At 36.6% G+C, this 1,153,433-nt stretch overlaps 2 protein-coding genes, 1 non-coding gene and 2 pseudogenes across 15 annotated transcripts; 4 read left to right on the top strand and 1 right to left on the bottom strand.

The window, feature by feature from the left end:
- The first annotated feature begins 201,682 nt into the window (after positions 1–201,682).
- ARHGAP24 (Rho GTPase activating protein 24) lies at positions 201,683–713,256 on the top strand. Of its 4 annotated transcripts, XM_030313510.1 has the most exons (10): positions 201,683–202,046; positions 294,035–294,234; positions 438,180–438,267; positions 644,774–644,896; positions 664,927–665,134; positions 693,281–693,413; positions 696,276–696,349; positions 698,882–699,003; positions 707,289–708,366; positions 712,418–713,256. In XM_030313510.1, the coding sequence occupies exons 2-10, from the start codon at positions 294,055–294,057 to the stop codon at positions 712,659–712,661; spliced, it is 2,250 nt and encodes a 749-aa protein (XP_030169370.1). In that variant the 5' UTR covers positions 201,683–202,046; positions 294,035–294,054; the 3' UTR covers positions 712,662–713,256. The 4 variants fall into 4 exon arrangements, with proteins under 4 accessions (XP_030169370.1, XP_030169373.1, XP_030169372.1 ...); XM_030313513.1 differs by lacking the exons at positions 201,683–202,046; positions 294,035–294,234 and adding an exon at positions 500,331–500,418 and having other exon boundaries at positions 438,199–438,267; XM_030313512.2 differs by lacking the exons at positions 201,683–202,046; positions 294,035–294,234; positions 438,180–438,267 and adding an exon at positions 500,149–500,418.
- On the top strand, positions 229,275–232,203 carry LOC115512458 (annotated as a pseudogene).
- LOC115513197 lies at positions 284,862–284,964 on the top strand. The gene has a single exon (XR_003968609.1). It is a non-coding gene; the product is annotated as a U6 spliceosomal RNA (small nuclear RNA).
- Positions 713,257–728,356: 15,100 nt separating the features above from the next.
- MAPK10 (mitogen-activated protein kinase 10) lies at positions 728,357–1,070,606 on the bottom strand. 10 transcript variants are annotated; one of them, XM_032592947.1, is made up of 15 exons: positions 1,070,507–1,070,606; positions 1,069,637–1,069,835; positions 1,035,623–1,035,737; positions 889,010–889,081; positions 864,083–864,252; positions 813,810–813,939; positions 809,464–809,522; positions 808,292–808,430; positions 807,436–807,601; positions 804,904–804,975; positions 779,939–780,121; positions 775,237–775,361; positions 745,573–745,636; positions 743,795–743,872; positions 728,357–729,249 (listed from the first exon to the last, which is right to left on the bottom strand). In XM_032592947.1, the coding sequence occupies exons 4-15, from the start codon at positions 889,073–889,075 to the stop codon at positions 729,107–729,109; spliced, it is 1,395 nt and encodes a 464-aa protein (XP_032448838.1). In that variant the 5' UTR covers positions 889,076–889,081; positions 1,035,623–1,035,737; positions 1,069,637–1,069,835; positions 1,070,507–1,070,606; the 3' UTR covers positions 728,357–729,106. The 10 variants fall into 10 exon arrangements, with proteins under 10 accessions (XP_032448838.1, XP_030169361.1, XP_030169357.1 ...); XM_030313501.1 differs by lacking the exons at positions 1,069,637–1,069,835; positions 1,070,507–1,070,606 and adding an exon at positions 1,049,389–1,049,428; XM_030313497.1 differs by lacking the exons at positions 1,069,637–1,069,835; positions 1,070,507–1,070,606 and adding an exon at positions 1,040,732–1,041,132.
- LOC115512456 lies at positions 925,589–926,119 on the top strand (annotated as a pseudogene).
- Positions 1,070,607–1,153,433: the final 82,827 nt, after the last annotated feature.

The following is a 1,153,433-nucleotide window of genomic DNA, read 5'->3' as shown; positions in this document are numbered from 1 at the left end:
TTATAACTAAGGATAATATTTCCTTTTGTGTTATTTGCTTTTCTTTAGAACATAAATCAAAGCCATAAACTTGAACTTGAGGAATATACACAATAGATACACAACCTAATGCAAAATACTTTTCATAAGTAACCTTACATTTTAAAATATTGGAAACTGAATATCTGTGCTGATTTGTATTCTGATTTATGGAACAAGAAGAGAACAACATTCAACTAAGATGGTTTACACTGACAATAAAGCTCTTAAAGTTAAAAATGTCTTCCTCTCCCTTTGTGCTTACTACAGGCTACACAATGTCCTGAGAGGATTCATTATGAGGAAAATGGCAATCACAGCTTTAAAGACCTTGCTTTGGAAGGGACTAATGAGAAAGCATATTGGAAAGTGAGACTTCATCTTTGTTCTCAAATAAGTGGTCTTAATTTTTCTTATAGAAATAGTTTAAATCAGTTTATTATAAATATATCTAAACCATTATTTTTTGCAGCTTCCAGATAAAGTCCAGCACTTAGTTTATACCAAGTCTATGAGAAGAGGTCAGTAGGGATCATGTAATCTTAAATTGTGACATCATTCATTCAAGTCCTTGGCATAATCCCTCGCCAATAAAAGCACAGCATACTTGGACATGCCACTGGTGATCTTTAATAGAAGTTAATTTCAAAAACTGGGAGATTTCTGCTACAGTCATTCATTCTTTAACATCTTGTTTATTAGCAAAAAGCAGCAATCCAGATTTCCTTAGGTCCTCATGGGCTAACATTTTATAGAGTTCTTCTCTAGTTACAGAAATTCTTTCTCTGTCTGTACTGTCCACAACAACAATTACAAACTCTGTGTTAGTATAGTAAGTGTTCCAGGAAGAATGAAGAGATTCTTTTTTTTTTTTTATTTTTTTTATTTTTTTATTTATTTTTTTTATTTTATTATTTTTTTTTATTTTTATTTATTTATTTATTTTTTTATGAAATTTATTGACAAATTGGTTTCCATACAACACCCAGTGCTCATCCCAAAAGGTGCCCTCCTCAATACCCATCACCCACCCTCCCCTCCCTCCCACCCCCCATCAACCCTCAGTTTGTTCTCAGTTTTTAACAGTCTCTTATGCTTTGGCTCTCTCCCACTCTAACCTCTTTTTTTTTTTTTTTTCCTTCCCCTCCCCCATGGGTTCCTGTTAAGTTTCTCAGGATCCACATAAGAGTGAAACCATATGGTATCTGTCTTTCTCTGTATGGCTTATTTCACTTAGCATTACACTCTCCAGTTCCATCCACGTTGCTACAAAGGGCCATATTTCATTTTTTCTCATTGCCACATAGTACTCCATTGTGTATATATACCACAATTTCTTTATCCAAGAATGAAGAGATTCTTGACCACCAAGAATCTACCTTAAAACATAAAGAAACATGTTTTATTAATCATTATTTCTTCGATATTACTTTCAATTGTAGGTGATGTATGTACAACTTCATTCATAGAAAATTGGTAAAGGATGGTAGTTTTCCCTCCATTATCCAGCCCAACAATGATAACTTTGTGCTCCTGGTGATTGAACAGTCTCCATATCCTGGTGAAGAGAATTCCCATTCTTGGGCAGCGGACGCCCCTCCAGCCACCGGGGGCCGCCTGGCCTCCCCTGGCTCAGACTGAAGGGAGGAAAGGAACACGCCTCATCCCCTGCTGCTCCCGAGCTCGCGGCCGGCCAGCTCGCTTCCTGGGAACGGGAGGGAGCTGAAGCCCAGGACCCCCTGCTGTATGTGAGGACCCAGGAGAGAGCTACTTTTAATCAACCTTCCCAGAAGTCCCACTCAATACTTCTGTTCTTATTTTATTCTCTAGAATTAGTCACAAGACAACTGCCTGCTCTAATGAAGGCTAGGAAATACTGCCTTTTAGCTAAACCTTGGGTTCTATTATGTACAGAAAAGGAGATTGATGGCAACTGAGAGCAGAGTCTCTCCATGGCTGTATTCTTGTATCGGGGTTTACTATTTACCACATGTCCCTTATCTTACACCTTGATCTCCCCAAGTACAAAATCTTTACTTATTGATTTCCACAGAATGCCACACTTCTCTCTGAAAATCTTGACTGATGGTTTTGTTTGTTTGCAGAGGAACAGCTATGGTCAGCTTGCCTGGCTTTGCCACTCCCTTTCTAACCACAAGGGTCCATTCTGCATCAATGTTCTCAGAGTCAGCTGCATTGTCCTGGGAGGGCAGGCACAGAGGGCAGAACTTTTTTATGCTCCATTTCAGTTAATATTGTCACTTTCTTGTCAGCATCTGAGCTGAAAATCATGCCTTGGCTTTGCAATATTTTGATACTTTCTGTGGCCAAAGGATGAGTGGGTGGAGGGTCTCACTGTGTACCGAGGTGTTGGCAGACTATTGCTCATTGGTACCAGGTACCATTTCTTGCTGCTTCTGATTTGTAGGTTGGCCACCTCTGCCTCCCCTGCTGGTCTCCTTCTGCCATGTCTAGACATAATCCCTTCAGTGAGTTGCTGCTGCCTCCATGAAAACTCCCTCGGAAAGACAAGCCCTTGATGCTCTACATCAATATCACATCAAACTCCATGGGTTTATTACTTTACTGAAAGATTTGAGTAACTGTGTTGAGTTCCATGTAGATGGTAGAAAATGGAAGCTATATTATAAAATAGAACTTTTCCATGGTCAAGGAAGAACCATTTAAGATACTCAGTCTTTCAGATGGAGCCTTTCTCCATTTCTTGTGTGTATTAAATTCTTTCTTGAGAGTGATTTTCTCTGAACAGTGATGTTCTCTGAACATCTTTGAAGAAACCTCTTCTCCTAACCATAGGAACTGGTTTCACACCAGAACCTATTCCCATCCTGATTCCTCCAGCAGTTCATTTCTCCTTCTCTAAAGTACTTTCCAACACTTCTCTGGAAAAGGATAACATCTGAGAGAGTTCATTGTCACCTGTGACATTCCAGGTCCCACAGAATGGTCCAGAATAGATCTCCAATGTTTCTCCAAAGGTGTGGATTTATTCTGATTGTTTGGTAGATAACTATACCCTTTCTACAAGATGCACACAAGCATATGCATATATACACATGCACACCTCTCTATCAAAGACAAATAGTATAATCGATCTATAAGGTGGTAAGCAAATTGTCTGAGAATTTTCATGCTCCAACAAGAGTCACTGGAGAAGGCTTTGGGGAACTTCACTGCTGTGGGCCGGGTTTCCATTTTGCATTCTAATACAAGGTTGCCTTGTTTCAATAGTGAGAGGCATTGGAAGAACTCTATGGATGTGCTCTCAGAGGCCCAGCCATTTGTTTCTTTTGTTGATTTTGGGGTGCACTTGTTTGTAAATGAAGGTGTACTGATCTAGAAATAGGAAAATTTGCCTACTCTTTCAAGAGGTGAGTTTGGAAATTTTTTTTTTTTGTCTTTATGGCTTAGAAAATAGAATGTAAGCATCTAAAGACCTCAAATGGGACAGATAGAATTGAATTATTATAGTTTAGCTATCCCATTGTTTGCATTGCTGGAGAACATTTTATTCACCACACAAAGTAACATTTTGACAAAATGAAAACTTAATACATGGTCAAGTTTTCTTTTCTTTGTTTTAAATAGACTTTATTTTTTAGAGCAGTTTTAGATTCAGAGCAAACTTGAGCAGAAAGTACAGGTTTCCCATATATCCACTGTATGATTAACTATTTTTTTTTAGGGTGGGAGAGGCATAGAGGGAGAGAAAGAATCTTAAGCAGGCTCCACACTACTTGGGGCTCCATCCCATGATCATGAGATCATGACCTGAGCTGAAATCAAGAGTCCAACACTTAACTGACCTAGGCACCAGGTGCCCCTGTATGTGGTTACCTTTTAAGGTGCAATGTTAATTTCTGTTCGTGCCACAAATTTATGATGAGATTCATTTCACTGTTGTATTTTAGTACTGGGTAAATCAACTTATTGGTAACAATAAGGATAGTAACAATTGGTAACAATTGAGGGTAGTCGTTAACTGTCCCCACAATGACTTCAGCAGTATTCTTTTTCTCAACATGTGTATTATTTGATAACTCTTCCTGCTGCTCTTGGATTGAAATAATTTACAGGGAAATGGCTTCATTCAAAGACATTTTCTTTATATGGTGAGTAAATATTTTTAAATGAAAGCAGTTTAGTTATCTGAAAATTGTTACACCTGACAAAATAATTGGGTATGCATTGAATGGGAATCCTTTGGACTCTGCTATTATGGAAGGCGTTTGTTGCCTGGGTCACTCTTAAGGTAGTAACTGTAATCTTGAAACTCCTTCATCTACCTAAGTAAGGGTTAATAGTGAAACTTGCTCTGCTACTGTAAAATGTACTTATGTTGATAGTTTTTTAGTCCCTGAGGTTCCATTTATCACTAGGAAGAAAATGTTAGTGCCAGTGCTTCACAGAGAGTTCCAAAGCTTACATTGAGAACCAAAAACTTCCATTTATTTTATCCCACATGGGTTGATGAGCTCTCCTTAGGGACATTTTTTTTTTTAGTCTTGTAAAGTAGTGACTTGCATTTTCATTCTTTTCCCCTCAAAGTTTCTAATTCTTTTGAATGTTAGTTATATTGTGTTTATGCAACTGAGAGGAGGGATATGGAAGTATAAATTAAGATTATTTAATTAATTTATTTATTTTAAAAATGTTTATTTTTGAGAGAGAGAGGCAGAGACAGAGAGTGTGGGTGCACACGTGTGGGGGAGGAGCAGAAAGAGAATCCCAAGTAGGCTCAAAGCTGTCAGTGCAGACCCTGACATGAGACTCGAATCCACAAACTGTGAGATCATGACCTGAGCCGAAATCAAAAGTTGGATGCTTAACCGACTGAGCCACCCAGGTGCCCCTGAAGATTATTTTAAAAAGTATTCTGCTTCAGGGGCACATGGGTGTCTCAGTCGGTTGGGTGTCCAACTTTGGCTCAGATCATGATCTCACGGTTCATGAGTTCGAGCCCCACGTCAGGCTCTGTGCTGACAGCTCACAGCCTGGAGCTTGCTTCAGATTCTGTGTCTCCCTCTCTCTCTGCCCCTCCCCTGCTCATGCTCTGTCATTCTCTGTCATTTATTTAAAAATAAATAAACATTAAAAAAATTAAAAAAAATATTCTGCTTTATTATTTTTTGTGCTTAGTTCTTCCCTGTGGTCTGTTATATTAAATTTTCTGGACTTCATATATATTAATTGAAATACTTCTCTTTCTTTCTCTACCCTTTCTAAAATCTTGATAAAGATTCTTCTTATGTCTCTTAAATGCTGTTGTCTCCTTAGGAAAAAGAAACCTGGCCTAAACTGTCATATAAATTTTTCATAAATATTTGCCTGGAGTGGAGAATGTTTTGCAAAGTTGAAGCATTTTGCTGAGTGCAGCACATGTGTTGTATCCCTTCTTTCAACAATTCATTCATCAGCTCTGTTTTAAAGAATGAGTTTTCCAGGGTATTCTAGACACTGGGGAGATAAAGTGAGACAGGTATGATTGAGGCCTGAAGGAGCCTATGGTCTAATGGGAGAGCCAGATTTGTGAATCAACTATGCCAGTCCTACGGGATAGAGGCTTGCTCAGTGACAACATAGATCAAATGGGATCAAGAAGGATTCTGGAATGGTTCCAGAAGTAGGCTGCCTTTGATTTGAATTTTGAAAAAGTAGGTAGGAATTAGCTTGAAAAAAGAAAGAATAAGCATTTGAGTGGAGATGTATCTGTTTAAATAATTATAAATCCACTGATGTGGGGCTAAGGGGAAGAATGTGAAGGAGTGATGGATGAGGTTGGAGTAGGTAGGTGACTGTTATGAAGAGCTTTGCATATAAGTGAAGAATTTTGAACTTGAATATGAAAATTATAGGGATTTACAAAACGGTTTTCAAGCAGAGGTGAGAAATGATATTTATAGTTAGGAACAGCATTCTGGCAGCAATTAGGAAGAGAGGTAGAAGCAGCACAGCCTGAGGGAAGGCCATCTAATTATGACAGTGCCTCAGTATCCAGGAGAAAAGAGATGCAGATTTTAATCTAAGCAGTGATGGCAGAAGTAGAGGAGAAGGAACAGGTTAGAGAGATGTGAAATGTCTTTGGTATTTCTTCTACATCCCTGGATGAACTAGTAGGTTGATGATGCTAATACATAAGATGGGAAATGCAGAATAAAAAACAACCCAGGTTTTTTGGGGACAGATGATGTTTTGTTTTGGATATGTCCAGGTAAAATGGCAATGGCATATGCACTCTAAAATTGAATATATGTACCTGAAGCCAGTGGAGGGTTCTGAGCTAAAGATATAGATGTGAAGTCATCAACCTACTTGCAGATACTGAAGCTTTGGTGTCAGCGAGGAAACTTGGGGTTTCCTCTTTGCATTACTCTTCATATTTGTGAGGCTTGTGGGAGATGACCTCATGTGATATATTGAAAACAAATAGCCCTTAGAACATTATCTTATACATCCATATCATTATTGTACACTTATCTCCTGAATAGTAAACTGTGAATAGAGTTTTGAGGGGAAAAGTAAAGGGAGGAGCAGGGAGGGTAGAAGGAAGAAAAGTTGAATAAAGACTTGTGTCTTTCAAACAAAATACCTTGTGAAGTTATGGAATCAAAGACAACATAGGGTAAAACCCTAGATCCTTTCTCTGTAAACCTTGGGATAAAATTTGATTTACTTTAGGAGTGTCCAGAGGTATTTCAAATCATCTGCATTATATGTTTTGAAGATATTTTTTTTTTAGAGTTTCCACAAAGATCCACTTTAGGGTTTTTTTTGGGCCTGTGCTGTGGCAGACTTGCTTCCATGGGATACACTTGAAAAGGTCCCTGTGCTCAGAGGCCTTTGGGAATCACATTGAAGTTTTGGGATTGTTTGCCCATGTTAGTTCTATTTGGCCTAACCTGTTATTGGCCAGGAGCTCAACCTGCCCCTGAAGAAACAAAAGGACGGGGTGACATTAGTGCTGTAATATTCACATTGACCCTACTATGCCTCCACAGTGATTCATCCAGGGTTTTGGGTATGAAGGAAGAATACATGGAAAAATTCAAATTCAAGACATGTGAGAATGTTTATTTAAGAACCTGTACTTCTAGCCTCAGCATATAACATTTGGCTCCCAGTGGATGAGAGAAGTCACCATCTTCTTGGTACGGCAGAAGTATGAATTTATGCGTTTAGGTCAAGTAGCCTATGATTCCTGCCTCTCCCTAGCCCCCTTTAATTGGCACAGATGCCTCTTAGATCTCAGCTAGTGCTCTCTTACTTTGTTTGTACATCCCTTTTAGAACTCTTTATGTCCTAAAACATGTACAATCTGTCTGTAATTATTACTTTCTTAGGGTTGGGAAATTCTTTTCTTGTTTATAAGTTGAGCCACATTGGGCATAATCTAGAACCCCTAAAAATACTGTGTAGAGCAATAGCCTTTACTAGTCAGGCTTCTCTGTTTTTTGTTTTTTGGGGTTTTTTTTTTGTTGTTAACATCATTTAAAATGGACTTTTAAAACTTTTCAGCACTTTCTCTTAGCAAAATTATGAGAAGGAATGACTAGCCATGTACTGCTAAGATGGGTTACCTTAATAAGAAGAAATAGAAAAAAAGGAGCTAATTAAAGCAATGGTCATGTCTTTAGACAAGACCATTGAGAGAAGACATGCAGGAGGTGGAAGTGGTTCAGTGAAAACAAAAGTTCAAGGCTAGTAATTGGAAAGCAGCATTTACTTTTTCTTCTGAATTTAATCCCATCAGACGGTCTACTGTGCAAAAGTGTCTAGTAAGCTGTCAGCCACCAACTTCATATTCTCTCTCACTGGGTTAGGTTTGCCTTCCTCTTTATGATCAGCAGATGGAATTCTCAATTAATGCTAGATCTACTATTATAGAAAAAAATATTCAAAGAGTGAAGGACTCCCTGGAGCCCTTACAAAAAGACAATGGTGAATGATTAGGCAGTACACACATCTCAAGTTCTTTGGAAAAATGTTGAGTGAGACACAGGGATAGGAATAGTAATAGGAGTGGGCACCCTGGTCTCCCTTGCACACTGGGACAAAAAAACAGATCTAACAGCACCAGACATCAGACTCCAGGAGAGGGAACCTGGCTGTGAGTTTATAAACTACCTGCTTAGGGAAAACCAGCCCCTATCCTGACATAATCAGGGGCATAATAAAGATCACCTAGTAGATATTTGTTCCCTGGCCCCATTTTTCCACCTCAATATCAGGTTGGGAGAATATCAACCTTGCCCTAGGCCTGATCCAGGCCTTGTGGTGGCAGTTCCATGCTTTGGTGGCCCATGGGCCTGATTTACCAACTCAGTGTTCTATGGGGGTTGCTTTAGCCCCTGGTTCCAGTTGTTTTCCTGGTGCCCTACAAATTTCTCTTTGAGTGGCAGTCTGTGGCAATTGGTCTTAGGCAAATTAACCCTTCCCTCTTATGTCATTCCTATAATCTCTGTAATACCCAAATAACTGTGCAGCAGGAATTGAGAGGAAGAGATCCTTGGAACATCATAGTCCCTTCCATGTGGCACTGACAGTCATGATGGGACTGCCTTACAAGACAGACTTGATTTTCAAAAAAATTTTGCGTGATTTCAAAAAATCCTTTTTTAATAAAGTGTTTATATTTTTCACTCAGTGGTGCTAGCGCTTTGAGAGCCTTAGCTCTTAGCGAATCCATTTGCTAAGCAATTTAAAGTTTATATAACTAACAGATAATGGGTGCTTACTAAGTGCCAGGTACATAATGTGGCACTGTCATTATGTTTGTTAAAGATAAGAAAATGGAGACTCTGAGAAATGAACTCACTTACCCAAGGCAATGTAGCTAATAAATAGTCAAAGTGAGGTTCAAGACCAAATAGGTATACCTGGATCCAAAGCTTACTAAAACTATGGCTTGTGCAAATATAAAGGCCGTACTTAGATTTATGCTAATTTTCAAGGGCCTTATATTGCAATAGCTTTTTACCTCCTTCTGATTCCTCTAACATGTTATTTCATGCTGACCTACACATGAAATGTGCATTTCCTTAGTTTTACCCCACAATCATCCCACAAAACATGGATTAGCAAATAGAACTCACTGAGAATTTATTGGAGGAGTCAAAAAAGGGTTTTTACATTACTGCAACATACTTGATTTTAAAAAAAAATGTTTATTTATTTATATTGAAAGAAAGAGAGAGAGAGAGAGTGTGTGCACAAGTGGGGAAGGAGCATAGAGAGAGAGGGAGAGAGAGAATCCCAAGCAGGCTCTGCACTGCCAATGCTGAGACTGATGTGGGGCTCGATCCCAAAACTGTGAGATCATGACCTAAGCCGAAATCAAGAGTCTAATGCTTAACTGACTGAACCACAGAGATGCCCTGTGACACACATGATTTTAATTGTCAACATAGAACTAATTGAAAAAAAACATTTACCTTTTGTCTTGACACTGTGAAGAACTTCTCATCGCAGCCTTTCTTGCCCTACTGGACTCTTCTCTTGCCTTCTCTCCTTTTTGCAACTCCCTTTCAGGAATAAGCAAGCAAGCCAGGAAAACAACAACAACAAAAAAACAAACAAACAAACAAAACTAATCAAGAAGCAAATCTGTCTTTCTTTAAAAAAAAAATGTAGACAAAGCAACTCTTCTCTTCTTCTGAAACTTTGGTATCAGCCAAAGCCAAGGTGCTCAATATTTTACCTTCTTACGTGAGTAACTATGGATGTATTCCCCTCCCTTTCCCTCTCCCTCAGAAAACATTTACTCTATAAGGTGAATACAGAGTTTGTAATTTTATGATCAGTAGATGTAATACTCAATTCACTGTAAGCAATGGATAAGAATTAAAAAAAAATTAAATAGGATAAATGCATGATCAGGTCTATATTTAAGGGAGGAATAAAATATAACCTTCTTTTGGTTCAGATTATTCATGTATTTCAAGATATAGCATATCAGGGCTGCTATTATTAACAATACTAATCAATGTTTTGGATATATTCAGAAGAGTAGATTAATCAATCTTTCTTGTTAATAGTACGATGAATAATACAATCCAGTATCCCAACATATAGGACTTTTCTAGAGGAATTCACTGTAAGTGTGACAAAATTAAATGCCTGGCTATTACTTCATCCTGGTGTTAAAAACAAAAGCTGACAGTCAGATTCTCTGACACATTCATTAACCATAGACAAGGGAACAGCAGAATTTGCTTAAATAAATGCAAATGGATCCCATTGTCCTTAAGAGTGAAGACAACACAAAATAAGGAGGACATTTTGGCACTGCTTAAATAGATATTTCTTTTCTGTGCAGAAATAATGTCTTTTTCTCGTGAATTGTATGGGGTGTCCATTTTGCTTAAATCTTACATTAGTGGTATGTGTGGTTTAATTCTGGTCAAGATGAGGACATTTGAAAAAAATCTCACAAGAAACTTATCCAAATCTTATTTTTAAAAATAACCTTTTATAAAAAGCTAGATCAGTATATTATGATATCCTGTAATCTTATAATTACTATTTTCAAAAATGAAATTAAGGCACTCCTGCTGAGTAGATCTCTATTATAGTAAATCTTGTTAAGAATTGTACATGAAACTAGTGAAAAACTATTACCAAAAATGTAACAACTGCATGTAACAAAATCCTGAAATACTATGATTATAAGGTAATCATGTCTTCAATCAAAATTTCCATTGTTAACATTTTGGGGAATCCATTGTGCCTTTGCACATGTTCTTTCCTTTGCATGTGTTCTTCTGGAAAGGCTCTTCCTCCCCATTTTTCTCATGGCTGGCTTCTTTTCCTTTTTTACATCTTTAAGAGCCTCAAAAAATTAAAAATAGATCTACCCTATGACCCAGCAATAGCACTGCTAGGAATTTACCCAAGGGGTACAGGAGTACTGATGCATAGGGGCACTTGTACCCCAATGTTCATAGCAGCACTCTCAACAATAGCCAAATTATGGAAAGAGCCTAAATGTCCATCAACTGATGAATGGATAAAGAAATTGTGGTTTATATACACAATGGAATACTACATGGCAATGAGAAAGAATGAAATATGGCCTTTTGTAGCAACGTGGATGGAACTGGAGAGTGTTATGCTAAGTGAAATAAGGCATACAGAGAAAGACAGATACCATATGTTTTCACTCTTATGTGGATCCTGAGAAACTTAACAGAAGTCCATGGGGGAGGGGAAGAAAAAAAAAAGGTTAGAGAGGAAGGGAGCCAAAACATAAGAGACTGTTAAAAACTGAGAACAAACTGAGGGTTGATGGGGGGTGGGGGTGGGTGGGAGGGACGGGAAAGTGGGTGATAGGCATTGAGGAGGGCACTTGTTGGGATGAGCACTGGGTGCTGTATGGAAACCCATTTGACAATAAATTTCATATTAAAAAAAAAGGTAAAAAGTAAAAAAAAAAAAACAGATAATCAGTTTTGTTTGGGTGAGGATATGCATGAGTCTTAAGTAAATAGGAATGTATCAGGGGTTTAGGGCAGGAAAGTAGGAAGCATCCTGTGGTTGGAGTGTAGTATGCATGTATGTGTGTATAGGTAAGTGAGTTAAAGATTCAGCTATAAAGATAAGCAGGCATCAATCGGCAGGACTTTGTGTATTATTCTACTGCGCTTGTCAAGGCAAAATAGACTGGAGAAAATGATTTGAATTTTAGAAGCATCACTTTGATGGCAGTATGGAAGGTTGATATTGGGAAGGGATGGGGCAAGACTGGAAGAAGGGAGTAATTGTTAGTAGACTATAGTAATGTTATGGACAAGAGATTCTGTGGAACTACCATAAAAGTGGAAAAGTATAGTGGGGTGATAGATGTAATGGATAAAAGCTATTTTACTGAGAGAAGTTGGCAGGATGAATATGGGTATAAACGGAAGACAAAAGAGATTATTTTTTCGCATTATTTCTGGTGTTATTTCTAGACTTCAATGGATAACTGGATTGTGGTATAACTCTTCAAAGTGGGAAATGTAGTAGGGTTACTGAATTTTAGGGGAAGGGTTTTCAGTCAAGGTATGTACAATTTAAGTTTGAGGTGCTATGAAAAATTGGGATAGATCAGTGATTTTCAAAATATGACCCGTCAATGCCTGAAGTCTTCAAGACCCTTTCAAAGGGTCAATGAAATCAAAATCATTTTCATAATAATATTAAGACATTATTCCTCTTTCCACTATCTCTTCGTGCCACCATAATGGTGTGCATGAATGTCCTGGCAGATACCCTCAGGAGCATTAACAGTGTTGAAAAGAGAGGCAAGTGACAGGTTCTTATTAGGCCACATTCCAAAGTCATTGTCTGATTCCTAACTGTAATGATGAAGCACAGTGTGAATGATGAAGCAAATTTTAAATCATTGATGATCATAGAGTTGGGAAAATTGTTGGGAAACTCACAGGCAGATTAAATAAGTGTGGACTGATCAGCCCCAGATTTTATGTACAACTCAAAAGATCTGGAAAAATGGCAGAATAATCTGCTGTCATCCTGCCGGTTTGGTTTCATTGTACTGATAACCTTAGCTGGCATCATGGACCATGAAGAAACAAGACAGAAACACACAGGAGGGAAAAATCATGGGATTCTTTTTCTAGGGATGTAGTACCTATGTGCCAAAAATACCTCAATGGAAAAAAAAAGACATTATTGCCTTTTTAACTATTTTGACATGTGCACTGATTGTGGAAGAGCAATTGTGGGTAAAATTATTGGTGACTTAGCATGAATAAGGCAATGGTGCCAAACTGCAGTTTAAAAAAATGCCCAATTTTACTTAAGAATGTCCTTGATGAAGCACAAAAATTATTAATTTTATTAAATTTTGATCCCTTAGTACATGTACATATCTTATTTTAAATTAATACAAATTTGATTTGTTTTTTTATGAATTGAAACTGAAAAACAAATGGGTCTATTGTGATAGAAATAGCAGGTTATGAAAAAATATGATGGCAATACCATGGCAGGGAGATTAGTTAAAATTACTTATTTGGAAACCAACTTATGTAAACCTGTGCCATTCTGAGTCCAAAAATTCTGTGTATGGTTCGGTTGGTAAAATATTTCTCTTTTTCCTTGGAATGCTCTTTTTAGTATTGCATATGTCGGAGTTACTCCTTAGAAATATGTAAGGTACATATCTTTTTATATTCCACTTGGTGAAATGGGAAATATGCATAGTGAATTATAGAGTTTGCCTGGAGGACAGTAACTTGTCTTTGACTTATGAGCTGAACTAACCACTTGTTTTTCACAGAATATCATTTTTATTTGAAAGTCAAACTGAAAGAAAAGCTATGGTTATTCAGAATTGAGTCTGTGGCTGTTATGTTCTTGCAAATGGATGAAATTTACTTTGAGAAAAATAACTGATGGTATTTGTTGCTAGTGATAAAATTTGAGCTTTCAAGCAAAAATAAGAATTTTGGAAAGCTTGTATTTATCACCATGAGCTTGATAGTTTCCCAATGCTTAAAAGTTTTTCTAATGAGATTGGTGGTAACATTAAAAATGTAGTAAAAAAAAAAACTATTGTATAATAAAATGTGCCAACATATGGAAGATCTGTATAAGTAAGTGAACCAATATTTTTGAATGACTCGTCTGTAGTGTTACAAAATCATGCAAGATAGACAAATAGATTTTCAGTTCATTGATTTTTTTATGAGCTCTGTCAAGTATACTGATGAGCTTCTCAATAGAATTATCTCTGATGTTGTGTTTTTTAATAAATTCACATATTTCTGTGTGATTCTTATAGTTTCCATTTCTCTACTAAAGCTTATATATTCATACATGCTGCTTACCTTTTTATTAGATAGTTTAGTATATTTACCATAGTTACTTTATTTTTCAAAATTTATTTTTTTTAATTTCAGTTATTTTAGAGAAAGAGTCAAAGCAGGGGAGAGGGGCAGAGGAAGAGAGAGAGAATCCCAAGCAGGCTCCATGCTCAGTACCAAGCCCAATATAGGCTTGATCCCATGACCCTGGGATCATGAGTCAGATGCTCAACTGACTGAGCCGCCTAGACACCCCTACCATAGTTATTTTAAAGTCTTGTGTAGTTCATCAGATTCTGGTTCTCTTGTTTTAACTTTTGAAAATTAATTATTTTTCTTTTATCTTTTGAATATGAATTGTTTTCTCTTTTTGTGTATCTTGTGTCTGTGTGTGTGTTTTTTTTTTTTTTTATTAAATGCTGGACATTATGTATAGATCAGTAGAGATTGAGATAAATAGTATTTTTGCAAGAAAGCAAGCACTTTTTCACAGAACTCAGTGTAGGGAGTTGATGCTATCTAGTAAAGAGTTGATCTCGGTTTGGTGTTTGCCATTGCTATTGTTATCTTCAGTGCACCACAGTCTTCAAATTCATCTGGGATTGGGCTGTTTTTCCCTTTAGTTTAGCCTGGGGGCTGGGGACCAGCAGATTTTTCTGGGTTGGTGCTCCACCTTTAGCTTTCAGATGTCCTTGCATGCCTGTACCACAGAAGGGATCTTTTGATGCTCTTGCTGATTACACACTGCTAGGTTTATTGTGGTGGCAATGAGGTTCTCTGTTGTCCTAGTTGAGTCTTATGAAGTGATTGTATACCTAGATCTCAGAGTTGGGCCGTTCTCGGCATTCCTGCCCCTCTTCCCTGTGGCAGATAAACTGTCTTGTATCTGTGGCTCATCTTGGATGGGCGTTTCTCCCTTAACCCTAGCAATAGTAGACTTCTGTGTTCTGTATATGTACAGGTTCCTGGAACCAGGATGGTTTCTTGCCCATCCTTGGGGAAGAAAGCTTTCCCTTGTACCCTTCCCTCAAATGCAGTGGGTCATTGCCTGTTCTCTGGGAGTTATAGTGATTACTGCCCCATCTCTAGCAGCTTAAGGCTTCTGCTTCTCAGTAAAGAAGAATCCTGGGAAGCAAGCAGGAATTCATGTCTTTTCCCCTAGCAGCAGCTGACCACCCACTATTGTCCTATACCATTGTGGTTGGTTCTTCCTGGTCTCCTGACTTGCTCTGTTCTTTCATGTGAATACTTAGAGAAAGTCCAAGAAAAACAACACACAAGTACGTGCAAATGTCCTTTGTGTCTGAGGCCCCCAGCTATTCTAGAATAATATGGTAGTCCACAACTGACCCTTAATAATTAATTCAAAATTTAGTTGATTTCTTTTTATCTATTTGCTTAGCGGCCACCTCTCTTTCCCATGTTCTGCCACAAGTAGAACACTTTGCGTATTCTGTCTTAGAGAAACTAGTTTTAACTTAGAATTCAGGCTACTTGGTTGCCTTGTGAATTTAGCTGTCTAATGGGATCAAAAGAGTTTTGATTTTATACTTTATCTGACTTAGTCTCTCATTGTTACTTTTCAGCTTTCTACATTCTGGACCAATGGATTTTAATATAAATTAAAATTATGAATACTTATTGATGTGATTTTAAATTTCACATTGCATCTTACTTTTAAGAACCTACTACTTGTTGAGTTTTGGTATAGTATTTAAAGTTGTATATTCACAATTATGTAAAAGAACTATTCAAATAATCCTCCATTTTTAAGCTAGTTATCTGTGTGAGGATGAATTTCTTCATGTACTTCAACCAAAACAATAACATATCAGCAAACTGAGAGAAGCAAATATGAGAATTCAGCCATCTTCTATTCAGTCAGATATTAAAAAACTTTGCAAAAAATAAAAACGTGTCACATTTCTCACTATTTTTATTCTGAAAAGTACAGTTTTTAAAAATAAAAAACCTTTAGGGGCACCTGAGTGGCTCATTTGGTTAGGCATCTGACTCTTGGTTTCAGCTCAGGTCATGGTCTCATGGTTCATGAGTTCGAGCCCCATGTTGGGCTCTCCGCTGTCAGCACAGAGCCTGCTTTGGATCCTTGGTTTCTCACTCTCTCTGCTCCTCCCTCCACTCTATATCTCTCTGTCTCCGTCTCAAAAATAAATAAACATTTAAAAAATTAATAAAAACATTTATGCTAACATACAATGGATTTATTATTTTCAAATGAATTAATATTTTATTTAATATTAAATTAAGTATGTAAAATAATAAATATTTCAAAAATTTCTCATTTTCAGTCACTGATAATGGTAAATATCTATAGATACAACCCACATAGATAGTAGCTCTTTTGGGATTCTTAATATTTTTGAGAATGTAAGGGGCTTAGTTCTTGGCATGAAAATATCTGAGAACCACTGAAATAGATAATTTAATAGCAGTAGGATATATGGGTCTGGAGGTAGAGAGATATGAGGTAGAAACATTGCTTGGGAATCAACACTGCATGGTTTATAGAGGAAACTTGGTGTATGGATAATATTATACAGAGACAAATAGAGTGAGAAGAAAAGAGAATGAGGAATAGATTCTGGGGAACAGCAATATTATGGCTCAGTGGAGGAGGAGGAGGGATAAGCATGAAATACTGGGAAGGAATAAATAGGAGAATAGAGAATCATAGCAGTCAAAATAGTAGAGTTTGAGAAGAAAGGGATGGCTTAAATGGGCCAGTCAATATTGTAGTGAAGGAAATGTTCCTTAGGTCCTCACTGTGACATACTTAGTGGGTGGTGAGGTCATAGGTAATAAGTCCCCTCCAAGATCCCATAAGCCATTGGATTTCTTCCTGTATACTATAAAAAGAATTTCTATCATCTTAATTTCATTTAGTACAGGACAGTGTTGAGTCTATATTCCAAGTGAACTGGTAGAAACACTTGTAGCCATTCAAGTTAAAATATTGACACCAGAATGATTTATTCAGAGTTCCCTTATCAATGTATTTATTCCTCTGAAACTCAGACTTGATTCCAGGCAATAAAACTTGATATGTTAAGTAAGTTTTGCCACATCATACCACGAATTATCATTATTCTATATTTTATTGGCAGTGAGATTATTACTGCCTTCAAATCTAATCAGCCCATAGGTGATTCCACATTCCTATCTTTTGAGGTTCTATTTTCTGGTATCAAATGTAAAAGCCACTCTCTCTGGCCCAAATTTGAAGGGCTTTAGGATCAGGAACTTGAGGTTCCTACAACTCTAGGAAGAGCTGGAAAGCAAAATCAGGGAAATTGCCACTGCCAATCTTAGCATGAAGCACAGAAATGAGGACATCTCAGGAGACTGCCAGGGATCTGCTTGGGAATGTCACAACATCTGGCTGAACCTGACTTTGGAGAGTAATGGCTTCTCCTTTCTCCAAGTCTCAGTGAATGACGGGGTCTCATTGAAAAACACAGAAGGAAGAGGATTCTGGGAAATAGAGTTTCCAGCTCTCTCTCTGCAGTCAAAGAACATTTTAAAAGAAGAAGGTAGTGATACTGAGGTGACTAGAAGTGATTCAGCACAAGGTGTGAAGTGCTGCATTATACTGGGAGATCTGGTAAGATTCAGATGCACTGGAATTAAAAAAGTTTGATGGCAAGCAAAAAGACATAGGGGAATGTTATGGCCTAAAGACTTGGCTGCATATTGAAGTTCAAGCCAGGGAGAAGGCAAAACAAGCAGTTATTGGTCATGTAGGTCCTCCATGGTATGTTCCAGAGCTATCTTTCCATTCTTAGTTCCAGACCTACACTAAACACTCTATGTTCAAGACCTTCCTTCATTCCTTCAAATTTTAAGCCTGATGCTCTTTTGTCTATGATGCTTTCCCCACATTTCTGCATATGGCAGCTCCATCTTATTTTTTTAGGTCTTAGCTCAGAAACTTCTCCCTCAGAGAGGTATTCTCCTACTGCTCTAACTAAAATGTTTCTATACTCTATCAAAATGCATTGGTTGTTTCCTATAGAACTTTTGGCACAATGAACAATTGCTTTATTTATTTCCTTAATTGAGTTTAAATATACGACAAGCCAACAACATCAAAAATGGGAAAGAAGAAATTTATTAGTGGTTAGCAGGCCAGTAGGGGGAGCTATTTGAGTCACATGACTTTTTTGGGACCCAGCAAATCACATGTTGATAGCTGCTATTCTGTTTATAAAACACATATATCCATATAAACATAATCTTCCCTTTGTTCATATGTGTGTAATGTTATTACATTCTTAGTTTAGAGTTTCAGTGAATTGCCATAAAGCCTGGTGCATTTGGATGTCAATTACCATATGGTCACAATTGTTAAATTGCTGATTTGTTTATTAGTTCATGTCACAAATATTTTATGTATATCTATTAGTTCTCCAAATTTTCGTTCCCAAGCCTCACTGGTATTGAATTTACATGGCAATTAGATTATAGCTGCTATTCTCTCTCAATGTCCCTGCCCACCAGCTTACATTGGCTAAGATATAACTATGATATAGCAGTTAATTTTATTTACTTTCCATTTTATGGAAGCAAGCACGAATAAAAGCACAGAAAAAAAAACTGTTAAGCTGTAGATTTCTTTTCTTTTCTTTTTTTTTTTAGTTTTTACTTATTTATTTTGAGAGAGAGAGCACAAGTGGGGGAGGGACAGAGAGAGGGAGAGAGAGAATCCCAAGGAGGCTTGCGCTGTCAGTGCAGGCCCAATGGCTGAGCCCAGTCTCATGAACTGTGAGATCATGATCTGAGCTGAAATCAAGAATTAGATGCATAACTGACTGAACCACCCAGGAGCTCCATCCATAACCTGTAAATTTTTCAAGAGACAATTTCCTAATTCTCAGTATATATTCAACTGCTTAGGTTGGTGGGAACTGTTTGCAATATTGTTAGTGATAAAGGCAGAACTTCCATCTATGTTATAGACTAAGAGTGTTGTAGACTTTTATTACATACATTTATTTCTAGAGACAATATGTGGCAAAGTTGAATCCATGGAGTAAGGATTCTCCTTCTATAAAGACCAGGTTCCATTTTTCTCCTTATTAAATGGCACCCCAGGGGCGCCTGGGTGGCGCAGTCGGTTAAGCGTCCGACTTCAGCCAGGTCACGATCTCGCGGTCCGTGAGTTCGAGCCCCGCGTCAGGCTCTGGGCTGATGGCTCGGAGCCTGGAGCCTGTTTCCGATTCTGTGTCTCCCTCTCTCTCTGCCCCTCCCCCGTTCATGCTCTGTCTCTCTCTGTCCCAAAAATAAATAAACGTTGAAAAAAAAAATTAAAAAAAAATAATAAAAAATAAATGGCACCCTATGTGTTTACTTGCAGAATTATGTATTTATGTGCATATGTAAACACACAAACATACAGTGTAATAAAATTTGATAATGTTGGCTTTATTTGGTTATTATTTATCCTTTATCTCCCTTTGCTTCTCTTCTTAATTACTTCACATAATCAGTCACCAGGCCTTATTCATGCTACCTCTGCCAAGTCTCTCAGACAAACCTTTGCGATTTGCATCTTTGCAGTAATTTAATCCCTCCCTGATGATCTCTTTCTTGGAAGTTTGCAACAGATTTTAAACTCTTTTCCTTGATTTGTTTCTTTTCTTGAATTTGTTTCTTTTCTTTTTAAAGTTTATTTATTTATTTTGAGAGAGGCAAAGACAGCACAAGTGGTGGGGGCAGAGAGAGAGGAAGAGAAAGAATACCAAACAGGCTCTAAGCTGCCAGCACAGAGCTCAACATGGGGCTTGAACTCACAAAACTGTGAGATTATGACCTCGGTTGAAACCAAGAATTGGACACTTAACTGACTGAGCCACCCAGGTGCCCCTGTTTCTGAGCTGCATTCTTTGGTGGATTACTTGGGGCCAGTTAAGTACTTTTTCTGAGGTTCAGTTTGTACTTTTGCAAAATGGACACAATCATAACAGCCTTTTGTGTTGTGAAGAGTAAATGAGCTAATGTATGTGAATTTTTAGCACTTAGTAAGTTCTCAGTAAATGAAAGGGGAAGACAATGTTCTATATAATATGACTTACGTTTCTAGTTTCATATGAATCTACTTTCCCAATTATAGTCTCTGCTGTACTCAAACTCCTCATTATTCTCTCAATATGCCCTATGTTTACCTGCTGCCATTTACCTCTTCATCTCCTGCAATCTGACTAAGGGTTTAAAGTTCAGTTCACATGCACCTTAAATCCACAGCCTTCACTGATTCTAACAATTAGAAGTACATTGTCCTTCTTGCTCTGAATCAAGCCTTGCTCTTGCTCTATCATGTTCCCATCCTAGCTATTCTGAACGTGCCCTAAGTTGTCTGTAGGCTCCTTTCCCGTCTTCTAGAAAATTAGAGGGTATCAGAGGAATAGATTTAGAACCTTCATCTTGAGACTCAGTGGACTATAGAAATAGATGTTTTCCTTTGCTTGAAGGTAGAGAGGCCATGCATTTCCAAGATATCATTCTGTGATGACTTGCCCCTGCCCCAATACCAGATACAGCAGCCAGTCTATTGTCTAGAGGTTTCTTGGTCCATGTCCAATTTCATCTATTGCTTCCTTGCTATACCCTCTTGTATCATATATTCTTTCAACAACTCCCTAGGTTTTTTTCTTGTCTTAATTCTTAAGCATGGCTATCTTTTCTTCTTTGCTCTTCCTATTTCCATTTTGACCAACCTACTGGGTTACAAATTCATGATAGCAAATGCCTCCTATTATTGTGTCTCTCCTTGACTTCATCATTTAAAATTTCTGTCTTAGGGAATAATGTGCATAACCTCCAACATTTAGCTGAAACTTTAATACTGTTAGTTGTTTTTCCTTGCCCTTGAGACATCTAATTCCATTCTAGAGATTTATCCTTCCTCTGCCTCCATGAATTCCTCTTTTTTTTAATGTTTATTCATTTTTGAGAGAGAGAGAGAGAGAGAGCTAGGTGGGGAGGGGTGGAGAGAGAGGGAGACACAGAATCTGAAGCTGGCTCCAGGCTCTGAGCCATCAGCACAGTGCCAGATGCGGGGCTCAAACCCACGAACTGTGTGATCATGACCTGGGCCGAAGTCAGAACTCAACCGACTGAGCCATCCAGGTGCCCTGCCATGAATTCCTCTTAATCAGAACTACACTTTCCCTTCCTCCAGCCCCCATCTTTTACTTGCATATTTCTGCTTAGCTAGGAATTTTATACCAAACATTTGGGAATAAACCATCTTCATACATTACACTTTCCATGTACCTGATATTTATCATATCCAGTCCTTACTTATGGGTTACAATGGCTTTAATTTTATAACTCCTATTTATTATAAACTCTTTGAAGATAGGGACAGCACATTAAATATTTTTATATTCCACACAGTCCCTTCTTTAGTGCTTTGAAAATAATAGGCATAAATAAAATAAAAACATCTAATGAATGAATACAATTATAATTATCACTTGGATTTGAAGATGTTCATTGTATATAACATGGAATTGTTTTGTTTGTTGCTATTCTTTCCTTTAATTTTTTTTTTCCTGGCTAACAAGCCATTGGTTTTGACCTAGAGCTTCTCACTATAGATACACAGAATTTCAGGGCTCAGAAATTGCTGTGTGCCTCATCTGTCAAGCACCAGATGGAAAAAATTCATTCTTGGAATAGTCATTTCCTTTTTACCCCCTATGTGCTAGGACTGAGGCAGGTGGTGACAGGCTGCCCTGGTAAGTTCACTAGGGGCTGCAAGACAGTGACATAAAGAAAATGTCAAGTGCCTTATAAAGTCATCTTCCAAGGAATCCCAGTCTTGGCCCATGCACAGTGAAGATACTGCTTGCCCTTGCTGCTTCTCCAGTCAAGCTGTATGTGTTTGTGTTAGTCATACCAAGTAGTTCTCTGGAGACCATGATGGTGTCAATTCGTCAGGTTGTATAATAAAAATGCTTGAAACTCATGCTGATTTTTGCCAGCTTTGCAGCTCAACAGTGATGACTGTAATGACAGGTAAATTAAGTGGATGGAGATATTATAGCCAAAAGGTGATAATAACAATAATGAAAACAAAGTGACTAAACAATGAACAGTTTTCATGTCAGCAAGGAAGCATTTTCTGGTATTGTTCTAGGCATAAGACACAATTATGGACTATACATTTTTTTCACAGTTTGGTTTTGTATTTTTCCCCCCTCAGGCTCCTCTACTTTCTATTTTTACTTCCTATTGGTGTATGTGCATGTGTGTACATGTGTATTTATTGCTTTCTTTGCTAAGGGTTTCTGAGGATTTAGGGCTCGGGATTCTTTTAAAATAGTTGCATGGCATACAGGTCAGGCATTGCATTCTTGGCAGATGTAAGTTAGTGGGAAGCTAGGTTATTGTCAAATTGTATCAGTGGCAATGGAAATACTATAAAAATGGGTGGTGGACTGTTGATATGTGCATTTCTGATGTGGTATTTCTGTACTCAAGTCTGGAATGCTTGGCCTCTCAGAGGTCACAGAAAAGCTAGGGTAATTAGCCTCCTTGTGAATCTGGAAGTCTTCAAGTGATGATTTCCTGGTGCTACCTGAGTCCAACCATAATAGCTAGGGGAGATACGGGTATGCAAGTAATCAGGGGACTTTGACCCACTTGAGGCACCCATGAAGCATACAATGGATTTCAGTAAAAACAAAACTTCAGGGAAATCTCAGTGCCATGCCAACCTTAGGAACTTGTATTTATAAGGCATATACATGATCAGATCTTCTATTGAGCCTGACCCAGAAGACTCCTCTGAAGGACTTGTTTATTCCTCCTAATTAACTGGACTATTCTGTAGTTAGAGACTAGTTTTGAATAAGTCACACTGGATACAAGAGCTCTAAAGCGAGGCTTATGTGGGGCTGAGGAAAAGTGTGACAATTGTTATCATTGTGAGGAGATATCCATTAGAAATGTTCCAACTTGATCCCAGGACTTGCTGATCAGAAGCATGCCAAGTCACACATGAAAGAGATTCATTATGACCTTATCTTTACCCCTGATTCTGTCTGCTTTAAGCCAGAATTATGCTGTCTTATGGTTCTTACACAGATGTCTAGTTTTCTTGCATGCAGCCACCATTTCATTAGCCCTGATCCCAGGGAGTTTGGTATTAGAAAATCCCAGTTGTGTTAAACTATTCTTGAGGATGCTATTGAATCCCTTATAGCAAAAGGCTATGAGAGCTGGGTGAAAAGATCAAATATGAATAATAAAAGCTTGTTTTTTACTACAAAAAGTAGAATATTGAGTAGCCTTCCTTAACATAGTCAACAGAGTCAACACTTCTGTAATATGCTACTGCCCATGATGTTAATTCCTCAAGATATCAATTTCTTCTGACAATGCCTTTGATTTTTGTAGCTAAATGTTTGTGTCCTTTCTTATTTTATTTTATTTTTATTTTTTTTTAAATTTTTTTTTCAACATTTATTTATTTTTGGGACAGAGAGAGACAGAGCATGAACGGGGGAGGGGCAGAGAGAGAGGGAGACACAGAATCGGAAACAGGCTCCAGGCTCTGAGCCATCAGCCCAGAGTCCGACGCGGGGCTCGAACTCACGGACCGCAAGATCGTGACCTGGCTGAAGTCGGATGCTTAACCGACTGCGCCACCCAGGCGCCCCTGTTATTTTAAAAGATAAGGTAAAACTGTATATGAAAAAAGAAGGCTGTCTGAATAGGCAAGCATCGTAACATTGATTTCACTTCATGGTGATATAACTGTTCTAGGTAGAATGGTCACGTGATCCAGTCAAAGTTCATAATGAATGCAAAATCCTTTGAGAGTTCAGGAACTATTGTAAAGGAAAATATTTCTTTGCAGATATCACTAATTCAATTCTCCATTTCTTTCCCATGCTGGGAAAAAAGATATTTAAGAAATAGAGTAAATTAGTGTGACATTTTGCCAAGTGAATCCTCTTTGAACAGCAAAGGTTTTTTCCTTTGGTACTAGAATGGTTCTCTAGCATCCTTCTCAGTCCCTTCCCACAACCCCCCCCCCCCATTAACCATGCCTTCTCTTCTAGACATAGAACATCTATGACCATCCTCCCTAATGTAGGAGCCAAACTTCTTCGATACCCTTGGCATTTGTCCTTACCCACCAGTCTTTCTCTTTCTTCATCTTTTTATCCTTTTCTTCCCCATACCATACCACAAACATTCATTCATGGTGGTGGTATGCAGACCTGAACCCAAAAATATTTAGTTGACATCAAATTACTAACCAAATCATCTTAATTGAGCAACAACTGTCAATCTATTAGTGACTATCCCTAAAGCGCTGATTCCCAAACTTGAGTCCTGGTTTTTTAAAAAAAACATAAAAAAAACATTCTTCATTAAACAACTATTTACAATTCAAAATGTTTATCTGAAACAGCATACTTCCCTGTTATAAACTGCAAGGCTGAAGCATAGATTAGTTTTGGCTGGATATAGTAATTCCTGTGGTAACCACACAGATGATCTCAGATGGATCACATGCTCTGGCTATATGCATTTTAGGAATATCTCACTGCATACTTAGTTGATTATGTCATTGCATAATAAAAAATGGGAAAATACATTAATTACTACTTAGTACAATTTGCTTTGGTACACACTATGTTTTAAACCATAGAGTCTGATGTGGAGGGGATAGTAAAAAGTAAACATGTGATTAAAATATTAGTAAATATTAGTTTTCACATTTTGTTCTGTGGAGACTTGAGGTGGAAATACTGAGCACAAATATGTAGTTATTTCAACCAAAGCAACTACAAGTTTATCAGTTTTACATACATAGATATCCATAATGTTTGGAAACATTTTTTTTTTTTTTCACAGATTAGGGATGTGTTTGGTGACATTATATTCATTTCTGGTTTTAGACTTTATGAACACTTTGTAGTATTAGACTTCTGAATAAGTGTTGAGTAGAGAGAGTATTCTGAGGCCATAGAATGTTGAAAACCAATGCTTTAGAGTGCTTTTATTTGTCTTAGGTTCCCAGAAACAAGAGCAGTGCCTTTTTATGTGGGTTAATCTGAAAGCATTTGTCCCATGGTTCCTTACTCAAATGGTCATGGGCAGATAGTTTTCTAAAAAATATTCCTCAGAATCACTACAGTGAATTCCATTTAAAAATGTAGTTGAATCTTGGGGTGCCTGGGTGGCTCAGTTGGTTAAGTGTCCGACTTTGGTTCAGGTCATGATCTCACGGTTGGTGACTTTGAGCCCCACATGGGGCTCTGTGCTGACAACTCAGATCCTGGAGCCTGATTCAGGTTCTGTGTCTCCCTCTCTCTCTGCCCCTCCCCAACTCACAATCTGTCTCTCTCTCTCTCTCTTTCTCAAAAATAAATAAATATTAAAAAAATAAAAATGTAGATAGATCTAAACACAAGGTATAATGATGATGTGATTTATGATTTTGAAGAAAAGCCATGCTTTTACAGAAGTCTGCTTCAGATTAAGTATAACCGTGGTCCATTAGACACTGATTGAGGAAACTCTTGACATTTTTTGAGAGCCACACAGTAATGGATGGGATGTTCTGCTTCCATTTTATTTTGGAACATGAGCTGAGACATGAAAATATAAAAGCATTCCTTCTGTTCAGTGAACCTATTGCATCTTTATATAGCCTACACTCTTGCTGAGGCATTTCTGTTGTGTCTCCTTTTCATTAATAAAGAGGGATGGCCTATTAGTATAAGAGAAATATTTTGGAAAAATCACATTTTGTTACACAATGTAAAATACTGTGATAAGGGTGCCAAAGCTGCATCTCCTTGTACACCCTTCTCATCAGGGCTTTTTGAAACAATGGCCATCTTAGTGAAAACTACCTCTAAGCTTATTTAAAAATGAGGAAGTACTGTTCAAAAAGAAAGTGGTAATGGGCACAAAAGGTTTGCTTCAAAATATCTAAAGTGCAATTCCAAAGCACATGATTATCACCTATCCATCACCTAACATGAAATCTCAAAGTGTCCTCTGTCTCCTGTGTGAGAATAAAATTGTTGGCAATCTTATGTTTTTGTTTAAGCTTTTTATTTTGGAATAATTTTATATTTATAGAGAAGTTGCAAGGATAACACAGAGAGTTCCCATCTACCCTTTACCTAGCTTTCTCTAGTGTTAGTATTTTACATAACTGCGGTACATTTCTCAAGACTAAGAGATTAACACTGGCACATGATGACTATTAACTGAACTCCAGAGTTCAGTTGGATGTCTCAGTTTTTCCACTAATGTCTTTTTTTCTTTCCAGGATCCATTCAAGTATACCACATGGTAGTTAGCCATTATGTTTGTTAGCCTCCTCTGGCCTGTGACAGTTTTGCAGTCTTGTTTTTCATAACCTTGACTCTCTAAGGAAATTTATTATGCACAATATTTAGTTGATCTACAAGGTTTTTTTTTTTTTTTTAATGTTTGTTGACTTTGAGAGAGAGAGATAGAGAGTGAGTGGGGGAGGGGCAGGAAGAGAGGGAGACAGAGAATCCCAAACAGTCTCTGCAGCTGTCAGCCCAGAGCCCGATGTGGGGCTTGAACTCATAAACCGTGAGATCTTGACCTGAGCTGAAACCAAGAGTCAGACACTTAGCTGACTGACCACCCAGGTGCTCCAGCCTACAAGCTTTTTATGTACAAAAAATTCAAAAACAAAATTCAAATTCAAAATTTCCTAGTTTTTGAATTTTAAATCTTGATTGCTGTATGGATCCAAGTTCTTTTATACTCCTCTAGATAAATGTAGTTTGTTTGTTTTGTTTTGTGGTGTGTTTGTTATTTCATTCACAGTCATGCTCAGTTTTTCTCTCCCCAGGAATGTTTAATTCTTTGCTCAAATATGAAATAGTGGGAGGCTGTCTTCTGTTTGAAGTTGTGGACTAAAAGAAATTCTTTTCTTAGAGGAAAAAAGCTGTCTCCTGAAAAAATAAAGAAATATCTGACAACTTTTAAAGTCTACCCCAGAAAATAGTGAGCAAAAAGGTATTGTAAAAAGCTGTCAGAAAGAATTTGAGTGTGGAGATAGAATCCCACTCTCAGTGAGTTTGGTATTAATCAGTTTGAAATCATTCAGAGATCTGGTCAGACATTACATGACTCCAGCTAGTATAACATTAAAAGAACATGTGATGATATTTATACCTAGAACTATAGTATTTTTATACATGGTTTCAATAGATTCCTTTGTGTCTTGGGTTGTATTTTGCAAAATTAGGCAGTCATTATAGCCTACACTTGATATGCTAGATAGGGAACTTGAGCCAGTGGTTCTTTCTTTCATGAGTGTTTTTATCCAACATTTAAGGATAGCTAAGGTTTTAAGACCATCACCACCACTATTTCTTAAACTATAGTTTCCAGGGGTACCTGGGTGTCTCAGTTGGTTAAGCGTCCAACTCTTGGTTTTGGCTTAGGTCATGATCTCACAGTTCATGGGATTGAGCCCAGGTTAGGGCTCTACACTGACAGTGTGGAGCCTGCTTGGAATTCTCTCTTTCCATCTCTCTCTCTGCCCCTCCCTGGCTTGTGCTGTCTTTCAAAATAAATAAATTTAAAAAGATAAACTACAGTTTACAAAAATATATGACTTTTTTCATAAAATTACACAGCAAGAAACTAGTACCCTTCCCTTGCCTCACCCTGTGGCAGATAGGCAACATTATTATTAACATGAGAACTAGTCAATTGTTCAGAAATACTACATTAGTGATAATGTGGCATTTCTCCCAGGCAAAAGCACCATTGACTTCCTTAATGGGACCAAAGACTGGATAAAATAAAGTCCTGGATCAGAATCAGTCAATAGGTCATGTTTTGTTCACATGTGATCCAGAACGAGATTCAGTTCAGTTTAGCAATAATTGAGTAAAAAGAGTGTTGCTGCCCAATATTTTATAATAGTAAAATTCTAGTTCATTTTATCTTGATGCTTGTTGTATGATGAGTAAATCTAAACTTGACATTTACACAAATCGATACAAAGAAACCTAGGAAGTCATGTCCTCAAATACAGTGTATTTTAGGACCCTAAAGCCATTTGTTTTCAATTTAATGAACACACCTGTCCAGTAACTTTGATTTCCTCCTTGCATAAGTTTCCTTCTAGAGGTATATTCACTCTCTGTGATACTTCTTATTTATTCTTAGATAAGTGTTTTATATTTAGTCAATGAATATCTTGTTTAAAAATGTTAACTGAATATTTACTGTCATATCCTTGGATTTGGTGAGATATGTGGATAAAGCAAGATTTAGAGCTACTGGATCTACTCACTGAAGTCTTATCAGCATTGAAATAGTTGATAATCTAAAGAGGTCACTGGTTAGGGGACCAATCTGGTAATCAGGGAAAATAGCCAAGGATTTCAGCAATATCTGGTCATATTCGACTGGCAGAGGGAAGATTATGTGAAGTAGTATTTTGTTGTAATAAAAGGATCTGGTTCAATTAGAGGGAGTTGTGTGGAAAGGGAGTTACATTTTGATTGAAGAGGAGCTTAGCACACAGTGTGTCTGAAAATCTGTACTTGGACATAAAGGCCCCAGTTATTGTTGGCACACTGAGTAGTAGGTTATCACCTGGGAACTCACAGCAAATGACTAAGACAGAAGTTCAAGTATAGAATTGAGATCCATAAGACTATGCATGAGAGGAAATTAGGAACTAAGAAAAAGGTAAGAATCTCTATGTCACATCTTTGGAGCATTTGCTGGGTTAAGACCTCTGAGAGACAAATATCAAAGCAGAATAAAGGTTAAAGAATTTTATTAGAGGAAATGGCTGTGTGGGGGGGAGAGAAGGGAAGGAAGCTGTAAACCTCTGTGGTAGCCAATAGACTGGATGCAAATCTGACCCTAGAAGGGAAAAGGAGAGAAGGTTGGGTGGAAGTACCTTAGTCTACCATGCAAACTAATGAAGGTTCCACAAAGCTGTTTGGGAATTCTCAAGCCAGGGTCAACCATAAAAGACCTGGTATTTCTCACAAGAGGGCACCTGCCCCATTATGCCTGCAATGCTCAGTTATTGACTTGGAGGAGCCTATTGGAAAGTGGGGTCTTGGTGTGAATGTGGCATTGGATTTCAGAGCACAACTAAGACTCTTTGTCAGTTGCTTTCTCTGGAGTTGAAAGAGTAAGAATCACATCCTTATGACCATCCCAGTGTATTTCATCAAGAGTGATTTGATGCCCATCCAAAACCGTAGAACTGTGGCTCTCACTTGAATTGGTATCAGACCATGGGGATAGAATACACTTTATAAGGGGAAATCAAGTGATCCACTGGGAAGAGGAGAAAGGTTGTGGAGGTTAGGAACCAGTTTGAGTCTGACAGCTACTTAAAGGTGTCAACGGTTTCTTAGCTCTAGTTTTTGTACCTATGCATGCAGTTCCCATGTTAAGTGCTTTTCTAGTTTGCAGCTCATTATCCAGTGTTATTAAGCAGTACTAAAACTTTTCTTTCTGACATTTTTTCTAACAGTTTTCACTTCAATACTAAAACATTCTATACAGTTTTTCTGGTATATGCACATTTCACATGCCCCCCTCATAAAATGTATTTTCTAGGCTTAACATTTTTGCATAAAAGCAGACTTTGAGTTTTCATAATACACAACGAGGGGAGAACACCATTCTTTATGGCAGACTCCTATCACAAAGATTTTATGATCAGTGTATAACTTAATTGTGTCAATTCTCACATACCATTTTGATGGTTATTATAATTAAATATTCAAATTGCTTAAATATTGTAACTAAATAAAACCACAATATCAAAAGAGAAAGTGATTTATTTTAAAGGTTGTTAGCTTTTCTTGTTCCATCTCCTTTTATTATATTACATAGGAGGAATGTTGGGAAAATGCAGTTTCTCAAACACAAAGAAGTAGTCAAACGTCCTGATACCCAAAAGTGCCTTGAGTAATACTGAAAACAAATGGGCTCCTACTGATATTGTATTTATAGATTCCAATGCTGTAGTGTGAAAAGTTAAAAGTCTTAAACTGTATATGGGATGAAGACCTGCAAGGTCCTAGGGTTAGGAAAATACACGTTATGTCTATGTTAATGGTCCCCATTAACACTCCTATTGCTAAATGTATTTTCTTAATGAATTTCCCTGTTTTAATCTTTCTCTCTGGTCCTTTTCAATTGGCATAGCTTATTCTCTCTGTGCTATTTTTTCTTAAAACTAATATATTGGATTTACTATCCAGTAATGAAGTTTTAAAAGTTACTTATCTAGTCCTCAGAGTGCTTTAGATCAGATTTTCGTGGTGATGTAGCTGGTGCTGACAGCAGGAAAGAAGAGTTGTTGAGAAAAGGCAGGAAACTAATGTAAGTTTTAGTTGACAGAGTCTTTACTGAAATTTGTCCTCTAAGTTTCCTTCTAAGGCACTAGCTGGCTGTCCACGCTTTTCTCTCTTCTTGACTCAGAATTATGAGGACTAATCACAACAGAGGCACCAGAGCAGAAGATGATAAATGATAAGTATGATTATTAAAGGATAACCATCTCTTCTGATATCCACAACTACTTGTATAATGTATATACATGTACATATAGACACATATATATGTCTACACACATATATACACATATACATATATGTATACATATCACTTTTAATCAATTTGGAGAACAGAGGATTCAACAATAGCATATATTGCAAGGTTCATAATCTTGGAGAGTTCTATCATTCATGGTGTTGGTTCTTTCTGATGTAGTATTCATTAGACTTGGGGCTTCTGATTTCTGCTTATATTCATTTCGGGGAGCAGCTTAGCAACTACCCACATTCTTTCTTACTTTGCCTTTATTAAAGATAATATTAGGTTACACAAACCTTTCCTCTGTTGGCCTTACCTCCCGTACTGAAAATATAATCAGGTTTTAAGGTATATTATGTGCCAATAACTGGGATTCTTTTCACTGAACTGAAGGATTTAGATTCCTAAGGACTTGTAATGTGGGTATCATCAGTTCACTAAGTGTGTTCAATTCACTAGAATGGCCTATGGTAGATTTTTTTCTACAGTGACCATAGAAAATCACAACTCTAGTATCCCTGTACCTTGCCTTGTGACTTGTCTATTCCTTAAAGCAAGAGATGGAATTTATTTCTATGTACGTTGAACCTGTGCTGGCCTTATTACTTGCTTTGTCTAATAGAGCGTGGCACAAGTGACCCTTGCAAGTTCTAGAGCTTAGGCCTAAGAAGTCTTATAGCTTTTATTCTTACCTCATTGGAACCTTCAAACCACTATCCTGTGAAGAACCCAGACTAGCCTACTGAGGAGGAGAAGCCAAACGTGGGAGAACCAAAGCTTCCCGGTAGACAGCCAGCACCAACTGCCATGTGTGCATGAAGCCATCCTGGGCCCTCCGGCCCCAGTTCAGCCATCAGATGACTGCCCCTACATGAGTAATCCCAAGTGAGGCTAAAAGAACCACACAAATAGACAACCCATAGAGTTGTGAAAAATAGTAACTCATTATTTTAAGCTGCTAAGTTTTAGAGTGGTTTTTATATAGCAATAGATAACTCAAATAACCCAGGATAGAGACTAGTCAAGGAGAATGGCCCCCACCTCCAGGGAGTCTAAGGCTGAGGTATAATCCAAACTGCCAATCCATAATTATAAACTTCCTTTGTCTCATGTTTCCTTTAAAAACTGTGTGATTTGGGATTCTGTTCAATGATATATCTATGTTTATTCTGACCCAGAATTAAATTTAAGAATTTTCCTACCACTAAATATAATGGATGCTTAAGAAAGGTATGTTTTATTTATCTGTGGAAACATAACTCTTGGTATACCACTCTGTATCCCAGTTTGAATACTGTAGTATTAGTAACATATAGCTATTGAAATGCAAAGTATTAGAAAATAAGGTGATTTGAACTGTCCATCTTTTGTAGTTTAGTCTGAATGTTGTTTCTCTCATCATTTGTGATATGATGAGCTCTCCTGCAGTTTCTCCTTTGTATCCTTGAATAAGAATGAGTCTTAGTTATCTAATTATGGGCAGTGTTCATAAGAGACTCCAACAAGAGGCTTCAGATCCGGTTTTGGTCAGTTCTCTACAGACTTAAGGCTTTGTTTTTTGTTGCAAAAAAAAGGTGACCTGTTCATTTTTGTTGTTGCCAGAATAAATTAGTTGTTGCCTAGCGACCAGTTTGCCCATCAGCTCCCTAAAGCAGGAGGTGTTGCTAGGTAAATCGCTTTACAGTTTTTCAGAAAAGATTAGATTTATCCAAACATGTTCTAGGGTTTGTAAAATTATCCTGGAAGCATCAAGGTCACAAGAAAAAGTCAGAGAATGACCCGATTTTTACATTAAGCCAGTTTGTCCTAGTTTTCTGCTATTACAATATTGAAATACATCCATTCTGGTCGGTAAATGGCCACTGCTCTAATACAGATGGATGTTCCCTATTCCCAGGTATCTTATTCCCTCCCCTGAGCTTACCTCTACCCTGTACCTCCAAAGGGTTAGGATCTGGAACCATAAAACTATTCTTCAGAACTCTGTTCCCCTTAACAAGTCAGTCATTCTGGTTGTTAAGCATTTTTAGTATCATCCTGGAAATCACCATTACTATAGTGTTCATATTCATACTAGTTCATATTCATTCTAGTTCAATTCAGTTTTTATCAGAGTGATTGGGAGAACAGATAAAAGAAAGTATGAAACAATAAAAAGAACATGAAACTGTCAGCAAAAGGCCTTTTCATATATGACTTTAGGACTAAGTAGCTGAATAAACAATCTGCTCTATTATGTCCATATCTGGATAATGAAGGAATTGACTTATATGATCTCTAAAGCCATGATCAGTATAAATATGTTTATGATTCTAGTTAACAATCTCCATCATTCAAGTTGAACTACATCCTAATTTAGGAAACATGTAGTATTTAATTAAAATAAAGCTGAAATTGCAATGCTGATGGATGACATAAGAGGCAACAAAATAAACAGAGGGATTCTGCTAGCAGAGACTAATTATAAATCTCTGAGAGTAAATCAGAAAGCTTCCACAGGCAGTAAAATAAAGTGAAAGAAATAAGAATGCTGGTTATTGTATACTGATTTCAAGCATATGTCTCTGAGGTGATTTATAATCGAATTTATTAAGAACTAATTATACAATTACAAATTTATTAATAAGAGTTAATCTAGTGGGAGGAGTTACGATGGCAGAGAAGTAGAGGGGACCATGGGCTTTCCTCGTCCCTCAAACGCAGCTGTAATGTGGTCAGATCACTTGGAACACCAAGGACATCGATATGTGGAGTGGCGATAGGATCTCTACAGTTGGAGGGAGACAGCTTGGCAAATGTGAGGTGCGTGGATGTGAATTGGGGTAGAGAAAAATGGTGGCACAGTGGACGGGGGAGGGAACCCTTTCCTTGGAGAGACAAAAGGGAGAGACTGAGGTTGAGATAGTGCAGCATTGAGTTAGCACAAGAGATAAACCTGTCTGGACCACGGACTGGGGAGGGAGAAGTTCTGAGTGTCCCAGTTTTTTTTTTTTTTTGCAAGCAGCTTTTGGAGCTCAAACTCTGAGGTTTTGGAAGTATGCAACGTTCTCTGTAGCAGAGCTGTGGAATGCACTCCTGGAAAGGAGGAAATTGGCCCTGGAGTACATAGTGTAGTGTAGACATCTTTGGGGTGCACTGGGAGAGAACAGACCGCATCCTGGAGTACTTTTGGAAGAAGGTTTATTGCCTCTCCAAGGACAAAAGACCTTGCAGGTGCCAGCCAAAGGCCTTTCATCAACAGGGTAGAGAGGCTTTACTCTGGAGGAGGGGAGTGGATCCATGCAGTGCTGGGTCCTTTAAGCCTTTTTTTTTAATTTTAAATTTTTAATGTTTATTTTTTGAGAGAGAAAGAGAGAGAGAGAGAGACAGAACATGAGGTGGGAAAGGGCAAAGAGAGAGGGAGACACAGACTCCGGAGCAGGCTCCAGGCTGAGTTGTCAGCACAGAGCCTGACGTGGGGCTGGAACTCACAGACCATGAGATCATGACTGCTCAGTTCAAGTCGGAGGCTTAACTGACTGAGCTGGCCAGGTGCCCTAAGCCTTTGGGTTTTGAATCCCAGCCATGCACCACAGAAAAAATACAGCAGAATTGTGACACAGGGAAACCTGACTGCCCTGCACAGTGGGGGTTTAGATCCCTAGTCTGGGGACAAGAGATTGGTGTGGCACCATTTTCCCCCCAACACCAACATGGTGGGACTTCAGGGAGCAACACAGCAGCCCCCAGTGGACGCAGGATCTGCTTAAACCAAACCCTGCCCATCCATGCCTGGAAACTGGGGCAGGACTCACTCTGAGCCAACGCAGCCAGCCTCTCCTCCAGACCAGCACAGCCAGCAACCTCCAGGCACCAACCGACAGCTCTTTTTTTTTTCCTTTTTGTCCTCCTTGTTTTTTTCTTTTGGAATTAGGCTTATAGTTCCTTATTCATTTTTTTTTTAATTTCCTTCTCTCTCCCTCACTTTCTCTCTCTCATATTTAAAAAAATTGTTTAATGTTTATTTATTTTGGAGAGAGAGACGGAGCACAAGTGGGAGATGGACAGAGAGAGACACACACACAGAATCCAAAGCAGGCTCCAGGTTCTGAGCTTTCAGCACAGAGCCCAACATGGGACTTGAACTTCTGAACTGTGAGATCATGATCTGAGCTGAAGTGGGACCCTTAACCTGCTGAGCACCCAGGCTCCCTCTTTTTTTGTTTGTTTTTTGATTAGGAATATTTATTCTTTTCTTTTTCCTTCCTTTTTCATTTCTTCTGCTTTTTCTTTTTTGTCCTGTTGTTTTCCTTTCTTTTTCTTTGGAATAAACCTTATAGGTTTTTGATTCTCTGTTTGTTTTTGTTCCCTTTTATTTTCTCTTTTTTTTTGAGAAAAAAGAGGCTTTCCCCCCTCCTTTTGTTTCCCCAGGGTTACTTCAACATACAAATCAAAGCACACCTAATTAAAGATCCAAACACTCCATCACTGCAAGCAAGACGGAGCTCTTCAAAGGACTGACCAGTTGGAAAGAGCACCCAAAACACCACAGCAGGGTGCATACAGCATAACCAGAATCACTTCCTGGAGTGCCAGTCCCTGGACAGTGTATGATCCCTTTGTAATATAGTGGTAACCTCAGGTGTAGGAAACATAATGAGCTTTTTTTTTTTTTTAAATTTTTTTTTTCAACGTTTATTTATTTTTGGGACAGAGAGAGACAGAGCATGAACGGGGGAGGGGCAGAGAGAGAGGGAGACACAGAATCGGAAACAGGCTCCAGGCTCCGAGCCATCAGCCCAGAGCCTGACGCGGGGCTCGAACTCACGGACCGCGAGATCGTGACCTGGCTGAAGTCGGACGCTTAACCGACTGCGCCACCCAGGCGCCCCATAATGAGCTTTTTAAAACACACACAAAAGGCATAAACCTAGCCAAAATGACAAGATGGAAGAATTCTCCCCAAAAGAAAAATCAAGAAGAAATCACAGCCTGTGACTTGCTCAAAACAGATATAAGCAATATATCTGAACAAGAATTTCGAACAACAGTCATAAGACTACTGGCTGGGTTTCAAAAAAGGCAAAGAAGACACCAGAGAAAGCCTTGCTGTGGAGATCAAAGACCTAAGAACTAGTTAGGATGAATAAAAAAATGCAATAACTGAGATACAAAGAAACTAGATAAAGTGACAACAAGGATTGAAGAAGCAGAGAACAGGTGAAACAGAAGATAAAATTATGGAAAATAATGAAACTAAAAAAAAAAGAAGGAAAGGAAATTACTAGATAAAGGGGGGAGATTTAGAGAACTAAGTGATTCCATGAAACAAGACAATATCTGTATCATAGGAGTCCCAGAAGAAGAAGAGTGAGAAAAAGAGGCATGAGGTTTATTTGAACAAATAGCTGAGAACATCGTTAATCTGGGGAAGGAAACAGGCATCCAAGTACAAGAGGTACAGAGAACTCCCTTCAGAATCAGCAAAAACAGGTCAACACCACAATATATCAGACTGAAACTTACAAATACAAAGATAATGAGAGAATTCTGAAAGCAACTAGGGACAAAAGTCCTTAACCTACAAGGGGAGATACATAAGGTTAGTAGCAGACCTGCCCACTGAAACTTGGCAAGCCAGAAGAGAATGGCTGGAATTATTCAATGTGCTGCATAGGAAAAATATACAGCCAAGAATCCTTTATCCAGCAAGGCTGTCATTCAGAATAGGAGGACAGATAAAGAATTTCCCAGACAAACAGAAACTAAAGCAGTTTGTGACCACTAAACCAGTCCTGTAAGAAATTTTAAGGAGGACTCTCTGAGTGGAGGAAAAAAAAGACCAAAACAACAAAGACTACAAAGGACCAGAGAATACCGCCAGAAACACCAACTCTACAGGTAACACAAGGGCACTAAATTCATATATTTCAGTAATCACTCTGAATGTAAATGGACTAAATGCTCCAATCAAGGACATAGGATATCAGAATGGATTAAAAAAAGTATCCATCAATATTCTGCCTACAAGAGACTGATTTTAGACCTAAAGACACCTGCAGATTGAAAGTAAGGGGATGGAGAACCGTCTATCATACTAATATACATCAAAAGAAAGCTGGCATAGCCATACTTACGTAAGATAAACTAGATTTTAAAACAAAGGCTTTAACAAGAGATGAAGGGCATTATATCATAATGAAGGGCTCTATCCATCAAGAAGATCTACCAGTGGTAAATATTTATGCCCCCAACTTGAATGAACCCAAATATATAAATCAATTAATCACAAACATAAAGAAACTCATTGATAATAATACCATAATAGTAGGAGACTTAAATACCTCACTAACAGCAATGGACAGATCATCTAAGCAGAAAATCAACAAGGAAACAATGGCTTTGAATGACACATTGGCCCAGATGGACTTAATAGATACATTCAGAACATTTCATCCTAATGCAGCAGAATACACATTCTTCTCAAGTACGCAAAGAACATTCTCCAGAATACATCACATACTGGGTCACAAATCAGCACTCAATAGGTACAAAAAGACTGAGATCATACCATGCATATTTTCAGACCACAACACTATGAAACTTGAAGTCAACCACAAGAAAAAATTTGGAAAGCCCTCACATACATGAAGGTTAAAGAATATCCTACTAAAGAATGAATGGGTTAACCAGGAAATTGAAGAAGAAATAAAAAAATACATGAAAGTAAATGAAAATGAAAACATGACAGTCCAAACCCTTTGGGATGCAGCAAAGGCAGTCCTAAGAGGAGAGTACAGTGTAATTAAGGCCTATCTCAAGAAGCAAGAAAGATCCTAAATACACAACCTAACCTTACACTTAAAGGAGCTAGAAAGGGAGTGGCAAATAAACCCCAAAACCAGCAGAAGGAGGAAAGTAATAAAGATTAGAGCATAAATAAGTGATATAGAAGCAACAACAACAACAAAACAGCAGTACAGATCAATGTAACTAAAAGCTGGGTTTTTTTTTTTGAAAGAATAAATAAAATGGATAACCCCCTAGCAAGACTTCTCAAAAAGAACAGAGAGAGAACCCAAATAGATAAAATCACGAATGAAAGAGGAGAGATTACAACCAACACCACGGAAAAAAATTATTAGAGAATACTATGAAAAACTATATGCCAACAAACTGGACAATCTGGAAGAAATGGACAAATTCCTAGAAACTGACATACTACCAAAACTCACAGGAAGAAATAGAAAATTTGAACAGGTCTATACCTAGTGAAGAAATTGAATCAGTTATCAAAAATCTCCCAACAAATAAGAGTCCTGGACCAGATGCCTTCCCAAGGGAATTCTACCAGACATTTAAAGCAGAGTTAATACCCATTCTTCTCAAACTGTTCCAAAAAAATAGAAATGGAAAGAAAGCTTCCAAATTCATTCTATAGAGCCAGTATTACCTTGATTTCAAAACCAGACAAAGACCCCACTGAAAAGGAAAATTACAGGCCAGTCATCCCTGATGAAAATGGATACAAAAATTCTCAACAAGATACTAGCAAATTGAATTCAACAGTGCATTAAAAGAATTATTCACCATTATCAGGTGGGGTTTATTCCTGGGGTGCAGGGGGTGGTTCAATACTTGCAAATCAATCAATGTGATACACCACACTAATAAAACAAAGGATAATAACCATGTATTCTTTCAATAAATGCAGAAAAATATTTGGCAAAATGTAGCATACTTTCTTGATAAAAACCCTCAAGAAAATAGGGATAGAAGGAACATACTTCAACATCATAAAAGCCATATATGAAAGGCCCCCAGCTAATATTATCCTCGATGGGGAAACACTGAGAACTTTCCCCCTGAGATCAGGAACACAACAGGGATGTCCACTCTCACCACTGTTGTTCAACATAATACTGGAAGTCCTAGCCTCAGCAATCAGACAACAAAAATAAATAAAAGGCATACAAATTGGCAAGGAAGAAGTCAAACATTGTTTTCACATGATACTCTATGTGGGAAACCCAAAAGACTCCACCACAAAACTGCTAGAACTGATACATGAATTCAGCAAAGTCACAGGATATAAAATCAATGTACAGAAATTGGTTGCATTTATATGAAATGCTTCACCAATAATGAAGCAGCAGAAAGAGAACCAAGGAATCAATCCCATTTATAATTGCACCATAACCATAAGATATATAGGAATAAACCTAACCAAAGAGGTAAAAGATCTGCACACTGAAAACTGTAGAAAGCTTATGAAAGAAATTGAAGAATACACAAAGAAATGAAAAAGCATCCCATGCTCATGGATTGGAAGAACAAATATTGTTAAAATGTCAATAATACCCAAAAAAATCTACACATTCAATACAATCCCTATCAAAATAACACCAACATTCTTCACAGAGCTAGAACAAACAATCCTAAAATTTGTATGGAACCACAAAAGACCCAAAAGAACAAAAGTAATGATGAAAAAGAAAACCAAAGCAGAAACATCACAATTCTGGACTTTAAGCTGTATTATAAAGCTGTAATCATTAAGACAGTATGGTACTGGCACAAAAACAAACAAACAAACAAACATACATACATAAAAAAACCAGACCATAGATCAATGGAACAAAAGAGAACCCAGATATGGATTTACAAATTTATGGCCAACAAATCTTTGACAAAGCAGGAAAGAGTATCCAATGGAAAAAAGACAATCTCTTAAGCAAATGGTGTGAGAAAACTAGACAGCAACATGCAGAAGAAAGAAACTGGACCACTTTCTTATACAATACACAAAAATAAATTCAAAATGGATGAAAGACCTAAACATGAGACAGAAAACCATCAAAATCCTACAGGAGAAAATAGGCAGCAATCTTTTTGACCTCAGCCACAGCAACTTCTTATTAGACATGTCTCTGTAGGCAAGGGAAATAAAAGCAAAAATGAACGATTGGGACCTCATCAAAATAAAAACCTTCTGCACAGTGAAGGAAACAATCAACAAAACTAAAAGGTAACTGACAGAATGGGAGAAGATATTTGCAAATGACATATTTGATAAAGGGTTAGTATCAAAAATCTATGAACAACTTATCAAACTCAACACCCAAAAAATAAATAATCCAGTGAAGAAATGGGCAGAAGACATGAATAGACACTTTTCCAAAGAAGACATCCAGGTGGCCAACAGACACATGAAAAGATTCTCAACATCAGTCATCATCAGGGAAATATAATCAAAACCATGAAGAAATACCACCTCACACCTGTCAGAATGCCTAAAATGAACAACTCAGGAAACAATAGATGTTGGTGAGGCTGCAGAGAAAGGGGAACCCTTTTGCATTGTTGGTGGGAATGCAAACTGGTGCAGCCACTCTGGAAAACAGTATGCAGGTTTCTCAAAAAATTAAAAATAGAACTTCCCTGTGACCCAGCAATTGCACTACTAGGTATCTATACAAAGGATACAAAAATGCTTATTTGAAGGAGCACATGTACCCCAATGGTTATAGTTGCACTTTCCACAACAGCCAAACTATGGAAACAGCAAATGTCCATCAACCAATGAATGGATAAAGACGATGTGGTATATAAATACAATGGAATACTACTTGGCAATGGAAAAGAATGAAATCTTGCCATTTGCAACAACATGGATGGAGCTAGAGGGATTATGTTAAGTGAAATAGTCAATCAGAGAAGACAGAGATATGATTTTACCCATATGTGGAATTTGAGAAACAGAACCAGATGAACATAGGGGAAAGGAAAGAATAATAAGATAAAAACAGAGAGGGAGACAAACCATAAAAGACTCTTAAATATAGAGAACGAACTGAGGGTTGCTGTTGGAGGGTGGGATAGGGGGATGGGTTAACTGGGTGATGGCATTAAGGAGGGCACTTTTTAGGGATGAACACTGGGTGTCATATGTAAGAGATGAATCACTGAGTTCTACTCCTGAATCCAAGACTTCACTGTTTGTTAACTCCCTAAATTTAAATAAAAAAATAAAAAAAAAGAATTTAAAAAACGTGCCCAATCATCTTAAAATTTTGGTGTCTATAGTGAGAAAGTATTTAAATCATTTTCTGAAAAGCATTTTTTTAGAGCTAAAAATCTAAAGAAACATTTTAAAATAGTCTAGAAATTATATTTATACTTCTAAATTATAGTACTATGTCTATCTGTAATCCTAGATCTTTGTAATTCATTATTTGATAAAATAGAGTACTCTTTTCTTACAACATTTTTGTTATAAGCATAAATAGTTTTGTTGGAGAGATTACTGTTAATTATGTTTTTCTTTACAATATTTAATATCTTTGCTTAATAATTTGTAATTGAGTAGTTTAGAATTAATGTAAATCAATACAATTTGCATAAAATTATAAATCAAGATTGGTAGAGAGTGAAATGTCTAGTTTTACACAATATTTATGGATAATAAAGGGAAATTGACTGACTTGTGTTTATTCAGTTTGCAAAGCATCTGCCAAAATGTTGCACAAGGTTGTACTTCTGAATAGATATTAGGTTTCCTAGCTCCACTGACTTCTCTTGTTGAAAGTTTTCATAGGATGCAAACAGATGTCTAATTTGCTAATCTATCACAAAGAAAAGAAAACTAGGATTAGAGGTGATGAATTTGTCTTGTTTTATTGAATTTGTGTTGTTTTATTATTTCTGAAATCCTGAAAATAAATGAGAAATAGAAGCATGAATCTACAATTTTGTGAAATTTTGAAGACATACCCTTTTTAAGAAATTATTTTTTGGTCAGGGCAAAAAAATTTTGTAGAAATGATAAATGTCTCAATTTCTTCTGAGATTACTTGCCCTTTTGCTCTTAGTATATTTGTGTCTTTATACTTAAGTGATTTTAATACTTTGTAAGCATGGTAGTTTTCATCTCTAGAAGTTTTATTTGAGTGTATTTTTATATCTCCATATCTCCAGTTAACATTCCCAGTTCTTCTAACTTCCTGAGCATGTGGAATGCAGTTATAACTGTTTTATTGTCCTTGTTTACTAATTCTATCATTTGTATACTTCCTTTTTTTTAAGTTTTTTAAAAATGTTTTTATTTATTTTTGAGACAGAGAGAGACAGAGCATGAGCAGGGGAGGGGCAGAGAGAGAGGGAGACACAGAATCTGAAGCAGGCTGCAGGCTCTGAGCTGTCAGCCCAGAGCTCTGCGCGGGGCTTGAGCTCACAGACTGTGAGATCAGGACCTGAGCTGAAGTTGGATGCTTAACCGACTGAGCCACCCAATCGCCCCAATTATTTGCATAATTTCTGGGTCAATTCCAACTGATCAACTTTTTTCTACTCATGGGTGAAATTTACTTATTTCTTCACATGCTGGCTAATTTTTTATTGGAAGGCATACATTACAAATTTTACCTTGTTGGCTGCTGGATATTTTTGTAAGTTACTTGGAAACCATTTGTTCCTTTTGAGCCTTTCACTGAAACTGTTATGTAGAATGAGAGCTGCCTGGATTCTAGGGCAGCTTTTTCCCAGTATTGAGGCAAAACCCTTCTAAATACTATAATCAGTGTCCTGTAATTTATGTGTCCTGGCTGCTGGGACGAGGAACTGTTCATGGCTCTGTGTGAACTTTGGCATTTTTTCCCTCTAATCATTTTGGATGTTTCTTTCCTTGGCCTTGATTCCTCACACTTAGGCTCGGATCAGGACTCAGCCAAAGACAGGAGGGGGATGCTCTTCAGCTCTTGGTACACTCTCTTTTTGCAGCTCTGCTCTCTCTGAATTCCAGCTGCCGTGACTCTCCTGAAATCCCAGTGTCATCTTCTCTTATGAGTCTACCAGGCATAGGTTCTCGCTCCCTGAACCATGACCTGTAAAGCTCTCTAGTCACTAAGATGACACGATTTCGTGTCTTTAAAAATCACCTGTTTTTTATTGTCTGATGTTCAATATCTTGAGAATTGTCATTTCATATATTTATCCATTTAAAGTTTTCTTTCAGAAAAAAAAAAGATAAGTCCATCCCTCATTACTCTATTTTTCCTGGAAGAGAAAATTTCTTCTGATGTTATTGGGTTCACACAATTTTGGGTAGAGCATCTTGAAGAGAACAATTAGTAAAAAGAGCTCAAGATCTGGAGGGAGAAGATGTGGATTTTGAGGATCTGGGTTTTGTGGTTCCTGAAATCTTTGGCAAATATGCTCTTGGAACTATGAGAGCACAGAAGATAGGTACTTCATTAAACTAATTGGAAACTAACCTTTCAGTATGTTTACATATTTCTGTGTTTAAACCTCTCAAATGACTCCCTGTGGTAAAGGAATGTAGATATGAGAGGGTGCAAAAAAGGCTGCAAGTCTGTCATTTGTATTGTATGACTGAGACCGTGTGTATGTGTTGTAGTAGTTGTGGGTGAGGTTTCGGAGAAGGTGACAAGAAATGAGGCAGGAGATATGTATGAGGGATGCATCTTAAGACTTGTCTGAAATTTCCTAATCACAAATACTTCCAAAGGAAGTAATTCAAGAATGACTAGCTTAAAATAAAACAGATGCAATTCACAGCTCAGCTGTCAGAAAATCTGCAACAATTTGAAAAAAAATTAAATTTGTACTGTAGAAAAATTACAAACCGTGTCCTGCAAACCTTTAGGGTCACTCTCCAATAGCCTTGGGTGAAAAGTTAAATACATAAAATGTCCCCAATCTGTTATTTATTTAACAGAGATAGGAATGTCAAGATGAAGCTCTGGAAGGGTGACTAGAGTAACTTCTGGACAATTCTTCCTTGAGCACATTGGATTCCTGCCAAGCATTTCACACTTCATGAGACTGATTATAGGCTTACTTTTAAATTAGAAAAGTTTAGACCATTAATGATTATAGATCATTTGCTAATTGCACAACATTGCACTGCATGCTGTGAGACATTACAAAGAAAAGAGAAATCATGGTCTTGTTACAACATACATTTCTAGAGGCCTGACATTTTCATTTGAAGATAAAAGGCAGCAAAGTGAATGCTCATGAATTACATGATTGGAAATATTTTACCTAATTCTATCACCGTCGGAAACACATCTTTATTTTTCACATAAAGAATGTATCATGAAAAGTTTTGTTCCTAGACATAGTAGAGGCCAAAAACATGACTTTGTAGAGATCTTTGGATACGAGTTCTGAGCTCCATAGAATGTCAAACTATAATGAACATATCTCTTAAGCTTGCAGACATAATTCAACTCAAAGGCTAATTTTTCACTATATGCCTAACCTGTTCATGAAATGTTTTGTTTACAATATATTCTTCAATGCAGGGTAATGAGAACAGAAATTATTTTTGTAATGCTTCGGACAACTAATATGGAAGCATATTGAGATGATAAACTTAAAGCAATATTGGATTTTATGGTTAACTTTTTTTCCTGCATGATAGCAAATAATGAATACTTATATTGAAGAAAAATATATAAATTGGACATGCTCAGAATATGCATTATATAATATAATGAGGTGACTGCAGGATCTATTTATTGATCTAGTCATCTAACAGAAAGGGACCATTTAAAGAGTGTGATTTTTAGGTAAAGGGGAATCTTCCAGTATTCACTGATAACTGGGAGTACCACACATTGACATATATTTGTTTTGAGGTTGAAATTTGGTAGTAAGTGCCAATGGTGACTTAGAGATGTGAGAAAACCTCAGATTTTATCCTGATAACATTCTTTCTCTAATGAACAGGATATCTATGCCTATGGGTTTTTAAAACACTTGGATTGATTTGGTCACTTACAATGGTTGATGCTCTGAGTCTAAAAACATCTAGACCCTAAATACATAAAGTCCAATTTAGTGAATGTAAAAAGCAGGAAGTATAAAACTGGACCTCTCTTTTAATATGGGAACTTCCTGTATTGAGGGAAGTATAATTCTTTTAAATCAAGCAATGCCAATTGATGTATTTTGGAATATTTTGGGGGAATATTCTTGTGCCTTTTTACCACTTGTCCAACTCTTTTCTCTTGTGGTTTACATTTCAATAGGCCCTTCATTTCATAGTGGTAATCTGCCAGCTGCTAGATTCTTGTTAATGAGTTCATTTGGATGCATACTCTTCCTTTAGTTAACACATGCCAAGCTTTCTCTTCATGAAGTAAATCTTCTAATTTTGCTTGCCAAATTGGTTGTTGGTGGTTGTTTATACAGCTTCCTGAAATATGCTACCTGACAATTTTGGATTAATAAAGATTGAATTGCATTGTGGTGACATTTTCAGTCAGGATTACAGCAGCTCATATTTACACTTTCAAGATGGTAAGGGAATGGTTTGTCAGACTGAAGACATTGTGCTTCATTTTAATGCTTCCTTACTAATATCAACAAGGCAGATTTTCAAATAGTTCATTTGCATTTCATCCAGAACCCCGCTCTTTATTTAGATAGGGTTCTGGGGTGTCTGCCTAGATGACTCTTTACTTGCATCTGGGCTTAGCTAACTTCTCATCCTTTAGGACACAATTAAGGCACTATCTCGTCCCTAAAGACTTCCTCATGCTTATTGAAAATAATGCTGCAATAAACATAGGGGTGCATGTATCCTTTGAATTAGTGTTTTTGTATTTTGGGGGCAAATACCCAGTAGTGTGATTCCTGGATGGCAGGGTAGTTCTATTTTTAATTTTTTGAAGAGCCTCCATACTATTTTCCACAGAGTCTGCACCAGTTTTCATTCCCACCAACAGTGCATGAGGGTTCCTTTTTCTCCATATCCTCACCAACACTTGTTGTTTCTTGTGTTTTTTATTTTAGCCGTTTTGACAGGTGTGAGGTGAAGCTAGAGAGTATAATGCTAGGCAAAATAAGTCAGAGAACGACAGATACCATATGATTTCACTCATATGTGGAATTTAAAAAATTAAAAAACAAAGGGGGAAAAAAGAGAAACAAAGCAAGAAACAGACCCTTAATTATAGAGAACAAACTGATGCTAATGAGAGAGGGGGCGGGTGTGGGGGTGGGTGAAATAGGTGATGTGGATTAAGGAGAGCACTTGTTGTGATGAGTATTGGGTGATGTATGGAATTGTTGAATCACTGTATTATACACCTGAAGCTAATATAACACTGTATGCTAGCTCTACTGGAATTAAAATTAAAAACTTAAAAATAAAAAGACTTCCTCATGCCTAGACTTAGGGCCAGGTGCCCCTCTTATACCAGTCTAGTGTCTGCCTCATCACAACATAAGTTGCCTGCTACCACAATGACCTGTTTACATGTGTAACAGCTTTAGCCACTAGAAAGTGGATTCTTTGAAGGATAATGGTGTGTCTTTTAACCTGGGATCTCCAAAGCTTGGTACCTAACAGGCACCAATAAAAGTTTGTTGAATTAAGAACGGTGTAATTGTGGTTGTTTAAGATTGGTGAGTATCCGTGCTTTTTTTTGTGTGTATAGAATATTTATAAAGTATGTTTTTCATTATGGGGTATGTTTTTGTAGAGTTGGTTGGAGAATATCTTTATAAAGGATATTTTCAGGTTACCAGTTAATCACTTTGGGTCTTGTTTTTTTTTAACCAAGGTGCTAAAATCTCTGGGTAACCAGGGTGCGACTTCTCAACCTAACTCTGTGAAATTACTCCTTTACTGTCTCAGTATGCTCAAATGATTGTGAATGGTTTTCTAGGACTTAGAAAGTCTTTTGGTATTTAAATAATAACATATAACTTAAAAACTATTTTCAAACATACACAAAATCATATTATGTAGCTGATATGGAACTACTTCCCACAAAGTTTTTATATAAATAAATATATATATATATATATAAATATTTATGAGAATGATGTTCTGAAACTATGTTTCCAGTAATAGAATGCATAAGACCTAGTTACTGAATGCATAAACTGTATAAACATATGTATGTGATCTAGTATTGACCCATTAAACCAAACACATTTGTTAAGATTGAATCAGTAGCAGAAAATGTTTCAATATTTTTTTTTTCCTTTTTAGAATACTGGTTGAGTTGGGTCTGCTGCTTATAATTCTGAAGGGTAAGGTAAGAACATGAGTTGAATACCTACCATATACCAAGCATCTTATATAAATAGTCTAGTTTAAAATTTATAATAAGCCTAGGTTACTGTCCCATTTTATAGATGAGAAAAGTGAGTATCATAGATGCTTATGCCATAGATCTTATGTTTATTGTTCAAATTTTCAGAGTTAGTCAGTGATGAAGTCTGGTTTTGAAGCCAGGTATGTTTGAGAATAATTGGTAATAGATTTGGCCCAATAATTGCTCTTTGAACTTTAGCCATTGACCAATTTGATTTGTATACCCAGGTCCCTTTGATGATGTAGTAAACAAAAGCAACACATTATTGCTGAAAATATATTATTGTTAAAAAGAGTTAACAGGTACCATAAAGGAGATTATACCATTGTTAGGTATAACCTGGGTTTATGCAGATTTGTAAAGAATAATTTAACATATGTCTCTTATGTTCTTTTAATTTCTTTTTCCTTTCTTTCCTTTTTAAAAAAAGTGGCTAAAGACAGATGCTGCTTTTCTTATGAGTGCTTATACATGTATAAAATCTCTAATTAGGTTTTCTTAAATATTAGCAGTTTTTTATCCAGTAGGATTTGTCAAGAAGAAAATAGAACAAAGAATATTTATACCATTCTTCACTTATACATATGAAAAATTGAAAGTAAAAGGTATCTGACCTGATAATGGATGCCTGCTAACATTTTGGAAACTTTTCTAATAGAATGCAAAGTTACTAAATGATAGAGAAAAAATATCTTTCGGTGACATGTCTGAAGATGGTAACAGTGCAAATTTTCTTTCTATATGGAAAACAGTTGACATTAATGCAGTATATAATGAACATTTTCAAAAGATGCCAAGTGAATGTAAATTAGCTATAACCACACACAAGGATAAAGCCAGCCCTGAAGTTACAGATGAAAAAACAATCTATTGGATTAACCTTTGTTTCCACAACTATTATAGCCAGGGGGAGAAGGGTCACACTGAATATTAGTAATTTATATCTCAACCCCATTTGTAATTAGAAGGTTACCAGCCACCATTCCCCAATTATCTTTCCAAGTGGTACACCATCTTAATATGTCAAATAGAATTTGTAGATGCAGCAGTAAATTAAAAAATAATAAAAATTTAAACTTAAATTAAGATTAAGGAGAGAGAGAGAGAGAGAGAGAGAGAGAGCTATTTTGACCTGAAGAGGGGAGCTCCAGTGCCAGACCCATTCCCTGGCATTGACCCAGAGACAACAATCCTGGTGGCAGAGCTGTGCTTCATTTAAATATTTTTATTATTTATTTTTCTCTTGAAAATGTATGCTGTGCACATGACATCAACTTCCAAGCATATAAAAAGCCATTCCCAAACATAAACCTTTCTTTTATTGTCTTGTTTCTATTTCCCAGAGGCAACACCATTGCAGTTTTTTGAGACTTTATCCAGATTATATATTTATTTTAAACAACAGAATTTCTGGAATGCTCTGTCATGTATATGTCCCCATGAAACACATTAAGTGCACTTTCCTTTTCTATTCTGCACCTTTGGCTGAAAATTAAAGTTGCCTGGCAATTCTGTCATCGCATGCTTAACATGATATGTAAATTGTTGGCATCTTTGCCTTCTGTGGCCTCAGCTGCCTGAAAACTCCCACAATAGCAGCAGGATGAATGACAGGCCACATCCAGTAGCATGTGTTTAATTTTCAGTGAGCTACCATGAGAAAAAAGAATACGTCTTTGTATTTAATGAAGGTTCAATATGCTTATCCTGGCATTATATTACCTTTCTGGCAGCTAGGTGATTGAAAAAGAAAATATGTGTATTTGTGTGTCTCCTTACACAGTTGTCATGTATGTAGAGAGTGATTGAGGGCTTCTACTTTATGAATTTATGAAAAATTCCTGTGTTCCCTGGGAAGCAGAAATCTGTCTCTACTGTGCCTTTCCACTGTCGTCTTGGCGGTGCTATAAATTCTTATCTCCTTAAACTGCTTCACTGAAGCATAATTGGCACACAGTAAACACCACATATTTAAAATACTTAATTTGATAAGTTTTGACCTAGGTATAAACAGTGAAACCATCACCACAGTAAAGATGATGAACACATCTGTTACTGCTAAACGTCTCCTAATGCCCTTTGGAATTTCCTCCCTTTTGCCTTCCTCAGCCTATACCCAACGACTACTCTGTTTTCTTGAACTACAAATTAGCTACCATTTTCAAAAACTATACGTAAATGGAGTCATATACTGTATATTCTTTTTCATCTGGGTTTTACTCAGCATAATTATTTTGCATTTCATCCCTGTTGCTGCATGTATCAGTGGTTCACATCTTCTTCCTGTTGTGTAGTACTCCACTGAATAGATGTACTATAATTTGTTCATCCATTCACTTATTTAGGGATGTTTGGGTTGGTTCTAGCTTTTAACTCCTACAAATAAAGCTTCCATGAACAATTATGCTCAGGTATTTCTATGGACGTCTTCTTTCATTTTCTTCGGTAAACGCTAAGGAGTAGGATGGGTGAGTCATATGATAGGTGGGTATTTAATTTTTCAGGAGACTGCCAAACTGTTTTTCAAAGTGACTCTACCATTTTACATTCCCAACAACACTGTATGAGAGTTCTAGTAGCACCACATCTTGCCAACCTTTGATATGTTCAGTGTTTCAGTTTTGATAAATTTAATAGGTATGTAGTGGTAGCTCATTGTGTCTTTAATTTGCATTTTTTCCAATGACATATGATACTGACCATATTTTCATGTTCTTTTTTGCCATCTGTATCTCTTCCTTGGTGAAGTGTCTGCTCAAACTATTGCTTTAATTAATTAATTCAAATTGTTTTTGTATTTAGTTTTGGAAGTCATATATATTCTAGATACAAGTCCTTAATCCCATATGATTAGCAAATATTTTCTGTATGCAAGTATTTTCTCAACCTATGGTATGTTTTCATTATCTTTACAGTGTCTTTCAAAGAGTAGACATTTTAATTTTTATGAAGTCTAGTTCATCAGTTAAAAAAATATGGGTTATGCCACTAGTGTTATATCTTAGAACTTTTTGCTTAGGTCAAGGTCACAAATACTATCTCCTATGGTTTTTTTTAGAAGTTTTTAAATTTAGGTTTTACATTTAAGTTTGTAATAACTTTTGAGTTAATTTTTATATGTGGGGTGAAGTTTTGAGCATAGTTTATTGTTTTGCCACTAGTGCTACCCTGTCTTAATTACCGTGGCTTTATACAACTTTTGAAACTCCCAAACTTTGTTTTTCTTATGTAAAGTTGTTTTAGCTATTTTGGTCCTTTTCATTTGCACATGAACTTTAGAATCAGTTTATTGATCTTCATAAGTAGGCATGCTATACTTTTGATTAGGATTACATTGAAACTGTAGATCCATTTGGAGAGAATTGACATCTTATCAATGTTGAATCTTTTGTTCCATGAACATAGTAAATCCTCCCATTTGTTTAGGTCTTCTTAATTTCTCTTAGCAATACTTTCTAGTTTTCGGTGTATAGGTCTTACATATTTTTGACAGATTTATTTCTAAGCATTTCTTATTTTTTAGGTTATTGCAAATGGCACTAAAATTTAATATCTGATTGCTCTTTGCTAGTATATAAAAATATAATTGATATTGATGTATTTTTCTTGTATCCTTCAATTTTGCAAAACTCACCAATTAGTCCTAGTAGCTTTCTGTTAGATTCCATAGAATTTTCTACATGGTCATTGTGTCATCTGCAAATAAAGATAGTTTACTTATTACTTTTTAATCTGTATGCCATTTATTTACTTTTCTTGTCTTACCACACGTCCTAGCACCTCTAAGACAAATTTCAATAGAACTAGTGAGAGTGGTCATGCTTGCCTGTTTCTGATCTGAGAAGGAAACATTAACTTCCCCTTCAGTTTTAAAGATATTTTTGTTTTAGTATGACAGTACTTTAAAGGCAGCACTCCACTGTCTTCCAACTTGTATTTTTTCTAATGAGAAACTTGTAGTCATTTTCATCTTTGTTCCTCTGTGTGTGCTGTGTCTTTTTTCTCTGACTGCTTTTAAAATTTTGTCTTTATCATTATTTTAAGCAATTTGATTTTGATGTGCCTCGATAGTATTTTTTGTTTATTTGTTTCTTGTTTTGGAGGTTAATAGAGATCCTTGGATCTATAAGCTTATAAATATATTTTTAAGTCAAATATGGACCATTTTCAGTCATTGGTTCAAATATTGATTGCTTCTGTCTCCACTCTTCTTTAAGGACTCTACTTACAATTACATCATACACTTCATAGGCTGTCTCATAGTTCACTGATGTTCTCTTCATTTGTTTTTGTTTTTGTTTTTCTGATTCATTTTTGATGGTTTCTAATGCTATGCCTTCAATTTTACTAATCTTTTCTTCTGTAATGTCCAAATCATTGTTTATTCCATCTAGTGTATTTTTTACCTCAGATATAGTAGTTTTCATCACTAGAAGTTTGATTTGCATCTTTTTTATATCTCCCATGCCATTACTTTTTATAGATGAGGAAACTGAAGCACATAGAAGGTAAGAAATTTGCCCAAGATTCCAGAGCTATTAGGAAGTGGATACCAGGGATACAAATTTAGGCAGCCTGATCCCAAAGACTTCATTTTTAATCAATGTGTATATTCTTTTTTTTTTAATTTTTTTAATGTTTATTATTGACAGAGAGAGAGAGAGAGACAGAGCATGAGTGGGGGAGGGGCAGAGAGAGAGGGAGACACAGAATCTGAAACAGGTTCCAGGCTCTGAGCAGTCAGCACAGAGCCCGACGCGGGCCTCGAACTCACGGACAGCCAAGATCATGACCCGAGCCGAGGTTGGACGCTCAACCGACTGAGCCACCCAGGAGCTCCTCAATGTGTGTATTCTTATTTTAAATGGTATATCACTATCCCATACTATTCTTTTCCAAAGCATTTAGAACGATTGCCACTTAAAAGAACATAAAAATTGTTATTTTTGTTGTTGTAGTAAACTATCAGCAAGCTGCAAAACTTCCTCAACTTTTAAAACTCAACTTAGATGACAGTTCTTAAAAATCTTCCCGGTCCTTCACCACCAATACAGGCATTTCAAGCCTTTGTTCTTCTGTCTATAATGGTATTATAGCATTTTGTAGTTGAATTTTGAATTCAATATTCAGTTGAATATTGAATGGAGGGTAGGTTGTTTGGTGGACTAAGTAAATATTTAGGGCATGTACAGCCTATTTTATGGTCAGTGGTTGAAGTAAGTGCTGACAGCAATCAAAGAAGGTCACCAGATACTAGCAAGAAGGATAGATAACGTGACTTCTCAGCATAGGTGATGTACCATGGATAAGGACTGGGCAGTCTTCAAGGGCTACCTTGGCTCCAAAAGGCTTCTCGGGTTGTTGTATATGGTGACACTACTCCAGAGGGTTCCATTCATGTCAGTATCTATGTGAATAGTAATCCCCTAGAATTGTGGAGTCCATAACCATCACAATGGCATGCAGCTGCTCTTTGAGGTTACCAGGTATATTACAGAATAAGATGACTTAAATTGGAACTCCACTGGAGGCAAGGTGGCCTCTGAGCACTAATTCTTCTTTCAACAGGATTCCCTGAGGCCTTGTTACACTGTCTTAGGCTCTACAAACGTATCCTCTCTTGTAACTAACTACTTCTTCCTTTCCTGTTTACTTAATTTCTTCTCTTTCAATCCGGGGATGTTTTTCTTCTGTCTTTGGGACAGTAAATTCAGGTCTAATTCATTGGGTTTCTCCTTTGCCCTGAGTCCTGTCAGAAGTTAGGCTTTTGAAACTTAAAAATATTTATATTTTCTACAGTAAACCAGTTTTCCTTGAAGATTATATACTGCAAGATCAGATTATTGCACAAATGGAGGAGTGAGTCAGAAATACTGGAAAAGTGAGAAGTGTTACTTATTATTTCAAACACATTTGTCTCCCCAAATAGACCATGAACTCCTTAAAGAATTTACCCTCAATGGTAAGGAACATGTTTTTTATAAACAAAGATATTGGATTTGAGTGCCATACAGATTTGCTGCAAGGTACATTTTCAGTTCTTTCCATTTCTCATTAGTTGCTACTACTTCAGAGGAATTCTGTTCTATTATTGCATTTTGCAGAATTTTATCCCATCCCTGTAAATGTGTTGTGTACCTGGCTAATAATTTATATCCGTGCTACAGAAGTGATTTAGTTTATAAGACTAAATTAGTTTCCCTAATTTTAGTAACTATTATATTAATTTTTCTCCTCTAACCCTTATTATAGCTTATAACTATTTAAATTGATTACATTCCATCATGCAAGCCTCTTAGATTCATGTCTCTGAATTTTGAACAGTGGATGACCTATCCCAGTCTTTAATATTAACTATCAGGATTCTCACATTTTTTTGTGTGTGTTAAAATGATCTATTCCATATTTGCATAGGTATTAGGTAATTATACTTAAAACAATAGAGGCAAAGATTTAATGAGTTGGTATTCATTTTATTTTGTATATCTGGAATTACAGTTCATACCTAAAATGTAATTTAGTGTTAATTATGTACAAATTAGAATATGTAAAAATAGTAATTAGTTGCCATCACCTGCTGGCTATAGACACAAATCAACACTTAAAAAAAATCTCACCTGGGGCGCCTGGGTGGCGCAGTCGGTTAAGCGTCCGACTTCAGTCAGGTCACGAACTCGCGGTCCGTGAGTTCGAGCCCCGCGTCGGGCTCTGGGCTGATGGTTCAGAGCCTGGAGCCTGTTTCCGATTCTGTGTCTCCCTCTCTCTCTGCCCCTCCCCTGTTCATGCTCTGTCTCTCTGTGTCCCAAAAATAAATAAATGTTGAAAAAAAAATTAAAAAAAATTTTAAAAAAATTAAAAAAAAAATCTCACCTGAGCTTATTATTTGCTTTCTTCTTTTTTTAAAGATTTTTTTAAAAGTTTATTTATTTTGAGAGAGACACAGAGCAAGTGGGGGAGGGGCACAGAGAGAGGAGACAGAGGATCTGAAGTGGGCTCTGTGCTGACAGCAGAGAGCCCCGTGCCCGGTTTGAACTCATGAACCATGAATGAGGTCATGACCTGAGCTGAAGTCAGATGCTTAACTGATTGAGCCACCCAGACATCCTGAGCTTATTATTTTCAGTAGTAAGAACTATGGATTCACGTGGTGTAGACTTACCTTCTAGTTTCAGTTGTAGAAGTTCGTTTTGTGACTTTGAGCAAATATTTAACTCTTCCAGTTATCTGTTTTCTTGCCTTTATGATGAAGACATTGGATTGGATCTGTTGTAAGCTCACTGCTTTGCTTGAATGTCAACTCAGGAAAAATTATCCTTTGAAACAAATAAAACAAATTTTATTGATTATGTATTTAATCAGGAAATTCAGTATCTGTAAAAATATATGTACTATTTCTTTTATTATTTCTCTGTGAATAAAGAGTTTCTCTTTTGAATTAAATTTCAGGAACTACATTAAAATGCTATCATGAAAAAGTGTTGAGACTTCTCAACACTTTAAATGAATTAAAATTTATTTTTGAAATTGCTATATTTTGCCTCTTTACTAGCTTTCTAAACCACTTAACTGAAAATGTGTTGTATCATATCAGGACTCTTGATATTGTATTCTTCAAACCAAGATTTTCCCATTGCAAATGGGAAAAAATCAGCAGTGTTTTTAATCTAAAAAATATTATTCCCCAGGCCTCTTATGTTGGAACATATGATTTTCATCAGCCACTTTTCTTCCTCTTGCCAATGGCCATAGAAGTATTTTATATTTTATTTATTTAGAAAACAGCCTGTCACATACACATTGCCACCTGCTGTTTTTTTTTCTCCTATATTCCACACTGAGCAGATCGTTTCTTACATTGCTTGCCCAGTAATTTCAATCAACATATTCTTCCCTAATAGCCAGACCCAAGGAATAGAGCTGCAAAATATTGATTAACAAGTCATTTCTAAAGGCTGAAAAATAGTAGAATTTGGCCCTCTCCAAGCCCCATTTCTGAGCTCCACCAAAAAGTTAAAAGGGCCAAATGTGGTCTGTGGATTTCAAAATGTGCATCAATATACTCTGTCATTTCTCAGATTCCAATTTTGAGAAAATTGGGGAATAATATTTTGGAAGCTTCAAGAAGTCTGTTACAGGTTGACAGGCCTAACTAGCCCCAGATAAAGAATATCAAGCCAGATTCCTAGAACTCCATTGAATTTGAAAACCCAGATTGACCTAGAAAGGACACAGCTTTCTTCGAATTTGGACCAGTGTTTACATAGGACGGCAAAGTTCAATGGGCTCATACAGAAAAAATTTAAAAAACAGACCACAAAAATATCATAACTGTAATAAAATTGCAAACAAAAATTTTCTAACAGTAACTATTGGTCCAAGTAATAATACTATTTTCATGACAATGGAGTGTCTTAACAGATTTAGCAGAATTTAGAAGTACCGGTCATTAACAAGTTTAAAGTATTATTAAGTAGCTGAGTGCTACAAGGTAAGAAATATTTATTGCTGGTAAATTAAGTTCACATTTATAAAATGCATTACCATTTCATCCTGCTTGAGGCTGATGTGGTAGAGATACGCTATATATTCTCCAAACCTCATTTTATATCTCTCTTAGGCACATAGATAGACTATACTTTCCAGTCTCTCTTTCAGTTGGGAAGCATAGTCATATGATTGAGTTCTGACCAAAGATGTGAGCAAAAATAAAATATGCCCAGTAGAGGCCTGACACAAAGCTCTCTTATCATCCTTCACATCCTTTATCCATTCACACAGCCTTGAAGGAGGATTCAGTGGAATATTTCAAGGCTGCAGGGAATAATAGAGACATTAGATTGGAAAAGCAAAAACAAAACTTGTTCTTTGAATTGCTGCATAGACTAGAGCCATGGCCACTTTGACATTCTGCTTAGAATTGTAAAGTGAGTAAAAAATTAATTTTTACAGGGGCGCCTGGGTGGCGCAGTCGGTTAAGCGTCCGACTTCAGCCAGGTCACGATCTCGCGGTCCGGGAGTTCGAGCCCCGCGTCAGGCTCTGGGCTGATGGCTCAGAGCCTGGAGCCTGTTTCCGATTCTGTGTCTCCCTCTCTCTCTGCCCCTCCCCCGTTCATGCTCTGTCTCTCTCTGTCCCAAAAATAAATAAATGTTGAAAAAAAAAATTAAAAAAAAAATTAATTTTTACAGTGTTCAGCCAGAGATTTTGGAATTGTTACTTATGGTAGTTAGCTTACCTTCAGCAATACAGCTTATTAGTAGATTTGCCATTCTTCCTAAATATTGTGCCTACCATTCAGAAATCAACTGTGGGTTTTTTTTAATGTTTTTATTTATTTATTTATTTACTTAAAAAAATTTTTCAGGGCGCCTGGGTGGCTCAGTCGGTTAAGCATCCGACTCTGGCTCAGGTCATGATCTCATAGTTTGTGAGTTCGAGCCCTGCACTGGGCTCTGTACTGACAGCTCAGATCCTAGAGCTTGCTTCAGATTCTGTGTCTCCCTCTGTCTCTGCCCCTCCCTGGCTCATGCTCTGTCTCTCTCTGTCTCTAAAAAAAATGAATAAACGTTAAAAAAAATTTTTTTTGAGAGACAGAGACAGAGCATGAGTGGGGGAGGGGCAGAGAGAGGGAGACACAGAATCTGAAGCAGCCTCCAGGCTCTGAGCTGTCAGCACAGAGCCCAATGCGGGGCTCAAATCCTGAGATCATGATCTGAGCTGAAGTCGGATGCTTAACCGACTGAGCCACCCAGGCACTCTTATCTATCTATGTATCTATCTATCTATGTATCTATCTATCTATCTATCTATCTATCATCTATTTTTGAAAGAGAGAGAGAGAGAGAGCGTGAGCAGGGGAGGAGCAAAGAGAGGGAGACAGAGGATCTGAAGCGGGCTCCACACTGACAACATTGAGAACCAATGTGGGGCCCAAACTCATGAACCATGAAATCATGACCTGAACTGAAATCAAGAGTTAGACACTTAACCAACTGAGCCACCCAGGCAACTCAGAAATCAACTGTGGGTTTTGAAGTTTTGGTTCAACCAACAATGGCAAATAGATTTCACCTCATTGGACAATTATAGGATTGATTGTGGAAAGCTGAGGGGTTAACCTTTGCAGAACTTTGAGGCTGTGTTTAAATTCAGTCGGAAAAAAGCCCAGATTCATAGTGATTTTTGTCTTAAGCAAAAAGAGAAGAATGGTGTTCTGGATGCTATATATTTGAAATCTCTGGATAGGACAATTAAGTCTTTAGAAGGCATAGATAATGGAAAATAGTGAGAGAAGCCCAGTTGCAGTCAAAGTTACTTTTCTTATAATAATCACATAATTTACAACTGAAACTATGTAATTATAGCCCCAACTCTAAATCCTAGCATAGGGCCTGGATCTTAATTTGGTAAATTTTGGGAGAATGAATAAGTAAATAAACAAACAGGAACTAAAGGTATTTGCCTAAGAAGAGGAAATTCTTTTAAAATACGTTGTAAAGAAAGGGTACATATTCACACATGGGTGTCAACTTTTGGATTATTTTTTATGCAACAATTATTGTAACTTGAGCTCCATGAAGACAAAGACTTGTCTGCTTTGGTCAAAGCTGTACAACCTGACACCCCTGGAAGAGTACCTGATACACTGGAGGTTCTCAATTAAATATTGTCGAACTAATCAAATCCAGTTTATATTAATCTTTTTTTTTAACATTTTTATTTATTTTTGAGGGGGGGAGCAGAGAGAGAGAGAGAGAGAGAGAGAGGGAGACCAGACTCTGAAGCAAGCTCCAGGCTCTGAGCTGTCAGCGCAGAGCCTGATGTGGGGCTCAATCGCAGGAACTGTGAGATCATGACCTGAGCTGAAGTTGATGCTTAACTGACTAAGACACCCAGGCTCCCTGAGTTTGTATTAACCTTATTCTGGCTATGATGTGTTTTCCAGAGGTAAAGGTCTTCCTCTGCTGTGCTTACAGTTGGCAGTACCTGTGTACTTGACACTACAGGTCTTGTAGACAGGCTGTTTAATTAGCTATTTATCCATATCAGAAAAACGTATTCTTCTTTTTTTAAGTTTTATTTATTTATTTATTTATTTATTTATTTATTTATTTATTTATTTAGAAAGGGAGAAAGAGGCAGGCTCGAACCCATGAACTGTGAGATCATGACCTGAGCCTAAATCCAGAGTCGGACGTTTAACCAACTGAGCCACCCAGGCAGGTATTATTCTTAATGTGGAATGGGATTTAGAATCAAATTACAGAGGCTACATCTTGTGCTTCTTAGTCTCTGAAGTAAGTATTCAGTTCTGTAAGCAGAAAAATGAAGTATTTGATAACAACATTATGCAAACACATTACTGGTCCTTCCTGGCAATTTGTGCTTCTGAATTCAATAAATAAAGAAATGTGTAAAAAGTACCAATACACATACTTCCAGGGAAGGTTTGGTTTCCCCATCTGCTTTTTCCACAATTTCTGAAGCATTCTAAATGCACATCAATCATGATATTTTTTCATACTGGAAAAGAGTAAAGAAGGCTCAGTGCTAAAAATTACATGTGGGGATGTGTCACGGGTTTGCAGTCTGTGTAGTTGCCCTGCCTTTGGGTAGTGCTCTTAAAATTCTTAATCACTTTTGACAAGAAACCTCACATTTTTCAATTTATACTGCACCCACAAAGTAGGTACTGGCCCTGATCAGGTGGCATTTTCTAAAACACAACTTCTAGATAACAGGGCATTGCCTGACAATGACCAGGTGCCCAATAACAAAAATTGCTTTTAGAGTAAGCAAATGGGTGAATGAAAATGTTTCAATAGCATATCATAAAATACAAATATGTGTATCAAACACTTCAGCAGAAGAGGTTCTTATTCAAACTAGAAAATGAAGGCAGGAAGAGTCAAGAGTAAGAACAGGTCAGTCAAGTTCTTTTCTTTCCACATCAACAAGAGTAAAAAGCTGAGCATAAGTTCACTGCCTATAAGACAAGTAAAATAATTCATTTCTTTTAACAGTAAATTATTATTTTTTAACTTTTGGTATTTTTTATGGAGTATTTCCTACTCAGAAACATTCAAGGGTTTATAGAGGATCCATTGAAAACCATTTTCTATTACCAAATTCAGACAGGCTCCCTTTAATTTCAGTGAATATTATTTCTCTAGTGTCATGATACATTATGAACAGTTACTTGTGATTTTTGATGGAACTTTTTCTCTATGAAGCCCAGTGTTTAAAAAACATCAGCTTCCTAACCTGCCCAATATTTGGCCACATTTTGGCAGGAAATAAACTCAGAGAGGTTGACATTAGATCAATAACAGAAGGAAAAGTAACCTCAAGCTTTTTAGTCCAACCTGAGAAATTTAGATTCATCGTGTAGTGTAGATGTGTTATTTGCAACACAATATCATGCATAGTTTTATGCAAATTCTAGTTCATACCAAACACGTTAAGTGTTGGCATAATCATCTTCCAACATTTTTTACACAGCCATTGAGTGTAGCTCTGATCTAAATGTCATGGATTTGCTTAGGTTGGGATGTGGTCTATTTGATGCTTATTCAGCCATATTGAGAGGCTGATAGTTCTGCCATTGTGGCTTGCCACTGCAGTCCTGGCCATTGATTGAGGTGACTTAGGTAATGAGTTTGGTTATGTTTCATATTTATTGTTTTTGTCTAGCCTTTGTGAAGCCCATTTTTGCAAATGCAACGGTTGTGGCTGTATGACTAAATACTAAATTTAGGATTTATATTTAACTTCTCAGTAATTTGCCTGAGACTAAGAAAGGTGTATCTGATTACTTCTGTTAGATGCTAGTTAATAAATTGTATTCTCACTAGAGAGGTATAATTTCTTCAGGAAGAAATAAAAGACTTGATGGCTTGATGGCTAACCTGATAGCAAGTTCCCAGTCCATTTTGGCGCTACTGACAAACATTCTACTTTCAGAAAGTAGCACTTTCAGATTAAGTTGAAATATTGGCATGCAGGCTGACACTACTAATTTCATTTTTAATGGAGAAAAAATTAGCTAAAATGGGATATTGATTTGATTTTGAAGCTGTATTTCCTTGCAAGAAGTTGGTCTCATTTATTACAAATTAGAAGCTATTTAGCTGACTGCTATACCTATCAATTTCCTCTCTAATGTTTTTAAAAAAATTAATGAAATATGAATACTACATTTCAAGTTTGTGATACACTTTAATAGGGTCATTAAATATAGGTCTTTTATTTGGAGTTTTTACAAAAATTTTAAAAACTGGCACATGTCTAAAAGTTTTAGAATGTCAATAAAAATTTTAATATGTTATTTTAAAGTATGCATATGTAGTTTTCCTCATTCCTCTTTTATTTATTCATCATTTATATTTATACTCAATAATGCCTAAAAAATGAAATATACAAAAAATTTAACTTTATTTTTACTTGCATCTGTTTATTGCTCTGTAGATACATTAATTAATGACATTTGTTTCCAAGAGCTAATAGGAGTCATTTTTGTCTCCAATTCTATATCAAACAGAACAGAAAAAAAAATAGGACTCAGAATCAGAAAAGACAGCAATATGGTGTTATATGAGATTTTGAAGAACTCCCACTGTGGACTGAAACTTCAGGCACTGACCATGTAATGATGCAATCACATTTATTTTATGGGAACAAAGGATAATAATGAAATAAGGAAATTATTCTTAAACAAGGCAGACCAACACAACTTCTCCCTTTCCTATAATGCCTCCAAATGTACTTTAGGGGATACAAATAATAAGTAAATTCTTTTATGAAATTAATTTATTTTTAATTTTAATTTAATTTAATTTAATCTTATTTTATTATTATTTTTTAATTTAAATTCGAGTTAGTTAACTCGAAGTGTAGTATTGGCTTCAGGAGTAGAACCCAGTGATTCATCACTTACATATAATACCCAGTGCTCATCCTAGCCATGAAATTCTTTTTTTAGGAATCCCACTGCCTTACTTTTGATAAGTATGTTTCTCTAATTTGCTTCAGGAGAGATTAGGTCTTTTGCAAAAACTGTTCAAAAGAAACATATAATGTTATCTGTCCGTAGGTCAAGGCCTAGAGGTATTTTATCATGGTGGAGTATATAATTCATTTTTACCAAGGCAAAAATCATACACCAGGGAAAATAACACAAGATTTAATATACTTTTTTGTTCCCAAGCAGGAACTCTGTATTAAAAATTCCCCAGAGATAGTTTAACTAGTCAGGAAATCTCCTTATCATCTAATCCTTAATCAGCAAGCTAGAAACATCAGCCTCAGGGCTCAGAACCATTTTCCTTAAGTGGGCAGAAAGTTCAAGAGGGTTTATATGATAACCAAATATTGTTTGAACTTTACTTTTCATAGGAAAGTTACCATATATGAAACACTTTATCAGTTCTGTCTCTTGGTTATCCTGAGATATCCTTCTTACTATTATTTTACAAATCAGATGAGGAGCTCTTCCCTTACCTACAATGTGGAACTTGAGGATGTGGGAGGTTAGGGGGTTGGGGAGCCATAGGCCAAATGGCAGAGGCTGTGGAGAGGTGGGGACTGTTAGGACTAAATGGTATAACCCCTGCTACAGCACCCACCTATACAGTATTGGGCAAAGCATAAATCCTCAGTGAAAGGCAAACTTCATTGGGCCTTTGGGGACACATTCAGTAAGTAGCACCCTTCTCCCCAGCCAGGATTGTGAAAAAGTTGAGAAATAAAAGGAAAGAAAAGTAGCAAATAGAGGCATTATATATATATATATATATATATATATATATATATATATAATATTATTTTATATATATATTATATATATTTTATATATATATATTATATATATATTTTAACTTATAGAGCTGGGTTGAGCAAGTGGCTTTAGGTTTAGTAGCCAAACGAGCTCAGTAATTGAAGCCCAGACATATTAGATTTCCTGGCCCACTCAAAGAAGCTAAGGACCAGGGCAGACAGAGACTTGGAGGAGGAGCAGAAATCATGCTCTCCATGTATATCTTACTGTCTAGAGAAAGAAGGGTGAGGCTCACTGTGCCCATTCCAGTTTGTTCTTCCAAGATTTATTAATCAGATTTCTGTCTCCACTGGGCTGGGTTGAGTAAAAGGTGCGGAAATTCTGGTCCTCTGAATAGGAAAAAATCCTGACGTCAAGAAAACTTGGAGACATTATTCACCTCTAAAATTTATTTATTTATTTTTAAGTTTGCTTATTTTGAGAGAGAGAGAGAGAGAGAACGCAAGAAAGTGTGTACATGCAAGAGCAGGGGAGGAACAGAGAGAGAGGAAGAGACAGAATCCCAGGCAGGCTCTGAACTGTCAGCACAGAGCCCTATGCAGGGCCCTGATCTCACTAACCATGGGATCATGACCTGAACAGAAATCAAGAGTCAGATGCTTAACCAACTGAGCCATCCAGATGCCCCCTTCTCTAAAATTTATTTATAAAGGAAGGCAGGAGTCAAGAACTGTCTATGACATGATAGGCTTCGGATCTCATAGGAAAGATGGTGGTTATTTATTAAGGAATTTTAATAATGGAGGTAAAAGAAACAATTGACTTTTAGAAAGCTCATTCTAGAATGGCATATACCGTAGACGATAAATGGGGATAGGGTTTGGGGAAGAGAACAGGTTTGGAAAGCAGGAAGCTCATTTAGGAGGCTTTCCCCATATTAGCTAGAATTATGACCACAAATGTTGCTAAAAGATTAAGAAAAGTATGCTTATTTGATGTACCACAATTGTAACCACAGAGAGTGGAATTCATCAAAAATCAACTTCTACAGGGGCACCTGGGTGGCTCAGTTGGTTAAGTGTCCAACTCTTGGTTTTAGCTCAGGTCATTAACTCACGGTTCATGAGTTCAAGCCCTGTGTTGGGCTCTGCACTGGAGGTGTGGACCCTGCTTAGGATTCTCTCTCTTTTCCTCTCTCTCTGCATCTCCCCTGCTCACTCTCTCTCTCAAAATAAATAAATAAACTTAAAAAAAATAAACTCCTACAATTCATTGTGATTTTTAACCTATGCTCTCTTTTGTTGTAAGTATAGATTAATGTCAAAGTATGCTATTTCTAGGACAGTTTCAGTTCTCTGAATAGACATAGCTAAAGAAAGAAAAATGATCCAATGTACTTCAAAATACTGTATGAATGACTGAAAGGGGCCAAGAGAAAAAGCATTGATGCAGCAAATATTTTTAATCCTTGCTTTGAAAGGTGTAGAGAGTTGACACCTGAATTTCCTGTGCTTTCATCTGATGTGATTCTTAGAGTGATGTTCTTTGTATAGAGTCCTCAATGTAGTTATTGCCTGTGATCATGACGCCTATCAGCAGAGATTGATGGGACCCTCATGCTGGATACATTAAATACATGTAAATTATTTATTTTTCCTAGAGAAAGCATTTCAAATTATTATTATTTCTTTGTTTATTAATACATAATTGTTCTCTTCTATCTTTTTTGAGAGAGAGAGAGAAAGAATGTGAGCATGCTTGCACATGTGTGAGTGGGGAAGGGCAGAGGCAGAGAGAGAAAGAATCTCAAGCAGGGTCTATGCTCAGTATGGAGCTCAGTGCAGGGCTTGATCTCACAAGGGTGTGATCATGATTTGAGCCAAAATCTGGTGTCAGATGCCTAACTGACTGAGCCACCCAGGTGCCACATGTAATTGTTATTTCATTAAAAATATTCTCTTTAAAAATTCAAGCTGTATTGCAAAGAATAAAGAAGAAATTAAAGTAAAAAAAAAGTGCTCAAATTTCACAACCAAAAAATAACCAAAATTTAATAACATAATTTCAAACCTCTCTCTCTCCATATATACAGATATATTTTTAAAGGTAATCTTAGAAAAATAAATGGATGACGCTATACATTCAGTTTTGAAGCATTAAATTTAACTTTAATTACATTTAACAAAAGTACAATCCTCTTAGATAAAAAGGAATTGCTGAATTATCTGAAGCAAAAGGCTTCAGATGAATGTTTCTCTAGGACACAAGAGATTGATTGGGTCTTTAAATATCTCCCTAAAGCTAAAGAATAATTAAAGTTAGAGTAGTCATTTATTCCTTTGTTTGTTGATATTTAATTCCATGTTTCTACTTTAGATAGTACCATGAAAGTGAAGAAACTAATTGGCAAATTCACATTTTCTTCTACTTCCTTGCTTAGGCTTATATGTATCTTGCGTTTTCTTCCTGAATCCTTTATGATTTGTTTTTTAATCCTTGTAATTTTATAACTTTCCCTAAATATAGTATCTTAAAGTTGCTAATTTTGCATCAGATTTTTATATCAAATTTTCCAGGGACACATCTTAATTTTGGTGACTGTCTATTTTTCTCACTTGCTTCCTGGTGAGCCACTTCAATCTTCAGTTTTAATTTTTATTTCAATAATGTTTTCTTCTGTGATACTTTTGAATTTTTTCTGTTCCACTTGCTTTGTTTTCTACATTACAAACACGGATTATACATCAGATCACTTTATCTCTTTCTTATCAGTAATCTTTATAATTAGTTTTATTTTGTGTGATATTTTTATGCTTAGTTTCTGCTTCTAGCTTTTTTTCTTTTCTTTCAATTTTTGGGCACCATCAGCTCAATTTTTCATCTTAAAAGGGATATTATACTTTTATTTTTAAATCATTTTGAATTATTTAAAAATTAGTGAATGATTTGTCTGAACTCTCCTTCTCTGTATGGATTTTTCATGGCTCTCTCTTAGTTTTGAAGCTTTTGTGTAGAGGTCCCGGAGGAATTCCTTTCTGCTTATATTACTCACTTTTTAAAGATTTGAGTACAGTTTACACACAATGTAACATTAGTCTTAGGTGTACAACTTAGCGATTTGCACTGGATGCAAATCGGGGTGGGGGTTCCCTTTATTACCTTGTCTCTATCTCTCTTGCTGTTCCATTGGTATTTTCACTATCTTTGGTTGTTCCGTAGCTGTTCTGTCAGCCCTCAGTTCTTCAGGAGGAATTGTTCTATTAACAGGTGTAATTTGGTATGTTCCATGGAAGAGGTGAGTTCAGTCTTCCTACGTCACCCTCTTGAAACAGATCCTCTCTACTCACTTTTGATGAGACCAGTTATTTGCCGAAAACAAAAATAATGAAGGAAGATGTGGAGGAAGTAGGTGCCAGAGAGACACATGCATTTAAAAATGAGACTTTTGTGCTGTTCTTTGACCAAAAGAGGAATTTGGTTGTCTCTCCTATTCTGTGAGTGTGACCCATGGTTCACACATCTCTTGTCTGTCTCCTGGGTTCCACCTTGTATGCGATGTTGTCCACAAGCGGTTTTTAAAATGAACATTTTTTTTTTTTTTTGGATTTGGAGAAGCCGCAAATGAGCTTTTTTTATAAGTTGTTCTTAACTCCTAATTTCAAACACACACATAAAATCAGACAACAATTGCATTGTGGTTTGTGAGAGGGTTGGATGGAAGAAATAGTGGCAGCTGGGAAAAACTTCAATGTATTTCCTAATTGTCGTATTTATAAATGTGTATTCCTCCAAATTGCTACAAGGATATTTTTTTTCCTCCCCCTCAGTTTAGGGGTAAAAAAACCCCAAAAACCTTTCATGCTGACTAAAGAGAGACTGTGATATGGATGCTTATTTGTCCTTTCCAGGGCCTGATTTCTAGCCTTGTGTAATGTGTAGTTAATGAAGTCACACATCTGAGACCAGCAGTGCCTAGCAACCACTTGCTTTTAATTCCCAGAGAGCCTAGCATTCCCAGAGCTGGCAAGGCAAACTAATAATGGCCTGCTGTAGATTCACTTTTACCGAGTTCATCAGGACCTTGATTGACATCTTGAAGGAGGTGAGAGGGAGCCAGAGATCCCAAGAGGTGAAAACTGGGATTGCCTTTCACTGCTCTGCAGGAAAGTTTCTCCTCCGAAATGGTCAAGTTACCACAGAGTTGTCATGACTATCAAAACTCCCTTTAAAAGTGAGCTGTTTGGGGAGGTCCCATTCTTCTGTTTAACATTCTTTTCTCTCATTTCTATAATTACCATTTAAATTTTGTGAAAATGTCATCAGAGAAGCAGTATGCTGTAAGATTAAAAGGTAGAGAGTGACTTCTCCAGGAAATGGTTATTGACAACTTCATGAGGAAGGGAAATTTATTTTTGTTTCTTGCTAATAAAAACAATACGTGTCTTTGTGGAAAATTTTGTCGATACTAGAATGTATAAAGAACAAAATAACATTCATTCAACATCTCATTCTTTAGAAGTACATGCTTTAATATTTTGCTATGTTTCTGCTCAGCCTTTTTCTGTGGGCATGTATCTTATACATTGAAATTAAAGTGTCTGTACAGTTTTGTAATCTGCTGGCTTTTTCATCAAACGTTATATCATAAAAATCTTCCCACATTTTATTTTTTAAGAAACATAATTTTTAATCTCTGAATTATGCTCTGGAATAGATGTACATATCACAGTTTATTTGATTTCCCTATTGTTGGATGTTTATGTTGCTCCTAGTTTTTTTTTTTTTTGGAATTATAAATAACACTGCAATAAAATAAAAATAAAAAATTGGAGAGGCATAAATATTTACTTGAGCTTTGTATTTTTTCCTGAAGGCAGATTTTGGACTTACTGGCTCAAGGAGTATGAATATTTTAAGCCATTCTAGCAAATATTTATTATTAGGGCCTGACACACATTTATTCCAACTTTCTACCTTGTCTTTGTGATTTAGCATTTGGTACTAGAAGGATTTGCATGTTTCTAAAATGTCATTAGACTTACATATATTAGGCATTTCATTGGTACTATTTAGAGTTGTGTGTGTGTGTGTATGTGTATAAGTGTGGATGTATGTGTTTGCGCATGTAATGACGAAACCAGTGTTTGTCAAACTGTTTTCCATGAAGCATTAGTTCTATGAGGTATTAAAGCATGTGCTGAGGGGCAAAAATGGTTTACGTTCATTAAATGCTGGTCCACCTGCTGTTTATGTTTGCTCTGCCTAATTACTCACCCATGGATAACCCAGCCCCAAATGAGCACCAATAAATTGTATGGAAGTGAACACCCCCTTTCTGTGCTTTATTGCCTGCAAACAACTGTGCCATGGGGCTGGAGACCTGAAATATTGGTCTTTCTAATAGGGAATCTTTTTCAGTCTAAGGAAAGTCAGGTGGCAAACAAAAGTTTTGATGCTCTCTGATTTACCTAGTGTGGAAAGAGAAATGGGATGAAAACGAATATGTTTGAAGGCCGCTTAACTCGTTCAGGGCACAGAGAGGCATGTGGCCCACTGAGATTAACTGAATGAAATCTCAAGGGCCCGGGGCCTCACAGTGAGATACGTAGTGTGTCAGTGTGTGTTCCTCATATTTCTTTTCACATATTTCCTAAAAAATTCTTGGTTCCACCTACGGTAAACCAGATACTAGTCAGTGCTTTTGCAATTATGTTTTCCCACATAATAGAAGGGATTTTCATTTTAAACAGACAAGGGAGAAGATCAAGGATGCTGTCATTATTTAGAGGAGTTTTTTGTCAACTGGTAATATTTTTACTTCTTTTCAGTTGCCCAGAATGATGCACTTGTATATGTTTTGATGTAAGCATATCTTAGTTTTTATTACAGTTCAGAGAAGGTGGCTATTGGCAGAGAAGGTAAGAGAAGATGGCTGTTGGCAGCTATAATATTCTTGTTTCTTTCCTCAGGGGACTGGTTGGAGGCATTATACTTGGTTATTTACAAAAATCTTACGGGTAGTGGCTGCCAAGAAATTAAAGATATAATTATTTAGAAAACCTATTAAATACTTGTGACACATATTGTTTTACACTTCCTCAAAAGCAAAGATGACTATTTACTAAATAATTTAAAATAATACCCTTATTAAAAACACCATAAAAATCAATCAGACCTTTGTTTTAACCAGCAACTCTCCTTATGTATTTATAATACATTTGCATTAGCTATAGAAACCAAAAAAAAAAAATTTCTTTTTTTTTTTTCCTTTGCCAAATTGGTTCCAAAGCTCCAGCATTAGGAAATAACAACAGGGTTAGTAGATGTTCCATAAAAAGGAAAACTGTAGTTGAGGTAGTGTAAAGTTCTCAGAGAAAACTTGTAGGAAAGGAAATTATGCACAATATTTTACTAGCTTCTTGTCTTTACAGGGGATGAGATTTCTCTCCTTTATATTTTTAAATTTTTTTAAAGTTTTTTAAAAGTTTATTCTTTTTTTTTTTAATTTTTTTTTCAACGTTTATTTATTTTTGGGACAGAGAGAGACAGAGCATGAACGGGGGAGGGGCAGAGAGAGGGAGACACAGAATCGGAAACAGGCTCCAGGCTCTGAGCCATCAGCCCAGAGCCTGACGCGGGGCTCGAACTCCCGGACCGCGAGATCGTGACCTGGCTGAAGTCGGACGCTTAACCGACTGCACCACCCAGGCGCCCCAAAAGTTTATTCATTTTGAGAGAGATAGAGAAAGGTAGCAAGGGAGGGGCAGAGAGAGAGGGAGAGAGAGAACTGTCATCATGGAGACTGACGTGGGGATCAAACCCATGAAATGTGAAATCATGACCTGAGCTGAAACCAAGAGTCCGACGCTTAACTGACTGAGCCACCCAGGCAACCCAAGATTTGTTTCCTTAAATTCCCACTCTTTGATCCTAGTTCTACTCTTTGGAGCTACATGGAATATGTCCAATCTTCCCCCAGAAGTAGCCCTCCACTGATTTGAGAACAGTCATCATGATTTTCAAGGACGTGTCACATTGTCACAATTGCATATACATGTATGCACATATGCATGTATGCCCATGCACTTCTAATACCATGTACACATTGATATAAAATTTGTCATGTATATTGTATTTATAAGTTTTGTTAGCACTGCATGCTATTAGACAAATGATATCATTTTGGATAATTATTACTAGAAGTATTTTGTATGCCTTTGTCAAATCTTCCCTTTTCCCTTTTGTCCCTTCTCAGTCATTAAGAGGACATAGATGTATTCTACACATGTTTCCATTCATTTCTGTGAGTCAAGGTGTAGTTAGAGGAGTCAGGAATAGAAATTTTTCTTAAAAAAAATTTTTTTTAATGTTTATTTTTGAGAGAGAGAGAGAGAAAGACAGAGCGTGAACAGGGGAGGAGCAGAGAGACAGGGAGACACAGAATTAGAAGCAGGCTCCAGGCTCTGAGCTATCAGTGCAGAGCCTGATGTGGGGCTCAAACTCACAAATCACAAGGTGGTGACCTGGGCCAAAGTCAGACTCTCAATTGACTGAGCCACCCAAGCGCCCCAGGAATAGAAATTTTTCTAATTCTCTGATGGCCCCTAGAAACCAAACTGTTAACTCTTCTTTCCTGTCCTTGAGAGACTTCTTGACTCATCAAATCTTTTTAGAATCTGAAGACTGGTATTCAGTCTTCAGATAACTGGTATTCAGTTATTTCCTTCATTGACTTTATGTTTAGAAATGTCTGAATATGAAGCTTAGAGGTAAATTACAAGGCACACTTCTTCACAAATCCTCCTACAGATGTGGGCAGTTCAGTTACCAGAGATTCAGGCAAGAACTACTGATTATTTTGGGGAAGCCCAGCCCCGTCAAATTGGGCACAACTCTTTTCTTACTCACCTGCTGCTCCCATTTGATTGTATTAAACCTGTATAAAAGTTTCAGACATCTCTGGATTTCATAAGACTGCCACTGGTTCTGATTTTTAGGACAGGCAGTTTTTGAAGGAAGTTTCAGCTCCTAACAACTCTTTGAAGTTAAATAATACATGGAAGGCACAGGAATTGTTTTTGAATAATTTATGTGATAATATTCAAAAGGAAGAAGGTCATTTGCATCAGAAATAGAGGTCAATGATAGCTCAAAACGTCTGCAAATTTAAAAATTATTAAGAAATTACCAAGAGAAGACATTTACATTCTTAGAAGTGTAACTTAGAGAATCAATTGTGTTGGGGTCAATTTTATGTGATTATAATTATCACTATAATCTTATAAGTTACTCAAATGTACAAAAAATTGAGAAGGCTGGGTACGTACCCTGACTTAAAAGAAAAAGGATCTTTATGTAAGAATGTAGCAACCTTGTAACATCAATTTTGACTTCCTTACCAACTCTTGGATATGTAGTTATTAGTGGTAAGCTAATTCTCCTTACTCGTGGGACCAACTCTTGGATATATAGTCATTAGTGGTAAGCTAATTCTCCTCACTTGTGGGATCTGTGAAGGGAGCCCTCAAGGTAACTTGACTTTGCTCCTGGATGTCTGGGAATTGTGGCAGAGACAGTTGAAAAAAGATTAACATCATAGATCATACAACCAGACTGCTTGAATTCAGATCCTGGTTCAGTCACTTATTAGTTACAAGTTTTTGGGGCAATTAACTTAGCCTGGCATTCATCTATAAACTAGAGCTAATAATTGTGCCTATTTCATAGGATTTTTTTATGAGGAGTAAATGAGTTAATATTTGTAAGCTACTTGGAACATTGCCCATGGTTAGTGCTATATAGGTATTTATAAAATAAGATAAAATAATAAAATAAAATAAAATGAAAAGACTGGCAATCTTCTCTGTCTGAAAAAGACTTGGGTGTAATGACCTGCAGTTTCCACATGTTTAATAAAAACTTTTTCTTTAGTTTTGGAGTTAAGTCACCAGGTGTGATTTTGTGTTACAACTTAGCTCTCTCCTACCAGGTTATATCTCCTGGATAAAGTTCTCTAGGTCCATCATTACATCTAGAAAGAGACTGACACAGAAGGGGTTCGATGTATGGTGCTCAGGTTTCCCATTTTCACAGTCGTGGAGAGCTAAGGTGTGGCCTACAGACACCAGGATATGTTTTTGACGATTAAATAATAACTTAATATTTATTAAATATATTCTGGGAAAAAGATTTTTGGTGCTGATATCCAATCTGATTATTTTTTAACTGATTATTTGACTAAATCAAGGAACTAAATTGGCTTGGTTTTTCTGGGTAATGTGTAGAGAACTAATCTCAGAGAATGAGTTATAATCAGTCCAGTAACAGTGTTGGAAATAGATTTAAGAAATTTTGAAATTAAATCCTGTCTTGAATTTCTTTCTTATTTTTTAAAGTTTAATTATTTTAGAGAGAGAGAGAGAGAGAGAGAGAGAGAATATGAGTGGGGGAGGGGCAGAGAGAGAGGGGGACAGAGTATCCAAAGGGAGCTCTGTGCTGACAGCAACAAGCCCGGTGTGGGACCCAAACCCATGAACTGTGAGATAATGACCTGAGCTGAAGTCAGATGCTCAACTGACTGAGCCACCCAGGTGCCCCTCCTGTCTTGAATTTCTTGAGTATTGGTTCCACTTTTGGGTTTGGGAATTTATAATTATTTAGATCTATAATAAAAATACAGATATAACCTTTTAGGAAGATATGGACAGAATCTGAAGGGAAATGTATACTATGAGGCTGAGGCAGTGGGAAAACCTATTAGAGATCTTGAATACTTAGCATTTTCTACATAATACATTGCCTTTAAATTATATTGACCCTCAAAGTTATATGCTCTTTGAGGAGTTTTCCATAGTAATGATGATATAAGCTTCTTTATCACTACTTTGCAAGTAAAGAATTTTTTTTCTACCTCAGAAGGTCTAAATAGCTCCATGGGAATCAAGTGTATTTTATCAGCCCTGAAAAGTACCATATTCAAGAGAAACGAGTAACATCAGGGAGGAAAACAAAACAAAATAAAACAAAGCAAACAAGCAAACAAACAAACAAAAAAGCCCACAATAAAATAACTTCACTTACACCAAAAATAAAGCGATCATAAACAAGTTGAAGACTCATGAAATTCAATGTATTAAACTTTATTGTGTTCTTGTTATTCACAACAACTTTCCAAGGAATGGAATATATAATAATTAACAAATGAACAAGAATTAATAAATTATAGCTCTGACCCTGGGAAAAATATCTTCTAATACAACCAGGGAGGCTGGCATACAAAATTAACAGTGTCTTGTGACATATTCTGTAAGAGAACTGTAAACCAGGGACCAGGAGAAACAGAAAGCCACGTTAGGCTTTACAGGGGAGACACCCATGAGCTGGGTGACGTATGTCAAGAATAGTTAGAAAAAGAGAAGAATATGTACAAAGAATAGAGATGGAATGAACACTGAGTATTTGTGAAATGGGGATTGGCTTAGTTTTTAGGGAAGGCAGAGGTTGGGAGGGTAATTGACGGTGTGGCTGGTAAGGTAGGATGAGGTTAGGGTATAAATGGCCATGTATTGGGGCGCCTGGGTGGCGCAGTCGGTTAAGCGTCCAACTTCAGCCAGGTCACGATCTCACGGTCCGTGAGTTCGAGCCCCGCGTCAGGCTCTGGGCTGACGGCTCAGAGCCTGGAGCCTGTTTCCGATTCTGTGTCTCCCTCTCTCTCTGCCCCTCCCCCGTTCATGCTCTGTCTCTCTCTGTCCCAAAAATAAATAAACGTTGAAAAAAAAACAAATTTAAATGGCCATGTATTGCCAGACATAGGATTTTGGGACTTATTCTATAGGCAATGAGAGGGCCACAGAAGTTTCTTATCACATAAGAATTTATGTTGCTAAAAGAAAACTCTAGCTATAGAGAATTAACTGGCATTTTCCCTATGATGTCTCTCAGCCATTTAAGGTATGCATGCTTGTGTTAGTAAATTGTTTTTCATGTTTAAACTGCCAAAAATAATGATAGCATATTTTTTTAATATTGCATTTTAAAAAGATCATTAAAGATCATTTTACACATTTGCAAATACAGTAAAACTTTGGATTGTGAGTAACTTGTTCTGTGAGTGTTCCTCAAGGTGAGCAAACATTCTAATAAATTTTAACTTGGTAAACAAGCGATGTATTGAAATATGAGTAGTGAATATCATGTGATCACAACTGAGCCAGTGGCTCTTCTCTCTCTCTCTCTCTCTTGCTCACTTGCTGCAGAATTGTGAGTGATTGTCAAAGCAATGTCATATTTCCATGCATTCATCAAAAGGAGGCAAAAACAAGTGTTATTGGATAGGTTCCTTGTTCAAGGTGCATGAAAAGAAAATGGTTCCACTGAGCCAATAGATAGCAGGGATTCCATTAGTAATAGTGAAAGTTGTCCTACACAGGGGCGCCTGGGTGGCTCAGTCGGTTGAGCTTCTCACTTCAGCTCAGGTCATGATCTCACAGCTCGTAAGTTCGAGCCCCGTGTCAGGCTCTGTGCTGACAGCTCAGAGCCTGGAGCCTGCTTTGGATTCTGTGTCTCCCTCTCTCTCTGCCCCTAATCTGCTCGCATTCTGTCTGTCTCTCTCAAAAATAATAAATAAACATTAAAAAAGAAACTAGAAAAAAAGAAAGTTGTCCTACACAGTAACCCTCCTCTCTATTGTCTCCCTCACACTAGGTATGAAGGTTTTCAGTGGTAAGTGCAGGTTTGTTTATTTTTTTATATTTTGTATTTTCTTTATTATTTTGTTTTATATTACAATATTGTAATCATTTTTATATTAATATTTTTGGGTTGTGGAATGAATCATCCAAGTTTCCATTCTTTTTTATGGGAAAATGCTCTTTGATATACAATTGCTTTGGATTACAAGCATGTTTCCAGAACAAATTGTGCTTGCAAACCAAGGTTTTACTGTATTGACTTTTTTTTCTCTGCTCAATACTAAGAAAAATGGTATCGGTAGTTTAAAAAAATTTTTTTGAATGTTTTTATTTATTTTTGAGACAGAGGGAGACAGAGCATGAGCAGGGGAGGGGCAGAGAGAGAGAGAGACACAGAATCTGAAGCAGGCTCCAGGCTCTGAGCTGTCAGCACAGAGCCAGATGCGGGGTTCGAACTCACAGACTGTGAGATCATGACCTGAGCCAAAATTAAGAGTTGGACGCTTAACCAACTGAGCCACCCAGGCACCCCAAGAAATTTTCTACCATTTAGCTTTAAAATATTTACTTTCTTTTTCTAGATGAGGAAAGTACTATTTATCTACCTTTGCCAAATCTCTTAGAACTCTAACACAAGTAGGTTAAGTGGTACACTCTTGAGTTTGGCTCAGGTCGTTATCTCACTGTTGTGGCATCGAGTCCCGTGTGGGGCTCTGAGCTGGGTGTGAAGCCTACTTAAGATTCTTTCTCTCCCTCTCCTTCTGTCTCTTCCTTGTTAGTGCACATGCACTCTCTCTCTTCCACACACACACACACACACACACACACACACACACAGAACCCTAGCACAATAAAGACTGTTGTTAATTCATCTCCTTCCGAGTGACTGTTGTACTAAAACACTTCTGCTTGCATCATTTGGTTCTAGCAATCCATGGTCAATAAGAATTCTACAAACTTCTTTGCCAAGATGAATTTATAAGTTTGGCTCATTTCAAGTGTAAGTAGGTAAGGATTCAGATTTATGGTTTCATCCTGTCTCCATTTTTCTGAGTTTTACTTATGGCCAATCACGGTCCTTTATTGTGGCCTGAGTAGCTCTTTCCCCATGGCTATGCGATGGATCTTATAGCTATATTTCAGGTCTTTTTCTGATCTGTGTCTCTCATTTGATGTTACTTATTCTGAGGCAGTTTCAAAGCAGTCTAGAAGCTGGTGATCCTATTGGAAGATATCACCTGAATACCTAGAGTTAACAGAGCAAAGATTTGAAAAATGGTAGTGTCATAAGTAGACTTCTGTTATAGACTACCAGGGTATTATACTCAAGGTTCAACAAATATGTCATGGTTTAACTGCTGAATATGATTAAGAAAACTGCAAAATTAAGGGAAGTAAATTACTTTTTCACTCCAAAAATTATTTATTTTTTTCTTTTTAAATTTATATCCAAGTTAGTTAGCGTATAGTGCAATAATGACTTCAGGAGTAGGTTCTAGTGATTCATTCCCCATGTATAACTTCCAGTGCTCATCCCAAAACATATCTTCCTTAATGCCCCCTGCCCATTTAGCCCATCTCCCCACCCAAAACCCTAGCAACCCTTAGTTCTCTATATTTAAGAGTCTCTTATGTTTTGTTCCCTTCCCATTTTTTATATTATTTTTGCTTCCCTTCCCTTATATTCATCTGTTTTGTATCTTAAATTCCACATATGAGTGAAGTCATCTGATATTTGTCTTTCTCTGACTAATTTCACTTAGCATAATGTACTCTAGTTACATCCATGTTGTTGCAAATAACAAGATTTCATTCTTTTTGATTGCTGAGTAATACTCCATTGTATATATATACCACATTATCTTTATCCATTCATCTGTCACTGGACATTTGGGCTCTTTCCATACTTTGGCTATTGTCCATAGTACTGCTATAAACATTGGGGTGCATGTGCCCCTTCAAAACAGCACACCTGTATCCCTTGGATAAATGCCTAGTAGTGCAATTGCTGAGTCATGGGGTAGTTAACTTTTTGAGGAACCTCCATACTGTTTTCTAGGGTGGCTGCACCAGTTTGCATTCCCACCAGCAGTGAAAAAGGGTTCCTCTTTCTCTGCATCCTCACCAACATCTGCTGTTGCCTGAGTTGTTAATGTTAGCCATTCTGACAGGTGTGAGGTTGTATCTCATTGTGGTTTTGATTTGTATTTCCCTAATGATGTCACTCCAAATTTTTTGATCAACTTTTCAAGATATAATTTACATACATAATAAAATCCACTAATTTTTAGTTCATGGCTAGGGGAGTTGAAAAATACATACACTTGTGTAACCACCACCAAAATCAACCTGGAGAACATTTATATCACCCCAAAACATTTTCTCGTGCACCTTTTCAATCAAACTCCTACCTTCAGCTTTACTGAAGTTATCAGCTACTACTGATAACTAGTCACTATGGATCAGATTTGCCTTTTCTAGAATTAAAATTTAAATGAGACCATAGAATGCATACTCTTTTGTATCTAGCTTCTTTCACTAAGCATGTTTTTGAGGTTCACCTGTATGTGAGTCAGTAGCTTGTTTTATTGTTGGGTAATATTCGATTTTATGGATATACCAATATATGTTTTCCCATTCACTTATTGACAGATATTTTCATTATTTCAAGTTTACTATTATAAATAAGCCTGATATGAATACGCATGTATAATTCTTCACGTGGACATAAGGTTTCATTTTTCCTGAGTGAATATCTAGGAGTATAATTGTTATATCATCTGGTAAGTGTTTGATTAATTTTGTGAGAAACTGCTAAATTGTTTTATAAAGTAATTGTACCATTTTATACATTCAGAAGTATGTGAGAGTTCCAGTTTCTCCCCATCCTTCACAATATTTGCAATTGTCAACAATTTTAATGTTAGTCATTCTAATATGTAATGATATCTTATGGTATTTTTAATGGTATTTCTCTGATGGTAAATAATATTGAGCATATTTTCAGATGTTTATTGGTTTTTTATTTTTGCCTACTTTTCAATTAGGTTGTCTCTCTCTCTTTCTATATCTATATCTACATCTATATCTGTATCATCTATACCTATGTATCTATATCTATATGTCTATATCTATATCATCTATAGATATATGTATATATACATGTATATGCCTAATCACATCAATTGTTAATATACTTAATTATATCAATTGATTTTCTAATATTAACCCAAAATTGCATTCCAGGGATTAACCCTATTTGGTCATGATTTTATTTTTTTATTATTATAATTTATTTGCATATATTTTAAAAAGATTCTAATATATGTTAATGAGAAGTAATAATCTGAAGTTTTCTTATAATATGTATTTTTCTGATTTTGTTACTGTAGTACTACTGGCTTTTGAGTTTAGAATAGCTTTTAATCTATGTTTAATTTAGACCTACTACTAAAACATTTCCCTTCTGGATTTTCTCCTTAATCCCCAGGTATTCAAGAAGGACTCTGCCCTTTGGCTAGCCAAAACTCAAATGTCTCCTAGTCCCATATGTGCTCTTACTCAGATCTCAGCTCCCAGGTTGTTATTTGTCCTGACTTGTGGGATTCTACTTATGCATCATGACTTTGTATTTACCAAGGGTGGAGGAGGCCCCTATGTGTATTTCTGGCTCTAGCTTTATAGTGCTTTCCTCTCTAGACCTCTGCCCTTCACATTCCAGCTACTCATCTTCACTGCACTCAGATCTCTGTCTTCCTAACTCAGTGAGATGTCTCTGCTTTGCTTAGGATCCTTCTCCCTGTATCATGTCTTGGATAGTGCCTTGAGGTACAAAGCTGAGAAGATTGTAGGGACCACTTCATTTGTTTCCCCTTTTGCCATGAACATTTTATTTGCTGCCTGTTGTCTAATGCCTGAACACAGATTTTAAAATCTATTTTGTCCAGTTTTCCAGTTGTTTACTGTGAAAGGATAAGTCCTTTTCCCATTACTCTATCATGGTCAGAGGCAGAATTCAGTGTTCTACTTTTTGTTGTTTAAAACCTATTGAGTACCATGTCTGATCCTGCACTCTGGATAGAGTGAATGAAACACTGCATGAATGAATAAAGCACTGGGTATTTTTTCTAATTGAAGGGCAATATGTGCCGTCTTACTTGAAAGAGGCCACAAATAGGCATGCATTCATCAGTTGGACACTCACTGAATCAAAAACCAGTTTGGTCAAATGACAAGGCTTAGAAACAGGACTGAGATCCCTTAAGAGCTGACTATTTGTTTACTTAAAGATTCACATATTTACAAAGTGATGAAAGAGTTTTTGGTTCATATAGATGTTTTAATCTAGTTAGGCTTATTTGAACACTATTTTTCCACCTTCTGAAACAGTACATGAATAACAACCAGAAAAGCTCCCAATGTATTTGGATTCATGCAGCTAAATTTTATATAATTTTAACAGTAAGCCCAAGTTAGTGAGGAGGAGAACTGAAGCTGGTATGCTGTAAAAGAGAAAAATTGCCATATTACTTTATGGGCTTGGAGTATCAAAAATTAAACTGATTCAATCAAATATGATAAAGATGGCATTCATGATCAACATTATGAAGTCATATATTTTATAATCATGATTTTTAGTTATGGTGAGAATTTGTATAACTTACTCATATGTCTATTCCCTTCCATGACTAGCTTGAAATTAGATTTTAGCCTGTAATCATATACTTCTGAAGTAAATTTGTCTTTTAAGGAGTCAGACTATTGACTTGGGCTTCTGATCAGCAGAATACATCAACCACTAGTCATTTTGTATGTTACTGACATTGAGGTGTGGTGAGAATGTAGTTTGAAAATTATTAATGTGCTTTTCTCTTTTGTCCTTTTGAGTATAAGATCTCTGCCCTAGTTCCCCAGGAGTTGACATTACCTTGGACTATATTAGGAACTGATATCACATAATACAAAGATAAAGACCTAGTTAATATTAACTTTCTGACATGCAAACCAAAATTATGCTACATGTTAGGCTTTTAAATCCTACCATAGCTTTAAAAAAGGGTTTTCCAAATTCCTTTTCCCCCTCCTTTAGCATATTAAAGCTAGGTTTGAAGGACTCTGTTCATAATTCTTTTCAACAGTGTAAAGAGGATGCTCCTTCCATCTATGACAAGCCTTCTCTGAAACAAGGAAGATATGATATGACATAAGGGAAATAGAAAAAAGCTCTTTCTCCAAAAGAGTGGTCCCTATTTGCATGAAGAAGGTAGGAAAGAAAAGAAGATATCAAAGCATTTAGGAGTATGTCCCAGTTACCTTTTTGGATCCTGGTAGGCATCAAACTCTGCAGCTCATTAAATTTAAGAGATTCAAGGAAGTTAGTACTTATTGGGGTCTCTAAGAGGAGGCTGCACATTTAAGTTGGGGTGTACCATTGATAAAATAGATACTTTGAAATTTAAAAATCTGGGCTGAGAATCAGGAGGCATTGCAAGGGGCAAGGTGACGCCAGCTGCATAGGTTGCAGTGAACACTCAACCTGGGGCCAGGAGAGGAGGAGCTATAGGCTCAGCAGTTGCAATCATCAAGAACTGAAAGCAGATTGAGTGGATGATGGTTACATGGCTGATGCTTCCTATGAATGCTTATAGAGCCAAAGGACTGAATCATGAATTACCAGCCCTAAACTGCAGTGAAAGAGGCCAGTAGGACTCAGTGTGGCGAGGTCAACAAAGGCCATAGCACTTTAGAACAGTGGACAATAATAAGCATATGTTTGAGGGTTAGCATGAAGTTATTTCTATCAGTGCCAAGGGAACCATAATGCCCACAAAGGCATCTGTGTTACACATTCTACCTTTCTCTTCTACTCATGCAGATTTCTTAGGAAGTTAGCGAGAGGAGGAGCATATCCTAAACACTGGGAATTTTTATCCAGAGAAAATAAATTTTGTATGGATTTAATCCTAAATCTGTAGCTGAAATCTGGATTGGAGAATTAATTAATCTTTCCCCTCACTCACTAGGGAGTCAACTACAGGGATTATTTGTGGATAAGAGTTTGTTAGAATGAAATAAAAAAGCTTCATTTTCTCTACATGTTTAGCCTGAATAAAAATATCACTTTAGTTCATGGTTTATAATTTCAGTGTAAATTTTAGATGACTTATTTTCACTTATCTGAATTAGTCTCATTGAAAACAGAAATCAAAATGTACAAAGTTCTCTTTGAAGTACTATGGCAGAGTCAGCAAACATGCATGAGTGCTAGCATATTCTGCCCCTCCTCTACCTCCGGTTTCTCCCGTTCTGCAATCATACTCTCAACACCATCACTAATCGGTCAAAGGATTGTTTTTTACTGAGCCAGGAAATGGGCTGCAAAAGGTTTTCAACCTGGCACTCTAGGCAGCAACCATTACTTGCTCAAAGTTGGTGAGGGAAAGACATTTGTAATGGATTCTTGTACAATAAGGAACTCAAAGATCTTTAATATATGATCTCTGCCTGTAAGTGAATGATTTAATCATGTATAGTTAAGTTAATCATGTAAGTTAAGTCATGTATAGAAGTTGACTAGCAAACTAGGTAACATATGATATAGGATGTGTAAGTGGTCGAGTAAAAACAATACAGGATTTCACACAAAGAAGAGAAAACTGGAGCCTGAGAGAATCAAAGAAATGTTTATTATAGATGGAGTTCTTCAGATGCCCCGTGAAGCAATTTGGAGAGATGGAGAGGATAACGGAGGAAATCTGCCAATATCGTGTGTGGTTCTCAAATTCCCAGCACTAGAATAAGCTAAGTATGCAATGTAAAAAAGCATATAACAATTTGGGTTCAAAACTCCACTCTACCACTTACCAAATGTGTGAACTTAGACAAGTGACATCGGCTCTTTGAATCCATTTCCTCATCTGTGACAGTGTGAATGATGATAATGAAATCATAGTATTTTGGGGGATTAAATGAAATTACTTAGAAGGCACTGAGTTCAGAGCCTGGTGCATAGTCCAACAATGCAATTTAACTCCATTTCCTTTCTGTTCATCATTGCCTTTCATCTCCTTTGACTCAGCAAGTTTCTTTTACAAATTTTGTTCCACATAGAGTCTTCCCTTTTCATTATTGCCTTGTATGACACTTTTCCAATTCCTATTAGTTTAAAAAAGAAAGGGTCATTTTAAATAAATGCTTCTAAAAGGAATCACAAAACCGAGAGTACTTAATTTAACTGTCACAGATTTAAATAAACGTTAACACTTCACACTTTATATTTCATAAGCTCTACCTTAAACCCTAAATACAATGTGTTTTCTCATAAGTAGAATAGTTAAAATGATTGCATGTATTTGAGGCTTTGTGTTAAGGATATTACATTTTCTTATCATCTGCAAATATGGTTACTACATTTTGTTGACCATTTTCTGTTCAAATTGCACAGTGTATATGGATTTAGACACAGGGAAATGTAGTCATTTGGTTCTTGTCATTACACTGTCAGAGAAACCTGAGTTTTGCTGTTATGTTTGATTTACTTCTTGCCTGCGGGCTAAAGTGGAGGTAAGGAGTTAGCACATGTAGCATTAATGAATTGGTTGAGATTATATTATATATAATTAATTGGATGAAGAAAGTCCACATTATCAATTTTTTCTGCTGGAAATAAGAACCCACCTGTTTTCTGAATACCTGTATGGTAATCCATAAGTGGTAAAATTATGTTTCCTATGTGTTTTGGAGAATCCATACAGAACTTGGTGACTTGCCAACAAATGTAGCAGTCAGTTAATAACTAAATAGGTGTTATGTGCAGTGTAGCAAACTGGGTTATACATTGGCAAGGAAATCTCTCTCTCTCTCTCTCTTTCTCTCAGTCTCTAATTGCTGCCAAGGTGCCAAGGATATAGAAACTAGAGGGAGTGAGGTAATGACACAGAGCAGAAACAAGAGCAGTAATTTTAGTAAGATTTTTCTCTTGCCCCTAAATTCTTTATACTTGTGACATTCCTGGACTGTTAGGATTCTGCTATGGTTGGGAAAGAGACTGAATTCTTGCTGCTTCCTGGTTGTTTTCAGTTTAAGTTTACATCCCATTTTTGACACAAGTAATGTATGTGTTTTTGTTTAGAAATTGTTTAAATATGCCAGGTTCTCCTAGTTCATCAACCAGACTCAGAACTAGCAATGCTAAGTGGGGAGGAAAATGGAGTTGATGCCTGAGTGTCTCTCAAAAATATCTCTGCCTGTGGCTTCCAAATATCCCAGAATATCTGTCTCCCCAAACTATTATTAGATACTTCCCTCTTTTACAATATGTCTGGTGCCTCCTAAGAATTGAAGGAGGAGGCAGCCTGCTGAGAGGCTGGTACAAGTTATGGGAACCACTAAGAATTTGCAGTTTTCTTTTTTTTTTTTTTTTCAACGTTTATTTATTTTTGGGACAGAGAGAGACAGAGCATGAACGGGGGAGGGGCAGAGAGAGAGGGAGACACAGAATCGGAAACAGGCTCCAGGCTCTGAGCCATCAGCCCAGAGCCTGACGCGGGGCTCGAACTCACAGACCGTGAGATCGTGACCTGGCTGAAGTCGGACGCTTAACCGACTGCGCCACCCAGGCGCCCCGAATTTGCAGTTTTCTAATTGGTTAATGTTAGCTATCTTTTGAGATCAAAGGCTCAGAAAAATACAGACTTTTGGGTCTCTGGGCTCACTTGCAGTTTTGGATTTTTTTCTCTTGTCAGTAAGACCGAGGCCTTACTCCTGGGATGTCTTCAAGTTAGTCACATAATCCGGATGGTTGTAGTTTTAACAATGATCCCTGGAAAAGTGGCTCCCAAGTGCTAATCTAAAAGACTTATACTGTCAGGGAGCCTGGTTGGCTCAGGTCATGGTCTCACAGTTCATGAGTTCCAGCCCCACATCAGGTTCTCTGCTGTCAGCACAGAACCTGCTTTGGATCCCCTATCTCCCTCTTTCTCTACCCACCCCCGCTGCTGGCTCTCTCTCTGTCTCTCTCAAAAATAAAATAAAATATATATATATATATATATATATATATATATATATATATATAAACTAAAGACCAATACCTGGCAGTAAGAAGGGTTCCACTGGTCCAAACTAAATTGGAAAAAAGTGTTAGTTTTGCAAATTTATGGGGGTAAATTTTAGGGGTCTATGAAATCCCAAAGTCAGGAAATTATTGCCCTATAGCATAGTAGGGCAAGTGAATAAAAAGATGAAAAGGATCCAACTACATTTGAACTCACTTATTACAGTAGCTGAAAAAAATAAATAGGGCAAATGATAAAATCAGCAACATTGGTCACTGTCAGGGAGAAGATATGATGAAAGCTAAATTAGATCCTATTTTTTTTTAATTTTTTTCAACGTTTTTATTTATTTTTGGGACAGAGAGAGACAGAGCATGAATGGGGGAAGGGCAGAGAGAGAGGGAGACACAGAATCGGAAATAGGCTCCAGGCTCTGAGCCATCAGCCCAGAGCCTGACGCGGGGCTCGAACTCACGGACCGCGAGATCGTGACCTGGCTGAAGTCGGACGCTTAACCGACTGCACCACCCAGGCACCCCGATCCTATTTTTATTTTGTGTATATAAAAATAAAGATAAGTGGCCATGGCTAACTCTATTTAGAGAAATTGCTTGGGAAATTTACCTAGGGGAGGTGAAATGCCAGGGAGGGTTTTACAACAATAATTTTTTTCTACTTTGATACATTTATATATTGTAATATGATTTGCTGATGTAGGATATTTATGTTGTGTAAGTATTGTACAATATTGTTTCATTCATTATAGTGTGTGTTAGATCTCTATGGTTTAGCTACTTATTATAAGTTTGTACCTTTAAACACCATTGCTCTTATCCCCCACCCCCACCTCCTGGCAGCCACCATTTTACTCTGGTTTTTACAGGTTTACCTTTTTTAGATTCCACATATAAGTGAAATCATACACCGCTTGTGTTTCTATATGACTTATCTCACTTAGCATAATGTGCTTAAGGTCTATCCATGCTGTTGCAAATGGGAGAATATCATCCTTTCTCGTGGCAAATAATATCCAGTGCATACATATACTACATTTTTTAATCCATTCATCTATTGATGGACATTTGGGTTGTTTCCATATCTTGGCTATTGTGAATGATGCCACAATGACCATGGAAGTGCATATATTTTGTCAGAATCTTCCTCTCATTTCCTTTGGGAAGAAGTAGAATTGCTGAATCATATGGTATTTCTCTCATCCAAGTACTAACCAGGTCTGACCCTGCTTATCTTCAGAGATCAGATGATATCAGGCATGTTCAGGATGGTATGGCCTTAAACTCATGTGGTATCTCTAATTTTATTTTATTTATTTATTTTTTTTTGAGGAGCTTCCATATTATTTTACATCATGGTTGGACCAATTTACATTCCCACCAACAATGTATAAATATTCACCTTCACCACATCTTTGCCAGTATATGTTGTCTCTTGTCTTCTTGATGACAGCCATTCTAACAGATGTGAGGTGGTTTTGATTTGCAATTCCCTGATGATTAGTGATATTGAGCATCTTTTCATATGTCTGTTGCCCATTTTGATGTCCTCGTTAGAAAAATGTCTGTTTAGTTCTTCTGCCCACTTTTAAATTGAGTTGGATGTTTCTTTGTTATTGACTTAACTGAGTTCTTTCTATATTTTGGATATTAATCACTTATTTGATAATATAGTTTGCAAAATTTTTCTCCCAGTCTCTAGGTTGTCTTTTCATCTTCATTTTTTTTTTTGTTTTTTGTTTTTGTTTTTTGTTTTTGCTTTGTTTGCTGTGCAGAAGTTTTTGAGTTTGATGTAATTTCACTTGTTGATTTTTTCTTCTGTTGTTTCTGTTTTTGGTGTCATGCCCCTCAAAATGATGCTAAGACAATTATTGATGATCTTCTTTCCTATGTTTTGTTCTAGGAGTTTTATGGTATCAGGCCTTATGTTTAAGTCTTTGATCCATTTTGAGTTAATTTTTATGAGTTGTATGAGGGGTCCAATGTCATTGTTCTGCATGTGTGTTTTTTTCCAGTACCATTTGTGGAAGAGACTTTCCTTTCTTCATGTTGAATACAGTCAAACATATCGAATATAGTCACATGTCGAATATAGTCAAACATATATGCCAGGGTTTAATTCTGAGATCTCTATTCCATTCCATCAGCCGATGTGTCTATTTTTGTGCTAGTACCATAGTGTTTTTATTTGTGTTACATTTATTTGTGTTACATTCCGTACCTGGAAAGCATGATCCCTCTGGCTTTGTTCTTTTTGTTTTTTTTCCTCAGGATTGCTTTCGCTAATCAGGGTCTTTTGAGATTCCGCACAAATTTTAGGGTTGTTTCCTTTATTTTTGTGAAGAATGCCTTTGGTATTTTGATAAGTATTGTGTTGAATCTATAGATGGCTTTGGGAAATATGGTCATTTAAAAAATATTAATTCTTCTGATCAGCGAACATGGGATGGGTTTCCATTTGATTGTGTCTTCTTTGATTTCTTTCAGCAAAGTTTTGTAGTTTTATTGTACAAGTCTTTCACTTCTTGGTTAAATGTATTCATAAGTATTTTATTGTTTTTGATGCTATTTGGAATGGGATGGTTTTCTTTATAACTTTTTAAGATGCTTCATCATTAGTATAAAAGAATGCAATTGATTTTTTTTTTATTAAAAAATTTTTTTTCCCAACGTTTATTTATTTTTTTTGGGACAGAGAGAGACGGAGCATGAACGGGGGAAGGGCAGAGAGAGAGGGAGACACAGAATCGGAAACAGGCTCCAGGCTCTGAACCATCAGCCCAGAGCCTGACGCGGGGCTTGAACTCGCAGACCGCGAGATCGTGACCTGGCTGAAGTCGGACGCTTAACCGACTGCGCCACCCAGGCGCCCCGTAAAGAAATTTTTTATTTAATTCCAGTTATTTAACATATAGTGTTAGATTAGTTTCAGCTGCACAATATGGGAACTTAAAAACTCCCGCATATCACCCTGTGCTTATCATGACGAGGGCACTCATCAGTCTTCATCAGCTATATACTCATTCCCATACCCACTTCTCCTTTGGTAACCATCAGTTTCTTCTCTATATTTAAGAATATGTTTCTTGGTTTGATTTTTCTCTCCCTTTTCTCCTTTGGTGGTTTGTTTTGTTTCTTATTTATATTCCACATATGAGTGAATTTATATGGTATTTGTCTTTTATCAATTGACTTATTTTGCTGCATAATACTCTCTAGCATTCTTTTGATTGCTGAGTAATATTCCACTGTGTGTGTGCGTGTGTGTGTGTGTGTGTGTGCACCTTTCTTTATCCTTTTCTTTATCCATTCATCAGTCAGTGGACGTGGGCTGTTTTCATAATTTGGCTATTGTAGATAATGCTGCTATAAACACTGGGGTACATGTATTCCTTTGAATTAGTATTTTTGTATTCTTTTGTTGAATACCTAGTAGTGCAATTGCTGGATCATAGATTAGTTCTATTTTTAAAGTTTTGAGGAAACTCCATTCTGTTTTCCAGAGTAGCTGTTCCAGTTTGCATTCCCACCAATAGTGCAAGAAGGTTCCCCTTTCTCCACAACCTCACCAACACCTGTTGTTTCTTGTGTGTTGATTTTAGCCATTTTGATAGATGTGAGGTGATATTATAGTTTTGATTTGTATTTCCCTGATGATGAGTGATGTTGAGCATCTTTTCATGTGTCTGTTGGCCATCTGTCTGTCTTCTTTGGAAAAAAGGTCTATTCACATATATTCTGCCCATTTTTATTTGGATTCTTCATTTTTCTGGGTGTTGAGTTTGATAAGGTCTTTATGTGTTTTGGATTCTAACCCTTTACCAGATACATCATTTGTAAATATCTTCTCCCATTCCATAGGTTGACTTTTAGTTTTGTTGATTGTTTCCTTTGCAGTGCAGAAGCTTTTTATTTTGATGAAATCCCAATAGTTTATTTATGCTTTTGTTTCCCTTGCCTCAGAAGATATATCTAAAAAGAAGTTGCTACTTCCAGTGTCAAAAAGATTATTGTGTGTGTTCTTTTCTAGGATTTTTATGGTTTCAGGTGTCACATTTAGGTCTATAATCCATTTTGAATTTATTTTTGTGTATGGTATAATGTTGTCCAGTGTCATTTTTTGAATGTTGCTGTCCAGTTTTCCCAACACCATTTGTTGAAGAGATTGTCTTTTTCACATTGGAGATTCTTTCCTGTTTTGTCAAAGATTAATGGACCATATAGTGGTGAGTTCATTTCTGGGTTTTATATTCTGTTCTATTGATCTATATCTATTTTTGTGCCAGTATCATGGTGTTTTGATCACTACAGCTGTATAATATAAGTTGAAGTCTGGAATTGTCATGCCTCAAGCTTTGCTTTTCTTTTTTAAGGTTGCTTTGGGTATTCAGGGTCTTTTGTGATTCTATACGCATTTTAGGATTGCTTGTTTTACCTCTGTGAAAAAATACTGTTGGTATTTGATAAGGATTGCATTAAATGTGTAGATTATTTTCAGTAGTATAGACAGTTTAACAATGTTTGTTCTTCTAATCCATGAGTATAGAATGTTTCTCCATTTCCTTGTGTCATCTTCAACTTCTTTCATCAGTGTTTTATAGTTTTCAGAGTATAGCTCTTTCAACTTTTTGATTAAGTGTATTTCTACGTATCTTACTGTTTTTGGTGCAATTGTAAATGGGGTTGATTCCTTAATTTACATTTCTTTTTTTTTAAGTTTTTTAATGTTTATTTATTTTTGAGAGAGAGAGTCAGAGCATGAGCGGTAGAAGGACAGAGAAAGAGGGAGACACAGAATCCAAAGCAGGCTTCAAGCTCTGAGCAATCAGCACAGAGTCTAACGTGGGCTTGAACTCACGAGCTTGAGATCATGACCTGAGCTGAAGTCGGATGCTTAACCAACTGAGCCACCCAAGCGCCCCCTTAATTTACATTTCTGCTGCTTCATTATTGGTGTATAGAAATGAAACAGATTTCTGTATGTTGATTTTGTATCCTCTGACTTTACTGAATTTATTAGTTCTAGCAGATTTTGGGTGGAGTTTTTTGCATTTTCTATATAGAGAGTATCATGTCATCTGCAAATGGTCAGTTTGACTTCTTTGCTGATTTGGATGCCTTTTATTTCTTTTTATTGTCTTGTTGCTATGACTAGGACATCCAGTATTATGTTAAATAACAGAGGTAAGAGTAGAAAGCCCTGTCTTGTTTCTTACTGTAGAGGAAAAGTTCTCAAGTTTTTCCCATTGAGGATGGTATTAGGTGTAGGTTTTTCATAGATGGCCTTTATTATATTAAGGTATGTTCCATGAAAAACTACTTTGTTGAGGGTTTTTATCATGAGTGGGAGTTGTACTTTGTTAAATGCATTTTCTGCATCTACCGAAATGATCATATGGTTCTTGTCCTTTCTTTTATTAATGTGGTGTATCATATTGATTGATTTACAAATATTAAATCACCCTTGCAACCCAGGAATAAATTTCACTTGATTATGATGGATGATTCTTTTAATGAATTGTTGGATTTGTTTTGTAAGTATTTTATTGAGAATTTTTGCATCCATATTTATCAAGGATTTGGCCTGTAGTTCTCTTTTTTAGTGGAGTCTTTATCTGGTTTTAGGATCAGGGTAATTCTGGCTTCATAGAATGAATTTGGAAGTTTTCCTTTTTCTCCTCCTCCTCCTTCATCTTCCTCCTCCTCCTCTTACTTCTTCTTCTTCTTCTTCTTCTTCTTCTTCTTCTTCAAATAGTTTGAGAATAGGTATTAACGCTTCTTTATTTTTTTTTTTTTTTTAAATTTTTTTTTTCAATGTTTATTTATTTTTGGGACAGAGAGAGACAGAGCATGAACGGGGGAGGGGCAGAGTGAGAGGGAGACACAGAATTGGAAACAGGCTCCAGGCTCCGAGCCATCAGCCCGGAGCCTGACGCGGGGCTCGAACTCACGGACCGCGAGATCGTGACCTGGCTGAAGTCGGACGCTTAACCGACTGCGCCACCCAGGCGCCCCGATTAACGCTTCTTTAAATGTTTGGTAGAATTTGCCTGTGATGTCATGTGGCCCTGGACTTTTCTTTGCTGGGAGTTTTTTTGATTACTGATTCAATTTCTTTGCTGGTTATCAATCTGTTCCAGTTTTCTATTGTTCCTGTTTTAGTTTTGGTAGTTTGTAAGTCTAGGAATTTCTCCATTCCTTCCAGGTTGTGCAATTTATTGACATATAGTTGTTTTTAATATTCTCTTATGATTGTATTTCTTTTGTGTTGGTTGTTATTCCTCTCTCATTTGTGGTTTTATTTACTTGGGTCTTTTCTCTTTCCTTCTTGATAAGTCTGGATAGAGGTTTATCAATTTTATTATTATTATTTTTTAAAAAGCCAGCTCATGGTTTCATTGATCTGGTTTTTAGTTTCTATATCATTTATTTCTGCTCTAATCTTTATATAAGTTTCCTTTCTTCTACTGGCTTTAGGTTTTGTTATTTTTCTAGCTCTGTAGGTGTAAGGTTAGGTTTTTGCATTTGAGATTTTTCTTGCTTCTAGAGGTAGTCCTGTTTGTGCTATATACTTCCCTCTTAGAAGTGCCTTCACTGCATTCCAAAATTTTTGACTAATGTGTTTCCATTTTCATTTGTTTCCATGTATTGTTTGAATTTCTTCTGTGATTTCCTGGTTGACCCATTCATTGTTTAGTAGCATGTTGTTTAACTTCCATGTAGTTCTGTTATTTCCAATTTTTTTTCTCATGCTTGACTTCTAGTTTCATAGCATTGTGGTTCAAAAAGGCACATGGTATGATTTCAATCTTTTCTGTATTTGTCGAGACCTTTTTTTGTGACCTATGCATCTATTCTAGAGGATGTTTTGTGTGTATTTGAAAAGAATGTGTATTCTGCAGTTTTAGGATGGAATGTTCTGAATATATCTGTGAAGCCCATCTGGTCCAATATGGTCATTCAAAGTCATTTTTTCGTTGTTTATATTCTTTGTAGACAATCTGTCCATTAATATAAGTGGGATGTTAAAGTCCCTTGCTAATATTGCATTATTATCAATTAGTTTATTTATATTTATTATGAATTGTTTTATATATTTGGGTGCTCTCATGGTTCATATATTTACAATTATTATATCTTCTTGTTGGATTGTCCTCATTATGATTATATAATACCCTTCTTTGTTTCTTTTTACATTTTTTGTCTTAAAGTCTAGTTTGTTTGATATAAATGTTGCTACTCTAGTTTTCTTTTGACATCCTTTTGGGTATTAAATGTTTCTCCACCCCCTCACTTTCAATTTTCAGGCGTCTTTAGATCTTGTAGGCAGAAGATAGATAGAGCTTGTTTTTTTTTTTTAATATTTATTTTTTTTGAGAGAGAGAGAGACAGAGAGAGAGCAAGCAACGGAGGGGCAAAGAGAGGGAGATAGAGGATTCAAAGAAGGCTCTGTGCTGACAGCAGAGAGCCCAATGTGGGGCTTGAACTCATGAACTGTGAAATCATGACCTGAGCCAAAGTTGGATGCTTAACCTACTGAGCCACCCAGGTGCCCCTGGGTCTTGTTTGTTTTTTTTTTTTTTTTTTTATCCATTTTTACCCTTATGTATTTTTATTGGAGTGTTTAGTTCACTTACATTCAAAATAATTATTAATAGATGTATATATATTGTTATTATATTACTTGGTTTGTGGTTGTTTCTGAAGATTTTTCTGATCCTTTCTTGTCTTTCCCACTTTTGGTCTCTCCTGTGCACTCAAAGAGTGCCCTTTAATATTTCTTGCTGGGCTGGTTTTGTCACAAACTCGAGGTTTTGTTTGTTTGGGAAACTCTTTGTCCTTCCTTCTATTCCGAATGATAGTCTTGCTGGATAAAGTATTCTTGGTTGCATATTTTTTCCCTTTCAGCACTTCAAATATATCATGCCACTCCCTTCTGACTTGCCAAGTTTCTGTTGAGAAATCTCCAGCCAGCCTCATGAGTTTTTCCCCTAGAAGTTAAGGACTTCTTTTGTTTTGCTGCTTTCAAGATTTTTTCTTTATCATTATATTTTTCAAATTTAATTATAATATGTCTTGATGTTTGCCTGCATTGTTGATTCTGGTGGGAGTTCTTTGTGAGTTCTGTATCTGGATGTTTTTCCTTCCTTGGATTAGGAAAGTTTTTCTGCTCTTATTTCTTGAAATAAATTTTCTGCCCCCTTTTTTTCTCTCTTCTTTTTCTGGGACTCCTATAATACAAATGTTGTTATGTTTGATGTAGTTAGTGAGTTCCCTAAGTCTATTCTCATGTTGAATAATTCTTTTTTCTCTTTTTTGGTCATCTTCATTATTTTCCATTATTTTGTCTTCTAGGTCATTAATTTATTCCTCTGTTTCTTCCAGCCTGCTCTACATTGCATCAAGCCTGTTTCCAATCTCGTTTATTACATTCTTTTTCCTTGATTGATTCTTTTTTAACTCTTTCACCTCTGTGGTAAGCATCTCACTGATGTCTTCTATTCTTTTCTCAAGCCCAAAGTGTATTTTTATGATTGTTGCTTTAAATTCTCTATCAGGCATGTTACTTATATCTGTAATTTGTTGGCATATACTTATTCATAGTCATCTCTTATGATGCTATGTGTTATTGTAGTATCCATTGTAATGTGTCCTTTTTCATGTCTAATTTCATTTTTTTGGATCTCTTTTTCTCTTAGTCTAGCTAAATGTCAAGTTTGTTTATCTTTTCAAAAAAAACTGCTCTTAGTTTTGTTGATTCTTTCTGTTGTTTTCCTTTCTCTGATTCATTTATTTCCACTTTGATCCTTAGTATTTCCTTTTTTATGCTAACTTGGGTTTAATTTGTTCTCCTTTCTCTAATTCCTTGTGGTATCAAGTCAGGTTGTTTATTTCATATTTTTCTAATTTATTAATACATGCAGTTATTGCTATAAACTTTCCTGTCAGAACTGCTTTTTCTGCATCCCATAATATTTGATGTGTTGTGTTTTTATTTTCATGTGTTTTGAGATAATTTTTTTGTATAGATTACCCAGGATTTCCTGAAAGGGAAACTTCATGGTGTGGGTGGCCTAGTTCTTTATCTGGTTGTTTTCCTAGTAGCTGTGTCATACAATTTGCAATATGTTTATTCAAAATAAATGACTTTTGAAATAAATGTCCTGGCAATCAAAAGCTTAATGCCAAGCACTTATGCTCCAGTACTCCATTTCTCGGAACTTCATTCTGCCAGAATAACAAGATGGTTTTTAAAAATTTTTTTAAGTTTGTTTATTTTTGACAGAGAGGTAGAGAGCGTGAGTAGGGGAGGAGCAGAGAGAGAGAGAGAGAGAGAGAGAGAATCCCAAGCAGGCTCTGCACTGTCAGTACAGAACCCCATGTGGGGCTCAAACTCACAAACTGTGAGATCATGACTTGAGCCAAAACCAGATGTTTTAATTATATGTTTTAATTATAGACTTTAACTTTAAGATAAGTAGCCCTCTCTCACTCCACCAAACCCCAACCCAACCCTTAGGGCAAACATTCCCATCCAATTGGCAGAGAATAACCACTTATATAGCAGCCTAATGGCTGAACTGAAATGGACTGAAACTATTAAAATTTTTTTTGAAATGTTTATTTAGTTTTGAGAGAGAGAGAGAAAGAGAGAGACGGAGAGAGAGAGAATGAGCAGAGTAGGGGCATAGAGAAAAGCAGACACAGAATCCAAAGCAGGCTCCAGGCTCTGAGCTGTCAGCACAGAGCCTGACACAGGACTCCAACTCATGAACCCTGAGACCATGAAATGAGCCGAAGTCAGATGCTCAACTGAGCCACCCAGGTGCCCCTGAAATGGACTGAAACTATTAATTCTACTTCAAAAAGTGAATAATTTATTTAATTTTCATTGGTAGTAACAGGGTCAAGACACAGAATTTTTTACTCCACCTAACTCAAGATGAGACTAAGGAATTATTTCATTTTATTCCATTTAATTGGTATGGCTTGTGCCAGAATGTAGTTATAATTTAAGTCTTTTTTTGAACCGATAGCGTATCTTCTTTCATCTCTTCTGATGATACTTTTTTTGGGGGGGAGTGAGAGAGAGAGAGAGAGAGAGAGAGAGAGAGAGAAAGAGAGAGAGAGAGCACAAATTGGAGAGGGGAAGAGAAAGAGAGAGACACAGAATCTGAAATAGGCTCCAGGCTCTGAACTGTCAGCACAGAGCCTAACATGGGGCTCAAACCCACCAGCTGTGAGATCATGACCTGAGCCAAAGTCAGATGCTTAACCGACTGAGCCACCCAGGTGCCCCTCTTCTGATGATACTTTAAATCAAGCTAATCAGTCTAACATGAATGATTGTACAAACAACCAAACTCTTAGCTCATTTCAGAGGTGATTAATCATCCTACAAAAAAACTTGTAGTCTCTTATTCTGTAGCTGAGGGTTTATGTTTCTCAGCTACTCTTGTATCTAAGTGGGATACACTTTAGTAGATAGGTTCTTGCCAGCAGAATGTGAGGGGGAATGAATTCTGCCTATTTCTCATTTTGGTGGCTTTATGCAGATGAGCACAGCCAGATGTTCCAACACCTTGGAAGCCAGATGTTGAAGATGGAACAGCCATGAGATAAAAACAGTTTCAGTTCTTGAACAAAACTTTGAAGAGAGAAACTGATTAGGAATACACATATTAGATTTTACAAAAGGAAGAAATAAACTTCTATGTGTTTTAACATTATAAATTTTAATTTAATTTTTGTCTCCTGTTAGCATCTAAATCTGTATTGTGCTTCAGCTCTAATATCTGATTGAACATCTTGTTATTTATTCATTTATCAAATATTTACAGAGAACTTACTACCCCCCCCCCCACATACACTCACATACATGCACCTACCTAGATAGGTAACATTTACAGAAAAGTTACTGTGCCAAGCACTAAGGATACTTGGAAAAGAAGGTACTTTCAGCTTCAGTAACAATTAATTACCTGGTTTTATAGAAATTTTCCATGAGCTGCGAATTTCTCTTTTCCTGCTTTCTCATTCTTTTTTTGTTTATCAATAGCAATTTTCCAAGGCCCTGTCCTCTTACTCTTTATAATCTATCCTTTTGCTCAATTACCACCTCTGTGAAGGACTTCTAAAGCCATTTCTCTGGCAATGTCCTTTTTCTGTGTTCTAACTTTTCATTGCAATTATTTACAGAACATCTTTACTTGCATGTCTGCCATCATCTTAAGTTCAATGTGATGGCAATATGGAATTATGATTAATAGCATAACAAAAATAAGTTTAAATTTTGATTAAAGTTAAATTTTCTATGACAAGATGACTAGTAATTGAACAAATATCAAACTGTCTTGTTGTTTCTATCAATAATTTTTTCTTATAATGAAATGCAAAATGTATGCCAACAGAGTTTTAGTCAAAATGAATTTGTGTGTTTCTTTTACATAAACAAGCTACCAATGAACTACACACTCTAAGGAAAGTTGTAGCTATAGCAAGTCAAAGGCTCTTACCATCATCTTTTATTCTGACACAACAACTTCAAGCACCTCTTCACCAAAGGAAACATTTATAAAAGTGTCTTTTGGGGCTCCTGGGTGGCTCAGTTGGTTAAGTGTCCAACTCTTGGTTTTGGTTCAGGTCATTATTTCATGGTTTGTGAGTTTGAGTCCTACCTAGGGTTCCCTGCTGACAGTGTGGAGTCTGCTTTGGACTTTCTGTCTCCCTCTTTCTCTGCCCCTCCCCTACTCACTTTCTCTCTCTCCTTCTCAGATAAATGAATAGACTTTTAAAAAAGTGCTTGTAAATTTTAACCTCTTCCCAAGTTCTGTATAGAATAAGAGGACAAAGACAGGTGTCTGAGCTTGAAAACATCTGTCCTAGCTTGTTGGGAGAGTTATCACGAGTTCTATTTGCATATAATTTCCAGAAGATTTTGTGAAAGAGAAATACTGGGCACATTGGAACCTGGCAGGTTTTGCCTCTACCGACCCTATACTAAGACCCATAAGTGATACAATCATAAAGGACCCCTTCATATCTCTAGTGATGTCATGACTACACTACTTGATGGAAAAGAGTCAAGCCACTCAAGCCTTTGGGGATATTGTGGTTGGGGATCAATGAAAGATAATTTTAGACATAGCAATGGAGCATCAATAAAATTAACCTCTGGCTCCATCCCAGGGAATCATTGCCAGATTCCTAGAGAAAAGCATGGTGAAGCAAACTAAAAAGAGTTAAATGAAGATGTCATATCATCACAGGAATGTTGGAAACAGACAACACAAGGCATCTAGGTTTTAGACTTTATATATTTCATATACATTAATGTCCTTCAGCGCATTGTTCTTTGGAGCATAGCAGAGGAGAAACTGGGACTATAGCAATGGGGATATGGACAGGAAGGGCATGTGTGGATAGGAAGGTTGGAAGGAAATTTATATGTAGATGGTGATAAGTGAGATACATTTTTTAAAAAGTGTGTCTGAATCTATCTTCTGAGAAATTTTATAGGTGCCATCATAATGCCTTCTTCCCTCCCTCCCTTCCTTCTTTCCTCTTCTTCCTTATTCTTTCATCTTTCTATCTTTTTAATAATATCTATTGAGTACACGTGTACTGGACACTGTGTTAGGTGTTAACAATACAAACCATTGCCTTATTTTCTACTGTGGAAATTAAGAAGTAAATAAGTTACAGAACATTAGGGGAAGTGCTATGATAAGTGTATTCAAAGTCTGCATGAGAACCCAGAAGCAAAGCACCTAACATGGATGGAGGAGTCAAGCAAAACTTTCTTAGAGTTTGGAGAGAATACATTGACTCCTAAGGCCAAGCTGACTAGATGAAGATTGGATGTGCCAGGGGAATCCAGGTAGAGACATCAAATAAATTTAATAATGACTGGAGTTGGAATGCCGTGAATTAATAAATGCTGCTATTGTAAAAAGGCATTTAAGAGAGAGAGAGAATCCTCAGCAGCTTCCACACTGTCAGCACAGAGCCTGACATGGGGATTGAACTCATGAACTGTGAGATCATGACCTGAGCTGAAATCAAGAGTCTTATGCTTAACCCACTGAGACACCCAGGTACCCTTCGGATTTTCTTTGTAAGGAAGAACTGGAGAGTGAATATTGTGTGGGCAACTAGCAGAATCTGCTTCACCCAGATAAGAAAAAATGAGTAAATAAGTAAACGGTTTAGTGAATGTGTGCATGAAGAAACAGAAAAACAGTCATTTGGAAGTCCTGGATGAAAAGAGAGACATTTGAAGATTGATTGTGTTTCTCGGGGCTGTGAAGAGACAGAGACGACTACTGTTTTGTTTCTACCTCCATAGTCTTTGATTGAATCCCTAAGCTCCTATGTGTTTTGTTTTCACTTAGGTATTCTCTGGCCATTTAGAAATAAATAAATGAGCTGAGAGGTAAAAGAAATATAAAGATTCTTGATTTCTATCTTCCTTTAAAATTTGTAGGAAGATGTCATGAATTTTCTTGAAATGAGAAGAACCCTTCCCCCTATCTGGCAATCACTGCCATTGATGGTGGGGGTAGCAGCAGGGGGCATGATGAGTAAAATCCTGAGTTGCAGAGTCAGTTGTTAGGGGTGACTTTATTGGGCAATATTACAGGGAATCAGAGAGCCACTGATGCTGTTTAAGGATTGATTTCTCTGTCAGGTGGTTGCTAAGGTCTTGCCTTGTTAAAAAATAGGAAGTATGCATCTTATGAGAGCTCATATCTTGTTCGTTGACTGTGGAGAAACCCTTTGGAAAGAAATTTTTAAATCAAGCTTGAATGGCCATATATAAAAATATCTGGATTTCTACCTACAGCACTGAATGAAACACAGACCTAAAACACAAAGGTATTTTTTAAAGGAATCTATAATTGTCAGTATCTTTCAATTAAGATTGAATATCATTTTAATTTCAATAATAATTGCTTAAAGAGTTGGCTATTTTATTCTGGTAATGAAGTACTACCACTTCCCCCACCCTAACACAAATTCTGAAATAATAGTAAGTACTGACTGTAGAAAATCTCTATGGGGAACATGCAGCCTTTTAATGATAATGATAATTAAAAACCCTGTGCCTATTTAGGTGATTACGACTAATTGTGTTTGAGGATAAAAAATGAGAGGAAAAAGATCAATGTTTTAGGCAGAAACACATATATATGTGAATTCGTTCATTAGTATGAAAGAAGACACAAGTTATGTGATAACACAAAGTGATTTTCTCCATAGTCGTTAACAACAGTGTTCTATCAAACCCACTTTTCCTCTGGGTGGCAGGCTCTCCAATGGCATCTTATTTTAACTCTACCATTTGGGTTACATTTAACTATTAAAACAATCTTATTGTAGTTTTGAAATGGAGTCCTGCTTATTTTACAAATTACTATCTCATATTTAATTCAAAATGCTTTCTGGCCCAAGCCCAGGTGGACTTATTGTTTTAGCCCCTTGAGGTAGAGGCTCCTTCTCACACTCTCCTTAATCCCTGACTAGGGGATTGCTGCAGAAGCTGTAAGGACCAGCAAGGGGTCCATATATAGCATAGTTGTACCTGAAGTTGACATTGCCAGGAAGACCACTGGATCCTTGGTATTACCCACGCCAAACGGAGGTAGTGTTGACATCCTTCTGTAATCCCCACTTCTCATTCCATCTCTTCCCTTATCCTTTTGGCCATATCTCAATAGAACTATTAGGCCAAATGGTCCCTTTAAGTGAATTAGAAAATCTGTCCATTTCCTTAAGAAATGTATCACTGTACCAGGTATCACACCTTGACTTTGGAACATGGGTTATATTTCAGTCCTTGTCTGCAGTCTCAGCTAGGTGCTCTTGTTAAGGGTACAATCTCTATGGTCACACATTGTAGTCCAAGTTTTGGGGCACAGCTTGCTAGACAGGTCATTCAGCACTCTCAAGATATAGGAAGATGCCTCTCACCAACAAGGTTATATTGAGTGAGAACTGGTAGGGTACCAATAACCTTATGGTAATATGCTTGAATTGCTTGCTCCTAACACAGGGGAAAAGGATGAAAGAAAGATTGCTGCTCTAGAAACTCTGCATTATGCCTAAAAGCAATCTCGCAGACCCCTTTTTATAGCTCTAAATGGTAAAAGTCTCCAAAACAATCTCTTCCTTGGCTACTGAGACCAGGAAAGTCATGTGATTTCTTTGAAGTTGTCCCTAGATCAGTGCTTCTCAACTTGGAGCAGTTTTGCGGCCCCTGGGGGGACATTTGGTCATGTCTGGAAACTTTTTCGGTTGTCACAACTGGGAGGAAGGTGTTACTCCCATCTAGTGGGCAGAGACAGGAATGCTGGTAGACCCTGCAATGCACAGGAGAGCACCCTCTACCCCCAACAAGGAATAATCCTGCCCAGAATGTCAATAGGGCTGAGGGTGAGAGAACCTGCCCTTGAGTTCTGAGTACACTGTTCCTCAAATTACTAGGGGTCCGGAAATGACCATACCCAAACCTCTCACAGGAAGGGACCAGGGGAGCTAAGTTCTTGCTTCATTTTCTTACTTAAGTACAACTCTAGACAAATCTTTGTCTCAATTTCTTCTATCAAATGTAATGAAAGTATTTGTTGTACTGCTTTTATACGGTGGTGATGAAAATGAAATAATAGATATGAATTTTGTCTGAAAAATTTTCAAAAAGCCACAAAACTCATTATTGATGCTATGTTGAGAGCTTTCCAGACACAAAAACATTCTAACTGACTGCAGCTGAATTACTCTCTGCTTTATCCGCTTGCTTAACTGTAACATCAAACAATCCATTTTAGACATACATCACTTGTTTAAACACAGGATACGTTCTTTAGATGAGAGAACTTGCTTGGAGTGATTGTCTTTGGTATTTATCTTTTCCTACACTCTATTACTTCCCTTGTCATCACTTTTTTTGGTCCATGTTGACATAGTATATTATCTACTTCCCTGAAAAGATTAAAGGTGGGCTAGTTTATGAATTAGTAACATCATCTAAAATGCCATCATTTTTGATCAGAGTCTGAACTGAATCTGTATGATTTTGAACTTGACATAAGTGAAGTAAATTGACCTTGGGGATGCACAATCATTAACAATCATTTGACACAAACACACATTAAATGGGATGGAACATTATCGAAAGTCTATGTACATATGAAAATGGTTCTGTAGATCCCTATCAAAATAGTGCTGAAGGTAATGTGAATGGGGCCCAATGTAAACTTATTATCAGTGGTTGCCCTTTTACCAGAATAGTAGGGTAACTTCTTAGAGTGTGTATTTAGTCAGCAAACCAATTGTAAAGCTTCATCTTAAGAATTAAGAGCGATAAACTGGAAAATGATATTAGAAATATGCATCAAAAATGTATTACAGCCTGAAAAAAAGCAAAATGGATAAAAGTTTGTCCCTTTTGGAGCCTTGTTTAAAAGGTGTCTCGATCATGTCAGGGTGTCACGTAGCCAAGTTGTAGATAAAACAAGTTAGTTCCAGAGAAAGAGGTATCACAGGTGAAAGGAAGTTCTCCACGTCCTATATGATGATTGCATGATCATACAGAAATGACACATCTGGCATTCTCTTTGTTTCTCTGGAATCCTAGAAAGGAATCTTAACCAGATGTCGTTATTATCTTGTTTCCTTGGTTAGGATTATGATACTAGCTATGGTTATATTTAAATCCATTATTTCCTTTAAGGTTTTAGTGCTCCATCATTTGATCTTCTTTGTGTTCAGCTCTCTAGATTGTGCATTACCATTCTCCCATTTGCTGAATCCTGTTGTATAGAAACAAGGAGCACATGGTGCATTAAATGCTATTTTTGATTTTGCCGGGGAAAGAAGAGCCAAGATTTCATGGCGTATTTGGGGTTCAGATAAGTGTGTAAGGAATGGGAATTGAATATGGGTAAATGTCCTTTGATTTCTTTACCCACATTTATGCATTGGCTTTCTTTTCTGCCACTTCTGTAAATAAAACACCTTTTTTATAGTCTTTCAAAATACCGCAGATTGGGCAGGGAAGAAGGGGTGGTAAACTGGCTTATACATTTATAAATTGTGACTTGAGTCTTTCTCCTTTCAGTACACAGAATGCAGGTAGCATGCATCAAAGCGAAGGTATCCTTAATAGGCACATAATCAATTAAGCAATTGCTGAGTTTCCTTTATGGCAGTAGTGTAGTTGCTGAAGTAGTGTAACAAAGCATGCCCAAACAATGGTCAGAATTTAAATTGCTACTTACTCCAGATTGACAGATAGTATTACTGATGAAACATGAGGGCTTCAGCTCACCACAGCAGCTCACAGGACTTTATGGCATGTTTCTGCCTTGTTCTAGACGATGCCTGGCCCATTTCTGGTGCTCAGTGAGCATTAAATAATACCAATACTGTCAAGTGCTTCTTATTTCTCACCTGGGAACATTTATAATTCTGTGCTTCATGTACTTTCTAATTCTTCATGCTCAATGATGGGAATGAAAATTAATTACTCTGGGAATGTGAATGTCGCCTTGACAAATCATTCCTATAATATTAAATAAAGTTTTCATTGGTGAAACCAGGAGGTCCCTGGATTCTTTTCTCTTGGCCTATTCCTCTATTCTTCCTTTTTCTGCCCTAAGATTTTTTTAGAAATGCCAAAACTGAAAAAGAATAATTGCCTTTTAATTTAGGTTTGGGATTTAGATGTGATTTATTTTAAAACCTTCCTAAGTGTGGCATTTAAGTCTGCTTGAAATTCCCAATTCTCTATTCCTGTAGCTCAGCCAAACGTGTCGTTTTGATTTCTGAGCTGCACATTCCTGGGAGCATGGGTCTCATTTGTCTGAAAAAGAGAGATGTAAGCTCATTTGAAGTTTTAGTTGACTTATAGTTCTTCTTTGACCTTTGCTACTAATAGCTGGCAGAGAATAAAACCAGACATGTCAATCACCGTCTAGATTTTATAAACTATTGACTGTTTCTTGAAGGATTGTAATGCTTATTTTATTGGCCTGTTGTACCATAGTAGGAGATTTACAGAGTGTCAAGAAAATGAAAACCATGGCTAGCTAGCATTTTCCAGATCTTCTGGCAATATAGTCATTGAAATTAATAATTATCAATTAAATATAAATGTGCAGAAATCGCAGCAAGGAAAGAATCGGAAGCATTTTAATCCCCAGGTCCTTTTTGGCATTGCCATATATATATATATATTTTTTAAAACTACAGAATGATTTATCTTCCATAGGACACTAAAACATTTTCTAATAAACATCATTTACTTATTACATATAACAATGCCATTCAATTATAAAGGGAAAGAGCTTTTAAATCCTAAGGTTTATAAACTTTTACAGTAAAATGCAGTGTCCAATAATCCTAACATCACATTTAGAATATAATATAACAAGAATAAAATCCGTAAGAACTTGACAGCACCCCAGCACTACCTTTTACCGCATCCATTTTCAGTGGACATTTTTGTTTTTCAAAGGTGTGACTCTTAAAGATGGCAGCATCGTGCTTGAATCAGAAAGTTCATCGGGACTGCCTCGTCCTGCTGCTGTAGAGACTGCAGCCAATAGACCTTTCCTTAGGAATTACTTAAAGGCACTATATGAAGTTACAGCACTACTTTGGTATATAAACTCGAGCCAATTACGTTTTTGCTTGCCTCGATATCCTTACTATAGCCTAAGGAGGGATTATCGTGTATTATGATACAGCAAGGCCATCCTGTTAAATCTATATTAAAAAAACAGCCCCAGAAAGTGACCCTGGTAATTTACTACAATTTCACTTCTGACTGAGTACAATCCCCCTCCGTTCATAATCATTTGTGCTCTAGAGAGGATTTATTTCTTAAAAGAGTCTGTAAATCATTGAATTAACGAGTTTTCCTGATTTTTGTTTAGCCGAACATTTCCTCTTACTAAGTTTGTTTAAATTCAATAAACTTCCAAAGGAAGACTGTATAAGTCACTACTTATTTGTGTTGTCATCCAGGAGGGCTTACCCTTTTTCTGTTTTACCCCCACTAATGCTTTAAAGATTTTTAGCTCTTGGCAGACCGCCACATTCTCCACACAGTTCCTACCATATTACCGATGATTTCTAATACTCCAGCCTCTCAGTTTTTGAACTTCTCTCTTTCAATGATTTTGTCGTACATCCTGCCATAGACACTCATTCCACTGTCCATATCCTAGATCAGCAGTTCTCAAACTATGGTCCAGTAGACCCTGAGGTGCCCAGGACACTTTCGGTAGGCCCATGGGTTAAAAACTATTTTCATAATATTGCTAAGGTGTTACTTACCTTTTTTATGCTCATTCTCTCATGAATATACAATGTTTTCCAGAAGCTACGTGACATGTACTATCACAATAGATTGAATGTAGAGGAGTATGAGAATCCAGCTCTTTTCTCTTCAGCCAGACATTAAAGAGATTTGCAAAAATGTAAAACAATGCCACCTTTCTCACTGGTTTATTTTTGTTGTTTTGGAAAACAGTTGTTTTTTATACAAAATATGTTATGTTGACATTTAATCGGTTTTCTTACTTCTTTAATTGAATTAAGTAAATATTTTTGAAATCCTGTTTTAATTTCTAATACAGTAATTACTAGTAGATATAATCTACATAAAAATATTTTGGCTATCAATAATTTTAAGAATAGGAAAGGATCCAGAAACCAAAAATTCAACAACAGCTGCCATTGGCCAAATCTCTCAAACTGCCAATGAAGAAGAAGAAACTCCTCTTGGATGTTATTGTTGTGCAATGTCTAATTCATTACAGAGTGATGCTTATGGAAAATGAAATTAAATCAGTAAAAACTGTAGATGGGGAAAAATGCCAAACCCATAATCAGATGCTTGGGTGTCATAGCACAGTCAAATTGCTGTCAAATTATTGTTCCCACTTTAAGGAACTGGGTTACAGGGAGGTATTCAAGTGGACCAAAGTTATACAATTAGTTAAGCATCGACTTTGAATTTGAATCTTGGCAGGGATGATTTTTGATAGCCTTCACTTGTGACTTCTAAGCTACATTAACTCATCAGTAAGTTTGCCTGAGACAACCCTAGTTTATACCTATTATCCAGGTATATTATCCACTCTCCACTTAGGATGTCTCCACTTAGGATGTCTCACTTAGGATGAAAACTCATGTAGCCTTCCTTCTCAGAGGTCATACAGGGAGAGATGCTTGTGGATGGGTGGAAGGAACACTGGGGGAGAACACAGACAGATCCAACATGTCACCCAACAACCATTTATGTTGTGTTCTGGAGGGGGACCTTTTAGAGTAAATTTTCCTTTTCACCCGTGCTTGGCCCTGCTTAGAATGAAATAATTTTAGTTTTTATTAAAACATCAAGAATTGAGACTAGGTATATAATCTGTGCACACAAATAAAATCTCCACCTATTTAATGTGTGATTTTGGAGCCACGGTAAGGACTAGGGATGAACATTGTCCTAACATAGATGCCACTGTAGCAAAGTGAGATGTCATCAGCTAGTGGTGCATAAGATAGAGCTGTTGTCTCCAGATCTCGTGGTTGCATACTCTATCTGTGAGAAATGTTGAATTTGAGCCACCAGTACATTCTAGTAATATATAAGTATTCAAAATATATACAGAAATAGAAGTGAAAATGGATGTGATGAAAATCAAATATAATGCTTATTGTAAACTATTTTTTAATTTCTAATTCATTAATGGAATGGTAATAGAGAATTCTTTATTCTCACTAATTTAATAATAATTTAGTGTGTATTGTATTATTTTTAAACTTTTGTCCTAGTTTTTCATAGAGTGATTTGAAGACCTGGTTCACTTCATTTGAATATTTGTTCTTAATTTCTATCATAGGTTAGAGATATCTTACAGAAATATCCAGATACAGGTGGGAGGAATGCCGTGTTAGCTGTACTTACTAAATCATGACTTTCATTTTCATCCCAGATACTAATCACGCAAATGTTTTTATTAAAGTTTAGTCATTAAACTTTCTCTAAAATAATGTGGAGAATGCTGCATTTTTATATATTTAATATATGAGTCCAAAGTCCACTGCAGCACCTTTTTGGAAGATTCATAAACAGGTGAGAAAATTCTAGTTATTTTTTTTAAGTAAACTTTAAGTTTAGAAGAGTTTCAGATTACAGAAATACTGCAAAAAGAGTGTCTTGAATTGCCATGTGGCCTACCCCTAGTTTCTCTACTCTTATCATCTTACACCAGTACCGTACATTTGTCACAACTGATGAGCCAATGTTAATATATTATTATATATACAGTTCATACTTCTTGTAGATTTCCTTTGTTTTTACCTAATGGCCCTTTTCTGTTCCACGATAGAACATGACTCCTTAGGCTCTCCAGAGTGTGACACTTAATTTTCCTTGTTTTCTCAGACTTTCTTTGTTTTTAACAATCCTGACAGGTTTGAGGAGTACTGATCATGTGTTTTATAGAAAGCTTCCAAGTTTTTAAAGTGCGCAGATATGAATTTTTATAAATGGTACAAATTATGTTATGTTACTTTTTTTTTATAACAAATGCATATAACTGTAGAAACATTGAAAAACATTTTAAACAACTTTCTTCTCATCAGTCTTCAAAAGTGCCTTTTTAATTGCTAATTATTAAAACTTCACCTTTACCTTGAGGGGGTAGGTTATGGATAGTTATCATTATTTTTTGAAATGATCTGCTCGGGGGCATTCTCCCAGGTGCTACATGTCCATGGAAAAGTTAGCAAATTTGGAACACGTGTCTCCTTTTAACAGAAAAATGCACCGCCCATCTTTAAGTTCAACAACTCTTTTCAAGACTTTGATGGAAGATAACACATATATCCCTGGGCTATGCCACAGATTCTCTTGTTCACCTCCCATCTCATTGCTGAGGTCCTGTGAGAACTCCGCTATATTTTAAAGGTCTTTTTAAAAATGAACGGCACAGTTACTTCCTGCAGTACCTTGTGTACTTCTAGATTTTATTTCACCCACATTGCTTGCTTGTGAACGATGAAGTGACTGGATTAAAAGTGTGGCCCTATCTCTGTACTTTTTCCTCATAATCTTTTCTTTACTCCAGCCCAAATAGTTGTTCTATTAGTGTTGTTATGTAAATTTCATGGGAGAAAACCAGTAATTTTTAAAAACTTAAAGACCTTATTTTCTGTCAACAATGTGTTTTATGATACATTTTTTAAATTCCACAATGCATAGAAAGCTAGTTTTTTTTCAGAAAATTAGTTTTGATGTCTTTTATTTTTGAAATAGATTCTAGCAAGTACAGCATACTAACTCATATTAGAAATGAGAAACTTTATACTTCCACTGAACTTTAGAGAAAACATACCACCGTGCTCCTTTTTCTTCCAGACTTCAGAATCATGTTCTGTATATTTTCCAAAACTCCTATTTACTCATACAGGAAGGCATATTATTTTGTCTCCATATAATGTGTATGTGTGTATGTGTGTGTGTGTGTGTGTATGCGCACACACACGTGTGTTTGTGCATGTGTGTCTTTAGCTGGTTTTTACCAAGGAATAAAAGAATAAGGGTGACTTTTAAACATGACTGAAAAAATTATGGATCTCTGTCTTCATGCTGTGAGTGTTTAATTTTAATATGCCTTAATAGCTGTGATGACTTCATACCATCATTAAAATCTCAAAGAACACTATATAAGATTTATTGTTAATAGTAGATATAAATCCATATTTCAAATAAACTTTTTTATAATTTTAAAGATTTTTTTGAGAGAGAGAGAGAGAGAGAGAGAGAGAGAGAGAGAGAGAATGAATGGTGAAGGGAGAGAGAGAGAGGCAGAGAGAGAATCCCAAGCAGGATCCACGGTCAGTGCAGAGCCCAGCACGGGGCTCAAACTTGTGAGCTGTGAGATCATGACTTGAGCTGAAATCAAGAGTTGGATGCTTAACCAACTGAGCCACCCAGATGCCCTGATAATTTTAAAGATTTGGTCTACTTGTTAGGTATGATTATGTTATCACAGTTTTCTAGGGCTGATGGAAGAAGGGTAAGGCTTTCTATTTTCTTGTTTTTCTCTTGGGCTTGCATGATTCTTATTATGCTCAATCTGTTTTTTACCTGAAAAATTTTGACTCATCAATTTGTGAAGATTTACTTGATTCAAACTAGATAATATGATCTATAAATCCACCTAACCATTTACATTCATGCTGGAAGGTATTTCATTACTCTGAAAGTAAGGTGATGTCTTTCCTCCCCCCAAAATATATGTCCTTCCAGAAGCCTGGAATAAGGGTCTTTACAGATGTAATTAGGATAAGGGTGTGGACTTGAGGTCATATTGGATTAGATGGGCCATAAATTCAATATTAGGTATCTTATAAGATACAGAAAGGGAGACATAGGAAAGAAGCCTATAGGAATCAGAAGCTCAGATTAATGTGTCTACAAGCCAAAGAATGTCAAGACTTCCCCGTCAAGAATTCCACCAAAAGGTGAAAGAGGTAAGGAAACATTCTCTCTTAGATACACCTTGACACCGTTATTTTGGACTCTAGAACTCTGAAAGAATACATTCCTGTTGTTTTCAACCACCAACTTTGTGGTTAATTGTTATGACAGCCTTAGGAAACAAATATAGGTCTCTGTCCTCTCTTTTGTCCTGAGAGTGTCCCATGCTTTACAGAGGGTACTAAATGCTATACCTGACTTGTGTATACTGAGTGGGGTCAAAGTGACCACCCATGTATTAATATCAGGACCTAAATACTAAGAAAGTCTTTATACTGTCTTCTGATCATAAATGGGTGCATCATCTTGCACAACACCTGGGGTGCATTCATCCCACTTTGGAGACTGCTAGGAAGGACTTTTTATATTTCACTTCTATCTATTTAGTTGTTTGCGCCATTATCTCAAGAGTCCTCTCAGACAATATGCTGAGGCCACACAGTAGCAAGTTTATATTTTTTGAAGAGCTGAGAAAATAAGATGAGATGAAGGACAAGAACCAAAACATGGTATTTAAAGGCTGTAGAGTAGGGAAGACAGACACCAAAGTTCATATTTTAGCCCAGGGTATAGCCCTGGCCTGAGTCTTAAAGTGCTAGCATAGCTCTTTAAGGTCACACGATGTAAACAAACTTAATAAATGAAAAAAAAAAATTTTCTACTTCTTTTCAGATGTGATTATGTCATTATTTATTTATTTATTTATTTATTGTTTAATTTACATTCATTTAGCATGTGGTGCAACAATGATTTTAGGAGTAGATACTTATTAAAAAATTTTTTAATGTTTATTTTTGAGAGAGAGAGAGACAGAGAGAGAGACAGAGAGAGAGACAGAGAGAGAGAGACAGAACATGAGCAGGGGTGGGGAAGAGAGAGAGGGAGACACAGAATCTGAAGCAGGCTTCAGGCTCAGTGCTGTCAGCACAGAGTCCGATGCGGGGCTCAAACCCACGAACTGTGAGATTAAGACCTAGGCTGAAGTTGGATACTTAACCAACTGAGCCATCCAGGCTCCCCGGAGTATATTCTTTAGTGCCCCTTACCCATTTAGACCATCTCCCCTCCCACAAGCCCTCCAACAACCCTCTGTTTGTTTTCTATATTTAAGAGTCTTTTATGTTTTGTCCCCCTCCCTGTTTTTATATTATTTTTGCTTCCCTTCCCTTATGTTCATCTGTTTTGTATCTTAAATTCCTCATATGAGTGAAGTCAAATGATATTTGTCTTTCTCTGACTAATTTCGTTTAGCATAATACCCTCCAGTTCCATCCATGTAGTTGCAAATTGCATTTTAAATAATTAAAATCGTATCAAGTACTTTTTGTAAAATGCAGTTGAAGATTTAAAAAAAAAGAAAAGTAACATCTATGATGCTATTATTTGGTATGTTCTCCTTCCCCCTACCTCCCAGTATGTGTATTTTTAAACTGGGATCACAGTATATATAGATTTTTCTTTTGAACTTTAGTTTACTTATCATTTTATTGTGTGAATATTACTTTGATTGGAAACTATGGTATTATGGGTTGAAGAGTGTTCCACCAAAATTCTTACATGTAAATCCTAACATCACTCCCAACCTCAGAATGTGACCTTATTTGGAAATAGGGTCCTTGCAGATGTATAGTTACGAGGAGGTCATACTGGAATTGGATGGGCCCATAATTCAATGTGACTGGTGTCTTAATAAAAAATGGGAATTTGTACACAGGTACATGCATAGGGAGAGTGCATGTGAAGATGAAGACAGAGATAAGGCTGAAGCTTCTACAAGCCAAGGGATATCAAAGATTGCTAGCAAACCACCAGAAGCTAGGGGAGAGGTGTGGAACACATGCTGCCTCAGAGTCCTCAGCAATATATCCTATTGTATATATATAACACACCTTTATCCATTCATCTGTGGATGGACACCTGGGCTGATTCCATAATTTGGCTATTATAAATAATGCTGTAGTAAACATAGGAGTGCATATATCTTTTCATATTAATGTTTTTGTATTCTTTGGATAAATATCCAGCAGTTGAATTACTAGATCATACGGTAGTTCTATTTTTAATTTTGTTGAGGAAACTCTATACTGTTTTGCACAATGGCTGCACTAGTTTGCATTCCCATCAACAGCACATGAGGGTTCTTTTTTCTCCACCTTCTTACCAACACTCACTGTTTCTTGTGTTTTTGATTTTAGCCATTCTGACAGGTGTGATGTGATATCTCATTGTAGTTTGATTTGTGTTTCCCTGATGATTAGTGATGTTGAGCATCTTTTCATGTGTCTGTTGGCCACCTTGATGCTACATATTTAAAAATTCCTACTTGAAAAGCTATGTTTTAAAGGGATCCCCTCATTGTATCTTGAAAATCATTAAGCAGTTTAATTAAAATTTTTTGCTCATTTTATTAAATTATTAATATTAATATGTATTATATGTAATACATTACATATTATTATATTATATGCTTCCTTTTTGTTACTAATAATGGTAGTAAGAGTGAATGAAATTTATTAATTTTTAAAATCTGAGTTACATAATATGTATTTGGTTGATGAAAAAGAAATCTGGTTCCCATGGGAAATATACCAGAGCCTCTATCTTTAGTTAGAAGTCATGCATCTTGAAGTCATTTACTCCAACCTGCTCTTTTCCCTATAAGATGTTTGACTTGATCAACCCTTTGCTAATAAAATTTACTTTTCTTTTCAGTTTTATCACTGAAATCCTGTAGATGTTCTTCTGACCCTAGATAAATTGCTAAGACAACCTACAAATGCTTTGAAGTGACATGACTTCTATTCACTTAGCAACAAAGCCTGTGCACAGTATATCCATACAGAGACTGCAATAACACTGCAGAAGGCCTTTGTAATATGCTGTGTGCCAGGGACTCACAGGTGGAAAGAGGCTGAGGAAAAGGTTGAGGGGAAATGGGCGGGGTTGTGCTTTAGTGCTCTCAAGAACAGAAGCATATTGATCAATGCATGTATAAATAACAATATGCTAATATCATAATATTGTGGTTTAAAATAAGCCACCCCATATACAGTGTGTCACCAAACAAAACTTTGTCCTCAATGCTATCTTCTTAGGTAAAATTCGTCTTAAAAGGTGCTGATGAGTTAGCGTCAAAAGGAGCTTTTTATTTTTCTTCCTTAGGAGTTAAAAAAGTTAACTGAAACAAAGATCAAAAAGAAATCTGTTGTAAAGTTTAATTATCTTATGTGTAACATGCTTACATTTGGGAGTTCAGAGGCAGTTTTATTGGCCCTTCTAGATCACGTAAATGATTCTTTGGTATATTTCAGTGATCAAATTCTGTTAGACTCAGAGCAATCATCATATGTGTGTTGAGTTCCACACACACACAAAAAGAATAGTCTATTTAGTCTTTTGAAAAATTATAAAATGGCAAAAATCAAAACATACAAGCCAAAACTCCTTACTGCTTGTCTTTACAATAGAAGCTGAAGAACTTTGTAATAGAAGCTGTGGTAGAAGGAGAAACGATTTTAGTCCACTGTTTATTCTTGTAACTTGCATTCAATAGTTATCTGTTCAGGATCTACTAGAGCTGGTTCTACTCATGAATCTGGGGAAATGACAATGAACAAGAACAAATCCCATTGCTGGGGATTTACAATCTGGTGGGGAAGGTAGATTAATGAATAATAATAATAATCGCACATCTGTTATTAAAGAAGGATGTAGGGGTGCCTGGGTGGCTCAGTTGGTTAAGCGTCCGACTTCGGTTCAGGTCATGATCTCACAGCTGGTGGGTTAGAGTCCTGCATCAGGCTCTGTGCTGACAGCTCAGAGCCTGGAGTCTGCTTCGGATTCTGTATCTTCCTCTCTCTCTATGCCCCTTTCCCACTCATGCTCTGTCTCTCCGTTTCTTAAAAAATAAACATTTAAAAAAATTAAAAAAAAAAAAGAAGGATGTATGCAGAACCATGAGAGAAATGAGAGCAAACCCTACTCTGTTGAAGTGAGGTAGATAGGCAAAGGGCAAGCAGAGAGCCTGGAGAAGGTACCATCTGAACTAAAGGTTTAAAGAGAAATAAAAATTGAGGGACACCTGGATGGCTCAGTTGGTTAAGTGTTCAACTCTTGATTTCGGCTCAGGTCATGATCTCATTGTTCGTGAGTTTGAGCCCTGCGTCTGGCTCTGCACTGACAGTGTGGAGCCTGCTTGGGATTTCCCTTCTCTCCCTTTCTCTCCATCCTTCCCCTGCTCATGATCTCTCTCTGTCTCTCAAAATAAATAAATAAACTAAAAATAAAAAATAAAAACTGAGCATAGAATGAGAAAAAGAAGAGAAAATCAATGAAATGACAGGAACAGAGATGCAGAAAGATGTCTTTCATTTCATGTGCAGGAAACTGCATGCATTTTGGTAAATCTCAAATGCAGTTAGGTAGGAACAGGAGGCCAGAATGGCATGCAGAGCTTTTATGTCCTGTTAAAAGTTAGATTCCCACCATGGGTAACAGAATACATCTAGGATTTTAAGCTGGACAAGGAGCTTTATTCTTTGTCTCACTTTTAAACTACTCTGGGGACTGTTCCTTTCCTGCCACGGGATGAAATTTTGCACAGGTCTCATTGCATTTCTGGTGACTTTTAGGGACAAGTACAGTATCATTTTATCAGTTACAGTGCTAAGTCCCCATGATAATAAAAACAATACTTTCATTTTGAGTTTGATCTTTCTTCTCCCCTAGATTGGGTCTTCTTCAGAATAGGAAGCTGGAGGACAGAAGCTTCGTTTCTGTTCTGTCCTTGTTCTTCTCTTCTTTCCTCTCTTCCTCTCCATACACCAGGATTGGAGTGAGTCACAGGTAGAGGTGTGGTGGATACACGCTCGTGATCTGACTTTGGGGCCCCATGGGGCTTTGGGGCTGGACTCGCTGTCATGAGGTGCTTTTGACATTTTCTTGGAGATTCATCCTTTCAAAACCTGCAGCTGCAATTCCTACTACAGAAAAATACCTCTCTCTTCCTTAGCAGGCCACATTCTCTCCTCTTCTGTGCCCTTCAGATTCCTAGAAATCCACCCCTCTGTGGGGTTAATTCAGCCCTTTTGGGTAGAGACCCTTTCAAGATGTCTCTAGGCCAGCTCCCTCTGATCTGGTCCATTTGCATATTCACTGTCACCTCCATCATAAGTGAAAATGCAGGTCCCTCCTAGGGCAGCCCCTTTCTCCAGGTCACCCTAACACACTCTCTTTCTTTTTCTTTCTGTTACACACACACACACACACACACACACACACACACACACGCACACATTCTTTCTACCTCTCTCTTCTTCTACCATGGGGTGATCTAACTTCAGCATCTCATACTAGTTCTTAAGCTCTGCAAATGCCTAACACCTGAACTTCTAAACAGCTGTTAGCTATCTGACTAGTATCCTTAAAGTACCTGTCACTTGGCTTAGGATCCTGGAAGGTACAGGTGTGCTCCATGGCTCTCTCTAAACGCCAGATGAATTCTAGCCTTTCTGTAACTGAGGAGAGTGATCTCTAATTCTTGAAGATTAGGTTTTACTATCCCTTAGTACATTCTGATAAATGACTTTGCAGTCTTCTGTGGAGTCTAGGTACAGGTTTCCCTTTACAGTGTTTTTCAACTTCTGGAGCTGAGAAGTAATAAAGAGAATTGCACGTATCATTATGTTAAATGAAGAATTATATTAGAATATAGGAATATTTAATATATCGATGAAAATCCTAAACATATTCAGATAAGGGTATCTATATTTACTGGGAGTTCATTCTCAAAAAAGAGGCTTGATCAAGGCAAGTGTCAGCAGGCACATGCTTGGATGCATGTGAGACAGGATGGAGAAGACAGTTATACTAGACAGGCAGAACATTTTGAAGACCTACACTAAGAAAGCAACAATGCTGGTGAAGAAGGAAGGAAAGCAGAATGTCTTGGGCTTGGAGATCTATAAGATGTTATTGTGGACTGAATTGTGTCCGCCTCAAATTCATATGTTGAAGCCCTAACCCTTAGTATCTCGGAATGTTATTATATTTGGAGATAGGACATATAAGAGGCAATTAAGGTAAAACGGGGCCCGTATGGTGGGCTCTAATCCAACATGACTGGTGTGTATGTAATAAGAAGATACTGGTACACAAGAGACACCAGGCATGTCACAGAGAAAATGCTGTGTGAGCATACAGTGAGAAGGCCACCATCTGCAAACCAAAGAGAGAGGCCTCAGGAGAAATTAACCCTGCTAATACCTTGATCTTGTACTTTCAGTTTACAGAACTGTGAGAAAACAAATTTCTGTTGTTTAAGCCACCCAGCCTTTGGTATTTTGTTATGGAAGCCCTAGCAAACTAATACAGATGTCAGTAGGAGAATGGAGAAGGGGAAAGGACCTTGATTCACCAAGATAAGAATTGTGTGATGTGGTCAGGTGTATGATAGTATTGGGAGGGGGATTCTTGCATTTCTCCTTCTGTCCTTAAATTTCGTGTGTATCATTCACTGAACAATCAAGCATTCAACTGTTGAACTAAACTAACACACTTTCTGTGTTTATGAAAGATAAGGTCAGAGGAATTAAACATAGTGGTTCAAAGCAAGGACTTTTGAATCAGAAAAACTCATGTTCAAATCCCAGCTATGCCATTTTGAGCAAGTCAGTCTTTTGAATGGACCTAACCTATTCGGTCTCTTGCATTCCTTTGGTAAATGTTATGCTAATTAACAAATATTAGGTTTTGTTCAAAGATAAATGAAGGATGTAGAGTCTCAGTCTCTGAATTGTGGCTTTTGATTAGTCTTTCAAAGTTCTAACCAGCCCTGGAATATTTTCCCAACTAGGTACTTCAGATGTGAGTAACCACTCTAGAGAATAAAATACAATTATGTATAAAAAGGTATATCACATTGGTCATACTGAAGAATTTTAAAATAAATAGAGATAATGTAAAACTCTCTAAGTTCACTTGCCCATCTGTAAAATGGAGTAATTTCACCAACTCCATATGCATAACACAAAGGTTAAAGTAAATCATGTCTGGAAAGCATTGCGCTCACTCCATTTCTAGCATATAGGAAGAGCTTAAAAATCACTAGTTATGTTCACTGACATGGCTCAACAAAGAAAATAACTGCCATTTTGTTGCTAAGTCAAAAACTAGGAAATCTGACCTAGGAATCTACTAATCAGCAGCAAACAACTTTGTGCCCTACAGATCATATCAATTAGGTGGTGACACAGAACTGTCATATTTCTCTGGTCTTGCTAGAGATGGGGACTTACCACATAGATTCTTTGTTCTTGAATCTTTAAATATCTTGTCAAGCTTTTGTTATAATACATCTTTTTTTTAATCCCAAGTAAACAGTTTTTCTTTCAGTCTTTACTTATCTCTGTTAAGTAGTATATATTTATATTTTAAAATGGGTGGGGGAATACTACCATAGATCCCATTTTAAGTTGTGGATAATTTTTCATAGGAAAGTGTGTTAACTTTGTGCAGAAAAGTTGAGTGTCAAGAGAATGTTTGAGGTTTAAAATGGTTCTGTGTCCACCGGACAAAGAGTACGGATCAGAATATTAAAGTCCATTTTGCTACTGAGAGGATATATGACTTAGGATGCTATAATTTAAACTCTGAACCTACTTTCTTGACTTACTACACTGCCTTTTTCTCCTTTATTATTAACATTTCTTGGTGTTTTGCATGTACAATTGGAAATATTCGGAGAAAATGCAGTGGAATGAAGTAACTTCCAGAAAACCTGTATTTACTGTAAGATGCAACTATTTAAATGTAAACTGAGAAAGTCAGTCAAAATGTGAACATTTGGGCTATGTGATAATCCTCCTAATACTTGGAAACATTTTAAATGGGCTAAGCTGAAAGAAGGAAACCTGGTATTATTACAACTAAATTCATAAACAATGATTGATCTCCCTCTTTCCAAAACCATAATTTAAGCAAGAAAACATGTTTCCTTAGCCACTGCCATATCCTTTAGAAATAAGAACAGCTGTTTTGCCAGCAGTATGGGCTCCTTTTTCTATAGTGTAAGTAGCATTAGAAAGAAGGGTTTTTCTGATTTCGAAAGCACCAGCTGCTCTGATGTTTTGGGAATATTCCCATATGTTCTGAATGGGAAAAATTAAATGAAGCCAAACCAAAGACTTTTGACTTCATAGAGGAGACAAAGCTTTTCAAGACTTTCTCAACCAGAAAGTTTATAATTAGAGTATTAATTTCCTGGAGGGTATTTTTGCTTCTTTGCGTAACTTAAAGGACAAATTCTTTATCCATTCTCTCATAGGAATTTGTTTTGTACTTAGAATTAATATCCAATGATCCAAAAATAGCCCCTGATGCTTGGCTGAAAAGCTAATTGGAGAGCCACTAGAAATGTATTAAAACATGAATTAGTACTCAAAATCACAGTCTTGCAGCCCATCAGAGAAATATTTGAATTTGCTTTACAAATGACTAATTTCATATTTGTGTTTAGGCTAACTGGCACCACTTTAAAGACATCTGTTTTATGAATACTAACATTTAAACTATATAAAGAAGAACAAACAGAAACTTGTCTCCCAAGAAACTCCTTGCTGAGACACTAAATGGCCTACACCTTGTAAATCAGCTCTAAGAGTCTGGCTTAGAAATTAACCAACTTTTCTCCCACCCGTAAGGATGGTCTTCCATTAACTTGTAAAGTCTCTCATGGTTATTTGTGAACTAAGAGAACATGCAATCCTTTGGTCAGGCTGGACAATCTACATGAAATAGGCTGAGAAATGGACCCATATGGGAGGACATGAACCAGAATTTTTCAGGAGGGCGAGGCCTGGAGGCGACCTCTCCACCTGGAAATTGTATATGATCTTGGACCTAATAAATATGTATGTTCCTTTAATTTTAAAGAGTAGATAATCTGAGCTGGTTGTTTGTGTTAAAGGGGGAAATTTAGTACAGAAAACTAAGGGAATTATGTGTCTATTAAGATAGTTTCCAGTACTGAGACTCATGTGTTCTCTAAGTTAGCATTTTTAGCCCATGCTATTTCTGCAGTCCCTTTATCTTCGTCAGAGTGTCAACCACTAAGATAACTTTGTCATACTTTTATTTCAAACAATAGGTACATTAAACATACTTTTTGCAAGATACATACACATACATTCTCCTCCTCTCCAATATTTATATATACATTGAGGAACTTCCTTCACTGTTGCTTCATCCTGGCTTTTGAGAATCAACATTCATATGTAAAGAATCTGTTTATATGGCCAAACACTTGACTTAAATATGATTTAATTTGGGGAAACTGATATCAACCGGTTGTTTTCTGGCCAATATGGTGTCATGGTTAATGATAATAATGATTTAAAAAATAATGACATCGGCTGACACAGAATGTTAACCATGTTCCATGGGTGACATATTATGTCACTTTATGTTTTCAGCAATCTTTTATGGCAGATAGTTTTTTAAAACTATCTCTTTTCTTTATGGATCAGAACACTAGAGCTCAGACAGATTAAGTATCTTGAAGGGTCACACAGCTAGTAAGAGGAAAGCTAGGATTGGAAGCCTGTATTGCCTAATTTCAGATCCAAAGCCTTCACTGTTTTTTTTTTTTTAATTTTTATTATTTTAAATTTTTTAATGTTTTTATTTATTTTTGAGACAGAGAGAGACAGAGCATGAGCAGGGGAGGGGCAGAGAGAGAGGGAGAGAGAATCCCAAGCAAGCTCTGCATTGTCAGTGGAGAGCCCCACGCAGGGTTCCATCTCATGAACTGTGAGATCATGACTGCAGCTGAAACCAAGAGTCAGACGCCTAACCTACTGAGACATCCAGGTGCCCCTACATTCATATCTTTTTAATCTCCCTCCCTTCTACCACAGGCACCTACTCTTTCATGCTGCCATAGGAAAAGTTATATGTGTAAAGTTATTAGGCTATTGTTCTTGGAGATGGAAACTTTTATGACAATTTTATGAAAAGAATATAGGCAACAGGCAGTGCTTACTACAAATGAATGAATTATAAATTGCAGAATTTCTGCTTTTGGTTCAGGTTTTGAGAGAATTGAGGACTTGCTTGAAACTCTTACCATTGTCTCTTGACCAAGCTCCTTCACATAAGGGTGACCTGGGGTGGGTTGGTGGTGGAGTTACCCGGAAAGCTGAAACTAAGGATGTCCTCTTTCTTGTCACACCCACATAACCCACTACCCCAGATCAGGATGAAGCTTTGGTGAATCTGATTGTGGTTCAAGATCCAGAAAGCCCTGCAATAGTAAATATTTCCTTAAAGCACAGAGCATTGATTTTATTTGCAAGTGCTTCTAAAATGGTGATTTGAATTGGAAGAATAGGAGAGTGGTAGCAGAGTAAGAATTAAGTTTTCTGGATCCAGTGAGACCCTACTTTGCATGAATCAGACACTTGTAGCTTATGTTCCCTGTTAGGGCTTCTCAAAGCTAGGGAAATTTTGTTGAGATATGCCATAGCTGCTGCTACCCTTTGAGGCTACCTCATCTTTTAAACAGATTTGGTTTCCTAAAATAACTAAATTGAGAATAGAATCTAGTTTCATAGACTATGTATGTGAGTGTATATAAGTTTAGGTGGTACATGTATGTGTATATGCATGTACATGCATGTGTGTGAGTGTTTCAGGGATGGGGATAACTCTTCCTTAACCTAACAGAAACGCTGAAGTGTATAAAGCTGATGTGTTATCTCTCAATGGCAAAATAATCTCTAGATTTCATAAGAGAGTTTAATCAATTTAAATAAAAATATTTTGCATTTTTTAAAATTTGAATTTATGTCTTAGAGTGGGAATTGATAAAAAAGTTAGCAATAGCCAACAAGATGTCTTAAAATAGATTCCCCATTTGGCATGACTCCTATACCAATCATTATCTGAAATAGTATACATTGTTAAACTAAGTAGAAGTGTGTGTCAAGAACTGTGAAGGATTTGGAATTTTACGTTAGCTGCAACCTAATGAGATAGCCTGCCACGGTTTCATTGATGGCAGGAATACAAGATTTTTTTGGGAGACTTATTACAGTTTGTTACAGCTAATACATGCAACCAGGTAATCAGCATTTTTGTGCTGTTCCCTGAGCCCCAGTTCCCACAGGGGGATGTGAAGAGGCCAGTGACACCCATACACACAGTGGGTGAGTTACAAGAGAGGAGTGCTAACCTTAGGTAAAAGGCAGTAAGCAAGGCCACCCTCTGCCTTGGAGGAAAGTACTATCTCTGTTTCTCAAGTCTGCTTAGTATGCAAACATCCTTGAAAATATAGTCTACAAGAAAGGACTTTTAAGACATTCAGAAATGCAAGCAACTGAGGGAGAATTCTCTCTACAGTTTCTCTACTTTCCATTTCTTGTTTCTACGTTTTTCCCTTTCCAGTACCCTGGCCACACCATCACCTTGCACTTAGGATCAAAACTAACAGAGAGGAAAATGGTCAGTCTGTTAGTTCTATAATCACTTTGGATCTGTTTCATAGCTGACCTGATCATTTGTGCAGAAATTGGCCACTAAGAATGTCAAAAATAACAGTCATGCAAACACCCTACTGGAAATGGTTTTCATCAAACCAAAGCTTGAGGATCAAGAGCCTGTCTAGAGGAAAGCCTAACTGGGATAGTCAGGATCTGGAGACCTTCAGGCCCGGTTTGAGAACAAAGAATCAAAAGAAGCAGCTGAACATCAACAAGTATGGTAGCTCTAACACTAACCTAGAGAACTGGATTAGAAGATGAACATGTTAAGGATTAGCTTCCTTAATTTTTATTTCCGCTTGGCCTTGTCCCTTAGATCCCTTGTCCATCTTTTCCCTCACTGTCTGCTACAAGATGCCTGTGCCTGTGGACTACATTACCCAGAGTCCCTTGGCAGCTGGCTTCCTTTGGGAGGCCAGTAGAGCTTGAAGGTGGGAAGAAAGCCAGGTAGGAGATTCTTTCCCATGTCATGCTTGGGCCATATTTCTGGCAGTGACTCAGTCCTTCTGTAAGTGCAGCACCAGGTCCTCTCAGGTAGCGCCTCCTCCACAGCTCAGGTTCTGAATGGATCCCAGTGTTTCAAGATTAGTTGGGAATGGCTTCCCATTGTTGTTAGTCTTAAGGTGCCTTAAAGTCCCTGGGTGATTCTCTTGCCCACCTTCTATTGTTGAACTTCATTTAAGTCTCTTGAATATTTTGAGTCACCATCTGTTTCTTGCTGAGACCCTGATATAACTAGAGAAAAAGAGTTGGACCTTGGTCACAAGGACCTAAGATAGTAATACATATGTAATTGAGCCAATATTGTGTGAGTTTAAGCCTCACTGCAAGGCCATAGTAGAAACTATTACTCTGTGAGACAAATGAGGAAACTGGGCACAGAAATCGAGTACTTGGGGGGACAGAGACTTAATCCTAAACTGTTGGACTCTGAAGCCCTCACTGTTGTCACTACAGGCTGTAAGACAGATCAGTAAAGTCAGACACTACTCTATGCTTGCCTGCAGGGCAGGGGGGTTACTCATCACAATCACAGGAGGAGGCAGGCAACCTCTCAGGAGGGAGAAGGCAAGAGTAAAATGACAAGTAGTGTTCAGGATTAGTGTGGGGTCAGGCACAAACCTGTCTTGTTGCTGAATCACTGACGTTTCAGTCTAGGACTAGTCCTACATCATAAGCCTAGATTGAATCCAATTTTTTGAGGTTAAGATTCCCTTGCTATGGGAAATAAGGGCCACAGGAGCAAGAACTCAAGGGGGGTCCTTTACTATGTCTAGGTTTCAGGCTATAGAATTGTATGTCCTTTGTAAATGATGCATTAATCTAAGAAAGGTAAAATATGCTCTCTGAATGCAGTAGTGAGTGCTATTCAGAACTAATTAGAGTGCAAACATATTTCAAAAAAGAGCTATATATTAAGAAAATAAACTCAATGTGTCAAACAGATTGAGCAAAAAAAAAAAATTAGCATGTCCAGTTGGGCGATTATCTGGTTTTCAGACATCGGACACTATTTATTTTCCAAACCAGCAATGGACATGAAAATAAGCAAAAGGGCTAATAATCCAAAACAATACAAATATCCTATAATATATCTTGGGACGTTTAATGGCTACAGGGAAAGACATTACTTCTTTGGCTAATAATTACAGTAAAACTCACTTCTTACTGGCACCAAAGCCCAGACACCCTGGAAAAATACTAGGGTAAACAGTGAAAAAGATTTATGAAAGAATATTTTGAAATATCTACATACTAGTTTGTCTCAGAAAGACAACTGGCTAGTCTCATTGCAAATGAATGTGGCCAGAAGAGAGAAGAAAGCAATGAGTTGTTGTGAGGGACTGTGATGAGAAGTGACAGCCAGTAACAGAAATCCTCGCTAGGGAGGAGGCAGAAGAAATACCAATTAGCTGAATATAGCATCCAGAGGTCGTTTGTAGTGCTGGAAAGCATAGCTTAACCTCTCCTGACACCTTTACCATGTCGTATTTGCGGCGCTCCAACCAGCACAGGACAGGAGCCCGTGGTCATCTGACTGCCTCGACTCCCAGCAAAGCCTTCTGCATACTGCCTCCTTTATCACTATTCTATAGCCCTGCTTATATTCTCAGATTCTTAATTTTTGTTTTTGTAGTTTTAGAAGCTGCTCTGGGGAAAAATTAAATGTAGGAAATGCTGCTCATAATTTCTTCCTCTTGGAGATTCTCAGTGAACATTAACATGCCAAAAATACGTGAGATTCTAAGGAAGCCCTTTTAATTTTGCTTAACCCAGTCTGTCAAGCTACTGTGGTGCTGGGAAGTTTCTACTTCTGTCTCAAGAACATTCTTTGTTCTTAGGAAATGCTGCTGTAGTCACTGCAGATCAGATCAGATGTGTCGTGGAGTCACCTGTATCGATTAGGATTGGGTAACATAAGGAGAGTTTAATAAATGGACTGTTTGCAAAAGTGTGGGCTCAACTTATGTAAAGGAACAAGGGAGAGTGAGGAACATGGGTAGTAGCATCAGGGAGCCAATACTGTTCCCAGGCTAAGGAAACAACAGAGAGAGAACTTGCGAGGCGAGAGGTAGCCTCCAGGAGAAAAATGCAGCCACTGTGAGGTGACCAAGTAGAAGGAGAGAAATGCATAGATGCCTGACCTTCTCTTCCTCCCTCCTTTTGACTCTGCTGTTGCCTCTTCTGTATACCAATGGCTGCCTTGTTATAAGCTAGGGGGCGAAGTGTTTCCCAGCACAATCCATGCAGGTCAGTGTCCCAGTGTCCCAGTGTCCCAGGGTGGAGAAGGGTGGGAATAGCCGTAAGGGGCAGAAAAGACACTCAGCACAAATCTCCATACATCAAGTTCAAGCTTCCTAACTTAAAGGCACATACTCTGCGAAATATGTGTTATATTTAAAGAGAGGCACAAAGAGATCTTTCCAGAATTTAACGAGCAGAAACATTGGGATGAATCAGTATAGTATTTCCTTATCCATGCTATGTAAGACAGCTCACAAAGGACAGCTCCTGGTAGATTTTGAATCAAATAAATCTGTTGACTAACTTGGTTCATGCATGCAGCTAAATTAGTCTCAAGCTGTGTTTCATGTGAGTACTTCCCAGCAAAAATATCAGAAAATGTTGCTATCTTCCGTTCATTGATTGCTGAAAAGTATGCACAAAGTTGCTTGACTAGACTTTCAGAGTCAATCATGGCACTCCATGATAAAAATACAACGTGCACACTGGAAGCTGCAGGCAAATATTTTGATAAAGAACAATTCATTGACCTATTTAGAGAAATAATGCAGAGAATTTCTGTTTTGAACTATAGGTATATATTTTGTCATTCCAGGGAAGCAGTCTTTTAGAGTAAGCACAAGAATTTAGAGTCAGAGAGACAGGTTAGAGTCCTGATCCCCTCATTTAAATGGCAATACCCACCTGGTAAGTTCATCAGTCTCTGCTGGCATTATTGTTTTGGTTACATTATAACCTGATGATAATAGGAGCTAGTGTTCACAGAGCTCTCATTTTGTGGCAGGCACTTTATGCATAGTATCTCAATAATCCCTATAATAAACCTAGGGAAGGTACATATATTATTCTAATTTTCAGACAAAGAAGTTGAGTCACTTGCCCAAGGTCACATTGTTAACATGTGTAAGCCCTTGGCACATTGCTTGGTAATGATAAATGTTTGCTGAATGTTATATGCTTAAATTATTTATTAATATTGTTACTTTTAAAAAAATTAAAGTTTATTTTGAGAGAGAGAGAGAGAGAGAGAGAGAGAACAAACAGGGGTGGGGCAGAGAGAAAGGGAAAGAGAGGATCCCAAGTAGGCTCCGTGCTGTCAGCACTGACAGTGCAGAGCCTGATGCAGGGCTTGATCCCACGAACTGCAAAATCATGACCTGAGCTGAAATCAAGAGTCAGAGGCTTAACCAACTGAGCAACCCAGGTGCCTCTATTATTACTATTATTGTTAATATTGCTTGTCAACCTCTATTCTAGAAATAATAGGCAAATAAAGTGCATCTGGAATACAGTGAATGTGGCTACTTTGATTTTATATGCCTGACGATATTACCGGCCCCCATTAAAATAAAGTGCAATGATAATTGTTCTTTAGAAAATGTAATTATTCTGAAATTTTCAAATGTGTTACCCATTTACTTACTTTAGAGTGATTTAATACATGAAGGGACAAGTTATATCTATTTTTCTGTTTTGTTCCCTAGATTTTATATCCTTAAAAGGGGAATGTTTTAGCACCAACAAGGTTCCAGAGAAAAAGAAACACTTGACTGAAGCATTGACCTTGAAGATGCAGGTTTCTAGCATCTGGGAAAACACTAAATATCATTTATCCATTTACTCAGCCATGCAAAGTTATTAAACTCCCATTATGTTTCAGGTAGACCAGAGATTTTGAAAAGATAGTACCAAAAATTGGTCATTGACTTGTTATATCGAAACAATATTTCAAGGCCTACATGAGGCCCCTTAAAAAAGAGAACACACTGTTTATTCCATAAGTTCTAGAATAGGTGAAACTAACCTATGGTGAAAGGACATGAAGGAAACTTCTGGGGTTCTCCAGATAGAGATGTGTGTTGCATGCAGGATTTGTTACATAATTTGCAGGGTCCAGGGCAAAATAAAAATGTGAGGCTCCTTATTCAGAATTTATTAATACTTTTGGCAATAGCAGAGCATTAAACCAAACACAGAGCCCTTTCAAACATGAGTATCTGTGTGACTGCACAGGTCACACATCCAGGAGGCTGGTTCTTGATTATACAGGTGTATGCATTTGTCAAGCCATTGAACTGAACACTTAAGATCTACATGTAAATTATGTCTCAGTTGAAATATGTAAAATTAGGGCACCTGGGTGGTTCAGTCTGTTGAGCACCTGACTCTTGATTTTGGCTCAGGTGATGATCCCAGGTTTGTGGGATTGAGCCCATATTCAGGGTGGAGACTGCTTGGGATTCTTTCTCTCTTTCTCTCTCTCTCTCTCTCTCCACCCCCCCCTTCACTTGCTTGCACATAAACACACACACTCTCTCTCTTAAAAAAAAAAGAAAGTGTAAAATTAAAATAGAATAAAAATAAATCAAGTGGAAGAAGACTGGAGGTTGATGTCTTGTTCCCAAGTAAACCATTGGTGCAATCATTTGTTCTTTGTCAAGCATTACCTGAATGACCATTCTGATGGGTGCTAGTGATTATCTCTCTCTCTCTTTATAGAAATAGGTCTATGTCTAAGTATGTCTCTGTATATGTCTCTCCCTCTATATGTCTCTCTGTATTCTTCTCTCTATATATCTCTATATATGTCCTTATATGTCTCTGTGTCTCTCTATATGTCTCTCTCTATGTGTGTATGTGTGTGTGTGTGTGTGTGTGTGTGTATGTGTATGCTGTGACACACACACACACACACACACACACACACACACATACAGCAATGCTTATGTAGATGTATAGGCATAGTTCTTACACTCAACACTGAAAGAGCTTACCTTACGGTTGGAGGAACATTCTTCTCATCTTAAACTCTTGGTAAACCAAAGCTTTTATATCTGCTTATATACCCAATCTATGCTTTGCTGTACTCCTCATTCCAGCTTTCTACTCTGAAGGCTGACCTCAGCCATACTGATATTAGTTTGTTCTATCAGAGCTCAGGTCACTGGCCAGTGCTTCTGAGTTCCCAGCATCTGATTGCAGTTCCGTATCCTGGAGACTGATGTCCTTGGGCTGCTCTAGGCCATCTGGCACTGAAGTACATCTGCTGTCCCCTAGTGCACGTGGAGCCTAGGTCCCCTGCTCAAATCTAAAAATAATATAATACTTTGGGTAAATACCCAGTAGTGGAATTGCTGGATCATACGATAACCCTATTTTTAACTTCTTGAGGAACCTCCAAACTGTTTTTCCACAGTGACTGCACCAGTTTGCATTCCTGCCAACAGTGCCTGAGGGTTCCTTTTTCTCCACGTCCTTGCCAACACAAAGGGAATGAAGAGTACACTCATTGTGATGAGCACTGAATGATGTACAGGTTGTTGAATCATTATATTACACACCTGAGACTAATATAACATTGTATCTTAAATATACTGGAATTAAAAAATAGGTAAAAATGATGTGATACTTTTAATGTCACAGCAATACTTAGTCTGCATTTTAAACAATATCCTTTATGCCTAGAAATCTTTTAAAAGCCAAATATTAAAGCTAAAAAAGTAGCCTGTTGATGTGTGTAAGGAGTCTCTTTTAGTGATGCTGTTGGATGAAGTTGAGTAACAGCCTATAGGCTACATGAAAATAAATGCTATCATAAATGAGACGAAATGCATAATGCTTCTTCATTTAAGTGAAATATAAAGTAGTGAAGTGAGGGTGACGAGGCATGTACAAGTGGTATTTTTATTGCCCGTGGGCATATAAATGGACACTGACAATAATAAAGAAGGTGGGGGGGGCAACGACCTGTCAGCCTGTGTCCTTGGAACCAGTGAATTCTGCATACTGGGATCCAACCAGGCCGAAAAGACAAACATTTGCTGAAACATTATATGGGGATTTTAAATTTTAGATGGATGTTTGGAGAACTTAAATGTTTTCTCCTAACCCAGAGGCTCTATTAGTTTAAGATTTCCTGGGGATCAAACCAATTATTTGGGAAGAGGTTACTTTATTTTTTTAACTTGACAACTGATTGTGTTTTATAATACCCAGCCTATAGTTATTGTTGACGTTATTGACTATATAGTTGATGTTATTCACCAGTTCTTGGTTACTTACAAGACAGCAGCCATATTGAGGTCTATTTTAATAAAGATTACTCAATTTCCCACTTCCTGTCTCTGTTTCTTCTATGAATAAATCCTTTATTTTTTCTGATATGTGGTCTTCAACAAGATTATGGGCATATTACTGAATTTGAACTGCAGAAATCAACAAACGTTGAAATGTTTGTCTAAAAAGGATTCTCCATCCATCATGGATACTGTTTATATCAACCATCTATTCACCTTTTTTATGTTCCTGGGTATATCAAATAATTCTTTTGAGAATGCTATTAGGACATTGTGTGAAAATGAAGTGTTTATGGGATTTCACAATTCGTCCACAGAAAGAGCAAAGGGTTATTCTGAAATATATAATCTTGATTTGTTTCATTGTGTATAATTTACCTGCTCAGTCAGACTTTAGATTCTCAGAGAACTAAGTGGTGCCTTTCAGCCCTGTTTTTATCCACAGAAATGCTTAACACAATGACCAAAGGCCTGAGGCAGTGCCGGATTCAATACATTCTCATTAAATGAAGGACTAAATCTGGAGTTGCTATTTTACAAAAACTGGGGAATTAAATTCATTTTGAGGTTCACAAGGTAAATGTGTTTCAAGATTAATCAATACTAATTTTCCTTATTTTTTTTTAAACTCCTGGAAAAGCTATTGAGGTAATTGATTATTTCTACCTCCCTTTTTTAGTATTAATTTTTTTTTAATTTTTTTTTTCAACGTTTATTTATTTTTTGGGACAGAGAGAGACAGAGCATGAACGGGGGAGGGGCAGAGAGAGAGAGACACACAGAATCGGAAACAGGCTCCAGGCTCTGAGCCATCAGCCCAGAGCCTGACGCGGGGCTCGAACTCACGGACCGCAAGATCGTGACCTGGCTGAAGTCGGGCGCTTAACCGACTGCGCCACCCAGGCGCCCCTAGTATTAATTTTTTTAATCTTTATTTATTTTTGAGAGAGAGAGAGAGAGAGAGAGAGAGCGAGCAGGTAAAGGAACAGAGAGAGGGAAACATGGAATCTGAAGCTTGCTCCATCCAGGCTCTGAGCTGTCAGCACAGAGCCTGATGCAGCGCTTGAACTCACGAACTGCAAGATCATGACCTGAGCCAAAGTCGGATGCTCAACCGACTGAGCCACCCAGGAGCCCCTCCACCTCTCTTAAGTATAGAGAAAATTCCGATTCTCACTGAATTCACTACAAACTTCTGTGCTTTTTACTCTTGTAGGAATTTAACTCAGATAGACCAGGAGATATTGGTGAGCATCTAAAACCTAACAGGCATATTTCTGCTCCTCTCCCAGTTCTTTGCTTGATGGAGTGTATCTTGTAAATGATGGGTAAATATCACCTAACTGATGAGCCACCCCACTGTTATTTTTCTTAATAATTGTTTCTGCAAGTAAAGGTGATGTTTCTTTGCAATTACTCTGCCTGCAGAGATAACCATGAATATTTAATACTCTGGTTTCAGAAATGGCTTTAGTGATTTCACTTGGGATTGTTTAAAATGAAGTGACTTCCTTTTGTGTGTAATACAAATAGCTATAGCCCTCACCAGTTTGTGATAATGCCCTGATAGCAGTTGAATCCAAACTTTTACTGGGTAAAAGTTTGCCCTGGATACCAAGCACTGAAGGCCTGAAAAATTCTTCCCAAATATATCTGAGATTCTTCAAAGGCATTTCCCTTGTGCCCCCACATCAGTCCTGCTTGTTGATGCTGCCACTGCTGGAGGTCTTCTGTGGCTGCTCTCTATATGCAGAGACACACAGTCCATGCCATTGATTTAGGATTGAATAACACCACCACCCTTGCTTCTATTGCCAAGACCAGGGATCTGTAATCCCTGACGCTATCTGAGCTGGAGGCGAACGCCCGCTGCTGTGGTTGCCAGGCAGTGCGTAACCCTCACCTCTGCTGAATGGGACCCACTGCCAGGGTGGACAGCCAAGCTGTTGGCCACAACAACAGTGCTCTTATCCTTCCCAGTTCTGCCACGGAAGACTGGACATGGGAATGGCATCATCCCTCTAAAATATAATTGATCATGGGCATTCCTTAGCAAGATAGCTTAGACCTTAAGAGAGATGTTAGGAGGTTAGTGAACTGTTTCCTTAGTTAGCAATATTGGCCTTTTCTTTTCTAGGGTGTATATAAACCCACTGAGAATGTAGGTGGGGAGAGGTTCCAGGATTAGCTGTGTATCTGGAACCACATCTCTTCTCTGACCCTCACGCTCTGTGCGAATTCTTCTCTACCTTTTCATATTTTCTCCTTCAGATTAATTCTTTCTTAAGTTCCTACTGACCTCGCTTAAAATTTTACTTCTGCTAGTCCCCTTTGCCTATGTCCCCAGTTTGCTAGACATGTTTATATGCAATCATACTTTGGGAGATTTATGCACCTGTGTAAATCAGCTGATACAATTTGATGTGGGTCCGGGGAGGAGTATGATGCAAAGGTGTCGCATAATTTAAAAATTCCAGTTTGCCCAACTCAGCTGGGATGGTCTTTATATGTGAAAATGTGAGCATTTACACTCTGATTCTTAGAATGTCTGATTTGATTGAAAAGTTCCCTCAGATGATTCTGATACACTGTTATGTGAGGACAGAGAGAGGGGGAATGAAGGGAGAGTGTGGGTATTGGGGGAGGGTAGCTCCCTTGTAGCCTATACCAAAGCATCACTGTCACTAATAGGATATAGTATACATCTCAAGTTATAAAATAATGTGCCTAACTTAGTTACACTTAAGCAAGGGTAAAAGTAGGTAAAACAGAATTCTCAGAATGGGTGTGAGGGATTTGAGGAGTAAGAGTCTGGGAAGCCTCTGCTCATAGCTTCTCCAGGGCTTTAGTTTATACTAGTTTTACTGTGCTCTCTATTCTGGCTCCTGCAAACATCATGGTTTAATTATATAACTGTCAGTTTTCTGAGATCCTGTCTCAGGTGGGCTTTTATATTTTTCTCACTCTATAGGAGTGGTTGGTGTGATGATTTTTTACCCTCTTCCCCTTGAAAATATCTTTGAGATAGATATTTTAAACCTATCATTTAAGAGGATATGGCTGCAGCTATATAGTCCAGTTACTTTAGCTCTATTGGGCAGTGGAAAATACCAGAATCAGCGCATCAGAGAAGAGGAGGCCACAGGGGATTGGGAGTGACCTTCTGGAAGCATAAATATTCTTCAGAATATGCTGATAATGGACACATCTGGTGCTTGAAGCTATAGCAAAGCAGGAACAAATTTGGATTAGTTAATGTCGTGTGGTGATTTGCAAGGCCATTAACAGGTGAGGTGAAGTCACAGAATTAGAGAACTTTGGAGCTAGAAGGGATCTTCTAACTCAGTGACTTTCCAACTGTGTTGGTTAAAACCTATAATAAGAAATGCATTTTATGTCATGACTCAGTGTCTACATAGGTATATCTGGAACAAGAGTTTTATGCACACACACACACACACACACACACACACACTCAATAATACATACACTTACCAGAGGAAAGCACTTGTTCTCCACTCTATTTTTGAATCACTAAATTAATTATATATTTTATATATGGTTGTGAAAAGAAGTTGGAAAGTACAATTATAGATCACCTTGACAAGCCTTTAATTTTACAGAAGAATTGGAAAGTTCTAGCAATTAAGTGAATTTCACAACCTGTATGTCCAGTTAGGCCTTAGAACCCGTATCTTCTGATTCTTCCGGGGATGCTCTGTTCTTGATATGAGTGTATAATTAGTAGTGCATGGCATTAATTTTTATATTTAGTTGGACAGTGTATATGTTAGGCTGCATAAGGATTATAATTGGAACTATATAATATCTTTGAATATAAATATATATTAAGATACTATTGTTCAGTTGTGATACATTCACTTTTATCATTCATGCAAAGAAGGAATAGGCAGAGGCTCAATAACGTGAAGAATGAAATTGGGAGCTAGAATTTTGGGTTCCTTGTCCCTCATAGTACTCAGATTTCCTTGATTCTCAATCAGTCCACTCCACGGCACATTACTGCCCTGCATGGCCTTGAGAGGAATTAACTAGGGGATACCTTTTATGTGAATAGCAAAAGGCTTTCCCTCTGGAAAGGGGTTTGAACATTCTGAAGTCCTAAATGGTCTCTTGTTAGGAGTTAGTGCCCATCAGATAATGTCTCTTTCTGAAGTGCTGCTCTGATACTCTCTCTGCCCTCAATGAGTCAACTGTCTAGCATGGGGCCTATATTTTGAATTCCCAATAAGTGGTATTGAGGGTTTTTTTTAATATATAGATCTGATTCTACTTTTTATTTATTTATTAGAACAAAGCCTGCATTTTGAAGGCAAAGAATTTTTAAATAGCTTTAGTATTAGGAAAGCTTGTTAACTTTGACATAAAAGTTAACTCAATGTAATAATAACCTATTGTTTAAAGTTTTCACATTTTCCAAGTGCTCCCCTATCTCTGCCCTCTGTGGGACAGGAACCATGTCTAGAGTATCTCAGAGATTTGTCCATGGTATCTACACAGAGCCTGTTGTATAGGGTAGTGGTATTGAGTTTTAATGAACTCATATGGTGCCATTTCAACCTGGTGGTACCCATTACAAAACCAGGGGTTGACCAAGTATTCAGCAAAGTGTTGTCATTAGACCATTAGTATCAGGTATGCGGTGTGTTTATTAGAAATACAGAATCTTAAGCCCTGCTACAGATCAACCAAACTGGACTCTCCGGGATGAGCCTGGGAGTCCACATCTTTGACAAGCTTTTCTTCTGTGCACATAGGGTGATATTGTGAGTTCCATGTGGGCAGGCATGATATCTGTTTTGCTTGTCATTCCATCTACAATAAGTGTCACATAGTAGACACTTAAGAATTATTTGTTAACTGAATGTTCTACCTCATACTTCATTATCTTCAGTAATGGGGTAGCTGATCAACCAACACTTCAGAAAAGCATAGTGAGACAATGTAGGGGTTCTGGAGCCTGTCTTTCTCTACCATTTACCAGTTGTTCAACATTGAGGAAATTGTTTAGCATTTCTTAGCCTAAATATTTTTATCTAATAAGGTGGAGATGTTTCTACTACCTACCCAAAATTTGGTTATGAGGATTAAATGAGTTAATGCATAAAAAGCACTTAGAACAATGGCAGACATATGGCAAGTGCTCCTGAAATATGTCAAGTAATTTTTATTATGTGCTAGATACATTCTTGAGTGTTATCTGTTCTAGTCCTTTACCTTGTTGGATTGTTTTCACAGATGAAGAAAGTAACCCCTAACACAGACAGCAACAGTGGTCCCTTTGAGAACACATTCTTTCCTGGTGCCTGAAATTTCACCATTAGACATTAGAGCAGAGTGAGCACCTGGGTGCCTCAGTCATTTACATGTCTGAGTTTGGCTCAGGGCATGATCTCATGGTTCTTGAGTTTTAGCCCCACTTCAGGTGAGCCTGAGCCCCACTTCTCTCTCCATCCTCACTCACTGTGCCTTCTCTCTCTCAAATAAAAAAAAAGAAGTTAGAGCGTAACTTTGAACAGCCTTAAGACATGCAAATCTCTAGAATAAATTACATGGTATTGATTATTGAAACATAATGATTTAGTTTTAATGTATTTTTTTTTTGCGGCAAACAGATGAATGGGATAAACACAGACATAATTATATGTAATTATATACATATATATTTTCCCAAAGCACTTAATAATATACACTATGTATAATAGATGCTTAATAAGTAGTTATTGAATTAATGAATGGATGAATGAATGAACAAATAAAGAATGAATAGAAGTGGAGGCCCCAAGAATAGACTGCTTTTCTAATACATAAGAAAGAAAACACTGTACAAGGAGTTTTATTTTTATTTATTTATTTTTTTAAGTTTATTTATTTTGAAAGAGAGAGAGAGAGTACAGGGGAGGGGCAGAAAGAGAGGGAGAGAGAGAATCCCAAGCAGGCTCCTCAGTGTCAGCACAGATCCCGATATGGGACTCGAATTCACAAACTGTGAGATCATGACCTGAGCTGAAAGCAAGAGTCGGATACTTAACCAACTGAGCCACCTAGGTGCCCCAAGTAGTTTTATCTTTTTAAACAAATGAGGAAATCTGGTTATGCTCAAATTAGTTGAAGAGTAGAGAGAGAGACAGAGTGTAGAAGATACTAGTGTACTTGAAAGAGTCAGTTCTCAAAGCAGATGGACAGGAATGGGATAAATTTCCTAACTGGAAGGGTTATCTTTGCAAAGGTGTTTTTTTTTTTTTATGTGACTTTTTCCTTTCTTGTAAGAATAAAAGCAAAATCTTTTGCAAGTAAATACAGATTCTAGAAAAAAATGTAGTGCATAAATTCCTCCATTTTATTTATATTTTTTGAGCTTAGAATGGCTTGAGTTAAACTGATTTATTCTCCTGCACGTGCCATTTGCAATTAAGGACTATTCAGCATCAGCCATCAACACCTGCTATTTGTCTTAGATTTTTTTTTTTTTTAACCTGGCACTATTTTCAAAGGCTCTATTTCTAAATTATAGATTTCCTTTTAGAAAGGACACAGCCCTAATTTGCAAAAGGAGACACTGTGCAGTCTAAAAAGCAAAAGCTGGTGAGTGAATTTATATTTTAGTTTTTAAATTTTGTGCATGACAGTAAAACATATATGGAAAGACTCCTAGTCTCTGCATTAGATAAGGGTATGTTGCATTGCCAAAACTTTAGCTCTTTGTTGGTTGTTGAAATTTGGAAATTTTGAAATCAATTTATGCATTTGTGTGAGACCAGCTAAATTTAATCTGTTTGACAAGGATAAGTTACAAGTGACTTGTTTGATAGATCAACTGTGTGAGATGAAATGCAAATGAAGAAATGATGAGTGCAGGGGTAAAACTTCTGTTCTTTGCCAATAAGAGAAATGGCTAAGCACATTCTGAGTACACTTGCTGGGCCAGTTCAGGATCAGATTAACAATGCTAATGGCAAAAAAGGATCATCCTTTGTTGTTTTTAATTCAAAAGGCGTTTCTAGGGTTCAGATGTAGTTTGGTACTGGGTGCTGGGATGTCAGAAAAGAGATCTACTGCTTCTCTGCAGTCCAAGGAGTCAGACTCAAAAAGTGCTTTAAAAGATGAGCTCCCCAGGCAAAGGGTGAACTGAATTTGAAGTGGCTACAGTGTCTGTATCTGCTCCTTACAGCTATACCTCAAAGATACCAGCTCTCAGTTCTATCACCTGGTTGCAATCCTGGCCACCTCCAGTTGCCAACTGTTTAATCTACAATGCCTGGCTAGTAATGGTATCTAATTTATGAAACTTTTGTGAGAACAGAATGAGGAATTCCATGTATAGACTAAAGACAATGCCTCAGAATATGCCCTCTGTTAGCTATTGTTATTCTTCCCTTTGATTATTAGAAGTAGGAAATAAGAAAGTTCAACCCTATGCAACGGAAGGAAGCCCAAGAAATATTTTTAGCTCTAACTTTATTTCAGAAAACCTGCCCTGCTCAATCTCTGAAACTAAAAAAGCAGAACAAAACAAACAACAACAAAAAAACCAAGCAAGCAAACAGCAGCAGCCACCACAACAATGGTGATTTAAAAGCTTGAAGGCTAGACAGACCACAGTCTGTCCAGCTGCCAGTGAGGCTTTCTAATAGTGGGGGGCTTTGCTCACTGCAAGACACCTTGTACTCATGGGAGGTATGGTTCAGGAGCTGTCACTGCCTCTGCCTAGCCCACTTGCACAATGTAATTCCATCCCCTGTGCATCTGAGCACTGAGACACCTGCCACCTACACAGGAACGTGGACAATATCTCTGAGACCAGACACTGTGACATATGGGATTGATGGGAGAAGGGGAGATAGACAGTTCTTTTTGGCATGATTTTTTTTTACCATTTCAGCCATTTTTTAAAAATTTAAATTCAAGTTAGTTAGCATAGTGTAATATTGGTTTTAGGAGTAGAATTTAGTGATTCATCACTTAAATTTAACACCCAGTGCTCATCCCAACAACTGCTCTCCTAAATGCCCATCCCCCATTTAGCCCATCCCCCTGTCCACCTCCCTCCATCACCCCTCAGTTTGTTCTCTGTATTTAAGAGTCTCTTATGGTTTGCCTCTCTCTCTGTTTTTAACTTACTTTATTTTTCCTCCATTCCCCTACGTTCAATTGTTGTGTTCCTTAAATTCCACATATGAGTGAAATCATACAGATTTTGTCTTTCTCTGGCTTATTTCTTTTAGCATAATACATGCTAGTTCCATCCACATTGTTGCAAATGGCAAGATTTCATTCTTTCTGATCACTGAGTAATATTCCCTTGTGTGTTTGTGTGTGTGTATGTGCATATGTACATATATATATATATATGTATGTATATGTACATACATACAACCTGCTCTTTATCCATTTACCAGGCGATGGACATTTGGGCTGTTTCCATATTTTGACTTTTGTTGATAATGCTGCTATAAACATTGGGCTGCATGTGCCCCTTTGAATCGGCATGTCTGGGATCTCTTTCTTACTGATCAAAGCCAATTTCACTATGACCTACCCTATGGTAAGAGACCTTCAAGAGAGTTTTGTGAATTTCTATTACGTTATATTGGCTGGCTGGTGATATTTTAACTGCCCAGTTGACATATGCAATTACATTTATTAATTCAATAAAAACTCTTTAAAAAAGTCAAAGGCACATTTTTATATTAGAGTTAAATCATCTAAAAGACAAAGAATTTAGACATATTCCCTTTGATGAATCATATACCCCATTATGAAGACAGAATTAGGAAGCAGGTATAAATCCACATTTGTAGAATATGCAAATCTGTATTGCAAAAGTTCCCAGAAACTGAAGCAGCAAGGCAGGAAATTCACTACCAATCTCTAGTACTTTTGAAGATTCCATAGCGATACCTACTGACAAACTATTCTGATAGAATGGATTATTGCTTACCAACTTCATTCTTATTCCGTATTGGAACTATACATTTACAGCCTTTGCATTGCCTCCCAGTAGAGTAGGTGGAGTATCTAACCTCACCCCACTGACTTTGGGTTTGGTGATGTGACTTTTTGGCCAAGGAAATGTTAGCAGATGTTACAGGAACTGAGGTTCCAAATGTGTTTGCATGTTTAGGTGTGGCTTCTTGTTTTTCTGCCATCCAGATGAGAAGACCATGCTCTGGGAAGCCACTGGTCCCAGGACAAGAGACATGTGGAACAGACTTAAAACTGAGCTTTTAACTGAACTGACCCACAACCTGAAGCAGATCTATCCTGGTCAATCTAAAGATCCACAAGAGAGCGATAAATGTCTGCTGTTAGTAATTGAAATATGGGAGGTTGTGTATTAGATGGCATTAGCAAACCTCTAGCTAATATATCTAGAATATCATTTTCCTTTTTGAACTCAGTTTTGTATGAGGTTTATAAATAATAATGGACACATATAAAGAGATGTGGTGAGGTTACCTCTGCAAAATCTCAATAAGCATTAAGGCCTTTGGAGGTAGGATATGTGTCTGTCTTTTGGAAGTGCCCGTGTATTAACATGAGTTTTAGAGAAAAATAGGAAAGCTCATTTGAAGAGCCTCATACACACACACACACACACACACACACACACACAAATAAATAAAAACATTTTTTCTTACTGTTTATTTATTCTTGACAGAGAGAAAGAGAGAGACAGAGCGTGAGCGGGGGATGGGTAGAGAGAGAGGGAGACAGAATCTGAAGCAGGCGCCAGGTTCCAGGCTGTCAGCACAGAGCTGGATGTGGGGCTCAAACTCGCAAGCCCAACATCATGACCTGAGCTGAAGTCAGTCATGATGACTGAGTGACTGGGTGACTGAGCCACCCAGGCGCTCCCACACAAAGGTTTTTAATGGCATATTCAGTTCCAAGGAGGTGTCCGACATATTGATTTGGAAATACAGTCTGAGTTGTTACCTTAGATATCTGAGCATTAAAGAATGCAGAAATGTGGAGTAATATTTTAAATCCTTTTTCAGGATGTAAAAAGGACAATTTGGAGAGTCTAATGCGATTTTTCATTCCAGAAAAACTTCCTGCTTTTATGCCATGTCTATGTCCCTCCAGCAAACATTGTTATGATCTTTTTAGCAGAGGACATTTACACCTGACACCGGCAGGATCCACTCAGCCCAGCTCCTGGGACAGCCCTGGAAAATGCAGGCAGTATGCTAACCACCTCCCACTTGTACCAGCAGGTGGGGCTATAGAGCTAGTCATGCTCCAGCAGGGTCCGTCAGCCCTGTTTTGCTAAAAAAAAGACTGCCTTGGATAACCACCTTTTATTTGGCACAACTCTGTTGGCCCAGTGATCAAACTGTTTGTGTGGCTGAGCCTTTTGGTTTCCCTATGGACTTTGTCTACCCACCATCACATCAGTCAACTTGATTGGAATTCTGTTATCCTCTCTAGCTTTTCAAATCCTCTTTTACTCAGGAATTGGACTCTTCTCCATGCCTACAGATATAGGCCACTCTACACATTTAGCATAAACAGTACCCCATCCACCTGACTCTTAGCTTCATCCATGCTTGTGCATATGCCGCATATGCTGAGGTTCCCTACATTTCAAAATGGACCTTCTCATACCTAAGGTGAGTCTCTTGGTCATTTATTAGATATCCTCTAATGGATTACTGATTGCTACTGTTGGATGTTAGTCCTTCACCAGGATTGGTTATTACCAGCACCGCCCCAGTCTGTTTCCTCCAGTTTATGTCTTCATTCTCTCACTCATCAACAAAAATTGCTGATATTCTTCTTGATGGAAATTTATAAAATATAACTTTGGCTGGGGCACCTGGGTGGCTTAGTTGGCTAAAGTGTCCTGTTCTTGGTTTCGACTCAGGTCATGATCTCACAGATCGTGAGTTCAAGCCCTGCATCCGGCTCTGCACTGACAGCACAGAGCCTGATTGGAATCCTCCCTCTCCCTTTCTCTCTCAGCCTCTCCTCTGCTCTCTCTTTCTCTCTCTCTCTCAAAAAGAATTATATATATATATATATAATATATATGTATATATATATAATATATATATATATATATATATATATTATATATATATATATATAGCTTTTGTTTCCTTGATCTCCTTTTAGTAGAACATCCCCCCATGTATTACTTTGCTAGAACTACCATAACAAAATAATGAAAATAATGCAGACTGGGTGATTTAAACAACAAATTTATTTTACAACAACAATTTAAACAACAATTTATTTTCTCACAATTCTGGAGGCTGGAAGTCCAAGATCAATATGCAAGTTTCTTCTAAGGCCTCTCTTGTTGTTTGCAGATGGCTGCCTTCTCACTGTGTCTTTACATGTTTGTCTCTGACTTAATCTTCCATTCTTTTAGTCATACTGGAGCCTACTCAATTTTAACTTAATTGCCTCTTTGAAGTTTCTATCTCCAAATATAGTCACATGCTGAGGTATTGGGGGTTAGGGCTTCAACATAGGAATTTTGAAGAGACCTAATTCAGCTCATACACCTTATTTTTCCAAATAAAAATAATTTTTATTTTTTGATACTCCATTAAATCAGATTTATTTTGAAGCATTTTATTTCAATTTCAAGTAATGGTCATGTGACATGTAGTTTAATCTTTGATTATTTAGGATACTGATAAGAAGAGGGACCTAATTTTCTCAATTTCCAGTGATGGATGTAGTCTCCTGCTTACTTATTTTGAAGAATCTGCAGAATTGTTTCAAAATTACCTATAAAGTAGTGATTTAAATTATTTTTTATATCATTGCTCCATAATTTAGAAATGGATGGAGAAAGAAGAGTGTGGTGATAAAAAGAAGTGGGCATAGATCTTGGTAACGTCATTACTTAAGAGGGAATCAATCAAAGTTTTGCCACTCTTCTAAAGCCTCTGACTTATCTCTAGGCTATGAGTGTGAGTCTTCAGGCCATGAATTCTCTCCCTCAGTCTCTTGTTCTCTCATGTGTAAACTCATTTTATCTACGTCTATTCCTCCACAGTTGCTTGGAATCCCAGCCTTTCATACTCCCTTATGTGCCTTGCTTTATTACCTTCTCTTTTCCAAATTTGCAGGCTCTTTTCTTGAGCAACTTTCTAGCCACTTATTTTTAAGATTTATTTATTTATTTTGAGAGCGAGAGAGCAAGGAGGGGTAGAGAGAGAGAGAGGGAGAGAGAGTATCACAAGCAAGGTCTGTGCTGTCGGCAAGAAGCCCAATGTGGGGCTTGATCTCATGAACCATGAGATCATGACTTCAGCAGAAATCAAGAATCAGATGCTTAACTGACTGAGCCACCCAGGCACACCCATCCCCTTCTATGCATGATTAAGTCTTGCTCATATATCAATTTTGCTGCATAAAAATCCATTCAAAATTCGGTGACTTAAAACAATGCCATTTATTAAACTCTTGAGTTTTAGTGGGTGATCTAGATTGGGTTGGTGGAGCAGTTCTCTGGTCTTACATGGAGTCACTCACAAAAGTGTGATAAGGGGCTGGGGAAATGACATCCTCATCCCGTATGCCTCAACTCATTACCATCAGGTGTCTGGGCTCCACCCTTCCACGATTCCACAGAAACTGTTCCTACTGAGAATACAATGACTTACTTAGTTTCCCAAACTAATGAAGGATTTTTGGATCTAACTTACTTAACTGTATTTCAGCTTTGGTAATAATATGGCCATTATCTTCATGAAATATTTTTTTTTTCTCATTGGCTTCCAAGAGTTCTTTATGTCTCTTTTTTTAATATTTTTAGTCTCTTCTCACTTATTCTACTCTTCCCATCCCCTACTCATTCCTATTCTGTACACAGAACTTGTCTCACTCTGTCCGGTCTCCCTAAGCAGTGTGTTCACTCCCATGACGTCAGTTGTCAGCTCTACTGTCTGAAGCAGAGAGCTTGAGTACAAGGTAGAGTAGAAGTTCCATTGTGAGAATTGGTGAGAAGTTCCATTGTGAGAATTCCATTTCACTGGGGTCACCCAGTGAAAGAGGAAGATCAAAGACAGAGCTTGAATATAAGAGAATAGAGCCTGGATCAGAGAGGTCGGGACAAATAAGAAGGCAGACAACAGGCAAGCAGGGAAGATGAATGGGGTGGAAGGTGTAAAATGTATTTGAATGATGGGGATAATCACTGTTCCATATGGCTCATATTGACAGAGTTGTTCTATGTTGCATGGAGGAGAAGTTTTATTTAAAAGGCCAGGAATGTATTTATTCAAAACACATTTATCAAGCATTTACTATATTCCAGTCTTTGTTCTAGGCACTTGGGATATGTCAGTAAAAGAAAGAGGAAAAAAGATTCTGTGTTATTATAAAGTTAATACTGGGGTTGGGGAGTAGACTGTACAAAATTAATATAATAAATAATGAAAACATATTAAGAGGTTATAACTACTATGTGAAAAAAGTTTGAAAAAAATAGCAAGGGGAATCATGAGTGCAGGAGTATGTTAAAATGTAAAGGGTGATCAGGATTGGCTTCTTAAAGTAGCATTTTAACAAAGAGCCACATAAGCCACATGGATACCTTGTAGAAGAGCACTCCAGACAGACAGAAGAACCACTGCAAATGTCTTAGGCCTACAGCCTTAAAGGTTGGGAAATAAAACTGCAGACAGCATCACAGAGGCCAGATCTTAAAAGCAGAGCAGAAAATCATTTAAATTCTTATGTGTACCAGGAAGGTACAAGGTAGGCTGGCAGTGGGCTTTTGGGCCAGGAGAGAGCTTGAGGTTGAAAAGAGGCCATAGTGGTGCACACTTACCAATTCAGCCCTGCCAAGGCTAGTGGTACGGATGCAGTGGAGGCAGTCTGGCTGCCAGGGCTAGAGGTGAGGGCAGCTAAGTCTCAGTGTGGTCCAATGAGGGCGAAGGCCATCACCCAGAGGCCATTCTCCTTGGTAATCTGGGAGTCTTTGGTGATTAAATTTTTTTAATGTTTTTTGTTTGTTTGTTTTTGTTTTTGTTTTTGTTTTTGAGAGAGAGAAAGAGCATAAGCAAGGAAGGGGCAGAGAGAGAGGGAGACACAGAATCCAAAGCAGTCTCCAGGGTCTGAGGCTGTCAGCACAGAGCCCTACGTGGGGCTCGAACTCATTAGCCATGAGATCATGACCTGAGCTGATGTCGCACACTTAACCGACTGAGCCACCCAGGTGCCCCATTAATTTAAATTATCTTAGGGGACAAGGGAGTCAAAAGAGAACCCCCAATGTAACTATTTACCCCAGGAGACTGAATTTTAAATTAAAGGGGAAAACAAGTTCTCTGCAATTGGAAACATTATATTTGTTTTTTTTTTTCACTTTTTTATTCTTGAACAGAAATTGTAACTTGAAAGCTAACTTAAACTGAGTTACATTTTTAGACACATGACAAATATTATACTTGCCATGTGAATGGTTTGTAGATGAAGAGAAACCAAGAGTTAATTGAAAAACTTATTCAATTTTTAATCATTGAAGGTGATGTATCAGCTTGTTGACAGTGTAATATTCATATGCATCTGCTATTTATCAAATATTTATTGGGTACCTCCCACATATAAACAACTGACTTAGATTACAAGCAAATTAGGCAGCTTTGCAAGACACTAACCCTGTACTCAAGGGGCTGACAATGCATAATATGAAATTTTTTGTTACTGGAAACATTATTAAATAGTCTTTGAAAATTTGCTTCCAGAGGGACATAAAGGTGAATTTTTTTTAACAATTTACAAAAAATTGAATAAAAAGTATGGAGCTTCCATAAACCCTCTTATGTAGCCCCCAAATTTCTCCTGTTATTAGTTAATATCTTGCATTAGTTTGGTATAGATTATGTTTGTTACAATGGCTGAGTCAATATTGATGCATTATTATGAACGAAAGCCCATTGGACTTCACTCTATGTGTTATACATTCTATGGGGTTTGACAAGTATGTAATGACAGGTGTCCACCATTATAGTATCACAGAGAGTAATTTCCCGGCCCTGAAAGTCCTCTGTGCTCTGCTTATTCATTTCTACCTCTTGCTAAATAAACCCAGGCAACTGCTGTTCTTTTTACTGCCTCCATAGCTTTGCCTTTCGTACACTGTTATGTAGTTGGAATCATACACTGTAGAGCCTTTTCAGATTGACCTCTTTCCCTTAATAATAGGCATTTAAGTTTCCTCGTGTATCTTTGTGGTTCAATAGCTTATTTTTTTTTTATTGCCAAATCGTATTCTATTACATGGACATACCATCGTTTGTTCATTCATTCACCTATCAAAGGACATCTTGGTTGCTTTGACAATTATTTTTAAACTTCTGTTCTATGGTTGATTTTTTTTTCTTACTTAAATTTGGTCCTTCTATGTTTTAAATGGAAAGGGACTAATATAATGTACTAGAACTTGTTTGATTACAAGTGGCAGAAACCCAAACTGAATCAACTTAAGTAATAGTTTCATTTACCCTAAGGTGATACAACACATGGAGCCTGAAGACAGGAACAAGGCTGAGCCTGGGGAACAAGTGGAACTTCTCTGAGGACATTTCATCTTGGTTGTAAAATCAGATTATATATCTGTGTATCCATCAATCGAGCTCTCTGTGCATACATATGTATGTATGCCCACATACATATGTCACAGGTTCTTTTCAGATTGGTTTTTAATTAACCAACAGCAAGAAACTCATCTGATTTTTCTCTTTTGGTACCCAAACCAGATTCCTGTGAAAACCCCCGTTGGTTCAGCCCTGGTTTCCTCCTCTGAATCAATTTATCATGCCATGGTGACAGGGTCAAGAAAAGACCACTTTCCCAAGTAGAAGGGTTAATTGGGATGGGATGGATGATAGATGGTATGTGGACAGAAGAAAATAGTGCATCTAAAACAGCTATGAAGTTTAACAAATCAGAATCCATATTTTATATTTAAAAAAAAAATTTAATGTTTATTTATTTTTGAGAGAGAGAGAGAGAGAGAGAGAGCACAAGCAGGTGAGAGAGAGGAAGACACAGAATCCGAAGCAGACTCCAGGCTCTGAGCTGTCAGCACAGAGCCCAACACGGCTCGAACTCATGAACCTGAGATCATGACCTGAGCCGAAGTCATACACTTAACTGACTGAGCCACCCAGGCACCCCCAGAATCCATATTTTAAATGCAATTTGATTAGAATTATATACAATGTCTCTGAATATGGAAAAAAAGAACAAAGATAAAAGTGACAAAACATTTTAGGGATTATATTTTATTTTTACTTTTCTAGATTTTACAAAATTCTTTTGCTGTTTGTTTTCCCCATGAAGTGATCTGTTAAAAATTAAATCCACATCCAGGTATTAGAATAATATCTATTGTGGAAAAAACTTTGTCAGTGTGCTTTTGAGATGAATAATTTAGAGTATGTGTCAGTTCCTTCTTTAGGTTGATGTTGGAGATAGAAGGAAATAAGACTTTTCAGTATTCTTTGGACAAATTAAACTCCCTTTATTATAAGTCCCTGTCTTGGTTTTCCTCACCTGGTTCATGAACTTGTCATTACAGTCAATTTGGAGGGAAAGAAAAACAACAAGTAATTTATGTTGCATCTTAAATCATTGGTAACATTCATCAGCTGATTAAATTGGCTGTATGGCTAAAAGTATCAATGACAAAGAGCATAAATATGTTGTGGTTTGTGTCTCAATACAGAAGGGTAGAAGTATTATTAGATAGGCATAAATGACATAACAACAGTCATTCATTGTCCCTTTATCGTTATTCATCTGTTAATTCAACCAGTGTTTACAAGTGTTTACTATAAACTCTCTGTGAATCTTTTACTAGTTTGAATTCTCTGAGGCCTGACTCCTGCCTTTTGTTGTATCTGTCTTTGTATCTTTAGTATATAGTGCTGCCCTTGCTTTAGAGTAAGGGCACAATAAACAGGCATTGACTCAAACTGAACTGGGTTGACTGGGGCAGGCAAATAAGGGATGATTGAAAGGTCTCTGTTCTTATGGACCTCTGTTTAGTGGGGGAGACACGACAGCAATGTGTTCCCTTTAATTGAGAACATATTATATGCTAAGTACTTTTACATAAAGCATCTTTAGACTTGACAGCAACTGTGTGTGTGTGTGTGTGTGTCAGGGTGGTGGTACTATATGGAAAAATTAAGACAGAAATCTATGTGTCTTGTCCAGTGATACCTAGCTAATAAGTGTTATAGCAGATTCACAACCACACTCTAAGAATTTTGTATTTAAATTTATTACTGACTCATATGGTGAGCTTGATTGGCTTGTTTGTTTTCCATTTAAAGCAGTTCCTCTTCCTTTGTATGCAGTCAGAAAAATAATGCTATTGATTTTCAATAATGCACTTGAATTGTTTTTCCAGTGGGATTATGGGACTCATTAAAATGTTCATGCTGTCTCATTTGTGACTAATAGCAGACATTTCATTATCAGGACTAGGGTTCCTTAATTAGCAACCTCTTCCTCTGTGTGACACTAAATGGCTCTGTGGGGGTGGGGCCAGTGACCCTGGCATCATTAATGCCATGTGTTAGTCAACTGAGCTCTAGTGCACTATAGACTCAATATTCCCTACAGCATCTCTTTGATTTGAATAACCATCAGCTTCCAGATCCTAGTATTCTTTCCTACTAATAATTAGACTCTGAAAACACAAGTGCCAGAAAATATATTTTTTTTAATATTCTTAAATTAAATATTAAAGATATATGTTTAGCATTTTTGTACACATAGTCCTGTGAAAGTATGTGTAGTCAGCAAAGCAATAACATTTTTAGAAATGTGATCTTACAGTTGAGAAGGGCTTTCTTAAACAAGAAGGGCTTTGGATCAATTCATTCTACAGGCAGCGAACCTGAGGCATTGTGACTAGATTACATGGAATCTTTATCATTCTCTTTTGTCAAAATACCTCTCTATCACTCAGTGATGTGAGCACTAACAGGACCTGCTATACTGAGTAATCATTCCCTTTGTTTCCTGCAATCACCTCTATTCACTGCCACGCTCTTTAGCAATAACAGATTTTTCTTAAATAGAGAAGCCTAAAGCTAAATTTATCTCAAAACTATTGCCCAAAGTGTGTTCAAAATCAAGAGCTCAAATGAGGCGGTGGAAGGCAAGAGAAAAGAATGGGTATCCTTACAGTTCAACATCTTGGAAAATAAATGTCTTTAGACATCAATCATCATCCCTTATTGGACACTGACACAAAATACCGCTAAGTCTGCTAAATGAAAACTATGCTTCTAGAATCCAGCATTTAATTCATCATGTCCAAGATTAAGAATCATCTTCATTCTTAAAAAAATTAAGTTTACTTTGCATATTAATTTTTATTTGCTTCGGTTAAGGATTGTGAAGTATTATACCTTTAGCCTTACTGAGGCATTGCATTTCTACTGTCATCATCAAATTGTAGTGTGAAAGTTCAAGTGCTAGGATAAAGGAATCTGGAAAAAATTTAAGCTTGAGATTTTTATTGTAATTAGTATGTCTGTTAATATTTGGATAGTTTAAGTATTTTTTCTAATAGAGAACAGAAAAATAATTACAAGTTGAAGAGTTTTGTTTTTCTAACCCAAATTAATGGAGAAGAAGTTAAAGGAATAGTTTCTAAAAATAAACTAGGAATAAACATAGGAAGTTTCATAAAAGAAAAAAATAACCCACTAAATATTAAGCTTTCTTTGCAGTTGTGTTTATATTATTCCAGTCTTTAAAATGAAAAGTAAATATATGAATGGTTTGAAAAGACTAAAAATATACTTTCCATGTGTGATAACAACTGATTTTCATTTTAAAGCAGTCATTCTTGAATATATCCTCATATGACATTCATTTATAAGAAGGAATCTACTTTTGATCTCTTTGGGGGATTTTTAAACTAAGAGACATTACAATCCTTGTTTCATCTCTGTCTTTTGCTAATGATTTGCCTGTGTCCTTGATCATAGTTTTCCAACCCTACCTTTTACTATGACTGTCCTTCAGTTCCTCTTTGTACCAAAGTGTCCCTGGCACCAGGGTTCAGATATTCTACAGACCAGGCTGAAAATTTCCATGTCATCGACTTAGTAAGTTACATTTCTATAGATGGTGGGATACTGCCACCCAAAAGAGGGCAAGACATTAACTGCTCAATAAATACTTGACTCAATTACTGTTCCCTCCCATATATATGGAAAAGCACTTCATGCATTCATTATTCCCTGCCTCTAATATAAAAGCAAAACATCACTGGGCAAGTGTCTACTTAGTTTCTTGGATAATCCTACTAATTGTAGCATGTTAGCATTTTGTTATACATTCTCTGAGTGGAGGGAAACCAAAATATTTTTCATATGAAGCCCCAATTTACAAACATTTGTAATCTGAAATACAAATATATTATTTGTCCATTTCTTCATTCAACAATCAGACATAGAACGTTCTAGGCACAAGTGCTGGGATCATAAAGACAATTAAGGGATAAGACATGGTTTCTTCCCCTCAGAGCCATTAGTCTAGGGAAATGTCAGACTTGAACAAGGAATGAAATAACATTTATCACAGCCACTTAATGCACAAGGATTAAACACACCAAATTGCTTATAGCCTTTGCTATGGACAGAATGTTTGTAGCCCCTCCCCACCCCCATTTCATAGTTTGAAGCCTAAATCCCCAATGTGATGGTATTTGGATGTGGGAGCTTCGGGAGATAACTAAGTTAGGAGGGTGAAGCCCCACGAGCATGCTTGGTGCCCTTACAAGAAGAGACTGGATAGAGACATTCTGTGTCTTTCTCAGCAATGTGAGAATACAGTGAGAAAATGACTGCCTACAAGCCAGAATGAAGGCTTTCACCAGACACCAGGTCTGTTGGCGTCTTGACCTTGGACTTTCTAGCCTCCAGAATTGTGAGAAATAAATTTCTATTTTTTAAGCCACCCACTCTATGGTATTCTTGACATAGCAGCTCTAACAGCCTAAGGCAGCCTTTACTGCTAAGATTCTTTCGGGACACAATCCCTTTACACATGGCTGTTTCACGGGTCTTTGATTAATAAGTACACAGGAGCAAAAGGAACCCAAGAGAATAAATAGTGAGAAAAGAAATTTCTGAGGAATATGCACTGTCAGAAGAGCCTCCATTATCTGAGTCATTCACTTATTTATTGAAAATATATTTATTGAACACATTATATATCAGACACCATATGGGATTTGCATAGTGATGAACTATGGAGAGATGGTAACTCTCATGGGAAATTTGAGCAAAAAAAAAAAAAAAAATCCACCAGTAGAAATCTAAATAGGATGCAAAATAGTACATAAAAACCTCAAGTTGTGATAAAAAAAAAAAAAAAAACAAATCTGGGGCTTATATTGTAAGCAAAGTGAAGGAAGAGATTTCTGTCTGTTGTGTTCACTAGGCGTATCTACAGAAGCAAAACAGCGTTTGACACACAGAAACTGCAACAATAAAATATTAGTTGAATGAATCTGAAAAATAACAGGGTTAGCTATATTAGTGGGATACTCAGTATCACCTCTGCTGTAACAGATTACCACAAATTTAGTGGCTTAATTAAAACAGTACAAGCTTATTATCTTACAGTTGAATTATTCGAGGTACAAAATAGGTCTCACTCAGCTAAAATCGAAGTGTCAGCAGGACTGACATTCTTTTTGGAGGCTTTAGGAGAAAGTTTCTTGCCCCCCCCCTTTTTTTTTTTAATTTCCAGGCAATCACATTCCCTGGTTCATGGCCCTTTTCTTCTATGTTTGAAGACGCCAAGTCCTTCTTACATTGTGATCTCTCTTGTTCTCTCCTCTGTGGTCATATCCTCCTGTTTCACTTTTTTTTTTTTTTTTTTTTTTTTTTTTATTTTTTTTTATGAAATTTATTGACAAATTGGTTTCCATACAACACCCAGTGCTCATCCCAAAAGGTGCCCTCCTCAATACCCATCACCCACCCTCCCCTCCCTCCCACCCCCCATCAACCCTCAGTTTGTTCTCAGTTTTTAACAGTCTCTTATGCTTTGGCTCTCTCCCACTCTAACCTCTTTTTTTTTTTTTTTTCCTTCCCCTCCCCCATGGGTTCCTGTTAAGTTTCTCAGGATCCACATAAGAGTGAAACCATATGGTATCTGTCTTTCTCTGTATGGCTTATTTCACTTAGCATTACACTCTCCAGTTCCATCCACGTTGCTACAAAGGGCCATATTTCATTTTTTCTCATTGCCACATAGTATTCCATTGTGTATATAAACCACAATTTCTTTATCCATTCATCAGTTGATGGACATTTAGGCTCTTTCCATAATTTGGCTATTGTTGAGAGTGCTGCTATGAACATTGGGGTACAAGTGCCCCTATGCATAAGTACTCCTGTATCCCTTGGGTAAATTCCTAGCAGTGCTATTGCTGGGTCATAGGGTAGGTCTATTTTTAATTTTCTGAGGAACCTCCACACTGCTTTCCAGAGCGGCTGCACCAATTTGCATTCCCACCAACAGTGCAAGAGGGTTCCCGTTTCTCCACATCCTCTCCAGCATCTATAGTCTCCTGATTTGTTCATTTTGGCCACTCTGACTGGCGTGAGGTGATACCTGAGTGTGGTTTTGATTTGTATTTCCCTGATAAGGAGCGACGCTGAACACCTTTTCATGTGCCTGTTGGCCATCTGGATGTCTTCTTTAGAGAAGTGTCTATTCATGTTTTCTGCCCATTTCTTCACTGGGTTATTTGTTTTTCGGGTGTGGAGTTTGGTGAGCTCTTTATAGATTTTAGATACTAGCCCTTTGTCCGATATGTCATTTGCAAATATCTTTTCCCATTCCGTTGGTTGCCTTTTAGTTTTGTTGGTTGTTTCCTTTGCTGTGCAGAAGCTTTTTATCTTCATAAGGTCCCAGTAATTCACTTTTGCTTTTAATTCCCTTGCCTTTGGGGATGTGTCGAGTAAGAGATTGCTACGGCTGAGGTCAGAGAGGTCTTTTCCTGCTTTCTCCTCTAAGGTTTTGATGGTTTCCTGTCTCACATTTAGGTCCTTTATCCATTTTGAGTTTATTTTTGTAAATGGTGTGAGAAAGTGGTCTAGTTTCAACCTTCTGCATGTTGCTGTCCAGTTCTCCCAGCACCATTTGTTAAAGAGGCTGTCTTTTTTCCATTGGATGTTCTTTCCTGCTTTGTCAAAGATGAGTTGGCCATACGTTTGTGGGTCTAGTTCTGGGGTTTCTATTCTATTCCATTGGTCTGTGTGTCTGTTTTTGTGCCAATACCATGCTGTCTTGATGATGACAGCTTTGTAGTAGAGGCTAAAGTCTGGGATTGTGATGCCTCCTGCTTTGGTCTTCTTCTTCAAAATTCCTTTGGCTATTCGGGGCCTTTTGTGGTTCCATATGAATTTTAGGATTGCTTGTTCTAATTTCGAGAAGAATGCTGGTGCAATTTTGATTGGGATTGCATTGAATGTGTAGATAGCTTTGGGTAGTATTGACATTTTGACAATATTTATTTTTCCAATCCATGAGCAGGGAATGTCTTTCCATTTCTTTAAGTCTTCTTCGATTACCTTCATAAGCTTTCTATAGTTTTCAGCATACAGATCCTTTACATCTTTGGTTAGATTTATTCCTAGGTATTTTATGCTTCTTGGTGCAATTGTGAATGGGATCATTTTCTTTATTTGTCTTTCTGTTGCTTCATTGTTAGTGTATAAGAATGCAACTGATTTCTGGACATTGATTTTGTATCCTGCAACTTTGCTGAATTCATGTATCAGTTCTAGCAGACTTTTGGTAGAGTCTATCGGATTTTCCATGTATAATATCATGTCATCTGCAAAAAGCGAAAGCTTGACTTCATCTTTGCCAATTTTGATGCCTTTGATTTCCTTTTGTTGTCTGATTGCTGATGCTAGAACTTCCAGCACTATGTTAAACAACAGCGGTGAGAGTGGGCATCCCTGTCGTGTTCCTGATCTCAGGGAAAAAGCTCTCAGTTTTTCCCCGTTGAGGATGATGTTAGCTGTGGGCTTTTCATAAATGGCTTTTATGATCTTTAAGTATGTTCCTCCTATCCCGACTTTCTCAAGGGTTTTTATTAAGAAAGGGTGCTGGATTTTGTCAAAGGCCTTTTCTGCATCGATTGACAGGATCATATGGTTCTTCTCTTTTTTTTTGTTAATGTGATGTATCACGTTGATTGATTTGCGAATGTTGAACCAGCCCTGCATCCCAGGAATGAATCCCACTTGATCATGGTGAATAATTCTTTTTATATGCTGTTGAATTCGATTTGCTAGTATCTTATTGAGAATTTTTGCATCCATATTCATCAGGGATATTGGCCTGTAGTTCTCTTTTTTTACTGGGTCTCTGTCTGGTTTAGGAATCAAAGTAATACTGGCTTCATAGAATGAGTCTGGAAGTTTTCCTTCCCTTTCTATTTCTTGGAATAGCTTGAGAAGGATAGGTATTATCTCTGCTTTAAATGTCTGGTAGAACTCCCCTGGGAAGCCATCTGGTCCTGGACTCTTATTTGTTGGGAGATTTTTGATAACCGATTCAATTTCTTCGCTGGTTATGGGTCTGTTCAAGCTTTCTATTTCCTCCTGATTGAGTTTTGGAAGAGTGTGGGTGTTCAGGAATGTGTCCATTTCTTCCAGGTTGTCCAATTTGTTGGCATATAATTTTTCATAGTATTCCCTGATAATTGTTTGTATCTCTGAAGGATTGGTTGTAATAATTCCATTTTCATTCATGATTTTATCTATTTGGGTCATCTCCCTTTTCTTTTTGAGAAGCCTGGCTAGAGGTTTGTCAATTTTGTTTATTTTTTCAAAAAACCAACTCTTGGTTTCGTTGATCTGCTCTACAGTTTTTTTAGATTCTATATTGTTTATTTCTGCTCTGATCTTTATTATTTCTCTTCTTCTGCTGGGTTTAGGCTGCCTTTGCTGTTCTGCTTCTATTTCCTTTAGGTGTGCTGTTAGATTTTGTATTTGGGATTTTTCTTGTTTCTTGAGATAGGCCTGGATTGCAATGTATTTTCCTCTCAGGACTGCCTTCGCTGCGTCCCAAAGCGTTTGGATTGTTGTATTTTCATTTTCGTTTGTTTCCATATATTTTTTGATTTCTTCTCTAATTGCCTGGTTGACCCACTCATTCGTTAGTAGGGTGTTCTTTAACCTCCATGCTTTTGGAGGTTTTCCAGACTTTTTCCTGTGGTTGATTTCAAGCTTCATAGCATTGTGGTCTGAAAGTATGCATGGTATAATTTCAATTCTTGTAAACTTATGAAGGGCTGTTTTGTGACCCAGTATATGATCTATCTTGGAGAATGTTCCATGTGCACTCGAGAAGAAAGTATATTCTGTTGCTTTGGGATGCAGAGTTCTAAATAGATCTGTCAAGTCCATCTGATCCAATGTCTCATTCAGGGCCCTTGTTTCTTTATTGACCGTGTGTCTAGATGATCTATCCATTTCTGTAAGTGGGGTGTTAAAGTCCCCAGCAATTACCACATTCTTATCAATAAGGTTGCTTCTGTTTATGAGTAATTGTTTTATATATTTGGGGGCTCCGGTATTCGGCGCATAGACATTTATAATTGTTAGCTCTTCCTGATGGATAGACCCTGTAACTATTATATAATGTCCTTCTTCATCTCTTGTTACAGCCTTTAATTTAAAGTCTAGTTTGTCTGATATAAGTATGGCTACTCCAGCTTTCTTTTGGCTTCCAGTAGCATGATAAATAGTTCTCCATCCCTTCACTCTGAATCTAAAGGTGTCCTCAGGTCTAAAATGAGTCTCTTGTAGACAGCAAATAGATGGGTCTTGTTTTTTTATCCATTCTGATACCCTATGTCTTTTGGTTGGCGCATTTAATCCGTTTACATTCAGTGTTATTATAGAAAGATACGGGTTTAGAGTCATTGTGATGTCTGTATGTTTTATGCTTGTAGTGATGTCTCTGGTACTTTGTCTCACAGGGTCCCCCTTAGGATCTCTTGTAGGGCTGGTTTAGTGGTGACAAATTCCTTCAGTTTTTGTTTGTTTGGGAAGACCTTTATCTCTCCTTCTATTCTAAATGACAGACTTGCTGGATAAAGGATTCTCGGCTGCATATTTTTGCTGTCTAGCACCCTGAAAATCTCGTGCCAATTCTTTCTGGCCTGCCAAGTTTCAAAAGAGAGATCAGTCACGAGTCGTATAGGTCTCCCTTTATAAGTGAGGGCACGTTTACCCCTTGCTGCTTTCAGAATTTTCTCTTTATCCTTGTATTTTGCCAGTTTCACTATGATATGTCGTGCAGAAGATCGATTCAAGTTACGTCTGAAGGGAGTTCTCTGTGCCTCTTGGATTTCAATGCCTTTTTCCTTCCCCAGTTCAGGGAAGTTCTCAGCTATTATTTCTTCAAGTACCCCTTCAGCACCTTTCCCTCTCTCTTCCTCCTCTGGAATACCAATTATGCGTATATTATTTCTTTTTAGTGTATCACTTAGTTCTCTAATTTTCTCCTCATACTCCTGGATTTTTTTATCTCTCTTTTTCTCAGCTTCCTCTTTTTCCATAACTTTATCTTCTAGTTCACCTATTCTCTCCTCTGCCTCTTCCATCCGAGCTGTGGTGGTTTGCATTTTATTTTGCATTTCATTTAAAGCGTTTTTCAGCTCCTCGTGACTGTTCCTTAGTCCCTTGATCTCTGTAGCAAGAGATTCTCTGCTGTCCTGTATACTGTTTTCCAGCCCAGCGATTAATTTTATGACTATTATTCTAAATTCACTTTCTGTTATATTATTTAAATCCTTTTTGATCAGCTCATTAGCTGTTGTTATTTCCTGGAGATTCTTCTGAGGGGAATTCTTCCGCTTGGTCATTTTGGATAATCCCTGGTGTGGTGAGGACCTGCAGGGCACACCTGCAGTGCTGTGGTGTATAACTGGAGTTGGTGGGCGGGGCCGCAGTCAGTCCTGATGTCTGCCCCCAGCCCACCGCTGGGGCCACAGTCAGACTGGTGTGTGCCTTCTCTTCCCCTCTCCTAGGGGCGGGATTCACTGTGGGGTGGCGTGGCCCGTCTGGGCTACTTGCACACTGCCAGGCTTGTGATGCTGGGGATCTGGCGTATTAGCTGGGGTGGGGAGGCAAGGTGCACGGCGGGAGGGGGGCAGGCTTAGCTCGCTTCTCCTTAGGTGATCCACTTCAGGAGGGGCCCTGTGGCAGCCGGAGGGAGTCAGATCCGCTGCCGGAGGTTTGGCTCCGCAGAAGCACAGAGTTGGGTGTTTGCGCGGAGCGAGCAATTTCCCTGGCCGGAACCGGTTCCCTTTGGGATTTTGGCTGGGGGATGGGCGGGGGAGATGGCGCTGGCGAGCGCCTTTGTTCCCCGCCAAACTGAGCTCTGTCGTCCGGGGGCTCCGCAGCTCACCCTCCCTTTGTCCTCCGGCCTTCCCGCTTTCCGAGCAGAGCTGTTAACTTATGACCTCCCAGAGGCTAAGTCGCGCTTGCTGTCGGAACACAGTCCGTCAGGCCCCTCCGCTTTTGCAAGCCGGACTCGGGGGCTCTGCTTGGCTGGCGAGCCGCCCCTCCGCCCCGGCTCCCTCCCGCCAGTCCGTGGAGCGCGCACCGCCTCGCCGCCCTTCCTACCCTCTTCCGTGGGCCTCTCGTCGGCACTTGGGTCCGGTGACTCCGTTCTGCTAATCCTCTGGCGGTTTTCTGGGTTATTTAGGCAGGTGTAGGTGGAATCTAAGTGATCAGCAGGACGCGCGGTGAGCCCAGCGTCCTCCTACGCCGCCATCTTCCTGCGCCTCCCTGTTTCACTTTTAAAAACTCTTGTGATTACATTGGAACATCAGGATAATTAAGGATAGTATCTTAATTTTTTTATTATTGAAATATAGTTGCAACACCATGTTATATTAGTTTCAAGTGTGTATAGCACTGTGATTCGACAATTCTATACATTATGTAGTGTTCACCATGGTAAGTGTACTAACCATCTGTCACCATATAAAGATTATCACGATATTATTTACTATATTCCCTATGCCGTATTTTTTGTCTCTGTGACTTATTTATTTTAAAACTGGAAGTTTGTACCTCTTAATTCCCACCTTCCTCCCTTCTGGCAACTATCAGTTTGTTCTCTGTATTTATGAGTCTGTTTCTGTTTCTGCTTGTTTTGTTTCTTAGATTCCACATATAAGTGAAATCGTATGGTGTTTTCCTTTCTCTGCCTGATTTATGTCCCTTAGCATAATACACTCTAGGTCCACCATGTTGTTGCAAATGGCAAGATTTCATCCTTTTTATGGCCAAGTAATATTCCATTATACATATATTTCATTACCTATGTATTTATATGTCATGTCTTCTTTATCCATTCATCTATCAACTGACACTTATGTTGCTTCTAAATCATGGCTATTGTAAATAACTCTGCAATAAACATAGGGGTGCATATATCTTTTCAAACTAGTGCTTTTGTTTCCTTTGGGTAAATACCCAGTAGTGGAATGACTGGATCATATGATAGTTCTATTTTTATTTTTTTTAGGACCTTCCATATGTTTTCTCACAGTAATAGCACCAATTTACACTCCCACCAACAGTGCATGAGGGTTCCCTTTTCTTCATACCTTCTCCAACATTTGGCATTTCTTGTCTTTTTTATAATAGCCATTGTAACTGGAGTGAGGTAATATCTCATTATGGCTTTGATTTGCATTTCCCTGATGGATAATCCAGGATAATGTCTTTGTTTTAAGTCAGTTAATTAACAACCTCATTCTACCTGCAGTCATAATTCTCCTTTGCCATGTAACATAATATTCCCAGGTTCCAGGGATTAGGATGCAGACATCTTTGGGGGGCCATTGTTCTGTATACCACAGTTTTCTCTGAGTTGTGATGTTGAAGAGCTAAGATCTGAAAGATGGAAGGAGCCAGTCACGCAAAGGCTATGTATGTGTGTATGTGTGTGCATGTGCATGTGTATGGTATGTGTACATGCATGTGCACATAAGCTAGTGGGGAGGCCATGCTTGGGAGACATGGGGATGTCAGGGGAGACAACCCTTTAATATAGTCTGTGGGAAGGAGTTTGGATACTATTCTAGGTATACTTGGAAGCTAGTGGTTTTAAGCAAATGAGTGATTTGATTTGTAAGAGGGTCATTCCCAGGAGAAGTTGTAAGTAAGAACAAAATGGAGCCAATAAAGACAGCATATATATATATATATATATATATATATATATATATATATATATATATGTAATTTCAGGAAGCCAGAACTGTGATGGTTGGGTTTGTAAGGGATGAGAGCTCGAGGCCAAGTTGTGCACTTGGGGGCCTAAGGAATCTGCCTGGGGCAGCCTGGAGCTCATTGCCTCTGCTCAGCTGCAGTTCTGGTCAGGAAAGAAGGGTTGGAGCGAGGTGGGTGGTGGGAGGATTGTAGGGGCCTGAGCAGAGGGTAGCTGTTTTCTCTGTGAACACATTCTTCACAGGTGAGTCTTTTCCAGATTTTTGGACAAGGCGAGGAAGACTTTATAACAAGATCTGGCTCTGTGTCTGCTTTTACCTTCTATATTTCAAAGAGGATAAATGAGAAATAGGGTCATGAGACCAGAGAAGATTCCAGGATCTAAGACACTGATAAAGATGTGGCTACCTAGAAGTAGCCACATTTGGCAAGCACACAATTTTTGGAATTTCTTACTCAAAAGTTTTATGGACTGAGACAGTTTAAATGAAAAATTGGACCTAGAAAATTCTATTTTTTAACCCAGAAAGAAGGAAATGCATTTCATTTTGTTAATGTCCACGAAACGCTGGTCCCATGGAAAATGTAGGAAGGAACTTTTCATTGTTTCTTCATTATAGGAGTAAATTATTATTATAAATTATACTAGATAAATTTCTTATTATAAATTATAATGGCAGTCCAGGGGACTGGGAGTATCTCTGGCATGTTTTGAGCCCCAGGTCACTGGGGATGCTCAGTCAATGCTAAAGCTCTGGGCAGCACCTGCATGGCTTAATAAATTTTAATCATCATCATCTTCATTTTGTAGTACTTACTAAAATGTCCTCAGGTAAAGCATTTTATCAGTGAGGGGGTCCATACAGTGCTCTTTGCTGTGTTGTGATATTAAGGCATTTACTGTGGAGACTGAGGAGAAACTAATGCTAACGGTACCCTCTGCTATTAAGATATCCGAACCTATTTGCCGTGCCAAGCATGGCCTGGAACAGGTGACTTGGCAGAGTCTCAGCCATAAACAGATGCTCATTTGGATGCTAATTAAAATTTACAAACCATGTGCCACTGTTTTCTTTTTCCTTTTTTTTTTTTTTTTTGTTTTGGTTACACACTTTGAGAAGTTATTTGTTAAATATCTTCCAAGTGTATCCCTTAATACCTGATTAAAAGCATTTAAAAAGAATGTACTGTGGTAAACATAATGCATTGTTTTGTGTATGCCAAAAAGGAGAACAGAGTGTAAGGAAATCTCCTGCAAGATATTCCATGTGGGATTATTAAAAAAGAACACAAAACTTCATGCAGGGGTATTTTAGGTGTTTGGTGGTAAGAGGTTCAAATGACACATCAGTCTGGGAACCTGTAGTTCTACCCCCTCTCTGCAGTTCTCTGCCTTCAAGTGCCACCAGGAGGACGCTGCTTTCTGTGGCAGAGGAGCTATGGGGTCCATTTTCCTGGTGTCCTCCCAGCTTCTCTCCAGTGACTCATGGTTCTCGGAGGAAGCCCTGCCACAGATAGCGAAATAACAGGGTCATCCTGAGAGAGGGAACAAACCACTGGCAACAGCAAGCAAGGCACATAGCAGAGTGAGTAGGGACTCCTCATCGAGAGCGTTTATGTAGCACACAGTTGGGTTCTGCAGATGGAAGGGCGAAAGCTTTGGAGCAACTGGAGCCTCTTTACACTGCCTTGGTCTGTGGAGATCAGAGCACACAGGTGGTAATGGAAGACGCAAATGAGGCTTTGTTTGCTTGGCTCAACTGACAGGGAGCTGGGATTGGCAATCAATGAAGACATATTTTCCTTTTTTCACTCTCCTTGATCCATTTCTCTTTATTCAGTCCTCTTCTGTAACCCTTGTTTTAAAATAAGCAGGAGTTAGGGGCACCTGGGTGGCTCAGTTGATTGAGCTTCCCACTTCAGCTCAGGTCATGATCTTACAGTTCGTGAGTTCGAGCCCCATGATGGGCTCCGTGCTCAGAGCCTGGAGCCTGCTTCGGATTCTGTGTCTCCCTCTCTCTCTGCCCCTCCCCCGCTCATTCTCTCTCTCTCTCTCTCTCTCTCTCTCTCTCTCTCTCTCTCTCTCAAAAATAAACATTAACAAATTAAAAAAAATAATAAAATAAAATAAGGAGTTACCATCTCACTTGTGCTTACAGGCAAAGGTAGAAAGAGGCTATTCACTGAATAAAAATAATGAACTTCATTGGGATTTTCATATAATGCAGGAAAGAAAGAAAGAATAGAAGGTTGGTGGTGACTGCCAGGGAGAAAATCCTGCTTAGAAAGTTTTATGGGGTAGTAAAGACCTAAAAATGAGCATTTTAGTCATTGTGCCATTATGAATTCTAGCCCATGTAACAACCTTAGAACTCTCTCCAATTTTGCTCCAAGGCATCTGGTAGAATTCTTTCATTTATTAAATCAAAAAATATTTGAATTTCAGGCATTGTATTTTGGTGTTATGTATATAATGAGCATGACATACATGGGCTCACCCCTTAAAGATGGCATTTCTTTTTTTTTAAGTCTGTTTATTTTTATTGAGAGAGAGAGAGAGAGAGTGCAAGCAGGGGAGGGGCAGAGAGAGGGGGGGAGAGAGAGAGAGAGAGAGAGAGAGAGAGAGAGAGAGAGAGAGAGAGAGAGAATACCAAGCAGGCTCCATGCTGTCAGTTCAGAGACCCATGTGGGGCTCGATCTCATGAAGTGTGAGATCATGACCTGAGTCGAAATCAAGAGTCAGACACTTAACCGACTGAATCACCCAGGTGCCCCACATATCATTTCTTAACCCAGGCTTGAGGAGAGGGCTAGGTCTGAACTTTATCCTAGGCAGAAGAGTTATATCATGTTAACTTTGGGACTATATAGATTTTACTGACCCCAGTTAAGGAATCATTCATAGTATCAAAATTATTATTAGAACTAGAAATACCCTTTGTTTGGTGCAATCTCCCAAGGGATGTTAAATGAGCATTCATGATTATAGAATAAATTTCAGAAGCTTGTATTTATGAACAAGGTATATATGTGTAAGAGTGCTATGAAAAGAATCCTTTTTCGTTTGAGAGATGTTTTCATTTTAAAAGCATGGTCCAAAGCACTTTGAGAATGTACTTTTATTTTCATGAAGAGAGAAATCTCTTTTGTTTGCATTTTATTGATCATTAAGAGAATAATAATTGCCCTTAAATATGTAGGAATACATTAATGAAGCACAAAATGATAAATGAGAATATTGGCAAGATATAAGATGATAAAAATGTGTATAAACATTAACTGGAAATTGTATTTGCAGTATGATTATAAGGATGTTTAATTACCGAGTCATTCATTCATTCATTAACTCTGATTGAATAGTTACTCTTCACTAGGTAATGGGAGTATTCCAATGGGAAGACATGATCCTTGTCCTCAATAAGCTCATATATATTTCTTGGAGGCAGAATTTCAAGGGAACAATTGTAATTATTATGAAAATGTCACAGCAGAGGTCTCATAGACTCGGCAAAGAGAGGGTCTAGGCCCTAACTGAAAAAAGTCAGGAAGGCTTTGCAGAAGAGGTAATGGTAGATTTAAAACATTAAGAATGAATATAGTTTTAAAAGTTTTTTTAGCATTTATTTACTTTTGAGAGACAGCGAGAGAAATAGTATGAGTGGGGGGGGGAGGGCAGAGAGAGAGAGGGAGACACAGAACCCGAAGTAGGCTCCAGGCTCTGAGCTGTCAGCACAGAGCTTGATGTGGGGCTCGAACCTACAAACTGTGAGATCATTACCTGAGCCAAAGTCAGATGCTTAACCAATTTGGTTAAGCAACCCAGGGAGCAACCTTGGGAGCAACCCAGGCACTCCAAGAGTGAGTATAGATTTTCCTTGGTAAATAATCAAGGGAAGAACCACTGGGGCAGAAATCACATTCTGGAAAGAATATAGAATGTTGTAGAATCAAGAACAGCATGCTAAATAGGGAGCAGAGGACTCTTGGGAGAGTGGTGGTCAGTGAGTCTGGATAGACAGGTAATGGGTGACACTAAGGAGCTTTATGCAATATACCAAAGTTTTTATTTAGTACTGAAGAAAAAAAATTAAGCAAGGAAATAATAAAATCCAATTTTCAAGTCAAAATGATCTTTCTGATGGTAGAGATAATAAATAAATGGGAAGGTTTTGAGGAATGTGGATTAGTTTCCTATGGCTGCTGTAAGAGATGGCCACAAAATTCATGATTTAAAGCACTACAAATATATTGCCTGCCAGTCTGGAGGTCAGAAGCCCCAATGTCAAAGTGTTGATAGGACTGTGTTCCTTCTGGAGGCTCTTAGGAGAGAACTGGTTTCCATGCCTTTTCCAGTTCTAGAGGCCGCCTGCATTCCCCAGCTCATGGCTGCTTCCTCCATCCTCGTAGACAGCAGTGCAGCACCTTCAGGGGTCTCAATTACTCTCTCTCTGACCCTCATGCCTCCCTTTTGTAAGAACACTTGTGATCACATGGGGCACACTGGATAATCCAGGATAACCTCCCCATTTTAAAACACTTAATTTAATCACATCTGCAAAGTGTCTCTTATCGTTTCAGGTAACACATTCTCGGGCTTAGCATGTGGAAAGCTTTAGGAGGCCATTAGTCCACCTGCCACAGGGTGGGAGGAGAAGCCCGAAATGGGGCTATCCTTTAGCAAACAGTTTCTCTAATCCAGATTAGCAATGAGGAGGGCTTAAATGAGGTCATGGATGAGCAATTTCACTCCTAGGTGTTTACTCAAGAGAAGTAAAAACACAGGTCCACAAAAAGACATGGAAAAAAATGCTCATAGCACTCATTACATCCAAATTACAGTCTAAATGTTCAGCAACAGGAGATTAGATAAACAAATTGTGGCATATTCATACAATGGGACACTAGTTAGCAATACAAAGGAACACATTTCTGGTATTAGCAGAATGGATGAACCTCAAAACATTATGTCAAATGAAAGAAATCAAACAGAAATGAACACCATGTGACTCCACTTGTTTGCAGTTCTAGAATAGATGAAGCTAATCTGTGGTGAGGACAATCAAGAATGAGGCTGATTGGGGCATATGGGTTGCTCAGTTGGTTAAGCGTCCGACTTTGGCTCAGGTCATGATCTCACAACTCTGAGTTTAAGCCCCGCATCAGGCTCTGTGCTGACAGCTCAGAGCCTGGAGCCTGCTTGGGATTCTGTGTCTCCCTCTCTCTGCCCCTGCCCCACTTGTGCTCTGTGTCTCTCTTTCTCAAAATTAAATTAACATTAAAAGAAAAAAAAAAAAAGAATGAGGCTGATGGTGAGATTTCCTGGAAAAGGGGCATGAAGTGATGATAGAAATGTTCTACATTTGGATTGGGGTGGGGATTACTCAGGGGTTTACCTAACATCAAAACTCATCAAGCTGTATACTTAGGACCTGAACATTTTATTGTTTATGAATTATACATCAGTTCGAATAAAAGTGCATTAAAAAATAAGGTAGTAGCAGTGGGGATGAAAAGGGGACAAGATCAAGAGCTATTTTGAATCTAAAATTGACAATAACTTGTAAGCTATTGAATGCCAGGGGAGAAGAAAGAAAAAGAGAAATGAACAGAGCAACAAATTTCCAAACAGCAGTAAGAAAACAAAATCAACCAATATGGTTTCTAGACACAGATTTCTGTTTTACCAGCACTATAAAAATAAGACACAAAGTGTTGACTAATGACTTACAAAAGAATAAATAAAAAGCATTTAAGAATTCATTTATTTTTCCTCTTCTTGTGCTTTAGTAAGAGGACTAAATATTAGTTATTAACCTCAGAGGGGAGCGGTGACTAAGTTTGGATCTCTGGTGTGAAAAATAGGGGTGATAGGATTCAAGCTTATTTGTAGTATATATAAATATATATACTTATATATATTATATGTATGTTATATATAATATATATAAGTGTATATACATATACTTTATATGTATATTATATATACATAATATACATGCATAATATATACATAATATACATATATAACATAAGTATATAAAATAAGTATATATACACTTATATATATTTATATATACACTTACATATATTACTTATATAGAAATATATATGTAATTAACACTATATATAAGTATATTTTTATGTAGTGTATATATTTATACATATAAGTATATACATAAGTATATACACTATACACACACACACACACACACACACACACACTACATATATATGTAATTAACACTAACTTTGCTGTATTCCAGGACCAGTGTTTGAGGCAAATATATTCAGCAATTAGTGTTATTTATTCGGAACATGAACAGAAGATTTTTCTTGAACTTTCCAGAGCTTTTGCCTGCTGTGAACATTTACATGGTCATCAATACATTCAAAGTGGTTTAAAGAATAAATTCAGTTAAGCTGCAGATTATCTTTAAAAGATGCTGTTATACTAAGTGTCATTCTAAAAATGACATTCTAAACTGTCTAAAATTCTAAAAATGTCATTCTAAAAATGGGTTGCTTTAGCGAATCTGAATAATTATTTTTGGAGTTTAATGTAAACAGACACCATATGAATCTCTGTTACAACAATCCCATTGATTAGCTAACTGCTGGGTTCTTTACTTTGTTCTCTCTGCCAACCCTTCCCCTACCCTCCTCTCTCCTGTCCCTGTCTTCTAGACTCCTCTCTCCCACTGACTTAGTAGGTAATATCCAGTTCTGCATACCATTTGTATGCTGATAACTCTCAAATTTCTAGCTGTAGTCCAGACCGCTCAAACAAGCCTCAGACTTACATTTCCCATATTACCCAGAGGCTGTAGCAATTCAAGGATTTGCAGGTTGAAACAAACTCTAACAGTATCTATTGTCTATAGAGTCCGCATTAGTCTATAGATTTCAGTCTGGAGATGGCTTGAACCTCTGGTTATGTAATACACTCCTATCTCTCCCCATCTTTTCATGCCTTCTCCACAATTTTCTTTGGGAAGCTTTAGTAAAATATTTTAGAAATCTGTACTTTTGTCCTGACCAGCTCAGTTTAGTTCCCTATACATAATAATCAGTATAACTACCAGATCTTTATTTACAATCTAGGTAGTTTACTATTTTAATTACTGAAATTTTATGTGTATCTGTGTCCTGAGGCAACTTAAAGAAAAGGGTATAATTTCTGAGCCTTTGCACAATAAATTCATGAACACAAAAAGCTGTTTTCAACCAGGCTAATAAAAATAGACTAACTTTAATTGACCATGAGCCACAGCTCAAGCTGAACACCTGCATCATATTGACCTTGTGAAGTCTCCAGTGAAACATTTTAAGCTAAAATTTAGCCAAGCAAAGTTTTCTACAATTTTGTGGAAAGTTGAAGTTTAGTACAGGTTTATGAGAAAGCAGAGTTAAGAAAATGGGTTTAAATGGAAGGAATGGAAGATGTGCCTGTTCTATCTGGAGAGTTCTTTTGGTGATTCTCTTAAGGAACCATGATTTCTTCATCTGTGCTTTTGCAAAACCATTTGTGAAAAGAAGAGTCATGGCTTCTGTGAATTTTCTGTTATAAACCAGAAGAAACATCCCATTTTTGGTGTTAGCTTGAGAGTAAATGGTTTTGAAAAATCAAAAGGGAAAATGCCTTCATGTCATGCTTTGAATTTTTACTGCACAGTCTGAATGGAATGGATAAAACATGAGAGGGTTTTTTTCTCCCCATTTTACTAAAATCTAAATAAAATATAATGCTTTGGGAAGACAGCTTAGTTGACTGGAGGTTAAAATTTATTGTCTGGGATATAATGCTGCATAATCTGGAGGCGTTATTATTCTGAGGATACACTAAAGACTGAGAAATGAGAAGCTGTCACTCAAGGGTAAACCTTTCTTTGAGGGACTTTGCAGGGACTTTCTATTGTTGGTCATCATTTACATGGTATGGTGCTGGGCAAGTTTTTTCACCTCTTCTGGGGTTTTCATTTATAAAATGAAATTAAAAATGATAATCATAGCCCCGGCCTCATGGGATTGCTGGGAAGATTAAATGAGATAAAATCTGTAGAATACTCGGCACCAAGTCTGACATACGGTCCCTGTCAAATAAACGTTAGCTTTATCCACATTACAACATCACCTTCATTTCCTATTTCAAAACTAAAGATTCCTTGTAAGAGTCTATTGCTAGAGGATATAGATTTTGATCTTAATGTCATTATTGTGTCAGGATTTTCACATCAGCAAATGATTTGTGTTCAATCAGACTTTCAATTCAAACTCCAAAACACAAAAAGGAAACTGAAAAATCCAGGGAGATAACTTTGGTTATGGCTTGATCTTGGAGCTCTAATGATGCTATCAAAATATGGTTTCTCTTGGGAGTGTAACTCTGTATCCTGCTGTGTAGGCCTTATTTCCAGTCCCACTGAGGTTTCAGGCTCTTGTTCCTAGTCTCAAATGTAGTGACTACAGAGTAGATGCTCCGTCAGAGTGGCTTCCCTTACCTCTTCCCCTTTCGCTCTGTAAATGTTTCTTGTATCCTTGAGTCTAGGCCCTTTTGATGGTTTGTCTCCCAGCCTCTTGTGTTCTAGAAATCGCTTTATATTCTCTCTTTTTATTTTTGCTTTCTGGCTTCTAGCCTGCTTTCTTTCTAAGAAGCCAGTCTAGCTTTTCACAGTCTCCTTAGCTAATAGAACACAGCTCAAGGGCCCCGTCCCCAGTAGCTGGGCCCATAGTCTCTTCACTCATGTTCTTTACAGGAATGTAATGTATACTTTAACATGTTTAAGACAATCAAGCCCGAAGAAGTCCCAATTTTCATCTGTTATAGCACTTACAAGACTTTAGACCAATGTATTCTTTAATCTTATAATAAAAATTCTTACTTTCAAAAAACTTTCTCCATGGGAAGTTTGAAAAACAAAAGAAACAGAAATCAGAAAAACACAAGGAAGAACATGGAAATGGCTACTGACCCACCACCTAGAGAGCACCTTTTACCTTCTTGCTGTCCTTTCTTCCTTCTTTTCCCCCTTCCACCTTCTTTTCTTCTTCCTTCCTTCTCCTCCTCCACCTTTGTCTCCTTATTTGAGCATGGGTTCTCATCTAAATGATATTGTAAGTTCTCCTACCCTCTGGCTCTTTCTTTTCAGTCTTTTCTGGATCTTCCTCATCTTTCTAACCTCTAGATGTTAATGTTCTCATGGCTCAGTCATTGGGCATCTTCTTCATCTGCTCGCACTACCAAGGTGATTTCATCCAGTCTGTGGCTTTAAATCCTAGCTGTGTGGTGATAACTCTAGTTCAGGCCCACTCCTTGAATTTCAGACTCATGTGTCAAAAGTGCCACTTGGCATTTCTGCTCAGATGTCAGTTAGGCCTGCCAAATAGGAACTGTTAATTTTTATGCCCAAATTTGCTCTTCTTGTGCCTTCCCATCACAGCAAATGGCAGCTCCACGCTTCCAATTATTCAGGCCAAAAACTTTGGTCTCAAGCTCTGTACTATTTCTTTTGCACTACACATCTAAGCCATTAGCAAGTTTTGTTTTCTCTACCTTCAAAATATTTTCAGAAACTGAACTCTTTCTCACTGCTGACTGATACTGCTTGGTTAAAGATTATTGCTTGCCTACATTATGCAGGCTCTCTGCTTTCACCCTAGCCCCTCCTTGGCAGTCTGAGGGATTCTTTTAAAATGTTAGTGATTCTTTTAAACATCACTCCTCTTTTTGAGACTCCTCAAGGCTTCCCATTCACACAAAATAAAATCCCAAGTTTTTATGATGGCCTAAAAGCCTCTGCTTTATGTGATCTGCATCCCCAGCCCAAACTTTCTCAGATCTCATCTTTCATTTTCTATTTTCCTTACTCCATTCTGGCAGGAGGCTTCTCCGCCTCCTCCTAGCTCCTCAGTGGTCTCTGAGACAGCAGTTGAATTTTGCACTTGGGTGCCTGCCTGAGAACATCATGGGTCATTCCAGGGCTTTGCTCTATCTTAATGGATACTTAGCAGTGGACTCTCGTACCAGTTTACTGAAGATTGCCATCTTTCTTCTTCTCTTACTCTCCTTTGTTTGGTTGTGACACCTGCTCCCACAAAGAAAAATTATACCTTGGCCCCACTTGGTCTTCTTTCCCCCCAGAGTAATTTCTGCATACCCAGCTTTTAATATCTCTCTCCTTACTCTGTTTTAAAAACAAAATATAATCATTGTGCTTTCAGGGAGCAATGATAATAACAATAATAATATAAAATAATGTTTCTACGGCACTGACCTACACACTTTGAAGGAACTCTAAACTGTCTTGATTCCTTCCAGATTGTTCTAGGAGAAATCTAGAGTGGTCAGGGTTGGAAATTTAGAATCAAAGTCTTTTGTTTTCTACCTCACTTACTCTGGCTCATCATGGTAATGCCTGTGTACTCTTGATGCCAAAAGTGGCAGATATATCACTGATACTGACTGAAGGTATTGTTGTCCTTCTGGAGCTGCCAATACCCAGGATCAAGGAGCCAACATTTCCCCCTAGTTCCCTGATGTTTGATATTAAAGGCATTGATGGTGCTGCTGTCACTGCCAAAGCTCTTAACCATGATGACAGCATCTTTCAATGTCCCAGTGAATTTATAGACTCTAGCTCTTTAACTATTCCTGCTTTGTTTTTGCAACCCACTTGTGCTAATCCCGGATGTTGAATAACCATTTGGGTGGCAGATGGTGTGCACATGTTCATACACGCATAATGCACACGTTCACTTGTTCCAACCAGGTGTCTGTCATGCACAAAACACGACTGTGGGCCCTGGAAATACAGCAGTTAGCAAGTCAGATGAAGTCTCTGCCCTCATGCAGTTTACCTCCTAGTGAGTGAGGTAGACAATAAAGCAAATAACTTGCTACTCTGCATCATTTCAGATGGTGAATGCTATGAAGAAAAATAAGGCAAATTAAGGAGGTTGAAATAAGATAGTTATTTGGGCCTTCTCTGAACTCACGAACTAATATACAGATCACACTCTATGGTATCAATTTAAAAAAGTTCCCTATGCAGTTGCAATTGGTGAAGGCATTAGACCCTGACAATGTACAATCTTATAGCTCTCCAAAACTTTAAAACTTGCTTCAGACTCCCATTTGGGTAGTCATAGGGCACGTGCAGTCTCGTTCTCTAAAAGTCTATTCTCTGAGTCCAATGACACAGGGACCACAAATGTGTTAGAGTACAGGTGGAGCCTTTGTATCCAATCTTCCCACTCTATTTTATATAAAAGTGAAAGTGACTTTGGATGAAAGACTTGGACACAACTCAAAGCAGAGTTGTTTGTCTAGATTTAGGAGCCGTGGGGGCTTTTAAAAGCCTTGGGTCACAAGACAGAGTGGCAATGACTAAGCCTGGCTAACTTGTAGGGAAAGGAAGGACCTCTTTCATCTGCCCACACGGCAAGACCAGTCTGGAAGGCCCCGCATCTGCCCAGCCCTGCAGGATCCTCTGTTGGTCTTTCAAATCTGAGACGGATGCGCTGCTCAGCTGAGAGAAGGTGGATGGCCGCAAGGCCTAAGGCAAATCAGAAAACTAAAAACCCATTCTGAAGTGATTTCTACAAGTCATGTCTTTGATGGAAAAGGAGGTGGAGCAAGAAAAGCCCTTGAAGCTGCAGTAGTTTTTTTCTTTATGTGTTTATTCTCTGTGCCTTGTGCATTATTAAAATGAAATTATTCTATAGTGAACCACTTGGAAGGAACCACTTGTGTAAGAATTAATATTGACTTTCTAAAAGTGTCAGAATTCATAGACTCAGCACTGTCAGGCGAGGCCCGCTCGTTATAACAAACGGGAGATGCCGTTCTCAATGGTCATGGTTTGGCAACAGCAAAGAAAAATGAGGTTTAATTTTAACTGTGTTGCATCATAAAAAAGAGGACAGTTAAATGTATACAGACTTATAAATATTTAAGTCAGATTTTTTTTTGACATCTTAAAGGAAATTTTACAAATGTATCAATTTGACTCTCCAATAAAAGAGCTTTTAAAAGAATATAGCGATATTAATTTCTAGTAGAAAGGAACACTTTAAAAAGAGTAGTGGAACCCATTGAAGTCTTTTCCTCTTCCAGAACCAGGACCACTTTAGTTCCCCGAGAGCACAATAGTGTAATGGTGATCAGATAAATTGGCACTAGACTGCAGTCTTCTTGCCAACAGTGGGACCAGGGACAAGTTTTGTAATCCCTCTGTGCTTTCATTTTATGCACATAGAGATAATAATGGTACCTACTTAGTAGGGCTGTTACACATTAAACAACTAATAGACAAAATGTACCTACGAAACTGTTAAATAAATAATAGCTCCTACTATGACTACTCATCATTATTAGCTTTATCCCTCACGTTGCATGATGTAAGAGACAGTTCTCCTGAAATCCCAGGACTCAAGAGCCTAAAGAAAATGAATTTAGAGACAAACAGAAAGAAATCTAGTGTGTCAATAGCACTAATGAATAAAGAGGAGTTGGAGAGGGAATTCCCTAAATTTTTGAGTATTATTAAATGTAAGAGTTAATCACAAAAGGGCCAAAAGACCAATTAAGAGAGAAGGTGGTGTTTGATGGCTTCTATTTGTTCCCAGCTCTCTCCCTGAAGTACAAGTAAATGACAGTTATAGTTTGCACCTACTAAATTTGGTATGTGAAAAAATGCTCTCTTGTACTTGGCTTCGAATTGACCCCTCCTTCATCTTTATAATTTAGCAGGATCCCAAGGCCTATCAATTAATATTATTACTTTGGAGAGCTCCATTTTCCATTCTGTGTTTCTGTTTCTAAATGTGGTCATCGAGTCTCTCTAAAGCCACACCTACATTCAGATGCAGAGAGAAAGTACTGAACATTATAGAGTGGGCACCACCGAAATCAAGTTCCTTCTTTGTACTTTATGTAAATGTATTCAGTTTTCACAACTTCACTTTGAAGATGTTTATTATCATTCTTGGGGTATTGGGGAATTAGCTGGCTTGTCCGAGATCAGCCAAATAGGAGATGATGCCTGTTCTGTTGATGGGACCGATTTGTCGATTACAGTATGACTTTAATTCACCAAGTTCTTCAGAGAGCATAGAGTTTTAGAATCAGAAACTCTTACTTCATTACTTACTAACTGTTTATTTGGCAAGTCATTTAACCTTCCTGATCTTTACTTTCTACTGTATTAAATGAAGCACAGACCAGCTGCCTACTTCAAAGGATTGTTATGAGGATTAGGTGAGATGATGAATGGAAAGTGCTTCAGAATCAGACAGCTCTGGTTTCAAATCCCTACTTTACCATGGAGCAACTTGGCCAAATTATCTCAACTCTCTGCACCCAAGTGTTCTGATCTGCTAAAAGAGCTGAATTATACCCCTTTTTTAAGGTGTCTCTTTTAAGGTATGATAATGTATGTAACGAACCTAATCCAAACACTAGAACACAATACAGACTTCATAGATGGCTGTGGCTAATATTTTTTTGTATAATTTAAAACATTTTATACATGTAATTCTAGGGGCCCAATCTCCTCATAACTCTGTATAAATTACTGAGAATGTAAATTTGAAAATGTGACATTTATGAACATATGGCAAAAATAAAAGTCTAAAATTATCCCTTTATTTTGCACATACATTGTCATAATTTAAGACTTTTTTCCAAAGCATCTAAACAGTAAATACATAAATTACATACATGCCCACCTCACTTAAACTCTACAAATGGGAACATTTTGACCTATTGCAAGGATGACTTACCATATTTGATAAAGGGTAGTTGTGTGTCTCTTGTAAACTGAAAACAGAAAATTTACATAGAAATTCAGATCAAGAGGCCCTGGGTGGCTCAGTTAAGCGTCCAACTCTTGATTTCGGCTCAGGTCATAATCTCACAGTTTCATGAATTCAAGCCCCACGTCAGGCTCTATGCGATGACCAATGCAGGAGTCTGCTTGGGGTTCTCCCTCTCTCTGCCCCTCCCCTGCTTGCACTCTCTCTGTCTCTCTCAAAATAAATAAATAAACTTAAAAAAATGCAGATCCAGCTGGTGGTAGACTGACAGTTGTTTTGCACATCCATTTTCCTGGTTTTCCTTTTTAGCAGAGTTTTGGCTGGGCACACAGCTGTTCAGCTAGAGTTTAAGCTTCCCCATCCTCCCTTGGCATGGCCAAATGATGACATGTCTGACAAAAAATATGAACAGAAGTGAGTGTGTCCCTTTCAGGTTTTGTCCTTAAGGCACTGTAACTGTAGTCCTTCTGGATCCCTCCCCCCTCTCATCCTGAGCATGGTTACCATCATGCCACACTTGGAAGCTACGTATTAAGGATACCAGAGTTGCTTTTCCAGTCTGGATTCCTGAAGAGCCTTCTGGAGTGGAGCTGCCCTATATTCCTGGATCAGATGGACGGTTCCACAGAAGGGACTTAAACATCCCCCGTGTTTAAAACACAGGGTCTTTTTATTATAGAAGCTCACATTTTGCCCTTTGCCCCTGCTAATACACAATTAAAGTCAGAGTCTGAAAACGGGCAACCAGCTTGGCCAGCTGTTCCCTTTCTCTGAGAGGCAGGGTTTCTGTCAAAGAGAAATGTACAAGGAAGAAGCAATGTTCATGGTATAAAGCTTTAAGGTTAAGTTTCATTTACAATTAACAAAAGTTAAATGAAGGCTTTTATTGAAAATTTTGACAGCTTAAAATTTCCTCCCATAAACCTGTAGATCTAAAACCTGCCATAAACCACAAACTGTGGTTCCAAAGCACACAGCCTTTTCATTAATGCAGATGTTACCTTTATCTTATTTAGCAACGTAATTCTGGTAATTTTGGCCTCATGTTGGCTGGGGAGAACTTACAGGCAGTGACTAATAGGCAAATAATTTAAGAAGTTGCTTCCTTAAATGTTTTACAGGCTTGAACCTTCTCTTTCTAAAAGATTAGACTATATTTCAACCTGTGGGGAAAAGCATTTGCTCAATTAATGTTTTGAGAAAGAATGTTTGAATAAATGATGCAGAAATGGTATTAATGCAGTAGATGATTGTTAAATATTCAGTGACCTTCAGTGAGAAGAGAAAATTATGCCTTTTACACTAAAAAATGAAAAGCACTTTCTCTTTTACCACTCTTTCCCAAAATGATTTAAGAAATATGCTTCACAGTTTACAAAACTGGGTGAGAGTAACTTCTGGGAAAAATACATAATTAAAAAGACAAACACATAGTATATTAATATAAATTTATGATGCCGAGTAAGGATTTAAATCACGGGGGCCTAGCAGTCTAATTAACAACCAATGTTTTTGTTTTTGCCTAAATAAGTTTTGTGATTTTTTAATGGTGATGGAAGTCACCAAAACCATGAAATCCATATTTGTAAGAGAAAGGAAATATGAAGTATCAAGTTCTATCTTAAGTGCATCTTTTTAAAATCAAAGAGCCTAGTCTTCCTTTTTATCATATAAACCACATCACCAGCTTCTGATGTCCAGCTGCATGAAAGCTGCATGCCTTTGGGATATCCTCAGGATCTGCGTTTCTCTGGAACCCAGGGGCAGGGACTATCTGAGCCAACCTGAAGGCTGCCTTCCATCTTTAAAGTTCCAGCAGTTCAAATTAAGAGCCCCAATCATCATAAAATCTAAGAAAACTTCTAGACTGCAGTGGTTTTCAATGCCAAATAACACCATGGTTATATTTTTAGGAGTGATTTTTCATGGTGAGAACTTTGCATTAGAACAGTTTTTCAATATAATTGATTTCCTGTACAATCCTGAGGGATCTGAGGAGCTTACAGGCTTTACGAGACTGCCAAGGAGTCCACAACCACAAAATGTTTAAGAAACCCTGATCTAGAGTATTGGGGATTAGTAGGTGTTGACTAAGGCTCAGCACTCCATTCAGACTTGAGGTGAGGGCTGGATTCTACTTCTAGCAGGGAACAGGCAGTATAAAAGTCAAACAGGATGCTGGAGTTCAGTATTTGCTTAGGTGCCCATAGTACTATTTAAGACCCTTCCATTTTCTCTCTCCCTGACCAACATGCACATTCACAGTGGCTAATAGAACACACACAACTCCACAGATAGTTTTAAAAACCTTGTTTTACACACCAAATGTCTCACCATTGACTTCCAAGTGATCAGTAAAATATTTCCATAAACTAAACTCAGTATTCGTATAAATTCAAGAAAATGTAATTTTACAGGAAAAAAAAGGCCAAATATCTAATTGTTGATCCTACCAGTTAGAAAATTATTTGTCAGTCACTAAGACATTCTTCTCTATGTCCTTTTGTCTTCTGAGAATGTAGTGCTATCTTCATAGGTTGTGTTGATATGGACATATTTTAGGCTAAATAAACTCTATTATTGTGTTTTATAAACACTTGGGAAAAAACCAAACTTTGTTTATACTTTGCTGAGCAGTTTTTTTCATTTATAAATCCATTTATGTTTGAAAACAAAATTTCTTACACATCCCCCAAATAGTTTACCTACCAATGAAATCCATTCAAAGACAAAGCTGTTTTGATTTTAGATCTAAATCTATCTATCTATCTATCTATCTATCTATCTATCTATCTATCTATCATCTATCATCTATCTATATGTCTATCTATGTATCTATGTATCATCTATCATCTATCTTTTCCTTTCTAGTAGAATGCAAACAGTCCTATTTCACATTCTTTTTTCTAAATTCCAGTTGAAATTTGGAACTTTGGGTTAAATGGAATGACTGGAAGGAAGTCTGATGGGGCTAAAGAAACCTGGCTTCAGATAAGACTCCAGAGCTCAGTAGCTGTAAAGATTTGACCACTTTACTTAATTTGGTGTTTCTCAATTTGGTGACATTAGAATTATACAAAAGCTTTAAAACATGTTTCCCGAGGCTCCCTCTTTCCCCCAAGCGTGGGTTCAAATTGTTTGGCATCTGGACTAGGCCTCCATATTTTTTAAATGTTTATTTAGTTTGGAGAGAGGGAGAGAGGCAGGGTACAAGCAGGGGAGGGGTGGGGAGGGAGACACAGAATCTGAAACACGCTCCAGGCTCTGAGCTGTCAGTACAGAGCCTGATGCGGTGCTCTAACTCGCAAATGGTGAGATCATGACCTGAGCCGAAGTCAGCCGCTTAACCAATTGAGCCATCCGGGTGCCCCATAGGCCTCCATATTTTTTAAAAGCTCCCTTTAGTGATTCTAATGGACAATCAAGGTTGAGATTATTTGGGTTTCAATACCCCATATGATTACAAAAATGTATCTGAATTTTCTATGTTCTGTGGTAATTGTTAAGATTAATGGAAATAATTTAAAACTATAGAATTAATGATGATGAGACCACATGACAGAAGACATCTGTATTCCTTGCTAAGCATCACTAAGTCTTGCCCATGTTTCAGTTTTAGTGTATATTTCAAAATATCTAAAGAGCAAAGGTTTACAGTTACCATTGTTATTTTGTTGCTTTACTTGTTTTTCAAATAGGTCCTGGCTTATTTATTGTTTCTCTTAGGATAAATAATGGAAACAATTTTATAATATTGTTAATATAAAAACTTCTTTTATTATTTATTTAGACATTAAAAATCAGAACCTTATTTATTTAAAAAAAATTTAATGTTTATTTTTGAGAGAGAGAGAGAGTGAGAGAGAGTAACAGAGCACTGGCTGGAAAGGGGCAGAGAGAGAGGGAGACACAGAATCCGAAGCAGGCTCCAAGCCCTGAGCTGTCAGCACAGAGCCTGATGCAGGGTTTGCACTCAGGAACCATGAAATTATAGTCTGAGCCAAAGTCAGACGCTTAACCGACTGAACCACCCAGGCATCCCCCAAATCAGGACTTCCTTTATTATGAGGTTGATATTTTGGTTACCATGTAAATATTTTTACAATGAATATCTTGGATTTGTTAAGCAATTTGATAATCTTGCTCAAGGTTTTGCACTATTATTTTTGTTTCTTTGTTTTTATTGATTTTAGAGAAACAAGAACATGCCCCGTAGGTTACTGGCTACATAGGATCATTTGAGGAGGTGTCTTGTGTCAGTTTCCTTGGAAGCAGAACGTGAGATAGGGATTTGGATGTGCATGATTTATGGAGGGAATGCTCACAGGATAAAGGGAATGAGGGAAGTCAGCTTGCACAGGGGAAGAGGCTAAGCAATGATGTGTCTTTGAGAGAACTCCAGCCTCAGTCTGATCCCACAGGGAGCTCAGAAGCATCAAAAACACTGCAGAATTTGTCCCACTCTGAGACAAGGGGGACACCCTTCTGTATCCCAGTGGCAGTCAGATTTTGGATGAAGGCAACTCTCTGGAGAAGACAGACAGCTGAGCACTAAAGCAGTTAGATTGGAATGTGTACACTGGCTGGTAAAAGAGGCCTAGGAAGGATACCCACCACATTTAATCCAGCATTTAGTCTCCTGATGCAAGTATTCGTCTCCCCATTTGTCGTATATGTTAATAATTTCATTCCTTTGCATATTTAAGAGTCTTGAGAGGATGAAAATTTCCTTTGAATGGGTCACATTTTAGGTTGACAGTTTGGTTCTCAAGGGAGAAAAGACAGATGTTTATTGAGCACCTACTAGGTTTTAGTCACTATGAGGTACCATCATCCTCCACAAATATTTTCTTATAATTCAAGGGATACTTTATTTTAATTTTTTTTAACGTTTATTTATTTTTGAGACAGAGAGAGACAGGGCATGAACGGGGGAGGGTCAGAAAGAGAGGGAGACACAGAATCTGAAACAGGCTCCAGGCTCTGAGCAGTCAGCACAGAGCCCGATGCGGGGCTCGGACTCACATACCGCGAGATCATGACCTGAGCCGACGTCGGATGCTTAACCGACTGAGCCACCCAGGTGCCCCTCAAGGGATACTTTAGAGAGAAACATTTGGTTGTCTGAGAACAAAATATATTTAAGAGGGATATTTTGAAAAGAAGGAGTAATTTCCAAGAAGAGAAGAAGCTATAAACTTTGAGGTCATGTACCAAATGTTAATATTTTTATGTATCCCCAGTGCAACATTTTTTCAGGAAATCGATGCTAAACACATGAGTAAATAAATGACACCAGGTAATAGAATGATGGCAGAAAAGACCTATTAGTAGAGTATGGCTTATTCATAGTTTATCCCAAATTTAGGGGAAGAAAAGAGAACCCAAAAGGTAGGGATTCGATTTAGACTGGAGCTGTGCAAGGACAGGATTTCTCTTTCACGAGAACTTTATTTTTAAAATTGAGAACCTACTGTTATTCTGAGGTATTTATCCTGAAAGATAATTGATTTAATGTGATACATGACAAATTACCAATCATGTCAATATTCTGTAGATTCCTCCTCTAGGAACCAAAGCTAGGACTTGTTGATTTGATAATCATAGTGGAAAACATTTGTTCATTTCCTTACAATCTTCCAGGCAGAATGCCCATCAGATTTTCATCAGCCTTGCAAACACATTCTTCTAGCATGGGACATGATTTCATTAAATTGTGCTGGAACTTTCTTCCGGGGTTGCATGAAACAAACTGCAGGTGTGAGTCAGGGTGTTTTTTACTTCTCTGTGCTGCAGACTGCCATCCTTGTAAACTCCAGTTTGCTGTCTAATCAAAGGAAGCTTCAGAAAATCCACCTTTTTCCTGTCATCAACAAGTCCCTCTACTAATAAAAGTGACTGGTCTGTATCCTGGGAATATTGGTATTTGGTTGTTTTTCATCCTCACATCTCAATACCAGAAAGATCCCCAATTTGCAAAAATAAACACCCACTTATTTCACTTCCCCATCTCTACCATCTAGCAGCTGTCGAAAACCATGATCTTCTCCTTATGGGCCTACTCAACCATTTGAAGTTTGCACTATTTTCCATTCAAAACATTAACACAGAAGCAAATGTTTTATTAAAAATTAGTGAAGTGCCAACCAGCTACAGATATGTTGATTTCAGAAATACAGACATAAGTATACTGGCAACTATGATAAGCCATAAGCTCCTTGGCATTTCTTTTATGGGTAATAGATTTACATTGATTTGCTTATCATCTCTACATAGTCACCTTGGTGCTATCCAGAAAAAAGCTGGAACTGGCTGGATAGGCAAGGTCACTGGTCATGGAACAGATTAAAGCTATTTGGTAATAAATATGTGGTTTGCCACAGTCCAGTGCTCCCACCTAGTGTCTCTCTACCTTTTCTCTTCTTGACCCATGTGACTGATGCATTTAACATGCCAAACACTATCCCATAGGTGGGGGACATCCACGTGGAGCAGAATAGCTATAACCCCAGTGCACAGTTGAGCTCATTTCTTTCTCATGAAAGAAGCATATCACAGTGGAATAGAAGATTGGAAATCTTAACAAGAGGAATACTCTTTAATCTACCGTATTACTTACTATTCACGATTCACTTTGAAATGTTGCTCCTTAAAGTGTTATAAGCACCATGTGGCCTGTGATATATATCCCAGTGCATCACAGTACTGTAGATGCTCAAACTAACACATCAGTAGGCCACTCACAGGAAGTGGTCAACAGTTCACCACTGATTCCTGCAGCCACAAAAGGCAGGATGGTATCAGTGGGGGCACGGCTAGAGGGGGGTTAGATGACCTGATTCTACCTGTGCCCCCAGGGTTAAATCTTTCCAAGCTACTTCAAAAGCACAAGACTAGATTAGATGATTCCTGGTCTTTGAACAGCAGCTAAAAATCAGTCTTAGACTCCAGTAACCAACTAAGTGTTCCACAGAGATCAGCAAACTCTCTTGTAGCCTCAGAGAGGTGAGGTCAGTGAAAGTGCACACGGTGTTACTGATAAGAACAACTTGGTGAACACAGGCTCTGTGTCAGCCACTCAATTGGGGATTATCTATAATCCTTTGAACAATTGAGAAGAGTAATAGTCTCCTTTTACAGATGAGAAAACAGACTTCAAATAACCAAAGTACTACATGGAGTTATACAGAGAACGTTCCTATCAAAGCCACACATTTTCTTTCTTTCATTTTTTTTTAATGTTTATTTCTGAGAGAGAGAGAGAGAGAGAGAAAGAGAGAGACAGAGAGACAAGGAGACAGAGTCTGAAGCACAAACATAGAGTCTGAGCTATCAGCACAGAGCCCGATGTGGGGCCTCCAGCTCACAGACTGCGAGATCATGACCTGAGCTGAAGTTGGACACTTAACCGTTTGAGCCACCCAGGCGCCCCAAAGCCACACGTTTTTAAGTACACTTAGAACTAGGACATAGGATCCTATGTCTATTCTTTTCTATTAGATCCTATTCTAAACTTTTCATAATGAACAACTGCGACTTTATTGCTTAACCATGTTGAGCCTCAGTTTTCTCATCTGTAAAATGGCGATAATAATGGTACCTACCTCATAGTGTTGGAAGGATTACATGACAAAATCTGGTAAAATGCTCAACCTAGTGCCTGGTAAACTGTATGCACTAAATAAGTGTCTGTCACTGAGGAAAAAAGAAAATCTTATTTTAACATGAGTTCTACTTTCTCTTTAATTGTTGTCTAACATAGATTAGTTTTAAAAGTCATTTAAATTAAAATTACTGTTTAAGGGGTGCCTGGATGGCTCAGTTGGTTAAGTGTCCAACTCTTGACTTCGGCTCAGGTCACGATCTCACAGTTTGTGAGATGGAGCCCTGCGTTGGGCTCTGTGCTGACAGTGTGGAGCTTGCTTGGGATTCTCTGGCTCCCTCTCTCTCTGCCTCTCCTCTGCTCACACATGTACTTGCGCTATCTTTCTCTCTCAAAATAAATAAATAAACATTAAAAAAAAGAAATAAAATAAACTTAACGTTTAAATTTTTTGAGAGATTACTATCATTCTGGAAGATACTTGTAGGCACTGGGAGGTATGCTCCAACCAAAACTGGACTATAGCCCATTTTTACCAAGGCCAAGGCTTCAAGTAGTAATGTATCTGCTGCCGCATAATTAATACACAAACTTTACTGAAATGCAAGTGTGATGGAAGCTCCAGCCAGAGACTAAACTGTGTTGTTTACGATGGGATGTAGGCTATGTCTCAGCATGTCCAGGAGACCGGTAAAGGCTACGTCTCCTGTATTTACTTGCCTGAAAGATGGAGAATTCTTTTGGGAAAAAACCTAGGGGAAAAAACAGTGCAGACACTCCAGTTTGAATTAGAGAAAGAAAAAAAAAAAAAAGACAGATTTGCAGGAGAAGGTTGATTTTGAGGTGTGTTTACTATGCTTTGGCCAAGCAAGTGGGCCATTCAACTAATCAAGATTCAAGGAGATACGGCGCAGAGCTGGCTTCAGAAGAAGGCAGGGAGTCATACAGGGAAATTTAACAAGAGTCTAAGGTCCCTCTCTGGAGCAGCAGCATTCATGGATCAGAGTCTAGGAGCTTACTGGCCCCATCTATTTTAGAAAACAAAATTTGCTTTCTTGTTAGATAAATTCCAAAACCAGCTAATGTGGCCTCCAGGATCCAGGGAATGTTAGAATCCCAGACAATGCTAAATCAGCAAACCTCCCCCCCCCCTTTTTTTTTTCACTGATCTACCTAGGAAAAAATAAGTGCTGCACAAAATCCTCTGCTCATGTTTTCACTTTTCCAGTGTCTTTTCAGGATGAGCCCTGACAGATAGTTGAATGATTGCCCTTTGGATAGTGCATGAAGATAGCTGAGCAAAGGGCCTGGGAATTCTGAAATACAGATCAGATGACATCCTTATAACTTAATTTTCTTGAGTTCTCTAACATTCTTTTATCTGTCAACATTACATATTAAAATTTTATCATGCCTGAAATGTTTATTCCTGAAGTCAAAATCACTCCAGGTTGCAATCTTAAATATATTGCTATTTGGTTTTACTTCATCATCCATCCTGATAAAAACTGGCATAACCTTGAGCCTGAATATTTACTGTTGTTGGATTAGTGTTTCTTACGGTGACACACCCATTCCATTGGGTAAAATTCGAAGCTGCAGCAGGCTGGGAGATATGACTGTCAGCATCCAGAAAGCGGGAATATAAATGACCATGATGCATGAACAGCCAGTTGTCAGGGCTTTCCTGGTCTCAGTAGGAATAGATTTTTGCCATAAACATCACAGGGTGTCTCATCCTGGCTTTATAAGCAAATTACACACATCCAGGTGTGCTGATCTTGTGATACACTGCTCAGCATCCTTTAGAAGAGGGATTCCAGCCTTCCTCTCCCAAAATGTTCCTGGAAGGGCCTAATACCTTGCACAGCTGTGCTCCATCTCATTTCTATTCCTAAAGAGAGGAGATGGGTTAATAGCTGTATAGACAGAAAATTGTTTTCAGAAGGAGTTGGGAACAGAGCTGTAAAAGCATAATGTCTTCCAGACCAACTTTTTATCATTCAGGCAATCATAACAGACACTCAGTATTAGTCAGAGAGTTTCTCCCCTTTTCCGATACTTCTTTAGAAGCCAACTTCTTTTAATAGTATGTCTTTATACTTGGCTTCTCAAGCAGGAGATCCATCTTAATACGCATAAAGTGAACTTTCTTTATCAATAGTCTTGTCTCAGATTTTCCTATATCTGTCCCTCTCTTCCATCTATGATAATTTTAGATTCTCAGATCTCATTTTCTTCTCACACCTCTTTTGTCTTTGTATCCACCTGTCCATAATATCTTTATGACTCAGTACTTACCTACATCAACTCCATGGTAGATTGGGTTTGTCGGTCTCTTCAAGTGTGTGACTTTCCTTCTACTTTTTTGCTTGTGTCTATGGAATCTGATCACATGAATCTGTTTAAAACTTTCTTGGCTTTATTTCAGGTTTCCTTGTCAAGTAAAGTTCCTCTTATTATACAAGTTCCAACTCTTCACTGACTTTTGAGAGACAATGTGTACTTGTCATTCAGACCCAACCTACACCATTCATGCTTATAAAGTTATCCTTATTTCGTTGAATTAGTCTCAATATACTCACCTTATTTTTAAGTTCTCTACTGACATTTTTCTTGGGTGATTTTTTTTCTCACTGGTTTAAAAATCTGAGCCCTAGCCTTCTAAATGGAGCCAACTCTCATTCTTAAGAAGAATCATCTCGATATTTTGGGGTCACAGTAACACACAAGGGGAGCTGTTTCTGCCATAGAATTTTGTTGAGAACTACATAACTAGCCACCACTGACTTCATTTATCAGACATTCAGCTCTTCCTGCTCCTGAGAAAAAAGACCCAATGGGATCCTAAGGAATGACTTAATACTATGATTATTCCACAGAATCCACAGACACACATCATCTTTGTTTCTCTCTTTGTTAAAATAGGTGTTACTTGGGGCGCCTGGGTGGCTCTGTCGGTTAAGCGTCCGACTTCGGCTCAGGCCACGATCTCGCGGTCTGTGAGTTCGAGCCCCGCGTCAGGCTCTGGGCTGATGACTCAGAGCCTGGAGCCTGCTTTAGATTCTGTGTCTCCCTCTCTCTCTGACTCCTCCCCCTCCCCCCCCCTTCATGCTCTGTCTCTCTCTGTCCCCAAAATAAATAAACTTAAAAAAAATAGGTGTTACTTTCTACTATTTCAGCCATTTGTTGTTTCTTAGGCTTATATAGTAAAAGCTGTCTTTTTATCTTCCCTTTCCCCAATAATGTTACATATATCTTTTGAGCTGATTTTAGGATGTTTACATATATTTCATGGCAGATAAATAACTGTTTGACTAGAAACTTCAGCTGAAACTATCAGAAATCTTCCACAGAGCTACAGCATTAGACGAAAGGCTCAGGTAGGTGTCATTTCCAGTCTGTCTGATCTGTTCTGCTCAAAGTGGCAGTGTGTTAAGGAGTAATGTTATAACGAAAGCGCCATCAGAAATAAAATCACGTCCCTGGAAAGTTAGGACTAAAAGGAACCTGAGTATTCTAATTCCATAATTTTAGGATGAGGAAACCAAAGTGCAGAGAGGTTGCTTGTCCAGGATTTCAACAAGGAAGCAAGGCATAACAGAGTGCATATTGCTTCCATGACATTTAGTGATATCCCATTTATCAGTATTCATATACTCAACATAAGATCCTTTCCCAAATACTTGGGGCTTATTTTTCCCCACCCCCCTGCCATTTTATCCATATAAGGAAAGCTTTTTGATTGATTGATTGATTGATTGATTGATTTTTGAGAGAGAGTGTGCCCACACATGCAGGAGCAGGGGAGGGGCAGAGGGAGGGGGACAAAGAATCTTAAGCAGCCTCCATACCCAGCATGGAACCCAACTTGATCTCACTACCCTGAGATCATGACCTAAGCTGAAATCAAGAGTCCTACGCTCAACGGACTGAGTCACCCAGGCACACCCCTTTCTGACTTCTTAAAGGAAAATATTGGACTTTTTTTAGATGTCTCTGTTCATAACTTTACAAATACAAATTATTATCTGGTGCAGTATGATTAGGGAGCATAAGTTCTATTTGTTTAGTCACAGCAATAAAATAAGACCTGGAACTGTTCTATTGTTTTTTATCATGCCCCCAAATAGCTTTTCTCAAACTTTCCTGAATCTACTTACCCCTCCTTCCTTCCCCTCTGGTCACACATTTAAGCTTGCCACTTCTAATCTCCTGTAGATTGAGAAATATTCAGGTAAATATTGTATGTTAAGTAATAATTACTAAAGCTCTTAGTGAGTGATCAGGAACGTAATACAGGCTTTCATGCTACAATAGCCCCTTTTCTGTTTATTTTTTTAAATCTGGGTGATGATCTTGTGATCTCCAAGGAAGGGGAGAATAAGGCATTTCTTTCACTTAACCCTACTGAGAGGGTATCAGTATTCACCCAGAACACTTGGTTGAAGAGGGTTCCTATCCGTGTATTTTGAATGAATCCCCAAAACGCTAGTATTTGAATTTACAGGCCTGAAACAAAACTGAAATTCCACTCTTCCAAAAATATTTTAATTGATAATTTTGGATTACCTCTCATGTGCTATGATTTTCCTCAGACCAATTAACAACTCCATTTAGAAAAGAATGAACGGGTGCACTCAATTCAGAGCTGTAGTGTGAGATGTATCCAGAGGCCCAATGCTCTTGATCTAGGTGAAAGAAGCACTTTGTGAAGGATGCTGGCTTCCCAGGCCTTCCCTCTGCTGAGCAGGTAAATGGAAATAGCAGAGAATGGCTGGCAGAACAGAAACACCACTGGACAGGTCTCTCTTTGTGAGTAATGAAGTACTATTCCTTCTAAATGTCAGGGTTCTCCAGACAGGGCAGATGCTTTTGGTGGTTTTTTTTTTTTTTTTTTTTTTTTTTACATATTGGTTTCTCACGTTAGAAAGAAATATCTCTCTCTGTCTCTCTCTCTCTGTGTGGTTTCTCACGTTAGAAAGAAATCTCTCTCTCTCTGTGTATATAAATACCTATGCATTTCCAGATAGTGATTATAAGCAAAGTAAAGGAGGAAGATGTATTTCTTTTTTCTCTAATTTCTTTTTGTCCTTGGGTACAAATATTTCACTCCTCTGTTTACTCAAATATTAAAGTTAATTTCAAAATGGAGTGTCAACTCATTTTTGGCACTAGCTTTTCTAAAAGAGAATCTTTGTTTTTAATATTCTTTCTTTCTTACACAGGAACATTCATGTTAAGTGATACTGAATGCTATGAAGTTCAGTGATTACTTAGAATTCCTCATTTAATTAATGTCATGTGGTATTTCTGTTTGGCAATTAATTTATTAGACCTTGTATATTTGTTCTGAAATATTTTGTCATTAATATATTTAGAAACTTGATTCTGTTTTACTTTAATGTGATCAGTTGTGGTCTTGGAGGCCCTGAACAGTCACAGGCTGAACTGAAAACCTGCATTTAGGCACTGCATCTCACAGCCAACTGAACATACAGTTTGAGCCTTATGTGCTCATCAATGTGCCTGGTAAGAGAGTGAATACATGCTATATTTTCAATCTGTATCACTTGTTAATAATATCTGCCACTTGGTTGTTTAAAAAATATATATTATCAACTATGATCCTTTACTCTGGATGACAGTACTATTTTACTACTGTATTTGGTGTTCCTATAGATTTTATTTTAGAAAGAGAGTGACCTTATCTATACAAGTTTTTAAACCGTTACATTAGGGCTCTGTGGCTCTTTTCTCTCTTATTCATCAATGTTTCTTGTTCACAGTAATGCAAATGGGTTGAGAGAGAGAGAGAGGAGGGGAGGCGGGAGGGCAGCAGGGAAGGGGGAAAGACACAGTAGTGTGTGCTTTTTGAAATAAAGGAAAAATACTTGAACACAAAATGAACATGTACAAAGAAGAAAAAGACAAATGAAAAGTAAATATGATTTGAACTGTAATAGGAGATGGAACTAAAGTTCTATATTTTTCATGATAATAAAAACTTTTATGAAAAAAATTTTAAAGACATGCTATGTATTTCAAGTAATAATTTTTAAAGTATTAAGCTACTTGAATTCCTAGTCATTTAATAAACTAATAACAGAATTTCAAAAGCCATCATTTTAGGAAAACATAATCTTAGATTTTCAAGTGATTATGATTCTGTTTCTTGACACAGAATCCAAAAGAGTTGACTGCTGTATACCTAGCCTCCCACTCCCTACCATCCCCAGGCTGGTCGCTAGTGTTAGGAGTAAGAGCAGAGACCCAGCAGGAATAAACACAAAGAAAACGGGGGCTTAGGAGGTGGACAAAACTGTTTTCTATCATAGGTGGAAAACTTCTTGGAGAACTGTCAAAGCTTAACCTGAGGCCAGTCTCTGGGAATCTATGACCACCTTAGAAAATAGGAAAATGTCTAGACTGTCATTTCAAAACATATTAGTCACCAAAAACTTTGCATTTATTATTAAGATCTCACAAAAATAATGATTTCGCTCTGCCACATTGACATTGTTTACTCCCTATTGGCTTCTGACCTTATCCTTCCTTCTCATTGCTCAACTTGTGCTCCGGCTTTCCTGAATTCCCAGCAGTCTGACATGCCCAGAATGATCTCAGGTTGACTCTGACTATCCTGTGTGACTCTGGTTATTTTACCCATCCCTGACTTCCCCACCATCTAACTTTTGAGCCCAGGACTCCTGAACTTTGAACCTTGTATTGTTCCAAATGGCCTCTCTCCCTAGGATGAAAGGACACTTAATTCCCTGGGAGAAAATGAGTATTTAGTTTTGGTCTTTCCTTCCTGGTCTTCCCTATTAAGGGTCACCAGCTAAATCCTACCTGCATTTCTCTGCTGCCATTTTTTGGTCACATTATTCACTATAGTATGCATTAGCTTTTTAGGTCCCATATATTTCATGGAATGTCAAAAGAACTGTATACCCCTTTCTTTCATTCCTAGTCTCTAATACACTTATGCATGATTCAATCAGCCAAAAAATGGTTAAAGAGCCAATAACGTACTCATAATTGTGGTAGGCATTTGGGCAGACATTACAGGACAAATATGTCAGTGTTGTTGGCTTTAAGGAGCTTATTTTATTCAGTATCATTGAGATAAAAGTTAAATTTGTGGGAACGGACTGGCCCTTTTGACCAAAACACACACAGCTCTGCTCTACCACATGAGTAGAGAAAAGCCCCCAGGAGGAGAAGCCCTGACAGAGGGGATTACAGTTCAATCAGACTCTGACAATTTCTTAGCTGGAGTTGTTTTCTTGCATATTGCCTCTGCTACTTTATCCTGTGTCTTGCCCCCACCTCCCCCAGGCCAATTGTACCGCAAAAAGCCCTTCTCATATTCACTTGAGCATAGTAGATACAGTTTTTCATATTCAAAACATATTATTAAATAGTAGGTAAAACAAAATGTTAATAAACAACAACAATCCTTATATTGTACTGCATGTTTTGCTGGTGATGGTGGTGTATATGATAAAAGGAGAGACCATGGAGTTTTGCAGAACAACTACACGTCAAGAGGGTTGTAAGTCATGAATAACACATCATAGTTCAAGGTCAAGTCTTTCCTTTGCTCTTATGGGATCCAGTAGAAAAGTAGTCTCCCAATTCTAAGAATACTAGCAAAAGGAAAACAGACATAATCCACGCTAAAATCTTTCACATTCTAGAGCAACATTTACCATAAAGCTTTCTTTGGGTTGGAAGACATATGCAGCTTTACTAGTCCCTCCTTCTCACTCCCTACCTGCCTGTTGACCATGGAGACCATCGTGTTTTCCAGCATTCTGGAACCCATCAATGTGAATAACATTCTCCACTGAAAGACAGACAACAACGGATAAGATCAAGCCTTTTCTTATTTTAGCCTTCTAAGCATGTCTTAGATGCAAAGGGAAATTCATTTCAAATTTCTCTTCAGGTTTTGCTTACTTTACAACTGATTTAAAGGCACTGAACATTAAATAATACTTTACCACATTCTGGATTAGGTTTTCAGTCTTGCTTTTCCAAATAACTTTAAATAAAAGATTTTTGGCCAAATCTAGAGTTAACCACACAAATATTCAGGATGAAGTGTTAATGTCTGCTTACTGAAGTTTACGTATGCAGACAATGATGGTGGACTACTGTGACAGGTAGTCTAGCCTTCATTGGCAGACCTTTTTTAGCTATTTGCAAATCAGTGTCTGCTAAACCATATTCTCCAGTAGGTTGCATGATCTTTGACGCTATTCTGATCAAGAACTATCTCTGCCATGATGTTCTTCTACTCTCAAGGACTCAATCTCCAGACAATTGCTTCTAGGCTCACACTGAGAATTTTGGAATGAAGGTGAGAGGGCCTGAGAGCATTTTTCCCATGGTAGAGACTGGGGGCATCTGTTTTTCTGCCTGCTCGTTCTTCATTCCTACAATGTCCAATGCCCGTGGGCTGTTGACCCTTTCTTGGTCCTTTGACTATATCTATCTAGCTGCCCAGTCAACTTGTAAAGATATTGTTTGCATGGACTTTGAGCTTTTTGACACCTTCTGGTTTTGGATGTTTGCCCACTTGAATTGGACTCACCTACTGCCTACTTTTCTTGTTCACATAGAGACTACTTCTTGGTCTTGAAGTCCTTAATCTGCTGCCTCTCATGAATATAAAGAACAAGCTGATTTTTAGATGATTAAATGTCAAAATTTCCTGCAATTATGTCCTTTCCTATAATATCCTTGTAAAATCCAGCCTCTCCCTTGTGGTTGCAACTATGTTGCTTAGTTATCTCTATAGTAATTTTTCAGATTCATCATGTGAATTTCAGTCTTTATATACCTGTTTCAGAAATCTTAAAATGAGATGTGCTTGATTTGGGTATGAGAAGACTGATTACCATTTAAGAATGCATTACTGATCAGATCATTATTGGAATGAGGAATAGCGCTTACAGGGTTTCTTTTGAAAATAGAAATGAAGCATAGTATGCTTGGTGTCCATGGCAGCCAAACCTTTATTTGTGAAAATGTTGTGATGTTAATGTCGTTTTTAAATTAGGTTTTGGGAAGTTGGAAAAGAACATGGAATAGAAGAAAAATAACGGCATTAGACAGACTTAGGTTTTCAGGTCAGTACTGTTTGCTTACTCTCTAGGGTAAGACATGTCACTTAACATTTCTGAATATTGATTTCTTCCAGACTCCATACAGTAGGTTAAAGAATCAAGTGAGACGATATGTACAAAGAGATATACAAAGAGTCTAGCATAAACTCTTAGACCAAAATAGGTCTTTAACAAATATTACCAACCCATACCCTGTTATATCAAACCAAACCCTCTATTTTTACATGACCACTACTCTACACACAAATTTGATCATGCCAATTTCTTTCTTGGACCTTTCAGTACCTTAGTATGAAGTAAGAACTCTTAGAATGGAGATAAAACAGCATGGCCACAGTATATTATTTTATTCATTAAAGTACCTGAAACATAATAGTGTGCATGTTCTGGAGGCCATTCCTTTGTACAGATGGTCATTCTTTCTGCTGGACTATCAAAGGGAGAAAAGAGCATAGCTCTTCTGAGTGTACAATATACATTGTTTGTTGGGGTAGAAATTAACCTCTATGTCCTCAGTTCCGATGCAACTCCTGGGTGGAAGTAGTGGACGTGGTCACTTGGGTGCATGTGTGGAGAGTTCAGGAGAATGATTTTGCCAAGTCTGTGTATCTCTGTGTCTCATTCCTTTGTCCCTCCCCCGCTCTCTCACTGAATCTCTTTCAGCTGCTCTCTTTCTTCACATTGGGAAACTCTTTCTAGACTAAAATTAAGAAGCTGTCTTTAAATCACAATGCATTCTCCCCAGGTCTATTGCCCATTTACAAGAGTCTTAACATTAGCCTGAGTCATATGCTTTGAACCTATTTTTTTTTTTTTATGAAATTTATTGACAAATTGGTTTCCATACAACACCCAGTGCTCATCCCAAAAGGTGCCCTCCTCAATACCCATCACCCACCCTCCCCTCCCTCCCACCCCCCATCAACCCTCAGTTTGTTCTCAGTTTTTAACAGTCTCTTATGCTTTGGCTCTCTCCCACTCTAACCTCTTTTTTTTTTTTTCCTTCCCCTCCCCCATGGGTTCCTGTTAAGTTTCTCAGGATCCACATAAGAGTGAAACCATATGGTATCTGTATTTCTCTGTATGGCTTATTTCACTTAGCATTACACTCTCCAGTTCCATCCACGTTGCTACAAAGGGCCATATTTCATTTTTTCTCATTGCCACATAGTATTCCATTGTGTATATAAACCACAATTTCTTTATCCATTCATCAGTTGATGGACATTTAGGCTCTTTCCACAATTTGGCTATTGTTGAGAGTGCTGCTATGAACATTGGGGTACAAGTGCCCCTATGCATCAGTACTCCTGTATCCCTTGGATAAATTCCTAGCAGTGCTATTGCTGGGTCATAGGGTAGGTCTATTTTTAATTTTCTGAGGAACCTCCACACTGCTTTCCAGAGCGGCTGCACCAATTTGCATTCCCACCAACAGTGCAAGAGGGTTCCCGTTTCTCCACATCCTCTCCAGCATCTATAGTCTCCTGATTTGTTCATTTTGGCCACTCTGACTGGCGTGAGGTGATACCTGAGTGTGGTTTTGATTTGTATTTCCCTGATAAGGAGCGACGCTGAACATCTTTTCATGTGCCTGTTGGCCATCTGGATGTCTTCTTTAGAGAAGTGTCTATTCATGTTTTCTGCCCATTTCTTCACTGGGTTATTTGTTTTTCGGGTGTGGAGTTTGGTGAGCTCTTTATAGGTTTTAGATACTAGCCCTTTGTCCGATATGTCATTTGCAAATATCTTTTCCCATTCCGTTGGTTGCCTTTTAGTTTTGTTGGTTGTTTCCTTTGCTGTGCAGAAGCTTTTTATCTTCATAAGGTCCCAGTAATTCACTTTTGCTTTTAATTCCCTTGCCTTTGGGGATGTGTCGAGTAAGAGATTGCTACGGCTGAGGTCAGAGAGATCTTTTCCTGCTTTCTCCTCTAAGGTTTTGATGGTTTCCTGTCTCACATTTAGGTCCTTTATCCATTTTGAGTTTATTTTTGTAAATGGTGTGAGAAAGTGGTCTAGTTTCAACCTTCTGCATGTTGCTGTCCAGTTCTCCCAGCACCATTTGTTAAAGAGGCTGTCTTTTTTCCATTGGATGTTCTTTCCTGCTTTGTCAAAGATGAGTTGGCCATACGTTTGTGGGTCTAGTTCTGGGGTTTCTATTCTATTCCATTGGTCTGTGTGTCTGTTTTTGTGCCAATACCATGCTGTCTTGATGATGACAGCTTTGTAGTAGAGGCTAAAGTCTGGGATTGTGATGCCTCCTGCTTTGGTATTCTTCTTCAAAATTCCTTTGGCTATTCGGGGCCTTTTGTGGTTCCATATGAATTTTAGGATTGCTTGTTCTAATTTCGAGAAGAATGCTGGTGCAATTTTGATTGGGATTGCATTGAATGTGTAGATAGCTTTGGGTAGTATTGACATTTTGACAATATTTATTTTTCCAATCCATGAGCAGGGAATGTCTTTCCATTTCTTTAAGTCTTCTTCAATTACCTTCATAAGCTTTCTATAGTTTTCAGCATACAGATCCTTTACATCTTTGGTTAGATTTATTCCTAGGTATTTTATGCTTCTTGGTGCAATTGTGAATGGGATCATTTTCTTTATTTGTCTTTCTGTTGCTTCATTGTTAGTGTATAAGAATGCAACTGATTTCTGGACATTGATTTTGTATCCTGCAACTTTGCTGAATTCATGGATCAGTTCTAGCAGACTTTTGGTGGAGTCTATCGGATTTTCCATGTATAATATCATGTCATCTGCAAAAAGCGAAAGCTTGACTTCATCTTTGCCAATTTTGATGCCTTTGATTTCCTTTTGTTGTCTGATTGCTGATGCTAGAACTTCCAGCACTATGTTAAACAACAGCGGTGAGAGTGGGCATCCCTGTCGTGTTCCTGATCTCAGGGAAAAAGCTCTCAGTTTTTCCCCGTTGAGGATGATGTTAGCTGTGGGCTTTTCATAAATGGCTTTTATGATCTTTAAGTATGTTCCTTCTATCCCGACTTTCTCAAGGGTTTTTATTAAGAAAGCGTGCTGGATTTTGTCAAAGGCCTTTTCTGCATCGATTGACAGGATCATATGGTTCTCTTTTTTTTTGTTAATGTGATGTATCACGTTGATTGATTTGCGAATGTTGAACCAGCCCTGCATCCCAGGAATGAATCCCACTTGATCATGGTGAATAATTCTTTTTATATGCTGTTGAATTCGATTTGCTAGTATCTTATTGAGAATTTTTGCATCCATATTCATCAGGGATATTGGCCTGTAGTTCTCTTTTTTTACTGGGTCTCTGTCTGGTTTAGGAATCAAAGTAATACTGGCTTCATAGAATGAGTCTGGAAGTTTTCCTTCCCTTTCTATTTCTTGGAATAGCTTGAGAAGGATAGGTATTATCTCTGCTTTAAACGTCTGGTAGAACTCCCCTGGGAAGCCATCTGGTCCTGGACTCTTATTTGGTGGGAGATTTTTGATAACCGATTCAATTTCTTCGCTGGTTATGGGTCTGTTCAAGCTTTCTATTTCCTCCTGATTGAGTTTTGGAAGAGTGTGGGTGTTCAGGAATGTGTCCATTTCTTCCAGGTTGTCCAATTTGTTGGCATATAATTTTTCATAGTATTCCCTGATAATTGTTTGTATCTCTGAGGGATTGGTTGTAATAATTCCATTTTCATTCATGATTTTATCTATTTGGGTCATCTCCCTTTTCTTTTTGAGAAGCCTGGCTAGAGGTTTGTCAATTTTGTTTATTTTTTCAAAAAACCAACTCTTGGTTTCGTTGATCTGCTCTACAGTTTTTTTAGATTCTATATTGTTTATTTCTGCTCTGATCTTTATTATTTCTCTTCTTCTGCTGGGTTTAGGCTGCCTTTGCTGTTCTGCTTCTATTTCCTTTAGGTGTGCTGTTAGATTTTGTATTTGGGATTTTTCTTGTTTCTTGAGATAGGCCTGGATTGCAATGTATTTTCCTCTCAGGACTGCCTTCGCTGCGTCCCAAAGCGTTTGGATTGTTGTATTTTCATTTTCGTTTGTTTCCATATATTTTTTGATTTCTTCTCTAATTGCCTGGTTGACCCACTCATTCGTTAGTAGGGTGTTCTTTAACCTCCACGCTTTTGGAGGTTTTCCAGACTTTTTCCTGTGGTTGATTTCAAGCTTCATAGCATTGTGGTCTGAAAGTATGCATGGTATAATTTCAATTCTTGTAAACTTATGAAGGGCTGTTTTGTGACCCAGTATATGATCTATCTTGGAGAATGTTCCATGTGCACTCGAGAAGAAAGTATATTCTGTTGCTTTGGGATGCAGAGTTCTAAATATATCTGTCAAGTCCATCTGATCCAATGTCTCATTCAGGGCCCTTGTTTCTTTATTGACCGTGTGTCTAGATGATCTATCCATTTCTGTAAGTGGGGTGTTAAAGTCCCCTGCAATTACCGCATTCTTATCAATAAGGTTGCTTCTGTTTATGAGTAATTGTTTTATATACTTGGGGGCTCCGGTATTCGGCGCATAGACATTTATAATTGTTAGCTCTTCCTGATGGATAGACCCTGTAACTATTATATAATGTCCTTCTTCATCTCTTGTTACAGCCTTTAATTTAAAGTCTAGTTTGTCTGATATAAGTATGGCTACTCCAGCTTTCTTTTGGCTTCCAGTAGCATGATAAATAGTTCTCCATCCCCTCACTCTGAATCTAAAGGTGTCCTCAGGTCTAAAATGAGTCTCTTGTAGACAGCAAATAGATGGGTCTTGTTTTTTTATCCATTCTGATACCCTATGTCTTTTGGTTGGCGCATTTAATCCGTTTACATTCAGTGTTATTATAGAAAGATACGGGTTTAGAGTCATTGTGATGTCTGTATGTTTTATGCTTGTAGTGATGTCTCTGGTACTTTGTCTCACAGGGTCCCCCTTAGGATCTCTTGTAGGGCTGGTTTAGTGGTGACAAATTCCTTCAGTTTTTGTTTGTTTGGGAAGACCTTTATCTCTCCTTCTATTCTAAATGACAGACTTGCTGGATAAAGGATTCTCGGCTGCATATTTTTGCTGTCTAGCACCCTGAAAATCTCGTGCCAATTCTTTCTGGCCTGCCAAGTTTCAAAAGAGAGATCAGTCACGAGTCTTATAGGTCTCCCTTTATATGTGAGGGCACGTTTACCCCTTGCTGCTTTCAGAATTTTCTCTTTATCCTTGTATTTTGCCAGTTTCACTATGATATGTCGTGCAGAAGATCGATTCAAGTTACGTCTGAAGGGAGTTCTCTGTGCCTCTTGGATTTCAATGCCTTTTTCCTTCCCCAGTTCAGGGAAGTTCTCAGCTATTATTTCTTCAAGTACCCCTTCAGCACCTTTCCCTCTCTCTTCCTCCTCTGGAATACCAATTATGCGTATATTATTTCTTTTTAGTGTATCACTTAGTTCTCTAATTTTCCCCTCATACTCCTGGATTTTTTTATCTCTCTTTTTCTCAGCTTCCTCTTTTTCCATAACTTTATCTTCTAGTTCACCTATTCTCTCCTCTGCCTCTTCCATCCGAGCCGTGGTGGTTTGCATTTTGTTTTGCATTTCCTTTAAAGCGTTTTTCAGCTCCTCGTGACTGTTCCTTAGTCCCTTGATCTCTGTAGCAAGAGTTTCTCTGCTGTCCTGTATACTGTTTTCCAGCCCAGCGATTAATTTTATGACTATTATTCTAAATTCACTTTCTGTTATATTATTTAAATCCTTTTTGATCAGCTCATTAGCTGTTGTTATTTCCTGGAGATTCTTCTGAGGGGAATTCTTCCGCTTGGTCATTTTGGATAGTCCCTGGTGTGGTGAGGACCTGCAGGGCACTTCCCCTGTGCTGTGGTGTGTAACTGGAGTTGGTGGGCGGGGCCGCAGTCAGTCCTGATGTCTGCCCCCAGCCCACCGCTGGGGCCACAGTCAGACTGGTGTGTGCCTTCTCTTCCCCTCTCCTAGGGGTGGGATTCACTGTGGGGTGGCGTGGCCCGTCTGGGCTACTTGCACACTGCCAGGCTTGTGATGCTGGGGATCTGGTGTATTAGCTGGGGTGGGAAGGCAAGGTGCACGGCGGCAGTGGGGGGGGGGGGGGGGGCTTCGCTCGCTTCTCCTTAGGTGATCCACTTCAGGAGGGGCCCTGTGGCAGCCGGAGGGAGTCAGATCCGCTGCCGGAGGTTTGGCTCCGCAGAAGCACAGAGTTGGGTGTTTGCGCGGAGCGAGCAATTTCCCTGACCGGAACCGGTTCCCTTTGGGATTTTGGCTGGGGGATGGGCGGGGGAGATGGCGCTGGCGAGCGCCTTTGTTCCCCGCCAAACTGAGCTCTGTCGTCCGGGGGCTCCGCAGCTCACCCTCCCTTTGTCCTCCAGCCTTCCAGCTTTCCGAGCAGAGCTGTTAACTTATGACCTCCCAGACGCTAAGTCGCGCTTGCTGTCGGAACACAGTCCGTCAGGCCCCTCCGCTTTTGCAAGCCGGACTCGGGGCTCTGCTTGGCTGGCGAGCCGCCCCTCCGCCCCGGCTCCCTCCCGCCAGTCCGTGGAGCGCGCACCGCCTCGCCGCCCTTCCTACCCTCTTCCGTGGGCCTCTCGTCTGCACTTGGGTCCGGTGACTCCGTTCTGCTAATCCTCTGGCGGTTTTCTGGGTTATTTAGGCAGGTGTAGGTGGAATCTAAGTGATCAGCAGGACGCGCGGTGAGCCCAGCGTCCTCCTACGCCGCCATCTTCCTCCAACCTGAACCTATTTTTTGGTTGTGCTGTTTTCATTGCTTTCCTTGTGCCATCCTCCCTTGCCTGAGGCAAATGAATTCATAGATTGAAGGCACAGGGAGAAAAGAATACTAGAAATAAAAATACATTGGTTAATATTTCAAAGATGGTATCTCATCATATAAGTGTAATCCACACAGAAATGTTCTAGGAACTATGTACCATGTGAACATACTTATGTGAGAAAATGTATTCTCAATTTCAGTCAACGTTATTAGGAACATATTACCTGCTGTTGTAAGTGTGTGGGACCAGGGTAGATTGCTTCCTGTCACCCCATCCACAAGGCTACTAAGGAGCTGAATCGAGGGCTCTTCCAGCTCTGTGCTGGCAGATGAGGATCCAGAGAAACCTGAGGCAATGTAAACCTTCAGGTCACTTCTTCAATTCAGGCTTTCTTCCGGCCTTGTTTTCCTGCTCTCTCATGAGCTTTTCCTTTCCTTTGTAATCACTAGTGGCCTTTTATGTCAGCAAGGATTTCTCTTCTCCCCTGGGGACTGTGGTAGAAGGGTCTCTGTAATTTTGGTCCTCATCCTCTGTCTCTGAAGTTAGTTAATAGATTTTTGTTGTTGTTGCTGTTTTTAGCAAAATGGGCACTCAGTCAAGGAAAAATCACTTTTTCAGGTCTGGTTCTGATTCTTTCACTATTTGCACTCAGGAAAGAACCTGTGCTCTAGTCCTACATCAGTGGGGCCCACCTCTGAAGTTAGACAGTTGCACTGGGAATTATATCCTGTCCTGTTGCTCACACCAGAATTTAGGCACATAACAGGCTGAGTGAAGACTCAGCTTCATTTAGGAGAGAAGATGAAGTCAGTTTTTTGTTTTTTTTTTTTAATTTTTTCAACGTTTATTTATTTTTGGGACAGAGAGAGACAGAGCATGAACGGGGGAGGGGCAGAGAGAGGGAGACACAGAATCGGAAACAGGCTCCAGGCTCTGAGCCATCAGCCCAGAGCCCGACGCGGGGCTCGAACTCCCAGACCGCGAGATCGTGACCTGGCTGAAGTCGGACGCTTAACCGACTGCGCCACCCAGGCGCCCCGATAAAGTCAGTTTTTATGAGAAAAGGTGGGACCCCTCTGGGAGAGATGCAAGAAGAGGAGATGGAACAAGGTCTGTGAGAGACAGGACTGCCAACCTGTTTCCTCTTTATTCTCAGCTCTGTAAGCCTACCCTGGGTTATTTTTGGACTGGTGTGTAAAGCAGAGATGAGTGGTGGAAAAAGATAAAAAAGGAAAGTAGAGGAATTCCAAGGATAGGATGGCAAATTCAGCCATTTGGCAAGGCAGCTATTGAAATTAAAAAGTTGTGTATAAGTTAGTTGTATATGTTAGGAACTACTTAATTGGAAGGTTGGACACCATCATGTTTTCTTGGGTCAGATACCACTGATACCTGACTCAATTTACCAGCTTTCCAAAGAACGTCTTCCTGATTTTTGTCTTTGAATTCTTCATCTTTTCTAGCATTTGCCACAAATATTGAATGTATCGGCCACCTTGGTTCTATAATGCTGTATTTTGGAGACTCATGAAGGTCAAGGTCTCAGAGAGCATTTGGGGAATGAATGAAATGGGTGTTTTCTATAGGTTAATGTAGCAGAGACTTGATGGAAGATGTCTAAGGCTGAATGGTAGGAATAATAAGAACCCCCATTTGTTAGATGCGTTCCCTGTGTCAGGCACTGTGGTTTTCACTTCACATGCAGTAATTCACTTTGTGTTCAAAACATTTCTGTGGAATACTATCATAACACTATTAACTCCCAGCTGGACAGAACACACCTATAAGATAAGTGCAGAGGCAGGAGCTGACATCTAACAAAGAATGATGTACAGAATGGCCATTAACAAGGGCCAAAAACAGCAGAACCCGTTATTATATATATAATGGTAGGAGGTCAGCCAGCAAGTGAGAAATAGACTGTTGAAGCAACCGGTACCCAAGACTAACAAAAATAAGGATCTCCAGGCAAAATCCACGGTTCTTATAGAATAGGTGGTTCAGCTTATTGTTGGAAGTTTCTAAGAAGTCATTTAGCACCGGTGACAGTCTCCCAGTATATTATTCCAGCTTCTTTGCCCCACCTTTTATAATTCCATTGGTGAAACATCTATTTAGATTCTGGTATGTGTGGTTTTCTAGATCTCATGAAATCATAATATTAACAGTAATCCAGGTTGCATTGCACATTGAACTATGAGCTTTGAATCTTTCATTTTTAAACAACCCTCGTTATCTCCAAAGGATCTCAAATAATTGGCAGTTTCATGAGTATATTGTAAAGTGTTTGAACCTCTGTACTTCTAATACACAAACATCAATATAAACATTGTTCATGCCAGAGACTTTGGGTTCTGTGGTATGAAACTGGTGGTCAGGTAGGAGGGCAGTTGAAATCCTCTTGGAACATAAATATATTGAGGGTTGCTAATGAAAGGCTAATTGATGGTAATAGGAATTAGTCAATTTTAATATTGTAATTTATTCAGTGTCACTACAGCAATTAAGAAAAAGAAAGAAAAAATAATAAAAATAATAAAAATTTTAAAAAATACAGAGAAAGAAAGAAAAAGGTTTAAATCTCTAAATTCTATTTTGAAAAATCCACCGTTAAGATAAGGTTGTAGCATAGCTTGTTTATTAACATTGTTAAAAATGATGATCAAGTTAATTAAAATTGAATTATAATGGTACCATCTAAATAGACTCATGACAGCCATTTTAATGGGTTCCTTTGAAGGTAGCGATAATAATTAAGCCATTTTGAAACCAGCTCAGTGTTTTTATTTGGAATTCTTTGTGTACATTTCTCTCATGTCCCATTGGTAAAACTGTAATAGCAGGATATATAGACTGTGGACTCTAGAAGTAGCTGTGGCCCTGACTGCTCTGTGGTGAACTGTGCATGCTATTTGAGTAGTTACGGTCAATGTATGTCATTCCTCTCAACTCGACTCTTCCACCTTCAAAGAGCACTGGTAACACTAAAGGAGAGGGAAGAATCTAAGGCAATGATCCCCAATCTATTTCTAACTCTTTGAGACTCTTTTCATGTCAAAATATTTAAAAGTCTCCTCACACATATGTAGTTGTTTAGTATCCTGTTGGTTAATCAAATGTATAATGAAGCTTTATGGTTTCAGCAGTAATTTGCATTTTCAAGTCACAACTTCTGCACACCTAAGGGAAATATCAGTGAATTCTTGTTTGAGTCTATGATTTGTTAGTTCTCAGACAGAGCTGCTGTATTTTGTTCTTCCTTTTTCCTCTTCCAGAATTGGGCTGGTGGTATTAGCAATCTGGAAAAAAGATAGGTCCCCGTATTTTGTCAACTTCTTGTAAGTCAGTCTGAGCAGGAAGTTGGGAAAAAAGAGAGGGAATTACCATGGTGTAGATATCAACACATCTGACACCTACTTGCTCCTTGCATGAGGATGTTTTTCTTAGAATTTACTATAAATTTCTACTTTATGTATTTGTTTCTGTAATTGGAACAAAATAAAATTAAAGGAAGAATTAAGCTGGATATTTATTTTTTGCCCCTGATTCTGTGAATATTGAGACTTTATGTAATGAATAACTAAAAGCTTATTATTATATGGTAAATAAATTTTGACTTGACTGGGCTTAGGAGTGATCAATGACATTAGTAAACATTGCTCAATGTAGATAATTTATTAATCTTCTTATTGCAGCCTTTTAAGTAAATAATTTATTTTTTATTATGAAGCTTCATGGTTGCTCAAAAACCACACAAAATTCTGAGAAATACCCATAGGTTGACTTATTAAGGCTACTAATGAGCCTTAATAAAGAGTCATGGTGTTGTAGGTTGTTATAAAGCTGTGTGTTCATGGACTGTGTGTTCATCTGAGCACATTGTGTTTCACCCTGAATAGGACTATTTTTGTAGGTGATCCCTGCATCTATTAAATAAAATAATGCAATCATAAGGTCGCTAAACTTAACTTGATAAAATGTAAATGCAAGTTTTTTACTATTAATGGGTTTGTATACATTATGATTTTTTTTAAAGAAGCATAAGCAGTAATTACAAACTCAAATTGGGTATAACATGGGTCATTAACAACATTCACATAAAGAGTTGAATTTTTGGCTTATTTGATGTTATATTTAGAAATCACTTTTCTTGAAAAATAATCTCAGAATATGATAATCTATTAAAAGAAATTGTATGTAGACAACACTAAATTTAGACAAGCATTTTAGCTCTAAAGTTGATTTTTTCATTAATAAAATTAAAGAACATTATTGCTATAATCTTCTTTTCATTGAAATATTAACATAAGTCCTTCATTGCAAAAATTCTAAATTAAAATTATCTCTGTGCAAAATGCAACTAGATTCTGATTGTAATTTGATTTTAATTTTTTAAAAATACAATGCGGCATATCATGAAGAATTAATGCGTCATTTTTTATGCAGCAAGTAGCTTAGTCTTAAATAGTTGTCTTATAATATTAATTTTATAAAAGTCTAATGAAATGGGCATTTGTACAATGATCCTCCAAAAAGAGAAGAATGATAGGGGGAAAAAGTTACTTTTGAATCACTTTTAAGCCTACAGATTATATTTTTCTAAATTTTGTCAGGTTTTGTCATAAATAAGTATGGGAAACTTTAGCCTAAATGTATGTGGTTTAGAACTTCATAAGCAATCAAAGCTAAAGATTAAAATTAAAAGAATTTGTTGTTGTTTTAGGCTTTCCCGGTGTAGTTTTCAATCCAGAAAATATTTCAGTATTTATAAACTGATTTTCAGAAGATTTGATACTATCACTAAATTTGTCATGTATTTAGAGTGAGTGTTTTTTCTATTATTATAGAAACCAGAGATTTCTAATATAGTTCAAAACCAGAGATTCTGTGCAATGCATGCTAAGAAAAACTCATGTGGTAAGTACCTGGGCAGTTTTCACATTAAACAGGTTCATTATCTTCTGGCTAAAAAACAATGCATTGAAAATTTTAAAAATAAGTGAAAAAAAAGGTAAAATATGTCAAAATGTCTTTACAGACTGGTGAAAGTCAAGGCTAGCTTCTGTTTAAAGTAGTGAAATAACATTACTATATGAAGAGTTAAGTCTTTTGTTTGTGTGTGAAGATGATGGCCTTAACTTTCAGAGGCTAGATAGATACAAGCTGAGAATAAGCTACTGTATTGTAGGATTACTTCTGCACTACCTTAGAAGAAAAAAGACAGATTTAGTCTAAACCTTTTTAATTCACTCATTCTCAGTGGTTAAATATAAGTTTCATGAAGGCACAGATCACATCTGAATTGACTTTGCATTTTGCACAGGCGTTGCATTTGGGAGGTGTTGAACATCTCTGGCCTGTGTAAAGGATCCATCCATGTATAAATTTGCTCATTTCTCCCAATATTATTTTTCCTTAAAAATTACCAACATTGGGCTTAACTACACTGTACTTCTAATTCCTTGTATAGTGCCATAGTATCCACAGCAGTTTACAGGGTAAAATTTACATTAATAATGAATGTTTAGGTACTGACTAACATCTAGGCTTTAGTCTTTAGGATCTGAGTCTCCACCCAGTAGGATCAATGGAAGTCCCCATCCCCATTGAGCCTCTTGCCTACCTCTCGCAGGGTATAGGCATCTTATGTCTTCTCCTTGGGGGTTATTGATATTTTCCTGCCACATATTTCTCTGCTAGTGTCTGCTCTCTTACCTGGTGGCTTTAGTCTGCCCCAGGGTTGGACATGGAAGGCACATCTGAGTTTGATCTTGCTGTAGCTGCAGCTGACTTCTACAGATGTTGCATACCTCCTGCTCCCAGTTGAGATAGGAGATTCTTTCTCTAAGCAGATCTTAAAACTATTTTATTGGGCTCCCTAAAGGGTGCTCACATCCTCTGTCTTGTTTGTTTGTTTTGGAAATCCCCTTTCTTGAGGAATTTGGGATCATTTTCCCAAGTTGGGTTCAAAAGACCTTTGACGGGACTTAAGTGATGTCCCCTCGAAAAGCATTCTTCTTTCTTAAAAATGCATCAGTGTCTTGGGCTGAAGTTTTGGGACTTCAATTTACATCTCCTGGGACAATTTCCACTAGAATTTAGCAGTTTCTTTTACTGGTGTCTCCATTCAGGAATAAAGTACGCTGGGCAGAATCTTCCACTGAAGACGTCCAGGACAGACTGAGAAAGCCCAGCATTCAGAAACCCCACCTTTGTTCTCCTCAGCCTCAACCCCAGCTTAGACCACCATACTCCCAGACTAACCTGTCTGCTCTTGCAAAGTAAGGCTTCACAAGCTTGCTTGCTACTGTTTTAAACTTTGAAAAAGCAGAGACATTTGAGACAAGAAAATAGATGGAGAAGATAACTTCGTAGTCTTATTTTTTTGTGTCTGCTTAATAGCCCACATTAAATAAATAAATAAAATAAATAATAATATTTATTATTAGTAATTAGTATTAGTATTAATAATAATAGCCCACATTAAATAAATAAATAATAAAAACATTAAAATGTTTTTAATTTTAATTCCAGTAGGGTTAACATACAGTGTTACATTAGTTTCAGGTGTATAATATAGTGATTCAATAATTCTATACATTACTCAGACATGATATGTGTACTCTTTAATCTCCTTCTCCTATTTCACCCATCTTCCCACCCACCTTCCCTCTAGTAACCATCAGTTTGTTCTCTATACTTAATAATCTCTTTCTTTGTCTCTTTTTCTTTCTTCAGTTCTTTTCTGAAATTCCACATATGAGTGAAATCATATGATTTGTCTTATTCTGATGTATCTATTTCACTTAGTATTATGCTCTCTAGCTGCATTCATGTTGTTGCAAATGGCAAGATTTCATTCTTTTTTATGGCTGAATAATATTCCATTGTATGTATATGTGTGTATATATATATATATACACACACACACACCATTGTGTATATATGTATATATATATGTATGTATATATATGTATATGTATATATGTGTATATATGTATATGTATATATGTATGTATATATATGTATGTATGTGTGTATATATATATATATATATACACACACACACACACACACACACACACCATATTTTATCTATCCATTTATCTATCAATGGATACTTGGCTGCTTCCATATTTTTGCAATTGTAAATAATACTGCAATAAACATAGGGGTGCATATATTCTTTCATTATAGTGTTTTTGTTAATATCCCACATCTTGAACTGCCATTTGGTCATTGTCTTCCTGAAATATTCTCCTAGTTTATTTTATATATACATGACACTTCCATTAGCCATATGTAAATATTAACAATTTAACTTCTGTCTGCCTGTGTATAAGGCATAGGGAACTATTTTTAAAGTTATACATAATTTAGGTAGCCATAAGTAAACAATTCTTGGGAACAGAATGATTTTATTTCAATGGTAGTATTTAATGTTCTACAAAACACAAACTTAATGAGAAGATTCTGACATTAGCTTGCAATCTATAATAAGGTATGTGTATTGAGAGTAAGCCCATTTTGCTATTACTCAGGTACTCAAATGGAATTAAATTTTAAAATATTTTAAGTTTCATCCCAGTTTTATGTTAAGAGTTGAGTCTACAAGTGGAAATTTGCATGTCTGGAAGAATGCTTTACTTTATGGATGTGCATGTGTGATAGGAGTATGCATGGTATGAGTGTGTGTGTATGTGTATGTGTGTGTGCACATGCATGTACATGGATGCCTGTACTCATGGGTGAGTAGAGAAAGGAGATGATGTGGTGAGCAGAGATGTGAATGATGGGAAAAATGCAGGCTGTTTTAGAGAAATTGAGTCAGCAACACAAGGAAACTCTAGAATAGTAAGTGAGAGATTTAGAAATGGCCACTAAAAGTATAATGAGATTTTTCTGGGAGCTGACTGGGCATGGGACATCTGCATATCTTGGAAGGGAGAGTTTAGTTCTTTAATAGAATCCAGTAGACTCCTGAGTCTAGGTCTAAACAGTATTGAAGAAAACCATTTTAATTGGAAAATGAGGTTTGAATTTATGGCCCAGGCAAAAAGAACTTTACTTTGATAAGTAATATGATTCAAACTGTTATATAAGATAGGTGCATACAAAGCAGTGAAGAATCAGTTAGACATATTAAAAATGTTAACAATACTTATCTCTGAATGGTGATATCATAGCAATTTTTAATTTCTTCTTTCTATGTTTCTTTGTGGCTACTAGTTTCATGGGTTAATATATATTAATTTTGTAATTAAGCAAGAAACCAGCAAATATTATTTTGAAAATAAATTTAATCAATTTAATACGTGGTTGTTTTTTTTTTTCTGTTGTTGTTTTGGGTATGATCTAATCTGGCAGTCTAAGGGATGATGGAGTGTGACACAGGCTACCACCAAAATATGCCAATTAAATAGTGATGGTTGGTACTATGCTCCACTCAGGATCTAAAGAGGCATATAGCATGCTTCACTTTTAACGGACTTGACTTACAGAAGGCCTATGATGGAATTATAAAGGCAGGAAGGACTCTAATGCCACAGTAGCTCTTCTCTTTCGTAATATCCTTCATTATCTTGCTCATGGGGATTTAGTTGGATTCCTTTGGTCCCACCATTTTTAATAGTAATGATACATCCCCTTTCCCTAAATTGTGTGATCCATAGTTTTGGGGACAGTAGGCATGAAACTCCCTCAGTCTCTTCCAACCTTATTTAGCTAAGACAAAACTGGACTTTATCAAAAAGGAACTTCTACAAGGAAATGAAAACACAAAACCAGACATTTTGAAATAGATGCGTTTTAAAGCACAGCCTTCTATCTTAATACTGAAATCAGATCTTGGCATATTTCAGTACCCACACAAATTCTGCATTGTTGGTGAGAGCCTGAAGGAAATGTTAGGATTTTGGCAGTTGTTGACTATTCAGTTTTGTTACTATGTTTTTTGCCCTCTTAGGAATGTATTTTTCCCCAAAAGAAAACATAATTAAAGAGTCCCAGTATCTGATATTAATGGCCAAGTGGGTAACATGACAATACATTACTCTATGCTAAGGTCTTCAAAGAATCTGGCAAGGAATCTGGTGAAAAACTGAAAATTTTAAAGTAGTAAAGTGTACTAAAACATGTTTTTAATCTATATGTGTTTTATTTTATAACTGGAAATTTGTACCTCTTGATTCACTTCACCTATTTCACCTACCCCCACCCCATCCTTATATGTTTAAAAAAATTTTTTTTAACATTTATTTATTTTTGAGACAGAAAGAGACAGAGCATAAACGGGGGAGGGTCAGAGAGAGAGGGAGACACAGAATCTGAAACAGGCTCCAGGCTTTGAGCTGTCAGCACAGAGCCCGGTGCGGGGCTTGAACTCACGGACCGTGGGATCATGACCTGAGCTGAAGTCGGACGCTTAACCGACTGAGCCACCCAGGTGCCCCCCATCCTTATATGTTTAATAGTACCTTTTGACTCAGGTATTTGAAACATTAGACAACGTGATTGTGCAAACTCTTGTTGAGGTTCCTCTAAGTCAATTCCAATCAAAGTGGCCTGACAGAAACAGTATCCAGGGGACTCTGTCTATGGACGCTCCTTTGTCCTTGACTCTGGCAATACTGATACTCCAACTTGTTCAAGTGTAGTGAGACCATTATCTTCGCTCTCTCCTCCTTCTCCTCTTTCTCCTCTTCCTATTGCACTTTTAGGTCCCTGAAATCCCCTTGGTCCTGGAGGTATTTCACTTCTCCCTTGTAAATCTGAGGTCCCTCAAACCCTGCCTGCCTTTTATACTGACTTTCATATACCCTTCTTCTGAGGAATCCTTCTTCTGACTTAGGAATCTTTAGGAAAGTTATCCTTCGCCCTTGAAACATTTGTGGGTTTTGTGGAGTTTATCACAAGCATGCTTTTAACTTGGAATTGAGTTGACTGCTAAAATTCAGCTTTAAGTGATGCCCTGGGCAAGTTCTCCCTTGATGCTCTGGGAATTGAATGACAGACACCATCTTCCCTGGAGTCTGGATGAGTCACATCAGCAGGCTCTTTTGGTTAGAGTCTTTTACATCTCTAAAAGTTTATTTCTCCTTTAAAGTCCTACAGTTTGTATAAGTGATGTCTACCAGTCCCAATTAACCACAAGTAAGAGAGAAATAACGGTCTGAGTCCACAGAACAAGGAAGCATTTTCTAATCTGGATTATACTCTCTAGTAACAAAGACCTTTGCTAAATCCCTAAGGTTTTCTAGAAAAGGAATACAGTGCCCTTGTCTTTCTGTAGAGAAGTGAGAGGGAAAGAGTGGGGCTTTGGTAGATATAACTCCCCTGTGCTTAATCCTCAGGTGAAAATCTTCCCATCCTTCAGTTGTATTGTCTAGCTTAAGATAATCACATACATCACACATGTCAATGAAGTGATGGTAAATGGAAAGCATGGAGACCGAAGTCAGAAGATGAGAAGGGCAATGTTTGAGTATAAGGCTGTGTCCCGAGGCATGTCTTAACCTTTTGGATTAGGGACTAACCCAGTAACTACCCTGAGCTCAATTTTGTATTGTCTTGAGTCTAAATTGCTCGGGGTAATAATTGTTAGGTCCTGAAATAGGTTACTGACATGATAGTTTCCTTGTCTTCTTTAAATGTCACGATCTTGAATCATACTTATTGACACTTGTCTTCCTGAGGCTTTTGAGTCCATCAAGTGTGTGCAGATTTCATTTGGTTAATTTAATTGTTTTTCAGCTTTCATCTAAAACTGCCCATCGGCATTTACCTTCCAGGATGTAGCTGGAACTCATAAAGCCATATGGGTTGATAAAGGTCATTTATTCCTACCAATTAGAAAATAAGCTACCTTGCTTCTGATTAGGAATTCCAAGCACATTTTAAAAAAGGAAATGCCAAAAGAGAACCCCTCCTCCCCCCTGCAGAACTTAATTTGACTCATTAAAGGGCTGAGAATTCTCTAGCCAGAAAATCAATTTTTTAGCGGGGCATCAGGTTGGGATGGGGCAGATCACCAGGAAGAAAAACTCCAAGGAAGAGATAAAAGAGAGAGAAAAACAAACAAACAAACAAACAAACCCAAGAGTCTACATAGGCTTTTATTTTTGGTGTTTCTAAATTTGCATATATGTTCTTCTATATCACTGCAGATTTCTGATGAGAACACTTTTATTTTATGTCTTAAAGAAATCTGATGATGATTTGTAAGCAATCTAAAGCAGAGATCTTTATAAAGCTTTTTGAAATAATAATACTGGCATTCCAGATAACCTATATTGTAAGATCTAGATTTGAAATAAGCATTTTTTGGTGGTGGTGGGAAGAGAAGGGGTTCCATCAGCCAAAATTTTACTACCCTGTCCCTTCTCTCATACTGTGCAATTCTTAGAGCTCTTAAACCATGGCAAGGAGGTGATTATGCTTTCCATTTCTCCAAGGATCTGAGAGCATCCATCTAAATAAGCATTTCTAGGAATGCAGGTTTAAAGACTCAGGTAATTCTGATTGGAGAAATAAGATTTTACAGAGAGAGCTGAGGGAAGCAGGTGAAACCTACTATGTGTGGAGTTTGGCCAAAAAAATGCAGGGCTCCTGGAAGGCAGGAGACAAGTATTTTTCATTCTTCTCCGCACCCAGAGTCCCAGATCTGGTGACCGATACATATCTATGATACGTAAGAAATGAAACGAGTAAATGCCAGCTACGGGGGGACAGAGGCAGGGTGGGCTATCTCTGGTGGGGGCGGGGGGGGGGGGGGGGAACCGGGCGTCGGGCTGTGTTACTCAGCCTACGAGATAACCTAGCGGTGAGACGCAAGGGCCAGGGCACCGTTCTTCCCTGACTCCCCAGTAGTGCGGCTCGAATCTTCTAAAGCTGCCAGTTGCCAAATGAAATCTGAAACCCTGGGCTGCGTCTGAGGGTTGGCCCTGCTCAGTTGTTCCAGCCTCTTGTACTGTATATTTACACATTCACACACAATCACTCTTTCTAACTTCTGGGACTCTTTGCGCAACTGCTAGGATTTCTCAAGTGCATGTGGCAACTCAGCCCAGCTCCGGGGGAAACCGGCGGGACTCCGGAGGGTCTCCAAGGCCCGGGGAGCTGTCAGGACTGCTTCGGGGACAGGAGAGGATCGAGACGTGGGCAGTGGTGGGGGGAAACACCCACAACTTTCCACCCCAGCTGCAGCTCTTTCGGCCGCTGCGTATTTCCTCTGAAACCACAGCTGCTGAGCAACCAAGTGCATGGGGCACAGCACGTCCCCTTGTTGTGGGAAGTAAAGTAGCTTTCCCTCCTCTCTTTTTTCTTTTCCCTTTCCTTCGGCTCGTCCTGGGAGCCTTTCCCTCCAGAGCAGCCGCAGTCCCGTGTCCGTCGAGTGCTCCGAGCGGGGTAGGTGACGCTGCGCGGGGGTGTGCGCCGGGGCCACCGCGGGAGGCTGAGATAGCCGAGGCGGCGCTCGGGGGCTGCCGGCACAGCTGCCTGCGACAGGGAGGGGGCTGCTGGGGGCGAGGAGGGATCGCCGGAATCCCATGCTGGTGCAGTGTGTGTGTGTGTGTGTGTGTGTGTGTGTGTGTGCGCGCGCGCGCGCGCGGCGCAGTCGCGCTTGTGTGTGTGTTGAGAAATAATGTTCTTATTTTTAAAAGGAAGAAAAGGCGTAAATGGTAGTATGTATTTCTGTCGTAAAAATAGATGGAATTAATAAAAACTGTGCAGTTCAGCTCCCTTGCTATCCATCCTTCCTTCTCCCACCGCGCCTCCCGTTTGTTTCCCCTAGTGTCTTATGAGAGTTTCCTAGATAACAGGCATACAGAGGTAGGTTTTAATAATGAACACTTTTATTGCAAACATAAAATGATAGGGAATCTTTGGTGAATTTTAAGCCACCCAAAATAATCTAGATTTTTAAAAAAACTTTCTGAAGATGTATCCATCCTCTCTGAAATATAAATATATAATTTATTCTCATTAAAAAATACTTCAGGCTGTATTTCTTTTTAAGTTGACCAATTAGAAGGGGAGATAATATTACTCTTGGAATAATATTTCTTAGCGATACTAAGTTTCAATACTAACTAGTAATAGGGAATCCAGACTCCCTTGTAGTTAAAATATGAATTAAATGTTTCTTTAATTCATTCGAATTAAAAGATAATCTCCAAACTATTTCTCTTTCTATCATAGCTTTTGTTATTCTTTTTTTTTTTTTAACCTTAGCAAGACATCATCATTTGATCTCTTTCTAAAAAAAGGAAATACATCATGCTGGGTATTTTAAATAAAAAAGTTGTAAGGCGTTTGCATATCCATAAGTAAAACAATATGTGTTGCTGTGTCTACTAAGGAAGACAAATTAATTGAAATCCAGGGATATTTACAGTACAGTTAAGAGCTTTACTCAATTACTGAGAAGATGGACAGACAGATTAAATACAATCTGTCCCCTGATTTTAATTAGAACTGAAAACCAACCCTTAAGGGCAAGAATGGATGTTGGTATTAAGTTGGGCATCATAAAACGCAGGGAATTAATATATTCGAAAAAGCCAGAAAACAAGTATAAAGCCACATCAGACTTGTTAAGATCTCGCTCTCCCTTTTAAATTTCTTAATACTTCCTCTTCTCTGGGGACATTTCAACTTCTAAGAGAGCCTAATAATACAATTCCCCTTTTTGTCTTTCTTGAGTGCCTGACCTTCAGGTAGCAAGTCAAGAAATCTGTTCTTTAGATCCATTACTGACTTGTCAGAGAAGTCACCTTAGACATCTTGGAAGACCGAGATATTGACAAAACTTTAAAGTAAATAACATTCTCCTTCCACTCAGAGGAGATATGTTCTTGGTGGAAGACCTTTCAGTGATTGGAATAAGGGATAAACTATGAGTTGTTCAGATCTGGAATTTAGTTTGAGGTATGTGTAAGGAATATACAATAGTCTGATAAAAGGAAGGAGATTCTGTAATTTTTTTCTACATCTGAAAGGCTGTTGAAACTCAGTCTGTCCTTGGCTTTCAACTGTATTATTTTGTTTTATTACTTAATCATAGGGATTTGGAATTGAGAGGTGGATGGTCTCTCAGTAGTGTTCTTTTGGGCTGTATATACTGGTGAATTTGAACCATTTTGAAAATAAAACTTGATAATAAGTGAGGAAGAACTAAGTTCTCAAGAAAAAAAAAATCACTACAGAACAAATAGCACTGTACCCTTCCAGACAAGAATGGTACATTTAAGTGTAAAAGTGAAGAAGTGTTCTGAGCTTAAATCTCCAGTGAAATCTTTTCAGGTTTTGCTTGGTATAGTAATGGCCAAAGCTCTGGGAGTTTTTACTGGTCATGGCTTCATTTACTGTGTGATCTTGGACTCTCTAGGATGGAGTTTAGGGGTTAAGGGAAAGGGCAGGAAGGGTAAAGAATGTGCAACAGGTGGTAATAAGTGGTTTGAGTCTGATTACTTTCCTGTCTTGGCCAAAGCCTATTTAGTGTTTACCAACAGTGCCCTTAGTAGTTTTGTTGTGACCTACTGGCCCATTTAAGTGCATTTTCTTTCTGGCTCTTTTAGTGTCCAGGTTGGTTTCATAGGGCTAAAAGCAGGCAGAGCTGCTGCAAAATCCAGACCATGGATTTTGTTTCTGTTTTTAGTGTTTGCAGTGCTGTAGGACCATCTTACTTACCCGTAGTTATTTTCCTGTGGCGTTTTCAGGCAGGTGGTAAAGGGTTCTTTTCCTATGAGTTGAGTTTACATAATGCTGATCGCTTCTTTCTGCCACGTGTCAAGTTTTGGTAACGGTGAGTGTTTTGGAAAAATAAGAGGGAGAAGGTGGCTAGAGCCTCACCTTGGAGTCCAGTGGAAGGGACAGCCCCTCAATTAGTCACACATGGGCATGGAGGAGGTTAACAATAACAAGAACCTGGGGCATCCTTTCTACAATGGTCATATTTTACTGAGAAAAAAAGCATAAGAGATTTAAAATCCAAAGATGCTTGTTTATTCTTTAATCCATGGCTGAAGGATTAAGATTTCTCCCAGATGGAAAAAGGTATTTAAAAATAAAATTGTAAATAGTCAACTTAGCCATGAAGTTAATGCTCTTCATGTGAAGAGTTGGAGCCTCAGATTGAGTCTGGAAATGGTGACCCATCTGTCTTCATTACTCAGACTCAAACTTTATAAGATTATGATGGTTTCAGCGGCTAAGTAAAAGCACATTTGGACGTGGGGAAATTGTTCTGGTGAGATTCAAGGAATGTTCAGTTTTCAGAGGTTATTGTGTACATATGTGCTTTAAAGCAGCATCTACACTGAACTGTGGCAATGCTACAATTAACCTTTATAAAGGGCAAATCTAATTGTGTCAATCCCTTATTCTAAAACCTTTGATGGATCCCAGGATCCCAACAACCTACAGCATTAACTTTAAACTCTTCAATATAGTGACTAAAAGCTTTTCAAAACCCTTCCTTTTTAGCTTCTCCTTCCTGCACAATGGCTCCTCATTGTTCACACTTTTGATTTTTTTTGCTAATGGATCTCCTTTCTCCAGGAATTCCCTTTGCCTGGAAAGTCCCACTTGATTCTTGGTGGTCCATTTCAACTGGAACTTCCTTTGGGAGAATTTATGCAATTCTATGTAGAAATAATTCATCATTTCATCTTGTCTGCTTCCGTGGTGTTTTGAACATGCTTTCAATAGTTTTTAAAATAATTTTTTATTTTTGAAACATTACTACCAACCAACTACAGTGTGTTCCTTTATAGGTATATTGGTGGTGGGGGACCCACTTGTATCCTAGTGTCCAGCCCAATGACTGAAACATATAGTAGACACATGTTAATGTTTCCTTAATAAATGGGCAAGCAAAGTTATGAATGAATAAAGTACTAGTGGACTCCGATTTATGCAGATAATTTTTTCCCCAAAGGTCCCATTTGAAAAATATCTATTTGGACTCAGAGTTTACTTTCCAAAAGTAACAAGGCAACAAACATAATTCACTTTCTAGACCTGCCCACACATGCCTATTTAATTCTATAATAGATGAAATTTGTGCTTTTGAAATTATAAAGCAAAAGCAAAACAAAATGAAAAACTACTCGGAATCATCTTTTTCTTTTGAAAATCACAAAGTACTCTTGAGTTTAAAGGTAATAGAAACACTTATAATAGATACACATTTTTCACAGTTGTTTTTTATATTGTACTATGAAATCTGTAATCGATCAAATCCCAGTGGGAGGTCCTGGATTTGGCTGTGAGGAGTAATAATAGAGTTAAATTTGGAGATTCTGTTGCCTGTAGATGGGCAATAATTTTAATTAATCAAACAAAATAGAAATACTAATTTTGGCTATTTAATAATTATCTTGAGTGCTAGTGCCTGAAGGAAGTTGGATTTAATTAAAGGAGAATGTGGAGGTGGCTGGAGAGGAGGAAATTCAGAGGGGCATCTTTTTTCATGTTACTGATTTTTTATTAAATTTCTTTTCATCTCATTTGCACACTTTGGCAAATCCAGTGTTTCCTTTTGAAAAAAATTCCTATTCTACAGTTATTTCTGCTGCCTGACATGTAGAAGGGGGTTGTTCTCCATTTCAGCCGAACTACAAATAGCCTTATTTCATTTTTCAGAGCAGTGATACCTCTGTCACTTGCATACCTCTTCTGTTTAGCACAGGGATCATTTTTCAATCAAGAATGCATAATGCGTGTGTTTTAGGCACCAGCCAGGGACCTTAAGGTCAAGTTGTTCCTTATATAGTATATCTGAGAAGACTGAAAGAGCAAACATTGGTATTTCAGAGTAATAGTCTACTTTATTTCTACTCTAAATCTTCCACGCTCTCTATTTTTATCAAAGCGTATGACCAGAAGTTTACCTGTCCCACTCACATTACAACACCTTTTGGTTAGGTTGTCTTCATCACACAGTCCTTTAATGTAGCGCTCTATTTCTTTTTACTGAGAGTCAGCATAAAAGAGGCTGCATGGAAAATATTTTGGCACTTTTTGTTATGTATTCCCATAGTCTTTAGATAAGGATCGCCATAAATTAGTTTTTGCTTTTACTGCTTTAAAAAGTGTTGCTCTTCTGATTAGCTAGTGTTGTTTCTTTTGTTAGAAGAAAAGAGAGTAAGAAATCACCATGTTTCTCATGTTGGCTTGTCACCCAAGAAGCTCACCTAATGTAACAAGAAAATCAGAACAAATTTTGATGCTCAGTTGTACCCTGGTCAATCTTCTTATGACACAGTTTGCATCCTTCTGGCCCTATTTTTATGCACCTATCATACCCATACCCTTTAACTAAGTTAACTCAAATCCATTATGGAAATAGATTGGATTACCTTCCGTGTGTGTGTGTGTGTGTGTGTGTGTGTGTGCATATTACTCTTTTTAGACTTGTAGTTAAATATTTATAAATCTCTATTTTGTAACTTCAGTGCAGTAATTGGGAGCCAATAATTTTTCCAGATTCTTATGTGTGTGTGTGTATGTGTGTGTCTGTGTGTGTGTGTGTCTGCGTGGTTCCTAAAAACATTCTAGGTACTGTTTTTATACTCCTGATGAATAAAATAGACTTGCCCCAAATCTTACATTTCTTGAAAAACTTAGGTGTCATATGAATAATTTTGAAAATAGATATTTAAGACCAAACATGTGAGTTCTTTTCAATACACGTATCACAAATGTATGGAAGAGTGCCCTTAGGGATATTTCTGAGAAACAGAAGTGAAAACTTTCTTTTTGTTACAAATGAAATCTATCAGTAAATCGAGGCTTATACCCTATACCTAGGGTGGTTTTCTGCCTATCATATTGAGTTTTCAGAAACAAAGTAATTTTTCAAATTTCTTAAGGTGTAAAAATAGCTCTAATTTTGTCCTGAATTTTTTTCTCTCTTTGAGTCTCACAGACTCACATAATGATAATCACTCTAATGAATTAAGTACCTACCAAGTACCAAACATTCCATGAGATGTTTTTACATATATGACTTGTAATTCTAGAAATAGTTAGAAGTAATTAGTAATTCCAGCAGTAATATCTGTTCTATCTAATTCAGGTATTAGTGGTCCCATTGCATGAGAAAGTTTACACTTGGAGAGATAAACAAGCTCACCTAAAGTAACACAGAAGCAGTAGAGTCAAGAACCAAAACTATGTCTACCTAAATCCAGATAGCCTGCTCTATTTACAATGGTACCTTCCTCTTGGTCCTTTTCTCTTCAATTATTAATTTTAAAATCATAAAAGTCTGTGTGTTTTATGAGTTTGGCATATAGTAAGGACCCTGGTCTCAACCTGATATCCATGAACTGGCCTTGGAAGTCTCTTATGGCTCTTTCAGGTGACAATATTCAGCCTAATCAGAGATTATTTTCTGGTAAGAAGTAAATAGAAAAGGTATGATCCATGGGACTTAAGTGATCTATCCCCATTATTTAATTCTCATATATGGGACATATGCCCCAGGGAACTCTGTGAGCAAATACCTGGAGTGGAAGAATGAGAATGTGCAAGTGGTCCTTGGTCTGAGGATTGGAAACCCAATTTAGGAAAGCTGAAATATAGCAGGAACGGATAATGTTGTTGGAGGTAGCTACTGAGAAGGGGAGAAAAGTTGAGTTGGTGGTGGTAGTACTCACTGGTCACAAGTAAGTGAAATGAGCAATAGGGGGAGTCATTTGCAAGCCAATCTTTCCCAAGGAAGGACATTTACTACAGGAATGGTTGGAATTCATCTCAGTCTTGTTTGTAAAGATGCCTACAAAAGAGAATTCTCCATCCTTCTTGAGGAGTCATCTTTGATTGTTTCATTGTGTTTTCCAAACAATGGCTTAAAAATTTCTCATATGAAGGAATTTGTAGCAAGTAAAGATGAGTCAGAGAAGTCAAAAGAACATGATGTTATCTTGTTGCACTTAATTTCATAAATCTAGAATTTAGCTATGTGAATGCCACCTTCATAGTTTCATTTTGGTTCTAGAATCCCATTTATAGTTTAATTGTTATACAAAATAGTCAATGCAATGTTCATGATTTTATATAAAGGCATTATGGGGTACACAAAAAGCCTCAGCCTTCTCACAGTTATGATTTGCTGATTAAATACTTCATTTTTTTGGTAACAACTTACAATTTCATCATGGAATAACTTTTCTGTATCTTTTTTTTTTTTAATTTTTTTTTTCAACGTTTATTTATTTTTGGGACAGAGAGAGACAGAGCATGAACAGGGGAGGGGCAGAGAGAGAGGGAGACACAGAATCGGAAACAGGCTCCAGGCTCTGAGCCATCAGCCCAGAGCCCGACGCGGGGCTCGAACTCACGGACCGCGAGATCGTGACCTGGCTGAAGTCGGACGCTTAACCGACTGCGCCACCCAGGCGCCCCATAACTTTTCTGTATCTTTGGAGTTACATTCAAGTTGGCAGGTTCCATGGTGGAGCGTTGGTTTTTGGTGCTTAGAGTTAGGTGGAAGCCACACGGAATTGTCTGGGACAGGAGTTCTGAGAGCTTCTGCACAACAGATGGAGCTGGCAGAGAAGATGGATGGGAGAAGGGCAGGAGCAAGGTCATAGGATAACTTGGTATTCTCAAAAGCTGAGTAATTAGGAGGAAAGGCAACTCCAGAGACAGCACTGGGAACTAGAAGCCAGGAGAAGGGAGGCCGTGTATGGTGTGGCAACAGAGAATTCTGTCTCTGTCTAATAAAATATAACAATTACCAAAGCCTTACTATGTGCTTGGTTATGCCAAGCACTTGTGATGGGTCATCATCTTCTTTAATCCTCATGGCTCCCACATGAGGAGGCCCTATTATTATCCCTCTTTTATAGATGCAAAAACTGAAACTTGGAGAGGCTTAGTAACATCACAATCACTACAACTAAGTAGTAGATCTGGGATTTAGATCTAAAATATCTCACTCCAAGGGAGCAATCTTTACCAGTATGCTCTGGAATTAGGCTTGTGTTCCATCATGGCTCTGATACGCACAAATCTTGTGACCTTGGGCAAGTTACATTAATACCCTTGAACCACAAATTTCCCTTCTATGAATATGGGCATTTAATAATACCTACTTCATAACGTTATTATGGGTTTTTAATTTATGAAGTGAGCAGTGATTGTAAAGAGACTGGAAGGGTACCTGGCACCTGGTAAGTATCGCTGCATGTCAACAGTTACTATTATTAAATTAAATGATGAACATGAGAGTCCTGAGCAGGATTTTTCAAGCTGTGTTCATAAAATCAAGTTAATGGTTCATGACCAATGTTTCTTTTTAAATGAAAAGGAATAGAAGAGAATGGAATAGAATGGGGAAAAGTCAGGATTCATTGTATATAGTAAAAGTAAGAATTGATTCATATGTCTTAATTCTGTTTTGTGTGTATGTGCATTTTGCATACTGGGTAAAAAGGAAAAAAAATATATTTCTGATTATTAACTGTCAAAAAAAAGTGTTTTAAAAAAATCTTTTCAAGTAGCATTTTTCAAAGTGTGGTCCAGGAACCAGTAGCATCAGTTTCACTTGGGAATTTGTTAGAAATGCAAATTGCTGGGCCCCACCCTTGCACATTCATTTGATTTTAACAAGCCCTCCAGGTGATTAAGGGCAATTATGTACTCAAACATGGCATTTGGAATTCATGAAAAAATTAGATAAGGCTATATATATATATATACACACACACACACACACACACACACACACATATATATACATACATATATATACACACACACACATATATATACATATATATGCACATATATATACACATATATATGTATATATATATAAATTATTTAAGAGTATTTAAGAGTACATGTTGTGTTATATTGACTAAAGATTTAAATTCTTTACAGAATGCCATCTTGTGTGATTTTTGTTTTTTGTAGCTGTTTCCCCAGTTTTTTCTACACTGCCTGCTCACAGTGCAGGTGCTCAAGTCCCATAGACATCAATTAGTTTATATGTAGAAGGACATTGAATATTTAGATCCTGTACTTTCTTCTAGCACTACAAGATAAAAAGTTAAAATTCCTGTGAGTAGCCCTGAGCCTGAATATCTAAGTTGTGTTTAATTTGAAACATTTTACTGATAATAGACCAGATGCCTCAACAGCTGCAGAATTAGGAATTAAATTAAGAACTCATAAAAAACTGCACTCAATATTTTAGTAATGGAGATATTTATTTTGAAAAGCACATGCAGGCAAAAAGACATTGACAATCTAGTTAATGTAAAACTAATAGTGATGATAAAAAATCTTTTTGGCAAAAACAGAAATGATATCGATTTTTTCACCGAAATATTTTTTCCCCTCAAAGGGAACAGTGAAGGTGTTTAAGATATTTATTTATTATTGTATTCCATTACTGTAAAGAGACAGCAGCTACAATTGCACTGATGAATATTTGTTGATTATTGTGTTTAATGTAATTTATTGTTGTATTTGGTTTGGGGTTGGAGGGTCTATTTACTTTAAGACTTAAAAATATACTCTTTGAACACAGCATCCAAATTGACTAGAAAAGTCTTGAAGACTTTCTTTGACAAATTTTTTAAATAGTCCTTTGGATTTTTAAAAATGTATTAAAATTTTTCCCTTGGATTTTCAGAAAGCAGTTTTTTAATGAATACATGTGTATTAACATTTCTAAGTTTTTAGTAGTATATGAAAATATTTTTCAAGACAAAAAGTGTAAGGAAAAACAAAAGTGTACCTTCTGGCTCACCACAAGTGGAATTTCACATTAACAGTAGCTTAAGAGGCATTTCCAAAGATCCTTCTCTGCTTTGCATTCTGTGGTTGGAGAAGAATGGAATGGGAAGAAGGCAGGGAGGTTGTGGGCTGTCTCCTCTTTCTGGTATTAATTAGCGTCTGTGAACTCAGGCAAATCATATAGTTTCCTTCTCTATACAATAGGGGGTTTGGATTACATACTTTATAAGATTGTTCCAACCTTGAAAAAATCTGGGTTTCTAAATGGTCATGTGTTCCTTTTGAACAATTTTGGTAAGACTATGGTTATGTATATATATTAGCAAGGCTCAAAAAAAAAAAAAGAAGGCTTATAAATAACATGACAAAGTTAACTTGACCTTTCCTTGACACATTTCATGTATCAGTGGGCTAGTTTTCATCAGCTTTGGGTTTGGGAGCACAGGTGATGCCACTCACTGGGCATGAGGGTGAAAATACATGAGGGTGTTCTTGGTTATCACAATGACTGGGTGAACTGGCATTTAGTGCCCAGGGATCAAGAGTGCCACACATCTTGTAATAGGTTTTGACAATTCCTCACTACAAGGAAGCTTCCCTCCCTGAATTGCAAGAACACCCCCATTGGGAACTAGCTAATGAAGTTTAAAGATTTAGTTTTAATTCCATATTTTTATAAAGTCATCTGGGAAATTAGAAATGAAGTGGTCATATATTTTCTGTTGTATTAGTAACACAAATGCATCTATTCTTAGATGACAACTGGTGTTTTTATGATGCATGGGAGAGAATAGCCTCCAGCTCCATGCACTATATATTGACGATGCAGTAAGAAAAGCAGTAAAAATCTCAGCTCCGTTAGTACAGTGTGCAAATATAACTTGAAAACATACTACGAATAGTTCCTTTGAGTATGAAGTTACTAGTTGCCTGATGATAGCCATATTTTCAAGGAAATGGCTTACAGAAGTTTCCATTCAATATAAGTAGACATTTCTTGTGTCCAAATAAATGTTCTGATAAGACATTAAATGCGTAGATTTGATTCTCTATAATGGGAAATACCACTTGCCTAATAGCTCTATGCATGATGATGAGTGAAGTGAGTACTTCTTGTTCCCCCTCTGGCCTCTTCTGCATGTAGGTTGGCCTTCGCATATTCCAGGTCAGGTTAACGATAGAATTCATTTAGCAAGAGTGACTCATCCAAGGCCACCCTAAGAACCTTAGTCACTTTGCTTTGCAATCACTTAAATCACAGGATTAGTTTATTAAATTAAAATTATTTTTCTCTTCTATCTTCTTGAGCTTGTCAAGTCCTTGGTTTGTTAATGTGATCATTTAATTTTAAATTTACTTAATTTTAAAACTATTGCTTATATTCAGATCTTAGATACTGTGAGTGTAGAAGGTATTGGATAGGTAAAACTGTTGTCTAGCAAACCAAAGCCAACTTGTTATTCTCCAGGAATGAAAGGGAACCCCTGTTTTTCCTTCCTTTGGTGAATCTGGGCCTTAATACTGCTGTGGGAGAAGGGGGAAAGGGAAATTAATTTGAAATGTATAACTTTTCTTTTCATATAAATTTGGTAAAAATGTAGATTTCAGGACAAAGAATTACAGAATTAAAAGAAAAGTCTTTTTGCTAATCTTTCATATTCAATATCTATGCTAGGCCTCCATAATTAACAAAAGTTATACACTACATTCCTCTTAGAATGAATTTTTTGGACATCAGAACAAAAGTCCACTTAGAAATTAGCAATAACCATCTTACCCCAATCTTTCAATACGGAAAATAGGGTCAAAGTGATGTTAGTGATTTGTGGTCTACCCAGAGTACAGAGTCAGGACAAGGCAGACCAGGCTCTTGAGTTTGGTGACTGGTTTTCCTACCCCACTGCCCTATTCCTCAGAGGCCTCCTTGACCCTGAGTTCCCTAAGACAAATAATTGCAAATGCTAGCCTAAGATGGCCAATGGGTATGATGAATTACCTTCTCTGCTCCACAACTGGAGAGGCACTAGTTAAGTACCATCTGGCAAAATTGAGAAAATAGTCACTCATGATTTTTGGTGCTCAATTATTTAGGTGAGGAATTATGGCTGAGAAAAGAACAAGTGAATCTGTAACTAAAATATTAAAAAGCATTTTTACTGAGACTAGATTAACCCTAAAGACAGCTGAAAAATACACCATATTAAAATCAAGGTATAATATTTCCTGGTTTTAGTTACATTTTAAAGCTAATTCCTTGCAATAATATTAATTATGTTGAACCCATATGATATGAACGTTCTCAACACACTGGATTTTCATTAATTCAGTCTTCAAGCCACACTACAATTGTACATTCATCTATTATGCTGTTCATATTTCTGAAAACAATGAAACAAGTAAGCCTGATGGTATTAAATAAAGGATTTCATGCAAAAAACAAAAACAAAATTTAACAACAACAACAAAACTGGTTTATCTCTTTGGGCAATGCCTTACTGAGTCAAGTAAATCATTGAAGGTGAGTGAGAAAATGGAAGAGGGGGGAAAAGAGGCTTCAGCTCATGGCAACTACTGTATAAAGCTGAGAAACAGGGAGCGTCCTTTCTGTGCTGTGCTTTTATTATCTCTCTGTTTGTGATCCCATCGTCTACTGTTTAATTTGTGGAACATTCCAGGGAGTATCCTTAGCTTCCCTGACATGAGTCTGGGCCTGGGGCTTGAAGGCTCTGAGGGATTCCTTTCTGAAATAAGGTTGGACAAATAGAGCAAGTTGTCTATTCAGCACATGGCTCAGCTGGTTGTGGCAGACTTCTCATTGGGAGCAGGTGAGATCTTTGTGCCACTGAGCCATGGGAGGCCAGAGCGTGCTGCCCCATGCAGTGTTGCAGGCATTTCTGAAGAGTGTAGGATGTGATCTCAGAAAAATGGGCTTACTTCTGTATCTCAAAAGAGAGAACACTAAATGCTTAGACTTCCTTCACACGTTTGCATGTGGCTCAGTGGTGTTCCATCTGGGAGTTTGCTTCTAATGTATGTATTTTCAAGCAAGAATGGCACAGTGGTGGCTTATGAGGGTTAGTTCTTATTAATTTAGCTGATGACACTCTGACCAAATGCGTGGAAATAATAATAGTGGCATACTTTTGCTTCTGTTTTCTGTTTGTTTGATGTAATAAAGGTTTTGTTAATGTCTTAGAAAGAGCCCTTACAGAAAATAAAATTATATTGCACTATTTTGTGGAAATGCCAAGCAATTAGTGTATGGTATCATTAATGAGTTGTATTATTAATGTGAAATGCTAAAATAATTCAGAAAGCATAAATGATATGTAAAGCCCGTCTTACCACGAGCGTGGAGAGGGTGGGCATGGAGGGGAGGCATAAAGAGAGAATAAGTAAACACATGTGTGATGTTAAGGCGGAATGTACTGAAATTGCCGGTAATATTTCCTAGTAGTCAGCGATATGCTGAGTTACAGCTGGTGCTGCTACTGTTTGTCAAGGTCATCAGGGAACAGATCCTATGACTGCTTAAGGGATGGGAGATTGATTCCTGATACCAATTTTGACTCACAAATTGTAACCAGAATAATTAGGACTGTGTTTACAGACTTGGGAACAGGCAGCAAAAGCCTCTGGTAACTTATTTCAGATGGATCAAGTTAAATTTTTATCTTAAATCTGAGCTTTGATTTGAAACAAAGGTATTAGCTAGTTTTTTTGAGATGGTAGTTCCTTTACCTTGCAACTTCCTGTTATTTTATTTTTAAGTTTCCAGAGAATTCTCTTTAGAATACATTCATATAGAAATCAGTCTACCTGCCTGCTTTCTGAGAGACTGAATTTGATGCTGTAGTTTATTTTAATCAGAGGCAGGGAAATACTATTATTTTTTGACTATTAAGAATTGTAGTAAGCAATTTAGACATATAATATTTGTTTGGCAGCTTTTGGAAAGCTATTAAACTGGCAGCCCCAACTCCTATTAGAACGATGTATGTACCTCTGTGGTCTGAGTGTAGTGCTCTGTTTATGGGAAACGAGTGGCCACTAACTAGGAGTTGACCCACTTATTTGAAAACATTTTTTTTTCCAAAATAGAACTTATATGACATGATACCTTAAAATTCTTCATTATTGTATGGTGAATTTTTTAATTCATTTGTATTAATAAATTTTTCCCATAGAGACCATCTGATACAAGTTTGAGTCTCAGATGTTTTAATCTTTATCAAATTTAATCTGTATTTAATCTTTATTTTTAGTCCAACACAAGTTCTTCTTTCTGTAGCCTACAATTTGCCTTTTATTAATAGGTGTGTTTATGTTAACACTTTTCTGATATTCAAGCATAATTGACTTTTATTTTTTTCATTTGTGAATGGTATTTATAAGAGTTAGTGCAAGACTTGGTATTCTGAGTTGATCAATTATCCTATTATCTTGCTTTATTCTCTTCAAAGTTTTGACTAAATTGCGCATGATATTAAATGCCTTTCACTTTATCACACAAAAATAATGCTTTCTTAGCCTAATTTTAAGTTGATAATGTTTTCATAATTAATGACTTTTTAGATTATAATTGTTTATTTTTTAGTTCATTAGTGGCTAGTATGGTATATTTCTTCCATTTAAAGCAAGCCTTTAGGAAAATAACAGTTCTGTTCTCTCTTCTTTTTTTGTGTGTGTTTGACTATAAATATCAGAGTCATAAATTATGACTACAAAAATAAGTAATGGAAACATATCTCTTTTGCTATTAATTGCCACTTACTCTTCTGTGACTTTTTTTTTCTTGTTTGATATTAATAAGTCAGTCAGGCTCTATTTCAGTTCAAGTGCTATCTAGAAATCACCAGGACTCCTGGAGCCTGTTCACACCCACATGGCTGTCTGGAAACCAGACTGAAGAGAACAGTGATACTGGGCAGGGGTCCTAAGAGGGATTCTGAGTGGATTAGCTACTTATTGGGGTATTGGAACCAGTGGTTTTCATCTATACTTTGACCATGAATGTACACTTGCTTCTTGGTTCAAGGAAGACGTTTGCCAGAGTACATTGTCAACCAGTAGACCAAGGATTTTGTCATGTGATGACAGCCTTCAATACCTCTGGGAGTCCCTAATGCCATTTCAGAAGAATGAACCTGAAGTTCCCTTAGAAGTTTCAGCCACTAGAAGTTTCTAGTGAATTTGAAACTATATTGAGCAGGTGACAGACCCACATCAACAGCCCTTTCCTCTTGTAAGCTCAATGCCTTGCTTCAGTCCTTTCTCTGACCACCTTTTTCTTTCTTTTGTCTGCCACATTTTCTTATGCTTTATTTCACCCTGGAACCTTACCATATCAGTTTCCTGTTTTCTTCCCATATTCCTTCTCATTATTATTGTTCAGGGTATTTATCTGGTCCTCTTTCTTCTTCAGTTACACATTTCTAGGATGTACTGCATTGATCATTGTTTTTGTTTCCTTTGGGTTGAATCCATGCACTAGATATTACACTTTGTCCCAAACTTCTTAATGAACTGTTGTATACCTATTATTATTAACTCCTTTCTATTCCCACCCCCATTAAGCTTTTGTAGAAATGTAAAACCAGATAAGCAGTTGATTTCCAAATATTACACTGGTTTGTTCAAAACACTCTAGATGTGAGAGTAAGTTCTAACATTCACTAGGATTGTCAAGTCACCTGAATTATTTTGTAAAATGGAGATAATGATAAAATGAGATAATATAACTGAAAGCATTTCATGGTACAAAAGTTAGTTATTGTTACTGAGAATTATTATTCAAGAGAGTTACCATTTAATATCATGGGACATTTTAAAATTTGTATTTTACTTTTTAACTTTTTATGTTGAAGTAATTTCGTGCATAACAATTTGCAAAAGATAGTACAAAGAATTCTCGTTTGACCCTTTCTAAATGTTAGGATCTTAAATTTATCAAAACCAGGAAATTAACTTTGGTATAACACTATTAACTAATCTATAGATGGTATTTAAATTTCATCAGTTGTACCACCAATGTCCTTTCTCTGGACCTGGATATAAACAGGAATCACATATATGCTCAGTTGTCATGCATTTTAGTCTCCTCCAGTTCTTCAATTTTTCTTTGTCTTACATGAATTGACAAAGAATAGTGACCAGTTGTTTTGGAAAATGTCTCTTGATTTGAGTTTTCTGATGGTTAAATTCAGGTTACGCATTTTTGGCAAAAGTACCATAGAATGATGCTATACCTTTCTCAGCTCCTCATATCAGGAAACAAATGATGTCAAGATGTCTAATTACTAATGATGTTAACTTCAATTCCTAAGTTAAGTCTGACAAGTTTCTCCACTGTTAAGTTGCTAGTATCCTTTTTGTAATTCGTAAGCATGTTGTGGGGGAATACTTTGAGACTAAATAAATGACCAGTTTTTTCATCATACTTTCAATCACACATTTTATCAATCATTGATGATTGATATCAATATTGATATCAATTGATATCGATCATTGATGATTCCGGCTTGAAACAGTTGTCATTGATGGAGCACCTGGGTGGCTCAGGCAGTTGAGCATCCAACTTTGGTTCAGGTCATGATCTTACATTTCAAGAGTTTGAGCCCTACGTTGGACTCTGTGCTGACAGCTCTGAACCTGGAGTCTGCTTCAGATTCTGTGTCTCCCTCTCTCTCTGCCCTTCCCTTGCTCACACTCTGTGTCTCTCTCAAAAATAAATAAACATAAAAAAAAGAAACAGTTGTCATTGAGATGTTTGCCCAATGATTTTTTTTTATTTCCTCACTCCTACATTAAATTCTTCTGTAAGGAAGAGCTTTCCTTTCTCCTTCACTTATTTACTTATTCAATTATTTATTTATATCAGTATGGACACATGGATTTTTGTTTTATTCTATGAGTTATAATCCATTATAACTGGTATTTATTTTGTTGTCCACATTTGGCCATTTGACCAATTTTCAAGTTGGATTTTGTGTCTTTTCTTCATATTACCATCTTCACACTTCTTATTTTCTTCAGGTGCTCTTATACTCTCAGATGCTCCAGGTGAATCTTATACTTTTTCTGATCCAGCCCTTGAATCAGACATTCAAGGAGCCCAGATTTCTTTTATTGAAGAATGGTATTTAGAAACCAAGATCTAGGTGTTAGATATGCTCAATCACAAATCCTTCAATTACACATAAAGCACTTTCAGAATTACTAGCCCATATCTCTGTGAAAAACAAATTTCCTAACTAAAGTACACTACTTGTGTACAACTGTTTTTCTTTTGCCTTGGAAGATAGACTTGAAACACTGTGGTCTACAAGGAAAACTATGGAGATGTCCTCTTTATCTGAATATTTGAGTAAGTAAGCAAGTAATCTACTAGCCAAGGTGTTTTCTTTACTAGACTAATTTTGATACCTTCTTTGTTACCAACGTGAAAAAGAAGCATCATATTTCTAATAGGTTTTCTGGCTATTATAGAATTTGGGGAAGAATGCTGCCCACAATTAGGAAAATGTAAAATCCCGTGGAAACTGCATGTCATTATATTTGAAAATTTTAACTTTTTGAGTTTTTGCTAGAATTTGGTCAGGAACTAGTGTAAATGGCTGCTATTTATAGCATCATTTCAGCCTCTTAAATTAACCCTCAGTTATTGTTATAGTTCTTTTGCAATTTCCCCAGCTCCACATTCCCTGATTCTTTTTCTTTAAGTCTACCCTGAAAATTGAATCAGCCTCAGGTTGTGCAGGTGAAGATGATATACAATTTTATAACCCTACTCCCTATTTCTAACATTACTGAAAATACTGTATCGTTCCTGGCCAATTCTGCATAAGAGACATTCAAAAGACAAGGAGGACTTTTTTCTGTTGCACATACCTTTTGTCATTATAGGTATGTACCACAGCTTGCATCTGATAGAAAAACAAAAACAATAAAAACAAAACCCCAAACAAACAAACAAACAAGGAAAAAAACCCAGAAGTCCAGGGCATTTTTTTTTTTGTCATTGTGTTTAGCCAATGTTAAATGGCTGAGACAGCACTGAATTCCGGTTAATCCCTAATATTCAGGCTTCCTCCCTGCCTTTTCCCACCCTTGTTTACATCCAGTTAACTTTAGATGCAATTAACAATACATTAATGTTCTTTACCTTAAACTTTTATCATATGCACTTTGAATTCTCTCCCCTCTTTGGGAAACTGAATATTACAGTAGCTCAGAGTATGTAGACTCTGGATTGCTCACTCAGGTTCTGATCCTGCTCTACCAGCTCTGTGGTTCTTGGTCGAGCTACTTAATCTCAGTTGGTGGTAGTTTCTTTTTCTGGAAAATGAAAACCAAAATAGAACTCCTTTATGTGGTTGTTGTAAAGTTTAAATGAGCTAATAGATAGTGGTGCTTAGAAACATCCCTGGCACATAGTAAGCATTCACTAAATGTTATTGCTGTTGTGGTGGTTATTACCTGTGTACCATGGCTCCCTTGTGGTCTCTGCATCATACTGCATTTTCTAGACCACTAGATATGTGGGCACTTAAGATGTATATGCATGGTAAGGAATAGGAAGTTATTCCTCCATTGGAAGGAGTCAGTCCCTCAGGGGAGGATGAATTTGAAAGGAGATGGCAATTAAAAAGTAAACAATACATGGGGTGCCTGGGTGGCTCAGTTGGTTAAGCATCCAACTTTAACTCAGGTCATGATCTTGTGGTTCCTGAGTTTGAGCCCTGCGTTACTCTCTGTGCTGACAGCTCAGAGCCTGGGGCCTGCCTCAGATTCTGTGTCTCCCTTTCTCTCTGCCCCTCCTCTGCTCATGCTCATGCTCTGTCTCTCTCTCTCCCAAAAATAAATAAACATTAAAAAAAGTAATACAAAATACCATGTGATTTCACTCATTTGTGGAATTTAAGAAACAAATGATCAAAGGACAGGGAGGGAGAGAGAGAGGGAGGGAGGGAGGGAGTGAGGGAGGGAGGGAGGGAGAGAGAGAGAGAGAGAGAGAGAGAGAGAGAGAGAGAGAGAGAGAGAAACCAAGAAACAGACTCATAACTATAGAGCGAAAACTGATGGTTACCAGAGGGGAAGTGGGCAGAATAGGTGATGGAGATCAGGGAGTGCACTTGTTGTGATGAGTACTGGGTGTTGTATAGAATTGCTGAATCACTGTATTGTACATCTGAAACTAATATAACACCTTATTAAGTCTACTGGAATGAAAATAGAAAATTTAAAAAGTAAACAATACATTACTATGTACTTTTTACTCTCCTAATATCTTCTCTATTGATTTAAGTCTCTCCCATAAGAAATAAAATAATAGAAAACAGCCCTTTTTTTGAATTTTTTTTCTCATAATAAGATAAAATTTCATGGGAAACTCCAAGATAAGGAGAAACCTAAGCCAAAAATAGACTCTCCAACCTGACAAGCCATTTTGTCTTTCTGAAAGATGAGATCTGTAAACTGCAGGGTATCACAGTCTCTTTCTCTGCTTTGTTTCTGGGTTTCAGTGAAGAAGGAAGGGAGCTGGAAGGGATGGGGTTGGTAGGAAATGCTAAAAAGAGGAGGAGTGTCCCAAATCAAGTAGTAGTTGAGTCCAGAAAAAAATTGTTATTAATTTAGAATTATCAGATATGAGGACAGAGTGACTTCTATTAGAATGTCTATTTTTAATAGTGTGTCTGGATTTAGCACCCTATAATATGATGGGTGTTGCCAGCACTTCTGATGTTCTGATAGAGGTGTGATAGTGACTCAGTGCTCGGGTTTCTCTCCTTAGCTGTAATTTATGAATGTCAGCATGATTTATCTGGGATGGAGAAAGACAGTTTTAATGTTTTGATAGTACTGCTTATCTCATATATGTTTGCATCTCATTTTGATTTGGTATCTTCAAAACCCCGGGGACTGTATGAAGTAGTTACACTACTGTTACTCTTGTGAGATTTTGATCTTTTATTTTAAGTAGCATAGTGAACTCTTTCTGTCAGTGAATGCATTTTCCACTATTAGTCACACTTGGTGGTTACAAGGTTCTGTTTTCTTTTATACAAATGCCAACATTTTTGTAGCTTATTGACTGATGGAGGGCACATGTTGAAAGCTACTGAGAACCATGAAAAGGAAGAGACTACAGGTGTTTATTTACTGAGGGTTAATAAGAGACTCATTGATATGGTATTCTCATCCTTTGTCTGCAGGGATCTAGGAGAGTTTTTGGTTGCATGTGGCTTTGTGGCTTAGCAGTTGTAACACAGGAACAGCTTGTGAGTATCACCATGTGACAGGGCCATCAAGCAGCAGAAATAGGTCCATCACAACCACTGTTGACTTGTGCATGGGAATCCTTGGTATGGTGGGAATGTTTATTTATTTACTTTTCATAAACTAAAGTAAAGAACTGCTTCCTTGAAGAAGTCTATTTCCCCTCTGGCTTTTGAGAAGATTATAATCTTTTGCATGATTTATTGATCACCTTTTGACCGTAAGTGTATGTCATGTCATATTGGACAGGTTTCAAGTTCAACAACATATAAATAAAAATGGCCATGCAACAATGTGAAGACAAGCATACTTAAGCTCCAGGGGATATTCAGTTGTAACGATAAAAAAGCACAGCCTTAGGTCTTCCACGGTTCATCACATTTTCATGTGGGTTTTGCAGATTCCTGGCTACAGACATTAGGACCCATATTTTGGTCACAAGTTGAAAACCTTTGGGAAATTGATATTACCCAGTGTCTGTGGTGAAAGTTTATCCTTTCTGGGAAAAGTTCTACCTACAAAATAGAGAGGGATGAGAAGAGATTTATGGATAGACAAGGAATTAAGTCATTTTCTAAAGTTTGTAAGTGGAAGAGGAAGGAAGAAAGTCATCTCAAGCAGAGAGAAACCCAGGTGCAAAGAAACAATGCAGTGATGAGAATATCAGGAGACATTTGGTAAATGTCCAGGAGTCTAGGTTGAATTTGGACACTGCTGATAATGGAGGAAAGGAGTAAAGAACTATGGAAGGGTTAACATGACTAAACTGGGTGATTAATTAATGGAAGGAGGGTGAGAGAGAAGGAGATGGGAAAGACCCGAACCAGCTGAGCTTATTAGTCATGGATGTTAGTGACCACATCTCACTCTGCCACATCCATTTCTGAATAGCCCAATTGGGGTATTAAATCATGTGCTTTTGTGAAGCCTAAAAATAGTTTCATGCCTCAAATCTGTCAGTCCTATGAGCAACTTTGAGAAAATAAGTTCTGTGTGTATTAAATTCTGGAAAAGAACATTTACTGTTCAGAGATTTTATAAAGACTAATTGGAGGAGAGAAGTCACTTTGTAATAACTATATAAATGCAAAATGTATTGTTACTCTGTTGCCCACTACCACTAATGGTCAACATTAAACATGTGTGTTTGCAAAAGCATTTCCTCTGTGCTAAATTAAGAAATGCAGCACCTTGTCCTTAATTTTTTAGTGAGACTGTTGTAGCAGTCTCTGGACACATTGTGGCTTTGCCATGCACTTGGGTCTCCCTCCAGCATTCCAGCCCCTTTTCCATCTTTTTAATTTCTGGTCTAAACAAGAAGTAGTTGTGGTTGAGTTCCTTTTTCTCTTAAGTTGGTTAATGAAAAGTGTGCAGTCCTTTTATCCAAGTAAAATAAATGCATAAGCCATGAGGCAAGCTGATAGTTTATTTTCTTTGGTGACAGGAGCAAGAAGATTTTTGTGAGGAAACAAAATACTTGTTTGCAAAGAATCAGTGTTAATGTGTCAAAGGTGACTAACATTTTGAATCTCATCCAGACACCTACTACAGGGGAACTAAGGACACAGTAAAATAATGGCCATCTTGATTGAATACCTGGCTTGGCTTTCCAGACTAGATTTCCATGTTGCTTGTACAGGTCTGGACCAAGTCTCACTAAAATTTTGTAGACAAAACCTTGCTCCTTTAACCCAACACTAGACAGAAAATAGCCAAGTGCTGTTATTTTTTTCTATGACCTGCTTGCATTGGTATTCTGAATTTTTCAGGGTTACTAATGGGAAAAGGAGAACACTGTAGAGCACAGAGGCTCTGTGTCCTGTTTCTGAACTGAGCGTCATGCTGAACTGCCTTTAGAGAGTGAGATTCTACTTCCCTAAGAGGGGAAATCCATTGGCCAGGGCATAACAGAGTGAAGAGAGCAAAGAGAGTCTTTCTCCTGTAAAGCCCGGAGAAAAATTAGAATCTTTGGAAAGAGGGCCCTGGAATTTATATTCTAATTTCTCACGTGAGTCTTGTGTACATGAAAGTTTTAAAGTATTTACTAAAATATCTGCACCCTACCAGGGTCATTTTATGAAAAAAAATGCATATATGTACAACTAAAAACTGCTTATCTACATTCTAAGGAAATGAAAGGTACTTCTAAGAGGTCACGTGGCTTTATGTGGGAGGCCAACACCTGGAAGATCAGAAAGCCTTTATCAGTCTTTCATTCTTCTTTCCTCCTGCCTGTGGTGATTACTCAAGTTCAAATATGTGAAACCATGAAAAGTGAAGGCACATTCTCAAGGGGTCCAGTTGAAGAGAGCTCCCACTTGGCTTATACCCTTGACTGGACCTAGGATTGGTCCTTCCCTTGCATCAGCTACTACAACCATCTTCCATTATCACCACTTAAAGGAAGGTTCCATTAAACAACAAAGTGCAAACCAAAATAAGACAAAGAAACATGTGCCTTGCATATTGTTGCTGAAGGAGAAGTGTGGATAGTGATTGACTCAGCTCTGTGCTGTTCCGCATGGTAGCCACAGCTATTGAGCATTTGCCCTCGTGCCAGTACAACTGAGGAACTGAGTTTTTAATTTGTTTCTAATTTTAACTTAATTAATTTATATTTGAGTTTAAAAACACATTTTTGGGGGTGCCTGGGTGACTCAGTCTGTTAAGCATCTGAGTTCGGCTCAGGTCATGATCTCACAGTTCACGAGTTCAAGCCCCGTGTTGGGCTCTGTGCTGACAGCTCAGAGCCTGGAGCCTGCTTCGGATTCTGTGTCTCCCCCCCCCCCCCCGGCCCCTCCCCTGCTCATACTCTGTCTCTCTGTCTCTCTGTCTCTTAAAAATAAATAAACATTAAAAAATACTTTTTTAAACACATTTTTTTTCAATTATTGCAAACAGTTTAAGTATTTTTTGGAATAACTAGGTTTCTGGAAATCTGCTTTTTAAACTATGAGTTTTAAATTTCATTCCTAATAACAATCAAGTATTTCTGATAAAAATTTAGCCTCCAAATGGAGATGTGCTGTAAGCATAAAATATACACTGTATTTTTAAGACTTAGTAAAAAGAATGTAAAATATCTCACTAATATTTTTAATATTGTTTGCATGTTAAAATGATACATTTTTGGATACATTGGGTTTAAGTACATTATTAAAATTAATGTCACCTGTTTCTTTTTACTTTTTTAATTGTAGGTAGTAGAAATTTTTATACATGACTTTCATTATAGTTCTGTGAGACAGCACTGATTCAGATGTTTAAGACAGCCCCATATTTCCATAATATTGAATACTTAGAAGTCGGGGTTCCATAATATTCATTTTAATGTCATGGCTCCAATAGAGAATAAACATATATTAGGTGATGACAATAAATAATTTTATGTCCTTAGAAAACAGTTGGAGGACTCCTGGGTGGCTCAGTCGGTTAAGCGTCTGACTTCAGCTCAGATCATGATCTCGCAGTTCATGGGTTCAAGCCCTGTGTTGGGCTCTGTACTGACAGCTCAGAGCTGGAGCCTGCTTTGGATTCTGTGTGTGTGTCTCTCTCTCTGCCTCTCCCCTGCTCACTCTGTCTCTCTCTCTCAAAAATAAATAAACATTACAAAAAAAAAAAAAAAAAAAATAGTTGGACTGCTCTGTTACTAAGAATACAGATTATTAACCCAGCAGGAGCTAGTGCCAACCTAATAGGTATCAAATCATTAAAACAACTAAGAATATTTAGAGTGAGGATGGAATACATGTTTACCAAGATCTTTTTCTTATTCCAGATTTCCTTCCCACAACTTTTGAAGAAATTTATCTTAGTTGAGATTAGCTAGGCAAAATATACTGTTTCAATTATATCACATGACACATATAAATCTAGCAATAAATATTTATCAGTCGTCAGTTCAGATGTGGAATGCTCAGGTCCTCAGAGAGGAATATAGGAGCCTATAAGACTTCATTCTTGCCCATGTGAAACTTAGAAATCTGGTATAGTAGGTAAGAAACATATTTTAAAATTTGGAAATATAGGGGCACCTGGGCAGCTCAGTCAGTTTAAGTGTCAGACTCTGTTTCAGCTCAGGTAATGATCTGGCCAGTTTGTGAATTCGAGCCCTGCATCAAACTCCATGCTGACCATGCAGAGCCAGTTTGGGATTGTCTCTCTCTCTCCCTCTTTGCCCCTCCTCTGCTTGTGCTCTTTCTCTCTCTCAAAATAAATACATAAACTTAAAAAAATTGAAGATTTGGGGCTCCTGGGTGGCTCAGTCAGTTAAGTGTCCAGCTCTTGGTTGCAGCCTAGGTCATGATCTCAAGGTTTGTGAGATCAAGCCCCGCATCAGGCTCTGTGCTGACAGTGTGAAGCCTGCTTGGGATTTTCTCTCTCTCTCTCTCTCTCTCTCTCTCTCTCTCTCTCTCCCTCCCTCCCTCCCTCTCTCTCTGCCCCTTCCCTGCTCACTCACTCTGTCTCAAAAATAAATAAACATTAAAAAAATGAAGATATAAAAGGATATACATAATGGAGGATTAAATTGTAGACTCTAATTGTTTGGAAATTTGGGGGCAAAACCAAACAAATGTGAACTGAGGTTTTGTAAAGTGAAGGCTGTATAGTGAAGATGGGTCTTGATCTAGGATGGTCAGATTTGCATGGTCCTGGGGGAGGGAGCTCCCAGAGATTTGCACATTGACACACGGGGCTTACTTTTGGGTCACTGATCACTTCCCTAAAGCTGTTTACTTGCCTTCCTACCTGAATGTGAACTTTTTGAGGACAACGATTCTGTTTATTTCGTCTTCTTCATGCCAAAGCCTTTGGTGCCTGGTGTGTGGTGGGTATTCAGTTATATTTATGGATTTCATCAATATCTGAATGAGTAAGTGAGAGCATTCTCATCAGAATAAAGAGAATAACCCAGGAAACAGTAATGGGCATGAGCATTATGAGATGTGGGTTACAGAAGACCTTTTATCATTTTACTTTCTGATCTAAAAAAATAGAAGTGTTTCCTAACTTTTTCTGAGGGTTGTTGGAGATCTTCACACATGAAGAGAAAGGACCTTATAAACTATAATGTACTATTAAATCCCAGACTTCACTATTATTCACCCAGGGACAGGTTCTTCTTCATCTTTGTAGTTGTCACCTTGTATAGAAATGGATATTCAATAACTGGTTGTTTAATAAAAGAGTCAAAGAATGAAAGTCTTGCCACTTTCTTTATTTCTGTTTTCTACCTGCCTGAAAATGCAGGTAGCCTTCTTGTTAGAAAAGTGTCTAAATTCTGGTTAAACTTTGAAGAGAAGCTTGGCATCTTTGCTTATGAATCAATTTCATGTATGTGAGTCCATGAATTTTTTCATATCTCTTTTGTCTTTTCAGTACAATTAAAAAAAACTTTTAAAATGTATTCTTTGGCCATTAGAATTGATTCAGATTTTTGAAGTTTCCAGGTATATGGCCTCAGGATTGAGTTTTCCACTCAATATATAGAAATATATTGAGATATAGAAAGCATATCTCAGTTAAAATATACCTTCACTTTGCTCATGTGATTCCTCCTATGTAAGGCAGTTAGGGAAGACATGAAATATCTTTCCTAAAATCCTGATTCAGATACACCCAACAACAATAATTTGGGGGCAACAAGGTCAAGATTATTATTAAAGAAAATACCGCATTAAAAATGCTAACTTCAAAAAAAGAATTTCCAACTTAAGAGAGATATGGGCAGAATTGAGTGGTTTATTCTGAAGGTTGCAGGAGTGGTCTTCCATTCTTAAATTACAGCTCTCGAAGAGTATTTCTCTGTGATGTATGCTTTCCATATCTTACAACTGCATTTGTCAATTTTACGTCAATAAAACTGGGGTAAAAAAAAAAAAAAAAAGAATGTTTCTCTTCCTGACTCATAAGCATTTGACCTAAGGCTAAAAAGGCTCAGAAATGTTTTGTCACCACCAGCCGAAATAGAAGCACAATGCAGATCCTATAGATAAAACTCCAACATCCTGTCTCCAAGCTCTGAGCATTCATTTCTCATAATATTCCTTCCTTCCATTCTCATTACTGTCACCCTTCCCCAGGCCCTCCACCTTCTGACACCTGGATTATTGCTGTTTTGTGCAACCATTTAATTTATCTGCCTTTAGCTTTTGCTGCAATTAAATCCATCTTTCATATTGGTGCCAGTTCAGTAAACCACTGCTTTCTTCCTATCTTTCCTCTCCCCAAGTCTACACTGGCTACACTTCTTGCTGGGGCTTTCCAGTCATAATTGACCCAGTCAACCTTCTTTCTCTGTGTCTTTCCACTGTCCTCCTCCCACATCCCAGTATTACTCCCTTTTCCAGTCCTTTCCCTGCCTGGAATTCCCTCCTCCCTTCTTGTGTGAGTCTGGTCAGCCCTGGGTCCTGTCCTGTCCTTCCATGAAACCTTTCCTCCAGTCTGTCCCTGCAAGGAGTGATCCCTCCATTGTCTTAAGTTTTAGAGAATTCTAGCTATACACTTGATTGTATCATTTATCAGATTCTACTTCCTAGTATTAGTTTTTATCTGTGTGTTTTAACTGGATATTGCTTAATTGGATTAAAAAAACAAAGTATAAAAGGAATATCTAGATTATAAAAAAGATATATGCACACATTTAAAAACATATGGAATGTGTTATAGAGGACTTTTTATCAGTATATTAAATATAGAAACAGTTTCTAGCACTGAAAGTTGAAGCAGGACCTGAAGAAAGCTTTCTCTTTGAGAAACTCTTTCTTTATCCAGGTATTTAGAAAGGCTCATCTACTCTAACCTGGTGGCATGTTTATTCTTAAAGCATAATAAAAATGTGCTTCAAGATCTGCAACTGTAATGCTGCTGAGTTTCCTTTTGCTTTTTCATGATACTTTTTCTGGTTTGAATTTGTTAAAGGATATTTACTTTGAACCCTGAGGCTTTTCATGTAATTTTAATTAGTATATGTATATTTACATTTATAATACGTAATAAATACATTTACAATTATATATTTATAAATTAAATACGATACATTAAAAATGCTACTTTTGTACTATGGGCTGTTGTAATTGTGCCTTTTACTGAGAAACCCCTGCTCCTAATAGATATCATACTCTAATAGCACAAATGTAGAATGGTGACAAGATGTGTCTCCATATTTATGGCCCTTGATCTTTACTATCCAGAAATATTTTTCAAAGATCAAACCACAGAACACTTGGCTCTTGGCACTAGAAAACTTGGGCTTTGATGGTGATCAAGTATTGCATGTGATGTGGCGGCTCTTAAAAGGGACTCTTCAACAATGTGATGGGGATATACACTGCTCTTTTGTTTCAGAGAAATACTTTGCCAAGATTAAAAAAAAAAAGACTTATAAGAGTAGGACTTTCCTCCTTTGGATTTTTGACTGGATACTTATCTTTATGAAAAAGTGCCATGGAATGTCTCATTTCATGTCGAAGCTGCCACTAGGACCCTGAAGAAATGTCTGCCATCAGGGCAATGAACAGACAAAATGTCACACCTTCACACAATCAGAATATTTTTCTCCCTTACAAATCTCTCTGTACCCTCCCCACCACCCCCTCTCTCCTTCCCCTCAACCCTCCTCCCCATTTCCTTGCAGGTTATCCACCTGTCCCCTTGTATGTTCAGGTCATTTTTTCTGCTGCTCACCCGCCTGCTTTTCCTTGTGTGCCCATCTCTTTCTCTAAGACTTGGAAGTCTCTAAGACTATCCTCACTGTATCTTTCCTGTCTTTCCCCTGAGTCTGTATTCCCTCTCCTGGTTTTTTCCTCTGGAAGGCAAATCCGTGTCTGTGGTCTGGTAAATTGTTGGTTGCGTAGGATCATGTATGGTGTAAGCTTGTCTTGTTTGTCCTTTCTACTATTAGTCTGTTTCTTCCAGATGAGCTCTTAGAGTGTGGTAATTTAAATAAAATAGTTGAACAGCCACCCACAAAATACAATGAATCCGTTTTTAAAGATGAAAATTGCTTCAGGATAGATGTTGACCATTCCTGTAATTTAAAAGGCTATTTTGCAAAATATTTAAAAATAACTACAAAAATTGTGTTTATGACAGCTGGGGCAGAGACTAGGAACTCTGATTAAAAAATATATATATCTGTCTTATGTGGATCTTCATGTAATTAGAATTCATTAAAATTGAAAAATGATACCTATTTTACATATAATTGAATATTTCTTTTATCATCCAGGAAAGATTTAATGCTGATGTGGTAATAAAACATGGCATGCTGAAGGCATTGGAGTTAGGTAGTTTCAAAACCCAGAGATGTATTTTCTCATAGTTCTGGAGGCTGAAAGTCTGAAATCAAGATGTCAGCAGGGCCATGGTCCCTCTGAAACCTGTAAGGAAATCATACTGTGCATCTTCCTGCTTCTGGTGGTTTGCTGGCAATCTTCCTTGGTTTGTAGCTATATAACTCCAATCTCTGTCGTCATTGTCGCCTGTGTTCTTGCTTCGTGTCTCTGTGTTCATGGCCATCCTTTCATAAGGACACATATTGGACTAGGGGCCACCCTACACCAGTGTGACCTCATCTTAACTAATTATATCTACAATAACTATATTTCCAAATAAAGTCATATTCCTAGGCAGTGGGGGTTAGGACTTCAAAATGTCCTTTTGGGGCCCTTCTAATCTCTTCTCCAGCCTAGCACTGCTTTTGCCATGGCCCTCAGTGATGTTGGTGTGCAAAAGCAGATTAAGCATATGATGGCTTTTATTGAACAAAAATCCAATGAGAAAGCAGAAGAAATAGATGCAAAGGCAGAGGAAGTGTTCAACATTGAGAAAGGTTGTCTTGTGCAAACCCAAAGACTGAAGATAATGGAATACTATGAGAAAAAAGAAAAGCAGATTGAGCAGGAGGAGAAAATTCAGATGTTTAATTTGATGAATCAAGCAAGACTCAAAGTCCTCAGAGCGAGAGAAGACCTTTTTACAGACCTACTACTAAATGAAGCAAAACAGAGACTCAGCAAAGTGGTAAAAGATACAACCAGGTACAAAGTGCTGCTGGATGGATTTGTCCTCCAGGGTTTGTGCCAATTGTTGGAGCCCAGAATGATGATTGTTCATTGCAGGAAACAGGATTTCCCTCTGGTAAGGGCTGCAGTGCAAAAAGCGATTCCTATGTACAAAATTGCCACCAAAAAAGATGTTGATGTCCAAATTGGTCAGAACTACCTGCCTGAGGAAATAGCTGGTGGATTGAGATCTATAATAGGGATCATAAAATATGAGCTTCCAATCCCCTAGAAAGCCAGCTGGATCTCCTAGTCCCTCAGATGATGCCAGAAGGGGAGGTTTATTTGGTGCAAATGCCAACAGGAAGTTTTTGGACTGAACCTTTGGGAGAGGTGGAGTTGATCCACTGCTCTCCTGCTATGATGTGGAAGTTCCTGATATTTGAAGAAACAAGATACCTGTGTGGCTCCCTCTTCACTAATAGTATGTATTTATCAGTGGATACTTTTCTGTAGCTAATGCCCGTGGTGCAGTTGTTAACAATGAGAGAAAGTTTCACTTAATGTAGTCAGGAAACCTACTTCTAGCTTACCTAAAAGTAGCACAGCTGTCATTTACTTCTGTAGCATGAAGGTGAGGGTATCAGATGGTGGTTACAGGAGCTTCACTAAGTCTTCTGCTTTTCCTCTGGTTTCAGTTCTCTAGCCTAGAGGGTGAAGTGTGGTGTTCTCTAATATTAAGTCTCTCCTTTTAGGCTTAAAATGCCTAGAGTGTGGGCATGCATTCCTTCCAGCAGTAGTAGCTTCGCTGTTAACCTATTTGGGCCTAGAAGTATTCCTCATCTGTAAATGTGATATAAAATAGAAGCTATGAATATGTTTTATTTATTGAAACAAAAGATTTACATGGAAAAATATATCTTTTTGGGTAGGGACACAATTTAACCCATAATAGGCAGTCTGGGTTCTCATCTCATTTCTCCACTAATTAACCATGTGACCTTTGGCAAATTACTTAGCCTCACTGGGCTTCAATTGTAACATGTAGATAGTTATAGTTCTATAGCATTGTGCTATAAGGATGAAATGAGATACTGCTTGGCAAAATGCCTGGCACATAGTAAGTACAAGTACATATTAGTCATTCTCCTAGTTATTGTTATTTAGGTTGTTTTTATTGCTGTTGTAGTTGGAGATACTATAGCTTAGTACCTGACCCATTGTAGTTGCTCATTAAATGTTAAATTTCAGTCACTCAGGGCCATTATAACTTGTGTACTGTGGATGTTGAAAATGCTGTCAGAGAATACTCAACTATAGAGTGGTTGCAGTTACTATATTTTACTAAAGGTTTGCCATCTGGATGCTAAAGGATTTTTTAATTTACCATGTCTTTCATAATTGTTTGGAAATGTAGGGGAGCCCTAGGCTAATTTAGCAATGTAGGTCATGAATAATTAATTGAATTGAAGTTCAAGGAAGCTGAGTCCTGATCAGCTTTCTCTATATCTTGTCATATTTTTTTTAAAAAAGAAAAAGGCTATTTAATTTATATGTAACAAATACAAAGCTAAGACTATTAGATATTATATGATAATGATGATCCATTTTTTGATCCAGAAGGAAGAGGGGCTGAGAAAGGTTAAATTATTTCCCATTGTCACAAGGAAGTGCAAATGAATTAGAGGCTAATTAAAATCAGTACTCCATCATCCAGTAATTCCACTACTGGGTGTTTACCCAGAGAAAAGAAAAACACAAATTTGAAAAGCTATATGCACCCAGATGTTTATTGTAGCATTATTTACACTAACCAAGATATGGATGCAACCCAAGATGAATGCATAAAGATGTGGTATATATATATACATATGTGTATGGATAGATAGATATATAGATAATGGAATATAACTCAATTATAAAAAAGAATGAGATCTTGCCATTTGGGACAATATGAATGCACCTAGAGAGTATAATGCTAAATGAATTAAGACAGAGAAACACAAATACCATGTAATTTTACTCATATGTGGAACTTAAGAAACAAAACAAATGTACAAACAAAGAAAAAAAGAGACAAACAAAAAATCATACTCTTAAATACAGAGAACAAACGAGTGGCTGCCAAAGGGAAGGTGAGTGGGGGGAGGGGTGAAATAGATAAGGGGGATTAAGAGTACACTTATCATGATGAACACAGTGTCATGTATAGAAATGTTGAATCATTACAGTAAAGCCTTGGTTTGCGAGCATAATTCGTTCCAGAAACATTCCCATAATCCAAAGCACTTGTGTATCAAAGCAAATTTCCCCATAAGAAATAATGGAAACTCAAGTGTTTTGTTCCACAACCTAAAAATATTCCTATAAAAATGATTACAATACTGTAATATAATACAAAACAATAAAGAAAATATAAAATATAAAGACAAATAAACAAATCAACCTGCAGTTAAGCTTTGAAAACTTTTGTGGCTGGTGTTTGGGAGACACGGGAGAGGAAAGGTGGGTTATTGTGTAGGATGACTTTCACTATCACTGACAGAATCACTGCTATCTATTGGCTCAATGGAATCTTTTTCTTTTCATGCAACTTTAACAAGGAACCTATCCAATGACCTAGAATGAAATAAAGTATTCCTTAGCTTACTCTTACATGGAAAAGCAAAAAACTGTCCATAGGTGCTTTGAAGGGACAAAAAATACGCTAGTGCTAGTTGTGGGTACCTTCCAGCGTTCTGAAAAATCACTGGGATTTTTCTGCCAAATGCTACTGCCTGGGACTAAACATCTGAGCATGGAGATGATCACCTACAATCCCGCATCGAGAGAGAGAGAGAGAGAGAGGGAGAGAGAGAGAAAAGAACAATTGTCTCAGTTGTGATCATGTGGCATTCAGTGTCATATACTACGTGTATTGCAAGACATCACTCTTCTTTTTATTTTATTTTTTAATTTATATCCAAATTAGCATATAGTGCAACAGTGATTTCAGGAGTATATTCCTTAATGCCCCTTACCCATTTAGCCTATCCCCCGTCCCAAAACCCCTCCAGTAACCCTGTGTTTGTTCTCCATACTTAAGAGTCTCTTATGTTTTGTCCGCCTCCCTGTTTTTATATTATTTTTGCTTCCCTTCCCTGATGTTCATCTGTTCTGGGTCTTAAAGTCCTCATATGAGTGAAGTCATATATTTGTCTTTCTCTGACTAATTTCACTTAGCATAGTACCCTCTAGTTCCATCCACGTAGCTGCAAATGGCAAGATTTCATTCTTTTTCATTGCTGAGTAATACTCCATTGTGTGTATGTACGTATATATACACACACACATATATACATATACATATATACATATACACACACACACACACACACACACACACACCACATGTTCTTTATCCATGCATCCATCGATGGACATTTGGGCTCTTTCCATACTTCGGCTATTGTCGATAGTGCTACTATAAACATGGGGGTGAATGTTCCCCTTAGAAACAGCATGCTTGCATCCCTTGGATAAATACCTAGTAGTGCAATTGCTGGGTCGTAGGTAGTTCTATTTTTAATTTTTTGAGGAACCTCCATACTGTTTTCCAGAGTGGCTGCATCAGCTTGCATTTCCACCAGCAGTGCAAAAGAGATCCTCTTTCTCTGCATCCTCACCAACATCTGTTGTTGCCTGAGTTGTTAATGTTAGCCATTCTGACAGGTGTGAGATGGTATCTCAGTGTGGTTTTGATTTGTATTTCCCTGATGATGAGTGATGTTGAGCATTTTTTCATGTGTCGGTTGGCCATCTGGATGACTTCTTTGGAGAACTGTCTATTCATGTCTTTTGCCCATTTCTTCACTGAATTATTTGTTTTTTGGGTGTTGAGTTTGATAAGTTCTTTGTAGATTTTGGACACTAACCCTTTATCTGATATGTCATTTGCAAATATCTTCTCCCATTCTATCAGTTGCCTTTTTGTTTTGCTGACTGTTTCCTTTGCTGTGCAGAAGCTTTTTATTTTGATGAGGCCCCAGTAGTTCATTTTTGCTTTTGTTTCCCTTGCCTCCGGAGACATGTTGAGTAAGAAGTTGCTGCGGCCAAGATCAAAGAGGTTTTGGCCGCTTTCTCCTCAAGGATTTTGATGGCTTCCTGTCTTACATTTAGGTCTTTCATCCATTTTGAGTTTATTTTTGTGTATGGTGTGAGAAAGTGGTCCAGGATCATTCTTCTGCATGTTGCTGTCCAGTTTTCCCAGCACCACTTGTTGAAGAGACTGTCTTTATTCCATTGGATATTCTTTCCTGCTTTGTCAAAGGTTAGTTGGCCATACGTTTGTAGGTCCATTTCTGGGTTCTCTATTCTGTTCCATTGATCTGAGTGTTTGTTCTTGTGCCAGTACCAAACTGTCTTGATGATTACAGCTTTGTAGTATAGCTTTAAGTCTGGGATTGTGATGCCTCCTGCTTTGGTTTTCTTTTTCACGATTGCTTTGGCTATTCAGGTTTTTTCTGGTTCCATACAAATTTTAGGATTATTTTTTCTAGCTCTATGAAGAATGCTGGTGTTATTTTGATAGAGGTTGCATTGAATATGTAGATTGCGTTGGGTAGTATTGACATTTTAACAATATTTGTTCTTCCTATCCAGGAGCATGGAATCTTTTTCCATTTTTTTTTTGTGTCTTCTTCAATTTCCTTCATAAGCTTTCTATAGTTTTCAGTGTATACATTTTTCACCTCTTTGGTTAGATTTATTCCTAGGTATTTTATCGTTTTTGGTGCAATTGTAAATGGAATCGATTCCTTGATTTCTCTGTCGCTTCATTGTTGGTGGAAAGGAATGCAACCGACTTCTGTGCATTGATTTTATATCCTGCAACTTTGCTGAATTCATGAATCAGTTCTAGCAGGTTTTTTTGGTGGAAACTTTTGCATTTTCCATATACAGTATCATGTAAGACATTGCTCTTTTATAAAGTTAAAATTTATTAGAAATGTTTGCTTGTCTTGTGAAACAGTTGCAGAGCAAGTTACTTGCAATCCAAGGTTTTACTGTATATTGTACTCCTGAAACTAATATAACATGGTATGTTAATCATAAGTCAATTAACAAAGGGTGGGAGAAATCAATATGCTGTCAATTTTTCACACTCCAGAGGACAGAGTGCTGAAGGATTTGAGTGTATTCTCAGGTTAGGTGTATGAATCATCTCAACCAACTCATGGTTAGCTCTGGCTTACATTTCCTGCCCCTTAGATTAATTTGGCTTTGTCTCTGCTTTGTCAATCTTCAACACTTCTCTGTCACTCCTGCCTTTTACCTCCTGCTCTACAGGAGGTAGCAGATAATAGCTACTAGACCTTTACTTATTCATAGGAATATCTCAATCAAGAGGTGATTTTTCAGGGAATTTTCCATCTAACTCCAAAAGAGGTTGGGAAAGAAATTTATTAGATTGTGTCAGTTCATAAGTGGCTGCCAAACCTCCGGTGGACAGCTTGAGTGAAGAGGAAGTGTATCGGAAGTGAAGAGGAATCAAGCATGATCGGCCACCAGAGGAGACATAAATCTTTTCCCAGTTGCTGCCATGTCAGCCATGTGGAGATTCTTCCTTCAGTGTTCATTTTGGCCACTGGGACTACTAATATGCCCTCACTGGTCAGCTAACCATAATTTTTAACCCACTTACAAAAGCAGTGCAAAATAATCATAGCACACCACATTTAAGAGAAACATTTTCTTTTGTTCAATTTTTCAGTTCTCCTGTCCAGCTGCCTAAATAAATACTCTCAGTTTAGAACTACTTCCTTTTTCTCTTTAGAGGTTTCTTGTAGTTTTTTCTTTAATTACTTGATTGTACATATATATATCTATATATCTATATCTATCTATCTATCTATCTATATATATCTATCTATATATATATATATATATCTGGTCTTTAGTCATGAATCTTTGCTGAAGACAGAAAACCAATTTGAAATCATTTTAACACAGAGAGGAATTTGTCAGCTCATATAAGCAAATGGTAGGAGGGGTTGGTGTGGAAGTAACATTAGGGTTGACTGGGTCTGGGGGTTGACTGCTGTCAGGATTCTTCACGTTTATCTCTTTCATCTCAGTGTGATGGTTCTTTTCTCTGAGACTGTATTCTCCATCAGTAAGGGAACCTTCTGTAGGAAGACCTCATTCACATTCCTACAGCCTGACAAGGAGAAAAGAAGAGTTTTCTTCTCCTAGCACAAGCTTGGGCAATCTCAACAGGCTCCGATTAGCTCAGCTCAGTAGAATATGTACATCCAACCGATTGGGGCTCAGTCATAGTCAGCTAACACCAGAGCCACGTGGCCAGGGGAAAATGTTTTGAAAGAATAGGTGATATTTGGGGTGCCTGGGTATCTCAGTCAATTAAGACTCCAACTCTTGACTTCAACTCAGGTCTTGATCTCAAGGTTTGTGAGCTCGAGACCCACATTGGGCTCTGCTTGGGATTATCTCTCTTTTTCAAATAAATGAATAAATGAAGTTAAAAAAAGAAAATATTAATTAAGAAAAGAATAGGTGATATTTGGGTACTAAAATAATAAATGCCAATGTATCTGAGATTGTCAAATGCTTTCTTATCTATTGCTTTGTTTTTTTTTCCACGATTTTTTCCCCTTTTGGGATGGGTTCTCTTCTCCACTCTTCAGATTGCCTGATTCTGGTTTCTTTATAATTTTGATGTCTGCATGAGAGGTTTGACCTAAGTCACAGTTTCAGTGTCTTCTCTTGTTCTATTTGAGAATTGTCATGACAGGGGTCCTAATGTGTGTATGTTGCTTTTACCTCCAATTTGTTCTCACATAAATGACCTGAATTCCTGTTTTCTGTCTGTGGAAATTAGGTTCTAGTCAGTCTTATTGAAAGTCTTTGTGGAGTGGTCCATTGTCATACAATTCCCACAACTTTTACTCTTTGATGATGCAAGTTCCCTCTTTCAGCATAATACTTCACACACAGTGTATCCCTTTTCTTTTCTAGTGTTAATTCTTGGTCACATTGTTCACCTTTTCCACATTCAGTAACTAATCATATCCCCAGCAGTTCTCTTATATAGGTAATCCATTTATTTTTTAATGAGTTTAAGAATGAGATATTTGGATTGCCTTTTGCAGCAATACATTAACTATCACATATAATTTTATCTACTGCTTTGCTTATGCAAAATGTCAGTCACAATGAGTCTTAGAGCTATTACATAAATTGATTTATATTGTCTAAAATTCTCATGTCAGTAGCACTTTATTAAATATTTATGAGAGTCTGAAAATGCAAGATAAATTATGGAGTTAGATGGGTAACAAAGGTATTATAGTATTCTTTCCATATTCATAGAGGCTAATTTATAGAGGGCCATTCTAATAGACTGTTCTGCAGATATTTATTCAAATCACTAAATGCTCTCCTCTTTTCTAAGTTCCTTCACATCATCTTTCTCTAGTGAGAGAAGCAGCCTCATTCAGGTTCTTTGACCTTTTACTCCTCTCTCAAATGTCTTCTCATCTCCTTTCCCACAGGAGGATTTGTCCATGACACAAAACTATTTGTTGGCAGCTGCAGGAGAAATTGCCATCTATGGATGGGAGCAGGAAAAAAAGGGAGCTAGCACAAATTAATAGCATTGGGAAGGAAAACACATTAAAACTACAGATACAAAGGGATTTAAAGTTTGTAGGAGAGTAGCATGACCAGATGGCAGTAATAACTTGAAGTTTTAGATGAAATACATAATTTTCTAACAAAATATAAATTATTAACCTAGTCTCGAAAAACAGAAATCATGAATAAATCAGTAACCATGAAAGAAATAAAATTAGTGGTAAAATGTCTTGCCCTTCTTCCACACCAATCTTCAAATAACAATCCCAGATATTTATAGGCATAATTTTAAAAAACCTTTAAGAGCAGAAAATGTCTATCTTAGGCAAACTGGGTCAGACACTCAAAATGGGAAATCTAACTGAACCACTTTATGCAGCTTGTGTAACTTTGATGTTAAAAATGGATATAAGGATAAGAATAAGAAATAGTTTAGTATTTTTTCATGTATGACTATAAAAGCAAAAACCTTAATGTACCGTTGACAAAATATTTTCAGCAGTGTATAAAAAACTACATGATAGCCAAAAGATTATCCAAATCCAAAAATGCAAAGATGGTTCAATTTCAGACACCTATAAAATTTAGGAGAACATTTCATATGGTTTTCTCAACAGAGAAAAAGCATTCGGTACAATTCAACACTCAATTATGATATAAACTCTTGGTAAACTAAGGATAGAGAAAATTTTCTACTATTTTGAAAAGAGATATCTATCAAAAACATCCTACAAATGTTATTGTTATTTAGAAAAACTTATAAACATTCCTGTTCAAGTCAGCAACAGGATAAGAAATCTGTGATTATCCCCATTATTCAGCTGGATGTCCTAGCCAAATTTAAAAGGCAAGAAAAATAAGACATGCAAGAACTTAAAAGGAAAAGAAAAAATTACAAATAATGAAACTGACTAAGTAGAAAATCCAAGAGAAGCATTAGATATATCATTAGAATAATTTAGACATGAATTTGGCATGTTCACCAGTTTCAAGATTAATATACATAAAATAGTAGCATTCCTGGAAATCAGCAATTAACTAACTAGAAAATGTCAGAGGAAAAAATACACACCATTTATGATAGGCAAAATAGTGACCCCCCAATTGACTGTTTACCCTGAAACATGTGAATACGTTACTTTAGCTGGAAAATGGGGAATTCAGTTTATAGGTGGAATTAGGTTTAAAATAAAGGGATTATCCTGGATTATCCAGAAGATTTCAATGTCATCACAAGTGTCCTTCAAATATGAAGAAAGAGGGAGAGGAGTCAATATCAGAGTGATGGAGAAAGACTCTGCCTGCCATTGTTGGCGTTCAAGATGGAAGCAGACTGCCAAAGAATATTGGCAGCCTTTAGAAGATGGAATAGGTAAGAAAGAGGATTCTTCCCTAGAGCTGCTCAGTGTGGAAAAAGATAGCTGGCCTTTTTGCTCCTGCTAAGGTTCCTGAATGAAGCTCCCTTCTCTTTTCCTTTCAATCTTCCACACTCAAAGACCTGCAGGGCTCAGACTTCTGGTCACTTCCCTACTTGGGCTCCTGGGGTTCTGAGAAATTAGGCTTATGTAGGGGAAACACACAGGGATTTCTTCTCAGATATAAGCCACTCACAGACCCAGTGACCCTTTGCATCAGGACTGGTAGAGAGAAAAGCGTTAACAGTGAAGAGGAAGGAAGCCCTAATTAAACTTGTCTAAAGCTCTTGTCCAGTGACCTATTGACTACAAACTCAGACTGGCTCAGCTGACCCACTGGATCATGTGTTGCCTCTGCATTAATAAAATATATGGAATTATTTTAAATTTGTGATAAAAGTGATAGCTTTTGTGATTAATTTTTTTTTATTTAAAAGTAATACAACCTGTCTCAGTTTGGGTGTTCCCAAAGCAGACCCTGAAACAAGGATTTGAGTGAAGATCATTTGTGGGGAGGTGATCCAAGGAAGCCTGTTGAAGAAGTGAAGCCAGACATGGGAGAAAGAAAAGGCAATGAAGGGTGCTTATGGAGAAGGTGATGGCTCTGAGCAGCTGGGTCTCAATCCTGCTGGGAATTCTCTGAGAGATGATGTATTCTTCAGAATTAACTCATGTAGGAAGCTTGAGCCTAGGCTTTATTATTCAGAACTTTTAGTCTGTACTGCATGGGTGAACCAAACATGCTCTTATGATCCAAAAAATCCTCAAAGCAGAGGAATTTTGCAATTCCTCCCCCCAAAATCTTTTTCTTTTAATGTTTATTTGTTTTTGAGAAAGACAGAGACAGAGAGTGAGTGGAGGAGTGGGAGGGGCAGAGAGAGAGGGAGACACAGAATCTGAAGCAAGCTCCAGGCTCTGAGCTGTCAGCACAGAGCCCAACATGTGTCTCAAACTCCCAAGCTGCAAGATCATGACCTGAGCCAAAGTTGGATGCTTAACCGACTGAGCCGTCCAGGCACTCTGTCCTCAAGTCTTTTTTACATGTACCTTAGTAAGTCTTTTAACTCATTTTTTAAAGTTTATTTATTTATTTTGAGAGAGAGGGAAGGAGAATGAGAGCACTAGCACAGAGTTGGGGGACATCGAGAGAGGGAGAGAGAGAATCCCAAGCAGACTCCACACCATCAATGCCAAGCAGATGCAGGGCTGAGCCTGATGTGGGCCTTGCTTGATGTGGAGCTCAAACTCACAAACTGCTAGATCATGACCTAAACTAAAGGCAGATGCTTAACTGACTGAGCCACTCAGGTACCCCTAATTTGAATTTGTCTTACTTTGAGAATTCCATCTTTTTTTATTTTTGTGGGCCAGGAAATTTGTATACCTTTTTTGGGGGGTCAAATTTATATTTTTGTGCATTTTTTTCTATTGGGATTTTGGTATTTTTATTTCTCAATTTCTAAGAGCTTTTACATATTAAAGTGACAAATTGAAAATTTATTCTTCATGATACACATTGCAAATGTCTTCTCTGTCATTCATCTTTTGACTAATCAAAAAGTCATGCAAAAGTTTTTTCTTTAATTTTATATTATTTAATTTATCAAATGTTTATTGGATTTGAATTTTAAATTATAGTTAGAAAGGCTTTCCATGTATCTACATTTTCTTGTAGTACTTGTATGTTTTTTTGTTTGTCTGTTTGTTTTTGTTTGTTTTAACATTTAATTCATTTGGAGTTTATTGTGGTATATGGTGTGAGGTAGGATTCACTTTTATGTTTTTCCAAATAGGTATCCAATTTCCCCAACCTCAGTTTTAAAAAAGTCCGACCTTTTCCCCAGTGATTTCAGATGACACTCTTATCATGTAACAAGTTTCCATGGTGCTTGGGTCCATTTCTGAGTTTTTTCTATTTTTCTGTTAGTTTGTCAATACATGGACCAATACCTTATTGTTTTAAACAAAGAGAAGGCTTCAGAATATATTTAAACCTGTATATTTAGCATGTTTAGTTAATACACTACCATATAACTATAATAATTCAATAAAACATAATTTCCTTCACCTAACCCTTATTTTTGGACAATTAGGATTTTCCTTCCAACTTTAACAACAAATATTACTATCACATTATCTTTGCCTATGTAGCATTTCCAAATATTATATGACGATGGAATTTTTAATGATTCTTTATGTTGATTTCTAAATTGCTCTTCAAAACAGAATGTCCAATACATGGCTCTCACAAAATTAAAAACTTTTTACATTAAAAATATTTTTAAAAAGTTGTTACTTTAGTAGCCAAAGGCTAACTGATGTATATACTTTTTAGATCATTAAAAGGGTTATTTTCTCATATGTTCATTCACTAAGTATAATTTCTTCTTTGTGACTTGCTTTACACTGTTGCTTTTTATTTCATTGTCTTCTTGTTGATTTATATGTACTTGCATATAAAGATATTAATCCTTCATCAATCATGCTTACTGCAATGCTTACCCAGTTTATTAAATTTTTAATGTTATTTGCATTTTGTCAGGCTGATGTTTTATACTTCAGGTTGAAAAACTGATTCTTTACTTTTATTATTTCATTAGTCATTTCTAAAATAATTTCTCTTTTAGGAGTTGGTATGTATTTATATTTTTCAATGAATACTTAATATTTATTGGAAATGCAAGAACAAAGAACAATTCTAACTTGCCTGGTGATTTCCATCCCCAGACTCATAATGTAGATTTGAAGCAGAAAATTAGGAGGCAGAGTGATATTACAAACACAAACTCTGACAGCTTTAAGAAGTGGCTCTAATGAAAGGAGAAGAGACTTTCTAAAAATATCACGCAGAAATCCTAAAAATTATAGCAATTTAAGGCCATTGAAGGTAGAGCAAACAGACCTAGCAAAGTGCCCACTTAGCAAAGTACCCTAAACTGGTGTTCATAAAGTGATTGCAGAGTTATGAAAATAATAAATGATGTCCAGGTTATCATGGGGGAACAATAAATAAATATACAAGATGTTATTAGAGACATTTCTAACTCAAATAATTTTTAAAAAGTGCTTAAAAAGTGTAAAATCCTTAGCCAACCAGAAAAATTGGCTGTGAAGAATGACTTTGTTCCCAGGAGTACCAGTTAGATGATATGTTATAACAATTATTTGTCACCTGTTTTATATGTCTTCCTAGATTTTAAACTCCTCAGGAATAATGATCATGATTTACTCTTCAATTCCCTTTAAGTGGTATGTATTAATAGGGACTGAACGCCAGCTGAGCGCCATTGTTCTATATTGTTCTATATACTTATTTTTTAACCCACTTATTATACCACTTTCCCAGGAAGGAAACAAAAACGTGGAGAAGTTACACTTTCTACTCAAGGTAGATTTTGAGTCCCCTACTGTCTGGCTGTCCTCACAGGGCTAATTCCTTTTTCATGACACCTGGCATGGTATCATACATAGACTTCCTTAATGTTTGCAAAGTAAATAAGAAAATTAATTATTTTAATTATGAATTATTGTGACAGGTTGGAAATGGGTGACATGGTTTATAATTTTGTTGCAGAATCAAGACACACATGAAACGACACCTCAATGAAATCATTATTTAAGTTCATCATTTTAGTTGCCTTTCTTAGAGCAACTGAATCAGCCCAGAAGCCTTTACAAAGAAGAAATTAGTTTCTCCTAGGACCTGAATGTGTTTGTTTTTGTAAGAATACAGTTCTCATCAGTTGACACCAGGATCAAAGCAATATATGGTCACATGTTGGATGCCTTCACCCTTCCCTCCACTGGGTTCTTCACTGGGACTGACAATCTTTTAATCTTGTTGATTATAAAAGAGAAATGAGAGAATGTTTTTTTTTTGTCTGTCTTCAAAGTCCTCCCTGTCTGTGGTTTGTTGTCAAATGTTCTCCTACATCATTTTCCACATTCCATCTTGCAAAAATGTTTTTGTGGAGATGATGACTTTTGCATGTCACTTTTATACCTTTTCTGTCCATTTAAATATTGACACCTTCCTCCCCACCCCTGTCATTTTTAACAACTTTGGTGAGGTATGATATCATATTTTATGAGGATTTAAAAATATGCTTACTTAGTAAGATGTAGCTATTTGCACACTCTTCCTTTGTACTTGATGAATTATTGCTTCAAAAACATATTTGGCCTTCTTTCTCATCATAAACCAGCCAAGCAAGACAGATAGTGTATTAAAAAGAGGTTTAATTTCCACATTCAGTGTAGGAAAACATATACGAGTTATGCAGTTTTGTGATGCAAAAGGTCAAAAGGTTGTCAGGGACTTCTCAAATGATTCATAACTCTGAAGGCCCAGGTGATGGAAGAAGGATATGGATAAGTCACTAGAGGCAATAATTTCTCAAATTACAATACCATTTTCTCAAGGAATACAGCAAATGCCAAAACTGATTACATTACCTACTTTGATTTCATTTTATATAAGAAATTCCTAATAGAGAGGGTGAGCATAGGTAATGTTCCCTTTGAGAAAGCCAATTCTGCCACAGTTTTCAATAATGTCTAATGTAGTACCAAGAACACAGTGGGTCCTCAATCAATAACAATTTGCAAATGCAGGCAATGATAAGGGGAAAGGAAATTCCTAACTATTTGTCCACATTCTGCCTTCTAATTTATACTAAAATACCTGTTGTCTTTTCTCTTACTTGTAAGGTATTTAACTCACTTAGGTCTCCTTTATCCATGTAGTGCCCAATTCTACCAGTGTTGATTCAGAGGATAATCAGTTGAACATGTAAAATGCTTGGTGCAGGAAATCTTGAAGCTGCAGAAATGAATGAGCATTAATTGGACTTGGCTGGGCAAATATGGGGAAAAGGAAATATTAGGCAAGGTTAATGATTTGGCCAATGAAGTTGGTGACAATGTGTAGTATACTTAGGAAACACTCAGGTAGATGACAATTATTCAAGTAGAAAGTGTGTTGGAGGAGTAGGAAAAAAAAATTAGAGGATAATTTGAAGGCATGAAAGTTTGCTAAGAAAAACTATACCAAATTATAGTTTAAATTTTATTTGGTTATAACATGCCTGCTTAAATGGTCTTTTTCCCAAGCCCTTTAACAATGGCCTCGATATCCTGACTCTCAAAGTATGCTCTTCTTAGTGATATTTCCAGTCTTTCGGTCACTCCTTCCCCCCTTTTAGCATCTCTCCCTACTGCTGATTCTAATGTCCTCTCTATTCAGTTTATAAAACTAGTTGAGATTCATTTTAACTAATTGTTACCTGTTTAAAATGCTCTTAGGAGTACATATTTTTCATGAGTCCCACAAGAAACTCTGCAGAAACTGTCTCATTATGACCCATTTAAGAGCCTGATAGAATTATCATTTATTAGTGACCATCAAGGACACGAACCAAAGTTAATGGCAAGCTGCTATGTTAGGAAGAAATACTTTGTATCAGAATGTCAGTGGAAAAACGAAAGCTATCAAGTTATTTAGCTCTCCTTTCTTAAATCATTCAAATGTTTGGTTACTGAACTGTAGAATTTTCTGAGAAGTTTATAGAAAATAGGAAATGATATGTATCTTAGTGTATAACAGTGCTGGTTTTCAATTCAGTTTGTGTTTGGATTCTAGAAAAATATGCTTTGTGTCAATTGTTCTGGCAAGTATTCAATTACAACTTCATAAAAAAAGGATATAAAAATTCTAGGCACCTGTTTTATTAGTACCTGAATATAGGGTAAGCCTGGAAAAGAAAAATAAGGTTCTTAATTGACCTTTGATTTATTCAAGAGCATTGTGAATATTTATATACTTCCAATGGCACATTAATAAAATAAACCTTATAAATTTAGTCTAGCTCAATCATACATCTCGGAATATTTGTTTTGCTTTTGTTTTTTGATTTAAGTGATAAACTCAATTGATGAAACATCAAAATAGCAAATACCTAGCTTACTGCAAATCATTGTTTTCACAACACACTCTCCATAATATCGTATAAGTGTTGGTTTTGGTGTTAGAAGTAGCAGCAGCAGCAGCAGCAGCATTGTGGTCGTGGTGATAATAGATATAGGCAATGTGTTGTTATTGATACTTATACTATTCTTTCTACATTATCTTTCCATTTACATGCATTCTCGTCTGGTCACGAACTGTTCTAGGTGTTTCATAAGGATTACCTGTAAACATCACAACAGCCGTTATAACTAGGTAGATGGTCATATTCCTCCTTTTCATAAGTAGAGACTGTAACTCAAAGAGCGTAAGTAATATGCCTAAGTCTTAGAACTCATAACTTGGTAGAGTCAGGATTTGAATTCAGGATTTGGCTCCAAAACTCTTGCCTGTCTCAGTATACTGTGCTGTCCAGTTATCCTGTCTCCATTTGTCCACAGGATACAAAGTGAGGGAATTGTACAATCATGTGATTTTTCTTCTTCCTTTGGGTCAGTTTAGAGATACTATAGAGCTATAGTCTCACTTTTCCCCTTCATATTCAATTCATATAATTGGCTGTGTTAAGATCTCTCTGTCTGATGCGTGAATGTAAATAGCCTGCTAGTCATGTGACCACATACCAGATGGGCTGATCATTTGGCTCTTTGGCGGCTGACACACATCCAGGTGGCTCTGCCAGTCTTTGACATGGTAGAATGTTATCTGATGTATTCCGATAATGTTAGCTATTCAGTACTGAGAACAAAGGCTCATACATAAATGGAGACCACATTCTTTTCTCTGACAGTAAGGAAGGCCTCTGCTATTTAAGGATGCTTATTACATGTCTAACACGTCCCCATGTGTCATCTAATTTCACCGTTAACTCTAAAATGAAAATAATGTATTAAGTCACTTAAATTTTCTTTTGAGAACTAAAATACTTAATCAAGTACTATATGTGACTCCAGATTTCCCATTAAAAAAATAATTTACAATTGTAGCTTGCAGCCAGTCATATATACCCCAGAGCACCTCCTCATTGCCATCCATTGCTATATCTCAAAGAACATAAACCCATTTTAGACATGACTTAATCAAATACGATTAGAGAAGCAGTCTGGAAGAGATAAACATATGCACTCCTGAAACAAATATAAATTTGTTATTTGTACCATTGACAACCTCACTAACATAAATGAAACTTTTCCTAAAGATGATAAACTTTATTCTTTTCTTTCCCCTTCTTTAATTCATAAGGCAAATATGGCAAAGACTATTAGTTGAGTCACTAATTTCTCTGTAGCTGTTGCATGAAAGTATTGAGGGTCTTTCTAGATCTATTTAGGGAAGTTAGGGATCTGTGCTTCAGTCTGATTATGTAACATGTTGGGTGCTTGTGTTCTCAGTAAGAACCCTTTGTGGGATTCACTGAGCTCATATATGTGAAGTTCCTCTCCTTATGAAACATTATAGCATTAAAGTTAAGATTGGGAATAACGAATGGTATCCCCTTAAAGCCCATTATCTTGGTCAGTGTCATGATAGTATTCAGATTTGGAATTTATGTGAGATCCATAGGTAAATATTGCTGGCATGGTTTGCCTTCTGAGGTGGTGACATTTCCAAGCCAAGCCAGATTTGAATTATTATTTCCTATCCATCTAGTCTCAGAGATATACTCTTTTTATCTTTTAGGATTCCAAAGTGGCTTTACAAAAACACAATACAGAATAATTCAGAAATGCTTTTTGTCCCTTACCTTAAAGATAGATGGTGGGAAAGTGACACAATTACAAAAATTTTACACTTAGCTAAAGATAATTGTGTAACTAGGAACAATTTGAAGACGTAACGTTGAAAATGTAATTTCAGAGATTTTTAGTATGTTTAAAGGAGCATGTTAAATTTCTAAGTCAAATCATCACCCATAATAGGTAAATATAGTTAGCAATAAGGGTCACTTAGCTTGTAAGCATGTAAATGCCTTAAGAATGAGTTGGCAAAAAGACAGGTTATTTTTTTCCTCTCTGGAGGAAAGTTTATTGGCAAGAAAATGAGACAAAGTATTTAAAGAATTTGATTCTACTTTGTTACATTAGAATTAAATTTTATAGGATATAGGTATGTCAGTAAATATATATTTTTTGACCCCATAACCTGTACTCATGATATAATTACACTGTGATGGGATCGATCCTTAAATAGATTGGCCATTTTCATGTAGACGTGGTGGTCAACAACCCAATTCTGTGCCTATGGTTTACATTTGTATATATAGACAGTTTTTTTAGATATTGGATAATTTATCAGTTATTATGGGCTAAATTGAAGATAACAATATTCTCTATACATGTCATAGTTTTGCAAAGTGTGGTTTCCTTGTGTCAGAATTTTCTGGAATATTCTGCTGCAGAATCTTGACCTTCATTTTGGATCATTGAATCAGAATCTTGGGATGGGGCCACCTTTTCCCCAAATTCCTGAGTTATCTTAGATATTTCATATTTAATAACTGTATTCTTGGCATAAATATTCTTTGATGTTACCTCTACTATTAGCCTGTGACTTAATAAACACTGAATACCCACCGTATAAGATTTAACCATAATAGACTGGAATTTAGTTTAGTTAAATAAAGTTTCTATCGCAGAATTGTGGAGTTAATAATAATAGTATCTATCAAATATTGAACATATGAACATAAAATGATATCTTCTGGCCATTCAAGATCTGCAACTTTCACAGAAGCCCTGCATGGTGGATGCTACTATTCCCATTTTGCATGTAGAAGACAGGTTAGAGGGGTGAGTAACTTGGATAAGGCCACACTCATAGTAAGAGATGACATTCGGATTTAAATCCAAAAATGACCTGGTTCAAAGCCTGTAATGGAATTACTATAACAGAGTGCCCATTTATGAATTCATAGCAGTGCACAGGGTCACAATGAGTTCATATGGTACTTTGATATGAAGTAGAAAATATTATTTTCATCCTTCATAAAGCTGTGGCCCATGTTGGGGTGCATGAGCAGAACATGGGGTAGATTTCACCTCTCTTCTCTCTTTCCTTCATGCCTCCCTGCAGTGAGGAACCTGAATCACTGCAGGTGGTGGCCTAGATGACACTTTTAGTGAGGAAATTTTAAGGCTCTCTAATATAGACCTAGTATCTTATAAGCACAAAATGCATGCTAGCAGACTAAAAATCCAGTGAATGTCACTGGCATGAAGAGAGGACAAAATTAAGAGCTTATTGATTGCCCAACTCTGTTAATTTATTTTGGTTTTCTGCAGGGTTCTTGTGAATGAAATGGCTTTACGTTCCTATTTTGTAACAGAGGATACTGAATGATCTCAACCTTTTAGTTAGAGTGCAGCCTAATTTGACTTGGTTTCATTTGCATCTATACTATATGCACTATTTTATTAAAATTCAAGTTGTGACATTTTTAATACCAAAGGCAATATTTAGAAAATATTCAAGATCCAACTGGACTTTTTCCTATAGCTATATTTTTGTTAATAGTTTCACATGCCCATATATTATTAGTATTTTGAAAGACAAACAGCTCATGCTTGTGGCTCATGCAATATATTTATATCCTCTTCACACCTCTTCTACCTCACCTTTTAGATATCGTACTATATTTGATTCAAACTTTCTTTTTTCTCTCCACTAGGACTTATCTCAGAAACCCAGGGAAGGTTTTAACCATTCCATTAAAAAAAGTCAGCTTACCCAATTTTGATGAATTTTCTTAAAAAAAAAAAAAAAAGTCATCATGGAAAGTCATTAATTTCTCAAAGTGTCTAAAATCTTCAGTACATACTGCTATTTGAGCCAAAGGTGTTATATAAATAAACTACACTGGTTATTGAGCACCTACTGTGTGTCCTGTCCTGTCTTCGAGTCTTAGCAAGTATTTAGCTCATTAAATTTAGTCACCATAGTTATTCCTTTGGAGATTGCATTCCAGGGAATAGGTGATATACTGTGGCTGCTTCGGTACAGACCTGTCACCATTCTTGGAAAATAGCATCCCAGCAGGTAGTTCACTGTTAGTATATCAGCCATGGACACTGACTACAATGAGCCACAAGCTGGAGTTTCCAGAGAGTCATAGTGGATGTTCCCTGTATTCCTGTTTTCTTAGAGAGTCACCTTTTCATTCTGCCTTTTCATTTATGTTAGAAAAATAGAATCAAGGTTTTTTTTGTAGGGGCTTTTATCCTCCCCCAGGCTGCCAGTTCTCAGAGGTGTATGCTTTTAATCCTTTGTTGCATTTCCATCCTTTGAAAATAGAGAGGATGGACCTAACGAATCCAGAGTGTGTTTTGATGGACATGGACTGATGGACACTAACTTGACTGGACAGAGCATGAATACGTTGTAAAAGTTCCTCCCCCCAACACATACCTCAATATATCTTTCTTAAAATTAGATTATAAGGTAAAAAAAATAGGTGCCTGGAAAACCTTTATGATTTTAGATGTTAGATATATTGATATGGGGCCTGTCTGAAGTCACTATTGAAGACTCAAGGATTCTACTTGTAGGAAAAGAGAAGACAACTCATGGAATTACTTTTCCTGATTGTTATCTAAAAAACTCACTTTTATTTTATCTTTTTCTGAGGATTCTACTGGAGATGACTACTGAAATTTTGAAAGCAAATATTGCTTTAATTACTCCTATTGAACAACTGAGAGTCACTAATAAATTTATGAGTCTCTCACATAGAATACATACATGGGTGAAAATATCTTCATCTTTAAAAATTTTTTTTAATATTTATTTATTTTTGAGAGAAAGAGGGAGAGACAGAATGTGGAACATGGGAGGGGCAGAGAGAGAGGGAGACACAGAATACGAAGCAGGCTCCAGGCTCTGAGCTGTCAGCACAGCTCGATGCAAGGCTTGAACCCACGAACCGTGAGATTGTGACCTGAGCTGAAGTCACACATTTAACTGACTGAGCCACCCAGGCGCCCCTCTTCCTGTCATCTTTAAAGATAAATAAGGGGCGCCTGGGTGGCGCAGTCGGTTAAGCGTCCGACTTCAGCCAGGTCACGATCTCGCGGTCCGTGAGTTCGAGCCCCGCGTCAGGCTCTGGGCTGATGGCTCGGAGCCTGGAGCCTGTTTCCGATTCTGTGTCTCCCTCTCTCTCTGCCCCTCCCCCGTTCTGCTCTGTCTCTCTCTGTCCCAAAAATAAATAAAACGTTGAAAAAAAAATAAAGATAAATAATCAACTTATTTATATTGGATACATACTTATGGACCAATTCTATTATGTTGTGTTAATATTTTAATTTAGGACTATTGCGCATGATCTGTATATTGTTTATGGACTACTTCTTAGGAGTTCAAATAGTAATTGATTCTCGACTGAGTTCACTCACTGCTTTGTCTGTTATGGGTCAACAATATCTGTGCATTTGATTTTTGCAGGAATGTGGGATACATCAACGGAATAGCACCAAAAAATGTGTCCTAGAAATATAAGTACATTATTGCAGGGTAAAGTTGAAGTGAGAACAGTTTCAAAGAACATTACTGTCGTTTCCCGAGACTGTATCTTTTAATAATTCATTATAAGTTTAAAAATACACAGTAATTTTATATTCTTACATTCAATATAGCTCCAATATTTTCTACTACCTCTTCATAAACTTCACTTGTGATTTCTATTCAATTAGCAAACTCTTTCTGGGCATTAATTGTGTGTCAGACACTGCACTTGATAGAATGCAAGGTACTATGATGAACAGGATTTGTTTCCTATTTGGGAAGATAAGAAATGCATATTAATAATCAAGAGTCAAAATTAAAAGTTTTGAGTAAGAAGGTTTGCATAAAAGTGTTTCAAAACTTCATGTATGATGAGGTCACTTCCAACTTGAAGCCAATTTTCTCCCGTATGTCTCCCCATCACCTATCCCATCAGAGATCTTTATTTTGCATATGGAAAAATTTTATCTGAGTGTGTTGAACTGTTTTAATAATCTCTTATTTTATACTTTAGTTTTCTTTTATCTAAGGGAGGGTATCCTGATGCTTCTTTGGATACTCATTCTGCTTACCAAGCATCACTTGGAAAACAGAAATACTCTCTCTCTCTCACATCTGCCAGTATTTTTTCTTCTGTCCTTTAAATGACTCCTGAAATTTCACCTCATGCACAAAATCTTTTGATTTGATCAGAGAAGTAGATATGGATTTTCTTGCTGCTCAACATTGACAACAAACACCCAATTTCTTTCTCTGATTTCCTGAGACATATATTCAATAAGTTTGTTTAGTACCTTTTATGTGTCAGGAACATAAATGAATCTGGAATGAGTTTCTGAAACACTGATAAAGAAGACAGATGTATGAACAATAGATTTTATAATATGACATTGGTCAGTGCAGTGTATATTGAGATACATTATGAACCCAAAGAATAGAATGCCTAGCTATGGGGGAGCTGATGAGTAGGACTGCACCAGAAAAAAAAAGAGAGAGTCACTGAAGGAAGGAATCAATCTATATAAAAGGCACAGAAGCATGGAAAAGGTGTAGATATGGGTCAGAACTGTGGCAGACCCTGTATTCCATACCACAACAGCTGGATTTAAATAGGGTATACACGTAAAGTGCTTAATGCAGGGCTTTATATCCATAAAGCACGAGAAAACTATTAGCTATTATTGCTAAGAGTACTATTGCTTATTTTAATCATAATAATCCAGTAAGAAGTCAGGGTCCACTGGAAATTTTAAGCAGAGAAATTAATGTGTAGATATGGTACTGAAAAATGGCTCTGGCATCAGTGTAGAATATGGATTGGAAGGAGAAAGATTGGTGAGGGGGGTGCAGAAAATCAGTTGACAATCAATGTAGGCAAGATATAATTAGGTTCTAATGGCATGAGTGTGAGAATTAACCTCTTTGTATCTCAGTTCCCTCATCTATAAATATAGAAATTATAATAGCATCTAATTTATAGGATTGACATAAGGGTTAAATGAGTTAGTATTTTCAAAGCTCTTACAAGATTTGTGCTTTGTATGACTATGTGTTTGTTAAACAAAATTCAAGCAGCCGAATGTTGTTTGTATGTCTTATGCATATGCATGAATTCTTGGTTGTAACTGGACATGAATTATATCTATGCTACATCCTCTGCATAGGCAGTGATAAGGAATTGTTCATTTAAGTTGACTATAATTGTAATAATATTTAATTGACACTTGTATATTCAATACTATCAAAGATAGAGTCAAGTCTTGATTTTCTGAATCAAATACATAATAATATCTTGACTACTCTTCAGCTGGTTGTCTCTAGTGATGACAAAATCCTTCTTGAACATATCATGTAGTAGTCATTGTAATACGTCACAGGTACGCATACTTTAGAGGTTATGTGCATATAAATATAAAATGTTTTTTTTTTTTTATCATTAGTGACTCTACTGGAACTCAAATTTGCTCCCAAGAAGAGATTATGAACTATGGTGTTCTAGATGCACCAGTCATAAATCAAATGTAGATTTTGGCAAGTGCACTGGGATGCATACTTCTGTTGCATACTACTCTGAAGTCTAATTCAATGAAACACCAGTTTATTTATAAGTGAATTTTGGACTGTGAAAAAACTGCTTGAACTTGGTTTACTATTCTGATTTTAACAGGTAAGATTTTTGGTGATTGAAAACAAATTACCAGTTAAACCTTTCAGAGGATTTATGCAAGTTCAGTTAGCTTGGAATTCTTTGGAGCACTTTTTCTTTGGCTTTTCATCACCATTTTAGATATTTAAGAGGGTTGCTCAATCTCAGAACTATTGACATTTTTGATCAGATAATTCTTTGCTGTGGGGGGGCTGACTTGTAGGTAAATGACCTGACATTGTAGGATGTTTCATAGTATCCCTGGCTTCTACCCACAAGATGCCAATAGAACCCCCTTTCCCCAGTTGTGCAAACCAAAGTATCTCTTGATATTGTCAAACGTCTCCTGTGGAACAGGGGGGCAGACCACCCCTAACTGAGAACAACTGTTTTAAATGATGACTAATAGAAACTAAAAAGTTGTAATTTTCCCAAGTCATGCATCGAAAAAATCATTTTGCTCAAGGTTTATCTCAATATTTCAGCTTTTTACTAACCTTTTTCAGGAAACAAATATATTTCTTGGGGATAATATGTTAAAGTATTTTCTTTCAAATTATTTATTGGCTTATCAATATTTTAGATATGAATTTGGAAAGTTTCTGCTGCCAAGCAAAACCTGGATGTACCATCTGGTTGACTGTGAAGCTAATTTCTTCATTTCTTTATTCAGCCTTATGAATGTTGTTCTATTTGTTGTTTTGTTTCAAACTTTTATTTAAATTCTAGTTAGTTAACATATAGTATAATATTAGTTTCAGGAGTAGAATTTCGTGATTCATCACTTACATTTACACTCAATGCCCATAGCAACAAGTGCACCTCTTAATGCCCTCACCTATTTAGCCCATCCCCCACCCACCTTCCTCCAGCGACTGTCCAGTTGGTTCTGTATAGTTAGAGTCTCTTTTATGGTTTCCCTCTCTCTTTTTCCACCCCCCTCCAATATGTTTTGTTTCTTAAATTTCACATATGAATGAAGTCATATGCTATTTTTCTTTGACTTATTTCACTTAGCATAATACACTCTAGCTCAATCCATGGCATTGCAAATAGTGAGATTTCATTACTTTTTATGGCTGAGTAATATTCCACTATATTTATTTAGATATTCTAAGAGGGTTTCTGAGTCTCAGAACTATTGACATTTTTGGTCGGATAATATATATCACGATATAGATAGATAGATAGATAGATACCACAATATAGGCGTGTGTGTGTGTGTGTGTGTGTGTGTGTGTGTGTGTGTGTGTGTGTATTTTATCCATTAATCAGTCAATCAGTCAATGGACATTTGAGCTCTTTCCATAATTCCATAATTTGGCTATTGATAATAATGCGGCTATAAACATGAGGGTGCATGTGTCCCTCAGAATCAGTATTTTTGTATCCTTTGCATAAATATCTAGCAGTACAGTTGCTGGGGCATCAAATAGGTATATTTTTAACTTTTTGAGGAACCTCCGCACTGTTTTCCAGAGTGGCTGCATGAGTTTGCATTCCCGTCAACAGTGTAAGAAGGTTCCCCTTTCTCTGCATCCTCATCAACACCTATTGTTTCCTGTGTTGCTAATTTTAGCCATTCTGACAGGTGTGAGGTGATATCTCATAGTTTTTATTCCTATTTCTTATTTTCTAAATCTCTTTCCATTTTATTTTGTTTCTTTTGAGAGTTGGTTAATATAAGTCTATTCCTATCATATTCTTAATGCTAAGGACTAGAGTGGCATTCAATTAATATTTGTTGAATGTATGAATGTATGAAAAAATGGACTGCACTCTTATCTATGGTAAAAGTGTAAATCTATGGTGAAAGAGTTGCCTTTTTCAATTATTTTTTAAAAGGGATCTGCTTCTTAATTAAAAAACAAAAAAGTGCCATATACTTCTCCATGCCTAGTTAACAAGTGAACATTTCCAAGCCACTTTTTATTTTTATCAAAAATGTAGGGCTCTAGTGGGTCTAAAAATAGTAGAAGAACATTAGATATGAAGCCTGTGAAGTTTTACCAAATGTGTACTTCATTTTCCGAAGGAATCATGATAAACCATTCATCTTCACAGTGTAGTACCACCTTATTATCAGAACTTCTATGTGAATATTTGGTCTGGACTGTTTCACTGTGTTATTTAACTTTCATGAGAATATCTTCTTTACCCCTTTCACTAGTCCAGCTAGCTTATCACTTTGGAAGTCTCTAGGAACATAACAGCTCTCTCTACTATACCTTTTTATACCTCATTTTGTAGTACAAAAGGTACTTAGGATGCATTTCTAGGTTGTGATTTTCCAATAAGCACCCAGTAGTACTTTACTGAGAAAATATGATACTGATATATTTAATAACAGCTTTACTAATTGATCCATGTGTAATATCTCAGTCCCCCCAAATAGACATTCATTCATAAACACTCTTTATAATTCCCTAGTATAAAAATAGAGTCAGAAATCATTCAGCAAATCTAGATTCTCTTCATGAATGGTATTGTTTTATGTACTTAATTATGCAGGTATCCCTAGGAAACTCATTCTAAAGACTGGGACAGCTTAGCAATTTTTGTCCAAAGAAATAATTAATGAGTAAATGAATGTTAGGTTTTAGGTTTTTCATTTGTACAATATTCAGGGATTTTATTCCATAGTCAAAGTGATATGAGGTTTAAGAATAACTTTTATGTAGTTTGGTAGTATTCCATAATTTTCTAGAAACACTAATTACATGGGCCAGATGGTTAATTTCAATTTCTGTATAAAATTCTGTTATTTTTTATAGTATAAATGTTAAACGTATCAATGGGACCTTATGTGCTAACTCTTTGAGCAAGACTCACAGTCCAGCAGCTGGCCTGACATACAAGTTAAAAAATATAAGAACAAGAGAGGAATATTTGAACAAAAGAAATGCACACCAAATTCTGAGAGATCGCATTGTTGATGCCAAGATATGTCGATGGTATTTATTGTTCACTACTCTGTCCCCAAAACTTAGAAGAGTGTCTGGAGCATAAAAGGCTCTCAATAGATATTTGTTTAGTGAATGAATAAATCAGTGGTATAGAAGAACAAGAGTTCTCTAAACACAGGACTTTGTCTGACATGGGTGAGTGTGATGGATGGATGAGGAGTATTTTCCTTCTCACAAGTGACTTTCCAGGAATAACTTATTTGCAGCTTCTCCAAACCATTTTGATTTTAAGTTGATCATTGTGTGAAAACAGAAGCATCTCAATACCTAGTATTTTATTGCTGGCCTTATAACTTATTTATATTAATAGTAGGTATTTATACCATCTTTGCTTTAAATATACGATAACAACTATGCTGAGCATATTACTTTGCTTTTTCATAAAATACTAATAATGTTCAAGGACTGTTTTTATCCTTACAACAGTCCTATAAAAATCAGTTTTTACTTACTCCATTTAACAAGTGAAGAAACAAAAGCTAAGTAAACTGATTTGTGCATGATCACTTGTACAAGCTAAAAAGTACCATTCCTGGGACTCCATCTCCAAGTTTCCTATTTCAAATTTTATCTCCTTTCCACAGCATGCTGTATCAGTGACCAGTTCCTATGGTTCTTTTTGTCATAAGCACTGATCAACTGTAAAGTCCTAAGTCTTGCAGGGCTCATTAGGATATGCTGTCTATCTAGTAAAATTGCAGAGCACAAATGTTTAAGTTATAGTAGCGTATATTCAGCCATGAAGTGATAATGGAGATGATGGATACCATTGTTTTCAAGAATGAATTTTATAGTCATAATGTGAAATGAATTGTGGTCAAAAAAGGTAGAATTATGTGGTAGGACATTTCATTGATTCTTATTTTGTCTCTTTATAAATGATAGTGTTTCACTTGGGGTCCTTTTGGGAGAATAAAATTTACCCTAGATGGTCAAAATGAAGAGATTTTAAGGAATGAATTCCTTATCAGGACAGAGAAAAATGGTGAATTATCTTATTGGGGTGAGGGCTGTGGATGGCAAATGAATAGTAATTAAAACAATACTTATCATGAAGATTATATTATTAATTTTTGAACATAATCTCTATTTGTAACTAGAATCATGTCTGTCTATATCTTTCTTCAGATAGTATTGGAGAGTAAATTTGGTATTGTAAAAACATCATTCTTTATGTGCAGTTTGACCCTACAGAATTTAGTCTCTTCATGTAAGACTGTATAATATTTAATGCCAAATATAATGTTCTATAATCCTTAAAAGAAGAAAATACAAATACCGTGATCACACCATAAACACATGAACATTGGTTAGCATCGGACAATAGTTATTCCTAGTGGTTTATTATTTTCCATGAGGTTCTGCCATTTTCACGATATTGTTGCATGAAAACAAACTTTGTGCCATGATCATTCTAATCCTGTCAGTTCTAGGAAGCCTCATCAAATCCTAAGTGTATAGTAATGCTATTTTTACATTATTCTCTGATTTCTGTCAGTGATGGAAAGCTTCTGAGTTCTGAGTTCGTTCTGGTCACTGATTGGTGGCAGGTCTCAATAGGCAAAAGCCAATTCTGTCAACGAAAGGCACTGACTTGGGAGAGAAAACTTCTCTAAAACCACAGGGCGATACCTGGAACAAAGTCACCTTCAAGGACATGGCTGTGTGTTTTGCTTTCCATATATGACATGTTACAAAAGTTTAAATAAACGTTCTAGGAGACAGTGTGAGATAAAATACAAGGGGGTGTTTAGTGGAGAATTTAGAAAGAGAAGTAGCTACTATTATGTTTGTGTGGGGGCTTATGGTATTGTCAATTGAAATGTTTCCTATTAATCAAAAATATAATTCATATACACTTTGGGGCACCATCTTGAAGGAGGTTTTTTTTTAACCCTTTTTTATCCATTTTTATCCTTTCATTGTTATTGTTTTTGTTGTTGTTCACTTTTTCCATAAAGAAATTCCTGGTTTCCAAGCAAGGTTTGGTGAAATGCATTTAATGTTTTTCCTACATATCCTTTTTAATTATTTTTACTTTTGGCCTTAAATTTATATTATTCTGTCAGTCAAATTGCATTGTATTAATAGTTTTTAGAACTTAGATTTTATTTTATTTTATTTTTTTATTTTTTATTTTTTTTTATGGACCTTGCGAGCTTGTTTGGAGGTTCTAGCAGGGGAGCACAGCTACTCGTATACCCTTGACCGAAGAACGGTCCTCCTCTATCAGGGAAGGTCGTCCTCTTCGACCGAGCACACAGCTTCGGGAAGGACACACATGGAGTGGTGAGGGAGGAAGGGGACACCCGCCTAGACAGCCAGATCAGCCGAATCAACCCTGGCGATCAATGGGGTGACAGATGTCACAGCCAGATCGCCCTCACATCCTAGAACTTAGATTTTAAATGTTAAATTATTCTCTTCTAGGGAGACAGAGGGTGTATGGGACATTATAACTTAATTAAGACATTTTCCAATATAGCACTGAGCTTGGCTGGCAATGTTCATGAGAGCTCATGAGAACTCAGTCATTATGGAATGGCTGAGAAATCTGCAAGTCCTGGACCAGGGAATGAGGGAATGGAATGATATGATGCAGATGAAATTAGTCTAGGGAAGTATGTGAACCAACCAACACTGCAATGGAGATTATAGCAGAGGACATATGTGTACACACACACACACACACACATATACAAACACACACATATATAAACTCATCATAAGTTGAAAATATCATAAATGGAAAAATGCATTTAATATGCCTTACCTATGGAACATCATAGCTTAGCCTAGCCTACCTTAAACATCCTCAGAACACTTAGATTAGGCTACAGTTGGGAAAAATCATCTAACACAAAGTCTATTTTATAATGAAGTGTTAAATAGCTCATGTAATTTGTTGAATTCTATACTGAAAATGAAAAACAGAATAAGTGTATTGGTTGTTTATCCTCATGATCAAGTGGCTGCCTAGGAGCTGAAACTTACTGCCGCTCCCAGGCATTACAAGAGAGTACTGTACTGCATATTGCTAGCCCAGGAAAGGATTGAAATTCAAAGTATGGTTTCTACTGAATATGTATTTCTTTTGTACTACTATGAAGCCAAAAAATTGTAAGTCGAACCATCATGACATATATACATATACATGTATACACATACACATGATCCTAACTTATATATATACACATATAATATTAGATATAGATATATAATTAATATATATCTAATTATATATATTATATATAATATAATACTATATAGATACAGGTATTGATATTGATATTGATGTAATTAGATATAGAAATGGAAAGCATTTTCCAGTAAGGAAAAAGCATTGTCCAGTAAGGACAGTTAAATGATTTGGGGTAACTTTAAAAAGACACCAGGGAAAAGAAGAAAAGTAGGATTATTGAATGACTTCTGTATTCATTTAACTTTTGGTATACTCTGCTTCATGTAAATCACACAATACAGCAAGTTTGGTTTTAAAAATAACTTCTTAAGCTATTAATAATTAATAGCTTAATTCTTAACTCATGAATAATAGCCTTTTATAAATAACTTCCTTAAGTTTTCAGAGCTAGGAAGTGACTGGACTGGGATTCTCACCCAGGTCCCTCTGGGGGACAACTAAGGTCTGTCCTCTTGCCTCTCCCTCCAGCAGAAGGTGGTTGGGAATAACAAAAGGAGCCCATGTGGTGACAGATTTGCCTGTTTATAGGTACAGGGTATTGGCCTTTTGTTTGGGAGAGCAGGCAGTTAGAAAAGATTAAGAGATGGAAGTATGTCAGGGTTAAAAGAAGGGTGGTAAGGGAGAATTAGTGAGAAGTTTTAGAACCCAGGATCAGCTCAGTGAAATAGAGTGCAGTGGCTGCTCCTTATATTATTCCAATGCTTACAAATACATAAGGCTAATTGTACAAAGCCTCCAGTTGCCAATTTCAGGCATATGTAATATCAGTGGGATCCTATTTTTTGACTTCCCTACTTTTCTGACTTAATCAAAATCACTAGCAATGGCCTCAGGGCAGCAGATCAAAGTGACTGAATAAAGGGACCATGGTTATTCTCCCATCTAAAATACACATGGCTAAGATCTGCTGGGCTTCTGTTGGCCATATTTACAAGTCAAAGACAATAACCTCCCTAAATCCTTGTATTTAATTATGTGAATCTGAATGTCTCCCAAGACAAAGAGTTAAAGTGTGTGGAACACACATAGTCCAACTCAGACTTGAAATGTGTTATTTCCTGGAGCTCATTTGTGAAATGTAATCATAAAATGCCTCAAATTTAGCTATTGATTGATTTTCCACATAATATTTAGGGGAACAAAGATGCATTATTTGTATAGCTGCATTTATTTCATTATAGCTTTTAACAGATGGTAATTATAACTTTTTGTTAAAGAGAAGTAAAAAAAAAAGGCTGAAGTAAAAAAAAATCATTATATCCAAAATTATTCCTCACTATTGCAAGTCAGACACAAAATATTCTATTATGAATGAAGAGCACACGTTCAATTCAATACATGTAACACCACTAATTGAAATGTGCATATCAGATATAAGGTAAATACTTAAGAACGTAGAAATTCGCAATTACCATGTTATTAGAAGCACACAAATTAAATGAAAGTTAGGAAGGGCTCAGAGGAGATTTAGAGACATAAATTTGTTCCATGATTACCTAATTTGACATCCTAGTGATGATTAAAGGAAAGGAACCCATAAGAACTCAGAAGGAAGGATGTGATTTGGTATGGTGAATAATCAGTTCCAAAACTAAATGTTGTCACATCTGAATCACAGAGCTCTTCCTACTGTCCATCAAATTGTTCCTAATTTCCCTTCTTCCCTCTCCCCTCAAAAAGATACCGAGATGGAGTTTACACAAAGCTTCAATGACGTGATGCGTGATGTGGTGTGTGTGTGTGTGTGTGTGTGTGTGTGTTTATTATGTATGTATGTGTGTCCATGAATATGTCTACTAGTCCCTTAGGCAGTTTAAAAGTCCTATACCTCTAAATCATGGCTTTATTTCTCCATTTTCTTTGTTACTGATTTTTGAGGAAGATAAAACATGATGGTCCATTCTCACTGTCCCCATTTTCCCATTTCTGTTTCAATTCTGTTTCTATCACCTTTAAATTCTTTCTGCTTAAACTGTGTAGTTATCTCCAATCTCCAAACTTGGTGGCCCCACTCCACTTTCCCACCTACTTAGCCTTGGTACTTATCCCTGCACATCTTTCATTCTTATGTATATTTTTTCCTCTTAGACTTCCTTCATAACCCTGTCCTAAGTGCTGACTGTTCTCATAGTTCCTCAGCCGTCTTTTCAATGCCTTCCACCAACTACTTACCTCTTGAATATTGAAAATATGAAGGGTTCTATTATCAGTTTTCCCAGTTGGTGAGCACTTGTGTCTCATGATATTAACTATATATGTATGCCATGATTTAGATTACATTTCTAGTGTTCAGTGTTTACCTGTGTTCCATTCATTCAACAAATTTAACATCAATATTTATTGTCTGTCTCTTACGTGCCCAGCACTGTTTGAACTGAAGTGACACAATCATGACCCTTACTTGCACACAAAAATAGGACACGTTAGTTGGTCTCAGAGAGCTTAAGGTCAACACAAGTGACTAGACATTAACAAAAGAATCACACAAGTAAATATAAAATTATATTTGAAGCAAATGCCACAGAGGAGAGGTATATGGTGCTTGCTATGAACACTTAAAACTTTCTTGTTAAGGAGATCAGCAAATACTTCTCTGAGGAAGTTAATGTTTCAACCTTCTGCTAAGCAGATAAGTACTTGAGTTTCCTTGCATCACCTGTAAGTGGTTTAATCTCCAGATGACCTGTATCTTGTTTGGGGGTGCAGTTGCCATGTCCTGAGGACTGAGGTGCCTAGGAGTATTATTGATAGATGGGTGGGATTTCAATATTTCAACCCCTAATATAGGATCCTTATACTATATCCCTAGTACAGGACATGGTGATACATCAAACAATAAGCTACATTTCGTCATTGTTTAGCACCGTCAACATGTATACCCTACAGGGCAAACACATAACATATAGCACGTATAGATGGCATATATGTTATGATAGACATTTTTTTCTATAGATTAGATATATTACAGATCACTGAAAATATACTGGTGTAGTAACTATCTTGAATGGCCCCTCATATTTTGTTTTCAAGTCTGTTCCAAATACCTTTTTATTACTCACTCAAACTCTGATCAACATATCTACCTAATTATAATAGATTGCTGTTTCAGTGATTCAACTGGTAAACAAAAGGTGTGGGGGCTTTTGATCAGAAGTACATTTAATGTTCAGATGCCAAAAATTTAACCGTTTTGCTAAATAAGTAATAGTATCTATGACAACTATGACAATTTTTCTTTATAATAGAAAACTTTAGATAAATTTTGTGAGCTTAAATTAACTATAGATTTTGAATAAAGATGACCAATAGTGAGGAACAGTTACCTTTTGATAAAACTGTCAATGATAAATTACCATTAATGTATTAACTTGGATGTGATTTGAAGGATAGTGCCTTTTTTGTAACTTAAAATACATACAGACATACAATGATGTGAGTGTCTCACATTTATTTATAACTTGGAAATAAAAATATAAGTTGTCAATAAAAATATATCTTATGAACATTTCAGGTCATAATCAATTTTATACAGTGAGTTATCAAAAATGAATATCCAAGCCACAAGAATTAACTCATCCTTACTACGGGCAATATAGGAGGCCACGGTATTCCAAGCACATTTTGTGAAGACGAACCTAACTTTTTTACCAATTTACTCAAGAAAAAATTCATCCAGAGAAGGAAAATCATTTTTACTGAATAACATTGCTTGCTAGATACTCTATATTTTATTGCTATTATTTTTTATAGTCTCTTTATCATTTACATTTTCAGTCATTGGACAAGCATGTATTGAGTACCTGCTTCAGGTTCAGTTCTGGTCCAAACATGAGGGGATTATAAGATACAATCCTTGACCTTGAGAAGTTTTCCGTCTGGTTGGTATGATAAGGATCAGACCTAAAACACAATGAGAGAAAAACACATCGACTATTGATGCAAGGTCTCCCCTCTTGTGCCCTCATTGTGCCATTCATACTCCAACATTCTTTTCCTCTTTTGATTATTGACTCTAGTCCAGGGCAGAAGGTGTCTATTTTGAGCAATGGAAATATAGGACTTTAGTGTGAAAGAATGTGAGCAAAAAACAATTCAACTGTAAAAATCCATATAGAGCTCAGAGATTCCTGTAGGGAAAAATAATGTTCTGCCTGGTAAATTTTGAAAGCATTCTCTAGGGTAAGCTGGGTTCTGATACCTAAAAAAAGTATTGCTTATTTGAGTTTTTAAACACTTCTTTTTCACGTGTTTACCTTTGGCATTTGCAATTGCAGAAAACTTTCTTCTGGATTGTAATTAACTCTTGTTGTCACTAAGCATGTTATCACAAACTGTGAAACTCTCTGGCCATTGGTAGTCAGCATATCACTGAGGGAAAATATTTTAATTGTTGAACTTGTACCCATAGAGGTTTATTTACCTTTGGGTAATTGACAAGCCTGAAAATAGTCATTCAAAAGTATTCAAAGAAAGCATAGGTTGTGGTGTATACAAGTCACTTAATAACATCTCACTTGTATTTTGGTGTCAGAATTCTCTCTCACTGACATCTTCTTTCAAGGTACAGATATGTATATCGAGTCTGAAAGGAGACTTGATAATTTAGGGAAGATGTACACTGGGGAAATAAATTTAGTAATCTGAACAAAAAAAATCATTTGTGCTGTCTTGGGAAAAAGCAATTTATGTTTTAACCCAGTAACCATTAAGAATTGAGGGAGAAAAAAACAAAACAAAGCAGTAACACTCTCATGGATTTCTCCTTCCTTGGACTTTGAGGTATAAAGTGGGTTAGGAAATAGAGGTAATATAGACACTCGGATCTAGAATATTTACTCAATAGTTTTATTATTAGTGCTCAAGAGAGAAAGTAGAAAATTCCAACTCCTCTGTGTACATATATTGTAGGAACATTGCATTTTGAGTGCAGTGTTCAATGTTGATTACTTCCATTTTTGTACTTTGACTTTATATTATGTTCAATCAGATGAAATTACCATTTTTGCAGGTCAAAATCTATCAACTATCAGAAATTTGGTATGGATCAACCTAATCAATGGGGTAGGGGTGTAGGTGATTATATTTATGGTATGTGATGGCAGTTTTATCATTTGATTTTTGAAATCATAGCTACCATGACTTAACAAAGTCTTGTGAGAACATGGCATATGTACCAGAAGTGTGTGGACTGATTCAGTTATTGGAAATATTCCAATTAAAAATTTTTTAGAGTGTAGTTGACATACAATGTTACAGTAGTTTCAGGTATACAACATGGTTATTCAAGTTCTTTGTATGTATGTTATGCTGTGCTCACAAGTGTAGATACCATCTATCACCGTACAATGCTATTGCAATATCACTGACCATATTTCCTATGCTGTGCCTTTTATTCTGGTGACTTATCATTCCCATAACTGGAAGCTTGTATTTCCACTCCCCTTCACCCATTTGCCTATCTCCTACCCTCTCCCCTCTGGCAACCATGTTTGTTCTCTGTATTTATAGGTCTGATACTGTTTTTTCAGCAAATAATGTCTTATATCAGTCATCAAATAGTTTCTGAGCTTATAATGGAAAGTTGACTTTATTATATAGTGATGAAATATCAATATTATAGATATTGGTATTTCAGTTTAATTTGCATTATTAATGATTTTTGGGTCCTGATGGCTTTTGCAAAGAGTTTTGCTTCCACTTTCCCCATATTACTGTTAATGAATATTTAATCAGAACAATTGTTGAATTTGTGGATAATTAGAGGGATGTGTTAATGGTAAATACATCATGAAATATGAGAGTTTACCTACAAAATGAGAAAATATCTATCCCTGAATTAGATGTTGGCATAGTCTCTAAGACCTGAGCCAAAAATATTTGGTTTATCTGTGTATCAGAGCTACAAGCATAATGCAATATTTTTGTTAGGAATGCAAATACAGTGTTTTCCTGTATGTTTCATTTAGCAAATGTGGGAATTACTTTCCTTCTTTCCAAGTTTTTACTAGGGAAAAAATAAAGGATAACATGATAAGAATGTAAGCATAAGATAAATTTTTTCACTTATAATTTAATATGTATTAAGATAGCAAACCATTTTATCGCTTTATTTAAATCGTCTGTCTTACTTTCTCAAAGTATTCCCTTAACCAACGTTAAAACATTCTTTGAGAAAGTAAATAGCTATAATTTATAAAATAAATTAGAAAAACTACAATATTAAGAAGATAGGGTTTTAAAATTCTGTTGTAAATGGAAACTACAGTTGTTACTTTTGCTCCTTAGACTTTACCAACCTAAATGATCACCTGACCCCAGATATTTTCACCAAATTTAAATTGGTTAGGTGAAAGAAAAAGTCTTTGCAATTTTCAAATTTCAAGTAGTTTTCTACTGTATTCATTGTAAAGATTTATTGGAGTAGTATTATATTTCTAAAGGAGCTAGTCAGCCAGGTTTGTGATATGGAAAATAATGTTTTTTCATATAACCTTATTAAGATTAGCACAAACTTTCCTGGTTTTAAGCAACTCACTACGTTATTTAAAAATCTACATCAAAATAATATAGTATTTAGAAAATTTGTTTTTTAAATACAAATTTGTGATGGCTTCTTGATATTCATATGTATCAATATTTATAAACAAACACAATCAAATGAAATTTCAAAAATTCAAATGTAATGGCATTTCAAATTAACTTAGAACAAGAAAGATACTTAGAGGCCCATTTTTTTTAAGTTTTTAGTTTAATTACAGTTAAGTAACATACAGTGTTATATTAGTTTCAAGTGTATAATTATAGTGATACAACAGTTCCATACTTTACCCTGTGCTTATTCGTGATAAGTGCACTCCTTAGTCCCCATCACCTATTTAATCCATTCCCCTACCCACCTCCCTCCTGGTAACCATCTGATTGTTCTCTATAATTAAGAGTCTGTTTCTTGGTTTGCTTCTCTCTCTTCTTATTTTTTTTCCCTTTGCTTGTTTGTTTTGTTTCTTAAACTCCACATATGAGTGAAATCATATGGTATTTGTTTTTCTCTTACTGATTTATTTTTCTTAGCATAATACTCTAGCTCCATCATGTTGTTGCTAATGGCACCATTTCATTCCTTTTTATGGCTGAATAATATTCCATTATATATTAAAATTGAATATATATATAATATATATACATATATGTATATATTCTATATAGATATAGATATAGATGAATAGATAAAGAAGCCATCTCTTCTTTATGCATTCATTAGTTGATGCACACTTGGGATGTTTCCATATCTTGGCTATTATGAATAATGCTCCTGTAAACATAGGAGTGCATACATCCCTTTGAAATAATGTTTTGATATTCTTTGGGCAAATACCCAGCAGTGTGACTGGGTAGTTCTTTTTTAACTTTTAGATGAAACTCCATACTATTTTGCACAGTGGGTGCATCAGTTTGCATTCCCAGCAGCAGTGGAAGAGGGTTCCTTTTTTTCCATATCCACACCTATTGTTTCTTGTTGTGCTGATTTTAGCTCTTCTAAGGGTTGTGAAGTAATACCTCATTGTAGTTTTGATTTGCATTCCCCTGTTGATAAGTGATAATGAGCATCTTTTCATGTGTCTGTTGGCCATCTGTATGTCTTCTTTGTGTCCATGTCTTCTATGAATTTTTTAATCAGATTATTTGGTTTTGGAGTGTTGAGTTTGATAATTTCTTTATGTATTTTGGATACTAACCCTTGATCAGATAAGTCATTTCCAAGTATCTTCTCCAATTTTGTAGGTTGGCTTTTAGTTTAGTTGATTATTTCCTTCACTGTGCAGAAGCTTTTTATTTTGATGTAGTCCCAATAGTTCATGTTTGCTTTTGTTTCCCTTGCCTCAGGAGACATATACAGAAAGAAGTTGCTACAGTTGATGTCAAAGAGGTTATTGCCTATCTTCTCCTCTAAGATTTTTATAGTCTCCTGGTTCACATTTAGGTCTTTCATCTGTGTTGAATTTATTTTTGTGTATGGCTTACAAAGTCATCCTGTTTCATTCTCTGCATGTTGCTTCAACATCATTTGTTGAAGAGACTTTTTCCCATTGGACATTCTTTCCTACTTTGTCATAGATTAGTTGACTGCATAGCTGTGAGTTTATTTCTGGATTTTCTATTCTGTTCTGTTGATCTATGTTTGTATTTTTGTGCCAAATACCATACTGTTTTGATCACTACATCTTTGTGGTATAATTTGAAGTCTGGAATTGTGATCTTCCAGCTTTGCTTTGCTTTTTCAAGATTATTTTGGTTATTCGGGGTCTTTTGTGATTTCATACAAATTTTAGTATTATTTGTTCTAGCTCTGCAAAAAATGCTGGTGGTATTTTTATAGGGATTACATTAAATGTGTAGATTGCTTTGGATAGTACAGACAGTTTAACAATATTTGTTCTTCCAATCCATGGACATAGAATGTTTTTCCATTTCCTTGTTTCATCTTCAGTTTCTTTCATCACTGTTTTATTGTTTTTAGTGTATAGATCTTTAAACTCTGGTTAAGTTTATTCCTAGGTATCTTACTGTTTTAGTGCAGTTGTAAATGGGATTGTTTCCTTAATTTCTCTTTCTGCTGCTTAATTATTGGTGTATAGAAATGCAATAGATTTCTGTACATTGATTGATTTTGTACCCTGTGAATATGTGTATCAGTTCTAGCAGTTTTTTGATGGAGTCTTTCAGGTTTTCTATATATAGTATTATGTCATCTGCAAATAGTGAAAGTTTTAATTCTTCTTTGCCGATTTGGATGCCTTGTATTTCTTTTTGCTGTCTGATTTTTGTGGCTAGGACTTCCAGTACTATGTTAAATAACAGTGATGACAGTGGATATACCTGTCTTGTTCCTGATGATAAAGGAAAAGCTCTCAGTTTTCCCTCCTTGAGGATGATATTAGCTGTGGGTTTTTCATAGATGGTCTTATTATGTTGAGGTATGTTCCCTACGAAACTGCTTTGTTTAGGGTTTTTATCATGAATTGGTGTTGTACTTTGTCAAATTCTTTTTCTGCATCGATTGAAATGATCATATGGTTCTTATCCTTTTTCTTATTAATGTGGTGTGTCACATTGATTGATTTGCAAATACTGAACCACCCGGGTAACCCAGGAATAAATCCCACTTGATCCTGGTGAATGATTTTTTTAAATGTATTTTCGGATTGAGTTTGGTAGTATTTAATTGAGAATTTTTGCATCCATGTTCATCTGGGATATTGGCTTGTGGTTCTCTTTTTTAGTGGAGTCTTTATCTGATTTTGATATCAGGGTAATGCTGGCCTCACAGAATGAATTTGGAAGTTTTCCTTCCTTTTCTATTTTTTGGAATAATTTGAAAGGTATAGGTATTAACTCTTCTTTAAATGTTTGGTAGAGGGCGCCTGGATGGCTCAGTCAATTAGGCGACTGACTTTTGGTTTCAGCTCAAGTCATGATCTCATGGTTCATGGGATCGAGCCCTGCATTGGGCTCTGCGCTGACAGTGCGGAGCCTGCTTGGGATTCTCTGTCTTCCTCTCTCCTTGTCCCTCCCCCACCTCAAAATAAATAAATAAACCTTAAAAAAATCTTTGGTAGAATTCACCTGTGAAGCCACCCCAACCTGTACCTTTGTTTGTTTGGAGTTTTTTGATTACTGATTCAATTTATTTGCTGGTTATTGGTCTGTTCAAGTTTCTATTTCCTCCTGTTTCAGTTTTGGGAGATTATGTTTCTAGGACTTTCTCTATTTCTTCCAGGTTGTGCAGTTTGTTGGCATATAATTTTTCATAGTATTCTCTTATGATTGTATTTCTGTCATATTTGTCATTATTTCTCCTCTATCATTTGTGATTTTATTTATTTCTGTCCTTTCTCTTTTTTCTGATAAGTCTGACTAGAGGTTTATCAATTTTATTGTTTTTTTCTAAGAACCAACCCCTGGTTTCATTGATCTACTCTATTTCTGCTCTAATATTTATTATTTCCTTCCTTCTTCTGGTTTTAGGTTTCATTTTTCCCCCTAGCTCCTTTAGGTATAATGTTAGTTATTTGATATTTTTTTCTTGCTTCTTGATGTAGGCCTGATGTAGGCCTGTATTGCTATAGATGTCGCTATGAGAATGACTTTTGCTACATCCTAGAGGTTTTGGACTATTGTGTTTTCATTTTCATTTGTTTCCATGTACTTTTTAAATTTCTTTTTTGACTCCCTGGTTGATCCATTCATTGTTAATAGAATGTTATTTAACCTCCATGTAGTTGTGGTCTTTCCAGAGGTTTTCTTCTTGTTGACATCCAGTTTCATAGCATTGTGGTCAAAAAATATGCATGGTATGATTTTGATCTTCTTGAATTTGTTGAGGTTTATTTTGTGGGCTACTGTGTGATCTATTACGGAGAATTCCATGTGCACTTGAAAAGAATGTGTACTGGGTTCTTTTAGGATGGAATGTTCTGAATATGTTTCTTAAATCCATATTATCCGGTGTGTCACTCAAAACCATTGTTTCCTTGTTGATGTTCTGTCCATTGATGTAGGTGGGTGGCAAAGTCCCCTACCATTATTGTATTATTATTGATTAGTTCCTTTATGTTTGTTATTAACTGTTTTATATATGTGGGTGTCCTGTATTGTGTGAATAAATATTTACAATTATTACAACTTTTGGTTAGATTGTCCCCTTTATTATTATTCAGTGTCCTTATTTGTCTCTTGTTATAGTCTTTGTTTTAAAGTCTATTTTGTCTAATCCAGGTGTTGATACTCTGGCTTTCTTTTGATATTCATTTGCATGACAAATGTTTCGCCATCCTATAACTTTCGATCTGCAGGTGTTTTTAGGTCTAAAATTGGCAGCATATAATTGGGTCTTGTTTTTTTAACCATTCTGTCACCCTCTGTCTTTTGATTGGACCCTTTAGTCCATTTACATTCAAAGTAATTATTGATAGATATGTATTTATTGCCATTTTATTACTTGTTTTGTGGTTGTTGCCCAAGATTTTCTCTGATCCTTTCTTGTCTTTCTCCCTTTCATAGTTTGCTGATTTTCTTTAGTGATGTATTTGAAGTCCTTTTTCTTTATTCATTGCATATTTATTAGTGGTTTTGATATATGATTACCATCAGGTTTATATATAACTTTGAGACCCATTTTAATAATATTAATAATTCAGTGCAACCAACTATTATGAACACTTACTAAGAATATTCAGTTGGCTAATTTCGTCTCAGTAATCAGCAAAATAGATGAATAAAACACAATCCTTGCCTTGTAGATGATAACACTCTAGAAGTTATGATCAGCATATTTTTCTTTTTATAACAGTTTTATTTGGGTACAATTTACATACCCACTTTATACATACATAATTTACATAGTTTAATACACTTTTATGTGTACAGTTTGATGAGTTTGGCATGTATATATGTGTGTATATATATATATATATACACATACATATATATACATGCATATATATATATATATATGAAATATTTTGAAGTAACTGTCACCCCATATAAAATATATAATATTCCTTTCACCCTAGAAATTTCCCTTGTGATTCTATGTAGTCACCTCTGGCTCCAAACAATGATTGTTCTGATTTTTTTTCCCACCATAGACTAATGTTGCCTATTCCAGAAATGTTTTATGAATGAAAACATATAGTAATTAGGAGACAATGCTCCAACTATATCACAATTCTGCATGTCTGTGAGCAGTGGTAATGACTGCTTTTGTTCCAGGACCATTTTTCCAAATATGTTTGTATAGTGAATAACCTTGGAAGGTAGAGGTAATGTCTTCCTCCTGGGAAAAGACCAGGTTTATTATTGTGCAGTGTGTTAAAGATAATGTATCCCTGTGGGGCAAACGTCAGGTAAGCTTGCTGCCCATTGTAATAGATTCAGATTCCCAAAGTTCCCACATTCCTCTCCTGTAACACAATTCACTGTGCAAGTGTGATACTCTGACTAATCGTATTGCTTTGAGTAATAAAGTCTTTTGTCTCTGATCCAGCAGTCTCATATCTTATGCCAGCAAACATGAAACTTATGAGCTTATTCACTGTATGAAATCTCAAATCTTTCCCAGTTCTTGACAACAGTATGTATTCTTTTGTGTCCGCTTTCTTTAGTTTAGCATAATGTTTTTAAACACTGTTCATGTTGTTTCACAAATTAATAATTAGTTTCTTGTATTGCCAAGTTGTACTAATTGCATGATTATATCAAATTGGTTTATGTTCCCTTGTTGATGGGAACATTTGGGTTGGCAACAGTCTGGAAGTCAAGATCAGCACATTTTCTAAGTAATAGTTATTATACCATGTAATTCAATAGAGATATTTATAAAATGCTATTTTGGTACAGAAGAAGGAGTGATTAATTATGAAAAAGTAAGTTTCACAGATGAGTTAACATTTGAGGTGGAATTGAAGAATGAGTCTATTCTCTTCTTTAGAGTATAGAAGGCCTGGCTTAGTGCCCTATTTCAAAGAAATCAGTTTTATTCAAATTTCTAGTCTTGGGATTTTTATATATGTACTTCTATGAATAAGACATTTTTTCCCAAAAAGTTATATGCTCCATTTGAAAGTGAGAGAGGTGACTCTTCTGTTTTTAAGCATGCTCAGAACTTTATTTAACTCTTCCTTCAGGTCATCAGCATGATGAGTCACTAATGGCACTATAATGTTTTGAGGGGTTAGTGGGGTGCTGTCCACCCTCCTCCATACTTAATGAATTAATAGTAATTTAACTAATATGAGTTTCTGTATTCCCAATATTATGTAGATAGTAAGATTATCTTTAGGAAATGCTGCTATTTTTATAATTTACAAACTATAATCTAAGTAGGTGTACTAAATAGTTTGTGCTACAAACTAAATAAGTGTACTTATTTGGCAACTATAGTTTCAAAGGCTCTGAATGTGTGATCTTTCCCCCAAGCATAAAGCTGTCTTGCAGCCCCTCCTGTGTAGACATCCTCAAACAGTCCAACCCACACTCCAGTCTTCACCCTGTCAGTGGCTTACCACAGACAAGTCTTGCTTCAGCAGACTGTTGGTGAGAGAAAGCTTAGTTCTATACATTTTGACTAATTATAATTCTTGAATGTTTGTCTTTCATATTTTTTTCTTCAAATAAAATGGTCTCCCTTAGAAATATTTGCTTTGGGCTAACTGTATATCTAATATTAAGGGGCCTCTAAAAGAAACAAAACTTTTGGTATAATTTTATAATTTATTAAAGAGATAAAAGTAATATATGTGAAATAACTAAAAGCTAACGATGTTATTGACAATAAGTGCATTGAATTAATTGGTAATCGAAAGGCATACAGATAGTGGTTGAGTGTAGAATCTAAAACCAAACTGCCTGGTTTGAATTCTAGCTCTATTATTTACTAGCTGTGTGACCTTGCAAGAGTTATTTGACTGCTTTGGACCATCTGTAAAATGAATGATAATAACAGCATCTACCTCACATGGTAATTGTGAAGATTATGTGAGTCAAAATGTATATAGCATTTATGATATTGCCTGGTACACAGTAAGCAATATATGTGTTTGCTGTTGATGTTGATAATGATGACGATTTTAGTTGTAGTCAGTTCCAAGAAGAAAGAGGTAAGAATAAGCACTGTGTGTTTGGGTTAAATTTAGTACACAGATTTTGGTGACTGCTTCACAGGGCATTTGTTGGGGGAGTAATGAACAATAAATTGGGAAAGTAAACTGAGTTAGATTATGGCAAATTGAAAATGAGCTAAGTTTAAACAGGGTGTGCTATGCAGCCAGCACCTGTTAAAGGTTCTGGACCATATAAAATACGTATTTGGAATTATCAGTTTGGCAGTGGCACTGAGAGAAGGGCCCTTAGAAGCATGAAATTGAAGTTTAGAATGAAGTCATCATCTACATATGAGGCAAAGGGATGGTGATGAGAACCGAACAAAGCTAGTTAGGGCAGAGGGAATGGGGAGGATAGGGAAAAAATAATATTTTAGTAGGGGAGCAGGAAGAATATCATCACCTGTCGGTATAGCTAGGAAAGAGAAAATTATGAATGAATCTGAATTATTTAGCATTCTGTTAATGATAAAAATCATGATAGATGACCTTGAAGCATTATAAGAATGGCTTCTGGATCTCAAAGCAGCCTGAATTGTGTTTACAATATTTTTGATGGTAAGTGTGATTGTTTTTCCTAGTTAGTTGAAAATTGGCCATCTATTCATGTTATACAAGACAGCATTTTAAAAAAAAGCATGAATGGACTTCATATTTGATTAACTTGAATGTTACATTTCATAACCATATTGGGAAGCAGAATTTTCTACAGTCCTTAAATTTGTTTCATGATTTCTTTTTACTCTAAGATTGTAATTTAAGTTGTGCTAATACTTGAATTTTTATGCGACCCTTTATGTGATATTTTCATCTTATGTTTAAATTCTTGAAATCCTAAAGCAGCTCTATGAGAAGTAAATACGATTAGTGTATTTCCTCAAGGGTCTGTTAATTTTGTGTTAACATGTTTTTATAACAATGTTAATTTATGATATAATAAATATTTGAGTGCCTACTTTTGTTCTGTTTTCACTTTATTTGTTGTTTCATTTTTTAGAAATGCTAATAAGTAAAGGTAGTGGTCTATATAAGGTTATGGTGTTAAGTACTAAGCAATGTAGTTTAGTGAGGAAACAAAAGGAAAGAAAATCTTCACAATCCAGAGTAAAATAATACCTGTTCAAATATTTCTTAGGTTTATGGCTTGAACAAGCCACCTTTGCCTCTTGGATCATATATATAGCAGAGACATCAGTCGCATTTCTTAAAGATTGTTTACCAAGATTATATGAAATTATATGGATTACATGGAGTTTGTGAAAGTCTTATGTATAAATATTGACGATGATGATTATTATTTGCAAGATAATGTGTTAAGAATATCAAAATATGATGGATTCCAATACTTACTGTTGCCATAACTCCTTGTCTTTTCTTTCTCTCAGACAATTCCATTGCCACTTAAAAGCATTCTTGCTTAACATCTGTTCACCTTTATTTTTTCTCTCAATCCCCCATTTTTCCCATGAAAGGTAAGCTTGGGATTTGCATGAGTAATTTTCCAGTGTCTAGGGAGGCCTAACTGAGCTAACCTCGTGACTACAGATGTCAGCACCTGGAGTGAGAGAATATGTGTTAGTCATGCTGTAATAAAACCCTTAGGAGTTATAACGTTGTGCTTTTCCAACTAAAATGACACTGTGCTCTATGGTTTCATTTTTAAAGGCAAAATGGACCTTGTCACTTTCACTACTAATTTTCTCTTCGTAAAGGACAAAGCACTGAGCCTGACTTTTTTCCCTTGGGTTGAGAATATCAATTGTGCTGCAGCATGGCTGGGCTTTATTTGCTGGCCTCTGCAAGGAAGGGAGAAGCAGCAGCTTCTGAGCTCTTCCCCCCCTTACTGCTTTCAAGCTGCTGAAAGGGAAAGAGCAGCAGATCAATGTGGCAAAAGCTTCATGTGGAAAGGTCTGCCAAGTATTAGAATGTTAAAAGTAAAAACTCGAAATATATGAGCATAATATTAATATAAGCATAAATAAGACTATGCATAATAACATTTATATATCTATCCATTCATATAGACATATCTATAGCAATAGATCTAGATATGTAGACATATGGATCTATATGTGTGTCTCCAGGTATTTGATTTTGCCCTAAAAAATGAATGGCATTTATTACTCAGATCACTCTTTCTTATGGAATTTTTGAAAGTATAGGTCTTCACTAGAGTTTTTTTTAATTTATTTTGAGAGAGAGTGTGTGAAAGAGAGAGGGCATGCGTGCTCTCAAGAGGGGGAGGAGCAGAGAGAGATGGGGGAAGAGAGAATCCCAAGCCAGTTCCATGTTCAGTAAGGAGGCTGACTATGGGGCTCAGGCTCACGAACTGAGAGATCGTGACCTGAGCTGAAATCAAGAGTCAGAGACTGAACGAACCGAGCCACCAGCTAGAATTTATTTTTATGTAATATTTAAGAAGCAGTTTAGAGTAGTGGTTAAGAACAATGTTTCTACAGCCACGTGCCTAGGTTCAAATGCATGTTTTTAAAAAATTTTTTTAAATGTTTTATTTATTTTTGAGACAGAGAGAGACAGAACATGAACAGGGGAGGGGCAGAGAGAGAGAGGGAGACACAGAATCCGAAGCAGGCTCCAGGCTCTGAGCTGTCAGCACAGAGCCTGATGCAGGGCTCAAACTCACAAACCGTGAGATCATGACCTAAGCCGAAGTTGGACGCTTAACCCACTGAGCCACCCAGGTGCCTCTGCATAGTTGTTTTTAAATAGCCACTTATCAGCGGTAGTACTGTAGGTATCTTCCAGTACCTTAGTTTTTCCATGTGTGAAGTACAATTAATAACTATACTTACCTCCCAGAGTTGTGAGGATTAAATACATATATATATGTATATGTATACATATATCACTTAGAATAGTGAGCTGAGTATATGTAAACCTTATATATCATTTATTAAGCAAGTAAAACTCATATTTCTATCTAAAAGTAAAAAGAATGTCATATATAGAATTCAGTAGTAGTTAATGTTTTTTGTAGTCTTCTAAATTAAGGCATGGCATTTTCAAATAAAATGATAGGATGGTAAATTAGCACAGCAATTCAATAAAGGGCCAGAAATAGAACAGGACTCCTAATCTATTTATTACCCTTTTATCTTTAGAAGTATTAACTGTAACTGAACTAGAAAAATTTTCCTACTAATCATGTCACTTCTAGAAGTACAATGTTATTAAAAGGCCATTTTGAAGAATCATGATATTTTAGAATTAGCAGAAACTTTAGATATCAAATTGTTCATTCAGTCTCTTGATCTTGGAGATCAGAGAACTGAGGCGAAGAAAATCAAATGACTTTCTCAAGGTCAGGTAACTAATTCCAAAGCCGTGTTTACTAACTTCTAGTATCACTATCCAGTGAATAATAGAATTTGCTTTTCTTTGGTGTCTTTTTTAGTAAGCGATATATGTTGTATATTTTTTTATTTTGATATACTTTAACACTTACAAAAAAGTTATAAGAATAGTACTAGGAACTCCTAGACACCCTTTACCCAGATTTACCAACTGTTTATGTTCTGTTTCATTTGTTTCATCATCCCATATATATGTCTGTCTGATTATGATTTTATTTTTGAGTTTTTTGAAAATAAATTGGAGATATCTTATCCCTTTATAAATACTGAGTATGCATTTCCTAAGAGCAACTGCAATTATCAATAACTGAAATGAGAGAATTTAACATTGATACAATAATCTAATCTAGTCAAGTTTATGTTTAAATTTTATCAATTTTCCCAGTAATACCCCCTTTCTTTAAAAAAATTTTTTTCGGGTGGCACCTGGGTGACTCAGTTGGGTAAGTATCCGACTGTGGCTCAGGTCATGATCTTGCAGTTCATGAGTTCAAGCCCTGTATTGGCCTGTCTGCTGTCGGCACAGAGCCCTCTTTAGATCCTCTGCCCTTTCTCTCTCTGCCCCTCCCCCACTTGCTCGCGCGCTCTCTCTCCCTCTCTCTCTCTCACAAAAATAAATAAACATTAATTTTGTTTTATTTTAATATAATTGACACACAATGTTACATTAGTTTCAGGTGTACAATATAGTGATTCAACTTCTCTATATGTTATGCTATGGTAAGTTACCATCTGTCATGATGCAACACTATTATAGTACCATTGACTGTATTCTCTATGCTGTGCTTTTATTCCCCTGACTTATTCATTACGTAACTAGAAGCCTGTATTTCCCATGCCCCTTCCCTTATTTTACCAATCCCTCTACTTCCCTCCCTCTGGCAACCATCAGTTTGTCCTTTGTATTTATAGGTCTGATTCTGCTTTCTGTTTGTTTATTTTTCTAATTAGATTCCACATATGATTGAAATCATCTGATATTTCTTTCTCAGTATGACTTATTTCACTTAGCATAATAATACCCTTTAGGTCTATCTATGTTGTTGCAAATGGCACAGTCTCATCCTTTTTTATGTCTGTGTAGAATTCATTGTATTTATATACCAGATCTTCCTTATCCCTTGTCTATTGATGAACACTTAGGTTTCTTCCATATCATGGCTATTGTAAATAATGCTACAATAAGCATACGGGTGCATGTATCTTTTCAAATTAGCGTTTTTGTTTTGTAAGTACCCAGTAGTGGAATTATTGGATCATGTGGTATTTTTATCTTTAATTCCACACTGTTTTTCACAGCGGCTGTACTAATTTACATCCCCACCGTGTATGAGGGTTTCTTTTTCTCCACATCTTTGCCAATATTTGTAATTTCTTGCTTTTTTTATTTTAACCATTCTGACAGGTATGAGGTGATTGCTCATTGTTGTTTTGATTTTCATTTCCCTGATTATTAGTGATGTTGAACATCTTTTCATGTTTCTGTTTACCATCTATATGTCTTCTTTGGAAAAATGTATATTCAGGTCCTGTGTTCTTTTTTTTTTTATTTATTTATTTTTTATATATGAAATTTATTGACAAATTGGTTTCCATACACTGTGTTCTTTTTTTAATTCAATTGTTTTTTTTTTTTTTTTTTGGTGTTGAGTTGTAGAAGTTCTTTATATATTTTGGACATTAACCCCTTATCAGATATATCATTTGCAAATATCTTCTTTCTATTCAGCAAGTTGCTTGTTTGTTTTGTTCATGATTTCTTTTGCTATGCAAAAGCTTTTTATTTTGGTATAGTCCCAATGGTTTATTTTTGCTTTTGTTTCTCTTGCCTTAGGAGACATCTAAAAAAATGTTGCTAGGCCCAATGTCAGAGAAATTACTGCCTGTGTCCTCTTCTTGGATTTTTATGGTTTCAAGCCTCAAATTTAGGTCTTTAATCCATTTTGCATTTACTTTTGTGTATGGGGTTAGAAAGGGGTCCAGTTTCATTTTTTTACATGTAGCTGTCCAGTTTTCCCAGCACCATTTATTGAAGAGACAGTCTTTTCTCATTGTATATTTTTGCCTTCTTTGTTATAGATTAATTGACCATGTAAGCTTGGGTTTATTTATGGACTCTCTATTCTGTTCCGTTAATCTACATGTCTATTCTTGTGCTAGTATCCTACTGTTTTGATTACTACAACTTTTTAGTATATCTTGAAATCTGCAATTTCGTTATCTCAAGCTTTGTTTTTCTCTCTCAAGATTGCTTTGACTATTCGTTTTTCTGTGTGGTTCCATAGAAATTATAGTATTATTTTTTTCTAGTTCTGTGAAGGATACTGTTGGTACTTTGATATAGATTGCATTGAATCTGTAGATTACTTTGGGTAGTATGGACATTTTAACAATATTAATTATTCCAATCCATGGGCATGGAGTATCTTTCATTTGTTTGTGTCATCTTCAATTTCTTTCATCACTCTTTTCTAGTTTTCAGAGTACAAATATTTCACCTCCTTGATTAAGTTTATTTTTAGGGGTTTTTTTTGGTTCAATTGTAAATGGAACAGCTTTCTTAATTTCTCTTTCTGCTGTTTCATTGGTATATGGAAACAGTATTGATTTCTAGGTATTAGTTGTATATCCTGAAACTTTACTGAATTAATTTATTTATCCTAGTAGGTTTTTGGTGGAGTCTTCAGGATTCTCTATTTATAATATCATGTCAACTGCAAATAGTGACAGCTTAACTTCTTTTTTTACCAATATGGATGCCTCTTATTTCTTTTTCCTGTCTCATTGTTGTGACCAGGACTTCCAATACTACGTTGAATAAAAGTGTGTAATGCCCCATTTCTTTCTCTATTTTTTTCCAAGATCCAAGCCAGGGTCAAGCCTTGTGTTTAGTTGTCAGTCATGTCTCTTTAATGTATTTTCATTTGGAGCAATCTCTTACCTTTTTCTTTTGGCTTACCTTGATATTTTTGAAGAATACAGACTAGTTATTTTGTATAATGTCTCCCAGTTTGAGTTTGTGGAATGTTTCCTCATGATTAGTTTGAGGTGATGCATTTTTGGTGGAACTACCACAAAAGTGATAGATAATGTGTCCTTCTCTGAGCATCACATCAGGAGGTGGAGTGATGTTAGCTTATTCTAACACTGATGGTGTAAACTTTGATCACATTGGGTCTTCCAGGTTTCTCTGCAGAAAAGTTTCTTTTTTTTTTTTTTTTTTTTACATTCTCATTTTGCTTTGTTCTTCTCTGATTGACTTTTTATTTTTTTTATTTTTTTTATATATATGAAATTTATTGACAAATTGGTTTCCATACAACACCCAGTGCTCATCCCAAAAGGTGCCCTCCTCAATACCCATCACTGCAGAAAAGTTTCTATTTTACCCTTTCTAAATAATAGTTAATTTGTGGGAGATACTTTGAGATTATAGAAATATCTTTCCCCCACCAAATTTTTACCCATTAATTTTTATATCCATTGATAATTTGTAACTTTATTATTGTTTCCGTATTTATTAATTGACATTCTACTAGAAAACAGAGACTTCTCACTTCTTCAATTTGTGTATTTGTTTAGTTGCTTATCTATCTATCTATCTATCTATCTATCTATCATATCAATAGAACTCATGTATTCTTGCTTTATTCTACAGGTATCATCTATTACTATCATTGATTATTCAGACACTTAAATTGTCCTATATTGGGCCAGTGAGAACCATTTTAAACTGGCTTCTGTGTTCTTTTGCTATTTTCCCATCATACTTGAGTATTTTCTTACTTTCTGGTACATGTTATTCTAGGATCATCTTGTTCTTTTTTTGACCAAGCTGTGGAATAACCTTTTTATCCAAGTAGCCATGATTACATTTCATAGTAAATGACATTTAGAAGTCAAGATCTAGACACAAGATGTACTCATTCATTGCCACTGATGTATCATTACTTCTAGGCCCTCTCAGTGAACAGCAGTGAATATATTTCTACAGTTATTTCTATATCTATGCATCTATCTACTAAAAACCATGATATGTTGTTCAAAGGGTACAGAAGTGCAGTTATATAGGATGAATAAGTCTAGAGATTTAATGTATAGCATGATGACTATAGTTAATAATACTTTATTGAATACTAGAGATTTGCTAAGAGTAGATTTCAGATGCTCTCATCATACACAGAAAATGATAACTGTGAGGAGATGATATGGTAATAGTTTGACTGTGGTCATCATTTCACCATGTATAGGTATACAAATCATCATATTGAACACCTTAAATATATACAATTTTTATTAAAAAATAAAATAAAAACTATTAAGTCCATACTCATATCTATAATTCTGACTTCAAACCATTGGATACACTCTTTCTTCCCATTTCCATATTTGTAACTTCCTCTTCCAACAGTGAGAAACCTGGCTTCCCATGAGGTTCAACATATATATTTATTTGCTCAACTTGGAATACACAAAAAGTAATTTCATAATTGCTAACCTAAACCACAGCAGAAAGGAAATCTACTAACTAGAATTCAATATTTTTCAGTTTTTCTGAGTAAAATTTATTAGAAAAATATAATTTGTTCACAAATCTCAAGTGTATAGTTCATGAGTTTAGATAAATGTCTACATCCATGTAATTCATGTCCTATCAAGATATAAGACATTTTCATTACCTTAGAAAGTCCCCTGTGCCCTTTCCCAGTCAATATCTGCCCCCTCAAGAGTAGCCATTTTTTTCTGATTTCTATCACCACAGACCCTTTTGGTATATTCTAAAACTTCTCCTGAATGGAATCATGACGTGTATATTCTTGTATCGGGCTTCTTTTATTCATTATAATGGCTATGGAATTCATCTATGTTGATATGTAGTAAAACCTTGGTTTGTGAGCATAACTTGTTACATGCTTATGATCCAAAGCACTTGTATGTCAAAGTGAATTTCAAGAACCATTGGTTCAGTTGTGATCATGTGACGTTCAACATCACGTACTACTTGTATTGTAAGACATCACTCATTTATCAAGTTAAAGTTTATTAAAAAGTGTGTGTGTTGGGGGGGTACCTGGGTGGTTCAGTTGGTGAATGTCTTATATCAGCTCAGGTCATGATTTCGCAGTTCATGAGTTCGAGCCCTGCATCAGGCTCTGTGCTGACAGCTTAGAGCCTGGAGCCTGCTTCAGATTCTGTCTCTCTCTGCCTTTCGTCTGTGCTCTGTCTCTCTTTCTCAAAAATAAATAAACATTAAAAAATAAATAAAATAAAATAAGATTTATTAGAAATGTTTGCTCATCTTGCCCAATATTCACAGAACAATTTACTTGCAATCCAAGGTTTTACTGTATATGTACAGTTTGATTCTTGCTATTGCTAAAGAGTAGTTATAACTGGTTATGCCACAGTTTGTTCATCCACTCACTTGTTGATGAGCATCATTTGGGTTATATCTATTTGGGGCAAATATAAATAAAACTTCTATGAACATTTTTGTACAGATATTTTTGTGAACATATGAATTCCATTTCTCTTGGTTAAACATCTACAATTGCAACTGCTTATCATAGGTAGGATTATGTTTAATTTTGTGAGAAATTGCCAAACCTTTTATCAAAGTGGTTTTCCATTTATATTTTCAACAGCAATGTATGAAAATTCCAGTTGCTCGATATCCTCACCAACATTTGGTGGTGTTCAGTCTGTTTTTAACTTTGGCCACTTAACTATTCATGTAATGGTATCTCATTGTGATTTTAATATAGATTTCTCTGATTTCTAATGGTGCTGGGACTTTTTCATGACACTTTTGCACATTTGTATATCTTCTTTTGCGAAGTGTCTATTTAATTTTTTCCCATTTCTTAACTTTTTGTGTTTTTACTATTGAGTCGTAGGAACCCTTTGTATACTATAGATATAGGTGTTTCAGGACAGACCTATGTTTTGCAAGTATTTCTTGACTGTCTAAATTGCCTATTCATTTTCTTAATTATATCTTTTGATGAGCAGATGTTTTTTTCTTTTAATAAAATCAAAATTATAAATTGTTATGGTTATTGTTTTCTGTATCCTTCTTAAAAATCACTTTCTTTCCCCAGGTTGTGAATTTATTCTATGTTTTCTTCTCGAAGTTTTGCTTTTAAATTTAGGTCTAATATTCATCTTGAGTTAATTTTTGTGTATGATACAAGGTAGGGGAATCTCTATGTGTTATAAACCTAGATTTTTTATTATTTTAAAGAGAATTTTCCCAGAAGTATTTTCATTACGTATTTTTCCTTGGTTTCTAGGTGGCAAGTGAGTAAATCCAACTCAAACTAGATTGAGTAAACAAGAATTTGTTTGCTCACTTTGCTGGGAAGAGTAAGACATATCTCATAGAACCAAAGGCAGATACACAAAGGCCAGGACCTCAAGAAATAGAACTAGGATGGGTATTCTGGGACTCTTTCAATTTGCTCACATCTGCTTGTCTCTGCACAGCATCATTTTGAAGACAGCTTTTCTTTACAGGGCAGGGGAGATGAACGCTGTTAGCCTCGCATGCTCATCCTTCCAGTTTCTCTATAACTGTCCTGAGGAAGGACTCTATTTGGCACTGCTTCAGTCACGTGCCCACTCCCTGGGCTGCTCACTGTTTTTTGAGAGCTTAGGAAGTCTGTATAATCATATCCAGGCACATCCGGTGGCAGTGGGATGGTACTACAAACTGAAACAACATGGCATGAGGGAGAGACATTTCCCCAAAGATAGGCTTCAGGATGTTCCAAATAACATATGTCCTGCCATGCTTCCTATTTTTTTTAATATATGAAATTTATTGTCAAATTAGTTTCCATACAACACCCAGTGCTCATACCAAAAGATGCCCTCTTCAATGCCCATCACCTCCTCTCCCCTCCCTCCCACCCCCATCAACCAACCCTCAGTTTGTTCTCAGTTTTTAAGAGTCTCTTATGCTTTGGCCCTCTCTCCCACTCTAACCTCTTTTTTTTTTTTTTTTTTTTTTTTTTTTTTTTTTGCCGATCCACACCAGCTTCCTATTTTTTTTAAATGGCTTTTTATGTTTAGGATTTAGTTATTTTCACTGAACTGCTAATTACAATATTCAGGTGTGGTAAAGCTAAGTTTCAAACTAGAGTGTAAATTAATTAGATATTTTGAAGAACTAAAATGTGTTCAGATTATATGAGAATAATGATACCTCATCCAAGATCAAAGTTTAACACATCAAAAAGTCCATCATAATGTGAATGAGTCTGGATTAAGTAGAAGAGCAGTGAGCTTTTTTTTTCATGGTGACATCCGTCCACTTTCTTCAAATTCTAATGAAAAAATTGTATTGTCAGTACTTCAGTGTAATAAACCATTGGGAGAGCAACTGTGGTTCAGTGATTAGAACAAGATTTATATACTCAGAGTACCTAGTAATTTTCCAGAGCTTATAAAGCAAGGCTGATGATGTTCACCCCACAGGATTAATTGACAAAGAAGAAACAGTCCTGATTGGAAATCATTAAGTACCGCAAGGCTTGCACTTGAAGAAAACCTGAGACTTCCTTGTAGACAAATGACTATCTCAGCCAAAGTTACCTACTTGTTAAAGTATTTTCTTTGAAGTGTGGTTGAATAAAAAGCTGGCGCCTTAGAGACCCTTGAAATGATAATATAATCGACAACATATCTGATTTTTTGGGGTTGGACTCACTACAGAAAGGAATCTGACATTAAAAGTAGTATTTTATACAAGCTTTTATCTAAGCTTAAAAAGGTGACCATCAGGGGACAGAGATGGAGGAGCTTTATAAATGATAAATCCTGAAGTTATTTCCCGATTGTGGAGAGGACCCAGCTGAGAAAGTACCCTCCCCGCACCCCTGACCCTAAGCCTGACTATCTTGCTCAACATTCCACTTGCTTTGGCCTGGCTCTTCCCATTCTTCCCACTGTGTACAAAAGCCCTCCTTCATTGCTGCCATTGTTCCACATTACTTTTCAGAGTTACGTCTGGACAACCTCTTTGTTCCTTTGAGACAGCTTTCCAAAACAAAGTTTTACTAATGAGCTATGAGCGAGGGAGGGAAGGGAATCACAAAAGCTTAAAAATTGAGATGTTTATAAAAGAAGCTTTCTGATCCTATTTTTAAAGGTCTAGTCATAGATTGGAATAATTAATATAAAATAGGAACATCCACTTCTATTACCTTTTCCCTACTTAAGATCTGTTTTCTTCATTCTTTGTGGCCATATGATACAATAGTTGCTGTGTTAGAGCTCTCTGTGAGCTATTAGGTCTTTCCATTAAAAAATGTTGATTTCTATGTTTGCTTCAGGAGTACATATACTAATATTGGGGCAATACAGAGAAGATAACATAGTCTCTGTGCGAAGATAGACATACAAATTTGTGACATGTTCCATGTTTTTATGTAATGTACAGCATGGTGACCATAGTTCATAATACTGCATTGCATATTTAAAAATAGCTAGGAGTTTGGATTCTGATAGTTCTCATCAAAAAAGAAACACATTTTTTGTAACTGTGCATGGTGATGGATGTTAACTGGACTTGCTGTGGTGATTATTTTGGAGTATATATGAATATTGAATCATTACATTGTACACCTAAGACTAATATAACGTTATGTCAGTTATACCTCAATTGAAAAAAAAAGAAGGTAGAAGAAGTTGGCTTTCTCTTCTTTTCCCATTTCAAATGTCATTCTCTGTTGGCTCAGTCGGTTGGGTGTCTGACTTTGGCTCAGGTCATGATCTCACAGTTCATGAGTTCAAGCCCCGCCCACATTGGGCTCTGGGCTGACAGCTCTCAGCCTGGAGTCTGCTTTGGATTCTGTGTCTCTGTCTCTCTCTGCCCCTCCCCCTGCTACTGCTCCCTTTCTTAAAAATAGATAAACATTAAAAAAAATTTTCAAATGTCATTCTCTCTTATAAAGCACCTGAATTTCTATTTTATGTTAGAGGGATACCTTCAGTTCTTGGTTTGTTTATAGAATTGAAGTAATAAAGATACCCCTTCTCCCTTTCATGAATGATTGATTGGTTGTGACTGTCCACAGGTTTGTATTGAGAAGGCCTCTGGGGGTGATCGTAGGTTCCATAGGGAAGAGCACTGGGATTAGTTAATAATGTCTTCCATGAGCTTGAAGAGTGGCAAGATAGTTGCCATGTATCTGTCATTTCTCTCTTAATCCCATTGATGATAAAATATTTGTTTTGATTTGATTTTTGTTTCTACTCAGGTTATCAACATTGGGAATTCCGATGATTTTCTTCTTCATTTATCCCTCAAATAGTGATGTGGTGGTGGGGAACACATCTAAGTATATACAAAAATACTTTACTCCCTATCTAATTTAAAACCTCCTTAAGAGTGAGCAGATTCTCTCTATGGAGTATGAAACATTAGACATACAATGAAAAGAAAAGAAATACTTAAAATGTTTTTTTAATGGTTCATCCTATTAAATCATTTTGGTTTCTTACCAAATGAATATGGAAATATTGAAGCTTAAAATATAAAATGTGGATGGATATTTCTGTTGCATCCCAATATGTACATAATTTTCTATTCTCTGATGTTTTGGACAATTTAATTTCAAATGAATCAAGGAAAAATATGTTTAGTGTTTCCTCAGGAAAATAACTGCACATGTACAAAATTATTACTACTAAAGTTCCCTCAGGTATGCTCTTCCAGTGAATGTTTAAAAAATGTTTTTAACGTTGACTCATTTTTGAGAAACAGAACACAAGTGGGGGAGGGGCAAAGAGAGAGGGAGACACAGAATCTGAAGCAGGCTCCAGGCTCCAAGGTGTCAGCATGGAGCCTGACACAGGGCTCGAACTCATGAAGTGTGAGATTATGACCTGAGCCAAAGTCAGATGCCCAACTGACTGAGCCCCCCAGGCGCCCCCCAGTAACTGTTTTAAACTTCATGTTCATAACTGTCGTACTTTATTAAATTTCTCTGTCTTCTATACACATAAACTCATGAATCTGAAGAAGCAATGTTTCTTTATTTTAACTCAAGTTATGATTAAGGGTAGCATCCAGTGATACAAATGAAAGTTTTCTTTGCTCAATAGCTTCTGAAGTTCAGTTTAGCTTTAAGCTACTAAAAGCTTAAAGGGTTAGATTTAGATGGAAGAATTTGGACTGAAGTCTTTTTTTTTTTTTCAACTTTTATTTTTTTTATTTTTTTTTATTTTTGGGACAGAGAGACAGAGCATGAACGGGGGAGGGGCAGAGAGAGAGGGAGACACAGAATCGGAAACAGGCTCCAGGCTCCGAGCCATCAGCCCAGAGCCTGACGCGGGGCTCGAACTCACGGACCGCGAGATCGTGACCTGGCTGAAGTCGGACGCTTAACCGACTGCGCCACCCAGGCGCCCTTGGACTGAAGTCTTTGTACTGGTGTTTAGTAAACATGAAATGTTTTAGGATTTTTGCACTGTACTCTGGGGAACCTTGAGGTCTCTGGGGCCCATTCTAGTACTCTCCAAAGACGAATGTTTTTGTCCATTTATATAATCCTTCATTTATTTACATTTATTTAATACACCTTTGAGTACTCAGTATATGCAGTTAGTCTGGGGGTTTCAGGGAGCCCATATCTACAATGGGTTACAGTGTAAAAGACTGAAAAGTAGTAAGCATATGTGAGAAAGGTTGTTCCCAGTGATATTGGAACCCATGGAAAGGGAATGTCCAGATCGGGGATGGTAGTGTCTGCAGGGAAGCCTTTGTAGAGGACTGAAGGATGGATAAAGGTTAGCCATGAAGTCCAGGCAGTGAGGACAACCATTTGTGAAGACTCAAGACTGTTTGAAGAAATTGCTTCCTAAGAACAGATTTAGGTTCCTGGAATTTATCTTGGAGCTAAAACTATCTACACTAGATCCCCTGCATTCTTGGGTTTAGTGTGCCAATTCCCTTATAGGCACCACAGTTTGATTCATTCTTCAAGTGAAGAGGTGGTGTGGTGAAGAGTGAGGGGCAGAGAGTAAACTATTTTTCCCTCACTAGTTCCCTTTCATTAGTGGTTACCTCACTTACCTCACAACAAGCTGCTAAGATTTAATTCTTTAAAGTTTTTCTTATACATATAATTTACATTTTACATATATACATTGTGTTTTTAAAAATTTTGTTAATGTTTATTTATTTTTGAGAGAGAGAGAGAGAGAGGGAGAGAGAGAGAGGGAGAGAGAGAGAGCATGAGTATGGGGAGGGGCAGAGAGAGAGGGAGACACAGAACTGGAAGCAGGCTCCAGGCTCTAAGCTGTCAGCATAGAGTCCAATGCGGGGTTCGAACTCACAAACCGTGAGATCATGACCTGAGCCAAAGTCAGAGGCTTAACTGACTGAGCCACACAGGTACCCCTACACTGTCTTTTTTAAAAAGTTTATTTGTTTATTTTGAAAGAGAGACAGAGAGAGAGAGACAGAGAGAGAGAGAATCCCAAGTAGGCTCTGTGTTGTCAGTGTAGAGGCCAACAGAGGGCTTGAATTCATGAACCAAACCGTGAGATCATGACCTGAGCCAAAATCAAGATTAGAAGCTTAACCGAATGAGCCACCCAGGTGCTCCTAAATGTACACTGTCTTAATCTGCCCTGGCCAACATAATAAAGTACCATTGATTGGGTGGCTTAAACAACAGAAATTTATTTTCTCACAGTTCTGGAGTCTGGAAGTTTGAGATTAAGGTGCCAGCATGGTCAGGCTCTGGTAAGAATCTCTTCCTGGTTTGCTGAAGACTACTTTTTCACTACACGCTTATATGGTCTTTCACTGGTGTCTGCTCAGAGAGAGAAAAAGACAGAGACAGAGAGAGACAGAGAGAGAGAGAGAAATGCCAAATCTGAAATTATTTAAATATTTAGAATATTAAAAAGAGTTTTAAGTTTTAAATCAGGTAGATAATTACAGTTATTGAAGAAATATTCTGGGAAATAATAAAAACAGAAATAAATTGATAACCTCATAGGTTGTGGCATATACCATGATCAAGTTTTTTAGTGAACATCCTATGTCAGAGCTTTTTTATTTTCTTTGCTTCATCGAAGTTAGGTCTGCAGGAATATGTTTACATGTCTTCTAGTGGCATAGAATTTAATATTTTAAAAATGAGAGAAAAATGTCGGTAAATATTTTACCTTTTTTGATTTTCTTCTCTAGAGACAACACACAACAATGTATATATATAGCCACACACACACACACACACACACACACACACATATATGGATATGCATGCACTTATGTATGCACATATGCTATTTCATTCTGTGTGTATATCCTTGTCGTGTGAGCCATTACCTATAGAATGGCCGTATGCTAGCATTTAGATATACAGCCCAATAAAATGTACTACCTCTTGACAAACCAGCATGTTAGCAACAGCTACAAAGCAGCTTTAAAAAAATAAAGTTTAGAATTTAGATAAATATTGGCTATCTGTGGTTATATATGGTATATAGTGCAATCACATTCATTTTGCAAAGGAGTCAGGTTCTAATGTCAACCCCAAAAAGGACAGTTTGATGTGAACGAAATTACCCTTGAAAGTTGCATAAATCTCTCACAAATTGCAGCATTTTCCCAAATCTGCCAGTTTTATTTCTGTTTTCTCCCCTAGCAATAGAGCAAATCATTGTTCTTTGATTGAACAACTGGAGTAGCTGTTTGCGTTGAGGCACCATGTGGTGTGAAATCGTGTGTACTCTGAAACTCTGGGATCGCATTTGCACAGTGAAATACTTGCTGCCACTGGGGGCCAAGGGCACCGACCCTGGCCACAAGAATGCCCCTCCCACTTTGACCTGGGAGCATGTGTTCATTGAATGTGATGGAGGCTGTGTCATGGAATGTCATGCTACTGAAGTTGTTCTCTCTCCCTCCCCTTTCTCTCTAGCTCCCTCCTTTGTCATTCTCTTGTGTTTGCTGAATATGTATAGTCATGTAGGTAAATTCACACACACTGCAACTTTATAGCATATGGCATATTATACACATCTTTGTTTATGTGCTTATTTATATTTTTTTCTGTTACATGAAGTCACATATATGCATACTTACGTGTGTGGCTGTTGACTTCTGGAAAAGTCTGTTAGGAGTGTGAATTTCATCTCTGATTGCAACATGTAATACTGTTGGGTTCCTAACCCATGTGATTGCAAAAATGATACACAAACCAGTTTCCACTCCTGGAAAATAATTCAAAGCTACTGTTCCATCATCACATGATGGGAACTTTCTAAGCTCCATCATGGTATAGTAGTCATCACTAAGGCTTTTTCCTAAGATTGATATGAAAATATCAGTTAAATTCTCAATTCTGTTTTTTGGTTTGAATAACCATTTATTTATTGTATTGTTGTGTTGTCATTTTTATATTGGTTTGCTAAACGCTGAAGTTGATAGTTCTATTTTGTAATCTCCTGTACTACCCAACTACTGTGTCCTGACCACAGTGAAAGCACTTTCCCAGTGGAAATTCAGTTAAATCATTCTCTGAGAATTTAAGTAAACTGTATTTTTCTTCATGCTAAACCACAATTGATGACATGTATTTCCTGCCAAGGCTAAAAAGTGTAAATTTTGAATGTTATATTTCTTCATGAAGGGCAGTTTCAAGTTCATTTTAGTTTGATGATTTTGACATTGTGTTTAAGTACAATTTTCATGCTAATTGAAGTCCTTTATGTCAATGGAAAAAAGTCACAGTGTACAATCTTAAAGTATACAATCTTCTGTAAGGCATTACATGTAATTAAAAAACCTCAAAGTATTATTTGTAAGAATTCTATTGTGGTTGTCACATAGCTTATTCATTGATTCAACAATTGTTTCCTGGATACCAAATAAGCACTCTTAAAAGCACTGGGTGTATTGTAGTGAGGAAAAGCAAGTCCTTGACCTTGTGAAGCTTATGGTCTCCTGGAAGGATGACCGGCAATAAACACCTAAAGAAATAACAACCTCGTTAAGTTTCAGGAAGATGAAGGTCAGAGTTCAGTGGTAGAGAATAACAACAGGAGAACTGATGCCCTGGATGATTACTGTTTGTTGAAAAGGGTAAATTTTTAAAGTTGAGACTTAAAGAATGAGAAGGGGTCGGGCATGTAAAGAGCATTGGGGCAGAGTAGCATAGGCAGAGATCAGCAAGTATCAAGACTCAAGGCATAAAAGGGCTTGGGTATTTCCAGAACTCGTGCGGTTGCTTGCATCAGAGCTTGTGCGTGTGTGTGTGGGTGTTTGTGTGTGTGTGCGTGTGTGTGTGTGTGTGCGCGCGCGTGTGAATTGGAGTGGCAGAAATGAGGAGGAGGTGGCATGGGATCAGATTAATTAGTAAACAGGTACCAAATGATTCAGAGCCTTACAGGTCATGGTTAGGACTGCAAATTGCAAAATAAGTACAATGAGAGCCAATTAAAAATTTTAAAGTAGAAAATCATTAGCTGATTTAAATTTTTAAAAGCTCATTTTGGCTTTTTTGTGGAGAATGAAATATGTGTGAGCATATGTTTGCATTTGTGGTTCAAAATGGACACAATGAGACCAGTCAGAGAGCCATTAGAATCCCCTAATCAAAGACAATGTTGGCTTGGATCACGGGGTGGGAGTGGACATGGAGCCGATTGGATGGATCTGAAATATTTGGGGAAGGTATATAATTTTCTGAAATTCAGGATGAGGAAAAGTCAGGAATCAAAAATGATCACTTTTCTTTTTCTTTTCTTTCTTCCTACCTCCCTTCCTTAACTGGGAGTATCATAGTACCACTTATTAAGATCAGGTTTTGGGCAGGATCAGATTTCAGGGGGCGATCATGTTCACTTTTAGATATCTAGCACCAAACCTATTACAAAATTTATGAACCCAGCAAACATTGATTGACTTCGCCATATGTCAGACATTGTACTAGGTGTTGATGATATCTGGTGTCTATATGCCTATGGAATTACAGAGATGGTAGAATTCAGAGTGCTGAAATTTCTCAGGGACCATAGTTAGAAATGATCCAATGCAACATCCTCATTTTAAAGATGAAGGGTAGAATTTGAACCTTCTAATTTCTGTAGAATATCAAAACTTCTCTATAAAACTCATGGTTACTTTAGTAAAACTTAATTTTACTCATCCAACAATAGTCATGGTATTATTTTCTCTGGAATGTGATACAGTCTGCTTTCATTCGTGTTTCAGTGAATTGTTACAACCAGTACTATTAAAAGACTTTCTGATGATTCTGAAGTCATGAAAACATATGATAGCCAGGAGTTCAGTGGGTGATACTGTTATTGATTTCACTGGATTTATAAAAGACTGAGGCAGGGGAATCATGAACCATGTTCTAATGTGCACACATTTTTTATTCAGATATTAATGGTAGACAAAGGCAGAATTAGGCGCTTGTATTTTTTATGTTACTAATGGTAGGTTACTAACGACCTTGAAGCATGTTAACAGGGATTTTTCAAATTTAATAGAAAACATGAATATGAGATGAAAGGGAAAAAAAGAGCCTGAAAAAAATTTGTTTTGTGCAATGAATTAGAAATATTTGTGTATGTCTGCATGTGTGTGCATATGTTGGAATGTTTGTTTTAAGGTCTTATTCAACTTTATAAGTTAAGATATTTGGTCAAAGAATAAATGGATGATGATGAAATAGCAAGTTGTGTAGATGTGAACAGTTTAAATACTAGGAAGCCAAAAAAGATAATTTAGAGTGGTCTAAATAAGCATGCTTATTATCTAAATTATGTTACAGCATTTATTGTTCATTTAGAATGAGGTTTACTTGGCTCTTTATACTAGCTGAAGTACTCTGAAAGAAAAAAGAAGTGAAAATTCCTGTCCTAAGGGCATAACAAACATGAAGCATCAGGCGTGATCCAGTCTGCACACACACAGGCACACACAAGATGGGAGAATGTTTCCTGCACTAAATGGCTTCTCTCATGGGAATGCCCTATAGAGCAAAGGAAGCTTTGAGATGTTTTGCAGAGATGAGGGCTGTTAACGAAGAGGGTATTTCAGTATAAGAAAGGGAAAAGTGGGTACTGAATGAGACTGATGGTAGTTAAGCGACCTCATTGAAGCTTAAAAGCAAGGATGCAGATAGATTGCAATGCATGCCGGTGGAAGAGACAAAACTACTAAGATGGTTGAAATGATCAAAATAAGGAGAATTAGAACCAAAGTTTTTCTTCATCCCTGCAACCAGAATAGTAGGACAAAATTCAAAAAAACCTAGAGGCCCAATGTGGAGTTTGACCCTGGACCTTTAAGGAAGAAATGTAAATGACCAAAGACTGACAATGAAAACTATATGGAATTTATAACCAGGATTCTGTACATACAAATCAAGTGAAAAATTAGTGGTGAAAATAAAGGCTACACAGAAGGACAACTTGTCTTCTGAAATCAAGCAGAAAAAAGAGGTCTGTGCATGAATATGCCAAACAGGAATATTCCATGTCTTATTAATTAATCTGTATTCTTACATCTTCCTCAAAGACACAGGGTAAAGACTGGACTTTTCATTTCCTGAGAAAAGTGCTTAGAAATAAACATTAGCAAGAATTTTCAGGACACTTTTAGGATAGGAAAATGTCATATTCTTGACTACTTGTCCGCAGCTTTCCCAGAAAGCCACCTCCTCTGTTGTTACTGTGGTAGTTAACTTCTCACCTGTGGATTAATATTTCTTCCACGATAAACTCATTTTCTTGCCATGTAGAGTGTTTATCACACTATACTCCTTCACACATAACCTTGAAATGTTCTTCCTCATGCAGCTGGAGTGTACCACCCACTCCTGGAGTTGAAGGAAACTCAACTGTCCAAGCAGGTTTTTTTTCCGCCTAGAATTTTTCAGCTGCACTAATTCCTGACCAGCCAAAGAAACTTCAAGGGGATACTTTGGGAGAATGGGGGACAGATACATCTTGAGAAATTTTCACATATGTAGAACAAATGTCTTCCATTGAGGTTTTAAAAATAGTCTCTTTAAACTTTAACATGTGTTGGTCTAGTGTTTGCTCAGATAATCACAGGCCTGCATAAGCAGGACACAATCAGTGCACGCCAGACACAGAGTCTCATTATCATGAGAATTGTGTTTTTGCTGGGGTTTTCGTTTATTTTCAAAACTTGCTTCTTAACACACTACCTGTAGAACTTACCCATTCTTTAGTTCTACTTAGGAAAAAAGGAATATTATCACCCAGCTGACTTGTTCCTTAAAGGAAGATACAATAAACTTTCCCCAAGGTTTCTCCAAGCGTATTGTTGTCAGGTCTGTGGTTTGCCTCTAGAAATCTGGCAAATGAGTTGATACGCGTTTTTCACTCTTCCTGCTTTTTTTTTTAAGGGACAGAAGTAATTTTAGAGGGAATTGAATATATCAGAATACCTAATTTTCTCTTTCTTTCTTTCTTTCTTTCTTTCTTTCTTGGTAAATAGGAAAGTTCATCAGCTTGATAATGGAGGAGAACAACGACTCCACCGAGAACCCCCAACAAGGCCAAGGGCGGAATAATGCCATGAAGTGTGGGTGGCTGAGGAAGCAAGGAGGCTTTGTCAAGACTTGGCATACTCGCTGGTTTGTGCTCAAGGGAGATCAGCTCTACTATTTCAAAGATGAAGATGAAACAAAGCCCTTGGTAAGTAGGACAAAATAAAAAGCACTCTGGTCATAAGCAATCCAAGAAGTAGAAGGTTTGTTAGAAACTGATGGAGTCTGAGGTCAACCCAATTTCCCTCCTCTTACAGTTCATTGGCATCTTTCATACCTTTTCTCATTGTTTACTTTGGTTTAAGATGATGAACTTGCTAATTGAGGCCAAGAGGCAAATTATACTTGTCTAATATTAATTTTGACTTTTACTAAGCTGGAACAGAATGCCTGAGTCCTTCGGGCATACTTACTTTACAAGAATTTTTAATGAACATCTGCTAGACGATATATATGGTAGCCAAAACATCTTTCCTTTTCTTTAAATTTTTTTTTTCAACGTTTATTTATTTTTCGGACAGAGAGAGACAGAGCATGAACGGGGGAGGGGCAGAGAGAGAGGGAGACACAGAATCGGAAACAGGCTCCAGGCTCCGAGCCATCAGCCCAGAGCCTGACGCGGGGCTCGAACTCCCGGACCGCGAGATCGTGACCTGGCTGAAGTCGGACGCTTAACCGACTGCGCCACCCAGGCGCCCCTCTTTCCTTTTCTTAAAAATAAGTTAAAAGCACAGAATTGAAGGAAAACTATAAACACGACTTTCAGTAATTTTTGAGACACCTTTAGTATCAATTCCCTGGGAGCTTCCTTCCACCTTCACTCACATAAAATATGGATATGGTGCTAAATGGAACAATGCTGATACATCCAATCATCATACACAATATACTCTTCTGGGGGTAGTTCCTGTGTCTTTTTGTGGTTCCTTAGTGGTCTTGTATTTACTTATTTACTTATCATTTTCTCAGCCACAAGTCTCTAGGCTGCAATGAGAGAAAGGAAAAATCTCCAACTCTTCCTGTAGCTACAATAAGCTTTCTTAGCTGTGATCATCAATTGATGGAAGGAGCTACAAACTGAAGTATCTCCTGTGTGTTTTCCCTTCATTTATATCTATAGGATATATAAATGGTAGAAATATTGTGGATTAGATGACATAAACATCCCTAACAGTATGTTTTTGAAGCTATTTTTCTTGTGTTAAAGTTCAAGAACTTAATTTGGATCGGGGCTCCTCTTTAGTATTTTATATTCTCAGACCTTGTAATTTTGCAAAGGTTTCATTTGTCTGGTTTAATTATAAGAAATAGCAACAAGTGCACATACTATAAACATGTTTTAAAATTGCTACTATATTTTAAGCATTTATTTACCAGGGCCAGGAATTAGACTGAAAACTTTGTGTATGTGTGTGTGTGTGTGTGTGTGTGTGTGTGTGTATATATATATATATATATATGATTATATATTATTAGATACTTAAAATAAATAAGAATATTTACATTATAGAGAATTTATATAATATATAAAATATATAAATATATGATATATTTATATTATAGTGCATTTCCATACCAGTTATTGCATTTGTCATAGCAAACCAGTGTGGAATGTGGGGATTATCACTACAGATGGAGAAATTGTGGCGTAGTGATATGAAGCAATGTGACCAAGGTCATAGGGACATCAGAGGCTTATAAAGCAGTAGAGTCTTTTGTCTCTTATCCTATTCTCCAGGGTTCTTGTCTCATTGTACCTTGTTTTATGCTGTATAGTATTCACATTATGGCATTGTCTTGAATATAAAATCATCTTTATTGGGGCACCTGGATGGCTCAGTCAGTTAAGCATTAGACTCTCGGTTCCAGCTCAAGTCATGATTTCATGGTTCGTGAGACTGAGCTCTGCATCAGGTTCTGTGCTGACATCCCGGAGCCTACTTGGGATTCTTTCTCCCTCCCTCTCTGCCCTCTCTCTTTCAAAATAAATAAATAAACATTAAAAAAAATAAAATAATTTTTATCAAACTCAGAGAAAGGGATCAGGTTAATGTGAGAAAACAGAATATGGAGGATTTAATATGGGGACTTTGATATGGAATAAAATGGAAGTATGAGTAAGAGCCAATGTTTTATCCCACTGAGTCTTATTCCTGGCATAGTGTGGCCAGAATGGGTACAGATTAAATGATTAATTATGCAGCATCCAGAACCTAAATGGGGGATAAGGGGAACAGAAGATTCAGGAGTTGAGTGAATGAAAATGTGAAAGAAGATCAAGCAAATGTTCTGACTCTTTGGTGAACTTAGTGGACCTTCTAACAATGAACATGGGATAGAATGGATCAAGCTCAAGCTCAATGTTTCTAAAATCTGAGAACTGGAGGATGTTAGAGAATATGCAAAGGAACCCCAGTTTGAGGAACTCTGCCCTAAACTCTTCAAAGAGGATATTATCATACAGCCTTGGCTATGCTGTGTCATATCTCTGTGTAATTTCCAGAAGGTCTACAGAGTCACAGATGGTCTTCAGTGCAGTGTAGTTATTTTGCTAACAAATTGGAAATATAAATAAGAAAATGCAAAACATTCTGATTAATTCAAATGAAAATCTGCCTCAAAATAAAAATCACTTTAATTCATAATATTTCTAAGTTGTGTTTTGATATCATTATAATACTGATGTTTTTAAGCTTATAATAACTAAAATCAACAAATGAGAGTTGTATTGATGAGAAAGTACTGATGCTTATACAAAGCAAATATAGGCTATTATTTCCCTTAAAAAAGTTTCTTAATTTTTTTTTTACAAATATCATTTGTTAATAGAGAAGTCAAACTTTGGGGTAAATAACTTTGACTTATTAATTATATATCATCTTTCATAGCAGTTCAAGCACCAGGAATTTTGACTTTGTGCTTTTTAAATTTTTTACACTAATGTTCAAATACATACACAAAGAATCAGATTAAAAACTGGCAATTTCTGTATCAGAAGGCTCTTAGTAATTTTAAAGGACCATATATTTGCCTATGAATGGACAATTCCTTACTTAAAAGTAGTTTTCTTTAATGCCCAGCACATTGTAAGTTCTGAGGCATATTTTTCATGAGTTAGTGAGTCAACAAAAGGTATCTATCTATAAGGAGGAAGGATGGGAGTACCAGGGGTTATGGTGATATTGACTAGTCTCAACCACATATATCAAAGTCATAACTCAAAAGCAGAACGTAATATATTAAATCATAATCACTTCATAACAACAAAGTTTAAATCACATTAAAGAAATCTTTTTAAAGAATTAATCACCTCAATGAAGAATAATTAAACATCTTGAAAAATGTTAAAACTGGAAAAAATTTAGTTGTTATAAATGCCCCCCTTTTACAGATGAAGTGTGTGTGTGTGTGTGTGTGTGTGTGTGTGTGCATGTGAGCGTAATATCTTGTTTGTATTGGTCATGGGATATTGTTAATGACTGGCAGATGAGGAACAAAAACAGATTTTCTTGCTCTTGATCCAGTGTTCCTTCAGCTTTGCTTTTTGCCTGCTCACAAATCCTTAACTTTTCTTTAGATTTGCTTTCAATCAGAACTACTTCTTGGTTGTTTATTTTCAATATTGGTGCTTTCAAGCATAGGAATGCCCTTGGCCTTCATATAGTTTGATGAGGGTTATTTCATTATTACTGGAGGGAACGTCACTAATGAATTGAAAAATTCACCCTTTTAAGTATTCGTAACCAGCTAAAAATGTTCAATAAACTTAAACTGGATTTGTTTTTCTCTCTCTTAAAAGGCATTTCTAAAATGAGAGTATTAACACCCTTGAAATGTGTGTTTCTCCTGTCCTAGGCAAAGGTTTTCAATTTATTTTAATAAAACTTTTACTGAGTTTCTTCTCTTCCATTTTCAATAAAGAGAGTCAAACTCCGTATTATCCTTGCTATTAAAAACTACACATCTGTTGGGGGGAACAGATATGCAAAATTATAATTGGGACAGGCTATCATGTAAACACTAGATGTTCTGAAGACACAGATACAATTAATGCCAAGAAATGAGTGATGATGCTGTGCAGAAGAGTTGAGGAAAGTGGCACAAAGCAAGAGGTGACCCTTACCTGGGGTGCTGAAGGTTAGTGGGAGTTCTCCAGGTAGATAAATGGAGGAAAGGAACTCAGAGCAGAGGAGAGACATAGAGTCACAAATAGACATTTATAGATAACTCCATATTGTTACGGTTGTGAAATGACAGGAAATGGGGTTAGAGTGATAGGAGGCGACAACATAAAGGGATGTGTATGTTGTACAAAGAGACCAATTCTCTGGCACACTATGGGAGCTATTTCTAGAACACCTATGCTACTCAAGTTGTAAAACTGCATTAATCTGTTAGAAAGGAATAATGGTAGTCATTTTTAAGAAATGTATTTGTCTGCTCTGGCTGCCATAACAAAATGCCATGTCCTGGGTGGCTTACGCAACAAAAATGTATTTTCTCACAGTTCGGGAGGCTAGAAGACCAAGATCAAGGTTGGTCTCTGGTGAAGCCTCTGTTCCCAGCTTGGAGATAGCTGCTTTCCCTCTGTTTCCTCACACGCCTGTTGCCTTGTGTACAGAAGGATAGAGAACTCTGGTATCTCTTCTCTTTAAGGACAAGAGACCTATTGGATCAGAGCCCTACCTTTATGATATCATTTAACTTTAATTATCTCCAAGTACGGGTACATGGGGGGAGGGTAGGCTTCAATATGTGAATTTTAGGGGGACACAATTCATTCCATAATACCTACTCTGTTGCATACCTCTGTTAATGAATATAATTTTTTCAATTAGGTTTTTCTCCTATTGGTACCATCAACTTTGATCTCCACTAGAACCTAATATATCTGAGTTAGTGCATTATACATTTAATTATTTGAACCTACTATTGGTATCTTATGTTCTTATTCAAATTTCTCCTTGTCTTTTAAATATTCTACAACCTGCACAGGTTTGAGAATTTAGAAAGTCTCACTGCCACTGTTCTTGTATTTTCTTTTTAAGCAAAAAGATAAAAATACCTATAAGTTCTCTCTCTGGTGATAGTACCTAATTTGTAAATAAGACTTTCAAGCCTTGGGGCACCTGGGTGGCTCAGTCAGTTGAGTGTCCAACTTCCGCTTAGGTCCTGATCTCACGGTCTGTGAGTTCAAGCCCTGTGTCGGGCTCTGTGCTGACAGCTCAGAGCCTGGAGCCTGTTTCAGATTCTGTGTCTCCCTCTTTCTCTCTCTTCCCTTGCTCATGCTCTATCTCTCTCTTCTCAAAAATAAATAAACGTTAAAAATTTTTTTTAAAGTAAAAAAAAAAAAAAGACTTTCGAGCTTTAACCATGGTTCCCCAGGCAATAAATTAGAGGTATACCTCAAGATATAACTATTTTGTATTTAAAATAAATCAAACTGAAATCCTTAATATCCCATCATTTTTAAAAGTGGAGAAACTTCAGTTTGTTTAGTTCAAAACTTTCTCCCAAAATCATTTTCTACAGTGTCTGCACTTACAGATTTTATTCAGAACAGATTTAAAAAATAAAGTTGAGGGTGTGTACGTGTATCTGGCTGGCTTAGTTGATACAGTGTGCACCTCTTGATCTCGAGGTCGTGAGTCTGAGCCCTATGTTGGGTGTAGACATTACTTAAAAAAAAGTCATTCTCAAAAAATAAAGTTAATTTTGGTTGTTTCCAAACAGCAACAGAAGCATGGAAAAATGTATATAGCAAATTAAAAAAATAAATTAATATATCCATAATCATTGTAAGCATTTATAGTACTACATATTTCTAGTTTTTAGGTAATATTTTTCTTTTTTATATTTGAAATTAAGTCCTACTTATATATGGAAAAAAGTTAAAATTATACTGTGTGAAGAACCTTTGAAAAAAAGTTCTTTTATCTACCCTGAACAACTTTAGGACTTTTGAAAAGCTATGAAAAGGTTTTAAAGGAGACTTACATTGAGGTTGTGACAATATCTGTTTGGCCATCTTTCATTCATGATCATGACAAATGACTGTGACCTTAATTATAGATATTGTAACATGAGGGAAGCAGACGAGTCTGAGATAGAATATGATCATTATAATTCTAAAAGTAAGGCAGTGTATAGATTTTGCAGCTGAATCCAGTGATGAATTCAAGTGCTTTTTTGAAATCATCTGTCTTACTTCCATCACGAAGTATATTAATACCTAAATAATAGTGAAGTTTCAAGCTTGGCCATACTTGTGAGTGTGTTTGACATACTTTGGATACTAGAATTTGAAACTGAAAAGCAGCAATTGTTAGAAGCTAGCCTGAGACTCCTGATAACAAGATTAAAATCCAAACAGGCACAACTCAATTAACCTAGTCTAGATTTTCAAAAACAGACATTGATCTGGTTGTGTGGAAAGGGTTTTTTCCTGGATGTGATGAAGATGATACTATATTAGATCACAGTGAATTTTCTTAACTTAGAGAATAAAGTGATTTTGAGTGAATTATAACCTGAGGATTGACCTCTAAATGTGCAAGAATTGATTACTGATTTAAGAGCAGGCTCTAATTTTATATATTTAATGAAACTTGTAAGTTAATGAAATCAAGAAATCTCTAAGGCATTTGCTGTTTGTTAAAATACATGAGTTAGAAGAAGACAAAACCCCAATTAAGTGTTTAAGGTAATATTAGGAACCTTGAAACTTGAATTTCATCCTTAAATCTAAAACTTTCTGCCTAGCAACTAAATCTCTTGGTATTTAAAAATATGCATAAAATGGGTTACCTGGGTGTCTCAGTTGGTTAAGCGTCTGACTTCAGCTCAGGTCATGATCTTGCTGTTTGTGACTTTGAGCCCTGCGTCAGGCTCTGTGCTGACAGCTCAGAGCCTGGAGACTGCTTTGGATTCTCTCTCTCTCTCTCTCTCTCTCTCTCTCTCTCTCTATCTCTCTCTCTCTCTCTCCCTGCTTGTGCTCTGTCTCTCAAAAATAAATAATTTTTTTTTATGTTCATGAAAGTATTTAATAAAATAACTTGTGATAGGTAGTAAAATCTTGAGTGGACTATAATGCTTTGCAGCAGATTTGCACCTGTTTGGACAACAGATTGAGGTCAAGACCCAGCTGAGTTCAGAGAATCTCAGTTCTAGAGGGCCGATGCTGGAGAGGAAAGCTAACGAATTGGATGGTCAGATATGAATGATAAAATAAAAATAAGTGCATATTTCCCCATTAAGACAATTCAGAAAAGTATTTATGAAGTGTAGCTTTTTAAATTTCACTTTGTAGGTCTCTGCATAAAAATAAATAAACATTTAAAAATTAAAAAAATACACATAAGGTGGCATTGTGTGTCATCATAAATTTTGGGGAAATTTTAGTTCATTCCTAGAAAGGATTATATCAAGACAGTGTTATTAATATGAAATTTTTTTATTCTGCTTTTAGTTGAAGAATTTTTTAATTGCTGACTTCTACACAGCTATTTCAGAGTGGTTAAAATATAGACTTTGAGTCAGATTGTTTGGATTAAATCTTGACTCAGCCAGATACTAATTATGATACACTGAGTAGTGAGTAAGCTGATTTAAACTTCAATTTACTAATCTGTGCAATGAGATAATAATAGTACCTATTTCATACCATTGTTAGGAGGATTGAATTAAGTAATTTATATAAATGATCTCAGAAAGCAGTGGCACATAGTAAGGATAAAATGTATGTTAGCTGTTTTTATATTAGCATGACAAAAGAGCATCTATTTCTTAAGATATTCATGCTACTTATTCATTTGATTTTTTAAAAAAAATCAACACATGTTTATAAATTTCTAATGTGCTGTAGTTATTATGCTAGTTTCCAGGAAACATAAAGGTGATATAACCAATCCTAAATAAAAAGACTCCCCCCCGCCAAAGAAAAAGAATTTAAAAAGAAGCAACTTGCTTCTTTCTCAAGTAAAAGTCCAAACAGATTCTAGGTAAGTGACGAAGTGTCTTCTTGGTCTGCTGCAAACAACTGTTTAGAAACCCACGCTGCCAGAGATTTTGTAATTTTAACTTTTGGCTTCCAAACTCACCACAGGGTCATTCCCTTCCCAGTCAGATAGAAAGGGAATATAAAAGGGAGTATTGCATAGAAGGTTTGGGTGGACCAGGTGTGCTAGTGGCTCTTATAGCTCACATTTCATTAACTGTTCACATTTCATTAACTAGAACGGAGTCATATGACCAAACCTAATGGCAAAGAGGTCTGGACATGGAGCTCAGCTTTATCCTGGGCTTTGTCCAGAGGAGAACTGAAGGAGTTATCAGTCCCTGCTACAGGTGATTAAATACTACTAAGCATCATGAATCCGGTGTTAAATTCTGGTGGGTGTTACAGATTTTTGCAGTTGCTATACAATATAATAACTATTTACCATTGGAGGCCATAGGAGGGACACTTATCACCACTTCAGGGTTCAGGGAGAGTTTTTCAAAAGAGTATATGCTGAAAATTGGAAGATGATATAGCTTTATTACAAGCTGTGGGGGTGGTATATGTGGCAGAATAAAAGTTTAAGCCATGGCTCTTTGGTAGACTATTGGGAAATACGAGATGGTCAAGTAAGAAAGAAGACAAGAAGTGATGAGAGATGAATTTGGAGACATATGCACAGACAAGTAAGCTGGGTTAAGGATTGTAGATTTTATCTTGGGACCTTACATTTCCCTTACTTTTATGTGCCTCTTTTCCTTCTTTATTGAATTTAGAGCTAAACAGTGCATATAGGACTCATTCTAGGTGAAGCTCATTGTGAAGGAATCCAAAATGCTCACCTAACCAGAAAGTCCTTCTCAGACAGTTCTACAGCTGTCTTGGGTTCCTATAATTGGCTATTTTGTATTATGACATAATCTCTGGAAAAATGATGGACAAGCAACTATGCTACAGTTAAACGCTTGACCTTCTATCATCCATTATAACCTAAGCATAAATTGTGGGCATGCCCATCAGGTCACTTTTTTTTTTTCCTTCATAGTAGAAAGGATTGAAAAATCTGTTGCTGCTGGAAAGGGCACTTGGAGTGACGAGCAGCAGATAACGTCTTGGGCAATCATAGAGATGGATGGGTGGGACATGGTAACCAGTGGGAACACAGTATATGAGATTTCATCCTCATAATTTTCTCCAGAATTGACCTTGTTCAGTATGGGTGTTTCCCTGGAAAGCAGCTGAACCCAGTTGTTTTGTAGGTTTTAGTGCCAGACTGCCTCGGGTCATGTAAGACTCCATCAGTAGCTATAAGCCTTGGGTAAATTTTTTTACTTACTTGACTAAGTTACTCATCAGTGAAATGTAAGTAATAAAACCTATCTCACAGAGCAGTTGTTTGCATACCGGAGATGATGTTTCTAGAATACTTATACATTACCTGACTACATATTAAACTCTCGGTAAATATTAAGTTGTTGGTATCATCATTATCATTATCATCATCATTTTTACCATCTTTGACTATCAAGATAACCTGACAAGGCAGTTTAGAAGTCAGGATCTACAATATATTCCTTGTTAGTTGAATAATGAAGAAAATAATAGATGATCAGCCCATGTAAGTAATGCTAACTTCAGAGCAGAAGACAACTTGTTTTTGCTTGTCACCTATGTTGTCAAAACACTGAACTCACATGGAAAATTCTCAAAAAACAATGCTCACCTTTGTAGTATGTCTTTTCTTTTTGTTTAAGTTACTTTTGGGGCTCCTCTAGAGCTTATCGAAATGATTATGACAGCTAAGGAGACTTGAAGGATTTTCTTTGCAGAACTGGACCACCCCAGAGAGAGACAGTCCTGCTTTTCTTATCTCATGTACAACACTTATTCCTCAACACCAGTTTGAGAATTACCGGAGTTGAATCCCTTGAGTTCTGCTTCTAACACTTAATCATATTGACTGAAGGCTTTTGTATTTGCGATGCAATTCAATATATGGAATCCGATAGTCCCTATATGGATTAGCTCATTAGCATAAACCTAGGCATATTTCCATTATCTCAATTAGTGGAGAAGAAAATTTAGGGAAAAAATGAATAGGTGAAAATGTCATTTGAAAATTTACATTTTTAGTGCTCAGAGAAATGTATTTTAAAAGGCTACTTTTTCTTCCCCCGATGTATGAAGTTATTTCACAGCCATTTGCTAGTTATTCTTTCCTAAGTTTCTTTTGGGCACTCAATCTTCCTGCCCTTTCTTCTTAAGCTTTATCTTGCCTAGATCCAGCTGTTCTCCATTTTTCTAGCACTATTACCATATGTTCATTCATTCAGTGAATATTTATCAATTGTAAACTATATAAATTATACTTTACAAAATGTTTTGACCACTTTTACAAGGAAACAATGCCAGGTGCATGAATTGTTATTCTCATTTTCTGAATTTTGGCTTCCTTTCCTTAGCATAATATTTTCAAGGTTTATCAATGTCTAGGATATATCAGTACTTCATTTCTTTATAGGGCTGAATAATATTCCATTATTTCAATATGCTACATTTTGTTTATCCATTCTTCACTTGATGGCCATTTGGTTTGATTTCACTTTGAGGCTGTTATGCGTAATGCTGCTATGAATACTCGTGTACAAGTTTTTGTGTGGACAAGTTTTGTATGTTTTCATTTCTCTTGGTTATGTATTTAGAAGTGAAATTGATGGGTTATATGATAACCTCACTGTTTAACCTTTTGAGAAACTGTGCCAGTCATTTTTAATGATTACCTTTCAATTTAATTTAAAACTCAAGCTTCATGCCTGGCTTAAATCTCATCTATGTCTCTCTACACTCCATCTCAGCACTTGCCAGTCTTGACAGGGTATTTCAAGTAGGGAAGAAGCACAGTGTGCCTCTGTTTTCCTGTCTCTGCAGCACTGAGAGATAGGACAGGGAAGGTAGGGAGAGACAGAGAGAGAATGTGTGTATATTCTGTGTGTCTTTGTGTTTGAGAGGGCCACGAAATGGATACTCTTTCCTTCTTTCTGAGGTCTCTAGTATTGAGGACTGGCAGAGGGGAAGAGAGAGCAAGGACAAATGTATCTCTAGGAACCTATTATTGTAGGGGGACTATGATGGTTGCTCCTGTTTCTTTATTTATGAGCATCTTGACTGCCCAGGATGTTGGAGACAGGGAAATATCTTGTCCTCATTTTTCAGCCTTCAGGTCTCAGAATGAGCATTACACCCATAGCTTCTTGCTGCCAGGACCTCATTACCAGGTGCCCTGCCTTCCCTGGTTAAACTTAAATTACTGGATATTCGGGTATGGCTGACATGACAAAGTACTACAAACTCCTTTACATTGTCACACAATTTTCTCTGCCCTGCAATTCTTTTGTCCTTTACTTGTGGATAGGTTCAGAACAGCCTAAGCACATTACAGAGTGAGGAACAAGCTGCCAATCTCCCCAGTTGCTAGCGATTTTCCTGGAGTTTATTGTTTGCCTTGAGGAGCTTATGGCTTCCCCCCACCAGACATCTTTCCTTAGGCAGGAAGAGGAAGACAGGTAGTGGTGCTGGCCACAGTGGTATCTGATTAGGTTGCATTCTTTCCTTTCTTATTGTATCTGTTAGAAGAGAAATGCATCTTTCTTTATTTCTGGTTTTAGATCCCCAAAATCAGTCTGGGACAACAGGATAATTCCTACTCAACACCCTATTATAGAAAACTTCTGTCATACTTTCACAGTTTTTAAGTCACAACTTATAAATAAAATGCATATACTTTTTTCTCCCAGATAAGTGGAACTAACATTCCTTTCTTAACTAATAATTCTGGAGATTGTTAAAGTCCTTCATGTGTCTGATTTCTTATGATTATTAATTTGAAACAATATTCTGTTCCATTTATGAGTCAGATAACTTGTCATATACAAAAATATGATTTTGGAGGGGGGGATGTTTGTACCCTTTGACCTCCTTTACTCATTTCTCCCACCCTGCCACCCCCAACATCTGGCAGCCACTAATCTGGTCTTTGTATCTATTAACTTATTTTTAAAAAAATTTTTTTTTCAATGTTTATTTATTTTTGGGATAGAGAGAGAGAGAGCATGAACGGGGGAGGGGCAGAGAGAGAGGGAGACACAGAATTGGAAACAGGCTCCAGGCTCTGAGCCATCAGCCCAGAGCCTGACGCGGGGCTCGAACTCCCGGACCGCGAGATCGTGACCTGGCTGAAGTCGGACGCTTAACCGACTGCGCCACCCAGGCGCCCCCTTTTTTTTTTTAATTTGTTTTAGATTCCCCGTATAAGTGAGATCATACACTATTTGTCTGTCCCTGCCTAATTTATTTCACTTAGCATATTATTCTTTTTATTCTTTCTATGACTGAATCACATGCCACTGTGTATGTGTGATATGTGTCTATATCTATATATCACATTTTCTTTATCCATTCATGCATTGATGATTTTTTTCCCATATCTTGGCTATTGTAAATGATGTTCCAGTGAACAAGGGGATGCATATATCTTTTTGAATGTTTTTGGTTTTTTTATTGATAAATATCCATAAGTGGAATTGCTGGATAATATGGTAGCTCTATTTTTAACTTTTTGAGGAACCTCAGTGCTGTTTTGCAGAGTGGCTGCACCAATTTACTTCCCCACCAACAGAGCACAAGGGTCTCCTTTTCTCTACATCCTCACCAACACTTGTTATCTTTTGTCTTTTGATATCAGCTGTTCTGACAGGTGTGAGGTGATATCTTATAGTTTTGATTTGTATTTTCTGATGATTAGTGATGTTGAGCATCTTTCCATGTACCTGTTGGCTCTCTGTATGTTTTAAGGAAAATGTCTATTTAGATCTCTGCCCATTTTTCAAATAGGGCATTTTTCAAATCATTTTTGTTTGTTTGTTTGTCTCCCTCCCTATCTCTCTTTGGATTATTGAGTTGAGTTCTTTGTATATTTTGGACATTAACCCCTTATCAGATATATGATTTCTAAATATTTTCTCCCATTGAGTAGGTTGCTTTATAATTTTGTTGATGATGGTTTCTTTTGCTATACAGAAGCTTTTTAGTTTGATGTAGTCACACTCGTTTATTTTTGCTTTTGTTGCTTCTGCTTTTGGTGTTAGATGGAAAAAATCATTACTAAGATCTGTGTCAGAGAACTTATTAATTATGCTTTGCTTTAGGATTTTTATCATTTCAGATCTCATGTTCAAGTCTCTAATCCATTTTGGTTTAATTGTTGTGTACAGTGTGAGATGGTGGTCCAGTTTCATTCTTTCCCATGTGTTTGTCCAGTTTTCCAGCATCGTTTATTGCAAAGACTGGCCTTTCCCATTGTATATTCTTGGCTCCTTTGTCATAAACTAATTGACATTAGTTAAATAAACTAGTTGACATAAACTAACTAATCATATAAATGTAAGTTTATTTATAGATTCTGTACCATGTGACATTGATCTATGTATTTATTTGTATGCCAATACCATACTGTTTTGATGACTACAACTTTGTAGTAGAGCTTGAAATCAGGTTTGTGGTGCCTCCAGCTTTGTTTTCCTTTCTCAAGATTGCTTGACTACTTGGGTCTTTTGTGGTTCCATACAAATTTTAGGATTGTTTGTTCTATTTCTGTGGAAAATGCCTTTGGACTTTTAGTAGGGATTGAATTGAATCTGTAGATTGCTTTTGATAGCATGGACATTTTAACAATATTAACTCTTCTAATCCATGAGTACAGACTATGTTTTCATTTGTTTGTGTCTTCTTTAGTTTCTTTCACTAATGTCTTATAGTTTTCCCAGGTCTTTCACCTAATTTGTTTAATTTGCTCCTAGGCATATTATTATTTTTGATGCAATTATAAATGGGATAGTTTTCTTTTTTATTAGGTTTTTAATGTTAATTCCAGTATAGTTACAATACAGTGTTATATTGGTTTCATGTGTACAATATAGTGATACTATTCTGTACATTACTCAGTGCTCATCAAGATAAGTGTACTCTTAATCCCCATCACATATTTCACCCGTCCCCCCACCCACCTCCCCTCTGGTAACCATCCGATTGTTCTTTATAGTAAAGAATGAGGTTTTTGATTGAGAGATCAACGCTTTGTTTGTATGTTTTGCTTCTTAAATTCCACATATGTGTGAAATCATATGGTATTTGTCTTTCTCTGACTGACTTATTTCACTTAGCATTATACCCTCTAGCTCCTATCATGTTGTTGCAAATGGCAAGGTTTCATCCTTTTTTATGGCTGAATAAAATGTTCCAATATATATTGATATTTCATTATTAGTATATAGAAACACAACAGATTTCTGTATATTTATTTTGTATCCTGAAATTTTACTGAATTTTTAAATTAGTTTTAACAGTTTTTTGTTGGCATCTTTAGGGTTTTCCATATATAGTATCATGTCATCTCCGTATAGTGACTATTTTACTTCTTCCTATCCCATTTCTATGTTTTTCATTTTTTTTTCTTGCCTAATTGCTCTAGCTAGGCAAATATAAAAAGCCCTATATATATTAACTTAAGGTATCTTTCTCTTCTAACTCATTGTTACTCTTTGTGTCGTAGTCATAGAAGAGATGAACAGAATCAATTCAGTGTATTAGCATAATCCGCAGCTAATTTTTATGAACCTGGATTCCTACTTAACTATTTTCTAAGTACACGATCACAAATACTTAAGTAATATGGCATCCCTTACCACAGCTAAAAAAATATTTCAGATAAATAGATGCACATCTTCTACTTGGGCTACCTTGTGGCCAATCTTGAGAAATTAGTTTATTAGAATAAAGAACTGAATCTACAGATGTGAGCTCACTGACCTGAATGTGGGTTGAATGTGCAATAGTCCTGGCCTTGCTTGCAGCATGAACTGATGATTTAAACAAGCCAACATAACCCTAACAACTGTTATTTAACATTCAGAACCTCCTCCAGGGAAGGCAGGCAGGAAACATCAGCAGTAAGACTCTCATACATTTTTAGACAGCTTTACAGTGCTGAATACCTGCATCTATTTTGGATCTTTTTCCTAGATTTTGTTTGTTTGTTTGTTTTAAATGCTTAGAATTAATAGTTTCTCTAGATTTTTAAAGGAAACTTTCTACATCTTGTCAATTTTTGTCTTTTTATATAACCCTGGGGCTCTCCTGGGTCATGGACTTTATTCTCCCATTAGTGAAGAATATCACCTTCAATGAATCACTTCTTCCCATACTTCCTCTGTTAAATGAAGACATGAAGCTGATGGTTTCAGAATTGTTTCTCAGTTTCAGGTTTCTAGAAATTTTGCTTAGTTGCACAAATGCTCCTGCTTTCTAAAAATTAAGCTCTCATGATGCTTCCAGTAAGTTAATGGTTTTAGTTATTTCCTAAATCACTACATTTGCCTATAAAATATACATTGTAATATTCACAATTAATTTGGAAATGGATAATTTACCTTTAGGATATCCTTGGGGAATAGGAACAGGAGTTCCATTTTGAAACCACACGCAGAGGTCACAAATGTTCTCAGTGTTCTGTTAGTCTGCATTTTGAGTGTTTGGGCAAAACTCTGATGAAGGCAGGTTTAGTTATTATCACAGATAGTGACATACTTATCTAAAATTCTCAGTGTTTTCAAAACTTCCTCTCTAAAGTGTCATCATTTCACATGCAATTGTGATAAAATGATAGTGGTTACTTAAAATATTGTTTTTCTTTTTGATTTTTAAAACTGCTTGAGAATATTTTATTTTTTTAAAAAAATTTTTGATTATTCATTTTTGAGAGAGAGAGAGAGAGACAGAGCATGAGCAGGGGAGAGGTAGAGAGAGAGAGGGACACACAGAATCCGAAGAAGTCTTTAGGCTCTGAGCTGTCAGCACAGAGCCTGACATGGGGCAGAAACTCACAAACCGTGAGATCATGACCTGAGCCGAAGTCGGACGCTCAACCAACTAAGCCACCCAGGCTCCCCGAGAATATTTTAAAGATACAAATGAGTTTGCCCCTGCTGACACCCTCTCCTTCCAAAATTGTAAGATGTAACACTTGTAAAATAGACAATTTGGCTGGATTTTTTTTTACTTTTAATTTTTTTAATATTTATTTTTTGAGAGAGAGACAGAGCATGAGTGGGGGAGGAGCAGAGAGAGAGGGAGACACAGAATCCAAAGCAGGCTTCAGGCTCTGAGTTGTCAGCATGGATAACTTGGCTAGATTTTTAAAACATGCATAAATTGTCCATTAGACTGTTGTTTACTGCTTGAAACTCTATCAATTCATTTTTCAAAGCAGATTCTGTTACATTCTTTGTGTCGCTATACAAAACCTTTACAATGGGGTCAATGTAAATATCAGACAGTAATTTTTCAATTCTTATAGCAAATTTTAATATTACTGGGGAAAATAAAAAAACTCAAAATACTTATGGATTTCAAGTAATAGTATGACTTAAAACTTTCAACATATATATTTTTTATTTTGAGAGAGAGAGAGAGAGCGTGCAAGTAGGGGGGGGAGGAGGAGGAGGAGGAGGAGGAGGAGGAGGAGGAGGAGAGAGAGAGAGAGAGAGAGAGAGAGAATCTTAAGCAGGCTCCATGCTCAGTGTGGAGCCTGACACAGGGCTTGATCGCACAACCCGGGGATCATGACCTGAGCCAAAGCAAGAGTTGGATGCTCAACTGACTGAGTCACTCAGGTGTCCCAACATATTCTTATTAAGATATTATGAATCACATAATTTGTTTTGATCATAGAAATCATAATTTTTTGCAGCAAAATTTGTTGTCTTTCCAAGTTATGTGTCTCTGATCAGCTACCTTAACTGAAATTGCATTTTTGATTCTGGCCTGTTTTCTCCTCTTATATTCAAGATTGAGGAACAGGAGTTGTGTGATGCTATCTGTGGGGACCTGTATTATGTGGCATTCCACACATTGATACCTGTCCAACTTCTTGTTTTGATATCTGCCTGAAATTTTCAGACTTTTTGTTTTGAAGTATATTAGCAATTTTGCTGAATTCTAGAAACTAATTTTATTTAGTTAAACTTATTTTAGAGTGTAATTAATTCAAGCCATTCACCAATTACATTTTTTTATTGGAGTGGCAATTAAAAAAGAATTCCTGCTAATAAAAATTGAAGATACATTTAAGAGGTAATTCCTCACTCTATTATGGCTTTCTAAGAAGACAAAAGGGAGTAAGCATTTGTTATGAATTGTTATGCATTATGGTCCATGTTTAGTACCCTGTTTATATTATCTCATTAATTCTTACAATACTATATGCATAGTTTTTTTATATGTAGGGAGACTGAATTTAATAAAGGTTAAAAAAATCTATGTCCCAAGGCTAACAATTGACAAAAACAGGTAGAACAGTGAGATAAATAATATAAGAAGAAGGCCAGGAAAGAAAAAAATAAATGTTCTGAGGAGACGGGCAGGATCTAATCTAGTGTCAAGAGGTTTTGAAGTACACATAATTTTCAGTATGAGAGAGAGAAAAAGAAATGAATATTTATTTTAATAAATAAGAATATAGCTTGCATAGAGCCTTGATGAAAAACGCTGTACTTTTTGAAATAATGATGCCAATGTAGAGACATACTCAGGGTCCCATGAATTATGGTACTCATAGTTTTTGCTGAGAAGTTCTAGGAAAGGATGTGTTGGCCTCTGTAGGCAACACTTGGTTGTTTAGGAGATATGCTCAAAGAGCATATTTCCAAGATGGGATGCACAGCCTGCTAAAACCCATCTGTCCACATCTAATACTCGGTTTTTGTAGTCATTCATGAAATCAACCCCCGTTAGCTCTATTGGGATCTACAGATGGTTCCCACATTACGCTGCTCAGATTCATCAATATCACCTAATAAACCTGTTTGTTAATTTCTTGCTCTCTTTACAAATGCATACAATGAAGAGGATTTCATGGACATAACAGATGGGATGCATTCTGTTTCTAACACAAGACACAAGTGATACATAGCAGTGGCTGCTGATTGTCTACTGAATTCCTATATGTAACATGGAAATGGCTAATAGGAAATACACCATAGAGCATCCTCTTGGAATTGTGGCAGGAAACTGAGTAAAGCATGTGATGGCCTATCAAACTTATTTCCTGTCACTCATTTTTGTGGATTCCTATGGAAGCAAATCTGTAATGTACTTCTGATCGCTAATGTCCTAGAGAAGAACCTAAAAGGATTCACAGTAAAGGTCTTCTTTTTTAAATAAAATTTTTAGGTTTCTTTACTTACTTTGAGAGAGAGAGAGAGAGAGAGAGAGAGAGAGTGTGTATGTGAGTGTGTATGTGTGTGCACAAGCAGGGGAGGGGCAGAGAGAAGGAGATACAGAATCCTAAGCAGGCCCCGCACCATCAGTACAGAGCCCGATGTGGGGCATGAACTCACAAACCATGAGATCATGATCTGGAGCTGAGATCAAGAGTCTGATGCTTGACTGATTGTGACATCCAGGTGCCCCAAAGATCCTTTTTATTTATTTATTTATTTTTTTTTAATCTTTTTTTTTTTTTTCAACGTTTATTTATTTTTGGGACAGAGAGAGACAGAGCATGAACGGGGGAGGGGCAGAGAGAGAGGGAGACACAGAATCGGAAACAGGCTCCAGGCTCTGAGCCATCAGCCCAGAGCCCGACGCGGGGCTCGAACTCACAGACTGCGAGATCGTGACCTGGCTGAAGTCGGACGCTTAACCGACTGCGCCACCCAGGCACCCCCCAAAGATCCTTTTTAAATTACGCATCTATTTCAGAGTTATGACTGTAGAAAACAAAAGGCTGTGGGACTTGAACAACTGCTGATAAGTCAATGTTGGAGAATAGGTTTGGGCATTTCTGGCAAGGAATGAATTTAATTTTTATAATTTAATGGAATAGAGGAGATAAAAGATGCAGCTTCCCTTCCATTCTCCTTACTCTATCCCCAAAGAGAGGAAGTTCTGCTTTGGCAGGTCACACTTGAGGACTTTTTCACTGGCCACTGTGCTAGTGATGGTTCACAGTAATGGGTTTAAAAGGCCAATCGGGTGCATCACCAGACATTAATCCCCATCCTCCCTTTAGTTCTCCAGGGACTACTGTCCAGAAGGAAGAAGGGCCAATTATCTGTCTACCATTGCATCTGATTTGTTCTTGGCCCAAGTATAAAATAAAAGACTTGATCTTAATTCCTCATTAGAGGAACAATTTCTGACCCCTGAATCTCTCTGATTTTCTGAGTCACTTTTTGTGTCTCTGCATCTCTCCCTTGCTTTTACTCCTTTTCTCCATCCTACTGTTCTAGGGGCTCTTGCCTCTCTCAAGGATGGTCTCTTTTGCTTTGGAACCTCCTTTTATTCTCTCTCTCTGTCTTTTGGTTACCTTTCTCTCATTCTTGCTCTCACTCTTTCAGGTGTGTTGCTAGGCATTGAATCTCAGTGGCATGGTAAGTCTTGGATTTGGGCTTTAGAGTAAAAATAGAGGAGATAAGATACTATAGCTCAAGGCCACTTATACCCACCCTGCATAAGGAAAAGGAGTCTTCTTTGTCAACAGTTTTTTATCACAGATCTAGACAGGACTTTTGGGCTAAAGCCTGAGCCAATTTTGGGCCTTGCTTTAGTGCCTTTGTCTTGTGGTGACAGGTGACTCATTAAAAGAAAGTCTCAGATATTCCTATATTCTCTGCCAAATGTCATCATAATGCCATGGCATGCCAATACAGATATCTCATACAAAATGTTGCTTAAATATCAACTGTTCCAAGTCCATCATTTTATAGAAGAGGAAACTGAGGAAGTCAGAGAAGTCTGTAGTTTTGTATATAGGGGTTCTCATGGTTAATAGAACTGAAAATTGCTTCGATTTACATAAAACATGCTTTTGAGCAGAGTTTCAAATCTAGGTCTTTTTCTATAAGCCCTGAAGCCAGAGGATAGACCATAATTCAGATGTGCCTGTTTCTCTAAATGGGAGATGAATAAATTCCCAATCAGAATTTTTAACATATTCATAGTAATTTTTAAAAAATCTGTGTAACTATTATATAATCATGACTGCCTCATGTTTTAAATGGCTTTGTTTAGTTTGTTTTTATAATCACATTGGCTTCAATCACATTGGGTCCTTAACTGACCCAATAAAAGAATAGAGGTATGTTTAATACAGAAAATATTGGATTCCCTAAAAGTGAAGGCCAAATAATGGTACCAGGCAATACTGTTTGAAGAAAGGTTCTCACTTGTTGGGAAGAGATAAGTGGTAGGAAAATTGAGGCATCACATGCTCTCTGTGTTAGAGTAATCCATACCTAATTTATGTGAGTGATAATTAATTTTTTTAAATAACATCATCTAGCTAATCACACTAATGTTGATAATTAAATTATATTAGTTTTTTTTAGTTTATTCAGCACAGATTTGTAAATTTCTTTGAGTTGTATGTTAATACATTGTCTTATTAGCATAAAATATTACATTAAGAACCAGTGAGAAAGTTTTTCCTTTAGACATACAGGCATTAGTCAAATCTGACAAATAATGGTCTAAGAAAGCAGCATGTTAATAGATACAGTAAATACAGTTGCATCCATGGCTCAGACTTGATAGGGTAGGACTCTTGATGTCATTTCTCCTTTCTTCCTGCCTTCCATCCTTCCTTCTGTATTTCATGAGTAGATGTATGAATGCTGACATAAGCCAGGTGTAATACTTGATATAAAACAAGTCATTGCTTTTGTGAAGCTAAGGTATAATGAGGGAGACAACCATTTAATACATAGTAATAACATAATAAAGTGGTATAAAGGAAAAGAATATACATCTACACAGACAATAATGATGCAACAGTGGTGGTCAGGGCTGTAGAGAAATGAAGAGTCAGTCATACAAGGAGAAGAGGGAAGGACATTCTGGGCTGAGGGAAGAGCACACACAGGGAAAACAGGCCTGCGTGCTGGTGACTTCATCTGTGTGGGGTTTCTCATCGTCCTTGCCTTTATCCTGGAAATGGTTTTAGCCCAACCAATGGTACTTTATCCACTGATCAGTGACTGAATACTGTGAATGCACATGATCAGATTCTTCACAAAAGCTCCCTATTGCTTTTTAATACTATATTGATGGTGTATCTGCTTGATAAATGCCTTGTGTTGTCCTTTAATGTAATAGCTTTTTTTTTTTTCTTAAGAGAAAATAAAAGCATGTTTCATGTCACTCTGCTTCTTCATTCCATGATTTCCTTCTTCATTCTCTGCCCAGGATGGACATGGAGGTGGAAATTAGTAGCTTCTTCTTGTGAATTCCAAGTCCTGTTAATATCTGTTTGATAGCATTTGTCATAGAGGATTGCTGTCATTTTTGTTATCTAACTGTGACCCCTTGAGTCCAAAGATCTTCTCACATAGTACATTGTCTGGGACACAGTATGTACCCAATTTACATCCATTGACTGAAGGAATATCATAAGCTCATGTTCAGCATGAACATACGGTTCTTTGAAGTGTATGGTTGTGAAAAATTATTATAGAGGAATACATATACATAATTTTTCAAAGTGATGACTCTCTACTTAAAAAATTGTTTATTTATTTTTGAGAGAGAGAGAGTGTGAACAGGGGAGGGGCAGAGAGAGAGGGAGACACAGAATCTGAAGCCAGCTACAGGCTCTGAGCTGTCAGCACAAAGCCCGATGTAGGGCTGCAACTCACGGACCGTGAGATCAGGACCTGAGCCGAAGTTGGACACTTAACTGAGTAAACCACCCAGGTGCCCCTTGACTCTCTACTTTTATACTTGGGATTGTTTTAAATTGGCAATTGGGGGTTAAAATAAGCTAAGTCTTTATTGCCTTTCTAAGGTTTCAAAAATGTTGGCCTTTATATTTTATTGTCAATGCACAGTTTCTAACATGCAGGGCAGGGAATGTAAAGACAGCGATTGCTAAAGTCTTTGTGCCCTGAATACTTGACCTCTTTTTCTGATCCATAAAGTTTCTAATTTAATTCTGATTTAAAATGAAGAAGCATGAGAAGTTGTGTCCTCTCTACAGGCCATCAGGTGATATTCTTAGAGGTAAATCACCTCCAAGGTGAAGCTTGGAGGAAGACAACTTTGTAAAACAAATTGCGTTGGGAGTCAGAGACATTGGAATATGATTGATAGAGATCAGTAAACTCCACCATCTCCTTCTGGCTCTGCCGAGTAGGGCTTCTGTAGGCATTTGCATGGAGGAGATTTGTGTTTGATTGTAGATGGAACTGAGGTCTAGTGGAGACCAGAGGACCTGCATTTTACTCCTAATTCTCCACTTAAAATCTGAACAATTAATGACTCTGCAGCCTCATTTTCTCAACTTAAAAAAAAAAACAGAAAATTGCATTGGAGAAGATCTAATATTTATTTTAGCTTAAAATTTTAATAACTCTTAAAATAAATCGTTTATTAATATTCCATACATTCTTTTAACCTTGTAACACACAAAAGCCAGAGAGGACAGGGCATTGTGACACTGGTAAGCTTAACTAGGGAAATGATTTTGTATTTTTTTACATTTATTTGAACAAGTTCTTTTTATCATGTAATCATGATAATGGCCAGTTTGGAGCATGTATGAAAACTTACTAGGTGATGAAACATGTTCCTGGTAACAGCTTCCTCCACCTCTGGCTAATGCTAAACCTTTTGTTCCTTTGGTTCTCCTATGGAGTTATCATTGTCCTCAATTCTCTCTTTTGAGACTAATTCCTCTTGGATTTAGCTAGAGACATATCTTTGGCTAGAGCAATGAGTTGGTTACAATGAAGGCTGGGTGTGCTTCAGGGCAACCAATTTAACAGATTTCCTTTGTTAAAATTACAACAAAAGTACTTTATTCTTTACAGCCAAAGGAAAGGACACTGAATTTTGAAATGAAAATTTGCACTTTGTGTTTCTGTGGTTTTTTTTTTTTAGAGCATTTACTTTTGAGACAACTATGATCAAAATATTTTGATAAATATATACAGCGCATACTAATCCTTTATGCTTTCACAGAAGATTCAAGAGCTTAAGAAATAGGATGTAGATTTTCATTTCACAAATGTTTCCATCTTATTTGTAAGTCCAGAGTCATTGCTGAAAATTTCCATACCATGCCATATTTTTGTACAAATCACTATAAGGTATCTTCTGCATGTTTATTTAGATTATCCCCTTTTTTAAGAAGGAAAGGAGAATACCCTTTGAAAGTAATGCTTAATGTGTGATTGTAAAAGGCAGTGAATTGGTAGCATAAAGATGCTAATGTTTAGAAAATGACTATTTAATGTAAATGAGATTATAATTTGTTTGGAATGGGAAAAAATACTTCTTCCCATTCTTCCTCCCTCCTTCTTCCCTCTCCCCCCCTTTCTTTTTTCCCTCTTTCTTTAATTAAAATAAACACTCATTGAGTATCTTCCCTCTACCATGTTTGTCCTTCAGAAGAACATACTTTATAGTAGATCCAATTTTATTGCTGGAAACTCCCTACAACTTTTATCAAAATTATTAATATACTTTTCAATAGACCTAAAGATACAGTTATTTAAAATTTAACATAAACACCTTCACTTTCTTAACAAATTTGCCACAATTCTTAGAAATGTGTAAGAAAAAGTTAGAGTAGTCAAATATTAGTAAAAACCATTCGTTTAGTGTTCACAGTTGCAAAATGAAAGGATTGACAAAAATAGTTTCTAATGCTCTGCCCAGGAAGCACAGATAACGTGGTATAGACAGAATGGGATATGGCAAAACTAGAAACCAAATAACGCCTGGAAATGTGCTTTAATTTTCTTTGAAGAAAACTGTGATGCATGTTCATGAGTTCAGTTTTAACTCCAGGATTCTAATTCTTACATGACTTGTAGTCTTGTGCTTTTGGGAATGGAGCCAGCCAGAATGGTGTCAACATTGAAGAGAGTGGTCAGTGAAAAAGACCAGCAGTCAAGGTCTTGAGCCTCAAAGTATAGCTATTTAAAAACAACTGATGAGTGGGCATTTCCCAGTTTTTGCTTTGTCTTCCATAGAAAATATTGTTATCTTGGTAGTGTTCACATAAGTGCCAGAGGAGGGAAGAGAAGTGAGATGGAGTTTTTTCAAGAGTTCAAGGAATTCTTTTCTGCTTCAGCTAAAGATGGCTGTGGTTATGGAAAAAGCAGTTAAGATCCTATATGCATTTTCTTCCCATAATCTTACTTCTCTTTCAATTCTAAGACTAGTTTTTCTAAAATAGAAAATGGAAAATCCAAGGGTCTAGAATCTTGAATATTCTTCTGAAATAGAAATGGAATGAAATTTTTTAAATTTATTTTTATTTTTTTAAATGTTTTTATTTATTTTTGAGACAGAGAGAGACAGAACATGAGTAGGGGAGGGGCAGAGAGAGAGGGAGACACAGAATCTGAAGCAGGCTTCAGGCTCTGAGCTGTCAGCACAGAGCCCGACGTGGGGCTCGAACTCACGGACTGAGATCATGACCTGAGTTGAAGTCACACTTAACCAACTGATCCACCCAGATGCCCCAAAATGGAATGAAATTTATAAATAAAACGTTTCAAGTTATCTGACATAAACCCTGGATGTTCTAAAGAGAAAAAAAAATAGAGATTTTTATGGCTTAATAGCCAGATTTTTTTTTTCACTACAGTCAGGAGTATGGAATCTAATTTAAAGTTTTCCTTTACAATTTTTCAATAGTTTTCAAAATGTCCATTGTTTTTATTGCTAAATAGGTATTATAATACTTTAAGTCCAAGTACCTTGTGAAATAAAATTACTTAAAAAAAAGTTAGAGAGGGAGGGAGGCAAACCATAAGAGACTCTTAAAAACTGATAATAAACTGAGGCTTGATGGTGGGTGGGAGGGAGGGGAAAATGGGTAATGGGCATTGAGGAGGGCACCTGTTGGGATGAGCACTGGGTGTTGTATGGAAATCAATTTGACAATAAATTTCATATTAAAAAATAAAATAAAACATATAAAACCATCATTTGTAAAAAAATGCTGTTCATATTTAAGGAACAGTGATTAGAATATCCATGGACTGTACTCACCCTGTCACTAAAAAACACTGGGTCTTTGTAAAGCAAGGATTTCATTTTTTATGGCAACCCTTAGTATTTGAACATATATTTTTGGTAGATACGTTACTTTCATGAATAGCTTACATATTAGAAATCATGCTTAGGGAATTTTTTTTCCCACTTGATCTTAAGATATAAGATTTTATTGGTACAAATTGATCATCAGAACAAAAGATAAAGTTGTTGGTGTTCTTTTCTTCACTAAAGGGAAGTGGACAAATTCTCCTTTCCATCACATATCACCCAACATCGCTCCAGTATGCCCCAAAGCCCACCACTCAATACTTACTGTTTTTGATGTGTAAGGGTTCCTTGCTTTAAATATAGTTATTAATTAGAATATGAACTTTGTGAGGGAAGCTGGAGAGTCTTATCCATGTGATCCCATTGCCTAGCACATAGTTAGCACTTAATTAACATTGGTTGAGAATAATATGAGTTAAGAAATTAATGAGAAATTCCTTGAAAAAACCAAGTTTCTTGAGAAAACCAAGCCCTATTGGCGGAAAGTGAAGTGGCATCTAGAGAGTAAAAAGGGTGGAGGTTAAGGATTGCCTACAGGGATAAGGAATAAAGAAATGTATAACCTATTTCCCATTTTATGTGTGTCTGGTTCTTTCTCTTCAGTCACGTGGCTTCCACTAAGATCTTTTAGGCAATTTATACGAAATCTCTTCAAAAATGTAAAATTAGGCTCTTTTTAGCAGTGACTATGTATTTTCTCTGTGTACACACTAATGTATGGGAGGCATTCAATAAATGTTTACTTAAAAGAGTATAGAGAGAGAAAAAGAGAGAGGGGTGGAATTTTTGTTACAGCTATTATCATAAAAATCCTGACAATTTCCATTTGGAATGGTTGTCTCAACAGATTGAAAAGCAGAGAATATTTTTTTAAGTTAAGTTTTGAGAGAGCTTGAGAGAGACAGAGAGAGAGAGAGCATGCACAAGCAGGGAAGAGGCAGAGAGAAAGGGACAGAGAGAATCACAAGCAGACTGCACTGTCAGCGCAGAGTCCTATGCAGGGCTCAAACTTCATGATCCCATGAGATCATGACCTGAGCCAAGATCAGGAGTACGATGTCAGTCAGGCTCAACTGACTGAGCCACCCAGGTGCCCTGAAAGGAAGAGAATCTTCATAAACAAGTTTAACTTTCAGAATATCTTATCAGTTGAGCCTACAGTAAGTTTTATGTAACACAAAATTAAACAATTTTCCAATGAAAATACCACTGAAGATCTCTGAAGACTTGTGAATTCCCACTTATGACAGATGATGGTATTGTGATGGTTGACATGATACTTGGGAGAGTATCCAATGTAACTTTCATCCTCAGTTTAACTTGGAGAGTGATTTCAAACTCTCCTAAGAGATTGATATGTTCATGTTGAATATATCACAAGAGTTCTTATTCATTATACAGCCATATTATAAGGTGAAACAAAGTAGATACTGTATGACTTCTCAAAAGATGAATTTAACACTAATTCATCAGTTTATTTTAGAAACTCAATTTATTTCCTTTTTTAAATGAGGTAAAATCTGAGCTATCTTCTGTCCAGTTATTAAATGGATACAAGTAGTGGAGTTACTGAAAGGGTGAATTCATTGGACCCAGGTAGAGAGCTGTCCTCACATTCTGCAGGTATACCCATTTTCATGATTCATATTATATTTAGATATAGCAGAATTATGGTGGCTAATTTTCACTTCCCCTAAAACCCTCCATCACTTCATTTCTAAGAAAGCTGAATCTCAGAATGGTGAATATCTCATTTCAAACTACACAGGTGTTTACAGTTGAAAGAGCCAGACAGTATGTGTCTATGTGTGTGTTTAACATCCTTGCCAAACCATTATTTGATATTTCTCAGTAGTTCATCATTATTCTAATGTATATTGATTCCTTGAGATTGTTTGTGCTTGAAACTATTATTTATAAAGAAGAAGATAGGGGCTGGCTCAGTTGGTTAACTGTCTGACTTTGGCTCAGGTCATGATCTCATGTTCATGAGTTTGAGCCCTGCATTGATTGGGCTCTGTGCTGACAGTGCAGAGCCTGGTTGGGATTCTCTCTCTCTTTCACTCTCTCTCTCTCTCTCTCTCTCTGCCCCTCCCCCACTCAGACTTTCTCTCTCTCAAAATAAATAAATGAACTTTAAAAAAATGAAAAGAATAAAAATGAATGGGATCAATCAAGGGGTTGAATTGTGGTGCTGGATCTCATATACTATTAATGGTGGGTGACCCATAGTAATAACCCCATTTGGTTATATGATCACAGTTTTATAGGAACTTGGATATTCAAGTTTGAAGGAATTTTAGTCATAATTTTTAACAACATTTCCCAAGGCAAACAAATAATTACAAACTGAAGAAACTATCAGGCTGTTCAATGGAATTATAATGCTGGTCACAAATGCAAGCCACATAAGTAATTTTAAATTTTCCAGGGGCCTAATTAAAAGGAATAAAATGAACAGGTGAAATTAATTTCATAATGGATTTTACTTGACCTAATATATCCAAAATATTATAATTTCTACATGTAATGAGTATAAAAGTCATTGAGATACTTAACATTTTCTTTTTGTAGTTACTTCAAAACCTATGTGTATTTTATACTTACAGAATACCTTAATTCAAGTAGCCATGCTTCGAATTTTCAAAAGCCACGTATGGCTAGTGGCTACCACGTTGGACGACACAAGTCTAAGTGGTCTAATATACTACTAGCAGTGAAGGGGGGAGGAGGAATTAAAACAGGAGGTGATTAGCTATCTTACTCTGGAGAGATGTTTAGAAGAGGGTGCTGGCATAAGGTATTAAAACACAGGAGGGCATGTATATCATTTCACAGGTGAGGATATTGGGGCCTAACAGTGTTGAATAGCCTGCATAAGAGCCTGTACCTATAGAAATGGTTGAACTGAAAACAGAGCTCAGCTGCTCTCGAACTTTCCATTCTTTCTCCACTATACTTGATATCTTCTCTGGAAAAAAGGAATCATAAAATAATGCCAGAAAATAATCCCTGTACATAAAAGCTCTATAGAAAAGACGTCTGCTTACATTAGAGGATTATTGGGTAGAAAACTTCCATTGGATTTGTTTACCCAGGTGACCCCCTCCTAATGGATGTGTTATATTAATAACCACACTTTGGCCATGTTGATGTAATAACGTTGCACCTCATGATTTTATTGAAAGGAGGCATTTTCCTCTAAGAGATATATGTGGATTGCTTTTAAAATTGATGTGTGAAATTTTAGTTTTGTATTATATATACATAATTCCTACCTGTAAAATTCAAGTATAAGTGAAAATGACTCTACTACTTATATTTAGTATTTTATAAAGTGTCCTTCATAAACTCTATAATTGTAGTAATTATGGATGCTTTACAAATTGTGGTATGTGAAGGTAACTATTTTTTAAACAAATGAACTCATTTTACATTATTTGTTCATTCAGTTAATATATAAATATATATTTAATTCTTATTGTATACCCAACAACCTGTTTGATGCTAACACTAAAATTGAGGATGAGGTAGCTTGGTATCAGTCCCATGGAGTTAACATTTTATTTGGGAATACAAACAACAAATATGTAACTAAAAATAAATACATGGTTATAAACCATGTTAAGTGTTACAAAGAGAAAAAGAAACCAGTGTAGTGAAATAGAGAATTAGGGGATAGAGTAGCAGATATCCTCTAGGTAGAGAGGTCCAGTGTAGGGAAGGGAACAGCAGGTGCAAATGCCCTGAGGTGAGAAAAGCATGGGCTGTTATAGACACAAAGGGAAGTCACAGTGACTGAAGCAGAGTCATGCAGTGACGAAGGACAGAAGAATCAGGAGCTATAGGCAGAGTCCAGAAAGTACAGTCCCCTGTTAAGAAAAATAAGGACAGTTGTTTTCTAGCATGTAATGGAAAAATGTATTAAGGAGTTTTAAGAGGGGGAGTGGTATGATCCAATTTGTGTTAAAAAATTCACTGTTGCTACTATGTGGAAAATGAGTTTCAGAAGAGCGAGAAAGGAGCAGGGATAATAGGAAGACCATTGCATACTCCAGATGAGGAAATAGGAGATGGGCCTTCATCTACCAAAGAAAAAGATCTAGAAGGCACAACACGTTCAAATTTTGGTATAGAATAGTTTTGCATCAAGGTATCTTAGAGAAATCACTTACCTTCCTTTGGAAGGATAAAACCCCGCAGGATATTTTAGATTACATGTGGTGAAGTATTTTCACAATTCAGGCATTTCTGAGCTGAGCTACTCACTTGCATTACTTCTCCTTCATTGTGTGGTTTCCATCAATATGCTTTTCATATAAGGAACATGTAATATGCTATACTTATTCAACTCTATTAGCAACTGCCACGAAACCCTTTTAAAAAACATTCCCAGGGCAATGTATTCAAATTGATGCATGCCTTGAAAAGCCTTTTAAGTTATGCATTCTGGTCATCTTTTACAAAAAGAGTGTAAGAAATGGATACTCAACTCAGACTTTCTTCCTCAGCAAGATTATTGGTAAGTAATGGATAAAATTTGAATATGCTCTTAGGGTAGCTCTTACAGCGCAAAATAATATATTCATTTTGTTCAAACACTTCAGTAATATTACGGCATATTGAGCATTTTTATTTTCTTCATTTTTTATTATTTCTCAGAATTCTGTAAGAGCCCTTTCTGTTTCTTTCCTTTATGTCGTTCATTACAATCTATATTTTTAATTTGTTTTGTTTTCTATTTCTCAACTGAAATGTAATTTATGGAGAAGTGAAATCATATTCTGTTATGTTCTGTTCAAGGTTGTATCACTAGGAACTCATATAGCTATTGGTGCATAATAGGTACAAATAAATATTTGTTAGATAAATAAATGACTGGCCCCTTGGAAATAAACGTCAGTATTTTTATTATATCAAAACCCATTTAGTAGATAACTATTTGCCCAGTGTTATATGAAGAAACCTATTCTATTTGAACCTCTCCTTTAACTCACTTTATATTAAAGCAGGGTTTCAACCTCAGCACTGTTGATATTAGAGGCTGAGCAATTCTTTGTCAAGTACATTGGACAAATTCAACGTTCTATGTATTGTAGGGTGTTTGGCAGCATCCTGGTCTCTACCAACTAGATGTCAGTAACACCCTCCAAGTTGTGACAACCAAAAATGTCTCCAGATATTGTCAAATGCCTCTCGTTGAGAACCCCTATGGAATTATTTTCACTGTATGCAAATAATGATGTTTAAAATACCTAGGTTTTGAGGCATTGAAAACTGAATTTTGAATTGAATTTTGCATTGAATACACATTTTCTATGTGGAATGTTTTAATTTTATTGAATATTTTATCAAGAAGGAAAGTAGAAATGGAAATAATCATTTCCTTGTGTCCATTTGGAAAAGCTATTAAAAGGGTTTACTTATCCTTTAATCCTATTAATTCATAGAAATCAAGAAAGAAGACACACTTTCTTTTTTTTTTAAATATTTATTTATTATTGATTGTGAGAGAGAGATAGAGAGCAAGCAGGGGACAGAGAGAGAGGGAGACAGAGAATCCCAAGCAGACTCCACACTATCAGTGCAGAATCCAACATGGAGCTTAAACTCAGGAACCATGAGTTCATAACCTGGGCCCCAAACCAAGAGTTGGATGCTTAACTGACTCAACCACTCAGGCACCCATTGGAAAGAACACACACTTTCAGTAAGACTACTTTGCTGGCAACAAAATATTAGCATATGAATTTAGTTTCCCAGCATGGAAACATAGAAAGTTTTGTAGCAGGCAAGAAGGGTTCTACTACAGTGATTAGACAGTAGGAAGGAGAGACTGCAGAGTGCAGTTAGCAACTCATGAAGGCCGAGGGCTTTTCTTTCTTTATTTTTTTGCATTCCACATTTTTAAACTTATTTTTTTTAATTTACATCCAAATTAGTTAACATAAGAGTGTAATAATGATTTCAGGAATAGAATTTACTGATTCATCACTTACATGTAACACCCAGTGCTCATCCCAAGTGTCTTCCTTAATGTCCATTGCCCATTTAGCTCACCCCCTCACCCAAATTCCCTCCACCAAACCTCAGTTTGTTCTCCATATTTAGGAGGTTCTTGTGTTTTGCCCCCCTCCCTGTTTTTATATTATTTTTGCTTCCCTTCCTTTATGTTCATCTGTTTGGTTTCTTAAATTCCACATATGAGTGAAGTCATATGATATTTGTCTTTCTCTGACTGAACTTTTTTCAGTTTATGTTTTTAGAGCCATTTTAGGTTCAAAACAAAATTCAGAGAAAGGTATAGAGATTTTTCCATATACATCTTGCCTCCACACATACATAGCCTCCTCTGTTATCAATATCATTCACCAGAATTGTAATTTGTTACCAAGGATGAACCTAATGAACACATCATTATTACCCAAAGTCCATAGTTGACTTTAGAGTTCACTCTTGGTGTTATACATTCTGTGGGTTTGGACAAATATTTAATGATGTGTATCCATCATTATAATGTCCAACAGAGTATTTTCACTACCCTAACAATCCCTTTCTACTCTGCCTGTTTATCCTTCCCTGCTCCCAATGCTGGTAGCCACTGATTTTTTACTGTCTCTGTAGTTTTGCCCTTTCCAGAAGTCATAAAGTTAAAATAATATAGTATGTAGTGTTTTCAGATTGGCTACTTTCACTTAATAATATGCATTTAAGTTCTTCCATGTCTTTTTGTAGATTGATGGCCCATTTCTTATTAGTGCTGAGTAATATTCCACTGTCTGCAAGGACCATAGTTCATTTATCCACTCATCTACTGAAAGACATCTTGGTTGCTTCCCCATTTTGACAATTATGAATAAAGCTGCTATAAATATGATGTGCAGGTTTTTGTGTGGACATAAGTTTTCAACACCTTTGGGTAAATACCAAAGAGAATGATTGCTAGATCCTATGAAAAGACTATCAGAGATTGCCCAACTCTCTTCCAAAATGACTATCATTTTGTATTCCAACCAGCAGTGTATGAGATTTCCTACATTCCTATGTTGTTCTACACCCTGGACAGCATTTGGTGTTGGCAGTGTTCCAGATTTTGGCCATTTTAACCATTTTGGCCATTTTTACCACTGTGTGCAGTGGTATCTCATTGTTTTAATTTGCATTTCCTTGATAACATATGATGGAGGGCATCTTTTCATATGCTTATTTGCTATCTGTGTATTTTCTTTAGAGAGGTATTTTTTAAAGTCTTTGGACTATTCTTTAATCAGATTGTTTTCTTATTTTAGAGTTATAAGATTTCTTTGTATATTTTGGATACCAGTCCTTTATCAGATGTGTCTTTTGTAAATATTTCCTACTAGTCTATAGCTTGTCTTCTAATTTTCTTTTTTTTTCTAAAATGTTTTTTTACTTTTGAGAGAGAGAGAGAGAACAGAGAAAGAGGAGAGAGAGGGGGACAGAGGATGCAAAGAGGGCTCTGCGCTGGCAGCAGCGAGCCTGATGCGGGACTTGAATTCACAAACTGTGAGATCATGACCTGAGCCAAAGTTTGACACTCAACTGACTGAGCCACCCAATGTGCCCCTGTCTTCTAATTTTCTCTGCCTTTTGCAGATCAGAAGTTTTTAATGTTAATAAAGTCTAGTTTATCAATTATTTCTTTACTTCTGTGGATTATGTTCTTGGTCTTGTTTATATCTAAAAATGCATCACCATACCAAGGTCATCTAAGTTTCATTCTATGTTATCTTTTAGGGGGTTTATAACTTTGCATTTTACATTTAGGTCTGTGATCCATTTTGCGTTAATTTGTGAGAGTTGTAAGGTCTGTATTTTGATTTTTTTTCTTTTTTTGCATGTGTATGTCCAGTTGGTCTAGCGCCATTTGTTGAAGAAGATGTCTTTGTTCCATTATATTGCCTTTGCTCCTTTGTTGATCAGTCGAGTGCATTTATGGAGCTCTCTTTCTGGAGCTCTTTATGGAGCTCTCTTTTGTTCCATTAATCTGTTTGTCTATTTTTTTTGCCACTTCACACTTTTTTGATTCCCCTAACTTTAGAGTGAGTCTTCAAGTCAAGCAGTGTCAGTCCTCCAACTTTGTTGTTTCCTTCAATATTATGTTGCCTATTCTGGGTCCTATATAAACTTTAGAAGCAGTTTGTAGATTTGTAGATATTCACAGAATTTGTAGACATTCACAGAATACCTTACTAGGATTTTTATTGAGATTGCATTGAATCAATAGATAAATTGGGAAGCAAGACTTTTCTAAGTAAGAGTGTGGGAAGATAGCCAGGGTCTTTTTTGTGTGATAGATTTTTTTTCAGTGAGATGTTTACATTGCTATTTCCTGAATATTGTCTTTTTTATTGACCAAAGTAAACCTGGTACAGATAAAATTCTGCTTTATTTTATTTTATTTTATAAAATTTTTTAAACATTTATTTATTATTGAGAGACAGAGAGACACAGAGCATGAACAGGGAAGGGGTAGAGAGAGGGGGAGACACAGAATCTGAAGTAGGCTCCAGGCTCTGATCATCAGCACAGAGCCTGACACGGGGCTTGAACTCACAATCTGGAGATCCTGACCTGAGCTGAAGTCAGTTGCCTAACCAACTGGGCCACCCAGGCTCCCCTAAAATTCTGCTTTAAACATGAAAAAGGAAATAGCACTTGAAGGCAAAAATATATCATATCTTACGTAATTTCCAAGGCAACATGTGATAAAACAAATGACCACACAGTTTAAATGAGGTTTGGCTCTTCAGAAGAAACACAAAGGTTTAAGGGAAGATTTGAGTTGCAGCAGGGGGAAAGTAACTTCAGAGCTCATAGCAGTTAATTACTTCTTCATCAACTATTTTGTTTTATTCAGGGAAGTTTGCTGACCAGACAAACAAGAATGCATAGTCCTATTTAGAAGAAAACAGTGGAGGGGCGCCTGGGTGGCTTAGTTCGTTAAGTGACTTGAGCTCAGGTCATGATCTCACAGCTCGTGGGTTTGAGCACCGTATCAGGCTCTGTGCTGAAGCTCAGAGCCTGGAGCCTGCTTTGGATTATGTGTCTCTGTCTCTCTCTCTCTGCACCACTCCCCTCCCCATTCATGCTCTGTCTCTGTCTCTCAAAAATAAATAAACATTAAAAAAAAAGAAGGAAACAGTGGATATGTTTCTGGTGCTCAGTAGACTCATTATCACATAAAAATGTAATGATATTGCTTCCCCCCCCACACACATCACAATACCATCTTTTGAATCTGTGTAATTCACATATTCATTTATATTAAAATTATTTTACTAATTACAAATTAAGAATTTATAAATGATAGCAAATAGGACAATGATGCACAAGTAAGTCAAAAATCATGTAATATATTGTCATACTAAATTCTCGGTGGGATTTTTAACGCAGTTGATTGGGGGAATCAAATGGTGGTCTCTCTTTTCCTGCCATGGTAAGTTCTGAATGTGTCTCTCTTCATGTCCTGTTCTAAGTTCCTCAATCCTTAAGGACTGAAAAGGGACTTTCATCTGAGGTCCCATAATATTAGATAATAGAGAAAAATCTTGCAATGTTTTGTGATGGCATTGAAAAAATTATCTTTTTTTTTTTTTAATTTTTTTTTTCAACGTTTATTTATTTTTGGGACAGAGAGAGACAGAGCATGAACGGGGGAGGGGCAGAGAGAGAGGGAGACACAGAATCAGAAACAGGCTCCAGGCTCTGAGCCATCAGCCCAGAGCCTGACGCGGGGCTCGAACTCACGGACCACGAGATCGTGACCTGGCTGAAGTCGGACGCTTAACCGACTGCGCCACCCAGGCGCCCCGAAAAAATTATCTTTGATTAATCATTATTCCCTCATTCCATCAAACTTCCCTATTTTAATGTCTAATATGTTAGGAATTATTTTATATCTCATGCTTATAAAAACCCACCTTCAGTAACATTTGTGAGCAAAGATGTTGCTTTTTTATATGCAGCAGCCCATTTATTTTGTTATACCACATGGCACTGTGAGGAAAAAAATTACATAATCATTGTAAGAAAACTAGTATTTTCCATTTTCAGAAGAAGCTGAAGTTAAAGTTTTACATAGTTAACATAGTTTTTTGTCATTTATTAATTTGGAGGATAGCAAAATGCACATAATAATGTGTCTTTTCTTAATTTTTAAATTTTTTAAATGTTTATATTTGAGAGAGAGACAGAGCACGAGCGGGAGAGGGGCAGAGAGAGAGACTAGACAGAATCTAAAGCAGGCTCCAGGCTGTGAGATGTCAGCACAGAGCCCAACGTGGGGCTCAAACTCAGGAGCTGTGAGATCATGACCTGAGCCAAAGTAGGAAGCTTAGCTGACTGAGCCACCCAGGTACCCCCATGATGTGTCTTTGATAAAGTCATTTATTTGAAGGGCTGAATAAAACATATAGAGGTAATTGTCCACCTTGGAAATGCATCTACACAGGGACTGTTCTTTTAGGCTCCAGTTCACTCCTGACCATTGTAGCATGGGTGCGTCTCACTTATCATCCTTGACATCTTCCCCCGTACAATGGCTTATTAATTTATCCTTTCATAATATTTTAGGTATAAAAAAATATTCCTTACAATTTTTAAAGGACCCTTATAAAAACAATTTGAATACTGAATATCTTTTTTATAATACATAGATATTATGTATTTCTTTGTAAGAAAAAAGGAAATGAGTTAATATCTTTTTTTTTTTAATTTTTTTTTTTGTTTATTTTTGAGACAGAGAGAGACAGAGCATGAACGGAGGAGGGGCAGAGAGAGAGGGAGACACAGAATCGGAAGCAGGCTCCAGGCTCTGAGCCATCAGCCCAGAGCCCGACGTGGGGCTCGAACTCACGGACCGTGAGATCGTGACCTGAGCTGAAGTCGGACGCTTAACCCACTGCGCCACCCAGGCGCCCCAGGAAATGAGTTAATATCTTTAATGTTATCAGAATATCATTAGTTTTCTCACCTCACACCAAATTTAAATGAAAATAGTCACCAGTAGTACAGTATGGGTGTCATACATCAGAAAACTCACTGTAACTAAAGACAGAAGAAGACATATCCATTCATTTATTCATTCATTTCTTCACTCATTTCATGTTTAAATTTTGATTTCCTCATGTGTTTCTGGCGTGTGCTAGGTGCTGGGGATACATTTATGAGATTACACTAGTGGTTCATTAATGTACCTGCACTAATGGGGCTTGTAATTTGATGTTGCAGATAGATGTAAGTAAATGCATGCAAAATTATAGCTGTGCTGGGAAGAGAAGTTCCTGAGGCTATGGAAACACTTAATAGGAGAATTTGACCTTAACTGGGCAGTCAAGAATGTATTCATTAAGGGAATGATATTTAAGTTCAAGTCTTAATGAATAAGATGTAACTTGTAAAGATGGGGTAGCAAGGGGACATTTGTGGTGGTGGTGGTGGATTGTTGAAACAGAGGAACAGTATAAGAGAACATGCTGTGGTGGGAGTAACTAGAAGTAAGCCCATATAGCAGGGATAGGATAAAATGATGTGAGAAGAGTTTGGAAAGCTGTGATAATTAGAGGCTATCATGACAAAGTATAGGGTTTCCATATTCTAAAGTTCACACTATCTGTAGATGGGGAAATGTCTACAAGGAGGCTACATTCAGGAAGGTTTCAGAGGCCTTGAAATGTGGAAGGAGGGTTAAACCAAACAGGTGATAGGTGAGATGAAAAGAAGTGGATTGACTCCTGGTCATGTAAAGAATGAAAGTCAAGAGGGCCTGAGAAAGGATTAGATGGCAGTTAGGAGGGGGAGACCTGTAGCTACTGTGATCAGATTCTCTACTCTGAGAAACAGAGCATTGCAAGAGGACCAGTTTTGCAAAGTCAGGTAATCAGTTATTTTACTACAAGGTAATGGGCTAGACCTGCTGAATCAATTAGGTAGCCATATAATTTCCATCTTCAAAGTCAAAGCTTACATTAGAACAAGCATCTTTTATTAAGTTGCCACCTGAGCAAAAAGGAGACTCATTTTCCTTTCCCAGTATCCTAAGAACTGTGAAAAAGGTGGTATGCATCTTTGCAAATCCTGGTAAGGCAGCTCGGTAAATATCATGTCCATTGGGCAGAATGCTATCTGTAGAGCACGATGTTGCCTTAGACTACAAAAGCGGATGATGTCAAAATGACTGGAACTTGACGTTTCCTGTTTTCCAGTAACAGCCTTAGATGACTCATCAGGCTTGAATGAGATGCTTTGAACTGTGGTGACTACAATGATGCTCTCTTCTGCATGTCAAAGTGGGAAGCTCTTCCTTAGACTGTCCTTTCTATTGCCTGCCATAGAAATTTCCAGTGGTTCAATACTTGGAAGAAAACTATGGCTATATCTTTTAGAAAAAAAAAAGATCCAGATGAGACAGATCACTGATAAATTACCCATGGTTAGTAAACATGAAAATACCTTTATTAATATTGAGCAAGCTTGAAATGATATGATTGGAATAAACCTTCAAAACCAGCAACTGGGGACTTGGTGAGAGATAAATGCTATTTGTACATTGGAACACTAAGAAGCCATTAAAATGTTCTTATAGATGATTAACTAATAAGAAAGAAAAAATGTTCATGATATTTTTAGTTAAAAAGCTGTATGTTTTACCCCACTTTAATATTTTGATTTTATTCAGATCTATGTCTAGGGCCATTCATACATACATAGAAAGAAAGAACCAAAGCTAAAAATATTTATGCTGAAGTATTGGCAGTAGTTGTTTGAATATATTAGGATATGTGAGTGATTTTTATTTTATTCTTTTTCATGTACAGATTTTCATATTCTTTCTGATGACTACATACTATTTTTACCATAAGATAATGTTATAGAGAGATTTTTTTGCCTATAAAGTTGGAAAATATTTTTAATAATCAAATATTGACAAAACTTCAAGGAAATATATTGTTAAAAGACTTTAATCAGGGCACCTGGGTGGCTCAGTCGGTTGAGCGTCTGACTTCGGCTCAGGTCATGATCTTGCGGTTCGTGGCTTTGAGCCCCACGTCAGGCTCTGTGCTGGCAGCTCGGAGCCTGGAGCCTGCTTCAAATTCTGTGTCTCCCTCTCTCTCTGCTCCTCTCTGGCTCATGCTCTGTCTCTCTCTCCTTCAAAAAAAAAAAAAAAAACATTTGAAAAAAAAAGACTAATCTAAAATAACCCTCCCGGATGTAAGGTTTACAACATACCTCAAAAACTTAAACTGTATATTCTTTGGCCATCAATTCTACAAAAGGGGATTTATTCTAAGAAAAATAATCGGATAACTTTACAAATATTTATTTGCATGATATTTTCATGGCTTTATTTAATAACAGTACATAGGAACAATAAAATATCTACAAATAAGGGAATGGCTAGATAAATTATATTGTATTCATACAAAAAGAGCTATATGTAGTCATTTTGATGTATGTTATAAGAATACTCAATGACATGGAAAATGCATATATTCATTGTTAAATTTCTAACAAGCAGGTATGAAATAGTATGTACACTAAAATCTCAACTATATAAAACATATACATGCATATCATGGAAATGAAAACATATGCAGAGACACGTTACAGTTATTTTTCTGAACAGTGAAATTGCATCCATGCAGGAAACTTATGATTTCTTCTATGTTTTTCTGTGCATTTCTAAATTTCTACAAGGAGTGTGCACTAAGTTTAACAACAACAAAAATATGTTTCACCCTGAAAATATTAATGGGGAAATAGGGATGGGGATGTCCAATAACTAAGGTGTTTATGGGGATTTCAATACATTCCTTCTGGAATTATAAGTTATTTATGGTGCTGACCTCATTTTCTTATTCTCCTTGGAACCTCTTCAGGAACCACCTGCCTTTCTACTCCTCTCACTGGAGTTCTTTCAAAGATTTTCAGTCACGTGGGAAAGCATAACATTTTTGTGGTGGGTAGCATTCTCGATTATTCAGATTCAGATGCAACAAAATTTATTGAGAACATACTGTGTACCAAGTATCTTCACTCTTTGGGGGCATTGCATCAGGCCACAAAGGAGCACTTAGGATTTCTGTAGAAAGAGTTTAAGATATAGATTTCTAAGATCAAAGTTTGCATTCAGAATCTACCACCAATTAGTTTTACAACGAGAAAATCACATTCTTCTGAGCCCTTATATTCACTCAGTTATTCATTATTCATTCATTCATTCAACACACATTGACAAATTCTGACAGGCACTATTCCAAGCCTCAAGGATAGACCACTGAACAAAACAAAATCTCTCTCCTCATTCTGGCAGACTGGAACTGAAAATATATAAATACATAAATATGTCATGTGCCAGATGGAGTTAAATGCTTCAATGAAAACTTAAATCAGCGAGGGGATAAGGAAGGGCTGGAGGGCAGGGTGGAAGATGGTTGTTTTTATAGAGTTGCCGAAGAAAGACTGATAAGGTGACATTTGAGAAACTCTTGGAGGATATGAGACACCCTAATAGCAAATGTCTTATTTCCTTCCCTGGGTTGTTAGAAGAGCTATGTGAAAGAGCTTTGCAAACACAGAAGGGAATCTTCAATACTATGCAGCTTAGTTCTATTTGCCTTTGGTAAGAGAGGACCTGAGTTCACTTCCCTCTACCTGAGGGAATTCTCCCTTTGGAGATGGGGTAGGCATTATAAATAGATGGATGTGAGTAATAGAATCTCTCTCAGGGCCAGAATGGTCAGTTTCCATTCTGCCTAAGTGGTACTAATGAAATATAGATCACAACATTCCCTACAGAGAGCTGTACACTCTCCATCAAAGCCCCTTTAAATCTCTTATTTTGATCATAAAGATTCTCAAAAAAAAAAAGAAAGAAAGAAAGAAAAAGAAAAAAAAAGAATAGTGAGAAATGGCAGGAAAAAAAAAAGAAAGAAAATAATCCACACATTCTAACAGTTCACTGGTTTCAGGTCAGCAAATATCACTAAAAAATGTCATACCATCTGTGGTCTCTGTGCTCTTTCCCTAAAATATTTATCAGTAAATTTAGTTCCTTCTTACCTCTCCTAGGTATCTCTCTGTTGATTTGTCTATATTCACATATGACCCAGCCACTCTGAGATGAATTTTAAATTATAAGGAAGGAAAAGAAAAGTTTTCAAAAACTGTCAAACATTAATTTTGATCCTTCCGCATTAGGCCCTGTGTGATGGCCACACTATGCCAAGTTTGTCGGGATTTGAGTCTTGTGCTTTCCTTCAGGTGTTGATGGGGCTCGAGCGAGGTGGAATATGAGAGTGTGTGATGCTTGGTGCTGGCTGCAGACCAACTCAAAGCTCTGGGGCTCAGTGTTTATACAGGTGTGCCTCTTACTGTCAATGGGTCTGCAGTTATATAAAGGAAGCTATAAAATGTGTCAGGGTAGGGGAAAGCTAGGAATGAAATGAAAATGTCTGACCTCTATTTAAAGATGTCTTCTATATAAGGTCCTTTTTTGGTCTTTAACAGATGCTATCGTGTTGTTTGTAATGAATGGGCAGAAGCACATTGTTCTAGTGTATACTCAAAAAAATGAACTGAATTTAAGCAGGAAGAAAGGAAGGAAGAAAGGAGAAATGAAGGAAGGAGGCAGGAAGGGAAAGAACAGAGGAGGGAGGTAGGAGGTTGTTGTAATATGTAACACTTTAGGACATGAATCAGTCATGTTAATGAGGAATTTTTAAAGGTATCCTAATTACTTAATGTTTCTCTATTTTTGTCAATAGAAGCAACAAAGTTGAGGGCTATAGTTAGTGCAGATAGCTGAACAGTTTCTAATATGCTGACCACTCCCTCTGTCCCCTGCACTCATGTCACATATATAACCTCATCTGTGAAACCTCTTGTGTTTATTAGTTACATATAAACATGTACACAGTAATATTCGTCTCTGTAGTTATATACTAACTCTAGCACCTTGTTGACAGTACTCGCTAAATATTCTTTTATATGAATTCATTAACGTAATCAAACCAGAGGATTTTCTTTAGTGTTAAGAGATAGATTCTGGAGCCATATTGCTTAATTTGAACACTCACTCCTCCCCCTACTACCCATGCGACCTTCAACCTGTTATTTAACCTTTCTGTGGTTCAAATTTACCATCTGTAAACTAAGAATAAAAATATTACTGGCAGCAAAGGATTGTTGTGATGATTACATTCTTTATACATCCACCTCACCACGGGCAGACTTGGTTTTAACTTCTGTAAACATCCATTAATCTGGCAGTGGCAGAACTTCATGAAAATGAAATAAATCACAATGTCCACGTCGATGTCTATCTCTTTTTCTTGATGTAATTCTTTTGAGAGTCACATATTTTCATTTGAATGAGCGGTTCATTCTGGTTTAGGGCTGAATAATTTGTAGTGATTATAAATAATTTCATAAGAATATATCACAAAATATTATACATTCTCTTAATGGCAGACCAATGGTTTAGTTTCAGTGTGGGGTGTCATGAACATAAAGATATTGTAAAAATTAAAAGTGATTATTTATATAAAATGCTTAGAAAAGTGTTTAGCGTGTAATAGGTGCTAGAATAATATTTGCTCTTATTTAATTGTATTTAATGAGGAATTGAATAAGTCCTCACTCTGAAATGAAACCCTACACAATTTTCTATTTTGTTACACATAGACTAAATGAAATCACTAGCAGATGCTGGGTGGTGCTATCAACTGAGTTTGTGAACACCATTCGCCAGCAGGAACAATGATGTTATTTCTGTTCTAATCTAGAACATTTGTGTTGTGACCGTCCAGTTGATCCTCCCCTATGTGCCCTGCAATCTTCTGGGAGAGAAGTGTCACATTGTTTCAGGACTCGGTTTTTGTCACTGCTTCTACAAATGCTTTGAGTTCAGTGTCAGACCAATACATGTTAACTTCTAAGGCAACTTTATTTCCCTCTTAACATGCTCTATAAAATACATGCTCTTACTTAAAAAAAAATTAAGCTGGGAATGTTTTCAAGTCTTTTCTCACATTAGTGCATCTTTGTGTGTGTGTGTGTGTGTGTGTGTGTGTGTGTGTGTTGTGTTCTGTCACTCTTGCTCACATTACAACAATGATGATGGTGCCCCAACACCTTCCGGTTTTGAAGGATGACAAAATTTTCGATTGGGTTATGAACTGAAAAAAAGATTCTTCATCACTTAGCACTATGGCACTTTCAGCATAAATGCCATCAAACTGCATCTGGTCTGCAGTAACTTACCTTATTCCTAGCCACTTCACAACAGATATTTCTGGAGTGCTTTTTGGTTGGGGGAAAAACAATTTAATGAGCATTGTCTACCTGTGTGAGCACCTTGAGGGCATGGGCCAAATCTGAGTCAAGTTATTATTGTTCAGGACCAGCAGTGTTTGTATCAGTGTGTTTAACTGAAGATAACAGAATGCTATGCTTTTAGGCATGTATTCCTTAGATTATTGAGCCAAACTGATATATTTTAGTGGGTTTGGATCAGTATCATCCACAGAAGTAGATCAGATGCAAAGCTTCTGAGATGGGTGAAGCTGAATTGAAATAATATTAGAAATTGATCTCTCAAATTGGTTTCCAGCCTCTTAGGGAAAAAAGTGGCATACTTGCTCCGCATAGTGATTGTTACTACCATGGTGAACAGAGGTTCCCATTTTCAAAGGTCTTGTGTTTGTTATAGCGCCCAAGATTCCCATTAACATTCATCAGGAGTCTTTTACTGTCTCTTTCGCTGTATCTGCAGACCCTCTACAGCCATGCCCCCAAAATGGTGGCTCTTATTTTCCCTTGGAGACTTAAGACTGCATGGGGTGAAAGCATGAAATTTGAAATCAGTGACACCTGGATTTGTCCTAGCTGTTAGTGTGGTGTTCTATGGGCACGAGAGAAATTGAGAAAAACTGCCTTTTGGCATCAGTTTATTCATCTAAAAAGTGTAATAATACTAGGAAAGAGGATGCTATTTATTACAGAAATGTGGAAATAGAAAAAAGTGAATCCATTTTAAAGAAGGACCCAACTTTATAATAAATAATAAACAAACACATTTTATTAGGATCTTATCTTTAAAATACAGAGTTATGCAAATAAGTGTATTTCATCTAAAATAGAACAAGTCATAATTGCAACCATGTGCTACTACTGTGTGATAAGTTGGGAATAATATTTGAATGGGAACTAATCTTATAAGTCAGTGTATAAGTGAATATTTTGTATTGTCAAAGTCTTCATTGTCTAATATGACCTTGTAAATATAGGGAGTTGGAAAATAAATTTCCAAATGAAAAAAAAAAAAAACTCTCCTAGGGGCACTTGGGTGGCTCAGTGGTTAAGCATCTGACTTTGGCTCAGGTCATGATCTCGCGGTTGGTGAGTTAGAGCCCCATGTTGGACTCTGTGCTGACAGCTGGGAGCCTGGAGCTTGCTTCGGATTCTGTGTGCCCCTCCCTCTCTTTCCCTTCCCCGACTTGTACTCTGTCTCTCTCCCTCTCTCTCTCAAAAACAAAAACAAATATACCTCACCTAAAGTTATTGTTTGCATGAACTGATATGCACAAAACATACTTGCCATAGAGTTGGGTGAATTAAAGTCCTTGTATAATAATAAGCATGTGTCTCCACTGGATGCCAAGGCAATTATCCACCTAAGAAAAATGGCCTCAAAAACTGCATTTAGAAATTATTCTTAGCTCTTCTCTTAAAAACATTTTTGGGGTGCCTGGGTGGCTCAGTCATTTGAGCATATGACCTTGGCTCAGGCCATGATCTCAGGGTTCGTAGGTTCGAGCCCTGCGTTGGGCTCTGTGCTGAGAGCTCAGAGTCTGGAGCCTGCTTCAGATTCTGTTTCCCCCTCTCCCACTGCCCCTCCCCTGCTCACACTCGGTGTCCTCTCTCTTTCTCTCTCTCTCTCAAAAATAAATAAACATTAAAAATTTTTTAATTGAAAAAACATTTTTTCAGCTTATGCAGATGTTTGGATTTATCCATTAGCACTCTAAAAATTATTAAGTCATTACCTGAACTATTTACTGGTGGTCTCCATCCTGCCACGTCCCCGTCCTTCTGTGACCCGATTCCATCCTCTCAGAATGTTCTTTCCTAAGGAAAACTGTGCAGGCACATGAGTCTCAGAAAATGCAGAGTGAGATGTCTGATGAAATGTCTGAAGAAAACATATACTGCCTACTTGTTGAAAGTTGATGGGGGTATGCAGGAAACAGGTGAGCACAACTTGCTTCCTTTCAAACTCTCACCTTGTTTTGCGTGGCACACACATCGTTTCTTTCTTCATTCAGGTATTTCATTATAATCCCCTACATGACCTGTATTTTCTCCAGATTCCGTTGTAGTGCTAGTGTTGTAATTGATTGCACGCACTGGCAAGACACCCTTAAAAAATAACTGGTGAAGGTAATTAGGATTATATTTCTTCTTTGGTGGTTACTCAGGCCAATAGATGGATAAACTGGGTTCTCTTTCATTACTTTCATACACACACACACACACACACACACACACACTATGCAAGTGGCAGTATGCTAATTTCTAGACCCTTTTCTGCAGTTGTGAAATTGCATTTTAAGACCAAAGTACAACAAGATGATACAAGTAGCAAAATGCAATATTCAGTCTTTAGATAGTACCTTATTTTTTTCTTGTATGAAGAACCAGTCTGAAGCTATACACTGAGAGGAATGTTTTTTTTTCTTTTCTGTTGAATATTATGTTTAGTTTTAATTATGAAAGATTTCAGAAACTCCGAAAAGTAAGCCAATTTAAAAGATAACCACGTATGCACCACCTACGTTGAACAGAATTAACCTTTTGCCATGATTTTTTCGGATAGCATTTTTGTAAAGGAATAAAATGTTACAATACAGCAAAAGCCCATCCTTTCCCTCCTTTTCATGTTAGAGCTAACTACCCTGCTAAAGTCAGTGTGCCTAATGTCCATGCATGTTTTTGCATATTTTTACATACATGTGTGTGCATAAAAACATACACTAGGCTCATATTAAAAATTTATAAATAAACATTATAAAAAAATTTAATAATAAGTCCCTGAAACTCCTTTCATGGCTTGTTTTTATCATTTTGCCTTATTATTTGGAAGTTTTATCCATGTTGATGCATTTAATATCCAGTTCATTAATTTAAACTTTTTTATAATATTCCATTGCATGAATCCAGTCCTGATATAATATAAGAGACCTTAAACTTACTGAATGTCTCCAAGTGTCAGGCATTATGATAGATATTTACATATATATTTATGGTTTGATTTTTGCTGTCAGGTCATACATTAATTGGATGATGTTTTACTGACTGACAAAGCTGGAAATGAGAAACTTTTATTTTCCTGTCCAATACAAAACGCAGCATTTCTGGGCTCACTATACATCCTTTTAGTTCTGTTTGCAAACCAGTCAGTTGTTTGCTGAGCTTGCCTGTTTACTTTAGCACCATGGCGAATTCATGTACCAGAAGATTGCTCATTCTTTTGATATTCTAGCTGGAAACCTGCTTGCCTAAGTTTACAAGTACATTAGGTATATTTTCTGTCCCCACATTATCACAGGAAACATTTTTACCGAATATTTTGCCACTACATGAAATGGTTCCCTATTTTTCTAGCTTCCAATTATAGTTAATTGTCACTCACCATCTGACCTGAAAGTCACTGCTACATACATCAGGCTTTTGGCACATTAGTACCTTAATTCTAGGTACCAATTTCTTTATCACTTATCTTTTACCACAGTAATGCATAACAAACTGTAATGATATTCAGCATCTTACAACAGTCGTCAACGATTGTTTTCACATTGGATTTTCACACTTGGAGTCTGGCTGCTCCAGGTTGGGCTTGGTTAGGCTGGATTGTAAGCCACAGATTGAATCCAGATTTGTTCCACTTGCCTTTTCTCTTCCTGTGACTATGGGCTAATGGAGGATTGACTCTTTCTTGGTAATTGCAGAAGGCAAACCTCAATACTACAAGCACGTATTAAGCATCTGTTTGCGACATGTTTATAATATCCCACTGTTTAAAGCCTGAGGTCAAGAATCACGAGAGGGTACTCAGAATTGCAAGGCAAAGAAGGAGAGAGGAGTAAAGAAGTAAGAAAAATAACGCAATTGGGGCACCTAGGTGGTTCAGTAAGTTAAGCGTCTGACTCTTGATTTCAGCTCAGGTCATGATCTCATGGTTTGTGAATTCAAGCCCCACATTGGGCTCTATGCTGACAGCAGGGAGCCTGCTTGGGATTCTGTGTCTCCCTGCCTCTCTGCCCCTCCCCCACTTGTGCTGTCTTTCTTTCTCTCAAAGTAAATAAATAAACTTTAAAAACAAATAATGTAGTAGTCTACAAGAAGTAAGAATAATTTATTTTTGTTAGTTGACTCCTATGTGCTAGACATTGCTGTAAGGGCTTTACATACATAAGCTCACATGATTCTCATATCTCCATCATGAGATGTATATTGTTATTTCCATTTTACCAGCAAGGAAACTAAGACTCAGAAGAGTTACCTGCTTATGTCGGTAAGTAACCAAACCAGGAATTTCATCCGGGTCATTAGGTCTCCAAATATATGCTCTTTCTTCCAAAAACCATATGACTTCTATTAAAATACTCCAAATTTCAATGTAAAAATTTAGACACATATAACCATAGAATTTTAAATAAATTATAGTATTAATCAGTGTCTTATTGTGTCCTTCAGAATCGCTTTATCCTCACTGCCTTTCTTGTGAGAAACAGAAGAGATAAAGCATCATTATCAATTTGGGGCCAAAGAAAAGAAAAGAAAAGAAAAGAAAAGAAAAAAAGACCAAACTTACAGTCAGAATAAGAAGTCCGAGTTTTTGTTTTCTTCTTATGTTTTTAAGCATATAATTCTTTCCTTTAGAAAACTTCAGGTGCAGAGGCACCTGGGTGGCTCAGTTGGTTAAGTGTCCAACTTAGGCTCAGGTCATGATCTCATAAGTTCCTGAGTTCAAGACCTGCATTGGGCTTGCAGCTGGGGCTATCAGCATGGAGCCCCCTTCGGATCCTCTGTCTCCCTCTCTGTCTGCTCTTCCCCCACTCACTCATACATTATCTCTCCTTATCTCTCAAAAATAAACAAAAAAAAGGGAAAACTTCAGTGGCAAAATGTATAATCAGATTACATCAATGAAACTGAGGGAAAGTGGTAAAGAAGTCTGCCATCTCTGTTCAAAACAATGTCTACCAGAAGAAAACAAAATAATCTCAGGCCCCCAAATGTCTTCTTTACTCCATGGAAGTAAAATGATGAAAGGTAAGCAAGTGGCATCTCACTACTACCACTTACTAGTTGTGTGACTTTGGGAGTCTGTATAATATCTCTGGGTTTAATTTCCTTATCCATACAATAGGGGAAAGGATACCTACCTTAAAAGTTATAAAAATTAAATTGAGGGGCGCCTGGGTGGCGCAGTCGGTTAAGCGTCCGACTTCAGCCAGGTCACGATCTCGCGGTCCGTGAGTTCGAGCCCCGCGTCGGGCTCTGAGCCATCAGCCCAGAGCCTGGAGCCTGTTTCCAATTCTGTGTCTCCCTCTCTCTCTGCCCCTCCCCCGTTCATGCTCTGTCTCTCTCTGTCCCAAAAAAAAAAAAAAAAAGTTGAAAAAAAAATTAAATTGAGTGCTTATCAGGGGAAGGAATTTGGGATCATGTTTAGAGGAATTGCCTTAGGTATACCCATGTATCTTTGATACAGAGAGAAAAGTGATTTCCTTTGCAATGACTGATTTAAGCTTTATATTTTTGACTTTTAAAAGTTTATATGAATATTTGTTCATAGAACTTAGAGTTCCAAAGGAAGTGAAGCTATTGAAAAAAAGCAGTGCTTTAAATCTTTAGCCATATTTCTTATCATTGATTAATTTGCATCCAAATGACTGTGATGAGCCCAGCCCAGTGATTTTTGCCATATTAATTAATAATTTGTTGAAGTTGTTATGTGATTTATGTGGACACTGGAAATCTTCACTCATTCACCAGGAATTGAACAACCTGGTAATAAAGGCAGAGTGTTAAGCTTTCTTAGGGGATATGAAATTAGTAAGGTGTTATTACTTCCTCAAAAGGATTTTAATCTGAGAAGGGAAATAAGAACAAAACTAAGCAACTGTTAAAAAGAGTGGAAGGCTGGTGGCTCAGTCAGTTGAGCAGCCAACTTCAGGTCAGGTCATGATCTCACGATTTGTGGGTTTGAGCCCTGTGTGGGGCTCTGTGCTGACAGACCAGAGCCTGGAGCCTGCTTCCATTCTGTGTCTCCCTCTCTCTCTGCCCCTCTCCTGCTTGCACTCTGTCTCTATCAAAAATAAATAAACAGGAGCTGGGCAGTGAGCTGCGCTCTGGGACTCAGAGGACACAGTGGCTAACCGCCGGAGGCGGGAGTCGGCATGAGATGAGATCACTCATTCTGGGGAAGAAAGTTCTCAAGTCATGAAGACAACCATGCAGCTTTACAGAGTGATCCAGATAGTGAGGAAATGAGGTCTCCTGCAACTTGCAAGCCATAAATTAGGGAAAAAGGGACCTGGGAAGATGGCGGCATAGGAAGACGCTGGGCTCACTTCGTCCAGATGATCACTTAGATTCCACCCACATCTGCCTAAATAACCCAGAAAACCACCAGAAGACTAGCAGAATGGACTCTCTGGAGCCAAGCTTAGATGAGAGGCCCATGGAAGAAGATAGGAAGGGCGGAGAGGCGGTGCGTGCTACACAGACTGGCAGGAGGGATCTGGGGCAGTGCAGGGGCAGCCCCATGGGCAAGGCACACACCCCGAAGTCTGGCTTGCAAAAGCAGAAGGGCCGGACTCTGTGAGCTCTGACAGCCAACGGGACTTAACATCTGGAATGTTAAAAGTCAACAGCTCTGCTCTTGGAGAGTGGAGAGGGTGAGAAGACATGGGGAGGGAGAGTTGTTGAGCCCCAAAAGGACAGAGTTCAGCTCCGCAAGGGAAATGTGATGGCAAGTGCCATCTCCCTCTCTCATCTCCCAGCCAAAATCCCAAAGGGAACCAGTTCCCATCACGGAATGTGCAAACACCCAAAGCTGTGCTTCTGTGGATCCATCCCTCCGACAGGCCTGCCTCCCTCCTGGTGCTGCAGGGTCCCTCCCACAGGGGACCACTGATGGCAAAGCGACCTAAGCCTACCCATCCTGCCCCTGTGCACCTTGAGGATCGACCCCGGCTAATATGCTCTTGGCCAGATCCCATTGAACCAGTACTACAAGCCTGGCAGTGTGCAAGTAGCCCAGACAGGGGCCACACCACTCCAGTGAGTCCTGCCCCTGGGAAAAGGAAAGATAAAGTACACACCAGTCTGACCATGGCCCCAGCAGTGAGCTGGGGGCAGACATCACATCTGACTGCAGCCCCACCCACCAACACAAGTGACCCCGGACAGCACAGGGGAAGTGCCCTGCAGTTTGGAGCTACCACAGGGACTACTCCAAATGATGAAATGGAAGAACTCTCAAAAGAAACTCCAGGAAGTAGCGACAGCTAATGAATTGATCAAAAATGATTTAAGCAATATAACGGAACAAGAATTTATAATAATAGTCATAAAATTAATCACTGGGCTTGAAAAAAGCATAAAGGACAGCAGAGTATCTATTACTAGAGAGATCAAGGGACTAAGAAATAGTCATGAGGAGCTTAAAAATGCTATAAATGAGGTGCAAAAGAAAATGGAGGCAGCCATAGCAAGGATTGAAGAGGCAGAGGAGAGAAAAGGTGAATTAGAAGATAAAATTATGGAAAAGGAGGAAGCTGAGAAAAAGAATTAAAAAAATCCAGGAGTATGAGGGGAGAATTAGAGAACTAGGTGATGCAATCAAACAGAACAATATCTGTATCATAGGAATTTCAGAAGAAGAAGAGAGAAAGGGGCTGAATTTGTACTTGAACAAATCATAGCTGAGATCTTCCCTGATCTGGGGAAGGAAAAATGCATTGAAATATAAGAGGCACAGAGAACTCCCTTCAGATGTAACTTGAATTGATCTTCTGCATGACATATCATAGTGAAACTGGCAAAATACAAGGATAAAGGGAAAATTCTGAAAGCAGCTAGGGATAAACACACTCTAACTTACAAAGGTAGACACATAAGAATAGTAGCAGACCTATCTACTGAAACTTGGCAGGCCAGAAAGGAATGGCAGGAAATCTTCAATGTGATGAGCAGATACAATATGGAGCCAAGAATCCTTTATCCAGCATGTCTGTCATTCAGAATAGAAGGAGAGATAAAAGTTTTCCCAAACAAACAAAAACTGAAGGAATTCATCACCACTAAACCAGCCATACAAGAGATCCTAAGGGGTATTCTGTGAGTGAAATGTTGCAAGGACCACAAAGTACCAGAGACATCACTACAAGAATGAAACCTACAGACATCACAATGACTCTAAACCCATATCTTTCTATAATAAAACTGAACGTAAATGGACTAACTGTGCCAAGCAAAAGACATAGGATATCAGAATGGATAAAAAAAACAAGACCCATCTATTTGCTGTCTACAAGAAAATCATTTTAGACCTGAGGACACCTTCATATTGAAAGTGAGGGGATGGAAACTATCTATCGTGCTACTGAAAATCAAAAGAAAGCTGGAGTAGCCATACTTATATCAGACAAACTAGACTTTAAATTAAAGGCTGTAACAAGAGATGAAGAAGGGCGTTATATAATAATTACAGGGTCTATCCATCAGGAAGAGCTAACAATTATAAATGTCTATGTGCTGAATAAGGGAGCCCCCAAATATATAAAATAATTAATCACAAACATAAGCAACCTTATTGATAAGAATGTGGTAATTGCAGGGGACTTTAATACCCCACTTACAACAATTGATAAATCATCTAGACACAGGATCAATAAAGAAACAAGGTCTGTGAATGATACATTGGATCAGATGGACTTGACAGATATATTTAGAACTCTGCATCCCAAAGTCACAGAATATACTTTCTTCTTGAGTGCACATGGAACATTCTCCAAGATAGATCACATACTGGGTCACAAAACAGACCTTCATAAGTGTAAAAGAATTGAGATCATACCATGCACACTTTCAGACCACAATGCTGTGAACCTTGAAATCAACCACAGGAAAAAGTCTGGAAAACCTCCAAAAGCACGGAGGTTAAAGAACACCCTACTAAGAATGAGTGGGTCAACCAGGCAATTAGAGAAGAAATTAAAAAGTATATGGAAACAAATGAAAATGAAAATACAACAAATGCTTTGGGATGCAGTGAAGGCAGTCCAGAGAGGAAAATGCATTGCAATCCAGGCCTATCTCAAGAAATAAGAAAAATCCCAAATACAAAATCTAACAGCACACCTAAAGGAAATACAGGCAGAACAGCAAAGATACCACAAACTCAGCAGAAGAAGAGAAATAATAAAGATCAGAGCAGAAATAAACAATATAGAATCTAAAAAAAACAGTAGAGCAGATCAATGAAACCAAGAGTTGGTTTTTTGAAAAAATAAACAAAATTGATAAACCTTTAGCCAGGCTTCTCAAAAAAATAAAAGGGAGATGACCCAAATAGATAAAATCATGAATGAAAATGGAATTATCACCACCAATCCCTCAGAAATACAAGCAATTATCAGGGAATACTATGAAAAATTATCTTCCAACAAACTGGACAAACTGGAAGAAATGGACAAATTCCTAAGCACCCACACATTTCCAAAACTCAAACAGGAAGAAATAGAAAACTTGAACAGACCCATAACCAGCGAAGAAATGGAATCAGTTATCAAAAATCTCCCAACAAATAAGAGTCCTGTACCTAGGGACTCTTCCCTGGGGAATTCTACCAGATATTTAAAGCAGAGATAATACCTATACTTCTCAAGCTGTTCCAAAAAAATAGAAAGGGAAGGAAAACTTCAGACTCATTTTGTGAAGCCCGCATTACTTTGATTCCCAAACCAGAAAGAGACACAGCAAAAAAAGAGAACTAAAAAAAAGAGGCCAATATCCCTGATGAATATGGATGCAAAAATTCTCAATAAGATACTAGCAAATTGAATTCAACAGCATATAAGAAGAATTATTTACCATGATCAAGTGGGATTCATTCCTGGGCTACAAAGTGGGTTCAACATTCACAAATAAATCAATGTGATATATCATATTAATAAAAGAAAAGATAAGAACCATATGATCCTGTCAATCAATGCAGAAAAAGCATTTGACAAAATTCAGCATCCTCTCTTAGTAAAAGCCCTCGAGAAAGTTGGGATAGAAAGAATGTACTTACAAATCATAAAAGCCATTTATGAAAAGCCCACAGCTAATATCCTCTTCAATGGGGAAAAACTGAGAGCTTTCCCCCTGAGATCAGGAACACAACAGGGATATCCACTCTCACCACTGTTGTTTAACATAGTATTGGAAGTTCTAGCATCAATAATCATACAACAAAAGGAAATCAAAGGCATAAAAATTGGCAAAGATGAAGTCAACCTTTCACTTTTTGCAGATGACATTCTACTATACATGGAAAACCCAACAGACTCCAACAAAAGTCTGCTAGAACTGATACATGAATTCAGCAAAGTCGCCGAATACAAAATCACTGTACAGAAATCAGTTGCATTCTTATATACTAATAATGAAGCAACAGAAAGACAAATAAAGAAACTGATCCCATTCACAACTGCACCAAGAATCATAAAATACCTAGGAATAAACCTAACCAAAAATGTAAAAGATCTGTATGCTGACAACTATAGAAACTTTATTAAGGAAATTGAGGAAGATACAAAGAAATGGAAAAACATTCCATGCTCATGGATTGGAAGAATAAATATTGTTAAAATGTCAATACTACCCAAAGCAATCTACACATTCAATGCAATCCCAATCAAAATTGCACCAGCATTCTTCTCAAAGGTAGAACAAGCAATCCTAAAATTTGTATGGAGTCACAAAAGACCCCGAATAGTCAAAGTAATATTGAAGAAGAAGACCAAAGCAGGAGGCATCACAATCCAAGACTTTAGCCTCTACTACAAAGCTGTAATCATCAAGGCAGCATGGTACTGGCACAAAAACAGACACATAGGTCAAAGGAATAGAATAGAAACCCCACAATTAGACCCACAAAAGTATGGCCAACTCATCTTTGACAAAGCAGGAAAGAATATCCAATGGAAAAAAGACAGTCTCTTTAATAAATGGTGCTTAAAGAACTGGACAGCAACATGCAGAAGAATGAAACTAGACCACTTTCTTACACCATTCACAAAAATAAACTCAAAATGGATGAAGGACCTGAATGTGAGACAGGAAACCATTAAAACCCTACAGGAGAAAGCAGGAAAAAAACTCTGACCTCAGTCGCAGCAATTTTTTTTTTTTTGTTTCTTTTTTTTTTTTTATATATGAAATTTATTGACAAATTGGTTTCCATACAACACCCAGTGCTCATCCCAAAAGGTGCCCTCCTCAATATCCATCACCCACACTCCCCTCCCTCCCACCCCCCATCAACCCTCAGTTTGTTCTCAGTTTTTAACAGTCTCTTATGCTTTGGCTCTCTCCCACTCTAACCTCTTTTTTTTTTTTTTTCCTTCCCCTCCCCCATGGGTTCCTGTTTAGTTTCTCAGGATCCACATAAGAGTGAAACCATGTGGTATCTGTCTTTCTCTGTATGGCTTATTTCACTTAGCATTACACTCTCCAGTTCCATCCACGTTGCTACAAAAGGCCATATTTCATTTTTTCTCATTGCCACATAGTACTCCATTGTGTATATATACCACAATTTCTTTATCCATTCATCAGTTGATGGACATTTAGGCTCTTTCCATAATTTGGCTATTGTTGAGAGTGCTGCTATAAACATTGGGGTACAAGTGCCCCTATGCATCAGTACTCCTGTATCCCTTGGGTAAATTCCTAGCAGTGCTATTGCTGGGTCATAGGGTAGATCTATTTTTAATTTTCTGAGGAACCTCCACACTGCTTTCCAGAGCGGCTGCACCAATTTGCATTCCCACCAACAGTGCAAGAGGGTTCCCGTTTCTCCACATCCTCTCCAGCATCTATAGTCTCCTGATTTGTTCATTTTGGCCACTCTGACTGGCGTGAGGTGATACCTGAGTGTGGTTTTGATTTGTATTTCCCTGATAAGGAGCGACGTTGAACATCTTTTCATGTGCCTGTTGGCCATCCGGATGTCTTCTTTAGAGAAGTGTCTATTCATGTTTCTGCCCATTTCTTCACTGGGTTATTTGTTTTTCGGGTGTGGAGTTTGGTGAGCTCTTTATAGATTTTAGATACTAGCCCTTTGTCTGATATGTCATTTGCAAATATCTTTTCCCATTCCGTTGGTTGCCTTTTAGTTTTGTTGGTTGTTTCCTTTGCTGTGCAGAAGCTTTTTATCTTCATAAGGTCCCAGTAATTCACTTTTGCTTTTAATTCCCTTGCCTTTGGGGATGTGTCGAGTAAGAGATTGCTACGGCTGAGGTCAGAGAGGTCTTTTCCTGCTTTCTCCTCTAAGGTTTTGATGGTTTCCTGTCTCACATTTAGGTCCTTTATCCATTTTGAGTTTATTTTTGTAAATGGTGTGAGAAAGTGGTCTAGTTTCAACCTTCTGCATGTTGCTGTCCAGTTCTCCCAGCACCATTTGTTAAAGAGGCTGTCTTTTTTCCATTGGATGTTCTTTCCTGCTTTGTCAAAGATGAGTTGGCCGAGTCGCAGCAATTTCTTACTTGACTCATCTCCAAAGTCAAGGGAATGAAAAGCAAAAATGAACTATTGGGACCTCATCAAGATAAAAAGCTTCTGCACTGCAAAGGAAACAATCAACAAAACTAAAAAGCAACCAATGGAATGGGAAAAGATATTTGCAAATGACATATCAGTCTAAGGGCTAGTATCCAAAATCTATAAAGAATTCACCAAACTCCTCATCCAAAAAACAAATAATCCAGTGAAGAAATGGACAGAAAACATGAATAGACACTTCTCTAAAGAAGACATCCAGATGGCCAACAGACACATGAAAAGATGCTCAACATTGCTCCTCATCAGGGAAATACAAATCAAAACCACACTCAGATATCATGTCACGCCAGTCAGAGTGGCTAAAGTGAACAAATCAGGAGACTATACATGCCGGAGAGGATGTGGAGAAACGGGAACCCTCTTGCACTGTTGGTGGGAATGCAAACTGGTGCAGCCACTCTGGAAAACAGTGTGGAGGTTCCTCAAAAAATTAAAAATAGATCTACCGTATGACCCAGCAATAGCACTGCTAGGAATTTACCCAAGGGATACAGGAATGCTGATGCATAGGGGCACTTGTACCCCAATGTTTATAGCAGCATTTTCAACAATAACCAAATTATGGAAAGAGCCTAAATGTCCATCAACTGATGAATGGATAAAGAAATTGTGGTTTATATACACTATGGAATACTACTTGGCAATGACAAAGAATGAAATATGGCCTTTTGTAGCAACGTGGATGGAACTGGAAAGTGTTATGCTAAGTGAAATAAGTCATACAGAGAAAGACAGATACTGTATGTTTTCATTCTTATGTGGATCCTGAGAAACTTAACAGAAGACCATGGGGGAGGGGAAGGAAAAAAAAGAGAGGGAAGGAGCCAAACCATAAGAGACTCTTAAAAAACTGAGAATAAACTGAGGGTTGATGGGTGGTGGGAGGGAGGGTAAAGTGGGTGATAGGCATTGAGGAGGGCACCTGTTGGGATGAGCACTGGGTGTTGTATGGAAACCAGTTTGACAATAAATTTCATATAAATAAATAAATAAATAAACAAACAAACATTTAAAAAAATTTTAAATTAGAAAAAAAAAGAGTGTAAGGCCATATGTGATTTCTCGTAAAATAATTACTGATAAAATTATGTAGTTCCAAAGAGTGCCATTACTTTAAATATTTTGATCAAAAAATTTCTCAGAGGGGAGATGGCAGAATTTTGATAGGAAAGGCAAATTTTCATTATTCCAGGGAGTCAAATTACATGTTATAAATAAGGAAGCACAAGGACATATGCTTATGGAACTGGAGTGTGGAATACTCATACAAGTAATCAGAGGGATCTGATCACATTAAATAATAGTTCATTGGCTGTATATTGTTTCCCTTGTTTTGGTGCAGGAGGTCAATTAACATATAATATGTAGAGGCTTTTGAGATTAATTTCATGTGCCACAGAACTCCTGAACACTACGCATCCTATATAATCTAGTAGACTACCAGATTGATACCCATATACCTATTCTTGCCTTGAAAAAATGAGATCCAACCCAGGTGGCCAGAACTGTACTGTACTTTTGGATTAGCTCCCGTGGTAAGCATTGAATAAAAAACATCAGACTCAATATTAAAATTGTTGCAACTTTTGAGAAAATGATAGAGCTACTCTAATACAGACTGTTTGGAAATTAAAAAAAAATGTTTACTATGCATTTTGAAAAGTATACATATGTAAAATTTATTTTTAATCCAATTAAATATTTTATGAGGAGACATAAAAGTATGCAGGAAAATCATAGAAACTTAACAGGTATTCTAGAAATGATGAGGGGTATTCCATTATATTCTTTTGAGAAACAGAAAAAATGAGACAAAAATGAATGAGGAAATTCAATGCAAGCCACTTCATAACTATGTGATACAGTAAAGTAGAGAAAAAAATTGGAGACATTAAAGTCTATGTAGGGGAGATGGAGGTGAAATGGGATATGATAGGAAAAGATTAGGAAAATGTCTGTTTCAGTCTTGAGTTCATCAGTTTATTTTGTGAAGGCAGACATATTTTATTGACTGAAATGTGAAGCAGCTGAACATGTATCATTCAATCTCTTAAAAAGGGAGGTAAACCACCTTGTAGAAGGAGACAAATAACTATATGACAAACTACCATGAGGACTTTGTAGGTTGAAGAATGTTTCACAGTCACACTATCTGTATCCATACTCCCTAAATCTTGACCCAGTGTTGACCAGCTTTATTCCATTAAACCCTAGGAGGTTGAACTGTATTACTTCCAGAATAGCCCTAATTTTCTCAGGGCCATCCATTCTGAGCCAGGCAGGAGCCAAAATGCATGTGGATTGTGAGCCTAAGCACCAACCATGGAGCAAATTATACACATTTGATCCATTACTCTCCATTATACAATCCTTCAGGGTGAATTTTCCATGCCTTTAAAGCACTTAAATGTCACATTAACTTCTTTTGATAACATCTTATATAATTCTGTCATTCTTAAAAATCGCCCATTGATCTTGTGATTACACTAGGCTATCAAAGAATCACATAGATACTTATTAATAGGTGGCCCTCCTTCCCCATGACAGCATTGTTTTTATTGAATATAATTTGATTTGATGCCCCATGCCTATATGTAGAAACATTATAAGATGAAGACCTATGAAAACTAACTTGTCACTATATTTATTGTAAGGGTGTTGTGTATCATATTTCCATTTTTTTCTTAAGATAACCCATAGAAGCAATTTGTCTTCAATGTCATTAAGAGAAAAGGATGTGCTTTTCCCTGACACTAGGTGTATATTTGTTTTATGAACACTCTCCATTTTTCACATTTCATTTTGTTTTTCTTCCCTCATTTTCCGTTCCCCTCAGTTTTATTGCTTTTAAGTTATTGATTTTACTCTGTAATATTTTTTTTGTCTGTAAAACATGTCTTGGTTGAAACTCTTCTTAAAATGAAGATAAAAATTAATTAATTTTAAGAGCAATTCCTGCAACAAATATTAGTCACTGAGAGATTTTCTTCATATTCACCAGTGGCAAATGTAACTTACTGTGCAGTTTACCTGAACAGAAGTAACTAAAGCCCCCCAGGGTACCATTTTGCTTGCCTAGTCTGCATTTCGGGGTGCCAGAATCTTTTCCGCAGTTCAGAGTTGACTTTAGACATGACATTGCTCATATCCATGTTTAAAATTGCTAGATGTTAGTTTGATATCAAAACTATTAATTGAGAATATTAAACTCATGATGTAGAATTAACTATGTTGTAATTTGAAAATTTTAAGCAAATAACACCTTGTAGAGAGCAGATTGTGATTACAGTGCTTCTGATATTGCTAATTAATATATAATGTGGAAATCTTCACAAAGAATTAGTGAAAATCTTAGTTGACAAGGTCTATTTCATTAGTCACCGACTGGGCTTTTTAATAATTTTTTAAAATATTTATTTATTTGAAGAGAGAGAAGAGAGAAAGTAAAGAGAGGGAGAGAGAAAACACAAGTGGGGGAGGGGAAGAAAGCGAGAGGAGAGAGAGAATCCGAAACAGCCTCCACACTTAGCATGGAGCCAGATTCAGGTCTTGATCTCACAAACTGTGAGATCATGACCTGAGCTGAAATAAAAAGTTGGATGCTTAACCATCTGAGCCACCCAGGTGCCTCTAGTCGCTAAGTGTTTTTAATTTGTGTAAACATGCAAAAATATGGCTCATTAAGAGTATTCTTTATATTATTTATCTAGGAAAAGTAATTAATAGAGTGTCTATTCAAGACAATGTCTTTGGCTGGGTTTTGGACTAAATCTAGCTTGTTTGTGTATATGTGTTTCTCGGATGCTGGAAGGATGCATATTTTTTAAAAACTTATGTGCCTCAAAGCAGATCAGACTCATGGAGAACTCAGAGTTTTAATAACCGCAAACTGGTACCTTCAAAGGAAGAGAAACTTTTATGCCTTTTCTGCATCACTGAGTCCCTCATCTCATTTTCCAGCCTGAAACCAAAGGCATGAAACTATATTAATCCTTCAGCTGAGAGGCATATTTAAAATAAAGGATTTGATGTTATCTTAGCAACAGCTTTCTTGAAATTTCCAAGCAGCTAATATTGTGATCAGAATGGCTGACAGGCAGTTATGTAAAGCCTGGTCTGTGTGTCGCGAAGAACTTGTGGATTCTAGCTTCACTGAAATTTTTGTTTTTGCCATGTCCGACCTTTGAAAGAAAACATTAATCTTAACAGTTTGCCATGACTTCTTATTATGAGTCTCTTTATCATATTTTAGATATTTCTGATGTTCGAAGTCTCAAAATATTATTAGCACCAATTCCCTTCTTGTTGGTCCTGAGTTTGTATAAATTATAAGGCCTGGAAAAATAGATACAGAAGGGATTAAGTTACTTTTTTTGTACTGTGTCCTCTATTTCCGGTTTTGCAAAGGCATATTTGTATTTTCACTCTTTTCCAGGAACAAATTGAAGTGTTTTTCTCTAAATTTCATATTCTAAGAAAAAAAATTTGCCTTTATTCACATTGTCATAGGAAAGCATAACAGTATTCATGTATGTATATATTTATATTAAATACAGCCACTTAAATACAACTATTAAAATATTTTTGTATGGCTATATGTTAAATATATCTAAAGGTTAAATATATCTGTATACCCAGATATAGATTTTATACAGAGATAGACTTACATGTGGATATGCAGCTATTTTTAACATTTTAAAGCAAAAATTTAAATGTCCAAAAGAGTATAGAGTGGAATATCTTCCTCCTATTTCTTCTTTTTTTTTTTAAATTTTTAAATGTGTATTTATTTTTGAGAGAGATAGAGACAGAGCATTAGCGGGAGAGGGACACAGAGAGGGAGACACAGAATCCAAAGCAGCCTCCAGGCTCTGAGCTGTCAGCACAGAGCCCAGTGCAGGACTCAAACTCACTACCATGAGATCATGACCCCAGTGAAAGTGGGACACTTAACTGAATGACCAACCCAGGAGACTCTCTTCTTCCTATTTCTGTTCCTCAGGCACCCGTTGCTTTTGCAGAGACAACCTTAGTTACTATTCAAGAGATAATTAATGCACACACAGACACCCACAAGTATTTTTCCTCTTTTTTATAAAGATGCAGCAAATTACAGACTTTATTTATTTTTTAATATTTGTTTATTTTTGAGTGAGGGTGGGGGGAGAAAAGAGAGCGGGAGAGAGGGAAAGAGTCTTAAGTAGGTTCCACACTGTCCATGCAGCGTCGGACACAGGGCTCCATCTCACATACCATGATCTGAGCAAAGTCAGACGATTAACCAACTGAGCCACCCAGATTTTATCCTTTATCTTGTTTTTCTTTCTTATAAAAATATATCTTTGAATACACACACGCACACAAGTACTTCATCATCACTTTCATAGCTGCTGCGTAGGATTATATTTTGTGGATATACCCCAATTGATAGGCATTTTGATTGTTTCCAGCCTTCTGCTAGCCCAAATAATACTTATGTAACATTTTGCATATGTATAACTTCTCAATAAGATAAATTCATAAACATGAAAAATGATTTTTAATTATGGAAATATTTGTGAATTGTCACCTATGGTGATTTTGCTAATTTATACCACCACTAGTAATGTATAAATTGTTTTTTTTCATTCACACCCCCTCCAACATTGTGTGTTGGCAAACTATTTTTTTTTTTTGGCAATCTTCTGAGGAAATATTTTAAGATATTTACATTGACAGTGCTTATACTATCCCCTCCACACACGTGTGTGTGTGTGTGTGTGTGTGTGGGTGTGTGTGTCCACACGCATATATGAAAGATACAGGTATTGGTGGAGTTTGTAGAATTGAAATTTTCAATCATTTCATTTTTTAGAATAGCCTATATAGTTTTTAAACAATTTTTTAAAGTTGATTTATTTATTATTGAGAGAGAGAGAGAGAACAAGCTGGGGAGAGGCAGAGAGAGAGGAGACATAGAATCCGAAGCAGGCTCCAGGCTCTGATCTGTCAGCACAGAGTCTGATGTGGGACCCAAGCCCACAGACCCACAGACCGTGAGATCATGACCTGAGGCAAAGTCAGACGCTCAAGTGACTGAGCCACCCAGGCACCTGAACAGGTTATATATTTTGCATCATACTTGGGAAGGCCTTCCACACTCAGATTATTAAAACAAGTTTCTCATGCTTTCCTGTAGTACTTTTATGTCTTATTTTTCACTTTAACTTCAATGATCCATCTGGCATTTGTTTTCATGTAAATTGTAATGTCAATATCCTAGTTACTTTTGCATGTTGCTATTTCTTTATAAATTATAGAATAAACTTGTCTAATTGAGGGAAAAATCCCATGACTTTTTTATAGGAGATAATTTAAAATTCTGAATTAGTGAAAATTGACATCTATATGATATTTATAATTTTAATCAAGATACATGTTCTAGTTCCTTTGGTATCTCCAAGTAATATTTTAATGTTTTGTTCAAATAGATTTTCCACATTTCAGGAAAAATTTAATGTATGTATGTCTTTCTTTTGCACATTTATGGAAGAGGGTCTTTTTTTAACCATTACTGGTGATTATTTATATACATAGATACTATTGATTCTTTTAATTAATTTTGTAACTAGCTGTCTTTATATAAACCTTTTTCATTTTCCATACATTTTCAGTTGGTTTCCTTGGATATTATAGGTAACCAATCATATCTCTCATAATTTTACCTTCCCCACATAGTTAGCACCAGCTAGCTTCTAAAATAAGCAGTAAATCTCAGTGGCTTAACAAAATAAAGTTTTATTTTACAATATGGGCCGATGCAGTCTGATGGGGTGGGGTGACCATACCCAAAGAGTATTCTGAGGAGATAGGTATCTTCTCTCTTCTATTTCTATCGTTTTAAGACAAAGGTTGTCAAAATTTGTTTCCATACAGGGCCAGACAGTGAATATTTTAAGCTTTGCTGACCATATAGTCTCTCTTGCAACTATTCAACTGTTGTTATAACTTGAAAGCAGCCATAGACAATACGTAAATGAATAAGCATGGCTGTGCAATAAAACTTAATTTGCAATTTAGGCAGCAAGCCAGATTTGGCCCATGAATCATGGTTGGCCAACCACTCTTCTTAGGCCTCAGGATTCTGTATTGGATTCTTTGTATCCAGCTGTGGGTGTGGGAGGAAAGAACCAGGATCACTCGGAATGTTTTCATTAAATAGACTTGGAATTAGTTCACCTCACTTTTGTCCATATTCTACCTGTACAACTCAATTATATGGACTTGCCTATTGGGAAATTTAGTTTATATAGTGCCCTAGAAAAGCAAAAAACAGATATGGTGATCATCTGACTAGTTTCCACTATTACCGATGCTTGAAAACCTTTAGAAGAATGATTTATCTCTTTTGTATAATTCAATGGGCTACCATTGCCAGAAAGAGTGAAACAACAGTGATGATAGTGAAGATCCTTTTCTTTGTCCTTGACCTTAATGGCCTGCTAGAATTTGTCATTAATCTGAATGATTAGTTTTAAGACTACGAAAGATGAATTTTATCATGTTATGAAAGATTTATGTTCTTTGTATTTGTATCCCACAACAAATTTGCATACCTGTTATTCACAGAAGGATCTGTGTTGGTAAGGACCATGAACTAAGAATAGATTTTATATTTGTAAAGGGTTACAAAAATAGCCAAAGAAAGTGCAACAGAGACTGTATGTGAATCACAAAGCCTAAATATTTGCTGTCTGATTCTTTACAGAAAAAGTGTGTCCAGTCTTGCTCTGGAACAGGGCTACTCAAAGTGATCAGAGATTAGCAGAATTAGCGATACCTAGAACTTCACCAGTGAACATTTTAAGCCAGGTTGTTCTTTGTTGTGGGCACTCCCTGTGCAACATAGTGTATTTAGCAGCATCTCTGGGTTCTATCTACCTTGTCATTAGCACCCTCCCACATAGTAACTATAATAACACATGTCTCCAAACATTGACAGATGTCCCCTGGTGAGCAAAAGCCTCACCTGCTGAGAACCACTGATCCAGAAACTTGTTAGAAATACAAATTCATGGCCTCATCCCAGAAATACTGAATTAGACTTTCTGGTCTAGTCCGTGTTTTAATAAGCTCTTATTTATACTAAATGTGTAACGATGATTCTTATTTACACTAAAGTTTATTAAATACCACTCCAGAGTAGTTTAAAGAACTTTGGAATCATCTGTTTTCTGAAAAGTTTGGTACAATTACCTGTATAACCATGGTGTGCTGTTTGTACAGGGTAACATGCTGATAGCATCCTTCATATTTTTCATGTAAATTGATCGGTTTAGATTTTTTATTTTTTTGGTGACCTTTAATAAGTCATATTATCTAAAATATTAATCACTTCATCCAAGTTTTAAAATGCATTTTCACAGAGTTGAGCAAAATAATTTCACATGAATTTTTTAAAACTTTATTTAGTTAATGGCTTATAATTTTATTGATATTTTCAATAGTAATTTCTGATATTTTCATTAATTTTTTTGTTTTGCTCTTGTATCTCAACCTGTATTTTTATCAATTTCTCCATTTGGTTTTCCCTGGGCTTTTGGTTTTTCCTTTTCAAAGTTCTTTATATATAATTGTTAATTTAAATTTTAGCTTAATATGAATATTTACAGTATGAATATTCTTCCAGGCTCTATCAGGTATCTCCCCAGGAGTTTTGCTAAGTAAATATTCTAATAACAATATGTTTTGTATATATTCTAAAATTTAAGTTTTGATTTTGTCTTTGACTCATGTCTTAGAAGAGAAAGTTAGTTATTAATTTTCAGATTTTTAGCTCTTTTGTCTCATTGTCTTCTTCATTTCTAGTTTTATTAGATGGTTACAAGAAAATTCTACCTATGCTGATTCTACTCTTTTGAAATATATTGAGGGTTTCATACAGTTGATTTTGTGTGTGCATGTGTGTGTTTTAAATCCTTCTCTCAGATTCAACATATAATTGGGTTTCCCTTTGTTTTCCAATTTCTTTTATTTTTAATTTTTTTTAACATTTATTTACTATTGAGAGACAGAGAGATACAGAGCATGAGCAGGAATGGGGCAGAGAGAGGAGGAGACACAGAATACGAAGCCGGCTCCAGGCCCTGAGCTGCCAGCACAGAGCCCAGTGCGGGGCTTGAACTCACAAGCTGCAAGATCATGACCTGAGCCGAAGTCAGCCACTTAACTGACTGAGCCACCCAGGCACCCCTCCAATTTCTTTTATATATGATTGTTGAGTTTAGCCCTATAATATATTGATATGATTGATATGAAAATTCTGTTGTGTCCTTTGACTCAATGCTTTTAGTTTGTGTAGGATATTTTTTCTTTTCTATTCTTTTCTTTTTAGAGAGAGAAAGAGAGAGAGAGAGAGGAGGGAGAGAGAGAATGAGTGGGGGAAGGGCAGAGGGTGGGGGGTTGGACAGAGGATCTGAAGTGGCTCTATACATTGCCAGCAGTGAGCCTGATGCAGGGCTCCAACTCAAGAACCATGAGATCATGATCTGAGCTGAAATTGGATGTTCAACCGAGCCACCCAGGTGCCCCGGATATTTTTTCAATATTTTGTTTTGTGGGCTTGTGTATCCTTTGTTTTGCATGTTTCTTCTGATAATATGGACATTTTTAGTTTCATGTGTGAAGCTACCTTTAAACTAGAAATTTATATAAAATCCTTAATTGTCTATATTTTACACAAATATCTGTTTACTCCCTAGAAGGAGGAATGATTATGTTAGCATATTTCTCTCATCACTACCCTCCCTTCTCCACACTCAGTTCAGTTGAAGTGTTGTATTTCTTAATGTATATGTGTTTTTTTTAATTTTTTTATGTGTATTTATTTTTTAGAGCAAGAGAGACAGAGTGTGAGTGGGGGAGGGGCAGAGAGAGAGGGAGACAGAATCTGAAGCAGGCTCCAGGCTCTGAGCTGTCAGCACAGAGTCTGACATGGGTTTTGAACCCATGGATCATGAGATCATGACCTGAGCTGAAGTCGGATGCTTAACCAACTGAGCCACCCAGGCACCCCAGCTACATGTGCTTTTAAATAAGCTGAAATGTCTCTAATTAATCACCTTTAAATGATACAGTTTTTCAACTAGCTGTAAGAAAAAGTAACTTTACATTAAAATTTTTTCCAACCTTCTGCCCATTTTATTAGATTGTTATAGTGCCAGGATAAAGACCATTTATAAAAGTTTTATAACCCTACTCCCTACATGTTTTAGTTAAATAGATTCAGTATTCACTTCTAATCATTTTGCCATAGTTTCCCATTCTTTCCTGTTTGGCAAAAACCATTATTTACATCACTTCTTCAAGATGAGCTCATAGCAATATTTCTTGGTTTTGCTTGTTCAAAAATATCAGTGGAAAATTATTGGATCATACTTTATGTCTTTGAGGTCTTCACAGCCATTTTTTCCCACTACTTTCTAATGTTGAATATTGTGGTACATAAAACTAAGATTAGACTGAATTTTAGGTGCGTAAAAATGTTGTGATTGTACTGCATGGCCACCCAAAGAATTTTTTCCTTACCTAACAATAATGTAACTAAGATACACCTCACTGTGAAATGGTTTTGGTATATGTCTTTTGTACCCATTGAACCAATTCTTCTTTTAGTTCTAGAATATTTAATTTATATTTTAATATTTTCTGTGTTCCTTTGATTTCCATAAGTGTCATTTGTATAAAACCCATTTTACCTCTTTCTTTTAAAATTTTTCTTATATCTTTTCCATTGTACCTGTGTCTTATAATTTAGTCTGCTTTGATTTTTCCAGTCTTCTTTTTTTTCCTTCCAGTTCTTTCCTGAGTTTTATCAGCTTGTGATTCAACTGTTTTTGCTTTTCACCATCTGTACGCTGATCTATTATATAGCCATTTGCCCGTATAAAACTTTGGCTTATATTACTATTTAAAATACTAAGAAAATACATACTGGGAGACAATTAGCAGTTTCTTCCACAAGGAAAGATTGGCCTTCTAGAGAGAATATTTTTTCTTGTTTTAAGCTATATGACACGTAACTGGGGAAATAGGAACCTGTATTGCTTGAAGAACTACCATTATTTTATTGGTGAAAGAATAAAGAGAGATGTTTGTGGCAGGAGGCATTTTCTTGTGGTCTCTGGTGCAAGGCCTGAGAATTCTATCTCGCTGGATTTTACATAGTAACAGAAACCAAGGTAGGTTGTTAATGGAAATGCAAAATGAAATATTCCTGCCATCCCACTATGTTTTTACACCTTTTATATCATATATATATAGTTGGGGGTTAGGATTTGATTTTTTGCAAACAGGTATGCAGCCCAGCTTCCACGTCTACATTAATTAATAGCAAATTAATGTCTAATGTCAATGTCCAGTAAAATGTTTGACTCTCCAAGCTCCATTTAGTTTTGCAATTCCAATTACCCGGTGCTATATATTTCTTCATGGCATGAGGGTATCATTTGCAGGTTTATAAATGTTTTTTGAATATCAGGAGATAAAATTAGATTGTGTTTTCCCTGGTAAGGTAACAGATGTTCTAGGACACTAATTACCCTACAAACAGTATCATTTACTTAGAATATATTAGGCTCATTAAACATTTTTCCTCTTGGTTTTGTTACAATGGATAGCATTTTTGCTTTCTTTTATATGTGTGTTTGGCTCAAGGGAAATAATAATGAGCACACTGTTGTCTAGCCTCTACTGTTTTGAGCTCCTAGTGAAACTTGGCTATTAAAATGCTTAGTAGATGTCTACATATAGTGTTACCACACTCCCATATGGAAATCTTGGCACTTCTCTTACTAACAGTTCATCTGAATGGCTGCCTGTGTTTTTCTTTGCTTTTCTCACTGTCTGGCATTTCTTTGGCTGTCTCTCTGAGTCTCTTTTCCTCTTGATGTGTATCCTTTTGGTTGTCAGTCTAATTATAAATTACACACATAGAGAAGGCATATGCTTTGTATGATATTTTACTCTTTCTTGGATTATATTGAAATGTTTAGAAAGTTACCCAGTATAAATGATTTGGAAAAATTAGCATGTAATTTAGTCTTTCTGTAACCAGTATTTATTCAATATCTTCTATTAGGATAGAATGTGCTATCATGTATTTATATTGGGCAATTTCTTATAACTCTAGGCATCTGCAAGATCCTAAAATTTTAATGTAGACTGCTCCTTGAACTGACCTCAGTTTATTTTGCCTTATGTAAAATATACAATTTCTTGCCAAGAAGTTCTTCTACCAGAGAGATATTTACAACCACTGACTATCTTACCTTTTTACCTTATTCCCTCTCACTCACCGAGATCCAGGAAATTAGAAGGCAGTTTTAGATTAAACCTTAGATTTTTATCCTCCTTTTAATTATAATTATAAATAAATAGCGCAAAACAGATATTTTTAGAATGGATGCAATTTTTACGTGTTTCCTAAAATATTTTGGGAGACTGTTTCTTCCTGTAAAAATTAAGCTCTGAAGTTTAGCTTACTTCAGCAACTGGATGCCTCTGATTTTGGCCCCTGTGAATCAGCGTGATTTTCCCTTGTCAAATAAATATTTCTTTGATTTTTTATTGTAGATAGGTCCTTAATTGTTTCCCCAGCTACACTCTGCAGGAATATGCCCCTTCTGAAAATACTGATTATGGTTTTTACAATTTCTTCTATGTAAATAACGTGACATGACACTTGAATGTAATTATGTAAATTATTTTTGCATATAATAATTAGCAGTCAAATCTAATTAAGAAATGAAAAAATTTCTCAAATAGTTTGCTCCCCTTTCAGTCAATGAGTTAGTGTTACATGTTGATGTACTTGATATACAGTGGGGACCTAAAAAGATACCTTGTCTCAATATTAACACTTTTGTTCTAATAATGAATGAGCTCTATTGACTATTCTGTAGAGTTCCTTAGTTCAATAAACTTGTTCTGTCTCTAATTATCACTAATATTCCTCAATATTCCATTTTTAATTTCATCTTGGAGGCAAATTAAGATCATACTAATAGTCAAATATAAGTTTTCTCTGGCTCAGCTCTTTTTCAATTTTCAGGAGCTTAAGAATCTTTAAATATGTCCAAAAAAACTAGTAACTGATTTCAGAAGATGTCTACTGTGTGCTCAGTGAATTATATACCCTTTGGCTTTTAAATAAATTCTGTGAAGTTTTTTCTCTCTCACATCCCTCATTACTTTATTCCTACATCAGTTATTTCCAATGTTCATAACAGGTGTTATTGTTCATATTTGCTTAAGCACCAGTGTCATTACCAATATCCACATGTGTTTCTTTTTCTTTTTCTTCAAAGGTTTTATTTAAATTCAAGTTAATTAACATATAGCATAGTACTGGTTTCAGGGGTAGAATTTAGTGACCCATCACTTGCATATAACACCCAGTGTTCATCACAAGTGCTCTTCTTAATGCCTATCACCCATTTAGCCCATTTCCCCAACAACACCCCTCTAGCAGCCCTCAGTTTGTTTTCTGTATTTAAGAGTCTCTTATGGCTCACCTCCCTCTCTGTTTTTTTTTTTTTTTTTATCTTATTTGCCTGTATTTTTAAATGAACTCATCTTCCAATCGGGTAGAGAACCTCATCTGTACTTAGTTTAAAAATAAGTATTTCAAAACATTCTATGGTTGTCAGCTATATTTCTAGTACCTAGACGAGTTTATGATTTTTTTCATGAAGTTTTGTCATAGTGAGTACACGAACTACTTTTTAACCAGTCTTCTTCCATATCTGTACTTCTGGGTTTAAAAGGTTGTTGGGGAAAATGAAGAACCATGAAGACTTTACCAACTAAAAAAAGCATGGTGTCAAACTACACTTGAACCTTTCCCAATATTCAGCAACAATTTTATTCATTTAAGTCATTGAATTTTATTTGTAGAGACATTATCAGGTCTTTTTCAAGTAATCTTCACCCTTTTTAATTTCCCAAGCCTGCTTATTGGTTCTCCACTCGGGCAGATGATTTTGCTAATTTCTAAAGTATACTTTCTCTAGAGGCTACATGGACTTTCCTCTTTTCGTTTATTTCTACCTTTTTGTCTTTTCATCCATTTCCTCCTTCTTTCTATGCTTAAGGAAGTAGCTCAGAAGACCTTGCTAATACATTAATTCCAACCCCTCAAATATCTGGTGACCTAGTTAGTGAATGAAGACTTTCAGAAGTGCTGATAATTATTTACCTTTTGTTATACCTCTCTCCTTTGGTGCATCAAATCAAAATTGTCAGACTAAGGGTTTATTATCATTGTCTCCTTTATTTATAAACCACTTTCTCTTTATTTCACTGAAAACTGCCTTCTGAATCTGTTGAATTTCTCTCTCCTTCTAAATGAATCCCATGAGTTTTTCTCACTGTATTCTTCTTGATCTTCATACATCATTTGGTATGATTGTCCATCAGTCTTCCTTCCTTGATTTCCATCATATTACACTTTCCTTGTTTTCTCATGGACTATCTCTCTGTCCTCTTTCTTCAAGTTCCTTTGCCAGCTGTGAGTATTTCCCAGGGCATAGGCCTTAGCCTTCGCTATTTGTCTCTGTAGATGCTTTCCTACAGTAAATTAATAATATAAACTTCATCACAAAATAATATCTCCAGTCTCAACTTCATATAGATATTCAAACACCAGAGTCCCCTGACACTCGAATATTCCACTATTACTCTAAATTCTAAAGTGTCCAATCCAATATAATAACTAAGACTTTGATAACTAATATCTATAGAGCATATATTTTCTAGCTCTATGGATCTTAGCTATTAAACCTCTCTGTGTTTCAGTTTCTTCATTCTTATATCTTCATTATTATATATTATATAATCACTATTAACCATCATTATTACTCCTTCACACAAAATTGCCAGTTAAACTAGGGTGTTCTTATTCCCACCCACTGAAAATGCAGTGGAAAGACTCACTTCTATTCTTCTATTAAAACTCTTTCCTCACTCTTCAATTGTCAGTCCTACCCAGTCATCTGTGACCCACTGTGAGTTTGAATTTCTCCATGAAGTCTCCTGATAAATCCAAGGCCAATTAGTTTCTCCCTTTTTACGTCACTTTTTACAGTAATAATATGCACTAATTTGAGGTATATATTTTTGCAAACCAAACTGTAAACTCTTTGTGCCAAGATCCATACTCCTATTATCTTTCCCTCAGTGTTTTGTTATCTACACATGGTAAGCATTTTGTAAATAACTTTTTGAAAAAAGGAATGAATGAATTTCTTTAGAGTGTCACGTTGCCCCCAAAGTGTCACATTCAATGGACAGTGGTTTTCCTGCATAGATAAATGTGTAAACAATATTGAGTCTGGAGCCAAGTTCAACTAGAAGAATGTATAAGCTACATTAATTGAATGCTTGAGTTGCATTAAGTAGCCAGTGTCACCTAGAAGTCAGTATTTTTTGTTTGTTTGTTTACTTCTAAGGATGTCATTCTGAATCAATAATACTCATAAGGTATCTGAAACTGGAATACATTTCCCTGGATCAAAACCATGGTATAACTGTAGGTATAACTACAATTATAGTCCCACCCTACTAACAAACAAACTGATGAGCCAAAGTCAGAGCAAAGAATATAATCCAAGTTTTTTCATATCAACTTTCTAGTCTCTACAACCCCAAATAAGTGTGGGGATCATGAACAAAAGTGTTCATGTGATCATGAACAAAAGTGCCCTCGAAGTGTTCCTCAGTAATAGAATCCAACGATCTAGATATGGATTGTCAATAGCCATACATGTTAACCACTAACCACATGTGGCTATTGAGGACTTAAAATATCCTCGAATGTCTAAGTTGAGAGGTGCTCTAAGTGTAAAAGACACTCAATTTCAAACATTTTGTATTGAAAAAAAGAATGTAAAGTATCTTATTAATATTTTCAACATATAATCATATTAAAATGAGAATATTTTGAATCTATTAGATTAAATAAAATGTATACTTAAAATTGGTTTCACCTGTTTTCTTTTTCTTTTTACTTATGTAGCTACTAGATAATGTCAGGTTGAATATTTGGCTCACATGTTTCTATTGAACAGTGCTGATTTAGATCCCAGACATATTTGAGGCTGTTCACTAAAATAGGAACGTGTGTAATACAGAAGACTATTATTAAGATCTAGGACTGTGATTTGCATTCTTATGAGGCTTTATCTAACATCTACACTCCCTTTGCATCATCTCCTGAGCAGGAACTTCACCTGTACCACACACCATCTCAGTGGGAGCACACTCCTGTTCCAGTCTCTGTTCTCAGGAATCAGCACCAGGCAGCCCAGGAGTGTGGCACAGCTTTGTAGTAACTTGTCTCATCTCCGCCCACTTCTCTCCAGCCATCATGGTCTTGCACGTGCAGAATTCTAGCTCAGCCCTGATTGAAGACCCACGGCAGTGATTAAATAGAGGAATAATTTTGTGTTAGTCTTCTGGTCCTTTATTTTAGATCCAAATACCACTTTTAATGATACTTACTAGACTTGTACATGTTATATGATACAACTTCTTCTGAGTAATCAGATTCTGCTTGACTTAGTGGTTTTAGTTCAGCTGTTCCAACGAATTTAGAGAAGAGCCTGTTGCAATTTAATATTCTTCTTTCTTAACACCTTTTGGCACCACTTGAAAAACTAAAGAGATGCATTCTTCAATTGACATGTGACTTCTCCAAAACCCTCTCTTGGTTATGGGAAGAGAAATTCCATAAGTAATAGTAGCTTGTTTTAAACCTGAAGAAAACTCAATGATTCTAAATTTAGCAAAGAGGGCTATGAGTTCTTGTTCTTTTTTTCCCCTTTAGTATTAACATCAATTTTAATTTCATTTGTGTGTGTGTGTGTGCACATGTGTGCACATGTGAGTTTTTGCTCATACAATGTGTGAGGCACCATGTTAAACTAGATCAGTGAGGAGTCTCCCAGAAGCTTCATTTTTAACTTAGATTACAATTTACATTTAGTTACTAGAGTATATATCAGGGACAGATATGGGATATCCTCTGCCCATCTGATATTTATTATTATTTTTTTATAAAATATTTTTTAACATTTATTTATTTTTGGGAGACAGGGAGATAGAGTGCAAGCAGGGGAGGGGCAGAGAGAGAGGGAGACACAGAATCTGAAGCAGGCTCCAGGCTCCGAGCTGTCAGCACAGAGCCAAACGCGGGGCTAGAACCCATGAAGCGCGGGATCAGACACCTAACTGACTGAGCCCCCCAGGTGCCCCTGATATTTATTATTAAAACCCCTCTTCGACTCTTAAAAACTGAGAGTAAACTGAGGGTTGTTGGAGGGTGGGAGGGGAAAGTGGGTGATGGGTATTGAGGAAGGCACCTGTGGGGATGAGCACTGGGTGTTGTATGGAAACCAATTTGACAATAAATTTCATATTAAAAAAAATAAAAATAAAACCCTCTTCTTTAAATTGTGAGGATAAATAATTCCTTTAAGGAGAGATTAGTGATAAAAAACACTAGTGAATTATGACGCACCTGGGTGGCTCAGTCAGTTGAGTGTCCAACTTCAGCTCAGGTCATGATCTTGCGGTCTGTGAGTTTGAGCCTCGCCTTGGGCTCTGTGCTGACAGCTCAGAGCCTGGAGTCTGCTTCAGATTCTGTGTCTCCCTCTCTCTCTGACCCTCCCCCGTTCATGCTCTATCTCTCTGTCTCAAAAATAAATAAACATTCAAGAAAACACTAGTGGGGGCGCCTGGGTGGCGCAGTCGGTTAAGCGTCCGACTTCAGCCAGGTCACGATCTCGCACTCCGTGAGTTCGAGCCCCGCGTCAGGCTCTGGGCTGATGGCTCGGAGCCTGTTTCTGATTCTGTGTCTCCCTCTCTCTCTGCCCCTCCCCCGTTCATGCTCTGTCTCTCTCTGTCCCAAAAATAAATAAACGTTGAAAAAAAAAATTAAAAAAAAAAAAAAAAAAGAAAACACTAGTGGATTAAAGGCAAGAATCTAGTTCTGTTGTTTCATTTCATTAGGCATTGAATTTAGTCACTAACATACTCTTATGTTCTAACTTTCAGAATCTCCTTACCTCTTCTTACTTAGACCTTCTGTTATTCTGTGGGAACATGAAGTGGAAGAAGGAAGGTAGATTATTTTTTAGATAGCTGCTTCTAATAAATATCTAATGGAATGGTGATATAGCTTATTGATTCAATGCCATACATTTCTATTCTTGCTGATTATTCCTCAAGTTGTCCTGAAGTCACCCAAAACGGGGGAATGTATTCCATGGAATTGAAAATCAGATATGACCACTATTAATCACAATGGTGGGTATAACCTATCTCTCACTTGGCTACTTTAGGAGAGATTGACTACCAAAAATTCAATAGTATTTTTTACTTCAGTAAATTCTAGAATCTCAGTGCATTTTAAGGGCCTATATCCATATGGCTAGTGTTATCCTGAGTATTTACATTGAAAAAAAAAAGTCTTGCTATCCCTAATTAATAACAAGACCCATATTTTATTTTTTTTAAATGTTTATTTATTTATTTTGAAAGAGAGAGAGAGTGCAAGGGGAGGGGCAGAGAGAGAATCCTAAGCAGGCTCCGTGCTGTCAGAGCAGAGCCCAATGTGGGGCTCGAACTCACAAACTGTGAGATCATGACCTGACCTGAAATTAGGAGTCAGATGCTTAACCAACTTGAGGCACCTAGGTGCCCCAAACCTATATTTTAAAGCATTATACCTCAAGATTTTAATGTTGACTATAAGATTTTCATGATACAGTTTTTAAAAAAAATATTTAGAGAGACAGAAAGAGTGAACCAGGAAAGGGAGGTGGGGAGAAAGAGAGAGAGAGAGAGAGAGAGAGAGAATCCCAAGCAGTCTTCATGCTCAGCAAAGAGCCCAACACAGGGATCCATCCTGGAATCATGACCTGAGCCGAAATCAAGAGTTGGATTCTCAACTGACAAAGACACCCAGGCTCCCCCATGGTATACTTTTATGTTTATTTAACAAACATTTATTAAGCCCCTATTAATTCTAAGACAATCCTAGGCTTCATACTGTTTTTGAAGGTCAATGAGATATAGTATTAGTTCTCAGAGAATTTATAATCTAGTTGATACTAATTTTCTTCAACTCAGTAAGAGAGTGATGGTTATTTGCAATGTGATTGTCATCTCTTTTTATATTCGCTACCTCTTTAAATGCATTTCTTTTTGTGTTTGCATAAATATAGTCAGGATTTGATTTTCTGGCACAATCAGGAGGCCACAGAGTATCTTATATCAGTTGAGAGATAATTAAAAATTAATTATATTGATTGAATTACAGAAACAATTTTTGCTTCTATAGACAGATGCAAGGTAAGTCAAGAATGCAGCACTCAAATAGGGGAATTACTTGAAACACAGATGAAACTGAATCATTTCTTGGTTTGCTTTCCATGCTCTTGGGGAATCTTCTTTTCTATTTATATAGCATTCTTTTGCAGATGAATGCAAAAGATGTGCCATTTTAGCTTCATATTCTGTATTAGTTTTCTAGGGCTGCCGTAACAAAGTTCCACAGACTGTGCAGCTAAAACAACACACGTTTATTTTCTCAGACTTTAGCAGCCTAGAAGTCCAAGATCAAAGTGTCAATGGAGTTGATTCCTTCTGAGGTTTTGTGAGAGAAAATCTGTTCCAGACCTCTCTCCTTGGCTTGTAGCTGGTCATCTGCTCACTGTGTTTTTACACCATCTTCCCTCTATATGTGTCTATGTCCAAATTTCTTCTTTTTATAAGAATACCACTCATATTGGATTAGGGCCCACCCTAATGACAGTCTTTTAACTTAATAACTTCTGTGAAGAGTCTCCAACTACAGTCATAATTTGAGGTACTGGGACTTACGACTTTAGAAGGATTTTGGGGAGGTTGGGGGGGCACAATTGAGCTCATAATGTATTCCGTAAGTGGTTGTTGAGCTAAAAGAAGTAACCTCAGTTTTTACTTATGTTTTTGATTCCTGCTACATCCCAGATTGCATTGTAATTGAGTTAAGAAACAAAATTTTAGCAAAATAAACTGATAAATGCCAATTTCTCCCTCCCTCCCCTTCTCTCTCTTTCTCTTCCTTTTCCCTTTTCTTCTTCTTGGAGGTGTTACTGATATCAAGCAAAGTAACAATGCAAATCATCTCAGAGAGTAAATGGAGCTTGCATACACATTGACACACTTCTCTAAAGTCAAACTGAAATCCTGCTGCTTCTTTAACTTGTCACCCAGCCCTCAATGAGTACTTCCTCCTCTAAACATTTATAACAGTTTTGGTTTTAACCAGACTGTTTTTTTTCCTTTCAACTATATAGTTAAATTCCACCAAAAATAGAATTATATTTTTAAATGTCTTACATATAAATATTTATTCACCCATTGAACACACAAAAAAATCTTTTTTTAAAACTTTTTTTTCATGTTTATTTATTTTGGAAAGAAAGAGAGACAGAGCATTAATGGGGGAGGGGCAGGTAGACAGGGAGACACAGAATCCAAAGCAGGCTCCAGGCTCTGAGCTGTCAGCACAAAGTCCCACACGGGGCTCAAAATCACAAACGGCGAGATCATGACCTGAGCCAAAGTTGGATGCTTAACTGACTGAGCCACCCAGGTGCCCTGAACACAAAAAAATTCTTGAACAGTTGATATTGAACAGAAACTGTTTATCAAGGTTGAAGAATATCAAACTAAATGAGGTATGGCCTCTTCCCCTCATAAGCCCCAAAACTGATAAAGAGAAATGTAAATGAAATTAATAATGAGAATAATTAGAATAAAATATGTACTACTAAAATCCAGCTTTTCTCACCTCCATGTATTGCCACTCCGCTAATGGTCAAGATGCCCAGTACTTCTATGATGCTAAGTTCAATGGTCAATTTTCCTTCCCTACCTTACTAGAACTGTGAGCAAAATGTGATACAATTGATACATTTTCTTCACTTGGCATTCAGGTCACACAGTCTCTTGGTTTTCCTTTATCTCACTTAGTTTTTCAGCCCTCTTTGCTAATTCTCTCTTTATCCTCACTTGATCATCTAGTTACATAATGTGTGAAGGCCTTGCAAATCAGTCTTTGGTACTTTTTTATTCTCTGTTTGCCTGTTTACTCCCTGTATTTATTGTGATCCAGGCTCATGATTTTCATTGCTTATATGTGATGATGACTCCCAAATATATATTTCTAGTCCATTCTTTTCTCCTGCACCTCCAGACTCACTTATTCAACTGTTTCCAGTAGTCTCTTTGATGACTAATATATATCTCAAATTCAGCATGCCCCTAATTGAATTACTGCTCTTACCGTTATATCTGCTTCATCCACAGCCTTCCTCAATATTGTTAATGACCGTTCCATCCTTCCTAGTTGTTCAGACCAAAGACTTTGGAGTCATGCTTGGCTGTTCTCATTCCCTCATATTTCATATATCTCACATCCAATCTGTTAAATATATTCAAAATATTTCCAAAACTTTATCATTTTTTACACCTCTACTGCTACTGGACTACTCTCACTCACTATCATTTCTTACCTAAATTATTTCAAAATCCTCTTTGCTTATCTCCCTGCTTCTGTTCTTGTCTTGTCAGCCATATATTTTTAACATAATAGCCAGAAAAACCTCCTAAAACTTAGTAAGTCAGGCCATGTCACTTCTTTGCTTAAAATCTTGCAGTGTTCTTTCTGATACATAGAAGAGAAGACATAGCCTTCGCAGTGGCCTTCAAGACCCTTCACCATCTGGCCCTAGGTATCTCTCGGTCTGTGTCCCCCACTTCTTTCTCCCTTGATCACTTCCCCACCCAGGTACTAAAACTCCAGTCATAATCACACCTGTGACTTTTGCAGTAGTTCTTCTGTCTTCCTCAGATGGCTTTCTTCCAGATAGCTTCATGGTTAACTCTCTTTTCTTCATTAAGTATTTTCTCAAATATCACTTTCTCAAGAAGGCTTATCTGGATCACGCTACTTAAAATTGCAAACTGCCCTCTCCTCCACACTTCAAATACCTTTTAACCTGGTATTCTTTGTGTGTGTGTGTGTGTGTGTGTGTGTGTGTGTGTGTATTTCTTTTTTTTGTTGTTTACAGTGTTTATTAACTTCTAAGAAACTATAAAGTTTTCTGTTACTATAGTTACTCTGTGTGGCCTATTTCTCCCACAACAGTACAAGTTTATGAGAGAAGAGATTTTTGTCTTATTATCAGAAGAGTGTCTGATTGATAGTAGGCCCTCAGTAGATAGTTGCTGTAGGAAAGGACAAGCGAATGAATTAACCAATGTGAACTCCCATTGTTATTTGTAGGGGTATATGCAGAGTGTTACTGGCAGCTACTGGTTTGAATCTCCCAAGTAAGTTTGGGAAAGCTTAGCTTGAAGGCTGCTTTAATTTCTTTAATTAGGTTATTAAATCTTAGATTGGAAGTTAGTCTAAGTCAGAGATGATACCTGTTGACTTTACTCTTGGTGCAGCCCATGAGGGGAAAGCTGGCTGTTTGTAAAATACCTGCAATAGTATATCTTGGTTGAGAGCAAGAGCTCTGGAGCCATCATTCCTGGTCCAAAACAATCCACTGTCTTACTAGTTACGTGAAGGGCAAGTGACTTAAACTTTGCTGTCTCAGTTTCCTTATCTAGAAAATGGTGAAACTAAGAGTACCTGCCTGACTTTGCTCTTATGAAGATTAAATCAATAAAGAGTTTAGAACAAGGCTTGACACATAGGAACCAGTATAATCATCAGATATTAGTATAATTACTACCTTGGGGAGGTAGCTTTGTTCGTAATGGAAAGAACATCACATTAAGTTTAAGACTGAAATTTAAGTCTGACTTCATCGCTAGCCAGTTGCATGGGGTTAAGAGTCATTTAATTACTCTGCCTGTATTTGAAAACGAAAGAGTAGTACCAGAATACATTTAAGACCTCTACTGTCTCTAAAAGCCCATAATTCTTTGATAATGATGATGATGGCATATTTTCTTAAAAACATTTATGAAATGCATAACTCATTTCTTAGGATATTTATTCTCTAGTTAATTTAGAGATGACTAAACTGGTTGCATTTATTCTTAGGCTAATCCTTATTTGGTATTAAAATAATTATTGGGATTGCAAGGATTACATGGGCTTCAAGAAATACTAATTAATGATGATGGCATATGTGTATGACATATCACAGATAAACAGTATAAGCTTTTGAATAATATATACAAGCGCCTACTTTTGCTGTTTTGTGGTGAACTTTTCTTTAAAGGAATACTACCGACCTGTGTGTAGCATTAATTTTAGTCTACATGACAATTATATATGGACTTTGCGAGATCTAGCAAAATCCTATTAAATTGTCAGAGTTCAGTTTGATAAATAGAAACTCATGTGCTTGCTAACTATATAGATGGTGGCAAGAGAAAAGAGCAACTCATTTCCTGAACTTTTTGTAAAGATCAGGTCTTATAATGACAATCATGAAAGTGATCTGTTACTTTAAAAAAATGATCATTAAAAGTAAGAGTAGCCTAGATGATAAAATTACATTTACTCAGATTTCTCTTGGATAAATTCTGGCTATGGTCAGTGGACATCTGCTTTATTTTTATGCTTTAGTATTTGTTTTCTTTCAGTTTGTAGCTTAAGATAAAAATTCCAGATAGTTTAATAACAAAGAGTCCATCATTTAAAAAAATGCCTTAATCAAAATTTCCATATAACAAAATTATTTTCATGTTTTGTCATTGGCACATTTAATTCAAACACTATTTCATATAGTAAACTTCCGGGGACAATAGGACAGAATCATGATGGTTTTGGTAATGGAATTTGGTCCTAAGCCTCTCTTTTTTTTTTCTTTAGTCTCGAATTTTTATTTTTATTTTTTAAATCTTGATTGCATTTGATATTTATATTGCTTTACGGCCAAGAATGAGAGAGTCTGTGTGATAATCAAGGGGAATAGTGGAGAGCAGCTTTTGGTTATAAAGAAACTGAATCAAAGATAGAAAATATGAACGTTTACCCTAATGCTGGAAAATCCTCTTCGAGTATGAATACAGTCTTTGTGTAAGGTCCAACTGACTTTTAAAAAGCCGGTGTGCAGATGCCTGACCCTGCGAAATGGGCATCACACCCACATCATGCTGTCTTGTGCTAAATGCCCTTACTCAGCAAGCTGTGTTTCAACCCTGAAAAAGAAGCTCAACTTGGAGGGAAAATTTGACTCCCAGTAAATATTTTTCACATAAATATTTTTTTATAGTGTGGATTTTGAGGTCCACAAGAGGAAATTGATAATTCAACTGAGAGTTTTTTGAAGACTCTATATAAGATTTTAAATGGCTTTGAGATTATTAGTCTAATCCTATGGAGATTTCAAAATACATTATGAATCTGTGTTACAGAATAATGTCTTAATTTTTCATTGTTTCTATAATAGATAGCGAACTATAAATGTTACTTGTATCTCATTAAACAAATATTTTAAAAGGTTTTCCTTTAGATTATGAAGTCATTAAGATGTCAAAAAATGATATAGTACAAATACCTACCTTTTGTTCAGTTTTCCATTCCTTTTGATACTATTAGTTTGAAAGAAGTCTGTACCATTATTTCTTACACTAGTACAATTTAGAGGCACAATTTATATTTATCTTTACCTCAAAAGTCCTTTTTCAAAGATTCGCTATTTTAGGATTAAATAATTATATATACATAAACCTTCATTGTATAAACTATATGAAAATGTCACTATTTGACTCATTTATAATTTTTTAATATCATAAATTTTTTGTAATCTCTGATTTATTTGTCTCATATGTTTCTGCAAAAATATAAAGGAACCAGGTAGACAGTGATCTGGCCATGGTGCCATGTCGTTTAGAGTCTAGTTGAGGAAATGAGAGTGTTTGTTCTATTTGTAATTTGATTTCAATTCAGCCCATATTTGTTAAAAATATACCATTAGTAAAGCTTTGTATTTAGATTTATGCAGCATAATAGGATGAAAAAGACATTGCACGTGCCACTTAAATACTCATAATTTAATGGAAGAGATTGGCATAAAAAGTCAGCAGTTGGGTTCAGAATATAAAGGGAACAGAGATGAATTATAACTGGTATTATAGAATTGGAAATAAATAGTTTGATAATAGTATTAAAGCTAGAAGTTTATATTTGCAGGACATTTCTCTAATAAAATAAGTGGGGAGACAGGCAATCCAGTTAGGTCCAAGGGCACAAGGTTAGGTGTGCAAGGTAAGAGGTAACAGCAAAATTGGATTTAATTATTATAATTAATATTTTATGAAGTATATTTTCTTTGCAGCATATTCTACTTAATTATTGTGATGAATTTGTGAAACCAAATATGAACAAATCATAGCAAAATAGCAAATTGATCAGAATTATCCAACATTTTCCTGCCTTTTATTTTTTGGTGTCCCTCAGCTGAGTTTGGCACCTAACAGACTTGTGTCCTAGGACATTCAGCTGTGGTGACCCACACCTGTAGTCTAGTCACCATGGTATAGTATCAAGTATGCACATTTGAGAGTCAACCACCTGGAGAGGATGTCCGGTCTCTATTGCTCATAAGTGAGTGATATTGAACAGGTTATTTAAACATTTGTCACTTTATTATTTTCACATCTAAAACTAATAGGAAAGAACACTTACCTCAAAGAATAAAATGCAATAATGGACATAAAAATGAGCCATAATCATAATAACTACACAGAAGTTGATGAAGGTGCTGCCCACTGCCATGGTGGTGGTAGTGCCATGGTGAGGCACTGAATCCCTGGATGTCACATGTCACTGATCTTTGCTCAGATACCATCTTCTCAGTGAACCTGATCAGACCAACCTTTTAAAAATTGCAGTCCGCTCCCTGCAACCGTACTCTGTCCATTGCTGCTTTATTTTTGTTCGTGAACTTACCACCTTCTGTCCTACTATACATTTTATTTAATTTCATATCTGTTTTCCCCAACTAGAATTTAAACTCTGTTGTGAAGAAAAGGATTTTATTCTACTTTTGTTCACTGCTCTATCACTAATGCTTAAGCAAAGTGATCACCATTGTTTGAATATTGTTTTATTGGATGAGAGCATACATGTCCCTAAGTAAGTCAGGTAACCTAGTCAGCTAATACACTTCATGTGACTTGTTCATACCTATCCTAGGCAAAAATATGTATGCACTTACAGATTATCTCCAGAAACAAAACCTTAACCCAGTTATTCTAAAGGTAGAAGCCCCAGATCCCATGCCATGTTGGAGAAGGGGTAGGTAAAGTTTTGTCAGTTGTGTCTTACAGAGGTCCTGCTTAGAAGTCCCAAGCTGAGGTACCTTTCTTTCTGTATCTATCTATGCATTCTGGCATCTTGCTGTCTAGTGCATACTATTCTTAGATATTCAATCATACCTATAAAAATGAGTTTAATGTATCGTGAACAGAGTTTGAAGTATGTGGGCACATCTGCTACTTAAAACCACTTTAGAAACAAATGAAAAGATTGACACAGATAAAAAGAATTGCAGTTTGTGTTCTTTGAGAGCACAGATGACAGGTGTATGTAAATATATGTTGTATATTGGAGTTTTGCAAAGAGATACACCAGATTCACCCCACCCAAAACCAATGACAGAGAAGACACCGCAAAACAGTCAAGGCCAAAGATGCAACATTTCCATTTATTATCATAAATTCTGAAACCAAAAACATAATAAAAACTATTGTTTGTGTCCTCTGAGTTCTTAATAGGAAGATTTTCAGTCAAGATATAGCTTGTGACTTATGAACTAAAAATTAAAAAAAATATGTCTCAGCTTATGAAATTTCTGCTGGTGTGATATATTTTAATTATTTTGAAAAATAGCTTTATTTTTCTTTCTAGAAAGCTGGTCACCCTTATCCTCCTGGAACTTAATTATTGTGCCTTGGGGAACTTCCCAATGTCTGCCACCTAATTTTCTTGTGTAAAACATGTTGGTATTTTAACAGTACACTCAGTTAAAATGTCCTAAAATAGAACGTATTAAAATTTTGCATTTAAAAATATTACCAATTAAAAATTAACCTTCCTAAAAGGAGATTACAACTGGATCACATATGTGCATTCAGAACCTTGGATTATGAGAAAAAATGATAAGTTGACATTTTATTTCTGAAAGTACAATGCTAAAAAATGGCTACTAATAAACTAAGTAATTGTCTGGCAGATACATTGGAAAAGCCTTTTTGTGTGAAGCATTTTAATTCCATAGTGTTTACTAAACATCTAACCTATGACTGGAACTCTGCATGTTATGAGAACAAAGTCCTCAGTCACAGAATGGCTTTGTTCAGCAGCCAGCTCCCCTTGTCTTGGTGATCTCATTTAGCATAGGAACCAGGTATTTTGTTTTAAAATCCACTATCATATTTAATGTTTATAACAGACCTGTGGGAGTATATATGACCATTTTAGAGATAAGTAAACAGTCTCAGAAGTATTCAATTATTTATTTATTTATTTATTTATTTATTTATTTATATTTTTTTCATTTGAGAGAGAGAGAAAGAACGTGGGAGTGAGGGAGAGGGGCTGAGGGAGAGAGAGACACGATCTTAAGCAGGCTTCATATTTAGCACAGAGCCTGATGGTGGGCTTCATCCCACGATGCTGGGATCATGACCTGAGCTGAAATCAAGAGTCAGATGCTCAACTGACTGAGCCACCCAGACGCCCACAAGTGTTCAATATTTAGATGAAAGTCTCACCGCTGCAAGTAGGACAACCAGAAACCAAACCCAGGCATTTGGACTCCAAGTCTAGGATTTATTTCACTACTCTACAGCCTCCTTTCTTTATGACTTAGTATTCTTCCTGGCATTTAATATAATGCAAAGTCTTCTTTGTCACTTGGTATCCAGATTGCTTTAACTCAGAGTTAAGAAGTCATTGAGTCATATGATGGTCTGTCATAGATGTGTCTGATCCATAGAGACGGCTATTGAGACTTATTCTCAAAATTCAATATTCTCTGATTGTGAACAAGACCAGTCCAACAAAACCAGAACAAATTTCCTGACAGAGTCCATTTATCTTTCTTTCTTCAACATTCATTAGACAAGCAATAAAGTGTGTATGGACTATCTCCCAGCACTGTGTGATGTCTTGCATAGATTCAGCAGTCCTGATGTTATTTAATCAATAATTTCCTTATATTTATTTGATACTCATTAGAGTTCATAATGCCTTTAAATGTTAGGCATTGTTTTCCTCTTTTTACAGGTGAGAAAATTGAGGCATGGAGATAGAAAGGTAGTCATAGAAGGTCATGTGGCTAATAATGGAGAAAAAAAGAAAAAAAAATCCAGACGTCTTAACTCCAAATCTTACAGTCTTTCCACTACACTAACTTCCATGTTTCTTACTTACACAATCAAAGACATTGTACAGTTCTGATATATAGTGTAAATATTAGAAGTATAATGACTTTCCACAATGTTATCAGCAGTGATTCGGGATAAAATAATCCATATTTTTCCCTGAAAGGTTGTGCTGTGAAATATACTGTTACTAATGAAGCAAAAGATGGTGGATTTTAGAAGTGAACCATTTAGAAGAATAATAAATACTACTTCTGGTTATTTAGTGTCACTGTCACCAATGGAAGCCAGGACAGACTTAGCCACACTTAGAAAAATTAGTTAAGCAATTTTTATATGAAATCATCAGAACACAAAAGTATTACCTCAATTATTTCATTCTTCTGTATTTTAAATAGTGAGTATATATTTAGCATTGTTGTTAACAGCAGACTACTAGGTTTGACAGCCCATTCACTAGCTGAATGAAAACTTTACCAACAATCTCTGAGCTTCTAGTTTTCTCATATGTAAAATGGGGACAATAAGAGTGCCTATCTTGTTGGGCTGGAGTGACTGATCTGTATATCAGTTGATGACTTAATATGTGTCAAATACTAAAACAATGCCTGGCCCTATATAAGCCATATCTGTATAAGCCCTTGCTACTGTTATACTATTGTAATCTGATAATCATTAGTGTTAATACTATACACAACGCAATATGGAAATATAGCCATGAGTAAGAAGTAGGCCCTATATTCTAAATACTTAATATCCAACTAAGGAGGTAAATTCTGTGTCAGAAAAGACTGATGAAGGAAATGGGGTTTTAATCAAGAAAGGGAACACTGAGAATAATTAGGGATCTGTGAAAGTGTTCACCTCAAGGAGACCATTTCTGGAAATAAATACAATATTCCTAGATTAAGCTTCTTATTTAAGTGCAAATTGAGCATTAGCAATTAGATATGAAATTATAAATTCCCTCAGAGGGTCTAATTAAGTATAAGGTTCTAGAATAACATGATTCTTTGGGCTGACTTTAGATAGGGTGACCATTAACAACCTAAAGGTTAAGCAGAAGTTAGCCTTGTAGGAACATGTATGTGAGGAGAATATTCTAGCAGAAGCTAGCCTTGTAGGAACATCTATGTGAGGAGAATATTCTAGGTGGAAGGAACAACATATGAAAAAGCTCTGAGGTAACAACAACAACAAAAAAAGTTAGTGAAGTTGGAGCAAGAGGGAGAGTGGAAGAAGAAGATGGGGAGTGAAGCAGATGTGGGATCATATAGGTTCTTGGGTGTTTCTGAAAAGAGTTTGGGTCTTCTCTAAATGTAATGGAAAGATATTAAAAGGTTTAAAGCAAGAGTGGCCTCTTACTGAGTAGAGAAGACTTAGGGAATGGGGAAAGGTAAGAGGGTGTGTATGTGTGTTTTCTAATAACTATACTCTTTAATTTGAACTGCTAATTGACCATGAAGAGTTAAAAAAACCTAGCTCACCCTACTTAAACTTTATACTGGGAGATGTCACGGACCCTATCTAGGCAATTTCAAATTAGACACAATAACATAAAGAAAGCAAGCCTATTTGAAGATGTATGAGAATCTTGCACTGAGTTTCACCTGCTGGAGGTGATGGATTAAGCTAATGCTCCTAGCAGAGTGGATTACAGAACACAAAGAAGTAGAAACAGATGGAGTATGGCCCTCCCTGTCATGAGCCTACAGAGTAAAAGGAGTAAGGAAACCCTCTTTTTTCCACAGATTTACAAACAATACAAAAAATAAATATTCTAAGATGGTACAAATGCAGATATTATTCCCTTGTGTCAATTACATAAAGCATGCCTAATTATAAAGAATGCTAATTCTTATTAAAGAATCACAGGAACAAGTAATTCACTTAGTTCAGGATTTGTAGTTTTGAGTAATATTAACGACTGAGTAAAGGCCCGGGGCAGGAGATACCCATTGGTGGTGGCTGCAGTGTGGGAGTTCTTCGGAGGTTCTGAGCTCTCCTCGTGTGAGCTAGACTCAATATCACCTTGGGAGAAGACCAGTAGGGAGACTAATTCATCAGTCCAGGGGTGGAAAATGTGGACTGATTAACAAAAGTTTTTGTGGTAGAAATGACAGGAACTGCTGATGGATTGAGTTAGATATGAGATTTGAGGGCCACAAAAGAATTAAGAAAACTCCAAAGTTTTTCCAGATTTTTCCTTTGCTGTATTCACCTACGTGGAAAAGGCATGCAAATTTCTGATTCAGTTCAGTTTTTAATAATTATAAAAATTATATAGCATTAAGGTGTAATTTGAAAAATTCCTCATGATACCAGTGTTTCATTTTAAAATTTTCCTTTCTAGCCTTTATCCCAAAGTAGTTTTCATAACTGGGAATATAGTATTTCCATACTTGAATTTTTCTGTTTTCACTTAATAATAGGTCATAAGGGTTTTACATCACTTGTATATAATTTAATATTTTGATGACTGCATGCATATATATTCTATTAAGGTCATGTCTTTAATTAAATTAATCATCCTCCATTATTAGTTATTTCACTGAGTAATAAAAAATATTGACTAAACCAGACCTAGTTTTTAAAAGCATGCTTTGATCTTTCAAAATTAGACACAATATTAACAGGTGAATGTAGAGATGTGAAAATATTTTTTAAAAAAATTTGGAAGATGAAGAATTTAATGTCTTTCTCAAAAAACTCATGTCTTAACCTAGCTTATAGTCTGAGAATTTTTAAATGCTGGCAAAACTGGTCTATTGTTTTACTAGCTCACTTCAACAAGTTTTTTTAGTGTTAGAGCAAGACATAACTTTATACTACATGTTATATTACAGTGAAAAAAATGACCAATGTTCATATAGAGATGTTTAAAATGTTCGACATTTGTTATTTAATAATAAGTTAATGAGTGATTAGATGATTTTGACATGTTTACTTTGTAGTATCTTTATTGAAATGTCAATTTAACCACAGTGATAGTGATAGTACTCCACGTAACAAAATAGAATTACTAGTCAGGGACAGTTGTACTGTCTTATTATCCCGCAACATTACTTTATTGATTCAGCCTATGAGCTGGGATATAATGCAGAACGTGAAATTGTATTTTTTGATGAAATCCATGAGAAGTTGATCCATCACTACAATATAAATTAGGGTTTTCAAGATTATTAATTTAGCATTCCCATTTTTTGTGTTTCTTGTGCCTAGAATTTTTAAGGCAAACATATTTTAAAGCATAGAAAAAATTCTCATGTCTGCAGAAGTATTTAATGATGATGAAGATGAAGAAAGAGAAATTTTAAGCTTTGTATTACATATTTGCTGAGTTATTCTAGCACTAGTTCTTGAGATATGAGCGATAAATCTCCTTTCCTCCGATCGATAATGTAAAACAAATGGAAGAAAAGATTTGCCACTGTTTGAGTCCGCAGAAACTGTAGACTTTGGGAAGGCCAAGTGGAGGTGGTATGTTTGGTGCACTTTCATTATATAGAGCAATTGTTGCACAGTTGGTCTTTTTTTTTTTAAAGTTATGTATGTATGTATGTATGTATGTATGTATGTATTCATTTAGAGAAAGAGAGAAAGTGTGTGCGTACGCAAGGCGGGAAGGGACAAAGAGGGAAGGGAGAGAGAGAATCCCCAGCTGACTTCATGCTGTCAGCAACAGAGCCTGAGGAAGCTGGAAACCAGGAAAGATGAGATCATGACCTGAGCCAAAATAGCCAGACACTTAACCGACTGAGCCACCCAGACACCCCTGGTCTGTCTTGACTGGCTGGGTAGAGTAAAGGAGGAACTTTGAAAAAATTCATACACTTATGTGATGGTTATAATCAGGATTTTTGTTTGTTTCTTTTTCCTTTAAACTTGGGCGTAAGTTTGTTTCCTTTGTTACTTTTTGTTTTTGTATTGATTTGTTTTAAATGTTAATTTTGCCTCAAGAAGTTAAGAGCTCTTGAGATATATTATAAACATATAATAGTAATTTTTTTTTCCTAAAATGATATTCATAATGGTGAACCTGTGACTTTAAGACAAGGCTAAGGGGCGCCTGGGTGGCGCAGTCGGTTAAGCGTCCGACTTCAGCCAGGTCACGATCTCGCGGTCCGTGAGTTCGAGCCCCGCGTCAGGCTCCGGGCTGATGGCTCGGAGCCTGGAGCCTGTTTCCGATTCTGTGTCTCCCTCTCACTCTGCCCCTCCCCCGTTCATGCTCTGTCTCTCTCTGTCCCAAAAATAAAAATAAACATTGAAAAAAAAAAAGACAAGGCTAAATTATGTCCCGAGGCAGAGGGAAGTCTGATAAAATTTCCAAACAAAAAATGATAATATACAATGAAACATTACTATGTTTCAATGTGTGACTTTGATCACACAGAACTGAATAAAACAAGAACTCATCACTGTTGTAGATATAGAAGTCATCTTATAGTTTCTGCTTATGAATAATGATAGAATCATTAGAGGACTTACTATACTAATTAGGAATATTTGATACAAAGGCCTAGAGAAGTCCCTTTATGTATTATGTGGTAGAGAAACTTAGAAAAATCTAAACAAGGTGAAAGTTACTTTGAGTAGGTGTAGGCGCTCTAGATTTGCACTTTCCAAAACAGTAGCTACTGGCCATATGTGGCTATTTAAACATAATTTAAATCAAATAAAACTAAGAATTCAGTTCTCCAGTTGCATTCTCTATATTTCAAATACTCAGTAGCAACATATGCTTAGTGACTACTCCATTGGACAGTACAGATCATAGACTATTTCCACCATGGTAAGACATTCTATTGGACACTGCGGTTCTAGGTGCAACTTACACATATTTCATCATCTTTTCTTTTTATTAATAATTATAATTATATAGAAGTAGAGCTAACATTTTGGTACTGGAGTATATATCAGAAAATGTATATTTTAACATACATCTTTTTTTTGTGGATAGTTAAAAAATCCTATAATGTAGCTCTTATTACTCTACTTTACATATGAGAAAACTTGACCAGGATGGAAAAGATAGTAGTTGACAGAGATGGGATTTATGCCCAGGCCTCTCATACTATATATCATGATCTTTCTTATACATACCCTTTTTTTTTTTTTTCAACGTTTATTTGTTTTTGGGACAGAGAGAGACAGAGCATGAACGGGGGAGGGGCAGAGAGAGAGGGAGACACAGAATCGGAAACAGGCTCCAGGCTCTGAGCCATCAGCCCAGAGCCCGACGCGGGGCTCGAACTCACGGACCGCGAGATCGTGACCTGGCTGAAGTCGGACGCTTAACCGACTGCGCCACCCAGGCGCCCCTATACATACCCTTTTTAAAATAAAAATAAAATGCCACTGAGCCACTGAGCCACTCAGGTGCCCCATGAATAAAATTATTCATGGACTCATGAATAAATATCAACATTGTTATACACATTTGAAAATAGAAAATCTGAAGCTATTTATGCAACTGATGGAAATCTATATTCTACAGAATGAGGGCTGGAGGATGGGGAAGCACTTGGCTACAGATCCTTATCATAGCTATTGACACTTTCAAATGTATATTATTCTATAGTCAAATTCATGACAACAGGTATTCTATAACGTTATGTAATGGGTACATGTACATGTGTGTACTTTATATGTTACCTTAGTATTAATAACTGAAAATGGGAGCGCACACATTTTGAATATAAGAAAAAATTGTATATGTTATAATTTATTCAGAGTAAGTACTAATTAAACTGAAAATGTAGAACATTAGCTATATTTTCATATGGTACTCATTTTTAATTTTTCCTGTCATTTATTGGCACAGAAGAGTTTGTCATTCAATTAAAAATGCTCATTCTTAAAATGTTTCTTATATTTTGGATATTTTTCATTAAAAACATATAACTTTTTGGCAGATTTTTTAGGCCTGTGTGGACTTATGAACATTCTTTGCTTTAACATGGTATTCAAACTAGGTTATGTACAGTCAGATTGCAAGAGCTATCTATGTTCAGGGTCATAGGGTGATAAATACCTTCACAATTAGTTAAGTATTTTCCATGAATATTCCTGTATCTGATGGACATTGTATCAGGTTTATTATACAATCATATTATCTTAGTATTGTTATTGAGTAATGTCCTTTAGGGACTTGCTACTGCAAAATAACTTTTATATGAAGAATTGAGTAGGAAATTTTAATTTTTATTTATCTTAATAACTTATTCAGTCTAAAAATTGCCAAAGGAATTTCTTATGCATAACTATTTAAAACATTTTTTTTAATGTTTTATTTGTATTTTTGAGAGAGACAGAGAGAGAGAGACAGAGAGAGAGACTGGGAGAGGGTAAGAGAAAGAGGGAGAAACAGAATCTGAAGCAGGATCCAGGTTCTGAGCTGTCAGCCCAGAGCCCGATTGATGCAGGGCTCAAACTCATGAACTGAAAGGTCATATATGACCTGAGCCGATGTCGGACACTTAACCCACTGAGCCACTGAGCCTCTCAGGTGCCTCTTTTTAAATTTTTTTTTAATGTTTATTTATTTTTGAAAGAGACACAGAGAGTGAGCAGGGGAGGGGCAGAGAGAGAGGGAGACACAGAATCTGAAGCCAGCTCCAGGCTCCAAGCTGTCAGCACAGAGCCTAATGCAGGGCTGGAACCCACAAACCGTGAGATCATTACCTGAGATGAAGTCAGATGCTTAACTGAGCCATCCAGGCGCCCCTCTTAAGCATAACTCTTGATCATAAATATAGAAGCTTTAAAGTGGAAGGTTGGTTAGACAATGACTTGAGAGATTAAGCGTAACATACACTTGAAGAAAATAGGCATTTGAAATTTTTATCAGAATAAAAACAGTTTCACTCAGCAGCTAATGAGAAGTCACCTTTTATTGAGTTGCTTTCCAATAGAATAAATATGCTCTTTCCTTAACTGGTGGATGAATTCAAGTTGCAAATTGCAGCTTTAGAATTTGCCTACAGGTATTGAAACCTGCATCAACTCTTAAAATTCTATATTAGTGAGTCAAAGGATATATTGTGAATTATTTACTTTTAGTAAGAGAAAGTGGTGACCATAAACCCAAAACTACTTAATATCCTGTGGAGACAGTTCTGAAATGTATTAAAAAACACTATCTGTTATAAAATAAGAACAACAAATAATTTGTATAACCACTGAATTTGAAACTGTAATTAAAAATTTAAGTGACATTTTAAGGGAGTGAGAATTTTTTATTTTGCCTTAAATATTGCAGTATAAAAATCCTTCAACACATAAAACAACAGAAAGGTAGACAGTACTTTAGAGTCAGTTTGTTTCATACCAATGATTTAATAAGCTTATCTTTAATAATCAGCTGGGTTTTTTGGTTTTTTTATTTTTATTTTTTTTAGTGATAGAGACAGAGCATAAGCTGGGGGCATGGGGGCAGAGAGAGAGGAAGACACAGAATCTGAAGAAGGCTCCAGGCTCTGAGCTGTCAGCACAGAGCCCAACATGGAGCTCAAACTCATGCGCCTCAAGATCATGACCTGAGCTGAAGTCAGACCCTTAACTGAGCCACCCAGGTGCCCCAATCAGCTTTTTTTTTTTTAATGCAAGTGTGATAATCATGGCCTGTGGCCATACTTATCCAAAGCTATCATCTGAGTTTCACACAATAATGGCCTAACAGTACTAGTCTTTAAAAAACCTTGCTCCTTTCGTAGTTCATTAAGACTTATTCTTGGCCACAGTATATATAGGTTGGTGAAAAAGTTTACAACAATAAATGTAGAGTAGTACAAAATAGGGTCAGAATCAAGAGGCTCTGAGTAATTCAAATCTTACATTTCAATGGTGCTTTGGAATAATTTTCTATTGAAGAAAACAAAGAATTTTTGTCTTGTTTTTATTTTAGTCTTTGGTTTTAGACATGACTATTGCTAATTTTGTTTTCTCCTTAGCCTTCTCATCTCTGGGCTATGGCTAAATTTCTTCAGCTTTCCAAGCCTCAACTTATGTTGCTATACAGTTGGGAGAAGAATTTCTTGAAACTTATTCATGATTGTATTTTAATAAAGTGCTGTCAGGCATACTGAAACCTTTGGAGGGAAGGTAATGCATTCTAAGTGGCCTGCTTTGCTCTCCCCTTTGAATTCCATAAGATTTAGAGTTCTCTAAGGAAAGGAGGAATGCCTTCTTTCTCTTTTAACCCTTTCTTCTCAGAACTTTTGTGCTGAAAATTAACAGTGCATCTTTAATATCTAGTCAGCAATGAAATTTTCAGTTAAGTCTTTAAGGAAATATGGGGAATAAAAATGGTCAAAGCAGAGTAATCTTTAGAAAACTTCATGTTCGCCCGCTCACCCAAGGGGACATAATGTTAGGCAAATTAATGACATTCCCCTCCAGGCAATTTCTTGAGGTAATAGATACTCATTTGGTTGACCCAGTACCAGTACTTCCGGGGTAATGATAACTACAAAGAGGTTTTACAAAATATCACAGCTCTGGTTAGTCTCCATTTACAATTGCTTTTTCATTGGTCAATTTGTCAAAACTTTCTTTTTGCCACCAACAAAAGAAGAAGCACAGTATTTTTCCTCTCCACTGCTCTTTTGTAAATTGTTTAGAGAATTCATTTTCCATAAATAAAATAGTTAAAGTGGTCACTTGTTCCAGTGAAAACTGCTGTTATCAACCTGTTGTTCGTGGAACAAAAGTAGAAGCATTTATATAAATATTATTCAAACCCCAAGTTATTATAGTGAAATACCACTCTGATACAGAATTCAGCCCACAATAAGCACAGAATAAATACCTGCTTTGCATTGATTATCTGAATGTAAAAGTATCTCATTATGTGAGAATGAATTTGGCGTAGCACCATAACATTTAGACTAATTTTCCCACAACTGTCTTTATAGTAGTATTAGCGTGTTCTCACACAGTTTAGTCATAAATATGGGCCATGGGGAATCTTTGAAGCCATTTTTTTCTCTGTAGCTGGCCAAGGCTTAGAGCTCCTTTTAACAGGTTCAGTGAGGAGAGTGTTGGCAAGCATACGTGGGAAAGACAGTCTCGCCCTACCAGTGAGGTAAGCAGAGAAATTCAAGCCCTCTAGCCTCTCATATTTGACACCGACAAAGAGAAATCAGTAGTAAAACTAATTAAAAATAAATACATTCCCTCATAAACAAACTACATGAAAAATTAAACTGTTCTTGAATGCTTTCAACCTTTAAGCAATTGAAGATATTTTCTGAGTGGTTATTTTGATTTAGAAAGAGGAAAACAGGAAAAGAAAGGTCCCAAGGTAGACAAGTTGGCTGAGGTGATCCAAGACAACAGAAGGGAAAAAGCTTCCTACAAGAAAATGAAGTTTGATTTCTTAAATTATAAAATGAATTACTTGGCAAAATCAGGTGTTGCACTTTGCACATAGTTGTTTGAGGTTTAAAAACTGATGTAGGTTGAATCAAGTAATGAAGACATTTTGTGGCTCTAGATGGTGTTAGGAAATATTAAGGTTCAATTTTGACTCAATTTTTGCTAGAGATATATTTAATTTTAACTGACAAGCATGAGAAAATCTGAAAACATTTCCTTAGACTTCTGTAAGTATGAAGGCCATAATTCGTATCATGTTGCTTGCCAAATTCAGGAATAATGTAAGAAAAGTTATTCTGAGATCTCAAAATAGTTTCAAATATTTGAAAATATACTAATCACAAGAAGGATATTTACATTTTAATTCTCCAAGTTGAATAACCAAATGTAAATAAAGGGTTTTGAAAATCCCAAAAAGTCCCTTTGAGAATCTCCAATAGTTATCCTAGAGAGGCTTTAGGATAAATATTGGTGAAATCAATATATTTGGAGTAAAAGCCTCTTAATAATGTGCCAGGACCAGTTCTTGGCCCTGTGAATAAATCGGTGAAAAAAGTAGACAGAAAATGCTCTCATCATGGAGCACACAACCTAGTGGGTAAAACAAGACAATAAACAAAATAAATGAGTAAATGATACAGTCAGATAATAGGTACTTTGGAGAAAAATAAACCAGAGAAAGGGACAGAGAATGGGAACTGGAGGGAAGTGCCATTTTAAATCCAGTTGTCAGGGATGGCCTCCCTGAGGGAGTGCCATTGGAGCACAGATGTGAGGGAATGAGACTGCCAAGCAGAGAAAACAGTAGGTACAAAGGCCCTGAGGCAGAATCCCACCTGAAGTATACCAGGAAGAACAAGGAGGTAATTGGAGTAGAATGAGATGGCATCAGAAAAGCCATTTTAAGGACTTTGGCTTTTACTCTTTGTGAGATAAAAAACCATTGGAAGATTTTGTGTAAGGGAAGTTCATAACATTTTAACAGTATCTGTATGGTTGGTGTGTTGGAAATAGAATGAAATGGTCAAGGGTGGAAGCAAGAAGACAGATTAGGAGGCCCTTGAGGTAATCCACGATTTGGATGATGGCAGCTTTGGATCAAGGTGGGGACAGTAGAAGTGTGAAAAATGCTTATACCAGTGTTTTGAAGCAGATCCAATAGGAGTTGCTAGGAGATTTATGTGGGATGCAAGGAGATCCAAGTCAGTTATGACTCCAAGGCAGTGGTCCTCAACTGGGGATGATTTTCCTTTCGGGGAACATATGGCAATGTCTGGAGGCATATTGGGTTGTCACAACTGGAGAGGGTGCTATATGTATCTACTGGATGGAGCCCAGATCCTGCTTGACCTCCTGTGATGCACAGGATAGTTCGTTCTCTCCAACTAAGGATTACTAGGCCCCAATGTCAACAATGCTGAGAAATGTTGACTAATGTTGAGAAACTGGACTCAGAATTTTGGCTTGAGTAACTGGAAAGATAGAGTTGCCAGTAACAGAATGAGGAGGCTGCTAATGGAATAGTTTGGGAAAGGGAAATCAGGAATTCTGTCTCTTTGACGTACCTGTTAGATTTTCAAGAGATCAATTTCACATATTACAATGCTATAAAGTAAGAATGAGATTATAATTCATCCATTTTGAAATTATTCTTAAGTGGTTCCTTGAGAAATTAAATCCCTATGGCATAGAAATAATGCCTCCAACTATGCCCGTGTCTTAAATAAGGCTTAGTGTAGGTTTCAAAATTTCAGATATATAAGAAAAGTGTGAATATAGTGGCTGTATTGGTTTTCTCCCTGCTGGTTCTAGTATACTGTTTGAAGTGATATAATTCTAATCTCAGAAAATTCTATTTTATCATGTTGATAAACACATTTTGTAGCTAAAGAAGTTGTAATTAATGTTTTTCCTAATACATTATAGCTCTTATATCTTTTAACTGGTCTGATTTTTGTGAAGGGGAAATGTTCATGCTAGAAAGACTCTGGATAATGAGAGATTATGCAAAAAGGGATCTTCCCCCTTTACATGTTTTCCCTCTTTTTGAATGTTTATTTATTCTTGAGAGAGAGAGAGAGAGAATGAGCAGGGGGGAGGGTCCAGGGACAAAGGATCTGAAGCAGGCTCCACACTGACAGCAGTGAGCCTGCCTGACCTGGAGCTTGCTTGCCACAACCCACATGGGGCTGGAACTCAGGAACTGTGACATAACCTGAGCCTAAGTCGGAAGCTTAGCCGATTGAGCCACCCAGGGGCCCCTGTTTTCCCTATTTTGGATCCAGGGCTAGTAGCACACATTTCCCCAAGCAGCATCCCTGATAGCTTAGAAGATATCCTTTTGATGCCATCCCTAAAAATAATTGGTTTCTTTTCACCTATTAGTCCTTTAAAATAGCTTCCTTTTTCATTTAGATCCGGAATGCTTGCAGCTGAAAAAAGCAGCTACAAGGGCAGTATGACTTGTTGCTAAGGGAAGTTGGCCTTATTACTTGTCAGCTGAGCTTGGTAGGTTATGTGGAAAAACGGAATGTGCTTAACCCAAGATTTTGAAGTCTTTCAACTTTGCAGTTGAATGCCTAAAATTGAATTTCTTAATTAACTTCTAAGTTGCGACTGTCCCTCTCATTCTCTCCCTACATGCATTCTTTTCTCTAGGGGAAGCAGCTAATCAGTGAATACCTTAGACCTGCCCAACAGCCATGAAGCAAGGAAAATGTAGATGCTAGCGATTTAATTCAGTCTCACACTTTAGTTAACACTGCTCAGTGTTTCCCACTTTTTTGTTTCCAAATGTCAAATTTTCTCTTGAAATACGGTGTTAAATTAGTTTTAAAACACATTAGTTTTAAAACATAACAAAACAGCCAAAACGATTAATTCACAGCTACTGGTCTCAATAACCCAGATGTCCAAGGCTGCAAGCAATGAAATGGTGAGACTCAGTGAGTTAATTTCAAAGAAAACCTGTACATGGGGATTCTTTAGAAAGCTGTTGGTGGACATAATCCTCCGTGTTATTTTTATAGTTTCAGTTTCTAGTCCATTAGGTATTTTGAGAGTTTCGGTTCATCTTCGCTTCCACCACTTTTATTGAGACTTCAAAAATAGAAACAGTCACAGACAAATGCTATGATGCATGTGGCTTCTAGTCTCTTATTTCTTATTACAGTACCTAAACTCAGACATTGGTTCAGAAACATTACAGAGATGATTGATGCATGTTACAAACCTAGAAAAGCCATTAGGAACATGCATGGATTTTGCTTTAAACATGTTTTATAACAAAATTGATGTATGGGCACATCTTTTTGAAATAGAATATAGTGAATAGATAATATCAAAAATATGAAATGCAGATTGTGACTCCTTAATAATAAGCAAAGAAGTAGTACGGTTAACTAATTGAGTAGTCGGGGAGTGACTTTCTAAAGAACCAAGGAAAGAGTAGGGCAACCCAATTTCTAGACTCTTCTGGGTTAACTTTTTCTCTGGTGGCCAAAAAAAAAAATGGCCCATGGCTCTAATTAATCTATTACAGCTTGCTTATTAAGTCATCATATGGTCATCCTTTGTTCTGTTTCTCTAGACTTGCAAATTTTCAAAATCAACAAGGTATATGAAAGTTTGATTTAATTTATTAAGTATACAGGTTCTGCCTAATTTGCCATTTATTTTCTATTCTTCCCTTAACATCCATTAATTATCTTATTGAATTCTATATCAGCAAGCTAATTGTGTGTTTCTAAAGAATTCCAGTGTCCTAAAGAATCAGATTACCATAAAAATCTGCTAGAAAGACAGAAAAGAGTTTCTTAAATTACCTGTTGGCTTTCTGTCTGACTTGAGGTTTACAGTTGTTTAACCTTTTTTCCCTCATGTGAATCTAGAAACAAAGAAAAGGAAATGCACTTAAAATGAAGTTAGAGTTTGGAACACCTAAATATTATCTGTAGTTAAGGGTAAATAAATAAATGCAAACGTTTTCTTAAGTGGTTGAGTAACATAAATCCTCAAAGTCTTTTAAAAATGAAAAAAATTACACACCTCAAGGCTTATTTAAATGCTGGTTGGGTTGATCTCTTGAGATGCCCTTCAGTTTTGTGGCACTCTTTGACAGCCTGATTAAAGATACAAGAGTCAGAGCATAATAAATTTCTTATTAAAGTACACTTGACTCGTTTTCTTTTCAGTGTTTTAGTTAATTTACCCCAATCCTTTGTTCATAGACTTTCACTAGACTTGTAGTTTCTGATTTTCTCTGTCCTCAGATCAAAGACCATTAAAACAAAACAGAACATGCCATACAGTTTTCATTCATTCATTCATTCACTCATTCCTTCCTTCATTCATTCATCTATTCCACAACTAGCAACTTAAAACTTACCACGTGTGGGCACTGAGCAAGCTACTGCAGCTACTAAGAAAACAAAATATTCTGCCTACAAGGAGCTGATGAGAAAATGAAAGAGGGCAGGGAAGTTGATGGACAATTACAGTGCATTTGCAAAGTGCTATATAAATACAGGCCAGTACAGGTTACTATAGTAGCATATACAAGGGGCTAATGGCATCTTCCCAGAAGAAATAACCTCTAATCTGAGATCAAAAGGTGAATGGGGGTTAGCTAGAAAGAGAGACGTGGTGACCGTCCTTGCAAAGAGCCTGGGGTTTTTAGTATCTTGTTCTATCTGAACTTGAAAGGGGAAGCCTCAGGAAACAAAGCTGTGGGTGTAGGAAGGTGGTCCTTTGTGATGGACCTCAGGGACCAATCCACATTAAAGAGGTAGAACTTGATCCAGAGAACAGTGGGTTTAAAGGTTTAAACTGTAAACTAAAATGTTGGATAGACATCAGAAGGATTACTCTGGCTCTAGCTTTGGAAGAAACAAGGAAGGGACAAAGACCAAAGTGAAGGTGGTTAGGCTGGTGAAGTAATCAAGGAGAGAGATGTCAGTGATGTAAACTAAGGTCTGAACCAATGCTGAAAGTAGATAGACTTAGACTTTACATGTAGTGGCAGAATTTCTAACATTCTCATGTATATTCTGCCTTTCTTATTATTCTCTTAGCTGCTATTTTATCACTAAGTGACAGGATTTACTCTGAATGCTTGGTGGTCACAGCTTTTGGCTCAGTGACCATGTTTCTTATTCATGGTTGGATGCACAAAATCTAGGAACATCAAGTCTTCAAAATCTACCTGTTATACTGTCTCCCTGATTGAAATTGCCTCAAAATTCAATCTTCACTTCTAAGGCAAATTGTCTAGAGAGACAATATGATCTTACTTAACTGAGGAAGTCTGGCCCTAATGTGATGTTCCAATACCCTGTAAGCCTGATTTGGATTTCAGAGCCATACTGTCAATGTATTATGGCAGCACATCTAGTTAAAAATTCATAGCACACATTATTTGAAGAATGGGGGATGACTGCCGGTAAACAGACACATCCTATTCTCTCTGAGGCAGTCACACTTTACAGTTTGCTAGACATTATATGAGAAGAGGAAGTTGGAAAGAGAAGTGCACTGACAGTGTTGGCAGGAGGAAGTACTATTACAAAAAAGAAAAGACCACCCAAATGCAAAACTACAAGATTTGTAGAAAACAGGACGAAATCTTGTGACTCTGGATAAGGGAAACATTTTTTTAGATACAACACAAACAAGGGTGCCAGGGTGGCTCAGTTGGTTTAGTGTTCGACTCTTGACTTTGGCTCAGATCATGATCTCCCAGTTTGTGGGATCAAGCCTTGAGCTGTGGGATCAAGCCTTGAGCTGGGCTCTGTGCTGACAGTGCAGAGCCTGCTTGGGATTCTCTTTCTCTCCCTCTCTCTTCCCTTCTCCTGCTTGTGGGCACACTTGCTCTCTTTTTCTGTCTCTCAAAATAAATAAACTTTAAGAAAAAAAAACCTAAAAAAAGACACAAACAGTACAAATGATACAATATTTGAAAATGATGATACAAAAACAAATGATACAATATTTAAATAAAAAAAATTTAAAACAAAATTTTATTCATGAAAATTAAACACCTTTGCTACTTGAACATCACTGTTAAGAAAATAACAAGAGAAACCATAAACTGGAAAAAAATAATGGCAGGACATGTATCTGATAAATGATTTTTTTATCCAGGATATATAAAGAACTTTTACAGCTTATTAAGACAGACAACGCAATAACAAAAGAAAAGAAAGAAAAGAAAAGAAAAGAAAAAAGACCACCAATTAAAAAAATATATAATGTCTGTGTGTATGTAATGTATGTAATATATACATACTTCTCTGTGTATGTATGTAATTTACGTGGGATAAATTGTTAGAACTGCAACTTACCCATGGTGTTTGGAATTGTGAAATCTTAATAAGTGCTGTGTTAAGCCAATTCAAATAAAAACACTGCAGGTCATCAACACTGCAAACATAGAAATATATAACTTGGATAAAAAGATCAAAAAAGTTAGACTGCATTGGCCCTGTACTTTCAAACATATAGAATACAGGGCTTTTTCTGTGCAATACATGCGAAGTTTCAATCTAATCATATATTTTAGTGGACTAAACTCTCTATAGGAGGTAATGATAGAAAAATATTTTAATGCATCTACTCCTGCACATGAGGATATTATAATGAAAAGCGCAATTAACTATGTAAATATTTTCAGTAATTAAGGAAAAAGATACTCAATATGTTGGTGAGCTAGGTTCTCCAACTGTATAGAAAAATATGTCAACACCCTTGAGTGGAGCCTCAGGACAGATCCCTAGAATACTGACTCTTGGAGACGGCCGGGAAAAGTAGAAGGAGGAGAGAATGGATGTGAAGCTATGGAAAGTGATTTTTGTCTGGGTTGGGATGGGGTGGCTGCAAGTTATGACTCTATCCCAAGAAAGACTTCTTCTATTTGAATATTCTGTAACTCAGCCACTTTTTTTTTTTAACCAATAAGCTTCTAAGTTTATTTGGCTGCATCAAGCAGCTGAATATGGACTACAGTGCAGAATGGTTCCAGCAGAGAGAGGGAAGAAGGTTGGTGAAAATTCTCTGAGGACGCCTTCTTAGTATCCTCCCAATCTTTAGAGGAGGATAGAGTGATTCTATTTGACATTTACTTGACATAAATTGTTAGAATTGCAACTTGCCCATGGTGTTTGGAATCGTGAAATCTTAATAAGTGCTATGTTAGCCAATTCAAATAAAACCACTCCCAAATTACCAACATTGCAAACAAAGGAGAAAGCAATAGGGAATATTAAATTAATACCTTCTTAGTCTCCCACATAATTTATATTCTGAACCCAACCAACTAAGCAGATGAAAACTTGAACTCTCTTTCTTCTTTCTTCCACCCCATGTCTCTTTTCTTGAGGAGTGGTGTCACCAAAGGAGAAAGTGCAGAGAGAATGTATTTTTGGGTCACCAATTTCTAGTGATTTAATTTCCATATTTTCTTAAATCTACTTGCCTAGCTTCTTGCTATGTCCTAACTCAGGACTTCATTCCTTCTTGTCTGAATGTCTGCGTTGCCTCTGAAACCACTCCTTGCCTAGAATCTCCCTTTATCACGTGCAAAATTACCTTCACACTCCTCACAAAGGGATCTACCAACACTCAAGCTGATTATGGTTTTCTCATACTCCCAAATCTTCATTGGTTCCTAGGAGCCTAGAGTAGTTCTAAAGCAGAGATAGGCAACATGATTTGTGGGTGTTTGAGAAAATATAGATGAAAGGTTTTATCCCAAACCAATGAAACTGAAATCTCTTGGGTTAGGGCCAAGGTGAGTGTTTGAAAAAGGAACTGTAGGTCATACACAGTTAAGAACAAATGTTCTACAAGATAAAATCTAAATTACTTTGTATGGCATAGAGTGCCCTTCATTATTTGCCCCATCTTAGACATTCTCAGATGACATCCTATATTTTGTTTCATCAGTTGTGAACTCCTTTCAGTTTGGGGAACACATTTTTCTTTAATTCCTCAGTGGCTTTGCATTTGATGTTACCTTTTACTACACTGCCCTTGGTCAAATCATCCTACCTCTCTTTCTTGCTTTGGTTTCTCTAAGTCTTTCTGCCCTTCTTAGCAAGAATTAAATGATCTGTTTTCTGTATGCCTGCTATATTTTGTCCATTGGTCAGTTATAAAAATTACCACATTACCTTTGTTTGCCCCTTTTCCCCTAAGAAATAAAAAACAATATTCAGATTTCCATATTCCAATAACTTGGCTTCAAGTAGGCAGTGAAATAAATATTTGTCAAATTAAATATGAGTAAACTAATGAATGTGTAAGTGAGTAGAAGTGATTCAACAAAGCTTGTGGATGAGGAAACTGGGAGCTATAAATAAACAGAGGCTTTTGATGCAGCCTTTTATGTTGGAGCTGTGGGTATAGGACATCCATTTCTGCTAAGAAGACACTTCTTTTTCTTCTGAAGTGTTAAAAATACACTTTTTACATACTCCACTATAGTTGAGCCTTGAACAACAGGATTAGAACCATGCAGGTACATGTATACATGGATTTTTAAAATAAATACAGTATAATACTATAAATGTATTTTCTTTTATAGATTTCTTAATAACAATTTCTTTTCTCTAGCTTACTTTATTCTAAGAATACAATATATATAATAACATATATAGCACAAAGTACATGTTAATCCACTGTTTACATTATCAGTAAGTCTTCTGATCAATAGCAGGCTATTAGTAGTTCAGTTTGAGGGAGTCAAAGTTATATGCAAATTTTTGACTTTGTGGGGGATCAGCACCCCAAGCCCCTCATTGTTAAAGGGTCAACTGTATATTTATGCAATTGAAAAGGGAGCTTTCTATAGAACTTTTCTTACTCTGACTTCTAAATATGGGAAATTATAGTTGGACACTAGGATTGCCCAGGTAAAAACAAATACCTACTGATGTCTCTACTAAAAGGGTGAATATGCTGCAAATCTAGCCCTGAAAAAATGCGGAAAAGTCTCTTGAGAAAGGGCCAAGACACCTCAAGAGATCCAGGATCAGACATAAATGCTTTTCCCCATTTAAGAAGTAGAGTTACTAACTTTCAACATATTCTGTCCTATTGGTGCCAAAGCTTTGTAGTGAAACTTTAACCTATGAAAAGATGAATGAGTTTAATATGCACACAGCACAGTTTTCCATTCCTAATGAGGAAACAGGCTCAGAAAACTTTTTGCCCATCAGGAGCCATTCTGCTGTTTTTCTGATGTGTTTTATGTGTATGAATGAATCTAAAACCATGTGGCTTGAATTTCTTTTAAAAATACTTAGCCTTGTGCATAAAAAGAAAGAGCACTGGGCATAAATCTGATTGGAGTTGGAATGAACTAGAGAGAGGAGATGTTTAATTAAGCCATATTGTGGCAAGATGAAATCTTTCAATTTCTGCTTACAAAACTCTCTTGTTTGTGAATTTCCTTTTAACTTGTACTTCCTTTTAGTCTGGCCTTCCTTTAGAAATGTGCAAATCATTTCTCAACTGGGACTTCCTCACTGGGACTTCATAACTTTGTTTTAGTCATAGCATGGTTTATACACAGATGTCACAATGGAGACACCAAATGGGAGTAACTGTATTTGAGTATCCTCCCCCACTTAATCCCACCCACGCCACCCTTGGTTAGAGTTGCAGGGGTAGATCTTGGCAGTGAGTTAAGGTAGAATCCTTCCCATCATCAACCTGATTATTGTTCTGTGTCAGCTGGGAAATCTTGACTATCCAGTCAGCTGACCCATCTGTCATAGCAGTGAGTTTTGGTGCCAAACAAATAAGAAAGGCAGACTCCTGGCTCCAGTTGGGCTCTGGTGGTCCAGGAAGAAATGGCTGTGTGGATTTCTCCAACCAAGGAAACATTTGCTGTGGAGTGTCAATCAGGATGAGGGAAAGCTTTATTTAAAGACATTTGGAAAGTGGAAGTGGAAAATACTAAATTCTAGCATTCAGAGGCTAGCTGTTCTTCTTTGTGTAATTAAATATCTCCCCTGCTGAGTACTTATTTTCATTATGTCTGATAGTTTGATGTTCTGCAACCATAATGGTGTAATAGCATGCTATCTTTACTAATATATTGAATTTATGTCTTCCTTTCTCTAAGGGCACTTGTAGACATTCAGTTCTTTTCTTCTTTCTGGACTTAGAGGAATGTGAGCCTCACCCTTAGGAAGCTAGCCAGTGGCTGGTGCATGGTTTTGAACAGTCCAAGGCAGAGAAGAGATTTTCCTTTAATAAGATAAGGATGAGCTTGTACAAAGAACATGTGCAATGTGTAGCAGCTGCAGTGCCCTCTGTCCTTCCTTTTGCTCAAACTCTACCGCCCTTTAGTGGTCTGGGTTCAAAGATTCCCTATTGCAGACTTGTACATGTGCTGTTCTTATTTGGGACAATTCTTCATCCCCCTTCAGAATGGTACAGAGAGCCCTTAAGACATTCCTGCACACCTATAGGCAGGTTCCATTTAACGGATGAACACAGTTTATTGTATAATTCTTAAAATTTGATACTGTTTCATATTCACTTTGGAGCTGAATTTTAGTTACTTTTAATAATTTTATTTTAATTACTTCACGGTGTGGCAAAACTTCTCTGTGTACTTTTTTTTCCTTCCCTCTGCTTCTCAGCCAGTGTTTCTTTCTCTGGCTTTCTCTGTTCTAAGAATGCAATTTCCAGGATGAGTGTGAAAGAGAAAGAAGAAAGAAATCTCCAAATCACACAGGGAGAGCTGGAAAAGTGCTTATAAAACATTGCAGTATGACTATTTCACTTTACCAGTGGGGCCATCTAAGCATTGAGAAACGTTCTTGTCTTGTGTCACTCTGAGAATTGATGGCTGAACTTGGTCTAGTGCACTTAGTCACTTAAAGTAAGGTCTTTGCCCTTACAACTGCAGGAGCCCAAATCTGGTTTAGAATCCCCAAATCTGATTTCCTGGTCTGGAAATGCACTTAAAAAAAACACACATGTTAATTGACTTATGTAGAAAAGACTTAAATGTTTATGAAATCATACTTTGTTGCCTAGCTTATATTTAATGGAAATAATAATGTTGTAAGAAATCTGCACCAACTGAATCTGAAATAATCTGATGTTCTTGTTAATGCCCAGAATCTCATGATGTCTTATCCTTGCCTGGGCTCCAAGCCTACCCAACAAGTTAGTGGCATCTGGACTAAAACTGCAGTCTACTGATCAAGCCATGGTTCTCTATCTTTTGCATTCATCAGAACTGTCTGGAAACCTAGTTCAGTAGGTCTGGTGTAAAGCCCAAAAATGTGCATTTCTAAAACTGTTCCTAGATACTGTTGGTACTGAGGGACTAGTGATCACACTTTTACGAACCATTGCTCCAACAAAAAATAGTAGATTTCATTTATGTTACTTTCAGCCTAATTAAAAGGGATTAAGTAGGCAAATGCAACTATCTTGCTGAACAGCCCCTTGTAGTACTAAACTCAGACGATTTGTACCACTTCTTAAAGAAGATTACATGATATGTGCCATTTTATCATTTATCCCAGAACAATACAAAATCTCTTTCACCGATATATGGTTGTAACAATAATACTGTGTCTTCCATTATACTTTACTAAACAAATGTATACAGTATACCTTAAGTAAGTCAACCTCCCTTTAAGGTTGTCATGGTCAGTGCCATTTTGCACATTTTATAGTTGAAAAAGCTGAGCCTCATCTAAGACCACAAAGGATTTAGAATCACAACAGCTAGTAAGCGAAGAGATGGCAGGGATTAGAACCCAGTTTTTCTGACTCCAAAGTCCTATGTTCTTCTGACAGCCTCCTAGTGAAAATTGGTGAGCTAATGGTACCTTTCATTGTCATGTAAAATGTGTAAGTCTGCATAATGTTGGCTACACAGGATATGTAGGATTAACCCTGTAAACCTTGAAGTACTTACTCAAACTCCAACATTCTTATAACCATCCTGAAATGACCTAAGGATCTGCCTGGAGGTAGACTTTTTGTTACTGTTTGAGAATTCCTCATGGATGATGGAGACAAAAACAAAGCCAAAAATAGCCACACACAAAAAAATGTGCATCTCACCAATTAGAGTTGTACAGATTATTCACAGGTGCTAAGAGGGTAGCCATAACTGTAATCAGAGACGCTGAAAAGTCTTCATGAAGTTTATTCTTGAGCATTGCTTTGAAAAAGATACATGATGTGGTTCATGGTAGAGGAAAAGGCAATTCTGGGGAGGGGATAAAAAGGAAAGAAAGGTTAGTAAGCCTCCTTCTTAGGCAGAAGTGAAGAAGACTGAAAACTGCATGTAGCAGAAAGATAAGGGCAATTATGCACTAGAGGCCAGTTAAAAAACCAAGATGTACATGCCCTTGAAATACTCAGCTAAGACGATAGTGGATATAATCAGGGCTCCCCTAATGCAAGTGACGTGAGAGTCCAAATTAGATATGCAAGTTGTATCATCTCCCCTTAGGGTCCTCTCTGGGTGTTTTCTATAGGAAAGTGTGCTTAAAAGGAGATTTGGCATGCATCTTGCAGTTGTTGGGCAGTGACATTGGCAGGTCAGGATGACCAGAAAGTAGCTGCCAGAATGTTACATTGGTTTAATGCATGTGAAACTCCAGACACTGCACTGACCAAAAGAATCTGGGAAGTTCTGTGACAGATGGAACCATTTCTGAATATTCTTCAAGAGAAAATGTCCTGTAATATTTAAAGTTGATGAGACCAACGTTTGCCAAATGGCAGATGCTGCCAGTAGAAACTTCCAGCTTCTGGATAAGTGATGGCAGTGAGCCTATGGAGTTACTGCAATTATCTAAAGACTCAATAATGACTCTGAAGTATGTACTTTGCTTCACTTAACATTATGTTGAGCTTGAATTGGCTTGTGGCTCACCTCGTTTGATGAAGCAAACCTGCCTCAATGTTTGGACATGCCTCTGATGTTTACATGCTCCTGTCTACCCAAAGTCATCACACAGGACGGGTAGAGCCAATGCTATTCACACATAATTATGTTTGCTTTGAAATGCATATTGGGCTTCCACTCTGAACCTCAGAAACTGGGGTGATTATTCTGCATACAGTCCCCATTTTGTGGCCCTATTTCTCCCACTGTTAGGTAAAAGCTGCCTGGAAGACCCCAAAACTAAAATGGAGAAGTCATGAAAAGAGTTTCCAAAGTTACGAATAATTGATGATGAGTATAAAATTGATGGTAAGTTTTCACTGCATAATTTGATTGATATGGCAGTTATCATAGCAGCCTTGAACAGAATGCTCTTGTGAACAAGATAATTTATCTCACTGAGTCTGTTTCTGCATAAATATTTTAAAATGAAAGGCATAATAAATCTGTCCATAGCATACACACAGTGGGCTGCCAAGCCTGCCACCTGTTTAAGGTTTTAATGAACCGTTTTGCATTCAACAAAAAGCCATATCAAATTAATGTTGACATGTTGCTTTGCTTTTGCCTTTCGTATTCCGGGAACTCTGAGAGATCATTTTGTAAAATCCTATAAATGGAGCAACACTGATCTTTTTATCAGAGTTCAGCAACCACTGTTAGGCAAGCTCCCCCAGAATTCACATTTACATCTGCAGCTTAATTGGGGCTTGGAGTTTGGGAGTTGGGGGCAGGGTTAAAAGTGTTGGGCGAATGGAGAGTCAGAACCCAGTGACAATGGAAAGAAACAACACGGGGCAAGGAGTCAAGAAATGTAAATGTTTGTGTTGGTGCTCCTACTGTTATCTGGTGGCCTTTTGGCTCCTGAGGATCCATTGTTGGAATGCATAGCGCGTGGACTAGGTCTGGAGCTGGGGAGAATGGAGAGAAGGGTTAAGAGTAAGATGAGACAGAGCAGTGCTGAGCAGGGCAGGCATGCCTATTCATCTCTAAAAATCTTGCTGAGACAGCCAGAACAATGTCATCTCATTCCCTAAACATACTGCCCTTTAATTCTGTCCAAAGAAGAAGCTGTTTTGAAGTAAAATAACATGTTAAGGAAAGGGTTTTCGTATTTCCTATTCCAGTGTCATTATGAAACACAGGTGCCAGCAGATCTTGAAAAATGGCAATGCGTATAGGAAGCACACGGAGAGCCACTGCCTCCTTGAGTCCAGAAGAGAGGCTTCAGCCTCACAGGGTGAAGTACCTTTCCTGGGCAGAGCAGAGCACTCCCGTTGGGGCAGAAGAGTGCTTTCCTGCAGGCTTTTTACAACAAGCAGCTTTGCTCCTGAGCAGCGTGGATATCCTCAGTCAAGAAGCTTTGATTAAATAAAGGCCATTAGCAAAAGATGCACGTACAGGTCATTGCTTTGCCTTCTGCTCCGGTCTTCTCTCTTCATCCCCCTCACAACATCTTAATGAGATTTTAATCCTCCATTTTTATGTTAGCATGATTATACACAGAGATTTATCTTGTAGTCCTGACCTTGGCAGACAGTCCACACTTCACATGCATATTTGAGGGGTGAAGGGGATTCAAGTTTGCCACCCAACCTAGTTAGGTACTCAGCCTGTACCTCCCTGCTGTCCCTTAGGGTGACAGCCAGGCAACGATGGGCTTAATTAGCCTATTTCACATTCAGAATATATTTTCCAGCTAGCCTTTGGATCTGGCAGCTCACTAAGGATGTATCTATCCCTGCTGCTGCTGTTGCTGCTGCTGCTGCTGCTGCTGCTGTTGATGGTGAAGTGAGTTTTTAAGCATGAACAGTTGTGAGTCCTCTGATAATATTTCACTGCTAAAATCCTGCTGATCTTTTCATTTCTTTTAATAGTGATCTGTCAAAAGGAATAAAGTCCAGGTTTACTAGCCAACAAGTGATGCCATGGGTACACACATCTGTTTAAGTTAGGGATACACTTTTTATCTAACGTCAGGAAAATGATCATGAGTCAACCATGTGCTGGTATTATGTGTTATTTTTCAATTTCGTAGGCTGTCTTCTACTAAGTTATTTTAAAAGGGTTATTTTCATGTGAAAAACAAGGGGCGCCTGGGTGGCTCAGTCAGTTAAGCATCTGACGCTTGGTTTTGGCTCAGGTCATGATCTCACAGTTCATGAGATGGAGCCCTGTGTCTCAAGCTTGCTTGGGATATTGTCTCTCCCCTCTCTCTGCTCCTCCCCCCACTTGAGCATGCGTGCTCTCTTTCTCAATATAAATAGACTTAAAAAAAAAAAACACTTAAAAACATTATCAAAGCTCAACGTAATCAGCCAGAGATCTTGGGTCCAATGCCAGAATTTGTTTTTATGTATAATACCTTCAAAAAAATTTTAAAGTATAATAAAAGGCACAAACAAAATATTAAAATAAGAGCCAAATAATGAAAGCAATTGGAGAAGTACAATTAACAACAAAAGCTTAGGCCCCTAGCCGTAATTCTAGATACTCAGGGTTGAAAAGAATTGTAAAGTTAGGCTGTATCAATTTCTCAGACTACAAACTCAGTGTAAAGTAAAACGTAACTATATTTTTTACCTAACTAGTTTTATAGATTAATCTGAATTGCAAATTCTTATTCTGACTGATAATCCAAACACGATTCATGCAATTGTTAGCCATTTTCAGGTTTACAATCACTTGAGACAGGACTCTTCTTTTCCCTCCCTGGCTCCAGAATGTGCACTGTGTTCTAGAGAGTGCATGGCACTGTAACATCTGAAGAGGTATCCAGACCCCGTTGGCATCCACTACAATGGGGATCATTGCTTCAGAGAAATCGCATCTGCATACTTCTATCTGTTAAGATACTGTCCTGGGTTTTACTGGTCTCTGGTCCTCAGCCCATAGATTTTCTATCTTATTCACCTACATATCAAACCCTGTCCATTCTCAGCTAACTCCAGCGCCTCCTTTTGAGACATGTGAATATTTAACTGCTCTTCCATGCTCCCTGGAGTCCCATACTCTACACCATGCTGGGATGCACCATCCTGGAATGGTGCATGAGAAACCCTGGTATTTGCTTTCCAGAAAAAGTGACCTCAAGCCTCAGCACACAGATGTCAGAACACAAGGTCGTTTCTCCAAGATTCTCACCAGTGTCTGTCTCTCTGGCTTCTCCTTCAAATCTTCTCTTCCATTAAAGGTCCTAGTTTATATTCTGTTTTTTGTTTGTTTTGTTTTTTAACATAGTTGAAAGTGGAAATAAGAAGCAGATAAGAAGACATAAGTTGGTTTTGCCTAATTGAACTTTCTGTCATATTCTTGTTCTGAGGCTTTTGTGCTTTGCTCTTCATTTGTACTTTTTCCTCTGATTTTACTCCCCTCCAAGGAGATGAAAATGTCCTTCCAGTGGCCCAAATGTGGCATGGTCATCCAGTGAGGAAGTATAGGAAAAGTATATCATCAATACCTATATCATCCAGTCACATTTATATCCCATGCTATAAATCTGGTTAACAAGAGCGTTACCCAGACTCTCTGGACTGTTTAAACAGTCCCATTGAGCAGAAACAACTGACATCTAATAGTTTACTTTTCTGCTCTTGAACAACTCTCATTTTAAAGAAACCTATCTTTTATTACTGAAATATATCTTCCCTGCCTGCTCCTTTTCTCCCTACATACCTATCTATGGCCCAAATTCTAATTAGCTTTCTAATTAAGAAAGAGTTTTAAAAAGCTATGCCTACCACCCAATGCATAGTCAATCGTTCATTAAATGTTATACTGCCAAAGTAAACTACAGATTTGGAAAGATATTCCTAAGTTGAAACCAATTAATGCTGAGAGCTAAAAACATACCAAAGAAGCTTTATATGCTTTCTCTCATTCAAAGTTTGATGGCACTAGTCTGTGAGCTCCTGGGGATGGGGTCCATGGCTTCATCATCCCAATGCATAGTACCCTTCTCCTAGTATATATTCACACAGTATTTGAAATTTGTGAGATAAATGCTTTTACGTGTTTCAGAGTGAACTGAGATTCAGAGGGGTTTATTGACTAACCCAGAGTTACATAGCAGTAAGTGGCAGAGGTGAAATAAAAATTGAAGTATTCTGAAGTCAAGCCCATGTACGATATTATTGTCCATTTTTATAGATGGATACAAGACTGCATATGTCATGAGTTAGGACTTACATTTTCTTTTGCAAGCTTCTCAGTCCCCTCTAGCAAGAATAAAAACATTTTGGTGATGAACCTTTTTAAAAATATATTTTCCTGATGATTTTTCTGAAGATAAAGTGGCAAATATTATAGGGAGGACTTTTAGAGCATATCTTGTTGAAAGGATCATCCCAGCATCCAGGAGTGGATCTTACATGAACATACCAGAGCTTTTATATAAGAAATACCACAGAATTTTCTCTAAGTCCAGCGGGTCAGCCTTCAAATATGTAGAAAAGCTCCTAGATCATTTTAAGACTTGAAACTAAAAATTCTGTCCTAGCCCTTCCCAAATCTTGCTTTCTGAGAATGTCTAACCCCATTTTTAAAAAATGAGACAATGAGATTAAATAAGAATGTGTGTATTGTATTATAAGAAGCCATTCAGCCCAGCTGACTCCAGTATGAGCAACTTGACAGTACTATGACTCAAGTCTAATTTGAGGTCCCCAGTGAACAGATTTCTGGTTTTGTTTCAGATGCCAGCAGTTTTTCTCCTTGTTCCTTTCTCCAAGAAACACCACAAACCTAACCACATAATGAACAGCATTTGATACAATTAAACATGATGTAAGTTCAAGAAAGCCTTTGCTAACTCAGATGACATTCATCAATCCACTTCCCTCCCAGGGCTCCATCCTTTTTGGAACATCGGAGTCAGTCAGTAGGAGATAACAGCTGCACGGAGCTCTCTAAATGCATCTGGAAATCACAACCTCACCCCAGAGAGTGCCCGATTTTGCTAGGAAAGGTGCCAAAGAATTTATATGTATGAAACTTAAGTGCAGCAATTCAGAAAAATCTGTGTATTCGTATTTCCTATGCAAAATAACAACAGGTTAACAGTCCTTACATGATCTTCATGGAGGAAATTGAATTGTTCAAGTTAGAGAGCAGTTGTAGATCAGCCTTATTAACATGTGTCTTACAATCATGCATTTAATTACATCTAATTAGTACTTTCAATTCAAAACCAAAATGCTTTCTTATGGAAAGAGAGGGAAAAATAAATACTATAGGTAAGACTTACTGTGCACTTACTATGTGTTGGGTGCAGTTCAGAAAATGATTTATATGAAGTACGTATTATAATCCTTAAAACACTCCCTGGAATGTAGGTACCACTATTGGCCTCACTTTATAGATGGAGAAACTGAGGCAAAGTTAAGATACCTGCCCAAGGTCAGGAAATAGTATAAATAGAATAGAGCCCGATTCAAATCAATCAGCCTGACTCAGGTCTGTGCTCTTAACCACCATGTTACACACAGCTCTAAAAACGATCTATTCCAAGAAGCATTCACCAAGCTGAGTTGGACCCTAAGTGACCCCTAAGTACCAGTACCAGGAGTCCCCTGCCACTACATTAAACACAAAAGTGTATAGGGGTGCCTAGGTGGCTCAGTCAATTAAGCGTCTGACTTCGACTCAGGTCATGATCTCATCGCTCATGGGTTCGATCTCCGTGTCAGACTCTGTGCTGACAGCTCAGAGCTTGGAGCCTGCTTCAGATTCTATGTCTCCCTCTCTCTCTGCCCCTCGCGCTTGTGCTGTCAAAATAAAGAAACATTAAAAAAAAGTATACAGAAATGTAACAGTCACAGATAGACAAGAATTCCTGATTACTTATATCATGTGGCCTCACAGGTATCCCAACAGAGTGCTTTAATTTGAAAATCATATGCTTATTTACTGTATTACCAGAAAGCTTAATATCTAACTTGAATGACAATAGAAAGTGGTTTGTGTTGCCTCAGACTTCTGCATTTTTCACAAAGTGGAGGCAATGAGGCTTCATCCTATGAACTCTATGGAATAAACAGGAAAATCAAAGACCTCCATCCTGACTCTTCCAGCTCTAGTGTCTTTCTCACATGACCATAATACAGACCAACCTGCACTACTTTGGGAAAAAACAAGAAGAAAGATGCTGGAGATGTTTTGGAAATGCAGAATCATCAGTTTAGCCTCCAGAAACAGAATTCAAGAAGTTGTCTTTCAAGGAATACAGAAGTCCAGGGTTGGAGTTGAATAATCCAGAGAAAAATATTCCTGCCATTTTATGTGCTTCTATGAACCTTGCCTGCATAGCACATTTACCTTCTCTTGATAGACCTTCGGAAGCAGGCGCTGTGAGAACTACATTATCTTAACAGTATTGGACTTTGGACAAAGAGACAGGGTAGAGAGAACTTCTCCTTCAGAGACTACTTCCTCAAGATGCAGTATCATTGCTCCTGTTTCTCACCAATGCAGCCAGTGCATCTCATGCTAATCCAATATATTAAACACTTTTAAAGACATATAACGTGTATTTGATGATGAATTTCCCATTGCCAGACATGATCTCTCTGCCTTCTCTTCCTGCTACATTCCAAGAAATGAGGGAAAATGACAGGTTTCTGTATCTATGCTGATCCTTAGATTAAGGTTCAAAGATTGGATGAGCCAAATTTCTCACTTCCCCTGACTTCATTACCAATTCTTATCTCCTTCAATTTTGTGTGTGTGTTGGTGGGGGGAGGGGATGGAAAAGAGAGAGAGAGGGAGAGAGAGAAAGAGAGAGAGAGAGAGAGAGAGAGGTAATAGGAGGCAAGGAGTCTTGATAATAATAAAGGACAGTTCTTATAACTTGGGGTATGTTGAGGAGAATGGCAGAAGAGGGAACGTATATTATTTCCATTAAAAAAGTTCCCATCTGTCAGCACATAATTACATAAATTCTCTCACACATTATAATGGTATAGAATGATGAAATTCTATCCCAGTCTGTGAAGGTAAGCTTAGCTTATTGTTATAGAGAAAACTGCTCTTAAAAACCTCATTTTATAGATGGATCTATACAAAGACTCAGACCATGATCTTTCAATTGTTTGATCTTTTATTTGCTCATTTAACTCTTCACTCACTTATTAAGGAAAAGTATTTGAGCTAATTTATATAAAAACATGGCTTCTATTAGATTAGGTATCCTGGGTTATTTTTAGATATTTTGAATTTGTTATATTTTGTAATATTAAAATACATTACCTTGTTAAATATGTTTTAATGTGATTTAAAAAGCATATAACACGAGATCTACTCTCAACAAATGTTGAAATGTACAGTACAGTATTTTTAACTATATATACAATGTTGTATGGTTGATTCTAGAACTTTCTCATTTTGCATAGGTGAAACTCTGTACCCATCTAACAGCAACTCTCCATTTCACCTCCCCCCCAACCTCTGCAAACCACCATTCTACTTTCTGCTTCTGTGAATTCGATTACTTCAGATACCTCATATAAGTGGACTCATGCAATATTTGTCCTCCAGTGACTGGCTTATTTCACTTACTGTGATGTCCTCAAAGTTCATCCGTGTCCTGGCATATGACAAGATTTCCTTCTTTTTAAAGGCTGAATAATATCCTATTGTGTGAGTGCACCATATTTTCTTTATCCATTCATCCATCAATGGACATGTAGATTGTTTTCACCCCTTGGCTGTTATAGATAATGCTTCAGTGAATATGGGAGTACAAATATATCTCTGAGATCCTATTTTCAATTCTTTTGGATAGATACCCAGAAGTGTGATTACTGGATCATATGGTAGTTCAATTTTTAATTTTTTAGGAACCTCCATACTGTTTTCCAGAGCGACTGTGCCATTTTCCATTCCTACCAACAGTGTACACATGTTCCAATTTCTCTACATCCTCAATACTTTTTATTATTTTTTTCTTTTTTTAAATAATGGCCATCCTGACAGGTATGAGGTGATAGAAGGTGATAGCTCATTGTGGTCTTGATTTCTACTTCCCGGATGATTAGTGACAAAACATAGTCTTTGATTGACTTCTTTTGCTTAAGAAACAAAACAAATGAGCAAAGGGACAAAAAGAAAAAGAAGTGGCCAACTGAGAAATAGACTCTTAACTACAGAGAACAAACTGATGTTCTCTTAACTACAGAGAACAAACCAGAAGAGAGGTGGGTTGGGGAAGGGGTTAAATAGGTGATGGGGATTAAAGAGAGCACTTGCTGTGATGAGCACTGGGTGTTGTATGAAGGTGTTGGCTCACTGTGTTGTACCCCTGAAGCTAGTTTTATACTGTATATTAACTAACTGGAATTTAAATAAAGACTTTTAAAAAAAGAAAAGTACACTATCAGATTATAATCTAAACACTTATTAAATTCAGAGTGTGAAGTAAATATGCTCTATTATCAAACCTCTTTTAGGTAACAAACATGCATAAACTTAGGAACTTGTACTTTTCCAGAGCAAGTCATGACAAAGAGTTGTTCACCAGGAAAATTGAGTGTCTGATGATTGCTTATATTGATGGGACTTCATGAAAGCTCCCAATTTAACTTCTAGAGAGGTCTAGCATTGGAAAGTTTCCTCATAATATCTTGCAACAATATTTATAGGCTATAAACCAATGTGTATGAGAGAGATGTTCTCTCCTATTTCTCTTTGTGAAGAATGCCTTGCATGCATTAAATAAGTTCCAACACCTGGTTGCTTATTGAAAAAGAAAGCCTAACTTGTGAAGTCCAACTGTACTTGTGAAATTTGAACACACTTCTATTCCCTAGTATCCTAAACTATAAGAATTCACTGGTGTGGGGAGTACTTTAAAAAAAGGAGAATAAGATTTTTACTAAAATTATATATATATATATTTAATATATATATTTTATATATAATATATAATATATAATATATATTATATCAGTCAATTAGTCTTTTCTGCTTCAGACTTTTGGCCAACACATATGGGCCTTACAAATATTTTCAGAGAGATTTCCAACAGAAAGTAAGGAAAAGAACCCTTTCCTGATGTAGAAATCTTTCCACTAATCTTTTTGCATCTTTATCAGGTGTTGCCCCTTGTCCATGTAGAGATAGAATTGGGGGAAAGGGCCATAAGTTCGTCAACTTCTAGAAAAATTTTCCAGCCTCTAATTAGATAGATGGATGATAGAAAGGTAGGTAAATGAATTGTTTGATTAATAATTTCAATTAAAGGGGCGCCTGGGTGGCTCAGTCGGTTAAGCATGCGACTTCAGCTGAGGTCATGATCTCATGGTTTGTGAGTTCAAGCCCCACATCAGACTCTGTGCTGACAGCTCAGAGCCTGGAGCCTGCTTCGGATTCTGTCTCTCTCTTTCTCTCTCTCTGACCCTCCCCTGCTCATGCTCTGTCTCTCTCAGTCTCAAAAATAAATGAAAAACAATTAAAAATAATTTTAATTAAAAGGTTTGTTTAAGGAGAAATGAGTAGGCAGAAGTTTTGAGATTTTCCAGAGGGCATTTAGTGTGGGGAACAGATTAGACTGGTGCAGTAATTGATCGATTGATTTTTTTTTTTTTTATTTGTACATAGCTCTTACTTTTCTTTAAGTTCTGGGAAACTATAGGATTGCTCAAATGGGAGAGGGTCACTGGATGTTAATACAGGAGGGACTTGGACATCAACTAGGTAGTGGCAGAAGATAGGATTTGGAGTCAGGCTGGCAATGGAACAGTCAGAGCTTCCCTGACTCTATTGTCAACCACACATAAGCTCCAGCAGAACAGGACCTCATCTGCCTTTCTCACCATGGTGTGAGTACAATTGCTTTTGGAATGAAAATGTTTGTACCAAAGATGATAGATAGAACTACTCGTATTAACTTTTGTAATTGGTAAAGGACTAGAAAATGTTTGTACTGTTTGTAAACATGGTGAAAAAGTTCTGTTGACCTTAAACTCTCTCTCTGACTTTCTCTTTCTCACTCTCTCACCACGGATGCATGCATGTGGGTGTGTGTGTTTTACATAACAAATGCATAGATGCATAAATACATTTACATACACGTAACAATGCATTTTTCAGTTTAGCTGTAGCCTACATAGGCTACAAAGAAAGAGTATGTTAGACAAGTATATGTAAATTTTAGAGAGTTTTCCTTCCTTTCCTAATTATATAGATGGATCTTCATCTTAATATTAGAATTAAATTATGATTCTTGTCTTAAATAAATCTCCTCAAGTAATGAGCTTAGCCCCACACAGTGGTCTAGTTTTATACAAGGTATTAAAGGTAAATAACTAAATACAAATGCAACATTGAGCTCAGTTTAGGAAACAACAATGAATGTGAAGGTAGAAAAGATATGCCTAAAACTCTAAAGTGTATTATTTTAAGTCCAAACTACAGGTTTTTGTTTAAGATTTTAGTAGAATTCAACCCCCAAACATCTTCTATGTTATGAACTCTGAGTATTATATATGTAGTTTTGAGCTTACTCTGTACTTTTCATTGTGAAAAGTAAAATGAAAGAAATTTTGTTTCCTGCATTTTTCCATCCCTATGTAAAAAATTAAATGATGCTGATACAAGACTGCTAGTTCTCTGCCACTCTCAAAAGACCGTGGCTCATGTTCTCTTAGGCCATGGAATATGCAACAAAAAAAATAAGGTTTGTCTTCATCTGAGATGTTTGTCCATAACGTGGCAAGGGGGGGCGGTTAGCTACTTCCTGGTTTGCTTATCCACTTAAAAGAGGTTAAACACTGAATCTTATTACCTTAGCATAACCAGAATTCCCAGTCGTACCATAGATGGAAAAAAAAAAAATCTTGTCTAAGGTATCTCTTTATAAACTGTCAACCTTCTACTTTGAGCTAAAACCCCATTGTCAAGCGTGGTTATAAATGAAGGACTTGTGCTCTATTTGATTGTCACTGACCCTGAAATATTGAAATTAATATGTTAAAACTCTGAAGCTAAGTAAATCACACCTAAGTCATTTGATGGGTGATAACAGCAGGAAGTCAAATAAATTAGAGACTGATGTTTTCAAATTAACTGCTATTAGTTAATATTCATTAGAGTAGATCCATTTAATTTCCTCATAATCAGTTTTATCTGAAAGGGAGCAAATTAATTGGTGTAATACATTATGCAGTGTTTGCCAGTCCCTATATCACACCCCCAATGCATATGATACTCAAAACCAAATACAGTTCCATAAAGAAAATACACTGATCAAGTATAACTTGAATTTGTTCTCCTGAAGGAAATATATTAACAAAGTTATAAATAATTTAAGGTAAACAAAGGAGTGGTCAATTTCCTCTTCATCTATGTTTGGCCATACACAGATAAAAGAGGATGTAGCATTTTGAAGATGGGCTAACATTTCCAGATATTAGGATGATGGTAAATTTTCAGAATATATGAATCAGGTTGCAAGTGATGGGTCTCCTTTAGGGACCAGCAGCATTTTATTTTTATTGAACTGAATCCTAAAATGCCTATTTAAATCCCTAAAAGAATAAATATTGAATGTATTCATTTCTTCCTGCTTCATCACCAGCTTTTAGTAGAGTGTACCACTCACGTTGGTAACCTAAGTAATAGGAAGAAGATATATTTATACAATATTTTACCATTAGAATAAGGAAAGGGTGGATGTATATCAAAGAAATATTGACCTTATTTGGAAGAATGATTTATCTGAATCATTTCAGATTCACCGTTTGCTTCTTTCCCTTTGCTAGCATATTTCCATTTCCACTTTTAATGCCTGTAATGGCTCTGTGTTATTTTAAGTTAAGTTGGCTAACCTTTTATACACTTTTTGCCTTTTGCATTAAGCGACAATTTTGTTTGCTGGGAAGAGTTCACTGATAGCATATGTACAAGCACTTTATTTCTCAAGCAAATTCTTTCAACTTAACTCACTACCGGATTGTGCTTATTGAGAATGAAAGTACCCAACAAATCATCCTCATGGCTAAGGCGGGAGCTGCCCTTTCAGCTTGGAGTCCCTGCTTCACTTATATCATGCAGGAATGATGGGACAAGCTGAAGATTTATCAAGTTGTTGTGAACCCCCCTATCTTGCCAACAGCTTAATAAACAGTGAAGGGGATGGGTAAGGACAAAAGAGTTTTCCTAGAAGGATGTAGTTAGAGTGTAGTTTAGATATAGTTGAGGATGACAATATCAATGGATAATGAATATGCTAAAATGGAAAGCGTAAGAAAATTCCCCTTTGAGTTGTAGATGATCATTGGAAGAAAAATCAAGGTCAGCTAGCGAGGGAAGGATCTTGAAGTTTTGTGCTGTTTTCCAACTCAGTTATTCAACTGGCATGCATTTATGCTATTAACCAACATTTAATTATTGTTATATAGAGAGAGAACTAGTTTGTCCTTAGCATCGGGCTGCACTCTAAAGAAGTCATGAAGAATTATGTAACTCTGTGTTTGTACTGAAGAAGCTTAAAGATCTCATTGTGTACAGAAAAAAAGACATGTATGAAAACAGTAAGCATTACTTAGAATAACATAACACACTGCTGTGGCATTAAGTTCAGTCATATAGCATAGTTCAGTATCAAATAGGATAATATAAATATATTAATATGTTTTAGAAGAGAAGCTAGCAAATGAGATATAATGGCAATCAACAGGGCTTAGTTTCTGAGGAAAATAATGGTGAAGAAGGTAGAGATTGAGCTCTAAGACTGGGTCAAATGTTGCAAACAAAAGGGGATGGGAAGGGCATTGCAGGTTGAATGAAGAATGGAGTAAAGCATAGAAGGTAGACATGGACATGCTCTGGGTGGGGGTGAAGGAGGTGAAGGCAAGCAGAAAAAGGAAGGGTGCCTGACTAGAGGTAATAATAAATTAATATTGTAGTTGGGAGATCCCAATTTGGGAAAAGCTGCAAAACTTGGCAGAAATGCTCAGTCCTTTTAAAAAATTATGTTTCATCTTAATATATTTTCTTAGCCAAACATACAATATTCTTTACAGAGCAAGATTAAGCAAGAGGTGTGTGTTCAAGGGGAGTGTGAGTGAGGAACAGAAAAATGGGAAGGGAAGCTAGCCAGCAGTGTCTACATTACCACGGATTTGCTAAAACTTTGTTATAGTTCTGCCCTCTGGGTTATAAGCACACTGAGTTATTTTAGGTTTGCAGATATATCAACGTCTTTATCAGTTTGGAGCTTGGATTCTTACCAGAGAATCTTCATATTTAATCATTTGATGAACTGATGGACACACGGAGGGTTAGTAGGGTTTTTGTCACTGTGGACTGTGGCTGCCTGAGGAGGAAAGAAGGGCGGCCAGAAAACCATGCAGGAGGCTAAAATAGGGAATATGTGAAGAAGACAGAGAAGTTGGCAGATGCCAAAATTTTTCTGAGAATTAACAGGGCTTTGTGGGATTAATTGAATATTAAATGTCTCAACATTTGTGAGGTGCTGTAAACGTACTTGAACATGGTACTTCTCTATGTAATATCTTTCCTGGATTCATAAGCTCACATTTTCAATGTTTCAGCAGTTAACACTGTATAACTGGCTTAGTCCACTTGGGCTGCCATAACAAAATATCATTGACTGGGTGATTTAAACAACAGACATTTATTTTCTCACAATTATGGAGGCTGGAAGTCTGTGATCCAGGTGCCAGCACAGACAGATCTGGTAAGGCTCTCTTCCTGGCTTGCAGACTGTTACCCTCTTGCTGTGTCTTCACATGTCCTTTTCTCTGGGGATTCACAGCAAGAGAGAGAGACAGAGACAGAGAAACAGAGAGACAGGGAAGAGAAGAGGAGGCGTGGGGTACCAAGGCAAATGGAGGGGCAATCAAGCTCTCTGGTGCCTCTCCTTATAAGGACACTAATTCCATCAGACCAGGGCCCCATCATCATGACTTAATTACCTATCAAAGGCTCCATCTCCAAATACCTTCCCATTGGAGGTTAGGGCTTCAACATATGAATGTTGGTGGGACACAGTCAGTCCATAACAAGTAGATTTTTTTGTTGTTGTTACCTGCTGCCATTCTTCACCTCATCCATTCCTTGCTTTCTCCCTTTCTAAGTGATCCTTTGGTTGGTATGGGAAAAGATTTGAATCAGAGACTAGGGCAGGATACACCACTTTGTTCTGCACACTTTCTTGTTAATCCTCTTTCTAGATATGCAGAAGGGACAAGTTTTTATTAAAAATTTCACTTTTCCAAGAGACATATCCAGACCACTTTATTTAATCTGTAACCTGACATCATCCCCACCTCAGTAACTCCTGATCACACTTTTTTTAAAAATTTTCTCCGTATTTATTACCATCTTCTAAGATACTACATAATGTGCTTATTTTATGTATTGTTTCTTATCTGTCTCCCATAATTAAGTGTAAGATTCACTAGGAGAAGGATCTTTATTTTGTTCACTGATATATACATAGAATGGTGCCTGGCCTATAATAAGCACTCAATATATATTACAGAATGAATAAATGCACAACTACTAAGTTAGCTAGATGAAAAGGATATCTTTCCCTATCAACCATTAATTTTAACAAAACACTAGTTGTGCACACTGAATTAAGATTTCAAAACTCACATCTAGCATTGAGTTTTATTTTTAAGAGACTGTACAGAAGTAATAAGGGGATGTATGTGGATATATTTTGAAGATAGAGCCAACAGGAGTTGCTCGTGCACTGGGTGTAGTGTGAAAGGGGGAAATCAAGGATGACTTCAAGATTTTTGACTGAAGAAACTAAAGGACAAAATCAACATCAGCTGAGAAAGGAAGAGTTACAGGGAGAGCAGGTTTGTTGGTAGTGCGGATGGTGGCTGGGGGGTCAGATGAGGAGGTCAGTTCTGGTCATGTTGAGTTTAAACGTCTGTTAGACATCTGGGTGGAGATGAAGTAGTTGAATATGTGAATATCAAGTTAAGGATAAAAGTCTGAGCATTTATCCTTAACATTTATGTAAATTTATATTGACTTCACTTAACACCTCACTTCTATTATTGTCAGTTTGATTTGAAGGAAACTATGCATGTATGTTTAAGGTATCACTGAGGACAACAATGGAAAATCAGTCTTCTTGTTTTTGAGAAGTACTCTGTGTTGAGCATTTTCATTCTATGGTTTCTCTTCTAGCAGGCAAAAGAAAAAAAAATATTTTCTTCTGATTATGTCAAACTATTTTTGGATTATTCCAAATTATGTTTTATGCACATATAATTTGCAATATTTATTCTTTGAGAGTTTTTCATACCCTTCTCCTGGAAATTAATTCATTAAGTAGATCTTGAAGAGGAAGAAATATTTCATTGTAACAAATAGAGTGAATAACTTTTGGGTATTTTATTAGTTTGTCTCTATAATTAGAAGAGTTTTAAAGAAAAGCTTTATAGAAAGAGGAGCTAAGACAATAACCATTTCTGTTAATTCTGCCTCCATCAGCTGCTTCTATTTCTTCTTCTAGATGGCCACACCACACTTGAAACCCTTTATCTTCATGACCACAATATCTATCTGTTGTATTCATTGACTAAGAACCACTAGGTACTTTTTTGTTGTTGTTTTTGTAGTTTGCATTTTTCAAAAATGTTGTACCTCATGCATGACTACATCCTATGCAAAATAAATAGCATCAATAAATCAAGAATTTGGAACAGCTGTCATAAATAGGAAGTCTGTTCTTGTATTTCATATCTCATTTCATATCTGATTTTGGTTGATTGCAATTTTCTCTTTTTAAGATTAAGAATTTCTTGGGTGGTCCCAACAGATGTTCAGGAAACTTGTAAACTCTCACATTAGCACACACTGTAGAGTTAGGGACCTCAAGATCCATCTAGAGACATGCACAAACATGTGTGTGCTGCATGTATTTGTATAATAAAATGAGGGCTCCAGCTGACTGAAAACATGTGGCAAGCGGATTTAATAAAATTCTTTTCTGAAAGCTGATCATCCAAACCATCTGCAGTGTGGTCAGATCACACATCCTTCATGTCTTATCTGAGAGGACAAAATAACCAGAGATTTGGATCCAGTTCCTCAGTCTAAAGAAGGCTGTTCAAAGTCCATCAGCCCCATGGTGCATATTTCTCCTTCTGAAAGGTTATTTCATCTGTACACCACTCTAGTCAGCCTTTGAATATGTGTGTCTCTCTTTTTCTTTTTTTTTCTGGTTAGAACATACATGTGTGTAAAATATGCACACCCAAATGGAATAAAGCTTCTCTCTTTATGTCTCTCTATATATGAATGTATCAATGGGATGAAGGAGGAGGAACTTAAAAAGGGAAGTACACTCATGTTTTGGTGAAAAGGCAGAATGAAAGAGAGAAGTGAAACTAGTTTTCTTTTTTTAAAAAATCCAGTCTTGGGGCGCCTGGGTGGCGCAGTCGGCTAAGCGTCCGACTTCAGCCAGGTCACGATCTCGCGGTACGTGAGTTCGAGCCCTGCGTCAGGCTCTGGGCTGATGGCTCAGAGCCTGGAGCCTGTTTCCGATTCTGTGTCTCCCTCTCTCTCTGCCCCTCCCCGGTTCATGCTCTGTCTCTCTCTGTCCCAAAAATAAATAAACTTTGAAAAAAAAAAAAAATCCAGTCTTTTTTTTTTTTGGCTGAGAAACAAATGTACGACATATTTCCATAGATGCAGTTTTCTTAAAATTTGCATGATGCATATATTCAAATGATTGTTCCAGGTTACTTCCTAGCTTCATAGTACACAGATGTCAACCTTACTAATAATTAATAATTTATTAATATTCATGTTAATGGTATATATTTATTAGATGAATTTTTAACTGAAATACTTCAATATCTTTTGGCATATTAGTGTTTTTATAGATTTTAAATTATTATAGGAAAATATATGTTTTTAAGACACAATAAAAACAATTAGTTTCTTTCAATTTGGTAATTTTTTTCTTATATGAATCATCAATGAGTTATTCAGTGTAATGCAAAAAAAAAAAAAGGTGAGTTTATATTTTGTTTTGTTCACCTTGCCTCAGGGGTTTGTGAATTTTGATATACTATAGTTGAGATTGTTTTCAGAATACCTGCCAAAATTTTTAAGATTAAATCTATGTTTAATTTAGAGCATCATTTGTACTCAGCTTTGAACATTGAACCTCAGATGTCATTGTTGTGAGATTGTAGATGATGCTTATTGTGATATGACTTTGGTTTTGGTTTTTGTATTTGTGTATTGAAATTCTAGTATCTTCAGCCCCACACCTACCCAGCTTCAATAAGCTGGGTGATTAACTTCTGGATAAGCATAAGCAAAACTTTAATTTCTTACAGGGGATCCCCGGAGGCCACTTTATGGGTCTGAAAAATATAAGATATGTTCAAAACAGTGAGGGGAAAGACCCTTGCTGTCTCTGTGTAAGGTTGGTTGTGGATGGACAGAGGTGTACGTCAAAAACTGCCTGTGAGACCGTCACAGAGACCCACGTGAGAGGAAAGGTCACATGCGGGAAAGAATAGAAAAGAGAAGCCTGTATATTGATGGGATGATGGAGAAAAATTAGTAAAAACAAACTAAAGTTCTAAGCAAGATTATGTATTAGACAATTGGGTCATTGTTGGCAAAAATGAAGCTGGAAAGGAGATTTTATCTTTCATTTATGTTAAAAAGAGATCCTGTCAAGGCAATGAAAATAGAACAATGCAGATGAATGTTGCCTGGTCACCAAGAGCCATAGTTCTATAGGAATTTCATGCATGTGTTTTTTTTTTTTAATTCATCTATTTAATCATTTCCTCATTCTACAAATATTTTGAGCACCTACTGTTACTACTATTTTCTCTGCACAGAGTGTGATAGATACTGTGAAGAAGTTTGCAAAAATGCATGATGCATGTAACTCCTGCCTGTGAGCATCTTACCTAGGTGAGAAAAAGAGGACAACAGGAATTGGGCATTCCTGTTAAGAGAAATTTGCAAAATTACTTCATGGGGCAGGGTATATCAGTATTACTGGAGTCACGTGTAGAGACCAGATACTCGGGTGGACAGGGTGAGACTGTAGATGGGCTGGAACACAAGGGTGAGGAAAGAAGCACTGCTTTGGGTTGACTGAATTGGCAGCAATGGGGAATCCTCCAGCACTCCCTCCTCCCCCTGCCCCACCCCACACTGCATTTGTTAAATGAGGTATAATTTACATATAGTTATGTAATTACCACCACGATTAAGGTAAAGAATAGCTACATAACCCCACAAAAATTCCCCTGTGCCCCTTCACAGTCTTTCCCTTTCTTACCCTCAGCCCCTGGTAACAACTCAGAATGTTTTCTCCCTATAGCTTTTTCATTTCCAAATATCTTATGAATGCAATCTACAGCATGTGCCCTTTAGCCTGGCTTCTTGCATAAAACATAATGCATTTGAAATTCATCCATGCTGTTCTGTGTTTTCTGTAGTTCCTTCCCTTTCATCGCTGAGTAGTACTCAATTGTATGGAGGCATCATTCTGCTGCTGAGGGACATTGGGGTTATATCCAGTTTTGGGGTGATTATCAGTAGATCCACTGTATATATTTGCATACTGGTTTCTAACACTGCATTTTTTCTTTTTAAAGTTTATCTATTTACTTAATTTTGAGAGAGAGAGAGAGAGAGAGAGAATGAGCAGGGGAGGGGGGGAGAGAGAGAGAGAGAGAGAGAGAGAGAGAGAGAGAGAGTGAGCAGGGGAGGGGGAGAGAAAGAGGGAGAGAGAGAGAATCCCAAGCAGGCTCTGCACTGTCAGCACAGAGCCAGATGCAGGGCTCAAACCCATGAACCAAGAGATCATGACCTGAGCTGAAACCAAGAGTTAGACACTCACCCAACTGAGCCACCCAGGTGGTCCACACTGCACTTTATCTATCTTCTTTCCACCATTGTAGCTTCCAAGCTTGAGTCAATAACACCACTTCTTCAAGTTCAGGTTTTAAAAAATGCATATGAGAATGTGAAATTGTTAATATCAAACCCCTTATTTATGATTTAAAATTTTTTGATGGCTGTAAAATTTTTTTTACAAGATACCTAGGAATGGAGACCAATAGAAAAATAAGATAAAATAAGTCAGTGATAGGCGAGGTTGGGCAATAATTAAAAGTAACTTTTGCCAAAAGGTCCATCATAAAATGCTGAATGTATTGCTCATTTACTATGGAGCAGGCCATGTGCTGTGATCTGTGGGGGTTAAAAAGTATGATACTCAGTTCATTATCCTCAATTGTTTGAAAATATTTTTTATAAGTTTAATTACTATCTAACATTGTGTTACACATATATTTTTGTTTCTCCCTCCTTACCAAATAAACTCCACAAACAATATGTGCTTTTTGTTTTGTCACTTTGTATTGTTTTAAGCACTGCATCTCCAACACCTAGAAAAATATTCGGCATACAGTAGGGCTTACTTAATATTTTTGAAAGTCTAAACAAGGAGATAAAACTTAAAAAAAAAGAATAGTCAGAAGTCATAATAAAGTAATTTGATTGACAAAGGAGATTACCAATAAGTGTTAAAATTAAGGACAGATTTCAATAAGCTACAGTCACTTAGGATTGTAAAGAAATATTCTGAAGAGTTTGCTTTAGATTTTGATGTTTCTTATGCTTGTGATGAATATATCTATTCTTCATATTTAAACCATATTCCAATTAATATGAGACCACACCAAATGTGAAACATACTACTAGTTTAAAAATCAATGCCATTTACTAGTTTGCCAATCAATGCCAAAAATAAAACAATGCCATTTAAACTATGAATTTCTATTGTCTATAAGATGTATCCTAAAGAAAAGACAATAAATATTAAAAATGCAAATTATAAAATTAATAAAATATAAGACTGGCCAAGTTTAAATAAGATGATACATTTACAAATTTTTGTAAACTATAAAATTTACACAGTGACACATACTGTACTTCAACCCAAAATTTAGTTTCTTGACCCAAACAAGAAAATTTTAAAAAGAAAATGTATGAGTATATGTAATAAACAAAAAAAGACATTCATACATTTAGGTTGATGATTACTCAAATACATATAAAATTATTTTCATGTATACAGGAGTTCATGTGAAAAGTGGCCACAGCCTCACTGAGAACAACCACAATGTAATCAGAACACCTGGTAGCAAAATTTTAGAGCTTTTTTATTAAATTACATTGCCCAGATATAGATGCATATAGTGCATCATTTTTAAAAATTAGCACTTAGGGGCACCTGGGTGGCCCAGTCATTTGTCCAACTCTTGATTTTGGCTCATGTCATGATCCCAGGGTTGTGGGATAAAGCCCTGTGTCAGACTCTGCACTGAGCATGGAGCCTGATTGAGATTCATTCTCTCTCTCTCTCTCTCTCTCTCTCTCTCTCTCTCTCTCCCCCTTTGCCCCTCTCCTGCACTCAAACTCTCTCCCTCTAAAAAAAAAATTAGCATTTGTGTGTGCTTCCTATGTGCAGGCATTGTGTTAAGCTGTCAGTAGTTCTATAAGTCAATTGCTAGTATGATCTCTTTCTTACAGATGGAGAGACTGAGGCACAAAGTGGTTTAGAAACTTGCCCAAGATTGTACTAACAAGGAAGCAAAGCTTATATGTAAACAAAGTCAGTCTGATTCCAGAACTAATGCTCTTAACCTCTATTCAGTGACATCTCTTGTGAAGTACTGGGTTTGGGGCACCATGCTTTAACAGTTAGTATGGCAAACAAGCTTGGATTCAGAGAAGGCCATCTGGATGATGAGGTGTTTGGACATTATGCTTCTGAATGGATGGTCAAAATATAAACAGGACGGAGAGACTTAGAGTGGGCATGGTAACTATCTTCAGAGATGTTGAGAGCCAGAGGGCATTATTGGACAATGGTTTTGAAGGAGGGTGGGAATGGGGCAGAAATTCCCAAGACATATTTCAGTTGTGTATGAAGTGGCACTTGAAAAGGACCAGAGGCTACCATTATGGAATGAACTTCCTCTAGAGGTAGTAAATGCCTTTTCACTGGAATGTTCAACAGAAGAGGGATGAAATGGAATCAAGGTATTTTGTAGAAGAACAAACTGTGTAACTTAAAAATATTTCCCAGCTCTAAAATTATGTGATATGTAGATGTAAAATCAGCTGAGGGGGCAGATTACCTCTCAAAATTCCACTAGAAAAATTCTTTTCCTTATTTGATTCCAAATCTGCTAAATACCATATATGTTGAACTGGTTATATTTTAAAGATAACTTAGTAAAAATATATTTTGCTTGATTATTAAATAGAAATGGCTGAAAATTTCTAGTTAAAAATAAATGATAACATAAAATTCCATCTTGCTTACAAAAATTCACTTGTCATAATGAAGAATTTTAATATAGAGCCCATTTTTAATTCAGTATTTTTCTATCACTAACAATCATTAATTTAAAAATCTAGTGAAAACAGATTTTTACTAGACATGAAACACATTTCATTGAAACATGTGCTCTTAAAAAATTTATCTTTGAGATATATTACATGAGTACTCCTTTTGTTTGTATTTTTTAAATTCATATTTATTTTCTAATACCACTGCTAAATATCTATACAAAGAAGTATTGTTTTAACCCTTGCTTGTGGGTAAAGAAAATGAAGAAGTATAGTTGATCTGTTTGTGCTTTTTTATTATTCTCACCAGAGAAATTTAGAACCCTTCCTTGTACTTTCTAAATTAATATTTTACTTTCATGATCTAAGAGAAAACTGTTATCTATATTTAACTTTTATTTTTACTATGTATAGAAAAATATTTCCAGTAAAATTCTTTTTTTATTAATATTTTTATTTATTTTTTGAGAGAGAGAGAGAGATAAAGAGAGAGTGAGCACGAGCACAGGAGGGTCACACAGAGAGAGGGAGACACAGAATCTGAAGCAAGTCCCAGGCTCTGAGGTGTCAGCACATAGCCCAATGTGGGACTTGAACTCATGGACTACAAGATCATGACATGAGCTGAAGTCGGACTCCCAACTGGCTGAGCTACCCAGGTGCCCCTCCAATAAAATTCTTAATTAATACTTTGATTGTTATAATAATCATAAAATACAACTAGATTTTATATTTAGATTTCCAATTTCCTCAGAAAGAACTGGCCAAACAACAGTGATCACCTACAGGTTTTGATTTTTCATTAAAAATAAAAATGGTTAAATATAGTTTCTGCCCTTTAGACACATATGCAACATACCAGCTATATTTTCCTGAAAAAAAAAAAAAAGAAAACATAATGAACATTATGAGTGTTGGATGGCTTATTGTCCCATCCAAAAATAAGGTCACCAGTGTCTCTGGTACAAAAAATCCAGATTGATTATTTTAACGTAGAATGAAAAGGAGGCCAGCAGGACTATTGCACCCTGAGTTCTGAATTTGCACAAAGCATCTGATTTATGTCATAATTGCTTAATTTTGTATGTCTTTTTTAGAATGGAAAGGAAGTAACAGGCTTTCCACTCTATCGGCCTGTTGTTAATAGGTGGCATAATGGTCTGAGTGAGCTGAGGAAATTGTTTAGAATTTTGCTTAGTTCTAGGTCAGAGGCTTGCTGGTTTTCATTTCCTTTTTTTTTGAAGAAAAACTCCTTGCAAGATGAACCTGAAAACCCATGTATGTCTCAAACAGTATCTTGCTCAGGCCTTATTTATTCTTCAACATATGTTATTTTGAGTAACATTGTGTGTGTGTGTGTGTGTGTGTGTGTGAGAGAGAGAGAGAGAGAGAGAATTACTTTTCAATGTGTTTTGTTCTATTAGGCTATAAATATTAATAATATTAATAGGTGACATTTATTGAGTGCTACAATTCTATCCTGTACCAAATGAATTACCAAACTAGACTTGGATAAAAAAATGATCCTGATTATGGCAACTATTTACTGATCCCTAAACATATATCAGGTATTATGCTAAATACGTCACACGTATTATTTTATTTAAAACTCTAAATAACCCTCTACAGAAGGTTCTTTTTTTTAAATTTTTTTTAACGTTTTCATTTATTATTGAGAGACAGAGAGAGACAGAGCATGAGCAGGGGAGAGGCAGAGAGAGGAGGAGACACAGAATCAGAAGCAGGCTCCAGGCTCTGAGCTGTCAGCACAGAGCCTGACACGGGGCACAAACTCACAAACCGAGAGATCATGACCTGAGCTGAAGTCAGACGCTTAACCGACTGAGCCACCCAGGCGCCCCAGAAGGTTCTTTTTTTTAAACTCCATTTTACAAATGAGGAACAGAGATACAAATATTTATAATAGTTTTCTCAAATTTGTATATCTAGGATTTGGAAGTTAGAGTTTAAAACAAGTTCGTTAAAAAAATAAAAAATAAATAATACCAGTTTATTAGAATCTCAATCCTATGCTCTTTACTGTCTCTCTCTCTATATTTAAAATAATTCTAATGAATGCATGTTTTACTCCTCTTCCTGACCCCTACATCATGACTCTTACATCTTGTTGGAAAAGAAACTAAAGCTTGGGAGGTCAAAGGGCACACATTATTGGAATTCTCTTCCTAACAACCTCACCAAGTGAGGTCTCAAGTCATGTTTGAATTCCTCTGAGAATGGGGAGCTCAATTCATCTAAAAAAAACCCAATTTTATCCTTCAATATCTATTATCATTAGACAACATGAGTTACTTTGGGAGAATAAAAGGAAAAACATTATATTTTTTTATAATGTTTAACAGTTTGCAAATCCTACATACCTTGTTTGATTTTAATCTCCAAATCATCCAATGTATTAGTTCAAAAATGTACTAATAGTTATCCCTATTTTATAAATAATGAAACACCAAAAATTAGGTGGCTTAATTAATTCAGCCATTCAATCAACTTTTGCCTGTACCTTCTATATGCCTATTACCTTCTTAACTACTGGGGATAGAGAAATAAATAAAATATAGCTTGCTCCTAAGGGCTTTAGAGATCATGGCATTCTATGGGCTCAAATTCTTTCAGTGGTACAACTCTGTTTCCTTTCCCAGCAATGAACTGTCATCGTTAGAAAAATTCAGGTAGTACCCATTGTGATGTTATGATTTCCTGAGGGTTTCAAAGCTCTCATAAAATGGTGGTGTTCTCCAAGCACTTGTATAAAGAATATCCTGGAGAATAATTCACACACATTTACACACATCACATATATTTATACATACATCCACATGTGCGTGTGTGTGCAAACACCACTCACAGTTATGTCTAGATTAAGCACTTATCATTTGTAGGTGTGTACTTTAAGGACACCTTTTTTCAGCCATACAAATGGGAAGAGACAGAGGAGATCACAGAGCATGCTTTAGAGACAAGTTTGGAAGTACGTCACTTCTGCCCATTTACCACTGGTCAGAACTCAGTCATATCATCTCACCTAGATATGAGAATGATGGGGAAATGAAATCTTGCAGTGTGCTCAGGGGGGAAATGCAATGGTTGCATAAATATAGTATCAGCTCTGCTTAATTTAAGGTTTAAGAATTAATTATTAATAATATAACAGGTTAAGGAGAAAAAACATCTAAGTATTTCTATAGGTATAAAAGAAGATGTTTAAAAAAAATTAACTTCTATTCATGATATTGAAAAACAAAACAAAGCAATTCTGAGCAAACCTCCAGCAGTCATCACAGTTAATGATGACACATTGAAAGCATTCTTTCTAATACCTGGCCTTAGTTAAGAATATATGCTGTTTTACTTCAATCACCATGTTATTAGTGGGTCTTTGTCAGCAAACATAAGATAAAAGAAGAAATTGTTTAAGGGTTGGAGAAGAAGATACACAAACTGCCATTATTTACAGGCAATGTGTGTGCCTAGAAAACCCTCAAATATGTTACAGATAAGAATTTAGCAAGATTGATGTATACAAAATCGATATTCATTTTCATGCCCTAGCAGTAAACAGTTCAAAAACATATTTTTAAATCCCATTTTAAAGATCATCAAAATATACAAGGTTTATCAAAATATATGCTGATATAAATATATATACTGCATGTATAGTATATAATAGCATATATGTAATTAGAAATTTGTATATATACATATATATAAATATACACATTGTACTTATTTGTGTAAAGACATCCAAAAACCTATATTAACGGAGAGATATAACAAGTTTATGGATTGGAAGTCCTAATTCTATAAAGATTCTATTAATATTATAAAATATTTCATATTGTAGGCAGGGAATTGATGTATGGATTCAGTGCGGTGCCAACAAATATCCTAACAGGTTATTTTGGAGGGAGGAGTTGACAAGCAGTTTCTAACTTTATATGAAAGTTAATTGTGCATTAATTGTGCCTGGTTGATCTGACAGGGGCAGGTTGAGAATGCATATTTAGAATTGAAACACTTTGCTTTGTAATCATAGCTGCCAAGTCAATGTTTTTAAGGCAGAGAAAGAAGTCAATAACATTTGAGTAGTTTGGGGCAGGAGCCAGGGACAAATAATATGTATACTATCATGTGAGAGCAACTATAAAATCAATGGAACTTCTGAGATTAAAAGTATTAGACTGGGGTGCCTGGGTGACTCAGTCAGTTGAGCATCTGACTCTTGATTTCAGCTCAGGTCCTGATCTCCTGATTTGTGGGTTCAAGCCCTGCATCAGGCTCTGTGCTGATATCATGGAGCCTGCTTGGGATTCTCTGTCTCCCTCTCTCTCTGCTCCTCCCTGCTCTCCAGCTCTCTCAAAAATAAAGAAAAAAGTAAATATTAAAAGAAATATTAGACTAATGAATCCAAAATTTTATTCACTGATATTTTTCTCCAGGATTATTTTGCTAAGCAGGAAGAGTAGCTATTCGCCAAAGAAGGGCAACATTAAATTTAAAATAAAAATATTCTTATCACACACGTAGATATACCTTATCGAAGAAACTTAAATACAAAACAAAACTTTTTTTTTTACCCCCCCCCAAAATTTTTAAAATGTGACTAGGCTCATATTCATTGTAGGTTCTCAGTTCCAAGTTGCCTTAGTATATCCAGAATAATATAGAGCCCATTAGCTAGATCTTTAACACTATGAGTGGATTAACTCAAAATGACTTTTTACACAATAGGGTTATTTTTTTCATATTAAAAAATTAATATTCTTGCAAAGTAGAAATTCTGGAGTAAAAAGCCTAAGGAATATTAAAAAATTCAACTGTGTAGAGAAAACTATTAATATTTTGTGATTATATTTTCATTTTAAATATTATTTTCTTTTATTTTTGCATACTACTTTCATTTTAAACTTAATTTGTGAATACATGAAACATTCATATGATTTCAAAATCAAAACTGTATTAAATGTTTACATTGGAAACTCTTACTTCCCTCTATCCTTATTGTTCCTGCCATCATACACACACACTCCCTATAGCTAACTACCTACTTTGATTTGTCTCATGTTTATTCTTCTTTCCATGATTTTTTTCTGTGTGAATAAAGAGAAATACAAATATATGTTCTTAGTATTATCTCTTTCTTACTTAAAATATAATATTCTGAATACTTATTTCTAAACAAACTATATTTTTTCCTCTGTATAATATATATAGCTCTGTAGAGAGGTAATATACAAATTCTCTGTAGATATGACTTATTTTATTTTTATGGCTGCATAACACTCCATTAGACAGATGTATCATAGTTTCTTAAATCAATTTTTCATCGAGAAACACCTGAGTTGTTTCCAATTCTGCTCTTTGTAATGCAAACAACCTTGCAAATATGTCATTTCTTATCTTTCTGAGTATGATAAATATCACTAAAGTGGCCTCTATAAGAATTTTACCATTTTGGGGCACCTGGGAGGCTCAGTAGGTTAAGCACCCAACTCTTGGTTTCGGCTCAGGTCATGATCTCACCGTTCGTGAGTTTGAGCCTCACATTGGGCTCTGTGCTAACAGTGCAGAGCCTGCTTGGGATTCTCTCTCCCTCTCTCTGTCCCTCCCCCACTTCCACTGTCTCTGCCAAATCAGTAAACTTAAAAAAAAAAAAAGAGTTTTACCATTTTGCCCCCTACCACCTCCTACCATAAGAGTGCTGCTTTCAGAGTCCGAATGTCCATTGATGGATGAATGGATAAAGAAGATGTGGTATATATATATATACAATGGAGTATTACTCGGCAATCAAAAAGAATGAAATCTTGCCATTTGCAACTACGTGGATGGAACTGAAGGGTATTATGCTAAGCGAAATTAGTCAGTCAGAGAAAGACAAATATCATATGATTTCACTCACATGAGGACTTTAAGAGTCAAAACAGATGAAGATAAGAGAAGGGAAACAAAAATAATATAAAAACAGGGAGGGGGACAAAACATAAGAGACTCTTAAATATGGAGAACAAACAGAGGGTTACTGGAGGGGTTGTGGGAGCGGGAATGGGCTAAATGGGTAAGGGGCATTAAGGAATCTACTCCTGAAATCATTGTTATACTATATGCTAACTAATTTGGATGTAAATTAAAAAAATTAAATTAAAAAAAAAGAGCGCTGCTTTCTTTACCAACAGAATATCTTGCCAAACTTTTGTAATTTTGCAAAAGCATGTTATATTTACACAAGTAAATATCACACTGCATATGCAATTTCAGCAGCAACTATTAAGGATTATATTGAACATAATTGACTGTAGTGCAAAGAAGTAGAGAAAAGCAAAGTAGGTGTTAGCAGAAGTCAAAGGAGATTTTTTTTTTTAAAGTTCAGTGTAAAATGCAAATGTGATTAAGTTCTAGGTTGTCTTCTTCCTGCTAAAGACATTTTTCTTCCAATTAAACTTTCCAATTTTAAAATGTATTTATATAGAAAGTTATTTAACTATAAAACAATCATACTTGGTTGTTAAACAAAATTATTAAAATCATTGTATCAGCATTGGAACTATACGTTTAGTTATTATACAGCTTTTTCCAAGGTTGAACCATGGCTTTTCTACTTTATTTTTATTTACTTATTTATTTATTTTTATTTTTTTAATTTTATGTTTGAGAGCGAGAGTGTGAGTGGGGGAGGGGTAGGGAGGGAGACAGAGGATGAGAAGCAGGATCCGTGCTGTCAGCACAAGCCCCATGTGGGACTTGAACTCACAAACTACAAGATGATGACCTGAGCCAAAGTCTGATGCTCAACCAACTGAGCAACCCAGGTGTCCCTTCACTTTGTTTATAACCACACAAAGTGTTTATTAGTTATTTAAGATAAAAGTTTAAATGGGAATATTTTAATTATCATCAATTTTCTGGTCTATTGAAAATGGCTTATTGGGGCGCCTGGGTGGCGCAGTCGGTTAAGCGTCCGACTTCAGCCAGGTCACGATCTCGCGGTCCGTGAGTTCGAGCCCCGCGTCGGGCTCTGGGCTGATGGCTCAGAGCCTGGAGCCTGTTTCCGATTCTGTGTCCCCCTCTCTCTCTGCCCCTCGCCCGTTCATGCTCTGTCTCTCTCTGTCCCAAAAATAAATAAACGTTGAAAAAAAAAATTTTTTTTAAAAAAGAAAATGGCTTATTGAACTCTTATTTTTAGGGGTCCCAGGTTTTCCCGTAATAGACATTATGTAGCTATGTTTTTGCTCTTCATATTTCTGTTCCATAATGAGACATAAACTCCAAAAGAAAAGAATTTTTTTTTCTTTTTCTCCTACTGCCGTAGACTTCATTTCAAACCTTTGACCTTTACCACCTTCTGAACAGCTGACATTTCTTTTTCTAGCTGAGAAATAATGAATGTTGTAAAATGGTATATATTGTTGGACACAAAATACAAAAAGTCAAAGTCCCAGTAGTTAATTGAGACAGTTTAGCAATTGAACTCAGTCCTCTCCAAATAAAGACCCTTAACCTTGCTAAGAACATTCTATCCTGGTTTTCCAAGAACAAGAACGTGTCACTGATCAGTTCCTACTATTGAGAATAGAGAGTGGGGTAAAGGGGGGATTTTCTTTGGCTACTATCTAATTTCAGTACCTTGTATACTGTGGACTCTCCCTGAAAATAATTGGATAATTAAAGGTTAGAGATCCCTTACCAGCACTTGAGAATTAGTAGTGGATTTTAAAACCTTAGTTTCTTACAGCCTTCTCACAAGGAACCATTGGAAGGTTTGTTTCAAAGTATGTTTTATAGGTATTAATTTATATGTATTAATTTCCTTTGACTGCTGTAACAAATTCCCACAAATTTGTTGTCTTGAAACAACAGGAATTTATTCTGTCACAGTTCTGGAGTCCAGAAGTAGGAAATCAAGGTATATAGGCAGGGCCAGACTTCTTTCAGAGGCTCTAGGAGGGAACTCTTCCAGTTCTGTGAGCATTTCTTGGCTTGTGACCGACTGTGTTTTTCCAGTTTCTTGCATCTATTTCCACGTGGCCTCCTGTGTGGATATCATATCTGCCTCTTTTATAAGGATATTTGTGATTATATTTAAGCATCACCTAGATAATCTAGGATAATTCCCTGTCAGGATTCTTAACTTAATTACATCTGGAGACCTTTTTTCTCTGGTAAAAGAACATTTACAGGTTCCAGGAATTAGGACCTGCTATCTTTGGGTGGCCATTATTCAGAGTACTATACTACATTTAAAAATTTTCTTGAACTGTCTTTCATAGTCCTTACTGCAAAGCAGAAATTTAACCTCTAGATTCCAAAAGGCCTCTATCCAACCCTGCTTTCTCCTGTCATTTTTCTTTGCTTTAAAAATCTATTTGTATGTTTTTTCTTGGTATGCAAGTAAAATGCGCTCATTGTTTTAAAGTTATTTTAAAAGTAGGAAAACTTAGCAAAATAAAAATCATCTATGACCTGAATATTCCAAGATAATCACTACTAACATTTCCATTTTTCCCCTAAGCATTTAGTATCCTCAGCATATAGTACATAATAAATATACAACTGATGAAAAAACAAATAAGCAAATGAACTAATAAATTGCATTGTAGCTTTCTATCATATAAAGGAAGTGGAACTTGAACTTCAGGAGGGTCAAGTTGCATCTCTGCACTTTAACAGCTACACAGCTGTATGCTACTCAATCTATTTACGCCTCAACATTCCTGCTGTGTAATGGACAGATATAACTGTAACTCCACATAGGGTTTTTTAGAAGATTACAATAATCAGAGAAGTTGGCACATAAGTCTCAGTAGATGTAGCTGTAAGGTTCAAGCTGGAAAAGGGGGATTTCACTCCAAAGGGAAGACTTTAGAGTAGAAATTGTTGGGGGATGGATTTTAGGTCAACTTTTGAATTTTTTTCTTCCAAGTATAATCTTTCAAAAATGGCATGGAACACCATCAGAAAACTAGTGAGATATTTTAGTCAAATTTCTGAGGACTGTGGTATTTAAAAGGGATTCATATATTTGATAAGCATGAGTAAGGTCATTTCTAAGGTCTCTACCAATTTTGAGAGTGTGATTATAGAACTTTGATTTTTGAACAATCGTGTCTTCATTTTCCCACATTTCTAATCTGTTCTCCCCCTGTTGTCAAGGAATTTCTTCATTTTCCAGTAAATCAAAAACATGTAGACAATGATCTAAATGTAGCTAGAATGGTAATGGCCATGTTTCCAGAGTGAATATTCATGCAGGAGGACTCCATTGGGGAAGAAATTGTTGTGCTTCTGTTCTGTCCAGAGTGGGTGTTCACATGGGTCCTTGTGTCTGAGAAGAAAGGGTTAAAAGCTTTTAAATGAATCATATCAAAATATATTACATATTTTTCTCCATCACAATTAGTGCACAATTAATTAGCGTCCTAGGATCTGAACATATGTAATAATATTATGCAAATGCTGTTTTAAATAAAAATGAGCCCAGAATGACAATGCCTCTCAAGTGCTAAATCTGCAGTTAATAGAAACTAGCAACATGAGACATTTATATAGAGAATTTATTTCTATTTATTCAGTAATTGTAAGATAGTCTCATGCTATTATGTTTGCCATGGTTAATTTAAATAATGGTTTGAAAATATTACATCTATTATTTTGAGGAAAAACAGTACATTCTACAATGAGCACAGCTTTATGAATACTGTGCTACTTTCTCTACAAGACAATTTATAACAGTGCTTAGGTCAGTGGTCCCCAAAGAGTTTGCACATCAAAATTACTTTGGAAGATTCTAAAACTGTACAGATTTGCAAGTCTCCCCTTCACTTCCCTCCCCAACAACATTCCAGGAATTGGTGTAACTCATTTCACAGGCTAAGAAGAAACTTAATAACTCTTCATAAAACTTCTTCAAACTGCTTTAAATAGCAGTAATTGATTAGAAGTAGGAACATAAACTGGGTTAATAATCAAAGATATAGTCCTTAAAGCAGCTTGTATTCATTTACTCAATCATTTTTTGTTCAAATTTGTGTTAGGAATTTACTGTACCAGGATCTTCGCCTCCCTGAGCTTCATTTCCTCATCAATAAAATGAGAAATACCTAGATCACAGAGTCACTGAGCATATTAATGATACAAATAGCATACATATTGGTTTAGCAAGGTAGCAGGTAAGAAATGTTAGCAAACATCATTATCAATCTCATGCTATGCTATTTATTATTAAGATTGTTAATTAGAGATTTGTTTGTTTTGGTTAGTCTAGCCTTTCAAACATGATAGTCAGTAAAAAATAACTTAAAATTTTCTAATTAGTTTATCTCCCTGTTTACTTGATTAGATAATAATATTAGCAGATATATATTGAACCTTTACTAGAACTACCTCATTATTTGGAGATTAGTAAAACATGGGGCCACACTATCTTTGGGGCTTCTGGGATACACGAAAGATTTTTTTTTTTATTAAACACAGCTAAGAAATAGTATGTATCAGGCATTTTTCTACAAACTACCCATATTTGCTCACAGTGATTTTATGAAGTCAGTTCTATTTTTAATCTCATTTTAAGAATGTAGAACCTGAGTCAAAGGGAGGATACCTGTCTTGCCTGAAGTTAGTGGGCTAATCGGTGGTAGAGGGGGAATCTGAACCCAGAGCAGATTTACCTAACCACAGAATTAAGTGTCATTGGTAGATTGTTACATGGCTAGAGTGTTTCTGGGTACAATTTTAGATATTTGTTTTCTAATTTTCTACTTTCCCTGTGTGATCCTAAGATCCAGGAGTGCAAAGACATTATTGGATTTTCTCACCATTATATCCTTTGTGCCCAGGAGGGGGCCTGAGTCATGCCAGGTGTTGTTTAATAAATATTTGTTGAATGACTTAATGAAAGTACTTGCTGCAAAGAAAAAATAAAGTAAAATCAACCTATGGTACTATAAAAAAACTTCTGAATAATAGTTTGCCCTTGATGTCATTTCCCAACCTCTGTCTAATTGCATTAAAAATACACATATATATTGTCAAGCTGAGACTTTGCCCAGTCCATGATGTTCATGATCACTTTTAGTGCTGGAAAAAAAAAAAAATTCTTACTATTAAGTTTATAGAAAGTAACAGAGCTACTGCACATGCATACATTTTTTTTTCAATCCAAATTCCAGATAGGAAGATTACTATACTTATTTTCAACATGATCTTGCTTTACCCCAATATCTGGTGGTTTTGGCTCAGTGATTTAACTAGAGAGGAGCTTCTTTTTTTAATAGCAATTTCAGCTATTTAGCTGAAAATGAGATACTATTATGGTTCTGAATTATGTTTCTTTTGCCAACTCTTAGCTCTTAAGCTATAAAATATTTTGTTTAATGTATTATCTCATTTTGACATTTTAAAAATTGTTTAGAAAGAGATATTCCCTGTAAGGGATAAAAAGTAAGCTTAATTCCATTCTGAATATGCTGATTAGTTATTGACATGTAATTACTACCATATGTACTGAACTCTGATCAAAAAGGTTACATCTCCTTCTTATACTTGATTCTCTTCTCTGTGATCATCCAAAATTTCCAGTGAGGCATATTGAACATCAGGGGTAATATGCCATTTCTTAGAAAACTGAAAGCACTTGCACCCTGACTATTTTGTTACTCCAGATCCCAGCAAGAAATTGATGGCTCCACCTTAAAAGTGCTAATTGTAGAGTGTATGATAAAGAAACCATTTATAAAGTGTTGGGAAGGCTCATAGAAACCCACAGATAGGGAAAACATCCTGGGTCTGTTAGAGCTACTAGAACCTGGGGAAGCCTGCAAATTTAGGGATGTGGACTAAGGTATCCAATGCAACTAAGGCCAATTTTCTGGCTAGCTTGGAGGAGGATAGGTCAATAAATATCTCAGTCTGTCTCTTTTGTGGCCTTCTGATTTTATGCTATGATTTCTCAAATCCAACCTGAAGTCAACAGTCAAGAGAGCCTGGTTTATGCAATTTATAGAGATTAGTTTCCAGGGGTACAGAATAGAGTGATAGGTGGAAAGAAGATGGGGGGGGGGTGGGCAAATAGAGAACATCCAATCTAGCTATTACCAGGAAATTAAAGACTATCACACAATTTTGGCTCAAATACATGGACTCAGTGGAGTTTAATTCTTACTAATTCCCCATTTCAAATAAGAGGTATCACCTTTCTTCTAGATATACAGAAGAGAGAAACTGAAGTAATCTTTGACTCTTTCTTCTTCATTCTCTATGTTTAAACTGTGCCCAGTTTCTATTTCCAAAAATTGTATCTCCAGTAATGCATTGCTGATGCAAATTTATGCCATTTCTGCTGCAAATACATTTGTGTAAGTCTTGATGTTGTCATTTATGACAAATTAATTGCTTCATAGTAACATATTTTTAAGAAGTTGGTATTCCTCAATCTCCATCTGCTTTGCTCAAGAGTATACTCTTGTTCTCAGTTGTGGATGTTAAGTGCAGCGTCCTCTGCCCAAGGGTAGACTTTCCAGGGGGTGTCCTCAATGTCACCAAATCATTACCTCCTAATTATTCCTTCATGTGAAAATTCTCTTATTCTAATGTGTTATGCACATATGGCTCTAATTACTGCTTTTGTTGATGTTATTTCCTCCATTTTAGAAGATTACCCCTACCTCACTAAATATTAAAATCTAATCTTCCTTTAAAAATTATTTTTTCATATTACCTTTCTTAACTAATCAGACTACACTAATGACACTCTCTTCTTAAACTCTTATATTTGTTTGGTTTTCTATATACTTTGGTACTTATTTCATGTATAGTCATATAATATGTTATTCTTATATTGAAAGTAAAGAGTTTATTTCTTTTCCATACTTCACACCATCTGAAATAATATCTGACATATGGTAGTGTCTCAATAAACTACTTCTCAATCAGATTGGGCACTTTTATTTTACGTGCTCACTAGTTGTTTATTTGTTTGCTTAGCTAATTTAGAGTACTCTGGAAGAATTAACTAAACCCATACAAACAGTGCATACTTTTTGACTACTAATTTCTCTCTTAGGGCTTTGTCCTTTAGAATAAGTTAAGGAGGAGCTCAAAGATTTAGCTTCATGGGTGTTCATGAAAATATTCTTTATTATAACACTTGAAGAAAACCATAAATACTTTACATGAACAGAGGGTGTAAAAGTATGTATATTCAAGCAAGCACTATACTATACATCTTTAAAAAATTATGTTGGGGCGCCTGGGTGGCTTAGTCTTTTAAGTGTCCAAGTAGTTGGCTCAAGTCATGATCTCACAGTTCATGAGTTCGAGCCCCCTGTCAGGCTCTGTGCTGACAGTGTGGAGCCTGCTTGGGATTCTCTCTCTCCCTTTTCCTCTGACTCTCCCCTGCTTATGCTCTCTCTCTCTTTCTCTCAAAATAAATAAACTTTAAAAAATTAAAATTAAAAATGTTATCAATTATTAAATTGGCATACTAACAATACATGATTTTTAAGTTTTGAGGCAGATAATAAATAAGGCTTTATTTTGATTACTTTTTAAATAAAAATTACTGTAGCTGTTAATACACACATATACATAAATATATACAAATACAGGAAGATGTATAAGTGCTAACATTAGTTATCTATGGTGGTGGGTAAATTATAGATTTTTAAAATTTCTCTGCATTTTTTAACAATATCATATTACAGAGTATTTGAAATAACTATCACAATTAAGACCCTTCTCTTAGTTATAGACTTTAACTACATGGTTTCTATACAAGGTGATCAAGTTAAATTACTAGATTTCAGTTAAATTACTTTATTTTATAATTAAATGACAATGAATTAACCACAGCAAATGTTTGTCAATTACAATATATCCTGCCCTAAACATTATCTACTAATACTTGAACTATTATGCTCTCATCATAATTTTCTTGGAAAACAGCTAAAATATAAAATCTGGAAGATGTCAAATTTTAAAAGTGAAAATAAAAATTTCAGCCAGAAGTAGCTATTTCACATGTATGAAAAAGAAAACAAAGAATAGCACTACTCTGTCTTTTAATAATCAAGTGAGGTACTTTGGGATTTCATGGAAGAGACTGACTCATGCAAGAGAATTATTTATGCAGGAGAGTGGCTTGAATTCAACTTACAGGATATATGTACATTTTAAGATCCTAAGTAGAGCCTGAAGACATAGAATTAAACAGGAGTCATGTGTACACACATACAAACATACAGGCATACGTGCACCCATAAGTGAATATTGTATTTGTCTGGAAGGTTAGATGCTATATTCTAACACCCAGCTAAATCACAAATTTAATTACTTCACAAAATCATTTCAGGAAGTAAAACAAACTCTTCATTGAAACAGCTGATTTTTATCACTTTATATGGAAACCATATAGATTAAACCTATATATTAAAAAGTCTTAATTACGATGAATATTTTCAAAGTGTTTTGTAATTTAAAAAATTATTGAAAACACCAGAAACTGGTGATCCATGGGCCAAGGACACTAGATATGATGAGAAGTAAGAAAATTTACTTCCTGGAGGAGGAAAAAAAAGGTAGTACCTCTAAAACTTCCTCTTGTAAGCAAGGAGGGGGAGGGGGATGTCTAACCTATAATTCCTTAGGTTTTAGTTAGGGAGTGCTATGCTTTAACACTCTACGCCTAGATGTAGGGACAGAGTTGATGACTATAATTTTCTGTGCCAAATCAGGTAGGATGAAACCTGAGTAAAATATTACTTGAGCTAAATATTGCTTCAAACTGGCAAAACTGGATGATATAATCTTGTTGACAATAACATAGGCTTTTAAATCCAGCATTCTTGGTTTATAATCTTGGCTTTACTACACTAACAGTACTTATTCACTCAACAATATACTTTTTTTCAGCGTTAGCCTTATGTTAGGCAAAATACTAGGCATTGGTGGTAAATTAGAGAGCAAAACACACATTATCCTTACTCCTTTACAGTTTAATGATGGAGATAGACATTAATAAAATAATTTTACAAATAGCATAGTTACATACAGTAGTAAATCATCCAGGAACATTTTCTGGAAGCTATACAAGTATATTTTGGATGTAATCAATCTGTGAAATGGTTATAAAACAATCCAGGAAAGAATACAGTCCTAAGGTAGATGGGAGTATGACACTATTTATAGAAAAGGAGTTGGCTTGATTACAGAAAGTCATAGAAAGCATCAGAAGCATAAGAGCAGAAAAATGAGCTTATAGATTTGGGTGGAAGTAGACCCAAAGGTCTATTGATCTGAGGACAAATAAAAGTCATTGAAGATTTTTAAGCAAGAAAATTGCAAGGTGAAGTTTCTGTTTCTAAAGATACTTGGAATGCATTAAGAAAAAAAAATGGATTGAAAGATGTTTGAGTATTATGGAGAATTCAGTGAATGGACTTTGAAACATACAAGACCACAAACAATAGTCACTTGAGTGTTAGTACAGATATACTAAGGATGATGACTCCTACATTTCTGGCTTTTGCAACTGATTGGAAGAAGATGCCAGTCACAAAGCTAGTGAATACCTAAACAGGACCAAAATTAATTGCATTTTAATTTGACTAAATTTAGTTTAAGATGCTTTTGCTATGCAAATGGAAAGGCAAATAAGTTCTTGGATATAAAGTTCTGAAAATTAGAGAGTCCTGAGTTAGAAATACTAATCTGAGGGGTGCTTGGCTGGCTCAGTCAGTGGACCCTGCGACTCCTGATCTCAGGGTCGTGAGTTCCAGCCCCATGTTGGGCATGAAGCCTAGTTAAAATTAAAAGGAGAAGAAGAAGAAGAAGAAGAAGAAGAAGAAGAAGAAGAAGCAGCAGCAGCAGCAGGGGGAAGGGGAAAAATATTAATCTGATATTCATTGGTTTATAGTTGGTTATTGAAGTCATAGACATGAATGAGATAGTTCTGAGAAAGAGAAAATAGAGTCAGAAGAGAAGGAATAATTGGATACATCTTTGAAACACTTTAATATTTAAAGGCCACTTAGAGCCAGGAAAAGAGACTCTACCAAGTCTCAAAGTAAGAGAAAAACCTGGAGAAAACCGAGAAGGTGCTTCAAGAAAGAATGGTTAATAGTGCTGAATCCTGCTGGGAAGTCAAATTTATTGAAGATTGAGAATTGTTAAGCATGAAGCTTGTGAGAATCAGGTAATTGGAATTGTGGGTGCACAAACGAGGCTGCAGTGGACACGTGTAAAGAAATATATCGTGTAAAGAAATAGATTCAATGTAGGCAGCTCTTTGGTAGGCAAGGGGGGAAAAGATGATAGCTGGAACAGGAGGAGTCAAAGTAGTATCTTGTAATGGGATAGAACTTTAAGTATGTCTTAGTACTGATGGAAATAATACACTAAAGAGAGAGAAATCTAACGGAAAAGGAAGGAATAATCAAGGGATGACTATGGCAACCTTGGCTGAGTTATTTAATGCCTTCGCTTTGGTTTTCACAGCTATAAAATGGGGAAAATAACACCTACCTTATAACACTGTTCTAACAATTAAATAATATGATGTTGGTAGAAGGCTCAGTAAAAATTTTGGCACGCAGAATGCATTTAATAAATTGGTGCTTAAAATGAACTCGGTACCTAATACAGTATCTTATATACATTGGGTGGTCAACAAAAACGTGTTAAATGTTGAATTAATATGATTCTGTTACATGATTTTTGATTAGTTGGGAATATAAATGAGTCTGATGTGTATTACTATATACTGGATTACAGATACACTTTGGATATTTACTGATGATAATGATGATGATATCCAATATTTGCCCTCTGATGATGTTGATGTTTGGGGCATTTGTGTTCACAGGGTACTATTTTTCTGCCTGGAAATAAAGTCCTTGAACATCCCTGCAATGAAGAGAGCCCAGGAAAATTCCTTTTTGAAGTAGTTCCAGGTAAGGCATTTTTCTGGTTTGATTAAGTGACTGACATTCTGTGTTGGTAAAAGTGAAGACATACAACTTTTAGTCTTCTTGAGTTGTGGCTAAGAACATTAATTTGAGAAGGCAAGTGTCAAATTTGGTTAGTTTTTACACAGATAGTGATTCCAGGTTTATACACCAGTACAAATGATGGTACACACACACGCAGTGCACATATGGCCACGTGACTATTGGATATCCATTCATCCATGTGACTCCAGAGTTGACCAGAAGACATGGAACAGCATTTATAAGGGACTAATGGAGACAAAATTAGTTTTATAATGTTCTTGTGATGTGAAATTTAGCAAGGTGTGACAGGTAGAGTGGCTTACCCAGCTGATTCACTGTAATATTTCTCCACAAACTGCATCTTGAAGGAACCTTTGCTATAAAAATAAAACAAAACAAAAATCCTCCTTCAATGACTAACTAAGTATTGCTATTCTGTACCCCAGCTTTGCTCCCAACCAAACACTTCCACATGTTTGGCTTGTAGTATTGAGGATGTCTCTGCCAAGCCATTAGATCCTGCAGTTCAATTTCTTCAACATCTGTTCATTTTTTTCTAGTCATCTGCATCCCTCTCTCAGAGTACCTGATCTCCACTGAAATGTTTGACCCACCCAATAACAATTTTTTCAAGGCCGCAATCTATTTCTTTGATCAGTTCTTTAGCCCTTCCTTAATCCTTGATGTAAGAAAAAAGGTTGAGAATGTGGTTTTTATAGCATTGGTGCTGGCTGACCCAGTTCATGCGCTACTGACCCTGATTTAATCACAGTCTAGGGTGTGTGTGAATTTATTTGGGTGACTAATATGTAATGCATATCAATAATGCTGGCACAATGGCAGTCAATAAAACATTTTTCCCAGATTTATAAATGCTGGGAATCTAAAATGTGGAAGCATATTTTTCCCCTTCACTGAAAACAGCTGTAGCACTGAGTTCATCTGGCTCATGATGGAATCCATGACTAAATGTTAATTGATGCAGCTGAAGTGCAGAAAGGTTAGTCAGATGCATTGTGTTATTTGTCTCCCCCCAGGGAGAACACATTGTAAGAAACCTGAATCTTGTTTGCTCTATTAAAATCTTTTTATACTTACTTTTTAGTGGAATACCCTGTAAAGAACCAAATTCCAGATGTTGCAAAGTCTTTGAAGTATCACTGGAGGAAATTTCTTTCTCTATTTATTCACAATATTAGTGCCTATTGGCTTTTAAGTGAGCATGGTATTAAACTGACAGCTTTGACTCTGTCTCCAATAATACTAAAGGTCTGCTTTCCCATTCTGTCTACTAAATATGTAAAAATTTCATCTTTTGGTGAAGGTGTTCTAATATAACATAGATGGATATTGTCAAGATTGTTCTAGAGAGAACTGGGCCTTCGAACCCAGGAAGTCTCAAAACTTCCCCTCTAAGATTGTTTCTCTAGGGGATGCATTTCATATATGGGGAATATGATATATGGCTTTTGATGAGCAAAGCTTAAGAAGTTTAAGACTCTGTGATGTGAAATCTGACGGTTGTCTTTTAAAAAAAAAACAAAAAACAAAAAAAAACACATTCTCAAGGAAATTTAGGTTTGCTGCAGTAATTATGGAAATAAACATACTATGCCCATAGCTCATTTGAAAAGATGCTTCCTGAATCATTAACACAATATGTAATATTTTCTAAATTAGGTCTTATAATTCTAAATTATCTTAAGGAGTGATAAGAGAATTGTGCCAAATGCTTCTTTAAAGAGAAAGTTGGAGAAACACCATGGCTTCATTAAGAATTCAGTGTTTGTGCCATGAATTTTGGTCATTGAGGCTTTATTGGTGTGTCCCTTCAATTAAAATAGAATTTCCAGACAAATGCTTCTGTATTTGTATGAAAATGTGGGAATCTAAATCACATGATTTTTAACCATTTTTGCAATATTAGAATTACTGACTATACTGGATTTATTTTTGCAAATGAGAAGGATAAGATGATATTTTCTAATTATTCTAATTAGGTGATAGCTGGACACAGAGAATCTAGAAAGTTGCAAGAATGTGTTCATTTGTCAGAAAGTGTGAGACAGAAAAGATTGCAGAAATGTGGTCAATGCTTTGTACAGAACCTTCTTTTGTAGGCCTGACTAGCAGCAGATTCTTATAACATATACTTATTCTATATTGGCTTTCTCTGAGGAATTCTCTCCATCACCATTTTTGAAAACCCATGCTACAAATGATGTTTACAGATCCAAAATGATTCTGTCTTTATGTACAAATACCTCAAGCCCAACTACCAAGGTATATCGATGGATAGGATTAAATACTTTAATCCCAACTGCCTATAATGATTTCTAACAAAACTGACAAAAAGCTTTCTGAAAGCTCTTTGCCAAACATTCTGGTACTATATATACATACACACATTTGTGTGTGTGTGCAGATATACGTAAGTTTATGTATATATGCATACATATATACATACATATATATGCATACATAAACAGAATAGTTTATCTGTATATGTGCTATATATCTTTTTAATTCTGTATATTATCGAATATTATAGAATATAATTCTTTATATAGAACTATTTATAATTTATATATATCCATATGTGCTATGTAGATAGGAGTTGTTTTGTTTCATTTTTGTTTTACTTTAGTCTGAAATGTCCTCTGAAATTAAGTAATAGTCATGTGTAAATAATCAAAAAAAAGATTTTACAATAGAATCAAAGTTCTCAGTTTACATTCCCACCAACAGTGCAAGAGGGTTCCCGTTTCTCCACATCCTCGCCAGCATCTATAGTCTCCTGATTTGTTCATTTTGGTGACTCTGACTAGCGTGAGGTGATATCTGAGTGTGGTTTTGATTTGTATTTCCCTGATAAGGAGCGACGTTGAGCATATTTTCATGTGCCTGTTGGCCATCCAGATGTCTTCTTTAGAGAAGTGTCTATTCATGTTTTCTGCCCATTTCTTCACTGGATTATTTGTTTTTCAGGTGTGGAGTTTGGTGAGCTCTGTATAGATTTTGATACTAGCCCTTTGTCCGATATGTCATTTGCAAATATCTTTTCCCATTCCATTGGTTGCCTTTTAGTTTTGTTGATTGTTTCCTTTGCAGTGCAGAAGCAATAGCACTGCTAGGAATTTACCCAAGGGATACAGGAGTGCTGATGCATAGTGGCACTTGTACCCCAATGTTTATAGCAGCACTTTTAACAATAGCGAAATTATGGGAAGAGCCTAAATGTCCATCAACTGATGAATGGGTAAAGAAATTGTGGTTTATATACACAATGGAATACTATGTGGCAATGAGAAAGAATGAAATCTGGCCTTTTGTAGCAACGTGGATGGAACTGGAGAGTGTTATGCTAAGTGAAATAAGCCATACAGAGAAAGACAGATACCATATGTTTTCACTCTTATGTGGATCCTGAAAAACTTAACAGAAGTCCATGGGGGAGGGGAAGGAAAAAGAAAAAAAAGTTAGAGAGGGAGGGAGCCAAAACATAAGAGACTCTTAAAAACTGAGAATAAACTGAGGGCTGATGGGGTGTGGGAGGGAGGAGAGGGTGGGTGAAGGGCATTGAGGAGGGCACCTGTTGGGATGAGCACTGGGTGTTGTATGGAAACCAATTTGACAATAAATTTCATATTTAAATAAATAAACAAATAAATAAATAAATAAACAAACAAACATTAAAAAAATGTTCTCTGATTTTTGTATATGACTCAATTATATTTCTTTGTATAGTATATTTCCATGCAGATTTTAAACTTTTGTGAAAATCTATCTGAAAACAAATCTACCATAATTTAGGATTAATTTATTTTAGTCTTACTATTATCTCATGAAATGAATTGTGTCTGGATAATGCCATGATTTATACCATTTCACATAATTTTTTTTCCTATTTCCCTACTTGTTATTCAAAAAGGAGATGTTAGCCAAATTGGCAAATTTGAAGACTTTGCTGTCAGGCATGCCAAATTTTAGACTGGAGTGAACTTTTATGGCCAAGTGCTAAGCTTTTGGGAAATGTGGTTGAGAAAGGAATGTTGGCAGAATTTAATGTATAGTACTTGAAGTAAGAAAATGCATTCAGTCTTTTTGCTTCTTAAAATGTGTTCTGGTCAAATTTTCCTTATGATGTTTAAAAAATAAACAGAATAATTAATAGATGATGATGTCTCAACCTTCTTTAAAGAATAGTCTGTCACAGGGAGAAGACATAATGATTCAGAGGCAGAAAGGCAAAAGGAGACGAGGAAGTGTATGCTCCATAAGTGTTAGGAGCCATGTCTTTCTTCTCATCATGGCATCTCTAACACATGGTACAGTATGATGCAGGGTACTGGATGAATACTTATTGAAGTGTATATGTTTACCAGGTTCACGGCAGACTCTCAATTGTATGAAATGATTTTATTGTCAGCAATAGCTACTCCTAAATTGGCTATGCTGAACTCTTATTTCCTGCTGTGTAATATCTTTCCATCCCCTTGTGCAGCAAAGACCTCTTTGTGGTTCTAGTGGCTGAAGTGGAGGGAAATTCTGTATGTCCTCTTTCCTACTTCTCTGCTTTCCTTTCTGATAACGTTACCAAAGAGAAATGGAAGAAGGTAGAAGTCCGTCTACACAGAAGCTATTGCTGTAGTACAGCTCCTTAACACTGACTGGTTATTACATTCCTTTCCAAAAGTTGACTTGCTTATAGAGAACATTTGTGGATTGTTCAGCATCCCTAGAATTGGAAATCCACTTCACATGGCAGACTTTTCCACCTTAAGCAAGGTCCTGTTAGATGGCATACCATTAGAAGGGCTCAAAAGCCAGCTGCTTTCTTTGTGCTTATTCAGCTACCAGGAAACTCATGTACCCTGGTCTGCCAAGTAGGGATAATGCAGGCTGTTTCACCATTGCTGCTTCCCTCAACCCTGTCATCTTGTCCCTTTTTCCGTGAAGCATGAGCTTCAGACCCAACAGATTCAATGGATTGCTGAGCTTCATGTGAGTCTACAACTTGGAGAAGGGGTGAGTGACAGTTCTAGCATACTTCAGAATTTACCAGCAACTCTCTTGTGCTTCTCTGAACTTGTTCTGATGGTTGAGAGAATTTATTTTCCTCCCCTTAAAAAAATAGGGTTTATCTTGAAAACTTTTCTTCAAGAGGTACTTCCTCTGTCCTCGTCGTCTTCCTCTTGTTATAGTCAGGGTCAGGGAAATGGGGTTTAGGTTTCTTCTCTGAAATGCATTCTCTGTAAGGTACAACTTCCCTTGTGTTTTTCAACATAGAATGCGAATTTTAACGGTTTTTTTCTTCAGATTTATAGACTAAAATTGCCACTTGCAACCACATGGATGGAGCTAGAGGGTATAATGCTAGGTAAAATAAGTTAGAGAAAGGCAAATACTGTATGATTTCACTCATATGTGCAATTTGAGAAACAAATTAACAAAGAAAAAAAGAGACAAACAAACTGCATGTCTTGAAATACAGAGAACAAAGTGGTGATTGCCAGAAGGGAAGTGGGTGGGGGGAGGGTGAAATAGGTGATGGGGACTAAGAGGACATTTATCTTGATGAACACTGAGTAATGTGTAGGATTGTTGAATCATTATATTATACACTTGAAACTACTATAACACTATGTTATCTATACTGGATATAGATGATAGATAGATAGATAGATAGATAGATAGATAAGTTTTTTTAAAAACAGTGTATTAGGGAATGCTCTCTGGAGATATCTCATCTATGAGAAAGCAAGGAGAACAGGATTAGACAGAAGGAGAAGCTGGCCCACACCACCATTACAAATGAGGTCTCAGCTTATGCTATGGGGAGCTCCAGAGCTGGGATACCCCTCAGGGCTGCTCTAAACTCAAGGAGCAGACCTTTTATCTTGGTATTAGCTAGTCTAGTGGTTTATGGGAAAAGAGGAGACAGATAAACTGAGGTGAAGCAGCTCCCTGTTGCAATGGAGAGCATGAAGGCTTCTGTGAGCCTACAGCAGCCAACATGCCAGCCTCTGGGATTTAAACAGAACAGTAGGTTACCCATTATAGGATTTATAGCTTTATCTGTATCCCAGGCAATGTTCCAGGATCTTTACATGTATCATTAAATTTGATCTTTATCACAGCTCCATGAAGCCGGCTCTGTTATTATCTCCATTTCCAGATAAAGAAACTGAGGCACAGTGAAGTAATTTGATCAAGGTCAAACAGCTAACACTACTTTGTGTGTGTGTGTGTGTGTGTGTGTGTGTGTGTGTGTATGTGTGTGAGAGAGAGAGAGAGAGAGAGAGAGAGACTGATTTATCTTTACAAAGGTAAAGTTCCAGAAAATCAAAATAAAGTTTTATATATATATATATAAAAACTTTATATATACATATATATATATATATTTATATATATATATATATATATCTTCTGGCATAAAAAATATGAGATATTAGAGGCTGGAGCCTGGTTTCTGAAATATGAACTTATGAATTTTTTATTATGATTAACAGAGTATGTATTAAGAGTTTTGGTACTTGATGTGAGAGTAGGCATTTTCATCTCTTTGCAATTGTTTATATGTTTAAGCCTATCATAAAAATAGGCACTAGATAAAGGTGCCCACTCACAGTTCTTTTAAATGTATGTTCTCTGGTCACAAATAGTAATACTGTCATGACGAGCTGGGGAGAAAATTCACCTGCCTGCAGTAGCCTTACTTTTATGTGAATAACTATACCAGAGAAGGAATGGACACCTGTAATTTTTTCCTCTGGAAAACGATTGCATGCTGAAGCTCCGCTTTCTTCATTACAGAACTCACTTCGCTAAAATTGTCTCTGCTTCTTCACAAACTCCCTCCATACACTGGCCAACTTATCACACACTGTCTAGCCACCAGCAAGCATGCTTAATATTATTCACATGTTGGGAATCAGTACACCAACCCGCATAGGTATTATCCAAGGAAAGACTCATTATGAGTTTCAAGGGCAATTACCAATATTCCAGACTCTCAAAGCCCCAATTCGGCACAGTGCCCCAAATCAATAATAACTAGAACTGGGAGGCTTTCTTATCCTCTTCCTTCCTCCAGGGAAATAAAAGAGGTAAACACAGAAGAAAAGGGGATGAGAGGTGAAGATACAGCTACGGAAATGAAAAAAAAAAAAAAAGAGAGAGAAATTTTGAAGGGTAATCCAAAGTGAGTTTCATCTGCCTGGAAATAAAATTAAACCCTTCAGAAGAGAAGGTGTCATATAGCCTGCCTTTAGCCAGGACTATGCTAATTATTTCCAATATCCTCTGACAATTGCATGTCACTTCTGTAAATATCAATAAAGAATGTTTCGATTCTAATTATTTTGCAGAAGGATTTTTATGAGCTGAGCGAAAAGTTAGGGGACACGAGTACCTAAACAATCTAATAACTGTATTATGTATTGTTTTGTCAGAAAAATGTAAATACCTATATAAATTGCAAATGATTTTGGGGGTTTCAAAGATTCCTAGAAACCCAACTGTAGACTGTAGGTTAAGAACTGTAGTCTAAATTTGGGGTCCAGAGACTTGATCAATCTCTATCAATCTATTTATCCATATTTATCCATATTTAGTTATTTATCTCTGTATTCATATGCATCTATCTATTTCACTTATATACACACATGCATAAGTGTGGCAAAATTTTTCTCTATTATTTGTAATTATGTGGTATACTATTAATCAGTTTTTACTTTTATTTCCCTGATCTAGTTGTTTTTTCTCCTGTTTCTATGATTGGATAACTCTCCAGACCTATTTCACGCATTTACAAAAAAATTCTTCCTAGGTAGAACATTTCATGGATCTGGAGAGTGTATAATTTTTAATTGACCCAAACTTGAGCCTATTTAGATGGCCAGTGCAGCTGCAGTATAGAATAGGCCATATGAGAAATAGATAGTTGTAAGATATAGTCATGGATGTCTCTGAGAAAGAAAAAAGCTTGGCCCAGTTTTTGAGTTTTTGAAATTATTATTCGACATCAGCAATGATAGTTTATCATCCATGTGTGTATTTGCAATTCCTAGTAGGATGAATAAAGTCATTGGTTATATTAATTTGCTGTCTTTAAAAACGTAAACCAGTATTTGGTGTCTACTTTGTGTGAAAATGTGGAGACATTTTAATAGTGTTCTAGCATAAAAGGCATAAAAGTTGGTCATTTTCTTGATCATTAGTTAAATATGCTGCTAAGGCATTTAATTTTATGACACTGTCTTTATCTTAACTATTTTTTTCTCTTTTGTGTTAGTACTGTAAGTTACAGTTCGTGCAATTCTATCTGTTACCCAAAGGCAACTATGACAATCTCTTTTTTTGTCTGCCTAAGTCTGTAGGCAGCCATGAAGCTTGTATTATTTTTCTTTTCTTAGTTAATGTGTGGAAATCATTTAGAGAATGTGGGTAGGAGTTGCTTATGGTATGAAATCGTAATTCTATATACACAAGTAGTTCTGAACATGAATTAAATAAATGCATTGAAAAGCATCATGTTTTAGCTACTATGTATTCTTTTATTTAAAAAAAAAGTGGTTGGGATTTTTCCTTCAAAATTCCCTTCCTACTTAAAATGCCTTAAAATATACATTTGAAAGAGGCTATTAAAATAATACAAAGGGCATTTTAAAATGTTTGTAATCCCTTGAAATTTTACTGCCATGTCAACTAGAAAGCATTTGGCACATTTGTGAACCCATTTGGAGTGTGATCTTATGATCACACTCATGAAGAGTGTCTGTATGAGGAGTGCTCTCTGACGGTATTGGTAGATATGTTCATCCATTCCCATTTAATGTTAGGATTCATTCTATATGCCAGATCAGGGGTCAGCAAATATTTTCTGGACAGGACCAGAGAATAAATATTTTGGGTTTTACAGCCCATATGCTCTCTGTTATAACTACTCAACTCTGCCATTGTAGCATAAGCACATGGGTATTGGCTATGTTCCAATAAAATTTTATTAATGGACACCAAAATCTGGATTTTATGTAATTCTCAAATATCAAGAAATATTATGATCCTTTTGATTTTTTTCCAGCCACTTAAAAATGTGAAAAATAGATAGTAGGCCAGATTTGGCCCATGGGCCATAGTTTGTGGACCCTCGTAGCTAGATAAAAAAAGCTAGAGAAAAAAAACCTGTGAAAAGGAGCCTGAAGATACTAATATAAATCACTAATCCCCACTGGTGCCACCAGAGCCAGAATTAGAACTCTGAGACAGCCTGTCTCCCCAGGCCATAGCATCACCCACAGCCTCAAAATCATGATTCAGGAACTGTTTGCCAACAGTTTTATTTAGAAGCTTTCATCTTTTAATAATGCTTATTTTTTTCCCAATCACAGTAAATCTAAAAAGTTTTAGTGACCAAACTAAAATTCTCTATTTAAACCCTGTCTTAGCCCATGTATAACTCTAGATCCTGACCAGTGCTGACCTCTGTTATGTGACTTTTTCAGAAATGAATACCATTAATAGAGGATTGGGTGTGCCTGGCATGAAAAAATTCCTATATTTTGCTTAGTCCATACAAGTTCAGGGAGATATTCGTAAGTATTCTGAAATGGAAGCATCCTTTGCAAGATCAAAGAAGCTTGAAGTGTCTTCTAAACTCACCGCTTTACAATGTACACCAGCATCATAAAATTTTAAGTATCTTATAGAAAATGGCACTACTTTGTTTACTGGTAAAATTAACGAGCTCATTTTCTCAGAGGGGTAGTTTGTTTTCCTCACCCCTCATTTATTGATATCTCTCTGCCGCAACCTACCAGGTTTCCCTTAACATCAGTATGAGAAACACTTCTATCATGTTTATAGCTAACATTTACTGAAATAGGTGTCAGGCCCTGTACTAATGCATGCTAGGCCTTATACACAATGGCTCATTTAATATGTGACCACACTTGCGATTGATGTCATTCTTCCCAACGCCAGGAGGCAGTGGTACATATTCATGTTTCTAGTAAATGCTCAAGCCAGGCTTGACACCCGTGTGAGCCCGCAAAACCACCACATGCTACAACTTTCTCATACCAATAAGAATAATATTATGGATGGGTTCATTTTCTAGATCCCACAGAGGCCAAATATCTAAGAGTTAAGAGAAATAAAGAGGGCAAATGAAAGAAATGAGATTAGGGTTTAAAATTTATTGTACTCTGCATTTTCTTCCTCTGCCTTTGAGACTCACATTTTTTATATTAGCTGTATTCTCTTTCTTCCCCATTAGATTTGAAGCTCTGGAGAAAAGAAATGTTACCTTCTATTCCAAGTGCCTAGGAAAGTGGCTATCATATAGTGTATGTTCACTGCATGTCTGTTGAATTAATGAATAAACTAGGCCTCAGTTTTATTATCTATGGAATGATTGCATTGGATTAACCAAAATTTTTTTAAAAAACTTAAAGTTTTTGGGGCGCCTGGGTGGCTCAGTCGGTTAAGCGGCCGACTTCAGCTCAGGTCATGATCTCACGGTCCATGAGTTCGAGCCCCGCGTCGGGCTCTGTGCTGACAGCTCAGAGCCTGGAGCCTGTTTCAGATTCTGTGTCTCCCTCTCTCTGACCCTCCCCCGTTCATGCTCTGTCTCTCTCTGTCTCAAAAATAAATAAACGTTAAAAAAAATTAAAAAAAAAAAACAAAAAAAAAACTTAAAGTTTTTATTCTTTTTTTTTTTTTTTTTTCGGAGATGGCAGGGCAGAGAGAGAGGGAGGCACAGAATCCGAAGCTCTGTCAGCACAGAGCCTGATTGGGGCTGGAACCCATGAACCATGAGATCATGACCTGAGCTGAAGTCAGGCACTTCACTGAATGAGCCACCCAGGCACACCTGGATAAATCAAAATTTTAAAAGTCTTGCAGTTATGAATTACTTAACATGGTCATAGCTTTCTCTCTACACCATAGGAGACTGGAGACCAGAGAAATTCATGAATTTCACAGACTATACTCTTAAAAAGTATTTCGCATTGCCTTCTCCTTCAGTCCCTCGTTAATACTAAAACCAATAGTGTCTTTTAGTACTTTGATGGCAGCAGCTGTTTATTAACATTATTTGCTAGAATTAATGTGATTTTCCTCCCTCATTTTTCTTTGAGGCATTGTTTTAATTATGCATTCACAGGCTGTTTGTGTTTACCTGTCTTTTTTATCCAATAATTGAAAAGGGCTTTGCAATCCAAGCACGCTAAGAAAATAGACCGTAAAGTGCTAAACAAATGTCGGTGGCTGTTATTATGAAAATAGAGTTTCTCCAGGCAGTTCTTTTTCTGTGGCAGGGCCCCTTTGGGCTGTATCTTAGCTAGGGAAACAGCATGTTTGAGTGAGTCAATGGCCAGTGGAGAGAACAACCCATAGGTTAGAAATGGTACAGGAATGAGAAAGAGAAATCATATTCACAGGAAAAGGAATACAACAGGAGGGAAAGGAGTGTGCGGCAGAACTGCTGCTGATAATTAGGGGTGGGAAGCACCCTTGCAGCAAGGATAAAACTGGTATATCACCATGTCCTGTGCCAGCTCTCAAGGAACCAGGGAAGGGATTTTTCCTTTTGTTTTCTTTTCTTTTCTTCTTTTCTTTCTCTTTTTCTTTTTCTTTTTTTCTCTTCTTTTCTCTTCCCTTCTCTTTCCTTTTCTCCTCCTCCTCCTCCTCTTCCTCCCCCTCCTCATCCACCTCCTCCTCCTTTCCTTCCTCCTTCTTCTTAATAAAAAACTGAGCTGAAGTGATTCTGAATGTTTCAAAATGTGAAACCTGAAGAATCATCTGCAACCCAGATGATCAGGCCTGTTGAATTTCCTGGCTTTGAAACAAATGTTATCTCTGTCAATTCATCTTTAGGTTCATTTGTCCCGTTCGTTATTCAAATACTACCTTTCTCAAACAGTACTCATCTTGGGGTGCTGGGGGTGCTTTGGGGGTTGAGCACCTGATTCTTGATTTTAGCTCAGGTCATGATCCCAGGGTCATGGGATCAAGCACCGTGTCAAGCTCCACATTGAGCATGGAGCCTGCTTAGGATTCTCTCTCCCTCCCTCTGCCCCTCTTCCTGACTTGTGCACACACACACTCTCTCTCTAAAATAAAATTTTAAAAAATGGCTCGTCTTTACAGCCCCATTACATCAGGCCTAGAAAGGCCCAGATGGAAATCCTAAGAGGTCCTGGATCATGCAGAAATGTATGATCCAACCTGCTGAAATCCCTATATCCTACTAAGAAAACTGGCAACCTAATTGCAGAGCCACCGAGGAGTTATAAAACCCCAATTTATTCCAGGTGCTTTCCTAAATATTTTGATAAATATCAAACTATTTGCCTTAGGTGTATAGGAGTAGAGAGCAAGTAGAAACTGTCCCCTAGGACCTAGGAGGAGACCTAGGAGGACCTAGGAGGGTCCTAGGAGGAGAAGATGACCTAGGAGGAGAAATGCGGAGGTGATGGTGAAAAGCAAAGCTGCGAGGGCCACCGTAGAAGCCAGCGTAGGAAAAGGAAAGAGATAGAGACTTCTCTACTGGACAGAATCAGTTCCCAGCTCTGCCACCTGAGCTGGTTGCTTAGGTTTTCTGAGCCAGTTTCCTCTTATAAAATGTGAAGTAAGAATGCCTGCCTCAGGAGGTTGTGGTGAGGATGGAAGCACATAAGAGTGAGAGGAACACTTAGCACTCTGCTGACGTGAGTAAGGCTCATTGAACAGTAGCAATATTTTGGAACAATTGCCTGAGTAGTGCCATAAATAACAACTGGCCTGGATACTGAATTGTGTCAGGTGGGATTATAAATGCAGATGAAATTTAGGAAGCAACAGATCAGTAAGGACTGGAATAATCAAGGAAGTCTTTCCTGGAGGCAGTGAGTCTGAAACCGGAATTAAAAAAAAAAAAAAAAAAAAAACTGCAGGATTTTGATTAGGTGGCCATGAGGTTAAGAATTTTAGGCTGAAGAAATATTGGCAAATCATGAAGGAAATTCTGAGACGAGAAAGGTGTACTAATGGAGTAGGAAGGGGGATGCACCAGGGACATTCATGTGTGTGTCCTGCTGATCCAGGCTGTCCTGGAGAGTTAGCCATTTGGCTATTTCTCTTACAGCGCCTATTCAAAGGAGCCCTGATCCTTAGGGAGCTTGGCAGCATGCAGACACCAGGTTATCTTCACACAGGCGTTCAACTAATTTTGTGAAAATATACAACTCAGTGTTAATCAAATGCTTATATTTCAAACATCAGAGTAATAAAACTAAATTCAACCTTTTATATTAATTCAGATTGCATCAACCACACCATTATTATGAAGCGGCATTGGTTTAAGGATCCTCCGATCTCATATGAAAAGGTTTCACTTGATCGGCATGCTTTTAAAATGGTGTGTGTCTGCAATAAGAAAGAGGGGTGGGTAAACAAAGTATTTATTGGCTTTCCAGGACTATCTAACAAAGTATTGCAGACGTGGTGGCTTAAATAACAGAAATTTATTTTCTTACAGGTGTTGGGTCTAGAAGTCCAAGATCAAGGTGTTAACAGGGGTTGGTTTCTTCTGAAGCATCAACCTTTGCCGTATAGTTGGCTGCCTTCTCCCTATGTCTTCTCAGGGCCTTCCCTCTGCATCCTCTGTGTCCTAAAATTTCCTCTTCTTATAAGGACACAAGTCAGATTGGATTAGGGTCTACTCTCATGACGTCATTTTAACTCAATTGCCTCTTTAAATACCCTGTCTCCAAGCAGGGTCAGATTCTGAAGTACTAAGATTTGGGACCTCAACATATGTATTTGGGACAAATACAGCTCAACCTGTAACAGGGTCAAAAAGGAGATTAGACATTGCTATTCTTCCAGAGGCTTCTATTTTTGGGGGGAAAACTCTTCCTATGTTTATTATTGGCTACTTGAGCCTCATCTTATTCCTCAAAGAATGAAGCAGAAATTCAGACCTTACTATGTGTAATGTACATCAAGCCACAATTCAGAATTCTACTTAATCCTTTCATAAATACTAGAAACCCTGAATGATATAGCAACCAAAGTATTAACTAAGAACATGTGAAATAGAAATGGAAGTCCAGAGAAAGAACAAATATTCTATATCTAGCTATTCTTTCCTATAAATTGTCCTTGAATTTAAAATTCTCCTTAATTTTGCTGCTAGGTTTGTTTTTAACACTTTGCCTAGAATAAATAGACATGTTCCCTTGTGTTGTTATTATCTTTTTCTTTTTAAGTAAGGCTGATTTTTATTTAGGAACAAGCTCCTGTCTAAAAGTGGTATACTAATGCATTAAATACTACTGTGACGTGTCTAGTCAGGGGAGGAAGCCAAAAGGAGCTCTTGAGAGATGTTCTCCAGTTGCTCAACTCTCCTGTTGTGAATTACCAACTTGTCATTCAGGGTGTCGAGGAGCAAAGAGTGCCCAGACAGGCAATTAAGGCTTATGGAAAACAATTAGTGCAGGGGCATGACATGGTGTAGGGCTTATTCCTTCAGCACCAATCACATTGTCTTTCTCATGACTCATTATTTCTGATGTGTCACTTGCTTATAGGAATCACAGGGGAGATGATAGATTTGTGCTTACGGTTACTTGACTCTAATCTAGGGACTGTGATGTGTCATAATGGGTTCTGTGAATGACAAATAACTCATTCTGATATGGTTATAACTGATGCAAATCAATTATCATTTGAAGAGTTTATTTTGTGTTTTAGTTTTGATCAGCCACTCTCTCCTACTTAATTTTATGGAAATCACCCCAATTTTCTGATATCTAATATAGTTGGCCTTTGAATAATGTGGGGAGTAGGGGCACTGACTCTCATGCAGTCAAAAATCTACATATAACTTTTGATTCCCCCAAAACTTAACTATTAAAAGCCTGCTGTTGACCAAATCTGCCTTACTAATAACATAAACACTTGAATAACACATACTTTTTATGTTATAAGAATATGATAAACTAGATAAAAGAAAACATTAAGAAAATCGTAAGGAAAATACATTTACAGTACTATACAGTATTTATTTAAAATAAAACAAAATCAGGGCGCCTGGGTGGCTCGGTTGGTTAAGCGTCCGACTTCGGCTCAGGTCATGATCTCACGGTCCATGAGTTCGAGCCCCACGTCAGGCTCTGTGCTGACAGCTCAGAGCCTGGAGCCTGTTTCAGATTCTGTGTCTCCCTCTCTCTCTGCCCCTCCCCTGTTCATGCTCTGTCTCTCTCTATCTCAAAAATAAATGAACATTGGGGCGCCTGGGTGGCGCAGTCGGTTAAGCGTCCGACTTCAGCCAGGTCACGATCTCGCGGTCCGTGAGTTCGAGCCCCGCATCGGGCTCTGGGCTGATGGCTCAGAGCCTGGAGCCTGTTTCCGATGCTGTGTCTCCCTCTCTCTCTGCCCCTCCCCCGTTCATGCTCTGTATCTCTCTGTCCCAAAAATAAATAAACGTTGAAAAAAAAAATTAAAAAAAAAATAAATAAATGAACATTAAAATAAAACAAAATCAGCTTATAAGTGGACCAGCACAATTCAAACCCATGTTTTTCATGGGTTTGAACTATATACAAAACTACTTACATCTGCCTTTTGGTCCTCTTTTCCTCCCTTTAATAAAGGAACTGTCCCTTTTCCTTCCTATATCTAGTCCTTCATTTGTCTTAGAATTTCATCCAGCCTCACCTTTTCAAAAGCCATAATCTATTGATTGTACTGTTTTCATCTTGTTTGTAGGTTTGTCTTCCTTATTGTATTGTTCCCATAGGCATTTTTATTTTAAAAAGTAAATTAATCTCATACATGGTAAAGATTTAAAAATATGAGCATCCTTGGGGCTCCTGGGTGGCTCAGTCAGTTGAGCCTCTGACTTCGGCTCAGGTAAAGATCTCACAGTTCGTGAGTTAAAGCCCCACGTCGGGCTCTGTGCTGACAGCTCACACAGCCTGGAGCCTGTTTCGGATTCCGTGTCTCCCTCTCTCTCTGACCCTCCCCCATTCATGATCTGTCTGTCTCTATCTCAAAAATAAATAAACAAAAAAAAAAGTAAAAATATGAGCATACAATCATGGTATTATTCTTTTATTTAAAAAAAAAAATCTCAACCAACCTTTTTCTGTTATACACCCACTTATATGTTTTGCTACTTTTTGCAACAAAATTGCTCTATACTCTATATTATAGTCTCTCCAATTCTTGTCTTTGCCTTAATCTAATTGCCCCCCCACCCCAACTCCACCAGATTTTTCTTTATATATGTCATCAATGGCCTCTAATTTTCCTAAACGTAAGGATTATTTCTGTCCTCATAATAATTGCCCAATCAGACTATTTGCCACATTGATCACTCCCTCTTTCTTGAAATACCTTCTTCTTGGGGCGCCTGGGTGGCGCAGTCGGTTAAGCGTCCGACTTCAGCCAGGTCACGATCTCGCGGTCCGTGAGTTCGAGCCCCGCGTCAGGCTCTGGGCTGATGGCTCGGAGCCTGGAACCTGTTTCCGATTCTGTGTCTCCCTCTCTCTCTGCCCCTCCCCCGTTCATGCTCTGTCTCTCTCTGTCCCAAAAATAAATAAACGTTGAAAAAAAAAATTGAAATACCTTCTTCATTGAGCTTCAAGGACACCATTTTCCTGATTTCATTCCTACTTCACTGCTCATGCTTTCTGGGCACCATTGCTTGTTCGTCGTCAGCCCCTTAACCTCTGGAGGTCCGTTGGGCTCAGTCCCTGGTACTCTTTGTCCTGGAGAACTGCAGTATTCTCCTAGCTTGCCTTCAGACTCTACTCTCTTCCTCCCTCTGTTCTATCTCATACACATATTATTTTAAGAAAATACATTTTTTAGAGAAGTTTTAGGTCTATAGAGAAATTGTGCAGAAAGAACAGAGAATCCTCATATACAGAGTGTGTTTTTCATATTCAAATTCAATCAAGTCACCTCCTATTAAAAAAAAAAATCTTCTCACAGCCTGCAGGCCTCACATGGACTATCCAATGTTCTCATGCATTTCCTTCTCTCCCTTGCTCTCTGAACTGTACTCACAGTAGCTTTCTTTCCGTTTTTCAAATGTGCTACACTTTAGCTATAGAATCTTTAGATATTCTGTTCTTTCTTTTTTAAATGGTTCCTTCTCATCTTTCTCAGATTCACAAGATAATTTCTATTCATCTTTCACATAGTACCTCAAGCATTGCTTCTTTAGAGAAACCTGCACTTGATTCTCCTTCCCAGTCTATATCTTAACTGACTCTTGAAGGTCCATGACCTACATTTCATAGCATTTTTCTTTTACAAATGATACTTGTCTCTCTCACAAGAATGTAAGTTCCATGACAGCTAGAACTCTCCCTTTGTTCATCCTATTATTTCTAGCACATTACAAACTGCCTGATGTGTCATAGTCATTAAGTAAATGTTTGTGGAAGGAAGGAAGGAAGGAAGGAAGGAAGGAAGGAAGGAAGGAAGGAAGGAAGGAAGGAAGGAATGGAGGGAGGAAGGGCAAGACGAAGGAAAGAAGGGGAGACAGACATAAGAAGTCATTATAACTGAGAAATGGGTTGATTCTGGGAATGATAATCAGGAGCCCTGAGTGTTACACTTATTCTATAACCTAACTCAAACTCAAGGATTGGTTTAGTTTATTAAAAATTTAGTAAGAATCAGCTATGAGCTAGGTATAACATTCCAAAATCTCATTTTTGAGGAGCTATGGTTTATCATCTCAGTGACCATTCCTCAGAGGTAGAGTTCCACTGAACACTGTAGAAACACTAATCAAGTCCATTTGTGAAGCAGTAGTCCTACAGGACTAGTACGTGGGCAGATGGGATCCTGAACCACTATATCTCTTAAGCAGGTTCTCTAATACCTATGGCACCCATTTCCTCATCAGTAAAATGAACATTACACTGTGGAACTACCAGATGAGACAATGTATGTGAATGTCTACAAGCTAATGTCACCCAAATGAGCCTGGTGACCTATATACATTTGTCCCACTGGTCTACCATCACATATGTGTCTAACTTGTCATCAACTCACCTCTTTTTAAGAAGCACCTCATTATTTCTAATGTGTTACAATCCAAAACAATTCTTAGTAACATTCCCCTTCATTTTTCCACATAGGTGATGTGATGTGTGAAAATCAAATCAGGTAAAATGACTCAGTGGAAAAATAATGGGATGATCTGTGTGCTGGTATAAAAAATGGGTTTATTTTACACAACTGTATTCCCTCCCTTGTCTAAATGCTGAAAGTCCAAGTCTGAGCCATAAATGACCCCTCTCCTCAGTCCATATGAACTGGCACCTTCACATTAAATTCACCCATTCTACTTGGCCCATTGCTGTTAACCTGTGAACCCCAGTGGATTTGATTGCTGCTTCCTTTGAGATGAAGGTCTCCTCCTGCACTTGCTGACAACCAGCATTGCCTTTTTATTAGTTGTTGGGAACACAAAGCCTTAAGGGCATAACTGAAGCTCTGGATGGAACTGCTGGTGATGGGCCAATCATGCTGGGAACTGCAAGTAGTGCACAGGCTGTATGCTCCCTCTATTGGTTACTGATGTAATTTCACAGAAGGAGCCGGGCACAGTGGCTCTGCATGGTAACAGTGGCTGAAAACACTGTCCCCTTCAAAGTGCAATATTACTGTCTCCTTGCTCCTCAAAATAACTGGGAAATCTCTTTTTCAAATATTTGAACTCAGAGATTTTACATTCCTTACTTTCATGGCATTTTCAAATTCATATTCACCTTCAGGTTATTTGAAAATATGGAAGACCACAGAATCTTGACAACCACCAACAATTTAAAGAAATTGTACTGAAAGGGTCAGAATAAAAGGTCCACAGTAAAAAGAAAGAAGACGGCTTAAACTTAACAGCTTGGCTTCTGTTACGCAAAACACTGATCCCTGTGTGAATAAATTGTCTGCCAAGTTGGGCTGGATCTCTAGCAAGCACAATATATCTTTGAGGCAATTAACAATTAGAGTCCCACTCTTTCAGCAAAACGTGCATCTTTAGGATTTCTTGGCCAAATAAGTATTGAAAATTACTTTTAAACGGTCCCCTAAGATTCACCTAATAAAATTAGATTTTTATCTTTAACAGCAAAATAAAAATCAAAGGAGGGAATTATTTTTCCTTAGAATCTCAATAAGATTTAAAATAAATACATCTCCTTACAATATGAATAATATATTCTACTTTAAAAAGGGTTCTTTGAAGTCAAAATATGTTCCAAATTTAAGTTCTTATTTCTATTTTATAAAAATAACAATAAAGAAGTAGCTTTTTGGCATATCTCAATACCTGTCACATAAATTATACAGACACCATCTCACATAGCAAAAATTACAAAGATCAACATTCTTAGTGAGGAGTGAGTATCTGTATTTTTAGATGTGGTTAGAATTGCAGTATGGGAACTAGCACATTATTTCCTTATTTGAGAGATCTGGAATCTGTATCACATAAAATCTTTTGCTTTTTTTTTTTTAATTTTTTTTCAACGTTTATTTATTTTTGGGACAGAGAGAGACAGAGCATGAACGGGGGAGGGGCAGAGAGAGAGGGAGACACAGAATCGGAACGAGGCTCCAGGCTCTGAGCCATCAGCCCAGAGCCCGACGCGGGGCTCGAACTCACGGACCGCGAGATCGTGACCTGGCTGAAGTCGGACGCTTAACCGACTGCGCCACCCAGGCGCCCCTAAAATCTTTTGCTTTTTGAGGCTGTACAAGTTTTGTTCATTCATGTAGACTCCAGATTGTTTTACAGTGTTTTGTTTTTGTTTTTTTCTTTTTTTGTTGTTTTTTTTTATAACCAAGGAATGGGTGGTGGTAGCTTTTTTCTATTCCTGAGATTATAGTTTTAAATCCATTAAAATATATGTTTACTCTTGTTTGTGTGATTTGCAGTTATCATCTCCATTGCTCTATTCCAAACACGAGTTGATGTTTAAATAAAAGTTTGAGTCTGAAATTAAGGCCAAAAAAATTTTATAAAGAATATTATAATGAAAATGGAAATCAACAAATATTTTCTCCTTATCTTATGGAAGTAGTCAGGAACCTCAAAGAATTGTTCATTTTACAGAGGAGAAATATGGGTCCCACAGAGGTTATGGTGGCTAACCTTGTATAAATTCCCATATTCTCAGTTGAGTAATCATTCTATCTTTTATATTCTCTCTGATTATATTAGCATTAAATGTCCTTGATTTCTCAAGTAAGTCTCAAGACTGCTGCTATCCTAGTCCACTGGATTTTGGTAATATAGTACTGACAATGTAATAATCATAACAGTAGCTACTATTTGATATACTCTTTGTGTTAACTATAGTATTAGGCCCTAAATATGAATTATTTGATTTAATTCTTGCCACTAATATGAGTTAATTATTTTTACATGGGGTAAGTTAGGTTCAAAAGTTTAAGGAGTTTTCCAAGATCACAGAACCAGTAAGTGAGTGACAAAGAGTTAAGATCCAACTTTTCGAAGTTAGTTGTGATGAGAATTAGAAAATGATTAGAGAAATTTAAGTTCTGTCCTCTAGTAAAAATATTTATGAGATATTATTAGATCTTTGGAACATGGTATCTGTAGTTAACTGTATATATATATTTTTTTTTTAATTTTTTTTCAACGTTTATTTATTTTTGGGACAGAGAGAGACAGAGCATGAACAGGGGAGGGGCAGAGAGAGAGGGAGACACAGAATCGGAAACAGGCTCCAGGCTCCGAGCCATCAGCCCAGAGCCTGACGCGGGGCTCGAACTCACGGACCGCGAGATCGTGACCTGGTTGAAGTCGGACGCTTAACCGACTGCGCCACCCAGGCGCCCCGCTGTAAATATATTTTAATGATGAACATTTTCTGTCCTTTTTATTCGTGATGTTAATAGGTAATCGTTTCCATATTTGACCTCAGAAATTTTTCTTGCTAAACTAATACTCAATATTTGTGCTAGATTTTGATGGTATGCTTACTCTAAATAGCACTATTTGAGTGGACTTATTTATTGTTTTTATCTGTTACTCATCTACTGTAGAGGCTGTATGCCTCACCCCTGCACACCTGTTGAGTGACCGATAGTATAGTGGTTCTGTGTCCCAAGAGACAGAAAGGGACCCCCCCCCCGTTCCTAATCTGCCCTACATACAGAAGTTTCCATTGTGTTCTTCTGTGTCTGTGTGGAGGTAAGGTGTGCAGTTATAAGAAAAATATTCTCCTTTTTGCCGGTAATTTGTTAAGGACATGTACATCAATGTATTAAAAATGAGATGGTAACTAATTCAGTGGAAAGTTATTTCAAGAAGCTGACCAAAAGCAGTTAGAATACCATCTGGAAGGAGGAAATATGAGGAGATTGTGTTCATCTAACAGTGTGATCTTGTGTCATACTGTTATGCCAACGATTTATTGTTGGGAAAATTTCAGTGTGGAAGATAATATTTCTTGAATATCTGTCTACTTTGAGAGTGGGCAACTTAGTATAAAGTAACAAAATTGAGGGTTTGTCAATAGGCAGTATATTCTTTTATATTAACTTCAGTGTGGACAAACATATCATTATTTAACTTCTGGTTCCCTAAATGTTCTATAAGAAAAAGTTTGATTGGATTTTTTAACAACTTTATTCAGATATTATTCATATACCATCTAATTCATTCATTTGAAGTGTACAATTCAGTGGTTTTTTAATATAATCATAAAATCATGCAACCATCACTATAATCAATTTTAGAACATGCTTATTACTCCAAGAAGGAAACCTCATGGCTATTTGCACTCACTTCCCATTTCTCCCAAACCCCAAGCACTAGACCACCATTAACCTACTTTCTGTCTGTATGAATGTGCTTATTCTGGACAGTGCATATAAATGGAATTATGTGATGATATGTGTTCTATATGAGTGGCTTCTTTCACTTAGCATGTTTTCAACATTCATCCATGTTGTAGCATGAATTGTACATTAATTCCTTTTTATGGATGAATAATATTGCATTGTATAGATATGCCACTTTTACTTATTCCTTCCTCTGTTGGTGGACATTTTATGTTTTTCTCCTTCTTTTTTGGTTGTCATGAATAATGCTGCTATGGGCATTCATGTGCAAGATTTTGTGTGGATGTGTGTTTTCAGTTCTTTTGGGTATATACCTCGGAGTGTAATTGCTAGTTCATATTGTAACTATATGTTTAACATTTTTGAGAGACTGCCAAACTGTCTTCCAAAGTGACTGCATGCTTTCACATTCCCACCAGCAATATTTGAGGGTTTTAACTTGTCCATTTCCTCACCAATGCTTATTATTACCTGTTTTATTATAGTCATCCCAGTGGGGTGAAATGATATATTGTTGTGGTTTATTTGCATTTCCCTAATGGCTAATGCTGTTGAGTATTTTTTCATGCACTTTTGGTCATTTTTGTATCTTCTTTGGAAAAATATATGTTCAAATCTTTTGCCTACTTCTCAATGTACTTACTCATTTTTATTGTTGAGCTGTAAGAGTTCTTTATAAGGCATGGGCACAAGTTCCTTTTTGAATATATGATTTGCAGATATTTTCTCCTAATCCATATGTAGCTGTTTTTACTCTCTTGGTGTCCTTGAAGCATAAAAGTTTTTAATTTTGATGAAGTCCAATTTATCTGTTTTTCCGTTGGTCACTTTGTGTCATGTCTAAAAATACTTCTCCTAAACTAAGGTCATGAAGTTTTATTCCCATGTTTTCTTCAAACATTTAGGTATTTGATTCTTAATTTTGTGTTCATGGTGGAAGGAAGAGGTCCAACTTTTTTTTTCTTTTTGCATGTGGATGCCCCATTCTTCTAACACTGAATGTTGAAAAGAGTACTTTTTCCTATTGGACTGTCTTGGCACTGTTTTTTTTGTTTTGTTTTGTTTTGTTTTGTTTTGTTTTGTTTTGTTTTAAGTTATGAAGTTTTCTCCTTCTGATTCAGTCAGCTGCAGATAGCACAAGGTCAAACATGTTTCTTAAAAAGCCTCATTCTTTATTTTTCAATAATTCTCTTTTCTGTGGCCCACTGTCTACTTTAGCCCCAGGGAGGGTACCTGAGCTCTAGCCTGGGATAACCATGGATTGCCTTTTGATGTTATTAAAAGCTTGAAAATAATAGGAGCATTTAGAGACTATGCCTCACCTGGCTTACTCTGTTGACTGCTTTTCTTAATGTAGCCACTGCCCCTTTCCTAGCTTTAGGCCAGGAGAACTGCTTGTGCTCTTCCCTGCCTCCTTCCCTCCTGCCGCCCCCACCCCCCCACCCAGTGAACTGGACCTTGATAAGTTCAACATCTTCTCCACAGAGGAACCCTCTTATTAAAAGTAGATACCTGCAATCTGATATTCTTTATTAGTCTTCTTGTTCATATATGACACAGGGATTTATACTCTGAATTTCATGACTTGTTTAACTTTTTTTTAACCTGTTTTAGTCACCATTATATTCTGTGTACTCAGCTCATAGTTGGTACTCAGCAAACAATCAAATATGAAGGAGTATTTTCGTATCCTCTTTCCCTCTTCTGTCCTTATTTCCTTCATGTAAGTGGAAGAATATCTCATTCTTAGCATATTTTTTAACCCATAGCTCAGTTTATTATGCAAGAGGTCCCCACCTCTTCCCCCATTATCTTTCATTCAGAGATATTTTCAAATATAATACTACCTTGTAACTGCTACTTACCAGCCCTATCCCAGGAATACAGATCACTATGGTTTAAAAGAATAGTAGTAACTATCCCAGGAATACAGATTCCCTATGGTTTAAAAGAATAGTAGTAACAGTTAACTTTTAAAAGCATTTATTATGTTTATTATGCTTGGGTTTTCATTTAATGATGCTATAAGTTAGTTGCTGCTATCATCTTAATTTTACAGAGAAACTAAGTTTCAAGGTGAAGTCACTTGCCCAAGGTCACCATATACTAAACTGGCAGAACCAAGGTATAACCATTTTGCTACTCTCTCAGAAGAAACTGAGAGGACAGGACACAAACAGGAGATTTTTGTTCCTTCAACACTGGTCAGATGGATGGATACTTGAGTCCCTGTAGACACAAGAGAAAAGAGAATATAGAAAACTATATCACCCATATATTGAAGATGATGCTCGGGTAGTTTTTGTTAGAAGAAGATGGGGAGATCTTGGAAAAGGTCTGTGGTGACATCTTGTTAAATAACTCAAGTAAAAAAAAAAAGGGCGAGTTTAGAAAATTCACAGGTTTTTGTTTTCATTTTCACAAGTATCTCTGAATACAAATAGTTTGAAAGTGATGTCATTAAATGTGTCAAACTCCTTACTCTTTGAGTATGACTTTTTATTTAGATAGATAGATAGATAGATAGATAGATTCAGTTTGGTTCAATTAAGCATGTGCATGGCTCAGAGAGAGCAGGAATGCCGAATAGCTGGGAAATCGTTGTTAGGATTGTGGCAAAGAAATGCCTTAGTTACCTAGATATGGGTCATTTTTCCCCATAATAATAATATTCAATATTGTTATTTTGTTATTGAATAATATTATTACATAATATTGCTAACGTTATATAATATTGGTAATAATACTGAAACTGACTGAAAGTTGAGAGGGAAACTGAATTTGTTTCGGTGTCTGGTGACATTTTAGAGCATAGTTTTACAAAATTACAGCACCATTTCATGAGTGTAGGGGAGGAAAGAGGTGTCTCAAGGAGATAACTTATTTTTCAGGCCTTGGTGCTTTTCTTTATGTTTCAAGTGGTAGTTGAATGTTATAATGCCAGCAGACACGACTCCACGTGGTTTGATTATGTAATTCAAAGACCAAAGCCAAATAAAAAAGGAAAAAACTACACTTTAAAAAACTCTTTTCCATTGAGGGGGATTATGGAAAAAGTGACAGTGTTTAAAAGTCTATGTTCTGTTTGCCAAAGTGGGGGAGGGAGTGGAAAAGTCGGGTGGAGTGGAGTGGACTGGCCATGAAAGACGAGGAAGATGCCATCTGCCACCAGTTGGCAGAACATGATCACCAGGACACAGAGTGGGCGATTGTCCTTGACTTTTGAAGCAGAAGCTGGCAACTGACCCCAAAGTCTGCTTTCTCCTATGAGAGATAGGCAGTCATTGAGCTGAGATGGTGATGGTGTCTCTCATCCCGCACAACATGGAAACAGAGAGAAAATGAGGGAGGGCCCAAGAGAGTGGAAGGAAGAAGAAAATAAAGAAAAGGAATACTGATTAACTCAGCCTGTCTGTTCAGCTAAGCTTGAGATTGATTTTGCTCACTAGTGGAACAGGCAACCTGCATTTCTGCATTGAATAAATAATAGAACTACTAAGTTGCTGTAAGTGTAAGAGAAAAGAAGAGAATGAAAAGTATATGTGTGCATGTACACATAAATCTATGTAGGTATAGATAGAAATATGTGTTGAATTACTTTGATTTCTATTCTATACTAGGAGATTAAGAATTAAGTAAATTTCACAATAATTCCATTTGGGAGGTTCTTTGATTAGGTCCATCTTATAGATGAAGAAATTCATTTTTGTGACGAGTGTCAATTTCTTGTTTGTATGACTAAAGTATGTACTGTTATCTAATGCTTGTATATTTTCTATTATTAATTGTATTCAAGTTACTTTCTTTCATCACTAGCTAACTTATACATTTCTTTAAAAAAATTTTTTTAATCTTTATTTTTGAGAGAGAGAGAGAAAGAGAGAGACAGAGCATGAGCGGGGGAGGGGCAGAGAGAGAGGCGGACACAGAATCGGAAGCAAGCTCCAGGCTCTGAGCTGTCAGCACAGAGCCCAATGCGGGGCTCGAACTCATGAACCATGAGATCATGACCTGAGCTGAAGTCAGATGCCCAACTGACTGAGCCACCCAGGCGCCCCTAACTTATACATTTCTTATGGGGCAAAGACAATATCTGAACTTTTGTTAGATCTCAGTGCCATTTTGCACATAGTTTATGGACAACAGATAATCATTTTTGTGATTTTTACCATATTGTTTAAACTTGTTCAAATGTAGATTATTTTGTAACCAAATACATTTGAAATTTCACTGGGGCACCTAAATTATTTAAAATGCTGTAAACCTCCTGGTTTACATGAGACCAACAGACTAAAGTCTTGAGTAATTGTGGCTTATGTAAAGCCTCAGTGCATCATCAGGGCTCCTGGATCTGTTACAGTGAGAGACACTGAATCTCTGAGCAACAACAGATAGTTTTGAAACTCAGATTCACTGGGAAGAAGCTGAAAACAAAAATAATACCATGTTTTTAAATGACTGTATATAGTTACCTGGCTGGAAAAAAAAATCACAAATTTAACTGGAGGCTAGAACGCATCACAGTCATTAAGAAGACATTTGGGAGAGTAAAACAAGTCTAGGACTTTGGAGGTGAAACTGAGTGGAAGACTAAGGGACATCAAGTCAAGTATTTGGAAGAGTCAAAGAAACCATGCACACAGAGAAGAGAATCATTAGCGTTGTGCTGGAATAGCGGCTTTTAGTCTCCTCTTTTTTTCACAAAGACACCCAGGCCAGCTGAAACCATCTGTGAGGTAGCACAAGAGCACAACTACTGTGACCCCATCCCTTGCTTTCCCATTCGAGGAAGCACCTTAAAATTCAAGTGAAAGTGACCTTTTTTCAACTTTACTTCTAAATAAGCAAATTTCTTACAAATGCCACTACTTTATCATCAGCAACCAGTGGGTTGTAACATAGCTCACAACACAGCAATATGACATCAAGGCTGAAAACTTTTTTTTATTTTAATTTAATTTGTGCTGTCAGTGCAGAGCCTGATGTGGGGCTTGATCTCATGAATTGTGAGATCTCGTGAAAATCAAGAGTCAGCTGCTTAACTGGCTGAGTCACCCAGGCACACCAAGGCTGAAACTTCTTAATGATTTAAATGTTAGAGTTTTTTCTAGCTCTTGAATCTCAAGGTTAGTGATAGTAGGTTCTAAGAGTTACTGAATTATTTCTCAGTGACTAATTTTCATCCTCACTGTCTTGTTGTTGTTGTTGTTGTTGTTGTAGTTTTATTGCTTTAAGCATCTATTTTAAGGAAACCGTACATTCGTATATGTGTCCTTTTCCAGTGGTTCTGTTATGTTTGCTTTGATTATTATGTATGAATTCAGCCTTTTCCAAATATTCATAGAAAAAATAGAAGCCATTTTCCACTTGAAAAATGCTTTTCATTTTGTAAGACCCTAGAGTACTTTACTGGTAACACCACAATTCAAACATGTTTGTCATTAAGCTTCAACCCCAGAGAGGCAGAGAGCCTGGCTTGTGTTTTCTGGAATGGTTATTTGCTTGACTTCAAATCCCATGGTCCCTGGATCTATGAAATTTTAGAATTCTGTTTTCAATCTCTGTCACATCCTTACTCTATATGTGAGAAAGATATAAGGCCCAAATCACTAAATGACTGAATAGAATTTCCTAAATGAGAGTGAAAAGTTAGTACCCTGTGTGAAAATGTAATGAGAATATGCTATTAGCAGTTATTAAATGCTACTCTACAGTTTAAGGAGACAGAGAGAGAGGGAGAGAGAGAGAGAGAGAGAGAGAGAGAGAGAGAGAGAGAGAGGAGTTGGGGAGAGAGATTGCCTGAGGCTAAGAAATAGACTGACCAACGTTCTAGTAAACCCTCCATATATAGTTAGAGGCAAACCTCCCAGTTGCTTGTAGTGATGACATTTCTGACTGCGAGGACTTCAGAACAACGTTGTAACAAAAGGGACATGTCTGTATTGAATCATCTTTCATATTGGTTCAGGGATATTTTCCATTATGTAGTGCTACTTTTTTTAATGGTTCTTGAGTCCTAAAAATAAATTTATCCCTGTAAATGCCCTTTGTTAAGCTCTTATTTCAGAAAATTCTTAATAGGTATTTCAGTCATTAGAGAGAATTAGCCAGGTGGTACAGAATACCGTATGTAAGGCTCCATTACACAACCAGACAAGTCTAAATATGCCCTCTGTTTTCAAAAGCCTCCTGGTCCTTAATCTATTCTCAATACTCTGCAATATTAATTCTTAACCATGGTAAATATAGATGTGAGGTTAAAGCAAGGTGCTTTTATATCATTGTTAGATATATGGGTATATCCTGGTGCCTGAGAAAGGTGAAAACAAGTATTTATCACCTGCTTATATACTACAAAGTGTGGAAGATGCAAGTAAATGGATAAAACATTTAATAACATAAACTCAAGATATTTGTAATCTGATTGGCTGCAGAGTACCAAAGTAAGTGTGTAACACAGAGGAATGTTCTCTGTGCAAAAGAAAATACTGGAGGAGTCTACTGAAGAGAAAGTCCCTATCAATTGGACGGGATTGGAGGCTGAATCTATATACTTTCAATTTCTGCAGATTACACTAATGCCTCTCCTGGCCCCAGGACATGATGCTGGCTACTAGATTCCATATCCCAGCCCTTGCTTGGGAGACAGTCCAGGAGACTAAGAAAACAGATATGTCAGCACATGACCATAATTACATGTTAGGAGCACTTTTAATTTAACTTAATTAAAGCCAAGGGTAGTATTTTTGTTTGTAAGTTTGTTTTCTTTTGTTCTCCTGCATTGACAGATTTCCTAGGGGTGGAGAAGGGGGAACTGTTGAGAAGTAGCAATGTAGGTGATGATCCGTGTGTTTTATCTCAGGTGGGAAAGAGAGGGTAAGCAAAGGAATCAAAAATTCCCTTACTGGGGCGCCTGGGTGGCGCAGTCGGTTAAGCGTCCGACTTCAGCCAGGTCACGATCTCGCGGTCCGTGAGTTCGAGCCCCGCGTCAGGCTCGGGGCTGATGGCTCGGAGCCTGGAGCCTGTTTCCGATTCTGTGTCTCCCTCTCTCTCTGCACCTCCCCCGTTCATGCTCTGTCTCTCTCTGTCCCAAAAATAAATAAAAACATTGAAAAAAAAATTAAAAAAAAAAATTCCCTTACTGATGATTGATTTCCAGGAATGAAGACACTAGGATGAAAATCTGCCATTTGGTTAAGAGTGGTCACTTAAGGACTCATATGTTGAAAATGTGATATGCTATCCTCCTCCTCCATCCCTGACTTCATGAAATACTATGCTCTTCGTTTTTTATTTCTCTACAAACTTACCCCTCCTTTGGGCTAACTCTTTCTCCAGTAAACCTCACAATAACTAATTCTTGAACCATGAAATCACAAAAGATACATTATTTTCTTGCTGTATTTCTTTTATTGGATTGTTATTTTTCTTTTGCATAATTTTCTCTTTTTTAATTAATTAATTTATTTTAAGAGAGAGAGAAAGAGAGAGAGAACACAAGCTGGGTAGGGGCAAAGAGAGAGGGAGAGAATCCCAAGCAGGTTCCACGCTGTCAGCACCAAGCCCCCCATAAGGGCTCGAACTCACAAACCCTGATCATGACCTGAGCTGAAATCAAGGGTCAGACACTCAACCAACCAAGTCATCCAAGCGCCCCTCTTCTTCTTCTTCTTCTTCTTCTTCTTCTTCTTCTTCTTCTGCTTTTTTTTACATTTATCTTACACCCTAATCATTCAAATAGATGGGGGGCAGGGACTGTATTTTATGTCTGTGTATATCCCTTAACAAAATGCCTGGAGGATTGGCGCTAAGGTTGTTTGATTGGCTTCAATACAGGACTTCAAAGTCCTGATATTGTGTGACCAAACTATGGCCTGAACCCCATTGCCAGTCAGTACCAATGTATCTTGAGTATAATTGCTTCTTTCATTCACTTAAAATCATTATGAATAGCATTATAAAGACCATTTTCTTCCATTTTTAAAGACATGCCTAGAGCAACATGAGCAAATCTCTTTTTTAATATAAACTCTTTTATTTTTTGCTTTTTTTTTTTTAATCTCTCAGCATCAGTTTGGGTTTCAGTTATGTTTTAAAATGTGACAGTATTAAAGTATTTCCATGGTATAAATATCTAGTATAGCTTTTTAAAAAACCTTTTTTGAAAGATAATATTGGGAGGATATTACTTGAACTTCTGTTGAGCCAAAAGAAATACTAAGTGCCAACCAACAAAAACAAAAATAGCTACAACATGACGTTAAAGTCAGGGTGCCTGGGTGGCTCAGTCCGTTGAGCGTCTGACTCTTGATCTCAGCTCAGGTCATGATCTGACAGTTCATGAGGTTGAGCTCCGCATTGGTGTCTGTGCTGACAGCGTGGCGCCTGCTTGGGTTTTTCTCTCTCCTTCTCCCTCTTTCTCTCAAAATAAATAAATAAACGTAAAAGAAAAGGACATTAAAATAGCCCAAAATTGAACATGTATAATTTATATTTAGAGTCTGAAACAGAATAAATATAATCATTAGGACAGGCAAGTTGATAAAAGTGAAGTTGTGAATTAGTGAACAGGATTTTGGGGGTGGGTGGTAGATCTTCTAATGTAAAATTTTGTGAGTGACTTTTAAAAAAGAGTAAAAACCAGGTATCATTAAAACACTGATTAGAGTCTTAAACCAGCAGCCCTATTTTTGTTCGGGCCTAGGTTGTTTGGCTGTGTGGAAATAGTTTTTTTTTTTTTAATGTACAAAATACACAGCAATACTGCCCTCTACAGTTCCCCTTAAAGACAGTCACTTGTCTCCAAGTGTGTGAGTGGCTAGTTGGTTGTAAATGAGCCCTAATTTAAATGGAAGAGTTCAAGTGCATTTTGCTTTAATGTGTGTCCTAACAGTAAGCAGCCTGGGCCACCTGCTACCTCTGTGTTTGGTGACTGCCTATAGAAGTCAGATACTCCAGAAGGGTTACACAATCTTCATTTCTGTGAATATGGGATATCAGCATTTCTTGAAAAGATTTTCATTCTGTGGTCCAGTTAGCAATACATATCTCCGTTTCACATACAGATGCCATTCTGGAATTAAGAAAGTAGTCTGATATGCCAGAAGGACAGTGGGATATATAAAGTCTGGGAAAAGTGTTTATGATCGAAAATAGTGAAGCTGCTTTATAGTTACATTTTTTTTTTATAGTAGAGCAAGCACTAGATTAAACTCAGTTGTCCCTGATAATGTAATCTATAAAGTAGAAAGGATAAATGATCAGAAGAAGCTTGAAAGCCAAAAATTTAGGTGTTTAAATGAAATGTTTGTGTCTTTTTCATTGTAAATGCAAATGACACACAGTAAAAAAAAAAAAAGTAGTCATATGACATAATATATGAAAGCTTTGCAAAAAGTCTTACATGAAAATAAAAATCTGTAGAGAAAGAAATATGTTTTATCCTCCAATAGGATACAGAAAGGCAATGTTTCCTGGTGTATAAGAGCAAAATTAGAATGGGTTCAAATCTCAGTGTTGTCACATACTATGTGAGCCGTGGGCAGGTTCCTAAAACTCTCTGTGCCTCAGTTGTGAGATCGAATGGTAACAATATAAGAACTGTATAGTATTTGCTGCTATTGTATTACTACTTTCAGAATTAAGTATTTGTATAAATTTGTTTATGAGCCTATATAGGCTGTGGAGAGACTGAGGGTTCAACTTCTACCTTCATTAGGATGCTAGTTATAAGTAGCAGAAAGTAACTCATATTACTTTAACTAAAAGGGAGTGGCAGGACGCCTGGGTTAAGCATCCAACTCTTGATTTCAGCTCAGGCTATGAGATAGAACCCTGCGTCAGACTCCACACTGACAGCATAAAGCCTGCTTAGGATTCTCTCTCCCTCTCTCTCTGCCCCTCCCCTGCTCTCTCTCTCTCTCTCTCTCTCTCTCTGTGTGTGTGTCTCTGTCTCTCTGTCTCTCAAAATAAATAAATAAACTTAAAAAAATAAAATGGGGGCATTATTATAAAAATTCAGTGGTTATTTTTCAGAGTTCAAGGAAAATTTTCCACTAAGTGTCAGGATGAATAAAAACAGTTAACTGGAAATTCTCCCAGGCAGTACTTTTCTATGCTCCTGTCATTGAATGTTCTGGTACATCTGCATTACTTCTCTCTCTTTTCAGGCTGATTGTCTCCCCTCCCCATTTAAATGTGGCGGAATATGACAGCCCACAGCAGTAAAGATGTTGTTACACCTCTAGTCACACAGAGATACCAAATATCTATTTCTTAGCTCCTATCCAAATTCCTGGGAATTAGACTCTAGCCCAACATGGATGGGATGCTCAATTGTAGCCCACCAGCTGTGGCCACCAGGAGAGAGACTTAGAGCAGAAATATAGACCTAACATGTTGTCTTTATATCATTTTCTAAACATAGAATTCAGGAATTCTTTTAATTCTCACTTTATAAGCAGTCTCAGTTTATCAAGTTTTTCATTCAAATAGTTGCCTGTTAGTTGTTTGGAGTTCGGAAAACGGCTCCTGTGCCAACTCTGTTATACAACATTGTTAGGGCCTCAGAAGAATCTCACTCCATACTTCTTGTAAAGAAAAAAAAGTTGCAAATAAAAACTGATTAACTCACTATGTGTCTGAAAGAAATAATTATTAATTGCTATAGAAGTCATGGAAATGGCACACCAAAAATTTTTCAAAACTATTCTACCTTTATATAATCTTGTCAGATTGTCAAACTATGCATTAATTTTTTATTGTTGTTTGAAAACTGGTCCTTACAGATATAGTTTTAACCATAATGTATATAGTGTTCTTTTTGAAGCAAAATGAGTTCAGAGCTTCCTCTCTGTGGTCTTGGCAGCAGCAGCTAGAACTCCCTCTTGTTTCCATGCATCCATGCATGTACGTATGTACACATGCACCCATCCAATGATCCTTTCAGGTTCCATGCTTGGCCCTGTTTTAGACTCTAGGGAGACCGTAATAAACAAGCTAAAACTTGGAACTTTTTTTGAGTAGGAGTAGATGAGAAAAAGTGCATAACCAATAAATTATCAGTTAATGTAGAAGTATCTGTAATGATATGTGCTGTTTTGTTTTGTTTTGTTTTGTTTTAAGAAAAATCAGAGGATTGAAATAACTGGGAAGTCTCTTTAATTGGGCAATGACATCAGGTTTCTAAATTTGAATTCAGCCTCTGTGGTTTTAGAACCAGGACAAGGTGCTCCAGCAGGAGGATTGAGAGTGTCAAGATGGCCCTGTTGTCTTGCCCCAGTAGAGATACTTAGTCCCAAAATGGCTCTTGCTCACCCTCTTTATAGAGCCCAAGAGTTTCATTTGGCTCACTTCATCCCTTTCTCCATCCTTGTTTCTCTTCATCAGAGATTTCCCCCTTTCCTGTTTCACTGCGGACAGAAGTCTCAGAGACCCTGCCTCCCTTCTACATAGTTTTGTTGTGGTTTTGAAGCATGTTTTCTTTGACTTTTATAACTATTTTAAATGCATTATACAGAGACTAAACAAGTTCTAATGCTACAGAAGAATACACATAAAAGTAAGTGTTTAACTGAGTTACTGACTTTAAATGATCAATCTCTCTGCCTAGATTTATATATAAAAATAAATACATATTTATGTGTTTATTCATAAATAAATATGATGCGTTTACACACATTTGCTTTGGATTTATTGGATATATTGCTTTTGTTTTGTGTCTTATTTTGTCACCTAATAATTTACTTTAGATGTCTTTTCATATCAGAACACATACATTAAGTTCATTCTTGTTAATAGCTGCATAGTATTTAATTATACAGGTACAAAATAATTAAAATTTTTACTCAGCTCTTAATAGATATTTAGGTTGTTTACAGTATTTGCTATTGCAAACAAAAATGCAAGTCTTATAAATATATCTTGTTGACTCAGATGTTAAATATGTATATTAAATTTACACATTAGGCTGACCAAAAGAAATACTGGGGTTTAGAGGCCAAAACCTGTCAAATATTGGCAATTTTATATGGTTTAACCTAATAGATATTGTCAAATTCCTCTCCGAGACTCTCAGCCCAACTTTGTTTGTTTGTTTTTAATTTCTAACAGCTGTTGAAACAGAGAGAAAATATCTTGGATGCTAAGATCTGCTGGATAATGTGAGAAAACCATATGGGTTGTTATTACAACAAAATCATTGTTTCCTATGAAGTAGACCCACATTTCCATTCAGGAATGTTCCTAGGAGACTGCCTTTCCATTCTGTCCAGTGCCAAAGCCAGAGTCCTTTATGATTGTAGGAACTAGCTAGTTGAATTGGGGATGGAAGAAAATAGACCAGGATTCCAGGTTAGCTCTGGGATAACACTGGGCAAACCATTTAACCTCTCTAACTTGATTACATGATGAATACAGAAAATATCTACCTTAAAAGATAAATGAAATAATTCCTGTGGATCTAACTTAATAAATCAAACATTCCTTCCTTCATCTCTCTTTCCTTCCCCTCTTCCTTCCTTCATTTCAGTGCTCTGTATCTCCAAACTACAGGGATGAGTCAAGGAAGAGAGTGTCTCTCTGGGTCACAGAGCCATACAAACATCAAACATCAGTGGGCATCCAGAGCCACTTCTAACCCAGAGATAGTCATTGAGCTGTTTCAGCCTTCAGGAAATGTTCAATGGCATAGACCGTGCTCTCAAAGTCTGGCAGTGCAGGGTCTGGATAAATTCTCATTTAAGCCCAATCTGTGTGTGTACAGTTTCTGGGGAGTTCAGTGGATAAGCACAACTTTCTTAACATTACTCTCCACCACTTGCAAAACACTCTGTACCCATCAGGAAGCATGACTCTCCTATTTCACAATCTACTTTCTGGGCATGTTTCCAGAAAGCAACCCCAACTCTGTGAGGCATGTATTTCTAATTGAGCACCATTCGTGTATGTTGAACTGCCTTAGTGGTTATTCGCTTTGTCAACTCTAGAAATTCAAATACTGTCCCAGATTCTGACTGGGCTCTCATTCAGTGGTAATCAGTTGGTATTAAATACTAAGGTCCATCAATTTATTTATTTATTTATTTATTTATTTATTTATTTATTTAGCAGATGAGAAAAGAGAGACACTGTAGTTACATGTTTTGGAATAGTGGGGGTGAGGGACACCTTGAGTGTTGGAAGGACATGGTACCAAGTTTAAAAACCTGACACTGGCACTTAGTATCTTTATTCTGTGACCAAAGTGCTTCATTTCTCTGGGCATCACTATTCTGTAAAATGGAGTAAATGACTCTCACTAAAGCCAGAGGGTTGCCTTTCTTGTGTGTCAGTTAAGAAAATATATGTCACTTGGTTGACACTTCACATAGCACAAGGAAGCTCTAAAGAATTGTTAACTGTTAGGGCTCCTGGGTGGCTCAGTCAGTTAGGCATCTTACTTCAGCTCAGGTCATGATTCCATGATTCGTGGGTTCAAGCCCCACGTCAGGCTCTGTGCTGACAGCTCAGAGCCTGGAGCCTGCTTCAGATTCTGTGTGTCTCTCTCTCTCTGTCCCTCCCCCACTCATGCTCTGTCTCTCTCTCGCTCTCTTTCAAAAATGGATAAACATTAAAAAAAAAAAAAGAATTGTTAACTGTGATATACAATTCTCAATATTGACCTATTACTAGAGATACTTGCCATAAAACCCTACCAGAATTTTAGGGTTGTAAAGGGTTTGTATTGCCATGGATAAGACAGTGTAAATTTTGGCAGAACTAATTACAATGTTCTTTTCAGGAATAGGAACTGAACTTTTCCAGTTATTTGGTAGATGTTTAATCTGGAAAAAGAGGGTACAAAAGGATGAGAGAATGAATAGATAAGGTATCTTCTGACACTTCTTTGTCACTGATGTAGAGGAGAAAGAATGTGTCTTTTTAAAGCTATTGTTAAACTGATTAGAAAGCTCTTTATAAAATGGAAAACACAGATCTTTTTTCCCTCAAGGATATAGCACATATCGTTGGGGTATTTGTTACCACAAATGAAAACACAGATTGAGTAGAGATGTTCTAATTGCAGGAATATGTTCTGATAGTTGTAGGGTTTTGTTTTGTTTTTCTATTTTTCTATTTATTCTGGCTTATGGGCATAGTAGGGTTAGCATCATTACAAAGTCTCTCTTTTCCATAGTACTTGAACAAGATCATGTGAAGGCTATTTAAACACAGAGTTCTCAGATGGTAAGGTAGTTGTTTTATGGGGCCTTCATTCCAAAGCCTCATGTACATACAAATTGCAGTAAGACCTGTCTTTGCTTCAATAGCTAAGAAACCTTTCCCTTAATGGTAGAGTGTCATCCTAGCCTTTGAATTGGTACATGTTTTAGAATAATGTTTAGAAGCCAACATTTCAGTAGAGAAATTTGGGGGTCCGACACACAGGCCTTTATGTACTAGGTGATGGCTTCCTCAAATACTTGTCTTTTAAAATGTTCTTGAAAAAAAGAATATTCCCTTCTCTGGCTTATTTTAGATCAACAATCATACTGAACAAGCAAATGTGCTTATTTAGCAATATCTTTCTTATTAAGCAATGTCTTTCACTCAATTTTACATTTTAAATTCTAACTTCCACCGATCTTAGACACCAGATTTTCCTTATGTATTATCCTTATAAGAATAACTTCAGTGATATTTAAAACCTCATCATAATCCCTAGAAAGGCTCAGATTGAAATAGTCCTCTAAGGAGAGAGATTATATATATATGGTAGGCAACACTATTAACAGTCCAGCTCTAAATTCTATTAATAAATAAAGAATTTAATACTTCATAGTTGGGTAGACATTGAATTTGGAATTCTTGTGAAGAAGTAATGTCTAGGTTTGACTCTTGAGAATTTAGAAGGATAAGGAAGAGCAATTAGTAAGAAACTTTAAAGTCTACTAACTACTGAAAGCAGCCAGAAATACTAGGAAGGACACTGAACTTAGATCAGAAGCACTGAATTTAATCCGGGCTAAAACATTTGTGAATCATGTGACACTGAGCAAACCACTTAAATTTTTTTGTCCCTCTGTTTACAAGTCTGTAAACTAGGGTGATTATTCCTGTTCTGTCTACTGCCCACAAAGGAGGTTTATAGCTATAAAATGCTATTCAGTTGTAAGGCCTTGGTGTGGATTGCCTGTATGTTGAATTCTGTATGCTTTTTGAGAACAAAGATTGTGTCTTTGAGTCATGAGCATTATAAAGGTCCTGAACGAATGAATTATGGAATGTGTGACATAAGTTTGGGCAGAAAAACAGTGGAAGGTGATTCTCCCACTGCAGTTTTCTGTGAAATTGTTTTTGCATTTTTCCTGGAATCATAAAATAAAACATTTTTTCTGGTTTACTCTCTCAGCATACTTAAGGCAACAGGTCTTCCTTTATGCTAACTAACTTGCCTAATTGGCATAAGGGCCTTTAATGGGTGAAAGTTTATTGCCCATTCTTTATCTCAGTGCAATGCACTTCTAAGTGTATCTGATGCCAGACATCAGAATGTAGACACAAGCCAGAGCTTGTGTGGTATTGAGTATTATGGCGCATGAAATAATAACACCAACACATTGGTTTCACAACTATGAATTCTTCAATGATTGAGCAGCATGGTTTCTTCTTTAACTTAATGGGAAAGTAAACATATTCCTTCGCGTGTCACTACTACTTAAGCTACTAACCTCTGGCGGGAACCAAATGCTCTGGGAAGCTTCCATTATTTTATATCAATTATGACTGGTTAACACAGAGTGGAGTATTATTCACAGCCTCTTCAAGCAGAAGACAAGACACTAAGGAATGCAGTGCTGTTAGAGATGCCAATAGCCAGGAGATGATACAATATATCCATCCCCATTAAATTATTTCTTAACAGGTTAATAAATGAACTGATTAAATTAAAAGTCTCATGAAAAATAATTGCAAGTTTTTAAGTTATTCTATATGTTTAATTGGAAAAGATATTTTTAGGAACTGGACATTATGATCCACACCTAACTTACCCTCTAAAAGTTAAAGATTTAACACTTTATGCCTGACTTCAAAATGTTGAAATGTTAAAACTTTTTTTCATTATCTAATTTTGGATATTAGTAACTCATATTCCTTTATATTCATTGGGAAAGGAACTTACAGTTCTTCATTGTCAAAGATCATAAGAATCCGATTCACAATAAACATGAAAGGGGGGAGGGGCTTGTACAAAATATTTCTAGGTACTGAACAAGCTCTTTTCTTAGCATCTTTTCTTTCTTCAAAGATCTGAAACTTTTCAAGGACTTCAATAACTTTTGAGTCAAGAGTGTCTTCATACTGTTTAGAGAGAAAAATTCTCATAAATCATACCTAAGACAGTGCCAACCTCCTTGCCACCTTTTGTTCATTTGTTTGCTTGCTGTGGCAAAGCATTTTATTTTCTCCAGCTGGCTGTATTTTGCTGACCTCCAGGACCTGCTACCTATTTACTGAATTGCAGTATAATTCCAAAACCCTTTGTTGACCAGAGGGTTTGAATTAAGACTGGGACAGAAGGAATCCCTCTGTGGTTGAACTGGCACTAGGACTATAGCAGTGACACAGGAATAAATTAATTTCAGGGTATTACTGGGGACTTGAGTAATCTTAACTATGCTCAGAAGTTATTTTTACGTGTTTTCTTGTTTGTTTGCCTTCTGAGCAGAGTAGCACAAGTTTCCTGGAATCCAGTTCTTCTCTGTAGGCCAGATGACCTTTCTGGGTCCCATTTGGGTGGGACTACCTCTCTCCTCCAGGTCTACATTCATCCTGATCAGAACCCAAAGGGGATATGCCAGATACTCACTAGAGGGCAGCAAGGGGTCAGTGGAACCAATTCTTGAGGCATTTGTATGACGTGATCTGAAAAAAAGCCCAACCATTTAAAAAAGTGAATTCTTTGTTACTTCTGTTGAAAAATAGTATATGACAAGAGTAACCTATTCATACGAGTGTGTTTGTTGCACAAAAACTTGAGTAAAAGAGAAACACAACCTGGCTATTACAATGAACAAGTCTGTCAGCTCCAAGACATTTCATCAGCTATGCTTCCTGGGTATGGCTGGGTACCCAGGAGAGCGTGGGTCCCTAAAGGGGCCTGTTCTCTGTGTCCATGCTGGAAATCAAGCGATAACTCTGTGGATGCTGAAGAAGGAGGCCCCAAGTCCAAGAGTGAGAAATAAGGAACAATGTTTAGGACTCTCCAATAAGCTGGAGTGACACGTAGTCAAGGGATGCCAGGTGAGGAGGTGTTCCCCACCTGCGGATAAAGAACGCAAGTCCCCTGTCCCGTCCAGGTGGTGTGTTTGCAGGAAGGAATATCAATCACACTATCTTCCACTACTGTCCCTTAAGGACATTTGGGCGAGGTTGTGACCATTTTGCAGTTCTGTGCCATGAGTGGGGAGCCCAGCATCTCAGTGCTTGCGGCACATGGGAGAGAATGAAGTGACCAGGTGGACAATGGGAATGACTTTATGAGATGTAATGTAGAGGAACTGTTTTGCAGAAGGTGGCAAGGACAAGCGGGAGATTAAAGGGAAGGGTGATTTGAGTCATCAGCTCGGCGGTGAGCATAAAACACAAAGACCCGTCCGTGGAAGAGAACGTTACCGGCTGTCAAGGAAAATGATGCATGAGCCACCCCAGGACTCTTCTGAGGAAAGGAGAAGATGAGGGTACAGAAGGTGCTATAATTTTGCTAGCGAAGCTTAAATATAAAAATTTTCATTATCCTTTTTATTATTAACATACTTCTCTCAATGTATCCCACAGGATGGCGTGAACTGTACAACTTAGTTCACAATTAGCAGAAAAAAATGCATTTTAATCCCCAAATTTCACTATTAGCTGTTCAATGAGGATAAATATAACATACTGTTGTAAAAAGTTGCTTTTAGCGTGAATATTATTGGGAAAATATTAATCCCAATCTCAGTTTTTCTCTATCTGGAGACACCTCACATTAGACTCTCACAGGGTCAATCGATAATTATACACTAACAATTTTAAGAGGAAGAATTTAATAAGGACTATAGGAAAAAGATGTAATCAAATGTTAGGGAAACATAAAAAAAGGAAGAAGTACTTTCTGCTGGAAAAATCAGGGAAGATTTAATGGGGAAAATGGCATTTGAACAGGTTCTCAAAATACAAGCAGACTTTTATACACAAAGCCATGGAAATAACGTTCTAGCAAAAAGGAACAGAATAATTAGCCAATACCTGCTTGGGTAGCAAAGAGACAGATGGCTATAATTTTGTCACCGAGGTTAAACCCAGCTTGTAATAGACTTTATGCAGAATGCTAGGAACTTTGGAATTTATTGTGTGGTCACTCTGGTCACAATGATCAGAATTGCACTTGAGGATAGTTTCTCTGTCTGCAGGGCTGGGGCAAAGATGAAGGCAAACACGCATTAGGAAGTAGATGAAATTGCCCAGATCTGTGGATGGGTGTCTATAGTCAGCGGGGCAATGGCAGTGGAAGTGGAAGGAAGGAATAAACAAGACAGACATTAAAGAGGGAGGAGGTTGGTTATTAACTTGAAACTGTTTGAATGTGCCTTAACAGTTCTTGGAATGAGGAAGGAGTTTCATCTTCAAAACTGCATGTTATAATCATGGATCAGTTGGGACATTGCCAAAGACAGTCCAACTCCATTGTCAGAGCTCAGCAGTTCACTCAGAGATGGAGACAATGGAGAGGTAAAAACAAGAGGAAAATGAGATTTCCAAAGCATTACATGTAGCTGTGGGCCTGGGGCTTCATTTCGCTAAAGGAAAATAAACTTTTCTTTTTCTTTTTTTTTTAAATTTTTTAAAATATTTATTCATTTCTTGAGAGACAGAGAGAGACAGAGCACAAGTGGGGGAGGGGCAGAGATAGAAGGAGACAGAATCTGAAGCAGGCTCCAGGCTCTGAGCTGTCAGCACAGAGCCCAAAGTGGGGCTCGAACTCACAGACTGCGACATCATGACTTGAGCTGAAGTCCAACACTCAACCGACTAAGCCACCCAGGCACCCCTAAACTTGTCTTTTTCATTCCTTCTGGGGGAAAAATAGATTTACTGAATTACATGTTAATATGTTTAATTCAATGTTATTTATTAAAATAATTATCACAAGATTATTTCAATGAGAAGACATCTGATTTTAATCCCAAAGAATAATGAACAAAATGAAACCTTGGGATAACTGAAGTCGAGTCAAATTTAAGTGGCTCAAGATTGCATTATTGTAATATTCAGTAATGCTGCCACAATTGCTAAAATAGTATTCAGCAGTCATGCTGAGCTAATTAACCTGAGATCTCTGTAGAATTATGTATCAATTTTGAAAATATTTTATGACTGACCAAACTCTGAATTCTGTTTTTATAGTTCTTTTTAGTAAATGTCTCAATCATATGAAATAACTTTTTTTTATATACTGTAATGAGATTTCCCATGCAGGTCTAAGAAACTTGGAATTTTCTATTTGAGTTTTTCTTAAACTGTAGCATTAAGCCCCCCATATGGCCACAAAAATGACTTTTTTTTTTTTTTTTTTTTTGCTATGTCAGTAATTTGCTTCCAAGGAGGAAAAACAGGGAATAGGACCAAATGCCTGTGACACTTACCTTTGGAGCAAGATTTGAAGCCAATTATATCATTGCCATATGATTTTGTTTGGATTATAATTGCTCTTTAATGAGATGCAGGAAGAATAGAAGGCCCTGGAGCCAAGAAGGACAGAGCTTGGAAGAGTTCAAGACCTGCCACATTAGTGATTCTTACAAATTGTATCAGAAGAGATCTGACTTGCCCCAAGTAGTTCACAAATTGGACAGCCCAACTATGTCTTATGTACATTTTCTGCTTTCCAGTTTTGACAGATGCGTATCTTATGTTCCAGTTGCTCTCTGAAAAATATTTCTCAGCTCCCTGCCTCTGCATGTTTTCAGTCAAGGATCAGTATTACTACAGCTTATCAATAATTTAAAACAAAAATGAAAACAACAGTAATGAGATCTCTGTTGGCATTGCACTGTCAACAGGAGAAATGAAGACATGGTAATGAAGAAAACATTAGTCTTATTACTTTAGGAGGGATAAGTTCTCCTTCTTTCATGGTGGTGCGGAAGCTGAAATTACCTCTCCAAAAAGGGCTTCAGATCACAAGCAGCTCAGAGAGAGCTGGAGTTCTTTCTAATCTGATTCTCTCTTGTTAGTCCACGCATCCGCAAAGTTAAAGAAATAGGCACCCAATCTTCTCAGTCCCACCAAGATAGTTCTAAAGATATTTCTCCAAGCCTTGTGAGGATTTCTTTTTAGTCTGCTATGTGCGGACACCTCTGAGTAGCTGAGAATGTTCTCCCTTCAATCTCACACCAGAGCTCCTCACCAATCGCCTGGATCCCACCTTGGGAGCATACCATCTTTATTGGCCTTTTGTTTATAATGAATGAATTCTCTTCTTTGTTCCTCCAACCTGGAAGTTGCAATCAAGGGAAGGGGAGAGATAAAACTGAGAGAAGGGCGTTAAAGGGAAACCGATAGAAATTATGTTTGGAGACCTGAATAGACTGACAGAAGATATCTTTAAAGGAAGAGGAAACAACGTGGTCCTGATGTCTGGGCCAAATAAAGAATGAACAGGGTGTGAGGAATGGGTAGAGTTTCAGATTAAGCAAAAACTATGCCTCACATACATGGCCCGAGTTCTCTCTGTGAGAAGTAATAAAGGTGAGAGTGTCAGAAGCAGAGGACACCCAAAAAGCAGGTGGCAGAGATGGCCTCTTTCACTTCAGCATTGCAGAGATTTTAACCTGCCAGATGCTGGCTCTTCTTTTTTGTGGAAGAGCATAACTTTCAGTGAACCATCAAACGGATTGAAGGTGTTTGTAGCGAGAGGAAAGACTGAGTCCATAGTAACGGCTGTATTATGATCAACAGTGCTATTTTGTTTCTTCCCCAGAGTTCCTGTTTATGTCTCAGAGTCGTTATATTGTCTTTTCAAGAACCAAGCCAGTTGGCCAGTGGCCACGGTACAATTGCATTGCTAGTGAATATAAAAACACCCCATCAGTGGACACATCTTTCAGTATTCTGCTTAAGCTCGGTCTCCCATTTGAAATGTCATATGGTTATGGGTGAATAGAGGACACTGTTTTAAAGAGATGATTTGCTCAAAATGGTGTCAAATACCAAGCTACAGCATTCAGCAGTTCTCAATATCATTATGAAATTTGATTCTATTTTTATATAAAAAGTATAGCATGCAATTCCATTTATTTATTAATATTTGACTCTGAGCATTTGTCTCATGTCCAAAAAATCATGGTACTTTTTCTAGGAGAGGGAGAAGGGAAGAACGGAAGGTAGTCAAAAGAAGGACCTGAAAGAGAAAATATGGTGCCCTACTGCCTGCCTTTCACTTTTCACAACCTTCTTTTACCAAGCCTAATAGACAAACACTAACAAATCTTTTTTTTTTTTTTTTAATTTTTTAACGTTTATTTATTGAGCAGAGGAGGGACAGAGAGAGAGAGATACAGAATCTGAAGCAGTCTCCAGGCTCTGAGCTGTCAGCACAGAGCCTGACGCAGGGCTCGAACCAACGAACTGTGAGATCGTGACCTGAGCCAAAGTTGGTGCAAAACCAACTCAGCCACCCAGGCGTCCCTAACAAATCCTATTATTAATAAAGCTATGTTTCTTAAAATTTTTTTCATCTTTATTTTTGAGAGAGAGAGAGACAGAGAATGAGCAGAGGAAGGGCAGAGAGAGAGAGTGAAACACAGAATTCAAAGCAGGCACCAGGCTCTGAGTTGTGAGAACAGAGCCTGAGCGAGGCTCGAACTCATAAACTCTGAGATCATGACTGGAGCCGAAGTCGGACGTTTAACCGACTGAGCCACCCAGGCACCCCATAAAGCTATGGCTTTTGTAAAGATAACAGTGCTAAGTACTTTGCCCATTTTATCTGAATTATTCCTGCAAACAAATCCGTGAGACAGAATGTCTATTTTACAAATTAGAAAAATGAGAGGAGCCAAAAGATTTGAAAAAATGCCGAGTGTCATGTAGCCCATGATTAAATGAGCTGGGATCGGTCCAGGTGTATCTGACCCCAAAGCCTACACTTGACCATGTAGACTCTCTGGCCTCCTTTTTAGCCAGAAGCACCTCCAACAGCCAACTCACGAATGGAGAGGGAGGCAATTCTCTATTACACTTAGGCAAAGAATTCATAATGCACCTGAAATAGAGATTTACTTCATAGCATTGGTTTAATTAGCGTAACTGTGACGATCAACAAATTCAAAAATGCTTTTTTGTTTTCTTTAAGAAAGGCAAACATGGTATAAAACTTGTAATATCTATGGGTTTTTTTTTTTTGAAGTATATGTTTAAAATTTAATGCCAGAGTAGCTTAAATCTTCCTTCGGATGACCGATCCTCCTATTAATATCTAAAATAAAATATTTTTGAAGTATCAATATTGAATCTTGCAGACATTATATCAGTATTTTGAATATATACCTACTGCTAGATTCTGGTATTTCATAGTTGCAGGAAGCCAATATTCCAAGTGGAATGATTTGGTGTACTTCTAGCTCTGAACAAGCATGCAGTATAGTACTGGTTTGTGATGAATCACTGACATTCTACTCTGGTGGCCAGGCCATTATTTTCTTATGTTAGGAAAAACACTGAATGCGGCAAGCCAGAATCATATCCCATGTAATACTATTTGCAAGAATGATTAACTGGGGTGCCTGGGGCACTTACATAAACAGCTGTTTCTTGTACTTTCCAGGTGATAAAACCTATTAGTTTGGCAACTTACAGAAAAACCATTAAATCCATTCCAGTGCCACAGGAATAACTGGGCCCCTTAAGCAGGGTACACCTATCAACAGCAAGAGGCAGGAGACAGGCGGTACAGAAAGGAAGAGGCCTGGATGAGAGGTCACTATCTAACTACCAGCCAACCAGGAAGAACAGAACGGAGCCCAGAGTCTTCAAGGGGCAGAGGGAGGAGCCAGGATTATTTAGCCATTTATCCTTGGTCTGTTTGTTCAGTTATTTCCTTATTTTAAAGGGAAAGCATGTGTTAAATACTTTTCTTTTGCCCTCCTGAAATACCACTGACAGTCTAGATTGGCAGGAGTCTATGATATACTTAATTATTTACACCATCAAAGCAATCACAAACTTAAACTTTCTTACCATGCATGAGAAAGTGAGTCTTCCACACTAAAGACCTTTGCAAAATGCAAAAGCAGAGATACACAGGATTGATATTTACATTAACATTATATGTAAAATCCAAAAGTCAGTATCCTATATTTTTGTATCAGAGTATATATCACACTTTATTTTCTAAGTATTTATTTTGTCTTTCCTAATAAATTTTAAGATCTGTGAGGAAATAGATTTGCAAATTAAAAAAAAAAAGTGCATAGAATTCAGCATCGTATGTCATATAGAACTCCATACAGCCATGGAGTTGACTAACAACACTGATGATTTCTTGAAAAAATTTATTGACAGTATTTTTGTAACCACGAAAAGATCTCTACACCAAATTTTCTTTTTCTCCAGCTTTTTACAAATTTGCACCTCCTTGTATTTTATTTTAGATGTGTTATCATAAAGAGATGTGCAGAAGAGATCTGCTTTTCTAACTATTATAGCGTCAGGGCTCTTATGAGGCAACATTTTATTATTATTCTCCCCTGCAATACTCAATGCATTAAAAGCCAGGAGATTCTATGCAGGGAAACTTAATCAATGAAACGTATTCCCAAGCAATAATAATGTGATGGAGACACTGCAATTTGATTAGTGACCTTTTCATTCTGTACAGAGATAACCTTTATTGATATCATTAACCAGACGAAACGGTGGTGTGATGCAACTCTTTTAACCATGGAGCTTGGTATTGATTGAGAAGCAAGATCTGAGATTTTGTTAGTGTCGAACTGTTTACAGAAACAAGAGGGACATTCCTCTCCTTTTTTTCCAACCGCCAAAGTAATTGTTTTTTACCAGCAGCTAATAGAGAGGAGAAACCAAGGACATTTTCTTACTTGCGTTCTGTTTCTATGAACAAAAAGCCAGTTAAAAAGTGTGAGAACACTTTCTGAATGCTCACAAAGATGAAGGCGTTTTATAATAGCAATTTTGGTGTGGCATGAGTCCATCCTCTTTTCTGTTACTGTAATTCTGAAGTATCTCCCATTATAGAGCTCCTCATAAGTGGTTTCCAAATCAGAAAGGTTTTATTGTTTCTACTTGTGTTTGTACTTAAATAAACCAGGTATGCTTATTTGCTGCCCTATGAAAGACCTATGTCATCATAGGGAAGACCTAGAGATTTTTGCCTGTGGCCCATTTTTGTCTTTGGCCCAAAGAACTGATTATCTTTGAAAGGTTTAATCTGCGTCTGCTTTCATACAGTAGAAATGGAATGTTTGTCTAGCCTTTTGAGGAATGACTTAACATAGGAATCAAACCTTAGGCTTTAAATCCCGGGCTAATGTTTAAATGAAAGTCAATTCTTAAGTTGAACATCTTATACATTCTAGAAAAAGAGGAGTTTAGTGAAAGGTAGCTATTATTTAAAACTGTGCTTTTCAACTTAATTTGGTGAGACTGACTTAGAATAAGTTTTTGATGGGACTGTGTATGAAGTAGAGTGCTATAATATGCTTACAAGTGGAATTATAAAATTTTGTTTTTATTGATTTGTGGACTAAATTCAGAGCATATAAGAGTTATTTATGCATTCAGAATGAATAATTAATGTTTATCAGATAAACGCCAGAAAAAAATGGGTTGGGGCTCCTGAGTGGCTCAGTTGGTTAAATGTCCTACTCCTGATTTCAGCTCAGGTCATCATCTCACAGTTCATGGGATTGAGTCCCACATAGGGCTCCATGCTGACAGTGCTGAGCCTCCTCGGGATTCTTTCTCTCCCACTCTCTCTGCCCTCCCCCCTCTCAAAATAAATAAATACACTTAAAAAATGGGTTAAAAGATTTCCTAAGGTGGGGTACCTGGGTGGCTCAGTCGGTTGAGCATCCGACTTTGGCTCAGGTCATGATCTCGCTGTCTGTGAGTTTGAGCCCCGGGTTGGGCTCTGTGCTTCTGTGCTGACAGCTCAGAGCCTGGAGCCTGTTTCAGATTCTGTGTCTCCCTCTCTCTCTCTGCCCCTCCCCCACTCATGCTCTGTTCCCCTCTCTCTCTCTGTCTCCCTCTCTCTCTGTCAATAATAAATAAACATTAAAAATTTAAAAAAAAAGATTTACTAAGGTACATGTATAAACAGATTTTGGGGGGAGGAATTGCAAAATTCTTACAGGTGGAAGTGTTTCCATATTTCCTAAGCTCTCTAACCACAGTGGGAGTCTTAATAAGGAAGGAACTGTGGGCATCTGCTTTTTTTATTAGCAAGCTTCTGGTACATTAAAATACAATTAAATAAAAAAATTACTATGTATTTACAGCTTCAGAGGGACAAAAATTAACAAAATAACTTACAGAAGATAGTGGGGATAAGTAGTAAGAATGGGTATGGTTGTTCACCCTAAAACTTGAAAATCTGTCATGAAAACTTGCCCAATTTTGGGTTTCAAAGACAGAGACCAGATTTTTCAGGTGGAAAATATATTTTTTGTTTATCAGTGACCACTCTGAAAAAACATGAAATCTCATGTACAACATGATCCTTTGATAACGAAAAGTTGAAAACAGATCAGAAATAAATTTACACCTAATAGCATAGAGTTGTTTTTTGTTTGTTTATTTTCCAGCATGAATTTGTTTTTGTTTTTGTTTTCTACCCTGTGTGAATTACAGATTACAGTGTGTGCATATATTAAAGATGTTGATTTGCTTCACTTTACTATTGAATCAGATTTCTTGTACTTTTCAAACTGTTTTCAGCCTAACATAATATCAACAATGATAATGCAAAATCAAAATACTTAGAAGCCCTGAAGGGAAAATTCATGGAAATAATGTCCCCGTTTCCTAATCCTGAGTATTGTGATTCAGCCATTCTTTTATATATAGAGAGAGAGGAAGTGGAGAAAGGGGTGGGGGCTAGGAATCAGAGCAGTAAGTGGAGACCAAAGAAATAAAGAAAGAGAGAGAAAGAGAGAGAGGGAGGAAGGGGAAAAGAAGGAAGGAAGGAAAGAAGGAAGGAAGGAAGGAAGGAAGGAAGGAAGGAAGGAAGGAAGGAAGGAAAAGAAAGAAAGAAAGAAAAAGAAAGAAAGAAAGAAAGAAAGAAAGAAAGAAAGAAAGAAAGAAAGAAAGAAAAAAAAGAAAGAAAGGAAGGAAGGAAAAGAAAAAGGATAGGGAAAGAGAGAATAATAAAAATATTGGAATATTGGAAGACAAGTTTGGGATTGATTGTACTTGCATCAAGGTCTGTGGGGCAATTTAACATAAGAAAGAACTCCTTACTCTTTGGCCACTGCAGTATCTCTAGGTCCTTAAATGAACCATTTTTTCAAAATTAGTGGTGTGCAGATCCTTATCACTCAACATGTAACTCTCAGATAGCAGCTCAACTGCAAACTGTTAGAAAATCACATTCTCAAGTCCTCACCCCCACCCCAGGGCCAGAATCAGAATCTGTATTTTTAAGTAGATCCCACCATGACCATATGCTTGTTAGAGACTGGGAAGTGCAGCAATATATGGCCCTGTGTCTACTGGCAGAAAGTTCACTTGTGTCTGTGTAACCAAGGACCACAAACAATGAAACACAGCATGTGAAAAACAGAAGAAAAATCTCCCAGGATGAAAGCATAAATAAAAGGAAATACAAAATTCCCCACTTAATGCCAAGTGCTTCCCACTAGACAAGAAATCACTAACGTCATTTATTAGCCCTCACTTAGGAAAAGCAAACTACACTGTGTCCACTTGCCTTTTTTCTGCTTCTCAAAGTCAAACAAAAGATTTCTCACAATTATAATTTTTAACAAATCATTTTAAATGGTGTGTTTATTTTTCCTAGATCAAGCCTTTAGGTAATAATATTTTAATGTTTTGATTTTGAGTGAATTGAAATGTTTTTTCAGGTTGCACTGCTTCTAACTGTCCATTTCCATATGGTTGTTTGTTTTTTAAGAATTTTTATGTGTGTGTGTGTTATGCATGTGTTATCTGGCCGTGATACACATACATGCATGTGCATGCGTGCACACACACACACACACACAAACACACACACACACACCCCACATTCACATGTGAGTGCTTCATAACCTTTATTACGTGCTCTGAGACCACAGCACAGTGTCTGGCTTTCCTGTGGAAGAGGGAGAAGGCTTGTCTGTATACAGCAAAAGCACTGGAGACTTGAACAGAGCATCTCAGCAATAATAACAAAACCAACCTGAGTATATGAGGGAGGAAGAAAAATGACAACTCTTCTTTGGCATATAGATTGCTATAGAGGAGCAAGTTGTTGAAGAAGGGGAAAAATGTTTTCAAATATCAGTGTTATACTCTATTCAGGGCAGTAGTAAATTATTTCTGGCTGATATTTTTAGCAAATGTCAAAGATGATTGTAGAAAGAGGCTCTTCCCAAACTATGACATGCTTAGTAGGAGTTAATTTCTGTTATCATTGTTTTTCTCTGGCAAATGCTTCTCTGATATGTGAATTAGAGTACAAACAGTACATGTTTGTATATATAATTTGATGCTTACATTATTGACATTTGTTTATAATGTGGCCTTTGGAGGTAGTTGTTGAAGAGAAGAATTGCTCTGAACTTGAGAATCTTAAGGCACTCTGAGAGTACAGCCAAAGAAATGTTGCAGCTCCTGAAGAATTGTCTCTGCTCTGAAGGAAAGATAAACAGTGTTCTTACAAGGTGGGGAGGGTGTCAAAGAGATTCACCATCATAGTCTCACAGAGGAAAGACTGTTTAGCTGTGGCTTCTGTATTAACTATGAGCAAAGTGAAAGGAATTGGCATGGCAGTCTGCAAACACGCTGGAGGGACATCATAACAATAAAAAATAAAATAATTAAAAACAAAAAAAGAAAGATGCAAACAAATGAGAATAGCATGCCATTATAGCTTGACAAAAAAAATCTAACAATTGGATAAAAACAAGGTAGAAATGTAAAGCCCTCCATAAGTACCCAATGCTTTAAAAGAAAATGCATTACCTCAGGAAACCATGAGTTCTAGAGATATGAACTCCAAGACAGTGATAAAACAACAACACACTTCTGAGTTGAGGAGGCAAATTGAGAAGTTAAAAAGACTTTCATAAATCTAAGTAAGTGAGAACAAATAACTTAGAATCAAGAAAGATAGAAAGAACTATAGAAGGAAAGAAATACAGTAAAACCTTGAATTGCTGGTGACTTGTTCTGCAAGTGTTCTGCAAGACGAGCAAACATTTCTAACAAATTTCAACTTGATAAATGAGCCATGTCTTGCCATATGAGTAGCACGTGACTCCAAATGTCACATGATCGCAATTAGAGTAGTTAGTGAAAAGATGTCAGATAAGAAGGAGATCATTGGTAGCCCTGAAGTGCAAAAACCAACAAATAAACTAGGGAAAAATACTTAAAAACATAATGAAAGAAAAAAAAGTAGACTAAAAGGAATACCTGAATCTGCAGGTTAAATGGGCACGTCAAATGGACATAAAAGATAAGATAGCTGGTCATGTGTTTGTTATCCAGGATCAAGGAAAAAGAAAAAATTCTGCTGGCATGGAGACGATAAAATCAAGTTACCTAGAAGGGAAAAACAAAACAAAACAGGCCTATCTCAGACTTTTTACAGCAATTTTGACTGCCAGAAGACACTGGAAGTTGTGAGGATACTAAAATGACACCAATAAAGACGTATCCAGGCAAGAGGCAGTAAGAGGATTACATATATGATACCTATGCCTTCTTGGAAAAATTACTCAAATGTGAACTTACTGAAACCAAAAAAAAAAAAAGAAAATAAAAAACTCAAGAATAGGAATGTGTGATAAAATTCTCACAATGACATTGTATTAATTTAGCTATAAGACTAAGTGTCTGGTAAGGATAGGGTTGTAGACCAGAAAGCAGATATAACTTTTCTTATTATCTTATGAATATTAATATATAATAAAAATGTAAGAGAAAATAGGAGGGGAGATGGGAGGAAGCATAAATGATAAACCCCCATAATTATTAACCTGGTAATTCAATCACATTGTAAAGACTTGAAATATATATTTTTAAAAAAAGATACACTGTATGTGTGTACATATATATTTAAAAATATTTTTTTCCTAGGTCTGCGTGGTAAGGTCTGGAAGCAATGTCATGAATGTTCAGCACTTGGTTTCTAAATGCCATTCTCCATTAAAATAAATCAAGGTGAAAAGACTGATTTCAGTCTGAGATAAGGAAAGTATAGCTAAGCCTGAAACATCTTGTTGCACCAGAAATAAGGAAGTGCTCAAAGAATAATAGTGACATAGCAAAAGGACAGAGGAGAAATCCTGAAAGGTTCTCACTGACCAAATTCAAAATAATTTGAGTATGAAAGTATGCAAAAAATAATTGACCTATTAAATGAAATCCATAGATTACATATTAATCTAAATGAATCAATAAGTTGGTGTGATAAGAAAACTCTTTCCTACAATTGAATGCCAATTAATAAATATAGAAGGGATTAAAGAGTTGGAAAGTCATCCCTGGATGCTAACACTACTGGATGCTAACATTACTGGTATGGTAAGAAAATGGATCGAAGTTAACTTTATCATTATCACGGCAGTCTGACACCATGTGCCTCCAGATATGATGAAGTGAGAAGAACACGCCATTACTCTTTGGAGTTTCTGCTAAAAGTCCGCAATTCAAATCTAGTCGTGAGGAAATAGTAGGTAAATCCAAACTGAGAGACAGTCTCAATATAATTTACTTGTATCCTTAAAAAACTTCAAGATCAATAAAGACAAAGAAAGATTGAGGAAATGTTCCAGGTTAAAAGAGAATATAGAAAACTGATGCAATATGTGACTATGGATTGAATCCTGAAATGGAGACATAATAGCTATAAACGATGTAAGAGAGATCATTTATAAATTGGAATATGAACTGTGGATTAGATAATTAATATTGTATCAATGTTAAGTAACATAATTTTGGGAATTACACTGAATCTGTGTAAGAAAATGTTCTTGCTTTTAAAAGTAAACACTGTGTGGGGACACCTGGGTGGCTCAGTCAGTTAAGCATCCGCCTTTGGCTCAGGTCATGATCTCACAGTTTGTGGGTTTGAGCCTTGTGTTGGGCTTTGTGCTGACAGCTCAGAGCTTGGAACATGCTTCAAATTATTTGTGTGTCTCTCTCTCTGCCCCTCTCCCATTCAGGCTCTCTCTATCTCTCTATATCTCTCAAGAATGAATAAACAGTTAGAAAGAAAGAAAGAAAGAAAGAAAGAAAGAAAGAAAGAAAGAAAGAAAGAAAACACTGTGTACTGATAAAGGTATACATTGTTTCCAACTTACCCTTCGTGATTCAGAAAAAAATATATACATATACATAGATTAATAGGTGGAAATTGGTAAATCTAGGTAGAGGGTATATGGGTTTTATTTGTGGTATTCTTATAATCTTTCTGTAAATTTGAAATTATGCCAAAATACAAAGTTACAAAAATGTAATGATGACGCATACCTTTATTATAGCCCTTCCATATTTACACAATTATTTCTGTTACTGCATCCATCCAAGTGAAAACAGGCATCTCCAAAGTTGTTCACTGAACAGCATATCCGAATGCATGTATGTTTCACTCCCATATTTATAATCTATACACACACTACTCCTCTACCTTACATTTCACTGGAGAACACAGATCCTATTCCTTATTCATCTTTTCTAACTGCACTCTCTTTTCTGGTGGTCTAATCTGTTCCTATAGCTTTAAATTTCATCTACTTGCCAATAACAAATGAAGTTTGAGGAGTAGAAACACTAACATTCCACAACAAATTCCAGTGACACCTCTTCCTGTGATTGAAATACACATTCTCTCATAGGAAGATAGTACTAAAATAGATGATGATAGATTCTTTGTGAAGAAAAAAATCATAGTTGAAGTTCATTGCAAGACCAAGGAACTATCCTATGTAATTTCCAGGAAGAAAACATAAAGAATATATTGACTAAAATGTCTAAAAAGAAAATGATTTTTCTGGATAAACTAAAACTGCCAGTAATTATCTTCCCAGTTCAATACCTGCTGGTGAAAGGCTGGCTAGGGTAATGGGGTTGTTTGTTTTGTTTGTTTGTTTGTTTGTGTGTGTGTGTGTGTTTCGAGAAGGGCTATGAAAAATGCACTGGCATTTCTTTATCTCAGATAGTGTACATTCAACAAGAAAACCGATGTTAATAGACCCAATAAAGTGTTAATGAAAATGATGGAGATGCTGAAGAATCCAGTTTATGATGAAGGAGCGGGGGGGTGTCTATCCAAGTCAGACTTTTTTGGCTTAGTGGTCATATAATGATAATGAAAAATACAGTACTCAGGTTGGAAACAGACACATACTCCCACAAAAGCAATGACTAAAAGACATTCAGAGAAGCAATTCTTGACACTTGATACAAAGAGGAATGGATACTAGGAATGTCAATTCACAGGTGATTATTTCCTGGTAGCTTCTTCCACACTGATGAAATTACAGTCTTTGGTGTGATTCATCCATTCATTCAAATCAGTAAGCATTTGTTAGGTACTCATCTTGCTAAGTGTCTTGACTTCCAGTATGATATCGTTGCACTTTTCTCTTAGCCACTCGATAAATTGTACAGATAAGTCCAAGGGTTTAAGGATGGAAGAGAGAGATTTTATGACGGGAAAGAAGGCACATTTATTATTATGCTTGTTTGCTTGTGCCTAAAGATTAACAAATTTAATAACTGTGCCAAATATTGGAGTAAAGGAAGACAATGTTTTCAAGACCAAATTTGTAGATATACATGCATATGTATGTGTGCAAATATACATGTATGTGGAGAGAGAGATGATCTGGACAGATGCAGAGTGAATTGTTGGTAGTGGTTAATCCTTAAGAATAGTATTGGAGATGATTAAGAGGGTAGGAATCTTAAATTTTACATCATATACTTCTTTATAGTATGTGAGTTTTTTTATATAAAGAAGAATATTACTTCTGCATTGAAAAATAAAGTAATATGAGGAAAAGTCTGACTTCCCTTTACTTGGTTAAAGTTTGAGGTCCAACAGCAGAGGATTGATGGGCCATTTGTTTTCATTATTTTCTGAACCACGCTTGTGTATATAAGAACTTGTCAAAGATTACAGACCAAGGAGGTGCCTCGTCTATTCATTTCCAACAGTCTTGTCCAGTAAATATGGATTCATTCTTTCCTTGTGAAAAATGACAGTGCAGGAAAGCCACTTTATACTTCTAGGAGAAATCTGTTTTTCTATAAATTCAGAAAGCTTGATCCTTGTGTGTTTGGGGAGCCCCAATAATCTTAACATTTAAAAATTACTAAGCATAATGTGACTTGGAATTTTATATCTGATGACTTTTCTCCTAAGGAAATTTTAATAGTCCTCCTATTATACACTAAAAAGTCAAGTGTCTACCCACTGCCCATGTTTATATACTTTGGAGTCTTAAAAAAACAATTATTATTATTACCAATACAATTGTTTCATTAATAACTGGCTATTTTGATGCAACATATATCTTCCCAAACCTCACAGATAAATAAATATTAAGCACATTTCGAACATATGGGAGATAATTATCTCAGGGAACAGTCAAATTTCATATCCCAAAGAAACTCCAAGATAATCTTCCTAATCCTCTATTTTATATAGGAGAAAACCAAGCCTCAGTGGAGTTGAATGTCTTGTCCAAGATCATACAGCTATTGGTGACAAAACCAAGGTTGTAATCTTAATTAATTGTGGCTGATACCTCCTGTCTGCCCTGGGAATGTTTACTTCCCATGCTATGCCTATCTTTCCCTCTGTCTAGCCTAAGAAGGAAGTTTGCCATGTAAGGAAGGAATTCCTCAACTCTGAAAAGAATTCAGGAGTGAAGCAAGAGAGTGGATCAAGATTTGATTCAGTTTGGTGTTTAGTAATATTAACTCACTGATGGTTAATACATTGAAAAATAAAGTGTGTGCTTATTTTTAAATAATGAAAATATCTAAGAGCATCCATCTATACCAACATATTGAGATTTTATGGAAAATATTTATGTGGATACCTTACACAGGAGACTAAACACAGTATACCTGTTATCTGTGACTCTTTTATAATGAAGTGTCATTTTTTTCATTTTTATATATCATTTTCTACCAAACTATGGAACTAAATTAATTAATATATCTCAAATGGTTCAGTTGATCTGGCCTTTGTATATCTGTTGAAAACCTTGTCCGGGTTGTGTAAGAATTCTTGACTTTTCTTGTTTTGCTTCACTTGAGGGGCCAGTTACTCTAAAACCTATGACCTCATTCTTGATACTGTCATCCTGAAGGTCAGGTTTAATGCCAACCACTAGGTAGGGTGGTGTATATAAAATGTCTCGGCTTTTATTTATCTACTAGCACATCGTAATTATTAACTGTCTCCTTTTACTCTCAGAGTCAAGATTTGGATATGGTTATCCTACCCCTAGTGGGTGTAAAATATGCTAGGGAAGGAGCTTTCCTACCCCAGCTTTAAGGAAAATCTCAGCATTTTCACCTGTTTGAGCTATGTCTGCCCCTTCCTGTTTTCATTGTCTTAAGAGTTGTGCCTTTTGCCTTCCTAGATTCATTGTAACTGATTTATCTTTCAAACACCATTCTACTCAAGATGCAATATTTGACTTGATTGAACAAGAGTATCTGACAAATCCACTTTCATTTTGGTTTCAACTGTCTGTCTTAGTACAGAGTGTGAATAAATCTTCCAGGCTTACAGAAAATTAGATTATCAAGAAGAATTTGATGAAGGATTTGTGCTTTGCAGGGTAGCTAAATGGGTTGTTCCATAGGAACAACACAAATTGTTTGTATGTTGGATCTCAACACGCTTATGCCTGGAAAACCTAAACAGTCTTGCCTAAGGAATCTCTTAAGATACTCCCAAATTATATTCCAAACAACTTCTTTAAGTCTAAATTTAAGAAGATGTCTAAAATTTATGGTCCCCTTAAAGGGCCAGGCAATTTAGTGTAGAGGGAGAATATGGGTTTTATAGTCAAATGGACATGAGTTCAAATGTTGCTATCATTCTTTCTAGTATTATGCTTCCATTTCCTCAACTGTAAATGGAAAGAACTTACTTAAATAATGCGAACTTACTACATCTTCATGCAGTTCTAATACTGGATATGTTTTTCTGTAATGATTTTACAGACATTTTGGAAATGATTTCAGCTTTCTCACATCTTCCTACCTGTGGGAAATGTAAATATCTTTTGATGCCTCTCTTTGGTGTCTCTCTGTACCTACTGCCTAGTTTTAGACCATCACAATGTCTTACTTGAATAAAGAAACAACCTGTTAAGTAGTCCTTCAGACCACCTGTTCCTAAATTCTTTCTCCACTTAGCATTCTTAAAACAAAGTATCCCCTGTTTAAAAATTTTCAGTAGCTATCCATTGCCTTCAGGATAAAAACCAAATTTTTGACCCTGGCTTTTGCCTATATTTCCTTCTGCATATTTCATCTATTAGTTTATGTCTTTCATTCTGCATTCCAGCTCTACAGAAATACTTAAAGTGACCCAAGTGTGCCCTATCTCCTGCCTGGAATGTTAATCCTCTCCTCTCCTGCATTCAGAATGTGCCCTGGTTTCATCTTCTCAAAAAAAAAAAAAAAAAAAAGCCTTCTTTGCCCACTTCCCATCTTGATTCCATGCTGCTTTGATGTGCTGTCCTATAATGTTATGCTGATCTCCCCAGTAGTCTGCAAACTTCTCTCACCTCCAGAGGGTAAGCTTCCTGACATAGGATTTTGTCTTTTCCTTTATATCCAAACACAGCACACTATATGGACTCAGTAAATATGGCTTTCAATAGATTGAAGGAAGGAAACAAAGGAAGAAAAGAGTGGAGGAAAGAAGAAATGCTAGCTTATTATCCTGGAGAAATTTGTATTCTATATAAATAAATATTATCCCATAATATCGCAAAAGAATAATTACACAAACTTCATTACCTAGCACGGAACCTTGTCCATAGAACACAATCATTAAATATTTGTAGCTTTGATTCACTGACTAAATAAATGCCACCTAGGTACTTAGCTTAATATGCAATCTGCACTGGAGGAAAAGGGCACTTTTTTCAACAATGATTTTAAGTGATGTTGTTTGCTATCGAGCTGTAACAGTGTTCAGGCAAGAAATTTTTTTCTACCTTGGTGTTTTGGGAGGACAGCTGCAGTGTGTCTGGGAAAAGTCATTTTCTTCCGAAGAATCACCCTCTCTTTGCCTGTCATCACACAGCCACCTTTCTGATGTGGCTGGACCCAAAGTATGCTAAGCCACAGTGTGTCTGAGCCACAGGATCCAGAGAGGCTGACTCACTAGAACAGGTAATTAGGAAGCAGTAGGACATGAGACAGGAGAGGAAATCTAATTTACAGCTCGCTGGAGAGCTCTGAATCAGTGTGGAAGAGAAGTGAAATGGAAGATTAAATTATCTGTGAGCTCACTTCTCTAAAATTATTTAGTCTGTCCCTTTTTTTTTTTTTTTCATTTAGAAAACATATGCCGTGAATGCAAGGATTTAGCTTCTGCTTCTGAAGAGTTGGCAGCTGGGAGCAGTTTCTTGAAACCACCTGGAAAGGATAAAATTGGCTTTAGGATATCTGCTATTTCAATAAGGGCAACGACGACCGAGTTCAGGAAATGAAGGAGATGTCCGGAAGCTCTTAGGACCTTCTAGAAGCTCAAGGGTATAACTCTGGCCCTTGTGTTAACAAACTTCAAGGGCTTAGAGGCACCTTGTATTGATACAGCTTCCTAGAGCCCACCAGAGGGGCCCTTTCCTTATGTCCTGTGATGCCTAGCTGCTGAGCCACAGGGAACTCTCAGAGTTATGTCAATTGTAGAAGTAGATTAGTCTTTGCCTTCATGCTTATGGACTTATGTTAGATTTTTGTTGACTGAAGAGTGGTAACCCAGGCAACAAATATAATTCATTCATTCAAGAAATATTGGTCAATACATATTCTATAGTAGACACAGTTCTGAATACTGGGGATGATGTGGTTTTAAAAGCCTAAATATTATGTTTCTGATCTTATAACTTCCAACATATTTCTGATCTTAGAAAGCTCATTCTAGAGGAGATACAGTAAATATATTTAAATGGTTGAAGAAATTAAAAAGAAAAAGAACCTGTGATAATTTCAGATAGTGGCAAGTGCTGTGAAGAAGAATTAAATAGAAAAATGGGGTAGAGAGTGTGTGGATGTAAGGTGGGGAGGAGGGTAATTAACTAGAGTGGTCAGGGAATCTTTTTTCCGGGAAGGTAGCATTTGAGATGAGTCTTGAGTTCTGATAAACTGGTAGTCCTGCGAAGTTATGAGGAGAAAACATTCTAGACAGATGGAACAGCAGGTTAGGAAAACAGTAGGAAAGATAAACAGGAGTGAAATTATGTGAGACTTAGGAAGTCATCGTTAGGCATTTGAATTCACACCGTGGGCAATGGAAAACCATTGCAGGGATGAAGCAGGGGAATGATTGGAAACTATTAGAGGGCATGAAATGAGATAATGGGAAACCACTGGAAGGTGTGAAGCAGAGGAATTATGGAAAGCATCAGATGGTATAACGGGGGGGGGGAGGGGAATAATTACCCTGGCTGCTGTGAGGAGAATGGATTTTGAGAGAAGGGCAACAAAATGAGCATGAGCTTGAACTGAAGAAAGTTGATGCTGGAGATTTTTTCTGTGCATGGTTCCCTGGGACTATTAAAAACATCCATGTATGATATCTCCTCCCAAGCATAGAACATTATAATCTAGTAGCTGTTCATGCAGTCACTTCCCTGCACTGCTACCACGAAAGAGGTCTCTGGGATTCCTTAGTAAAAGCCTTCCTCTAGTATTACTGTAAACCTGAAACTGAGAGATCAAGAGTTAGTGAATTCCAACTGCCTTGCCTGTGTTAATATAGTCTGCCCTGAGTTTCACCTCTGTCTTAAGTACTTCTTCCATCATTGAAATTCAACTCCACATATCCAGGCCCCATAACACAATAACTAGTCCCCACTAAACAATGCTAGGATTCTAAAGTCCAGAGCATGCCCAGAGTACGGCAACCTGGAGTATGTCCAAGGGACCTAAATATAGAGGGACAAATTTTTTTAAATGGTTTTATGTCACCATGTTATTTTAGATTGTGTCGAATTCACATATTGACAGCACATGCTTCCCTTCCAATGGGTAGAAACAAACCATGTCATGAATTACAAAGTCAGTTCGAGGACCAATTTCCTGTTGCTGGCACTGGTCACCCAAATTGCTAGTTCCCTCTTTGCTCAACCTATTTTGAGAGACTTTGGTTCTTACATTTAATACCTATAATCTATTGTCTGTGGCTCAGCCCACTTCTGTTCCAAACAACCTGCTTGTATGTGACTTCTCTTTACACCTTCCTTCCTGAGTGCAGTCAACAACCTTGAATCACCCTGACTCATTGCATCTAAGTCTCTGTGTCTCCCCTCGCAGCCTCCCTCTCTTTTGGGGATTACTCAGATTTCCTTCCTTTCCTTCTAACAGACAAAGGGCAAAATGTTCAAATTAAAAGTCAAGTTTAAGAAGTAAAAGAAAATTAGGGAATACTTTTAATAAACCCAAGTAATATGTATTAGTGTCAGACTCTAATCATATTTGACATATTAGTGTTGTATATAAATGTAGATGTTAATGTCTTTGGGATTTACATTTGCACAGAGCTCAGCTAGACCAAATTAACTGAGAATGGAAGGAAAATAGGATACTGCCATTGTGTCAAAAAGTACAAAGTATGGTTTACCAGATTACCTTCCCAACGTTTATGTGTTTTGAATCAGTTGCTTACTTATCATGGTTGGAAAATTGATACAGTACCTATTAATTACTCAACATTTTGGAAAATATGTTTCAAAAACCAAACTGTATTTTTAAAAATATCCTTTTCTAATTCTTTAGTCACAATTACACTATTTTCTTCTAAAGACCAGGGCAAGAGTAGGTACAATATCATTTTAAAAGTAGATGGGAAATATCAAAACCAAAGTGAATTTCTGAACTAAAGAACAATGCATCTCAATTTGAAAATGGATTTTGAATGGTCTGAGCATTTGCTAATTGTGTCTTTAAATTGTAGCATGTAATGTAGATTTGCTTTTAGCATTTTAAGGAGTCAGATCAAATACAAAGATTAATAGTAACCAGAGCAATTTCAATCTGGGTCATTTCATATTTTGACTTATCTGACCCTAAGACGGATGCTGTTGAGAGTGGGCAACTCAATGGAGAGAATGTAAATAAACTTTGGGCACATGCTTATGATGTGAGAATGGATGAAAAGGTTGTTACAGAAAATTGGCCTTACTTCGTGACTAAACTCTTTCATTTTTTTTGACAATTAGGCACTTATCTAAAAAAGTTATTGCTTGTTGGGGTGCCTGGATGGCTCAGTTGGTTAAGCATCCAACTTCAGGTTAGGTCATGATCTCACGGTTTGTGGTTTGGAGCGCCACAGAGGGCTCTGTGCTGACAGCTCAGAGCCTAGAGTCTGCTTCAGATTCCATGTCTCTCTCTCTCTTGGCCCCTCCCCTGCTCGCACTCTGTGTCTCCCTCTCTCAAAAATAAATAAACATTTTTTTAAAGTTATTTCTTGTCAGTTACTATATTCTTTAAGAGAAGGATGAGGTAGGTTTATAAATGTTCAATTAGTATTTGTTAAATAAGTGAGTGAATGAATGAATGAGTACATTTTAGAAAGAAAAATGTTTAAAAATTATGATAATAAGAATATCATTCTTCAATTAGAGAAAAATAATTTCTTTATATATAAGAAAGGAATGTTACTTGAAACACACCAAATAAAAATTATTATGCTGCTTCTCTTTTATTTAACAAAATATATAACCAGTAATAACAAGAATAAACTTGTATGTATGGTAAAAAAAAATGTTGACAAGTTGGAAATAGGATCTGTGGTAATAGTAATGTGTTTCTAGTTCAATATCACTGATACTGGGTAGAAATATTAAAGACTAACACCTGTCAGCACCAGCCTTTACGGTCCTCTATAAGGACTAAGGGATGTTAATATCCCTTGAAAACTGGCAATTCCTGAAACATAAAAATATTATTTAAAAAATCAACAAAGGATAAGATTATTTTCTAAGTATAGAAAGAAACTGGGCATTGTAGAGAAACTTTCAGTATTAAGGATTTTAAAGTGGAATAAAATGTTTTCTCTGAGAACAGATGGTTCTCACATTGTAATTGTGTTATTGTTCCCTGCCAACTCATGTGGGTATTATCCAAGGATACACAGGAAAAAGGTAAACCATTTCCCTTCAGGTACACTAGAGTAGTAGAAAGAGCATTGAATTGGGGTTAGGAAACCTGGTAACTATTCTTAGCTGTGGCATTAGTTAGCTACGTGAATGACCTGATAGAAATCATATTTTCTCTGGGTATCAGTTTCCTCATCTATAAAATGAGGGCATTGGGCTAAATTATATTTAAGATCCTGGTGTGCTTTCTATGGTTCTTAATTCTCCTTTTTTTTTTTTTTTTTTTTTTTTTTTTTTTCAAATGCTCAACTACTACATTATTTAAGGTATATTTCCCGGTCTCTTTTTTTTTTTTTTTTTTTCTTTCCTCCCCTCTCTTTCTTCAATATATGGGATAGGAGGACACTGACTAAGTCTGATGGGCGGGAGGAGGAAGAAAATCAGCTACAGGAAAGGTTTATATCCCCCTCTACAAGAAAACTTAAATATAGCTACTACAGCTTTGAAAGGAATGGTTTATGTCCAAACAGCATTTTCCAGACAAGCTCTGTACTTTTTTGCCAACAGAATTAACTTTAAACTGAACGCAGTAGACAGTTAAACAAGAGTCGGCACTGGAAACAGCTGTGAGTAGACAAGACCAGTTACTTATAAGGTACTGTTTTTTACTCATTGAAATCTCCTTCAGGGTTTATTTGTTTCGGGCACAAGTATTGTGTGGTCATTTGACTTTTCCCCCCACCTCGCCTCTATTCTGAGAGAAAACACACACTTTAAAATACTTTAGTTTCTTGGCTGTATTGTTTTGTGGCTGTTGATATTTGAAGCTACTAGGATTTGGTTTTGTTTTGTTTTCAGGAACCTAATGATTGTTGTTATTTTATTTTGAAGCTTAGTTTAGCTTTGTCCTTCGTTGCATCTTGTCATGGGTGGTTTTATGTTTTGTTATTCATGTCAGATTAAAAAAAAAAAGATAGGCTTTAAGATTACGGAATGTACAGAATGCTCTTGATTGAAGGGGAGGGACAGGTTAATTCATCTTCGACTTCAAGTATAGAAACAGCATAGAGCCAAGTCAGAGCAGCTCCAGGCACTTGAACTGACTTGGTTGAGGCTCACTGACCTCATTACAGCTTGGTGGATCTGACCTGCGAAACACACAATTTTGAATTAGGGTTTTACCTTTAACCTACTTCTATATTTGGGGTGCCTGGGTGGCTCAGTCCGTTGAGCTTCCGGCTTTGGCTCAGGTCATGATCTCATGGTTCCTGGGTTCGAGCCCCACCACAGGCTCTATGCTGACAGCTCAGAGCCTGGAGCCTGCTTCAGATTCTGTGTCTCCCTCTCTCTCTGCCCCTCCCCCCTTGCGCTCTGTGTCTCCCTCTCAAAAATAAACATTAAAAAAAATTACTTCTATGTTTAATTGTTCATTTTAACCCTTCCTTCCCTTCACTTCCATTTATTTTTAAAAATTCTGGCAAGCTTCTTTTTTTTTTTAATGAGGTTTATCTTTGTTAAGTTCATCCATCTTAAAGTGACAATATTTCCAGTATCTCAAATCACTGAGCTATGGAGGCTCTCAGAGCAGAGGGGAAGAGCCCAAAGTGGCCATGGAGTGGACAGAAAGGAACCACTGTCATCTGAAATGTCACTCTTTCTCCGGAGGCCTGGCTAGTTAATATATAATATTTGCTGCTGGCCAATAAACAAGTCATGAGACAATTAAGGAGTTCTACATTTGTCAACTTTCCAAAAAGTAAAGCTTGCAAGTTTGCCACTGAAAACTGCAGAGGTTTTAGAAAGAATTTAGCCATTTTTGGATAGTTAACTTTCTGAGGTCCAGTATATATTTTGATATCTCTCTGGAGGGAACTAAATTCAATTTAGTGTTTTCTGAATTGCCCAACCTTTTCATCATGGATACACATTGTAGAATTTTTCTAAACGTAATGATACATTGGGGGCCTATTCTGTGGTATGCACGGCTTTTACTCCTTTTGTCAAAAGGTCACATGATCACTATGCTTTATTTTAATTGTATTATTTTTATAGGACTTTTTTTCCTCCTGTGACCAGCATCCATATGGAAATGTGACTTCTTATGGGTGTGGACAGTTTGCATTCTTCTAACAACTCCCTGCAACCTTATCCACATCTTTATAATTATTATTTCTTTTGTGCTATGCATAAGAAAACCAGAAAAAAAAGTTTATAAAAAAATCATAGAAGGAATGAGAAGCAAGAACTTTATTTGAGGGCTCAAGAGATTCTCTTATGAGGAAAGTGCACAGACCAAAGCGCATAGACACGGTGACATCTATTTTAGGTGCTCAGGAGACTTTTGGTTTGAGTCCAAGTCCTTAGTTGTGTTCTGTAGTAGAAGTTGCCATGGAAGTGGCTCTGGGATAAGTAAGGCGTTACTGCATCAGATACAGAAAGTGTTGTCTGTTCTCCTCTTTATAAAGTTACTGGAGGTATGTGTCAAGGAATCAGTGACTAACCAAATCTCATGGGGCAGACTTAATATCAATCAAATACTAAGTATTTTATTTTAGTTCCATTTACACATTTGCTATTCATACGCATGTATGGCTGGGAAATAGCATAATAATTTTTGTAGGAAAGAGTTAGGGAAAAGGAAAAATATTTCTCATCTAGTCTATGCAGTTCTGTGTCATTATGCTTTAAGGAAAAAATACATCTTTTGCAACTGTTTCGATAATGCCTTGATTTCTTTAACCATATCCTTACTTAGTTACAACTTCTTTTAAGTTGAAAACATGATAAAGCATTGAATTTAGTAGCAGAATATACCATTTCCTGTCTTTCAATATTTTTTTTTATGTTGTGCGTTGCAATGCAAAATCAATCACTGGTTTCTCAGTGATCTTGATAATTAATCCCACTCTACCCATGACAAAAATTAAACTTGGCATATTAGAGAGATACATGAAGCTATAAACTGAGTCCAGAGCAATTCTAAATTCCAACTTTAATTAGAGTCCATTGCTAATGGCTTGACTATATAGCTTATTTAGAATTATGTGTGAGGCCTTTTGTGTTAGAGGCCTTTTTTGCTCAAGCTCTTTTTTTCTTTTTTTTTAATGAATATGTATATTTTTAATGTTTGTTTTTGAGAGAGAGCATGAACAGCGGAGGGGCAGAGAGGGGGGGGGACAGAGGATCCAAAGCAGGCTCCACACAGACAGCAGTGAGCCCAATGAGGGGCTTGAACCCACAAACAGTGAGATCATGACCTGAGCCAAAGTCAGAGGCTCAACCAACTGAGACACCCAGGCGCCCCTTTGCTTAAATTCTTTTTAAAATACAATTTTCATATAGTCAGTGTAAAGATTGTTACTGGGTATTAAAGTATCTTGTGCTGCATATGACAGACTCTTTCTGTTTGAAACAATGAATTAAGGGACTGCCTTTTGTCTACAACAGTGAATTGAGGGTCCACATAAATTTAGAATCATTGCCTAAAAGCTAGAGATTTTGCTTTTTTTTTTTTTTTGGTTCTTCATTCCTTCAGTTAAATGGCATGGGTTATTTTTGTTTTAATATTTATTTATTCATTGTGGGGGGCAGGGAGGAGGTGGAGGTGTGGAAAGAGAGAAGGGAGAGAATCCCAAGCAGGCTCTGAGCTGTCAGCACAGAGCAATGGTATGGGTTCTTGTGAAATAAAATGTTATTCCAATTGAAACATAACTCTTTAAAGCTGAAAATATGCTATTTGACGTCGATACAATGAAGATTTTAGTTTTTACTTGATTAAGGCTTTCAGCCTAATCAAAATTTAATTTTCACATGCTCACCTAATTAGGAAACCAGCCGTATGAAGGGATATGTATTTTATAGTGAGAACTGTACTGTCACAACTTAAAACTACTGAAAACTCAGCACCTTTTTGAGTGTACACTTATGAAGATTTCCATCTAAAAAGTGCTGTTTGAAACTAGAAAAAGAAGAAGTCCCTGAAGTAAGTCAACACCTGTTCATGTTCACCGATGATGTTTTAGAAGGGTCTCTCTTGACACAGCCTTGTGAGACTGCTCCAGAAGCCTCAGAACACAGACCCTCCTAAACTAGAATTCGGTGAGTGAGTGCATGTGTTGCAAGGAGGTGTCAGGTCCAATGCTGTATGTGTTGGACAGGGGACAGAAGCTATCAGTAATTCCTTAGTTGTTGAAGAGAGAAAGAGATGACTGCTCCCTTCTCATAAAAATCAAAATTTAGCTCATTTTCAATTTTAATCCCTTAGAAAAGATGCTCAAACTGACCCAGGTATGTTCTTATACATTGGCCTTTGCTTCATGTACTAAGTTGGTACTTCTGGACAATTTAGGAAGTGATGTGGTCAAAGACCAAGATTCTTTTCATTCACTTTAATCACGCAATAAATGTTTGTTGAATGAATATAAATTCCAATTCCTAAATTGAAAGGGCCTGAACAAAAAATAATGCTAAAACCATCATGTTTTACTTCATTTTTTTTTAAAAATTTTTTTTAATGTTTATTTTTGAGAGAGGGAGAGGGACAGTGTGAGTGGGAGAGAGGCAGAGAGTGAGAGAGACAGAATCTGAAGCAGGCTCCAGGCTCTGAGCTGTCAGCACAGAGCCTGACACAGGGCCTGAATTCACAGACTGTGAGATCATGACCTGAGCTGAATTCCGACACCCAACCGAATGAGCCACCCAGGAGCCCCATGTTTTACTTCATGTTTTATTATTGGAGTATTTGTTATTCAGTTTATTATTTGGTTATACTAAAACATAAAAACTTCTTTAAGTGATGCCATTAATAAATTATGAAATTGCTATTAGCAAACAGCAATTTAGAACTCTGAATTGCTATAAAGAAAAGCATCAGATGCCGATAGTCGATAATAATTTAAAAAGCAAACTTGGGGGTGCCTGGGTGGCTCAATCTGTTGAGCCCCTGTCTCTTAATTTTAGCTCAGGTCATGATCTTACAGTGCATGGAATCAAGCTCCATTCCCTGCTCTTAGCATGGAGTCTGGTTGAGATTCTCTCTCTCTCTCCCTGTCTCAAAAATAAATGCATGAAATCTAAAAAAAAAAAAAAAAAACAAAAAAACAGCAGTTTGAAGACATGAAAATATCAGCCCCTTTCCTCTATCCTTTGTTTATTTGACTGAAGGTATTGTGGAATTTATAGTACACTTGCTACAAGCAGAGGCTGCTATTATTTATTTTATTAACATTATTTGATTTATTATTATTATTGGGAAACACAGCAGGATATTAGAAGAAAAAATAAATGTGGACTGAGTCTAAGACAGTTTTTCAGGCCAAATCTTATTTTGGTGATCTTAAAATTTTTAAAATTAGTTTTTAAAGATTATGTAAGTTATAGAGCTCTCGGTAAACAGTGGTATGTTTCCAAATTAACAAAAATAATAATAGTATTTCAAGGGAGCAATTTTCATTTTGATTTACCTTCTCTCTCCAACCTGCTTGCTTCTGAATGCATTTAATTCCAAAGGTATGTTATGTGGCCTTTCTCTGTGGCACGGTGCGAGTCCAGAAGGAAGACAGCATCTATGTGTTCTCCATCTCCATGCCTGAAGATGTTATAAGTAGATCTGAATACAATGGAAAGGAAAACAACTTTCCTGCAAACCCGGGGTATAAAATGCCCCCCATAAATCACAAGAAAGTTAACAATTATAATGATTATGAAGACAGTGACAATATAAAAGGGGAACTAAATTATTATCACCAATTCCACTCTCTAGGGGATTCATTGCTATTAGGTTTCTTTCTGTATCTGTGCACATATAATAGAGTGTCAATGTTTTGTTTTGTTTTACTTTTACAAAATTGTTTGATACTGCAAATTTGGATTCCACCTTTTTTCATTTAACATTTTATTGGCAACTCTTTTCTATGTTAGAACACTTTGGGAAAAAATAATATACAGCTGCATAATATTCTATTCTATTCTATTCTATTCTATTCTATTCTATTCTATTCTATTCTATTCTATTCTATGGCAATATCAAAAGTAACAGAATACGTCCCCCACTGTCGGGGGCCTACATTGTTTCAGTGTGTTCTGTCATACATAAAATAAGGATAAGCATTCATTTACATGTGATATTTTTTGCTCATTGGATTAATTTAGAATTGTAATGGCTTAGAAATTTGCAAGTCTAAATCCCTTTTTTTGCAGCATAGGGGAACTAAGTCCAGAAAAATCATTCATCTAGAACCAAGGCTTCCAACTTTTAGTTTAACTTCTATATTCATCCAGAAGTAATGACTGGATGATAAATTTAATCTGGGGCAAGAGGTAGAAGCATAATTTCCTTCTGTCTGAGTAAGAGGTCAGCCATGTACCCTATTCTCTGAAAATCCCCAGGGAACAGAAGGGTTCTCATACTAAAGAAAGAACTCAAGATTCCATGCCAGAAGTCTTTATTACACAAGGGGTGATAAACATATAATAGCTATGGGAACATTTTTAAATAGCTGTCACTTTGTTAATGAGTATTTGCTAAAGCATTTCCTGGGCCACTAGTGTTTATGGAACTTTTAAACAAAATATTTATAAGGATGAAACTGGAATTTGCTTCATAAATTATGTCCTTTTACTTGCACCTTTGTTTTTTCTCAGTGCACAACCAATGTTCAGGCCTCTGCTACACTAAACAAACAAACAAACACTCTACTTTCTCAACCAACCTCTCTCTTCCTGATGCCAAGAAAAATTTGTTTTTTTTTTCTTCTGTTTTTGCTTTTGCTTTCCGACCTCCCTCTGACTATGAAACTCTTTGAAGTTTGGCATTTATTTCTACCACAATACTCAGATTACCTCTCAGAGGTTGCTAATGATGGCTAAATTAACTGCTAAATCCAGAGCTTTTCATCCATTGCTCACCTCTGCTTTTTCTGCCATTGATAATGTTTACTGCCATGCTCTTCTTGAAATATTTCTATCTTTTAACGTTAGGGATCTTGTACTAGCCTATGTTTGCACCCTTCTTTCTTCACTTTCTTTAGAGGGCTCCTGTCTTTTTTCCTACCTTCTTCCTCTGGGTGTCTGTGTTTGTTTGATTTACCACCACTGTATACTTTCTTCCTCATCCAGTCCCATGGCTTTGACTTAAAGCCCAATCTAGAGATCTGGTTGGCAAGACCTCTTGTAACCCACAGTTAGTACAAGTTATAAATACAAGTTTCCTTACTTTTTATGCACAACACTTGTATTAGGATTTTCTCCTTGGCAGGGAAGTGGGCTACACTTCGGTCCCAGCTTGACTGCACAACCTTCTGTGGTTGCCCTGCTAGTCAGAGCTCCCCATACAAGGCTGTTTCAGGTATTCTAGTACTGCAAAATCCATATCATTCCCTTACTCCAACCAGCCCTTCATCCTTTATCTCCTTCCTCACTTCCTATGCAACCAAGTGACAGTTAATATAGAATTTTAAAAACTATATTCTTTGCATTCTTTTTCATTCCCCTGACCACTACCTTGCTTAGAATTGAATTATCTCTTCTTAACCCACTGTCTCCTTACTGGTCTTCCTCTCTCCAATGCATTGCCACTCCAGATATCTACAATTAAAATATATATATATGTATATATAGTATACATATAGTATATATATAAAATATATACATATATTATATATGCCATATACAGTATAGAATATATACAGTATATATAGTATATACTACCTATAATATATAGTATATATAGTATAGTATATACTATATATAATATATAGTATACATAGTAAATAGTATATATAGTATAGCATATACTATATATTACATAATATATATATTATATATAGTATATATAGCATATTTCCCCCCAAATTTTCAGTGAATCCTTAATATATAGTTAAAAGCAGGAACTGTGGAATTTATTTACAGGACCTGAGGCTCAGTTCTGGCACATTTTACATGTATCATCCTATGCAAACTACTTACCATTTCTAAGCCTCCATTTTCTCACATAAAATAAGCATAATAAGTGTACCAATAATAGGTAATGTGTATCAAACCCATATATGCAAGGGCTATAGTGCTCTGTGCATGCCCCATGCACTCCTTCATCCAGTAGCCAATAGAATACATTTTATCGGATTTATACTAAACATTCTTTAAAAATGCAATCCGGTGAAAGAGACTGGTTTATTCTTAATGAGTTCAATTTGTTTTTTTTTTTTTTTTTCAAGACATCTACTCTAAAGCTAAACCCAGACCTTAGCCCGATTGCAAATGATGTAAAACAAAAGTTAAGTGGGTGTTTTATTTTATTTTGAGACAATGGCATCTTCTGGCTCATTCTTTTCTTTTAAGAGGAGCAATCAAAGGAAAAGAAATTGTCTTTTTTCTTTTTCTTCTTTTTTTTATATAACTACAAACTATATGCCACAAATGAACATTTTTCTTTATTCAATGTTTCTGTGTGACTTTCTTTGTTTATTCTTTGTGACTCAAACTTATAGTCACAAAACAAGTGGAGGAGCCAGGAATCTATCCCAGATTTTTGACAACAGGCTCTCTGCCTCATTTTTAGACTGCTTCTCTTTCTGTGAATTTAATAATCCATGCAATGACATAGTCAAATTTAAGTGGAAATACTCCAGAGTAATGACTAAGGGGTTTCAGACGCATTCCAGGAATATTATTTTGCTATAATTTTATCCTAGAGTAATGGATTGATTTTGTTTTTCCAAATCGACACATGGCCTCTACTTTGGGTAGAAATCCTGACCATTTGTCCTTGTATGCAGTACCAATTTTTTGAAAGCTATTGCTAATGTCTTCTCTAGCCCTTTCCCCCCAGAGACTAAGTTGTTTCTCAGAGGACTTTGGCTCATTTTTAGCATCAAAGCTTCTGTGGTTTATTTCATTTCCTTAATCTACTCATTAATTACTTATGAATGGAAGTTGCCTAAGTCATATAGTATGGAAGTTGGATGGGGTCTTGGATCTTGTAATTAAGCCCTCATACATTTCACCTAACCAAAGCAGGCCAAACTAGGTGAAGAGCTTATCCATTATCATAGAGCAAGTCTAGAGGGTGTTTCTTCTCTCTAAGAGTGTGCACCTTGTTATACTGGCAGCTTCTTGGAATATTAAATAGTCTCAAAATCACAATGGAAATAAATCTGAGTCTTCTCTTTCCTTCTCCCTTCATTTCCCAGTGTCAGCAGGAATAGCTGGATTCCAGTGTGGAAAGCAGAGATCCACCCTCTTTTTCATTCATAGGAGCTGCTTTTTGGTGGAGAAAGCCTTCCAAATGCTGTTTACTTGACTTTAAACTTCCTCAGCTCTTGAAATGGGAATTACTGACAGCCTTCATGAATGCAATAATTAAATATTTATGAATCCTCCCAGAAGTGCAACCCCCAGTGCACCACAGTTTTCTCTGAAGTAAAGTAAATCTCTGTGTTGGAGATATATTGATACATTTCAGAAAAATATCAGTATTATGTTGTGGCAGTTATATAATATGTAATGTTCTTAAGAACACACACACACACACACACACACACACACAAGCATGCATGCACAGAGTGGGGAAATGGCTTGCGATAACTACATTTTTAAGAATGAATGTTTTCCTGGGGCTCCTGGGTGTCTCAGTCAGTTAAGCATCCAACTTCATGATCTCGCAGTTTGTGAATTGGAGCTCCACCTAGGGCTCTGTGCTGATAGCTCAGAGCCTGGAATCTGCTTCAGATTCTGTGTCTCCCTCTCTCTCTGCCTCTCCCCCACTCATGCTCTGTCTCTCTCTCTCAAAAATAAATGAACACGAAAACAATTTTAAAAGAGTGAATGAATGTTTTCCTCCCTCCATGCAGATTTGTCACCATTTCTGCCACTTTTTCATATAAATACCTGACCTCAGCCTTTTTCTGTTCTCCCCTTTGTATTATTTGCCACTCATGGTGGCCTTTCAGCCCAAAGTGTTCCTCAGCCTTGCCTTTCTCGAGATTATGACCTCTTCTGAGATGCCTTCCCTGACTCCATCCCTACCCTTACCTCCCAACATTGACTTCTATGGCTTTCACCACTTTGCATTTTAATTTCGTACTTACTGGTCCACTTTCCTAGCTGAGCTGCACTGTAAGCTCCTGGAGGGCAGGGACTTTATCTTACAGATTTGTATCACTGGCACTTAATGCATTGCCTGACACCAGATGACAAATTTAGGGGCCTGATATGGCTCTAGTCTTGTTGTTACAAAGGAACATACATCCTGTGTGAGGTACTCTCACACAAAGATATGTTAAAGGATTAGGCAGCCTGTTATGACACCAGACATCTGTTTAGTTGAATGGAAAGTATAAGGACACAGGCAACGGCAATGAACTTCTTTCTTTTCCCCTCTGGGTAAAATATTCCAGGTTTTTGCTCTACATAGATCTTATTTCATATTTACTCAGATTTCGTAATAAAGCAGGTGGTCATTCAGGTGTTTATTTTTTTAACCACCTTCACTCATTTCACCATTCAGGTGGTTTATTAAATTTTGTGTATCTTACTTTTTCACCATTTGTCAGAGTTTCAGCAGTCCCTTTATGTGATGGAGGCTTAGGCTGAGTGCTGAGATTCGAGAAATATTTTGATATTCACTCATGGTCTGTTCCCTTACATTTTTTTTTTTCAAATTTCATTCATTATATGACAAACATTGCTTCACAAAAAGGATAATTTAGGGGGAAAAAAGTGCTTTGGAGATTTTTGTTTGCAGCAGTATTTGAGTTTCAAAAAGTTAGCTCCATAAATCCTCAGGATCCAAACCTTAAACAATAACAACAACAACAACAACAACAACAACAACAGCAAAATAAAACTGATCTCTTTATCCCATCCCTAAAAACAGATAGTGGTTCTCATGGCAAGAAGCCAAAGAGAAGAATCAGAGGGAAGCAAAGGGACTTTAGCCGCTTAAAGGATGGTGGTATTCTAGAGTAGGGGCTCCATGTTTTGCCACACTCTACCGCACTGCCTGAACTAGGTACCTGGAAGACAGAACTGGAAACCTGGACCAGACTGGGGGAAATCTAAGAGCAGAGGAATCCGTGAATCACTTCCTATATGTAGGACCTGGAGGCTACAAAACTCAAATCATCTTTTAGTGCTGTTCTACATCGTACCAGGATATTCAAAATGGGTATGTAGGCAGGCATGTCCAAAACAGCACCCCCCACCCCAGCTCATCCCATGTCCTCAGTGCAGCCAAGAGAAGAGGAGAAGAGGCAGTGAGAGTCAAACTTGGAAGAGCCAGGGGATAGGGCAAGGAAGACAGTCCCAGGGTTTGTAGACTGAAGGCCAGGAACAAACCAGGAAAAAAAAGCATCTTGGAGATGCCTGTGGTGCAAAGGATGATGATAACAGACCAGATTCCCACTCTCCTCTATCCAAGACATAGAATCCTAGAAGTACCCAACATCAGATGGCTCCCAGGAAAGTGGCAGCCCTGGATTAACTAAGGTTACATTTCAGCCACCTGACAGTATAAAAGGATAAGGAAGTTAGATTTTATACACTTGATTTTGTTGACCAACATCTATTCCTTCCTTCTACATAAATCGTTGTTTAACTTAAACCAATTGTTTTTAGCTGCCTATTTTACTGTAGAAAATGCTAGTATAGACATAATGGTTAAAAGTCTTATCAAAAGTCTAAACTCTACTTATTTTTCTTCAAAGTTGGAGGAACATCAAGGCTAGAGAGACAAAGTGTAGGATTTACCCTGTTTAGGTCTTGAGCATTGAGGTGAGAGGATTAGGGATGAAAAGAGTAATCTTATAGGAGAATCTCTACTCTAGACAGCTTAGTAGAGCTTCATATTTTAGTCTGTATTTCATCCAAATTCTGATCTCTAAGGACCAGAAACATCTGTTATGTTTCTATTCCTTACCAATGTTATCTGAAGTGACATAGAGAAAATATTGAAATGTTGGTAAATTGCTCAGAAGGATTGTTGCCAGCCTAAAAGTGCCTTATAAAGTGAGCCCATACTGTAACGAGTGATCTTTACCCAAGTTCTTAAAGCACAGCTAAGCTGCCCAACAAGTAACATCTGGTCCAAGTCTATGGGCTCCATAGAGATCACAGACAGAAAGGGAAAAAAAAAAGTCACTTACTGGCTTTCTGAGGGAATTGCAGTTTACTCAGAGTAAAGGCTAAATTTGGACTCACCAAGAACTTCCCTATGAAGATCGAAGTCCTGAGAAGTTCTTAACGCAACTTCCTGATGTGAGAATTTTCCAAAGTATGGGCTGTTTAGGTTTTCACTGGTCCTCTGGGACATCTATGGAATTTCTTGGCCAAAACTTGGCAACTGCCTGTGTATGGCCGTTTCCTATTACCCAGTGTGTAGACAGAGAGGGGATGGTATGCAGAAGTAGACTTGTATACAGGGTGGGGCAAGAGATTGTTACTCCCTGCAAATGTGAATGCAGGCTCTGAACAAAAATCTTTTCTGAGAGGCCAGGCATGGCATCCCACAGGCTTAACAACATTGGGGTATAATCTGGGAAAGCAGTCAGCATCAAGAGTACCATGGTGTGGCAAATGCGATCCAGACAGACAGATAAATGTCAGGCAATCAAAGATTGTATACTAAACAGGTCAAGCAGGCTTTTGTTTTCAGAGAAATTAGTCAGCAGATTGGCTGCAGTTCAGGGTGGGATCTTTCTTAAGAGTGAAATGGAAAACAAAATGTAGGCTCATTGAGCAACTGGGTATTAGACACTAGATAGGAACTAAGACACCAAAGAAGCAAAAATTCAGGTTACAGTAGGAGCACCCAAAATCTAATCCTAGAGAGTGTGGGGAAAGGCTGAGCTAGCACGGAGAGTCAAATAGTAGTAGAGAGAAGCAAATTACAAGTATTGGTAATCAGGGAAAGCCAGGTGTTCTGCAGGACTGTGCCCAGTCTGGACCTCTGATATGCACGGTAGACTACCTATGGAAAGGTCTTAGGGGTGGGGAAGTTAGTGCCAGCCATTTTAGTTCATTCCCTATAGAGACTGTTATTGCGGATTATGATTGCACCTCCCGGAGATGCAATGTTGAGGATTCTTCAAAATCATCTTGAGAAGTCCTATTAAACCATCAGTATGATATTTTCTCTTCTAAAGATCACTAGATTTGTACATCTCCTTGCTTTATGATATAATTTAGAATGTTTCATTGCCTGTTTTCCAATGCCCTGATTTTAAATATTCTTTTCTTCTTACTCTCTCTCAATAAATCTGTGGGTATTAGATATTTTTAGCAGATACAAAAATCACCTGAAGAACTTAAAATGCAGATTTGTGGGCCTGTGCCACAGTGTCTGATTCAGGGAACCTGGTATGGGGCCCTAGGATATTTTAACAAAAACTCCAGGTGATTACGATGCAGGTTATCCATGGACCACACTTCAAGAAGTCCTACTTTAAGTCACCTAAATGCCTTGGAAAATCAGACAATTCCTTGGCCATATTACATCTCTTAGACCTCCTCTTGCTTTCCAGGTAGCAGTACAAATTATCCTTTATCATACCACATTGTTTTGGGGTTATGAAAATGGTCCTTATAATGATATCCTGGGCCAAAACATTGAGAGTTTTAGAGTACAGTTCCAAACTCAATGTAGATTTTGTTTGGGCTCTCTTTAATTTTATTGTATCATTCTTTAAAGGGTAATTTATTTTTATTGAAATTTAGATCTATTCTGGGATATGAAAATAGCTCCAATTTATACCTGAAATGTAAGATTACATCTCTTTACTCTTCCCAGAGTGAATGATCTCTCTTTCTAGTTTATTAGAGAACCATTTATTCAACTGCAAGCATAAAGATAGCTGCAGACTCTTGGTAGAAATTAAAGAGGAGTATTCGGGATATTTACAGTGTCTGTTTTAGAATTGGAAGCTGGGCAACAAGCAGTCATCACATATGGGAAAGATTTATGTTGCCTGAGTGGGATCAAGTTTGATGTAGCATAAATGGTATTTTCAAGAGTTCCAGTTCCCTAGATTTTCCATGGCCACAGTATATGCTCTTGTCTCTACTGAGAAATATGCTGGGCTAGGGGAATAATGATTAAATATTCTTCCAGGCACTCTAGTCAGAGCCTTTTGTTTTCAGCCAAGTTTAGTGTGACTGTTTCACATATGATTTTGCTCTTCATGAACTGGTTTGGAAAAAATGAAAGCCTAGTCTAAAAATAAATACCTCAAGCATTTAACCACTAATCAGTAAACATTTGTTATTGCTAAGGTCTATAAGAACCAAATAGTAGGCCTAGTGCTGCATATTAAGTCGAATGCTAGTCACAATTCTGTTGCGTGCTTGCCCTTTTTAACCTAACAAAGAAATAAGGAATCACAGAAATGAAGGAGCTCTCTGAAACAGTGTATACAGCAAATTGACTTAAAAAAAGTAAAGCAAGTAGAATTAGAACTAAATGTCCATATTTTGGGAATCTATGTAGTCTTCTTACAATGTTTTTGGTAGTGGCCTTATTTTTCAGCTTTATACATTCTGCTTCCATAGCATTCATAGGTAGAATATTAAGGCATCTTTGAGGGGAAAGATAGGAGGCAGTAATGCAAAATATTGCTCTTTCCCAAAAGTGGCTAGGATTTGATAGATGACCCCAGAAAAGAAATTATAGGTGTTAAAATAGTGAGTCATGAATTGTGTTTACCAAATATTTTCAGCTGTAACTTTCCAGTCACTAATGGAATTGTACTTCTCCCTTCTTTTGAAGTTAGGCATGGCCATGTAACTTGCTTTGGCCAATGAAAAGTGAACAGAAGTGATGTATCTCATTTCCAGGTAGAAGTTACAGGTGCCACTGTCCAGATGATTATGTGCCCTTCCTACTGCTCTGGGATAGTGGAAGCACGTAGCAGGGTCCTTAAATGAGCAGAAGCCACTGCTAACCCACAATGGGAGTGGCGGTAAGAAAAAAAAAAAAAAACTGTGTTATAGAATTAGTTGTTAGTACAAGCAACATTTAGCCTATCCTGACTAGTACAAGTATAGACGTGGAGGCACAAAACACCTTAAGTGTTTTGACAGAAAATGGGGATTTACCAAGATAGAAGCTGTCAATAATGTATGATTGTGCATTATATCATTTAAGGGAGCTCAGCTCCAGGCTGATGGAAAGAACTGTGTTCAATTGTGGAGTCAAGTCTGAGTTCTAAGGAACTAAAATATATATTAAAATATATTTATGTTCATTGCTATATATAACAGCAATATATAACAAAACTGTCAATGATGACATTTAAACATTGAAAATGGGAGTGAAGAGGATACAGATTCTACTTTTCCTTTTAATAATTCAAAAATTTTTAATCAAATGATACTGAAGAAATTTTATATTTAAAAATACAAATATGGGAAAATTTAATACCATACACCAATAAAAATCTAAAATTTTAACAATTCTTAGATAAAGCATGGTGATCAGGATTAAGGGAATTCAGGGGGCTTTGGGTGGCTCAGTCAGTTAAGTATCCAACTTCGGCTCAGGTCATGATCTCACGGTTTGTGAGTTTGAGCCCCACATCAGGCTCCATGCTGATGGTACAGAGCCTGCTTTGTATTCTCTCTCTCTGTCCCCTCCCCCACTGTCTCTATCTCTGAAAATACATAAATAGACTTTAAGAAAAGACTGTATCTGACTACATTGAAAGATAAGCCTTTAAAAACAAAACAAAACAAAAACAAATAAAAAAAAAAAAGAGAGAATTTCAGAATATGCTGGTTCTGAAGAGCCTCCTAAAATCTTGGACTTGGAAGGAACATGGAGTATCATTTTTTACCTATATAAAAGCCAAGGCACACATGGTCTGCTCATAGCATAGATTGCTTTAAGGAAACTTTGCCCACTAATTGTTTTTTATTTTTTTAAATTCTAATGTAGTCTAAGTATGTTAGAGTATGTTCCAGTTATTTTTTTAATGTTTACTTTTTATATTTGACATACAGAGAGCATGAGTGGGGGAGGTGCAAAGAGAGAGGGAGACAGAAGATCTGAAGCGGGCTCTGTGCTGACAGCAGAGAGCCCATGTAGGGCTCAAACTCAGGAACTGTGAGATCATGACCTGAGTTGAAGTCAGACTCTTAACTGATTAAGCCACCCAGGTGCCCCAGAATATGTTCCAATTCTTGATTCATTGTATAATCTCTTAAAATTCTCTTAGTTCTTTCAATTGTGCCCCCAAACTCGTCTGAATCCTCAAAAAACTGTTTTTCCCTGAATTCCAGCCCATGGCCCCTCCTTTTCATTTCCCTCTGTTTTTAAATCCTCTCTTCCTACTTCAAGCAATTTCTTTTCTTGATTTTCCCAGTTTTCTCTACCCATTACCCAGATTCTGTAAAACCAAAGCCAAGAATGGAGCGGGGAGACTCTAAATGTTCTTTGGAGTGAAAAAAGCCAAGAGTCAAGGACAAAATGCTCTGCAGCAATCAAGAAGAGATAAGACGTGGGGCACCTGGGTGGCTCAGTTGGTTGACTCTTGATTTTGTCTCTTGATTTTGGCCCAGGTCATGATCCCAGGATCATGGGGTTAAGCCCTTTATCCAGCTCTGCACTGAACATGGAGCCTGCCTAAGATTTTCTCTCTCTTTCTCCCTCCCTCTGGCCCTCTCCCCTGCTCATGTGCCCTCTCTCTTTAAAATAAATGAAATTTTTAAAAAATTTAAAGAAAGAGGTTAAGATGTGAAAAAAATTATACACATTCTTTTGTTTCCCTATGTTTGACAGAGTTATGAGAGATGAGCTTTCAAGGAACTAGACTTTGCTTATCTGACTCATTGGTTATATTTTCTGTATAGACAAGGCTCTTTTAAAAACAAAATGAATGTTGTGGTTTTCCCCTTGAAAGTAGCTAGAACTAATTAAAGGATAAATCATATATTCTGGGCCAACCATCTATGGAGTATGCAGCTTAATGACATTTTAAGAGATATTATGACAATCTATGGATTATGTTCCAAAATTCTATTCACTTAGGAGACATTTCTGATATGTCTTCTGTCTCAACATCATCCTTGTTTATCTTTATTTTCTTAGGAAATATCTGATCTCAAAGGGCTGTTATATTTCCTGTTTCAGAAATCCAAGATCATCAAGTTGATTTATTACAGTACAGTTTGAAGCTCTGTCAGATCTCATTGTTATGCACCACTGAAGGACATTAGCAAATTGCATCCATCAACTAATATTTGGACTTGTTTGACTCTGCCATTATTTAATTAGGCTCAAAAATGTCACATTTGGCAGAGAACTCACTGTTTTTTGATATTAAAGAAATTCTTGTTGAAATAGAGGAATATTTTTCCTGGCCCCATAAATTAGAGAAAGTAAGATTAAATAGAGAGTTGACAGATATAAAAGAAGCAAAGTTAGTTCCCAGTTATATAACACCAATAAATTTTTACAGAATGAAATTTTGTATTAGTAGGAGGTCATAAATGTTGCAGCATATGCCATTCACTGCCCTCTCTACTTGCATGAACGTGAAGTAGTACAGCATAGATGTGCTTTAACTTTGTTAGGTAATAAGTTTCATGCACTTATTTGAGTATAAGATATCTCTAAAACATACATTTCAAGAAACTGCCAGCAATAATTCTAATGGCTGGCTTACAATAAGTCTCTATAATGGAAATCCTTAAGGAAGCAAAGTTGGGCATGTCCCCTAGATCTTAAGAGTATTTCTTCTTAGAGACAGACATACACTTTGATTTGGGGAACATGGTTTTAAAATGCTGGGGCTAGGAGGATCCTAAGCTTGCAAGATATAGCCCAGATAAATGAAAATGGGGTTAGCAGGAGTTTGAAACCTTATTCGCCACAAAATAACCAAAAGATAAGATAGTCCTTCCTTGTTTAGTTTTGTTTATGGTACCTGGCAAGCTCTTTTCCAACACATTCTATTTTTAAACAAGTTTTCAATTTTAAAACGATGACCCTCAGTTTGTATATACTCTTTTTTATTTCGGATAAAATATGTGATAGAATGAGATGAGGCTATTTCCTGTCACAAAAATAGAATGCTCTTGTTTATATTTTGAAAAGAAGAAATGAATAGTCCCTAAGTTTGTTTTCTTCAATATTAATCCACTACCCATGGTGCACTAGGTATTGCCCAAGACATACACACACAAGAAGCAATGCTTTCTTTGTAAGAATTTATAAGTCGTTATAAGCATGTATAGTAAAATGAAAGGAATAGCAAAATGATAGGAGTACAAATCAGAAGATTTTGATTGAGAAGAAATTGTGATTTATTTAACAAGATGAGGTAATGACTAAGAAGAGGTACCATATCACTCTCGCCGTTTTCTTTAGGGAACAGTATACCCTATGCTGAAGGAGAAAGGCATGTCTAACAGTCTAAGGACATAATCTAAATGTATACCAGAGGGAAGGGATAAAACCATATATTCTGGAAATTTGAGGGGGAAAATCATTCTTTTTTCTTTATTTACAACAGAAATATCTATTTTCTATTACTATTTCCATTGTTTTATAGTTGTTAGAGTCCATTGAAGGTAGCTGTGTAAGTCTTCTATAATGCAATATACATCTGTCAGGAGGCTATCTGAATTCCATTGAAATAATAAAATGGTGGAATGAAAAAGAGATACTATATTACACTAAAGATTAGTTTGCTGATATTTTCCTTAAATGTTTATTTATTCATTTTGAGAGAGAGTGTGTGTGCACATGCAGAAGCAGGGAAAAGTCAGAGAAAGAGGGAGAGAGAGAGAATCCCAAGCAGGCTCCATTCTGTCAGTGCAGAGCCTGACACGGAGCTCTATCCCACAAACTGTGAGTTTACGACCTGAGCCAAAATCAAGAGTCAGATGCTTACCTGACTGAGCCACCCAGGTGCCCTGCTGATATTCTCAATATTTTTTTTTGGTAGCATTAGTCATGAAGCCATTGGCATAATCAACAAAGTACAAATATAATTGTAGTGTATGATGCTTTTAAAATGTGGAATCTTCAAAGTCTTTTTGCAGATTCTTTTACTTACATTATCTTGACCATTTTAGAAAACTTCAATTATGTGATCTTTTAAATGATTAACACTGAGCCTGTAACTGTGTTTGATCTCTGTGTTTCATCTCATCAGTGGCTTAGTGAAATGTTGTGCAACCAATAAAATAAAGGTCTGCTCTCATGCACCTGTGGGGTTATCCCCCTCAAAGGGCAGCCTGAGAGATCTAGACTGGGGGAAAGGAAAGGCTAACATTCCTTAGCCAAAGATCTTTTCATGGGTAGTACACAACATCCAGTTGCAAGGAAGCTCCACCAAGTATACAGAAGGGCGTCACCTCTCACTATGATATTTCTTCCATTCTGCATTACATTTTTCACACTTCAACATTTTTGAAATTGGCATCTGTGTTGGAATTGAAGCATACATTGGTACAGAAATTCATACAAAGGAATCAATGTTACCTAGAAGCAAGAAAATATGGTAATAACCTAATGAGCTTTTCTTCATCATTCTCTATCTTGGCTCTGTTTTCTGTTCCCTTCCTCTTTCTCCCACTGAACACCATCATGGCTTATTGAAGACCATGGATTATGGATTCCAACAAACTAGATTTGAACTAGAGTCATGATTGTGGGTTGTTTTGGCCCTTGCTTTTTTTTTTCCATAGTAGATTAATAATGCCATTGTTAAAAGCTTGTTTTGGAATCTAATGAAATGGCACATGCAAAGTTTCTAGTAGAAAGAATACGTGTAGTAAATGATAGTTGGATCTCTTTTCTGGTATTTTGGGTGCCCACCAGGCTCCAATTGTCCTGTTGGAACTTCTTATTTTACTTTTCCATCTCCCTTATATAACCCTCCTTTTGCTGTTGTTAGGTAAGTGGACTTCGATGGAAAAAAAAAAAAAACAGACGATACAATAACAGAAGCAGAAACAAAGATTCTTCTTTGATGTATAGTGTGATATAGGTCTAAGTTAACATATTCTCAACTGAGTAGAAAAGAAAACTGTATCCAGTTCTTTCGTTTCTAACTAATAAGGGTCATGGTTTAAGTATCCAAATTTCAGTTTAAATATCAAATTTAACCTTTCGTTGAAAATATTTTAAAAACTGAGATAAGAATACATAGATTCTTTCTAAACATCTATAAAACTCGGAGATATTAGTGGCATAACACAATAAAGTCGTTTCTTAGGAATAGCACATTAGCCACAAAAGCATAAAATCAATGTCATATTCCAAACCCTGCCCTAACTCAGACCACAGTGGCCAGACCTCTAATCCAAATAATTTAGTCTTTTGGACCCATATCTATTTTTGAAGGCAACGACAGGTTATTAACTGTTGGCCATATAATTGTCCTTGTCCCTTTTATAGAAATCATAGAAACACAAGTTAGGACTGAGACCCTTAAAGTTCGGCGACCCATTTTTTTTTTTTTTTTTTTTTTTTTTTTGGCAGGAGACACTGTAAGCTTGTGGACATAAGTTTCACACTGCTTGCATGGGTTTTAATAACTATTTCTTTTGGTTTTGAAATAGTTATTGATCTGATTTTAGTGGCAAATTCTACCTATCATGTTTCTGTTTGTTATCTTAGTTAATTGGAAATTTGTAAATAGGCAAAAATTTTTAAATATTCATTTCCAAATCACTGTGGCCTTTCTTATACTCTTGCAGTCAGAACCTGAAACAAGCCTGTTTGCATGCTAGTTTCTCACTCAGAGAGTATCTTTTAGGGACCATCCAGACTTTGTTAATTTTGCATTTTTAATATGACTACACAATATATATATCTATCCCAAAAGTAGGAGAGCTGTTTTCAATTAATATAGCATGGTGGAAAAAAATAAGCTAAGAACCAATTTCTATACATGCATAAGATAATAGAAACATATAACCCAAACTAAAAATAATTTCTAGTATTTCTTTGCTTAAGAACACTCAACTTACTGTATCTATATCTTACATTAAATCTGCTTTCACCATTCACATATATTCATCTTGGATAGTCTCTGGATCAATATAAGTGCACTAACCACTTAATGGTTACTTGGTTACATTGATCCATCACCAGAGAGTGATTAATGTCAATTCCCTGAGAGAAGGGTTCTCCACTGCATGTGGTGAGGTGTTTGGCATGAAACTAGTCCCTTACACTAAAGCCCTGAATCAAAGTTGTGAAGTCTATTCAAAGGTTTTTTTTTTAATAATTTAAAGCATATTCCAGAGTATCACTATAATATTCTTGTGCATGTGAGAAAAAGTTTGCTAGAATTGGAATCAGTAAGAATGAAGTTTGAATACTGTATACTTTAAAATATATTTATAGGGCTTTCTAAGATCATTTAATCTTTATTAACCTTGTTACTAATTTTATGGATCTTATTTGTATCAGAAATCTTCCAGTGCCAGATATAAAAACCCAGCAGAAACATCAGCCAACATCAGCAGAAAGTGGATTTATTAGATCACAAATAGTAGCTCAGCCTTCAGGCGTGGTGTATCAATCTGAGTCTAATCAGGAGAAAGAAACCATATAATAATGGGAATAAGGAAAGTTTAATATAAAGAAATATTAACTGTCACAGGGGATTCGAGTATCAAGTGATTGGCTCACGAATATAGGCATAGTAGATATAAGGAGTAGCCATGACTCCCAGGGGCGAGATTGAGCTCCAAGGAAAAGTCCACCCCTAGACTGAGATCCAGACCTTGTTCGATAGGGCATAGCCTTGGCTTACCGAATGTCTGAGACATCTGTGGTGTTATGCTGGCAGACCTTTATGGAAGAGTTCCCTTTGGAACTTGTCTGAAATGCACCCTCTAGGATATAAGAAAATTCATGGAGAGGTGACTCACTCATTGGAGGCACTTTGCTACAAAAAGGCCCAAGGAAGTACAAAGGGAAGCTGCTGGCCCCTGGATATTCGAGCCAGTATGCACTGAAGATGTTTGATGCTGTGGAAGCCATTGTACACAGGGGAAGCTGGGTGCTAGAGAAGCTGAAGGTGCTGCTGGCACCTGCAGAGCCAACACACAGGAACCAGGAAGTAAAACCCAGTTTCTTGTGCAATGTTTCTCTGGGGCCCTCTACTGACAGTTTAACATGATGCCAGTTGGCACAGGAAAAATTTTTAAAGGGACCATATCCATTTTCACAGAGCAGGCAAAAAGGATTAATTTAGAGCAAATGTGGCAAGATCCAAAGATTCAGATGATGACAACAAGATTTGCTTTTTCTCTGTTTCTCAGTATTGCTTTCCTCTGTGTTGGCTTCATTCTTAGCTGGCTGCCTCAATGTTGTGGTACAATCACTTCGGCAGCAAAAGAGTTTTACTTCTTGGTATTGTAACAAATATCCCATTGTTGAGTTTTGTTGACTTTGACTCTGATTAGCCTGACTTTTGCTACATGCCATCCTAAAACCAGTGTGGCTGGGGGACGTAATTTTCTTTAAACCTTATCTGGCATTATGCTTCCCTACCTTTGCCCTCATCAGAATGCTATTACTGGTCCAAGGTAGGTGGTGTTGGGTAGACCAAAACCACTTTGAATAAATAGGGGTACTATAACTAGAAAGTTAAACTGCAGAATTTATTTTGTGCCTTAAAAAATGTGCCTTACATCCTTTTGAGCTTCTTCATTTTTGGAAAGATTATTTTTACAGGGTTATAGAGTTTGAATGCAATTTAGACCACCTAAGTTCAGTCAAATCCCTTGAGTTTACTACTAAACAAAGAAAAAAAAAAAAAAAACAATGTCAATGTTAAATTTTGAACCCAGAATTTCTGTTAAAATAGAATAAAAAAGTTATAAAGTATAACATTTTTAAAAAAGATGAGAGGGTATATTGACATAACATTCTGTCAGCAATAGCAGTATCTTTGTGCCAATCTGATACAACTCAACAATACAAAGGAATGAACTACTGATATATAGTATACAGAAATTAGGGTAGACCCTTAAAGGCATTATACTAAGTGAAAAAAAAGCAATCTCAAAATGTTACTCACATCATGATTCCATCTCATATAACATTCTTGAAATGACAAAATTATGGTGATGAAGAACTAAGCTGTGATCTCTAGGAGTTGAGGTTGTGGAGAGGGTGTGACAATAAAGGGGTAGCATGAAGGAGTTTCTTTGGAGTCCTGAAACAGTCTGTATCCATATTAGCAGTGGTTCCACAAATCGATACCTGCGATAAAATTTTATAGAGCTATATACTCTACTTCCCACCTAAAAAACGAGTGCATGTAAAAACTGGCAAAGTACCACTAAGGTCTATGGTTTAATTAATAGTATTGTACAAATCTTAATATTCTGATTTTGATCATTGTATTATGGTTTTCAAAGATGTTCTCTTTAAAGTCAGTTATCATATGTTTTCACTCATTATGTGGATCTTGAGACACTTAACAGAAGACCATGGGGGAAGGGAAGGGGAAAAAATAGTTACAGAGAGGGAGGGAGGCAAACCATAAGAGACTCAAATACAGAGAACAAACTGAGGTTTGATGGGGGGTGGGGGAGAGGGGAAAGTGGGTGATGGGCATTGAGGAGGTCACTTGTTGGAATGAGCATTGGGTGTGTATGGAAGCCAATTGGACAATAAATTATATTAAAAAAAAGATTGTTCTCTTTAGAGGAAGCTGGTTTTGCAACTTCTATGCAAGGGTAAAGTTATTTCAAAGTAATAGTTAAAAATAATAAATTGAGGCTGGATTTCTGATAATCAGAAAATTGAAAGTAAGTTTCCTTTCAATTTTTGATTTCTTCATAGTGAAGAAAATTAATCAATAATTAGTTTGGATATTTAAGAAATAAAAAGCAAATTGGTGCTTAAACTATGGATTGGATTTTAAAAACCAAAGATATTTTAATAATATCTGGCAAAAAAAACCCCACACACAACAAAAACAGCTTTAAAAAATACACACAATTAAGGAAAAAGGAAACTGGGAGTGAACCCCGTGGTCCTGGATTAGTACTGTGCTAGTGACTGATGATTAGGCTCCCACTAGCTCTTTGCTCCTGTGCAAGAGAACAGTTGCTCAGGTATGCATCGAAAGTAGGTCCCAAATGGTAAAATAATAGCATCTCAAACCATTGGAGGACAAAGATAGGAATCAGAAGGAAGAAAAGGAGGAGAAGGAGAAGGAGAAGAAAAAAAGTTCAAATAGAAACTGACTCGAATGATGCAACAACTATCAGAATATAAATTTTATTTGTTTCATGAAGCATCATCAAAATGCTGTAACAATTATTGCTGCATAGCAACTGAAACAGGCTCTAGTGAAACAATGCTTATAACTATATGATCTTCTCAATGCCTTTCAATGTTAGGAATTAAAAGAATTTTAGTGTTTGCCTTATGTATTATTCAAGAAAACTATAGCACAGATGGATTATTTCTTAGACATTCACAAGATGAAATTTCTAGTTCACTTTCATTTCCAGTTGAAATTTTTCAGTAAGAGAAAAAGGCAAATCACGTTGAGAAATTATTCCAATGAAGTATCATTTTTTTCTTGTTAAATACAAAATAACACAAACTTCTAAAGAACATACAGCTTGAAGATGAACACAATAAGTACAGATGAAATATGGAAGGTTGTGTCTCAGTCACTGATGTCCTGTCATTTTAAACTATCTACAGTTTTATAGGGTTTCAGTTTTTCTTTCCTTTTTTTTTTGTTCTTCAAGGACAGCAATTTTAAAATCCATAAAAATAACTAATTGGGTGATAAATTTGCTAAACCTATATTCTACTCTCAAGTCTTATATTCCCATTATAATGCCTTCCTGATTAGTAAGAGTCCTATAATTTTGGTGACTGTATTTTGAATTCAGTGTAATTTTACATTAAGTAAAAGCCTGACAAAAGTTTTCAAGTCTAGCTATAATTAATTAAATATTAGTCAAGGTTTTCCATATAATTAAAATATGAATCCAGTCTTCTCTTCCACATGGCAGATGAGTTGCTCTGCTATGGGGATTTTGTTTCCAAGTAAAACCTGAAATATATTTATAGTGTCTTCCTTGGAACATGTGAAAGGATTGTGTCTGAGATCTTCTAAATAAAATAAGAGTAACCAAAGAGTATCTTTGGGACTATTACATTTCTCTGCACTCTAGAAATTTCTTGAAAATTATATAACTGTTCCCTGTAGATCAAACCATGTTGCATACACAGTAGCTAGAAATGAGACATCTATCTCAAGGAGGAATTATTTACCTTAGCAATACATTAGCCAGATTCTGTGAACCCATTTTTAGTGTATCCATGTATCACAGGTATATTGACTATATCCAAGTTCAAGAGAATGATAGAGAAGACCAGAACTCCAACACCACTTTTACTTGAGCTGAATTACTCTCATCAGTAACATCATTATCTTAATGAAATTAAGAAAAGCCAGGGGCGCCTGGGTGGCGCAGTCGGTTAAGCGTCCGACTTCAGCCAGGTCACGATCTCGCGGTCCGTGAGTTCGAGCCCCGCGTCAGGCTCCGGGCTGATGGCTCGGAGCCTGGAGCCTGTTTCCGATTCTGTGTCTCCCTCTCACTCTGCCCCTCCCCCGTTCATGCTCTGTCTCTCTCTGTCCCAAAAATAAATAAACATTGAAAAAAAAAATTTAAGAAAAGCCAAATGACATTTGGAAGGTGACTTGGTGATCCTGGAATCTGAAGGATAGGCATTTGACATAACAAGTGTGTCATAATTAGAATAACCCACTTCATAATAGGGGTGAACTTGGTGTTAGATTGAAATAAATGAAATCCCCTTTGTGGGCAATGTTTGGATGATAATTGATAGCATTGGCTTCTTGGTTTCCAAGGGTTTCTGCCAGTTGCTACATATATCTAATGGAATTACTTAACCTTTCAGAACTGCATAATACCTTCTCTTAAAGGTTGTTGCAAAGATCAATTAATTTGACATTTAATATGTACTGCCTATGTAAATGAGTCTCAAAGAAGATAGTTCCCTCCACATCCACTGCCTGTATCACTTTTAAAGATAGAAAGGTTTTGAGTTAAGAAATGACTTTTCAGGTACTCTTTTCCAACAACAGTGGAGTTCAACTTAAGAGTTCAACAGGTACGTGTCCAGAGAGATAGTCAAACTTCATGACTTGACATATATAAATGGTGAGTAAAGAATAACAATACTTTAGTATTAAATGGAAGGAGTCAAGACAAATAGATTAAAGTAGTTAATGTATGAAAAATGTTTGAAAAAGAATTTTTATAGCAAATCAAGGTAGTTTTGATAGGTAGCATATTGAAATGCAAAAGGTCAGGGAATTCTAAGTGAGACTGATATGCTTTGGAATTCCTGACTCTTTAGCAAAGCTCATGGGAGTTATTTAACACCTATCAGTTTCTGTTTCCACATTGACAAAGCAATAATAATTATTTAAAAATACTTGACGAAGATAAAAACAAATGATCTATTAAGGTGTATTGATTGTGTGACACAGAGTGGGAACATGTAGTTCTTAGCACTGTACGTTGTAAGCACATTCATGTAAACTTCAGAATACCAGGATGATACATCTGGATCTGGCTTCTGTGCTTGTTGAGGCTTATATGTGAGTACATGGGTAGTTACAGTTACCCCTTCTACTGGTTGAGTTTTCCATGAACACTAGAAAATACTAGAGCTATAGAGTGTGCTTAAAAGTGTGCTAAACTGCTGGTAACATTTTCCTTAGTTAAAATAGAGCTTAATATATTTTCTGACTATTATGGATCTGACTACCAGGGCCTCCTCCCCATTGTTGGGGTGAAGCAGAGTACAGTCAGGAAATGCTTTCACCAGACCACCAAGGAACTAGGTTAATACTGATACGTACACCTTGAAATATTTTTTGTATCTTTGTTATGATGCTCATGTTGCTATTGTTCTCCTCCTCCTCTTCTTCATCCAGTCTTCTTTTTTCTTCTCCCTCTGCTTCTTCGCTTTGTGTTTGCATATTTCTCTTCTGTTTCATGGGCTGGAAGCTTAATTTACTTCCAAACCTTTTTAAATGTTGAGACATTATTGTGTTTCTAGAATTTATAGCCATAATATCCCTTCTGTCATTTACTCGGGTTGGTTATTTAAAAGGTAGTTCACACCTCCTTTCTGAGTAATTTACTATGCACCCTACCACGGGGCAGGGGTCATATAAAATGACTTTAAAAGTTGTGTGCTGTGGCTCTTTGCATATTTTTATTAGAGTGAGAGGCTCTTAATGGTTTTGAAACATTCTCATTTATAACAAATATAAGCACTCCATTTCTAATCCCAGCAAGAAATTATTTTTATAAGTAGACGAATTTTTTAAATAGGACTTTATGAAATAGGACTATATGTATTATTAGATTTAAGAAAATCTTCAAAGTTTTGTAGAGTTTATTATGATGAGCTTTATAGTAACAAAGCTTGGTATGGAAGTAAGTGGAGATCTAGTTTTTTTGGCCCCAAAAACTTTGGTGCATAATTTAGTGTTTCTTTGCTGCAGCTCTTCCCCATCTTTACAGGAGGTCTTATACGATATTCTGTACTTCTATCAATAGTTGCAATATATACTGAACTATAATATCCTATGCAAAATTTAGATACAAATTCTGTATAAAAATGAGATTTTTATGAATCACCAAAAAACACATAATGATTTAGCTGAAAGGAGATTGTTTGTTTTTGCTTTAAGACAGCTAGGTAATACTACCAACAGTACCTAAGTGATTTGGCTTATTTAAAGCACACACACACACACACACACGCACACGCACACACACACGCATACACATAGTCACACACACACGGAGTAGGCAGCTCAAAAATACAAATCAAATAACTAGGCTAGAGAAAGATGTTTTCACTGTTATATCACAAATCGATGGATTTCTGAGAAATCTCAATTATTTTTTAAAAGCTATGGCATCTGTAACAGGGCTCTGTATTTGTCAAATTACTTTATTTTATTTTATTCTAATGAAATCTGTCTATTCTAGCTCTTTCTTAAGTTTTTCTCTTGTAGGCATTAGCAATAGACAGTGGTCTGAAATTGCCAAAGGACAGACAATATTCAAAAGTCCCCCTCTGCAAATCTGAGTTTAAATATCCAGTGTTGGAGATGGAACAGGGTGCCTGCCCTAGCTTTGGTTGTTTGTGCGTGCGTGTGTGTGTGTGTGTGTGTGTGTGTGTGTATGAATCAATGGCTTCTCACCATTTCTTTTTCTTTTTCTCTTTGGTTATAATAGGCTGCCATCTTAATTGCAGATACATTCTGACAAAACAAGAATAAAAGTGTGAGATAAAAGTTTATTTGAGTTGCAAGTTTATAGCAAGCATGAGTGCAAGTTGATTAGGAAGCCTGCAGTAAGACTGATAGGGAGAGTCTCATAAAAAATATATCATCATTATACTTTTGCATTTGAAACTGTTGAAATGCTTTCATTCCTTGCAAAGTGGATGACTCTGACAAAGGATCTGGCTGTTGCTCTTTCCCTTCTCACCACCATCCCTTCTCCTTGCCTCCCTTTTAAAAAATGGTAAAGGCAAAGGCGCTATTTAGGTCCTGGGAGAGTTCAGTGTGGGTGAAATGGAATAGTCCTTCGGAGCAGTCAAGATGATATTCCAGCCGCTTTGACAAATTTGCCAACATCTGTTCTGGAGTCCTTTTTGCTGCACCAATCTGCCATTATCAAACAGTAAGGACTTTAATTAACTGAGAATACCAAGGAGTGAAACTCTGATAAAATGGCACCATCTGGAATAGAAAGATGTAAAATCCTCTCCTCAGCCGTGTTGATAAGGGATTATATTAAAATGTGTCTTGATCACAAACGGTTCCCCTGCTGTGTAGGGTTAGTACCAAAGACGTTATGATTTGAAATACTTTACTCAGGTGTGCCGGCACATTAAAATGTAAATTTTCTGAGCTTCAGATTTTTCTTTTGGCCTTGTGTTAATGCTCCATTAGCACTCATTAATTTTGCTTGCTCCACAAAGAGTCATGTTGATCAACTTTGAGCTTCAAGAAAGAGGTCAGCCAGAACCTAGCAGCGTCCAAACCCTTGAGGGTTGTTCTTAACAAACTTGTTGGGAAATTTAATACACAGTCAGAATAATCTCTCAGAAAAATCCACTTGTGCACATAATCAGGGAATTTTGGATATGATTTCAGGGAGGGCTTCCTAGGCTCTCTGAAGGCCATTCATGCTATATCCACGGCTCCCAGATTAAATACCTCTTCCTCAGACGAACTCTTATTGTCTCTTATATAGGCAGCATTATATCCATTTTATTCCAACAGCTTACCTCATTTAACTGCTTCATTTGTCCAGACTTTAAGATTCCTCAGCAAACATGATGTTTGGATTTCGAAATTAAACGTGTTCCAACTTGGTTTAGTCTAATGGTTTCCAACTGAATATATTTCACTACTGACCGGAAGGAGTGATAAATTAAATGGGTTGTAAGTCTTCAGTAGGTTTCCACTGATCCAACGTGAGGAACAGGGGGTAGAGCTTAAGGTTGATTCTCAGAGAATGTATGTTTGGGAGATTCCGTCACCTGCTTCTTAACAGGGAAACGGTGTTCTCTGCCAATGAAGTTAAAGTTCACTGCGGCTTAGTTTGTAGAGCAGGGTCATTATTGAAACCATTTTGTATTTGGCAACAGTGTTTGACAATCACGAATTACGTGGCCTAAATTATACATTCTACTTCTCAGTGCATTTGAGAGAAGGCTTTAGGGAACAGTCCTAACATGCCTGAAGTAAATGACATACCCAATTGTGTAACAATTGTTCTCTATGGAAGTGACTTGTTTTCCTAATTGGGGTTAGGTTAGGAATTCAGGGGAAGGTTGCTACATGGTCCCTTGATATCTGATAAGACAAGTACAGAAATGAGAGTGAAGAAATAAAGATTTTTCACCAGGTCTCTCATTAAACTATTATTATTTTCATAAATTCATTTGGATAATCTCTAGTTCTAATTTTTCATCTGTAAAATGGAATACAATATATTTCTAGAATTAGGTAATTAAGAGAAAGCTAGTGACTCTCTCAAAATAGGCAGTTTTGCTACATATGGCTTTTTCCCAATACTAATCATTTTACATCAATCTGGATAAAGACCTACATTTTTTCAGGTGGTAGAGAAAAACCTAACAGAAGACCTATCTTCCTAGAACAACTATATTTACCTTTTTAACCAAATCAAAGGCCCTTCGTTGTCAGAAAAATATCTCCAACTAATATTACTGTCTTCAAGTTAGAGAGCCTTGTATATTTTGTAAAACTTTAAAATATTTGTAACAGTGTAATGTTAACCTTCTTACTGACTCAGTGCCAATCAGTTCCATTGTTTTTCTAATTATCTTAAATCAAACTGAAATTCAAGTCACCAGGATATTGAAGAAATAAAAATTCAGTCTTAGCCATTATTGTTCCTCCTCATATCATCTTTCCCACTCCCAAACATGGGACTGTGTTAAAATTTCATGGACAGGACTCAGGTCTTTAACTCATACCACGCTGAAATGATCAATGACCAAACCACATAGTGTCCTGATGATGGATGATTCTGCTGCTTCCATGCCAAGATCACTGGGGGCTTTGGGTCTTTGTCCAGCCTTGAAGCCCAGAGGTCTAGGGACCAGCTAAGAGCTGTGTCATGTCACCATTCTCCTCCAGTTTTTATTCTCTCCCTGGGACATTTAAGCCCCAATATTTCAGTAACTTTTCTGACCTTAAGGGTGGCAACTTTGGTCTCTCATCTACTATTCATTTTTCTTTGTCTCTGTCTCTCATCACTGCCCACCCCCTCCCCCAAACAATTTTCCTTTCCATGGGCCTTCATAAACACAAATTTGATCTCTCTCTTTGGGAGCCAAAGAGTTTTTCCTTACTAACTAACTAACTAACTAACTCTAACACCTATTTTTATTTACTTGTTAACAGTTTTACAGAGTTGTTTCTTCTTGTCATGAAAGAGACTGGATGTCCCATCTTTCTTGTATTTGCCCCCCATTCCAAAAATGTGCTTCTTACTTCAGTGTGATACTTTTGAAAATATTAGGTAGTAGGCATCGATATAAAGCAAGATCCTCAATGTTAAATAAGTCCTAGAGGTGATGAATCGGCATTTTCAGACCTTAGCATTCAAATTCGGTGTCCTGGCAGGCAGTGACTACCTCTCTGATCAGCACTGTTTTCTTAGTTAGCTTCCTTTCAACCACCCTACCACGTTACCCTTTCTTCGTTCAGTGTGAATCCCTCAGTCACTGACATCTTATTTCCTTGGATGCTTCTTCAGTTGCTCAGGTAAAAAGGAATTATGCTGCTAGTTGCCAGCATTTCTTAGTCTATCCCAGGGAGAGGTAGTCTGAAAGCTACATTTCTAGATATTCTAAAGTGTTTCCTCCCCTCCGGTTCCCCTCTGCCCATTTATAATATTTTGTTCCTAAATGTTTTCAGAGAGAAGGAAGATCAAGATAAATTATCCTGACCGTGTGAACTATGAATCTAGAAGATTCAAAGAAAGTTGGCCCTGGTGAGGCAGCTCTTTCTTAGTCTTGTTTTGAGATTCTGAATTTTACTTTTCATTCCTATTCTGCAATCTAAATGTCCATATGTTAGTAATTATCTGCTTTAATTATAAAAGAAAAAGACCGAAAGGAATAGCAATTGAGTAAAGCAAACATAAATAAATAAATAAATAAATAAATAAATAAATAAATAAGGCTTTCTTTGATGAGAGAAGTTAGATGATTTTAAAGATTAATCTGTGAACAGAAAACAAGATTTTTTACATATGAACTGGAGATTATGCCTTCCTGGAAGTCATGGAAAGGGTCACTGTAGAATCATTCATATAATCTCTCCAACCTTTCATCAGATTTAAGGTTAGTAGCTATCATAAGCCTTGGGTAGAAAATCTTTACCAACAACACTCTTAAAGTTTTGGGGAAAGGCCAGCCCTATGGTTAACAAGTCTAGGACAGAAGGGCATTTTATTAATACAGTGACAAACAGGATCAAAGACAAATTTTTCAGTCATCACTATAAACATTTATTGACATATATCTAGCCACCATTGTTAACATCTTTTTTTTTATTATTTTAATCACCCAAGGCTTATCACAACAAGTGTACTCCTTAATCCCCAACACCTATTTTACCCATCGCCCCATGCACCTCCCTTCTGGAAACCATCAGTTTGTTCTCTATGGATAAGAGTCTGTTTCTTGGTTTGTCTTTCTCTCTTTTTGCCCCTTTGCTCGTTCATTTGGTTTATTAAATTCAATATATGAGTGAAATCATATAATATTTGTCTTTCTCTGACTTACTTCACTTAGCATTGTACTCTCTAGCTTTATCCATGTCATTGCAAATGGCAAGCTTTCATTCTTTTTATGGCTGAATAATATTCCATTGTGTGTGTCTATATCTATCTGTATCTATATCTGTATCTATATCTATCTACATCTATCTATATCTATATCTATATGTAATTATCTATATATATATCATCTATATCTATATCATCTATCACATCTTCTTTACCCATGTATCAATCAATGGATACTTGGCTGTTTCTGTATCTTGGCTATTGTAAATAATGCTGCTATAAACATTGGGGTGCATGTATCCGTTTGAATTAGTGTTTTGGTATTCTTTGGGTATTTTTTTAACTTTTTGAAGAACCTCCATAGTGTTTTCCACGGTGGCTACACCAGATCGCATTCCCACCAACAGTGCAAGAAGGTTCCTTTTTCTCCCCATCCTCATCAATACTTGTTGTTTCTTGTGTTGTTGATTTTAGCCATTCTGAGAGGTGTGAGGTAATATCTCATTATAGTGTTTATTTGAATTTCCCTGATGATAATGATGATGAGTGTCATTTTATGTGTCTGCAGACTCTTTGTATGTCTTCTTTGGCAAAAAGTCTGCTCATTTCTTCTGCCCATTTTTTAGTTGGATTATTTGTTTTTTGGGTGTTGAGTTTTATAACTTCTTTATGTATCTTGGATACTAACCCTTTATTGGATATGTCATTTGCAAATACTTTCTCCCATTCTATAGATTGCCTTTTGGTTTTGTTGATTGTTTCCTTAGCTGTGCAGGAGATTTTTATCTTGATGATATCCCAATAGTTCATTTTTGCTTTTGTTTCCCTTGCCTCCAAGGACATATCTTAGAATCACTTTTGCTGTATCCTAGAGGTTTGGGACCATTTTTTTTTTTCATTTCCATTTGTTTCTATTTCGTTTTTAATTTCTTCTTTGATATCCTGGTTGATTCATTCATTGTTTAGTAACATGTTATTTAACCTCCAAGTATTTGTGATCGTTCTAGATTTTTTTCTTGCTCACTTCTAATTTTATAGCATTATGGTTAAAAAAATGCATGGTATGATTTTGATCTTTTTCAATTTGTTGAAGTTTATTTTGTGACCTAATATATGATCATTTCTGGAGAATGTTGCATGTGCATTTGAAAAGAATGTGTATTCTGCTGTTTTAGGATGGAATGTTCTGAATATATCTGTTAAATCCATCTTATCTAGTGTGACATTCAAAGCTATTGTTTCCTTGTTGATTTTCTGTTTAGATGATCTGTCTATTGATGTAAATGGGGTGTTTAAAGTCCCTTACTATTACTGTAATATTATTGATTAGTTTCTTTGTGTTTGTTATTTTTTTTAAGTTTATTTATTTATTTTGAGAGACAGTGTGCATGAGCAGGGGAGGGGCAGAGAGAGAGGGAGAGAGAGAATCACAGCATGGAGCCCAGTGCAGGGCTCAGAGTCACGAACCTTGAAATCATGACCTGAGACAAAATCAAGAGTCCGATGCTTAACCGACTGAGCCACCCATGTGCCCCAACTTTGTTTGTTATTAACTTTTTTATGTATTTGGGTGCTCTGTGTCGGGTGCATAAATATATACAATTGTTATATCTTCTTGTTGGATTGTCCCCTTTATTATTATATGGTGTCCCTTCTTTATCTCTTATCACAGTCTTTGTTTTAAAGTCTATTTTGATCGATCTAAGTATTGCTACTCTGGCTTTCTATGACATCCATTTGCATGATAAATGTTTCTCCATGCCTTCACATTCAATCTTCAGATGTCTTTAAGTCTGAAATGAATCTCTTATAGGCAGCATATAGATGGGTCTTGTTTTCTTATTCACTCTATTGCCCTATATTTTTTGATTGGAGCATTTAGTCCATTTACATTCAAAGTAATTATTGATAGATATGAATTTATTGCCATGTTGTTACTTGTTTTGTGGTTGTTTTTGTGGTTTTTCCCATTCATCACTTTGAATATATCATGCCACTCCTTTTTGGCTTAGAAAGCTTCTGCTGAAAAATCCTCTGGTAGCTTTATGGGGTATCCTTTGTATACAACTGTCTTCTTCTGTCTTGCTGTTTTTAATATTTTTTCTTTACCATTGTATTTTGCCATTTTAATTACAATATGTCTTGGTGTGGATCTGTTTTTGTTGATTATATTGGGGGTTCTCTGTGCTTCATAGATCTGGATATCTGTTTCCTCCCCCAGATTAGGGAAGTTTTCAGCCGTTATGTCTCCAAATAAATTCTCTGCCCCCTTTCTCTCTTCTTCTGGGGTTCCTATAGTGCAAATGTTATTACATTTGATGGAGTCCCTGAGTTGCCTAAGTCTATTCTTGTTTTGTGTAGTTCTTCTTTCTCTCTTTTGTTCAGCTTGATTACTTCCCATTACCCTGTCTCCTGGGTCATTAATTCATTCCTCTGCTTCTTCCAGGCTGCTGTTCATTCCATCAAATATGTTTCTCATTTCATTTATCGAGCCCTTTATCCTGCTTTTTCATTCCTTATCTCTGTGTTAATGGTCTTACTGATATCCTCCATTTTTTTTTCTCAAGTCCAGCGAGCATCCTTATGATCATTGCTTTAAATTCTCTATCAAGCATGTTACTTCTGTTTCAAAAGGCCTTGGCCTTTTCCTTTATTTGGGATAAAATCCTCTGTCTTCTCATTTTGTCTAAGTCTTTTTGCCTCTTTTTCTGTGTTAGGAAAGTCAGCTACATTTCCTGTTCTTGAGGGTAATGGCTTTATGAAGAAGAGGTCCTACAGTGCCCTGCAGTGTAGTGTTCCCTGTTCCCCAGGGCCTGGTGCTTCAGGGAATGTGTCCAGTGTGTGCTTTGTGTGCTCTGGTGTTGTGTCCTGGCTGCTTCATTCTGCAGGCCAGTCATTTGCAGAGGCTCTTTTTGCCTGTTGTGGGCAGTGTTTGGTCCCTGGCCTGAATGTGGTGCATTTTAACTGGGTGTGTGCTCTTGTCTTCTTGTGAAATGAACCCTGTTGTCACTTGCACCAGAAATGAAGCCTTGCAAAACACCCTCAGGAGACAAAGGGCTGGCAGGGGTTTGGGCTGATCTTCTGAAGGAGGGAGTTTGACATGCTGGGACTGAGGCAAGCTTGACTGGGAAGAGCGGTTCCACTGGAGCACAGGGTGTGGTGACGGGTCTTGTGTAAGCAACTTAGGTTGCTTCCTAAACATCTGGTTCCTGCAGATGGCCCTGTGTTTATGATAAGAGGCAAGGGAGGTGAATGGTGCCTGCCAGTTCCTTTGTTCCTGGAGGGGTCTCTACATGAATGCTGCCTCTCTGTGACAAATTCCAAGATGAACAACTAACCTCCCCACTGTGCAACCCAGGCACTCTTCAGATCATTGTTTCCATGCTGTATGTCTGCATGCTGTTTGCCCTGCCTTCTCACTAAAAGCAGCCCCAATGCCTATGGGCTCTATCCCAGCCAAGCCCTTTAAAACTCCAGGCTTTAAGCCCTGCTGATTCAAGAACTCATGAAATTTGGGTTCTCTCGCTTTCTAAGTCAATTGCAGTGGGGCTTCCTTTTACCCATGCACTCCCCTGTGTGCCAGTGTGTCCCTCACCCTTTTCAAGTTCACTCTCCACTGCAGTGGCCATGATCCATTTCTCTCTCAAGCCTTATCTCCACACTTCCTACCTTCTTCAGTATGACCTCTTTTCTACCTTAAGTTGTGAAGTTTGTTCTGCCAGTCTTCAGGTTGATTTCTGGGGCATGCAGGATGATTTGGTAGTTATCCAGTTGTATTAATGGGACAAGATGATCCTAGGGTCCTCCTACTCCACCACCATCTTTCTTCCTCCTCCCCATTATCAACATTATTAACATTTTATGGATTTCTGTATTACATATTGAAAGGAGTTTAAATTCAAATACAAAACAAGCCCTTCCATTTGAATAAAGGTGAGAAAGAAGATATTATGTAAAATTAGGAAAAGAAACAATCATATCTAGCTAGTTATATTGAGATTCATATATCAGGGTGTTCATTACATAGACAATAAATGCATTATTCGTGTGATTCATTAAGTAAGTATTTTAGGTAAGACAGAGAAATGCTTTATTTTATTCAATGCTTAGTCACTTATAAAAAGTGACAATGCAACTGAATATATTTGTACATGTAGAAGTTTATTTACCATTCTCTACTAAAGAACCCCTTCCCTTTTTTCAAGTACAGAATCTACTGTGGACCTCCAGTGCTCAATTCTAACACCCTTTATTGTTGCGTAAAGTTTCTGGCTTACAGAACATCCTGGAGAGGCAGTCTTAGAAGATAAAGGAAGCTGTTGGTAGAATGGCAAGAATGGGACTTTTCAAACCTGAGGAGTGATAAATGGTACAAGTGGGTTAGTTCTGGGTAGGGGGAGGGGAAATGCCAAAGATAGACTGCGAAGGGCAGGGAACATGTATGTCTAGCAATGAGATTTCTCTTTCTCCCATTTCTCTGTATTCAACTCCCAGCATTGAAATATCCTCTTGGGTCCCCCAAAGGTATTTTGAAAGTACATGGTCTTTGGAGTTGAATCCTGATTCATCACCTGCTAGGTATGTAATTTGGGGCAAGCTACTTAAATTTTTGAGACTCAATTTTCCTCATCTGTAACATGAGGATTATAAAATGAGATAAAATGAATCTATCTCTCAGGGCTGTTGGGAAGATAATAAAAATGTATGTAAAATCCTTGGAATATAACTAATGCTCAATAAATGGTAGACATTATTACTGAGAGTTTCTTTTTAAAAATTTCAGCTTCGCTTTTGATATAAGTGAATTACCAACTTTGTTAGACAATATCTTCTTCATCTTTAATTTTCAGCACCAAATAGCTCTGTGACTTTGAGAAATGCCCTTACCCTTTATATGATTCAATTTTTTCACAGATGAAATAATAGGGATAATATCTTGGGTAACACTGGAGCTCTGTAAGACTGTGGTGCTATCCACTTTGTTCTTGATCATAATTAAAGCAAGGTACAGGCACATGCACTATATTTCATAATGCGGCACAGCACAGGCCTCAGCAGCATGGACTCTGGAGGTAGTAACCTGAATTTCTGCTTATAGTTCCTCCACTTAACAGGGCTGAGTGATCTGTCAAGTCACTTTGCTCTTTTATGCCTCAGTTTCTTCCTTTTCTGGACTTCCTTTGCACAAGTTAATTTTCCAATGGTATTATAGAGAGCATCTTTCATCCTCAAACTTCCATTGCCTCATATTCTAGTGGTGCTCTACTTTTCTAATGCTATAAATGGTCCTAATAAAAGTATTAAATTGTTTGACCACAAGCTGGCTAACCACCAACACTTCATTCTCTCACCCCAATCAAACAAAAAAAATGTTTCTAGACTGTCATTTTTCTTTTAGTTATAGAGCTATAGAATTATTATAGCAAATGTTTACTGGAAATTTGAGGTATTGCCACAAGAAATTAAATGTTAATAAAATCACTGACATAGAAAAGAGAGTATGAAGATCTCTAATCCATACTGTCTCAGTATTTCCATATTCATGAAAGGCTTGGAACACTTGGCTTCCTACATTAACCCTCTGCTCTAGTGAACAGGAAAAATATTGTTTAATGAATATCTTTAACTTAGTAATAAGATAAGGATTTGAACTACATGGCCACTGGCATCTTTTCTAATGCTGAGATCCTATGATTTTTATGTCTTTCTTGAGAAGTTTATTGGCTATTAAAAATGGCAGCATCTGCAATGATCCCTAGACATGTAACTAGTGTGGGTCAAAAGGCTTTGTCCCAAGATGCTGAGTTGCAAATTATATAAAATATTCTTAATAAAAATCTTTAAGTGATGCAAATCTTAAAGCTTTTCTTCCCGTTAGCAGATGTTTTCCCATTATTCCTCATCCTAGGGGTGAGTTTATCCCAGAACTTGAGATTCAGCAACTACTGAATATGGATGGAGATAGTCTTGGTCAAAGGCAATGAACTTCCCAGCCCAGAGAGACTTGGTATTCAAGGAGTGCCCCCTATTATCTGCCATCTCCACTGCCTCTTATATTCATGCCGCTTCTAAGTTGGTTCCACTCTAAAATTGCATTTTTCTAACATTCAGGATCACAACAGGGGGTGATTGTTTTTATCATCAAAATAATCTCAATTAGATGTCAACAGATCCCTTTAAATACACCCCACCCTGCTTCTAATATAATTGAAACCATAACATCAAAACTTTCTTGAGGAAGTAAAAACTTTGTTTTGTACATCTTTTCATTAGGAAGAAATAGGCCTCCACTTTAGCTTCCTTTCCTATTCTTCTTTCTCCTCAGTGACATCATTTGTTTTTTCTTCTCTACAGCCAGTTAACAACATTTATTGATCCCCGTTGTGGGTAGAGATGTTTATTACCTCCACTATTGCCTGTGCCCATTTGTTCATTCCTGGTCTTGCCCTCTCTCTCAAGATGTTGCAATAGCCCTCTTCATAACAGATTGTTTGCCATTATACAGATTCTTTTTTGTTGTTGTTTTAATGGGGAATGCCATGGGACTTGTGGAAGAAAGTAGTTATCAGAAGAAATATTTTGAGAACCACTCTTGAGCCAGTTTGAAAAGTTGTGCAGCTAAGGAGGCTGTCTTGAAGGCTTATGAATTCAGTTTTTTGATGTCATTCCTTTATACTGTGCTTTATGAATAAATATTGGAATGAATTGATGGTAATATGTCTTTATATTATGTTATTATTTATACTTCCTAGCAGTAAAAGCTACGGAGCTCATTTTAAAATCAGTGATAATCAATATAACACCAAAGTTGCAAAATTTAGAGCAGATTAACATATAATGACAATTCCTTAGATTCTCAGTTTACGTGCCATTTCAACATCCACTATCTGGGTGGGATCTCATTTGACAGGTAAGGAAATTGAGACCTAGGGAGGGAAGTGATTTGCCCAGGATTGCTCAGTTGGTAAGTGGCAGAGTTCACCACCAAAATTTAAAACCAAAAATATATGGCTATGACTTAACTATTGAAAAGTAAAATGCTCGATTTATGTGGATTTGGTCTTGCTATTTCTCCAGGTGCTCAAGTGTTATTTTAGCAAGCAAACAGATAAAGCAGTAGCAAGTGAATGAATCTTAGGCTGTGTTCAAATATTCTTGACAGGCGTCAAGCCTTCTATCTACACCAAGGACCCAAGTCTGCCATTTAATGAACAGGATGATGTTTGTTTATTTTCTTTAAGCCTGAGTTCTCCACCAACTGGCTCCTAGGTCAGAAAGATATATGAAACACAAACAAAAGTGCAAGTAAGGCCTATCATCAGCAATGCAATCTCACCCCCTGGTACCCTGCTCACCTTAAAGAAATTTATATTGACATTACGGAAGAGATCTCCCTAAATTATGTGCTAAATCAAGATCACATTTTAGAAGACAATAGATTTTCCTGGTCACATAAAGATTTTAGCTTACCATTCTGCTTCTTGAAATAAGCACTTATCCCCAAATTATTACGATATTGTCATGAATGTATATCAGGCTGTTTATATTTGCACCATATCCATTCTCTATATTTGAGGTTATACACATACCTGCCATTTCCTCTATCTCCTTTTTTAATATTTTAAAAATGAGTGAGACTATTCTACATTTTCCATACGTTATAATAGTAGAGCATCTAGAATTTTTTTATGTGTGCTCATGAATATTTTTAATGCAAATGGTGAGAGTTATGGTGATAAAAGCTCTGGAGACTGAATTTTTCCAAGTACAGAGATTGTAAACATGGTGAATTTGCTTTATCAAGAAATATTCCCAAACATGCTGATTTTTTCTTTTCTTGTCTTTTCTTCCTTCCTTCCTTCCTTCCTTCCTTCCTTCCTTCCTTCCTTCCTTCCCTTCTTCTACATGGTAGTAATGGCCCTTGTAAGACATTATAAAATGGAAAAAGATCGGGAAGAAAATAAACTTACTATAACTCAGTATCTAGAGATTAAAACTTCAGGTTTTTCTGTATTATTAAATATATAATATAAAATTCAGATAACATTATATACACTGTTTTCTAATATACTTTACTCATTAAATGTACCATAAAGCATTTAAAAGCTCCTAAATAGTGCTCTAAATTTCAGTTATTATTCTACTATGACATATCTTGAGAAAGAAGAACAAAGCTGGAGGGATCACAATTCCAGATTTCAAGATATACTGCAAAGCTATAGTAATCAAAACAGTATGGTATTGGCACAAAAATAAAAACAGATCAGTGGAACAAAATAGGCAGTCCAGAAATAAACCCTTGCTTATATGGTCAATTAATCTACAACAAAGGAAATAAGAATATACAGTGGGGAAAAGATAGTCTTTTCAATAAATGGTTTTGGGGAAAAATGGACATCTCTATGCAAAATAATGAAACTGGATCACTTTCTTACACCATACTCAAAATTAAACTGAAAAAAGACCTAATATATAATATATATATTATATTTTTTTGGATCTGTCTCCTCAGGCAAGGGAAGCAAAAGCAAAAATAAACAATTGAGACTACATCAAAATAAAAAGCTGCACAGTGAAGGAAACCATCAACAAAAGAAAAAAAAAAACAACCTACTGAATAGGAAGAGATATTTACAAATGTTATATCCATAAGAGGCTAATATCCAAAATATACAAAGAACTTAAATAACTCAACACCAAAAAACCAAACAGTCTGATTAAATAAAGGGCAGAGGACCTGAATAGAGATTTTTTTTCCAAATAAGACCTACAGATGGCCAAAGACACATGGAAAGATGCTCAACATCACTAATCATAAGGGAATTACAAATCAGAACCATAATGAGATATCACCTCACACCTGTCAGAATGGCTAGAAAAAGACAAAAAATAACAAATGTTGGCAAAGATGTGAAGAAAAGGGAACCTTGTGCATTGTTGGTGGGAATGCAAAATACTATAGCCACTACAGAAATGCATATGGAGGTTCCCCCCAAATTAAAAATAGGACTACTATATGATCCAGCAATTTTACTTCTGCGTATTTATCTGAAGAAAATGAGAATACTAATCCAAAAGGACAGGTGCACTCCTATGTTAACTGCAACATTATTTGTAACAGCAAAGATTTGGAGGCAACCTGTGTCCACCAGTAGATGAACGAATGGATAAAGAAGATGTTAATACACACACACACGCATGCACACGTACACGCACACAAGAATATTACATGGCCAGGAAAAATATTATGTAGCCATTTGCAACAGCATGGATGTATCTAGAGGGTGTAAATGCTAAGTGAAATAAGTCAGACAGAAAAAACAAATACCATGTGATTCTACTTATATGTGGAATCTAAAAAACAGACAAGCAGAAACAGACTCATGAATACAAACAAACTGGTGATTGACAGAGGGGAGGGAATTGGGGGACTGGGCAAAAAAGGTAAAGGGGATGAAAAGACTTCCAGTATGGGCACCTGGGTGGCTCAGTAGGTTAAGCATCCAACTTCAGCTCAGGTCATGATCTTGTAGTCTGTGGGTTTGAGCCCCACATTGGGCTCTGAGCTGACAGGTTTGGATTCTGCTTTGGATTCTGTCTCTCCCTCTCTTTCTGCCCCTCTCCCACTCACACTTTGTCTCTCTCTCAAAAAAAATTTTTTTTAATTAAAAAAAATGTATAGAGTTAAAAAAATATTTTCAGTTATAAAATATAATAAGTCATGGGGAGGTAAAGCAGGGCATGGGAATGTAGTAAATAATGATGTAATAACTAAACAAATGATAGCAACTAAAAACACTCAGGAATTCCTTCCCCTGTGTTCATAAAGGGATAATTTCCAGGGTTTTTCCCTCTTTATGCATTCTTGTAAGTGTTTCTTTTTCAAAAACTTCTTGAATGTATTTAGGAAAGCTTTCAGCAAAACCAAGGCAGTGATTCATCACATCTTAGAGTAGAAAAGGCGTTAATAGGTACATCTTTTTGCATCCAGGAAAAATTACCATTCAATAAAAAAATTATGTTTAAAAATATAGTAAATTAGGAAGTGTTCATTTTCATGATTTTAACTATATTTGGAGTAAGAGACTTCACATACATATCTTTAAGCACCCACACAAAATGCTTGAAATGCTAAAAACTTATACCTTTCAGATTGCTCTAAATTTTTCCCAAAGTGACCTTTATTGTTTTAACAGTAATTACTCTCCATGGCTAATAGGTATTATCATGTGGGGTTGTTTCTAAGGCCTAAGGAAAGGAATCAAATTAAAGGGAGTGGCAGGGAAAAATGTGCTAGAAAAATACTTTTTCTCTTTGGTTGCAAATTGGAAACAACTCCATCCTGCTCATCCATGAACCCAGTTCCCTCCAGTAGGAGGGAGTCTATGGATTTCAAGCAAGACCTCCTTGAGTATGAAGGTAAACACTGCCACTAGACACATCAGGAAGATGTCATTTTCTTTCTTTCTTTCTTTCTTTCTTTCTTTCTTTCTTTCTTTCTTTCTTTCTTTCTTTCTTTCTTTTTTGTGAGAGAGATACAGACACAGAGAGAGAGAGGGAGGGAAAGGGGCAGAGGGAGAAGGAGAGAAAATCTTAAGCAGGCTCCACACAAAACACAGGGTTCAATCTCATGACTGCGAGATCATGACCTGAGCTGAAATCAAGAGTCAGATGCTAAACTGACTGAGCCACACAGGAACCCCAGAGAGATGTCATTATTAGGCAAGGCAACAGGAACCAAACAAAAAACCAGAACATCTTATTTACTTTCTTCACCTATTACTAATGTTGACCCCTGTTTCCAAATGCCTTCTTCTTCATACATTTGAACTTTAACCAAGTTTCTTTTCAAGATGTGCTTCTGAAACAAGGATTTCAAAATTTAAATAAAGAAATGAAAGTTCTTAGATCAAGAAAGTGAGGAGACAATGTGCTTTTATTTGCTCCTGTGGAATTACACTCAGGCAAACACTACCTGTGGTGTTTGAAAAGCAAAATACCTTAATGCGACAAATTTATAATTCAAAGAAAGTGCCAAAAACTGTTTTCATTTGTATTATTTATGACATGAGACATAATTGAAAGCTTGCTTCAATAGTTTCTTTTCTTTCTTTTTTTAAAAAAATAATTTTGATTGGCTGTTCATCCTTTTTTTCATTCAGAAATAAGATGGGTTTGGGAATGAGACAAAGCAGCCTTTTTACTTTACCAAATGTTATATTTGTCATTATCAGCTTCCCAATAGATTCACTCCTTTATTTCACTTCCTCTTTAGTTAAATATGATTCCATGAGAACAAGGGGGTTGTAGTGAGTGCCAAAATGTATATTGTAAGCAAAAGTAGCAAGGAAATGAACAAGTAACTGAAGGTCCCTGGTCTACTTTTACGTGGGTTGATCGGTTGTGTAGGATGCTGTGGTTTTGTTTTTTCCATTCAGAATTTAACTTGAAAAATTGATATTAAAGTACCTGCATTTATTCCCTTTTTCCACTATTTATTTTGACTTATTACTAACTTAGTGGCCCAGTTATACTTTTCTCTTTAATAAAAATATCTGAGACAAACTGATTCTATCTGCAAGACTGCCAGACGAATCATTTTCTTTCTAAAACTAGATTTAGGAAGAAGGAGAAGGCTAGTTTTATGAAGGCATTTTGGATGGTGCACTTTGCAGATGGCAATGTTAAAAGCAGAGGTATAATTAGACACTGGCATTCTCAGAAAAGATTTCGAAAATCTAGAAAAGGGAGAGATCAAAGGCAGGAATATAGGATATGATATGAATTGGCTTGCATATGCAACTTCAGCTGGGAATGCCACTTAAAAAGGGGACAGCCGAGGGGCCCCTGGGTGGCTCAGTTGGTTAAGTGTCCAACTTGGGCTCAGGTCATGATCTCACGGTTTGTGGATTCGAGCCCTACTTCAGGGTCTGTGCTGACAGCTCAGAGCCTGGAGCCTGGTTCGGATTCTGTGTCTCCCTCTCTCTCTCTATCCCTCCCCCACCTGCACACTATTTCTCTCTCTCTCTCCCTCGAAAAATAAATAAACATTAAAAAAATCTTAAAAAGTGGGGGGGCAGCCAAAACAGATACCATGTAGGGCTGCAGTTTGGTCCCTGCCTCTGCTTTCAAATAAAATAGGTAGAACGAATCTGACATTTTATGAATATCCTCAGATCCAGGGGACTGAAAATTATGACTCTTCTACTATACTCCAAACTACAGTTGAAAACATGACTTTCCTGCTACATTTAATGGTAAGACATTACCTTGCTTTCTTGTGGGCATTCCTAAGGATCAGTAATTTAAGCAAAATAAAATACAATAATGCGTTTAGTGGATGTTGAAAAACAGAAAGCTATTCTGCTCTAGAGAAAGACCTCAGAATCTGCTTGAAGACCTCAGAATCAATTTGAAGACAGGCAGGATCAAATTATTAAAAAAAAGAATTGTTTGCATATATTAAAATGTTTTCCCTGTATCCTACAACAACTGTATTATTTAAAAAATCAAAATGTGTTTTCCTAAAAAATGTCTGCACTCCTTATAAAAGTTAACTTGCCCAATAAATAACCTCAAGAAGTTTCCTTGAAAATTTGCCTTCTTGCCTTCCCTACCCCCACTATTTGAAAACCAAATTTTATTTCCTTTCTATTTCCAAGAAAGTTATAAATAAACCAATTTTCTCTGAATATGGGACTCTAGGCCATGCTGACCTCCACAGTAATTCGAGCTCCACCACTCACCAGTAACAATGTGCAGTCTGTTTCATTTCATCTGTGAAATGGGAATGATAATGACTACCATGTAGGACTACTGTGAGCATTAACTCAGAGAATATCTGTGAAGCTCCCAGCCCTGTGTATCTCATGAGACAGGCGCTCACATTGTTAGTTCCTTTCTGGTTCCCCATTAGTCTCCCTTCTTCTTTTTTTTTTTTTTTAATGTTTATTTATTTTTGAGAGAGAGAGAGAGAGAGAGAGAGACAGTGTGAGCGGGGGAGGGGCAGAGAGAGAGAGGGAGACACAGAATCTGAAGCAGGCTCCAGGCTCTAAGCTGTCAGCATGGACCTGACTGGGGGCTCCCAGCACCGTGAGATCAAGACCAGAGTCAAAGTCTGACACTTAACAAACTAGCCACCTAGGCGCCCCTAGTCTCCCTTCTTGGTTCCCCCCTCCCTACAACCAGCTAGTCTCTAAATAATGCATATGTAATTGTTAGAACACCAGCATGAATGCCCAGAAGTGTTTGTTACTGAATTAACTCAGCAGTGAATCTGGCATTGCACCCCAACCTTTCCCCTTCCTCAATCCCTTTGGGCAACCCCTCCCTCAAATACCTGAGCTACACCCTGACCCCAGGTGAACTGTGAAAGTGGCTATCACGTGAGCATTTTCTCTCAGGGTTTCAGCTGGTCTGGTTCTGCCTCAAAGACCAGACGGAGCTCATGTGCTCATGTTGCTCACAATTAACTGACTCTGGACATGTGGTCACTGCCATCAAGACCCGCCCCAAGGAGAACAGCAGTTCAATGAAATCTTAAACTCTATTTATAGACCACTTGAAACAAACACTTTCCTGTGAAGCCTAAGGAATCCTTCTTGAGAACAGGAAAGTAATTCACTAGTCCCAGTACTAACAGGCAACTGAAGGGAGGAAAATGCAGCAAGTCTGTGCTTTTCCAGCGTTCTACAATTTACAAAGCATTTGCTTCTGCTTGTTCTCCCATTTCACCCTGACACCATCCCAGGAGGCAGACAAAGCAGACACTAGTAAAAAAAAAAAAAAAACAAAACCCATTTTATAGATTACAAAACTGATGCCTGGGAGGTTCAGGGAGTTGCTTACATTCATATGGCTGGTGAATGGTGGTGGTTAGAGAAAGAGGGGAGAGGAAAGTGGTAAAGGGAGAACTGTTTTCTGTTCATGCAATCAACCTAAACTTCAGTAAGTAATTATTTACCAATAAGAAAAAATACACAGGCAAGATAATTGTTTCAAAATGTACCTGCAAGCTTAAAAAATTGTTCCTTCTCCACTTCTAATAGGAAAACCAAAATATGAGAAATAAACACTCAGGGAGATTCTCCAGGGAAACATTTATAAACATGTTTGTATCTGTCTATAACATATACATACAAACATACATACATAAAATACATACCTGTATTTTAGGAAGAATTCCTTCTTGAAACTTCTCCAGATTAAAATGTGCCTATGTCAAGACTAATCTTGAAAAAGATGATAGGAATTTTTACGAGAAATTTTCATTGATTCTGCCAATCAGCCCTGAATATATACATCTTTACCATTTTTTAGTGTGGGAGGGTGTTTGCATAAGTCCAGTATGTGCATAAAAAGCAAGACTTCACTAATATGAATTAGTTTATGGACCAGAAATGAGTTTGCTCTATAAAGTTATTTTATTTTGATTTTAGCAAATAATTTTTAAGCTTTGTTACCTGGAAAGGGTATACAAAAACTTTTTGTCTTGAGAAGTACGTCTGGATAATTTAGAATAGCTACACTAAAATCTCTCTCTCTGTGTGTGTGTGTGTGTGTGTGAGAGAGAGAGAGAGAGAGAGAGAGAGACAGAGACAGAGACAGAGACAGAGACAGAGACAGAGATTGAGGGAGTGAGAGAGATTACGGTTTAAAGAGTACCGCTGGGTTAGCAAATTGGCTCAGTGCCACTGGGGGATTTTCAGATTTACCAATTCTCTGCCTATTGTTGCAGCTCTGATTTATGGACTTTGGAATCTCTTGAAAGGCAAAGCGTCTGGAGTTTAGGGTCTTTCCTTGCCAGTCCCTCCATTTCCCCTATACTGTTTTTGCCCATGTTCACCTTGTGGCGACCTTGCAGGACTCAGCGTTTTTACCTGAGCTCAGTAGCTGGGGAGCCCACTAGTGCTGGGGAGAGGGCAGTGGTTTCCATTCCTGGGTGATGGAGTCATGGGAGAAACTGCAGCGAACCAACGGAGAGTAGGACCGGAGCCGGGCTCCAATGTGCTTTAAGCGGCTCAGGACAGAGCAGCTGTTCTGGTCTCCCAGCCTGCAAGTGCTGCCTGCATTTGTCACTGACCACTGAAGTGTGTGTTTGTGCAAGGTGAGAGCTGGGTGCTTTCTCATTAATTTGGAGACAAATTGCCAGGTATTGCTGTTTATTGTGTTTGATAATTTGGGGATATTTAGATCACCACAAAGCCAGGACCTAGACTGCGTGTGGTTTTATTTATACCCTTGTTTTCTGTCACGATCCATTCAGCTCTCCACAGTGTCAAATTGTGGCAATGGATTGGACACAGTGCTGTTCTTACCCTGAAATGTGATCAGTTTAGTGTGTTTTCTTGGATTTTTTTTTCATTAATTGCTGCTGCCAAATTACCTTAGCTGTTCATATACAGAATTCCCATGCTGATCTGAAAGCACATGAAAACTGCTTCGGACATAAATCGGAATTGCTAGTTGTTGGAGTTCTTGCTGTGGTGTTTTCTTTGCTTCCCCCACATTTTAGTGGTTGAAACTTTGCGGAGAGCAGAGTGCCTTGGGCTCTGATCTGGTGATAGAAGTAACATGGGAGTTTCTGTGTTTTTGCTCGTCAAAATGAAAACTGCTTGGCTATGAGTGTGTGTGTGTGTGTGGGTGGGTGTGTGGGTGGGTGTGTACACGCGTGCGCACACAAGTGCTTACGCACACATGTGTGAAAAAAAAACTGCTTGAGAACCAAAAGAAACCCAAATAATCTTCAGCTATATTTTAATGCATTTACAATTAACCAAGTCAGCTTATAAGTCTTTCACTATCAGAATATTTGAATTTTGGACACACAAGGACAATATAACTGTCTTGTGGGGGTGTGGAGTGTGTACTCACTAGGAGTACAAAGGAATCCAAAATGTGGTCTGGGTAAGCTGACAGGCCTTAATCTTGCACTGGTTTTGTGTGTTAACTAATTAACTGAACCTATACAAAATATAAAGGAGAGACACTGTATTATTGTATCTAAATAAATATACAGGAGATTTGTATTTGTGAAATACATGTTCTAGAAAAGGGAAACATGGGAATTTGGTATTATATGAATAGAAGAAGAATAAAAATTCAAAAAGCTATCAAAGTTTACAAGAAAGGAAAAGATAGTATACGTTAAGACGAGGAATCATTATGATGGGCTACTGAAAAGTACATCAACTGCTCAAGTTTTTATGTCTAGTGAAAGAACAATAGCACATTTAAGGGAATTCATAGTCAGCAGAAATGAAGCCAAGAGCAAAAGTTCTTAATAAAACATGTTGTCAACCTGTCTCTGAATGTACTCATCTGTCTTAATTAACTTGAATTCTGTTGCCAAGATTGATAAAGTTAGAATAAAAAAATAAAACTTTATTTTAGGTTGGTTTCTTTAAACTAATAAAGTATAATAAGTTATATTAAAATGCACTGAACATTAAAATTGTTCAAAACATTTTGTAGCTAACATACAATATCAAAATCATTTGTCCCACTTTTGTGTTATGTCAGTTAGGAAGAAGAGTCTAATATTCTAAGCTAGAATGTCACCTGTTGTTACACACACATGGACTGCTGAGTTCTTTGGACACTCTCGTCATGGTTTCTTGCTTTCAGACTGTTAGGACACCGTGGAATGGTGAGCAGAAAACATCCGACTTTACCATTGTCATGCTTTCTGTGCCAATTAAGAGCAGCAATAGTTTCATTTGACAGACATGGAACTTGCAGTGTACAAAGAATTGGTGACTGGCCTTTCCTTATAGGAACCTCCCCTACCTTGGCTTTCTGTTGCCACAATCTAAAATTTGGCAACTTCCTTAAAAGAGTTTAACATGGGGGTGCCTGGGTGGCTCAGCTGGTTGAGCATCCAACTTTGGCTCAGGTTCATGGGTTCAAGCCCCATGTTGGGCTCTGTGCTGAGAGCTCAGAGCCTGGAGCCTGCTTTGGATTCTGTCTCCCTCTCTCTCTGCCCCTCCCCCACTCAACACTCTGTCTCTCTTTCTCTCTCTCTCTCAGAAATAAACACTTAAAAATGTTATTAAAAAATAAAATAAAAAAATAAAAGAGTTTAACATGACTTTCTCTCCATGACTGAAAAGATCTGATGGACGGCTTCTTACGATTGCTCTATCAATATGACAGTATCCACATCTCTGTGCCACTTACGGTCCAATACGTTCAAAAGTGGTGTCCATCTGTACACATGATCACCTTCCATGCAAAAAGACTAGAAACTTAGTCATCTATTTTTTGAACCATAATCAATGTAAACAGCCACAAAAAAAAAAAAAGCCTAGAATAGTGTCTGTGTTTATTCTTTGGATAACTAGCTTACTGCGATATGCAAAGAGGTTTAAAAAGGTTTAGAGATTATAGGTACTGACCTCAAAGCACATGCCAGTCTGTTCAAACACATTTACTTCTGTGCAATTAAGCTCTTTCAGTTAAAGAAAAAGATTAGCCTTTATTTATATATATGATAAGCATCTCTAATTTTTTAAAAAGCCTAAATTTAACATTATGTTCTTGGTTTTTCTCTTCCTTCTTTCGGCTTTCTCCTTTATTCTACACTTTAAAATTATAAAGGTTTTAATTTACTAAACCTTTTTTTCTTTAGACCTATACTCAATCTCTTCACTCTGGGCAAGAAAGCAGCTGTGATTTATCTCCTGGAACTGGGGAAAGACCCATCTCCCCTGAGATCAAGAGATTACTGCCCCCTCTGAGCAGGAAAATGGGGTGGTTGTTGGGAAAGAATGTCTACCAGGCAGGGAATGGCCATTATCTATTATGCTTACAATTTGGCAATTCATGTTGTTCTTTCCTTCTAGTCTATAACTAGTTAGCTTGGAAACTTATCAACAATTGTTTACACATACCAACACAGACTTTTATAAAGAGCTTTGGTAAATTGAGATTAAATGCGATCTGTGGTATATGGGGTTTCCTTAAAGTGGTATCAGTAGTTTTTATGTCTCTTTACCTTAACATTAAGGTAATTAAGTTCGGTTCTGCCTACTAACTCCTCCCCAAGTGGTTTAGATTCAGATGAAGTAATGGGCACTCACACAACTTTTAACTATTACTTCCAGATTCCTTAGTGGAAGCCTAGGTTATTTGGAAACAAGAAACATGGAAAACGGGGTGTATGATATGATTATTCCTCTGGTGGAGGAATGTCCTGACAGTCACTGGGCTCCTCAGTGAGAACTTTGAGAACTTTGAGTAAGAGCATATGGCAGCAGGAGATTCTCCATTGGAAACAGAGATAAAAACATTGTCCACAACTCTGTTCAAGAGGTCTCATTATTTGTCTCGAATCTAAGATCTACAAAGGAAATGGAATGCATAGAGTGTGGTTGTTACAAGACGGATTCAAATTGTGCCTGCCTGTCTCCTTGGCCACTGTAGGAGATACTCACCAAAGTAACTTATCTCAAATGTATATGTTACAACCAATACAATTCATGTTTTTTAAAACCTTTATTTTTTTTTTCAGAGATAAGTACTATTTTTATTTTTTAATGCTAATAGCAAGTTAAATTCTTTACATTCTGATAGTCAAATGATTCTCTTCTATATGTAATACAGATAATCACTTTGAGACAATGTATTTAACAACTTCCAATATTTCCAATGGCTAAGAAACCATCAACAGGAAATCATTGCAAAGTTTCCTATTACAAGCATATTGGATCTTAAGAGAATGTTCAAGAATTCTACTCCAACATAACAAAATCAATATAAAGAGACTTTTATATGCTCTCTTCTGATAGGATATTTTAAAGGTCAGCATTCTTTGAATATTTTGATGATAAAGTATAAAATACTGGAGGTTGTCCCTTCCCTATTCTCTTGTAGAATAGGGCTTCACTGGATTGATAACTCTTATATGAGCACATCAGTTTGGTAAGAGGGATTATTTTGTATCTATAAGAACTATCTCCTTTTCTTTATAAGTTTATATGAGAACTATGTTTTTAAATGCAGATGTTATTATTATTTATGGATAGTGAGACCAATAGATCAGGAGATGATTGCCATTGAAAAGAGAGATAGTTTGTGACTCATAGTTACCAAGAGGAGAAGGTGCAGTATGCCATGGGGTGGAGGTGGGGGGCACTTGAGAAAACACCAGGGTTGGTCAGGAGACAGAGGGAGAGACGGGAAACCATGGATGAGTCTTTATTGTGGTTTCCTTGGAAAGGAACAGGCAAGTCAAGGTAGGAAGGTTTAGTACTGGCTTTGAATAATGTCAGCAGGCTGTAGGGTATTAGGGGCTGTCTCTAGTTGTCTGGGTACCTGGCCCTGAGGTGGTTAGGGCAGATGGATAGCATCCCACAAGGAGAGCCTTGTGAGAGCCTATAAAGTGGGGTATCAGCTCTGGGTTGGTTTATTTGCATATGGTTTATTTGCTATATTTAGAAATTAGCTAACCCTGGGAGGGGCAGTCTCTCCAGGATCAGCAGGACCCCAGATGTCAAATCATAAGAAATACAGAAAATAAAAACTCATGACTAATACAAATTAACACTCCCACACAGTAATAGGTTACTTAGTATCATTTTGCCAATTGTGGTGTTCACCTGGTTAGTCCACTATGGACAACAATCTCTTTGACACCAAATGCTCCCTATCAATCCAGGCAACCCTCCTAGTGAACTCCAAAGAGGTTTTCGTTTCATTGTTTTTGTTTTTTAAATTCAATGCTTTCTAAAACAACAAAAAGATAAGGGTGCCTGGATGGCTCAGTCAGTTAAGCATCCAACTTTGGCTGAGGTCATGATCTTGTGGTACATTGGTTTGAGCCCCATGTCAGGCTCTGTGCTGACAGCTCAGAGCCTGGAGCCTACCTCAGATTCTGTGTCTCCCTCTCTCTCTGCCCCTGCCCCACTCGTGTTCTGTCTGTCTCTCTCTTTCTATTTCAAAAAAAAAAAATCAACAAAAAGGCTAAAAATAACTAAATCCTCTTTACTGAATAATTAGGTATATTTTACTTGTCCCACACAGTGATATATTAAATAATATAGAGACTAACAATTAATACTTCCATATTAGGATTCTGGTAATAAATGCATAAATTGAGTAGCAGTTCAGTTTCAACTGAACTGTCAAATGTAATTCATACTGTCCTTATTCCTCAAGTCATCAGCAGTGTACAGAGGGATCAAAGAACTTTTAATAGTTGAATAGGATCATTGATTTATCAGATTAGAATAAACATGTGCTAAAAATAGTTCATAATTGAGGAAGGAGAAACCCTGGAAATATGGCATTTCCCCTTGCACCATTTCTTCTCTCCATTTTTAAACATTAGGAAAGAAGAAAGCATGTATATGGTGTTTCAGTGGGAATGGATTTTTTTTTTTACCTTCCCGATTTAATTTCTCCATTCCAGTTATTGGAATTTCTCACAGGAGTTTAGTGTGTAATAGATATGGAACTTCAAAACAGTGGGGAAGGATGTGTGAGTTGACAGTGGATACTGGTACAACTAGATAGCCATTTGGGGAAAAAAAGTGTTTATCCCTTACCCCCCCAAAAAAATTCTAGAGAAGCTAAAGATTTAGATGCAAAATATGAAACAATATGCATGCTAAAAGAAGGCTTTGGTGTGCTGACTGGCACAGAGTAGTTGCCATACCAACCACATCACTAAGCAGCTGTGAGCAGGGTTGGAAATGGCATTCTGCCACTTGGGAGTTACCTAGGCTTGGTGGCCATCATGGCCATTACCATAGCAGAAGGGGGGCATCAACATGGTCCTGTCTCTGTGCCATCTGTCCCACCACCCTCTATGTCACCCAGGTACCCAAGTTTCTGAGATGAAAAAAAGCAAAGAAGGTATAAATATAAATCTAATTACTTTTTAAATACCAGAACTGATGCTTTATGTTTTATCCTGGAGCCAGATACGTGTTAGGAAAACATTGTAGGTGGATTTCTTTCTCTTAGTTCTCCTGATTCTCAAATCTGACATTTGATTGAGGCCTCAAAGTGGCATCACTCTCTCTGGTATCTGCAGGTTTCCGGTTTATGATTTCCATTGGTGTGACAAGGGAATTAGACACTGTCCACTGTGCACTGGCCCTTCTCAGTTGTTATCAGACTAGACTGAACCAATTCCAGGGGTGTGTGCTTGGTAGGAAACAGGAGGACTTCAGCTGGAAAGCTCTTTCCTTAGGGTCTGTCAATTCTTTCTCCTTTTTCACTTCCTATTCCTCTTGTTAGCTTCTTTATCCTAGAATTCCTCCCTTTCCATGACCTCTCATACCACCTCACACCATCCTCTGACCTGAATAAAAGAAACACTGATGTCATTCACGCTAGGTTTCTCAGACTGGCAGGTTGTTCGGAGCAATGTGCAGTGTTCCTAGCAACAGATTAAGGCAAATCCACAGCACTTCAAATGCCTGCAAGCATCGAAAAATCACAGAGGACTACCTAGTTATATTTGGAGCTTCTGCTGTGTGGTTATGTATTAGTTCAGAAATCTAGAACATTTTAAAAGTATGTTTTGGTTTATTTTTAATAGACTCTTGGAAGGTTTCTAAAACAGTCGTGATGAATTTAGTCAAGACGCTGAGAATGAAGGTCAAATGTGTCTGTGCTAAAATTTAAAAGTAGGGCATATAAAAAGTTCACTGACAGTCACAGGAGAGTGATTTTAATTACCAGGTATGGTTTATATGTGTTAATAACACAAGCACTAGGGTCAGCTAGACCTGTTTTGAAATCCATGAATGAGTCATTTGACTATGGGAAAGTTTATTTAACCTTTCAGAGTCTCAGTTTTTACCTGTAATATTAATACAAATCACATATTTTGAGGTTAAAATGATAAAATATGTATATGGGCTTGTCTGTAGTAGAAGTCATCAAAAAGCTAATCAGTATAGATTGTAAATGGAGATATTTTAGCAAATAGGATTGCCATGATTTTGTGGAGAAGTGAATGTTTTCTAGGTTACAAAAAACGATAAAGTTGGAAAAAATTACCAGAGAGAATAAGGAAAAAAAATAATGAGAGATAAAACGGTAAATCTGACTATCACAGAAAAGAGATCTGATTAGCATTGAATGTGACCTCCTTCTATGGAGGCTAACACAATATGTTACTCATAGTGCACACTTATTTATGTTTGAAGACAGAATGGATAAACGAAAGAGTGAGACAGTAACAATAATGGTGGAGGGAACTGGAAAGTTGTATAAAAGAGTATTTTAAAACACCTCTAAGGGGTTCTATCTTTAGTAAAAGGCAAAAAGAAACCAGAGTATAAGGTGTTCTATCTGAAGAACATTGTTTTTGTCAGATTTATTTATAATACCCAATAAAAATAAAGACACAACAAACCAGGAAGAAGAGGTATGTTAGTTACACAGTATATACTTTATCACAGTCCATAAAGTGGCAAGTCCGTAAAGTGGAAAGAGTAAGAAACTAGTATTCTTTGAACATGAAAAGTAATGACACACCTGTGAAATCACAGAGAAAGAAACCTATGAAGTCAGCATGGTTTCTGGTAGAAGTCAAAAGGTGAAGCCAGAGCCCAAACTGGAAAGGCCATTAATCTTAAAGAAATGCCAAAATGGGATGAGGACCTCTACCTACAAGGGCATTTGGTGAGGCACAAAGATTTATCATTCCTTGCTTTGCTTTATTTGGTTTCCCCAGGCCTTGCCCATTAAATATCAACGACGCCTTCCATTTAGTGTGAAAACTCAGACACTCCCTTGCTTTTCCAAATTCCCCTCAAGGTAGTGTTACCACCCCCAGATGGGAACCATGGAGAGTATAAAACGTAAGATGAAGTCTATTCAAGAGTGGCAAAGTATCAGAATCAAGAACTTCACATCCATAACTTTCATAGCTCTTGGAAGCATTTTGTTTTTGCTTTTGTTTTGTTTTGTTTTTTGTTTGTTCGTTTTAGTATTTTAAAGTGAAAGCAAAGGTCTACACTGCCTTGTAAGTAATTTGTCCTTTTGCTGAGGAACGTGTCTGAATTGTGTTTGCTGTAAAACTGATTTGTATGGACCCAGCACTTAGCCACCTCATGCTTGCCTACACCTTCCATTGAAGTCTGTGTGGGCTGTTTTTCTATGTGTATTCATTGCCAACTTAATAACTCTCATGACATGGTTTTCAAAAAGGAAAACACAAAACTTTGTTTCATTGTGGAAAATTGGCTCTGAAAAAAGAAAGGCAATTGGTAGGGCTGCTAATGAGGCATCAAGGATGTGAAGAAGTAGAATTAAATGGGAATTCAATAGACAAGAGCAGTTTCGAATACATTATGGAATTCTACTTTAACAGTATTGGTAACCTTTGTCAAAATGAGTTCACCAAATGTGCTATAAAACAAAGGCAAAAACAATAAGAGAGTAATTTGTGAAATTGTTTTAATGCCTTTATAATTGACTTTAGGTCTACATTTGTGCTATTATTAAGGGGCCACTCCACGTTTTTAATTATGTTTCATTTCCTGAAGAACATTATATGTCATAGAAGTTATTTGAGAATTTAGAGATTCACAAAAATCTCAGGATATATTCCTTGAGAGTGTTAAAAGTCAAGTTTTTTGGTTCCTAGGGGGAACTAACAACAGACACCATGAATGTTAGATTCAATCTATGTCATGGTTAACACCTGAAATAACTGTAGGACTAACCCGAGCTTTCTTCTTAGGCAAACCTAAGATACATGACCTACCCCTTTGTGTTACCTTATCTGTGTGTGGGATGTTGTCTTCACATTCCTCATGTTGTACTAAGTTTAGCGGTGCACTGACATTTTCTGTGTGTGTCAAGAGAGGAGGAGACAGAAGAGGTGTCAGGGAAAAATCGTTAATACAGTAGCTGTATTACTTTCCTATGGCTGTCATAACAAAATTCCACAAACTGAGTGGCTTAAACAACAGAAATGTACTGTCTCACAGCTCTGGAGGCAAAAATTCTACAATTAAGGTGTTGGCAGGTCAGTGCTCCCTCTGAAAGCGCTAGGGAACGACCTGTTCCAGGCTTTTCTCTGAGCTTCTAGTAGCCTCAGGCATTCCTTAGCTTATAGGTAGCTGTCTTCTCCCTTTGTCTTCACATCTTCCTTCTGTGAGTGTCTGTCTCAAATTTGCCCTTTGAGAACGATAGCGGTCGTACTGAATCAGGACCTATTCTATTGTTCTCATTTTAACTTAATTATTCCTTTAAGGACCCTTCCTATTTCCAAACAAGTTCATCTTCTGAATTTTGGGGGGTTAGGACTCAAATTTATCTCTGCGGGGGGGAAGGTCACAATTCAGTTTTTAACCTTGGCTCAAAAAAGGTGATAATTGGGAGAGATCCTAGGAAAATTCAGTGTGGGGCTGGCATGCTGTTCACAGTATGGTCGGTGGGTTGGTAGCATCAGGCTCACCCCAGAAGTGGTTAGGAATGCAGAACCCTGAGCTCCATCGTAGACCTACCACATCCGAATCTACATCTTCACCTACATCCCCAGCTATCTCGTTGATGCGTTAAGGTTTGAGAAGAGCTGTTGTAGCTCCTGGAATAAAAGCCTCATTCTCAAATGCTGGGAAAGGAAAAAAAAAAAAAAAAGAATAGTGTTTATGTGCAGAGGTCCCATCACTATGTGCACATAGCGTGTATAAGCCATAATTCCAGCACAGCTATGGCACGGCCGTTTATAAAGGAAATATTGATCTTGGGACAGTGTTAGGGGTTAAATTTCAGTTATCATGAATTTCTCTTAATGTAGATTATCCCTCAGGAGTGAACTCAGAAGATCATCATATGCAGTGATGGCTCAATTTCTTTTTTCTACACTTATTTTGCTTACATAAATTGCTTCTTTTCTGACCAACTGGGCTACAATTTGCGCTGCCCCAGCTAGCTGTCATATAACCTAAACCTGAAATAAGGCCCATTGAGAAAAAAAAAAATTCCCCCTGTACTGGGAAAAAGACATTTGCATTTATAACTATAATCTTCTAAGTGATCGAGAATGTAAAGTCTTGCCTCATTTACTTCTTCCTTTCTGTCCCTTAGTTTTTTGCATCCCTCAAAGTGTAATTCAGCCAAAAGTTGTAGCTGTGGAATTTATGTTACATGAAGACAAATGGAAAGATAAAACTTTAAAATGAAGGAGGCAGAATAGGGGCACCTGGGTGGCTCAACTGGTTGAGCGTCTGACTCTTGATTTCGGCTCAGGTCATGATGCCAGTCAGGGTTATGTGATCGAGCCCTGCAGCAGGCTCCGCACTGGGTGTGGATTCTGTTTAAGGTTCTCTCCCTCTCCCTTTGCCTCTCCCCTGTTCACCCTCTCCCTGTAAAATAAAATAAAATAAAATAAAATAAAATAAAATAAAGTAAAATAAAATAAAATAGGCAGAATTAACTGTCCTGGAGTCAGCTTGGGCAAATGCTTAGAATAGCAGGGGGAGAAATACGGCTGAGATGATTTCTGAGGGAAACGGTGCTCATAGGCATGTGAACATACAATTTTCCAAAGAACTAAAATATGCTCAGAGAGAATCTGCTCCTCTAACATCCAGGATATCAGCAAGTGTGCACCATGAGCCATATTCTGATTGCATTAAAACTTCCATGCTGTGGATAATATTATAGATAAACTTCCCTACATAGGAATGAACCTTCATAACTGAAAATTAGAGAACTCCTGATAACATTTTTACCATTATCTCGAGATCTATACTTGGTTAGATTCATAGATGAGCACGGGTATTTCTGATCTGTTAGCTCTCTGCGTATATTAAGTAGTAAAGCCATACTTTGAAAATATACTAGTGCCATCATTTAATTGTCCTTTCAGCTCACATTCTGTAGTGAATTTGAAAAATGTCGAGACAGAATAGTGAACATGTATTGTTACTATGTGCCAGCCACTTTACTAAGTGCTTTGAATACTTAAATATATTTAGTTCTCGAAACAGTGTTATAAATTGCAGATGAGAAAATTGTGCAGATGAGGGAATTGAGGCAGACAGACAGAGGTTAAATAAGTTACCATATCAGTGTCAGAGTCAGAATTCCAGATCCAGTTCAAGAGCCCTGTGCGTGACCACTGTGGATACTGCCTCTCAAGAGAGACAAGGAATCATTCTGAATATCTCATTAAGAGGTCAAAATAACTACTTTACAACTTCTTTACTACTTTACAATGTGTTTTTAAAATCTCTTTTATTACAACAGAGAATTACTACTGCAGATGTGTCCCCCTCGTTTTTTTGGAACAGTGACCTTCCTCAAGTGATATATTTTAGGCATATTTCCTTTCAGATGAATGTTTTCCTTACCCTCCCTCCTTCCTTGATTCCATACCCTCCCCATTTAGCTTTGCCATGCGTCTGCTGCCTCCTTGATTTACATGAGGATGCACCTTCATGTTTGCACTCTTCCTCTCCTTGCTACTGCCTCCAGCTGAACTGAACTTCTTGCTTTTATTTACTGCTGTTGTTCTGGTCTATATGCAGTTCTAATAAAATCATAGGTCAGTTGCCACAACCTGAACATTGTCCATGGCATTCCCATGAACAACTAATTACCTTAAATGGCCTGTAATAAACGTTTTATGCTTGCTTAATTCCAGAAGGAAGGGGAAACTCAACAATAACAATGAATTAAAAATGGTAGCTACTCCTATTGCTTTGGGAAATCATAATAAAACCAGACAGACTCAATAGAATAATTTCACAGACTATCTTACACATGAAGAATAGCAATTTGCAAATACATATTGCTTGACATGGTCCTTACTTCCAAGTCCCTTGCTCAAAGAGGAAAGTGTTTTATTAATTGAAATTTGAATATCAGAAGATACAAACTTGCTAGTTGTCCATACCTTTTTGTCCATACCTTTTAATATTATCCAATATTATCCAAACTTGAATCCTTGATAATAGCATTTATGTTTACATAAAACCTCTTTATCACGGCAGGTAAGGCTTGTCTGATTATAATTCCAAAATTTTTGAAAAGAAAATAATTCTGCGACTATAATAATTTCACACTGTTGACCAAGAAGATGCAAAATAAATGCTTTTAACTGAAGTTAACTTAGAAACTATAAAGTACCTCTGTTAAGAACTCAGTGACCTGTATGAATTTGGAGAAAATAGAATAAAACAAAAATAAAAAACAAATACTTAAGAATAAACTTAAGCAAACTTTGAAAACAATACTTAAGAAAACTAGTGGTGGGGTGCCTGGCTGGCTCAGTTGGTTAAGCATCCGACTTTGGCTCAGGTCATAATCTCACGGTTCATGAGTTCGAGCTCCACATCAGGCTCTATGCTGACAGCCCAGAGCCTGGAGCCTGTTTCAGATTCTGTGTCTCCCTCTCTCTGCCCCTCCCCTGCTTGCTCATGTTCTCTCTCTCTCTGTCTCTCTCTGTCTCTCTCTCTCCTTCTCTCTCTCTCTTGAAAATAAATAAGCAAGAAAAATAATTAAGAAAAAAGAAAACTAGTGTCAATTTCACAGTTATTCAAGGGACACGAAGAATCATTTTTTCTGAGTTGCATTTTAAACCTTTCATTTAAGCAGTGAGCTTGTGTAATTAAAAGCCATGAAGAAGAGACAGACTTTAGAATAGACACTGAGCCAAGCAGCCATACAAGGTGTGATAAAGTGAGTGACCCAAGAGTGGCCCTGTGCACAGAGCATTGCAAATGGCCTGGCCTGCTCCACCGGTGCCATATCTCATCCCATATTATTTGTTTCATATGCTGTGTTCTTGTGAGAACTCAGCTCTTGTCAACTCAAGGCTTTGAATATTTAACAGGATTGGCTTTGATGACTATAGCTTTGGCTTTGTAAATTGAAAGGAAACCCGCAATGTGAATGTTTAAGGAAATAAACATTCCACCTGTAATGGACCATTATTGAAATGTAGCTTTTGTAAATCAAAATTCAAATATTAATTTATTTCATATTGTAACACAGCTTGTTGGGAATGGCCCTTAAGTTGTCTTAAACCTGCCCTGTCGCCTGATTAACAGGAGACTATCCGTGTTACAAAGTCCCATGGTTGATGGCTAGAATAGATACAGTAACTATGCAATTAGACAATATTTATTTATCCAACATGGAGCTGATGATTATTTTAGGTGTTTATTTGATTTTGTGTCTAGAATTCGGTCACTTAAATGTTACAAAGACCATATAAATAGTGACATTAAAGTATATACCTCACAACTAATCAGGAAACTACAAAAGATGTTGTTTTGTTTTGCTTACCTCAGTTCCATTTTGGACCTGCCTACTATTAGTTTTTAAATGAGATCTAGAATAATCATTCAGGGGAATATTTTCATTCAGTAGAGCCTGTTCTCTATGTTGAATAAAGTACACCTATTAAAAATTTAGTGTCTCATGACAAAAAACACTCTTAAGAAACTGTGTAGAAGTAAGAATAGGGGAGGTGTCTACCAATTCATTCTGAGCGGCTATATATTTAAAAATTTTGTGGTGGATAATTTGTGGTCAAAAACAAGATAAAAGAGAAACCTTCTTCCACATTTGTTGTTCCTGGTAATTGGCCAAAGAATGACAAAGTACACTGTAATCTCCTGAAACTTGTAAATCCTTGCTGTTGGAATGGGTTGGGTTGATTCCTATGAATATAGCTTCTTAGAAAGAAGATGGGTCATTTGATTTTTTTTTTTTTTTTACAGTGCTGGGGGATTCACTGAACTGAATAAGATTCAGTCTCTTTGTTCCCATCAGCCTCACTTGTATTTTTCCAAGTATCTTTTTATACTTATATTTTGTTACTTATTAGGCACACTTTCAGTCATAGTATTCGGCAAGACAACTTAAACCCATTATTCTAATTCAAGTTTATATCTCAGGGCTAGTGATTAAAAATTGTATGAAGTGTGTGAAGAGGAACTTTCTTTTCAACTTATAAGATATTACTAAAACACCTTTCAAATGTGAAAAGGAGTAGGGATCTTACAGGTCTCATCCTTTTCCCAGTGAATTCATTCATTCTAGCATATGTCTCTTTATTTCATAGTGCTTCATGTCCTTGGGGTGGAATGTATTGCAGAACTTTCTACTGTAATTAATTTCATGGCAGCTTTAAGACAAGTGATATTCGGTTAATATGAATGAGAAACAAATATTCAAAAGCTATTGTTTTAAACTCTGTTGGTATAGGTACATTTTTCAACATTGATATAAATTTGGTTAAAATACAGTTTGCAAGATGTGTGCCTCTGTGTCTTTAAATGCAAATTTTGACGTATCCAAATGATGTTATTTACTTAAAATGGGAAGTACGGGTAGATTTTTAAACTCTGAAATCAACTACCGATACCTCTATTTTAAACAAATATCATACATTGCAAAATTTCCAATTTTTACCAGATGGACAAAAGTAGAGGATGTTATTTTCATCTGTAACAATAATTTCATATAATTTCACGCTTTTCAAGGTAGGTTCTTCAAGGAAGAAGTAGTGACAGAAGAATTCTCTTTTTGAATTCTTTGGACACTAATAATTTGGGGCTTGCATGTAATTGAGATGATAAAAATAATTACATTAGACATTTATTTATCCAAATAAAACTCTGTGAGCTGGTCATTGTATCCTTTCCACTTTATAGCAAAGGAAACAGCTGAGTTTTAGAGAGATGGAATTACTTCTTCAACTATCAAGTAGCAGAATCTGGGTTCAAACTCAATTGGCCTTGAGACCAAAGAGGCCAGGAGCTCTGAAATCAATCTTCCTCAGTTAATTTTATAGCCTTCCAAGGAGCATCCTGCTGATGCCTACACCTGATGTAACACTGCTGAATGAATTGTGTTCCCTGAATGTGTCCTATACATGGGTATGCACAGAGAAGGCGGAAGGAAGAAATCTCACCATCGTTTCAGACAACATTGGCTTTATGTATATTGCCATGTGATATAAAATTTAGCCAAATTTATATCATTGTACTGAATGAGATAAATTCTATTATTTTTATTTCACAGATGAGGAAACTGAAGAGGTTAAATGACTTACCCAAGGTCTCAGCTACCAAAGAGTGCAGTTGGAATTAGAATGCAGGCAATCTGGCTCCTGAATCTGGACTCTTTTTTTTTTTTAATTTTTTTAATGTTTATTTATTTTTGAGAGAGACAGAGATAGAATGTGAGTGGGTTAGGGGCAGAGAGAGAGGGAGACACAGAAGCAGAAGGAGGCTCCAGGCTCTGAGCTGTCAGCACAGAGCCCGACACGGGGCTCAAACTCAAAAACCGTGAGATCATGACCTGAGCCGAAATCGGACGCTCAACTGACTGAGCCACCCAGGTGCCCCCTGAATCTGGACTCTTAAACACTATTCTACACAGACTCTGGATTGTAAATAGTAATAACAACATTACAATATTAACAAAAATAATAAATAATACAGCTCTCACTATGTACCAGATACTATTCTAAGCATTTACTGCTTATGTGGCCCTTTCTCCTTAGGTAAAAGGAAAAAGAGCTGGAATATGCCTCTGAAACTGTAGAATATTTTATTTAATCTACTTCTTTAATGTCTATTTATTTTGAGAGAGAGCGAGAGAACATGCAATCAGGGAAGGGGCAGAGAGAGAGGGAGAAAGAGAGAATCCCAAGCAGGCTCCGTGTTGCTAGTGCAGAGACCAATTTGGGTATCAAACCCACGAACTGTGAGATCATGACCTGAGCTGAAACCAAGAGTCAGATGCTTAACCGAGTCACTCAGGTACCCCTGTAGAATATTTTAGACAACAAAAAAATGTGTTGCCTGTTGAAGATATACCCTATAGGTACTATACTGGAGTGATGTAAAAGGAGATGCATATGTACCCACAAGAGGAAATTTCAGTGTTCCTCTTTTGAAATAAATGCATAATTAATATCATTCAGGTGTTTGGTGATTGCTGGCCCCCAACCCTGACTCCTCAGTTGAGTGCAATAGGAAGTAGATGGAAATTTAAGTCCCATGTTTACTCTTTGTGCAAATCTAGCTCTTTTTCATGTCTGTGGGGTTAGAGTGCAAGCTCTGGAATCAGGATATCTCGATTCAAATCCTGCCTCTGTCTCTGCTACCCAGATGATGCTGGGCAAGTAACTTAACCTGTATCTCTTAGTGGCCCCATCCACAGATTGGAAAGAGTAATATTTTACACATCATCTGGCTGTGGTGAGGACCAAATAGTGTAAAACATTTTTGTTGCTGTTACTACAATACAATAAATGAAGTCTATACAAAACATTACAAAACTACTACTTTACCTCAATCTGGTTCCACAAAACGAGGAGCAATAAAGAAAAACAAGTCATGAATTCAACCCAGGAGGAGAACTGGCAAGGCACATTATATACACATCAGCTGTGGCAAAAATAAGTCAACATTGTTTGTAGAAGGCCTGTGATGTCTGGATTACCAGCTGTCTGGAAAAAGGAGAACATAGCTTCCTTTTTTGTTTAATGTGATCTGCCAGCCAGCTGGCATTAGGGGAAGAGTAAGGGAGCTCATGTTGATTGAGCATCTATCTTTGCCAAGTGCATTGTGTAACTTGTCTCACTTGGCCCTCCCATCTTAATGGTCAGATGGTATCGGTACACATATGGAAGACTAAGACTTAGGGAGGTCCAATAACCCAGCCAAGAACTCACAGGTAGCAAACAGATTCTTTTTTTTTTAAAGTTTATTTATTTATTTTGAGAGAGCACATGAGTGGGGGAGGGGTAGAGAGAGGGAGAGAGAATCCCAAGGAGCCCAATGTGTGGCTCAAACCACGAACCGTGAAATCATGACCTGAGCTGATGTCAAGAGCCAGACCCTTAACCCACTGAGCCACCCAGGCACCCCAGTAGTAAATGGATTCTGATTCTAAATTCAGTCAGACCACATCATTGACAGCTCTTGATTATGCTAAATATACTCACCATTAAGCAGTTAGAGTTAGCACTAAAAATAAAAGTTTTCACATTAAGAAACAACACGTTACATTAAGATATTTAAAAATTGTACAGCCAACAAATGTTTGTTTATAAATGGCCTCTAGTTTTTTTCTCATCAATAATTTACTCAAAACTGTCTTGTGTCCTCATTTCCATCTTTGTTCCCTCCCTTTATCACTCTTCATATTTTTCCTTATTATGAAGATAAAATGAAGAGGAAAATTGTTGAAGGGATGAATATAATGTACCTAAGTAAGAAACTTTAAATGTATGTTAAAAAAAAATGCTTAGGGTTAGAAGTATACTAGAGAAGTATACTAGACTTTTTTCCTGTAAGTATCCATAGGAACTGAACTCATTGAAAGTGATAAATTTGTCATTAGAAAGTCAATATATTATAACTTTTATGACTGCTTTTAAGTTTTTAAAAGATAAGATTGGTGGTATAGTAATATTTTCTATTTAGGTTAAATTAAAATGCTAAATTAGTCAGACAGTATTTTTTTAATTTTCTCTGTATGTCTAATATTGTATAAATAGATTAACAGAATTAAAAGCTGGGTCATTTGTCAGGAAACCTGCATTCTAGTTCTATATCCTATCATTATCCATGATTACTGGAAAGGCAAAAAGAACTCATGATAAAAAAATTTGATAGTAGATTCATAATTTTGAACTTTTAAGTCTTTTGACTCACCTGATCATCTTGATCAGAAGGAAGATCGTGTTTTTTTTTTAAGTTTGTTTATTTATTTTGAGAGAAAAAGAGAGTGATGAGCAGGGGAGGGACAGAAAGAGAGTTTGAGACAGAGAATCCCAAGCAGGCTCAGTGCTGGCAATGCAAAGCTTCACGCGGGCTCCATCTCACAAACCCTGAGATCATGACCTGAGCCAAAATCAAGAGTCAGATGCTCAAACGACTGAGCCACCCAGGTGCCCCAAGATTGTGGTTTGTAATCATTCTCTGAATAATGTTCATTTTCCTTAGTTAATAAGTTAATCAAATTTAACCAAAGAATACTAATAATGCTTGACTGCTAATTCCAACCGATGGAATAAATCTGAATTTAGAGATTGGTATAAAATAAAAATAAGAAAAGACATAAAGTTTCTTTATAAATAACTTTATATTTTAAAACAATTTATCACAATATAGATTTATGTATATTCATAGGTAGACATTTTATGGAAAGTTTGTTCATTTAAAGCTAACCCTTTCTCATGAATCAACATTTTTCACGTCATTTTCATTAATGCCTGGAGAAAAACTTCTTTAGCGTGCTTTGTTCTGTAGAATTAATAGTGTGAACTGAAAATGACATGGGAGATATTACACTATTATTAGAATGAAAAGGTATGCAACCGTATTTAGAGTAAAATTTACTTGGTTTGGGGTTAAAATTTTTTCTACATTGTTTTGTGTTCCTAGAGTGTGAATAAGGTGTGTGCGTGCATATGTGTGCACATGCATGAGAGTACGTATGTGCTCATACACGTGTGTGTGTATTTTGTGAGTGAACAGGGTGGGACAGGGGGATGTGAGTACTGATACTGGCCTTTAAAAAAAGAGCAAAATGTTCCATTCTATTAGATTATATATATATATATATATATATATATATATATATATATTGAACTTAGCACATTAAGGTGTGTTACAGAGATGGGGGGATTAATTGCTGTTAAAGGTGTATAACACCTATTATAGATTTAGTTCTGTTATAGATTTAGTCTTTAAATCACTTTCACTTATACTCAAACCTAATGAACAGGGCTTCATCTCTAAGAAGTGTCTCACAAAGTACATTGTTATATGAAGTTGAGAGATTACAATAAGTCAATAAAATCAACTTACAATAAAATGGTATTTTACCACGGCAAAAATATAATTTTGTCAAAATAAAGAGTGATAAGAAATACCTGAAAATCCATTTATTTATAGAAAAATAAACAAAAATTAGAAAACTTGTTGGAACTTTAAACCATTGACTCTATGGTATAATATTCTAAATCATTGACTATATATTTTTGATTCCTTTCATAATATATTATAGAAGCCAACATTGATGCAAAATGTATATTGAACTATGCTTTTTTACAGCTAAATGTTTAAAATTTTATCACTCAGATTTATTTTAATTAAGTGCAGAATAATTAAATAGAATGTATTATACAAAGAGCCCTAAAATGTAGTAAGCTGATGACATGTTTTAAAATTTGTCATTGCTGGGGCACCTGGCTGGCTCAGTCAGTTGAGCGTCTGACTTTGGGTCAGGTCATGATCTCGCAGTTCGTGAGTTCCAGCCCCGCGTCGGGCTCTGTGCTGACAGCTCAGAGTCTGGAGCCTGCTTCTCATTCTGTGTCTCCCCCTCTCTCTGCTCCTCCCCGCTCATACTCTGTCTCTCTCTGTTTCTCAATAATAAACGTAAAAAATTTTTTAAAATAAAATAAAATTTGTCATTGCTTATGAAAATGTAACAGTGGATCCTAATTGTTTACTTTCTCTGGGTAAAGAGTAAGTGAGATAACATACATAATGCATAAGTTTCTCCCTGGAATATTATAGATTATTCATTATCTTTATTGACATTGCTATTAGTAGTTTAGTATTATTAGTAATTTGTTATACATAATGATCCAATAGAGAAAGTTTATAAAATAGATTTAGGACTTTATAAGAAACAAAACTTAATGGTTAAAGACTGACATAAGATCCTAAAGAGATGTAGACTCTCCAGTAGAACCTACTACTAGTTGAAGGCTAAGACCCTGGCTGTACTTGTTCACTATTGCACCTCGAGGCCACAGCTCTGAACCCAGAATCATATTATAAGCCATTAATAAATATTTATTGAGTGGGTATATAAAATATCTTCCCTAAATTACTGTTAATTTGGGCTTCTTGGTGGTGAAGTTTTGAGAGTAGAGGATTAAATAAAAACATTTTTTTAAGTTGATTTATTTTGAGAGAGAGTGAGTGTGAGTGGGGGAGGGGGAAGGAGAGAGGGAGAGAGAGAATACCAAGCAGTCTCCCCACTGTCAGTGTGGGGCCCCACATGGGGCTTGATCTCATGAACCCAACTGTGAGATCATGACCTGAGCTGAAATCAAGAGTCAGATGCTTAACCGACTGAACCACCCAGGTGTCCCTAAATAAAAAACATTTTATTTTTTAAATGTGTTTTTATTTATTTTTGAGAGAGAGAGAGAGAGACAGCACGAGCGGGGAAGGGACAGAGAGAGAGGTGGACACAGAATGTGAAGCAGGTTCCAGGCTCTGAGCTGTCAGCACAGAGCCCGACATGGGGCTCAAACTCATGAACTGCAAGATCACGACCTGAGCCGGAGTCAGTTGCTTAACCTACTGAGCCATGCAGGCACCTCTAAATAAAACATTTTTAATCTTCCTTCTATTGCATGGTGTTAGCAGTTCTTAGCAGGAATTCATACACACATACACACACCATAAACACAGTTTTTTAGTAACTAAAAAAGTAGTTAAGCCCTGTATTTATCTAAAGGAGTAGGTAAAAGGATATGTTATACCTTTCCTAAATGATGGTTTGAATGTGTTCCATATAAATTGCAATGGAAGTTGTACTTTGTGTTTTAGATAATTTGCTTGGTGGTCAAGGACTAGGAAATGTTTATTAGGATAATAAGACTGTTGATGTACTTCAAAATTCTTTTTTTTAGTTTCAATTTTTGGTGCAATTGTAATGTGTCAAATGATAGTAACCATAGTGAATATTAGGGGATTTAAGGGGAGTACAGTTGTATGTGTGAGAAGTGAGTTATTAGAGATTGGAGTGGGGTTAGTGGAACCAATGGCCAATTTATCCCTTCAAATGTTCTGTTGCATGGCCTCAATTTGACAGACGTATCATTGACCAAGAGGTTGGAGAATACTAGTCTGTATTAGTTCCACCTGGATTGTTTTATATTTTATAGAATTTATCACTTCCAACTTTAACCTTGCAGCAGGAGAAAAGTACATGTCACTGTCAACAATACTTTTTTTTTCTTTTTCCTTTTGCAAGTCAAACTTATTGAACAGTGTCTGGGCAATACTTTTTTAAAAAATATTTTTTCATGTTAATTTATTTTTGAGACATAGAAAGAGAGACAGAGACAGAGCATGAGTGGGGGAGGGGCAGAAAGAGAGGGAGAAACAGAATCTGAAGCAGGCTCCAGGCTCCAGATGTCAGCACAGAGCCCGACGCGGGGCTCCAACTCAGGAACCACGAGATCATGACCTGAGCCGAAGTCTAATGCTTAACCGACTGAACTACCCAGGTGCCCCAAGATTAAGAAACTAAGATCAATGGAGATTAAGCAGCTTGCTAAAGTCACAAGGCTAGTACGTGGCAGAGTTCCAATCTAACTCAAGTCCATCTTACTCTCAAACTATGGAAACATTAATGTACACATTAATATAATACGTTACTGTATATTTGTGTTTATATTTTGGAATTAAATACAATAGGATTTTCCCCCGGGATTTTCCTATACCTTTAATATTCCCTCTCTTTTCAGTATAAATTTTTCTTCTCCATGTTTTAGACACAGAGCAGTGTTTCTCATCAGCACCCACCTCACTCAGGGAGAAGAAGCAATACAACCTTTTAAGGTTTGTTTATTTAAATTTATTTATTTAAATAAATAAATAATAAATGCCAAATCGTGCATTGAAAGTCCCCAGCTATGTCAATAGAGTGAAGAAAAGTTAAGTAAAAGAGTGAGAGTTTTCACTGGAGGGTATTGGGAGGGCTATTCTAGGACTCATTTTTTCTAAATAGCAAAACTTTCAAAGTCATTAGAAAAGCTTATTTAGCTAGTAAGAGGATGTAAAGATTTATTGGTGATTATACTTTTTAAAGTAAAAAATATGATCTTTTACCTTTCTCTTTATTGTTTCATTTTTAATGGAGCTGTTGTAGACATTGCTAGAAGGGAAAAAAAAATCTGCCTTTCCACAACATTCATCTTCACCCTCTGTTCTCTATGGTGAGAGAATGGGAGCCACAGTCATTTGTCAGGACTTTTGATTAATGGCACTTTTTGTTGAGAGATACTACTTTAATATCTTACCTTTTGCTACTGCTGTAAAATAAGTCAGATAGTACAGCATAAATCACCAACTGTCGATCTCATTAGGATTAGGAAAGTGATTTTCTGAAGTCAACACTCTACATTCCCTATTGGAATAAATATTAAAAGATCAATTAATTTCCATCTAGTGATAATGGGGTCATTCTCAAACATCACAATGTTGTTATTAACCAACTTTCACTCTGCCTTGTTGTCTTAGATAAAGAAATTTGTCAGGATTCCAATACAGTTTTCATCACCATGCCGGGGGTATCAGAAAAATTGATTTCTGGCCTTTTTGTTGGGAAAAGCAATAAGGAAACAAATTTGCACAGTTTGATTTATTTCTGAAATGTAGTTAAATGGAATGGTGCCCTTCAATCAAAAGACCACCTTTAGAACTATCTCATTATTTATATTGCAGGATAAGATATCAGAGCAAGATTTACAATAATTTTATCACCAGTTTATAGCCCAACTCTTGCAAAGGCTAGAATATAATTCAGCCAAAGTAAATCTAAGTTCATACATTTTTCTGAAAGATCTTGGATGCCAGATGGTTTTAGAAACAAAAGAGAAGATTGGGAGGACACATCCATTTATAAACTATGTTGGGAATTTCTTGGTATTAGATTTCTACTAAAACTTTCTGGAGTACATGCAAAATCTAACCAGTACAAGTCTATAACAATATAATACCTCAATATCTAGATTTTACTGTTTATTGATCTGCCATGAATTTCTACTCAGAAAGATTTAAGTATCACCTGAGTTTTTAATCCCTAGAAAATTTACATAATTTATTTTCTCATTCATCTAACAAATATTTGTTAATTTGTATTATATGATAAGCACTACTGAGTATTGGGAATTTAGCAGTGAATTAAACTTACAAACTTCTTGCCCTCAATAATCTTAGATTCTAGACACAGAAGATATATAATCAAAATGTGTTATATGTATAAATAATTCTTAATAAAATAAATATTAAGTATGCCAGGCAGTAAGAGCCATACAAGGAGATATAGCCAAGTAAAAGAGATATGAAACAATGGCAGAGCAGAGTGCTATTGTATGCAGGTTGGAAAAGACACACCTCTCAGAAGTGAATTGTGAGCAGAAGCCTAAGGGAGCCTGCTGTGTAATGAGCTGTCCAGGCAGGGGAAACCACAGATGGATAGGTTCAGGTGTGGGAGTCTACCTGGCCTGTGGGAGGAACTGCAAGATCAGTTTCGGAGGCAGGCAAGGTCAAAGATTAGGGTACACGTATAGTCTTCACTGGCTACCTATGTGATATCTTTTTATTCACAGCATGGGAGGTTAGGAGTCAGGATGTGGTGGTATTTGGAGGGTAGCACTGCCAAGGACACTATCACCCAGTCCTCAAGCTGCAGGTTAAGTAGTTTTATGTGTTCCAGGGCTGTAGAAGAATTACGTTTGTTTTTCAGTTGAAGACATCTCACAGTAAGTGAGGCTAGCTGTGTTATACATGATCACACAATTAGCAAATGGCAGAGCTAGTAGTCTAATCTACATTCTGTAACCTTCCTCCCAGTTACCACACCACCTATCTCCAGTAAGGCAAATCTGCTGTGCCCATTTCTTCAAATCAGAAACACATGGGTTGAGAGATTAACTGCCTCCCATTGGCAAATTTGTTCATATGAGATACAAAAGAGCCAAATTATATATTTACATGCATGTTTTTAAATTATCTGTATTGAAAGGAAAAAAATAAAAGAGAGGGAGGGAGGCAAACCATAAGAGACTCTTAAAAACTGAGAATAAACTGAGGATTGATGGGGGGGGTGGGAGGAAGGGGAAAGTGGGTGATGGGCATTGAGGAGGGCACCTGTTGGGATGAGCACTGGGTGTTGTATGAAAACCAATTTGACAATAAATTTCATATTAAAAAAAAAGAAAGACATGATGGCTGCTACAGAAATCCCATCCCTATGAATTCTTTGAAATCTCAGAGGCGATATATAACAGTGTTTTAAATAGACCTGACAAATAGCATTTTGCATTTTCAAAATTTAAAAACTAGAAAATCAATTTCCCATGAACTGAAGACTAAGAAATGCTATTTATACTCAATGGCCTCTTAGGATAATGGTGCTGGTGTGGTGTTAGCCACTGTAACATCACTGAAAAAAAAAAAAAAGAGAGCAAAGTCTTAAGAGCAGCAAAACTCAGCCTTGTTTTGTGAAAATTGTTATTTCTTCCCATTTCCCAACATTCCCTTTCCCTTTCTTTCCCCCTTTAGTTATAAATTAAAGGTGTTGGAAAACATTTATCTCTAAGGCTCCTTCTGGAAAGTTCTAAACCTCCATAAATCCACCTTTTTCCTGCCCCTTTTATTTTTGTTTCCTTTAGTCAAGAAAGCCAAGAAGCCTCTTAGTTTAGTGACTGTGTTCTTACATTAGGACAGGTCTAAAGTGGAACTGGTGTCATGCTGAGGCAGTGAGTGAGCTCAGACATCTCGCATGCACTTGATCCCTGGAGTACTGCCACTTGAAATGGTATTTTCAGGGATGACTTCACAATATAGGAAATAGATATTCAGCCATGCCTGTCATTAGTTCCAGTACCTAGCAGGCATCATTTTTAAGAGAAAAACAGCAATAGAATTTGGTAACTTTAAAGTTCTGAAATCATCCTGAGAACAAGAGATTATAGGACCTTTATGCTTTTCGAAGTCCTAGCTTTATGTTATCTTTGTTTTGTTATTATAGAAGTGGTACCAGGTGACCAGGTGTCATTTGCTTCGTATGACTGGCAGTGAAGCCTAGCACTATCACTCCTGAAAATTGTAGCTAATACCTATTTTTGGTGGAATTCTGTCCATTTTGAAAAACAATTTTCTCTGGATTATCTCTTTTAATAGTCACAATAACCCTGTGAGTTGGTTAGTATTAAGCTACTGTCAATGCAGACATTATTTGTGTGTACCTGTGTATACATAAGAAAGTGAGAAACCCTTCACCAAAAGACCATCTAAGCTCTTTAAACCCTAAATGTACTCTTTTCTTCCCTAAACTGCATAAAACTTAAATCTGAGTTGTTGGAACCAAACATGACTTGGGTATATAGGAAAAAGACTCTGTGAAATTAAGCTTAGACAGACTGACCCTATATTTGAGTGACAGTGATCAAATGTAGGATCAGCATGTCTAGGAGAGGCTACTAGTCTACATGAAGTATCTGAGACTCCCATGATGTTTCCCAGAAGGATGCTGAGAAGTTCCTTATTCCCTCAGCCTGGCTTTGGAGTTGGGCTCTGGAAGTGATTATACTGTCCCCCACGTAAAACCAATACCACTGATTGAGTTTTGGGTTCTTAAGTATAAAGCTGCTATGAATCTTCATGGAAAGTTCTTTTTATGGACATGTGTCTAGATTTCCTTTGAGTGAAGCCTAGGAGTGGAATGGCTGAGTAATTTTCTGAGTGTATTTTTAACTTTATGAGATACTGGCCAACTGTTTTCCAAATGATTTGTACCATTTTATATTCTCACCAGTATACATGAGAGTTCCACTTGCTTCACATCTTTGCCACCACTTGGTGATGTCAGTCTTTTCAAAAAATTTTAGATATTCTAATGGGCGCTTAGTGGCATTCACTATGGTTTCAATTTGCATATTTCTAATGACTAATGATATTGAGTATCTGTTTATGTATTTTTTGGCCATATGTATATCTTTTGTGAAGTGTTCAAACATTTTGCCCATTTATTTCAAAAGGCTTGCTATCTTCTGACTAATGGATTATAAACATTCTTAATGTATTATGGATAGAAGGCTTGTTGTCAGATAGATATATGTATCATGAATATTTTTTCTCAATCTGGAGCTTGCTTTTTTGTTTACTTAACCATGTCTTTCTAAGAACAAAAGTTTAATTTTTTTTTATTTAAAAAAATGTTTTTAACGTTTATTTACTTTTGAGACAGAGAGAGACAGAACATGAATGGGGGAGGGTCAGAGAGAGAGAGGGAGACACAGAATCTGAAACAGGCTCCAGGCTCCGAGCTGTCAGCACAGAACCCCACGTGGGGCTCGAACTCACAAACCGTGAGATCATGACCTGAGCCGAAGTCAGATGCTTAACCGACTGAGCCACCCAGGCGCCCCACAAAAGTTTAATTTTGATGTGTTTTAATTTGCAAATATGTTTATGTATTAGATGAGGTGAAAAGTTACTGAAATGAAACTGCGGGTATTATTTACTAGAAAAATCTGTATGTACAGAATGATCTCGTTTCAGTTAAAAAAAAAATCCCTTAATGTATAGATATACAGAGATGAATATCTGGAAGGACATACACTAAGGATTTTCATCATTACCTTAGTAATTTTAAGTTTTGGGTTTTCTTGTCAGAACTTTCTTACTTTTCATAACGTGTATGTTATGCTTTCCTAATAATGAAAGGGACTTGTTTAAAGAAATTAAGTAAAGTAAGAAGTAAAAACAACTTTCTTTTTATAATGTTTATTTATTTATTTGTAGAGAGAGAGAGCGAGCAGGGAAAAGGGCAGAGAGAGAGGAAAGAGAATCCCATGTAGGCTCTCCGACTCAGGGCTCCATCTCACAACCTGTGAGATCGTGACCTGAGCCAAAATCAAGAACCAGACATCTAACCAACTGAGCCACCCAGGTGCCCCACAACTTTTTGTTCTTCCCTCCCAAACCTACCTTCAGTGATAAGCTCTAGCATTTTAGTACATTTTTTTCTATGACTTTAATGTATCTAGGTAATATTTCAACAAAAATATTATACTATGTCTTTTTTCAGCAACTCACTTTTTATTTTTTTAATTTTTTTAAATTTTTTAAAGGTTTATTTATTTTTGAGACAGAGAGAGACAGAACATGAATGGGGGAGGGGCAGAGAGAGAGGGAGACACAGAATGGGAAGCAGACTCCAGTCTCTGAGCCATCAGCCCAGAGCCCGACGCAGGGCTCGAACTCACAGACCGCGAGATCGTGACCTGAGCTGAAGTCGGACGCCCAACTGACTGAGCCACCCAGGCGCCCCAAGAACTCAATTTTTAAAAATGTAACATATCCTACACATCCCATAGATTTAGATACACAAAATGTATTTTTCCCCCTTTTCCGGATACACAGATTCTTCTCATTCGTGTTGTGTTATAATGAGCAATGATCCAATAGGCATCCTGGAATGAACATTTTTAAGAAATCAACATTTGACAAGTATCTACTGAGCACTTATGCCATGCACTATTCTAAACACTGAGGACACAGTTTGAGTAAAGCAAAGTTTTTGCTTTTCAGGAATTTACTAGCACAGGTAATGAACAACACGAATTAGCAAGAACAAACTTCCTTCATATCTTAATACTGTGAGGAAAACAGAACAAAGGTGTTTTCATAAATATTTATTGTCTTTTCACAAACTTCAAGGAAAAGAACTACAAGGGAAAAAAATACAAAAGTAAATGCATAATGTAGCAAGTAAGTTTCCTAGAATAAAGTATCTGAACAGGATGCTCTCTGAAAACATTGGAATGCATTGCATATACTTCAATTCTCACTGCTAGTTTATTTAAGAATAAGAAAGCATGAGTTATAAATTCAAATGACTCATCAAGATCAATTATTAGATCCTTATTCCTTCAGCCCAGTAGAGACAGCAAATAAGTACATGGATTTATTTTGACCAATGTAGCACTCTCTGTCGGTTGGTACATTCAGGATAGGGAAAAATGGTTGGAAGCTACCCATTTGAACAATAGTAGCAGAGGAGGCAATAGAAAGCAAATAAGATGCCGTGGTAGCCCGGCTACCATGCCCCTGGATCCCTGCTTCTTATTTTACTTAATTACTTTTCTGTCCCTCTGAAGCTCTGAAGCTTGATTCATTGATTCTGAGCCCAAAACATATTCTACTAATTCTCCTTTTGTTTAAACTGCCCATTTAAAAAATCTCTTTTGATTGCAATTAAGAACTTTAAGTGGAACAAATATTGCTTTTAGCTTTTTCCCCAGTGACTACCACAGAGTAAGTTCTTCCTTACCACAAGAGCCGTGAGAAACATGGGCTAAAAAAACAGACGCTTACACTCATGACTTCCTTCAAATAGTCATTCATTCACATAACATTTAACAAATATTATTAAATGCCTACTATAAAAAGCACTGCACTAAGCTTTAGGGAGTATGAGAGATAAGTCTAACATTTGTGAAATAAGAGCAAAGCAACTGGGATACTTGGTTGATCTTCAGGCCCCTGAACTCACTGTAGATGACCAATGCTTGCATATGGTGTTTTACTTGGTTGGTATCCCTTCGCTATTCATTTATTTTGTTATATATAATAATGTTTTCTACCATTTCATTTTGAAATTCCTCTTTTTTTTCCAATGATAGGATGCAGTAAGTGATGCCTAGGGGTAATATGATAGATTTGCTTCTTCTCGCCCTTCACAGCAGTAGTATTTGCCTGAAAAATAAATAAATGCTTTGTGCAACTAAGCTGTGTTCATACAGACACAGGATGTTCAATAAACTAAAACTGTGATTCGTGCAAACATTAAAATAAAACATTATTTGGTCTATTATAGCTCTCCAAATTGGCTTTGCCTCTGTGGGCAGGACAACTCTAAAAAGCAATGCCATAGAAAAGAAGGAATTAACCAGGAATGTGGAAGGATGGCATTTTAGGCAGAACAAAGACCATGTGTAGAAACAGATGCAGCAAGTTGGCTTGAGGGCCTAGAAGGATCTGGAAGAGTTTACTTTACCTGGAGAGAGTAACAGGGGTGCATCTGGTAAAAATAAAAATAAATGAAGCTAGAGAGATGTGCAGATGCCAGATATTGAAGAATCTTTGACATCAAAAAGGCTGAAGCTCAAGTACATACAAGCAATTCATCCAATTCATATCCTCCTGCTACAGCTTGCTTTGAGATCTTAAGGAAGGCCCTTTCCTTCTTTCACACATTACTGCAGGCCTTTCATGGTCATTAATACACAATTTGACCTGTTGCCATTGGGAGAAAAAAGTGAGGGGTGGAGATCTGACACCCACTGAGCACACACACACACACACACACACACACGCAATGCACTTGTGCTTTCTGCCCTAATTGAGAACAGCTTAGTCTTCATGCATTCCACTCCACAGCCACTAAGGACTGGCCATTCCTTTAGATATCGTTTGAGAGTTATTTCATGAAGTTTTGACATCAGAACTTTAAAGAGATTTACTTAAGGAATGTTCACTTACAGAGCAAAGAGAGAAAATGATCATGGAGTGATGAACAATGTTGGCAGATAAAAATAAAAGTCCTCAATAAGTGCCAGCATATTTTAGTAATAGAAATCAATTGTTTAAATCACAGTGAGCTTTGCAGCCCAACAGCTGAAATGTTTTCTCTTTGAAACTAAAAAGTGTAGTTCCATGTGATTTTTTTTCTGTTCAGGTATTTGATGCAAGGTGTAGGTCTCCATGGACCAGTGCTAATAGCTAGGACTGTGGTGACAAGGGAAGTTTCCGGGCCAGCACAGCACACTCTGAACTTTCCAGGTACAGGCTGGCATATTTTGGTGCATGGGCTATTTTTACAGACAGATTCTTCCAGCTTACTGTACCCAGGAATTCTAGCTTCCCATTTCATTTAAGGACCTAAGATCGCTAATAAGACAGGGTTGTTTTGTTTTTGTTTTTGTTTTTGTTTTTGTTTTTTTTTACAGCAGCAGCAGCAGGGAGGAAGAGATAGAAACAGATGACAACCTTCTTTTTGAACTCCCCTTAGTTATCTTTTAGTCTCGGATGGAGTGCTTGTTCTTCGCTACCATATTCAAGTGGAGAACCCAAGTTTTCAAGCTTGCAATTTAAAAAAAAATGAAGCATTCTCCCAGGAAGGAAAGTATCATTCTCCCTGATATTAACAGGGCAGAGCATTCTGTAAGGATGGTGCCCTTAAGCAGCCTTTAATATTTAATGATGGTATCATAGAGGTATTGACCTGAGAGTGAACAATAAATTAGAAAAACACCCAGAAGCTCATATCAGATGAATCAGAACAATTGATTTCCTTTTTAAACATGAGCTCGCCATGGGAAGTATTTTAATATGGCAGAAACAGGGCCAAGAAGTTTAGGTTTAGAATGAATGAGGCATGGAAGATGAATTACAGGACAAGGTGCTATTTATGGAGAATATAAGAAGCAAGTGTGTAGAGAGGTGGGAGGAAGCAGGGTGACTTGTTGAAATATGGTGCCCCATGAGGGCACATTGATATATGATCCAGAGAAAACACAGAAGATGCCAAGAAGGAACTGCGATTTACAGAGCTGGTCTCACCAAAGACCAAATATTAAGTACACATGATATTCTTGTGACATCTCTTCATTATGGTTTAGTATTAAACCTGTCAGCCCTCTTAGTCAGGGACAGCTCTTACACCATTTGTTGTAGAATCCAACATGGTAGAATCACCAGCAGAATAGTCGGGAAGGACTGGAGGCTTTTATTGCACATGCCTCTGCAAAACCCAAGGCTGGATTGAATAGATGACTTCACTTTGAATGAAGTACCAATTACTAAAGAAAAGTAGGCATTAGACATAACTGAAGTTCCTGAGGACAGGACAACCATAAAGTGATGAATGATTAGGAGTGAATTTAATATTATTCCCTAGGTGCAATACAAAATAATTTGTCAATCACCGGTGGAATGAAGGTGGGCATTATGAAAGGCAATTGGTGGCATCCATCTTATTTGTTACTAAATTTGTTATTAAAATGAACCATGATAGTTACTCTTCCTACTCATATTTTCCAAGCAGATTGCTTATTAATATTAGCAAATCTTTCTTTACTGATATTTTGAATAAAATGCTTTGGAAGGAAGGCATTGGGTTTAATACTGGTTTTGTGCAGACTTATATTGTCAGTATTTAATATCTATCATTATCCCTCTAAATTTCCTGGGTTTCTTATAAGAATATATGTTATTCTACATACACACATATAAGTATACACACACACACACACACACACACACACACAAATACAATCCTCTCCCACTCCACTAGATTAGATGACTTCCTTGTGTAGATGGCAAAACCAGAGCACAAAATGGGAAAGAATTGCCTAAGGCCAGATACTCTTTTAAAAACCTAACAAGAACAAGAATGCCAAAATTAAACATAAAACCGACTGTTAATCTGCCTTGTTGTTCAGCTAGCTCTTGCTAGTGATGATATTTTTTCCCATTGTTTATTTTGTGTACTTTTGCAATGTTTACATGCCAGTGATCATCCCTTTCCCATCATATAAGAAAAGGCCTCATATGAGGTAGAACAGGAAAAGATTAAATGATATGCTGTGGGGGCTTTATAACACGTTTTATTGTGCATGTTTCTTTGCTTAAAGTACAGATTTTTGCAGATATTGCTTTTACCCTTCATCAGTCCTTATTTCTATGCTGGAACTTCTCTGAATAGTAATGAGGAGTTTGTCCTGATGCCTACCTTTATTGCTTTGTAAATTAGTGCCTACCATTCCAGAGGAAACAAAGCATGAAACGAGGCACATGTGGTGTATGCTGCTTAGGCACATTGCCCATGTATACTGGATAGTTAAGAGAGAAAAAAGTATGAGCGGTATTTACCAAATCATTTCCTCTTCCTCCCTCTCAATGTCTTAGGCACCAAATATTTTTGAGGTTTTCTTTTGATGGTCCTTTATCCTTCTCTTCCTTTCTGTTTCTATGCCTGCCATCTCAACTCAAACATTCATCAATTCACACAATTACTGAAATATGTGCCGAGGGATCCCCACATCAGCCTGAGGTTTTCACTACCTCAAAAATTATACATGAATAGTCATGATTATTTTAATAATACACTGCTCTCACACACCTCCTGCTCCACATCTCTACTCAGTTACCCTTGATGGTTCCCTAAAATTAAACAAAGCAAAGAAATCATAAGCTTGAGTTTAAAAGGTCTCTCTTATTTCTCCAACATTTTTTTATTTCAGCATACCCCAACAAGAAATCCCTGCTGCAGCTAGCTAAACCTTTCATTCATTGTTCCACAACTAGACTAACCTGTAATTCTAAGCACTTGGGTGGCTTCCTCTCTCTCTCATGCTCTAAGTTCTCCTGTCCCCTGCATACACAGCTGGAGCTTCAGCTCTCCCAGCAGGGCTGAACTTCTCTGCTGAATTCCTGCCCTCCTCCCCTCATACACAGACTGACAGCCAGCTCATACGTAGTATGCGTCTCCAACTTGCACTGTCCAAGATGCAGGTCTGTGTGCACTCTTCTGCACATCACCAGCTCCGTTTTTGCCCTTTCCTGGCCCCGTAAGTGGTAACACCATCTATCTGGTATTAGACAGGGTCCATTTGCCCTCCTTTCTCACGTTCAATTCACTTACAGTCCTATACAGTTCTACTTCCAAAATATATTTCACATCTTTCAACTTGTCTTTACATTTGTTGCTATCGCTATGGCACGGGCCGCCATCACTTGGAATACTGCAGGAGTGTCCTAAAATGCCCCTGCCCCACTCAAATATATTCCCCATATAGCAGCCATTAAAACAAACAAACTAACTAACAAATATCAGATCCTGTCCCTCCTCTTTTTGAAATGGTCCATTCCTTTCCATGACCGGTAGGCTCAGCATGACAAGGTCCATCTCTAAACTCATCTTGGCCTACTCTCCCCATGAACATGTTATTTTTCTAGCCACATTAGACTTCTGCTGATTCCTAGATACACCGCCAGGGATTTTTTTTTATTTAGTCCCTTTATGCTTGGAGCCACCTCTTCTCTTGGTAGGCCGGTTTTTCTTGGCTGGCTGCTCCTTCTCTTTCAGATCTCAGCTTAAACTTCAGAGAGGCCTTTATTAACCACCCTAAATAATGTAGCCTACCATCCCATTATTTTTTTATCAGAAAGCCTATTTATTTCCTTCATAGCACTTACTACAATCTCTACTTATTTGGACATGTATTTATTTGCTTGATAGTGTAGCTTTTTTTTCTTTTTCCTAATCATCCATCACCAAACCTGGAATATAAGTGCAATAAGGTCAAGGACGAGGTCTTCCTATTTATCTTTGTATTTCTAGCACTTTGCACTGTGCCTGGCAGTCATAGATGCTCAGTAAGTATTAGCTAAATGAATGAACATTACTCTTCAGGCACAGATTATTATTCACCTCTTAGTGGTATTATTTATCATTGTTGTAGAGTTTCTCTTATAACATGTACTTCCCTTATAACATTCTAGGAAAGTGTCCTACACATACGTGGACTTGAATGTATATTTTAAAATTTTCTTAATGTTAACAAAATAGGAACCTTGAAATGTCAAATTAAGTGTATAGGGTGTGGTTTGGGGGGAGCACAATCATTAGGAAGTAGCTTATTAGTACTTGAATAAAAATCTAAATGGTGTCGGGTACTTTGAGTAAGACTTTTAGGATAGCCCTGCCAAAGAAAACAGTACAGTCATGTAGGAGAAATGAATTAGCCATGTAAAATTTGGTACAGATTTATCTTAAATTCAGCATATCATAAGAAAAACAGGATAATTCTCCTCTAGCTTGGCAAAGACATCTATATAAAAACCTTGAGGCCAAACTTAGGATGGACAGGTAATTTTCTGAAAAGAAAGAAAATTAGATTTTTTTTGGATGAATACACACAAAATATAAGCTTGGGCAGGGGGGTGCAGGGAATGTAAATGGTAAGATGAGAAGGAAGGAGAAGTCTTTCTGAAGTATGTCTACTGAGGCTCTTACGTCTAAATGAGCCTTCATTGGCCATGAATACGAGCAATAAGAAGTGCGTGGAAATGTAAAGCAGATAGGGAGAATTTGCAACTTTCTTCTTTGAGTTTCCTTTTTATGTGTTAGAGGCATAGAGCTCTGGCTGAAGTTTTTAAATAAAATGTCTTCAAAATAAATCATTTCTAATAACATCCTGAGAATGCACATACATTTGAAATGAACAAACTCTTGTCGCTCTGAGAGAATGAGTTCCATATGCTGCAGTCCTGCTGCTGAGTTCCCTGCTTCGTGTGGTGCCATGGCCCTGTGAGCAAATGGTCCTAATTCCCATCCAACACTCATTAGGAGGTGCTTCATACTTCCTGTGATGTAGATGGAGAAATGACTTGATGAAGTTTGCTGATTGCTCTTGGAGAACATTTTTCCTTGTTGGCTTTCTTGTTGGGATGAGTTTCAGAATGCTTATTTATCTCCTTGCGATGTTATTTGACATCATTTTATGAGGAAGGAGCTTTTAAAGCTAATTCTTGACTTTCTAAGTTAAGAATTATTGTGGCCAAAGTAAATCTGAAGATTTCATGAGCTGACAGGTGAGGTGAAATCACTTGCTCACAAATAAATCTGAAATATTTAGGTCAAGATGTATACAAACAGGAGGGATTATCCATTTCAACTAAGATGATTTATATTTAAAAATACTTCCAATTGGATTCTTTTGTAGAAGACATCTCTAATACCTTCAATGGATTATTGGATTATTGAATGTTAAAAGTTCCTTAAATCATTATTACTTATGTTTATTGGCCACCTACTCCCTGTATATTTCTAAAGATTTTGGACAATTTGTATAGGAAAACAAGACAGTGAAAGGAAAGAGGTGCCTGAGTGGCTCAGTCGGTTAAGCGTCTGACTTCGGCTCAGGTCATGATCTCGTGGCTCGTGAGTTCGAGCCCCGCATCGGGCTCTGTGCTGACAGCTCAGAGCCTGGAGCCTGCTTCATGTTCTATGTCTCCCTCTCTCTCTGCCCCTCCCCTGCTCACGCTCTGTCTCTCTCTGTCTCTCAAAAATAAGTAAACATTAAAAAAAAGACAGTGAAAGGAAAAACAGAAAAAAAAATCAGTTAACATGAACAGAGGAATGAATATAGTTGCTGGAAACCTATTTTGCAGTGTGCTTCACTCTATGTTGATCGGTGGCAATATTAATTTGATGAAAAAATACACATACAACATTAAGTATCAAGTACCATAATAGAGAGAGAAAAAGTAACTGAGGCACAAAGCTGTTAAATCACTTGTCTAAACACATTCAATCACTCAGTGACAGAGCCAGACCACAGTTCTCCAGGAATAACTGCTGGAATAACTACTCATGATTCAGAAGTGCTGCACCAAATAAGAATTCCTAAAGACTCCTGACTTAAAAAAAAAAAAGAAAAAGAAAAAGAAAAAAAAGAAAAGAAAAGAAGAAAGAAAGAAAAAAAACTTTTAACGCCTACAAGGATTTGCTTTGGCTTATCTTGTCAACGCTTTTATGTGTTTTGTATGTTCCCCCCCCCCCACATGAACAAATTCACCTGTGGTTCTTGGACATTTAGAAAGATTCAATGCAAAGGTCTTTTGCTACTGCTTTTCAATTTATTTTCAGGAGAATAAATAATTAGCATATTTAAATGAATGCAAATCCTATGTCATTTCTGTACTCCAATCAATAGTTAGAGAAACTTCAGCATTTGATGAGCTGGTCTGTTTGCGTCTCCCAATGCACTGCCCACCAGTCCCATCCTGCTGTCGGCTCTATAGGCAGAACTGTGAAGACCACCCCCATACCTCCCTTCCCCTAAGCCTTTCGGTTAAAGTTGGCCCATGGAGAATCTAACAAAGGCATGGAGTTGAAGGAGAAGAGGGGCAGAGGATCTATTGCCCTGACTCCTTCACTGTAGGTGGAGGGAAAGGTGGGTTGCCTCTGACTGGCTGCATCCTGGAGAATGGCACAACTCTGCAGTGCCCAGCCTGGGGTGGTGCCCTTGAGGCTTTCTTACTGCCTGCCCATGCCTTTTGAGAGTAGTCTTTTAACTAACCCCTCCATGCATTACCCTAACCTGTTTGCACTGTTTCCTGCTGGAATCCTGAAGTTACTGCATCTGAGTGGCTCATACTCTATGTGAATTTTAGTCAGGAAAATGTCCTTACATCTGGATTTTTCTGCATGCTTCATGGTTATTTGGACAAGTCACTTAACCTTTATTTTCAAAGTGGAATTTAAATTGATTTAGGAGGACTAAACAGGGGGATTAAATGAAATAATTTATGTTTATGGAAAGCACCTGGCACAGAGCAGTCATTTTTCGTTAAAAAAAAATCCTAATGTTGACTGAAGAACTCTGTATTCTTCTAAAATGTCATTGCTATTTGTATGCTGTGTGCTTCATCTTTAACACATATAACCACAATTTGGACTTCATTATTGTGGACTCTACTGAATTTACAACCAATGTCAGAATTAAGAGAACATCAGACTTATGTTTATTAGACAAATAGCTAATGTCAAAAATATTTGGCTTTTCAGTCAGCCAGGAATGGGAGTTGGTGACAGAACTATAGTTGATCCGGGAATAGGCAATAATAAACATATGATTTTCTTTTTATATTCTTATTTGTTGACGGGACATCCTCTATTCCTCAAAATAGCACAGACTATTTAGCTTACTTAATGAATTACTCTGTGCTTTTTTTGAAAGGAAAAAAAAAATGGAAACATAACAGTGACAAGAAGTTTCAGCTTTCCTTCTTTTTTAGAATCCTATTTTTATATTCAACTCTCAATCCTCAGTGCTATATTTATCAGGCAGTAGTTATCTAGGTGATCTAAAACTTCTATATTTAATTCTTTAAAAGTTTTCTATGTCTAGTGGATATTATGAGGTATAGCAGCAAAAGATAACGCCTCCCCAGAGGTCATATTCAGTCTGAAAGTGTGCGGCCTGGCATGAGCATAGAAATGGTGATTAACATTCAGAAGGGTAGGATGAGGTTCGTTTCTATGTTGTGATTCCATTTTCATCTTGCTAGGCTTGTAATTGGAAAGTCTGAACCATAAGGCATCTACATTTCCCCCATTGGTTGTGCTAAAGAATAATACAGTGACCATTTGGAGATACTGTGAAACTGGGATAGATACTAAGGGAGAAGGAAAGGTAATAAGGTATATAGGTGAAGGGTATGAATGTGTGAAGCTGACATAGCACTTATGTTTAATTTTAAAAACTTAATGAAAAACTCTGAAAAACATTTTTTTTTAAAAGTCAGCCACATACTGAGCACCCACATCTTGGTTTCTAATACTGTTCTCCAATAAGGAACTAGGGCTCCTCAGAGAGATGGCTGATTCTGCGACTGGGGCAGGAAATACACAAAATGAGCCTAGAGCATTTTGCAGTACCAGAAAGAAATGCTATTAAAATGAAAACAAAAACACGATTATGGGGATACATCAAAGGGACAAACTAGCCAACTGAAAGAGTTCCCAGTAGACGATGCTAAAACAGTTTGAGCAAGAAAATAAAGTAGTATTAGATTATAATCCAAACTATAAAATAAATATCTGAATTATTACTGATATAAATAGATGATTGAACTTATATCACATATAAATTTAGAGGAGAAAACATAAGTCTGTGATGAAGAATTTGAAATAATTTATGTAGCCACTTTGCCCTCAAGGGGATGGAACATAACCCCCTACTCCTTAAATACAAGCTAAGATTAGTAGCTTCCTTACAAGGAGTACAGAAGAAAAGGTAAAAACAAGAAGAAAAAAAAAAAGAATACATTTAGAAAAGAGAAACCTAACAAACACTACCTCAGTCCAACTTACCAAGATTAATATCAACAGTGATAAGTCATGTTAATAGTATATACCTTTATTAGGATTTGATGAGACAGGCGTATCATCTCTGTGATCTTTCTCCCAAAAATCCATAATTCCAGTCTGATCAAGAGTCAAACATCAGGGACAATTGAGGGACATTCTACAAAATACCTAGCCAATACATCTCAAAACTGTCAAGATCATAAAAAACAAGGAAAGTATTAGATACTAAGATATAAGAGAGGCTAAAGGAGACAGTAATGGCTAGATATAATGTAGTATTCTTGGATAGAATCCAGAACAGAAAAGAGTGAGATAAAAACTAAGGAAATCCAGGGGTGCCTGGGTGGCTCAGTCAGTTGAGCGCCCGACTTCAGCTCAGGTCAGGATCTCGCTGCTCTTGGGTGCAAGCCCCATATAGGGCTCTGTGCTGACATCTCAGAGTCTGGAGCCTGCTTCAGATTCTGTGTCTCCCTCTCTCTTTCTGCCCCTCCCCCACTCACACTCTGTCTCTCTCTTTCTCTCTCTCAAAAATAAACATAGGGGCGCCTGGGTGGCGCAGTCGGTTAAGCGTCCGACTTCAGCCAGGTCACGATCTCGCGGTCCGGGAGTTCGAGCCCCGCGTCAGGCTCTGGGCTGATGGCTCGGAGCCTGTTTCCGATTCTGTGTCTCCCTCTCTCTCTGCCCCTCGCCCGTTCATGCTCTGTCTCTCTCTGTCCCAAAAATAAATAAACGTTGAAAAAAAAATTAAAAAAAATAAATAAATAAACATAAAAAATTTTTTAAAAAAACTAAGAAAATCTGAATAAGGTATGAGCTTTAGTTAATAATAATGTATCAATATTGGTTTATTAGTTATGACAAATATATCATATTAATATAAAACTAATGTAAGGTATTAATAATAGGGAAACAGGATGTAGCTATATGGGAACTCTCTGTGCTAAGTAATTTCTCTGTAAATCTTAAACTATTCTAAAATTAAAAGTTGTTTTTTTTTTTTGTTTTTTTTTTTTTTACTCAATCATATCTGATCACTCCAAAAGAGTGCAACTTCTCATTTCTATTTATCTTCCAAATGTTGCCAGGGTACTTTTTCTAAATACAATTATGATGATAAATGCTCGTTTGAATATCAACTACTATCTACTCCTATGGATGATCTTTTACCAATCCAATTGGCCCCTACAGATCTTTCCTTTCCCTTAAGGCCTATCAGTATTGCATTTGTCAGCAAATACTAGAACATTTGTCCACAGGGCTGAAAATAATAAGGGTTTCTATTTCTGACTAACAAGAAAATGAGAGGTAGGTGGTTATTAATGGTGCTTCAGTGGCCCTTCATGTTCAGGCTGATGTATCTGAGATTCTCTTAGCCTTTCCCCTTGAATACAAAATGGCTGCTGCAGCCTGAAGCAGGGAAAGAGGGAGAAAGGGATAAGAGCCAAAATTGTCCTCTTTTTTGGTACACTGCTCTGCAGGCCCTACTTATTCAGCCATTAGAGAAGTTCATCAAGGAAATAGGGGGTTTGGGAATGGTTGTTGATATATCCAGCTCTCAGCATCTGTCATTCCCAGAATATCATGCTGTTATACGAGTTTTATCATTATTGCAGGGAACTCCCATATTTCACCTGCATTTGCTCTAACTCCAAGGTATTGTGAAGCACCGAAGCTTCTAGCCACTTTTGACTGGTGTCTACCATAATCATCTCACTCTCTAAGTCACTACAGTCCTGTTCTGGGGAGAAAACAAAAACAAAACCAAAAAAACATGTGAAGGTATGAAACTTTCAGCTCACCAGTCTGATACCTACTTAATGAACTTAATAAGGGGGCACATTTTTCACACTGGCATGAAGAAAAGGAAACACTCTTATTTTTCCCATGAATTTCCATAATCATCTTGTTTTTCTCTTATGGATTAACAGAAGCATCCTGTTAAAGGAGCTAATTATTTTGGATTTGTGGGAACTGTTTTCTGAAGTTGAAGTTGAGGCTTATATCAGAGATACATTTTATTAAAGGAACATTGTTTTTTAGAGGCTTGGGGCAGAATAGTTAAAATTGGAATTCTTTAGAACAGTCCTGGAGGTCTGTTCATTATACATATGGTATAAAAACGAAGAGCTTAGTCTATGCATCCACACTGTCTGGATTTGAATCCCTGTTCTATCAGTGCTGTGACTTTGTGCTTTTGACTGATGTCTCAATATTTGTGCACCTTAATTTCATCATCTGAAAAATGGGGATGATAAAAATAGTAGCCACCTAAGATGTTGTATAAATCAAACTAATGCATATAGAACTCTTCTAAAAGTGCCTGATATGCAGAAAGTACTTAATAAGTGTTAGCGGTTGTTAGTCGGTTAAGCGTCCGACCTCAGCCAGGTCACGATCTCGCAGTCCGGGAGTTCGAGCCCCGCGTCAGGCTCTGGGCTGATGGCTCAGGGCCTGGAGCCTGTTTCCGATTCTGTGTCTCCCTCTCTTCTCTGCCCCTCCCCCGTTCATGCTCTGTCTCTCTCTGTCCCAAAAATAAATAAACGTTGAAAAAAAAAATTAAAAAAAAAAAAGTGTTAGCGGTTGTTATTCTTATTAGCAGTAATGTCAGTATAAAAGAGGGCAATAAAAGTGCTGTTTTATTTCTGTTATCATATACCATGTATAATTTATACATATACCTAACCTTACATGTTGTCAACCAATTATGTTTAGAAATATGGAACTATTTCCTGCCTGTATTGTTAAGGCTTTTTATGTGTGTATGTCTGTATTTTCTTTCAAAGGTGAAATTTAAGCAGTAGATCTCATTTATTGGATATGGCTATGAAGCAGACTGACGTTAATTGTTGATGTTGCTTTCCAGGAAGAAATATAAGCCCAGTATTCTTTGCTGACTTTTCATCAGACATCTGTCAAAGCTCTCCTTTGTGTCTGTGTATGGCAGTATGTTGTCCATATTGCCTCACCACTTAGGGGTTAACTTTCTCAAAATTAAATTCTACGAATTAGTATAGACTTTTCTTATCCATGAACTCACCCATTTAAGGGTGATATGAACATGCAAATGCTTGGAGATTACAGGTGTTTTTTACATTGTGATAGATGGCTATAGGTCTTGCTTAGTACTCTGAGTGCATTTAAAACCCACTTACATTGTATAATAAAATTTAATTATTTAATGAGTTTTCAGTGTTCCTTTCCTTTCATATTAGGTATATACAGAGAAAATATTTTTCAGATGGACCCAGGAAGAGAGATTGGGTGAGGCGAGGAGGGAATAATACTTCCTTTGTTTTAAAGGTGGTAGTATGCTCTGTTTTATTATTTACTGTTTCATGGGTTTACTTCCAGTTTCCTTGTACTGAATCATACCTACTAAATGGCACAATTGTACTTCTGTCTGCTGATCGGGGTAATGTTGAAATAAGAGGAGGAATTGTCAAGTAGATATGAGATTAGACTTGTTATTCCCATTTATTCTCTCCTTTGAATAAAAATCTCCTAAGTTAATTCCTGGTTAGGAGAAAAGGTACTGATTTTCTCACCTTTCCTAGAGAATGTGTATGAATCTATTATACAACCTTAGGTTTTTACTTCTAAAAATGTTTCAGGTTACTCTCTAGGGGTTGTTGAGTTCCAGGTTTTAGGGAACCTAAAGCTTATAACTTCTGAGTGTTTAGGAGAAAGAATACAAAATTATAAATAAGAAATCAACTATTGTTTTAGAATGAAAAAGAATTGACAACAAATTACAAATTCATGATAGCTGATAAATGCCCACAAGCATCACAAATCCAGAAATCTAACAAGATTTTTACTTATAAAATGCCCAATGAACCTTCTTTCCTACCTTAATTGACTGAGTACTCTTGATCACTCTTTGTTTGAAAAGAATTTTGTAATATCACCTTCTACAGAAAGAATGAAAAGATAATTCAGTCTTTCTTTAAATTGTATATGTATATGAATATATATGTATATATACATATATACCATTAATCCTAAATTAAATATATCCCCAAAACAACTTCCCCTTTTCCAATACCAAAAATGCCGTGAAACCTTCAGCATTGACTGACCCAAGGGAAAGTGTGATGGTTGCTAAATTGGAATGGAAAGAGGGGACTTAATAGATTATGGCTAAAATATCTTAATTTGGGGAATTGTACAAAAATATATGACCATGTGATCACATTGATATAGTCCCTCCAGGACCTTGGAGAAAGCTCATGCAATTAAGGAGCCTCAAAGCTTAAGCTCTATTTGTTTCATAATGAATTCCCCTCTGCTTGAGGGACAAAGACGTGATAGCACATTGACCATTCCTTTCACCAACAAAGGGACACATTATACTATCTGTGGGGTTTACTTTCTCGAAGACTCCTAATTATTGGATAACATTATTATGCTAAGATAAGGGTAAGAAGAAATTGTTTTCATTAAAAAATCATGACTATAGCCAATATTTTTAAAAGTTTATTTGCTCTTTAAACTAGACATTTAACCAAGGTCTAGTGTGCACCACATATTAAGTCTAAATTGCCAATATACCCACAGGAAGAACTGTGAAAATATTCATGAATTATTTACTCACGTACTTCAAACAGGCTGAATGAGCATTTGTCTTAATCTAATAGGTTATGTTTTGATTATAGACTGGTGAACTTGAACTTATGAAGCTTTTCATCTTTCACAAATCCACTTGAATTTCCTAAGTCTTAGATTTTACACCAGGGAGACAGAATCAATTAACATATTAATATAGAAATCACTCTCCGTCTTAAAACACATCTTAAACAAATTAAAATGAGTCTATTGGAATTGAACTATAGTAGTCCCCCTTCATCCACCATTTCATTTTCCATGGTTTTAGTCACCTCAGGCTAAGTACAATCCAAAAGCTGATCCTCCTTCTGATGTCTCGTCAGAAGGTCAGTGGCAGCCTAACTCTGCATCACAAGACACATGTCACTCAACTCACTTCATTTCATTATGTAGATATTTTATCATCTCACAGCATCATGAGAAGAAGGGTGAGTACAGTAAAATAAGATATTTTGAGAGAGAACAGAAACCACATTCACATAACTTTTATTACAGTATGTTGTTATAATTGTTCTATTTTATTATTAGTTATTGTTGTTAATCTCTTGTGCCTAATTTATAAGTTAAATTTTATCAGAAATATGTATGTATAGGGAAAAACATAGCATATATAGGGTTCAGTACCATTGCATTCAGTTATCTACTGGGAATCTTGGAACATATTCCCAGTGGATGGGTGTGCGTACTATACAAAGAAGGGGTAAATTATTAACGGCCAATTTTTCTTCCCTGGTTGGGAATTCACAGTTAGCCATGCATGATATTGCTGACTTTAAAGAACCCTGTGCATGTAAAGGCTATAGTTTATTATGGTTGCTACCCTCAGTTCCTACTTCTTCCCAGCCATATGAAGGCCCAGAGTAAGGACTTCCATATCAGATCATATTGCAAACTCTGGCCCCACTACTTACTAGCTGTGTCAATTTGGGGCAAATAAACTAACTTCTGAACTTCAGCTTCTTCTTTGTAAATGGGAAATGTGCTTCATAGGAGAGCTGTAAGAATAATTTAGAGTAATAAAGTCCCTGACTCTCCTTCTGACACATTATGACCATTTGATAAATGTTAATTCTCTTCTTATCTTGATTTTTACCCTATTTCCTTTCCAAGTGAGCACATATTCTTATCCATAAATCACTTTATTCACTCAGCAGATACATGCAACCATCTACTATGTACCAGCTTTGTCCAAGTGCAGAGGATTTACAAAGCTGAGTAAGACATGGTGCCGTGCCTCAGGAGCTCATACAGAAGTGTTATCCAGAAAAAACTAACCAGAGTACAATGTGATAAATGTATCCACAAAGTGTTCAGAATGTTCAGAATAAGTGATCCCACTCATATGCCGTGACCCAAGTCTGTCTTGCTTTTATTTGCAAGCATCCATTTCATGAGACATCACTTCATGCATTTCTATTTCAGTATATCCATCTAGTGTTTCTGTTACCTGACCTGTTCCTTGAGAGTTCCTCACTTCCATTGTCCACACTGAAGCTGATACCTGCTTTGATTCACTCCTTTCCAAACAGGGTAATATAGATTGGACCAGTGGCTTTCAAAACATTTTTGACTGTGCTCTCTCTCAATTAAAAAAAAGTAAAATAAGTAGACTATGCAGTCCAATATAAATATATTTATTTGCTTATGTTCCATGTTTTTATTAATGTATTTTTATTATGAAACATGCAGAAAAAATATTTTTAAAGATTGGGTGATTAAATTGGGCACTTCTGTTATGTTATGTATGAGTTCCTGAAAAATTTTGTGTCTTGCAAAATTGCTTAATAAAAACATTCAGGCTTTAGTTTTCTCTTAGAAAAAGGAAGAGAGGTGGCTGGGTAGCTGGGTGGCTCAGCTGGTTAAACATCCAACTCTTGGTTTCAGCTCAGATCATGATCTCACAATTTGTGAGTTTGAGCCCTGCATTGGGCTCTGTGCTGACAGTGTTGAGCCTACTCGGGATTCTCTCTCTCCCGCTCTCTCTGCCCCTTTCTCACTTGCTCACACACGCATAAATGTGCTCTCTCCCTCTCAAAATAAATAAATTAACTTTATGTAAAATAAAAAGAAAAAAGAGAACACCCAAAACGTAAAGCAAGTTTAAAACAGTACAAATGAGAATGATAACAATCTTCATACAAATATTAACACTTTTAAATTTCCCTAGGCATTGGCACTTAGAATCACTATCTGTCAGTCAGTTCTTTTCAACCATGAATCCTGGGTTTGTACTTTTTCCTTTAAGATGTATGTCTGGAAGGGTACTTGCTTCTAATAGAGACTGTTTTTATCAAAATTAAAAATCTCATCCCAGGTGTAGGCTTTCTCAATCAATCCATTGTTTTAAGTGAGGGAGACATGTCTTAGCTTCTACAACTACTCTTAAAGTTTCACTTGTGAAAACTGAGCAGTTCTTGAAATTCCTTAATGAGACAGTACTAGAGGAAAACACTTCTATAGATTTTCAGCTCTATTCTTAAGGGTTTCAATATTGCTAAAGTTTTCTTTTTGGTTGTGAGAAAGCTTGTCCCTGATTCCTTCAAAACATTAACATTCTGGGAAAAAGTCATGTGTGAACCAAAACAACTGTTATGTCCTATCGCTATCATTCCTTTATGTAACAATCACATGTGAGGAAGTTCATGACAAAGAAACATGGCAGAAGAGATTGTATTTTTAAAATAATAACTTTGTGAACAATCCAAAAAATCTTAATATAAATGAAAGAAATATATTTAATATGTGGCATTATTTTTCATAATCCCTAACACTTTACAAAAGTGATTATTTTGGTGACCATTATCATGGAGGTAAGTTATCTCACAAAGGCAGAATATACATGCTGTATAATCAACATACACCCAGGGCAAGGTCTATCAACAACAAGGGCAAGTATAACTATATGTTATAAACAATCTTGTAATATTTTCATAGTTTTTGGCCTACTTTTCATCATATTTGATAAGATTGTTTCATTTTATAATTTACCTGATGGGATTGTGTTGTGATTCAATTATCAGCATTGTCTTTAATCTTTGGTTTCTCGGAATGAATCTTTTAAGCCACCTGTCCATTACTACGTGAGGACTAGTTTCTTAACACTGATGCGCTAATCCATTACTTCACTAAACCACATGCCCATAAGCTACAGTATATTCGATAAACTCAAAGCTCAAATACAACAGTAAAATCTGTGTTCTCAATTCCTTTGCCTTGTGAAACTGTTCCTCTTAAGTCTCCACCTTCAAGGAGCAAAACTGACCATCTGATATATGCACTAAGTGAAAGTGCCAGGGTCAGTCACATTTTGAACATAACTAATACTGGATCTCTTTATTTTCTTTTATGGAAATAGTATAAAATCAAGTTGTAGTATTTTCTTCCAGAACCCAATGGATTATCATGCTCAGCCCCTCTGACCATCAGCTTCAAATGTTATGAAGCACATATAACTTCAGTGGTATTGGTCCATCATCTAGGGCCTCCCTGTTAGTGCCCTTGGTTTACCACTGCATAATAAGCCTGGCTTATGGAAGTTTTTCTGGTACTACTTCAGATAATAACTGTGGTTTTTTTCTTAAAAAAAAAAAAACTATTCATGGGGCACCTGGGTGGCTCAGTCAGTTGAGCATACATTTCTTGATATCAGCTCAGGTCATAATCCCAAGGCTGTAGGATGGAACCCCACATCAGGCTCCAAGCTGAGCCTGCTTAAGATTCTCTCTCTCCCTCTGCTCCACTCTCGAACTTGTGTGCTCGCTCTCTGTCTCTCTTTCTTTCTCTTTACATTAAAAATAAAAATAAATTATTTGTGATACTTGTTAAAGAATAGTAAGGCAGATTTTAGTCAGGGGGACTATCTTGATAGATATAGAGTCCACTACAATGGGGTTTTGAAGTAGGGGAGAGAGATTTGGCTCGACTCTGAATATAACAAGGAAAAGTGGGCATTTATAGCCAAGGAAGGTGCAGGAATGGGGGAGATTGGTAAATAGAAAATTTCCAAGAGGAAGCATCAAGAGTAAAGAGGTGAGGCCAATATTACTTTGATTCCAACACCAGACAAAGACCCCACTAAAAAGGAGAACTACAGATCAATTTCCCTGATGAACATGGATGCAAAAATTCTCAACAAGGTACTAGGAAATTGGATCCAACAATACATTAAAAGAATTATTCACCACGACCAAGTGGGATTTATTCCTGGGATGTTGGGCTGGTTCAATATCTGCAAATCAATCATTGTGATACATCATATTAATGAAAGGATAAGAACCACATGATCCTCTCAATAGATGCAGAAAAAGCATTTGACAAAATACAGCATCCTTTCTTGATAAAAAAAACCTTCAAGAAAGTAAGGGTAGAAGGAATATACCTCAAGATCAAAAGGCCACATAGGGGAGACCAAAAGCTAATATCATCCTCAATGGGGAAAAACTGAGAGCTTCCCCCCTGAGGTCAGGAACATGACAGGATGTCCACTCTCTTCATTGTTACTCAACAGAGTTTTGGAACTACTGGCTGATTGTCAGCAACCAGACAACAAAAAGAAAAGGCAAACAAATTGGCAAAGAGGAAGTCAAACTTTTACTGTTTGTAGATGACATGATACTCTATGCGGAAAACCCAAAAGACTCCACAAAAAACCTGCTAGAACTGATACATGAATTCAGCAAAGTCATAGGATATAAAATCAATGTACAGAAATTGGTTGCATTTCTATACACCAATAATGAAGCAGCAGAGAGAGAAATCAAGGAATTGGCCCCATTTACAATTGCCCCAAAACCCACAAAATACCTAGGAATAAACCTAACCAAAAGAGTGAAAAATCTATACACTGAAAACTATATTAAGCTTATGAAGGAAATTGAAGAAGATATATAAAAAAAAGGAAAAACATCCCATGCTCATGGATTGAAAGAACAAATATTGTTACAATGTCGATACTACCCAAAGCAATCTATATATTCAGTGCAATCCCTATCAAAATAACACCAGCTGTACAGAGCTAGAAAAAACTATTCTAAAATTTGTATGGAACCAGAAAAGACCCTGAATAGCCAAAGTAACGTTGAAAAAGAAAACCAGAGCTGGAGGCATCACAATTCCAGACTTCAAATTGTATTACAAAGCTATAATCATGAAGAGAGTATGGTACTGGCACAAAAACAGACACACAGATCGGTAGAACAGAATAGAGAGCCCAAAAATGAACCCACAAACCTATGTCCAACTAATCTTTGACAAAGATTGAAAAAATATCCAAAGGAAAAAAGACAGTCTTTTCAGCAAATGGTGTTGGGAAAACTGGACAGCGGCATGCAGAACAATGAAACTGGACCACTTTCTTACATCATACACAAACATAAATTCAAACTGGATGAAAGACCTAAACATAGACAGGAAGCCATCAAAATCCTACAGGAGAATATAGCAACAACCTCTTTTGTTTTTTTCTTACAAAAAAAAGCGCCTATTTATGGGGCACCTGGGTGGCTCAGTCAGTTGAGCATTCAATTCTTGATTTCAGCTCAGGTCATAATCTCAAGGTTGTGGGATCAAACCTCACATCGGCTCCATGCTGAGGTGGAACCTGCCTAAGATTCTTCCTATACTCCTCTCCCCAATGAGTACTTTCTCTCTGTCTCTCCCTCTCTAAAATAAAAAATAAAAATAAAAATAAATTATTTATGATACTTGTTAAAGAATAGTAAGGCAGATTTTAGTCAGGGAGACTATCTTGATAGATATAGAGACCACTGCAATGAGGTGACCTCAGCCACAGCAACTTCTTACTTGACATATTTCCAGAGGCAAGGGAAACAAAAACAAAAATGAACTATTTGGACCTCATCAAGATAAAAAGCTGCGCAGTGAAGGAAACAATCAGCAAAACTAAAAGGCAACAGATGGAATGGGAAAAGATATTTGCAATGACATATTGGACAAAGGGTTAGTATCCAAAATCTACAAAGAACTTATCAAACTTAACACCCAAAAAACAAGTAATCCAGGGAATAAATGGGCAGAAGACATGAATAGACACTTTTCCAAAGAAGATATCCAGATGGTTAAAAGACACATGAAAAGATGCTCAACATCACTCATCATCAAATACAAATGACAAGAAAAATGAGATACCACCTAACACCTGTCAGAATGGCTAAAATTAACCACTCAGACAATAGCAGATGTTGGGATGTTGGCAAAGATGCACAGAAGGAGGGACCCTTTTGCACTCCCGGTGGGAATGCAAACTGGTGCAGCCACTCTGGAAAACAGTATGGAGGTTCCTCAAAAAATTAAAAATAGAACTGCCCTGCGACCCAGCAATTGCACTACTAGGTATTTATCCAACAGATACAGGTATACTGTTTCAAAGAGGCACATGCACTCCAATGTTTATAGCAGCACTATCAACAATAGCCAAACTATGGAAAGAGCCCAAATGTCCATAGATAGATGAAATGGATAAAGAAGATGTGGTATATATATACAATGGAATATTACCCAGAGATCAAAAAGAATCAAATCTTGCCATTTGTAGCAACGTGGATGGAACTAGAATGTTTTATGCTAAGCGAAATAAGTCAGTCAGAGAAAGACAAATACCATATGATTTCACTCATGTGGAATTTAAGAAATCAAATTAACATAGGGGAAGGGAAGCAAAAATATGATAAAAACAGAGAGGAAGACAAACCATAAGAGACTCTTAAATACAGAGAACAAACTGAGGGTTGCCAGCAGGGTATTGAGCGGGGGGGGGGGGGGGTGGGCTAAATGAGTGATGGGCATTAAGGAGAACACTGGTTGGGATGAGCACTGGGTGATATATGTAAATTCTATTCCTGAAAAAATAAAAAGATGAGATGAGATGAGATGAGATGAGATGAGATAGAGTTTTAGAAGTCAAAAAAAAGAGTAAATCATAATTTGGGTTAAACCAACTTGTCAGGATTCTTGATGAAGGCAGATCAGGTGATCAGACATCACCTGGGGGCTGGTGGAGGATGGGGAACCCCATCAGATATCAAGAGTGGGGGAATTCTGGCTAAGCTGAGCAGGATTCTTACTAATTGGACAATGCAGAGATGAACACAGAAACACAAAAGTAGGACCTAGGAGCGCCTGGATGAATCAGTCAGTTGAGCATCCAACTCTTGGTTTCTGCTCAGGTCATGATCTCACAGTCGTGGGATCAAGTTCCACGTTGGTCTTCGTGCTGAGTGTGGAGCCTACTTGGGATTCTCTCTCTCCCCCTCTCTGCCCCTCCTCTGCTCACACTCTCTCATTCTCTCTCTCTCAATATAGACTTTTAAAAAATGTACAAAAGTAGGACCTAGTTGCTGACTAAAGTTTATCCAAAGAGAGATTCTTTGTTAGTTTGCAGTCAGATTCTTCCATTCCTCATTGGACCCTTCCTTTGATCTATAAAAAGATAGCAGTCTAAGTTGACCTGTTTTTGAGGTTGGTGTACTTTTTCAGCTACTATATTTTTAGTAGATTCAGTTTTCATGTAAGTCTTCAGCTATGAATGCTGTTTCTCTGTTTTAACTATATCTATCTCTATAATTCTCCATCATCTATTCTTTTGTTATTTTATGACTGTGTTACAAAATGTGATAGCTCATTAAAAAAAGTGTTTGAAATACTTGTAGTCAGTTAGCCTGAGTAGATTTTTGTTGTTTTGTATGTTTCCTTCTAATTGCAAATGTATTATTTAATGCACAGTGGTATAAAAAATAGTAAAAATGAGTGATGAGTATAGGTATTCATTTTTAAAAAAAAATTTAAGAACATAATGGCACATTTCATCCTATCTAAAATATAATAAAATGGAATAGGGGCAAACTCTGAAAAAAGTTTTATGTTTAATAAAGATTTATGTTAGGTATTTCATAAACTGTTAAAAAAATTCATTAAATGTCCCCAAACAATGTGGGGTTTAATGCATTTACATTTGCTAATAAAAATTTCGTCCATGATTGTGAAAGCAAGCTAATATATAGAAAATACAGTTTTAGGAATTGATAATTATTTAATTAAATATTAACTTAATGCATGCCTCATAGTTTTAGACTCTTTATTTAATGTTAAAATGGTTAAGAAGTAGCCTTATGTTTTGTAACTAATTAAAATGGAACATGGAATACTTTCATAATGAAAGAAAAAAATATACTCATATTATTTAGCTGAATTATTCCTAAATCTAGCAGATCTGTTACTTCAAGTGGTTGCAAGAACTTAGAAAAAACTTATTTTATCCCTTTAATTTCAAGTATGCCTATATATAGGCAGATATGTATGTGTGTGTGCTTTTCAAGCTATGAAAAAAATTTTTAAAGACCAAATTGCATCTTTTTGAGTTAAAAGTGGAATACAGTATGCATTAGTATGGGGTGAATACTCCCTGGTAAAGATTTCAGGAAGACTGTGTCCAGTTATTTTTAAAAAGGTAGCCACAACAATTGTACAGCCCTCATTTATGTATGCTACAGAAGAGATATCCAACTTTTTAAGGTATAATTAATATCAATTGCTATTAGTTCCATCATCTTTTCATATTGAGGAGAAAAACTCTGCATTAAGACCCATATTAATAAGTAATAATCAGTGTTCATAAATAGATGAAAGTCAAGCCAGGCTCAGATAATGTTTTCAGCCAATTTTGAAGTGGCATTAAGCTCTATTCATATTAAAAAGAGTCAATATTTATGTTTTGAAATATTATCTTAGAATAAAATATGCAAGCCTTCTCATTTCTGATCATCCATAATCCATTTGGTTCATCGTAGAAGTCCAAATATTTGTTATTACAGAGCATCTTACTATTCTTGAAGCTCCTCCAGTTATATACCTTAAGAGGTTAATAAAAAAGCAATGAGGTTAATAAAAAATACAATTTTTAAGTTTTCCCTCCCATCGCCAATATAACATTGCCATTTTCTGTACAACCTTGAGTTTTTCTCCTTTGGCCAAGCTTTATGATATAAGATGTCACCTTTGTGAAAGCATTGAAGAGACCGTGTAAAAGCATGGAATGAAAAATTGACATAGCACTCAATCTCTACTGAGCAATTCAACTGAATACAGTACCAAACATTTCAGTGCTTGCTGAAATATTACAAAGGATTGGAATTTTATCTTGAAAAAAATGTAAAATATAGTACTTGTATATACTTTATGGGAATATACTGTGTCTAGTAGTGAGGAAAGTATTTTATTAAGCCTCCTTTGCATGAAATTTCAACATCACGATCTTGTTCTATGCATTTTCTCCAAGACAATAAAATCAGTAAAATTATGTTCCATGTACATTTCAGCTGCAATATGTTAATTCTGATGATTACTCTTTGGGATTTTTTTTTGCATTAAATAGAACAAGGTACGATTTGTTCCTGACCAATGCATTACCTGCCTTTATCTGTCACTTTACAGGTCAAATTAGGGAAATGATCCTGTAGTTACATCTAGTAAAAATAAAATATAGACTTTCAACGCAGTAGTTATTTTGGTTTGCTTTTCTCTTCTTAAAGTTATTAGTGCCATATCTTAGATTAAATTAGGTTTTCCTTCGTGTGAAACTATGAGCCATCAAAAACAAAAAGAATATATTTTTCAAATATAAATGTTAATTACAATTGCAGTAGCAATTGAAAAAATAACAGAGTAATACATGTGCTAAGGAGAGTAACCAAAACAGCAAAAGAACATGATAAAATTAAATGGTTTGTTGGGGCAGCAGATTTGTATATATTTCATTTACTTTATAATTGTTAACCTCACCATGCTGTTTATTCATGTAAATTTTTTTTTAAAAAATGGTAGAGGAAGAACAGATTGTCCCAGAATTTTTACATGATTTATGCTAATCTCTGGGGTAAGTTTTCTTTCATCTCAAGTCTACGTTACTCCATGAATTTTGATTTCAGAGAATCGTCAAACTGGTCAGATCTAACTATGGAAATCAGTGATACTTCTTTTGCCTTCAAATCACCAAGCACATATTTACCACCTGAGAATACAAGCCCATAGTTCTCAATGTCTGTCCTAAGCACCTGAGCTTCTCTGCAGCTCTGGATTCCAGTTCTCCAATAAAGCTCTACTGTCAGGTTTGTGTTGCAGATAATACAATAGCAAGCAGTGCTCTCTACTGCAGCCCCTTTGCTCCTCATATGGCAGGCACGAAGGTCACACATCACTTGTTTATCAAGTTGAAATTTATTAGAAATGTTTACTTGTCTTGCAGAACACTTGCATAAAAGTTACTCACAATCAAAGGTTTTACTGTATAAGTTGGTATAGAAGATTCATTTCTCCTTTCACTATATGTACCAACTCCTGGTAGTTTCTTTTTCTATTTTATTTTTTCTTTACATGTCAATAAATACAAATGTATGTATATATATTATATATTTTAAGACTTTTTAAGAACAGTTTTATATTCATAACAAAACTGTCATGGAGGTAGAGATTTCTCATATACCTCCTACCCCACACATGCATAGTCAACCATATTATCAATATCACTCACCAGAGTAGTGCATTTTGTACCAAGGATGAACTACATCGACAAGACGGTTTCTTTCTTTCTTTCTTTCTTTCTTTCTTTCTTTCTTTCTTTCTTTCTTTTTTCAATTTTTATGACTGAATTGTAGTTTACATACAATGTTATAATTAGCTTCAATTGTACAACATAGTGATTCAGCAATTCTGTACATTACTCAGTGCTCATCCTGATAAGTGTAGTCACCATGTCACCGTATAACATTATTACAATATTATTGACTATATTCCCTCTGCTGTAATCTTAATCTCCATGATTTATTTTATAACAGGAAGTTTGTACTTCTAATTCTTTTCACCTATTTTGCCCATCCCCCCACCTCCCGCCCCAAGATAGTTTCTTCATCTGTGACCATGTACAATATATTCTTTAGCCAATTTGCTGAGCAGTTTAATTCCATGAAAACCAGACTTGGGTGATGAGAAATGTTGGCACCCAACACGTAAATATGGTGTCTTCTTCAACAATGATCACCTCTCTCTAAAACACACATTAATGTCAGTCATGAGTGGGAAGTTAAGTTCATTTTGCTAAATATAGTCAACTTTCAGTGTTAGAAACACTTAGAAAAGGTTGTAGAAAAGACTGTAAACTTGGACAAACAAAAAACAAGGCTACAAATTTTAAAGCCCTTTAATAAATTGTTGCAAAATTTAGTACCTATTTCTTTCCCCTTAAATATAGTTCAAGATGGTTAATTTTGGCAGTTTTTCTTCACATTTAGGCCCAAATCAAAGCAATTATACAATTATTTTTATGTAAAGACTTGAAGACTTTCAAAATATCTTACATTTTCTGAAAAGTATATAAGTAATCATCTGAATGGTATGTACTTGATAATTTAGTTTGCCAATTTTCTGAGGATATATAAAAGTTTGATAATACCTTAAAATGGTGATTCCCAATCCACACTTACTAAAAAGGTCTAATTCTTCTAGAAGATTTCCTTGGATGTCAAAGTCACCATTGGGTAGTGTAAATAAGAAGTATGAATTTGAACTAAGTTGAAATGGGAACTACAGAAGAAGGAAAATTAATGACTTAAAATCAGGACCTAGGTTGATAAAAATAAATGTAAGGCATCATAGGAAGATAAAATGTAGAAAATCTGGACAATCAATAAGGATTGAAAAAAGGAGTTAACAAAATATAATCATGTTCCAAATGTGTTTGATGAAGATGTAGGCATACATTCTCAGAAATACTACATTATACTATTTGGTAATTAATAAATGGATTTATTCACTTGTTCAACAAATATATACTAAGCACCTACTATGAATTCTGGGATTATGATCATGAACCACAAAAACTTTGTTCCATGCTCTGATGGATTGTACATTCTAGTAAGGGAAACAGAAATTTAATTACTAAAGTTTAAATAACAAATTATTGAGCATGCTATGAATAAAATAAGTTGAATGCTATTCACAGGGAATAATAAACATGGATAATGGCTCTCAAGAACTCACCTAATAATATTACCTATGTTTGCTGCATTTTTATATTCCTTAGCCATAGTGACTCCTCAGTGAAGGAAAATGCCCAAAGAAATATATTTTATATTGGAATTTGGAGTTTGATGGGGGATTTAAAAATAAGATGATCCCATTTCAAGGAATTTATTCAGTGAATTCCTTAGTTAAGTCAAGAATTTATACCAGATTATCTTTCCTACCCTCTGGTCAGGTTAGAAATGGAAAATCCATGGGCTGTGGAGTTAGACAGATCTGAGTTCCAAATCTGTGTCTAACATTTGTTAGTTGTGTGAGTTTGGGAAAAATATTTAAGTTTGTTGATTCTCAGTTTCCTCTTCTTTAAAATGTGCAAATATTATCAATATTTGATGATTATGAGAATTAGATGACAAAATATATACAAAGCTTTTAGTCTCCAGTAGGTACTTCATCAATAGTCTTTTTCTCCCATTTTTCAATCTACAACTATGTTCATCATTAGACCTTCCCAGTAATTAAGATGACATCATTAGAAGTTAGGAGACGTAACTTTCAGCTCTGCTACTTACTAGTTGTAGGACCAGACCAGGTCATTAAGTCCTTTTGTTCCCTGTTTCTGATCTGTAATGTGAGGAATATGTATATTACCATCTTTGTGGTTCTTCTGTATTCTATTTTAAAAATTCTGAATATTGTAATATTTGACTGAAATGAACCAGAAGGGGGAAGGATAGAAATTCCAAATAAGAAAGATTTAATTATTAAAAAATGTTTTGAGTTTGTGTATTTTATACTTTAATATATTGTTAAAAATAGTTTGAGCACTTAGTGTGTGCCAAGAACGTTGTGAACTGTTACAACAAAAATAAGTAAGATGCAGTTCTTATCTACCTAGGACTCAGATTTAACACCCGGTAGTTTCTGAGAGGCAAAATCACATCCAGTAGGTGAGGACAGATATGGGACCTGGCATAAATCCTTCAATTGGAGCCACACAAGGACCAGGAAACAGGTCCAGTCGACTACCTGCTTATTATTGAGTCCATCAGGTAAAATGTCTATATGGCCATGAGATTCAGGAAGCATTTCACAAAGATTTTCCAAGAGAATGTATATAGTTACTAATAGATGGCTAGAAGGTAGTTACAGAGAATATATAAAGGAGCAATGCCAGTGTCAAGTGGCATGCCAGAATCAGCAAATGATTATCCAAATCCCAGAGATTGGTATGAGGTCCTAGAGTAAAACTAGAGTCTCCAATGAGAATCAAACAGGAACCAAAGCAAGATTTGCCCAGAGAAGACTGAAGCTCAGAGTGCTATGCAAGACATAGCTCAGGACTGCCCTGTACATGATGCCCTGCACTGGAGATGTCATCTGGTAGAGGGAAAAAAAAAACCTTGCTGGACTGACCCAAATTGGTGGGGAAAGACATTGAGGATATTTAAATATTCCCTGCCATTGAGCACTAAATGCTCAACCTGTTTAAATAGTCTGGGTCAAGCAAATCAACAGGAATAGTTCTAGGAAACAAAGAGATTTAAAGATGAAACAATGAGTGGGATTGTCACATGTCCTTTCCTAATATTATCATTGAATGTGAGGGCTCAGAGAACTCTGCATACAAAAAGATTTCATAAGGATCATTGGAAATTTGCAAGAAGGGAACCTTCAAAAGACAGAAGGGTTACATATGGCTGAAAAGGTTTATGAACAGGGCTTGAAGAGATGGAAAGCATTTTTATAGGTTTTTGTGGTTTTCAACTTTGGCTAAATAGTGGAATCAACTGGATCCTCTGGATTGCTTATAAAATGTTATAGTATGTTTCCTCTCCTTTTCTGGTGATTCTAAAATGGAACCAAGGTTGAAACAACACTGAAATAGAAGATTATTTCAACTAGTGGGAATGCCATGAGCAAAGACTCAAATAGAAAGAACAGAGCTTCTTCGTGGGCCAGAGTCCTCTAGTTTTGCTGGTGCAGATTCTAGGGTGCACTTGCTGAGGTGTTACGTTGAGGGAAGGAAAATAATGCATCCTTATATGAACAAAGAGGTCCAATGACAAAGCCTTGAGAAACTAGCTAAACTAGGAGAAATGAAGAAACCAAGAGAGTAGTAGGTCTAGGAGCCAAGGATGGTGAGAGTTTCTAGAGAAATAACAATGCCACATAGTGAAAAACCCAAACACACAAACAGAAGTCAGGAAAATGTAACACAAGTTGGGAAACCCTGCAATCTTTATTTTTCCCTGCATTTTGTTCTTATATGATTATTAAGTATACTAAAACTGCTTGTTCTAATTTTATTTCATGTTGATCTATAGTTTATTCATGCGTGTGTAGTGAAAAGTACTCTATGCCTCAATATCTTTATTTATAAAGTAGAGGTTTAAAATCTTTGCCCACTTAAAGCTCTTTGAGGCCAAGTGTGTAAAAGCTTTGTTTATAGCATCTGTTCTCACAAAAAGTAAAAACTGGTTAACTCTTGAGTGAGAATGTGTAGGTTAGGTCATAATTGATAATAACACAAAACTTGAGTATTCATTTCGTTAACTTTTCGTTGTCAACTTCCCCAATCATTAATTACTTAGTGAACTGGCAATTCCATTAAATTTTCTATAGCCTCCTTCTCAAAGATGTTTCGCTTAAACTTTCTCAAACAAATCCCTTTCAGGCACTATCTGATCTTAGAAGATTCCAATCCATTCAAACAAGAAGATGCTGAAAAGTTAATGAGAGAAAAAAAAACATTGTGCCTATTTTGACTTTAAAGACACTGGGACAGTAAGCCACTTCAAAGCCTGTCTTTTAATCTTCTCATTGTTGAGCCCTTTGTTGTAAGGGGACAAGGGGGTGTGATTTTTATCCCTGTAATCAGTTTCTGTCAAGACAAGCTTTCTAAACATTTGTTAAGGGGGAGTTACAGAAGTATTATGTGTGGTCACTAGTCTCTCACCCTTAGCTGATAAAAGGAGATGACTGTCAAGTCAGCAAAGCCCCAGTCTGGGGTAGCTTTCCTCTGGAGGTCTAGATACTAACCCACTTTCCACAAACACACCTATCATGAAGGAAGATTGAATTTGAAATTGTCAAGTTGTGGGGTATTTTCCTTTCTTCTAGAAGATATGGAAGGTAAAATTATTGATTTTTTTTTGTCCTTATTACAAATATTTGGAAGCTCTGATAAAGAAATCTTGGGAATGGAGCTGGGAGTTCAGAATGCAGAGAGAGATTGTTGCGGCAACTAAAATTATTATTTTCAGTTTGTTATTTCAGTTTACTATTGGCTGCTTTCACAAATAAATTGTGCACATAAATATAATCTCTAGAATGTGCTACTTTCTACATAGTTGAAGATGGAGAAAATAGGTTTGAAAATTGTAAAATTACATGGGTTTTTTATGTTTGTCAAGAAACACAAAGAAATCCCAAGAGTGGTCTGAAATTACCATGTAAAAGCAAAGAGGGAAAAAAGTGAGCCTTGAGGGTACTTTTCTTATTTAAGGCAAATAGCCTCTCTTCAGTGTTCAGATTTATTCATTATTAGCCAACACATTTTAGGAAGACATTTTAGGATTTGGGTTCTTTGTGGTACATATTAGATGCACTATGACTCCTTTTGTAGAGTTTAATGTTTGTGTATGTGGTCTTGATTATAGTGTTTTAAGTTAAGTGCTATATAACTCTCTTGGCCTTTTAGTTTTGTAATCCACATGGACAGCCTAATGTAGACTTACATTTGCTTCTGGAAACTTGGTGTCTATTTATAGATTTTTTAAATATGTGTTTGATTTGTACTCTTTTTTAACTGTGCTCTTCAAGGGCCATTTTTACAAAATTCTAATTTATAGTACCTTTTCTATAGAAGCCTGTAAATAATTATTAATTCCTGACCAGCTTGGGGCTTTATTAACTTTTGCAGAGATGTAATAATGCATTTTTAGAATTTTCTAGACCATCTTTTTGGAAGTTTTTTCAGTGTCTGTAAAATATAAGAATTTGAAATATAACAAAAACATTGATTATACACTATATGGCTTAAATTGTAAAATAAGAGACAATACTATGAATTTTCAATACCTATTTATACATTTTCAAGTTTTCTCTAATACATTGGGGAAACTAGTTTTTCTTGACTCTTCGACATGCTTCCAAATATTTGATAATCTCTCATGTGTAAAACCATATTGAAAACTAAAATGGTGCATTTTTATGGTTAGTAGAGGGGTCATTTCTCTTAACACCTAAGCTCTTTAATTGTCTAAAGTTAGAGTTAGGGTAAAAATGTCAGTTGATATTTTATCAATTGTCTTTTATGCCTAATGAGAACAAAATGCTGGATAATTGATGTACTACCTAGAATGAGAATCCCTCACTTAGGGTAATTTGAAATGGGGTGTCCTAATCAATTTCATTGTTGTACTAGTCCAACAAATTAAAGATAAATATTAATCAGAGTCACAACATCACTATTTTAGTGCTTTAGAGAATTTTAAATCATCTTATGCTATTTCAAAACACCTTCAGGGTGTTAGGTTCAGATTTATTTTTAATTTAGCAGTGGCTGAACTCAGAACTAATTCAATGTTTAAGGGCGAAAGATACTCTTTAGCAAGTGACATTTTTAGCAAAAATTTAACGATTGTCATTGCCCATTATCTGACAACATAACTTATTTATTGCAATATAGTAAACCTCGTAGAACTATCATAAAACATTTTTACTAAGTGAAATAGAAATTATAGCTTGGGTTGCTTAGGTGATTCATATGCAACAGTGAACTGCTCCATGGATAGAGAAAATAAAACTTCCATTTTTAGTTATTATCCTGACCCCAGATTAACATTCTTATGACATGTAAAAGTGAGCGCTTTATAGATGAACAATAAGTGTCCCAGAAGATAGGCCTGTAAGTAGGAAGCCTTATCATCATACACTGAGCTTATGTGTCTTTTCTAAAATCATTGCTAAAATACAGTCTTAAGTTTATATTACTCAAACTGATTGAGAGAGAAAGAATGATAAACAGTAATTTGATGTTTATTTTCTGAATGGCACTTTAAATTTGATACATATTCCTAGAGCTTTGGCAGTATTAATTGAATAGCATCTTTGCTTCCAAATAGGCAAATACATTATAAATTAAAAACATGTCATAAGGAAGCCAAAATATTAAGGCTAGACCACATCCATTTTTTCCAAAGAGATACAAATAAAATAATTAAAATAGCCATATACTCACACAGATATGAAGGCAATGGTTCATATATGTTTTGATGTAAGATACTGTTTAAACAAGAGTGGTCATGGGCAGTGTATCTATTGTGCACCTAGAGTTCATTGTTGGCCATTACAGAGATAGTAACAGGTTTTAGTACATAGAAGCCATTGACCTTTTCTCTTGCAACCTGAGAATATCTTGGATCATATATGAATCATAATTTTCTCTGGATTGCATAATGCATGTTGACAAGTCCTTTATGAGAGGTATAGTCTTTTTCTATAGTCAGTTTTACCTGGCGCCCAGAAGAAGCACCATCCCCCCTCCCAACTTTCTTCATGTAAGCCAACTGCCTCTCTTTCTATTCTCTACCTTCTTTCCCCTTGCCTTTATATAGGCAAAAGGTAGTCTATGGGTTATAATTTCACATATTTTTTAAAAAGCTATCTATCCTACCCTTAATTTTTAAAAAATGATATGTTTTTTGAAAAAAAATTTTCTCCCTAAATATAATAAAATAAATCTTTTTGTGGTCTTTTTTTTCTGCAGCCCTCATTTGAATTTTTGGGGAGTGTCTTAGTGAATCTGGACTTAAGAAAGTTCTATTTTTACTGTTTACGAGTGATTTTTATAGCTTCAGATGTATTTTTATTGCATTGAGTTACTTGTAGCCAGCTACAATTAATACAGCAGTCAAAAAAATTAAAGCTGTGTCTTTTAAACTTCTTACAAGGTAATTGTTTCAAGAGGATGGATATCCTATACAATTCATCTGGAAAAAATGCCAGCATTTTAAAGTTAAAAATGGAAATTCTGCCTGGACATAGAGTAATACTATAACTGGGTCTATATTTCTCATTCCTAGTGAGAAAGTGTTTACATTGGTAGTAAACTGCAAGATGGAGAGGCAGAATTATCATATTTATTCAATGTGTCATCTGTTTATGCTAAGTGCAGATAAAATATTTCTAAGCCTTCCTAATTAGCAAAATTATGATTAACATTATTTCTAGATGAAATAATCTGAGAGAAGTCTCAAATAAATACCAGGGATCATTATTTCTTTTTTAAATATAAGACCTCATGAAATTAAAATGAAAAGAAAACACCTTTCATTCTGCTGTCTGCTAAGCTTTGCTGTCTATAACAGCCTACAAGGTGTTCCATGGTTGAAATGTCAGAGAACTTTGGTAACTTCACACCTTCTTTCAGTGGGTAGTTAGCTGCTTGCATGCTGGTGTTTACAGAGCAAAATGGATGGGATGCGTAGAGAAAACACCAAGTATCTGATTGGTTAAAATTCTGCACGTTCATTCTCCGGACATTTACACAGCAAGTGAAATGGCCTCCTTGATAAATAATGCCATGCTTCCTGATATTTCTATACTTTACAGCGCATAGTAGCAAAAGCTCCAGCAGAATAATTCTTAATCCCCCAAAATGCTTCATTCACACATAAATCACCTGCATCCTGGTGGAATCTCGTTATGACCCTCTAAGACTTTTATTGCCGTTTCATTGGTTTTTTATTGCCTTTTCTTCTTTTTTTTCTTTCCTAAATCCATGAGCTGAAAGGGGGCTTACAGTTTTCATTTTCTTGTAAATGATGTATGTCTAGTTTCTTCCAACCATGTGTCAGCATTGTAGTAAAGCAAAGCTTCCCTGTTATGAAAAGCCTACCTAAGCGTATTAACCATTAGACTGATGACAGGTTGTTGGGGACAATCACTGTCTTTCCTCTTAGCCTTCCGTTAACAATGACACCTAATCCTTAGTATTTACTGAATGTGAAACGGTGGTAGTTAACTATTTTATTACCAGTACTTTCCTCCCTGAAGACATCCCTCCTCCTAACTTTCCGGTCACTGTTCTCTTCCTTTTCCCCTTCTTCCCTTTTGTTTTTGTTTTTTGCTTTTGGTCATTAAAGGAACCCTTACTGAGTTCCTATCATGGCAGAAGTTTTGGTAGGGGCTTAAAGTACAAAGATGACCACATTATATTTCCTGAAGTTAAGGAATGGACAGCCTGGTGGGGGAGAAGATATGCAGCAAAGAATTATAATATTCTGTGAATATGAGCAGTGCTGGAGAGAGGAACAAACATAGCCAACAGAGAAGACAATATCGATTAAGCCCAGCTAGGGAGGTGAGGAAAAGGCCACTGAAAGTGAAAATTTCTAGCTAGGTCTTGAAGCTTTAATAAATTCTGTAAGTAAGTAAAGAGGTACCAGAGGAAACAGATAAAAGCATGTTCAGGCAATGGCAGCTAGAGTAGTCCACGTGGCAAAAGAGTAAGATTTGGATTGAAAAGAGAACTGGACTAATGTAATGTTGTATGTCAACTATACTCAAATTAAAAAATGAAATGAAATGAAATGAAATGAAATGAAATGAAATGAAATGAAATAGGAGTTAAAAACAAACAAACAAACAAACAAACAAACAAAGGACTGGAAATGTGTTTGAAGCCAGATTGCTGAGGGCTTTGTGTGTCTCTAGAATGGGGTCTTATTCCCTGGTGATGGATTGCTATCAAAGGTTTTTAATCAGAGGAATTATCAAATTATATCTCTGGGGGCGCCTGGGTGGCGCAGTCGGTTAAGCGTCCGACTTCAGCCAGGTCACGATCTCGCGGTCTGTGAGTTCGAGCCCCGCGTCGGGCTCTGGGCTGATGGCTCAGAGCCTGGAGCCTGTTTCTGATACTGTGTCTCCCTCTCTCTCTGCCCCTCCCCTGTTCATGCTCTGTCTCTCTCTGTCCCAAAAATAAATACACGTTGAAATTATATCTCTGACAATAGCTCATAAAATCCATCAGGGCAGGAACTTTGTTTCATTCACTTCTAAATCCCCATAACAGGGTAGACAGACACCAGTAAGCACACACTTCACAAATGTCTATCCTAAAGACTGCCTGGGGTCAGTGTGGTGGGGAATTGCTGATGGAAGATATCAGAGACAGGGGCACTGTGAAGAGACAGTTGTAGACATCTAGGTGAGAGATACTGACAGCCTGAGCTAGGGCAGAGGGACTCAGTTTGTGAGAGGTGTGAACTGGAAAGAGATTCTGGAGGTAGGATTAACAAGACTAAGTGACTGATTAGGTCTGGGCCTCAGCAGGGAGATTAAAGAATTGTACAATGGGACTAGAGTAACTTCCAAACAAGATAAGAAAGGCAAGAAGAAACGCAAGTTTGGAGTGAAATTGATGATTCTTATTTAGGGATGTTCTGTGTTTGGAGTCAATATAGTACATCTGTTGTTTACATGAGAGCTGTAGATGGAAAATTAAGAACCATCACAGGGTTAATAGTCAGGTTTACAGTAACAAATGAGATCAGAAAGAGGCTCACACAAAAAGAGGTCACTATTTATGGAGAAGATAGAGGAATATGTACCAAAAGAGTAGAATGAGGAAAAACAGCCAGAAAAGTGACAAGAGGTTTCATGGAAAATATATATAGTTCACTCTCTTTTCCTTTTCTTCCTCTATGACCAGCATTCTTCTGTTGGTCTTTGAAGGCTCAACAGGCTCATCCACATCAGACAGCGTGACTGATGGTGGAAATTTTGCTTATCTTTCTGTGTCAACTCTATGCAAAGTTGAATCACTTAGGAATTTGACAACTGATGACCAAACCCCACATTATTCATTAAAATGTTTACAGGCAGGAGACAAAACAGAGAATTGGTAAAGAATCAAAATATAGGACATAATTTGCTCAAAATATAGGACATAATTTGTTCATTTATTGCTGCCAGCTTCTGTAGCTCTCCATGGAGAATTTTACATTGGTGAGTTTAGAACCAGAACTGGCACAGCCCATGGAAATTTCTTCATGCTCTGACTAGTTTCTCATGTTAAAAGCATTTATTTCAAAGAATATCACCTGGGCTCCAGCCAACAGGACATTCAGAAAGACACATGCAAATGACCATGGAATTCATCCCATGAACTCTGAGCAGCTGTTTTTTTGTTTTTTGTTTTTTGTTTTTTTTTTCATTCTTTTCTGTTTGTTTTCCTGGGAAAAAAATCTTTGTAGGGGAGATTTCTCCCTCTCTCTCTCTCTCTCTCTCTCCCTCCCTCCCTCCCTCTCTCCCTCCCTCTCCGTGTGTGTGTGTGTGTGTGTGTGTGTGGTGTGTGTGTGTGTGTGTGTGTGTGGTGTGGTGTGTGTGTGTGTGTGTGTGTGTGTGTGTGTGTTTAGCAACTCCGATATGGGTGATCTATATCAGGTTTATGGCAGAATTCATATTTCTAATTTCAAATTCCTTAATATTTATCCAGCCTGACTTCTATCTGTATCACTTTTGAAATCCGAGATGATTCTAGGCACAAATAGTACAGTGTATGAAGAATATTAGATGGGAATTGCTTAAGTGGCATATGGAAGACTAACGATCAACAAATCAGCCTCAAAAAGCTTAGTGCTGGGACATTCGCATCTTATTTCTTAGCATTTTGCTATTGTTTCTAGGCTGCCTGCCTGATAATATGGAAATTTAATGCCAGTTCCCAAAACCTGTCTGAAAGATTTATAGGTCATTTCTCTCTTCCAGAGGTTGTATGTAGATCTCACAGTATGTAGTGATCAATTACCTTAATTCCATGGTAGAGAGTATTTCAATTTAAAGTTAATGGCTTCTGTGACTAAATCCATAAGCATAATATTTTATTGAAATAAAAATGCAAGAACAGAAAGAGCCCCCACTCCTAAGCACATACTTCTTGACATCAGGTATAGCTAAATAATTGGAGTATTTGGTGGGATATTTCAGCCAACTTACTAAGTTTTAATGAAGTGGTACAAATATAACAGAAGTGTTTGCTGCAGTTTATTTTGTTGACATTGGGTTACCAACAGCATTATGCAATTGTCGGGTTAATATTACTTTTTAAGGTTTACTGTTAGTATTTAATTACTTGCTTATTATTGTCCTTTTTAAAAGAATTTTCTCCCTCAGTCTTGAAGAAACTTCCATCTATTTCTCTCGGGGCCACGTCCTACCAAGAAAACAATGGTTATTTAAATCCCTCTCCCCCAACTGCATGCTGGGAATTCTAGTCTTCTGGTCTAACATTGTTTCACTGAATTTTGTAGAAGTGGCTCATAGGTAGAATGTATCCACAAAGGGGTGCTAGATTACTCTTCTTAAAGTTTTATTTGCTTAGCAAGCACCATGCATTCATTTAATTGTTTGTTTATTGGGGAGATTTGGGCTAAAGCTCCTCTCTCCCAAGGTGTCTTGCCCCTTTACTACTTCCTCCTATACAGATGCTCAGAGGCCCAGCAGTGTTTCATGCTTTCAATTGTCCTCTCAGATTCCAATATTGCAATTGTCATTGCTTCCACTCTAAGGATCTCTTTTGAATGCCACTTAAATGCAATGTCTTCTCATTTCTTCTTAAAAATGTTTTTAATGTTTATTTTTGAGAGAGAGGGAGAAAGACAGAGTGTGAGCAGGGAAGGACAGAGAGAGAGGAAGACACAGAATCCAAGCAGCCTGCAGTCTCTGAGCTGTCAGCACAGAGACTGACATAGGGCTTGAAGCCATGAATCATGATGAGATCATGACCTTAGCCAAAGTCAGGCACTTAACTGACTGAGCCACCCAGGTGCCTCATCATTTCTTGATTCAAATACAGATTGATCTGGATTGCTGCTCAAGATATTATATCTTTTTCATGGCCTAGCATGCCCCAGCAGTAGATGAACACTTTATACCCTGTGAGTGCTGGCTATACTTGGAGCTTCTTTGAACTCTCAAAACCTTTCATAAAGTTTGGTTTAAAAATCTATTTTAGGGGCATCTGGGTGGCTTATTTGGTTACGTGTGACTCTTGGTTTGGGCTCAGGTCATAATCTCATGGTTTGTAGGATTGAGCCCCATGTTGGGCTCCTGGCTGACAGTGCGGGACAGGCGTGGCATTATCTCTCTCTCCGCCCCTCCCCTGATTGCTGTCTCTCTCTCTCTTTCAAAATAAATAAATTTTTAAAAAAAGAAAAAAACTCTATTTTAGATTTTGTCCTGTCTTTATTGAAACGCTTTCACCTTTGGCGTTGCCTATTTATCATAGTGAGGACAATACAGGTAAAGGGCAGTGTGCACTATACCACGTGATCTCTTTCCCTTCTTCAAAAATGACCCATTCCCACAGGACAGACGTGGCTCTCTCAGTCTCTCTTCCCACAGGATGAGTTCTTTCTTGAAAGGCTGTCAGATGACACATCAAACAAATCTCAGCTCCACCATGCTGTCAGTCTGAATGCTAGTGTGAACATTGATCAGTTTTCAGGCAGAATCACTACCCACTTGAAGTAAATATTAAGTCAAAAAACAAATGTGAGGAAAAGTCACTCTATATATTTCATATGAATAGGGTGGTTTCTTTTATTGTTGCTTGTTGACTTTTTCTGTTTTTAATCTATGCTGTATTGGGAATTTATTTAAGTAATGTATATGTGTACCAGCTTTCCTTCATCAACATAGATTATTGATCATAGTGGTAAACGTGACGCCAAGATATTATCACGTTCGGTCGTCTGTCTACAGGCCAACATTAAAGAATTATATAGCAATATTATTATTCCTACTTTAAAAGAGGAAGTAACTGATTTTATAATACAAATCAGATAATTTACCAGGATACAAATATCTAAAGAACTGAAGACAGTATTTCACAGGGAATTCAAAAGGATGATTAACCAATGTCAAATGATACAACTAAAACAATTTGGTGATGAAATTGATATTTTTTTATTCGAGGGCAAACAAACCATGGATTAGGGGAATACATTGCCTACAAGCAGTAGAGATCTCTTCCTAAGGGAAGAGTAAGTTTTACAGAACAATAGAAACCATGCTGGGGAAACAGGGTGTGATTGGCTTGGGGGTCAGGGATTTCCTTATAAGGCTGGCAGTCCTGTTTTCTAAGGTAAGTAAGGTAAGCTAGCTAAAGCTGCGTTGTAGAATTATGAATGGTATCAGATTTCCTCCACAGTGAGGTGTTTCCTATAAGTGCAGGCTGACTTAGGTTTAGATTTGTGATGTGGGCTGAGCCACTGGGGAGGCTGCCATTTTGTGGGTCCCTATATATGAATTAACATTATCATCAATATTAACACTAAGGCGCAGCTTTTCCCGTCTCCTCTCTCTCTCTGTGGCTCTCATCTGTCTTTTTCATTCCTTTATCTGCCTTGTTCTTTCTCATTCATCTCCCTCATTCTTTATGATATTTTCTCATCACTATTCTTCTTCCTATATTTTTCTAATTTTCCTGCTTTTTACTTCAACTTGATGAGCAGTCAAATTGATAGGCAGAGCAAGACAAGTGAGGATAGTCTTGTGTATGTGTGTGTATGTTCACTGTGGGTTGAGGTGGGGGTAAAGATGGAGCAGGCATACAACATTTTGCCTCTAAAGCAATTTACCACCCACATTTTTTATGGGAGTAGATTTTTTTTGTTTATTGTTGGGGGGAGGGGCTTGTGGGATGAAATGGTTTTGTTGTTTTGTTTTGTTTCATTTTGTGGAAAGGTCACTAAATAAAATTATGTCCAAAAAATGTTAAATTACTACTGTCTTCCTCAAAATATTTTCTTATTAACTATTATTATGGCTGTTGTATTTGTTTTTTGTTGTTGAGTAAATTATATTATACTCTTGTTTGAAGAACTGTCAGTAGAAAAAAGCCATCTCCAGCTCACACTTGGAGAAGGTAGACTCAAGGAGTTTCAGCAATTTCCCAGTGGTACATGACTGCCGCACACAGGGCTATCTGATAAAACTTCCACATCATTTGCTTGAATTGACATCAGTATTTTATTCCTTGGCCCTTTACACAGACCACTAGCAGCTCCGTGCCTAAAGGTTCGCATACCCTTTTATTAGATATATATTTATATCCACATGGCTGCTCACTCTTCATTGATTAAGGAACAAGATGACTGCCTCAGCCGGCCACTGATGAGATGCCCTTTCTGAGCACAGTTAGTCTAAGATGCGTGTAAAATTTAAAGATGCATTTGGTAAATCATTCAAAAAAAGAATGTCAGGATGTGAATGTGAATAAAAGACTGATGGACTTTCAAAAACATATCAAACCAGGATAGTTGAACAGTAGGCAGAGCTGGGAACTTGTTGGTTCTCTACTTCTCTTAAGAAAATACAAACATCCAGAAAAATGTTAGTTATTCCAATTAGAGTATAGGGATTTAATATGTGCCTGTTTTTTTAATGGCTCAGGGTGTAACTGTTGAATCCTGCATTAAAAAAAATAATTATGAGACACCTGGGTGAATCAGTAGGTTAAACATCCAACTCTCGATTTCGGCTCAGGTTATGATCTCATGGTTCGTGAGTTCAAGCCTCAAATCCAGCTCTGCGCTGACAGTATGGAGCCTGCTAGGGATTCTCTCCCTCTCCCTGTCTCTCTCTCTCTCTCTCTGCTTCTTCTGCCTTCTCTCTCTCAAAATAAATTTTAAAAAAATTAATCGCGCAACTTTTCTGGGAATTTTTTAAGCACAAGCTTACCGGTAAATGTATTTAATATTAAAACTCTTTGCTTCATTTTGGGAAACTCCAGTTTTGTAAAGAAAAAAAAATTTTGGGGGGGGGAATTTTTTTCTATACTAGACAGATAGCTTGAAATGATTTACAGAATGCAAGTAAGAAGAGAACAAAACCGTATTGGTAACCAAAATAGATTTTTAAGTCCCTTGCATATGGGACAAGGTCAGTTAATCAGTAAATGACTTTGTCTGTGTTGCCAGCACTATGCAGTGGGAATTTCAGTTCCTGTATTTGCTTTATTCACAGACTTCCAGAGGTCACTATTTCTTGTTTTTACTGTTTATTTGACTATTATGCAGGAGCCGAATCAATAAGGAAAAAGAAGACACAGAAGTGTCTTGTTATGTTTTTTTAAGGTGAAGGACTATTAAGATAATATCCAGTGGTAAAGACATAAGGCAAAAATAATATTATGTGACAAAAAATAATAAATTCTGGAGACAAAATAAACTTTGAGATAGTATCTGGTCAACTCCCAGGTGAAACTAAATTTAAACCAAACAGTAAATTAAAAGTGTAGCTTCTTTTCAATGCTGTCCCAAATCCCAAAACATCCCTGAACTTCAGTATTTTCATTTGTAATATATACTACTATTTAAAAGTAGTCCATATCCATTAAGATGTTATTTTTTTTAAGTTTATTTATTTATTTTGAGAGAGAAAGGGAGAGTGCGTGCTCACATGAGAGGAAGAGGGGCAGAGACAGAGGGAGAGAGAGAATCCCAAGCCAGCTCCTCACTGTCAACGTGGAGCCCGATTTGGAACTCGATCTCACAAACCAATGGATCATGACCTGACATGGAATCAAGAGTCAGCTGCTTAACTGACTGAGCCACTCAGGTGCCCCCATCAAAATGTTATTTTAAAAACAGGATGCACCTCAGATAATAAGGATATCCACAGAATAATTAAAATCATAAAAATATTAATGTAGTAATGTCTACTATGTTTTACAACATTAAAATGGCTACCATAACCAAGAAACCACAAGAACAAAAAGAATGTGTATATTAAAATGTTTATGCTGTCAACCTGTAGTCTAAAGCAAAATTGGAGTAGTCATAGAAATTATTGAATACAAAACTTAATATGCTTGTCTACAATGCTGTTTCACGGTGTCTATCTGCTGATCTACATACTTACAATTTACCTTCCTTTCTGTCAGTATATTTTCTTCTCTGAACTATTCAGAATGGATTCAGCAGCATTGGCTGATCATTTTGAGAGAGTTTGGGTAGGAATGGAGTATGCAGCAAGCACAGTTAACATGCATTTACATGCAAAACTAAGTAATGTGCAGAATTTAAATTTGCCTTATCCTGAAGATTATTTCTAATACTTATATGTTCTTCAAACAGAAGAAAGTGTTCCTTGCTTCACAAGGTCATGAGATTCCCCTGGGGCCCAAAAATGCTGAGCCTGGACTTCCAGGCCTGATGCCTTTATATTGAACAAAATCAATCTTCCAAACCCCACTTATGTTTGAACTCCACACTGTTGATTTTTCTCTTGCAATGGCAGAAAAGGACAACTTCTTCTAGAAAAAAAGACAGATACTCACAAAATAAATTTGTATAGCATCAACTGCAGCCATCTTTACCACATTTGGACTGTAGATGTTCAATTAATTGGTCCACTTAAAATTTTGGTGAAAGCAGGGAGCTATGCAATAGTACATGTATAATATAGACTTTATTTTATCAATTTAAAACATTTAAGTGTAAATGCCTTTGTTGATTTGGATGTGAAATCAGGTTATTTTCTTTGAGAAGGAGTCAAATGATTGGTGTTCTCCTTATCTTTGCAAGTTGCTCCTATAATTTACCACTTGTAATTTCCAGATTCATTTATACAAAGTACATTTGTAAACTGTAATCTCAGAATCCTTCTAGATTGTTATTATTTGTTTTTAAAGCCAACTATATTGAGTTATGTTTTTTGGGTGTATGTATGTGTGTAATCACCATCTGTCACCATACATTATTACAATCTTACTGACTATAGTCCCTATGCTGTACTGTATATCTCCATGACTTATATATTTTATAACTAGAAGTTTATACCTCTTAATCCTCTTAACTATTTTGCTTTCCTCTCACCCACCTCTCTTCTGGAAGCCACCAGTTTTTTCTCTGTATTTAAAGTCTGTTTATTCATTTGTTTGTTTTGTTTTTTAGATCCCACATAATCATGAAATCATATCAATTTGTCTTTCACTATTAGACTTATTTCACTTAGCATAATACCATCTAGGTCCAACCCTGTTGTCACAAATGGTAAAGATCGCGTTCCTTTTTATGACTAATATTCCATTATGTATATATGCATGCCCCATCTTCTTTATGCATTCATTTATTAGTAGACACTAGGTTGTTTCCATATCTTGGCTATTGTAAATAACACTGTGATAAACATAGGAGTCATGTATCTTTTTGAGTTAGCATATACCTTTTTTCTTTGGGTAAATGCCCAAATTTACCTTTTTTCTTAGGGTAAATGCCTTTTTTCTTTGGGTAAATGCCCAGTAGTGGAGTTATTGGGTAATAACTTTTAATTTTTGAGGAACCTCCATACTGTTTTCCACAGTGGCTGCACTAATTTAAATTCCCACCAACAGTGCATGAGGGTTTCCTTTTGTCTTCATCCTCACCAATATTGTTATTTCTTGTTGTTTTGATATTCTACCCATTCTGGCTGGTGTGAGATGATAGTTAATTGTGGTTTTAATTTTCATTTCTCCAATGATGAGTGATGTTGAGCATCTTTTTGTGTGTCTGTTGGCCATCTGTATGTATTTGGAAAAACGTCTATTCTTGTCCTCTGCCTGTTTTTTAATTGGACTGTTAGTTTTTTTTTTTGTTTTTTTTTTTTTTGGTGTTGAGTCATGTAAGTTTTTTATGTATTTTGGATATTAGCCTCTTAATGGATGTGTCATTTGAAAATATCTTCTCCCGTTCAGGAAGTTGCCTTTTTGGTTTGTTGATGGTTTCCTTTGCTGTGGTAAAGCTTTTCATTTTGATGTAGTCCCAATGGTTTATTTTTCCTTTTGTTTCCCTTGCTTGGGAAGACGTATCCATAAATTGCTAAGGCTGATGTCTAAGAGATTACTGCCTGTGTTTTCTTTTAGGATTTCTATGATTTCAAGTTTCACATTTAGGTCTTTAATCCATTTTGAGTTTATTTTTGTGTATGGTGTGAGAAAGTGGTCCAGTTTCATGCTTTTGCATGTAGCTGTCCAGTTTTCCCAACATCATTTTTTAAAAGGACTGTCTTTTTCCCCCATTGTATATTTTTGCTTCCTTTGTCACAGAGTAATTGACCATATATGTGTGGGTTTATTTCTGGGCCCTCTGTCCTATTCTGTTGATCTAGCCATCTATTTTGTGCCAGTACCATACTGTTTTGATTACTATAGCTTTAGAGTATATCTTGAAATCTGGGATTGTGATACTTCCAGCTTTGTTCTTCTTTCTCAAGATTGCTTTAGCTATTCAAGGGTTTTTGTGGTTTTGTACAAATTTTAGGATTATTCTAGTTCTGTGAAAAATGTCATTGGTATTTTAATAGGGATTTCATTGAATCTGTAAATTGCTTTGGGTAGTGTGGGCATATTAATTCTTCCAATCTGTGAGCATGTAAATCTTTTCATTTGTTCCAGCTTCATTTTCTTTCATCAGTGTCTCATGGTTTTCAAAGTATAGGCCTTTCACCTCTTTGGTTAAGTTTATTCCTAGGTATTTTATTCTTTTTGATGCATGGGTTTATTTTCTCAATTTCTTTTTTTGCTACTTTGTTATTAGTGTATATAAATACAACAGATTTCTGTATATTAATTTTGTATTCTGCAACTTTACTGAGTTCATTTATCACTCTAGTAATTTTTGGTGAAGTCTTTAGGGTTTCCTAGATGTAGTGTCATGTCATCTGTAAACATTGACATATAAGATATGATTTTTTAAACCAAAAATTGTTGTTGTTTTGTCCATATCTTATTTAATAGTAATTTTATTTTATGTAAATTTTGTATAGCAAAGCATTAAACTACCTTCTTGGAGAAGTATCTCTCTTTGTTCTCACATCCACATTTGGACACTTAATATTGTACACACACAAAATAATATTTATGAAATGAAGTTCTTTTGACCATTTGTCCATAGGTATTGGGAGGTACTAAATGTTTTCAGATCAATTAAGTTTGGGAAATGCTCGCATACAGCAAGTCCTGCAAGTTTCTTGACTGAATGACTTTTAATGGCATTTGTAACAAATATAACTTACACAACTGGGTTTGGCAACAAACACATCTTACCAAGCTGGTGAGAGTAGAATTGAGCAACCATATGAGAAAGAAATTAGACACAAAATTTAGGGTGCTATGAGTAACAATAAACCTGTTTTACAGAAGGAAATAGAGAACATTGGTTATCCAATGCATTGGTGAGATAAAAAATAGTGAAAAAAAACCTTGTAAATTATTTTTTATTATGTTAAGACTGCAGAACTTCTGTGTCCTATATTTAGATATATGCTGAGGTATATAGAATTTTCCTTATCCATAAACTTTAGAGTAAGTACTCTAGAATTAGTCTATTTTTTTTATGGCATACAGCTAATCTCAAGATTCAATCTATCTTCATCTCTATTGTCCTGTTTCTTTTTTTTTTCTCTTTTATTCTTCTCACCATATTTGGCAAAACTTTGTCTATAACTTCATTTTTAACTTCCATGAGTAATCCTGCTGGCCTCACAGGGGTCGTTTATCTTCTTGGGAGAAGTCAGGGTAAAGATGTTGCTAATCCCCTATGAAAGTACAGTAGATTTTGCTCCAAAGAGGAACAACGATAGTTCCTACGTGACTCTCAACTTTCTACACACAGTATGTTGTGCTGATACAAAAATATGATGATTGAATTACTTAAACACATGTCTCCCTACCAAGTCATCTAAGGAGAGTTTGGTGGTGATATTCAAATGCGTGTATGTTATGGTCTTACTGGTAATGTAAGACTTTTCGGTGTCAACAGATTTGAAACCTTTATATATGTATAATACAAAATATTAGTATTAGTGAGACTGAGTCCCTCAGATCATTTGTCCATAATTAAGGTAAGGAATAAATGTTTTCAGATCATTTAGACTTAGAAAATGCCAGCATATGACAATTTTTTAATATGCTGATGTACATTATGACATTGTGCATCTCTTGGGTGGGGGGGGGGGATATAGTGTTATATACATTTCCCAAGTTTTCTTCATCTTCATCTCTTTTTCCCCCTAGATTACCTATTACATTTTTAGGAACAAGAAAGATTAAAGCATACAAGTAATTGGCTACAGAGAGAGGAATTATGAGTGGAAGTTGGTAGCTGGTAGCACTTTTGTGCTTGGGAAGGAAGAAGGAAAGGTCAGGAATGGGGCAACAATAGTAAAGGGAGACTTTGTGATATTCAGAGTGGTTGAGTTGGAGAAGCCAAAGTAACATGTGGTCTGAAACAAAATTAAGTTGCCTTCCTTGAAATGTGTTCTTGTTAATTATTACCATTACCAGGAGCAAACCCAAGGTTATGTGGACCTTTTCATGTAACTGTCACTTATTTAAAACAATGAAGCCATGAAGAATAGTCTTATTCTCATTTATTGAGAAAATTGAGCGCAGTGACTGTCAGTGTCTTGTCTAGAGACAAGTGACTTGGATGTCAGTCAAGTAGTCAGTATTTATAAACCTCAGTCATCTCATCTGTATAATAGACATTATAAGATATACATTACAGTGTTATTGTGAGAATTAAATGAAGTGTGTGGAAATGCCAAGCACGTGGCTTGGCATGGGGAGGGTATACAATAACTATTGTTCTTCTCTTTTGTTTGCATTCACAATACACGCTCTCAGTTGGAAACCTGCCCTACATTCTTAAAGGCAAAGTTAACCTGTCACTGTTGATGCATACTTTAACTTGCTGAGTGCAGTCACCTTATTTTCTCTTGAGCAAAAGAAATCTTTTCAGGGCAAATTACTGAACTTCTATGGAGGTCATACTTTCTAATTTATTTTTGGCACTAGAAATATATTGGAAAAACATGGGAAAATAAATGATTTACTAGTCCAAGATGCACACCAATCAAAGATTTTTTTTTCATGTCACAAAGATCTGCCTTCATTTTAACTTACTGTTACTCCCTCATATTAAAAGCAAAGTATTCAGAAAGTTATGGTGATTTTTTTCCTGTCACGATCCATTATGGAAAACCAAGGAGCAAAAAATATAACTGACAAGAACCTTGGAGCCATACAATCCCCTTCCTCATGGTCCAATTACCTATCATATAGTAGACTAGGTACAGTGGATGTAGTAGACATAATAGAACATTTGATAGGTAAGCAGATTTTTACAGTGTTTTAGAATCCTAAACATAATAGCATGTTGAAAACTTGACTAGGATCAAGAACATTTGTTAGGGGATAGTTTGCCTTCTTGAGAGATGCATTTTATTGACTCAGCAAGGAACTTGAGAACATATCTGGGAAAGTAATTAAGCCAAATAACTTACTGGTTGCTTTAACAACTTTCATGTAGTACTGCTCTTTCAAGAACGTTCAGCTTGCAGCTAATTTGTTTGCCAAACAAGAAGTAAATATTTATTTTAGCCTTACTAACCAGAGGAGATGGTTCATTCTGTTGATAATCTATTTTACCAAACTATAAATGCCATTTCGGTTATATTGACTGAACCCTATTCTTCAGGACCTTTTTAATATGTAACACTTCTGTTGTTGTGGAGACTCCCGAAGATATTTAAAATCTCCGTAAACTCAGTGCACAGGGTTAACTATGAAACCTACTGTCTGTCTCATTTCGAGATTCTGGTATTCTTCTTTCCCAGGAAGCTTTGTTTCCAAATGGTCACAGTGAGTGGATCTAGTGCCTTCACACTTCTACATTCTGATGTAGGTTGATACAACACCATAGTTCTGTGTCTCAAATAACCTGCCAGCTTTGACTGTCCATTCATTTTTAAGGTTGGCTGAGAGAAGAAAATAAAACCTCCATGCTCTGGCAATCATGGTCTGGTAATCATAGGTTGTCTTTTATTTGTAACCTGTTCCCCTTGGGCTGGGTCACAAACCTGTTTTTAAAAAGTCCATCAGTACTGTCTAAAACAGAATGCAAACAAACCCAATCAAATGTGACCAGAGTTTTGAAATGTTGAAAACTTAAAATTTTCTAGTTGAACTGATCTGGGCTTTGATGAGGAGTTTAACTGTCTTATCCTGTATCCCAGTTTGTTTGTTTTCTCCAGTAAACAGGTTATTTTCATGAATGCTTTAAGAATAATCAACTGAGGATGTAATTGAGATTTTATTGAAAATATATCTCCTTCTGATTTATTGAAAAGATCAAAAACATTGTGTTTCATTTTTTTCTTACATAAGAAAAAATGCACTTTTTTGTGCACTTTTATACTCCATGTGAGAAAGGGGAGCGAGGTCAAATTTTTTTTCTAATTAACTGAACACTTTGGTCTTTGGTCAAAGCATCTAAAATCTAAAAATCTTCTGATATATGCTGCAACTGTGGCAATGCTAGGAGCACTGGTGTGTATTAGATTTGATTTTACTGCCCCTAAGCTATTGCAATTTAAAATGGGCTTTTATAAACCACAAGAGACTCTTAACTACAGAGAACAAACTGAGGGTTGATGGAGGGAGGTAGGTTGGAGATGGGCTAGATGGGTGATGGGCATTAAGGAGAACACTTGTGATGAGCACTGAGTGTTGTATGTAAGTGATGAATCACTGAATTCTATTTCTGAAGCCAATATTGCACTGTATGTTAACTAACTAAAATTTAAAAAAAAAAGCATCCTGAACAACAACAAAAAAAAATCAGGCTTTTAATTTTTTTTATTACAAATCTTCTAGTTTGTTCGCCTCAAGATTCTTCTTTTGTATAGCAGTCACATTTTGGTGTATTCTTTCCAAAAGTAGTGATATCAGATGGCTTATTTCAGTAAATATTAGTTATACAAAATTTACCACATAAAGAGATATGCTTGAAAATTTCCACTGTTGATAATGTGAAGAAGCTAATGCAATGTACAACTTCAAGGCTTAAAACTGCTTAGTCTGGAGCATTCTTTAAAACACACAAATACACAAACTAGGGGGAAAACTAGGGTGTTTAAAACATCAAAATTACTTTAGGAACTCCTTTAAAATTATGAATTTCTGGGCACCTGGGTGCTCAGTTGTTGAGTGTCCAACTCTGGTTTAGGCTCAAGTCATGATCTCACAGTTTCGTGAGTTCGAGCCCTGCGTCGAGCTCTGTGCTGGCAGTGTGGAGCCTGATTGAGATTCTCTCTTTCTCTCTCTCTCTCTCTCTCTCTCTCAGTCTCTCTCCCTGTCTCTACCCCTCCCCCACTCACGCTGTCTCTGTCTCTCTCAAAATAAATAAACTTAAAATATATATATGAATTCTAGGCTGTGTCCCCAGCGATTCTGATTCACTTGATCTGAATATGGCCCAGGCAACCCCAATTGTTTAAAACACTCTCCAGATTTTATGTGTGCTCCAAACATCAGTACAATATAGTGACTGACATTAAGAAGCAAAGGTATATTCCATAAAATGCAAATCCCTTGAGATAATTTGCAAAGAAAAGTTTCCATAATCAAGTGTGTAAGGAATCCTTTGCATATTATCTTTTCCTGGAGTTTTCTAGAGCATTTCTAACTTTTTAAGACTCAGAAGTCCTGAAGAGAAGAAATCCTGTTTAACTGGACTTAACCTATGCTTTCTCCAATGTAATTGATCCTGGATGATATTTTCATCACATTATCTTTTACTAGACCATAAAACCTATTTTCTCCAGAATGTCTTTGAGAAATTCTACTAAATAAAATTTGACAAGGTCCAAATTGTTATTTACATCAGTACTGCTTTTAAATGCAATATCATTATGACAGCTTTGAGAATGTGCAACTTTCAAGGCCATTGAGAATTACTTTTTCTTTTTGTTTTTTTTTTTTTTTTTTTTTTTTCTTTTTTGAGACCTATAAATGGAATGTTTTGATTACCTAATATGGCATCTAAAAATGAAATACTAAAGAGTCACATTATTTTTGTATGATTTATGTTCTTATTGCATGAAAGGATTAGGAAGAAATCAATCAATCAATCAATCAATCAATCAATAAAGGAAAATGATTTCAGTGTTTTAGGTGATAATTCCCTGAAAGGAATAATAGATCTCTCTGAAGTAAACTACTAAAAGTTCTCTTATTACCGTATTATTAAGTATCTGCTGAACTGAAGTTTGTAAGCAAATGCACTTTGCTGGTGAGTGATCTTTTCACATCACAAGACTTTTAAAAATGGATTGGTAAAAAAAAAAAAAAAAAAAAAAAAGGAACTATAAATGCTTAGTTGTTATCTTTAGTTGTAGAAACAGACCTAAATTATACTCAGGAGGGACAGAGACTTTGTGAAAATGAGTTACTTGTTTTTTTTTTTCTTTTTAATTTAATGTAATATCCTCAAAGAGGTTTGGATTATATTTAATTTACATTTTTCTTCCATAGGAAAAATATTAGAGACATTCTGGGTCTAAAGATAGAGATTCAGTCACAATTCTAAGGAAGGAGTCATTTCCATAGCACTGGAAAATATTATCAAAAAAGGAAGGCAAAGAATCACTAGTTTTACCTTCCAGAAAGGAGGAAAAAGGAACGCAGTTTGTTAGCTAGCATGTTTTCAGGTCTTATGGGCTAGTCTCTAAACTAGATACTTTATGAGCATGATTTCATTTGGGTAAAAGAAATTTTCTTCAAATTCTTTTATACTTATAGAAAAAAATTATCTGTTGCTTGGAGTGATTAAAAAAATAAAGTTGTAATAATGGAATTTTACATACTATGTCTATATTCACACTTCTCACTCTCTCCCCATTTTTCTTCCTTTGTCTGCCCCATCCTCTCTTGTTCTAATTCTTTCTTCCCTTTTAGAAATTACCTCTGTGCTCTTCACTCAGTGAAATTCCCTGAAAATGTGAACAGATAAATGGAGAGCCAGGCTTCCATGTGTTCTGTGTGGAGAGAAGATCCCCTTGCATTTGGTTTCCTTTGAATGTTGGTCTTCTTCCTGAGCTTATGTTGTGCACGAGCGCATTGTTGCCCCTTGTTCCTAAATACACACAAAGAGCATTTTATGCTAAATTATAATGATAGCAGGACTGTGAGTATCCCCCTCCTAAGTAGTGAAGCAAAACAAAATAAAACTTAATATTCCTGGTTTCATGTATGTAGATGATCTGAAATTGTGTATATGGATTACTTTTCACATTTGATTCACCTTGGTTGGCTTCATAATGCTGTCACCTGGGTGCCAATTAGTACACTGGACATCTGCCAGGAAGGAGCTGAAATGAGGTCATCGGCTTATTTCATCTTGGCACCAAGGTCACTGCTAAGCTGTATTTAACCTGGTGCTAGAGAGTAAAGACATTATGTAGTCCAGGAGCTGTTTTATATGCAGGAGGCTTATAATAAAGAGAGATATACAGGCTTGCTTTTTTTTTTCATTTTTCTTACAAAAGAAAGATAGTGAAAGCCTACCACAAATATTTCAGAATTATGGCAACCACTACTAGCATATAAAGTACACATTATAGATTTGTCCAGCATAGTAAAACACATTATTCATATAAGGAAGTTGCTTATATCATTCTGTGTTGTATCTCATAGTTGGGTAAATAGTGACAACTATGTCATCTGGAAGGCAGGGAGTGTGCTTACTTAGAAGAAATGGGGGTTTGGAAAGAACATACTAGTTGGGAGTTGACAATATTTCCACTAACGGGCCAGGATATTTATTTTGATGTTTTTCTCATTATGAATTTTTATATTAATTTGTCTTTTTAAATATATTATTAAAATAGCATTTATCTCAATTAGTGATTATTTTGGTGCTCCTTAAATTTTGAACCATTCTAATCTTGGCACTACAAACTAACATGAGCTGAAGGCTCAGAAGATCTATAGAAGATTATAGTGTCATAAAAATCACCATACTGACCCTATATTTTACCATAAATAAAACAACTCCAAGTTGCATCATTACTAACATTTGAGATTTTTGAGTGCTTAATATAGAGTATTAAAGTTATAAGCATCATTAGAAGTCAATAATAGATTGATTCGTAGCCATTTCATAAAGGGAGGGATAAGGGAGATGTGGTTGAACTACATAAAATTTGTGATCTATATTTAAACAGGAGCCCATATCCAAGGCAGATTTCCCTCACTCTATCCTTCAGGAATCAGGGAGATATTTTTATTATTTTTATTTTAAATAAGAAGAAAGTTAAAGTTCTGATGGGGGGTTCATATTGGTGAAAATGGAGATTGACTATGCATACAGGAACTTACTTTTTTCATCTTCATTATGGAAGCAAAATGAACAGAAAATTAAATCTGATATGCAAGAAATCTTGCTTGCTCAGACACTTGCTATGAAATAAAGATTGAGCCTTGACCAAGCTCTCAGCTCCTATATTGGATTTTCAAAATCTTTGAAAAAGATTTTCAAATTTGCTCCTCCGTAGTTGTTAATATATTCCTAGAATAAATATATTTCTATGTTCTAAGAAAATGGAAAAGCCCCCCCAGTGGCCAACTTGTCATTTGGTATTCCTATAGCTGCCAACATAAAAATCGACAGCCACACACATCTAGTTTATTTTATTTAAAATTTTACATACATTTAAATGTTCAATATGTTTTCCTCTCCCGAATCACCTTATGAAACCCAAGTAGACATATCCAGATGAATTCTATTAAAAGAAATATTATTTTGATGTTTACGAAGGATCCTACACTTTATACTCTTTTTGAGACTGATTTCCTGGATACTTTCAACATTATATATTTTCTCTCTTCTATAAGCTCATGTACAAATGAATTCCTATCTGATTCAGAATTACCAGTAAAGGTGTGCCTGTGTGTGAGCATGTGTATGTATTAAGTGTATGTGTGTGTTTGTACATATGTATGTGTGTGTGTGTATGTTTCTGTATGTGTAAGCATTGCATTTACCCACTTTCCCCACCTTTTATTGGAATTAGGAATTGCAGGTGCATATACTTGTTAATGTCCACTCTGAGGTGGCACACCACTTATGAATAAGAATTATGAGTTAATCACCTTTGCATCGATAGCTCTTAACTAGTTTTGTGTTGCCACGTAGTGCTGCTCAAGATGAACTCATCCAACAAGTGATGCCTTGTTTCTACTATCTTTATCTTGGGGATCTTCTAATAATAGAGCAGTTATTTTCAGTGAACCTAGAAAAGGAAAAGCTAAGAAAGGCTCAGGGAAGTGAAACAAAAGAGAATGCTCTTGTAGGGGTTGAGGAGCTTCTTAGAGCTTAGATGCAGGCTGGCGGAAGTCCAGAGCACATGGGAACCATAATAAATAAATGATACCTTTTATTCTCTGCATCATAAATGACTGCACCTGACTGTTCAGCTCATGCTTCCTTTATAATTTTCTTCATTTCATGCCTTCTATCCTTAATAAGATCAAAACGCCCTGGTGGAGAGATCAGATCATAAATTCTTTTTGTACTTCTCACAGTGCCTTCACAGTCTTGAAAGTATATAAAATTTAAGTAGGTGTGGCATTAAACTAACTTAAAGTTTATTATGTTTTTCCTTTGCACTGAAGTAACTACATATCTAGGCTTTTAGAAATGAGGAGAGTGTTGTGATTTGAAGGGTTCAAAGTGAATCAGTTATCTACTCTTAACTGTATTAATCAGAGTCCCAACTGAAAAAGGTGACACGCTCAAATTAGGATAATTTGAAGAAAGTTTCTGTACAAAGGTGTTACTTACAAAAATGTGGGTGGGGTTTTTGGGGATTACAAACAACAGTGAAATAACTTGGGCTTTATAATAGTGAAGGAGCTTTCCCAGTCTGAGGTCTAAGGGGCAATGGCAAAGAGGTGTTAGTAGAACTTAAAAAAAAGAGTACCATGTAGAAAAGTTTGTAGTGACTTTTGGTCAAAATACAGAACCAGCTCAAGGCAATCCCAGAGTTATGAAGTCAAGGAAATAAATACCTTGATCTTACACTTCTTCCTCTCTCCTATCTCCTGCCATGACTGCCTATTGGCCAAACCCAAAGGGAAGCTCTAGGTTGGAAACCCTCTATGGTATCATCCATACAAGTTAATGTTCCCATGCAGGAAGCTGGGTGGAAAAGTGCAGAGAGTGTATTTGAAGGGGCACATTAATTATATCTGGCACATTATTTCTTACTAGAAACTGTCCTGATCCTTGAAATTTTATACTACTAAAAGGATTATTTTCTTTTTAAAAAATATAATAAATATATAGTTGAATGCACTAAGTCGTATGCCTATATGATGCCACCCCACTTTAATTGCAAAATAATGTTGCATATGCTATATTAGAGATACATACAGGATACAATGGAAGTCAGGAAGGAGGAAACAACTTTATTTGTAGAGACAGCAAGACTTCTGATTTGGGTAAGATCTTTAAAGATCTCATTAAAGAAAGGAAGAAGGAAATGTTATGCAGAGAGTACAGGGTGAGTCATGAAAAAGCATAGCATGACTCTGAAAAAAACAAGAGTAATAGAAAAGGAAAATGGGCCTTTGGAGTCAAATTGAACCCTGTTCGCTGCCATTTATTAGCTATGTGTACCGAGAAATGAACAAAACCTCCCTGATGCTTTATTGTATCACCTCTGAAACAGGCACAATAATTCCTACGTCACAGGTTACTTGCACTGATGAAATAATATATTAAAAGAACCAATAATTATGTGCAGGTCCTAGGAGCACTCTCATTAGAGTCAGAGACCATCATTCCAAATAATTACCTGGGCTATAAAGTAATGGCTTGTTATTAGGCTGAAAAACTCTAGATTAAAAAGACAAACAAACAAATCAACAAAATAACTTTCCAGTTTGGAGTTACATGATAATTTATGTCTTGGGTGTAGATCACCTACAGCAGTAAGTAATCCTATTAGTTCCCTTTTATGGTTGTTCTCTGCTGGTATCCAATATTGGTACCAAATAACTTCCCCTGTCTTGACTCACTTGTTACTTTGTAAATGTTGTAAAACCAAAAGTCTACCCTACATGAATTTCAATATATTTTAGGTCTAGCTTATGTGCATATTAAAGAGCAGTAAGTAATGACTTTGAATGAATGTAGTCATATAATTCTTCAATTTCTATTCATGTATTCAAGAAATATCTTTTAACTATTATAGTTAGTTCAGTCTTGCTTTCTTCAGATTTTCTGAATACGGTGAGGTTTTTTCTATTATCTAAATTATCACGTTTGCTAACTTTGAGGTGTTTATGAACTGTAAAGCCAGTGAGTAACTGGCTTTATATGTTTTCTTCTTCTTTTTCTATATTGGTGTATATGAAGGTACATGTATGTGCCAATCCACTTACTTTATGCCCTTCCCTCCACCTCCCCGCCCCTCACAGAAAAGATCCAGAAAGATAGCATATAGTAATTGCCTCTTTGGTAGCTTTCTTACATTACATTTGAAAAAAAAATATTCTGTTATTTCCCATTGAGTATTTTTTAGGAATCTTGCCTTTAGTTTATCAATATATGTCAATCAGTTTCCCAATCTGTACTCAGAGCTTAGCCAGATTTAGGTTGGCAATTATATATGAATTGGACTACCTGTCCCCAAGCAGCAATTGGTTATTGATTTCTAATACTACTGCATACACCTGCAGGTATTCATTAAATGTTAATTAATGATAGTATGCTAAGTGGAATTGATTTGCAGATTCTGGCTGATTACTCTTCTATTTAAAATTATGAGATGCACAGCATTAACCTGTCAGTAGATAGGATCAAATTTTAATTTATTGCATGTGTCTAGAAAATTGTAGAACTTTAAGAATTCAAAGAAGTATATATTTGTAGTAGATATGAAAGATACTACATAATAAAAAAGTGAATAGAATGTAAGACATCTAACAGCTTTTTCTAGCTTTCTCTTGCCTTTGTTTTTCCTTAATTTAAAAAAGTTTTCATTTGGATTCAGTTATGTAAAATTCATGTAAAGCTAGGTAACTTTTTTTTTAATTTTTAGCATATTTGTTTTTAAATGGATAATAAATTAAAACTTTGAACTGCTTATTGTTGCCCTAAGTGATGTTATACTTTTCTTTCCTAAGGACAATTGCCTTTTTTTTTTTTTTTGACGTTTTGGTAGTAGTTGCACATTAATTTGAGAGGTGAGAAGGAAGTGTTTTCAGTTTTATAATGTTTCTCTTAAGATGCTTCTCATTTGTTATAAGCAATTTTCTTTCTTTTTTTTAATTTTTAATGTTTATTTTTGAGAGAGAGAGAGAGAGAGATACGGAGTGTCAGCAGGGAAGGGACAGAGAGACACAGAATCCGAAGCAGGCTCCAGGCTTGGAGCTGTCAGCACAGAGCCTCACGTGGGGCTCAAACTCACGAGCCTTGAGATCATGACGCCAGCCCCCAGCCGAAGTTGGTCGCTTAACCAACTGAGCTATCCAGGTGCCCCTGTTACAAGTAATTTTCAAACATAAGACTCCATATTTTTTTTTCAAGTGCCTGCAAATGGCTAGTGGGGGTCATAATTTCAAGGGATAATTTCAGATTTTCATTCATTTACTTAATATTATCCAGTATCATAAAATTAACGTTTTAAAACATCCAAGAAAACCCCACTATAATAATGCTGATATAATTAGCCAGATTGACTCATTTGGAGTAAAAAGAAAAGAGTATTTTAGTAAAATGAATTTGATATATTTCTGACATCAAAATTAATTTATGTCCATTAAGGTTGTTGGTTTTTGTTTTTTGTTTTGTTTTGTTTTTAATTATCTAAGTGGAGCTTTATATGTAAGGCAACACTCCTCAATACTACTTGTATTTAAATTAATACTCCATTAATTAAAGAAATTAAAGAAATAGAACCTAGAGTTTTCTAAGCCTTAAACTGTAGTTCCAATAATAGTAATAATAATCAATATTTATATTAATTAATAATTATTAATATTAATGTTTTATTAATATTATTTATTATTATTATTATTATTATTATTATTATCCCTCAACCTATATCTGGAGTTAGGGGTCTCATCTAATTGTCCCATTCTAATTCCTAATAATTCCAAGACCCTACAGAAGGAATAAAGGTCAGGGGTGCCTGGGTAGCTCAGTCAGTTAAGAATCCAACTCTTGATTTCAGCTCAGGTCATGATCTCATGGTTAGTGGGATTGAGATCAGCATCAGGCTCTTTGCTGACAGTGCAGAGCCTGCTTGGGATTCTCTCTCTCCCTCTTTGCCTCCCTCCCACTAGCTCATGCACGCAGGCTCTCTCTCTCAAAATAAATAAATGAATACACAGATAAATAAGTCAATATTAAAAAAAAAAAGAATAAGGGCCACACAGTCACATGTTGTTCCATTTTGTGATCACAAAATAACGTTTAGTTGTTTTTGGTTAAAGCTCTATTAACTTCTGAATTTGACAAATTAGATTTCCCTAAATATTTAAACATGTTCATGCACTAATTAAGATCCTTGAGCCATTTTATTTGTTTATTTCCTAAAATTTTATTTGAGTATAGTTGCCACACAGTGTTAGTTTCAGGTGTACAACATAGTGATTCGCCTTGTCTATATGTTATGCTATGTTCATCGTAAGTGCAGCTGCTGCTTGTCACCATGTGCTGTTACAATTATGTTCACAGTATTTATTATGCTGTGCCTTTTATCCCTGTGATTTATTCTTTCCATAATGGGAAGCCTGTACCTCCCACTCCTCTTCATCCATTTTGCCCATTCCCCCAACCCTTTCCCTCTGGTGATCATCAGTTCATTCTTTGTGTTTATAGGTCTGATTCTGCTTTCTTGTTTATTCATATATTTTGTTTTTTAGATTTTACTCATTAGTGAAATCATATAGTATTTGTCTTTCTTGATCTGACTTATTTCACTTGGCATTATACCTTCTAGGTTTATCCATGTTGTTGCATACCTGAGCTGTTTTAAACCATAATAATATATTTAATTCTCCTAAGTACTACTGCCAGCCTCCAACGGAAACATAGAGATCTGCCAAAATCTTCCCAAGCATGTATTGAGTACTTACCAACCTATTATGTCCAAACACTTAGATTTCATAAATATTTTTCTTTTAAAAATTCAAAAAATCACTTGTGTTACTTGCATTCTGCACATACTCTATTTGGTTTTAAAATGCTCTTCACCAACTGATTGCTTTTGAAGCAATACAATACGCTCCTTTCATAATATTTTTCCTATCTGACTCATTAACCCTAATTGTATGGTTATTATACTGATGATATTGAAAATTGATGGACTAACCCATCAGAAGTGGCAAAATTTTTGAGTTTCAGAAAATTTGGAAGGAAATTTTGATTTTTTAAAATGTTTAACATACATGTAAGACTGAATTAGGAAATCTCGACTACAAAAAGTCATGTTTTAAGACATAGATCAAATAGGGGCACTTGGGTGGCTCAGTTGGTTAAGTGTCTGACTTGATTTTGGTTCAGGTCATGATCTCACTTGAGTTTGAGCTGCACATCAGGTTCTGCACTGACATTGGGATTGTTTTTCTTGAGATTCTTTCTCTCCCCCTCTCTCCCCCTCCCCCACTCAAGCTATCTCTCTCAAAATAAATAAATAAACTTTAAAAAATAGATCAAATAATCTATAATCAGCGTTAGTGCAGTTATGTTTGTGTATTCACGTTGTGTTTATTTTAAAAGAAATCATCCTAAAATGTACTCATCCCATCACCAATATGAGAATTAGAGTCTGCTTAGCCTTTCTGATAGTGTTAATCATTCTAAACTAGTATTACAAGGGTTTTGGATTAAGAAACAGATAAGGAGTAGTATTCTTTACAGGAACTTCTATGTCCATAGTCAATTTGGGAACAACATGTGACTTTCTGGCCCCTGTTCTTTTTGTAGGGTCTTGGAATCATTTGTAGTTAGAATGGGACAATGAAGTGAGACCCCCAACTCCAGACATAGGTTAAAGAACTAACAGAGTGTACATAGAGACTCTTAAACATTTATTGAGAAAACAGCTAACACTTGAGGAAATCATAGAGTTAGTTTGTAATATGTTTATATCAAGCAAGTTAGGAAAATATTCACAAGTATCCTTACTAAAGGAAGTGATAATTGTTCTGAAACTATAATGTTCTTAGTGTTGGATTTTTGGCACATTATACAAATGTGTTCTCTGTGAAGCTAGCTAGAAGGCTGGGTTCAAATTCCAGACCCCTAAGGTGTGTTTTACATCCTGCCCTTGCAGACATACACCCTAGAGCTGATGAAACACAGCAAACCCAAACATTAACTGTGGGAGACAAAGTACTGGACAGTTAAGCTGTTCTGACTGCAAAGTTAATTTTAGTGGTTTAAGAGAACAAAATTCAAATTCAAATCAAAATCAGAGCTTTTCTTAATTTTACACATTACAATGATTACTATTTGTCATTTGTTTAGTGGAGTAACTTAATTTTTTCAAGTTTATTTATTTATTTTGAGAGAGAGAGAGAAACAGCACGAGCAGGGGAGAGGCAGAGAGAGGAAGAGAGAATCTGAAAGTGCAGAACCCAAAGAGGGGCTCAATCCTATGTACCATGAGATCATGACCTGAGCCAAAATTGAGTCGGATGCTTGACCAACTAAGCCACCCAGGTGCCCCTGGAGCAACTTAATTTTGAGCTACTATCATAGCATTTTATCTTAAAGTATCGGTTCTTTTTGTATATACCAAAACCCATTCTATAAAACTGCCTTGTAATATTAAATAATTATCATCTGTGGCAATTAAAACTAATATTGTGTGAAGGAAAATATCTCAAGTAAGTGAAATCTCCTATTGAGCATATACCAAACACTACACTCAAGTAAAGGTAGTAAAATTTAACTTTAAAAAATGATTTATGAACTTAACCCCATTCCTTCCTGTGTTGCCTGTAGGCAGAGCTGTGTAGAAACAACTGCTTAATGCAAGTTCCTTTTCTTTTGATGATTCTCTTCTAGATGTTTCAAATACTTTTAAAGTAACAAACTTTGGGGAGAAATCAATTATGTTAACTGTCAACATGTATTGAAGATTCTGAGGGTAGTGACAGAATTAGAGTATGACTTTAAAGAAATATGGAGGCATCTATAAGCCTCCTCTCTCCCACCTCATTAGCTTTTCCCTCTCCAGTGAATAATGCCCATAAGCATATAACATTCTGTACTATTTCCCAAGCTAAATCCCCTTGGCCCCACAACTCGCCTACACATCCACTCACTACCCCCACTTCTGTGCCCCTATATACACTACAATGCCTAGAGAAGTAGTTTATACTGGGTGTTTCTGTTTTCTCTCTTCCATAATCTTACAAACACATTCCCACGATGATTATGTTTGTGCTGGTCTGATCAATCCTCCAAGGACACCGATAATCTCCATGTTGCCTAATCCAGTGTTCTCTGTGTTTCCTATACTAGTGGTCTATGCTCTCTCAGTCATCATTTTATCTAATCTCTCAGCAGCTCTTGACTCACCAGACCACTTTCTCCACTCAGACTTTCTGGTTTCTCTTCTGACCTTACTAGATGTACCTTCTCAATCTACTTTGCTAATTCCTCTTCCTTTTCTCAACCTTTAAACATTGCAGCTCACTTGAACTACATTTTCTCTATTCTAGAGGCAGTATTCCTTAGGTACATCATCCAGCCCCATATTTTTTAGACTACTGCCACATGGATGACTTCCAAATCTGCATTTCAGTCTGGACCTCACCTCTGGATTGTAGACTTTGTTTTACTCCCTGCTGTATCCTCAGAACCTAGAGTAGTGACAGCCACAATACAGGTGCTCAATGAATATGTGTTGGGCAAAATAATCAATGCTCTGCTTTACTTCCCAGGGATATTGTAAAAACCAAATGAATCAAGGGATATAAAAGTAACTTGCAGGGGCGCCTGAGTGGCTCAGTCGGTTGAGCGTCTGACTCTTGATTTCAGCTCAGGTCATGATCTCATGGTTCATGGGATCAAGCCCCAGATCAGGCTTTGCGCTGACAGCTTGAAGCCTGCTTGGGATTCTCTTTCTACCCCCCCCCCCCCGCCTCTACCCTGCTCATGCTATCTTTCTAAATAAATAAATAAATAAATAAATAAATAACAAACAAACATTAAAAATAATCTTGCAGATTTCTATATTCCAAAACAATAAAAGAGGAGATACAAGAGAATTTTCAAAATGGATTTCATCATTCTAATCTAGATCTTCAAAAGTGGCATGTCTTCTCAAATTCAGTGTCCTTTTCACTTTTCAAACTCTGGGCATCAGGAAAAGAGGTATAGCAAATCTGTATTCAGATACAAAAAGAAGCGCTCTAATGTTTGGCCAGATAAAAGTATGCCGTCTCTAATGTATGAGGCCCACAAATTTACTAGACTCAGTAATCCCAACTTGAGTGATATGTCCTTGCAAGCTAGTTGCAAAGTGTTAATTATTTACAATGAAAATAAGTAATTAGATAAGTTATATGACCCATAGCTTTAAAGCTTAGTACTTTGTAGCTGAATGGGTGTCACTGAAAAAATAAGATATAGATATAAGCTAACAGGAAGACTGGCTAAAATACGTAAATTCTAAAATTTACAGTCTCTGCCTGTTAAAGCAAACTGTCAGGGTGCCTGGGTGGCTCAGTTGGTTAAGCGTCCAACTTTGGCTCAGGTCATGATCTCACAGTTGGTAGGTTTGAGCCCTGCATTGGGCTCTGTGCTGACAGCTCAGAGCCTGGAGCCTGCTTCGGATTCTGTGTCTCCTCTCTATGCCCCTCCCCCACCTGTGCTCTGTCTGTCTCTCTCTCTCTCTCTCTCTCTGTCTCTCCCTCTCTCTCTGTCTCAAAAGTAAATAAACCTTATAAAAAATTATTAAAGCAAACTGTCTTACAAGAGTAGTGGTTCTCATGGTTTATGATACATTAGAATCACCTGGCAAGTTTCTGCATCTTACAGCAAGGATTGCAAGTCCGACCACTGCAGTCTCTGATTCAGTTAATTTGAGCTTGGGTCTAAGAATTTGCATTTCTAACAAGTACCTCCTACCTTCCTGGACATATACACTGTAGTATCATCACACTTTGAGAGATTCTGCAGTAGAGGGTTTATTTACATGTTCATGGGGAGTATAATGTTCAATATAATTCCAAAATATTTCTCCTAAATTTTCCAATATTCGACTCATCATTTGTGCTGTGTATTAAGGGACCTCCTAATAGACCAATAATTTTAATTTTAGACTTATTTAAGCCAGTAAATTCTCTGCCTTGCTTCTTTGACTATGAATGACGTTCCATTTGCTACAAATGGGTGATTATTGACTGGGGTCTTGCTTTCCTTTATGATTCCAGTCTGTATCATCATTGTTGGAGTAACACTGATCTAAATATACATGACATTTAGTCTACCTGCCTGCCTTCTATATCAATCAGGTGAAATTTTGAATTCAATGATCTCTTAAACTAGCCAAGCTAAATTAGAAGAGGACACAAACTCTAGAAGCCTTGGCTCTGCCAGGGAAATATTCTATCTATTTCTTGGAAATTTCAATTAGAACTTAACTAGATGATGAGAAGGAAGTGGCTAGATTCTGAGCGTCTGACATAAGTGAAAGCCAAAATATATTGTTGGACTTAAATTGAGATTCTATTCCAGATCCAGTACAATTTGGAAAACAAATATCCAAAATGTAATAAGTTATATCATGTTTATACTTAATGTACTTAGCAGAAATAGAAGGTATTTCGAAAGGATGAATCCAAGAATGTAAAACTTAGTGGAAATATAATTATGCCTATTTGAAGTTTTACAATTTTAATTCACTATTTAAAAGTAAATTGATCACAGTTGCACTTTTAAGAACATGATCAATATGAAAATCAATAGTTACTTAAAAAATAAATCAATAGTTACTTTCCTATAAAAGGATTTTTCTTTACAAATATATTCAGAATATTTTTTTCAAAAATAAGCTAGCCTTCTGTATTTTAAAGGATTCAAATTATGTTTCATTTACTGAAAAAGTTAGAAACAAGATTATTATACACGGAAATAAAAATAACAGCATAGCATCCCATGTCCCAAACATGACTGGTATTATTCATTCAATTAACTCACAATAATACCAGGAGGCAGGTGCTGCTAGCACCCTCAGTTAAACATGAGGGATTTCACAGCTAATCAATGACTAATTTGAACTTGATGAGTCTGGCTTCAGTGTCTGACTCTAACCTATTTTTAGTACTTCTTGAATGACATGTCCTTGTAGGAACTATTTGTTTTTGCAGTTTGATCCAGCTAGCACTTTGGTCTAATATTCACATTTGCTGACACTTTTTATTGTGAGGTTTGAGGAAAGGCAAGTCAGAAGAAACCTGTACAGTATAAAATGTTTATGTCAATGCTTTCTATATCTGTAGCCAAATAGACAAACTTCCAGCAAACTATTTCTAAACTTAATGATTAAAAATCTACCATAAACAATAAATACCAATCAATCTATAATTGGTTTAAATAGTATGCATTTCTAGTTACTTTCATCTTAAACATAAGTTAGCTATATACATAATGTGGTGTGATTCTTACAATGAGATTATGACCTAGTAAGGATGATATAAGAAATATGTAAAACAGTATTATAAAGTACTCGTGAGATTAAAATGTAGCATTAATTTTATTATAATGCAAGATAACATTTAGTAATGTGTTTGCTGTATGGTAGTGACTACACACTACAAATAAAATGATGGTTATTTCTATTGGGCCCTTAATTAATTCTCATTTTATGATTTAGGGGTTTTAAAATATTCAAGATCTCATTAGAGAGTAATGCAACTTTTTCTGTTGACAATATGCATTGAAATTTTGCCCTTCTGATACTTAAGAAATTAACCTCTGAGGAAGAAATACTTGGAAAAAAAAACTTGATTAGCAAAGCATATTAAAACTTATTCTTCAGATAACAATGTCTCTATTATACACAAAACAATATGAAAAATTAAAGATGATATTGATTGTGAGACCAATTTGTTTTCTGGCCTTATTTTGTAAACTATATGCTGCTTTATTATTTTTGTTGTTATTTATTAAGAAGTGATGGCATCCATAGAAGCCTATAATTTGTAGTTTATACTTCACATAACTTTGGTTGATTTGCAAATATCAGTCTCCATAAAAGGGAAGAAATGTTTTCCCATCTTAGTAATTTTCCACTGATATCCTTCAGAATTTACTTTATATCTTGCAATTTATCATTAGAGTTCTACTGCCAGTAAAGACCCAAACTAAGTTTTGAGAAAAGTAATGCTTTAAAAAAGTAAAATAAAACCTTGCAATTGTATGAGTGGAAATTAGTAACCCTAACTAGAATATAAAATATTTTCATGTAAGCTAATAAAATAAATAGTATAATATGCCTCGTTTTGACCTGATTTACAATTAGGAGTGAGGAAACATTTTGCTCCTGAAATTATTAACAGTATCAGAGGTGTTCACTGAAATGTCCTCGGGTCTGTACCATGAGCTATGCTTGGAAATGAACCCAAATGTCTATACCACAGTTTCCCTTGAGCACCTTGATTTAAAATTTAAATATGAAGAAATATTTTACTGTATATATTTAAATGTTTTTTTTACTCAAGTTGACATACATATAAATACTTTGCTTCTGAATAATTGTTTTGCTTTTTAGTTCATAATTTGGACAATTTACAAGTATTTTTCTCTAAGGAAAAATAACAAAAATCTACATTGGCAACTATTTTGGAAATTTCCACACAATAAATTCAGAAAAATAATTTTTTTTAATTTTTTTTAATAAAGGTAATGCACAGGGGCACCTGGGTGGCTCAGCAGGTTAAGCGTCAGCTCAGGTCATGATCTCGCAGTCTGTGAGTTCCAGCCCCACCTTGGTCTCTGTGCTGACAGCTTGGAGCCTGGAGCCTGCTTTGGATTCTGTGTGTCCCTCTCTCTCTCTACTCCTCCCCCATTCACACTCTGTCTCAAAAATGAATAAATGTTAAAAAAAAAAGGTTTTTTTAAAGAAAGGTAATGCACATAATAGTAGTAGTCTTGTTTTCACTGAGAAAATCCTAGTGACATTAAGTGGTCTGTGCTCTGAGCAGCACTGGCCACCTGTCCCAAATCTTCCTTTGGGGATGTACTCAAGGACCAGTATCTGGGAAAAGAGGAATATGAGGTTATAAGTAAATTAATGAGAACTCAAGTGAGCAGTCTTAAGCATTACTGGGTGACAATTAGTGACAATTACCTTTCAGCTCACCTTGGCTTTTTATGGATTAGTACTTTCATGACCATTTCATTCTGATCATTTGCTCTTTTCAGTAATGTTTTTTTCTCATGTAAAATAATACCTGATAGAATATCTGGACTAATGCATGAAACAACACATGGTTGAGCATCTGGAAGATGCAGAAAGGTACAAAAAAAGAGCAAAGAAATTCCCAATCCTATCATTCAGAGATAACCATTGGCAAAATTACTGTGTATTTCTATGTAGTATCTTATTTATCTAGCTTTCCTTCTATATGAAAATTGAGATAATATCACATGTAAAAATGTGTATATTTCCTTTTGTATAATAAAAACTCATATCAAAATCCTATTTTAGTGGCTGCATCATAGGGAACATTATCCATATTCCTATAAGCAATGAACATATATATTTTGACATATCATTTCCAATATTTCTCTTAAAATTTAAAAAAATTCTATGCAGGGGTGCCTGCCTGGCTAGTCAATAGAGCACGTGACTCTTGATCTCAGGGTTGTAAGTTTAAGCTCCACATTAGGTGTAGAGATTACTTACAAATAAATTTTTTTTAATTCTATGCAAAATTATTCATAAATATTATCTCTTAAATTGTTATTATTTTATAATTATTCGAGGAATCAAACTTTTCATATAGTCAATGGAATTGTACCTCTTTTTTAAATTAACTATACATTTACCTTATTGTAGATTTCTTGAACCTACCTTTCAATTTTAAATTAAGCTTTTTCTTAGCCTATTAAATTCATTAAGCTTTTTTTAATCTACCTTTTAATTTTTGCGAAAGTTAATTATGTCAAGTATTTATTTTATTTCAGAAAACCTATTTTATTTCTGGAGAAGAAAGATTTATATCAAATGCAAATATACAGAAGACCCCCAAAAATGCACATGTATTTTCAATTATATATAAAGAAGTAAAATTGAATGATGTGACCTGCTCAGTTAACTTAAAATCACAAATGCTTGAAGTGTTAACACTAGCACCAAGGCATTATTACCTTCCCAAGCTAATATCTAAAAGCATGAACAATTTCCTGAAACATATGTCCTATAAAAATATGTTGTGCAAATCTAAAGTAGTATTAAAAATTAAAAATAAAGCTGCACAGATATTTATTAAATTAAATATTAATTTAATATTAAATTAAATTAAAAATGGAAGCATTTTATTAAAATGGAATTTTAATAAAGCAGAATTAAAAATGGAAGGCATACACTGGCTTTAATAGGTATCATATCACATACACATACACATAGACACATAGGGATTGAAGATAACGATGACCCTGTCGCTCCAGTGATAATTAGATCTCAAGACTGCTTTTTAAAATTTCACCTTTTTAAAGAATTTTAGGTCCACAAATGGTTAAATGGAACATGAAGCCCTATAAAGGATTCACAAAGAGAGTGAAACTTGATTCACATGGTTGAAAGTCAATATTGAGTTTATTTATTTATCAAATGATATATCATTAAGTTGTTTTTGAGCCCCTTCAATTGCAAGGTACAGTACCTGCCCTTAGAACTGATGGGTTTTAGGGGCGCCTGGGTGGCGCAGTCGGTTAAGCGTCCGACTTCAGCCAGGTCACGATCTCGCGGTCTGTGAGTTCGGGCCCCGCGTCACGCTCTGGGCTGATGGCTCGGAGCCTGGAGCCTGTTTCCGATTCTGTGTCTCTCTCTCTCTCTGCCCCTCCCCCGTTCATGCTCTGTCTCTCTCTGTCCCAAAAATAAATAAACGTTGAAAAAAAAAATTAATAAAAAAAAATAAAAAAAAAAAAGAACTGATGGGTTTTGAATTAGAACTGATGGCATCTCTAGTTGGAAATCACATATTTTCAGTAGAGTGTCTAGTTCATGTTTGTATAAATGTCTCTAATTGTTTTAATCGCATTCGTAGCAAAGAGTCTATATTTCCACCAAGACTGGTAAATAAAATTTTTAAAATATTTTCCCCTTGTCTTGTTAATACACTGAGGAATCAAGGTCCATACCCACGGGTGAAATTCACAGATGGGATTTCATATCTGTGATTGGCAGTCTAAATGAGACTCAGGGTCACGCATACAGCACCACTGGCAGAGATAGAGAATCAAATGAAAAGTCAGGGGATAATGGCCAGTTGTGCTTATCATTCTCTTTCTTCCCTGCTTTCAGGCAGAAACACACTCTAGTGGCTGTCACTCACTCATTACTAGGCTGTCTCTGCCTGGGCTGGGAGTGACATAGCAGGATATTGCCGCCCGAATTACTAAGCATCCCTTAGGCAAAGACAATAATTAAAATATTTTCATTTCACAATGGTAAATTTTTGGCTAGTAGTATGGTATAAATGGGTAAGAACACAAAATAAATTATTAGTACTGCGCTGTGTCAAATGAAGCCTATTTTTCTTTTGTCATTTAGTTTTTTCTGCTGCTTTTATGTTATACGGCCACATGCATATTAACGTTGGCATATTTACATATATGTACAGTATATAATTTTAATGTGCATTGTTATGTATCAAGTAAAGATAGCCTTTAAAATGATAATTATATGTATAATATAAATGACGTCATATATATATGATTTATATATGTATGTATATGTATAATATATACATATATGTATGATTATATATATATATTATATATATAATATATATAAAATTGACTAATTGTTTCCAAGCACCTGCTACACATAATCTCTGGGGTCAAATTAAAGTTATTTTTTTTTCAAGTTTATTTATTTTTGAGAGAGAGAGAGAGACAGAGACAGAGTGGGAGTGGGGGAGGGGCAGAGAGAGAGAGGGAGACAGAATCTGAAGCAGGCTCCAAGCTCTGAGCTGTCAGCAGTCAGCACAGAGCGAACGATGGTTGGGATGGTTGGCGGCGGGGGGGGCTCCAAAACTATGAGCAGAGCTGAAATCAGTCGCTTAACCGACTGAGCCACCCAGGTGCCCCTCTGAGGTGAAGTTAAATGTAATATGTTCTTTTTGCATTTGTAGGTGTAGTAGCCATTAAATGAGACTGAGTTGGTGTTAGCAGCATTTCTCCTTTAGCCTAACACCGGGCTAATATTCTTACTTTATTTCATTGAATTCTCACAAAAAAATGTACTATAACAGTATTTTTATAGCTAAATCATAATTAAAAACACTGAGTTTGCAAAAGTTATGTAATTTCCCAGAAATTAAGCAGCTAATATAAAATTACAGGTAGGTTTTCTAACTCCTGAACTGGCGCTTTTTCAGATACAAGTTACTTAAACTGATGACTGACCGAGGATAAACCTACAGGTGTAAGAGGGTTATTGTTTCCCAAACAGTGAGGTGTTCTTTATAATGTGAGAAGTTTAGTCTTATTTTTTCAGGAATTTTGTAAATGTTAAGAAACCACTTTGCTGTGGTTCCTCAGCCCCTCCTCCTACTTCCATCCAGTTGTATTAAAATGTACATCACCAATTTTAGTTGTTCGTCTGATAAGCTTAAAGTTATTTCACTTCTCTGACCTTTCTCCTGTTCTGTCATATACATCAGTGGTAGAATAACTGTATTTCTCAACCTAGGACAGCTGTATAGAATTCAGAGGTTGCAGATTCAATGCCTACAACTTTCACGGCTATGTGCAAGTTGGGTTGGGTGGGAAAGAACAGTGAATGGTGAGCCTATTGTGAATTGGAGCATGCAAGCTCCTCATGAAGGTGTTCAGATCCACTTAGAAACCAAACAGGAAGGTTTCCATCAAACACAACACTTGCATATGAGTCAATTCAACCCAAGGCTGCAAACCTACAATGCTTAGTGTTCACTTAGTGAATAGTTAAATATTCATAGATATTTGGAACACCTTAGAAGTTAGTATAATACTAAAATATTTTCAGAATTCAGTTAAATGTTCCATTTCCTTAATTATTCCTTCCATGAACAACACTGATTATTTTCGAAGAAAATGAAGCAATATAGTTGCTGATACATGTCTTTAACCACAAGATATGAAGTAAGAAAAACCATGCCTCAAGACCTCTTTCAGGGTCATATACGGTGATGCCTGTTTTGTCAATGAGAAAATTGAGTCACCAGGGAAATGTAAATGCTATAAAACATCTCTAAGAAATTAAATCACATGCATCAGACGTCTGGCACTTCAAAGTTGATATTGGAGACTATAAAGGTTTAAAAGTATATGGGGGCGCTTGGGTGGCTCAGTCAGTTAAGCATCTGACTTCAGCTCAGGTCATGATCTCACAGTTCGTGGGTTTCGAGTCCCGCGTCGGGCTCTGTGCTGACAGCTCGGAGCCTGGAACCTGCTTCGTATTCTGTGTCTCCGTCTCTCTCTTCCCCTCCCCTGTTCACACTCTGTCTCTGTCTCGAGAATAAATAAACATTAAAAAATTTTTTTTAAGTATATGGGTTGTTCTTTTGGAGGGTGAAATAAGAGAAACCATCAAGCTTTTGCATGGAGGCACCACTGCGGTTTCAAAGCTCACGCTTCGGCGTGAGGGCCATCTAGGGGTTTAATTTGTGGTCAGTCTTGTGTGTTCTTCTCTTTTCTTTGTTTGCCCACCCTGCAGGTGTGTTCTGGGAGCAGAGCCTTATCTTTCAGGATGGAGGAATACAGGAGGACCTCTGGGTCAAAAGTTTTACATGTGGTTCTTTTCCCTTTCCTAGAGCTCCCCTGCTTACCCATGATGTTCTGGTGGCCTCACTGTGTGTGGACTAAGAAGTACTTAGACTGCTCAGCACTTGCTTCCAATGAATATCCAGACTCTGTGGATTATTTCTCCATCTTTCATTTTGCTTTGCCAATTCTCCTTGTTCAACAGTGCAGTGTGAATAGATTGGATTATAAGTTAATGCAGACCTATGGACCGTTGCTAGGACAAAAAGGCAGGCTTTGTTTGGGGAATGACATTTGTTCTCCAGTTTTCTCCTGGAAACATAAGAGCCTTTCCTTTTTAAGCAGATTTTTTTTTCATACTGAAGCCATGGTAAATATTTCCAATTGATTGGGTAGGCACAGTGTACATTTCAGGGACTCCTGCTGCTGATGAAGAAACTTCAGCCGAGCATACACTCATGTGTTACTGTCTTATAGGAGGCGATCGAGATCGGATGACAGCAAACCATGAGAGCTACCTCCTTATGGCAAGCACCCAGAATGATATGGAAGACTGGGTTAAGTCCATCCGTCGAGTCATATGGGGACCTTTTGGTGGAGGTGAGTATACATAGAATCATGGAAAAACGGAAAGGTCAGCCAAACCTGTTCATCCTTTCTCTGCTCCCAATTGATGTTATTATCAGCTCCTATTTTCAAATGGATGAGTGTTAAAATAAATAGTAAATTATACCATATTATTGTTAAGGTATATGTAAGTAACTCCCAGAAGTTAAATTTAGATCAAATATCAATAACTGATCTTTTTCTATGAATATCTTGAATTATAAAAAGGGATGATACGGGTTTTTTTTTTTAATTTTTCCATTTCACTAACAATAAATAGTTATGGGAATGATACTATAACATAGATTAGTTAAGACCCTGCAGATATGGGGCAAAGCATTTTTGACTAGGATCTTTGGAAGGGATCGTAGCCCCAAGATGCGCAGTGATATCAAAGAAGAATAGCAATGCTCTAGATGATAATCCACTGATTACTAGATTAAAAAAAATGCTTTGTGATCTGACAAGTGTTTGTGGATTTGATAAGTTTTTAAAAATCTTAGTTAATATAGTTTTGAGAATGTGCCATGTGAAGAATAAACTAACTGGTGCTGTAAATAGAACTAAAAGGAGGAAGAAAGGGTAAAAGAAATAATCTTTGTCTATCAAGGAATATAAAAGAGAGAAAATAGATAAGCAGATATGATGTAAACAGAAAAATTATTTAAAGTAAAAATTCAGTACTGGAAACCAAATCAAGAAGAACTCAAAAAAATTTATCTATAGCCAACATGCACTTCCCAAAATGTAAAGCCTAATTATTTTATCTGGATGTAGCTAAAACAAATTATATTAAATCAAATTCATATTTAGCAAACCAATTATAATTCTAATATTTATTTTATATTCTCTTTTGTGTATTGGCAGCACCCTGAATTCAGAAGTGATTCTTTTTTCCCTTAATATATTAGATACTTCTTAGGCTGACTCCCCATTCTACATTTTAGAATAACTTCAAAGGTGTACTTTAAAAAGTTGGAAAGTTAGGTTTTACCAGGTGAATGATACATGTCTGGAAATTGTCTGTTTTCTAACAGTGTCTTCTGTTGGGCAAGGGGGAGGTTCCTAACCAGGGCAACTATTCATCCCAGTTTGCCTGGTAACAGTCTGGTTTACAACTGTTGTCCCAAGATAATTATTGATAGGGCTGTTTTTCATTTTCTTGATGTCCTAGTTTGGGTGGCAACTTATATGGTCACCCTATTCATATACTAAAATGGCTAGTAAATGACTGTGTAAAGCATTTGAAAAGTCCTGTGGGATGAGACACCCCCCGCCCCCCCGGCTACAACATTAGTGGCTCATGATTATTATTGAGAGGTGTACTCAGTCCTCAGGCACTGTCATTTCTAAAGGCTCTCTTCCCCCTGCTATCAAATTTCTGGGGCTTCTGAGTTAAGGGAGTCCCTTAATATCTGCTGAAGGAGGTATTTTTGTTCAGGGATTATATCCATCAAGTGTGCTATTCTCTCCGTTTCTTCCTCATCCATCTGTCCCTTTCTTAAGAGAAATGAATGAGATCCAATTAGCTTTATCAAATCAGTGGCCACAGGAGTTCCCACCAGCCCAGGAGTCCCAGAAGTTATCCCAGTGGGACTAGACAACAGCTCTGAGCTTTATGTAAGTCTTCAAATTTATGAACTTGGAAGGGATGCTCTAGTGGTTGATAGGTTTATATACAGTAGTCCCCTTCATCTGCAGTTTCACTTTCCATGGTTTTTAGTTATTCATGGTCTACCACTGTCCAGAAGCAGATAATACTCCTTCTGACCTATTGTCAGAAGGTCAATAGTAGCCTAATAGTGTGTCACAGTACATATGTCATTCACCCCACTTCATCTTATCACATAGGCATTTTACCATCTCACATCATCACAAGAAAGGTGAATACAGTACAAGATATTTTGAGAGGAAGCAACCACCTTTATTACAGTATTGTTATAATTATTCTATTTTATTGTTAATTATTATTTTTAATCTCTCACTGTGCTCAATTTTTAAATCAAACTTTATCATGAGTATGTATCTATGGTAAATAACATAGCATGTGTAAAGTTCAGGCATCCATCCACTGGGAGTCTTGGAACATGTTTCACACGGATAACAAGGGACTACTGTACCTTATCCTATGGAATGAGCTTCAGGGATTTCATAAGTGCTTGATTGAAATTTACTTGTAAAGACCTATATTTTAGCATAGAACACTTACCATAGAAACAATGCTCCTATAAAAAAATTTCTACCCTTTTTGTTTAACTGAAGAGTGTTATGAGATTGCCACACAAGCTTTTAAAGTACTCATTTACTTTACAATAAATCCTTTGTGATTTAACTGAACATTAGAATTTTTAAAATTTAATACAGAATATAGAACCAAACTGAATATTGACATTGATAAAAGATCACAACTATCACCTATAATCTAGGGTTTCAAATGTTTGTATTAACATACCCCCTCCCTGCTCTTTGATTGAATTTTAAAGAAATATTAAAAATTTGAGTTTCAAACACATTTATATAACTGGAAACTCTTTTATCTATCTTATCTATTAGGAGTCCACTTAACATTTCATTGAAAATATGAAAATGTTTTTTACTGATAAAGAATATTTTAAAACCACTGTTTTAGTTAATGCCACACTGTGGATTAGGTCATTGGGACCCAGGTAGGGTGAGTAACTTGACAAATGTCAGCCACACTATGAATAACAGAACTGGGAAGACAACCCATGGCCTCTGGCTTGTGGGCTTCCTCCTGCTTTCTTGTGCAATAGTGTGACCTATTACCTTTACTGTGGGATTAACAAACCCACAATCACAAGCCCATGCCTTTCTGATAATAAAACTTGTACTGGTACTTACTGGTACATGAAAACAAAACAAAAAAAAATTAAATTGTAATAATTAAAATAAATATGTTTTTTCAAGTCCTTCAAAAATACCTGAATTGATATCACCAAGAAAGTGAAAATGTAACCAGCAGATTGGGAGGAGGTATCTCCGGATCATATATCTAATAATGAACTTGGATCCAGAACTTATAATGAACTCTTACAACTCAGTATTAAAGAGAAATTAAAAATTGGAATCAGTTTGACTCCATTAAAAGATGGGCAAAGAATCTGAATAAACATTTCTCCAAGGAAAACATGTAAATGGCCAAAAAGCACATGAAAAAATGCTCAGAGTCATTAGTCATCTGGGAAATGCAAACCAAAATCACAATGAAATAACACTTAATGCCCACTAAGATGGCTAGAGTCAAAAAGTCCAATAATAAGTATCGATGAGGATGTGAAGAAATCAAATTGCTCCTATGCTGCTAATCGGACTGTAAAATGGTGCAGCTGCTTTGGAAAAGAGTCTGGCAGTTCCTCAATCAATTAAATGCAGAAGTATCATATGACCAGCACCCCTCGATAGATATATACCCAAGAGAAATGAAAACATATGTCCACACAGAAGCTTGTACATGAATATTTATAGCAACATTATTGCTAACAGCCAAAAAGTGGGAACACCCAAACGTCCGTGTGGTATATCTACACCAGGGATTATTACGCAGCCATTAAAAAAGGAATAAGGTGCTAATACATGCTACAATGTGAATAAACCTTAAAAACATCATGCTAAGTAGAAGAAGCCAGTCACAAAAGGCTACATAGCATATGATTCTGTTCATATGAAAATACAGAACAGGGAAAGCGAGACACAGATCAATGGTCACTTAGTGCTGGGATAGGAATGTTGGAGGGGATGGGTGATAGCCCAAGATGTGGGATCTCTTTTTGAGGTGATGAAAATATTCTAACACTCTTGATGGTTGTATATATCTGTGAATATGGTAGAAATCATTGAATTGTACACTTGAAATGGATAAATTCTATGATATGTGAATTATATTTCAAAAAAGCTGTTAAAAATATCCTCAACTGCTGTAATTGCCTTTCATAAGAAAATATATCTCTCCTCCCTAAGTTACGGAACCCAAGCCTGTTAATCCTGAACAAAGACTTCATAGATTCTAATCTCCCTCCCAACATTTAAATATTGCTATGGTCATTGATTAAATGGTATCTGTAAAGACATTTGGAAGGTGACGTATCACTCTGATTTATAATTTCTGTATACCACCTTTGGATACATTTTTAATGTGTTTATTTTAAAAAGGGCATTGCATTACCTATACTGCCATTTCACAACATGTGTTTTAAAAAGTTAAAGTTTTTCATGAGACACCTAAGCTTATTTTTGTTCAGGCTGCATAGATATGTAAAATATTCCCTTTTTACCATTACAATAATAAGACATTTTATTAAAAATAGGAGACACCCTTGGGGCGCCTGGGTGGCGCAGTCGGTTAAGCGTCCGACTTCAGCCAGGTCACGATCTCGCAGTCCGTGAGTTCGAGCCCCGCGTCAGGCTCTGGGCTGATGGCTCAGAGCCTGGAGCCTGTTTCCGATTCTGTGTCTCCCTCTCTCTCTGCCCCTCCCCCGTTCATGCTCTGTCTCTCTCTGTCCCAAAAATAAATAAACGTTGAAAAAAAAAATTTTTTAAATAGGAGACACCCAAGGAGATTGCCAAACTTTCAATCTCTTCGAAATGAAAAACTATTATGTGAAAATCATGGCTTTGGAACTACAGGTCTTCTCTTTTTATTTAATAAAGAAAACCTAAAACAGATAATCAGATAAGAGAAGGGAACCAATGGAAATGGGAGTGAACATTCACTTAACAACCTAACCTGATAACAAAATTCAGTATTGAATCTAGATACTTCAGCTTTGTGTTGTCTGCTTAAAACCAATTGTAAACAGTTGCTTCCCCATTGCTAACGCTGAGAGGCATATGGTTTCTGCCTAAAAGTTAAATCCAAAAGTTAGGATGTCGAAACATTTATTTAGCTTTGGGAAAGTTTAGGGGTTTTGTTTTGCTTGTTTGTTTACTTTTTTTACAGTTTTGTTGTTGTTGTTTTACAATTATTTTCCATTGTTTTGGGGGTAATATATATGGAAGTACCAAGCGCAGGATCTAGGAAGAGTGTGAATCCACTGAGTGTTCATTAGGTCTGAGTGGTTTGCCTAAGTTTAGCTACTAACAAAATTAGGTTCCTCCTGTATTTCTGTCTCCTTACAAAAAAAGTCGAGTCAGAGACCCATCGATGCAGTAAAAGTCCTGAATGTGAATAATCCACATGATGAATAACTGGCATGCAGTCAAGCAGGGGTTAATTAGGAGACAATGTGGTCTTGCCTCTGACATAGACAGCTGTGTGATCTTGGATAAGGGGTATTTACCCTGGACTTTCAGTTTCCTTGTTTGTGAAATAAGAAAATTGGACAAAACCATTTTAACTGCGATTCGTTCCAGCTCCAGAGTCCTGGGGTTACATGTGTTCCCTCCATGCCAGTACTCAGGTCAGTGAAGTTTGCGGCTGGCGAGGTGTTTCCCAGTCTGGCATTGTCACTGTCTTGTTTATACTGAGTTACACTGTGTGCTTCCTTATTTTTCTAGTAGCATGCAGTGACGCTGAAGGGAAAAACAAGTGTGAAACATAGGAAAGAAATAACTACTAATGATTCCTTCACTGACAAACCATAACCAATCTGGGCACGCTGGTCAGAGTAATGATTTTTCTAAAGGGAGTACCTTTGTAGTACCCTCAGTTTTGTAGTGTTCCTGTCAAATGGCTAGAAAGGCACGCAGAGACCTTTGGGGGTCAGTTGGGGTTAAAGCACTAGCATTCCACATCTGCTCATGGAACAGCCAGGTGGATGAATGATTAACTCAGTGAGTAAATTGTTCAGTGGGTGGGATTGAGAGTCTGGGTAGACATGTGGTCTGGGGTGGAGAGGGTACACGCCAAGAGCAGAGGAGAAAGTTGAAAACAGGATTGGTTTTCAAACCATAACCAGAGAAATATATGTATGTATAAATATGTATAAACACACACACACATGAGTTGAGTTGACTTGTTTTATGATAATTGTACCTGCAAGTTCTCTGTTACCAGATTGAGAATATTTTTCTATTTCAGACACACACGTATGTACCAGTACAGACACATATGTTTTAGTGATATGCACATTTAAATCAGCACTCACAAATAGATTCAGTCGGAAAATCTCTGAAAAAGTCTTGTATAGGAAGAGAATAAATGCAGGAAGGAGGGGGTGCAAGTTCACCCCCTTGGGGTTGGTTTGGTGCTGTTTGATTTCTGGAGGGGCTGAGGCAGCCAGCTCTCAAGGAGCTGCACAGACAAGGGCAGAGAAGTCAATACCAAGTCAGATGAAGAAGAAAGGGGTTCACAGGCTGTGTGGCATTCTCCCTCCTCCCCTCATACTGTTGTGACTGCACCTGCTGCATGTGACCAGCGGGCACTGAAGGCGGTCGCAGCCACGGTGACGGAGGCAGCTGAGGCTGTGCCAGCTCCCGCCCAGCCCTCATTCAGAAAAGGGGAGACGGAGCAGGAGGAGGGGGAGGAGAGGCTCCCTGCAGAGCTGCCTCCACCACGGATCCGAGGAGGCTGCTTGGAATGGGCACTCAACTGTCCTGACGTGGCGATTCCCTCGGGAGCCCTGGGAGTTTGAAGACAGACGGGGAAAAGGGAGAAGCCTGCAGAGAGCATCAAAGGATGAGGGGTGCTGTAAAAGGAACAGGGGAGTCCTTTGAAAAGAACCTATCATGCACTGAAATGCTTTCTGGAGAAGGTGCCATTATTTGCTTCCCCTTTCGCTCAGATGAAAGGAGCCAGCAAGGACCGTCCTGAAGTATTCCTCAGGGGCCTTTTTGTCATTGTTCCTTTTATCCCCTTGCACACGACTATTTGCTGACCTTTCCAGAGGAATCTCAGTCCCCTCAGTTCCAGCTGAGAAGACAGTTCTTAATAAAAAAAATAAAACAAAAAACAAAAAACAAAAACAACAAAACAAAACAAAACAATTCCTGCTGTTTGAATGGAAGGTGCGGCTGGCTGCCGTTCTTTTTGCTGTGACATTTTGGAATGTCTGCAGAAACTTAAAGCAAAACACCCAAATCTTAAAGCTCCTTGGATTAGGCAAGAGAAAAGGAAGTTTTTGCCAAAAGAGAAGTAAATGAGAGGTGGTAACTTATCCCTGATCTGGGACCTGGACGATCAAAGCCTTCAAGTTCTAGGAATCAGCACTTCAGCCCTAACAAATAAACATGAGAAGGAGTGGCCGTGGGGTATCACACAGAGGCAGGTTTTAAAGGAAGCCTGGAACTGATTCAGAACTTCGGGCCTGTATGATGCCTGAAGACCGAAATACTGGGGGACGCCCCTCAGGTGCCTTAGCATCAACTCCGTTCATTCCTAAAACTACATACAGAAGAATCAAACGGTGTTTTAGTTTTCGGAAAGGTAGGTAGATGATCTGTTAATGTCCATTTAAAAAAATATACAAATATTCTCTGGTGCTTTAAGGTCAGTTTATGTTCAGATAAAATGGGACTTTGAAAACCAAGAGCTTAGAACTGTACAGGAGTGATTTATCTGTGTCTCTGCTTGTCTATATTTGTTTTTCAAGGTTCGTATTGATCTGTTTATGACGGTGAATGGGCCAGATAGGTGGGGCTTAAAGAATGATAGTCCTATAGGGATCACCTTGACTGATGGAAAACCAAGCAAGCCTGCCTGGCCATTCTGAGAGGAGGGGCCAAGGCTACCATGGGCTGTTCTCAGCCCCAAACCAAGCAGCCATGTTGTTACTTCTTGAAATCGGTCCCTCTCAGGCCCTTGTTCTCTACTCCCATCACATTGCTTTGGTTCTGGCTGCCTGTGCTTGCCTCACCTCCCCTGCTGAGAAAATTTTAATAATCAGATGATCTGTAGTGACCCCTTTTCAGGAGCCTTTCAACCATATTGACTAACACTGATTAGAAATAGGAGTCACCTTGACTTTCCAAATATATCAAAAGGCAGCATTGGGAGAGGCCAAAGATAGGAGCTATCAGGTACAAGAAGTGGGAAAATATTTAACAATTTCTGATCAATAAAAGAGGCTAAGAATTTCAGAATTGATTTGTGCAGAGGGAGTTAAAGAGTACTCATAGGTAAAATAAAATGCTTTTAGAAAATATTTCTGCATCAAAATAGTTTTAAATGACCTTTTGCTTTAAAAGTGGAATAATTAAATGAGGTGATTATTTAAACTGAAATAGGTAATTATAATTTAATGTCATATATAGTAAGCTAATAATTTAATCAGGAGCAGACATGAGTAACATCTAAAGTTCTTTCTCCCTTTTTTCGTTGATCTGCTACCTATTAACCCTTTCTACTTACTAACCAACAAAAGAGAAAAGAAAACAAAGTAAGAAAAAAACCCTTGTATAAAGCAAAATATAGCAGGAACTTTTAAGATTAAACCTTATTCTTTCTGAGTCCTTCCCTTTGAGCACTTGAGATCTGCCTATGATCATTATCATACATTATTAGCAAGGAATTCAGGTATTCATTTATATTCCTCTCTCATCCACAAAGGTAATTAAGGGAGAGATACTTGTCTCATATTTTATAGATCTATAGAGATTTCAAGGTTACTGTTAAGACTGCATCATTGACAGAGAATTTGATAACAATAGAAACTGAGAAAAGCTAGGGAGTAATTGCTTAAGGACATGTTCTCGTTTTCTAGCTCTTCCTGCTCTCAGCAACTAAATTGAGTTTATCCAAACTCACAGAGAAAGTCTACTTTTCCAGCCTATTGCTGCTCATTTGTAACATGAGATGTTCTGGGGGCAATTAATATATCTTTGAAGCACATGGCAAGATGTTTTTGACCTTTCTCCACCTCCTCTCCAATAGTGGAGTATAGCCTATCTTCAAGGATCCTGACTAAGACTGCTGATCATGCCCTCTTCCCAACAAGGGAAGGCATTGCCTGCAAAGAGAATCCCCATGGGCTGGCAAATGGCACCCACAGGAGTGGGTTCTATCTATCTGTCATCTCCTGTGGGTTAATTTTAAACTATTGTCCTTTTCTATGCAAAGTCTTGGTAACCTGAGGAATGTTTAGCATGTGAGTCAAGGATTAACAGATTTCTAATTTACAAAACTGTATTCTGGTTTCTGTCAGAACCATAAAGGAGGGGAGGAACAGGAAGCATCAAGCCGTTTTAAGTTTCCTTCCCTTTTAGCCAGAGCCAGCGGCACACCAGCCTCTTGTTCCCTGGCTGCAGGACGACAATTATGCAGAGAGGCTCTGGGAGAGAAGCTGCTTCTGTGTGTGCAGCACTAATCACTCCAGCCTGCAGTGGCGTGACTCACTGGGGGGGGGGGGGGGGGGAGGAAGGCAGGGGGAGGAAGGGGGGGGGGGGGGGGTTTACATCTTTGTTTAAGGTCCTGCATGGAAAAGAATGAACTTTTCTTTCACTCCTGGGTCCCTGAACCATGCTACCTTAAGAGGAGAGTGTTCTTTTGTGCTTTGTTTAATCCCCTGGGCACTCAAGTAGTTGGAGAAGTGGACCTGTTTCTGCGTTCCTCAACCAAGCCTGTTGGAGAGCATCAGCTTAAGTTATTTCAATGAAAGTAAAAGGGGGAGTGCATGATTCATGGAAAAGCACCCAGAAGCAAAGAATGCTGATGTGTCTGCTTTTCCTGATCCACATTTAAAGCATATTTTTTTTTACCGTTGTCAGGGGTAGGCCAACAGCAGAGAAGACTCGCAGCTTTAGAAATGCCCTTGAATGAAGTGCGGAGTTGAGTTAAAGTTTCCAGAGGCCTGGTGATAATGGAGCCTGCATGCTGGGCAGGCTGTAACTAAATTCTCAAGGTTGCTTTCTCTTCCAGACCCCTTTGGTCCCTTACTGTCCTTTTCATCTCTCCATTTCTTTGTCTGGATACTAATAAAGATCACTGAAAATGCTTTCCCAGTGGTTTTAAAAATGTAGGAACTGATAAACATCTATTAGGCAGGATGCTGGGGGGATAGCAGTGCTTTGGATTTATGTTCCTGAGAGATAATGGTTACAATGTATTTTTATCCTGTTGATTTTGAAACTATGTATGTAATTTTTTTTTTTTTTTACCTCTGTAAGACTAATGTGTGATATGCAAAGCAGCGTAAGCAACCTTTTGATTACCGACTACTTTGGTTCCTGAATGTTAGTGTTAATTTCTAGTCACAATAGGGCAGCTAGCTAGTTTAAGGATGCTATGCTCATGGGACACACTGAAGGAAACTCTATCTTGTTTTTGTTTGTGTGTTTGATTTCCTGAGTTGCTCTTAGAGATAAGTTATCATTAATTATCTAGAGCTTTCCCCTACACCGTAACCAGTCACTGGTCATGAAATTGTTGCTTCTTCCTTCTTCATAGACTTCCAGCTCCTTTTATGTTTCCATCATCTGAGTTCTCTGTGCCTTTATTGCTTCATGCACACAACTTATTTCAACCTAAGAAGTGGCTCTTCAAGACAGCATCCATCCTCACTTGTTTCCAACCTAATGTTCTTCACAAATTCCTACAACACACAGGCTATTTGTAAAGCATTGACCAGTTGGTATTCCTGAAATAGAGAGAGCAGGAGAAGACAGAGAGAAAATTCCAGGCAGGCTCTGCACTGATAGTGCACAACCTGATGCAGGGCTTGAACTCATGAACCATGAGATCATGACCTGAGCCGAGACCAAGAGTCAGACACTTAACCAACTAAGGCACCCAGGCACCCCTCAAACATTTTGATGAGTCCCTATTGCTCCCAGGAGGAACTCCTAACTGTTTCGTGTAATTATCAAGGCCTTATAACCACATCCATCTATTCCCTGGAGAATAAACTCCCAATTCCCCAGACTGTCCCACTCTTTCTTCCTAAACATATATCCTGTGCCAGGCCTTTGCTTTTTTTTCATTATGCTATGACACTGTCTGTTCAAACTTTGTACTTCCTTCTAGACATTGCTGGGTCTTATTTCTTCATCAAGCCTTCTTTATTGACCCAAGCCTTCTGTGTAGCCCGTATATTTCTTAAATGCTGCCACCTGACTGCCTTATCTTCCTAGCCATCTTGAAGTACTTTATACACATTTAGGGGTGCCTAGGTGGCTCAGTCAGTTAAGCATCCAACTCTTGATTTCAGCTCAGGTCATGATCTCACAGTTCGTGGGTTTGAGCCTGCATCAGGCTCTGTGCTGATATCATGGACCCTGCTTGGGATTCTCTCTCTCTGCCCCTCCCCTGCTTGTGCTCTCTTTCTCTCAAAATAATAAATAAGTGAATATTTTTTTAAAGTCCTTTATACACATTAGTGGTAAAAGATAGATGATAAATAGATGATAGAGATAGAGATAGATGGAGATAGAGCTACGCATAGACGTAGACATAGACATAGATTTGTTTACTTCTTCCCAGAGTAAAGAATGGCAATAGGCCTATTCAATTAAGGATTCAAGGTTTCTTGCAAATTGGTGAAGTACAGTATTATTATGTATCTTTTCCTACAGGTCCATGAGCAATAATGAATTAAAATAGGCTGTCTTTGTCATGGTTATGAATAAAACCAACATTTTCTTTGAAGTTTATTGTATGTTGTATATATTGTAATCTCATTTATGGAAATTGATTTGTCCAAGAGAATGCTGCTATCTAAATCTATATAATTTTAAATGGTGCTATGAATGAGTTAGCTCATAAATTCATAATATCAAAATTTTATGGAGCATGTACCAAGTTATTCTGGAGTTGAGTAGGCAAAAAGCTTGCCTTGAATCTATGAGTTCACATACTCCTTGGAGATAAAGGAACATAAATAATTACTCTGTGATAAGCACTACAACAAATCGTACATAAAGGCTGAGGAGTTCATGAACAAAAGACTGACCATGGTCTTATCTGGAATGGCAGTGATTCATCTGCACTATATAAAATCAGATTTAATAATTTAGATAGAAATCAGATTGAGACATTTTCTCCATATTATCCTAAGAGAGTGGTCAGTATGCCTATGGGAAAAAAAAAATGACTACATTGAATTAATGTAACATAGTGTAAAAGGAAGACTTTTAGAATGGTACAGACCTGTGTTTGTATCCCTAGACCTGCCACTTTTTAGATGTGTGTCCTCAGGTCACCTAGCATCTCTGAATCAGTTTGTAGAAGGAAAGTCTCCTTGCAGAATATGTGTGAGTGCTCAAATAAGAAAATACATGTAAATTGCATGTCTTGGTCTACTGGTGTGAGATCTAGGCCACTGGGCCACTATGCTGACATTATTACACTTCTTAGGTTTTCTAAGTCTTTCTTTTTCCCCTTCTTTCTCCACTCTGACTACAAAAAGAGTCATGATTCTATGGGACACCTGGGTGGCTCAGTTGGTTAATCATTTGACTTCAGCTTAGGTCATGATCTGAGGATTTGTGAGTTCGAGCCCCACATCAGGCTCTATGCTGACAGCTCAGAGCCTGGAACCTGCTTTGGATTCTGTGTCTCCCTATCTCTCTGTCCCTCCCCTGCTAACGCTCTGTCTCTGTCTGTCTCTCAAAAATGAATAAACGTTAACAAAATTTTAAAAAAAATGTACCAAACATTCGCTGGTTATTATAGACTCAGACCTCCTTGGATTACAAGTTTACTATCCCTATAAGATTTTTTGGTTACTTAGAAAGTGTTGGCGACAGACTGAAGTAAACTTTGGCTCTTTGTTTCTTAGTTCTGGACTAAATTGGATGTCTTTTATTTTGATTGTGTATAAATGTCTTACCTCATTAATTCATAATATCAAAATTTTATGGAGCATGTACCAAGTGATTCTGGAGTTGAGTAGGCAGAGTTGTGTGTCCCCTCTAAATTCCTGTGTTGAAAACCAAATGCCTAAGGTGATGGTATTAGGAAGTGATTTGGTCATGAGAGTGGAACTCTTATGAATAGGATCAGTGCCTTGCTTGGTAAAAGGGCTCCAGAGAGCTCTTTCACTCCTTCCTATGCTGTCACTTGAGAATGCAACCAGAAATGGATAGTTTGCAACCCAGAAGAGGGCTGTCCCCAGAACCCAACTGTACTGGTCTGATCTCAGACTTCCAGCCTCCAGAACTGTGAGAAATAAAATTCGGTTGTGTAAAAACTACTCAGACAGTGTATAAGCTACTGACTGTTCTGTAACAGCAGCCTGACTGCACTAAGACACACAGACAAACTCTCTTGTTTATGTCCCTGGAACTTAATACCAAAGTGGGTAAGGATTGAGGGCTCCATAAATGTCTGTGAAATTAATGTGTGCATTAAAACAAAACACTTGCTCAGTGATGGAAATGAGTGAATGATTCCAATGTAAAATGACATTCATCAGTAATTCTCAGGCTGTGGCACTGATATCTATAAAATCCTGAAAACAAAACAAAACAAAAAAGCTGTGGTGTGCTGATGAAAAGCCAGAAGTTAAACAACTTTTCAGTTATTACTCAAATTCCCTGCTGTCAGTGATTTTTTCCGATTTCCACCCTTTTCTTCCTAGAGATAATTAAGCCATATAGAGAATTTGCTTTTACTTATCCTTCTGCTTACTGCAATCCTGCTGCAGAATAAGTCTTGGTATCACCAGGTTTATAACAATTTTCATTTAAAGGTGTACATTCAACCATGATATATAGACAAATCAAAATAAAAGTCATTCAATTTAGTCCAGAACTGAGAAACAAAGACAGCCAAAGTTTACCTCAGTCTGTTGCCAATACCTTCTAAGTAATCAAAAAATCTTACATGGATAGAAAACTTGTAATCCAAGGAGGTCCAAATCTATAATAACCAGTGAATGTTTGGTAGAATATTGAGTCTTTTTGTAGTCAGAGTGGAGAAGGAAGGGAAAAAAGAAAGGTTTACAGAATAAGTTTCCCTAGGCTGGCTCATGATGGCAAAATCTACCTTCCGTAAGGATGTCTGAAGATATGATAAGTTATATTGCATTTAGGAAACAGCTAATAGTCCAGCATGTTGTTTGTGAGCAAGCAGTAGAAATGAAGGTGGATATGGCCAGTGTCTGTCACACAGTGGGTGCTACCTAAATATTTGTTGATTGAATGGTGGATAAAGAAGCAGAGTTCAGATTGTGGAGACTTGGTATTTCATGAAAAAGGGTTTGGTTGGCCAATGGGCACCAAGGGAAGACATGAAGCAAAGAAATGTCATGATCCAATTTAAATGTTATGAAGATCATCATGACAGCACTTGCCTGAAATGAGTACACTGCTCTTCGAACTCAAGTAAGAAATATTAAAGATCTGGCCTAAAGTAGTGGCAGTGAGTTTGGAAGGGACCCATGTGGTGATTCAATTGGGATCAGGAAGGAAGGAGGAATCTAGGTTGACTCTCAGATGGAACTTCAAATATTTGGGGGGATAACTGGAACTGAATACCAAAATCAGGATTATAGGAAATAGAGCAGGTTTTCAAGAAAAGGTGACTTTGTTTAAGAAATTCTGAGTTTGGGGATGTTTTGAGATACCCATGTTGAGGTATCTCATGGGCACTTAGAAATCCAATGCTAAGGGTCACAAGAGCAGCCCAAATTGAGATACAAATCTGGGAATAATTGATAGACAGTGAGATTAAATGTCAAGCAAAGAAGTTGTGTCAAATAGAGAAAAATAGGGCTGAGGACAGAACCCAGAGGACAAATAGATTTATGATAAGTGTGTAGCAAGTAGCATAGTCAAGAAGGAGATTGATAAGAGTATTCTGTAAGGCAAGAGTTATGTAACACATGAGAAGAATAAGAGAAGAGTGGCATTGACCATTTTAAAGGAAGTGAGGCATAAAGTAATATAAAAAATAAATCTGGCTTTCAGTACTTTGGCAACTAGAAAGTTGTTGGTGACTATATAAAAAGCTCTTTTAGTAGAATGACAATGTCAGAGTCCAAATTGCAATAGATTGGCAAAAAGATAGAAAGTGACGAAATGGAGCCAGAGTTACAACTTGGAATCAAGGAGCAAAAATAATAAATTATTGCAAGGTACAGAAGGTCCAAGAAGGTTTGGCCTTGTGTTTGCTTATTCATTTTTAATATGAGTGGAATTGGAATACATTTACCTTATCACACTCAGTAACTTCACAAGCTGCCTCTAGATAAAGAGTATATATATCACACATAAAAGAGGAACCTCACACATCCTGAAGGAGATTTAGATATCTCTCTCTCTCTCTCTCTGTCTCTCTTTCTCTCCCTCTCCTCTCTCTCTTTCTGTCTCCAGTTGGAACAGCTTCTCACAGGTGTAATAAAATCACCTGTGTAATTTACTTTCTCAGTCCAGTGAAAAGTCACCTCCTTGGTGATGCTTCATGACACCATCAATGTATTTCCAAGAGAAGTACACATGATGTGCCTTTATCACCCAGAAATTCCAGGGATGGTTTTGTTAGGGACTGCAAAACCTTCTTAGGAATTTAAATGAACATAGCTAGAACTGTTTGCATGACTCAAAAAACAAGGTATATTCCTGTTAATCATCTACTAGTCAATGTGTCCTTTTCCCCGTGCTGCTAGTTGGAGATAGTCTTGTGACCTTTGTGCTGTCTTGTTAATCTTAAAATTTGAAGTTTCGCTGTTTCTTCAATAAAAGTCTTAAACAAAACAGCTTAAAAAATGTTCTCTAACTTTCCACACAAAACAACATGCTCATAGACAACATTGATTTACATCTACCATTGTAAGACAGATGTTTGGGACATTCTATTTTCAATGCCACAAAATGGGAAGCATGTGTCTATTATAACCATTTCCTAATTCTTTGCAAAACCAGATTTACAGCGGAAAACGATTGTTTTTCCACAGAAATTTCTGAGTATATGTATCTATCAACTATATGCTTTAACTCTTTTGCATATTATATTGCTAAATAGTCTTAGATCTCTACATAGAGGAAATAATTTCCTTGGACAGAACGCACAAGATGTTCAGAGTTTTCTCCTCCATTTTTTTTTTCCTGACCTTCTTCAAAATTTGCATTTTTCTCAGCAGAAATCACTCCTCCTCATGTGATGACAGAAATTTAGGTCAGAAAGCTGGTAAATAGCAAGATTTTTCCTCAATAACTCATTTTTCAGCTATTATACACACAGTGCAGTATTGTGTAATAGATACAGAATGGCTCTGAAATCCAACAGCCTTGAAGAAATCTTGGTTCCATAATTTTTTACTAGCTATGTAACATTCAGCAAATTACTTAACTTTTCTGTGCTTCAGTCCTTTCCTTGGTAAAATAGTGGTGCCCACCTCAGAGTGCTGTGAGCTTTTTAAATGAGAGAAATACTGGTAAACCACTTGTACCCATGCCTGGAATACATAAGTACATCTTAGCTGTTAGAACTCTCTATGGCACAGAAAAGGTACTCTATTTTATTCATTTTTAGAATTTAATAATATTTTAAATTACTAGAAAATGAAGACATATGATAATTGTGATTAAATAAAGAGGAAGAAGACTAGTATTCGGGAATGAGTGAAGGTTTAAGGCTGAATAAATCTGAATATGGACTTTCATTCTGACACTTGGTGTTGTGTAACTAACCTTGGGCTATTTGTTTAATCCCCAATTTCCTCATGTATAAAATAGTTACCTTACATATTTATTATTAAAATAAGAGAATATATGTCAAAGACTTAGTATGTAATAAGTACTAAATAAATGGAAAGATGTTAGGGCTTTTGGCATTAAGTTTCTTGCTATACTTCTTAAGTATATGCTTACCACAAATGCAAGTATGTATGTATAAAAAAAAGAGAGAGAGAGAAAGAGAGAGGGAAAGGGAGGGAGAAAGAGAAAAAGAACAGAAGGAAAGGAAGGAAGGAAGGAAGGAAGGAAGGAAGGAAGGAAGGAAGGAAGGAAAGGAAAGGAAAGAAAGACGGAAGGAAAGAAAGAAAGAAAAAAAGAAAGAGAGAAAAAGAAAGAAAGAAAGAAAGAAAGAAAGAAAGAAAGAAAGAAAGAAAGAAAGAAAGAAAGAAAGAGAAAGAGAGAGAATAGCTATAAAGCAAAGCTTACTGCTTTATCTCGTTCCTAAGTTGTTAGGGAAAAAATAAACCCTGGAAATTTTAAGAAGAGAGTGTTGACTGTTTTTTATTACTGTATGAAACAAAATATTGGAAGTTTGGTTCTCATTTGTAGCACGCATAGATGTTGAATTGTAACATCTTTAATAGATTTTCTGCTGGATTTAGAGAGAAACTTTAGATAATATATTTATCAATTTAAAACAATGAGTGAAAAACTACAGATGCATAAGATGTATTCCCAGATGTCAACATTGTTATTTTTAAAACTGAACTTTTAGTGCCTTTAAAAGGCTATTTTCTGAATTTTGGCAGAATAAAATCCAAACTTCCCAGCCAAATAAGCATCAAAGAACTCCACAGAAAAAGAGTCAGTATTCTCCGTTCATAACCAATCTCATAGCCAGTCTTCAAATTTTGTTATTAAAATGCTAAAATACCTTCAAAATCATTATTATCACTTATTGAGCTAGAATTCACAATGATGTAAGTAACAGAAAACTCAGCTAACAGTGATTAAACATGCATTTTTCTCACATTAAAAAAATCATAAAGAAGATGCTTCTGTTATTGGGTCAGTGGTTCAATGATTTCATCCCTCTTGTCTCTGAATCTTTCAACCTTTCCCTCATGAATGATTATCTAATGATCAAAAGATGACTCTTAGATTAGTAAAGAGCATGTCCAAGTTCATGATAGGATAAAGGAGTGATTGGCAATTCCGGCTGTCTTCCTCTTTCATCAAACAACAGCAGCAACAACAAAAACAACAACAAAGCCTTCCTAGAGACTCTAGAAGGCTTCTTAAAAAGTGGGAGAGGTATTTAATTTTCCATCCCCTAAAATGGAAATGACAAGAGAAAATGGGGGTATGAATGTCTGTTGAGTTAGCAAACAATGTTTGACACACCATTGAGAAGCTGCTTGTTCGAAAGCCCGCAGTTGACTAGATAGAACCATTACCTACATTAATTTTCCTGCCCTTAGAAGATGCCATTTTCTAATTTTGCTTTCAATGTATTTGAACTTTAATATTAGTTCAGTCAACCTTTTTTCCTAAAAGGAAATTAATTCCATTAATGCTAGATCTGATATCAGGTGTTGAATAGTTTGGTTTGTTGTTGTGTTATTGTTTCTAGCAGGGCTGAAAATATTCTCTTCGGTAGCAGTGTTTATTGCTTGGCATGTGATGGTTTTGCACTGCTGAATCCATACATAAATTATTTTACAGATAGGGAGGTAAAACATGTGTTCTTATTGTCAAATTCTTAGCCTAATGTTTTCAAAATAATTCTCCAAGTGTTCTGGAGTCTCACATAATTTCAACATGCAACACTAATTTTTCTTTCCCTTTTATGAAATCAGTAGACCATTAAAACTATTTAGTGATATTCATCCCATCTGGGAACATTGGAGTGACATTTGCTTTGGCTTTTCCTACATTTTTTTTTCATAGGTTGATCATTTTTGCCAAGCTACCACCTTATATTAATATATTTTAGAGGCATTGTTTTTCTTTCTCTTTCTCTTTCTCTTTTTCTCTTTCTCTTTCTTTCTCTTTCTCTTTCTCTTTCTCTTTCTCTTTCTCTTTCTCTTTCTCTTTCCCTCCCTTTCTCTTTTGAGAAGAACCAATACAATGTCATTCTTTTTTGGAAAGAAGAAAAGTTTACAGCACATTTTGAGTAAATTAGTGTAAAGAAAGGCTCAGTGGACTAACTGGTAGAACACCAGCTTATAATGGAGTCCACAGCTAGGGCATCACTGGGTCTCACCTTTGTGCAACTTGACCCAGATGATAGCACTGTTGTCCTCTTCGCACATACAGCCCACTATTTGATTATTGGTGACAGAAGGAACAATATTAGGGTCTTCCTTGGTGCCCAACATGGTCTTTGGGGCTAGTATATTTTATGGGTCCAGTCCCCTCCATGCAACCATCATGGCCTCCCATTTCCAGCCCAGTCACCTGTTCATCATCAGTAGGAACACCACTTCCAGATGCCTTGGAACACACAACAGTGACTCCATTGGGACTGTGGGCCCTGAGGGCCTGCACGAACAGCGCTCCAACTCCATGACTTAATCCTGAAGCGATCACACCAACTACAAATAGCTAGAGGAATTGTTTCTTAATCAGTGGGGTAGCAAGGGTAAATCATGGATGTTCAGCTCCAAATGCATGCAGCAAGGAATTCATCCCTTGTGGTTATTTTAAAATCAGTAATAAAATTGATCAAAATTGGCCTCCTTTTTATTACCACCATGTGTTGGCAGTTCTAGACAATGTGTGATGAAATATTCCTTCCTGTTAGGGTAAACCACCATGATCCCACCTCCTCACTTCTGGTATGCACTGCTTCATAGTTTAGATTTTTCCCTTTCAAATAAATTAACAGTTTAAGGTTTTAAAAGGCAAACAATGCCTGAAATATTTTATGTGGATGAAAATTCTGGGCATTTTTCCCTGGTTTTATCATCTTGATTATAATCATGGCATCATCACTTGATTGAAAACAAAAGGTGAACAAATAAATGAATAATATTTAAATTAAATGAAAATTGGATGTAAAGTTACAACTGTAACAACAGTAGAATTTGACTATTCTCTGCAGAATATTTCTGCTTTTCAATACAATTCCTTTTCCAAAATAGAAGAAAAAGAAAAGAAAACCCAAAACTAAAGTTATATTTATTGCAGTGTTTCTTACATCCAAGTGGATATCTCCAACTTTATATTTCTATTTGGTTTGGGGGTTAAATATGGAATATAGGGGGAAAGAACAGCATACAACAAATCCTTTCCATTTGAAGAATTGTATATAATGGATTTGATTCTGTAAAAATGTGAAGTACCAATTGTTACATGCTTGCCAGCATTTCAATCTTTGTTTTTCCTTAACATTGAGGGTTTTTTGGTTTTTGGGGTTTTGTTTTGTTTTGTTTTGTTTTGTGTTTTGTTTTTTTGTTTTCAGGTAACAAAATGAAATGATTCTTCACATTCATTATAATCCTTTATTCCTCCAGGCATTTTTGGACAGAAACTTGAAGACACTGTCCGTTATGAGAAGAGATATGGGAACCGTCTGGCTCCAATGTTGGTGGAGCAGTGTGTGGACTTTATCCGACAAAGGGGGCTGAAGGAAGAGGGTCTGTTCCGACTGCCAGGCCAGGCTAACCTCGTTAAGGAGCTCCAGGATGCCTTTGACTGTGGAGAGAAGCCATCATTTGACAGGTAGCTTTCAAGATTTTCCTAATCATCCTTCACTGAGAAATCCAAACCGAACAGAAGAGATGCAATGAGCTGAGAGGATATAACCTTAATGGATGTTGTAATAGTTTAGAATATGGATTTTATAGCCACACAAGGGTCGATTGTTTTTATTAATTTACAGAGTCAAAAATTTGACACTTTAGATGTCTTTCTCTTCCATACTTTTTGTCCCCCTTAAAACATTATTTATTCTTTTCCTTTGGAACTAAATTAACACTCTATTAAGCTTTTGCATCAGAAAAGTGAATTTTTAAAATAGGAGTCTTTCCTGTTCAGTGTCTTCCTAATTCTCTCAGCTAAGAGATATTAAAAGTATTAATAAGCAGAGATCAGGATATTAGCAATGTAGTTACAATAACTGTTTTTAATAATAATGAAAGCATCATATTTTTAAATATATAGCTCCACCTTAATCTAGAATAGATTTATAAGGAAACAAGAAACATATAGCATGATGAAATTCAGGAAATAATGAAAGTTCCAGAAAAGAAAATATAAAGCATCCATAACTCCACTAAGAATTAAACACTTATAATAATATTTTATAAATTACCTCCTTCTCTTCACTTTTTTTTAATTTAGTAGAAAATAATATTTTTTCTCCTAATATTATTAATGTAGTATAGTATAGCTGATATTTTCATATTAATATTTGAAATATCCCCAACATTCTAGTATAGTTTAACTTAATGTTTGATGATTGGCAACCTCTATAAGCATAATTTTTCACATCTAATATTTCATTCTACATGTATATTATTCATAATTATTTCAACAATTTGGATATTTATATGATCACTTTTATCACTTATATCACTTATATTTATATTATAAATTGTGTTGTAGGGGGTATACATTCACGTTAGTATTTTCTATATTTTGATAATTTCTTCAGGGGAGGTTCTCAGTATTAGACTTTGTGGATAAGAACAGTCATATTATTTGAAAACTGACAATTGCATACTATTATTTCTTTGAAATCATAGAATTAGCACATGGATAGAGCCAGATCTACAGAACAAGTAGACAAGAAGACACTTGAATACATGATATGAGACAAAGGGAGCATTATTGGAAATATGGGCTTTTGCTAATAATCTAAGAAATGCACATTAAATCATTTAATGTCCTCCCACTAATCACATTAACAAAATCTTGAACAGTGATAATACTCAGTACTGGCAAGGTATGTTAAGGTAGGCACTCTGATGGCGAGAGAGCAAATTGTTGTAGTCTTTCTAAAGAAATTTGATGATATATTTCAAGACCGTTTTAGCAAGATATTCTAGTCTTAGAAAAAAGTCAGATCTGTGGAAAAAAACAAGTATAAAGTTGCTTATTACAATTTTTATAATAGTAAAAAATGAACACCAATTTATTATCTCCAGAAGTAGAGTATGGTCAATTAAATAATACTGCATTAATATAACAAAATGTTATACAATTATGAAAGTTTTAGAAAAATGCTAATTATAAAATAATAAGTGGAAATGATAAATGGAAAAATAAGACAGGATCAATTAATTGATTAAAATCCTACCTGTTTACAAAAGTATTACAGTTTATAGACATTCATAAATTATCTCTGAGAGATAAAAATTAAATGTGGAGGCAAATAAATGAATTCAAAACCAAAATCAGAGAACAAATTTCAAGAATACAGATATACTTTTGGCAGGGGTGCCCAATGTCTTATTCTATACTTTGAAAAACAACACTAAATAATAGTTGCAAATTCAAGTCTATTCACAGGATATACACAATGGTTTATCTAGAAGAAATGTAATTTTTTAGCTTCAAAATTAAAAGAAATTTGTCAGTGGGATCCTCATAATAAAATATCATATAATGGGATAAATAAAACCTTTTACCATAAACTTCATGTGACATTGATAAATTTCAATGGCTTTTTCTTATATATGGCCAAAAACCACAGATGACATTATAGAAAAGTATATTTACTAAAAATTATTTTGCTATAGGCATTTATGCTTTTGGTTCTTATAACAAGATTCTCACTAATAAGAAAGAATGGAAGGATATTTTATAAATTTTAGGATACCTGTAAGAAAAGGTATGCTCTGTGAGCAATTATCTCCAAATCAGGTTCTTAATAGCTGAGCTGACAGTGAAATATTGTGCAATCTTTATGTAAAATATTATCTCACTTATAAAAAGTATTTTTTGTATAAAATGCACTAATGCATAAACAGACTGATGAAAATGTGACAAAAGATGAACATTGGTTTTGTGGGATAATGACTTTTTTTTAAATATTGTGATTCCAGTAAGCACCGTTTTACAATCAGAAATTTAACCTGAACGGTCTTTTAATTACCTGTTGATATCATGCTGCATAAAAATGTCCTTAACTTTTAACTTCTAAAGAGTAATTATGGAAGCTACCTGTCAACTAGAAAAGCTATAGAAGAGAATTGCATAGAGTATTTCAATGTTAGCACAATATGGTAATGTTGCTAGCATCCTAGGAGGAAAAGGAGAGTGTCATTCATTTGCTCAGTCATTCAGTGTTTCCGGTTTCTACACTTGTATAACAAACCACCCCCAAACTTTGTGACTTAAGTAATAACAGCTGGTTATTGCTCATGGTTCTGTACTTTGGGCAGGAGTTGGCCAGGATGTGCTCATTTTTCCTGCACATGATGTTGATTCATGGAGATCAGTTAGGTCTGAAGGATACAAGATGGTTCTACTCAGATGTGCAGAGCCTTGTCTGACATAGCTAACATGGCTGAAGTCCACTTGGGCCTTTCTCTCTACCTCTATCTCTCTCTGTAAATCTCACATCTATTATTAGAGCTGCTCTTTATATGTATGGCCTTTACCTCTAGCCAATTAGTCAGACCTATTGACATGATACCTCAGGGTTCCAAGAAAATAAAAATGGCAGTTTGTAAGCCTCACAAGGGCTGGGTCCATATGACACTGTGTGACTTCTGGTGTAGTCTCTTGGTCAAAGCGAGTCACAAAACAGGCCAGCCTACATTTAAGGAGAAGGAAAATAAACATCATTTGATGGAAAGAGGGGTAAGCACATACAGAGAAGGAAGGATTTGTAGGAGGCTATTTTGAGAGAAAATCACTATAGCTTTAAAGTCTTGAGGGATACCTGGGTGGCTCAGTCCATTAAGCGTCTGACTTTGGCTCAGGTCATGATCTCATGGTTCGTGAGTTTGAGCCCCTCATCGGGCTCTGTAATGACAGCTCAGAGCCTGGAGCCTGCTTGGGATTCTATGTCTCCCTCTCTCTCAGCCTCTCCCCTGCCAGTGCTCTCTCTCGCTCTCGCTCTCTCTCTCTCTCTCTCTCAAGAATAAAGATTAAAATTTAACAAAATCTTGAAATCAAGTGGAACAAATCCCCTAATTTTGTTCTTTTTCAAATTTGTTTTGCCTATTCTAGGTCATTTACGTCTTCATTTTAAAAAGATAAAGAAATTTAGCATATGCTTGTCAATGTCTACAAAAAAAAGTATGTTAGGATTTTGACTGAAATTTTATTGAATCCAGAAATCAACTGGGAGAAAATTGACATCTTAAAACTATGAAATCTTCTAATCCATTAAAATGGCCAATCTCTCCATTTCATTAGGACTTTTTGTATTTCAGCAACATTTTGTATTTTTTGATGTAAGATCTTGCTCCATTTTGTTAAATTTATCCTCAAGTATTTGCTATTTATAGATGCTCCTGTAAATAGTATTGTTTTTAATATTTAATTTTATAATTGCTCACTGCTAGATTATCCAAATACAATTGATTTTTTTATGTATAGATTTTTGTCCTACCAACTTGGCAAGTTCATTTATTAGTGCTAGCAGGATTTTTGTAGATCGCTTAGGATTTTCTACATACATAATCTTATTGACTGTACATAATGAGAGTTTTATTTCTTCCTTTGCAATATGTAGGCCTTGTATTTCTTTTTCTCACCTGCTTGTACTTGCTAAGAATTCATCTACCATAATAGTAGGTATACATACTCTTTTTGTACGTAGACGGAAGTTTTCAGTCTTTCACTATTATGTGTGATGGTAGCTATAGGTTTTTTCCTGATGACCTTTATGAAGTTAGAAAATGTCCTTTTATTTCCACTTTGGCTACAATTTTAATAACAAATGAGGATCATATTTTATAAAATCCATTTATTACAGAAATTATCTGATTCTTCCCTTTTGTTATGTTAATGTCCTGAATTACATTAATCTATTTTTGAATGTTAAACCAACTTTACATTGCTAGGATAAGCCACATTTGGTCATGATGCATTACCCTTTTTATATATTGCTGTATCTGACTTGCAAATAATTTGTTAAGGATTTGAGGACCTATATTCATCAAGGGTTTTGACCTGTAGATTTCTTATAGTATCTTTGACTAGTTTTGTTATCAGAGAAATTCTGGTCCCCATATTAGTTGGAAAGTGTCCCCCCTACCTCTATTTTCTGAAAGAGTATGTGTGTTTTGTATTATTCCCTCCATAAATATTTGGTAAAATTTACCAGTGATGTCATCTAGTCCTGACATTGTCTTTGTGGGGAAGTTTTTAGAGATGGCTTTTCTTGGGGTGACTGGATGGCTCAGTCGATTAAGCGTCCAACTTTGGCTCAAGTCATGATGTCACAGTTTGTGAATTCGAGGCCCGTGTCAGGCTTTGTGCTGACAGCTCAAAGCCTGGAGCCTGCTTCAGATTTCATATCTCTCTCTCTCTGCCCCTCCCATCCCTCTCCCCTCCCCCCACCCCTGCTCACACTCTGCCTCTCAAAAATAAATAAACATTAAAAAAATTAAAAAAAAAAAAGAGATGGGGGCACCTGGGTGGCTCAGTCAGTTGAGCCCCTGACTTCAGTTCAGGTAATGATCTCACAGCTTGTGGGTTCCAGCCCCACGTCAGACTCTGCTGACAGCTCAGAGCCTGGAGTCTGCTTTGGATTCTGTGTCTCTTTCTCTCTCTGCCCCTCCCCCCACTCGTGCACTGTCTCACTCTGTCTCTCAAAGATAAGTAAATGTAAAAAAAAAAAAAAAAAGAGAGAGAGAGAGATGACTTTTCTAATTCTTGTGCCAGTTTTGGTGATTTGTCTCTTTCATGACATTTTCCCATTCCATATAACTTTTCAAATTTATTGTCATGAAGCTGTTTATAATATTCCTCTTTTAATAATGTCTGTAGGCTTTTTAGTAAAGTGTTCTCTTTTACTTCTGATATTAGCAATTTGTTACATCTTTTTCTCTTATTCAGTCTATCTAGATGTTATCAATTTCGTTAAACCTTAAAAAGAACCAGTTTTAGTGTCGTTGATTTTCTCTCTTTTTAAAAATTTTTCTCTTATACTCTGTTATCCTTGATAGTTGTTCTTTCCCTGGTAGTTGTTCTGTGTTTAGCCCTATAGCGTGTTACTTTCTGCAGGCTCATGTTGGTATTCAGATGAAGACAGAAGACCTGTATGTAGATTTCAAGAAGTCATTTTGTGCAAAGCTCCCTCCTCTCTAGTAGTCTACATCACAAATGCCAGCTGCTTCAAGCCCTCCAAACTGTATTCTCTGTCTTCTTAGCTCAGTGAGACTGCTGTTTTCTATTTAGGGCTCCCATCCCTGTCCCAGGCTCTGGTAAATGACAATGTGCAAGGCTGGAGTAATTGTAACACTTACCTCATTTGATTCCATACTCTCAAGGGTCACATTTTTGTATGATTGTCCAGTATCTTAAAAACAGTTGTTTCATATAATCTAGGTTTTTTTTTCATTTTTTAAATACTTTTTAAATGTTTATTTGTTTTTGAGAGACAGAAAGAGACAGAGCACAAGCAGGGTAGGGCCAGAGAGAGAGAGAGAGAGAGAGAGAGAGAGAGAGAAACACAGAATCCTAAGCAGGCTCAAGGCTCCGAGCCATCAGTACAGAGCCCAACGCGGGGCTCAAACTCACAAACCGCAAGATCATGACCTGAGCCAAAGTTGGACGCTCAACGGACTGAGCCACTGAGGCGCCCCTAGTTTTCTCATTTTTCATAGCAGATATGGTATCTGTTTACTCTGTGAGGACTGTGAGCAGATTCTCATCCATAGCAGTTCTGAAATCCTGCTGGACACATGTTGTCAGGGCCCCTCCTCTGGGGGGGGGTGGGAAATGGGCCTCAGGGTTTGGTTTTCTAACATTTGGCTCCTCTCTATTCTTTGGGCTGCCCTCTAGACCCCTGGTTCTCCTCATGAGACTTCTTTTATTTTTTTTTCTTCACCCCAACCCCAACAAGAAATGGCTCATTTTTCTAATTAAGTGGTTTCTTAGCCTGCTTCCTGCCCATAAAAAGTTGGGGTCTCAAAGCCTCTTTTCCTTTTGAACTGATACTGTCCCTTTTATTCCAAGTTGCCATAGTTCCTTTAAAAACCTTGGAAGTGTCCAATTATAATATTCTCACTGAAACAAAGTCACACCCATAAGTGCATTTGTGTTAGGTCCTGCAATATTGTGTCTGTGAGTCAGAGTGCTATGGAACAATCTTAAGATTCTTTCTAAATCCTTTTGTATTGCTGAGAGAATCTGTAAGGTGCTACCCTAAGTCTTTCAGAGAAGTTCTAACCAGGAGTCTTACATTCACACCATCAGTGGGTCTTTACCTTCAGGTCATGTTATTATGGCAGCACTCTGGATTTTATCTTTGCTCTGTGGCTGTTTCTTACTTTAATACTATTTTACCAGCTGGAGACACTATCCCAGGGCCACTTTAGTTTCTTCAAATTCCCCTTCAGAGTTCAACAGTTTCTAATTAGCTTCATCAGGAACATTTTCTATATTTTGAGTTTCTATATTCTATATTCCGTGTCTTACAAATTTTTCCACCACTGCTTAATAAGCTTTTATTTTTCTTTAGCTTCTAAGAGAAATTTTCTCATTTCAAGTTCCAATCATCTAATAGTCCCCTTGCAACTGTCCAGACACTGCCTGGGCAAAGCCAACGCCATACCATTAGAGTTTTGTTGCATCTGCACCCAATTTCTGGATCCAGTGACTGTTTCAAGTATAGCAAACCAGTCCCAACTTTTTGGTTTAAAACAGTAGCAACCTTTCAGATTCTTCATGTGGGGAGTGTTGGCAGAGGCACGGTAACAGTTGCCATGACCTCCTGTAGGTGCAGTATCCAAATGTGGTGTCTAGGTTGAGCTGGCTGAAATGGCTGATGGTGAGTTGAGCTTCTCTTTCTCTTTGCAGTCATGCATCCTACAGAGCTTCTCTCTTTGACCAATTATTAGAACCTTTTACACAGTAGCCCAGGACTAAAAGAGTGGAAGCTATCAGGGCCCTTGAAGGGTGAGGCCCAGAACTGGCACGATGTCACATCCACTGAATTACCACTGGTCAAAAGTAAATCATAAGGCCAGTTCAGATCAAAAGAGATTAAAAATTGGTTCTACTTCTTCTTTTTTTTTTTTATATATGAAATTTATTGACAAATTGGTTTCCATACAACACCCAGTGCTCATCCCAAAAGGTGCCCTCCTCAATACCCATCACCCACCCTCCCCTCCCTCCCACCCCCCATCAACCCTCAGTTTGTTCTCAGTTTTTAACAGTCTCTTATGCTTTGGCTCTCTCCCACTCTAACGTCCTTTTTTTTTTTTTTTTTCTTCCCCTCCCCCATGGGTTCCTGTTAAGTTTCTCAGGATCCACATAAGAGTGAAACCATATGGTATCTGTCTTTCTCTGTATGGCTTATTTCACTTAGCATCACACTCTCCAGTTCCATCCACGTTGCTACAAAAGGCCATATTTCATTTTTTCTCATTGCCACGTAGTATTCCATTGTGTATATAAACCACAATTTCTTTATCCATTCATCAGTTGATGGACATTTAGGCTCTTTCCATAATTTGGCTATTGTTGAGAGTGCTGCTATGAACATTGGGGTACAAGTGCCCCTATGCATCAGTACTCCTGTATCCCTTGGGTAAATTCCTAGCAGTGCTATTGCAGGGTCATGGGTAGGTCTATTTTTAATTTTCTGAGGAACCTCCACACTGCTTTCCAGAGCGGCTGCACCTCTGGTTCTACTTCTTGATGGAAGGAGTGACATGAATGTTATAGGGATGAGACAAATTATTGACAGTTACCTTTGTCAATCTGACAGTCCATCTCATTCATTCATTCAACAAATAATTTTGGAGAATTTAGTATGTCTTAGACCCTGTTCTATGTAAAAAAGACAAAGTCAATTCTCTTCTGGGTTTGTATCACTAGTGGTGGGGAGATGAACAGTAAGCAGTCAATATGTAAATAATTTCAAAGAATGTTAAAGTTGAGCTGCTAGTATGTTGAGTGAAGTGGTGGAAACACACGTCTCCTTCCTGGGAATATAACTTTTAGGTTTAACTTGAATGACGGGAAGAAGTTTGCCATATCTCACTGAGGAGATCACCTGTTGGGATGAGCACTGGGTGTTGTATGGAAACCAATTTGACAATAAATTTCATATTAAAAAAAAAGAAGTTTGCCATATCTGAGATATGGTAGAGGCACACTGTAGGTAGAATGTCAAGTACAAAGGCCTTGAGATGAGCATAGCTTAGCTTAGACCATAAAGAAGGATATTGTGGCTAGAGTACAGTGAGTGACAAGTACAATTTTTGGAGATGAGCTGGAAGAGATGGATCTTTGTAGTCCAATAGATTATGAGAAGGAATTTAATTTCTTTTTCAAGTGAAATGGAAATCCATTGAAATATTTTTAACAAGTAAATGGAATAATTTTCTTTACGTGTTAAAAAATGCCTACTCTATAAAGGAAAACAAGGGATTTTTTAAATTTTTATTTATTTATTTATTTTTACTCTACTTACAGAGCACTCTGACACCAAATGTATAGGCTTTCCACAGCAAGAAATTCTCTAATTCTTGGTGAACACCCACAGGGTGTCCTACAATTTAATTAAGTTCTGATATTAGCTGTCCAGTTATTGCAGACTCCACAGGTTAAGGGCTCAGTTTCACAAGGCTGCCCTCTCCCCACTCCCATTTCAAATGCCAATCACAAGTGCCAGGTTGGCACCTGTACTTCTAATCAACCAGCTCTAAACTGGAGATTCCTTGGACTTCATAATTTGCTAGAAGAGCTCGCACAACTCAGGGTAACAGTTTATTTACTGGATTACCAGTTTATTTTAAAAGGATACAATTTAGGAACAGCCAGATGGAATAGATCTGTTTAGGAACAGATGCATAGGGCAGTATGGTAAAGGGTGCAGAGTTTCCATGGCTTTGTCAGGCATGCTGCCTCCCTCCCAGCACAAGGATGTGTTCACTTAGCCCACAAGCTTTCCGAATCTCTTAGTTAGGAAATTTTTATGGAGGTTTCATTGCATAGTCATGACTGATTAAATCTTTGGCCATTGGGGATTGAACTGAATGTCTAGTTCCCTCTTCCCTCCCCAAAGATTGAGGAGTGAAAGTTCCAACACCCTAATTACAAGGTTGCTTCCTCTGGCAACCAGCCCTTCCCGTCTTAGGGGCTTCCTAAAAGTGACCTCATTAACATAAACTCCAGTGTGGTTGAAAGGACCTTGTTATTTTATTTTTTTAATGTTTATTTTTGAGAGAGAGCATACATGGAGGAGGAGCAGAAAAAGAGAGGGACAGAGGATCTGAAGCTGGCTGTGTGCTGACAGCAGTGAGCCCCATGCAGGACTCGAACTGTGAGATCATGATCTGAGCTGAAATCAAGAGTCAGATGCTCAATGGACTGAGCCACCCCAGTGGCAGGAAAAAGGCTACTTATGAATAAGGAAGACTTTTCTTTCATCTTCTTCGATAGAACTACTTCAGGAATTAGGGATAAAAACCAAATATTATAACAAAAGATGTTTCTATTACTTCGTACCATTAGGGAATTACAAAGGTTTTAGGAGTTCTGGCCAAGAACCAGGAAAAATGTATATATGTATATTTCTCTTTTTCATCACAATATCACACTCTGGCAATCTAAATATCCTTGTTTTGATAAATAAATTGTCAAGCTCGAGTCCTGCAGTCATAGGGAGGCACAAATGCGAATTACTGGATTCTGCTGATTAAAAAAAAAAAAAAAAAAAAAAAAAACTTCCAGATCAATAAACACGGAAATATAAAGAAGAGAGGTACATATTTGTGGTAAAATGTAATTATCAACTCCACTGGTAGAGGAATAAATAATCCATAATTTCCCAAGGAGAGTAAGATTATTTTCAGAACATGTCCAAGTAGAGTATTCTACCCTATCTGGTTTTTCAATAAATTGTCTGAATTTGAAATTTCTCATGGCCAAGTCCTAGCTAGCTCATGTTTCAGTTTTTCAAATGTGAAGACAGACTGCTTTGGAACATTTGCTAGTTCAAGTTAGTTTCACCAATGCTCACTATTAAAATGATTTTAAAATGATGTAAGTTTAAAAACACAGATTGTGAGGGGTGCCTGGGTGGCGCAGTCGGTTAAGCGTCCGACTTCGGCCAGGTCACGGTCTCGCGGTCCGGGAGTTCGAGCCCCGCGTCGGGCTCTGGGCTGATGGCTCAGAGCCTGGAGCCTGTTTCCGATTCTGTGTCTCCCTCTCTCTCTGCCCCTCCCCCGTTCATGCTCTGTCTTTCTCTGTCCCAAAAATAAATAAACGTTGGAAAATAAAAATAAATAAATAAAAATAAAAAAAAATAAAAACACAGATTGTGTATAATGTTTTCAATAGATAGTAGGATATAAAGCAAAGTACAGAAATTTTTCATTGTGAAATATATGAAAAGAGTGAGAATGAGTAAATATGTTCCCCTGTGTATTCTCATAATGCTTATACTTCACTAAAGAGTCAACAAGATTTAGCTTTCATCTCCATATGTATTAAAATATGGAAAGGAATTCTGACAGGCATTCTACAAACATAATCTTTAATTTTGATATTAAGACCTAATATTACTGAAGCTCCAATATTAAGCCCTAAAGTTTGACTTTAAAGTGAACTTTCTTAATAGCATTTAAAAATTATAACAGTATAAAGTGTTATTAAATTTTAATTCAAATATTATTAACATCATATTTTAAATTATAACATTTTGTATACAGTTTAGAATATAGAAGAATATAAGAAGGTAGGATGGATATTTCAAAATTAAATAACCCAGAGAGTTCTTGAAATATATAATGTGTAAATATGTAATATGTAGAGACTTAAACATACGGATATATCTAAATACAGATATGTATATATATAAAGTATTAGAATCACATGGCTTTTATGTCTTGCCTTTTCTTGTTAATGTTATAGCATGAACAACTTTTCATATCACTAAGTAGCTTTCACAAACCTGATTTCAAGGACTGTGTAATAATTCATCATATCAGTGCATTGCTTTGTCTCACTCTACCTGTTGTTTTCAGTGTTTTGCACACATCAGTCCAATGCTAACAACCATCTGTATTCATAAATCAGCCTGTGTTTTTGAAGCTAAGGATCCATTTAGAAGACTTTTCATATGTTGTCCTATGGGAGGAAAAAAAAAAGATTACTTGAGAAAAAGAAATTTGGAACATACATTATTTGAGTTTAGAGATGTTGCAGGCACATGCACCAGCTTTTATGAAACCAGGCACTTTCTGCTCTTTAATTATCTCATGATATTTTTCAAGTTCTAAGGTTCAAGTTTAAGACTTGAATCTACGCATGGCTTTTTGTTTCTACAGTTAGATGGCGTGTTCCCACAGACTCCTTGACCAAACTGAATTTTGTGAGAAAGGACATTTTCATTGACCTAAAAGAATTTGTATTTTATCAATTTATGTCACCTGTAAAAAACAACAGATATCATAGTTCCTAACCATTCTTTTCTCTATTATTTCTGTTCAGAAATGAAAACAAATTAAAGTATAATATCTTATATTAAACTTCTCACTTTGAGGGGATAAAAATGAAATATAGAATGTGTAAAATCAGATTAGAAGCGGAATGTTCTTTCCAAAGCTCTCCAGGTGGCATCAGCTGTTAAAGAAGATGCATTTTGGAATAGCTGGGAAGATAAGGTTAAGAATGACCATGTGGTCGTCACCAAAAGAACATTAATTGTTCAGCAACAAAAAAACTATGCACTTACCACACAGTGTTCAAGAGCAAGGACAGAAGTTTGTAGAAGTCAATGACTTTACACATTCTGTTCAAGAATCCCGTAAGATAACTACTGTCCAAGGTACCCCAGACACCTTCCCACATACTCTGTTCATTTTGCCCTCAATCCTTTTACTCCTCTTCTACCATTTTGTTTATTTTTGTATTTGTTTTGGTGACTGAATTAAGATCACTAAACAAACTGCAAGTCTGTAGAAATAAAAAAATGTTTTTAAGTCTAAAATTTAGAAGACAGAAAAACCAGACATATTTTAATTTTTATCATCTGAGTAGCAATACAGCTTTGAGCATTACTGACCTGAGTTATAAAAAGTGAACTTGAAAGGAGGGGAACATTATAGTCCCTAGAGATTCTCAAACATTCATTTGTATAAGAATGACCCAAAGAGGTGTCTCAAGCTTCTGATACTCAGACCCCATTGGCTCTCACTGCTATTTAAAAGGGTGGAGGATGTGTAGGAATCTGAATTTCAAACAAATCCCCAAGTAATTATTATATGCAAGGTTCTCAACTCATAACTTGGGTAATACTAGCCAGGCTATAGGGTGTCATAATGTGGGGTCAGAAGAAGTGCTCATTTGAAGTGATGTGCCTCAGTTTTCTCATACATGAAATGAAAAAAAAAAAATCATCCTCATGGCATTATTGAAAGCAACATGTTACATCTGACTCAGCAGGGCAGGTCTTAATCTACTGTGAAGGATATTTTATTTTCTGAGGTGTACAATTAATGTGTAAAATATATTATTTCCTACCTCCTGAAATGGGCCTGAAATTTTAGAACAACCTAAAAAGAACTTTCCTGCACCTTTATCCTTTGATCCATGTGAAAAATCAAACACTGGGGAGTTCAGTAGCAAACTACACAGTTATAGAGCCTTTGTATCACAGTGTGAATAAAGGCTCCACAGGTAGAGTTTGATGGAGGAAAGTGAAGAAACCAAGTGGTAGCTTCAGGGCATGTGGAGTTGGAAAAGCAAAAACTGTCTCCCAGGAGTTTGCCCAAGGCAAGCCCTGAATGTGTAGGTGGTCAACTGGTTATCTGTTTTCAGCACCCTAAATGATTCTCTTAAGCCAGGAGAGAGCCAGCCCTCCAATGACCTGAACGGCTGTTTAACTATGGTGACTCTTAACATTCCTATTTTTTGATGCAATTCTTAGATATTATGATGGTGTGACCGGATTTGATAACCATCACCTTAGAGTACATCTCAAACTTCTGTCATTCACATAGTACCGTCATGATTTTAGCAATATCCATATAACATCTGTACTAGTTCTAATATTTTTCTTTAAATTTATTCACTGTTTTATCAATTTTCTTGTAAAAGGATATGCGTATCATTATTGTTAGTTGAAAACCAGCACCACATGCCATGAATTACAAGGTCAAAATAGCATAAATGAAGTAACAACAAAACATGTTATTAAATGCCAGCTGAATACAGCTGCTTTCCAAAGACTGACCCTAAGGCCTTCTGTAAATTTGATCAATATACACTCATTTCCAACTGGTACTTCCTATGTGACGTAATCAGAAGAGGTGAAAGATAATCAGCAAACTGTGATTTGATGTCACTTAGTGATCTCTGTGTGGAATCATACTTGGAATATCCCACACTTTGGGAAAAACCGTCAGATTACTCTTCAGTAACATTGACAGACCCACTTCCCTGAACATGTGGCTTCTTACCTAATTTGAACAATGAATGTGACTCACTAGAGTTTCACAAAACCCCTTTGTAAGCATACCAGGGTCAGAAAAATTAATCTGTTTTAAAGGAAAATATCTTGTATGTGGAAGATATTCACATGAATGGGTATTTACTAAATATTTTATGTAGTACAGGTTGTTAGAAATCTGTCATGTTTCATTGTGCTCACTCTTGGTGATGTATCTAAAAGCCTGTACACTGGAAGCCAGGACATGAGTTTCACTTTCCTTTCAATTTATCTTTTAATAAATTTAGAGCTCACTTCCACTGAAACCTGATTGGATTATGAATAAAAATAGTCAATTAACAGGAAGCTTCCCAGTATTTGGCATATCAGTTGGTGTTTATGTACTTATTTGTAAGGAAGCAGTGTAGGAATAAGAGAGTTCACTTGGGCCCACCATTTACTACCTAAGTTAACAATTTGGGACTAGTTACTTCACTTCTCAAAATGCTTAGTTTTATGTGTAACACAGAAATAATAATGTTTAACCCGCAGAATTGTTGCATTAATGCACTTAAAAATAAAACAAAATGTGTGTCAACTGTGCTGGAATTGAAATAAAAGAACTTAATTAAAAAAAAAAAACTAAATAAATAAATAAACCAAAATAGAACAAGACACCAGAAGCAAGTGATATAATGGAATAAGACACTTAACATTTATTGCCACTGTAGGTATCATGTGTATGATAATGATGATTCTAACATTTTATATGATAAGGAAAAGTAATCTCCTTGAACCTATGCTTGAACCTAAACCCTTCAGTGTTTTTAATCTAGGATATTTTTCTGTTTTGAAATCTCCATGGCAATTCCTACTGAAAGAAATAAGATACCTGCAATGTTTTACATTCTGAAAGTGGGCGCTTGTGTGTGTCTTATAAGTCAGAGTGTAGATATTCTTGCATGAGCTGGGTGAAAGTATGTCCCTCAAAGGCATGTATTTTCTGAAATAAACTTATTTAGTCATATTTTATATATCATGCAATTCACTCATTTCAAAGGTAGAATTCAGTGATTTTTGACAAATTTACCAAGTTATGCAACCATTATTACTACGTACCGGTTTTAGAACATTTCATCACCTGAATACCATCCTTTATGTCATTTACCGTTATTTCCAGCAGCCCTTCCTCTCCAGGAAACCACTAATCTACTTTCTGTCTCTATAGATTTTCCCTTTACTGGGCATTTCACATAGGTGGAATTATTCAATATACAGTCTCCTGCATCCAGTTTTTTTCATTTAGCGTAATGCTCTTGGGTTTCATCCATGTTATAGCATATATCAGTAGTAGTTTGTTGCTTTTTATTGATGAATAGAATTTCATTCCTTGGCTATACTACATATTGGTTATCCATTTATCGGTTGGTAGATATTTCTGTTTTTTGGCTTTTATGAAAAATGTTGCTGTGAATATGCATGTACAAGTTTTTGTGCGGATGTACATTTTCACTTCTCTTGGGTATATACCTAGAGATAGAATTGTCTTCTCTATGTGTAACACTTGCAGAACTGCCAAAGTGTTTTCCAAAATGGCTGCATCATTTTATATTTCTACCAGCAATGTATGAGTGTGTCAATTTTTTTTATTCTAGCCATTCTAGTGAGTTTGAAATGGTATTGTTGTTTTAATTTGCATTTCCTTAATGACTACTGATGTGTATCTTTTTATGTGCTTATGAACCATTTATATATGCCCTTGAGAAGTCATGTGGTTTTAAAATATTTGATTTCTCTGATTATCTTGATAATTTATTATAAAGAAATGGTTGAAAATGGCTGAAGAATCAATAATAATGTTCTGGGAGTATCTATTTAGATTTGAGATAAGTAACTATGATATCGTGGGACCATGCATCTTCATATGCATTCTGGGATAGCATATGAAGCTATCACTGTGAATATTCATCTCAAACTCTGTATCAGGGGCACCTGACTGACTTAGTCAGTTAAATGTGCAACTTCAGCTCAGATGATGATTTTACAGTTTCTGGGTTCAAGCACTGCCAGTGCAGAGCCTGCTTGAGATTCTCTCTCTTCTATCTCTGCCCCTCCCCCACTTTGCACACACATGCTCTCTCCCTCTGTCTCAGATAGACTTTGAAAATAAATAAATTAATAACAATAAAAACAAAACTCTGTATTCATAAAGCAGAACTCTACACTTATGTGGAATGTGAGCTTAAAGAAGGTAGAGAATTTTATGAATCTTGATCACCTTTTATTTTATCTCTAACACCTAAACAATGTCTGACATAGTCTAGTCATTCAATAAACCTTTATTGAATAAATGGATATAAGGAGTATATTTTGAATATACTTGTTGAATGAAATAATGCCAATATTTCTGATATCTCAATAAGTAGACAATTCATGTGCTTATTTTCATAGGAAGTCTGGAAATTGTCATGTATCAAAACAACTTCTAAAATTCAGTCAGGATATCATTTTTGTCAACTAAAGCAAAATGCCTGTCTGTGTCAATGTAGAGTCATAATCTTATGAATGGCTTGTAATTTTTTAAAAGTCACAGCTCTAAATTAAATCCAGTGCCTTTATTTTTTTTGTACTCCAGAAATGCTCTTGTGAATATGGATGTATCATAATCCCAGAGTGAACTAGATTTTGACTTATAACAAAACAATAACAATGAAACAACAACCAAAAAAAAAAAAACCCTTCCTACTTCTCAATAAAATTATTTGTCTCTCTTTCTTCCCACTTACACTCTAAAAATAGTCCAAGTAGAAAACACCACTAATATAATAAATTTCTGTATATGCGGAAGCAAAGTGTCCTTTCCAACAAAAAGCATGACATATTTTAATATGAGACTCACAATAAATATACAGCTGGATTTTTTTCCTTTCCGTCAGTGTGTGTGTGTGTATATAGTTATATATATAGTTATATACATATATACAGTTATATATATAGTTATATATATATTGTTATATATATATATATTTTATATATATATAGTGTGTGTGTGTGTGTGTGTGTGTGTGTGTGTATATACACACATAAACTGGAATGGTGTCATTTAGCCTATATGTTGAGAATGTTATAACACAAAAGTGTTCTCACAAAAAACTATTGAGGGACCGAGGGACACCTGGGTGGCTCAGTCAGATGAGCATCTGGCTTGATTTCAGCTCAGGTCATGATCTCACGGTCGTGGGATCAAGCCCCTCATCAGGCTCTGCACTGACAGCATGGAGCCTGTTTGGGATTCTCTCTCTCCCTTTCTCTCTGCCCCTGCCCTGCTCTCTCCCTGTCACTCTGTCTCTGTCTCTCTCTCAAAAATAAATAAGTAAACTTTAAAAAAAATCTTTAAAAAAATGCCTGTTCGGGGCGCCTGGGTGGCGCAGTCGGTTAAGCGTCCGACTTCAGCCAGGTCACGATCTCGCGGTCCGTGAGTTCGAGCCCCGCGTCAGGCTCTGGGCTGATGGCTCGGAGCCTGGAGCCTGTTTCCGATTCTGTGTCTCCCTCTCTCTCTGCCCCTCCCCCGTTCATGCTTTGTCTCTCTCTGTCCCAAAAATAAATAAACGTTGAAAAAAAAAATTAAAAAAAAAAAATGCCTGTTGAAGTGTTCAGAGAAGGAATGCCTTTGCATGGACTTGGGTGGTTTGGGTGTTGATTTGTAGACTCATCTGAATGTATCAGCAAATCCTTTTAAGTTCCTTCTGATACTGTTAGAGATTCAGCAATGGAAAACAAGGCCTCTATTTACTCATCAAAGATTTTGTTTTCTACCTTACTGACTTTATTGGAAAAAAGTAAAGTTTCTGAGAAAGAATGTTTCATCCTTGATTGTTTATCCCAGAATCAGATCATCAGAATTCTCCAAACTTGTGGCAGTAATGGAAGGAAATGGGCAATATGCAATAGAGTTAGTGTTGGGGACACATTAATTTATATATATATACACACAGATATATATGTATGTATATAAATTATTAATTATATATAATATATGCATTAATTATATATGTAATTATATATAGAACTTTGATTACTATCTATTTAGTCTTTGTTACCTAGAAAATTATTGTGTATTTGGCTGTGTTTTATTTTTTATTTTAAAATACAAAGATTAAAGTATGTATGTGGGTTTTAAATGCTATTAGGAAAATTTTAAAATACATTTTTTAGCATAAATATACCCCCTCAACATCAGAACCTCAACAGTGTTTCTCTGGGAAATCCCTGGCTTCATAATCTGAAATCTCTAAGAAAAAAAATAAATTGTTGAATGTATTATGATGATCACATTGTTTTTGTTTCTCCTGAAATTCTATCTGCAGAGTTTAGTAAGGGAAAAAAATGTAAGTGAACAATATAAAATTGTGAAGTAACTAGACATAGCTGTAACTTCTCTATTGTAGCTAAGCCAAGTTCATTAACTGCCCAGATTTTGAGGACCCTATTAACTGAAATTAGAACCCATAGCACTTAAAGTCCTGGGTACAATTGAAACAAGAAAGGACTATGTGATAAAATGTCAGATATACACATTTACTAATGTTACGACATGGAAACTGGTAGTCACGTAAACTCTGAAAGAATGCCCTCAATTTCAGTATGTCAGGAGTCAAATGTTAGGAAAGATAGCATATCCCATTTAAGTAAGAACTGAAAGCTCACCATTTATGAAATTTAATTATATAAATGCATAATCATAATATACTTAGATAATGTGTAGTATTTCTTCCAGCTGTCTTTCTTAATGAGCCAATCCTAGAGGAAATGTGAGATATCTCTTACTGTGAATAGTTTCTTTATATCTGCCTTAGGTCATCTAAGTCAACAATAATCTTCTCATCTTTTTCATCATTCTTAGATTTTTTTGGCATTTACTTTACATTTGGTGAATTTAGGAAATTACATTCCACAGAACAGCCAGATAAAGTGTTAACATGTAGATATTACTTCAGCAGAACTCCCAACCTAGATTAAGAATGCTCATGTTTAGTAAAAATCCTGAGAAAACTATCTAGTTTGCCCATTGGAAACTATAGACACACTGTGGAACCTCAAAGGCTTGAACTTTCTCTTGAAACAAATAAATAAATACAATGACTATCAGCTGGCACCAGAAAAGAACAGAGTCCAACATGCATAATCAATCAATAAGAGTCTTAGTTTTCTTCATACCATTCTTCATACTTCATACCATGGATACATTTTTTTTTTTAATCTACAAATAACAAAATATAGACTTAATGTATACAATGTCTGTGGGGGGGAGGGTATGTGTGTGTGGTATGTGTATATATGGTATGTAGAGATACCCACACCCTTAAAATAAAATCTCTGTGGTATGTAAACAGACTATCTCTAATCTCTTTATCTCTGGTGACTTTCAAAGAATTCGTGAGGCCAATACTTTTTCTAAGCAATTATATACATTATTGATATGAGTAGGATCTCAGTTTAATAAGAGAATCTTTGTAGCTTCATTGACTTCAGATTTAATTTATATAGAAAAATTTAAAGGGAAAAAATTTTAATAACTTGGCTCTTTAGAGTTTGGACAATAACGGGGTGCCTGGGTGGCTCAGTCAGTTAAGCACCCAACTCGATTTCGGCTCAGGTCGTGATCTCACAGTTCATGAGTTCAAGACCCACATCCAGCTCTGCGCTGTGTCAGCATGAAGCCTGCCTGAAATTTTCTCTCCCTCACTCTCTGCCCCTACCCCACTCATGCAGTCTCTCCCTCTCTCTCAAAATAAATAAATAAACTTTTAAAAAGTTTGGACAATATTAATGTCATTTAAAATACAAAAATGTACCATGTGCATTTGAATATTGCTTTTAAGGTAAATTAATATATAACATTGATACTTAGGTCCCAAAGCACCAGACTTGGAGGAACATATTAACTCATTTTAATAGCCATGTTGATTAATTTTGTAGCTGACTACACTTATGTTCTTTTTAAATTAATTTATTTTATTGAGATATAATTGACATATACCGTTGTAAAAATTTAAGATATACAATGTGTTGGTTTGATACATCTATATATTGCAATATGATTACCACCATATTGTTAGCTAACACCCCAATCAGGTCACATAATTACACTTTCTTTTTTATGGTGAGACAATTAAGATCAGTGCTGTTAGCAACTTTGAAGTTTATTAAGTAGTATTATTGGCTATATTCAGTATGTTGTGCATTAGATCTCCAGAACTTGTCTACTGCTTGCAACTTAAGGTTTTCATTTGTTGTTGTTGGAAGTGAATGCGTGTGTATGTACAAGGTAATCTGTTAAAAAAAAAAACTATACTAATATAATACTGCTTTAAGGAAACTTTTCTGAATATTCTACATCAACCTTATAAATGCCTCAATCCCACTAGCCTTTCCTCTCCAATGAAGGCATGTTGGTACTGTAATGGAAAAAAGTCAGATTTTATTTTCATTCATTAATACAAGAATTTACTTTAATTTACTAGGACACATCACCTATTTATAAAGTGAATCAATGCTCTTACCCCAAACTAACTAAATGATGACAACTCTGACTCTCTATTAAGTGTATGTTTCTTTGTGATATATATATATTTATCTCTATGTGCTTATGCATTTGCCCTTTGTATTCAAACATAGCATTCAAAAGCTATGCAAAAGGGCATTTTGTTTGTCATTGATATTTATTTGCTACTAATGATTACCACCTATAAGTGTACATCAGGGGACTGGGTGTAGGAAGACAGGCTTGCAACAGAAAAACCAGCTAGCATGCTGTTACATTAATGGAGGTGAGTGATATGTACTTGAACTTGAGCAGTGTCAATGAGACTGCTGAAGAAGGAATTGATTCATAAGGTTTTACATCAGATTATATAAGATCCAGTATTTTTTAAGACCTTCCAGGGGATTCCACTGTGAAGTTCAGTCTGAGAATCATTAACCACGGTTAGATTTAGGGTCTCAGGAAGAGCAAAATTTAGGCTGACTTCTAGGTTTCTTGGTTATTGGTGTGACTGGTGATGCCATCCATGGTTGAGAAAATGGTAAAGGAAGAATAATTTTATTGCAACGTTTTTGTTGTTTTTATCCAACTGTGTTTACATGGAGTTCAAAGTGTGAAAGGGAACATCTATGAATTAAATGGAAAGGTCTGGTGTGGAGAGGTGTACTTTGTAGTCATTGTGGAAAAGTGATAGCTAAACTCAGAGAGTCTGCATAGGATCCAGGAAAATAGCACTTAGAGGCCAGCAGAGGAAGAAAAACTGGGGAGTTGACTGGTAAAGAATAATGGCCAGATAAGGAAGAGGAGAGTGAGGTGGCCAATAATAATAAAATAAGAGATTTGCTTATGGGAAATATTTATAAGAAATAACAAATGGACAAATATCTTTTTTTTTTTTCTGTTTGGGGATATTAGCTACTTTCTATTTGAAGGGTCTATTGTTTGGAATCACCAAACTCATATTGCTCAAGGGAATATCTTCCTAGAGCTACACAGCAGAGTATTTTGTTACTTTATCTATCTTATACACACGTAAGTGTGTGTGGGCACATATGTGTGCATGCATGCATGCACGTGCTCACGTGTGTGGTATGTTGGATTGTATATCAAACTATCAAATATTCTTTGTATGTGTTTAGCTGGCATTATAAGGAGGTCTATACACACATATATCTATGCACATAAGTAATTCTAGAAGTAGGAAAGGAAAGGTCAGTGTGACAATTTGGTTTAACAGAGTCTCCTGACCAACATTTCTCCCACCTGTCTTCCATCAGGGAACACTGGGCAGACGGGAGCATAACTAGTATGCTCCAGTGGGTAAGAGAGTGGCCAGATTTAAACTTGTGTCCTTGTGACTATTCCATATCAGAACTGCCTCCTTTCCTTGGAAGTCTTCTACCTCAAATACATTATTAATATTGTATTAATCCATAAGTCACGTTATCTGCAAGTACATTTCTAACTTTCTGCTAACGTTTCATTACCTAGTACTTTGATAGTACTATTAATGGTTTTATAGGTAAGCTCACAAGATGCAGATTTGGGAGTTCTATTAGTCACCTCAGGCTGCCATAACAAAACACCACAGAGTGGGTGGCTTAAACAAAGAAATTTGTTTTCTCACAGCCCTGTAGCCTGGAAGGCTGAGATCAGGGTGCCAGCTCAGTCAGGTTCTGACAAGGGCTCTCTTTTTGGCTTGTAGACAGCTGTCTTCTCACCCTATGCTCATGCAGCCTTTTTCCCTATAAGTACAAGGGAGCAAGGGGCTGGGAGCAAGCTCTTCAGTATCTCTTCTTATAAGGGCACCAATTCCATCAAGCCAGAGGTCCTATCCTCATAACTTGATCTAACCCCAAGTATCTTCCAGAGGTTCCATCTCCAAATACCACCGCATCGGAGGTTAGAATTTCAACACATGAATGAGGGAGGGGGCACAACTCAGTCCATAGTAGAGACCATCAGGCAGTTCTCTGCCATCACCATTGCTTTTAAACCAGGAGGCTTGTTTGGCACAAGCACTAATTCAGTGTAATCCAGACAGGTACAACCGTCCTGCTGTTGTATCTAATTCAGCGCTGACACATAATAACAATGAGCCATGACAGAATCAGTTTTGCACTGCTGATAAGTATACCGTATAAGTATACTGACAGATAAATAGAAAAAATAATAAGTTTGAACAGAATCAGACTTTTCTTGTAAACATTTAGTTTAGTTTGGAGCTGCTTACCACCTTCAGATGTGCTTTCCTATGCCATGGTGAATTTGGTGGAAAGAACAACATGCTGTTTAAGACAATTGAGCAGCAGTGTTCAACTTCGTATTGCATCTGAACGTCTTCAGTTTCTTGTATGTTTTCCCAGGAATTTGATGGATATGACCTTTTTTTTCTTAGTCCAAAGCAAATTTTAGGTCATCTTAGTGTGTGTGTGTGTGTGTGTGTGTGTGCACACGCATGTGCATGTATTGCAAATAAGTACACAATATCTTCAATAATTTCCTGTGTGGGTGCACTGGAAATTGACTCTATGAAGTAAAATCAACAGATTATATTGTGTTCTGTGCATAGTATCCAGAGTGAAAAATTCCCACTTCTTTTTTTAAATTTTTTAATGTTTATCTATTTTTGAGAGAGAGAGAGCGAGAGAGAGCGAGTGGATGAATGGGGGAGGGGCAGAGAGAGAGGGAGACACAGAATCCAAAGCAGGCTCTGGGATCCGAGCTGTCAGCACAGAGCCTGATGTAGGGCTCGAACCCACGAACCGTGAGATCATGACCTGAGCCAAAGTCGCTCACATAACCGACTGAGCCATCCAGGTGCCCTGAAAAATTCCCATTTCTAATTTTGAGGCTTACAAGTTTCAAGGTTTTGTCTGTGTAGTATTATACTTGTAATTACTGTGGCATTTGGACCGATCCATGTATGAGAGTCTGTTTATCAGGGAAGAGGGTGTGGGGATAGAAGATGAGCAAGGAAGGATTGCTGTGAGACTTCTTTTATCCCTGTTAAGATTAGTGAGAAGCCTGTATCGTATATAGATTATAAATAGGGCAGACAATTTCCAGGAACTGTAAAGAATATTCTTAAGATCTCACACCTGACAGGGACTTAGCAGCTAGAATATACAGGAGGTATTGCAAAGTAGAACAAAATGAGGCGTGTTGTGGTATGGAAAAGTATTGGTGGTGATTAGTTAGAAATATAAGCCCATGGGGGACAAAAAGATCTATGTTATTCATTTGTTTCACCTAGCATGTTTCATGAAGCCATGCCCACCATTAGTTTCAGGAACTATTACTGATAGAAAGATTCCAGAATGACCAATGGCACACTCATGAGACTGTAAAATTAGGTTGATCCTTGAAAGTCTCATGAAATCCTCCCTTTAATTTGGTAAACAGGCTGTAAGTGAGGAAGTAGGACTCAAAAGTAAGGTCCAAGTGTAATATAAAATGAAACAAAAATTGATCATATATCGATCAATTAAGGGACATGCTCCAGGGCATCTCCTGCTATTCTAGCTTCTTTATTCAGGATCACTGGATAGAATGTACATGATTCCTTATCTTAACTTCTGAAAACAGATCCTACCACCAGGTTAGGGAAAGAGACCTGAGATCTGTATAATGATTTCACATTAACAAATAGTCTTGAATTTCTACCAAAAGAGCATGACTTTAAAACCTCTCATATCTTAGTGCTTAGCCAGAAAGAATTTCATACCAGTGTGGTTTCCTGTCCAAGTACCCAAAATAGGGTTAGTAGCAGGACCTGCTCACTGGACTGCTGTGAAGGCCTGACATAGAGTGATACATGTCTAGAGGTGCTGCTGCTGCTGCTGTTGTTGTTGTTGTTAACCAGGTTAGGTATCTTAATTCTCCCTTGTACATTGACTTTTGCCACAGTACAGTCACTTCACTTCACTTTGATGAAGTCTGAAATGTATTTCTTTGAGACAAAGATGGCACGTTCCCCTGGTACATTGGGCAATTAGCACATAATGTTAGTATATACTTATTTGACTGTCCATAGGAAGCAAATATTAAACAGGCAAAATTATGGGTTTTCAGTAAGAGACAGGCTGGGCGGAGAGATGCGGACGGCCACCATTTCGTACAGTAGATATACAAAAAGGTTTTTCAAACACCAGACTTGATGTTGCAGTAGGTGGTGTTCTGGCCAGAAGGGCGGGCAGACTGCGAGCCCCTTGAGGTGAACTAGAACACATGCTGAAGTCTTCACAGAAGCAATTGTTTTCTTCCATTCAGTAGGAAAGGACAAAGCTAAAAATGAGAACACCAGGGAAATGTAGGTGTCTCCATTTCCACAAAATAACCTAAATATAATAAAGCCCCAAAAAGGAGGTAATATATTTTTAAGTTTTGATCCTGAAGCAAAACCCTTAACCCTTCGTTAATTGGAAAAAAAAAAAGAGGAAAAGCATTTGGTCATTTTTTTTCTCCATTGTTTCTATATTTTCTCCATCGTTTCTATATAATTAACAATATGTAGGTGTATACTATAATGCTAGAAAGCTAATGTAATGTATCACTTTAGGGAAGGAATAAAATCATCATCCTATCCACATCTCTTACCTTGATTCATAGCTCAAATATTTCTATTCTTGGAGCATTACTGCAGCTCTTGTGCTAAGAAAATTGCTGGTGGATGAAGAATGATTCTGCAGCCTTTCATCCTTCATAATTTTCGCGCCATCTGATTACTCTAACTTTGCAATGGTGCCATCTAGCGTTCACACGTCCTCAGTACTACAGCTCTACTTCATTAGAAACTAAATAATACAAGTATCAAGCAGGTTCCCTCAAGAACAGTGTACTGGGGAGAGTCATTGCAACGCAAAGTCAATCACTGAAACACTAGAACAGATTTTTTACTAAATATATATTTCTTATTTATTATTATTTGTCTTATTTGTGGCATTTATTTCACAAATATTTGTATATATTCTATGTATATAGTCATGCAAATGATGGATAACCTACTTCATGTATTGAAGTTATACTTATTTTGTATTTTATTTTTCTGTTTTTCTCTGTACCTTCCTATAACCCTAACAAAATGGTCATTGTCTTTGAAGGCAACACATCCAACCTAGTCATGGGTTGGGTTAGAGTGGAATCAAAACATGGAATCATTTATTGTAATAGTTGATTGCACTGCATATTCTGCCCCGAGTTGTGGTTCTCTTACTGCTGATGGCTGTGCTTCACTAGATAACAAGAGAAACACAGAAGAGCTTTGATACGCATGAAATAGAGTGTTTTTTCCATAAAACAGAAGAAATAGTGTCTTCCTTGTCTTACCATTGGTACTTTGTTAGGACTATCTCTTTTTAAAAAATTCTGTAGAAAGTAATTTGAGGAATTAAGGAGCTTACAAACAGTTTTCAAGATGTCTCAGAGATGTGATTTTTATTTCCTTAACTAGCCTTTGAGTTGACTTCTATATTGCTTATCAATTCAGAATTTTAAGAGGGAAAACATGTTTAATTGTGAAAGAACAGAATTAATTTAAGACAGGCCCTATCAGATCACCTCCATTATTTTAACATCTGCAAGAAGGTTAACAAAATGCCCACTCTGACTGACCTCAACACTGAAATGAAAAAGCTCAGCCTTTGCCCCATCTGATTTGGGGGAAGGTAGAGACCCAGATTCCAAGGATGCTGCGTACACACAAACCTCATGCAGGCCCACCCTGAGCTTGGCTCTCCCTTGGCTTTTTTGTTAGCTACTCAAGAGCAGGACGTTCCCTCCCACTTTGGGCTCTGCTTACCTGCCTTGCTTTAATCAGGAATGCCTTCTTTGGTGCTTCTGCTCCCACTTGGTTAATTATTACACCTTGGTCTATGCATCATTTCCTCAGAGAAGCCATCTAACCCTGTCTTGTTATTAGTCCTGTCTTGCTATTAGATATCACCCAACACTTCTCCTTATTACTACTTACCACACTTTGCAATTATACACTTGTGTTATTATCTAGTTCATATTCCCTGTCCTCACTAGATTATAAATTGTGAGCAGGCTGGAATAATCTTTTTTTTTTTAACTCTTTGAGGTTCTAGCCACTGTGTTTTCTATAATGTTCAATACAGAGCAGGCATGTGGGAAATTGTTGATGAAATCAACTATTTGATTTCAAAATTGAGAACTAAGATGACCATTGTCCCAGCCCATGTAGTTCTGTGATGTCAACTCTGCTTCTGTGTCACCCTTGGGCAAGAGAATATTCACTGAGGCAGGAAATTGAACTGTGTTCCAGCCCTCAAGAAATACCCTTCTGGGGACAGGTCACTTCCTGCCGCACAGTCTGGGAGTGAGGTGTGAGACGTTCATTCTCAATATTTACAGGATTCCTGACCTTCTTCACTACCTCTCTTCCACTTCTCAGGGCCAGATGGTCTTTCACTCCCTGCCCACCAATTTCTCTTTGCTACACCTGTCCTCCTCACCCAAAATAAAAATAATAAAATGGGGTGTCTGGGTGGCTCAGTTGTTTAAGTGTCCAACTCTTGATTCAGCTCAGGTCATGATCTCATCATTCCTGAGATGGAGAGATGGAACCCTGTGTCAGTCTCTGGACTGAGTGTAGAGCCTGCTTGAGATTCTCTCTCTCCCTCTCTCTTTCCTTGTCCCTCTCCCACTTACTCTCTCTCTCCTCCCCCAAAATAAATAAATACACATTTAAATAAATAAATAAATAAATAAATAAATAAATGTAAATAAAACCACCCATTTTCATCTTTACTGTCTGCCGTCTTCATGGATTAACGTGGAGATAGAAAGCATAAAATGTAAATTAGTATTTTAGGAAATTATCCTGTCACTCTGGTAGTCAGCAGGTAATAAAAATAAATTTTGCACATTATACAAAGGCCAGGTTGTGTTTTCATTGTTTGTTTTTGTAGTACATTCCTTCTCTTTCTAGAAGACTCTAAGGATTTCCAACTATCTTAGAATATTAGACAAGAAATCATGCTGAAAATCAATCACCTTCAAAATAAGTTCTGCTTAAAAAGTTATAACATGTCATACTAAGTTTCTGATATCTATAACCAGTCACCAATGTCTTCTAAAGAATAAGAAATGAACCTAAGCCTCAGAAGTGATTAATTGTGACACTGAATACATACATGCATATAGAGGTGGATTTGGTATTTTTTGTAAATTGTATTATATTTCATTTAGAGTCTGGTATATGGGCATTGTTTTTAACACTTTTTAAAATTTTTATTTATTTTTCTTTGAGAGGGAGGAGGGGCAAAGAGAGAGGGAGGCTCCGTGTTGTCTGTGTGCAGCCCCATGTGGGGCTTGATCATGACCATGAGATCACGAGCTGAGCCAAAATTGAGAGTTGGACACTTAACTGACTGAGCCACCCAGGAGCCCCTAAAGTTAACACTTTGGCTTAACATCAAGTACACACATCGCTTCTCAGCCTTTGGCTAAGATCAACTGTAGTAACATCAAGTACACACAAACGAAAAATGCTTGAACTTTTGAATATTTTCAAAGCACACTGAAGCTTCTAAGAGTCCTTCCAGATCCCTGTCATCTCCACCTGTTGTAGCATTTCATGGGCATTAGCTAAGTGTATGCTTCTTGAAAGCTGAATTTATGGATTTCATTGGCAACTCAGAATTCTGACTCATAGATGTGTATTTGATGAAAGAATATATCGGATGGTATAAATTTTACTGCAAAGAGTATCTTCCCACTTCTATCTCCACAGCAACACAGATGTACACACAGTGGCATCACTTCTTAAACTGTATCTCCGAGAACTTCCAGAACCAGTTATTCCTTATGCAAAGTATGAAGATTTTTTGTCCTGTGCCAAACTGCTCAGCAAGGAAGAGGAAGCTGTAAGTTGGTACATTTATTTCTAAAAAAGCCTCGATTTGGGTTTTTTGTCAATGTTCTTAGTTTTTCATTTGTAAATTTCCCCTTGCCCCATCCTTGGATTGTTTTCCAGCATTCTATTTATTGACATTACACACATTTAGATATTACGTACACAACACAGGTCCCATTTTTAATCCCCTCCCTTATCAGCAAGAAAAGTGCTGCTGAATAAATGAAGTGAACCCTCCTTCCCACTTTGCTCCTCTAACTGGTTAATTGTGGGGCTACATCAGGTCAAACATTCCATGAATAAAGTGGATGTCTTATTTCATATTCCCCTTTTCATTATGTACCCCCTAAATTACTCTCAACAATGCCTTCTACCAAATCTTATCTACCATTTTTTAAACAGATTTGAGATATAATTCACACATCATACAATCACCTATTTAAAGTGTACATTCAGCGCATTTTAGTATACAGTTGACCCTTGAGCCATAGGGGTTTGAACTGTGTGGGTCCTCTTACACATAGATTTTTTTGCAGTACAGTACTCTAAATGTATTTTCTCTTCCTTGTGATTTTCTTACTTTTTATAAGAATACAACATATAATACATATAACATACAAAATATTTGCTAATTAACTGCTTATCAGCAAGGCTTCCAGCCAACAAAAGGCTGTTAGTAGTTAAGTTTTGGGGGAGTCAAAAGTTATACATTGATTTTTGAGTGTGGGGGTGGTCGGCATCCCTAACCCCCCACAGTTCAAGGGTGAACTGTATTCTCAAGAGTTGTGCAACCACCATCAAAATCTAATTTTAGAATATTTAGCACATTTTCATCATCCTATAACAAATTCCATAACTGACCCCACCTTCCCCAGCTGTTGGCAACTACTAATCTCCTTTCTGTATCTATAGATTTGCCTCTTCTGGATATTTCATATAAATGGAATCATCCACTATATTGTCTTCTGTGACCAGTTTCTTTCACTGTTTTCAAGGTTCATCCACCCTAAAACACCTATCAGTATTTCATGCCTTTTATTTATTTATTCATCTATCCATTCATCAGTTGCAGTATGTGCATTGTTTCCATTGTTTGATGGACATTATTATTAAAAATAGTGCTGTGGGGGCGCCTGGGTGGCTCAGTCGGTTAAGCATCCGACTTCAGCTCAGGTCACGATCTCACAGTCCGTGAGTTTGAGCCCCACGTCGGGCTCTGGGCTGATGGCTCAGAGCCTGGAGCCTGCTTCTGATTCTGTGTCTCCCTCTCTCTCTGCCCCCCCCCATTCATGCTCTCTCTCTGTCTCAAAAATAAATAAACTTTAAAAAAATGGTGCTGTGAATACTCATGTACAAAGCTTGGCATGGACATATGTCTGCATTTCTCCTGGGTATGTACGTAGGAAGCAGAATTGCTGTACCATATGTAACTCCATGTTTGCTAAAGAGGCTTTATCATTTTAAATTCCCATCAGCAATATGTGCAGACTCCAACTGCTCCACATTTTTGCCAACACTTGTTGTTATGTCTCTTTTTTATCACAGCCATCTTAATGTGTGTAAACTGATATCTAATTGAGCTTGAGTTGCATTTCCCTGATGCTTAATGATGTTAAACATCTTTCCATGTATTTAGTAGCTGTTCACATATTTTCTTTGGAAAAACACCTATTCAAATCATTTTCCCATTTTAATTGGATTATTTGTTTTATTATTACTGAGTTGCGAGAGTTCTTTACAGTTTAGATTACAAGTCTCATATCGCATATATGATTTGCAAGTATTTCTCCCATTCTATCAGTTGTCTCTTCAGTTTTCTGATGATGTCCTTTAAAGCATGAAAGTTTTTAATTGCGATGAAGTCCAATTTATCTATTTTTATTTTGTCACTTGTGCTTTTAATGTCATATCTAAGAAGGCATTAACTAAGGTTGCCAGGATTTACTCCTATATTTTCTTCTAAGACTTTTGTAGCTTTAGCTCTTACATTTAGGTCTATGATCCAAATTCGGTTAATTTTTGCTTATGATATGAGGAAAGGTCCAACTTCATCCTTTGGCATATGGATATCCAGTTGTCTCCAAATCATTTGTTGGAAAGACTGTTGTTTCCTCCACTGGATTTTCTTGGCACTCTTATAGAAATTGCTGCCTGTTTTTATAAATGAAGTTTTACTCTATTATGTAATATTGTCTGTGGCTGCTTTTGCTCCACAACAGGAGAGTTGAGTAGTTGAGACAGAGACCATATGTCCCAGAAAGCTTGCAATATTTACCATCTGGCCTTTTTCAGGAAGAAGAACAGATTAGATTACATTATCCATTAGCTTTTCTGGGACCATTTACATTTTGGAAGAAGTTTTACAATGAGAAGAACCAAAGCAATTAATACCTTTGTGAAATTTCCAGGAAGAGTAGACTTTTTATTCTCCATCCCACCCCTAACAGTGTATCCTAGACGTGGCCCATCTTGAGACTTATTTGTCAGTAGACACATGTCTATGTTTGGGGCATGCCAGAAATGGGAAAGACTCTCACTACATTAAGCTACTTTTTTCCCAGATAGCCTTATTATAAATGAGGCAGTCCTCCCTTTTCAATCAGTTGTGAGCGAGTATTAAGAATGGTAAAAGGCTTCACTGAAATTTATTTCTCCACAAAGAGTACTTATGGAAATATTTGAAATACTTTTTCCCATCTTTGAAAATATTTGTGAAATGCTCTCTGTAATCGTGGCAAGTTTTCAGGACAAGATTCTTCACTGATAATATGTGAAACTAATGAAAAAAAAAAACCTGTGTGCTCATTTGTATTTGTTTTCATTGCAAGGCTAACACTTCAATAACATTTATTCTCTATTTCTTTGTGCTCAGGGCATTAAGGAATTAGCAAAGCAGGTGAAGAGTTTGCCTGTGGTCAATTACAACCTCCTGAAGTATATTTGCAGGTAAGAATAGTCCTAAAGATAAAACTAAACAGAAGAATACTATGTTTAACCTGACACTAATTTACTTCTGACAGTGAATAAAATCACTGAACTGCTCTGAGCTCTGCTGTTGGCCTCTGTAAAATTAAGAAGTTTGGCAAGATGATCTCAAAGGTTTCTTTGACCATGAAAATTGCTCGATTTTATAATTTATTGTTTCTGAGTCTGACTTACTTCTACATACTAAAGATATGTTGCTTTGAACTTCCATCAAAGTTGTTTGTACCTGCTGCATGTACCTTTAATTAAGAGAAGGAGCATCTCCCTTGGCAAGAGGAAGGCCTGCGTGGGAGTCCAGTTTCTACCACTGACTTCTTATGTGTCTTTATACAATTTTCTTACCCTTTCCATGCATCCCCCTAGGTAAAAGAGTCCTGAAAACACATTTCACATAGTTGTTTTTAAATTTAAATTATATTTTAAATTGCATAAATATTATTTTCTATTCCTCTCCTACCTCAAGACTCATTGAAAAGACATTATCATTCAATTCTGTTAGGACAATTATTGTACCTGGTAAATCTCTCACTCATGATCATTTAACTTATGGCCTGGGTTGGTATGTGCCGTGTCTGCCCCTGTTTAATAAACCATATGATTTCATTCGTATGTGGAATGTAAGAAACAAAACAGTCGTAGGAGGAAAAAAAGAGAGAGGCAAACCCAGAAACAGACTCTTAACTATAGAGAACAAACTGATGGTTACCAGAGGGGAAGTGGGTGGGGGGAATGAGTGAAATAGGTGATGGGGATTAGGGAGGGCACTTGCTGTGATGATCACCAGGTGTGGTATGTAAGCATGGAATCACTAAATTGTACACCTGAAACTAATTACACTGTATGTTAACAATACTGGAACTTATATTAAACCTAAAAAAAATGAAGATATAAAATTGACGCATCTTAAATCTTAAAAGAGAGATGGTGATTGGCACTATACATCACTGTAGGTATCTTAAATGGAAGCTTCCCAGTTTATTTTTAAGTAATTCAATTTTTTAATTCAGTACACTATATTATTTGCATGTACTTTTTGTGTCATGATTGTATAAATGCTTAGCAGACTGGGAACTATGTAGTTTAAGACTAATGCTGGACACTGAGGAGTTCACTGTCAACTGTAACTGAGAAGAAATTCCAAAACCTTCTACCATAACTTTTTCTGGTGACGATAGGAAGCAAATATGAGCTTAGGTTTCATAATTTAAAAAGGAAAGAAATGAGTTTCACTGATAACATAGATTCACTAACACATAGGGGTTCCATCCCAAGACTTTGGACTAATTCAAGCTGTTGTGTTGGTTGAGAAAGAGGAACAATCTCTTCAAGTAAAAGGGATAAAGGCTCTTTCTTGAGAACCATATTACAAATCTTTAGCTCCTCAACAGGAAAACTTAACTTCTCTTGAAACATTTAAGCAGGCTTTTAATTTCAGCTCTTTCAAATAAGAAATAGTAGTTTGAGGTTTTTGTCCTTCAGTTTTACTATAGCTTACACTGTATAACAGTAATGAATATGTGGAATAGGGGCCTTTCTTTAAAGTCACAGGGGAGTTGTCAAGAGCACAGACTCTAGAGTCAGACAATCTGGGTTCAAATCTCAGGTCTGCCACCTGTTACTTCTGTGTCCTTGGAGAATATTCTTAACCTTTCTGGTGCCTCATGTGTCTCATCTGTAAAATGGAGATAATCATATCATTTACCTCACAGAGTTCTCTGAGAATTTAATAAGTTAGCACAATGACTGACACATAAAATATATTATTTTAAATAATAATAAGTTCTTTTTTTATCACTTCTTCTTTGTCTCATAAGTACAATTAGTAAGCCATGAAATCTAGAAATGAAGAGGGGGATGGGGAATGCAAAAAGGCCAAAAGACTATAGAAACGATCCCTCCTACTAAAATCATTCGGGAAAAAGTCTATTTCATGCCTCTTATTCTTTAACACCTAATAAATTGAAGCAATTTGTGCTTAGAATGTTTCATATCAGTGGAAGTAAGGTTTTAATTTAAACCATGTTTGATCTCATTTTTTAATAGACTATAAATTTGAAGCTCACAAATTACTTGACAAAGAGGGTTGATCTGCCTCTCTGAAATAAAGGATTATACCATATGATCTTATTTATAGTTCTCGAATTGAATACATTTATAAATTTAATGTTTTATTTAAGGATTGGAAGAAAATCCATATTCCTGAATCCCAAGTCCATATTAGCATTATCTAAACACACCTGTTTCTGTGATTGACAGAGGAAACCAAGCCAAGCCAGGCCAAAGGTGATATTTGATATGATCCCTCAAGTTTGATCCTTAATCATTTGCAATATATTTTCTCCACATTTGACTGAGAGATGTTTGAGTTTCTAAATAATTTTGCCTCCATAATTGTATTTGAACATATTATAGTTAATAAATTTCCCGATAACCCATTTTCTTCCACTGACAAGTTTGATCCCATTGTTTTGTTCATGTTCTTATATCCAACAGGTTCTTGGACGAAGTGCAATCCTATTCTGGAGTTAACAAAATGAGTGTGCAGAACTTGGCCACTGTCTTTGGCCCTAATATCCTGCGCCCTAAAGTGGAAGATCCTTTGACCATCATGGAGGGTAAGTAAATGATTATCTTACACTCTCATCAAGAGAACAATCACCTGGTTTTTGGTTGGTCTGAACCTATTCTCTGAGGAAACTAGGGAAATAAGTAACTCCATGGTAACTCCATTTATGGATTCAAGTTCTTCTAAGGCAAAATCTTCTCTTTGAAAGTCAGGCATTTTTTGAATTTACTAAATATAATAATTTACTCAAAGATTCCTCGATGGCCTTACAAGAATAAATGGAGTTTCCATAAATCATCTGTAAAGTATTATGCAAGAGAACTAGAAATATCTAGTTCATTTTTTTAGCCCCATGCAATTTTCAGAAAATTCAAAAAGTTACTATTTTGTTAATATATTTTTATTAATTTTGGTTTTGCTTGACTGATTTCAAGAGGTAGAAAAATATGATCCTCTGTAAGATAATGCTGCTTATTAATCTGTGGGTTGAAACATGAGGGAACTCTTGTTTTCTAGATTATAAAATGTTTCAGATTCTTTTCCACAATGAACTTCTACTTCTGTTTGTTTCCAGCAGGCCTTCCTGCTTGAGTACCTTTCTTACCTATGGCCATTAGTATACCGTTGTTTTCTAAAGTTTGGACTAATTGAACAGTTAAGAATTTAATAAGGAAGAGGGAAGAGAAAGAATGATTATTTTTAGCTTCACTCTGTTATTTAGAACAAAACATATTCTTGATACTGTTCCTTTCTTGAAAATTCTAAGATTTTCATTCTTCTGTGTCTTATGAGAAAGAAAGAAAGCTTCATTTCCTTCATCAAATATTTAGTCTGATATCAACTTAACATCAGATTTTTGGCAGTAAGATAGTTAGTTCGTCCAGAAACCTTAATTTCTTTTGGAAGAGTTTAGCAGACAGTAGAAAATATAAAATTTGAAGCTATAGGAAGCTTAAAGATACTTTATTGTTTTCTCAAAATTTTTTTTTATTATAAAATGCATATGATAAGGAAAACCACCAATAACATATATACACACACTCATACACACACACACACACACACACACACACTTTTTTTGAGAGAGAGAGAGAGACAGAGCGTGAGAGTGAGAGCGGGTACGTGTGTGCATGGGAAGGGCATGGAGCCTGACCAGGAGATCAATCTTATCACCATGAAATCATGACCTGAGCTAAAATCAAGAATCTGATGCTTAACTGACTGAGCTACCCCAGTGCCCTGTTAGTGAATTTATATAAGACAGATACTCTAGAAATCACCACCTAGGTCAAGAAATATAACATTTTAGGCATCACAGAAGTCTCTCTCTTGTGCCCTGTTGCTCCATCTTCCTCCCCCACTTAACTTATAACTCTATTTTACTACACAGACATTTGTATCAATCACTTCCTTGCATTTCTTGACTATATTTTAAAGTCTGTGGCCCTAATATCCTGACTTCAGCTTCATATACAAAGGATAATAAATCAAGGCCAGTGGATTTTATCCACATAGTTCATAGCTATAGTGAGAAGCAGAAATGCTTCAAATGTTAATATTCCAGTGATGGGAAAAAGCTCCATTTTCCCAAAGTACTAGGCAAAGTCATGTATAATAGAGGCTGCTAATATTTGAAAGTGTGTCTGTCATGTGAGCAAATAGTAAAATAGGACTAAGTACACATGTCTTTACATAGTACATAGCGACATTGTTGACAGCCATTTTAACTCGATTAAAATTTTTTCGTCAGATTCACTCCTATATGCACTGAAACTGGGATGACAAAGTCAGAGGTTGCTTCAAAAGGAAAGATGGGTTTATGATACCATTAATTTTATTGAGTCATTTTTCTTCCACAACTCTGATTCAATAGATGTCTTTTATTTAGTTTCTTTCTTTTTTTTTAATGTTTATTGATTTCTGAGAGAGAGACAGACAGACGGAAACAGGATGAAAGTTGGGGAGGGGCAGAGAGAGAGGGAGACACAGAATCTGAAGCAGACTCCAGGCTCTGAGCTGTCAGCACAGAGCCTGATGCAGGGCTCAAACTCACGAGCCATGAGATCGTGACCTGAGCTGAAGTCAGACACTTAACCAACTGAGCCACCCAGGTGCCCCTATTTGGTTTCTTATTTAGAACAACCCCAAGTTTACTTGATACTACAACAGTTTAAATTCCAACAGCTGAAACATAATAGGATGAGTGCATGCTTTGGAGTAAAAAGATGAAGTATAAAACTGGTAACCTTGGTCATTTATCATCTATGTGGCCTTGAACAAACAGCTTAACCTCTCAGAACCTCAATTTGAACCTCATTTGAAAAATTTTAAGTCCTATCTCCTAGCCTTTTGAGAAACTTAAGAGATATAAGTGAAATATCTCCACCAAACACAGTGTTTCTCAAACTCTAACAGACATAGGAATCACCTGGGGATATTGTTAACATGTAGGTTCTATTCAGATCTGCAGTTTTGGAGCTTCCAGGTGATGTCAGTTATATTATTCTGTCATTACTGGTGTCATCTGGGAGCTGGTTAGAAATGTAAAATTTTATGGCCCGCTTAATGCCTACATTTGAACAGAATCTCCAGGAAATTTTAGTGAACATTAATGTTTGAGCAACACTGGCCCAGCATCAGACCTGGCACATTGAAGATTCTTGATCTAAATATATCGTTAAGTTTTGGATGATCACAAAAGTGTGCAGGATACAGATGGATTTAACACATTTTTTTAATATTCAGAATATGATTTTGAATTATACAGAGTCAAATTTTGCTGAGGCGTTGCTTCAAGCTGAAGAGTGGCCTCACTCCATATCAGGCCTCTACTCTCTGACAGCTACACAATTAGTAGCTGTTTCGGCAGAAATCTGCATTGTCAAAAGCCCTTGTCATCATTTTCCTTACCAAATCTCAATTTAGGTATTTTATATAGAAACTACATTTACTAACTACATTTACTACATTAACTAACATAATGTAAACTACATTTACATTTATGTAGAAACTACATTTACATTTTAGTTGTTTTGCTATGTTTATTTCTCAGAGACTATTCCCAGGAGCTTTTACCAACATCATATAAACCCCAATTAACACATCAAATTAGTATAGTTCAAGCTAAGGCAAAGATGATTGAGGTTTACATTAACCTATTACCACTTTATTGTGGGCACATGAATAAGTTAATACTTAATAAGTCTTATATTATTGAGGGAGAAGGGGCTCCGAGTTAGGAAACTAGTTGAGAAGCCTGTTTAATGGTGTCAGCCAGTTGTAAGGGATGGGGAGCTCAGCTTGTAAGTCAGTGAGGAATATGTGAAAATACATTTTGAGATTTCAGATAATATGCCATAAAACCATAAAAATCCACTGATTTTTTAATAAATTGCTGCTTTTAATAATAGACCAACTTTGGGGCACCTGGGTGGCTCAGTTGGGTAAGCGTCCAACTTCAGCTCAGGTCATGATCTCTGGGTCCATGAGTTTGAGCTCTGTGTTGGGCTCTGTGCCGACAGCTCAGAGCCTGAAGCCTCCTTCGGATTCTGTGTCTCCCTCTCTCTCTGCCCCTCCCCTGTTCGCACTCTGTCTCTCTGTCTTTCTCTCTCTCTCTCTCTCTCTCAAAATAATAAATGTTAAAAAAAATTTTAATAATAGGTCAACATTTTTGTCCTTTAGTGTCTATTTTTCTGTCTGAAACTTGTTATTCATTTCTAATTCATACTTTACAGTGCATAGTGAAAATATGAGAATCAAATGGAAATCATAGTATTTTAATATGTGTAAGAGAATTATTTTCTTTCTCAAAGGTCTTTTAATCATCTAAAATGCTCTGACTCTGGGCCCCTGGGTAGCTTAGTTGGTTAAGTGTCCAGCTCTTGCTTTCAGCTCAGGTCATGATCTCACAGTTTGTGAGTTTGAGCCCAATTAGGTCTCTGCACTGACAGTGCGGAGCCTGCTTGGGATTCTCTCTCTGACACTCCCATGCTCGCTCTCTCCCTCCTCCCCACCCCCCAAAAAAAGTTAAAATGCCCTGAACTTTGTTATTTCTTCTTGAACTAGGTTTGGTAGTAACAGATTCTCTCAGTTTTTGTTTATCTAGAAATGTCTTTATTTCTCCTCCGTTTTGAGACATAGGTTTGTTGAATATAGAATTCTCGCCTGACAGTCTTTATTTCAACATTTTGAATATTTTATCCCATTTCCTTCTGACAATGAGAAATGATGAGAAATCAGCTGTTCATCTTATTAAGGGTCCCTTGTGCATGAGTTGCTTCTCTGTTGCTACTTTGAGGATTCTTTCTTTGTTTTGGGTTTAAGACAGCTTGACTATGATGAGTCTAGGTTTGGATCCTTTTGCATTTACCTAGCTTGGAATTTGCTGAGTTTTTGGATATACACATCATGGTTTTCATCAAAATGGGACATTTTCAGCAGATCTTTCTTTAAATATTCTTTCTTCTCTGGGACTGTCCTTCCGGTACTACCATCGGGCATATGATGGTATACGTTACAGTGTCCCACAGGTCTCTGAGGCTCTGTTTATTTTCTTCATTCTTTTTCTTTTATGCTCCTCAGATTGGGTAACCTCTACTGATTTGTTAGCAGGTATACCAATTCTTTCTTCTGCCTGCTCAAATCTGCTGTTAATTCCCTCTACTGATTTTTTTTTCATTTCACTTATTATAAATTCCAACTCCAGGATATCTATTTTGTTCATTTTTATAGTTTCTCTTTATTGATACACTCTATTTGGTGAGACATTATTTTCACTTTCATCTGGTTTCTTTAGCTATGGTTTCCTTTAATTTTTAAAATGCATTTAAAAAAATAAATAAAATAAAATAAAATAAAATAAAATACATTTAAAATAGCTGAATTAAAGTCTTTGTCTAGTGAGTGCCATGTCTAGGCTTCCTCAGAGTTTGTTTTTTCCTGTATATGGGCCATAATGTCTTTATTCTTTGCATGTCTCATAATTTTTATTGAAAACTGAACATTTTTAAAAGAAAATTTTTAATGTTTATTTATTTTTGAAACAGAGCGTGATCAGGGGAGGGGCAGAGAGAGAGGGAGACAGAATCCAAAGCAGGCTCCAGGCTCTGAGCTGTCAGCGCAGAGCCCGATGTGGAGCTCGAACTCATGAACTGTGAGATCATGACCTGAGCTGAAATCGGACGCTTAACCTATTGAGCCACCTAGACACCCCAAAAACTGAACATTTTTAATAATATAATAATGAGAACATTGGATATCAGATTCTCCCCCTCCTAGGTTTTGTTGTTGTTTGTTTAGTGATTTTTCTGGACTAATTCTATAAAGTCTATATTCTTTGCCATTTTTGGCCACTGAAGTCTCTGCTTGGTTTGCTTAGTTGTCAACTAATTATTGGCAAAGATTTCCTTAAATTTCATAGGCCAATAAGTTTCCCATCTTTTATCAAAAGGCTCTGTATGCATGTTGGGGCAAACCTTCAACATTCAGCGAGGTAGTTTACAACTCTGCAGTAGCCTTCAGTTTCTCCTCATGCAGATCCTCAAGATAAGCCAGAGGTGAGAGACTAGGGACTCCTAATTTCTGTGTGAACATGCACATAGCTGTAGACATACACATAACCTTAAACATTCATGTAGTCTTCCAGATTCCCAGGAATAGATCCAAGCTTTACCTCCTGTGGAAATCTCATTCCTCAGATTTTCCTTTTAAGCTTTGTGTCTTTTTAAGACAGCCTACTGTCTGTCCCAACTGTTATCCACTGCTTCGGGCAGCCATGATATTATTAAACAAAAGTGCCTCATTATTTTTGACAAATGCTCCTGAGAAGAATGCTCTTCATACTGGTCAAATTACTAGTCAGATCAAACAAAGATGTGCATTGTGAGTGGGGTCTTCAAGGGAACCACCAAGTATGTCAAACAATGACAATATCTGGTAATGGAGCTTTGGAATTCCAACCCTGTTCTGCTCATGGCAGGGTCTACCAAGCTGCTGGTTCTCACTGTGATTTTAGGCTATTAGTTTTCAAGGCTGTTGCAAATCTAGGGAGAAAAGTATGGGAAGAAAGGTAAAACACCACAGAGGTTGCTGTTCTTACTGACAGTCAACTAGTTTTCTTGAATAAACACTCTCCAGACTGCACCAAGTCTTTAATTTACAGATTCCTAAAAATGTTGATTCATAACACATGTGTCAGTTGCTTTTATGGAGACGAGGATTTTTGGAGATCTTCATTTTACCATTCTGGCTGATGTCACTTAAAATGCCTTAAAGCTTTTGAATAGTGACAAAAGTCGTATAGAACTTCAGTATCTTTGGGAATGCAAGCTGGTGCAGCCACTCTGGAAAGCAGTATGGAGGTTCCTCAAAAAACTAAAAATAGAACTACCCTACCACCCAGCAATTGCACTACTAGGCACTTATCCAAGGGATACAGGTGTGCTGTTTTGAAGGGACACATGCACCCCCATGTTTATAGCAGCACTATCAACAATAGCCAAAGTATGGAAGAGCCCAAATGTCCATCGATGGATGAATGAATAAAGAAAATGTGGTATGTGTGTGTGTGTGTGTGTGTGTGTGTGTGTGTGTATACACACAATGGAGTATTACTCAGCAATCAAAAAGAATAAAATCTTGCCATTTGCAACTACGTGGATGGAACTGGAGGGTATTATGCTAAACGAAATTAGTCGGTCAGAGAAAGACAAAAATCATGACTTCATTCATTCATTTTAAGAGAAAAAAACAGATGAACATAAGGGAAGGGAAACAAAAATAATATAAAAACAGGGAGGGGGACAAAACAGAAGAGACTCAACAAACTGGGGGTTACTGGAGGGGTTGTGGGAGGTGGGATGTGCTAAATGGGTAAGGGGCACTAAGAAGTCTACTCCTGAAATCATTGTTGCACTATATGCTAACTAATTTGGATGTAAATTTTTAAAAATAAAAAATAAAATTAAAAAAAACTTATTACCAAGTTAAAAAAACAGAATTTATCAGATTAAACACCCAAAAAACAAATAATCCATCTAAGAAATCCATTTAAGAAACTCCTAAAGATAGAGAACACTTTTCTAAAGAAGACTTCCAGATGGCTGATTTGAAAAGATGCTCAACACCACTCCTCATTAGGGAAATACAAATCCAAACCACAATGAGATACTACCTCACACCTGTCAAAATGGCTAAAATTAACAGCACAAGAAAAAACAGGTATTGGCGAGGATGTGGAGAAAGGGGAACCCTCTTACACTGTGAAGGAATGCAAACTGATGCAGTCACTCTGGAGAACAGTATGGAGGTTCCTCAAGACGCTAAAAATAGAACTACCGTACCATCCAGCAATTGCACTATTAGGTATTTACCTAAAGGATACAATAATACACGCACATATATAATGGAATAATAGTCGGCCATCAATAAGAATGAAATTTTGCCATTTGCAATTATGTGGATGAAGCTAGACTGTATTATGCTAAGCAAAATAAGTCAGTCAGAGAAAGACAAATAACATGATTTCACTTACACATAAAATTTAAGAAACAAAACAGATGAACTTGGGGGGGGGGGGAGAAAAAAGAGAGAGAGAGAAACAAAGCATAAGAAACTCTTAAAGATAGAGAACAAATTGAGAGTTGATGGAAGGAGGTGGGTAGGAGATGGGCTAGATGCATAGGTATTAAGAAGGCACTTGTTATGTTTAGCACTGGATGTTGCATGTAAGTGATGAATCATTGAATTCTGCTCCTGAAACCAATATTGCATATAGCATGTGAACTTAATAGAATTTAAATAAAAATTTGAAAAGAAAAAAAAAAGAACTTCAGTATCTTGCTACATGAGAAAGACAGACCATGTATCCACCAGAGATCATATAGGGTCCCACTTAGAAATGCTACTAAAATGTCTTGATGGTTTCAGGCAGTTGTCAGATGAGACATCACGCTGACCTCCTCCTAAGGAAGATTTCTCATAATTAAATCTCAAACTTGCAAGAAATTGTGCATAATGATTAAAAGCCTGTTCTTTGATACTAGCTAACTCTGGTTTCAATCCCTGAATCTGCTCCTTAATAGCTTTGTGACCTTGGTCAAGTTACTTAACATTTACAATACAGTGATAATAACTACCTATTCATTGATTTGTTTTAAAATCTGACTAAACTAATGAAAGTAAAGTGCTAGGTACAGTTCATTGCATATACTACTACTAAAAATGTTGAATGTTCAGCACTACTACTAAAAATGTTGAATGTTCATCTGAATGTGGTTCTTTAAGAGTCACTTTCAAATTGGAAAATAAACTGCTGTGTTTTCTATGCAATTCCAGGCACGGTGGTGGTCCAGCAGTTGATGTCAATGATGATTAGCAAACATGATCGCCTCTTCCCCAAAGATGCAGAACTGCAAAGCAAACCCCAAGATGGCACGAGCAATAACAACAATGAAATTCAGAAGAAAGCCACCACGGGCCAGCTACAGAATAAGGAGAACAATAATACCAAGGACAGTCCTGGTAGGCGGTGCTCTTGGGACAAGTCCGAGTCTCCCCAGAGAAGTGGTGTGGATAATGGATCCCCCACAGCTCTACCAGGTAGTAAAACCAACAGCCCAAGGAACAGCGCTCACAAGCTGGATGTCTCTAGAAGCCCCCCTCTTATGGTCAAAAAGAATCCTGCCTTCAATAAGGGCAGTGGGATAGTCACCAATGGGTCCTTCAGCAGCAGTAATGCCGAAGGCCTGGAGAAAACCCAAACCACTCCCAATGGGAGCTTACAGGCCAGAAGGACCTCTTCACTGAAGGGGTCTGGTACCAAAATGGGCACCCACAGTGTACAGAATGGAACAGTGAGAATGGGCATTTTGAACCCCGACATGCTTGGGAACCCCGTGAACGGTCGCAGCATGAGCTGGCTGCCCAATGGCTACGTGACCCTGAGGGATAACAAGCAGAAAGAACAAGCAGGGGAGTCAGGCCAGCACAACAGACTCTCCACCTATGATAACGTCCATCAGCAGTTCTCCATGATGAACCTTGATGACAAACAGAGTGTCGACAGCGCCACCTGGTCCACTTCCTCCTGTGAAATCTCCCTCCCGGAGAATTCCAACTCCTGTCGCTCTTCCACCACCACCTGCCCAGAGCAAGACTTTTACGGGAGTAATTTTGAGGACCCTGTTTTGGATGGGCCCCCACAGGATGACCTCTCCCACCCTGGGGACTATGAAAACAAAAGTGACCGGAGGAGTGTGGGAGGTCGAAGCAGTCGTGCCACCAGCAGCAGCGACAACAGTGAGACGTTTGTGGGCAACAACACCAGCAACCACAGTGCCCTGCACAGTTTAGTGTCCAGCCTGAAACAGGAGATGACCAAACAGAAGATAGAGTATGAGTCCAGGATAAAGAGGTGAGGAAAATCTGGAGCTCCTAACTGCCAGAGAGGGCCCGACAGCCCCCTACTGCAGGACAGGTTCACACAGGGGGTTAAACATGCTGGCTCCAGAGTCACAGACCTGAGTTCAAGTCCAGGCTTCACCATTTGTCAGCTGTGGGATTTGGGGACAGTTTGCTTCATTTCTTTGCGCTTTAGGTTCGTACTGTGAAAAACGTAAATATGAGTAGGTTTTACCTCAAAAGCATGTAAGAAATCATTGAGCCTTGTCCCTGGCACAGAATAGGTGCTCGATGGTGCTATCTTCTGCTAGTAAACGTGTGGGTTTGTGTTAAGGGCTGGAAAGAGAGGGGCGAGGATAAATGGAAAGTAAGGAGCCTGTTTTCACTGATGGAAAGAGGATGAAATGAAGGTGAAGAAAAAGTATCAAAATAAACAGACCTTTCTTTTTCATTCTTTTCATAGTTGAATGCTGAGAGAGTGTCTGCACTCTTCCAGGCTCCACTCTAGGCCCTGAAGATTCAGCAGTGAATAAAATAGGCAAAAACTCAGCCCTCGTGGAACCTGCTTCCATTCTACTACAGAGACAGATCAAGTAGTAGAATAGATCAGATGCTAAGGAGAAGACTAATGCAGGGTAGAGGGTAAAAAGCATTGGTGAGGTGCAAGGTCATGTGCAGGGCCTTACAGGAAGTCAAAGAGGACGCTGTGCAGACATTTGGGGGAAGAGCAAGTGGAAATGCCATGAGATGGGATGGGCAGGGACTCAGAGAGGGCCTTGGAGATCATTTTAAGTCTGGCTTTTTTTTTTTTTTTAAGTTTATTTCTGAGAGACACAGAGAGCAAGGGAGAGGCAGACACAGAGAGAGAATCGCAAACAGACTCTGCACTGTCAGCCCAGAGCCCAATCCAGGGCTCAAACTCACAAACCCTGAGATCATGACCCGAGCCGAAGTCAGACGCTTAACTAACTGAGCCACCCAGGTGCCCCTTAAGTCTGGCTTTTATTCTGAGATTAGAATCCATGGAGATTTTTGAGAAAAACAATGACATGATGTGCATTCATATGGACAAGGGAAATTATGGCCTGAAACAAGGAGCAAAAACTACAATTTATAAGGAAGCACTTACGGTAAAACCTAATTTATATCAGTTTACATCTACTAATAAGATGATCAAGGTAGACGTTTACCTAGCAACTTCTCTAGGGAAGCAATCTAGGCAGGATCAGGGGCGTTTGTCAGATGTTTCCGTGGACTTGAAAGGCAGGGAATACAGACAATGGAGCCCAGGGCTCACAAACAGAACCCTGTGCCAGAAACCAGAATGTCACCACCCCGTGTTTTTACTAGGGTTACGGACATTACAAACTTGATGGTTTTTATGTTCTCCTTTCAGCATAATGTAGGAGATTTAATTCTCAAGTAGGAGAAGACCCAAGGCTCAGTTCAGCATGCAGTTGCCCATCTGTGGTCTCCACCCCAGATTCAGGCTGTGTGACTTGGTGGCCCTCCTCCTGTGTGGGTGTCCTAGGGTCTTCATGGCAGTGAACACCATTCTTTGTCCGGCTTCAATTACTGCTATGCCTCCAAACCCCACATGGCTTCTTCATTACACAGAAAGTCAACTTTAATGTATTTTAATATTTGTTGAATCCATTTGTCAATTTTCAGGCCAAAAGAAATATATTTTCAAGAGCTTTGGTAAAGTAAATATAAACTAAAGCACTACTTATCCATGAAGTTGAAAAATTACTTTCTTAGAAAGTAGTTTTTGTAAACCTTGGTAAGCAGAAACTTGGTTTGAATTTTTCTTTATAATGCCAAGTGGCAGGAGGTTTACATAAGAAGAAAGACTCTCATTTGTGAATGTAGTTTTTGGAACCACTGGCAACCAGAATTCTGAATTTCTGCCAATGCATGATGATAACTTAGCACTTAGCACTGGGAAGCAAGAGATATCACTTCAAACTTGTATTAGCAGAGGAAAAAAAATCATTCTGAATGGCTGCCGATGTACACATTCATTTATGAGAACGTTGGTGACGTATTTATGTTCTGTGATGTATAGTGCATTTCAGAGACTTTGATAAAATGATAAAACTTTCCCATAGAATGCCATCTCAATTTCACTATAGCATTCCTACCTGTCTGACAGCCAGAGGGAGAGGGCCACAGAAAAATGGGGCCGAGGAGCTGCCTCATACCCAAGCCACAGAAATAGAAGAGGTTAACTGTTCTAGGGGCACCTGGGTGGCTCAGTTGGTTAAGCATCTGACTCTTGATTTTGGCTCAGATCATGATCTCACAGTGAGTTGGAGCCCCACGTTGGGTTTTGCACTGACAATGCAGAGCCTGCTTGAGATTCTGTCCCTCTGCCCCTTGCTTGCTCTCTCTCTCTCTCTCTCTCTCTCTCTCTCTCTCTGTGTGTGTCTCAAAAATAAATAAGTAAACATTGAAGAAAAAAGAGGTTAACTATTCTATTTAATTTCTGATCATTCCTGTTCAGAGTCATATTTGTCTCTTTCAATTTCTTTTAAACTACACCCCACCAATATTGAAGTGAAATAGAATTCATAGATAGATGATAGATGGATACTATTTAACTTTGTTATCAATCACTGATACATGCTCTTTAGCTTTTAAACACATGACTTTGATGTTCTTTCCCCACACATTAGTTCCTCACTTTGTTGTATTGTGTTCGGAGAAATTCATTTGTATGATATCAATTATTTGGCCTGGTAAAAACTATTCTTGGGGTGCCTGGTGGCTCAGTCGGTTGGTCATTCAACTTCGGCTCAGGTCATGATCTCACAGTTTGTGGGTTCGAGCCCCATGTTGGACTCTGCACTAACAGCTCAGAGCCTGCTTCAGATTCTGTGTCTCCCTCTCTCTGCCCCTCCCCTGCTTGCATGCTCTCTCTCTCTCTTTCTCAAAAATATAACATTAAAAAATTAAAAAAAAATTTATTATTTTATTATTGGTTTGGGATTCTACCCATGCCTAATAGATCAGGTGTGTTAATCAAGTTGTTCAAATCTTTTACATTTCTTCTAATTTTTATCAGACAGATCTATAATTTCTGAGAAAAAAATCTCCTAATGTTATTGTAGACTTATCAATTTCTCCTTATAAATTTGTTATATTTTATATTGAATAATTTGAGGCTAGACTACTAGGTGAATATAGGTGAATAAAGTTCAGAATTTTTTATATCTCCCTGATGAATCAGTCTTTTTATCATTAATAGTCATCTTCAATTATAATAATGATTTTGCTAAAAATCAATTTTTTCTGGTATTCATATTGTTATGCCACTTTTATTTTGATTAGTTACTTCCTGACATAAGAGACTTAAGCTATCTCTTGATGATATTTTCACTATCATTATTTTTCCTTTAATAGAAAGCAAATATGATGTCCTTTTTCCCCCAGCTTTATCACTTCCCCCCTTTCTTCTAGTAAAGCCAACATTACACGAAATGACTCCAGAAAGCCTTGTGGTTCAGGCTGCCTTCTGCATCTGCCATTCTGTGCAGATATCAGTCTCTGGCTTCTCTGTGCTGACATTCATTCATTCGCAATCAAATGACGACTAAGTGCTTCCAAGAGAGGTCTTGGGGTCTTCTTGCTAAAATGATAGTAAATTGGGGCACCTGGGTGGCTCAGTTGGTTAAGAGTCTGACTTAGGCTCAAGTTATGATCTCACGACTCATGAATTCAAGCTCCACATCAGGCTCTGTGCTGACAGCTGGAGCCTGGAGCCTGCTTTGGATTCTGTGTCTCCCTCTCTCTCTGCCCCTCCCCCCAACACTTCTCTTTCTCAAAAAAAAAAAAAATTGTAATTATTTTTAAATGATAATAAATCATCCTAGCAGAATGAATGAATGAATGAATGAAACTAACACCTTTTAAATCATTGGACCTAGCCTCACTGATTTGAAAGCGCCCATTACAATTTCCTAAGCATTGCAGAGACAGAGTTCAGATAATATTTGTATCCCTGTCACATTTCAAGTGAATAAAATTGCTTTGTCTTGTATCCCCTCCCCCATCCTATCTAGCTTAGAACAGCGAAACTTGACTTTGGAAACAGAAATGATGAGCCTCCATGATGAACTGGATCAAGAAAGGAAAAAGTTCACAATGATAGAAATCAAAATGCGAAATGCAGAGCGAGCAAAAGAAGATGCAGAGAAAAGAAACGACATGCTTCAGAAAGAAATGGAGCAGTTTTTTTCCACTTTTGGGGAGCTGACAGTGGAACCCAGGAGAACCGAGAGAGGAAACACGATATGGATCCAGTGAGCCCACTTTCTCCCGCTGTCTCCAATGGATCTGGGAAGGGCTCCGTGGTTCTGGTGGGAACATTCTACGGGATCAGGTGGCTGGTTCCTTGCTGTACAGTGCTCTAACTGGTGAAGGAATATCACTTACAGACATTACCCATCCATATCTGCAATGTGTACCAAAGTTCTATCATGCCCCATAATGCTACTGTCAAGTGTTACAACTGGATTTGTGTATAGAGAGTAGTTTTTAAAAAGTAAACTAAAAATGAGAAGCATATCTCAAGAATTATTTTATTGCAAGTCTTGTATTTAAAATGTTAAATCAATATGTCGTTGCAATTTAGCTTGCTTTCAAGCTTCACCCCTTGCACTTAACATGAGCTATTTTCGGCATTGTGTTCTCATCAGCTTATTTTATAGATCAATATTTTTATTTCCCCTCTTGCTGAGGAAATGAAGATGAGCAGATATATAAATATATATAAATATATATCAGATGAGTTATTAAAATCAAAAGAATACTTTGTGGCTGTGCTGTTTGTGCCAATAGACCTCGCCATGACCAAAAAGAGAAATGTAATGGTTTTATAAAATACAATAGAATCACCAGACACCTTTGATTTGCTCTTGAAATTCTTCCCTCGACACTGCTCAGTTTTCTTTTGAGGTATCCTGACACAGAAAATTTTGGATTTTGTAAAATAGTCCCCTTCTCAAGGCCTATTGTCTACCTGGCCAGTTCCACAGATGCATGTCTCCTGTGCAGACTGCATTTTTAGGGGGGGAAATGGTACAAGCACTTAATGAGTCATGTCATGAATTACTCTGACTTTCTGGACTGAGTCTCTGTAACTGCTAGATGGTTTCCAAAAAAGCTCTTCCCACTGTTTGGAGATTGGGAAACAATGCTTGCTGCACTGTGCCACAGGAACACTTCTTGTCCACTCAGACTTTTCCTTCATCCTCCAGAAAGCACTTTGCAATGCAGGCAGTGTGATGGTGTGACCGTGACCCCTCAGTTAAGAGTATGTGCCGTACAGTGACACTTTTCTCTAGCTCAGGCCCACTGTTCTGTTGTCACCTGGGATTCTGTCCACAGGACTTCTGGCAGAGGCAGTGCCACAAGAGCAGGGTATGGAGTGGATAGACCCGAAGGAGAAAGAGACACATTTGGAAGAAGCAAACTATTTTGTTTCTAATTTTTACAATATTGTTCTTCCCTCTTGAAAACATATTTGTTCACAAGAATCTTAAGACGTGGATGCTTAAAGGTCCAGTTCAGACAAATTTATGAACATCAGTAATGGTGACCTTCTAGAGAAGCCCAGCGCTCTCTGGACCTAGAGTTTGGGGAGAACAACTCTTCACATTCCAATAAGGCAATGATTTTGAGAAGTCAGGCAAATATCTCTCACACTAGAACAAAAAGTCACAAAAGGCATCATTGCAAATAAAGACTGCTTGAGTTTATAGGACTGAGTTTTTAGAAGGTTCTATGTCTGTATGTACTTATTTATTTTCAAATGGGGAGTAGTCTTTACACCGTCTATCCTTGTCACCATCCACCTTCCACCAACATACTTATGTGAGCCCTCGGTTTTAACCTCTCTCTGTATAATGATACCTTCTTTACCTTTAGTTTCCTGTTCTCCTTTCAATTCTTTATTTAACCAGATATTTCCACCTGTATGTTCTGTAAGAAAGTCAAATTCGCAATGTACAATGTTGATCTCAATCAGTCTCTCTATACACATTTCATCTCTTCCCGGTCCCTGTCCTAGTGAATGAAAACCTTGGACTCATCCAGTGAGTCAAAAGATGCAATAGTAAAAATCAAAAGATCATGTAGTCAAATCGCCTGCATTCAAGTTTTCCATAATTTGCTAGCTGATACTGAGACTTCTAGGTGTTACTTTTTTCCATATAGACTGGGAATGATAAAGATACTCCTCTCATGGACTTATTATGTGGTTTCAAAGATGTAGATTGTTAAAGCTAAGCACAGCACCTCGTGGACAGAAAGGATGCCATGAATGTTAATTCTTATTGTTCTCTTTCCTCTTCTTCACCCTTAAATTCACTCACCAAGTACTATCTATTCCACTCATCCTTACCTTTTAAATCTACTCTCTTTGACCAGTTCCTCCTCATCTCTGGTGAAAGCATCTCCCCTTTTGCAGGCTGTCCCCTCTAGGCCACCCATCTGACTCTGTCATAGCTTTGCTACTATCATGTAAAGACTCTCACTTGCCCACAGGATACGCCCTTCACATGGTGCGTTAAAGTTGTGACCTGCAGTTTTATTTTCCTTTCCTCCCACATCCCCAACCCCTGCCATGCCATTTCATGCCTCTGGAACTTTCTACCATCTTTTACCACATCCATCTGGACTACCTTCCTTCTACCTGGCACAATCTTTTTTCTTTTTTTAGAGAGAGCCAAATCAAATGTCAGATCCCCTTCTAGGATCTCAACGCCAAATTATCTGACACTCCCACTTTGTGTATATCTCTTTCAGTATTGTCCATGTCTGATTATTATCTTCACCAAATAAGAAACGTTTTAGGAAGCAGCATGCTGGAATGGAAATAGCAGGAAATGGAGAGCCAAACAGACCTAGATATGCATCTCAACATTCCTTAGGCAAGATGCACAGCAATGACAAATTACTGAACCTTTCTGAGCCTCAGTTTTTTCATCTGTAAAGTGGAGATAACTTCTACAAAGTAGGGATGTTGTAGTACTTAAAAGTGATATGTAATGTGACTGTCCGAGTGCCTGCCACTTAGCTCTATTAATAGCTCTATTAATAAATGGAGCCTCCTAACCTAAGAGAGTAGAATTTTATCTTATTGTTCTTAAATCCCTCTGTCTCTACCCTTTATGCCATACAGTACCAGCATAGAGAATTTTCTGGCCTTTGGCCTATGAGGGGTGCTGTTATTAATTTTAATTATTGATCTCAGTGATGATGACCTTCAATCAATGGATACTATGAGTAGCTTGTCCATCTGAGTTTCCATTAGTTCTTCTATTCGGCTAAATGCCTAGAAAGTATTAAATGCAAATTGACATAAAAATGAATTGGAAATAAGTAGGTAGTATAAAGAGTTCATTTGCTACATCCTGTATAGACTTCTTTAAAACTGTTTAGGTAACTATAATGATTCTTCAATTATGAGCTCAGGAGAAAGGATTTGCTTCCAAGTGTTGAGTCTACAATGTTGGCTTCACTAGCCAAACCATATGGCTGGGTGTCCTTCAGAGAACATTTAAAATAGAATTGTGTGTGATAGTAGGCCAACTGAAGTCTATACTTTTTTATGTAGCTTCTATGTGTAATTTTACGATGAAATGGCTAAAAACTTCAAGGGAAACTTAATAAGGTCACTCCTATTTATTTTTGTTTCTTAAAAAGCTGTGCCTTCCTTTAAAAAATGAGGTCATTTCCAGGTAAGATACTTTAAAATCATTGATATAATTATCTCACCTTGGAAACTGAGGATAATTTAAAGATGGTGCTGCTGGCCACAGACCTCAGTGTTTCTCACATTGGAGAGCTGCATCCTGCTTGGAGTCGCATCACAGAAAATGATACCTATGAGCTTTTGGAATCAGAGACCTGGATTCAAATCTCAGTTCTGCCACTTCGTAGCTATCAGAATTTAAGAAAAGTTACACGATGTTCACTAGCCTCGATTTGTTTTTCTGTAAAGTAGGATAATACCAGTGCCTGTTCCTCATTTTTTTGTTTGTTTTTTTGAGAAATGAAAAATGAAGTGACTCGCACAGTATATGTTCTAAATGCTCAACAAATGGCAGCTGTCAGCCCTCAGATTACTTCATTGAAAGGGTGTTCCAACTTCTAGAATATAGAGTTCTGGACTCAAGAATATGGCCAGCATGCTCGCCAGCAGAGGGTATAATGATGTCCTTGTCCCAGGGACCCTAATTCTACCTCTGCCCAGATAAACTGCCAGAGATTTGATGGCAAGGAAGAGGCAAGCCAAGTCATCCTTTCTACTTGAGATAGTACAATTACATCCATGATCTGAGAATACTGTCTAAAGAACTACCTGTAACTGTCCTGCATCAACTCTGTGTGGACGCTGAAGAAAACTTCAGTATTAAAAGTACTGGGCAAAATATAATGGAAATATAAGAATATGACCAGTAAATGTGTCTAGACTCACATCAGCAGCACTATTAGTGAATATTTATTGAACATGTCTACATGCTACACCAGCATTAGACTAGGTGCCTGGGACATCTATTTATAAATAATTACCACAGAAGGTGATGTACTTATGTACATCAGGTCACAAAATGAGGCTGGGAAAGGCGCTGTAGAGCCATGACTATGATGTAATTCTTAATGGGTAAGTAGGAAGTTATCAGACAGGATAGCAGTTTGGCCAGGGGCTTCCCCAGTCCACAGAAAAATATGTGCAGAAGTGCCTTCAGTGAAGACCTTAGGGAGCCTTTCCAGTGATATTAAAATGACCTACCAAGTGTTCCCCATCAGAGTGGCATTGTGCATAACAATTCACCCACACACCGCCAGGAGATCTGAAAACGCTTAGGACCCATGTGGCTTCCACTCTTTTATTCAAATGAAATGGCCAGACCTGGACACATTTTGCCTTGTTTGAACTCACAAACCACCGAAAAAGAGTGCTGGAATTGTGGCTCCCAATGGCCTGTTTCGTTATTCTCTTTATGGTCTTCTTAATTGCACAAGTGGGGAATGAGTTGACTGCCCGGCTTGAGGGCTCCTTGCTGCAAAGTGACATGAAAAACTAACAGCTCCCCAAGCAGCTGAAATCTACAGAACCTACTGTAGATCTTTGAGTAGAAAGTTTAGCAGGAGAAAAGTGTTTTTTTTTAATGAGCCATTTGTGGCTCAGGTCCTGGCCTGAATGACACTCTTTATTTATGGACTATGTGTAGCTGCTACTTTTCTAGCCCCTGTAGGGCTAAGCCCAGTTAAGACCAGCCCATATCGGGGGAGTTACCTTTCTTAAGTGGAAAGTACGGATTTGTTCGAATAAGGAGTTAAATTGGCCCCCAGCATACTACCAGTTTTTGTAAAAGCACCATGCCCATCCCATCCCTCTCCTCCCCACACACCCATTCCCTGCCTCCTTGGGATTCATTAGAAGCAATTACTGCCACACTGAAGCAAGCCCTAGGGTTGTGCCAAGTTGCTCTCATCCTTGACCACCTATTACCGAAATTGCCCAAACCCCATGTCATTTGCCTTCGATATTATGCTTAGTCTCATATTGTTCAGTATATCCCCTCATTTGCTTCAAACTCTGATTCCCTCCCTACTCCTCAAACTTTTCCATTATACATTCTAGAATCTTACAACTGCCAACATCCTCCCCTAAATCTCATCTGAAACATGGTTACCTCCTGAAGACACCACTTCTTGCAACCCTCCCAAGAATGGCTGTTTTCCCTTTCCACAACCTGCATGTCATCAACCTGAAGGAGAGCTAGGTCTTGCTTTGCTCTCTGATGCTACTTCCACACCTAATATCCTCCCACCTCCCTAATAACCTCTGTGGACTACATGTCACATGCCCGAATGTTTTAGCACCTATTCAACTGTTTCTTGTTGTTTTTTTTCCCCCAAAGCCACTACTCATATGCCACCCACCAATGTGGCCACTCAGCTCTTTTTCACTTCTGAAAACCTTGATCTCTCTCTGCCCCAAACATCCACCATCCACGTCCACAGTTTCCCTTTTACTGTGCCATTACCAGTAACTGCACCATCACCAAAACTTCCATGTTAAGCACTCACAGTCTCATCATCACCTATGCCCTTCCTAGATCACTCCCTTAACACCACCACTCCAACTCTTAAATACTCCCAAATCGTTGATCAGCCATTGACTTTGCTAAGTTTTCACTGGCTGTCATCTTCTCATACCATTGCTTCTTCCCTCCTTGAAGTTTTCCATGCTCATCTTCTGTGGTTCTGTGGTTCTGTGGTTCCTCATCATAATTCTCTTTTCCTCATTCTTAAATCCCTTCATGTCCTTTTCTACCATTGTACTCATCTGGGAAGGAAAAACACCTAACCCAACTCTGGCCAAATCCAATTCTTGCTTATTCCTAACCCGCACCTAAGAAACTAAATATGGTTGAAGAGCAATAGACCACCATGTTGACTTGCCTCACCTTATATGTATAATAAATATGGTTCACATGGCTCTCATCACTGCCTAGTAACTTAACTTCACTCTTCTCAAGGTCTGTTTCAGATTTCTCAAACCACCATAAGCTCTTCCCCTCCTCATTCTCAGATAGTAACATTACTTATATAACCTTACAGATAACCTGTTTGTTTTTAATGTTTATTTATTTTGAGAGGGGGGGTGGGAAGGAGGGACAGAGAGAGGGGGACAGGAGGTACCGAGAGAGGGGGTGAGAGAGAATCCCAAGCAGGCTCCACACTCAGTGCAGAGCCCAATGCAGAACTCAATCTCACCATGCTGAGATCATGACCTGAGCCAAAATCAAGTCAGATACTTAACTGACTGAGCCACTCAACTATCTTCATGCAACCTATAGACACCCCCTTACCTCTTGCTACAATGACTGGGCCACCTGCTCCAACCAAGCCAACTTCTCCTCTCGTATGCATCCCTCTGGGCTTTTCAAGCACATCACTCCTTCAAATACTCTTTCTCTCATTTGCTCTTTATATATTAGTCTCATCGACATATACCCATGCTATAAAAACTTCTTTGAAAAATTCTCTCATCTCATATTTATGTCTAATTTCTGCATAATTCTTCTGCTTCACTTTCTAGAAAAAAATATTGAATTTTCTCTATTTATAATTCTTCACTTTCCACATTCTCTTAAACCCACTGGAGTCAGGTTTTCTTAATACTGTTGAGAACATGCTCTAGTAAAGGTCAGCAATGACCTCACAAAATCAAGTCCACTTGTGAATCTTCAGCCCCCATCTTATTCAGGCACTCAGCAGCATTGCCCCAGTTTGTTCTTCCCTCATTTTTTAAACACCTTTATTTAACTTCCAGGATAACACTTTCCTGGTTTTTACATCACTGGATATTCCTTAGGATACACAACTGTTTATTGACTTCTATATGTTGGAGCAAGAGATGCCCTCATCCTTGGACTTCTTTATCTACACTCAGTTTCTTGGTGGTCGATACAGTTTTGTGGCTTTAAATAATATGTAAAAGCTGATTATGCTCAGATTAAAAAAATTTTTAATGTTTATTTATTTTTGAGAGAGAGAGAGAGAGAGAGAGAGAGTAAGCAGGGGAGGGGCAGAGAGAGAGGGAGACACAGAATCTGAAGCAGGGTCCAGGCTCTGAGCTGTCAGCACAGAGCCCAACATGGGGTTTGAACTCATGAACCATGAGATCATGACCTGAGCTGAAGCCGGACGCTTAGCCAACTGAGCCACCCAGGCACCCTCGATTATGCTCAGATTTATGTTTCAGCTGAACCTCTTCCCTTACTTTAGCCTTGTAGATACTCCTGCTACTTCACTAGGATAGCTAATAAATATCTCCAACTGACATTTCCAAAACAAGTTATGATTTTCTTACCAGATATGCTCCTAACTCATTATCTACCATTTCAATCAACAACATCATAATTTACTTCATGATTTAGATTTTTAAAAAGTCTGCCTTTTTTAAAAAATCCTGATCCATTTCTTTCATATCACATATCAGCCTATCAGCAAATTTTGTCAATTCTGCCTTTATGATATATCCTTAGTTATTTCCTGAATCAACCCCTTCTCTGTCCCTCCCTTTCTCTAGTCTAAGGCCCATCATGTCTTTTTTGTACCTACAAAAGCCTCTTTGTTTCCATTCTTATCTTTCTTCTCAAACTCCTCTCCCTACTCAGCAGCCAGAGAGATCCTTTAAAAAAAAAAGAAAATTTAGATTATATCATTTCCCTGCTCAAATCTATCCATCAATTTCCTATATTTAGAATAAAGCCCCAAGATCTTGCCATGCTCTGACCCCTGCCTACCTCTTCAGTTTCACTTACGATCACACCTTCTTTTGTACATTCTGCTTCATGCATAAGCCTTTTTGTCATCCCTTATACACGTAAACAAGCTCTTATTCCAAGGCCTTTGCACTTGTTTTTGTGTCAGATACTAATATGCCCCACACTCCCACCTTCTTTGGGTCTCTGCTCAAATATCACCTTTTTGGAGAGGCCTTCCTTGACCATCTCATCTAAATAGCATCTTTTACTATGTATTATCCTTTTATTTAAAAATATTTATTTATTTTTGAGACAGAGAGTGAGCAAGCATGAGTGGGGGAGGGGCAAAGAGAGAGGAACACAGAGAATCCCAAGCAGGCTCTGCACTGTCAGCCTAGAGCCCAACATGGGGCTCAAACTGTGAGATCATGACTGTGAGATCATGACTTGAGCCAAAATCAAGAGTCAGATGCTCAACTGACTGAGCCACCCAGGTGCCCCATCATACCTTGTCCTTTTAACCTTCTTCGGTTTCTTAATGCTTTCTACTACCTTATCCCCCCATTAGCATGTAGACTACATGAAGGCAGGAAGATTGCTCAAATGCAGCACAACTGTGTGCGCCAAGAACATTCTTTGGGAGACTGAAGTGCTCAATCAATATCTGTGACACAAATCAGTGAACGTTCAGAGCTCAATGTTAAATTTCTGGTTTAGATATTCAGGGATGTTCTGAGTTGGAATTTTTAACAGGAAATTGTGACAAAATTCTCTCATAAGTCATTTTAGGGCTCCAGTCATTATCCACTGACTGAACAAATCTCAGAGATTTGGCTTCATATGATACTATGGCTGCAGAGAGACTCCAGTATCTGTTGTGATGTCATTTGCTGATTTGGAGATTTGGGGGCCAGAAATGAGTTTCAAGCTCAGCCTCCTAGATTACTTGCCCTTAGAAGAAACTGTATCAAAATAAACCTCATGTGATGCAGAAAAAAACATCATGCTGCTTTTTGGTTTTGTTTGTTCGTTTTTTAGCTTCTGAAACTTTTATCTATATTTTTCAAGATACCAACATCATAAGTCATAGATAAGGTCTCAGGATGTCATCACATTTCTCCCTTTTTCCAGAGACTGACATTTGTTTAAAACACCAAAAGATAGCAGTCTGCCTTTCAATTAAAGGAACAGAAGTGCAGATATACGTATTTGCTCACTGAGCACAGGTATACTTGTATTTTTATCTCCATGTATTTTTCAAAAATGTGTTGTAAAAATGGTTTCATCTCCTGTAATTTCATGGAAAGTATCCAAAATTCTCTTTTGCTGATTTATTTAGACACAATGATGACATTGAAAGAAGCAGATTTCTTGTTTCATTGCTTTAAGGGAATGAGACAAATGGGCTCATTCAAGTCACACCACTAATTTCAACACATTGCTGTTTTAAAAGAAAGTAAACAAATGAGATAAAAATAGTTTGCTTTGATCACTGATTTTTACATTGAAAGATGTATTTATTCTGAAATTGTGAGGATAAAGACTATGCCGTATTTGTCTCCTACCTAGGACACATAGATGTTCCATAAGTGTTTTTGGAGTGAATGAAAGTACTACTCGAAACTTTAGCTCCGAAATTAAAATAGATATTCAGAGCTGTTTTCTTAGAGCTTAACTGGCACCAAATCCAAGTGTGCAATGTATTAATATTAAGGAAGAAGCAATAGCTTTTGAAAGCCTTACTTTTATAAAAGAAATACTTCAATATTTCTAGTTCCCTTAGTCCATCTAAAATGTTATTTGGGTCAGGGGCACCTGGGTGACTCGGTTGAGTGCCTGACTTCGGCTCAGGTCATGATCTCTGAGTTCATGAGTTCAAGCCCCATGTCAGGCTCTGTGCTGACAGTTCAGAGCCTGGAGCCTGCTTGGATTCTGTGTCTCCCTCTCTCTCTACCCCTACCCCGCTCATGTTCTGTCTCTCTCTCTCTCTCTGTGTCTCTCAAAAATGAATAAACGTTAAAAAAAATTTTAATATTATTTGGGTCATAAAAATTGATTTTGTGCATAATCGTTCATAGAAATATTTTCACCAATGTGAATGGAGAAGAACCAATTATGTGTGAGACACTTTTCTAGGCAAAGTATGGAACATTTTTAAGATGAGTGACATTTTGCACCTGCTTTTGAGTTGAAAACAGTCTAGACTGCTGGGTAAACAGAAAGATTTCAGACAAAATCCAGGGAAGGTCAGTGACAAGGAGGTGAAGTCACCCACTCCATGGAGTGATATTTGATCCTTTGAAATTACATTTCAGACTTATTTTATGTTGGCTTTTACACCAGAATAAGCATGACTTTTAAGCAAGAAATATGTGACATAAAAAGGGTGGGAAGTCCCAAACGGGCATTTGAATCTTGTTTGTGTATATGTCATCACGTTTTATGTGTTTGAGAAGTGTCCATTTCCACAGCTTGATTTCAGTAACTAACACAGAACACACTTCTGTAAAAGGTTGAGCAGATGGAATTCAGTCTGGAGCTGAGAGAAATAACTTGTCCCGTGCAGTGGTCCCCGACATAATGTGAACTGAGATAGTGGGATTTTCATTGTGCTTCGCTAATTGCGAATGTCTTCCAGGCATGCCTTTCAAACCCTTGGGGGAAAGGCATGCTGCAGGTATGAATCACCATCCTGATGAACTAGTAATACTGAAAACCACTACCTTGTGTAAAACCCAGCGCAGTTATTGAGCAAACAGAACCATCTTTCTAGGTCATTACATAAATAGCTTCAAAACAGATGATTTTCAAGAGTCCTTTCTTCTCGATGCAAAACAGGTCAAATTACCCAAATATTTGGTAACTTTTTATGGTACCTAGTTTGCACCAATAACTTCTGACCCTTTCTCTCCATGAGCAATCTACTGGAATGCAATTTCCCTCCTTAATATTGCAGGGATTTTCAGGTACCTATACGTCACCATTTTAAAACTTACTTTTATATTAAGAGGGTAAAGATTTGTGGTTTAAAAATGAAATAGAAGCTATGCCAGAGGTGCAAAAGGCATTTGGCATGTGTTTTCCTTATAAATAAAAGGATAAATTGTGCCAACCCCAAAAAATAAATATGTTTATCTTCCAGGTTTTCTAATAGTGAATTGGTTAAATAAAATGTTTTATTTACAGAAATAGAAAGACCATTCATTGACATTTTCAAACACTTCCAGCTAAATTAACAGATTCAGTGACTTTTGTATCAAGCCACAAACTCTTATTATTATTTTTTTTAGTTCACCAAGGAGTTTGAGATATTAGGGTTGCCTACCAATGGACAAAAAACCTGCTTACCTTCTCTCTTGGGTAATAATTAAACTGATTAGGAATTCTGATAAATTAACTTAAGGATATTTAATCCTGTTCTACTCATCTCATCCTCACAGAAAATGATTTTCCCCCTTCATTAATGTTATGCCTTAAAAGAAACTTACTGAATTTCAGATATACAACTAATATCTGCAGACAGAAATAAAGGTCATTTTTAGAAGAAACCAGTCTCAAATGAAACACAGCCTTCTACGTGGTCACGTACACATTACATGCTCTTTACCCATAGTGAGAAGGTGGGTCATTCTTCATTTCTTATTTATTCCCTGGCACAATCAGACCACACAATGAAACCATGTGAGATGCTTCAGAGCTCCTGTCAGGACAGGAAACCCAAGACAACGAGCAGCACAAGAATGATTTTCAACAGGCAAACTCCGACAAAGTCTGGATTTGATTTGGTTTTATGTTAAGGGAAGCAGATTTGCTCTGGTTTTTAATAGTTCATAAGAAACAGAAATCACAATGTGTTGATTCAGCATCCACCTACAAAGAGTCCAAAAAAGCCAAAGTTCTCCCCACTCACCCTCTTGTTCCACCGACATTTTGAAGATAAAGGGCATAAATAGAAATGAAAAAGAGTGAGAAGGAACACAGATATGATTTAAATAATTTAAAATCCTTATTAAACATCACTGAGATTGCATTTGATCCATCAGGCTGACTTTTAGTTCTCACACTAAGACCTTGCAAAGAAACTGGACATGCATGGTTTTGCCTTCCAGGGTTGACCTAGAGCTATAAGGGTGAGGTGTATATGAATGTGGGTGTGCTTTAAGTCCATTTTATAAACACTGACACAGCACAATTCTTATCATTGGTAATAGTCTCTTGAGTCCAATCATGCAGAATAACAGGCATGTGCAAGTTAGGTCTTGTTGCGAGATAGACATGGCAAGGTGAACAGTTTAATGCTAGACGAGGGTTGGGAGTTTTTTTTAGAATATACTGGCCATTGGTCCCACATAATCAAAAGTTAGATATACAGGAGTCCACTTACAAACAGAGGCCTTCCGTTTCCGCTTGACTGACCAAGGAAATGGGTCAAAATGAACCATTTCAGACAAAGAACTGTCTAAGTGCCAAAAGAAGTCACAAAATCTTATATTTCACATGGAAAATAACTAATATAACTATTTACACTGTAACTTGTTTGTTGTTTTTACAGAAAGGAGTATTCCTGCTTGGTTTAATTTTACCTGTAGAAAATGTAGGACTCACAAGTAAAATGTTGGGGGAGGTTGTGGGCAGAGAGGGGTCCCTCTTCAGACCCAAAGTGATTGGGATCAAAGATTATGGGGACAATATTATTCCTTTCTCTGAGCTTTAGAAGATAAATTTTTCAGCAAAGCTATCTGACAACATTCTTTACAGAGCATAATGCTTTTAAGATTTAGATTGTCATATGTTAAGAGAATTAAAAAGAAGCAGACTTTGTAGAATTTAGATTTTGCATGAATATTTAAAATTTAAAAGTCAGTTTTGCTTATTTTTCCCTTAGCAGGTCATTAAAGGATTGATGTATTCTTACCTATTCCACTTATTCCCTTTGTCAAGGCTTATTTTATGATTTACCAGTCAGCTGCTATCAGTATCCTTATATATCATTTTCTGATAATGGTAACAGGTTGAAAAGAAAAAACCAAAAAAACTATTACCTCCTCGGCCCTCAATGAAATAGCTTACTCCAATTGGAGGGAATTGGCCAGGTCCTGGTCCACCCCTAGTATACATTCCTACAAAGCTCCGTCATCAGATTCTTGAAGATGCAAGATTATTAGCAGTTCTTATTTCACAAGAATAAATTTGGTTGGAAGGCCAATGCATCTCTTTTTTAAAAACGAACACACTGACTGAAAAATGAATATATCAGAGTGGTATGGTTTTGCCACTCTCTCCCAACAATTTAATTCCTCCTGCACGTGGGTATCCAGCTCTCCCTCTAACAAAATCCTACAAAATATTTCATTAAGGGTCACTGTGAAACCATCAACCCTATAGGAAGTGACAGAAGGTTAGGCCTCTCAGACTGCCAACCTCATATCCAAAATGAACCCCAACCACAGACAGGACTTTCACTTCTCCCAGGAATATAGTCCAGCGGACTTGACACTTCCTTGTCTGAAAAGCAAGAAAGTCCTTTGGAATTAACAGGTGACTACACAGGAAACATTTGTTTTTGTTTTTGTTTTTGTTTTTGCTTTTAAAGAAAATACTCAATGCAGAACATAATTCTTTCTGAAAATTTGATAACAGAATCACCTCCTGAAGTTATTATAATAAAGTAGACCCAAGATGGTGAATGTTGAGCTTTTGAAATGAAAATTCTCTTTATTCTCCTATGACCTATCTTGTTTTGATAACCTAGTAAAACTAATCTTATAAGCACTCAAGAAGCCAAACTCTTAGCTGCGTTTGTACAGATATTTCAATCGGAGGGATTTGTTCCATTTTTTCTTGTCCATAAGGAATATCTGGTAAAGGTGATCAGCTCCCAAGAGCCATACAACAGGAGAGATCAAACTAGCGGAGTTTAGGGAAGGCAAGCAATACCAAGGGAGTATTAGCCTGATTCTTGTTTGGTTTAATCTGAGTAAAAAAAAAAAATCACTTCTGCACACCCAAGAGATCGTCCAACTGTCATGCACTTCTAAGATGCTGGCTGGAGATTTCCTTCTGTCTTTTGATGCCATTTTGTGGCTGAGATTATGCTTGCGACAAACAGTTGCCTGTTCCCTGCACTTAATCACATGTGCTAGAAAGTCAGGCACAGAGAGGACACAGGTGCAACAAAAGAAAAAATCCAGAAAAAGGGGGTAAGTAAAGAAGAAGGGATACAGAGAAGTTATTTGTTTTTTTTTTTTTAAAGTGGGGAGTGGGAAGTGACAGAAGGAAAAGTGAGAGAGCCCATGTGAATGCGGAGGTATTTGTAAAATCAAGTTGTCTGCAATTTTAATCAAAAAGAATGGCAAGAGAAAGAAGCTGGGCCACTTTTATTCCAGGGGACAAGCTGCACAGGCTGGGTTTTTTTCTCCCCATTTTAAACAAATGACCTGTTGTCATGAATCCTATTGTGAAGCAATCCCATTAATGGCAGCATTGCTCACATTGGTGATGGTGGGGGTTGGCTCTATTGCTTGAAAGAGACAAAGCTTCCCCATTGTTGTATTTAAGGCAATTTTCAGAGCACTAGCATTCTTGTTTGCTCTATTTTTGAAGGGATTCCATTTGCCAGTCATATCCCACTCATCAACCATCCATTTCATGTGTTTCACTTCTTCTTCAGGTGAAATACCACCACATTGGTGAGCACCAAAACGGTCAGAGTGCAAATAACTGTGATGGGTACTTCACCAAAGTGAATAAGAAGGGAAGCCTCCACCTGGTCCCTATTATTGCTAAGAAGTCACCCTGGTATCGCCTTGTATATAACCAAGATGTTTCACAGTGCCTTCTTAAGTGCTTGGGAAAGCACTTTCATTTGATTTGAGCTAAATTCAGGTGATTTTGCTAAACATTGACACATACGCTTCATGGCTTTTAAGACAAACTCATATTGCTAAAGCTATTTAGCAGCAGTAACTTATGGGAAGAGTTATTGCTGTCACATCAACTGCAGTACAAAACTCAGATTATCAGCCCTTCTTGAATTGTTCAAATTTATGAAAATAAATAAACATGGAACATCAGCCATATTAAGGAGTCAGGGAAACCCCTGAGGAATAGTAACGTCTGTGGAAATGTTTTCAAATGCTGACCTGAGGATCACCCCGTGTTTTGGGTTTGTTTTTAAGTTTAAGTAACTAACATTTCTTTTTTATTCCAGAAGAGGAAAGTAACATTTTTTCTCAAAATAAAACCATGGCAGGGTATAAACCTGGGAAGTAGCACACTCATGGAAAACACAACCCACAATCTGAAAATAGTCTACGTAGGTTCATTTTCTGTTAAGTACATCATCCAGAGGCAATTCCACTTCGTTCCAGGGAGGGGTTCTTACCATCAGATATGGACACAATAACCCTGACTCACCACCTGCCACTCTCTGTCCAGATGTGACACATGATTTGTAAATGACAATGAGGTCTACTCTGTAAACTGTGGATGTCGGTGTCTCCAGAATATTATCTGGGTAATAATCTCTTTGAGGTGTTCCTCCACACTGAAATGCTACACTCTAGTCTCTCCTACAGGCTCAGTGTCAGAGAAAAGACCCTTAACTTTTTACCCCACCTTCCTTCTAAAAGCCAAACCATTTAGTACCTGGAAACTGTTACCCCCTCCCGCCCCCACACTGTACATAAGCATCACATATGTTCTTTCTACAAATTGGTATACAGGTGCCATTTAATCAGTTCAAATTTGGAAGCTACATCTTCAAGGGTCCGAGAGAGCTCACTCCCCCCATATTTTCCCCCTTTACATGTTTTCTTATAAGACATACAGCTTAATCAATTAACAAACTAAATAGCTTATATACTGGCAATATATTACAGATGGGTTTATGTCAGAGTAATAGATCACATGAAATGGACCATGTGGTACCCCAGTGCATGATGTCTTGGTAGAGCCCTGAGGACACTGACAGTAGCGTCTCTAAGTAAGTAGTGCTGTATGAATACAGACACATGCGGATCTGTATCTACATCCATCTGACTAGGCCAAAAGGAGCAGGTAGATGCAAGATAGAGACACACACATGCTGGATGGGGCCACTGCACACCTTGTCATGCCATTTGAAAGGGCAGTTACAGGTTGCTGGTTTTGCAGCCATTAAAATTACACTTTATGGAAAAGGCTTTTCTAATTGTATTTGAGTTGCTTTCTGTAGTAAGCATCATTGGAGGAAGACCAAAGCAAGAGCAACTAGAAGTTAAATATACATTTAGCTTAGCTGCAATACAGAACTCTGGAGAAGAAGCAGGCTGAAAGATTTGTTTCAATTTTAGGCTTGGATTCTCTCCCTTGCCATTTTCTTATGCGTGTCTGTGTTTGTGTGTGCGCGTGAGTGTCTGCGTGTGTGTGTGTTCCATCGCATCATCTCCTGAAGAATGCTGGGTTTCGCAGGCAGGCGGCTAGTCACCTGCAACAACCCAGGGGTCCTGCTGAGGCTTCCAGGCTGCTGTCAGTGTCAGATGCCAGGGTCTGGTCGGTGGACATGGAGGAGATGTCATTGACAGACGAAGATGGAGGGAGACTCTCACTGCTGTTCACTGCTGCACCTGTGCTAAGAAAATGAAGACCAACATGACTAAATCTGGAACTAGACTCATTGTCACTCAGGATGCAGGCAGGGGCAAATACAAGAGGTGATGTTTAGTCCATCATTCATTTGGCAAGCCTTCATAGCACAACTAATCCAGGGCTCTGTATTTGATGGTGAAAATCAAAATGTAACAACGTAAGTCCCTGGTCACAAGTTATTCACTCAACCTTGGAACCCACCTGTAATGCTCTTAACAGAAAACAAAAACAAACAAAAATACCCCACTGAAAACCCCAGTCACCCCTCCCACGTCCAATATTGTAATATAATTGGCCTGCGTGAAGCCAGTGAATTTGCATTTTTTAAAGCTCCCATGATGCTGTGCTGTCAAAGGTTAAAGACCACTGTCCTATGGCAAAGGCAGATGAGGAAAACCTTTTAATATAATGATCTCAACCTGGATGTTTTTAATGTAGGGCTTTAAAAAAAAAAAATCCAATCCCAAAAATATGGGCTGAGGTGAAACCCAAAACTCAGAATTACTTGGAAGACTACAGCTCTTGAAAAATAAAGGAATATTAAGTAAATTTGTCATAGTCATTAAAGTGATCTCAAATTTAAACTCCATACAGAAAAGCTAAGTGGGACTTTCAGTGAAAGTTACCATAGACATCATCATCATCATCATCAAAACACCACCATATACATACTACTAATAATAATAACAGAAGAAGAAGCAGCAGCAGCAAAAGCATGCTTTTCGATTTTGTATTTATGTTCCAGCAGGTTTGCTTACCTGGCAAACTACAAAACAAGACCTCTGAATTAAGTTAATTTGAAAAAAGTATTTTATTTATCTGCTCTGTGGTGATATAAAAATTTTGAAACTCTGAGAAGCGTGCTCATGATAATCACTCAGTAAATACTTGCTGAGTTATATCTTTGAGAACTACAAAGGAAAAATGAGCAAGAGGCACTGCAAAATATAACGAAACCATTGGAAACAGTTTACTTTTTTTCTTTATATATTCTTTTTGTGTGTGAGAGAGAAAGAGAGCACATGAGCAGGGGAGAGGGGGACAAATGGAGAAAGAAAAAAAGATAGGGAGAGAGAGAGAGAGAGAGAGGGAGAATACCAAGCAGGCTCCATGCTAAGCAATAGACGCAGGGCTTGATCCCTCAACCCTGGGATCATGATCTGAGCCTAAATCAAAAGTCAGACGCTCAACTGACTGAGCCACCCAGGAGCCCCATGTATTCTTTATACTTAAGCAATATAGGTGGTAAAAACGCATCCTTTGTGAAATTGTTTGTTATTAAAAATATCTATAGTTTAAATCATCTAATAAAATTAAAGAGGAAGAATTCTCATTAAAAATGTTATCAGAGCAAATTTATCTGAGCAAGGTACATTTGGTGAAAAATAACAAATCCAAAATAAGTTATAATAGTGTTATCACAAAGATCTAATAGATCAGAAAAAAATCAATGAAGAACATATATGACTCAACACCAAAAAAAAAAAAAAAAAACCATCTGATTAAAAAATGGGCAGAGAACCTGAATAGACATTTTTCCAAAGAAAACATACAGATGACCAACAAACACATGAAAAGATGCTCAACATCAGTAATCATTAGGGAAATACAAATCAAAACTGCAAAGACATATCACCTCACACTTTGTGAGAACGACTAGTATAAAAAAGACAAGAAACAACAAGTGTTGATGAGAATGCAGAGAAGAACTAACCCTCATGCACTATTGATGGGAATATGAACTGGTACAGTGGCTTTAGAAAAAAGTATGGATATTCCTCAAAAAAATAAAAAAATAGAAATAACATATAATCCAGTAATGCCACTACTGGATGTTTACCCAAAGAAAACAACACTAATTTGAAAAGACACATGCACCTCTATGTTTATTGCAGTATTATTTAAAATACCCAAGATATGGAAGCAACCTAAGTGTCCATCAATAAACAAATGGATAAGAAAGATGTGGTATATATGTATATATATATATATATATATATATATATGTGTGTGTGTGTGTGTATGTATACATACAATGGAATTACACAGCCATTAAAAAGGATGAGATTGTGCCATTTGTGACAACATGGATGGACTTAGAGGGTATTATGTTAAGTGAAATAAGTCAAATTGAGAAAGACAAATACCATATGATTTCACATTATGTGGGATGTAAAAAGCAAAACACGTGCACAAAGAAACAAAAAGCCAAATAAGACCTATTAACACAGAGAACAAACTGAAGGTTGCCAGAAGGGAGAGCAGTAGAAGGATCAGCAAATGGGTGAAGGGGAGTAGGAGATACAGCCTTCTAGTTATGGAATAAGTCACGGGAATAAAAGGCACAGCATTGGGAACAGACTCAATAGTATTGTAATAACATTGTAAGGTGACAGATGGCTAACGACACTGTGGCGAGAAGAGCATGAAGTATAGAGAAGTTGAATCACTATATTGTACACCTGAAACTACTATAACATTGTGTGTCAACTATACTCAAAATTAAAAAATAAATTTTTTAAGTCTGTGAAGTGGTGAGGCTAACACAATGTCTTTGCTCTTGGGGTAAACATTTCTTCTCTATGAAAAAAATGTGATTAAGATGTGACATTTTCTGGGATGCCTGGGTGACCCAATCAGTTAAGTGTCTGACTTCGGCTCAGGTCCCGATCTCACGGTTTGTGAGTTTGAGCCCCACTTCGGGCTCTGTGCTGACAGCTCAGAGCTTGGAGCCTGCTTTGGATTCTCTGTCTCCCTCTCTTTCTGCCTCTCTCCCACTCATGCTCTCTCTCTCAAAAATAAGTAAACATTAAAAATTTTTTTTAAAAGATGTGACATTATGTGGAGAGGACACATACACATAAACTAAGAAAGATTATATGTATCTTATAAGTATTTAAAATTTTTATTTGTTGATTATAAACATATTTATACAAATTATGGGGGGTGTGAAACAATATAGAAAACAAAGAACATAACAATAGGCACTGATCCTCAAATAAATAATAACTGTTAAACTTTGGGTATATTTCCTTCTAGTGTTTTTGCTATGAAGTTTCTCTAATTGTGGTTATTTAATATATATTCTTTTGTATCCAGATATGTTTATATACAAAAAAGCTTATGCATTTTCCATGTTCTTTAAACTCTTAAAAGTATGAATACCTCTTAATCTTGAATGTCTCGAGACTTTTAAGGCTCTTGTTAATATCTACCTATAAATAATTAACTCTTATTATCAGAACAATGTGTAATGTAAAGTTCCCTGGCTTCAATTTACTCCAATTTTACTTAATTGCATCCTTTAGAGATATGATACAGAGCTACTCCATTTCTTCTCCTGACATATACTAGTAAATTTCATATACTAGCAGACAACTTTTGACTTCCTTACATAACTCAAATGCCCAGCTCTATCCTCCCCACTCCAGTCTGGATTAAATTATGCCAACACCAACACCCTCATGTGTTTTCATAAATGTTGGCCAATAATAATTTAACATCACTATGACTGACTTCTCAGAATCTTCAATTTTCCACATCCATATTAAAGGGTAGATATTAAAACTGGACACACACCTCTAATAAAGTCTCAATCAACTGTGGGCTGACAGAGTGAATGGCTTTGTTCATAGTGTCCATTCATCTCCTGCGTGACATATCTCCTATACTACACACATAACTTTCAAACCATGATACTATCATTTAGATTTACTTTTAACTTAAAATATGAAATATTGCTCATATACCTTTTTGTAACAACTTTTTTGAGATGTAATTCACAAATTTAATTTGTACCATTCAATCATTTTTAGGATATTCACAAAATTGTGCAACTGTCACCACAATCAATTCTGTGATGTTTTCATCACCCTGACAGGAAACCCTGCACTCTGTTTCTTACCCACCAGCCATAGGCAATGACTAACGCACTTTCTGTCTAGAAAACTGCCTATTCTGGACACATCTTATAAATGGAATCATACAATATGTGAACTTTTGTGACTGGCTCCTTTCACATAGCATAGTGTTTTCAAGGTTCTTAATGCTGTAGCATGTAGCAAAACTTCATTCCTTTTTAATACTGAAATATATTCCATTGTATGGGTATGTCACTTCTGTTTACCTATTGATTATTTGAAGGGCATTTGATAGACATTTAGGTTGTTTCAATTTTGGGCTATTATGAATAATGTTGTATGAACATTCACGTGTAAGTTTTTATTTCTAAACCTGAAGAGTGGAGTTGATGGGTCATAGAATAACTCCATGTTTAACATTTGAGGAACTGAAAAACTTTTTCAAATTGGCTATACCAGTTTACATTCCTACCAGAGGTGTATGAGGGTCCCAATTTCTCCTTCTCCTCTCCAGTACTCCTCATTATCTTTTTTATTACAGCCATCTGGTGTATGTTAAATGGTATTTCATTGCATTGTGGTTTGATTTGTATTTGCTTAATGGCTAATGATGTTGGGTATCTTTACATGTGCTTGTTGGCCATTTCTATATCTTCTTTGGAGAAGTGTCTATTCAGATCCTATGGCCATTTTTTAACTGTTATTTTCTTTTTTTTTTTTTAATGAGCTATAAGAGTTCTTTATGTATTCAGGGTACAAAGTCTCTTACTACATAAGATTTGCAAATGTTTTCTTCCTTTTCTATGGATTATCTTTTAATTTTCTTGATGGTATCCTTTGAAGCACACGTGTTTTTAATTTTTATGAAGTTGAATTTACCTATTTTTCCTTTTGCAACTGTGCTTTTAGGGTCATACCTAAGAAACCATTTCCTAACCCAATATCATGAAGATTTACTCCTATGTTTTCTTATAAGAGCTTTATAATTTTCGTTTTTACACTTAAGTCTGTGATCTATTTTGAATTTATTCTTATATTCTATATGAGGTAAGAGTCCACCTTCAATCTCTTGCATATGGATATCTAGTAGTCCTATCACCATTTATTGAAAATGTAGTTCTTTGTCCATGGAGTTGTCTTAAAATCCTTGCTACAAATCAATTGACCATAAATGTAAGGGTTTATTTCTGGATTCTCAATTTTATTTAATTGATCTATATGTATATCCTCAAGCAAATACCCCATTGTCATGAACACTGCAGTGTGTGATAAATTCTGAAATCAAGAAGTGTGAATCCTCCAACTTTGTTTTTTTTTTTTTCAAGATTGTTTTGGCTATTCTGTATCCCCTGTAGTTCCATGTGAATTTTAAGAACAGCCTATTTCAGCAAAGAAAAAGGTAGCTGTGACTGTGATGAGTATATTTAATCTGTATATCAATTTGGAGAGTATTGTCATCTTAACAATATTAAATCTAATCAGTGAATGAATGGAATGTCTTTCCGTTATTTAGGTATTTAATTTCTTTCAACAATGTTCTGCAGTTTTCAGAGTAAAATATTTGCACTTCTTTTGTTAAATTTGTATTTTATTCTTTTTGATGTTATTGTAAATGGGATTGTTTTCTGTTCATTGTTAGTATATAGAAACACAAATGATTGCGTGAAGAAGAAGTCTTGATGTCGATGGATTGGAGAACAAATGGTTCAAATGATGACATATACATCTCTTGAGTGTTATAATTAACCGAAATACCCAAGTTAATGAGGAAGATTTTTGTTATTGTGCTTTATTTAAATTATGACAAAATAGTTTGAAAATTTTTAAATAAAGTTTTGGCATAATACAAATCAAAAAGTATTTAAAAATATCTCTACATAATAGTCCTGGTCTTCTCTTGAGATAGGGTTTTTCACCTCTCCTGGCTGGAGCTGGTTATATGGACCTGTTTTGATTGTCACAGTTAAAGTTGAGTACTGATCAAACAAGGGTGAGATAGGACTTACCTGAGATGAGGCTCCCTTTTTTTTTTTAATGTTTATTTTTGAGAGAGAGACAGAGTGTGAGTGGGGGAGGGGCAGAGAGCGAGAGGGAGACACAGAATCCCAAGCAGGCTCCAGGCTCTGAGCTGTCAGCACAGAGCCCGATGCGGGGTTCGAACTCACGAACCGCGAGATCATGACCTGAGCCAAAGTTGGACGCTTACCGACTGAGCCACCCAGACGCCCCGAGGTTCCCTTTTAAGAACACAATTCGATGTTTACAAATAAACAGAAACCAACAACAATGTGGAAGCTAGAGAGATTACAAAGAACATTGAGGAAATTCCCACAGAAACACACAAACTGAAGGTAGCAGAACTGAAAGGAGTGTTTAATAAACTTTTTATATAAAAGGAATCACACTGCAGATTATGCTTCTAAAATACACAGCACTCCTACCATATCTGTTTTAATAATCAGAATATTGTCAACACACTTGTGGAACATTCTAGGTCTTATGCCATGTGAGCCATCTCACTATCATATATAGTTTTGCTACATGATTACCTCATGTTTGTTTCCCTTGCTTCTTTTTACTTCTTTCATCATACTTCTTCATTTCTCCTATCTTCCTCAGTCTCTAGTGTTCAGCACAGAATAAGTACTCAGTTTAACAAAGCACCGAGTATCTTTTGTGTGTACTCTTCTAGATAGGTTTTGTGAGAGAAAGCAAATTTCGCCTTTCTATGAAACTGGTGAAACTGCTAAACTATTTTTGACTAAGGGAAATAATTTTGTTGTAGTTGTCTTTCTTCTCACTTTGTTCATCAGCTGGCTATCTTCTATATATTGGAATGGCCTGCCCTTTATTTTATCAATGTTGAATGCAAATTATATAGTTAGCGTTCAATCACTCAAAGTTCAAACTCTTTATCAACTGTATTTCTATGGTTTCCTAGACTACTGTTCCTGATTTTTTTATAGCACAAATTCATTAAGAGAGGTCCTCTCTTCTAATGTTTCTTCTACAAAATTCCCATTACATCTGTTTATTGTATGAGACTGGGTCTTTTCTGTATAGCGCTATGATGAAACAATCGTGTGTACTGTCTAGCAGTGTGCTACAGCTGGCCTTTCGTGGCTTCTGAGAGCCAAGTATTAGCATTAGCATCTCTTTCTAACTCTGCCTTCATTGATGTCACATAGGTAGCTTGAAATTGGTCACAGTGAGAATAAGTACACCACAGAAATTGGTAAATGCTATTAATCAGTCCTTTTAAAAGAACAGATAGGGGGCACCTGAGTGGCTCAGTTAAGCATCCGACTTTGGCTCAGTTCATGATCTCACTATTCGTGAGTTCGAGCCCTGCATCAGGCTCTGTGCTGACAGCTTGGAGGCTGGAGCCTGCTTCGTATTCTGTGTCTATCTCTTTCTGCCCCTCCCCCACTCGCACTCTCTCTCTGCGTCTCTCAAAAATAAATAAACGTTAAAAAATTTTTAAAAATATAAAAATAAAAATTAATTTTAATAAAGATGGTTGTTAAACATCAACCAGTCCCCCACTATTACATGAAAAATCTTTGCTTCTATATGACTTCTATTGCACTATAATAAATACACTCTTGACTGCAGCTACTCTGGCTTTACTGAATGATCCTTTCAGGTCTCTTTTTGTGTAGGTAATAAATAAATTTTGTAACCATAAAACCAAACGCAAATGGAAGAGTCAAGAAATGGACCTTGGCTTCAAATTGTTAATTTACTGCCAAACAGTTTGTGAAAATCTCTTACATGGAACTGAACTGACTTGAATTTCATTATAACATTCACCTGCCCAGGATGTCCTAGCAATGTGAAACATCCCTACCTTCTATATTTTTTTCAGAGAAATCCAATTTTTTAAAAAAGTTTGCTATGAATAAAGCATTGCAAATTTTTGTCAATAAAAATGCTATTAAAAGTAACAAAATAGTAGTAGCACTGCATATGAGGAAGAGCAACTACTTTCAATGCTACCTGACCAAAAAAAAAAAAAAAAGAAATACGTTTTACGGAAAGAAGTTATGCTAATGGAAATTTCTCAAACTATAAGTTATGTAGTCACAAGATATTTATTGTTTCAGGGAAAATGTTCTGCTTTTTAAATTTTTTTAATGTTTATTTACTTTTAATGTTTTTAAATATTTATTTTTGAGAGAGAAAGAGTGCAAACAGGAGAGGGGCAGAGAGAGAGGGAGACGGAATCCAAAGCAGGCTCCAGGCTCTGAGCTGTCAGCACAGAGCCTGACGTAGAGCTCAAACCCACAAACCATGAGATCATGACCTGTGCCTAAGTCCAATGCTTAACCAACTGAGCCACCCAGGCATCACTGCTCTGCTTTTTTTAAGGAAATTATTTTCCATGCACAAAGAAGTAGACACAGAGAATTAGAAGTACTGGAATAAAAAAATCACTGAGATATAGCCTTCTCTTTAAGTATGATCTTGAGCCTCATCTTATTAAGGGCTGAGGTTTCTAAATTTTTTTAAGTTTATTTATTTACTTTGAGAGAGATGGTAAGTGGAGGAAGGGCAGAGAGAGAGAGAGAGAGAGAGAGACTCTCAAGCAGGCTCCACACTGCTAGCATAAAGCCCAATGTGGGGCTCGAACCCACAAAACTGTGAGATCATGACCTAAGCCGAAACAAAGACTCAGATGCTTAACTGACTGAACCACCCAGGAACCATGAGGTTTTTAAATAACAAATAATAACTATTGGACTAGATCAGTGACTATAATTTGGAATGACACATTGCCATAGTATGTGGAATATGGTGAGTGGGTGGGGGTAAGTGGGGGGGGGAGCTGTATATTTAAATCACCTGGGGAGTTTTATCTGCCATTTAGAGATTCTGAAAAATCTCTACCCATCCTAATGCTAAATATCTTTATTTTGGTGAGTCACTCTTACTTATAGGAGGCTTACTTCTTGGGTGGAATGGGAATGGTAAACAGACAAAGAACTTTTGGAATGGACAGCCTCTTATATTTGTTCCAACTCTAACATTTTATAAAAAATGCTCTAGAAGAAAATTAATTTCTATTCATGAACTACTATTCCCTTAGCAGTCTTTATAAATCAATTCAGAAAGTAAGCAGCCATGCTATTCTTGAAAATAAATCAGTGTGCAAGTGAAATCAGATAGCAGAAGGGAGTACAATTATTTATTTAGAAATGTATCTGAAGTTTAGATTTATTTCTTATTGATATACAACAATTCCATCGATAAATTTCAAACCTGTATATTATTCTGCAAACGCACATTTAACTTCCTATTTACATTTTTAAAGTATCACTAAAACATGCATTTGGGCAGGAGAACAATTTTCACTCAGGTTTTCTTAGTTTCACTAAGAAACTGTATTAACTTATTCTCTTGCTTCCAGATTCCTGGTGTGGCCATGACTTAATATTATGGGAGTTGTTGTACTGTTACTTCATCCTGGCTATTTACAAAATAAATATGATATGCAAACATTAATGAGAAATGGTGAATACAATGAAGAAAGCAAAAAAGCTGACTTTTCAAGTTTTCTTAGTAATTGCTTTTTCTTTCAGCAGTCTACTGCATAAATGCATATCACGTGCACACAACACACACATACAGTGGTTTGCCCATAAAAATTTAACAATTGGCTCTCCATGGGGGGAAAAATGCCCTGGATTTGTAGAGTGAGCCAACCTCCACATCTTAAATCCTGCATGGTAGATTCCAAGCGACTAACACAAGGTCAATAAACTCACAATTGGGAGAGATGTACACAGGTAGCTCTCATGAGCTAGTAGTCAGCCGCAGCACGAGGCTGTCCTATGCTGCAACATGATACATCCAAAATATCCTATGTAATTATGTCATGTAATATATAGTATACATATGACTTCTCAAAATTAAGCCATGAATATTGTCCTTTAGAATCATGTAGTGGAAGATTGAATCCACGTCATTTTAACTATAAACTGGTTAAGCCAGTCAACTATCAAATAAGTCATGTGTACAAGGTAGATAATTCATGATTGTTATAGGTAATTAGAATGATTTAAAAAAAAATGGCTCTCCTTCTCACATGTAGGCAGAGCCTAAGTGGCATATTATAAGTGGCATGTTAATCATTAACACACTAAACAGGCCCACAAAAAATTTAGAAATATACATTTCCCAGAATGAATAAATAACCAAATAACCACCTGAAAGAAAACCTTTATCTGAAGCATGGGCAAACTCCAAACCAATATCACCAATTCATATACTTGATACTTGGTCCATGTATCTTTATGGCAATTAATAGGTTGAACAAATATTTCCTGGCATAAGTCATACTAACTTGCATACTGTATCAAAGCTATGATCCTATCTTGAATTCCACCTTTGGCATAGTACCAAGAAACATGATAAGGGAGAACCTCAGCAACAATTTTCAAATTAATGAATGTTTATCAAGCTACTATTGTATGCAAGGCACAACACTTAGGCACTGCACGGTACACGAGGATGGATACATACAGTCTTTCATCTCAAATGAATTTACAACCAATAAGTTATAAAACAATATCTAAAATACAGGGACTGGGGCGCCTAGGTGGTTCAGCTGGTTAAGCGTCTAACTCTTGATTTCAGATCAGGTCATGATCTCGTGGTTCATGAGATCAGACTCTGCTGACAGCGTGGAGCCTACTTGGGATTCTCTCTTCTCTCTCTGCCCCTGCCCCATGCACACATTTTTTCTCTCAAAATCAATCAATAAATAAAAGCTTAAAAAAATAAAATAAATTATAGGGACTACTAGGACCCATAAGAAGGAAAGATCTTACTCTTTGATAAGATATGAAGTCTTTTAGGACACATATAAACACTATTTTGGGAGAAGGTAGTATTTGATAAGACAACACTTTAGAATGGGCAGCATTCCAAAAGGCAAGGATCCAGTCAAGTAAAATAGTGAACATAGGAGTCTACAATAGGTATAGTGTGAAAGGTGGAAAAACCTGGCGTATATTATAGAGGGCCATCAATATCAGGAAAAGGTTACTAGACTCAAATTGTAAATGACGCAAAGCCATTGGAGAGCACTCATCCATGGAACCCCCAAACCTATAGTCTTGAAAGATCAATTTAGGTAGAGACTAAAGTCAGGAAGATTACTTCAGGACAACTTTAATCATCGTGGTATTAATGGAAAGGGTTGGTAGTAATTAGATGTAAGACATCCAGCAAGCAGAATTTTTAAGATGTAGAAAGTGACGGTCAGTGATAATGCAAGTGTGGAATAAAAAGTCAGGGATTTCAGGGTGGGAGGCTGAGAAAATAGATCTGCCATAATAGAAATGGGGAAATTCAGAGAAAAATTTACTACTGGAGTGGGTGAATCTAAATAGAGTGATGTGTTTGATTTTAAAACAAATTGAATCTAGGGGAGCCTGGGTGGCTCAATCTGTTAAGCATCTGACTTCAGCTCAGGTCATGATCTCAGGGTTCATGAGCTCAAGCCTTACACTAGGCTCTGTGCTGACAGCTTGGAGCCTGGAGCCTGCTTCAGATTCTGTGAATCCCTTTTTCTCTGCCCCTCCCCCACTTGCACTCTGTCTCTCTCTCTCTGAAAAATAAACACACATTAAAAAAAATTAAATCGAATCTGAATTGGCAGCAATTTCATACACCTTGGTCCTATATTCTAATTCTCTAAGACTAGGTTATATTTATCATTAAATAATTTTAGTGGAATGCATTTATTTTCCAGCCCCTCCAGAAATAACAAACTGCTGTGTAAACTAGCCTTTGGTTTTATTCACCTTAAATGTATTTCTTTCAAACTTAAGAGAGTTTACTTGATCAAGACTTTGGTCTGCCTATTCATAGCATGCAGTTATATATGTAACTTTAGGTACTATTCAGGAATATTATCCAACACTTGGGATTAGGGCAAAAAAAATGACTATGCAACCTTTTGATATCACACTTGAGTATTTTCTGACAAGCCCACCTAAGGATAATCTGATTTTTTGTGTAACATAACTTTATTTGACTTAATGTTCTCAATTGGTTATGATCCTTTATACACTGTAAACTTGTATAAAACTAATCAAATAAAATTATCAGTGTTTTTTTCTGCCTCGTAGAAAAGATAAGCACAAAGATAAGCTTGGTTGCCCCAGGACATTTATAAGTTTTGGGTTAATTTAGTGATCTTATTTCAATATTCTTTTTTTCCCACAGACTACATAAATCTTAATTTCTCATACTTTCATTGAACTATCTTTGCCATTCTGCCATTTCCCTCATTAATGAGTTAAAAGAATCTTCTACATGTACTCACTTTCTTTTTGCATATGAATGATGGTTTTAATGATTAAAGAATTATGCCTTGATTTTATACAAACTCCATTTCTTTACCAAATGTTTAAACCCTTCTTCATATGGCAGACCACTCATCCCATCCCTTTAATGATTAATTAATCTCATATGTATCATCCTCAGTCCTTTTTTTGCCTTCCCTGAACTATACAGTTTGCATAAAATGGGTCATGGGAATAAGATTTTTGTGGAAGTGTTGTGACAGTATTGAAAAGAGAATTGTGGATTTTATGTCATCACAGATTAACTGTTGCAGAGATCTGGTTGGGGCTGAGGGGAATATAGAGCATGAAATAAGCTGAAGATGGGGTGCCCTGAAGTGGGTGGCATGACTCCAAGCTCTTTGAAAAGAGGAATGGAGATGAATAAATTGTAACTTGAATTAAAGATGAATAGAAGAGACCGTGCAAAAAATTTAGTCCAGTCTGAGCCTGAGGTCCTAGGTCACCTTCACTGGATGCTGGTATTTTGACCTCTTAATGATTACAGAAAAACGTGTTCTGACCATTAGGGGAATCCTTAAAACAAGGAGTCTTTCTGCTTAGAAGGTAGCATCTTGAGGCTGTTGGATTCAGTGTTTGGGTTCCTTAATCAGAATCAGACAGAACATACAAGTAGGTTAGGCACCACTTCTGCAGACCTGCACCAGTCTAAATGCTAGGATGAATGAGCAGGGTGGACAGACAACCCAATGATTTTTTTCACCCTCTTTGAGGAAAGGAAAGACTTGGGGATAAAACTGGATATTACTCAAATGAGAAAACATGTCCTAACTAAATTGTATCTGTTTGGGGGCGCCTGGGTGGCACAGTCGGTTAAGCGTCCGACTTCAGCCAGGTCACGATCTTGCGGTCTGTGAGTTCGAGCCCCGCGTCGGGCTCTGGGCTGATGGCTCAGAGCCTGGAGCCTGTTTCCGATTCTGTGTCTCCCTCTCTCTCTGCCCCTCGCTCGTTCATGCTCTGTCTCTCTCTGTCCCAAAAATAAATAAACGTTGAAAAAAAAAATTAAAAAAAAATAAATTGTATCTGTTTGGATATCATAGTGATTTGGGTGCAAACCAATTATTCAAAGATTAGTATGAGTATGAAGAATTTATTATTTATCCTACATCTTTTTTCCTGAAACAATTTAAGGTCCATAGGGGAAAAAATGATTATCAAAGGTAGGGCATCAAATCCATTTTTCTCTAAACTAATCATTTGGAAACTACATTCTTGCCAGAATGAGTTGAGTTTAGTTTAAAGTTAGAGATAAGCCATCACATTTTCTAAAACTCCTTTTTTTTTTAGAGCAAGAGAGAGAAAGAGAAGGAGAGTGCACCAGTGTGCACGTGAGAGCAAGGGAGGGGTAGAGAGAATGGAAGACAGAGAATCCCAAGCAGGCTCCTCTCTGTCATGCAGAGCCCTACACAGGGCTCAATCTCACAAACCTGAGTTCATGACCTGAGCCAAAATCAAGAGTCACACTGAGCCACCCAGGGACCCCTCTAAAACTCTTTATACACACACACACACACACACACACATATATGTATATACATACACACATATATGTGTGTGTGTATATATACAGATATATATACATATATACATATGTGTGTGTGTGTATATATATATAAAGAGTTTTAGAGGGGTGCATGAGTGGCTCAGTGCATTATACACACACACACACACACACACACACATACATACTTTCCTTATATTCAGAACATAGGTCTTAGGAAGAATATAGTAGCACTGAGTGTAAGTAAATTATCTCAAGTAATCCTAAAGCACATTACTAGGATCAGCAAAATATGCACAGTATATGTACGAACATGTATTTGTTTCTGTCGATGGCAAACTGAAAGATTTTCCTTACTGACTTTAATCAGAACGCATCTTGGCAGATGTTTCAACTACTGTCACGCCAAACTTGGGAAGAGTTCAAACACAAGTGACTGAGGAAAGAGGTTTTGACTGGAGGGATTCCTGACCTCTACATTGACATGGTGGTCAGGGGGCATGATGGCTCTGTGTTTTGATGAGAAGCAGTTACCCTTTAACCAGCCCTTGTCAACATTTCTTCAAGATTCACTATTATCTTTTGTCCTAGTCATAATCAATAATCATGATCAAAATGAATGCCACACTGAATATCAAAAAGAATAGAACGAAAATCACTAGAGAGAAATAATCATGTGATATTAGTGTATATGCTCTATTAGCAATGTTATTGGCTGCAATCCCTCTTCAAGGTCAAGAAAAATACACAAGTACTGGTTTATTAGTTATTCACTGAGAGTGAGTACCTGAAGGAGAAGGTTGTCCTTTTACAACACCATTTTTAGTCTTTTCTTCCGAATTCATTACCTCCTTGTAGATAAGTTCTGTAAGAAACAGTTGTCAGGATCATAAAAAAAAAGATCTTTAATATGCAGAGAAAACTTATTAATGAAAAATAATAACATTCTGATGGGGTTGAGTAAATTAAAAATCAATCGGGATTCCTTTACTCCTCTATTTCTACTTTGTCTTGCAAAAGCACAAAGCCTGGAAACAGTAAGTGCTCAGTAAAGTATTTGACCAAATAAATGTATGAAGAATATACATTCTACTTGGTTCTGAATTTTTGGGGGGATTTCTGATGCCATCTAACTTTATCTCCTAAGAACTTTAATGGCCCAGTTTTGAGCATACAGTTTTCTTCTATATTCACTTCCTAAGAGATGCACATACTCTCCTGACTTTATTACTTTCCAACAATTTCCCAACTGCTTCTTCATTTTTTTTTTCATACTGAAATCTTGGAGTTGTAAAATTAAACTTGCCTCAAACCCAACATGATAACAATTATTACATTTATTTCCAAACAGGCATCCATTCATGGCTCTTTCTTTGCTAGAGTTAAATTATGTATCTTCATTTCTTTTAATTTTCCCATTTTTGCTAAAAATCATTCAGTGTTATTCATTCTTGCTGTGCAATGAGTTCCAATTTATATAATCATTATCCTTCACCATAATTTCTTTCTCTGGTTTCTAATTTAATCCATGTTCATTTTTAAGTGATATTTATCTCATAATACTTACCTATTCACAAACCCCTAAGAGTGCCTTCTTGTCCTTATTTAGAGCATATCAAGTCTTTTCTGTCCATCATTTAGTATCTTTGTTTACTTGGTCTACTGTTTGCACATGCTCGTTTTTCCATATTATCCAACAGGACCCCTTGGCCAGAGAAATCTCTTTGCTATCTTTATAACACTTTTTGCTCATCCCTATCCTTTGTTTTCTCCATGTGTCCCCATACTGGTATTTTCCTCTGTTTTATTCTTTTTTTCTCAATTTATAATGATTAATTCCTTCAAGTCAGCTCAAATATTTTTTCTCTTCAGATCTTCCTTTTATGTTCCTCCCCATTTTGACTGAATGGTTTGTTATGATCTGTATTTGCTTATCTCTACTCTGTAGTTCTTTTATTCTACTGTGTAGTTATTTATATTAGTTTAATAATTCTTCATAGTTTCTGCTTTGTTTCACCCTGAGTATAATCTTGACTATTCATTATGTGTTTGGAAGAGTTTTGGTGGAAAAAAAGTGAACTAATGTATTTATTCATTATTTTCTTACTTTGAAGGATAAATAAGCCATTCAGATACATAGATTTCCTATTTAGATTTTCAAGTCCTAAAAATGAACCAAATGAATTCATACATTAAATATCTTTTATTTTCTAATGTCTAAAGTAATCTTAGGCTTAATTTAATCCATTTTATATGATAATTTTATACACAAACATGGGATGTATAATTCTGAAATTCTGAATTTAAGCATGCCCTCCACCATAACAAATACTTTGACAATCAGTACTCTTTTAAAAAGTATCAGTAATTAATTCCTTTCATTCTTGAGTAAATGCAATATTGTTATTAGTATGAAAAGACTGATGACGTTTCGAGAACTTTGAAAATTGTCTGAGGATAGCAATTATAAAATCATCTGTTACCAAATTGCTTTAAAGAGAGATGCCTTGAAGATATTTTCTGAGTTTCAATAAAGCAAAATGTATATTTAAGTGGTAGAGTCACCTTTCCATTCTTCAATGGTGTGTTCTCTTTCGTCCAACTGTTTGTCATATATCTGAGGTGGAGGCTGCAGAATAAAAACAAACAATAAACTTTGTGTAATAACCCAAATATAACCAAATTTTACAGTGAATGGAGTAACTTGCTGTTCATTGATTTTGGTGGCGAGGAGACTCACATATTAATTTTGGGGTAATTGCAGTGGTGCAGAAGTTAAAATTTCTAGACTTATGAAGGACTCATTTATATGCCAATAGTTGCTGCTGACCAAGTAAAGCAGCAGAATCCAAATCCTAAGAGCTCACTTCCCAAAACCTTCTGATTCAGAAACCAAATCTAAGAAACTAATAAAGCCAATCTTTAAAAAGCAAATAAGACATTAGATTATAAGGACCCAGAAGCTATTTCCTCCATTCACTTGCTTTATAACAGAACCCTACCCAAACTATCCCCCACTGATAAGATTTTGTTCCATTCTCAGACCCTGCTGAAGAAGTCTTTAATATCCCTCAATAGGCCATAGTAATAGTCCCTAGTATAAAGTCATATTTAGATCTAATCAAACTTTTAAACTTTTTGTGAAGCATCATAAAATACCTTTACATATAGCTATATTCCCAATATTTAAATGATATTTTCTCCCTGTAGGCAGAAGACTCTGCCAGGTTTTTACAGAGGTGGGCCACTGTAAACCTCTGAGAGGCCCTTTGGTTAGCCCTCTCTGGGGGATATCATATGAGAGGACCTTCAGTCTGACTTATGCCATCAGCATTTCTCTTGCCATGAAGAGTTCAGAGATGGAAAAGGAGAGGTTTTCATAAATCTAGGTGCCTTCCAGGAAGGAGGGTCTCAGATTCCTTGATCTCTTCTTCCTGATGAAGAGGAATAAGATCTCCAGATAGGGGAGATATATCATGATGCCCTATGGTAGCTCTACCTCAGGCCAAGAGATGGAAAGAAAAAAAATATTTCTTGGAAAAAAATATCACCATGAGATACATGGAGAAGGGGCTAAGAAGTTCCATTGGCTGGCGATGGATTGAATGAAATAAGAACTACCAATTTCTGGTGCCATGAGACAGGGGACCCTAGAATTCATGTTGCCTAACACTCCAACAGCAATATTTATTGTAAGAAACTCAAAGAGTTACTCGATAAAGTGACTCAGGCCTATGGACATGCATCCCTCAAAAATGGCTGTCATACGAAGGCTTTGGACAAGACTTTCAAAGACAGCTCTTGGCTTCTGTTGGAGGTTGTTGGCCAGTGAGTAGCATCTTACTACTATAGTAGTCCTTCTTTACTGCATTCAGCCTGAATCATGACAGATATGAATTTTCATTCTAGTCCTGATATGCTGGGGTAGCCTCACATACTACAGAAGTAACTGTATATGAAAAGAAAAGAATTTGCCCCATTGTGGTCAGGCAACTTAACACAATACTGAATTATTGAGAAGTTAACTACTGATGAGGCTAGACATTCCTTTAACTCCTATAATTGTTACTGGAGCAAAAAGCTTTAAACCAGCTACTGTGATTCAAACATGGCTGGCTGAGTAGTCTTTATTGAAAGAATTAAGCAAAATGAGACCCCACTCTATCCCATGATGCTAAAGGGAACATAAAAATACAATTATATAAAGGTAAGGGGACAGGGTGATTAGGCATTGTCCTCAGGACTTGACTAAGGCATCATCTTCTACCCCAAATTACAAAGGATTCCCAAATTATAGGAATATTATGATGTAATGAGTAAACAGTTTTTTGTTTTGTTTTAATTTGTGAAGCTGTCATCTAAGTAAGCTAATGCAAAGCTAAATTCTGGTTATGTAAAGACATTTTTCCAAGTGGCAGGTTTCCTGCTTTGCCTCTTCCTATAATGCTGAGGGGACATCCTCTGACAAACACAGCATACACAAGCTCTCAGAGGTCCCCAGAGCTCTATGCCTTGTTGGCACCTCTTTCTTCTTCTAACAATAGACTCAGCTCAGGATCTTGTGTGGCTGGCTTCTCCATGAAGTGGATTTTTCCATTCAAATTTCAAAACTGAACATGGTTCAAGAGTACAGCTCCTGCCAAAGTGCATAAATGCCATTTTTTCTCTGCAACAAAACTATTTTGAGAGAGGCTTTCCTTGGAACTTCATCATACAGCTGTTGGTAGTGTATATAAAGCATGAAGTACGTAGACTCTAACCACAAGCAAACTACAAACAGAGAAAAAGTACTGAGTCCAAGGTTTTTCCTTTCAACAAACCAAAACGGCTGCAAAACATATTTGCATTATAGCTATGATTGAAACAGCTACATGTTCAGAGTTGTGGGGTTTTTTGTTTGTTTTAAGAGGAAATGTAATCACCTGCAATGGAAGGGTACATTCACATAAAGATGTCTTCTACATAAAAATATAAAAGAGGAATTTACCAATAATCTAAAGAGAGTAATGTCATATTTAAACATATATATATATATATATACACACACACACACACACACACACACATATATGTGCTTGCACAGCAATCATTAGATGCAATTGTCCACAACACTCTCTGCCTCCACCCTCTAAAGAGAAGCTAGTGTTTTATTGCTCAGTTGTCTCCCACCCTTATTAAACAGAAAGGATTCTCTTTTTCCAGGTAGCAATCTAAATGAAAAAGAAATGAAGAGTGAGGATAAAGAGAAGGGCCCCAGAGAATATTTCCAAAAAAATTTACTAGATTGGAACAATTTGAGATGTGGGAAAATCAAGGATAAGATGAAATTAAGGATAATATATGGAAAGTTAGTAGGGCTTGTGACTTGCATGCTTTTGAATGCTCCTCAAGAGACTGAAATTCTCTTTCTGTTATTTTTGAAGATTTTGGACTCTACTTCCTTGCTTGAAATTCTTATAGATATCGAACCATGAATTCAAATGGATTACATAAAAAATAACAATATGGATTAGATGTTTCATATTAATGTTATTATATATACATGTACAAATTGTTTTAATTAAATGAGATAACACATAGACAAATACATAATCACTGAGTTAGTGAATATTAGAATCAATGTATTTGTTTATTAAACTCATTAATTCAGTAAAGGTCTTGGGCACGTAATATGCACCAGACTATATTAAAAATTGAAACTTCAAAACTAGATAATATGGCTTCTGACCTCAAGGAGCTCACAATTCAGTGGACTGATATAAACCAGAAAATTAATACACAACATGATAAAAAAATATGTATGTGGTATAGGGGAATAGAGTGAAGAAATCTTAACAAACCCTAGGAAAACATTTTGCTTCTTGGAGTAGATGACATCTGTACTAGTTCCATGAGGAAAGGTGGTGGAGGATGCTGTCAAAAAAAAAGGAGAAGGACAAGATGACTCCAGGCACAGAACCTAGAAAACAGCATAGTCGTGTTGGTGGTGGATGCATGTTTGTTTGTTTGGGTGCACACACATGCAAAGAGAATTGGAAACAATTCTTTGAAAGTAACACATGACATACTTCAGAAGTGACAAGCAATAAGAGCTGTGCCTAGAGGAGATTGGTTAGGCAAAGGCTAGATCAAGGATGGTCCTGGGTACCATGATATGGAGCAAAGACTTCTTGAATTTAAGAGAATGGCATGGGCAAATCCATGGCTGGATTGAAGAAAGACACAACTGAAAGCAGAAAGATTTAGGGAGCTAATGCATGATCTAGAAAATAAATTAAAAAGGCCTGACTATAATATGGAAGGTCAAGATGGATAGAAAATATAGATTCAAGAATTAATAAATGCTAATTAGTAGATATTAATATTTATTTAATATTGATTAAGAAATTAAATTGGTAGAATTATTTTTGATTAAATGTGTATAATGAGAAAGAAGAATGATTCCCAGATTACTAAGCTAAATAGCTGGACAATTATGGTATTTATGGGACTGTCTAAAAGGACAGAGAATGAAAAAAGGGAAATGAGATTGGTAGAGAGGTAAGCCAAGTGCTATGTGGATAGAGAGGTCTATTTGAGAATTAAATAGATGATCTGTTGGCTAGAGATGTATAGATTCAAAACTATTAGCAACAGATGTTTGTTGAAATCATGACAGTGCATGAGGTCACCCATAGAGTGAATGCAGGTAGGAAGAGTAAAAGGCCAAAATGGACCCCTGCCAGACACCAAGGTTTAAAAGTTGACCCATGGAAGAAAAGTGCACTAAGAAGGAGAAGGAGGAGGAAGAGAAGACGAGGGGAAAGAAGAGAAGAAGGAAAGAAGGAACACTTAAAGAAATACATGGATAATAAAAATATTGTAATGCTATAGAAGTCAAGTGTTCAGAGAGTTTCAAAAAGAGGGAGTAATTCTCTATTTCTTATAAATGAAACAAATGAAGAATTTAGCTTTCCAGGAATCAGAAGGGCATGATAAAAAGCATAACTTTGAACCCCATAAAGGTTTCCAAACCTCAAAACTGTCACCACACTCAGAAAGATTCAGATAGATCGTTGATGAAGTATTTTAATGCCAGATAGCACCTAAAGAAGTAGAAAGACATAGAAGAAATATCCTCAATACCAATATGGATATTGCATACAAATTAAAAAAAGGAACTGCAGAACAGATTGTGACACTAAAAAAAGAAAAAAGAAAAGAAAAGAAAAGAAGAGTTCTAATGCTCTTTCCCAAATATCTTTAAGAGTTTGATAAGTGAAAAACACTGTTCTCTAATTAAGAGAAGTCATTTTTTTCTGAGAAGATACTATGTGCTAAGCTCTTTATATATGCACTTTTAAACAATCTTTAGATAAAGAAACTAAGATTCAAAAAAATTCTTCTTAAGATATCTTAAGTCACATAACTAATTAATGGTAGATCTTTGATTGAAACCAAACTTAAAGAATAATTCAGAGCAAATGGTAATAGACAGTAATCTAAAATAAGAGATAATGAAACAATATTTAAAGTAAACATCTTTATAAAATAAGAAATAGAAACACAAGCCAATGGGGAGACTGTATGTCTCAATTTGCTCAAAACCATCTCAGTTTTTGCTTGTTGTCCTTACAGCTACTAACAGTCCTCAGGCCCTTTACTCTCACAAGCGTTTAGAGGATAATTATACGAGCACGCTGCATAGCAGTGTTATGACATGGCATATTGCAGATCGCAGGTATCCAGTAATTACAGGATGAGAAAAAAACAACCGAATGGCAACTTTTTCTACTAGTGGAGTCTCAACAATTGCAGATGTCTACTCTTTCCTGCTCTGAGACATCATGTCAGCATTTCCTTCCATTTTCTCCATTTTTAAAAATGTTAAACTTAACTATAAAGTATGGCTTTTACCAGAAAGCGCTAAAGGAATGCAATGCTACATTATAAAATTGGGATTGAGCAATATGGATTCTGTTGGCATTCTTTTGAGTTCTTGTTGCTGGAAATGATTTCTTGCTGAAGGGATCTCTTTAATCAGTATCTGTTCAAATCCCTAATTGATTCCCCCAAGGTACAACTTGCTCTTTTGTGACTTCATTTTATGTCACATATTTAAGTAATATTCCATTTATTAAAATGTATGAATTTATTCTTTCCTTAGTCTTCAAAATAACCCCATTTCAACAGCATCATAGAATGTTAGTGATGGAAGAGAGTTTAGAGGTTATCTAGTGCCACCCTTATGCAATTTGCAAATGAGAATATAAAAACTGCACAGGTGATTTGTCCATGGTCTTAGAGTTAATTAGTGGCAGAGTTAGGAAGAAAATGCAAGATCTCTTACGGGGAAAGATGGAATGGAGGAATTCTAATGGGTTGCAGAAATGTTAAGTTGAATAATTCAACACTTACAAAAGATTTTCATTAGTGACAAATTTGAGCCTGTCACTCTGATTTCTGTTCCAATTTTCTGTCAGCCTACACACATAGCGAGATCTGGCAAATATCACCCAAATGGTCAACACTTACGTCCTGAATGCTTTTTGTCAAAATATCTTGGACAACATCAAGACCTCTATACATGTGAATCTCAAAAGAGATGAGAACCAGATTATGAGAAATCTAAGTAACGCAAAGTTGTTTTTCCTGTCCATTTTTGAGCCCTGATTGAACATAGTTTCTGTATCCTTCATGTTCTGAGCCATACGACAATCATCAACTTGGTGTTTGTTTTCTGCTTCTTTTGTCCTAATTAAGCATACAATACAGTTTTGTTCCACTTTTTCTCTATGTGTTCTGCCATCTTATTGAAAACGCTTCATTTGAAAGCTTTAAATAGCATTTTCTTTCAGTGTGTGCATTCTCTATTAATTTGGCAGGTGGATAAAAGAAAATGATATTATGTCCTATTGAAACGTGCCCTGTTTCTTCACATTGACTTTTGCAGCTTGAGGAATGTGAAAAGATGCATGATTCATTGTAAGGTTTCAACCAAGAAGGGTGAATTTTAGTACAACATTAGAACAGAAAACCCATTTAAAGAAATGTGCAAATTTTGATTTTGTATTTCCATGAATCTATACATATAAAATAGCTTTTCCAAATGTATCTTTAATTTTTTGATGAATAGAATTTCCTAAAATTTTAACCTCCTCAGTGGAAAATAAATATTGAGATGGAATAATTTTTATTCCTATTGCATTAAATGATATGTACTATTTTACATTTATGTTTTGGCTAATGACACTTTTTAGGATGTTCAATTTTTTTCTCAAACTTTATATGCTGGTAGCATCAAGAACAGTTTATTATCCACAATGGAGTTCAATATTTGCTTAACAGTCTTACCAACTAGCTTCTAAACTAATAAAAGTATAATATCAATGTATACAATTTATCAAAATAGCTGACTAAATTATAATTATTTTCCAGAGTTACATAGGTTGTAAACTTACATTGTAATCTTACTATGCAGTAACCAATGACTTGGTTTCCAATTACCAAAAACTTCAGTGCCTTCTAAAAGTAGGCAAATGGCAACTTGTAATGTACTATCTGTTGATTTTTTTTTAATTTCTCAAGCAAGTTTTAGGAACCATGGTTGTACTCTTGTATACTAGTGCAACAATCTAATACTACAAATGAAGTAAATGTCCTTTAAAAGTCTGATGAGTTGAGAGTACTTCACAATGGGAGATAAAAGGTTATTAAAATCTGTCTCTGGAAACTAATATGATTAATTCTCCTTTCCTAAATTGTCTTACATTCAGATCCCAAGCAGAACCCCAGAAGTGCTCTCAGGAGTACCCTGGAAGAGCAGAAAGGAAGACAAGCAAGCAGGCATGAATGGCACAATAGAATGACCTTAACAAGAACTGCTTTCCAGAAACCAGACCGTTCTGTGTCAAAGAGTAAGTGTGAGATAAGAAATAAAGACTTGTGATATTGAATCACTCCTTTAAGAAGTATTTTGTGGGGGGTGGGAGAGGGTAAAGAACTGGTAAGCTTTGACAATTTGGATATAAGGGGGTTGAGGAAAGAGTATAGGATAACTCCCAAGGATTTGGTTCAATCACCTGGGTGGAAAGTAGTGCCATGGATTGAAAGTAGTACCATGGGGATGGGGGAGAGGGGTACCTGGGTGTCTCAGTTGGTTAAGCATCTGACTTCCGCTCAGTTCATGATCTCATGGTTTATGAGTTTGAGCCCTGCATCGGGCTCTGAGCTGACAGCTCAAAGCCTGGATCCTGCTTCAGATTCTCTCTCTCTCTCTCTCTCTGTCTCTGTCTCTCTCTCTGCCCCACCCCTGCTCGTACTCTGTCTCTCAAAAATGAATAAAAATGTTAAAAATTAAAAAAAATAGAAAAGGGGAGGAGGAGGTGGTGGTTTTGTGTGAATAGGGGATAAATCCATTTCAATATTTGACGTGTTAATTTTGAGATGCCATTTTAAATGTCAGTGGTATTAGATTTGTAGATCTGGAATTCAGGACAACTTTATGGGACCATGCCTAGATTTGAGAGTCATTTGTGGTAATTAAAATTAAGGCTGTAGTCAAAGATAAGATTCCCAGGGTAAAAAGAAATTGGGGCTATAGGAGAGAACTCCTGGGATTCACAATTCTAGGGGAAGAGAAAACAAACAACATTGGAGACTGGAAAACAAGAGTGGTGTCACCATAGCAGTCAAGGGGTAAATATTTCAAGAAGGAGAATGTTGTCAACCTATTGAAATAGCAAAGACACATGAGATGACAGTTTTTTTGGACTTGTCACCTAGGAGCTACTGGCGATCTTAGAGAAGGCAGTTGCAAGGTTTGAGAAGTGAACTACAGTAATTGTGAGTAAACAAAGGCTAGTTTTTTACAAAAAGTTTGGCAATATAGGTGGAAGCTACTTCCACTGCTAATGGCACGTTTCACTGATAAAGGTGTAGTAAAAAAAAAAAAAAATACTGGCTTTTTTTGTTCTTTGAAATGAAGGGAGCTAGACAATGTTTATTGGTATAATCACCAGGGGAAACTGACAGGATGCATACAGAGAAAGAAAAGACCCACAGGCAGAAAAGAAAAACCACACACAAAAAGTACTGTATCCTGAGATTTTCTGGACTTTGTGTAAGTGATTCTATCACAGCATTGTCACTTTGGGCTCCCCAACATGATCATCATCTAGCACCAGTCATACAGAACTGATTTTCATATATGATCTCATTTAGTCCTAACAACTCTCCTCTTCTAGTTATACAGCTAAATCACAAAGAGATTAATCTATAGGTAAGTGGTGGAGGTGGTGTTTAAACCCAAATCCACCTGAATATAAAATCCATGTTCTTTGCAACCAACTATGGCTTATAATACAGTTCCTGCTGTATCCACCCTTTGGAAATAAATATACTTAAAAGTTTCCTTAGTTAAAAAAGCAAAAGAGAACAAAGAAAAGGTCAATAATGCTTTCTATAGCTGGAGGCACCCTCAGAATGCTAGTAATTAATATTACAAGAGCCAAGTTTCCAAATCCACTCAATCAAGGGGTTGGTATGTGCACTGCATTGTGATGCTGCCACCTTGTGGTCAGAAAAAAAAAGCAAACATTAAGTAAGAGGTGCTTGAGCGGGAGTTCATCATTTTCATCAAATTGCTCATACCCATGAGTTCTCAACTATGGTTGCGCATTGAAGCCATCTGTGACCTTTAAAAATGCTGTTGCCTGAATTGTGCCCCCGAAGATTTCAATTTAATTGTTCTAGAGATCTGGGCATCAGGATATTTCAAAGTTCCCCATGTAATTCTCATGTGCAGCCAAGATTAAGACCTCTGTTCTATTTATACAGTAATCAAAGCAAGTTTTGTCATTTGCTGAAGTATGCTTCAATTGTATACATGTAAGAGAAAATGCCACAGAGAAACTATATGATTTTCTCTCCGTCTTCAAAGATATCTATTTCTTGATAGAATAAAATGATTTGTGGACATAAATCATCATATGCTATGGTTTTAAAGAGGAATGGAGAGATTTGTGAATTGTAATTAAAGCAGATGTGAGATTTGTATCTCATAGTCAAATTCAGTCTTTAGCAAAAATGAGCGAAAAGAGTCTCTAAATCTCTTGAATCAGTTACAGATTTCCTGACAGGAACAATGGAAAGAGAACTGCTTTCAGAGCACCATTGACCCTGACACTAGTAAGATGCGTGACCTTGGGCAAGTCATTTTGTTTGCTGTGACTCTTAATTATCTGGAAAGAGTTTCATAAATTGCTTTGTTCAGGAAGAAACAGATTCCAAATATATAACAAATATCATTCCAGGTAATTGGGTAAATCTCTTTAGAGGACTTGTAATGTGCAGAGCATTGTATTATAATTTGTTATATATGAAAAGCACTAGAATTGTCTGGAGACCTCATATCACTAAGTGACCAAAGGAACCTTTGAAAGCTAGCAGTGCAACTTTTAATTATAATGTGAACTAAGAATAATTAGAAAGCTTAATTAAATAATGCTCTAGTGGCTTACAAGAAAGTTAAATTTAGATTTCTTTATTTTTCACACTGTTCTGTAGCTTTCTCAGTGGTTAGGCCACAAATTTATTAGCTTTACTCCATCAAAAAGTTTAATCATGTCTTGAAATGGAAATTCTCTTTACTGCTCCTTGGAAATTAAATTTTTCTGTGGTTCCTTAATCAAAAAGCCTGAGTGATTACATCACCAATCATGCAGTGCCCAAGTTATAAATCCTTCTTTTTCATTCATTCAACATGTAGTCATTAACCAACTACAATTCATTCTTGAATTCCACCACCCTAAACCCAAAATCTAATCATTTACAATTCATGTTGGTTTTCTCTTCTAAACATCTCTTTAATCTTTTGCCTATGTCTACCCTCAGACCACCATCAGTTCTAACCTATGTTATTACAGATTTGTCCCCCTGTCTTCCATCTTCCTTTTCTCTACTCCAGTATCATTTTGCAGACAGAGTGACCTTCTAAAAGTTCAAACCCCATAACGCTATTCCTCTGTTGGCTAGTTTTGAATGGCTTTCCTTCATGCTTAGGATAGAGTACATGCTCATAATGTTTAGTCACTCCTTCCTTACCTGGTTCCTGCCTACCAGCCCAAGTCATTTTTCACTTTTCTCCACTGTGTCACTCCCAACGATTTGTAGTTCTCCCAAACCTCTCCTAACCTTGGGATTTTGCATAACCCTTTCTTCTACCTGTATTTTTTCACTTAGATAATTCTCGCTTTACCCTTCATGTTTCTATTTAGGTATTAGTCCCTCCAAGGGGCCTTCTCTAACCCACATTACTAAGTTGAGTTTTTTCCTGTGTGCATCAATCAGCTTAAAATTTGGACTACTTATCACCCAACATCTACTGTTTCACTTCTCAATAGACTGGGGACAACATCTTGAGGACAAAGATTGTATCTTTGTTCACCAGAGTCTAACAGTGTACAAAGTACGTAACAATCAACAACACTTCTTTGAGAAGATAACGTTTGCGTAAAGAGTTGATTGAAGTAATGAAGGAAGCCATATAGATACCTGAGGAAAGAATGGTTAAGGCAGAAGAAATTGCAATGCAAAGGCCCTGATGGGGGAGCCTATTTGAAATGCTAAGTGAACAGCAAGGAGACCAGTACACTGGAGCTGAGTGGAAAGGGAGGAGTACAGAAAGTGAAGTCAGAAAGTTATCAGGAGCCAGATCAAGTAGAGCAATGTTTTCTAAACTGCAGTCATGAAACAAATGTGTGGGTAATTACTAGCATCTTTTAATGTAACTAAGAATAATTGACTCAGATAGAAAATATCAGAGTATGAAGGTTTTCCGTGTGTGTGTGTGTGTGTGTGTGTGTGTGTGCTGGCTCACAATACAAATCACCTTTCTTACTATGGGTTATGATAACAAAATTTGGAACGACAGGGAAGTACAGCCTTGTAAATCATTGCAAGTGCTTCGAATTTTATTATAAACAGAATGAGAAGCCAGTGGGGAATATTAATTGAGTAATTATGTCACCTGTTTCACATTTTAAGAGGAAAACTTAGGCACTCTGGAGGACAGACTACAGGGGACATGAGACGATGAGAAGACAAGTTAGAGACTAGGACGTGGTTGAGGGTAGAGATGATGTTTACGTAGACCGACAGATGAGGAGTGGTCCAAGTTAGGAAGTATTTAGAAGGCAAGGTCGGTAAGATTGGTTGAGGTTAATCATCATTTTCTAGAGCTTTCCTGAGGTTTAAGTAAGATTGGATACGAGAAAGGCTTTTATAACCACTAGAGAAGTGCTCAGCACAGTACAGTTGAATTAAAATTAAATATATTGATCATACAATATGCATTAGCCAGTTTTCTGCACTCACTAGGTAAAGCTGAATTTCAGCTCCCAAGGAACTCGGCAGTGGAACTGGAAAGGACAGACCTAAATGTGAATATTTCAGCATAATATGTGGTATGATAACTTCATGTGGAAGATTATAAAGAAAAAATGCTAACTTACAATTTTGTGAAGGAAAAGCTTTTACTGCAAGACATTCCACAGGCAAAAGGCCACATTAGTCTCAATGAGATATTAGAAGACAAAAAATGAGCTTTTAAAGGAGCTAGAAAAACATTCTGGGTGAAAACTCAGTACATTGAACACAAATATTGCTGAGTCAGCCCATAAAGGACACATGTCATTTGTACCTCTGCCCTATTGTCACAAAACAGAAGCAAACGAACAGAGGGAAAAACTTCTATATTAGCACTTCTATATTAGTAACATGACTCAATCTCAATCCATCCTAGGGACATTAACCAGAGAAAACCACACTCCTCTAATTAGCATAAATGAGCAGCCCTAAGATACAAATCCACGGTGAATACAGAAACATAGTTACAGAATTAGAAACGTTATTAAGGAAATGGGTTTGTCTACACTTTACTGCCATTATAGAAATACTATTGTATTTTAACTTAAAATTTGATATTTTTTAACTTCCAAAATACTTTTATTAACTTAAAAATGTTTTTATACAAATTTTTATGTTTTTCTCTCCTGCACTAATTTCTCTGAAAAATCTTCAGATATGACATAAAGTTTCAAGATTAATAAAATTTTTATCAAGTATAAAAAGTTCTACTAATCTAATAATAACTGCCCCTCTCTGTATATGGATTCAATGTATCTGGCACATTATATGAAAAAGTGTTCATGTACTACTTTTATACACAAAATGTTTATCAGAAAAATGTGTCAAATATTATTTTAAATTCATTTTATTTATTTTTTAATTAAAAAAAATTTTAATATAACTGTGCTCTTGGCTTCAGGGGTAGATTCCCGTGATTCATTGCTTACAAAGAACATCCAGTGCTCATCCCAAGTGCCCTCCTCAATGCCCATCACCCATTTTCCCTTCTCCCCCGCCCCTCTATTCCACATTTTATCAGTACGTAAATTATTAAAAGATCAATTTTGTGATGAAAAATATAACTTTTTAAAGGATATTGTGATGTAATGAAATGAACACTCACTTAGAATCTTGGTTGGTAGTCGGGGGACTGTGCAAAAGTCAATTTAAAATTCTGTAAAAGAGGAATAATGGTATCCAGCGGTAATGGTAAGGTTTCTTTTGGCTGGAGTAATGCAGAATAGAAACACGGGTGGGAAGGTTAAATAAAATAGTCAATATAAAAGTGGTTTAAAAAACTTCATTAATTCAAAGAATTATTCTGTAAACATATAGTGTGCTAGGAACATGTAGTGACTTAGATGATGCCAATGAATAAGACAAAACCCTTACCTTCAAACTGTTTCTACAGCAATACTATCTAAGGTATGTGTAATGAGGACAAAGCGTTCTGAGGAAGAAGGGTGATAGGATAGGACACAGAATCACCCGACGGTGACGGATTATTTCTAGTTAACAATTTGACCACAAGAATCTGACATACCCCACACATCCCACCAAGAATCATTGCCTTCAGAAGTGTTGATGAATTGATAACTATAATGAATTGATGACTGTTTCTGAGTATGTTGTGGAAGACGAAAGGTTGAAAATCACGTTTCTTCTTTACAAACACAATCCTAGAGAAATCTGTACTAATGTAAGGTATTACTATTGCCCCTATTTTTCCATTTAATTAATACATTTCATATAGTGGGTTTTCTTCAAACAGAGCATGTCTTTTCATTCAGTAATGAAATAGTCTAAGAACAAATTTAAAAATAAAATAATTCTGAACTTTTTTTAATAAGATAGAAATAAATGACATTGTCATTTACTTTATGTCATATAGGTTAAAACTATTAGGTGTAAACTATTTCAATCATACCTATAGGCTAACAAGTCCTTCTTTAATAACATCATGTATTTTCAGTTTACTGATCACTTTCACATATTAGACCTTATCTCTTAAAACACTGTTAGGTTGGATATTTCATAGGTGAAACTTAGTTATAACAATTACATCACCAAAACTATCTCTGAATCTGTTGTTCTTTTTTTCATCCCCACTGCAATTTGAAGTTCATTTTACCATCATCTCTTAACTACTTCTCTAGCTGCCTAACTGGTCTTTCTCTAATATTCATCATCCTACCAATTAGAAAAAAATAGTCTGCCTAAAACACATATCTCTGATTGATATTCCTCCTGTCACTCCCCCTACCTTCAGCATGGGTGCTTCCTGGGAAGGACTTAATGGTGCTTCCTGCCCCTGTCTCCACTTACATTTCTCACCACCCTCATCCCTGGCCACATTGAATTCCTCAGAGGAACTGCAAGAAGGTCTTTCTTCTATTCTGGCATTAGGGTAGGCTGCTTCATTTGTCTAGGAAGGTCCTACTCTTCTACCTCCCTTTCACTTGGCTACTTCTTACCCATCCTTCTGGTCCTATCTAAGTCTTTTCTTCCCCCTGAAATCCTCCTTTGTCTATGAAGAGGTGGGTAATACATTATTCCTTTGACTACTATAGCACATTTTCACAGGTGCTATACTTTAGTGCTACACTTTATTAGAGTGCTTATAATTTGTTACTTATCTATCAACCCTACCATACTGTAAGCTACTAAATAACAGGAACTAGGTCTTCTTATTAGTATAATTAATGAGTCCTCAATGGCCATGTGTAATTGAAGTTCAAGCTAGAATGAAGCCTTGAGTATGGGTCTCCTCATTGTAGACCCTGAGGGGTCTCCATTGTGCTCTACTATCTTCCTGTATCATAACCTTGATCTCCACATTCTGTAGCTCTTTGTCTTCTTCCATTGCCCACATTGAGTTTGAGGAGCTACATTACCTGCTGCAATATTATAAATTAATTCACTGTAAGCGAAAAATTTTCCTTATATTGTTGCTAAGCCTTTCATGTGTGGTGGAGCTTAAGAACTCTTCTGTGAGTGTATGTGTACGAATTATGGCCAATAACAAACTTCTTTGTGTCATCAAACAAGAGAAACAAAGCAATGGAGCAGGGTATATGAGCAAGCCTGCTTCAGAAAAAGAAATGGGGACACCTAGCTGTATTATGAAAACAGCATTCTGGGGCATTTTTGAAACAAAGTCACCAAAAGTGTTTTTTGCTGAACTTAGTCCAAAATAACAAACATCTTTGATAAAAAAAAATTTCAGAAAAAGTGATTGAGGCATAGCATTTTATACATAACTACTTTTAGAAAAACATGAAAGGAGTTCAGTTTTCAAAAAGCACATAAAGAGGGGCGCCTGGGTGGCGCAGTCGGTTAAGCGTCCGACTTCAGCCAGGTCACGATCTCGCGGCCCGGGAGTTCGAGCCCCGCGTCAGGCTCTGGGCTGATGGCTCAGAGCCTGGAGCCTGTTTCCGATTCTGTGTCTCCCTCTCTCTCTGCCCCTCCCCCATTCATGCTCTGTCTCTCTCTGTCCCAAAAATAAATAAACGTAGAAAAAAAAAATTAAAAAAAAAAAAAAAAGCACATAAAGATGGGAATCAGATTCTCCCTGGAATTGGAAGCTGTGGGGAATTTCTTTTGGTTATGAATTAAAAGCACTTTTCATAAACAATAAATTCCATTCTTTCACAAGATATTGCAGGCCAATATTCTACAAATGACCCTGTGAATCTCATATTAAACCTTCACCAAGTTATGGAAGTTGGTTTTCATCATTCTTAAGACTGTCTTGCCATTAGAAAGGGACATAATAATTTTATTATAGCACATACTCTGTGAAAGACCATAAACTTTTAATAGACTTATAAAAAGGGAGTGTAACCTTTTCAATATTCTGTCTCATCGTTGGATGAATCCATTTTACCTTCTCCTCACATGTAACAGATGCCCTGGAGCCTAAGCAATGGTTCTACACTTGGTAAGATAATGTTCAGATCCAGCCTTTTCCCTGAATCTGAAGGTTACCATGATTTAGCACTCAAGAATTCCTCCTGCCCACCCTTTTGCTGATTCTGCAGCTCCTCAAACTTCCAGTCTACAGACTTCTGGTTTTAGTACAGTTCTAATGGCATGCTGACTTCATCTCTCCAGTTTTCATTTAGGGCTAACAAAAAGTAAAGATAAACATTCTACAGGTTTAATAACTGTTTTCACATGACCACACATATATTTTCATCATCATTAAGGATTATACTTTCTAATCATTTTCCCCTCTATCCCTAGAATGTGAAACTTCCCCATTTACCTCTTAACCTTGATTGTATAACCAACTCTAGGCATGATTTCTGATACAAGATGGTTGATTCATTTAACTCTATGATCTCTCTTGCATAATGAAGAAATTATGCCTTTTTATGTGTTTTTTCCTGTTCACTTGTTTGTTTCACTTTTATATCGCAATGCACAACAAAAACACCTTCTTGGAAAACAAAGAAACAAAAATCTTTGAAGACAAACGGGAAGAGAAAAACGAATAGTGAAAAGGAAGTAAGTCATTCATTAGAAGAAACAAAATGGAAGCAAAATATGAGGAGTTGGACTTGCCATTATTAGGAAATCTGTCATTCTATGGAAAATGCCACCAAAAAGCTGTAAACCAATTTTCCAACCAAACTCTTGAAAGCTTCATAGCACAAGAAAACAGCTAGCTTCTTGAAAAGTAGATACTAGCTGTTAATTTCTATTTCTTGAAGAAATTTAAAATTATCATTTTAAAATTTAAAAATATCATTTTTAACTTGTCAGGGACCACAGGAAACTTTTTCATACTGTCAATAAACTTTAAAAGTCATAATAATGAAAATTGAAAGCATAGCACTTTATTTTTATCTGTAACTTCCACTGAGACCCTTTCTAAAAAAGGTAAGACGTTCATAGATGAAAAGTTCTTTTCATGCAAATAAAAATGATCTCAAGGAAAGAAGCTAAAGCAAAGATTTTCTTTTTTTTTTTTAATTTTTTTTTCAACGTTTTTTATTTATTTTTGGGACAGAGAGAGACAGAGCATGAACGGGGGAGGGGCAGAGAGAGAGGGAGACACAGAATCGGAAACAGGCTCCAGGCTCCGAGCCATCAGCCCAGAGCCCGACGTGGGGCTCGAACTCACGGACCGCGAGATCGTGACCTGGCTGATGTCGGACGCTTAACCGACTGCGCCACCCAGGCGCCCCTAAAGCAAAGATTTTCTAAAGCAATGCATTAACTCTTTTCGTTATGCCTGTAATTGATAGCCAACTCCAACAGCAAATTATCCATAGTTTGTAGCCCCCTCATCCAAAACTTTCTGTGGTAGACTAGTGCTTCTTAAAATATTAAAAGTTAAATTGGGACATAATATTTCCAAAAATGTCATAATGCTTCTGAACTACCATAGGCAATCTCTAGGAAGATGTACACATACAACTACAGGCATATAATTTCAAGAATTTTTTCACAAGCCCTCAAAAACCTATCCAAGGAACCTCTAGAGTTAAATAAATCCTAGGATAAGAAAGCTTAGTGCTGGATCATGAGCTCCTAAGGGCAGCGAAATGTTTCCCTCACTTGTGCATCTTACCTTCTGTACAGTGCTCACCACAGTAATGGGAATGCAGTAAGCATGTGTTACGTTGAATTGTGCAGAATGGGCATATGTATATTTGGGGATTTTTTTAAAGGAGAATATCCTATTAAAAAGTCTATCATGTAATTAAACCTCATTGAGTTTGGTACAGACAGAGAAAAGAAAACATTTTAAGTAGAAAACCAGAGTAGATTTAGAGACATAAACAAGGCTAGCCACCAAATAAGCATTATTGTTAGGAATAGAACTAGGTGACCTTGAAATTACAAGGTTTCTACATAATAATTAACACGTGGACCTTGTAGAAAACATCACCACCTCTGCAGTTTCTTTATCAATAAAGGTTGTATATTGAAAACACTCATAATGATAGGAGGATGAGTACAAGTGCCTTAGAGCTGCACTTGAACTTACATACACACAGTAGTTTAGAAGAGATTCTTTTATGAAAGGCAAAAAAATTGTGGGGAAGAAACAGTCTAGTTTGATTATTTTAGCAACACTGCAGGGAGGCAAACAAGGCAGGAATGCAAATTACCAAACAGGTTGTGTTTCCTAGCGATCAGCCATTTTTATGACCTATACAGGGCAAAGCTGTTGAACAGAGATTCTCTCTTCTGACCTGCTTCCTATTCTTTCCTCCTCTTTGTATTCTTGTTCTTATCATAAAATTTTGTAAGTTTTCACTGACAGAATACCTTATAAGTTCCAACACTGACTTCTTTGCTTATCTTTGAAGAAGCAGCTCTAAAAAGGGACAAAATTATTTGTGTTTTTTTTTCTTCCACAGTTTATGAATTACACTACTTTGTGGCATCCTAGACAGATGCTATAATTGAATAATTTCTTCTTTCCAGGACAAAAATATTAAGAAAATAAAATACACTCTCACAAATGTCAACTTTCTTGTGTTAAGTAGGTGGATCTCACAATACCTAGGAGGTCAACTAGGAGAGAAGAAAAAATTGTATAGATTTGGAAGAACATGACAGACATATAACTCAGCCTTTCAAAGAGCACCGGATGTGGAATGTTCTAGAAAAGTACTTTCTGCTCCTTCTCCACCTTTTGAAAAGAATTCTCCTTCAGTGATCTACTCAAGAGATTAACAATATTCACTGGCTAAAGGGCTCAATGTAATACATGAAAAAGAAAAACCTGAGCACAGACTCCACCAGTCAGCAAAACAGGTATCTCCTGAGAATGAACTATTCAGCAACTCCAGCTCTGACATTCAAGAATCTTATATAGTGGGTTCCAAATATCCCAATGATTTGAAATCAAGAACAATGTTTTTCTTCAGTAGAACAATTTGCTAAAATTAGAGACAAATGAATTAGTGTTTGAGTGAAGTACATATTTTTTCTTGTAAGTCATGTAGGGAGAGGGGCCACTTAAAGCAGGTGGCTAAATCTATGTACAACAAACATTTTGACAAGCTCTCACCAACACAATACATGGCATCAAAACAATTCCAGTGTGATTCAAAAGATATCTTCACTTTAACAGCTGAGCCACTGGGCACATGAAATCTACTGCAAGTTATATTTTCTCTAGAAGGCAATTAGTAAATTGCTCACATTTTGCTGCTGAAAGAATACATCAGCATGAACAGATGGAAATTTAGAATTCCACAAATGGCAGATATTAGAAATTAGAGACATTGATGTAACTTTCACCAAGCAAATGAGAATCACAAAATATGAGTTGCTCTTTCTATAATTAAACACATAATTAGAATGCGTCAAATTCACATCCATTGTAGCTCATGTTTCTTCCTACTTATTTCTAAATTTATATACTCTGAGTATAACAAACCTACTTAGAGTTCACCTCCCCACTGAAAGGGTCTTCCATGACAGATAGATGGCACCAAGCTATTTCTCAAATTAAGCCTGCCAGGGTGTTGCACTAGCTTTTTCACAGCATGCAGTGTGCTGTAATAATACGAAATCATAAGACTCAAAGAGGTACTCCTTGTGTCAGGACAGATGGAGAGAACAGCTGACAGAGGGATTCAGCCAGTTTATTAACTCTGTGTGAGTAGAACAAATCATATTTAAAAGAATTCATAGGAACATTTAGTCTGTGAGTTGCACACAGATTACTGTATAGACCAGACTAAAGATGGGTACTTGGGAAATATTTAGACTGATTGTCAAATTTAAAAATACATAGTGAATGCCATATCATACTATGGAAATGAAATTCCTAACATTAAATATTTCAGGTACTTTTTAAATGATTCTTTTCCTTGCTCTTAAATGAGGTAGATTATTCTACTTGTGAAAATATTTAGAAGTATTACATACAATTTTTGTGTGATCTTTTTAAATTGCTAGAAACAGCATGAGAAATCTTTTTGAGAGTGATTCTGTTTATAAAATTTCTATATAGGAGTTCCCTGAGAAAACTCAATTTGTGTGCTTTATTATATACAGGTATGTCTAGTTCTAAGTGAAAGAAAAAATTATACAAGTTTTCAAATTTAATTTCAAGGAGAAAGAACATGATTGCAAGAATCTAAAAAATATGTAAAGGGGGTTTCTTTTTTTTATTTCTTACTACAAGTAGGTGTACCTCCTATATAATGTCAAGGAGCAAACTAGTAATAAGATCACTAATAAAATGTTCGGTCATACTCAGAGACATAACATCATTTGTCTTTTTTCCTTTAATGAAAAGCAATGGAGGCAATCAATGAATTTAAATGTTTAAGAGAAACTAGTTTTCTTATTATTTTGGTGAAATATAATTTTTCATCCTCAATAAAAATTTTTAGATTGTTACATAAAAATTCTTTAATAACTCAAATGTTGCTGGTTATGCTTATTTAAATATTCAAAAGGTCTTTTCTATATTTTGAGAGTTACTACTAAGTGTTTTATAATACACTTTGTGTCCAAACTGCCTTCCTTCTCGGGTTCTCTAAAGGCCAACAAAAATAACCTCTATAAACTGTTTAAGCTTGTGTCTGTTCCCCCTGGGGGAAATCAGGAAACGAAACCGGTAGTCTCTGAATTTCAGATTGATTACTTCTTCAGAAGCTGTCTTAAGGACATGCCCTAACCTTTTGATATGATTTACCACAGGGAAATGTCAATTACAAAGATGTTAATGCCCTTTCATCTCACTGGGAGAGATACAGCCTATGCAGAAAACTGTTTTCCTTTAGAGTTCATTTAAATCATCTCTTCTGGATACTTCGCGTTTCGCACAACAGTGTTAAACTTGACTGATTTAACAAAGAGATTCTAAAATATTTAAAGCAATCACATACACATTTATTTAGTGGTTTATTGCCGAAACGTGGACAACTACTGATTAACTGAACATTAGATGCATCAAATTCATACTCATGGTAGCCCATATTTTTTCTTATTCCCAAATTGATATATACTCTGAGGCTAGCAGAATGCATTTAATGCATTTATAATTCAATATATTTATAAGCTTACTCTTTTTGTTTTAGGAACTTATAAACTAAAGGGAATTTAGAAGAAGACAATTGGCTAAGCCATAGTTAATGAAGACAAAGATAATACAAACAATAAATCATTCACGAAGTAGGTTTAACAGAAGTTAACACATAAAATTCATAAACAAATGATATTAGTTTTTACTATAAAAATATGTTCAAGAGAATAAGAAGTAGAGAATGAGAATAATTCCCACCATCATCCTCAACCATTTGAATTTTGTTTGAAGGCTCCAAAAAGTAAATATATTTATAGATGAATTTTTAAATTATAAATGCAATCTTTCCATTACTTAGTATGCCAACTTCAGAATTCTTTGATTATTCAATAATAATCTATGCATTTCAGTTACTAAAACCTGGTCAGGACATTGATTGATATTCCAAGCCAAATAATATTGTTTTTTAAATCATAGCTAGAGATCTTTGATCACAATTTGTTAAGTATAATTCAAAGCAATTGATGCACATCTAGTTAAAGATTAGAAGATAGTCATTGCAACTTAGTTATAACTGGTTAATATTGACAGAGACAAGTTATTACAGATTCTTCTTACATTCAGAAAATTACACACTAAACAAGTTAAATAGTGTAATAAAATAACCCATATTTGGAAGAATTTATGTCCAGAGATGATGAGTTATAAGATTCCAATCAATAAAAATTTCCATTAGCTGTTAATTTAATAAAAGCCCACCAACATCAAATCAATGTTTTTGTTTTTTATTTCACTGCTTAATCACCAGCACCGATGACAGTGGGATATACAGTTTGGGTTCAATAAAATTTATGGAATGAATTAATAAATATTAAACTGTTAAATAATCAAGATCTATGCAAACAGTTTCATAGGAGCTGAATAAAAATGCGAAAAAGGCTAAGAAGAGAAGGAAAGACTAAGAAGGAAGATATAACAAAGAGGTGGGTGAGAAAGAAATGTAAGCAACCTTAGAAAACAGATGGTTGAATCTCTCATTCCCCCCAAGCACATGCTTGGCTTCACAAGCTTTAGCCTCCTCATCAACTACATAACAAACAACTGAAAAAGTGACACCAGCAGATAGAAGGAAGAAAGTATACATACTCAATTAAAAACCCAATGAGAAATACTCTTATGCCAAGACTCTCAAGTTGGCATAGTCCTCGCAATTCTTTAGAAAGCAATCACAAGATACTTAAGAAAATGAAATAATTATTAGGGGTTATTGGGGGTAATGTTTGCTTCAATTTTACAGTAAGGCCCCTGAACACCCCTCCAATCTCCAAAGTTTTCTGCTTTCCAGATTAAGTCCATTTCACTTCAGTTTTACTTAGAATTTTAGAGCTACGAATGAAGAAAGAATGGATAGATGAGTACCAGCCCTCAGCCTATTTGCCCATAGATACAGTCCTCACCCTTCTTTTTTCTTCTCTGTGTCTCAGAGGCTGGCCCCTGAAGGCTGCATTTCCCAGGCTCATCTATCAGCTGGCTTAGAACTGCTAACAAGAAGGCAAACACTGCTAGGAAATGGGGAGAGTGGAGAAAAACCAGAGTATTTCTCTTACTTCCTCTTTCCAGAAGCAGCTGTATCTCTTCTATCTCTGTAACTCCCACTCCCACTAGATAGGCTTAGGCCCCAGGAAACCAATTCCTCTTTTTAGGGTTGGTAGTAGCTTCCTCTGATTGCTAATTTCTGGGCTGTTCCAAGAGTGCCTGCTCTTGAGACTTGCATTCCAATCAGAAAACACTCTTAGTTTTGCCACTGTTCAAATGCCCTTTAATGTGGCATCTGCTCAGAACTCTGACCTTAGACCACATGTCTCTCCTGAACTATTATCTCCCTGCCCGATCTGATTTGTCCACATATTGGCATCAGCTCTCACTCTGAATTGCTTAGACCAAGTTCTGGAACCTACACTACTTTGACCATAGGCTTCTGATTCTCTTTTCAAAGCTTTCTGATCCCATGCTTAGTCCTATTCTGCTTTTCTCATCATGGTTTCTGGTCCTGTGTTCCTGCAGCTGCTCATAATTAGAGAGCTGATACTCTAAATGTTGATATTTGCTGAACAGCCACTCTACAATGATTTCTAAGCTCTCATTTAAGCTTTACCTTGAACAACAACAACAAAAAAGATTTACCTTGCAAATATTTCTAGGCATATGCAACATTAACATTTATATATCTATTTGCAAATGATATATCTGATAAGGGCTTAATATCCAAAATATATACAGAACTTATACAACTCAACCAATTTCAACATCAAAAACAAAAACAAAACAAATAATCCAATTAAAAAATGGGCAAAGGACCTGAATAGATATTTTTCTAAAGAAGACATATAGGCCAAGAGACACATGAAAAGAGGCTCAAAATCACTAATTATCAGGGAAATGCAAATCAAAACCACAATGAGATATCACCTCACACCTGTCAGAATGGTTAGAATCAAAAAGAAATAATGAGGGTCGGCAAGGACATGGAGAAACAGAAACCCTTGTGCACTGTTGGTAGGAATGTAAATTGGTGCAGCCACTGTAGGAAACATGGAACAGAACAGAACAGAACAGAAACAGAACAGAACAGAACAGAAAAGGTTCCCCCCAAAATTAAAAATAGAAATACTATGTGATCCAGTAATTCCACTACTGGGCATTTGCCCAAAGAAACTGAAAACACTAATTCCAAAAGATATATAAACCCTTATGTTTATTGCAATATAGCCAAGATACAGAAGCAACCCAAGTACCCACCAATAGAAAAATGGATAAGAAAGATGAGGTGTGTGTGTATGCACACACACACACACACACACTGGAATATTACACAACCATAAGAAAAGAATGAGATAGTGCCATTTGAGACAGCATGGATGGACCTAGGGGTTATCATGCGAAGTGAAATAAGTCAGACAGAAAAAGAGAAGTGTCATATGATTTCACTTATATGTGGAATCTAAAAAACAAAACAAATGAATAAACAAATAAACAAAAAGCAGAAGCGGACTCATAAATACAAGGAACAAACTGATGGTTGCCAGAGGGAAGGGGGTGGGAAGATGGGCAAAATGAATGAAGAAGAGTGGGAGATACAGGCCTCCAGTTATCATAATGATGAAGGTCATAATGTTGAAAGTACAGCACAGGGAATATAATCAATGGTATCGTAATAGTGTTGTACGGTGACAGGTGGTAGCTGCACTTGTGATGAGCAGAGCATAGCATATAGACTCATTGAGTCGCTATGTTGTACAACGGAAATTAATGTAACACTGTGTGTCAACTATACTTCAATTTTTAAAAAAGGGAATGGAACTCAAAAATAAAGAAAAGAAAATTTATATATCTATGTCACAAGATAATGGAAAATAATGCATATTTCCTATATGGTTGGTGATCCTTTTCATATGCTCTCTTTGGTAATGACCGATAAGATACAATGGTACACAAGGAGATGGTTAAAACAATGTTAGATAGTAACTCTCCTCAAAGAGCATGAAATCTATGATGGTTTTGCAATAAAAGAGCTTAATACAGTCAGGTTAGCTTGTTCCTATAAATCCTTTTACTTTCGGCAAAAAAGAACATAGTCCTTAAAAGAATGAAATAGTAAATAATAATATCAATAAAACATTTAAGATTCTATTAATTACCTTATGTTACAAACAGTAATGTGTAACATCACTGACTATTCTGGGCTTACATTTTCTAAGTGGTTTATTTTAATTGAACTTCAGTGCTAATACATGTAAGTGTTACTCAGTTTCCGGGGTTATACTCTCACTGGGAATCTGGAGACCAGGATGTAACTCAGGATCTGTATAGGTAGATTAAATTCCCACCCAGCCTGTCCCAATTCCCAAATTAATCTTGAATTAGGTAAGAAATAATGAATCAGCTCAGCACTGCCTTGCTTCCCTAATCACATTCTACCCAAACCGGTTGGGTTAGTCACACATTTACTTTGGTCTCTATAAGGATGGCATGTGTATTTATACTCTCAATTAAAACATTTCCAACCTCTCTCCTAAGTCTCCTCCTCAGCCCTAGCTCCACATTCCACACCTCTGTTCTAGCATTCCCTCCTGTTACTTTGACTCGGCTACCATACAGAAGGTCTTGTGTTGCCTGCCACCACTTTGCTGGCCTCTCAAGTACCCAGGGCTTGCCCACTAGAGAGAAGAATTCCTAGATACAAGCTGGCTGACTGGTTCAGCTTGCCTCTCTGTCTAGATTCCCAGAATAATGTTTTGACTATTTAGGACTGTATCAGGGACTCTCTGAGACAAAGCCTTCAACATAACAGTGTATTTGGCTGATCACTGTGGGCCATGAGCCCGGTCCCCAGTACCTGTCCCACCTTAGATGATGGTTCTAGTGTCAGGTTCTGATCCTTCCTTTTGGTCATGAATTGACAAATAAAAAAAAATGTCCTTCTCTGACTCCCTACATTCTTATTTGCTATCTTTTGAGGATTACTTTGAGTTTTGATGCCTTTGGTTGGGTAGCTGAACACCTCACCTCTTCCTCTCCTCCCTCTCCTGTTCCATTCTCCCTCCCCACCCCTAACAATGCAGAACAACCATAGAAGCCTTTCTCGGAGTGCTCTAGAATTTCTGAGAAAAATAACACCATGCTTACCAAAAAGGTCACATCCCATATTCTTCTTAAATTCCCTTTTTATATGCCCCAAAACATGGTTAATCAACTCTTCCTTAGCTTGCAGTTCATGCTAATGCCCCTAAAATATGTCTATTCCCCTACTCCTAGAGGTTGCAAAGTGAAAGCCACCCTCTTCTCTGACAGAAACCTTAAACTCAAGAATCTGGTAGAAACAAGGCAATGATCTTCACTGTTTCTGTATTTCCCTCTAACAGAGCACAGAGGAGATATTTAAAGTGACTCTTTGGGGAAAAAGCCCTGAATATCCTTTAGTTTCATAAAGACAGTTACAATGAGGATTTACGAATATAAGATGCCTTTATTTTGGATTGAATAAATGGCACCAAATTCTTATACTTTACAAGGTAGAAGTGAGCATATACCAACAACAACAACAAAAAAAGGGACCAAATTTTAAAAATTTTGTAGGAGCTATATGATTTCCAGGGATTAATGTTTTAAATGTTGTAGAATATTTCTGCAATTCCTTGAACAAATGGTCTTTTTTACTAAATATATGTATCTTCCCAAATCTCAAAGGTAGTTGAGGTTTGCATGTAAAAGTCATAATAGTAATAATAATAATAATAATAATAATAATTACTATTATTTATATGATCCTCACTGGCTGCAGTACTGTACTAAGCACTTTATGTACATTAACTCTTTAAATTATCAGAGGAACACTATGCATTATGAATGTTCTCTCTTTTTAGTTAAGAAAACTGAGTTGCAGAAAGGTTAAGAAACTTTACCAAGGCCAGCTAGTAAGTGGGAGAGCAGAAATTTAAACTTGTCCCATCTTTCCTACCTGTGGACGATGCCTACAACTGAATAAATTGCACTTGTGTATGTTTTTGCCCTCTTGATGAATGCTGAAACAGAGTTCGAATGCCTTTCAGCTGTTTCATGAAAAAGCACTGACATGAAATGCGGCTTTTGCACTCTGTTTGGGGCACATTCTCTTATTGTTCTGAACAGTATTTGAATAATAACTTGCTAATAATTTGAGCAGTTCTAACTTCAAAACTCTGTGTGCACTATTACACAGATCACTATTAACCTTGACATTCAATTTTTAAATTTTCAACTTCATGGTTGCATGAATAATTTTCTCTCTTAGAGTTATGACAGTATTCATAAGCTCTTCTCTTTTCATTTTAGTACTTTGGCACTTTGGGAAACGTGATAAGATAGGTATAGTAGGATTATTAGATAAGTACACGTAGCATTTCTCTCCTCTCCTTTCTAGTTTTCCTGAAGACATCACATTCTCTTGCAGTTTCTCCTTTATCCCTCTCCACTTGCCTCTATTTTCTTTCAATGAAACATATTTTTACTTCCTCTTGTCTTTGTATTTCCTTCCCTCTATAACATCACGTGAGTTACTTGAAAGCTGCTTGAACCTGGAGATCCTAGATAACTTCTAATCATAGAAATTCTAATTATTTGATACTTCCCCTTGTTTGGAATATAGAACTCACCAGAGTTTACTCTGTAAAACAGTCTTGTCAGTCTTGGCAGAAAATATATCACTCCGTAATAGCTTTGCCATGCATCCATAAGGGAAGGTCGTTTTACTTTAAATGTATGTTAACATGCAATAATAAAGGCATTAATTCTAACCATATTGCAGAAAGTATAGTTGACTACTGCTTCTAGCATCTGTAAGATCTGTCTCTTCCTAGTTGGCTGATCTTCATGGTTGTGACTTCTATAATACATTTTATAGAGTAATAAATTAATTATTGTTAATGTTTATTTTTTTGAGAGACAGAGACAGAGCATGAGTGGGGCGGCGGGGGTGCAGAGAGAGAGGGAGACACAGAATCCAAAGCAGGCTCCAGGCTCTGAGCTGTCAGCACAGAGCCTGATGTGGGGCTCAAACTCACAAACTTTGAGATCATCACCTGAGCTGAAGTCAGACACTCAACCTACTGAGTCACCCAGGTGCCCCAATAGAGTAATAATTATCCTTGCCCTATGGTCAGGATTCTAACCTATTCACTGCAACATGTCTAGATATAAAACATATTTACCCTCTATAACCAATGATCCCAATCTAGATGTTAAATACTTGCTTGTTCTTCTGTGCATTAACTGATCCTTTTTCCTAAACCTTCAGGCTCTATCAAATCCTTCCCCTAAAATTCATGTCTTGTGCTGTTACTATCCATTACCCAGGATGACAATATTGAAATGAGTGAGAAAAATGTTCTAGCCATTTTAGTGTCCTAAGTTTTATCTTTTTATCCTTCAAAGAAATTTTTTCATTAAAAGTTAAAATACATTTAAAAACTCACTGATGCTATTCATTAATATGTTGTTATAGATTCTAAACAACTGTCCCTTTTATAGGCAACATAATTACAAGTGAATTACAAATGCAGACTTTATGACTCCAATTAAACTCTGGGCCACAATTCATTAAAAACAGATTACACACATTATATTAGATGGAGAGAAAAATAAATATGGCACCTGATTTGAATGATCAAAATAAATGAGGAACAGCAATTTCAAATAATTTATGTTTGTCTAAAATTTTTATCAACATAACCTAGAGTATTTTCTTGAAAATCATCAAAGAAAAATTCTATGCTTACTTTTCACATACCTATAAATCGTACTTTGTCTTATTTCATGGCCTCATTCTACCCCCAAGAACTTCTTTGAAAGTATTTCCCAAAAGTGAGAGACTAAAAGTGATTCCATTTTTTACCTATAAAAATATGATGATTTTATTTTGCAAGAATCAAATCAAGTGATTAAAAATTAATTCTAAGCAAATTGAAATTTCAACATCATTGTAAAACTGTTTAAAGAGAGGAGATCTTAAGAAAATGTCATCAAGGATTGTTAACAACGTTTCCACACTTGAGAGACTAATTTACCACTGAAGTGTTTTCTCCAAAATTTTTGAATGCTTAAGGATTGGGTTACTATGAAAAGTAGTTTTTTTTAATAGTATGTCTATAATATTTAATTCTACCTAATCCTCACTCCCATCTGTTGGATCTCACTTCTCCAGTGAAGGATGAAGGGATAAGAATTAGGTCAGTTTGAATCTAGCATCTCGACATGGGCAGGCGCACAATGAAACAAAAGGAAGCTTAAACAAAGCAAAACTATGCTTAAGCAAGAAGACTGAGAGAGAAAGACACGAGAAAAGAAACAAAAAGAGTATTTCAAAGAATATTAAAAACCAATTCAAACAAAGTAATTTGAAGTCATTATGTAAACTGAGGTTAACATTTAGCAGGGGTATTCTAAGAATTTGAGGAGAGTTTGGTGCTTTTGGGAGAAGAAAACATTGCTGACAGTAACATTTAAAAGAGGGACAAAAGGACATTCCCATCAAGAAGCCTATACAACACACATGGGCAACAACAATAACCCTTTGCCTTGGCTCCACACAGAAAAGGAGAAAGGCTAAGACAAAAGAAACAGTTTGGAGAGAAGAGAAGATACTGAATGGTTAAAAATAGTAAAAAAAAAAAAAAAAAAAAAAAAAAAAAAAAAAAAAAGTTATGCTTCTGAGAAGATTCTTAAACTATGTCCAGATTTATAACACATATGTATAACTTACTCTGGTGGTCGATTTAGAGTCAACCTGAAATATTCTGCATTGGACTACCTAGTTTTTCTTATCTAATCCATGTAAGGTTTCACTAAGTCACCAATGGCCTGGGAAAAGCTCTACCTGTGAAATGTTTGTAGTGCCACTCTTGACTAATGGCAGGCATCTTATCAAGGAAAGAGAGGCAACGCCACATACTCTCTGTAATGATTTCTGCTACTTAGTTTGTATCAGGACAGGCTGATAATTCAACATTAAAAAGGGGGCCCTGGAGGTGTTAACAATGTAACAAAAACAAATGGATGCATTTCATGGACAGCTAGGGCTTTTTGGACTAAATCATTATCTCTCACAGAAAATCCTGGAAAAAGAAAAGCATATAAAATATAGGTAGAAGAGAACTTCTAGAGGGGAAGGTAATAACTTTGTGACAGGAATTTTATGAAGGTGCTTTGTTTGCGCTCTTGGGTTCTAATTCTTTCCATTTTCACCACTGAACACCCAGTTTCTCTGGTGTGTTTATGGAAGGAAAGTAAGTCAGTCTATGCCTTACCGCCTCCACTTCGGCAGGGTCGTACCAGACATTGATGTAAGGGTGTTGTAAGGCGTCATCCACAGATATCCTTTTTGCTGGATCAATCACTAGCATCTTTGACAATAAGTCCCTGGCTTGGCTGGCTGAAACGATGAGTGAGAGAAACAATTAGTAACATTTCGATTTTGGCAGGAAAATTTATGGGAGGGAGAGGAAATGAAGAAAATAAAGATAAACTAGCACCTCCCTTCCAAACACCAGGCAAATTCACCAAGTGATTAGGGAAATGCAAAATGAAACAATGAAATATTTTTTATGCATCAGATTTGAAAAAATTAAAGACGGCATTGTATCTACTAACACCAGGTAATTTGGTTCATGTTGGTGGGAATGTAAATTGATACATATTTTTAGTGCAAATTTGGACCATCCATTAAAATTTTAAATGTGAATACCTTATGATCTAGCAGTTCCACTTTTAGGTATACAGCCTAGAGAAACAATTGTACATGTTCATTAAAAAAGAAAAAGAAAAAAGGCGAAAGATTTATTTGATCTGAAGAGAAACCAAAGTATTACAGCCTAGGGAAACAATTGTACAAGTTCCTTAAAAAACTACAGAAAGGAGGTTCACTGCAGCACTGGTTATGAAAGAAAAAATTTTTTAAACAGTCTAAATTTCCATCTATAGAATAAAAAACTGAGCTACGGTACAAAGGTACCATGGAATTGTAGCTGGCAGTTTAAGAGAATGAGGCAGTTTAAGAGAATGTACCCACATGACGTGCTAAGTAACAAAATGAAGTTGCAGAATGATCCATAAATCATGATGCCATTTCCGCAAATCTGCCCCTTCACAATAAAACAACAAATATTTCCCTCTCTCCCTATTAATATATATAAATGCGTAGAAAATGTCTGCAAAAATAATCACAAACTGAAAATAGTAGTTACCTCTGAGGAGGGAAGAATATATACATATATTGCTCACATAATTAAAAACAAATGCAAAAGAACGAAGTTTTTTAAAAAAGAAGCAGATAAAGTGGATGTAGGTGCTCATTTTAAAAGTTTTTCTGAGATGGAAAACAGCATAAAGCAGTGTCTGGTGGGGGCAAGAAGGTCGGGGGTGGCTTTTTTGAGGATGGGAGAGGTGATGAGGGCTCTAACAGGAACAGAAGCTCCAAGAATAGAGGAGAGGACAGATTTTTTTTTTAATTAAAAAAATTATTTTTAGGGGCGCCTGGGTGGCGCAGTCGGTTAAGCGTCCGACTTCAGCCAGGTCACGATCTCGCGGTCCGTGAGTTCGAGCCCCGCATCAGGCTCCGGGCTGATGGCTCGGAGCCTGGAGCCTGCTTCCGATTCTGTGTCTCCCTCTCACTCTGCCCCTCCCCCGTTCATGCTCTGTCTCTCTCTGTCCCAAAAATGAATAAACATTGAAAAAAAAAATTAAAAAAAAAAATTATTTTTAATGTTTATTTATTGTTGTGAGAGAGAGACAGAGTGTGAGTGGGGGAGAGGCAGAGAGAGAGACATAGAATCTGAAGCAGGCTCCAGGCCCTGAGCTGTCAGCACAGAATTGGATGTGGGGCTCAAACTCAAGAACCGTGAGATCATGACATGAACCAAAGTCGACTGCTTAATCGACTGAGCCAACCACGCACCCCAAGGAAGGGACAGATTTGAAAGAAAGAATCGGGTAGGCTCTGTAACCAAATTGATGTAGATGATACAGTTTAGTTTATAAAATACTAAATGTTGGGACTCCTGGGTGGTTCAGTCAGTTAAGCATCGACTCTTGATTTTGGCTCAGGTCATGATTTCACCATTCATGAGATCAAGCCACACATTGGGCTCTGCTCCAACAAAATAGAGCCTGCTTAGGATTTTCTTTCTTTCTCCCTGTCTCTCTGCCTCTTGCCTGCTCACATGTACAGAGCTCTCTCACTCGTGTGTGCTCTCTATCTCAAAATAAATAAATAAATAAACATTCTTTAAAAAAAAAAAACTAAATATCTATTCTATTGTAGGTACAGTGGAGGTGCCAGAGATGCATAAATAAATAAATAGATAGATAAATAAATAAATAAAGTGATAATCAGTAAGTTATTTATTTAATACCAACCAATGGTAAAAAGACAGTTTTCAATCTCTAAAAACATATAAAATTTTACAGAAAATACAGTTCCAAGCTGATTTGAAAATTTTATGATGAAAATATTCTTTTTGTTCTATGGACCCCCAATGGCCCAACAGGGCTATATTTATTTATTTTATTGATTCAAAGATCCCTTTGATTTGTAACTGATTTTGTATTGAGACGCACACATCCACCTCCTACAGATTCTCCCATCAAACCCATCCATGTTTCTGCTTTTAGAAAGGGTGGAGGTTGGAATGGACTCCTCATCAATAGGGGCATGAACTACAGGAATACCAAAGCATCTCACTAAGAAACAATGATCAATACTATTTGTAGGGAACAAAATGAGGAGGAAGAGGCTTCAATTCCTCATTTTTCACTCTTTTATTTGCAAGTAAATATCTCATGTTCTTTTTTAGCAATAGTAAATTCTTCCTTCTGATCATTTTTACAATTCTTTATAATTTATTAATTTTATATGAAAATTATCATTAAATAACTATAAATATATAAACTAGTGTATCTTCAGAAAAAATAATATAATCATAGAGATTGAATTAAAAAGCCAAAACATAGGGGTGCCTGGGTGGCCCAGTTGGTTGAGCGTCCGACTTTGTCTCAGGTCATGATCTCACAGCTTGGGGGTTAGAGCGCTGCGTTGGGCTCTGTGCTGACAGCTCGGAGCCTGGAGCCTGTTTCAAATTCTGTGGCTCCCTCTCTCTCTCTCTGCCCCTCCCCTGTTCATGCTCTGTCTTTCTCTCTGTTAAGAATACATAAACATTAAAAAAAAAAGGCAAAACATAAACTCTAGAAAGTTGGAATTATATTATGAAGCATAACATTTTATTTAATTGTTTTCCTACAAGTGCTGTCATTATCTCAAATAATTTCATCAGGGTTTTTATCATCTCCACATTTTTACACACAAATGTCTTCATATAAAGGGATTACTTTTGCCTGACAGGTCAATTAGCATCATAAACACATAAATTCTTCAAATCTCTATTTGGAGTATTAGCTCTTCTTCATTCTGTGTATAGGCAGGTGCTGATCTTAAAAGCAGCACATCTAGCAAGAATTTAGTCTGTTGTCATTCAGAGACTGTAGAGTCAACTAAAGGAAGAAACCCAACTGTGCAATAAGACTGTCACAAACACAGGAGCAATGCTGCACACTTAAAACCCAGGAGATGAAAGTCTGGGGATGATAAGATTATGGAAAATAGTAGCATCACATTTTAGTTTCTCTGTCTCATTCAAGTCTGTATTAGCTATAAACTATGTCTGTAAGTTAAGTCTGCAGTTAATTAATTAACCACCCAACATTTGGGGTTAAAATTTCAAAAGCAGGCATTCTTCTTGTTTTTTGATAAATACAGTTACATTTTAAAAAATAATTATTACATTTTTATGTCTGACAATTGAATATTTACTGTGAGCCAGGCATTGTGCTAAGTGCTTGACAAAATATTTAGTCAGTTAATCCTCCCAATGATCCTAAGGTAGATACCTTCTACTTTCATTTGTTAAAGGAGGTATAGATAGATGAGATAACTTGTCCAGGTTCACACAGATATTCAGGGGCAGCATTTGAGCTCAGACAGGAAAAACATAAAATTTGTTTCAAAAATGAGGTTCTCTAAAACGTTATAAATTAAAACAAGAAGTAGAATATTATTTATAATCTATTTTACACATTGGCAAATTTATCCCTTATCTCTAATCCTATGACTAAGGCATCATTATTTAAGTTTTGTGGGTGAAGAAACTAAGATTTGCTATTGAAGTTCATAACTGTAGACATTGTAGTAGAAAGAATTACTTATTAATGAAAGCATTTATATTGAATATAAAATGAATAGGTAAAATCTCATTTGTCACTCTAAAATGGAAAAAATGGTGGTTAAATATTACATAAAATATAAATAAAAGAAAATGCAAACACCTGCATCTCCAAGATTTTATAACTAAAAACTTGTGTTGAAAGTGTTCTCCAGGTAATAAAAAGAATTAGAACAATGATTTCAATGTATATCACTTTGGTCTTTTAGAGTTACACTGCAAAAGAATTTTAAGATTTTAAATAAGCCTCATGACATAATTAACCCATACCACTGTCACATCCTTTATAACTATCTTTCCCTCTGAATATCTACACAATTCTAAAATCCTTGGCCACATGCCCTTAGTAATATTTTTTTCTTTTAATTTTTTTTTAAAAAGATCTTTTAAAAATATTCTTTAAATTTATGGGGCACCTGGCTCAGTTGGTTAAGCAACAGACTCTTCATTTCTGCTTAGGTCATGATCTCACCATTCATGAGTACCAGCCCTATGTCAGTCTCCATGCTGACCACACAGAGCCTGCTTGAGACTCTCTCTCTCTCTCTCTCTCTCTCTGCCCCTCCCCCACTTGTTTTCTCTCACGCGCAGGCACGCACTCTCTCAAAATAAATAAACAAGCTTAAATAAATAAATATTCCTTAAATTGAGGTAGTTAAAGAGAGGTGTCTGTATCATTTGCTTCTTTAGACCATCACCCACACGGTGGTTCTGAAATTGTCCCTGGTGGACATACCTTTGAGTTTATTGTGCTCAGAGTCCGCTGGGAAGAGGGAATCTGGAAAGAGCTTGGGGAAGGTGAGTCCTGCATACTTGGGCCGATTCTCCACATAGTTTCTTACTGTGGGTTGCAATTTCTTCATGAATTCTGGGCATGGTGTTCCTAGTTGCTCAATCACCTTGTTCCACTGGTCAATATCTGAGAATTGAACAGTTAAGGGCAAAAAGAAGCAGACCTACTAGGTCTTGCCTTTCACTAGTTGGGAGACTAACTGCTTCTCAAACTCGTGAGTAATCATCAACATAACTGGAGTTTTAATAAGCAAAAAAGGACAAAAATCTCAAACCAGAATTGTCAGACAATGAACCCTCTTGGAATTTTAAATTCACTTGTGGCATATATACACTTTTGGGGAATTAGCACTACTTAACAAAATAGGATATCATGAAACAGTCTTTGAGTTGTAAAGATGAAAAGGTATTTAAAAAACAGAAGAATTTCTTATATTGAGATAAACTTCTATATAACCACATGATTTAAATGAGAAAAACGCGACAAAAATATTTTTGACGTGAAAATACCTCAATAACTTATTTCCTAAAAATGAGAAATACATAAATACTTTATAAGATGCATTTACATTGTTTTAAACTCCTTTTAAGACTTTTTTCCTCTTTTCTCTAGAAAAGAGGAAATTTCATCATCTGTTAATGTTACTAATGCATTAAATATGGGATCAGTATAATTTTTTATCATAAAAGAACTCATTATTCTTCAACAAAGAGTTAAAAAAATTCTACTTATCAAAGTAGTTGCAGTTTCATACCTATTTTTGTTACTTCTGATAGTAGTGCCCTGCATTCCTGAATATTGCTTTCAGTGAGATATGAGCATAAATACAGGATGTTCAACTTAACAGATTTCCATCCAAGTATAAGTGTTTCAAAAGTACATTAAGCATGGGGAATTTTACAGGAAAATATTTTCCCTCTATGAAAACTAATATTTCCCAAATTAAGGATCTTTGACAGACACACTCACTGACTGAGATTTTCTTTTTCATCTGTCATTAATATTTGATATATCAGAGCCTTAAGACATGTCAGAGCTTTGATATGTCAGAGCCTTAACCACCCATGAAAACTCTGAAGAACCAACTGGAAGAAGTTGATTTCAAACAAATGTCCTTGCCATGTGTCAATGAATGATAGAAGCCTTAGAAATTATTCTTAAATACAATAACACAGGAAGTGCTCTCTCTTACATTGTTTACTTTTCTACAACTCTGTCCTTTAGTGTTAATTAATTATTTTCTGCAAATGTAATTTGTGACAAGTCAGGGATCTAACTATAGTATTACTCTGTTGAGATTTGTAAAAACTTTGCCCCTCGCTCTTCAGGAGAGTTAGACTGAAAAAGATCAGCACTCCTAACAAAAGACAAAATTAACTACATTAAACAAAAACAAATATATAATGCAAAGTAGATAAAAGATTAAACAAAGATAATATCAAGCTAATTTGCTAATCCCCTTCTATCTCTCATATAATCTTAAGGAATAAAATTTAAATTATTACATATCCTCTCAATTACTGAAATAAAAAAATAAATGATTACGTAGTATTAAAAAAATGAAATGTGGTTGGGAAAAACCGAAGAATATTCCTTTATAAAACAGTAGGAGCAATTAAATAAGAACATGTTTCAATAAAAGTTCATCTCAGTTACTATGTGCATGAGAATATAGTAGTAAATCAGACACATTAGAAATAAAGGAACTAAAAGATTACAAAAGGTTAGAGTAAAAAGTTACTCTTAGACAAAAACTTATGTTAGTACTATGGACATAGGTAAGCTATAACTACTTAGACATATTTAAATAGAAAATGCCAATAATTAAAATTAAATAAATCTCCACGTTTACACTGTAAGTTATTAAAAGACGTCTACTCTTTAATACAGTTAGGTTATCATGGGCCTACAAAGCCATCATTTAATCATTGGTCACACCTCCTTAGAATTCTGAAGACTTGATGTGAAATAAAAATAAGGGCAAAGAAGCAGTCAGATTTTCCATAAATGACTCATTTAACAAAGTTGGAAAAATACTCCCAACACGTTATTATATTGTAGTTACATTTAGCTAGAGTAAAAAATAATTAATTGCTTGTAAAGTAGCATTCCCAATAAAATTCCATGGTATTTTTACAATATATGTTAAGGATAGTCAAATATTCTGGAAGCTATTAAATAAGAACTGTCAAAATATTTCTTTTTACAAATCATAATTAAAGTCTATGGAAGCATTCAGTGTTCTTCCTACCTTAGATTGCTTTTTAGATGAAACACTTGCTATGGTCTTAGATGTAATGGTTTACAAAAAGAAGGGAAACAAGAATATTATTGACAATGTGCTGTTGAACATTCTAACTGCAAATGTGTGGTATAGTCATCTTTAAAAGTGTGTGCCTTTATTTTAACCATTCCATTTCAAGTTCATTCTTCTTATAAACACTAATAGTTATATTTAAGTAGTAAGTTCTTGCTTTCCCGATGTTCACAGGATCACAAGATGAACAACTGTGTCCAACTACTCTTAGTTAACCACCTGATTTTTCTTTATAATCATAATCAGCTAAATAAAAGCCAAGATTAGAAGTCATATCTCCTGGCTCCAAGTCCAGTACTTGTTCCAAGAATTCAAGTAAGGAAAGGAGCAAGTTTGGAATTGATGTGGTAGAAATTGCTTTAATTTCACCATAAAATTGATAGTATGCTTGTCACAGGCTCAAAAAAATCTCTGAAAAGGTATCCCTAGTCTATCAGGTCAACATATTCACACATAAAATAATTAATTTTATTAATATTTTAAATAGAAAACAAGGTGACAAATTTTAAAGGAATTTAAAAATTATCAGATTTCCACAATGATCATATTTCTAAAAGTACATCAAATAGTAACTAGATTTTTATGATTATGTGTTAAAAACATCATAAATATTTTTTAAAGAAGGCCAAAATTATTTTTGTGAAAGGATTTATTTATTTTACAACACTCAAAAGTCATCATTTTTACACTGAGTTAGGATCTGAATATTTATAGATTCCTGCCTGTGCAATTATCAAAAAAGCAATAAATACACATATTTTATATTTTTGATCTACTATTTTAGAAATTATCATGCTTAACATAATTATCAAAGTCATTTAATACAAATGAAAAAAATGTCATCTATGAGGAACTATTTGACAATTTCCTTATCTAATTCTAAATTCACTATACGAAAAATAGTCATATTACCAAAAGTTTGATTTTATAGAGTACAATAACAAGATAATGTGCAAATAGTGACTATTACTAATGCCTTCAACAAATAATACTATAAGGGATGAATAAAACAAAGTAAGTACGGATTGTAAAGGTAAGTATCTGAAATCCCAAAATTGAAAATTATTCCAGTAAATTTTATCAATTAGCTAAGAATTTACATCTCAGGTCTCCTTTTCCTTTAACTTCCTTGGTTTGGGAAGCTTCTAAAACATTATCACAAACTGCCTTGAACGTAATGTACAAAAAAATGCCTTATCCTTCTCTGGGTATTTTGGATCGTAATTGTGAACATAATTTATTCTATGCACATTTTAGCTTTCAGAAGCTACTAAGTGGAATCATAAAGAGTTGTTTAATGACCTCATTTCTACTATGCCTTTTAAACAGCTGTATCTTCTTTTTATGTTTTTTCCCATCTTTGGTTACCTTCTGGTATTATGAATATGGTTTCCGGAGTTGACACCTCCATGAATTTAGACTTGCTGTCTATTCTGCCTCATAGTCAATATTTTGTGGAAAAAAAAATTTCTAACATCTCTTTGAAATTTGAAGGATATTAGTGTTTGTCTCCAAATTGGTAACTGTATTTTTAAAGATAATTTTGCCCAAGAGACCAGTCTGTTTAGAAAAGCTCCAGGAGAAGCTATTCTGTCTTGCAAGCCAACCAGCTTGCAAGCTTTTGCACTGTGTTGACAATTGTGTGGCTTTATATTACCCCTATAGGAAAGAATACTGCAATCAATCAGTAATGTCTGCAATGAATGTGCAATAAGGAAGTGGAGACATACATGCCATTTGTTAGGTGTCATGATATAAAACTGTGGCTCCCAACTTTGAATTTTTATAATATAGGGAACTTATAAAATATAGATCCCTTCCCTTTCCATGTTGATCTACAAGATTCTGAGTCCACAGGTCTAGCATGCTATTTAAAAATATCATAGTAATTGCAATCCAGATGACCCCTGGACTATATTTTGAGAAATACTAGTGTAGAATGTACTAAAAGTCTCTTACAAATTACTAAGTCCAGACTTAAGAATACAGTACTAACATATTTCACTTTAATGCACAAATTAGAATAAGGTCAATTTCACCAAAAGATGAATCCAGACCTATTTGCTATGGAAAATGTAGGGGTTATTCACCTGGAAATACTTCAGTGAAAGAAAAATGCTGACATTTATCCCTCTTCCTCATGTCAATGTCTTGAAAAGACGATAGGAAATTACAGCAAGTGGTATACACAGTCTCCCAGCAGAGGGAGAGGGGTTCTGCCCATCATCATCTGAGGAAGGATGAAAATTATATGTTGCTATCACCCATGGGGTGCTGCTCATAAAAAGTACAAAAGCTATTCAATATAAGATTCAAAATATAGACTGTTTAATTCAATAATTACTCTATTTCTCTATGATAAAATATGCCCTCAAAAGAACTCTTACTACTTAGGACAATTTCAAAGACGAGAATAGAAATATATATAAACACATATGACGTAGTTCTGGATCCAGATTTTCATGGTTATGTCTTGAGCTGTTTTATTACTTAAAATTCTTTTCACGCTTTTTTTATTTGAAAATGTTCTTTTTCTCTCAAAAGTCCCCCTCCAACTCTAGTAACACGAAATATGAATAAGTGACTTAATGCACAATAATAACTAACATTTGTTTTCATTATAAATGGGCACAGGAAGAAGAAATATTATGAGCCAAAATGCATTAAAAACCTCAAAGCTAACCATTTGAGTAAAGGCTATTTGTTCCCTGGCAGCAGGCCGTGAATGGAATACCATAGGACACAGAACATCCAAAGGCTGATATCTGAAGCATGATGTATATGGATTTCAGCATAGTCCATTTTGTCTTATAAGTGTATTTATTACTGTAATCTGTATTTCCCTCACAAAGCAAAAAATGAGGAGACATTTCACATATAAAGAAATCCAATCTATATTAATATCTTGTCACAACAGTTGAATATTTATTAAGCTATTGAAGGTTTATCTTTGGGGACTCTCATTGGCACAAATCCCTTATAAGACTCTGTACCTAATTTGATATTTGTAATATAAATAAATTATTGTTCTTACAAAACACCTTCCTCAAGCTACGATATCCTGGCCTCATAAAGGCTGGATCTGACACTATCTCCAGTTTGAAACTGGTAAGAGATCTTGGAGATAATTTGGCTTCTATACTTTATAGCTGAAAAATAGAGCTGAAAAAAGAACTTTTAAAAATGGTAAATATAATGGCTTTAAATTTTTTTAATGTTTATTGTTGAGAGAAAGACAGAGAGTGAGCATGAGTAGGGGACCGGCAGAGAGAGAGGGAAACACAGAATCCAAAGCAGGCTCCAGGCTCTGAGCTGTCAGCACAGAGCCTGATGTGGGGCTTGAACTCACGAATTGTGATCATGATCTGAGTGAGCTGAAGTTGGACCCTTAACTGACAGAGCTACCCAGGTGTCTTCAGACAAAGGTGGCAATAAAACAACTCCTAACACTAAACAGAAATATAAAATTCTTTTAAGGAGAGTTTTGGAAAACTGTAGTCTCTTATTTGAGACCGTTTGATTAAATCCATTTCTGGGTATAACACTACATATAACAAAAGGGAGATTAAGAAGGGACAATCAGGTTTATATGAGATCAAGAAAACAATGCCATTTAAGGCACTCTTGACAAAACATTTTATGTTTAAAGTTAAAAAACAAAAGGAGACTATCTCTGCCCCCATCCTAGTACTTTGACCCTCTTATTCCTATTTATAATCCCTTCAGTACAGTGCCTTTTATCAGAAATCTCATGACAACAAGGATTTCAGTCAGTTTGTTTACTGATATGTCTCTGGAAACAAAAAGTTCCCAGCACATATTTAGCAATATTTGTTGAATAAGTGAATGTCTACTTTAAGTTCAATCAGAGTTTTATAATGGAGATAATGTAAAGAATAGGACACTGAAAATATTTTAAAAAATGAAAACAGAAATTCCAAGAAAAGAAAAGAAAAAAATAAAGGAAAGAAAATAAATTTATACTTAATTACATGGTAGAGAAACAGCAAATAACCAAAGACAAAGGAAAAAATCCTAAATGAAGGCAGAGAGAAAGGACAGACTATATTCAAATATGACCATCAAATGGACAGCTAATTATTCACCAGCAATATTGGAAACAAAAAGCCAGGAGAAGAGTATCTTTAAAATGCCAAAAGAAAACAACTTACTAATCTGTAATTCTGTATCCAAAAAAACTATCTTTTAAATAAGAGAAACTAAAAAAAAAAAAAAAGTTTCATCATCAAAGACTTTTACTAAAGGACTTTCAAAGGGTGTTCTTTAGGAGTGAGAAAATGATCTCAAAATATATCACATCAATAAGAAAAAGGATAAAAACTATGTGATCATATCAATAGGCACAGAAAAGCATTTGACAAAGTACAATATCCATTCATGACAAAAACCCTCAACAAAACAGATTTAGAGGGAACACACCTCAACATAATAAAGGCCATATATGAAACACTCACAGCTAATATATCTTCAATGGGGAAAAAGTGAGAGCTTTTCCCCTAAGGTCAGAAACAAGACAAGAATGTCCACTCTAATCACCTTTATTCAACATAGTACTGGAAGTCCTAGCTGCAGCAATCAAACAAAAAGAAATAAAAGGCATCCAGATTAGTAAAGAAGAAGTAAAACTTTCACTATTTGCAGATAACAGGACACTATAAATAGAAAACCTGAAAGACTCCACCAAAAAAACTACTAGAACTGACAAATGGATTCACTAGTAAAGTCACAGGATACAAAATCAATGTACAGAAATCTGTACACTGAGCAGAAATCACTAAAAATGAGCAGCAGAAAGAGAAATTAAGAAAATAATCCCATTTACAACTGCACCAAAAATAATAAACTACCTAGGAACAAACCTAACTAAAGAGGTGAAAGACCTATACTCTGAAAACTATAAAACACTAATGAAAGAAAATGAAGATAATGCAAAGAAATAAAAAGACAGTTCATGCTCATGGACTGGAAGAACAAATATTGTTAAAATGTTTATACTACCTAAAGCAATCTACAGATTTAATGTAATTCCTATCAAAATACCAAAAATATTTTTCACAGAACTGGAACAAATAATCCTAAAATCTGTATGGAGCCACAAAAGACCCCAAATAGCCAAAGCAATCTTGAAAAAGAAAAAAACAAAACTGAAGGTATCATAATTCCAGACTTCATAGTATAACTTGAAAAAAGCTGTAGTAATCAAAGCAGTATGGTACCAGCACAAAAATAGACACATAGATCAACAGAACATAATAGAAAACTAGAAATAGGGCATCTGGGTGGCTCAGTTCATTGGGCATCTGACTCTTGATTTCCAGGTCACGATTCTCATGGTTCTGAGTTTGAGCCCTGCATGGGGCTCTGCACTGACAGCACAAGGTCGGCTTGAGATTCTCTCTCCCTTCTCTCTCTCTCTGCCCCTTCCCTGCTCTCCTGTTCTCTCTCTCTCAAAAATAAATACATAAATATTAAAAAAGTAAAAGCCAGAAATAAATCCACAATTATATGGTCAATTTGAAAAAAGAGGAAAGAATATGCAATGAGGAAAAGACAGTTTCTTCAACAAATGGTATTGGGAAAACTGGACAGCCACATGCAAAAGAGTGAAACTAGATCACTTTCTTACACCGTACACAAAAATAAATTCAAGATGGACTGAAGAGCTAAATGTGAGACCTGAAATCATAAAAATCCTAGAGGAGAGCACAGGCAGTAATGTCTCTGATATCAACCATAGCAACATTTTTCTAGATATGTCTCCCAAATCAAGGGAAATAAAAGCAAAAATAAATTATTAAAACTACATCAAAATGAAAGTCTTCTGCACAGCAAAGGAAACAATCAACAAAACTAAAAGGCAACTACTGAATGGATGAAGGGTTTGTACTCCAAATACATAAAGAACTGATATAATTCAACACTCAAAAACAAATAATCCAGGGGCGCCTGGGTGGCACAGTCGGCTAAGCGTCCGACTTCAGCCAGGTCACGATCTCACGGTCTGTGAGTTCGAGCCCCGCGTCAGGCTCTGGGCTGATGGCTCGGAGCCTGGAGCCTGTTTCTGATTCTGTATCTCCCTCTCTCTCTGCCCCTCCCCCGTTCATGCTCTGTCTCTGTCTGTCCCAAAAATAAATAAAAACGTTGAAAAAAAAATTAAAAAAAAAAATAATCCAACTTAAAAACAGGAAGAAGAAATGAACAGACATTTTTCCAAAGAAGATACATCGATGACCAACAGACACATGAAAAGATGCTCAACATCACTAATCATCAGGGAAATGCAAATCATAACTACAATGAGATATCACCTCATACCTGTCAGAATGGCTAAAATCAACAACACAAGAAACAAGTGTTGGTGAGGATGTACAGAAATGGGAATTCTCATGCACTGTTGGTGAGAATGCAAAATGGTACAGCCTCTGTGAAAAACAGTAACGAGTTTCCTCAAAAAGTTAAAAATAGAACTACTCTATGATCCAGTAATTGCACTACTAGGTATTTACCAAAAAAATAAAAATAATAATTCAAACAGATACATGCACCCCTATGTTTATTATAGCATGATTTACAATGGCCAAATTATGGTAGCAGCCCAAATATTAATTCATAGGTGAATGGATAAGTAAGTGGTGTATACAATGTAATATTATTCAGCTATTAAAAAGAATGAAATCTTGCCATTTGCAATGACATGGATAGAGCTAGACAGGATAATGCTAAGCAAAATAAGTCAGTCAGAGAGTCAAATATGATTTCATTCATATGTGGAATTTAGAAAAACAAATGAGCAAAGGGAAAAAAGAGAGGGAGACAAACCAAGAAATGAATCCTTAACTATAGAGAACACACTCATGGTTATCAGAGGGGAGGTGGGTGAGGGGATGGGTGAAATAGGTGATGGGGATTAAAGAGTACACAAATCATGAAGAGCACTGAGTAATGTATAGAATTTTTGAATCACTATATTATACACTGAAACTAATAGAACACTGTTGATTCTACTGGAATTAAAATTTAAAAACTCAATAAAGGTTAAAAAGAAAGAAAGAAAGAAAGAAATTAGAAAAACAGATTGTCCGGGGCGCCTGGGTGGCTCAGTCGGTTAAGCGGCCGACTTTGGCTCAGGTCATGATCTCACAGTCCGTGAGTTCGAACCCCGCGTCGGGCTCTGTGCTGACAGCTCGGAGCCTGGAGCCTGTTTCACATTCTGTGCCTCCTTCTCTCTCTGACCCTCCCCTGTTCATGCTCTGTCTGTCTCTGTCTCAAAAATAAATAAACATTAAAAAAAATTAAAACAAACAAACAAACAAAAACAGATTGTCCTTGTGTATTTAAAATTGATTCTTTTTCCCTCCCCACTATAGGAAAAATGAGGTGATCTTTCTCTCATATTTTCTGTAGGAACCTGATCAAGTTCTTGGAGGTAAATCTAACAATGTTGTGGTTCCATGCGACTGACTCTCCCCGGAGTTTTTAAATCTGAGAGTTGTCCATGCTGAGTTTCTAGAAGTTTGTCAATTATAGTTCAGATTTTTCTACCCTTGACATGAAACCCTATATTAGCCTGTTTCTCTAACGGTTGGGAGCAGTAGTTTTCTCTATGTCTTCCCCTCCCTTACAGATCAAAGAGTGTTGATGATTTTCAATCTATTTAGCCTTTTTACATCTTGTTAGGATGAAGTGACTACTTCCAAGCTTCTTAAATGTGGAACTGGAAACCAGAGGTGTATTTTATTTGATTTAATATTACTGTAACAGGCATTATATTCATATTTTTATTTTCATGTAAATTGTTGTCGATGTGGAAGAACAAAGCTGATTTTTAATGTTGAAAGAAGGAAAATAATCTTAAAATAAAGGGCCAAATTGCAAGAAGTAGTGGTAAGCCAAGAAAATTATAGAATTCTTTCATATCAAGGTGAATCTAAACAAATTCTGTGTGCAATAATATTATAATATTGTCAATGTATGAGGCTAAAGAAAAAGAAGTAAACACTGGGTATATTTAAGTTGGTACAGTAATGATCTAAATTAGTTTGTGCTAAGATCCTTGAGTGTTCAGGAGAAAGAAAAAAAATCATCTAAATTAAAATAGCCAATTCTCGGGGCGCCTGGGTGGCTCAGTCGGTTAAGCGGCCGACTTCGACTCAGGTCATGATCTCACAGTTGGTGGGTTCGAGCCCCGCGTTGGGCTCTGTGCTGACAACTCAGAGCCTGGAGTCTGTTTCAGATTCTGTGTCTCCCTCGCTCTCTGACCCTCCCCCATTAGTGCTCTGTATCCATCTCAAAAATAAATAAACATTTAAAAAAAAATTAAATAGCCAATTCTCCACATATTGATCTATAGACTTAACACAGTTTCAGTATAAATACCAATAGACATCTTAGCAAGCCAATTCTAAAATGTTTATGGAAAATCAATAATTCATTAATAGCTAAGATACTTCTGAAGAAAACAATAAAGGTGAGGTTTACCTTACCTGATATAAGTACACAATAAACATTTGTATTAAGAAAGGGTAATAATGATACAAAATAGACAAACAGTCCAGTGAACAGAATATAGAGCCCAGCATCCCAGAATACCCCTTCCCTCAATATGTGGAAATTTGAGAGAGACAGCATTATAGACAAGTAAAGAAAGAATAAGCTAGTCAATAAGTGAAACTGAAATAAAATAAATTAGATCTCTCTTTAACATCATACACAAAAATAAATTCCAAGTGAACTAAAGGCTTAAATGTAAAAGATTAAACTTTAAAACATTCATAGTAAAGTTACAAGAGAATATAAAGGCATCAAAGGATTCTTAAGACCTAAAAATGCATGAACTATAAAAATAAAAGTAGTCCAGTGAATTTACTCTCCTACAAATAGGCTTTGGATTATCCAGTTTTTGTTTTTGCTTTTACTTTTATAAACAATGAAGCTATGAATATATTCAGAGACTGGACTACTTTACAGCAATGAAAATGAACTGATGAATTAACATGAAAAAAATCTCAAAACTACAATGTTAACTTCAAAAAAAACAAGTAGCAAAAATAATGTGACTTGTGCCATATGTAAAACACATAAAGCTAAACCATATGTTGTTTAGGGATAAATATACCTGTGGTAAAAAATATAAGGAAAGTCAAGAAGACTGTAAAAACATATATTTAGGATGTGATGACCTCCAGGGAGAAAGGAGGAAATGACAGGGGAGAGCACACAAAGACATTCAAAGTTCTGTTTTTTAATCTGAGTGGTAGTATATATGTGTTCATTTTATTAATCTTATCCAAAAGCTATATATTTAATATTAATTCACTCATTTAATATAAAATATTTTTTTAATTTTTACAGTAAATATTTCTGCTGTGATGAAATTCTTTAGATTTCCCAGAAGCATCTCAGTAGTTGAGTTCTGATTCTTCTACAGTTAAAAACATTTGATTTGAATAAAATTCAATTAATATATATTAAAATACATTTAACAATTAAGTGGCATGTAAATATACAACATTTTAAGAACTGCTTTTAGGGGTGCCTGGGTGACTCAGTCGGTGAAGTGTCCTACTTCAAATCAGGTCATGACCTCACCGTTAGTGAGTTCCAGCCCCACATGGGGCTCTGCGCTGTCAGTAGAAAGCCTACTTCAGATCCTCTGTCCCCCTCTCTCTCTGTCCCTCCCCCGCTTGCATGTGAGCGCACATGCCTCTCTCTCTCTCTCTCTCAAAAGTAAACATTAAAAAAAAAGAACTGCTTTTAGCTATCTAAATTTCTCAATGCTAAAAATAATGTGTTGAACTCTTTTAGAAATAAAAGGTAAAGGGTATAAGGCCTTATTAATATCTTAAGTTTTGCTGTTGAATTGATTTGTAAAAGAAGAAGATTTGTATGACTCCTATCACAAGGACTTTTAGCATTTATTTTGAGAATGCCTTCACATAAGTGAGGATATGTTGATTAAAATAATACGACTTCTGGGGCGCCTGGGTGGCGCAGTCGGTTAAGCGTCCGACTTCAGCCAGGTCACGATCTCGCGGTCCGTGAGTTCGAGCCCCGCGTCGGGCTCTGGGCTCATGGCTCAGAGCCTGGGGCCTGTTTCAGATTCTGTGTCTCCCTCTCTCTCTGCCCCTCCCCCGTTCATGCTCTGTCTCTCTCTGTCCCAAAAATAAAAATAAAACGTTGGAAAAAAAAATTTAAAATAATACGACTTCTAATGATGGATTGTATAGATGTATAATATACATATTGTATACTACTAACTCCATTTTAAAGGTTCTATTTAGCTAATAAACTTAGACATAATTTTATTATTCTTCAGATAACTTATTTCTAATAATAGAGAATTTAAAAAATAATTTGTCTTGCATTTTAAGAGTTTATGATATTCAGTTCATAATTTGTTTGCTTGAAAAAGACTGATTTAAACTTAAAGCAACATGTTTGAAATCATTAAAAGACCACCTCTTACACTCAGAGGGGCCACTTTAGAAAATAGCATTTATCCTTCAGGAATGTTATCCCTATAAGAAGAAATCCAGAAATAACTCAATATAAAAATACCAAGCCCAGGCATTGAAAGGGCATCTCATATGAGACTTTAACATTAGTAGCAGCCTAAAGCTTTACTTATAAGGGATATTTTTATTATAAAATTTATTGTCAAATTGGTTTATATACACAATGGAATACTACTTGGCAATGAGAAAGAATGAAAAACTTATAAGGGATCTTAATACCCAAGTTAGAAATGATATCCAAGCAACTTCTCCCAAGAAATGGATTCTAAGAACTGTTAATCTGTACTTAATAACTCAGTTGTGGAAATCTGATTTGATCTTTAAATAGAAAATGTAAGGAAAGTAATGAAAATCAATCATTTTAATTTAGAGGTGGGAAATATTTGTTTCAGTCATTGATTATTCTACCACAATGAACTTCTGAAAAAGCAGAGTACAAAGTCAACAGATTGAGTTCATTTCAATTAAATGCCTAAAATTAGCCAAAACTTAAGAACTGTTTCGTGTTCATGTCCAAAGACCAAAGTAAAGTTTAAAATCCTTTGGAATTAAAGAAACCCTGTTTTTTTTTTTTTTTTAGAAATCTGAAGGAATTTAGTTTTTATCAGGCCAACTTATTTTTAAACAGCAATTACATAAACAAGAATGTGGCAAATTTATAGATGTTATCTAATAAAATGTATAATGTAGAAGACAAAACTGCAATATAGATAGAAAAACTTTAAAAATAATGTGTGTCATATTTAAGACTAGAAAAAAGAATAGGAGGAAAACAGTGTAGCTTTATTTCTTACTGAATAAAACATTTTAGGCTAGTTCTTTCACTGAAAAAAATTAATTCAGTGCCTAACACAGTCATTTCCCAAACTGGTATTTTAATACATACAGAGAATATATATATGAAACTACATACATCCATATAAGTAATATGTTAATCCCCAAAGCTAATAGTTAATCATAATATCGTTAGGATACACTGCATTAGTAACTAAGTTTCTATTAATTATACATTAAAACCCCATTATTATAGATTTGATTTGATTTTTGAATCATGGTCATATAAGCAGATGTTTTATCCTCAGTTTGATGAGGACATAATATCTTTATAAGTGACTTGAGTGTAAGAAAATATTTAACTTAAGGAAATAGATTATTATACACCCAATTGCTAATAACACATTGTCTGTATCTATTTAATGCTGCAGAGCCTCTGGTATCCTAACAGAAGATTTACTTATTCAATTGATAGAAATTTGTTTCTTCAGATATTTTATATAATCATTATTAACTAATGAGGTTTTAATTTTTGCACTTGTTAATGTAGACAAAATAAGAACAAGGAATTGGATCTATTATTCCTAGAAATGAAGTAAATGACAGAAAAAAATTTTGAAAGAAGTTAATCTTAAAACGAAACTCATATGCATGCATGAATATATGTTAAAATAAACCTATCGTATTTGAGGGTGAAAATAAATCTAACTGATTAAAGATTTCCATGTCAAAGCTCAGAGCCTGGAGCCTGTTTGGGATTCTGTATCTCCCTCTCTCTCTGCCCTTCCCCCATTTGTGCTCTGTCTCTCTCTGTCTGTCAAAAATAAATAAACATAAAAATTAAAAAAAAAAGATTTCCATGTCAAGCGAATATTTCTTCAAAGAATAAATCTCCAGTCTTAAAGCTGAAATATTTTGTCATTTATTATCTAGCTATGAATATAACTTAACTTTAAAACATCTACAACAAAAAAACAATAGAGAAGAGCATATCACTGTTACAAGTTTCAAAGGACTGAATTTTAAGGCAGACCTTTTGAAAGCATGCTGAATGTTTCATATTTGATACTGTATTATCCCCATAAGATCTAGCTAGGAGGCAAGGTTACTCTACCATGATGCCAGCTGGTAAATATTTGACATTGGAGTCTCTTAGGACCAAAGGCAGTGAATATATACCATCAGCAGTGTTGTGTTTGAGACCAAAGGGAACTGATTGAGAAAGATACCCATAGAGACCACTGGCTGCTAAGAAGGATACGATCAGTGCCAGGAAAGAGCACTGCACCTTTTATCATTTCTCCCATGATGCACCCTACTGACCACATGTCAACTGAAAACAAAAATGAAATGAAGATAAACAAGAAGATAGGAATAGAACAGCAAATAAATGAAAACACTTGGTTACTCATGCGATAGAGCAATGGTCTGACCTTTTACTGACTGGCTAAGAGGCCAGTCTTAAGATCATTAGTGTTTTAAAACATTGAAGTGGGAAGAACACAAGTCAGGGCCCTCTCTGCTATGCAACTGAATTAACTCAATACTACTTAATGTATGATAATATTACTTTGCAATTATAATTCAATGATTAATTTAGTTTCTGATTTAAAAGGTCTAATTTGCATTCATCTCCTAGAATCCTACTTATTCGTATTGTAAATTATTCTAGATTGTGTTAATATGGGAAACATGCAAACTGGTTTCTTTTTTATTCTTTCATATACCATATTTGAAAAAAAAAAGCTGAGCTGCCAGCAACCTCAAAAGAAAGGGTTTCTTTTACAAAACACATTTACTCTTATTTATAAATATGAATAAATATCCAGAAGCAAAATGCCAGTTCAAGAATGAATATTTCTAAATATGCTGGCTCGGTTTCATTGACTCCCATCAAAGGGGCATGTTTCTAAACAGGAAGTCTTGTCTTATTCTTATACACATGGTTGCTTTATAATGGTAAGAAACACTGGCTTTCAAAACAGGATGGTTCCACAAGAAATCAACAACATGATTTAAGTGCTGACACTGCTGAGACTATGAATCCAAAGAAACCTGGAATTCAAGGTGAAATTATGATGGTTTCTCTCCTATTGCCAGTTATCATCCAGAACTTAAAACCCATAAGCCGGGACAGAGGGTACACAGGGAGGGGCAAAATGGGAAAAGGCGAAGCAAGACAGTAAAATCTCTTTCTTTAACCATACTTGGTTACTCACGTGTTCCTACTGAAAAGTCAGAAGGAGAGATAGGTCATTCTTAAGGGGGAAAATAACCTAGAGGAATAAGGGATGATGAGGGGGAGCAAATAGGGAAGGGCATTAAAATAGCAGTACACTATAATTTTGCTCCACTTACTCTTCAAATTACATTTTGCAATTTGGCAGTGACCTAAAAGAATTCCTCATGAGATTCTTTCCAATGTGAAAATCTCACTCAGGTTAAACTCAAAGTTTCCATTGTTTGACTTAACACCTAAACGGAGTGATCACTGCAAAGAAATGGTTACAGATTTGAAGGTGATAAGCATACCAAGAGAAGCAAATTTGTTTTGCTTCCATTTTAGGAAAGCAAGTGACATGCAAAAATATCAGGGAAAGATAGAGCAAACAGTTGTGCATCCCTTTATCATTAATGCATTTGTAATTATGGATAATTATCCATCTCACAAGAGGTTGGTATTGTGAGAATCTTTGATTAAAGAAAAAAAGAAAAAGGTGTCTGAAAATGAATTTGTTTTGGAATTGCAAGTATTCTTATCATACTGTCCAAAGTGACCAGTCTAAGTTGCTATTTACATTATATCTATTTGTATAGATATTGTGGAAGACACAGACAAAAAAACAGAGAGAGCTAATAAACTCAATAAGCAGGATTTTCTCTTGCCTGCATCCATTTAAACACTTGGAAAAAGTGGCTTCTGCCACAAACAGAATCTGAGAGTATCTATCTAGGAGTTAGAAAACATCTATTTTTATTTTTTATTTAATGCAAAAAAAATCTCTTCTATATTATCTCATTTTTTTTTTCTTCTGCAGAACCAATTCCATTGCTCTTTTAACTCTATTACCTTGGTCAAGTTACTTCAGTCTCTAAATATAAATTTCATCCTCTAAAATGCAGATGGTAAATAGTATTTATCATGTAGAATTTTTTAAAAGACTTGAAAGGATTATGCCTGGTAAAGATCCTTCTACATTGCCTGGTACATGGTAAGTATGACTTATATACTGTAATTAAATATATTCTGGAAAGGTTTATTTATTTAATATTTATTTAATATTATATTTAGATGTAATAAAGAAATCTTTCCAAGGATCACCCACCATTCACTGGGTGATCCTTTCACTCTTAAAACCACTTGGAAAAGCATTCCACATACTTAATCACAGCTGATTCTATGGAACTTCTTTCCATTATTGAAATAGCAATTACCCTGCTTCCTCATCTAAATAACCATCTTAAATTATGTTAATATAGCCTATGATCCTTGACCACTGTTCTCCTAAAACTGGCAAATTTTTATCTTTCAGACTAAAATCCCTTGATTTTTCACCTCCTCATATATGCCTTTAAACAACAGCAATAACCGTAACAACAGGTGATCGAAATGGAATCTTAAGTCCTTGTGTTGCTTCAGTTTCAAGTGGTTCTAGACAGTTGTTGGTTTAATAACTGGTATCAATAACTGGTATATCTCCCAGTTCTTCTTTGTGTGGTTTTGCTATATCTAGATATTTCAAAGTAAAAGAAGACCATCTTTGGAAATTTATCTTTATGTCAGAATCCAAAATACAGTTAATAGACCATAAAGCTTGTCATAAAAATAACGCAGAGATACAAACTTTAGATACGAACTATCGATTAATATAATGAATTCTATTTTCTCTATTTTAAAGTATCTTTTCTGAGTAACAATACCGTAGAGATTTTTCCAATTTCCATTCCCATTTAACTTTACTCGCTATTCATTATTCTTACAGATTATCCATGTTTATGCCACCTAAGTTCTAAGCTTTGTGTCTAGAAATGATAAGCTTTATTACTATGAATTACAAAAGTATTATATATGCACATGAATTTATATGGATTTTTATACACTGAAGATACGATTATTTCTCAAGATAAAGTCCTTGCATCAGATTTTGTGAATTATTTATCACAACTAAAACAGGAAATAGGTAATAAAAGAAGTTGATACTAAATCTTGTTGGAACGGAGAAGTGGGGGTTGGTGGTAAGCCTTCCCTCAGCTAATATACATAACTACTTATCAAGGAGACTATATTATTTTATGATATTTTCAAGATATTCCATTGAATACTGATTGTACATAGACGTGAGAAGAAATTAGCAAATTCAGTTACTGTAGGATTTTGATGCTGTCTGAGACAGCCTGTATTTGGGTCTCCATAAGAGTTTTATACACTAATGCTGTCCAGTTAGAATTCTCAGCGCTTTCATGAATCTGATTTATTACATTTCCTCTCCCATCATCAGTATTCCCATAGGCAGAAAGCAGATTCATTTGCAATTGTGACATTCAGAAACTGAGTCACTTTCCCTAGAAGGGATGTTAAGTAAGTTTTGGTTTTACTAAATTATGGTGAGAAAATCTAAGTGAGAAAATTTCAAGTGTCATTGTATCATTTGTCAGGCATTAGATTATGCTAAATTATCTCTTTTCTATTCTAGCCAAGAGACAAAAATGATATAACATAAGCCCTGGCAGCTTAAATCTAAATAAAGAAAGCATTATATTGCTATTTCCACATTCTGTCCAATGGCTTGGGTTGTAATCTACAATGAAATATTTTTTGAACTATGTGAATTTCTATCCAGAAACCTGGTAAATGTCTTCCACCTAGGAGATTTTGTGGCTCTGGTAACACAATTGTGAGACCACATTGCTTTTCTCCCTAACCTATTTCTTCACTTAGCATAGGATTCAGAAAATGTGCTTTGATAAATTTTCTTGTAAAGCATACCTCAAAATATAATAGCAAGAAGATTTAATATAATTTTCTAATATGACAGCACCATTTCTTTGAAAAATTTGTTTCAAAAGTTATACGTTTATATATGTAACAAGTGCACATTGGTTTAAACTTCAGTGAAAAGATGGAATTATAAAAACTAAAGAAACATACATATTTTGCACATGTGAATCTGAATAAGAAAAATAACATTTATAGAACGCTAAATATTCAGAAATCAAAACAAGATTTTTTCTTTGAGTCTACCCATTCAACTTGCTTTTCTTGTTTTATAACTTCTGTGTCATAATATAATTAATTTTTAACCATTATTTAAAACATTTTGTATTCCTGGCTGGCTTTTTTTACAAAACAGAAAAAAAGCCATTGAAACTTATCATAAAGGAGAAGACTTTAGCTTTATATTAAATCATAAACCAAGCTATAGGCTAAAAGACTTATAAGATATTTCCCATAAAAAGATTGAATAATTTTTTACTGTACCAAAATATTTTAAATGTCATCTTTCAAAATCCATGTAATTCTGTAGTGTATATAAATAAGTAATTCAAAGATATCCTAATTTTGAAAAAAAAATGTCTTTTTCTTTAAGTTTTTCATGTTCTAATCAACAAATAGTAAATGCTGGCTCCAAATGTCTCACATGCTCACCAATGTAAGTATCCTCACTTCATTCTGTACATCAAGTTACAAAAGTATTTTAGTAAGTAGCAAACTTTTTCTTTCTTTTCATTGTTGTCAAAATTTCACAGATAATTTTGGTTTCTCATCATTTGAGAGAAATTTTATTCTGGGTAGCCTCTTAGTTATTTTCATTTTTAATAGTTTATCTAATTCAATTTGAAGGTTATTTGGGCTGGAGTGTCTCCAAACTAATTAACTTTATAACATAAAAACTGTACTTCTTGGAGCCCCTGGGTGGCTCAGTTGCTTAAGTGTTTGACTTCAGCTCAGGTCACGATCTCATGGTTCATGAGTTTGGGCCCTGCATCAGGCTCTGTGCTGTCAGCGCTGAGCCAGCTTCAGATCCTCCATCCCCCCTCCTCTGCCCCTCCTCCACTTGTGCTGGAGCTCTCCCTCTCTCTCTCTCTCTCTCAAAAATAAAAATATTTTTTAAAATTGTGTTTCTTATCTTTGAAGGTATTTAGAAGTATGTGTCTGTTTGTAAACATCTAATGTTTTTATCACCACAGCAATCCTGTAAGACAGGGAAGGGAAGTATTTTACAAAGTAAATTAAAGTTTAGGGGGTGTCACATGACCAAAGTGAACAGAACTAGATGCCAGTTCTTGGAGCCCTATTCCAGTACGTACTTGACATTCATTTGACTGCAGAAGGCAGAAAGAATGTCCCACACACTGCTCATGGACTCTGTCCTGAGGACCAACAGGGCCCAAGGCAATTTGAATAGAATTTCACAGTAATGACTAAGGAATGTGTTTTATTATTTGTGTAGTTCTTCCCCTTCAATATTTCACAGAACTCTATGTACAGAACTCTGTAGGGGGGTAGGGGGAAAATAACATGCTTTTAAACCTGTCTGTATGCATTTCCGGGAGACAGGGAGCCTCTGGGGGACCGAGCAGTCCTAGTCCCAGGTCCTAGAGGAGCTTTATGAATGCTGGCTCTCAGCAGCCCCTCTCCAAGACATCAAGGAGTGGAGGCCCAGCTCCTCAATTTCTTGCCTTCTGGAAGTCTGTCCTCACTTGCTGCCCCCTTGCAATATATCTCTCTGAACTCCTTTTATGACCTTCATGCCTTATCCTGCCCTCTAGTGGACTCTGGCCTAGTCTCAACTTCCTGGGTGAGAGATTTTCCCCCTGTAACTATGTCCTCCTTCCATCTTTACAGACCACCTCAAGCTCCAGCTCTGACTCTAGTGATTCCTGTCTTACTCAGATTTTTCTCAAAGTAGTAACAATAAAATAGTTGTATAATAATAATCAAATAGTAGTAAAACTAATGGTGAGAATAGATTCTTTCAAACAAGTACGTACAGAGAAATAAAGGTGAAACATCTTATTTTTTCTCATGTTCATGATTATCTGCCATTTGCTTATGGGTATGAAAAAATGGCTGAAGTCTTACATTGCAACTTTACTTAAATCATAAGCCATATCTTGTTTGAGATAATACTGTACCATCTCAATATTAGGTAAAAGATTATAGTAATGTATTAGTTGCAAAAGTTTATTAGAAAGTAAGCATGGTTATTTCAAAGAGGTAAGAAGGATTAAGAATCTCTATCTGCATTAGATGAGTATCATCCACAACCTCTAAGTTTTATTCACTTTACTTTCATTATTCCTAATTTTCATGTTCACATTTAGAAAAGATATGACATTCATTAAGTTTGAGGATGTTTTCTTTATTTATTCAAATACACTTTTGGCAAATCATTTATCTGTGCCTTAATAACCTGGCTCCTTGGCAAGTCTATATGTACATCCTTTTCATTCTAATTGGAATTTCTCATATCTTCATAGGGAAAAGCAAAGGGGTCTATTTTAGCAATCAGATCTGGCATCATTTGGAGATAATATACTTGAGGTCTAGCAATTTCAAATGAATACAGTGTGCCTATCTTTAATATCATGTAGGTCCAGGAAACTCTGGCCAAGAACTCTAGATGAAGGACTTCACAGGCCTTGCTCAAAGAAGGTGTGGCCATTTGAAGAAGAATGGAAGAAAAAAGGTAAAAAGAATATATCTAAGAGAAGTAGGCTTAAGGAAAGAATTTGTAGTATATGAAAACTCTATCAGTGTTATGAGACTTCAGTAATCAAAAACACCGCATGCCCTGCTTGGGGTTTGGGGTGGGTGAGGGAATCAGTGACTAAATATCCCTTAAAAAAATTATGAGAAAAATCAACCTTACTATCTACTATTGTTAAAAGAGACAAAATCTGAATGAAATGTAAAGTCGTTGACAACCTCTTTTATGATTGTTGGACTCTTAAAGAAAATAATGGACCTCATATATTTACTGCTAACTCAAAATTTATCATGGGCCTAAGACTTTTTAGTAATACTATATATTATGTCAATAAATATGCTATTAAATAGGTTTTAATCATAACACTGTAATAAAAATTGAGTATATAATAGTATGTGTTTGTATAATTAAACTATTAATACATTAAAAACAAATATTTTATAAATGGTCCTTTGGATATTAAAAAATAGCAAATTAACAGAAAAGGAAATATGTATGTATGTATGTAATGTATTTGTTTTGCCAATACTTAAATAATTAAGAAACTACCCTGTGATATAACCTGGATCATATCAATAGCCAAGAAATGTACACAGTGTTTCTCAAAATGCAAATACAGTTTTAATTTAGGCATATAGCTAAAACTTCAGTCATCAATGATAATTTCATAAGATTTCCCAGTTTGTCAAGGTGTTTTACTATTTTTGTCATAGGTTCAGATAAAGACAAGGAACGTTAAAAAGTTCTGTGGAGAGAGGGGAATAATGATTATGATTATAGAATATTACCATATAATTTTTCAGCCTCAGAGAAATTTAATAAAAATTACTCTGAATAATTATAAGGGAAAGTCAAAGGAACTTATGATTGCTTTGTTTTTAAGTCTCTGAAAAATCTTAGAAGTAGTCAATTAGCCTATACTAAGCTTTGATATTACTTCCAGTAAGTGCTGGATTCTTTCAATATGCTAAAATACTGGTAAGATTCTTCTCTCCATAATTACTCCATCAACCCCCAAATGTGTATCTAATCACCATGGTTAGTGAAGTTAATTCAATGCTCTGATCTCTCAATTGTTGGTGGGAAACTCTAATCATAAAATTATAATAACTTCATGTAAAGATTAATGAAACAATTCCACTCAAAAATACAGAGCACATGTAATCCACTGTTTAATAGAGATACTACAGTTTAGTTTAATTTTTAAATGTCTTCATGACTTCAGACATTAAATTATAATTTTAATTATAGGTAAAATGAACTAAGGATTTAAATACAAATGGAAACATTTCTAGAAAGATGGCAGTTCTTCTAACACGTTTTATCTGTAAATTATTTACTCATATTTAAGTAAAATTTAACTTAGCAAGATGTTTTCCACTATAAATGTCTTCATGTAACTTTTCCATTGACTTTTAGGTCTGTATGCAGGCTCATTATCACATAGGGCAGTAGGCTATCAAAGACCATTATTTTATATGATCATCACTGAGATAAAGGAATACAGAATGCAAATCCTTATAATGTAAATTTTTATGTTGGAATTTATTCAATTTCTAGGATCACTTTTATCAAGGATATATATTTTATGTATTGATTTTAGCACAATTTACTGTCAGTTCCAAATATTTTCCTGAAACAAACTATAATAAAGGGAAAAAAGATCTCCAAGAAAATAATTATTGGAAGAATACAGAATTATCAATATGGTGCTATTATCTTTGTTTGCTTCTTTTTCTGAAGGATATCTTGGGTTAGAAAATGTTTTGACTTTTTCTAATTGTATTGGCTTTTAAATTTAATACTGGTAAAAGAGGAGAAAAGCAATCCTGATAAATGCCTGGAGAGCTATATTAGATCTCAGAGCACCAAGCCACATGGAAATCAAGTGACCCATAACAACAATGTCATGTGGAAATGAGATATTTTGTGACTTATCTTCCACTAACTAGGGCATTATAAAGATGTAGCTGTGCAACTTCACTTTGTTGTGAAGTTCCCCTTTTTTTGTCTGAAATATACTCCAAAGACGAAAACACATACACATACACACAATCCTACTTTTATATGAAACCAGTACATTTAAATATGAATGTGAATTATAATATTGTTCTCATCAACTACATTGGATATATAATTTATCCTCAAAATATAAATAATTTAAAATAAAATGAAAGTAAAATGAATTATCATTTTAATAATCAATATAAAAATTATTGAGATGTTTCACATGCTTTCTTTTTATATCCTCAAAATCTAGTATGCATTTTGTGTATAAAATATATTTCAAATCAGACTCATCATAATTTAAATACTGAATAGCCACATGTGGCTGCCTATTGGATAGTATAGTCCTAGAAGATGTCATTACTCTTGCCTTATTATTGGAATTTTGAGAATATCTTACTAATATCCAGCAGAATAAATAAATATCTACATAATGAGTGCTCATAGTGGTATAAACTTCTCACTGAGTCAACTAAATATCAGTCATAATCTTACATAATAAAAGAGTTCCTTAATACAGCTTTCTTGTTAACCAAATATAATATTTAATAGTTATGGACCACATGTTTATTGCCAATTTCTAAAACAATTTCATATATAATAATATACTGAACTCAATATTGCATTATCACTGTTAAAACTGGAAATTGTTGTTGTATTTAGATTTGCACTATTGTGTGTTAGCAGGGTATTTCTATATGCATAAAAATATATTCTCTATTAATATGTAAACTTTATTATGTATATATTACAAACACTAATATGTGACTTTGTTAGAGAGTAAACTTTGGGTCATTTTAGAAATATATCAGCTCATTTAATAATTCTAAATCATACATATTTCTCCAAGAAATTCCTATTGTAATCTAGCCCAGAACTCAAGGGTAGAACTTGAATAAACACTGCTTTTTAAAATTCTAAATTTCATTGGAAAAGCGATTATCTGTGTCTCAGTCATATCTCCAAGTCAAGTAAGAGAAGCTTATATTAAACCCAGCTGATCTCTGGCAATTTGAATAACAATTATGGTTTTTAAACGTGGAAGTTCATGTTTTAAGGGGGATATGCTATATTGACCTATTTAAGACTGGATATAGTGTCAAGAGTAATTCAATTCAATGAAACTATAGACAGAAGCTTAGGATATAAACAAGGAGAGAAATTATTATGCCTAAATGTTGAAGAAGCATACAATGATTTTAGGAAAAAGATGGAAAATACTTGCAAAGAGTGACTTCTTTTGCTAGTTACAAAGATATTTTAATAATTTGGGATTTGGTGACCTCTATTATTTATGAAAAAATAGCATTGCTATTTTGAGTTACAAACAAGAAAATAATTTAAAGGAAAAAAAGCCCATTAAAATTTAATTAAAACAAATCATTGCAGTAGGTAATCTTCAGTACTGGTCAGATTATATAAATCATCACTTTTTTTTAAAATCACAAATACACCACTTACCCAACTTTTTGCTTCTATCTTTACTCTCCTGGTAAAATCATTATGTGTTTAAAGGGAGAGAGAACAAAACAGGTAAAGCTGCAGCAAAAGGTACAAGGATACAGTCCCTTCCTGGAAAGAGGATTTTGTGGCGAACCATTTCTCCCATAATGCATCCCACAGACCATATATCCACTAGAACAGGAGAGAGGGAAGTGAAGAAAAGGGAGGAAAGTAAAGTTAACTAAGATCATTGATCTCTGAAGGAGGAGGAAAAAGAACAGTTTCATTAGAAGGTACAATTTTTGTCTCCCCCCAAAAGTTGCCCCAAAATTAAAACCAGCACTGTAATATTACATTAACAATGTTTAGCATGAGAACTCAAATTAATTTTTAAAAATTACTTTATGGGTACCTTAGATTGCCTCTGTAGTACCATAAAAGGGTGATATGGAAAAACAGCAGATAAACGAAAAGTGTCTCCATGGTGGGTGGCGGCTAAAAGCCACCAAGAGGTTTTTTATTATTTGCAGGATATAGAGAAAATAATCTTAAGCAACCTACAGGAGTGGCTGTTTCCATTTTCTATTACACTCAGTTACATGGAATAGGGCAACCAAAAGCCGCTTTTTTGTTCCCTTTGTTTTGTTTGTTTGTTTGTTTGTTTGATTGGTTGGTTGGTTGGTTGGTTCAAAATAAGGTACATGCAAGCACATCCAAGAAACTACGAAATGGTAGGAACCGTTGTTTACAGGCAGAAGTATTGGAATCCCTGGTATTCAGGACTCAGTTTTTCCTTCAGAGGTTATCCTTGTAATAAACATCAGTTTTAGTTTCTATTTGAAGTATTTCAAAAATAAAGATACGATCAATTAGCACATATATAAAGGAGTCATCTGGAAGTAAAGTGAAGAAAAGTATTAAAGGTGTTTAAAAATTGTTTTATTTATTTGTTTGTTTTCTTTATTTCTCAGTTGTCCTAGTTGTTAACAAAACATGCTTCACCTTCTCTTACCAATCTTTACCCTCTTCCAACTTGCTTTTTAGTAAGGATCAAGGGAACTTTGGGGCAAAGACATTAGGCTGAAATGCTCCTTGGGGAAGGAAGGCAGGGTTAGGTGCACAGGATAGCCAGGCATGCCTGATGTAGGAACAAGCGGGTGTTTCTGCATGATAACCTTCCTCTCATATGCAAGAGGGCAGCACAAGGGTGTTAGCTACATCTTCACAAATCTAGAGAAATGAAAAGCTAAGGACGTGACTTGCAACCTTTTCTAGTGAGAGACGGAAAATGGATGAAATTACATGCCATTTGTTCTGCAAAGATCTGGAACACCATCAATAGGCAAATGCAGCCCCTAACGCCAGACCTCTGTAGATCCTTGATTTCTTGAATTTTTTAATTAATTCCCCTTTGACGTTTTACAAGTAACCTGTGAAAAAGGTCTACAAATGTCTTCTTTTCCGAAGAAGTTAGATGTGGTTAGATTATTCCTTGGGAAGAGGACTAGATTTGCCTCTTCCGAGTCAAAAAGTAACAATTCTGCCACTGCTCACCAAAGTGAACCTGACCTTCCTAAGAGCTGACTTTTCCCTTTCTTCTGCACAAGTGCACAAAAGTATTGGCTCTCTTCTAATGTGGAAGTACACAAAGAAATTTGTTTAAACTGGTGACCAGGGAATTTTCATAAAGGTACCCTGTAGCACCTGCACATAAAAATATATAAATAATTATTTTTGTAAAACTTATAAAAATAGACTGCTAGGAATTAAATAGAATAAAACATAAAATAAGCATGAAATGTACATTTAGGATATATATATATATAATCTTAATTTAAAAGAATTTTAATTCCTAAATATATTGGATATATATTTTTAATATGCTACATTACTTATTAGAGATATTCTTTTCAAAATAATATACTGCAATGCATTCTAATAGGTATTTTATAAATCCTTTAATAAAATCAAATTGCAATACATTTTGAGGATTCTACTTTTTCTTTTGAAGTGTTCATGAATACTAGAAGTAACATAAAACTTAATATTTTCTCTCTCTATGATTCAGAATTTGGAATTACTAGGTAATTGCTATCCTAAATATTACTTACAGAGCAGTTTAAAGCATTAAAGAGACTCTTACCTAACTTGAACAATTTGGATTATTCTAAATTGATTATCCAATGAGCATTTGTAAAGATTCTTGCTCCAAGGCTCTTTTTGTCTTCTCCTAGGAGTAGAGCCATCAATCTAAGATAAGCCATAAAGCCAAATAGCTAACTGTAACAGACAGATTTCTTCTTGTTTTCATACTCAAAACTCTGAGTTGAGCTGCAACCCAAACAGCATTTTTTCTCAATATCTACAGCATGTGTGCTAATCTGTATCTGCTTTCAGATGCCATCCACAATTCTTTTTAGCCATAACATTTTAGTGTTCTTGCAGCAAAGCTTACTTTTCAGAAACATCCTTCACATTTTTAATGAATGATTCTTCCTAGTACTGTTTTTAAACACCTCTTAATATGAAAGCTGGCAACCCTATTAAAAATATACATTCATATGCATGAAAAAGAACACTGCCTTTGGCCATCTAAAACATATGCACATTTTCTTCATGGTTTCTGTGACTGCTATGCAGAAGCCTCCTTACCGTTCTCCTTGTAGCCCATTCCCAGAATAACCTCAGGGGCTCTATAATAACGGGTAACCACATAAGGAGTCATCATGAAACTTGTGCCTGCCGTTCTGGCGAGTCCAAAGTCGAGGATTTTCAATGTACAATCAGACTTGACTACAATGTTACTTGGTTTTAAATCCTGACAATAGGAAAAAGAGAAGAAATTAAAAGCCAGAAGCAAATGGAACATATGATCTCTATCTACTCAATCAATATGGCAGTCTTGCAGTAGTATTGATAGGGCCCCCCTTGCCTACAGAGCGCAATATAAAGCAAATGATTAGCTTTTTATATATATTGTTAAGTATCTTCAAAAACTTATTAAACCCAGAAGAGAAGTGTACTATCAATTTTACAGTTTAGGCTCATCTTGGGAAGAGCTCTTAGAATAAATAACATATCATTTATTGTCATCTGTTAGATTTTTCCTTATGGCAACATAAACCTTTCAGCTTATTTTTCATTTCTTGGCCTGACAGAAGAGTGAATCAAGGCAGCTGTCTTTATACTGCCAGCAACAAACTGTGGAAATGAATGGTCTTATTTCAGCTGCACATATGACCTCTGCCAATCAAGGGCCTAGAAAACATGAGGCTTCTCAGAAGCCAACTCTCAATGAGCTGAAACAAAATGCTAAATGAAATCAACTGAAGTATAGCTACAATTTTCTTCTGTACGTTAGTGGACTTTGTGCTAATTCTATAGTCAAAGAAATGAGGAAGTACATTATATTCAACCTACCCCCCGCTACATAAAGAAAACAATCTACAGTTGTTCTCTCTCTTCTCCAAAGGCACTTTAATTATAATTCTGGAGTATGTATTCTTACCCTGTGAATAATTCCAGCAGAGTGGAGGTGCTTGATGCCACACAACATTTGGTATAGCAGGTAAGACATTCGCTCATGGTCTAATTCCATCTGAATCACCTGACACAAGTTGGCATCCATCAGTTCCATTACTAAGTAACTGGGAAGTAAATCCACAAGGTTAGTCCCAAATCACAAGATCCATGAAGTCCTTCAAATAGGTCAGAATCCTCTCCCAAATCTGTAAGTCTTCCAAACTTCTCAGCTCTACCTTTGATTGAATTGAGAACATGAAAACTTTCCAAGTATTACATCTATGTTAGCCATGGTAACTCTACCACGAGGTCACCAGCAGAAGCAGCATTTATTAGTGTGTGGTTCCTACCCATATATTTTCTACCTTCATCTTGTCCTCACGTTTCCCTGAATTCACTGAACTGTTTCTTGAGTATTATGATTAGAACTTTAAAAAAAAAAAGTCAGGGGTCATCTGGGTGGCTTAGTTGGTTAAGTATCTAAATCTTGATTTCAGCTCAGGTCATGATCTCACGGTTTGTGAGATCGAGCCCCGCATTGGGCTCTGCACTGGGCAGGGAGCCGGTGTAGGATTCTCCCTCTCCCTCTTCCTCTGTCCCTCCCCTGTTCATGCATGCATGTGCACAAACACTCTCACTCCCTCAAAAAAAAAAAAAAAAATAGCATCTCCTATTAAATGCAATGTATCTGTGCCAAACAAGACAATGTGTTAAGATTTACTTCCTCTCCTCTGCTAGATAGGTTATTTTTGCACAAAATCAAAGGCACCACAAAAAATAGAAATAAAGATTTAAAAATTATTTTTATCATATCCCTTTTCTTGATATTTCTCAAAGTGAATAGACTTATTCCAGAAAGTTCACAGAATCAATTAATAATAAAAAATACATAATAAATAATAAATCTTCTCTGATTGAACCAAGAACATAGAACAACAAAGCACAAGTGCCAAAAGGCCAAAAAGAAGCAGAAGTATCTTTCCAGGAAGGAACACCAGAAACAGAACCTTCTGTTCTATCACTGGATCCCTTTCATTTGCTGTCAGCTCTTATTTCCCTTTAATCTCTACAAGAGATTTCATCCACTGATGTATGTCAATTTCCCTTGAGTTATATAAGTGCTATGCTCATCCTTCCTTCATGAGTTTTGTTACTTACACATCCTGGAACTCCTCCAGTGTTTTCTGGGGTGTGAAGACATTTAATAAACTAATAATCTGGAAAAGAAATAGTAGAAGGGACAGAGGAAAGAGAGAAAGAAAAAGGGAAAGATTGAATTATTTAAAAAGCATACTGAAACAAGTATTTAATCCAACTCAAAGTCACACACTAGTGCTATGGTAGCAATAGAAAAGTTGGGAAAAAACTTCTAGAACTGTTTCACAGAACATAGAAAAATGTACTCAGAAAGGTCATATATATGATATCTGCCTTTGGGTTAAATACAATTAAAATGCTCAAATTCTTAGGCAGAAGGAAGAATCAGAGAAAATATATAATTGTGTAAATGCTTTAGAGTGTGATTCTCCTTGGTAGAATATAGAGTTGTAATGTAATTAAGCAAAAATGGAAGGAAGCCATGTAAGAAAAAGATGGGCAGCAGCAAAACACCCAACAAGATGTAGCAAGGTCATGGTTTTCCTCCAAATGAACAAGACGGTGCTCTAATTTAAGATTTTTTGTGTGTTACTACTTTAGTTTCTTTTGCTTCTATTTCACACACAAATACTATTTAAACTAATGCTATACTGATATGTTTGGGGAAATGTATAATATCCTGGATGATATCAATAATGAATTTAGTGGAAAATGTATTTTAAAAGTTACTGCAATTCTGTCTCTTAAATTTTTTGTTGCCGGCTTTGGTTATTTTATATATTAGGTAGCAAAGAAGTTTACCTTCTAGCATAAGTAAATATTCTCTACTAATGTCAGTGGGACATAAAAATAAAAAATAGGGATAACGATCTTCTCACAGGATAGATGCAACCATTTCACAAAACTGGATAAGTACAAGATTAAGATTTAAACATCTTTAAACTACAAATTAATAAATTTTGGTAAATTTTGTAAGTGGTATAGAAACATATGAAATAATGAAACAAAACAAAATGATTATAAACATCTGAGAAATGTGATCAAGTCCACAGAATGCTTTGGGTCACATGTAGTTTTCATTTGTTGAGGAATTATTGACAAAAAATTCACAGTACAATGCATATTTTCATACACACACACACCACACACAAATGTATATATTACATATTAAGAAAACTATGATCATCTCTTCTAAAGGAACCTTAGGTTCTTTAGGTTATGGAATATGCATATAGAAATAAAATTATTTCAAAATATCTTTGAAACTTGTGATGAAAGTGTCTTATTCTGTATGCTGATAGTGTGTGCTGAAACAATGTGTGATATATCTGTCATTGTATGTACATCAAACATATACAGTGGGTTTGTTTTTCTAGTATTTTATCAGTCTTGCAAAGTAATTCATCTTGATATTTGGTCAAACAAAAACATCAGAGATTGTGCACAGGGCACACACACACACACACACACAACACACACAAACAACCCTTAAATATGGAAAAATGCTAACCCATATCACCTGGTAAATAATCTAGGTATTTGAAAATTAATTTAGAAAATAGCATTACAATTTTGAGTAAATCAAGATTATTTTAAAAGGTTAATTCCCCACTATGAATTCTTATTTTCACTGGGGCACCTGAGTCACTCAGTCAGTTAAACATCTGACTGTTGGTTTCAGCTCAGGTCATGACCTTGCAGTTCATGAAATGGAGCTCTGTGTTGGGCTCTGTGCTGACAGTGCAGAGCCTATTGGGATTCTCTCTCTTTCCTCTCTCAGCTCCTCCCCCACTGGTGCTCGCTCTCTCTCCTTCTTTCTCCCAAAATAAATATATGAAAACTGTTTTGAAAAATTCTTATTTTCCCTTTTACTATGCCCTTGCTTTATCACCTTCATTTTCTTTGATTTCTCTCTGTTCTTTCTTTGCTCCCTTGTAAATTCTAATTCTTAACAATAACCAATTAAAAATTGTCCCTTTAGAAACATATTATCACAGGTATTTTCATTTTAGTTCAACAGTTTCACGCAGGAATCTGATTCAGTTCCTTTATTCCGACATATTAAAATGCAGATACGAATTAATGTTTGTTATGGCTCCACAATCACATTAGCCATCATTTCCTAGAATTAGGTATTCATTCTGTAAATGGATTCTCTTCTCTATTATTAAAGATTTAGTTGGGATTCTTCACTGTTTTACTTTACTTTCCACAGCATTTACAGAGTTCTGCATTCTGACTGCTTTTACTTAATATTACAAGCACTCATGTGGAGGGGCGCCTGGGTGGCTCAGTCGGTTAAGTGTCCAACTCTTGGTTTCGGCTCAGGTCATGATCTCATGGTTCATGAGTTTGAGCCCATGTTAGGCTCTGCACTGTCAGTGCAAAGCCTGCTTGGGATTCTCTGTCTTCCTCTTTCTGCCCCTTCCCTGCTCATGCCCTCTCTCACTCTCTATAAAATAAACATTTTAAAAAAAGTACTAATGTGGAATTTACATTTGGTCATAAGTGAACTTCCTTTCACAAGTGAACAAGTTCCAGATATTTATTTCCATAGACATATACACATGCACATGGAAATACACACATAAAAGGGGGATAGCAGGTAGAAAACCATTTACAGATAATCCTTTCAATTGGGAACTTCTTTTTAGGTATCATAAACATGAACTTCTACATTTCAGTCAAGAACAGGGAGGATGATTCCCTCAAATGCACCAAGTAAGTGGAAATTTCTCCACAATGTGTTTATTGCATTATAGGAGCTGAAAGGAAGATGAGGGAAATATAAGTATATGAAAACACTATCAAAATCTCCCATACTGCTGCTTCATTGATTATATCTATCCATTTTCCATTGCCCATGGTATTTCTCATCCTCTCTGCTATGATAAAAATAGATTGCATTGGCCATGTGGTTAGTCTTGTTCCTGCCTTCATTTAACATACTGAAAGAACAAATTGGTTTAGTAGAATGACTTTTCTTATGAATCATCCTTTCCATCATTTATAGTTACCTTCTAGAAGTCTTGTGTTTCTTGCATGGCAAAATTAGAGATGGGTACGTACTTCATAAATTTGCCTTTTTAGTGAGATCTTTCCTGCTCAATCTATTTTAAAAAGTAAGCCCACCCACCAGCACTGACCAGAATAATTTTCCTTTTGCTTTGTTTTACTTACTAGTGCTTATCACCATCTGACATTCTATACATTTACCTATCTATTTTTTAGACCATCTTTTTCTCTCATCAGTACAACATGAGCTCCACATGGTCAGGGATTAGTTTCTGTTATCTCTACTGATGTAATCTTAGCATCTAGCTTTATACATGGGGCACATTTTATTTAACAAATATGTCAAATGACTGAACTACAAGTCATTGGAGTAGAGTAATAGAAGAAAAGAGAAACACTGTCATCAGAGAAACAATCCACATATTTGTATTTCAAACATCTTGAAACTAAACTCTTATACATTTGCTTCTTCTTAGTGCCAGTGATAGATGGTTGGCCTTATGACAAATCCACTTGTTTATAAAACTGCACTGATAATTTCATATATTCTGTGTGATTTTCATACTTAAGAAAAACTATGCAGACTTATAGCTATTTTTATAGTTTTATTATTATTTGCAATTATTTTCATTATACATTTATATGTAATAAATTATATGCACTGTACTTATAAATTATTTATTAATAATAGTCATTATTAAAATAATGAATTCTCTCCCCTGTATCCTTACTAAAAGTAATGGGAGCATAGAAAGAATTCTAGAGGCCTTTATCTGCAAATGAAGAAGCTTATATACTCTGAAGTGAAGAATGTGATATAATGGTATACACCCTACTGAGTTCCCATGAGAAATGCTCTTGATAATCCTGTTCTGAAGTGCTTTTCAGATACGTTCCTGTGCATTTGCCCAACTCTACAAAAAAACAAGATGCTGAAGCACAGTGGGTACAGTAAACATTTGAAGGCCACTGACAGACTATAGTAAAAAAAAAAGAGAGATAAAAATCTTCACCTGTTAATAATAAAGAAATATAGTATATTGTTCTATAGGATATTTTAGGGTTTTGTATTTGTTTGTTTTTTATTGTTTTCGGAAAAGTATGGAGCTCTCTGGTTAATTTGGAGCAAGATACCCAAATATGGTTAATTTCATAGCAGGAAAATATCTATCAAATTCATCCTCTCACACCATATGGTTTTTAGATGGTTTTTAAGCAGAAAGTTATCATGAGGACAATGAAATAAAATGTAGCATATGGACTGGATAAACAATCTTAACAGGCAGACATTACAAAGTAAAGAAAGCCTTTCCTGCTCAAGTTGGCACACAGATTTTCTTTCTCCGATCTCACAATCTCCCACTGCCAGAGGTTTAAAAATAACAACTCACGTTTTTATGGTTCACACACTTCATGAGGACTAGCTCCCGGTAAGCTCTCTTGGCATGCGTTTGGTTCTGAAAGGGTCTGCTGAGCTTCTTAATGGCCACATTTCTGTCAAGAACGGCATCATACGCAGCACTGCAGAAACCCAAGAGCAATCCAGAATTAGGAACAAAGAAGCCCATAAAATTCCTGTCTATGGATATGGGTAAAGGATATGGATAAAGAAAATACTATCCTGGAATCCCACTCAGATATCTTCTCTTCAGGTCACATGCCAATCAGGCTGTAAATAAAGACCTAGGAGTGGGGTGCTTGGGTGGCTCAGTTGGTTGAGTGTCCGACTTCGGATCAGGTCATGATCTTGAGGTTCAGGAGTTTGAGCCCACCGTCGGGCTCTGTGCCGACAGCCCAGAGCCTGCTTTGATTTTGTGTCTCCCTCTCTTTCTGTCCCTTCCCCGCTCACGCTCTCTCTCTCCCTCAGAAATATAAATAAACATAAAAATTTTTTTTAATAAAAAAAGTAAAGATCTAGAAGTGACTAGTATCAAACCATTCTACTTACTAAGAAAAGAAAAAAAGGACAGTATCTTGCCCACTCCCCCCAGAAAGAAACCCAGCATAAAATTGCCTCCTGGATTGGGAGACAAAACAAAAGTGCTCCACTCTCCCACCAGCCATGTGAATGTGGCAAGTCATTTCATCTCTCTTGGCTTGAATTTCTCATCTAATAACATGTGATATTTAGGTTTTCTCTAGCTATAAAACTCCAGTGTTATTTGGTTATTTTAAGAGAACATTATTCTTTCCAGTTCTTTAAGGTATGACATTCATTGCCCTGAATGCACAGGTTGGTTGGTGCTCAAGTGTACCCATTAACAATAACAAAGCTGAAAATAAGGAATCCAGTATGAGGGTTTTTAGAGCATAAATAACTGCATTTCAATATGAAGACAGAAATGGATGCTACTAGCATTTGACGCTTTCAAACTATTTGAGAATGAAAATCTACTATGCTTTGAAGGCAATCAATTTTTAGTGCTTTTTCTCTCATAGTAAAGAATATATGGGTCTGGAGATCAAATAAGGAAGTGAATATCTTCTTGGTATTTACCTAATGACTCACTCACAAAATGGTTTTTTGTTTGTTCATTTTTGTTTTACCCCCATCCCTGCAGCTTCAGATTGTGCTGGATTTTGTCTTAGTTGCCAGAAAGGAATGCAGCAATCAGTGTCCCCTACCAGTGATCTGTTGAATTGGAAGTGGTATTAACCATTCAGTATTCATGCCACTAAACTAAAAGATAAAGAAAGGGGGTGGGGTGCCTGGGTGTCTCAGCTGGTTAAGCATCTGACTTTCGCTCAGGTCATGATTTCACAGTTTGTGGGTTCAAGTCCTGCATTGGGCTCTCTGCCGTCAGCACAGAGGCCGCTTCAGATCCTCTGTCCCCCTCTCTCTCTCTGACCCTCCCAAAAAAAGATAAAGAAAGGGGTTAGTATTGTAAGATAATGATAGATTAGTGGGATAAGGTTCGACAAGATCTTAGAAGTCATCTGGTCCCTGACTCCATTTAATTATTCCATTTAATACTATTATTCTCCAAAATGTCTCCATCAAAAGTTTGACCAGTCTCAGGGCACCTGGGTGGTTAAGTTGATTAAGCATCCGACTTTAGCTCAGGTCATGATCTCACAGTGCATGGGTTCGTGCCCCGCATCAGGCTCTGTGCTGACAGCTCAGAGTCTGGGTCCTGCTTCAGATTCTGTGTCTCCCCTCTCTCTCTCTGCCCCTCCCCTGCTCACACTCTGTCTCTCTCACTCTCTCAAAAATAAACATTAAAAAGATTTTTTTTAAGTTTGAGCAATCTCTGCTTGAGCATCTCCAGAAACATGGACCCCTTTAATATCAAGGCAGCTTTGAGAGTTGGAAATGTCACCATTCTAATAAGCATAGTTTTATCTCTGTGGTTCATACTGACCACTCTCAGCTCTGAATGCTGGGGTAACTCTCAAAATAAAATACAGTATTCTCTTTTCTATTATGGTAGGTCCATAATATTTGAAATCCATTAAAGGACTGGGCATGAACTTTGACCTATAGCTATAAGTTTTTCTTATTTTTCCCCTAAGTTTTTTTCTTTCTCAAGTTAACTATCACCAGTGTCCTACCACCATTTGTCAGAATGTCATTTCAGGTCCTATCACCATCTGGCCAGTTTCCTCTGAATATACTCCAGTGTGTTGATATCTGAAAATGTGGATCCTGAACTAAATAAACATTGCTAATCCAGGCATGGAGTGTCAGCGAAGATTACGGTAGGGCTATCAATTCCTTCACTCATTTACTAGCTCATTCATTCTGTTGACACAGTTAATATAACTAAGTCTCCCTTGGCTTCTTTGATAACTATGTCACACACTATTGACTCACAGTGAACATGTTAATTAAAAATGTTGTCTTTTTAAAAACCTGTGCTGCTTTTCACCTCTTCATGTTAGCACTGATACTTCTGTTCTTGTGTTTGTTCTCATTAGCCTACCGAGAGCAGCACAGGTAAAGGAAAGAGTCAAATGGGCCTACATCTCCTAAGCAGTACACAAGAACAAAAGTGAATTCAGAGGAAGAAAACTTGTTTTCTGAAGTTAAGAAATTGTATCAGCAGGAAACTGATCAAAACAATCACCTTAAAGAGAAAGAATACATTTTAGTCCAAAACAACTTAGCTGAAGTCATTAAATTATCTTTAAAAAGAACAGCAATCAGTCATGCATTCCTAGAAAGAAAAATTCAGGAGGCAAATTCTGGCATTGTCTGGTCAAATAGGAAAGTGTCTTTCCAGGTAGTTCCAGGCATCCAATCAGCCAGGCAGACGTTTACAACTGTATTGATTGTCAGAGACTATGGACAGTTAGCATTCAGATCAGCATCACTTTATATTGATTCTATCTTCTTGCGGTCAACATTCTGCTCATCATGCTCTCCTTTGGATCTTTGCATACAGAATATTGCCTATATTTGGTCAGCTTGACTGGCCAATGCAGTTTTACTATTGCATTTCTCATAGTTTAGTACATCGGCGTCTGGTTTTTTATATAAGCCTTTAGTGAAGGCTGGTCAGTGTGAGTCTGAGTCCCTGAGATACTGACCAGATCCTGCAGGACAGTGGGCCAGCCTCCAACTTCACGGGGAATGGCTGAGAAAATGCCATCCTCTGGGGCTCTTGGCAGGTTCTGGCCAGTTTCTGCTGGAAATGTGGTTTTCTCCCTCCCTGTGGTACCTCTTCCTTGAAGTTATTTTAGGTATGAATCTCAGCACTGTTGCTTACTGGATGTGGAGCTATGGGCAAGCCACTTACACTTTCCAGCATTAGTTTCCTCACATTTGAAATGGAGATAACAACCTGACAAGATAATTATAATGAGTAAATGAGATAATAATGCAGCTGTAGTGCCTCACCTAGAGTAAGCACTAAATAAATAATGACTATTACCATTTTTAAAATCGTTCTTGTTGGAGTCATTGTGTAAGTCAGGGCAGGATAAAATATTAATTCCTATGGCATGTGCTACAACCTGACATGTATCTACTAATCATCAGTTTTTAATCTTTCTACTAATTACACATCCATTCACCTATACCACTATCTTGGCCACACTTCATAAGTTTGTCTGGTGATATAAAAGTTAAGGGCAAAAGCCTTCTTAAAATCTAGATACATTATAGCCATGTAGTTCTATTACTTTCCATTTTAATAGGTTATTCAGTATGATTTGCTTTGAACGAACCCTTTATTCCCAGGGATTGCTACATCCTTTCTTAATAGCTCACAGGGTGTCTTTTGTAACCAATACTAAGACTAATGTCAAGCTCAGCAGATGTCTCATAATCTCTTTCTTTCCATTAAAGAAATTGGAGTGCTTGCCTGTTTACAGTTATATTGAATACTGTGCTTTGGGCTCACTGAATTTCCATTCGCCACCTTGCATCATGTCTTCTTGTACAGAAGGGACTTGGAAGTTAAATGTACAATTCCCAGATACTCTGCAGTTAGTGCTCTGGACTCCAGTAAGGTCCTGCCACACAGATACAGCTAGGAGAGATTTGTGAGGCGAAAGGGAGGGTGGTCATCCTCTAACATTTCTGGGTTGGCAAGCAAGGCCTCATGGAGATATGAAATTTTCTTCTGTAGCAGTGACTCATTCCCCAGACTTCTGGGTGAGAGAAGGGGTTGAAGCAAAGGCAACAGTGGCCTCCAGGTTGCAGGCCCCTGTCACCAGCATCATGGGGTAGCGACAACAGCAGTATTAAGTACACAGTTTCAGCTCTCTGATTCCTAAATCTCAGTTACAACCATGTTTTCTGGAAACTCAGTGGTTCTAGGACACTCTCAGAGGTAAGAGCTCCCCTTGTGATTCAGCTCTCCGGTGTCTGGGAGTCATTCCAAGAAACCCAGACTAGAGCTCACTTCTCCAGGCCTTCCAATGATTTTGCAAGCACCCAATTTACCGTATTAAATCTTTGCCTACTTGAAATGTTTCTGTCTCCTGCCATGAAGCCCAGATGACACTCAAGTCTTTCCCATCTTCTATAATTCCTCTGTGATTACTGGCAGCAGTTTAGCAAATACATCTGCAAAATTGGCATCACTGGTGCTGTATAATCACAACTTAATGTCTGAAAGTTTTCCATTACTGTTTAGTCATCTTTTTTTTTTTTTTTAAAGAGTCTTGGTCTATAGCACCTTACTTTTTCTCTTTCAGTATTTTCTTTCTTTTATCTTCATGCAGATAAGAGATAAATCTTTGTGAAGATTTTCCAGCAACTTCCAGCAACTTTCCAACAATTTTGCTAAAAACTTACCAGAATTTCTTGACACACGGTACTAACTCACCTCCACTTAAACCAGGTTTGTTTATAAAAGAAAGACGTAGCCTTTTGTTATTATACTCCTGTCATTTAAACCAGTTTTATGATGATGCTATAAAGTTAAGTTTACTTCCTTGAATGTATTTATATAACCATACACACAGAGACATACACACGTGCACACACACCTCTCTGTAGGCAACTGTTATTCTCTATGTATTTATCAAGGCTTTTTTTTCTTCTGGAAACCTCTTGCACATACATTCTTTTTCCTAAATAATAACCATTGATTCAATAATCTTTCTTATTCCCTTTCCCTTTCACATTTAAAATGTTCTTGATCATATAAATGTTTATGGGTGAGGGGCGCCTGGGTGGCTTGGTTGGTTAAGCGTCCGACTTCAGCTCAGGTCATTGTCTCACGGCCCGTGAGTTCGAGCCCCGCGTTGGGCTCTGTGCTGACCGCTCAGAGCCTGCAGCCTGTTTCAGATTCTGTGTCTCCCTCTCTCTCTGCCCCTCCGCTGTTCATGCTCTGTCTCTCTCTGTCTCAAAAATAAATAAACGTTGAAAAAAAATTTTTAAAAAAATAAATAAATGTTTATGGGTGAAAAAACATCTCTAGGCCTTATGAGAATATTATGTCTTAAAAACAACAACAACAGCAACAACAACAACACAGCTTTAAAAACCTTATCATTGCCACATCTTAAACATCTTAAGCGATAGCCCAGCTGCCCAAATTCCATCCTGGGAGAAACTGTCCCCTTCATCACTCTTTTCTCACTTTCCCACATTCTCATCTGACCCTTCCAAAGGCCTGGACTTTAGTTGAAAGCTACTAAAAACTTTCTTCCCAGTGCCCCCAAATATCCCACTTTGGTACCCCAAATTCCAGTCGATAGAGATGCTATTGAGACACTGATTCCACCCTGGAGAACCACGTTGGGAAAGCTGCCAAACCCTGCCTCAGGCTTTCACAATCATTCCTCCCCCTGCCAGGAATGCTCTTCTCACATCCTCACTTACCCAATTCCATCCTGTGATTCAGGTTTCAGCCCAAATATTATCTCCTCAGTACAAGCCTTCCCTAATCATCCCATCAAGAGTCAACCGTTGATTTTTTTGATTACCTGATTTTGTCATTTGAATTGCTTGGCTGTAGCAGTTTCCTTATATTTTGTCAGGGAAGCTTTTGATTGCAAGCAATAGAATTTTAACTAACAGTGACTTAAGTAATGAAAATGTTAATGATATTACATAATGGAAAATCCAGAATTAGGAATATGCAGCTTTCAGGGATAAATTACAACTCTTTTGGGCCCTAGACACTTTTGACTTTTGATTTTCTGCAAATTGGTTCTCAGCACATCAGGTGGGGGTGGGGGCAAGCCAAGGATAGAACTTCATTAGTGCATCAAAGGGAAGGATAGGTGCTGTGCTGCATTGCTAAGATTCCGCTTTTATTATCCTAGCTGCTGGAAGTGCTGCTCGTGGATGGTCCCTCAGCTCTTAACCCCCTTTGGGTAGAATTTCAGCCAAAAAGATCTGCTTCACCAAAGTCTATGCTTTCTTCATGGGCAGCCTTCGCTCAATAACTGATGAACCTGGGATTATAGAAGCCTGGCCACCTCATCCCAATTCAGAACAGCTGGTAAGGCTCACTCCCTCTTCAGAACTCCCAGTAGGGTCAGCTGAGGTTTCCACTGAGAATCCATTGCAGCAAGTAGGGCTCCAGCAAGGGGCTCAGAAGCCCCTGCCTCAAAGACAGCATCAAAAGTAGCCACTAGTCTAAACACTATAAACTGAAACAGTGCTTTGCAGCCCTTCAGTGAACTAGTGACAAGGGACATTTCACAAAGACCGACTACCCTGATGAAGAATATGGGACCAACTAAACAAACTCACCACCACCAAAAATTAGATGAACCTAAAGAAGATGGCTGTCCTAGATGGCTGCCTGATTTCCATTTCTTGGAAATTAAGATGGGATGATGGCATTGGAGAAGAAACTGAAGGCCCCCAGAGAAGAACTGCTTCATCTCAGAGAGATGGGGTTATAAGGCACAGGCAGGCACTGCCTCTCTTTTTCTCATTTTATCTTTCTGATAAGTTTTCTCATGCCCACCCTGATGCCCTTCATGACCATTGAGTGAATGAACCACCTATGTACGTTCAAACCCATGTTTGAACCTACAAAATCCACAAAGCTGCCAGCCTGCCATTTAATAGGGTAAGCTGGAAACTTGGAAATTTAGAGTTTGGCTTGATATGAAATATGTGATGGTCCAGAGGCTGGTCAACCTGCTATAAAGCATAGGGAGAGCACATAGAGAGTCGTCAGAATATCCTTGGTATGCTGACTTTGCCATTTGTGTAGCATAAAGCTATAATTATTTACGTATTTAGTATTTAGTAAACCTTAACTTTTCAATAAACACTTTTGACAAAAATAAAAAAAATGAGACCACATATTTAATTAAAATACTATATACTGAATTAGACTTCTTGTGTTTTCTCAGGTACAACCAAATGAAAACCAGAAAATAATCCTCCTAAAGGAACATCAGTATCTATTTCAAAGTCAGTAACTACTTCAAGAAGACTGTGCCCAAACACAGTGATTTAACACATGCACCTGCAAAAGATGCTTTTACAGATTACTCTTGAAACATGACTTTTCACTTAGGTCAAATGGTTCCTTTTCTAAATTAATCCTTTCATTTTCAGTTCCAAGGTGTTTGGTTTGGTTTGATTTGTGGGACGGGGGGTGGGGGTGGTAAGTACAAAAAGTTAAGCAAAGCTGTTAATGTGTTCTATTAGCAAAAAAATAATTTTGTAAGCATTTAAACTTTTATATCATGTTACCAAATGCTTCAAATATAAAATAAGTATCTTTAATAATAGTTTGATTTGCTATCCAATGACTCAAAGCTTGGAAATTCAAAATGAAACCCCTGACAATAGGATGAAAACTTATAATTTTAGTTAAAAATGACATTGAAGACCTATCAGTTATTTTTTTCAATAACACAAATACAAATTATTTTGGAGAATATTGTCATACTAAAAACAAATGACCAGATTAAAAAAATCTATGGAGTAGAAATGGATTTGAATTGGTTGTGATACAAATGTAATTAATATTGGGTCCAAATAATCTGCAATATTCTACAAATCAAAATATAACTTACATATACCTTACACTTATATGTCAATTACATATTAATAAAAAACAGAATATATAGGCACCAAAATTTGTAAATATTTTCATACATACTTGGTGAGAATCACTTTATTACAAAATTTTGGAGACAAAACTGATGTTGAATAAAAAAAATCAAGTTGTTGCAGCAAGTCAATCAGCATTTTCTTGGAAGCCTTCATCATTCTGGTTGATGAACAACTATGTAAATAAGTCTTAAATTTTGGATGCTTTTTTTTTTTGCCCTCAAATCATTTGGAAATCTTTAATCATGGTATTTAGTAAATGGGGCATCCCAATATTTCAGCTTTTGAAATACTTAGGGGATAGCAGAATAGCTCTAAACAAAAATTGCAAATAAAAGCACACTGAAATGCACTGGAAGGAACTGAAACAAGAAGGGAACTAAGAAATCAAATCCAGAAAATGAGTTCTCAAAGAGAGGACAACATTTAATTTTGAAAATCCACAAATATGATTTAGAATATCTTAGTTTGTAAAAAATAATAATAATAATCTTTTGATAGAGTTCATAATTTTAGGAAGCATTCATATGATACATAGGATTTGAAGGTGTTCCTAATTTGGGGATATTCTGATTATAAGTGCCTATAATTTTTCAGCATCTAAATGTGACAAACCATTAAAAAGACCATAAGTAGGGGCAACCTATTTGACAAGTTCCATCTTACACAATTATTTATTAGCAAAGGAACTCTAAACGAAAGGGAGAAACAGAACTTTCGCGAAAAAACTTGGGCTGAAACACTCCTATATTACAATACAAAAATAAAATAGAATTGATAATATTTTCAACTTAGTAGAATTTGTTCTTACCAGGTACCTAAGACCTTCTGGGAGTATTTTACAGATAAAAATATTGTGATCTATATTGAAGGTGCCAAGATTTCAAATTTAGTAACCACAACATACAATTTTGAAGATTTCCAGAAATTTAACAAAAGGTTAAAAATAATACAATCACATTAAGAAAAATGTCTTCTTCAGAAAATATCAACGAAACTGTACAATAGACAGGGCTAGGAAGTTTTGGTTGATTAAAATACATCAGTGTATATCCAGAATAATTATTCTTCTCATGTTATATTTTTGATATGTAGGTAATCAATATAAATCAATTGTTAAATCTTATTTGTATTTTTAGTTTATTTCTTAAGAATTAGTTAATTTAAAACAAATTTTAAGGGCACTATTTTTACATCCATCAATGTATTTGAATGCGTCCTTTCACTATCAAAATTTTCCCAACTTAGACATAAATGATAAGGTCCCTGTCGCTCATGACCACTGGGGTCCTGGTTGAAGAGGCTTTTGCATGTCACTCCCTACAAGATGCAAGAGGCAGAAGCAAGGAACTGCTCTTCCAGAATTACTGCTACATTCCTATTTTTAGTCATTTCCTGGCAATAAAATTTGAAGTATGGTTTATATCTGGTAGTTTTGTTATAACAAGGTTTGCCTTAAAAATCTGCATAGTAACCTAGGTTAAGTTTCAAAACTTGGATAATGTCAGACTTAGCCAAGGAGTGGAAGCTAACTGAATGCATCATCTTTTTTTGTGCAAGCAACTCAAACTCTGGAACAGTTGACTCTCAAATTGGCCTGTGATAAGAATGTGCTATGTTTAAAATTAACAAACTAGAGACAGTAAGATGTTCCTTTGGCTCAGAAGTTGGGACTATCGATTGCCACCTGAAAAATTGATCAGACCCATTAGGGGACTCACAGGAATCATAAATGGTTCCTGCACATAGGACATATGATAGAAATAAACATTGCCCAACCTATGGGCCCACTCTCTCTTCTTCCAAGCCTACCCCAGCACAGTATTTCTGGTTATAATCATGACTGCTCTCCACTAGCCTGACAACTGGAGTAGCGCTGCTCACTATGAATGGCCCCCAACACCTACCAACACATCCATGTAGAATTTATATTGGCTATTGTTTATGCCCCTGGACTTCTTTATACATTTATCTTTTCTTTATTCACTTCTCCTACTCTGATATTTGGGCTGATATTTATGAAACGGAGTTCTAGCTCTACAGCAGTTTGTTTGTAGCATCATTATAGGAGACTTAATACATATCGCCTTTTATTGCATCATTTTCTATCCTCAGAGTTGTGCTCCTTAATGGCCAAAATCCTGAAGGATTTAGCTCTGTATTCCCTATATGCTTTATGTATGAAATTATATTTGCTACTGTTAAATGTTTATTTCCAAAGCTTTAAATATGTTAATAAAAGGACATTATATATGCTAAAGGACAAAATTTTAAATAAACTAAGTACCATATTTTTTAAGTGGCTCTGTTACACAGGATGCCAAAATATTATCTCCAGCTATGTCTTTATGAAGGCTCCTGATTCACACATATAACTGTCTACTGAACACCTCTAATTGGATGTCTCAGAAATATCTGAAAATTAGTACACCCAAAACTGAACAAGCTTTTCTCTCTTAACCTTAAATTGTCCCCCTCCAATCTTTCCCTTAAACACCCATTTGTTCAAATGTACAAGTCATCTGAATTTTTCTCTTCTCATCTCCTCCCCATATCCAGTTCATGAATAAGTCTTTGTATTTACCTCCAATGTAGATTTTCAAACTGATCCACTTAACTCAAACTCCATTTCCATTACCATGTGTCACATTGTACTATAGAGACTGACTCTTAAGTGATCTCCTTGCACTGATTCTTGCTTCTCTAAACCTATACCTGACCATTCTCACAGAGTCTTAATATATTTAAACTGGGCTATCCCTGCCCACATTATTTTATGTCTGAGAATCCTGCTTATTTTTAGCACTTACCAAGAAAATATTTTGAGTAGCACAGCCTTAATAAAATAATAGAATCTCATACGTTGTTATGAAAATTATGTTAGCTTAACAACAGCAAACCTGTCCCACTGCTTGATTTCGAGCATGAGGGCAGGAGCACATGAATCTTGGTCACCATTTTCTCCCAGTTTAATTGAGATATAATTGACATATAACATGATATTAGTTTAAAATGAACAATACAATTATTTGATAAATATATATATTGCAAAATGATTACCACAATCTTAGTTAACACCCATCACCTCATATAGTTACAACTTTTTTTTCTTGTGATGAGAGCTTTTAAGATCTTTTCTCTTAAGAACATTCAAATACACAATACAGTATTGTTGACCAAAGTCACCATGCTGTGCGTTGCGTCCCCAAAATTTATGTATCTTAGAACTGGAAATCTATATCTTTTAACCACCTTTACCCACCCCCCTCCTCACCCCATCTCTGGCAAACCCCAATATGTTTCTATATCCATGTTTCTTCTCTTTAGATTTCATATATAAGTGTGATCATATATTATTTATCTTTCTCTGTCTGACTTATTTCACTTAGTATAATGTCCTCAAGGTCTATCCATGTTGTCACAAATGGCAGAACTTTTTTATTGTTGAATAATATTCCATTGTGTATATATATCCACATTTTATTTATTAATTCATCTGTAAAAAGACACTTAGGTTATTTCTATGTCTTGGTGATTATAAATAATGCTGTAATAAGAGTGTTTTTCACCTTTGCACTAAGAGTATGGTATGGTGTCTTGCATATATTTAACACTAAATAAGTATTTGTTAAACAAGTAAACTGACAATTGAAGTACTCCCAGTGGTAGAGCAGAGTGAATTTATAGGTCTCAAATTTCTACAAACATGAGTTGAATAGCTATTAAATATTTTTGAAGTCATATACATCATCTTTAAAATTCATGTAAAATCTATATTTTAATCCCATATATATCCATGTTTATTTTAATGTAAAATTTCATTTCCCCATCAACACATCAGTCTTCACATGAAATTTCAGTTCCAGGATGACCCGCCATGTTTATCATGGAGCTCTGAGTATTCCTGACTATTGTACCCACACCCCTCCCTGGCTAGCCCCCACCCTGAAGCACAAAAACCCCAGTGTGAAAAATGGGAGATTAACAAATAAGCTGTTGTCTTTTTACCAAAATTTTATTGCACTTTGTATAAACAATATTTTTACTGTACCTTTTCCTACCAGTAAATGTTTTTGGAAAATCAAATACTTTGCCAGATTTGCTTCAGCAGAGATCAACTAGAATCATGCTCACATTGATAGCTATTGAAATGAAATCTAGGGAAACCCCAAATGGAAAGACTTGATGTAATTATTGACTCTGGGTCACAAAAACAAACAAACAAACAAACAAACAAGCAAACAAACAGAAAGAAAACCCACTATGCAAAGTCCATTTTTATTTTATTGTAGTGTTATTCAACTAATCCTAGAATTTGGGATTGGGTTTCTTTCAGTAAGAAGTTTTATTATTTATGTAGCAAAAGATGTCATTAACTTAGGCTGGAAAAACTTTGGGCATCTAAATTTTATGTATGCAATAATATTGTAAGATAGGTACTTATTATCCCCAGTGTTCAGGTGACAAAACTAAAGCTTAATAATAACAACCAACATTTATTAGTTCTAAGAACCTTATCTCCCACTCATTTGCTTCTAAAGTTCCTAACACTCTACATATGTGAACTCTTTTGAGCCTCAGTAACACATATAAGCGTTATTATATTATTATAGCTATATTTACTATTCTTGCAACATTTCCACTATTTTGAAATTATTTCAAAATAAAAGGTTAAACATTTTTATTATAAATACATAGAAAAACACACATTTGAAAAATTAAAATGTAACGGATATTATATGACTGTGACACTGTGAGATCTCTTAATTTTCCTTCAGTTTTTCTGCAAATTATTAGAATTTTCTATATTTTCTTTCTTATCTCTATTATCAATAAAAATTACACATATTTGCAAAATATTTCCTTAAGATTACAGACTTTCTAATTTATCGTTCATTCATTCATACATTTGATCAACAAATAGTTAAATACTATTTATTTTGATAACTGAGAGAGTTGATAATAGAGAAGTCACTTCATCATAACTACAATTGGCATTTATTTTCTGGGCAGATATTAACATTGCTTTGCTGTATTTTTATAGAAATTTGGTGAACTAGTAGAGCTAAGAAAACTGAGGTACAGAATGGTTAAATGACTTGCTCACAAAAAAAAATAGCACATGAGAGATTTGGGGGCACAGCTCCCTCCTATTGAAGCTTTACCCTTTGTGTTTATAAAAGAAAAAAAAATTAGCTTCCGAGAAATACTAAAAACTAAAAGCATAGGAAAATCACAAAACTGTTTTTTATAAAACCAGTTTCTATGATAAACATGTGGTAAAACCAGATAAATGGCCAGTAAATTCTGTCAGTATTAGTTGTTCTTTGTTTTAAACAAACATGAAGATTGTTCAGACAAGTTTTGGTCTACACAGCATTCTTCTCATATAGCCTATATCCCTGAGAATTTGACACACTGATAGGATTAAATAAGCAATTTGAGACTACGCAATGGGATTCCTTTGCCCAGCTATCAAAAAGTATCACACCAATCAAATACGAGTATTGATTCATGCCCACTTCTTGTACTCTCCACCTTCTTCCTGTTGGTTGGTGTCATTAACAACCTGTTTACTGACCCCAAATGGATTTCCTGACCAGCTGGTTTTAACAGCCCTCCCACCACATCCTGCTTTTGTGCTTTTATGTGTGCACAGTTAGGGACAGGAGGCCCCCAACATTCATAAGAACCAAAATGGAAAAGATAGTTATTTATGTACTGTATTGTGATGCAACCCAAGTTTAGGGAAAGGTCAGAATGTACAAGACTCATTTAAAAATAAAAATTCTCTTGGGGCGCCTGGGTGGCGCAGTCGGTTAAGCGTCCGACTTCAGCCAGGTCACGATCTCGCGGTCCGTGAGTTCGAGCCCCGCGTCGGGCTCTGGGCTGATGGCTCAGAGCCTGGAGCCTGTTTCCGGTTCTGTGTCTCCCTCTCTCTCTGCCCCTCCCCCATTCATGCTCTGTCTCTCTCTGTCCCAAAAATAAATAAACGTTGAAAAAAAAAATTTTTTTTAAAAAATAAAAATTCTCTTGTCACAAAGGTTCTTCCTGTGTCATTGGTAAAAATGAAAGCATTGTATTTGTATGTTTACATGTGCTTGTATGTATACATATGCACGTGCACGTGCACATATGTATTTTTATTAATCATCTTATTCTGGGACACCAGAATTATTATGTGAGATCATTTGAACACTTAAATTCTGTGTCCTGGGATTGTAAAAATAATACTTCTCTTTGTCTTTTCACTAGGCACTATAGGGAAATGGAATTCTACTGTGTGTTTCTTTTTAATTTGAATACTCATTTTGAAACTGAAGTTCATTTAAAACTGTTGTGTGGTTTACTTGCTCAATAAAAATTTACTGATATTTTACCATGTCTCTATTTTTACTTATTGGATATTTTTATTTGGGTAAGTTAAAAGACAACACAGAAGACGGCTGAATTTAAATGTTAATAAATCATGTCACATTTTACAAAATTAAGCAAAAACTTGCTAATATTTATTGTGATAGACAAAAAAAAGTTACAAGTTAAGCTTCTTGTACAGTACTCAAAGAACTGTAACATATTGGGGAATACTAAATAGGGGAATAAAATACAAACTAAATATATTAGGTCAAAAAAAAAGATAGGAAATACTAGAAGCTAATGGATCTAATTTTAAGGAAATATGGAGGATGGCAAAGAGGATAATTGCTGGAGGTGATAAAATGGAGAGGTATCTAATTGCAAGCGTGGGTTACTTTATATACGATTAAATACTGTGCGTAGCATCAGCAGGGAAAGTCGGTTAACTGAGTCCAGATGCCAGTATATAGGCAGCTATGGTGGTAGGGGCACCTTGTGAAAGTTCATTTTGTTGGCTTTTAGTTTTTCAGTGAAATAGGAAGCAAGATCATCAGCTCAGTGACAGGATGGGGTGGGGAAAATATTTAGAGTTTTAAGGAAAGAGTGAAGGGATAAGATTGTCACCTAAAATAGTAGAAACATAAATGGACTAGAGATCCTGAACAGTAACAAAACCCACTCAATCTTGCTAGTCTTGAAATTAGGTATGAATAGTCAACACAACTGAATGTCTTTCTCCAACCATATTCATCTATCTTAGGGTTGAGGAGTTAGATTGAACCAGCATTTGAATTTTGCCAGAAAGGAAGAGAGAAGAGAGTTGATAGTTTATACAGGGGATACAGTGTAATATGAGGCACAACATCTAAACTGCATAAAGAGGAAAATGAGTACATGAGTGTGATCAGGAACAGAGAAACAATGGCAGATTGCTAATTGTAGGTTTTTGTGGGATTAAAGAATTATTGAAAATAAGGCACTAATATCAAATCAAATGCATTGCTCCTTCTAGAAACAAAAATTTTAGGTGAGATAGTTTAGCTTCATTTTAATAATTGAAAACACAAACAAACAAGATCTGGTTGTTTTGATTATCTACTGAACAGCCATACAAGAAGTTTGAGTCAAGAAGAAATGGAGAAAATAATAAACATAAAGAATTATCACTGCAGAATGTGGTATTAAATTTGAGGATTTAAAAAACCAAACTGCATGTCAAGGCTAATATATCAGTTTTAAAAGGCACAGGTAGGGAAATACCTACTTACCTAGGATTTTATCTTGGCATCTGTACTAGTTGCTGTATTTTTAAAATGGGAACTATAACTTTTCCCCAGTCTACATCATAAATTATACCTTTATTGCAGTTTCAAGGTAGAAAATGAGGAGGGGAAAAAAAAGAGGCTTCATGAGTTTATGGTCGAATTACTGGCAGCATGTTGTGCCAAAAATGCAATTAGTCAGTTGTTTCAGCATAAATCCTATCTATAGGTCAATAACAAATATAAAATGTTAATGTTAAAAAGTGTTCTACTTGCCACTAAATATTTTTAAATCCTGTTATTTATGAGACAATGCAAATCCCATTTTACATGAATGCTGACATAGACTCTCAAAATACCACATTTAAATTATGAAATAAGACTTTGAAATACTAACTTGGAAAACACAGCCAACAATATTTGATAAGAGCAATGAAATGAATTGAAATGTACCAGATAAGAAGGGATTATCAAATATGAACTCAATGGAATACCAACCTAAACCCAACTCCAATGTTCACCTCACTTTTGTTCTACCTCTAGTGAGAAGATAAGATAGTACTCTAATCCATACATGTCTCACATAATGAGGTAATAAGCAATTTATATAATCCTTCATACTCAGATAAAATTTAAAGATAATTCTTCCATAATTTTCTTGCTGATGCATATTAAGTTAAAATATTGAATAGTATAACAGTTATTCTTGTAAACGTTTTATATTGCCCTTTGTTGAAAACTCAAATAGAATGTATTTTCTTGTATTGTAAAATGCATCTAACCAAATACATTCATCTTGTTGAAGATTCACAGATAATATGAATTTTGAAACTATATAGATAGACTATAATATGAATTTTGAAACTATATAGATAGATGGTAGGGATCATAAATGTATTTTCAGCAACATGGATGGAACTGGAGGGTATTATGCTAAGTGAAATAAGTCAGTCAGAGAAAGACGGATATCATATGTTTTCACTCATATGTGGATCTTGAGAAGACCATGGGGGAAGGGAAGGGGAAAAAACGAGTTACAGAGAGGGAGGAAGGCAAAACGTAAGAGACTCTTAAATACAGAGAACAAACTGAGGGTTGAAGGGGGAGTAGGGGAGTGGGAGAGAGGGGAAAATGAGTGATGGACATTCAGGAGGGCACTTGTTGGGATGAGCACTGGGTGTTGTGTGTAAGCAATGAACCACGGGAATCTACCCCCAAAACCAAGAGCACACTTTACACACTGTATGTTAGCCAATTTGACAATAAATTATATTTTTAAAAAGTGCATTTTCAAGACTATGAAGCCAAACTGATTAATTGTGTCATATAGTTCAACAAAAATTTGCCCCTACTATCTCTGATCTTAGGCTCAACTCCAATTATATAAAGTTCAAGAAAGCAAATCTTATGCTGTTCACATTTAGATTTTCTAGGGTTAAGACCACGGTCTCCTTACACTCCTGCTTTCCTTTCACCAACTTCCCCTTTAATCAGGTAGAACTGGAGTTGTTACAAACACTTTTGGGATATGACTAAGGGAAAATTAACTTAGGAATACATTTATTGTGGTTCAGTGGGTTATTATATATTTTGCAATCATTTATGTATTTAAATCATTGCAACTTTTCCAGGCATAGGTATGATTTTCAAGAATATTGCTACCACTGGGCCCACTCACCTGGTGCCCAATCTTGTGCCAGAGAGTGGAGGGCCAGTAGTTATACCACTGTGTGAATATTGCCTGATGCTGGAAGCATGTAACTATGCAGGTAGCGGTAGAGAAACAAGGTTTGAAATAACTGAAGCCAGAAGGTAGTCTGGGAACAGTGTTTTCTACTATTACGGTCCATACTTAAAAGAATTAGAAAGAGTTTTTCCCAAATTTGACAACAATTTTAAGTATGTATATGGCAATATCAGTAATGAATTGTGAGGACGAAAAATACTTTCTAAACTATCAATAATAAAAGATAAGTTTCAACCAACCGGGATAGGAGACTAACTTTTCTATTTTCTCTACTGGTAACAATATCATAAAATCATTGTCATATGAAGACATGTCCAAAGAGTATGCAGCCAAAAATATAGTAAAAGGAGTATTATATTAGGTAATTAATAAACATATTATTTTTCTGGATTTTATGATTCTGCGGTATTTGTCAGCTTTTTTTCAATTTGAGATTTGCTGTAATTTTTTTCAAAGAATTGACTTATTTATTTGTTTTTTATTAAGACTTTTCTTTTTTAGGGCAGTTTTAGGTTTGCAGCAAAATTAAGGGGAAGGTACCAAGATGTCCCTTATCCTCCCTGCCCCCACATATGCATAGCCTCCCCCATTATCAATATCCTCCACAAGAGGTGATTTATATTTTACAGTTGATGAACCTACACTGATACATCATTATCTCCCCAAATCCATAGTTTATATTACGGTTTATTCTTGGTGTTGTACATCCTATGGGTTTGGACAGGTTATCCATCATTGTGGTATCACACGGAGTATTTTCACTGCCCTAAAAACCCTTTGTGCTCTACCTATTTATCCTTAACCCCCTCATGTAATTTATTTTTATTCTAAATAAATAATTTGCTTTCATTATGAATTTTATATTTATGATTTTTCTTAAAGAAGGTCTCCCCAAATATTATAAGCTTACAGCCCAGTAAACCTATGTGTGTCCGATCCATAATATAATATTTCACATGCCCATAGTTAAAACAGTCTATAGTGTCAACCAATAGCTAGAACAAACTATTTGACATTTCTCAAAGAAATGTGCTGCTGTGGTCTGAATGTCTATAGCAACCCCCAAACTCATATGTTGAAATCCTCATGCCCAAAGTGACAGTATGTGGAGGTGGAGACTTTGGGAAATGATTAGATCAGGAAGGCAGAATCCTCATAAATTGGATTAATACCCTTATAAAAGAGGTCCTAGAGAGATCCCTCTACCTTTCTGCCATGTGAGGTTATGCTAGAAGGCACAGCCTTTGAACCAGAAAGCAGACCTCACCAGACACCGAATCCGCTGGTGCCTTGATCTTAGACTTCCCAGCCTCTGGAACTGTGAGAAATAAATTTGTTCCTTATAAGCCACCAAATCTTTGGTAGTTTGTTACAGCAGCCTGAACAGACTAAGACATGTGTCTATAGTTTTGTGTTTAAAGAAGAGTATGAACTTTAAGAAACTCATTTTGTAGGTTTTAACATGTATGAATCCAGCATACCTAGCCAGAATTTTTGGTTTATACATGGAGTCTAGAGCCAGACATGTTCACGGTGACTCCATCTGAGATTCAGTCCTTACTGACAATGTGCTGAATAAGTTGAGGAGATATCCCATTCCAAATCTAAGAATAAGATTACCTAGGCCACCTTCTAGCAGCAGATTCTCTGCTTAAAAGATTGATAACTGTTTTAAAAAATTGTTTAATATTTATTTTTGAGACAGAGAGATGGCAGGGGGAGGGCAGAGAGAGAGGGGGAGACACAGAATTGGAAGCAGGCTCCAGGCTCTGAGCTGTCAGCACAGAGCCTGACACAGGGCTTGAACCCACGAGCTGTGAGATCATGACCAGAGCCAAAGTCAGATGCTCAACTGACTGAGCCACCCAGGTGCCTCAAAGCATTGATAATTTATAAATAATGTCTCCAAGGTAACAAAAATCTACATGAACTTAGAATAGGAATAAAACTTAAAATTTCATTTCATTTAACATTTCACCAAATGAAGAAATTCCATGTAAAATGCAACATCTCTAAGAGGTACTCATCCAGCCAGCTTTTGCTTAAAACTTATCAGTAACCAGGGCAGGACACCTGGGTGGCTCAGTCAGTTAAGGGTCTGACTCTTGATTTCAGCTCAGGTCATGATCTCATGATTCTGAGATCAAGCCCTGAGCTGAGAGCACAAAGCCTGCTTGAGACTCTCTCTCTCTCCCTCTCTCTCTCTGTCCCTCCCCTGCTCTATCTCTTTCAAAATAAATAAACTGAAAAAAAAAAAAAACCTTATCAGTAACCAATTACTTACACCTTCACAAGGAAGACAACCATTGATGATTGGCCCTGACTCTGATAAAGTTCTTTCTTAAATTGAACCAAAATCTAACTTCTATTAATCCTAGGATGTTCTCTGGAGCCAAACCAAGTAAGTTTACTCACAGGTGTCTTCAAATATTTGAAGATCTCTTCCATCTCCCTGAAAAGTCAACCTTTTTCCAAACTAAACATCCCTAGCTCTAATTCAATAACCATTCCTTTACTATGTATATTATCAAATGTAATTATGAATTCATAGACCACTAATCTATTTAGCCAGAGTCAAATATCCATGCCACCGAATGTAAAAAGTCCTTTGTCAAACCAATTTTAAATTTTAAGTTGAAAATGTCTAACTCAAACTTCAGTTAATAGCAATTAATTATCAAAGCTTACAAAATGACATTAGTCTCCACCCCATTTTCTCTATTCCATTGCCATAGCGCACACACACACACACACACACACACACACACACACACTACTGCCTGCTGGAGATGTGAAACTTGGTAATTACTTCCTAGGCACCCAAACTCTGCTTTATACCAGATGCACAGATAAATACTTTGCAAAGCACTAAAAGCACTGTGCTTGTCAGCAGCAATTTTCAAAAGGGAAGAAAAAGCATATTGTGCATTTCTGTAAATAGCAAATGGTCTACTGAATTTTTAGCTTGAAACTAGCTAGCAAGATTTTTAGTCATTGAACCAATACCCTCATTTTATTTAGACATAAGGAAATTAGGCCTAAGAAAAACAACTTACCCAAAATCACATGGCATATTTGTGACCCAGATTCTATAAGATGTTGTCCCATGTTCTAAAGAAACGTTGAAATACACAAGTCAATATCAGCATTGTTAATCACCAAGGTTACCATGTTAATCACCAAGATAATCGCCATGAAGGGATCATGAAACCATCGTACTATATGGATAGTCTTTATAAGAAATAATACTAGTATCTTAGAAAAAATTATAAACACTACAGTCCCATGGTGAACATGAGTTATTGTCCCTTGAGCAAAATACTAAGAGATACAGCATATGTCTCAGGTCATCCAACCATCAAATCATCCAGATCTTATAACATCTAAATACCTTCACTGAGCAGAACCCTCTAATTGTCAGAGGAAGGACAAAACAGTGTTTTGGAAAAACACTGTCTGAACAAGGCTTATTTCTGTCTCAGTATGCTCTGTATTAAAAAGTGACTCCCTGGAGCTCCTGGGTGGCTCAGTTGGTTGAGTGTCCAACTTCAGCTCAGGTCATGATCTTGAGGTTCATGAGTTCAGCCTCCCCTCTGGCTATCTGCTGTCAGCACAGAGCCCGCTTCAAATCCTCTGTCTCCCTCCCTCTCTATCTGCCCTTCCCCTGCTCACACACTCTCTCTCTCAAAAATAAATAAAACATTAAAAACAAAAAAAGAAGTGTCTCCCCACTCCAACCCCATTTAAGTAAAATAAGTAAGTGGTGAATTCCCTGATTGCAGGAAAGTTTAACAATGCTAAGTACACTTCTAGTCCTAACATGTTAATGACTCAGTAGCCATTAGACATAAATTTGTGTAAAATCCTCCAGACATGGGAATATAGGTATATTTGACGCATTTCCAAATCTCATCCCCTTTATAAGAAATAACTGTGGGGACCCCTAGTGACTCAACTGGTTAAGCGTCTGACTCTTGGTTTCTGCTCAGGTCATGATCTCACGGTTTGTGAGTTAGAGCCCTACGCAGGGCTCTGTGCTGACAGTGTGGAACCTGCTTGGGATTCTTTTTCTCTCCCTCTCCCTCTCTCTCTGTCCCTCCAACTCTCTCTCTCTTTATCTCAAAATAAATAAATAAACTTATAAGAAAAAATGACTGAGGAAGCCTGAGAAAGGCAAATGAGATAATCATGTATTAGTTTTTCAGGCTGCATAATAAATTACCCCAAATTTAATGACTTAATATAGCAAACATTTCTTAGAGTTTTTGTGAGTTAGGAGCCCATGCACAGCCTAGCTGGATCCTTTATTCAGGGTCTCACAAGTCTATAATCAAGGTTCTGGCAGGCTGAAGAAACTTTTTGGAGCTCCAGGTTCTCTTCCAAGTTCACATACTTGTTGGAAGAATTTAGTGTCTTGTGGTTGTAAGATAGAGGTCCCTTTCCTTGCTAGCTGTCAGCCAGGGGCTCCTGTGAGCTCCTACGTAGGCTCATAGGCTCACTTTACATAGGCTCATGGTCCACTTACAATATAGTGGCTTACTTTTTCAAAGCCAGCAGAAGAATCTCCCACTCACTCTCATAAGAGAGTCTTACAATATCACCTAATCAATGACGTGATTATCCCATCACCTCTGCCATATTTTGTTGTCTAAAATATTATCTGTTCCATCTGAACCCTAAAGGAAGGGGTTATAGAAGAGTTTGACTTACTGGGGATTACCTAAGGCCATGTTCACCACAGACCTTGTTGTGGGCTGAATGTATCCCGCCAAAATTCATGTTGAAACACTACTCCCTAATGTGAAGGTACTAGGAGGTGGTGTCTGTGGTAGGTAATTAGGATTATATTAGATCATGGGGGTGGAACCCTCATGAATAGGATTAGTGTCCTTATAAGGGTCCCTAGAGATCTTGCTTCCTCTTTCAACCATGTGATACAGTGAGAAGATGGCCATCTATGAACTAGGAGGCAGGCACTCACCAGACACAGAACCTGACAATGCAAGCAACCTGATCTTGGACTTCCAGCTTCCAGATCTACGAGAAATAAATTTCTGTTGTCTATAAACTATCCAGTTTATGGTATTTTGTTATAGCAGCCTGAGCTGATCAAGACAAACCTCAAGGCAAAAGGTTTTAGTGAATTTAGTCATCCAGATTTCCTTGTTCATCAATGACCTTTCACTTCATCCTAAATCATTTATACTTTCTAATGTGGAAATTGAACAAAGGGAGGCAATCCATCTGGATTGTAACGGTTCCATAGGAAAAAAACAAAACTCAATTATGAAGGAATTACAATAAGCCACAAAGAAAGTAATACAAATTTCATTCTTTTGATGATCTAGATAATCCAACTAAATTACCTGCTTTGCTCTTTTGTTTTAGGATTCCAAATTAAGTCACTATCTTGATGCATCAAGAGATATACCAAAATCTCAATGCAATTTGCCCAGAGTTGGTAATTCAGCTGCTTCTGGAGAGTCAATATCCATTCCTGCACTTTTGGAGCACAGAGTAGGTCAATTCTAAAGTAGTGTTACTGAGAGCTTGTTTTCTCCTTCCATTTTAGTTAACAAAAATGTAGGATATTCCAACCCCCTAAAATAAACTAATACAATAAAAGACATATTTGTTATTATTTTTACAGTTATTTCACTGAATAGGATTGTTTCCTTAACATTATTCATAGGACATTTACTTTCCTGGGAGAAGAGGGAAAGTAAAAAAAGAAAAATATTTCTAGTTCCTTTAGATTTGAGAGGAAAATCCATTTGTTTCATAATTTTTTTGGTCAGAATTAAAGAGGATAAAGTACAGGAATTAACTATCTACTATACACCCAAAGATATTGCTTGGCACTTTTTATGCTCCTGCATTGACATTGAAAACAAGGCTCAGAGATTATAAGTAACCCATCTAAGGTCACTCAGCTAGTTCATATGGTGATGGCACTGTACTCACCCAGTCAGATTTTCATTCGAGGTTTCTTTATTGTTTGGTTTTTAATATATAAGCTGTGACTCAAAAAGAAGGGAACTTCAAGTGGATGATAAAACTAACTCAAATCATGATTCTAAAGAAATATGTGAAGGGAGTAATTTTTAAGTTAATCACAAAAAGTCTACAAAAAAAAAACCCAGAAAGTAATGAATATAATGTAATGAATATAACCAGCTCACAAATGTACATTTTTGGCTACATAATGTTAAAATAAAATTTTAATAGATTTCACACATTGTAACAAAAACTTAAATATTAGATTTCTTTTTTTTTTTTCAACGTTTATTTATTTTTGGGACAGAGAGAGACAGAGCATGAACGGGGGAGGGGCAGAGAGAGAGGGAGACACAGAATCGGAAACAGGCTCCAGGCTCTGAGCCATCAGCCCAGAGCCTGACACGGGGCTCGAACTCACGGACCGCGAGATCGTGACCTGGCTGAAGTCGGACGCTTAACCGACTGCGCCACCCAGGCGCCCCCATTGTATTTTTTTTAAAGCAGTGCTTTCAAAAACTCATGGTCATTGGAGTCGGACAATAGGAGTTTTAAAATTTCATCCTTGCCAATATCAAATTATGTAATCTTGGTGGATGTGGGGGTGGTTCACAGTATGGCCTCTCTAAGCCTTAGTTCTCTCATTTATAAAATACACATAGCAATAACAATTTTTCCAGACTATTGAATGGTTACATGAGACTGGATACATATAGCATCTAGCACAGAGAGTGGCACTTCGTAGGCACTCCATAATTGGTAGCTTTGGTTATGGATGTCTACATCATATAAGATAATGTCTTAATATATGCTGTGTGCTGTTCTGTCAATGCGGGATAGTGGCTCTGAAACCTGAGTAAGCATCTGAATCACTGGGAGGGCTTGCTAAAACCCACATTGCTGAGCTTGGACCCGAGTTGCTGAGTTTCTGGGTCTGGGATGGGAGGCAAGAATTTACATTTCAAACAAGTTCCCAGTAAAGTCTGATGCTATTGCTGCAGCTAAGGAATCATGCTTTGAGAACTACTAAGGAAGAAGAATGTGTACTTAATTTAGAGGCAGCTGATCTGAGTATGAACCTCAGATCTATCTGTTATAGGGCACCTAAAAATTCAGAATCAATGCAACATTGGAAAGAACAATGAATGAAAAGTCAAAGCCTCTAGTATGAGTAACTTATATAACAGGCAAACATTCTCAAGTTGAACCTCAGTTTTTTACCTGTAAAATTGGCAAATAGATGATATCTTTATTCTCTTCTATAGCTTAAAAGTATATGATTATCCTCAAATATCTTGTATAATTATAAACAGAAGATGAGAGAAATACAAACAATAACTCTCATCCTGAAAACATTCAGAGCCAGGTTATAAACTCTATCCCTGGTTCCCTTTCTGTCCCTAATAGAACGATTTGCAGAGTCAAAGAAAAACAAGGCTGGAGATGCCTGGGTAGCTCAGTCAACTAAGTGTCCAACTTCAGCTCAGGTCATGATCTCACAGTCCGTGGGTTCAAGTCCCACGTCAGGCTCTGTGCTGACAGCTGGGAGCCTGGAGCCTCAGATTCTGTGTCTCCCTCTCTCTGCCGCTTGCACTCTCTCTATCTCTCTCTCAAAAATAAATAAACATTATTTTTTTTCCTGAAAGTAAAACAAGGGTGGAAAAAAGAATGTAAGTCATAGCCACTACTATAACATGTCATTCAATGTCATTTATTTGTTTATTATTCACTCAATGAAGATTTTTTTTCAGTAGCTCTTGTGTTCCAGACAGTGTGAAAGGCTGAAGGAGACAGACAGGATGATTGCATCAGGCTAGCAGAACACTAATCCATTTATTTATCATACAACTTATGCTACCTTGCGGCATTTCTTGAGAATCAATTGGCCCTAATCCATATAATGCAGCTGGCTGGGACACAATTTAGAGGGATCAAGAACTAAAACCTACACTGATTTAAAGCAGGGCCCACAAGTCAAAGTCAGATGGACAAGAAAAGGGACTGGGTATCAGTTATCAGATCCAGAAACTGAAAAAGTACTGTTTCAGAGACTTATGGTTTCCCAAAATCCATCCTCTTCCTCCTCATAGTTATAAGAACCTCCCTAGTTTAGATAGGCATATGGCATTTGGCAGAAAATATATTTCCCAGCTTCCCTTTCAGCCAGATGTAACTCTGTGATTCAGTTCTGGATGATGGATGAAAGCAGAAATGAAATATTCAACTTCTGGGTCATAACCTTATGGATAGATTGCTTCCTTCCCACTTACTATTTATCTCTTCCCACAAACTAGAATGTGACATTTGTGACTTTAGCATGAGGCAAGAACAACACTGTCAAGATGCCTGTATTTCTGAATCATGCTGTAGAGCAAAATTGCCCTATCCCCTGGAACCATGCAGCCTAGAGTTTTATTGGAGAGAGAAGTATTTAAGCCACTGTACTCTGTGTATCTTTGTTAGCATATCTAAGGATATATCTTATTTAAAGCAGATATCTATAACTAGATCCTATCTACTAGACAAAATAATTTAGAAAGAGAGTGAGAACCATATCCACTTTTGCTCGTGACATAGTTTCAGCATCTAGCATGCTGCCTAGAACATATTAGGTGCTAAATAAATAAGTAAATTCAATGGAATGAAATAAAATAGGTGTGGGTCCTGATTTCAAGGCAAATCATTTCACTATGAGAAGACAGATATTCATATTTTTTAAATTTATATATTGGCAAAGTTTAAGTCCTTCTGATAAACAGTTTAGAAACCAAGGAAAATAGTTATCGGGTGCTAAGCTTGCTAGAGAATAGGATGCAAATAGCATTGAATCTCAACTATATTTGTGCTATTATTGTGTTCTAAACTAAGTTAGTAATAAGTATTTTTTAGTGCATACAATAGGAGTTAGCAAGGTTTATATGAAGAGGTACCAAATTACTGGTCCTTTTTCCTTTAGTGTGTTTTAAAGGGCTATTTTGATTTATGCACATAGAACCATTATGTATATATAGCCGCACCACATGTACTTATAATTTAATTAAAATATTAAAAGATCTTGTATTCTAGTTAACTGAGAGCTGTTAAAAACAAAAATGTTTTTATGAAACAACCATTATTTTAAAGTTATTTTTAAATAGCCATTTTATAAGGTTGATCCAAGAAATGCTATTACTTTATAAGGCTGGAATTTTATATTATTCATGCAATTAATGGTACATAACTCATAGAGGAGTTTTAATGTTTCTTTATCATAAGGGCTTTCTAAGCAAAGAAAACTGGAACCTGGCTAAAGAACAAATAGTGGAATTAAAGAGTCAATAAATAGAGACTTCTGGAGAGAAATGTGTTTATTTCAAATCAGGTGAAACCCAGAACCACCTGTTTACCTTTCAAAGGATTATAAAAGAGGGATCTTTCCTTTCTCTTCCCAGAGAAGATCTGTTTATACTGGGGATATTTGATATCTATCTATCTATTTATCTGTCTATCTACCTATCATCTCTCAGAAGGAGAAGCTGGCAGCTGTGTAACAGTTCCTATACAAATTCCCAGATTCATAATTTCTTCTTGGTAGTGCAAAAATGCCCTTGCATGTACATATAACATTTAGCCTTGATAACACAGCCCTAAAAGGGGAGAAGGGTCATAGGTAACCGATGCAGTTACTGCTGCGAGTATCAATAGTCTGTCTCTGATCTCGAAACTTCATGTTTGCTTTCAGGACAAAATTAGTGAAAATTGATATTAATTACTTAATATCAGTAATTAGTAATATATATAAATAACATAATAATTAATTGATATTAAATACTAACAATGGGCTATTAAAAAACAAAGGTCTATGAACACTGTTAGACAAGTTGTACACTATGGATATGGTAGCTGAGTCTACATTTCTATTCCCTACCTGTTACCATATTAACGGAAAGAAAAGGTGTCAATGATAAGAAACTTTGACCAATGAGTTTCATCCCCCTCAAAGTACAAAGACACAGAAGCAGCAATTTTGCAAGAATGGCTCTGTGACTAATGCTCTTCTCTAACATTTGCCCTACTTTTCCTTTCAATTGCCTTTTCACATGTAGCTGCATAGTCAAAAGACTTCTTTGTGCATTCAAATTTCCACCTCGATTTGAGAGGAAAGCAACATTAGTAAAGAAATGTTACACAATATATCAAACACGGTTCATTGTAAACAAAAGAAAAAGGGTTATTTTGATTTTGCTCTCTCATGGAGAATTACTGTCTCTTTTCAAAGTTAATCTCATTAGGATCTCCTTGCTTTCTCTGAAATTGTTCTCTAACAAATATCCTTTCCCTTTCTGGTATCTTCAGTCTCCGTCACTCTCTATTTTTCTCTGGGTGTCTGTCACCTGCCTGTTTTATGTTCTTGTGTGTCTCCAACTCCTCTCGTCCTCTTCTTTTTGTGTATCTGTCATCTATTTCTTGCTCTTTCTCTCTGTTTCTGTATTTCGGTCCTCTCTTACTGTCTCTAGGAGTCTCGGGCCTTATCCCTTTCTCCTCTCCACACACACACCTCCAGCATCCACATTTCCTCTCTGATGGAGTACACAGGCATTCTTATCTTTTGAAAATATATTCCCTCTTTCCCCGTGAGACTGCAGGCACTTAACACCCAAGAGCTCTCCTTTGAAAGCCAACCTCACAGAAAAGGAGTCCACGTAATAACTGAAAAAGTAAAATTGAAAAACTCAGAGGTAGGGGCGCCTGGGCGGCTCAGACAGTTAAGCATCGACTTCAGCTCAAGTCATGATCTCACAGTTCGTGAGTTCAAGCCCCACATCGGGCTCTCTACTATCAGCACAGAGCCTGCTTCAGATCCTCTGTCTCCCACCTCTCTGCCTCTGCCACGCTCGCCGTCTCTCTGTCTCTCAAAAAATAATAAAAACATTTAAAAAATAATAAAAGTTTAAAAAAAAGAAAAACTCAGAGATAAACTTTATTTTATTTTTTTTTTAATTTTTTTTTCAACGTTTATTTTATTTTTGGGACAGAGAGAGACAGAGCGAGACAGAGCATGAACGGGGGAGGGGCAGAGAGAGAGGGAGACACAGAATCAGAAACAGGCTCCAGGCTCTGAGCCATCAGCCCAGAGCCCGACGCGGGGCTCGAACTCGTGGACCGCGAGATCGTGACCTGGCTGAAGTCGGACGCTTAACCGACTGCGCCACCCAGGCGCCCCAGAGATAAACTTTAAATAAAAGAGTATCAAAATGAAGTAGCAAGTGCCAAATAAAACAAGACGGAGACCAAAGATTCCTTGACATCTTTGGCATTTGGTTACTGGTAACAACGAGGGCCATTCCAGCAGTGGCGTGCACAGAGGTGGATTCCAGTGAGTTGAGAGTGAATAAGAGATGAACAATTTACAGCAGTAAGTATTTATTAAGTGCCTACTCTGTGCCAGGAGCTGCGCTAAACTTTAGAAATACAATTGGGAGCAAGTCTGACAGTCTCTGCCTATAAGGAGTATATAGCTAGTAGAAAATGAGACAATGTAAAACTAGTGTGATGATGATTTGACAGAGGAAAATTCAGGGTGATGTGGAAGCATGTCAGATGGGCACTGACTCTGGATTCGGGGGAACGATGAACATTTAAATAGGGCAAAGACTACAAATCCTAGTTCTCCTCTTCTTCTTGGGCACACAGCCAGATGACATTTCCAGCCTCCTATACAGTTAGAGGTGGCCATATAACTAAGTTCCAGCTGGCAGAATGTGAGCAGAAGGGAAATACACCACTTCCGGGCCTTCCCAATAAAAGTCACTCTGTGCTTTTATACCCGTCTGTTATTTGGTGATCTTGGACGCCACAGGTGAATATGGCAGGGTCTTCATCAGCCTGGCTCCTCACATCCCTGAACAGAGCAGACACCTTCCCCTTATCCAGTTATTTATCTCCCAGGGGAAAGGTAAACAAAAAAGAAATAAACTTCTATTGTGTTTAAACCTCTGTTGGGCTTTTTGGTCAATTTATTATAGCAGCCAGAATTATTCTAATGTATATGAATTGGAGGAGGTGAAGGAATTAGCCCAAGAAAAGCAATGCCATTTATAATTTACATGTTTATGTGTCTATCTCCTGACTGGATAGATGGCAGGATCTTTGACCCTGTCTATTCAATTTTATATCCCTATGACTTAGCACAGTGTCTAATATGAATCAGTCACTCAGTAAACATTCATTGAATGAAAATGAATTAGTAAGTTACCTCAGGGATAAGATTACATTTTTAAAATCTGTGTTTTATCTTTATTTCAGATTTATATGAATCTAATGAATCTAAACAACTATCATAATTTACATTTTCTTCATTTTATTAAGCCTAGTCATTCTCCCCTTAATCCAGTAATGCTCCTCATATGTACAGCGCTATTAAATATATCCCCAATATTGACTTTAGCTGTATTAATGGCATTCATGTCTGATTTTTCAAGCCTAGTGCATTCTGTATGGATGCCATGAATATAAATTTACAGTGACTATGTTATCTCTCTCACATTTAGACACAAAAGTATTGAAGAGTATTTTTAGTGACTCTTCATCAAGTCCTTGGATTGCATTTTTTAATTATTCTTTTAGAACCTGCCACTTGTCCATGGTATTCAATATTATCAGATCAAATGCAAATTGGTATAGCATTTAATAAATAATTTTAAAAATCGATTGTGTTGTTATAGTTGCATTGGTATCTATTTCAATGCTAGTCTCTATTTTCAGTATTTTTAATTTTTTTATATTAAACATAATTTATTGTCAGATTGGTTTCCATACAACACCCAGTGCTCATCCCAACAGGTGCCCTCCTCAATGCCCATCACCCCCTTTCCCATCTCCCCCACCCCCCATCAACCCTCAGTTTGTTCTCAGTATTTAAGTCTCTTAATAAGAGTATCTTAAGAGTATCTTAAGTATCTTAAGAGTATCTTAAGTCTCTTAACCTCCCTCTGTGTAACTTTTTCCCCTCCCCCTCCCCCATGGTTCTGTTAAGTTTTCTCAGGATCCACATATGAGTGAAAACATATGGTAACTGTCTTTCTCTGCCTGGCTTATTTCACTTAGCATAATACCCTCCAGTTCCATCCACGTTGCTACAAATGGCCAGATTTCATTCTTTTTCATTGCCAAGTAGTATTCCATTGTATATATAAACCACATCTTCTTTATCCATTCGTCAGTTGATGGACATTTGCTATCCAGTTCTCCCAGCACCATTTGTTAAAGAGTATTTTTAATTTTTTTTTATGTTTATTTATTTTTGAGAGACAGAGACAGAGACAGAGACAGAGCACACGCAGGGAAGGGGCAGAGAGACAGGGAGATACAGAATCCAAAGCAGGCTCCAGGCTCTGAGCTGTCAGTGCAGAGCCCAATGCCAGCTTGAACTCACAAACCATGAGATCATGACCTGAGCCAAAGTCAGATGCTTAACCAATTGAAGCCACCCAGGAGACCCTGAGTATTTTGATTATTTATGTATTACTTCTGAAATTAGGGAGACATACTATTTACTTAATACACGGTAGGTAGGTAGGTAGGTAGATAGATAGACAGACATAGATATACTCATTATAGTATTGATGGATTTAATATGCAACAATTCAACATTTAAGGTGTTCTCATTATGTGCCCCACACTTTTGAAGTCTTGAGACTATAAGGATGAATTAGCCAGATCTTTTTCCCAAGGAGATTCATCATCTGACAACAGACACAGACTTAAAGAGCAATAAAAATATGAACAGTACCAAAAGAGATGTAAATATAGCATGTTATACCAATACAGGTAAGAGAGTAATTACTTTTGCTAAGCAATAGGAAAAGTGAGTTAAAGTTTGACAAATATAGTAAACTTACAGCTGAAAACTGAAATGACTAGCAGTTTCCCAGGTAAAATGATAGACAGGCCAAGACCATCTCAGGTGAGGGGAAATAGCTTCATATATATATAAACAGAAGCAAAAAAAGTGGCCAGCACATTTGGGAACAATGACTAATATGTCATTTTTAAATACACGAATTTTAATTTGTAAGCAACTTTACTCTGTAAACAATGTCCTAGATTCATTGCATTGTTCCCAATTTCTCCCACTTTGATACAGTTCTCTACTGGTTCTTGAAACTTGCCTTCCTCCCTCACATAGAATCTCCCTCCCAACAGGATTAGGAATTAGTTTCTGCCTCTCTAGCTCCTTTTGCTCTGGCTCTTAATTCCAATCTTGCCTTCAGGAGCTTTGGATTAGAGTCTTTTACTGTCTATGTGTTCATTAAACTATAAAAAACAGTTCTCCATGTAACCAATCCCTTAGAAACTTCCCATGACCCAGGTCAGGTAACACTAATAAATATTAACATGTATTGACTATTGACGACTGCCAGGCATTGTATTAACTAATTTAGACCGCTTTAACAACTCTGTACATACATTATTTCTATCAGCCCCACCTTCGGGTGAAATAACCGAGGTCACACATAGGTAAGACCTAGTCAGGATCCCAGCCAGGGCACTCTGGCTCCAGTCTGTATTCTTACCCACTATGTTATGCTTCTCATTATGTGCTGGCCAGTTCATCCAATTCCAAACAAAGGGCAGGTTTTGAAATTTCCCAGCTTGAAAATCAAGGGAAGACAGACATTCAAGAAGAATTTGATGAATATTTAACATTTCCAAACATTACAGAGAAGTAAAAAGTAGGAGCTGAGAAAGAAGCCAGTGGATTAATCATTTAGGGAGTCATGGTAGCCTTCTCCAGAACATCCTACTCCACCAGAGGACTCATGGTGATAGAATTGGCACTGTCCGTGAAATGAGACTTTACGTATGTAGAGGCACTACATTCAGACTACTGTATTCAGAAGCTTGATGATGAGGGAGAGTCAAAGAGGTAGTTTGAGGGGCAGGCACATCCTAAGTAACTTTTTTTTTAACATGAGAATTTGGTGGGAAGTCTTCTAGAAACAAGGGAGAAGAAGGTCCTGGAGAACAGATAGCAGGTGATGCAAGATAGAGAGCAAACCCCTAAGTCCCGGTGGCAGGGGAGGGAAGGGATGGAAGTGAAAATACAGGTGGGTGGCCAGCCTCCAGGCAGAGAAGACTGTAGATGACAGAGTTCGGAGGTGGAAGGGGAAACTGGGAGCTCACACGCCTGGGGACATCTGTTTTTTCCAGGAAGTGGGAGGTAAAGCCTTCTATAAAAAATGGGGCAGGAGAAGTAGACCTGGGAGCTGGCAATGCCAGTTGTAAAAAGGACTGTCACAGTCACCATGGGAAAAGAGATGGAGCTGATGAGACACGTAAGTAAAAGGATTGAAGCAACAAGGGCCCAGCTGAGGATGAAGCTCAAAACTTATAATGGAGGAAATCAGCATGATTATGTGATTTCACAAGCTGAGCGCTGCCTTCCAGCAGTACAGAAAACAGCTGGTTGGGCTGATCTGAATGGGGGTTTAGAAAACAGGGAGCTGCAGAAGACAAAGAGGTAAGAACATGGAGAGCATCAGAGACTGTCTTTGAAAATCATTTCCACAGTGCCAGGCTAAAGAGGAAAAAGGTAATCCAGCAGTAGAATGACAGACTCAGAGAACAGAGGGCCTTGAAAGACTCGCGTCCATAAGGAGATGCAAAAGGAGGTGAAAGAAGGAACATGGTTAATGTGCCAACAGTTTGCCTTATAATTTTCCTCTGCTTCCTGATTCTTTAAATTATCTTGGGCACCTGAAACCTCCATGCCAGTGAATTATTTAACATTCTAAGTCTACTAGATTTTTGCTATACTAGTTATTCTGCAACTTACACTTTTCCTAGTTTAAACTGAGTTTCTCTCATTGATTGCCTGGCAATCTAAAATTCACTCATTCTTGGGGCGCCTGGGTGGCTCAGTTGGTTAAGCGTCCAACTCCGGCTCAGGTCATGATCTCACAGCCAGTGAGTTTGGTCCCGCATCAGTCTCTGTGCTGACAGCTCAGAGCCTGGGGCCTGCTTCGGATTCTGTGTCTCCCTCTCTCTCTGCTCCTCCCCCACTCATGCTCTCTCTCTCTCTGTCTCTCAAAGATGAATAAATGTTAAAAAAAAAATTAAAATTCATTCATTGTGTATCAGCTGCTAGCCCTGCAGTGGGTATGTAACTAGGAAAAGGCAGCTCCTCTGGGTAAAGGGGACACCTCAGGGCACATTGCAGGATGGTGAGGGCACCCCCACACGCTCCTCCATCCATGTGTCCTTGTGCAGGGCAACATATTCCCCAACCATATTTTCCAATCCCAGGTGGAATGAAAGAAAACAACTTTTTTTTTTTTTTTTTTTAATTTTTTTTTCAACGTTTATTTATTTTTGGGACAGAGAGAGACAGAGCATGAACGGGGGAGGGGCAGAGAGAGAGGGAGACACAGAATCGGAAACAGGCTCCAGGCTCTGAGCCATCAGCCCAGAGCCTGACGCAGGGCTTGAACTCACGGACCACGAGATCGTGACCTGGCTGAAGTCGGACGCTTAACCGACTGCGCCACCCAGGCGCCCCAGAAAACAACTTTTAAATATATTTGGCATTGCATCTCTCTGGTTTGGAAGTAAAATCTTGATTTTTATGAATGGACATATTAAAATCTTCTGTGGAAAATATTTTCAGTGATAAAAAACAAATATAAGTATAGATGAGGAAGAGCATCACTAAAAGAACTTGAAAATACATGTCTTTAAATAAAAGAAACCCATCAAATGAAGTGGCTACATTCCCTCTCTGATTGTAATTTAGACTCCCCCTCCTACAGAGAAGCTTAAAATGCAATGGTTCAACGCTGGATTCATAACTTTGGACATGTAAAGTGAAACTCACTTGACAAGGTCAAATATTTTAAATAAACTTAATAAATCCGGGAGTAGAGAGCGGAACAAGGAAATGATAGGGCTGTCACTCAAACTTTCAAACTGAAAGATGTCTTCCTTCGTCCTCAGCTCCCACATTCAAATCTGTCATCAGAAAGACAACTCAGACTCTATAAACAGAATGTGATGCTGTAATGGGCCAGAAGCATGACTTTGGAGAGAGAGAGGCCAAGAACCTTCCTTCTGAGCTTTATAAAAAGCTCCTCTAAGCCTTAGTATTTTTAGTTATAATATTTATAACACCTACCTGCTCTTCTTTTGTTTTTTGTTTTGTTCTCAGCCATTTTACCTACAGATAGAGTAGTAAATGAGAGTGATTTCAGAGTAGGAAATGAGAATGATTTCTGGAATCTGAGGAAAAGCAATTGCCATCTGTTATTTAGCATAATTTAACTGAAGACTTTGCTCCCTTTCTATAAGGAATGTTGGCTCTTCCAAGATGCATTGGCTAGTGCAGGATTAGCCTTTAGGTATTTGTATTTAAATTAGTTTATTTGTAAAAGTATAACCATGGATGCAATTCACTTATTTACTCTTAATTAAAAAAATGTTTAGTCCACCAAGGACTGGAGGATCCACTTTCAAGATGACTCACAAACATGGCTGGCAAGTTGGCGCTGGCTGTTGGCTAAGAGCTCAGCTGGGATTAAAGATTTGGGGACCTTGATTCTTCTCCACCCAGGCCTCTCCATGTGCCCAGGGTTTCCTCACAACCGGGAGGCTGGCATCCAAAGGCAAGCATCTCCACATACAGGGAGAAAGCCAGGCAGAGTTTGCATTGCCTTTATGACAAAGTCTCTGGGGTTAAATAGCATCACTTCTACTGTACCTCATCAATTAAGGCAGTCACAAAGGCCTGCCCTGGTTCAAGAGAGGGGCAAGAGTATGTGGGACCAGAATCATCGTTGTGGCTGTTTTTAGAAAATACAACCTCCCACATTGACTTTGTCACACACTAAATTCCTAAGCAGATTTGGATCTATTTCGGGTTTTGTTCGTTTAATCTGTCTGTTGCTATATACCAGTACCATAGTGTTTTAACTGTTGAGACTTTATAATATGGTCTGATATCTGATAGAGCTCTTGTCCCCTCATTACTCCTCTCTTCCAGAGATCTCTTGGATATTTTTGCTTTTTATTCTTTTTTCATACTACTAATTTTTAAATTAGCTTGTCTGATTAAGAAGCTGTTGGTACTTTTATTGTGATAACATTGTACTTATAAAGTAATTTAAGGAACACGGACACTGCTTTAATGACGGAACTTCCCATCCAAAATCATGGTATACCTTTGTTCAAGTATTTGAAATGTATAATAAATACATTTGTTCAAGGAAAAAAAAAATGTTTAATGTTTATTTTTGAGAGAGAGATAGAGTGTGAGCAGGGAAGGGGCAGAGAGAGAGGGAGACACAGAATCCGAAGCAGCCTCCAGGCTCTGAGCTGTCAGCACAGAGCCCAGTGTGGGGCTCATACTCACAAATCACAAGATCATGACCTGAGCCAAGGTCAGACACTTAACCCACTGAGCCACCCAGGCGCCCCTGGATGTACTTTAATCCTACAATTAATCAGGATTTATGTATCTGGAAAAACAGTACATGGACCATAAACCATTTTTATTTTTGCAGTGAAATCTATTGAAGCCTTGAAAGCTAGGTCCTTAAAGAAATAAGAATCAGTCTCACTTAGTCATTTAATCTTTGGGATTAGAGACTGAAAATACATACATACATACATACATGAATACATTCATAAATGATTGATAGATAGATAGATAGATAGATAAGGTTTACTAATTAATTCTCCTGATAAGGTCCCTTAGCATTTCTACCAATATCTGATTTATAGAGAAGACTCAACCATCTGTAAGTAAATAATTACCTCTGGAAATTTAAGTGACTATTTTTCCCCTCTGCCAAGGAAAATGCTACTGGACTACAAGTTCCTGCTATCAGTTTTTACTAAAGGGACACAAATTAATTACAAATTTACTGAAGGATGACAGATTCAGAATAAATGTCCATAATACACTCTAAAATCAAATATAATTTTTAAGATTATATACTACCAGCCCGTCAGTTTCAATTATCACAGTGACAATGATATATTTACAAATATGAACACATGCATACTTATTGATTAATACATAGAAATAGGAATTATATATATGTATATTATGTAAGCGTACTGCCATTAAACTTCTACATAGTTTCTCAAAGTACCACATTTTCTCTGTGAAGGAAAAAATATGATATTTAAAAATCTTGGTTGTCAATGGAGAAATACAGCAAATATGTATTTGGGGATTGTGTTATACAAAAGGGCCAAAGGGCAAAATGTAGGAAAAAGATACAGTTTCTGTCCTATTGCACTGGACCACTGCCACCTCACACCTCTTATCAATATAAAGGCAATATTTGAAGCTCAATGTTCCTTATATCAACAAGGTTGCAGTTAAAGGTCTAAATTGTAAAATTAATGGGAAATAACAGGGATATAAAATGTGCTGATATTCCATATGTGGATCAGGATAATCATCTCCACTGGTCAGGGGCTAACTGAAAATGTGTGATTAAAGCTGCATCATTTAGCACAACAGTTGTTTAGGAGCTCTAAGAAATGTGCCTTAGGACAGTGAGTGATGTTTCCAGAAACCAAGTAAAATCATCATTTGAGACCCACAGATCCCACAGATCCAGTGTCCTTTGTGTTATTCAGGAAGTCTGTTATTTTTCATCAATACCCTGGATGATTTCACTTAAAATGATGGATACTTAAAATCAATCCTCTGGATGATTTTACCCATTTTCCTTCACACCATCAGCCTCATGACCACAAAACTATCTAGTCTGTGCTTAAAGATGGTTAGCTGGGTCTGTGTAGCCACGTTACAAATTTAAAAACTAATATTTAACACTTGTATAAATATTGTGAATAATCTTGGTTAACTGAATCTCAGAATGAAGGCTATGACCAAAATGTTCCGATATTTCTTTGCTAGACTCAGTTATGGAAGAGTAGTAAAGTCGTTTTTTAAATCCTATGTTTGTAACTGTAATGTGAATCTAATATGCACAATCTGCTAATAACACAGTTGTTACAATCAGCCATCTTCCTGGGTTATGTAAGTTGACCTTTTGCAATTTTCCACAGGTAGAAAAGAGTAACATTAAGTCTACCTTCCATGTTAAAGTCATGAAAATATCAGACTTAAGGCAATTTCTTGTATCTCACTTGTTTTAAACAAGTGAGTCCTGTGAGATACTAATAAATCCCCATTTTATAGATGTGTAAACCAACGTTACAGAGACTGAAAATTAAATACAGTCATTGATAAAACACAATGGTAAATCCAATTATCTTAAGGCATAAGTACATTTGTAACTATAGTGACTGAACATGATAATATAAGGTATCTTAAAGCATCTGCAATTGAATCGATAATATTTAAATGTGCAAATATTTTACAGAATTCAAAGAATTTACTCACTTAAATCCTTCCTAATAATAATTAGCAATAAGCAGATATTCAATATCTTTCCATCATGTTGCTGAACATTGCCAAGTTTCCATCTCTTTTGTTCTGGTACATTTACAAATATTCCATAACCTTTCCCAGCCATTTAGGGGGGGAAAAATGTGCTATTAGTTCAAGGGTGATTAAATCAGCATGTGCATGGAATAACTCCAATTCATCACTAAGATGATAAAAGCTGTTAAAAGCATCAGTGACTCAATAGAGTCTTTTTCTTTAATAAAAATGAGCACATTAAAAAGAGGACTTACAGTAAGCCATTTTTTAAGTACTTAAAGGCTATTATTATTTGAAGAAGTTTCCATGGACAGTGATTGCTCTACTAATATGGGTTGACTTGACATTTTATATATATAATTGGTAATAATATTAAAATATATATATATAATTGGTAATATTTATAGCATAATTATTATATATCATTACATTATAATATATCATATTCAATTAAGATAAATGAATCCATTGGATTAATATGTGTGTATTATATATATATATTTTATATTATAATATAAATTATATATCGGTTATATATTCATTATGTGTATAAATATATGGATATATATCCAAGTTAACACAGATTAATACACTGGATTATTTCCAGGGCATCTTATAACTACAATTATTTTAACTTTAATTTAACTCTAATTGGAATTTCATAAAAATTTAGTTAACATAAAATGTGTCATCTTATTTCTACATATTTAATTTTCTACACACAAGTTTTTTACAAAAAGCCACCCAAAGTCTATGCTTTTGTCAGTATTAAGCTTTCATCTTTGATATAAATATCTTATAAAAGATCACCTTGCACAATTGGATTGGGATTGCTTACAAGTTGTTATATGCAGATGACAAAGAGAACAAGCCCAAGAAGGAAAAGAATATGGTTTTCCTTCCTGGCATTTAAACTGTACAATCAGCTCTTTCCAGTTAAAGAGCAGACCAGCCTTGGCAAGTCTTCTCTGCTTAAGTTTGGTTGCTGACTTTTGCCACCATTTTGTCAGTTTGAATCATCTTTGCAGAAAGAAATATAGAAAACAGAAATGTTTTTTTGGCTGGGCAAGCAACAACAGGATGGAAGCGAGAGAAGATAGTGAGCTCTCTGATGTTGATTTGTTCCTATGTACTTTTTTTGTTCTGGAGCGGGTAGTAGAAACAAAAAAATCCGTAGAAACTCTTCTGATTGGAAAAATATTCTGAAAGGATTTTCTCATCTAACTCCTGACCACTGTTGTTAAAAAAGCATCTTATAGATTACAATTCCCCACCTAGAAAGCTACAGAGAACTTATTTGTTCACATCGAGCAGCAGAATCATTGTTTCTTTCTTCTTTTTATTTTAAATTTATTGAGGTGGGGCACCTGGATGGCTCAGTCAGTTAAGCATCCGACTTTGGCTGAGGTCATGATCTCATGGTTGGGTTCGTGAGTTCGAGCCCCAGGCTCTGTGCTGACAGCTCAGAGCTTGGACCCTGCTTCAGATTCTGTGTCTCCCTCTCTCTGCCCCTCCTCCACTCATGCTCCATCTTTCTCTCTCTCTCTCTGTCTCTCTCTCTCAAAAATAAACATTAAAAAAAAATTTTTTTTTAATTTTTTTTTCAACGTTTTTTATTTATTTTTGGGACAGAGAGAGACAGAGCATGAACGGGGGAGGGACAGAGAGAGAGGGAGACACAGAATCGGAAACAGGCTCCAGGCTCCGAGCCATCAGCCCAGAGCCTGACGCGGGGCTCGAACTCACGGACCGTGAGATCGTGGCCTGGCTGAAGTCGGACGCTTAACCGACTGCGCCACCCAGGCGCCCCAACATTAAAAAATTTTTAATAAAATTCGTTGAGGTATAGTTGACATACAATATTATGAGTTTTAAGGTATACAACATAGTGATTCTACATTTGTGTATGTTGAAAAATAGTCACGCTATAAGCCCAGTTAACTATCTGTCACGTTACAAAGCTAATACAATGTTATTGACTATATTCCCCATGCTGTACATTACATCCCCATGACTTACTTACTTTATAACTGGGAGTCTGTGCTTCTTAATCCCCCTCTCACATTTTGCCCATCCCTCAACCCTCCTTTCTTCTAGCAACCACCAATCTGTTCTCTGTATCAGTGAATCCAGGTTTTGTTTTGTTTGTTTTGTTTATTAGATTCCACATGAAGTGCAAAAATCATGAAGTATTTGTCTTTGAATTCAGTTTGCTAATATTTGGTTTGAGGATTTTTGCATCTATGTTCATCAAGAATACTGGCCTGTAATTTTCTTTTTTTGTGGTGTCCTAGTGTGGTTTTGGTATCACAATGATGCTGTCTTCATAAAATGAATTTGGAAGATTTCCCTCATCTTCAATTTTTTGGAAGAGTATGGCAAGGATAGGTATTAAATCTTTGTTAAGTAGAATTCACTAGTGAAGCTGTCTTGTGCTGGACTTTTGTTTGTTAGGAGGTTTTTGATTGCTGATTCAATCGCTTTTACTAGTAATCAGTCTCTTCAGGTATCTTAGTCTTAAAAGTTTATAAATTTCTAGGAATCTATCCATTACTTCTAGGTTGTTGGCATTTAATTTGTTCATAATAGTCTCTTTTGACCCTTTGTGGTATCAGTTGTAACTTCTCCTTCATTTCTGATTTTATTTACTTGACCCCTCTTTTTATCTTGATCAATCTGGCTCAAGGCTTGTCAATTTTGTTCATCTTTTCAAAGAACCAGTTCTTAGTTTCATTGATCTTTTCTATTATTATTTTAGTCTCTATTTCATTTATTTCCACTCTGATCTTTATTATTTCTGTCCTTCCACTAACTTTGGGCTTCATGTGTTTTCCTTATTCTAGTTCCTTTAGGTGCAAAGTTAAATTGTTTATTTGAGATTTCTCTTGTGTCTTTTTTTTTTATGTTTATTTATTTTTGAGAGAGAGAGAGAGAGAGAGAGGGAGAGAGACAGAGAAAGAGAGAGTATGCACAAGTGGGTGAGAAGCAGAGAGAAAGGAAGAGAATCCCAAGCAGGTTCTTCACTGTCAGCACATAGCCCCAATACCAGGCTCCATCTCACAAACCTTGAGCTCATGAGCCGAGCTGAAATCAAGAGCCAGACACTTAATCTACTGAGCCACCCAGGCTCTCCCTCTTGTGTCTTTAGGTAAATGCTATGAACTTTTCTCTCGGAACTGTTTTTGCTGCATCTTCTAGATTTTGGTATGTTTTCTTTTGTCTCTAGGTTTCTTTTTAATTTATCATGTTGTTCTATCTCTTTATATCTGTCGTTTTTACAGTATTCTTCTTATAATTGATTTTTAGTTTCATATCATTGTGGTCAGAAAAGATGCTTGATATGATTCAATCTTCTTGAATTTATTGAGACTTGTTTTGTGACCTAATATGTGATCTATTCTGTGGAATGTTCCACATGCACTTGAGAAGAATATGTATCCTGTTGCTTTTGGATGGAATGATTTATAAATATGTTAAGTCCCTCTGGTCTAATATATCATTTAAGGCCCATGTTTCCTTATTGATTTTCTATCTGGATGATCCATCCATTGATAGAAGTTGATTGTCAAAATACCCTACATATTGTATTGCTTTCAGTTTCTGCCTTTAGGTCTGGTGGTATTTGCTTTACATATTTAGGTGCTCCAATGTCAGTTGCATATGTATTTACACCTGTTTTATCTTCTTATTGGAGTGACCCCTTTTATCATTAGGTAATGCTCTCCTTCTGCCTCTTTTATTATAGTCTGTTTTAAAGTCTATTTTGTCTAATATAAGTATAGCTACCCCAACTTTAATTTTGTTTCCATTTGAATGAAACGTCATTTTCTATCCTTTCACTGTCAGACTCCATATCTGGAGTCTCTTATAGGCAGTATATAAATGTGTCTTTTTTAAAAATCCATTCACCCCCTCTATGTCTTTTAATTGGAGAATTTAGTCCATTTACATTTGAAATCATTACTGATAGGTTTGTGCTTATTGCCATTTTGTTTGTTGTTTTCTGGCTACTTTTGTAGTTCTCTCTTTTTTCCCTGGTGGCTGGATGACTTTCTTTAATGTTTTATTTAGATTCCTTTCTTATTTTCTTTTTTATATTTACTATAAGTTTTTGCTTTGTGCTCACATATAACAGCCTATTGATATAACAGTCTATTTTTAAGTCAGTAGCAACTTAAATTTGTACACATTCCAAAACTCTACACTTTTACTCCCTTGACAATTTATATTTTTGATGTCACATTTTATATCTTTTTATTGGATGTGTCATCTTTTATTGTATGTAGTTTTAGTTAATTTTACTACTTTTGTCTTCTGACCTCTTTAAGTAGATTTATAAGTGATTAACTTACTACCTTTTCTATATATTTACCTTTTCCAGTGAAATTTTCACTTTGATATGTTTTCTTGTTATTAATTTTTGCCTTGTTTTTCAGCTTAAAGAAGTCCCTTTAATATTTCTAAGGCTAGTTTGGTAGTAGCTAATTCCTTTAGCTTTTGCTTGTCTAAAAAACTCCTTATCTCTTCTTCAAATCTGAATAATAATCTTTCCAGGTAGCATATTTTTGGTTGAAAGTTTTTTTTTTTGCTTTCAGCACTTTGAATATATTGTGCCACTCCCTTCTGACCTGAAAAGCGTCTGTTGAGAAATCTGCTAACAGCCTTATAGAATTTCGTTGTATGAAACAGTTTTTCTCTTGATGCTTTTAAGATTCTCTCTTTAAGTTTTGACAGTTTAATTATAATATGACTTGGAATTATAATTCTCTTGGCTTCCTGGTCCTGGATGTCTGTTTCCCTCCCCAGGTGAAGAAGTTTTCAGACAATATTTCTTTAAATAAGCTTTCTGCCACTTTCTCTCTCTCTTCTTCTGGGACCTCTATAATGGGAATGCGATTCTGCCTGATGTTGCCCAGAGGTCCCTTAAATTATCTTCATTTATTGTTTTTCTTTTTGCCTCTCATTCTGGATGAGTCTATTGCTTTATCTTCTATGTTGCTGATCCATTCTTCTACTTTATCCAGTCTGCTGTTGACCCCCCCCTCCACCACCCCCAGCATATTTTTCAGTTCAGGCATTGTATTCTTCAGCTCTGTGACTTCTGTTTGGTACTTTCTTATATTTTCTACCTCTTTGTTAAAGTTCTTACTATGTTCATCCATTCTTCTCCCGAGTTCAGTGAGCATCTTTAATAACCATTACTTTCAATTCTTTATGAGGTATATTACTTATCTCTGTATCATTGAGGTCTTTTTCTGAAGTTTTGTTTTGTTTCATTTAGAACATATTTCTGTTTCCCTATTTTGTTTGACTCTCTGTGTTTCTATGTATCGGACAAAACAGCTACTTCTTTCGGTCTTTATCCTTCTTATTCAAACTTTCCCTAGCTTTTGGGTTTCTTGAACCTTTGTAATTGTCTAAACTGCCCGATATATTCTTGATATAGCCCCTAGTTGAGGGTGTGCTAAGACTTTTCAGTGATCCAAGGAGAAGAATCTCATTTAGCACCTGGTTTCAGGCTGATGGGAGCCAGACCCTCAGGCAGCAGTTTTTAAAGTCTGCAAATATATACAGTCCTCTGGGACTGCATTTATAATACCTGTTGGCCTTTAGACCAGGAGATCTGGAGGTGTCCCTGGGTGAGTTGCAATTGGGACTCCAGAAAAACTTATAAGCTCCTTTCTGGGAAGTCTCATCAAACTGAGCTATCTATAGTCAAGGGAGTATGCAAGAATGATGTATCCTTGCTTATGTTCCCTAGGAGCACCTCCTAGACCTCTAGATATGTGGGAAACTGGAAGCCTGTCCATCAGGCTGAAGCTCCAGGCTAAGTAAATAGGTCTTTTTCATAGGAAGATTGGACTTGTGTTTCAGTCAGCTGTGTACCTCCCTGGGGGTGGTGGCCTGTCAAGAGGTGTCTTTCTGATTGTTACAGTTCCATGGGGTTCTGGAATGCCAGTCCTCTTGGCCACCAGGGTCGGGTGATCAAGGGATGTCCCCTGTGTAGATTACACATGGCCTCTGGCTTTAACAAGGCAGCTGAAGAGTGTACTAGGCAGGGTATGCCTGCTAGCTTCAGAAAGGCAGCAAGAAAATGTCTTGTTTATGCATGCCTGCAGGCTTCAATGATGCAGCAAGAGAGAACCCTATCAGTGCAGGCACTAGCTTTAGGCTGAGAGCGGAAAGATGTCATAACTGCTTGTACTTGTCCACACCAGCCAGGGAACAGGGAAGAGTTACAACTACCTGTGCTCTCCAGTTTCAGCAAGTGCTATAACTGCTTACCCCAAACTGTCCCAGCAATGCCATGATGCCATTTCCAAGCTCACCTGCTTGTGCTAGCAGGCTGTGTGAAGAGTATAACGATGGCATCTGTTAATGCTTCTGTCTCCAAGGAGGATCTCAACTGTCCTCCACTCCTCCAGCCAATGACCTCAAATCAGCAAATGATTCTCCTTCACATATAATCTAGGTATTTTTCAAACTGCTATTTATTCACTTGGTCGTGGCAAGAGCAAAACCACACATGAGCCTTCCAGGAGGGGAACATCAGTTTCCTATGGCACTCTGAGATCCCCAGACATCAGCCCCATTGGTGCTCCAAACCAGACATTCTGAGGACTCATCATTCTGGTGCACATCTCAAGGGCTAGGGTGCCCAATGTGGGACACAAGCCCTTTGCTCCTTTGGGATATGTGCCTATCTGGTGAGATCCCTCACCATTGTATGTTGCTGCACTGGGGGTGGGATTTTTACAAGATTGTTTCTCTGCCTCTCCTACCATTCTCAATGTGGTCCTTTTACCCTTTGTTGTGGAGAAGAGTTCATCTAGTTTTCAGATCTTTTCCATATGAAATGATCCATATGTAGGTGTAGACTTGGGAGTCTATGGGAGGAGGCCAGTTCAGGACATTGCTACACTGCCATATTGGACCCTGCTCAATCATTGTTTCTTTCTGTTACAATAGATTATCTTTTTTTCTCAGAGGTAGAAAGGAAATTTTCATTTATTCCCAAATATTTTGTATTAGATTTTATTTAATGATTCTCAATAATGACACTGTTGGTCCATCATCCATGATGAATGATAGCATAGTAGTGATTAATTCCTTTTGAAGATATTTTGCTATTGCCTGTGTTCCCCTGATAGTAAATAAGCAATGAGGCAATTCAAAGAGAGGAAAGAAAGTATAGGAACCCAATAATAATTTAAAGTAATTGAAACAGTAGAAATGAGAATCCATTTCAAACATAAGTACCAATATGCCAACATTTACACTTGAAAAGTAAAATCCGGGGCGCCTGGGTGGCGCAGTCGGTTAAGCGTCCGACTTCAGCCAGGTCACGATCTTGCGGTCCGTGAGTTCGAGCCCCGCGTCAGGCTCTGGGCTGATGGCTTAGAGCCTGGAGCCTGTTTCCGATTCTGTGTCTCTCTCTCTCTCTGCCCCTCCCCCATTCATGCTCTGTCTCTCTCTGTCCCAAAAAATAAATAAACGTTGAAAAAAAAAATTTAAAAAAAAAAAAAAAAAGAAAAGTAAAATCCTTCTTACACAAACACACAAAATTTTATGGTGACACATGCAAACAAAAATTGATTCCTCCATGTTTTATTCCTGGTTATAAATAAAATAAAGCAAAACAAATGAATTATCTGTTTCAGATTGTCTGCCCCACATCCCAGGATCCCCAGATACCCCAGTTTCCAATATCTCCCAGTCACTACACTCAGAATTGTATGGGACATTCAAAACACACAAATTTGCGTTTTCATGGACAGAGAAAAGGTCTGTGGATTTTAGAGACATGTCTGAAAATGGATGTGTGTTTGATGTAGGGGATAGGTGGATAAACTCACCAGTGACAAAAGGCAATAAGAAGGAAATTAAAAGGCTGTGGAGAGGACACATTAATACAACAATAGATACTCAAGAGAAATAAAACATTATAGACATGAGTTATGATAAATAAAGATATCTCAAAGCTAGGTTGAGGAAGAGGGACAAGGAAGGGACAACTATATTCATGTCTAGAAAGGAATGTGCCGGAATTGTGGTGTCCTGTACAGATGGTAGAGTAGCGAATTGGAAGATGAGGAAGAAGAGGATGCCATCCTATTTCTATCCCTTCATCTTGGTCTTTGCTAGCTTTATTTCCCTCAGCTGTAACCCAAAAACTAATAATAATCCCAGGAAGCTCCAAGGCTAACATTTTGGAATTCAGGTGTCTTTTCTGACAAATTTGCTGATAAATTTATGGTAAAACTGGATTAAAAATTTTACTCAAGGACACATCATTTATTGAAATCTATTTCAGTTAGTATACCTAAGAACTAAGATGATTTCTGTCCTGTACAAGGAGAAATAGAGGCTCAAAATGCCCAAAGAAATTTTTCGTGGATTTTCCAATCTTTCTGGTACAGTCTGCTAACTTCTTGAGAAAAATGGTGTTTTGGGTCTATTTTTAAATCATTAAGGTCTATCAGCTTCCTTTCACTAGTGCCCTTACTTTCTGTGGCTGTTTTATTTAATGGAAAATAAAACAATCCCAATGAGTATTTCAGCATCTGAACTGAGAAATGTAGGAAAACTTTCTCATGTTCTATAATTTTCCTTTTAAGAAAGGTAGCCAGAAATTCCTCTGCTTTCTCCATCTCCTCTCTTCTTTCATAAGATTTTTTTTCTTTTTGTCTCATTTCCTATTTCATTTTGAAAGTTGTTCATAAATGCAGTGATATCCCAAATGGGATTCCCACTCCCCAGGTAGTATACAAGACATCTAATAGAATGCAGAAAATATAAACATATATTGTAATGTAGAAAGGAAATTAAAATTACTAATATTTAATAAACAAATTAATACTGGTCTCTCCTAAACACAATTTATCCCCTGTCCCCTAGCAGCTGGTTACATATTACCTAGGGTAAAAAAATTTTAAAAGGAAAATGGAAATTTCATGGTTTGAGGGGGATTGACAGAGGCACCCTAAATTCCTTCCTCTGAAAACATTATAGTTCGGTGTGCCTGCTCTAGGAGATTTATCTTTACTATACCAACGGTATTAGTGTTGCTGCCACAACAAACCACCACAAACTTAATTGTTTAAACAACACAAATTTATTACCTGACAGTTCTGCAGATCAGAAGTCCTTACATGGGCCTCACCAGGCTAGTCAAGATGTTAGCAGACTGGTTCTTTTCTGGAGGCGCTAGAGGAGAATTTGTTTCCTTGCTCAATTGGGTTTGTTGTGAGACTCCAATTCCCTGTGGTTACATGACTCTAATGCAGCCTTCTATTTTTCTTACTGATTGGCAGCTGATAGCAATTCCCAGCTTCTAGAAGCCAGACCATTTCTTGGCTCATGACCTTCTTCCTCTAGCTTTAAAGCCAGCAACAATAAGCAAGACTCTCACATGTCTTAAATCTCTTATCTCTCTTTTCCCCTTGCATCTCTCTGACCCACTCTTCTGCCTTTCTTTTCCACTTTTTAAGAACTCATGTGATTAAATTGATCTCTCTGAATATTTCAGGATAATCTCCCCATTTTAAGGCCTTAACCTTAATCACATCTGCAGAGTCCCTCTTGCCATGTCAGATAACATATTCATTGTTTCTGAGGATTAGAGTCTGGGCATCTTTGGGGGACCATTATTGTGCCTATCATGCCATGAAATTACTTTGTGCCACAAAGAGATTCAACTCATACCTGCAGCATAATTAATAAATAATAAAAACTGAAAATAAGAATTCCTTTAGCTGTTTAAATGTTTGAAATGAAAGGTTTGGTCCATCGTTAAAAATATTTAACTGTTCCATTTTTCAAATTGCAGAAGCAACTACTGATTGACATTACGTAATTACTAAGCAAATTTCAATAAAGGCTTTGATATATTTGATAAATGGGGTTTAAATGCTAGTAAATGATTTAGTGAGTGCACCAACCATGCACAGCTGCCATTTACATTTACTAAGAATTGAGAATGAACTTAAAACCAGTTATCAAAATGAAGTAAATGTTTAAAACTTATGTCCACAGAAAACCTGTACATGGATGTTTAAAGCAGTTTTATTTATAATTGCCAAAACTTGAAAGCAACCAAGATGTCCTAAAGTAGGTGAAAGAATAACCTGTGGCATACCTAGACAAGGAATTATTCAGTGATAAAAAGAAATGAGCTATCAATCTATGAAAAGACATGAAGGAATTTTAAGTGCATATTACTAAGTGAAAGAAGCCAATTTAAAAAGGCTATATTCTGTTTGATTCTGACTATATGACATTCTGGAAAAGGCAAATCTATGGAAAGAGTAAAAAGATCAATGGTTGCCAGGAGTTGGGAGTAAGAGACGGATGAACAGGTGGAGTATATAAGATTTTTAGAGCAGTGGAAATACTCTATATGATACCACAATAATGGATACATAACCTTTTACATTTGTTTAAATCCATAGAATGTACAACACCAAGAATAAATCCTAATGTAAGCTATGGGCTTTGGTGATTATGACGTATCAATGTAGGGTCATCATCTATAATAAATATACCACTTTTGCAGGGCATGTTGATAATGGAGGAGGCTATGCATGTGTGGGGGCAGGAGGAACATGGAAAAATCTCTGTACCTTCTTTTCAATTTTTCTCTAAGATGTTTTGCTCTAAAAAAAGTATTACAAATAAAAAATGAATGAATCAGATTTTGAAATTGTTTTATGAAATATAAAATGAAAGTGTAATGAACACTACCACATTGTTGTCATCATAATTACATTATATCAAATGAGTGAAGAAAAGTTGTAAAGTAAAATCTGTTTTTAAATAAAATTGATTTCATCTTTATCTCATCTTTTAAAAGTATGCTTCTAAATGGACATTACTAATGTAGCAGTAATTTATATAACAAATAAGTATATTGATCTAAGTAAATATCCTCAATAAATAAATAAATGAGTGCATACATACATACATACATATTTATAGTACATATCCTAAATTTTTACTTATGAGTTATCAAATTGAAAATTATTATACTAATAAGTTCACACTAAATACATTTGGTGGCTACATTACAAATCAAAACTACATAGAATAAATGCTTATCAATCTGATATCATCACTTTTGCAAAAATTTTACCGAACAGTTAATAAGATTTTGATTTGTCACCGTTTCAATTTGCCACTGAAAAATGTCATAAAAGAATGGTTATTAAGGATGCCCAGAATCTTTCCATTTTGGAAACATTCAACAAACATTTTAAAAATACCACTTTTTCTAATAGGTAACTGAATTTTAAACATAGAACTTTAAAAGTCGCAGGAACATTTGACATATAATTTATACTTATTTAGAATGCAGGGAATTTTATTTGCTGGTTATCTTAACACATATTTCTTGCTGCTAAAACACCCAAAGAAAATTTTCAAATGCATTAGCAACAGCTAGAAAACCTCCAGTTTTCTTGGTTTCTCCATGGTTGTTGTATAATGGACATTTTTTTTGTGAGTAGAAAAACTAGTCACAAGCAAAATCGTAAATGTTTTTAGCACACGGGCAATGAGTTACAATAATGCTAATAATTTTACTTTTATTTGATAGAAAGTATTCTTCCATTCTCAAATCATGCTATATTTATTTATGTTTATTTGTATGCATGTTTATGATTAGTTGACATACACAGCATTGTTCCCTTTAAAAATACAAGTGAAATAAGTCAGACAGAGAAAGATAAATAGCATGATTCCACTTATATATGGAATCCAAAAAACAAAACAAAGAGACAAACAAACCAAAAAACATACTCTTTTTAAAATTTATTTATTTAAATTCAAGTTAGTTACTGTGTAGTATTGGTTTTAGGAGTAGAACCCAGTGATTCATCACTTACATAAAATACCCAGTGCTCGTCCTAACAAGAGCCCTCCTTAATGCCCATCACCTATTTAGCGCATTCTCCCATCCACCCTCCCCTCCAGCAACTCTCTGTTCTCTGTATTTAAGAGTCTCTTATGGTTTGCCTTCCTCTGTGCCAAAAAACAGAATCTTAAATACAGAGAACAAACTAGTGATTGCCAGAAGGGTGATGGATGAGGGGATAAGTGAAATAGATAAAGGGGATTAAGAAGTACAAACCTCCAGTTATAAAATAAAGAAGTCACAGAGATGAAAAGTATAGCATAGGGAATACAGTCAATAAGATTGTAGTAATGTTGCTTGGTGATGGATGGTGACTACACTTTTCATGGTGAGCACTGAGTAATGTATAGAATTGTTGAATATGTTGCACACATGAAACTAATATAACACTGTATGTCAATTATACTTCAATCAATCAATCAATCAATAAACAAACAAATAAATAAATAAATGTTAAATCCATTCCACTTACCAAACTATTCCCTGAGCCCCAGAGCCGATAGGCTTTAAATTCTGGTAGCGCTTGAGAACTGTGAAGGTTGAATCTCCCACTTCCACACTGTAGAATTGGTTGTCAACTTTGCTTTTGCTCATGTTGTAATGTTTGGCAATATATGACACATCCACTTGTTTATCGAATCCCTATGAAAAGAAGAACAATAAAAATGTGAGACAAGCGAGCAACCAGAATGATCATGAGCTGTAGAAAAGCCTGTTCTTTTAATGATTACTAATTCAGTCATCTATCATCATTATATAAACCTGCATTTTATATGCAAAATATGTATTAGTCTATGTAAAATAACCTGGAGTAAAAGAACTTAGAAAAAAATACATTAAAAATATTTGTTTTTGGTATTAAAACTAATAATAATAAAATAATCTTAGATTAGGTCTACATAATCTTTTTTGAAATGTTTCATTAAAACCATTTAATTATTGGGCCGCCTGGGTAGCTCAGTCAGTTAAGCGTGGAACTTCCGCTCAGGTCATGATCTCACTGTTCCTGAGTTCAAGTCCCGCATTGGGCACTGTGCTGACAGTTCAGAGCCTGAAACCTCCTTTAGATTCTGTGTCTCCCTCTCTCTCTGCCTCTCCCCCAGTCACACTCTTTCTCTCTCTCCATCAAAAATAAAATAAACATTAAAAAATTAAAAAAAAAACATTTAATTATCTATGAAGCAAACATCTACCAAACATATATTGGGCCCATATACTATGCTAGAAACTTCAGAGGTGATTCCTGATCATCCATTATAAGAGGCGAGAAAGGATAGAAGATTGTATCTATATCCCTTTTCAAAAAGAAGTGAGATACAGAATAATGTGTAGTTTTAATTTTTTAATTAGGTAAATTTGAGTTAAATGGTGTTGACTTAATTTGTTCTCAATAATGCCCAAAATGTTATTATCCTTCATTAAACACTGAACAATTTTAGTCCAAATTAACAGGATTCTAAAATGACACATGACATCTTTTTATTCTTTACAAGCTTAGATTTAAATATGTTGATTGTTGTATGTTTTATCTTTAAGAAAAGTCCTACTATTTATTACATTTAGCAATGGAAGAATCTGTCCTTGTAATTTGAATTATAATTTGTGAATATACATAATATAAATATCCATTATCCATGATTATTGTTTACCCATAAATATTTTTTTTACCATAAATAAATTTATACTGCATTTTGTGACATTAAATAATTTCAACTCTGTAGCTGGAAAGGGCCTTACAAAATATTGTCTAGACTATTTCTTGTGACACACACTGGTGGATGCCTACCCAATAGTCATTCCCTCTCCTTCTTGCTAGATTTTGTTCAGGTTTTGAGCACTCTCATATTCTGTAGCCTCCTCCCCATACCCAGAATTGAAAACTGAATAATTCTCTTTAAAGGTGACATTGACCCTTGGTGGTATTTGGGTGATTTCTGGGCATGTTTTCGTATACCATATGATAGAAAATGTGCCTTGTACTTGGTTGGCTTATTGAATAATGCTAGTTGTCCTGCAATGAGTGGGACATTCAGGAATAATTTCTTATACAATGAATAGTTTCTTACATACCTTAGACTTTTGAGTTATGCCAAAGGTTTAATTACTAAACAAACAAAACCAAAACCCTGCCTTTGATGTTCTGAGCCTAGAATCTAAACTAAAGGATCTTTGTATGGTTTTAACACACATTGACTTCTGAAAACCTGATTCTCACATAATTTGAAGGAAGATTTAGACCTCCTTTGTCTCTGAACCTCTGGTTGGTCATAATACCACTGTCCTTAGAGATTTTAAAATAAAAATTTCATGGGGCGCCTGGGTGGCGCAGTCGGTTAAGCGACCGACTTCAGCCAGGTCACGATCTCGCGGTCCGTGAGTTCGAGCCCCGCGTCAGGCTCTGGGCTGATGGCTCAGAGCCTGGAGCCTGTTTCCGATTCTGTGTCTCCCTCTCTCTCTGCCCCTCCCCCGTTCATGCGCTGTCTCTCTCCCAAAAATAAATAAACGTTAAAATAAAAATTTCATTTCTAAATCTAAAAAAAATTGAAATATAAGTACAAACTAATTTACCCCTGCATGCTCTTGGAAAGGGAACCAGACACTACAAGTAATGTAAATGAGGAGACGACAGTGTGGACTACATGGACATGAGTGGCAAAACCTACGAATCTAGAGCAATCTTATGCTAGCATCTTACAAGCCCAGACTCAAAGCAGAATGCAAGTCACAGGCACCCGCCTATGACTAGAAGACATATGGTGGCAGCAATCCAGTAGAAATGCACACAGACCTCAAAGAACAGAGTGGACTATAGATGAGGAATCCAGGTTGTTTAAACTGAAAATTGAAAATTCAGGTAATTTATGAATACAATAAGGAGAGGTCTGAAATTCAGGAGACAGTCCAGGAAGCACGGAACAGGAAATTAAACAAGACTATTAAAAATCAGGGCATTGTAAATTTATTCAAGGAGACAAAAATGGGATTTAGAATTTAAACAATGAGTGTGAACAACAGCAAAAACCAGAACATTAATATTTAAGCAATCCTTGATGTTAACCACAGTATCAGGAACTTCTCTCCATACAACAGTCCATTTTTACTCTAGGCTTTTTGGGTATCTCAGCAGACTAACCACTATTAAGGTCTTCCCCCCCCACCCCACCTGGCGTTGAAAGGTAAAAAAATAACTGCTGCTAGACTAACAAATGAATTCATTTGTCAAGGTTAATTTGGGATGAAGGAAGTGCCTTAACTTCATTTGTGTGTTCTGGCCCTTTTTCACATCCTTTAATGTCCTCATTTCTGACCACCCACAAAATTCTCAGCACAAACTAGCTTCATCAAACCTACATTATCCATTTCTATATCCCCCACTTACTCTCTTCACTTCTGAAATGTCACATGTTCCAACTACACTGCATATATATATACTAATCTTAAGGAATATTTTATGTTCCAGACACTTGACTTAATGCTGTATCTTGGTACCACCCCACTCCTTCCAACTTGCCTATGGCTTTTCTAGCTCAGTTTTCAGACTAACCCTAAGAGATATTCTACTGAACATTTACAATCATTTAATCTAACAAATACTGATGATGTACATATTATGTGCCAAATGCTGGGGTTGGCCCTGGAAAAACAACAAAAAAGAGAAGGTCTCTGTCTAGATGGAGGCAGTCAAGTAAGCAAGTAGTTAAAATATGGATGATATATTCTATAGTAGAATAAAGAAAAGGTGCTGGAAGCAAACAAGGAGTAGCAACTAATTGCTTGCATTCATTCATTTTCATTAATTCATTCATCTACTATGTATAATAAAAACAACTGCTAGATGCCAACCCACAGGTATAAATTGGTAATTCTTGAGAGGAAACATGATCAGTGTTTTCCCTGGACCTCCCTTCTAACTGGTTTTCAAATGTGAATGAGCACCTGAGGAGCTTGACCAAAGGCAAATCACTGTCATACCTCATTGGAGATTTGGATGTAGACCACCACATAAGTCCTGATAATCTGAGGATTAGATTGCCAGGCAATCCAGGTGGTTCTGACTTGAGAAACTTGAGATTTGAGAATCTGACTTTGAGAAAGACAGCATTACAGCAGTCATTCTCAAGATATGCTTCCTGGAGCATCAGTATCAGCATCACCTGGAAACCTGTTAGAAATGCAAATGCTCACTCCCGCCTCACACCTATTGAATCAGAAACTCTGTGGTCAAGGCCCAACAATCTGTCTCATTAAGCCCTCGAAGTATTCTGACGCATATTGAGAACCATACACTATAGTGGGAGGATCACCTGAAGACTTTGAATCCAAACTTATACCTCTGCCTGACATATTTGAAAAGTAAAATGAGATTTCTGCATCTGCGTCAGGGAACACATTTTGTGTATTTATGTATTGCCAAATTACATTGCTCCTGGCACACAAATGGGAAACCAGAGTCCTAATTATGACAAGGATTACCCCTCATCTCATGTTGAAATATTTGAAAGAACCTCACTGACCCAGACTCAAAGTCTCGGTATTAAGAAAGGTCAACAGTTGGCCAAGTGCTATAATGGACTATATCATTTCATCTCAGCAATTATTCACAGTCCTGAGAAGCACCCTGTCATTTTTCCCAGTGAATGTCTGTAACAGAACTTTTTATAGGATGGGTAAGCTACGTATAGTCTTGGCAGTTTGATAAAAATGGTTAAAACAATCACAGGGTGCATACCAGCAGCAAGATTTCAGTAAGAAGAGTATGAATTCCCAGTCAAAAAGTGACAAATAAAAGCTATCTAGTGCCTTGACACATTTTCTAAAATAAAAATTACTTCATGATCTTTTTTCTCCATTTTAAGCATATAATTTCTCACAATGACATTGAAAATCATCATTTTTAATTAATTAATGAATTAATTAATTAATTTTTAAGATGAAATTTATTGTCAGATTGGTTTCCATACAACACCCAGTGCTCATCCCAACAGGTGCCCTCCTCAATGCCCATCACTCACTTTCCCCTCCCTCCCACCCCCATCAACCCTCAGTTTGTACTCAGTTTTTAAGAGTCTCTTATGCCTCCCTCCCTCTCTAAATTTTTTTTCCCTTACCCTCCCCATGGTCTTCTGTTAAGTTTCTCAGAATCCACATAAGAGTGAAAACATATGGTATCTGTCTTTCTCTGTATGACTTACTTCACTTAGCATAACACTCTCCAGTTCCATCCACATTGCTACAAAAGGCCATATTTCATTCTTTTTCATTGCCAAGTGGTATTCCATTGTGTGTATAAAGCAGAATTTCTTTATCCATTCATCAGTTGATGGACATTTCGGCTCTTTCCATAATTTGGCTATTGTTGAAAGTGCTGCTATAAACATTGGGGTACAAGTGCCCTATGCATCAGCACTCCTGTATCCCTTGGGTAAATTCCTAGCAGTGCTATTGCTGGGTCATAGGGTAGATCTATTTTTATTTTTTTGAGGAACCTCCACACTGTTTCCAGAGAGGCTGCACCAGTTTGCATTCCCACCAACAGTGCAAGAGGGTTCCTGTGTCTCCACATCCTCTCCAGCATCTATAGTCTCCTGATTTGTTCATTTTAGCCACTCTGGTGTGAGGTGATATCTCAGTGTGGTTTTGATTTGTATTTCCCTGATGAGGAGTGACGTTGAGCATCATTTCATGTGCCTGTTGGCCATCTGGATGTCTTCTTTAGAAAAGTGTCTATTCATGTTTTCTGCCCATTTCTTCACTGGATTATTTGTTTTTTGGGTGTGGAGTTTGGTGAGTTCTTTATAGATTTTGGATACTAGCCTTTTGTCTGATACGTCATTTGCAAATATCTTTTCCCATTCCATCAGTTACCTTTTAGTTTTGTTAATTGTTTCCTTTGCAGTGCAAAAGCTTTTTATCTTCATGAGGTCCCAATAGTTCATTTCTGCTTTTAATTCCCTTGCCTTTGGAGATGTGTCAAGTAAGAAATTACTGCAGCTGAGGTCAAAGAGGTTTTTCCCTGCTTTCTCCTCTACGGTTTTGATGGTTTCCTGTCTCACATTCAGGTCCTTTATCCATTTTGAGTTTATTTTTGTGAATGGTGTAAGATAGTGGTCTAGTTTCATTCTTCTGCATGTTGCTGTCCAGTTCTCCCAGCACCATTTACTAAAGAGAATGTCTTTAATCTATTGGATGTTCTTTCCTGCTTTGTCCAAGATTAGTTGGCCATACTTTTGTGGGTCCAATTCTGGGTACTCTATTCTATTCCATTGGTCTATGTGTCTGTTTTTGTGCCAATACCATGCTGTCTTGAGGATCACAGCTTTGTAGTAGAGGCTAAAGTCTGGGATTGTGATGCCTCCTGCTTTGGTCTTCTTCAATATTACTTTGACTATTCGTGGTCTTTTGTGGCTCCATACAAATTTTAGGATTGCTTTCTCTGGCTTCAAGAAGAATGCTGGTGCAATTTTGATTGGGATTGCATTGAATGTGTAGATTGTTTTGGGTAGTATTGACTTTTAACAATATTTATTCTTCCAATCCATGTGCACAGAATGTTTTTCCATTTCTTTGTATCTTCTTCAATTACCTTCATAAGCTTTCTATAGTTTTCAGCATACAGATCTTTTACATCTTTGGTTAGGTTTATTCTTAGGTATTTTATGATTCTTGGTGCAATTGTGAATGGGATCAGTTTCTTTATTCGTCTTTCTGTTGCTTCATTATTAGTGTATAAGAATGTAACTGATTTCTGTACATTAATTTTGTATCCTGCGACATTGCTGAATTCATCAATCAGTTATAGCAGACTTTTGGTGGAGTCTATTGGGTATTCCATGTATAATATCATGTCATCTGCAAACAGTGAAAGCTTGACTTCATCTGCCAGTTTTGATGCCTTTGATTTCCTTTTGTTGTCTGATTGCTGATGCTAGAAACTTCCAACACTATGTTAAACAACAGCAGTGAGAGTGGACATCCCTGTAGTGTTCCTGATCTCAGGGGGAAAGCTCTCAGTTTTTCCCCATTGAGGATGATATCAGCTGTGGGCTTTTCATAAATGGCTTTTATGATGTTTAAGTATGTTCCTTCTATCCCGACTTTCTCGAGGGTTTTTATTAAGAAAGGCTGCTGAATTTTGTCAAGTGCTTTTTCTGCATCAATTGACAGGATCATATGGTTCTTATCTTTTCTTTCATTAATGTGATGTATCACATTGATTGATTTCTGAATACTGAGCCAGCCCTTCAGCCCAGCAATGAATCCCACTTGATCATGGTGAATAACTCTTTTTATATGCTGTTGAATTCAATTTGCTAGTATCTTATTGAGAATTTTTGCATCCATAGTCATCATGGATATTGGCCTCTTTTTTTTAGTTCTCTTTTTTTGCTGGGTCTCTGTCTGGTTTGGGAATCAAAGTCATGCTGGCTTTATAGAATGAGTCTGGAAGTTTTACCTTCCCTTTACATTTTTTTGAACAGCTTGAGAAGATAGGTATTATCCCTGCTTTAAATGTCTGGTAGAATTCCCCTGGGAAGCCATCTGGTCCTGGACTCTTATTTGTTGGGAGATTTTTGATAACTGATTCCATTTCTTTGCTAGTTATGGGTCTGTTCCAGTTTTCTATTTCTTCCTGTTTGAGTTTTGGAAGTGTGTGGGTGCTTAGGAATTTGTTCATTTCTTCCAGGTTGTCCAGTTTGTTGGCATATAATTTTTCATAGTATTCCCTGATAATTGCTTGTATTTCTGAGGGATTGGTTGTCATAATTACATTTTCATTCATGATTTTATCTATTTGGGTCATCTCCCTTTTCTTTTTGAGAAGCCTGCCTAGAGGTTTATCAATTTTGTTTCTTTTTTTCAAAAAACCAACTCTTGGTTTCATTGATCTGCTCTACAGGTTTTTTTTTGATTTTATATCATTTCTGCTCTGATCTTTATTATTTCTCTTCTTCTGCTGGGTTTGGGGTGTCTTTGCTGTTCTGCTTCTATTTCCTTTAGGTGTGCTGTTAGATTTTGTATTGGGGATTCTTCTTGTTTCTTGAGATAGGCCTGGATTGTAATGTATTTTCCTCTCAGGACTGCCTTCGCTGCATCCCAAAGGGTTTGGATTGTTGTATTTTCATTTTCATTTGTTTCCATAAATTTTTTAATTTCTTCTCTAATTGCCTGGTTGACCCATTCATTCTTTAGTAGGGTGTTCTTTAACCTCCATGCTTTTGGAGGTTTTCCAGACTTTTTCCTGTGGTTGATTTCAAGTTTCATAGCATTGTGGTCTGAAAGTGTGCATGCTATGATCTCAATTCTTTTATACTTATGAAGGGCTGTTTTGTGACACAGTATGTAATCTATCTTGGAGAATGTTCCATGTGCACTCAAGAAGAAAGTATATTCTGTGACTTTGGGATGCAGAGTTCTAAATATATCTGTCAAGTCCATCTGATCCAATGTATCATTCAGGGCCCTTGTTTCTTCATTGATTCTGTGTCTAGATGATCTATCCATTATTGTAAGAGGAGTATTAAAGTCCCTTGCAATTACCACATTCTTATAAATAAGGTAGCTTATGTTTGTGATTAATTGTTTTATATATTTGGGGGCTCCTGTATTCGGCTTATAGACATTTATAATTGTTAGCTCTTCCTGATGGATAGACCCTGTAATTATTATATAATGCCCTTCTTCACCTCTTGTTACAGCCTTTAATTTAAAGTCTAGTTTGTCTGATATAACTATGGCTACTCCAGCTTTCTTTTGACTTCCAGTAGCATGATAGATAGTTCTCCATCCCCTCACATTCAATATGAAGGTGTCCTCAGGTCTAAAATGAGTCTCTTGTAGACAGCAAATAGATGGGTCTTGTTTTTTTATCCATTCTGATACCCTATGTCTTTTGGTTGGAGCATTTAGTCCATTTACATTCAGTGTCATTATTGAAAGATCTGGGTTTAGAGTCATTGTGATGTCTGTAGGTTTCATGCCTATAGGGATGTCTCTGGTACCTTGTGATCCTTGCAACATTTCACTCACAGAATCCCCCTTAGGATCTCTTGTAGGGCTCGTGTAGTGGTGATGAATTCCTTCAGTTTTTGTTTGTTTGGGAAAACCTTTATCTTTCCTTCTATTCTGAATGACAGACTTGCTGGATAAAGGATTCTCGGCTGCATATTTTTTTTCTGTTCATCACATTGAAGATTTCCTGCCATTCTTTTCTGGCCTTCCAAGTTTTGGTAGATAGATCTGTCACTAGTCTTATCGGTCTCCCTTTATATGTTAGAGCATGTTTATCCCTATCTGCTTTCAGAATTTTCTCTTTATCCTTGTATTTTGCCAGTTTCACTATTATATGATGTGCTGAAGATGGATTCAAGTTACGTCTGAAGGGAGTTCTCTGTGCCTCTTGGGTTTCAATGCCTTTTTCCTTCTCCAGATCAGGGAAGTTCTCAACTATGATTTGTTCAAGTACACCTTCAGCCTTCAGCCCCTTTCTCTCTCTCTTCTTCTTCTGGAATTCCTATGATATGCATATTTTTCCATTTGATTGCATCACTTAGTTCTCTAATTCTCCCCTCATACTCCTGGATTTTTTATCTCTCTTCTTCTCAGCTTCTTCTTGTTCCATAATTTTATCTTCTAATTCACCTATTGTCTCCTCTGCCTCTTCAATCTCTGCTATGGCCACCTCCATTTTATTTTACACCTCATTTATAGCATTTTTTAGTTCCTCATGACCACTTTTCTAGTCCCTTGATCTCTGTAGCAATAGATTCTCTGCTGTCCTCTATGCTTTTTTCAAGCCCAGCAATTAATTTTATGACAATTATTCTAAATTCTTATTCTGTTATATTGCTTAAATCGGTTTTGATCAATTTGTTAACTGTCTCTACTTCCTGGAGTTTCTTTTGAGGAGAATTCTTCCATTTCACCATTTTGGGTAGTCCCTGTGGTAGCTAAACTGCAGGGAACTTCCCCTGTGCTGTCTGGAGAAACTTGCGTTGGTGGGCAGGGCCGCAGTCAGACCTGATGTCTGCCCCCAGCCCACCGCTGGGGCCACAGTCAGACTGGTGTTTACCTTATCTTCCCCTCTCCCAGGGGCAGGACTCACTGTGGAGTGGTGTGGCCCCTGTCTGGGCAGCTTGGACACTTCCAGGATTGTGGTGCTCCTTCGATGGGATCTGGCCAAGGGCATATTAGAAGGGGTGGATCCCCAAGGTGCACAGGGGAGGGAGGGGCAGGCTGAGCTCGATTTACCATTGGTGGTCCCCTGTGGGAGGGGCCCTGCAGAACCAGGAGGGAGGCAGGTCCATTGGAGGGATGGATCCACAGAAGCACAGAATTGGGCGTTTGCAAGGTACAAGCAAGTTCGGTGACAGGAACTGGTTCCTCTTGGAATTTTGGCTGGTGGATGGGAGAGGGAAATGGTGCTTGCCAGTGCCTTTGTTCCCCCACCGAGCTTTGTCCTTCCAGGGCTCAACAACTCTCCCTACTGGTGTCCTCTCTCCCTCCCTGCTCTATGAGAGCAGAGCTGTCGACCTTTATTTTATTTTTTTTTTTATTTATTTTTTGGGACAGAGAGAGACAGAGCATGAACGGGGGAGGGGCAGAGAGAGAGGGAGACACAGAATCGGAAACAGGCTCCAGGCTCTAAGCCATCAGCCCAGAGCCTGACGCGGGGCTCGAACTCACGGACCGCGAGATCATGACCTGGCTGAAGTCGGACGCTTAACCGACTGCGCCACCCAGGCGCCCCATGACCTTTAACATTCCAGATGTTAAGTCGCGCTGGCTGTCAGAACTCACGGAGTCCGGCCCCTCTGCTTTTGCAAGCCAGACTTCAGGGGCCCTGCCTTTCCCAGCAGGCTGCCCCTCCACCACCCCAGCTCCCTCCCACCAGTCCATGTAGCACACACTGCTTCTCCACCCTCTTGTCTACCCTCAGCCTCTTCTATGGGCCTCTTGTCTACGCTTGGCTCCGGAGAGTCCATTCTGCTAGTCTTCTGGTGGTTTTCTGGGTCATTTAGGTAGATGTGGATGGAATCTAAGCGATCATCAGGACAAGGTTAGCCCAGTGTCCTCCTACACTGCCATCTTCAAAAATTATCATTACAAAGTTTGTGAATTCACACACACACACACACACACACACACAATTTACTTTCAAGTATTCTCTTTATACCTAACTTTGAATTAAACTTCATATAAAATCTAAAAGTTAGAAAACACATCCTTGAAAGTACCTCAAATAATTGGGAAAAGCTATTTTAATTATTAAACAGTAAGACAGAGAGATGACTACACTGGAAATTTTCTTGGATTGATGTTGTAACCAAAATTTTGATGGCAAATATGTTGTGTTGAAAAGCTTCTGCCAGATTTCATCTGTGCCCCAAGTTTACAAATCCAAATTGAAACTCAAAAAGCTCAGAACATATTTAATACAGTATATTTTATCCTCAATTTCCATGCAGTTTTTTCATGATTATAAAGTTCAAATATAAACTTTCTCTTTAAAATGTTCCTATGAAAGTATGCCATTAAGTGTACTATAAAAAATTATCAATGCTAAAAAAAATTTTCCCAGTTCAGGTCACTGGGAGCTGATAAGCTGAATCCAGGAAGGGAAGAACCAAAATTTCACACTGGGAGGGCATGACCAGCCAATAAAGATTCTGAAGTTTCAAAATGGATCAGAACTACTTAAGGGACTTGTAAGAGATGGATTGCTGAGCCTCACTGAAAGTTTCTGATTCAGTAGAACTGGGGTAAGGCTAACAGTCTGTATTTTTAACAAATTCCTCACTTAAAGAACCACTATTTTATTTTATTTTCTTTAATACAATTTATTGTCAAATTGGCTTACATATAACACCCAGTGCTCATCCCAACAAATGCCCTCCTCAATGCCCATCACCCATGTTCCCCTCCCCCCACCCATCCCCCATCCACCCTCAGTTTATTCTCTGGATTTAAGAGTCTCTTATGGTGGGGCGCCTGGGTGGCGCAGTCGGTTGAGCGTCCGACTTCAGCCAGGTCACAATCTTGCGGTCCGTGAGTTCGAGCCCCGCGTCAGGCTCTGGGCTGATGGCTCAGAGCCTGGAGCCTGTTTCCGATTCTGTGTCTCCCTCTCTCTCTGCCCCTCGCCCGTTCATGCTCTGTCTCTCTCTGTCCCAAAAATAAATAAACATTGAAAAAAAAAATTAAAAAAAAAAAAAAGAGTCTCTTATGGTTTGCCTCCCTCCCTCTCTGTTTGTAACTATTTTTTCCTCTTCCCCTCCTCCGTGGTCTTCTGTTTAAGTTTCTCAAGATCCACATATGAAGTGAAAACATAGAATATCTGTCCTTTTCTGACTGACTTATTTCACTCAGCATAATACCTTCCAGTTCCATCCATGTTGCTGCAAATGGAAGGATTTCATTCTTCTCTTTGCCAAGTTGTATTCCATTGTATATATAAACCACATATTCTTTATGCATTCATCAGTTGATGGATACTTAGGCTGTTTCCATAATTTAGCTATTGATAAAAGCACTGCTATAAACATTGGGGTACATGTTCCCCTATGCATTAACACTCCTGTATTCCTGTAGCGAAATTCCTAGTAGTGCTATTGCTGGATCACAGGGTAGATCTATTTTTAATTTTTTGAGGAACCTCCCCACTGTGCTCCAGAGCAGCTGCACCAGTTTGCATTCCCACCAACAGTTCAAGAGGGTTCCCATTCCCACCAACAGTTCAAGAGGGTTCCCAGTTCAAGAGGGTTCAAGAGGATGTGGGTCCCCACATCCTCAACAGCATCTGTAGTTTCCTGATTTTTTTTATTTGAGCCACTCTGGTGTGAGGTGGTCTCTCAGTGTGGCTTGGATTTGAATTTCCCTGAAGATGAGTGACACTGAGCGTCATTTCATGTGTCTGTTGGCCATCTGGATGTCTTCTTCGGAAAAGTGTCTATTCATGTCTTCTGCCCATTTCTTCACTGGATTATTTGTTTTTTGGGTGTTGACTTTATAAGTTCTTTATAGATTTTGGATACTAGCCCTGTATCCAATATGTCATTTGCAAATATCTTTTCCCATTCTGTCAGTTGCCTTTTGGTTTTGTTGATTGTTTCCTTTGCAGTGCAGAAGTTTTTATCTTCATGAGGTCCCAATAGTTCATTTCTGCTTTTAATTCCCTTGCCTTCGGAGATGCAGCGAGTAAGAAATTGCTGTGGCTGAGGTCAAAGGGGTTGTTGCCTGCTTTCTCCTCTAGGGTTTTGATGGTTCCCTGTCTCACATTCAGGTCCTTTATCCATTTTGAGTTTATTTTTGTGAATGGTGTAAGAAAGTGGTCTAGTTTCATTCTTCAGCATGTTGCTGTCCAGTTCTCCCGGCACCATTTGCTAAAGAGAATGTCTTTTTTCCATTGGATGTTCTTTCCTGCTTTGTCAAAGATTAGTTAGCCATACATTTGTCAGTCTAATTCTGGGTACTCTATTCTATTCCATTGGTCTATGTGTCTGATTTTGTGCCAATACCATACTGTCTTGATGATGACAGCTTTGTAGTAGAAGCTAAAGTCTGGAATTGTGATGCTTTGGTTTTCTTCTTCAATATTACTTTAGCTATTCAGGGTCTTTTGTGGTTCCATACAAATTTTAGGATTGTGTGAAGAATCAGTATTTAAGAGAATAGTAAATATAAGAGACGTAAGAGGTCACCATTTAAAGAGGGCTAGTTGGAGAAGTAAAAACAGGAAGCAATGCATGTCAAACCAAGTAAACAAAAGACATGGAATTAAAAATGTCATGGTGACTCTCCTTGGAATCATCACCTCATTAGTAGGCCCAGACATCATATTCCCAGGGATGTGTTTCATAGGTATAATATAGTATCCAACTGATGCTCTCTCAATTAGCTCATAAAAATAAACATTCCATAATCTGTTTATATTGAATTTATATTAAAACACAAAGGTATTCATAAATGCTCATCAAAATGGAAAGTCTTTCCAGAGAAGAAATTAGTTAATTATAAATAAGTAATATTGTATTTAAAAATTATAAATCACCACAGTGGTAACTTATGAAAATCAATATGGTTCAAAATAATTATAGGTTTAGAACAGTCTATTCTATTATTGATTCACATTATTTTTTTAAATAAATCATTCCTCCACTGAATATTAATATCATGTTTAAATTTCTTTTAATGTTTATTTATTTTTGACAGAGAGAGAGACAGAGCATGAGCGGGGGGGGGGGGGGTGGGCAGAGAGAGAGGGAGACACAGAATCCGAAGCAGGCTCCAGGCTCTGGGCTGTCAGCACAGAGCCCAACGCGGGGCTTGAACTCACAGACTGCCAGATCATGACCTGAGCCAAAGTCGGACGCTCAACCGACTAAGCCACCCAGGTGCCCCTCGTGTTTAAATGAATCAATGTTTCTATGTGGATATAGGAGAAATTTTTTCTGCAAAAATTCAAAGCAAACCCATTTCCTCCCTTTACCCCATCTGTGAAAAAATTTTAAAGCTAAATTAAAAGAAGATATTATTGCCACTGGCAGTCTGGTAGGCAGAGAGGAAATCTGAATATAATCTGTTCTGTGAAAAGCCTGCACTTTATGCAGACCTGTAAGAAAGGGCTTTGTGGAATGAGTCCGCATTATCAGTTAGTTGCTAGCCTTTAGCTGTGGAGTTTTGCAAAGAAAAATGTCCTACATTACTGATCTTATCCTGCAGGTATCCAAAGCTTTGACTGCATTCTTCTCAAACTTAATAACCTATATGCCACAAGTATTCCCTACCCATTTTCATTTGTGTATGACTGTCCTATGTTACTGCTAGTCATTTCCTGAGCAGGAGACATTAAGGTTTAAAAATATGTCGAGGTGGGGCGCCTGGGTGGCGCAGTCGGTTAAGCGTCCGACTTCAGCCAGGTCACGATCTCGCGGTCCGTGAGTTCGAGCCCCGCGTCGGGCTCTGGGCTGATGGCTCAGAGCCTGGAGCCTGTTTCCGATTCTGTGTCTCCCTCTCTCTCTGCCCCTCCCCCGTTCATGCTCTATCTCTCTCTGTCCCAAAAATAAATAAACGTTCAAAAAAAGAAAAAAGAAAATTAAAAATATGTAGAGGTTGAGCTTCCTTAGTTTCTCTTGAATGGTACAGCTGAAAATAACACCAAGCCTGGATTAGTTCTGCACTTAACACCTGTGAAAACTTGAGCAAGTCATTTTATTCTTTCATTCATTTATTATTTATATTCTGTGTGGTTCCAAAAAGGATTTGTGTAGAACACCGTAAAGGATATGGTAACAATAAAATCATTAAATCCAGTTTTAGGAACAGACCTCAAATAAAGCAGGCTGGGAGATGACAGTTTTACCAGAAGGCTTAAGTTATGACTATCTATTGCTTTGAGCACAAAACTTAGTGTCATTCTTCCACTAATCCAAAAGAAAAACATAATGACAACCAACAACAAAACACAATTAAGTGGCAAGTTTTGATTCATTAATCTCACAGAATATATCATACCAGACCACTTCATAGGAAAGATAAAATCTCTTTAGTACTTAACTCAGGAAGAATATTCAATAGTTCTTTATGTAATAACCCGGAATCAAACATCAAATAGTAGATATATTTTTAATCAAAAGCATAAAAATATTTTTCATATGATTTACATGACATCAGCTCTCAATAATTCAAGGGGAGAAAGAAAGGTAAAGCAGTATTAATTGCTTACTTGCTAAAGGTGAACTCTGTATGTATTCTGTTAAATACTGTATTTAACACTAACTACAGGCGAGGAAAGTGGCGTACAGAGCTGTTAATTGGTTCAACATTGGTTGAATTAATGGTCTTAGAACCATTAATTAGTCGTGTCAATTAATATAAATTGAAGTTTATTCAACTCTAAAACATGTGTTTTTTTTGTTTGGTTTTTGGTTTTTTTGCTAAACCATTCACTAGTTCAGTTAGAATAATTTAGAACAAGGATATGGTTTTCTTATGATAAGGTGAGCTATGGGAATAGAGCTTAGAAGATCAAGAGAAATGAATGAATAACATGCCCTTCTCTTGTATTTATCTATTGTCTTAGCCTGGAGTTTGAACTTAGATGAACATTACATAATTCAAGATTGAAGTAGACAGTGTTGATGAGGGAAAGGTGGATTTTCAGAACTGCCTAGAAATGTAAAGGGTCTGATTCTATTTGCTTGTTAAATATATATTGATCACTTACTGTATGCCAGGCACTATTGAAGATGCTATGGATATACCATATCCATGCTATGGATAGCCAAGATAAATTAGCTACAAAATGAACCTACAGAAAATTAACTGGTTAATCTGTTAGATATTATTTTAGTATTGTCATTTGGATACAGAAAAGTATCTTCCAAAAGTGGTGATTGTGCTTTTGGTATAAATGATGTTGAGCTATTCATTCTCATATAATGACCAGTTATTTCATGCAGCTATTCCATGCAGAATGAGTTATTCCATGCAGAATGACCATGAATATTATGCAGAATACCATAATATGGGTTCAACCCATTTTAAATCTGAATCAAATAATTTACATATGAGTTTTAAAAAGGGAGATTTGAGACAACAATACTTAATGATATTTAGGATTAGATTCTGTTTTGTCAAGAGCATATTTTCTCCACTCTGTTTCTTAAAGTATTACTCTCTGAGGAGGATTACAGCCTGAAAGGTATATGACTTTTATATTGGTTTCCCAGATATGGATACTCTGTGGAATCAATGGCTTATAACAAATCAATAATGCAGTAAAACTTTAAGACTTAAATTATGTTTAACCATTATTTTCAATGACGTGAAAAAGCACATTGCAGTAATCAATAATAAAGTGGGAATGGTTTCTGCCCTTTGTCATTTATATATGAGGGCAGAAAAGTAATACTGCTTGAATGCCTGCTAATCACCAAGCTAGTATTAGGACACGACACGGTGCTAGGTGTATAATAAATCATTTCATGTAAGACTTAATATTCTGATTTTGCCATTGAGAAATCCTAGACTGAGAACTTTAGCAAAGGGTAAAAATCCAGCTTTTCTCTAAGAATCATGACTGTCAGTTCTCAGTCAAGCTTTTTACAATCTTATACTCAGTATACTTATTTATGGAATAACAGCGATATGCTACTCTTTTCATTAGTGAGAAGGTTAAATGAGATCATCTATGTAAAGCTCTTAGTATGGTATAAGCTTACTTAAAAAACCATCAACAAAGTTTACTACTACTAGTATAATTATTATTATTGATAATAATAATTATACTAGTACAATTATTATTATTGAGAAGATAACATTTAAAAGCACGTAGCTAAATAGCAATTTTAGAATGTTTTTAACAAAAAGTTGGCTTGAACTGTAGTGCCATCCCAAGACACTATAATATTGCTATATAGTCAATAAATAACCAACAGGGTTCAGAATGGTTAGGTAATAAAATATTTTTCTGTGTTTTCATCTGTGGCAAAAACAGTGTTCCATGAATATTCACATCCTCTACTACATTCCCCAGCCTTCCCCTGTAGTACTGTTGGGGCCATGTGATGATTTCTGGCCAATGGATTACAAGTAGAAATGGCAGGTGTTAGCTAAATTCAGGGGCATTTAGGGGATGTGCCACCACAATCCATCTCTTTCCATACTATGGTGTCTTAGCTGGCACATCACAAGATAGTAAGAACCTAAATTCTTGAGTCACCAGATAGAGAAGAACCCTTGTTAACCTGTACTAGACTTTGTATAAGAAGAAATAAACTTTTGCTCTGATAAGTCACTGAGACTTGAGGTCTATCTATTACTCCAGTATGTTTTTCATTCAACAAATACTTACTTTGGTCTTACAATTGTCAAGCAATGTTCTAGGCACAGAGAATATAAAGTTCCTGCCCTCAAAGAGCTTAATATTAAATTCTCTCTTAAAGGATCAAACTTGGAATGCTGGCTTCATTACCACAATGATTTAGCCTATTAAACTAATCACACTGAATTCTACATTTTTTATTTACACGTTCTCAATTTGTCTACAATAAAAAAAGAAGTATAAAATAGCCAGTAATAAGTGGTATTATATAGTCAAGACAGGAAAAATTTTCCACCTTATTAAATAATAGTTAATTTTTAAAGAAACTCTTTCTTAGGGTAGGAGTAAGAGGTTATGTTTCCTCAAAAGAAAAGTAAAAAGTCATTTAGGAATCAAAATGTTTACAAAGAGTTGTCTCATATGTTTTTTAGAAGGGGAAATTAGAGTTTATCAAATGCTACATTTAAAAATATGGACACTGGAACCCTGTTTTCATTTACACAATAAAGAACATTATTCTTAAATCCAAATCATTATATTATTAAGATTCTTTCATTGCACAATTATAAAAAGATCTAATTAGTACTTAAGTTTAGTAGTTCCATGTTCTCCAAAGTCTGGGTTTTCATCTTTTGGATATGCACTTTTGTAACTGCCTTAACATTTTTAGGAATCAGTTAGAGATGTATAGAGTATATAACCAAATAAATATTCACCTTTAGAGAAGATGAACAAAAGAAGAGTTGAATGACACATTCCAGATTGGAACTGGTTTTGGAACTCATGATCTAAATTAACATTATTCTTCTTAACCTACTGAAAAATTCAGCTTTTGTATATCATGCACCCCAACTTCAAATAATACCTGTACAGAAAAGCAAAATTATCACTTAATGTATTTTCCAAAGTGTCACATGGAATTAAAATAGAGCATAATGAATGCATTGATTACTAAAGAACACTATGCAGATCAAAATAGAATGCACATATTGATGCTTTCCTTACAGAGCATGATTTACCATACACTGAAAACCACAGGTAATTCTGGGATATTTTATAGCACAGCTATTTTTAAAGATGTAGGCAATAACTTCATTTAATCTGATTAATACCTTAACCATAATTAAACGTATAGTACAAAGCTATATTTACATTCATGTTTAAGATCATTCAACAAGAAGTCAAGTTTGACCTTTTCGTGCTTCAAGCAAACCAAACACATACCCGCAATCAACCAATACAGAAAGTTCACCATTATAGAAACAGATCTTAAGACCTTTACACTTTTTTGTTAATCTTTGTAGCATAACTAAATCTATTCATTAACTCAAATAATTATTTAATAAGTCATTAGGAAAAAAAATCTTCCCAAGGTATAAGACATAAATAACATTAAATTTTCTCTTTTGAAATTTTCTGCAGCCATTGTCACATGTGAACATATGGAAAAAAAGTACTTTCAAACATGATGAAACATTCACTCATAAAAATAGCTATGCTAGCTATTATCCTGATAGTATATATATCTCAGTGATTTATTTCATGATTCAAGATATACCATGTTTTCACAAGAATGTTTGCTATGTCTTTAGTAATTTACCCATGGACAGCCCATGCATGAAAGCATATACATACAGTAAAACCTTGGATTACGAGTAACTTGTTCTGCGAGTGTTCTGAAAGATGAGAAACATTTCTAATAAATTTTAATTTGATAAACGAGCAATGTCTTGCAATATGAGTAGTATGTGACACCAAATATCACATGGTCACAACTGAGCCAATGGCTCTTCTCTATCTCTCTCTCGCTCGTTGCAGTATTGTGGGTGACCATCTCCCATGCTCGGATGTTAGCCATGGTATTTGGCAGAAATCAGTGATTTTTCAGAACACTGAAAGGTGCCCACAACCAGCACTAGTGTATTTTTTGTCCCTTCAAAGTACCAATGGACAGTGCTTTGTTTTTCCATACAAGAGTTAGCTTAGGAATGCGTTGCTTCACTCTAGGTCAGACTGCCTGCAGATATAGACCCTTTCCTCTGCTGCCTTATTGTGAGTTACATTAAATAGAGTATGACAAGAGCTTATTAATACTGTAAATGTAGTCAACATCCAAGCATATACAATAGCCCCCATGCAGAAAAAGATTCCATTGAGCCAATAGCTAGCAGTGATTCCATTAGTGATAGTGAAAGTCATCCTACACAATAACCCACCTCTCCTCTTTCTTGTCTCCCTCACACCAGCCATGAAGGTTTTCAAAGGTAAGTGCAGGTTGATTTGCTTGTTTTTCTTTATGTTTTGAATTTTCTTTATTATTTTGTATTATATTACAGTATTGTAATCATTTTTATATGAATATTTTTGGGTTGTGGATGAATCATCTGAGTTTCCTTTATTTCTTATGGGGAAATTCACTTTGATATATAAGTGCTTTGATGATAAGCATGTTTCCAGAACGAATTATTCTCACAAACCAAGGTTTTATTGTATTGGGATTTTAGACAATGAATGCAAAATTAAACGCAATGTATAAAAGCAGATATAGAAGAAAGTCAGAGCTGGGCTTCCTCAAATAATACACAGGACAAGAAATCCCTTGAAAAGAAAAACTAAGATAATTTTTTTCTTTCCCTGTTACATGAAAAACTAAAATAATAAAGGAAAGGTTTATCAGTTTATATCTCAAAATTATAGCCATTCATTTACAAAATACAAAGAACTTCAAATATATCCATGCTCAATCTACTGATTCCCTTAAACCATATTTATAGGAAGTCAGTGTCTAATTTGGTGTTTTGAGGTGGCAGACAATCTCCGCAAAAATCTAAAATATACAGGGGCGCCTGGGTGGCGCAGTCGGTTGGGCGTCCGACTTCAGCCAGGTCACGATCTCGCGGTCCGTGAGTTCGAGCCCCGCGTCGGGCTCTGGGCTGATGGCTCAGAGCCTGGAGCCTGTTTCCGATTCTGTGTCTCCCTCTCTCTCTGCCCCTCCCCCGTTCATGCTCTGTCTCTCTCTGTCCCAAAAATAAATAAACGTTGAAAAAAAATTAAAAAAAAAAAATCTAAAATATACAAACAATGCCATTTATTTCATAGACCACCAAAAATGGTTTTCAGTTTCCCTGTAAGATTATACAGGTTTTCCTTTGCCTTGCCCCATCAAAATGTCTTTTCCTTTGCTGCTCCACTCCTCTATGCTGGTATAAAAGACTTCTTTCCATCTAAGATGGCCATCCAATGAAGTGTAAAAGTTTTAACCACATAGTTCCATCATCTTTGAAACAGAAACACCATAACCCATCAAATGAAATAAAGTTGAGCAAATCAAGATACTTCAAATTCAATATGCTTTAAAGCAAAAAACTATTTTTTTAAAACTATAACCCTGGCATCAGGTTTAATGATATTTTTTTAATGTCCTAGGTACTGTAATCTGAACATATCACTTAAAACTAAACCATTCCATGGGCATTCTAGAATACCCATCTTTTTAAGTTCCCTGGTTTACTTATTTCCAGGTTTATAAAAAGTTCTAAGAAGTGAACATAGCCCATAAAGTATCTGCTAACATCCTCAAATTTCTAAAGATTAAGAGAGGAACATGATGCACTAAAAAATAATAAATCAGAAGTGATCAACAATGTTGCTACAAGAGTAAGTTTTTGTTTCTGTTTTTGTCTTTGTTTTTGAGAAAGAGAGAAAGAGAGCTCAAGCAGGGGAGAGGGGGAGAGAGAGAGAGAGAGAGAGAGAGAGAGAATCTTAAGCAATTTAACTTTCTATATTTTCTGTAACTGCTTATTGATAACAAATGAAAAAATTGGAAATACTACATAGTATAAAAATCCACAGATTAAGATTCAAGAGACCTGGATTCTGAATACACTTGACCAGTTGTTGACAAATTACGTAAGGTCTTTGTGTATTGTCTGTCTGACAAGAAGTTGGAAACAACCTAACCCTGCTGGTGATCAGGTTAAACACAACAGCATACCAGGAACCTGTGAAATGCCTCAGGAAACAAGAAGCTTCCAAAAACACAGTTTGAAAGTAAATCCCTGTGCATAACTGTCTCTAAAACTGAAAACACTCTTTTCTCTAAATTGCTAGAGTAGTAAGTCAGGCACAGGGCTACAGAAAAGAAAAATAAATAAACAAACAGACATCAAATAAAAATTCTACATGGAAAGTAAACAAAATGTTCAGTCACAACCAGCAACATTCTGCTTACTATAATATTTTTATATGTTTTAAAATCTATACAATATGCATGTATCTAGATACCAAAAGCTAAAAAAAGAAAGCAAAATACCAAAAGCAAAAAAAAAAAAAAAATCAGAGTCATTAATAAAGCTCATGCTTTACTTCTCTTTATTCCTTTGCTTTAAAAGAACTCTCACTAGAAAGAGACATTCTGCATCTGTGCACAAAGATCGGGAGCTGATTGGAAAAATAGAGTTAACCTACAAAAAGACTCTGGATTGAAAACTACAGCTTAAGTTTTAAGATCTCTTTTATTGATCATCTTTGAAGTTCAGACTTAACCTTGAGATACATAAAACATGAATTAGTTTTTTGTTTGTTTGCGGTTCACTTTATAAGTATTAATGGCCATCGTTAATGAATAGGCTCTCGGAATCTAAGGAAACAGCACACAGTCAAATAGCCTGCCAGTGGTAGGGCCCAGACATTCTACCCAGAAGTTCAGTCCTGCTCATTTCAACCAATGCACAGTCACAGTTGCAACTGCTTACCTAAACCAAATATACATCATTCATTGATTCATTATGCAAATATTCAGTAACAGCCCACGCCATGCCACATGTTGTGGTTAGCACTCTGGCACATCAGTGTGCAAATGAGACAAAATTTCAACAGCATGCTGGGTAAATATTCAACAACCACAGGGAGGGAGGAGACTTGTTTGTAGTAATTGCTTATTTACATAATGTACATACTCCGATAGTAACAGACTTCAATCTACTGACCTCACACCATTGAACTTTGAGTTGGGGAGAGAGGTGTTCAATCAACTCTTGTGAGCCTGTGTGAGCTTGCTCCACCACACCAGTGAAAAAATTCCTGCCCTTGTGAAAAATGCATTTTAGTGGAGAGAGAGACACAACATACTAGTCACACATATGGTATACCAGCTACCAAAAAGTGTTATAGGGGGAGAGGAAGTCTGAGAAGTCAGGTAGGCAGACTAGGTAAGAAGGGGCAATTTTAAATAGGAGAACCAGGAAAGGTTCCCTTAAAAAATGACATTTGAGCAAAGTCCTGATGGTGGTGGAGGAGTGAGCCAAGTGGACATTAAAGGAAGAGCATTTCTGGGAGGGGGTCTCTAGGTGACTACATGGTAAAGGCTTGGGTATTTATTTTAAGAATTTTGGTTTTTACCGTAAGTGAGATGGAAAGACATTGAAAGGTTTTTGTTTTGTTTTGGTTTTAGCCAAGGAGAGGCATGATCTCACTTATACTTTTCAAATATGACTTTTGCTGATGTTTTGAGAGTTCACTATTGTGGGGGTGAGCAAAGGAGGAAGCTCTGGTGATCATCCAGGCAAGAGGCCATAGTAGGTTGAATCATTAAATTCTATTCCTGAAACTAATTACACTATCTGTCAGCTAACTAGAATTTAAATAACAGTTGGGTCAAAGTGGTAATGGACAGAATGTTGGGAAGTGGTGAGATTTCAGATATATTTTAAATATAGAGCCAACAGTATTTGCTAACAAACTGAATGGGAAGTGCTGCCCAAAAGATGATTTCAAAGATTTTGTTCTAAGGCCCTGAGAAAGGTGAATCTAGCATTTACTGAATTAGAGTAGAGCAATTTTGGAGGAAAGTTCAGGAATTTGGTTCAGTGTCTGCAGAGTTTGACAGGCCTGTAAGTGAAGATGTAGGACAGGCACTTGGACCTGAGTCTGATTTTGGAGAGAGGTTTGGGTTGACCACATAATTGTGGAAGTAGTCAAGATACTGATAATACTTAAAACACTGGGACTCAATTGGAGCACCAGAAGAATGAATGCAAATTTATTTGAAGTTTAGTTAGCCATTTAACAAACACATGTTCTAGCAAGTACTAACTCACTTAATTCTCATGACCCTGGAAGGTAGGTACTATGATTGTCCTCTTTTTGCAAATTTAGAAACTACAGCACCTAGAGATTAAGTAACTTGCCCAAGGTCACAAGTAAATGGCTAATAAGTGGTATATTTGGAGTTTCTAACCAAGGCTGTCCAGATCCAGAGTTCTTGTTAGAGACTGGAAGTTATCTAAAGGCCTGAGGTCTCCAGTACTATGACATTCAGAGGTCAGAGAGATGAGGCAGATCAGTTAATCCTATTTGTAGCATGTAACAAACACATTTTATTCTCCAATAGAAATTCTACTTACACTGAGAGAGAATATTTGTTTCCCTGTATACGTTTTTACATTTTCTGTAATAAGCACATATTACTTCTAGAATCAGAAAAAAACTGTACTAAAATAATAGAAGGTGTAGTTATTTTTTAAACCTTGTTTCAATGGATGCATGTCACTGCCTGTTTACAGTAGCTCAGTGAGAAGATACAATGAAAATCATACAGAAAAACTGAATTGCTTTTTGCTTGGGGCATGAATAAAGTTACTATATAATTTATTATCCAAAGAACAGTCCTGAGAGTAAAAAGGAGCACTATTATACCATAACAATAGGCTGAATTTAGGATTACCCTAAACATACCTACAGTAGGAAAAAGCACCCCAGGTAGCTTCTTTTTTTTTTTTTTTTTTAACATTTATTTATTTTTGAGAGAGAGAGACAGACCGTGAGCAGGGGAGGAGCAGAGAGAGAGGGAGACACAGAATCCGAAGCAAGCTCCAGGCTGTGAGCTGTCAGTACAGAGCCCGACACAGTGCTCAAACTCACCAACCATGAGATAATGACCTGAGCTGAAGTTGGATGCTTAACCTACTGAGCCACCCAGGCACTTCCAGGTAGCTTCTTTCCTAAGAATAGTGTGTGTGAATAGAGGAAAGCAGTCTTTTATCTGGTCCGTTTACACTACCTTCGTATTATTGTTCGTTGTAGGTTAAATATACCTTTATTTGCTATTATTATTGTTTACCCTTTTACCAACTACCAGTTAGCACTGGGCATCAAAAAACAAACTGAGCACCCCCTGCATGTTACTATATGTGGGTATCAGAGAACTGCTACATAGAGCTCATTAGTCCTTAGGATGAGAAATGATAACACAGACTTCAGCTATTTTGATGATTGAAGCCACATTCAAGGATTAGGAAAGACATATTACTAACATTAAGTATAAATAAAATCTAATAAGAAATCACATTACACAGTGACTAAACACTATTATTTGCAATCATTAAAAAGAATTATCTTCATTTCTATTCTAACTTAAGAAAACTGGGAAAGAAAAAACATCTAACTACCCACCTCTAATTCCCAAGTCATTTAAAATCTATATCAATACTAACTTGGTGTAGAACATAGGCAAGCTGAAATGGCAAAATGGAAATACAAGGGAATATACTGTACCTTGTTTTACCTGTAAGGAACACACACCTGACAAAAGGCAATTTTCACATCCAAGGTTGGTTCACTGCAGTAGTACAATAAATGGAGGCTCATAAATACCTATAGAAAAAGGGGGGGGGCATGAATTTCTAAATCACCTAATTTTTCATTATTTAATAGCATAAACTTTAATATAATTTGAATTAAACACAAGGTGTCATGCATAACATATATTCAGCATAATCCTTATCCCGACTAGTACTAGGTACTTTTCACAAATCATAAACACTAAATAATAAAATAAGGTAAGATGTTTTATTTTTATAATGATCAACACCATCACAATCATAAAGATTAGATAAAAAGAATTGGATATACTTAATAAGTTAAAGTTTAGAACAATTTATTATAGAGTACTTTCAGTTCTAGGCAACTAACTTTAAAAATATCAAACATATGCTCAAGAGCATATATATAAGCATGCTTATTGCAGAATAAAGGGACTTTTAAATAAACACTAATTGATAGAATTATATATAGGACTTGAAATAACTGAATTCAAGCTTAAGGTATCAGTGTAGATAAATTTTTCAAACATGATGTTGAGTGGGGGAAAAGGCAAGTTTCAAAAGGGTATGAAGATCATTATATTATTAATATAAAATTTTAAAATATACAAAATCATACACATTACTTTGTTATGTAATCATAAAACCAAAACCAAGAAAAAAAATGGGCACTATATTAACATCAATTTAATCTTGGTTAAGTACAAAGATTTCAATTACATTATTTTCCATATATTTAAAATATTTTATAATTTTGCAAAGTATTAAGGACAGGATAAAATCATGTAATGGTGGTAATGCCAAATTAAGCACTGTCTTATTGAGTATGATGAAGCAGCATCAGAGAAATCCAACTGAAATCTTTTTCAGTTCAGTTAAGCTCACTTCACTGAATATATTGTGTGCAAGACACAATTCTGTGAGTTAAACAATTTTAAAACCACGACTGACACAAGACTTCTGTTTCTGGAAAAATGAATGATTTGATATCCTAAAAACCACTCAGTGTAACACTCCTAAAAAATTAAATGAAATATACAAATTATATTTTTAATGCATAACTGAAGTGCCAGAAGGAAAAGAAAGAAAGAAAGAAAGAAAGAAAGAAAGAAAGAAAGAAAGAAAGAAACGAATAGGAAAGGAAAGGAAAGGAAAGGAAAGGAAAGAAAAAAGAAAAGAAAAGAAATTAATTCTGAGGCTGAAAACAATGTGAAAGAATTCATGCAGAGAAGTAAAAGAGCTGAAGTTGCCTCTTGTCCCTAGGTCATCTGCTGATGTCTGAAGATGAGAACTTTCATTTTTAGATAGTAGCATGTAGAATCCAAGAAACAAAGCTTAGAATCTATCTATGGTGGGAAGTCACATTGAAGACACCTGCACGGAGCTTAATAGAGAACTTTTAAACAAACTTTAGAACTAGCAAAACAATCCCAGAAGGAAGGTCTGAATTGTAAGAAAAAATATTTTACGTGGGAACTTGGTAGATGTTTTAAATTTAAGAAAGAATGAAAGGGCAAGAACATATAAAACATTCCTGAAGAAGAGCGAAATGGGTGTTTGTGGAGGTTAGGAGGGTCCACAGTTGTAGTTAGTAAATGTATGTGGGATTGATGCAGAACTAGACCTATAAATTAATAGAGAGCCAAAAACAGACACATACATACATGGAAACCTAATTATGTTAAAGTTTGCATCCCAAATATTTGGGGAAAGAAGAAACTATGCATTAAATCATGCTGAGACAATAGGTCATGCATCATAAATATGGGGGGTGTAGGTGGGGTAGAAGCACACCCCTGTTGAAAGACAATACTCTATCAGATCTTTCACACTTCTCCATATCTTCCAAACAGAAGCACTGGCTGTCTTTATTCCAGACTATCTTCTCAAGGATAATTACAAAGCAAACAGTCTTGGAAGAGAGAGATAGTATCTCCCTCTGGAACAAAGGGCAGGTTTGATTACTCTCCAGTATAATAAAGATAAGGTGTCCCTCTGGGACAAGCCATGCTTACTGCCATTATAAATACATGGCTTCCTTTGCCAGTGTAAATACACTCCTTTGGAGTTCCTCTTCCAAAAGGTAACCCACTCTATATGCAATAGTCACCCGATCTTTGAGTCACCCTACGTGATTGAGGGCTGAGGAACGGGCATGAATGTTGACATTCTACCTACTGCTATTAATGTGAGTAACAACAAGAATCTGTGTCTACTTCTTCAAGCTACGTGGTAGAGTCACGCATGTTTGTTTCATCATTATTTTTTTATTTATTATATTTTTATAAAATTTTTTTATGTTTATTTTTGAGAGAGAGGGAGAGAAAGTGAGAGTGGGGGAGGGGCAGAGAGAGACAGGGACAGAGGATCTGAAGCATGCTCTGCACTCGCAGCAAATAGCCTGATGCAGGGCTCAAACTCACCAACCGGGAGATCATGACCTGAGCCAAAGTTGGACAGTTAACTGACTGAGCCACCGAAGTGTCCCTATTTCACTATTATTTTTTTAAACCTTACATATATGAAATACCATTTGATATGTCAAATATTTTATAATAGGAAAAAATTCAAGTGACACAAGGACCTAGTGGCCCTTCATTCTTTTGCTAGACATTGCTGTGTAGGCACAAATGCCTGGAATCAAAACACACATAATAGCCATTAATGGGAAATGATCTTGAAGAGAAATGCTGAGGGGTATAAAGAAGGAAGATAGAAGAAATTGTGCTTGATGATAACATTAAACTACTGAATTAAGAAATTCGGGAACTTTTCTACTTCTAGACTTTCTGTTATATAAGAAGGTGAATCCCCCATTAAAAAAAACTACTAAAATATACTCAGAAAGCAAAAACTAAAACAAAGCAACAAAAAAAATATGATTTACTCCTCAGATTTTAATCTGTGAGATTATTTGATTGTATCCATGAGATTTCAAGGAGATTTATATATCATTTTTGGCAATTACCTCTATTTTTTAAATTTTTAAATTTAGTTTTAAATCAGGTATAATTTACACATAGCAAAATGAACTGTTCTTAAGTATCTATGTTGATGAGTTTCGACAAATGCACATATCCACGTAACTCACATTCCAATGAAGATAAAAAATAGTCTGAAAACCCTAGCCCCCCCAAGCAAACAATGTTCTAACTTCTTTCAATATAAATTGGTTTTTCTTGTCTTTGAACTCACATAAATGCAACCGTACAGTATGCACTCTCTTTTGTTGGGCTTCTTTTGCCCAGCAATATGCTTTTAGTACTCAGCCATATTGGCATAAATTTTAGTAATGCTTCATTCAATAATGGCATTTAATGCATCACAGTGTGCTATCCATCTACTTTAGGACATTTGAGGTGTCTCTAATTTTTAATATTATTAATAATGCTCCTATGAATACTTACCCACATGTATTCTTGTATAAATATGCTTTCATTTCTCTCAGGAAAAGTACCAAGAGAAAAAATTGTTAGATCATGAGATTAGGAATATATTTTATTTATGAAAAACTGAGAGACACATTATCAATCCCCTGCAGCAATGTACGAAATTCAGGTGTTTTACATCTTTGCCAACATTTGGTTTATCAGTTTTCTAAATTTTAATCATTCTAATGGACATTTAATTACATTTTGTTATGGTTTTATTTTTTATTCCCCTGGTGACTAATGATGTTGAGCTTATTTTTATTTGTTTATTGGCCACTTATTTATAATCTTTTGTGAAGTGCTTTTTCAATTTGTTTACCCATTTGGTGGTGGATTATGGGTGGGGGGGAGGAGATTATCTCTTATTTTTTACAAAATATAGAAATCTTTTATTTCAGATGAAAGTTTTCTGTCATATATACATACTATAAATATTTTCTTTCAGTTTGTGGCTTCATATTGAACTTAGAAATGCTGTCTTTTAGTAATATTTAATTTTTATGAAATGCATTTCCTTTGTCTTTCTTTTATTAGTAGTGCTTCCTTGAGTTTATCAAGGGATCTTCCTTGAGTTTGTCAAGGGTGTGATCCACACCAAGTTCACAAAGATATTCTTCCACATTTTCTTCTTGAAGCTTTGCGTTGTTAATTTTACTTTTAGGAATATAATCCACCTGTAATTAATTTTAATCTAAGGTGTGATTTTTTTAACGTTTATTTATTTTTGAGACAGAAAGAGACAGAGCATGAACGGGGGGAGGGTCAGAGAGAGAGGGAGAGAGAATCTGAGAGAGGGAGAGGGAGAGAGAATCTGAAACAGTCTCCAGGCTCTGAGCTGTCAGCACAGAGCCCGACGCGGGGCTCGAACTCATGGACCCTGAGATCATGACCTGAGCTGAAGTCGGACGCTTAACCGAGCCATCCAGGCGCCCCTTAATCTATGGTGTGATTATATATTGAGGTATATATTGAAGTTCGTTTTTCTCCTTATAAATAGCCGCTTGTTCAAGTATCCTCAGTCATAATAACTTCCTTTCTATACTGAGTTATCTCACTGCCTTCGTCAAAAAATCAATTGACTGTACAAATGTGGATCTATTTCAGGAACTTTTTTTGGTTCCATTGACCTACTATCTATTTTTACCCCATTATCATTCTGTCTTGATTACTGAAGCTTTATAATAAGTCTTCAAATTAGGTAAGTCCTCCAAATTTTTTTCTTCTTTTTATTTGTGAGACTCTTCTGGGTCTTTGCATTTCCATATGAATTTTAAAATCAGCCTGACATTTCAAAACATTATTTAAAAACTTTCTGCAATTTGGTTGAGAATATAGTAGAGCTATAGCTCACATTGGGAAGAAAGGTATCTAAACAATATTGGGTATAGTTTATCCATAATCATGGTGTATCTGCCCATTTATTTTAATACTCTCTAATTTACCTCAGGAATGTTTCAGAGTTTGCAGTGTATAGATCTTGTATGTTTTTCTTTAAGTGTATTCTTTAGCATTTACATTTTTGATACTAATGTAAATGGCATATTTTTAATTTCCATTTCCCAAATGCTTATTTCTTAAAATAATGTTAATTTTTGTAAGTGAACTTGCATTCTACCACACTGTTAAATTCATTTATTAAATCCAGTAAATATTTTTAGTTTGTTTAGGATTTTTCTTACACATAGAAAAGTTGTCTGCAGATGAAAATAGTTTTTCCTTTTTCCTTTCCAATCTGTTTTTCTTGCCTAATTGTTCAAGTACAAAGTTGAATAGAAGGGAGGAGATGTTAATGATCTCTGTCTTTTAAGACATGTATATAGTCCACTTAAATTTAAAGTGAATATGAATATTGCTGAGATCAAGCCTACTACTGTACTCTTTGTTTCATATTTTACCCTTGTATTCTTTATTCCATTTTTTCCTCTTTTTCAGCCTTTTTTGGAAGAACTGGGTATATTTTTGTTTTCCATTTTATTTTACCCAGTAGCTTATTATTTATACATATTTTTTAGTGGTTGTTCTAGAGTTTGCATTTTTAATTTTTAGTCATCTAACTTCAAATAATATGATTCTACTTTACATATAGTTTAAGAAACTTACACTAGTATACTTCAATTTTCCCCTCTAGTCCTCTGAACTATTGTTGTCATATATTTTACTTATACATGTTTTATAAGCCCATAACACATGGCTATTATTTTTGTCTTAAATAAGCAATTCTATTTTAAGGAAATTTAGATTACAAAGAAAAGTATTGTATATTTGCTCACATATTTTCTCTACGTAGTTCTTTCACATGCTTCTTTAAGTTTATTGTTAAGCATTTATGTTTTTGATATTATTATAAAAGGTATTTTTATTTTATTCCCATTTTCCAAATGTTCATTTCTGGCATTGAATGGGAAAATGTTCTCCCAGCCCCTCTTCAGTTTTTCATTCAGTCTTCTCACAGCACTTTGTTCACACTTTTATTATGACTATCTTATAATATTGTTAACTGTTTTTTCATATGTCTATTCCATACATACTACATTATGTCCTTCTCAGGTAAAGTGACCATGTTTTATTCATGTTCACAACCCCAGGGCCCAACACCATTCTCAGTATAGAGCTAATGTTGAGTAAATGTTTATTGAATAAAAGCAGACTCAAATTAAAAAAGCTTCCTTCCTTCTCTAGTACAAATCTAAGTATTTTATTATCTCTGCATATTCAGATCTATAAGTTTTCAACAAATTTGGTGCTAATAAATTAGGAATGAGGAGTGTGTAGTGGTGGGAGTATGAGAGTCCAACACAGATGACCTCAAAATGCTACCCAGCAAGGCTGTTTTTAGTTCTGTACTGCTGAATTGGGCATGTGGGAAATAATAATATCCAGCCCGCCACCTAAAATGAACAATGTATTTTAATTTTTAATGAGTGAATAATCTTTCTATGGAAAGTAAGCATCCTGACCTTTCCTGGTTGCATTATAAAGATTCTAAATGTAGCACCATGACTAAGTCACTAAGTCACTGCAGAAACTCCTTGTTCCACAAAGGGACATTACAAGAAAAAGAATGTTCAGTATGATATTCTCAGTGATTTACAGAAAACTAGTCTGGTAATCATATTCCCTAATAACATGGCAGAAAGCATTTGGCACCACTGCATAGGAACAACATAAATGTCCAGGGCATTATCTCGATATTAGTCTAAAGTATAATTAATGACAATAGCTTGGTGCAGTATAGGACCCATGAGTAGCTTGAAAAGGGAGGGGATGCTAATTTGGGGAGTTTAGTGCTTTCAATTACTGGTTGTTCTTGTGGAAAAAGTCCCATATGTGCACTCCTTGCTATGTAGTATACTGAGTTTCTCTTCGTTACATGGCTATATGAGTTAATGACTACTCTGAACAAAGCAGTAGGCCAAGGTGTATGAATGAGATATACTTAATTTATTAGATTGAACTGGTGCACAACAGCTACTATAAAGAATGTAACTATGATATGTTTTAATAGCTTAGATCAATACTTAAATTTGTTTGTATGTGAGATGTGCCAACAAACCACAGGAGGTTTAAGAAGTTTTACAGATGCAAAAAAATCAAATTGTTCTGGGCAGCTCCAGGCTCCCATGGTTTGTCACTAAATGTAATACATGCAAGAGTGAACTAAATGAGCAATTAATTACACAATATGTTTTGAGATCCAGCACTTTCCAAGTTTAACTGATATACAACAAATTCATTATCTGTAAATACTGTAAATAGTTTTTGATTTATTACATATGACTTATTAAAATATGACTCTCTTAACAGCCTGTAAGCATATGTACAATATGAGAATACAGAGTCATTGTTAATTACAAGAACAAAAAAATACTCTGTCTCTTCTATTCCCTAAAGAATTCTCCCAACTATGTATAAAAAACATACATATTGGGGCACATGGGTGGCTCAGTCAGTTAAGCATCCGACTTTTGATCTCAGCTCAGGTGTTGACCTCAGGGTCATGAGTTCAAGCTTGTGTTGGGCTCCACGCTGGGTGTGGAGTCTACTTTAAAAAAATTAAAAATTTGGGGCGCCTGGGTGGCGCAGTCGGTTAAGCGTCCGACTTCAGCCAGGTCACGATCTTGCGGTCCGTGAGTTCGAGCCCCGCGTCAGGCTCTGGGCTGACAGCTCAGAGCCTGGAGCCTGCTTCCGATTCTATGTCTCCTTCTCTCTCTGCCCCTCCCCCCTTCATGCTCTGTGTCTCTCTGTCTCAAAAATAAATAAACGTTAAAAATAAATAAATAAATAAATAAATAAATTTATTCTTTAAAAAAAAAAAAAAAGAAAAGTACATATAAAGAAACAAATGAAAAGTAAATATACCATGAAACAAGTAATTATCTTTTTAGTGCCGACAGAGAAAAAAAATTAAATTTAATGTTCTATTAAGAACTGTGCATTTGCTTACTTTAAGATATTATTAAATCTTTTGGTCCATGGACCAAATTTTTTTTCTCAGGGACTACCATTTAGAGCAGAAATCAGCAAACTGTGGCCCATGGACCAAATTCAAATCACCACATGTTTTTGTAAATACAATTTTATTGAAACACATTCATTCATTAGTTTACATAGTGTCTATGGCTGCTTTTACACTATAATAGTAGATTTGAGTAACTATGATAGAAGCTATATGACCTGCAAAGGCTAAAATATTTACCATCTGACACTTTATAGAAAAAGTTGCCAGGAGCACCTGGCTGGCTCAGCCGGTACAGCATATGGCACTTGGTCTTGGGGACATGAGTTCAAGCCCCACATTGGGCACAGAACTTACCTCCAAAAAAAAAAAAAAAAAAAAGAGAGAAGAAGAAAGAAAGAAAGAAAGAAAGAAAGAAAGAAAGAAAAGAAAAAATAAAAGGTTGCCAACCTCTGATTTAGAGCACTCTCGATACAAACATGTAGAAGCACATCATTAGCTTCAGTATAAAGGCAAAAATAATCCAATGACTCTAATCATAAGTATATAAGTACACAAAATACTTTTTCATAAATTATACTTAAATTTAATATATATTATTTCTTTCCAAGTAATCTATGCTTGTCTTTATTCCTTTCCAAGTAATCTATGCTTGTCTATATCTAAAAGCTAAATATCTCTTAAAATATTGTTCATATAACAAGATAATTGCTTCCAAAGAAATCCTTTGATAAACTTATTTAGCAGGAGTAAAGCAATAGAGACCAGAATATAAGAGATGAGAAAGCAACAAATACATAAGAAATAGGAAGGATTATTAAGAGAGAGGACATATAAAATAAGAAATGTAAAAACAGCAAAATTCACCAATTCAAGAATTATAATACAAACATTTTTAAGTTTCTTAATATTGAACATATAACATTGCTTCTGGTCCTAGAAACCTGGTAGGGTTAGCTAACATGGAAACTCTCACATCACAAAACTCTAGATTAGTTGGGTAAACTGTAACAAAAAAAGTAGTTTTGGATTTACATTAAAAAAGGAAAATTGCCAGTGGTGTTATGAAGTTGGCTCCTACAATCAGCTAGCAAAACCTGATTGGGCACATCTTTTCCCAACTCCATGCCTGATGACGCTACTTCAGTGGGGTTTAAAAGTGTTTTTTGTGGGAACATTTAGACAATAGAAACTGGTATATTCTACAAACCAAGCTTTCTTCAGAGAATTGGTGATTAAACATTGAGTAGTACACAACTGGAAGTTACCAGGTACCGGAAATGAAAGAAGACACTAAAAAAGATAAATCACAAATCTCCAGATATATCACAAGGAAAGCAAATACCTCAAGTGAGAATCATCAGATACTATAAAAAAAAAGTATTACCACCATAAGAACTTTATATGATCAAAACAATTAGCAAGACCATAAGTAGGAATGAGTGAAATAATTAAAGAGTCAGAATAAGGAACAGAGGAGGAGGGTTAAGATGGTAGAGAAGTAGGGTAACCCTAGGCTTGCCTCCTCCCTCAAACAGCAAGATAAATATCCAATCATTCTGAACACCCAAGAAATTGATTGGAAGTCTTAAAGAACAAAGTTGCACATCTACAAAAAGAAAAACAACAACCCATGGAAAGTAGGAACTGCGAAGAGTTGATTTGTGGGAGAAAAGAGCTTCAGGTGCTGCAGTGGGGAAGGATCCCTGATCACAGAGAGCAGTAAGCTAAGAGTAAAGAAAAACAAATAGTGAAAACACACAGGGGACAGCACAAGAAAACACTTCCCCAAAACCACTGGTAGGGAAAAAAGAAAGGGTTTCAATACCACCAGTTTTTTTATAAACAGCAAAGTTTGAAGTTTCAGAGCTCAGTGCCTGACAGCATTCCAGTGAAGAAGCAGGACAGAGCCATGGGAGTGGGCTGCATGTTCTGAGGATCCCCTGGGATCCTTGGAGTGCTTTCAATAGAGGTGATAGGGTCTCTCCATTGGCAAAAGACCTGGCCAAGGCGACTGAGCTGTCCCATTCACTAGTATAGGAACAAAGATGCCAGCTGAGGGCAGCAAACGGTGGTGCCAGCTGTGTGTTGCAATTTACCATAAACTCTGAGCTGCTGCCACCACGCAATCACTCAACTGTTTCCTGGGACAAGCTCAGGCTACAGGGCAGCAAGATCCTCCCCCAGAGGATCAGCACAGGTAGAAACCCAGGGAGCCTCTGAAGTGTGGGGTTTTCAAACACGGCTTTGTCTGAGATAAAACCCAGGAGGGCAGACAGTTCACACAGACAGGGTGAAAGGGGGAATCTGCCGGAAGACTTGGACACAGAAAAGGTGACTGTGCATCTCTGACATAACCAACTTCCCACTCTGGATAGTAGAGAGGAGGGTGAAACCATTTTTACTCCTATCCAACAAGCACTGATCTACCCCAGTGAGCTAAACAGCGCCAACAAGTGGAGAACAGAGCTGTTACACCAAGCCACACACCCCTCTGCCCTCCAAACACATCTCTACTAGGGCAAGTTGGCCTGAGAATCAGAGACACAGGCCCCTTCCACAGAGAACAAGCACAGCTCCTCCCAAGCACTAAGTCTACGGATCATAAAGTGTGTAAAGCTTCAGCTCTAGGGGAAATGTGACCTAGCTTCTTTGGGGGTTTGTTTTTGTTTGTGTGGTTTATTTTTCTTGGGTACGGAAAGAGCAAATTTTTTATTTTTTTAATTTTTTAATTTTCAACTTTTAATTTTTTTTATTTTTTTCTTTTTCTTTTTTCTATCAAGCTTCTCTTAATAACCAGACCAAAACACACCTAGGATCTAGCTTTATTATTTTTTTAAATCTTTTAATTTTAATTTTATTTTATTATTTTTTTCTCCAAAATGACAAGTCAGAGGAATTCACCTCAAAAGAAAGAACAGGAAGAAATGACAGCAAGAGATTTCATTAATACAGAAATAAGTAAGATGTCTGAACTACAATTTAAAACAATTATAAGGATTCTAACAGGGCTTGAAAAAGCATAGAAGACTCTGGAGAATCTCTTACTGCAGAGATAAAAGAGCTAAAATCTAGTCAGGCTGAAATTTAAAATGCTATAACTGAGATGCAAACCCAATGGATGCCATAACAGTAAGGATGGATGAAGAAGAGGAACAAATTACTGATGTAGAAGAAAATTATGGGAAATAATGAAGCTGAAAATAAGAGGGAAACAAAGGTAATGAATCACAAAGGTAGACTAGGGAACTCAGTGACTTATTAAAACTGAATAACATTCATATCATAGAAGTCCCAGAAGATGAAGAGAGAGAAAAAGGGGCAGAAGATTTATTTGAGCAAATTATAGCTGAAAACTCTCCTAATCTGAGGGAGGACACAGACATCAAAATCAAAGAACAACTCCCATTAAAGTCAACAAAAGCCATCCATTGCCAAGGCATATCATAGTCAAATTCACAAAATACACACACAAGTAAAGAATCCTGGAAGTAGCAAAGGAAAAAAAAAGTAGAGATAATAAAGACTAGAGCATAAATACATGATACAGAAATAACAGCAACAACAATAACAAAACACACAGTAGAACAGATCAATGAAACTAAGAGTTGGTTCTTCAAAAAAATTAATAAAAATGATAAATCCCTAGCCAGACTTACCAAAAAGAGAAAGGACCCAAATACATAAAATCACAAATGAAAGGGGAGCTATCACAACCAATACCCCAGAAATACAAAAAATTATAAGACAATATTATGAAAAATTATATGCCAACAAACTGGACAATCTGGAAGAATGTATAAATTCCTAGAAATATGCAAACTGCCAAAACTGAAACAGGAAGAAATAGAAAATTTCAATAGGTGCATAACCAGCAAATAAATTGAAACAGTAATCAAAAATCTCCCAACAAACAAGAATCCAGGGCCAGACGGCTTCCCAGGGGAATTCTACCAGACATTTAAAGAAGAGTTAATATCAATTTCTCTCAAATCATCCAAAAAATAGAAATGAAAGGGAAACTTCCAAACCATTCTATGAAGTTAGCATTACCTTGGTTCTAAAACCAGATAAAGACACCACTAAAAAGGAGAATTACAGGCCAAAATCCCTGATGAACATGGATGCAAAAATTCTCAACAAGATACTAGCAAATTGAATCCAACAATACATTAAAAGAATTAATCACCATGATCAAGTGGGATTTATTCCTGGACTGCAGGGCTGGTTCAGTATTTGCAAATCAATCAACGTGGTAAGCCACATTAATAAAATAAAGGATAAGAACCATATGATTCTCCCAATAGATGCAGAAAAAACATTTGAGAAAATATAGCATCCACTTGATAAAAACCCTCAACAAAGTAGGGATAGATGGAACATACCTCAATATCATAAAGGCCACATACGAAAGACCCACAGCTAATATCATCTTCAATAGGGAAAAACAGCCTTTCCCCTATAGTGTCAGGAATAAGTCAGGAATAAGACAAAGCTGTCCACTTCTCACCATTACTATTTTACATAGTACTGGAAGTCTTAGCCTCAGCAATTAGACAATGACAACAACAACCAAAAAATAAAATAAAAGGCATCCAAATCAGCAAGGAAGAAGCAAAACTTGCACTATTTGCAGATGACATGATACTCTATGTAGAAAACCCAAAAGACACCACCAAGAAATTGCTAGAACTAATATATGAATTCAGCAAATCATAGGATATAAAATCAATATACAGAAATCTGTTGCATTTCTATATACTGATAATGAAGCAGCAGAAAAAGGAATCAAGGAATTGATCCCATTTGCAATTGCACTTAAGACAATTAGATACTTAGGAATAAACCTAACCAAAGAGGTAAAAGATCTGTACTCTGAAAGCTGGAGAACTTTAAGAGGACACAAAGAAATGGAAAAGCATTCCATGTTCATGGATTGGAAGAACAAACACTGTTTAAACGTCTAAACTATCCAAAGGAATACACATTTAATGCAATCCCCATCAAAATACCACCAGCATTTTTCACAGAGCTAGAACAAACAATCCTAAAAAAATGTGTATGAAACCACAAAAGACCCCAAATAGCCAAAGCAATCCTGAAAAAGAAAAGCAAAACTGGAAGCATCATGATTCCAGATTTCAAGCTATATTACAAAGCTGTAGACTTCAAGAGAGTTTGGTGCTCACACAGAAACAGACATATAGGTCAATGGAACATAATAGAAAACCCAGAAATGTACCCACAACTATATGGTCAACTAATCTTCGACAAAACAGGAAAGAATATCCAGTGGAAAAAAGATGGTCTCTTCAACAAATGGTGTTGGGAAAACTGGACAGCAGTATATGAAAGAATTAAACTGGACTGTCTTATACCATACACAAAAATAAATACAAAATGGATGAAAGACCTAAATGTGATACCTAAATGGTTTCATCAAAATCCTAGAGAATAGAGGCAGCAATCTCTTTAACCTTGGTCACAGGAAATTCTTACAAGACACATCACCAGAAACAAGGGAAACAAAAGCAAAAATGAACTAATGGGGCTTCATCAAGACAAAAACCTGCACAGTGAAGGAAACAATCAACAAAACTAAAGGCAAACTATGGAATGGGAGAAGATATTTGCAAATGACATATCTAATAAAGGGTTAGTATCCAAAATCTATAAAGAACTTATCAAACTCAACACCCAAAAAACAAATAATCCAGTTAAGAAATGGGCAGAAGATATGAATAGTCACTTTTCCAAAGAAAACATCCAGATGGTTAACAGACACATGAAAGATGCTCAACATCACTTATCATCAGGGAAATACAAATCAAAACCATGATAGGATACCACCTCACATCTGTCAGAATGGCTAAAGTTAACAACACAAGAAACAACAGGTGTTGGTGAAGACACAGAATGGGGAACCTTTTGTACTTCTGGTGGGAATGCCAACTGGTGCAACCACTCTGGAATATGGAGGTTCCTCAAGAAATTAAAAATAAAACTACCCTATGACCCATCAATTGCACTACTAGGTATTTACCCAAAGGATACAAAAACACAGATTGGAATGGGTATATGCAACCCAGTGTTTATAGCAGCATTATCAACAATAGCCAAACTATGGAGAGAACCCTAATGTCCATTGACTGATGAAAGGATAAAGAAGATGTGGTATGTGCATGTATACACACACACACACACACACACACAATGTAATATTACTCTGACACCAAAAAGAATGAAATTTTGCCATTTGCAACAATGTGGCTGGAACTAGAATGTATTATGCTAAGTGAGATAAATCAGACCGAGAAAGACAAATACTATGATTCCACTCATATGTGGAATTTAATAAACAAAACAAAACAGATAAACATATGGGGGATGGGGAGATGGAAAAAAACCATAAGAGATTCTTAATAACAAGGAATGAACTGAGGGTTGAGGGAGGGAGGTGGTGAGGGATGGGCTAGATGGGTGATAGATATTAAGGAGGGCTCTTGTTATGAAGAGCACTGGGTGTTATATGTAGGTGATGAATCACTGAATTCTACTTCTAAAACCAATATTTCACTGTATGTTAACTAACAACTGAAATAAAATTTGAAAAGAAAAATAAATAATTTAGAAAGCTACGTAAATAAAAAAATAAAAAGGAACAAATGCCATAAGAAATAAGTTATCACTACTATAAGAAGAAAAATTGGTAGATCTGAAAATGAACTAAATAGACATTGTGGGAAAAGTAGCTTTTAAATTAAAAGCCTAATAGGTTAATAGGCGGAATAGAAATAATCGAGTTAATGAAGTAGAAAAAGATTCATAAGCATTTATCACATACTAATAAAGAGATGGAAAATATAAAAGATCCAGAGACACAGGCAATAGAATAACAAGGTCCAAAATAAATAAAACAAGTTTCAGAAGGAACAAAGCAAATCAAATGTGCAAGGGGCAATATTTGAAGTGATAATGACAGTTAATTCTCCTATATAGTTGTAAAACATACTGAAGTCCTTAGCAGGATAGATAAGAATAAATCCATGCCTAAAAAGAGTACGAAGAGCAGCCAACACAGTAATAAAATCCTAAAAGCAACTAGAGATAAGAGTCAGAATCCCCATAACAGAACAATTGGACTGAAGGAAGGCTAATGCGTATATAAGTATTAAACTAAGAAAAATGGTACCTTAGAATGTCACTTTAAAACACAAAATAGAGGGCTCCTGGATGGCTCAGTTAATTCGGCTCAGGTCATGAGCTCATGGCTCCTGAGTTCCAGCTGCACGTCAGGCTCTGTACTGACAGCTCAGAGCCTGGAGACAGGCTTCGGATTCTGTGTCTCCCTCTGTCTTTGCCCCTCCCCCCATTCGTACTCTGTCTCTGTCTCTCTTTCTCAAAAATAAATAAACTTAAAAAAAAATAAAATAAAACCCACAATGGAACCATAAGAAAGAAAAAATACAAAACAGAACCAACATGATGAGAACAATAAAACATATAAACAAACATTAAACAAAAGATCAGTTTACTACCAACATACAATAGAAAGTAAAGTTCTCTAATTTTGATGAGAAAAATTCTAATTTTGATGGCAAAAACATCCTATAATTTGCAACCAGTTGGAGGACAAGTAACAAACATTAGAGGTCACCTCCCCTCGTTCATCAAATAGGGACTCAGAAGCCAAGCAAGGGAGCGCAATAAAATAGTCCCAATACAAAGCCACCCTCAAAGTAACTTAAAAAAAAAAGGTTTTCTGCTTAACAGCAAAGAAATAAAAAATAAGATATTATTTTACCTCTCAAATTCTTGAAGTTTTGATGATTAACATTCAATGCAGAAGAACAGACCTAACCTGCTATCTTCCTCCCAGACATCTATTTCAATACCCTACTTTATTCATGTCAATGTAAAATAGCACTAAATAAATATTCGTTAAATGAATTGCTATATGTTGCAAATTAAAGTAGATACAAACTGTGGGGGCAATTTGACAATAAGGTATTCGATTGCTTTAAAATGCATTTAAATTTTTTTAATGTAATTTATTGTCAAATTGGTTTCCATACAACACCCAGTGCTCATCCCAACAAGTGCATTTTAAATTTAAATAATTCCATATCTAAGTACTTATGGCAAAGATATAATCAAGTATCTGTAAAAAGATTAATCTATAAGAATGTTCACCATAGCATATTCACAGTAAAATAATTGAAAAACTAAATGTTCAATAAAAATAGATTAATAAAAGCACGTTAAAAGCATATAGCATAATTCCATTTAGCCATTTATAAATTACAATATGTATAAATGTCCACAATACATTGTCAAGTGGAAAAATATAACAAAAATGGGTTACAATATGACCCCAATCTTTTTTAAAAAATAGATATGAGTATAGTCTTATAGAGATAGAAATGTGCACATATTTAATTTTCGTGCTTTTATATATTTTTCAGTTTTACAGTGAAGACTGCATCTTTTTAATTAAAAATACTACTACAGTGTATAGTAAAATAACAGATGTAAAGCTTCCTTCAGTTTTTTTTTTTTTTTTTCAACGTTTATTTATTTTTTGGGACAGAGAGAGACAGAGCATGAACGGGGGAGGAGCAGAGAGAGAGGGAGACACAGAATTGGAAGCAGGCTCCAGGCTCTGAGCCATCAGCCCAGAGCCTGACGCGGGGCTCGAACTCACGGAGCGTGAGATCGTGACCTGGCTGAAGTCGGACGCTTAACTGACTGCGCCACCCAGGCGCCCCTCCTTCAGTTTCTTTTTTAACTGAAAGAAAACATAACAAATATCTAAGCAACTTCTTTTCATAGATAAGAAACTTAAGACCTAATAATAAATGGTTAGGAAACCTTCCAAATTCATACATCATCAGTGAGGCAATAAGGACTCACATTCAAATGTGATAAATGTTATGTAGTAAACACAGATTAAATTTCTAAAAACACTGACCAGCAAACATTTTAAATAAATTAGAAATGGCCTCTCAGGAATTGTTTTCTAATTCTACCTAAAATTCATGTATCTGGGGCCCGAACCTAAACACAAGTATTTCACTTAATTTTCTAAAATATCCTGTATAGAATGACATTAACACAGAGAAAAAGGATTTTTTCATCATCCTTTTCATTTGGAAAATTATTGCTTAAATTGGTTCTAACAGTTTTAACAGACACCACCAGTTTAGATCTCACTATCAATCACAAAAAGCATTTTATCCAGGTGAGGTATATAAACCACTACCTTTGCCTAGTTACATCTTTTTCTTCAACATTCCTCAAGACATTTTGCTATTCAAATATCAAGAGGTATAAAACTCAGCTGTTCAGTTACTTCATGAAACCCTATGTACCTACCACCACCACACCTATAATTCTACTCACACAATACTCAGCCTCTAACATCCTCATGCTCCACACATCTGTAATAATTTCTAGGTTTGTATGTGTTTGTATATGAATTACACATGATCTTCTCTAAATAGGAGCCAGAAAGGAAAGATGACATTGTTTTCCTCACCGATTCTACATTAATAAGATGATATTTGTAAAGCATATAGTGCCTTTTACATAATAAGTACCAAATGTATGTTTCTTATATATACAATGTGATAGATAGATAGATAACATTTCACATCACAGAGGATAAATGCATAAAGACTACAAGTCCCAAAAAGTAAAAACAGCAACAGTGATACACACTAAAGCATTTGGGTTTGGTCAGAATTCCCTATAATATGTAAAAACATATTTAATATTAACCTTATTTCAAAAAGAAAATTCAAATTCCCATCACCTGGACTAAATGAAAAATATCCATGTATTTAGTATCCACTGTATGTCAGGTAGCTATACTGGACAGTCATGTACAATACTGAAGAATTCAAAAATAGAAGGTGAAAATCAGTGCCTTTATGGAATTTCCATAAAATTAAAATATTTGCATATACATGGGTTTATTTTTAAATCCTCAAAGTTAAAAATTTACCATTAAAGTAACTTTTAAATTTTTCTAAGGATTGACTTTTAAAAATATATTTATTTTAACACAGACGGACATAATAATATGCCTTAAGCAAGAAAAAAAGAAAAAAAACTTTGGGCAATTAAGTCAAAAGGCAAAATGAAATCTTAATTCCACTAAACAAGTAGCATTATTGCTTTAATTATGTATCCCCACAATAACCAGGCCAATAGAGGCTATTCATTAGGTGAAATGTCAACTTGAATCCTGGAGAGGTGCTGAACTTACACAAACAACTTGGTCCCTTAAGTGATGTGGAAAAATCTAACAACGTAATGAGAAGAATAAATTCAGAGGTCACTCTATCTTCCAGTCACTTAGCAACTAAATTGGAGTGAAGAGGGCAAGAGGGAAATGATTTCTAAAAATAATTAACCATAAACTCTGAAGTAGAGATAAGTAAAAAAGAGGATGAAAATGGAAGCAGCTTTTTCATGGTTTCAAGCCAGCTCTTTTTGTAGGGACATATTTATCACCACCCGAAGACCCAAATGCAAGGTCTGTTGCCCTTCCTTTCTATCTATACATCTCTCTGTCCCTTCCACTTCTCCCTCTTTCTACTGCTACCTAGAGCCTTTCTCATGGCCTCCCTCATGGTTTCTTTCCACCATGGGGGAAAGATTTATCTGACTAGCCCCTTCTGCAGATATAATTAGCATACATCTATCTTGCACAGTCAACCCTTTAAATTCTAAAGTACAAACTTCAGAAAACACAAATGCAAACAGATACTCATCTCATTTAGCAGCATAAAGTTTTGTTTGTTTTTAATTTAGTCAAAACTTCACAGAATGAAGAAATAAAAAGAGGGTATTTGGGATATTGCCAATACAAACTCATAGCACAACCCAATGCTTCAAGCAGAAAAAAAGCAGGCCATAAATTCACATAAAATCAAACGTTCTCTTATTCTTTTAGCCTTAGTGCAACAGATAATATTTTTAAACCTTTTTTAATGTTTGTTTATTTTTGAGAGAGACAGAGACAAGTGCAAGTGGGGAAGGGGCAGAGAGAGAGAGAAACATAGAGTCTGAAGCAGGCTCCAGGGGCCATCAGCACAGAGCTTGACATGGGGCTCAAACCCACTAACCACAAGATCATGATCTGAGTTTAAGTCAGACACTCAACTGACTGAGCCACCCAGGCACCCCAGTGCAATGGATATTTTAAAAGAACATTTCCTGGGATGCCAGGAGTAATATGATTTCAAAAGAATTTAAGAATCATGAATCATGTCCATCTTTTTTCAACAGTGGTAACAGAGCCTTTACATTTTTAAAAAATGTTTATTTATTTATTTTGAGAGAGGGGAGAGAATGTGAGTGCATGAGAGCAGGGGAAGGGCAGAGGGAGAGGGAGAGAGAAAATCCCAAGCAGGCTCCATGCTGCCAGCACAGAGCCTATTGTGGGCTCAAATTCATGAACTGTGAGATCATGACCTGAGCCAGAATCAAGAGTTGGACGCTTAGCCAACTGAGCCACCCAGGCACACCAGAACCTTTATGTTTTGATAAGTAGACAGGCCACAGGTAGGAAAGAAGGGCAATGATGTCAAGAGTTTTCCTTAAAAGCAAAAGAAATATTTTGTTTTCCCCCTTTACATATATTTATTGTATAATTAACTGGTTGGTATTTAGAAGGATATATATATATATATATATATGTATGTATATACACACATATATATAGAACTCCACTTGCATTTAAAGTTGGAAAAGCTAGTTCAAATTGTATGAGTATTTCTTTTTTTTTTTTATTTAAATTTTTTTTTTAATTTTTTTTTCAACGTTTATTTATTTTTGGGACAGAGAGAGACAGAGCATGAACGGGGGAGGGGCAGAGAGAGAGGGAGACACAGAATCGGAAACAGGCTCCAGGCTCTGAGCCATCAGCCCAGAGCCTGACACGGGGCTCGAACTCACGGACCGCGAGATTGTGACCTGGCTGAAGTCGGACGCTTAACCGACTGCGCCACCCAGGTGCCCCTGTATGAGTATTTCTTAACAACAAACACAATGTTTTTGGTTTCTTCTAGTGATATACTCAGGCTAATATATTTGTAATGGCATTTGTATCTAGAATTTTAGCATTTGGATCAGGGCAAACATCTCTATTTGTTTATTAATTTCTGTCCTAATCTCTAGGCCCTCTATAACCTTTAAATATGTTCAGTAGACTCAGTTGTGTCTTAATTATCTCACAATATAGGGAACTTTTGAAGGAACAAATTGAATATCGCCAAAGATGAACATTTTTACTTTTTGTATCACTCTCCTCTCCCATGAACATGTTTTGGAAGCTCTCCCTTTCCTTGAATTGAAAGCTGACTTCAGCTATCCCAGCTGGGACAGAGCCCGCTGAGTAGAAAGGAATTGGGAAATGTCAATCAGCTTTGACAGTCAGGATTTAAACTCCAAGGAAAAGTACAGAAATGTAAAAAATCCAGTTCAGATCCAGAAAGCATTTACAGGTTAGGATCAAACTAAACAGGAAGAGTGTGAAGGTGTAAATCCTGAGAAATTGTGTTGAGAAAATGCCATTCAGCATGTCACTGGCTTTTACAGGTCAGTGGTTTGACAGGAACAGTTCAAAATGTAGGAGGAAAAAGCCATATTGTATGGCTACTCTGCTAGTATATCTTTTACAGTAAACAAGACAGTAGAGAAATTATAGTGACCAAACATATTTATAGATAATAAAACAGGCACATTTCTCATTTACAGTGGCTTCTGTGTCACATTGCTGGATTCCCCCTTCAGGACTGAGCCACTCATTTCTCCAGCTGCTGGGAGTTTTGTCTGCTGACCGCACACAGCGGAGTCTCTTCCCAGGAATGGCCCACTGCTAAAGGGAGCTTCTCTACCCAAAGTTATCCCCCTTTCCCAGTGAGTGTGGGGTACCAGCCCCCAAGCCCCTAACACACTTTGTCTTAATTGAAGGCATCTCTGTAGGGTCACTCCCAACTTCACAGCTCCCCATGGGAAATGCATTGTAGTTTGGCTTCACCTTCTGCCCATGCTGCTGTTCCTACCTCCTTACAGGTGTTTTTCTAAAAACACTCTCCAAAGCATCACTCTAGCTCAGAATATGTTGCCCAGGAAATCCATCCTAGAAAAGTTGATACCAGCAATAGTTCTGGGAAGCCCACTTTAAGATGGAATTTGGACCTGGATAACCTGTCTGGTAAGGATAATCCCATCACTAGGAATAAGGCCTAGTATGCACTAGTGGAACAACTGCTGTAACTTTGACAAGCGATGACCTGAAATGCAGTGCACCAACAGGTGCAATATCTTAGATACCTGAGAAGTTGAAGAGACATCATAACTGAAAATACTGTGAAGGCATGCCAAAGGGGCACAGAGCCAATCTGAAAGAGTCACCAATGGCCAAATGTGGAACCATTTAAGCAACAATATAAAAAATGTAGTATTGAATTCTATTCCAAAATACAAAATAAATACACGAGTCCATAATTGACATAAATTAATTATTAAGTAAATAAATTAATGGGGGAGAAGAGACAAGTCTCTCTACAGAAGTTTTCCAAATAATTTATGTTGATATCCACCCCCTCCAGGAGGAGAAACTTAATTTCTACCTTACTATCTCACCTCCTGATTCCCCAGGGTGAACTTCCTTAGTGATTTATATCCAGAGTACAGAAGGGGGGAAAAGTGATATTAGAGTGGAGAAACCTGGCCAATACTACCTCAAAGAGGTGATCAAGGCTAAATTATCAATGATAAGTCATGTTGAATTCATGAACCCTTTATATGATATGATGAGAATGGCACTTAACTTTGTGGTATCCTCCAAAAAAAAAACCCTGCAAACCCTGTCTAACCATAAAAGAAGCAGTGGACAAACCCAAATCAAAAGACTTCTGAAAACAATAACAACAACAACAACAACAACAACAACAACAACAGAACTTGACCAGTGTGCCTCAAAAATATCAAGCACCGAGGGCAAGGAAAGTCTAAGAAACTAGTCACAGACCAGGGAAGCTAGGGAGACATTGAAGTAATTCATAGCGCTAGGTCAGCCAGAGAACTGCTTGGTAGCAATGAATAATGGGAGTAGGCAGCGGTAGCAGAATCAGAATTCAGAATGCAGAATCATTCCATTTTTTACGCTCTTACCTATGCCTTAACCCTTGGTTCTGGACTGGTCTTCCAGCCATCCAGAAATATCCGTGAACCCTTTTACTGAATCCCTTTCTGCTTAACCTAACAAAGGCAAAAAATAGATCTTTGCAGAGTAGAGATTAAACAAAAACCACATAGTACCTGGAGAAGGTCCACTTAGAACCAATACCGAAACTTTCCCCCAGTAAATTGCTAAAGATTAGCACTAGTTCCTTAATGGGGAGAAACTGGAAATTAATACTGGAACCCATTACTCCCTCATTATTCAATTGTGTATTGATCTCATTAGGGAAATTGGCTTGATGTTTTCAATGCATTCTGTCATCCTCTTCATAACATTCTGAGTTAAAGAAAACTTCTAGGTATTTTTTCACATGTAGATATCTGGACTAGATAATTAAAATCAATATTATGTTATTTAGGTGGATAAACCTAGAAAAGTATAGGAGAGAATATTCTTTACCTCCCCTGAGAAGATTTTAAATTCAATATAGATAGTCCTCCTTGCTAAGAGCTATTAGACTAAGTTACAAAGATATGGAAATTTTCAGCTGCAAAGTGCAAAAAAGTAAAATTGCCCTAGAAATGCATTTTATCACAGAACCAATAGTCAAAGACATTAGCCTGAGTTGCCAAAGCATATCTAACATATTCCCAGCCTCTTTATTTTAAACCACATTTAATCACTTTTCAATTTTGCTTTCTGTTTGTTAAAATCTGTATGTCAACGAATTTGCTTTGGAAAATAAAATACAGTTCCAACTAAATTTCAAATAACCTCTACTAGCATAAATATTATTTCAACTTTGAAATACTTTAAAAATCAAATGGATTAAGTATTCCCAAATGTGGGGTAAAACACATAAGCAAACACACTTTTTAAGCAAACCAATTGTATAAATAAATTTCACATCATTGACTAATCACAAGATAATTTCCATTAATGAAATAGCTTAATTGATATTTCATGTTATTTGACTATAGATATAGGCAATTATTTGAAAACCACAGTTCTACAGCCATACCACCCTGAACACACCCAATCTCATCTGCAAATGAGCAGTACACACACATGGGTATTTGTATGTATGTATAAGTGCATATGTGTTACTAAATTAGAGATGTTGGTCCATAGGCCCACAGCCCCTACCGTCTAAGCCATGCTTTGTATCTTTTGAGCCACACTTAACCCCTTCACAACTGATTAGACTATGCTAACCTAGTTGATCTGGCTTTTCTTGGGAATTTAAATTAGAAAATTAAGAGACTATACATTTTATGAAGGAATAAGTTGTGTTTCAAAATGAGGCTATGGAAGTGAAAATTGAGCCACATGTTACTACAATGATACATTTAAGTCATCACTAAAATTTAATAAACATTAAAATTTATTGAACACTTATGTGCCCAGAACTATGCTAAATGCTTTACATGCATTATCTCATTTAATCTTCACAATAATCTTATGAGATGGATACTACTCTGTTAACCACATTTTATAGATAAGGAAATTGAGTTACAGAGGGGTGAGTAACTTGCCCAAAGTTGAACCCTGGCAATCTGAATCCATACTTCTTATTCTTATTCACTCACAGTATTTTCAGTAATATTTTTTTAAAAAAAGGAAACTAAGAGAAACTATAAGAAGATGATGTAGTTCCCTGAAAAAGAAAGAGAATCTAAAATAAGAATCTTACATATCTAGTTCCCTTGAAAACTAACTATAATATACAAGCTGCTATTGGGCTCATATGAGATTTCTATATAATTAAAATCAAATGTACCAAATAAACATAATTAATTTGTGTACTTGCATAAGCTTAACAAATCGCTTTATGTGTTATTCCTTCTAAAGTTTCCAGTGGATTGCTGTTTCTAATTACTTGTCTTAATATATTTAAATTTAAACAAACAACATGATACTCTGAGGAACACCAAAATTCTGAAATTGAAATTAGGCTTATAACTTAACAAAATCATAATTAGCTATTTTTAATATCAAAGAGGCAAAAAGTACTTGTCAAAGAACCCAATTACAGGTATTTATTCAGTAGCTAGTATTACATTGTTCAGACATTGTGAGGGTATAGCAATGAGCGAAACAAAAAAGAATCCTTTACCACATTTAATTTACATTCTGTTCATATCAGACCATTTTAAAAATAAATTAAGTGTTGTATAGTGAAAGATTCATGCCATTAGGCAACTTCTAGGAGAATGATGCCAAAGCACAACTTAAAACTGCAAGGCCAGAACTGACCAACCTCAACCCACATAACTGAAAAAGAGGCCACTCTTATGAGAACTCTTATTAAATCGGCCTACTGGTTGAGCTTTACATTTGATCTTTTAAATAAATATTTACATATTGTGACCACAGAGAAGTCATAAATTGTAATGACTGTCCAAATAAGAAGTTTATTTGCTCATGCTCATTATTTTTTTCTTTTATATATTTTTTTAATTTTCTTTTTTTAGGGAAGGAGTGTGTGCACACACATTCATGCACACAAGTGGGAGAGAGCAGAGGGAGAGGAAGAGAGAGACTCTTTTTTTTTTTTTAATTTTTTTTCTTTTTTTTTTTCAACGTTTATTTATTTTTGGGACAGAGAGAGACAGAGCATGAACAGGGGAGGGGCAGAGAGAGAGGGAGACACAGAACCGGAACCAGGCTCCAGGCTCTGAGCCATCAGCCCAGAGCCTGACGCGGGGCTCGAACTCACTGACCGCGAGATCGTGACTTGGCTGAAGTCGGACGCTTAACGGACTGCGCCACCCAGGCGCCTCAAGAGAGAGACTGTTAAGCAGGCTCCGTGCCTAGCACAGAGCCCAACACAGGGCTCGATCTCACAAACCAGAAGATCACAATCTGAGCCGAAATAAAGAGTAGAATGCTTAACCATCTGAGCCATCCAGAAACCCCACCCCTGCCCATTCTAGTTGACTGACCCCTACATGAATTCTGTATGACAACACAATAAAATTCAGATGGAATTCATGATGCTGAACTAGACTCACAGAATAGTAATTAAAGCATGCAATGCCAATAATTGACTTAGTAAATCAGTATTATAGTAAACCTTTATATCATATTATATAATTTGAGAATAAGAGAGCAGGAAAGGTTATCTTGGGCATGGTTTTTAACACATACAATAGGATTATTTACATAAAAATAATATACCCAACATTTCCTATCAACAGACATACTTCAAACAGCAAAATAGGCTACTCAGAAATGTGCATGCAGATCTTTACTACCCTCATGTTATATAGAGTCTAATTTCATTCTTGATGTTTGATAGCTGACAGCTTTCCAGCTCTCCTCTCTTCCCATCACCTCCCCCACTTCTGTCTGGGCAAGTTGTTAAGAAAGCTCAGATGCTCCGTTCTTTGGTGACATCAGGAAGTTCAAACCAGTGAAGTCCTGAGCACTGCACAGAGAAACCCTCATCTCAGCCCCACCCCTAATCACAGTAAAATCCCAACCCAGTCTCCTTTCCCTGTTTTCTCAAACCCATTTTTGACCCTGCTTAGGAACATGTCTGGTCTCCCCCCCAGAAAGTCTCATTATATGAGTAATTAGACTTTTCACAGTCTTGGTGCATGTATGGTATCATTATTCTCAAAATCTAAAGCAAATTTTGGGTGGGAGACCCATCTCTCCTCTACAAGGTGACCATAACAATTGGCAAAGCATTCATGTCTAGATGATAATTGCCATTGCTGGGGGTCTTTCTACTCTTGCTTTGGCTTGCTAATGGACTCTTCTGCCTGCTGAAGAGCATGCGCTTTGAGCTGCTGCCTACTAACTAGCTTGTGCTTTAAGCTATGCTACTTTGTGCTACATTTGCTGAGTTCTACTGAGCTTCTGTTAGGATTTAACTGACCTAGGTAGGACATTTCACTATTTGGCATCTAGGGACTAAAGTATGGGATTGGGGCCTTCCTTAAAGTGGCCCTGGATCATGTATCTTGGCCAAGACCTATCTGTGTATCTCAGATTAAAACATGTGTCTTGATTCCAACATATACCACCACTGATGCTAGGCTTGGGATGTATGTTTCACCCAGGAATTGGCCCTTTCTTCAGAGTGCTTAGGAGAAAGACTGAAATCCTGTGTAACATATAGTCTCATTGGGTGGTCTTTTGTGTGGACCTGCTTAGGAACATGCCCTGCTCTCCCCAGAAAGCCTCACTATGTGAGTAATAAGTCTTTTCATACACGCTTGGTGCAGAATGACATCATAGTCTCAACATCTGAAATAAATTTTGAGTAGGGGTCCATTCTTCCTCTGCAAAGTGAGCATAACACTCCTCCACATTAATGACTTAAATATGCCACAGTTATTTTTTTAGGTCTTGTTTTAGCTATAGCTTAGTTGCCTTATATATATCCAAAATTCCATATGTAAGAGAGTTAGATCTCTACCTCAATTCTGATGACCCAAGGGTATGAACAAATGAAAACAGCCCAAAGTTTTCATGTAATAAACATTTATTGATATACAACAGGCCTGAAATTCTGCTACACATTGAGGATATAGTGGGGTTTTCAGTCTAATGGTAAGAACAAAGATTAATCAATATCATTTCAAGAAATGTCAATTTTCAACTGTGACAACTTCCAGAGAAAGAAAGTATATGATTCTATGCTGGCCCATCTATTATAATAGGATCAATCCTGGTCAGTTAAAAATATTAAGGAAGTGATATATGGGCTGAAAGCTGAAGAATGAGTAGAAGTAGATAGATAAAAAAAGAAGTGTAGAGAATGTCAGACAGAAGGACTAACATTGGCAAAAACACAGTGTTGGAGGGAACATAGAGAAATGTGAGTGACTGAAAGTCAGAGCAAGCATTATGGATGAAGGGGTTCAGAATAAGCATCATATTATCAGACTTGTGCATGAAAATGATCAGTCTGGGAATGCCTGGGTCACTCAATCGCTTAAGCCTCCGACTTTGGCTCAAGTCATAATATTGTGGTTCTTAAGTTTGAGCCCCATGTCAGGCTATGTGCTGACAGCTCAGAGCCTGGAGCTTGCTTTGGATCCTGTGTCTCCCTCTCTCTCTGACACTCCTCCGACTGCACTCTGTCTCTCTCAAAAAATAAATAAATAAATAAACATTAAAAACATTAAAATGATCAGTCTGGGTAAATATAAAGAATGATTTGAAGAAGACAGAGTAATTGAAAATCAAAAATCAATAACCCAAAATCAGCCCTATTAATTTAAATCATGAACATATGTATTTCTTCCCTTTCCTTATCTCCGAATTTTTTTTACATTTTTTTTAACGTTTATTTATTTTTGAGACAGAGAGAGACAGAGCATGAACGGGGGAGGGTCAGAGAGAGGGAGACACAGAATCTGAAACAGGCGCCAGGCTCTGAGCTGTCAGCATAGAGCCCGATGCAGGGCTTGAACTCACGGACAGCGAAATCATGACCTGAGCCGAAGTCGGCTGCTTAACCAACTGAGCCACCTAGGCGCCGCTATCTCCGAAATTTAAGAGAACGTAGTCACTACATAGGACTATATATACCTCAGTTTGTGTTTTCTTCCAAGTTTGAGATGTAAAGTAAGAGAACCTTACCTTTGAAATAGAAGTTAAATAAAAATTACCAAAAATGAATGAGATTCACCATTTAGAGGAATAACATCTTAAATATAATTTCTCTATTGCAATGAAAATCAATCCTCATTTACTTCAGAGTAATCTAAAACTTATAGACACCAGATGTTTGGTTGGCCTAAAGAAAATTTGAAGTTAACGTCTCCCAATTAGTGTATAAATTCAACTACTAAAGCACATTAATACCCTAGGGGGAAAAAAAGTTTTAATACCCAAACAAGAATCTAAATAGTTTAATATATTTGGTTTCTGTGTAGTAAAAAAGTTAATAGCAGGCCTGAGACTGCTATCCTTCAAAAGGCCTGCTTGAAATTACAGCCATTGACTAAAGTATGGAAACTTGGATTGGAGGGATGCTTCTGCCATTGCCAGCCAGAACTGATTGGAATGTCAAAACTGTATGTGCAAGCAATGTGGTTTATGCTGAACACCTGCTTACCTTATGAGACTCTCAAATTTTGGTATGTGCCAGACAAAGGGGACAACATGACTAGTCCCCAATAAATATCTTAGGCCCTGAGTCCCAACTGAGCTTCCCTGGTAGCCATATTGCCACAATTTGTTGCTGGAGAAATTACACACATCCTGTGATACTCTACTGGGAGAGGACTCTTGGAAGCTTGAGCATGGTTTCCTTCAGACGTCACCCTGTATGTTTCTTTTTTTTCCTTTTGCTAATTGTACTTTGCATCCTTTCACCTTAAATTTTTTTTTTAATGTTTATTTTTGAGAGAGACAGAGTGCAAGCAGGGGAGGGGCAGAGACAGACAGACAGACAGACTGACAGAATCTGAAGCAGGCTCCAGGCTCTGAGCTGTCAGCACAGAGCCCAATGAGAGCCTTGAACTCATGAACCATGAGATCATGTCCTGAGCCGAAGTCAGACATTTAACTAACTGAGCCACTCAGGCACCCCGCATCCTTTCACTTTAGTAAATCCTAGCTGTATGTGGAACTATATTCTGAGTCCTGTGAGTTCTCCTATGAATCTCAAAATTTGGCAGTGGTCTTTGGAACCCTGACACAGTTGTCATATTTTATCAGGAAGTAAAAAGAGAGTTAATATATCATTTATTCCTATTTTAAAATTCTTACACTTAATAATTACTAATAAAATATTAACACATAGGAGCGCCTGGGTGGCTCAGTCAGTTAAATGTCTGACTCTTGATTTCAGCTCAGGTCATGATCTCGCAGTTTGTGGGTTCGAGCCCCACATCAGGTTCTGCGCTGACAGCGTGGAGACTGCTTGGATCCATTCTCTATCTCTCTGTCTGTCTGTCTCTCTCCCTCTCCCCCTCTCTCTTTGTCCCTCCCCTTCTTGTGCTCTATCTCTCTAAAAAATAAACTTTAAAAATATATATTAACACATATTATTTACCTGGTCACATTTCATAGGAAATATTTCCAGATGACACTGTATTCTTGGTGCCCACTGATACAAGATTTATTATTAGGTTTCTCTCCTATATGTTCTCTGTAAATGTATCCCTGGATATATAACCCAATAAATATATAGTTATAAGTATAGATAGTGATAAGATATCTTAACACATATGGATATGCATTTCAAAAGAGAAAGTGGAAACAGAAGCTTCTATCAATAGATTTCTCTGAGAGTACATCAAGAGAAGCCTTTTAATTATGACAGCATACAGGGTAATGCAAATGGTACATGTATCACGCTAATTAAATATGGAATTTCATTTCTTAAAATTTAAAATCTAGCTCTCAGCATGTGCTCATATACATGATTCTCATTGAGGTGAGCTTGGCAGGCATGACTTTATAAAAAATGGAATCTAAGTGTGTGAGGAATTCACATGATAAATAAGAAACAAGCTTCTGTTTTATCACCTGGGTGTCTAAATATCCAATACTTATTTTCTTTCCACTTTCCACTTTACCAGACTTTTAGTGGACCGTTATGTTTCAAGATCATAGTGCATTTTGGAATTATTGTATGCAACTATAATGAAAGAAATGTAATTAGTTTTAAAAAATAGAAGAAAAACAGCATATTATTAGTGACAGGTTAAAAGATCATTGTTTAATAGTCATAATTATAGTACATTATCCAGAGTTTTAAGATTATTTTGAAATTCTTTTATAGGACACAAGCTAGTATAGTAAAGAACATCAAACCTTAAATATATTTTCCTCTAAGATTTTAATTCAACACTGTGAATTGCATATTAGTTCAGTTTCTGAATGAGCTACCCAACTATGTAAGAATCTAGGAAGAAGCCATCACTTTAACTTCTCCTCAAGAGTTTCAAAGATAGTTTCAGAAAATATGAAATGACAGATGTGCTTGGAACTTAATTTTCTATTCTATGTTAGGACAATATGCTAAAGAATTCTGTGTTCTCTGTTACAAGTATGACTGAAGACCATTTCCATAGTGAGAATGAATTTCTTAAGAGTCTGATATGGCTGTCCCTAAATATTTACCAATATCATTTCAAATTATTAAGTTTTGCACATGAGAAATATACATTCCCAAAGCATTGTAAATCCAATTTACCTGGCTTCACTTGGAAGCATGTTTTCAATGGCTTTGGTGAATTGTTTTTCTTGATTTTTTTTAAAAAAAAGTTTTATATCTAATAATAATGTATTGTGAATGTCACAGTTTGTCTTGTGAGTCATGAAAACATAAAACCCCTAATGAACCAGCAATGAAAAGGGGGCATTCTCATAGTTACCCCCACATATTTGTTCTCCTGGGAGTGGCAAAAAATGTAAATATATACTTTGAATATTATAATTATTTGAAAAAAGACATATAGATAATACTACTATTCTCAGGTCTCTAGTAGAATATTTTCTCATCTGTCAGCAAAATCAGTTACAAGGTAGAATCCGTCCCAAAAGACATTTAGACCAGCCTTGAGGATTATGTACAGCCAAACTAAAATTATTCAGAGATTCTCAAAGAATGGCATTATTATACAGGGAAAACAAACAAACAAAATATAAAATCCCTCAGCATAAACACAGAACCACTTGTGGGAAGAGCACAGTGGGACACTGGCTGCCTAACTTGCATACACTAGGTCCTACCACCCTGTGCTTTGATGGAACTGCCCCTCTCAGTCACACTTGCCTCAGTCCCAGTGGATAGACCCCTCCCCCAGAAGACAGCACAAACCCCTGCCCACACCATGTCTCCTGACAGGAGAGTTTTGCAGAGCCTCAGTTTTGATGGAGGTGGTGACAGGTCTTATTTCACAAGCAGACCAGAGCACATCTAATTAAAACCCACCAAATTCAGGCCAGGGACCAGACACTGCTCACAGCAGGCAAGAAGAGTCTCTGCAGACAACTGGCCTAGAGAATAGAGCAGCCAAAACACAATAGTAGAGTGCAAGCAGCACACACCAGAGACACTTCCTGAAGTGCCATGCTATGGGTACTACATAACCTCTTCTTCATAAGGCCATTACTTTTAGGAGCAGGAGATATAATTAGCTTTCTAACACAGAGAACGAAGCAGAATCTTAGACAAATGTGAAGATATAGGAATTTAACCCAAATGAAAGAGAAAGATAAGGCCATGGCCAGAGATCTAAGTGAAACAGATATAAGATATAAGTAACATGCTTGATGGAGAATTTAAAGCAACAGTCATAAGGATATTCACTGGACTTGAGAAATGAATAGAAGACATCAGTGAGACACTTACCTCAGAGATAAAAGAGTTAACAAAGAATAAATCCAACCACAAAAGACTCTTACTAATAGAAAACAAACTGAGGGTTGTTGGAGGGAGGGAAGTGGGAGATGGGCCAGATGGGTGATGGGTATTAAGGAGGGCACTTGTGATGAGCACTGGGTGTTGTATGTAAGTGATGATCACTGAATTCTACTCCTGAAACCAATAGTGCACTGTATGTTAACTAACTGAAATTTAAATTTAAAAAAGAATGAGAGATGAAAGTACAATAAACAAGATTAGAAACATGTTGATGCAATGAACACAAGGCTAGAAGAATCAGAGGAACAAATTAATGACCTAAAGGATAAAGTAATGGAAAAAAGTGAAGCTCAACCAAAGAAGGAAAGAAGAAACGAAAATAAACTTAAGAAACTCCATCAAACATAATAACATTCATATTATAGGAGTCCCAGAAGAAGAAGTGTCAGACAAAAGAAGGCAGAATATTTATTTGAAAAAATAATAGCTGAAAAACCTCCCTAATCTGAGGAAGGAAAAAGACATCCAGATCCAAGAGGCACTCCCATCAAAATCAACAAAAGCAGGCTCACACCAAGACATATTGTAATTAAATTTGCAAATATAGTGACAAAGAAAAAAATCTTAAAAGTAAAGTAGCAAGACAAAAGATGTCCTTAACTTATGAGGGAACATGCATAAGGCTAGCTGGAGATTTTTCAACAGAAACTTGGCAAGCCAGAGGGAGTGGCATATATTCAAAATGCTGAATGGAAAAAATCTGCAGCCAAGAATACTCTATCCACCAAGGCTATCATTTAGAATAGAAGGAGAGATAGAGGTTCCCAGATAAAGGAGATCATGACACTAAACCAGCCCTGCAAGAAACAGTAAAAGGGACTCTTTGAGTGGTAAGGAGAGACCAAAAGTGGCAATATAAAGGCAGTTAACATAAAAGCAGTAAAAATTATTATTTCTGTAAAAATAAGTCAAGGAACTCACACCAAAAAAAATGATATAAAAAATAATTATATATACCTAAAATGTGGGGAGGAGAGGAGAAAAGAATGGGTTCAAACTTAAATGACAATCAACTTAACATAGATTGCTATATGCAGAAGATAACCATATATCAAAAACCACTAATAAACATGCAAATAATAAACAGAAAGAAATCCAAATATATCACTAAAGAAAATCAGCAAAATATGAGAGAAAGACAAGAAAGGAGTAGAGAAAATCTCCAGAAAAAAAAAAAAAACACAAACCAGTAATAAAATGGCAATAAATACACATTTATCAATAATTACTTTGAATGTAAATGGACTAAACAATCAAAAGACATAGAGTACCAGAATGAATTAAAAAAAAACAATCCATCAATATTTGCCAATAAGAGACTCATTTTAGACTTAAAGACACCTGCAGATTGAAAGTGAGGGGATAGAGAAACATTTCCCATGCAAGTGGATGTCAAAATAAAGCTGGAGTCATAATACTTCTATTGAACAAAACAGACTTTAAAACAAAGACTGACAAGAGACAAAGAAGGACACTATAATAACAAAGGGGACAATAAAATAAGAAGACATAACAATTATAAATATTTATGCACCCAACATGAAACACTCAACTATATAAAACTTATATATTTATATAAACTTATATGTAATTTATATAAACATATATATATAAAACTTAATAACAAACATAAAGGAACTAATGGATAATAACACAACAATAGTAGGGAACTTAACCATCCCACTTATATCAATAGACCATCTAAACAGAAGGTAAACAAGGAAACAATGGCTTTGAATGACAACACTAGACCAGACGGGCTTAACAGATATATTCAAAACATTCCATCTTAAAAAGCAGAATACACATTCTTTTCAAGTGTACAGCGAACAGTCTCCAAAATAGATCACATATTAGGCCACAAAAGAGGCCTCAACAAATACAAAAAGACTGAAGTCATATCATGCATCTTTTATGATCACAACACTTTGAAACTAGAAGTCAACCACAAGAAAAAATCTGGAAAAAGCACAAATACATGGAGGCTAAACAGCATGCTACTTAACAATGAATGGGTCAACTAAAAAATCAAAGAAGAAATTTTTTAAAAAAGCACATGGAAACAAAGGAAAAAGAAAATACAACAGTAAAAAATCTTTGATATGCAAGCAAAAGTGGTCCTATGAAGAAAGTATATAGCAATACAGGCTTACCTCAAGAAGCAAGAAAGATCTCAAATAAACAACCTAAACTTACACTTAAAGGAGCTAGAAAAAGAACAGCAAATGAAGCCTAAAGTCAGCACAAGGAAGGAAAAAATAAAGATTCGAGCAGGAATAAATGATGTAAAACTAAAAACAAAACAAACAAAAAAAATAAAACAAATCAATGAAACCAGGAACTTGTTCTTGGAAAAAAATCTATAAAATTGATAAACCTCTCACTAGAGGAGAAAGAAAAGAGAAATGACCCAAGTAAATAAAATTACAAATGAGAGAGGAGAAATACCAACCAACACCACAGAAATACAGCAATCATAACAGAATATTATAAAAACTATATACGTCAATAAATTGGCATTAGAAGAAATGGATAAATTCCTAGGAGCATATAAATTACCAAAACTGAAACAGGAAGAAATAGAAAACTTGTACAGTTCAATAACCAGCAAAGAAACTGAATCAGTAATCAAAGAACAACAAGCAAGCAAAAATCCAAGTCCAGAGGGCTTCACAGGCTGATCCTACCAAATACTTAAATAAGAGTTAATACGTACTCCTCTCAAATTCCAAAAAATAGAAAATGAAGGAAAACTTCCAAATTCATTCTATGAGGGTAGCATTACTCTGATACTAAAACCAGATGAAGACACCACTAAAAAAGAGAACTACAGATTAATATCCCTGATGAACATGGATGCAAAATTCTCAATGAAATATTAACAAACTGAATCCAACAATACATTTAAAAAATGATTCACCCAATCAAGTGGGATTTATTCCTGAATTGTAAAGGTGGTTCAGTATTTGCAAATCAATCAACCTGATAAATCACATTAATAAAAGACAGGATAAAAACTATATAATCCTTTAAATAGATGCAGAAAAAGCATTTGGCAAAGTACATTGTCCATTCATGATAAATAAGAACCCTCAAAAAAGTAGAGTTAGAGGGAATATACCTCAACCTAACAAAGGTCATATATGAAAAACCCACAGCTAATATCATCCTAAATAGGGAAAAACTGAGACCTTTTTCTTTATGGTCAGGAATAAGACAGAGATGTCCACTCTCACCACTTTTATTCAACATGGTACTGAAAGTCCTAGCCACAGCAATCAGACAACAAAAAGAAAACGGCATTCAATTCAGCAAGGAAGAAGTAAAATTTTCACTATTTGTAGATGACATGATACTATATATAAAAAAACCCTAAAGACTCGACTAAAAACTGCTACAAATGATATGCTAATTCAGTGAAGTTGCAGAATACAAAATCAATGGGCACAAATCTGTTGCATGTCTATACATCAATAATGAAGCAGCAGAATGAGAAATTAATGAATCAACCCATTTACAATTGCACCCAAAAAAAATAAGATACCTAGGAATAAACCTAACTGAAGAGGTGAAAGACCTGTACTCTGAAAACTATATAACATGGATGAAAGAAATTAAAGACGACCACAAAGAAATGTAAAGACATTCCATTATGGATTGGAAGAAAAAATACTGTTAAAATGTCTACGCTTCCCATAACAATCTACAGATTTAACGCAATCCCTATCAAAAATCCCTACAACAGCATTTTTCACAGAGCTAGAAAAAACAATCCTAAAATTTGCGTGGAACCACAAAAGACCCCAAATAGACAAAGCAGTCATGAGAAAGAAAAGCAAATCTGGCGGTATCACTATTCTGGATTTAAGTTATATTACTAAGCTGTCGTGATCAAAACAGTGTCATACTGTCAAAAAAATATACACACTGATCAACAGACAGCATAGAAAATCCAGAAATGAACCCACAATTATATTGTCAATCATTGACAAAGCAGGAAAGAGTATCCAGTGGGGCGCGGGGGGGACAGTCTTGTCAAGAAATGGTGTTGAGAAAACTGGTCAGCTACATGCAAACTGAACCACTTTCTTACACCATACGCAAAAATAAATTAAAAATAGATTAAAAACCTAAATGTGGGACTGAAACCATAAAAATCCTAGAGAAGAACACAGGTATCTTTGACATCAGCCATAGCAACTTTTCCTAGATATATCATGTGATGCAAGGGAAACAAAATCAAAAATAAACTATAGAGACTACATCAAAATAACCCTATGAGCAGCAAAAGAAATAATCAACAAAACTAAAAAGGAATCTACAAAATGGGAAAAGACATTTGCAAATGATATATCCAATAAAGGGTTAGTTTACAAAATATATAAAGAATTTATAAAACCCAACACCCAAATACCAAATAATCCAACTAAAAATGCACAGAAGACGTGAGTAGACATTTTTCAAAAGAAGACATACAGACAGCCAATAGACACATGATAAGATGCTCTACATCACTTATCATCAGGAAAATGCAAACCATAACTACAGTGAGATATCACCTCAAACCTGTCAAAATGGGTAATATCAACAACATAAGAAACAACAGGTGGTGATGGGGATGTGGAGAAAGGGGAACCCTCTTGCACTGTTAGTGGGAATGTAAACTGATAGACAACAGTATGGACATTCCTCACAAAGTTAAAAATAGAACTATCTATCCAGCAACTGCACTACTATTTACCCAAAGAATATAAAAAACACTAATTCAAAGGGATACATGCACCCCGTGTTTGGAGAAGCATTATCTACAATAGCCAAATTATGGAAACAGCCCAAATGTCTACTGATTGATGAATGGATAGAGAAGATGTGTGTATATCTATTACACAATGGAATATTACTTAGCCATAAAAAAGAATGAAATTTTGCCATTTGCAATGACATGGATGGAGCCAGAGTATAATGAGTCAGTCAGAGAAAGACAAATACCATATTATTTCACTCATATGTGGAATTTAAGAAACAAAACAGGTAGTGGCCTTATTCTCTGCCTTTCTCTTCTTGTATCTGAGGCTGCTCTGCTCTTATCAGCCCCTGGCCCACAGTCTCTTTGAGACCAAGCACCATGCCTTCAATTAAGTTGCAGAGTTCTGATGGAGAGATATTTGAAGTTGATATTGAAACTGCCAAGCAGTCTGTGACTATCAAGACCATATTGGAAGATTTGGGAATGATGAAGGGAAGGATGACCCAGTTCCTCTACCAAATGTTAATGCAGCAATATTTTAAAAGGCCATTCAGTGGTGCACCCACCACAAGGATAACCCCCCTCCTCCTGAGGATGACAACAAAGAGAAGTGAAGAGATGATATCCCTATTTGGGACCAGGAATTCCTAAAAGTTGACCAAGGAATACTTTTTGAACTTATTCTGGCTGTGAACTGCTTACACAGCAAAGGTTTGCTTGATGTTACATGCAAGACTGTTGCCAATATGATTAAGAGGAAAACTCCTGAGAAGATTCCCAAGACCTCTAATATCAAAAATGACTTTACTGAAGAATAAGAAGCCCAGGTACACAAGAGAACCAGTGGTGTGAAGAGAAGTGAAATGTTATGCCTGACACTGTACCACTGTAAGGATGGTTCCAAATAGTAGTTGCACTGCTCTGTTAAATGTCTGTTAACATTAGACAAACAGTAGACAAATACAGCAGCAAATCAGTTGTTTTACCAGAATGTTGTCCTCCTTGCATGTGGAGTTTGAGTACAGATTCCAAACTTATGGCTGAGTTTCTTCTGGTATGATCAAAAGTTTCTTTTTTCTTTGCTCTGAAAAACTGACATGTAGGTTCTCTATAAGAGAGATGGCATTTTGGGATTTCCATCTCTAAATATTTCTAAATCTTAGAAATCTCTCTAAAGCAATTTCTGCCTAGCTTATTTTTAGTTAACTTTAGTTTAATAACCTTTTAAAAGTTGGCATTGTGAATAAAACAAGTTGCAAAAAGTTTTCTGAAAAAGAATTAAAATAAAAACAAAACAAACAATCACAGGGGGGCAAAAGAGAGAAGCAAACCAAGAAACACACTCTTAACAACAGAGAACAAACTGATGGTTACCAGAGGGAAGATGAGTGGGGGGATGGGTTAAATCGGTGATGGATTAAGGAGGACATTTATTGTGATGAGCACTGGGTGTTATATGTAAGTATTGAATCACTAAATTGTACACCTGAAACTAATATTACACTGTATGTTAACTACCTGGAATCAAAATAAAAACTTAGAAAGAAAATGGAAAGACCATATGGCAGTAATATGGGAGGAGGGGGTATCAAGATGAATCTACATTATGCCAACACCTGAAAAAAGAAATCCTATTAATATTACATAGTCAATGTTTATCAAGCTTTGATTACATAGAGATAACTTTAAAAAACCATAAAAATCGAGGCTCTCCTTTTCTCCAGCATCTATCTCTGAATATAAAAACTATTCATTTTATAGTAGGATAAATTGTTATGAAGGAAATTATTGACCTTTTTAATGGTCCACTAAAAATGCAGAAAAACAACTAGTTTTTAATTGTGTGCATAATTTAAAAATATAGAATATATAGGAAATCTTATTGCAGCTATTTCAGATTTTATTTTATGAAAAATCACATGCATAAAATACTTTTCAGATTAAAATTAAAATGGCATGTTAATAGAATAATTATGACTTGTCAGAACTGAAAGTCATCATTCATGGTTTGGAAAAAATATTTCCTAGTTTTGATCTTTAAGTGATTATTTAAAAATTAAATTCATACAGTTTAATTGATTATAAATGTAGTTCCCATTGAGTACTCTGTTTCTTTTTGAGGGTTATTAATTTCATTTTTAAATGGGAGATTAAGCATGTGAATTGTCAGTACATGAATTCATATGATAATTTAAATTGTACCACTTTAAGAAAATAGCACATTACACATAGAGATTTGGCATATTATTTTCCAAAGAAATGTTCAAAGAGAATGCAAGGTCCCTATATATATCCACATAACCTACTGTTTGCTACTAATTTTTAAAATAGACTATTATGCGTCACCTGGGTGGCTCAGTTGGCTAAGCTTCTGACTCTTGGTTTTGGCTCAGGTCATGATCTCACAGTTCGTGAGTTCGAGCCCCACATCAGGCTGTGTGCTGAAAATGCAGAGCCTGCTTGGGATTCTCTTTCTCCCCTCTCTCTTTGTCCCTACCCCACTTATGCTCTCTCTCTCTCTCTCTCTCTCAAAATAAATAAACTTAAAAAAATTTTTTTAAGAAAATGAACTATTGGGGCGCCTGGGTGGCACAGTCGGTTGAGCGTCCGACTTCAGCCAGGTCACGATCTCGCGGTCCGGGAGTTCGAGCCCCGTGTCGGGCTCTGGGCTGATGGCTCGGAGCCTGGAGCCTCGTTCCGATTCTGTGTCTCCCTCTCTCTCTGCCCCTCCCCCGTTCATGCTCTGTCTCTCTCTGTCCCAAAAATAAATAAATGTTAAAAAAAAAAAAAAGAAAATGAACTATCGCTACTAATCTAATCTCATAAATATATTTTGAATATTCTGCTTGCATGTAAATGAGGAACCATGAAGACTACTGAAATTATTGATTATATCACTCACTTGCCTAATACTCAAATATATGAAAATTAATGTTAGCCCTGTTCTAAGAAAATTGTACTTACACAAGTTCATCTTGCTAATTTCCTTACAATAGCACTAATTTATAAGTTATTTCTTTAAAACCACCCTTGATTTATTCACCTTTATTTTTATGCAAATTAAATTTCAGCAAAATATTACTACTTCATTTTAATCCCAAAATATTGAATAACATCTGGTCAACATTTTTATCACTTATTGCTTCATTTTCAATTATAAAATCTCTGTACTTTTAAATACTTAATCTACTTTCTGTTTTATTAATCACCTTTTTTATCTGCTCAGATAGGAATGGCAATTTAACAGCCCTGGGAAAAGTTGTCTAAAAATCTACAACTGGGATAACTAGAAAAGGTACACTGAGGGAATATTAAAATTTTAGTTCCATTTAAAATTTCATCAGAAAAATATGAATTGATAAGGTTTAGAATCTTCACCCAAGATGCTAATAAGAAAGTCAAAATGCAAGGAGGTATATTTTTAATAGTCTAATGAATTATCCTGGTTTAAAAATGATTTCTATAGCATGTTTTATGATTATGATGTAGATATTTATGATGCATACATTATTATTACCCCTAAAGAGCTTGTTATCAAATGTGTAGAAGTAAAGTTACCAGACAAAACATAGGCAATATTTGGGACATACTTATACTGAATAGTTATTTGTTCTTTATTTGAAATTCACATTTCACAGGGTATCCTGTATTTTTATTTGCTAAATCTGGGATTTTATGTAGAAGCATAATTATAGGAATACTAATTCATTTTTCCCTCATTTGAATTGAAGAAACTCTTGATCTTTAAATGTTGCAAAAATATGTGTTCTTAGGACCAGCTACATAATCTGAGGAACGCTATGCCAAATGAAAATGCATAGCCTCTTTTTCAACAATTATTCTTCCAAGATGGCAATAGTAGGGTATTAAATCAAGTGCCCATGAAGCTAGCCCTGTTCTTAGAACCCCAGGCATTAGGATATATATGAACTAAGTGTCCTTACATTACAGAGAAACAAAAATTGGTTCATTTTTAACAGGAACAACAAATGTCCGTAAAGGACAACAAAGCAAATATTTTAGGCTTTGAAGGCCATATAGTTTCTGTCACAATATTAACTCTCCCATAAATAAACTGATGAGCATGGGTTGTGTTTCAATAAAACTTTATTTACAAAAACAGTTGGTGGACCAAAATTGTTGACCCTGTAGTTTGCCGACCCCTGGACTATGCTACAAACATAAGCAAAATTACCAGTTAGATTTGTTTAGATTCTAAATAGATATACCCACTAAGGCAAAAATTCATCTAGGGGATTGCAATCATTTCCCTGGGACATTATTTTTGCAAAGATATGTAACAGAATCTATTTTTTAATGTATGTATCTTTAAATTAAATTCAGTCATCTAGCTCAACTAAGCCACTGTCCCAATTTTCTAGGTCCATAAAAATATATATCAGGAATGACAAAGGAGAAACATAATATATATTTGCTTTCTCCTCCTCTTCTATTTAATTTTTATTTACTTTCCTATGCTTTTCTTGGAATAAAACTTTAGAGTCCAAGGAAAGAACATGAAGAAAAGCATGAAAATGACTGTATGGCCTATATTTACTGGAGTAAAGGCTGCATGCCAGGCCATGCTGATCTGAAGATGAGACTGTTCAGGTCTAGAAGCCTCAAAGACTTTCTTGGTGTTCCAAGAGTTTTCACATAATGCAAGCCCCTTGGTAGTAAATAGGTGAAGCAGTTATTATTTTCACTTTAAAGATAGGAAACTGAGACCCAAAGAGGATAAATGTCTTCCTAGAGTCAAATATCAGAAATAGAAGAGTAAGGCTTATGTTCCAATCTTCTGAGCTTTTGGTATCACAGAAAGTACAGAAAGACTCCTGTTTTTGAGTAACTGATAGACAAATATGGACAAAGAATGAAACATAAAGACCCAATGAACAAAAACATACATTTGAATAATTTGGGTTATTCAGACATCCTTATACATAATCTAAGTTCTCAGTGAAGTCAGAATAATTGATGGTTATGTAAGACTTAGTTACAGGAATAATTGCAAGTTATAGGGTGGAGAAAACTAGTTTTAAAACAGCCTAGCGAAAAATATAAATTTTCTGAGGGACTTCCACAAAGATTTGGTTGATTGGGTATGTCCCAGTCATTTTGGTGGTGAGTTTTCAAGCTAATCCTTTCCCTCTGAGTCTGAAAAGAAGTAAAAAGTTACTATCTTGTACAGTGGACTGGGAAGAGTTGTGTCTAATCCATTTGGTTTAGCACCTATCTGCAACAGGCTCCTTCCAGAGCAAAAACAGATTTTTCTGACCATTTCATTTTGACCTGACTTTCTTAACCCATCCATTTTAATGGCTGGAATAAAAAGAGATGCTTGGAACCCCAGAATATTATATTATGTCTCCCAAAGTGTGTGCCTTCCTTTTAAATTATGCATTCTCACCTAATACCACTTTTAAATGTGACTTGAAGTGAAAGGAAAAGAAAAATACAGGATTATTAGCCAAGGTTTTCCCTTTAAAACCAAAAAGAATATGTAAAATGATTGTCCTCTCAACCATAATATGTATCAGAGTGAGGCTGCCAGGTTTGATGCAAAGAAAATGAAACTTTAGAGTCATAGTATCTGGCTCAAATGCAGACTCCTTAATGTACTAGCCATGTGACCTTAAACTTGATCTGTGTTTCCATTTCCTTAGGAAAAATAACATCTCTATTGTAATGATAAAGAGAAGAAATGAATTACATTCTAGGGGCACCGGGGTAGTCAGTTGAGCATCCAACTCCTGATTTCGGCTCAGGTCATGATCCCAGAGTTGTGGAATTGAGCCTCACATTAGGCTCTGCACTGAGGGTGGAGCCTGTTTAAGAATCTCTCTCTCCCTCTGCCCCACTCCCCCACTCACACTCATTCATCTTTCTCTCTCTCTTAAAAATAAAAATAAAATTAATAAATGTAAAGATTCTAATATGTAGGTTCAATAAGTAGTTTTATTTGCTCTCATCTTTTGAGTATAAGCAACAATACTCTTACAAAAATATATTTCAAAATTCAGAATAGATTATATTCAAAATTCTGAATTGAATTTGATATATATTATAATGTTACTTATAAAATACGAACAGTTTCTGTTTTAAACTTATTAAATATCTGGTTTTCACTTTAATTTCCTTTATTATACTTAGGTGCTTTTATCTAATCAATGAACATCTAGACTAATTCTTCGATAATAAACACATATAAAAATAAATGGCTGATATTCTGACAAATGTATTAACAAAGAGAATTTGTTTTCTTTTCCACTCAACTAAACAATGAATCAACTTTTCCCATTCACCATTTCCAAATCACCACGATCAGTTTCCCTAATAATATGGATTTTTTATGTAAAGATCCCAGAGTTAACTTTCTAATTCTCAAAGATTATAATAACAGAAATACTATCTACTAAATTCAGGGAAAATTATAATCTTAGACATAAATCTCCTTGTAAGGAAAAATTTCAGCCATCTTATAAACTTGATAAAGTAGGCAGAACTTGAACACATTTTCTAAAAGCCATGCAGCAACATATTAGAAGAAGAGAGAAGAGTCAAGGGAAAATAAATAAATAAAATACATAAAATAAAATAAAAATAAAAATAAAATAAAATAAAATAAAATAAAATAAAATAAATACTACACCAGGTATCCCTTCTCTACCTTGATGCTATAGTCATTTTCCAGATTATTTTCCAGACTGATAAATCATATTATTCTTTTAACTTAAATGGTGGTGCCATTAACTGAAATTGGGACTTCAGAAGAAGGAGGGGACTAGAGGGTGAAGTTGACAGATATAGTGCTGAGTTTGAGGTGCTTGGAAACCTTAATTGTGGAGATACTTAGTTCATGATCATACATACTGGCTTATTCTACACACAGCCACCAGAGGAACCTTGCTAAAATATTAGAGCATACGTCTTTACTGGGCAAACTCCAAATGGCTCCAATTTCATTCAGAGTGAGATCAAAAGTCCTGAAAGTGGTCTTTTAGGTTACTCAATCTAGCACCATCAACACCTCTAAACTTGCTTTCTACTTGCCTCACTAATTCCATTCCAGCCACACTGGCATGGTAGCTCCTCAGAGACCTCAGGCTCACTCTCACCTCAGGGCCTTTGCTCATGCTCTTCCCTTTGCCTAAAACTCTCTTCTCCCCAATACCCATGTATCTTCTGCCCTGGCCGGCTTCAGCTCTTAACTCACACATCACATTCCCAGTAAGGTCTTCCCTGACCACCCTAGTTAAAATTGCTACCATCTGCCAATCCCAGTACTGTGAACCCTTGTTTCCTGCTTTCTTCAGTCCACAACACTGTTCTCTGTAAACGTGAAATGTATTTTGTTTGTTTGTTTTTTCGTTTGTTTGTTTGTTTATTACCTGTCCTCTCCTACACCCCCAACCTCCTTCCTGACCCATAGAATATGAATTCCGCAATGGCAGGGAATGTTGACTTTTGATTCACTGCTACATGTGAAACAACATAGTAGTAGCTCAACAAATGTATGTTTCATGATTAATGCCACAGTGCAGGAAAGATGCCCAAATAGAAGCAATGGTTTAGAAGACCCATAAGTGGGGTGCCTGGGTGGCTCAGTCAGTTAAGCATTGATTTCAGTTCAGGTCATGATCTCAGGGTCATGAGATCAAGCCCTGATTTGGACCCTGAGCTAAGAGTGGAGCCTGCTTCAGATTCTATCTCTGCCCCTCTCCCACTTGCACACCCTCTCGAAATAAAAAAACATTTTTTGTTTTGTTTTTTTTTTAAAGAGTCACATAGTGAAGGCTGACATTAGCACATCCACTGTGCTATACAGATACACACTTTTCTAGATGTTTTTATAGCTCTTAGGTTACAACTAAAGAAGCATTAAGCTAGGGAGAAAGTCTGTATGAAAAAGAGAAGAAGCAAAATGTTTAGGCACTTTTAAAAAAACACTTAGAGAAACAAAGCCAACCATTTTGTGCTTTTTAATAATTTGTGAAATTATAACACATTCATGTAAAATCATTTTTAATGAAAGATAACACAAAACCAAAGAATGCACTGAACTGTGCCAATCTATGCAATGGGGAGTATATGAAAGGTAAAGTTTCTTGCATTTGAGATGCCTGCAATTTCTAAAATAGATTTTAAAATATATTACTACTCATCAACACTTACTTGGTCTTGATCTTATGCCTCTATTTAATTATGCATCAAATGAAGGGCAGTTTTAGTGTTTCAACTCACAATAGTTCTTAATAGCCTCCTTCAGCATGAATAAGTGAACTGCCAGATGAGAAGCAACTCTAATAAAAACAGGGTCCTGTAGGAATTGTAAAATGGCTTATGATGCTTCCTGTGAATATCAGAGAGGGACTATAAAGTACCACACAAAGTGTGGATATGTGTTTTGTGATTCCTGGAAGACATGTTGGTAAGGCAATAAAATGTGAGCCACCAATTTAAAAGGCAGCTTTAGGAGGGATAATCAAAGAGCTGAGTTTCTTATCAAGTATCCCTGTCTTTTTTTATTATTATTATTATTTTGAATTGCTTCACATGATCTCTTTGAGCCTGAGAAACTTTCTTTTTGAAATTATACCGTGAAATTTAGGAGATTACTCCCCGATACTTGAACACTGACAATATTCTCTATGTAACACTTTATAGAACTAATATTCAGGAATTTTAACCAATATGTGGTCTAGGTCTAGGGCATTTTCCCTCCTCTTTATAAATATTAACATAGCTTTCTCTAGGATAGCTACTTGACATTCTGAGTCATTACATATATCTAAAAATTCAAGCTAGCATTTGCAACCAATTTCCTGAAAAATATGACTCAAATAAATTATATCCAGTAGCCTGTATTGCTTGTCTCTTTTAGGCCTGTGTATGTGTCATAATACTAATTATAAGAGCTCTATATACAGCTTATATCCAAGTTGCTTTGAAGACACTGATTTGCTGAATCCAACTGTTTACCTGGTTCTATACACTAACACCAGTGCTAATTCTTAGTAAGGAGAACATACTTCTATGTTTAATTATTTAGGTACATGGGTCTAGCACTCAAGAAGGATGTTATACAAGCCAGTAAAATAGTTTGTGAGTAAAATTTAAAACCCTTGACTCTAAAACCAATCTTGCCATAAACTATATAAACTTTGGCAAGTTCACTTAATTCCTTGTGGTCTAGAATTCTTATTTTCAATGAAAGGGTAAAGTGGATGGTGTTTAAGAATATAATTAAACCCTAAAAAATATATTATTCTAAATTATTTTTAGTTATTTTGTCTACAATTTGTTTATATGACCACCGGATTTGCAAAATGTACACTCTTGGAATACACAGGCTAATATTCTTTCTTACTTTCCAGACACGTTTAATAGACAGTGAGTGCATGCTTTTCCACTTAAATTTGAGACCCATTCATTTAAATTCATTGAGACCTTTCATTCAGACCCTTCCATTTAAATTTGAGACCCATCATTATATACTGATAGACATTCAAAAATAAACTGGATAATCCTAAAGGTCAAATTTTTAAAGAAAACAAAAACTTACATAAAGAACATTATTGCTTGCTTATATAGAATTTAGTCTTGGGGCGCCTGGGTGGCTCGGTCGGTTAAGCATCCAACTTTGGCTCAGGTCATGATCTCACGATTCGTGAGTTCAAGCCCTGCACTGGGCTCTGTGCTGATGGTTCAGAGCCTAGAGCCTGCTTGGGATTCTGTGTCTTCCTCTCTCTCTGACCCTGCCCCGCTCACACTATGTCTCTCTTTCTCTCAAAAATAAACATTTAAAAAAATTTTTTAAAAAAGAATTTATTCTCTGCTATAGCCTTTCTAAAACAACATCAGTTGTGGTTAAATAATCAAGAAGTAAGAGCTGACACTTCAGTAGTGCTTGCCTTGTGTTCTTAGTAGTTTATGTCTAATAACTCAAACTTCACAGCATTTATAATGCACTATTAACCACCCCCACTACAAATGAGGAGACTAAGTTAGTTAGGTTGTCTAAAACCACAGAGCGGGTAAACAGAAGAGATGGGATTTGAACACAAGCAGAATATTTGTGCTCTTAACCATTATATCCTCCTACACTCAGCCTGTTTGGTTGGGGGAAGTTAATTCCCTACAACTTTGAGAGGGCCTCCTTCAAGAGAGCCAATGACAATCATCCCAACCACCTTACCATCCTTATATGGCATTCCTTGACAAGCACAAGGACACAGGAGAGTGCACAACCTAAGTTGGACCAATCAGACTAAAAGAAAGAATATTTACTTCATGGTAGAAAGGAAGGTCTACCCCAAAACAAGGACATATATACTGCCAATCATCACCTGCTAATCATGAAGGAACCCAGTCTGGGGATCAAAGTCCAAACAAAAGAGGAAAGAAAAGCCAAAAGAATGATGAAGATGGGAAGCTGATGCCCCCCATTCTATTACACTCTGAGCCTGCTCTGTCTCTGTACTTTTTCTATTTGGATAACAAGTTCCTTTATTCTTTAAACCAATTTGAATCAGGGGGTCTCTTTCTTATACCTGAAGACATCCTGACAAATACTGGTATAATTAAGCACCTTATGTACAAATTCTAAATTGTTAAAAATCATTGTTCACGGGTGCCTGGGTGGCTCATTCGGTTGAACGTCCTACTTCAGTTCAGGTCATGATCTTGTGGTGATTGAGTTCAAGCCCTGCATCTGGCTCTGTGCTGACAGCTCAGAGCCTGGAGCCTGCTTCAGATTCTGTGTCACCCTCTCTCTCTCTGCCTCTCCCACCCCTCTGTGTCTGTCTCTCTCTCAGAAATAAATTAAAAAAAAAACAATTATTGTTTAATCTAACCTGTATTCTCCTTCTGCCCTGATCCCAAGACCTGTTGTAATTGCAGGATTTACATTTATGTTAATTCCCATTGAATCTTACCACTGAGTCATTTCTTTTCCAGGACATTCATTTGACAATTAATTATTGAGCACTTACTCTGTCTCAGGCATTGTGAGGCTCTGGTTTTGTGAGATAAATTAGTCACAGCCCCTACCATCACAAAATTAATGTCTAGGAAGGAAAAAAGACAACAAATTACCATAACATGCAATGATGCTATAATTTATAAACACTGTGTGTGTTTGTGTGTGTGCATGCACATCCACACATGTGTGTGATGTAAGTGCTCTGAGGGCATAGACAATGGAATCTCTATGATATCTTGGAGGACTTTATGAATACTTTACAAAGGAGGTAACATTTTATTTGGATCTTGAGATATGACTAGGAGTTTTAGAGTAGAGAAGGGGCATTCTAGGCAGTGGGGAAAATCATGATCAGTATCATATAACTACAAGAGTGTTGGAAATGTTAGAATGGTGGGTAGCTCCAATGATGATGTGCTTCAAAGAAGTAAGAAAAGAGACAAGTTCTAAGAATTCAGGCCTGGTCAGTCTCAAAAGTCCATCTGGTCTTTTGTTCTCATACCTGAAGTACCTTAACACTTTTCCTCACTTCAGCCACCATTATCCTCTGTTGGGTTAATAGAGTTAAATAAAGGCCAAAGTTATGTATCTTTGGCTTTTCTAGTTCTCCATCTAACACCAGAGGCAAAATCTCAAGGGATGCATTTAATCACCATTATGGTGTTTGTACAACCCTGATATTTGTGAAATCCTGCAATTACTTTCTTAACAATCATAATTTCCAGTTATGATCTCTCAAATCTCTCATTGCTTTACTAATTTTTCTAACCTTCCCTTTCACAGTTAGTTTTGAAGTATTATTGGAAATTTATTGGTTATTTAAATTAAAATGTTAATTTATTAACTTCTTCCTGTAAAGCCAAGTCACAACTTCAAACTAGATACAAACTATATTCTAACCCAGTTAAGAGAATGTAAGAAAACTCAATAAAGTTTTTTTAAGTCTCAATTTGTCATTTAACATTTAAACAATATACCTTTTTGAGCACCTACTATCTGCATGTTATAAGGACTGGGAATTTTATGAAAATGCAGCCTAGCACTAAGTGAACAGGAAATGACTAAACGATCAAATCTAAAATGGCCACAGCCTGAAAAAAAAAATGTTGATGATAACACAGAAGAAGTTTCATAGAGCTCATGACTCCATAAAGGAAGAAACTTTCTCAAATCAGATTCCACTGAGCAATTCTTCCTGCTCATCTAAATTGAGGATTAAGATACAAGATCTCCTAATAATGCAGGGTCAACCAGAAAGCTTTACCCCCATCATGAAAGGTAACAGAGAAGCAGACTGGAAACCCCCAAAGAGCAGTGATGCCATTGTTTCTGGAAACAAAGAGCAGCTGAATTGGCAATCTTATTAAATATTTCAAAGAAGAACAAACCATACATTTCAGCATTGTGATGGTGAGAAGACAGAAGTGCTATCTATAAAGATACTATTGGGAATCCATATTCTCAATAAACTCAGAAAGCCTTAAATTACTCTGAAATTGTTTTCAAGAGTAGAAGTTAACAGATGTGAAACAAATCGGAATTAGCAAGTCAAAATAACATAGGATAAGAAATCCAAATAGGTCCAAGAAAATTCTCTTCCTAATTTCAACCTCCAGCTTCTATCAACACGCTAATGAAGAGAAACTGATGTTTAAAGCCAGATATATATATATATATATATATATATATATATATATATATATCAGATATATATGTATCTGAAAGCATGCAATATATATATAACGCTTTCAGATACATGTAACAAAACAGTAAATAGAAGTTTATTTTTTTCACTTCAAAAAACACCTAGAGGTGGGAAGATTTTGGTATTGCTTTAGTGGCTTGATTATTTAAGGCCAGTGTCTCTGTGATTCTCCTGTGCAGGGTACTTCAGCATCACAAAATGGTTGCTGTAACTCCAGATATCACATCCTCATTAGTTGCTAAAAGAAGTAGGAATGGACTAGTGTCCACCAAATTGACCCCTGTTTACTTAATGAAATTTTCTCATACACTGTGTCGGCAGACTTCCACTTAGGTAGAACCATGTCACATGACCACCCTTCCAGCAAAAGAGGCTAGAAAGAGAAGTTTTAAGAAACTTTTCCAGGCTCCATTGTGAGTGGAATAAGAAAGCAGAGAGAAGAAGGGTTGGAAAGGACTTGGGGAGTCCATCAGGACTGGGGCTGCCTGCATATGCAGGTTGCAGACTAGGACATAGTTTTTTGGTCCATATAGTGGGTTTGACCATTGCTAACAAATCTTTTTGCCTTGAATCACATATTAAACAGTCTTTTCAAATATTTTGATGCTTATTTATTTATTTTGAGAGAGAGAGAGAGAGAGAAAGACAGTGAGTGCAAGCAGGGGAGGGGCAGAGAGAGAAGGAAGGAGAGAATCCCAAGTAAGCTCTATGCTGACATCCCCCCGCGATGTAGGGCTGCATCTCACCACCGTGAGATCACGACCTGAGCCGAAATCAAGAGTCAGATGCTCAATGGGCTGAGTCATCCAGGTGCCTCTCTCTTTTCAAATATTTTAAAGACTGATTTCTATGCCAGGTGGGCACCTTGATGACAGCTGCAGTCAAGATACTTAAACCTGAGGGAACAGATCAGAAAAACCTCATGAATACATAATGATGCCTTAACAAACTCATTCCTGATTGTGTAGCCTACACATGATTGAACCATCATAAGAATGTTAAATAAAGATGTTAAGTGTACTACAAAAAGCTTCATGTCTAAAAGGAGGGAAATCACATGAGGTGAGGCTGGTCACAAGGCCACAAATACAAGGCATCTAGAAGTAATATCTATGACTATTTCTTATACATTTGTCTTTGTTCAAAAGCAGGCAAACCTTGTAAGTTCTATAGTAAAGTGTTCAGCTACATTCACAGGAATGCTCATCTTTACAAACTTCTGCAGGCAGTTTAGTACATGCAAAGAACTGCGACCATTAATTAGATAAATCTGTTTGTCTAGCCTACAGAGAGTTTTGAAGTAAGCATTTCTCTCCACTAACTACAGAGGTGAATAGCTGATTTTAAAGCGATCCTTGTACTGTACATGCGGTCATTTTAAGTACCCACATCAGAGGTCTTAAAACATCCCAGATAGACAAGCTCTATTGTAATCCAAACAACATTAACAGAAGGAGATTCTAATAGCCTCTATTTAAGTATATCATAAAAATAGCTCTCATTCCCATTGAACTATGCTTCTGTTATTAATATTGACTAAAAGTCTAAAGAGTATGGAATGAAAAAAATTAGAAAGAGACAACACTTATGCAACTTTGAAGTAAAAAATCAAGTTATCTCTGAAAATTTAAATTATGTCTAAATTTCATGAGGGGTCATCTAGAATTCCCTGTCTTTAAATGGCTTCCCTGTGGACTACAGAAAGTACCAAAGAAGGAGAAAGTAAATCACACAATTTCTGGAAACTTAACCATTGCCATTGCTGTAATTGTGTAAATCACGCAATTTCTGGAAACTTAGCCATTGCTGTAAATGGACAATGCTTCCTGGGGCCTTAACAATGTACTGGTGTCAAGGAAACGTGTTCTCAAAGAGCCAAGCTGATTAATTTCACCAACGGTCATGAGCCACAACACAGCCAGGGGACATGACAGATTGACTGTAGGAGAAAACTATTATTTTTCCTCTGTGACCAATGCTGTAACTGTTGAAATCATAGCTGGGAAGAAGTAAGCTCAATCATGCAGTTAAAGTGTTGTTTTGAACCAACTGGCCAATAATTTTCTCACTGAAATAAAACTTCAGGGAGCAACCCATAGAAGTGAAGGAGTGTCCCATTACAACAGATAGTTGCTTCCACATTCTTCAAGCCATTGAGGAAAGATGGCAGTGTACATTCTCAATGTCAACCAAATACCTTTTTTAAAAGACTTAAAATAAATAGAGCATGTTCTAATAAATATTCTCAAAAAGTACCTACAGACTTATCATGATCATGTTTATTTTTTAATAGAAGATAAACTAACCATCAAATGCAGTTCCTTTGCAAATGACTTATTAGTAATATCAACAAAGTGACCAGTCTGCTTAATCAGTAACATATTCTTAGATTACTGTTTTCTGAAGAAAAACAATGATAAAGGGATTCTCATTTTTATATTTAAAAAAAAAAGACTAAAATGGAGGCCTGGGTAGGCTAGAAAATGGGGTTTGTGAAGAGTAAGGAAATGGAGAAGCCTTCTGATTCAATTTTGCTTAGGATTATTGCTATTCTCCAGTTTACTGATAGCAACTCACTGTGGGCTCCAAAACAAATACACCTGCTTTTTTAATGTACAGAAAATTTTAAATGTATGTCCTGGTGTCAATGAATGATATTGATTGTCTGTGACAATCTCTCACTCTTTTGCTGATTTCTTCCTCAATGCACATGACCTTTTAGAATAGGGTGCTGGGACACCTAGGTGACTCAGTCAGTTAAGTGTTGGACTTCAACGCAGGTCATGATCTCATGGTTTGTGGGTCTGAGCTCTGCATCAGACTCACTGCTATCAGCACAGGCCCACTTTGGACCCTCTGTCTCTGTCTCTCTCTGCCCCTCCCCCACTGGCACGCTTTCTCTGTCTCTCTCAAAATAATAAACTTAAAAAGCAAAACTGCAGCAAATGAAAAAAAATAATAAAATAAAATAGAATGCTGAGGCAGAAGGAGATATTCTCAAGTGGAATAGCTAGCTCCCTTTCTTTCTCAATGCATACTTGCTCTCCTGATACATTTCCCGTCTGCTCTTATGCAGTGCCAGGCTGAGGACTTTGGAGACCTCCACTATACACCTAATTCAAACTATAATCGTATCTTGAACGACAAATTTACATCAATACCGAATATTTTAAAAATTAAGAATATCTCTCATGTTTTCTGATTATAAACTCTAGAAAAGTTTGCCAAAACCAAATTTTCTTTTTCTGCATGAAGAAATGAGGGGGGAGGGGGTTGCCTCTGTTTTTGCTAAGCCCTCAAACATAAACTAAAATATGCCTCTTGGATAATCCAGCGCTATGGGGTTCAGAAATTGAATTTGTCTTATTTTAGATATCTCTTTGTCTTAATTTTCTCCTCAATGAAATTTAGGTTATGCATGGAGAACATATTTCCACTATGAATTTACAGCATCAAACAATATCTGGCATGTAGTTAGCACTTAATATATAATTATTCAATGAAAAGGTGCCAGAAAATGCAAAGAGAATAGAGAAGACAAACGGAAAGGAAGGAGAGAAAGGCATCAGACAGGTACAGTATTACTGAATTAAGCATTTGTAGGCAATGGAGAAAACTGTCTATATTTATGAACTTCATGTATGGCATACACACTAAACCCAAGATATTTTCCCCATTCTTCCCTCAAATGTTTTTTAACATATTTTGTATAAAAAAATTATCAATGGCTTTTGTCTCTACAATCAACTGATCTCATGTTTAAAGACAGGCAGAACCAACACTTTTACCACAGTGCATGAATATGTCAGTAGTTTGTACATCCTCTCCAGAGAAGAGTAGAAATATACATTTAACTAAAATCAGCCTATTTATTTTAATTACCCACACTCAAAAACTTACTTAGTTACAATGAGAAAATTATAGCTATAAAGTCATGTTATAAAAGTTTCCATTCTTTAAAATGCTCCTGCTTTGAAATTGGCCAAAATTACCAACATTATGCTTCTGTTTTGCTGATTCTGAGAACTCAGAATTCCATTAAAATTAGAGAAAAATCCTTTCAAACTTTCACAGAAATAGGGTAAAACCCTGTATATTGCAAAAACAAAAACAAAAGCAAAAAAAAAAGTATTTAATTTGTTTAATTAGTACCCAGATTTTTTTCTGAGCAAATAGTCACACCACAGGTAAATTAAAATCACACATAGTTTCAAATATATGTCATTGAGTATCTGAAACTTTTAATACTAGTTCCATTTTTAATGGTTGGCACTAGGTCTTTTATAACAGGTGATGGAGCACTCCTTTGCCTTTATTACAAATGTCACTTCTCATTGTATGCTTTTAAGGAAGTAATTGTAGAAAATACAGCATACTAACATGAATATATCCTATATTCTGCATGACTAAGAAATTGGCATTTTTATTAATCCCTAATAATAACTTACTTGCTTATGCTTATTTATCCAAAAAGTAGAGTTGAAAGAAGCAATACCTAGTTAATTAAGAAATCCATTTTAGTAGGGTTGGGTTGTGATAAATTGATAAATATAATAAACTATCGGCGGCTGGGTGGCTCAGTCAGTTGAGTGTCTGACTTCAGCTCAGGTCCTAATCTTACGGTTCATGGGTTTGACCAAAAACCCACATCAGGCTCTGTGCTGACGGCTCAGAGTTTGGAGCCTGCTTCAAATTCTGTGCCTTCCTCTCTCTCCAACCCTCTCCTGTTTGCACTCTGTCTCTCTCTCAAAAATAAAATTAACTAGGCACCTGGGTGGCTCAGTCCGTTGAGCGTCCGACTTCAGCTCAGGTCATGATCTCACATTCTGTGAGTTTGAGCCCCACCTTGGACTGTGCTGACAGCTCAGCACCTGGAGCCTGATTCGGATTCTGTGTCTCCCTCTCTCTCTCTCTCTCTCTCTCTCTCTCTGACCCTTCCCCACTCATGCTTGGTCTCTCAAAAATAAATAAATGTCAAAAAAATTTTAAAAAGGAAAAATTAAAGAAATAAAATCTTAGTTTTTATTAAAAACGACAAATATTGAATCTATATACCATATCCACTGAGAGTGAATTTCCTAGGAGCTCTTCTTGGGTCTCACAGAATATCTAAAACATTATGAAACCTTCCTTTGGACTCATGTGATCCCTCTAATTGCCTCCCTCTTTTCTTCCTCATTAGTCTTCCACTGATTCAGCAATGACTTCATACTTGGATCACAGTCTCCTCTTAATCCCTGATATCTTGCTTGGTGAGTTCAATCCCCATGTAGTTTACCAGTCCAACAGCCTTGTTTCATCATTCCCTCTCCTCAGTTCCATTTATTACCCACCTCCACTTTACCTCAGGCATCCACATCTTAAGCTTTATCTAACCCAGAACTGCCTCATTTTTTAAATATTAAACTCCAGTGTCAGAGTCATTGAATCACATCCTCTCATATCTCCAGTTCCTTCATACACACTCCATCTTCTCTCTACCTTTTAATCTCTCTGTTTGGTTCCAATTCATCAGCCCACTCGTATTTATTCTGTCTCTTTTCTATGACTAATATAAGTATCATTTCGAGTACACTCTTACCAAACCCCTTAAATCCCATTCTCACAGTCAATTCATCACACATACCAGGCAAAACTTCAGGCCTGGATTGATTTAGCTGTCTATTCATTCCTCGTCTATGCCTAGATTGATAAGGCCTACTAGAGAGAAGACAGAATGCATGCAAAAAGACAGGATGCATAATCATGAAGATGAATGGTATGAAAACTTCATGAATTTCCAGCTTCAACTGGACCTCAAAGTTGTTCTGCCATCCTCATAATGTCCTTGTTCTTTGTCTCACAGTAGTTAGATGACATCATCCCAGACCCTCTACTTTTATTACCTACTTTATCATTTTTAACAAATAACTTTAATTCCTTACTTCATAGAGAAAATAAAAGTCATCATTTTCCTCCTCCCAATGCTAATTTATTTTTAAGCAACTCAATATTTTCTTATTCATTTTTGTGCCAGTAGAAGAGCTCTTTCTCCATTTATATCCCATTCTCTCTCCTCTCTCTGACTTCCCATAACCTCAAGTACCTCCTCCTGTTAGTTAGCATCCTCCTGCCCAATTGGGTCTTTAACTTCTATGCTGGCATCCCTCCTCTCTGTCTATAATTATGTTCAAATCTCTCATATCTAATAATAAAAATGTAACAAAATCTTTATTAAACAAAATATTTATCTATTTCTCTGGACACCGTATTGTTTTCTTTTGTCTTCATAATTATACTAGTACACACAGAGGTCCATGTTTGTTGCCTTTCACTCCTCACCTTGCATTTAGTCATCTACCCAATGCAATTTGCCTTCTATGTCCTCCAATGCCACCAAATCAGCTTGTGTCCCATATCAACACTGACTTCAAAATTAAAAAATCAAATGGAAAGTTTTCAATCAGTATCCTACCTAACCCTTCTGAAACATCCTTTTTGAAAATGATCTCTCCCTCCCTTTACGTCTTCCAAGTCTTTGCTCATATGCCATCTTCTTATCTACCTAACCATACTACCCGGTTTTAAATTGCAACACTGACTCTTGCATACAGTTTCTCACACTGCTTTATTACATTTTATTGTATTTATCATCTTTTAACAAAATATGAAATTCACTTATTTATTATATTTTTGTCTGTTTCTCCCCAGTAGCAAATAAGTTTATCTGTTATGTTCTCTGGTTTATCTCAACATCTCACACAAAGTAATAGCTCAAAAGATCCTTGCTAAAGGAATGGATCTCTTGACTTCCAGGACAACAGTCTCTCTTGGGTTTTTCTCTTGACTCTTGCAGGTTTTTTTCTCCATTTCCTTTGCAATCTCCTGTATACTTCCCTTAGCTTTTAGTGTTCCCCACGTTTTCATACTTTTTTGTATTCTCCCTGAGAGATCTCAGCCACTGTCACTATCTCCTTCATGTTAGCTACTAAATATCTATATTTCCAGTTTAAGTCTTTCTTCTGAATTCCAGACCCATATATCTAACTTCTTCCTAAACATCTATACTTCAAACTCTCTCCCAATCATCTTGTCCCCCAACCTACTAGGGCTATTCAGTCACATGGTTATGAACTGGATCTATATTTATATGCCTTCCATAAAGTACCTTTTCTAAGTTAAGTACAATATTTTACCTAAAACCTCCTGATGGAGGTGAATGTTACTGTGGATGTGAAAAATAAATGTGTATGTTATGTAACCAGGAAGCACTCAAAACACATCACGAGATTTACAGTTCTAGTAGTGTGAAAGTTGAGATATTTATGGGTAGATCAAGAAAGGCTTTGCTCTCACATTCAGTGGCATTTTTTCTATAACTTTGAATAATCATTAGGTAATTAATGACTTATTATACTGAATTTTCTGTTATAAATACATAGAGATAAAAATTAAAAACCACTACCCTCCACATCATTTTTATCTACAAATGAAAACTATCAACCAGGAGGCATTATCTAATAAACTTAACCAAACGATCATGATTCAGAGATAAACCATACAATTATAAGTAAGCAGTACTACCTCCAGATGTCAGAGAAACTGTGTCATGGGCAAAAAAAACATGCACTATTCTAAATAAATTTTAAATAAATATTGCACATACAGTGTGGAATGCTGAAAAGAACAATGAACAATGACAACCTGGATTCAAATTTTACTTCTACTTATTATTGTTTGGTTTCAAAAAAAGTTAATAATTATGTGCACATACTGAACACTTACTAACTGCCATTCACTCTTCTAATAGTTTTGCATTTTGCAATCAAAACAACCCTACAAAAGAGGCACCACCATGTTCCTCAGTTTCCAGAGGAAGGAACTGAAGAATGTAGAAGTAATTTACTCAAGATCACAGTTTGTAATTAGCAGTCATGTTTCAAACCCAGACTGCTTGTCTGACCAGTATACTGGTCATTGGCCATTCTAATACATTTTTTCATGACAGAAAAATACACCATTATTAATGTTTTTGTGCACTGCAAACTAAATATTAAGATATCAGCTAATTCCAAGAGCTACCTGAATACAGAATTAGATCTAGCTCATTGTTCTTCGTATAATAATAGTTTCAACAATTCATCACATTTTTATGGACCATGTCTTTAGAATACCCTGTTGGCTCATTGACTATTTAAAATCATTTGTTGTTACAAAATGAATGTGGGCTTTCTTTTTTGTAACAAGAGCTGAATTTCTCTTTTAAGGTGTCAAACCCTAGCTCAGGTGGGGACTTTAACTGTCCCATGACATTTTCTTGCCTTTCTCTGGTTCTATTTGATCCAACAAATACTATTTAGAAGCATAATATGTGTGGGTAAGGGGTTCACAAAATCTTTCCCTTTCTCTCTTAGAATTTGACATTCAACTCATTTTCCAGATCAGTTCCCTTGGCAACCTCATAAAGGAGGTATGTCGGCTACATTACTAGGTAGCATTGCTTATGGTAAAAAGAATTTCTGCTTGGTTAATTGCAGCTGAAATGGTAAAAACTATTAATGATAAATACTTCATGGGGATACCATAGTTTTAGGCTCATAACTGGTCATGCCTTTTATAGAAACTTTGCCTCTGGATTGTTAAAGTATATATTGGCTCCCATGGTATATAAGGCCTTTAAGCCAGGGTATCTTTCATATCTGCTCCATCTGATAATCATTCTTTCAAACTTGAGATGTCTCCTGTGGAATGAAAAAGCATAGCCCTTGGACTGCCATACAAACATCAACATGGACTGCTGGGAGGGCTAGTTCCATGGAATAGCAATACCTGATAGCCAACTGGGGTTCCTGCCCCATGTCCTTTTAAGTGATTTGATGACACATGTGAACTATGGTAATCTTGTGAGTTTGATTATTTAGTAGAACCTGAAAAGACTCTCGGGCTCTGCCTTCAGAGTTGAGAGTGATAACAGATAATAGAATAGTGCATAAATAATTAATAAACACACCAGGAAAATGTTTCTGATTGCCTTTCTAATATATCTCATGACTGAGCTCATACTGTGTACTGTATTTAGTACAACAACCATATGCTGTAGAAATATATGCCTGGTATACAGAATTAAATAATGTTTTGTTGGATGGATGAATGGATGAATGGAGGGATGGATGGTTGGATGGATGAATGAATGGCTCTCACCAGTACAGTGAGTGAAGGAAGCTGGAGCCTCAGTTCTTAAGTCTCATTTGATTCTAACTCAGCTTTCTGGTTGCCCCAGCTCTGCCCTCTCCTTGATTTTGAATCAAGCTATTGATTCTCTGCCTGACATCTTGCACTGAGGAACTTTCATTTGCATCTCCAGTTCTCCTCTCCAACTTTCTCCAATCTTCTCCGTGTTCAGAGGCTAACCAACATAGAACTCATTAACAGACTTCCAGCTTCCTGTTGAGCCACAAAAGGGCACCATAAAATATTAGAGGGAGGGTGAGGAAGGCAGTTGGGGATATTTGTTCCTTGAGCACCCTCCTTGTGGGGTCAGTGAGGTAGCTGTAAATGTCATAATTATTGTATTATGGCTCTCTCCACCCTATCTGTCATCTTCAAATTTTAAGAACTACTGTCCCCTCACACCTTCAGAATTATGGGTTGTAATAGCTTCCTATTATTACTTACCCTAGAGATCACACTATTCTTTGTTATTTCTCTATACCCTGTCCAATATTTAAATTAACCCCTTTATTAAATGCTCCTCAAATTGCCAAATATGAGTTTGCTGTTTCTTGCAGACTTTTGACTGAAGACCTTTGCTTCTACTATTTTTCAATTCTATTGTAATATATTTTCCTTCTCCTAATGTTTCTACTTGTTTTAGCCACCAGCCATGATCCACCTTTAGTGCTCCTATTTTTCCAAACTTCGTCTAATCTAGGTGGAATTACTTCTAACATTTGTTTTTTTGATTTTTATTTACTCTTTCCCTCATGACCATTCTATATTTCCCTGTCCAAAATAATTACCCATGCCCTTATAGACACTACCACTTACATATCGATATGATGAATAGTCAGGGATTAATTTTTATTTTGGAGATGTAGCAGGATATAGTTGAAGAGCAAAGGCTTTAGGTTCTGGATAGATGAGCATTTGACCTTCAATTCTAGTATTTTGCTGATGCCTGAGCAAGTCAATAAAACTACTGGAGCTTCCATTTCTTTTGCAAATTAGGAAGAACAAGATCTATCGTCCAAGGTTTTAATAAACACTAAAGATGACGTATGTTGATGTTTAGCATATAATGTGTGCTAGAAAAAAATGTTGTATATTATATTATTATTGGTAACATAGTTAATACCCAAGAGCTATTATGAAGCACACCAACTAAGGGATCATTTTCAAAGGTCCATTCAGGTATATTGGGAAATTTTAATTCTATGTAGCTATAGAAACCTTCCACTGCCTAATTTTCTCATATTAACTCACAAAACCAAATAATCACAATTATTATTGTTGTTAAACATAAAAGTAAATATATTATTATTTCTAGTTGCTGCAGATATAAAGAGCAAAAAAGTTATGTGTTCAAGACTTTTATTTCTTGCTTGTAAAAACATCAAAAATGTTTTTTGATTTTGAAATTTGAAGTTAACAAGAAAATGTCATATTAATTCCATCTTTCCCCTATCAGTGCAACATATTATGACAGCCTTCAATGTATATGATTTTCCTTTAACATTAAAGCTATCTTTTTGTAAAACCGCCAAGATATTTGGCACAGTTACCAGTCCAAATTAAGAATATGGTCTTTTAAAGTGCAAACATTGACAAAGTAAAAACTTTCCTAGGCAAATGAGTTTCACACCACACAAGAACAAGAAGAGACAAGATACTTCTGTTTCCTTTCTCAGTATGTATTAGAAAAAATCTTTAAATAGTGCTACTAACTGAATAGCTTTAAAGTCAGAATAGCTGAGAGGCTGTGATTTGTGATGTTAAGGCTGTCAGAAAGGACTTTTTAAATCTTCTTGCCCTTCTTTCCAGTCCCTGTCAGTGATATCTGAAACCCCTTTGGTAATAAAGAAATCTATCATCTATCAGAAGTTTAAAATGTAAAAAGTTATTAAAGTTAAATTGATAGCTATATTTGCTTCTTGTTTTTTTCCTGATTTTGATACAGAATTACAGCAAGGATAACTGAAAGTTTGAAAGGAGGAGGCTGGTGACACTCAAGACAAACATCATCTAATTAGTATTTATGCCTAAGGCCCTGAAACCTAGCTCTTCAAGATTCTAATAAAATTCCTTAATATGCCTCTTTTTGCTAAAATATGTGTCCTTTCTTGTTTTTTGATGGTCTGAAGTTTATATAGAGATTCTGAACTGTTCAGAAGCATTCCTTCACCCAACAGCCTTAAAAAAATCTGTTGTGAGATACGTGAATTCAAACCCTTATTAAACACAAAGGCAGCCTGCCACACTATGGAACACATGAATGACCCCCTTGAGTATCCTGTAATATAACTTGAGATGCGTTGGCTTTGGTGACAGCAAGGAACCCAGTTAGGTTTTTCATCTCATTTTGTTTTGTTTCTGGCACATAGGCACTGAGAAGAACAAGAAAATGTTTCTGTTCTCATTCAACCCCTTAAGATATGTGGAGCACAAAGACAGATGCATTAGAGACAGAAGCTGCAGAAACTATTTTCAATGGTATTTTTTGGAATACTGTCCAGAAGCAATTCTATTACAGTATTGAGGTGATAACCAGAGCTGGGGCAAGGTTCACTATCCACTTCTGCATCTGACCTTCAGACCTGCTCTGACCTTGGGGACTGATAGCTTTCCAAACAGCAAGGGACAGCACCTTTAACAGAGACTTCAACATTTTCACATCAGACAGCAAGGCTGCTTCATAAGCAGAGATATAGATAAGGGGATGGTGGAACCAAGAAAGGAACAATTGGCAGAAATACTGTAAACTGGGTTGGCAGATTAGTTCAAGAGAACATATGAAAAACTTTTTGGAACTTCCCTCAAATGTTTGCTAGGTATAAGAAACACCAAGGGAGGGGCGCCTGGGTGGCTTGGTGGGTTGAATGTCTGACTTCAGCTCAGGTCGTGATCCCGTAGTGGGTTAGAGCCCCGCATTGGGCTCTGTGCTGACAGCTTGGAGCCTGGAGTCTGCTTTGGATTCTGTGTCTCCCTCTCTCTCTGCCCCTCCCCTGCTCACACTCTGTGTGTCTCTCTCTCAAAAACAAATAACCATTAAAAAAAAATTAAAAAAAAACACTAAGGGAAAGAAGAGGAATATCTGGTAAATGGAAGATGAGGTCCATTTTCAGCTAGTAAAGAGCTGGAGCTCCTGTGGTGTGTGAAATAACACACAACACATTAATAAGATTTGGGGGTCTAGAGTCAGTCCTTGGGCTCAGATGCTAACCTATAGCTGTTTGATCTTGGGCAAGTTATTCAATGATCAGTGGTTCAGTTTCCCCATCTATAAAATGGAGATAATAATAATCTTTACTTCACAGTATTGATGTGAGGTTTCAAGGATTCATACATGCAAATGGTTAGAATAGTAACTAGCACTAAGATGGACATCTGACTGTTATAATCTGGTCCCATTTGTACTCACAGGCTGATGATGTCGGAGACGCCTGGAAACAGAGGTTAAGCAGCATCTTCTAAACCAAATAGACATTTCCTACTTTTTCTACCATCCCAAGTCAATTGGCACAGATCATATTAATATCCATTCAAATCATGTAAAAAAGTAACAAAGAAAAGGTTTATATATTTGATCCCTGGTTGATGAATGTGTATTAATAATATCTTGGTGAATCTTAAATGAACCAGGATTTTGAGAAGCTTCATTCTGTTTGCAACTCTGAAATTCACTTAATCCTCTTGAACTCTGAATTGATTACTAAATCTGCATCTATATAACCAGGCCTAGACAGTGCAAAATGTGAAAAATACAACAATGTAAAAGATAGTATGCATTCTCTCAAAATGATAAGCCTTTTTATTTCAACCCTGATCAAATCCACCTTTGATGGTATGGGTATGTCTTTGTGTACCGTATTTTCTCTTATATCAGAGTTCAGGTTTATTTGAGGAGCCAAGCTATTCAGATCATTTTGGTCTTCAGCCCAAGCTTCTATGCTGAGTAAGTAGATGAAACAAATTAACAGGTATGTGATTCAAATGTAAATGTATGCAATCATTTGGAAATGATTAATATCTACAAAATAAGTGTCCTGAATGAAAAAGCTCACAGAAGTTATTATTTTAGCATAGATTTTCCCACAAATGCTTTAATTTGCTTCTGCAAAAATCAAATTGCCCTCCTTCAATTTTTAGATAAGTAGACAAAAGAAAAAATTCTAAGAAAGTCTCTGAATCAAAAGCCACATAAATTTAATTATTCCCATTGTATCTTTTTCCTTTTTCCCAATATCTCAAGCCATCCCAACATCTTAATTCTCTGAATAGTCTCATGAGCTACCTCCTACACTTAAGGAAGAGTCGTCCACTTGAACGTCTTCAAATACTTGGCTTTGAGGCTTGCAGGACTAATCTCATCATGCCTTTACCTTACCATTCCTCTCCATCATTCTCCCAAGTTCTAGCTTGTCAAATTACCCATTCTTTCAGGGAGGTTGACCCCCATACTGCTCTGGACATGCCCTAATCTGTTCCCTCTCTCTTGTACCCTTCCATCTTGCCCTCTGGTATTTAAAGTCTTTCATCAGCAAACTCCCTCACCTGTGTCCTCAAATTATTTACCTTCTTGTTATAACTGACATCTGACTTGCCCTTACATTGCTCTCAAGTGGTAGCTGTAGTTTGTTTTATACTCCATATTTCTCAGAGATTTCAAGTAAAGTTAGTTTGTTCCTCTCCAAAGCCTTCTCCAAAGAGTTTATCTTTCAAATCCTAAATCTTTACCTTTCAAATACTTAATCATTTGAAGCTTGTTTCATTAGTTTGCCATTCATTCCTTTTTATTCCATGAATCCACCACCTAGTGACTCTCTTATTTGTTAATGACCTTACCACCTAACTTAATGTCTTTGTTCTCTTCTACTATCCTATCATCCTTCCTTCAACATTTCCCAGCACATATGCTGGCCTCTCAGTTTCGTGACCACCTTAACTCTGAAGACTTTTTCTCCAATTTCACATGGTTCTACTCTCAAGTTTTAACCATCATGGATAATTGCAGCACCTTCAAATCTCAATTTCAACTGTACCTGCTTTCCATCCAAATCACTCATCCAGTAATCCATACCATTACTTTACCATCCTCACTAGGGATCTCCAATCCATTCCTCCCTACCACTTTTCATTTCCAACCCCCCAACTCCAAATAATCTTGTTTCCCTCCTTATTCAGCATCTCAAACATGGTCCAGCACTGTAATTTCTCTCTGACAGATTAGATTTGGAATAAAAAAGGGAGAGAAAGAGAGAGAGAGGAATCAACCATGGCTCCAAAGTTATGGAATGATGGATTTGTTATTTACTAAAATGGGATAAGCTCTTCCTTCATCATATCTGCATGGAGTAACCCTGGCCCTTGCTTAAAAAAACTACCCAATTATTCTTGCCAGAACCTGAGTAAATGAACACTACTGGAGAAAATCCTAAAATAATGAAATCCTAACTCACTTCAAATTTGAGTCCACATTTCTCAACAGTGCCATGGTTCTTCCCTCAGAAATTTAATTCCCATGAGGCACCTGAGAGGCTCAGTCAGTTAACTGTCCAACTCTTGATTTCTCCTCAGGTCACAATCTCATGGTTTGTGATATCGAGCCCCATGTTGGGCTCTGCACTGACAGCACAGAGCCTGCTTGAGATTTTCTCTCTCCCTCTCTCTCTCTCTGCCTCTCTCTCTCTCTCTCTCAAAATAAATAAATAAACTTTAAAAAGAAAGAAAGAAAGAAAGAAATTCCCATGATCCCAAATGACTGTTTCATTCCCTCTTCTTGCTGCCCTGAAATCTTCAAGAACCCTTTCTGCTCCACTATAACCTAATAACCTTACCTCATAATTCAAGATATTTTATTTGTCATTTCTCCATCACCAACTCTTACTCTTTCTGCCATTTGGTCCACAATAATGCAAGTAGTGTTGCTGCTCAGATCGTTGCCAACCAAACCTTCCTCTTGTGCACTTGCTCTAATAACTCTCATTTTCTCAGTCTTTCCTATAGCAAGTTCTCACATTCTGCTAAATTATTTTCACCAGCATACAAATGTCTGTCTACATCACTCATCCTAAAAAAGAGAACAAAAGCTTCTGTTGAACCCATGTCCCGCTTGAGCTATCATCCCATTTCTCTGTATCCTTTCACAGCAAACGCCTTTAAAGTCTATATTTGTTGTTTTCAAACCCCTTTTTCTCCTTTTCTCTTGAATCCATTCTAGTTAGGCTTTTGCCCTTAGCACCCACTGAAACAGATCTTGTCAAATTTTAATGACTTTCATGTTGTGAAATCCAATGATAAAATTTCAGACCCCAAACATGCTTGACCTCTTGGTATCATTTGACACAGTTAACCATTCTCTCCTTTTTGAAAGAAGTTTTTAGTGTCTGAATTCTCTGTTGAGCTGGTCTTTCCCTGTTAAGTCTCATGATCTACTGACCTCCAAATGTTGAAGTGCTCAGTCCTTAGATCTTTTCACTCCTCCTTTCCTTCCCTAAGTTATCTCCTTTTGTCTCCTTGAATATCATCTAATTCTGACCACTCCCGAATTTGTATCTATAGTTAGGATTTCTCCACTGAAGCCCTGAGTGTGTGTGTGTGTGTGTGTGTGTGTGTGTGTGTACACTCCACATCACCACTTATATGTCTAATAGGTGTCTCATAATTAAAATGCCCAGAACTGAATACTTGTTTTTCTCCTAAAAAAACTATCCATCCTGAGGTCTTCCCCCATTTCTATAAATACCAATTCTATCCTTCCAAAATCTTTCAGCCATAATTGATCCTCCTCTTACTTTAATACCCCAAATCCAATCTGTGAGTAAATTCTATCTGCACTGCTTTCATTATATATCCAGAATTCAATCACTTATTATCATCCTCGTAATACCATCTTGATCTAAAACACTAATATTTCCAAGTTAAATCATCAAAACAGCCTCCTCCTAACTAGTCTCTCTGTATCAGTTCTTGCCTCTCTGGGGACTACATACAACACAATAATTGAATAAATGTCCTTTTTTTTTAAATATGAATTCCTCTACCGAGTTTCTTTTTTTTTAAGTTTATTTATTTATTTTGAAAGAGAGAGAGCCAGAGCATGAGTAGGGGAGGGGAAGAGACAGAATAAGAGAGAGAGAATCCCAAGTAGGTTCCACACTGTCAGCACAGAGCCCCTTGCAGGGCTCAAACTCATGAACCATGAGATCATGACCTGAGCCAAAATCAAGTCAGATGCTTAACTGACTAAGCCACCCAGGTGCCCCTGAATTCCTCTGTTCAAAACCCACCACTGGCTTCTCAGAGTAAAAGAAAAATTCCTTACAATGGTCCACAACACCCTATGTCATTTGGTATCCTGCCTCTCCTGGCATCATCTGCTACCATTCTTCCCATCCCAAATTCATTCCACACTTGTCTCTTTAGTGATTCTCTAATAAGACCAACACACACCTGCTTCATGGCAGGCAAAGGAACAAGAAAGAAATACTTATGTTCTCTCTGCCTGAAACTCCTTTTCCTAGATATCCACATGTCTAGTACCCTCACTTTCTTAAAACCTCTGGTCAAATGTCAACTTATAAAATGGCCCTCCATTACCATACTTTAAAAATAGCAAGCCAAACTCCATCTGCTGCATTCATGTTCCCTTTGTTTTTATATTTATCCACAGATATTAGCAGCATCTAACAAACTGGAGTGTATATTTACTTATTTGCTGTTTGTCTATCTCAATTACAATGTCAGTTCCTTGAAGATGAGTTTCTATTTCTTTTTTTTCTGTTTTCCCAGCATGTAGAACAGAGGCTGGAACATAGGGTATGCTCAAGAAATATTTATCAAATTCATTCATTGAAACAACATGCTCAAAAAAAAATATCCACATACACACACACACACACATTACTCCCTTCACCAAATTTTTTCCATCTCTCTAAATATCTCCACAATTCCCCCAACTTCCCAAGTAGAAAACCTATGTGTCCTCTTTGGTCCTGTGTCTTCCTCTCATATTCCACATACAATTCTTCAGAAGTCATGCCCACTCCACTACAAATTAGATCCCAAACCAGGCCACTTTCTCACCATCTTTGTGGCCTCAGCTCTATTCCAAACCTTCAGGATCTTTCACTTGAACTATTGCAATAGCATCCTAGTTGCCCTTTGCCCACAGTCTTGACATCACACAGCAGCCAAAGTGATAAATATAAAGCATAAATCAGAGCTCATCATTACCCTATCTCCCTGGCTCTCACTACAACTAGAATAAAATCTAAATTCCTTACCACAGCCCACAGGCTCTGCATTAATGGCATCTGGCTGCCTCTCAGGTCTCATGTCTCTCCAGCCTCTACTATTTACTATACTCTAGTCTGAGTATCCTTCTTTCTTTATCTTGAACATGCAAAGCTCATTACCTTTGCTTATTTGCTTTTGAAATTCCTTCTTTCTAAAAATACTCTTTTCCCAGGTCTTCATATGGCTGCCTCCAGCTCACCATCCAGGTCTTAATTAAAGTATCATATCCTCCCAGAGATCTTCACTGACAATTCTAGCTGGTTACTGATCCATCCTTCCCATTTACCATATATTAAATGCTTTCTAGAACTTACCAGCATGTGAATGAATAAACAGATGAATGAACTACATATAATTGTCTCTCCCATTCTCTCACCCCCTGTAGAATGTAATACCTTTGAGGGGCATGAATACTTCTATGTTGTTCTCCATCATGTGCCCAGTGTGTAGACTAGTGCATAGTACACAGTGTTACATATACAGTAATGATTTGATTACTGGCTTCATAATGTTTACTCACATTTATTAAATGCCTGGAATGCACTTTTCTCTGTTCAAACTATGAAGGCTATACAAAGGTGAAAGTAATTCCTATGCTATGAGATAAAAAGTAAACAAACTACTGCAATGTAATGTGATGTTCTCTGTGTTCCTCTCTAAACCTCCTAAACATAAACTACATAAATTATTAGAACCCACCAGTCTATTACAGTAAGCTATTAGGCTACAGAGTGAGTACATTGCTCTGTCATTATAACATATGCCTGAACACCTTAATGTATTTGGTTCTTGTCATTTTAACAAATTCAAATTTCTTTTTGCCAGCCTCACTGCTTCAAATCTCTTCTTACAGTTAATTTAAATTGCATCAGCTAAAATCTTCCCTTTTTATCACCATGACTACCTCGCTACACTCCTTTAGTTCTTCCTCTAAATTCCTAGGTCTTAATAATTCAATTCAGAAAGTGCTTGAGTGCCTATGAGCATATTGAGTCTGTACATCTTGTCTTAGTAATCTAAGGCCCCACATCTCTGTATCTACTCTCTCACTTCTATGCAGCCAACTTCATTTATTAATTCATATTTTTTTTTCCTCCCTTTGTCTACTCCCATTTGGAAAGAACTCCCCCTTCAAATACTATATCCCTTGCTCCTACCTGCTCAGTCAAACCCAGACATGGTTGGATTAACAATAAATTCCTAGGTAACAAAATACAGAAAATACAAAAGTAATTAAATCTCATCCTAATACAAGTTGCCATGACACTAAATTCAGTATTTGTCATCAATCCTTAGGGCCATATATATAATATTCAAGGTTCTTGTATAATAGTAGTAAAAATGTTTAATAAAATTCTGATTAAAACACATTTCTATGGTAAACTGGCCTAAATTTAAAAAATTTTAAAGTCATTTACTTTTTAAAGTAAGATATGTTATCCTGAGACTATTTTCTGAATAAGTGTATATTATAATTCAAAGACTATGAAAAGTATTTTGAAGATATGACATCTATCTATAAGAGAGTCTACAATTTCAAATAAGAAAAAAAAGCAGGTATTAATTTAAAACACCTTAATTTTTTTCAAAAACATACAAAATATTTTTAAAGTATTACATGAATCAGTTTATTATAACATCCATTTGGGCATGGGAATTGAATGCAAAATTCTAACATTTCTAATTCCAACTAAAGATCTGAACTCTTAAGTTCAAAATTTGCTCAGCATTCTGACACATGAAAATAAGAGATTAATTTGACTTCAGACATTCAACATTTTAGTATATTATTAGGAGCTAATTTTTACTTACTTTGTCTGAAAGAGAAAAGAGTAAAGGAAAGTCAGAGTGAATGTAATAGTGAAATGTGGAGATTACCATTGTAAATTTTATAATTGTTATCAAAAGTTTAGGAAGGCAGAATATTGTCATAGTGTAGTATAACTAGGATTGTGTGTGCAGAAGAATATTAAAATTAATTTAAAATTTCTAGAATCCAGATAGGTGTAAAACACATGAAATTCAGAGGGATAAGCCAGTACTAAGAAGTCCCAAAGTTTATATTCTAAAACAGTAGAAGATAAATCAAATGTCTTTTGTTTACTTTTGCTTTTAAGATAAAGCTGTTATTTATATTTAACTCCTTTGAACCACTTCCTGTACCATTTAGGATATACTATAATAATAAAGAGTTAAAATTTTAATTGAGATAAAATCAATGGATAGTGAAATGCAAAAACCTTAAGTGTATAATTTGATGATTTCTGATACATAAATACACCTTGCAACCACTAGCTAACAAAAACATAGAATATGTCCCTCATCCCAGAAAGTTCCTTGTGTCACTCCTAGATCATCGTCCTACCCCATAAGCAAGCAGGGTTGAATTCTATCACTGTAGATTAGTTGCCTGTCCTTGCACTTTATAAAATGGAGTCATGCAACGTATAATTTTGTGTGCCTGGTTGATTTTTCTTTTTTTTTTTTTTTAATTTTTTTTTCAACGTTTATTTATTTTTGGGACAGAGAGAGACAGAGCATGAACGGGCGAGGGGCAGAGAGAGAGGGAGACACAGAATCGGAAACAGGCTCCAGGCTCTGAGCCATCAGCCCAGAGCCTGACGCGGGGCTCAAACTCACGGACCGCGAGATGGTGACCTGGCTGAAGTCGGACGCTTAACCGACTGCGCCACCCAGGCGCCCCTGATTTTTCTAAGAATGATGTTTTTCAGATTCATGTATGTTGTGCCATGCATCAATAATTGATTCTTTTCTATTAGTGGGTAGTATTTCTCTGAATGAATTACCACAATTAGTTTATTTGTTCACCTGTTGTTGAAACTTTGGGGTTGTTTCCGGTGGGAGCAATTGTGAATACAGCTGCTATGAACATTCAAGTACAAGTCTTTTGTGGAAATACACTTCTCATTTTTCTTGAGTAAATAAAGATCTAGGAGTGGAATTACTAGGTCATAGGTAAGTATATGTTAACTTTTTAAGTAACTACCAAACTACTTTCTCAAGCAGTGGTACCATTTTGTCCTCTTTGGCAATAGGTGAAAGGTCTAGTTCCTTCATATATCACCATTTGGTACAGTCAGCTTTTTAATTGTGGACATTCTTGTGGGTATAACATGGTATTACATTGTGGTTTTAATTTGGATTTCCCTGATGTTGTTACCTTTCAAGTGCTTTTTGGCCCTTCCAATGTCTTCTTTTGTCAAATGTTTGTTCAAATATTTGCCCAGTTTTTTTCAACTGGCTTATTTGTCATTTTATTATTGATTCATAGGAATTTTCAAACGTATATTCTGAAAACCAAAGCAATCTATAGATTTGATACAATCCTTACCAAAATACCAACAGTGTTTTTCACAGAACTATAACAAATTATATTAAAATTTGTATGGAACCACAAAAGACCCAAAATAACCAAAGCAATCTTGAGAAAGAAGAACAAAGCCAGAGGTATCACAATTCCAGATTTCAAGATATAGCACAAAGCTGTAGTAATCAAAACAGTATGTCAGTGGCAAAAAAGTAGACAGATCAATAGAACAGAATAGAGTCCAGAAACAAACCTATACATATATGGTCAATTAATCTATGACAAAGGAGGCAAGAATATACAATGGGGAAAAGACAGTCTCTTGAATAAATGGGGCTGAGAAAACTGAATAGCTACATGCAAAAGAATGAAACTGGACCACTTTCTAACACTATATACAAAAATAAAGTGGACTAAAGACTTAAATGTGAGGCCTGAAATCATAAAAATCCTAGAAGAGAGAACATGCAGTAAATTTTCTCACACTGGCCATGGCAATATTTTTCTAGATAGGTCTCCTAAGGCAAGGAAAACAAAATTAAAAATAAACTGTTGGGGCTACATCAAAATAAAAAGCTTTTGCACAGCGAAGTAAATCATCAATGAAACAAAAAGGAAACCTGCTTAATGGGTTAAGGTACTTCCAAATGTTATAACCAATAAGAGGTTAATATTCAAAATATGTAAAGAACTCACACAACTCAACATCAACAAACAAATAAACAATCCCTTAATAAGTGGGCAGTAGACCTGAATAGACATTTTTGCAAGGACATAGAGAGCCAACAAATACATGAAAAGATGCTCAATATCAATAATCATCAGGGAAATGCAAGTCAAGACCACAATGAGATATCACCTTACACCTGTCAGAATGGCTAGAATAAAAGAAGACAAGAAATAACAAGTGTTGGCAAGGATGTGGAGAAAAAGAAACCCTTGTATATGGTTAGTGGGAATGTAAATTGGTTCAGCCACTGTGGAAAACAGTATGGAGTTTCCTCAAAAAATAAAAAGTAGAAATACCATATACTCAGGGTGCCTGGGTGGTTCAGTCTTGATTTCATCTCAGGTCACAATCTCAGGGGCATGAGATCTATCTCCATGTCCAGTTCTGCATGGGACGTGGAGTCTGCTTAAGATGCTCCCTCCCTCTCTCTCTCTCTCTCTCTCTCTCTCTCTCTCACTTCCCTCCTACCCCCACCCCCTACTCACACTTAAAAAAAAAAAAAAAAGAAAAAGAAATAACGTATGGTCCAATAATGCCACTACTAGATATTAACCCAAAGAAAACAAAAACATCAATTTGAAAAGAGATACACACCCCTATGTTTATTGCAGCATTATTTAAAATGGCCAAGATATGGAAGTATGGAAGCAACTCAAGTGTCCATTGATAGTCAAATGGAAAGGAAGATGCAGTACACATACACACACACACTCACACACACCCACAAATACTATGCAGCCATAAAAAAGGATGAGATCTTGCCATTTGCGACAACATGGAGGGAACTACAGGGTATTATGCTGAGTGAAGGAAGTCAGACTGAGAAAGACAAATGCCATATGATTTTACTCATATGGAATTGAATCTAAAAAAAACAAAACAAGTGAATAAACAAATACACAAAAAGCAGAATCAGACCTATAAACACAGAGAACAAACTGATGGTTGCCAGAGGGAAGGAAGTAGGGGGATGAGCAAAATGGGTGAAGGGGAGTGGGAGGTACAGGCTTCCAGTTATGGAATGAATTAGTTATGAGAAAAAAAAGCACAGCACAGGGAATATAGTCAATGGTATAGTAATAGTGTTGTATGGCGACAGATGACACTTCTGGTGAGCACAGCATAGGGTAACATACAAAGAAACTGAATCACTATATTGTATGTTGTATGTTGTATGTTTCTGAGAACTAGTCCTTTGTTAGAATCTATATTGCAAATATTTAATCCCAGCACATGGCTTACCTTTCCATCTTCCAAGCACTGTTTTTGAATAGGCAGAATTTATCCTCTTATTTTTACCATATTTTTTTAATTTTATAATTAATAGTTTCTGGTTCCTAAGAAATGTTGCATACTCTAAAGTGTAAGATACATTTTTTTTATTTTTTTCCTGAAGTTTTATGGATTTAGCTTATACTTTTAAGTCTCTAATCTATCCTAAATTAATTTCTTTGTAGTGTGAACTAGAGCTTGAAGTTTATTTTTTCCACATATTTATATTAATTATGAAGTTTTAAGTCAAAGATTTTGGATGAGAAACATAAAAACGCAATATTTAAAATGATTTCTTTTACATTTTGCCACCTTTATTTTATTATTGTAGAGGCTGTTTTTAATGTAGCTCATGTCTATACAAGAATAGTCTGAACAGAAGTGGGCTAAAATGTTCATAGGTCTGGGGAAGGCAAACCACTTCTGCCATTTGCTTCTGACTCAATTCCACATTTTCTGAGGATATTTGCTAGATGGCTCAAGCTTAGGAGGTCTCACACATCCTGGGGCCAAACATGCATATGGAGCAAACTGCATCATCTGCTTCTCTTATGAAATGCACTAACTTTGGCAAATGATTTGATTCTCACTTTAGCAGCCATCTGCAAATTGTGCAGTTGCCCTCCTGGACAGAGGGTCTATGCAGCCCTCTTTTTTTTTTTTTTTTTTATGTTTATTTTTGACAAAGGGAGAGTCAGACAGACAGACAAAGCACAAGCAGGGGAAGAGCAGAGACAGAGAGGGAGACACAGAATCCAAAACAGGCTCCAGGCTCTGAACTGTCAGCACAGTGCCTGATGTGGGGCTTGAACTCAGGAACGGTGAGATCATGACCTGAGCTGAAGTAGGATGCTCAACTGACTGAGCCACCCAGGTATCCCAGCAGCCCTCTTTATAATAAAGATATCACAATGTTATTTTGCAGGGCTTTTTAAAATTCTACAAAATAAAATAACCAAGTGAAACTAACACTTGAATATATCTAATTATGGAGTCTCATTATTCTATTTAAATGTTTTGAAAACTACAAATTCTGTTTCATATGGGGTCCATACCACTATTCTTGCTTTAGGGAAACCACAAGCTCCACTATAATATAAGGAAAATAAAAGCTGTGTGATGCAGAATTTTATCTTGCCCAGGGCCTAAAATAAAGGCAATTGTTCTGAGCAGTTAATAAAGCCAAGATACAAGCTGCACCTATTAGCAAAATCCAAAAAATTCTCAAAACGACAATTTGCATTTCATCCTTTTCTAAAGTCCTGTCAATAAAACAAACCAAGGGAAGATAGTAAATATGCATCATTTGTACTTTCATAGCATAGATATAAACTGGTTCACAGTGATGAGGTCAGTAAAATATTTTAGGAGAAACCAATACAATTTTGTAGCTATGTTTATGATGTCCAGAGAATTTGACTTATTACCCAGAGTCACCAAGTCTGACTCTTCTAGCAATCAGATATTAATATTATATAAAAGTTTTTGTCTTCATCATATCTGATTTTCACACAGTGGTAATCCAAAGTATTTCAAAATCTATAGAGCTAATTTATAATTCTTGTGATTTTTACATAAAACTCAAATATTTGCTGCAAAGTGTTGTATTCAAGGCAACAAAATGCAACAACCAGAGGTAATTAAAAGTAATTCTAACTCCTAGGTGTACCTCTTGAAAAATATTGCATGAAATCTAATTTATAACCCATTTCTTTAAAATCTTATTTTGTTTTCCTCATTCCTATTGATTTTCTGATTTTCCCACTCTCACTTTCAACTCTCTTCCCTGACTTTCCTTTTGTCTGTCTCTTGATGAGACCTTCTCTTTCCTTTCCAACTTCCTTTTTATCCCTTGCTATTCTCTTTTTCTGTCAAGGCAGTATCTTCATGCAATGTGTGCATCTATTGTTCAGCCTCTAAAGATTCTGTTCATCTGCATAGTAGGCAAGAGAACAGAGAAGAGTGTGTCCCCTCACACAGTTCCTGCCCCTGTTACATACATACAACCCCTCTTCAGCAGTCTCAAGATAATTTAAGGTATCCAGCACTGCAGTGCACCTCTAGCTAGTACTTATCCTTCAATCAAACTCAACAGAAAGGCTGAGGTTAAGGAATCTGGCTTAGGGCTTTGTCTCCCAAATAAAACATTTTCCGAGTGAACTTCTAGCTTCTCTAAGGCTTTACATGTACAAATATACCTTATCCATCTTCCAAACTGCTGGCATTATAAACTTTCCCCACTTTACCAAAACAAGGGATCTAGATTAGAACAAAGAAAATTAAACCTATGATTGTAATTTTGTGTGGTCACTGGGTGAACATGCACCAGTTTTTTTTCACAGAATATATAGACAATTCTGATCATGGTGGATTCTTTTTTTTTTTTTTTAATTTTTTCTAATGTTTATTTATTTCTGAGACAGAGAGAGACAGAGCATAAGTAGGGGAGGGGCAGAGAGAGAGGGAGACACAGAACCCAAAGCAGGCTCCAGGCTCTGAGCTGTCAGCACAGAGCTGACGTGGGGCTCAAACTCACAAACGGTGAGATCATGACCTGAGCTGAAGTCAGTTGCTCAACTGACTGAGCCACCCAGGCACCCCATGATCATGGTGGATTCTTAAAGAATCACTTCTAATTTCACTGCCTGATAAGCAGAGATATAAAAACCTTTACCCCCTTAACTACTTAGGGAACCAGATTCTAGCTAATTTTGTGCAAAATTAGGGTCACTAGGTGTTCCATTGTTAGAATGTAAAGAAGGTCACAACTTAAAATAATACACATAATCTTTCTGGTAAAATGAAAGCGAAATCTATGATAAGGAAATTATATAGTCTACTTCTATTGAGTGATTCCAAACATTTTATTCTACATGGTCCAAACTGGAAACATCACACTTAAAATCACATTTTATCAAGTGTGGAAGACCCAAAGAACATTAAATGCCATAAAAAGTTTCACCACTGTATGAAAGACTATAGCGCTACAGCTGTCCAGGCCTAAAAGATCTTAAAGTCAAATATGATTTTACTATCTCTCAAAAAGATGTACGATAGTAGAAATGCATAATGAATAATATGGGCTCTAGTTTTCTTTTTTTTTTTTTTAATTTTTTTTTCAACATTTTTTTATTTATTTTTGGGACAGAGAGAGACAGAGCATGAACGGGGGAGGGGCAGAGAGAGAGAGAGACACAGAATCGGAAACAGGCTCCAGGCTCCGAGCCATCAGCCCAGAGCCTGACGCGGGGCTCGAACTCACGGACCGCGAGATTGTGACCTGGCTGAAGTCGGACGCTTAACCGACTGCGCCACCCAGGCGCCCCAGGGCTCTAGTTTTCAAGGTATAAAGATATATGAATTTTGAGTTTTCATTAAAAAGCCATCTTCTTCAGAAAGCTCCCATGATAAGGGTAAAGCATTTCCACCTTACTTAATTTCGATGATCCTAGCACTTTATTCATCTTTGATCTGGTGATTAAATGCAGCTAGTATATTTGACTTCAAAGTCAAGCAAGCCTGTAAGCTATATATGTATAGCCTTTCAATAAGTAACAGTGAAAATGTACGTTCTATCTTTACTATCACTGAATGGTTTTTAAGAATAAGTCTGAGAAATGTGAGCATTTCTGTTAGAAATTGTATGGCCTACATTAAAACTGTTAGCACTTTCCCTATTTTGTTGAGTTTATTTTGTTAATTCATATTTATATCATGTTTCCTTTTTCCATGATCAGTGGTCTTCTATTCCTCACGATTACCAAGCAATGTTTCTATGTTTTCCTCATACCTATCTCTATAATCTTATTCCCAACTTACTAGCGATTTCAAACTAATTTTATTCCTTTCAAACCTTATGCCCTTTCCAACCAACTCTTAATTCTTAGAAAATAATTTCATCTCCTCACTCACAGAGAATGCAGAATCTGTCTGTACCAGTTAGGGTACAGTCCTAAATTGCTATAACAGAGACTCTAAAATCCAATACTTAAATAAGATAAATGCCCATTTTCTTCTGGCATAGCATGCAAAGGCAGATAGGCAAACAGTCTAGGCACTACTCAGGAGGATAGACTGGATCCCAAGTGGGAAGTTTGGCTCATGCCCTCACATGATGAAAACATGTGGTTTTCATCTCTGCATCCAAGACTGAATGCCATTTTAGTCTTTTCCCAGTCAGGTAGAAGGAAAAAGGGTAATCCCAGGGTAAACCACTTACTGTATCTTTACTAAAAGATATATACATCATCCCATTCATATCCCATTGGCCCAAACATAGTCACATAATCACATTAGCTGCAAGGCAGGTCATTGCAAGGGATGTTCTATTACCAATGAGAATTAAAAGAAAATTAGTACCAGAGGACAATTTAGCAGTCACCATCAAACCAGTAAGTAGAAAATTTTCAAATTATTTCTACAAATCATAACTTAACCCTAACCGTAAGGCACTATACACACACACACACACACACACACACACACACACACACCTGGATCTATACCCATCCCTTCTTATTCCCTTTGGTTATTGGAGGATCTATTCATCTTCCTATCATCCTGAACCTGCATTTATTTCATTTTCCAGGAGGCTTCCTCTGTCACTTATTCTCCTTCTTTTGTAACTTCAAATATACCATGTCTGCTGTCTCCTTCCCATCAAAATTTACACATATGTAGATCCTTATGTTTCCATTCTTCAAGGTCTTCCCGACATAATCTCCTATTACTCCCTTCATAAACTTAAATTCTTTGAAAATTCCTCTAAAAAGTACAGACATGCTTTCCTGTGAACTGACCTCATCAGAATCACCTTGGGAACATTCTAAAAATTCAGATACCTTTGTTTTATCCTTGGAGAATTTGAGTCAGTAAGCCTAGCATGGCATAGAATCTGTATTTTTTAAAGCCCCCCAAAGATCTTAAATGCATCCAGGTTTGGAAACCCCTAATATGCGCTCTGTCTGTACTTCTTACCTCCTATTCACACACCCAATTCTGGTTTCATCCTTACTAGTCCACTGGGATGATTATGAAAATTACACCTCTATCCATCTGCTCAAACAGACTAGAAAGCCACAAGTCAATCTTGACTCCTCTTCCTCCTTCCTTGCTTACCATCACACCATCACACTAATCATTAACCACCAACATCTCCTCTGTATTGTTAAAGATAACATTTACTGGTTATATGTATTGACTACTTTATTCCCCTTAACAACCTTAATTGGTATTATCATAATCACCAGTTTTTTTTAAACATGAAATTTATTGTCAAATTGGTTTCCATACAACACCCAGTGCTAACCCCAACAGGTGCCCTCCACAATGCCCATCACCCACTTTCCCCTCCCTCCCTCCCCTCATCAACCCTCAGTTTATTCTCAGTTTTTAAGAGTCTCTTATGGTTTGGCTCCCTCCCTCTCTAACTTTTTTCTTTCCTTCCTATCCCCCATGGTCTTCTGTTAAGTTCCTCAGGATCCACATAAGAGTGATAACATAATCACCAGTTTATAAATCAGACGCTGAAACCCAGAGAGGCTTAAAGCTGGCCCAGCATCACAGTGCTAGTTAAGTGGCACCAGGATTTGGATTCAAAGTCTGACTCTGAGTCCATGGTCTTAACTCTTAACCACTACTATAAAAGCTTCTTTACCCATTAAATACCTTTCCAAATTGCTCAAGTTTCACTAACATGACTTAGATCATATCATCTCTTTCCTGGTTTAATAAAGTAGCCTCTAACTAGTCTCTGTGCCTCCATTCTGTCCTCTTCAACCAGAGAGATGCTTCTATCACCTCACTAGACCACCTGCCCATACCAGCTCAGAAAAGATTTAGAACAAACAATGTCCATCCTTTCTTGTCTTCACATTCAGTGACATCCTACTGGTAGCTTTAAAATCAACAAAGTGGAAATATTTATAACACAGAAATGAGCAAACACCACAAACGTGGGGGTTTTGTTCCTCTGAAGAGCTAGTTTTTAAACATTTGTTAGTATGTCATTGTTTTCAATTAAGTCTTGGCACATCAGTCAGAGACTTTGTAACCCACAAGGTAAATCATGATCATGTGATTAGTTTCTCAAACATCATACACCTGGGCTAGTTGTCTCTTTCATTTGCTCTTAGAAAGCTTTGAACATTTTCGTCCTACCACTTATCACACTGTGTTGCAATAACCTGTTTACCTGTTTTTATTCCATTAGACTGTTTAAGGATAGCAAGTATTTCTTTCATGTACTCCTAGCATCTAAAACAATGCCTGACACATAATTAGTGCTTAAAAACTACCTGTGGAATACATGAAAGAAATAACAAATAAATTCTTTCCCCAAAGATTTGCCAAACCCTACTTTAGTCCTTTTAAGCAATATCCTTGTTACCTTTTATTCCTCAGTTTATGAACCATACATTTCAGTACTGTATGTATTACAGATAATCTATCCATCCCCAGATCACACTTTTTAAAAAGCAGCAATAAACTTGACTAGGCTCTTCAATATTAGAAATAGCTACCCTCATCAAAGTCACCAAAAATGTTCTTTTGCATTTTATTTGCTCATATTGTACAAAGTTTGGCTTGGAATAGAATTGCAGCCTCAGCTTCCCCCTTACAAAAGTCTTCTGGGAAAGAAAGTAGTTCTTGACAGCTAGCTTCTGTAGCTGGAAGACTGCCACAAAAAAATCTGAATATGCTGCTGTTCCTTAAAATAAAACCTTCTCCCTCATTCATGTAAATTATGTTGCTTGAGAAGGATTTTTCCACAGATGAGTACAGAATAATTAATGTAAGGTACAAATCCCATCTCTAACTAGAATTTTGACATAACCTACTCCCAAATTGCCCCCCAAGAAATTTGGCAAAAGTTCAATATCTTTTTATGTGTATAAATGACAACCCCCACCAAAAGAAGTGTTTTCTTTGCAATTGCTTATGTCAATATTTCAGAGCCTCTTTTTGTCAAGTGGTAGTAGTCTAACTTCATTTTATCCCATATCTGAATATTACTTGAATTATCTCTCAAGTCCTATTTTAAGTTAGATGACATTCACTGCTATGGTCTATTCAAATATTAAATCACTTTATAAACAAAAATACACTGGCCATCTACTGTGTGTCTGGCCCTCTTTTAGGCATCGAAAAATCAGAAATACAAAGATAATAGAAGCTTCCTCTCCTTGGGGAGTTTATAGTATAGTAAGAGAGAAAGGCAGTAAACATATGAACAAATAAACCATATGCTTTCAATGAGTAGTGAGTGCTTCAAGGAAAATGAAGACCGTGTGAAGAAACGGCAAATGTGTCATGTCAGAGAATAGGCAGGACAGGGTGGGCTATTTTAGATCGGATAATCAGGTATGGTTTTTCCAAAAGAATGACATATAAACTCTGATGGGAAAAAATAGATATCCAAATGTGCAGTGGAGGGGAAGGGTCCCAAGCAGAGGGAATACAGCAGCAAACTCAGAGACCCTGAGGTGAGCAGGAGGGTAGTATGTGTGACTGACAGGTAGTCAGTAGTAACAGGAGAACAGTGATTTTAAATCACATGGTCTCCCACCGTATTTAGTTTTATTTTCTTTAAGAAAACGCATACTCATAATGTGAATCATAAGCTTATCAGGCTACAACATGAAATCTCTGGACACAGAATTGGGAAATAACATAGTAAAAATGCTAGAGCATAATTCAAAAATTAGGAAATGGTGAGTCTCGAGTTTTCATTACCTTTTTTTAATAGTATTTAATTGTGAGTTTATACAATTTGATTTTAATAATGGCTATGTTTAACAACTGGGTGACAAAACTCCTTAGAATTTAACAACTGGTTCCTGCAAACTGGTGCATGCCAGCTCCAGCAAAGCACTAATGTGTGCTCTCTGTGAGTAAGCGCTCTTTAATCTGTCCAGGAACCTAAAAGGGTCTATAGAAATATTTAATTTTGTGTCTTACTCCCTGGTGTTGAATGGTTTCTCCCATTTCCCCACACTCACCTGAAAACAAACAAAAAAGAAAACAAAAAAAAGGAAAAACTGGTTTGTAGACATATCATTTGTAGTATATTCTGGAAAGTAAACTGGGTTGTTTTTTTTTTAATTTTTATGATTTCTCATATATTAATGTTAAGATCAAAAGCCAGGGTTCTAGGGTTCCATACTATATATTAGCAGTGAGAAACTAATAAAATTGTTTTAAGACAATCATATAACAAACTTAAATCTAATACTGAGGTTACTAAGATGCTCTTTAAAGTGCCTAAGCATTGAGATAAAAACTAATGATTATGTGACTAGATGGCTACTCAGAGGGTAACTTTTTAAAATGCTAAGTTCTTTTTGCAAAAGCCAAGTGCACAAGAATGGGGTACTAAATAATCAGTATCACCATGTTTCGAGCTGATAAATATAAGAGCATTGCTAGAACTGTAACACTGACTTAACCATGAGTATGCAATTTTATTTTTTTTCTATCCTTATCCACACCTTCATTATCACCTATTTAAATTTAATTTTAACAAATGGCTTACCAAACATTAAAATTTTTCACTGTCTGTTGGAGATCTAGAGCAGACTGATTTATTCTGCAGAGGAAACAAACACACACAAACAACATGTAATATTGCTCTTAAAGCTGCAAAAAATTAACAGTTTACAGATTGGCTCTCTAGTATAAGGAAAAAATAATTTAAATAATAATAACAAATTACATTAAATATGTTTATTGTATATACATGAAACAGGAAAGTATAAAATGATGGTTTTAAAATATGTAGTTCAGTTATAAGCAAAACATACAAATTACAAAAGATCAGGGGCTTTCACAGGGACAACTGCAAAATGGTTCTCTTTAACAATAATTTGTCTGCATCACTATTTTAGCAGGTTTTACACATATCAAAAGACAGATGTACAATTTTATGTATGGAGAATTGTTTTAAATGAGCTGTACATAGTATCATAAAACCTAAGCTAATAGGCAAATTGGCCTGAAGGCCTTACTAACAAATGTGGCTTTCAAGGACAGCAAAAGAAATGGCCTGGGTACTCATTAAATAGAATTGACTATAATTCACTAACTTCCAAGCGTGGTACTACATGTTGTATCAGAATTAGGATTGCCGTTGGCTATAGAGTTTCCTCCAAAATATGGACATAGTGGACTGCTCATCTTTCACTTAGCTTATTACACATCAGATGGAGCATTTAGTTATGTGTTGTTTAAGAACAGATTACGTTCTAAATCACAAGAATTTGGTCCCTGAAGAGTAAGAGTGAGTCATGTGGGTTCTAGGAACCCATATGAGTTGGAGATTTTGCAATATAACAAAACCTGCGATAAAAAATAAAGTCTACTAAATATTAGAAATGTTAGCAATATTTTTGTAAGTAAAGAAAATTATGATTAAAAAATAATACAGAACCACCTTAACCAAGTGATCAATGTTAAAATCCTAGTAATACGACATATTGATATTATCTAACTCCCTGACAGAATGCACTAAAAAAAGCATTCTTCCTCCAAATTCATAACCTTAACTTAATCATAAGAAAACACCAAACAAGCTCAAATTGAAGAATGTTCTACAAAATACTTGACCATTATTCATTCAAAGTATCAAAGTCACAAGAGACAAAGACAATGGAACTGGCACAATTTGGAGGGAGAGACATATATGGTAAGTAAATGCTATGTAGGATACTGGACTGGACCTTGGAACAGAAAAAGGACATTAGTAGAAAAGCTGGGGAAATTGATTAAAGTCTAATAGTGATGGATCACTGTTAATATTTTTGTTTTGTTCATTCTTCTTTGGTTATGTGAAGTGTAAACCTTAAGGAAACTGAGTAAAGACTATATATGGAAACTGTACTGTCTTTGCAAATCTCCTATAAATCTAACATTACATCAAAAGTACACATTTAAAAAAACATGAATTTATAATACATAAAAGATAGAGAAAAATAGAAATTATATCTCTTATCACCAAACAAATCAAACATTTGATTGCTGATTTGTTGTTATGTTGATTTGATTTGTCATGTTCTTTTTCTGTCTTTCTTTTTTTCCTTTTCTTTATATTAAACCTCTAAACACTTGTCTTTGGTAAGGCTGAGCAATACTAGGAAGGGCACACATTCTGCAACCTGAGTGCCTAGCTTCAGATTCTCTCCCTTCCATTTACTGTGCGATTGGGGCAGTTAAATCCAAAAAAATAAAAATCAAATTTAAAACTTAAATAAATTAACATCTGGTGCCCAGTTAGTTTATGGTACACATGGACAAAATAATGTCTCCCACATTGAGTTGCTATAAGAATAAATGAATTAATACATGCAAAGCACTTAGAATAGCATATGCATAAAGTGAGCACCATTTGACAGAAGTACAAAAATAGTTTGTAGGCAGACTAACATCTCCCACTCTAGAAAGCAAAGCGGGATCACTCTCTCCTTTTACTCTCCTGCTGTAATGAAGTTGATGTTACTGGAGGGTGGCTATAATTGATCAGACACTTGTGACTGAAATTTGGACTTCTGAAAGTATATTGTGTGAAGGGGAAGCATTAGCAGAACCAAGAAAGCAAAAAGTTCCCAGCTCCAGCACTCCAGCCAAATTCTCCCCAGATGGAAATCAGGTTATGCTTTCAGCCGCCTACCTCTTTCTTGCTAGCCATCTTCCCCATGCCCCACTAACTCCAGGGCTCCTGCTGCTCTATGAGCCATCGTATGCCCTTCCAACAAATTGCCTTGCTGCTAAAGTTTATGAATGTTGCTTTCTTTCATCTGCAGCCACCACAAACATGTGTGTGTTCCCTGATGCTGTATCCGATGACCTGATTTCTAAAGTCTGTGAGAAGAGGTATCCCAGAGTCTTGCTTCTGAAGGCATTGTCCTCAGATTACACTTTGACTGAAAAGGAATGAAGTGTCTCTACTTGGTGTCTGAGATAAAGTTAAAGGGAAAGGAAATCCTATTGGAATGTAGGCTCCTTGAGGAAGGGCTCACAGTCTTTCAGCCATGTCATGAATATTGCTCATCATGCAAGTTCTCTCTGGGCCCAGTATAAAGAGTAAACAAAGGTGGAGGCCCATTATTCATGGAGATTTAATGGACAATTCAACTATTGATCAGACTGATGCAAAAAATGGCACAATTTGGTTTTGTTCTCAAGACCACTCATTGTACCTTAAATACTTAAAGTTCAATCTTGGGGCGCCTGGGTGGCGCAGTCGGTTAAGCGTCTGACTTCAGCCAGGTCATGATCTCGCGGTCCGTGAGTTCGAGCCCCGTGTCAGGCTCTGGGCTGATGGCTCAGAGCCTGGAGCCTGTTTCCGATTCTGTGTCTCCCTCTCTCTCTGCCCCTCCCCCGTTCATGCTCTGTTTCTCTCTGTCCCAAAAATAAATAAACGTTGAAAAAAAAAATTTAAAAAAAAAAGTTCAATCTATATCCTTCAATGGGTGCCTCATAATAAGACTTTGATATTAGAGAACAGCCACGGGTATCTTTGTGTTTTGCATGTTGGAAAAATTATTCAGGAAGATGGAATGATTACTGAAGGCCCTAGATTACCATGTAAATGCAATGCTACTTATATGATTGATGAGAACTCAGGAGAAATTCATTGGGCCTTATAAGAAAAGCTCCTAATTAAAAATTTAGATTATTAGATTACGGGCTTGGGTTGGATAAGATTTCATAAGAAACTACAAAATAATACTCAAAGAGCTAATTGAAAGCACAAGCAAAAAATCTCCACTAGAGTTTGTGAATGTAATATACAATGAGGATATTATGCGCTGCTAATCAAAAATCAAGAATTCTAATGAAGAATAATAGCATTAATGTGATATATTTAAAGATATTCCCTCAAGGTGAACCTTGTTTTAGTTTTTAAAATTCATCCTATTATAATTCTGGTAACTGCTTGATTTTATATTTTACTATGGACTTGCTGGATATTTATACAACTGCAAACTGCTCAGAAAGAGGAGAAACAGAAATGGGGATAATTAAAAAACTATAGTGCAACTATAAAATAGAAACAAAAATGGAAAATTGTGAGGTTAATATACATCTAAAAAAACACTTAACTTTTCCCTAATGCCAAAAGGGAAGAGTACTCCTCCCCCTCCCCTTAGCATTTACCTTAGAAAACTTGACATTCTAAATGCTTTCTCAGTCTTTTTGATATGTATATAAATCTTTTTAAAAGATTGATAAGAATCAAGCCAGTTCTGCATTCCAGAAATGCATTTCTTGGAGGCTTCAGAGAGATTTCTTTGAAGTGTGAACTTATAGGAGGGTGGATGGCTCTCCTTTCCCTGCCTCTGGTAATTTAAACCTAGGTGCTTGGCCTCATGATGTTACTTCCTGCTTGTCATCAAGATACAAGGAGTTGGGGAGGGGAGGGGAGATACAAGGAGTCGAGGTACAAACTTCCAGTTATACAATAAATGTTATGGGGATGTAATGTACAGCATGGCGACTATAGTCTATAATATCGTATTGCATATTTCAAAGTTCCTAAGAGAGCAGATCTTGAAAGTTCTCATCATAAGAAAAAAAAAATTGTAACTCTATATGGTGCCAGACAGTAACTAGACTTATTCTGGTGATCATTTATTCACAATGTATACAAATACAAATCATTACGTTGTACACCTAAAACCAATATATTGTTAGATGTCAATTATACTTTAATTAAGAAATAAGATACAAGAAATTTTATTCCTTTTCTTTCAGTTGACAATTAGCATGAATGCAATGAATTGTATCTGCCTACCTCACAGTAATAAAAGGTGAGATGTTTTTCTCTCATTGCAATCTCCTCAGCAGATTGCATGTGATGTGCATCTCAATCTGATTAATCTTTATACAATAATAAAACTTTTTCATTCTTTTCTATATGGAAAAGATTCACTGGGATCCAGGAGATTTTATTTCCAATTATATTTCTCCAGCACAGCTTAGTAGTAATGGGATATAGTGGAAATAATTCCTAGAGAAGCTAGTTAACTTCTCTCTGAATAATGCCAAGCCCAGATGTGGAAAGCCATGTAGGATATGCCATCAGACACAGAAACACTAAGTAAGCCAAAAACTAATTAATATAATCTAAGAGAAGTGCTGGTGGTGGGTCAGGTTGGGGAGGGGGATTAAACAGAACTTCTGAATTTTTTTTTAATGTTAATTCAGTATTACTTCAATACCAGGGTAAGGAGCACTAGAGAAATGTAATGACAATACACAAGAGAATAGTGTTCCTGTGACACAATAGGCAATGAACTACAAAACACTTGGAAGGAATTACAATATGGTAAAATAAATCTTCCCAAAGGCTGGAGCTATGTCAATTTTAACTCATTTTTTACAACATTCTATGAAAATGTCAGAAAACTTTCAATGATGACATTGACAAGATTGAGTGATCATAAGGTGTGAGTGCCTAGATACATAGTTTTGTACAATGGAGAAAGAAGTATATTCATGATGTTTTGTAAAGCTGAAAGCACTTTATTTGATGGTTAGTAGTTTGCAGTGCAAGGCATCACATCTGTTTTTCTATTATCCTGTACACTGTGTGTGAAATAAAGAACATTTCCTAGACTCTGATCTGTAGAACACCAAAGTCCCACAAGACATTATTTATAGTCGATGAGAAAAAAAAAAAAAAAAAAGCCAGGAGGTTTTATGGTCAAATAAATCTGAGAATTCCCCACTTGAAGTTTTACAATCTAGGTAAGCATATTAAATGCTATGAGAAAACATACAATAAACAATTCCAATTAATTAGAATCTCCCCAATTATTTAACCATGAATTCTCCTCCCCTTTCTTTTTACCCATTTAATAATAACAATAATAATAATGATAATGATAAAAATAGCTATCACGTATTAAGCACTTACTGTATGTCATAGTTTTATGTACCATTTTTTACATGTAAAACTCACTTAGTCCTTATAAAAACCATACTAAGAACATACTATCATGGTTATCTCCACTTTACTAATGAAGAAATAGAGGTTTAGAAGAATTAAGTAATTCACCCAAGGTAACCCCAACTTGTGGTAGAGAAAGAACTTCAATCTGGAAAGACTACCTCTTAGCGACTTTGCTCAGCTGTCTCTTCTCTTCCTTAGCAGAACTGTGTGTGCTCAGCCCATTCATTACCTCAGAAAGGCAATTGCTTTCACTTCAATTCTTTGCATTTACTTCTCTGAATGATTTCCATTCCATGTTTGGTTGGAGATATGTTCCCTGGTTTCCATACTTATCAGCTACACTATCATCATTTCATTGTCCTTTCCCTCTGTTTCAGCAACACTTCTCAAGATTGTCTTCCACAGTGTCTGTGTCTCCATTCCCTCATCTAGACAATAGTAAATAGAATAATAGTAATACTACCTGTCTCATAGGTTATAGTGAGGCTTAAATAAACTAAGACCTAAAGTGAAAAGTCCTTTGAACAGCACTCTGGTCATAGCAGGAGCTCGGTGAATATCAATATTAATATTCACCATCTGTATCATTGTTGCTATTTTCCTCAGTGATTCAGCCTCTACATGGAGTCAGCCTCTATGTGATACAGAAAACAATGTACTGGTAACAGATATATAACAACATTTGACTGCCTAAAAATGTAGTATATATACAGTAGGAGGATTACAAACCAGGTTTTGAGTTGGTAGATCTTTATTTCTGCCGAGGGTATGAAGTAACAAAGAAACAAAAGGTCTTCATACCTACTTTCAGAAGAACAAGGTTTTCTTTTCTTTGTTTCTTGCCATGCAAACTACCTGTCGCCTTTCTCAGTCTAGTTTCCACGGTCATGCAATGGAAAGTCCCTTGAAATCTAGCAAAAATAAATTGCTGGTACTTGTTTTTATTCCTAATATGACTTTGTGTGTTTCCCTCTGTGTCTGTAGATATTTAAGCTTGAAGGTAGGAATGAATGCATTACAGGAAGATAGTGAGAGGCTATTTTTAACCAAAATCATGTTATCTTCTTTTAAAGGATATTCTTCAGGCAAAATTTGCATCTTCTAAAAGCACTTCTGAGATTCCTTTCCAGTTCCTTACTTAAAACTTGGAGATTTATGTACTTGAAGAAAGCAGTTATATAAGTTCAGTGTTACTTCATTCATGAATTTCAGAGAAGCTTAATATTTGTATCGTTGTATCTACTTTTGAAGAACTGTATGGGTTAATAAACCAAATCACTGTCAGTTGTCAGTTGTCAGTTGGTATCCCTTGATCTATACAGCAGTAAAGTATAACTGGATTACTTCCACCTTTTGGATCTAAAGGTGGCTTGTCCAGTGCTTGGGACAACATTGGTTTTCTAGCCTAGAGCAGTGGCTCTCAACAAGGGCTTTGTTCTTACCACTTTATTCCCATAGAGATTCCGTTGTTCCTCTCTCCCATCACTACCTAAAGGGGCAGTTTTACTGACTAGCAATAAATAGTAACTACAGCAACTAACACTTGAAGTGCTTACTCTGTGTCAGGCACTGTTCTAAGCACTTTATATATATTAACTCACTTAATTTCATCCTCATAGCAGCTAAATGAGGTAGGTTCTAATATCATCCCCATTTTAAAGATGAGGAAACTGGGGCAGAGAGAAGTGAAAAAAACTTGCCCAAGGTCACACAGCTATTAAGTGGCAGGGCTAGTCTATGGCAGAGTAGAGATTCAAATCCAGGCAGCCTGGCTCCAAGGTTCTTGCTCTTAATCTCAAGGTGGTGCTGAAGCAGGGTGGTATGGGATTCCTCAGGAACAGCAGGGATGGGGTGGGGAGGAAGGTCATCATCTCTACAGCTTGCTCCACTTCCAGTTCTCCACCTAAGAGTAGCCTTAGGCAGAGCAACCCTGTTGGTTTGTTGATGAGACTTCTCAGTGTCAGTAAAGATTAAGGAAAGAGAAATTTAAAGGCTGAACCAACAGGATTTGGAAATTGATGGATAGAGAGCGAGTTAGAGCCTGTTTGGTAGAATGCGCTATTAACAGAAATAGAGAATCCTATCTGCCTTCAGGGAACTTCAGTTGCTTTCAAGAAAGGCCAGAGTAGGGGCGCCTGGGTGGCGCAGTCGGTTAAGCGTCCGACTTCAGCCAGGTCACGATCTCGCGGTCCGTGAGTTCGAGCCCCGCGTCAGGCTCTGGGCTGATGGCTCGGAGCCTGGAGCTTGTTTCCGATTCTGTGTCTCCCTCTCTCTCTGCCCCTCCCCCGTTCATGCTCTGTCTCTCTCTGTCTCAAAAATAAATAAAAAAAACGTTGAAAAAAAAAATTAAAAAAAAAAAAAAGAAAGGCCAGAGTGTAAACACACCACTTGAATTCAATGAAGAAAACAGAAGGATTTGCTCTTGTTACAGGGGGACAAAGGAGGAGCACTTTACCAGCTGGGCGAGGACAGATCATCAAGAAAAGCTTAAAATAGCAAAATCCATTTTCTAAGATTATAGACCAATAAATCCAGTATTCCCCCTTTACAATCAATCAACAAAAACTTTTTTAAAGTGTTATCTCTGTTGTCATAGTCAACTAGAAACACTGCAAATGTATTAAAGGTGATTCTAGTGTTTAATTTTCTAAGTACCGATTAATTTTAAACTATTTCTATCAAAAATGTCTCATCCAAAAACATTTTGGTTTTTGCTTCTTGTTGTGTTTGTTTTGTTACTAAAAATGGGCCATATAAACTCTACATGCAATCTAAATATGTTCTTGCCCTTCTCTGTATGGTACTCTTAAGGATATTCATCTTGTCTGTGGAAGTGTTTAATTACTATATTGCACACCTGAAACTAATATAACTCTGTGTATTAACTGGAGTTAAAATTTAAAAAAAATAAAATAAAAAAAGAAGAAAACTATGAATGGGATAGCTTTACAATCAGTACATTTCTGGTAATACTATAATAAAATTTTGTTAAATCTTACAAAAAAAATAAAAAGGAGTATTCATCACCAAATAGAATGGCATCCTATCTGCCACCCTTTTAGGAGAGTTGTAAGTAAGGGTTTATTCTGCATTTCTAAGCAGCAGGTGTCAAGAGGGTCAAAGGATTTTTATTGCCCTTAAATATTCTAGGCATAATGCAATTTTCATTGTTTAAATGCTTACATTGTTGAAACTACTCCCATTAATCCATAAATTGTACACTAACACACAAATCTAATTAAATCTTTTTTTTAAAGGGTGACTTTTTTAAAAGGGCGATGTCACATTTGGTCATATCAGAAATAATCACAACAGAAATGATTCAAGTTAAGGATGGTTTTCAATAATGTTGGTGATATCTAGAATTAAGCTGTACCTTGGAATTTGTCTAAAAATCAGATCTAACGCATCTGCATTGTTCATATTCTTGTGATAAAAATTGAACTCACTGAATTGAACCACTTAGGCTTCTAAACATTTGGGAAAGAAAATATAATATGAAAAAACACAATAGAATGAAGAGGTAGGATATGTACAGCTTCTGAGGCTACCACTGCAGACATGATCACCCAGATTGAGGAAGCAGAGTTAGGTATGGAAGACTGGCATGGTGAAGGAAGAAGTGGACTGCAGTCCAGGTGTCCCAGCTCTAGCTGGTTTCATCACCTCTCATGCTCAGGCCCTCAGCCTCAGCAAATGTAAAATAAGACATTGGACTAGAAGGTCCCCAATGTCAAACTGTACAAAATGTAAGATTCTAAACTCTGCATTTGTTGTCTTAATGTCTTTAAATTCTGCATTTTCTGTAATGTGAAAAATTGCATGCTTTTCACTGTTAAAAATTATAGTATAATTGAGAGTGGGGCTGAATATCGGAAGTTTTATTTTGAACATAATAAATTTGGGATGAGTGTAGATGAGTTGTCACTTATGTTTGCAGGTCTAGATAGAGTGTTCAAAGAAGTCAGGGTTGGTAATACAAATTTGGGCATATTTATGTGTATTTAGTATACACTAAACTAGTGTATACTAAATTGGATGAACTAGTATAGGAAATAGAAAGGGAAGAAAAGAATTATGATGATTGCACTATCAAGTACTCCATCATTTCAAAACCATGAGCCAGAGAAACCATCAAAAGAGCCATCAGTCAGACAAGAGGAAACCATGTAGCAGGGTGATCTGCTGCATCGAGACCTGTGAAGGAGGATTAGTCACATGAGAACTAAGAATTGACCAGTGGATTTAACATGCTGCTTCTTCTCCCTGAAATGCTATTCCAGTTGTTCACATAGCTGACAATCTCTCTTTCTTCAGGTCTTAACTCAAAGTTACCTTCTTGGTGATGCTGGCAATGGCCGCCCTACCAAAAATGTCCATACACTTCTCAGGTTACCTGTATCCCCTTTCCCAGCGTTCTTTCTTCTCCTTCGCACTTTATCACTATGTAGTAGACTACATGCTTTCCATTGTCTATTTCACTCATTAGAATAAATGCATAAAGACAGGGATTTAAGTGTGTTTTGTTCATTGCTGTTTTGTCAGCACCTAGAAACTGCCTGCCATCCAGTTGGCACTTAGCACTCAATTAATACTAATGAACGAATGAACAAATCCACCAACCACTACATCAGATTTAGGAGCTTTACAAAGTTGGCATTTTTTTGTTGTTGTTGTTTTTAATCAAGCTTAACTTTGGACATAGACTCATCTTCCTCTAGTGAAAAGTAAATGTGTAAAAGGAAGAGATACTTACATGTTTCTTAAAAATATTAAAAAAACTAGCTTGCTAAAGGTCGGCCAAAGATTATGTAAACCGTTGTGTAGATTTTGATGATGCAAGAATATATAAGTCAGGGTGACCACTCCCAAGGTACACTCAGCCTGGTAGTGAATGAAAAGTCCATAAATGGGAAAACCACAGCACAGCATGGTAAGTGCAAACATAGGTGAGGCCACTAGAAGCCTCATCAAAGTGAAGTCCGGGCCCAGAGAGGTAGAGAACTGGGGCCAGACTTCACCTGTGCTTGACAGGGAATACATCAGAAAAAAAAAAAAAAAAAAAAAACGGGATTTAAGTCATTTGTTCACTGAGTATTCATTGACATCTCAGCACCATATTAGGCACTGGGGATATAATAAGCAAAACAAACACAACCTCTTCCCTTTCAGAATCCAACCTAGCAACACTTACAACCCACTTGTGTGAAATCAGTACCTCAAACAAGCAGCTATTGAAACACTTTATAGGTCCTGGATCAGCCAATTCTAGGTAGTCGTGTCACACTGGCCTACACTGGAGCGGCTCTATGGTGTGAAATCCAAGCATACCCCGTCACTGCTCCAGTGGTTACAGAAAAAGTACAAGGTTTTATTTGTTTTTTTTAATTTTTTTTAATGTTTATTTATTTTTGAGACAGAGAGAGACAGAGCATGAATGGGGGAGGGTCAGAGAGAGAGGGAGACACAGAATCCGAAGCAGGCTCCAGGCTCTGAGCTGTCAGCACAGAGCCCGACGTGGGGCTCGAACCCACGGACCGTGAGATCATGACCTGAGCCGAAGTCGGACGCTTAACTGACTGAGCCACCCAGGCGCCCCTATAAGGTTTTATTTGAGCAAAGGCAGTCAACTGAGCTATATACAATTTTGTTTTTTAAAGAAATGCATTTAGTTTTGGCATTTCAAATGGAAACAGGTCACTGGAAGGCTAGATGCTGGGATTAAAAATATATAAATCATAACATTTCAGCATAAATTTTTAGTTTTTTCAGATAATTCATTTCTAAGTACCAGCTATCATTCTAGATGATTTTATATTGTGACTGGTACTTGCCAACTTCCAAACTAAAAGGACACAAAGGAGCTAAATGTCCTTAGGCTAACTCATGAGAAGGAAAAACAAATTCATTTTGCAAGAGCTAATGCTACAAATTCTTATGAAATTATATATTTGGGAGTGAAATGTAAGTAAATATATGGATAGTCATACAACTTCTTTCTTAACCATTGTACACATTTTTTGTACATATAGTGAAAGAAAACTTCAGGCAATCATGTTTCCCTTGGGGAAGACAGTCATTATATCAGATTTTTTTCTTTTTTCTTTCTTTAATTCTAATATAGTTAACATATAGTGTTACATTAGTTTCAGGTTACAATATAATGATTCAACAAGTTTGTTTATTACTCGGTGCTCATTAAGCTAAGTGTACTCTTAATCCCCCTTCACCTATTTCAACCCCCACCGCCCACCCCCCCACCCCCGTCCACTTCCCCTCTGTTCTCTGTAATTAAAAAAGAGTCATCAAACCTTTTCGTGAACCTTCCTGAACCATGGTATTATTTCACTAATTGAGCCTATGGAGAAAGATACTGTTTTCTCAGATTTTACAGTGTTGCTGATTCTGAAGAGTATTTATAGTGAAGTTCACCAATTAATCAGGAATCTTGCAAAATTTTTGATCTCTAAGTATTAAACCTAGAATTCTTTTTTAAAAGACTATTTTTCTAACAAAAAGTTAAGAGGAACAAGCAGAAATGTGTGCAACTAAGTGATGTCCAAGAAAGTATAAGATGATATCAACCTCAATGACTTAGGAAAATCCTTCTCTCCACATCTCTAGCACAAAATCATAAAATGTTGAAGAATAATCTTCATTTCATTCTGTCAATAACATATGAGAGGAAAAAGCATTTGAGTAAAGTGAATTAGGAGATTCCTGGGATCAACTGTGTTTGTGACACAGTTTGTGACATAATTGTTTTTGAACAGTCTGACAAGTCAAAGGGTGGGAACAGCTTCAGCAAAGAAATGATTTGGGGGGTGGGAGGGGCAATAAAATGGCTTTAGAGAAGGTTGTGGTGGTCAGTGATCTCATAACTATTTTTGTATAACTCACTATTGTTTCCCTGCTTAGACTGTCATGCTATACCTTTTCTTTCATGAGAAAGGTACACGTGCATAAAACCAAGCATGAAATGTTTTGTCAAGAAAGCCATTACCAAGGTGCTCATCGATCCTAAATTTCCTTCTGTCCGTATCTACAAATGCAACTGTGTCTATGGTTTCAGTACACTATGTTAAATGAAATTACTGAGTCATCAACAAAATCTAAAATCTATTTCATGTCTTATATTTTAGAAGGCAATAAAAAGTGTATATTTCTACTTAAAAAAAATTAATGTGTCAAATGTCATTACCTAGAAGGTCAAACATTCAGGTATAAGGAAATATCAAATATACAGAATTATCCATCCCTTGTGAGTTAGGTGTTCACTGTACTTTTGAGAAATAAAACCTTAAAAATTTCTGCACTATAAAAGGAAGAGAAGGGGTGCCTGGGTGGCGCAGTCGGTTAAGCGTCCGACTTCAGCCAGGTCACGATCTCGCGGTCCGTGAGTTCGAGCCCCACGTCAGGCTCTGGGCTGATGGCTCAGAGCCTGGAGCCTGTTTCCGATTCTGTGTCTCCCTCTCTCTCTGCCCCTCCCCCATTCATGCTCTGTCTCTCTCTGTCCCAAAAATTAAAAAAAAATAAAAAATAAAAAATAAAAGGAAGAGAAGATTGATATAAGCCTGTATCTACTAGGTCAGATCTATTTCACATGCTGGGTTTAAGGAAGAGCACATAGTATTTCTGCTTTAGAGTGAGTTTAACTCACATCTTCTGTCTGGTGCTAGTAACATTACTAGGACTCTGCTTACATCCCCCTGGCCTTGCCCTCTGCATTATGAAGCCTGCTTACCATGAACACCTGAAGTTCTCTGCCTGAGGGCTTTATCTGGGGAATGTGCTCAACCTGCATGCAGGACAAACTCAGAAGTGCAGAGTCAACACCCACAGAAGCAGCTCTCAATAAATGATGGATGAGGAGTGGAGAGATATATACCCAAGCTGCCTCACTTGTGATAGCTCTGAGGTAAGCTAAATTTATTCTACCTCCCTGAGTTTCTCTGCAGGATTGAGCCCTTTGGTATATCTGGTGAGTGAGTGGACAACACACCATTTTGTGTTGGTTTTTTTTTTAATTGTTTTTAATGTTTATTTTTGAGACAGAGAGAGACAAAGTGTGAGCAGGGTAGGGGCAAAGAGAGAGGGAGACAGAGAATCTGAAACAGGCTCCAGGCTCTGAGCTGTCAGCACAGAGCCTGATGCAGGGCTCAAACCCATGAACTGTGAGATCATGACCTGAGCCGAAGTCGGACACTTAACCTACTGAGCCACCCAGGCATGCCTGTGTTTTTTTTTTTTTTTTTTTAATGTTTACTTATTTATTCTGAGAGAGAGAGCAAGCGCAAGCAGGGAAGAGGCAGAAAGAGAGAGAGGGACAAAGAAAATCCCAAGTAGGCTCCCCACTATCAGCACAGACCCCGACATGGGACTCAAACTCATGAACTGTGAGATCATGACCTAAGCCGACATCAGAGTCAGAGCTTAACCGAGTGAGCCACCCAGGCCCCTGCCACCATTTACTGTTATTTCCCTTCCCTCTCTCACTTTTCCCACTCTTCCACTCGTGTTCCCTGAGATCATCTCCCAAATGACCTACTCTGCACATAAATCCTTGCCTTTAGGATTACTTGGATATACCCAATCAAAACACATGGCCAGAATTTATGCTTCAGTTGTACATAGGCTTTAAGTGTGGGCCAGAGTTCACATAGAAACATAAACACGTTAGGTTCTAAGAGTATTTAATTAGTGCACATGTTTGGCAATTGGCAATCAGAAGTTATACTAGGACTTCTGCTTCTCCCCATGAGGGACTAAGAGCCAAGAGAATTATGTTCCTGCTATTAAAAAGGAGGAGGGAGGGGAGGAAAAAGAGAAAGATATATATCTGACACTGAACAACAGCCAGAGCAAGACTGTGACCTTGAGACCAAAAACAAAAACAAAAACAAAACAAAAACAGGAGTGATCTTTACATTTTCTCCAAATTATTGCCTGGGGGAGGCAGCTTTAAAGCCACAGGGAAGGAGAAGCCTGAGAAAGCTCGAAGTCTCATAGTCTGAAGCAGGTGAGGAGATGAGTTGAAGGAGGCTGAGCGAACTAGAATCCCTGGGGCAGAGGACCACAAAGGAGAGAGAAAAAGTTCCTGAAACCTGAAGAGAAAGCCCTCTGAGGCTCTACTGAGTATTGATCAGCACACATCTGGGGTAACACCCCACATGGCTATGGAAAGAACTTCCTGAAGGAATTCTCAGAGCTCAAGCCAGGCTGGGAATAGTTTGTCTTCTCACTGGCCATAGTGGAAAAAATGGGTAATCCATAGAACTTGTCCTGAGAAGAGTGTCACCTGAGCAGTGCAGCTGAAGGCTGCAGAGGACCCACCAAAATAAAACATCAAAGCAAGATTTGGAAAGGTCAGCGTGATCCAAAGTAACTTAATTATACACTATGACAAAGCCCAGCACTCCTATCCCCTTGGCTTTCACGTCTACATAATTAAACAAAATGTTCAAAATATCCTAAATTTAATAAAAAGTTACAAGTTATGCAATGCAGCAGAAAAAAATATGACTCTAAGCAGGAAAAAATATCAGTCAATAGAAACAGACTCAGGAATGGCAGAAAGGTTGCAATTAGCAGACAAGAAACTTAAAGTAGATTTTATGAATTTTATAAATGTGCTCAAGTATTTAGAGAAGATATATATATATATATATATATATATATATATATATATATATATATAGTAAGGGGTGAAAGATATAAAAAAAAGGGCCCAAATAGAACCTCTGATTATGAAAAATGCAGTATCTGAAATGAGAAATTGCAAAGAATGAAAAGTCAAAAACCACGGACTCATGAGGTCCATGGGATTTTACCTACCACTTTTCCCCCTAGCCCTTGGCCTCAGGGCCTTTGCACTGGCTGCTCCCTCTGCCTGGAGCACACTTCCCCAGGTATCTGTTTGACTAGCTCCCTCACCTCCCCAGGTCTCTGTTCCCCTTTTCAGTAAGGCCCTCCCTGGCCACCTCACTCAAACCTGCCTACTCCTCTCTACTCCTTCACTTCCTTCTCTGCTTTATTTTTCTCACAGAATTTTTCACCATCTAACTTGCTCTACATTTTATGTATGTATTTTGATTTTTGTCAGTTTTCCTCACTATACTCTAATCTTCATGAGGGCAGAGGTTTTTCTCCCCGTGTTCACTGCTATCTCCCAAACACCTGCAACAATTCCTGGCACATACTAGTGCACAAAGATTATTTATCAAGTGAATATTTTAGAAAAATAACTCTGGCTCCCATGTGTATTGATTGTCTACTACAACATGAAGGAAATAGAAAACATGGTTTCATAAAAGTGCAATATAACATCTTTTAGTATTATATCTTCTGGCATCGATACACACCTTCATATTAGCAAATGTATATTCTCAGCATTGCTCTCCTCTTTTCTTCTCTTATTAATAACCTAAAGTCTATTTTTTTTTCTTTCCCCTGCTCAGCACAGTGACTGAAACAAAGGCTTAAAGAATCTAGCAGAAATGCAAAACAGAAAGATTTGGTTGCAATCCAAACTCTCTTCTCCTGTGATTGAAGATTAGCTAGGACTGGATTTGTGGAGAGGAGAGGAGAGGAGAGAGTGCAGCGGTGGCTAACTAAAAGAGAAGGAAGGGCTAAGCTGAGGCCTCAGAAATGGAAGGAGGAACAGGACCCCCATGTCTAGTAGCACCAAGGAAGTGAAAAGAGCCAACTCTGGGCAGCCCTGCGCTAGATCTTTAGTCCTGATCAGACAGATGGACATGTTTTGTGAGGGTGGGAAAAGCTTTATCCCTCTGATAGAATGACACCAAGCAGAACCAAATAGGAATTTCCCCACTAGATGAGATTTAAAAATGAGAAAAATTACAAAGCAGTACTGACTGGTAAACACAGAAATAGAATGCAAATATAATTTCTTTTGCCTATAAGCTATTTAAATGGCACAAGGAATCTCCTACCACAGACTTGGATGAGACAAGGGATCTAATCTGCTCTAAGAAGAAAAGCAGAGTCAAATTCTCACCAAGTTAAAATTTTTAATAAGTTTCTACTATCATTTTTTCCTTTAATAATAGTAGATGATGAGAATTTCTTGTATCTCAGTCATTCGATGACCCCGAATGTGCATTTTTAAAAATCTTCTTAAAACGTTTTTTATAAATTCTATTCATAGGAACTCTGCCTTAAGAAAACTGGCCTTCTTATATTCTTAGTATTGGAAGAGATCAATCTGTCAGCCTGCAAAAGCAGTGGCTATCACACTTCATGGAGCATCAGAACCCCCCCCCCCCAACGGATTTATTTAAACACACTGCTGGGCCCTGCTCTCAGAGGTTCTGATGCCTAGGCCAGAAGTGGGGCCTGAGAAATTGCATTTCTTTTTTTTTAAGAAAGAAAGAGAGCATGCATGAGCAGGATAGGAGCAGAGAGAGAGAATCTTTTTATTTATTTTTTTAATGTTTATTTATTTTTGATTGAGGGAGAGCAAGAGCAAGGGAGGAGCAGAGAGAGAGCGGGACAGCCATCCCAAGCAGGCTCCATGCTGACAGTATGAGAGGCTCGAACTCAGCAACATGAGATCGTGACCTGTGCAGAAGTCAGATGCTCAACCAATTGAGCCACCCAGGGGCCCCGAAAAATTGAATTCCTAACAAATTCTTAAGTGATACTGATGCTTACTGGTCGGGCTTTAAGAACCACTGACTAGGGGCGCCTGCGTGGCGCAGTCGGTTAAGCGTCCGACTTCAGCCAGGTCACGATCTCGCGGTCTGTGAGTTCGAGCCCCGCGTCAGGCTCTGGGCTGATGGCTCGGAGCCTGGAGCCTGTTTCCGATTCTGTGTCTCCCTCTCTCTCTGCCCCTCCCCCGTTCATGCTCTGTCTCTCTCTGTCCCAAAAATAAATAAAAAACGTTGAAAAAAAAATTTAAAAAAAAAGAACCACTGACTAAAGTATGGTGTTTAACTTTTGAAGTGTTATAAGCATCTCTGCCTTCTGTAAACTGCTGTTTCTTTCTTGTACAAGTTGTATCCCAAGTCCCTGGCACAGGATGGGCTTTCAATAAATACTTGTTGAATGAATGTGTTAGGTTTGTTTCTAAACTCATGCTAAAGTAATCAGACATCATTATATCCATATTAAATTTTTTACCAGTTAAAAAACTTTCTGACAAAACTTCTATATTATCAACATACTTTGTAAGTGAAAGCAACATTTCTAGGATAAGGCTTTTGTTCTCATAATTTAATAAATTGAGACTTTGATTTTATACCACAAAAAAGCAACAGGTGTTAACATACTGTTCTTTAATTAGCCAGAGTGAATGAGAAACTTGAACTGATGTACAAATGACTAATTGAAGTCAACAAAAGGCTAAATGACATCACTGTTTGCAGTACCAACTCAAGTTTCATAATAGCCCAAAAGAAAAAAGAGATAGAGAGAAGGGAGGAAATACTGGAGGCATCCAAGCACCAACAGAAATATAGTACACATTGAACACAAAAGAACCTGGTCTAAGTCACCATATATGTTATGGGCTAATAGTCTGCACAGATGCCTTCTTTGTATGTATCAACTTGTGATAGTTTAGTAACAGTAAGAATATGTAGTGGAAAATAGTATTTTATTAAATAGTATTCTTAGCTTTTTAGCATTATGTTTTGTGGTGCACTATTACATTTTGGGTCATCAAACATTTAAAATTAATATGTTTCTAAAAGAGGAAAAAGGAACCACTAACTATAACGACGACTCAAATGATGGTGCATCATACTCAGAATCAAGTAAACAAATGAAACATAAAAAAAAAATATTTCTATCTTAAAACTTAACATCAGGATGTTATTTTTTAGTGAAACACCATCTACAATATTAATTTAATTTAATTTAATTTTTAATTTAATTTAATTTACAATATTAATTTAATATTAATTTAAGTTTCATTATTTTGGGGGCACCTGGGTGGCTCAGTTGGTTAAGTGTCCAACTCTTGATCTCAACTCAGGTCATGATCTCGTGGTTCATGAGATTGAACCTTGTGTTGGGCTCCGCACTAACAGGACAGAGCCTGCTTGGGATTCTGTCTCTCCCTCTCTCTCTGCCCCTCCCTCTATTTTGCTCTCTCTCTCTCTCTCTCTCTCTCTCTCTCTCAAAATAAATAAATAAATATTTTTAAAAAATGAAATGAATTTGAGGAAATGAGAGAAAAAGTATAAAGAGATTATTCTGTTTTTGTCCCTGTGAAGCCAATATTAATAGTTGGTACTAATTTAACCTTTAAATTAGTATTTATAAGGGCCTATGAATTATGTGAATACTTTTGAGATATGACCTTCTGGTTATATGTCTATTATTTTAATCAGTTTAGTGGCACAATAAATGGGAATTGGACTAAAATAAGGAAATTGGTATTTCAGAATAAAAGTAGTAATAATAATATTTTCTTCACTTCATAACTTTAGACATGTGACTATTGATAAAAGGAAACTTTTAAAGGTATTTTAAGTAAAAACTAAAAGGAAAAGAGATAACAGACTTGGTTTGGGGAACATATATAATAATTAATGTAACTTTTTTTTTTTAATTTTTTTTAACGTTTATTTATTTTTGAGACAGAGAGAGACAGAGCATGAACAGGGGAGGGTCAGAGAGAGGGAGACACAGAATCTGAAACAGGCTCCAGGCTCTGTGCTGAGCTGTCAGCACAGAGCCTGACGCGGGGCTCGAACTCACGGACCGTGAGATCATGACCTGAGCCTAAGTTGGACGCTTAACCAACCGAGCCACCCAGGCACCCCAATAATTAATGTAATATTAACATTAATTTAACTCAGTACTTTTTAAATTTATTATCTAGATTTCCTTTCTCCTAAACTATCAAGACTTGTCTTGTAAGGCAAAGACTAAAAATTACTATGCTATGCTATTTACAAAGAAAGCATCCGAGAAAGGGATTTAATTATAATATTTGAGAACAGAAACACTACCCTTAATCACTGTTCATGAATTTGCTAAACTGGGATATTGTATGGTAAACAGTTTTCAAATTTTCTAAAAGAGATAAAAATACAGTTCTTATTGTAATAGGGTTATGAGGATTAATTAGTCAATATTTGTAAAGAACTTTAAAGATGAAATGCTTCCCTCCTTTCTGTGTCACTGAAATCATTAAACAACTGACAATATTTCCTTCTTAAAGTTTTGAAAAGGTCTATCCAGTGCCATACAACTATCTAAATTTTTCATGTTAGAATTCAAAATTTGAGCCCCCTATTCATGAATAAAAATAATCAGTTCTGGGGCACCTGCATGACTCAGTTGGTTGAGCGTCATGGCCATTGGGCTGGCCCTGGGTGTGGAGCCTGCTTAAGATTCTCTCTCGCTTTCCCTCTGCTCCTCCCCTGTTTATGCTCTCTCTCAGATATAATAATAATAATAATAATAATAATAATATAAAATAACTAGTTCCTTATTAAAAATATTCAGATCAACTTGGGATTTTCAAAGATAGAAACATGCACATCCTAGGAATGATAGTAAGATTGTTGAATTACTTTTGCTTTCCAATATTTGATATAATACACAAATACCAAATTTATGATTCCTGAAAGAAGGTTTAGAACAATATAAAATATTTATTCTTTATAGAACAGCTTCAAAACTCCACGTGGGTATATTTGTAGAGCTTTCTTTTTTTTAAGTTGTTTTTTTTTTTTTACATTTATTTATTTTTGAGAGACAAAGAGAGACAGAGCACAAGTGAGGGAGGGGCAGAGAGAGAATGAGACACAGAATCCGAAGCAGGTTCCAGGTTCTGAGCTGTCAGCACAGAGCCTGACACAGGGCTCGAACTCAAAAACATGAGATCATGACCTGGATGCTTAACCGACTGAGCCACCCAGGAGCCCTGGTAAAGCTTTCTTTATATGTCTCTCTTAAAACTGATGGGATATTCAGGATTGATTATTCCTGGAATTCATTTTGCATATTTGCCTTTCTGTGCTCTGGAATTTGGGGCTACCAGCAAAGATAACTATGTACCTGTTCAGACACTGGTAGCATAGAGTGACAGTCTGGCAACATCTTGAGGTAAAGAAAGAAAATTTTAAACGTATAAGAAAACGAGCTAAGCCTTTTTTTTTTTTTTTTTTTTTCCTGAGGCGGGGGGCGGGGGGGGGGGATAGAAAGGGAGATAAGAAGGGCATAGGTAATTCTGCATAGTTTCGAAAAAGCTTCATGAAAGAGCTTGAAGCACCAGGGCAGGATTTCTCCACCTTGGCACTACTGACATTTTGTGCCAAATAAGTCTTTGTTTTAAGGCTGCCCTGTGCATTGTAGGACATTAAGCAGCATCCCTGGCCTCTGCTTACTAGACACCAGTAGCACCCTCCATTCCACCCCACTCCCTGCCAGATTGTAACAACCCAAATGACTCTCGATATCGCCAAATGCTTCTGGGGAGTAGGGTGCAGACAGAATTGCCCCCAGGTGAGAACAAGAGACAAGGTTTGGCACAAGGAGAGGACCAACATCCAAAGTGCTTGCCTAAAACAAACACTGGGAACTTGGACTACGATGCTAGCCAATCTAAGAGTCAGAAATGGCAAATGGTGCCACCAACAGCTATGAAAAATCGGATCCACTAGCTGGGAAAAAAAAAAAAAACATGCTGATAAGAAGAGCTACCTTCGAGTGGTATCTACTGGGAACTACACTTGGAGTGGCCACAGCTTTAAGTAACTGCCAGACAAAGCTCCACATCAGACACTTAGTAGTGAGGATTTATGGTCCTGGGCTATGATGCATTTTAATGAAGATAATTGTCTAATAGCTCCTTTTAGGAAATTTGATGGGCTTCACTACCAGAAACTTCTTGAAGAGAATTCATCGATTTTCACTCAATTCAGTAGACAGTAATTGAGCACTTGGTGCACGTCAGGCCATGTGCTGGCTATCAGGAATGCAGTGATAAAAACATTCTACCCTCAAGGAACTTATGCTCTAGAAAGAAACAGAATTATAACGAGTCTGGTCTCCAGATTCGTGGCAGAGGGTGTGGCCTAGGCAAAGAGGGTCCCAATTCTCTACAGAGATAACCACCATATAACTAGAATTTCAAAATCAGAGGACTCTTCATTTTTAAAGAGCAAAATGCTCAGCTTTTTTCCCCTTTTCATTTTCAATCTCTCAGCCATTTCACTGGCATTTCAGGCAGCTGCTTTTCCTTCATTTCAGAGCAATCAATATATGAACATTTTAAACAGCAAAAAGGCACTTCAGTTGCAAATTTATTTTTCTCCTGGCATACATGTGCACAATCATTTGGATTTACACGATGGTGCTAGCCAGCCAAAGTCAGCAAGCCTTCCTAAAACAGTGTTTGACTCAATGATGATGGATGTGCTGTCTTTTCTCATTTCGGCCCATCTGCCTAATAATAGCAAGGTAACATTATTAATAAATTACTGGCATGGCTAGTTGGGGAATGTACAATCCAATTATGTACAGTTTTTAATTCACTACGGGCAAAATGCTCACTACTTTTCCACATATGATTCCCAGGCCCATCTTCAGTGGAACTGAACCACAGCCTTTGTAGACTAGTCATTAGTATTCAGAATAAGAAACAATTGCTTGGAACAGGAAACAGAAGCCAGACATTTGGCAGCATCACACAGAGTTCACTGCTGAAGTCAACCGTCAAAGCGACTCCGGGCTGACAGTAACTGGCCTCTGTTGCCATGGGAACAGCACTGCGCTGTGTTAGTAAATAGTTTCGGTTCTCTCACCTGCTAGGACATAAATTCAGAATTTACTGCTGATTGTTAAGTCCACTGTTTGTAAGTGACCTATTTACAGAGTAAATATTATAAATCACTCTTTGTTTTAGAAAAAATATCCAAACGTTTCTAAAAATATCTGAACCTTAGGGCATCCAAACATGATTAAATTTAATCGTGCAAAATACTTGCCAGACAAAACTAGTCCATCCCTTCATTCCCATGATTGCTTATTTTGCCAGAAACTAGTTCCTAAAAATACAGAAATAAAATAAAAATTAAAACAGTGAGGATGTGAAGATAGTGCTAAGTAAAAGACCCTTCCAAATTCAGAGTAAGGAGTCAAGCCACTTTTAAATTTTTTTGTAAGCCACAGCTGCAAATTTCAAGTTGTAAAAAAGTCCTATATTTTTTCACATCTTTCATCCTCACTCATAGCCAAATGAGCTGAGTAAGGCTGCCTCCAGCCCATTTTGACTTAAACATCCCTTTATGGGAATTCCTCTGTCTTAATAATTATAATAATTATTATCCCCAACCGAGATGTATGAAGTATGACAGAAAAAAAAAATGTCTTGACTACAGCAGTTCAGGAAAAATCCCATAGTACAAGCCTCTGAGTCTCAGCATGCTTACTCCCCATCTCTTCTAAGTCATTCTGGCTTCATTAAGTTTCTTCTTTCAACTTTTTTCAATTTCATGCTAAATTATGTTTTCCCATAAAGTGTACAAGTAAAAAGTTATTTTCTCTTTTGGTCTGAGTAGCCAATTCCCCCTCATCAACAAACATGAAGACATGCCCATCATCCTCTTCTGTGATTTCTACTTGCATTCATCAATAAACATTTACCAAGCAAATGTCTCCACGTCATGTGCTACACACTTGGCAGAGTGGATAACACAAAGATGAATAAAACATGGTGTTTTTGTTTTTAAAGAGCTAATCTAGTGGTGGAAAAAAACCCAGAAATATACACAGATATACTACAATTTAGTAAGAACTATAGTAGAAATACATTAAAAATGCAATGGGATGAGGTGCCTGGGTGGCTCAGTCAGTTAAGCGATGGACTCTTGATTTTGGCTCAGGTCATGATCTCATGGTTTGAGGATTCCAGCCCCATGTTGGGCTTCACTCTGACAGTGTGCATCCTGCTTGGGATTCTTTCTCTCTCTACCTTTCTCTCTGCCCCTCCCCCATTCATGTGCTTTCTCGCTCTCTCAAAATAAATAAACATTAAAAAAAGTGCAATGAGAGCATTATGAGGTAAAAAGCTAATTTTGATTAAGGAAATAGAAAAGTTCCCATTGAGAAAGTGGTTTTTCCACCTTATCTTAAAGAGTAAACAGGAGTTTTATATAGGGTCATTGAGAAAGGCAGATGCTAAAATAGAATTTTCAAAAAGCTAAAAAAAATTACTCTCATATATATATAAAATGAACATGGGTCAAATACTTTATTTGACTTACAGAGAGTTATAGCCTCTACTGGACAAAATTCATTTGCATTGCTATGAACAGGAATCATTTATATTGCTATGGATAAGAATCATTTGCAATGCTTTCAGTTTTCTACAACTTAACTTCTACCACTACAAAGCTGTGAATAGTCTAGTCAATAGAAAATGAATCAACTCTGCATACCCCTATAGAAGTAACAATCTCATAGGATCCTCTAGATAATACCCAGTATTCCCTTTACTCAATTTCTAAGTCGTAAACAACTTTTCCTGACAGAATAAAAAGGCTTTCCAGATTTGGGGGAACATAACATTAAAAACGAAGAGCTATGGAAAAGTAAGTACTTAGACATGACTAAAGATGAGGTTATGGGAGGAGAGAGATGTCAGTGGAGTCACGGAAAAAAGTTAAGATTAACTGGAATGGGGGTTAGGGGTCAAATTCTAAAGGATCTCATATGCTCTGCAAGAGTTTAGACTTTGTCCAAAAACACTGGAACCCATTGAAAGATGGGTTCTAACCTTAAAGTGTGAAACTAAAAGATGTTTACTGTTCCCTTACTCTTAATTCTTAATTTATTCAAATCTATATCTTATACATTTATGGCTTGAAGAATTTATTAATCAAATATTTAATTTCTCCCTGTTGATTTTCTAAACTTTAAAAATGTTTCTATTTCTATCCATACTTCTATCTATAAATGTTAACTTAGAAAAAAAATCATGTAGACTCTGGAAAACTCAAACAATTATCACTGGATTGTTACAATATTATTCCCCTGGGAAAACTTATATTTCCATTATTTAAAAACATAAAATCATTTACAGTAACTATATGATAGTCACATACTAGAAGTAAAATTATTAAAATTATTAAGAATCAGAGAAAAGGTAATTCTGAATTTGATGGTAAAGCAAGAAAATAGATTTTAGATAGATATCGTTGTTTATTACAAGTTTCAAGAAAAATTGAAATAAACTCAAAACTGTCACAATCATTTTCTTTTTAAGACCAGCAGGAATCTCTGCTAAATTCTCATTGTTTTTAAAAAATCAAGGAAATAGAATCAATTTTCATGCCAAATATCATCACAACTTAAAACAATGCAATTATCACGCTAAAAAAAAAAAAACTAGATAATCTGATACTATCAGGACTTTATTTTATATTCTCTAATGCAGCATTTATCAAACTTTATCAACTTTAGAGCCTCTTAAAAATAATTTAGGACTCTAAAGAGATTGTTTATCATTGTCTTATCTATCAGATTTACCATTTTAGAAATTTAAGCTAAAAATTAAAAATAACTATATTTTCAAAAACAAAAGAGTGACAAGACGGGCACCTGGGTGGCTCAGTCGGTTAAGCATTGGACTTCAGCTCAGGTCATGATCTGGCAGTCTGTGAGTTTGAGCCCCATGTCCAGCTCTGTGCTGACAGCTCAGAGCCTGGAGCCTGCTTCAGATTCTGTGTCTCCCTCTCTCTCTGACCCTCCCCCATTCATGCTCTGTCTCTTTTTGTCTCAAAAATAAATAAACATTAACAAAAATTTTTTTTTAAAGAGTAAATTTTTTTTAAAATATAGTTAATGTCTGGCTTAAAAGAGGACAGCTGGATTCTCATATTTGTGTCTGCATTCAATCTGTTGTGAAATGTATCATGTAGCCTCTGAAAAACTTTACTGCACATTCTTGGAAGAATGAATGTAAAACAGGACAAACAATATTTTAGCATTATTACAAAAAGGTTCTTGGTCCTGCATATTTTCTGCAAGGATTTCAGGGACTTCAGAGATGCGCAAATCACACTTTGAGAACCACTGAATTAATGTATTCACTAGAAACTACTTTCGAATCAGGCCATAAGCAACCTAGTTGCATCAATTTAAGAATCCCAAAGACACTATTATATTTGCTCTTAAAACTGTATATACTGGGGCGCCTGGGTGGCTCAGTTGGTTAAGCATCTGACTTTGGCTCAGGTCATGATCTCAAGGCTTGTGAGTTGAGCCCTGCAGCAGGCTCTGTGCTGACAGTTTGGAGCCTGACACCTGCTTCGGATTCTGTGTCTCCCTCTCCCACTCTCTCTTTCTCTCTCAAAAATAAATAATAAACATTACAAATTTTATTTAAACTGTAAATATCATATAATATGCCCAGAATCACTAAGGAAAACAAAATATGAAATATAAAAGATTGGAATTTTCTCTTTTAATATTTCAAGATAAATTAATTTCCTTAGGGGGAGAATCAAAGAGAAGTTGTGGCATGGGTTTGCTGTTTACTCTTAGGAAAAGTTCAACGATTAATGAAAAGATTTAACTCTAACATTTTCTAAGATAGCCTTTACCCATTGAATCTGGCCATGAAGGCCATGAGCTAACTCTGCAGTAATAATCACTTTCTATGTGTGCCCATGTATATATGTAGCCTTTGTGAGGGGAAATAAACTTAACTTCCAATTCTAGATAATTACATGTGATGAAAGGAAGCTTAGAGTCTACATAATTCAGCCTGGGTTTAACGACCTTCTAAGTCTATGCAGTCATTCCAGTTGTAAACCATGTATCACAAACTGATATCACAGGGAGGTCCAAAAGAGAAAATGAAGCATAACTAGTGTCACCTATTAGGGGAAAAATTCAGCAGCTGACTTACAATGGTATAAATCAAGCTAAATATCCAGAAAAGGCCCTTTCAGTCCCATTAATTAGAAAATAAGCACATCCTTAAATAGTCTACCTTGTGATAGGAGTTCATGCATTCTCATTGCACAACGTTTCAGACTATGTTTTTAATATGCTAAAGGCAGATCTTTGAGCCTTTCTCATATGTAACTGAGAGCTACTGAGGGTGATAAAACCTCAATTCCATTCAACTGTCCTAATGCTTTTTACAAGGAACTCATACACAGGTGCATGAATGTGGGGACTAGAGAATTGGAAAAGTGTTAGAAAATGAAACATTGATTATAATACAAGGAACTTTAAGAGAAGTATAGAGGGCTATGGATATCCATAGAAGGGAGTGGTTTAGGTTGGGATAATGAGAAAGAGTTGGTAATAATAAGCATAGACATACACTAGTAAATAGGATTTCAAAAGGTAAAGATTGAAAGTGAGGTTATAGCTTTAAAAAGTGCAAAGACAGGAAATGGAAACATGTGATTCATGTTCAAGACATGGTGAAAAGCTTAGTGTGGTTAGAACACAATCTTGTTAGGCAAATAGGTAAAGTAAAATAGGAATGCTAGCATGGTGCCATGATGCTTGAATTCCAAGCTGAGAAGTTTGCAGTTAATTCTGAGGCAAGAGGAAATAATTAAAGATTTTTAAGTAGTAGTCTGAGTCTTGCATTATATGGATTAGAGAAGAGAAGTGAGACACCAGTAAGTAGCCATTACCCCAGTCAAGCCAAGAAGCAATGAATACATGAGTTCTGAACTAGAGCTCTAACCATGGAATCATAGAGGCAAGAGTCATTTTCTAGATGGAATCTATAAAATGTACCAACAGGTAAATATAATGATTAAGAAAGACCTATCAAAAATGACTCAGATTCTGACCCTAGCCCATTATTAGGGAAATAATCATATCATTAACATTAATAGGAAAGTACAAAAAACAAATGAATTGATTTGGGGGAAAGAAAATGATTGTTGCACATAATAAATTTCAGATTGGAAGTTAAGCAGGTTTTTGAAAATAGAGAATAGGCTCTGAGGCTCATCTATTTGTGATCTTTAGACATCTTTTTAATACCTTAAGCCTCCAGGGATGGAGGGAGGAGAGAAGAATGAGTTTCGTATCTAATGCCAAAACTAAATTGATTTCATCATTGCATTTTTTTCCAAGAAGATGAGACATATGACATTATTATCCAATGTTTCTGCATAGAGCTTAAAATGAGAGTAGTCTTCTTTCTTTGTTGAATTGCTGTCTTGACTCGAAGATTATAGAAAAATAAGAAAATAAATTGTAAGAGGACATAATTATGTAATGCCTTTACGCATCTATTCTTACAAGAATTCCTGTAGGTCATTCCCCATTTTGCAAATAAGGATGTGTCTCATGGCATGACTTAGTTAAGTTATAAATAGCCTATTTAGGTGCATCTATTGAAAAATAATATCACAAACCTGATGAAGCATCAGGATTTTAGCTTAGTTTAGAATAGATGAGGGGAATAAGGCACTTGCTCTGCTGACCAAGGAGAAAGGAGATTTTCAAAGCTATCTGGAATTGGAAAGAAAGCATATCACTTAAAAAAAATGAAAAACTATCTACTTTTTCTGCTAATTTTGTTAACATAATTGACATTTAACTGAGTTATTAAAGATACCTCTTCTGATATTTAAATATTATTCAGTGGACTTCACTTCATAATACTAAATGTATTCAATATGGTGATGAGTTAGGTAACACATGTAAAGTCCTTCAAACAGTGCCTGGCACATAGTCAGGTGCTATTTAAGTACTACTACTATCATTATCATCATCATCATCATCATAATCATCATCGTCGTCATCATGTGAGTTCAACAATAAATTAAAAACTTCACACATTGCAATGTGTACTATTGATAAAATTGAAAAAAAACCCTACAATTGTCACATTAAAGTGGAAACAAAAGAATCCTTTCAAATTCAAAGCCCTATAGAGAAAATATTATTTTTGGCACTGGGATTTTAGTTTTTGTTATTTATTTTGTAACTTGCTTCCTTACTTACAAACTCTACTTCATACTCTATAAATAAAATGAAAAATAATTGAGCTCAAATGTAGTTCCACATTCCCCATTGGTGCTATTCAATGCCAACATCTCCACCATTGCCACAGGCAAATCTTGGTAAGGTACACAAAAAACAGATTAACTCCATCACACAGATCTCTTGACACCTCTATGCACATATATTGCATCAGTGTAATAAAGGAAGGGGGTTTATGCTAAGAAAAGACCAAGGGCCACACTGTCTTCAGCTACCTGCATTCAACAGCCTGCAAAACAAGTGCATAAAGGAAATGCTTTTAGCAATACTGGTATAAACATAAAATCAACCAGTGGGACCTTTCCTTTCCTTTCCTTTCCTTTCCTTTCCTTTCCTTTCCTTGCCATAACCTAGAAATCATTTGTAGTGTTAAAACTGGTCTTGGTTCTAATTACAGCACTGCCACTTTCCAAGTATGTGACCTTAAACAAGTTATTAACTTCACTCTTTCTCAGTGACCATATCATAAAATAGGAGTAATGATAGGACCTCCCGCACTGAAGTGTTAAGAAGACTCAAAGAGTTAAGACATGTGAAGAAATTAGAGCAGTGACAAGCACATAGTAAGTAATTTATAAATGTAACCTGAACTAGAAATGATTTGTGCCAGACCATTAGCAAGCCTAAGGATTAGGTGCTGCACCACTCTCCTTTGAACTGTTAAAGTGTATCAGGAATATCCTCAGCAAATTCATAATACCTACCATTTCAATTTTTTCTAAAGCAGAGAGAATATATTTCTTAAATATGGATCATCCATTTATATACCAGATAATCTATGACCAAGTGACTTGGTGGCTTGGTGAAGCTTTCTGATCAATGTGCATAGTATATTGGCTCTTCCATTAGTAACTTCCTTACAAGCAACATAAATATGCTACCAGTATTTATAAAAATATCAATATATAATGTCAAGGGAGAAGTTGACTCTAAAATTGCTGGCAGCCTGGAAATCCATTGAACTGTTTTCACTTTCCTAAGTATGAGTCCTGTTTCTAAAATATCATTTACTTCCTTGAGGTGCTATTTATGATAGCTTGCTCTAAGTTATTTTTTTTTCCCTCATTTCTCACTGTGTGATATAGTGGTTTTTCTTCTTGAGGAAGATTATTTATGCTTTTCCTGCTGTGGAATGCTTTCCATGAAGGCACCTTTAATTATTTACTCCATATCTCCTACTGTGGCAAAGGTCAGAATATTAGTTCTAAGATGGGCTGTTATATAGGTTTCCTGTGAGAGCTCAAGGTCAGAAACAGGCTCCAAAACACAAAGTATGAGGAAGCCAAATTCCCAGGCATTATATGATTACACAGTTTTAAGTTAAACACACACACACAATCATGAGGACTGTACATATTTGTCCTTAAAAACAAACATCTCTGCTAACATGCTAACAAGTATAGCACATTTATATTGCTTTAATAGTATAACTATATTAAGGTCAACAAAAATGACTCAACATTCATAAAGAAGTCTAAAAGATAAAATATTACCAAGTGGATGAAAATTATAAATAGGAAATCCTAGGCTCTTCCTATTCTTCATTAGTTTTATAGATAATCCAAGGTGAATCTCTACCTTTTCTATGATTCTTAATTTTTTCACCATGACTGTTTTTTAAATAGCACTGATTTTACATTATGGGACAACTTAAGATAATTCTTGCTGATACTTTAAGGACTTCCATCCCCAACACTGCCACTAAGAATAACAATTTTTTTTTCTTGTGGAGAACAAATGCAACGTTAAAAAATGTAACAACATTTCCTCATCAAATGATGCCAACTTTTGCAGAGATGGACCATTTAGCAGAGATGGATGACATAGTTCAGAATTTCTTCCTCATGTAATACGGTAGATATATGAGGCTATTAACTTCCTAGATGAACTGCTTCTAATTTTTGTAGTTATAAATTACACTGGATAAATATCTTTATATAGCTTTGAGGAAAAAGGGGCCATGACACAATAGCAGAGCACACACAACACATATAAAGGACATTCCTAAAGCACCAGACCCTGTGGAACAGGGGACACTGCACTGCAGGGCACTAGAATGCCTCTTCTTCATGAGGCCATTACCTTCAAGAGCAGGAAACAGCTTACTTTCCTAACACAGAGAAACAGACACAGGGAGTTAGACAAAATGAGGAAATAAAGGAATATGTCCCAAATAAAAGAACAGAACAAAACCACAGCAAGAGATCTAAGCAAAACAGATATACATAATATGCCTGACAGAGAATTTAAAGTAATAATCATAAAGATACTCACTAGACATGAGAAAAAAGTGGAGAACATCAGTTAGACCCTTAACAAAGAGATAAAAAAGAACTAATCAGAAATGAAGAACACAATAAATAAAATTAAAAAGTACATTTGACTGAATAAATAGCAGGCTGGAGGAACGAATTATTGACCTGGAAGACAAAGTAATGAAAATTAATCACATGGAGCAAATGAGAGAAGAAAAAAAAATTATGCAAAGCAAGAACAGACTTAAGGAACTCAGTGACTCCATGGAGTATAACAACATTTGCATTATAGAGATCCCAGAAGAAGAATAAGAGAGAGAAAAGGGGACAGAAAATTTATTTAAAGAAATAATAGTTGAAAACTTCCCTAATCTGGGGAAGGAAACAGATATCCAGATCAGGAGGCACAGAGATCCCCCCAACAAAATCAACCTAAGGAGGTGCATACCAAGACACATAGTAATTAAAATGTCAGAAATTAGTGATAAAGAATAAATGTTAAAAGCAGAGAGAAAAAAAAAAAAAGGACAGTTACATACAAGGAGAAACCCCATAAGGCTATCAGCAGATTTTTCAACAGAAACCTTGCAGGCCAGAAAGAAGTGGCATAATATATTCAAAATCCTGGAAGGGAACATTCTGCAGCCAAGAATATTCTATCCAATAATGCTATCTTTCAGAATAGAAGGAAAGATAAAGAGATTCCCAGACAAACAAAAACTAAAGGAGTTTATAACCACTAAACCAGCCCTACAAGAAATATTAAAGGGGACTCTTTGAGTAGAAAGGAAAGACCATAAATGAGAATCTGAAAAATAAGTAAAAATCAGTCAAGGGATTCACAAAATAGAAGGATGTAAAATATGGCACCACATACCTCAAAGGTGGTGGAAAATAAATAAAGAATGGGTTCCAACTTAAGCAATCATCAACTTCATATACTGCTATATGCAGAAGAGGTTATATATAAACCTAATGGCAAAATGGTAATCACAAATCAAAAACCAGTAATAGATATGCAAGGAAAAAAGAGAAAGGAATACAAGTACATTACTAAAGAAAACCAGCAAACCATGAAAGAGAGCAAGAAAGGATCAGAGAAAAACTACAAAACCAACCACAAAACAAGTAACAAAATGGCAATAAATATATATCTATCAATAATTATTTTTCATGTCAATAACTAAATGCTCCAATTAAAAGACTTGGGGTATCAGAATGCATAAAATAACAAGACCCAACTACATGCTTCCTACAAGAGACTTACTTCATACCTACAGACACCTGCAGATTGAAAGTGAGGGCATGGAGAAATATTTATCATTCAAATAGATGTGAAAAGCAAGCTTGGGTGGCAATACTTATATTGAACAAAACAGACTTTGAAAGAAAGAGTGTAACAAGACGCAAAGAAGGACACTATATAATAATAAAGGGGACAATCAAGCAAGAAGATACAACAACTGAAAATATTTACGCACCCAACATGAAAGCACCCAAATACATAAAACACTTAATAACAAACATAAAGAAACTAATCCGTAGTAATACAATAACAGTAGGGGACTTTAACACCACTCATACATCAATGGACAAATCATCTAAACAGAACATCAAGGAAACAATGCCTTTGAAAAACACACTAGACCAGATGTATTTAACAAATATATTCAGAACATTCCATCCTAAAACAGGAGAACACACCTTCTTTTCAAATGCATATGCAACATTCTCCAGATAAGATCACATATTAGGACACAAAACAAGCCTTAACAAATTCAAAAAGACTGAAATCATCCCATGCATCTTTTCTGACCAAAATACTCTAAACTAGAAAGGAACCACAAGAAAAAATCTAGAAAGAGCACAAATACCTTGAGGCTAAATAACACGCTACTAAATAATGAATGGGTCAACCAAGAAATTACATGGAAACAAATGAAAATGAAAACACAATGTTCCAAAATCTTTGGGATGCAGCAAAAGAGGTTCTAAGATAGGGGAAGTTTACAGCAATACAGACTGACCTCAAGAAGCAAGGAAAATTGCAAATAAACAACCTAACCTTGCACCTAAAGGAGCTAGAAAGCAAACAAACAAACAAACAAAACCCAACACTAGCAAAAGGAAGGAAATAATAAAGATTACAGCAGGAATAAATGATATATAAATTAAAAAAAAAAAAAAGATCAATGAAACCAGGAGCTGGTTCTTTGAAACGGCTGATAAACCTCTAGCTAGGCTCATCAAAAAAAAAAAAAAAAAAAAAAAAAAAAAAGAGAGAGAGAGAGAGAGAGAAACAGTGAGAGAGAGGACTCAAATAAACAAAATCACAAATGAAAGAGCAGAAATAACAACTGACACCACAAAAATACAAACAATTGTAAGAAAATATTATAGAAAATTCTATGCCAACAAATTAAACAATTCAGAAGAAATGATAAATTCCTAGAAACACATAAGCTATCAAAAATGAAGCAAAAAAGAAATAGAAAATTTGAACAGACCAATTACCAGCAACAAAATTGATGGACACAGCTGCTTCCATAATTTAGCTATGGCAAACAATGCTGCTATAAACAAACATAGGAATGCATGTATCCCTTTGAATTAGTCTTTCTGTATTTTGAGGGTAAATACCCAGTAGTGTGATTACTGGATTGCAGGGTAGTTCTATTTTTAACTTTTTGATGAACCTCCACACTGTTTTCCATGGTGGCTGCGGCAGTTTGCATTCCCACCAAGAATGCATGAATGCATTACTCCATATCCTCATCAACACTTGTTTCTGTTTTTAAATGTTTATTTATTTATTTTGAGAGGGAGAGAGAGAGAGAGACAGAGAGAGAGAGAGAGAGAGAGTGTGTGTGTGTGTGTGTGTGTGAGCAAGTGGGGGAGGAGTAGAGAGGAGACAGAGTACTTAAGTAAGTAAGTAAGTAAGAAGAGTGAGACAGCCCAGATTTATAGCAGTGCTCCAGAAAACTTGTGATGACACATGGTTTTGGAATACAGCTTTATCAAATGATGCAGGATGCTGTGTGGTAGTGGTGGACACTCTTCCTGGAGGGAAAAATCCTGTTTTGAGTTTGCCAGTAACACACAGTTTTATGACGACTTTGAGCAAGATATAGATCCTGTTGGGTCTCACACTGTATTAAATCAGAGCTTGGACTCAGATTACTGGAGTCAGAGTCCAGAGTGCTCACCATTATACCATGGAACCCCCTAGATCAGAGCTTGAAAACTGGCTTCTATTTGACTGAATTCGTGTTTAGCGAGGTTATACATTGTTTAAACATTTTAAATAGTAATCAGTAACTTACAAAATCCAGAGTTTTACTTACTCGTATAAAATGATAAAATCTGAAGCATCAGGTGGGCATTTCTACCATGGCAACAACCGGCTGTAGTTATTGCTATATTGTATTCCAAAACCATGTGTCATCACAAGTTTTCTGGAGCACTGCTACAAATCTGGGCTGTCTCACTCTTCTTCTTAGTCTCTCCCCTGATCCCAGTTATCTCACCTCCACTCCAGTGAGGTCAGCCTATATGTCTATGAGGCTCCTTCCCACATTTGTGCTTTTGTTTATGTTCTTCCCTCTCCCCAGAAGACGGCCATCACCCACTCCTGTGCTCTCCTTTACAGGTCCTGGCACCATGCTAGCCCAAACCCAAATGCTCTTTTTCTAAGAAGGCTTCCTTTGAAGCCTACAATAAAGCAGTCTTTCTTTGAAATCATACAGCACTTCTAGTCAGTATGGTATTATCTATTAATTTTGCTTTCTGGTTTGTAGTGTTTGTTTTATCTCCACAAATCAACGATAAATTCCTTGAGAGTTAAAACTCTGTCTTCTTTCTTTGTACACTCTTAGCATTCTAAAGTATTCTGGGCAGTTGCTAAGTACTCAAGTAATAGTATTGACTGATTGCCCTCATAGCTCTCCCAGGATGGATATGGATACCATAAATAATTTTGAAAATTATTTGCTACACTATCTTAGCATCTGTATTAGTTTCCTAGGGCTGCCATAAAGAACCAAAAGCTTCCTTAAAACAACAGAAATTTATTCTCTCAGAGTTCTGGAGGCTACAAGTCATAAATCAAGGTGTTGGCAAGACCATTCTGTCTCTTAAGGCTCTAGGGCAGGATCCTCCTGTGTCTCCTCTAGCTTCAGATGATTGCTGGCAATCTTTGGCATTCTTTGACTTATGCATCACTTCAATCTCTGTCCCTGTCTTTCCATGGACTTCTCCTTTGCGTGTGTCTTTGTGTACAAATTTTTCTTCTTCTTATAAGGACAGTCATAATGGATTTAGGGACCACCCCAATCCAGTATAATCTCATCTTAATTTGATTACATCTGCAAAGACACTACTTCCAAATAAAGTAGCATCCACAGCTTATAGGTAGACATGAATATTGGGGATACACTATTCAACCCAATACAACCTTTAATCTATTCAGGGTTGATTTTATGAAGGATCTGAAATATCAGTAACTACTATAGAATAAACAAGATTCTAAAAGAAATCACATGAGCTAATGTGTTTATTGCATTTTTTTTCAAAGACTATTGTTACTTGGGGTGCATGGAGAAACCCACTAAAACACACACACACACACACAAATCAGGGAAAAATTTATAAATTAGGTCATCTTGCCCCATGCATCTCAAATGATCTGTAGAATTTAAAGCTTCAGTAATCCATAAGAAGACCCATTTGAAAAGCTAAATAATCAGGCAGTATAAATGGGAAGGAAAAACATTATTAGTTGTGGGATCTGAGCAGGTTATTTAACCTCTCTGTATATCACTTCTTCACCTGAAAACTGAAGTGAGACAGCCTGGACTATCTCTAAAACTTCCTTCTAACTAGATGTGGAAAGTGGGAATGTCTACATTTATTGGACCAGTGAGTTACAGGGTGTCTCAGAAGTCAAATAGCAGAAGGGATAATCAACACTCACTCTTCAATTCAAAGTTTCAAGATATTAAAATACTAGATGTATTTCAATACATTACTTCAATTGAACCAGAGAATGGGAAATTCCTTGTTAGAGGACGACAACTGAGATTGGGCCTGGGAGAGGAGAACAAGGCAACAGAAAGGCAAATGAAAGTAAGTTTAAGATATGAGGCATGGTGGGTAGAGATGAGTGAGAAGCAGCCAGGGCAAATTAATTGAGAAAGGTAAAAGGAAGAAGCAGGGCAAGAGCAGAAGTGAGAAAGAACAGAATTGGAATCATGCAAAGAAAATGTTGAAAAATAATTTCTGGGTTCTGAGACTTGAAGCACTCCTCCTCCTGGCAAGAATAAAGGCACACATAGATGAGTTCTCCATTTTAGGAAATTGATGTAAAATAGCCAGAATTAATACTCTGTCCTAGAGGAAAGAAAGTTCTAAGGCATTCCATGGTAAAAATCTGAAGCACTGCAACAACACAGTATTATAAGAAACTCCAATCCAGCTGTAGCAGACCCCTCTGGTGCCCTATACCAGACTCCCTCTACTCATCTTTGATTTTTCAACCACAGCTGCAGTGGACAGCTCCAAATAAGCTCAGACTCAACTTAGTTTGGCAGCATCCTAGCTCAAGTAAGCACCATAACTCTTTTTTCTCTAAATCCAAGAAAGGCTGCTGGGCCTCTAAGCAACCTCAGCCTGAAAGTGCTGGAGGAATTAATGACCTCAGGGGCAACCTTCCACCAACAAGGGACAGCAGCCACTGCTCCCAAATGCTGCTGTCTCGGGTCCTTAAGCAGACATCCCTGAGATGCCTCATGTTTGCCTATCAGGAGGTCTTGACCAGATGAGCCCTAGCTGCTCATGGCAGAGACTCTGTCACCTATTTTATTCTCCCTCTCCCTCACTCCTGTCCTGTGGAATGACCTCCAAAATATACTACCTACACCCGAGCCCTTCTCAGTCTCTACTGCAGACTCAAATTTTTTTGAAAATTTATCTAGTAGAGGAAATCTCTGAAAGTAATGAGCAGTCAAATCTAAAGAGCAACAGTGGTTTGGGGCGGCATGGAGTATAGCTTTGTTATCAAGTGGCAGCATGACCTTGGACAAATCAGTTAACCTGTCAACTCTGTGGTTTTTACATCTATAAAATGCAAGTGGCAGACTAGATATTTTATGTTGTTCTAATTAATACAGTCTTTAATCTGAAAATAGATCTCCTCACCCATAGTTAAGAAATGATTGGACCAAATAGGTAAAATTCCTTGTACACCTTGCTTGTTAGAAGGTAATTCCAATGACAGTCCACTATATTTCCAAACCTTAATTGAGAGCCTGCAATGACTTAACTTGGTTCACATTTTCGGGAGTGATGTTTGTATCTCTTCCAGGTTCCCAAATAGTCTAATAACAAATCAAGTAAAATATCTACATTTATTGACAGAAAGAATGGCATCAGTGACTTAGCTTTGGATAATAAGGAATCTATATGGGTAGATTCACTAAACATCCTAAATGAATTGCAAACCTGTTTGTAACCCGAAGACAGGTATGCACTGCTTTCATTTGTAATGTGTCTCCGTTCAAAATGGAGATCTGTAAAGAATTATCAGATAAATTTTAAGTGCCACTGTAAATCAAGTGTTCATAATTTCATAATATCATCTGCCTTGATCTATATTACCTAAACTATAGCCCTAAATTAATGCATATATTTAAACAGCACAATAACATGTTTTGAATCAGGAGAAAACACATAAGGAACAGCTTCTGACAATTTTGTTTACAGAACTGAAAAATTTGTCCTTGAAATTTCTTTTCTACATCAGCTTCTCACTTCTTAGGAGACTGCATCCCTTACATGTGAAATATTTTAGAACATAATCTAGTCACATTCTGCAGAGAATTCTAGCACACATTCTGCAGAGATTCTATTTATAGAACTCAGAGAATAAAGCAGCACAAAAAAGGAGACGTGAAGTTATGAATTCTAACATAAGTTAATTGGCTGGGAGGAGACAAACCAACCTGAATGTTGCCTATACAGAAGTCTAAGAGCCTTCTACTTAAGTTAAAAAGGAAAAGGAGTTAGTAACTGGGAGGCACTGCCTTGGCAGAATTCAAGTGCAAGTCCACACTTGTTCATATGACTACCTACTTAGTTCTGTTGGTAGCAATAGCTGCTGTCTATTTCAGAGGGTTTGTATCAGATAAAAATTATCCCCTATGCTATCACAGCATCTTATTACTGACCCACCCTTGGACCCAGAAAAGCCCTGTTTCTCTTTGATGGACAATTTAAAGTCAGTAATGGTAGCTTACATGTTCACCAAGGTCATTCCAATTTGGCAATATTCAGGCCAGGAAAGAGAAAAATATTACTCTCCAGATCTCATAGGAAAAAAATTTTTTTTTATTTTGAAAAGTAGCATTTATCATAGTAGGAGATTCACCACACATGCTGGAGAGAAAATGCTGGTAATAAAAAGTAAACTTTCTCTCTGCTCTCTTCTTTATGATCCCTCAGGAGCAAGATCTGTGTAATCTCTAAACCTCTCAAGGTGTTCTCACATTTCATTTCCATAATAAAATCAGGGTATTTTCGGCAACTCAAATATCTGAAATAAATTAGAAATAGTGTTTTCCAACTCTGTGCCAGACGTTGGGCCAAGTGTTTTATATATGTAATCACATTTATACCTCACCAAATTGTGTTGAGCTTCCTAGAGGACTAACTTGTCCAAGATCATACAACAAGCAAGTGTTAGAATCAGAGTTTAAGCCAGACCTACCAAATTTTACAATCACAACCTCTCCTGCAACAGTCTAAACAAAATCTGAAAGTTCCAAAGAGAAGATAACATAATTTGGAAAGAATTCTACTAACGTTGGAGTTCTTTGCCATAGCCACTGTGGCATCAGGGCCTGGCCACAAGGTGCTATATAATAATAGAATTATCAAAAATTATTACTATTACATTCAATACTATATTATTTATTACGTACAAACTGAAGTTGATTTGGGGATAATTAAGAGTCTTGAATTATCAAAGAAAATACACTTGGAAAAAGTCTGCATGAAAATAATGCCTATCTTAATCTAAAGAGAAATAACCTCCTTTCTAAAAAATCCATCACTTGATATCACTTACTGCAGGAGTGATATCAATTCTAAATGGTAAACTTGAAAAGGATTGAAATTCTAAATAGTAAACTTGAAAATATTGTACTTCTTTTTGTTTTATGTGGAAAGTTCCTAAAAGATTTTAGAGAAACAGTACCAGAATCTGAGAAAAGACATTAGACATTCTATTAGACTTTACAGAGGTTAGTTTAATGGCAGAATTGACAAGATACAAAGATGATAACCAGTATTTATCGACTCCTTATTGTGTGCTACACATTAGACCTATACATTTATTACCTCAGTCCACACAACACTATCTCTTATGTACTACTATTATCCCCATTTTACATAGAAAACAGACTTAATGTAGTCAAAAATGCCCAAGTCATAAACTTATAAATGGCAGCATGAAGATTTGAATCTAAGCGATAGTCTGTTTCCAGATCCTTTACACTATATCACCTTCATAATATTTAGTTTATGGACTCAACTTCTGACAGTTACTAGAGGGCAACATTTAGGCAGTGTATGATTAGAGCTGGGAAGGTATTAATAGTGTCATTTATTCAGACTCATCTCTCCTTCCTCTGAGGAATTATCTTCTGTTCATTTTGCTCAAATAATCAAATTAATTATTATGGATAGAAACATAAAAAAGCTCACACTCTCCAACATTCTTTTCCCCCTTATTTGGTTGCTGTAATTATATTGATTGATTGATTCACTTTCAAATGTTAAACAAATCTTGTATTCCTGAAGTAAATCCAAATTATTAAAAAAAAAAACAAAAAACCTCTCACTCTCCATAAAATCTATTGCAAAAATTCTATCATAAAGAGCATCATTAATCAACTTGTTTTCCCCCACTTCTTAGTCCCCTTTTCAGGAACTCTTGTCTATGAATTGCTTCCACCTACTTAGAAATCTGAGCACCCTCTAAGACATATTATCTTTACACACACACACAGTCTTTACGAAATTTGCTCTTCATAGAAAGACTTGTCTATTATTTTTTAGTTTATTTTCTGCACAAGACCTCATACTTTGGCTGTGACACTTGTGCATATTGACTTCTAAACTGTATACTGTTTTGGACACATATTTTTATACAAAAGAAATAGCAAGTTCATTTAATTCTAATTTCCTCCTCTCCCCCATCATAATTTTAATTCAGCCTTCTTCTGTATACCTCTGAGCTTCCAACCAAAGTTGCAATTTGAACTGTTAAATATTCCTACAAAGGATAAAGAACACTACACCAATAATTGAATAAATGAGGTTTCACAGAGCATGGAGGAAGAAAGCAATTTTTTAATAATAATAATAATAATAATAATAATAGCGGCTAACATTGACCTTACAGAGTGCCCACTTCGATGTGAAATAACTCATTTAATTCACAAAACAATCTCATGAGGAAGGCTACCACTATTATCTCCATTTAAAAGAAAAAGGGAGGGGTGCCTGGGTGGCTCAGTGAGTTGAGCATCAGACTTTGGCTCAGATCATGATCTCACAGCTCGTGAGTTCAAGCCCCACATCTGGCTCTGTGCTAATGGCTCAGAGCCTGGAGCCTGCTTTGGATTTGTGTCTCCCTCTCTCTCTGCCCCTCCCCTGATCATACTCTGTCTGTCTCTCTCTCAAAATAAAAAAGCATTAAAAAATTTTTTTTAAAGAAAAAAATTTAAAAGAAAAGAAAAGAAAAGAAAAAGAGAGGTGCCTAGGTGTCTCAGTCAGTCAGTGGGTTAAGCATCCAACTTCAGCTCAGTTCATGATCTCATGGTTCATGGGTTCGAACCCCACGTTGGGCTCTGTTGTCAGCACAGAGCCCACTTTGGATCCTGTGTCCCCCTCTCTTGGTGCCTCCACTCATGCTTTCTATCTTTCTCTCTCTCTCTTTCAAAAATATACATGAAAAGAAAAAAAAAGAAAAGAAAAGAAAAAGAAAGTGAGGCACAGTAAATTCTTAAAATTATCCAAGTAATAATTAAATCCAATATTTAAATCCAGAGAGTTTGGTTCTAAAGTCAGTTGGCTTGACCACCATACTACACTGCCTCTCTGCCTCTCATATTTCATTTATTGAATTAGCACCATCAACAAGTAATATTACTAAGCAATCTTATAGTGAGTGTGACATTAGATATTTCTCAAACATGAACACATGGTCCTAAGTGTTTTTGAATGTTTATTATGCAAAATACATGTACTTAGATCTAGGAATCAAATACATTTTGGAAAGATTTGACTATATCTGAATTTTTAAATAAAATTTACATTAGAACATTTTTGTTATAGTTATAATATACAGTATTTTTAAGTAAAATATAATTTAGTAGGCTGTTGCACCTTAGTTCTTTTCACTTTGTTTCCTTAATGATACAATGACTTCGATTACTAATACATATTTAACCAGTATCAAGTAGATAAATCATATGCAAATAGAAGATTACATAATAAATTTATAAAGAAAAAACCCTAAGCGGAATTTAATCATTTGTCAACCATTGTTTACTGGGAACCTAGTAGGTTCAGGCAGAATACCAGAGGACCAGTAAGAAGAAAATAACCCTACCCTTGAGGATTTCTCTGTCATAAGAGTTCTGGAGACCAAAAAAAAAAAAAAAAAAAAAAAAAAAAAGGAGCATTACTTCTGCTGTATATGAAAATGTCCAGAAAGGCCTCATGGAGTCAGTGACACTGCAAAATGAATATCACTTACCCAGACTGGAATTAAGAGGCACAGAATATTCTAGTCAGAAGGAAATGTGTGGAAGAATTTGGCTTGTTCAGAAATAACCAGTCTGAGATTCATAGGAAAAGAAATAAGTCTGGCAAGACTACAATGTGACTTGGCTACTATGGGAAGAAATTTGGACTCTAGGAGAGAACCCCTGGATGCATGTATGCAGGGAGAAGACATGTCCAATCTATTTTAAAAATTCACTCTGCCATCAGTGTGTCTCATGAATTCAAGTCAGGAGAGAGAGCTGAGGCAGAGACCAGGAGGGAGGGAACTGTAGTGGCTTAACCAAAAGATGGTGAGGGTCTGAGCCAGGGCAAGAGTGGTCTGGAAGAGATTTAAGGGCATGATGGCTCACCATAGCTTCTCCTTTTTTCTTGCAATTCTCCCTGGATGTTGAAAAAGACGGGTGATTTACAGACCACTGGAGAACAGCCCAAATTACCTTTGGAGTAATATGCCCCTGGAGTCATCCATGGTCAGTTTATACTACATTTTTAAGATAAAATAGCTGAAAAACTTCAGCTGAAAAGCTGACGTACCAATGTATAGCTCTTTTTACTATTGGGAAACAAATTAAACAATAACAAACAACAGAACTAAAAGTCAACCACATTCAATATGGAGACAAACTTCTTAACAAAAAATGCAAAAAAACTGTCCATGCTAACAAGTGTATAAATATCCTAGTAGCACAGGAAGTATACATGCTTACTTGACTTTATGTCTATACTGTGTATGTACTTAGCAACCTGTTCGTTGTTATATTACTTTTAGCATTCTTAAATCTACTTTAAGAACCTTTTTATAACTGTGTGGTAGGAGTACACGTAAAATATGAGGACTTTTAAATTTCATATAGTCTGTAGTCCGTCTGATTTAAACTCAAAATCTTCATCAAATTTTACAAATATTGGAAACCTTGAATACTCCAAGTAAAGTTTACCAATTACAGAATACCTTGGTTTTTTCTTTTTTTTTTTTTTTTTTAGCCCAGATTACCTTACCCTGAGGTTTAAAAACTATGATTTTTTTTTTCTTCTGTCAGAGCCAAAATGCTGTTTTAACCAGTAAAACCTCATGGAATTCTATCTTGTAGAATCTGATACTTTTCTCTCAATGAATTAGAGCACTACTTTCTTTTGCAAATGTTTAAATATTTGCCAGTTTCATTCTTCTTTAAATACAGTTCTTTGAAAAACAACATGGTCTCAATATCTTACATATGCTTAATTAATTAAATAGTATAGCACTGTATATTTTAAATATTATTATTTCCAAAATCTTGATAGTTATTTAAACATATCTTAATTAGCTGGATAAATGCACATAAGCTTTTAATTCACTGGTATCTTTTTTTATATTATTACTATTATAGAGATTTTAAAGTCACATTTAACCTAGACACTAAATTGCATTGTTATGTTATAATTTTATTTAAATAGTAAATCATTACTGATTATAAAGAGGCAGATGCCTTTTACTATCCACAGCGTGTTACTGTGGGCAAGGACAAGGTCCTGAGCTTAGCCCAGGCTAGCAACAATAAGATATTCCAACTTGGGCTTACAACACTATGACTTTTTCTCTCCTCTCTGCCTGTTCCTATCAGCTGGTTCTCCACTGTGCCATCTGCCATACCCCTATGCAGAAATTCTGAGTCACATATGTGCCTTTTCTTCTCCTCGTTTTGTTAAATAACATCATGCTCCGGTCTCTACGGGTCACCTCATTTCTATCTTCCCAAAATGAAAAGGAAGGAAGGAAGGAAGGAAGGAAGGAAGGAAGGAAGGAAGGAAGGAAGGAAGGAAAAGCAAGCACCCTTTTAGGAAAACCCATCATAATTTAAGAATGTCTTCTATTATTATCAACTTCTGTTATACTCAAAGTTATAAATATAATAAGCAAAGAAGTAAAACAATTAAATCTTACTTGAATAAGGAATGAGACAGAGCCATCTATTCTCCACACCTTTAATTTAGCAGAGTTTTGCATCCCTAGTTGAGAGAAGTTCAGTTATTGTGAGTCATCAGAGAGAACTCATAGGAATATATGTGTACATGTTTTGTATAAGTATGCATATATATGTGCCCCATCCCTTAAAATGAGCATCTACATGTATGAGAATTCACATAGAGGTGTACTGTGTTTGTTGTTCAGAATAATCAGTGTTTTTCTATTAGAATTAATACAGTAACAATGTGGCACTTATTTTTAGTTTCTTTGTGTTCAAATGAAAGTTGATGAGAAACTCAGGAACTTGCTAGCTTTATGAACTCCTCAACTTAGTAGGATTTACAAACTACCCATGAATGAAACAAAAGCAGATGCAAATAGCAGGCTTTCAAGATAAATTTCATCTTTGTCATTATTTTTCCCTTTCTGCTCTTCCACACCTCGAGGTGGTTCTGGTGCAGACTAAGAAAGGCTATGGGGGATCATGGTTAAGGAGTTTGCTTTCATTTCTATATGTTAATTTGATATAATCAAATGATGGGTTAGTATTTTGAATTGATTGTCAAAATCTTAAGCTAATTAAATTTGTTAAATATAGTTGATGGTGTTCCTTTGGGATACAAAGAGATTGCATGTAGAAACCATGCCCTATTCATGTTCATCCTAGAATTAATACACAATGTCTAGGATGTAATAGATAATAAATACTTGTTGAATGAATAATAGTTTGAAAAAAATTGGCTAAAAACAAAACATAAATATTGGCAAACAGTATATCAATTTTGCAAATGACCTATACTAAATCTATAAACTCAGAGATAGAGTGTAGGTCATTTTGTATGTTTTAAACACCTGAGATATGATTTGTGAGAAAAGTAGCTTTATGAGAAAGCTAGAAAGGGAGATGTGAAGACAGTAAGAACAATACCTTCCTCTCTCAACATTGACTTAAACCACCAGGGAAGTTCTAAAAGCAAAGACATTCTATAGGATTCTCAGGCTCTCACTAAAGTGTGAGCCAGAAAACAGACTTTTCCAAAGAAGTAGAGAATTTTATAGAAGGCAAGCAGCAGCCATAACAGGAAAGGGGTATTTACTCCCTCACCTAGTAGCACACAGGTAAAACAGAGAATATAGGGCAGACTTGGTGATTTCCTTTGAATAGGCAATGTCTTGAACAAGATGTATAGACGTGTTCAAGTCTGAATATGATTGCAGAGTCCCCCCTTCACCCTTATATTAGCTTATAAGTTCAAGAATATAGTCTCAGAACAAGCCAGACTGGGGGGAAAAAAAAACACCTCTGTTTATCATTCTCAGAAAAGCACACTAAGTGGTACAGAATGAGAGCATAGGTGTTCATTCACCCTCACGATTGGTCACTAAAGTGAAAAGCAAAATGTTCTCAACTGGCTTCATTGCCCTCTTTTTCATTCAACAGAGAACAGGTACTGAGAATTTCCTCAAGCAAATAGTCACTGAATTCTTTTAATAGGGGAAGGCTCAGACATTTTTTATTAAGAGCAACAAATCAATCATGAAATGAACCTCATGAAATATGGTTGATAGTTCATGTGGGGAAATGTATAACATGACAAATGATTCAGCAAGTATAATTATCTACAAGGTCTGTTTAGGGGAAAAAAAGTACCAAAATTATTCTTTAACTGGTTTAGCTTATACTTTTGTTAGGTTGTAACTAAAATTCACTTAATCATTAACTATATCTTTCTGCTATTAACCTTGTTTCCTCTTTTCTTTTCCTTTAGTAATGTGGAAATAGGACTCTTAAGTGACTAATTGATAACCTTACATTTTTTTCCTAAAAATGAATGTTTAGCCCAAATAGCAAAGTTCTACTTATGACACACATGGTATTTTTTTCTCCAAACAATATGCAAATACACTATGGATGTTTCAAAAGACATAAACTAGAAGTATAAGAAAATTAAGGTATTAAAATAATAAAAGTTTACATTGAAATACATTTTATGTTTAAATAAAGTTAATAAGACTTTAAATAAACTTTATTCTAAGTAAAACTTTACATTATACTCAACTTTATGTTTAAATGTATCATTTTATAAATCATTCTCATCAGGGAGATTTTTTAATTATTCTAAAAACACGTCACAAACTCATCAATCCCATGCTGTGGATTTCAGATAGGAAAGGAAAAAACTTGTGGAACACCTTTGAGATTCAGGGTTTTTTTGTTTTTGTTTTTTAATGTTTTTGTTTTTGAGAGAGAGAGAGAGAGAGAGAGAGAGAGAAAGAGAGGGAGTGGCAGAGAGAGAGGGAGACACAGAATACCAAACAGGGTCCAGGCTCTGAGCTTTCAGCACAGAGCCCAACGAGGGGCTTGAACAAACGAACTGCGAGATCATGACCTGAGCCAAAGTTAACGCTTAATCAACTGAGCCACCCAGGAGCCCTCAGATTCAGGTTTTTAAAAAAGTATTCTCAGTAATCTCAGCTCTCTATAATGGAAAAAGGAAAGAACTTCACCCAACAAATTACATAGAATTTTAGAAAACATCCCAGTCCACCCTTGTATGAAGGTACTGCTCATGGTTTGACACAGCATAGTTCCAGTGTGGCATTTGTGACATTTTTTCTGTGCCCTAAATTCCCACAGAGAAATAGGCCAGTTCAGCCTGTAACTTTCCACAAAATATTTCAGAAAGGCACCTTAATAATCTGAAGGTTATAGCAGGGATGGTAGTCAGCTGACCTTCTAAACAAAAGCCTTGGGTTGAAATTAAACCTGATTTGAAGTTACAAGGAAAAGTAATTTTAGGGAAACTTCCCCAAGGCAATCTTTGCCATCTGTAATTTTAGAGAAATAAATGGAAAGAAGTGAGCAAATGGAATGAAATGTACTAAAAGATGGTTGCCATTTGTCCTGGGTGAGAGCACTCCATTTGTGTCCGGTTAAAATTTCTAATGTATTTGTTCCCAAGCATCCCAATTTAATGTTATTGACTAGTGGGTATTGGTAGTCAACTAATCACTGTATAGCTGCAACAATTTCAAGAAAGCAAAAAATTCTACAGTTCATCAACAAGGATTATTTTATGAATTATTTAGGCCATATCTGCCTTCTCCAAAACAAACAAACAATGGTTTTCAAATTCGTTGCTGTCATGAAGAATCCCTCTCTGCTCTACCTCCATATCTAGTCATATCCATGACTTTTTTCTTATCCCACGTCCGTCATCTAAGATCCCCAACTTTTTCTCTCTTCACCTTTGCAGCCAAACTGCTGGATGGCATCATCTACTCTTGCTATCTTCATTTCCTCAATCTTCCCATAGGCCCTCAACTTACTGAGACCTGTCTTCTTGGACTACCACAAATAGCAAACAAGTGCTCATTAATGGCAAATGTCGTTAAACCTAATGAGAAACTTTCGGCCCTGATTTTGGCCTCTAGGCAGCGACACTGCTGGTTACTCACTCCCTTGCCAGAATTTCTAGACAGCACATGCCCATAGTTTTCAGAAGAGTGTGGAGAAAGAGCCCACAAATTCTGAAGCCAGACTGCCTAGATTTAAATCAGTTCTGCCATATACTGGCTGTGTGATGCTCTGTAAACCACTTAACGTCTCTGGGGCTCATATATTTTTACTCTGTAAAATCAAGGATAACAGTAGCACCTCTTGAGAGGGTTAAATTGATTTAAAATGTGTAAAAGCACATAAAACAGCGCTGGGCATGCAGTAAGTGTCATATACATTTTAGCTTTTGTCATTTTTATTACTACTATCCTCCTACTTCTCTGTCGGTATTCATCAAGGCTTTTCCCTAGATTCTCTCTTCTCTCAAGCTATGGTGTCCTGCTTGTTGATGAGGCCTAAACATAATCTCCAGCCCACACCTATCTCTTAAACTTTAAGCACAACATGCAACTGCCTACTGGGTACCTCAAGTTCCACATGACCACAGCTGAATTCATCTTCCTTCCCAAGCCTATTCCTCCTCCAGTGTTCTTTTCCTGTAAAATTGCAGCCACCCACATAAGCCAGCTTCAGGAATCGTGCCTGACTCTCTCATTCCCCTCATCTTCCAAATGCTACAGATTCTACTTACTGCCTAAATATCCCTCAAACACATCCCCTTCTCTTCTAACTCTGCAGAGCTAGTCCAGTCCACCTCTATATCTCTCCTGGACGCTGGCAACAGCCTCTCTTTCTCTTCACCTTCATTAGTAGCCTTCTCTAAACACTTTCCACACAGCAAAGACAGCATTCTCCTACAACTCAAATCTGATCAGGTCTCCAACCCTTTGTTTAAAACACTTCCATATCATGGGACACATGGATGGCTCAGTTGGTTGAGCATACAACTCTTGATTTCATCTCAGGTCATGATCCCAGGGTCGTGGGATCAAGCCCTATGTCAGGCTCTGTGTGGAGTGTGGACCCTGCTTAAGATTCCTTCTCTCTCCTTCTCTCTCTCTCTCTCTCCCTCTCTCAAATAAATAAATAAATAAATAAATAAATAAACAAACTCTTCCATACCATAATGAATATGGCATACAAAACTCTTCATAATGTAACTGGCCCCTGCCTACTTCTTAAGCATCATTTACTATCCTTCTTTCTCTCACATAACTTTCAAATCTCTGTCACCTCGACACCGACACAAATGCTGTCTCCTCAGTCTGGAAGTTTCTCCCACTCCACCAACCTCCCTCCTCCATCTGGCTAATTCCTACCTATTTTTACTCAAAAAAGGTTTTCCCTGTCATCTAAAGTATGTTCAGTAGCCTTGTCATATCTTCACAAAAAATACTATAGCCCAGTTGATAATAATATCATATTTTGCTCAAATATTTGAAGTCACCATGCAAATTTTATTATTACAAAAAACTGTGATACATGCTATGAAGGAAAATGTGCTTCCCTTACCAAGCTATAATCCTATGAGGCTAAGACATTTTCTGAGATCATTGTCTAGAACAATAGGCATAGATAGATAGATAGATTCTGTGTGTGTGTGTGTATAAATATGTATATTTATATTATATTTTTATATTTATTTATATTTATATATTTATATTATATGTATATTACATATATATTCTCCATATATATATATATATATATATATATACACTCCATGTATATATGGAGTATATATACATTTCTCCACACATATATGGAGTATATATATATTTCTCTATATATTTATATGAATATATGTGTGTGTATATATATATATATATATATCTCCATAGAGAAAGAAGAATATATCAAGGTCAACAGGATGAAGTAGGAGGGAAGAAAGTAGAAAAGGAGAAAGCCTAATTTCTTACCTGCACTTACCTGTTAAATTCTCTGAGTGCCTTGACTGTCAACACCCATCTCTATACTCTATACCTTCAATGTCATCTCCATAGCTTGATGAATTAAAAGATAATTCATAAAATGTCTAGGATAACTCTTGATATATTTTTTTTATTTAATCAACAGATATAAATAATTTGTTGTATGTGTTACACTGTGCTAGGTGTTGAACTGTGTTCAAATTAAAAGGCCACAAAGCCCAGGGCACCTGGGTGGCTTGGTGGGTTAAGCGTTCAACTTCAGCTCCGGTCATAATCTCATGGTCCATGAGTTCAAGCCCTGTATTGGGCTCTGTGCTGACAGCTCAGAACCTGGAGCCTGCTTCAGATTCTGTGTCTCCCTCCCTCTCTCTCTCTCTCTCTCTGCCCCTCTCCTGCTTATGCTCTGTCTCTCTCTGTCTTTCAAAAATAAATAAATTATCTATTATATTTATTATAGTAACCCCACAGCTAAAACAGGACCTGACACATAGTAGTATTCAATAAATATTTATTGAATAAATAAATGAAGTCAAATCAAATCAAATCAAATTAAAAATTTTAAAAAAATAAAATAAAATAAATAAAAGGCCACAAAGCCCTCAGAAGGTATAAGTGAATGCCATTTATACCAAATATGTACAAAACATTGGTATATAAAAACTATGTGAAAAACGATTTTCAAAAATTAAAAATCCATAATAATCCTGCCTTAAAATGTAACATAATAAAGGACAACCAGATAATGTGCTACAGATATAAATGACAGGCTAAAAATAAGTTGATTTGGGACATCTAGCAGGATCAGTCAGTGGAACATGTGACTTTTGATCTCGGGTTGTAAGTTTGAGCCTCACATTGGGTGTAGAGATTACTGAAAATTTTTTTTTAATCTTTAAAAAAGTAAATAAATACATAAAATAAATAAAGATAAGTGGGTTTTTTAAAGCTTTTTTGCTTTTATCTCCTTATTTTCTTTCTCACCCTCTCCTTCTATTTCTCACTCTGTCTGTGCAATGGATCATGTGATAAATTACTCATATATAGTATATATGAGTGGCAGGGGACAGAGATGCCACCCTGAATTAGAAACAAGTCAAGATAAATTAAGCTAAAATCAAAAACTTTTCTAACATTAAAAGAAAAGTGTAACTTGTGTTGAAATCAGTATAAGATCAAATAACAAATGAAAGAACATGGAAATGTCATATAATAACCTTTAAAAAACAACCAGAATCTGATGTTAGTTTTGTAAATTAATAGCAGATAGTGTCTAAGTAAAGGAAGAATCAATTTTATGGAAGAGAGAAATAATATAAAAAGTTTTAAATTGTTTTCTTTTAAATTAGAGATATATTGGGGCACCTGGGTGGCTCAGTCGGTTAAGCATCTGACTTCAGCTCAGGTCATGATCTCACGGTCTGTGAGTTCGAGCCCCATGTCGGGCTCTGTGCTGACCGCTCAGAGCCTGGAGCCTGCTTCAGATTCTGTGTCTCCCTCTCTCTCTGCCCCTCCCCCACTCATACTCTGTCTCTCTCTCCTTCAAAAATAAATAAACATTAAAAAAATTTTTTTAATTAGAGATAGATTTATTTAGGGAAAGCTAAACCATCTTAACTCTTTGAGAATTTGTCTTGAGCAAAATTTGTCCTAAGCAAAACTCTTTGAGAATTTGTCTTAAGCAAAACTTAAGATTGACAAACCTACTTTCTCCTGTGATTCTTGAGACCTGTTTAGAGGTTCTACCAAGCAATTAGGGGTACTGATGGACCCTTACATAGAGGGTCTTATCCAAGAAGATAAAACTTAGAGCATTTATCCAGGAAGTGCTTTTCACTTTTATGAAGTATACAGCTTGGAAGGGACAAAAATGGAATTACAAAAAGAGAGGAACACCAGGCTGTGAGGACATATCAAACAAGGTCTTTGCTCGATGGCTTTCCAGGGAGGCCTTCCCCAGTTACCACAGCAAAAATCGTAACCTACACCATACTTCCTAATCCACTCCCCTGCTTTAATATTCTCCTGACCATTCCACGATCTAATTTACAACATATTTATTCATCTGACTTATTATCTGTCTCTTGCAACCAGAAAGAACTCTTGAAGTCAGGAATGATTTTTTTTTATCTATTATATTCATTATAGTAACGCCACAGCTAAAACAGGACCTGACACATAGTGGTATTCAATAAATGTTTATTGAATGAATAAATGAAATCAAATATCCTTGAAATCAGTGTGGTAACTGACAGTACATCCAGATTACCTTTATTCCCACATGGTAAATTCCAAGTAGCTAGAAGTCTTGTCATAGATTAAATTTAGAAACAGTTTCTGCACTAGGCTGACAGTCACTTTGATCACCTAACAAAGGCAAATCATATCTGAATCACCTCAGATGGACTCCTCAGACATTTCTCAAGGTCTCTATCCACACTTACATCAGTGGACATCCAGAAGAAGGTGTGTAATAAGCCTCTTTGTGTTTCAGAGTCATAAGGAAGAAACTGCCTCACACCAGAGAGAGAATGGGAAAATGGAAAGCGACAAGAACCCTGGGTCCTTAGGGTAGTGGACATCTGCACCCAACATGAACAGTTAATCTAGACCAAGCTTGCAACCCAGGGACAGAGAAAGACTACAGCAGATAGTCATTGTACCAGTGCCTAGATCAAGAGCTGCCAATTAATTCACCACTGCTAGTCTACACTAGAAAATCTTGCTCTTTAATTCTGTGTCACCCTGTGAATCAGTATCTGGGATCCAAGCCCTGATGCTGGGGATGGGCTGAGCCGATTGGATATCATCTGGAATCCTTTCCCTGGCCCTCAGGTCCCCACTGATATGCCCAAATATTCCAACACTATCAGGCTGGTCATTTTACCCTTATCACATATGTGTTTCCAATATCTATTTGCCTTTTTCCAACAGTCCAATTACTCAGATTCTAATTTCCTCCAATCCAATCCATGTTTTAACAAATAATGCAATATTTCCTCTTCTCCTTGCTTTCCTTGACTAATTCCATACTTTTTTTTTCTTCTCAGGATGCGCATGGAAATTATTTTTTTAATGTTATATTTGCAGGGAAAATGAGAATGTGAAAAACATGTCCATATGCATTATCTCACTTATATAAAGACCAGAGTACTATTTTGTATACTCATTTTTTTCTTGCATTTCCCAGCCCTCTGCCTTTTCCATAGTTCACTCTTCCCAATCCTAGTAGAGGTCACAGGCTAATAAGAATGGAAATGAAATTAATTAATTTTATTTTATTGAAAAGTACCCCTGGTATTTGCTATAATAGCCACTAAGTTTCTTCTGTTATTTCAATAACAAAACTGTTTGATAATGATCTAAAGCAAATCAATATTTTTTAAAGATTTTAGTGTTATAACAATAACAAAACTGAACTCTCTGCTCTAGCCAAACACTGTATTAAAATCTTTTACATTTAATTAGCTCAAAAACTATGGAGTATGTACTACATGCCCATTTTATAAAAAGAAACTAAGTCTATTTATTTATTTATTTATTTATTTATTTATTTATATTTTAGAGAGAAAGAGAAAGTCCGAGCAGGGGGGCGGGGGGGGGGGGGGGAGGTGGGGAGAGGGACAGGGAGAGGGAGAGGGAGAGGGAGAGAAAATGTGTGTCTTAAGCAGGCTCCAAGCTCAGCGCAGAGCTCAACACAGGGTTCCATCCCATGAGCCTGGGATCACAACCTGAGCCAAAATCAAGAGTCTTACTGCTCAAGCGACTGAGCCACCCAGGTGCCCCTATAAAAAGAAACTAAGTCTTAAAAGCATTAATTAATTGCCCAATGTCAGATTGGAAATGTGAATCCCAATCTGTGTGGCTTGAGGGAGGAAGTCCTTCAGTGCCCCCGCCCTGCCATCGGGGACTATTCTACCATCCTATCACACAGGGTGTAACAGGGGAGCTGCAGTACAGGACAACATCATCTCAACTATCACCAGGGACATACGGAGTATAAATCCCACCAAAATAAGATTTCAAAAACTAAAAATAAAGAAATAACAAATATGTGCAATTGCTTGGGGCCTCAGAGTCATGCAGTGACTGAGGCAAGCAGCCAGAAAAAGGGAAGAAGTTGAGGCTGAATAAAACTAGAAGTCTTCATGTAAACCTTGCTCTTATAGCATCCCCACGACAGTAAGATATTACCTTGGGCAAGAAGGATCAGAGACTTCACTTCCAGACACAACGACAGAGGCATCAGGTTCCCCTCTCAAAACACTGCTTCACATTGTTTTCTTCTTTAGTGCTACTTACTAATCTCTTTTTTAACCAGGTTGATGTCACCATATGAATAGATTCGGGGTTTACAAGAGGGTAAGACACAGTAACAACCTCAATCATTAGCCTGAGAGTCTAATTTTATTCTCCAGACATTTCATTCAACTGTTTTATCTTCATAAGAGGCAATAAAGTTCAATGCATAAATGCACAGATTGTGCTCTACCACCTACTAACTGTAAGAGTTTGAACATGTTCTTAACCTCTCTATGCCTCAATTTGCCTCATCTGTAAAATGGGTATAATAATAGTACCTACTTCATTGTGAGTATTGTGAAGAATAAATGAGATAATACATGTAATATACTTGGGATACTGCCTGGCTCAGAGTAAGTCCTCTGTAAATATTTATTATCATAATTACTAGATAATGCATGTGTCATAAGGATTAAAAAAATAATAGCTAATAGCCAATGAAAGTTATACTAAGTGATTTCCATTTATTCCTCACATAAACCCTGTGAAGTAGATATCATCATTGTCCAAATTAAAAATGAAACAGAGGCTCAGAGAGGTTATAAAAAGAGCCCAAAATTACCCAAGTAGTAAGTGATACAGAATCAAGCTTTTAACCATCATGCTGTTTCAGGTGGGTAATAATATTTGCTAATAGGTACTGAAATTTTGTTCTGTGCCAGGCATTGTTCTAATAACTTCCTATCTCTTACATCTTATATCTCTTGTGAAAATTAATTTAAATTCTCAGAACTACATTTTGAGACAGATGATGGTGTTGTTCCCATTTTACAGATAAGAAAACAGAAACCAGGCATTAGGTAACATGGCCAATATCACACAACTACAGATGGCTAAAGTAAGTGTACCCCATTATTCCAAAAGATAGGTAAATTCAAGGTGCTAAACTGAAATATCAGTGACCTAATACCAGATTACGTATCACAATTTTCAAAAAAGAAACTCCCTCCTGGTATATTCATCTAAATTAAACAATGTCTACAATTTCTAAACAAATACTCAATACTGGAATAGTAAAAGATAAAACTGACTAAATGCTAATTTATTCTGATTTGCCTTACTACTCAATCATTTTTCCTCCTTTGATAGCAGCTATTTTCAATAGTCATTTTCATTCCGCCCACTACAGTTTGAATAGATTGACTGTTAACAAATACGAATCAACTTTTGATAGGAAGCAAGACCACTGTCTTCATTTGGTTCCTGTCCCATAGAAGTTAGAGACAATGTAGAGAGAAATGGTGGTGAATATTCAAGTACTTACGTAAATTAAAAAATGAGCCTTGGTTTGGTGAGCAGAGCACAGGTTTGGTGGTGGCCCCAACCACGCACTATACATCTGGGGGCGTGATGTATGTTCCAAACAGATCTCAATGGATCCGAGCTAATATGGGAAGGTGCCTTTAGAGGCATGATCAATATCAAGGACAGAAACAGACTGTTAGAGATCTTGAGAACAGATTGAACAAAACACATGAGTAAAAAAGGAAGATGGCAAGAGAATTCTGTCTACAGAAACATTGTGTGGGAGGATAGCAGTGTGCCATGGGAAATAATACCAGTCAGATGGTTAGAACAAGTCATTGGATCCCTTATATTCACAGCAGAACTAAATACTTGATTTGCTGGGTAAAACAAAGCCCAGGAGGGAGATAAGATATAGATACAGATATAGATATATATATATAAAATTAGTAAAATTAGTAAAATTTAAAATTTGGGGAATTCTTCAAAATGTTATTCTAGGTAAAGAAAAGGTGGATGATTAATTGTGTGGTCACAAATTAATTACTGGAAGACAAATAATGAATTTAAAAAGTATGGAAAAAGATCCTGATTAGAAAAAAAAAACCGATATGTTGATGACAATGGTAATAAATTTGGTCAAAAACAAAACAACACCGTGCAGTTACTGAGCACTTAAGGCTATGTGCTTTGCATTCATTACTTTCACAATAGCCATATGAGATTAGCACCATTATTAGTACCATTTTACAGGTAAAGAAACTGAATCTTAAGAGACCATGTGATTTAGCCAGGATTTCATATGAAGTAATAGAATTTGGGTTTGAACCCAAGCATTCTATCTCTGGAGCATACCATATAGTTATGTGTTAAATTAATGGAAGGAGCCACAATTAACAAGAGCACAGATGCAAGTACTGACACATCAAATGTAGTCCCACTTCCATTTGCATAGAATGCAAAAGTCAGGATAATGAGGCCCCTGATAGTGATGGAAAACCTGACCAGAATAGAGTGATGAAAATAATGAGATACAATGAAATCTGAATACTATTAAAATGACTTTCTACTAACCAGGAAAATAGTTTACAACAAGCAAAATTCATAACAAACAAAATAGAATGGACTTCATGCCTGGCTTCATCTTCTCACTTTAGAATTGACAGAGAACAAGTTTGCTACGTAGGCATTTTGTGGTAATGACTTTACTATTATTAACAGTGACAATAGTTCCAGGCAGTATTTCATATTTACATAGCAGCCTTCAACATCGGAGCAAAAGCACCTGGCAAACATTCTCATTTTTATTATTGATGGCTTAGATTAACAGCGCTTTTCTGTCAAAACAGCTCATTTATCCTTACATCCTTACAGGGACTCTTGTGACACAAATAGGCAAGCAATCCATTTCTACATTTTACAAATGGAAAAACCAAAGCCCAAGGACCTGTGTAAAACTGCTTATTAATACTGTGACTGGACTTATAATGAACTCATAAATAATCCAGGATTTTCCTTCCTTACTGACTGAAACACTACCTCTTTTACAACTTCTTATTCCAAATTACCTGAAACCTGGAAGCCTTCCTATATACTGGATCCCTTTCCACTGGTCTGGTTCTTACTGTCTTCTTCAAACTGGATTATCATTTCCTTCTTTCCTGTAAGTGCTCATCCTGCCTCCATTCTCTCTCCTCTCCAAACCACTCTCAACATTGCTGCTAAGATCATTTTCGTAAGCCTGCTCGGAAAACAGAATTGCTCTTCATTGTCTATAGAAACAGACCCAAACTCCTTCATAGATCATTCACAATCTCCCTCAGTCTGGCTCCAATCTATTTTCTCTACCATATCTCTGACTGCCATGTTCTCCATCCCTAAGTCACAACCTAAACTTCTGAACCCCAAACCCACTCTTATCCTTGCTTATTCTGTTTCTCCTACTAGAAATAACCTTTCCAACTCCAACACTGACTACCAAATTATCTTTACAACTCCACTCCAATGCCCTCTCCTCCATGAATCCCTTCTAATACCTCAGTTGAAAATACCTACTCCCTCCAACTCCACAACACACATTTAACATTTGTGGCACTCACCATATTCTGCCCAGATTTACAGTGACTTATGAAAGTACATAGCAGTCTTAGCAGAATGTTTTATCATTGAAATTTCCAGAAAGTCAACTATGTGTCAGGCCCTGTGACAGCTAGTGAGTAAAAAAGATAAACTGATCTCTCTGCCTTCATCGAGGTTACAGTCTTATAGTCTTTCTCATCTAGAGTTCCTCCTCTGAATAACTAAGCATACTATTTTCTGTTTTTCTAAGGCTGGTACACAATTAGTACCATTCTAGAGGCATAAAAGAGATATTAATTTATTACACACAACAGATACTTTTTAGAAGTGGTTCTCAAAGTATAGTACACAAGAACCCTTGAGGATCTCCAAGACCTCCTTTAGGCAGAGGGGGAGATCCCTGAGGTCAAAACTAATTCCAAATAATTATAAGATATATTTTGCTGCCTTCACTCGCATTTACTCTCAGATGTACAGTAGAGTCTTCAAGAGGCTGCATGATGTGTTATATAACAACAGATTGAAGCTGTAAGTATATAAGAGAATTCATCCATCTTCTTTTAAACTAATCATAAAACAGATATGCAAAAATGTAAAACAATGCCACTTTGTAACTACTATTTCTGCTTTGTAAAAAATAATTTTCATAAAAAAGATATAGACTTTATGTTAACATGTAATGGGTTTACTGTTGCTAATTCATAAATGAATTACATAAATATTTTAAATTTATATCTTAATTTCTAATATGGTTTATACCAATGGATATAACCCACATAAACAAAAGCTCATGGTTAACCTTTTTTTTTTTTTTTAATTTTTTTTTCAACGTTTATTTATTTTTGGGACAGAGAGAGACAGAGCATGAACGGAGGAGGGCCAGAGAGAGAGGGAGACACAGAATCGGAAACAGGCTCCAGGCTCTGAGCCATCAGCCCAGAGCTTGACGCGGGGCTCGAACTCACGGACCGCGAGATCATGACCTGGCTGAAGTCGGACGCTTAACCGACTGCGCCACCCAGGCGCCCCTGGTTAACCATTTTTAAGAGCGTAAAAGGATCATGAGACCACAAAGTCTGAGAACTGCTGCTTTAGAACACTGGTACTCATGTCTTTCTGCAGAATCCCAATAGAGTAGTTGACTTTGTAATTGTACTATTCCCTGAACTCAGGATGTATTAAAGCGACTATCCTATGTGTGAGATTCATCTATTTACAAGTGTTTTCCCTTTCGCTCCCCATCCCAAGGCCCCAGATTTGGTAATGAGCTGCTTAAGGGCAGGGACTAAATAGAATTTATCTTTATTGCTGCTGCACCTAGCATAGAGGAGACAGCCAGTAAATATTTGAGGGGGAAGGAGGGAAGGAAGGAAGGAAGGAAGGAAGGAAGGAAGGAAGGAAGGAAGGGAAGGAGGAAGAAAGGAAGGAAGGAAGGGAGGATCAAAGGAAGGAATGAAGGAAGGAAAAGAAACGAAGGGAGGAAGGGAAGGAGGAAATAATTGTATCTTATTCATTCTTCAAAGATTCTACCACAGTAATCTGTCCATTGAAAATATCTGTTAACCCTCATGTAAATCTGTTGTATTGCTATGATAGCTTAGGTAATCAAGATGCCAATAGTTTCACCTGATATGTTGGCAAATCCCAGTACAGCTTGGAAACCATGATTTTTAAAGGCAAATTTTAATAGATCCCTCTCATAGGTAAATCAATGAGCAAACATTTGTACACACTAGCCCTTTAATAGCAGCAGATAATTTTAATATAAAGAATGATACAAATCTGGAAAGCAGATGCAGTCAGTTTGGTTTCCTGTGCATAAACTATCTCCCTCATGGATAATGAAGTCTTAATAATTAGAAGTGACTTCCTATAACTCAAATATCTTATCTTTTGATTTAGAGTGACGATATGAAGCTAAAGATAACTAAAGGGGGTCAGGTAAAGCAAAATTGAGCATTGGTAAGTCTGTCTTCAAGACTCTTGTAAGCCTCCATCTGGCCTATTCTTCCCTTCCAGCTGTCCATGAAGCTGCTTTCCCTTCTCATGAAGTTACCTTCATTGGCCAAGGTGACCCTCACCAAGGTAGTCCACTTGGTCCTGGCCTTTTGAGTATCATCTCATGCTTTACTTAAAAGGAACAAACAATTTACCTCACAACATTTCTATTTTAATAGAAACAGTCTTCAACCAAAGAAGTAAGTGAGAATTTCACATATTATATCAGGTTCAGAAGCAGAAAACTAGAGGGTGTTTTGGCTCCTTAAATTATAACACAGAGCCAGACATCTGTACTCAGGACCAAGACTAAAAAAAAGTGAAACATAACAGATATGATTGCCTGTGACAGTCCACGTTGCTGACCTGGACCCTGGTTGGCAAGAGGACAGTCAACAGACATATGACATGATGTATTTGGCTGAAACTCATAAAAGACAAAAAATAGTTTAACTTGTTTCCTACCCACTATTTCACACAGGTTTTGCCTAACATGTTTTATTCAGTCTTTTAGAGGGGAGTAAGGGAGTAGAATATCTTTAAATCTTATTAAATTAAATTTCAAAAAAGAATTATTTTGATTCTTAAGACTTAAAAATGATTTTCTAAAGACAACATCATCAAAGTTATCCACTCTCAAATTTAAAGGTGCTTAAAAGTGGGCCTTAGGGGACCAAAAAAAAAAGTGGGCCTTAAGGATTTAAAGAACAAACAAACCACCTAGAATTTCCAAAAGTACAACTGGAAAGAAAACTGTGAAATATCCAGCATGTATAATTTCTGATATCTGCACTATAAATAATAGATTATCACATGTAATGAATGCTGCTACACTATGGACTAAATTTTCCAACAGGCCCTAATCTGAACACGTTTTTTGTTTTTGTTTTTATTTTCTTAATTTTTTTAACATTTATTTATTATTGAGAGAGACAGAGTGTGAGCAGGGAAGGGGCAGAGAGAGGAGGAGACACAGAATCCGAAGCAGGCTCCAAGCTCCAAGCTGTTAGCACAGAGACCAACACGGGGCTCGAACTCACAAACCACAAGATCATGACCTGAGCCAAAGTCATGACTGACTGAGGTCAGTCACTGACTGAGCCACCCAGGTGCCCCTGAAAACATTTTTTGTGTTAACCAAATTTTCATTAAGATCTCATACTTTCATTTTAATAGTAGTTCCTCTAATAGTGGTTATTGGAATACACAGAACTATCTACGAAGAATCTGAGACATGCTAAAATTTAAGCTAACTCACTCTTCAAATAAACTCCAGTAAAATGCCAACTTATAAAGACCACCTTATTATTTTCCCAGTAGGACATCAAATTACTTGGGACCTCTCAAACAGTGACAGTCCCAAATCCATCTTCCCAGGAGATACAGCCTGAGGTTCCACCAATTGGTGAAAAGCCTTTAAATTTTTATACAATATGAGGGCTAGTTATGCTGTTTTTACTAGGGTGAACTACACTCCTGAGGACTTGGTTTCCCATCTTGGTAGCTTGTAGCCATTGAAAAACAAGATAAGGGGAGCCTGGGTGGCGCAGTCGGTTAAGCGTCCGACTTCAGCCAGGTCACGATCTCGCAGTCCGGGAGTTCGAGCCCTGCGTCAGGCTCTGGGCTGATGGCTCAGAGCCTGGAGCCTGTTTCCGATTCTGTGTCTCCCTCTCTCTCTGCTCCTCCCCCGTTCATGCTCTGTCTCTCTCTGTCCCAAAAATAAATAAACGTTGAAAAAAAAAATTAAAAAAAAAAAAAAAGAAAAACAAGACAAAATGGCACCATAATGACAAAATTCTGAATATCCTCTTAATTCATCTCATATGTAAGGCATTTGGTTCCACAAACCCGTCACACTCATTTCTATCTCTTTTTACTTTGATTATGTTATCATTTCTTAGAATTCCTGTTAGCACACTTACTTGGAATTTAAACCACATCAATGTTTTAAAGCTCCACTGAGTCCAACTTTCATCTTTAATATTGAGAAGGATTCAACACAGTGATAAAAAAGGAAGTGCTCCCCAGTTGGACTCCCTGGGCTCTACCAACACTAGCTGCATGATCTAGGGCAAGTTACTAAATCTCCCATGCTTCAGTTTCATCATTTATAAAATGGAAATGCTCAGTAGGATTCCTGTGAGGATTAAATGAATTAGTGCATGCAAAGTGCTTTGCACGGTGAGTGGCACAAGTAATCACTCAATAAATGTTATCCACTATTATAATCATGTATTATAACCCTCATTCTTCCAACACTACTCTGAACAATTATAGACTCATAATTCACAAGAACCCTAGACCTTAGAAGTCACTGAGTTCAATCTCTCACATCAAGTAGTATCATCTCTAACATGTTCGTAGTATTTGGTCAAACATGAAGATGGTTAAATGCAGTGTTGGAAAATTCACTATTCTTCTAAAAGCATGGACTTACAAATAATTCTAACCATCAGAAAGGTCTTTTATGTATGGTGCCTATTCTCCACTCACTGGCCTCTTATTTCTGTCTTCTATACAGCTTCAAACAAACCTGCATCCTCTATCCACTTTCCACAGTACTCTGAACAATCTCTGATTAGTTAAGTAGAATACTTTGTTTAGGAAAGTAAAACAAATTTTAGCAAAATTTACTCAACAAAAACAACAATAAAACTATACTGTAATTATATAAAAAATTAAGGTAATCTTTGCTTCTGAGGGATTTGGCCAACAATATTAACATTTATCACATAATCTACTTACATAAGATTGTAGACTGTCAGGCTGCTTTCCAGATTGTATCCAGAGATATTAAAAAATTTTTTTTAGTCTACCTTTTTCTCTATGAAGTTCCTTTGGCTTTATGCCTTTTCTCCTTATGATTCTCTTTCCTACTTCTGTTCCTATCTTTCTATGTATCTATCTCCTGCTCTGTTTTCTTTCTTTCATCAAACAATCATTCAACAAACATTTGTTCAGTATTACCAAGTATTAGGCACTGTGCTAGGCATGGAAAACCAAAAGATAATTAGATCTGGGTCAAATTACTCACAAGCTAAGGCACAGACACAGACACATAAATAGTAAAACATGCTACTATTTATGTAATACAATGAGATAGATATACCTAGGCTACTTTGAGAACACCAGGAAGGCATTCCCAATGGAAGGGGTCAGGGAAGGTTTCTGGTAACACCTGAGAAGTCTAGAGTGAGTCTCAGCAGTACTTCCAAGACTTGAAATCATGTGAGAATCTTGTTTGAAAGATTCTGAGCCAGGGTATCTGGATGGGACATGAGATACGGCTTTTCTACCAAGCCCCAGATGATGCCCATGATGCTCACGCTGCTGGTCCCCAGACCATTCTTTCAATTGCAAATGCCTTAAAAGTTGGCTAATGACTAAGTAAAGATTGGGTGGGATGAATATAGGCAGAATAGACAGTATGAAGTAAATCACAGAGGTAAGAAACATTTGAGTGTGTGTGATGAGAATGAAGCACATTAGTGTCCCCAGGCAATTCGAAAGATCACCAGTTACTACAATGGGGGTGAATGGGAGTATGGTATATGTTAAGGAAAAGTGAACTTATTACATAGCCAATGGAGCGTATCAAAGGTAAGCAGAGCAGTTACATGGTAACAATAGCAAATCGGATCTGGTGGCTCCATTGGTAGAATCATGGGCAGGCAAATAGAATTCTAGACTACATTAAATAAACCAGCTAACAACGATGATGAGGCAACTGACTTAAAAAAACAAACAAAAACAAAAACAAAAACGTTTAGCAGGGGCTCCTGGTGGCTGAGTCAATTAAGCATCCTACTTCAGCTCAGGTCATGATCTCACAGTTCATGGGTTCAAGCCCCGTGTCAGGCCCTGTGATGACAGCTCAGAGCCTGGAGCCTGCTTCAGATCCTTTGTCTCCCTCTCTGCCTGTCTCTGTCCTGCTTGCATTCTGTGTCTCTCAAAAATAGATAAAAGTTCAAAACAATTTTTTAAATGTTTAGCAGATAAAGTAAGTTGATTGCATTTTCAAGTAATTTAAAAATCAGGCAAGTTGTTACTCCTTTGCATTCTTTGCCAGCCTGATATCTAGTCTTTATCTGACACTTCATAACATGTGATCTTGAACAAGCCACTTAAGCTCTTTTTGCACCAGGTTCCACATTTTAAAACAGTGAAGAGTTGAATGAACACGATGGTCTCTCTACCCTAAATTTGATGGTCCCATGAACTAAATTCATTTCTTTTTTTTTTAATATTTACTTATTTTGAGAGAGAGAGCAGGGGAGGGGTAGAGAGAGAAGCAGAGGCAGAGCACAGAGCTCCACGCAGGGCTTGATCTAGGGAACCATGAGATCATGTCCTGAGCTGAAATCAAGAGTTGAACACTTAACTGGCTGAGCCACCCAGGTACCCAGAACTAAATTCATCTCTTATTGAATCATGGAATCATAATTCTTTACACCTAATCACAACACCTGGAATATAAATATACACTGTATGACTAATGTTGACTATACCTAACCAACAAGTAACAAGACTTTATATATTCTGCCTCTTCTTTACCCACAACATTCAGTACTGAGTCCAGTTGCTTTGTACTTACATTCTACTGGTGATTCTTTGGTTTATGTTCCTATGATTTTTTAACTGGATTCCTTCAATAGACCACATTAGGTGTTCTCTCTGACTCAGTCTAATCTTCTTCCAAATGCTATCCAAGAAATTGAAGAACTCTGGGGTCAGAAAGCCCCCAAATGCTAAATCCACTGTTTCTTAGCTGTATGACTGTTGGCAAGTTATTTAACATCTCTAAACCTGAGTTCCCTTATCTGTAAATCATAAGGATGATATGAAGATTAAATGCCTGCAAAGTGCTTAGCACAAGCAATTACACAGTAAGAACTCAATAAATGCTAGTTATTATTTTGAAAGACAAATCTCATAAACACTTGAGTAGGTACTTCACAAAAGAAAATCAAATGACCAATAAAAAATGAAAAGATGTTCTTCCTCATCAGTAATCAGCAAAAAGCCAATTAATACTTTCATGAGTACAATTATGTACCCACCTGATTAGTGAAACTTAAGAACTTATAAATCAAATGTTGGTGAGAATAGAGAACTTCCCTTGCTGATGGGAGTGTAAACTGATATAACCGATTGGGGACAATATTCTAGCATTATTTGGAAAACCTGAATGTGCACATACCCCCAAATTCAATAGTTCCTTTCCTGAAGAAGATTTTACACATGTATACTAGAATCTATGAGTAACTATATATATAACTATATATAACTAATAACTTTATTACAAATATATTATTTATAATAAATATATTTAATATATTTAATGAATATATTTGCATAAATATATTTCTTTATATATATAAATAAAGGTTATGCACATAAATTAGCATAAGTAATACAGAAACAATCCAAATATTCACCAACAGTAAAATGGATAAGTAAATTTGGTATATTCATGGAGTAGAATACTACATAATTAAATGAATAAACTACATACATTAATGTAGAAGAATCTTATAATGTTCAGCAAAATCATTTGATTAAGAATATATATACATACATATATATATGTATATATATACTATGACTGTAAGATGGAAAACCTACAAAGAAAAGCAAAGGAACAAGGAACAAATGTGATAAGAGGCAAAATAGTGGTTAGTGGTCACCTTTAGTGGAGAAGAAAAAGCATGTGATCTTAAAGGAACACATAGGTACTTACTAAGAGTCTATTCCTTAATATGAATGGTGGTTATATGAGGCTTGCTTTATAATTATTCCTTAAACTATACTTGTTTTATACACGTTTCTATGTCTATGATATATTTCACAATTAAAAAATAAACCTGACCGTGTCATTCTCCTACTTAGAATATTTTAAAAGCTCTTCATATTGACATAAAGTCCAAACTTTTTAGCTTTATTTAAGAGATCCTTCATGATATGTCTCCTGTACCCCTCTTCAGTTTCATTTCTACACCCCCATTTATGCCCTAGCACAGTAAATGGCACAGTGTGCTCCCAAAAAATCATACTCTGTTAAACCTTTGGGCCCTTGAAAAGTATTCCCACTGTTCCCTTCCACTGATTATTTCTCATTGTCCTTAACATTCAGCTAAAATATCACTCCCTTCAGGAAGCCTTGACAAATTCCCAGCCCATCTGTATTAGAGTCTCCTCTGCTGCACTTCCTTTAGCACCGCATGTCTACCCATTTAACCGCCCAGTGTGTAAGTACCACACTCTTTGAACACTATCTCCCCCCAATTAATGGCACATTTTAGCATAAGCACCACACACTTTAGATTGAAAGCTTCTTTAAGGCAGGTACTATCTCTTTCATCTATCCCAAGAGTCAAGGATAATGTCTACATCACACAGATTCTCAATAAATGTTTGCTTAATGAGTAAATGTTTAAGACGGGGCAATATATGTTTTCTACATCACTGGGAGTGACACATAACGCAAAGCATTAAGTTCAACCATATAAAGTTGCCCTTCCTTTAGACCCTAGATGGTTCATTATTGGCAATTACATACTATTCTCCTTTATAACAAACACTCATTTAGTACATGGTGATTAAGCACAGCATAGCGATGGCTATTATATCTACTTTCTCGATATAACTGTAGGCAGACTGTAATGAAAATCATGATGTGAAATAAGTACAGGGTTAATTTCACCAGTCTTCTGTAGTTATAGCTTATGCATTAATTCACAAGAAAGCCTACCTACCCAGAGTTACATAAGCCACTAAGCAAACGAAAGAGATATATTGATCACCAGTTCAAAACAGCTTCTTTTGGAATCTTGCTGTCATACACTATTTCTCAAAGTTATTTGACAGACTATAACTGCTTCATCTCTGCTGGAGTCTATTGATTATTGACTTTGATGACTATAAAGCATCAAGTATTTTATAAAAAATATTCTGCCTGTGTGTGCTGATATTTTTATAAGATAATAAGTTTTAAAAATTATTCCAACTAGCAGAGAAACTGGATCTACTTTTTAAAATATATTTATTTATTTTGGGGAAAGCACAAGCTGGACATGGGCAGAGAGAGGGGAACAGAAGAGTTGAAGTTGGCTTTGCGCTGACAGGGTTGACAGCAGCGAGCTCAGTATGGGGCTCAAAGTCTCAAACCACGAGATTATGACCTCAGTTGAAGTTGGACACTCAACGGACTGAGCCACCCAGGTGCCCCAAAACTGGATCTACTTTTAATGTTGCTGTATTAGGCACAAGGATCTGTAGGGTAAATGTCTATGAATTGCATTTTATAAAACTGTGATATGATTTCTCTCCCCTTATTTGCAAGGATCTAAATGCTATGTTAATATATATATTATATACATTCTTATATATATTCCTGTACGTTTACATAAGAGTGAGTGTGTGTGTGTGTGTGTGTGTGTGTGTGTGTGTGTGTATTCCTGAAAGGTATTGAGCATTACAGGTTCTTTTCACAGAGAACCAATTCTTTTACCTACAGGGTAAATTGGTAAAATGTGTAATTATGTTGCAAATAATAAAAACCACTGAAAAATAATGTCACTCGACTGTTAACTCAGCAACATGAAATTATTCACTGCAGCCATCTTACACAGACTGGTATCGTCCAGGGTAGTAGCACCCTCCTGTCCCTGGTGTGACACAATTTACCCATGTACCCAAGACTTCATGCTACTCTATGTGGCAGTAATAGCACTGCACCATCAATCAAACATTCTGTCCTGTTTATTTTCATTTCTTTACTTCACATTATTTGGAGCAGTATTTCTTCAGATCCATACACTAAATCACATGCAATATTTACATGAGTTATAAAGATCATATGTTTTCTGCTGTGGAATATTTTTAAATTTGCAACTCACCACTGCTTGTATGGTTTCTCATCTATAGGAAATGGTTCTAATTCAACAGCTTCTTGCATGAGTTGCCATAATGAAGATCTGAGATGGTCCTGCCTTTGGTGTTCCTCACGCTAGCCTAAAATCAAAGCAAAAACACAGAATGAGTTTGATTTGAACACTTAAATGGAATTTAATCTGCATTAGGAAACCAAAAGACTGACAAAGATAACTGAAAATGAGTGATGAGGATGAGGGAATAAAACATCCCAGGCTGGTTTACTCTATTCAAATTTATCACAAGCACAAGAACTTTGGGGTTACCAATACCAGAGTAGCTGGATATTTTAAAATCTTGACATAAAATCTGACATGATATTTGGGTTTTGTTATATCAGTTTGGTTTTGAGATACAAGGCACCCTACTCAGCTTCTATGGAAACAGTTCCACCCTTGCATGTTTGCATATTCTGCTTTTCACATAAGATTTCATTGGAAAAATGGGTTACATGCTTACCGATAAAAGAAGAAGTTCAAAAACCTCTGCAGTATTTGAAATAGAATAAAACTAAACTGAAAATGGTCTGAAGCTGGAAACAGACCTGCATGTATGTTTTTCCTAATCTGATCTAGTTACAAAAATAGGTTTGTAACTTCAATCTGTTACTGTTACTTTTTGTGATTATAATGGACCAGATTCTCCAAGATTGTACCAGTTTCCAATGTTCTACCCATTATCAAACCATGAGTTTTAATTTCTAGAACTTTGGAAAGTATGCTCACAATACCCAAATAAAACCTTCCTCTCTGCCCCAACTAAGAGTCCCTTTCCTGGCCAGGTGCTTACAACTTACTACTAAGAATTCCTTCCACACCACACTCTCCTGCTCTGTGAACATCCCAGTGTGACCTCCAATGTCACCTACCACCATTTCAGAGGACAGGAATTTATTTCTCCTCTGAATTCCTATTATATTTAGTGTCAAATCTCTAATAGGAGCCCTTGATCATATACCATCCTTGTTATTTAACCTCATCTCCCTAAATGATTATATGCTCCCAAATGGCTCCAAACTCTTCCTTCCATTGCACTTAGCAGAGAACACCGTACACAGGAGACATTCATCCAAGGACTATTTATTGAGCCCCAACAATGTGCCAAACAGACACAGTCGGTACTTGCTGGAGATTATACTTTAGTAGAGAACACAGGAAACAGGAATATGTAATTACTAGATAGTGTGATAACTGCAATGACAGAGGAAGTACAGACACTGAAGAAACCTTGCCAAATAAATGGGCCTAAGAGCTTTACTTCACTACCAATGCTCATATCCTACTTCCAGTGTATGAGAAGAGGACAATTACTTGAAGAAACCCATTTTCAGGAAGCACATGGAGAACCCAGGCAGGTTAACATCCAGAAACTAGGAGCAGTTTTACTTCTATGAAGAGAAGTCACTAAGATGAATTTCTAGTACTTTAAATCACTGCTGGGTGGTGGGGGTTTTTCCCTGCATTCTAACACACACACACACACACACACACACACACACACACACAATGTAGCAAAAATCCTGTTTATTACTGAGCAGGTTACTCTGCAAATTCCTGATTGGCCTGTAGGGGAATTTCACTTACACCTGCACACTGAATGGGATTTCAGAGCAACTGTGGGTTAAGAATGTTTCTAAGGAACCTTCAGTCATCTCTTTTTCCATTCAAATCTTTACTTTCCACTCCTAGGAACATTAGCTTTATAAACCTATGGCTTTCACATTTCAGAGATAAGAACAGTGAGAAAGGCCATAGTGGCTTATTATGGATCTAAAGCATCAATTCACCTAGAAAATTCTTTACCAAAAATAAGTATAAATTTGTAGCACTTTTCAAGCCAAAATGCTTCTTTTTATTTAAGGATTTTTAATGTCACCTGAGTTCTCCATTTGGAGTTTCTACCAAGATTCACAATAAGACATGGGGGAGAGGGTAGGATAGTACCTAAAACATACGGATTTTTCACTCCCCCCCACCCTTTGCCTTGATTTTCTCATAAGGATAAAACGTACTCAAACTGAAAAATCTTTAGTCAAAACCTTACAACTTTGCCATGAAAATATGTACGGAGAGATAAATTTCTGAAAATCCAAGCTACAATTCTAAATTACATTTTCTCTTTCAAAGAGAAATAATCAATGTGCAGCATGATCTTTTCTCTAATCAGCAGCAGTGTCTCATCTCATACTCATATAATGCAATAAATATATTTAATATACTAAAGGGATAAATGGGTCTTGTTCTCCTTTCCCAATAAGCATTCCCCCAGTAGTCCATTGGCCCAACTTTATCTAAATCTTCGGTCCTCAGAAGGAGGTGTTAAGAGATGCATGTGTGGTAAGAAAGAAATAGTCTGCAGCAAATACAGCATTGTATTCCTTTCTGTCATTACTGGACACTTTATGGTTCTTTTTGCCCAAGTGTTGCAGCGTCCAACCAAAAGCTTAAAGGAGACTACAAGAGGAGATAGTAGGCACAATGGAGAAAGAATTTTAAGTGTCAATTTGTTTACTTCTTATTCTGATCGAAGGAAGACTTGCTTTGAGACCCATTATTCTCATAAGCAAGTAAGCAATCATTTGATTTGAACCCACCAATTTCATGCAAAGTCTTTTGAGCTCCAAATGTGACCTGAAGTCACAACTAGAGCAGGAAGAGAGAATATCTGCCCCCATGTTTCACAAACAAGAAAGACCCCAGTTTGTCTTTATTTTTTATCATCAGTATTAAGACTTTTTCCCTAAGATTACATCCAAAGAAATATATTCATTTACATAAAGCCACAATAAAACTAAAAAACAACAACAACAACAACAACAAAACAAAAAAAGACCTTTAAATATGGGACGCTTTACCTTTAAACACGGGAGGCTTTTTCATATTATTTTGGCGAGGCAGATACCTTTCGCTTATGATATTCCTATAAGATATACTAACAAGGGAAATCCTATGAATTTCCTGTAATTTAAAAACGTACATTTATTTTATAGCATCCACAACCAAGTCTCAGTTCATTCTAACCTTGAAAATCATTGACCACGTACTATGAAACCATTAAATACTAATAGCTGCAGACATACCAGACAATGACAGCAAAACACACTCGGTCCCTCTGGGATCTGTTCATAAACATCCCCTTCCAGCATGACAAACACACTCCTCCCAACAGCAGATGCTGTTCTGGGGCAAGCAAGCAGGAAGCTGGAGGCAGCTGATTTCTCCACTCTACATATGATTTCTCACTGCCTCATCATCAAAAAAAAATTTTTTTACCAAAACTGCGAAGATTTTGTAATGCCAGGAGCCCATCAAATTAAAGATACTTTGCAACAACAGGACAGAGAGATGTGCAAATGAGGAAGCATGAAGACTCTTTAATATCTAAGGTCATGCCACCTTTGTCATCTGATTTGCTGTTCCGTTGTGGGGAAGAGAAAATCGTTTGCTCTGTGTAAGAAAATAAGCTAACCTGGTACTTCATGTCAATTAAGAGTGAGATCGAGGCAGAAAAGGAATACATACCAAAAGCAGCAAAACTGCTCATCCAAACTGTCCTGCCCCTAAAATCCAAAGGTTCTGAAGTAGAGTCTGAAGCTTCTGAGCTCATGCATGAGCATCACTATCTATATTCGCAGCATATATGCTCACCTAAGGTAGAAAATGTACAGAAGCCTCTCTGAGAGAAGTGGTCATTCCTGCAACCATTTTTAATACGGTGATCAGCATTCTGTGAGATCTTCCTGGGTCTGGCAAGTAGCAGACTAGGGATGCAAGGAGGAAATTGGACCTTGGGCTGGCAATGCTGAGTGCACTTATTTTCCTGCAATCTGAACTGTGGCCTGTCCCATGACTTAGACTGCCTCTTTCCGGTTCGTTCATAAAAGTTATCATCAACACACCAGAAGCATGCAGTGCTGCTGTAAAGACACTGTCAGGCTCTGCAGCAAAGACAGCCCATGTAAACAACCTTGTGATTCCTTCAGAGCCTACTGCCATGGGATAAGCCATTCTTTCTCGGTAGCTAAATTGCAGTACCTGGGAAGTTATGTGTTAGGAGGTAAAAGCAGAGAGAGCCTCTAGATTTCAATGTACAGGGGAAAAATGCATATACAGTTTTTCTTAAAATATCTCTAACCTTGATTCACTTGAAATCATGTTTTGTTTTTTTTTTTTTTTTTGCTGCAGGCACAAATACATAAATTCTGATGAGTATATTGCCATGCTCATTGCTGATTTTTTCCCAAAAGAGCTCTGACATTTCTAGGGGACACAGTATCCCAGCACAGAATATGGGAACCCTGCCATTAAAAAAAAATGCTGCCTGCTGTGATAGGAGATCACTTTCTTAAAGGAACCCCTTACCTTTGCGACTGCAGTGCCAATGTTTTCTCTAATCTCTATCCTGACCCCTGTCCTGTGTTCCTCTTCCCAGCCCAAATTCAGCCTAGAATGTCTCTGCAAGAGTAATGCCATTAGTTTTGCAACTAAAATATATAAATACTATTCCCTACTAAAAATATGTAAATATGTTCCAAAATATTCATTTAAATTATACCTCTCAAGAAGTAAACATAAATGTATACTTAAAGACATGATTTTTTGATGTTTTATGGAACCCAGAGCATTTCTCAGATATAGGACTGAGGTCAGCACTTCTAACAAGCACAGCTGTTCTCTCTCTCTCCATCTCTCTCCCCACCTCTCCTTTTCTCTCTCTCCCTCCTTCCCCCTCTTCCCCCCCCCCACCCCGGTTGTTTTTCTTCTCTTCCTTTCTGTAGCTCTGCATTGGTCTAAAAACCCCTGGTCACAATAAGAAAGCTCCCTCCCACCCCCTGCCAACCCTCACTCCAAACAGAAAGGTTTCCACACGCCCAAGTCTGGGGAGAGATGCTCCACACACAAGGAAAGGCTGGTAGCTTCTTGCCTTAGAGGTACTTCACTTCATTAACCTGCTTTCCACCCCATCTCTCCCACTTCTCCCATGCTTGCTCTCCCACCCCACCAGGAGCAATCCATAGGCATCACCCCACCCTCCAAAAAACAGGTTAGAACCCAGAATGAGCAAAGAGCACCTACCATTCCGTGCTTGAGAACTACGATCCTGATCCAGCAGTGTTTGCCCCAGAAATCCTCCCTACTTGTTTTTCATTAACCACATTCCAAATTGTAATAAGGAATAGATTCTTTGGAGGTGGGGAAATTGTTTAAAATTAGTGATGGACAGGTGATTTCCAAGAAAACCCAATCTTAAACTCACTCAAGCCCCTAGGTATTGAAGGGTGAGGAGAAAAAAGGAAAATTGTAAAAATGAAAAAAGAAAAGAAAAAGGTAAGCATATAACAAGCACCACCCACCCCCATAAAAAAAAAAAAGAAGAAGAAGAAGAAGGGGAGGTTTTTTGAAAAAAAAAAAAAAAAAGAAGAGTGGCTTGCTGAATCACCCTCTTTCACTGCCTGGAAACCATTGTGCAGCGCGATGCTGCCTGTACCATTGTGGAACCTACCAGAGGAGACGGACAGAGGGCTTGGGGAATGGGGTTGCTATGGCAACCGAAAGGAGCACACATGACGTCAAAGCCCAGAGAGGTCTAGGGAGGGGTAAGAGGGGGAAAGGGAAAGAGGAAAAAAGTCTATCTATGTGCGGCTACAGCCACTGTGTTTTCCGGTGAAATGAGGACCAGGCAAAATGGAAAGGAGTAGGGTTCCTTGGCAGCCACTATCAGGAACTACGACATCAGCAGCCAGGCTGCACAACCCACAGAAACAATCCGCTCCAAGCAGTGCTGGCTGTGTCCACAGCAGCGCTGAGGAACAAACACCGGCAGACCAAAACAACATACGAAATACGGTCAATCTCTGCTTTTCAACTAGCTCAGCTCTTTGCAAACAGCAGAAAGTGAGACTTGGGGTCTTTCTAAATGTCAAAACAAACAAGGATGCTAATAACCTCAGAGGAGAAGTGAGCATTGGAGTCCCAGCTGGATTCCAGAGGTCATTTGCACAGCACTATTATTACTCTTCTGTGTTTCTTGTTTTTTATAAAAATCATAAATAAATGCCCACTACATCCAATTCAACAAACTGACTCTTAGATTGCATTTAGAATGTAGAAAAAAAAAAATACAGTTGATTTGAGTTAACAAACCAGGGGTTCTTTTTTTAATTGCAGATAATTCTCTGGAAAACCAACGACAATTACATTACTATATGTGGCAAATATGTCTATTTTATTTAAGTAATTTTCCCTGCCTCTGACTGTTAGAGTTTCCATGCAGTTTGTTTTTTTTTTATTTTTAAGTCTCCATACAGTTTTAACATCTACAAATAGTGCGTTTTTAGAATGAAGGGAGTTAACTATTTCCACTATTTTTAAAAAAAAATTTTTTTTTCAACGTTTATTTATTTTTGGGACAGAGAGAGACAGAGCATGAACGGGGGAGGGGCAGAGAGAGAGGGAGACACAGAATCGGAAACAGGCTCCAGGCTCCGAGCCATCAGCCCAGAGCCTGACGCGGGGCTCGAACTCACGGACCGCGAGATCGTGACCTGGCTGAAGTCGGACGCTTAACCGACTGCGCCACCCAGGCGCCCCTTTTTTTTTTTTTTTTTAATTTGTTTTTTCCACTATTTTTAAAAAGTATCAAAATTTTTAACCGTTTGAAAATATTTTCTTTATATAATTTTCAATTCACATTTGGCCAAATAGCCTCAGCCCCTGGACGTCTCAAGTTACATTATCTAACCAAATTCCTTTTTTGCTTACACAACTTTGTGGTGGGTTTCTATCTACTGAAACCAAGTAATGCTGAGCTTTATACCATTGTCCATTACGTTTGGAACTAGCATACTTACATGAATAAGGAGCTTCTTCCGTATGTTAACAGAAAAGATAAAATAGGCAACAGATATAAACTAAGTAGTAATTGCAGACACTGAAATATCATAAAACTGTGGGACCACATCAGGTTTTGTTTTCACTGTTGTTGCTGCTACTTTATTCAGGAGGGAATTTAGAAAAGGAAAGTCATACATGAGTTTTCTGTCTTTTTAATCCATTGGACAAGATAAGATTTTGGAAGTCACTTTACTCTAATTTCAACTTCAATAGGAATCACTTGATTATTAACTGGTTAGTCTTGGCAATGGGCCCGCCTACAAGAAAACTATGTCTCAAGCAAAAATATGTATCGATTAGCCAAACAACTTTATAGCAAATGTAATTAGCATTCAGGCTTTTCAGTTATTGTATTCTAAGTTTTGATATCAAAAGTTAATTTTCAATAACTGGATATCAATGAAGGAAAAAATGAAACATAAAAGCTAAAATCTATAAAGCTAGTAGAATAAAATACAACTTTTAGAAGGAAAATAGCTTTCTGATCTTGGAGTAGGGAAAGATTTCTTAGGACACAGAAAGTACTCATCATAATAGAAAAAAAAAATGATCAAAATTAAAAGCTTCCTCTTATCCAAGTCACCATTAAGAAAATGAAAGAGACAAGCCACAGACTAGAAGAAAACTGTCTTGATAAACATCTGAAAATACTCTTGATATACACAAGTTCTAGATCATATAAAAATATCCTACAACTCAATGATAAAAAAACAATTTTGTTTAATGGGCAGTCTTGAATAGGCACTTGGCAAGGGAGATTTACAAATGGTTGATAAGTACATAAAAAAGCATTCGGTGTCATTGGTCATCAGAGAAATGCAAATTAAAGCTACAATAAATGCCAGTTAGACCTATAAAAATGGCTAAAATTTTAAAAGCCTAAAAACACTAAATATTGGCTAATATATGGAGAAACCAGAACTCTCCTACATTATTGGTGCAAGTATAAAATGGCAAAACTACTTTGGGAAATGGTTTGGTAGGGTGTTTTTTTTTTTAATTATAAACATATACCTACAGTATGACTCAACAATTCTATTCATAGATAGTCACCCAAGAGAATAGAATATATTTCCATTAAAAAAAACTTGTACATAAATGTGTATGCTAGCTTTATTTATAATTGGTAAAAACTGGAAACAACTCAAAGTATATCAACAGGAGAATGAATAAGTAAATTATCATATATTCATATAATAGTACACTATTCAGCAATAAAAAAGAATGACAACAATGAATAGGCTGAAACCAACCAATTTCTTCCACTAGGTGTTAATTCTTGATGGCACAAGTTATAAAGAGTAATAATAGATGCCAACGTTGTTTGTAGATTTGGAAGTGGATTTTACTATTTAGAGCTTTAATTCTCAACCTACTCATTTCAGTAATATTTAGATGATCAAAATGGTATTTTAAGTTTATTCTATATAGCATAGAAAATTAATTTCCTAAAATTAGATCATTTAATACAAGTTGGCTTTTTTAAAAATCAACAATAGATCCCATTCCTGATTGATAGAAACTATTTACTTAAAGCCCTCAATAAGATGATTCTAACATAAATCTCTATTTGCAACTTCTCAATCCAACACAATATGTTTTAGAGCCTCACTTCCCCACCAAAATACAACTTTAATCAAAAGAGAAAAAGAAAAAGAATAGATAGCTATTGGCATCATTGTATTTGGCAGGCACTCTACTTATGCATAGATACACCCACCACATAAACTACCACAAAAGTACCTCCTTCCTTTTGTTTGGTATTTATCATACTATACATTGTATTACTCTAATTTTATGAATATATATCCTACCTCAAACTTGACTCTAACTTAATCTTCCTTATTATTCATTGTCTTTCTGCAAGTTCCCTTTTCCAGGAATCTGTCATATCTTCCTACACTTGGTAGGTAATCAGTAAGGTTATATGCATTGTTAAGGAGTGTTAAGTTTTGAGATATCCAATATTAAAACATGTAACTTCTGTTACAACATTAAATATTTAAACTTTAACTGTTTTAAATTCTTTTCAAAGGACTTTCAAATGAAACTGTACTTAATCTAGAAGTCTGACCTGAATTCTATCAGTACTATCAATCATGAAAATTTTTGAAAGAAGACTTTTAAGTGAATAAATGAATGTAACTTCTTATTTTCAAAAGCACGGAGTTGTATATAGTATTTCTTATATACAAGTTTATTTATTTAATGGCATGTTTGTAGTCTGTGGAAGGACTGAAGATTTGCAGGAATATTTCTTGTTCTCCAAGCAAGGAGAACTTTTTCACTTACAAATGAAAATCTTTTGGATATTACATTTTTCAAAATGAGCTACTGAAATATGCAACATCAATGAATCTCAAAAACATTATGTTAAGTGAAAAAAAATGAGTCAAAAGAGCATTTACTTTATAAATCATTTACATAAAGGTCTAGAACAAACAAAACTGTTCTATGGTAATGGAAATCAGAACTGTGATTGCCTGTGGGAGCCACAGAGTTGAAGACTGTTGAGGGCAAGACAGAAATTTCTGTAGTGATGGAATGTTCTGTATCTTGTTAGAAGTTATAAGTTGTTACATAGGTATAAGCACTCGTCAGGACTCCTCAAAGTGTAATTCCTAAGATTACTGCATTTCGCTCTATGTAAATTGAACTACTGTTTAAAAATAATAACAATAGGGACCCTGGGTGGCTCTGTCATTTAAGCATCCAACTCTTGATTTTGGCTCAGATCAGGATCCCAAGGCCATGGGATCAAGCCCCACATGGGGCTCTGCACTGGGTGTGAGACCAGTTTGGGACTCCCTCTCTCTCTCTCCCTCTGGCCCTCTCCCCTGCCCACATTCTCTCTCTCTCTCTCTCTCTCTCTCTCTCTCTCTCTCTCTCTTTCTCTCTCAAACAAACAAAAAATTTTAATTAAAAAAGGGGAAATAATAATAAATAATAATAATAATAATGTCAGTTTCCAAGAAGAAAATTGCTGAGTAAGCAATAAGAACTCCTAAATGTGCAAATCTGGTCCCATACCTTGAATCTTGATTTTGCAGACCAGAGCAAACCCAGCAAAAGAAAAGGCAAGAGCCATGTCAACAGGATCTTAAGAGATCTAGCAAACCCTCCAAAGTGAGGCAGACAATTGATGGAGGTTAACCTAACAAACAAGAAATAAGAATTCAGATATTTAAAATCAGATTTCTCAGAGAAGCCTGGCAAGAAGCACATCCCTAGGTTCTGCTGTAGGAACTATCATTCAGTGTTAGGACTCACAATTCTGGAGGAAATGAAGGTACTAATGAACTAGCTTTCCAAACAGTAAATGGCAAGGGACTCTGGAATAGAGGAATACAAAGGAATCAAGTCAGGGAAACTGGAGTAAGAATTCAATTTCTGAATCCAAGTCGAAAATTGAACCCCCATTCATGGGGGCTTAGCAGTAAAACAAACTACTTCACTAAGATCTCTTATCAAAATTGGTCCTAGAATAGGGTTACCAACTCATACCCATTTGCCAGAAACTTCCTAAGTCTCACATACCAGGAAACCCTTTGGTCCTAGGCAAACTAGGACAGTTGATCATCCTATCCCAAAGTCTAAAATGGACTTGAACCCTCAACTGAGTATTAAAGGTCCCAGGCTCAATAGTTATACAAGAAAGAAGTCAAGAATTAGTTATAACAGTGATGTTGCTAAAGAGGAGTGTCACATAGCTACACTTTCAACAATTAGATTATTACACGATGCATAATGCATACGGTTTGGTAAACACAAGCAAAATTGTGAAAGATAAATCAGTAGAACTGGGTGAGTGAATAAATATAAGGGGAATGCAGAGGGTCAGTGTTGATTCAGATCACTATCATGTCAAGATATATAATAATGTCTTCTCTCAGAGTCAGTCATGTATTTTTCATGATGTTTCCACTTGGGCAACACTAGCCCTTTGCAAAACTATTTCATAATTTAAAAGTTTCAGAGATGCCGCATTCCATATCTCCCTTGTGGAAAGTTATATTTCACATTACTAAATTAAAAGTGCTGTGAAAATGAAGTTTAAAAAAACCCCTAAATTTCTCAAAATTAAGTCAAAATTTATATCTGAAAATAATTTCCCCAATGAAGTTTATAATTAATATCTTTTATTATTCTGTTTGGATAGGAGACACAAGGCCAACAGCTTACCATGGCTATGGCAGTCTTCTATGGAGTGAACTTAAAATACTAAAGGTTCTTCATATAATCCAGCTATTCCCTTGTGGGTATTTATCCAAACAAAGTGAAAAACTAAATAAAAAAGATATCTGCACCCAAATGTTCATTGCAATATTGTTTACAACAGCCAAGATATGAAAACAACCTAAGTGTCTGTCAGTCGATGAATGAATTGTGGTATAGATAGATACAGATATAGACATAGACATAGACATAGACATAGATATAGATATAGATATAGATATAGATGATATAGATTATATAGATTATATAGATTTATAGATATATATATCAGCCACAAAAAAGAATGAAACCTTGCCATTTGCTACAGCATGGATGGACCAGAGAACAGAATGGTGGTTGCCAGAGGTGGTGTGGGGAGTGGGTGAAATGGATGAAGGAAGTTAAAAGGCCTAACTTTCCAGTTATAAAATAACCATCTAGGAGATGTAATGTGCAGCATGGTGACTATAGCTAAAAAATTCTATAACTATATATAGTGATGAATGTTGGCTGGACTTATTGTGGTGATGGTTTTGCAATATATTTAGGTGCAATATATATTAGGTATATTTTATTGTACACCTGAAATGAATGTGATGCATGTCAATTATACTTCAATAAAAAATGAAATATTAATGGTTCCTAATAAGAGTAAACTTTGTGATCAGTGTCATAGAATAAGGAAGGATCTAACTTTGTATCACTTTTCTTTTTAACTAAAAGACTTTATATTTCAGAGAAGTTTTAGGTTTACAGAAAAATTGAGTAGAAAATTACAGAGAACCCTCATATACTCTGCTCCCCTCCCCACAGATTATTAACATATTGCATCAGTGTGGTAAGTTTCTTACATGATGAACCAAATAATGATATGTGATCATCCATTAAAGTCTATAGTTTATATTAGGGTTCACTCTTTGTATTGTACAGTTCTATGGGTTTTGACAAAGGTACAATGTCATGCTTGCACTCACTTTTAATTTTCTTCTTGCTTAGAAGTCTATTTTACATTCAGGTAACAAGTGTATTCACATCAAAAGAAAGTAGATAAGATTGGTCTGCTGAAAGGTTTTCCTAATGGACAGATCAAGACTGTTAGAAGTCAGTGGCAGAAAATGTACTTCGAACCAACTTTTATTAAGCTTATAAAAGTATTAATTTTTTTTCACTAAGAACACCCATAGCTAGCCAAATTATATCCCTTTGTGGTTAAATACACTTTGTACATGCAGAATGTCTGATGCAAAGAAAATAGTGGTTATATCAGATTTTCAGGATCTTTGGTTTTTTTGAAAGTCTAGATTTAGTTTACAATAATAAGGGGGAAAGAAATTCTACTTAAAAATAATACCAAAGATGCTTCAGTTTCCTCAGGTAGCAACAGCTTAAAATATCTAATTAGAGGCTTTGTCTTTTGAACAACTATGCTAATAGAAAAATGCCTTTTCTTAGATTCCAGTAGAAGCTGGTTTGTGAGATATAGAAACAGTTATTCTTGCCAGACATCCTCAGGTTTATCCACACTTCAATCCATACACAGCAGTAGCAATTCCAATTTGCCTTATCCTTGCTTTACTGCAGTGCCTCAGAAGCATGACCAAAGTATCGAGATACCATGGATTATATTTGAGTTTGGTCTAGAAATTCACCTTCTTTTTTTTTCATTTCTTTTTTACTTTTTATTATTTTTATTTTTATTTTTTTAATTTATTTTTTTTAATTTACATCCAAATTACCATATATAGAAATTCAACTTCTTACCACTTTGCAGCAACTCGTATCTTCATTAAAAAGGCTATTCTTTTTTTTTTTTGCTTTAATGAAGTATAATTGATAAATAAAACTGTAAGATATTTAAAGTGTACAACGTGATGATTTAGTACACATATATATTGTGAATAGATTCTCCTCATTAAGTTAATTACTGCATCCATCACCTCACATATCATATTAACCTTCCTTTGGGGGGTGGAAGGTAAGAGCGCTCAAGAGCCACTCTTTCAGAAAATTTTAGCTATACAACTACAGGTGGCATGTTACACATTAGATGCTTGGAGCCCATTTATCTTATAACCAAAAGTATGTATGTACCTTTTTACCAATCTTTTCCTATTCTTACCACCCCCATCCCCCAGCACATGGCAACCACTTTTCTAGTCTCTGTTTCAATGATTTCAACTTTTTTAGGGTTCCCTTCTAAGTTCAACCTTACAGTATTTGTCTTTGTCTGGCTTGTCTCATTTAACATAATATCCCCAAGGTCCATCCATGTTTTCTGTCTCAGTGGTAGAATTTCTTAAAGGGCTATTCTTACCTCTGATTCTGACTTACTATCATTGTGCTCAAAAGATGGTCAGTGAGACAGGCCAAGAGACAAAACACAAGCCCAAACTTTTAATAAAATTTAAAATAAAGGTTAATAATAACAAATATAGATCTTCTATTACTACTAAATGAAATTTCCCAATATTAGAAGGCCTATCTTTAAACATGATATGAGAAGGTTTTGTAATCACTCACTAGTTAGTGAATTCTGGGTTTGTGCAATAGAACAACAGTATAAGTAATGGTGATGGTACCCAAAACAATCAAAGGAGTAGTAATCAGAATTAATAATACATTACAGGATTTGGCATATTTGGTCTTCTATTTTTAGGGGCGCCTGGGTGGCTTGGTCGGTTAAGCATCTGACTTTGGCTCAGGTCATGATCTCGCAGTCTGTGAGTTCGAGCCCCGCGTCGGGCTCTGTGCTGACAGCTCAGGGCCTGGAGCCTGCTTCAGATTCTGTGTCTCCCTCTCTCTCTGCTCCTCCCCTGTTCATGCTCTGTCTCTCTCTGTCTCAAAAATAAATAAACATTTAAAAAAATGTTAAACCAAATAACCATTAGCATAAACTTATATATACAGCTTACGCTTGCTGGGTTTTCCAATTATACCCCCAAAAATTCTTAGAGTATCTTAAACATGTCATTTAACCTTCATTGGAATGTTATATTCAAGAGGGAGACAGGGAAATAGAAATCCAATTTTGAAAATTGTCTAAACTCATGAAGATATGCAGTGATAATAGCATAAATTTAATATGTATCCTGTATATGTACAGGAGGTTTTTTCTAATTTTTAAACAATGTATAAATACTTTTAAGGCTTATTTGGAATATGTATAGATAGTGAAAAGGGTACTGGACTCATCAACAGACTTTCTTTAAATCCTAGCTATGCTGTTTCCTGTCTGTGTGACTTGAACAAATCACATAGCCTCTCCATTTCCCAATTAAGGCATTGACATAATAGACATAATAATATTCACTTCACAGAATTTTCATGAGAATCAAATTACATAATGCGTATGACTGCCTGCTACAACCGTTGGCATATGACAGCCACATAATAAATATTGAACATTCAACTGAGTCTATCTGCAATAAGAAACATGTAGCCCACACTTAAATTTACATTTCTTAATACAATTTTGAAAGCTATAAACATTGTCCAGTGCCCCAGAAGCATTCATCTTCTGTTGCTTGACGATGTTTTTAAAGTATATACACAAGGGGAGATGCAGTTGATCATAGGGTACTTGGCAGTGTTGAAGAAGCACTATGGAACTAAGAATAAACTTGAAGGAATTTAAGCCTACCTTAAATTTAGCTAGTCTACACTTGAGAAACTACCTTTAAGCTGGTCTACACTTGATAAACTATTCAAGACATCAGCAATTCTCCCTGGAAATTTCCCAGAGAAAATTCAGTTACTTGGTCAGCAGATATTCAGAGATATACTATTTCATAAATAGAGAACCAAATCAAGAAAATCAAGCAAAAACTAGTACAGCTGTTGGAGCTGTGTGATATTCTTATAATTTAAATACAATCAACCAGTAAATCACTGAGCAGCATACAAGTACAAAGCACTGTGTTAGAGATTTAGAAAAGAAGTTCAAGACATGGGACCTATTCAAAAGAAGCTCAAGGGGCCCTTGGGTGGCTCAGTCAGTTAAGAGTCTGACTTCGGCTCAGGTCATAATCTCACAGTTCGTGAGTTCTAGCCCCATGTCAAGCTCTGTGCTGACAGCTCAGAGACTGAAGCCTGCTTCAGATTCTGTCTCCCTCTCTCTCTCTGCCCCTCCCCAGCTCACACTCTCTCTCTCTCTCTCTTTCAAAAATAAATAAACATTAAAAAATAATAATAATAAATAAAAAGAAGCTAATGAACTTATTGCAAAGTCAAGACTGACTCACTTGAGAAAAAAAAATCTATAAAGAAGTCCCTAATGTAGGATAAAAACAATGAAGTCTCTAGTTCAGAGAGGGAAGACCTCAACATGAGCCTGAATGCTGAAAATATGGACCTCCAATCCTGTATCTGTTGAGAAGCAGCACAGACCGACAAAAATGCAAATCTCAGTTTTAATTCCATGATGACTAATTACCCAATAGATGTTGGGCAGACTCTCCTCTCTAGGTTTGGGTCTTTTCATCATAAGATATTGGGCCTACATTACATGATAATTATAGTTCTGTAACAAAACAGAAGAGAGTCTTAAGATGATTCTTGAGCAATGAATAGAATTTGGGCAGTTGAGATTTAAGGAGAACAGACTTAAAAGGAAGGAAAAATAGATCATATTTGAATGAGAGTAAAGAGATAACACTCTAACTAAAGGGAGAAGAAAAGTACTGGGATAAATGGAAAATCTTCAACCAGATTGTCTTAGGAGGCAAAAGATGCATACTGAACATTTGCATTACAAATGAAAATATAAGGCAGTGATAACAGGAGCCACTGCTGAGGTCAGTTCTGGCTTTCTGAGTCATTTAATATATGTTACCTTATAATAATAAAGTAATAATTGCTATTATTATTATCACCAATATCACCATAAACATCATTATTATTTTAGCTATCTATTCAAAGGATACTCTGTACCAGGCACTAGGCTACATTTACAGACATCGACTCTAATCTCACAGCGTATTTTACATATAATTTATTGTCAAATTGACTTACATACAACACCCAGTACTCATCCCAACAAGTGCCCTCCTCAATGCCCATCACCCATGTTCTCCTCTCTCCCACCCATCCCCCATCCACCATCAGCTTGTTCTCTGTATTTAAGAGTCTCTTGTGGTTTGCCTCCCTTCTTCTCTGTTTGTAACTATTTTTTCCCCTTCCATTCCCCCATGGTCTTCCGTTTAGTTTCTCAAGACCCACATATGAGTGAAAACATATGATATCTATCTTTCTCTGAGTGACTTATTTCACTTAGCATAATACCCTCCAGTTCCACCCACATTGCTGCAAATGGCATGATTTTATTCTTCCTCATTGCCAAGTAGTATTCCATTGTATATATAAACCACATCTTCTTTATCCACTCATCAGTTGATGGACATTTAGGCTCTTTCCGTAATTTGGCTATACACAGCATTTTTTTTTTATCATTATCTCACTAACATCTGTTGATCATCCACTATGTGCTTGGGCTCATGCTACATTATTACAATCCTCACTACTATCCCATCAGGTACATAAGATTATTATCCCTACTTTATGGACAAGACAATTAACATAAAGAGAGTTTAACTCATCTGTCCAGGATCATACAGCTAAAAACTAGATGAATCCGGATTTAAATCCATGCATATCTGACTGAAGTTTCTCTTTTGAGACGTTGGGGGGATGGGGGATGCTAATGAGCTTAAGTTATAAAAGTAGTATCATTCAATAGGAAGGTCTTTCCTCACATTCCCAATCAGAGCACTGATCATTTCCTATCGTTACTGCTTCCTTTGTGGTACATGAGGAGAATTGGCAGTCAGGGCAATACAACCTTTATGCAGAAGCAGTGAAACCCCCAAATAAGAAGGCAGAAGAAGCCCTTCAAGGATGTAGTGAAACACAGCTTTTTAAAAACATGGATGGCATGGCTGTGAACTGCTGAGAAACAGCAGTAGCTAATAGAACACCTGGTATTCCTCTATAAAGAATGTGACTGCTCTTTTTATCAGCAAAGATTTTTAAGCCAACTGTGAACCTAAAAGACAAAGTTTCAGTTTCTTCAAATAGCTACAATTCTTAAACTGAAAACCCACCTCCTATAGGCAATGTAGAAAAGATATTGGTAGTAGGCCTTCAAACACAGCTGTATACTTTTATTGGAGACATTATCTATAGAAATGAAATTCAATGGTATTGTGAATGCATGTAGACACAAGCACAAATACAAACAAGTATTCATCCAGTCAACAAATACTCATTGAATATCTACTGTAATGGTAAAGACAAAACTTGTTCAGATATTGCTTCTGCTCATTGAAGGGACTCAATGTTTTACTAGACATGAATATGAATAAACATAAAGCAAGGTTTTTAAATTGCTAATTCAGTAGAGAAGTGAGAATAAAGCAATGGAAGTTTGGGGAAAAAATTATTTCTAGCTACAGTGATTGGGGAAAATCTTAGAAATGCACACTGTGAAATAATAGAAACTATATATACTGGTCTCTGCCTCTCTCCCTGCTCCCTGCCACATTCCTGGCACAAAGTTCCTAAATCCCTTGGAATTTCCTCGGTCTTAGGAGAGAGCATATTTTGTTCTAATGAGGAAACTCTTGATAAGCTCCTAGAAGGTTTCAGGATGGTGGCTGGTAATGAGAAAGATCAAGCCGTTATTAGAAAGTTGGAAATTTAGCTCCATCTTCCATATCCTGGGAAGGGGAAATGGGTTGGAGATTAAGTTAATGATCAATCATGCCTATGTGATGAAGCCTCCATAAAAATCCCAAGAAGATCAGAGAGTATAAGTGTTTCCCTGAGTTCTGTGTGCTGTCTTAACAAGTGATAGGCTCCAAGGAAGGAGTCATGGACACCTCTGATTTGCAGCCAAGTTACACAGAAGTTGTGTAACCTGGGAACATATGACTTGTTATTGGTATCTCAAGGGGGTGGGGGAAGTCTTGTGGGACTGAGCCCTTAATCTGTGAGGTCTGTGCAAACTCTAGTTAGTGTCAGGACTGAATTGAACTACAGGTTGATGTCAAAGAATTGCTTGTGTGAGGGTAAAGTCCACACATCTGGCATCAGAAGTGACACCAGTGTTTACACAGGTCAGAGTCACACAAAGTTACACCAGTGACTCTTGAAGTGTTGTGAGATGTGAGTGTGGTAAGAAAAAAACAGAAGTGAGTTTTTCCATTCACACACATATACACACATACACATATATAGCATAGTCAGTGATAGATTTTATAGGAAATTTCTAGAAGTGTAGAGAAGGAATCAGCCTAGGGTAATGAAGAGACCACTCACTAAAGATCTATAACACAAATAGGAATGCTTTAAACACAGAAATAGGCCAGGTTACTCACTATCACAAATAACTCCAGGAGATTACAATAGCTTCCAGTGATAAATTCATGATAGGCAAATCTGAAATGAAGTTCAACTCACAAAACATACAAAAATTCAATAGAAACCAGATTCAGTTTGCAAGAAATAAAACAGTTCAATAGAAAACACCCTCTCAGTCCATAATACTAGTACTCTCTTATGTGTGCACCTCATACAATTTTCTGTAATAAATGCTGTGAACTTGTCATCATTCTAATACAGGGGATATAAACACAAATTAATTCCCTCATTTCCACAACAGTTTAACACAAAATGGAGTGTCTACGATGTGCCAAGCATTGTGCTATAGTCTTTAACATTTATTCTATTCTGGGCATTATGCCACTCCACTGATGAAATATAATTCACACTCAGTTAAATTGAGACCTACCCAGTCAAAATCCAATCATCTCTCAACATAAAGAAAAATATTCCATAATAAAGGAAATCATTCCCTTTTTTCTCCTTGTATAGTCTGAAAGACTAGAGGTATTTGAATCTAGTGAGATACTAGTAAGTATCTAGCATATCTAGAAGAGTGGCTGGTAAACATTCAATGCACTTTTGTTGAATGAATAACAAATGAATCAGTAAATAAAACAATCAAGTATAAGCAATGTAAGGAGCACATGTTTTAAAGTTTCTGTCATACATTGAATTATGTTCCCTCAAAAAGATGTGTTGAAGTCCTAACCTCCCAGTACCTCAGAATGTGACCTTATTCAGAAAGACAGTCTAGGTGGTTTGCAGATGTAATTAGTTAAGATGAGGTCATACTGGAGTAGAGTGAGCTTCAAATCCAATACAAGGCAGGCCCGTAATCCATTAGCGACATGGTGTCCTTACAAAAGGGGGAAGTGTGGACACAGATAGACATGCATGGAAAAAAGATATTTGAAGTGGCCAGGGAAAGGACAGCCATCTAAAGCCAAGGAGAGAGGTCTGGAACAACTCCTTCCCTCACAGCCCTCAGAAGGAATCAGTCCTGTCAACACCTTGCTTTCACATTTCAGTCCTCCAGAACTGAGAGACAATAAATTTCTGTTGCTTGTGCTGCCTAGTTTGTGGTATTTTGCTCCAGTTGCCCTTGGAAAATTAGTACAGTCCCACAGCTTCTCTTCTTGCTCACTTACAGTCTTCCCAGAGAAACCATCTTGATCAATTGTATCTTGTCTCTTCCTTACACAAAACACACAGTGGCTTCCACCACACTGAGGATAAAATTCAAATTCCTTATCATGGCCTCCCAGGCCCCTCATTCACAGATTCCTGGCTCCCTCACTGACCTCATTCTCTACTCTCTCTCCTTCACTCCTTTCTCCCCACAGCCAGCACTGACTTTGCTGTTTCTTGGAAAAGTCAATATTGCTTCTACCTCATGGCTTTTGCACTCGTTGTTCCTTCTGTCTATAACTCTCTTTCTTAATATGTGCATTATCTGTATCTCATTTCATTCGGAACTCATGGAAAGTCCTCTAGAGAGGACTTTCTGACAATCCTGCTTAACATAGTGTCCCACATCACCTCCATCCCTTATTCACTGGCTATGTTTTTCTTTATAGCAGTTACGCCTTCCTGATATGTTAAATGTTTATACGTCTATCTTCTGTCTTCCCCATAAAATGTATGAGGATGGGACAACATTTTGTTTACTGTTGTGTCTTCAACAGCCAAACAATGCCTGATGTGCAGCAGATACACTAGGTAAATATTTGGTAAATGACTAAGTGCAACAATCTTACACATTTACTCCGATATCCTTGAAAATCTATGAAAGGAGATATTATTCAGTCACTAAACAACTATCTGGCACTTCTTTTGTACCCGGGTCTGGGATAGGCCTTATGTTAGGCACAGAAGAGATACACATAAATCTCTCATGGACCTGGCCCTCAAGAAGCTTGGGACAGTATTTAATTGTGTTCCATGAATTGCTACAGGCAATGTACAAACTGTAAAACTACAAAGGAGAAAACAGTCAGTTCCACCTGTCAGGTAGGAAAAGCTTAACAGAATAAATAACAGGTGAATATAGGCTTAAAATAACTCCAAAAGGAAGAGGCAACATAAACATGTGCAGGGTAGCATGGAACAGTCTGATGGGTTCAAATAATGAAAAGTAGTTAAGTAAGGTTGGAGCACAAGAACACAAGGGCATGAGAATGGCAGTGTTTGTGTGGTTAAGAGTTGAGGCTTGATGAAAAGCAGAAACCAGATAGCTGATTTCCCATTTTAAGGAATTAGGAGTTTATCTTAGAGCCCAAAGAATCCTCCTTAAGACACAGCCTAACAGACACATCACTATTTTAAGCTCTGAAGGGAATGAAACCAAATCTCTAATAGTATGCATCACAACTCTACCACAGGCACTTCCAGAGTGTAAAAAATCATTTTGCACGTGAATGATACATTTGTTAGGGATGGGAGTTGTTTGGTTTCTTTTTATTTTCTATTAAAATGTGATTTGGTCAAGATCTATTATATGTTGGCTTACAGTCTCCAATTTCATAATTCTCACTCCTTTATGTAGGTCTGAATTCCCTGGCATCAACACATCTCTGGAGACACCATGTCACAATTATTTGTTGACTTTGCTGGAAGTAATTTAGCCCTAAACTGTGCCTTTGCCCCAGTCTTAACAAATAGAACAGGCCAATCATGATAAAAACTGCCACTGATAAATTGGCTTTTGAACCATTTAAGTCCTGAGCTTCAGGCCTCTGGTTATCAGTTTTCTAAGCACAATTGTTTAGTGCATTCCTCTGGATCCTTGTTTTCAATTTTTTTAATGAAATCTTTTCTCCTTTTCTTCAACAGAGTCTCACACAGAGCCCAGTGTATAAAATTTGTACAGCAATGTTTAATTAATTATAAATGCATTATACAGATTCAAACTTATCCTATTTCTATACAGTAAAAGTGATCAATGAGCACAATGTGGTTATTTTAATAAACTGAATCAACCCTGACTTATGGATGACAGTGGCAGACCTGTCATTATCAGCATGAAATCTGACTCTATTTTTTGTTGTTGCAAAATCCATTTTTTAATGGATCTGGTTCACAGATCCTGAGTTTAAAAAAGGAAAGAGGGAGACCAAAGTAGAGCTAGAAACTTCTAATCTACAGCTCATGTAAAATTAGTTCATATAGATTGGAGGTTATAAACCCAACACCCTAGACTCTAGAGCCTGGAGTCAAATCCAGTTTAGTTCATAATGTATGTTTTTTAATTAGTTGCCATAGCTTAAAAATTGAAGGATTTGGGGGTGTCTGGGTGCTCGGTTGGTTAAGTGTCCAACTCTTGATTTCAGTTCAAGTCATGATCTCACAGTTTGTGGCATCAAGCCCCATGCCGGGCTCACTCTGTGCTCTCTCAAAATAAATAAACTAAAAAAAAAAAGAAAAAAATTGAGAGATTTCATTTAAAAAGCAGGATTTCTGGCTTCTCCTGACATTTCTGAGGATATGGCAATACTGGGTCATATTACTTACTTGTGACAGCTTTAGATGGTTTGCTCTTTTCAGATGGATTTACACACACACACACACACACACACACACACACACACAACTTCCACTTACTATTACCTGGATCCTCTAGCTTTAAATTTGTGTTCCCTGTATTGTATATGCAAAGACAGTGGGAAAATCTTTATTCCCTTCTCTGTCTCTACTCCATCACCCTAGTCCACCACCTTTAATTCAACCAACCATCAGGCTCCTCTTGGACCACTGCATTGCCCTCCCAAATGTTCTTGTTCTATGGCTCCCATCTCTGAGCAGGTCTGGCTGTATTTGCCCTTGGATTGATCCATTCCTTGTCCTTCACAGACTCCTATAGCCTGCATTTTCCAGACACTCATTCCAGCTGTCTTTTGATTGGGTTCAATCAGTGGGAAAGCACTACAGGAGGGAGAGAATAAAGGGAAAAGCCAAGGCATTAATGTCCCTTCCTCTCTGCCTTAGGCAGTGCCTCTGGAAGGAACACCTCTCTCCCATGGCCCTAGCTCCTGAAGTCCTCACACAGGCTGTCTGTTCCCTCTAGGAATACCTTTGTATCACTCAAGGTCACAACAGGAAACAGATGGTACATTTGAAAAGGATAATTTGAGGTGGATATTTTTTACAAAGGGATTATTTACAAAGGTGTAAGTCTGGAGGAACCTTGGGGGATAGTGTTTAGCACTCCCGGAAATGAGGAGAGCAGCAGGTAGAAGTGTCCATTTTGTGAGGGGCAGTCACCTTTCAGGCAACAGACAAAGCAAACTGAAGATAATTTTAACAGGGAATGAGCCAGGGGAATAAAATCCCTAATATTGCTTTCCTCCCTCCACAGAGCTTCTCTACTGTGGCCCTACTGACATCATTTTGGACTCGTAATTCCATGTGGGGGAGGGAGTACTGTCCTGTGCATTGTAAGATGTTTAGCAGCATCCCATTAGATGCTGTGACAACCAAAACTGTCTCTGGGCACTGTTGAAATGTCCCCTGGAAATCAAAATCATTCTCCAGTTGAGGATCACTGAGGAACCTATTATAGTCCATTCACATTAGCCTCCCAGAGCAAATAAAAGGGTGACCAAAGGTGGAGAGTGTCTCTGGAGGGGCCAGTGGAAAAGATTTAGCACAACTTTTTACCCCACATGACCTGGCATTGACCTCACTCATTCTTCAGATCTCAGTTTTACATAGGACGTACCACCCTTTCCACCAGCCCCACCACTTGTTAAATTAAGTTCTTATTCATTATTCTAATTAGTTGTACCCATTATTTACCTCAGACTTTATCACAGTTGGCAATTCTGTATTTTATTTGTCTGCTTATTTTTTATATGTGGTTCACCTGTGAACTGAAAACCTTTTGACGGTACGGGCCATGGCAGGGCTGCTAGTTCACCACCCACCTAGCACAGTGGCTGACCTAAAGTTGGAACCCAATAAACACATGATGAATAACTTAATTATGAATAAATGTGCTAAGAAAACAACCCATAGGTTAATGTACTTATTTTTGTTAGGTTAAATCTATTTTGGGTCACATTTGAGTGTTCTTATTGCTAAATAATATACATTTAAAATATGCTCAAGAAATAAAATCTGACTCAAATATTCACACAGCTCTTACCTCATATTCATGAAAAACATTATGAAATCTCTTACTTGGTATAACTCCCTTATTTTATACATGAAACCGAGCTAAGCTAATGGAACAGGCTGAAACAGGCAAACTAATAATAATAAAAATATTTACTGAAAAGCACACAAAAGTGTGTATAACAAATGCAATTTGGACTATAGAAAAATTTTAAATACAGAAAAGTTAAAAGGTAGAAATAAAAAGTAGTCACTGGACATGCTAACATAATTAATAAAATGAATAATAATATTTAAGATAAATAAGCTCACATGTATATTCACATTCATGGCAGCATTATTCACAATAGCCAAAAGATGGAAGGAGCCGTGTATCTGTCAATGAATTAATGGATAAACAAAATATGGTATATACATATTTTATACAATAATTCTCAGCCTTGCAAAGAAAGGAAATTCTGACACATGCTACAACATGAATGAATATTGAGGACATTATGCTAAGTGAATAAGCCAGTTACAAAAGTGCAAACACTATATGATTCATTTATAGGAGACACCTAGATTAATCAAATTCACAGAGATAGAAAGTTCAATGTTAGTAGCCAGGGTCTAGAGGAAGGGGGTAATGGGGACTTGTTTAACGGTTATAGTGTGTTGAAAAACAAAATACAGCTGAGTTCATGTGAAAATCTAATGGCTCTGTTAAACAATTCATGAATCAGGCACCATTCCATCTAGCAAGTAGAAGGAAGCTCCTCTGAATTAAATAAAACAAAGGTTTCTAAAGGCAGAGAGAAGATATTGAAGAAGAAAGAGGAAGATGGCGGGGTGGGGGGTGGCGGGGGTGGCGGCTGTTGACTGGTTGAAAGCTACATTCCTAGGGGTTTGAGACTGCAGTTACGTTAGGTATTTAGGTATTAAGTCTTCATTCACTGACTTGGGGACTTAACCCGAGGGATGCCATTTTAGGCCTGTGGTTTTCTTTTCAACAAGAGTTTCAGTTTTACAAGATGAAAAAGTTCTGGAGACTGGATGCTAAACAATATAAATATACTTAACACTATTGAACTGTATACTTAAAATGGTTAAAATGGTAAATATTATGTGTATTTTACCACAAAAAATAAATTTTAAAAATGCAAAAAAAATAAGTAAATATATAAATAAATAAAATCATTCAAGATACTAAAATAAAAATAAGCAGCAACTATGGAAGTACAAAGTCCTTGGATTACCAAAAAATAGGCATAAATTTTATCTGAGACTGTGACCCACCCAGTTCCTGTCATGGTGATGCTCACTGTATGGCGATGTTCACTGTCATGGTGAGCATTACCGATGCTCGCTGTTGGAGAACAACTGTTTAAAGTCAGTGTGAGAAGCAGCATAGAGTAGTGTGAAGTGCATCGATGCAGAGAAAGCTAACCTGGGTTCAAATCCCTGCTTCTACTTTTTACTTGCTTTATGACCTTGAGCAAGCTGCTTGACTTCTCTGTACTTTAGTTTTTTCATCAGTAAAGAGGGTTAATAATCCTACATTTCTCATAAAATTGTTATAAGAATTAACTTAAGAGTTTTAAAGTGCTTAGAAGACACTCTTACATTGTGAATTAAATAAGATAATAGTTTCAGACACACATTAGACCTCCTTTTCATAAAAGCTTGTTTTCTTTATTTTCTTTCCCTTTGGGTACAAGACTAGAAGAGTCCGAACTCCTTACAATAAACTGCTCCTCTAAGAGGCATTGAGTATTTACTCCATGCCAAGTAACCAGCAAGTGACAAATCCATCAGCCTTTCAATGATCCCTCTGTGCTGTGTGACCTGGACAACAATGGCCCTAGGATCTCCCACTGTCAGACCAAGTTTTCCTCAGGCAGGGATTCACTTCCTATTCTTTCATTAAATCTTTGAGCCCTCATTTCTCCACTCAGCATATGATGGGCAGGTAGAAAAACAATTCATGAATTCAACTCCCTTCCTGGATTTTATTTCTACATTTTCCCATGGAACATCTTAGTGTCCAAAAGAAAACATTAATTTATTTCATGAAGAATCTGACTTAGTGTGAACCAGTAAAATAAAATAAACTGTTATTATACTTTTATGTCAATTCATGGTGAAATATTAACCAAAAATAATCAAATTAAACACTTAGACATGACTTCAAAACCTAGAAATTTTGCCTGTTTTCTAATAGAGAACAAAATAATATTCCTTTCTCCAATTTTATTTTATCCCTTAAACATAGATTTGATATATGAATTTTATTTTTTTTAATTTAAATACCATTACAAAGAGTTGGGTAACCTACCAAGAATACAAATACTTTTTTTAAAAAAAGAAAGAAAAGTTATTCAATCATGAATAGAAATGACATAATGTACCTCAACATAGTTGAAAGGCAAAAAAGAAATATGTGTAGCTAAAGTGCATAATAATTCTAATGAATTAAATGGCTTACTTTATTTTTGTTGATTAATTTTTAATTCTCACATCTCGTGCTCTCATTTCTCAACAACATAGAAGACATATCATTTCTTTTATCATTATATCCTGAAGTTTCACGGACTAGTTAGTACTCACTAGTTCTACAGTGCACTTAAAAATTACAAGCATTGGAGAAATATGAAAGTTCTCCTTACCCTTTACCGTTACTTCATTTATCTGGGCCGTCTCTAAAATATAGAATGTTAGCTTTGATTTTGTCATCAGACTGTTCATTCATTTAACAATTTCTATTGACTGCAAGGTGCAATATGCCAGGAATGGGAAAGTAACAGGAACAAGTTCCAGCTACATAAAGGTTGCATTACAACTGCAGAAACAAATATGTATTTAAGCAGAGAAGTTCATGTATTCAAGGGAGAAAGAATGGCAAATGCAAGAACCCTAAGACAGGACAGAGCTTGGTGTACTCAAAAAACAGCAAGGAGGTCATAGAGAAATGGGGGAACGGTAGGAAATGAGCCCAGAGGGGTAACCAGGAGGTGTGGTAGGGACTTCAAATTATATTCTGTATAATGGCAAAGCATGGAATGTTGAAAGCCAAAGGGATGGTCTGACTCACACCAAAAACCCACTCTGGGAGCAGGAGATCGAGTCTAGATGGAAAAAGCAGAGGCAAGGAAACAAATTAGGCAAGAGATGATAGTGAGTTGAAAGAGGATAGTAGGAGTAGATAAGAAGAGAGGTGACTGGACTCAGAAGTATTTTGAATGCAGAGAAGACAGATTTGCTGGTTATAGGACTGAATATACAGGATGTCAATAAGTGCTTGTTTTTTACTTATGAATATTTCATACAAATTATGACAACTCATATTACAAAGTTTTAGTAGAGTAACAAATTGTCATGCGCACCTGTACTAAAAGAAAACAACTAAAGTTTTAACAAATTCCAACTAAGCCAAAGAGAAGAAAAAAAAAAACAGATTTCTAAATAATTACATATAAATTGCTTTCTTACACATGCAATACTCGGGCATATCGTTGGCATGGTAGGATTTATTTGGAATTTAAAAAGTACATAAAAATTTTTTCATACTTTGATATTCATTCACTTTTCCTTTACTGCTTATCTTTCTCAGTTTTAGAGAAAAAATAAGTTTTAATGTAACATAAAATAAGTATTTCTATAATTAATAAGTAGAAATATTGCCAAGCTGTTGATTAGTTAGTGTGGAAACATTTGGCAAATTTCTTGTTATGCAACCATTTTAATCTACCAATCCCTGTTGATCATGGTTACCAATCTAACAATAATTGCTAATCTACCATTTTAAAATGCAATGAAGCAAAACTCAGCATCGGAAGTGGCACAAGCTTTCCAAAGGATTCCCTCACAGTTAACAAAATTTCAGAAACAGAAATGAAAGCAAAACAAAGCAAACAAAAATAACTCAATGTTTGACCTCAACAGTGTTATTTCTCTTATCTCACTGCTTTGCTAACATTTCCTATATGCCTTTCTTTTTCTTTACAATAGGAACTATTTAATCATTGGTCTTTTACAAATCAGTCATATATCTTTAAAAAAAAATTTTTTTTTCAACGTTTATTTATTTTTGGGACAGAGAGAGACAGAGCATGAACGGGGTAGGCGCAGAGAGAGAGGGAGACACAGAATCGGAAACAGGCTCCAGGCTCTGAGCCATCAGCCCAGAGCCCGACGCGGGGCTCGAACTCACGGACCGCGAGATCGTGACCTGGCTGAAGTCGGACGCTTAACCGACTGCGCCACCCAGGCGCCCCCAGTCATATATCTTTAATATGAACTGATAATGAGGCGCCTGGGTGGCTCAGTCAGTTAAGCATCGGACTTGGGTTCAGGTCATGGTCTCGTGGTGTGGTTTGTTAGTTCGAGCACCACATCCTGGAGAGTACAGAGCCTGCTTGGGATTCTCTCTCTCTCCCTCTCTCTGCTCCTTCCCCACTTGTACTTTCTCTCGAAAAAGAAAAAACCTTAAAAAAAGTAATATGACTGTTAAGGATATTTCTGAAAATCTATTTGGTTTCCATGAATTACTGCTCAAGAATTTTGAAATAAGGAAAATAAACTTAAGATTTAAAATTGTAAAAATCCACACACAATGCATATGATTATCTCCTAGAAGGGGTAAATCAAGAGATTGCCAATAAATTAAACTGAAGAGTTTGGAACACCCAACACTCCATGAACATTACCTAGGTATAATCTCCATGATTTCAGACTGGAAAGTGGTTATAACTTAGTAAAGTGAAACAATCAATTGTGTTGTGTCTCATGTAGAGAAAGACCATGAATAGCAAGGGGGTATTTAGCCTAAAGCACACAGAAAAGAAATCGTAGGATTCCGTAGTATTTATCCAGACTTAACCAGGTAAAGAGAAACAAAAGGACCAGTAAAGGAAAAAATATGTTTAAAATATGCAATTCATCACTCAAAATCTGCCCCCTGAAAGTACAATACAAAAGAATTGTATCCCACTTCATCATTTGTAATTATATGTTTAATATAGGCCTTTCCTTACTGGATTATAAATTCCATGAGGAGAGGGATCATGTCTGTGCACCACTGTAGCCCTAGTGCATTCTGTCAGAGTGGAACCCCATTGCCCCACTCCTGGATGACATGGAGATAACTTTCCTTAACTATCCTGATATCTCTCCATCTCTTTATGCACTCTTCTTATAAGAAAAATGAAAAACTGGGAAGAATAATTGGGCATGTTTGGTTGCACCATTCTCTCTCTTGGGAGCTGCCTGCCTGTAAGAAGATGTTTTTCACCTCACCTCTAGGATCTAAGGCATCCTTATGCAGGAGAGGTCTATCCTGCTCTAGAACTGCAGCGACTTATGGGTAAGTATATCTAATTCTGAGATTCAGTTCATTAGTCTATGTGGTTCTCTCATGAATCTTTGCTCTCAATCTTGCTCTATGAGTGAGAGAGATGATATTTTGCTTCCCTTTGACTGGTTATTTTTTTTCTCTTAGACTTTTCAGTAACTAGGCAGGAAGGAAAAAGGTCCTGTTTACGGACCCCCTTGAAATCCTACATGTAATACAATATCTGACTTTTTGCAGTTGCTTAGCAAATATTTGTTGATTGACTGTAGAGATTATCACAAAAAGCTAACTGTGTAATTTCTCTGCCAACAGAAAAGATTTATATACTATAGGTTGAAATTTAAGGCTTAAATCTTGACTTTTGAGTGCCCACTTTTCAGGTAAGATAACAGAATGATCTAGGGCTCTGACATCTAGGTTGGGCTAGAATATCCCTGGAGACTGGTTTGGATGTGGAACATCATTTGCCTCAAGGCTTCAGTAGAGGAGTGGAGTGGGCTGTCTAAAAAGACTATTCAGTTAAAAAGATATACAGAAAGAGAAGCTAGGCATGAAGACAATAGGATAAAAACCAGAAATATGGAAAAGAATAGATTAGAACAAAGGTCTGTGGAGAGGACACATTCTGGAGAAATACCCTGATCTGACTTGCATATAGCTGCAGTGTATTTTATTATGAATTCCATTACTGGAGGTGGGGTAGGGGAGGGATTTGGTCAAGTTGTGCTTGTTTGGCTGGTTCTGAGGAGGGCAGCAGTAATGGTCTGAGACAGACAGGATGTTCCTCAAGCTTAAGGATAGAACTAAACTGTATTTTACTTGAAAAAGAAAAGATAATTTCCTGCTTGATTCAATTTAATTTTGCTAATGATTTTCGGCTCTTGGGTATTATTACCAAAATATGCCCATTATTAAAACAGCCACATATTAAATTAGAAACAATAAATTAGAGTTTTCTTTCATAATAAACAACTATTTAGATACAAGATTTACCAAATCACACAATATTTAATCTTCTCAGTTCACCCAAAATCTTGACTTACAAAAAGTATTTCCTGATATTTGTCCTCAAAGTTCAGGTTTGGACTGGAGCAAGTCCCTGAGCACTTATCTCTGAACAGCTGGCACTGCATCTGCCACGGTGTTTTATTCAATCTCTGCACATTATTCAACACAAGTAAAGGGAGAGCCTTAGTCCCCTTGTTTGGAGGCTATTATTTTCACTCTCATCATAGGGTAGAAGAAAAGGAAAAGAAAAAAAAAAAAAAAACAGCAGGGACATAGTTCATGTTGACATGAAATGAGTAAACTGAAATGATTCTGTTCTTCAATTAGCAAGTGTTTTTCTATGTTTTAGATCCCTTCCAATATCAGGTGTCTGTGTTTCTTATTGGATCTAGCCAACTCTTATTTATATGTTACTATGTACTACTTGAGTGTGGGGTTTATGATGGTTACTTAGCATGGTGAGAAAGTTGTCTGTTTAAAAATTATTTGGGGGCACCTGGGTGACTTAGTCGTTTAAGCATCTGACTTCAGGTCATGATCTCGCAGTTTGTGGGTTCGGCCCCACATTGGGCTCTGTGTGGACAGCTCAGAGTCTGGAGCCTGCTTCAGATTCTGTGTCTCCCTCTCTCTCTGCCCTCCTCTTGCTCTCTCTCTCTCTCTCAAAACAAACATTAAAAAATAATTTAAAAAATGAATAAATAAAAATTATTTTAAATGCAGAGAACAAACTGAGGGTTGATGTAGGGAGGTGAGGGGGGATGGGCTAAATGGGTAATGGGCATTAAGGAGGGCATTTGTTGGGATGAGCCCTGGATGTTATATGTAAGTGATGAATTACTAAATTCTACTCCTGAAACCATTACTACACTATATGTTAACTAACTTGGATTTAAATTTTTAAAAATACAACAATGAAAAGAATATTTTAAATATGCAAACAAAAATATGCAAAAAAAGTTAAAAATTTAAAAAATGGTAAAAGTACTAAGCAAATGGTAAATTATCAATGTAAATTTATGAAGTTTTAACTATACCATAATCATGTTAAAAATTCACATCCTAAAGAGTCATGATGTACAATTTAACTTGTGATTTATCTCAAATAGTTCATAAATAAAGTGTGTGTGTGTGTATAATACACACACGGCTTACATAAAACATGCTACAGTTACTATGGTGTTTACGCTATTTTTGTCAGTTAATGTGTATATATATTACAGCTACGTCTAAAGATATAAAAAAAGTATGAGTATTAACTTTTCTATATAACTCTAAAATTAATAACTGACAAATGTTAATTAATACCCAAATACAGCAAATATAAAAGTGAATACAAGAAGAACCAAGCAGATTAGTATAGAGCCAATTCAGTTATTTGCCAAAAGATATCTTAGATAAATTTTACTTATTGGTCCTTATGGGTATTTGAACTAAAACAGCAAAGTGCATAGTGTCTGTGACTTACTGCCTCTGGAAATCCTGACCACTGGCCTGATGTCCAAAAACTTGCCTACCTCTGTTTGTATTTCCAATGTTATCATAACAAGTCAATTCAAGGATAACAATTGAATCTAGGTAACAAAGGCAATATCCAAATCATTTTTCATCATGTAACCTTAATATAATATAAACATAAATATAAACACACATAAAGATAAATAATAAATAATACAAATTATATCATGACATTTCTGTTTTCAAAAAGAACACAGATTTAACACAACAGCTCATCATTTTGTTTCTAGCCCTAGAACACTGCCTGGCATAAAGTAGGCACATAATAAATTTTTGTTAAATGTTAAATGACCAAATAAATGAGTTAATGAATAAAATATAATGTATGTAATATTCTTAGTAAAAAAATTGAAATATGGAACTCAGTATACTAGCTCTTAGCAATAGACACCCAACTAGTTATTAATGCTACTACATTGTTGTTAGTATGTACTGTATTAAATAGATCTTTGCTCTCCTATGAATGTAGTCAAGCTATTCCTCAATGTAAATGGTGTCAAAATTGTCAGAGATACCAGTATGTATGTATGTATATATATATATATATATATATATATATATATATATATATATACATACATACACATACACAAGCACAATCCTCCAAGTTTTAAAAGAATTAAGGCTATACTTTAAAAATATTATTGTTAACAAATGTAAGCCAAGCCTTGAATTATAAAAGAATGGTGAAGTTCTTCTACCTCCTTGTAACTTTGAACTTATGCTAGGTATTTATAAAAGCAAGAAATAGTAATATTAGCTAATACTTGTAAGGCATTTATTAAATACTTACCTTATAGCTTTTTATAAGTTCTGCATGATTTTTAAGTGATTCATATATTTAATTTAACCCTGTGAGAAAGAGGCTATTCATTCTCCCAATTACACAAATGAAAAAATCAGGACATAGCCAAATCAGCCTGGAGTCCAGGTTCATTATTGCTACACTATTCTGCATTTCAGTGGCAAATGAGATTCAGGTGATAAGATAACAAAAGACAAAGGATGATACCACTATTCATAGCCTGAAACAAAACCACAAAGCTAAATTTGTTGCTTGGAGAGAGTTATGCCACCTATGCAAAAATTCCCCAAGCAGAATAGACTACTGCTGTTGCATAGAACTTTCAAGAAGCATGGAGTTCCTGAACTGGCAGATTTACAGAAGCAAAAGCAGGTTGATATTAGCTGTGGAAGCATGGCTATATGGGTCAGACTGTTGATAATAGTTTGGTCTGCAAAACATGTTCACTGAAATGAGTTGGGCTGACTTTCAGAAATAAGGGGCTGTCACTAGTTGGCTGGCCTCAAGAATTACATTCATTGAAGTGAGTTGTCATTGACAGGTTTAAAACCCGTTCTGGTAGTTATTTGTCACCATGGCTAAAAAACAATTAGTCTTTTACCAGGAGCATGGGAACTATTATTCTTAAACCATCCTCTCAGTCCTTTCTCTTGGCCACAGTTGCCAAAGAAACCATCAAGGATTGTCCAGATTTTCATCACTGTTATTGATGCACCTTAAAAATAACGTTTTGTTTGTAGAGATGTGGTTTTCCCTTTGAAGGTGAATCAATTCGATTTCTCTTTGTTTTATCTTTGAATCATCCATTAAAACAGTAGCTGCATCAAAACATTTAAGGTTTTGGCTAATAGACATGGATGACAGTGAAACAAACAAGAAAAACTAAAAGTATTATAAAAGCGACTAGAAGGCACTCTGGGAACATAACCCTAGATTTCTCAGCTTTACCCAAGTAAACAAGTTCCAACAATTCCCTAAGTCTACCTTAGTGAGTTGTATTTTCTTTTAGTTTAAATATTATCAGGGGCTGAATTGTCCCCTCGAAATTCGTATGTTGAAGTCCTAAGCCTTACTACCTCAGAAACATAGAGGCACTTGGGATATGGTCTTCAAAGAGGTCATAATGAAGTCATTAAGGTCAGCCCAATCCAAATCTAATATGACTTCTAAGAAGTCCTTATAAAGAAGAGGTCCTTATAAGAAGGGGAGATTAAGACACAGACAGAGTAGACCCTGTAAAGACACAGGGAGGAGAAAATGGACATCTACAAGCCAAAGAGAGGCTTCAGAAGAAACCAACCCTGTGAAAACCTGGATCTCAGACTTCTACCCTCCAGAATTGTAAGCCAATAGACTTCTGTTGTTTAAGGCATCCAGTCTGTGATACTTTGTTATGGTAGCCCTGGCAAACTAACACAGATATAGATTGTTTCAAGTCACCTATGGCATTAATCCATTATTACATGAAATTAAAACAACAGTGTAAATTCCTCTCTGCTTGTCCAAAGGAAAACCAAGTCTCTTCAATTTTCAATAAATACTTATGCTAAAGAATTTAAACATTTCTGTGCCCCCAAGGTACAGACACTATTGTTTGCTATATCAGTCAAAGTAAATAGAAAACTTTAATGACCACCTGAAGTCATCTCACACCTAGTGATGTGAGTTTCTTTCACCAATTATTGTTTATTTTACCAGGAAGAGTTTATTCCTGTCTTACCAGTTTCAAACTTTGGGTCCTTTCTGAGTCTGAGTCTGCTGTCTCTTGGATATGAGTTGTGATTTCTTGGCTTTTGTGTGCCTCAACTTTTTTACGGCACACCAGACACCACACATAGAACAGTAGAAACTTAATAGTATTTATGCCTGGATATGGACACACTTCTTCAGCTAGCCATTTCCAACTGTGAGACCATGTTCTATAAGACAAAACTTTAATTAGTTCCTTAAAATCCAACACAGCATGGAGATTAATTTAACCATGTTATATTGGAGCATTACTTTTAATTCTGGAAGCAATATTTTAAGAAAAGTGTACTTCAGGGGTCGTTCAGTTGGTTAAGTGTCTGACTTCAGCTCAGGTCATGATCTTACAGTTTGTGGGTTCGAGCCCCGCATCAGTCTCTGTGCTGACAGCTCAGAGCCTGGAGCCTGCTTCAGATTTTGTGTCTCCCTCTCTCTGTGCCCTCCCCCACTTACACTCTGTCTCTCTCTCAAAAATAAATAAACCATTTAAAAAAAAAAAGTTTACTTCTTCATCTTTATGAAGATTTGGCCATATGGACAATCTTATATATGTGTACACTGCTATTAAATTTAGGGGAGTCAGTTAATGTTTTCATTACTTGTTATTATTTACTCCTATATTATTATCAATCAGCTTTCATTCAATCTTTCTACACTAATAAACACTCTATAACAAGAACTCTTTCAACAACTCTTTCATTTTATGCTCATGTTAAAGGCCCTTTGCAGGTGCAACAGCTGTATGCTCCCTGTTGTCTTCATTCTGGGACTCAAGCTAAAGGAGTACCCCTTGTTCAGGACATGCTATTCTAGTAGTGGAGGGAAAGAGCAATAGACAAGCCACCTGAAGACTTTCAAAACTGCAGATCAGACATGCCATAAGTCACAGGTTGGGATCTTCAAAAGCAGATGCGAAAATGGAATCTGGGGGCATGATGTGATCTGAAGTCAACACCTATGAAGAAAGTGGGAGAAGCAGATTGGTCAAAACTGTGAAGCAGGGTTAAAGCTTTTGCTGACCCTGAGAGGAGCTCTGGAACAAACACTGCCCATCAGAGTATCTCAAATGAGGAAAATATTGTTTGGTCTTTATACTCCCCACTCACTCAGTTACCAGATGCAGGCTGTCCTGGGAAGGTCATGATCCCAGGAGAGGTAGCTGTCTGCAACTAAGGTGGATCTTAAAGAACCTAACAGCTAGCTAGAGGCTATCTGCCAAGTGCACTTCCCACCTGGACAGTAAGTCCTTCCTTTTGAAGGAGGATCTGAGTGAAGCATCTCTAAAATGCTGCTGCATACATTCTGCTCACATTTCTATAGCCAGAGAAATTCATATGGCCAAGTCTGTCATCAGAGTCTGAAATAGTATTCCTCTCAATAGGAAGTAGGTCAGAGGAAGGTTAAGAGAAGATTCCAAAGTAGGAGCCCTGAAAGGATGGATGGACCAGTACAAAAGAGCAGCAAATAAGTAAGAACAATAATAAAATGTATCACAATGTCCAAAGACCAAAATTGTCCAATCTTACCTCTTCATTTTATAGTTTAGAATGCAGAGACCCAGAGATATTAAGTGACTTGCCCATATGATATATGTAATTCCTAACAGTGTACCTGGCACATAGTAAGCACTCAAATTCTCTAGACAACAAAAATCCAAACATAACTAATTAACCAATTTGCTGACATTATTTATATATTATTCAAAGAGGTCATAAATTAGATAACCGGTGTCTTTCATGTTGGCTTGTCCCTCTGTGGATACTTAGGTTTCAGTTTTGCCTGCTCTGTAAAGGAGCTACTACTTACCCTCCAACTTTCCATCTTATGAAAGCTTGCTGCAAACGTTTATCTGCTGATGTCCTTGTAGGTTGTTATTCCTTCTTGGTCAGTGTAGTGGGTTGTTACATGGTGTTGAATATTCCATGTTTAACCTAAAGTCCATAATTTAATTTAAACTACTGATATGACTGTCTATATGGTAACTAGTATGGAAGGAATATATTTGCATTCAGTAATCCAGCTTAAACTCTCAAAGCTTAAACTTTTTCATACAGATAACATGTATTTATCATATATATATGTATATATATATATATATATATATATGTGTGTGTGTGTGTATGTATATGTATATGTATATAAATATAATATGTTTACATTTAAAAAATCATCCTTTCTGGGGTGCCTGGGTGGCTCAGTCAGTTAAGCGTCTGACTTCAGCTCAGGTCTTGATCTCACAGGTTCGTGAGTTCGAGCCCCACATCAGGCTCTGTGCTGACAGCTCAGAGCCTGGAGCCTGCTTCGGATTCTGTGTGTGTATCTCTCTGTCTGCCCCTTCCCCGCTGTGCTCTGTCTCTCTCTGTCTTAAAAATAAACACTAAAAAAATTTTTTTAATAAAAAAATAAATAAAAATAATATCATCCTTTCTTTTTTTAATGGACTTAGCTGCCATGTACAGGATGCTTAATTTTTAATACTACATGTTTCTAGGGTGATTCATTACTGAGACTTGCAGGTTTTTAAAGACTGAATATTTCATTGTGAAAGGATGTCAACCTAAAATAAAACTGGAGGATATGAAATGGAGAATCTATCTAATGCATGCACCTCAAAAGAATAGAACTTTAGATATGAAAGACTGATTTCCATTGAATGCCTGATTTATAGAAGACTAAGACCTACCTCATGACCAATGAACATCCACCAAGAATCTCTCTCCACCCTTAAGCCAATGAACTTACTGCATGGACTCTGGCTGCACTTCCCCTTCTGTTGCCCTCCTTGCCTATAAATACAGCCCACCCCAAATGCTCAATAGACTCACCTGTAGCCTACTCCAGCATGTTTCCTGAATTGCAATTCCTCTGCCATTCTCAAATAAACTTACTTTCTGATAATTTAATTTTGCCTCAGTTTACCATTTCATTTGGATTGACATCATGCTTTCTTAAGTTAATGGGTGGTCATAATTTAAATTATAAACAAATTCTTTTAACTATTTTACATGGCAAGCATATTAATACTAGACCATGATGTACTTGACCATGCTCTCTTCAACAGATAAAGGAGTTCAATCCATTGCATGGCTAGATCTCTTCTTTATTGCCTCAGACATATTAACACATTATGAATAATTCCTTAAAGGTATTCCCTTCCAGAGACATCTCAGTGGCTCAGTTGGTTGAGCAACCAACTCTTGATTTTGGCTCAGGTCATGATCCCACGGTCGTGGGATCAAGCCCCACTTCAGACTTCACACTGAGTGAGAAGCCTACTGGGATTCTCTCTCTCTCTCCTCTGTCCCTCTCTCCTGCTTGCACTCTCTCTCTCTTTCTAAAAATAAAATAAAATAAATTTTAGGTTTATTAAATATTTATATTAGATTTTAATAGAATAAAATAAATTTTAGATTTATTAAATATTTATATTAGATTTTATTAAAATAAAATTTAAATTTTATTTGGAAAAATAAATTTCTAATACTTTGAAATATCCAAAACATACATTAATAGTCAAGGATAGATGTGATATTGTGGTTTATAATAAGAAATATATATATGGTCTTCCTCCCACTCCTGTCACAAAGCTCCTAAAACCCTTGGGATTTCCTAAGTGACTAGAGGGATACAGGTGTCTTTTCTTACCCATAAGCCCCTTTCAACCCACACATGAGTTTATGTTAATGAGGTGACTTCTGGAAAGTCCCTAAGTAACCCAAGAATGGTGGTTTGGTTGCAAGGGGAACCAGCCTTGGTTAGAAGATTGGAACTTGAAGCAACCCTTCCAACATCCCCCACCTCTGGGAAGGGGAGAGGAGCTGGAGAGGGAGTTAAGATCACCAATGGCTGATGATTTAATCAATCATACCTAGGTAATAAAGCCTACATAAAACCCCAAAAGGACAGAACTTGGAGAGCTTCCAGGTTGGTGAACACAGACATGCAGGGAGAGCGGCACATGTCCCTTTCCTTGTACCTTGCCCTAAGTATCACTTCCATTTGGCTATTCCTTGATTATACCCTTTTATAATAAACAGTAATCTAGTTAAGTGAACCGTTTCCCCAAGTTCTGTGAGTCACTCTACCAAATTAATTGAACCCCAAAAAGGGGTTGTGGGAACCTCCAATTTGTAGCCAATGGATCAGAAGCATGGGTAAAAATCTGTACTTGGAACCAATGTCTTAAGTATGTGGGTGGGGGGTGGGAGGCGGTCTTGTGGGACTGAGGCCTTCACCTGTAGGATCTGATGTTATCTCCAGGTAGGTAGTGTCAGAATTGAGTTAAATCGTAGGACTCACAGCTTGTATCACAGAATTGCTTGATGTGTGGAAAACCCACACATCTGGTGTCAGAGGGGAAGCAGGATTATAGCAGAGCGCCAAGAGTAAAGGGGTGCTGTTGTTCCTTTACAACATAATATAAATTTTTATCGTTAAGGCAATGTCTGCATGTTGCTAGAATAAATCAACTTTCAAACAGCTCTTCTACTTCCTGAAAAGGAGACTAAAAATTCTTCAACAGAAGGCAGGCTTTTTCTTTTACAGTTAGATATGGAAAGCACAGGCATGTTAATAGAATCTCACCAAGGTGTAGTGTAAATGACAGATACAAGGACATCTTCTGAGAGGAGATACAGATAGCATGTGAATATGAGCCCTTTCAGAAGAATAAGGGTAAGGAGCAGGGGGCAGGGGGCAGAATATACCTGGAGCATGATTTTGCCTAATTTATTATATGACCTGTGAGAAGTTACCAGACATTTTTGCCCTACGAGTCCCCTTAAAATTTGTTCAGTGGAGAAATTTTTCCTTTGCCTCTAGGTGAAATCTATGTCTCATTGCTTATTGAATCTCTTTCCCTTACATAATAGATGATCCATATAGTCACTTTTAGTTGAAAAAACAAGTCTCAATTCAGAATTAGAAGGTCCAATCCAATGTATTCAACACTTCAGTCTTCACTCCAAGGTGAGAATCTTCTTCCTCCTCCCCCAGCAGAGACCTGTGGTTGACTCCCATTGGTCTTATGGAAGGAGTATAGGTTTGCTCTGTTCTCCGTCCCCACTTACTTCCTCTCTCACTCTCAAGCCCCAGATTAGAGTAAAAGAGGAACATGAAATCAAGGGGTTAGGATGTTACCTGCCTGAGTGGACAGCTCACATTCTGAGGCTGCCAGTTCTTTAAGGCTCACTGTCTCTCTCTTAGATATAGTTGTGTGTTCTATAGAGGAGCTTCTTTGACAGGCACAAATCCATTGCTTTTGGCTTACAACTCCCCACCGCTCCCCTAGCCCTTAGACACCATACCATTCATGGTCCACTCTACAGAGACCTCACCTACTGGAATCTTGTTGTCCTCCTCAGTGATATTACAGGCTAAGCTAGAACAAGATATGGTGCCATGTTAGGTCTCTCTCCCTTGTGTCTATACCTGGGAAGGCATCCTTTAACTTCATAAACACTTGAGTACAAATCAAGCAAAATGCAGGCACCTCTGTCCTGCTGATGGTTTCCTCTGACTCCTCTAGTTTTCTCAGCTGTGAGGAAAGCCTATATGTCTCCAAGTTCAGGGAACACATTTCAAATTTTCTAAGGACTCTCATAGTAGCTTCCTACACTGGGCTAAGAGTGGAGGCAACATCCTGCTCTAGTAACCCAGGGGAAGGGGGGTGGAGGCCTCAATGCTGTTTTCCAAAACATCTCTTTTTTTTTTTTTTTACAAATTCCCCCCACTTGCCACATTCTGATTACTTTTGAATTCTTTCAATGACTGAGGTGTCAAAAAGTATTGCAAAGGATTGTTTTCTTTAAAAATTCTACATTTTGTTTTGCCATCTCACTTTGGTAGGCAGATCTGTTGAGTGGTTCTCAATCCTACTCAACCCAATATATACAAACTTTAATAACAAATCTTTTTATCACTCTACTACCATGGAGTGAAATTTACAGATAATACAACCTACCTACATATATAATTCTAGAGAATCAATACAATGCTTCAACTGTGAAATAAAGGAGAGATAAAAGTTTATGTACATAGTAAAATAATATGCATTTCCTTATTTAAGTTCCAGGTATGCCTCCACTGGAAAAGAAAAGGAAGTCAGATTTTTGCCCTCAGTTGTAATGAATTCATTTGGATTTGAGAAAAGGTAATATTCAATTGAATATTGTCAAAGTTTCTTCTCTATATTTGTTGTTTTAAAATAAGGGATAAATAAAGATATTCAGGGTTGGCTAGATAAGAGGGAGAGGTTCTTTCAACATGCATTCAATAAATGATCCATTTTAGCAATTTTAATTCCACAATTGATACTGCCTTCAGTAACATATTTTGAACCCCTAGTAATTTTTAAAACATAAAAAGTTGTATAAAATCTTTCCTCTAGGGGCACCTGGGTGGCTCAGTCAGTTAAGTGTCCGACTTCAGCTCAGGTCATGATCTCATGGCTTCTGGGTTCGAGCCCCATGTCAGGCTCTGTGCTGACAGCTCAGAGCCTGGAGCCTGCTTCGGATTCTGTGTCTCCCTCTCTCTCTCTGGCCCTCTCCCGCTCTCACTCTGTCTCTCTCCCTCTCAAAAATAAATAAACAGTAAAAAATTTTTAAAAATAATACTAACATTTCTTTACCGACTAAAGTGACCAAAAATGCGAAATAACTGAGTTAATAAAGCCCGTGCTCTTGATTATCAGATATGGAAATTTCCCTGGCCAGATTTACCAATATTAGCTTTTACCATCTAGATGGAATGCATAGACAGGTGCTTAAGACTAAAGGCATCTTCATGAACCTGGTGCTCATTGTTAGGAGAGAAAAAACATACCCCCTTTGTGTACCTGTTTATACAATTGGTTCTTATTTAGAAAAGCAAAGTACAAGTGATAAGTGGTTTAATTGACCTTTTATATACATATATAAATGTATACTAGTATATTAGTATACTATATATATATATTAGTTTCAGCATACCTTCAGCAGCCCACTGTAAGGAAAGTAGGCATATGTCTCTTATAGGCTTTGCCTCTTCAAGAATCAACTACTGTGAGTTACTCTTCATGAAGCTGCATTATGGTTGAACAGATAAAACCTCATCTGTGCCCTTGTATAAATCTCTCCCAGTGTGAAGGCAAGGATTAAAACAGTCTTTCCTGCAGTTACCCCGAGCTTATTCCTCTAATTCTACGTTGGACTCCACTATTACCCTAGGGAAATCATTTACTCTCTTGGTTCCAACTGGAACTAGTGATTCTGACATGCTAGGTTTGTTATCCAAAAGTACTAGCAATTTAGTGTTGTTTGATGTGCATGACTAGCAGGTGTTATATGTGTGTTGAGGCACGTATAGCTCCTCCCAAGGAATCCAACATTTGGAAGTGCCTTCCAAAGCATTTAGTCCAAGTTACTAATCTTCTGTCCAAGCAGGTATTATCCTTGGTAACTTCCTATGCTTGACTTTGAGAGAGTAGCAATCAGAGCCTATGCCACACAATCTATCTGAGAGATTTCATTATGTTACCTCTTTGTATTGTCAGTGCAACTTTTCTGAAAATATTAGAATATTGTTTAGGAAAGATCCTTTTGTTTTCTCCATAACTGGATTCATTTTCAGATGTGAAGTCTACACACAAACCAGTTATAAAACTTATGAAAACAAAACCAAAGATGCATAACTTACATTCGAGCCTGTTTTTGTATTAATAGATTCTTCCTTAAGCACACTTTTAATACATAAAATTATATTTAAATTTCTCAAACTTGCATGTCACCAGATTCAAGGCTCTATAAATATTATCACAGATCACCATTCTAATCATCGTAGAAAACTCTACTTGAATAATTACCCTTTAAGATAAAAACAAATAGAAACAAAATCCATTAAAACTTTACACTTTACCCTCTGGTCATATTAGCCTGAATAGTTAAATCTTTAGTCATATGCAATCTTTGCTTACATGTGTTTTTCAAGTATCTTATAATTGAAGAATAATAGGACTATCTACTCTAAGCATTCACAACTTTTTTTGGTAACTCCACATCAAGCTAAGTGTAGAATGGAAAATGGGCACAGGTCTGCTTTTATGGCTTACAGAGCCAGCGGTCAGGCTACCTCTCTAGGCAGTGAACTCTTATCTCTGGTGATCCTCAAATGAAGGTTTGAATTTCTTGGGAGTGTAGGAGAAGAAATTCCTGCATTGAGTGTCAAATTAGACTGGATGAAGCTAAAAATTCCCATGCAATAAGATAGACAATATTGTTTATTAACATTAGGGAAGGAGATTGGGTCATTTAGGGGAAAGCTCTAGAATAGCCACGCAGATCATTGTTTTTTGACTACGAGAATGCACTCACATTCATTTCCTTCTAGGGAACCATGCCTTTCACATTCTCAGCCCAACTTCTTCACATAAATGAATTCTTCCTCTAGGATACAGGAGCAATGTATGCCTTGGCAAAGCCAAGCAACACATTCCATCTCCTGGCCACACTGGTGATCTCTGGAGTGGGCACCAGATACAAAATGGGCCAATTAGGACCATAAAATAAACTCAATTCTAAAATTTTCTTTGCAGCATCAGAGAAGTGGAGTATCTCTTATGCTGGATTGTGTACTATTATGCTGTGAGCTGAAGTTCTGTAAGGCCAGCTGGTAGAGCATGAAAATGGAGCCAACTGAGAGGAAGCAGATTAGAAAAGTAGATTCTGAAGATATCTTTTGAGTTCTGAACCAATGCATGTCTGTTCAGTCACATAAACCATTAAATAAAGTCTTTTTTGACTATTTGATAAAGCAGTTTGAGTTGGATCTTTAAAATAAAGTCTTAACAGATAAAATGAGGATAAGAGTTCTCCACTCCATCCCCAGTCCTAAGGATGGTGTCAGACACATACTAGGTGCTCAATAAATACTTGCTGAATGAATGAATAAATTCCCTAAAGGGGCTTCAAGCAACTAGAAGGACTCAGAAAAGGAAAAGAGTAAGGAAGAATGGATGGTAACAATGTGTTGGTGAAGAGATTGTGTAGAAGAACAGGAAAGGTTATTATTATGAGTTTGAAACTTTAGGGAGATAGAGAGAGGGAAATGTACTCTATTATAATCTACTCCTATACAAAGGAAATATAACCTAGTGTTCTGCAGTCTATTGTTCAAAGATTTGGGAGTTAGACTTATGTCTTTGAACATGAGTTCTTGTAAAGACTGGCTTCAAGACAGAGCACACTTGCCAGATTTAATAAGGATTACCCATATGTATGTAAATTCTTTAAGTAGAAGTTGAATTCAAATGTGCTGCTAAAAATAGCCATGTCTTGACCTTTCATCAAGGAAAAAAAAATAAAAGGAACTTTTCTTCCCTTTAAACATGGCAAGTTAAGATCATTCAGCAAGATAATTCAAAATGCTTATGCTATAAATCTGTGGATATTTTCTTCAATACAGTCAACTCAAATTTTTGGCCATCTAAGTTCATTTTTTACAGGTTTCTCTTTTATTTCAAATTAATGGTTTTGCTCCTTTTTTTAAAAGGAAGTCTTGGGGCGCCTGGATGGCTCTGCCGGTTGAGCGTCCGACTTCGGCTCAGGTCATGATCTCACAGTCCATGAGTTCAAGCCCCACGTCGGGCTCTGTGCTGACAGCTCAGAGCCTGGAGCCTGCTTCAGATTCTGTGACTCCCTCTCTCTCTGACCCTCCCCGTTCATGCTCTGTCTCTCTCTGTCTCAAAAAATAAAATAAAAACATTAAAAAAGTTTTTTAAATAAATAAAAGGAAATCTTTACTAACCTTTGCAAAGAAAAAGATGTATATTAGAGAATTAAGAAATTTGATTGCTATATATATTGACTTTGACAATCCTATAATTTTTCATAAGCTTAGAAAAATATTTATGATTACATGTAGTTCAGTAACATTTATAATAAAAAATAATGTTTCTAACAGAACCACTACCACGCAAATATTGACAAGCCAAATATTTTAAATATTGCTACTATAGCTTTTGTTCCATTAAGTCACAGGGCTTTTTTGAAAAGATTCAAGGAAATTTTTAACTTTTTAAAAACATGTGATGTTAACATGTGCACCTTTTATTTAAACTCTGTGAGACATTATCATTAAATCCGTGGGTCTGGTCAAACTCAAAGGCTTTAAGCTGAATGATGGAAAATGAAAACAAAGGCTCTCCATGACACCAGGGACAACAATAGAGATATGACTGCATGTTTTATAGTAACTCTCTATGTGACCTTAAGTGTCTGTCTTCCTTTATGTCTCACTAAGTCAAATAAGGTGAAGCACCTCTTTAAGGGTATTTAAGTCCCACTCAATTATTGCAACATTAGGAACACTTAAAACATGTTTGTGAAAAATGAAAATATAGATGACTAATAAGAAATAGGAATTGATAGTATTTGAAATTATTTCTCTTTGAGCAAATAACAATACATAACTGAAATACTGGCTTACCAGTATTTCAAAACAAAAGCATGTTTTAGTGATTTTTTTTTTTAGAGAGTATATATCTCCAAGGTATATATCAAAATTGGGGAAACATGCATAGTGTGAAAGTAACTATTTACCTTTTGTTTTGACTGATTGTTAAGTTTCAAAATGTTTGCTTTTTACCTCAAAGTGTATTAAAGAGGATTTTTAATTATTAACAGTGAGAAATAGTAATTTAGTAGGTTTAAGGAGAAAATAAAATTCACTTAGAAAACTGAAAACTCAGGAGACACAATTACCTATGGAAAGGGATATTGGGGAGAAATACAATATTTGACATTCTAGCACATTTTCTACTTAATTAGGATCTCATTTATTTTAAGAAATGAAATGAGATTTGGATCTACTATGACAGATTATGACAGAGCCTTTACCAAATCTTGGCTCACAGAGAAAACAATATTTATGACATACTCTGGAGTAACAGATGAGATTGCTCCTAGCTGAGATGACAGCCAAAAGCTCTGGGCCACCTCCAGTCACAACCCAGCTGCTCTAGTGGCTGAGGGGATCAATATCTCCACACATCTGTGTCCATTGTTACATAATCTGTGGGAGAATTTTGCTCTCCAAAATGAAAGGGCATGTAAATTTTCCACTACTTTTGGAAAACAGTTCAAAGTACACACATTTACAGTAATGAGTCAGTGAAAATCCACTACATTATTGCAACATTAAGTATTCTATACAAGCTATTTAGGAGCCAAAGTGTCCTAAAATAAGCTCAGACTTGCACACAAAAACAAGAGCTGTTGCTTTCATTTGATAATCACACCAAAAATGAAGCACTCAATATTAGAGCTAAAGTTTGAATCCATATTTATTGGTTGATATCTAAGATATTTAAAAATCCAACTGTCTTATATTTGGACAATTAACCAAAATTAATTAACCAAATTTAATCTTATAAAGTAGATGCTTTCTCCTTGCCACTTGAAGTTTTTAGCTAGCCATTTTGATTAATGTCATTATTAGCTAACATATACCAACATTTTCTAAAACCATACTTTCAGGTAGTAACCAATAATTAAGAAGTGTTAATCACAAAAATGCCAAGAGGAGGAACAAAAGAATACAAGATGCAACTAAGTCATTGTGAAGAAAATGGAACAATATTAAATCACCAGATAATGATAATTGTAGAGGTTGGGCAAGGTATGGCCAGGGTGAGATGAGGTTGCCAGGGAGGGAGAATAATGTTTCACTGGATGCATCATACCCTCCTTTATATCTATACATAGGGGGCATTTTTAGGTAAACAATCCTTCAACATGGAAGGTCTGGAGCTCCTCTGTCAAATATGGTAGCCACTAGCCACAGGTGGCTATTAAGTATTTGAACTGTGGCTAGACCAAATTGTGATGAAATGTATGTGTAAAATATACATTGTATTTTAAAGACCTCATTTCAAAAAATGTAAAGTATCTCAATAATTTTTCTATTGATTACTTATTGAAATTAAAATATTTTGGATATATTAAGTAAAATACACTATTAAAATTAATTTCACCCCATGAAAAAAGTCAACATGGCTATAAGGAAATTTAAAATTCCATAGGCAGTTCACCTTTGAGGCTCCTGTTATATCTTTATTGGACAGGGCTAGCCTAGAATAAAACTATGTGGGAAAGAAGAAAAAGATAAAATGACCATACAACAGAAAAAAAAAAGATGCTTTAGAATATATCAGGAAAAACATATTTTCATTAAACTCCTAAAAATTTTCTATTAATTTGTCAGTAAGAAAAAACGATAAGAAGCCCACTGTTGGCGTCACTACTTAACTGTGTTTGGTTTTCACTCTATAAAGAGGATTTAGTCATGCTGAATGAAACCTTTCATTGTCATCTTAATAAATTTCTCCTTTAAGTGTTGTGATTGATAAGAAAGACAGACAGACAGACAGACATGTAGACAGATAATCTCTACTCCGTGGAACCTTACTGACAATTGCAAAAAAGATTCTGATGAAGAAAATGTGGCCACATTACAACTATATATTTTATGAGGAATTGCCAAGGCAAAGAAGGACAACAACTTCAATTCTGTTTTCAAGGGGGAAGTAAATGATTCATTATTCAAAACAGATAGTTAACTTCTGTTTTAAAGATTTCCAAACATTTTGAAAGAAGAGATAAATGGTATTTGGCATCTTCCCCCTTCCTCATTGGGAACTTCCAGAAAGTGTTTGTCTTTCTCCCCTGGGCTCCAAGGTGCAGGATATCTTCTTTTCCTAGATTGGCAGTACCTACAATTATCCTCCCTGGGCAATACCCTCTTTTCCTCTTCATTTAGAGAGGTGTGTTATCAATTGCCATTTATTTGACACTTAGCACATGCATTCAATTACGATCTATTTCGATTTATCCTGATAGTCAATGATAAGGGGAAAATACATGGAAATAGTCTGTGGCTTCAGTTTTCCAAATGTTCTTCATAGACAGTTAAGTAAGCACTGAATCAGCTATGTCAAAATAAGCAAATTTTCAGTCTTTTCCTATTCCAATCAGACACCATGTAGAAAAAAATGGTGCTTTTTCAAGAAGTGGACATAGTGAACCACCTTCCACCCTTCGTCTCTGTCCCCAACTATCATCATTCCTAATACAAGTGTTCAATGGAGTTATGGAGAGACAGATGATTGAGGATAGATAGATAGATAGATAGATAGATAGATATAGACAGACAACAACAAAATTTGCTCTTTAGGTAATGAATAAACACAGAAATTTAATTTGGTGGAGAAATGTCCATAGTATACTACTTCTAAAGACTTTTTTTTTATTTTTAAAGGCTCAAAATCCTACAGGAGAAAATAGGCAACAATTGGCCTAGGTCACAGCAACTTCTTACTTGACATGTCTCTGGAGGCAAAGTAAATAAAAGCAAAAATGAACTATTGGGACCTCATCAAGATAAAAAAAAAAAAAACCTTCTGCATAGCAAAGGAAACAATCAACAAAATTAAAAGGCAACTAATGAAAGGGGAAAAGATATTTGCAAATGACATATCTAATAAAGGGTTAGTATCCAAAATATATAAAGAACTTACCAAACTCAACACCCAAAAAACAAATAATCCAGTGAAGAAATGGGCAGAAGACATGAATAAATGCTTTTCCAAAGATGACATCCAGATGGCTAACAGACACATGAAAAAATGCTCAATATCACTCATCATCAGGGAAATACAAATCAAAACCACATTGAGATACCACCTCATACCGGTCAGAGTGGCTAAAATTCACAACTCAGGAAACAACAGATGTTGGCAAGGATGTGGAGAAAGGGGAACCCCTTTGCACTGTTGGTGGGAATACAAACTGGTGCAGGTACTCTGGAAAACAGTGTGGAGGTTCCTCAAAAAATCAAAAATAGGGGCGCCTGGGTGGCACAGTCGGTTAAGCGTCCGACTTCAGCCAGGTCACGATCTCGCGGTCCGTGAGTTCAAGCCCCGCGTCGGGCTCTGGGGCTGATGGCTCAGAGCCTGGAGCCTGTTTCCGATTCTGTGTCTCCCTCTCTCTCTGCCCCTCGCCCGTTCATGCTCTGTCTCTCTCTGTCCCAAAAATAAAATAAACGTTGAAAAAAAATTAAAAAAAAAATCACATAAAAAATCAAAAATAGAACTATGCCATGACCCACCAATTGCACTATGAGGAATTTACCCAAAGGATACAAAAATGCTGATTTGAAGGGGCACATGCACCCCAATGTTTATAGTAGCACTACCAACAATAGCCAAAGTATGGAAAGAGTCCAAATGTCCATCAACTGATGAATGGATAAAGAAGGTGTAGTATATATATACAAGGAAATACTACTCAGTGATGAAAAAGAATGAAATCTTGCCATTTGCAATAATGTGGATGGAACTAGAGGGTATTATGCTAAGCAAAATAAGTCCATCAGAGAAAGATATGATTTCACTGATATGTGGAATTTGAGAAACTCAACAGATGAACATATGGAAAGGGAAGGAAAAATAAGATAAAAGCAGAGAGGGAAGCAAACCATAAGAGACTCTTAAATACAGAGAACCAACTGAGGGTTCTTGGAAGCAGGGATTAAATGGGCGACAGGCACTAAGGAGGGTGCTTATTGGGATGAGCAGTGGGTGTCATATGTAAGACATGAATCACTGGATTCTACTCTTGACGCCAAGACTACACTGTATGTTAACTAACTTGAAAATAAATTAAGTAAACAAACAAATAAATAAACAAATAAATCCCCAAAGATCTTGTGGCTAATTATGAATATTTATTGTATGCCAGATGCTGCTTTCACCACTCTAAAGATGACTAACTCATTTCAATTCATAACAACTCTATGTGGTAGGTAGTAGTATTATCAACATCTTTAAGATTAGAAGACAAGCTCAGAAAGTTAAATCACTTGCCAGCAGTCAAGCAAGTGACTCAGGCAAAGCTAAGACTGAACCCAAATATGCCTGCAGAATCCATGCTCCCAGGTGATGCACAATTCTGCCTCTCTCAAGGCTGAATTCAAGGGTAAGTCAAAAGATTCTTACTGAACACGTAGTTTTTCTTCTAGCATTAATGTCTCTTGGTATGAATAAGTAATATACAATCTCCACTTTTGTATTATGAATAGTTTGAGGGCAAGAATCACAGCTTTAACCAGCACCCAACATGACTTTATCAATTGGTTCATTTGACAAAGCCACCACTGAGCACGTAACATACATTAGGTGCTTTAATAGGCACTGGGAGTAGGAGACGAGCAAGACAGTCTCTGACCTTCATGTCCTCACAAGTTGAGCTGGTTCCTAAGCTGCAATATGTGACAAATGCCGCCCTAGTGGTATGAACCGAGGGCCATGAAAGACACAGAGAAGAAAACAGCTAATTCTGTCTAGCAATACGAGAAAAGAATGAAAACTTAATAATGACTTAAAAAGACATTTATTTTAAGTATTTCATAATGCATATAAAATTATACACTTGGTACAAAAAAATCAGTTAGATGAGATGTAAATGAGTATGTGGAACTACAGCCTTAAAAACATGATGCAACTCAAGAATTCTTTGGGGGCATGTATTGCTAATACATAAATATATGAATAATATATTCTCATACAGACATATAAATCTATTTTTCATACCTTACAATCACGTCATGTACAATGTGACTGCTAAACTATCATTATTTTGCCACTATATTGGAAATTTTAATGATATGCCTTAGGGTTAAAGAAGTTTCTGACAAAAGTTCACCTCTTCTCTGACATTAGTTACTGATTTTTTTCTCTTAATTGTTGAGTATTATTTACATTGTCCTTCTACTAATGTATTCTTTCCCACATCCATATTTAGTATAGTTTCTCAAGACAAAATGTCATATTAAGAAGGAGCAGATATCTTTCAAGCCCTGAGGACAGTACTATAGCAATGTACAGGGAAAATAAACAGGGATAGTAATTATTTTCTTCTGCCTTCCTTTCTTCCTTCCTTCCTTTCTTCCTTCCTTTCTTCTTTTCCTCTCTCTCCCTTCCCTCCTTCTTTCCTTCCTTCCTTCCTTCCTTCCTTCTTTCCTTCCTTCCTTCCTTCCTTCCCTCCTTCCCCCCTCTCTCTCCTTCCTTCTTTCTTTCCTTTCTTCCTTCCTTTCATAATTGCAGAGAGGCTCACCTTACTAGGAATAGTAAGTCACCACAAAGACACGAAAGCACAACAGAAAATACCTTTTAGTTCCAAAACCCATATTAGTGTACTCAAATTAGGATATTTTTAACAGTTAATTTATTTTCTATAATAAGTGAGATTGAGTCAACTTACATTTTTCATAAAAATAAAACATTACAATAAACTTTCTAACTGTATGTTATTCAACATATAACAGATGCTGCTCTCTGAAAGAAGAATTTAATGGTGGGATTTGCTCCCTCTCAGTTTCTTTGGAAACCACTTGCTTCTAATTCAATGACATTTTAGTGGCAAAAGTTCAGAGGTTTAACTGTAAGATCTATTTATAAAATAATTCTACACTAAGCTATAATTAACCATTATTCTTTTATTTTGTTAAAGAGTTACGTCAGATCCAAGATTTCATTATGTGCTTACATATGCATGAACAGTAAACATTGATTGCAAAATCAAATGTGGGTCATTAGGTCAATTGTCTCAGTAAACTGTAACTTACAGAATTACAAATTAATGGACTTATTATATCTGACTACATGCTTTATTAATGGAATTTCGTCTCTTATTTGTCTCTATTCCTTTAACAGTATTAAAAATATATTTAAAACAAAGTACTACATGAAAGGCACTAAATTTTGAGTCACAAAATGAATAGCAAAGTATGCCATAAATAAACAGTTTATCATTAGCTTCTTATACATTACAGCAGAAATTCAATTTGTGAAATGCTTTTTACATCTTGTATGTATGTGAATATATAATGTGGTATATAGGTACTCATTATTCTGTCCTCTGCTAGGACTAGCTTTTACTGATTGACACTTTGGCTTCAGACTCTTGGCTTCCATTGAAAAACAATGTAAGAAATAGCATTAAAAAATTACAATAGCTAAAAAAAATTGCAATAGCTAGAGAGATGTTTTTGAGATTGTCATCCACTAGAGCATCCTATATAAAGTGCTACATAATAAATATTTTTATATCTTATAGCCAGAAAAGGCTTTACTCCCATTACAAGTTGATATGTTTTTTTCTTACTAATTATGTTCCTCATTTCACTCTGTCTACCTGGAAGCTTACACCTAAATGTGTGACCCAAATTCATTACATAGACCACTGTATTCTCCACATTCTACTCTGTATCTTCTAGTCTAACTTACACTTTTCTTTGTCTCACTTTTTAAATTTTACTCTCTAACATTTTTCTATTTTATTGTATGTCTTGAAAGTGGAGTAAAAATAAATAAACTTATACATTTTATTACTGACCACTATGACCTTGAACAAATCCCTTAATCTCTAAATTTTTATTTTCCCATTTATAAAATAAAGGTAATACAGGATGTTGTAAGACTCAAAATCGATTATTTATAACAGTATTTACAGGTCATTTTACAAATACTAGGGCTTCTTATCTACCCAAAGAGAGCAGTACAGAAATTTGTATTAGGCTCATAACCTCAGTATTAGATATCTGCTACTGTTTTAGAGTCTCTTAAAATTTTCTTTTGAAAAACTATCCCACCTCCCTCACTGCATAGCTCCAGAGGTGGACGCACAACTCAGACCTGGCTAAAAGCATCCCATACCCCTGGCCATACTCACTAGTTCCTTGTGGGCACAGACCCAAGCTGAAACAAAGAAAGTCATACCTGAGATTTGCTGGAGCACAGGGACACTGGCATTCTCATTTCATTGAAATTATTCACAATGAGATGTCCTAAGGGTAGAGATGCTAAGTGGACATTTTTCTCACTTCATAGGGAGAGTACACTTTAGAATAAAACCAAACCAATGCAAAGGAAAGCAGAATTGAGAGAGACAGAAATGGTTTTCTGATCACAAAGTTTGGGTCCTCTGATCCAACCGTATCTGAAGCCACCTGTACCCACAAACACAGCATCATAGGAGTTACCATCATCATCTCTTGAATTCACAATTTTAATTCAGGAAAATTCACAGAGCAGAAGAACTTATTTGATCATCCTATAATACTGTTTTAAAATATGTCCAATCAGTACAGAAAATATTAAAAAAAACTCATTGGCCAGAATATTTTAAAATAAGCCACCAAATATGTGAGCAAAACATTTGGGATTATGAGGAAAAATCCTCTATAGTGCAGTATGTTAATCCAGATTTTCTGAGCAGTAGATGCTAAAATGGGATAAAAAGTTTAAGGATTTCATTAACAGAAATTTCTGAGTGAAAAAAAAAGGAAAGAAAGTTGGATGAATGCATTATAGACTGCAGTGCAGTCTAGAAGGTCCAGCAAGACCACTAGGGAGACCTTGAGTCCAAAATGGCCCAGGTATCCCAGGAACTGGCTTGCCTTAGTATTCCTGCCAGTCAGTCATGGACAGGAGGCAGTTCTGGAAACAGGGAGTGGGCTCAGATGCAACAGTGGATTTCAGAGTGAATAGACAGAGCACTTGGTCAATTACACCCTGCTGTTTGAGATCTGTGAGGCACAGTCTCACGGCCAACACCTATAGTGAGATCTTATGGCACAGGTGATACAAGGCTATAGCAGCAGTTAAATATAGTAATGATAAATAGTGAATCAGAGGAACAATGGCAGGAACTAAGTCAAACTTTTCCTGATAGTTCAAAAACAAGAAAACAAGAAATACTATGGCTTCATATGGATTCTTGGCACTGGATAATATGGCATGGTTAGTTATAAGACTCATAGCCTTTGCCTAAATTTTTCAGAAGGAACCTGAGTAACCACTTTCTTCTCCCCCTTCTGGCCCTTTTATTTGTGTCTGCTTATCCTCCCAAAGTTAAAAAAAAAAAAAAAGGTTGCTATGACATGTATAAACCAAAAACCAAGGTAATAATCATGTTGTCATGATGTCAGGTCCAAACTCGTAATTCTCAGTTGTAACCTCCTACTGTCAAGTCCCCAAATCAGAGCACATTACTTATTTCTTTTATATCTTCCCTGAGTTCTCAGTCAAGTTTTAGGAATGCATCTCCACAGTCTGAACAATATTCTGTTCCATTCTCATGAAGTGATCTTCACTCAGGGTGTACTTAACAAGTATACTATCTGCCTGATAGAGGAGAGTGTGGTGCAACAGTCAAGGCAGAAAAGCAAAGCCATCAGTGAATGCTCTCAGATCTCCTCTTGCAATTAACTCTTCCTGTGACAATTGCACCCTAAGGCTGAATGCACAGATTCTAGGACTCTTTCTTGAATCCCAGATTTCCATTACTCTTGATTCTTAATTCATTGGCATTTTTAATGTTAATGCACTCACCAATGCCTGTTTCATGCCACTTCCATATCATTCATTAGGTGTGATGATTTTTGTTTTTATATGCTATGCAAAAAGTATTTTATCACTGTTTAAAACTCTTATTATGATCTCTTTAAATTCAATTCTAGGAGCACCTGGGTGGCTCAGTTAAGTGTCTGACTCTTGATATTGACTCAGGTCGTGATCTCCCAGTCGTGGGATCAAGCCCCACATTGGGCTCTGCAATGACAGCATGGAGCCTGCCTGAGATTCTCTCTCCCTCTCTCTCTCTCTCTCTCTCTGCCCCACCCCTGCTCACACTCTCTCTCAAAATAAATAAATAAACATTTAAAAATAAATTAATTAAAGTTCTTGCTGTTTGATCCTGCCATTTTAAGTCCCATTTAAAATGAAAAGAAGCAAAAACATTTCAGAGGAAGATAATCTGTAAGCAGAGAAGGACAAATCTATGCACAACACTGGAAGAAATCTTGAAGGTCAACATATGCACCAGATATTGAAAGCTCTTATTTCAAAGCCAGACAATAAGAGTAGTGCAGTGGTTAAGGACTCTTGCTGTGAAGACAGGCTACCTGGGTTCAAATCCCCATGTGTATATTTCCTAACTCTATAACATTGAACAAGAAAATAGGGATAGTACTATTACCTACTTCTGAGAAGGGTTTATGTGGACTAAACAAGAAAATCCTATACAGGAGTTTGGCATGATTATGGCATGTATTCAATCTCATTTATTTTTGTTGTTTCATATAAAGCAACTTATAGCATGCAGCATTCAGTAAAAGGTAGCTCTTATTGTGCCCATAAGGACATGTGTAGTGTCAAGCCATATTTGGTGATTTGGGGTTATAAAACAACAGTCTCCATATTAAGTCATTTTTGAAGATCTAGTCCAACTATGTATTTATCCTGCCATCTATCAGTTAGAGCTGGTTGATAAGGGAATCCATTAGGTGTGGAAGCAAGGACCTAGCAGACATCCCATGCTGAAAGAACTCGGGGGAATTTAGGAGCCAACTGCCAAGTTAAATGTTAGTTAGATAGTCAAAAAGGAGTTTTTCTTTCTCTTCCCCTATTGCCAAGAGCCCAGGAAGGCTATGAGGAGCCAGAAGAAATACTGTGAAAATTTGAGCCTGCAGAGAAGTAGGTAGTTCAATGTCTTTTATCCACCCCCCCCCCCCGGTTTGGCTGGAAATAATAAGCAGAATTTTCTTACTAAGAAAAGTTGGTGAAAAGGAAATTTTTACTGTTTTTTTTCCTGTTTTGCATTTTTTCCCAACCAGCTTTATTTGTTTATTATTTTTTAAGTAAGCTCTACACCCAACATGGCGCTTGAATTCACAATCCTGAGATCATGAGTCGTGTGCTCTACCCTCTGAGCCTTTCCAGGTTTATTGAGATCTAATTGACATATGATGTGTAAGTTTTAGGTACACAACATGTTGGTTTGATACACTTCTACATTACAAAATGATTACCACCAAATAGCATTAGCTAATACCTCCATCCCATCACATAGTTACCACTTCTTTTTTGTGGTGAGAGCATTTAAGATTTACTCTCTTAGCAACATTCTAGTATATAATTCAGTATTATTAGCTGTAATCACTATGTTGTACATTATGTCCTCAGAGTTTATTTGCACTGTAGCTGGGAAGTTTCTACCCTTTGACCATTATCTCCCCATTTCACCCACCCTCAGCCCCTGGTAACCACCATTCTAGTCTTTTTTTTCTCTGATTTTGGCCTTTTTAGATTCCACATATAAATGATAGCATACAGTATTTGTCTTTCTCAGCCTGACTTACCTTACCTTACTTAGTATAATACACTCAAGTTTCATCCAAGTTGTCACAAATGGCAGGATTTCCTTCTTTCTCAAGGCTGAATAGTATTCCATTTTGTGTGTGTGTGTGTGTGTGTGTGTGTGTGTGTGTGTGTGTTTGAGACAGAGAGAGAGAGAGAGAGAGAGAGAGAGAGAGAGAGAGAGAGAAATCACATCCGATGTATCCATTAATTCATTGACAAACACTTAGGTTGTTTCCATATCTTGGCTTAATTGTGAATAATGCTGTAGTGAACATGGGAGTGCAGATAACCCCACCAGATCCTGATTTCAATTCCTCTGCATATATACCCAAAAGTGGTATTGCTGAACCATACAGTAGTTCTATTTTTAATTTTTTGAGGATCTCCCTACTATTTTCCATAGTGGCTATACCAATTTACATTCCTACCAACAGTACACAAGGGATCCCTTTTCTCTAAGCCTTCATCAACACTTGAGATCTCTTAGATTTTTGATGATAGTCATTCTAACAAGTGTGTGGTGATATCCCATTGTGGTTTTGACTTGCATTTCCCTGATGATTACTGATGTCCAGCACCCTTCCATGTTCCTGTTGGCCATTTGTATGTCTTCTTTGGAAAACTATTCAGTTCCTCTGCCCATTTTTATCAGGTTGTTTGCTTGTTTTGCTATTGAATTGTATAAGTTCTTTATACATTTTGAATCAGAAATATGATTTGCACATATTTTTTGCCCATTCCATAGGCTCCTTTTCATTTTGTTGATTGTTTCTTTTGCTGTGCAGAGGCTTTTTAGTTCAGAAGTCTCACTTGTTTATTTTTGCTTCTGCTGCTTGTGCTTTTGGTGTCAGATCCAAAAAATTATTGCCAAGACCAACATCAAGGAGCTTTTTCCCCTATGTTTTCTTGTAGGTGTTTTACAGTTTCATGTCTTATGTTTAACTTTTTAATTCATTTCGAGTTTCTTTTTCTGAATGGTGTAAGATAGGGGTCCAAGTTCATTCTTTTACATGTGGCTGTCCAGTTTTCCCATCACCCTAATGGAAGAGACTGTCCTTTCCTCATTGCGTATTCTTAGCTTCCATGTCAAATATCATAGGTATGTATACGCAAAAGTTTATTTCTGGGCTCCTGACTCCATTCTATTGATCATCGTGTCTATTTTAATGCCAATACCATACTGTTTTGATGACTATAGCTTTGTTGTATAGTTTGAAATTAGGAAATGTGATACCTCTAGTTTTGTACTTTCTCAGGATTGCTTTGACTATTTGAGGTTTTTGTGGCTCCATACAAATGTTAAGATTATTTTTTGTATTTTTGTGAAAAAGGTCATTGGAATTTTGAAAGGGATTATATTAAACCTATACAAGGAAACCATTTTTAATACAAAGTTAACTAAAGGGCCCTTTAAGCCTGATGCTGAAATCTCTCCTATAGTCCCCTTGTCAGGCTAACTGCTGGGAAGAAGAGATATCTTTTTATAATTTGCAGAAAGTACCTACATACAAAGTTGGCCCAAGCCCTGAACCCCTATGTGTCTTTCTGGCCCTAATAATGTCTATCTGTTGTTGTGTTGTCTTAGTAAGTTCCTAAATTTATTTAGATAACTCCTTGACATAATTCTAAATCAAGAATCTTCTCAGAGCAATGGAGAACTGGCCACTGCTTTTAGACAAAGATTTTAACATTTCCCCATTGAAAGTAAACCACACTCCATATAATGGGTATTATTGCCACTGTGTAAATTAAGTTATTCAATACTGAAAACATCTGCAGGCACTCCCCAGGGCAGTATCCACCTAAATTGCATGGGGAATTAGAAAACATAGGAAGCCCGTGTCCGGGGCCTTGGCTTAACCTTGCTAATCCTCCCCAAAACTAGAGCCTACTTCTAAACTTTAATATTTAACTGAAAGCCTACCTTCACCAAGGCCCATCTGGATTTCTATATTTTTCTCATACCTTACTGACTTTAGGGTTCACGGTATGTTGTACCAACTACATACTACTTCATCATAAACCTTCTACATGCTTATTCTGAAGCCAGTCTCCCTGGAGTCAATTGCCAGTGTCACCAGTTGCTGTGCATCCCTAACAAATTTTTAACACTTCAAGGTTCAGTTTCTTCAGTTTTAAAATGGGGATAATAATAGACCTAATCCATATGAGCAATGAACGATTTAGCATTTTAAAGTCTCAGAACAGTGCCTGGCACATGGTGAGCACTCCATAAATGTTGGCGGTAGTGACAGCTGTCTGTGTCTCTTATTGCCTGCCACCATGGTGTCCAGACACTGAGTTCCACATTCTGACTAGATTGTTCTCTTCTGAATTAATCTGGCTGGTGAGCCAATCTGAACCAATCTAGTGGGCATTCCTGGTTTCTGGGTCGGGATTAACCAATTATGGGTTCAATAATAATAATGGATAATACCATTTCTTATATTAAATATAATTTTTATATAGCCACAGACTATTTTCTGGTGTTAAAATGAAAAGAATTGACTGTTCAATATGACATAATGGTAGAGTGATATGTAATAATTGGCTATACACTTCAAATAACAGTTAAAGGCAAAATTTGGCTATGTTCTTTTGAACATTAATATTTACATTTTATTCTTTTAATTAAACATTTGACTTTAGTCCAAAGAGGAGGTACCAACATACTTTGGTTTTGAAAATTCAAACTCCCAGAATTCTTACTAGCCTTAAAGAAACCAAATGTAAGTGTGCATACTGACATGGCACGCATATCATTTTCCCCTGTATTCAATATATGAAACTTACATAGAATTACTTCCTCAAATTAAGGGTAATTTTTTAAATACATTATAGGTATTTACCATCCTAACAACACCTAGAGCCACAGAATATGTGGGCACATATGATCAAACCTGATCATGCTATTGTACTAGTAACACATCCTTAGCTGGTAGAGTATTGGGTTTTCAGCTGTGTGACTTCAGGCAAGTGTCTGTTTCCTCATCTGTAACAAGCAAATATTGGAATCTCTATTCATAGGTGTGTTATGAGAACTGAATGAGTTAATTCTCTTAGCCCAGTACGTGGAATGATAAATGTTAGCATTCATCATCATCATCTTCTTCCAACCACCCCAATAACTCACATCCATGTGATACTTTGTAACTGAAAAAATAGAAGAAATAGTGAGGTTAAAAAAAAACAAAAACGCAAAGCTTCAGTCACCTGAGCAGAATAATCAGTGCCTATGGCTGGAAAGAATTCAGGCAAATAAAGAAACAAGAAGATGTTCAAAAAAGATTTTATTTTTCTTTTTCAACTTGGAGAATGTTTAAGGGTATGGGTTTTCCTTCTGGCAGCACTGCCTGCTATAATTTCACAGAGATGCAAATGATTAACATAAGGCTATCCTATAAGAAGAGCAGGATAGCATATGAGAACTGGACATTTCAGAAGAATAAGGGTTAAGGGGAGAACTGTATATGGAACATGACCGTGCTGGCAACAAGGAGGCCAGCAGAGCCACTTGGCCTTTCACTGTGGTGAGTCCAGTTGGGTAAGCACTCCAGAAGCAGTAGCAGTAGTTCTCAAAATGTGGTTTCTGAACAAGCAGCCTTGGCTTCACCTGGAACTAGTAAGAAACACAAGCTCTCTGGCCCTACCCCAGACCGACTGAATCAGACATTCTGAAAATGAGTCTAGCCATTCTGCTGCAAGTTAAGTCTTAGAATCACTAGCTTACAATCTACTCAGAAAAAAAGAGAAGTAAGCAAGAAGATACAAACCTCTGTGATAGGTACTCTGTACAATGATGCTATTCCCGTGCTACTGGAGTACACTGGAAGGTCATCTACCCCAACCCAGAATAGGAGGTGAGTCTGAGGTAAATGTTCAGATATAAGTGTGAATCAATCAGGTGAAGTAGGAACAAAAGACTAGATTGGATTCCAGATCGCTGCACTTTCACCGAACACCGAACACAGCTCTACCATAAGTAGTTAATAGCTACTATTTGTTTATTACTCCTTATTTTCCAGAATTTATATTAAACTCTTTTAGGCATTATTACACTTAACATGTAGGGCATCTCTATATGAAAAGCAATATTATTATCCCTACTTTGTTGAAAAGAAACGAAGCTTTAGAAAGCAAATGTTCCTGAGAAGATGGGCAAGAAAATGTGACCAAAAGTACACATGGAGGATGGGAGGAAGTAGACTTCCCTAGAGTCACAGAAAGGAAAACAGTGAGGGCAGAGTGGACAGGTTCATAGATTCGGTCTACAAATGTCTTCTTCTGGGGAAAAGGCAATGCTGGGAATTGAGCCCAGCCAGTCTGCCAGCAGAGTCCATGACACTAACCACTATATTTTGCTGTCTGATTACATTTACCATATTGAATTACAATTGCCTGCCTGCCCCCCCTCATTAGATGAGGGAGCTCTTTGATCTCTGAATTCCAAGGTCTGAACACATAATGGGCTCTCAATTTTTATTAAATTTGTAAGTGAAATAAATAAATAAATAAATAAATAAATAAATAAATAAAGACACTAAAACCATTTGTGTGGCTTATTTTAAGAATTGGGTAAGAGACAACTGCAATTAAGTGTATATTTTTTTAAAAATCTGGGGGTGCCTGGGTGGCTCAGCCTGTTAAGCATCCGACTTTGGCTCAGGTCATGATCTCGTGGTCCGTGAGTTCAAGCTCCGCGTTGGGCTCTGTGCTGACAGCTCAGAGCCTGGAGCATGTTTCAGATTCTGTGTCTCCCTCTCTCTCTCTCTGACCCTCCCCATTCATGCTCTGTCTCTCTCTGTCTCAAAAATAAATAAAAGTTAAAAAAAATTAAAAAAAAAAAGAAAAATCTGGCCATAATTTTAGGCCTGGGTGAACATGATTTCTCCACAAGGAATCTCTTTTTTTTTTTTTTTGGTTCAGGTCCACTAAAAACAAGTGTTTATGAATGTAATGTACAGTCTGTTTATCATTCTAACAAACATTCTACCCCGCATCCATGATGTACACCCATGTGGTTCTAAAAAAGCTGGCTTTACCACTAAACCCAGGAATGGAGTACAGAACCTAGTCCAAACCAATCACTGCATTCCACCCTCTGTGCACTATTATCAGTTCATTCATGAGCATGTGATCTAGGCTAATACAATCAGGGAAAAATCTCAGGACTTAAACTGGAAATTCTAATATACAGATAATCTCTACTTCTCTGAAATATGTGATGTGCAAGTGTAATAATTGGAATTGTTGCTGCCATTTTACTATCATGAAAAAAGCAATCTGAGGAACAAGCAGACACACAGAGTAGGGAAGAACCAAAATAATTTTATGAATCAGTGTCCTGATCAAACTATGCCTGACATCCATATTACTGCTGGATTTCCCCATTTTGAAATAAGTTCCTTATTATTTTGGCCAGTCTGTGCTGATTTTTTCCTAAACCTAGATAACTGATATAGTAGACCTCTTAATAGGTCTCAGTTTCTGCATTCTTTCTCTTTCGACAATTAGAACCATATGTATCTGGGAGTGACGAGGACATTGAGTTTTCTTAAGTTCTTTATATATTTTGTATACTAACCCTTTATCAGATATGTCATTTGTAAATATCTTCTCCCATTCTGTAGTTGCCTTTTAGTTTTGTTGATTGTTACCTTTGCTGTGTAGAAGGTTTTTTATTTTGATGAAGTCCCAATAGTTTATTTTTGCTTTTGTTTCCCTTGCCTCCAGAGACATATCTAATAGAAAATTCCTATGGCCGATGTCAAAGAGATTACTGCCTATGTTCTCCTCTAGGATTTAAATGGTTTCCTGTCTCACGTTTAGCTCTTTAATCCATTTTGAATATACTTTTGTGTATGGTATAAGAAGGTGATCCAGTTTCATTCTTTTGCATGTTGCTTTCCAGTTTTCTCAACACTACTTGTTGAAGAGACTGCATCGCACTACTAGGTAGCTACCTGAAGAATACAAAAATACTAATTTGAAGGGATACATGCACCCCAAGGTTTATAGCAACATTATCAACAATAGCCAAATTATGGAAACAACATTAAGAAAACAATTTTAATAAAATAAAATTTTAAAAAGGAAGGGGGCGCCGACTTCGACTCAGGTCATGATCTTGTGGTTCATGGGTTCAAGCACCACGTCAGGCTCTGTGCTGACAGCTCAAAGCCTGAAGTCTGTTTCGGATTCTCTCTCTCTCTCTCTCTCTCTCTCTCTCTCTCTCTCAAAAATAAACTTAAAAAAAAAAAAGATTTGCCTTATTTGGGGTCTTAGCCTAAAAGTTCTTACTCTCTTAAGGGAAATGAAAACATCCTTCATACTGTAGAGTGTGAATTATCCCAACTGAAGATAAGTAATAAATACATTTTGCATATGGATGCTATGTTTTATTAATCTTTCACCCATATAGACTCTACATATGTATGTATGGTATATTATAGGGACTTGAGAAGTGAAGTGAAAAATTATAGAGAAAATACATATCTTTCCCAAGATTTGGCCTAAAATATAGAAATTTTCTTCATTCCAAAGCTATTCCCTTGTTTCAGATGACCTTGAACGAACCTTTTTCTCTAAACATACTATCACTTACCTCAACGAAACGTCAAGCCCCAAACAGCACATAGCAGAGCCTGACTCTACTGCAAATAAACACACTATTAATCATTTCAAACTACTAACTCACTTTAGTACAGTAATCTACACACAGCATACACTCAATAAATGTTGGAGATTATGATTAATAGTATGAACATTAAAGGCATACAGTAATCAATAAACACTGTTGAATAACTTGATTTAACAGCAAATTGAGAGTGGATAGATAGGGAAAGAAATGATTTTTTTTAATCTGGAGTTATTTTTCTTAATGTGTGGTGTTTGCCATTTCTAAATCACCATCTAAAATGTGTTTTCTCTTCAAACATATTGTATACTTTTATCCAATGTCATAAAAAGTATTCTATTTTCAGACATCAGAGAGAAATTATAACTAAAATAAGAGATTATTAGACTTTTGGTAAAATCATTTGCTGTAAAATGTACCAAAACAGTAACTTGAAACTCATCAAGAAGACCTAATCAATTATAAGCTAAAATAAGCAACTGCAGATTTTAATATAAATGCTCCTCCTTTTGTTTTTTAACAATCTTTCTTAAAGGCTAGATCAATTAAACTTATTTATTACAAAACAGTAGTGGCAGAATATTTTCAAGGATCCACCTAGGATTTTCCTTTCACAAATTTGAAAATATATCTCTTCTGCTGGCTTTGAAGAATAGCCTTGACTACAAAAATGTGTCATTTTCTAAGTGAACAAGTATTTCTTTATCACATCTCTGTGTTTTTATCAATTTTCCTGCTTTTGCTTTCCTTCTTCCTTTGAGGGTGGTAAAATAATTGAAACATCAACTCTGCAAATTAAATACCATATGCAAAATATTACTGCACATTCTTATTTAACAATGGATCTCTACAACACATACATTATGAACACAAAAATTGTATATATAATAATTTATCATACAATGTGATCCTCCATAATTACACTGCAGGACTCAGATCAAATGAATATACCATCAGTGTTAGAGGAGATCACATTTTAAATCAACTCATTTCCATAAAATTTAATATATTCATAAGTAATAAAATTGAGTTGCTTTAATAATCACTTGGTATTTGTTTTCTGTATATATTTTACTTAAATTTCAAAATTCACCAGTTTTGATGAGTGACTTTGTAATGAAAATGAAATAACATTTCATAAAAAAAGTATTCATTGAGATTAGAGAAAAAACCATAAGGCTTCAAAACACCTGTGTTCCAACTTCTGGCTTATTTTCTCTTACGACCTTTTCTAGAAATCTCTTCTGCTCAGTGGCATCAGCTAATATCCATGACAATAAATTGTCATTGTTATAAAAGGTCTTGAAAACAAATATCAAAGGACCCAAGGAAGAATATCTAACTGTATCTTAGTCATCACTGTGTCTACCAATAGAATTGTCCTCACTCACTCATTCCATCACCGATATTCTGAATGTCAGTAAATATGTGCCAAGTTCTGCACTAGGATAAACAAAAACTAAGGCCTGGTTTCCTTTGCTAAAAAGTTTAGAGGCTACAAAGAAATATGAGTCATAAAGGGGATTACAGTAAACACATCATAGATGTTGGATAAGAGGCAGCAATTCACTTGAGACACAAGGAGTTGGGTAGATTTGAGCAACAAATGGCTGTCCCACGCTGACACCTGCTTCACTTACTTGTAAGGACAGCTCTCAGTCCATTTTTCTAAATACTGGAATACAATAGCAAACGAGAGCTTACTGAGAAATGAATCAGATGTGAAACTAAATATTTATTTGGGATTATTGTGGAACTAATTCTCTTATTGCTAAAACTTTTTCGTATTAACTATTATGGCCCCATCATTAATCCACAAATCCAGGGAACAATGGTGTCCTAAAGGACTAATGAAAAATTATATTAAGGTAACTGTCTAAAAATTCTAGTTTTTAAGTATACAAAATCTGTTTTTGGATGAAGTAATTTAATGCGTACACATGTGTATGTGTGTGTATGCATGTGACTTACTCAAATGTGCATTAGGAGTTCCCATTTTCTGGGTCATTTCATCAAGTTCTACTGCTCTTTTTTGTTTCCTGCTACAGTGACAACAGTATCAAGTACCTGATTCATATGTTCTAGATTAGTGGGTAGTGTGCTTTTTCTCACATTCTTTTCTTATGTTTAATAGCAATAAATTATTAATTATCTTTAAAATATTTTAAATTGCTTAGGCTTAAGGAGAAATGGGTAAGAGAACAAGCTTTTTCTGACTTATTCATCTTGTCTTACCTAAATCATGATTACATTTTGAGAAATTCTTGAAATAATGTTTTATTTTTAGCTCTGTGTGTGATTGAAATTTTAGCCTTCTAAGCAAAATGGAATTTAGCCCCCAAAAAAGTTGCTATTTAATTTTATCTAAAAATATTAGCGCTTCTAAGTAGTAACTGAATAAACATTTGCACTTATTCCAGGTTTTTGAGAAACAGACTCTTCTAATTACTTCAATATTTACCTGATAGTGTATAGATATATTCTATTTATTCTCACTATGATTAAATTAGATGTCTGTGCATAATAACCAGGCAATGGAGAACTAGATTCTAATCCTTGCTCTCTGTGACTCAAGAAACACACTTAAAGGGTACCTGGGTGGCTCAGTTGGTTGAGCGTCCTACTCTTGATTTTGGCTCAGGTCATGATCTCATAGTTTGTGGGTTTGAGGTCCACGTCAGGTTCTACACTGACAGCACCAAGCATGCTTGGAATTCTGTCTCCCCTTTCCTCTGTCTCTCTCTCTCTTTCTCTCAAAAATAAATAAACATAAAAAAAGAAATACACTTAAACCTTATTCTTTCATGTGTAAAAAGTGAAGAGAAACTTAAAAATCTCTTAAGTTGCCTTTCATTATTTCTGCATTTTTAGTCATTTTTTTTAAATTCACTGTATCCTAGACACCATGCTGTAAACTAAGAATACAAAGGTAAATAAATAATACATGGTCCTTGCCCTAAGGAGTTCATAGTCTATCAGGGGAGAGAGACCTATAAACATAATTGTAGTCCTATTTGAAAAGAACAATAATGGTTAATATTTAATGATTCCTAAGTATGTGCCAGGTTCTGTGCTAAGTATTTTGCATGTATTATTAATTTTTTTGTCCATAATAAAATAATCATTAAAGAAACACCATCATTACCCACATTTCACAAGTGAAGACAATAAAGAAGAGTTTGTGTAAGTTGACCAAAGTCAAACATCTCAAAATGAGGAGACAGAGCTAAGATTTTAATTCTGGTGGCCTGACTTCAGGGCCCATGGCCTTAACTATTAAGTATACTACATCCAAGAGTAGGAGTACAGAATGCTGTGAAGACATAAGAAAAACCAACCCTGTTTCTTTGGGATAGTCCATTTTATACATATTTTCCCAAGATTGTTTTTAATAGTGTCCCTCAAAATACCTCATGATGATGATAATTATTTGGTCATTCTATTCATGGAGGAAGTTGTGTTTGAGCTTATATCTAAAAAAGCAATAGGGTGCCTGGGTGCCTCAGTGGGTTAAGCATCCAACTTTTCGTTTTGGCTCAGGTCATGATCTCACAGTTTGTGAGATCAAGCACCTGGTTGAGCTCCATGCTGACAGCACAGATCCTACTTGGGATTCTCTCTGTCCTCCCTCTCTGCCCCTCCCCCTGCTTGCTCTCTCTCTCCCTCTCTCTCTCTCTCTCTCTCTCTCAAAATAAACATGTTAATTAAAAAAAATAAAAGTAAAAAAGAAATAGAAGTTAGCCATCTGGACAATGGATTGTTCAGGGAGGAATGATCCTGCTCCACGCAAAGGAGATACAGAGCACCAAGGAAAGGAAATTGAGTATAGCTCAGGAAGAAAGGGCCTGCCAGTCAATCTTTGCCCACCACTAACTAGCTGCAAATATTGTCTCCACCACAGCTAGAGCAAGCTTTTCAAAGCCAACAATATCGTTCCAGCCCTCTGACAAAATTCTTTCAGGGGCTTTCCATTTGCTCTTAGAATAAAGCCCAGATTCCATACCATGACATACAAGTCTCTACAGAGTCAGGTTGCCCTCCTCTGCAGCCCCATCTCGTACCTCTCAGCCCCATGCTCACCATACCCCAGGTTTACTCTCTTCTCTGTGGCCAACTTCAAGGCTTTTCCAATGATTTCCCAGTTCCTCAGAGAGGAACTTTCGTACTTAAAGTAGTCTTCCCCACTCACCAACTCCACTGGATTATCTATCCTAGCACCCTGTAAGCTACGTCCCTGATAGCTTCATACATCTGTTAATTATTTTGTGCATTTATTTTGAGTATTTATTGGCCATCTGCCTCTGACATTTCAGCCCTCGAGAGCGAGAGCCTTATCCATCTTGTTCACAGGTACATGGTCCTGCAGCATACAGGTATTTTATGAACTTTAACTGGGTGAATGATGTGTACTATGCTGAATATATTACATTCCTAAGAGAACTTGCATTTTTTAAAGAAGAGAGAAATAGAAGAAAATGCCTAACACATGGGAATGATCCTCTAATGTTAAATTTGAGGGCATAGGCTGGAAAGAGATTCTTCTAAATACTTGAATCTTTTACTGACAATATATTCAATTTTGCCTACCACTTAACTGACATGGCCATCAGTAAGGACACCCACAATAACTACAACTATCACTGCCACCAGCTGTGAGTTCCACTGTATGCCAAGTGCTTTACATGTATTATTAGCTAGTTTCTTATTTGCTTTGAGATAGTGACATCTTTCTGGTCCTTTCATTGCATTGACACTTACTAAGGACTTAAATATTGAAATGAGAAAAAATGGCTACATACAATGTTATTAATATGCCTATGAGAATAGCATAAGAATCAGAATAACTTATTTCTCTTTTGAGAAGTAAATATTACACAATTTTAAACATTACATATATTAACATCATTGGCACTGTCAGTAACCCAACAAAGACATAATTATCTTTAGTGTACTTCAAGGTGGCATATTTTTAACACTCACTAAAGTAAATTTCAAAGCAGACTGGCAAGCTTATAAACATAAACATGAAAAGTTTTAAGGGTATATGATACACAGGAGGGTATATGAAACTCAACTGGGAGTGTTATCAAAATGAGAACAGCCTGTTAAGATAATGAAAATTGGAAAATCCTAGCAAATAGGCATTACATCAGGAAGCAAAACACATTAAGAAAAGCATAAGAGTTATTTTTTAATGAATTTTAAGTCTTTTACCAAGCCTTTGTTGTTATTTGCTAATGCGCTTTGTGAAGGTTGAAAACTAACGCTTATTTTCTCATTAGCTTCACTCTTTTCCTCTGGCAGACATCAATACTCTCTTTCTAGACCCACACTTCAGAAAAAACATAGAACTAAAATGAATATGGCAGTTATATTCCCCTCACAGTACATCAGTATCACAATGAAGTCAAAACAGCTTAGTGTACAATGCACATTACTTACAGAAGCAACTGTGAAAAGAAAAGGTATTCTAGGATAGTGACATTCTAAGAATGTCCTAATTATTATCAGATAATTATTTCTATAAAAAATATTCAAGTGGAACAAAATAATTTAAATAGCCCACCTTCAGTTGCCTTTCCATTCTTAAAATACCAGAGCATCAATATAATGCGATGAATAATGACTGAGCATCTGTTATGCATATGACACTATATTTATACACTGAGGATATAAAGAATCTTAGGCAAGGCCTCTATCTTAGAAGCTAAACATCCAGAAGCTAAATACAGAACACATATGCATATGCAATAAACAACAAATCAACCAGAGGATTTAGATGACAAAGGAATTAAGGCATAAAAGGAAAGAGTAAGGTGTCTGGGATCAAGCAGATCTTAGTTTAACTCATAGAATGAGTTCAGATAGGATACTTAGCTTTTATTAATAAAATGTTGGTAAGTAATAAAAAGTAAGTATTGACTAAGAAGTCAAACCAGTGAATGTATGTAAACTCCTTGGCATAAAATAAAACTCAGCAAATAGTGGCAGTGGCTTTAGTATGGACAGCAGATGTCCTTGCTAATGGTTATGGCAGTTGGGTGGTCGATTATAGAAGGTACAAATAATTTTCAACACAGCCTAGAAAATCTGGAGGCCTTGCAACTGGCACATCTGACATGATGACAGCATCCCACACCAGTCACACTGTATCTTCAGGGTATATCTGAGATGTCCCCAGGCTGTGCTGAAAAGTGTCAGTATCACACATCCTGAAATGTGTGTGTTTCCGGGCTGTGTTGCTGTGTGCTCTGAAAACACAGTCACATTGTGTTTTTCCCAGTGTGCCAAATACAAATTAATAATAACGGGTTTAATTCTCCATGTGAAACATAGGTCAAGAGATCCCTCTCCTTCTATTTCCTCAGAGTATTTACCTTAGAAAACTTGTGAGTCCTTTCTCATCTCTTCCAAAGGTATCTCTTTCACAACTAGATAGGTTTTTTTCTTGTCAGCCGGCCCTTTCTTTTCTTTTCTTTTCTTTTCTTTTTTTCAGCTTTATGACCTAGGTTCTTTTTCAAGAACCTGAGAGCCATCTTTTTGAAATATAAACATCAAAAGACATCACTTCTCTAACTCCCAGTTCCTATGAGGATAGGAAAATAACTTCAGTGGGCACCTTGGTCCAATTTACAAAACTCCCTCTTGTTATGAAGATATGAGAAGTTTGTTTTTCCTCTGGATGAAACCAACAAACTAAGAGAGAGTCATCCCAATTATCAGATGCAGTTAGGGTGAACTATGTGTGACAAATGGCACTACCAAGTCCTCTTGAAGACTAGTTATGGTTTATCTAGAAAATATGCATTTAATGGGTTGTATCTGCTTGGCTACATGGCAGGGGTAAAGGAGATTTGTTTTGTTTTGTTTTGCAATGTCTGAGCATATTGCTTGTGATGCACATCACATTCTGGTCTAATGCTTATTAAATGATAAAAATGTTTCCGTCTCTACCAAAAAAAAAAAAGAAGAAGAAGAAAGAAAGAAAAAAGAGAGAAAACCTGGAAACCTTACATCACAAAGAAAACTTTGGATATTATTTTTTGTGAAGGGGAATAATACAGGGAGAGTGTGAGAATGATGTAGGGCTTCACCTGTACTCTAGTGTGAGTACTGAGTATCTTGGTTTTCCTGGAATGAGGGTCCCATATAATTAAGTAGTGAGTAAAGGTTTGGGAGGTTTTCATTGCCAGGCAAGCATTTTATCCTATGGGAAAAAAGAGAGTCAATATAATTTTGAGCAGGGAAGTGGCATGGGTAAAGACATTGTTTTAGGGAAAGTAACCTAAAAGTAGTATACAAAGTGTACTGAAAAGGTAAAGACTTGAAAGATCTACAAACCAATTAGGAGACTGTTGGAATATTCATATAAAGGAAGTGCCTCTGAGAGATCTTCCCCTTTATAAGGCTGAAGACACCTTATGCAAATATCTTTGATGATATGCTACAGCTCATGAAATTCCACCAGACTTCCCATCCTCAGACCCATTTCCTCAAGTCACACATCCCTTGTTTCCATCATTTTGCTTCAACTTAGATTCTCTCTGTCCAGCACCTTTGTGAAGGAGTCCTAGTTGGAGTGGCTGCCTGATCTCAATCTGGGCTCACCATAGGAAGCTGCCTATTAAGTTCTAGTTCTACTTGGCCACCTCCACCAGTCCATCCTACCTTCATATTTAAGAAACCAGCCTGAGTCCAGAGCTTTGGAGTCTTGCTACTCTGAGGGTGAATCAGAAAAAAAGGAATTGTGAATAATTTGATGTGGGAGACAAAGAAGAGAGAAAAGTTAAAGGTGACTTAGATAATTCAAACATAATTGACCGTAAGAAATATGTCCTGCTGGCAGATAGAGGTGGGGAAATAAGTGTCAGGGGAAAATGTCACGGCCACAGTGGAAGATTTAAGGAGCATCTCAATGAGCCTCCTAAGGAAAGACTTTTGTGAGGAAACAACAGAATGTCAGGGGCTGAGCCTACACTCAGGGTCAGGAGAAAGAAGTACTAGCAAGGAAATAAAGAAGGGAAAGAGGCAAGAAGGTATATAGATAGTGAAAGTCAAGGAAAGAAAAAAAACGGTACTTAGAGACAATGAAAACAGTGAAGAGGTGAACAAGATTAAGAAATAATGGGGGTGCCTGGGTGGCGCAGTCGGTTAAGCATCTGACTTCAGCCAGGTCACGATCTCGCGGTCTGGGAGTTCGAGCCCCGCGTCAGGCTCTGGGCTGATGGCTCAGAACCTGGAGCCTGTTTCCGATTCTGTGTCTCCCTCTCTCTCTGCCCCTCCCCCGTTCATGCTCTGTCTCTCTCTGTCCCAAAAATAAGTAAACGTTGGAAAAAAAAAAATGATGAATCCCCTCTTCTAATAGACTTTAATTTTCCCAAATATTGCTTGCTAGTTTAACAGTAGATAATAGAGCATTAGTCTTAAAACAAAATGACTATTAGTTTCAGAATTATTTCACATTTAAAAATGTCTCCACTGGAAGCTGCATGTATTAGTTTAGCTTATTTTAAAATGTTTAAATATATACATCATATAATGAAAATAAATATATATGTATACTATAATATAATAGTATATATGTATGTAGTATATATATGTATACTATAATGACTCCAAGTATTTCTCCCAAGTAAAAAGAATTTCAGACTTTATTATTTTCACTAGACTCCTAAAAACACATCCATTTTATCTGTTGGAGATTTCAGTTTTTCTAAGATCCTTCTTCAAACCATCCAGTTTTAATGACTTAAGCACTCTGATTAACCTATGGTTTCTTTCTCCACTTGAACTTTTTTCTTTTACAGCTCTGAGACAGCTATATCTTAAATATGTCACAAATAAATTAAGATTTTTTTCTAGATTCAGTCTAAATTAAGCCATACTAAAGACTGCTACATTTTAAATGTTTGTTTCAAAAAGTCTTTGTATTCCTTTCCCTTTCAATGCTTTGGCCTCCCCTTTCCTTTTCAGCATTTTGGCCTCTATTGTTTAAGGACTAACTTAATTATGATTATTTCTGACATTTTCATTATTTCTATTTATGGTGTACTATATTACTGTCAAGTATGCCATCTGTAATATTTAGACAAATATAAGAACAATGCTAAAATTTCCCTTTTCAAGTGTAATATATTTATACCTCCTTGTCTATAAATGTAATTTTTATTATGATGTTTACTAAAGCATTTATATTCAAAATAATTGGTCTGACACTATACATTGGATTTTTAAGTCCTTTTCAGAATAAAAGTACAAGCAGAGTGTGAACTTTGCCCAAACATCCAAATTCCCAATTTCTCTTTCAGTGTTCCTATAGTTTCAGACAGATATGAAGCCAGAACAATACATCAAATCCTGTACTGCCTCTTGGAAAATAATAATAATAACTACTTTTTGTTGAGGGCCACTGTGTGCTGGGCAATAGGCTAGGGCTGTGTATAAACTATTTTAATCTTCACTACTTCTTAGTAAAAAGGTAACATCATTCTCATTTTACAGAAAAGGTAGCTGAAGCTCAAAGAGGCTAACATTGTGCTCAATAACATCACTAGTAATGAGTGGAAAGAACATTCACCCTAGCTTTGCCTGACTTCAGAGTTCATGCTTTCTATTATACACACAAGCTTCCCTACAAATCATTCTAAAATTTGAAAAATGTAAATATATTTGAATATTGTTATGGTTTTAAAGTATTGAATTATATTGATGGATAACACTAAAATAGCCACAATTATTAACCTGAATTTACTTAAGTAAACACTTATAAATAAGTTGTGCTAAAAATTGCATAGTTCATCAGAACTTCAGAGATGTAATTTAAATATTTGAACTAGTTTACCAAATCATTTTAAGTCAAAAATGTTCTCCACTATCCAGTGGAGTAGATATTTTCATAATGTTTGCTATAACTTATCCTCTCTATGAGATTACAAAGCCGCTTAGAGTATCTGTGTCCTCCTGTAATCTGTATGATGTCCTGCTCAGTGTTGATACTCTGTTAATATCTAATAATAAATGGATTTAAACCACAGAAACAAGCAGCGAGAACTAACTAGCATTCAAACTAGAATAGTCCCAAAAAGCATCAGCAGAAAGTAGTGCATGAGAATGGTTTAAGCAAAAAGGTAGGCGGGGGGGGGGGGGGGGGGGTGGAGTATGGAAAAACTGGTGCTTTCAATTGAAATGCCCAAGATACAATAGATCAAAAAATCTAAAGCAATATTCTAGACCAAAAGGTGAAGTTTTCAATAAAAATAATCGAGAATCAATGTTATGATTTTAAAATATCCTCACCCACACAGGAGATAGTTTGCATGTCATCAATTTTTTAAGACTTATCTCTTTCACATTTTAACATTTCTGAAGTTAGCTATGTCTTACACTTGATGGCATATCATAATTGTCAAAATTTGTTCTCTTTCTTAGTGGTATATAAAATAAATGGTGCATTTACAATATATTGTGTGGTAGCCAGCATCCAAGATGGCTCCCAATGACCCCACCTCCTGGCATTCGCAGCCTAGGTAGTCCTCTGCCACAATGCACCAGGTATGGGTCATGTAACCAAAAGACCATGTCAGAAGTTATAGTATGTGATGTCCAAAATAAGGTTATAAAAGATATTGCTGTTTTGTCTTGGTGTCTCTCTCTCTCTCTCTCTCTCTCTCTCTCTCTCTCTCTCTGTCTCGCCACTCACTTTGGGCTTTGGGAGAAGTCAGAACAATTCTGTGGATACCTCACATGGTGTAGAACTGAGTCTTTTTGTTAACAGTCAGGGAGGAAATGAAGCCTCTTGCCAACAACCTCATGAGTTAGCCATCTTGAAAGCAAGTCTTCTAGCCCTGGTCAAAGCATCAAGTGATGGTAGCCTAGCCAATACACTGACTACCACCTCAAGAAAAACCCTAGCCAAAATGACTTTATGTTGATCCAGGATTCCTGACCCTCAGAAACAGTGTGAGATAATAAATGTTTGTTGATTTAAATTGCTAAATTGGGGAATCATTTGTTATACAGCTATAGATAACTAATATAGACAATCTCTTAGATTCAATGAAACAGAATAAGAGGGGATTTGTAAGAAGAATTTAGTTAAAAGGACCCTTTAAAGTTCTATAAGTCCACTCCCCACCATTACCAAAGAGTACGAAGGAGGATGGAGAGGTGCCCCCTCATTCCAAATCTAGGAAAGGGTCTTTAAGTTTTAGTTAGGATAATATATGACCACTGTAGTTGGGCACACAAAGTGAAATGGAGGCTTACTCCCACCTAAGAAAGCCAATAAGTAAGAAATCATAGTTGGCTCCCATAGGCAGGAAAAAGGGAGGAGCAGTGGCCACCTTGGCTTGGCCTCAAAAATACAAATGTATCAGGCCAAAGGATATATACATGTATTCCAAGATATAGATATATTCCAGAGGTGGGACACCTGAAAAGAAAATGGCTTGCAGCCATTTGCATTTGGCAAGAGGACCCCTTTGGAAGAGTGAGAGGGCTCAACAGAGAGGGTCTGTATGGAGCAGATAACCAAAAAAACAAAGCTGAGAGGGAAGCTGCAGCAGGAAAAATAGAGCATCACTGTCTCTGTCAGAAAAGACACAGGGAAGCTTCCAAAATACCCAGGAGAGAAAGATCCAGCATTAGACATCTGCCAGACGTGCAAAGCATAAAGCCATGCTATAGCAAGGCAAATTAAGAACTTTCTGTCTCCTTTTCCCTCCCTCCCTCCTCCTGCTCCTACTGAGGGAGTAGCTAGCTAGAGAGAAATGCCACCCTGCGACTAGCCACAACTGGGAGAGAGAACAATATTTAATTGCTGACCTAAGACGTTGTTTCCAACTTAAAGTAAATCAAAGATTTTATTACTAAGTGATCAGAAAATTTGACATTGGCAAGTTTTCATCCAGGATTTCTAAAAATCCTGAAAAATATTTAGAGAGATGCATTTGTTTTGCAGACCACAAGTTATGCTGGTCAAACATGCCAATTTCACAAGTTTAGGAAATGTTGTGTACTGAATCCCCCTTTTAGGAATACATAAGATATCTGGAAAACACATCAAGAAAGTTGTATGCTAAACGTTCTTCAAACCTGTGTATCCTCAACTTTTTAAACATGGATCCCTTTCTATTCACTTACCATCTACATTCTTGTGCAAGTCACTTTGCCCAGTTCACCCAGGTTTTCCCCATATTTAAAATAGAGATAACAGTATATACCTAATATGTCACTTGAGAGTATGAAATAGTGAATGAATGTAGAGCACTCAGCACATGATAAGTATTCCATAAATGTTGGGAAAAGAAAAATCAACATCTGCAGAGAGTTGGTACTTAGTTTTTCATTTTTTCAACTTGATCATTTTTTTTAAGGAAAATATCAAAGCTGCATTAAATGATCAAATGTGGTTTCCAAGTCAAAGAAAACTGCCTATGTCACCTGTGCAACTCAGAACTATGTTAGTAGCTCAGTGTCTAGTGCCCTCCTAATTTTTTCCAGTTTCTCACAGTTGTCCTCTGTGAAGCTCCATTCATATTCCTACGGATCAAAATTATCCCTTCTTTGTCTCATCCAATTTTCCATCCTTCAAGGATGGAAAAGAGTAGATGGTCTTTGAACTACTTACCAACATAAACTTTGTCTTATCTATCTCTGAATCCATAGCATCTACATAAGTTCTATTATACATCAGGTGCCCAAGAATGATTCAAAACAGAAAAAAGGAAAGGAGAGAGGAAAAGATAGCAGAAGAGAAAGAGCTGTGAAGAACAGATAGCACAAACTTCTCCAGTGTATACTGACAGCTTAAAAAGCTGAAACTAGGAGCACCTTGGTGGCAGAGTCAGTTAAGGTCTGACTTTTGATTTCAGCTCAGGTCATGATCCCAGGGTTATAGGATCAAGCCCCGCATCAGGCTTCATACTCAGGGTGGAGCCTGCTTGAAATTCTCCCTCCCTCTTTCTCTCCCATCTCTCTCTCTCCCTCTACCTTCTCCCCAACTCACACTCTCTAAAAAAAAAAAAAAAAAAGCTGAAACTAATTTACATAAATAAATCTTTTATTTCCTATTTCTTCTTTGAATATATTGCCAATATTATGTTCTACTTCTCTTATTTTAGTGACTCCCCTAAAATGTAAAATGTATATTTATCTTAATGTCAGACAATATAACTGTCCCTTCTCCTCAATTATTATAAAGAATGTGAATACTTTAAATCAGGCCACACCCTTTTATCTTGAAAGCTACTGTTTTCCAGTATTTTAATTCACCTTCATCTTTTAACCCCACAAATTAGATAGCATTATAAATATTTAACATACTGAATTTTTTTTATACTTATCTACATGTTTACCATTTTCTTTGTTCTCCTTTCCTTCTTAGATCTTTCAAGACCCACTTGGAACAGTGGAACTCATTTTCCAACTGTTGTGCAACTGTTCTTGGAAGAGAGTTTTACGTGGCACAGAATTCAAGGCTAGCAATAATTTTATCTCTGCCCCTTAAAAGTTTCATTACATCTTCTGCCTCCTATTGTTGCTATGTAGAAATTAATTGTAAGTACTTATCATGCAGCTGTTAAGATCTTCCCTTTTTTTGAAGTTTTGCAGTTTCACCCAAATACATCTCCGTGTGGATTTATTTTTAAAGATTCTTCTAGGGATCCACTGGGCCTCCAAAATTTGAGTTTCATACCCTTCACCATTTTTGGATAATCCTATTATTTTTTACCAAATATTGTCTCTCCCTCATTTTCTCTAGTCTCTCTCTGGAACTCCAACTAGATGTATGTTATGCCCTCTCTATCTTACATGCCGTATATATCTCTTTCATAGTTTCCAGCTGTACCCCACTATGGCTCAGAGCATGTTACAGTTCATTATTTCTTTTATCATTCATCATCTCAAATCTGCTGTGTAAACAATCTTTTGAGTTTCTCACAAATTATTACATATTTCATTCCAGAGTCCTTCTTGTTCTTCTTGTAAATCTAATTGCTTATTGGGGCACCTGGGTGGCTCAGTCGGTTGATCATCTGATTTCAGCTCAGGCATGATCTCATGGTTCATGAGTTTGAGCCTGACATTGGGCTCTCTGCTCTCAGCACAGAGACCACTTCAGATCCTCTGTCCCCCTCTCTCTCTGCCCCTCCCCAGCTCACACACTCTCTCTCTCTCAAAAATAAATAACCAATTAAAAATAAATAAATAAATCTAATTGCTTATTTTTGTTAGACTATCATCCTTTATGGTACTTTTGATTGTGTCCTGCATCTTCTTTAAAAATGTTAAATATTCATACTACATTTGGCTTCTGATAAATTCCAATATCCACAGTCTTTGGTGGTCTGATTCTGTACTTTGATATTTTTACTGGTTCTTGCTCATGGTTCTACATATATTCTAAGATTGTTATTGTCTATTCATATGCATAGGAATTTTATCTGCAAGATTTCATTGAGGCCTGAATTTATAATTAATTCCTCCAGAAATTTGCCTTCGATTTTGCTGGGGCCCAGAAACATTTAAATCCTGAGAGCACTTTATGTTTTAGCCAAAGGTTTCTTAACCCATAATAGTATGGATTTTGGCAAAGAAATCTATGTGAAGGCCAGTCTCATGGAGACTTCTCAAGGGACACATTTTCTCCTGCTTCACATAGACCCCAGGCAAAAACAGGCAAGAATGACTACATCAGCCTCTAGGAGTCAGAGATTTTTCTTGTCTCTAGATGTGGAGCATCTAGCTTTGTGGCCCAACCTTCCACTTTATACGAATCCCATAATTGGTCTCCCATACCTCTTTCACAGCTCATTAAAGGGATTCTGACTGTCTCTTGCCCTTCTGATTCATGCCTTCTTGCCATTTCAACAATTTTCCTTATTTTCCAAATAGGTCATCTAAGCATTAATTTTTAAAAATTTTATCCAGGACCTGTAGATTTTCTTTATAAGAAGGGTTACTCTAGATATGTGGTATGCCATATTATCAGAAATAGAAATCCCCGAGTCTCTAAATAGTAATGTTTCTGGCACTTCTGCACAATAGCACGCAGTGTTGCAGGAACTGTTCTCACTGAACTAAAATACCATCAGCCAGACACCCTCCTTTTCTATTTTTGCCTGGGATGGCCTTTCTTCTGAACATAGGGGATCACAGTATTGAGGAAATAGATAGATAGATAGATAGATAGATAGATAGAGAAAGAATTTTCCTCATTTTTCCACTTAGCAATTATGACTTGTTTCTCTGCCATAAAAAAAAAAAGAAAAGAAAAAGTGCTGTGTTGTTTCAAAAATAGAAATGGCATATTGAGCCCTTCGACAATGTAAGGCTAAGGAATTACTTCTTCATATTTCATAATTTTGTAACGCAAATTGTCCTCACATAAATTTTCTTCATGTAGAAGGAATATTAATAGTAGCCAGAATACAGCCCAATACTAGTATTTATGTACTAAACGATGAGGAAGTATCTGCGCATCATTGTTAACTCCAAATAGACTGGTTTCTTTTTCATTTGTCAAGATGCAAATGTTACCATCCATTGGATTTATTCTGTACATTAAACAGTATTTACCAATGTTTTTGTGGGTTTGGTTTTTTGTTTTGTTTCATTTTTATCTTTGGCTTGGAGGATTTCTGAGGAAGGAATCACTATATATGAACAATAATATTATCATTCAACAAGGATTTTAAAAAATTGCTTTCCTCCATTTTGTATATTATCAGTATTTTCTTTTTTGGAAGATTATCTGGGCCTGCCACTTGCTTCCTCAGCACAATTGAACACATAATTACTATGTAAATTTGGGTTTCCACATGCTTCCAGAGGAACATAGACTATTTGGCATTGGAGATTTTGAAGCATTAATCATTTGGAATATGGTATGTTTGACTTAATCTGTAAAATGAAGATAATTCTTATCTGCCTTTCAGGGTTTAGTATTAGGATTAATTACTCAATTTTGGATAAGCAATCCAAATATGAAAGGCATTACATAAATGAAAATAAGTCCTAACATTATTAAAACAGAAATTATTGAGCCAATGTGCAAAGCAGCACAGAGATATCTTTTCTGTTTATTATTATTCTGTTGTTATTATTACTTTTATCATTTTGTTTACTAGATCATTATCTAATAATTTCTAGATTAAAAAATATAAGGCAAGTGGACCTTTATTCTTCAAGACCTGACACAGAGGTGTTTTCCCTCCTTCACAAAAGTAGTATTAAGCATATGATTATCATTAAAATATGTGATTCCCTAATACAATGATATTAACCTATTTCAAAAAAATCATGATATGTCTAAGACCATTGAAATTTTTTTTGATTGAGAAAGTCTTGCTTAAGATAAAAGAAGTCAGATATATATAGATAATAGATTTACCTTTAAAATCAGTTCCCAGGGTTACCTGGGTAGCTCAGTTGGTTGGGCATCCAACTCTTGGTTTGGGCCCAGGTCATGATCTCATGGTTCATGGGATCAAGCCCTGTATCAGGTTCTGTAATCCCTGCTTGGGATTCTCTCTCTCCTCTCTCTCTCTACCCTTCCCCCCACTTGCTCACTCTCTTACTCTCTCTCTTTCAAAAATAAACATTTAAAAATAAATAAACAAACAAACAATTCCTAAAACTAATGAAGAAAGAATGCATTTCATTTTAATTTAGGAATTACAGATATCCTACTACGTAACCAGGTAGATTCCTGGTTATATATAAAAAAATACTGAAGAAATAGTTATTGATTGAAAATCCAGCATTCTGTAAGAAGAGAGGGAAGAATAGCATAAAACATAAAACTGATCTCTGTTATTAAATGGTTCAATGGCTCTTCATTTTCTATAGCCTGAAGTATAAATTCATCAACATAGCATTAAAGTCATTTTCCTACTGCCTATTTCTTAAACCTCAATCATTCCTTCATTCTACCAGTAGTTTTTAAACAATTATTCATTGAGCATCCACCACATGCCAGGCCCTTTGTTAAGTGCTCTGAATACAAAAGGAGAAAGAAGAAGAAAAAAAGAAAATTCCCTACAGCACAGAGATTAGACTCTAGCAAAAAATACAGATACTTAATTAAACCTAATCTGAGGGATAGAAAAAACTGTCCCTAGAGAAGGGAGATGTAAGCTAAGAACTGAAGAACAAAAAATTATCTATCCAGGCAAAGTTGTAGGAGCAAGAAGCGGGGCAGTTGACAGTTTGTGTAAAGGATCTGAGGGATAAGGGGTTTGGCAAGGTAGAGGAAAAGAAAGAACATGGCTGGAAATAGGGCTACAGGTGTAGGCAAGAGTCCAGATTAGAGAAACCCTGTAAACCAATTAGTATCAAATCCTAAGAGCAACAAGACACGAGTGAAGTCCTGGAAACTATAGTGTACTTTTCACAGGTGTACCTTTTAAGAAATAATTGTGGCTGTTGTATGGAGAACAAACTGACAGGGATAGGAATGAAAGCCAAGCTATTATTGTTGGAAGACTATTATTGTTGCAATAGCTTAGGCAAGAAAAGATAGTAGGAAAAACAGAAAGAAAGGAGGAAGAGAAGGAGGGAAGGAGGGAGAAAAGGAGGTAGGGGAAAAAGAGGAAAGAAAAAAGAAAGCTCTTAAACAATTTAAAAAGTCAAGTGACAATCAAGAAAAATTATTTTTGGGTGCCTGGCTGGCTCAGTCAGTAGAGCGTGTGACTCGTGATCTCAGGGTTGTGAGTTCAATCTCCACATTGGGCATAAAGTTCAGTTAAAAAAAGAAAGAAGAAAAAGAAAGAAAAAATATTTTCTATAATATTAGGCAAAGGGCTAATTCCCACAATATACACAGAGCTTCTACAAATCAATAAAAGACTAACTCAATTTTTTAAATGAGCAAATGATGAAGAGTTTATAGAAAAGGAAATAACAAGTGTTATAAATGTATGAAAATATGTTCATAATTAAAGTATTAAAAATTAAAATAATATCTTGCAATCTTTTTCATCTATAACATTGGCAACACTGAGGGCTCAACTAAGTGCCACTTTGGGAGTTTAGGGGTTACCTGACAAAATAGTTAAATAGGGTATCTACTCAAAATTTTATATTCTACTCATGGAAATTCATATTCCACTTTCACATAAAAGATATTTCAAAACACTGCAGTAAAGAATTTAATTTGATTTAACCCAGTGCAGGCCAGGTCTTCAGAAAACAGTTTCTAAATTAGAGATTTGTATGTAGGAAGCTTATTGGAGGTTGGTCCATCCTCTAGGAGCTAAAGCTGATAATAGGAGGTGCTGCTACAGAATTCCACTCACTATTGCAGTGAGGATGACAGAATCCCAGAATAGCAAAGCTAAGTGGTGGCACTTAACCCTTAGACACAAGAAAAGCATAATTAACATAATGGACAGCAAGGACAGAATGGTCTTATTTACAAAGATCAATAGAGAGGGCAAATGAGAAATAGAGTTCCTAGAGGAAAGATAAATGAACAGCCACTAAGGATAATCCTCAATTTATAAAACCAGAGGAGATGATGAATGAATGAGTGGAAGGCTGAAGTCAGTCCAACCAAAATCATGAATCCTTGTGCAATTTCCAAACCTGAGCCAATTCTCAGACACAGAATTCACTCACTGAAGAAGAGGCTGGATCTACATTAGGAAGGATAATAAATTGCCATGGAAAGTGTACATGGTAGTAATTCCCCAAACCTTCCCCCAAGGGACAACAGCAATTCACTCAGTTAATGATAGAATGGAAAAAGAGAATAGCCAGATCTTTGGGGAGCTATTGCACACAGGGTCTGACTTCACACTGACTATCTGGTGATACAAAGTGTCATTATGGAGATGAGGTGGCATATGAAGTCCTGGCCAAGTCATCTCATGGTTTGCATTCACAGGACACAAACAACAGTATTAATTCAGAGTCTTGACCCCCAGCTATAATTCTCCTGTTCCCTGTTACAATGAAGGCACTTGGGACATTCTATAGAGCATCCCTTTAATTCACTATACTGATGATATCATATAAATCATACCTGATTAGCAAAGAAGTGACAAGTATTGTGGGTGCCATAGTAAGATCCACATGCTCCAGAGAGTGAGAAATAAACATTACAAAAATTCAAGGGCCTATCTCATCAGTAAAAACTTTTTTAGACTCCAGTGGTCTGAATCATGTTCAAGTATCCTCTTCAAATTAAAGAGCAAGTTATCCACCTCACAAATCTTACCATTAAGAAAGAAGCACAACACTTAGTAAGCCAATTTGAGATTTTAATGCAGTATATTCTGCATTTGGAAAATAACATCAAACCATTTATTGGGTGATAAAGAAGACTGCTAGATTTGATTTGGTCCCAGGGCAGGCAGGCAGGCAGGCAACAATGAATTAATGACTGAATGAATGAATGTCTTTATGGAAGGTCTAGGCTATGGCAGAAGCACATCTTGGGCCATGTTAACCAGCAAATCCCTAGCAGTAGATGTGACTTTGGTAGAGAAAGACATCAAGTGGAATTTCTGACAAGCCCCAACAGGGGTACAGACCCTTAGACTTCGAGAGTAAGGGCATGCCATTTGTAGCATTATGTGCTATGTAGAGTTATGTGCCATTTAAGATCGGTTTCTGGCTTGTTGCTGGGCTCAGGTGGAATTTGAACATCTGATCATTGGACATGCAGATGACACTATCAAACTCATCCCATTGTGTCATAAGGTGAGGCTGGCTGAGGTAGATACGGAGACCTCTCAAAAAACAAAAACAAAAACAAAAACAAACAAACAAAAAAAAATTGCCAGCCAACAGTAAGAAGTGAAAACAGCTTCCAGTTATCTGTTCCTTTGGGGTCTACCTCAACTACAGTGAGACACTTAACCCAATGTCACCCTGTCTCCAGGGCCCACCTCTGGTGACTAAGGGAAATAAGGGTGCAAAGACCTGGCTGCTGCAGCCTGCTGCAAGACACTCCAGTGGATACCATTTGCTTCAGAGCTCCCAGCCAGGTTAGCTGAGACCTTGGTGGACCTGCATGGAAGTTTGACTTCCTCCTCTCCCCAATCTTGCTTCTTTCTACTTCCTGTCACAAATGTTGATTCTTTAAAAACATCTTGTCCCTCAAACTTTTTCCTAGGGTCTGCTTCCAGAGAACCAACCCTGAAAATACTTATAAAATTAAAGCGGTATAACTAGCAGGTTCAGAGTACCCAAGAAAGCTGTGCAACCCTGTGGCCCAGATTCCTATGTCATTCACCACTGTTGTCCAAATGCCTTTCCCTCAGCTCACGCTGGGACCTAATAGGGGTAGGGATGGGGGAGATTCCCCAATCCCAGCTGACGAAGAATAAAAACTGAACTTGGTTCACAGATGGGCAGCTCAGTATGTCAGTACAAGCTGATAATACACAGCTGCTGGTTTGCAGTGCCAATCAGGTTGACCCTGAAAAAGGGCAGTAAGAAGAAATTACCCCAATGGGCAGAGCTTTGGGCAGAGCACCTGGCCATTCACTTTGCATGGAGAGAGAAGTGACCAAGATAAGAATATACACAGTTTCTGTGAGGCAAGTTTGCTTAGCTGGTTAGTCAGAGGCCTGGAAGTAGCAAGGTTGGTAAATCATGGACAAGAATGTCAAGAGAAGAAGCATGTAGGACTCATAGCAATTGTCACAAAGATCTTTGTACCACGTGTTAATGCCTCCCAGAGAGTGGCTACCACAGAATAAGTGCTAAAGAATGAAGTGGACAGGATGACTCTGCCACTAGGATGTCGACTAACTTCTGTAGTTGGCCGCCCCAGTGCTGGAGTGCATGAACAGAGTCCATAGTAGCAAGAATGGAGGCTATGCATTCATGACTGCAACAGCACAGGCTCCCTCTAACCAAGGTTGATCTACCTGCTATCACTGAAGACTATGCAATAGGTCAGCAATAGAGACAAATGTTAAGTCTCCAATACAGAGCCATCCCTCATAGATACCAACCAGCCTATTAATGTGAAATTGGTTACATCAGGTCCCTTCCTTCCCAGAAAGAGCAATGATTTATTCTGACCAGAATTAACAGGTATTCCAATTATAGGGTGAGATTTCTCATAACACTGTGTCTGGTCAAGGAACCCATTTTATGGGAAAGGAGGAATGATGGTGAGCCGATGATAATAAAATCCACGAGTCTAACACATACTTCCACCATCCAAAGCTGCTGACCTGATAGAACATGGCTTCTTGAAGATACAGCAAAGGACCAGTTTAGAGACGACACACTGTGAGGACAGATTACTAACCATCAGAACTCATTAAACCATGAGATTTTATTTGGTGCTATGTCTCCAAAAGGTAAAATATGTGGGAACAAAGGGGTAGAAGTAGCTGTATTATTCACAATCACTCCAGTGACCCACTTGATGAATGTGTGCTTCCTATCTCCGAATCTTTAGACACTATATGTCTGACTCTCAGTGGGTACTCATTTCTACCAGGGGATACATTAAGAGCTCCACTGAACTTAAAGCTATAGTTGCTGCCTAGTCACCTTGTGTTCTTTGTGCCAGGAGACCAGCAAACAGAAAAGTTAATACACTGGCAGGGATAATTAACCTTGGTCATCGTGAGGATTAAGTACTATTGCTACATAATGGGGGCAGTTAGAATTATGGATTGATACTTAGATACAATCCACAGGACATCTTTTAGTATTCCTATGTCCAGTCTCAATTCTAAATGGGTAAATTCAAGAACTTTAGTTGGATAAAGACATCATAATCAGGAGCTCAGACTTTCTAGGACTGAGGGTCTTGATCACTAAAGTAGGCAGGCCATCTAGAGCTGAAGAAGTGCTAGCTAGGGGGAAGGAAAATAGAATGAAAGGTAAAAGCAGAAGATAATGAGCATCAGTTATGGATCTTGGGATCAACTGCCACAGCAGGGGCTGCGGTTTATCCTGCTAACCTTCCTCATATGGATGTTTCCAGAAATAGGGTCCAACCAGAATCTTGGAGAAGCTACACTTAGCTAGAGTGAGGTTAATATGAGAAGCAGGGGATTTCATCAGTGCAAGGGAGGACTGAATCAGACACTGTTGATGCCCCTCTCAGATCTCTGGACTCCATTAGTACCTCCATCACTTAACTATGTAATTTCTGTTACTGACTCACATTTGCCTCTTTCTCTCAAGAGTTTCCTGTGGACAATAGGGGCTTTCTCCCCCACCAGGACATTAGTCTCCCTAGAAATCACAGCTGGAGCCAACCCACAGCTAATAACTGCCCAGTACAGAGATACAGAAAGCTAGCCTCCTTTCCTCAAGATGGTACCAACCTTTCAGTTCAATTAATACTCTGGAACTCCTCTAGTATTAGGTGGAAGTAAGGCTTCAGCTGAGAGCACATTCATGGCTCACTTTAGCACATTCACAGCTCGCTTTTCTTTCTTCTCCTGTCCTGATTCCTTCACCCTCTTTCTTCTGAGAGTACTCCTGCAATAAATCATTTGCATAAGGAACTCCATCTAGGACTCTGCTTCTAAAGAACCCAAACCAAATCACTGTGCCTCACTTTCCTCACCCAAACCTACTATTATTATCCCTTTGTTCAGAGAAGGAAATTGAGAATTAATTAAAAATTCTTAGAACATGCCTGGCACATTAAATGTTCAGTGTTAGCTATCACTAATATTTCCTCCACAAACGTTATGAAAACATAATCTCAACTTGCAAAATTTAGAGTCATAATCCTTCATTAGGCTCAAAGAAACTGTCTTATTGTATTCTCATAAGAGGTATAAAAATGCTCAAGTTCCCAGATCTTTTCCACTATAAAATATAGACATATCTCCAAATACTAGCTATTATATTTGTGTCCCATTTACCCAACCTTTAGTCCTATGTAAGTGACCACAACTAAGCAATGGCTAAGATTCCCCATGATTTACAAACTTTCAACACTAAATTTTGTCTTAAATAGTTATAGATACATATGTATAGTGATCTAAAAATGAGATAAACAGAGTGTGAGAATAAGCCAAAAACATTCTTAGATATTGTCCACCTAAGAAACAAATCTCAGTAATTAAAACTGATTCCTTTTGAAACTGTACTTTAAAATTAAATTTACCAATCCTTTAAAAGGCAAGAATTTACACTCATTTATTGAACATTTATAATATGCCACATTTATCACTTATCTATCCCTCTGTAATAGCCTACTCCAATCAGTAGCTGAAAATAGCACCCATTTTACTTGTTTATGATCCTATGGATCAACAGTTTGTACTAGGTTTAGCTGGGTGGTTTTTCTTCTGGTTGCACATGAAATTATTCTGATCAGATGTCGTGTCTGGTGAGAGCCCATTTCTTAATTCATAGATCAACTGTCTTCTCACTGTGTCCTCACATGGCAGAAGGAATAAGGGATTTCTCTGGGGCCTCTTTTCTAAGGGTACCAATCTCATTCTTAAGGGATCCACGTTCATGACCTCCCAAAAAAAGTGCCACCTCCAAATACCATCACATTGAGCTTTGGGATTTAACATGAATTTTGGAGAGACATAAATATTCAGTCTATAGCAACTGGGCTGGGTAGGTTAATAGGCCTCCTTCCCATACCTAATGATTGATGTTGGCTGATGATTGGGTCTCTCTCTCTACCTGGTCTCTCATTCTCAAGAAACCTTCTCCACATGGAAGTCAAAGAATTTCAAGAGAATAAAAACAAAAACTCAAGACCCTTTGATGCCTCAACACAGAAGCATCACAATATTATTTCAACCACATTTTATTAGTCAAAGTAAGTTTGAATGCCAGCCCAGACTCAACTGGGAGCTGTGTGGGTAGATAGATCAGGGAGACAAATATCATCTCTGTATGGAAGAAATAGAAAATCATGTTACAAAGGGACATCAATACAGGGATGCAAACAACCATCCACCTATCGCAGGCTCCATGCAGATATTTTAGACATATTCACTATGTTATTTCTCTTCATAACAATATTGTAGGATAAGGATTTTCAGTCTCACTTCATAAATGCAGAAAATGTGGATCAGGCTTAGGGTCTTATTTTTATTTCTGGATTATTTTATTAAAATCTCCCCTAGCCTGCCCATATGTTTCAATCAAATTGATGATTTATTATATTAATCACTTTATTTTTTTAATAAAATTTTTTAATGTTTATTTTTGAGAGCGAGAGAAAGAGAGAAACAGAGCATGAGCAAGGGAGGGGCAGAGAGAGTGAGACACAGAATCTGAAGCAGGCTTCAGGCCCTGAGCTGTCAGCACAGAGCCCAACCCAGGGCTCGAACCCATGAACAATGAGATTATGACCTGAGCCGAAGTCGGATGCTTAAACAAGCGAGCCACCCAGGTGCCCATATATTAATCACTTTAAAAGTAGAAAGTAGACTAATAAACAGAGCTTTGTGAGCAAAGAAAGATATAGCAGGAATTACACATCAACTCTTTCCCATCTGTAGTCCAGGGTCAAAATATCCTCACAGAACAGCTGATGGATTTGAGGAATTAATAACTACTAGGCCATGACTGGGCTGGGCTGGGCCAGTACCAAGACTCCAGAGCAAGGAAGCATTGAAGTAATAATTGGTATCACCTACACTAGTATTTTTAAACTGAGGTTCATGACATGAGGTTCAATGACTGCTCATCATTAATGAGCAGTGAAATCAATTTAAGGAGCTACCACTAGCATTTCTTAAATGAGATGTTACAAATTACAACAGAAGAGAAACTATTGTAATGCCACCACAGCACCCATAGACTATGGCTAGAGCTCAAATATTTAAAAATATAGCTCTAATAGCTCCTGTCAACCAAAAAAAGCTAGCTCTTCACTAGTCTCTTTTGTTCCATCTGTTATATTAGCTACAGAGTTTCAGTGCTTATTGGGTTCTGATGATTATTGGCTTAGTTGGTTAATAGTACTTATTTGGCTATAATCATACTTACTAAGCTGAGCCAAATTCAACTAATATTAGAAATAAAGTCTTCTTAAAGCCAGTGCAACATTATCTAAGAGTCACTGGGCATTTTAAATTATATCAGATTCAATATGTAGGGGCCTAGGGCAGGCTGCCCCAAGATGGGTCACTCTGGCATGAAAACTATTTTGAGTTAGGAGCAATCAAAACCCAGCTGGTTCAGGAAAAGCTCTTTACCTCCCCCCTCAACTGCCTAAATTTTCATTGGAAAGAGAGCCTGTGCCAGGAAGAGAACAATCAAGAAAGACTCCTCTTTACTTAGGAAACTTATTTGTATAAGAGGGCAACCTTTGTTTTTCAAACATCATCTCTCACCTTCCTGCTAATAATCTTCCTCCTCTTTGTATCCCCAGACCCCTATTCCTCTCCTTAGCTCTTGTTGCCTCTTGTTGCCTGTCTTTGGAATTTCATGTCTGTGTGGATTCCCCATACGTACAAAACTAAATTTGATTTTCCCCTGTTAATCTGTCTGGTGTCTATTTGACTCTTAGTCCAGCTAGAGGGATCTCGAAAGGCAGATACGATTTCTTTCTCCTCAACAATATCTAACATCAAACTTACTGATAATATAATAGGGAAAGATAGGATAAAATAGGCAGAGAAAGAAAGGTTAGTATATGAGTCCCTAAGTGGGGAGAAACATATTTTGGAACAATGTTGGCAACATTTGACTACAGCAAACCCTTTTGGGGCATAAGGTCCCTCTTAAGAATGTAACAGACATCACCTACCTCCCCCCCACCTCAGGTTCCCCTCCGGAATTTGACAATAAAAAATACCTAGCTAAACCATAAAATTTATATGTGGGACAGTATAACCAGTCTGACTCCTCACAATGGAGTCAAGCCAATCAGAAATGGACAATCCAGTACCTAGAGCTGTCCAGCCAGTAAGGGTAGAACCTAAGGAGGAATGAGGGGGAAGGGCAGGGGGTGCTGACCAGAATCTTATAAAACAAAGACCCTTGCCTATAGTAGCAAGTATTCACCTTCGAATGCCCCCTCTCTGTAAAGAGAGCTTTTCTACTATTCTTACTTTCTTTTTTTTTTACTGTTTTTTTTTTTTTTTTTTTTTTGAGAGACAGACAGACAGACTGTGAGTAAGGCAAAGGCAGAGAGAGAATCTGAAGCAGGCTCTAGGGTCTGAGCTTTCAGCACAGAGCCTGATGCAGGGCTCGAGCTCATGAACCATGAGACCATGACCTGAGCCGAAGTTGGACGCTTAACCAACTATGCCACCCAGGCGCCCCACTACTCTTACTTTCTAATCTTCTACTCTAATAAACTTTTGCCTGCTGCTCATTCTGTGTTCACCTCTTCCTTCTTTAAAGTAGCAAGACAATGAATCCTAGGTATTGAGGTAAAAAATCCCGCAACAGTAAGATTTATACCAAATTATTGTTCTAAGGGAAAAATAATCACAATATTTTGCTTAAAATTTGTGTACAGAAGATAAAATCAACTTTTCTTTTTCTTTACCATTCAAGATGAAATAATCTTATAGAAAACTATAAAAAATGTCCTATTCAAGGGGTGCCTGGGTGGCTCAGTCTGTTGAGCATTCGACTCTTGGTTTTGGCTCATGTCATGATCTCACAGTTTGTGAGTTCAAGCCCCACGTCAGGTTCTGCGCTGACAGTGCAGAGCCTGCTTGGGATTCTCTCTCTCTCAAAATAAATTTTTAAAAAATTTAGAAAAAATAAATGTCTTATTCAATTAAGGAACTAGGAGAGTTCATCAGTCTCTTCTATCAACTAAAGAAATTTGGATACAGAATACTACCCCACTTCCCTGAATTTTGTACTTCTGGCACTCTCAGTCACTCTGAGCAAAACTAGACTCTAGATACAAGTATAAAGGGCTCTGAATAACTCCAAGGTGGCCAAAATGAAAGTCCCAAAGTCTAGAAGCTAAAATCCGTTTGGTTTTATTAAGATAATTTTTACCTCCTTTGTTTTTATTGATATCCCAATTATAGCACATCTGAAAATTACAGGGAAAAGTTTCAGTTAGAGGCAAACATAGTGATAGCAACTGAAATGGCAGCTAATAAATAGCCCACTGAGGTAAGAGAGAGGACAATTATTAAAAGTCTAATTAGAGGACACCAAAAGCATAGCAGTCTGTGGTCATTTCGTATAAACACTATTTAGCCTTTTTTGATGCTATTTTAAGTTGTATCTTCTTAAAATTTCTTTTTCCAATAGTTTTGTTGCTGGTATGTAGCAACAGAATTTATTTTTATATACTGGCTGATGTGGGAAACAAAGGCAGAAGGAAATGGCAGATAAAGTTAAGTATCCTTACAACCTGCAGCCCACTGACAAATACTTCAGGCAGGCAGAGTATAACATTTCTCCAGGAACTCCCTACTGTCTTAATGTGAATGCTTTGCTAGGGGGAAAAACAACCTTAGCTGACAACAGCTAGGCCTCCAGGATCCTGTGAGTCTTCTTCAGCATATGAAAACCCTTTTGAAAACTTCCCTTCGTCTTTACCTCCCCCAACACCCAAGTATACAATCAATTTCTTCTCACAAACCCTGGGCAGCTCTTTCTGCCCTTGGGTCCTGCCCCTGTGCTTTAGTAAAGCACATTTTTTCACCAAAGACACCTCAAGAATTCCTTCTTGGCCATCAGCTCCAGACCCCCACCACTCCAAAACCACATCACTGACTTTATATCCAACAACGTAGGTAAGTTCACTTACTAATCCTAAAATTGACCTGTAGTCTTTTGGGTTTCATATGAATCTAACTATGTCACGTGTGCATGATGATTGTTTTATTTCTTCCTTCCCAATATTTACGCCTGTTTTTTTTCTGGTCTTTTTACCCTGGCAAGGACCTCACATGAAAAAATGAAGCACATGGTGATAAAGAACATCTTCTTGTCTCTTTCCTTATATTAGGACAAAGCCTTCAATATTTCACCATACAAATAATGTTTACCACAAGCTTTTTATTGATATTCTTTATTGAATTAAGGAAGTTCCTTTCTCTTCAGTTTGCTGACTGATTTTTGTTTTTTGTTTTTGTTTTTGTTTTTGTTTTACTATGCTTGGGTGTTAAATTTTATAAATGCATTTTTCCATCCATTTAGAGAACCTTCTAATTGTCTTCTTTTATTCTGTTACTGTGGAGACTTACTTCAACTTGATGAGGGCACAAAAGGTAAGCTGAGGGCAAAACACAAGCCTAACAACACCCACCATCCCCTCCCAGGTGGGATGTATGCTACATTCCTTAGGCACTCCTGGCTGCCCAAGAACAAAGGGAAGGAAAGAAAACAAATGTTTAACTGATAGAAATCACAATCATGCAGGACAGGAGTCTCTATCAGTTTACAAATATTTTAGTAAATTACAAGAAAAAGGCAATCTTATCAATAGCCTAATCTCCAGAAACCTACCGACTCAGTTTCCTGGAGCCCCTAATATCACCAGCCCCTCCTTAGTGATATGGGGAACAAAGGCAAGAAGGAAATGGCAGGTAAAATTAAATTTCTTTATAACCAGCAGCGTATTGACAAACACTTGAGGCAAATGCAGAGTATAACATTTCTCCAGAAACCCCCTATGGTCATAAATGTTAATCCCTTACTAGAGGGAAAACAACCTTAGCTTGACAATAGCAAGGCCTCAGGTATTTTAGGAGTCCTCTTTAGCATATCAAAGTCCCTCTGGAGGCCTCCGTTTTGCCTTTACTTCCCCCAACTCCACAGTACATAACCAGTCACTCCTCACAACCCCAGTGCAGCTCTTTCTGCCCACAGGTCCTGTCCCTGTGCTGTAATAAAATCACATTTTTGCACTTAAGACATCTCAAGAATTCTTTCTTGGCCATCAGCTCCAGATCCCCATCACTCCAAACCCCCATCAAATTGATATTTCAAATGTTAAACTCACATTCTCGTATTACTGAAAAAAAACAAATTGGATTATATTATCTTTTTTAAGTTCTTAGATTTTGTTTGCTAAAAATGTATTTAAAACTTGTTGTATCTTTGTCTATGAGAGAAATTGGCCTTTAATTTTCCTTTACTATTACATCCTTGTCAATTTTATATTGATAATGATGAGGATGGAGAGGAAACAGAATACTTATATATGACTAGTGGGAGTATAACCACTTTAAAAAATTGTTTAGTAAAATCTTCTTACTCTGACCATATACATAACCTATGACCTTACAATTCTACTCCTAGTGATACACTGGGAATGCATACAGATATACACCAGAAGACATGTTCAAGTATGTTCATTACAACATTATTTGTTAGAGCACAAAAGTAAAAAAAAAAAAAAATACTGATGTCCATCAATAGTAGAATTGATAAATAAATTGTGGTATATTCTTGTAGTGGAATATTCCACAACAATAAAAAAGAATAAACTGTTGCTAAATATACCATCATTAATAATTCAAAAATAAATAGTGGTAATTAAAAGAAGCTAGACCAGGGCATCCGGGTAGCTCAGTCAGTTAAGCAACCCACTCTTGATTTAAGTTCACGTCATGATCTCACAGTTCATGGGATTGAGCCCCACATGGGACTCTGTACTGGCAGCATGGAACCTGATTGGGGATTCTCTCCCTCCCTCTCCCTCTGCCCTAATCCCACTGGTGTCCTCTCTCTCTTTCTCTCTCTCTCTCTCTCTCTCTCTCTCTCTCTCTTTCTCTCTCTCTCTCTCTCTCTCCCTCTCTCTCTCTCTGTCTCTTAAATCAATAAACTTAAAAAAAAAAGAAGCTAGACCAAAATAAAAGTATATGCAGAGTGATGCCACTTATATAAAATTCATCAATAGGCAAACAGATCTATGGTGTTAAAAATTCAGGACACTGATTACCTCTGAGAGGGAATTAGTCACTGACAGCATTAAGTTGGAAGAGGAAGTGACTAGAAATGCTCTCATTCTTTATCAGGCTAATATTTTCACATTGTGAAAATTCATAGAGCTGTACAGTTCCATCTTATACATTTTTCTTTATGTATATTGTACTTCAATAAATTTTTTATGTAAGAAAAGATTAGGTAAAATATTTTTTAAATGTGATTGTGCATTTTATCTCTGATGATCAAACCATAGAGTGCAAAAATGGAACTTGTGTTCATTCAAGTCCTGCGAGAAGAAGCTGCCAAGACAAGATTAAACATGCAAGGATTTTACTCAGAGAAATGCCTATGTGAAAGCAAATGAGTAGGAAGCTAGGGAGCTTGAGAAAGCCATAACCACCATGCAAGTGTGACTTGAGTGGAGAAGGAAAGGAAGGTTGGGCAGAAGTGTCCTACTCTACAGTATAATCTATGGGAGGTTCAAAAAGTCCACTGGAGAATCCCATGACTCCAGAGTATGGACTTGCCGTGTTATCCCTGCCATGCTCAGTCACTGGCAAAATGCAGCAAAGGATTTCAAGCACAGCAGCTGGGCCCTTTGGTCAGTCACTCTCCCATTTGTTGGAAGTGTGCAGTACACATTCTTATGGCCACTACAGATGCTTCAGCATGGTATTTTCTATTTCCTATAAAAATAGAATTTTAAAATTTAAATACAGATTTTCACTCATTTTTTAAATTTCCATACAGTGAAATTAATTTTTGACAGGCATTTCTATGAGAATTGACAAACGCATACAGTTGTATTGTTACAATCGCTATTCATCAGTTCCTTCACCCTAAAAGTTCCCTTGTGATACAACTTTAAAGTCTCTCTCTCACCCAGACCCAGTTCCTGGCAATCACAGAATTGTTTTCTAGCCTTATAATTTTTCTTTTTCTGTGAAATAAGTGGAACCATATATCATGTGGCCTGTTGAGTGTTAAGGAATACCAGATGAAATCATATTCCTACATGCATCAGTATTCATATTCATTTTTTTTAGATTTCTGAGTGCTATTCCACTGCATAGATAGATGTACCACTGTTTTTTATGCATTCATCAGTGGAGGCTATTTGGGTTGTTTCCAGTTTCTGACAATTATGGATAAAGCCACTGCAAATATTTTCATATATGTTTTTCATTTTCCTAGGTAAATACCTAGAAGTAAAATTGCTGAGTCATCTGATAAGTGTGTGTTTAATGTTACAGGAACAATCAGTTTTCCAAGTGGCTCTACCATGTTTGCACTCCTACCAGCAATATGGGACAGTTCTGGTTGTTCTGTCTTCTTAGAGACACTTAGAATTTGTTTGTTTGTCTTTTATCCATTACAATAAGTGTGTAGTACTCTCTCATCTGGAGTTTAATTTGTATGTCCCTAAGGACTAATGATGTGGAGCACATTCTCGTGTCTTCAGTTGCTATTCATATAACTTTGGTGAAGTGCCTGCTTAAATCTTTTAAGTACTGTGTAGTTTAATCCATGAAAAATAAATCTGGTTTTTAGCCTCAGAATTTCTATGTTCAAATTTTTTCTGAGTTTCAAGTGTACATTTTTACACGTGAATAAAAACAAAACCTTTAAAGGAGATCCTTTCACCTCTCTCCAAAATGTAACTCTAAGCGGGAATACACATTCATATAACTTTCACATTCATATAGTTTGCAAAAAGAAACATTTCAAGGTATTTAACCACCAGTGCAGCACAGACACTGATCAATCAGGGAGCACACCAGCCCTAGACTAACAGCATAGCTGTACCAAGATACATGAACAAATAGTAGCCCTGAGTGACCCAATGCATCAAAATCTTCAAAATATGTATGTTTTTTGAGATGTAAATTCCATATCTAATAATTTATTATAAGGAAATAATCAAGATATATATTTATACACATATACATACCTACATATACATGTACATTCAATATAGTGTTGTGATATAAGAATGTTGAGGGGTGCCTAAGTGGCTCAGTCAGTTAAGCATCCGACTCTTGATTTCAGCTCAGGGCGTGTGATCTCACAGTTTGTGAGAGTGAGCCCCACATCGGGCTGCACGCTGATAGCACAGCACAGGAGCCTGCTTGAGATTCTCTTGCTCTCTGCCCCTCCCCCACATGTATTCCCTTTCTCTCTCTCATTCGCTCTCTCCTTTTCTCTCTCTCAAATTAAACAAATAAGCATTAAAAAAAAAAAAAGAATGCTGAACATAATCTAATAGTATGGCATTGTTGAAATAAAACATAATGTGTCCATATAATGGAGCATCATTTAAAATGGTATGAGTCTACTTATACAAAAAGAAATATTTATGATAAATCGCTATGAGAAAAATCAGATCACAAAAGATATTATTGAATGTTCCTATTTGTTTAAGAATGTATATACATATGACTGTGCATTTGAAAACACACAGAGTTAGCACTGATTATCTCTGAATAAGTGTAATAAATGGTGCTTTCCTGTTTGTATTTCTGATTTTCTATAATGAATATTGCTTTTGTGATGGAGACGGAGGAAGGAATAAAAGCAAAGCATTACAGACAGCTACAAACATCATATTTAATTATTAATAGTGATGGATGAATCATCAAGAAAAAGTTAAAATGTGTTTGGTATATTTATTAAAGAAAGCAGATTCATATTAAATATTAAACTATTCTATTTAGTTGAGTAAGTTTCATTCATTTAGAGAAATCTTCATTCCTCAACAATGCCAGATAAAGGAGATGGGGTGCATTTGTGTGTGCATATTTGCATGTACACACCATGAATGTGTACGTGCCTGTCTATGTGTTTTACAAAGTAAACCTGGGACTCCCTAGGCTTGTTCACTTAGTCAGAGAGAATATCTGACCTAGATAAGGTCATGTTCTGATTCATCCTAAAGCCTCCACAAGAATTGCTAAAATATCCTTATTATTTTGCTACAGGCCTTGAGTTCACAAAGGAACTCATGCTTTGACAGTTTCTTCCCTTGGTTTGAGTCAAAAGACCTACTTTTTTTACATTACAGTTACAGAAACCTTTTAGCCACAAAGCACGTGTCCCAAAAACATGCTATTTCGCAAAAGAATTTTCAGGCTTCTAACTGTAGCTTTCCTAGTTCATATGGTTGTATGGATTTCTTTTCACTGAAAGCTACAAAGGTAATGCCCAGAGGACTTTACCTTCTTTATCTTTTTTTAATAATCCCAGACCTACTGACTACTAGAGCACAGAACGAGCATTTTCCTAAACAGAGGGTACTTTCCAAGTCATTCAAAAGCACTGTACTTTCCAAAGCAATCTTAAGCAAGGTAACAGCAATCTGATATAACATAAAGACTCTAATAATTTAGAAAACATGGACTAAGGTGTCAATCAGATCAGAGGCATCACCCAAACTAGAGGACAAGGAAAATCAGAAGAGAAGACAAACAGCACTCAAGGAACATTCTGGTTCCCTGTATCGTACCCATTGAAGGCTCTTCTGGAGCTTTCTGGTATTTTATTAATGAATAGAAACGGTTGTAAATTCCACCAGGAGCTTGAAAAAAATGTATTTCTAGGGACACAAAAGGAGGTCTCTTTGTGAGTTATTAAAATATGGAGACAAAAATCAAACACGCTCAACAAAAATTGTCACATTCCCTGGGAAATGCTAATGGAAACCAAATCAGACTCTGACTCTTCCAGAGTAAAACTAATGCTTTGGTTTTCCATTTTATCCTTGATCAGTTAATCACTAAAAGAAGAAGCATTAGTGGCATTTTTCAAATAAAATGACAACTAGAATAGGAGTGCTAGCAGATATATTTGTTCTAATTTGAGTTGACTATAGTAGAACTCGTTGCAATAATAACCCGCATAATGTTATTTTTAAGTTCATCCAAATTCTTAAAATATTTCTATCTTTTTTCATATTAACTTTTCTTTAACTTTCTATTATAAAAGTTTTTAATGTATTAGAAATACAGATAAGCTGGGGCGCCTGGGTGGCTCAGTCAATAAGCATCTGACTTCAGCTCAGGTCATGATCTCACGGTTCATGAGTTCAAGTCCCACATCAGGTGAGCATGAGCCCCGTTTCTCCCTCTCTCTTTCTCTCTCTCTCTTTCTCTCTGCCTCTTTCTGTCTCTCTCCCTCTGCCTCTCCTGGGATTCTCTCTCTCTCTCTCTGTCCTTCCCTCACTTGCACCCTCAAGAAAGAAAGAAAAGAAAGAAAGAAAGAAAGAAAGAAAGAAAGAAAGAAAGAAAGAAACAAGCTAATTTAAAGCTCAAAACAACTACCGGATAAGTATCATTGCTGTCTCTATGTCAAAGCAAGGAAAATTAAAACACTTGGAGATTAATTAGCTTTCTTAAAGGTACACATAATTAAGTATTAATATTTTGCTATATTTGCTTTGAATCTTTTGTTCTTTTTGGAAATAAAATATTACACACAGATGAAGTCTCTGTTTTATCCCTCACTGATTCAATTACTCCTTACATCTCCAGAAGGAGTCACTACCCTAAAGAAGATATGTACCTTTCTATTATAATATTTTATTTTTATTACACATATATATATCCATAAACAACATGTAGAATTATTTTCTGCATATTATTCTACATCTTTTTTTATCTATGTTTTTATGATACTGCCACTGTAAATCATATAAATCAATGCATTCATTTAACTTCATTATAGTGTTCCATTATATTAATATACCACAATTTAATTATTCCTTTTCCTAATGACAGATATTTAGGATGTTTCAAACTTTTTCAATATTGAAACAATGCCACTGAACAGACATCCGGTTTCTAGGCAGGCATGTAAGGAGCTTGGAAATTGGCAGTCCATTCTAACTACAAGTAAAAAACTGAAAATCAACAACTCTTCTTAGAATCATCAAAGAAGTGAGGTCATAGGGCAAACTGCTGGTCCCCAAATTGGAGAGATGAATACAAAGAATCACAATTTACCAAAGCAGAAATACACAAGCAGAAACCCCCACTAGGAATCAATGCCAGGGTAGAAAAACCTGTACTGTAATTGAATTTCTGGAGAAATAGTGTGGACAAGTCCAAGAGTTAAAACTCCAGGGAGAGCCATTTTAGGGAACCCCACACTTTTATACACTTTAGCTTTAAGACCTTTACCAAGTTCTCACTGTGAATACTGGAAGAAAACCCTCTTGTGCTTCTGGCAGGAGGAGGAGTAAAGTAACCATTTTGAAATTACCAGAGCATTTTGTTCTTTTTAACAAATGTACCCTCAGAAGAAATTATTTTACCAGACTTTGAACTACTGGGGTTTTATCATAGTCTAATATCCTTGGGCAAAGGGACTATAGCCACTCAACCCCAACTCCAGTTCCTCTAGTCATCCTACCCCACCTAAGGCAGGAGGAAAAGCTGAGATGCACTTGTGAAGTTGACAGACCAGGGGTGCAGTTTCACTAAATGACTGAGACCTAATCATAGGATTATAGGAAACTTCCCCTCCCCCACACCTTACTACCCTACTGCTAAAGGTCTATTTACAAGAGTTCTGTTTAACCAGTATATCATGTTCAGCTTTTTAAAAGGTAACAAACACAATTTGAAGGGAATGAACAAGCATCAGAACCAGATTCAGATATGGCAGGAATGTTGGAATTATTAGACTATGGATTTATGATGAATATGCTAAGAGCTAAGAATAAACAAAATGCAAGAATAGATGGGTAATATAAGCAGAGAGATAGAAATTCTAAGAAAGTATCAAGTATCACACAATGACTCTAGCTATCATCTTATTTGAAAAATGCCACTAATGCTTCTCCTTTTAGTGGTTAACTGACCAAGGATAAAACGGAAAAACAACCCATTAGTTTTATTTTTTCTGGAGGAGTCAGAGACTAAATAGGTTTCCATTAGCATTTCCCAAGGTATGTGATAATTTTTGTTGAGTTTGTTTAATTTTTGTCTCCGTACTCTAATAACTCACAAGGAGACTTCCTTTTGTGTCTCTTGATTGAAATAAAAGTTACTTTACTTTGAAAAGTATCCAAAATGAAATGCTACAAATCAAAAACACTTTAAGAAATGAAGAATGCCTTTGATGGTCTCATTAGTAGAATACACATAGCTGAGGGAAAATTTTCTGAGCTTGAGGATATGTCAATAGAAACTGAAAAGCAGGGCATGAAAACAGACACTCAGATCAATGGAAGAGAATAGAGCACCCAGAAATGGACCAAATGTATGGCCAACAAATCTTTGACAAAACAGGAAAGAATATCAAATGGAATAAAGACAGTCTCTTCAGCAAATGGTGTTGAGAAAATTGGACAGCGACATGCAGAAAAATGAACCTGGACCACTTCCTTACACCATACACAAAAATAAACTCAAAATGGATGAAAGACCTAAATGTATGACAGGAAGTCATCAAAATCCTAAAGGAGAAAGCAAGCAAAAACCTGTTTGAGCTCAGCCACAGAAACTTCTTACTCAACTCGTCTCCAGAGGCAAGGGAAACAAAAGTAAATATGAACTATTGGGACCTCATCAAAATAAAAATCTTCTGCACAGTGAAGGAAATGATCAGCGAAACTGAAAGGCAACCCATGGAATGAGAGAAGATATTTGCAAACGATGTATCAGATAAACAGTTAGTATCCAAGATCTATAGAGAACTTATCAAACCCAAAACTCAAAAAACAAATAATCCAGTGAAGAAATGGGAACAAGACATGAATAGACACTTCTCCAAAGAAGTCATCCAGATGGCCAACCGACACATGAAAAAATGCTCAACATCACTCATCATCAGGGAAATACAAATCAAAACCACAATGAGATACCACCTTACACCTGTAAGAATGGCTAACACTAACAACTCAGGCAACGACAGATGTTGGTGAGGATGCAGAGAAAGAGGATCTTTTTTGCACTGTTGGCAGAAATGCAAACTGGTACAGCCACTCTGGAAAACAGTCTGGAGGTTCCCCCAAAAACTAAAAATAGAACTACCCCACGACCCAGTAATTGCACTACTAGGTATTCATCCAAAGGATACAGAATGCTGATTCAAAGGGGCACGTGCACCCCAATGTTTATAGCAGCACTATCAACAATAGCCAAAGTATGGAAAGAGCCCAAATGCCCATCGATGGATGAATGGATAAAGAAGATGTGGTATCGATACACAATGGAGTATTACTCGGCAATCAAAAAGAATGAAATCTTGCCATTTGCAGTTACATGGATGAACTTGAGGGTATCATGCTAAGCGAAATTAGTCAGTCAGAGAAAGTATATATCATATGACTTCACTCATATGAGGACTTTAAGACACAAAACAGATGAACAGAAGGGAAGGGAAGCAAAAATAATATAAAAACAGGGAGGGGGACAGAACATAAGAGGCTCATACACAGAGAACAAACAGAGTTGACGGAGGGGTTGTGGCAGGGAGGATGGGCTAAATGGGTAAGGGGCGTTAAGGAATCTACTCCTGAAATCATTGTTGCACCATATGCTAACTAACTTGGATGTAAATTTAAAAATAAATAATTGTTATTAATAAAAAATGAAACTGAAAAGTAAAGATTAAAAGACTTAAAAAAAAACAGAGTAGAACATTTAAGAACTGGGGACAACTACAAAATGTACAACATGCATATAATGGGAATACCAGAAGGAGAACAAAGACAGAAAGGAACAAAAGAAATATTAGAAGCAATGATGATTGAGAATTTCCCCAAATTAATGTCTGACACCCAATGATAGCTCCAGGAAGCTCAGAGAATAGTGGCCAAGATAAATGCCAAAAAATAAACAAACAAACAAAATTCATACCTAAGTATATCATATTCAAAACAGATAATTAAAGATAAAAAAATCTTGTTATCTGTCCATTATATTTCAATTTAAAAATAAAATAAAATCTTAAAAGAAGCCAGCAGATAAAACACTTTGCCTATGGAGAGGAACACAGCTAAGAATTACATCTGACTTCTCTTCAGAAACCATGCAAGCAAAAAGAGAGTGCAGTGAAGTATTTCAAGTGTTAAGAGGGAAAACCACCAAAATAGAATTCTGTGTCCTGTGAAATTATTTTCAAAAGTGAAGGAGAAATACTTTCTGACAAAAATAAAAAATGAGGAAATATGTTGCTAGTAGATCTGATTTGCAAGAAACGTTAAAAGAAGTTCTTCGGAGAGAAGGAAAATGATATAGGTTAGCCACAGATCTATAGAAAGAAAGGAAGAATAGTGGAGAAGGAATAAATGAACATAAATAAAAGTTTTGTTTTTCTTAATCTTGGTGAACCTAACAGACAACAGTTTGTTCAAAATAATATCAACAATATTTTCAATGGTTATTGTTTCTGTATAAGTGAAATGATGACAGCAATGATACAAGGGATGGGAGGGAGGAATTAGGAATACTTGATATATTAGAGTTCTTCAGAGAAACAGAACCAATAGAAGATACACACAGACACAAAAACAGACACACACATACACACACAACACACACACACAATGAGGGATTGGCTCACACAATTATGGAGGTTATGAAATCTTAGGATCTGTCATGTGCAAGCTGAAGATCCAGGAAAGTCTATGGTGTAATTCAGTCTGAGCTCTTAAGGCCTGGGAGCTAGTGTAGCCAATTGTGTAAATCCCAACTGAGGATAGTAAAAGATGAGATGAGCTATCTTAGCTCAATCACTGAGGCAGGGGGAAAATGGGTAAATTCCTCCTTCCTTCAACTTTTGTTCTATTCAGGCCAACAGATTGGATGAGGCCCACTCATATTGGGGATGGCAATTACTTTATTGAGTCCACCAACTCAAATGTTAATCATATCTAGAAACACACCCTCACAGACACACACCCAGCAAAAAGTGTTTAATCTGGGCCCCCTTTGGCCAGTCAAGTTGACATAAAATTCACTATCAGACTTGGTTAATGCAGTGCTTGCAGTGCTTGCAGTACCTGCAAAGTGGTACAGTGTTACTTGAAAGTGTACTTGAATTTGTTGTAAATGTATACAGCAAATGCTGGCACAAGCCACTAAAAATAGTAAAAGCATGGTAGGAAAGCCAATTTCATAGATGCCATGGGTATCAATTGCCACATTCTTCAGAAATCCTAAGATAAAATATTTGAGAATTATATTACCTGATACATCCAATAATTTTTTTATTAAAAAAAAAATTCCAGGAGCACCTGGGTGGCTCAGTTGGTTAAGCATCCAACTTTGGCTCAGGTCATGATCTCATGGCTCATGAATTTGAACTCCAAAAGAACAAAAAAAAAACTGTAGGGTGAGATCTGTTCTTCCCTGCAGAGCCAAAGAAAACCCGCCAAACTAGCAGGAAAAGCAACAGTGGGTAGAAACGTAAGGATGGGAGGCACCTGGATGGCTTAGTCAGTTAAGCATCCGACTCTTGGTTTCAGCTCAGGTCATCATCTCAAGGCTTGTGAGATTGAGCCCCACATTGGGCTCTGTGCTGACAGTGTGAAGTCTACTTGGGATTCTGTCTCTCCCTCTCTCTCTAACCCTCCTGCTTTCACGCTCACATGCTCTCTCTCTCAAAATAAACTTAAAAAAAGGCACTTTCATGATGAAACTTAAAAAAAAAAAAGGAAAAAATAAATTTAAGGATGACTTATAGAGCAGCTGGACCAGTCATGACCTTCTCCTGAGAACTGCTCCCTAAAATGAGGAGAATCCGCTGGGGAGGGGAGCACATTAGGAGGTCAGGGCTGAAGGGAGAAGATGAAACAAATGACAAGCAGAAAGATCCTCTGTCAGATCCTCTGTCCCCCTCTCTCTCTGCCCTTTCCCCACTCACACATGCTCGCTCTCACTCTCTCTCTCTCTTTCTTAAAAATAAATTAACATTAAAAAAAAGATTTAAAAAAAATTCCACTGTGAATATGTCTCCCTGAGCACATGTGGATTGGAACTGTTCAGTTACAGGACCTTCAAGGGCATCTTACACTCTGCTAGGCATTACCACATTATCCCCAAAGTAGTTGTGCCAATCTGCATTCCACCAGCAGTTCCTGCTATTGTTATCCCTCCCCGTTGATACTTCTTACCATAAAACTTTTTAAATATTGGAGTGTGAAATGATGTAACTCATTCTAATTTGCCTTCCCATAATCATCTTTTCATGTGTTCATTAGCCTAAACTTCCTCTTCTATGATTTACCTGTGCATATCTTTGCTCATTTTTCTATCAGTTTGTTTGCCTTTTTCCTTACTGATGTGTAAGAGACCTTTTCATGCCCTAGTAATAAGTCTTTGTTGGTTCTATATGTTATAAATAAATATCTTTTCTCAGTTTTTGGAACTCATCTTTTCACTTATTTATGGTGCATGTTAAATTTTTATAACATGAACTCCTTACAAATGGAAGTATGATACTTGCAAAAACACGCTGTATAAACCAGGCCTCTGAATTACTCTTCCCTGTGTTTACAGCTTTTGTTTTTGTTAATTTATTTTTCTTTAATAAAGAGCATATGTGCATAGCACAAAATTCAAAATACACAAGATGATAAACATAAATAAATCTTCCTTCTTCTGTTGCCCAAGACATTCAGTTTCTCTCCCCCGATGCAAACACTAGTATTAATTTTTTTGTGTGTATTTGTGAAAATAGATCATATATTTATAAACATTTATCAATATATTATTTTTTCTACAAAAAATTATACACTACATCTTTCTATTCCTTACAGTTTTCTCATAAAATATGTATCTTAGAATTATTTCTAGACAATCTAGATCATCAGTACAATATGTAGAGTGGCTTCCTTCTTTTTTTCACCTTCCTAGAATTTCACATGTATGGGAAAAACTATAGCTTAGTAAGAATATGTACACTCTAAAACTTAAGTCCAAGCCCCCCTATTTATCAGGAGTAAGTTAGTTGTCCTTTCTGTGCCTCAGTTTTCCCTTTTGTAAAAAGAAGATAATAATGGTTCCTTCCTCCTATATTTGTTGTGAGACTTAAATTATATATGTAAGTGCTTACTACAGTACTTGGCATACAATAAACATTTCAAAAAAGCTCTTGTTATTCTCACAAACCATAGTGTATTTAACCAAGACTCTATTAAACAGCGTTTGAGTTACTTCCAAATGTTTCTATTATAAACAGTACTGTCATGAATATCTTTTACATATTCATTATGCTCATGTATAAGTAGGATCAATACATAGAAAATATATATATGCCACATGAATTTCTTATATTGCTAGATATTGCTAGGTTACCCTCCAGACAGTTTTTATCAATTTACACTCTCACCTGTAATGTAGGAGGTAAGTTTCCCTATGTCTTGCTAACCATGTACTATCAAACTTTTCTTTACCAACTTAAAATAGTGAAAACAGTGGCATATTGGGGCACCTGAGTGACTCATTTGGTTAAGCAACTGACTCCTGATTTAGGCTCAGGTCATGATCTCACAATTCATGAGATCAAGCCCTGCCTCAGGCTCTGTGCTGACGTCTAGGAGCCTGCTTGGGATTCTCTCTCTCTCTCTCTCTCTCTCTCTCTGCACCCCTCCTTTGCTTGCACTCTCTATCAAAAAAAAAAATAAACTTTTTAAAAAAGTGGTATATTATTACGGTTTTATATCTGTCTTTCTCTTACCATGAGTGAAGTGTTTTCATCTGCTTGAGTCATTTTCATTTCCTTCTTTTGTGAGGTTTTCTATATTTAAAAATTAAGTACTTTTGGGACACCTGGGTGGCCCAGTAGGTCAAGCATCCAACTTTGGCCCAGGTCATGATCTCACGGTTCATGGGTTCAAGCCCGGCATCAGGCTCTGTGCTGGCAGCCATGAGCCTGGAGCCTGCTTCAGATTGTGTCTCTCTCTCTCTGCCCCTCCCCCACTCATGCTCTGTCTCTCTCTCTCTCTCTCTCTCTTAAAAATAAATAAACATTAAACATTTTTTAATTACTTTTGTATATGATTCCAGTTTTATTCTTTTTCTATGTTTATGATGCTTTCAGTTTTTTTATTTTCATAAAGTTGAATTAAATAATTTTAATGGATTTCAGAGGGTTTATGTCATTTATAGAAAGAACTTCCAAATGGTTATGAAACCATCCCCAATATTCCTCTGGTACTACTATGGTTTAATATTTTAATATTTATGCCTTCAACCCATCTGGTTTTATTTTGGAAGAGATAGGGGTCATCCTTTAGGCTTTCTTTGAAGAAACCATCCAATTTATTGGATAATTGACAATTTATTGAACAAAGCATCTTTTCACCATGATTTGAAATACCACTTTTATATTAAAATCCCCTATACATTCAACTCTATTACATAATTTTCTATTCCTTCTATTAATATACCAGTGCCACACTTTTAATTAATGTAGCTTTACTGTAGCATATACATATTAATATATCGTCAGCAAATCTTTCCTAAATATCTCTCTCTCTCTCCCTCCCTCCCTCCTTTCTTCTCTTTCTCTCTCCCTTTCTCTGTCTTGTTAGAATCTTCCAGACTATAGTTCCTTGATCATTTTTCCATATGAAATTTAGAGTCAACTTGTCTCTTTAAAATGAAAATGCCCTACTGGTACTTTAGCTTAAATTAATTGATTAATTTAGGAAGAAATGTCAGCTTTATAATATCATTTTCCTATTTAAGAGAATGGTATGCCTTAACATCTGTCCAAGTTTTCTTTTTGTTCTTTAGTGATATTTTTATTAATTTTTAAATTAATTTTATTACTTTCATTCCTAGTATTTCATATTTTATCACTATTATAAACGGGAGTTTTCTTCTATTACATCTTATACCTGGTTGTTGTTAGTCTCTTGTTCTTGGAGGCTCATTTTCTTATCTCCAGATCTAATACTCTGAACATTTTCTATCCCCATAATCCATCAAAATTTTCTGGAGCTCTGACCAACAGTTACTAACCAAAAGATAAAACAAATGTCATCATGGTCGTGAAGTTAACATAAACATATGCATCCTATTTACTTTAGGGACTTAGGATAGAAATTCAAGCTAAATAAGAAAAATAGTCACAGATCAATGGAACAGAAGAGAGAGCTGAGAAACAAATCCATGTTTATATGATCAATTAATCTATGACAAAGGAGGCAAGAATATACAATAAGAAAAAGACAGTCTCTTTAACAAATGGTGTTGAGAAAACTGGACAGCTACATGCAAAAGAATGAAACTGGACCACTTTCTTACTCCATACACAAAAATAAACTCGAAATGGATTAAAGACCTAAACGTGAGTCCTGAAACCATAAAATTCCTAGAAGAAAATATAGGCAGTAATTTCTTTGACATCAGCTATAGAAAAAATTTTCTAGGCATGCCTCCTAAGGCAAAGGAAACAAAAGTAAAATTAAACTATTGGGACTACACCAAAATGAAAAGCTTTTGCACAGTAAAGAAAACCATCAAAGAAACAAAAGGACAATCTACTGAATGGGAGAAGATATTTGCAAATGATATATCTGATAAGAGGTTAGAATCCAAAATATATAAAGAATTTATACAACTCGATATCAAAAAAATAAATAATCCAATTAAAAATGGGCAGAGAACCTGAATACACCTTTCTCCAAAGAAGACAACAGGCACACGAAAAGATGCTCAACATCACTAGTCATCAGGGAAATGCAAATCAAAACCACAATAAGATATTATTTCACACCTGTCAGAAAGGCTAAAATCAACACAAGAAACAAGTGTTGACAAGGATGTGGAGAAAAAGGAACCTTCATGCAATGTTTGTGGGAATTCAAGTTGGTACAACCACCATGGAAAACAGTATGGAGGTTCCTCAAAAAATTAAAAATAGAATGTCTATATGATCCAGTAAGTCTACAAATAGGTATTTACCCAAAGAAAATAAAAACACTAATTCAAAAAGATATAGACACCCATATGTGTATTGCAGCATTATTTACTAGTTAAAAAATGGAAGATCTGAGTGTCCATTGATAGATAAATGGATAAAGAAGATGCAGTATATAAATCTTAATTAAAGACCACCAGTGGTTTCATTGACTCATATTTCCCATTATATTTCTTTAATTATATCTCAATTTACCATTTTATAAAATGAAATAAAAAAACTAGAAAACTTTAATATGACATATAATCTAATTAAATAGTTTTGGGTATACTAAGTACAGTGGACTGTCCCCACTATGACCGTCAATGAGTCATGCATGCCTTTACATAATCCCTTCAATGCAAAAGAAACTATGGCTTGCTTCTTAGTCAACAGAATATGGTAAAGATAGTAAGATAATCACTCCCTTGATTACGTTATATTATATGGCAAAGTGATGGCATAGTCACTCCTATGCAGTTACATTATGTAAGACTTCGTTTTTCAGACTGGAGAAAGAGATACTTCTGTTGATCTTGAGTCAGTATGCTGCCATACTGTAAAAGGGCCATGAGTCAGGATTATAAAAGGACTCTAGGAATTACCTGGTTAATTGCCAGCAAAAAAATGGAACCTCAGCCTACAACCTCGTGGATCTGAATTCTGTGAACAATCACAGGAGCTTGAAAGTTGACCCAGAAAGAAATGCAACCCAGCTGGCCCTTTGATTGCAATCTTGTAAAACCCTGAGAAAGGACCTAACTAGAGTATTCTTGAACTCCTCATCCAGGGAAACTGTGAGATAAATAAATGTGTGTTGTTTTAAGCCTCTAAATTTGTAGTAATTTGTTACAGCAACAATAAAAATCTAATACACTACACAAATCCTGTCCCTGAATGCTACAACTATAAACAGTAAATAGCTCATAGTTTAGTAAATTTATGGTGGCACTTAGTCTTGAATGAAATATCAGTATAACATAGTTTCATTCTCTCTCTAAATTTACGGTACTGTGAATAGGGAATTCCAGAATATCCTTTAGATACTTCAAAGCTCAAAACTTTAACATAACTCTTTCATACCACTTACTTCAAAACTTAAGCTAAATATTATTCATCAGCATTCAGAATTTATCTAAGTTGAAATATTTTCTAAGTGCAAGAGTCTATTTGAAAAATAAAAATATGGGGCGCCTGGGTGGCACAGTCGGTTAAGCGTCCGACTTCAGCCAGGTCACGATCTCACGGTCTGTGAGTTCGAGCCCCGCGTCAGGCTCTGGGCTGATGGCTCGGAGCCTGGAGCCTGTTTCCGATTCTGTGTCTCCCTCTCTCTCTGCCCCTCCCCCGTTCATGCTCTGTCTCTGTCTGTCCCAAAAATAAATAAAAACGTTGAAAAAAAAATTAAAAAAAAAAAAGAAAAACAAAAATATTATTTTAATTTTAACTGAAAAATTGGCAGGGAGGGGAACCCAGAGTCTTATTTTTGAGTAATTGAAATGCCTCATTGATCTCTGCTTCTGCCTCTTCAGATACCACTGGAGTGTAAAATACAGTGCTTTTCTTTTTTTATGGTCAGAAACAAAATCACAATAGCCTATCTATAGTTATATCTATGGCAAAGCCAGTTTTCAAGAATTTCACACAATATAGCTATATGAACACCCAGCACATGGGTTCAACTTTGACATTCAATGTCTCGGTTTTAAGGCAAATTATTCCATCTCTTTCATACAGAATATTAAGATGTTGGCTTACAAAATAATATGCTGTCTGATCAAACCCTTTTAATGCCTGCAGTCCTAGAACTCAAAAATATTCTTTCTAGTAAAAGTTATTTTCTTTTTCTTCTCCCACACATTGTAAGAGTCTATGAAATTAGCGTATGACATGCTATTGAATGTAAATCCTAGTGTATAATTTACCCTCAGTCACTCAGAGAAAAGAATCACATCCAAAGTCACATTTTAGAGAGACCCTGTAGGTTGTAGATAAGAGTTTTCTAAAGAGGATGGGAATTTACACTACAGACTTATAAAAGCTTGTCCCCACACAGGATCAGAGAGAAGCATAGACCAAAAATGAGGGAAGCAAGACCGTTTATTTGTAGAGTTGTATTCATCATTTAGTTTTAAGTTGTCTTGTTCTACACTGTTAATACTAAACCTTCTGGAAACCTGGTACACAACAACCTTATATTAGCCATACTGCTATAATTTATTAAATATAACAAAATACATATTCTAAGGATGAGGAAGTGAAAAAAGGAGACCTTCACCAAACCATCTTGCCTTAGACCAACATAGTAATAGCATGAATAATAACAGCCAATGTTTATATGATACACTATGTGCAAAGCAAAGCACTTATCTATAGGTAGTGAGTCAAATGCCTTAAGTTGGCTTCCTCTGAAGCAGACACTGGGGAAATGAATTGTGTGAAAGTATTTAATAAAAGAGTTTTTAGGAGACATAAGAGTGGTGAAATGGGACCAGGAAGTGAAGGAGGCCAAGCAAAGATGTGAGCCATGTTGGAGGGAGAATGACCAAAGCTCATGGGACCTCTGGTGTAAAACATATCTCAGAGTTCATTAATATCACCCATGTGTGACTTACGGCTAGGGGACAAGGAAGATGAAGGATTATACTCAAAAAGTGTTAGTCATTGATTAAAATCTGGGGGAAGAGGGGAACAAGGAACAAAAAACTACTGAGTGCTTTTGGGTCTTGAGTAATACAAATAATGCAGGTTCTGACAGGCAAGTGCAGTTGACAACAAACACACCAGGTGCTGGCTCGGAAGGGACAGCTCATCTGGAACATGCATGCACAAAAAATGGAAAAGAAATCTGAGGATACTGGACAACCCACTTGCTACATAACTCCCACAACCCAGTGAAGTAGCTATTGGTTTTATATCTATTTTACAGCTGAAGAGACTGAAATACAGAAAGATTGAGATGTCCAAGATCCTACGGCTGACAAGTGTCAAGCCAGGATTTGAAACTAGGCCATCTGGCTTCAGAGTCTGCATATTTATCCATTGTGTTATTAAATCAAGTGCTAGAGCAGAGCATGCAGTGGCCCAAGGCAGAACCAGAACCACGCATAGGAACTAAACAAGAGAGAACAGCCTAGAACCAGAAATGACTAGCGTGCAGCCCCAGTGTACCCAAGCAAAGTGATCCTTGTTTGGGGAAGGTGGGTAATTAGATCTTCTATTAAGTGATTAGAGCACATCCAGGCATCAGACACTTGGGCTACATACACATAATCATTCATTTTTGCTCTAAGCTTGCAAGGGAGAGGAATTATTCCAAACAGGGAAGTAGCTGTAGGGAGAGGGCAAGAACAAAAGAAAAATTTCTCTCCCTTTTCTCTTTCCCTAATTTTCACTTCCTCCTTTCCTTCTGCAAACACACACACACACACACACACACACACACACACACACACAGAGGGAAATCTGAAAGCTTCTTTCAGTTTGCTTCTGATATTTATTGAAAATAATTAGAGAAAGTTGGCAAAGACATTAAACTCAACACACCATAGTGAAGACCAGTGTCAGAGAATTTCCTATAAGCTGAGTATGCCTATCAAAATAGCTTGGGGAACAAATAGCTTTTTAATTAATTTTAAAAGCTAGTTGCTTCAATATACAACTTGAGACAAGCTGAGAAGATCTGTGATCCATAAAATATCTTTTTGTTGATCAGGTTACCACTGAATCTAATTAGATCTTCCCTCATTTGAATATTATAGATTTTCAACTTTTAAAGAGTCCTTTATGGCTTTTAGCAACAGGGCAGACTGAGACGTACAGACTCTCCTCATATTACCAGCATAACAAAATGCTGGATAAAATATAAGCCCCAAATTAGTTTACATACCTGGGTAATAATAATAAATAAGAAAGGTAAATCTCAAGTGCCTGAAATGAAGCAGGAACTCAATGCCAGAAATGTAAGTAAAGAAGCAGAAACCATGGATCTGGAAGGCAGGCCCAGGAATGATAGCACAGAAAATCAAGTCCTGGAGCAGGCTTAAAACCTAGGGGAAAACAAACAAACAAACAAACAAAGTAAAACAAAACAAAACACCCAACGGCACAGGCAAATGAGGAAATAATTTCAATCTGGACCTCAAGTTGAAGAAAAAAGGGATACTTAATTATCCCTTCAGTAATTAAAACCCCAAGGCTGAACCATACTTGGATAGATTTCTCTATTTAAAAATATATATTTATTTTTTAATTGGCATAGACATTTACAAATAGAACAAGAGAACCTGTTAAAGATGCCAGAAAGAGATCAGATACAAATGGGAACTGGATATATGGCACAGATCACATTAAAAATACCAGAGGAAAAGGGATACAATAGCCAATGAATTCTGGTAGGCATTTTGATTATCCTTAAGAAAAAATAAAATACCCAAGGGATACAGGAGTGCTGATACATAGGGGCACTTTTACCCCAATGTTTATAGGAGCACTTTCAACAATAGCCAAATTATGGAAAGAGCCTAAATGTCCATCAACTGATGAGTGGATAAAGAAGTTGTGGTTTATATATACAATGGAATACTACTTGGCAATGAGAAAGAATGAAATATGGCCTTTTGTAGCAATGTGGATGAAACTGGAGAGTGTTATGCTAAGTGAAGTAAGTCATACAGAGAAAAACAGATACCATGTTTTCACTCTTATGTGGATCCTGAGAAACTTAACAGAAGACCATGGGGGAGGGAAAGGGGGAAAAAAAGTTACAGGGAGGGAAGGAGTCAAACCATAAGAGACTTTTAAAAACTGAGAATAAACTGAGGGTTGATGGGAGGTGGGAAGGAGGGGAAAGTGGGTGATGGGCATTGAAGAGGGCACCTGTTGGGATGAGCACTGGATGTTGTATGGAAACCAATCTGACAATACATTTCATATTAAAAAAAAAAGAAAAAAGAAAAGAAAATGGGGCCCCTGGTGGCTCAATCGGTTGAACATCTGACTCTTGATTTCGGCTCAGGTCATGATCTCATGGTTTGTGAGATCAAGCCCTGCACTGGGCTCTGTGCTTGGGATTCTCTCTCTCCCTCTCTCTGCTCCTCACTTGCTCATGCTCACTCTTTCTCAAAGTAAATAAATAAACTTTAAGAAAAAAAAAGAAAAAAGAAAGTAAACTAAGATCTCTATCTCACACCATACCCAAAATTACATTCCAGATAGATCAAAAACATAAATATAAAAATCAAGTCTTCCAAAAAGTATAGGAAAGTATTTCTATGATATTTGATTAGGAAATTATTTCTTAAACATATCATAAAAGGCACAAATCACAAAGAAAGGGATTGAGAAAACTGGAATGGTAGAGTGTACCATTGTCAGCATATTTGCTGCCCCTCCTACCAGGTTCAACTGTGGGAGATTATATGCCTTCATCCCATGTCATTGCTTTGGCCAGTGAAATGTGGCCACTATCACCACATATAGTGATATGTGCCTCTTGCAAAGAGAAGCTGAAGAGACTTCTTTTGGGTCTATACATTGTCATTTCTCTCTGCCACAAGAACAGCAGGCCCAAGATAGAAGCTGTGTCTTCATCTGTGGTCCCTAAAGTGAAGATATGGAGCAAACAGAGCCTATCAACCTATGTAAATAAGAGTGAGAAATACACTTTTGTTGCAGTAAACCCTGAGATTTGGGAGTTTTGTTATCACAGCATGCTTTAACTTAAGCTGACTGAAACACTTAGCTACACTCAAATATAAAAATGCTGCATACATGTATACATACATATGTATATGTATGTGTATATGTATACGTAAAAGATACCACAGACAAAAGATTAGGTATCAATATTTTCAATGTATATAATCAACAAAGAAATTAGTATATGGAAAACATGAAGAATATCTACAAATCAATAAGAAAAGCAAAACAACTCAAGAGGAAAAGGGCAAATAATATGAATAGCTATATTGTAAAAATAAATAACTAAATGGTCTATAAATATACTAAAATAAGCCCAACCTCATTACTAATCCGGAACCAAAAACTAAAACAAAAAGATATACCAATGCATGCACAACAATATAGCAAAAACTTTAGTCTGACAATATAAAGTAATACAAGAATATGGAGCACAAGGAATTTTCAAAAACTGCTGGAAAGAGAGATGGATATAAATGAGCACAACTTTAGAGAAACATTTGACAGTATCTAGTGGAGCTCCAGAAACTCCACTCCTAGGTATACACCCTAAAGAAACTCTTTTACACGTACACAAGTTAAAAGGTACACACCTAAAAGACTTTATTGTTTGTAATAGAAAAAAAAAAAGTGTTAAAACACCCTATGTATCTATCTAGGGAAGAATGGATTTTGAAAAACTGAATATTCCAATAAGGTAATGCCAAATAATAACAAATAGTTTAAAATAAATGAACTAGAGAGACATATATCAACACATGCAGATCTCAAGACTCACCACTTAGTGGAAAAAAAGTGAAGGAGATATATTATGGATACAGATATAGACATAGATACAGATGTAGATAGATATAAACAGACATATTGTATGGATACCACTGAGTAAATGTAAAACCCATCAAACAATACTGTGAAGGGGGGATGTGTGTGTGTGTGTGTGTGTGTGTGTGTGTGTGTGTGTGTGTGTTTAGTGGATCATACATTAGCAGCAAAGTCTAATAACAACAAAAAGAGATATACATGCACCTTAGCATAGCAGTTAACTTTGGGGAAAAAATGAAATAAAATAAGTTGTGAGGTTTCACTAGATCTGTAATTTATATTTTTTAATTGTTTTGGAAACAAATATGGTTAAAAATGTTGACACTTGTTAAGTAAGGTGGTAAATAGTAATAATGTCGAGTTTTACTGAAGCCCTGTGATACTGGAAAACAGGGATGGTTGAAGAAATCTCCCCAACCAACCTTTTGTGTTTGGACAAAACGGCTTACTACAAAGAACCACTGGTCCCCGTATATACCAGAAAAGACTCACAGGTGTACCCTTGTTTATTTTAGACATGGCCACATACAGATCCTCCAAATTCTTTGCCTCATAAATGATTAGCTGAACTGCTTGTCCCAACTAAACAGTCAGAACAAAACATGTGTTGATCCAACTGAGGTTAAGATTCTCTCCTAGCCCCAGGTCCCTGAACTTTGGCAAGCAAACAACTCTGTCTTCACAGGCCCTCCTCAGAACAGACTGGCCTCAGGACAGAATGTTCTCTAATCTACTAGTCAGCTTTCTTTCTTTTTTTTTTTTTTTATTTTATTTTATTTTTTTTTTTTACTAGTCAGCTTTCTAGTCTTTCCTTTCCCCACTTCCCCACACCTTTATACAAAAGAAAGTCTCCTTTCGCCTGACTCTTGAGATGCCTGCAGATTTTACTTCTTTGCGTTTTGAATACTTCATAATACAAAGTAGATTTTGAAGAACTCTTATTAAATAGAAAAAATAGTTGATTAAAAAGTTGAAACAGTAAGGGGCACCTGGGTGGCTCAACCAGTTGAGCATCCGAGTCTTGATTTCGGCTCAGGTCATGACCTCACAGTCATGAGATACAGCCCGCATTGGGCTGCTTACTGTGTATGGAGCCTACTTGCGATTCTCTCTTCCCCTCTCTCTGCCACCCCCCCCAACTTGTGCTCCCTTGCTCTCTTTCTCTCAAAATAAATAAATAGGCTTTATTTTTAAAAAGTTGAAACAGTTGTTTTTCAAAATGTGTTGATAAAAACAGCAACAGGACTCAAGTCATACCAACTTTCTAGTAGATGTAGGATTAAGAATTCCCAATTGGCCAGGCTTGTCAGGAAACTGATATGAAATACAAATGAAGGAACCGAGAATGTTAAATCTGGGAAAGAAAAGATTCAGAGAGCAGAGCAGCTGCCTTCAGATATACAAAGGGTTGTTATGTGGGAAATGGAATAGGAAGTTTCTGTTTGTTTGTTGCCATTAAGTAGAAGTGTGTTAAAAAAAAAAAAAAAAGCATGATCAGTAAACAAGCTTTAGGAAGACTTCAGCACAATCTAATAAAGAACCATCTAAGAGAGTTGTCCAAAGGTGGTATGGGATACCTTGCAAGCCATGAGCACATCACCAGTGCCAGTATCCACACATGATCTGCATGAACACTTAGAACACAGTATTGAATGGTTATTGGACCATGTAACCAGACAGCTTCTGGAGTCTATGGTTCTGTCCACTGGACAGACAGCACGGAGAAAACTTTAAGAGCCAGGCCATCGTTTATTGCCAAGATTTTCCAATGCCAATAATTTCCAGTCTCATTAAACACAAGTAGCAGAAAGAAGATAGCAAATACCTTTCATTGGGAGATATATGCTTTAAGAATTTTTTTTTAAAGAGAAGGAGCAAAATCAAAACAATGAATAAGTACAAGAAATCATTCTTTCGTCAGAATGGGCACATAAAAATAAACCAAAATAACTCTCACTCCCAAACACCAGATGTAGCTATGCTTCTGTCTTTAATGGTACTGCATCCATTTTAGAGCTTTTATAAGACTAAGCAAAGTATAAAAAAATTAATGTGAACTCTTCATCAAATTATGTGATGGCTGAATGTTAGGGCAAAGAGAGGCTTTTTCTCAAAAAGTCATAAAAGGAAAGTGAATGGCTATATCAATCAATCCAACATAATCTAGACAATACAAGGTTCTGGAATAGCAAAAGAAAATGACAGCTGATGTAAGAGCTAAGCCATTCTTTTAGACAAAGGAAAAAACTGTTTTGCAGATTTTTCTATCAATTATTTTCATATTCCAGCCTCCATGACCATGAAAGCCACACAAGGGGTATAATTATATTTCACAGAAGCTGTTCTTGTTTTAAATCTGCCCTTAATATAAGGCAGCCAACAGAGGAAATTATATTTAATAAGACATCTGGCTTCTAAATGAAGATGCATCCCATTTTTATTCTAAAATAATTTTAATTTGGTTTGTAATTGAAACATGAAATTGATGTCATTTGGAGTTTCCTGTCCCAGAGAATTATTTTTACAAAGAAAATACCAGAATATTTTCATGATACAAGACTATGCTTTTATGACAAATCTGAATAGATGTTTTGACATTAACATCTTCTAGGAGAATTTAAATTTTTTTTATTCATGAGATTATGTTTGCTTTAACATAGGAGAGTGGCTTTATCCTCTGATGTCTTTTTATTTTAATATTTATTTCCTAATCTTTTTAATCTATTTGTTTTTCCAAAGTTAGTGTTTTTACTTATTCCTGTTTCTGTTAAATAAAATTTCTTCTGTTTCATTTCATCTCCCCTATTTTTCTCCTCCTTTGCTTTTCTCTCAGCCTGCATCTTGGTCCTTCTTTATTCTATCTTTGTAGCTGAAAGGCTTCATAACTATGTGGTATCAAGGGACACAACCAAATGTTAGTGGAAGGAGTTATTTTGCATGCAGAAAATCCTCCTTTAGGGAAAGACAAAAAAAGATTTAAAAATTTATCACAGAAGGTAGTTAAAAGGTGAGGTGACAAAATAATAAAAGAATGTCAAAACAAAACAAAGCAAAAGTCAGACCACTGAATATCTAGCAATTAAGATTAGTGGCTATTACATTTACCAAAACAAAGCAACTTATAAGTTCTATTTTTACTAAAATACTTACTGATAACTTATTACTAATTAAAAAGTAAAATATTTGGTACTGACAGTACAGATGCAAGGAAAATTTGATACTATGGGGAAATTATCACTAAGAAAAAATTATTTCATGTCCAACATCTGATCTATTCTTTTAAAATAAGAGATTGGGGCGCCTGGGTGGCTCAGTCGGTTGAGCGTCCGACTTCAGCTCAGGTCACGATCTCACGGTTTGTGAGTTCGAGCCCCGCGTCAGGCTCTGGGCTGATGGCTCAGAGCCTGGAGCCTGCTTCCGATTCTGTGTCTCCCTCTCTCTCTGCCCCTCCCCCGTTCATGCTCTGTCTCTCTCTGTCTCAAAAATAAATAAACATTAAAAAAAAAATTTAAAAAAAAATAAAATAAAATAAGAGATTAACTGGCGAAAACTGAATCTAGTGAAAGCCTATACACAAAGCCATCACTTCTCAAAATAATTGGCCTCCTATGTCTTCTTAAAATTATACATGCAGTTATTCCTGAGTTTATCTGAAAAATAAAAATACACTTATAATTTAAAATAAAGTTGATTATATAAAAAGGTTGTTTCCCCAAAATATAAAACATTTTACCACATTATTTCTGTTATCATATACATTATAATACAGATTTTATGAAGATCAAATGGAGTGTATTTGTTAGGATGCTGAAACACAGCTGGCTCAATTAAAATGTCTGAATGAGGCTTTTTGCCTGCAGCAGAAATTGTTACATAATTACTACAATGCATCTGCTATATTTTTACTTTCTTTAAGAAAGATGAACCCAGGTGATTTCTGGGTTCTCTAATAAGAATCAAGAAGGACAATTGTAGAAACTAAAAATGTAAATAAAATATGTGGAACTCAGAGTAATTCAAGAACTTTGCCTGTGAATAAAATTAGTCATTCATTTTTCAAGAGTTTAGAGATTTTGTGGTAGTTACTAAGAAAATTTCATAGCAACGTTCATCAAAAATAAACTAATTGTCATAATAAGCAATGTCATAATAAACTTACTGTATGTATCAGATTGAGTACAGGAAAATCAAATTAAGTTCAGGAAGACTCAAAATTGAGTTCAGGAAGCTGAAATGCATTATATATATATCAACTTCTAATTTCAGCTGTTTTTAACCTTTAAATTGATGAACATTCCAAGTTAAAGATGTTTCCTTTTTAGAAAAATAGAAGTACACAAAGTTGTCTTGATAATAGGAGTTTATTTCATTTTGGTTTTTTTTTTTTTTACAGTAGGCTAATATTATATCTTCTACAATCTTATTTTCCCATATTTTTAATCTAATAAAAACAACTCTAAATGGTATTTATGAATCTTGTTAAGAAATCTTCAAATACAATGGATTAACAGGTTTATTGAATTATCCGTTTGTGAACATCTGAGAGGAGTGGTTTGGCATTTTACTCATACAGTGAGGTAAAAAAAAATTATAGACTACAAAGAACACATAAGATTCATAAATGTGTAGGGGCGCCTGGGTGGCTCAGTCGGTTAAGGGTCCCACATTTGACTTGGGCTCAGGTCATGATCTCACAGTTAGGGAGGTTGAGCCCCATATCAGCCTCTGTGCTGACAGCATGGAGCCTGCTTGGGATCCTCTCTCTCCCTCTCAATCTGCCCTCCACCCTCTGCCCACCACTGGTGTGAACGTGCTCTCTTGCTCTCTCTCTTTCAAAATAAATGAATAAACTTAACCCAGTACTTTAAAAAATGTGTAAAATTTTACACAAATAACTACATAGGGAGAAAATATTCCTCAGCAGTTTTCAGGGGAAATCATGTCATTTCTGATTCATTTATATTTGGCAATGTAAATACTGTTTCTTTAGACATTCTATCTAGGACCTGTGAAAACTCTGAAGTCTTTCTAAAATGTTTTGCTTAGAAATAGTGGCCTTAAAATATGTTGAAACCACAAGAATTGTATTTCTATTTGGAAGGAGTCAAAGTGGCCATATTTCAAAGGATATCACATATCAACTATAGATGTTACCTTACAACAACACAGTTAAGTTTTACAAAGAGAGGAAATGAGTGAACCACTGTGTAAGTTTTCTTAATTACTAAGAATTCCACTCAAACTAGAATAAGCATACAGAGGTGTGTTTTTTTTTTATTACTTAAAAAGAAAAAATAGAAATATTTCAAAGGGGGGCACCTGGATGGCCCAGTGGGTTAAGCATCCGACTTCGGCTCAGGTCATGATCTCATGGTTCCTGAGTTCAAGCCCCGCGTCAGGCTCTGTGCTGACAGTGTGAAGTCTGCTTGGGATTTTCTCTCTCCCTCTCTCTCTCTCTGCCCCTCCCCCCACTGGTGCATATGTGTGTGTGTGTGTGTGTGTGTGTGTGTGTGCATGTGCTCTCTCAAAATAAATAAATAAACTTTAAAAAGAAAAAAAGAAGTATTTCAGGGGATTTCAAGACAGAAAGTTCAGTCAGACTAACATAGCTGAGTCTTAGAAATTGGAAAGAGATCAAGAAATAGTCTTTCTTCCTTC

The sequence above is a fragment of the Lynx canadensis genome, chromosome B1, assembly GCF_007474595.2.
Source record: "Lynx canadensis isolate LIC74 chromosome B1, mLynCan4.pri.v2, whole genome shotgun sequence".
NCBI classification, from domain to species: domain Eukaryota; kingdom Metazoa; phylum Chordata; class Mammalia; order Carnivora; family Felidae; genus Lynx; species Lynx canadensis.
The sequence above is the reverse complement of the archived record's forward strand: the minus strand, read 5'-3'. Positions and strand labels throughout refer to the sequence as shown.

What these genes read in the sequence shown, in the direction of transcription:
- MAPK10 (XM_030313495.2), bottom strand. Translation starts at nt 882,213, where the DNA reads ATGAGTTCCAAAACCAGTTCCAATCTGGAATGTGTCATTCAACTCTTC. An exon ending in TTTGTTCATCTTCTCTAAAG is followed by an intron (nt 864,253 to 882,144) that starts GTGAATATTTAT and finishes TTCTTTTCATAG; the next exon opens with GGATTCGATAAACAAGTGGA. An exon ending in CTGGAGGAGTTCCAGGATGT is followed by an intron (nt 808,431 to 809,463) that starts GTAAGTAACAAA and finishes TTTACTTCCCAG; the next exon opens with TTACTTAGTAATGGAACTGA.
- ARHGAP24 (XM_030313510.1), top strand. Translation starts at nt 294,055, where the DNA reads ATGGAGGAGAACAACGACTCCACCGAGAACCCCCAACAAGGCCAAGGG. An exon ending in CCTTTTTGAAGTAGTTCCAG is followed by an intron (nt 438,268 to 644,773) that starts GTAAGGCATTTT and finishes ACTGTCTTATAG; the next exon opens with GAGGCGATCGAGATCGGATG. An exon ending in TCAGCAAGGAAGAGGAAGCT is followed by an intron (nt 693,414 to 696,275) that starts GTAAGTTGGTAC and finishes CTTTGTGCTCAG; the next exon opens with GGCATTAAGGAATTAGCAAA.